We start from the raw sequence: 1,148,102 nt of genomic DNA on the forward strand, positions 1-1,148,102 counted from the left end.
TTGATCAAAAACAACTTGCACTGACATATCTTAAAACATATCAGTGCTATCTTTTATCTCATGATGCGCACCAGTGATGTTTTTTGCAAAGTACTGTATGTTTTTAAAAATAACCTTCAATTTAATTTAACCTATTTTAACTAAGGTCCTGACTTAAACTGATCCCTGTCCGGGACACCACCCCAAAATCATGTCAAGCTATATCAACAATTTATTTTGTACAGTCTTTTTTTTAGCTGTATAGAAACTATAAAAAGCCTGAGTTACAATGTTTTACGTGTTTTTGCATGCACTTTAAAATGTTTTCATTTTAATTCATGTACAGCAAAAAATGACATGTAAACGCTTCAGTATGACTGAAATTGTAAAAACCTGAACTACAGTTGTGCTCTGCATTGTGCTCATCATGATGTGATCAGACGTGAGGCGCCATATGCAAACACAAAACTGTTGTGTCATGACAGATTACATTTGTAGCTTGACTAAGCAAAATGAGAAAAGATGATAAGAGGGAAATGATAAGTGAAAAACAACAATGGTTATATTTTCACAGAATGTTCTCTACATTATGTAGGATGATTATATATAGAAGAAAGGCTGTTCGCAGGCAGGGTCACAATTTTAAAATGTTGAGGCCACATTTCCACTTCCCTTCTCAACCTCTGTTGTTCGTGCTTGTTGCTACTTATCTTTCTCAAACAAGCCATGTTTGTAAAAGATTGATGCAATATTTGTTTAACACCATGAACTGAGTTACAAAATATTTTAAATAATAATTTTATAATAAATTATATTCACATAATTAATGTGTTAAAATGTAGAACATTTGCAACCCTCATCATGTTGTATGAACTAATGTTTTTAATTTCCCAGACACCTCTTTTTCTGTTGGTAAATCAGACTGGAATGGAGACAAAGGTCCTGGGATCACTGTCTAATAGGGCCAAAGATAAGTGAGACTTTGTACCGAAGTCATTCATTGCCAGGCTTTGCATTCTTTGCGGTTCTCAAATATATTGACACACTTCTGCATCTTAGTTGGAGAGATTACTATAAGTGGTTACGTTTCAACAAGCTGCTTGTTGACTCATTCTTCAGCTTCGCCTAATATCTTTATATTGGACTAAACACTAAACAAGTCCAAGCTTGCAGATCCTGTGTGGAATGTGAACACATTTGAAGGAGAGAGGTAAAAAATATTGCTGCATGATTGCTGAAAGTACCATTTCTTGAATCTCATGTTTAGTTGAGACACACAGGCACAAACATGAGATGGATATTAGCTGCATTTATGGGACATTTCATCCTCGCCTTTGCATCTCTAAAAGAGACGACTGAGTCTGGAGCATCTGGTTGGACTGGTAAACTTTTAGTGGTTCCCATGGACGGGAGCCACTGGACTGGCGTGAAGGCTGTTGCGGAAGAAATGGGCCGCAGGGGTCACCAAGTTCTGGTGGTCATTCCAGAAGTCAGCGTGAGACTTGGACCTGGAAAACACTTTACGACCAGAACGTTTCCGGTTCCGTATGGACAAGAAGACCTGGATGAGCTCCAAGCTCGGAATGCCGAGGCGAGCAGACAGCTACCTTTACTGGAAAGGATCCCTACCAGAATCAGTAACATGAAAAAATTGGTGAAGCTCCAAACCACAACAGCTGAGAGTCTCCTGTTCAACCAAGAGCTGGTGGACTTCCTGAGAAAACAGAACTTCGATGCCGTTCTCACCAGTCCAGCTGTGCCAACCGGTGCCATACTGGCGTATAATCTCTCTTTACCTGCCGTGTACATGTTACGTGGCTTACCCTGCAGACTGGACTCCACCGCCACAGCCTGCCCAGACCCTCCTTCTTACGTCCCGCGGTTCTTCACAAAAAGCACAGACCGTATGTCTTTCGGTGAACGTGTGTTAAACGTTCTAGTTAGCTGTCTGGAGCCTGTGCTTTGCAAATTGTCATACTGGTCGGTTGAGAATATGGCGTCTCGATTCCTGCAGAGAGATGTAAGTTTGACAGATATCCTGCGAACGGGAGCTATATGGCTGATGAGGTATGATTTCACCCTGGAGTTTCCTAAACCCTTGATGCCCAATATGGTCCTGGTAGCGGGCATTAACTGCGGTGTTAAAACCCCCCTGACTAAGGTGAGTGCAGGAGTGTTTGAGAATAAATGCAAATATAGAAATGTTATATGTTTGTGAAATTATTTGGTAAAATTCCTAATTGGTGCGTTTATTACATCTGGTGACAAAGTGGATGCTTTTAAAGCCCAAATATTGGCTCCCATCTATTTCCAGTGTATAGGCATAGAAATTACAAGAGAGACATTTCTCAAAATATCTTCTTTGTGTTCCCACAGACGAAAGAGTTATATACATGCATGTTCTCAATGATCTAAGGGTGATTTTACTGGACTATGTTGTATTTAGGAGAGTTTTAGTAGTGCTCGGCACTTGGCATGTGTGCATGATCCTGATAAACTACATAGTATTTTTAACGTTATGTGGAATTTATTTTGTCTCTATTAGTCTAGAAAAACTTGCCAAATGAAAGTTATGATGATTATGACACATAATACATTATGAAATAATGACAGAATTTTTATATTGGATGAACTATCCCTTTTAGGTTTAATTTAATAGTTTGTAAAGCATATGACAAACTACAGTGGCGCAAAAAGTGGGTAGCGCTATATGCGGTGCACAGGGGCGCCGCACCATGGGGGGCGCCAACGCGATGGTTTAAAATATTTGAAATAATAAAAGATATATACAGTTTCATAATTTTTTTTCATAAGTTATTGTATATATAAAAAGTTATATACATTTAAGAGGACTAACAGGCTAGGCGGCACCGGTGCCCTCATATTCCATCGTATAATTTATTTAGACATAGATCGGGTAATATCGCGAGTGGGCGGGGCGCCGTGAGTTACGTTAAGTACGCAGTAACGTTAGTGTGAGTTGTCGTTGAAATTTGAATTTGAAAAAGATGGATAAACCAAAAATGCCTTCGGGGGCTAAAAATAGAAATAGAAAGATGGAAAAAGGAGATGGCCTGTCAAGGGATGCGACAGCAATACGTGGATGGTGAAAGGTAACAGGTTAGATTTAAAATGTGACGTCTATTCTTGCAAATACAATATTCATGTTAACAGACTAACGTTAGCTAGCGACCGTGGAATCATGAATAGATTTGCTACCAAACTTGGAGGCTTGCAAATATAAATGTTGACTGGCAAGTGTTTGCTAACTTAATGCAAAATAATGTTGCTGCTGATATCTACATTTAGATTTTGGTTAAACCCTATTGTAGCAATGCCATGCATGACATATCTCAATTTTATTAAAGTAAAATCAGAACTGGTAAATATAAGGTAGCATGCACAATAAATGACTAGAAGCTGAAAAACATTACTTATGCAATAAGGCTGGTTTATCATGGACTTGTTTTTACCATTAGCTTCATGTTAGCTCAGCTGTGCTGTCAGACATACAGGCTGCTTTACATCTGCTGGGTGACATGGAAGCTGGAAGGGCCACATTTCTCTCTCTTTAAAGATCTGTGCTATATGTGTATGTATGTATGTATGTGTGTATGTATATATATCAGCACAGACCTTTAAAGAGAGAGATATGTGACCCTGTAATGACTTTTCTTTATGTATATGTATATGTGTGTGTCATATTTTTACTTTTTAAAATTCCAAATGTTAATGTAATTTCAACAGCAGCACAACCTTACTGCATAATAGTTGTCTTATCTGATGCCATTGGCTGATTTAAACATTTAATTTAGGCTGCTATATTTAACAGCGAGTTCATTTTATTCAGGTGTGAGGATGGTGGATCAGGAAAGACAGGGGAAAGCAACAGGTACATTAGGTGGAAGTATAGAGGGACCTTGATACCAACTTGATACCAACAGATTAATTTCTTAATATTATTAATATGGAAAAGGTGGGGGTGTAATGGTTACAACGATACACTTGTGTCACGTTTCGGTACGGATCGGTACGTTTTAGATACGGCAAAAAGAAAGAAATGGCAGAGAAATTTTCATGAATACATTTTTATATATTTGTGTTCATATACCATATAATTATATAATTATGGCTTCCAGTAGCTGTCTGATATACCTTTAAAATAAACCTTTATTATTTCAAGCCCATACATGATGATGTCCGGCACACTTTTTTATTTAGCAGGGGGGTGGGCGCCAAAACTGTTTCTGCATACCCCCTAACACTGAGTAGTTGCGCCCCTGACAAACTATACAATGACCATTGCTGTTCAGGAATACTGGCATATAGTGTATTATATGAAGATAGTTCAAATGTCAAGAACCTGAAGCACTGTGAGTAATGGTGCTATGTTTACACTGGCATTATTGTAATCATTGCCTTGATATGATTTTCTGCAACATAACATAAGTTGTTTCTATAAAAAATGCAAAAAGGAAATAAGTGTCTTTGTATATGTATGTGTGTAACTATTCAAAAATTACGGTGGCCGAGAAGTGCAAAACAACATTACAAAGAATTAAACACTTTTACAAAGCTCGAGACAAATTTACATTTTGGAAAACATTTGTACCTACCATAAAACACAGTAACATGGGCTAAACACTTTTACCTTGGTCAAAACTAATTAACATTTTAGAAAACAAATTAACAAGACGCAAAACACTTTTACAAGTCCCGAAACAAATTTACAAATGAAAGATTCTTCACGGAAAGGGAATTTACCACATACCGGAAGTGACGCGGAACGGAAGTGATGAGGTGAAAGCGGGTGATAGGTGTTGTTGGTGAGCGCGGGCAATTCGTGTTGTCAATGTGGAGTACATGTCGTGAGTGAAGCTCATGGTGACCGAACATGGACTCTGGCCGAGGGATGTTTTGCCCGTTTTGTGGCAAACACATGAACAGCTTAACGCGGTTTTGCTTTATGTGTGGTCGGTGTTTGGAATTTTTAAAGGATGCGGACCAGACGGAGACATTGGAAAGACAGGGGACTTCTCGACAGCCGGACACAGTGCTAAGCAAAGTAAGTGTAGCAAAACCCTAGCTATATGAGGACATGTGAATAAAAGTCAGTAGTAATGCTAATGATTTTTCCAGCGGCTTCTAACTTTCTATTTTGAAACGGAACTCTGTCCATTTCAGCAGAACAACCCATGCCCGTCATACAAACAGTTCATGGAGATCAGAAGCTCGAAGTCAAAAGAACGACAGTCTTTTATCTATGGGCCAAAAGGAAGATATAGGCCTAAAGAAAGAAAACAAGTCCAGGTAAGTTGTACTGACCAATTTTGCAATGTTCTATATGTATTTGTGTGTGTATATTTATTTTACACATACATTAATTTTTATCTTTGTTATTTTACTAGATAAATGTAGGATTGATGGGTCCACATGGAACTGATTTAAAACCTCTAAGAGGGAAAACACTCCCGTTATTTACAGACCCAGAGGTAGCAGCACCTGATCTACTGAAACAAGCTGTCCAGAAAATGAGAACATTTAACAAGGACATGCACGAAGGACCTTACGTCCTTTTGTTTCCAGACTGCTCAGAGGTGGTCCATGTGCCTGGGTCAGAAAGGTCATTTAAATTGGCAGAATATAAAAAGGAAATAGGAAAGGTATATTCTAGGATTACTTTTATAAAAGAGGTTGATGGATCTCATAATTCAATATTTTTACATATTTAGATACTCTGCTGAAGGATAAATAATGGTTGTTTGATTTATTTTTTTCAGAGTACGATACCTCAGACTCTGATTCTGAAATTGTCATCGCAACAAGAAGCACAGCTGAATTCAATCGAGCTGACACTTTAGTACATCAGTTATTTCTTTATATTTTATATTTATTTAAAACATTTTTGTATGTTTGTTTTTATTAATTTTCATATACCGTAATTTATTAGATGTACATTTAATTTTGAGCATTTTCCTCTCAGTTTTTCGAACCACAAAATCGAAGTACTCCCAAATACAAACTGGAAGATGAAAGGTAGGTGTGCACAAATGGACACAAAGGAACTTTCAGGTGTGCATGGGTTGAAATTATTTCTTTACTTATTGATTGGAAATGATGGGCTACAGTCCTTTCACCTTTTTACCAGGTAAAGTGCAAATTCCCATTTTTTTTCCCATTTAACTCACAAAACTGATAAAACTACTAGCAGATATTTCACTACTTATTCACATACACATTTTACATGCATGTATATTGCTGCACATAAGCTTACCTAAAGGACCCACAGCTGCCTGTGTAAGCTTTACTTAACATCACAGAATAAATCTACTCAAATACAGTTGCTCTTGCAGGTGAATAAACACAAATTAACCAAACCATTAAAAAAAACATGTGAGAATGAAGTGGGGGGTATCTTTCGCACATCATTGTCGATCCTACATAGGTACTATAGGCCTTTTATTGAAGTGGCACGGTCATCCAGAACCAACTAAAAGAACTCGTGTGTTTCGGCATCTAGCCTTTGTCAGGGAGTCAAATAGATGTAACGAGAGAGAATGGGTTTTTTCAAGTGGAAATCAACCAATAGGAAACTTGGCTGTATACATAATGTTTACAGGATTTGACTATTGTAGGCCTGAAGGACACCTGCTGGTTTTAAGATGTTTACAACACCCACTCTAGCCCAGAACACTTTGGACAAGGCTAGATGCCAAAACGCATCAGAGTTCTTTAAATTGGTTCTGTATGACTTGGCCAAACTAGTAGTTTGAGCTTTCTCTTATTTTATACCTTTTCCATTCAAAAAGAAACTCAAACAAACTTAGATTTGAGTCGAGAAAGCGGTCCTATCCACATGTTCTTAAGAAATAATTTATCTTTAAGTTGTTGATGTGATCAGAGAATTCGCTCGGATGAACTTGAAACAACTTGAAAATACCATATGTATAATGCGATTTATAACAAAATAATGTTTTTTTTTATAAATCTTTCTGTTCCCTCTACTACTACTTCATGTTACTCAAAACTATCTTATAGTTTTTATCATGGAGCTAATCATTTTAATATGTTTTATCATGTTTCAGAGATGCACCAGGACAATCATCAACAATTCAGCCAGGACAGGTAATAAGGCAGACTGTGGCAGCATGACATTTCTTGCTTTCAGTGTTGTCATTTCAGACATTTTAATCCGTTTTTCAGATAGTAATATCTGATGCTGAGGATCTGGATCCACCTGAAACAACTCCAGAAAAATATTCTTGCTACAGGTAAGCAAAAACAAAAAGATTAAGACTGACAGAACTAAAATGTATGATGTTTTAACCTGTTATCAATCGGCTGTGCCGTCGGCGGTACACTGCGTGTTTTGCTTGATAACATCGGGAAATACAACAACTTAGAAAAACAAAACCTAAACATATCACATATCTTTACAAAGCTGAGATTCTTGTGATTCGAACGTTTTAAACCATTTTAATATACAATCAACACAGCCAATGCAATCAGAGTCTTTGTCAGACAACCAACCACCAAATAAGCAGCAACAAAACTGAAGAAACTCTCCTATAAAGCCTCCTGGTAGTCCACTGATCCATAACATTCCAACAAAAATGGTATAGGTATACTCTAAATGATCCAGTAAATCTAACACATATATGTCTATAAACTTCAAGGAACACGGTAGTATAATTTTCAAGAAGCCGACAGAGCCATCAAATCTCCGACGCGTTTTGTGGTGTAGCGTCTCTTCACTTGTAAACATTGCAGATGTTTTTATGTCAATATGGCCACTGAACTCTGCCCTTTTGATTGACACCTCATTTGAGCGAATAGGTGCATTTAAGAGGTGACAACAGGCAGCAATAGCCAAGGAGCGCCCAGGATGAAGGATGAGACCCTCCTGTACTTGATTGACAATAGATCGATCCTGTCGCGTCAGAGTTTGCTAATTATGGGCGTATCTGATAGCCAATAGAATTCCGAAAAGATAAATATGCAGCTTCACGGGAAACATTCAAAGTGTAAGTAGAGAGGTCCGTGCGCAAACACGTGTGCGGCTGTGCGTAAATTCTAACAGGGATTCGTGACCGTGCGCAAAAGCTGCTAGGAAAGAGTTTGAGCGTGTAAAGAGTTTTACATTTGGAAAAACTTCTCACTTGAAGAAGTTGTTGAACAATGTACCAGAAGGCATTCAGGGAGACACTCATTGAAGAGCTGGCAGCGGCTGCTGACATACCCGCTCCATCCCCCACTCCACACAGAGCACACCACAAGCCTGTGCATATCAGTGGAGACAGCACCAGAGGCCGTCTGAGGCACTGCCATGCAAAGACTCCTGTAAAATGTTCTTCATGTGAGGTGCCTTCGTGCTTTTTGCCAAGCCGTGATTGTTATAACGAGTGGCATGTTGCCAATAACCTGTAATGTAATTATAACATTTGTAAATAGTTTGGGTTTTTATACATTTATTTAGAGTGTGTTTGTTCTAATATTACAAATGATTTTATTACACTAGCACTTAGTCTATAGTCTCTTTATTTGCACAAAGTATAGTTTCAGTTACTATGTGTCATCCAAATTCACTGTCAATAATTGCTAAGGAATAGAGTAGCCTTTCATTAGAGCCCAGAATTATGACTGTACATTAAAAGCATTCAAGAATAACAGCATTTTATGTGTCAATGGCAAAGGGCCATTTGGAGTCTCCAAGTGGCCATTCTAGAAGGCCACCTAGACATAAACTTAGATAAACATGTGAAAAACACACATTTTCTAAGGTATTGTAATCAAAGTAGCTTGGTAAGGCTTCATGCTGTGATCCCAATGTGTTTTCCAACTAATAGCTCCCAACTATAGTCATATGCAGGCAACTGTTTAAAATTAAAAAGTAGCCAGAATATTTTTTCCCCTCTTTCAGTGTGTTTAAAATTCTATTACTCAATAACAGTAAGATTTGCAGTGATTCTGACTCTTTAGAAACAAACTTCAGAGTCTCACCTTTCAAAAGATACCAAAACCATGCATATACTCAAAATGTTTCAAGTACAGTATGCACTTAACTTTGGGCATGTCTTTTTTAAGCATTTTTGCTAAATTTAACAGGATTGCTAAAGGGTTAACATGGAAATGGTAATTTCCCAACAGTAAATACACAGACCTGTATTCACCAAATGTTGAGCAAGAGGACGAAAAGCCGGTCGCTGTCAATGTGAAGAATTTCCAACACACAGCAATGTAATATGACAGCTTTTGACTATAGCACTCTTAGTTACTAGTAGCTTTTCACTGTACAATAGTTCTGGTATATCTGGAATATCCACAAATGAAGTCACTTTTTGTCATTACAGAGAGGAGACGGACATTACATTACCTGATATCGTAGCCAACCTGTCACTTCCTATTGATCATAAAAAAGTCAGCCGGTTCAACATCTCAAGGGCTAATGTTTGGGATGGGGCAGTCAGAGGTTTCAAGCGTACAACATATTCTGAAACCTGTGACATGCTGGTGAAATTTACTGATGATACTGGTGTTCTGGAAGAGGGAATTGACACTGGTGGTCCAAGACGAGTTTTTAACTCTACTAATGAAACACCTAAAACAACGGCCCATTTTTGATGGACCAGAAGTACTTCGGTTCTTGGTCTACAATGCAAATGGTATGTATATTGGTTAGATGTGTACTATAGGCTACACATAGCCTATAGTACTGTGTCAGTTGTGCATGGAGGTCCAGGACCCCATTTCCTGTCGGAAGATCTTGTACATTATCTTGCAGGCCAGCCTTCATTCAAAGCAACAAATAATTTAATAACTGATGAAGAAATAGGGAAAGCTTTGCAAGAGGTGAGAATAGCATAAGGTTACGGTATGGTAGGGCAGAAGTTTTGAGACAATGTTTACTTCCTATATTACGTGGAGAATTTATTTCATTCATTTATTAAGTCACAAATGGACTCTGGAATTCAAAATAGTCCAGGTATCGGCTGTTTCTAAGGTATATGATGGATGACCCCTAGAGATAAGACTCTGAAAAAGTTGTTGTTAAAGATGCACTTTAAAGTTTAGTTGCAAAAGTTATAATGTTACAGTATGTGAGGATGTTCTTTTCTCAGTTAACATTTTGAAAATGTTTTAGATCCCTTTGTGATTCACTGTTTTAGATTAAGAAACAATAAATACTCATTACTATTTTTTGATTCATTTACTTCACACTTAAAAACAATTAAGCTTTGGGTGACGGATTCATAAATATTGTGTTCAGACAGGCGGCAGTGTTTCACCACTACAAAAAACTCCCTTTTTGGTAATTTCATAGCTGAGCCATTTCTTTTAGTTTCGTGTACAGTCCTGATGCAGACTCCCAGTCCTGGTTTCTGTAACTGATTGTGTTCCATGGCGAAGTTCAAGTACTCCTGCATGTTTGGGTCCCCACAAGGAGTCATTGACAGGCTAGCCTCAGGAAGGGCATCCAGTTCAATTTGAAATCCGCAGTCTCTGGAGCCAAACCTATGTTAAATAGAAAACATAATTGCATTTCTTTTCATTTAAGTTAAAACGTTATATTAATACTTTGATCTGTTTATCACCAATTACCTGTGTGGTAAGTAGTAGAGTTCATTGGGCACTCCTCCTGGACATGCTGCTGTCCTGGAAGGGCGAATCCTCTGACTGTTCCACAGTCTCACACACTCATCCAAGTCCTTCTGAATAACATCACCAAAGCAATATCTCAATAGACACTGATGCTCATGACTCCCGTTGAAGTATCCAGCATCTCTAAGGTCTGCAAATAACTCCATCCAGAACTGAGACCTATAGAAATGGATAAAAATGTTTAGTTATACTTTCAAGTATAGACACATATGTTTGAATAATAAAATCAAAGGTTAGTTGTAATGAAATTTATGGTCTGTGCATCTTTTGGTCATTCGATCAACTACTTTTCCAGACCGGCAGGATTTGTTTTACCTTTTTTTGTTTTTTATCTTTATTGATAGTTTTTCAATACTCGTCCGTGAGGAGAAAATCAAATGACTAAAGATGCATTGACCATTTATGAAGACAACTCACCTTCCCTTTCTAAATATAGACCACCAGGACTCAATACGCTGGTTATTTATAGATGAGCCGTACATGTGGCTGGACGCTCCAGAGTAGTAGTCACTGTGATGGGGGCGTAGGGTACATAGAATTGCAGCCATTATGCCGTTCTCAGTGCCGCAATCAGTCCTCGGTCTCATGGGGATGACACCGAGGTTTCGCACACATGACATTACAAAACTTCAGTCGCTATTAGATTGTTAATGATAATTTTAAATCTAACTTTGTTTTTTATTTTGCCTTGTTGTGCAAGCACTGTCGAGCTTGTGCAGAGGCAGCAGTTTTTGCCAGAGGGGAACTTGAATCCCCTGGTTAGGCCTGGTCTGAGGTCTCCCTCTGCGTTTTTTTTTCTCCTCCAATGGAGTTTTGGGTTCCTCGCCACCGTTTGCATACTGTTTTGCACTGTTTGCCTGGCCGGGGGGGCTGCTAGAATTTGATAGTCTTATTTAATTAACTCTGCATATAGGAATTTATTGTGTGTCTGATATTTGACCTGTGTTTTGACTTCCATAACCTTTTATGATTTACTTATAGTCAATGTTTTCTTGTACAGCTGCTTTGTAACAATGAAAATTGTAACATATAGTTAGGTCCCATCGAGTGATAGGTTCTTCTTGTAAACCTTCTGCGTGCTCTGCTTTCACACCCTCGAGGATTAAGCTCCCGGAGGAAATTCATAACATTATCTCTCTTCACTCGAAGATTGTACTTTTGTTTAAGTACCTGCCACATCGTGCGGTAACCAAATAGTTGTCCAGGTCCACGAAGTTCAGATCTGATGGCGTTACTCACGGCGTTTGGAGAGGAATATTCCTTTCTGCGGTACAACCCGGCTTCGTTCAGTTTACTTTTAAGAGTCCTCAAGCTGATGTTTACAGCGTGTAGACTTGACATCACGTCCACGATAACAGCGTACGAGTGGCCCTCGTTAAAATATTGAACGCAATGATGCAGTACGTCTGGTGTCTCCGTCTGGTCCGCATCCTTTAAAAATTCCAAACACCGACCACACGTAAAGCAAAACCGCGTTAAGCTGTTCATGTGTTTGCCACAAAACGGGCAAAACATCCCTCGGCCAGAGTCCATGTTCGGTCACCATGAGCTTCACTCACGACAGGTACTCCACATTGACAACACGAATTGACCGCGCTCACCAACAACACCTATCACCCGCTTTCACCTCATCACTTCCGTTCCGCGTCACTTCCGGTATGTGGTACATTACCTTTCCGTGAAGAATCTATCATTTGTAAATTTGTTTCGGGACTTGTAAAAGTGTTTTGCGTCTTGTTAATTTGTTTTCTAAAATGTTAATTTGTTTTGACCAAGGTAAAAGTGTTTAGCCCATGTTACTGTGTTTTATGGTAGGTACAAATGTTTTCCAAAATGTAAATTTGACTCGAGCTTTGTAAAAGTGTTTAATTCTTTGTAAAGTTGTTTTGCACTTCTCGGCCACCGTAAAAAATAGTCCCTCCCACACTTAATATCCAGCCAATAACAGGCTCGAAGGCAATCTACAGTACGTGACATCAGTACTCGTTACCTTTTTGATAGTAAGTCCAAAAGCTAAACTACACGTTTAACTATTGCACATAGATGTACAAAGAGGTACCTTGGCACACTGGCAGAAGAGAATCATTTTGGGTTTGAAGATGGACTGCAAAGCAGTTTTATTTCTGGCGGTCTTTATAATCTGTTGTGCAGCGCTGAAACAGACTCATGATGGGAAGAGTTGGACTGGGAAGCTTTTAGTGGTTCCCATGGATGGAAGTCACTGGACAGGTGTGAAAGCCGTTGCAGAAGAAATGGGCCGCAAGGGGCACAAGGTAATCGTTTTGATGCCAGAGGTCAGCATGCGTATGGGTCCGGGTAAACACTACATCACAAAAATGTTTCCTGTGTCCTACAGTCAGGATTTTTTAGATCAAATGAGGGCAGAGAATTCTGATGTCATCACAACCTCGCCGGGTTCCCTCCTGGAGAGCGTAGTTTCAATGGTGGACCAAATGAAGAAGGTATTCAAGCTCCTGACATCTACAGGTGAAAGTCTTTTCAAGAACCAGGAGCTGATAGACTTCATTAGAGAGCAAAACTTTGATGCTGTTTTAACGGATCCCGCCTTACCGATAGGGGCCGTATTGGCGTATAATCTTTCAGTACCAGCAGTGTACATGTTGAGGGGCCTGACGTGTGGCCTTGATGCTTGCCCCAACCCTCCGTCATATAGCCCACGCTTTTTTACGCGATACTTAGACCGCATGACGTTTGGTCAGCGTGTGGTCAACACGCTCATGAGCATGCTGGAAGTGCCGCTCTGTAAATTGATTTTCTGGAACTTTGAGGAAATGACTTCCAGCTTCATTCAGAGAGACGTGAGCGTGATGGAGATCCTGAGCAGTGGAGCTCTCTGGCTGATGCGGTATGATTTTACCCTGGAGTTCCCACGACCATTGATGCCAAACATGGTGCTCATAGGAGGAATAAACTGTGAAGTAAGGAACCCACTGACAAAGGTGAGCGTTTAGTACATTGTAAAAATGCCTTCTTCGTAAAAAAAATATTTTACATAAAATGATGGCAGATTTTGCAACTTTAATAAAAAGTTACATTTTGTGACAAAGTAATTTAAAAGTTCTTCCAGGAAAATGCGACAGGGGTCGCTGTTTCACTAACAAAGTTGCGGCCATGAAGATAAATATCAGCTCGGTTTTGTGAACTACTGGATCAGGATGATGAAGATGATTGTATGAATTTGCGCACGGGTATGCTGCTGGACTTTGGCACTAGTTTTACTAGTGCTTGGCATTTGTATGTATGTGGTCTTGATCAACTACCGCGTGGGGACAAAATGTCCTTATAAAAAAGATCGTAAACAGTAATGCTGGATAACATTACGAGGCAGATGCTCCTGGCAGCGAGCGCGCACATTCTGGGCAGCTGTCGGCAAGCGCGCACACGTCACACAGTCGGTTAAAGCGCCAATACAAACACTGGGAGTGAGAGCAAACGATCGGGCAGCTTTTAAATCAAACTAAATCATGTTCAAAATGTAGAAATGTCTGTGTGATGGTTAACGGATAGTGTTAAAATCATTGTGTTTATGAAAAATCCCAATATGCCAGGAAACCCAATAACAATCCATACTGGGGTATCTTGTTGATTTACTCTTTATAGGAAATACTAAATGATAATGAAAAGAAATCCAAAATGGTTTCTTTAGTTATCTATACTACATCATCAAAGTTTGATCTCAAAACATTTTCCTTTGGACATTTTTGCAATGTCATCATTTGCTAAATAGAACATATGCATCGAAAGCTGCAATTTTATTAGCTGTTTTTTACTCTAATCTTACTTTAATATTTTTGTTTGTATAATAACCTTTAGAGACGAACAACTCGTGAATCATACAAAATTGTTTTTGTCTGTGATGCAAGGGGTCAGGGCTATTCATATACATATTATTTCTTCACTGTGTGTGTGTGTGTGCTGGTATTCATCACCGGGTGGGCATCTAATGTCCCCACAAAGATAGTAATACCAGTAGATTTTGACCTTCTGGGGACATTTAAAAAATAGGAAACAGCACATAAATCATAGAGAATTATATTTATTGAAAATTAAAAATGCTGACAGGTTTGTCTGATTATTAGGTTTAGGTGTTGGGGTAGGGGATAGAATACCATGAGCCTGATATAAAATCAGTGAAAGTCTATTGAATGTCCCCATAAAACATGGAAACCAGTTGATGTGTTCGTGTGCGTGGGCGTGTGTGCGTGCGTGCAAGCGTGCGCGTGTGTGCGTGCGTGCGTGCGTGCATGCAAGTGTGCGTGCGAATGGATATTGGACGGCTGTCATTGTCTGTGCAGGCAGTAAATCGAGTTCCCCAGGACTTGAAGCGTTTGTATTAGATAGTTTATAATATTAATAATAATCTTATACATTTATAGTAAAGATGAATTATTTTCAAAGACCTTGAGGCAGTCACAGTATGTGATGTAAAACGTTGAACACAATATATGAATTGTGATCTTAGCTACAGTTTCAATTGAGTTAATGAGCGATTCATTCTTTTAAATAAGAACAATATGGGAACTATAACAATTCACTCCAATCCTAAAATGTTATGAAATACAGTAGATCAAATACATGAGGTTTATTATTTCTCTTCACGGGCAAAATATGCTGTGTGTAAAACAAACAGTGAATGTTTCTAGAAAGCAGGTCAGGTTATCTCTTCAGCACGGTCAGATGGGAAGGAAAGGAGCAACGAGCTTCTCACGCGAGCTGGGTTCCAGGGGAAGTGGGGGGTGCAGATGGGAGTTGTTTTTTCTCTCCAGGGTGAATGATGACAGAATTTCTGGCTCAACCACCCCCCTCAAAAAGTTTTGTTTCTTTTTAAGGAAAGTTGAACGTTTGAAAAAAGTTCTCTTTATGTATTTTTTTATAAGAAAAATGTATTGATACCAACTGTTGTTTCCTTGTGTTGGAATTTGTGCAACAGTGCTGCTGTGCTTTCAGGAAATGTTTTTCTTTCAAAAAATCTGGAAGATTCACATTAACATCAACTTTTATTCCTCCTCCCCCCTTTCACTCTCTTGTTCCTCTGTCGCACGCGACAGTCTAAACACAGCCTACTTTCCTGTGGGAGGAGCTTTCTCTCCTTTTCTTTCGGTGCTCGTGTATAGTCTTAGGCAGACCCAGTTATGTTGAAGGAGGACTGGTTGTGGGGGCTGGTATCAGGGCTGCTGCTGCTCTGGCTGGGTGCCTTGGTGGGGCCTGCTCAGGGTGGCCGGGTGCTGGTCATGCCTGTTGAAGGCAGCCACTGGCTCAGCATGAAGGTGCTGGCGACCGAACTGGCCAAGAGAGGTCACGACATCCTTGTCCTGGTACCCGAGACCAACCTCTTGATCAGGAGTTCTGAGCTTTTTCGGACAGAGACCTTCCCGGTGCAGATCTCCAAGGAGCAGCTGTCCACCAGTTTAAATGGATTTCAGAATGAGGTATTCACACGTAGCCCTGCGTTCTTTGACCTTTTTGTCCAAGTGGAGAGATTGCTGAACTTCACGGGAACGCAGGTGCAAGGATGCGAGTCGCTGCTTTATAATGAACCTTTGATGGAGAAACTTAAAGAGGAGAATTTCGAGTTGGTACTTACGGATCCCTTTCTGCCGTGTGGGACTATAATCGCTGCTAAACTTGGTCTCCCTGCTGTCTACTTCCTACGCGGAATGCCGTGCGGCCTTGATATGTTGGCTTCACAATGTCCTTCTCCTCCATCGTATGTACCTCGGTTTCACTCCGGCAGCACTGATAGTATGACTTTCGGTGAGCGCGTCAAGAATTTTTTCATGAGTGGCATGGAGTTGTGCCTGTGTAAAATTATGTATGCCAGTTTCGATGAACTTGCAGCGAGGTACCTGGATGCAGATGTGACGTACCAGGAGCTCATTGGGCGGGGAGCTGTCTGGTTGCTTAGATACGATTTCACTTTTGAGTATCCCAGACCTCTCATGCCAAATATGTTTTTCATTGGAGGCATCAACTGTGCTAAGAACTCCAAACTTACAGCAGTAAGTCAGCAGAAGAGCTTTTAGATCTGTTATTGCAAAATGCACTTTTATACTTAGGGTCTTTTATATTTTGGAAATGTGATGCTTTTGCTTTTAGGGTTTAAAAAATATCTATTCTTTCTGAAGGTGTAAAGAAGACTATTCTATGTGTTTTGTCACCCTTAAGGCTGTAAGTGCAGGTCATTTGGGTTTCTTGGTGCTTTGCCCTAACACAAGATGTTTACCGACATATAAACATAACCAGTGGTAATCTGATTCTTCCCTCCAGGGAATTGAAGATAACACCGTACCTTTGCTTTACTCTTTGCTATGCAACGCCCTCCCCACATTCTACGCCTCATGCTTTCCTTTCCTTTTTGTGTTTTTTACTTGCAAGCCTCCCTTCCTTCCCTGAGGACAATATGTTTTTTTGCCGGCAATATAATCAGATTTTACATTTAGAATATTTTTTTAATGTGTGCAGTGCACAATGGACAGTAGGTTTGGATTTTGGGAACTTTACACTAGATTGCTTCCTTATAATTAAATGTTACAGAGTACGAAACTTCTGTAATTTTACTACATTTATTAAAGGAATGACTAAAAAAGATGAATTAGCAAAATAATGATACTAAAAAAGCTCGAAAGCATATTTTACATATTTTTATGTAGAGGGCATGTCTGGTTGGAGAAGATTTGTTTGCTATAAAGTATAAGGAAGCATCTAACATAGCGTGCTCAAATGGAGGAGTGGTGATCTCATCCAATGAGAGCGAGGAAGATGTAATGCTTATGCAATAATGAAGCCAATGATAATAGTATAATAACATAATGGACAGATTATAAGTAATTGGGTGTCAAAATACAATTCTAAATTTAAAGACATATTCACACAATAACCCTTTTCCATGCAATGTTTTTGTAAAAGTTTATTGTTCATGTCTGATCAGAAATCAAGTCTTGTGTATCTTGTCTTTTCTTTGCTTGTTTTGTGCAGGAGGTGCAGGAGTTTGTGGAAGGTTCAGGAGAACATGGTATTGTCGTTTTCACCCTGGGTTCTCTCATCGCCTCAATGCCAAAAGAAAAAGCAGAGGTCTTCTTCAAGGCTTTCAGTATGATCCCACAGAGAGTGAGAAATGATTTAAAATGTAATAATGATGCCATATATGTTAAGATGGAGCGGTTAAAATACATGTATTTACGAGGGTTGGTAAGCGAGCAGTGCCTCCCGTGCAAGCGGTGTGGTGCGTGACCTGAGCCCATTCTCAGATCTTCAGTCAAGGATGTGTGGGTTTATGAGCCCAGTACGGCCAATTCTTTTCCTAGCATGTTGATGTGTAAAATTAAGTGAAGGCTGTAGACAGAGCTTGCTGGAGAGGAAGAGAAACATCTGGCTCCCATTAAAGTTATCATGGGAGGAGGTGTGATAGTATTTCACTAAGAGCAAACAACAGCTTTCACTGTCACTTTTTAAATGTCCTATATAACTAAAACATAATATGTCAATATAATAAATTATCTATTGTATATTTAAAATATGTTGAATAATGAACATTGTTAATTAATTATGATACTTTGAATAATATTAAACGAATTTCATACATTTAAAAACAAGCACTTGGTTTCAATATATGGAGATGTATTATTTAACATTAAAAAAAATTCCACTATATTCTCATGTATGTATGATTGGTAACTGCGGACTCTTCCCAGGTCCTGTGGCGATATACGGGGGAGATTCCTGAGAATGTCCCGAAAAATGTTAAGCTGATGAAGTGGCTTCCACAGAATGATTTGCTTGGTGAGTTTTCCGGGTTTACGTTACCAGACACTTTTATCCAAAGCGACTTAAATATGAGAAAGCATTCTTCAACATTGTCATAGAGCTAAACCACAAACTAGATAGCTAAACAGTAAAACAGGTGTGACCAGTGTGAGAGAGCGACTTACACTTTGAAAAAAAGACCAAAATAACCCAAAGGTTTTGACCATATTTGACCCAACAATGGAAAAAATCTGCATTTTGTAAAATTCATCGTCTTCATTCACTTACATCTCTAAATGGTGAGTAAATCACAAAGTCCAGCTCCCTCAACACAAAGATCATAAACTGAGAACACAGAAACAGCTTTTTTAAACAAACAGTGTAAAGTCTAATTGTCTGGCATTCCAGTTATCATTGCTGTTAAGTGGAGGGCAAAATCCATTTAGACTCATAATAGCTAATCCTATTAACTGCAGTTGTATTGGCAGAGAACCAAGTATGTTGCAAGATGAACTATGGCATGCAAACAGTATGCTACTATACATATTTAAATTATTTTAATGTTGGCTCTATGACCATGCCCTAAACCTCTCAAGATGTCGAACAGCATCAAACGATTTCTATAAGTGACTTTAGTTCTTGCTATTTCTGAAAGGTCATCCCAAAGCAAGAGCCTTCATCACTCACGGTGGAACGCATGGTATCTATGAGGGCATCTGTAATGGTGTTCCCATGGTCATGCTTCCACTTTTTGGTGACCAGAGTGACAACGTGCACCGCGTGGCAACTCGAGGGGTGGGTGTGATTCTCGACATTCATGAAATCACTGCGGAATCACTGGTTGATGCACTCAACAAAGTGATTACAAACAGCAGGTGAGACTTTAAAACCAATAACAGAACCAAACGTTCACGTTTCTCCACTTTAGCTATTTGTCATCTCTCATGCTATGTTTTGCAGTTATAAGGAAAAAATGAAGAAGCTCTCGGCTATACACAACGACCGCCCCATACAGCCCCTGGATCTTGCAGTCTTCTGGACAGAGTTTGTTATGAGACACAAAGGAGCGGATCACCTGAGACCTGCTGCTCATGACCTAAACTGGTTACAGTATCACAGTCTGGATGTGATTGGCTTTCTTCTCTGTGTTGTGTTGATTGTAACACTCGTGATGTTGAAATGCTGCGCGTTGTGCTGGAGGAAATGTTGCCGGAAAGCACAGAAGAGGAAGGCAGAGTAAACACAGTGAATGTAATACTGATGCTTGTGATCACTTCATGTTCAACTTTTATGACCTTTTCGTTGATTTCTCATTGATTTCGTTCATTTCATAATAACAATGCCAAACCTGATTTCTTCCTAACACTGAGCCAGCAAATTTCTAAAGCTGAAGTTTTGTAAACCAGGATCACATTTCACTACTGTCAAGAAGTTTCAGTCAACATGCCAGTAAGGGTTTACATTTTTTATGTTAGCGTCAACCGCTTTCAGATCACATTTTAGCTATAGTTTATAGTCACAGGCATTGGTCATTTATTCCATACATTCTACGTTACGCTACAATTGCAGGGATAATTTAACCGAATCAACAGGACGGTGTCCTTTAACAGGCATGACAATTAAATAATAAAATACAATTTTAATTTGTTTATTTATAAATACTATTACACTGGTGCATTTGAATTTGACTTGAGACAAGTTAGACGCTGTAAAATTCATCAGCTCTTCATATTCACATGCTACTGCTACCTGGGATCAAATCTGTATTGCATCAGTGTTGGGCTGCCAAAATCCTTTGCACAGTAATGTTAAGAGAGTCTTTTGTTTTCAAAAGGGTTGCTGGGAAACAGGAATGTGTTAAATCCTCTAACTAGGAGGTACAATTTAAATCTTGAATGACTTAACCTCTAATGGAACGGACTAAAGTGAACTTAAAAAGCTTCTTCAGTTTTTATTCTATTCTATTATTTTTGTTACAATTAGAGCACTGAGTTCCCTCAATCTTTTTCTCAGACCGTCTTTTGTTTAATTATCGCTTGAAATTAAGGTTTCACCTGAAATTTCTGTCAAAATGTAGTTACTGTATACTTTACTGTTTTCTTATTCTGTGACATTATCTGATGTTTTTTTCTATACGTTATGCACATTTACCTGAAAAAGGTTTTATCTACAAAGTTAAATGGAATGCAAAAACTTTGAAGCATAATATCTCAAAACTGCTCAGAATGCAGATAGAAGAATGAAGTGTGCTCTTTATGCTTATTAATACTAATAACATGCTGTGATAGCCATGAATCTTTTTTTAATGAAAGAAAATTTACATTTTTAGCTGCTTATGCTTTGAAAAACTACACTTGCTAAACTGGAAGAATAAAATAGAACAATGTAAATAAAGCTGAACGTTTTCATTAAAAAACACTTGTGATTATAGGCTAATGCCTGAATGGTTTCATTTCCAAACAAAACCTTATGGTTGGTTCATTATCATATATGGGTAGTCTTATTTTAAATTTATTTAATTTCCTATTACTGTAAAAAGCTTAACCTGATGGGTGGAACAAAAAACTGAATAACACTGGACATGCTTTACTCTCAAGAGTAAATTAATTCAGTTAATGCTCTCCATAATGTTCAAAAAGGGATTATTCTTCTCAATGTTTTAAAAACACTAAAAATACAATAATGCAGTCAACACATCAGAGATTCAGTTTTCTGCATCTTTATTTTTCTTCATAGAATAGCAATTACCATTGATTCTGTGTATTTTATATAAAGATGGATTAAGCTTTTATATGTAAAAAAACATGTGAATAAAGATGCATAAACAAGTTATTGATTATTAACTAATTTTAAGATTGATTATATGTTTTCATAACTTATTATATTATCATATATTATTTTAGGTGGTGTGGTGAAGTAATAGGGTTAAAGTATAAAATACTTATATATTTTCTATACGAATACATATTAATGCATACTACTGCTTGAAGAGAAAGAAATTCACATGAGCTACTGAACTACAGCAATTTTTGCATTAGTTATAGTAATAAATGTGGCTGTATTAACAAACCTAATAGCTGCCGACTTTTTCAGCTACATATGAAGCTAACAAATGTCTTGTATCAAATAAAATAATAAAACCATTTGGATTACTTTACAAAAGAATGCATAACTGTGTGTTCACATAGAGCGCGAATGAGGCGTCAAAAACGCGCTATTCGCGAGTAGAAAATGTTTTTACAACTTACCAGATTCTCCGACCTCCTCACTCACTTTCTTCCAAGCAAGATCCTTTTTTTCCTATTTTTATAAAAATATGAACACCTATCATATAGCTCCGGGTAAATTCGGGCATTTCGAGCCGCCTCATTCGCGCCGCAAGCGCGTCTTTGCATTGATTTAACATGTAAATCACTCGCGCTTGACGCCTCATTCGCGCTCTATGTGAACACACAGTAAAAGTTAATTCACATGTCTTGATAATCAGTCATGACAACATTCATAAAGCGGCATTAATAAATAAGTAAATAATATAATAAATATAATAATATTCAAATATGTGTTAATATGGCAGTATTAAGCTGTGCTTAGCTTATATATCAACGACATGGACATCTAATTGCATTGTCACATATTTCATTCACAAATCTAATAAGGAGCGAAAGATAGAAATAAAAATGTTAAATGTACAGTTTATTGCGTAGTGTGTGTGAAAGTTGAGGCATATACGTTTTCCCAGGATTCTGCTGATTGTGACTATACACGCCATTGTTCACCTCTGTCATAACATCCAATATCTGCCTCCTCCTGCATATGAAGAAAAATATATATTAATTACACAAAGTTCATATAAGTGGTTGGCAGGTTATATACAGAATCATGGAGCTAAATTTAACACTTTTTAAGACCTTTTGCAAGACTCTTTCTATATATTTTAAAACCTCATCGCCACTTTTCTGATTAAATCGGTTACATTGGCCACACTTTAACTTACTATATAATGATTGTAAGATAGCACAACTCAGCAGTCTTAGTTTGTAATAGCTCCTTATTAATTAAACATCATTTAGAGGGGTGGAATGAATTGAGTGACTAACCCAATGCAAGGTTTATTAGAAAGAGAAACAAGGCAACGCTAAACGCCTTTTGACACACCTCGTGGTTATATCCAGAGATGGCCCTCAGCCAAAGTTACAACTCTTTATCCTCCTACCATGTTGTTTGACAACCAGGTGTAAATGGACCTCCCACTATTCGCCTACCTACTCAATGATTAAGTTCAGGCGAACTTTAGCATGTGACCTCTTTGGACTAGCGATACACGGAAGTGAAAATTCTTGGCCGAAGCCAAATAAAAAGGAAACATTTGGCCGAATACCGAACACAGCTTTTCTCATGTCTTCTATTTATTAAGCCAATTTTTCACTATTGCATAAACTAAATTGTCAAAATTAGCTTTTTATATTTGATCTTGCTTCTATATAATACAATACAACTTAAAATAAAATTGAGCAAAACATGATTGATGCTGGTTTGCGCTGGTTTAAGATAGTCATGTGCTGGTTTAAGATGGCCATGTGCCGGTCAAACCAGCATCAAAACATACCTAACCAAGCATATGCTGTTTTTTCCACAAAATTTAACAAAAATAGAGCCCTCTCCCTTCTTGAATAGCCTATATTAGGCCTATAACTGACGTCTGTAAGAATGTACTGTACAACAAGTGTCCTGCAACATTATAAGCTAAAACTATGAATAAATGAAAACTGTTGGATTATTATTGGACTTTCCGTGGCGTGTCCTTCTCTGACATTTTAAAAATGCTCCACAAACTGCCGACCGCGGCATTAATAAAGTACGCCTCTCTCTCTCTCTATGCAAATTAATCATATCACATGTCACGCTTTCTTTCGCCATTTTCAGTTTCCAAACATGCGGTGCATCCCTTTTTTGTATCGCTATACAAAATATAATACCTTGAAAAATGGAAATTAAGCCTTTGTAATACTTTTTAAGACCCTCCAGACACCCTGGGTTGGGAATATGTATCTATGCGTCCCTACCCCTCATGTCCTCTCAGTAGAGAAGAGCTTAATGCCTGCAGGTAAATGGAATGGTGGCCCGAACACTCCAGAAGCTTCTCCTCTGTTATGCACATGCACCAAAGCATATCTGCAGAGACTGGAATTCCATTGGCACCCGAAGCATAGCAAGTCGATGGCCAATCCGCCTCAAGGCATTCATCAGGCATTGAGGGGCTTTCCTGGACCTCTGTAGTCTGGTAGATCTGGGTGAAGAAGAGTTTAGGTTTGCCGCTCAGCGAGGGACATTGGACTGGGTTGAAAATGTGTTTGAGATCCTCCAGCCTGATGCCAGAGCGGTGGGAGTCATTGGCTAACAGGCGAGTATCCGTTCCCCTGCTAATGAGGCAGCAGACGAAGCTGCTGACCCCCTGGAGATGCCTATGGCGGGCCAGGTCTTCCAGGACCTTCTGGGTTTCTTTCAAACACAGGTGAGAGTGAAAGATGACTGTGAAACCCAGACGTTTGAATGTCTGATTCAACAACTCTGAAAAGAAAATAGATGTATTTCCTGTGAATTGTAATTTATTGAAAACAGATTGACTAAAGCACTCCTTCAGACTTCTGATTTCTAGAAAGTCTTTGGGAATTTCTTCAACTTATTGACTACTGTATACCACGTCACGCTCACTTTGAACTGACCGCATGGTACTTTCTGTTTTTTTCTTCACACACTTTCTCTTTCTCCAATACTTTCACTTTAGAACACCATCAAACACTTACCTCCATCAAAGCCAACACAGTCAATGAGAACGCACACACCCTTCCTCTCAGGATTCATTTGATACTCCTCCACTCCAGTCTTGCATACATACAGAGCGTGGGGAAACTACGTATTATAACCTGCCCATCATGAATTTGATGGTGGGAAACAAAAAGCAAGGCTTGATATGTACAGTACCTGTTCATGTTGGGTCCCCGTTTCAGGCACGGAAAGCTTCACATTTTGAAACTCTAGAAAAACACACAGTAATATGTAAATGTTATTCACAAAGTCTGAAACAGTCCAATATCTAACATTAAATACATTTAACAACACACAAAAACACTTACTATGAGCAAAACATTGTGGTTGTCTCACTGGATTAGGAGGATACTGACGGCACACTTGCACAAACTGAAATGGAAGAAATTAAAATAAATGAGTACACAATAATCATCATTTAACATTTATTTGATATATATAAATAACAGGCATGTCTTACTTTAGAGCAGTTTTGCTTTGGAACTTTAGGGGCTGCACATGGTTCATTCTGACCTGAAGAAATTATACATTTGTGTTATTTTATATACAAGATTATTACGCTCGTTCTAAAACTCATTGAGCGGTAAGGATAACAAATATTTTAATAAATAAAATATGAGTATGACTGGAACTAAGAAAACAATTTACGAATGAAATGATGACTGGGGAACTAGAAATCGCTTATAAATAAGTGATTAAAAGACAAAAAACTCCAAAGACTAACTTTTTGAAATGCATGTTTTAATGTTTCAGATATCTTGTTGCAGCATTTCATAAATGAAACTTGACTAACATGTTTGTTTAAAATGGCTGCAACCATTTTTCCAATGTAAAGTTCATTCATACTGTGTGGTTTTATTCAAATATGCATTTGGATTCATTTGGTCGATGCTTTTCAATTTACTGTACAGTACATTCAAGGTAAAAAAATATATATATTTAAGTATTGTACATTAAAAATGAAACCCTTGCTGTTAATATTGTCAGTGCCATGCTTCGTCTTGAGTTTACAGTCTAGAGGTCTTTCTCAAGACTGACCTTTATTCTGGTAGGCCTGAATTCTTTTGACAAGGTCGATTCTGCGAATGTTTCTGAGACAATGTATAACCAGGTCTAGCTTATCACAAGAAACTTCATCCAACTTCTCCAATTCCACCACCACATCTAGAAAACTCTGTTAGAAATGAAAATGCAAACTGCTTTCACATGCCAAAAATAATGTATTCATAAAAAAAGGAAAACAAAATGTCTACTTACAGTTGCTTTTTTCACTCTTTCTTTGGGAAGTGTGCTGTTCAGTAGAAATATAAGAGCTTGTAAATCCTCTTCTGCCAGGTTGTCACTTACATTAACCATCAGAACCCTAGATATAAAAAAATATTTTTAGGTGGGTAAAAAGATGAGGAAGGACTACCTATTTCCTTTAGTATTGTTTATACACAACATGTCAAATATGCTGAATCACCTGTAATCCGAGAGGATGCCTCCCTTCAGTAGAATACCTTCCACCTCTTGTCTGTTGGTACCGAGGACATTCTTCAAGATATCAAATCGCTTGAGTCGAAACATTAACTCCATCAGTAATGCATCACCTGCATGGGGCTGGCATGTCTGATTCTGTTTAGCAAAATCCAGCAGAGCTCCTCTCAAATCCTCCACACAGCTGTTGGTGAACAAATCTGTACACAGGTACTGCAGGGTCCTACACTCTTCTTGACTGAGAGATGCTGTCACATTGTTAACCAATATAGAAAATCCATCCGCCATTTCACTGTATGATTCTGTATACTGTAGATTCTGTATGTTGTAGCTTACAGCTTGAGCAAAACAAGCAGTCATTTTAAAAGGTTTTACAAATTTTTAACGCCTTTCTTTTTTTAATCTTATATAAATTGAAGTCAGGGCAATATTCGTCTTTACAATAGAGAGGAGCCCATTGTAGCTTCATCACATTTCCGTATAACAGCCTCTCTGGATTTAACCCTGCAAATATCAAACAGACAAAAAACATATTTGTACAGTGAATGAGGACATGGGAAGAACCGGTAATGAGAAGAACTGCTAAGAGATTTTATTACCTTTATTATGCATTGATGGGAGGGCCAAAAGCTCTGGTCATAGTCCCTGTATAGAGGCTTTTCTGTGGAAATGCTAAACACAGAAAATGAAAACCACACGTAAGGCCTCTGATAAAAAAACACCGACAGGAAATCCCCAAAAACTTTTTAAATTTTAATTTCTGTTAGGGTAACAGGGTTGTCAGCTTGGATTTTTTTTCATAGTTTGGAAATAAAAAAACGAACAGATTCTGTTACTCGAGGTTGGTTTACTTTTGAGTTTTTGGTTGCAGAACAGCTGTTTTGAGTAAGGCTAACCCTGGGTTAAGCGCGTGCACCACGACTATAAAAATACCATCAATGGAGCTCCGATGTTACGATTCACCATGGCAACGGCACCACAAAGCAACATGGCGGCAGAAAGCACTTGAGAGTGAGGCACACTTTCCGCTCTGCATACAGTTTTACATTTACTGATGTGCTGAAAATGAGTTAAGTTTAAATAAATTAATAAATGTACCAATTAACATGTCAATTTAACATTAAATGAATGAAACAACAGAAATAATAATAAAAAATCTTGTGTTCTCGCTCGCCATCAGTGCTCTAGTTATGCGAATGAGACATCATTGTGTATAGGACACCTGTGCAAAGTAAGGCTGATCGCTGGTTCGAACCCTGCTCTTAGCAGATTTGAGTTGGAAAAGTAATTGTTTATTACCTTATCGCTTCATTTCTGTATGTCACTATCTATAAATTCTTTATTTACACACTTTATTAAGTCTTTGTGGTGAGCAGGGCGGGACGAGAGCCGCGAGGAAAGGTGCGAGACCGGTGCATGCACAGCTTTCGTCTTGTCTCATCATCCATAGAAAATGATGCTCTGATGTATTACACGTACGATTGGCTGCTGTTACTCATGTAAGGATGGACGAGATATATTTTGATATATCTAATTCACTGTAAAGAAAAACAGTACAGGGAAATGACAAAATTCCACTCGCTCCTAAATTGATCTCCTGAAATCTAAGTACATCCCTGTGTAATGCAGCGTCTTCATGTTCTGAATCCTCTATAAAAGCAAATATGATATTGAAGTCACCGAGTTGGTCTCTGTGTGAGCGAAAGTGTGCCATGAATGGCTCTATTAATGAATGAATGAGTTACACCACTTGCGCTTTAAAAGAGGAAGGAGATCGAAATAAACTGGGATAGAAAATTAAACCTGCTCCCAACCAAGAAAGTTACTATGGCTACTGACTTAAGTGACCTCTCTTTTAGAAACGGGCTTGAGTTATCCTCGGTTTTGACATACCTCGCATTCTGAAACGAAAACCCAGAGTTTCCCTCATTTCAGGATTAATATACTCAGAGTTTTCACTAAACCTCCTGTCCCATGTTTTGTGAACAGGTATATGATCATTCAAAACATTGTAATGGTTTTAATAAATGACAGAAATCATTATGAATAATCAGCCAAAACCAATTCCTTTAAACCATCCAAATGCGAAGGCTTTTTAGCAGGGAAGTATAGCCAACTAAATGCGAAAGTTAAAGGGGAATCCCACAAAATTGCCGCAGTGACTTGATGAGGCAACCAGGTGTGAAATACCATTCTCATTCATATAATAGTGCGTGGGTGTGTTCAGCATATTACGACATCGATTACATCGCGTATTTTGACGACACAACACGCTTTCAGATATATACAATCGTGGTTAAGTTTGAAAGCACAAATTGAGGCGCTATGGCCTATCACCGCCGGTTAAACACATATCTGTTAAACATACTGGACGCAAGCACGTCCATTTATTGAGACAAGTGATCTCAAACCACGTGCAACCATAGTTTTTTAATAGTTACGACGAGTTGACAGTATACCGAGACGAAAACAACCAATCTGCGGAAGACAGCAAATATAGTTTATTCTACGTAAAAAGGGGAAAAGACGTGAAAAAGTTATACCCCGCGTAAATACGTAGGGCGTAGTATTTACCTTTAACACTGTGTGGTTCCATCTTCGGTGGTCGTTGATCTTAAAGAAAACGAAAGTATGTACGTGGACGAGATATGGAATCTATAGCTCCTCCTCCTTCAAAGAGAGAACGCCCCTTTTTAAAGAGAACGCGTGTCTGAAACCCCCCTTAGTGCTATAAACTTAAATGACAAACAGGAAAAAATCTTTATTAGAAACTGTTGATATTGAATCAACAGTGTTACACACTTTTTGCATATAACCGAAGACAACTTAAAGTTCATGCTATAAAAAACAAACCTTGTGCTTTTAAACCATGTCTGCAGAATAACAGTATATAAACGTGAAGAGAGTTTCATTAAAGTGTTTTGGTGTTAAAGTTTAAGGCTAGACCGAAGGTTATTCTGCTGTGGCATTGATAAGCGTCAATCATAAAGAACAATTGGTTGCCAACTCAAACAAAATAAATATACTGTGTAACAGACTGAATCTGCATGTTTGCAATTGCTGCACCAGCATGTACGTTTCAGATGCAAAAACCTCTAGCATCACATCCGGCCATTCTCAAGAAATGTACAGAACGCCCCTATAAAAAACAGACACGGAGAAGAGGTATACAACTTCATTTTCAGAGCTGATCCACTTACAGATTAAGCTATTCCTCTGAAGCACTGAGAACCATCCCACCGAAAGTATGCATGTGCAATCATCTTGGGAATGTTTTTAAAAGTAAGATGATGCCCTCGTAAAGCTAGTTTTTTCAAATGGAACAAGATCTTTAATGTGATACTACAGTGTCAGGTTTTAAATGGCTAGGATCCTTGGTGAGCACCGTTGTTATACCTTGTAAAAAATACGAATATACTAACCAAACAGTTCAGTGATTCACACACTGAACAGAATATAATACAATAGTAAACTTGAAATTGAGAATGTGTACATTGAATGTGAATTAATCTACACTGAGTTTAAAATGCTACTGGGTGTGGAATTAAGTCCACTTTTGCCCATGTAAACAAAATTTCAGTTGAACTAAATTCCATTAACTGAAAACAGTAATACTTACTAAAGTGAATGATAAGTAGCTGATGTAAGCGCTGAAACTGTGTAACAACAATGCATAAAAAAATTCAGGGTGGAATTTAAATATTTCAAGTATGTCTGCCTACTGAGAGCTACAACAAAGCAAGAAGGCAACACAAAATGTTATTTCTATGTTAGCGGCCTACATCTGCCAAAATCCTTGTTCCTACTGTATCAAGTGTATGTCAGTGGTGGGTACAGATAGTCCCTTATTTTTTGTGATGGAGAACTTTCAACTGCACTTTAAAACTGCATATGCTTATGCACCAGTATTTCTTTCTAGCTTATGGATGATACCCTAGCACCATGTCTACTATATTAAGACTGACAATTTTTTAAACATCTGTGACATCTTGTCAGTTACCACAGAAAATACATACAGTGGAAGTAATACAGCAATTTTCTGTGGAAATCCAAAGCATGCCACAGATGCTATCTATAGAGCTTAACTTGAATCTTTCCTTTAATCGTAAAATGTTTTTACATATTTCCCATTTCACAAAGAGGACGTCTGCTCAACATCTTCCATCCTCCTGCCCTGGAGTGTCCCAGACAGAGTGTCAGAATCCAGGAGCTCGACCACGTTATATGGGGCACAGTCTTCCAACCCCAGTTTCCCACACATCCACCCACAGAAGCCCTTCTCAAGGTCTCTCACCGCCAGCCACCATTCTCCAAACACCCACGAGAGCTGGTTCACAGCAGCATACACCCCCATACAAAAACACAACACCATGATAAGCACCGGATACAACAAGATGAGCAAAGGACACAGTGTGATCTTGTGCAGAAAGCTGCGCTCCTCATTGTAAACCAAGAAGATGTTATACCAGGTGAGCGTTCCGTAATAAAATGATATGATAAAGGACAGAAGGAAGATAAAAGGAGAGCAGGAGAGGCTCCAGAGGAGAACATGGGGTCCCTGGCTGACCCCTAGCGTGCAAGGTTTTTGCTTAGCTTCGGCAACCCCGTCACACTCCGCATCCAGACGCTCTTTGGAACGCGCCATGTCTCTCAGCTCTTTGTCAGTAAGAGTCATATATATGTCCACCATTTGGCCTTTCCGTTTTCCACGCGTTATGGTGCCAGTCAGGGTCACAAAGCGGCTGTCAGGAGGTATATCCTGCTCATCTGTGGATGACAAAGTTTGATGAAACTACCATGAACACATTCATCAAGAAATTGTCAAATTTAAGGGTAAATATCACCATTTATATTAAAACATCACCTAAATGTTAACAGTAATATCTAAAGTGCAATATTTACATAAAGACATGTACATAATACATTTGACCCAAAAAAATACAGTTCTCTCATTATTTACTCACCGGTCATTTCAAACCTGTATATATGACTATCTTTTTTTTCTGGGAACACAAAACCCCCGAGACCTTTTTCAAAATATTTTGTGTTTCATAGAAAAATGAGTCATGTACAGGTTTCGAATGACATTGAATAATGGATGGCAACACTTTCTGTAGGTTCGACCGTCCCACACCAAAATACTTCATAGAAAAAAATGATTATGATCACAATAATATCACCACTAAAACAAAGGTTGAAAAACATCGTTGCATATCATGTTTTCACCTTCTTCAAATGGAAGACCGAGGTTTCCATCCACATCAGCGGAGGTCCCCTCTCCTGCATCCTCAACCTCCAGGTCAGAGCGGTAGATGATCTCTTTCTTCTTTTTCTTCTTCTTCCTTCGAGTGGTGGTTCCCTCCTCCCCAGTTAACCTCTGCAGTGTGTTCACTGGGGTTTCCTCTGCAGTAGTGACACCCTCCAGTTCCATACTATTAGTATCTACAGAAGCCCCTTCGCTCATTGTTACACACCGAATCAGTTCCTTATGAAACTGTATGATGTCAGCATGATGCTTCTAGAATGAGAGAAACGGCACCAATGAATGTCGCCGATACTTTAAATGGCATTAATATGGCTTTCAAATCTGGACATGGTTCTGTTGTCCGGTTAGTCACCGCCCCGTGTGTTTACTATCTGCTTTTCATTGATTAAAGATGGATGTGAGGGGAGCGGAGGAACACCTACCTTGCACCGATCGCAAAAAAATGCATGTCGTTCTCCTATTCTGCACAATAAGTGATTTTACGCATCTTAACCACGTGTATCATTGTAGCGCTGGGTTTATTTTTCGGACACTGCCCCACCGGGTTAAGCGCATCCCCCCTCTGGCCGCTGAATGCAAAATGTGCAACCAATCGGCTGCCTGCGCGCTGCTCCCTGTACGCATGCGCGTTTCGCACTGTGCTCTGCATGGCAACCGGTGTAACAAAGAGGTTGAATTTAATAGTAATGAGATGCTAGCACAAACGTATAATCATTTATGTTGCAGACATCGAGCAAAGAGCAAAAAAGACTACCATGATAGTAGATGAATGTCTGTAACAATGCCATATAACGTTTCATCTCCCTCCTCCTAAATCACAACTTTGGATAAAAAGGATAGTTGATAAAGGAATGGTTTAAAATTCTGTCATTTACTCACCCCATGTCATTGCAAACCTGTGTTACTTTCTTTGTTCCGCAGAACACCAAGAATAAAGTTGGAAAAAAAACAATGGGTGCCGGTTAACATTCTTCAAAATATTATTTTGTGTGTGTTCTGGGAAGAAAAGTCATATAGGTTTGAAATGACAAGTGGGGGAGTAAAGGATGACGGAATTGTCGTTTTGTGGGTTAACTATCCCGTTAAATGTAAATGATTAAAGGCAGACTTAATACCAACAAAAGGTACCATGGTACTGCCAAGGTTACAATCAAACTCAAGTACAAGGTTTAAAGTACAAGGATTATGATGTAAATACCAAGCAAGTAGATTAATGTGGTAATCCTTTAGTATACTGCATTACCATTTATGTATAATCACAAAAGCATGATTTGCAAAAGCACCTTCTGTAAACAAATGCAAACTAATGCAGAACTTTTGAAAAACAGTTTATTTTATTTTATTGTCTCGTTATTCTGACATTTGTTATAAATGTTTAAACTACTTTTATTTTATAATAATCCTGATACTCAACGGTACCGCATGTATACATATTTACAAATATATTAAGTTCAAGACAGTCTCTTGTTGAGTATTAGAGTAAAATTATGCAATGATGATGTTGAAACTCAGTGAACATCCCTTAAAAGGCCATAGTCATGATGCTTGTAATTTACAAATAATCGTGGTCCACCCAAACGGAAAAAACAAGATGCGAAAGTTTAGATTTCACAGTTTAGATTTGGTCTTGTCCATAATTTCCTTTAAAGTGTCTGTATTTTCTCCCTCTGGGGCCTGGGGCCAAGCGCTGTGGTCTGATCAGAGGGAAAAACAAAACATTTCAAAGATTTCAAGTGTTCTGAAGCACAAAATGAAACGTCCCAAGATTAAGGTTTTGAAAGTGTTTGCGACACTTTCTGGAAACTACACAAAAACTCCTGATTGTAGGTACCTGGGATTTCCCATATAGAGTGGTAGAGGCTCTGCCCTGCATCCACCTTCAGGGTTGCTCCAGTAATGTAGGAGGCGGCTGGGGACAGCAAGAAACATACGGCTGGAGATATCTGATGGAATGAAGTAAATACTGATATCAATAAACATTCAATAGAACATATTTGAAAGTTAGAAAGTCAGCTTTATGCATTAGTATGTACAACGGAACAGAGTCCAGAAACCATTAATGCTACAACGTTGTGAATGAACCCTTGTATTACTGGCACTTCTCGTGATTGTAAGTCACCTTGGATAAAAGTGTCTGCTAAATGAATTAAGGTACACCCTATGTGGAAAGTGCCGGTTATTTACTAAATTCTCTTGCTCTCTTCCAGGATACACTTCAGGATTTAAAAAGACAGAATATTTTGAACTGGTAAGAGCTGCCATGTAGTGGTGTTTTCTAAAAGGACTTTAAAGATGCTTTTAGGCATTGGTGCAGTTTATATAATTAATTAGGTTCTGTATGTTTACCAAAAAAAGATAAATTGAATATTAAAAAAAGCTCAAAATTGGTGTCAGGTAATTATTCTGAATTCACACCTCTTCAGGAACACCAAGTCTTTTGGCAGGACTGAAAGGAACTGACATCTGAAATAAAGTGGGACCAAATTCTTTGTAGTTTTCCATTGCAGTTTTGGAGATGATAGTTCCCTACATTGAAGAAACAGGAAAGAAAAAACGCACACATACTTTTCCTTGAGTAAAAGGCCATTTCGCTGGATGTTTACAGTGCAGATGATTAGAGCAACATTCTCATTTCAAACAAACTGTAATTCAGTCATTTCTACTACATTTACAGTCTGTAGAAAGATAGAAAAAGCGTATTGTTGCACATTTAATTAGTTTCTAATGACTTAAGACGTTTGTCTCAAAACTGTTTCCAAATTTGCACATACCGGCGCCACAGAGTTCACCCGGACCCCACTGGCTGCCCACTCGATGGCCAGACTCTTGGTCAGGTTATCTACACCTGCTCTGGCGGCTCCTGTGTGCCTACAGAGGCCATTGCCATAAAACACCCCAGAAGTTTATCACAATGCTTTATTGCTACAATAATGTTAGGTTATAATAGCACTTTATCTTTGAGATTACATGTACACCGTGAAGTTGAGTTTGTTAAATGAACAGAACAGGGAACAGAATTAACTGAACAATACCAAAACACACCAGGCTGTAAAATACACAAATAGTTTTTCATTTAAATGAATTCAAATAACCGTATCATTAAATAGTCCACTCACGCCATTCCAGGAAAACCCTTCCACATGTCAGCAATGATGTTCACAATGACGCCTCCGTGGTCTTTCATCCACGTGTTGTACGCTGAAAATCAACAGCAAAGATTAACAAAGGTGTGTAATAAGAGTTTTCAATATGGCTATTCAGGCGGTCTTCAAAATTTCTTTGCAGAACCTTCTTTGCAGCATAAGAATGTTCCAGTGAGGTTGGTGTCGATCACAGCCTTCCAGCCTTTAGCACTCATCATGTTCACCGGACTGGAAAACTGTCCACCTCCATTATTCACCAAGAAGTCAATCTTCCCATGAAGATTTAAAGTAGATGCCATAAGATTCTTCACCTGTCATAAATAGGTTGAAAATATGCCAATAAAATATATCAGTTAGATCAGATTTTAGAACATCGCTATAGTTTGATAAAACTTTGCCATGTTTGTCCATTGGAGCAACTCGTTGGGCAATATGCCTTTGTATACAAATCATGGCTGAATGAGATATTTTAATCTTTTGTAATGAAAGGTTTAAAGGACCATTACCTCCTCTTCATTGCGGATATTGCACTGTATAGGAGTCACTTTAGCAGGATTGTTTGGAGGGATTTTCTGTGCAAGCTCTTCAGCTGCTGCTGTTAGACGCTCAAGCTTTCTGGATGATATAACAACGCTGCATCCTACAACGTGTGACACATAAACAGTGCATTAATAGGAAGACAACGGATCTATACCATAACACATATAAATTAATATAATCAGGGAAAAATAGACATGACGAACAGGTCACATAGTTATATTAACTCTTGTGTTGCTCAATATCTGGGCTAAAGTTCATTGTGAGGACCTGCACAGAAGTTAGTAGACAGTTCAGGACGTCAAAATCTAAAAAGCAAAATCCTTGTAAACTCATACCTAACTGGAGGAGCTCAGAAGTAATAGATTTTCCTATTCCAGTTCCGCCACCAGTGACAATTGCAACTTTGTGATTGAAAAGACCTGCTTTAAAAACACTGGAAGCGGCCATGTCTGATGGGCGCGAAGCGAGCGAAAATAAAGCGCTCCGCTCAGTAGGCATGGGTAAATATTTCAAAATAAAAGTTCTCTCATGAACGAGGGACGTGCTGAACAAACGTCTGTAGATATACGATTATTTTTGATCATGTCCTAAAATCGATAACTTCAACTTTTAACCTAAGTTGTAATGCATTTTATCAATTTATATTTTTGTACAGCACTTTAAGTTACTACGTATAAGAAGTGCTCAATGAACAAAACTCATATATCAGAATTATTTTATATAATAATGCTACAATAATCGAAATAAATATAAATGTGTAAGCAATAAAACAGGGAGAAAAGGTTTTCACGAACAACGACATCCCTTTTTGTAAAACCAAGTGATTTTATTTTACAATATGTACATAACATGACACAAAAATGAATTTCATAATTGTATTTCAATCACAGATAAACAATAAAACTAGAGAATTTTTGTGATGGAATTTCCGTTTGACACGTTGACGTAATACCATGTTGCTGAATGTTTACAGCAATTAAAAATGTTTCACCATAGTCTTGTATGTAACGTCTACTCCCCTCAAAATATAAACACAACTAGATGCAGACAATGACGACTTCCTCAGTCTGATTTATTCATAATGATGTAAAAACACCTTAATGAGTTATTGCTCAGAGTGATAACTGTCTGTGTAAATGTGAACACATTTACAGAAAATATGTGTAAATATCAATAATGTTATGATCTGCATGATTGAAAACATATATATACACAAACATTTTATTAACATTGTGCAAATTTTAGGTGAGTGCATACCACAACCTTAATTAAAAAAGGGCCACTGAATAAAAAGTTTTTAATAAAAACAGCATTTGCCATTATATCAAAAGAATAGGATGTGTAATAAAACACATTATGTTTAAAAGGCAAGTCTTGAAAAGATGGGCACTTCCGCGTTGTGATTCCTAAAGTCATTGCATAAAACCAACAAAAAAAAACATATAAAGTAGTACCCATTCTCTCATAGTTTAGCTCACACCTCTTTATAGCAGCTAATGCTGTCACGAACCTGTACAACATATGTACAGATATCTATACAACTAATACAAAGCGCACAACAATACTAAATCTGTATGTACATTAATTAAATACATGTCTTAAAGCACTTGTGTGGTTAGCGTCAATTGAGTGTAGTGTGTAAAAACAAACAAGAACCTTGGTTATGTTTTATAACAAATAAGTGTGTTTGTATGTGTGCGTTTCAGGTCTAATAAATTAAAACCATTAAAAGAACTGCGAGAAGCCACAAGTGAAGCTTCAAGAACAGTTAGGGGTGAAAGTGCATACTGTAGTATAACATGCGGTAACGACCCGCCTGTTCTTTGAGTTCTGCCTTCAAGTCTCCCACTTCTCAGCGGTCCAATAACAGCATAGATTCCTCTGACAAGCAGTCAGTTGTTGTTGTTGGGCCAAAGGAAACCAAAAACTTATGAATGTTGCTTTATGGCATGTAGTGTTTATGTCCCAAGATGCATTGCATTCAGTAGCTGTTTTCGTGGCCAGCAAGGATGTAGAGGTTGCTGTGTGCAGTGGGATTTTCTGTTGGTCGACTCTCCAAAACCACCACTCTAGAAAGAGCACCATAAAACAAATGTTACCTTTTGACCTGATGTCAAAGTAAATAGTTTTTCTTACATAAACCAACAAACTACTATTTAAAAGGATACGTCACCCAAAAATGAAAGTTTTGTCATCATTTACTCACCCTCTTGTCGTGTAAACTCGTATGACTTTCTTTTTCAAAACACAAAACAAGATATTTTGAAGAATGTCGGTTACAACAGCAGTACTACACATTGACTTGCATTGAACCACAGCCAAGGGGTACTGCTGTTCCCAACATTCGTCAAAATATCTTCTTTTGTGTTCCAAACAGGTTGTAAAAAACAAGAGGATGAGAAAATGATGACAGAATCTGATACTTGTTTTGTTCTCACCTGTCTGAACCCAGCAGCCTAAATATTCGTGAGTTGTCAGAAATCTCCTGTGTAATCTGAAAAGATTTGGACAGAATGATTTGTTTAGACCATTATGTATCACAAAGCTTTACATTCTGTCAATAGTTTAGACACTGAGCTTGCCTCATTGGATTTGAAACTGCGTCCTTGCATGCCATGTCTCCAGAAGGCCAACACACTGTCTTGTAGACAAACTAAAAAGGATAGATAGATGCACAAATAGTTAGTGTAAATATTGCCAATAAAAAAACATTCTACTGAGACAATTTCACATACCTATGGATTCAATCTGGAAGTTAAAAGTCAATTCTGCAGAAAGTTTTCGACTGGATTTTAACCGGCCTTGTAAATTGACAATTTTAATGCACCCTGAAGAGAAGAGATGAAAATGCTCACTGAATCCGTCTTTGTAAATAATCTATTCTGCTATCCAAAATAGTAGATTTTGTACTTACGGTCTAGGCAGACTAAAATTGTATCTCTCTCCAGCTGGGTCACATGGATTACACAACTCTGTGGGGTGTCTGAAACGAACATTTCTAAAAATTACGAAGCGCTAAAATCATTTTTAAATACAAGATTATTGTAATACATAAAAAGCAATGAATATACAAAATATTTCATAAGCATCCTTAGCAGTAACAGTATATCTTTTTAGTGGTTAACAGCACCCACCACCATCAGTGAACCAGTTGGAGATAGAGTTGGGGTTGAGGGTCTCGAATCGAACCACCTGGTGCAACTCTGTCCCTTTGCTCACAGCTATGCATATAAGTGGATACTGATGCTCCGGAACCACCAGCATTTCGAACACCTCCAGCGGACACGGCAGGGGAAAGTCTATGTTCTGCAGGGGATGGAAAAGACAGCAATGAGTCAGTGCTAAGTTAGGAACAGCGTGTGTGCGAAAATGTGTGATGAATGCCAAGTAAAGCCATTTCATTTCTCATAGTCTTTACGTGGAACATCCGCAATTTCAGACGCTTAAAGGAAGCATTAATGATTAGCTAAAAAACTGAGCATAACCTACAGTTCTTTGAGTTGGTGATGGAGGAAATTGAACATGAAGTGAACTACAGTGAAGCACTGAACACACCTTGACCAACATAAATTTCTGCATGGATTCCACCCACTCATAAAGGACGATACTGGACTGAAAGGCACCACACAGATACTTGTGACCTGTATATGGATTCCTTACTAAGAAGAGAAATATGAGGAAACAAAGTTCTTTACTAATGCAGCTGCATTGATCCTCCAATGTATGCAGTTTGGTAGGATTCAGGTAACCAAAAACATTTTCAGAAAGGAAATAATGACACTTACCCACACAGCACCTTTGACATCCTTTCGTGTCAGGGATCTTATTGGACACAGAGAATTTCCTGAAATAAATGTAAAACCACTTACTGTATGATGATGAAATACACAAGCGCAAACCATAGGTACAGATTCATAACATCACATTCAAACAAACCGTGATATTAACATTTACCTGGGGACAATTTTGTCAGGGAATTTATGCGTTGGTATGGCAACAGGGAGCTTCTGCATTTGTCGAGCATGCTCAAACAAGCCCGCCAGACTGTGAGAGTACAAATGAGATGCTTTTCCTGAGGAAACAATCAAAACATGAAAGAAACGAAAAGGTAACAGCTTTTGGTGATGGAAATGTCGCGGTCGGAAAGACGTGAGTTTTTAGGAAATGCTGAAATATATTGTATTGTTTCACGAATTGTTACTATAATCATTATTAATTATCACTATCACACAAAATCTTACACCGTAACTACACTGGACTTGACCGGCATGATGCGACAACACATGGCTTGTTCCAATGGTATTGTTGCGCCCCATCCAGTGGACAAAATGTAAAGTTATAATGGGTTCAAATGCATTTTAATGTCTTATGTCATGTCACATCGCACCGCGCCCGGTGTGGACATGGTGTTATGTTGAACAATACCAGAATCCCTAATATAGTGCTAGAAAAACAGCAATTAAAAAAATTATAAAATGTAAAGCTAAATGTGCAATGTACTATTGTCTTTAAAGCAGAACTCACCGGATATTGATAGCAGGCTGTTGCTCATGACATACAGCCAAGTACATCTCCGGGGAACAAGCTGAGAATGAAACCAAAATAGGTTTAGCAGAAGACAAAAAATACCTTCAAAATCCGTGCCGAAGTTAAATTAAATGATACATACAAAATTATGCATAATTTACACAGTATGTATCACACAAGACAGAAATGAGCTAAGTATATACTTTTGACAAGTAACATCGTACCTGTTCCATTGACGTCTCGTGAAGTTCATTTAAATTCAATGTGTAAATACCTTCCTCTGCACCAAATATCACATATTGGTCTAAAATTCATGAACAGAACAGAAAAAACCCAACAGATGAATCGGAGGGAGAACCGACATGCAATATTAAAATAGGCACTGTTATCTTGCAACTCTTATCATAGTTATAGTCAGTCACATCCTGAGCTCACCTCTTGTGTCCGGGTTGATCCATGAGGTTGCACAGTGTATTTTTAAGGGACATCCATTAAAGACTTTAGAGAAACATGCTCCCATCTGGACACACAGAACAAGTACAAATTAGGCATTGGAGTATCATTTTGGCCCAAGAGAACAAATAAGAGAACCCATGAGAACAAAACAATACGCTGCACACTCCCAAATATACTGACTAAGACAACATTGAGTCAACTTACATGAACCTTTGGAGTTGGAGGGAGACCATTGCTGATGGGTTTCTGTGGGAAAGTTAAATGAAAGTTAAAGCTAAACAGAGGAGCATCATTTCTTTTTTCCCCAGATATATGATTTACAGAACAAAGGATATTTTCTGTTTCAGTTTTTGGAAAACTTGATTTTGAAAAACGTACTGCTGTCACTCATAAAACATCTACGCCAAACACAATTAGACATGTTTTATGTTTCATTCTCTAGGTGTTACAAGTATCACTAGTATTAAAAACCACAGCAAACAAGCCATACTGGAAAATCTTTCTTGTCTTTTGGTACAGGAACAGCAGGGGGCATTGTGGACTGTCTCTCTGCTGAAGGCGGGTGTTCAGATGGACCGACTCCATTGCCTGTAAAAGAAAAATACTTATAGTCTTATAGTTGAATATGCTGTGTATAGTCAGACTAATAAATACACAGACAGTACATATATGAAAATGAAATGTGTTTTGCAAGTACACTCACATTCTAATTTCTCAAATGAAGCAATATTTACACTAACATACTTTGTTGTACCTTGAGTAACAACAATTTTATTGCTTAATAGAAACTGGACAAACACAATGAATCACAGAAGCAGAATTACACCAACGACAGAAGAACAATAATTTGACAAGAAAAAGATTTCATGGGTGGAGTGGTTGACTCATGATGTCTTTGGGTGGGTGTGACGGCATTTCTCTCTGTGAGAGAAGGGGGAAGAGTGACAGGTGATCTCACCACAGGCTAACTAAAAGAAAATGGGAATATCTGTAGCTTCTATCATTGGATGGGATGTGGCTATGACATATGGTTAGTGACTGGTGTCAATCTAGGTTTATGGCTGAGGGTCTAAATCACTACAGAAATGGCCTGTCTTACTGTCTCCTTCCTCATTTTGATCTTCCTCATATTCCTTGTCTTCAAACGAGACCTGCAGCTTCTCGTCGAACTGACTACATATCCCAGCATCCCTCTGGGCTTCCCACAGGCAAAGCTCATCCTGATTAGCCTCATTACCTAAACTGCTGAGCTTGTGAGCCGGCAGTCGAGGAGGTGGAGGACGGGGGGGAACGTTGGTGGAAGATCGAGCCGGGCTCTCGGTCCCTGGGCAACGCTTAATAGTGCCGTGGTTGCCGTCATGTTCAGACGGGCTCTGATGTGGTCCGGGGCTGGGCTTTGGCTGGAAAAGGTAGAACAAAATTAGCATCATGCTAACAGCTTTGTTTGGGTCGATACTGTGAACACTGTTATAAGTAGAAGAAAAAAGTGTAGGGGCCATTCACTGATTTCCAATAAGCTTGACTTGGTTTCTATAAACCTGCTTTAAAGCTACAGTCATTGGACTGTAAACAACGTGTGGAAGGGTGTCTAAAAATGAGCAGAGCATCAGAATAAAAGTTTGTGTTTACATTTAATATGTCTGTGTATTGTGCAAATCTGTTTTGTATTTATAAACTGATACACGTACACATACATAAAGATATAAACATGCATTTTCTTAATATATACATTTCAGTGATAAATATTTATTTATTTGAATATATTTCTTAAATACATCTATGTGTTTATAAATAGAAAACAAACACAAACTTTTATTTTGGATCAAATTAATCATGAATCATAGTTTAACAGCCCTATTTGTTATTTTATTTATTACAATTAACTTTAAATGAACAGCGAATCGATTTCAGATGCTAATAAAGATTATTACTAAATATCCTGTATTTGGAAACTCACCTTGGGTGGAAGAGGTGGGGGGACCTTTGGCCTCATGGTGGAGTTTTTCGTGCTGAGACAAATTATTTATCCAGTTAGATAAGTCACAATGTTAATTATTTATGCAAAACTGGTGACAGGATGTTAATAGACGTCTGCGATTGGTTTCATCTGATGTTTTTTAGGAACATCACCAACATGTGATATAAAAGCACACGGGACACATGCAACATAAAAACATGCAATCAAATGTACCGCACAAGTTTGGGGAATTGGGTTAAACAACATAGAAGAACGCTAGATCAAGAGAATCGAGATCAAGTGAACGATGAGGCAATAGCCCAGTTCAAGTTAAAGGGAAAACTCGCCCAAATATGAAAGTTCTGTCATGATTTACTCACCCTCAGGATAAGCTCTGTTTGGTCACTGACATTCTTCCATATATCTTTCTATGTGTTTAGCAGAACAAAGAAATGTATACAGGCTTGGCACAATCGAGGGTGAGTAAATGATGACAGAATTTAAATTTTTGGGTGAACTATCCCTTTAAACAATGCGAAAGGCATTTAAACCTGAGAAAACAAGGCTAATTTTAAAATCAACGTGACATTCTACAACATGGGCTAGCCATGTCATTGTCTAAAAAATGAATGGTGGCAATTTCAGTAAGAGCAAACAAATGGAAAAATGATTTTCAAAGCACTAAAATGATCAAGATATACTGGCAACATGTTCAATGAAGAATTTTTAGATGCTGTTGCATAAGAAAGGTCAAAATGGAAGCATTTTATATACTATGCTAGCATTTTAGCATAGTATATACAGTATCTATAGCCTATACTAAGTTCTGGTCCTTTACATTAAGTTTACATGATTACACATGTTTAAGATGCTTTAAAAGGAGTGTTTCAAAAGCAAGTCTTTTTTAAAAGAACACATCTAAATCTATGCAATATTGAGGGAAAGCCATATTGTATATACAGTAACAACTGCCTGTGAGTATATTCACAATCTAGCACACAAGCCCTTGCATCTTATTGGTTAAATACTCCACATGTAATGACTATTAATGAAAATTGCAGGTAATTTAAATCATTGCCAGTGTATCGTGCTCATGAAATGTTAAACTCTTGAGCAGCAGATAGAGACTATGTATGGAACTTACTGTTGCAATTCATCATCATGATCATCACCATCATCTTCACCCTCATCATCATCCTCCAAATGAGCCTCATGCCCCCTAATGACGGTGGAGAATGTTGCTCATTTATTCATTAATTTGGATTCCCAAATTTAAGCAGCATTTGCAGACTAATTTCGACATGCACGTGCCATTTAAAGCAAACTTGACAGACTAACAGCTAAATCCCCCCCAAGGAATGGGAAAACTAATACTGTGGCAAAAATAACACAGATATCTCCAACACAGCCTTGCCAAGCAAATCAGCTTTTGGATCCACTCGGACAAGCACAAAAGGGCAAGGTTAGGTCACATCAAATATTGATCAGATGAAAAACCAGCTATGCAGAGAGAGACAGATAGGGAAAGAGAGAGAGTGAGTGAGGGAGAGAGAGAGAGAGAGAGATACTGGTGACAGAGCAGCAAAATAAAGAGAAGGGAAGGAGAAAAGGAGAAGAAGCCAAAGAGAGATGAGAGAGAGATACTAAAGTGAAGGACACTGAAAAGCAACATCGTCATACCTTTGGTGCAACTCCTCCTCGACAGATTTTAACAGACTCCTGTAGAAAAATAATCCTTTTAATTTTTTTACACCTGACAATGGTTGGTAAAATTTGAAAATGTACAAGCCAAGTTTTGTTACCAACCACAGAAATAGCCTTTTACATGGATTGTATTTGAATATGTCTCTATCCTTATGGGAATGGGAAAATGAAGCTTTTTACAAAAAAGTGCATCACTTCAGCGGGAGTCAGATTATAATTTCTCAAATTTGGCAAACCACATGACTCATCCCAATAAAGTTACTGGCCAACAGGCAGTCAAGTCCAGACTGTATGTAGACTTTCATGTGGAGGAAATGACCAGATTTGTAACACATCAGGGGATCCATTAGTCTTTATTGATTTAAGCCTAAATAAACAAGCATTTACTGCTAATTTGTCTCTGATGACCCTGGGAAACACTCCAATGTTCAGTCGTTACATTTACAAAGAACTTCTGTTCCCTAATGTCTGAACCTCCGTTCAGATGCTGTTTATCTACTCGGCTCTTAAATTATCGCACAGTAAGGTGTTTTAGACTAAATTAATTTGAAATAAAAGCAAATCAGTGGAAATCGCAGTAGATAAAAACTATATTCATATCTATGGAAGTGAAAACTGGCTCTTGCAAGCCAGTTCTCTTTTACATAAGATTAGGATTGGTCCTAAGGTTTTTTTAGTATCAAGATTAAATATTTCTTCAAAATATAGCTGCAAAAGACATTTTCATTTTTGGGAGAAATATCCTAAAGAGAAGAATGCCTGGCTTCTATTAAAATAGGTTAATAAACAATCGTGTCTGTAATAGTATTATCATTAAGTTAAAAACAAATAAGAACCTGCATGATTACATCACAAAATCTCTACACAATTTGAGATCACCATAACCGATATATATCCTCACAATACTGGTTCAAATATGGTGAAAAATGGCCACAGCTTTAGAACTGTTTCCCCATTTACCAGACAGATGACAGTCAGAGTCTGATAACTGTAGCCATGCATAGAGCCGGATGAATGAGAATGTAAAAGCGCTCATACAATGTGAATTAAGACGCTGAGGGGGTGTCTCGAAAGTGCCCGGGACCATCTGTTGACAAGAGCCGAGAGCGACACCTTTGAACACATGCGCAAGCTCTCACACAAACACATCGAATGCTTTCACTCCATCTGTCTTACTCGACCTTCTGTTCACTATACGGCAGAGATAGTCAACAAGGCACAATGTGCGTTTATTATAAGAGTAACGGTCACATACAGATACGTGTACGATACCAGCAACCAAGTGTCACAAGATAAGAGACAAAAATGACACGCGTCTTTACCCTCTGAATGAATCTTTGAATACAGTAGAGCTGAAACGTACACGGTTTGACATGCAGAATGTACATAATGCATTTGTCACTCGGCTGATCCACGTATGATCTAACATTCGCAATCTATGCCATCCATCAACTACACCAGAACGTTTTCAGGCGTTCCCTAAAATAAAATGGGAGCTTTAAATATCATTCACAAAACTCTCGCCAATATTAAAATTCGTGCCAATGTTAATATTCTCCACAGGGTGCCTTAAAAGACATAGTCTAACAGTCTTTAATGTGCCATCTGCAATTCTGACTGCTGGACAATGACTGCTACTAAAGGGTGTAAATAGTTACTCAATTTGGCGTGATTCATAATTCTTTTCATGAACAAGCTCGAGACAACAAAATAGGTGTGGAGACAATAAATATAATAGTTGATGCATTTTATGACATTATTTGAAATTTGTCAGGAGATTTAAAAGGTAAAACTGTCTGTTGAAAATGCAACGTGGCAATGGATCAATGCATTTTTACATCCCAAATGTTAATGCTCTCAAAACATTGCTTTTAAAGATACGATGTTGACACCTTTTTTATGTTTGCAATCAAAAGCTTCGTTTCGTTCACTGGGCAACAGCTGACATCAGTGGCACAATAAGATGAACATAAAACACACCAGGGTGAAGTACCCAGGAGTTATCTGTAATGAACTTACTTATTTCCTCCTAGGAAGGAGCCTTTTGGAGAACCCTGCTCATAATCCATCTGTAGATCCTGAAACAAAAGACAGGATGTCACATATTCATACATCTTAAGCGTCATATTATGTGGGCAGCAGGTAGGATCGCACAGACCTTTAGTTCTTTGTCAATGAGAAAGTTACATTCATGCATGTGTCAAAAACACAATGAAAACTAAATAACATCATACAAAATGACATCATATTCAACTCACCTCCAGGGTTTTTGTTTGAAATTAGTGTTGTCTAGTTATCTACGCATGCATCGCAATACTAGAATTGCATTATCAAGGATGACTTGTGAGTAAAAGACAGAAAAACGATAAGACCCGAGTGTTAGCTTTATTTGAGCAAGCAAGCATAAGAAACTATTTCTGTACAAATAAATTTGGCTTAAGGTTCGAAAAGGTATCCTTAAAACTCTGCAGGTTGGATTTAAATGTCTTTTAAATACTGAAATACTTTTTATAGTTGTCTATTTTTGGGATGCAAGTAAATGTTGATTCCAAGAGATTTGCTGGCGATTTCATACAAACTGCTCATAATGTTGTGCTCTTAATTAGATCGCTGTGGGTGGACTGGGCCATGTGCTATCTCCACTCCCACTCGCCAATATGATCATTTAAACAGCCAGTCACTTGGAATAAATTCATGAATTAATATAATCATAAAACACTGTAGCATCTACTAAATCTACTCAGAGCTCAATATGAGAAATGTCCATGTACCGCATGCTGTCAGTACAAAAAAAGAGCAAACTCATACGTCGCTGTATATAAACTAACGTCGAGAATTGTTGTTAAAAACGATGTGAGGATGAATCACAGGGACATTTTCAAGTTTACGTCACAATATTCATCAAAATGATCCCAAGAATCAATTTTTTCACATTTTCAGGGAAAACAGGATTGGATTGAAGTATGCAATCCAAAACGTGCCGTAATGTCAGTTGTTTAGATCAAAATCCAAACTCTTCAATTGCAGCCGTATTGCGAACCCTGAACAATGTGACACGTTCCTAAAATAATTCAAGGTAAAATGTGCCAAATCTAGTCTGATGAAATGATCAGAAACCCTTTGCAGCATAAATGTCAGCCGCTTGTATTTCACGATAAGATCTTGTAGAGCAGGTTTTCAAACTGTGGGTACAGTGCGGTTGCGCAAAAATGATTTCCTATTGCATTGAATGACACAATAGACAGTTTAGTCCAAATAATGACAAGCAATGATAATGGTTTTGACTTTATACACTGACATAGAAAAAATACATTCTACTTCAAGAGCTCAAACATGTATTTTTATCCCCATATTTTCTTTCAAAAATATTTGGTTGGGTTTTAAGATTATACATGTCTAGGTGGGCCCTGCAATGAAATATGTAGAAACACCCGCATGGGGGAAAATGTGATGACCTTCCGCACATTTTACTTTTACATTGTGGTTCTGAATGCTGTGAGTTGTCAAAGTTTCATAGTTTTGTATTTCATGTACATTTAACTCAAATCATTAGGAAAGTGTTATTTCTCTTTCCATATAATCTTTAGAGAAATTGTCTGCCCTCATTTTATTGGCGTAGGGAGGAATACACAGGGTGCTCCATCCATTCGACAAAAGGTTCTCGCAAAAGATTTTGCAGTACTAATCACGTTATTGTTGATTAAACTAGAGTAACCTCATTCTAAAACACCTTTCTTTTCTGTTCTCTCTCACCTTGCTCTATCCATACCTCCCTCGCCCACTTTTCTCTCTCCGAAATAAAGCTCTCAGCCATGCAAAACCTCATTGATTTTCCCCCTGAAGATTAACAAACCAAATTTCCTTTACGCAGCAAACTGTCATATCCTCATTCAGCGTGCTGCCGTTCTGCTGATGGGAGCCTTTTCTCTTAAGAGTGATTGAGATAGAAAGTACGTAAGAGAGCGAGGACGAGTAAAAGCCAACAGAACATCCCAGACGATCCGCTTCACTGCTTCTGTCATATCCCTCTTTTTTTCTCTCCGTCAAGTTCCGGCACGTCCTTTCTGTTTTTTGATACGCAGAATCCGAGCATGTGATTCGATGTGCCACCTCAGCGTGTGGGTTTCGGACCAGATGGATGGGATGCAACTCAAAATACAGGAGTAACCATAGGGGTCTTTTTTAAACTTGGCAGATGTTGGAGATGCGTTGGCACACATTGAGCCGTAAACCTCAATTGGGTGATGTGGGTTTGAGTCTGGCAAAAACTTTGACACCTAGTTCTTAAATATATATTTCATTTGTAATGTTTCTTAAATATTGCTATTACCACATGATTATTACATGCATAAATGCGGTCTAAGTGCACGGTCGAAGACCCTCTGTGATGCATTTGTTACCCAAAGTGTCACTTGCTGAGCCGATGTCTCCCCCCTGCACTCACACAGACCTGCAAAGCACTTTGGTTTAACCGTTCCTATGGGACATGCACTCTCTTATTTCCACCTCTCTCTCTCTTTTCTTGTTTTTCCTCGCTCTGCCTCTCCACCCCACTCAACTTCCATTCCAACCGTCTAACCCTAATCTCTCTTTCCATTCCCTCTCTCTCTTTCAAGATGTGTCTGATTGTGACAGGGCCTAAAAATAAAGCCCCTCAGAGGGTTTGACTGTATAAAATGCTTTGCTTGGCAGTTTCAAAGTGCTTTTGATTACAGAACAGTGTGGCAACTTTGAGGAATGTGCCTTTAAATGAAGCCGGAGGCTGCAACACCTCAACAAAATAAGCCAGCGTAGAGATTCGGCTCGACAGACAGAAGCGATAACATTGATATTACATACAGTACTGGTGAGCTGAAAGGACACAGACGGCCGTGATCAAAAAACGACAAGGCACAATGAAATGAATGAAAGAAATTACAGTTACAAATGGGTGGATGATTGTACTACTCAGGCATGGCAAGATGCTAGAAGAAAGGTGGGAGACGCGAAGACAAGCGAGACAGAATAATACGGAAAAATACCAGATTAGATCTTGCTGTGTAGTATATTTCTTCGGCACAGTCCAAAAAATCATCAGTGTCAGGCTGTTTAGTAGAAGGACCAAGAAACTTCAGTTAATCATACACACGTGGTGTCCATGTGGTTTGAGACAAAATTACTTATGGGTAAAAAGTGGTTGGGATGGTGAGTGATGTGGTCTGACCCATTCGACAGGCCTGTGGGTTTAAATGATAATCCACCATTGCTGAACCTGGAATGCTGTTAGTTTGCGAGACCCCACCGAAATGCACCAAATATGCGTCTATTATACATATTTTCTTTTTGATTAACCTTCACTTTGGAATATGGACATTTATAAGATGCTACGTTGGCTGCACGTCGCATAAATGCAATGTTTACCTTAAACAAACCAAACCTTAAAGACCTACCAGCTTCAGCAATTATGGACTGCTTTTCTTTACAAAACAGCAGGCAAATGTGACGCAAATCCAGAAAGTTCAAAGGAAAAACCAAACAAGCCGGCCTTCTGATGCGAGATGACATCATAAGCATGAGACTGCAATGGGAGCTGACATTAATTTGATGTCCTGCTGTTAAAAAATTATCTGGTTTATGAATTGATGACAAATCCAGTTTCAACAGGAGAAACCCTGAGTGCTCGAGACGAGCGAGACAAAGATGAGTCAACGCTGCATTTTTCTGCGGCGCTTAAAGGAAGTATTATTGATTAGATGCCAGGGAAAGCTGCATCTAACCTTTCAATTATCACGGTGGGTGAAAGTGTGAGACAGACGCCTTGAATGCATAACAGTCAAACACGTTGTAGAAGAATGAGGTGTACGTAAGGAGAAACGTTACATAACAGGGTCTCGGTTTATGGGAGAGATTATTTAGAAGTGATCATATGGCTGGGTGGGCAGGCAGTGTGTTTTCAGATTAGGCTTTACGTGACTGGCCGATTAAAAGTTTTTTTCTCAGAGTTTGATTTTGCTGAGAAATGTTTGTTGTGCTGAGTTTGGCAGATTTCATTAAATTGTGGACAATAAAGATGAAAAAAAAAGGTACTCACTAGTTCGTGGTGAGGTTTTGTCTCTGTTGTTAAAGGAGCGTCGAACTTCACCTGACCAACTGAACAAAAACGAACACATCACTTGACTATTCACAGAACAAGACGTTCATTGCATTATATTGATAGTTCACACAAAAATGAAAATTCTTTCATTATTTACTCCCCTCGTGTCATTTCAAACCTCTATGACTTTCTTCTGCAGAACACAAAAGATATTTTAAAAAGAATGCTGGTAACCAAACAAAACTGGACCCCGTTGACACAAAACCACTGAGACATTCTTCAAAATATCTTCTTTTGAGTGCCACAGATAAAATAATCATATGCAGGTTTTGAGACCCGATGGTGAATCACAGAATTTGTATTTTTAGGTGAACTATCTCTTTTAACTTACTAAGTAAACAACAAATAGCATGTTGACATACTCGGCTCTTTAGTCACTATAAATGTGTGTTGTAAAAACAAAAACCTCAGCAAATACAAACAGACAAAAGATGAGGGAGACTGTCTAATATTTTGCTGCGAAGAGATGTATTGAACGAAGAAGTGAGGCTGAGGAATTCACTGAGGCATGCTCAGGAGAACAGGGGCACCTGTCAGGTGAGCCCATGGGAGACATCTAACAAACACTCACAGTTAATCTCTGACAGGGTTTTTCCTTCCCGACTGTTACGGCTCGCTGAACGAATCCGATGTGGAACAGACACTGGAGCCTGAAGAAAATACAGAAAGCATGAATAAAAACAGAACATAATAAAGAGTAACACAAATGTATTTGAATATAAGGTTGTTAAACGGATAGGTCTCATGTCATTCGAAACCTTCAGAACACAAAAGAAGATAGTTTGGTAACAAAAAAACACTGGACCCCCCATTGACTTCCATTGTATAGATACCAGAGAAACATTTTTTTTAAATATCTTCTTTTCTATTCCACAGAAGAATCAAAAACAGGTTTTAAACAACATGAACCATTTTTTGGACATTTGTAAAAATACAAATGACAAATGCATTCATATTTGATGCATTACATCAGTCGTCGGCCACTTTAATCTCTAGATATCTGCATCGCCCTCAGTCACAGAAAACCCATATCAGCAGACCAAACTAAGCACTGTATGAGACTACTGATTTACGGCTTTTTATACACAATCAGCGTTAGGCCAAAAAAAGGACAGAATGCATCCGCGTTCAGTCGATAGCAGGCATATTAGTGTGCCATTCTTAGCAGATCAGAGGAAGAGTTAAGATAAAAACACACCATCAGCAAGACCAGCACACATCAATACATTTAAGACAAGAGCTGCTTAAATGCTTACACTTTAAATATATCACTTAGTGCCATCGTCGGGGACTCTGTGGAGGGCAAACTCTTGAGGCTAAAAATACATGCTAGGCATAAGTCTCTGATAACCACAGGGTCACGAAACCGACCCTTTGAATCCCTGTCTATCTGACGATGCTGTCCTGTCTCACTGTGGCCCAAGAGAAAATCATTAAGGCCTACTGGACGCCCGACAGCCGAGTCCCTAATGACTACCTAGAAAAGTTTGCTGTCATTCATTTATCAAAGAACACCCTCCATCAGCAACACACACAACTGCATGCCGGCAGATATAAGGGTCAATGACAACTACAGATCAATGATTATAAAGAAGAAAAATTCTAGTTAAATACATAAGAAATGTGTTTGAAGTCTTGTAACCATAATGTAAAAAATACTTTAAAAACTTTTACACTTTTTTACATTTATGCATGTGAAAGATGCTTTTATCCAAAGTGATTTATTCAAGGTACACATTTTAGCATCTTCCCTGCCTGGGGATCAAACCTGTAACTTACAATGCTAATTCCACTGCTGTGAGCTACAAGAACAGAATTTGTTTGATCTAAACAAAATGTGCTTTTCGTAATAAGGTTTACCACGCTTTATACATTTTTAAATAACTCCACATAAAGACATGAGAGGGAGAGAGAGAGAGAGAGAGAGAGAGAGAGAGAGAGAGCTTTCCAGCAGACAGACTAGGGAAACAAAATGGTTGCTGAAGGACATCCTTCACTCCAGTTTCATGCCAAATGAGCTGAAGTAGATGTGACGAAGAGAGATAAGACAGAAGAACAGAAGTACGACCTTCAGACAACAAGGACACAGCAGGGCTCTGAAATAGAAACAGACAGCATGCCAAACACAGCGTCCTTACCGGAACGGGCAACTCTAATATTCTATCACACCTCTTAGCTGAACTGGACCGCGCGGAAAGTAAGAAAACCTTATCTGGTGCTGCAAACACATCCAGACCAACAAGGAACCATTGGTCGAATATTATGAAGACAAAAAAAATCAACAAGAAAAAATAAGCAAAAGCTTTATTTCCTTTTTAACGCTTTATTATATTTTCCATGGACGCCATTATAACTTCCATAGATTCCCAGTTAAAAACACTGACCAAAACATGTTAAATTCCTACAGTGCAAAGAATTATCATTCTCATTACTATAATGCAAAAAATGCATTATTAATAATTGAGGTTTCAGTAATGTTACACGTTTTATAAATATTTAAGCGTTCCAAGAACCAGACTCGGGGGGTGAAGTACGAGCCGGACGTGTTTGTGACAGATTTCATAAGATTCTCTCTAATATTGGATATATTCATTCACGTCCCATGGCTATATTCAATAAAGCGCTTTGATGTTGAAGTTTTGTTAAACCCTTAAAACATACCTCAGTATAAAGAGGCCAGACAAAAAAAATCTGTTGGTAACGGATCCAAAAACAGCTTTTGAAGCGTGCTTCCGTTCCCCAACCATCTCCTTTAGGGAGTAACACTCCGATCACAGATCAGACAAGAGTTAAGAGCTTCCTACAGCATCCTTGGGCACACCTCACATGAATAAAGGCTTGACACACACATATTTAAACTATATGGGTACGCAACAATTATGCAAAGAAAGTACGCCTCATGCACATGTTTGGTTAGTTTAAAATATTTTATATTTGTAGACAATAATGGTTAAATAAAAAGACATATTAGTCCGGTAAGAATGTCATTAACACTATATGAACAATTATTTAAAACATCCTCAGATGATGCAATGCACCGTACAAGATGCTCAAACACACGCACACACACATAGCCCTGGTACCTTTCTGCGGGCCGCAAAGTGAAAGACCCGACGGGAAAGAGGGGAGACGGGTAAAAACAAGCCCCTGTATTTAAACTTCAGGAGCAGAGAAGAAAATAAAATGAAACAAGAGCAAGTGAGGATGATGGATGGTTGCTTGGGGAAATGAGTAATACAGTGAGATGAAATGAGGGGGAACTATGGCCTTAGAAAAACATTACTTTTCAATTCACTTCGGGACTGAGCAAGAAACAGTGTGATTTTACAAATTACTTCTAAGTAAAGGCAGCCCTGTGGCACCCAGCACAACAAGAAGAGATGTCAGCATTTAAACCTACAAGACTCTACAGACTGTCATGATGAACGAATGCCCTTACAGTAACCATTAAAGGCTTATAATGTTCCTCAAACACATTCGTAGTATCTTCCTTGCCCACCCTCAAAATAAATTAAAGGTACAGTTGACAAAAACATTTAAATACTTTCATCATTTGCTTACCCAAACCTTTATGACTTTGGAAACCAAACAATTGGATCCCATTTATTTCCAATTTATGGACAAAACACACTGAGACAATATGTTTTGTGCTCCACAGAAGAAAGAGTCATATACAGGGTTTGAACAAACAAGATGGTCATCAAATGATGACAGAAGTTTTATCTTTCGAGTGAATTATTTCTGTAATGGTGCTCATTTTGGATTGTTTTATATTGAACAAAAGTAAAATGTAAATGTAGTAAGCATGTGTGTCTGTGCGTTTTGTGTGATTCTTAAAAAATATGACATTTATGAGTCTTTTGGTTCGATTTATTAAAGAAAATCTGATTACTTCTTTATGAATGAAACTACAGTAATCTCACTGTATCAGAGTTAATCCTGTTGAGTTATTGAGCAGTACATTTTCCATCATTATCATTTAATACAAACTACAGCCTCGAGTATTTTTACTAGGGCACTCGCAGGAAAACCTGAACTGTTTCTGAACTCATGGGACTCGTCAAACTGATTTCCCTGCTTGTGAGATTGAGAGATTTCAGTTACGTCCCTGAAGCAGCGGCTCTGTCAGCGACAGCTTTCTGAGCTTCGTTTGAGAATAATAGTCCCGAAGGAGTCGTCATGTGATAGCAATGATAACTGTGATAACACTGAGAATCACACAGGGACATATACTGTACCTCCGGCTCCGGGTCGTCATCATCCAGGTCTGTGTAGGATGAGTGATCAGGGTTATTGGCTTTATCCAAGAGCTCTATGGCCAGGATACGACTCAGCGGTTGAGACACAAAGGGATGCTAGGTAGAGATGGTTGATTAGGTAATGTGAGACATTAAAAGCTGGTTTATTGAACATATCTTTGTGTCTGAAAGCTGCCATGCAAATCAAATTTGCATTACATTTACATTTAGTCATTTAGCATACGCTTTTATCCAAAGCGACTTACAGATGAGGAAACATTTGAAGCAATTATAACAACATAGGCAACAAAATACATAAGTGCATCAAAACTAGTCCATTAAAGCCAAGCACAGTATACAGCTAAGCTAAGCTAAGCTAAGCTAAGAATAGTGAGGTTAGTACAATATATTTTTTAAATGTTTTTTTAATAATAAGACAGAAAAGAATTAGAGGTTAAAGGGATAGTAAGACCCTAAAATTTAAATTCTGTCAACATTTACAAACCCTCATGTAATTTCAAACCTGTATGACTTTCTTCTTCAGATAACAAGATGATAATTTGAAGAATGTTGATGACAGAAAACTGTCCCCATTGACTTGCATTGGTTTTGTGTCCATACAATAGAAGTAAATGGTGACCAACGTTTTTATATATCAACATTCATGTGTTTTGCAGTCATTCAGGTTAAAAATGACAACAGGGTGGGTAAATCATGAGAGAATTTTCATTTTGGTGTGAACCATACCTAAAGATAAAATGAACAATTTCTGGACAATTTGCGACAGGAAAGGATTTGCGAACATAATGACAAAAATTTCACCTGCAATAACTTGTCAGCTGGCAGCCTTTTCTTTGGATTTTTTGTCAACGCCAATTTCACAAAGTTGTGGAAATTATTGGTCCTTGAGAACACAGAAGGATGTCCATTAATCACACACAAACCGAGAATTATGACCGCAAGGCCGTGCGCTTTGTTAGCTCTGAATGTAATTAAGCTAATTTGATTTAACAGAGCTGCAAGGTAACAGAGACGAAAGCATTCAGAGGACGACCTCGCTAGATTTATAATCAGTTGAGATAAAAGAATGTGAAGTCCAACCTTATCAAAATGCATATAAGGAACTGTTTAGGGCCAATGAGTACTTGGTCCCAATTTCACTTGTGATTAAGGGGAATTACAAATAAGTGAAAAAAGGTGGAAACTCAGAAGTCCCTCTTGGTTTCAAGGATTTTACAAACCCAGATATACTAATAATTGAAAGCTTGACATATTTAATTATCACATACCATTTCACTTTATCTTTTAATTTGGGAGGCTGAAAGTTGCTTTTCGTCATCAAAAACAAAGCCCTGGAGAGAGAGAGCGAGAGAGAGCGAGAGATAAAAAAATAAGAGCAATGACACTAGCAGAACATGACACTGACAGAAAATGTGTGTGCATTTAATTAGTTCAACTCAACTCATTTCAGACTTATTCTGCCATGAGAGAATGAGAAATTGGCAATTGCAAAAGACATTAAACACCGGTTTGGAAATGATCCATATTGCTGTTTAAACTCTGACCTCATGGGATGAAGGTCGAACATGGGAGGCTGCAGCTCAGCCAGTTCGATGGCAGTGATGCCCACAGCCCAGATGTCGCACAGGTGGTTATAGCCTCCTTTCCTCTCCACGGCGGCCACCTCTGGGGCCATCCTGTTGGCACGGGTCACAGACATCATCACTTAGAACATTCAAAATCACGTCCTGACTGAGGGTTATTTGAGATGGAAAACTAGTTTAAAGTGCACACCCAGATAATTATGAGCATTTAGAATTATTAGTGACCTTATTTGGGTGGTTGGACATACATGTTATTGTAAAGTGTTACCAAAATATTTTGGTTAATGTTAATTTCTACAAAAAAATAACTGTTACTTTGTCACTGTCCGACTGTAAATTCAACTTTAGAAATATGAATAAGAAATACTGCATTTTTTCAAGAATTAAACACTTTTGTCAAAGCTGACAAGCTACATTCAATATATTATTTGTTGAAAATTAATAAAACCTAAAGGTAATCATGAAGGGTGACTAATAGTAATGATTTTCAGATGATAAGGTTTCAGACAGCGATATGTTAACATAAGTTAACATTATAAACTGTGTGTTACCATAAGTACATTATAATGTACATAACATGTTCTCCCTTTACTTCTTGAAATGCCATGTCAACTACCCATTTTAATTTAGATATTTTATATAAAACATCGACAGTAGAAAAAAGACGCTGTTTACCAATAAGGTGTTCCAATGAAGGACTTCCTTTTCGCTAGTGTTGCTGTGATTTGTGCAGATACACCAAAATCAGCTGCAGAGAGAGAGAGAGAGAGAGAGCAAACATATCTTAACTATACACAATCCTACATTTATGAATTTTTAAAGCTGTAATGCCATAGCAGATGTGAAAATACGATGTGCCACTTAGTTAGCAACACAACACTATTAACAGAATCATTCGACACGCACAACAATCACTGCAAATGACTTGAGCGGATTTATAACACAATAAATCGCAGAATAAAATTGCCTCCGGTAAAATACCAGAATGAAAGCTTACCTAGCTTCACGTAACCGTTGTCCGTCAATAAAATATTAGCACCCTGTTTCAAATAAAAGACAACATATAATAAAAGAAAAACAACACAGCTGCTATTATGAGACATTACTGGATGTGCTGGTAGTTTCTGAGGTTTCAAAATGGACTCGACTGGCTTCCGTGTTTCATCTTTTTTTTTCTACAAAATCTGCTTTCATCTGTGATCAGAGGTCTGGAAGAGACTTCTGAATCATACTTATTACGTCTCACTTTCACCAGGTAACACATTTTCTCTAGCTCTACCAGCGACTGCAATTTAGCTTGGCCAAATAACAGTTAAAAATATTAAGGATTTTCATTTAAAGGTATTTTTCGGCACACGGATTTCCTCAAGATCACATAAAGAAATGTCAACTTTAAGTAAGTTTTTAAGTATGAGCTGACACAACAACACATTCAAGTTTGCAACTACAAGTTATTGCAAACAATTACAAACAAATACAGTACAAACAAAAAGATTCTCTCAAGTACCGTTTGAGAGTACCGTTTATAGGAGCTTTACTTTGTGAGGTCAAACAATTGCTGAAAACTTGCCCTGTTTACAGGGGCTGACAGACGTTCCAAAGTCGGGATTTAGTGCTTTATTGAAATTTTTCCATTTTTTCCATTTGAGTAAAATATCAACAATAAAGCTGCCTGCCTGTTAAACCATTAAAAAATAACATTTAGACACAAAAAGCTGGAATCAAAATACAAACATATTGTACCTTTATGTCTCGATGCATCTTTCCTTTGTTATGAAGATAGTATAAACCCTGAAATATAAGCCACAACAAATTGATTAGACAAAATCCACATCGCTTTTCAATATAGTCCCTCCAAGAAGGTAAATTGTATGAAGTATCTGTCAACAATAAAAATTAAAATAGATGTCACAGTCTCAGTGGACTGCTGCGTTTGTCAAAACAAGTCCAGTAAAAGGACTCACCTGCAGGGTTTCTCTTGTTACATACGCTATCTGTGATTCTGTCAGTGGCCCGGTAACTGTGGAGACATATTTATTGCACATTAGCATTAATCAATCCTGAAGAAACATCTATGAACATCCTATTGGCTTTAAGCTCTTTGATGCCTTGGCTTCAAAACAAATATATCTGTTTCTTCAAAATAAAATATCTGAACAATAAATAAAATGTTGCATGGCCAAAGCTGGTTTCTCGGCTTCTCTGATATTTCTTCGTGGTTTAAAGCAAATGCAAAAATATGACACTTATCTTCCTGGTGCCACATTCGAATGAATGTTTGAACAAAAGCACAGCGACATGACTATCAAGCAAACCATGAACAATGTTGAGCAGTTGCATTGTTCCTTGCTTGCCTGACAATTCACGGACAATACAGAGCTAAATTATCAATTCAAGACAGACAACTGATGAGAATAGCACACTGTGTATCTTCAACAAGGAAATGTCAAAAGGCGCCTGTGAGGGTTTGAGAAGCTCATCCGTCAGTTCTCCGAGCTGTTTTAAGATCTGCATATCAGTGTGACTGTGGGAGAGTTTGAAGGTTGTAAGCCTGTGACGCTGCTTCAGAGAACTTAATCTTCTCAAAGCCAATACAGACATTTATTGCTGGTTAAAATGTCAGAACAACAGGAAATGTGATGGGGTGGGGAGAAGTGAATACTTAAAGGTCCAGTGTGTAATTTTTCGGAGGATCTATTGGCAGAAAGGCACTATGATACACATAACTATGTCTTCAGATTTGTATAAAGACCTTACATAATAAAGCGTTATGTTTTTATTACCTTAGAATGAGCTATTTCAATCTACATACACCACGGGTACCCTTACATCTAATTCCCCATGTTGTTTCTACAGTAGCCCAAAAGGGACAAACTGCTCTACAGAGAGTGTTTCCTAAATGCGTTATCTCCTTCGGCAAAGAAGCGAAAACGTGACGACATCTAAGCCCTGTGTCAGCCTACGTAGTGCTTCGAAAGGGATGGGTAGTGTGAGCCTTAGCTAGCAATTCGCAACCTTACCTCTAGATGGCACTAAATGTCATAAACTGGGCCTTTAAGGGTGTTTAATTATATTATCATGTAAATTATATATTACAAAAATTCATAAAAATGCTTAATATTGCTATGAATAACTTTATCTACTGTATAAAAAAGGTTCGATTGACACCCAAACAGGTACAGCATACAGGAATTGACCCATTCAGCAGAAACGTGCTTTGTGGTCTCTATTTTACCTCAAACTCCCTTTGCTTATCATTGATTAGTTTAGAGAGTTATTTAAAGACACATCTGACCAATCAGAACTTGTTTAGCTTCTCTCTCTCTCTCTTTCTCTCCTTCGTATGTGGTTGAAACGACAGCGGTCGACCTCTTATCAGGCCCGTGACCCTGCAGAATGTTAGCGTGGCAGCAGAGGGTTGATAACACGGGACATTGGCCTAGCCACAAAGCTTACACGTTAGCGCCATAACACCATCTAACTGGCAAGCACCCCCTCCCATGCTCAGCCCCCGCACTCCCACCACGAGCAGAGGCGTTGAGCGAGAAGCCACAGAACTACTGACAGCTGCCGTGAAAATGAGCTCTAATGATGTGACAGGGCCACTCTACTATATTTATCTCCTGGGAACATACACAGAGATCATTTCCAAAAGCGTGAGAAAAGATTTATATATTTAAGACATCTGTCAGAGATCAAATTGCTTTATGGAGAAGAAAATTTACAATTTACACTAAATCATTTTCAAACAGTTAAAAAAAATCAATTTTACACAAGAAAAGCTTGAAGTTGATCTCAATTGAAATTGAGTGTAGCTTTCCTACCTATGTGTATTTCCTGTAAGAACAGGAAAATGACAGGATTATCACAGTCATAAACAATAACACACTTCAATGAAGTTTTATCAGAATCCTCTGATAAAATATTACTATTAATTGCAAATTTCTGTTCACTTCACGGGTCGTGATATAAAGGACTGCATTTTGTCAACCTTTAGAAGAACACTACTATTAAATGGCCAAACATTTAAATGTTATACATTTTGCCGAAACCTCTTTACAAAGCTAAATACAGTGCATTCAAGTCTTACATTTCACCAGATTGGGTTTCCAGGGATCTAAACCCATGACCTTGGCATTGCTATATCAGTTAAGCTACATTAATACAAAGCTTTCATAATGTCTTTAAAGGCAGTTTCTGTTTCACCGAGCACTAAGTGTACTGGAGTTTGAGTTAGCATTACGGTTGATTGTTTACCTCGATATAGTGTATCTTACCATGATATATATCTTGCAGCGAACCTCCCCCACAGTATTCCATAGATATCCATAATTTATCCCTCCTGTAAAGCCAGAGAAAGACAAACACCAACAAATTACATTTCAATCGATGCATCTTGAAATAGGTCCCCGGCAGCCCCACAGGGAGGCTGAGAGGATGGACACTTTTCTGGGTCATGACACAGCAACCAAGAGACACTGTAATAACTCACACGCGACCTGCTTTTATCAAAAACACCCTTCTCCGTTTCCACAAGGTGTCATGCGCTAATGTCTAGACTAATGTATGCTTCATTGTCTAACAGAGACTGAACCTGTAGTTATGAGGAACACCACAGAACACAATTCTTTGCTAGGAGAGAACTCAAGCGGGAGTGTTTTAAAGTTCACTTTAACACGTTTGTCAAGCTACATACTAAACTGTTTCTAGTCAGAAACAGTGGGACTCATCCCACAGTTTGGTAAAACAGACAAAATGATAACAAAAACAATAATGATAATAACAGTAAGAAAAGAGTTGGTAATTGAAAATCTATTTCAATTATGGAATGAGAATCGAAAGATTAGTAATCGGATTCCTTTTATTAATGTCTGTGCGCACATTTTCCGAAATGTACACGTGTTAACCTGTGATCTGTTGATATTTCGATAAAAGCCCTTATGAAAATTAACCATATTTACTATAGTAACTACAGTTTAACAATGATTTTTGTAGTATATCAGGGTAAATAACCATACAGGTTGATATCTAAATGTTCTACTTACTGGAATCGAAACTGGGAATTGAAAATAATCGGAATCGATAAGCAGGATGGAAATCGGAATCAGTGAACAATATTGTTGTGTTTACTTATTTGCGTTGAAATGAAAACAACACATGAGCTTTGAATAAACATAACATTATCACATGTCGATGTGGATGCTTATAGTAATCGCTATAGCTATTCACATACAACACTTCACAGCTGATTCAGACAGTACAAAATTCCCTTTGTTTTCCCCACGATAAAACGAAATCTACCGCTTTGAGTTTGTGGTGCGGTCCAAGCTCGGCTGTGCGGCACAGGTTGTACGATTAGCAGAAACAGAGGTGCTTAATCACAGTGACTATTCCTGCAGTGCAGCTGAGAGACTCAACCAACAGGGCACAGTGTCAACTCAACAGCCTCACACAGGAATAGGAATTGACAGAGGAGAGGAGACACAGAGAGGTCAAGTGAAGGAGAGAGAAAGAGAACTGTAAACGTGTGGTAAGGAGAGTGGTTAATACTATACCTTAAGTAACTACCGAAATAGGCCACAATGTTGGAGTGCTTGCAGTCCTTCATCATGATTATTTCCTGTTGAACCACTGCAAAGTCTTCGCCTGTCCAGGGAACAGAGATAGAGAGAAGAGGGCAAGGTGAGTGTGTAAACATGGTAGAGAGAGTCCCGCCGGACACCAGAAGACAGGCGGGTTGTGCCGATGTGGTGTCATGTAAGGATGTATTTAAGAATGAGAATAGAGGTCAGCAAGGAAACTTGGGAGTCAAAAAATCTTTATGGATCGTCTGTTGGGTACGGTTAGGAATAAGGTGAATTCAGGTATTTAAAGTGATAGTTGATAGAAACCTGTATGACTTTCTTTCTTCTGCAGGACACAGAAGAAGATATTTTAAGGAACGTTGGTAACCTAACACAAAAGCGGTACACGCTGACTTGGAATTGGCATGTGTTCATACAATAGAAATGAATGGGTGTCAGGGCTGTTTGGTTATCAACATTCTTCAAAATATCTTCTTACGTGTTCTGTGAAAGAAAGAGAGCCATACATGTTTCATAGGACAAGAGGGTGAGTAAATGATATTTAGGCTTTAAATAAATATACACTTTAAGGTAAGCAATTTACCAAATTTAACCATATTGTGGTTAACCTTATAACCATAACCATATGTTAATCTGACCCTACATGAATGAACCCTGCAATATAAAACAAAAAAAGGGAATACAATTTTTTCCAAAACATTTAAGTTTAAAGCTTATCTACCATTTGAAGCCATAGTAAAGACTGCCCAAGCAAGCCCCCAATGACAGTAATATGTAAATTGGTATCAAGACCTCATATAAAAAATACATCAAAGGATCACTGGATGCTTGTGTTGATCATGCCGGCCCATATGTACATACAGTACATACAGTACTGAGCTTGTTAACATTCAGAGAGCATCAAACCCCAGATGAATCTGTGTGGCTTCCCCCGACTGCTGATGAAGAGATCATCCCCTCCTTTCTCCCCTTAAAGGGATAGTTGACACAAATAATTACTCGCCCTTAAATTGTTCCAAACCAGATTGAACTTCTTTTTTCTGTTGAACATATTTGAAAGAATGTGGGACACAAAACAATTTTGGGTACTATTGACTACCCTGGTGTTTTTTTGTCTGATGTCTCAGAACTGTTTGGTTTCAAACATTCTTTCAAAATATTTCTTAGTGTTTAACAGAACAAAGAAATGTATGCAGGTTTGAAACAATTTATTTAAAAAGTTATTCAAATGGTTTGATACACAACATGATGAATGCCAACTGGAGACTCATGCAATACTTTCGTCGTGTAGTCAAGTGTCAATGTCGATAGAAGTTTATGACAGAAATGAATGTTACAGTAAGCGATTTCAATCTTCTGTGCTATTCAAAAGTACCCCCACACAGGCACATTATGAATGGAAACCGTACACCAAGAAATAGGACTAACAGTACAGCAACCTGGTGATAAAATCATGGTTATGTATGAGAGGGAAGTAACTGGCAGTATTTAGTTTGGGTCATGTTACCTCATCTGAATTAAAAGCCATAGGTTATTGAACAAAGGCCTTTTCCAAAGCTGACATCAGTGAAAGACCTGTATCAGTTGTTCTAGGTGAAAGAAGAGGCTGACAAACAAAAGACAGAAATGGAATGAACGCTGATCTCCGATTGAGCGTTGTGATGTCAGGGGTGATGGGTAAAGAAGGCGATCTTCCATAATGCTTGTGTGGGGGCTTCTGCCTCGACTCTATCTGAGCCGTTCTTGATCTCTGCCTTTGCTTTATAGATGTGTGTGTGAGCGGAGAGGAAAAGAAGGAGAGACAGATTATGAGAGATGGAGAGAACAAAGTCACTTTGTTGTGACTGCTTGCTTAATGATGGAAGCTGAAGGCTCATTAAAAGTGTTTTTTTTTCTGTTTCTCTCCCACTGACACCAGCAACGTACTCAAATCCCTTCAACTCCCACATAGAATAAAAGAGATAAATATTGCCCAACTGTAGACCTGAATAATTCACCATTACATTTAGTAGACTGAATAGCCCATGCTGGGTGCTGCGTCGAATGATCCCATATATAAAGTTAAAGGTTGATTATTAGAGGGCTTAAACCTACAAATAAATTACAATCCCATGATCATGCTTTTTTTGTATCATATACAATGATATATGCAATGAAACACAATAGTTTTGAACAATGACAATATGGATCACTGCAGTCAAAGCGATTAATCGATTCAAAATAAATCGTTGCGTTTATATGATACATGTGTGTGTCGTGTATATTTACATGCATGTTTGTGTTTTTATGTATACATGTCACACAAAATCATTAATTATTTAAACCCAAACATTTATTGTCGATTATCGATTATTTGCGATTAATCGATTTGATAGCACTGCTATGGATGCTACAATGAAATTAAAAGTTTGCAGTATTTTTTAAATAGCATATACATGTATACCACAGAATATGAATGAGGAAATCCAAGAGAAATCATTTTTAACCATATGGATATTTTAAGTGAATGTCTAAAGTCAGTTTGTTGCTCCGGGAGAGTAACCACAGGTAAAGTTCATCCCGTTATTAATAGACATGCTTCACAGATGTCAAAACAAAGACACTCTTACATTTGTAACAAACAATACTTTCTAGTGCCACTTTATCAAGTATTAACTACATTAAAAAACCATCGCCAGAGTAAGTTTTTGCCAGCATAAAATGGGCTGCAAGAAATAAAGCAATTCTACTCCTCAATTGCTTTAAGCATGCTGGGCGATCGTGAAGCAGAATTAATCTGGTAGTATATTTAGGAACAATTTCATTCCCAACCCCTGGAACGCTGGCATGTGAAAAAAGGCTTTTGAAGTTTTGCATAATGCCCTCGAAGAGAAGTTCTGTGCAAAAGACGTTCGCTCCCCGAGGGAAGCGTGAAGTGGCAGCAGAAGGGGTCAGGTGACATGCACTTCCTGCCGGGCCGAGCGATCCGGTGAGCACTCCTCTGAGACGGTGACATTTCCCTCTGCATATGGGGCAGAAAGCTGTGAGAGATAGCGGGGATACTGACTCTTGCCTGCTTCAGGGGAAACCGAAGCAGCTAGCCTGCGATTAAAAAGAGCAGGCTGGAGGGTTTTATGTTTGGGGATGATACTAATTGAAGTTTTAAGAATGCTTTAGGCTTTCAACAATTGGCTTTAAAGCCAATTCAAACAAAGTCTTTCAAGAAGTGGCCAGTCAGTTTGGCTGCATGTCAACAATTACATTAGGTATATTGCACCAGACAAAATAATAGCTGAATTTACACAAGTTTAAAGTTGACGTACCATTCAGTTTTAATATAGTGTTACATTCCTGAGCTACAAATAGTCCTGAGTGGCAATGCACACATAAATATAACAACATCACTGAAGCACTGCAGAGAACTTATTTGTGCAAAGCATGCTGGGAAACCAAGCATATATATATATATTTTTTTTTTTTTTATTAGCAAGACGTATGTTAACTTTTAGGCAAAAGTATATACCATATATTGAATGCTTGAGTATGTTTGCGAGTGTCTGTCTTTAGGCAGACAGGGAGAAAGTGTGCATTGATTTGAGAATGGCCAGTTAAGAGTCGCTCTAGAAAAAAGCTTGGCTCCATTTCTATGTGAGGGAGTGCTGAAGCCCGTCTAGAGGTCTGGTATATTTCCCATCCAAATTCCATTACTGTACATGGACACGAGCGAGCAGAGCTACGGATAACAAATCCTCTTGAGGAGGAACAGTGACTAACATGTTTTACTTAAACAGCGTCACAACCTCTCAAAAATAAACGAAATAATGATTTGCATCTGAATACATTAGATGAACAAAGCATGTCACGGCACACAGAAGTGGGACATGTTTATGCTCTTGGGCATATTTGTAGGTGCCGGACAGAGACAGAGACTGTCGGAGACAGGCTCTCAGCTGTCACTCTACTAGACATGCGTGTCAGCGCGCATATGTGTGTGCACGGCTAACAGTTCCACGGATGTGACAGAATGCAGTGTAAGTGTTAAAGTGAGAATGTGTGTGCGTTTACACACATTTACATCTTTGGGCGGGGATTTGAAGCGGTCGGGAATGCGAGTGATGGCTGATTGGTGTGATGGACATATTAGCTGAAAGCCGCATGCTTTCACATCACCTGTTTAACAGGGACCCTGTCCCCATTAGCACTTATGTCCCCATACAGTGGGCGTGATTTTGACACCATTTTTCATTCCTTATTAAAACATGCTTGTCTTTGATGTCATGTGGTATATGAAGATGAAAGAGATTTCAAGTTGCTTATTTAGGACACAGAAATAAAACATTAAATTAAACAAACGCTTTTACAAAAATGGCAGTAAAAGACATAAGTATTATACTTAATGCAGGCTGCTAATGTCAAATAACTTGCAGTAATGCCTTTTTAACGGGATAGTTCACCCAAAATTAACATGTTCAAAACTGCATGACACAAAAGAAGATATTTTGAGGAATGTCTCTGTGGTTTGGTGTCCACACAATGTAAATTATGACCTCATCAAATGCATTGAAATATACTAGTAATAATAAAGACGTACAAATGCCAAATCTCTATTTAATATCTATAAGTAGAACTGGGTGGTATGACAGTAAATACCATTGCAATGACTGACATATTTTTCTATTCTATGTGAACTGTGGAATGGTAATAAGTAGGTGCGGCTAACTCACACACAGCCTTCTTGTTGAACTGAACAAGACGCTGTGCATGCCAGAAGCGAAACAGTAAGAAGAATAAATACATAAACGTGAAACAGGTTTTTGGTTATAACGCCCATAACTTATCTACGATGAGCCATTCGGGTACTGTTATTGGTTGATAAAGATAGTTGGCGACATGGAGAGGAGGTGATTAAACTTAATAGCTTCCAATTTATATCCAATTTTCCTATAACTGAACCTCAAGGCTTTACTGCTAACAAGCAAATTACAATAAATGAATCACCCACGTATTAAAAAAAGCCTTTCTGAAAAAAGTTTTGCATATAAATCCTATGAGATCTCTCCGTATTTTACAACATTTGTTCTGTTCTGTGTTCTCTGACATTCTTTCTTTATACCCACTTTCCCTAATACGGCCTTTAAAACCGTGTGCATGTCAGCAATATATTTTTCTAGTGCTCTTTGTTGATGGTGAAACAGCTGCGCCTGTGATGCAAGTCTTCATACTGCAGTAACACACATGCACACATCTATCCAGCACATGCATTAAGAACACCTCTGACTATGCAGCGACTCTAGGTTCTGGCACTTTCACTCCCATTACAGCTAGTGACATTTCTGAGGGCCCATACATTTTAAATGAACGCCCGCTTGCCCGCAGCGCCTCTGTGCTCTAAGTCTGCTAATACCCGGCCCCCCTTCGCTCTTGTGCCTCCTCTCCTCCGGTTCCCTCTACATGCCTCGCGGGAAACACAGCCAAAGACTTAGCATCCAAACGCACATACCCGACGTCCCTTCAAATAACAGCACAACATCGTCTTGTCTTTTCAATACCAGGTTAGAATATGAAAAACAGGCTGTTTCAAAACATCTGTCTCCGTGGATGGAATTCTAAAGGAAATGTTGGTTATTTGAGGGCGCCTGTGGTGTTCAACTTTGTAGGCTACTCAATAGGTTTTGAAGCACACCCAAACCTAGCCAAACAAGATTTATTAAATGTTTACTCTGTATTACATTACTTATCACATTTACCAACACTGACCAAATAATCTGGAAAAGAAAATCAAAGTAAACAGAGGAATAACATGTTTTCATTTTTATTTCTATATCCAAGGACATCAAAGTTAAAATCTGAAGCAGAAATCTGAAACTGTAGATTTTAAGGGTCCACCTGTGCATGGCAAAAAACCTGACCACTTCCTCCAGTATGCAGCTCAAACTTGCCATCATAAATACGTGCGCACGGCGAGTTGAGGTTCAGACGGAAGGAAAGGCAAGTTAGTGCTTGCTCATGAGGTCGGCCTTTTTTACATTGCAAGAATAGCCTTTGCTGTTCAGCAGTACATCGACGCAGGTGCACGAACTCACACACATGCACGCCAGTGTACACACAAGCGTCCGAGGGCACAACCATGTGTGAGCCTGCGTATCGGCAAACACACACAGATAGGGTTTGAAAACGATACGAAATTGATTCTCTCTACATCCCTGTCAAAGTGGCAAATCGCTGCTTTCCGAAGTCCAATTTCACAGATTCATCAATATTGAATGAAATGTATAAAACTGACAGCGCTTGAGCTGGCCGATCCACACAAAAATAAATAAGAACGTTCAGCTGCAGTCTGATCAACACACCATGTATCTTTTGATTTTTAAGGCCTTAAGCACGCGTCCCAAGACGCCCCCACACGCAAACTCTCTCCAGGGCCCTGTGTTTGTGTTTCGTAAACATACTTGTTGGGTCATTTCGGATGACCTCCTGTTGATTCATTGAAATTAAAGAGCCAAAACTCAAAGACATGCCCTGATCCCTATGGCGCTGGAGAGAGAAGACCCATGGGATTAAAATGTGTGTGTGTGTGCGTGTGTTTCCTCCCTCTTACGCTTTGTAAAGGCCAGCTCAGAGACACTAATGGGTTAGAACAGGAAACACGCCTTTGCAGTCCAATGCGTCGGGAAGACAAGTTGCATGTTAATAAGAATTGCAAACTGATGTCAAATGGGAACAAACCTCAGAGACGTTTCCATTAAAACGGACAACTGTGTTAATATCTTTTTCTAATTAGCCTCACTTTGTATTGACTTGCTAGAGAAGTAAAGGTAAATCTGGGTCAAATAATTGATTTGTTTGTTCATCTTAGCAACACATGTTACTTGCAAACCAACACAATTAACAAGACATTATAAAGAACCGCCCTCTGGGGGATCACGGCTACTGTACATTTACGAGCAGCATACTACATCTACAGCATAAAAGTACAGAAAAATGTCTAAGAATTCACCTGATATTGATATTTATCACGCTGGACATGCAGTGCGATTCATCTGCACTTATTAGCTCCTCACATCATCTTCATAGCTTTCCTTTCATAGATCTCCTTACAGATCAAGACCAACAAAGAGATCCAGGACTTACCGCCTTCTTAAATAACGCATTAGTTCTGCACTGATTGATTTGATGATAAAGTCCCTTAATATGGCAATGCTCCGATGTGCACTAAAAAAACACATTTTGTGTGCTATGATTTGTGCACATTTCCTGCCCGTTCAAGCAAACAGCTTGGATGCAAGCCTGAGCAGGTGTTTCCTAAACACTCGGACTATATCAAGCACCCACATCTGAAACCCGGTTTAAAAGATCTCTGGCACAGTTTTCCAACACGGGCATCTAAAAAAACCACACTCACATATACACAAACAAATGCTATATCTCTACCTGCAGATGAGAAAGTAAAGTACAGGGCTTCCAAAACCCCCTTCCTTTCTCTCTCTCTCTCTCTCTCTCTCTCTCTCTCTCTCTCTCTCTCTCTGGAATGAGAGGCATGTGGTAATTAATGAGGCTGAAAGCTGACTAATGCACTCGGTCCATCTGTGTCTACGCATGCGAGTGGTTACAGAATTCTTGGTCAATGTTTAAACCATGCAGGGCAAAACAAACAGGCCTACGGGTTTAGTGCCATAAAAAAACGTTTGCATTGCAACATACAGGAATTAACAACAATAAAAAAGTATAAATGAAACTGTAGCTTCTTTGATAATTGTTAAATCAATGGTAATAAAAATGATAGCAGACGTCCTATAAACAATACAAGGATGACCATGTCCTCACACAGTGGCGTGAAAGTTCTGTCTCATACAGACAGCGATTACATGATTGCCAGTCACAAGGTCACTGTACTGTTGGTAACAAGTAGGCGTTCCTATTGGCTGTATCGGGTGGATTATGTGATTTTCACTGTCTGCACTCCTACTCAAACTTGCCACATTGCACATTTGTGAGAAGTTGTCCTTAGCTTAAATACGTTGCTCATTTCACCTTAAACTCCCAACTGAATCTACTCCTAACCAGCTGAAACAATCAACCAGACATTGGGTGCTTGATTTGTATATGTGTCTTTACTTGGTAAAAAATTTAATAACCTTTATCTAGTCAAATAAACCTGGTAAAGCTGTCATTTTATTGAGTTCAACTGTATCACTGCTCAACTCCTCTGCCGACATCTGTGTCTGAATTGTTTCCTCTTTTATCTTAAACCAGCTGGAACACTTTGAGGTCTGCTGTTGTTCCTGCCATTACCGCTGGCACAGCAAAACAGCCAACAAACAGAATCGCTATAAAATCAAAATGTAATTCGCACTCCACTGGCTTTCTTTAAGCTAGGGAATGTCATTCATCAATCCATGTGGCTTGTGGATAAAACAGGTACATCCTTTACGGTGACACTGGTATTCAATACTGTCAAACCATATCAAACCCCAGATCCCATTTGATGTTTCCCCCTGAGTTTCTCTGTGTTTTATATCAAAAGCCTTTCGCCTTAGTATCACTGTCCTCGATCAGACCATAAAATGTCTACTCTGAAACATTTGTGTCATTTCTGTATTGATAAAATGTACGTACAGTGTGTACAATAGTAGAAAATCCAACGGCAACAGAAAGAACAATAAAATGACGTACTTCTGCATTACTAGAATGTAATATTGACTAATTGCAAAGGTCCCTCTATGGTTCATTGTTTATTGAGCAAGCAAGTCATTTCACAAGCTCTTTTATATAAAGCAACTTACAGTACATATTACTATAGCCTAGACTATGGTTTATACTATAGTGTATAATCCTGCAAATCCATGGCCACTTTATCAAATAAAATCTAAAACCTTGAGTTTATCAATCCAGAGCACCATGCCACACAACCCGCTAAATACATTTAAATCCAAAGACTACATTGATCATTTACTCACCCTTTTCTCATAAAACCTATGTGACTTACTTTCTTCTGCAGAAACCAAAAGAAGATGTTTTGAAGAATGCTGGTAAGTGAACAATGGTGGTACCCATTGATTTCCACTAGGGTTGCACGATAAATCGAAAGGAACCGCACACAATTTGGCATGTGGTTGCGATGTTTTATCCGCAGTCAGTGAAATACTATTAAATGCAGCTGCATCTGAAAGCCAGTGGGCACTCTCGCACAGGAACTCCAACGCTCCAAAGAAGAAGTACCACACGTATAACCAGGAAGGCCGAGAGGGTGAGTAAATTATGACATTATTTTCATTTTTGGATGAACTATCCCTTTAATTGGGACTTAAATAGGAAATATGGAGATTCTCACCTGGTTCCAGTTTGATGACTTTGATGGCAGCCAGCTCTCCTGTAGTGACATTACGAGCCTGAAAGAGAAGAACATCAGAACATTATCAACACATGATGACCTGGTGTAAATAACAGTGATGGCTGGCTGCTGAAAGATTGCAAAGGTGATTATACTACCGGTTAAGAATTAGCTTGAAAGTCAACACTACGATTGATTAACAATTAATATCCCATTGTCCAACTAGGCTTTAATTAAATTCCATATTCATATGTATAGCACAAGATGGCGATACATCAACCAGACAGAAAAATAAATTGCTTGGTTTCCCCTCGTCTTCCATCAGTGGGACAAACACATTTCTCATGTCGTTGATGTCACAGTGTCAGGTTAATGGTTAATAGTATTTTCTGCATATTAATATTCATCTTTAAATCGTATTAATACATATCAGCAATTGAAATTGCTTTACATTTAGGTATTCAGGTATCAACGGCTATTTGTTCTTGACCACAAATTAACATATCAGGTCAAATATATTAGGATGAACAAATAAATTAATTGGAAGCAGTGTGTCAATATAGACGGTAACATAAACAAGCGTTACTGCGCATGCGCACTTTTGTGACTTTAACTTCCAGTACACATAAACAAACAATAGAGTGCATGTAAATGATTTCTAATAAGAATCAAAAGAAACCGAGAAGAACCGATACTTGTCTCTCCAATATTTTGAATTTAGACTCCGACACCAAGCTCAACCGTTAGATGTCAATATACAATTCTGTTTGTTTAAATGCGACCAAACTGCAGGACCCATTCAACAAAGTGTATATGAAAATACTACAAAATTCTACAAATTGTTTAATTAATACAATGATTATACAATACATTAATGATATAAATATTAACGTAAATAAAATAAAAATATAAGTAGGCCTAGATATATAATTAGACACTAGCCAAACACAAACCAGAAGTTAACTGGGGGTCAGGCGCATGCCCGTCAGATGAAACGGTCTTTAGGCTGTGAATATATTTTCTTGCTGATCGCAGAGCAGAATGTAAGTTTATGTGCCTTCCACACATCCGAACATTCACATGGACCCAAATAACTCATGATTCAGTAGAGCTTTTCATCACTTCTACAGCTTAACACAAACACTGACCGTTGTACAGTTTCAGAGAGGAAAAAAACATGGCACTTTCAACGTCCACACAGATGGACGGCCTAATTTTTCCCGCCGAAACACTGTTGTTCAGTCCAATGTGACTTATTCAATAAACTTGTGACAGCAGGAAAACATTAGACATAATTAGCCCAAATTCAATTAAGATGTCATCGTCAAAATGGTCTGAGAAATTCTGTTTCCTTCTCCTAGCAACAGTGTTAGCACGACGTTAAATTGACTTGCGTATTGCCGAGCAGAGCACAGCCATCGCGACCCATAGGAACACAACACTGTTAAAAGGCTATGTTATTGACAAATACAGCCCACTAGACCAAAATAGACTAAGAAAATGGCTAAAACTCAAATTAAGTCGTCTAAATCAGTTTGCGTGCAATTTTCAACCAATGACACAGGACAATTATTGCATCAAACCTGCAGTCATAACATTTCATTTAGGACTGACATCATTTCATAAAACATCCGATTCCAATATGTCTAATTTAACTCATTTATTCAAGTCTAAACTGAACACCAGCGGGGCTTTTGAGTCAAGCCGTGGGAAGAATACTAATGCATGATCAATGATCGGTCTCGTAATCATTTCCCTTGTGGAAAACAACTCGGAAAAACATCAGCAGCCGAGAGCGACGCCGCGAAACACAGACGAAACCCGAGCAACTGATGCAAAGAAGCCATAGATCTTTAGCAAGACTGTCTAAAGATTCATCTTAAGATGTCAAACACGCTAAAACTTCAAGCAGCTGAAAAGTCTTTGCTGTGTGTTGAAATTCATCGTGTGATGCATTTTGAAGGACGTGATGAATCCTTCCAGCTCAAAGCTGTGAGAGACGAAATCGAACCTACACTGTAAACACAAGGAGCGTATGTCAAATTGATGTGTACGGGATGCAGAAAATGTTGGCCCGTGTCAGCGAGTTACATCAGATCCTTGCTTTGAATTTCGATTGCATAAATAAAAAATACAGCCACAAAGTAAACAACCGCGCTAACATTGTCCGTACATTCCATAAAATGCCTGATGAAAAAAATTTCTGCATAACTTAGTTTATCATTCAATGCTTTGAATGAGAAAGTAAAGCATATTTTTCGTGTTTTATTTGCTTGCGCCTGTATGTTAAAGGCATGAAGATTTCTACAGATCAATAACTGCGTCAAGCCTCCAGCCACAGCGTTCAATACCTCACCATGGAATCGGGCGAATCATATCATGGTGTGATTTCAATGATGATCCTAATGAGCATATCGGCAACCATAGGTTATAGCCAAGGATTGCGGAAAACAACCACTAAAAGCATGTTTGGATCTGTAAACTGTGAAAATTGGAGTACAACATTCGGTCAAGGTCTATTTACTAAGGTCAACCGAGCCAAAAACAACAAGCACAGTGTGTGATACATAATAAACGAATGAACTTTAACGTTTTCTGAATGTCTTCTGTGAAGTTCAGGATTGCAATACCATTTTGAAACAATTGCGAGTTTACTGCGGCGAATTACCTCATGAAGTACATTTGGAATGAAACCCTGTTTGCTGCTGTGTTACCCTTCAACTTTCCGCACACTTTCGCATGCCCTTTTCCCAATAGCAGCACGGAAGCGCAGAGCAACAGCCAAGCGTTCCACCTGCACAGGTGCATCACGCAGCGGGCTGCGAGCGGCTGCCATGTCAGGTTATTACAAAGGGGGGGATAAATCACTGCAAGCTTGGCCTCCGACCAGCCGAATCTAGGCCAATCATTTTCTGCACTACCTGGCAAATTTGATGCCTTGTATTAACAATTTACTGTGCCAATGCGGGTACTGACCTCCGATAAACAACCCGTTTTCCTCTCTAATGTCTTTTCTGCGCTGGTGTTATCAAACATTTTAGCCGATTCATTATTCATGCTGTATTGCAGTTAAACGCAGTGAACATTATGCATCAAGAATCCCAGTGCGTGCGGATAAGAGCGTGCCTGAGCCTGCAATAGCACGATTATGAAACTACGGTACAAATGAGACTATGGCCTGTTTAGAGTCTCACGTACAACAAACTGATTTTTAAGTAAGGGGACACAACTGACTGCAAAGCTGAATTTTTTTAAATAAAAATAATATAATTATATAGAAAATAAATAAAAAATGTATACTATTTAAATAAATAAACATAATAATAATAACCACATGCAACATTAAAAAATTATTATACACTATTTTATATACATTTAAAATGATAAATAACACAAATCAATTGTATATACTTAAAAAAAATTTACCTTGCCTGCACTCAACATACTTAAATCAACACATTCAGATACAAAACAATAATGTGCCAAATATTTATTATAAATATTGTCAAATGTGGTATTCAATTGTAGCATCCTGTAGCAATTTGGGTGCGTTTATGAATGAAAAAAAGACTAGAAAACATCATGGCGAAAACAATTGACAGTAATTGGTTATTGAGTAACTACCAAGAAATGTTCAAACCGGTCTCCTTACCGCACCCGGATTCGAAGGTAAGTTTATACTGCTGATTTTATGATGTAGTTGTCGGGTACTCTTTTGCAGGAAATTTCATTTTGATGCCATTTGACCTTAACCCAAAAGCACGTAATCTGCTATTTTATTTGTCAAACAGAGATGGCGATACGGAGGCAAAAGCAGCCATGTATTTTTTCTAGTGTTCCTGATATTATATATCTATTCAGTATTAGTATAAGTTGTACTATTTTGTTATCTACATAATGAGGGAAATTGCAACAAATGTTGTTAAACATATTTTATCCCACATGTCAAGCACCATGCTTTACATGTATAAATCATTACGAACACATGGTCGATTAACTGTCCATTGTTATCTAATCAGTCTAGCTCTAATTCTGTTACCAAACATAATTAAGTAAATCATATTCATGTCCAAACAAAGGTAGAATGTCAGTGGCGTATGCTCACAATGGGAGAATACAATTTCCCCGCGTGGCTGTGTTTGTAGGACAGTGGATTACTCTGTCATGTTGCTCTGTATTTCTGCTTACTCATTGAGAGGATGAGAGAAGGTTGAAACAGCTTTTTGTCTCCAGAATCTGGAGAAATCTCAAGGCCACTTAGAAGTAGGCTAGATGGCAAGGACTTTCTATTTAAAGAACCCATGTAATCCAGTTTGTTGTGAATTGCGAAAAGGCTTGAAGGCATAAAACTCATGAGAATAAGCAAAGGTGTTGACATTTCTTTCTTGCAAGAAGTGATGAAAGAAAGTGGGTGTGATGGCTTGAGTGTGTTGACCTTAGCTTTGTGAGACTCCTGTGAGGGTTCGAGTTGTCGACGGACTCGTCAGAGAAAGGTTTCGAGGGCTATGGCTTGTTCTTACTAATGAATCCGGGTTGCTTTCCTTGGCATGTCTGAACTGAGGTACTGACACCTTTCTGAACTGACAGTCCCAAAAACAAGGTAAAAAGGTATAAAAACATGGCCGCATGCAATCAGAAGTGTCAGATGAACTTGCGCATAGAGAGAGAGAGACTAAAGACAAAAGCAGAAAAGAAGATATTTTAAGAAACGTTTCAGTGGTTTTGCGTCCTTACAATGGAAGCCAATGGACTCCAATGTTGTTTGGTTACCAACGTTCTCCAAAATATATTTTTTGTGGTCTCCAGAAGAAAGCCACACAGGTGTGGAATGACAAGACAGAGATTAAACTAGGAAATTATGAATTGTCCTTCAGAAGAAACTTCTGAAATTTTAAGGAGCGCGAGCTAAGGAAATAGGGGTACAGCTTTAATCAGCCTGCTATGCAACGATAATATTTTTCCCCGATATAACTGTATTAGGCTACTATACTGATGCGTTAACAGTGTTAACTATTAAAGCAAAATTAAAGGTCTCGAGTTAATATGTTCTTACGATAATTTGATTGTGTATTAAAGGGATAGTTCACCCAAAAATGAAAATTATGTAATCATTTACTCACCATCGTGTTACTTCATTCCTGTATAAATTACTTTGTTCTGATGAACACAGAGAAATATATTTTCTTATATTTTTTATATAGTTTCCAATTTTCAGTTCTTGGCCAACGTAGGAAAAATTTAATGGCAGTCAAAGGTGCCACAGAACTGTTGGTTTCCCTAAATTCTTCTCATTAAATGTAACGTCAAAAGCAATTTTTTGTGAGCATTAGCCTGTCGTTCGTTCTTGCTGTGATTTGAAATGATGCAGCGCTGTCTCAAGTAATCAACAGATAAATGCCGTTTCCTGCACTCCTCCAGGGTAGTTTCGTTTTAAACGTCTCATATATCAAATTGTATGTCCTGACGTCCTCAGGCTCAAGAAATCTGTCACAGCAAACAGCGACTCGTAGTAATGTGCTCACCTTGTGTGTGATAACTTGTCAATGACGACCTGGATAGTCTGCTGCCGTGGATGCGCACTATCACACACAGTCTGCACTAGTGGCAGTTATAGGTTCTACTCGTCTTTCCACATGAAATAACAACTAGAAGAAATTCCTTGTAATTTCGCTTGTAAGTCTGTAAGTAATATGCTTGCGCCGCCTCGAAACCTGTTCGCAAAATGCGACCATTTAGAGTTAGTCTGGTGCCAAGAGTTATTATCTACATCCTAGGTATAAACAGGCCATAAATCAATACAGAAGGGTGCAAACATGACTGTTAGCCCATGCTTTAGTTTATTTTCATTTTATAATCAATATCAGTGCCGATTGTTCCAGTTAATTCAACATATATCTAATACATCCGAGTATATATGTCAGGACAATTGAAAGTCAGGGGTTGCAAGCATGTCCCAAAGCTGACTGTTACCAATCTCTGAAGCATGATAGTGTTACAGGATGGAGCGCTGCCCAGTTGTTGAACCAGGTGAATAATTAATGATCATTTTTTCCCGACAAAGTCGATTCAGAAATGCCCCCACATCAGTAGCGTTGCAGGGCTCCAAACGTAGCAAATGAAGGAAATTCAATCATCTTGAATTTCATCCTGTCAGAATGTTTTCACAAATCCAAAATGCGGGACATTCAGATCCCAGAACCCTATTCCTCCTTAATCTTGGTGATTGAAGGTGACAATTCTAGTTAGGAATCACAGTACGAGTGTTTATCTGACTTTGAGGGCGATGCAAGACCTGCATAGTGTGAAAAGTGAAGGAGATTAAACTAATAAAGGCGGAATTGTGATTTTTAAGCCTACAACCAGGTCAAGCCAATGGCTGAACTTAAGTTTTTTTTAAATAGTAAGGAAACCTGTTTAAACCTCAAATCTTGGCGTCAACTTGCAGTCAATCCCGTAGAAAGCGAGAGCTGTTTAGACTGACCTGGACTCAAGAAGAGAAAAGCCAAACTTCCTGCAAGAGAAAGAAATGTGTCTCTAAAGGAGGCCAGGAAAGCACATAAACTCACAAACAACGAGTGTTGTTTAACTTGCACAACCATCTTTATAAAATGCAATCAAAAATGCTTCTAAAAATGCACCCAGAAGAGCAACTTGATCAGGGACACTACAATGCACTAGACTTCTCTCCACAGTTTCGACTCGCACTCTTCCTCACACCAACACATTACTCCCTCTCCTTTAACAGCCACGTTCATATTTTCACGCACTGCGTGATACAATTCCTTAAACTGTAAACAGAAAAATGCAATCGATACAAAACCACTATGTGAATAGGGAGAAGCCACAGAGCATCAAAATAGCCTCACTAACATTTGACACAAAGCCAATATAAGCTGATCAAACCGGGTAATTAGTCATATCCTTGCAGCGGGCTTTTTGTTCAATACTTACTTGCTCAATCGATACTTTATATCTCTCTATGCTTTCAGGCCTTTTAAGACCCATCAGAAGCAGGTTGGCATTACATTTACATCAAACTGTTTGGAAAAACAAGCATACCCAGTAGACAAACAAACCCTATGAAACGCGTGTTGCAAATTGCATTAAATGTAATGTCTTGGTCGAGCATGAATGATAAGGTTGATTTTATTACATTTATGCATTTGGCAGACATTTTTATCTAAAGGGGCAGTGTTATGCCATTGGGGTGGGCGTTATGACCAAAAATCTATTTCGCGGAATGAATAGTTACATTTCAGGAAAACCATACATATCCCGGTAACAATATCCTATTTTCATTCTATATCTTACACCTAATTTATCTTACATTAAATTAATTAATTACAGTTCATTTAAATGCTCACCATAGTTAAAATGAATGCGAGTTAGGAAAATGTACTAAAGATATCAAATTAAGTTCTGATAAATAGATTTATTATTTATTTATATTTATCTTCTGGCTGTATCAAATGTATACAGTAGGAAGAAAGATAACAAGTATATAATGAAGTCTGAATATATGCACAGCAATGAACTATAGACTGAAAGAAGGTCAAAAGTGTACTTCATTTGTTGATTTGTTTTGGGTGAAATAATTCACATGTTTTATTCATAATAACGCCCAAATTGCACAGCACCGAGTTAACCACGCCTACTTATTTACATTCCGCGGAATACACACCATAGAACATTTTTAACGGAATATTCCGTCATTCCGCCCGGCACTATTATGCCATTTTTATATGTTCAATGGGAATAAAACCCACAACCGATTGAGCTATAGAAACGCTACAAGGTTCATGCAAATTGAACAATGCACTTGAAACTATTCTTTTAAATAAGAACCTAGGATCTTATTTCAAACATATAGAGATTTTTTACTTATATGTCACTAAATGAGCCAATAAAAGATAAAATCAAATAACGAATGCTAACATTTATGAACCTACACTGTATATAGCAGCAATCCTAAATGTATTCAGATTAAGACACGAACACAAATTTAGACATAGAATGTGCATACACATCTAAAAATAAACTAACTACAGAAAGATCAAGATATTTACAAATATGCGTCCAGACCTTGAATATTCAGTCACATTTCAGCTGCCTATCAAAGAAAACAACACCGTAAATAATTGCATATCTGCATCTGTAGCTCATTCGTCTCTGTCGCTTTAGACAGTAGTCAACATAATCCGTTATCTGTTATCTAAAATCCATCCGACCATCATAAAAATTGTTTTATCTTTGACATAACCCCATTACACGCTCTCCCTCTGTGAGTTAAACGCTGCATGAATGCAACTTACATATCACTACTGAACGTAAAAAACGATGTGTTCATCATATAGCTCGATCTGTAGAGAATCGGTTGTGGGTTTGATTCCAAGGGAACACACATAGAGATGCATGCACCATAAACAGCTTTAGAAAATAGCACCAGTCCAATGCAATAATTATCATTAAAACCATTACATCTTCTAGCTCGGTAAACAGTTGACCATGTGACCTGTGAGTGACAGGAGCCTGATGACACTGACCTACTACTTAAGGCTAGCCTTTCTCAGATAAAGCTGCAGATTATCCGGCACACTTGTAAACATCTTCCGAGTCAACAACCCTAAAAACAACAGCATCCCCGATCAACCCGCCAGCTGTCACAAACCCCATCTTTCTGTACAGACTTCCCCAAGTTTCCATGGCAACCGCGAACTGGGGTGACATCACAAGGCCTAAACTAATAATTTCTCACGTCTTGCGCAACTTTCTTGAAAGATTGGGAGTAACATTGTGACAAACTGCCACAATAACGTTATTCAAACATATCTCTCGTACAATCACAGCTGCGAGAAACTGTGAATAAACTAAACAAGCTGACACGAAGTCATGCTTGGGGCCTAGTTTATACGATTGTAAATCCGAAAGGAAAGGCTGTACGTGGGTTAAAAAAGTAAACGTGCATGAGAGAAGTGTTTACCTAACTCTGACAGTGCGGTGTTTTGACGCTGCTCTCGCGTTTCTTGATCTAACTCAGTGATTTTGAACGCGAAAGTACAATCTCCATAACCGTATAATTAAAACATTTATACTCCCGTTTGCCTCACACTTGCTTTAACGTATCTCTCAGACTGTTTAAATGCAGACACGACTGTCCATAATAAGATCTTTTTTGCAGAAAAACACATTTTTACCTTGTACACATCCCCGTAGGTCCCGCTGCCTATCCTCTGGATAAGCTCAAAATCATCTTGCGGATTTCTCCTGGATAGATCGACACTGGAGTTCATCGCGGTGACTCCGGCCTTCGGATACGAATGTTAGGTTTTCTCGGGTCCCTGACACGGACGGACTTGGAGAAAGTGAAAACATAAACAAACATACGGCGTCAGAAAAGAATCTCAGCTTAGGTTCTGGACTGTAACTTTAACATGGCTTCCTGTGAGCTCCAGTGCGCATGCGTAACGCTGGTAGCGTGGAGAATGTGTGGAATGGTACAATGAGAAGTGGAGGAGGAGGAGGGCGGGTTTTGTCGGATGATCAGACACACCACCAGATAACTATTTCATAATCTACTTATGAAAAGTTTGGTTTTTTATTCAAATGATGTGTTTAATGTAATTTTATTCATTAAAACTTTTTAAGGTGTCGAGATTTATGCATGTGCAAAATTTAATTGGTTTGACATTATTTTCAGTGCTGTCAATTTATAGGTAAATGTTTGTGTTTATATAAAATTTCTTGTGTGGCATGAATATTTTTATGTAAATATGAATACACAAACATACATGTTAGCTATGTATTTAAGAAATATGAATGATATATATTTGGTAAATATATACATGTATGTGTGTGTCTTTCTGTAAAATATACACATCACACACATATATTATATAAACATATATTTTATTATAACCTTTATTTTAGAATCGATTAATTAATTTGACAGCAATGCATTAAAAAAAATATTATTTTGAGATTTAATATTAGGTTTATTGAGTAAACTGTTGGAAAAAACAGACACAGTCTTGCTTCAGTATATAATATTTGCAAAAAGGCCCGATAGTTTAACAATATCATGACTTCGTTCAGTACTTTTCCTTGCAATTTCTCTTTTATAAAAATCGATTTCACATGTAATTTTCTGATTCGCATAAAATGATTCCAGTGATTGTGGTTGTGTTGTTTCAACGTGCTTTTGCTAGATTTGAGGAGACACTCCATTTGATCTCTGTTCTCCTCCCATGTAGTATCTCCCCATTTCTGTGACAAATCACATGCAGTTGACAAATTTACAGTTGTCAAGATTCTCCTTGCGGTTGTGAGGTAGCAGTCTAATAGACATCTCCTTCCATCTTCTTCTCTTTCACTGCAGACAGGATTGTGATTTAGCACAATTTATTTTCAAATCACAGAGGAGAGTGTGCCAAGAGTGAGCTTCCGAACACATTTGTACTTACACCATGTGGATGTTATGAAGGTTTTATGAGCCATGACTATTCAGACTAATTTATTTATCAGATGCTAGGCACACATCCAGGATGCAGTTTATTGACTGCTATTAAAACATGCACTGGCGTAGATCAAGGTCTCAGCACGATGTCGGTTATCACACAACCAATCCAGTTCGACTGTATGTGTTGGAGAGGTATTATTTCCATGGTGATATGAATTTTTGATGCATTGAGTATTTAAACAATTACAACAATTTTAACATTGGTTTGTTTTTGTGTGTTTATTTATGTGTGTCTGCTTATAATGCATGTATGTGTACACAGTATACAATCATGCATGTAGTAGAAAATATTTGTAATGGTCTTCCAGTAATGGTCTTCCATTAATCATCCAGGGTTGCGTTTCCCAAAAGCATTGCAACCTAAAGTTGATCTTTGAACCTTTGTCACCAAATGGATCGATCAACGTATATAGGTGTATTATGCTTTTGGGAAATGCAGCCCATATCATGTTTTGGTAAAACTCTTATGACAATTATGTGAACTAGTTTGCGTAAGGGTTAGGTTTAAAAGTTAGGATTAAACCATTGCTTATGATAATTTTAAGGGTTGTTTGGTGTGTGTGAACATGGCTAAACAGGACAAATAATTCATCTTTTGACAACGTGTTTATTTCAATTATGAAAAACATTCATAATTAAAATACATAAAGGAAAGTGCACAAATGTAAATTTGGGTATAAGGTGAGGGTGCGGTTAAGGGTAGTGTATTTATATGTGATGTCAAAATAACAATTCATTTGCTTAGAAGAAGATAAATATTTGTATTTCTAAAACACCCAAGTTCTTATTTGTTTTCCCCTCCCCCTTGCATACTGGTCCTCTGCTGCATTGATGTCGGCTGGTCAAACTGTGATCACCATCATCATAATCACTACCATCATCATCACAACATTTCAGTCGCGCGCCTCTCCTGTCTCCTTGACACACCCTTCGCTATTGTTGGCACAGAGAGCGAGCGGCAACCTTTACATTCCCACACGCGCCTTCAGTTTCACGGTAAAATCTCGTCTTAGAGGATCATTCTTGGTCAAATAGGGAAAGGGAAAGCATCAGAGCGGTTATTGCGGCGAAAGGAAGATGCACAAACGCTGAACCCGGTGCAGGTAAACACGCACGCCCATCGCGCATCCACGCTATAGATGCCCGTAGTACCGCACACAGGCAAACTGCGCGGATCCACCTGTATTCCCTCGTTCCGCTGTGGATAAATGACTTATTTAAACCCGCGCGTTGTCCCCGGAAAAGAAGTAAGGGATGCATGGAAAAGTATTCTGCCGGTGATGACTGGTGCTGAGTGAGTTGAGCTGCTGGTTTTGCGCGGATGTTGGAAACATGGAGAGAAGGGCTCTCGTAACGGCGATCAGCTTGTCCATAAGCCTGCTCGCGCTCATGCTGCTGGTCACGGCGATTTTCACCGACCACTGGTACGGGACCGACACAAGGAGACACAAGGAGAACTGCGACCGGTACGGGTCGGAGTCCAACGACCAGAAGAACAGAGAGATGCCTATCTATCACCTGCCTTTGGTGGACAGCGGGAATTCAAAGCGCAACATGGCTCTTATGAAGCCCATTCATGTAGGGAGTCGGGAAGAGGAACTATTGGAGAACTGGAGGGCGATTTTGGGAATGGGCATCCTGGAGACGGAGTGCGGGCGCCCGCTTTTCTCGACCTACTCTGGACTCTGGAGGAAGTGCTACTTCCAGGGAATGGACAGGGATATTGACAAACTCATTTTGAAGGGTAAGATATGAGGGAGGAAAGATCATTTCAACACCAAAGAACCACGAAGCAGCAAATGTTTGTTTGTTTTGGCTGCTTGACAGATATGCCGTACTGTAAATGGGCTGGCTTTGGGTTTGTGATTATGATGGTCTGCATGGTGTATTGCGTCAAACACACACAGTAGGTGAGTGTGGGTGAATATTTAGCTTATGCAGACTCGTTTCCTGGAAGAAATATTGATTTAATCCTTTTTGTACTGACGCTTATCCGAACTTAAGGTTAATGGGCTTTTTGCTGACACCAGTGCTTGCCATATTTTTCTTTCTTTCTTGACCTGTTTATTTGACTGCTGAAGCACTTTCTGCGAATCAATTTCGTGCGTGGTTGATAGAAACATTTCACAACTTCATTTCCCAACGAAGACAAAAGTTTCCTCTCCCCGACATGAATGTCTCAAGGTGAAAAAGACAAAGGAAATGAGTGATGATTCCCAGTCAATACAGATTACTGAGATCTGATCACGTCAGGAATAAAAGCGGAAGCTCTGTGCCACCTTGCATTTAAATCAAGCCCAAAGTCACACAGATCACTTGACCTTCAGTTCCCTGCCTTTGATATCTGACACAATCTATTACAGTGAGTCTCTGAATGAGCCCATCAAAGAACAGAGGTACTCCAAAGACCTTCTTATTATCAGATATGAAATCAGTTCAGATGAGTGTGCCATGGCAACCAAGAGACGAAATTTCTCTAATTTCGGTTCATCATTTGTGGTTTATTAGAAAACTTCAGTACATACTTATTGAAGTATACTGATAAGTATTTCTTTACAATAAAATATTTATTATATTCAGTATTATGACACATTTTATAAACTTAAGGGCATTGCATTGTCAGTGAGTATTTGGATAGATATTTACTTATCTAAGTCACTGTGTAAAGATTTTTTTTAATTCAAAGCTAATTCGAAATAAATGTATTGTGTATTGGGTAAAATCGCTGTTTGTGACTTAAACTTTACAACACAAAAAAACTGTGGTCAAAGGGTAAATTTAGTGTTCAGTAAAGTGCATTTCTCCGAGAAAACGTATCCATCGAAGTCATTATTTCTGAAGGAGACAGCTAGCTATTTTTCTAGCTGTCGTGCTGGCTGGGCTCCGAGTTACATGTAGTTTGTTGATTTACATTCCAATGTCACCCACACATTCCTGTGCAGAATTGTCTTTGGAAATTACATTTTTCAGAGTGTCTGAAGTGCCACAGCTGACACTTTATATACTCACACACTTTCTAGACGTGCTTTGTGTTTTATGCTTGTTGCATTTTCACTGCAGTCCCGACAAAGCTCTCAGAATTAGCTCACAACACCAGCCAAATATGTGTGGTGTGGTGTGAACCCAGGCGGAAATAATACCAGAAGGTCACTCTGTCGGGGAGGCTGGAGCTCCAGCAGTAGTTGGCTCTTTACATGTACTTGGCCGGTGCTGGAGTGTCCTGAAACAAACAAACAAACAAACAGGGTAACAGAGAGAAAGCTATGTAAATAACTGAAGTGTAGACACATAAAAGATGCAAAGGAAGACGAATAAAAGTGCATTTATGGAAAGCAAATGTGCATGTTACTGCTAAAGACAGAATCCTTTGATCAGACATGTTAAATGATTCTGTCATGTGTGCAGGTATTGCAGAGCGATGCACATCTGTCAAGTATCATTTCTCCCAACCCATTCGACTCAGGAACATCCCTCTCAACCTGACAAGGACCATCCAGCAGGACGAGTGGCACCTCTTACGTAAGTCTCCCAAAGCTTCCTCAACATCTTGTACAGCTTCTGATATGCCTTGAATATTAAGCAGTGCATGCAAGCTGGAGCAAAGTGTGCTTTGCATAGAGAAAAGTGTGCTGTTCTTTAGGCACAGATGGCTGATGGGAAAGATTACCGTTTCTCTTTAGTTCCAAATACAATGCTGCCTGTATTATAATTATTGGGGTGTGAATGTTTGCCCATGACCATGATGAGATTCGATTAAGATTGATATGATATGCATTATGACATCTGAAATTTGCTCACGGTTTTATTTGAGAAAATATTATTACCTATTTTTATATACAATACATGACATTTACTGTATGTATAGATTGGGGTTCTGAATTTGGTCAAAATTGCTATACAAAACTCGATTATAAATGTAAAACCTTATAGGCATTTTTTTCTACTGCTGCGTCAGGAATCCCACGTTTATTCTCATGATTGACAAAATTATTTATTAACATCATTAATATCATTCAATTCAAATGCGAGATTCTGGAGAGACTCAAAATTGATTTATATAGATGCCACAGATTCTCAGACAATGCCATTCGCTCAATGTCAATCCAATGAAGTGACTGGGATTGCCATGCTTAAAGGAACAGTTTGCCCAAAAAAGAAAATTCTTCCATCATTTACTCACTCTCATGTCATTCCATAGGGTGTATGACTTCCTTTCTTCTGCAGAACACGAGAAAAAAGAAGATATTTTGAGGAATGTTGGTAGCCAAACAACTTTGGCCCCCATTGACTTCCATTTTAAAAACAGGTTTTGATTGAAATAATGAATAAGTGATGACCACATTTTTTATGTGCGTGAACTGTCCCTTTAAGATCATTTGAGTGTTTTGTTGCGGTCCATTCCACGATGGAAAAACAACTGACGTTCTTTGTGCTAATGCAGTTATTACAAGTCCTGTCATAAATATGTAATCGTAACCTTTTCCTGCATCTCCTTGATGTGATTATATGCCCCACAGTACTGTTTTGTGTACACACAGTTGGACAAATGTTATTTTCTGTTGGTTTGAATCTTATTCTTGAGGGAGCCTGCAAGTCTTCATTACAGCCCTCATTAAAATGCCTCCTGATTAGGTGTTTCCTCCTCCATGCATATGCCCCAATCGAATTCCATAATGAAATACACCCACGAATAAAATTTTATACATTGCTATCCGCTATCAACAATTGTTTGTTCCTCCAGGACTTTGAACAGAGCCATAACCTGTTTAAAATAGCCTCCAAGCAGTTATTCAACACGGCTCAGGAAAAGTTCTTGAAGCTGAGGTGTTACCCGTAGCTGTGTGGTGTGAGTTGTTGACTAAGTGGGCGGTAGTCATGGAAACAAGTGTATCTTTCTCTGGGTTCTCAGATCTGCGGCGCATCACGGCGGGGTTCTTGGGCATGGCTGCTGCCGTGATGCTGTGTGGTAGCATTGTGGCCGCCGTGGGATTTTTCTGGGAAGAGAGTCTCACCCAGCATGTTTCCGGGCTCCTGTTCCTTATGGCAGGTACACAGTTTTCCTGAAATCACCCTTTTACCACACTCTTCTTCTTGATGACTTTAATATGCATATACAATAAATGTTTGTGTATGGATTTCATAGATATATATACAGTTAAACCACAGAATAAAAATGTATTAGGTTTTTTCTGAATTTGCTGTTTATAGGTACGTGTTTAAGTAAAACTTTTGTTTTGATTTGTTTACATTCCAAAGGAAAAGATTATTTTTACACAATATAACAAAAAAGATGCAATGTTTGCAGATCTTGAATACTGCAGAAAAAACAAGTTTAAATTCATATCAAATCATCAAAATACGAATGTTTCACATGTATTTTAGGATCAGTTAAAAAATGAATCTTTTCATATTTTTCAATTCTTCATATTATTCTTTATTTGTCTCTCAGTGTGTCTATATTGAAAATGGGATTTCTTTTGAATTCGTATCTTTAAACGTCTCTCCCCAGGAATCTTCTGCACGATCTCACTGTGCACCTACGCCGCCAGTGTCTCATACGATCTATCCAGGAACCCTCCTTTTATCTATGGTTTGCCCAGCGATGTGGATCACAGTTACGGGTGGTCCATCTTCTGTGCATGGGTCAGTCTGGGCCTAACAGTGGCATCTGGTTGTATCTGCACAACCTATCCCTTTCTGAGCAGCTCAAAGGCCCTCCGCTCGAAAACGGCCAGAGAATCGTCTGTGTGAGAGCCCCCTCGTGGCCCGGAGGACTCATAACATGAATCAGCACTTGGCGCTTTAGTAAATGGATTCCAGTACACTTTTCTTTGAGGAGTGTTTTATGGGCACTTAACGTTACAGAGCAACGTCATATGTCTTGTAGATTTCTGATACCTATGTCAAGGTTTTATGAAATATGTTGATGCAGATGTGAGAAGATAGTTTGCTGTGTGTGTCTTTTATCCACAGGAACATCACACACCTACAAATCAAACACACACACACACACATACATACAAATATGCAGTACACGTGTGACTTTACAGAACAAAATCTTTGATTTGATGTGGGTATCTGTATGTTTGTTGGTTGTTATGTCTTGATACAATATTTTTTTGGATCAGGTGCATATATACACACTAAGGATCTGAGCCACAGTTTTAACGCAAAACATTTCAATTTCAAGTGTGTGCACTGATCATTCTCAGTATTATTATGTGGATGTCCTCATTTTAGCCTTACATTTTGGTTAATGATATTAAATGATTGAACTGTGGCCTGAAAAGCTGATAATTCTAAGGAAAACGCCAGAAAGGTCTGATCAGGGCAAAACTAAATGTTTCATGTCAACACATCAAACAAATAAAGGCATGACTGCATATACATACCACCTTTGGGCAACAGCTGGTGTCCTGTAGGCTATTCATCAAGATTGAAAAATCTAAGACACGAGAAGTCTGAGATCTAGGACCTGGATATGCAAATTTGTGATTGGATGGCACGGCTCTGAAGATGCAAAACATGATCGGGGCTGTCGCTGGCAGTGCAATCTTCATATGACAGCATGCTTTGAGCGAACACTCTCCAATAAACCCACCTCACTCTTGAAAGGACTCTCACGACATAATTGTTGAAAATAGATTCAAGTCCTCTTACACAGGCCTCTACTCGCCTCAACTCTCCCTTCTGAAAAATGAACTAATATTAAATTGACAAGAGAACTAACTGCTGGATATTGTTTTCCAAACTGAGCCAAAACAGTATCATATACCTAAATCAGTACTGTTTGCCTCAAAACATCTGTTGTGTTCCTGAAAATGTATCGTAAATAAAAAACATTACAAGGATGAAATAAAGATGTATGAAGAAATAAGTGATTCATGTGAATGTCAGTTGTGCCTTATGGTGGCCTGTTTTAGGTACTAGATATAAGCAAGTTTACTGCTGTCGCATAGCTTTTGACCCTACTCTGAAATGTTATAAATACACTATAGGAAAAAAAATATTTGGTTATAGATAACTTAATGACTATTGATCCCTTAAAGGGACAGTTAACCCAAACATTTAAATTCTGTCATCATTTACTCAACCTCAAGTTGTTCTAAATCTGTATAAATTTCTTTGTTCTGATGGAAGACTACTTGTAGGAAAAACTGCTTTATAAATCTCTTTGTTCGGTTGAAGAAGATATTTTTAAGAATGTAGGAAAGCAAACCGCAAACCGTTCTGGGGGACTTTTGACTATCATTGCAATTTTCCTACTATGGTAGTCAATGGTTGCCAAGAACTGTTTTGTTACAAGCATGTGTTAATCAGAAAAAATACAGATTTGGAACACGAGAGTGAGTAAATAATGTCAAATTGTCTGGGTGAACTGTTCCTTTAAGATATTTACATAATTAACATCATATAATATCGTGCAAAATCATATAAGTAGAAAGTTGTATAAAGCAAACTCATTAGGGAATTTTGGAAAATAAAGAGGCAAATACAAAACCTGGTGTTTCCATTAGTTTGACACCAGGAGGCGCCACATTACCACATAGCAACATTGAAAATAATTTTTTCTTAAGTGAGATTGATGAAAGTGTAAAGTATTTATAATTCCAAGTCCTAAACTTTTATTTTGTTGTGTTAGGGAATTGATGGTCACACACGCAGTAACATATGGTAGTTTATCCTTTTGTTGAGTGTGCCACACAAAAGAGAAATGTAAAAGACAAAACCCAATCATTAAAACAGCAACCAAACATGTTCCAAACAAAAAGATTATAATTTTCTTATACAGATGAAATGAAGTAAAATTAAAACTACAGGTCACTCCCAGAAGGGACGGAAACCTGCTTGGAAAAAGTAAATGACACTGAGAATGTCAACAAGTGTGTGCATCAGGGAAACAAATCAAAGAGCTGTATGAAAACCCATTAGAACAGCTTTTGTGTCAAATTATATGTATCCTAAAACATGACTACGGAGAAAGGTGGTGTAATCCTGATGCTTTATAAGCTAGTTTGTCCCAAAAAATATAAACAACAATTAGAAAATGTACAGGACAAATGTACCTGGATGTTCTTGTGTCCTCTAGTGGGTAAAATACAGAAGGCAAATCTCCTGTACATTCTTTCTCTATTTGAATATGTTCATTAAACTGTGCATTAAATACAACAAGGACAGTCTTCTGGTGTCACGATTATTATTTTCACTGTGTCTTTGTGTATGTGTTGTCATGAAGGGAGATGTGGTGGTACAAGCACCACCACCCCCAAAAAATACTCACAGTTCAAAATATCAGTCCTAGATTGTCAAGAATGATGATAATGACAGATTCGTATTTTTAAACAAAGATTCAACAATTTCACATTATGAATTTTTCAAAATACTAAACCGTGACGTACAATGTGAGTCATACTAATTCTGTCCGATACCTGCAGAGCGCCTCATTGATTAGAGACATCTAGAATAAATCTAACACACATTTTATGACACTCACACAACACATATAATACATTTAATGTGTTTAATGTCCTCAGATTGTCCAACAGTTTTTGATTGTCCTGACTCCTAATAGGAAGTCTTTTGCCTTGTTCTTAGACTGCCTGAAAACATAACAACACACTGAAATGTGTAAATCACAAACACTATCTTACTTAAAGATCTTTAAAGTTCAATAAAGCTTTTGATACTAATCAAATCCGCACCTTTGTACTAAACCATGAAAAATAAGTCTCTTGACAATATTCGTATTCAAAAACACCCGTACTTAAAAATTGGGATCCCTCTCAATCTAACATCACAGAAAATATTTTCACCACAAATTTTGAATTCTTTCGTTTCTTCAGCATGTTTCAAGTATAAACAAGATTCAGTATGAATGTGATGTTTAAAGCCTTCTCTGACCAAAGAATCCAGAAGAATAACGTAACTAAAGGGTTCTGGTCATTCAGTTTTGTAGGCCACCGAATGATGCATCAAATCTCCATTTACTCTTATTCCCTAAACAGTTTTGATATTGAAGAGATCTATTTTCTATGGGCATGTGCTTTCACACAGATTAAACTAACAGTGGACAATCACAACAACGCACAAAAACACATCTGCGATCTCCTACAGCCGCTTTCATCTTCTCTTTTGAATCCTTTTCACAATATTTGTCCAGCTTTTTTTAAAATCTGCCTCTCATCTATGACATCATCTGGTTAATTTAGAAACCCGTGATGATGCAATAGGCCTCCATGGAGGACAAAACGATGTACATCAGCCAGAGACTAAAAAACAAAGTGGTGGTGAGGATTTTCGGAGTCTGCGGTCCGCCCAGTTCCCCACCGATCTCCGGCCTGCGGCGGTACATGAGGACGGCGATACAGACGAAGGCAAAGATGGTGAAAATGGTGACGGAGAAAGCTAGCGTACCGGGTTCCACATGGAAATACCGGCCCTGCGATTGGTGAAAGATAGCAGCGATAGACCAAGCCACTCCAATCCCCAAGAAGACATTCACGGCGTTGCTACCCGTCACGTTGCCGATGGAAGCATCCGCGTATTGATCCTGGGTGGCTGCCACTTTACTGGCAAAAGTGTCTGAAAAAAAAGAGAAATTATTATATTTTAGATAATATTGTCTTTCAAATTCTAAAAATAATAATGCAAAGATTCGCAATAGAAAAATGTATCCTCAGACTTGTTTGGTCTTCTTAACTGTAAATCTACTATACCTGGTACGGAGGTTCCCAGGGCCACAAACACGACTGCTGTAACAGAGTCTTTCAGGCCAATTGTGCAGCCGAAATGTGATGCCAGATCTCCGATGAAAGCCGTGAGGACGCCAATCATGATGATGGACACAATAAAACACGCCCAACCATTCCAGTAATCAGTTGGGGGCACAAAAGCAAACAGAATCTTCCAGAACACAGTCAGGAAGTGCATGACATAGTCAAAGCAAGACGGCATGTTTTCTTCACCGCACTCATCGTCATCATCATTACCTTAAGATGAGAAAAAGTTCGCTTAGTACACACAACCCTCTTGCCAATGAACATCAGCCTGTCTTTTGCCAGCCGTGGTTTTGAATGAAAACTAATGCCATTCGGGACTGGCATTTTGTAGCAAAGGTAGGCTAAAAATCAAAATGCATTAATGTACAGACACAGAATGGTCTTTTATGTTTACTGTTAAATGTTTAAATATCATATTGAATTCTTGAGAAATTACTGAATTGAAATAAGAAAATAAAGTCATTTTGTATCTAACTGCAGCACTGCAGAGGGAGACATCCATCTATAAGCTGCCTAATGTCTAATTATGATAAACATTCCCCAGGAATTCAGATTATCATCTCTCTCTCTCTCTCTCTCTTTCTCTCTCTCTCGCTCACAGTTTGAACTAACAAGATCTGTCGGATCAGTCAAGCCTGTCTGTGTGAGAGTTTGTGTATGCGTCCACATGTGCATGTGTGTCAGAAAAGAAATGGAGTCTCTGTGTTCGGAATCCACACATTTCTGATAAATGTTAAAAAATATGCTGTGATACAACAGTGACACAACGTGGGTAAAAAGAGAGAAAACAAGCATCGGAAGAGAGATTTATGTTTGGTCACCCTTGACGTATGGGAGAATCCTGGGAAAAAATATTTCATGTATAATTAAAGTAGGCCTAACACTGGACTGCATTATGTAACAGGACATATTTAATAATGAAACGTGTAATATATGGCTGCCATGACATCTATTCAAATATTAAGTATACGGTAAAGAGTTGATTCTATATGACATTATCGTGTTTGTTTTATTTATGCGTTTTATCCATCTATACATTTCTATTCAGTGTATGTGTGTTCACTTAGATTACATTTAGCAGACGCTTTTATCCAAAGCGACCTAGGGTGGATGAACTACATATAGAGTAAAATGGAAAACTAGGAAAAAATAATAAAACATGATAAGAACAGTACTCATTTGCAACAAAGCCAAATGTTCAAGATCAGTCCAGAGACATATCAAAATGGTCATTGTAATGACTCCATATTAGCTAGAGCTCCTCAGTCTAACAAAGCAAATTCGGATGATTTCGTCTCCCCAGCACTGTCATATCTAAAACTCTCGAGTGCCGTCTTTGTTGATAAAACACTTTTATTTGTCTCCGGCTACAAACATACAGTACATTCGAATATATTATTGCAATAGTAGTGCCCTGATGAACGATAAGAAAGAGCATTAGCGCTGTGACTGAGCATCAATTAGAACACGCACCGTAGACAGCAAACTCTCAAGTCTTTGTTTGTTGTGTCTTTGGGGATTGTATGTGTGTTTGTCATTATAGTGAGGGACCTACCTGAGCTGACAGTGATGGCTTCTACAAACTGGTCTCTCCAACTGTTGGTTCCCACCAGAAGGGCCAAGTTGGTTTTCTTTATGAGTTTGTCAACTGTACTCTGTGAGTGGGGTTAAGAACACAAGGACCAGTTTGTCTAAATGTGTCATTTCTGTCATGGTTTCCATCATGTCAATCCAAACCTGTAAGACTTTTTGATTGTGAACCTCGTGGAAATCAATGTCATGGTGTCACTGACTTAGAAAACGCTACGGAAAGAGCAGAGCATCTATCGTATTTCTTTTTCTTCCACCAAAAGTAGGACAAACTGCTTTGGAATGACGTGAAGGTGAGTAAAAAATGAATGAAAATTTTTGGGTGAACCATCCCTGTGAGATATCAACAAAAGTAACAGAAACGTTTTAAATTTAAATAAAATGATCAACAATTCAACAGATTTCTCAGATCATCTTCTAGTAGAGCCTGTGAGGAATCTCTGAAACCTCTGGGTGGCCTGAATCCAACACTTTATCCGTTACAGTGAAGCAAAACTGATTTGTTAGGGTAGCGCTCTCATTTCATTTTAATGACTGTACTCAATATCCCATCAGCAGAACATAACATGTGGATTGCAGAATGCGCCGCGCTTGATTCATTACAGGACGCTCATAATTCTGTGCAATGTAATCAAACCGTCAGTTTACAATAAAGTAATTTGGCTTCAAGTCAAAGCAAATTAATCTGATGGGAAAACCAATAAACTCTCAGGCACAAGAGCCAAAAAATGAGAATTTGAGAAATGATTTAGATGGAAAGAGTTGGATGTGGAGCTCTGTTAATATGCAGGTCTTGATGCTATCTGGCCGTGCGTCTGCTGTATCTGAGGAGCTATTAAAAGGTTGAATAGTCTCCAGCTGGGACTACTTCAGCAGGCCAGGATACCATCTCTCATGTCCAGATGCTGTGCCCTTCTCTAATTCACCTTTAAGTGTCCCCATTGATGTTTAAAATGTCACTGCTGGAACTTTCGAGAAAACATGTCTTGTTGGAGCGTGAACACGATTTAATGGCCTACGGAGTTGAGGGTGTTTTGTACCTTAAACTCATAGGACTCCTCAATGATTACTTCAAGTTTCACGTTGTCGCCCAGCATCGGGCGACCCATCTCGGCGATACGTCTCTCATCCTTTTCTTTCGCAGTCAGGCTGTCCTCCTCCCCGTCCTCTGAGATACGTATGAAGATAGAAGAAGTGTACAGAAATTTGTTGGAGGGGGGAATGCGGAGAGGGAAAGAGAGGTATGGTGAGTATTTAGAAGTTATAAAACGTATTCATGTGCACCCTACGATAAGAACAAACATTTAACTATGAAGAAAGACAAAGGCATGCAGGATTATATCAGTTCAAGCGACGTCCTCACACAATGTAAGCTATGCTAAGAAGTGTGGGAAAGAAATGCTGTCAGTCTTGACCGGTTAGACATGTTTAACAGACTGACTGGGGTGTGGGACTTGAAAATGTTTGTAATCTACAAACACAATTAGCAAGGGTCCTAGACATGTTATAAAGTCATAGGATATATAGTTTAAAATTTGGTTTTGTATATCAGGGAAAATGTATTTATAACGTTCTAAAGCTACACTAAAATTGGGACAAAATCTCTTGCCTCAATTCTACCCCAATTATTCAAGCTTTCAAGTGTTCTGAACATTTTGTATATTTCGAAAATATTTAAATTAAAGATGTCACAAGATTAAAATAAACCCCAAAAAATGGGATTCTCATAATTTCCCTTCATAATTCTGGGGGTCTGAATGGATTCAATGGATTCCTGTTATGAGCGTGGTAAGGAGAACCCAAGTGCAGGCAGCAAAACGGGGATAAGGGGTAACAAATAGACTTTAATAAACAACACAGGAACAAAACAAAAACCCACGAGGGGGTGACAAAACAGGGTACACAATAAACTGAACTAAACTCAACAAGACTTAACCATAATACACTAAGACTGAAACAAAACACAAACACTGACTAGACTATACTTAAGCGTATCTCTCAAGAATTTCCGGAGCAGGAACAATATACAGCAAGGTAACACATACAACGAACCAGCACAAGACAATAGACAAGAGGGCATTAAATAGGGAGACTAACAAAGGAGATAACAATGGGCAGGTGTGGGTAATGTGACACAGGAGGAAAGCAATACTAGGAACGAGAGGGGCGGGGCCAAATGACGAGACAGGAGAGAACGCATATTATGTCCTGATTGACAATAATATGTTTCTCTCCACATAAAACACATGGGCCTGTCATGATTCTGCCCCTAGACCAGAAAATCAAGACAAGAGCAGGCAGAATCATGACAGAACCCCCCCCTTAATGAACGCCCCCTGGCGTTCACCAAGGGAGCAGACTAACGAGACAAGACCGACTGGGAAACAGACAACATCCAACAAAACATAGTAAACAAAACTAAGGGCAGACAAGCAAGAACAATAAATGGGTTGGGATGGGACAATAAAAATAACAAACAAGGGAGGGGGGGTGGGGCAAAACAAGAGTTCATGGGAGGAAGTCCAAAGGGTGTGGGACATGGGGGAACAGTCTTTGTCCCTGGCGCTCGGAAGCGCGGAGTCCCAGGGGACTTAGGGGACACCCTGGGGGGCGGCGCTCGAGAGCGCGAAGTCGCCGGCTGGAAGGCCGGCAGGGCAGGACTTGACGCCGGCTGGAAGGCCGGCAGGGCAGGACTTGACGCCGGCTGGAAGGCCGGCAGGGCAGGACTGGACGCCGGCTGGAAGGCCGGCAGGGCAGGACTGGACGCCGGCTGGAAGGCCGGCAGGGCAGGACTGGACGCCGGCTGGAAGGCCGGCAGGGCAGGACTTGACGGGACCACCGGGACCACCGGACTTGACGGGACCACCGGGACCACCGGACTTGACGGGACCACCGGGACCACCGGACTTGACGGGACCACCGGGACCACCGGACTTGACGGGACCACCGGGACCACCGGACTTGACGGGACCACCGGACTCCGAGCCGCCCTCCGTTGCCTCTTCTTCTTCAGCCGAGCCACCCGCCTGGTGGTCGGCTGCAGGAATGATGTGAATGGGGCGGGCGGCTCGGGATTGGAGGCCTCGGACGAGGACCCCCAAGATTCCCGTCTCCCCCGCTTGCCAGTGAGACTGGGCGGTTGTGGAGAGACTGCAGAGGTTGGAGAGTGGTGCGTGGTGATGCCCACAACCCCGATCTGCAGAGGACCACTCTCGGGTATCGCAACCAGCGGAGATGAGTAAACTGGGTTCGATGAGGTCGCGGACTCCGAACGCGCTGCGGCAGTTACCCAAACAGCGTCGAAATCCAACGGCCTCATCGCCCTCATCTCCGAGCGAGAGAGTGGCTCTCTGAGACCGGTGTTGAACAGCACCGCCAGCTCACTCTCCCCGAAGACGCCCTGTTCCGCAATGTCCAGGAATCTCTCCACATACTCGTCCACAGTCTCACTTCCCTGGCGAAGACTGCAGAGGCGACGGGCCACGCTGGACCGGTCAGTGTCCATGCTGCCTGCTGGGTTCCGTTCTGGCTGGTTCGTTCTGTTATGAGCGTGGTAAGGAGAACCCAAGTGCAGGCAGCAAAACGGGGATAAGGGGTAACAAATAGACTTTAATAAACAACACAGGAACAAAACAAAAACCCACGAGGGGGTGACAAAACAGGGTACACAATAAACTGAACTAAACTCAACAAGACTTAACCATAATACACTAAGACTGAAACAAAACACAAACACTGACTAGACTATACTTAAGCGTATCTCTCAAGAATTTCCGGAGCAGGAACAATATACAGCAAGGTAACACATACAACGAACCAGCACAAGACAATAGACAAGAGGGCATTAAATAGGGAGACTAACAAAGGAGATAACAATGGGCAGGTGTGGGTAATGTGACACAGGAGGAAAGCAATACTAGGAACGAGAGGGGCGGGGCCAAATGACGAGACAGGAGAGAACGCATATTATGTCCTGATTGACAATAATATGTTTCTCTCCACATAAAACACATGGGCCTGTCATGATTCTGCCCCTAGACCAGAAAATCAAGACAAGAGCAGGCAGAATCATGACAGATTCCCATTATCTATAACAACCATTTTCACACAATAACTTCATAAAAACAGGATATTGAGTGAATTGGCACAATTATATACATCTGTATAAAATCACATATTAACATATTTGATAAACAAACAATGTTATTAATGAAAAGATAAGGGATGAACAGGACGGCAGACAGATACCTGCGATGCTGATAATGCTGGATGGGATGGGTTTGTCTCTACCCTGCACTTTTCGGTACACATTCCTGCCTGATGAGTCCAAACACATACACTGAACAGTGTTAGCAAAGACTCTAGCAGACTTTATTGATTTATATAATCTATGACGGAGCAAAGCGTAAGGTCAATTATGAAAATGTCAAATATCACTTGAGAACAGCACATGAAAAGTTTACTTGATGTAAGCCTACGTTATATAACAATAGACAATGCATTCAGCACTGTATATCCCTCCGTCTATATAATCAATCTATCTGGAAAATAATTGGAGTTTTGTTTCCACCCCATCTTGGACTATTTTATTATTTAATTTTTGTACCACTAGTGAATTTGCAATAAGAACTTTTATTGTTAGGACAAACAGGGTAGTTTATGGCATTGATTGATTCAACACTGAATCACTGAAGTGATCGGACCAATGCTGAAAGCGATACACAACCGCAGTATTTACACTTTCAGGAAAATTATACAGTAAATGGATTACAGCTTTGTGTAAGGGTGTGTCAAGATCGCCAGAATAAGAAGGAAAAACACTCCTCCTGAACTTTGCTTTAGAAGCCCATTTGTGCGATCACACCCCTCTCATGAATAACATTCATCCGATTCTTTTCACTTTCGTATGCTAATTTGAGCTAGCGCTGTTCTCTCAGCGATGACATTTTGCACGAACAGACACTCCCTAGACAGAGCAGCTATTGTTGAAGTTGAAAAAGAGTATTTGAAGAGTCATTGTGCATGCCATCACAGTTAAATGAGTACGATGGGGTGTTTACCAATACTCCGATACATCAGCATAGAAAAGGTATTTTTCTCAGTTAGTAATAAGTCTGTTTGCCCTCAGGAATAATGCAATTGAGGATTCCTAAAGTTCCACATTGGGTTGTGCCGAATTTACGCAATATTAGGCTATGGTCATACCTGGTGGCATCTTAGAAGTGACTGACAGCTCATGCGATAATGTGCAAATGCCGCATGCCTTGAAAATGTGGTGTTGGTGAACTCATAATGCACAAGTACTATGTAATTATGTACAAGTACTATTAAAGTTAGTTTAGATCAAATTGAACTTGTAGTTTTACTTAAAAAAACAGTGACGTTTTGCAGGAAATTTTGCTACTGTACTTTTGATTTTGATCCTTATTGAGTAAGCAAATACTTCTACAGCACACTAAGTGTCTACTTAAATTAAAGTGTGACAAACTTATGCTCCAAACCGGTAACCAGACACACCAGATGTTATATTGACAGTTTTCAGCTCTGAGAAAAGTAAAATGTAATGTCTTACCATAAAGCTGTTTATCTAACAAAGAAAAGATGATCACAAGATAAAACAACAGAAAAAACATTTAGCTCAGTTAGCAAAGCAGGTTAGCATTAGCATTAGTGACAGCGGCTGAGTTAGGTAGGCCTACTAGGGAAATATTACCATACCTGTCTTCACGAAACCACCTAAAATCATAAAAAGTTCAAATTAACTTCCTATTTGTTTAATCTGTGATTTCTTCCAGAACCATATAGAATGACAAGAAACAATGTTGTACTGGACAACATAAATGCAAGAAATAAAACAATTATACTGTATTTGTTTATACAATGGCCTCTTTTTTAATAATTTACTTAAGCCCCACTTAAAAATGTATGAATTGTATTGCATCACATAACAAAACGTGACAAATCAAGTGTCGTCTGCAAACATGATGTTTTGATCACAAGGTCATTTTTAGGAGTAAACGCAGGTGTAACCACAAATGTAGTTCAACATCTAAAAGAACAGAAAATATCTTTATGTTGTTTTTCAAAAGTGCTTGTACTTTTTTTGTTTTACTTGATTTGATCATTTAAATAATAGAGTAAAATATTTTTTTTCATTTAAAATAATGACACACATTCTCACATTTTCAGGTGTGTTTAAGAGTTCGAAGGCTTTTTGGACCATTAAATATAACAGATACAACTTTGCATGGTCAAGTAAGATGAGATGAACAGTAATATAGTGACAGGAAAAAGCCAATCAAAACAGAAACAGCTTACCACACTCACGCAGCAAGACAGCTGGCGCAGACAGACGAAACAAACAAGAAAATGGAAGAAAAATGGAGATAAAGAAAAAGCAAAATAAATATAAATGAACTAATAAACATAGTAACAGATGCTGTAGGGTATTAAAAAATCTGACAAATATAGCTGGAAGTCATCAAACATGGATAAGTGTAAGTTTTGTACTGGACTAACAAGAATAGAATGGAGACTTGAATTATAATTATAATATAAAGATCACAATTAATCTAACCTGACATTTTTGTCATCGTATCGGTCACATATTTGTTGACTGTATGCTATTAATGATTTGGCCCAAATGGTGAGATCATGTTATAAAGCTAAGAGCTTAGAGATGAATCCCTTCTACATTGGGACCTCAAAAGCTCACAGGATCTGGAATATGGCAGTAAGTTTACTGTATATATCTTCTCCTGGTCTGAAGGAAGTATCCCTACAACTTTAGTCCCAGCTAGATTTCACATATTAAAAGCTCGAGTCAGGGCCAATTACGCCTGTTGTTTGAACAAGCTCTTCGGTATGAGGGATAAATTGAAATTGAGCGGGAGGACGCCACTTTTAATGCAATAGTAGAACAAAAGTAGAGAATCAGCTTTGTAGGAGGAGAGGAGAAAAGGAAAAAAGCCAGAATAAAGGGCAGCTACAGAGAAAAAAAGGCTTTGTTCATTTTTTGCCATCTTTCACCTGTCCATCCTCTCCTCCTCCATTCTGGTTCCTGCAGCTCTATGAAGAAGTTTGCATGCTTGTCATACTCCTCGTGGTCATGAATATTAACATTTATGGTTTTCCTGTTGGGGGAACATAAATCACATTTGAAGGTTTGAACTGTGCATGGGTATTAAAGGGATCGTTCACCCAACAATTCTGTGATCATTTACCCATTTGTCATTTTAAACCTTCTGCAGGACACTAAAGGAATATATTTTTTTAAATGGTAACCAAACAACACTGGATCCCATTGACTTCCAATGTATGCACCCAAAACCACAGTGACATTTCTCGAAATATTATCTTTTGGGTTTCACAGAAGAAAGGGTCATATACAACCTTTGAATTACAAAATGGTGGATAAATGATGATAGAATTTTTATTCTTGAGTGAACTATCCTATTAACTATGAGAGATCACTTGGCCACATGCCTGATGCCTCTTACAGTTTTACAGTTGTTTATCAATTCCATAATCTCATAGAGTATTATATGTCCCCCACTTTTTTACTTCCTTGGTCGATTAGGAAAAAGTATTATTTGTAACAGGATAACATAGGTGGGTGGATTATGATCAACTACCCTGACAAAATGCCTACAGCTAAAACAGCAACTAATTTCTCGGCTGGCTTTGCATTGTAACTTCCAATTCAGCCCAGATGTCAGCACACCGGAGCCGATTAAGGACGTGGGACAGAGGGAGAAACTTCCCACCTTTTCTCTCACTCATTTCCACCAACTGTGGCTCTCCAACCTCCAGGAAGAAGTTCTTATTTTTTTCATACTCCTCGTCGTCGATAATATTGATCTGAATAGTTTTGCTGAAAGAGAAACAGAAGGAGGGAGAGGAAGAGAAAACAGCAAAAGATTGCAAATGTGAGAAAAGCTCAAGGAAGAGACGGCCGAAGAGAGCGGCACATCATGATGCAGTACAAACTGAACAAACCTTTCTAAGCCTCTGAAGATGTGTTTTTGAAAATATGGTTAACATTTATTGTCTGTAACACATTCCCAAAACATGTTATGTGCCTTAAAGTGGCCCTAACTTACACAGTTTCTGTATATCTAATGTTTATCTTAAGTATTTACAGAATAGTATCGCACCCTTCAAATATCCGCAGAGTCTTTAGTTTGATCACATTTATAAGTAAGGAGCCTGTAAGGGGTGATGGGGGTATGTGGTGAGGTAATAGGGAGGACATAGGGAGCTTAAAAGGACGACCGGCAGGACTGTTGACGAGAGAGGACCGGGCCCGGACATATATTTAGTTTGTGTATGTTTTATGGCCGGCAGTCTACCGTGAGGTGGCTGCCGGTTACTTCCGTGTTTATTGTTTATTTAATTAAAATTTAATTCTTCAAATGTCCGCCCTCCTTCCTTCCCTTCTATGGAACTTTGCTACAGTGCCATACCCCATCCATGTGATCTTACTTCCAATTTACTACCAACTCCTTTTATAAAAACCTGTAAGATCTCAAGTGATGATATTCAGCCAGCTCTTGCTATGTTCGCGCACAAAAGAAAACCCTGCTGGTCTGTGGGTGTGTCATCTAAGACATCCCTGACAGAAAGCTAAAACACATTCCTTAGAATACAAAACGCATGGTACGCCTACACTCAAAACATACAACCAGTCTATGAAACGTCATTGAGTTTTATAAGGCATACTTGTAATTCCAAGAGCTTGCAGTTGTTCTTTTGTCCTCTAGAAGATGTCTGTCCACCTGTATGTCTGTGACAATCTATAATGACTCAACAATCCACAAACTGATACACTGCGACAAGCCCAACAAGGACGAACAGAGACGGATGCCTGCGGATGGAAGACCAAACAGTGTCTCTCTGTACACATCCTATAGATTTATGTAACCGTGCGAGCTCCCCGCACACTCAGTTGCAGGGCACGTAAAAAAGCCTGACACCAAAAACACGCTGTACTGTTTTGCATCTCATCTTATTTAACAGGGAAGCTTGTACAACTCTTTCATTGCCATCCCTTCTCTCTGTTGTTTGCTCAACCACTATAGATGATAGTGTAAGTGTCCATAAGGTTCATTTTATGGGCCAATCCGCAGGACACCAGCCCATGTTTGAGGATATCCAGAAGCGCTCCGTCTGCCTGTAGAAATGCTTACCAAATAAGGAGGGTAAACTAATGTGAAGAACAGTGGATACTTCCCTTACACACTATTTATACTTTTATGGCCGTTTGCACTGACGTAAACAATAACAGATTGTACAGAAGACATGAATGGGGCTCAGTCTGTGTTTTGTCTGTAAATAACCAAAAAGAAAGTAACGGAAGCAAAACTTTATAGCTTAAAACCATCAGTTAAGATGTTTTAATTTGTTAACCGGGGGTTTGAAATAACCCGAGCAAAACTTGATACCAGTTTGATAACTTGATACCAGATACCAGTTTGTTTAAACCAAAAGGGCAATGAAACAACAAACCTGGAGCACATCGTGCCATTTAAAGTACAAGCCATTGACACCAGCCTGATTTCAGTACAGCCAGCGACACATGTTTGAGTTAAATTCAGTGATTTATGTTATATGGTAACACCACGAGAGACAGACAGAGAGACGTACTGTGCAGTACATAAACAGACAAAGATGAAGAGACAGACAGACATACTATGCATAAATTTGACTTTGTTGTTGTTCTATTATGATGACTTGTTTGGCTCGCAAAACAATAACTTGATCTCATGAAACTGAATACTTTAATGTTCTCTGGATAGTTATAGATTAACATGACATATTCTACACTTTCAAATGAGACAAGGTCATGAATGCCATCCCCAGCATTTTGCATTGTACAGACTTTGCAAATAAGACATATTCCAACAGATATCACGATAATAGCGTTATGTATCGAGTAGTGAAAATCTATATGTTGTGACGGCCAACTAGACTAGATATAGTCTCCTACTGACCGGTTATATGATAAGTTGCAAAGTCTGTACAGTATCTTTGTTAGTCAATTCTGTACTACAGTAAATTGTCAACCACATCTACTACTACAGTGGCTTTTCCTTTAACTTGCTGGTAATTGACAGTTTTTAATCCTGTACATAATTCTATCCTATCATAAACATAAAGCTTTCTTGACTCAAAAAGCAGAAAGCATTTGGCTGATGTTAAATGTGAGCTGGAAGGGTCCAATGGCTTACCGAGCCTAGAGACCAGATCTGTAAAGCCAGTTCTGATATGAAACTCGGAGTCAGTCCCCACTGTGTATTGTTACCAGAGTGAACAGGGCAATCGAGGAACAGACTGTTACTTTTCTTCCAAGAGTTGTAATGACATGGCTTCCATTTTTCTTTCTGCCCGTATTTATCTTCATCTCCATACGTACCTCTAATTTGTATCTCCCCTGTCTGTGATAACAAAAGAATCTGATCGCATTCATCCAGAGCAATGTGTAGGAAATGATCAGGTGTTTTATAAGCAAGGAGCTGGTAGACAGGATTATATAAGCGTGAAGACTGCTTGTCAGACAAAGGTTCAGATTGACAGCGCTGTAATAGACACGATACTAGGTGCTGTATGAAGTTTAATGAGGCTGGAGTCACATCGTCATAGCTTATCGTTTTTGGCTTTACAGAAGAAGTTATGCCCAATAGGTATAGTGTACAAATTCATTTGAATGCAGTTCCTAGAATTTATTTTTATTTTTAAACGACTCACCTTCATGCCATCCCACTACGACTTCTTTCCTTAGTTGAACACAACTAAAGCACATACATACAGTATTGATTCCGCATGTCTTCGGATGCAATATGATCGTTTGAGAGAGAAACCAATAAGGGTTTATGCTTATTTATTAAAACTGAAACAAACAGATCCAGCAAGATAATCAAATCTCATTGGTTCTCACATGTATCGTGAGTTTTCATATGCATGTTTGGACACATGACAGAAGATAACAAGAAGGAATTTTAAAGGGGCGATGAATTAAGACATACATTTTAACCGTTTGTTATATAAGAGGTCATCGTATTCAAGCGAACATCCTTTAAGTGTCAGAACTGAAAACGCCCTTGTTATTGAAATGACAATTGTTATTGACACCAGGCCCAGTGAACGCATGGCCCTGGAATGCCCCTTTCATAGATAGGTTGAACACCGCCTCCACAGAAGAATATCAAAGACTACTAGTACTAGTACAGTACGGAACCAGATAGAGGGAGCAAGTTTTAAGCATTCCGTTAAAAAGATCGCTAAATATTGTGCAGTGCCTGGTTGTGGAAGAACAGTCGCTGCAAAACCTTCCTTTGGATTCCGACATTCGGTATGCACGGTTAAAGTTTATTTCCAGCTCTGGATTTGCGGAGAGACTAAAATGAAAAAGGAGTGCTGTGCAGTCAATATTTGATCCGACAGGAATGGCACAGCAATCTCATGTGAGTAAAACGTATTTGTACTATGCATCACTATTGCTTTGTTAGAGATCACTGGATATTTCCTGATAATGTGTAACCGAACGTTACGTGTCTAACCAAATTCACAGAAGGATCCAACTAAGTTTACTACGCAAACTGCTATCCAATCATAGCAGTGGGCGTTTACTTCCAAGTCTTCAATGCGGCGCGCCCATAAAACAGAGCGTTTTTCGAGCAAGCCTCAAAACCGGGTAGAAAATAGCCACTTATTGAATTTGATGTTTTCGAATGTAAAAACCATGTGAAATTCAAAGGTAGACCTCAGACAGAACAGTATAAAATAATAAAAACGGACAGTTCAGGACACCTTTAATAGATGTTTAACCGAATAACTAAAGAAAGTAAGTAATATCTGGGATGACAAGGTTGGGGAAATAAGAGAATTATTATGTTTGTTGGAACTACTCCTTTACATCAATTAATCTCACTGGATTACATATATAAAGCTAAAACCACAAATCAAGTGCCATCTACAATTTTTTTTGCATTTTGATCCCCCGTAGAACAGGTGTTGTTCACTAAAATAACTATGATCAACAAGAAAAAAATTATGTATGTTTTCCTTTTTTCTAAATTAATGACAAATGCGTCTGTGTTTACCTAATATATGTTTGTGTACCGTGCATTGACATTTTTTATTTATAAAAACATACACATACATGCATATAAAAAGTAAACATTTTGGTAAATATAAATAAATACATTGAATAAATATTTCCTAAATATGTATACATGTATGTGTTTACAAAATACAAAATTAAAATGCACAATACAGAGACATATGTTATATGAAAACAAACTTTTATTCTGGATGCGATGAACAGCCATTAATCATTTGACAGCCCTAATTCAAAGTCAAAAAAACACTTTTTGACCATGTACTCTATGTATTACCACATGCTTAAGAGAAGTCTCATCTACTGTAAGAAAGAAATCTTAAAATCAAAAGTTCCTGTATTCAGGCAGGACTACCATAAAAAACACAACCTATTCACTAGCATCCAAAACATGACATCAAATGTCAGTTTTATTCAATTTACGGTCCTGTTTGTCATCAAAGCAAGCGAATATAGATAATTTTCTTCTGACCTGACTCCGCCTGTCTGTTCTGCCTCCTGGGGCGTACGCAGACACAGATTTAAGGGCCATGAGAGCAGCTGAGGTTGGGTCAGTTTCCTCAGGCAACAGAAATATTTGCCCTGAGAATTGCTGTAGGCCCAAGTAGGACCAAAATCCCAGAAGAGAATTCTGCCATGCATGTCTATAACATCTTAAACATAGAGACATAATAAATAGAGAACTCGTCCTTCCTAGCTTTCACCCATCTGGGAAGGCTTTCAACTAGATGCTAGAACATGGATTTGCAATCGCTCAAATAGCAGCTTTTTCACATTTATTTGCATATATGTTTATCTAACTATTATATATCTCATCTTCCTGCAGAAAAGGCTGATTTGAGTAGGTTTATACAGTGGCAGATGTGAGATGTCTTTGCTTCGGAAAGAACTTCAGCTCATGCTTGAGGACAATGACAGCAGGAAAATAGTGTCAGACGAAATGTTACGCTCTGTGCCGCTGTAAACAACTGATGGAGACATAACATCAAAGTGTGAAAACTGGCCACAGTTTGATGAGTTGCACACCTGCACAAGCCACTCGGACAAGAGAAAGTTTGATTTGCGTCAACATTTCAGGAAACAACAAGTATCACTGGTTTTCTCTAACTATTTACAACAAACATAAAAAAAACCTTAACACAGATTAGAAACAAGCTGAAGCCTATTCAAAATAAGAAAAGTTTTCAAATGAATGCAGTCCTTCTCAGACCATTTCTCTCTCAATAACTAAAACCTGAATGAATAAAAAACTTACATGCTTTATTGGATAAAAGGTTGCAATGAACACATAATGTCTGGGCGTTTTACAATCTGTATAGTTTGGTGTACAGTATTACACCACAAATCAGCAATGTTGTGCTAATCCAAAGAATGTTTGTGACATAGAAGATTCAGAAAAGGTTGTGATTCCTAGGCAGTTAAAATGTGATGACCCTATTTCCTAATTCAACCTGTGGGGAGTTTTTAAACTAGACTTGATCTGAATTATTTAACCAGTATGAAATCTCTGACCTGTAAAGACAGCGATTACTTATTTTGTAATCGGTCAGATATTCGTCCGCAAAACCAATTCCCAAGCTAAGAGGACAGATGGCTTATTTCAAAACCAGGTTACATTCCTAATCCTCTTCTTTTTGTGTGCGCTTCACCATAATCGGTACTATCAATGGCTTAAAAAAGCAAAATATTGTTATTTCTGACTAACAAATCCCAGTTCTGACAAAGGAACTGAACCAGAGCGTTTTGCCAAGATACAGGGTACACAAAGACTTAAATGAAGCCAACTGTCCAACTTTTAAGGAAACAGACAGGATGAGGAAAGCTTTTGAATAGCCACTTAAGTCATCATTAGATCACCCTCATGTTGTTCCAAATCCTTCCCACTTTCATTTTTCTTGTAAAGACAAAAGGTGAGGTGGATTCATTTTGATGGTGTTTTGACCCACTTTAACTCCTGGCTATTCTTTCCATCTGAAACTTTCGAGGTGCTTTATTAAAATGGACAGTTGACTTATAACTTTTACCCTCGCGTTTATGACTCTTTCTTCTGTAGAACACAAAAGAAGAGATTTTGAAAGTGTCCATACAATGGAAGTCAATGGGGGTCCAATGTTGTTTGATTATCAACATTCTTCAAAATATATTCTTTTGTGTTCTGGAGAAGAAAGACATACTTATTTGGAAGTTTTTCGTTGAAATATCACTTTAAGCATTAAAGGTATAACATAGTTTCGAATAAAGTCATAAATGGAAGAACATTGTAATGCTGACAAAATATTCAATTTAATGTTTAATCCAAGCTGTGCAGTATATTTAAGCAAAGCCAAATATAGTTCCATCTCCATTCAGTCACAGCTTCTGAAAGGATGTTGTCATTCCCGGGCAAAAATACAGAAAAAATACAGCATTGTAATGCTCCTGCCAGATACATCACAGCCGGACAACATTCAGTCATTGGATTTAGAAGTAATTTTTTTTTTTTGCATCTAATGACCGTTCACAAATATGATTACTGTTGTCAGATTATTATTTTGGGGGAGAAAGCCTCAAATACATTATGACACTTCTCTCAACTGTTCCAGGGGACAAATAGAAATGTATTTTCTTTTATGGTGTGCACTACAGTTGGATATCACAAACATTTTTAGCTTTCTTGTTATACCCTATAGGCCTATTTAGTAAGAAAAACTATGCATTTTTAAATAATGTAATAATTTTTATTATAAAGGAACCATAATATTAACAAAAATTCCTTGAATTTACAAGGACAGTCTATTATACACTTTCGAACGAGGTAAACAATGCTAGTTCAACTATGGTCCATAGGAACATCCTGTTTCAGTTCTTTAACACTGCACTAACATTTTTTATTTATATTTATAAGCAATGTTAACCATTGAAAATAATATATACATAAAAAACTCAACTGAAATCGGACCCGTGTTTACATCTTGCAAAGTGTTCAATGCAGGTATTTTGTGAAAATACAATATACACTTCAGTATTTTCCCTCTCATGCGACTCAATTTGACAAAATGACAATAAATTTGGAGCAGCGCAGACAAAACTTTCCTTCCCAAACTGATGTATGTAATGATGCCGCTGGTTCCGTTAAAATAAGGATTGGGTTGGAAAACTCCATTTCCCTCAAGAATTGTGACTGCACTGACGATGCTAACCACGGACAAAACAGGCCCGGCGCAGATCAGGAGAGGAAGCGAAATGGAAATAACAGCACTTCAGAAAACAAGGCCTATTCCTGGACACACTTGAGAGGGTATTATTTTAAACTACTTAAATGCAATCAACGCTCCTCAACAACAAACTGGAAAAGCCTGTGACGATGATGGCGACAGTGACGGCGATGAGAGATGATAATTAAAGGCGCACTCCTTCCCCACCTCCACCCGTCAGAGTAATGCATTTAAAGAATATCGGGCAGGGAGCCTGACGGCCTCTGAGAATGAGCATGAAAACACGATCTGTCAGACCCTAAACTGATGAGCGGATGGTAACGGTATGTGCACCGTGTTAGGCTACGGTCAAGTTATTGCCCTAATAAGCTAATGCCTTGCAGGATGGTTTTCAAGTTTTGGAATGGAACAAGGGTGAGCTATTATATTAAGTGCGGTCAGCAAAATGTACAACATTTAAAATGGTGCAGTGTTGCCAAGGACACTACAACTGTAGAAATACTTAACATTAAAAACAATTAGCAGTTTACAACACTAGGATGAACAAATCCTAGGATGCATTGTAGCTCTACGCAAGAGCAAATCCTTATCTGTGCGTTACTGTAATAAAGTTAACGGTGGATTTAAGTTCTTCTCTCCCTCTACAAACGTTAACTTTCATCCAGTTTCCCTCTGTAAAGTTAAACAAGCAAGAAAACATGGTAATCCCTCACTGCGATCCATTTTTCCATAGTCTGCAGGAGGATATTCCTCATCTTCCTGCCTGCCCTTGTGTTTTTGTGAGGCTGAAGTCATGGAAACTACAAATAGAGGAGAACCTTACAGTAAGTGGAGAGGGTGAAAGAAAAAAATGAAAGAAGGGAAAGTGAGTGAGAAAGACGTGAAAGAAAGAGAGTGCTAAAAGAATGTGTGGAACTTTCATGTAATATTTCCAGAAGTGAGAGCAGGTCTGACAAATGATAAATGAACCATCCGAAAAGCATTCTAAGACCCGGAGCAACATCGCTGAATGAATGACCACTGTTTACATTCTTCACCGCTCGGGGAGAAATTCTGCAGAGATTTTCCACTGTTCTAATTATAAGCACTATATTTGTTATCTAACACGAAGGGCAATAGCGACAGGCATTTATATTGGCTAATGCCCTGGTGACCCCATCCCAGCCCCGCCTACGTTTCTAGATATCATCATCGGTCATTTAAAAGACATCTAAAGGGCAAGGGTCTACTGAATTTGATTTCATTTTTGCAACTTTAACAATACTTTGTAACCAGACACACTTTTATGTGCCTGTTCAAAATCACAATCACTCAATGTGAATGAAGATTTTTCATCATGAATGAATAAACTAAACTTAACAGGCGGATGTAATGCTTAGACATTGAGCAAGATTCATAAAGAACAAACTTGCCTTTAAGGGACACTGACGGTTATTTTGATGTTGGTTGGTTGGCTTTCTTGTGAGCCAAATGCTGATTCATTTTATAAAAAACACTTAATACATTTTTATGACCTCCCTTAAAAATAACATTTTAATCAGTCTGGTGTCTTAAAAATGAATGCATTAATGCAATTGCATATGTAAAGCGTACACAGTCCCAAGACCGTTTAGCAAGCATTGGAAACCTCTGGAAATAATTCAGATTAGTCAGAGACGATCATAAAATAATAACATGCCAAGAGGGGCTACATAATAAGATTACTAATCCTGGCAGTGATGCGAGCAATGATTCAACGGTGGTGTGCGGTTGACTCTTGTATTGCCATCTGAAACAAGTCACATGGAATCATCTGACAGGCTGCGTGTCTGGGCAGTTCTGAGCTGGCAGAAGACCCTTGTGACAGAAGGGTCTGCTCCTCGACAGAGGAAAAAACATGCTCCAAAAAAAAAAACCCTGGAGCATCTTTCCTTCTCTTGCGGAATTGGGACCTAGTTTTGGAAGATAGAAGCAAAGTAAAAGATCCAAAGAATCTCATAAACTCATTTTCGTCTGCTCCTTTAAGTTTGATTCTATTTGGCCATCTTCTTGCTGACCGTCTTTTTGTTTACACTTCCTTCCAATCTTCGGTGTTCATTTTCTTTTCTTCCACTCATCGGCCTGATACACTTCGTTTCACAGTGTTCACACTGTATAGACAAACAACTGCCCGAGGTTTTCTGTCACTGTCACATGATTAATGCACAAATCCTCTAATTAGACCTGGGCGGGGGCAAGAACTCTTGCAACTGTGCATTACACATACGCATAGTGTGACCTGATAACAAAGGTCACCTATCTTAAGACCCTAACTCAGCATTTCAACTTCTCTATGTTCTATTCAGTTTTTGTCAATGCCGGATGTAAAATATCTCTACTGCCTGAGAAAATCACTGTAAAATGTTCTTAAGAAATCACACACAGAAGTCTCTGAGACAACCCAGGCTATGCAAACAGTCAAACTCAGGGCTGGAAATGGTGGGAAACGAAAGGGGACGCAGTCCAGGGAGTGAATTTCAAAGGGGGGCCACCTAAAATCGAGGGGAATAAATTTTTTTACCCACTTAATAGCCTGCAAACGCTATGCACATTTCATAGAAACATAAAGTGGAATTTTCTGCATCTACGGTTTACAAATATAAAAAATGTATCTCTGCCCTTTCCACCACTGGTCAAACTACTATCCAACAACACTCTTTGCCTTTTGTGATGGTTTTGCAAGGCAATGTTTGCACAGAGTTTGTGCTATAAGTAACAAAGTGTGACCATAAAAACCCAGCTTAAGTACTCAGTAAAGTACTCACTTTTTGTGATTCTGCATAAAACATCCTACACAATGTAAACAACATTCAGTGAAAATATAACATGGATGTGTTTATTGGCCATGTCAAATAAAGAAATCACAGTGAAACTGGTGAAACAAATGGTTGAAATCACAAGTTAAGTAACAAATTAATATGATAACGGACAATATATTATTGTATTGTATAGCCTAATAAATTACTGGCAACAAGGAACTTTTAGTTTTCAAGTTCTGTATTATAATATATGTATTAAAACAGGAATAATACTATAGGGGTGAATTATTCACAGAAAAAAAATCTTCATTTTTATTTTGAAGAACAATTCTTCTGACTACTTTGAGGGACTTCACAGATGTAGCTATTGTGGAATACTGAATTTTACAAGTTCATTCCTCGTATTTTAATTTCCTTTTCTCTTAAACACACTCACACAAGCATCACATTGTGTTTGGGAGAATGTTCAGACATGCTGTAGCGACAAGACACTGCTAATAGAAAAAAAAAACTATTGGACAACAAACTTGTTAATGACAAACATTATATTCATTACTCAGCATGAGCACTCTAAGAGGAAACAGATGGTTATATTGCGTCTTTGACAGCCCCTCATCAGTATATAACACTTAATGCTAAACCAGATTTACTAAACAGGGCAAAATAGCACGAGAACGCAATTTCAAAAAGTGCCAGTCGGAGTGGACATTTCTGAGGTTTACTAACAAGGTGCACAGGCAAAAGAGGCGTTTCCGCTACTGTACACCGTTAGTAAATATGGCCTTTATTATTCAGTAGTTTTAGCACGTGTTTGTGCCTAGGTGATATGATGGGAGGTTTATTAAAGCAGGAGACGATAAGTTAAATTTGATCTACACAAACATGACTAGTACTCACACAAAGACATTGACTGGATCCACATAAATCAATAACATTAAAACATCTTTTGGCACGTCACATATCTAGATCATCATATGGTAAAATCTACAGTACAATCTGGCATTCTCTAACTTACATACAGTACAAACATCAAAAGCGTACATTGCTTTGAATAAACATGATCTAAAATCTTTCACAGCCACCGCGATTCCAAATGTCTCCAGAATTCAGGGACCGGCCCTCTTCTCCGAACAGGAGACCTGTCCATATATGGAACTTCATCCGTGGACATAACCAGATCAGCGTGGTTTAGGTTGCTCACTTCAAAGCAATTAATTTACTTCTGTTTACATTCATGCTCGTCTTCCCATTAATCATCTTAAAATAACCTTAAACGACAGATCTTTTCCATTTAAACATCTTGGACCGTATTCAGAGCTGTTTATCTCCGCCTGGACAAATCTGTTTTCGTTATATTCACCCTGCCATGGAAAATGTCTGGGGTTCAGGCCACCTTGTCAAGTACGTGATCATACAAATAAATGTGTGAGGAGGGCCTGTTCCTTGCCAGAAGTTCTAGCGCCGGAGCCCAAATTCAAGCTGTGCGTCGCAACGATCATGGAAACGTAATTGAAACGTGGAAAGCTTCTACTCATTCTCTCTAAGCCAGATGCTTTCAGGACCACATTTTTCAAGCCTTTATTGTGTGTCAAAAGTATGTTATTGGAGGAACCTAATCACACCAACCATTAAGAGGCTATGTTAATATTTTTCAACCCAGGTAATGAGTTTTGCATTCCAGTGGGCCCAAATTTGAGGTGGAAAGCATGTGTCTGCAATGACACACTGAAAGTTATATAATGATATATTTCTGACCACAACACTAATCTTCCATAAACATTTCACACACTTTCTGAACACGAAGGGTTTAACAATATGCATAATTCTGAAATGTGCAAAATGGAAACATTGGAGTGAGCAAAGCTAAAGGAAAAATGGGAGAGTGATAAAGCAAGCAAGAAGAGAAATATGTAAAGGAAAAATGAGCCAGAACAAAAATCCTCGATGCATCAAGAGGAAACAAATCCCAGGAGAGATAAAGAGCAAAGGTTGAAAGTTAGAATCAAGCATAACAGATCGGAATGTTTTGAAGATCCTGGTGAGAATTAAATTAGCATAACTGAACATTTTTAATACGCTTCTATGATGTGCAACTGTATCAAAAGTTAACTAACGCTTTGAGTTTGCCATCAAATATACAGTTCTAAATTTACATAAGGGACACAATGTGTTCAAATATTAAGAAAAAGTTACACTTACGAAATCTCATCATTCTGAAACTCCAGGACTCCGTGGGTATCTTCAAAGTCCTCTCCTCCACCTTTCGCTGTGCCTTCAATGGTTTTAAACGGGACCACGACTACTCCACGAGCTCCAGAGGTACGCACCACCTTCACCTCCATTGTACCAATGCTTTCGCTGACATGAATCATGGGTTCCTCAAATGTGAAGATTCCAGCATGGTCATCATCAAAAATAGTCACTGTCGCTGTGCAGGGAAGGCCAAGACCAGCTAAAGTCTCTACGTGATTGGCGCCTGGGTTCCCATTGCCTGTTCCATCAGAAACCACCTTAACATTGCTGAGATGAACCAGGAAGTATTCATCTTCTTCAAAAATGTCATCGTCGATGATGTCCACTGTGATCTCCTTTTCGGTCTCACCCGGTTTAAATACTATTAAGCCCTCTGTGAACTGATAATCGGAGCCTGCATTGGCAGTGCCATCCTCAGTTCTATATTCGACCGACACAGTGTTTGTCAAGTCGCCACCGCGCCGTACCACGTTTAACGCCACCGCCCCACAGTTCTCAAGACACTGATATGTACCTGGGTCAAAAAATATTTTGGAGGAGACATCGTTATCTGAGACTTCCGAGCGAAGTTCGTGGATGCCGATTGCTTTTCTGGCCTGGTCTGCAGCGTGCCTCTTCAGAATATTGCCGGCACCGGTCATTAGCCTGGTGGCCTGGCAGCGATAGAAAGCCCGACTTTTCTGCTGGTGGGTTAGAACTTGATAGTTGGCAAGCTCAATGAGCTGCTCCATCTCTTTTTCCGGATGTTTCTGTTTCAGCTCCTTTAAAATCCTGGCCATTTCTTTCCTGGCCTCTTCCTCATCCATGCCTTTATCTTCAATATCCACCGTGCCGTCAAACAATTCCTCCCCGTGAGAGTTAAGAATTCCACCAACCATTTCGATATCTGCCTTGGCTTGGAGCTCAGGCTCGCCTTCTGTTTCGATGATTATTCCCCTCTTTTTTCCTACTCTGTAACGTTTATGCACATACTTGTAGAACAGCAGTCTGCGGTCTGCAACCCAAGCAAACAAGACACAAATCGGAAAGAAGAAGAGAGTAAGAAGTCCTTCCCAAACTTCCACAATACCTGGGGAGATCACTGCCAATATCAGATAAAGCCACGTGTATGCAAAGATACTCCATGTTGCTGTGACAAAGAACACTCTCAGGTGCTTGACCTTACGATGCTCTCCTTTTGGTATCACAGAGACACAAAGACCAATGATGACAAACATGTTAAAAGCTGCACTTCCTACGATGGTGTTTGGGCCGAGCTCCCCTGCAGCAAAGTTGTGACCACACACTTCAACCACGGAGAGCATAATCTCTGGAGCGGACGACCCCAGAGCCATGAGAGTAAGATTAGAGACGGTTTCATTCCATATACGAACGGTCGTGGTCGTGGTTTCACCATTGGGCTTCTTGATGGTGATCTCTTTTTCCTGGGATGTGATGACTTCGATGGAAGCCATAAAGCGATCTGCGATGATGGACACCCCCAGGAACATGTAGAATAAACCGACAAAGTACACAGTGGCTCTCGCCAATTTATCTCCAAAGGACGGGTTCAGCGGCATCCAAATTGGCAGAACCACACCCTCCTTGCATTCATTACTACCGCCGCATGTCTCGTGCGTGGAAGTTTCATTAGAAGAAGTATCCACATCCAAGCTCGATTCGGAGCCGCCTGCAGAGGCGGGCACAAGCTCATGGGAGAAAACTAAGAGGAAGATGCTGAGTTTTAGAGCGAGAGAAAAATAGGATGAAGTCCTGGATTGGCCCATGTTCCCAGTGATGTATTTTGTTACTGCTCTCCCTTACCTTGTGAGAAATACAATAATGAAGAAAATTGTTATGAATGATACAAGATGTCAGATCACAAATAAAATAAAATGAAAAGATTTGCAGATTTACTTTTTTGTTAAATATTAACAGATGCTTCAAGAGATAGTTTGCCCACAAATGAAAATGCTGTCATCATTTACTCACCCTCTTTTAATTTCAAACCTGTATTGTTTTGGTTACAAACATTCTTCAAAACATTTTCGTGTCCATTTTGAAATGACAAGAGGGTGACCTTTTGGGGTGAACTATCCCTTTAAGCTACCATTTAACATGAGTGACCATATCTTTAAAACATGCATAAACCTAAACTTGACATACTGGAAGATGATTCAGAAAGACACATGACACAAAGCATCTGTTTGACTTCCGAGCACACACATGCATGCATGGTGTGCAGGTACAACCTTTTTAAATCAGAAACAATGACAACGGATCTAAAAAGTATATCATGTAACTACATTTATGGCAACAAAATGGGTTAATTGTAACAAAGATCATCTCTACTTTTAAAGAAACTATATGGAACACTCCCGATAGCTGGTACAAATGTAAAGATAAGCAAAGTCATGCTTGGAATTAAACCTTTTGGAATGAATTAAGATCCACACTTTTTCTCTCCAATTTGAATAATATGTGCAGATTATAATACGCACCGTCTCCCTTAACTAAATATTCAATATTTTCTTTCACTGCTAAAACATTAAGATAATACCTTTCAAAGCGCAATGTTCTTGTGATGCAAAAGTCTTCACACGTAGACGCATCTGTGATTGTGACGCTCGGAGATTCACGCAAAACAGCTTCAATCAACCGGACCGTTTACCGGGAGCGCACGTTCGCAAAGTACCGCGACCGTTCACTCTCATCCTCCGGCGCTTAAATCGTTCCTGTGAACGGGAGAGCTGTTTCTGTGCGACGCGCCTTATTCCCAGCTGCGCGGAAAGAGAGTTGTAAGCTACTTTTCCGAAGTGCTCCAAGCATATTTTCCTCTTTCCGTACGGATTCGCATGCCTGGCCGGAGGAGGGGGAGTTGTGGGCTCCGCTCGGACCGTGCGGTGGCTTCATGCCAGACAGACAGTCCGCCACATGATGGGCAGATAACAAACAGAGGACACATTTCAACACCCTATCGTGTAAGATGGTACGGGAACATTTGAAACGCTGGCCAATTATTAAAATGAATAGAATAAATATTTAATAAAATCTTGCACTTACATTTATGGATTTGGCAGACAGTTCATTCAATGTAGTCATTAGTTTATTCTCATATTGTTAATTTATATTGTTGTTTAAATGATGGTATTTACTTAAATAAAGTTTAATATTTAAAATAAAACACATGCTCACATTAACCAAAAACAAAATTATTGTAATTTATTGTAATTTATTTTACGCTCAGGACAAATTATGTAGTATTTAAAAGGTCACCTAAAAATGGTATTCTTTCATTGTTTACTCTAATATCGTTCAAAACCAGTATGACTTTCTGTCTTCTGCAGAACACAAAAGAGGATAAAATAACAAAACAACACCGGCCCCCTTTGACTTCCATTGTGCGGGCACAAAATAACTGCGACATTCATAATATACACTCCACAGAATAAAGAGTCATATATAGATTTTAAACAACAAAAGGATAAATACATTTTCGATTTGTGGTAAACTTTCCCTTCACATGGACAGTTCACCCAGAAATACAGTAAATAGCAGGTAAATTATAGTCAAACGTGCCACAGAACTGTTTGCTTTCTTACATTCTTCAAAATATCTTCTTTTGAGTTGAACGGAACCCAGACATTTATACAGATTTAAAGCTTGAGGGTGAGTAGAAGACAGAAGACATTTTTGGGTGAACTGTTCCTTTAACTAACTCAGCAAAGTCAGATCCACATGCCGTGTGTCTAATGTAATATAACACTTTCCGCTATCTCGTTCATTCTTCCAACTGATCAACTTTAAATGCCTTGAAAATAGTATCCTCAACAATTACATTTAACTATAATGATGTATACGATATGTTTCCACTAAAGCCTTGCCACGCAGCTCATCTCTGCATTCGTGACAATAGCTGAAGAAAAGACACGTTTGGAGCCCTATATTGAGTCAATGTTATGCCGGGTCACATTCACCAGTGACGTGATCTCTTGTCGTGATGTGTCGGTCTGCATTACAACAATGTGACCTGAAGGTCGTCTATTAATTTGAATCATGTGTCTTATTGTACCTTGCCTAGACGGAAATGCAGACGCAAACCAGCGGAAATGCAAATGTATGCATGCATAAAGCTGTCATGCACGCTCATGGGTGATGTGATCCAACATGATTGGTTTAGTTAGTTGACTTTGGTGGTAAATGCACACAAGCAAAGTTGCTAACAGCCAATACAAACTTCTTGTATCATCCATGTCTAAGCAAAGACAACTGGCATCTTAAAGGTGGATATTTGGAAAAGCTTGTCAAGACATAATGGCAGCAGAGAGACAACAAAAGCACCGTGACAGGAACCAGTTTTGAACCAAATGTTACTGCAAAATTTGAAATATTCCCTGATTCTGAACTACATACTGCACATTTTATACCATCCCTGATTCACAACACACCTCAAGATGTGTCATTGTTGAGAAGCAACCACGAAATGTTCGAATGTAACTCGCTATGAACATTAAATCTTGCGGCTTGTGCTGTTGTGGCCAGCTTTCACCTCACATAGCTCCACAGCCAAGCTGCGAGATGTGAAGGAAGGTCTGAGACGAAATGAGCTCACCGCTGACTCAATGAGGTGTGTTATTCCCTCTGCAGCTCCACAGACTGGCCGCGTCTCATGCCTGACTTGGCTAAAGAAAACCTCTCCACCGTAAAACAAATGAAAACATTCATATGCAAAAGCATGCTGTCAGTTGCTCATGGGCAGTCAGTCGATGGAGTAATTTTTTGGAAGAGCTTGACCGTTCTCGATTCCCTTGACACTAAAGCATGAAGTCATAACTGGTGTGAATGAGCTGCCACAATATACCTGAAAGTTTTACGCCACGTTTTTGTTATAATTGTTTTTCAAATGATCATTTTACTTTTTCAAACTAATTTTTATAGAGACAAAAATGACACCACAAAAGAATTGACTATTATAAGGTAATCATATGCAAATGTTAAGCAAAAATGATGTGCCACAAATTCTTCTCTCCATTGCAAATTCTTTAACCATGTAACTGGGAATTTTTCTGATCAATTCACATCTGCAGTACTCGTGAAATATCCACCTAAAAAACGTCTAATTCATGTAATCTAAAATAATGCATAATGATTAAACACATTAGCAACTAATTTATCAATACAAAACATGTCACTCCATACTACCACAAGTCATCCGATAACATAATGCCTTTAAACGCAACTTTGTACCCCAGAGTTCCCTAAAAATCAAGCCTTAGCACTCACCTCTGTATTCCCTGTGGTGCTGTGAGCGACTGACTAGAAAGAGAAGCTGTGGCCGATAACCTGTCTAAATTTATCAGAAACAAGCATTGTTCTCGGACCGATGGGCCAGTGAGTGCCTCTAAACATGGACAGCATAGTTGGGTTGCTCCTTATCGTTCTCGTCTTCTTCAGCCACTTCCATACAAGGCTGTGCTCTAAGCCTGTCACTCGCTCGCCTCTCTCTGAAGCTCCCCTATCTGCCAGTTCCTTGTCGTTACGAGACACGTGCAAGATAAAGGGGCTCCGCTGGCAGGTTACTTTCGTCTCTCTGTGCGTGTGGGCATTTGTGTCTGTAAGTGTGAGGAAGGCAAGAATGCGCTGGGGATGTGAAATCCAACCTTGGTGATTTTCTACAGTTCCCAGGACCCCAGATGGGGGACGTGACATCTTTAGATCCCGTGAGATTTCCTGGAAGGTTTGGAAAAGCTGGCTTGTATCTTTCTGTTGGAACGAGACCAAGAGATGTTCTTAAACATGTGGTGGAGGCAAAAGTCAAATATATTTATATATGATACAAGACAGCTAGCTTTATACAGTAGCAATTCCCAAGGACCGGTTCACTATAGGAGGTTCTAAACAGCAGGGTTTTTTTAACCTTTTTTTAATTCACCTATAAGATTCAACCCTTAAGTTAATTTATATAGCGCTTCTTTTACAATGTTGCATTGTTTCAAAGTGGCTTTATGATCAAAATAAATCTAAAAAAAGAGTGACTTACCGGCCTTAACTATAATGATGGGAAATGTTAAAGTGCACACAGTTTCCTCCAAATTCGATGAAATATTCAGCTTATGAGGGAATATATGATGAATCCAAAATTCGTCATCCTTTAGAAATCCAACAAAACACATGCCTTGAAGAAAAGGCTTCAGTTTTGTGTTGTGTTGTGCTACTTATAGATATAGCCTGTGAATGTACCCAAAGCTTCAATAGAAAGTTGGAGATGTACAACTTAAAGGAAAAATGTATATAAACACATTGTCATACTGCCAAATAGTGGTTTCTGTAATGCTGGAAAATGGGTCACTTAAACAAGAAAATCCCTCAAGCAGCTTTTTCTTCAAGCAACAGGAAAACAGAAGATTTTCATACTTCAATCTTTGGTTGAAAATGACAGCTGTACTTTTGGCTAATGGCACGTCAATCATGTCTAGCAATAAGCCAGCTTTGATACTCAACTGATCTTTGATCAAGGATCATGTGTTTACTTTAAGCTTCCCAAGAAGCTGATGGTGACAAGAATGATCAGATTGTGTCACTTTTCTCCTGCAACCCTCAAGAAACAGCTAGCTTTTGCGTGACCAAGAGGATTAGCAAGAAGACGGATCCTAAATCGCATCCTACTTTGCATTATATTTGAAAATAAAAAACAGCAGGTACCTGCATTTCTTTTAAAATACTATTTCAATCGGAATTCTGTTAAGGAAGTATAGAGAATAGAATATGCACTTTCATCCTAGTTTTGCACAAAAAGATCCATTAAACCATGTACAAATTCTCCCTTTCGAAAACACGTTTCCGTCTGCAGCTTTGTATTCATATAATAATTAAAAGGTACTAAAATAAGCAAGATACTTGTGAAGAAGGGCTTCTGCAAGACCCAAAAACTGCTTTTTGCCAACTAAAACTAAGGTGACTCAGAGGGACATTTTTACCTTTCTATTTTTTACCATCTAAACAGACTTCAAGGACATCCCAAGGTCCAGCCTGTAAGCGGCTTCTCTACATAAGCATTGTGTGAAACAAATTAAAGCTGAGTTGTCCAATTACTCCTGTGGCTCACAAAGCCCATACACATGAATTCTGAACATTGGTAAATAACTTCATATGTCATAATTTAATATTAATGTAAATATGAACATGAAAACCGTTTCAGGCGTCTAAGTCAAGACAGAAAATGTCCACATGTCTGATTAAAGCTGAGAACACATCTTGAATCTTATCCTTGTTGAAGTTCCACTAGACTGACTATTTTTAACCACGGATCTATAATGTCAAGCGTAGGGTGAGTAGAATTTATGAGATTACTGGGACACTCACACCTTTCAAGGCATTTTCTTCTTTGTTCAACACCTTTCCCAGATATGCTAGTAGTGACAGTAAGAGGCTAAAAGAAGAACAGAAGAGAAATTTCATCCAGGGGTTAATGTTACCATGAAAAAGCGTTTTAACAAAAATGTCAATATTTAATGGTTAAAATACCCATGTGAGGTCTCTCTTAAAGTTTTGAAAGTATTTTTTATTTTATTATTATAGATTTTAAAATGTTCCATAGTCAGGTATGTGTCAATTTCAGAAATGCCACATCACCTACGGATTTGGGGTATTATTGCTTCTGTTTTGAGTATTTTTATTCCCAGAAATCCTACATGTGAACTCTCTCAAAAACTATTTTTTGTCACATCAACAATGCAAGTTTATTTCATTTATTTACACATTAGTATGTATAGTGCTGAAAAAAGTATTTGCTCCCGAATCACTGTTGGTTCGACTGCGGATATAGCAAGGGGTAAGTGGCGATCTTTTATGTTCCATGTTGGAAGGTGATTGGTTAGGTGTTGATTGGTATTGGATGACGCGAGATTGAATCTTCCCACCAGAACTTGCGCTGAAGCTATATTTCCCTAGCTCTGGTTGGGTTGGGGTTTAGCAATCTGTTTTAAAGATTGCTTAGCGATCAAATTTATCAAAACACTTTGTATGTTTGTGTTCATTATTCTGATTAAACTACTTTCAATTTTAAATCTGCATCTAGAGAAAACTACTTTTTTTACTTAATTATTTTAGTTTCAGTTTGGGTGGATTTAAAAGCATTTTTAAACTTTTACATATAATAAATAACTCTCTTAAATCTTGTTTTAATTACCAATAATTTAACATTTGTTATGCATGTATTATAAACTCAAAAAACTAATAGTTAAAGAGAAACATGAAAAGCTGACTGGATGGGCCTGACTGATGGGTGGGTTGGTGGCTCCAGGTCCACCGGGGCTCATTCGTAGCTACCCGCCTGGCTCACCGGAACTGAGATTACAACTTTCACATCAGTTCCTCTACTTATCCATCAAATCGCGTTGATACCCTTGGAATATCTGTATTGTTGAACGACATTGTGACTCTTTGTATTACAAGAAATAAAACTGTTACATTACTAGCTCAAGGTGCCTGAATGTACCTCTGCTCAAGGTGCCTCTACGGGGCGCTGACCAAACGTCAATATGTGACTAGTCGGGAATGAGAATGTGTTGCTAATGTACCAAAAGTAACACTCCAAACAGATGTATTTAGGGCCACTGTAAATGGTGCAAAAAGTATGATACAGTTTACTGTCGTCACATTTAGGAGTCCAAACCCTTCAAGAGCAGGTCAAACCAGTCCTGTAACAAAGGCTGGGTTGTTGTTTCAAAACAGGCTATTTCACATACTTTAAGAAAAAGACACATCAAAACAAACACATCCAAAATAACAAGTGACACTTACAGTACACCAACTATGTAGGAATTTGCATGTTAATACTTAACTAACATCTAGTGAAGTAACAGAGTTTAATTGAGACACTCCTTAGAACAGTAATAATTTATTTTTTATTCCATAAAGCAAAATTAAATACAATTTATACTTTATAGTTAGCAAAAGAATTGCTGGCAAAAGATGAGATGAGATGAGATGAGATGAGATGAGATGAGATGAGATGAGATGAGATGAGATGAGATGAGATGAGAGGACTGGACAGTCAACTATATCAACTGCGATTACATTGATGCTAAATATGGGGTCCTGTCAGTTAAATCCTAAAATCTATAATACATTCTTAAAATGGCTGGGTTCATTTTGACCCATGCTGGGTAAATGTTGGACAGAACCCACTGCTGGGTTAAAATTACCCAATGCTATGTTATTTTTAACCCTATTACAGTTTTAAACTTATCAGTGTGTTCCATCCAATATGGGTCGAAACAACCCAGCACTTTTCGGAGTGTAAAATAACAAACATCAAAGTTTCGTCTCACTATAATTTATGGCCTTAGTCAGTCAGTACTGATGATATTAAGGTTATATTTGTGTATCATGTAGGATGATTTTATGTTGAAAACAGTAGATCACAAAAATGACTTTAGTTTTGACAGAAAGGGTAACATGTAATCTGTTTGCAAGTTAAACTAGTGCAAACATAAACATAACATTCTTTAATGGGCCAGTGCAGTGTTTAAAACAAGTGTTATGAGATTAGGTGATAAATTACTTGATTCCTTTTAGAAAGATCTCCATCTGATGGCTGAGAAAATTGTATGGATAACATAGAGCAAAGTGGTGAAAAAGGAAAACACCTGAAATGAAAAATACACATTGGTTAATATACACTGTAAATCAATATTTGTGATCTCACAATATTTTTATTGAATCATTTTTTTCAAGAAAACGTGTTTTCATTAAGCCTATTTCATTATTCTCTTTCTGTACAACATTTCTGAAGCTTTCATGTAACCCAGGATTTCCCACTAGCACTTACACCAAACATGCACCATAATGTGAATATCATAAGAAATAAAGATAAAATGTATTTGCCACAGATTTTACAGATATCATAAATAATTCGTTTTATTATGGATTTTTGATTTGTGTTTGAGTTTTTTTAACGCTTCTGGGACTTACCACAGCAGCTATGTCCAGCTTGTAAAAAAGATCCACATCCGATGCAAACAATAAATTCAACGGTTGACTCAAAAATGTTTGAAGTCCAATTGTTACATTAGCTAGAAGCACAGAAGCACTAAGATACAGAAGAGCTGCAAATGCATGGTATGCTACATCCTGTGTGGAAACAACAAGAAAGGTAAGGTAACATTATTCCAGATTATTCAAGTGAAATGAGTGCAACATGATTGTTAAGCATAAATGATATGTTTCTTTTTTCTTATTGTGAACTCACCGCAGCTGCCCAAGAGCTTTTGCTACGATGTGACCCACAGGCAAATATCATCATCCAGAGGAAGGTCATGACAAAACAGAAAAGTGACACGGTAATCACATATGCGGTGGGGTTGGGAGTCCAGATATGTGTAGCTGCGATAAGGCACCATACTACACCTCCACAGAGCTGAGAAATGTAATGAAAAAAATCAGTGCTTTTAGATATGCATGTTCAAGTTAAACAACTTACATCTGTTAACATCGGGTTATTCCACTCACCAATCAAATATACATTAACATATATTTAGCCTATCCAAAATATAAATTGTATTTGTGAAAAGTTTTATCACTCATTTAACATAATTTCAAATACAGTATGTAGGTTTTGTAAGCTTTATATTAATATTATCTTTATATGTCCCCTAAGATATTTAACTTAATCGTTAAAATATTTATAAACACACAAAAGAATAAACAAAAAGGCCAGTTTTGAAGGCATGCATAACCAAATACACACATAAAGTACGAGATTATTGATTAATTTCTAATGAATTAAACGTAACTCACAAGTTCTGGCAGGAAGAGGATGTCTGGTATGGTGCAGAATATAGAACCTCCGCTCGGCAGGTAACCCGCTTGTCCTGAATTGGCTGCCATTTTCTTAAGTCTGTGTGCACGGGTGGACTGAGTGTGTAAAAGGGCTAAAGATCTGCGTTAATAAAGAGCCTGGCAGAACACTGGTCAAACTTGTTCATCTTGTTGCATGAAGACCCACCCTGCGCTTTCGCTCAAACGAGTTTTGGTATTTTGTCTTTTGGGTGCAACACGTTTTTAAAACCTTCGCTCATAAATATTAGATTTTTTCTGTGTGTCCTCTAGATGTTATCTTCGGGTTTATCTTGGTTGTGATGACAGGCGATATGTGGGAAAAAACTCATAATATGGGTCCGTGTATCCTCTGATCATTTGATTATTCTATTCAATATTACAAACGTAAAAAGAAATAAAACTGTCCGTATGTTTCCGTCTGCACAAAATAAAAAAACTGTGTTTTTCTTCTTATTTCATCTTGAAAAGGGAAATCCAATAAATAAATAAACCAAAACGAAATAACGAGCGTAATTACAGTTTTTTCATTTTGGGGAAATTTATCAAGGACTTCTGAGGGCACACGCTTTGCGCATGCGCGCTGCGAGAGTGCGGCAGCGCGTCTACAGCTCATCAGATCCGTTATCATTTACAATGGCTTCACTCGATCTGTACGTGTTTCATATTCATGCAATGTTTATCAATAATATGACATATCACAAGATTTCGGAAAAAATGCCATTCTGTCTGGGTAATTATTATCTGTTCATATCCACCTGTACATTAATGTTCATAGTATATAGCCATCTGTATATATTGTCATATTTTCATAGAACATTCCTACTGCAAAATATTTTTATAGTCCATGCCCTCTGTATTATATTCTCTCATATTGTATTCTGTATTTATTCTAACTGTATATCCTGCACTTGCTAACTGCACTTCTGGTTAGACCTAAACTGCATTTCGTTACACTGTACTTGTATATGTATATGACAATAAAGTTGAATCTAATCTAAGCAAAATCTGCATAATGGAAACAAAGGGTCTGTTCGCATCACATAACTTCTAAATTACAACCGTAATTTATGGATTTACACCTTTGTTACTGCCAGCCAGCTGTGGCTACTTACATGTTCACTTAAATGTCACATATTAAAAGCAGTAACGCCAACAAACTTTGACTGTAAGCTCTGGAAAGTATTGTATGTGAACGTTAGGCATTGTTCAATATTAAATATTTGAAATATTTTCCACCGTCATGTCCTCCTCAGTTTGACTCATTTAATGGGAGTGAAAAGTACAAACGAAGCATCCATTTCCATTTCGAGCTATACGTTGCGCATGCGCAAAGCTTCTCCGGTTGAACAGGACATCGGATGAAGAGTCGTGGTCTGGTTACATGGCATGGTTACATTTCATTGTAGCTTATCGACCAGCTGAACATCGTGCGTGTCAGAGCGTGACTCAGGCCAGATTCTGTTTCACACTTGTTTTGGGGAGATACTCTTGCACTCATTTTAAGTGTCTGGAGTTGCAGTTTATATCAATGTGATTTTGGTCTTTGATTCAGGTGCTTTTGAGTGAAAATTCGTAGTTTATAGAAGATGATTTCATTTTTTTAAGACCGTTCGTGTAAAAAGCCTCAAGAAGTAACAATATCTTATTCCATGAGTGTATCTGTGTAGTGGTGAGAATATATTTTCACGAAAAGAGTTTTGTCTCCCCAGTATACTCGGAATGTTTCACAAACATTAAACCAGAATGAGCAGATTTACCCCTTTGACTGTTGATATTAGAACTATTTCTGTCCAACTTCAATAAACCAAGAAAGTATTTTTAATGGCAAATAATAATACTAGGAATGGCCTGAGAAATTCGTTTTAGCAGTCAAAAGCTAATAGGCCAGGTCTTAATGGCTGCCTGGAATATGTTAAAAACGTATCAAACTATATCTGCGATTCAAAAAGACCTTTCAGATGAACAGGAATTGAAATAGATCGTTCAGGACACAATAATTTACCGCACACTGCCATCTAGTGTTTTAAATACAATAATAACATGTGCCGGCGAATGATGTCTTATAGGTTTATCTTTATCTACTTACTTAATATTCTTTAAACTGTATAGAATTTGTAATGATGCGATCATGTGTATTTAACTCGTTTCACATCAGACGAATGATTTAATCCCAAATAATCTGACAGACCTGTGTATATTAGCCTACTTCACTGTTTCACTTCCTAAACCAAATCAAATCCCTTTATTGTCACTCAAGCATATACACAAGTGCAACAGTTCCGACCGACATGGCACTATGACAGATATGAGACAGAATTGTAGGTTACACAAAAAATTACAATACTTTACAATAGTACACATTTACACACTGTACATCTCTGTAAATGTTTAACCATAGTGAATTACACATAATTTACATATAACTACACAGCTGCAAATGTACAGCTATTATTGAAATCTATCTCTTAACAGATTATTTAAACATGAGCTTTGCAGAAAGTCTTCACAAATTGTGTCAAGAGAAAACCTAGAATGTTTTTTGTGGCATATTTCCTCAAATCGCCTTGGATAAAAGCGTCTGCTTGATTCCTAAAGCAATAAGTAGAGCTGTTATTCCACATGAGTAGCAAGGTTTCATAAAATAAAGTGAATACAATTATTATTAGGCTATGTAAGTAGGCCTACGCCTTAGAACTCTCAGCCAATCAGAATCAATGACCAGAACTTAACGTTTTATAATACAAAACAAACAGCCATGTAATCTTGAAAATGTATTTATCTCCTGCATACATGTAATCATTAACGTTCGTTTAAAACAATGCGAATGTCAACAGGGAGTGCGCATGCATAAACCCGTGCGTCTGCAATACGCATGCGCACCCTGGACATTTACGTCTCAAGCTAAACGCGCATTTCATCCAGATGTTACGGTAACCTAGTCGCCATAACTTTCCTCTCTTATTCCGGAGTACGCGACTTCATTGCTGTTGTTCAAAATATGGCGGAGGGTCTCGAAATATTCTGAGAGGTATTATTGAAATAATGCAAACCAAATTTGTTTAATAGTTCATCCTTATTTTCCATAACTAGCCAGATTCGGATCGTTCGAGGTTTTGTTTTTCTTGTCGTAAAAAGCTAAGTCAACCATATGTTGCAATACTTAAAAGTTTATTCATTTATAGGATCTGTTGTTTGTCTACGAAGAATATGATTCCACGGTCTATTTGTCAATCTTGCCTTTAGATATCTTTGAAAGGCTTTTTGAAGTTGACACACCCATATGCGCGAGCTTCGGGGACGTGGAGTCATTTTACTGTAGGTAAATCTGGATATCCTTATCTGCAACACGTACCTCACGTGTACTGTAAACAGGAGTTACACACCGAGTCGTAATCTCTGGTACAAGGGACGCAGATGCCTCGATGGAGAACCTGTACCAGCAAGACCTTACACTGGTCAAGCCCTGTAGCCCAAGGGCTGATTTTATGCGTTTTAACTTTTGGAGTTATAATGCCTATATGTTGCCATCGTTTGCTATACTCGTATTATTTTTTAAAGACCGTTTATCTTGATTCCTTGAGCGATGCAGCACTAAAGGAGAGCTACAACAGAGGCCAGGAAGCCCTGCGTTTCTGGGAGGGTGTGGAGTTCTCAGAAAGAGACCCGGTTGCTAAGAAACCACATCTCTTGGTCACTGTTGTGACAGCCAGGAGAGACGAAGGGAGGGACTATCACTACCTGCTACAGGTGATGCACCGGCTAATGTCTCTCCTTAAAAGGTGTGGTGACGAACCATGCGCCGAGGTCATGATCTGTGATGTCGAAAGCGGTCCTGTAAACGAGGACGTCTTGCTTGTGGAGAAGCAGTTCCGGGTTGTTCGCCGTTCTCCAGTTGAGAAACACAAGCACGAAGAAGGGCTCAGCGTCTTCGAGAGGGAGAAAAGAGACTATGTTTTTTGTCTGCGAAAAGGGTGGGAGGCTATGAGGCCAAAAAACATTGTCGTCCTGGAGGATGATGCTCTGCCAATGGCAGATTTCTTTCCGTTGGTTAAAAACTTGGTGTTAAGGAAGTTTGCCCTCAGCACTTTGTACATAAAGCTCTTCCACCCGGAACGTCTGCAGAGGTATTGGAATCCAGAGCTGTATCGGATTATGGAATGGGTGGGATTGGGGCTGTTGGTCGCAACAATCCTTCTCGTCTTAATCTCACACTATACACCATTCTCTTTTACCCTCTCTCCTCCTCATCTTGTTTTCATGACCCTTTATGTAATGGCTGTGGTGGAGCTGGCAGGGAGACACTACCTTCTGGAGTTTAGGCGCCTCTCGCCCCAGCTGTATGCTGTGTCACCCGCTACTGAATGCTGCACTCCTGCTATGCTCTTTCCAGGCAATGCATCGGTTCGAGCAGCAGAGTACCTGGACCAGGTTGTCTGCGCTCAGGGTAATGCCAAAGATATGGTGCTGTGGAAGATAGCTAGATCGATGCCAGGAGAGAGGGCACATAGTGTTGAACCCAATTCCATCAAGCATATCGGAGCTTACTCCTCCATCCGGACCAACCCACCTCGACCTAGATTGATTTGATACCTATTTTTACAAGTGTGAAAGTCGTTTTTAGGCACTAGTTTTTACACATGCATATGTAGCATGGAGTTTCATATACTTTAATTTGGATATGATTTAAGATTTAAGAAAATCTTGTTTTTTATTCTATTTGAATTATTTAAAATAACTTTGTATCATTGAGGAAAGTTTGTTATAATGATAAATTACAATTTGCTGGAATAACGATCACCTTCAATTGTGAATTTCACTCTTTATGTATTACACTAGTAACATTAAACCAATAATCTATGTTTTAGTACATGATTGTGCAAACCTGTGATTTAAGATTACAAATTATTTTAAGGTGTTAAACCTCTTCCTGCTGATTTTCTGTGGACCATTTGCATCTAGACCACAGCTAAAATATCACATTTGGAATGCATACAAAAAATGGAATAACCAGGAAACTAGTTGGGTTATTAAAATGATTCTTTGCACAGGCGCATACACTGTTTTAAATTTAAAGTACAAATTACGTTTTGAAATGTTACCCAATCCAAATATTTGTGATTATCAACATAAATAAATTGGTTTTAATAAAGTCTCAAGTCTATGGAGTTTGATTGGGTTTTGATGGCACTTTTGCTTCTTGTTGTGCTTATGTTGTCTCAATTGCTTCCATTGTTTACCTCATCTGTAAGACACTTTGGATAAAAGCGTCTGCTGAATGACTAAATGTAGATTATACAGGATAAGAAATATTGTAAGTCTAACAATGCTATCAGCTTTAAACGCATACATAACAATTGATACACTGACATTGTCTTCTAACTTAAGAAGCCCTGTTTCACAGACCATGCTTACGGCTAGTCCCAGACTAAAATGAATGTTTGACCTGTCTAAACTGAATATAACTTGTCCTGAAATATCTTCAAATATATCAGTGCCATTGTTTTGTCTCAAGATGCAGACCAGTAATGTATTCTTCTAAAGCAGTTTTATAAAAGCGACAGAAATATCTAAATTCTACTAAGGCTGTGTCTGTGGCCTATGTGCCAACTAGTCGCATCAGGTGTGCCATTTGATCTGGAGACGGGGAGCATAGGCTTGTAACAATGTGATGTAAGTTTTGTTTTGTCTTCTTTTTAAGGATGTTTCACTGTTATAGAGGTGTCAATCAATGGTTTTAATCTTTCAATTTTATTTCCAATCAGCTTCAAACAAAGAAAACAGAAACTTTTTTACATTGTTGTGTTGTTCTTGGGGTAAATATAAAACCCTGCATGCATAAGATTCCGTAGATGCCCAGTACTGGAATATTTAATGCTTTATATTATTTTGTTTCCATCCATCAATTCCTTTTGACAATTGAGTGGGCCTCACCACAAAAAGTAAAAGAAAACAACAATAAAGAAACATTTGATCCATATAGCTTTATTAATTTTTACTTTGTACTTTGACTATGACACCAAAAACAACTATATACTCATATAATATATAAATAGTTAAAGTCAAGTAAAATGCCTCAATTAGATGAGTATCCTTGTAAACATCTGTTTATGTTTGAGAAATAAAACATGATTAACAGTACATTCGTTCTTAAAGTGACATGCTATCTGTTTTTAATGTTAATCAAACAAGACAAAGATCAAATCTATACAGGATTAGTATATTTATGATGTATAGAGTGAGCCCATATGCAGTGTTGTTTTACATCTGATTCAATTTCTGTATGTGCTTGAAAACCAAAAAGCTCTGCCTTTTACTTTTGTATGCTTGTTCCGTTTTGTTGTTTTTTTGTACTACTGCTTTTATTGATCTATTTGTTGTTATTTGATTGTGCTGTATAATTTGCTTTTGATATTTTACTTTTTTAATGTGGGGCCAGTGAAAATTTTGACAGGACAAGGGAAAATGTGAATCCTTAGTGTTGAGTCCTCACATCAATTTATCTTGAGAGTCCATTTCAATTCAATTGTATTTACAACGCTTTTGATATTTTTCCTGCGTTTCAAAGCACACATACTTTGTGGCTTTATAATGCACAGTAGTATTGAAGTTTTTCTCAATATTATTTAAATTTACAATAATCAGTAATCATCATATACTGCCGCGGTCTCCATGCCACCCCAGCATCAATTATTTTGTCATCCCTATACCCCATCACCTCCTTATCTGCTCTCAGCAGTTCTATTAAGCTATTAAGCTTGGATCTTGAGCCGAGTCTCTGTTTTTAGAGCCCCCCTTTTAGGAATGCAAGACAATTTTGTTTACCATTAAGACCAAATGGGTAGCTGTTAGATAAGGTTTCCCCTGCTTTAGCTGGCAACTTTTAGGTAACAATAAATGCAGTCTACTAAGCCATGTTCACAATAGTAATGCTTAAAATAGATGATAATAATAAAAATAAAGCATTGTGATGTTGTTACTTAAAACACAGATGTGTGACTAACAGATCAACCGCTGGTTTCCACCAAAGATAATATTTACAGACGCGCTCTTCCATGCTATGAATGGGGAGGGAATGCAATAGGACCGCTTTAACAAAGGAAGTCCCGCCTTACAGTGAAAAGAGCCAATCGTCACTTGCGATCCTCTGGGGGCTGGCTCTCGTAATGCCCTTGTGCACATGCGCAGTCGCTGAAGCGTTTAAGCGCAATTTCATTTTACGCAACAAAAGTTATAGTGCAATGTAGTACAGTATCAGGTATAGTACATGTCAGGTTTAATTGCTTGTCGGAAATATGCAATTTAATTTCACAAGATTTCAGAAACTCATGTCTAAATCCCCCATTCAAGTAAATGGGATTGCGGTCTTGCTTTAGCTAAAATAGCTCCCCGGATACAAACATAGTATACCGAGTGGTTCGACTCCCATTAAAGGACCAAAGAATCGGATCCTGTGCTTCTGCCTCACCATTTCCGCTGAATTCCGTCACATGACCGGTCAAAATACACAGTCTGGTTTACAATCTAAATTATTTTTAAAACAATATTGAAATACATTTTAGAGAATTTTCATCCGAAAACTGTTTATTCGGAGGTTCACCCTGTTGATGATATAGAGAATCGAATCCCACTATAGCGAAGAGCCGCTCATAAACATTATTAATATTAATGAGATAAGACTGAAGTTGATTGGTCGCCTCTGCTTAGGTCTCATTAATGTTAACTACAGAAGTGCCCCGTAACTTCTCAATGGCGAAGGGCCGTTTTAATACTTTAAAAGCCAAGTTTATGCCATAGTAGGATTCGTAAATTCGCTTCGCTGGACATTTTCAGAACGGGATATCCTGCAAACTGGATCTCTCTGCTACGTTAAGACAGCGGAAAGTTGGAAGATAGATAAAAATGCCTGAGCAAGAAACGATCGGGAAAACGCTGGGACATTCTTTATCAAAGGATGAAGGTTTAATCAATGGAGCGAATACTGTTTCCAGCGGTGTTCCGGATGAGATGACAGAGGTTTGTTGAATTGATATCATTCTCTTGGAACCCCGTGTTCATCGATGCGGTGCAAAAAAGTTGCTTTCGTATACGCATAGGCATCTGTTCATATTGATATATGAAACTGTGAATGTGCGTAGTGGAGTGTTTGGTTTGTTAGTCTCATCTCTCAAATCTGGATCCTTTAGATGAGAGAAAAATCTGCTGTCCTGCTTGGTAAAAACAGACGCACAATGGGAAACATGGCTATTTTAAATGCTTAAATAATATTTCTTTGGATCTGCTGTGAAGAGGTTGTTTAAAGCTGTATGTTTATTTATAAATTGAATGCCCAATATGGGATTTATTTATTTTCTAGAATTTAAACCTGGCCACGGTCTACGTCTCAGATGCCCAATATAACAGGAACATATTTTTTGATACATCACCTCAGGCTGTGAGGTAAGAGATAATATGCTACTTATTGGATTTACAGTAATAATACTTTGTAACTGTATTGTATAATGTTGTCTTTAGACTCTACCTGCTATACAACAACTGGATCATGCAGATGCTGGTGTATGTTTTCCTCATAACAAACCTTGCACTAGCTTTGTTTGAAGATCCTGCAGTTGTGCCAGTTCCAATTTGGGTATGTGTCATAATAAAACTTATTCATGGATTGAAAATGTTGCAAATTATCCAGTATGACACATTGGGATGTTCCTTGGTAAAACACTGCAATGTCACATAATGTTTTTACTCTGTTTCGCAAATTCTTTGGGATTTGGGGGTCAGGCCATATGTCTTTATTCGCCCACGACTGATAGAGTTTCGGTAAATCACTGTAAAACTATTTGACAAATTATATATCTTTGTTTTGTTTGTGTGTTCTAGGCAACTTCTACAACTGAGATAATTTGTCTCTCTGCTTTCATTGTGCGGCTGGTTCACTATGCCAAAGTCATTCCAAAAGATAAATTCTGGAAGGATCCAAAAAATATATGCTTCATAATCATTGTAACGGTAGGCCTAAAATCGGCACATTTCCTGCCACTGTAACCTCTTTGTAAATCAGTAAAACCCGTGTTTAACCACAGTTTAGACTTTTAATGAAATTAAACATTATTATCATGTTTAAATACCCAGTTTTACCATGTGTTCATTTGCTGTTTGTTTTGGCTTCACACATATTTCATACTATTTTACTTGCCTGAAGAATTCTGTTTGTACTATGGCTTTATTTTTTCAAACATAAGAAAATGCTGAGAATGTGCTCGTAACAATGTTGAGAAGTGAACTTTAGCCCGTGGTTTGTCATTCTCAGCAGTTGTGTCTGTGCACAAGGCAGAATCACCAGGAAATGACTATAAGCAGAACTCATAGAGAAGTCAAGCAAAGGGTTTATATGCAGCAGATAGTATGCTTTACCTGACACTTTTTAGGAGATTTTGAGTGTCATTTTTTTAACTTGTAGGATTTTTCTTCACCCTTCCACCTCTCAGCTCTCTTTTTTAGATTTGACTATATACGGGGCTCTGAAAGCAGCAGGCTACTTTGGCGTCCGATGGTCAAGGGTCTTAAGACCCCTTCTGTTAGTCAATGTTACAGAGGGGCGACAAGTAAGCAAACCAAAAAAAATCATGTCAAAATAAGTAACAAAGTGGATTCTCTTTTTATGTGCTTTTAAAGATCCAGTGTGTACATTTTTTGTGACATTAGTGGTGAGGTTGTGAATCGCAACCAATGGCTCACTTCACCCGTCCCTTTTTGGAGCACTACAGAAGCTGACACAGCACTAAGATCATATTTTTGCTTCTATGCCGATAGAGATCACGTATGTACAGAACACAATCTGTAGAAACAACATGGTGGATTTCATGCAAGGGAACTCACAGTGTATGTAGATAGAAATATCTAATTCTTATCTAAAATATCTAATTCTAATTAGGCTCTTTATACGCCTCTGTAGACATAGTTATTTAATATATTGCCTTTCCATCCATAGATCCTCCAAAAAGAAAAGACACACACTGTACCTTTAAATGAATCACTGACATTAATTAATTCATATATTTAAATTCCCTCAAATAAAAGTTTTTTCTATTGAATAATTCTGATAATGAGCTTTAAATTAATTAAATTGTCCATTCAGATAATTATGGCATGAAATGTTCTCGTGTCTTAAAGCTACACTGTGGAATTTCTTTATCAAAATTTAGGGTTTGAACCTCTATTAAAAAAAAAAAAGACAGATCTTCCATAGTGTACTTTTAATTTTCATTGTCTGTAAGATATGCATTCAAACTAAAAGTACATTTTGAGCACAAATGTCTCTTCTGCTGACCTTTTTCAGTATTTTTTCCATTTGTGTCTGTAGCTCCGCAGGGCGTTCAGGAGTATTCGGAATGCACTTCCTCAGATCTCCTATGTTTTCCTCTTATTCATGTTCAGTGTGTTGGTCTTTTCTCTCATAGCGCTAAAGCTGTTTGGAAAAAGGTAAATATTTCAAAGTCATTCACAGATATTTATTTGTCGTCTTTTCTGATAATGTCATGTGTGTAAACTTACATTTACATTTGTGCAATCCCCTGGGATCAAACCTACGAACCCATTGCTAACGTCATGCTCTTACCACTACAGGAACTTACTGACCCTTGTGTTGTTTTATATATAACCGAGCTGTTTCTTTTTAATCCTAGGGGCCTTTTGACCATTGATGGGTCTTCATATTTCACAGACTATTTGGAAACAGTTTTCGATCTGTATGTTTTAATGACCACTGCAAATAGCCCTGATGTCATGTAAGTCCATGCAACTGGAGTTTTTTATTAGCTTTGCAATATATTGATTTTCAGTAGTGTAAATGCTTTGAGGATAACCTTTCTGTTTTGTTTTGTCTTTAAAGGATGCCAGCATACAACTACAGTATTTTCTTTACTATTTTCTTCATTCTGTATATTGTTGTCAACACCTACACATTCATGTCCTTCTTTCTGGCTGTTGTTTACAATAACTACAAGAAGTACCTGAAGGTATTTACAACTTTACTTTCAAAGTTGTTTGCTTGTTGACCGCCTGAACTGTTATTGTGCAATAATGTTTGATTTATTGCAGAAACTAAGATGAGGTGGGATTTTTGTCTATGTCCTCTAGGAGGAGGTGCGGCAGCTGGTAAGGGCCAGAAGATTTAAGATGTCCCGGGCGTTTTCTTTCCTGCAGGAGGCATGGGGTGAAGGTGGGGAGCCAGTGGTGACCCAGGCGAAATGGAACCACCTGGTCAAGCTTGTCAAGCCGAATATAAGTATTGCTCACCGGGAACTGCTGTGGAGCCTCTTAGATGATCAGAAGAAAGGACACATAGGTCAAATAGATTAGTGACCTAAAGCATTTTGACTTGTGATGTGTGTACACTTTAGAATTGAAAAATTCATATTCTATTTGTTTTTTCTCTTCATCTTCCTCTTTGTCTGAGCAGGAAAGTTAGCTTTCGTCCAGTCTTGTGATCTGTTAAGTATCCAGGTGATCACAGTCAGGTCACAAGCACATCCACTTCAAATCTGTTTCCCCTTTCTGTATAATTCCTCATCCAGTAGGTTTATCCGCTACATGGTTCGTCACAGGTATGTGCGGCATGCACAGAATCGATCATTTTCATTCCCAAAAAAAAAATTTTCATGCACATTTTTATTTTATGTAAACATTTGTTCTGTTGTATCTTGTGTTTCAGAATGTTTGTGTACGTTTATGATGTAATTATCCTGATCAATGCTGTGTTTATTGGTCTGGATGAGGAGAATCCTGTGGTATCAAATGCTGAGTGGGGTTTTCTAGCTCTTTATATGCTGGAGATCATTCTTAAACTCTATGCCACTGAGCCTCGTTTGTTCTTCGCTCGACATCAGTTTTGGAACTGGTAAGTTGACTATTTTTGTGTGTTTCTGTATGGTTGTGGTTCTTTATGTGTTGTAATCTTTGTGTTTTACAGTATTTTGTCAGATAATTTCATTTGTGCAAGTTCAAATGCCTATCAAATCCTTCTTTACCTCGCAGGTTTGACACCATCATTGTTGTGTCTGCACTTTTTGGTACCATCATTAATTCAGCACTCAAACACTGTGAGTGAGCTATAATAATATGAACATTATATGAATTAACACATACATGAGTTAAGATTATTGCACACTCTAAAGGTTTTGCCATCCAGAGGATTACTAGCTTGGAAATCCAAATTGAATTGTGTATTAATTGTGTATTGTATACATTCATGCCAAGATACCTTTAAGTCTTTTTGTTCATTTTCAGCTGGAGGTTACACGAGTCGCCAGATCTTGGACATCGTTTTCATTTTGAGAGTCTTGCGACTTGTACGCTTGGTGGATTCCATAAAGAGGTACATGCAGATAAATGCAATGCAAACACGTGATTCAAATGTTAATGTGTGTGTATTTTATCTTATTAAAAATTAACAAAATCGTCCTTCTCAGATTCCGTGCCATCATCAACACGCTTATTAAAATTGGACCAACTATACTAACATTTGGACAACTCATATTGGTTAGTATTTACACATTGATACAAGCCTGAAGTCTGAGATCTTCAAAGGCAAGTCATAACAGTTTATAATGCAGTGCACCATCATAGCTTTGGAGCACAAACTGGGGGAAAAAAATCTCAAGTCTTAAAACCAGTTTGTTAAGATTTCATTTTAGCAGTACATGCCCTATCAAAAATGCTAAAATCATTAGCTCAAATCACAAAGAAAAAATATTTTGAGGCTGTTTTCAAGCTAAGTTGATTGGTCCGTTAACCTGAAGGGCAGTCATATTTCTATTCACCGTACTGAGTGTTATTTTTACGCGTGACCTGTCTCCTCCTTATACTGTCCATATCACAACATACCTGGTCTCAAGGAAACCCTGTCTAATATAGAGGTGGTGCCAGATTTATGGCTGCATATAGGTTCTGGTTCACCTCTTCATGCCATCAGTTTATTATTGAGAATGGGACAGGAAGAGAAATAGACCTTTATCAAATTTATGATTTGTAAGACCTGTGCATTCAATTTAAGTGTCGTTTATGTATTCATTTAATATAAATCCATTCTTCTGTTCACTACAGGTGGTGTATTATATATTTGCCATGGTTGGAATGGAGTTATTTAAAGGGAAAATACAGTATTTTGAGCCTAATTCGACAAGATCTGACAAAGAGTACTGTGGGAACTCTCTTCTGAAAGGCACCACCTTTGCAAAACTCAACTACTGCAAAAACAACTTCAACAATGTTGTTTCTTCTTTCATTGTCCTGCTAGAGCTCACTTTGGTTAATCAGTGGCATGATATCCTTTACGGGTTGAAAATCTAAAAATGTTTCAAAGAGAATCTTTGATCACGCTTTGTGTGAAATGGCAAACTGAGGTCTTTGAACGTTTCAGTGACATCGAAACGTGTCTGCAATGCAATGCCTTTCCCTTAACTGTCACCCACTGTTGACCAGCGGTTTTACGGCAGTCACGCATGTTTCAGCCAGAATATTTTTCGTCCTCTTTCACATAGTTGTTGTCATTATTATTATCAAGTAAGTTGGCTGTCCACCAGAATTACAATAAAACTTTGATATCGAACGTTATGTAATCTAATTGAATATTATTATTTCTCCCCCAGTATTTTTGTTGCTTTTATCTTGGAGGCCTTCTTGGTGGAGTATACAGTCGACAAAAGTGATCTTCAGACTTCTCTTGAGAAGAAAATTGAGGAGCTGGGACTTAATGTTCAAGAGTATGCTAAGCATTGTTTGACCTTTACCATAATCAACAATATCAGCCCTTTTAACCACTACATAGATATTTTTTATATGGTTTCGTGTATGTATTAAAGAAAATATATTTATATACATACTGTATGTATTCATATTAACATCATGTTATATACCAGTACCCGTTGCTGTTGATTTTAATTGAGATCTGTGTGGTTTTGTAGGGATGGTGTGGACAATGGTCTCGTAGATGCAATGGAAAGTTGTGACAATGAACTGGGTCCCAATGAATCTGGCAAGCGGAAGCCCTCCCTTATGTTCAAGATTGCTTCAAGAAGTGTGTTTTTACTCTAATCAGATATTAGTCTATCCAAATTTAATTGTTAGACTTATGTACTGATTTGCTGACGTGTAAAATAATGATTCCATTGGGTTATATTTCAGGATCCAGAACGGTGGATGGACTTTTGCAGCGGATGTTTGAGACTGATCTCAACCCTGAAGATTTTAATGAGGAGGAACCAAACATGAACTTCTCAAACCCTGTTTTTGACTCTATATAACTGGAATGCAACAAAAATCCTTTAAATATATATATATATATATATATATATACAATTCTCATCGAAGATTTAATACACACTTCGGTATTCGTAGTATTCGTTAATCTATTTCAAGTGTCAAAACGTCTCATTTGTAATCAGATGTGTATATATATATATATTTCTTAATAATAATCTTTTTGTTATGTGACATTTCTTTTTCTATAATTGTGTTTAAAACGGGTAAATACACTACACCATGAACAGCAATTTGCCTAGAGTGATATTTTTGCAGACATTCTAATTGATGATATAATGCACAGTACTTCTATAGTTGGACTTTTAGTGCTCATAGTACAGTAACAGGGCATATAAGACCGCGCTGTTCGTGATTTAATCGATTGGTTAGTTACCATGTGCTGTCAAGTGTGCACCAGCAGAGAGCGAAATAGCGTGTGTGGAGCGTCAGCATGGCTGTGCTGGCGCTCGAGAGGAAGAGTGATGCGCGGTGCTGATGCTGGGAACCTGACGTGTGGAGAGCTAAGCAAGGAGCATCCAGCGTCCTTAGCCATGATGGAGCAAGGTCCAAACGTTTTATTGACGCGGGAACAGAGGTTATGAGCCTCTATACATAAAAATGAGCAGGTAATAAGCGCTTAATTTGTTTATTTGTCCACCTCGCTATGGCATAATAGCTTCTAGTCACAGGCCGTGTCCTGGAGGACCACTGCACTTATCAACGAAACCAAGCTGCATCCGAAATGACTGCAGATTGCATTTCTTGGGGGTTGAAAAAATGTTCGTGCGTTTATTTAAATAAGTGTGAACAATTGAATCAGTGGTGTTGTTTTTGGCTTTTTTGCTTTGTTTTTCTGTCTGTGTGCGCTGATCTTGTTTTGGATTCTAAACGCAACTTTATTATAAGTCAGTAAACCGTCAACGGTTTTGTAATCTGTTCACATTTCGTTGTGTAGTTTACTTTTGATAACGAGTTAATTTAACCGCAGGAAACAGCGGGTGCAGCCAAAAGTCGAATTGCTAATCTTTACGGATCCTACTACGGCGAAGGCGTGACTTATGAATAATAATTAACCCACACTGACGTCGCTCGGTAAACTTCTCGGAACATCCAATCACGCAACCTCTTGAATATATGTGGCCCCACCCTTTATTTCTTTGGGATTTGTTGATTGGCCAGGCGACCTGCTAGCGGTAAGCCTACCAACCAATCGAGCAACACGATGTCACGCAACGTAATGAATATTCACGTCTTTACCTTGACCATAGTAGTCTTTAAGCAACGGAGTTCATTCAGGTAGCGTCGCGCGTCCTCTACAGATAGTGAAGCGTCACTGCATGGGTGTTTGACGCGCTGCAGTGCGGACCAGCGCGAGGGATGCGCGACTGGACACTTGCGTTAGTGAAGAGAAGACTCTGTCATTTATTAATCGCAATGCACTCGATGTCGTGCATTTCTATATAGAATGGTGTTCATAGTCTTTTTATCATCTGTCGTCTAGGCTGCTGTCTGGAGCTCGATGTAGCTCATACTGCGAAATCAAGCTCACATGCCGGATCTCTGTATTTGCCATAACCTTGGACCCTTGTACCAGTTAGCATGATTTCCATTTGGTGGTCGTGATGGTATTAAGATAACCAACTGCGATTCCGGTGTTTGGTGTTGCCACATGCAGTGCAATGGCGATTGAATCATCGCATCGTTTGAAGGCGCCTTTGTTACCTGCATAAGTTACACAGTATTTTCTCACAGTAGTATGGACCGTCAAGAATAAGAGACCCCAATCGGGCGCTTTACGGTATTTAAAAAGGTCCCATTTGATGTTTTGTCTCACCGTGAGGTCCCAAATGAAGATTTCTAAACGACGGAAAAGACCGACTTTACGTAGTCTCTGTGCCAGGTAGGGTGAGAACACAGTTGTTTTAAAATACGGCTTTGCGTTTGTTTGTTTATTTCTTTTTCAATGAAAGCATGTGAAAAAATGGAGTAAGGATTGCAATGAAATGTACTTTGAATAATTTGTTATACAGTGCACATTTCCTACAAACTTTACTCCACCTCTGTGAAACAGTATGTGCTTTTGAAACATTTGTGCATTAAAAAAGCATCAAATTTATGTTTGCTGTGTGTCCTTCACACCGTATGTGTTGATGTATTTGTGTGTCCATTTCCCTGTGTTGCACATTAGTATGTTTGTGTTTTCACAGGGCTGTCATAATGGTGATGTCTTTTTTCGTAATGTCAAAGTCATGTCTTTTCTTTTTTGCGCATCGGCTTATATAATAACGCATGCATCACCTTTCTCTGGGACATTGAGTACAAACTGACCTTCCTGACCTTCATCCACAAGGATTGAGTTTCGATCTGACCCATGCTTTCCTTAAGATGGATGGTGGTGAGTCGTGTAATAGTCAAAGAACAGAAGAGGAAATGCTGCCTTACACTTGGAGACGTTCAGATAGTACCAAGGGCCACTATTTCCAACGTGCCAAATTTTTGACAACTGCAATCCAAGCACACCGTTTTAAGCGTCTCTTTCAACTGCTTGAAACCATTTTTTGTTAAAAAGAATCTGACAAGCATAACAAATCTCTTCTCTTGTTTTTCTGGCTTGTAGGCTGGCAAAGGAGGGTTTTGGCGTCGACTAAATTGGTCAATTGCAGGATATTTGTCAGAGACGTAAGGTTTTTGACGAGATTTGTGAAAATGGTGAGAGAGTTACACCGTCCTTCATAGCTCCCTTCTCCCTTTCTTGGAAATGTGGCTGCACTTCACTTTCTCAGAGTTTGATCACAAAATGGCTGTTGTTGACGCTTCCCTTCCCTGGGATTCAGAGGAATTTGAATGACACTTTATTAATTGACGTGACCTGAATGAAATCCCCTCTGCTTTTTCGCTCACTGTAACCTCACATCCCATGGGTCCCCTTGAACGAAACTGAGTTTAGCAGAATGCTCACATGCAGATATTGGGGGACAACTGTACCAGCCGTGCGGTTGAATGCTTTATAGCTGTTTCGCCATCATTCCAGCCTGTGCGCAAACAACACCCATGAGGAACTTTTCTTGCTATGTTAGTTAGTGGCTAATAAAGGGTGAGAGGTACCTGTAGCTGCATATTTAGATATTGTAGAGGATCTGTAGCCTTTGTCTTAAGGTGGATTCTGTTTATTAAGTTAACATTGCCGTAGCATTTCCACACTTTGCAGATCTTCTTTGCATCCTTTTTCCTCAATTACAAAGATTAGTACTACAAAGTATTTTCAGAAAGATGTGCTGCTCTTCAGCTGTAATAGTCACAGCACTATACTGCAGAGTGTGGAACTGCTGGCAACTTCAGTTGTATCTCAGTCTTCAGAAACCAACGCATAGTGATTAAACTCTTCCCTGCTCACATTCTTTTGCCAACTCATGTGAATTTGGATGAGATTTCAGTCTTGAATAACATCACAGGTATCTGTTTTATAGTCATAGGCCACATGTTCTAGTCGCACAAATCTCCTTGTTTACCTCTATCAAGGTTACACAAGCGCAGGTGTCAGTAACTTGGCACATGAGTTGGCAATATTATGCTCTCTCACCTTCTTGGCTGAACTATGTCTACCTAATGTCATAGTGTTTATTGTTCCTAGTTTCTGCGTAGAGCACTTTTTTAGGATGCTGCATTGGAGACTGCAGTTCTTGACGGATGCTGGGCTGGGCATGAGTTAGCTGTTGAGCTACTGAATCTGAGCCGAGCTGAGCCCTGCATGTTTTAAGCAAACCAATGGCGCTGCATGCCGAATAGCATGTTATTGGGTTCTAACCTGCATCTTTTCTTCAAATACGTTTCATAAGAGAGAACACAGTAAATCGAGTCGAATTGAGTAAGGTTTCTTTACTAAGTAAAGTGTAAATATACTGTAGGTTTTGTGATGTCATTGCAGAATGGATGGTAAGAGACTGATGTTTGATGTTGGTTTTGAGGTAAGAGTTTAGTAGGGCAGTGGTATTCGGCTCAAGTCCTTGAAAAGTCAACATGAAACATGGTGACAGAGCATTTTCTTGCTCAGAGAGTGGGGGGATGGATTGTGTCAAGCCGTCTCTATATGACGGGTGGGTGAAAAAAGGCTTGGTGACATCCCCCCCCCAAAGAAAAGTTGTGAAACAAGCCACATACATTACTAATACAAAAGTTCCAGTTATTCACAATACAACCAGTAATTTGTTTGAAAAGGTTTTTTTCTATTAAAGTCGGCATGAAACAGAAGTAGCGATTGTTTTTTTTATCCGTATCGTGACGTATACCCGAGTGAAACAACTTCTCAGATGAGAAAAATGTACATGGACTTGATTGCATCCTTTCATAGCTGATTGGATCGTTGAAAGTTGGGCGTTGCCAACAAGATGGGAGGAAAATTTGAGTTAGACTGCCAGTTTTCAATCGGTCAGTCATTGCAGCCCCGCCCTGGCGCCATTCCACATGACCACAAGTGAAGAGAGGTCGTATCAAAGGGATCTTTTTAATACAAAGTATAATATAAAATATATATAAAAAATATATGTGCCCGGATAAATAATTTAAAATAAATACTGTGCCACTGTGTAAAACAATTAGAATTAGCATTTTTTTATTTCATGCCTACTTTAACTATTAAACTGTCAAATAAGTTTTGGATACATTTGGATTTCATGTTGACTGTATTAAAATTAATTAAATTCATAAATTCATAATTTCTTATGATATGAGTTTCGAATGCCACTGCTTTAGATTAACACAAAATAAATTGAGCAAAAGCTTAAGTTTTTTAATATTTTTTATTATGGCTTTTAAACTATATTAGAAATGCCCAGCACACTTTAACAGTGTGTTCTTACACTTTGTAGGCTATGCTTATATCTGTAAATAGCTTGTGTTTTCAGAAATATTGTTTGTTTCTAGGGCCTAGTACTTTGTGATGACTATCCATTCAAACATTTTCTAGACCTTGCTCCCATATTTGTGTTTCGTGCTATTTGTGGCTATTTTCTTCACACAGGTATTTGGGTCAAAAAGTATGTGGGTCAACGTATGTGCCTAGTTAGACCTTTTTGTGTAGCATAACATTCTGTGTCTCATATAACGCTGATAAAAATTACAACCAGAATGAGGTTGATTTTAAGGTCAGCCTTTTGCCTCATGAATATGTATGCATTCATAGGACTAAACTGGTGTTTGTTTTTATTTCTTAACATTCTAAAATGTTTATCAGTTAAATGGCATTCCAAAGTTAACTAACGTTTTGGAATGTCGCTGTTCGTTCGACTGGTCATTGCATGTAGAAGCCAGCTCGACTGACCGATAGCACGTCAGCAAATGCTAATAGAATCAAATGTGATTTAACAATAGTTCTGGTGGTTTTTCACAGCTAAATGGCTCATTTAAGCTGGGGGTTGCCAGAGTGGTCTCAGGGTTGCAGTGCTTAGCACCAGCTCTGCAGGATAACGGCAACATGAACGGCACTGCAGATCAGCAGGACATTCTGCCCCCTAACTGCATGGTCAAAGAGCGATGGAAAGTGGTACGTATCTGTGTAAAAATGGTACACGTGCATATTCATGCTAGCACTTCAATTACAATATCCTTGGACTTTATGTTTGTTTACTTTTATGTAAGGTTAGGGTCATGAGTTGCCAAAGGACAGGAGATGTACTGTTCTGGGGCCGTTTGTTTGGTGTTATTTGGGTTTTGAATCCCCCCCAAAAACCTTTCCAATTCTCCAAAGATCAGTTTAAAAATGACATTCAAAGAATTCGCTGGAGCTTCTGTTTACTCCTCCTACAGCCCTGCAAGGGCCCCGACTTTTTTATGTTCCTTGGGCTAAAAATTCAGGCCAATTTTTATTTCATAGCTTACAAGCGGGCGGGCTTTGGGCTTGTTTAAGGCTTGTCCTCCTTTTTATATATAAGACATTCATTAATATTTCTAATATATATGAGAAATGCATTAAATAAAGAAGCGATAAGAAGTTGATGATGGTAAATTTAAAACAAGTTTTACATATCACACTGACATACATTACACATACATTTTTCTTTATTAAAAAAAATGTTGGTCTTTATTTCAGGCAAGCCAAGTGTGGATTTGAAAGACTAAATTGATCAAATGTAGTCAACTCACCATCCGGCGCTAGCCGCTTGGTCGTCTCAAATAGTGTAATTTACCAAACAAAAAAATGCTCCAAATTGGTTTCTAAATTAACTTAATAAAGGAAAGAAATATACAACTACTTAACCATTAAAAACAAAACAAAACTATTTTAATAGCTGCAATAGCTGCTTTTAATAGGGCAGGGCCGGGTTTGGGATTTAATCCAGTCAATTCGCCACACCCACTTATTTTCTCCTTTTAAATTCCTTGTCACTTTTAAATGTGTCATAATACGGAAGTAAAAACGATCGCAACTTCCAGTATACGGGGACTTTAAGATCATGTTTGAGAACGTGTTTGAGAAATGGTTGAGAATTTTATGAGAATTACACTATTGAACATTCTTACAAACCTCTTAAAAATGGTCTTAAAACATTTTTTAATCCAGCCTCTAATCTTTGTTTAAATTAAATGTCCCTATTCTGAACAGACCAGATGAAGAAAAAGTAGTTAAATGCAATATTATGTAATAAATTATGTAAAAGCATATAAACACACCATGTCTTTCCTGCTGTGCTGTGAGTAGATTATGTAACAGTATGTTAATTGCTCTTTTGATCCAAATAACTGTAACTGTCTTGTCAAAAGAAATCACATACAAATTCAATTCCACCAATATTCCCAGTACATGAGGGATATAGATGTTCTCACATGACTGCCCACGTCCGGTGTAAAATAACGGGCTTGTTTTCTGAGCTGGGAGCGACATGACAGTAAAACAAAATGATTTATGTCAAGCTGACATCTTTATCTTTCATTTTCAGTCAAATTAAAATACTACAATGTTTTCTCCTTTATTTTTCAAACCGTGAAAATATTTTAACTTTATGTGGGTCTTAAAATTGTACAATTAGATGACAAATGTTTACTCGGCAGCAAGACAGCTGCACAGTTTCCTGATCAATATATAAGTCCTTTAGATCGGTAGTCAATATCCAGGTTTACTCACATCTCCAGTATCAAGCAGATGTGAATGAGATAGTTGCGGTATCAAAACATATTTTACTGTCAAATATTTGTATTGGGGCCAGCCAAAAACATAAAACACAGATCTGAGAAACAGCAAAAATAAGCTCAACACATTTTTGCTGTTTGTCAGATCTGTGTTTTATGTTTTTGTCTGGCCCCAATACAAATATTTGACAGTAAAATATGTTTTTCAAAAAAAATTGCAAAAGACAATATATTCATGGCAGGAGAATTACATATCGCTGACAAGCACTTTTTTATATTTTTTATTGGTTAGATATTTTCAAAGGCCAGTCACAAACTTTAAGGGTGACTAATAATAATGATTTATGGCAAACAAAAAACGAGATATGGAGATACAAGGTTTCAGAATGACAGCAGTGATATGTAACATTAATAATAAAAGGTCATTTTAGACTTGAGGGGAAGGCATTCTAGTAAGTACTCGAGTAACTGACAGCTTTAAATCAATAGCAAATGAAAGCTTTGGCAACATCCTGTTATGTTCTTCTAATGTCCAGTTGAAAAAAATTGGTGGAGGGGGCTTTGGGGAAATCTACGAGGCGCTGGATCTGCTGACGCGGGAGAACGTGGCGTTGAAAGTGGAGTCAGCTCAGCAGCCCAAACAAGTGTTGAAGATGGAGGTGGCAGTTCTGAAGAAACTGCAGGGTAAGACATTCTCATCTGTTCAGTATCACTGACATTGACAGCACTTCTGTTCAAAATGAGGATATCCCCAAAAAATAAATAGGAGACAATTCTGTGCAAAACCTTTTCAACTTGATTACTTTAAAAGATGGAAAATTCTGAATTGAATTGTGCACATCAATTATATGTTAAATGTCTATAGCTATTTAATATTTAAACAATATTCCTTTAAATCATAGCAGAATTATTCCGGCTATATACTGTTTATATGTGTGCATGTACTGCAGAGTTGGAACAACCCTGTTATGTTTCAAAGGGATAGCTATGGTTATATTTGTATGCCATTTTTTAAAATAATTTGTGGACGTTTAATTGAGAAATAACATGATGGCTGAGCCTTGTTTTAAAATCATCACTGCATGAGAATGGAACTTATGTGTCACACATTACATAACTAGCATTGTGAACAAAGCGGCAGTAACACGGTCTACGTCAGGGGTCTTCAACTACTTTTCTTTGCGGGCCAGATTCCAAAAGTGTAGGTAGGATGCGGGCTATTTTTTACCATATCATCATTCTGTTATTTAATGCTTTTTGTTACTGTTACTTGTAAGTCATATATTAAAACGGGATATTGTCTTATTAGTTGTATTTTATATTTCTTTATGCGTTAGCTTACCCAAAAAAGACTCACCCCCGGTTCACCAAGTAGCTGACTTTCCAGATGTGGGTGGCATCGTTTTTTTCAAGAAGATATTTATTAAAAAGTCAAAAACGCTTAAACATGCAGCACAAAAGTAATTCCTGCCCCTTGACGTTAAACTGGAGTCTTATAAAGTGAATCAATTGGTCTGTGCAAGAAACCAAACTCTATTACCATAGATATGGTGCATCTTTGGGTAAATTCTTAGTGCATCTTTGGGTGAATTCCATTCGCATTCACGTGCCCCAGGCACTTAGAAGGGCAGATCCTTTTGAAGTGCAAGTTCTGGAGGGAGTTGAACAGCTGTTTTTGTAAATATAGCTGTTTAAATCATACGTAATGAATGCAGTAATAAGTCCCTTATCTATAAAACACCTATATCATAATAGGGCTGTGCAATTAATCGAAAATGAATCGTAATCGTCATTTTGTCCATCAATTACAAAAACAAATAATCGAAGTGAACGATTAGTGTGCCGCATTCCATTTAGCAAGGATCCTCTCTTCTCTTGTAGTATAAATCCACAGGGCACACCTTTCCTTTACAGTGGTTAAATAATCGGGATGTCAATATTGGCCAAAATAATCGCGATTATGATTTTTGTCATAATCGAGCAGCCCTACTTCATACTGCAGTACACAGACCTTCAGATGATTCTGTTTAGCCATTAGTCATCATAAAATCATAGTGCACTGTATTTTTCTGTGTGTATATTGTATGTAGTTTTAAATCAACTGCATCTCCTGTTCTGTTTTTCAGGTAAAAACCATGTGTGTAAGTTCATTGGCTGTGGTCGAAATGATAAATTCAACTATGTCGTCATGCAGCTGCAGGTAAGTGATTCCTTTTATATTTACTCCAACATCCAACATCGAAGTTTAAAGGGATACTCCACCCAAAAATACTCCACCATTTACTCACCCTCCGGTTCCAAACCTGTATAGATTTTTGTGTTCTGTTGAACACAAAGTAAGATATCTGGAAAAATGTTTCTGGGACATCATTGACTACCAAGGTAGAAGTTATCGTACAATTGTTTTGTTCTTTTAAACACAATATTTGATGAAGAATTTTTAAAAAGCAAACAGTTCTGAGGCACATTTGACTACCAATTAAATTTTTCTACTACGGTAGGTGATGATGCCCCAGAAATGACAGTTGCTTACATTTTTCCAACAGAACAAAGAAATATAAAGAGGTTTGCAACAAGTTGTGGGGACAGAGTTTTAATTTTTGGGTTACAATATATTTAAACCAAATGCATTTCAACAGGATGACTGCATCTGTGAAAAGATATAAATCAGATCAAACTTATTGCCTCATCTTTTTATTAAGATGTTTTTAATAAAAACATTTATTATTTATTTGGTAGCACTTTTTACAATAAGGTTCGAATGGTTAGCATAGTTAAAGGGATAGTCATCATAAAAAAATATAAATTGTCATTGTTATTTCAAACCTGTATGATTTTCTTCTGTCGAACACAAAATTTGATATTTTAAAGAACTTTCGTAATAGAGCTGCACAATTCTGGACAAATTGAGAATCACAATTATTTTGTTTCAAATAGAGATTGCGTTTTTCTTACGATTCTGAATGACGACTATAGCCATAGTAATACATCATTTACTAGAGGTTCTGGCAGTACAAATAAGTTTATTTATGTAAGGTAATATGGTTAACCTATAGTTACTATAGTGAGAATTATTTTACAACAAATATCATAGGTAAACTAGTGGTACATTTTTTAAAAAGTTTGACTTCATATGCAAAAGTCAAACTTTACTACAACTGCATTAAAGCAACTTCTATATTCATAAATACAAATTCATAAGGTGACATTTGCTATTAAAGGTCTTTAGAAAGCTTTATCAATTTGCCTGACATCTACAGACTGCTTGAAGAGGTCTTTAAAGAAAGATACAACTGAAAAACATACCAAAACAGTATTCTCACCTGTAAACAGTTTAAATTAACCTGAAAACATGAAATGTTGGGCAACTTGATGAAAAGCTCTTATAGACCTCAGGACGTTGACGTCATAGAATCTGAACTTGGCTATTTTGGTGTGGCTGTAGCATTGGTATTGACAATGGTCAAACAATGATTGGAAACCAGGCTGTATAGACTTTACAAATCATACTATTTAAACATGATGGACAGTTGCTGGATGCCGAAACAGGCGGGGGAAAGCAAAGGGCAAATAATTGTATCATATTCCTTAGGATCCCGAATTCCAGATAGACGATTAAATGGTTAACTGTGATAAAATTCACTAACCATCATGTCACTTCTACCTCTCCCTCTCTGTCGTTATGCTGCCAAATCCTAAACAAGACGCATGAGAGCAGATCTCGCCTAGTCCAGCTGTGCAATCGCAATGGGCTCCTAACACAACCGCATCATGTCTGACCACCCATGGCTTCAATGGAGGGTCATCTAGTTTTTTTTGGGAATGTTTAACTTGCAAGATCAGTGATATAGCTATGCTGGCTACCTACATACAAGGACAGTTAGGGTCGATTACATCCAATGACGAAAAAGCAGTTTAAAGCAGGCCGACTTCAAAGTTGAATGTCCATTACAAAATTCTTTAAAGGATTTTAAAGAGTCTCCGCAGTAGGACGATGAAAAATTGATGAGATAGTTGTAGATATTAGGAACCTGCAGGTCAGGAAATTAATCAGTTTCTTTATTGATACACATTAAAAACGTCCCGGGGCCATTATAGTAATCTGTTATGTTTAATCTATTAAGTAAAGCTATGCACAGGTCTCGCAGTGAACTCTGTTGCCTTCGAACTCATGCTGGCAGCATTCATTTCATATTCGCTACCAGCTGTCCTCGCCTGCCAGGATGGCGGTGTAAACAGAATAGGTCACGTGACCGTCGGAGCTCTATCGCGCAGCTCTATGAGCATAAACACAGTGATAAGCACCACACACTCTCATGACGTGTTTTTACCGTAAAGACAAATAAAAACATGCATCAAGGGAGGGGGGGGTCCATGGAGGTAGCAGCCACCCGGGTGCAGACAATAGCCATGGACATCCAGACAGACATCTCAGCTGTTACGCTTGGGCAAAGAGCCTGATGCAGCAGCCGTGGCCGTGATGCTGGAGCAAAGAGCTGGGAACCAGATAGCCGATTAAATGGTTAGCTGTGGGAACGGCTGGCGTGTTCGTGATGCTTCTGCCGGGATCAATGGGGGTGATGGCCTGACACTGGCCACCTCGTCCCAACACTGGCCCCCGAACATGTATTTGGGGAAAGTCCAGGTCCAAAGCCACGAGACTGGGGAAGCCTCGGAGGAGGAGCCGGGGGAAACCTCACAGGCGGAGTCAGAGGATGGCTCTGGAGAAAGCTCTGGGGAACGCTGGAGAGGGCTTGAGGTCTGTGGCCACCTAGTGTTGGCCGAAGGGGTCTAAGTCTAGCAACAGTTGGTCAATCAAGGGGCGAAGGGTGCAGCGAAGTGCCGGCGCGTCGGGTTGTGGGGGAACCCGGCGTGGATTCGAGGTGAGGCGGAGCTGAGGTGCCCTACGGATTGCAGGATGGGACTGGATGGATTTTATCAATAAACATAAAAACGAGAGCCATTCTCAAAATTTATAACATCCTCCAGGGGCACAGGACAGGGTTCAGGAGACAGAATAACTGGATGTGTAAAAATAGAGTCCGGTTGATGAGGCTGATGGCTGAGAGGTGCCGGGATGGCAGAAGAGTTACAGGTGTAGGAGCTTGGAGGATCGTGGGAAGTAAAGTCCGAGGCTGAAACACGGAGAGAGTCCTACTTTCTCTGCTTCAGCAGCAGCTCCTTCACAGATTGGAGCGTTATGATTTTAGTCGGAGGTGTAATAGACACAGGAGGAGAATCGTGGATTTTCACGAACAAGATGGTGTGGGTGTTTGAATCGAGATCGCAATCTTTTAATGATTAACCATGCAGCTCTAGTTGGTAACCAAGCAACATTGTCCCCAATTGACCATTGAGACATTTCACAAAATATAATTTGTGTTCCACAGGGAAAAGACAATTGTAACACAAAGCTAAATAACTCACTGCTATTGAGGTAATGCTAAATTTATGAAGATTGAGAGGTTTTTTACATGTTTGTTGTAACTCAGGGCAGAAACCTAGCGGATCTCAGGCGAAGTCAGCCACGCGGCACCTTTACCATGAGCACAACCCTCCGCCTGGGAAAACAGATTCTCGAGTCTATAGAAGCTATTCACTCTGTTGGTTTTCTGCACAGAGACATCAAACCGGTAACATCATATTTCCTGAACATGTCCATTTAATTGCATAATAGTTATTCACACAGAACTGTTATTTGATCAACTGAAATGGTAATGTTTTGTTTGTTTTATCTTCGCAGTCAAATTTCGCCATGGGAAGGCTGCCTTCGACATACAGGAAATGTTATATGCTCGATTTCGGGCTTGCACGACAATACACTAACACAAATGGAGAAGTCCGACCAGTATGTCATAGTTTATTTCTTTTTCTATTTTATTTGTTGTTCGTTTAATTATTTACTTGTTAACGGAGCTCAACCAAAGCACCGTGTCAAATTAAATGTTACAATGCATTGAAATATGAATACCTCTGATTTTGCATATTGATAACAGCACCAACATAAAACAGGAAGGTCTGGTTTTATTAACAAGTGGTTGAGATTTATATGAGCAATAAAGCTCTTTATGCACTGTAAACATGCACACTGGATGAAAGCCCGAACCCAGGAGAGGTTTGCAGAGCTGTGTGAATCAAGCAGCCTGTTTCCTCTTTTAGATCTTCACAGGGAGCTCTTCATTTCGCACATGTTCTTCTCTCTATTTCTCTCTACGTGCAGGTTTTAGTGCAGCGATATGAATATTTAATAAGACCGCATGCATCAGTGCGCAATGCCCCCAGGATTGGCCTGAGAGGGTGTAATATTTTCAGCGCATCTCTCTCGCTCTCCTCCTCTCTCTCTTTCCATTTCTCTCTGTATTTCTTTCTTCTCTTGCCTTTCCTTTCTGCAAAGCTGAGTCAGCTGCACTCATTGATTCAGGCAAGAATCTCTCTCTCTCTCTCTCTCTCTCTCTCTCTCTCTCTCTCTCTCTCTGTCTCTGTCTCTGTCTCTGTCTCTGTCTCTGTCTCTCTCTGTCTCTGTCTCTCTGTCTCTCTCTTTCTGTACATGTCAATACATTCTCCTTACTCAACTGATCGGTTATATGGTGCAGTAGTAAAATGTTCCGTCTGCTGTATCTCCCCTGCTCCCCAGGTGAAATCAGCTCTCCATAATTTCAATTTACAACAGGCTCTGATTTTAACCTGCCATAGAAAATTATTTATTTATCAATGCATGATTTCTCATGCATTATGTGCCACATTCTGCGATGAATAAATAAATAAATGTATATTTTATTTCAAGACTAAATAGCTTCATGCGTCCTCAGAACTGTAAATGTTGAAATACAGCTTGGTCGGTCATATATGCTAGGTGATAATAATTGTTTTATTATTTGTTGATGTCTGTATATTTTTAATCATACAATGTTATCATAACGTGCCTCTTCATTATTTATCTATTAATTGTTATTAGAAAATTATTATTTTGTATTATTATCTTTTTAAGTAAAATTATCATTTTTTGAAGTACATAATTTCCTTGCATGGAACCATCTTGCCTGGTATTACATCTACAAGTGTTATTTATTAGGGATGCACCGATAAGATTTTTATTGGCTGATACCGATTTTAACAAACAACTATCGTGCGATTCGAATACAATATTATTCAATTGCATTGTACTTTACAATAGTAGCTAGTTTTTTCTGCATTGAATTAATTTTACTGAACAGGAATTGGATCCATTTAACATTTTAAGAGAGGCATAAGTTAAGATAAAAATTCAATAAGACAACACCACAATCTTCAAAGGTGATTTTTGCCAATATTTATTTTATTAACAGCATTAAATCATATTTTACTTAACATTGAACATTTCTTTAATACACTTAAAGTCTGTGATGTTGCTATTTAATTATTTTGCTCAGAGAAAAACGTTGGATTATTCAGACATATATCATAACCATCGGTATCGGACCTTTTTCATGTATCAGCGGCCTCTACATTGTTGCATCCCTAGTATTTTAGCTTTTTTATTTGTTTGACCATCTTGTTTTGTTTTTGCAGTTTTCGTTTTGGGGTTTTAATTTATGACGTGCATGTCTGACGTATTTCTCCATCTGTTCCCTTCTCCCCACACACTCTCACCAATGGAAAGACTTTCATTGTGAGTGATTCCATCGAGTTTTCATGTTTTACTAACTTATCATATGTATTTTATATAATAAATGTATAATAAAAACCGGCTCTTTAAATTGCATTCTTACATATAGTACTGTACATACTGTATAAATGCAATGCATAGGGCCTGGATTTATTTGCATTAAGCCGTATTAAAAGTTCAGCACATCACATTCATTTCACATTTTATTTCAGGTTCAAATCTGAATCTTTTTATACTAAGGAGAGCAGTTACACTCCTTATACTGTCCATTATAAGATTATCTGGCTCTGTAACACGTTCGGGTAATGAGAGTAAAATTTGTTTTTATTAGCCAGGCTTTCTAATCGGCAATGTTCGAGTGAGTCCGAATGAAATTGTATGTGTTTTGTAACAGATGTTAACTGTCATATCATTTAGTTAATCAGAAAAAAATAATTGTCTCGCCTGCAGGAGCAGGTTTATTAGAGACTCTCAATGGGATAGATAGACACATGCAAAGAGTAAGACACACAGGGACATTTACGTGTGAGCAAGGTGTTTACCTTTGCGTTGCGTGTTCAGTGTTCTGGAAGAGTGGTACGTTATGTTCAGCCCCTTGGCAGAATCACAGCGATATTATGTTTCTAATGGTGTGTATTGTGCACTCAGTGTTCCCCTGCTGTTGTTGATCCCATTAAAGCAATACTAAGAATTTCTCAGTATAATAAGGTTTTTAAAGGGATAGTTCACCCTAAAATGAACATTCTTTCATGAATAACACACTCACTAGTGGTTCCAAACCTGTATTTATTCCTTTGTTTGAACACAGAGAAAGATATTGGGACGAATGCTTGTAACCAAACAGTTTTTGGACCTCATTGACTACCATAGTAGGAAGAAATTGCAACGTTAGTCAAACGTGGCTCTCCTAAATTCTTCAACAGAACAACAAATTAATATAAAAGTATTTTTCCTACTATGGTAGTCTGTACTATCTTTCTGTGTTCATCAGAACAACGATATGTATACAGATTTGAAACAACTTGAAGGTAAATGGTGACAGATGTTTTATTTTTGGGTTAACTATCACTTTAAATGGTTTTCCCTAAATGTATGTAGTGCACTTTTTGTGAGTTTATTATTAACAAAAATCATGTTTTTACAGAAAAATAGAATATTAATTGCTTATTCATAAGAGCTTTTTCTAAAACATTTCCTCTTTTAGCCAAGAACTGTTGCGGGCTTTCGAGGAACAGTTCGATACGCATCTGTGAATGCACATAAAAACAAAGTGAGTGTGCATTTTAACTGATGCATTTATTGCCTGCCTATTACTTATTCATAGCATTCAATCATATTTAGCAAATAAACACTAATTTGTATGATGACATGTACCTGTTCATAATAATATATTTATCCTGTTTTGCAGGAAATGGGTCGCCATGATGATTTATGGTCATTGTTTTATATGCTGGTTGAATTTGCTGCTGGGCAGCTGCCGTGGAGGAAAATAAAGGACAAGGTACTCTAAACTTGTCTTACAAGTGTGCTTCAAATCTTTATTCTAATGTTATTTTGTTTTATTTAAAAGTCAGACTACTACTATTAAAATCCAGTGTTTAACTCGTGCCTTAGGAGCAGGTGGGTCAGATTAAAGAGCGTTATGATCATCGGATGCTACTGAAACACATGCCATCAGAGTTTAATGTCTTCCTGGAGCATGTTTTAGCCCTGGATTACTACACCAAACCTGACTACCAGGTAACTTGAAAGCTCCAAATGTATATGACTACTGTATATTTTTTACAATACATATTAAATTATATTTCTAGGCTTATTATATGGCTGTCTATGTATATATTCGGATACAATAAATATGGATATTATGTGTGTGGTTGATCGGTTCTAACTTGTTTTTTCTTGTATTTAGCTTCTGATGTCAGTTTTTGACAACAGCATGAAAGAGCGCATCATCACAGAGAACGAGCCATATGATTGGGAGAAAACTGGGACGGACTCCATGATGTCCGCCACCACACCGACTGCAGCGCAACAAAACACACGGCCTACAGCTGCTATGGTTGGGTGAGGATCACATGAATGAACATTTCACATGTCCTGTCTGTCTGGATCCTTGGCATGCTTTCTCTCTCTGCCTCTTATACAATAATTTATAGATAACTGAAGTGTTAAAGATCCACATGTACACTAACACAAGCATGAGTGCCACTTAGCAAGATTCACCCTAATTCGCAAACAGCGTATCTGGGGACTTCATTACTTGCTGCATGCTTGTCACATCACAGCTGTACAGATGGAAGTGAGGCAAGCACACAGTCTGATATACACCAGAAAAGGCGAAAACTACTTGCAGCTAGTTTTCTTTAGATTTGTATCTTCAGGTAGTAGAGAGCTTTATTTGGTTTATCGCAGTTGTTGAAAAGCAGAGATGTTGTATTACACTAGGATATGAAGAACATTTTATCATGATGGAGAAAAAAGGCTGATGAAACTTCCCATTGGAAAGCACTAGGTGGAATTTACAGAAAATGTGTGTTGTTTCTATGCCACAATTATTATGATTTCCAGGTTTTATGAACACTCCAAATGCTGCTCCTGTCTCATTCCCATATTTCTTATTGATATTCCTTATTGTAACAGATATTGATAGATGAAGCTTTTCACTAAACACTTTGGGCCCTATCATACACCAGGCGCGACGCGAGTGTATTTTGCTAGTTTCAGTCCGGCACAGTTATCGTTTTCACGTAATGCGCCAGGTTGTTTAAATAGCAAACGAGGTGTGTTCAGGCACATCTTTGCTTTTGCAAATTCCACCGTGTAAATATCGAATCCGCCAGGCGTGACCGCAACTGGCTCTTTAAGGGAATGGGAGATGAGACTCTTGTTGGTTTACTGCACGTTACCAAAACACACCCATGATTCATTAAGAGAATAGGGACAACCCTTTTAGACCATGCGCCTGCCTCGCTTACAGTTTTTCCCGTCCTTAAACTAGCAAAAGTGGATTCGGAAACGCCCACTTGCGCTCTGCGCCATGCGCTTACATCATTAAAATGCGTCCCTTCATCTTTAAATATAACACATAGTGACAGACTATGTATAACATAGTACAACAGACGAAAAATAACCTTATATGTATAGCAGCCTTCGCCCTTTTGTAGACATTTCAAAAGGTCATTTAAGGTCAGTTTTATTTTTAAATTGATATTGATTGTTGTCTTTTTTTTCTCCTTCAGGGTCATAAATGTGACCCCAATGCCAGGTGACCTTCAGAGGGAGAACACAGAAGATGTCGTGCAGGATGAACATCTGAGCGACCAGGAAAACGCTCCTCCTATGCCCTCGGGACGGCCAGCTGATGGCAGCCAGTTGCCCACAGATGCAGATGGATGGGAAGAGACGGATTTTAATCGCAACAAACTCAGGATTAGCCTCGGAAAGGTTCCCTTTATTTATAATAATGATGTGGTGTAAAGTTTAATAAACTAACAACTTCATTTATAAGTTATAATAGATCTAGATAGATATATGTACTGTATGTATAATGTTTAAAATGAGAGACTAGACAAAGTCACAATTAAATTATTTTATATAAATGTTTAAGTGATAATTCACTGTGATAATTTGCACTGACTCTGGTGTATGTTTCAGGGAGGTCAAGAGGAGGACAGTAATCGAGGGGTGTGTCCAGTGTCACCACAAAGAGGAGGGGGAGCTTTGGACTCTCCAGGTGTGCATTTGCTCAGGTACCGAAGGGTCAACAGTCCTGAATCGGATCGTATATCTGCGGCTGATGGACGAGATGGTTACGTGCAACGGTGGGTCTGAATTAGTATATATTTTATAAAGTTATATATTTGGCTAGATATAATGTATCCCAAACATGCTTATTTCCTTTTATACCGTATATACATATTCTTATTTGTGAATTTTATTTTCAGAATGGACATCCTGGGTTCTCCCTCTCGACACCTTTATTCCTCCCAGCCCGCTCAGATGCTGTCCGTCGAGGGTTGCCGTGGCATTGATCAAGAAGCCCACAGCAACGCCTTCATTCGCTCTGTCCCGCTCGCAGAAGAGGAGGACTTTGACAGCAAGGAGTGGGTTATAATAAACAAAGAAACAGAGCTAAGAGACTTCCACCACATCCCGGGGGCTGAGCCCACTACATCCGGCACAACAGATGAGGAACCGGAGGAATTACGCCCTCTGGAGGACGGAGAAGAGCGGAGGAGACACAGGGGGGCAGATCCGTCAGTCAGACCCAAAACTTCATACGGTGACCGGACTACACGAGGCATGCTTCCTCTTACCGAGGAGGAGGTGTCCAGGAGGAGCGGAAAAGGCCAGTCGACATCGGCGGAGAGCCCGGTACAGTCACCCTGTCACTCGCTGCCCTCCGGACGGCCACGGCGACGGGAGTCAGACCCCAACGGACCTCAGAGACAGGTAAGATTATACCTAAAGTTGGAGTTTTGTGGTGGTTTAAAGGGGAATGAGATTTCAGATGATAATGGTGGTAACTAGGAAATGATCAACGTTTTCTTTTGCCTCAGAAACATCACATTTTTTATGAAGCAAAGAAGAAATGCTTGCAAGGTTTTATCATCAAAACTAGGTTTAGGTTATGCATAGTTTTATTTCAAAAGAGTCTGTCTTTGAACCAGCATTAAATTAATCAAACATTTAGTGCTTTAAATGGGGCGGTTGCTGTTGTCTTGCTCCACTTTTTGCAAGGTGTGTGCCTCTCTCTATCTCTCTCTTTCACACTCAGACCCATACCTCATCTCTTTTTTCAAACTATCAGACATTTAGTTTTCACATGATCTGCTACAATAATGACTCTTCTTTGTTTGCGGCTGTTTTTTGGGATACAGAGTGTTGGATTTAATTTTGGGATGCAGTTGGCACTAAATAACAAACTCTGGGTGAACAGAAAAGAATTAAAGGGATAGTTCACTATCCTGTCATCATTTATTCACGCTCGTGTCATTCAAAATCTGCGTATGACTCTTTCTGTGGAACACAAAGGAAGATATTTTGAGGAATGTCTCAGTGGTTTTGTGTTCATTCAATGCAAGTCAATGGGGTCCCAAAGCTGTTTGGTTACCAACACACTTCAAACAGGGTGGCAGCGGGTCCTTAAGATTTTTTCAGATTCTACGGGTCTTAAATATTTTGGTCACATTTAGACAAAATATCTTTCCGTCTGACGGACTCAATCATTTAAAAAAAATAGATTTTTCTCCCCGCAGTAGTTACTGCGACATCAGAGAGAACTGAGGTTGCAGAATACAAGTTGAAGTACAGCTAGTCTACAGCATCCTAGTGTGTTAAAATTGGGAAAAGGCAAGTTTACTAAAAATGGCTAGAACGATGAGTTCTCAGGGTAGTTTAAGCCAGTGGCTGGAAATGTCTACGAGGCAAACTGTGCCATTTGTCGGAGATGTTTTTAACTGTGAAAGGCCTCCAGCAGATCACAAGGTATCTTTTCCACTGTTTTTATATCGTAAGTAATGGATAATGTACAGCCGCTTGATATTGCAGAGTAAAACCCGACAGGTTCCTGACACGAAGCGAATAACGTTGCAATCGGCTGGATGTACATACTAGGGCTGTGCGATTAATCGAAAATGAACCGTAATCGTCAGTTTTAGCCTTCATCAATTACAAAAACAAAATAATTGAAGCAAACGATTATTGTTCCGCTTTCCATTTTGCAAAGATCCTCTTTTCTTGTAATATAACAAGTGGTTCAGCAGTGCTATTTCTTTACATTTATTGTTTATGTTGCTTTAAGGGTAATCGTGTTAAATAATCAGGATCTCAAAATTGGCTGAAATAATCGCGATTATGATTTTTGTCATAATCGAGCAGCCCTAGTCCATACCACATGAGCAAATTATTGGACACGAAATATTGAATTTAAATATTTTATTTGTTAACAAAAACAAACCGCAGGAGTGACAAACAGTAAAGTTTATAATGACTGAAAGCTTCGATTAAAACTCAGGCTTATTCCATCATATGTGACCCAGTATGTGAACTCATCTAAAGTATTTTTTTTGTGATTTTATGTTTTCTACATAAAATCATCTTATGTAATGTAAAGAACATTCTGTAAAAATACAACCTTGATATCATTATCAAAGATTGGGAGACTTTCTCAGGCTGGTCACATTTACATTTAGTCATTTAGCAGACACTTTTATCCAAAGCGACTTACAAAGAGTTCGGGGAGCAATAAGCGATATGTCATACTAAGAGCAATAGTACAATGGGTGCTAATACAAAGTTACTAGTTTCAACAAAAGCTAGACCACTACCTATTGAGAGAATAGGGTTAGTATACGTCTGTCAAGTATTCGCAGAAGAAGTGTATTTTAAGTAGTTTTTTGAAGGTTGTGAGAGATGTGGTTGACCGGACCGCATTGGGAACAATGTTCCACCAGGAAGGAGTTGTGAAGGAGAATGAGTGGGAAAGGGATTTAGTGCCCTTATGAGAAGGCATTACAAGGCGCCGCTCGTTTGCTGAACGCAGGGTTCTTGATGGGGTGTAGGAGTGTAGTAGGGTGTGAAAGTATGCCGGCGCAGATCCAGTGATAGTCCTGTATGCAAACATCAGTGACTTGAATCTGATCCGGGCTTCAACCGGTAGCCAGTGGAAAGACATGAAAAGGGGTGTCACATGAGCACTTTTGGGATGTTGGAAGAGGCGTGCTGCTGCGTTTTTGAACCAGCTGAAGTGGTTTGATAGCCTTTGCAGGAAGACCAGCAAGGAGAGCATTGCAGTAGTCCAACCTTGAGATTACCAGGGCCTGGAAAAGGAGTTGTGCCGCATGCTCAGTGAGGTAGGGTCTAACCTTGGGAATGTTAAATAAGGCATATCGGCATGATCGCGTTGTCTTTGCAGTGTGATCATTGAAGGACAGCTGTTCATCAAATATGACTCCGAGGTTCCTGGCTGATTCGAAGGGAGTGATACTGGAATTGCCAAACTGGATGGTGAGATCGTGTTGGACCGTGGGGTGTGCCGGAAACACAAGTAGTTCTGTCATGGCCGGGTTCAGCTGGAGGTGATGCTCTTTCATCCAAGCTGAGATGTCATCTAGGCAGGCTGTTATGCGAGCTGCTACAGTGGTATCGTCTGGGTGAAATGAGATGTAGATCTGGGTTTCATCAGCATAACAGTGATATGAGAAGCCGTGTGCCTGTATGATGGGTCCTAAGGATGTCATGTAGATGGAAAAAAGCAGCGGTCCAAGCACCGATACCTGAGGGGCCCCCAAGTGATCATATGGTGAGCAGTGGACAGCGAGCCCCTCCGTGACACCTTGAATGATCTGCCGGAGAGGTAGGATTGGAACCAGCGGAGAGGGGAGCCTGAGATTCCTAAGGATGACAGGGTTGCTAGCAGTATCTGGTGATTGACCTTGTCAAACACTGCAGATAGGTCTAGCAGAATCAGGACCGAGGATTTGGATTCCGCCTTGGCTATCTAGTGCTTCTGTGACCGATAGCAGTGCAGTCTCAGTGGAGTGGTTTGTTTTGAATATTTATATTTTATATATATATTTATTTATATTCACATATATTTATTTTTTACAAACATCTTAATACATCTAACTTTATAACCTTTTAATTTTGTGCAAATATAAAGTAATATATTTTTTTGAATTTGGATGAAATTCTGTCAGTAGTTCACAGGAAAAAAACAGTATGCCGAAAAACTGAAAGTAATTTGAGTGGTTTCAAAATGTTCAGAGGCTTTGTTTATGAAATATACATGTATTAGAATGTGTATGTCCATCGCAGGTTTGGTCTCTTAAATTTCATTTAAAGTGGCATTAAAATGGTCTGAAAAAGTCTTGATTTGAACTTGCTTATATCTGAAGACACTCTGTCAAAATATATATTTGTGTATTCTGTAGAAGATAGAAAGTCCTACAAGTTTAAAATGACACGAGGGTGAGTAAATGGTAGAAGAATTTACATTTTTGGGTCACAATATCATTGGATTTTAAGGAACTCTTTCGATACTGTGTGTTTGTGTTTTTGATAAAGTTGTTGAAAGTGAAGGGTTTACTGCTGAGTGTTTTAAACATTCTCTGTGGTTTGCTTTTTTAAGATGCTCAGCACTAAACCTTACAGTACAATTCTGCACTAACTCACATTACAGTTATTCATTGTCATATTTTAATGTTTGTCATCTGTCATAGTCCAAAAAAAGAAATGTATGCAAACTTTTCATCTATTCCATAACCACTAGGGTGAGCCAAACGACATACTTAGACCTCATCTAATAACAAACCTTCAACGTTACTTATTTACCCAAACGGAAACACTGGTGCAAAACACACACAAAGAGTGAACCGTTTTTTTTAAGAGACTTCTTTTATTTAACTATCATGTGCCCCTGTCAACACGGTCACAGCATTTTCAAGCTGAACTGAGATTGCGGGATTGTCTCTTTTGCATAATAGCCAAAACCTCAAATCAAAACAGATGAGGATGCTCATTTTCCCAGCAGTCTTCACCTTTTAAATGCCCACTGCTTTTCGCTCAAAATCACGTATGACACGTTGATTTCACCCACGGAGAAAATACGAAGGCTGCCGCAGGAGCCGCAAAAGAAGAGCGAAACAATGTTTGCGGTAAGCACAGTTTAGGCTAGTCCCTTCTGTACCTGTTTTATGATCTTGCTCATTGATTTCTTTATTTCACTTCTGTTTGTCATTGTTTTATCCATATTGACCCATTTTTATCCATGTGTGTTTGTGTTCGTATGCCTGATGATTCATTTGTTTAAGTCGTACGCATTTACGGCAACGGTTTTCTGATGATACCAAAACTAAACTAAAAGTGGCATTTTGTGTCTGATCCTCCCGGCTCATTGTCTTGTGCATGGGCACATATGGTGTATTTCGAGAGGTGGCTCTACATCAAACAAATAGCCTCGGAGGAATAAAGAGGCTCTCCATGTTGGCTGCCCAACCAAAATCAAAAAGCAAATATCTCTTGCTTTGTCTCTTGTGAAAACGTGTTTCCAGGCAACCCATTGTAGGTCTGTGTACTGAAAGAGACTGTTCCTCTCTTTCCTGAGTGTTTGGCGTTCTTCTCACTGCATGCGACTGGGGAGATGCCTTTAATGTTACAAATACAAATCCATCGCTCGGCTCTCTTAACTTCAGCGCACGCTCTTTCTGCTTTTATTTCAGTCGGACGATGACAGGCAACACTCGGGTCCTCGCTCCAACCAGCTCCGACGTCTCGCTTCCTACGTCTTCTCCTCATCCACGTTGGAGACAGAGCAGTACCCTCACGCCGGTGCATCCTTCATCCAGCGCAGCCGTTCAGCCGAAAGCAGCCCCGCTCACGGCCACATGCGACAGGGCTCGAGGCGTCACCCTACCCTGCAGGCTCCCGGAAGTCCCCGTAGCCGGCACTCCATGCTTAACGTACCCCGGCTGCAGCTCCAGCAAATGCTGGCCAAACTGATGAACAAAAACAGCTGAGTGAAGCTGACGTCGTCCCACACACCGATGTGAAAGAGTTTTTAGGGGACATGAAATCTTTTCTGATGCAATAAATTGAAGAGGGCTGTAAGAATTGGAATGGCAAGTTTAAATGGAATGCCATGCTTTCACTGTTCATATCTTGCACTTTCTGTGTTGTGAATGAATGCTTTAGTCAGTTCAATCACGCTTATGTGAGTTGATCATGGCGGATATTGGAAACTTTGAAGATGAGAAAGCAGAATTCAAAAAGCCAAATTCTTCATTATCTGTTGTTTGTCTGCAAGAAAATAGACGAATAAGACATTTGAGGTTCCTCGGCTTCACCCTGGCGGAGCCATGTAAAGAGCTTCAAGCTCCTTTAAAAGAGCCTTCCAGGTGTTCAAGATAATTGTAAAGTGTACAAAAATAGGACATTTGAGGCTCTTTAAAGAGTGATTTGAGATTTTTTGGGAGGGTTCTGGCTTTGTGGCAGCTGAGGATCCACAAATGGTGCTTCAAGTATCTTATATTTTTACAGTGTACCTCAGTCGCATGTGTATTGGATTCGTGCATCCCAGCTAGGGTCACCCTGACACATGGCTGATCGCAGTGACCCATTCCCTTTAATATGCAAGTTATTTAATTGTCTTCCATACAAACATAACATGAAAATTATTTAAATTGTCAGTACAAATTTTCTACTCTTTTTTTAATTGTTTTAATTTGTTATTTATGTTGTCAACCACATTCTGAGCCAGAGTTCACAGTCTATGTAATGTTCCTTACATACAGAACATTTTCCACGGTGATTTGTTTCACAAATAAAATGTTATGCAAGTGGAAGCGTTTCAAGTGGAACCGTAGGATCAAAAGGGAAAGAAATTGGTCAATGCTTTTATAACCAGTGAGTATGCCAAGAGTCTGCTTATCGTATACAACGTAGATATGAGAAGTCAGCAATGGATGAGCGATCACCATGTTATCTTTTACAATTTTGCCACTGATTAAAATTAGTATAGCCATAAAATAAGCAGAAGCAAATATGAAAGCGGTTTCCTCTTATGGAACTTGCATCATCCTCTCATGTCTTTCATTTTCTTCTATTTAGAATATGATATTTTATATTTAGATATTTATCCATGTAGAGCTTGAAGCATTATATCTCTTTTAATACCTCCTAGTGTAGTATGTCTGCTGGGGGTTAGCTGCGCAGAATTCTGTGCTGTGTTCTCGAGTAGCAAAAACTCCCTGCGTGTGTGTATGAGACTGCTGTAGGGTCCTTTGAGTACTGTATTCACTATTGCACTTTACAAAGGACACTGAATTGGAGCCGTGGCGGTTACCTTGGCCATGAGGAACAAAAATATAAATCCTATAAGATTTGAATAGTGCTTTTGACTTGAGAATTCAATGTCTTTAAGAGCCCTGAAAAAAAGGATTTTCTTACTAAGCATTTTTTACTTGTTTTCTACTTTTCAAGATACATTTACTTATTTATTTAGTCTTGTTTCATAAAAGAAAACAAAATTAAGTAAGCCAAGTTGGTGTTTTAAACAAGCCAAAATACCAATGGGATACTTAATAAGAAAAAACTTAATAAGAAACTTCAGAAAAAGGTCAAACTAAATTGTATTTTTCTTACCCCATGTCAGATTTTTTTGGTGCTTGTTTTAAACATAAATGTACCCAATTATTTTATTTTCTTTCATAACACAAGACTAAATATCTCACTTTCCTTGTCAAGTAAATGTATATTGATTTAAAAATTGTATATTTGTACTAGAAAACAAAACACAAAAATGCTCTGTAAGAAATACATTTTTGCAATGAGGTAGGAGAGTTGTACACTTTTGTCATTCACATTAATATACGCAACGGTTTCTGCAACATTGACAACAAGGGAACATTCTGTAACATATGATGTGCATTAGGAGACACAGACTAGCTATTAATACATTTTAGTTGAATGGTTTCTTGAATGTGAAATCTGGATGTTATGGATGTAAATGGCTTAAGTTGCTTCACAGTGTCTTGGTTTGGAAGTGACAAGACTCTTGTAACATTGCAGTGTTATTGTAGTAGCAGGTCAATGTAAAATGAGAAGAATAATTGGATCGTGCACGTTGCATTATTTGTATTTAATGTATTTATTCTCGTATCACAAAAGCAGATGAAATGGTCACTTTTATTTTGAAAGACCGTTTTCTTTATGATCAGACATTTTATTATGCGTTTTTATTTTTTCATCTGCCCTTATTTATACATTCGAAACAGCTGTGTGATTTATGCAAACAGAGTGTTTGCATTCTTTATGTTGAATGGAAATGAATAAATAATAAAATATGGAAATATCATAAAAAGCAATTGCAAGAAAATGGTAAATTCCCACATCATCGGAACAGTGCGACATCAGTGATCACACATTAGGGAAATTATGAGTTTTAAAATGACTGTTTTTTTAATAGGTTTCTGGTACTGTCACAGCCATGGCTTCTCACGTGAATGTACTGTTTCTATACACAAACAGGCTGCTAACTGTTGCACTTGTTTTGCACATCTGCTTTACATCAATGTATATATCACCAATGTCAATGGAACAGGAAAAGTTTATGTTGTCACTAAGATCTGTTGACAAGAAAGTACTGGAAACACAAAAGATTTAAAGCTTCTAACACTGTTTGCATGACAAATGTCTGTTAAAGAAATTATTATGTAAAACAATTCTGTATTGTTTGTTATTTCACTTCCTGTTTATTTGTATGTTGATCGTTAAGTTACATACTGGTTTAACAGGTTCTCTGTTCATTACAAATAAATTGACTATCTATTTTTTTTTTGCCAAACCCACCACCCAATATCCACATTTGCATTTCAATGTTAAATCATTCATCCCTCTACATTCAGCTATTGCATTACAAAATGTAAGCATGGCCCATGTTGTTAAACACTAGAGGTTTCTTTGAAATAATACGGTTTACAAGATTTGCAAAAACGTTTCCTTCATTTACGTAACATGTGCATGTGATGCAGATGAGTTTTACTTTATGTTTGTACAGTAACACGTTTTATATGAAGAAAAACGCTGTAACATATATGTGCATGTTGTATGATATATTGCTGATTGCAGGGTCATTCCGTATAATGTATTTTGGGAAGATTTGATAGCTCATAGGCCGAAATTGAAAGATCTAGGACATGGAACATAATCCTGCCTGTAGGTAGTGCTAATCTTAGCTCGGTGCTGTGAGAAGCTTCAGAACATACAATGAACTCTATACATGTTGCTACAAACCGCTGAAAAGCAACAATGTACACAAAACAACGGATGAGTCCTTATAGAGGAGCTTATACAAGCCCGTCTGACTTCTGATCATAAACCAGTATTCAATATGTTTGTAAAGAGCAACAACCATGTATTAGTGGTAACAGCTTTAAAAGTGTAAAATTGTTTTGTTTTGTTTCTTAACCAGGCAAGTAGCTTACATTGGCAGTCTGGTATTGCTATGTAAAATAAATGGGCTATGATCTGTTAGATGTACAATAAGCATATTCTCTTTTTTATGACACTATAACTGTACAGGATGCTTGTAATATTTTAAATTAAAGCATGTGTTTTAAATGGTTTTTTTACTAAATATATGTATACTGTATGTACATACAATGCCCTCCACTATTATTGGCACCCTTGGTAAATATGAGCAAAGAAGAAATAAAACTGCATTTTTTCTCCTTTTGATCTTTTATTTAAAAAATGTACAATATTGCAACATTTCAGTCATTTTAACAATTTTAAGTGGGGGAATGTGAAATCTCTAATACACAATTATTGGCACCTTTGTATTCAAAACTTTCTGCAACCTCCATGTGCATGAAAAACAGCTCGGAGTCTTTTCTTTTATGTCTGACGAGGTTTGAGAATATATGTCAAATCATCCAAGTCCATTCCTTCAGACAGAATCTTTAAAGATGCTTCAAATGTTGGTTTTCTCTTATCTTCGGTTCATCCCTCTCATTTTCTATATTTTGTATCCCTGTGTGCACCAAACCTATCTTGTGTTATTGCTGCCAAAAACACATTTAATATGGCCATAGACCCCAGTCCTGGTTTAAGTTCCACTATTGCAGATTAACATGGTGGAGATTTGTTTCTTGAACAGTGTCCCTAGCAACTTGTGGTGATGGAGGTGCAGTTTTCCTTTATTGTTATCCAATGCTTTCTGACCCCAAAATTCCACAGATTACAATCCATTTTCAACCTCTCCAGTCCATTAAAACTTCATCATTGCCCTGATGTTGGAAATTCAATTTTTTATTGTTTTTACTATTTCCTTAAAGCAATTTTGTGTAATTCAACAGAAGTAAATGTTAACTATGTTGCACATTAGAACTATATTCTTTGGTTTTATCCATTGTGATAAATTATTAAGGGGGTTTGGGCTTTGTGTTACTAATATTTATTCTCCTGTGCAATAAGAAGTCATGACTGGACAACATCATGTTTATAGCCACCTCGGTATGCTAAGAAAATGTAAATATCAATGGGAATTTACTAAGAATTTCTAAGGGTGCCAATAATTGTGACCAGGGTGTATTAGGGATTTTTTTTTCATAATGTTATATTACCCCCACTTCAAGTGTTTTACTTTAATGAAATGTTGGAATATTGTAGATTTATTTAATAAAAGATCAAAAGGAGAAACAATGCAGATTTATTTTTAGAGGCTTCTTTGCCAATAATAGTGGCAAAGGCACTGTATATATCTAAGAAAGAGCAATTTAATTAGTCTTGTATATGTGAAAGCATGTTATCTGGTTGGTTTTAGTCTGTATTTATTGTATAGAAAACTTGTATGTTGAGATACACTTGACAAAAGCAAAATATGACTGGCTGCTGTAAAATGGAAAATTCTTTAACACAATTTTGTGCCTTTTTTATGTATGTAATCTAGACAATCTTGAAAAGCTTGTGTACAATTTAAATAAAATTGATCTGTTTAAGAAATAAGTTGTTTGCCTATATTTTGAAATGTGTAAAATAAATAGGGAAACATATCAATGTATGTGAATATTTTTTCGCGACAATATTTGAATTTAGTTTTTTCCAAAGAAGTTCTCAATGTCATTTTTCTTTCCTAAAATATTTCTTGTCATAACAGAATCTCATGTTACTCTTGTGTCTCTTATTCATGTGTTTCTTATTCAGATCTAAAATTGTTTTTATCGTATAAATTATTTTTTATATCGTAGAATTATAACTTGCATCTGCCTGTTTTCCAGGCTTCTTCTCCGAGTGAACCTTTACTGTCACCTACTGACTACAGGACAAAGTCTCCATCATCTGAGAAAGAAATGTTTCATATCCTTCCTAAACTGCTGGCTAAGAGAGCCGACTTCCTCACCGTCATGCTTACTGGAAGCCTGCATCAACGCCGGGCCTTCACCGCAACCCCACCAGACACGCAAGACGAGGGACCTCGAGATGATGATGTCACAAAAAGTGAGTCCAGCAGCGGGGTGAGCGAAAAGAGCACAGAACAAAGTCAGGATGGCGCTCCATTTACCTTAGTAGCCGAGGGGCCAAAAGAACCCGGCTCGGTGGCCGATGTAGATCCTGACCAAGAGGACGTCTCTAAGACCCTTGTTTTGTTCTCGCCTGGAGACACGAAGAAGTCTCAGGATGCTAAGAATGGGACTGAGATGGAGCAGTGTGTGATGGGCTCTGATGTTCCTCAAAATGAGCCAACGGATGAAGGAGATCGACAAGAGAAGGACGTAAAGCAGGTCGATCCATCCATACAGACTGCCAAACCAGTGATAACCATCTCAAAGACTGCAGTGGCTTCAGCCTCCATTTCATCACCCCCTTTATCTAAAGTGGAACGCACTTTTATACACATTGCTGAGACAACCCATTCGAATATTATGTCTTCCAATAGCGCACAGGTGAGGGAAGGTGACCCTGAAGGTTTAATGATTCCTGAGAAGGTTGAAGGCAGATCACAGACAAAACAGATCACAGACAGATCATTCCTATCTCCAGAGCAAGGTGAAAGAGCATGTGTCTGTTTTGAAGTCACATCTCAGACTCCCACAGGAGAACCTCAGGTGCTCAATGAGACATCTGACAAAAATGACAATCTTATAGTTCCTGTCTCACATGACGCAAAGGAACCCATCCAACAAGATTTTGATGGAAAAAAGGAAAAACAACCACAAGAGGAATATCAGAAGAAGCCAGCATCCATTCTAAAGCTTTCTGAGCATCCACGGACTAGGAGCAAGAGCCGAATTCCAATCCTGGCCTCGGAAGAAGACACAGGATCTGACCAATTGCTGTCCAACAGAGAACGCCTGCGAAGAAGAGCCATGCAGAAGGACCTAGCCCGGGAGGCTGTTGAACGACAGAGACAGGGTCGCTGGAAGATATTGAATTCCAGGACATCAACCTCATTATCTTCTGGAGATGAGCCCAAAAGAGCCTCAGAGACTATTTCTATGACAGGCTCGGAGGAAAATATTCATGAATCTGATGATACAATCAGCAAGCTGAAGAAAGAAGCTGAGGAGAAGAATGTGACAGGATGGCACAGCAGGATACCCAGACCTGTCACTCCAATAAGGAGGCCTTCAGGTAAACTAGCAGTTGCAGCTTCTGAAATTATTGTACCTGAAGCAAATACTACAATAGGAGGACAAAAGTCAAGTAATGGGTAAGTCTTTCATTTTAAACATTAAAGTAAACTACTGGTAAATATTGTAGGCTCGCTTATTCTCTATAAATCGATTTTTCCACATTTTAGAATAAAAATAAACTCATCAAAACTATAGAATTATGTTGTTACTAAAAATAACCAAGTAAGTTAAACTTCTGTAAGCATCTCTTTCTGACTGCCTACTCATTAAAAGGGTAAACAGGGTACATTTTAATTTGTAATCATATTCATTAATTGGATGGGAAAAAAAATACATTTGTCCATATAACCAATTTCCAAATTCAGACATAGAGGTTTTTAATATCATGAAAAAGGCAAGTGATTCTGAACATTTGAACAGCAGTGTGAATGTGTACAATATATATGAAAATGTGTGTGTTATATTTGCAATATAATATAAAATGATAAATTAAATGTATCTAATTTGATCAACCTCAGCCCTAAAGCCGAGTCAGCTTCTCCGCCACTTCACACAAGATCAAAATCAACACTGTCCCGCTCCACCGTGCCAACTGGAAGTAACCGCATGCCTCTCTCCTGTATCCCTGCAACATCCCGTCGCAGCTTAAGCACAGCAAACTGCACTTTCTCCTCCAGCCGCATGGCAAGTCCCTCCCCCCACAGGCCACCCCTGCGAACCGCAGTCGGCGAGTCCCGTAAGCAGCCATTTGCTCTCCGAGCCACTGTGGAGATTCCGCTAAAGTCTAGGACTACAGCTTGCCCGCAACAATCCACCAATGCACCCGCCTGGAATCGAACCAAAGCTTCTGCTCCTGTGAAGAACCTGGCTCCCGTTAAACGGGAAAAAAGCACAAGCAACCACACAGCTGCAGCCAGATGAAACACTGTGACTGCTGGAATTATCATTTCTAAATGACTTGAACACGTTGCCTCAAAAATTGTATCTATACTAAAGAGTAAAATTAACATTTATAATTTATTTAATGTTCTTCCTATTTGGTCAATGGCTTTGTCCAGTTTTGTATTCTGCACTAATAATTTAATGTCATACTATTTCATCATGCAGAAAGTTTCAAGGAACACTAGAGGTCATGTCGCGTTTAGCTAACACGGTGCTATACTGTTTACGTGCTGTTCTGTTGTGCATATCTTGTTTTTTAGCTACCATGGAGAGTTATTTACAGCTGAAACAATCATACGGTATATAACGTGTATTTAGTCGGAACCAAATATTATAAACCACCAGGCACACTAAACATTATAATATGTACCACATATCCATGGAAAAAGTGCACAATCATGCTTTGGCCTGCAGCTGGGCCCTCTTTGTAAACCTTGTGACGGTGGGCATGCCTTGTATTTAGCTAGTTTTCAAGTATTTGAATACACTGCTGTATGGTTGTACATATACTTTTCAGTATTTCTTGCAGAGACCTCTTTATTTTTATCTGGCATACCAAATGGGAAAGTATTTTGGTTTTTCGTTTAATTTAAGGGATATATACTGCAGCTTCATTTTCTGAGCATGGCAGAAGTCACACATTATCAATTATTGTCAATACATACTCTTATTAAAATGGTGAGATGTTATTTAAGATTTTTGGCATAAAATTGATTAAATGTCTTTTAATCATGTGTTGCTTTCGTTCTGTATTTCATCACACATTGCACTTGAAATTAAAGAGATATGCATTAACAGTCCAAATAATAAATAAATACATTTAAAAAATAAAATAAAAAGGCTTCTAAAAAAACTGAACATGTAACAGGAAGTAACGGTTTAAGAGTCAACTCGGATACTTTTTTTAAATGACCCACAACTTGCTTAACACATGCCTGTGAGCTATTTAAACAAAGAGAGTACGGTTCTCTCTATCCACCATGAAATGACAACCTCAAACCATAATTTCTTCATTCATGACTACATAAAAACAGATAAGAACATGTTAAATAAATGTACACATATATTACATAATATACAAAATAATGAACTGTAAATATTTAGCATGTCACATTCTGTCTGTAGTCTACGGTGTTTTCTTTTTTTAGAGATTTGATGAAAGTTTAAAGTCCTAATTTACCCTTCTTCGGTCAAAGGCCATCGTGCAACCAATGTATTTTCTCGCACTAGGTCAGGTGAGCGATCATGAACTTTGAAACACTGAGACTGCCTCTTCTACGACATAACAAAGACTTTATTGTGTCGACATTCAGACCATAAAAAGTGTGACCGGGAACAGAGTTTTGAAAACGTAATGGAGCATTGCAGGCTGTCCTCAGTGATGTCAGGGCAAATTTCATTCAGCCGATCACGGTTGTGATGGGCGAGTAGCACGCGTGCAACATTCTAGTTGGTCTCTCTCTTCTCTTCTACTCGGTCGCTCTCTTATCTTTTTTGCAATGAGGTTTGAGGACATCCTAGAAGAAGTTGGTGGCTTCAAAAAATTCCAGTTCCTGCTTCTCTCTATTCTGTGGCTCCCGCGGATCATTCTTCCACTCCACTTTCTACTCCACAATTTTATATCAGGTGTTCCACCCCATCATTGTGCCCTGCCCTATGCAGGTGGCACGGAAAAGGACAATCCTGAAGTCTCGCAGATTTTGGCTCTTGGCATCCCGCTTAATAAAGATGGCTCTTACAGCTCCTGCAAGATGTACCCTCTTCCCAAGGGCTTTGACCCCGACGGTGACCTCACCCACCTGTATGGCAACCGATCAAATGTGTCGGTACCGTGCCAGCATGGATGGGTGTATGACCGCTCACAGTTCACCTCAACAACAGCCAGTGAAGTAAGACGTCTTTTCCCTCTTCTCAAATGCTATATTCATATATCTATATCAAGTGCTGTAAAATGTATGTTATGTTTGGAGTTTCACTTTCAACCCAGCCATCACATGCTGTACCTATATTTTTTTTCTTATTCACATTTACAAAATGGATAGTTGATAAAAAGATGGCATTTAATGAGTATACTAAATAAAATAGCAGGTGCGAGACTGTCATATTGTGAACTACTTGTAAGTCGCTTTGGATAAAAGCGTCTGCCAAATGAATACACGTAAATGTAAATGAATATAGCCCCGCAGAAAAACTGTAGGTACTCTGTTACTCTGATAGTGGAAAATATACTAAATCAGACAGTCAGCATCGTGCAAACACATTAGCGTCATTTTTGTTTTGGTGGATTTATTTCAGTGGGATCTGGTATGTGACAACAAGAAGCTAAACCAAGCACTCGCCACATTCTTCTTTCTTGGAGTAACTATAGGAGCTGTCATTTTTGGCCAGTTGGCAGATAAGTATGCTGTCTTCAGATTCCTTTTCAAAACGACAACTTCTATGTAATTTTTCTATTTCTCAGTTTTTTCTACATTGTGGGAGACGTCTTAGGCCAAAAGCGGATCATGTGTTTAAAAGTCTTCACTAATCACATGTCTGCATTTAAAACATGATTTTCTGTCCTTGATTTGTTCTGCATAGTTGCCTATACATGAAGAATTATCCTGAAGGGGGTTCAGGAATATCAATTTACACAGTATTTGTTATGGAATAAATCAGTGATTTACGTCTGGCTATCAAAGTAAAGGGCAAATGTGATAAAAAGTTATTTTCTTAGAAACTGTTTTTAAATTATATGAGGTTAAAATTGTGTTTAAAATCATTCCACAGGTTTGGACGTAGGCCTATAATTCAGGTGTCCTTTGTGGCCAGTGCAATTTTTGGAACTTTGGAGGCTTTTTCTACATCTTATGTGATGTTCGCCATAACAAGAACCTTGTGTGGTGTGGCCCTAACAGGGATGATTTTTACCACTGTGTCCCTGTGTAAGCTTATATGTACAGCTATTGTCATTTCGTAATGAATTATATAGATACCTGTAATAAGTCTGACTATAATTTTTATCCAATTATAATTTTTAAAAAATATTATCGTGCCAACTTAACCTCGATGGTAATATTTTATAATGGTTAATATGTATTCTGCACATCTCCCCAGGTGTTGAATGGACAGATGTTAAACATCGTACTTTTACGGGTACAATCATCAGTATAGGGTGGAGTATTGGGAATATGTTACTGGCCCTTCTGGCATATCTGATCAGAGACTGGAGGCACCTCATCCTGGTGGTGACGTCACCGTGCATTCTTGGTATTATTTCCTGGTGGTAGGTAGCGGTACTGCACATAACTAGTGCTTCTTGTAACCTGAAATATGTGTATGTTGCCCAGCAACAAACCATATAAGAAATATGCTCAGGGTCAGATATTCATTTTTTAGATGTATTTGTATTTTATGTACAAATATGAATTAAAGAGAAAGGCTAACATTTCCCCCATGCAATTGATCTACAAAGGTGGATTCCTGAGTCTGCAAGGTGGTTGCTGGCCAATGGTAAGATAGAGGAGGCACAGAAGTATCTGATCAAGTGTGCTAAAATGAACGGAAAATCCAGTTACATGGAAAAACTTAACACTTTGGTAAATACACTTAGATTACACCAATCTTTTATGTAATGATTAGAATGGCCAATATAATAATTTGACTTTTTAAATGTTTATTTTTAATCTACGTAGTCTCTAAAGAAAGTAACCATCCCTGTGGTCACCAAGAGTCATTCCTACCTTGATCTAGTCAAGACACCAAAACTAAGGAAGATTGTCATATGCTCTGGGATTTTCTGGTATGTTGAAAGATGTACATGTTGTCATGTTCTATACAACCCGATTCATTTTTTTATATTTCATTCAGCGTTCTTTGATTCAAATCTGCAGGTTTGCTGTTTCTTTTATCTACTATGGGATCAGCTTCAACATCACAGGGTTTGGTCTGAACATGTATCTAACCCAATTTGTCTATGGAGTCATTGAAATACCAGCTAAAGTTGGCACCTACCTTGTTCTGGATCGAATTGGACGAAGAAATGGACAGGCGGGGTCTCTCATTATAGCGGGATCTCTGATTGGACTAAACAGCATTATTCCAACTAGTAGGTTCTCAATAACTTCACTCCGTCAACAAAACTGAGGGAGCTAATTATTTTCTAGTTCTAGTTCAAGTTCAAAAACAATACCCAATACTGATAATGAATTAATAAATCAAATAACCTTTTTTCAAATTACTTTCATATCAAAATTCTAAGTAAATTCGGAAAAGAATATTACAATTGATTTTGGTTGTCATCCTCAGATTATTCTGCTGTGCGTACAGGAATTGCAATTATTGGAAAGGGATTTTCTGAGGCAGCCTTTACCATTGCTTACCTGTACACCTCAGAGCTCTACCCTACTGTACTACGGTAATTTTTTAATATAATGAAATACGCAGGTATTTAACCCTTATGTAGGCCTATATAAAAATTCTGATCCTTTCAGTTTTATAAAATGTGACCTTACTAAATTTCTGGTTACAAAATGAATGTGTTGATATCTTCACTAACAACCAAGAGATGGCACTGTTTTGTGATAATTCTTGCTGATGCCTTTCAGGCAGTGTGGCCTAGGCTACACCTCTTTTATAGCCCGTTTAGGAAGTTCTCTGGCTCCTTTGGTCATGTTATTGGAGGATATGTGGCAGTTTGCACCCTCTGTAGTTTTTGCTTCTACTGGTGTTCTCAGTGGGTGTGTGGTCTTCTTTCTGCCTGAGACCACAAATGTTAATCTTCCAGAATATATTCTGGATGTGGAAGAGGGAAGGTATGGTACCAAGAGAGAAAAAAATTGATTCTTACTTTTCACATCCTTTACACATTCTGAGGACACAGTTTTTTTCTCCAGGCACACACTGGTGTCGACACCAGCGATGGAGGTCGAGCTCAGTGCTATGAATGAAGCACCTGGCAATTCAGAAGAAGAGACTTCGTAAAGGCTTTGATCATATCAGAAAACCTGTGACATCTTATGGTTCAATCACAGATGAACAGAACAGAATACATTACATCCAATGCAAGACGGTTAACTCAATTAGAGAAAAACTGCTGTGGGACTGGACAAATTTCCTATACGGGCTTCAAAGTTCTGGTTCTTAATACAAAGGTTATTAATGGCAGCATTAGATAAAGCACAAATATGCCTCACAATGATGAAAAATTCAATCTATTTGAGCTATTTTATAGTTTTTTTAGTTGTAGTCATGTTTCTTATAAAAGAAATACACATGTTTTATATCTAAATGAATCCATATACAATATGCATGTATTCTTGTAATAAACTCGAGTTAATTAATGATGTAGTTCATTTTGTATTTTGAAATTCAGAGCATATTTACAATCCATTATTAGGTTACAATACTAAACAATAAATGGTGTTCCGATTTAATTTAGACAAATGTCTAATACATTTAGCCTTCATAAAAATAAATATTGAACATTATATCTGCAATTGTCATGGCTGTTTAATGATGACAATATTTTAATATATCTAAATTTACTTAATCCAAATGTCTTCATAACGTCTATAAATATTCTCCTTGCCGGTAGGTGGTGGTAGTGCACCACGTACTTTAAACACAACAGCCCGATAGAGTCAGGATATACGAGTCAGCGGTTTGCTGGCCTGCTGTTCTCTTAAGAACATTAAATACAATTTCTATGTTATTGGGATTTTAAAGTATGACTGTAAACAACATGGCGGATCAAAGAAGACCTAACAAGATTTTTCGGTAAGTAGCATTTCTTTGTTTCCTTTTCTAATTGATTAAGCTGATCAAGTAAGCGTTTACAATGAATGTCTTTAGCATCACGGCTAGCAACAGTTTGGCTAACGATTTAAAAGAGATTTGAGACTTTTGCGTTGAATATATATGATAGCGGTGATTTACAGCCTGAAATGCTAATAACGTTAGCACAAGTTTAAAAGTACGTATATACAATTTGTTTATGACACTTTGTTAACTGTTTTCAAATGTGTTTCTTATGAACTCCTTTTTGTGGCGCTTTATCCGTCGAGTCGCTCATTGCTTCGAGCACACATCAGTTTCATTCGTGCCAATAATGTTTTAGTTTGTCTTGCTGCTTTTTTTTCCTGCTGTTGAATTCTTATTTGTTTCAACGTTAAAACAATATTTTCTGTATCTGTATCCTACTGTGTCGTTCTATGTCTCGGGTTTTATTTTCGTAAATCTTTATGAAATGTGTGTTATTTTATGCACTAGAGTGGAAACTAACGTTATTCATACTCGAGCCATGTATTTTCTATACAGTTACAAGCCTCCCAACACAGAAACGAATCCCACACTGGAAGACCCTACACCAGATTACATGAACCTGCTGGGCATGATCTTCAGTATGTGTGGCTTGATGCTCAAGGTGACCTCACCCATAACCGTCTAAACACCTTTGTTTACAGACAACAGCAGATGCGTTTTAAAGCCACGATGCTATTAACATTTTTTATGTTTTTCATGGTCTGTGATTACTTTTCAGTTATGTTGTGTATTTTATGTTCTTTTGGCAGCTTAAATGGTGTGCGTGGATTGCTGTGTACTGCTCGTTCATAAGCTTTGCAAATTCACGAAGCTCAGAAGATACCAAACAAATGATGAGCAGCTTCATGTAAGTGGTGTTTATTCTCATGAATAATACTAGAAACTTATATTTATATAATGTTTTCCCCTGAACTTGACCAAGTATGATTCTTCTCTACATGTACTGTATGCAGTGTTAAAATCGAGTGTTTTTCTTCAGGTTATCCATATCTGCGGTTGTGATGTCGTATTTGCAAAACCCACAGCCAATGTCACCACCGTGGTAACAAATAATCCAGACTCCATGGTCCAACTCAGCGTGGTAATGGTATAAGAGCCAGAGGAAACCAGCTGATCCTCCCACTTTCCTTCTGGAACACAAGGACACATACACTCATCACCCCAGCTGGCCAATCACAGGCTGAAAAAATGACCAATTAAGCCCCTGTTTGATCTTTTTTTCCCTCTGTGCTCTCAATTCACGACATTAGCTTTTATGTTTGGTTTGACCATGATATGCTAAAATACTAATATATAAATGATTTTTACAATTACACTTTTTGTGTTTTGTTTAAACTCTTAATAACACTTTTTTTGTATCTTAATTAAAATTTATCTTAAGATTACTTTTGTAGCTAGATCTTCAAATACAGGTATGTTTTACAGATCAGAAAAGTCACCCCTCTGCTTTTCTACAAAAAATGTGAGCCCTAAAATAAACCATTTTGCGAGAACAATTTGATGTTCGTAGATTTACAGACCTCATTTCTTTAAAAGCTTTGATATTCTTCCTTATGTATCCTTATGACTGCATATCCGGGCGGAGGTAGAAAGTCAGCCTTTAATTCTGGCAGATTTAGGGCTTCTGGGTGCACTCGAGAGCCCTGGGTTTTGAGCAGAGCCCAGTACTGTGCTGCAGAATTAATATATAGCACTCGCCAGATGCGTTTCTCACAGCATGCTGGATTCTGCTTAGAGTCAGACCTAGTGGATTTAAAGCCAAACCGGCAACTCTTGAGCTTTATAAAATCACCGCAACAGAGTTTGAAAATTATTATATTTCCATGTCCCATTTCATCCTACTATCAAAAGGCTCAAGCGGGGTTTTTGCACAGAAATACGTTTGCTTGTGGGCGACTTGGATATGCTTGTGACATTCACCTGGATACAGGACAGCAACCTAATAATCTAACCCTGTAACTACAAATCATATAATTTTGTATTTTAACAGCAAGCATTGTTACTTATTGTTTTCAACTGATCAACATGGACAATATTTAAAAGACGATGTTGTAATCTGTGCACAGGCAACATACTGTTTATGGTCTTTCTATGGATGATAGACGTATAATGGTTGTAAACGTATAACATCAGTGCGTCAGTCCCATTTGATGCAGGTCTACGGAAATCTAATCCTGACGAATATGAGGGTTGCATCGGCTCATTTATTCAACATGAAACGAGAATGAATGCAGTCATCCGTACTGTATTGGATTACTTTGTCGTGCTGTTTTGAATTAGACGATATATGTAGAGACTGCCGTGTTCTATTCAGGAGACTTACTCATAATAAGGCCAGTCATACTGTAAGGATGATGATGACCATCTCTTTATTTCCTATGAAGAATGCTTTATGTAATTTGCGGGGAAAGCTGAGTAAGAGTCTGAATCAGCACTTCACCCTCAACAGAGAGTTACAATGCACTTTCAATAATTCGTCTCCGTTATTTTCGTTGGTCACGCAATTCACGATCAACAAAACCCATATAGAGAGATTGTGAACCCAACCCCGTATAACGGTCTTTTAAAATAAATAATATCACGTTGATGTTAAATCAAAGGGCGGAAGGTTTCGTGAGGTAAAAGTGTGACCCCTTCAGCCACCGCGAGGCTTCTGTCAGAGTTACTACGCTCGCGGTGCCTGTGCGGTTGTCACGTATCCGACACGAGCTCACGGAGCGCGAGACTCCTCATAGAACACACGAGGACGCGCAGTTCTCGCGCCACGCAGACAGCCGTTCTAGTCAGTGAGGGAAAACAAAATCATCCGTTTGCCTGAAATACAAATATTTAAAGACAGAATGTTCCCGGCTTGAAGATGGATGTGACCTCCAGCTCTGAGAAAACGGACCTCGAGCCATTCAGTTTGTGGAGTTTCGTTGGTAGTTTTGTCAGTTATAAACTACAGCTGAACCGGACGGCACCAGATTACAGATTTGCATCTGAAACGACACGAACCATTTTGGTAAGTGACGGCAAAAGTCTAAATTTATTTAAATTTTATTGAGTATGTCTTTTCTTTAGAGATCTTCTTGAAATGCTGACATGCCACGAACAAACGAATATTAATTAATCTTGCAGTATATTTAGTTCATACAAATATGATACGTAGTACCAGGAGAATATCACGATTATCTGACATGGTATTTTTGACATGTACCTCGGTATTTGTTGAGTTGCATTGGTGTAACGTAACCTGCTACATAGCATCATGTTCAAATGGTATTGTATTCATTCAGTACGGTATTTAAAGTGCCATGTTTCTTTTCGTCATACCAGACTTTGTTTGCTGGATTATCTCGTGGCAGTCTTTTGCTGTTCCCCTTCGATAACTCACAGAGCTATTTATCATAATGTGTTCTCTCAGCAGACGAAGGGTTCTTAATGCAGCAAAACATTTAATTGTATGTTTGCACACATCTGCTCTCTTCACAATGACACATGTCAGGATCAGACTGAGAGACATTAAATTGTGTTAACAGTTTCGGATTACTATTGAACACAGCACATTTTAATATACATAATATGTGACTTTGTGAAAACCAGGCTAAAATAATGAGCATAACATTTGATTTCATGTAAGAAATGCCATGGCAAATAATCGAGCTTTTCTCCTGGTACTACATGTCGTGTTTCACCCAGTAGTTACCTTTATTGTGAATCTTTCTCTAGAAGAACGTATAGTCCCATCTGACATGAAATTAGCTAAAACAATTCCCTTGTTCAAGAAAGTAAATAGAATGGAGCCTGAAAACTACCGTCCAGGCTCCATACTTGGTGTGGCTTCAACATTTTTAGAAAGGGTCGTATATTAACAGATGTCTCAATATGTGTGTGAGCACAGTTTAATTTATGAGTTTCAGTCAGGCTTAAGAAGGTCCTATCCGATCGATACTTCTTCACTTTATTTGGCAGACTTCAAGCAGATTTATAAGGGTAAAATGTGTGGAATGGTTCTTTTAGATATCCAACAAGCCTTTGACACTGTTAATCATACAATACTATTAGATTACTTTTAAAAAATGGTGGTAGCCTGGTTGAGGTCATATTTAACTGAGAGAGTTCAAAGGGTTGAAATTGATGGATACAATTATTACAAATGGAGTTCCTCAAGGAAGCGTTTTAGGTCCCCTTTTATTTATCTTATATATAAATGATATGCAGGCTGTTTGTAAGAGTGATTTATTTCTATATGCTGATAACGCTGCTCTGGTTGCAGATAAGGATGTTGGTAAGATACAACTGTTGTTAGGTGAGGAGTTATGTAAGGTGACAGACTGGCTCTCTGAAAATAAACAGTCATTGCATTTAGGAAAAACAGAATCAATATAATTAGGGTCTAAAAGAAATGTAAGTAAATCATGTAGAATGTTTGTTAGGGTATGTGACTGTGTAATAGCAGATAGAACCTCTTTTAATTATCTGGTTTGTGTCCTTGATAATGATTTGAGTGGCGCAAGTATGGCTATAAAAACTTTGGGTAAAGTGAATGCCAGGATAAATTGTCGATTAGTTCACCTTATACTTAAAATGGTACAATTTAAGATATTGAATAAAAGAGCTCCTACTTACGTTAGTTCCTATTTCTCTAGGGTTAATGAGATACATACTTATAATTGGTTACCCATTGAGAATCGATTGGTTCACCTTTATGGGTAACCTCAGTGGTAAGAGCATTGCGTTAACAACGCAAGGTTGTGGATTAGATCCCAGGGGATTCCAGATTCCTATGTAAAAATGTATAGGATAATGCAATATATGTCGCTTTGGAAAAAAACGTCTGCCAAATGCGTAAATGTAAATGTACTAGGCAGAGTCTGATGTATATTACATTGTTGTTTTTAAAATATGTACGGTCGTAGGTATTTTTAATATTTAGGTGCTAAAGAGTGGAATAAGTTGCCTGTGAACATCAAAAGTATTTTAAATGCAGTTGTTTCTAGTTCAAAAGTTAAATGTTTGTTGTTAGAATGATGTATAAATGTGTAGAGATGTATGTGTATTAGGATGACCGTAGAACTGTTCAAGATCAAGAACCATCACTTGGAGACAAATAGTCAAATAAGCTTTTAAACAGAAATACCAGTTCTATGGGATGTTTTGTTCAAGATTAAGAACTATCCCTTGAAGACCATTAATAAAAAAAACTTTCCAACAGGAAGACTCATTCTGTAGGATGATCTTGAACAGTAGTCTATGCAAGCAGCTGTATTTTTGTATGTCTCTGAACATTAACAGACAGTTTTGCTGGATCCTGTTCAAGAAGAAGTTTTTGGAACACTTTAAAAGAGTATCTGTAATTCTTGGGATATCTCAGATCCAACGAGTAAGTGAGACCCAAAAGATAGCAGCAAGCTCTGCTGAGATTGGCAAGATTTTTGAGGACAGTTATGGCCCACTACTTCTTCATTGGTGACTGCTCCATTGCTCTGCAGGATGTAGATATTAATAGCCTCCTCTGCCAACTCCTCTTCCACAATGACGGGATGATCAGCAGAATCCTGTAGAAAAATTGTAAAGATAGATGGTTAGAGCTAACTTTCAACCTGAATGTTAAAAGACCGTGACAAATACACAAAAAAACACTACAAACCATATGACAGGTAAAATCTTAAAGTTTACTGGGCAAGGTGTTACAACAATTAACAGCAATATTCTTGTTATGAAGAGTTTTCTCAATTGGGAAATGCATTTTTAACAAAAAACCCGTGACAAACGAAGCGACCAACTGTGAGTTTCAATGCTGTATATCATAATTTTTGTTTACTTAAACGAATGATACACATCTTTTTCTTCTTCACACGTTCAAGGTCATTTTTATGTCTGTGTTAACTTAGTTTTTCATTCTTCGTTAAAAGAAAACGCGTCCACACGAAAACGCGCTGTCAAAAGCATGCCAAACCAACAGGTGGCGATATAACTAACAATAAAGCTGTGTTGGCCAATCAGAAGCCTGGAATCTGACGTCAAAAACAAAGGTGATTACAACGTCATACACTAAATCACCGGTTTGTTTTGCTGCATCGCAATTTACCTACTTATACTATACCCTAAAAGTATGTACTGTTTTTGTTATGGAAAAGTATATACATTTTAGTTCGTAGCAAAACTGTATGCACACACTGGGACATATTAACGCAAAACGGAAGTGACCGTTGTTGTCCAGACGACACTGAGATACTTAACTGTCATGAACATCACAATACAGCCTTGCATTTAAGTATTTATTCATTAATTACCCATAAATACTCATTTAAATTATTTAGCGAAGCATCCTTTATTTAACTTTATTAAGGCAGTGGAGCATCACTAAACTCCGCCCTCTTGTGGTGAGTTGTGGGTAAAATAAGCCGTTAAGTGTCCATGGATCTATCGGCTTAGCAAATACCGGCGTTCGACCAGGATTTTTTCGACCATATCTTTCAGGTAGCTCCCGCTTAGCCGCCAGTAGAAGGTTAGTCACGTTCATTTTTTAGCTGAAGTCAAACACAAAAACAGTGATAGTAAATGCTTAATATTTAACTATTTGTATTACAAACATAAGTATAATTAACGTTAGCTGACTAACTGTTACTTACCAAGATTTCCGAGGCGAGCAGTGCAGATAGCTTGTAGAGTTGTTGCTGAGGAAAGCAAGCAAATGTAATGCGCAAATGTGATGCGTACATGATCACTTTAGCCGCAAATTTTACTCAATTTAATTTGTTGATGTTAAATGCAAAGGCAATTTATAGGATTTACTTCAAGATTTTAGATTTTAAAACTGTAAATAATCTTCAAATAATAATTAGAACTGAATTTCATTTGAAGAACTAGAATCTAACTAGTGTAAAGTAGGCTTGGTACATAATTTTCAGGGGGAAAATGAGAACTAATGGTTACCTTGTATTCTGCAGTCAATGTTTTCAAACAAAGGCTTAGGAAATGTTATATTAATATCTAGATACTGTGTATCGACCAATATCGGTTATCGGCTTCCAATGTTAAATAATCATCGGTTATCATTATCTGCCAAAATGTACATATCGGTGCATCCCCATTTAAGATATTTGTGGCCAAGTTATATTAAGTTAAGACAGGTCACACATTCATTTTAGTCTGGGACTAGCCTTAAGCCTTGTCTGTGAAACTGGGCCTTAGTGTTTTAGAGAACTTGTAAATATTGCAGTAATTACGTGTGTTCAAACACACCCACACCATAAGCCTGTCTGTGGGCCGGTGCAATAGATATTCAACCCACACAAATGGGCCACTTGGTGTAACACAATGATGAAAATGAAATCATCCAAAAATTAGTTTTACTATCTTTTGTGGTTATGACTAAGCTTTACCATGCTGTTACCGTAAGATTTATGGTGTTGGCTAGAAGCAAAATTGCATTCTTTTGTCTTGTGACTTTTTGCCAATTAATAAAACCCTTTAAATATATTGTAGACTATATTGCAAAGTCAGTCGCTTTGGATAAAAGCGTCTGCAAAGTGCATAAATATAAATAAGGAGGACATGTATCTCTGACTAAAAATACTAAACATTAATGTCACAATGTTGTCAGGCTCCAGAAAGGGAACAAACAAACATGTGAAGGCGCTTGAGGATCTTCAGCTTCTCTTTCACCTCATTGAACGGATTCGCTGTTGGATTAATGGCATGCCTATTGTAATGGCTTAGCTCTCGATCGTCCAAAAATAAAGAGCGGTAGAGGCAGATTTAGTGAGTTCCATCTTTAGTTTCGGATCATGGAGACAAGCTGTGTCCTTCCATAATACAGCCTGGCAACAAGATCCTTCCTGTCTATAAAGACTACAACCACAATCGAGACAGCAGTTGGAATCTCAGTAGCATTTTCTTGCTTTCATTCACATTTTTTTCACCGTGCTTATCTTCCTTGTGCTGTATCTCACCCCTTTCTTTTCATCTACTTCTTTGTACTATATGTGGAAGGTCACTACAGCATTTGTCACCTCTTTGGTGCTTTGCTTTCAGCAGCTGAACGGTAAAAGTGTTATCGGCCCTTCTGGTGCATCCTAATCCCAAAGAGCTTCAGAACTCCTGACTATAGCACTCTGCATTTTCCCTGTCAGTGTGTGTTTTAGATTGTTGAGCTTGTGTATGTCACTTTAAATTACTTTTTCCTCCTCTCATGTCTAGGCGCACAAACACTGTCAGCAAATATTGGACTGGAGGCGTTCATCATTTACTTTTGCCTGACGTTGGTTTATTGCAATTTTCCTTAAACAACTGCGTTGCCTCTTTAATTAACCTTTCCTCTTTGTTCTTTTTTCTCTCATGTTCCCATCCCTTATCTCCTTCTATAGGGCTATGCTGTCTCCCTTGTATGCAGACAGCTCGGTGATCATGGAGAGAGCGCCGCCCCTGTGGCAGAGAGGGAGAGTGCAGCCTCAAGGCCACAGAATCCGCTGTCATCCACCCACCAGCGGGAGCAGTGTTTGCGCCAACCCCACTTTATTCCATGCCGTTTATGACATGAGTGTCGAAACTTCTCAAGCTGAGTCCTTTGAGTACAGAAAATCTAACGGAGGAGAAGCTGTGGTGACGGATGGGATGCGTTACTCTTTGATGCCCAGTGATTCTCTGTTGCCACCTGTCAGGAGGAGAGGAGGACTTGTGGATCACCGTGATGTCATCAAAGCACACCAGTCACATAAATTACAGAGCACTCCACAAGCACGTCGTAAACAGTGGGAGTGAGTATTGAAATATGTGCATTTATGACCTAGATTAGCCTTTTTTATTATTAAAAAAATGTCATGTGTGTTCATTTAAAATTGCTAGAAAATTCCATCATTAGCACCAAACATGGTATTTTATGATGTTTAGTCATTTAGTGACATTTCAATAGAGTATAATTTTGAGCAGGTAGTTTAATGTCAGTGGCAGTCGTATAAATTGAAATTCTAAACTGCATAACCTGTTTTATATGTGAGCAACAAATTCACACATCGAAGACATTGATTTTAAAATGCATCAGAGCTTGCTTTCATAATGTAAGTGAAAGAGAATTGAAAATGAAATCTGTGCTTTCATGGTAAATGTTATCCTCCAAGGGTCTCTTTTAGAAAGCATGTCTCCCATCACTGTCTCTCAAAATTCTGTCATATCTCTATGTATAAAGGGCAGGTCATGTAGGTTTATGTGTGGGGGTGTGTATTGTTAGATTCACCGTGATGGACACAATGACGGACGAAGTAAGGACCTCTGCTTATTTTGGTCCGCTGTGTGTGTGTATTTGTGTGTGGTTGTGCATGTCAGTGTTAGCCTGACAGCAGGTAGTGAATGTCCACTCTTGGAACAGATATTATCAGATTTTCTATGGAAAAATAAATCCGACCACGATGGAAACAGAACGGTGAAACGGTTTCTGCCATTTTAGGTTTTTGTTTTGTGTTTAGTGGGCACATGCTCCTCACGAGCTTGTCAACTTCAATGATATTCTCTGCTGACATCAGCTTATTATTGGAAGCCTTTAAAGTGATGTGTGGATTTCTGTGCCACTAGAAGTAGTGAACAAGATTGCAAAATATGAGGTTATTTCGAAATCTCCTCCTACGTTTTCTGCATTTTACAGCGAGAAGTTGTAATGTAGCAAATAAACATATCAACGTATAAAAGCACCTCAGTGTTTATACTCTTGCAGAATCTCACCTTCAAACGTATTTATAGTCGCTGGAATATTGGAAAGTCAAAAATTGCACACAAGAAAGAATGTTGTTTTCCACCTTGACATTGTTAGCACAGATTGTAGATACTAGTGTCACTGGCTACTGGTCTCTTGTGCACTAAAGGATCTATTTGTGTCCCAGTGTGTCTGCATGTTTGCGTCATGGTGGGACCAAGTAGCGATGAACCCTGTGTGTCGGTGGATTCCAGTCACGATTCCTTTGCACTTCAGGGGTGTGGAGGCTTCCACTCTCATGCTCACCCACTCATTCCGACAGGAATGTCAGTGGGGATATGTGAGATAACTGCCTAAAAACTGCACTCTCACTTCCTATAGTTCTTTTTTCAGCCAATAATTTTCTGTGTCTTTGACTCACTCTTTTTATTTTTAGTCTCTCTTTTCTTGACACTGATCTGACCAGCTGTAACTAAATATGTGCACAGGGAGTCTGACACACAACACAGAGGCAGATAAGTGAACACACACACACACACACATACACACACTTTGGGACATGCCATTGATTAATATTTATTATTTAGGCCTAGCAGTAAAAGTTGAACATTTTTAGAATTGAAGAAACAAACATTATTTAAATGTGGTTTATGGGAGCATCCCAAGGGGATATAGCCCCCAAGGATATTTTGGTAGATTTAGCTTGCTGGGTAAAAGTTTTTTAGGATATATTGAATAATCACAAAGAAGGTATTGTATGGAATTTAAATAGATTTGTAGCACTGACATTGTTAAGTTAAGATTTTTTTCAGTAAAGCAAACAAGAACAAGCTGTATGCAGTTGTGTTATGGACCTTTACCAGGTCATGTTTTGCCTGGTAAAGGCCATGCCAGCTCAGATACATGCTGTTAGCAAAAGTTTACAAAAAAAAGAATACAAAATTTTATATTCTATATTCAAAACTAGAAAATTTTAAGCTGATGTCCTTCTGAAACCTTGCATCTCCATATCTCGTAATATTTTTTTTGCCATAAATCATTCGTCAGCCTTCATGTTTGTCACAGGGTTTTGCTAATATTTAACCAAAAGAAAGTATTTAAAAGTGCTTGTCAACTTTGACAACACAGTATTTATTCATTTAAATGTACAGTGTTTTTTCTATTTCCTGAAAAACAGCGAAATTTGGACATACAAGGTTTCAGAAGGACAGTGATGATATGCTGTAGATCAAACTGCAGCTGCTCCTGCGCCTGCAGCTGCTGATTGACAAGCTCTATAGTATGGTTCACTTTTTTAATAAACATTTTTCTGTATGATAAGCTTTTTTGCCCATGGGGACCTAAATTTGGGTTCCCACAGTGACACGAGACCCCATGTGTTGGTGTACATTCAGGTTTCGACTCACTCACACACACGCACACACCACACACACACAGACACACACTGGCGATTTTTGGTTTCAGAGGATCCTTTTTTCTAAAACAGGTCCCCTGGCTCATGGCAAAAAGGCTGATTGACTCTTACAAGATGCAATTTAATATACCCCAACGGTACCTCTCACAGAAGCATTACAAGATTTATAATTTAAATTATATTATATATTAAGAAAATGTATATAGCATTAACACAATGTGGTCACCTGCGGTTTTCAACGATCAGAACACCTGTTTACATTTGTATTGTTCCAATATCCACATTCACCAATGCAATACTCAAACATGATGGTACACATCATCACTATCCCAGTCTTCAGAGGCTAATCATGAAGTTTGCACATTTGTGTCTGTTGGCACAAGCTCCTCTCAATCTTCGGGGAAAAGGAAGAGAGCGCAGCTGGCAAGTTATGTTTATACGAGGATCACTCTGGATGACATTGACCCATCATGCTCCCTTGCTCCAGTAACATCACGTTTCACAAATCTTCTCCGTTTCTCTCTCTCACTTTGAAACCACTTCCGCTGTCTATCTTAAATCAACCCTTTAGTTTATTGCAGCCTTGGTAATGATAAAAGGTCAGTTTTATGGACACTAAAAATAGCACAGCGACCCTATTTATGTGGCATATAGTTCCTCCTGCCAGCAAAATTGTGAAAAATTGCGACCTCTCAAACACTGCCCTGTTGTCACACTGCCCACTGATCTGTCTGCACTTGCTGCCAAGTGCCGCTCGGCATAGGACTCTGTACGAATGTGATTATGATGCTGAAGGCATGAAGCCTGTTTTTAGAAATATAATTTACAGATAAAAAAAATTCTACAAGCAGTCAACAAGTCTACAGAGTCTACGGAAGTGTCTAGGAGATGAAGGGATGGAAAAAAGGTAGATGCAATACATATCCAGGAGACACAAGCATTTTAATCTATTTAAGAAGCTGGTTTAATATAGCACTGCTCTAATTGAGAGTGTGTGAAAGATGTACCCTGTGTTTAGTGAAAACACTGAGCGGGAACAATGATAGGAGAACATGTGTGTGTGTGTGTGTGTGGTTATTTGCTTTCCTTATGTTACTTGTGAGGACCGTATTTTGGTTCTTAAGGCTTATAAACTTATAAAGTAATTTATGAGGTTTAATTATATGTATCCGATAATGTTAAGAGAAACCTGTGAGGGTTAGAGTAAGGGTTAGGGCAAAATAAAGAAATCATTAGGCTAGTGTGAAACCATGAACTCATTAGGCTAGTGTGAAACATTGGAGGTTTGTGAGATGTTCTTGCTAATGTAGTGTGTGTGTTTATTGATTTCTTTGGGTAGTGCCTGGAGAATAAAAAACCCTGCTTAGTTTAAACCCCTTGTTGTTATTGAACTTTTAAATGCACCTCAGCAATTCCAATGCAACTATGTCCCTGCATTAGTCTCATTACTTTACATAATTACTTCAGTGGACCTGAGTACTATGCAAATGCATAAGGCCAATTCAGATGGCTGTGCCATAAACCAGTTCAGCTTCTGGTTTTCAGAATAATCTATTGAGCCTGGGATTCCTGTCAAACCACAGTGTTGTCCCAGCTCAAGACTCTCCAGCCTAATCATGCATTTATGTCACACAGCCTTCCTCTAAGAGATTTCGGATGTGAGCCTGTGGAATGTGGTGAGACATTTGACAATTTGATGCTAGGGCTGACAATCTGTTGTTGGTAAGGTTGTTTTTGTGCTTGTCTGTGTCAAGGCCCTGAGAGCATTTTTAGCTTTTAAAATCACGGAATCCATTGCTTAATGATTTATAATAGTATATTATTCTGGGTCCCAAAAGCAGCAGTGTTAATAGAAAGTCAACTAAGACCCAGGTTTGGATTCAGATGTGGCAAAAAGGCAGTCTGCTTATGTTTGTATGAGTAATGTATTTATATTTACTGGTGTCTGTCTGTGTATCTTTTTGTGTTCACAATTTTGTAGTGCAGAACTCGCCTTATTTTACCTTTCTGCTCTGTATCTTTTCTCGAAACCATTTCGATGCTAATGCAGACAGCGGGCCCTTTCCATCTGCTGTCGGTTCACAGGTTAGAGTGGGGCCAGCTAAAATCTACTCTGGAGGCCGGACAGTCTGACCTTCATTCACACTCATTCGACCTCCCTTTCCCACCCGACTCAATCCCAGATAATGAAAATAACACAAATACAAACATGACTGAGTGTCACAGGGTGTGTAAAAGGGTACCTGGAAGTATATATGAGATGTTTATTGTCACAAAAACTCAAAATAAATACTATTTTAATTATTTTGCATACTTTTATTTATATTGTCACAAATAGTGTATATGAACTATAGATTGTATAGTGTGTTTGCAAATGAATAACTCAATATTTGAAACAGTGGATGATGTACACAAAAAAAGTTACACACAAGGTACAATATGGTTTCTGTTGGTTCTTTAAAGAACCTTTGACTAAATGGTTCCCTGTTGGACCAAAATGGTTCTTCTATGGCATCGCCGTAAATAACCTTTTAAGCACCTTTATTTTAAAGAGTGTAGACAAAGAGTCTCATTTAGGAGAAATATTGAGATATGATGTGCTCAGTATTACATCACACATAGTAGCAAGTGCTCATAACTTTCTATAATATTATAATGCTGCCCTCTAATGGACAAAATACCCAACAACACTATGGTATATTTCTCAGTATCTGTACCTTGTGAGAAAATGTTTTGGTTCCGTGAGGAAAACAGCTTACAAGTAAAACTTATTTAAAAAATGCAAAAAGGTTTGTGTGATGGTTAAGTTTAGGGGTTAAGTGAAGGTTAGAGGATACAATGCATAGCCTGTAAAGTATAAAAATCATTATGTCTATGGATTTTTGTGCTAAAAATGTTTAAACTGCATACAGGCTTTGTCACTATCACCTGTAATAACTAACTTTTTTGGAGTTTCAGAGACGTGGTCTCATGAGGTGCTGACAGCGCTGATGGCACCACATGAATGTGCACAGTCTATGACTAAATTCATGAAATATAAAGTGCATTTTATGCTTTTAATTGCCTAAAATTGGGCACGGTTATATACTTTGATAAAAAAATGTCCCCCATCAGAATACATTCAATGCTACTTTTAAATTACAGTCAATGAAGTAAGACGTTTCTAGGCATCAGATGATGTTGTTGTGACATCTAACATCAGGGGCTAACTGAACCATTCTAGCCAGCCAAGCCTTGGTTTGAACAGCATGTGCTTTCTGCACTCAGAGAAATACCCGTTATGGCCTAAAGATAGAGTTGTGTGGCTTACTTTAATATATTGGCTGCTCCACCAAAATCAGACACAAGGGGGCGATGCAGGACAACCTCTTAGGATTCTTGCAGCCCCACCTACTGTTTTGTCACCCTGTAATCACCCACAGCTGAGGGGATCTCCTATCACACACACAGACAATCTTCTGTCTCTCTCGCCCACCTTCTTCCTGGAAGCCTAGACGCGTAACATTGTGATGATTAGTACAGCAGTAGTGATAAAACACATTTTGACAAGCTCTGTCTATCAGTTTGATTGAATGGATTTAATCAGTATGATTGCCGTGTGCTGTGCCTGAAGTCTCTCTGAGCTCATGCAACTGCATTAAAATCAGCATACGGACGTCACTGACACAATAACAACACTATTAAAATATGAATGGGGACGATATTAGTCGGGTTAAAGGATTGGTTTTGATTTCCGAAATATTTTTGCCAAACTGGATTCAAGCAATACAATTGATCATTTGATCCAAAGCGTCGTTCAAGATATACATTTTATCCTGAGTGTTTCCTGGCAATCCAAAAAGTAACGTTGCTAATTTTGTTTGCGTTGCTAACAAAATGGTCTACCAATTGAGCTACCATAAGTGTATTCTGTATCTTTCTTTTGTGGGCCACGCTTCAGTCCTACATGTTGACGTACCTTTGTAAACGGCACTTATTGTTTGCTCATTGACAAAATGTTAATGCTCTTATTTTAGTAAGTCGCTTTGGATAAAAGTGTGTGCTAAATAAGACTGTTCGTTGAATGAATGAATCAAAAACTGCAGTTGTTGTCGGATCAATTCAGTTCTCAGAAACGGAAAGTATTTCTTGTGTAGAAGCAGATGTATGTGAACAGTACAGTATAGTATTCCCTGCAGCCACCACATCACCAGTGTTCACATCTGACTAGCAGCAGCGATAAGTGCTTTTGCCCGTCTGAGTAGCCAAGCGTCCCATCACTCACATGTCTTCTCAGGGTCACTCTCTCTGATTGGCTGGCTGCCAGTTTGAGCTCAGCTCTTTTCTCAATGAAAGGCTCAGAGAGCGTGATTTACGCCGTTCTAACGACACAAGCTGAAATGAGATGCAGCAGAGTCAGGGTGGCGAATATGTGGATTAGTCATACACACTTTAAATCTAAAAACTAATAGCATTGTGTGAGCTATAGAAACCCAGTATTTTTCACTCACAATGATTATCCCAACCTTTAAGACTTTCTTTTTTTGAAACCTAGATTTTTCTTAAGAAGAAGAATCATTGCAGAGTGATCAAAGGCGATGTTTGCTTTTAAGGCCCCCTTAAGTGTGATTAATTTGTCAAAATATGAGGTGTATGGTACAAAATGAAGAAAACATTAAACTAAATTTAGGTTTTTGTTCAACCAAATTATTTGGCAAAAAGGCAAGCAAATGGGTTTTATTCTAATATCCAACAAAATGCATAGAAAAACTTTACAGAAAATAAAGAATACAATTAAGTTTAAATAAAGTTATTATTAATTCACAGTCCGTCCAAACAAAAGTCACCACTTGGGCAGTGCTAGGATCTGGGGTTGCTGCAGTTGGTCAGGTCTAGGTTCATCAATGTTATGTGCCCGAAGAATGAGGTCAGCTATACTGAATGACCAGGTTGTTCCATCAATGGATTTTTTCTTCTCTGATGGCACGGCAATATTCCAAGATTATAATGCCAGGATTCATCAGGCTCAAATTGTGAAAGAGTGGTTCAGGGAGCATGAGACTTGAGATTTTCACACATGGAATGGCCACCACAGAGTCCAGACCTTAAACCCATTGAGAATCTTTGGAATGCGCTGGAGAAGACTTTGCAGTCTGACTCTCCCATCATCAATACAAGATCTTGACGAAAATGCAACTCTGGACGGGAATCCATTTTGTGACATTGCAGAATCTCTTGGATCGAAATGATGCAATGGTGAATGCGTGCCGTAATCAAAGCTAAAGGCGGTCCAACGAAATATTGGAGTGTGTGACTTTTTTGGGACAGGCTGTGTATTTTATTGATTATTTAGCTTTTGTCTACATCAGACATTCTCCTGTGCCATGACTCGGCAAGTTTTGCGCATGTGTTATGTTCAAAGATGCCCTCCATGCATCAAGTTTGACCATAGTTGTACCTGAATAAAAAAAGCACTGGGGGATGATTCTTCCAAAAAACAGGGTTTCAAGAAAGACTTTAATCATTTTGTACAAGATTTGCATGTTTTGTGTGTGATTTTGCCAAGCCTCCTTAAAGGAATTGTTCCCCCAAAAAATGGTCCTCATTGACTTTCCATTTTGGGGTGAAATATTCCTTTAAATTTTCAAAGCTGACCTTCACCTACCTGAATGATAGAAAAGCTGTTTAGTTGTCTGTTAAAACGTACATGCTATGTTCCCAGTCTTCCAAAGCTTTAGCTGTGTGTGAAAAACATATAATTTGGCATCACTATTGCGAAACCTTGTGTTTATTCTGGCGAGTTTGAATGTGTGCCGGATGACAGGTATTAATTACATTTATGGTCGGGAATGATTTTCAGCAAGACGATTTTCAACAACTAAACACCTTTTCTCAGACCTACCCGCACTAATGCACAGGCAGGAATAGGTGAGTCAGTCGTAGTGGTATTGATTATGAAAGGCATAAAGGACGATTTATGTGTGTTTATGTGTGTGGCAAGAAGGAGAGACTTTTAACTAGTCATTCCATCATAGTCTCATTTGCCCCAGCGTTTCCACTTTAAATCTACATGAGAAACAAGCACACATGTTCATAAGCACAGAAACACAACATCTCCGTTTCTCTCTCACAAATACAGTGGGACACAGACACAAGATGTACTTAATACAGTGACTTCTTACACTCTCTTGATTAAAACTTCTATCTGCGCTATTCTCTTTCTCACTTTCTCTCACACACACATCCTCACAACTTAGGGTTTATTTGCTTCAGCGCTCTGTAGTAAAATAAGGAGCTCTGTTTTTTCCCCACCTGCTTCACGCAGTCGCTTACTCTAAAAAAGGATCCTTTATTGGGCCATATATTTATTCATTCTTTTCTCACATTCCTGTGCTCCATTAATATACAAGGGAAGTGAGTTTAAAATTTTTGTTAAGTTAACATAAAACTCTTTTCATTACCCATTTGCCTTAGGTAATATGACGTGTCACATCGTAGGACGAGACCTGCTCAGGACTTGACTGGATTGTAAAAAGTGTCCAGCACACACTTTTGAGGAGACATTTTGATTGGGACGTTTAATTTTTAAAGGGTTCATTTGCTGCGTCAGCTATTGGCAAGAGTTTAGAAAGGCTGCAATATCCATAACAGAACAGACTGATCTCACAAACAAAACGTCATCAGAAGGTCGAATGCTTTTGTCTCCTGAAATCTCTTTCTTTCCAAATTATAAATGTAACAAAGTGGTCATGGCACAATCACGCATCATGGAAACAAACATGGTCAATATTGAATTTATGTTGACTTATAGACAAATCCATGTAGATTCTCATGTAATGCACACACACTCAAACATAAATGTCCATCTCTATCTCCTCCACTCCCTTTCCATTCTTCAACCTTTATATAACTCAGACATTCAAACTACCCCACCCTACTGTCTTTCTCTCCTCCCCCCCCTCTCTCGCCAAGACTTTTCAGTTTAATTGAAAGGCCTTCAGTGATGAATCAGGGCTGATTTGCCATTTGCAGAAGCAGGAAAAAACGAGCGCTCAGCACACTGGCTAGATGTATGGATAGATGGAACGAAGGGAGAACAGTGAAGGAGGGGCGGAGAAACGGAGGGAGGGATCGATGAGCTGACGTGGTTGCGCTCTTGGCCAGACTCATTCACCGTCTCTCTCCTGCTTACTCATAACTTCTCCATCTCGTTTCACACCTCTTTCTTTAACATCATTTCCTCCCACTAATGCGCTCATTTCATTTTCTTTCCGTCTTCCTGTATTGTGTCTGTCTCTTTCAAATCCTTCCCGTCTTTCATGGATTATCAGTTTGCTATATTTATCTTGTTTTTATTCTGCCCTCATTCAACCCCTTTGTAAGTTTTTGAAACTTAAAGTGGAAAGCTGCATTGAAATACAAGGTGATTCATACGGTACGTTTGACATACTGTATAAATACAATGTAAACATAGTGTACCATAAAAGCAGCATGCAAGATTCACTTGTTTTTTTAATATGTGCCAAAGTAATTAATTGTTAATGAAATTAAAGTTGTTTGCAGTAGCATTTTCTTGATTCATTTTTTGACTGTCTACCTCTCATCATACAGTTTTTTACATATTATGAAATCGCAGAGAATGAAGTGTATGTTTCTATTGTAGGTGATGTTGTGTATGTGCGCGTGCATGTAAGTGCTGATCCTCCTCAGTAGACTGCTTACTCCACAACAGTCTTAGGCCATTAGCTGAGGCCAGCAGTGCAGTCTGACCCCTCCATTCCCACTCCACCTCTTGCTCCCTCCATCCATCCCCACTCATCAATCAGTTCATCAATTAATACACACTCAGTCCCTCTGCAAACACACAGAACAGCCAAAAAAGACCAATCTCCTAATTACTGTGGCTCTTCTCCCATCCTCCTCCATTCCTCTCTCTGTCACTTCATCCCTCCCCCTCTCTCCTTTCATTTCCCCCCACTCAAACACCCTCTCTCTCCTCTCTCTCTCTCTCTGAAGACTCTATCCATATAGACTATTAAGAAAAAGGCCATTAGTCTAAGAAAAGCACGAAACAGATGCAGATAAAGACACAGTGTACAATATATAAGATAAGTGTTATAATATAAGAGAGTGATACAGGAGTGCATAATACAGCAAACAAATATCACCATATGAACAGAATTTATGAACATTAAATTATCTCTGTTTTCTATGTTTTTGTGAGATTTGACACCCTTCTCTGGCATGCATCAGTGCATAGATATAATTTGGGTTAGAGGTTGGTGATGCTTTGTGTGTTCATCTTTTGCTATTGAATCTTATTAAACGAAGGAAGAAAAATATAAAAGACACTTTATAGAAGTGTTGAGAGGGTGGTGAACAATTGGAAGAGGAAAGCTAACAAAAAAGATGGTCACCCTGGACACTTTTAGACTAGAACTTTACGCACCAATATTATGAAAACACATCTACACACTCATACTTGAACTTGGATATGCTGCAGAGTTAAACAGATCAAAGTTTAATAATGAGAGCTGGGCTAATCTGCATGGCCGTGATGAATTATTTAGGTTTATGAATCATTGAGTATAGAATCATTTTCTGGACAGAACTCAAGAACCAGTGGCTCGAGCCCTAAGAATTGAGTTCACATTACCGGACACAGGGTGCAAGCAGTTTCAGACATGCAAATTCCTTACAAGTGCTCCTAAAAAGTATTAGCCACACTTAAAAATTTATAACATAACGTCAAATAGCATTTAGTAAACTTTATTTAAAACACTTAAAAAAAATAAGTGTGGCTGTGTCTGAATGCTCTTGGGGACACTATATATAGTCTCCTGAACTCTTTTGTCAATGTAATAAAGATGATTAGCCTTTCTTGCTTTCTCTCTCTTCATACAGTCGAAAACTCTGTGTCCATAAGACTTCAAAAGTATATAAAATGACAGCATCTATAGCCACAAGTGTAGTCTTGTCACATCGCATTCCTTTGATTGGCACCGCCAAGCTGGGGTATTTGTTCTTGCTGTGGTGAGGGAGGTGGTGTATAATGTGTGGCAGTCACAAAGCAGTGTAAGTGAGTTCTTGACCATATTCTAAACTGTTGAGACAGCCTCTAACGAGGCTCCTCAACCTCCTGCTGCCATACACTGAGATCACTTTGAGATCAAATAGCTGAGGTCATTTTTACGTGGCTCCCTTTGGACTTTTTTTTTTTTATTAATTTGGTCTTGCATGTTTCTCCAACATTTCCTTTTGTGATATCTAATAATAGTAGCACCCCATCTGAATGATTTAAATACTATAAAAAGGTATGTATTGTCAAAGATTGAGATAATTTGAGATTGGCATGCCTGTGTGCTGATGCGTACCTGACGTTGTGTTATTACACGGGTCCTTTTCTCAGGAGAAAAATCTGAGTGTCTGCATTTAACCTCCATTTAATCTCATTGCTGTCTGGGAGAAACAATTGAGAAATGAAAGAATAAATTTGTGATTTTTTTCCCAACAGGTGAGCAGGGGAGTGCACAGTGTCAGCCCCTCTGTTGGATCTTATCCTCACTCCTTGTCTCTGTGAATGCATATTTGTGGATGTAAGGGTTATCATGCCTCACGGAATGCTCAGTCAAAACACCATCTGGTAAACCCAAATACCCCCGAAGGACCAGAGCTTAGTGAGCAGGTGGTCAGAGGGTTCTATGCCTTTCCAGTCTCACGTATTTCCATTCTCATTTTCTTTTTACCAGTAAAATACATGCGTTCTGATTCATTCTATCATTCTAGTTGTACTTGGGGCTCGACTAAAACAAAAAGAGCGGGAGGATGTGGCACGATGGAAAGAATGAAGTGCAGCGGGCAAGGGAGAGAGAGAGCAAAAAGCGAGCCAGAGGGAGAGAGAGAGAATGCGGGGGAGCACTGGGTGCTTCCTGCAGGGTTGCCGTGCGAACGCGGTCTGAATGACAATGGTGCACATCAGGGCCACAGCACGACTCAGTCTCATGGCTCAGTCAGCTCCACCAGAAACACAGGAACACTTAGCATGCTGTTAAAGATACACACACATGCTGCACAGACTGCACACACGCAGAATGCAAACAGGATATATAAACATTGGTTTATTTCTCAAAACAGCCTTTTTTATCACATCCGAGCTGTTGTGATTTAAATGCCACTGTACAGTTTCGGTGGGGAGCTCAGAAATCAATTAGAGTGTTTTGCAGAAGGCAAGCTGGTGAATAGTTACCTATGTGCAATGCCTGCTGCAGTGGTAATTTCTCACTCTCTCTCTCATTTCCCTGTGTTCTGTGCATGTGTGTTTGTTACAAAACCCTTTGTCAAATTGTCTCCCCAAGCAAATGCATTAGGCCTTAATTAACCAACGCGGAGGCTCATCATCTTTGTTGCATTACACCAGGCGCTTCGGCAAAGACGCTACAGACTGCGCATCCACGCCCCTTACCGACACTCGCGCTCGCCCACTATACCAAGACAACCACTCCACCTCCTCATCGGGAATCCTCCCCTTTTATTGCATTAATATGGGCAGCTTGACGCGAAAGCTCCCGGAACTAGTGCGCTGACTAATCATGCTGTGCCTCCGCTGCTTCTCCCCAAGTTGTTCGTTCCTTAAATTCAGGACCACGGACAGCGCAGTTTGAGAACGACCTATAGCGCCGTTTCAGAACCCCGTACAGCGCCAAAGCAGAGCGTCCGTTCAGATCTCTGCGTCGTATTCACAGCAAATATTTTGATTACCTTACAACAGAACATTAGAAAATTAAGTCCACAGCTTTTTAGTATGCAGCCAGCTGTCTTCAAATGGAGACCGTACACGTTTTCTCAGCAAGTTTAGCTGGAGAGTAAACCCAGGGAATTAACAAGCAAAGGCATTTTATAAACCGGTGCCAGGTGGACAGATGGGCATGATATGAGCAGAGTGTTTTTTTAGGACACGCTCTTTCCTGAGTGTCTTTTTAGACTGAAAAACTGTCTGGTTGGAAATCAGGCATCACAATATACTGTTATGCACAAATTGGATTCAGTGCGTTTGGAAAGCTGATTGTTTTTAGTTTTTTGAGTGTTTCAGCTTTTGTTATTTGTTAACGCAGTGTTATTAATACTGGATTTATAGTAGCACGTTAAATGTGTAACAAGGACAGCTTAAAGCGTTCTCACAAACCCATACTTGGTCAACAGTTGGCTCGCACACACTCCCTCTTCCGGCAAGGTGTATGACTCAGACACGATACGTATTATGAGATATGAAGCCACATATCGCCCATCGATAATATCTCGTTTCTCACAATGACTACAATGTGAATTTTGCGAAAAGCAGCAAAATGGCACACGGAGCTCGGTTAAGTCTTCTGGCCATTAGGAGGAGTGAGCTGGAGGATACGCGAATCGCTACGGGGACGCGCGTCATGTGCTGCAAGGCTTGGCTTGAGATTTGAGCACGAGCGTTAAATTGATCAGATGCTCTAAACTCGCCAGCTGATCTGAGGAGTACTGCGCTCGAGACCCCGAGTCTCCATTTCCCCTTCTCCGCCAAAAACTTTACAGGCGAAATACTCGCCCGCGGACCGCGAGGGGCGAGGGGAAAGCGAAGCGGAGCTTTTTTGGGGGGGTTGTTTAGGCGATGGGTGCCTCTCGGATCTTCTCGGTTACTGGTGCCACCGAAGATGCGAGCTCGAGCTCCAGCACACGCGCTACGGCGCGTGTCCAAAACTGACGATGCTTCTTTCAGCGACCGTTGTCGTATTTTTCGCATTTTGGATTGCTCACCGAGTTCAGGAGTGTAGATGATGACCGTTTTCGTCTTTTTGAAACGTTAAGGAATTGAGGTAGAAGCCGCAAGAGATCACCATCATATCTTAACACGGTGTTTTTCGTTTTCCCAGCGCGCGCTCACGCCCACTTCGTTGGACCGATGTGGCTCGAAAAACAAATGAACTTAAATTACTAGAAAAAATCAACAAATGACACCGAAGTGTGGATGTTTTTTGGGGAAGCCCCGTCGTCTGCATTTGCGCGTGTAATCGAGAGTTTGGCGGAGGGGAGGCTGAATATTGCCATACTATACCAAACATTGCGGATACCACAAAAATAAATTAATTAATAAAAGGTTTTCACCATTTTTACATTCTATTTTTATCTTATGGATGTGAAAGAAACGAGAATGCAAAAGCAGTTCCTGCCAAGATGCACTCCTGAAAAAGACGCATCAGAGCCCTAATACTTGCAACATTTTTTATGCCAATTTACATGCAATATTTACGTTGCATTAACGCAGTTATGCTAAAAGGATCTTCATATACACCCTGCAAATTACAGGATGCTGCACACCGACGTGTTGAGAAGGAAAATACTTTTTAAAATGTGGATCCCACCCTCCTGAGGAAGATAAGCCGTCGACGTTTTATCTATTTATATGTGGCTATTTGTTTAATTTTAGTTGAAACGAACTGTTGAGCTGACTGCACCATTGAAAGGACATACTCCATCCATCTATCAGTCGCTTTATCTGATTATAGAGTCCTTTTTTGGCGTTGACGCACACGCACACACATTCCCATCCACTTTGATCTTGTTTTGTGTTTAATGATGGACGTTTCTTAGCTATGAAGATCTGAACGGGCAGATCTGAATGTATGTGTGCTCTGTGTTGAGGCGCATGGGGTGTGATGTGGTGTTCTCACCCTGAAACTTTACCCCTTCTCGGCTGCTTCGTAACGATTGGCGTTTGGTGTCTACAGAATGGCTCGGTTCGGAGACGAAGTGCCAGCCAGGTACGGCGGTGGGGGCTCCGGTCAGGGGGGACCCGGCCGAGGCGGGAGCAGGCAAGGCGGGCCGCCAGGGGCCCAGAGGATGTACAAGCAATCGATGGCCCAGAGAGCCCGGACCATGGCCCTCTACAACCCGATCCCCGTCCGACAGAACTGCCTGACGGTCAACCGCTCTCTGTTTCTCTTCAGTGAAGACAACATAATTAGAAAATACGCCAAAAAGATCACCGAATGGCCATATCCTTTACTAGACGTAATGCAGCGCACATGCAGATGGCCCCTGGGAACAGGTACACATCTGTAATATATTACATAGTGGTGATGGCCCCTTCTCATTGGCCCATTCGTGAGTGTTTTTTTTCTTACTAGAAATCACTGTATTGTAAGTTTTAATTATGATTATTAATTATTGTTATTTTATGACAATCATTTTTAACTAGATTTCTGCCATTTATCTTGATACTGAATTCATTCTGAGATTCTGAGCAAAGCTTATTTATTCAATTCCTGTTTTATTAAGAGATTATGCCCCACCCATTCCCAGATAGAGGTCTAGACGAGGCAGTTAATTATGTGCATGTGTTGTTATATCCGTGTGTAAGACACATGTTACGTCTACAGGTCTGTGTTCAGAGGCCTGAGGCTGCGTGGGCGTGCATGGTTTCCCGCTGGTGCGCAAGTGACTGTGTTGGAGTGCTCGTGTGTGTGTGGAGGGTGGCTGCTGATGTCAGCATATGAGCCTTAGTGGAGTCTTACAGTGTGGCTTGGAGCAAAGCAGGGAACAAAAGCGAGGAGGGAGAAAGTTTTAAAGAATCAGCGATAGCCTTGTGCAGTGTTTTACTTTGAAGTGTGTTGAGTCAAATTTCTGTCAGAACTGAGTGAAATCACAGCTCATGACAGCCGGTTAGAGAGGATGGGCAGAAACATGCTGTATGCAAATTTTAAGATCTCTTTGAATGCATAGCAAACGCATAAAATTCAAGGAAATTGTGGCAGTCTCTTTTTCAGGACAGGTTTACATTTGCAGCACTGACTAAGCATCGTTTTGATCTCAAGAAGTTTCTGGGTGTCCACCAATCACATTGAACCTGCAGCCTTTATGATATCTAAACATTAGGCTGTGTCCGCTCTCCGTTATATATACAGTACTGGTTATGCAGTAAGACCTAGATCACAGTAGTGCCATAGTGGCTTTTAGAGGCTTTAAAAAGGTTAGACAGACAGCTTCTTCTATGGTGATTGGCAGGCTGCCATGCGTTAAGTTGTAAGATAGATATTATCTCTGTAATATTAGCTGTACTGTTACAGAGGCAGGATACTGATGCTAATGTCTTCTCTGTTTATAGGAGAGGGATCATGTGTATCGCCAGAACTGAAGAGCTGCTTATAGTTCACAGTCACATTCGGTTATTGTGTAATACGGTTTTGTGAGCATTTTAATGCAAAAGGGTGAGTTAAGGGTTAATTTGTGCAACTTTTTTGTGAGTGGGGTGGGGCTGTCTAGTCTAAAATGAAGATCACGAAGATTGGAAAGTAATTCGTTTTAACATGTGAACTTGTCATTGGTACATTGGCTTTTTCTCTACTTCATTAGTTTGAGGTTGTTTTCGGATCATTTAAAATACAAACGCAAGTACCACTGGACTTTATCTTCAAACCTGCCAAAATATACTAACTCAGACATAACTTGCTTTGGTGTTATAGATACACTCTGTTCCGTCTCCTCTGGCCGTAATTACTTTACTGTAAGGCTGAGATTTCACTCACGTCACATGATAAACAATGTCTTTTAAAAGGCTGTTCATGTCTAGCAAAGTGATGGTCATGTGGTTTTTCTTCTGGCCATTTCTTCAGTACTCGCCTTTCTGTTGGTCAGACTTGTTGGGTCATATGTTGGCTGACAAGCGTTTGTACTGTTTAAATTTTTTCTCCGTTTGCTAAAGGTTTGGTAAACCAGTAAGATTTTTGAGGTGTGAGACTCTGTCCAAATGGTGAGTTTATAAGTATGTGTATGAGTGCCAGTTAAAAAAATTCCTTTATACGCTTGTGTTCTAATGCCTACTTTATCCTTTTGCCGTTTCTCCCGCTCTCTCTCTCTAAGACCATCTGCTCATTCTCTCTGTTGTCTGTATGGTGGTAGAGCTTCCTGGGGTTCTGTTGGACTCAGTGGGCAGGGGCATGTGAGAGGAAACGGTAAAAAATAACGGAAAGGGAGAGATTTGGAGAGGTGTGTGTCCTCTTGGACATGTGTATATGTGCATGTGCATTTGTGAGCACATGTGTAATGCTAATAGATTTGTAGCTATTATTATACCACTTTGGTCAAAGATATTATGAGGCATGTGGGCAGCGGATCATGAGGTTTTGTGTGAATTGTTTATCAGTATTCCACATTTCTCACCCACAAATCAAAAGATAAAAGTATTACATATATATTTTTTCAATTAAGAAACTGAAGCGGATTTTTATGATCATGAGAATGTTTGCAATTCGATAAAGTTTAATTCAAATGTGTTTCTGTGATACATTTCACAATTTTGTTTCATTGCAACAGCTTTATACTTAATACATATTAATACAGATCAAAGTAACAGAATTTAAAAGGAAATTATTTAATATTTAGAATCTATTTGTGACTTTTTCATGAAAATACTGTTAAGCATTTAATTTATTTGTACTGCTTTTTTATTTATAGGGAGTAGAATGTGTTTAAAGCGGCCATATCACACAGAGCTTCCACATATCTCATGTTAATCTTGAGTAATTACAGAATAGTATCGCATCCATTTAAATATCCGCTGAGTAATAAGTTTGATCACATTTATTAAAGACAGATACAGCTGTACTATTATTTCCAAAAACATGCTACGTGTGGGGGAGAAGGAGGAGGACTAAAGCATGACAGTTTCACTTAACGCGTGCGGTTCATGTCCGGCATCATTTAGGGCTGGGAACGTCGTTCGTCCAAATATCAGTTTCAAACGATCTCCAAATCCAGCGTTATATCCACCGTTTATATAACATCCATCACCCAAATGCAGTGAACATTCAAACACAGCGGAACTTCGCGAACGTAGTTCTCTCTCTCTCCTTCTCCCACTCTCCTTGGTTGATGCGTGGGCGTTCCGCATGCTTTCCAGGAGAACTGTCCAATGAGGGACTAAGAAAAGTTGTTAAGTAACCATTTATCATGTTCGAAAAAAACTTTCTTACGGACGCTGGGGGAGTGTATCGAGCACAGAAATACTACGTCATACGTCCAACTCGTTTTTTGACAAGTTGACGACCATGAGAAGACAACACGTTTAACATTGTAAAGAAGTCAGAATGCATGAAACACCGTTGCAGTGCCACTTTTATATACATGAAAATACCAAAATAATGGCTTTAAAATGGAGTTCGTTTTTTTAAAGTTTGGATACGTTTTGGGGTGAAACGTGACCTGAACCTGTTCACACGATGAACCATCATTGACCTTTTAAATCTATACCCTGCTTTACGATCATGTACTTACAGCATATGTTTTTAAAACATTAAGTCCTGCACAAATAGAGACTGGCATGTGTTTTGATGGAAGAACAGGGCTTTGTAAATGTCTCGGCTGGTTTCACACTGTGGCCTCCTGTTCAAACTGAATGAAGATTGCGCATCAGCAGTAATATTCAGAGGATGGGTTACTGCTGGCTGAGTGAAGACTTGGTCGGGTGGCACAGCCTGTGGCATCAAGCGCACAAACACATTGCACATGGACGATGGCAGCTAAAACAGTGACACCTGTTCTGTAGGATCAGTCTCCACGGGAGACCAAAGGAAAAAGGAACGGGCCAGGACTCGGCACCAGCCAATGGCATCACACACACACACCATGTGGGACATTCACGCTCCAGTGTGCAATCACAGAGACACACATGCACGGCCACACAAGAAATAGATATGCGCACACACTCGCACACCCACACACACGGCAGATACTAGACACAAAATCCATTGCTTTTCTCTGGCTACAGGAACACAATCTGGCGCTCTGCTGCAGCACAAACTTGAAGGGATGAGCAGAAGCGTCTGATGGTCTTGTGTGTGTAGTGTGTGTAGTGTGTGTGTGCATCAGAGTGTTACTCAAAGGTTACGCCTGGAATAGCAGTTACTAATTGGTAGTTACTAAGTTTGGGTAGTTACTAAGTAGAATGACAGTAGTCCCGCTGTTTCAATTAACAGTTACCAGCTACCCTTTCAGCGTAGCAGAGTAGATCCTTGTTGTTTTCTGTACTAGATAAATACTGCTGAGATTGTAGAAATAAATCTAATAACTTACTGTATATGATAATTATTGTGTATATTCTGTTTAGCTCATTTTTGTTAGTAGCTTGTAGTGAGCATAACTACTTTTAAAGGGTTTAATTTGTCTTCCCAAATGTATTTCAGTGCACAGTAGACACATGTGATAGACACTTCTTCTCCTGTCTCTCTCTCCTTTTAGCACTGTCTGTCACACCCTCCCACATATATTCATAAATGTTCTATTTTGCTTCTCAGTTGGACATTTCCTTCCTTATTGCCATAACCTTTAGTTACCCTCTGCTGTTTAAAGGTCTTTTTTATGAATACCAGATTATGTTTATTATTTTTGTCCTGCCCCATTTTAGGAAGCAGTGATTCCTAAATGCTTTCCATTTACATTTAGTCATTTAGCAGACGCAATAGTACAATAGGCGCTGATACAAAGTTACTAGTTTCAACAAAAGCTAGACCACTACCTTTTAGTTCATAACCTTTTAGAATCGTTGTATTAAGAGAGCTCCCATAATGCTTTGCTAAACACATTGAGACTCTTGGCTAGTGGTAGCCCCAGGTAGCAGTTGATTGGATCTCAGAAGATTTGAGGCTCTATTTTGCTGAAGATTAGCATGAAAACAAAACTAATTGCAAAGAAAGCGTTTGTTATTATAAAAGCAATGAATAACGTTTGTAAGGTAAGAAAACATATTCATATTTTGTAATATAATGTGCATATTCATTGTGAAATATGTGCGGCTCATCTTTTCAAACACAATATAAATAAATTCAATTCTGTCTGTCATCAGAACGCAGAGGAATTAAAAGGCTATATCGCTGCTGTCTTTCTGAAACCTTGTATCTCCATGTTTGGTGATCATAAATCATTATAAATCATTATTATTTGTCACCCTTTATGTTTGTCACAGGGTTTTCCAAATATCGACTCATTTAAAAATACAATGTTTTTTTCATTTCCTAACCCCCAACATCTACATTAAATAGAGTTGTGGTCAAAACATTAGCAGCGTTAAGCATTTTATATATATATTTTTTTTGTCTTATTGTTTCACACAGTGTGTAACTTTCGTGGCATTTGGTGGCGTAGTTTACGCAAAATCCTGCAACCAACTTAGAATATCAATGTCTCCTGGCGTTTTGTCGGATCTGTGTAAATTAACCCCTACAGTAGATGTCATTGTATATCATAATTGATAGCATCCCACAGATGTTGTCCACATGCTCTGGAACATTTAATATTTTTATATGTTTGTGAGTTAGAGGGCACATCTCATCCCCATCACTGACTAAGAGAGGGTCAGACAAACAGAAGGGGAGATTCAAGAGTTCTTTTCATTGTCTGGCAGGATGTGTTGGATTTGAGCCATTGGCTTGCTTCCAAAGTGGCTGTATGGCCTTAGTGTCACTGCTGTCACTGTAAGAAAAGTCTCACCTTATGAGCTCCCATGGGTCCCTCTACGTTTGACTAGGCGTTATGGTTAATGTGGCAGTTCAGATTTGTTTAAAACAGGCTTTATGCGAATCCGTTTACAAAAATTAAACTTTTGACATATATTGAGCGGGGACTGACACTCAGTATTGTTCATCCAAAAACATTTCCTTTGCATATTTTTTGTTTTCGATTGGATTCATATTTTAGATATTGCAGTTATGTTACATGTGCATTGTCTCAGTGTGCAAGATCCTCTTCTTCGTACTGTCATAATGTTGACACATTTAATGTTTTCATTGTTGACACATTTCTGTTTCTGTGCTCACTGTGCCCATAAAGTACACCAAACTCTCTTTGGAAATGGTTTTGTTCAGACAGTGTTTTGTGTGTTTGTTTGGCGCCAGCAACATAAAAAGTTATATGTGCAGTATGTCGGAAACAAAATGGTTCATTTGGACTTTCAACAAAAAGCATAGTTCATTTGTACATCTCACAGTGTGTGTGCGGCAGTGTGCCTATAATAGCTATTGTACACTGGACCTTTACATGTGACTGCAGCATGAGACAGAAGCAGTAAAGTGTGCCTTTAGCCTCAGGTATCCCACAATCCAGTTGGACTTTTTCCTGCTCTGGGTTTTATATATGTGGAGTTTCTGGACCCACTGGGCAAAAGCAATACTGTTAAATATCAAAGTGTACTCTGATGCATTTGATTCTTTGTCATGTGCAGTCTCGCAGCTTCTGGTTTTCCTCTCCTTTTTTTTAAGTCAGATGCTGTAATATTGTCTAATGTTGATCATGTTTTTATCTTTTCCCTGAATAGATCAAACAGATATCCAGACTAATTGTTATTTTGTGATTAAAACGCAGCATTAATGAGAGGATCCTAATACGAGTGCTTATGTAAGGAAGGGTTAATGATAATAATTATTCTGATGACAGTGTGATTTGGCATTATAGGGGCTGCTTCAGGAGAAAGTGTGAGAGAATGAGGAAGAAATGGAGGAAGGAGGGATAAGTCGAGGTGGAGAAAGAGGGAGAGACTGCATGTATATTTAAATGGATTTGCATTAAAATAGACCCGTTTATTAAAATAGAGACATCATTCTTATGAGCTATTATTATATTGCACCATTAGCTCTCGTAACTGCACCTGTCTCTCTCTGTTAGGACAAATGAGACTGTCTGTCTGTCTATTACACTGTCATCACTTTTACTGTCTGTCTGTACGTCCACCCATTTTATTCTGTCATCTTTGTTCACACTTCTTGTCTCATTCTCAGAGGATTCTTTCTTCCCCAAAAGCACAAATGTCACATGTGTGTCAAACTCCAGCAAGAATTCAATTTGCAGCTCAATCAGAGTTAATTAAAGAAGCTGCTGCTGCTCCTGGTGGAGTTGCCCTCCTTTCTCTCTGTGCATTGTGGGTAAAAACAGACCTTAATGCTGCTCTATTATTATGCAACAAACATTAAACGTCAAGTCATCTGATGAGGTGTAACTGTGTCACTTCCACAGAAATCTTTGTTAGGACTGATGAATTCATATCTCTGGAAACTTGTTGGATACTAAACATAAAGATTAACATGGGTACGATTGCTCAGCTAATTTAACGGAAGATGACAAAATGCTTTGAGTTTGTTTTTAAGTCTGATTTGTGATCGCAGACTTTCGTATCTTAGCACGGATCATGAACGGTTCAAGTGGTTGTGCTTTGTATAATCCCACCAGTGATCAGGTTTTTTTTGTATGTGTGTTGCTATAGACCATGGTGGTACTGTAGGATCAAACAGGGCTTATAGCATCTATACATGCACTGATGAAGCAGCGATTAAAGTGTGTAATGTGTGTAATTCAGTGAGCTATAAAAAGACTAACTGTCACTCAAAGGCAAGAAAGAAAGATCAGAAAGGCACCCACTCCAGAGAGGGCTACAACAAAAACAATTAACACATAGAAAGACCAGAGAAGATGTGTGTGTTATGCGTGTGCGCGTGTAAGTTTGGCCAGGTCGGAGCATTCTGACAGCACTAACATGTGATTGTTGAGACAGCTTTCCTCATAGATCAAACACCAGAGTTAAAGTGTGCCAGTGAGAAGTCACAGCGTCCTCTCACCATCAGATACGACCACAATGTGCAATCTAAGCATTTGATCCTTAATATTTTGCTGTAGTGTACGTTTTTACCTTCACTCTTGCATAAAAATGACAAAAGGTAGAGGTGAAACGAAAGCGAAACTTTCCTCTCATGTTTAACAATATCACAGTTTTACTGGATTAAAATGATAACTGAGTAGAATTATTTCAGTATATACTAGGGCTGTCATGATATCAGACTTTCACTACACGATTATTGTGGGCAAAATCATTTGTGATGCCATATTATCGCAATATCTATTGAAAAGGTCTTTAATTTAGGTTATTTTATGTTTTGTCTTATGTTAGGTCAATGAATCGCACTTAAATGTAGGGGGCAGAGACACCATTTGTAAGGATTTGTAGCAATATTTGTAACAATTTTTGAAATGTCATGGTTATTGACAATACTGCTACAGTATATTGTGACACCCCTAGTAAAAACAGTACAGTATATACGGCTTTGATGTTAAGTGTTACCAGTGCAAATGACAGAAAAGCAACATATAAGTATAAGAATATTCACCAAAAGGAAAATGCTCTCACCACCATGCTCTACATTTTCTCGTGTGTCTTTTGTGTTTCAACATTTTTTAATCTGTCCCCGTAAATTATTTCTATAAGTATTAAAAATATAGTTTAGACATTCTCCTAAACTGTCCTCTATGCTTTGCAAAGAAAATAATACAGGTTTAGAACAACACGAGGATAAGTAAATTGCTGAATTTCCATTTTTGGGGGCTGAAGTAGCCTTTTAAATACAATTGCCTGCAGGGTAAAGCGAAATGCTAAAGATTTCAGAAGCAATGAGATAAATGGCCGTCCAGAGAATCTATAATGTATGCATGCATTAGCACACATAGAATCCTTGTAGTTTATGCAAAAATACACACACAGCCCCTCTCCACAGGCCTGGTGTAAAGATCTCCATGCTCTAATGATTGCTATTGATTCTGACTTTATATAGCGGTTGTCGGTTACCACGGTAACTCATGGGTCTGCCCCTGCAGTAGTGCACGAAAGCCAGCAGACACATTCAGAGAACATAAACACACTGAAGACAGTATACCATATCTCCTAAAACTGAGTTTGTTAAAGTGGCAGTGTGTGTTAGAGACGGGCATCAGCTTTCCTTGAATCCTTTAGGGAGCAATGTGTATGATTCATACAAGTTGACTGTGGATCAGAGGTCACAAGCCAGTGTCATCACATCATTTAAAGCTTTCGGGGTGGTAAATGAAAGATTACTGGTTTGGTTCATGGTAGGGGTGGTCCATGAGCTGCATGTAGACCACCCATAACTATTATGTCTTTGTGTGGGACATTTGACCCCGGATTGATGAAAGTCAACCGGCAATTAGTGTAATGTGACTGTGTGTTGCTGTGGAAGTTAACTGTCGAATCAGAACGGTCTGAAATCTCAAATCACAGATGTTGGTGTGGTCATCTGATGTTTAAGGCTGTCTTTTGCTGTCTACAGCTATGCTAAATATACAGTACATGTTTTAAAAGTGTAGTTTGCATGTTTTTAAAGAACAGCAAAATTAGTTTACACACAGTATTGCTAGACCTGTCTGCAAGTTTACAAGACCAGACGGTAGAGATGATAGAGAGATATATTGACTAGTCAGACTCTTCTAGCATGTGTTTTTGGAATCATATTCATCTAAATTCTTAACCAGCCATCACAGCTATAAAATGATTTATTAGTTGATGAAGATCCATGGCAAATTATGAAATCCGTTGCTGTTTGTCAGTTAGTTAAATTGTGTACTTACACATCAGAGAATTCATGAATTTTCTCGAGTCCGTAGATTATTGCAGTACATATTAACGATTTTTACATTCAAGGTTTGTTCAGTGTACAAATGTAAACAGGCAGAATAATGAATGAAATATTAAAATGGTATTTTTTATGTGTAGCTGGTGTTGATCAGCTCTGAGGAATATTTTTAAAACATGCCAGTCACAGATGTTTGTGGACAGAAGATTATATTCTGATGAGAACAGTCAAAGTTGTCAAAACACATGGTCCCTAGAGATCCCAGAGGTCAAAATTGAATCCATGATCTTTTAATTTCTACGATAATATTTAATTTGCTGAAGTTACCAATCAAACAAACAAGCTAGTTTAAATGTAGCTTCCTTTATTTTAACTACTTGCAGACGCCCACTGCTCTCTGTCAGTCCACAGTGTGTGTGTGTGTTTTAATTTATTCTCCAATCGGGCTCTATTTCTAGTAACTGGGACATGCTTGTGGTCACTGTGCTTCAGGCATCCAGCGAATTATGGCAGGAAAAAAATGTAAATGGTCTCTTAATTACTGCTATAGCCCTGCATGAAGACACAAGCCTTTGATTCATTAATCTCTTAGCCCTTTAATTATACTCATATCCTGTAGTACTTGTACAGAACTCATGATTGCATTATTTCTCATATTCTGCTGACCTGAATGTTTCGTTTGGGTCTGTATAGCATCATTAATGCACATCATACAACTTACAAAGGTGTTGCCAACTTCTGTATATTTCTTTGATAACCAAAACTGTTCATTAATAAAATGCTCCTCTGATTAAATGACATTTACATGCAGTAACGTAAAAGTAACGTAGCCCTGAGACACAAATCTGACGGAAACTGGGTTTTACAGAGGCGGTTCCAAGTTTCCAAATTAATGATCTGGTTCCATATATAGTACTCTGAGTGTAGACGGCGGTTGATAATGTGGCTATTTTGGGGTCAGTCATGACTTAACGATGACTCATGGCATGTTCCACACCTGTTTGTGAGGTTGGTTTATGATTATTTTTAGAAGATCTGGACTTTGCCTGATATTGCACTGTAAGCTGTTTTTATTTCCTGCATGATTAATCTAAGAACATTGTAACAGTGTTTTCTTTGCAGAACTCTTAAAGCAGAATTGCTGTTTTCAGTGCATGTAGTGGGCAAAAAAAAGCTTCTCTTTTTATATTGGTAAATTTCGATCTTCTTCTGTACCTTTGAACAGTGGGATTCCTCAAGGTTCTACCCTAGCCCCCCATGTTATTTTCTCTATAAATGCTCTCTCTGGGTACTATCTTTGAAAAGTATGGCTTAAGAATGGTCTAGAACAAGTGGTCGCTTGCCTCCTGGAGGTTAAAACATGGATATCTCTGAATTTTCTAAGGTTGAATGAGAGCAAAAATGAGGTTATGGTGTTCACCCCCTCAGACATACAGTACACTGTACTTCAAATGTAAATCTTGGTGTTCTGATACCTTATGTTAAGCCACATGTGAAAAATCTGGGCGTGGTGTTGGCTAGTGCCCTAAAGCTTGATAGGCAGGTTAACCAAGTTGTTAAATCGAGCTTTTACCAGCTGTGAACCCTGGTAAAAATGAAGTCCTATCTTTCATTTTACAAATTTTGAAAGAGTAATCCATGGTTGTATCACCTCAAGGCACGATTATTGCAACTCTCTCTATTGGGGGATCAGTCAATCTTCCATAAATCGCCTACAGATGGTTCAGAACACAGCTGCTAGAGCCCTGACAGGAGTTTGTAAACAAGAGCATATTACTCTTGTTCTTCAGTCACTTCATTGGCTTCCTGTGCATTATAGGGTACATTTTAAAGTCCTTTTATCAGTTTTAAAGTCGTAAAATGGGCTAGCACCGTCCTACCTTTTTGATCTGTTGACAGTCCATCCACCTGCAAGAGCTCTTAGGTCCGCCAATCTGAAGCTCTTATTGGCTCCTAGATCTAGGCTCAAGACTCAGGGAGATCGAGCACTTTCCATAGCTGCTCCAAAACTTTGGGACAGTCTGCCTACGGAAATTAGACCTGCCCCTACTTTAAATCCAGGTTAAAAACTTTTTTATTCGATTTGTCTTATAATACATGATTGTTGATGGGGTTATCTTGTCTTGAAGTTCTGTAGAATGTTGTTATATTTTGTTAAGGTTTTTACTTTGTACAGCACATTGGTCAACGATAGTTTTAACTGTGCTTTATAAAGACATTGAAATTCAAATGATTAAAAACGTAGTTAATGTAATTTTATATACAAAAAATGTATTTATGAGGTTTATAGCACTTGTATTGCCGACAGATATTGATTTTATAACAGGGGGTTTCTGCGGGTCGCAGTGGATTTTTCAGAACACAGGCTTTATCAACAAATGCACCGTGGTCTTAAGTTATCAAACACCTCATTGATTTGTGAACCCTTTTGCATCTGACACAAGCATTTTTCTCTCTCCTCTAAATGAGAAGTGAATTGTTGAGAGTTTTTATTATTATTGGTAGGGTGGGTTGTGCAAGCTCTGACGCCCCCTCCCCCGTGTCTCAAAATTTCCCACGGGACCGTTTAGAAATTGTGTTGCTGAGACTGCAAGCCCTTAGCCTCTCTTATCAGGGCCGGGCCTTGCTGACGTGCGCACCATACACACATACACACAGGTGCGCACCGCCGGTTTGCTGTAGATCTCTCAGATTGCATTGGGCCATTGACATTCCATCAAGTCCCATCAGCACTTGCTTCACTTGGCTGATGCCCAGAGAACTCATTTCAGCCAGAAATGTAACAATGGTCTCTGCGGACTGCGTGACGCATCTTTGCGTTAAAACATGGTTCGGTTACCTACATGACATGGAGAATTGACATGGAATATTACTACAAGAAATACTGCACGCTTGCAATTATTGATGGTTAAATTCTGCAATGTTGTACTTTAACTACAGTATTAAATACTGTTAACATAAAAATGTTAGTAGTGCTTTTTTAAAATAGATTAAAATGTGCTTGGTGGGCTCACAGTGAAGGGTTCTGCTGTATGGCATATTGTATGTTTGTTGTTGCTTCACATCAGGGAGGGGGAGAGAGTCAATACAATGCTCTATAAAACAGAAAGAACACTCAGTGCTGGTCGCAATGGTGTAATGCATACAGACAGACAGGGAGTGAAGGTGTGCATCAGTTTTTGTTTGGTATACATGAGGAATATCGACAGTGTGGCTGCTCTAGAAGTCAGATAAACAAATTTATATTGTAGTGATATATGGATAGTTTATAGATAGTTATAGAAAATTAGTTCAAATAAATTCCCGTGAAACCTTGTATGTCCATATTTAGTGATTATATCATTTATAGTGATAAATCATTATTATTAGTCACACTTTATGTTTATCACTATGTTTTGAAAATATATCACCAATATAAAATGAATGAAAAAGTGCTTGTCAACTTTGACAACAGAGTATGCAATCGTTGAAAAGGTCAGTGTTTTTACCATTTCCAGGAAAACAGCGATTTGGAAATACAAGGTTTCAGAAGGACAGCTACGATTTATTATATTTGCTTTGGCATTGAAGCCAAGTAGAATAAAAATGTATACATTTTATAAATTTGAATAGACATTTGTAAATTTTCTTGTATATAAATGAGAGACATTGTACATATATATAACGCTCTCATACTCTGGATCTTAAAAAAACCTTTTGAAAAACGGTAAAATAATGACAGAGTTACAGAAAGAGACTACAAATGTACTAGCTGGGTGTAAGATAACATAAAAAATGTAATTTTACAAAAATGTATTGACAAAGATGTTTAGTTTTTTTTCCACTCCAGCTGATGGAATTTTACAGTTTTTTTACAGTGAGGACACATACAAAGTTAATTGTAAGGTATTGCTTTATTCTCTTTATGCTTCATTTAAAACAACACTTTATTGCAAATATTTGCAAATATACCATGAGTAGCCAACATATCTGCCAGACCTGGCGGGGATGTAAATACGCATGTGAATGTATGTGCTCCTCAAAATGAGTGCAGTACTAAATTATGCACGGTGTGCTCGCATGCTCGTAGTATGTAATGCGAAGGCACAATCGCAGTCTGTGGTTGAGAATGACAGCAATCTACTTCCTGAAGCCCACTCTCAAACAAGCTGGAAAAAAATACTGCATCTCTCCACCCTCGGTTCTGACATCTCTCTGCAGATCCCGTTTCCTCCCCCTTTTCTCTCGTTTCTCTCACTAGGGGCTCTCTTCTCGTCTGTTTCTTCACTGTTGATGTTCTTTTTCCCTCTATGTTCTCTCACTCTCTCTCTCTCTTTCTCTCTCTCTCTCTCTCTCTCTCTCTCTCTCTCTCTCTCTCTCTCTCTCTCTCTCTCTCTCTTCTCTCTGCAGAAATGCTGAGGCGGCATAAGCACTCTGACTGAATTAAGATTGTATGATTGATGCGCAGCACTCTAGAACCAGAGCGAGAGAATGCGATGGAAGCAGGAACGCAGCGGGGAAAGAGGGGAGGCTAAAAGGGGAGTATAAAAAAGATAACACGAGTAGAAGAGGAGACGACACGAGAGACTGAGAACAGAGAATGCGAGCAGGGAGGCACCAGAAAGCTTTTAATACAGAGAGAATGATGCAGATGTCAGAGTGAGAAAAGGATGAAACAAAGAAGAGTATATGTGGGATATTGAGATACAAAAGGATTGAAGATAGAATGAAGGATGGGGGGGGGGGGGTGAGAGAGAGCGGGCGTAAACGAGAGATGTTAAAATGATAGACAGACCGTAAATATGACAATGGAGTGAAGGCTGTTGGGACCAAAATGATGAGTGGACATCTATGGAAAGGAGATATAAAACCTCCTGCAAACTACACATTCCCCATCATGTTGTATAGATCACAGTCACACATTCACACACATATCTGAAAACAATATACTGTTAGAAACCACTACAAGCATATTTCTTTTCTTATTTGTAAATCATTTTTACAAGTAAGGATGTCCCTGAATGTCTTCAAAAAAAGATTTGTTGGATTTATCTCACCTTTGTCCTCAAACTACTGCTACTTTAAGAACACTAAGCAAGATTCATTTAGTTTTCTAAAATTAAACTTTGAAACGTTTCCGTTTATTTGAAATAAAAATATAAATATTTTGCAAAAAATGATTGGTAAAACGAAAAATTTCTAATTTGCCTCAGCTGAAATAAGTTAAGGCACTTAAATCTTAATAATATAAAAAAACTAAACTAAAATAAATGAATTCTACATAGCAATTTAAAAAAGCGCGAGCGGTGTTGAAATTGCCTACGCCGTGTGTTTTTTTCATTCGTTTTCCTTAATCTCGCACAATTTCGTCACACATACATTAAAATGGATTTCCGTTTATTCAGGAACCTGTAGATGAGGAAGCTGCATTCATTTGGAGAGAGACACAGTTAGGTCGGGAGAGAATGTTGAGGCCCCGTTTGGATGTTTTATCATATCCGGAGGATTTTTTATTTGAGCGATACTGTTTTTCTTTACAGTCCATTACATATATCCACACTCCGCTTCATCCTTACATCAAAACCTCACTCGTCGTGGCCGTGCTCTTATATCTGAGCAGATTCTTTGTATGGCTTTGTATTGTTACGTTTGCTGGCCACAAACCTTTGAGAGCCATCGAAGAGGAGTTTCACAGGATTGCAGGTGAATGGTGTACATCTTTCTAAACTAGGCTGATCAAATAAATGTGGTTTTGCTGCCACCTCTGGAAGTAAGATAATAATTCAAATACCCTTTAGGATTTCCCAATGTGATTGGGTGCATTGATGGTACCCATATTCCCATTATCGCTCCTTCCCAAAATTAGGCCGATTATGTCAATCGGAAGTCCATCCACAGCGTTAATGTGGATTAATATATATACAGTATAAATATATATATATATATATAGAGAGAGAGAGATTCACATTTTGATGGTATCAACAAAATGAATATAAAAGTGATTGACAATTAAACTTACACATTGACACGTAAAGCAATTTTCTCCCACGCCGACTCTTCTTTCTTTTGCTGCTGCTCTTGTGTTGCTCTTCTTTCTAAAAATGTGCTCATATTCGCTGTACGCGTGTAACAGTAACTCCAATTCGACTGGCCAGAAATAAACTGAGCGTTTTTTGTCACGTGCCGTTGCTTTGGTGAATCGTGCTTTCTTCGCTCAATTGGTGATGGCTTTTTACGCGCGTAACCTAGGGTGAACTTACTCAGAGTGGATTGAACTAATTGAAATAAGCTATTCTGAAACAGAAAACGAAGCGTAATGATTCTCTGAGTAAATCAACTCAGAGTTCACATTTTAACTCGGTGTTGGTTGAACCTCCATATTGAAACGGGCCCCAGAACTGGTCCTCTACCGCCCTTCACGGTTGACGCTACTCCTTTTATGCTTCCGGAGCTCCTCTGTGAGAGATGTGAGAGCGGGGTAACCTCGCACCGTCATCTGTGACTTAATCATTTCCAGAAGGTTTTTTTTGATAGTCAGAGCGCTGGTGATAACTAGAAGGTGTTATATTATAGATTAGATTAGATTAGATTCAACTTTATTGTCATTACACATATACAAGTACAGTGTAATGAAATGTAGTTTAGGTCTAACCAGAAGTGCAATTAGCAAGTGCAGGATATACAGTTAGAATAAATACAGAATACAATATTGATAAAATATTATGCAGTTATGAAAATATTTTACAGTAGGTATTTTCTATGAAAATATGACAGTAGGTATGTACTATGAACAATATATACAGATGACTATATACTATGAACATTAACACTATGAACATTAATGTACATGTGGATATGAGCAGATCATAATTTAGACTATAGTCAGGCAGATCTAGGCTTTAGCAAGGAAGGACTTGAATTTGTGGTTGAAATTCAATGTGTGTAGAGGATTCCCTAGACAATCTACATCAATATCACACAAACACGGTTTCAGTCAGAACAGATCAATGTGATCAGTTGTGGTCAACAGATATTGTATGATTCCAATACAATACAGGTGGATCGTATATGCCTTTGTTTCTCTATGGCAGCAACATATCTTATACCTTCAGCATTTCTCATGTGTTTGGATTTCTTCGGTGGGATGTTGTATTAGTGCTGTCTAAAGACCAGCATCGATGGTCACTAGCATGTGTTTTAGACACTGACCTCCAGCATTAGAGGTACTTTATGCCAGTCATTCTCAAACTTTTTTATTCTAAGGCCTCCTTTGTGTTGGGTGTATCCCGCCTCAAATAAAGACTAATAATCTTAAACTTCTAATTTTAATTCAACCAGAAACATATACGGAGTTGGAACATCAATTATTTGGGTCGGTGGGCTTATTTTTCTGATGTTTGATCGATTTCTATATGTCACAAAATGCGCAAAATCTGAGGCCCCCCTGGATTCCTCTCCCCCCCAGTTTGAGGACCACTGCTGTATGTTACTTAGATTTGTTATTGGAGTTAACCATAATCAATGTAATGTGTAACTGATATCAATAACCATTTAATACAGATTAATGGTCAGTGGAAGCAGTTCATCGGTCAGTCATAGTTTTTTACCATTTCTCAGCAATGCAATCTAGGGCATTATTTTACACAGTTTAGATGTAATAGAGCAGACATTCGATATTAAATGTAATGTTGCTCTGGCTGCAAATTCAGGATCTTTCTACATATTGCATCAGTAAAACAGCACTTATGTGTGCACTGCCAGCAACCAGCAGGCTGCTTAGTGGCTAACACAAGCTTACCGCAATGAAAACCATTAAAGGCATCCATGATGGAGGGAAAAAAGCAATAGAGATGATCTTAGGAGCTGTGTCCACTGAGGCGTTTTTTGCCGGCTTACAGCGTGTTTTTTTTTCATTTGTTTCTAATGGAAATGCTGAGTTTTTTGAAAACGTGAGCAGCTGGCGTTTTTTCACGCCCTGCTCAGACGTTCAACCGAGCAGCAAGAGTTGAAAAGTTCTCAACTTGGGTCAGAACGTTGCGCCTGCAGCGGGCGTTTTTCGCCAAGCTCCTGTTGTTTTCACCCACGTAAACGCACCTCGGTGGACACAGCCCCTTGTCTACACAAGAGAGAGCGGTCGCAACAGCGGACAAATGAAGATGAGCGTGATTCTGTTAGACCTCAACAGCAACAGAATACTGAAGATGTTAATATTAATAAAGAATAAAAATGGAACAAGCGAGGAACGAGGAGAAAGAAATGGGTTTCAGGGAAGAAACCAGCAGACTCCTGAATCTGTCATGAATCTATTTTTGGTGTAGCGTATAGAACAGGAGGGGGAATTCATAACTGAAGGCTTTTTAGCATGATGGATCACACACGCGCTCGATTCAGGTCAGCGCAGTTGGAGAGGAAGACTCAACGGATGGAGACAGGAAGATGCGTGGCGTGCCAATGAAGAAATAGGGGAGATTGACAGAGAGCGTGAGCAGATCTCGGCGAGTCCACCGTTAGCGAGAGCCCTTGCTGAGTCTCGTGTATTTTCTCATTTATTTTGAAGGAAGAGAAAGTGTTGTTTGTTTTATTTCGTTTGAAATGTGCTCGTCTCATCAGCTCCGTTTTGCCCTGAAGCACGCTGTCAGCTTAAATCCAAAGTGCAGAAACCACTCTAAACTAAAAAAGCCAAAGACGCCTGCATTAAACGCATGCACCTAGGCTTTTAGTTCTTGTCACTACTAACAAAAGTCAAACTGAAGGTCAATTCAGCTGTTATAACACAGGACGTCTGGTTTTTCTGGATAAACATAAACGCACAGACACATTCATATTTCACGCCTGCCGGTGGTTTGAGCCAACATGAGCGACAGAGACCGTCGGCCAAGTTGAGGTTGTCTTGGTTGTGGTATGATAAAACCCTCTTCCGTTTGCAATCACTTTCTTGACTGCCCTCTAATAATGTAATGTGGAGTTTTTAGTTGTGAGCAGTCAAGCATCAATATGCTGATGCTTGATAATGTAATCAGTATGAGAGAGTGTGTGTGGGGGGTGAGCAAAGAGTGCATGCTGGGTCACAAAAAGAGAGGTGCTCATGGGAAGGTTGTAATAATGGGCAGAGAGAGATCGGGAGAACAAAAGGGGAAGAGGTTACTGAGGTATACTTTAGGGACGGTAGTGTCACTGGATGACTAATAATAAAATTGCATAAATAGTCAAATATCTTGTTATTCTTAGGAACCTACTGCAATTTGATCTTTAGAAAATAGGCCTTGCACCAAAAACTTTGTGTCCGGATACACTGTATATCTTTGGCTGTCCTGTGCATAGGCTTTTTAATTAAAGCGAAAGAGCCTGAAAGAAAAGAAACTGGCACCATCACTACCTCTTATTAGTCTAATACATGTTTAAACTGCTGATAGAGCAACGCAGTAGACTGTCTCAGATGCTGGCCAACTCTCCATTTCACAGCTCGCTCGTTTTCTCTCTCTCTCTCGCTCTCTCTCTCTCTCTCTCTAGCTTTGCGTTTGTATCCCATCTCTCCTTTCCTGCTTATTTAAATACATCTAGATTTGTTTTTGTTCTCGTATTTTTCTCGCTGACTTTCTTTCGATTGCCCCTGTTGTCTCTCGCCCTCTCTATACGAGTCTTAAAATTGAGCTGTGAATTATTAAGGGCACATTATGAGCTGCAGACAGCTTTACCACTCCAACGCAATATAATTTTTCAGGAACGTACCATCAGGTAGACAGCCACACGAATACAGAAACAGAACAGGCGTGAGGAAGCATTGGCTTGCCTCATAAAGACAACCCTGGAAAACGATAGTTTCCAACCGTGGCGTTTGACGTGAAAGGTTTGCACAAATGCTCCACATTTCGTTCCTCAGGACAGACACCCTGCACATGCTCACTTCAGCGCTCGAGTGGTTGCCATGGATACCTCTTCAAATCTCCCAGCATGCACTTTACTACTAGCCATGTTAGCTCAGAGCTAGCTGTGTGTTGATAAGAACGAGGAAGTGCAAGGAATTATTCATAATGTGACCTCGCAAAAATACACCAACGTCTGCGTTTGGTACATTTTTTATTAACCTTCGACAGAACTGGAGTTACATATGATGAGGATCCATGTTTTTGTGCAAAAGGAACGTTACCGAAGGTGGACAGGTGTGGCTTGCTGTAGGCAATTCTGTTGTCATGACAACCCCCTTTTTAGCTAATACAATTTAAATGGTTCCGAAAGACTTGGTTTTCTGGTTCCGAGATGCCACTTGGTTTTCCGTCTAAAAACAGCTTATTAGTTGGTCTCCCAGAAGGGTTTTGCCTTTTTTAGCCGGTTGAATCGGTGAATGCCAATTGACACACCAAGGTACAACCAGCTCAAAACCAGCTTTGCCTGGCTGGGAGGACCACCTTGAACCAGATAATTTCAGCTAAAACCTTATGCTGGTTTTACTGTAGCTGTTTGTTCAGCAGGGTTGATTTTTGTTATCTAATGCACCCTTCTTAGTCTGACTTAAGTGTCAAAATATGTCTGTAATTGTTATTCACAGTCTTTTAAGTGTCATATATGATGCTAATTTTATGATTGCACTGAATGGGAGCTATGAGTAAATGTTAAAGTGTTTAGTTCAATCACACTGACTGTATGTTTCTGTGTGATTGTGTGTATATGTCACAAGCATGACATAAGCAGTTCTGACAAGAGCTGCGTATGTGGATCACTGTTAGTGGCAGCTGGTAAAGAGACACACGGTAACTGTATAATAAGTGCTCTATTACAGGCAGGCTGAATCTGTCTGCACTAATCTGTTTAATGTAGCCCTGCAGCCCTCTCTGTGTGTGTGAGTGTTTGTGTTTATTTTTGTAGGTATATGTGTGAGCCTGGGCCTACAGCTCCGCATCACTTACACTTGAATGCACATGGTTAATCTAAACCCCTGCCAGCAGACTGCATTTTTGTGCATTGTTTGTTTTTATAATTTATACAACTTTTAGAATTTACATTTTTCAGGTTGTATTGTAAATATTTTCTGATATATGTTAATTATGAAGTGTTTTGTGACTGTAATATTATAGTACAAATTTTGTTAAAATAGAAATGTGCCATGTTTTATAAATTCGGTCTGTTTGGGCCTTAACTTCACCTCTCACTCCATTTGAGTGGATGATTTTGACCACCATCATTGCCAACTGCATTGTACTGGCTCTTGAACAACACTTGCCAGACGGAGACAAGACTCCGCTGTCAGAACGACTGGTAAAGAACAACACATGCAAACACACATCACGCACACTTTACTGTTTATCTGTTAGTGTTTTTATTTGAACACATTTGTAGATAGGTTTGTGCTTCCACTAATACTTGAATGCAAACAAAAGCACAATAACAAAACATAGTATATTCACATTTATTTGTATAGCGCTTTTCACAATGTATAGGCTATCGGTTCAAGGCTGCTTTTTAGTGTATATGAGTCAAAGACGAGAAAAGGTTTAAGCATAAAAACAATAAGTGTAATACTGCTATAAATTTACAGAAGACGCCCATTGTCATTGAGAGTAAGAATCTTGTCAGGCATATTTATTACAAAAATAATTTAAGACATATTAAAAGACTAATTTCTTTTACCCCAAATGCTAATAAGTTGCATTTTTACATTTAAAAAGATTTGCCATCAAACCCACTACCTTTTAGTTGCTCTATCATTTGAGCTATAGAAACACATTTACATTACATTTTTTAAATCATATCATATCATATAAAAATCATATTCATCTTAAAATGCATGCATAGGGAAATTAGAAAATCACACCTGTTTGCAAACACGGTTTTCAATCCATACTTTCTGTAAGTGAAGAACACAAGATTTAGATATTTAAAAAACGAAAAAAACACAAGAACTGGCTGTGGTTGTTGGGCAAAATTGTCTTCACTAATGATCTCATTTTTGCTTTCCTCTCTTCTGTAGGACGACACGGAGCCATATTTCATTGCTATTTTCTGTTTTGAGTCTGGCATTAAGATTCTGGCGCTAGGATTTGCCTTTCACAAGGGCTCCTACCTGAGAAACGGCTGGAACGTGATGGACTTTGTAGTGGTGCTCACAGGGTGAGTTCTACAAACAAACACAAACACTGGTGACATGTTCTTATTAACATACCCCACAGACTTAGATTCTTTAAATTGTTCAGCGTTTATGTGAAACATTAATACACAACTTTCAGAAATAGTTCATTATAATGTGTCATTTGTGGTATTCTGGAGTCAGATATTGGTGGTGTATTTACTTTTATAACTGACCCAGGTAAACAGTATCCCGCATTGCTGAGCTAATTTGAATATGTCTCATATGACACTGAGGTCTTCTTTTTCTCAGAATACAGAAAATGACATCTCAATATTAAAATGTCCATTTGTTTATTTTAGAGCTATCAAACGATTAATCGCATCCAGAATAAAAGTTTCTGTTTATATAATAAATGTCTGTGTACTGTACATATTCATTTTGTATTTATAAGCACATACATTTATATATTTAAGGAAAAATATGAAAATGAATAAACGTTTATATATAATTTAGTTAGTTTATATACGATTATTCATTTTCATATTTGATATTTTTTCTTAAATATATATATATATATATGTGTGTATGTTTTTGTGTTATGCACAGTACACAGACATATATTATGTAAAAAGATTATTCGTGATTAATCGTTTGACAGCCCTAGTTTATTTTTTGGTAACCATGTATTAAGGGCATAAATGTATAACCAGCCAGTCATTTCAGTATCAAATCTACAGTATATAATGAATGTACATATATACTTATAAGTATACAACTGAAATTGGTTTGCACCCAGAGTAAGACACACCTCCTCTGAAACGCTGTGTGTAAAGCAAAGCTGTGTGCACAGCAGAGGTCTGGTTGGACGACAGGCTCCCTCATACCTTAATGAGGACATAACACACACACACACACACACACACACACACACATTTTAGAGTGAATTCACAGACACAGGGCAGATCACAGCAGCACTGTAGGGAGCAACCATCAGGCCACATCTAAAATGTCACCTCGCAGAGAGAGAGAGAGAGAGAGATAGAGAGAGAGAGAGAGAGAGAGAGAGAGAGAGAGAGAGAGAGAGAGAGAGAGAGAGAGAGAGAGAGAGAGAGAGAGACGGGCGTTGTAGTATTGCAGTGCTAAAGAAGGCAGGGTCATGTGACTCCATTAATCTATTCCCTTGGGCTTTGGAGTATTGGAAAATGAGAGAGAAAGAGAGAGAGGTGTTGATGTGGAAAGAAGTGTTGCTGGTGGATTGTGCTTGAAGAAGAGAAGAACAAAGTGAACAGCTAATGAAAGTGAAAATCCTAACAAAAACTCAAGCATCTACAGTAGTTCAGCATATCTGCATTGTTCACCAGAAGGGAATGTTGGACAAACACCTATCAAGGTTTACGCATCATCATGCTGGTCTAACTTCATGTTATTTTCTTTTTCAATGGAACACATGAAGCAAAATGTACAAGAGTGACTGTAACCTTTCATTGTATTGAAATACAGAGAGTCAACATTGTTCAAAGGGTGAATAAACAGTGACAGAATTCAAATTTTGGATGACATTTTGAAAGTCTGGTAGGCATCCGAAACCATGCCGGTCATATGTAAAGAAAACCGTGGTCCAAAAAACGAGGCATGCTGGTTAAATGTGCAAGGAAAGACTAGTGTGAATGGGGGAGGGAAGGATGAGAAGAACACACAGGAGGGAGCTGGGGCAAAAGATGTGTTTGTTAGTGTGTGTGCATGCGTGTGTGTTTTCGGTAGCTGCTGCAGTAACCTGCTTTTCACTACTGCAGATGATCAATCAAGCAGCTCTGCTTTTAGACACAGCAGATCCACACACACACAGCTGCAAACATGGCTAATCATTAACTACATCTTCAATACACCCATTTTTACTCACCGTTGACTGCTGTGTGAGCACATTGGACACATTTGTAAGCATCAGCTGGCTTTCACAGCAGTGTGTGTATGTGCGTGTGAGAGAAAAAGAGCTTCACTTTGATGATAAAATGCATCCTTTTTCTCGCTGCTTCCTCTAGCTTTGATTTATATTTACAGTCAGACTCATAGACACCTTTACTCGCTGAAAGCAGGTTGTTGTAGCGTTGTTCAGTCTGAGATCCATAAAGAAGCATTACCAGAGGAAGTGTTGCTCTGAAGTCTTTTTGTAATGTACAGTCTACATTTTTTATTAAGGGTGTTGGTTAGGGGCTTGCCGCGTTCTCCCGAGATCCTCTCCATCTTCTCAGAAACTCTAGTTGTACATTTTAGTTCCACGTCATAGATTTGACATCAAGACATCAATGAAGCGTGATGGCAGCACGACATACTCTCATGACACCCATGAGTGGAGTTTGTTACTGGTCACTGTGAGGTCATCGCACACGGTGGCAATCTAGAGTCTATCCTTAACTAACATCACTATGAACTATTTCAAATTGGTATTTGCAAATGAACTCTTCAAATATTACACCGGCAACTACATAAACATTATGTTATGCAAACTTAATTTCCAGTAGACCTCCCTAACGAATCGATAACTGTTGAGTAGTGTGAATGTAATTTAATAAAATGAATATACACAAAAAATGACAATATAAATTAATACTAATATAAATTTAATCTAACATAAACTATTCATATCATATCGCGCAAATACATGTGTTATAAGTTGCCCATGCATTGATTAGACACGTCAAATTGCAAAAATTAATGTTGTGGTGAGGAAGGCGGGACGAGAGCCGTGACGCGGGGCCGGTGGCTTGAGTGATAAGTGGAAGCAGCTGTGCGCGCACCGGCCCCGCGTCACGGCTCTCGTCCCGCCTTCCTCACCACAAATGTGTCCAAACAAAAGATGCATTTTATCTAAAACATATGCTCAGACCTTCTTGAAATTCCTCGTGTAACCACCCCCACAAATCTACGTCAGTTCGTGGTATGATTTGACTAATAGCCGCAAAATGTATACGCACGTAAGGTGGGCGTACCTATCTGGAAACTGTATATTGTAAGAAACAATAGGTAAAACCTGTAAATAACACATCTGTACACTCATTTAAATAATTATATGTTGTTCTTTTGTCTATATATTTTTTTCACTTTTGTATATAGTCCATTTTTGTTTTTATTTAATTCATTTTTTTTCTTTTTTTCTATCTTAATGTGTATTTGCACTATGTTTGCACAATTTGTACACTTTCTTCTGCACTGAGCTCCTGTCGCCAAGTCAAATTCCTTGTGTGTCTAAACATACTTGGTAAAAAAACTCCTGATTCTTCTGTCAGTACAGTTGCTTTGGAACATGATGTTCCAAATATGGTAAGAAGCGATAAATTTCCGTCACACGCTTGCAGTATTCGACCAATCACTATGCGCTGGTTAACTGGCCAATCATAGCACACCTCGCTTTTCAGAGCGATGAGCTTTGTAAAACATCTGCACGTTTCAGAGAGGCGGAGCAAAGAGGAGACACAAACATGCACGGTATGTGGAGAATACAATGTTTCTGAACCTTAAATCGTGTATACACGTTGCATTACATCTAAAACAAACTGATAATATTCGTTTTAGCCATGTCATATAACCCCTTTAATTTCGGGCTATGTGCGTGCGTCTGATGAAACTGTCTATATGCTGTATTTATAGTGAGGTCCAGGCCACAATGAAATTTATTTTAATGAAACATATTAAAAAAATACATTTACATATTAAACAAAAGTATGGGTGTTTGTCATATTTTGAGAAAAGTATTTAAGACTCTCCAATATTTCTACAGTAGGTTACCAATTGAAATAAAGCATATTAACTTTTATTTTCAGTAAATGTGTACCTTTTTTAGTACTTATATTTAAACCGAGTACGTTATTAATTCCCTCTTATAGTCTGTACTAACATTGCCACTACTTGTGTGTGTATTGCCAATGTACAGCTCTTACTTGGCAGATTCCAGAGTCGTGACTGCGCTGGCTATTGGCTGCATACTTCGTGCCAATCTGTGACTTCACTACTGGCACAAACAGCGGATTAAGGCGGAGAGGAAAAGAGTGAGGAAAAGTGAGAGATAGATAGAGAGAGCATAACGCCACGGTTTAGCCTGTAGAAAACTTCAGGATTTCTCAGCTTCTGGACACACCTTAGTGCTGCCATGCGCAGCTGTTTCCATAGCGATGTTATGTAATAAGAGAGAACTGCTGAAGGCCAGAGAAGACAACGCTTGTCATTCTCTCTAATTCTAGCTATTTATCCATCTTTATCTGTCTGCACATATATCCACTCATTTTAATGCTATGAGGAAGATGACAGTTTAAACGGTAATGTGGACCAAGGGCAGCAGTGTATTTTGTGCTCTTTTGCGTGTTTGTCTGTGTGTGTCAGCATTATAAAGCATTAGTTTGTTTTAAGCATTGAAGCCTTGGTGTTCATGCAGGTGACATAACAAAAATGTGACGCTTTCAAAGACGCAATTTAGTGATCTGTTATGTCTCATTTAAAGTAGTGTGACCATACGTGCCATTTTTTCGGGACACATCCTGTCCAGGATTTCAGCTGCATCATCCAAATGTCGCATCGAGGTTTATTATTCAGGTTTTATTTCCGAGAAGCAACCGTTACATTTCAAGGTAAGAATGAAACTACAAAGATAACATCTCAAGAGAAATACATGTTAATTTAAAAAAATTTTTTTACTGAAATGAGACCTCGATGATCGACACATCTTCCGCAGGACGCCGCTGAAATCCTGTGCAGGATGTGTACCGGAAAAATGGCATGTATGGTCACCCTTATTTAAAGGTGACGTGTGCATGCCATTTACAAAGGCTAAAATCTGATAATTTTGTACTGTGGTATCAACTCTTTTTCATAAGCGTTTCTTAAGAAAAACTAAAATGGTACCAAACAAGGCAAATGATTACATACAGCCGGAATACAAAGCTATAAAAAATGAATGCGTAAAGCTAAGACTACCCTTCATATTGAAATCTATATTAATGGCAGACTTTGATACCTTGACAGTTGTGGCAAACGTGGAGACACGTGAGAGTACTCTGATCTGTTTCCCTGGTGAAAAGTGAAAGAAGCTATGCACATAGCTCTGTTAGGGAGAAACAAGATGTTACAGATTTCATTTATGACTTTTCTTTCCTTTTGTATGATTTGCAGTCATGGCTTGCATATTCCGACCCTGTTCCAACTCTCTTCTCCGCATCATTTCCTGTCTTTTTGCTAATATTAAAAAGTGCCTCGAATATCGCAAATTAAAAATGAACGCGTGTGACTGTGTATGTGTCTGTATGAGTATGAAATCTTTTTTGAGAATGTGTCCAGGAAAAAACGTGTGTTAACGTAATTGTTGCACAGACCGGACACTAGGTTAAAAGCGTGTTTCAGGAATAGATGCACTTTAAGTGAAGTGTGTATGTGTGTGTAGATGTTAGGATAAGTGTGTTAGTGTTTGCGAACGTGTGCTTTAGTGTGTGTGTGTGGTTAAGGCCCATATGGAGGTGAAGGGAAGGATGTCTTTCTCTAAATGACTGCAGAGCAATAATAATAATGGAAGTGATGGCAATGGTACAATATTCACACAGGTAGAAAACCTCTCTCTTTCTCTCTTGAGCAGAGTTGAAGGGAGAGCTGGGAGAACACAAGGGTGCAGGGGAACACGGCTGCTTGGTAACAAGGAACAGAAAGGACATTAGGAGGGAGAGGGAATGACCATCAGCTGTGTTGAGAACAGCAGGAACAAACAAATGCCAAAACTCACCGCCATGTTTCTAGGTTGTAGCCAGGGCTTTAGTATGCTGTTGCTAGGCTGAGCTGGGAAGTTTTAAGATGGTTGCTTGGGGGTTCTGGGTGGTTAGAAAAATGTTTTCTTCCCCTGTTTTGACAGCCGATGGATATTAGTTAAAATTAATATTATCCGATGGATATTAGTTTGGATTAAATTAATTTAATGTTAAGTTAAGGGTTAATGCCTGTTAAAGGGAAAGTTCACCCAAAAATAAAAAATCTGTTATACTAATCCTCGTCATTTCGCTGAATGGCGGTTCCCATTAACTTGCATTGGTTTTGTGTCCATACTAGTGTTAATCTTATCAGCTATTTCTTATTTTAGTCTTAGTTTTTGTCCCATGAAAAATCTACTTTTTCGTTATTATCTTATTTAGTCATCCATGTCAAGTTTAGTCGACTGAATGTCTATATTCATCTTGTTTTAGTCAAGACAAACGTAGTCACATATTTGTCATGCTGTTAAAATGGTTAAAATTATAAAAAAAATATTTTGCAAAACAATTATCACAGTGATTGTTGTCGTTTGAGAAATTAGATTTTTTATTTCATTATAAGTATGTCTTTTAACAATAAGCACAAATCAATAGAATGTCAAATCTTTAACTAAGAAGTATTTCCACAGAGGTTTGATAAGTGCATAGACCTATCCAACCTCTCCCTTAAGTTCTCCCACAAACTACTAGCGTCTTCCTGATGCCCGCAAAATATCGACAATTCCCCGGAAACAACGCGACTGACTGTGAAAGAGAACGTATACTTTTTTAACCTTTCATCCCTGTTTGTTATCTGGCGACCGCAAACATGAACGCTCGTACAGTAGAGTCTCCAACAAAATCTTTAATATTCAAAGTATTAAATAAATCTTTCTATATCTTTTTTTGGGCAAGTGTTACTTAACTATATTTTATTTATCTGGGGACCTTGTGTGCGTCCCCACATCTGTATTTCATCTGTGGCATTTGCACGGGATGAGTTAAGCCTGGGATTTTACTCAAATATACAGACTTATTTCCCGGATATGATGGCAAAGCTTTGCGTATAGTTGGTATATACAGTATAGTTGTGTACAACAATATGACCATTCCTGTCAGCATATGAAACTACCGATCGCGTATGGGAGTATGGGAGTTTCACAAGAGAAATAACAAAACGGGAGACACTCCCGGCCAAAACGGCAGTGTTGACCCAGCACCCGAAATAATATCAAAATACTTTAACACAGCCTCCATTATTGGCGAACGATGGATAAAACCTTCAAAAAGGATATAGGTGCCTGCCAAATCACAGAGATGCCGATTCGCACGGGATTATGACCACATACCACCTCCCGCATTATTACAAATGACTTGAGGTCCCCAGATAATACTAATCTCGTGCGAATGGGGCTTTAGTTGTCGTTTAATAGCCTTTTCGTCTCGTCATCGTCTTGACTTCATCCATGGAAAATAGTCGTTGACAAAATTACAAATAGTCCATACAATAGAAGTGAATGGGTACCACGGTTGTTCGGTTACCAACATTCTTCAAAATATCTTCTTTTGGGTTATGCGGGGTAAAATCATACAAGTTTGAAATGACAAGAAGGTGAGTAAATTATTACAGAAAACATTTTTTGGGGGGAACTATCCCTTTAATCCCTAATTCTTAGCCTGGAGATGTGATAGTGATGCTTTACTTAGCAACTCCTAGAACGATGATAAGCAGAAAGCCAGGTCAAGAAACTAAATCAAGAAATTATGTAATATCCATCCATCTCAAAATCTTCTTCCCATAGCTGAAAATGGACTCTCAGCGGCCCGTAGCTAGTCCAGATCAGATCAAACCCTTCTTACAGAAGGAAGAGATAACAAAGAAGCTAACAAACAAATATATTCCAGTTCCTTGATGCATACATGAGACCTACTTTACAAACTCTGGCTCCGAAAACGAGATATCTGATACCAGATCCCTGTCGCACTCCCTAAACAAACACCCTCACATACAGCACAAATGCACCATATTCCCAGATGCACAGGCCTGAGTGTACAGCATTGAATAATGTAGAGTTCGACTGCATATCAGGATGACCTAGATTCAGCACGAAGGAGATGCGAAAGGACTCCTGCGCTCCTCCTGTTGTAATGCTGGAACCCGCAAGTGTAGGAGATCTGAGACGGCAACAAGCCTGGTATCCGCCTGCATGTGAATGTATATGTAAGCGTGGGGAGGTTTTACTGCACACAAAGGAGGCTGATTTTATCCGCTCGCTCTTTAAATTGTGTACCATGTGTGATACAGTGACTGGTCAGAGTATACCTGGTGTATTAAAGGGGGGAAAGTGGACATCAATCAAAAGGAGACCCTATATGTTTCACTGCTGGCCTGGTTGCCGCGGCAATAGCGAGATTCCATCAATGACACAGGGCTCGTTGCTGCGGCAACGGTTATGAATGAGAGGAGGTTGGTAACCGTGGAGACTTCGTTTAGAGGAATCGCCGGTTACTATGGTGATGCCGTGAATGGGGAGAGACCTGGTGGCGTGATGTTGGAGAGAGACTTCCACGATCGTCATCTTCATTTAATTTAATTGTTTATTTTGTAGTTAAAATAGGCTGCAGGTGTAAGACAACGCAGAAGCATTAATTATTTTTCATTATATAACACAACATTAAGCACACACACGAATATCCAGAGAATATCTAAATGATAACTTCTGCTTAGAACAGGTGATTGATTTGTGATTGATTGTCGCGTACCGCCCCTTTTTCGCATTCGGTGTGTACAAACAAATTGCTTATCGCAGGAATATCATCGCATGGCTAGGATGCGGTTATAGGGATGGTTCATCCAAAAATACTATTTGTCATCGTTAATTCATCCTCATGTCATTCAAAAAGTAGTAACTATTTCTTCTGCGGAACAGAAAAGATATTTTGAAAAACATTTTAGTGGGTTTGTCAATGGGGTCCAGTGTTGTTTGGTTACCAACGTTCTTTAAAATATATTTTGTGTTCTGCAGAAGAAAGAAAGTCATACAGGCTAGGAATGACATGAGGGTGAGTAAATGATGATAAAATGTGTCAATTTTGGGTAAATCATCCATTCAAGTCAATCACCCTGTTCTCAGATTGTGAAACATCAGTTAAAGTAGATATCTAAATGAAAGTCTAGTCTAAGTTATGAATTAGCAAGCTTTGAGCAATAGCATATTCCCCTCTGGGGACATGTGTTTATTTATCAGTTTCAAACGACCTCCAAATCTAGCATTAGATCCACCGTTCATATAACATTCTTTATAGAAATGCAGTGAACAAACAAACACAGCTGAACTTTGTGAACGTAGTGCTCTCTCTCTCTCTCTTGCTCCAGTTTGTTGATGTGTGCGCACGATCCTTCTTCCGCTCTCCCTGGTTGATGGGTGGGCGTGCTTTTCCAGGAGAATTGTCCAATGAGGGACTAAGAAAAGTTGTTACGTAAGGGAATTTCATGTTTGAAAAACACTTTCCGAAATACGAACGCTGGGAGAGTGTATTTAACGCAGAAATACTATGTCATATACTACTTCCCATAGTTGACCATGTGAAGCATGACGTTTAACATTGCAAAGAAGTCAGAATGCATGAAACACTGTAGCACCACCCCTTTAATAATGAGAACATCATAGACTTTTCTTACCAGGCTAATAGTACGCACACCTTTTATACCAGTAAGCAGCACGTAACCTTTACTAGTTTCTACGTTTCACAATTTCTAGGGAAATTTGTCAAATTTGGGTCTCACAAGTATAGAAAAAACTGTAAGCATATACACAATTGTGATGTGAAAACATTTAAACACGTTACATAAAATCTCTTAAGCTTTAAAAGATACAAAGAGTGATAAACCAGTACACAGAGAATAAGAAAGTGTAGATGAATAGGCAGCAAAAAGAGGAATCCCTTACATCAGTGTTTATACTCTGATTGATTGTCAGATTTTGCCCAGCAGACCGAGGCCTTGTCGCTCCTTTCCCGCACCTGCTTTCTCTCTGCGAATCCCTCACTCCCTTCCTATATCTCACCATGTCATCCTCGTCTCCCTGGGGCGGGGGGCTTGCTTATTCCCTGTTGTATTCCCTCTCTATCCGTTGAACTGTCATTCTCAGGGCTAACTGGGTGTCTTTCAATCTCTCCTCTCCATGGCGTCCAAAATCGCACTTTTCTCCCTTCAGAGAATGCTTCAACTGTCCCTTAGAAAGAAGGCAGTGACTGTCATTAAAAAAGTAGAGGACAAGGTCAGAAAAACAACTGGCATTAAAATCGCTTTCCAGCTTAGATTTATTAATGTCATAGTTATATTTGTATGATACTTTTCAAACATATATACAACGCATACACACATACTGTACCGTCTGTCTTGAATGCGCACACACGCTCACGTCAGTCCACTCTTCCATCAAATTTACCGCAGGCCTTTTAGTGTGTAGAAGAATATTAGCGCAGTCAGGGCTCTGGTATTCGACTGCACTAATAGAAGGCAAAGTGTTCTTCACAGGCTGACCTGGAGGCAGTTTATTCCTTCCCGCATCTAGGTTTCCACTGTTCCACGAAATAAAATGTAAACTGATCTTAATCACCAGCCTAAACGCTTCAGTCCTGATATCAGATCAGTTCTAAGTTCTTTGAGTTTCAAATGCAGATTTGCGCGTACTGCGAGCACCTGTGTTATTGATCACGCAAGATGGGTCATAAATAGGCGTTATTGGTTATGCGAGACAGCAGATATCTGTAAATTAATTACTGACAGTTCCATCCAGAGATCTCAATTGGTTTTGGTAAAAGGGGGCACGGCTTTGCTGATCTGTGATCAGGTTTTCCATTTCATAAATGATTAAGGTTCAGTTGTGAATATTCGAGACAGAACCAATGGGGTTGGCGCCACAGAGAATCTCATTCTCAAAACTTTATTGCGCCGTATGACATCACAAAATAACTAATATGATTCTGACCATTGATTGAATTAGTCACAATCCGCTTGACAATTGAACAGGCTTAACAGGAAGAGCTGAAAAGCATTTAAGAATGAGTCAGGAGACGAGTTTGCTGCGTTCTGCCCAGCCTCTTTCAAGTCCGTCCTTTCTTTTGGCATATGTAGGTGTTGCTGCGCGTGATGGCTGAGCAGTTAAAGGCCTGTTGACTGAGCCTTGTGTTTGATGTCATAACCATTAATGAGTGAGCTCTGAGCAACATTGGCATAGGCGCATATGCAGGTGACAGCAAAATGGAAAAGAGTCTTAGAGTAATGTTAACAGAACAGGAGAACAGAACATTACTTTGAACATTTTAATAAGTTCACTTAATATTGAAGATGTCGTTTGTATTTAATTTTCTATTGTCCAAATATTCCCATTGTACTGGCACAGAAGCTCACGCGTAAAGATCAGACCGTCAGACCGGTTTGTGATGTGAGAACAGAGAAGTGTCTGATCAATTATTCATCTGAGATTGACCTCTTCTCACAGTGTTGTATGTGTGTGTTTACTTTTATTCCAGCTTTGCACAATTATATATTTATGTATAACACGTTTATGTATCTATGCAAACGCATATGTTTACATACATTTGCATTGATAAGAGATTATCGATGTCCTTTAGAATTGCCCTGATACTCAAATGATATTCCGTACGTATGAAAGAGAAAAAAGGGAGATGAAACTGCTCTTGTATAAATTGGGTTTAAAAATCAAGCATTAATGGAGACCATAATACGATTTAAACATGAACTGCTTTTTGCCTCCTTTCTCTCTGTCTCTCTCTCTCTCTCTTTCTCTTTCTCCTGCTGTATCTTTTTCACGTTCTTTTATTCTCTCTTCCAGTATACTCTCCTCCGTGGGGTCAGAATTAGATCTGCGGACATTGCGAGCAGTCAGAGTGTTGCGGCCACTAAAATTAGTGTCAGGAATTCCAAGTAAGTGTTTCATCTGTCTGAGTGAATCTGTTTCTCTCTGAGCTTTGATTGTCTCGACTCTTTGCGCAAGGTGAAATAATGTCATTTACGGAGGGGTGGATCAATCCTAATGTACACATAAAATACTGTTGTATCAAGATGATCCTATACATTAGGGAGTATTTTTTTGTAAATAGTTTTTTAAATAGTTTTTCTTTATTTAGCATGAAAATGAATGTAACAAAAATAAAAATTCTAAAGCCATTTAAACAAAAGGTGTTTGTGTGAAGTTGTATATAAGACATGTTTATATTTGTATTTAATATAATAAAAAACAAAACACAAAAATATATTTTATCTTAAAAAAATATAGCTAATGCCATTACTCTCCAGGCCTGCAAGTGGTGCTAAAATCTATTATGAAGGCCATGATTCCACTGCTGCAGATCGGCGTGCTCTTATTTGTGGCCATCCTTATGTTTGCCATCATTGGCCTGGAGTTCTACATGGGCAAATTTCACAGAACCTGCTTTGACAATATCACAGGTATACAACATAGATGTCTACCTGCATCAGCATGTTCAGCAATAAACAAAAAAGTGACCCTCAGGTTGTTACGCTGTTCCTTAAACTTTTTGATGTTAATTACCCAGGCGAGATGTATGATGAACAGCCCTGTGGTGATTCGGAGCCCGCTCGAGAATGTCCAGATGGAACGGATTGTAGGGAATACTGGCAAGGACCAAACTACGGCATCACACAGTTTGATAACGTCCTCTTTGCCGTTCTCACCGTTTTCCAGTGTATCACCATGGAGGGTTGGACTGATATGCTTTATTACGTAAGTTCACACTGTAAATGTTTCTGTGGATTTACATGGTTTAAGATCAGTCTGTCTTTGGTTGGTGACGTTGACTGTAAGTGTGTATTTTATAGAGTAATGATGCCCTAGGCAGTGCCTGGAACTGGATGTATTTTGTTCCCCTCATCATCATCGGATCCTTCTTCATGCTCAATTTAGTGTTGGGTGTACTTTCTGGGTAAGACCAACCAATCAAGAAACTCAAAAAAACTTTTATTGCTCAGAAGATTTGGTTGTGAAATAATTGATGGTCTTGAATGTGTTGAGTTCACATTGCAATCTTCAATTAGTTTAAAGGGACAGTTCACTCAAATTGAACATTCTATCAACATTTAAAGGGATATTTCAAAGGCAAAACTAAATTTCACCATGTTTTTCTCACCCTCAAGGCATCCTGATTGAATATGCGTTACTTCTTAAAGAATAGTACAGTCAAAGTTATAATCCTACGTATCATTTTACTTTCAAGCGGTAGTTTGGAAGTGAATGGGCTTCGACTTTTTGAAGCTCCAAAAAGTGCATCGATCGATCAAAGAACTGCTTGAAACGGCTCTGTGATCTTAACAAAGGTCTTCTGAAGCGAATCGATGCGTTTGTTTAGGAGAAATATTCATAATGACAGCGCTATTAACGTTTATGTCTAGCTTCCGTTATCCCTCTGATACTCATGAACCAGAGGCTTGTTTTTCCCGCAAATGACGTAGGCGTATCGTATGTCCCATTAAAAGCATGGAAATTTCAGTTTTGTTCCAATAGGATGTCGTCTCCTCTGTGCTGAAGCTTTCATCACCGTCTTTGTCGGAATAACGAGCCTCTGGTTCACGCGCAGCAGAGGGATAACATAAGCTAGACATCTACGTCAATAGCGCACTCAATATGGATATTTCTCTTAAACAAACGCATCAATCCCTTTAAGTTGTGGGCAGTCCGACAGTAACTACCAAAGTAGGAAAAATTGCTTTGTATATTTCTTTGTTCTGTTGAACACAAAGTAATATATTTTGAAGAAATTCTGGGGCACTTTTGACTACTATTGTAATTTGTCCTATTATGATAGTCAATGGTTGCCAAGAACTGTTTGGTTACAAGCGTTCTCCCAAATATATTTCTCTGTGCTCATCAGAACAAAAAAACTTGAGGGTGAGTACATTTTTATTTTTGGGTGAAGTGTCCCTTTAACTTTAATAATATTGACAAATTGGTACACATGTATTTTGGTATCTACATACTGTACGTGTATGTTTCAAACTGCTATTCCGTCTTCCCCAAAGTGAGTTTGCTAAAGAGAGAGAGCGTGTGGAGAACAGGAGCGAGTTCCTAAAACTCAGACGACAGCAGCAGATCGAGAGAGAGCTCAACGGGTATCTGGAATGGATCTGCAAAGCAGGTGTGCACACAGAAGACATTGAGACAATACACATTTAAAAAAGCGCTGCATAACTTTTAGTTTTTTGTTATCTTTATGCCTGGAGAGACAATAAACACATTCATACAACAATGAGAACAGAACATAATGGCGGATGTCTCTTTATTCATTTCTTACAGAGGAGGTCATACTTGCTGAGGATGACAATGGCACTGGTGATCGTGAATTTTCACATTTCGTGCTCGTCTTGTGTTTAAACCTAAGTGTGCTGTAATGAATGAAATGGCACAGTCACTCAACTAACATCTGCAAATGTGTTTATATCAGCAGGATCCCGTCGCAGGCCCACCCTGAAGAAAAACAAAGCTGACCTGTTAAATCCAGAAGAAGGAGAGGACCACATGGGAGACGCAGTTGGTAGGAACACAACCACGTTTTGTGGCCCTAGTGTTTGTATAGTGTCATAACATTTTGTGAAAGCAAAAGGGCACTTTTTAAAACAACTCTGTCAACATCTACTCACCCTTGAGTTGTTCCAAATCTGTATACATTTCTTTGTTCTGATGAAAACAGCAAAAGATATTTGGACGAATGCTTGTAAACCAAAGCAATTCCTGGCCACCATTGACTACCATGGAAACATTGCAATGGTAGTCAAAAGTGCCCCAGAACTGTTCGCCTTCTTACATTCTTCAAAATATCTTCTTTACTGTTCAAAAGAACAAATATTTTTTTCCAAAATTGTTACCAATGCTGTTCACCGTCATTATATTTACAATATATTACAGCCACTTATATTACTGACAATCCAATGTAAACGTACATTTCTCATGATGTCGTGTTTATATTTTCAGGTTCCCCATTTGCGCGCGCCAGCATAAAGAGCGGGATGGGCGACGGAGCCAACTTGAGCAAGAAGGAGCGACGTTTTCGTTTTTTTGTTCGAAAAATTGTGAAGACACAGGCGTTCTACTGGACCGTGCTCAGCCTGGTGGGACTCAACACACTGTGTGTGGCTGCGGTGCACTATGATCAGTCCGAGTTACTGTCGGACTTCCTCTGTAAGCTGAATCTCCCTTACTGTTCCTAAATTACTTGTTTTTACTATGAATCTGCATGTGTAAAAATTCTGAGTGAAAGATGAACGAAGTGAGTGAAAGATGTTAATATATCACAGTTTTGAATAACTACACTTTAAACACAAAGAATCACAACTTTTTTGTACCGTTTTAAGATCATATTTTTTCCACTTTCTCAGTCTTATCTCTTTTTTTCCACTAGATTATGCTGAGTTCATTTTCCTAGGCCTCTTTATGTCAGAGATGCTGATTAAGATGTACGGACTGGGGACGCGCCCTTATTTCCACTCCTCATTCAACTGTTTCGACTGTGCCGTGAGTGTTCTTTTCTCTTGGCCCAATTTACATCTCGCTTTCTCTCTTACCCCTCTCCCTCTCTGCCTCTGTTTTTAACCTCCGCAAGCTGCTGACCTAGATTAGATGTCGGCTTGAGCCCTTTTTAGCTGGTCCTCAGAGCATTCCTTATTTGCGTTTGGATTCATCTGTGTGTTTCAGGTCATCGTTGGCAGTATATTTGAGGTGTTTTGGGCCATGGTGAAGCCGGGGACATCCTTCGGAATCAGCGTGTTACGAGCGCTGCGTCTGCTTAGGATCTTCAAAGTCACCAAGTGCGTTCTGGTCCTTTGATTTTAACTTTTGGATTCTTCGTCACACAGTTTATGTGGTGGTTTATATGGTGTTTCCTTTTTTTATATACAAATATGTAAATGCTGTCAAAACTGTAAAACCTTTTTTTCTTCTTTGGGATACAAAAAAGATCTTAAAGGGGATCGCAAATCGGAAGCGGTTGGTCCGAGTGTACACACACAGGCGCTGCAATTCAGTGCTTGTCGGTGGCGCTCCGCTACAACTCAGGACTCTGTTATAAGTCCTGCAGCGACACTCATATAATTTAACATTCAATTAGAGGTTATTTGACTGAATCGTTTTTAATGTACACACTGACTTCACCATAAGCTGCAAGATGCATTTATCTGTTTGGGAATAGTGGAAAAACAGCTCTTCTACCACATTAATAACTGAGTTGTCCTAAATGCGATGCTGGGCGGCTCGGCGCTTCCACATCCGGTGTGCGACTCCCTTTAATGTTCATGTTGTATTTCTTAGAAACGCATTCCCCTTTACACTAGAAATAAGAAAAGCACAACTATTTATTTAAAACGTTTCTTCATATTTTTCCTGTTTTCAATACTACAATTTTTGCTGGGTTTTTTTCAGATATTGGGCATCTCTGCGTAATCTGGTCGTTTCTCTTCTGAGCTCCATGAAATCCATCATTAGTTTACTCTTCCTCCTCTTTCTCTTCATCGTAGTCTTCGCTCTTCTTGGCATGCAACTCTTCGGTGGCCAGTCAGTATAGCTCTATTTCCTACTACACCAAGCAACTTATGTTTATAAAATTTAATGTTTCACGAATGTTATGTGTTTACCAGGTTTAACTTTGACCAAGGCACTCCTCCCACAAACTTTGATACGTTTCCCGCTGCCATAATGACAGTGTTTCAGGTAGGCTGGTGAAGTTTGTTTGGCTTGACAAATAATTATGTTCCAAAACCAAATGAAAAGCATTTTAGACCCGGTTTAGGCAACACAGCGATGCTGCTGTGTACATTAAGATATATGTATGAAGCCTTCTTTTGGCCAAATACTATGTGTTTTATGAACACCAGTGTATATATTTCAGATTCTAACAGGTGAGGACTGGAACGTGGTGATGTATGATGGGATTGAGTCTCAGGGAGGGGTGGAAAAAGGCATGGTCTTCTCCATATTCTTCATCGTCCTCACACTCTTTGGCAACTGTATCCTTTTTAATAAGTACACACACATGAACATAGACACACATTGTATAATTAAACGTGTGCGATGTCTACGATTGTTTCTTAACCCATCTTCTCAGACACATTGCTGAATGTATTCTTGGCTATCGCTGTGGACAACCTGGCAAACGCTCAGGAACTAACTAAGGTAGTTCACATTCTCTATTATCACCTGTCATACGATAGTTGCACTTCCTATAACTCAAACGGTAGAGAATTGCCTTAGACTCCCATGGAACACACATACTGATAAAAATGTATGTCTGTATGTTCCTTTGGAAGAAAGTGTCTGCTAAATGCATTTAATGTAAAATGTGTCTGAAATTCTGTAACTACAATGGCCGTCACTATACTGTTATTTTTCTAGGATGAACAAGAGGAAGAGGAGGCCACATCTCAGAAGATTGCTCTCCAGAAAGCAAAAGAAGTGGCAGATGTCAGCCCGCTGTCTGCCGCAAACCTCTCCATCGCTGCGTGAGTTTCTCAACACGCTAACAACCCCACTATAAATCACACACATCTGTCACCTATTATAAATATCTAGAAATATATATATTTATATAAAGTTAATATTTGGGATCCAAATGTAAAAACAAGACACCTTCAAAATAAATATGATTAATATGTGCATGCATATGCAAATTAGCCATATTAAACTCGTACAATATTGCCAAAAGTCCAACTTCATAAACAGATGTAATACAGCTCACACTTAAACGTATTACACTAAGAGACCGTGTCATATGTCACATCCAATTTGATCCAATACCCTACTGTAACTGTTTGAATGCTACAGCCTCGCTTAGCCGTGAGAAGTTTAGTATGTCAGCTTAACTTTATCATTTTTTTTAAAGTAATTCACAAAAATCCCACAGACCTCACAAACCTGCCTGATTATGTGTATACACATATATTTAATTCAGTATCGGAACCTTATAAATTTACTCTATATGTAAATTTGTGTTTGATGCTTTCATTTAAGAGTGAGCACAATAATTTCGTGTTCCTCTGGAAAAACATTTGATCTTTTCAGTCTTCGGTTGTGTGTACGTGTCTTTCCTTTGACATGACAAAATAAACACTTAGCCTACACTGTGTCCTAACCAGAGCTGATGCGACACGTAATCAGTCTGTCTGTCACACCGAAAGCAAAAATGCTGCACAACTCATCACAATGACATCAGGACATATTAATTATTTACAACAGAATTACATGGAGTGGGAGTTTGGACAAATGAAAATTTTCACTGTGGGCGAGGTAATAGACAGCAGGTGAATAGGAAAACGTCGCTTGTTGTCAGGACGCAATCTTAAACGTATCTATTAGAGAATTTTTTATTTTAGTCAGTTATAGTCTCCAGCTAAACGAGCCACGTTCAGGTTGTTTACTCTAAGTGTTGTTATAGTTGTGGCAGCATTGTTTTTATGTTCCTTGTTTCACCCCCCCTCTCCCCAGAGTTACAGTAAAATCTGAACGTATCGATGCCACAGACAGTTTACTGAACTGGTATTTATTCATTTTCTTACTTTTTTCTTTTTCTTTGTGCCATCTTTGTGTTTCTGTATATATGTTTGTCTGCGTTCTGCCGCTCTTGTGTATGTTAGCTCAGTTTTGTTGTTGAGGCTGCGGGCGCTGTTGACTGTGGCGACACACATACATCAACAGCAGCACTGCAAGCAACCAACATCTGTCTGTCTTTGCTCGGTCTTTTTGTGCAGTATATCATAACTTCCTTCACAGAATTCATGAGCCACATCCATGTTCTCTTCCTTTGGATAAGGACTCCATCATTTTATTTTGGTCTGCATCATTGCTCATACTGTAGGTGTTTAAGGGGATGAAAGACTTTTTTTATCTGGGCTAAAACTGTTCTCTTTATTCTCTGTTTTTTATTGTGTAGTAAAGAGCAGCAGAAGAACTCAAAAGGTTCTAAGTCTGTGTGGGAACAGCGCACGAGCGAGATCCGCAGACAGAACCTGATGACCAGCAGAGAGGCGCTTTATAATGAACTTGATGCTGAAGATCACTGGAAGGTCAGGAGACGTATTATAGAGCAAGAGCGATTGGGCGATGACATTGTCATTCTTCTTGTAATTTCAAACCTGTATGACTTTCTTTCTTCTGCAGAACACAAAAGAAGATATTTTGAAGAATGCTGTTAACTGTGAATGGGTGCTGGCGCTGTTCAGTCACCCACATTCTTCAAAATATCTTCTTTTGTGTTCTGCAGAAGGAAAAAGTCATACAGTTTGAAATGACAAGAGCGGGGAGTAAATGCTGTTAATATTTGGGTGAACTATCTCTTTTAAGTCAGTAGATATTGCATTAGTTTTTCCTGAGTACATTCCCTCTCAAACTCAATTTTACGTTAAAACTCCAGCTAGCATTGCCAAACTAGTCTGCTTCCTGTATCTCTAGATGAATTGTCGCAACCGCACTGAAATGAAGACCCACTTGGACCGCCCTCTAGTCGTCAATCCTCAAGAGAACCGTAACAACAACACCAACAAGACCCGACCAGGTGAACCAGAGTTAAACCAGCAGCGGGGTGAAGAACACTTGCCGCACCAATCCAGGCATCACCACCATCACCACCACCATCACCACACACACTCCAGCCGCCAGTCTCTACACCCCTCAGAGCTGGGGGATGCAGGGTACGATAGAGGAGGCGAGGACGTGGACATTGCGTTGGAGCACAGACGACCCCGACACCATCAGCACAGAAGACGGGATGAAGATGGAGGAGAACGAGGAAGAAGACACAGAGAACACCACAGCAGAGGTGTAGAGCTGGGAGGAGAGGGGGAGGAGGGGCAAGAGAAGAAGCAGAGGAGGCATCGCCATGGAAACCATGGGGATGGAAACGGAAGGAAGGATAGGGAACGAATTCGACAGCACCGGGCGAGAAAGTGAGTCTGCTTTGTTTATGCGTGTGGTGTAAGTCAAAGCTTGCGTTTGTTGGAAACTGGCAGAACATTCAGGATTTACCTTCAGCTCGCGAGATGTTATATAAATATATCAATCGCTGTGAAAGGAGGCAACTTGCTTCAAGCTACTCATAATTTAAAGTAGTTAAAGCTGAAGTGTGTAATATTTATGTAGTAACAATATATAACTCTAAACCTTAATTTGCTTTCTCTCTGTCTGTACACAGAGAGTGTAGTTTATCAACAGTTCAGCCTGGGTTTTCTCACGGGGAGAGCCAGTACAGCGAGAATCTGGATAACCTTCGTAACAGCAGCAAGATGGCCATTCACGACCCCGACCCTGACCTTTATGACCCCTACTGCCCAGAGCAGACCAATAACCTGCTGAACCTTCAAGGACCAGATCTGCATGACAGCAGTCTCATTCTGACCGACTCCAGCAAGCAGGAGCACACTGCCATAGATATGCCCCCCATTTACCCCTCACTTAATGCTAAATTACAGGGTAAGTGTGTTGTCTCCTATAAGGTTCCGACATTTTTGTCATAATTGAGTTATTCAGAAATTCTTATTCTGTGACCGCTTATTGACATTATGCGATGTTTGTGTAGATTTTGGGACCTTTTTAGAAAACAAAAAGGTGTTATCTACAAAGTCAAGTGGAAGCTCATTATCTCAAAACTGCTCAGAGCCTTATAATTCCAAGGTGGCTGTTTGTTATTGCTGTAAAATACTATTGCTTGTATATGAATTAAAGGTCATATACATTTTAGGAATTAAAATAAGTTTGGATTGTGCAGAATATATAAGCAAGAGGATGTCACACTTCAGAGCTTCTGTTTAAAAAATATTATTTTATGATAAACATAAAAAGGTGAAATATGCTGTCTACATTTGGTTTCACGTAAGACTGCAAGGCATAAAGTGTCCATTAAGGCTTGTATTATTTTAAATGTTAGTCTTCAAACTTGGTTTAATTCCCTTTATTGGTCGAATGTGTTTTTACTATAGAAGTTAATGCTCAAACTTGGTGGAAAAATCAACAAACTTGCTTGTGTGTCTTCTCATATAAGTGACTGAAACAAAACCTTTTTTTGTACTAAATTTATTTTGTTAGTGCAGATTACTAGTTTTGTGATGAACATCCAGGTCAATCAACAAAAAATACATTTTAATCAAAATCTGAAAATGTGCATTTGCTCTGATACGGTGATCCTTCCCTGATGATGTAAGTTTGTCGATTTGGCCAGAACCTCTGTTAATCTACTGCCTATTCTATTTCTGAAGAAAACACCTGATTTTCTAGATCCAATCAATTTACAAGAGGAAAAAATAGCGGCGTCCTTTACTTCTTTCATTCTTAACACCATAAATACAGAAATAAATATAGGAAAAACACAATTTTGACAATAGGCGTCTGTTTCTCTTAGTATTTCGTTCTATATCCCTTTACGTGCAGTAAATAAGAACGCCAACACAGAACCTGGTGAAAAAAAAGAAGAGGAGGAAGACGATGGTGGTGATGAAGATGAACCTAAACGCATTCCACCTTTTAGTTCCTGTTTTATACTATCCACCACTAACCCGTAAGTTCTACACTGTTTAAGAACGGGCAAGTTAGGAAATGTGTAAAATAAAAATTGTATTATGGCAAAAAAAGTGCTTTTGTTAAACAAAACTAAATGATACCTGTCTACTTGGGGTCTTGTTAGAGATATTTGGACATTAACAATAAGTGTAATATGCACATGTAAATCTGTATAAGATTATATAAAAAATCCTTATGCAATTGTGATGATCTACAGGAATAATTATGGAAAGTCACGGGTCTATGAAGATTTCTAGTATAGGTGTGTGTGTGTGTGTGTGTCCAGATTGAATGCTACATGCTTACCATTGTGAGTTTTCAGGTTCAGGAGATGTTGTCACTATATCCTGACACTGAGATATTTCGAGATGTGCATTTTGTCAGTCATCGCCATGAGCAGCATTGCTCTAGCAGCAGAAGACCCGGTGTGGCCCGAATCACCCCGAAACAATGTGAGTCCAGATCTCCTCTTTCTCCTCTCTTTGTTTCCTCTCATTACATTTATCTTTGTAATGTGTTTAATAATCATTTCTCAAATTTGAGAGCAATAGTCTGCTTTTACATGTTTTCTTACATATTCAATGCATTTGAAACCAGACCTTGTCGATGTTTACTTCTGGTATTCCAGGTTCTGCGGTACTTTGACTATGTCTTCACCGGTGTGTTCACTTTCGAGATGCTCATCAAGGTAGCGTGTGCGACATTGCTGTGTCTGATTTTTAAAAAAATTTGCTTGCCTATAATACTGTACTTCAATTTCATCTGTTTTTTGGCAGATGGTGGTCTTGGGCTTGGTTTTTCACGAGGGCTCGTATTTTCGTGACCTTTGGAACTTTCTGGACTTTGTAGTGGTTAGTGGTGCCCTGGTAGCCTTTGCCTTCACGTAAGTGCCCTTTACCCCACCTTTTCCTGTCTCACAGTGCTGCTTGCTGCCCCTGTCTTTTCTTCTGCCACCCTGGAGCCCGTCAATACTCTTCACCGCTCTCTCTCTCTCTCTCTCTCTCTCTCTCGGTCTCCCACTCTTACTCTTTTCTAAACCTGTCAGATCTCTTTGCCCTCTTCGAGATGTGTCTTTTTTTAATACAATTGTGTCTACACTCGCTCAATCAGCCACACAGATGAAGGCCTGTTTCTCTATACACACACTCATTCAAAGTGGGAGCTTTGCTTGTTTTATGTCTTTAGTCTGTCTCTCTTCTCCACTCTCTCTGCTCTCCACCTTTTATCCGTCTTACTAATTCTGCTCTCCATCATCTGTCTAACCCCCGTTTGTCCATCTTCTCTTTTCATTCTGTATCTCGTCTGACATTCTGCCCTACTTCCGGGTTGTAGTTAGCCAAAACACCTCATCTTAATCGTATTGACCTCAACATTCACTGTAGTTTATATTCATCCAACTCCATTCAAAACCAACAGTCTACACCTGTTTCTATAGGTTAGCTCTAATCTTTTAAACTGTGCTTATTTTGCTAAAGCGTGCAATCAAAAGTCAGATTTCAATAGTTTATTTTCCTAAGGAATCACCAAACCACAATAAACAGTGACATTTATTCTACAAAGCTAACATAAATTGTTTGTTTTGTTGGAGTGTCACCGTCACATTCCATCCATCATAAATTCACCAACCAAGTATTTCCCATAACTCTGTCCGCCTCACTTCCCTCTGCCGAGAAGGGTATTTTTGTGCCCCTCGGGGCCCTGTGGGGGTGAGGGGTCTCCAGGCACCTGTAGCCCTTTAGTGCCAGGCGGCTTCCATGTCTGGATCAGCGAGAGCCCGTCATGCCACAGGTACTCTGGTTTATTTCCTTTGCACGGCCTGGGGGACCAGCAGCCTGGGGATGTAAAGATGGTGGTAGAAGAAAATGCTAAACTTTAGCTTTAGCTTTTTAGCTTTTCGATCAGCTAGTCACTACGAAAAGGGAGCGAGTGATGGGGCTCTGAGCGTGGAATAATTTTTACTCTTGTTTAAACCTCAAAGGTTTTTCTTGTGTGTGTTGTGCATGTATTATTTAGCAAATATGTGTATATCTTCCTCAGTCTCGTAGGCCAGAGTTTATTCTGATAGATGTGTTTATAGACAACTAGCTTGTGTGTGTGATGTGTATTAAGGTGTAGTCGTTTTCTGGGTGTGTTGTGGTTTAATGTATGTCCATGTAATGTGTTTTTATTTGAAACCAAAACCATTACAGGTTTTTTTATTTATCCATGAAATTATCAGGATGTGTCCTTCAGCCCTTTACAACAACATGCTAGTACAGTGTTTCTTAACTAAGGGGTCGCAAGACGACTTATTTAAAGTACGCAAAACACAAGATGTAATTGGGTATATTAGAACTAAATTATATTTGATGTTTTTTGTTGTTTTTTGTTATTTGAAGATCTTTTATCTATTGGTTAGATATTGTTAGTGTGGGAGCATTCAGATAGTGTTGTGGACACAAAGGTTGAGATGCACTGTGTAAGTGTTTGTGGTTTTAAAGTGCCCGAAGGGTACTGTTTTTCTCAAATGCATGTCCCTGAATGGTATTGTCGGGCTAATTATGTCGGGGTTTGCTTATTTATTGTGTTTATTATTTATATTTTATGCCTTTTTTGTCGTTTTGTCTGCATGTTTGTGATGTTGACTGTCATTTTACTAACATTGTAAAAAAAAATAAACATCAAAGGGACTGAGGAAGGTGAACATGCTTATTTGCACCAGCCAGATTATCAGCATACATACACAGTTCTGTTCTCAGTCCAGTTTTTCTATATACAGTATACTTAAATATATCAGAATGCACATATATACATTTGTAAATATATATATATATATATATTGTCGCTGTCATTCTGAAACCTTGTATGTTCAAATTTGCTGTTTTTCAATGATTGCAAACTTTTGTTTTAAAAAAAATATTTTTAAAAAGCATTTAAATGTTTTTGTTAGCTATTTGTAAAACCCAGTAAGAAACATAATGGGTGACTAATGATACTGATTTATGGCAAAAAAATCACAAGATTCCCAGAAGGACAGCGGCGATATATAAAAAATGTTTTGTGTATCTTTGAAAAATTATATGTAAACATTTACAATAGACAAGAATACAGTAAATTAAACTATACCAACTAGAATAGTACTTAAGCTTAATGCTTACATCGTTCTTTTTGAACCCAACTGGTAAACTAGCCTTTACACGTTTTTTTTCTATTTTTACCTTAGGGTAAAGTAGGATTACTCATGCATTTTTTATATGAAGGCACCTGGTACTATATGCTGATATGAATGACTGTGCTAGCCGAAGGCCTGTAGCGAAACCTAGCGAACTATCAACACAGAGGCCAACAGGTTCAGGTTATGCTTCTGAGTTAAAAATCACTCCACATGCAATGGCCAATTTTCATCCTTCTGTCCTGAACCTGATCGAAAACGAACCCACTCCGCCCGACAAATGTTTTCTTCCGTTTGTGCCTCGTGTCTTCCTGCCTTCCATTCCTCATATAATAACCCTTAACCATCCAGCCCCGCTCTCCTCCTCCCTTCATCAGCTGTCCTGGACAGATTCAAGCCGTTTATCATTTGGGCCTCCATTTGTTGAGTCTGACAAAGTGAGTGATAAAGAGACACCATCGGAGATGTGGAGAGATAGAGAGAAAAAGAGATGGAAAATATGATCTCTTCAAAAAAAAAGACCAAGTGACCATGTTTTAACATGGAAAAACTCCAGGTTGACAGTTTCACACAATCTTAATCTTCCAATCTTTTGTCATTCATCTGTTGTTGTCCTTGATCTCATTCTTTCTCTCTCCTGCACTCATTCACTTGTGAAAGGTTAAGTCTTATTCTCTCCACTGCCTACCCACTCAGTGGATATGTTCTGGGTATAGGCATGTTCACAGGCATCTCAGATTACCCAGAATACCTTGGTTTGGCAGAGGAAAGACTTGCCACTGTTTTATCTCACAATTAGTACAAAAAGACTCAACAAATGTTTTTGCTTCGGGCACCTTTATTCTTTGACAAATAACTGAAACGCATGTAACCAGAGAAGCGTTGCAGGTTTGTGGTTGAATGTGAGAGGTTGAGGACCGTATGTGCTGCTCTTAAACAGTTACTGTAACACACTGCCACCTTGAGGTGACTTCAGTGCAGCGGCCATTTTGGCTCCACTGCAGTCTATTATGGATTCCACCTCCATTCGGGCTCAATTGTGAAATACAGTGTGCTGATAAAGGGTTGGTGAGAATCTCCCCTTGCTCTTGGCATGACGGAGGGAGGATTTTCCCTTACAGCAATGAGTTGTCCTAATCTATAAATGTGACAAATTTAAATCCTCACTTATTGATCCGGGACAGGCCCAGAGTAAAGGTCTGCCAAATACCTGGCAGGGGTTAGATGATGAGAATGATTCAGTCAGGATAAAGTCAATAAGGCAAAGAGGAGGAAACCCTCATGTGTTTCAATGTATATGTGTGGCACGAGTTAATCACTGATCATGAGCAAGCAAAAATATTTGAACGAAAATTCAACTGATTTGCAAAACACGTGGTTTTATTCTGTTTGTATATGATTGTAATGCTTTTAAAGACTCCATAGACGTAAAAAAGTTATGTTTGTAGTCCATGTGTATTCTTCTCTAAATCATATAGGCCTACGCAAATGCACTTGGCAAATGCAACCTTTGGCACGTATACACAGTTACGTCTTTTACTGCTGGATAAAAGCATTGATGACTCATCCTGCACCACAACAATTTTTTACCAAAATGTCCCTAAAAACAATTTTGATATGCGGTTAAGTAGGCCATTAAAAACTAAGGGTTTTAGGGGATAATTTACACTTTCCAGTACTCATATCTGCAATGGTAAGTGGTCAACTTCTGTCCGAAAATGTGAATAAACATATTACATTTATAAGATGTCCTTCAGACGTAGGCATTTCTAGGACCAATTGCACTTTTTATTTAGTTCTCTGTATTTCAGTTGGTTTTTAGTTTTACTCATCAGATATTTGAAGGGGCTTTCAACGGTTTGAATCATTCACTGTTTTTCTTTGGTTCCTTTCTCTGTCTGTCTTCATATTGATGTCTTTCCTCTGCCAAGCCACTCCCAGTATCTTGTTTCTTTTTCTGTCTATTTCTCTTTTTCTGTGTGTATTTCTCTCTTCTGTCTCTTTCTGTCTTCTGCTGTCTGACTCTCTCTTATGTCTACGCCCTGGTGATCAACAGGAGCTTCTCTGGGTAAAGTCCCCCCGTCCTTATGGTCGCACGGCTACCGTTCAGCTCGTGATGGCTTCTCTCTCTTTCTTTCTTTTTCCCCTCCCTGCCATCCCTCCCTTCCTCTCTTCCTCCTCTCCTCTGGTTCTGTCATTCCACTGCCTGTTTTATTCTGCCGTGACTTATATCGGTTCTGAACAGGTCTGTCTGTGGACCTTAACTCCACTGATCACGCAATACAGAAATTCTTGCACACTGCTTGAGGTAGTCAGCACTTCTCTGCGTGCACAGTTCGGATTTATTGATTATTGGTAACGTGGAACGTTGCCAGCGCTCTGACTCAATCAATCTGCCATGAACTGGCTGGTCTTCAGCTGGGACTTGCCTAGAAGTTCATAGTTAAAGACAGCCGCCCTGGCTGCTTGATTGAAGAGTTCATCTCTGTTTGTGTTGGTATCTGTGTAAATACCTTTAAAAGGAAGTGTTTACATTGTCATGATGCAACAAAACTACTGTAAATAGATACTTCCCATTATAATCAGCATAGTTGTCTACACTGGAAATGCATGTTATTTTCAACACGGCTTAACCATTGCCTCTAGTAATTTATTTATCTTTTTTATTTTATGCTACAGTCTGTAACTTTTGCCTCTAAACTTAAAAAAAGTGTTATAAACGTTTTTCACACTGATGCCATTCTTATAAGAACCATTTATTTCATACATTTTAAAATATGAAGAAAATTTTCCATCATATAGAACATAAAAGTTCCCTCCATGTTAAAGGAAAAGTTCACCCAAAATGAACATTTTTGGTAAAATGTCTTTGTTTTGATGAACACAGAAAATTTTATTTGGAAGAATGCTTGTAACAAAACAGTTCTTCTTGGCCACCAATTTTATTTGTTCTGTTGAACCCAAAACAAGATATTTTGAAAAATGTAGGAAAGCAAACAGTTCTAGGGCACTTTTGACTACAATTGAAATTTTTCCTAAAATATCATTCCTGGATTTTAATCTTCATTAAAGTGCAGCATTGAGCTAATACTTTATTGGTCTGTCTTCGCAAACATACAGGTTCAATGCTTCCAGTGTAAATAGTCTTAAGGCCTGTTGCGTCATTTCCAGTGTAAAAACAGAGTAGCGTTTCGCTAAAATGGCCACCATTTCAAACATTTAAATATGTGTCGGTGGCAGGAAATGTGAAGTTTACCTAGAGCCTTTCTTTTTGTTTCTTTATCCGTTTGAATGCAATGAAATGTCCTTTTAACTTGTCTTTGTCCCCTGATTTGAGCTTACTCAAGTTCTTCTAGGGACAAGATACAGTTGGACTTAAGTCAGCATCCCAATAAACCCTCAGTCTTGTCATGTTACCTAAAATTAACACAAACAGCCTCTCATTCCCAGACCTCCATTCCCCTGTCTGCTCTAACACAGCTAAAACAAAAAAGAAAGAAAGAGGTTTGGCTGGGCATTGCACTGAAAAATGCCTGACACTTTTGAAACTTACTTGAATGTGTTATGCTTTTGGAATGCCCGGAGAAGGTAATGAGTGGATTGAGACCTTTGGTAATTGTAAATTTGAAGGCCTGTGAAAAGATGCTTGAGGAACAAAAACGAATTAGTTTCAAAGATAATCTCTTTATTACTGCTCAAACTGTAGTATCGTCTGATGCATGGTGGGATTGAAATATCTTCTGAGCACATAGAAAGTTCTCTTGGTCTATAATTTAAATGGCCTTTATGAATGTCTTTAAAAAGTTCCTGGTCTCTCTCTGTGCACAATGTTAACATCATGTTGTTTGGCCTCCAATCCACAGGGGGAGCAGTAAAGGAAAAGACATTAGTGTCATCAAGTCTCTGAGAGTCCTTAGGGTGCTACGTCCTCTCAAAACCATCAAACGTCTTCCCAAACTCAAAGTACTGTATCACCTACACGACTACAGTTCGGAAGCTAATGCTTCTCCGCAAACGTTGATGCTCATTCGTCTTCTGTCTTTCTCTCAGGCTGTGTTTGACTGTGTAGTAAACTCTCTGAAGAACGTCTTGAACATCCTCATCGTCTACATGCTGTTCATGTTCATCTTTGCTGTGGTGGCAGTTCAGCTCTTTAAAGGACGATTCTTCTACTGCACAGATGAGTCCAAAGAGTTCGCCCGTGACTGCAGGTGAGAATCCAGGAGTCATGGGAACAATTGCGCTACATATTGTAATTGTATTCTAAATATTGTGTCGTTTTGTGTTTCAGGGGCGAGTATTTGGTGTACGAGCGTAATGAGGTTAGATCGCAGAAGCGGGAGTGGAAGAAGTACGATTTTCACTACGACAACGTGCTTTGGGCCCTGCTTACCCTCTTTACCGTGTCCACTGGAGAGGGGTGGCCACAGTAAGTAAACACACGACGGACACAATGGTAGACTTAGAAAGGTTGTGTTATGTGGGCTGAGCGCATGGCATGACAAGAACAGGTCATAGAACAACAAACAGAAGTGCCTTTGGATATTCACAGCCTTGCTTCTGTTTCACGCTTTCCTTTTTTCAGGGTGTTAAAACACTCAGTGGACTCCACTTATGAGGATCAGGGCCCGAGCCCGGGGTACCGGATGGAAATGTCCATCTTTTACGTGGTGTACTTCGTTGTCTTCCCCTTCTTCTTCGTAAACATCTTTGTAGCTCTCATCATCATCACCTTCCAAGAGCAAGGAGACAAGATGATGGAGGACTACAGCCTAGAAAAAAATGAAGTATTTGCGCTTTTTGTATTGTTAATTTTTTTATCAGATCTGGGAATAAACCAGTAGTTACACTGTCTGTAAAAATACTTGGAATCTTGAATCTTGTGCTTAACGGGTCAAAAATGAATATCCTGTCATCATTGATTCGCCCTTATGTGGATCTAAACCTGTATCCGACTCTTTCTTCTGTGGAAAATACATTTCGAGAAATGTCTCAGAGGTTTCGTGTTCATACAATGGAAGTCAATGAGGTTCGATGTTGTTTAGTTATCAATATTCTACAAAATGTCTATGTGTTCTGCAGAAGAAAGGTCATACGGGTTTGAAATTACATGAGGATGAGTAAAATGATGGATTTTTGGCTGGACCTTTTAGGTTTATGGTAATCTTTTAAGACTTGAGACGTCTTCCTGCTTATCAAATGATAAATATACATTTCTAAAATGTGTCAAAAGGAAACCGGTTCATTAACAATCTACAAATTGAATCTTTGTTCTTTGTATTTCTTTGAACATACTAGTATATCGACTTTGCAGGTTTACTGTTACATGCATATGTCCTATTTGAGTTTTTCATGTGATTAGCACAACATGATTTGTCAGACACGTCTTTCACTGTTTTCTGTTTTTCTCTGTTCTCTAGAGAGCGTGTATTGATTTTGCTATAAATGCCAAACCTCTGACACGCCACATGCCACAAAACAAGCAAAGCTTTCAATACCGAATGTGGCAGTTTGTGGTGTCTCCTCCTTTTGAGTACAGTATCATGACTCTCATTGCGCTCAACACAATTGTCCTGATGATGAAGGTATGAGCCCCTATTATATATATTCTGTATATGAAGAGTTTGGTACCAAAATGAGATAACTCAATCTAAAATTGTGTTTTTTTATTGCACATTCCAATTAATATCAATCAAACTGCAGTTGGTTTGTTTTGATTCAAGCCATAATAACACAATAAAACACAACAAAAACATGATAACAATAAAAAACATGATTTTTGAAATATTTTAAAAACAGACATTTTGGTTCCAAAATGAGATAAATCTGATAATAATCTTCAGATATAAATATGTATATATATCTATATTTTTATGAATAGTATCCTTCTGCTTCCGGCGTTTTCATATTTCTTTTTTGTGCTTCCAGTACAAAGGAGCCTCTGAAGCATATGATGATGTTCTAAAGTACCTGAACATTGTGTTCACCATACTCTTCTTTATGGAGTGTATTCTAAAACTCATTGCCTTTGGCATCAAAGTAAGTCCCAACAAACAAACATCTAGCTCTTCCTTGCATTACTCACTGTGTATCTAAAGATATCATCAAATATTAATTCATATGCGCTGTTATTTATTTAGCCCTATTTTTACGAATTGTGTTTTCTTCTCCTAACCCCTTTTGAAAGTTTGGAGAAAAAACGCTCTCTAATGCACTCTCGCTTGTCTCCATGGCAACAGCTATGTGATTGGCTACACTTTTGAAGCAGGATTTGGTGGTACTGTATGATAACTCCAATGTGATTGGTTAACACGTGCTCTACTTTTGTTTTTCTGCAGAATTACTGCCGAGACGCTTGGAATATTTTTGATTTTGTCTCCGTTATCGGCAGCGTCACAGATATTTTAGTGACAGAGATAGTGGTAAGTGCACTTTTGGATAAGTTTAAAGCATTGCCATATTGGTAGTCAAAAATGAATGAGTATTTTCCCACTTAATTGAAATAGTTGAGGAACAGTATGTATTCCTTTATTACTAAATAAACGTGTTTTGAATTGTTGAAAATTATGACCGATAGCTTTTTAGGTTCTTTATCAATAAAACGTTCATATATTTAGCTGTACAGTCTACATAATGTGTTTGTGCTATAGTGCTGTGTATTTGTGTTTGTGTGTAAATGTCAGTCCGTGTTTGTGGTGGTTTGTGTCATGTGTGTTTCTGAAGGTTCTTTGTTTAAAGTAAATGTTTTAGATTGAAGTTTACAGGCTGTCCCAATGGTCACACACACTACACAATCCCACTGCTATATATTTAAGGAGCTCCAGTGTACCTGAACAAATCCGTGTAGCTCAACTATCATTTTTCATATTTATTACTGTATTAATATCCCGTCTGTCCACTGGAACAGCCTGCAGTGTGAATCAATATCCACCGTATCTGTGTTTGATTAATCAGCTTGTTGACTGTATCCATAATGAATTATTCCTGTTTTATCTTTTTACATGCTTTCTTTGTTCCTCTGATTTGTTGGCGATAAATCCATCCAATCCAAAACAAAACCAAAAAAATGCACTATGAAACTCTCATGTCTTCCATCTCATGTGTGTGCCCATCCAAAACCCTTTACACACTCGCTGTACATGTATGCACCCATCTACTGCAACAACACGTAGAATCTGGTTGGTTTGTAATTTTCTCTTAGCTACCAATGCATCCATTACCCAAAATGCCTCTCTCTATCGTCCTCTCCTTTGCGAAAGCATGCGCTTTTAGTATGACGACCCCACCACCAGGGATGCTTGCAATTTAATGCTTACATTGTTATTCATATATTTTGGTAGCAATAAACAAAACTAATTTCTGGAACAAAATAGGAATGGGTGGTATGACATGTTTTACATACAAGGATATAAATGCTGTTGCATGGTTGATTTATCTATAGGGCTGTTAGTTATTATTACATTTTTTATTCGTTTAAATTCTATATCAGGATATACAGCATTATTACCATAACATGATTTGTTATGATTACCATAATTTGGCGTCTTCCTGTTTGGTCTGGTCACTCTTGTTAAAGAGATTTCTTGAGTTTTTAAATTGGTTAAATAAATTAAATGAAATAAATCGTCGTTTAAAAGAGTCTAAAGCGTTGGTCATAACACCCATCCCTAACACAAATAACAATACAGTGGGCACATATCTGGTACATTTAAATATGTTTATGATACATTAGCCTGAATGCATTTACAAAATGTTGGGATGCAGTTAAATAATTGACATGTAGTCATTTTACCCATATTCTGTTTTCTCGTTCTACGTTGATATCCAGTGACCACGAGAGCACTATCTTGCCTTTAAACACTTGCCTTTAAATACAGAAACAGTCATAGATATTGCCATCACATGAATGCCATGCACTTTAGCAAAAGCTGCATGATCGCCCCTCCTTCATCTCTCTCGTCCTCTACCCATCAGCCTGTTCTGCACTGCTGTTTTTCCTCTTCTGAATGGGAGAGGGCGCTACTTCTCTCTCATTGAAGGTTATGTGTATGATGGAATGGGGAGTGATACTCAATAACCCGTCCACACTGCCAAGATTTCCAGTCCATTTCCAGTCCAAGACATGGCATATAGAGAACAAGTGAAAAATAACAAAACTCTGATCGCAAAACGTTTTTATTGTTCAAGAGAGCAGAGACAACATTGTTAATCTTTTGTGATCTAGGGGGAAAAATCATAAGTTTTGATTATCTGCGAATATATTCGAAAAACAGTATGGACATTTTGGAAGGAAGATATTTGTAAGAATGTCAGTAACCGAGCAGATCTCGCCTCCCATTGACTCCCATAGTATTTACTTTCCCTAATATGGCAGGAAATGGGGAGCGAGATCTGCTCGCGTACTGACATTCTTACAAATATGTTCCTTTGTGTTTAGCAACACAACAAAATTTATACAGGTTTGGAGTAAATGATGACAGAATCATTTTTTTGGGTGAACTATCACTTTAAGCAGTCCTAATATGCCAAGAAAAGATTAAATAAACTGTGTGAATTGAGTATCACTTGACCAAAGCAGCCAATTCCCATTGGTCAGTGGTATCGCCACCCTGTTTCGAATGCTCGAATGTATTTTACGGTGCACCGGGCTGCTTCCATATTTGTGGCTTGCCTGTCCCAACAGATCAGTGCATTTGAATAAAAAAAGTTGATGCTTTAATATGATTGGATGATGACTGTTACAATTTAGTGATGATTTTTTTATTGAACCCCTCTTCAATTAATTTAGCTATATTTCATTCACTTTTTCCGTTTCTTTTTTGTTTCACTGATGTCAATCCCATTTTTTATAACTTGTATATATTATATTACTTTATCCCAATCTCTCCCTCTAGATTTCATTTACTTACTCCATTTTTTGTTGTAGAAATATAAAAGTGAATTGTTGTTATGGAAACTGATTCAGATTTTTCTTCTTCACTTTACCACACCTTTCTCTACATATATATTCTTTGGGCACCACTCCTCTCTTTTCCTCTGGATCATTCTCCTCTCATCTTCAGGAAAACTTCATAAACCTGAGTTTTTTGAGACTCTTCCGAGCAGCTCGTCTCATTAAGCTCTTGAGGCAGGGTGGGACCATTCGCATTCTGCTTTGGACCTTTGTTCAATCCTTTAAGGTACAAAAGAACTACACATCCACAAAATGCATATACCTTATACGCAGTGCATTTCAATACAAATTTCATCAATTTGTTTTGATTGTATATTTACATTGCAACTCAGGTACGAGTATTTTTCTCTCTCTTTGCTTGCAGGCTCTCCCATATGTGTGCCTGCTCATTGCAATTTTGTTCTTCATCTATGCCATCATTGGCATGCAGGTAATCCTTCCGTACCACCTTATCAGACTTTAACCTCAAAGTGGATTTCTCAAGAATACTGCGTTCTGTATTTTCTATGTTTTGGCGCGTTGCAGTTGTTTGGAAACTTGGCACTGGATGAAGAGGGAGAGAGCGCTATCAATGAACACAACAACTTCAGAACCTTCATCATGGCCCTCATGCTACTTTTCAGGTTGGTATTATGGCTTTGCCGTGATTTATTACATCTCTGCCTCTGATGCCAGCTTTCATATGTAATGGGTGTGTTTTGGTAACAGGAGCGCCACGGGCGAAGCGTGGCATGAGATCATGCTGGCTTGTCTTGGAGGGATGCCATGCGACGACAATTCTGGGAATGGGGGCAACGAGTGTGGCAGCAACGTCGCCTATGCTTACTTTGTCTCTTTCATCTTCCTGTGTTCTTTCCTAGTGAGAAATTTATTTTCTGGTATCTCTGAGTAACCTCCTATAGTATTTGTTATTTGACCTAGAGATGATTTTCTTCATTTGAATATGTTTGAAACCTAAACAGAAGTTTTAGGTTTGGAAAATGTTCCTTTAGTGTATGAGATCAAACACTAAGATACTTTATCTTATGTGTGGGCATTTAGATGCTGAATCTCTTTGTCGCTGTCATCATGGATAACTTTGAGTACCTGACTAGAGACTCCTCCATCTTGGGTCCACATCATTTGGATGAGTATGTCAGGATATGGGCAGAATACGACCCTGCAGCTTGGTGAGTTACATAGACATGCAAGTCTCTACAAACCCAAACATAACCCAATAATAATATATATACATATTCTTTTATTTTCTAAAAAGTAACACTCAACCAGCTTTTTATATTGAAATTGTAGCGCGTCCATTTATTTTTGCCACCTAATTTTAAAGATGCTAATTTCACACATGTATTGCAAGCCGAACAAACATTCTTATCTTACCAACATGCATATGCAAAAAAGGAACTCCAAGAAACAATCATTAATTTTATTAGCTGCTGGCCCAAAGCCGGTTACGATACCAAAAATCGATCTGTAATACTTTCCACAGTCACAATTTGGATATGGCAGATAAGGCCATGAAGTGAATATCCTTCTCAGAATGCCCCATTTATATCTTTATATCCCTCCTAGTCCACCCTCCACCTTGCAAAGGTGTACCCAGGGCTAATGTGACCTCTGCAGTCTAATTTCATGTCACATATGTACACTAGCCCGACTGTACAAACTTCCACATCTCCCGCTTTCCCCCGTCCCAGTGCTTGCATCCTCCAACAGTGCTGTTCTACGTTCTAAGATTTCCGTGAGTTTTTTCGTGAGTGGTTGTCATGGACAGTCGTGTTGGACTTCATACAGACATGAATGCAGCTTCAGCCAAAATTAAGTTTTAGGTTATGACTGGAGTCTTCATTTCATGTGAAGTGTACAGTACAACCTTTCAGTTATCATTTTCAAAAGCACTTTTTTGATGAATTTTAAAGCTTCTTTTAATTCGTTTTTTTATATATGGCGAAAGCAAATATTTTATCGCAAGAGAATAAATAGGTTTAACAAGAGACAAAATAAGAGCATACTGTACAGTATGTAAAGACTACAAAATCAGATTTTCTACGAAATGAGATAAAATGAGAAAAATATAGTAATAGTACATTAGAAAATTTCGATTTTTTATTAAAGGAATTTTGAATGTAAGACCCTGTGCATGGCAGATCGTGACCTCACAATGACTTAATTCTCCCACATTTATGGCTCAGGTGTGCATGGCAGACATCTCCACAGACAAGCTGTCGCAGCTTATTTCTGTACTTGCCACTGCATACAAATGTTTACAAAATACACCTCATGTATTTTGACTGATAAAGCCCACATAGCCGTTGTTGTATGCAGTTCAATTAAGTCATTGGACTCGCCAAGTTGAGAGAGACTCTCATGTGCACGGTCATATCGACGGTTTTACGCAGCATCATGTGGGGCGGGATGTTCAGAACAGCACTAAAGATCATTCAAACGCAGCTCTGCCTGTTTTCACCGGAGTAAATTCACATGTGAGAATTCAATAGTGCTTCATTCAGCTGAATTTTCACATGCATTGAAATCTTAGCTGCTTAGATTCCACCGTCACCCTCTCACGCTTGTTTGAAGTTGCAGTCCGTAATTTGACATTAAAGTATTTTTTTCTGTGAAATCCTGCAAGAAAGCTTAACATATAAATCATAAGCTCACCGTTTGGTGTAAGGAGACTCTAGTTTTTATGTGCTTGCTCTACCGATTTTTGTTTACTTCAACCCCCGAAAATGGATTGCAACTTTGAATACAGCCGAGACAATACCAGGAGTGGATGTATGATCCGACAGCGTTTGCTAGCATACCGTTGATAGGACTGGCCTTTGAATGATCCAGTTTTGTACTGGTTGGAGGCAGTGGAACAGCCAAGGGAGCATCACTGGGTTTGGTCTGTGATTTGTCAATGGATATGTGTGCTTTGATACTCTCTGCTCTTTGTGCTCTTGTTCTCTCCTTCTCCACTTCCTCTATGGCTTTCTCGCTCACTCTTCTCTCTCTCTTCCTGTGTGTGCCCCCTCTAACCTCCCTGTATTCTTCTTGCAGCGGGCGCATTCATTATAAGGATATGTACAGTTTATTGCGGGTTATCGACCCCCCGCTGGGCTTAGGCAAGAAATGTCCTCATAGGGTGGCCTGCAAGGTTTGGATCCTACTAAAGCAAAAATTTAAGCACCTGCTCGCATTGAAGACTGGAATGAATGTTGCTTTTCTTTTTGATTCCTTTTCTTTTGATATTTTTACTCTTCTCCACAGTTCTTTTTTTATCTTCCTCTCCTTAAAATTCATTCTTGTTATTTTCTTCGCCATCTTTATATATATGCATTCTGATATGACAAATGAGAATGTGCGGGACAATGCAGACACCTTTCAGAAGCATGACGTGCACTGCCACCGATAGCCAAGTCTGTACGACTCTGTGGAATGAATCACAGCTAAACAAAACAAAAAAACAAAAGCAAACGAATCCATTTTGTTGTTTTTTTTCTGCTTGCTGTTGAACCATGCCTTGGCAGACTGGGTGTAACAGTGTGCATTGTTCTTGTTTGGGGACGAAGTGAGGGTTGGGGATCAGAGGACTGCATTGACGTGACTGCCATAGTTCACCACCAAGCAGCGGAGCTTTTCTTTGCCTGTTCGAAGCCCCACTGCAGTTCTATGGGACCGTGCCACGATCGCATAGAACAGTGTTTTTTACTAGGGCTAAAACCCAGCTTCCCCTCCTCCTGTTTAACCTCCAATTGCATAACTACAGATCCAGCCAATCAAGAGCTCTTGCGCTCTAAAAACCCCGCCCCTCGCCCAGATCAAAACAGTAACCTATGTGTCTTTGTTTTTCTTTCTTGCCGTTCTTATTTCCTCTTCCTTTTTTATTTGGTTTCCCCGCACCATCCTCCGTTTTGTCCCATGGTCCCCTTCATTTGTTCCCTTGTTGTCTGTTGTTTTATTCGTCCGTCGTCCTGTTTAATTTGGTTCTCCTCGTTTTTTTTCGGGGTCTCACCCCTCCCCTTCCCACCCCTACAGCGGCAGGATCAGTTACAGTGATATGTATGACATGCTCAGGCACATGTGTCCACCGCTAGGCCTGGGGAAGAGGTGCCCAGCTCGGGTCGCCTACAAGGTTAGCGGTAGCACCCGCCGTGGGTGCGCCACAGCCAATCCAAGCTGTCCGTATTTTTTTTTCTGTTAGTGTTGGTGTTGGTGAGCTGCTGTATCTTTCTTTTTACATTGTGGGGTACCGGCGAAAGCGTTAGTCAGCTGACACTCACACATGTAAATGCACACGCATCCACTGGAGAGAGAGAACGGAGGATACCTTGTCAGCCCTTCTGCACCGTACCCAAACCCTCACTCACACTCATACAGTCTTAAACAACATAATGACATCATTAATGTTAAAGGTGCTGTAAGCAGTGTTTGCTCATTTACACCTCATCCCCTTAGGCACCTCCCCCCCTTGAACACACACCCTCTTTCCAAAAACCACGCCCACTGATGATATGTCAGCAATCAAAATGATTCACAAAAAGATAACATTTGTGATTTAATGAATAAGAGAACATTATTAGAACACAGTATCATGTAGCCTTGTGTATTTCAACGTGTCATTCAGTTTTTCCAAATTTTGAACAAATCATGCAAATAAATTAATGATTAAGTCATTTCTTACAGTATCTCACAGCACCTTTAATAAACCTTTTGCAGAGTCATACTTGATAAGTTCATTCGTTTTTCTCAGCTTATTTCCTAACATTCAATTTCATTGCATCATCAGGTCCCTCGAACAGAATTTAAAAGGTAGACAAGACTTCAGGAATATACCTAATATCAATCAGGAATATACACTGTGTGCGTGTACAGAAGGACTGGGAAGGATTGTGTGTATTTTTCCTCTGCGTCTCTCTCTCCTTTGGATTCCTTCAGTCCGCTTATATCCCCTCACACATTTTTTGTTCTTTTTTGTGACCTCCGGCTGGTGACACATTTGTAGGTTCAGCTAGTGTGACCGCGAAGTGTTTAGTTTTTAGACCCTCTTTTGACTCAGATCCACTAGAATCACAAATAAGCCTTTCCATATGTCCTCCGTTTGATTCTGTCAATGCAGTTCTGACCTGTTTTCCGTTCCCCTCTCTCTTTCTCTCACTGTCTCACGCTCTTTCTCTCTGATGCTCTCTTTCTACCTTTTCTGTATTCCCACATTTTCCACTGCTTCATCTCTACATAGTCCTCGCTTTACGAGAATCCCCAGTATATCGCCCTCCTGGTCTTCTCTCTGACTTCTTTCTAAGCTCCATAAACTCTCCCTTGCCACATTCTGTCTCTTGCTATCTTTTTCTCTCACTTCTTGTCTCCTGTTCACGCTTTTTTGCTGAGTTCAAAATAGCATGCTACCTCACTTGGTATTGCTGTAGTATATAGTATGCATACTGTGCATGAAATGCAAATTTAGTGTGGCTAAATGAGCACACTGCACAGAATACTGTATTCCACAATGCAACAAGCTCTGTTTGTGTGACAAGTAATAGTAGTTCGTACATTGATTGTTTTCTTAAAAGATTTATTACTAAAAATTATTACAAATAAGCATCTCATATTAATTTCCTTAATTATGTTGTCAAGAGTGGACATTTTAGAATGTTATAGTAAATTACTTTTTATAAAATGTGACCCTGTACCACAAAATCAGTCGGAGGGTCAATTTTTCGAAATTGATATTTATGCATCATCTAAAAGCTGAATAAATAAGCTTTCCATTGATGTGCGGCTTGTTAGGATAGGACAATATTTGGCAGGGATCTGAGAGTGCAAAGAAATCTAAATATTGAGAAGATCACCTTCAAAGTTTTCCGTCAGAGAAAACTTTAGCAGGCTGTTGCTAAGAAAAAGCAGGTTTGTTTTAAGGCTCTCTATTGGCTTACTGCTGTAATGACGTTGTGGAAAGCAGAAATTCTAAGCTTTACATAGATACCAAACTTGAGTGGGTGATTCCCAAGGAGCGGGCATTAGCGTGTGAAGTTTGTGGGCGTGTTTCCAGCCATTTTTGTGTGCCATTTTCCTGCATTCGATCACAAAAATTAAGTTTTATATATTATTATATTTATATAATATAGTTTATATATTTATGAAAATGTACAAAATATCCTTATGGAACTTGATCTTTACTTAATATCCTAATGATTTTTGGCATAAAAGAAATATCTATAATTTTGATCTATACAATGTATTGTGTACAAATGAAGAGTTTGGTTCCAAAATGAGATAAATCCATTAAACAAAATCTTAACATCATGTTTTTTATTATGGTATCATGTTTTATTGTGTTCTATTGTGTTTGTTAGCTATATTTTTTTGTTATTATGGCTTAAATCAAAACAAACCAAATGCAGTTTGATTGATATTAATTGGAATTCAAAATAAAAAAACATGATTTTTGAACATTTTGGAACCAAACTCTTCAAATATACATGGGCCGCTTATGACTGGTTTTGTAGTCCAGGGTCACAAATTGTAAGTGTGCACTTTATACCGCAGCGTATATTTGCTAGTGTGCAAGCAGTATTCCATTTTGAATACACCATAGTTTCCCTTTTTTACGCTATTAGTCAGTCAGCGGGCCTCTCGAAAGTACAAATATGAAACTTTTCAAAGTAACTGCAAGAATATGAACATGTCCTTGTACTATAGTTACAACCTGCCATTTTTTTTTTAATATAGTGGTCATCGAATGGACTTCAGCTAAGCCAACATTACTTTTAGATGCTTTATAAAGTGGTGTTTAATAACAAAGAGACCACCTTTATCTCAAACTCTTCCTCTGACTTTCCTCATGTTCTCTTATCGTTTCCCTTCATCTCCAACCAACAACATTCTTCTCTGGCTCTCTTTCTAAGTTCTTCTCTCTATCCATTGCCAAGAACAACCACTCCCCCTCTCATTATTTTTATATGTGGTACACATCTCATAGCTTTCCAGTCTGAAGTGAACTAACCTCTATACCTGTGCCCCTAATTCAGTCCTACACCTGCTCGGTGTAAAACACAACCATTTTTTCCTCTTTAACACCGTAGGGAATGCCACCCCTTATCTGACCTTCTAAAAAACTGCACCCGTTTTGCATCGAGAGATCAGAAAAACAGAAAAATCAATCCAATTCAAATAAAACCTATGAGAAATATCACCCAAAGAAGGATTAAGAATCCCAAAATTTCAAGTGTTGAATGATAGATGAAATGATACTCTCTGTGCGCGGCTGCACTGCTCTCGTTTTGTGAGGGGGTTGGGGAGGGAGGTGGGGGGTTGCATGCACTGCATGTTGCATGATGTTGGGGTGGGCAGGCGGTCGGGTGGGTGCAATCAATAAGGAGACTGCTGCATGTGCTTTTGCATGGCCATCGCTGGAACTGCGCCTTGAGCTCGTTGCCGTCTAAACCTCAGAGTAACAACGGACTGGCCGGAAATGCACACCTGCATATGTACACTACGCACACACCTGCTCACTTCTTCACACTAATGCCATGTGTGCTTGTGCATTCCAACGCTCATGAAGGTAGATTCAATGAATGAAAAACGGAACCTGAAAACAATACCAAACTGCTGTTTTTAGGTTGCTTTTCATTTATTGGTATGTACAAAAAAAGACCTCCAACAGGTAGGGGGAGCTCTATAGTCTTTCACACTATGGGAAATTTAGTATGTTTCCTCTGCCTTTGCCAGCTGACTTACGGTCAGCTTTTGCACATTATGAGTGCAGTTTTTACAATGGCCCCAAAAGGTATTTAGACCAAACTTCTGTATCGCATACAAAAATCAAACCATGTGCCAGGTAATATTATTTAACACTAAACCTTTTATAATAAATATATTCTAATCGCGCTTAATGAATTAAAAAGAATTTTTTTTATAGAAAATGTGTGTATGCTGTGCATATGTATATGTTTAGGTTATATATATATATATATATTTATTAATATATAAGTATAGAATAAAAAAATAAGTTTAATATGTATTTATACATAAATTTACATAATTACATATACATTTTTGTTATATCTGCATATATCTACATATAAAAATACACAGCAACCACGTTTTATATTTAATAAATATGTGTAATTTATTTATACTTCATATAACTATATTTAAATATAAGCTGATATATAATTATGTAAATATTAGTTATATATACATGTATTTATGTGCATTTATATCTACATATACACAGCGCACACGTTTTATATAAACACAAAGTGCACTTATGCTTGAAATATGTGCTTATGGTATATTTTGTCCAAATATATTTATACACATTCACACAGTAAATGTGTCTTTAAAGACAGTGAAATCAAACAGGACAAGTGTTAAATTATTATTGATTACTTTTTTTATTCGTTGCACTTGTAATTTTTAATCAAACAAATTAAGCTCCTCTCTCCTTCTCAACAACAACTCTTCACCACATGACGTAAGCAACAAAAAATAGGTCGGACTATACTGTCTGTCCAATGGCCAGGCATGGTAAGCCTTCGCCTCCAGGCCCAATTTTCAACAAACCAATCAAAAAGGGAAGCCCCGCCCCACATTTCTTTCTAATTTCAGAAGCCATTTAACTCTGATAAATGTAACGATACGGAAAAGAAGTCTATCGCAACTTATGTTTCATGGCGAATTTATCTGTCTAATACTTTTCTGGGTCTGCTGTATAAAACTGGTCTGTGTTCAGTTTTTAAAGATACTGTCTCTGTGTTATCTGTGAGGGCTGAATTTAAGCCCCTTCATTGATGTGTATACCTCAACTGTACATAAGTTTGGTTTGTACTGTATTTGTCCTATAAGATGTGTGAATGAGATCATTCACACATTATGAGGTCGTAGGTTGTCTCTCAGTCTATTGGTCAACCATCTGTCAGGGATGGTGGCTCTCACAGATGCCAGTGAGATACAGCCAGATTTGTGTGGTTGTATAAGTATCACTGAAAGTTTATCAAAGCCATGCCCTTTTTATAAATACATAATGCAAATTGAGATGAACCAAATTTTATTTGGATTAAACCATGCATAGTTTCAAAGCTTCAACCAGATGAGCTCCCCAAGCCTTTTATTAGCCCACCAAACATCTGATAGAAAGTTTAAATTATACAGCCCCGCCCTCATCCTCTCTGATTGGCTCTCTGCAGAGACTGCTGCGTATGGACCTACCTGTTGCTGATGACAACAGTGTACATTTTAACTCTACACTAATGGCCTTGATCCGCACAGCCCTGGACATCAAAATCGCCAAGGGTACAGGAAAAAACTTTCTTTCTTGCTTTATTTCTTGCTCTTTTCTTTCTCCCTTCCTCTCTCTTTTTCCCGCTTTCGTAATCATAATGCTTTAATGATGATATTGTATTTGTGTGTTTCTATGTATCGGTACATGGTGTCTGTGTGCATACATATTCGTGTGCACACTTTTAGGAGGCGCAGACAAACACCAGATGGACGCGGAGCTCCGTAAGGAAATGATGGCGATTTGGCCAAATCTTTCCCAGAAGAACCTGGATCTGCTGGTAACGCCACACAAGTGTAAGTTGCAGATGGTTTGTAGAAAAACAGCCAATCAAAAATCACCAATTCATCAGAGGAAAGCTTCCTTCAATCCACTCCGCTCAGCACCCTCTGATCAGGCAACACATTAAAAACTTTGAACTAAACCTCTTTTCGCTTTTCTTAACTTTCTTCTCAACCAGACAAACCAATTTGCCATTCTGTTTGTTAGATAATTTCAACCATGCTATCATTGACGATGTCAGCTTTATTTGTTAGAAACATTATCTCATTTTAAGACTCTTGACATCTTAAAATCCAAGACATGAACCTGGTCTTTGCTTCCAATGGCCGGCATGATGCAATATGTATGACTAATACGATCCCAAATGAGCAGTAAAGAGCAACAAAAGTAGACTATACAACCCATTAAATCATCCTCCTTTAGTTTGCTTTGGAGAATGAAGACACTTCTTCTCCACCTTACTAATTTATACAAGCTGACATATGCTCCCTACTTTCCTAGCTTCTTTTCTTCATCTTGCTTTCTCTTATCCACTGCCTCCCGTCCTGTTATCAGGGGGTGCCTCGCTATAGATGGATCCTCTATAGAAGTCTTTTCACTCCAGCCTGTGTAAAACACAAAGCTGGGCTTAGCCTCTAAACCACAGAGCACTTTTGAAAGAGAGTTTTACCAAAGTTTACCTAGAGTCACTACCTCATATCTGAGGGTGTTTAAGACGTTTACAGTACTTAATAATATGACATGGTTACTTAGTAGTGTATATATACATACATACTGTATATATAGTATGATATTTCTAGTGTTTTCCTTTAGCATGTTTTTATGCATTATTTTATGCATGTTTTAGACTTATACACTTATTCGGGGCCTAGTGGCATTTCATTATATGACAAAAAGAAGCGTGTTAGATGAACTGACTTGATTTTCAACTCAATGGCAGCTCCAAATTTTTCAAATTCTATGTTAGGTGTCTCATTCAAACTCTGGATGCCCCTGCTGAGTTTTGATGAAAAATTTGAGCTCCTTTTTTTCAACGTCATTTCAAATAACTTGGCTTTAAGTTGTAACGTCTGCGGATAGTGGAATGGCTCTTGAGTCCCGGTAGGAACTTGATACAGGCTAAAAATGTGTACCTTTAAAAGCCAAAAAGTGAGTTTAGTTGATGAGGATCTGACTGTGAAAAGACTATCAGCTCTGTGGCATTTTGTATTCGTCAGTGTACTTTGAACTTGGTCAAGTGTAAATTGTGTGTATATTTGAGTATAAACGTGAACACACTGGCCCCAAAATGTTTCTGATTACCTTAGTTTAAATCTATATTTTGAAAGAAACCACATTTTTAAATGCTTATTTATTTGATACAGTAATTACTTTTGGGGCCAATGTACGGTATATTTGTAATTCGTCCTGTTATTTGTTGTGTGCAGTCCAGTTTCTCAGACCTAGATTGAGACTAATTTTGGACCGAGAAGAACTTGAACTTGTTAATTCCTGTCCAGATCTCTTCTGAGGTCAAGACTGGGCTGAGTCTGGATCTGTGAGACTGGACCTTTTGTGTTTGTGGCATGCCTTGTCTCCAACTCCCATTCCCCTCTCGGCTCAGGGTCCCATTCCATCCCGGTCTAATTGTGCAGGTTAACTTTTTCATACTCTCAGCAGCAACAGACCTGACGGTGGGCAAGATCTACGCCGCCATGATGATTATGGAGTATTACCGGCAGAGCAAAGCCAAAAAGCTGCAGGTGCTTCGAGAGGAGCAGGTACCGCTTGAAACTAACAAATCTGCTTTGTCTGTTTTAAACCCATTTTTCTACCAACAAATAAAGCATGTTACCTGTTTAGTCAAGTTTGCATTTGGCTAGCTTCACTATAGCTTCACACGTGTGCATCCAGCTTTTGCTATTGAGTAATACAGTAGGCTGTGCATTTTAGTCAATCAGCACTAATATTTTAAGAAAATAACTAAATATATAACTGAATGTATTGCTTTTAACGACACAAAAAATAAAGGGCACAATCTATTAAGTCACATTTTTGTTTAAGTAAGAGCATGCTTCAAACAGACGCAGTGATTTTGCAGGATATATTCCATGTTAAGATACAACATGGCCTTTTTGTCAGTGTCATTCCTGCACCCTGCCCAGGAAATGATCCCATTCTTTACAGACACAGTGTGCATGGTTTATGCATACGACTAAATCTTCTGCCTGGTATCTTTGGTACCATTGGCATGAAAATGTAAACTAGGACTACTTTAAACTTTCCTATAAAGACCATGAACACTCCGGCTGTGTTAAGGAATGGACGAATGTATGTGTCTTGACCCAAATCCCAGTCTTTTCTACCTAACTGACATCTCTGCACCACCCTCTCAACATCAGCAGTGCTTATTTGGCTGTCTCACTTTCTATATCCATCCCTGACCTGTCTTGTCTGTATGCCTGTCTGTCTCTCAACTTGATGTCAACCTGTTTGCATTTATTAGTGTGTGTATTGTGTATTTCTGTGTCTTTGTCTGTCTGCAATTTTTCATGTTTGTTTTTGATTACATATTTAACAGTGGTGTGGAAAAATGAATCACTGATGCACTTTGATTCACAAAAATAAGATTTTAACTCTTTCCCCACCAGCATTATTTTAAAATAAAGATTTAAAATAACATTTTGATCGTTTTCACAAAACTTTGACGGCATGAATATGTGAAGAGTTCAGATGCAAAACCTTTTAAAAGCAACTCGGTCAAAAATTAGATGATGTTGAGTGAATGCCCTATACACATATTTACTATGTTACGTTATAAATAATTTAGCTTCAAATCCCGCTAAATACCACAATCTGCCTGGTCTGAAATATCTGGTATTGCTAAATGCAGGAGCCTGATCAAAAATGCTCACTTAAAGTCATCTGATGATTTGTGGGGTTTTTAACAAAATTATGTTTTTATAACGCAGATCTGATTCATAACAATGAATAAAGCATTGAACGAACTTGTTTTTGAATCTGTAGATGCTGTACTTTTTCAGAAGATGTGTGGAGATTATGTCTAAATTATGTATGGAAATAAAATCTCTTTGATGGCAAGGAAAGAGTTAAATAATAATTTTATTATTTAATAAAAAAAAAGTTATATTTCATACCACAGGGTCTGATAAAAGGTTGTTATACTCTTTTTGTGAAAAAGTACACTCATACAAAACCTACACATAGAATTTGGCAGCGAGTAAGGGAGCTCCCTTAGAATCAGTCTGGAATTGGATTGCGACTCCCTGAATCAAGATCAAATGAAATATTCCCACCACCGGTGTATGATACACCATATGCTTTTTCACTATGTGAAGTTTCCTACTCTCCTATCTTTCCCTATCCTGTTTTGTCTCATCTTACTCCATTCATTTATTGGTCAGGTTGATTTTTCAGTGTGACTAACATGGAATTTTCTCTCCTTATGTGTAGACATTTGTCAATATGTTCATTAATAGATGTTGAGGGGCTGTTGTTGGTGTAACCTTTGGGCTTTCACGGTCTCTGAGTATTGGATTTCCAGTGGTGTTGGGTTCTTGTTTTAGTAACACCCAGCCACTCGAGTCCACCAGAACCTCTAGTTCTTAACGTGAACATCAGATCTTCACTGTAGCATGCCCAAATTGTTACTACCACCCATATCTTCTGGTGGGTTGGATGGAAATGCCATGAGCCATCAGCACCTAGACAGCACAGACCCAACGGAAAAGTCAATTCTGGTTGGTGTCCTCCCCAGAGTTGGTACTCTGGGGGACCTCTGCTGTCTGGTACCCCACCACCTGTGTTATGCACGGTGGCTTGTGTGTGTTACCCCATATCCCATGAGTGTGTCTGATCCCAGCTGCAGGCCATGTTCGTATCTCACACAGAACCGAACGCCATTAATGTTTCAGCGCATGGAGCCGTCTCCAAGCCAGGAAGGGGGGCAGGGGTTGAACGGCCTCCCGGAGTTACCGCAGGAACCTGTCAACAGCCTGTGAGTATAACAGCAGAATTCATGAAGGTTTTCAAATGTGATCAGAATACTATCCAAATGAGTACAGAAATGGTAACATATTAAAAAACTTGCTCTTTTACGTTGTGTGCAGAAACTGCTGGTGTTTCTGTGCTTTTGTTCCTATTTTTCTGGACAAAAGTAATTCTGTATGTACAAAATTTTGTATTTTAAGTAAGAAAATTATGTCTCTATGCTTCAGACCTCCAGAGGGCGGAATGACTGAGAGCCAGTCATGGGTGACATCACGCGCCCAGGAAATGTTCCAGAAGTCTGTTCCGGAAAACTGGAACCCCGACGGACCGTATCCCGAAGATCACCACGACAGCCGCCACAATCCACAGGTAATACCTGAGTCTACTATGCAAGATCAGAAGCATTAGCAAAGCTCTGGTTCTACACTATGTCTTCCCCAAGGAGCCTTAGTTCTTTCTTAGTTCTGACTTTGACTTTTAGCAGGTATTGATACGCTTCCTCAGTACCCATCAAAACACCTGTGACTGTATCGGCAAAATCTGTTTCTTCTCTCAGCATCTGGTTTTCCAAGAACTGCGTGCTTCAGCCGATCACTGTCTTCCTACACATCACCCCTTTTTGCAGCGTTCGAACACCCCTCTCATTCATAACATCACATTTTCTACCTCTACTGTCTCTCTCAGTCTGTATTTCTTCTCTTTTCTCTTATGAATTGATTCCTTGAAATTCACTCCCCGTTCATCATTAATGAATGACTGCAGAGGTGTTTCACTGCTTGCCTGCTTTCTCACTGTCTGCTGGATCGTACCAAACGCCCTCCAGACTCTCATCTCTCCTTCAGTCTAACTGTTCTCTGTAGCTAAACAGTCATCCGACCCTGATGTTTCACTGCACTGGTCACTCATCAGAAGCATCTTGTAGTAACATGAAGTATAGAGGAGGCTGGATAAACGGCTTTAGGTTTATTGAGCATGTTAACAAGTCATTACACCAGTGGAGGACAATCAGAACTACCAAAATTGTGCATCGAGTCTCAGATGAACCTACACTCAAAAAGGTGCTTCAAAAGGTTCTTCGATGACATTGAAGAACCTTTAACATCTGAAGAACCTTTCTGTTTCAGGTTCTTCAGATTATAAAAAAGTAAGGAAGGGATGATTCTTTAAAGAACCTTTGACTGAATGATTCTTTGTGGAACCGAAAATGGTTCTTCTATGGCATCACTGTGAATTTTGTAATTTGTAAGTGTGTACACAAAAAAATTATAATTTGTTTTAAATAACAAATCTAAATCTATGCACAGTTCCAAAACCCAACAATTTGTCAGAATTTGCTGAAGTTGCACGTCATTATGAATATATGTGATCCTGCCTCTGAAAACCCAGCTAAATTTTTAATTTGCAAGATATGCTTGATACAGTATACTGTGAGCCCTTTTGTGAGACTAGTGTGCACTTATTGTTAATTTGACAAATCAGACACGTTGGCTCGAATTGTTCAAGAGATCTGTGTGTAATACATTGTCCTCTATTGGTTTAAACTCTCATTGGTCCATTATCAAACCAGATAGAGCTGTTGGCCGGTAAAGCAGGCATCCGCCTGGCCCACATGCTGTTGCTCTGTTTTGCAGACGGTAGAAATGAGAGAGATTGGGCCTGTTGGGGACAATTACTCGGACACTGAGCCCTATCACCCAATGGAAGGGCATGGCCGGACCATCTCCATGCCACGCCTCTCAGCAGACAACCAAGTGAGCACCATCATCCTTCCATCAAACCCTCCACCCACCCATTTTGTTCTTCCACGTTTTATCTGTTATCATGCCTTACCCAACATATTTTCAGTTATCCAGCTGACAGCCTTTGACTGCTTCGGTTTGAGGAGCCAAACTGCAGTTTGCTGTGCTGTCATGCTAACATATAAATGCTAGCATGGATTTTTCAAGAGTCAAAGGGCACATTGATAAGTGGCTCACACCTGGATGATCACTTACCTGCATGGCTGTGTGGGAGAGAGAGAGAGAGAGAGAGAGAGAGAGAGAGAGAGAGTCCCGCATCATTATACTCGCCTTGGTGTTTCTGGAGTGTGATAACTAACGCGACTAGACTTATTAAATACAACATTAGGGTACACACATATACAGCCGTGGAAAAAAGAGACCACTCCAAAATGATTTTCAGTTTTTCTGAATGTACTATTGTAAATTGATCATTTTTGGTTAATTCTGTTAACTAGTGACAATTCTTTCCAATTCCATATGAAAATTATTTTTAATGAATTTATTTGCATTTATTTGAAATAAAATAACAAATATTATGCTGTTTGCAGATCTTGAATACTGCAAAGAACACAACACTAATGTTTGTACATGTATTTTAGGATCAGTTCAAAAATGAATACATGATGAAATAATTTATTCACAACTTTAATGCATCTTTGCATTTTCTCATTCTTTCACGTTGCTGATTGATACTGTCTTCATTTGTTCTGTGACTGTATATTTGATAGCAGGCTCTGAGTCTGATTATGAATTCACCATTTGACGTAAATCATACGAAATCAATGATTATTCGAAAAAGCTAAAATGAAGCCCCGCCCCTAAACCTGACTGTTACTGACACAAAAGCAGAGAGTATAAATTAAATCGTATACGAATGAGCCACAACAAATAAGCCAGTAATCAAGTAATGATTGATCATTTCCCTGTCGTCAAAGACATAAATGCTCCATTAAGTTCTTTTTGAATGTATTTTATAAAAATAATACAAAATGTTCTTTCCTGTAGCTCAGTGGTAAGAGCATTGCGTTAACAACGCAAGGTTGTGGGTTCGACCCCAGGGATTGCAGATACCTATGTATAAATGTATAGGATAATGCAATGTAAGTCGGTTTGGATACAAGCGTCTGCCAAATGCGTAAATGTAAAATGCCATGATAGGTCATATTTCCGTAATTTTACTCTGGATAAATGGATTAAGGTTATTTAACACTCTTTCGAGATAAAATAGCTTTCATTAAAATGCATTTATCAGCCACAAAAGAAAATGTTACGTTATTGCCTTGAGATTTATCCAAACTGAACCTTGTAAACGCTGCCACAAATCAATCTCTGAATGCAGTACCACACTCAACAAACATACACAACCATAAAACTCCAACACATGACACACAACCAGCATCAACACTCAAGACACGGATGCATTTCTAAAGGCAGTGCGCTTCAACGCATACAAACGTTTTCATATACACACACACCATGTCTCACCCTGACATAAACCTCATGATCTCTTGGTTGAGTACCTGTTGGAGATGTGTCTGGTTTGAACATTTTGTGTGACTAAGGTGGATTTTAAATACTATGAAGAAGCAGAAGTGTGTCTGTGCGCGCACGCGTGTGTGTGGTCAGGTACACAACTGAAGTATTATCTCACCGGTTGGATGTGTTTGTGTCGTGCTGTGTACAAACCAGGTCGTGTGAGGGTCGGTACCACAATGGACAGTTTGTTTTAGCGTTGTGTAAATGTGTACTGTAGATCTGCTTGTTGTTTTTGTGACTCACTCTTGTTTAACACTGCTCTGCCCCACAGAGTTTGCGTTCTGCTGCGGTAAGTGTGTTAGTGTGCTTCCTATCTTCCTCTACACCCGCTCAATTTTCCTCTTTTTTTCTCTTTTTCCTCACCCCAACCCCCTCCTGTCAATGCCTGCGTGTTTCTATGCTGTCTCTTAATTCAAATGGGGATCACAATCTCTCTCTTGCAATCTCTCCCTATCTCCCAACTTTTTGACTTTGATTGAATTTCTCTTTTTGTTTCGGTCTCTTCCCAATCCCTTTGTTTCTCGATATGCACTTCCCGTAACCCTGTCTTTTTGTCGAACACCTATCCTTAACATTCGATCACTTCCTGTGTTTCCATTTGTGTTTTGACAATTACTCTTAAATGTAATCTGATTATGTTGATCTGTCATCTTGCATACATTATTGTTGTAATTTTATTTAAATTATTGTTTATGACAATTGTGCCTCATGGCTTGCTCTCACCTTCCTTCCATTTTCATCATTCCTGTTTTTTAATCTCGCATATATCCTCTTCTGTCTCTTTCTTTTTTAATCTCTCTCCTTATAACTTTCTGTTATCTTTGTTTCACACTCATCTTTGTATTCTATACCAACTCAATCCCTTTCTGTTTTTTACATCTTTGACACTTTTCTTTGCATTTGTCTCGGTTGTCTTTGTTTTTACTCCAAACTCTTACGTTGGCCTCTTTCCATTTTACCCTCTTGCTTCCTCTTCACTTTTCGTTCCTTTCTTCTCTTTCTTCACACACATTTTCTCTGCTGTGCTCTGTGTGTCGTCTCTGTGATCTCATGCGTGTGTCCTGTTCTGCGCACCGTCTGTCTGCTGTTCAACAGCGGCGGAGACACAGGCCGCGAGGAAGTAACCTCAGTGTATGTACCGTCTCTGGCTTTCCTGCCTCTCCTCCTCTCTCTTTCTCTCTCTCTCTCTCTCTCTCTCTCTCTCTCTCTCTCTCTCTCTCTCTCTCTTTCTCTCTCTCTCTCTCTCTCTCTCTCTCCCCTTCTTTCTCTCATGCTCTCCCCTGTTTTTTTTCTTTTCATTTTGTCTGTTTCAGCAATCCATGTCTTTCTATAAGTCTCGATGTCTCATTGAGCTCTTCATTTCAGATCATCTTTCTGTATTCTTTCCCTGTATTCCTCCATTTGTATGTTCTGGTCTTCTCTATTGTATCTCTCTCTCTCTCTCTCTCTCTCTCTCTCTCTCAAGATTTATTGCTGTCCACTTATGCAGCCCAGTATCCATGTTTATGTGTGTGGTCATTTGCCTGTATCTTGTCTCGGTGTTGGTCATGTGGACAGCTTTTTGCTGTCTCGTTGCTCTTGTTGCAAACTGAAAAACCTGCGGCTAGTATCGCTCATGTTGTTGGCATGTTCCAATAAAGCGCATGGCATCAACCGGTGGTGTGCGAGTGTGACTATCCTTATATCTGAGGAGCAAGTGAGGGTTATTTCAATGTTCAGATCATGCTTCCCAAGTGATTCCAAAGTACATGACTGTCTCAGGGTATGTGCATGGACTCATGGTTGGATTTGGTTCTGTGTGCTCAGCTTTGGCAGAGAAGGCAAATGAACAAAGAGTACGGTTCTGCTTGTATTAGAAAATGCTGCAGTGCATGCAAGGCATGCTCTATCTATCGCTCTATCCGTCTGTCTCTCCATCTGTCTGTCTTTCTGTCAGTCATGTATCTGTCTGTCTCTCTTTACGTTTTTGCTTTTTATCTTTGTGTGCCTTTCTGTCAATCTATCTGACTGTCTTTCATGTGTTGGATGTGTCTGTCAGTCATGTGTCTGTCTGTCTGTCTTTGATGTGTTTAATATATCTGTCAGTCATGTCTGTGTCTGTCTTTCCATCTGTCTATCTATATTTATGTCTGTCCTTCTGCCTGTCTGTCTTTCAATCCGTCTGTCTGTCTACACTCTCAAAAAGGATGTGCTAATTATTAACAAATTGTTTGTGCTATGCTATTTACAACATCATGTGCCATTTTGGCACATTTATCACATCCATTTTTAGAGTCTGCATGTCTGTCCGTCCAGCTTTCCATCTATCTATATCACCAAATATCCATCTCTCTGTGTATTACTCTTTGGAGCTTTGTTGCTTTTCCTGTCGATCTATATTTCTGTCCTTGATGAGCATGACAGATATGACTTTGTTTTTGCTGTGCGTGTGGAATGGATTGAGTCTTAAGCTGATGATGCCTAAATCTTACCAGTCAGACACATGCAATCTCAACGCTTCATATGATAAAGCCGTTCTATAAGGAAGCACGTCAATGTAACCCTCTGTCTTTCCCCATTCTTTCTTCTGTTCCTCCCGCTATCTTTTCTTTTCTTGTAGACCATCACTGATACAAGTCCAATGCACCGTTCCACATCCTCACTGGTCCACGGGCGTTCAGGTCGAGGCGTAAGATTGGACGATTACTCTTTGGAGAGAGTGGTGTCAGAGGAGGGCCATCGGCACGGTCCAAGAAGAAGAGATCGCGATCGAGACCGGGACAGAGATCGCAGTCATCGCACTTCGGAGAGATCCCTCGCTCGCTATACAGATGCAGATACAGGTCACACAACAAACACAGAGAGACCAAACACTTACAAACCCGTCTCATAGCATCTTATCTCATGCTTCTATGTTTGTGATTGTCAGGTCTGGGCACGGACCTCAGCACCACTACGCAATCAGGTGACCTTCCACCTAAAGAAAGAGAACGAGAGCGGGGGCGAGCAAAAGACCGCCGCCACCACCACCATCATCATCACCACCACCACAGCTCAATGGATAAAGACCGTTACGGTCCCGATCGCGACTACCATCGTCATGCTCACGACAGATCTGATCGCCACTGGTCTCGCTCTCCGAGTGAGGGGAGAGGGCACAGACAGGTGGGGCACACAGACATACACTGAAGCGACAGGTTCATTTTTTTTATACAAACTGAATCTCATAAAATGTAGACATTTTACTTTTTGATTTAAAAGGAATGAAAAATAACCCAGATTTTTATTTTCCTATTTTTGTCACATTCATGAGGACATTAAACATACTCTTGTGCAGTCTTTATTTGGTTCACACTGCACATGTCTGTAGGTGTGTGGTTTAGATCATCTTTTTTTTAGTTATTTTCCGTAAGGAGCCTCAGAGATGAAACCATGGGTCGATGTATCTGCTGCACACAGGTGTTGGTCCATGCAGGAAGACTGTAACCAGACAGCATCTGCTCACCTGTGACTTTATACTTACTGCTAACTGAAATCAGTTTCTCTTTTTGTGTTATTCTTTTGTTTATCTTCTTTTATCACCGTTCTGTCCATTTTTCTCGATGTGACTTGTGGCTTCTATGTGTCTGCTGTTTTGCCCCATTGCCGGTTTGTTTCTTTACGGTTTTATTGATGTTGTTGTTTCCACACACCTTCTCTCTCCCTCCCTCTCCCTCTCTCTCTCTCTCTCTCTCTCTCTCTCTCCTTATCTTCCACCTCTTGCCGGTGTGTGCTGTTCTCTTTTGTTTGACGTTAATTTTGTGGTGTTTTTTTATTTGCCTTGTTTTAATTTTCATGTAGGGCAGTAGTTCCGTGAGCGGAAGCCCCGTTCCCTCGACGTCGGGGACCAGCACCCCCCGGCGTGGCCGTCGCCAGCTGCCCCAGACCCCGTCTACACCACGCCCTCACGTCACCTACTCCCCCGCTGTCCGCAAGCCCCCGTACGGCTCCCCGGGACAGGGTCGACTCCGCTCCCCATCTCCAAGACACTTCTCGCCGCCAGGTCACGAACCGCCCTACCACCTACCACCCTCCCGCCACGCCTCGCCCCATCACGGGTCGCCCAGGTCTCCCCGACAAGCGTCCCCTCGCTCTCCAAGGCACGCGTCGCCCAGATCTCCCCCTCACGGACGCTGGGGCCCGCCGCCAGACAGCGTGGAGGGCGATGGACAGTTCTATGACCGGGACTATGAATACGAACGACACCACGAGCCCCCTGCCTATGAGCAGAGTTTATCACAGGGCAACCCTCATTCTCACCCTCGCTCACCAAGGACTGCTCGTCAAGGGCCTCCTGCTCACCCGCGCCGTATGCCTAATGGCTACCGTTCTTCCTCGCCCTCCCCGCACCGCCGTGGCCCCCACCCAGGTCCACAACGGTCGTCACATGGCCGTGGGCCCCGGAAGGGGTTGCACGAACCCTATAGCGAGACGGACGAGGATGATTGGTGTTAGCGCAAAGGGTGATCAGGAGGGGCGCCACTCACCGTAAGCCAACTTGAGATGTTTATGCACAGCAGCAGGGAGAGGGGGAGTGGGGGGGGACAGAGGACAGTACAAACACACTAATCACATGGATAAATGGATGTGTGTGTGATACTGTGAGACTCTTCACCATGGAGCAGCACAGACACATCAAGAGCTGAAGGGTTTAACTACAGCTCCCCTGCTTCCTCTCTCTCTCTCTCTATTGCTGTCTCCTGCTCCCTGGACTGCATTTCCCACAATGCTCAGCATGCAAGGGAATGTTTTTGGGAGTAAATAATAAATTCAGTGGGCTGGAGCAGATCGTGGTTTATAGATGGACTAAACTTAAAAAATCAGTGTTGCTATGTTTGAAGGCTTGTCTGTGCAAGACCAAGCGGGTTTTTGCTGATGGAAATAAAGAGGAGACGTAATAACCTCCTATCTTTATCAAAAAAGGAATTTTGAAAATAAAGCCAGAATCCCTCTTTTGTCCTTACATCTATGCCTCTCGAAAAAGACCCAAAAATGGACACAAAGGAAAGACTTAAAAGAAAAAGCAAGTGCTCTTGTAAATGAGAGCTCTACCTACTGCAAAACCAGCCCCATGTGCTGGCTAATATCGATGAGTTTTATCATCTCTGTTTACTGTTACCAACTCAAGATGCTGAGTAACCTCATCACCTGGGGGAGGGGTTAACTGTAAAGAGGCGTGCCCTATGAAAGGACCCAGTGCAGGCAAGAGAGGACGGGTGGGGTGGTCAAACCCCGCCCACAATCTGCCACTCAGTCCTGAAAAGGTGGAAAAGAAGGAAATGGCTGATGAGAGAGGGATGGACTTTTTCCTCTTCAGAATGTCTTCAATTGATTAATTCTTCTTTTCGAACATTTGGAGCTTGGTTATTCTGTTGCATTTGCTCAGCTTTCTTTGATATTTTTGGACTCAAATCTGATGGAAACTTGCATGATTGATTTAAAAAGAATCTCTATATATATATCAGACAGAAGATTTACTGTGGGAATGGGGGGGTGATAGCTCTCTTTTTTCCGTTAAGTTGGAGGAAGTTCTTTCTCTTGTTTTCTCCCTGTTGCTCTTGCCATTGTCTGTAGATCTTTACGTGCAGATGAAGTTTATAGACAGCAGATGTAGAAAGATGGAGACGCAAATCCGAAGATGTTTTCTACGTTCCGTACATCTGAGGATCCCAGATAATGCTCTGCACTGTTTATTTTTACCTTGGATTGCACTACAAAGAGCCCGAACCGCGGCTCTGTCGGCCATGGCTGCAAACAGAGAGAGAACCAGGGGGAGAGAAACTCTTCTTCTTTCTTCATTTACTATTGTCAATAACAATAGACTTATAATGATGAAAAATCTTAATGCAATTGATGACGATGACGGTGATGCTGATGAACATACAGGTGGTCATGTGACTTTGTTGTCTTGTTTTTGGGAGTTTTGTCTCTTGTGGCCATCTTGTTTCTAACTCTTCTTTATTTTTCGGTTCTGTTCAGCACTGGTTGAAGTCTAAAAAGGTGCGTCCTGAAAAGCATCCTGAAGTTTACTTCATTGTGACCTCAGCTTAGTAGAATACTCAAAAAGAGTCAAAAGCATCATGAATCTTTTAAAGAGGAGAGTCGGCCCATACCCTTGGACCGTGTTTGTGTTGATGTTACGAAAAGACAAAAAGGCACTGAAAATCAGGGTTCATTTCATATTTATTTTTCAACAGTTAAAGATCTGGACAAGAGCAGTTTTATTGAGGGTCAGTAATTACTCCCTGAATTATAATTTCACAGCTGTAAAGTTAGTAGTGCAAGATCACATTTTGGGTGATGAATGTTGTTTACTCTTTGTCCACTTAGTGGTGCTGTTGCACAGCTTTACCCAGACTACGGACAAACCTTCCCGCATGAAATAGGGCAGAACTGTCCCGAAAGGTCATGTAGCAGGTTACAGTACGTTTGTCAAAGCTTGTGTTTGACTTCTGACAGACATTTTTTTTCAAGTTTGACCTGAAATTTATTAATGCAACTGGAAATGTTTTTTCGCCCCTGCCTTCCTGTTCCCTACCATGGGCAACTTGTATGTCTTTGGCTGCCTGCTCAATCTGAGACCCTCTTCCCCTTTCTGCTCAGGATACGACAATACAGCCAAACGTATATCTCACAGGGGTGTAGAGGTGCGGCCTTTCAGCCTTCCCTACTGTCCAACTGAACTCAAAATATTTCAATAGACTTTCATTCATTAATCTCCCATTACAGTTTTTTTGTGCATGGGTAGAAAGCAAAGACTTAATGGACATTTGAATCATGTTGTCTCCTAGGAGAAATATAATTTATGTGAATGAGACGTGTATAGTAATAGTGTAACATTAAAAACAAGCATAGAGGATTTGATCTTAAAAGCATTTGAGAAACATCTGAGGTTGTGTTGAGATATTTGACTTTTTGTAAACACGTGGGAGATTCCTATCATCTTTTACGTAAAAAAATGAGGAGCAGCATTTGCTCTCTATTAGTTCTCCAACTGAGACACAATTGAGATGAATTAATGACATAAAATTTGCTTTAATGCAGATGACAAACTTTTAGTAGATTTGACATAAAGTGATCTCATTCTGCACATCAGGTCAGTTGGACAGTCCTGTTTTGTTTTCTCATGTTTGTTTGTTTTTTCCATTATTTTGTTCAAGAGCCCCCAGCCAAGGGGTCGTCAATTTTACACCTTTTATAAAGAAAATGTTTTGAGGAAGGAGACCGCTGTTTTGTTATCTGGGTGTCTATGTTTGGCCCACATTTATTCACAGCTGGTCCCCGGTTAGCCCCTGGTTTGATGCCCATGGGTCCAGATGAACCTGCAGAGCCACAGTGCCTTCTGTTCTGGTGTCGCACACTACCCTTACCCTGCCTCTCGTATCCCCGTCCTTTCTTTCTCTCTCTATCTCTCAAAGTGATGGACTCAGTCACACTACGCCTTAACAAGTCCCCATGTCTGCGCTGTCTGCTGGGCTTTTTAAAGACAGGGAGGCATGGTTATATGATGGGGTGAGATCCCAGTTACTCTGAGAGTAATGAAGGGAAATGACAACCAAGTTCTGTCAGGGTGTCCATCTTGGCTCTCTTTCTCTCTTAGCAATGCTTCCTCAAGCAGCCATCATCGATTGGTCTCACCCTGCTTGTTCGGAGAGCTGCATCGAATATCGGAGGGATCGTTCTACTTTCTCAGGTCTTTAGCAAAAGGACAGGAAGGCTTACTTTTGTCAGGCATGAACGTTAGTGCATGGTTAAGATTATCCCCATTTAGAAGTTCTCTTGGTCTTGTGTTCTTTCGCCCGAAACACTTGATGCTGTAATGCAGAAAATGTCCTCAGAAGATTACGATTTTATTTATAAAAGGCTATTTTTAGGAGGTGCACCATTCTTTGGCTCTGCTTGTTCATCAGTTTCGGTTCTGACCCTCTTTTGCTCTTTACATTGTTTTTGTGTCACATCTTCATTTTCCGTGCCAACAGAAAATCTTTTTCTGTTCGCGGCACTATTTCGAACGAACCATCTCAGATACACAACACATTTGCGCGAGCACGTGTTGTTTCCTTTCGTCTTGGAGAAACAACCTGTGTTTTTGTTTGTTTTACACAATATAAGGGCTTTCCTACAATGGTTGAGTGCTGCCAAAATAAGTCACCCTCTATGTAGCTACACCACTTCCCGTGGTCTCCCTTTGTACAGAACAGAACTACATGTGTGTGCATGCTAATGTGCGATGGGAACTGGAGAATTGGGAGGGGGGTGATGGGAAATGTAGGTTTTTTTTGTACGCGTGAGAGCAAGAATTTGAGGCACAGGCATTGTGCATGCCAAAAAAAAGTTGTTTAAAAAATCAGAAATGGATACAAATCGTCATTATATATTGTGCACTGAGTATTTTAGTGCTGGGTTTGCCAATCCATTTCTGCTCAGCATCCACCATAGCACATTTCATTATCACCTTCCCATGCGATCCTCATCCAAGATCGGATGCAATGGAGTCACCGGCATTTTTCCATGGAGCACAAGATCGGAAGGGTTGGGTTCATCCGCGTGACAGTGGGCAATGTCCTCTGCGAAAGTATGTGTGCGTGTGTCTGCGAGCTGATTTGAAGGCAAGTTGTTAAATAGTGCCTTACAACGAACAGTCCAAGATTTTCCATCGAGTTATACGACCACAGATACGAAGCCATGGCAAAGCAAAGAGGGTCAGCTGTCTCATCATCATCATGTTTGTACCTCAGTCCAATTGTCTAACCATGTTTGTCCACTGTCTGTCTAACTTTTTTGGGCCTAACATATCTCTCTTTCTCTTCTGTAAACTCTTGTATATCTCATTCATAAACTTCCTGCAGCAGACCTGTGTGTCCATCCTCTTTCTTTTTCTTTTTGTTTATACATCTCATCCAAGTCCTGTTGTTCTTTGTGCATGTCAAGAAACACATTCATTCAAATACGTCTGTTTTTTAGGGAAAGATTTATCAGATTTATTTAACAAAGTTGTCTTATATTGAGATGAACATATGAAAAGTATTATTTTCATATCAAAATATAATAAATGACTTTTGTTTCATAAATAATAATATTCATTAAAACATAAACCACACATCAATTGCACCACCAGTTGGTCTGCCATTGACAGAACTGAGGTTAAATGTAGCAATTTAACGAAATACTAAAAACAATTGACGGAATGTGTATCGAGTCCTGTTCAGGAAGTGGATCTCGAGACAGGAAGTGGCTTTCCCCGTCGTCAGCAGAAGTGCGTTTCTTTACGCAGTTCTTATGTGTCAGGGGAAATGAGCTTGTGTGAATGTGCGAGTGCAGCCACTGTCACCATGACACCCGTAAACCCGTCCCACCTTTAAATTACCCATCATTCCACCCACCATCCACACACTACTGACCTGAACCATTTAGAAGCAAAAGAGGACGTTTAAAGAGAAAAAAATTACCATGAAATAGAGAGGTATTTAATTACTGATTTGCATGTGCAATGTGCATGCCACTATGTGGGTTAACAAGTCAACTTCAGGAATTATAAAATATAAAAAGAAATATAAAGAAAAGAGTATATATAGAAATATATATGTATAAATATAGATAGATGTTTTTATGAGCAATGTGTTACTTTTTTCTTCTATTTTTAAAAAGTGAAAAGACAAAAAAGAGAACCAAGAGGAAAAAATACACACGAGATATGACATGGGTGAAGAATAAAAATCATAGAATGTTTGTTTGTTTCTATTGCCAACTGTTCTCTTGAATCGTGGGTAAGGTGAGCACAAAACATGCTGTGGAAATGTATTACAACATTTTTAAAAAGTTGAAAAGATATCCAGTAGCTCTCGGTTATGAGAAAATGCACATCAATCTGATTTTAAGAAGAAATGCAAACCCCTTTTGCTGATGTTGAGCTGTGAAAAGGCTGCCTGAACCTGGTGATGTTACACATTTATTCCGGATATGAAAAATCCCCCTTTTTCTCTCTCTTCCTCTAACTCTGTCTCTCTGCTATTTCTACCAGTGCATTTTGTAATTCCGAACAGAACTCTTCCTAAAGAACCTGAATAATAAACAGAGAGAATGCATTCTAACTGCGCCTTTACAATCTCTTCCTTTCTGATTCAATGTATTGTGTGTGAAAGTGTGTCTGATTTTACACAACACGTTGCTCGTTGACACGTACAAATATCTGAAAAGGATTTAATAGTGTTTCAGGTGGGGGAAATTACACCACACATGCACAGCTGTTCAGGACGTGATAATAGTGGAGTGATTAAGCATCTGAGCTGTTAACCCAATTGGTGAATGTTAAATCTGGTAAAGGTGAATCTAAACTCGGCTATGAGGCAATCTCCATGACAATGGTACAAGGCCTCTTGAGAATGAAGTCCATTTGTTTCCTTTTTAACAAAAGAAGCACTACATTTTCATGAGTTATTGCTTTATTTTTTATTAGTTTGATTACTGTGTCCCTGCCGGGGACTTACATAAAATTATTCTAAGGTAAAGAACATTATAATATATTTGACATATTAAATATTGACTGAGGAAGGCAATGTCAAAGATTGAAATAAATAGTTGAAATGAAAATTATCAAAAAAAAAACGTGGTTATCACAGAATTAATATTGGTTTCTAGGTGTTTGCAAAACATAATTTCCTGCATAGCCTATCCCACTTTTTCTTAACGTCTCCACGGAGGGCGCCATCACCGCGAGTCACTTCCTGTTTGATGCTCCGCACTTCCGTTTTGTATTTGTTACTATACTATATTTGAGTACATTTCTGTTAATGTTTGAAAATTATTCGTTTCTCGAATAACTTTTGCGGTTAAAAGCGGCCACAGAAAGCCCAGAAAACCTTACGAACGAGGTTTACAACGTGCACAACAAGAGCGTAAAAAACTGCATTCTGCCCCATCCCTACGCGCATACGCAAAAGTTTCAGTTATTAGTCACCTTGAGTAATTATCTTATTCTATTCTGCCATGGATGTGCACACCTATGCAGATACACCTACCCACCCATACACAGTAGGCCACATCAAAGCAGTGAGCCATTGTTACTCATGCTTGTCATTTTATAAAGCCCATTCACAGTTTCACCTGCTTTGATGTCACATTTAGAAAGCCAAATACATCTTTTGTGTGCATATTTTAGCAATGATTTGACCCCACAAATGTATATGTAGGCCTACCTTATATATAAAATAAAACATTAGGAAAACTTATATACAATACATAACTTTTTGATTGGCGTATTTTTGGTTTGTACATTTGATTGCTGAATTGAGTTCCCCGCAGAAACGACAAGAAGCTGTTATTCAGCTAGATGCTTTACATTCTTTAAAAAACTCACAGCATTCAAGATCTAAGCATGGGGAAAGAGTATCTAAAAATAAATGAAAACTTTACTTTTATTGTCATGTTAGTATTATATACATATTTTTTTCCTGCCGACTATAGACTCAAGGTTGTAAAATATAATCAGAATACATTTCATAAGGCGTTTTACTCTTTTGTCTCCCTCTACTGTAATATTGGCTACAGCGAGACCCACAGACCAAGACACAACATTATATAGAAGTGATTAAAATTCATCGCCAAGCCCTGCCGTTTATGTCTTGCATGAATTATTTTACACTGATGTTCAGATCTGAATGCTATTGTGCTGCTTTTAGAAGTTTGATGATTATACGGTCTGACTCTGGCCAACGCATTCGTGTTTAAAGGGAACCGGTGATCTGCATGATTCAATGGCATGTTCAGACAGGTCTTGCTGACTAATCAAGGGAAATTACACACATACTCTTGTATTTCCCACTGCTAACTTTATCACCACCCACACGAGGAGGTCACAGAGGACGAGCTTGTAATCTGTGAATGATATGTATTACAAATCCAATGATAAATGTTTGAGTTAGCCACAGTCACAAATGAGTAATATGACCATGTGGAATCTTGGTCTTTGGACTTGATGTAAAGTTGATGTTTAAAGTAAACTTTGAAGTAAAGTCTTGAGCCTTATTTTCATTAAAAAATATATTTGTAGCTCTTGAAAGTTAGGGAACCCATGTACGATAATAACGTTGTTACACACCACAACAACAAGATTATATCAAAATATGTTTAATTGCCAACAAACACAAACAGCTTCAGTCCATTGTGTCCTTTTTAGAATGATCAATTCATCATAACACACGTCTGTGCAACTGACCAGAGCAATGGTGAACTTAACACATGTTGGCAAAGACGTTGTCTTAACGTCACAACTTTAAAACATTAAAAAGATGCGCGTTAGAGCACTTCATAAGTTTTCATTAGAGTTCGTAAACTGAAGGAGAAGACAAGTCTCTCCTGACCACACTCGAATGTGAGTCAACGGCTGCTCTAAGAACCATCAGGGACAACGAAGCGGCTCCGGTGAGCGGTCGACGTTTCCTCTGTTCTTATCCCCGCGCGTCTTGCGCGCTCCTCGGTCATACGGCGAGCTGTGCCATGCGGATACCGGAACGCCACGCTCCGTCCGAACTGCCATAACCGGTCGTTTTAAACCAACCAGTTTGTCGAGAAAAATCCCCCCCAGGGGACATCGTGGATAACCCGCTTGCTCAGCACGCCACGACGGCTCTGTTGGTCGGGAACGCCGTCAGCGTTTCCGTTTGGCGACAGCTGTTTCCATTATTCGGTTTTAAAACCTCTTGCCGCTCCTCGTCTGTATCCATTGTCGCCTTCTTCGGAGACAAAAAGTCAGGCTCGATTGCCGTCTTACCACGGCGCTTCCTGGATTTAGAACCTTGGTTCTCTTTATCGTCTTCCAAAATGTCTTTGGGTTCACAAGTGTTCACCTCCGTCGTACAAGACTCGTTGACAGCGTCTTGATCTTTAGTGTCCATGTGTTCCTCCGGGGCGCACGGAACGACCTGTTCCTGCTCCGATTCTCGGAGCAGTACGGCGGCGTGGTAGATGTCCCGGGCGGCACTCATGGTCATGGAGAGCAAGAGGCTCCGGTGGAGTCTCAATCCCCCGCGCTGGGTCCTTGACGAATACAGTTTACTAATGGACAGAGCCATTATTCTCCTGGCCTCTTCGTCCATGGTGGTTTGACGTGTGCAGTATGTCGAAATAACGCGTTGCATTTATATTCGTCTGCTCTTCGAGGAACGTCTCTTTTCGTTGGACTGCAGGGGAAACTTTTCGCAGGGAGAGGTTTTATGGCAGCCCGGGTGACGTAACGAGTTTCCATTCCTCCGGGTGTAAACACGCCCCGCCCATCTTGTCAACGTACGTCAGAATACCTCAGCGCTAGTAAAATATCTTGACAACATATGTCACCTGTTTTTTAACTAAAGTGTCTTAGCAGCATATCGTCTGTCAGACGGTACAGTCACCCATCCTGTTTCTCAAATAATCATTATTTATTGATCTCTTGAAATTGCCGAGACGACTGAATGACAGCTTACATTAAACATTCATTAAACGAAGGTGTATTGGAAATAGCGTGCACGTGCATTTTTACCGATCACTTAAGTAATTGTTTTGGTAATTTATTTAGTTTTCACTAGTTTCTTATTCGTCTGTATGGTTGTGTTTAAGAAGTACTGTTTATTGAACGATACCATCCAATGAATCCTAATATCCCTACCCACAATTCTCTAAAAACGTGTTTCAATCTACCTCCATTGTTTACAGTTACTTGGAAGATTACGTTTGTTTCTTTTCGCTCGACGTCAACCGATACCCATATATGGAGCATCCGTCTGGTCTCCGGAGGACGAGCAGTGGAAAAGCCGTGACGCGCCAGCAGCTGGCAGTGATCGTGTCGTCACCTTAGCACCATATTTGGACTTGTCACCGGTCCAACATCACCTCCCCATTCTGCTCACTAGGAAGCAAAGCGATTGAGGTCAGATAGCAGCTGCCACTCAGTGCAAATACATGACATCTATTTATAGAAATGGGAAATGTCGTGGTACCCGGTGCTCGGTTGAAATGTGAAGCTTTTGCTTGCGGCTTTATTGTGTTTGGCTTAAAGTAATGCAGAATGAGCAAGAAAGAGATGAATAAAATGTACATTGTGATTTATTAGCATGGGTCCATGTAGCATGGATATTGGTAGCCTATGGTTTGTGAGTTTTAAATAAAGAAATACATATTTTTCTCAAATATGTTCAGTACAAGCACGTTTTGTAGTCATGACAAATCATGAGAATTGTCAAGATACTGCTTGTTAAAATGCTTTCTCATTACTGTTCTCTCACTACATTCTGATAGTGATAAAGCTTTCAGTTAGATCGATCCAGCTTTGTGTTTCCTGAGGTGTGATCACATATGCCTCAGTTAGATGTTATATTAATGAAGACCCCTCAGACCAAATGGTACTAATATTAATACCCTGCCTGTTTTCCAAAACACTCACACAGACCTGTTGGCATGGACGGTTTGTGTTAAAAATAAAGACTTACGGTGTAATGTTGAAAACTGAATTGAATGCATTTGAGGACCGTTTAAAAAAGTGTTGCTTACGTGCATGCACGCAACCTCACATACACACCCAGCGCTGCAGGAAGAAGGAGGAGGGGTTGCGTGTACAGGTTTGGCTATATGTGTGTGAACAGGAAACAGAGAGTGTGGAGAGAGAGTAAGACAGGAGACAGGAAGGAAAGCGTCACTGTCAGAGGTGGGGGAGGAAGTAAAGGAGAATAATGTAATGAAGGAAAGGGATAGGGGACTAGACGACAGGATCTCAACCCTACAGCTGCCAAAATAGGCACGTGGGAATCCATTAATTTAACACACTCCTTTCTAAAATTCACAGACACGGTCACTTGAGCTTTATGCAGATCTAGGACGGTTACTGAATTGTAAGGTCTGGGCTGCAACAAAGAAAATTTAATTTTGACGAAAAGATAACAATTAAGAAAATCTTGTTATTGAGTCAGGGATGAGAGAATGTATTGTTCAATTATTATTTTATAAATCCAAGAACTGGGATTCTCTGGTTGCAAATTTATAGATGCTTATTGTGACAGACTGATAGTATCTCAAAACCAGCTGCGCAGATTTTTCACTGAACATTGAGATTTAGTTATTTACAAAAAGACTAAGAGGAATGATTTCAGATGATTTAGGTTTGTGGTTTATTAATGGCAACATCGTGAAACGTTTCATGTGTTAGCTTCACCTCTAGTTAAAGTGATAGTTCACCTCCCCAAAATTATATCATCATCTACTCACCTTTGAGTAATCGGTATTCTGATGAATATAGAGAAAGATATTTGAAGGAATGCTCATATTTGCAGGACTCCCATAGTAGGAAAAACTACTTTACTTCATATATATTTGTTGTTCTATTGAACACAAAAGAAGATATTTTGAAGAATGTAGGACAGCAAACAGTTCTGGGGCACTTTTAACTACCATTGTCGTTTATCCTACTATGGTAGTCAATAAGATTCAAGACCTGTTTGGTAAAAAGCATTCGTCCAAATATATTTAGCTGTGTTCAACCAAATAAAAAATGTATACAGGTTTGGAACAACCAGAGAGTGATTCATTTTTGGGTGAACTGCCCTTAACTACCTGAAAAGTGAAAACTCAGATGGGGTTTTGTAATATCTCTTCAAACTGATTAACAATATAAAAGCCCAGGTCCGTAAGATTAATAATTCTATTCAATATTTACGTATACATAGTTATATATACATTACTTTTTCTCTCGCAAAGACCATATTATTTGAAATATGCTTACTTAAACCTTTCAACATAAAGACTTTTATTTTGAAAACGTACGTTTACAGACTTTTAATATAGTATGTCTTGCCGTAAACTTCACGTAGCTCCCGCAACAGAGGGGCTAATATGTCGATGGAAGATCCTTTTTTCGTAGTTAAAGGGTAAGTAACATTTTCTTACTTTGATCCACACCGATGTCCGTCTTCTCCGTTGTCTGTCAGAGAGATCAGAATAAGATTCGGGTTTGTTAAGCCCTACCATCAGTTCATGTAGCTCTAGTTAAATGTCACACTATGAGTGTTTTCATGTTACTTTAACATCCTTACTCCGCAACAGTGTTAAGTCGAGTATGAAAGGTTATCTGGTGGTAGTTGACATGTTGGTTTATGTTTAGAATAAACACTGATTTGTGTAAAGCAGTTTGCTGATGTTTCTTTTACTGTAACCTTAGAAATAAATCATATGTGTTGTAAAAAAACATGTCAGATACATGCTAACACAATGTGTTTACATTCTTGTACTGTAACAGTTATTGGCATCTAGTTATTTACTTTTGATGAACACATTTCATTGAACACATTTCAAGGAAAGTGAGTTCACAGTATACTCTTGTCTCTGGCAGTGAGGTGCAGAAGGCCCTGTCCAAAGCACAGGGGCTGTATGACCGCTGGGAGGAGCTTCTCCAGGATGAGACACCCGTCAGTCGAGATGAGCTGGACTGGAGCACCAATGAACTCCGTAACTGCCTGAGAGCCATCGATTGGGACTTAGAGGACTTGCATGAAACCATCAGTATCCTTTTAGATGAGGGAAGGAGAAAGAACGAAAGCAAAGATGTGTTTCGATGATTTGAAAGGATTTATAGAAAATGCACCAGTCAACAGGCAACCACGAGACTGAGAGTTAACAAAGTGAGCGTAGACTTCTCAGTATGTTTCTGTTGGCAGATTTGTTTTTATAATCCTTGACCGTGTCAGGTATTGTGGAAGCAAACCCTGGAAAGTTCCGTTTAGGAGAGCATGAACTACAGGAGAGGAAAGACTTTGTGGAGCGAACGCGGAAATCTGTCCAGGTGCCAATCGTGCTCTTATTTGTACTGATTTAGCACCGTGTCTTTGTATTTTTGTATGAACCTGTACGCATTTATGAACGTGTATATGTGTTTAGCTGATGAAGGATCAGCTCGCCAGTCCTTCGGCTGTGGCCCAGGCAGAGAGGAAGAACAAACAGGCTCTGCTGCAGCACACGCCAAAAGATCGCCATGCCGGCCTGGAGCCCCATCTGGTGTCTGCAAACTCCAGATACATTGAGGAGCAACAGGAACAACAGCAGGTAAACACACATAGGTCAAAACAAGTCACAGTATAAAATGTTACAACAATGAACGTAATTCAGTTACATTATAAAGGGATTGTTTAGTTTCTAAATGTATTCCTAATTAGATTATTAGCCTAACATTTTAAAGGTCCAGTCGGTGAAATCTAGCGGGAAGGTTGCGAATTGCAACCAACCACTCACTCCACCACTCCCTTTCGAAACTCTATGACAGCTGACAGAACATGACGTATTCTATGCAAGGGTACCCGCGGTGTATGTAGATAGAAATGGCTCATTCTAAGGTAGTAAAAACATAACGCTTCATTGTGTAAGTTCTTAATACACCACTGAAGGCATTTTTATGTTAAAGCTATTTATATTATATTGCATTTCTATCAATAGATCATCACAAAAATGACACACTGGACCTTTAGTCCTGGATCAAGTGTTCATAAATGCAAATAAAAATTCATAATACTCCCCTGATTGTCTTTCTGTGTAGCTGATCAAGCAGGACCAGGATGAGCAGTTGGAGTTGGTATCCGGCAGCATCCGTGTCCTAAAGGACATGTCCAACAGGATAGGAGACGAGCTGGATGAGCAGTCTGTGTAAGTCAAGAACACATGAACCGTTGGTATAGAACAATGCTAAAAAACACCAAGGTCATGAGTTTACGCTTACAAATATAGAGACGTGTTATATGTTATTATTATTTTGTTAATGTTTACAATGTGTCTTTGTTCTGTTGTGTGTTTTTCTAGTATGCTTGGTGAATTTAGTGAGGAAATGGACCAGACCAGTTCTAGAATGGACTCTGTGTTGAAGAAAATGGAGAAGGTTTCACATATGACCAGCAGTAAGTGCTTGTCTCTTTACTGTGTGTTTCTCATAGCACATTATCATAGGACAGCAACTGAAAACATGCTGATGCATGAGAAGTATTGTCATATCATAATACTTAAGCGTGTGGCATTTAAATGTACACAATAATAAATTCTACTGAATGTTTTTTAATCTCTGCATAAAAGTACAAATGTTACCATTTTATGGAGCGATTTTAGTCTCATTAATTATTCATGCGTAAAACAAGATACACAAATGCGTAAACAGTTTCGCAGGCATAAAACCTCATTTACGTGCACATAGTATATATTTACATTTACGAAAAGCAATTCACGTGCGTAAAACAAAACTATTTTAACTATTTAAGCTTGAATCTGATTGGCTAAAGAGTACGACAACCCAAGTGGAAGGGGTTGCGTCGCCAGGAGAGTCTCAAAAAACACACACACACGTCCAAGGCGATTCACACGTGTGTGACGATTTGCACATTCGTAAAACAAGACAAACGCGTACATTTTAACTTTTCGAAAGTTATGTGCGCAGTTGTATGTTTGCGAAACGTAATTTGTGAGAAAATAGTTTTGTTTAACGCACGTGAATTGCTTTTCGTAAATGTAAATATATACTATGTGCACGTAAATTAGGTTTTATGCATGCGAAACTGTTTACGCATGTGTGTATCTTGTTTTACGCATGAATAATTAATGAGACTAAAATCGCTCCATACCATTTTGTTGGGCTGCTAAAACTCCTCCATCTGATTCAGATTGTGTCACACAAGCGGGGAATAAGCCATTCTCAATTTTGCCCATTTTCTGACTTTATTGCTAATCTTTGTCAGGTTTAGCATAAATTGTCTTTTTAAGAAATGCCAGCATGACAAAGCAGGCCCTCATTGCACCTTACATTTTCTAAGAAAGTTTGTTGTGTTAGCTGTAGCTCTCTTCTGTTATAAATACAGTGGTTTTATGTGTCTGTAATCTGCAGGTCGGAGGCAGTGGTGTGCTATCGGAGTTCTTGTAATCATTCTGATTGTGGTGCTCATCCTGTTTTTCGCAATTTAAACCAGACTTTGTTCCAGTTTGGCCTTTCACGTGCCAGAATCCTCCTGAGCTTGTAGAGGAAGAAAGACAGATTTGTCCACGTTTGCATCAGTTTTTCTTTGTGAGAAAGAGATCTGCTATTTTTATATTCCTCCCTTGCCTTTTGTTTTTAACTATAACCCAAATGTTTATTTCTGACCCTCCCTGTTTCTTTGACTTCATTGGATTCGATTCCAGAAGGTGCTGAGATGGAAGTTAACAGTTATATTTCTTCATTTTGTTTATTGTGGTACAAAGCTCAGTTGCAGTGAGGTGTTAGATATTGCCTTGTTTTATCTTTATCTTGTTTTATTCTAGTCGTCAAATTGATCAGATCGTGGTATGTATGACCTTCTAAGACCCTTGCATACGTGGTTGGTTTCCATAACCAAAAGAGGAAGCTATCAATATGCAGTTAAAGCACAATTTAACCCTCGAAAACAGTAAGTCACTGGAAGATCTTTTATAAAAACCCTGTTCCTGTCAGTGTAATTCATACAGGAACATGTATAACAGTGGTTAAGAAGATTATTCAACAGAGTTACATAGTTTAAAAGAGGTTAACAAACATTTTGCACAGTTTGCCCCTCCTTCATGGATTTATTTGCGACATCTTTATTTTGTCATCTTTGCAGTTTTAACAAATAACATCTTGCTGACATCTATATGGTGGGAAAAGTTGCCTGCACTTGCATTCTTGATTTGACCTGGAAGTGCTGCAGTATAACATGCTTTAAACATTTTATTTAACAAGTAAAGTTGGGAAGTTTTAACAGAGACATTCTTCAAAGCGTTCACTTCATGCTGCAGTGATATTTCATACTAAAACAAATTTTTAAAGGAACATGCTGGTAGCCAAAGTTTTTAAGTAATCACAGTCTAAAGCAGCGAGATACAATGTATGTTCTGGTAATGACTGATATTAACTGTCTGTGCTCCTTACAGGCCCCACACAATTATGATCATCCATTAACTGTTATGACTTATTGAGAGATTGGATGTTATAATGTGCCCGTCTGTCTGTGGGTCTGATATCGAGCATTTTGTTGTGCCAATGAGTTGTTGTCAAATCAAAGTGTAAGGACACTATGTGTCTGTGGTTGAATGTTTAATATAAAGCCCATGTTAAACATTGTCCATTTCAGTTGAATTTGTGCTTTCATACAAGATTGTTGTGTCAAATAACTAACCCTTAAAACGATATAATATACTTCTGTAAGCCTTAATGATTGTCAATCCCCACTGTCATTCAAAAAGTGGAACATTACTAAACACTTTACCTCTTAAATGCCCATTTTTGGAGATTTGGTACGCATTTTATTTCAATGTATTAAGCAATGGCTGGTCATTCATGTGCTGCCTAGGTATGAGAATGATTGAAGAACAACCCTTGTCATTTGTATTTGTAAGCATTTTCTTACGACTGTATTATATGAAATGTTTGCCTTTATATTGGCACCTTGGGGAGTCCAGATGGGTTACTGAATAAAGTAAACGCATTTGACACACACTCTCATTTTCTAGACGAATGATACTTTAAACCAACCAACAAAAATGTTTCTTTGTTACAAACCTTTTTATTAAGATATTCAGATTTTCCCATGTTTTTTACAGTAGTTAATGTGCAGTTTTCTTTCTTGTTGGGTCACAGTAAAGGAATCCACAAAGTTATTGGCACTTGGAACACAGATGAGACACGGGCATGTACTTTAGGATGGGGTGAAGGGTACAGAGGTTTTGACATCATTTATTTCCAAAAAGCAGTTTTCTGGGGAATAACATCTCATGCTGTGAGTGCACATCTAACAATCAATAGTGTTTCTATGTATAATGTACAGTATGCATATAGATATTTGCATTTATATATGTATCTCCATAGATCTATAGTGGATAAAAATAGCTGCAGGGTCCCTTTGACCACACCAGAGACATGCTCTCCGTTGCCACTGTGATGAAGCTCCCCAGCCCCTGGTGAGGTATAAATCTACCACATTCCAAATCCTAATACAGCATCTGTGCAATTCACATCTTTTAGTTGTTTAAACATCATGAGAAGTAGCACCATCAGCTCACGGAGTCTACCAAAACACATCGTCTGTATCAGGGCCACAGGAGGTATGGCTAAAAGTGTAGGGAGGTAGATCCACACACCTACTTGTGTGTGTATGTGCATTGGTCTCTGGTGGGCAGGGACTAGTATTATATCTAGTTCGATATCCGTAAGTCTTTGAGGTTGCCAGCAGCGCAGATGCGCACAGAACTGGGTAAACGTACATTGAACGGCGCACAGGAAAGGTAGAACAATGAAGGTCAAGTTGCATGATTGACATCGTATAAAAAGGATGACATTCCTGATTGAAAGCCCGGATTTAAGGAGGTACGTCCTCTTCAGAGGTCTTTAGATTCTGCTGTATTCTTGTTCGCATACCCTTCCCTACCCACAATGACTGTCTTTGAGGTTGCGTGAGCTTATCTCAATAAGAGAAATAAAACAAAATTTAAAATTGTCGAAACAGCTAGTGAGGCAGAGAGAGAAAATCAAGGTGCAATGGAACCGCTTTACAAGTTTCCCTCTGCCTCACTGTCACGTGATGATAAACAGAAAACAAGTCAAACAGGTTGCATTAAACAAATCTTGCATTATTCTGATGACTCGCACAAGAAAATCTGGGGGAGTTGTTTTTTTGATATTAAAATAAGATTTAAAATATCAATGCAGATATAAAAAAAGCCTGCTATCCTATAGGGGTCACATCACTTTTTTCTTTCTTTCCTTCCTTACAAACAGTCATTTAATAATTATATCACGATAAAAAGCATCATTGTTGAAATTCATAAAGTGTCAATCAAGAGAAAAGATTCTTTCTCTCCTCTGTTAGGATTATTATCTCAGATTATAATAGCTACTTGCAAATCTTCGTATCGGCCAGCTGTTTATAAAGTGTCATATTAAATATTGATTGATTTGATCGTCACACATCATCTAAAACAATTCATTCTAGTTATAAATACTGGCATTTTGTATTTGTCAATTACAAATATTCCCACTAGAAACTTTCTTTTGGTCAGGGGTTATTAAATTCAAAATAAAAAAACAAGAATTTTATTCTTCAAGTTAAATAACAAGCAGTCAAACTGCAGCTTTTCAAAACAGATGAACTGCATAGCAGTTCCTTTTCTCACTGGCAGCATTTATAAAAGATTCCCACCAGGTGGCGCATTTCTCTACGTCAACAGCATGAGAGGCAGTACCAACATCATTTATAGATTTCTCTTCATCAGCAAAACATTTCAATACAAAATTGCTTCAAGACATAAGGGCGTGCATAAAAACAATCACTATCTCTTGTTGTTTTCTCTTCATCCCATAAACCTCCTCTCCTTCAGTCTCAAGGCTCCCACCTCCCAAATAACACTCCAATACAGTAAAATACTCTCTAAACTAATCTAATACCCTTCCCAGCACTTCAGTTTTATAAATGCTAAAATATGGCGTCCTCTTCTAGCTACTGTACATTTCATGTTCCTTTACAAAATACGTAGCAAGTCTACAACCTATGTTACAAATGAGTGGCATCTCTCAATGGCCAAGCACTACACTCTATACTAGAGTATAAAAACTAAATCAAACCATAAAAAAAAAGAGTTAATTTCACGGTTCATGTTAAATTGTATTAGTTATTGTGTCTTAACCTAAAGGGTAACCTCATCTCATGTTCTGCTTGACTTTCATGATACTCATAAACACTTTACTCTCAATAGCTTAACTCATGATTCACCCTCTGAATAAAAGGTACTGAATCCGAGACCGCAAGTGGTCGATGCAGGTCCCGTGTCGGACCCCTATAAGAAATAATTCCACATCTCATCAGCGTCAGGTGATACGCAAACATTCCTAGCATATCATGTTAAGATGAGAAAGGACACGTTGAGAATACTACAAATGCAGCCATTATGAACATGCATGCTAGAAAATCAGCCGTATCTAGCTGTACATCGAAGGATCCGGCTCCTCATTCCAATTGAGATGATGAAATGTGGTTATGTTTGACAATTTATATTTAAAAAAAGGTGTTCAAAAACAGTATAACATTTTAACATGCATCTGTTGTTTGGACAGAGGATTGGCACTCATTCAAACACACATCAGACCGTGTTTGTATTCGCATTTAGTTGCTTTCACTATTTTCCAAGTGCCAAAATCAGTTTTAAAGTCGGGCTTGTTGAAACAGGAGGAGCACAATAGGATCAGGAATGCATATTAAAATGTAAATAATGTTAATATTACAGTGAAGTAAACGAAAGCAGACTAATCTGATTAAGATTTCAATGAGATTTAATGGTTTGCAACAGCTCACTGCACCAGTTGTGTGTGTAAGACTCTATGTGTGTGTGTGTGTGTTTGAGCATCCATCTCTTCGCCAATCCATACCCTCCCCTCTCTGCTTGCGTCTGCACTGCATATCCCTTACTGAGTCAGACAAAAACAAACAGAGCTCTGTGATCTCTGCATACACACATACCAAACACCCACCCGCCCGTCACACACACACACCACCCACGCACCCTTTCAGACGTGCATTTGGCACATGAAAACCAGACATACACACATATTTTAGAATATAAAACAGGACACACAAACACTCCCTCCAACAGATACGCAAATTCAAACAAATGCACCACCACAGTCTTTGGCACTCTCTCTCTCTTTGCTGTAAATCTCTTCGCATGAACATGTAGACATTAGCGCACGTCTCCAAAAATGGAAACGTCTCGAACGCAAAAAGGAGCAGAGCATGCATGCATGCAGACCTAACCAGGCGTTCTGGACCCACAATCCCTTTCTTTTGTGTCAAACTCCCAGCCAGAAACGTTACATCTTTTAAGGCAATTCTGAACAGTTCAGTGCATATTTCTCACCCTCATTCGATCTGTGATTTGTTGCAGTCTCTTGGGACCACGCTGCCTAGTTTTCTACCATGGCCTGGTCCAGTGCATCTGATTAACAAACGTGAGCTGCCATCTTAAACAAACTTTCTTTAAAAATAAAGTTCAAAAGCATTGACATCTTTTGAAAGACACAAATCCAAGGTCTATGCTTTTTATGTAATGTTCAATATCGGGACTAGGGCTGGGTGATATAACATTCACAATGACAGTTTGTCTGCTTAGCGCTACTGTAGAAACAACATGCCGAATTCAATGCAAGGGGACTCCGTCGTGTATGTAGATGGAAATAGCTAATTCAAACACATAATGCTTCATTATGTAAGGTCTTTATACACCTCTGAAGACAGTTATGTTTATTATATTGCATTTCTCTTAATAGATCCTCCAGAAAATTACACACTGGACCTTTAAATGTTGAAACTTTACTAATTCAGATCTAATTCATTGACATAATGTCTTAGTGTAAAAACATTATTGATTGGGATGTTTGAAAAGCAACTACAAATATTAAACAGCTAAGAAACAGCAACCCATATTTGTCTGCTACATCACCCAGCCCTATCTGTGACTACTAGTGTGTTCAAAGTGTTTTTGGCTTGTGGGTTGTTCTTGTTCACACATGTCCAACCACGATCTTTCTTCAGCCCTAACCGATGCCAAACATTACAGTCCACCATCACACGTTACATTTCCTCAAAAACATTCGTGTGCTAAAGGTTCAGGTCATGCTTTGGGTGCTTCAAAACGGTCTCTAACCTAAACATACTCTTCTGACTCTGTTTCAGCTTCTGATGGTCATTCGCGATTATAACAGCTTTTTGCTAAAAATATTCACAACTTAATTGAAAAATGAAAGACACTTAAAACTGGCTTTTCAAATGACCATTAAATGCAACCTACATACAGTAACAGCGTCCACTTTAGAGGTTCACAAGCACTGCAGCTGAAGGACTAATGGCTGTACAGTGCCAGTTTCTAATACTGAACTCAGCCCATTTCATCAGGACATTACATTTGTCACAAATGCTCTTGCGTAGCATGTCAGAATGCGCAACACGAGTGTGAAAGATTCATGAAGCAATCAGGTGTGAGATCATAAACTGCAGCTGCCACATATGCAGACGCCAGTCCAACAATATATTCTGGTGTACACACAACTATGGTTTACTCTAAACACACATAAAGATTATGTTTGGGAATGTCTTGGGGATTAATTGCTTTCCAAGTATTCAATAGCAATAAACTTGCCAATTTGTTAAAAATAAATAAAAAAACGACATTGAACCTTGGTAATATACCAAAATAAAATATCTAACGTTATTTTTGGATTTTGCAAATGCAAAAGACATGCACATTTCATTTTTCCTTTAAAACTTTCAAGTGGACAACATATCACACATTTTGTTGATTTCCAAAGGTGATAATCTCGCACAGACCCTCAATATGACACAACAGTAGTTTCAAATAGAGCAAAGCGGATTCATCAGCGTTTAACAATCATCTGTAACAAACTGCCTCTCATGGGACACTTGGCATTAAAATACTAAAAACATTTCAAATGTGAAAGAAAATAAAAGTCTCAGGGTTGACGGCGAGCTCGGTAAGAAGAGGAAATAGGGTCTAGTGAGAAGTTATACAGCTACTAAATATTTAAAGATGATCTTAAATCTTAACAACAAACTTTCTAGATTCACCAAAAAGGTACATTCAGAACCAGGACAGTGGCTCCAGCCCTCATTTTCTTCTCTGCCCCCCTCTTTGGAAATGTGTTTCAGCATGGGGAGGAGGACCGACACAATAAACTCAAAACAGTACAGGCAAACGCTCAACAACACTCAAATGGGGAAATACAAATTACCAGCTTTGGAAGCAGGATTTCACAAGAGTCTTCATATACATGTTCTCTCCTCCAGCATGTCATCATCGCCCAAGGTGACGGCAAGAAACGCGACAAGGAGAATGAATATCTAAAGTGAATATCTTCACCATGGATACGTTGCTCACTAAAACAAACCGCTACCATCCCCGCTCACCCCTTGCAGGGCATCTGTAGATGACTGGCCAGATTCAGAGGTTGTACCGCCTTCCAGGGATCCCGTTTCAAAGGGGTGGTCCATCCTCAAGCCATCAGACTCCATTTTGGCAGCGTCTGGAAGAAAGTTAGCATACGCATCGCTTTCTGCCATCAGGAGCTTCAGTTTGGGGATCCAGCTCTTACGTACCACACGACGCGCGTTAGTGCACATGTCTGCGGCGATGGCATTCATTTCACTTTCTTTGAAACTAGGAGCAAAGTTCTGGCAGTAAACTGGGGACAGAGAGGAAAAAATTGTCATTAATAATTCTTGCAAGTGACTGTAGTTTAAAAACACACAAACCAACAAATCTCTATTTCTACAAACAGGGGATGTGGGACGTTTTTTTGTCCTTTTTATATCGCAAACTTGTCAAGTTGTCTGGAGTGGTTGAATGTGGCATCTAACAAATATAGGCTCAAGCGAACAATGTCAAATATGTTTAGATATGCACTCATACTAAAATACTCCATGGATAACTATAGCAGACCATTCAGAATTATATCTGCCGATGCCAACTCTGAGGATTCAACTATTATTTCTCAACTTTCTAAATGTAAAAAATTCATATAATGGCTATCAATATGGGAAATCAAACTAGTGATGCTTCTTGACATTTTTATATACAGAGCACAAATTCATTGCATTTTCCTGTCCCCTTTTGATTGAAAGGATGTATCGGTCCTGATCACCGTATGTTGTTTAGCTATCGACCGATAGTGTGAAGAATTGTTTTGATCGACCGATGCCGATATTGGCAGAAATATCATTGGATCTCCAATGCCACAATTATCAATAACTTACACTTAACAGCATGGAGAACCCGACTGTCCAGCGGTTTGCGGTTTGGGTCATTTGTGGAGGACCGAATTCCTGTCCCACAACTGTTTGCAAGCGTGCTTCTACAAGAACACGAAACAAGTAGATTAAAATTACATTTGATATATTAAAACTCAACCTGTTTCTTTGGTTTAAAAAAATCAGTTATTGAGCAAGTCAAGCAGTCAAGTACGGTTTTACATCATTTAGCGCTTTTACAGCCACTATGATATGGTTGTCTATGGGGGACAAAGTCTGTCGGGTTATAAGCATTCTTACAAATATCTTTCTTTTTGATCAGCAGAAAAAATAAATGTATACAGATTTGGAACAACTCGAAGGCGAATAAATGATGACAGAATTTTCATTTTTGGGTGAAGTATGCCTTTAAAACAGAGATGGTAACAGGGTGTTAAAAGTAACATATAGCAGCTTTAATAATTCATTATTTTAAATACACTACTAATTTTATTTCAATTCGATTTATATGACGTCACTCACCGGTCGAAGAAGGCAGCAAGCAGCCGCCTGAGCAATACTTTGTGCCGTGTGCCTGCGCTAACATGGCAGTTCATCAGCTGAGCTTGTGATATAAAGACACCGGTGCCTGTTACCAGCTCCAGTTTCTCAGCAGGATCACCTTCTTCATAAAGTTTAACATGACAACGGTTTCCAATCTGTGCAATGAGCTCCGTGGGAAGAGATGCCAGTTCTTGCCGCACTCGAACTCCCCTTCCCCTTGATTCAACTGTGAGGTGGTCCGGAAGGGACTCCACACGTTCACTGGCTAAATCAGGAACACAAAATTTATATTAAAAAATGTATTAAAACATTAATCAGACACACATCTATAGCCACATTGAATTTTCACCTTTCAACTCTCTTCTGCAGAACATACAATTTTATATTTTGAAGAACATTGGTAACCAAACTAATTTGGACCTCATTGACTTCCATTGTATGGACACAAAAACACATTTCTTTGTGTTCCACGGTAGAAAGAGTCAGATAGAGGTTTTAAAACAGATGAGAGGGAGTAAATGATGACAGGATTTTTTATTTTGGGGTGAACTACACCTTTATTTACAATATTAATAAAAAGCTATCAATTTCTAATAATGGTTCAACTATGATGAGCGACCAGCCTCTTTCTCTTACCTGTTGACCCTACATTCAGCATGCTGTACATAGTGTACATGTTACAGATCTGTCTATACTGCTCTTCTGCCGTCTCCTCTGTTATTTCCTCCTCCTCATCCTCATCATGGTAGGAGATAGGCGAGTCACTTGTGTACATGCTGGGGGTTCCCGGGCTGGTGCCTTCTGGCGTGCTACCGCTGTTGTTGTTATTATTGTTGTTGCTGTTACTCGTACCGCTTCCAGCCAACACAGGTGCACTCTGGGGCAGTGTCCCACTTATCCCGCGTGGCACCTCCTGAGAATAACGGGCAGCTTTCCTAATGCCTCCTCCTCCGCCGCATCCTGATCCTCCACCCCCTTCACGACTGCCCCCTTCCCACAGACGCTTCGCGACCGGAGCGCAAACCACAGAATACGCCGATGCTTCTTGCTGGATCTGAGACTGCTGCTCAGTCTTCACCCTGGACACCAACGAAAGGGGCGTAAGGCAGGAGGCGGGGCGAGCAGCTGCTGTGGCGGCCACAGCCCCGCCTCCTCCCGTTTGCGTAACAGGGCTCTGGGGTTCCGATGAAGGCATTTCTTCCACGTGAAGACCCTGCGAGTCACAACTCGGCGAGCTGACTTTCAGGAAGAACTCAGTGCCCTTTTCCATAATCTGCTGTATCTGCAGGAATCCCGCAGTGTACATTAAGAGAAACTGATCTCCCAAGTTCATGCTAAGTCGGCCGGTGTAACAGAAAGAGAGGATCTGCTGGAAACTCTGAGGCTGAACAGCTGGTGGTAACTCCATAACAGAGCTCTTGTTGCCGGAGTTGAATATATCTCGAAAGTAGGAGCTGCTGGCGGCCAGGACTGCCCGGTGGGCTTTAAACGTGTGACCCTTCACCACCACTGACACGTCACAATACAGACCCTGAAGCCTTTGTTCATTCAGACATTCTAAAACATTGTTGCCAAAGTTGGGAATCGCCATCTGCAGCATCTGAGCCATATCGTAACGCCCAGAACTACAGGATCTGGGAAAACAAAACATGAGAAATTATTGCAAAAAAAACAATAATTTATTGTTGTTTTTTATTAATACATTTCTTTTTAATTAATAGCTTTAACTATTTATGGTGTAAATCTAATTATTACATTTTTAAATATGTACTTGTACTTTTTCTTATCTAGAAATACAAATGTGCCTATAAAGAAAATCTGGAACCGCCTCACACACACAAGCTGTAAATTATCTATTCTTACAGAAGCATAGAGACAGTGGAAGGCTCTGTTCCAGCTCCAGGGTGACTAACTAACAAACAATGCCTTGTGATCATGTAGTCCATAATACAGAAAGAGAAAACAGACACTTCTATACTATTCCTCATAACGAACCAAGAACTACAGAACACAATGCCTTGTTATACACAACGTATAATCTTAAAGTAAATTATTTTATAGACCCAAAGACACTTTCCCCCCTAAACCAAAGGTCAGCGTTTAATCAAACAAAACCATAAAACCAAACGAGACAGAAACACAATACTTTCATTCATATTTATTAAGATAAATAGACATGCCTTATCTAATGACTATCTATCTATCTATGGGTCGCTTATCATCAGTCAAGCAGGATTATGAAAACCTGTAATTTTATACACCGCAGAGCATTAATGCACGCAGCATTACTTTTAAAAAAGTGATATTTCAATATAAGGGCAGAAAGGTTGGAATGTAGGGGTGAAGGGGACACAAGGTCTTCAGGAGACCCACCCAAAAACGCTTCGCCTCAGTCCTTAAATTGTTAGTATCTGGCCTGTTCTGTTATCTTCATAAGCATACGTTTGCTTGTATTTAATCTGATGGATCTAAAAAACGTGTATTTAACAATGCATAGCCCAAAAAACCTGTTTTCAAAACCACAAGATTTGCTAGTAAATTAAAAAGGCAATTCTGGAAATACACTGACTAGAAAGTTCCTTTCAACACTATGAAAAACAAGTATGGGCAGTTTCACACCAACTCTCTTCCTCTATAAATGTCGACAATGAGGTGAAAGTAATGCTCGCACAAAGCAGATCAAAGATAAGTTGGTTCGAGCAGTAAAGTTACGCATTTACTTTACAAAGACACACTTTATTCTTCACATCCCGAATAATAAAATCGGTTTAACGAATAAGAAATACTACCATCATAAGCGTAACTGTAAATCTGGATTTGTCCCATCCTCATGCCACACAGTTTAAAGGGTTAAAGCTAGTCCATTAGCTCCTAGCAGTCACATAATATAGGAACAAATAAATATTCATAAAATCAGGTTTATAAACTTAGTCTTAAAGTAACCTTATACTTTTAACAGATCGTTGATCACAATGAAGCAGCATTAGCGAACAGTGCCGTTTACAAATGATCCTTTGAAATCTCCACTGCGCTATCGTCGCTATTTCCCAAAAGCAAAATCACATCATTTTGATTAAAAATATCATTAATAAAAATGGACAATATGAGATCTCACTGGTATATGCCGCCGGTGTTTGCGTGATGTGGACGCCAGCGGCAGGACTGCTGTGCCCGGAGAGTCTATGTGCCCGCACCGCTGCCCAGCAGGACACGAGCTCCGGTTTGGCACGGGCCCCGGGGTGCAAATCCGAAATAATACCCGACCGCCTTATTTCCACACTTGACGCTGACCACGCAGCCAAAAATGCGACACCACAAAGAACGCCGTCACCAAAATAGCCTAAAAGATGAATTATTTAGGAGCCAACATCCGTTTCTCTCGCCCCCCTCGGTGCCAATGCAACGCTATAAAATAATGTCGGGTTGAGTTAGAGTCCACGGCCACCAGCACGCACACCGGGGTATCTACACCCAGGTCGATTTTTGAGTCATCCAGCAATACAAGATATGCATGCACGACTCATTCTTTCCCAACCGCAGATTTATGCAAACTAGCTTCTTAAGTATTCACATTTGTCTGCTTGTATTTACATAAAAGATTCAGTGGATAAATTCTACTCCATTTTGAGGAGGGAGGGAGGCAGGGCTCGGCTGCATATTTTCCCGACATCAACAGGTCATCCCGGGACAAATGCAGCAACCGGGGGGCGAGCCAGACCCATCCGCAAGACACAGTTAACCACGTGACGCCCGAAAGCGCTGAACGTAAAGGTGAGTCTTCGCGTACGGTAACCCCGAAAACAGCCTGACAGCTATCTACAAACACGTGCTACGATGGCAACGGTTGTTATGATGAGAAAGTTGGAAAGCGGAATAAAAAGACGATGCGCCATTTCTCAAGACTTGAGTCATCTAAGTGGTTAAACTTTTTGCAAACCCATCCCCCATCCAAAAGCAACTGCACACCTTCACGAAAACAATACCGCATTCTTAAAAACCCCCGTAACGCTAACTGTCCCGCGCGCGTACACTTTGACCCCGCTTAAAGTGGCGTGTACCTCTCGTAATGCATGCGTAAAAAAACTCACCCCCTCGCTTGCAATCGGCTGTAAAGTGTTTCAATGGAGGAGTCCGACTGTTCGCTGTCTCGATCTCTTTCTACTGGCAGCCATTCATCGTGAATGTACAGGCAAAGATCCCGAGCGCAGAATTATCGAGGGGTGCATTGTTTCTCACCCCCTTCGGGACGCACGTAGAGCACAGAATCGCCGATCAAAGTCAGACAGACTGTAAATGATGTCCACTTTTGGGTCTCTGTGCATGCAGCCGGTGTATTTCGCGCGCTGTGGACCGATCAGCATGTATGCAAGGGACCCCCGTAGCTCATACAGTAGTGCTGGGAAAGTGAGCTGCGTCTAGACTCTGTACAGGTGAACCCATAGAGGGGTGTTGACTGTTGGTGCTACGCGCACAGCATGCCAACTCAGCCCTGCATGGCGCACTGAAGAACAGATGCACGTACGACACGCCCCCTCGCGTAGTGCTAATTGTGGGGAAATGATCCAGTTAGACTTTACGGAGTTTGACTAGGTTAATGTGCAGATTAAATAAATATGGTGAAGTATTGGAGGGTTACATAAATATATGTTTTATCTTTAAAACTTTCATTTTAATTTTTTTTATATATATAAATCACAAAAATTACTAACCTCACTATTCTTAGCTTTGTATACTGTGCTAGGCTTTAATGGACTAGTTTGATGCACTTATGTATTTTGTTGCCTATGTTGTTATAATTGCTTCCAATGTTTCCTCATCTGTAAGTCGCTTTGGATAAAAGCGTCTAAATGTAAATGTAAATATATATAGTATGCAGTACGCAAACTCATGACGTATCAGAGACATAATAGGCAAAAGTGAGCCAGGTTTAATATGTGACGTAATGTGTTAAGGGAATGTGAGACGTGACATTTACGCATCAGCGGTACAGTTCAAATATAATAATGTTATAAAAAAATTAAACATATGCAATGAAAGGTCCTTAGTAATAAAAAGTGTGTTTGTCTTTGGTTAAATATAGTAAATCACTTAGACACAATGCGTATCATAAAATATTGCATTAGTACAGTTCTTTACATGATTACTAATTCCGATGCTTTATTATTATTAAATGATGTTTGATATTTTACACTTTCTTGTTTTAGATGAACCGTGCATTTCTGTGCTTTTATATTACCTACTGCAGCGCTTTCTGTTACTATACGCATGCGCAGTGCTATTTGTCCATGGGTTTATACTCTCGGGCTTCCGTAGTTTATTCACAGCAATGCATGGACTGCACATGTCATTTCTCACAGAAAAAATACGTGCTTACAGTTTTCCTGGAAAGCCTACAGCAAATCCTTTTATTTATATTTGCAATGGCGGAGCTGACGTGTCTGTAATTAACGATGTTTAATGGTAAGTTGCAATTGTAAATGCTAATGTTAGTGCTAACCAGGCTAGTAACAAGAATGTGTTTTAAATGGCCAAGCAGAACGTGCTATTCCTAAATGCGAAGCGTTGTGAAAATCACAGTCATAACGCAATGAAATACATTTCCGATTGATTCATGTATGTCAGTTTATTGTTTATTTTGACAGGTCTTTTCTTCAGTAAATGCAAGTAAGGAGTGTGTTTCAGTTACACAGGACTGCTGTACGTTTGTCACTGGTACACCCTAAGGATAAACTAGCCTTCCTGCAGAGCCTCACTACAGGACCCAGTTGTCTATTTAAAAGATTCAGGACAATGAACAACGACAAAGAGGACACAGACACTACTGCCACAGATGTACCAATGGAGGACAAAAAGCTCTCTAGATCCTCAGAAACCAGCCAGAGCTCATTGACAGAGCCTGGGCTTTTGCCAGGGGAGACCGTTGTGAGGGAGGGCAAGGCAGCAATTATATTCCCGAGTGCCAATGAGGTGTTCTACAACCCTGTGCAGGAGTTCAACAGAGATCTCACGTAAGTATGCTGTCAAAACTTTCAATCCCTTAACCTTAATCTCACCTCTACGTTTACACGTTTATTGCATACATTCTGGTGTGCCTATCAGGTGTGCGGTGATCACAGAGTTTGCAAGGGAGCAGCTGGTGCAGCGGGGCGTTCGGATCCTGGTGCCTGATGAGAAAGACAGAGTGTTAGTCGAGCTGTCAGAAGAGAAGAATGGAATAAAGGATCATGAAGCGACAGAACAACATGAGAAGCCACAGAAGGAAGAAGAGAGCACTGATAAACAGTTCATCACTGCCTCTGTGGGGGAGAAATGCGAGGTGTGTGTTTACTGATTTTACTTTTTATTGTATTTTTTATCTTCAACAAACTTGATGACATCTCAGTATAATGGAAGGATGCATTGTAAATCTTCACGTGATTCCTTACAAACAATCACTTGCATTTTATCCTGATGTGTGAATTGCTTTGGATCCAAGTATATGTTGAATAAATGTAGTAATAAATGAATAATCTCTTTCTTTGTTTCCAGCAAGGATTGCGTGTTCTGGAGGGTCTGGCTGCATCCGGGCTCCGTTCTGTTCGATTTGCTCTGGAGGTTCCGGGACTAAAGAGCATCACTGCTAATGATTACTCTGCTAAAGCTGCTGCCCTCATCGCCCGCAATGCACAGCACAACAACGTTTCCCACATACTGCAGGCCAGTCAGAAAGATGCCAGGTCAGATCTTTTGTTTCTTCAATTTAAGCTTTCTTAGCTTATACGCTCACATGCATCTTTATAAGGAATGACACAAATATATACCCTTTCATTTGTCAACATAATTTCAGTATGGGTTTTAATGGCAACAAGATAAAAATAGCTAAATAAAATCTATGTATGGTGCTTTTTGTTTAGTATGGTGATGTATGAGGCAAGAGGAAAGAAGGACCGCTATGATGTCATAGACCTGGACCCCTACGGCAGCCCTTCTGCATTTATAGATGCAGCTGTGCAAGCAGTCAGTGAGGATGGTGAGTATCTTTTCTTTCTCTTTGGCCCCTCTCTTATGTATTATTTAAGATCTGTATGGTTCGCCTAGATCTGGTAGATTCTGTAAAGCGCATTTTACAGAGTTGTGCATCAGATGTAAACACGGTTAATTTAAAGCCTAACACAAAATCTAATTGTCAGGGTTGCTTTGCATTACGTGTACTGACATGGCCGTAATGGCCGGAAACAGTGGAGAGACCTGCTACAGCAAATACGGCTCCGTGTCCATCAAGTCTAAATACTGTCATGAGATGGTAAGATGTGCTCACTGCCACAGATTTGTGTTTATGTAAAAAGGTGAAACGGAGACTCTTTGATATGGCTGTTTGTTTTTGTGCGTTGTAGGCCCTGCGTATAATTCTTCACAGTTTAGATCAGAGAGCAGCCGTGTATCAGCGCTACATTGAACCACTTCTGAGTGTGAGTGTGGATTTCTACATCCGCGTATTCGTCAGAGTCAAAACGGGTCAGGTCAAGGTCAAGAATTCTGCAAGGTAAAGCAGACATATACACACAAGCAACTTCTGTCTTTACATGTGTGAGTATTCATTTGGGTGAATAATAGATCAAAAGAGCAATGTTGAGATTTTAGTGACATCTCAGTAGAGCAGTTTGTCAGTTTAGGGCTACTGTAGGACCCATGCTGTATGTAGAACAAAGTAGCTTATTCTAAAGTAATACAAATATAACGTTATATTTACTGTCAATACATCCTACAAAAAAATACATATTGGACTTTTAATGTGTGTTTGTTGCAGTAAGCAGGCATTGGTGTATAGCTGCGTTGGTTGTGGGGCATTTCATCTGCAAAGGATGGGAAAGAGAACGATCCAAGGAAACCAGTAGGTCTTTCAGAATCACATGTCTATCACATTTACATTATCCAAAGCAACTTGCAGTGCATCTAATATATATATACACTTTATCAGTATACGTGCTTCCTAGGAATTGAACCTGTGACCTCAGCTTTGTCTACCGAGTGAGGCATGTTTGTTTTTCTCAAAATGTATGTTACTGTGTGTTTCAGTATGAAGTATTCAGCAGCCACCGGACCCCCAATAGGTCCCAACTGCGAACACTGTGGACAGAGATTCCAGGTCTGAATCATCACGTGCTCTTATTAGAAGACGTATAGCTTTGATGTGTTTTTTTGGACAACTATTTACGTCATAGCAAGAGCGCCTCCAGGCAGCTTTTTAGCATTGCATTTCTTCCTATTTATTGCAACGGCAGTGGCGCACCTTGTATATATATATATATATATATATATATATTAGATCTGTGGCGTTTCCCATTGAGCGCTAGTATTTGCAGTGTTACGCACACCGCACGTTTACTTCTATTACAGCAATCGCAAGTTTTGCATTACGTTATTTGAAATACCCTGATATTTGAAATACTCTGATTCTCTTTAAGAATCTTATTTTACCAGCATGTTGATGAACAGTAAACCAAAAACTTCTGTGAGTCTTTGTAAATCTTTGCATTTATTCAAAACACCAGAAATTTGTACAATTTATTTGTACGATTTTCGCTTAAAGATAACAAAGTCTAGTTCAATTAACAGAATTTCAGCAAAATGTAATTTTTTCTTAACTTTTTTTACATACACTTTAATCTGCCAAGCCATCAGAACCCAACCGAAAACCGTCGGTGAAAAACCGGGGTTCGTATTGAACCGCGGATGAGCTGTATCGTTGCATCCCTATTATTTACGTTACCTTAAACTCTCATTTGTATTTCTAGTTGGGTGGTCCCATGTGGGCGGAGCCTCTACATGACCATTCATTTGTTCGTAAAGTTCTGGGTGCTGTCTCAGGGAATCCCAACCGTTTTGGAACTTCAAAGCGTATCGAGGGGATACTGAGCATGGTCACTGAGGTCAGAGTTTTATTAGAATATTATTATTTGAATAATAATAATATGTTGGATGTCTGCTGGTTTAATGAATTGAGTGCTAATATTAGCAGTTGTGAGTTTTCAGGAGCTGCAGGACGTTCCTCTATACTATGTTTTAGATCATTTGAGCAGCACAGTTCACTGCAACACGCCACCAATGCTGCCGTTCAGGTAATGTACATATATCCAATGTTTTTCAAACATTGTGAGTGTAATTTTCTAATATTGTCATGCATACCCAATAATCCAAGTTTGATTGACAAGCGTAGGTCATTCTGTGCTTTTGTTGTAGGTCAGCTCTCATGCATGCTGGATACAGAGTGTCTTTCTCTCATGCCTGCAAGAATGCAGTGAAGACAGACGCAACTGCTGGGGTATTGTGGGATATAATTCGCTGCTGGGTTAGTGACCTCCATCTGCTCTTAAGTGCTTTTCCACAAAATACACTTTAAAGAAGCTTAATTTGAATGGGTTGTTTTTTGTCTGTCTGTTCTTCAGGAAAAATCCAACCCTGTGAAGCGAGAGAGGCTGTCGGAGACCAGCCCGGCCCACCATATTCTCTCCACAGAGCCAACGTCAGTATCACATTTGTATTACATTTATTAATTTGGCCTCATAGTTGTTCAGAGATGCTTACAATTTCACGTTATGATTGTTTTTTACGAACTGTGAGTAATCTTTTGTTAAAAAGACACACGTTGAGTCTCTCTGTTTCTAGTGTAACTGTGTGAGAACTCAATGCTTTCTCAATGCAGCCTCCAGGCCTGTTTTGAGATCAGAGAGGACGCGAACCCCCAATCACGGAAACGTCACCTCACACGTTTCCAGGAGAACCCACAGGCCAACTGGGGACCCAAAGCACGCGCCAAAGCTGGGTTTGTTGCGTTTTCTCATTGAAAAACTATTAAAATTCTCAAGCTGCCTGAAAAGTGTTTATTTATGCATTGTTTTTAGTGGAGGAATCTCATCGGAGTTGGAAGACAAAAGAAAACAGTTTCAAGGTAAAAGGAAACAACTTATTACGGATTCTTCTCAACTCAAGGATTTCCCCTGCAAGAGGTTTCGTAAGGTATGTTAAGTTTAACATATGATAGAGTGATATTATGTACCCAAATTCACTCTATATGAAACAATAAAAAAAGCTTATTGAACAAAGTTGTTATCTTTTCTAGGGAACATGTACGTATGGAGAGAAATGCTGCTATTCACATGAACTGGAAGGAGGAGCCAGCGAGCAGAAGATGGACTAATCTTTTCTCACTAATGAATGTAATTCAGACAATTGTAAAAGCTTGTGGTTTGAGACAGTTATTTAATACCAAGAGAAGTTTCATTTCTGTTAATTGAATGGGGCACATTTTATTCCATCATTTTTGTTTTATCTTCAGAATGTTTTATTTTTGCTTATCAAATAAATATTAGGTAAAAGTCCTTTTGTATGCATAACGTATTACAGCATCAACAGATACACAGATACAGATACATACATTTTTAAACAATTTATTTCATTTATTACAATTGAATTCATGAAAAAGTGGTCATTTTCATATAAAAGGTACAGTAGCAGTAAAAACATTACAAGAATAAAAAATATTGCACGGATGAATTGGCACAGAACTCAATGTCTGCCATACAGATATTTTACTTTCATCTTTATTTTCTCAAACCTTACACCAGAACAAAAAAAAATTACCATAGAGAAATTGTCTAATAATTAAATAAAATCTTAAAACAGACAGCATCAATTTATATAAATATATACGACGAAATCATTTTCCGTCCATTAAACCAGTTTTAGTTGGATTATACAACAAGAATTTTTAACATCTGATATTTGTGTACTTTTGTCATGCAATTCAGTAAATCAATGTCTGACAGCAATGGTTGTCTATTCTGTTCTATTGCTGCACCTGTAACAGAAAGGTGCGGATCTCCATTGGGTTTAATGTCACTTCCCAGGGCGAGGGGTCTTTATCGCTGACAGGGAAAGGTTTTACATTCGTTTCTAATAAACAAAAAAAAGGAAATTATGTTATCTTCACACATATTTACTTCAACTAACAATACGGTTTCAAAATACTCAAGGTTTAAAACTGAATTACGCTACACAACCTTTCTTTAAAGGTTTGCTCAACTAAAGTTTGGGCGGTCTTGCGTTGCAGTATTGCACAGATTCTTTTTGCATGGTCTTCTGAAACTGTCACAAAAAAAAATCGTGATACCTAGTGTCTTAAATCTGTTCAGTGTGTAATGTATTTGTTACCATTATTCCATGACAGACGTGTCATATCCTCTTTCCATTGGTTTGCCCCGAGACTCATCTCAGATGCTCCGAGCACCTTAAAGGTAGAAAACAGCATCTGCACAGACACAAAGCGGAACAGTTTATTATCATCATTACTCATCAAGCGTCATTCTCAATGGTACATTAATGTGGACTGAGCATATGAAGTATACAAGATCTGTTTGAGTTTCATTTGTCATGTTATGATTCAATAAGCTTTTAGAAGACACACCCTTGATGCATCATTTCCCAAATCATACACTAGTGGAGAATTCACAGCAGTCTGCTAACCAACAGATCACACACCATTACATCACCGTAGTGTGAACTCAGAGCAGGACCATAAGGACTGAGTGCATCATTTGGGACAGCGCTTCCACTTCCCAGAAAAACACTCCATTCCATTAGAGGAACCTGGTGGGAGGTCTTAGGAAAATGGCTGCTGGCCCAGATCTTTAACCCCTGATCTACACCACGTGCATTTGTGAAGGTTCAGCCTTACTTAAACATTCAGAGATGGTTTCCAGTACGGGGTTTAAGACTAGTCCTAGACTAAGATCAATGTAAGAGCAGTCTAAACTGAAAACTGCTTGCACTGACAACTTAAAATACAGAAGTGCTATTGTTTTGTCCCAAGATGGACAACCGTAATGCTTGTTTGAAAGACATGTTTGTGAAAACTACTTAAATGTCGCAATTTAGCTAAGGCCTAGTCCTGGCTTAAACTAATACTTGTGCGGTAAACCACCCCTCAGTGTGTGACAACAGAAAAATTTGCTTAAGTTGGGAATATGTTTGTGTCCTATGTGGTCTGTTTTGGATGTATTGGTTTAGTGTGTGGTACTGGTTGAGTAAACTGGAACAGGTGGTGAGTGGGCTGCTCTCCTGTGTGTTACCTTTAGGTTGACAGTAACAGGCTGCGAGTAGGTTTTGCTCTCTTTGGCCTCGTACTGATGTTCCAACCTAATCAGAATCGAGTTTTTGTCCCACTGAGACAGTGTCAGCAGGTGAACAGCCGGGGGTAGAGCAGCCTGAAGCCCAAAGAACTATAGGGCAGAGGTATTGAGAACGAGAAACAAAATACAGTACAGAGAAATTATACATAACCAGTTCATTGAGTTAATCCGTCTCCCACAAACCTCCAGTTTGCCATTGGTGGAAGGTGTGCCGTCTTGGAAGGACAGGAGGGGTTGCAGCACCATGCCCTGAGCGAGGGGTCTATGGATATCTGCGGCCTGGTCTGGGGGTGTGAGGGTCAACAGTAGACGTCCACGCACAGCTAAACCATCATTAAACTCTCCTGGCTCAGAAAGAGGCTCACCAACACCCCTATAATCATCATATAAAAGTCTCCTGTGCAGCTGAGAAAAGACAGTGAGTATGGTTACTCAACATGTATAAAATACTTTATGTATGGTCGTGGTATGCTATATTACCCTAGATATTTTGAGATCTTTTTTATTCTCTGAAAGTGCTTCGGCAACATGCCTACATTTTCTTATAAATCACAGGTTGACAGGGAATGACAGATCATTTCATGTTACCATGATTTCCAGTGAGCCATTATAGATGCTGCCGACCCCCTGGGAGCGATCCGTCACCACTGTCAGCTGACGCTTGTCATCCTAATACACAAACACATTAGTTTTTCTGACAAGTTTTGCTCAAGGTTTATGAAAATCTGAATGAGTACTTATCATTTTAAATGAAATGCAACTAAAACGTAAATGTAATGCAGTAATAAAACCAACCACAATCTCTCTGCATGACACTTGCCTTTATATAGGCGCGAGAGTTTATCGGATAGTAGTTTCCGGCGATGGGCTCGGACTGCTTTAAATCCCACGTGGGCCGATAATCTTTCCTACAATGACAAACTACTTAGATACGTTTTTCAACAATTGACATGCGTCGATGATGAAGCTTTCGAGAATGATGTAAAAATCATGACATTCAGATTCTGTAAGATATTTCTTCCTCCTCACCGTCGCTCTAGAACCTCTCTGCCATTCGAATCAGTGTAGATATAGCCAGAAGACTGGATGTCTGTGTCAAAACGTGTGATCACCTCTTTCCCTAAGCCATCACTGCAAAAGAGATATTTGTGATGTTTTTCACGGTGTGTTTGTTCTTGACATTCTATACTAATACTTATATATCAAACAAATTCAAATATTACAATATTGTTTTACATCTCATCTTTTGTCCGAAGGCGCATGTCTGTGTTGACTCACTTGACGGGCACGGGTCCCACGGTCCACTCCAACTCCAGTTCCCTGCGCCCCTCATACAAGCGGACAACTTGTGACACCCACGGACTAAACCACTGCGTCACCTCTTGTACTACGCCGGATACGGTGACAACCTCTATTTGTGCAGTTTTGTTGATGATAAAGGGTGTTGATGAATTCGGTCTGAAGATATAAGCTCCTGATGGCTGGCTACTCTCATAGTTATTCCCTGCACTTGCATTGTACCTGCGCAAGAAGCCGAAATTCATTGTGTACCCTTTTAAACAGAAACCTGAAAAGAGATGCTGATTCTGGGTCATCCTTAACTGACCAGTAGAAGTTCTGTGAGAGTTGAATGGTCTGTTGAGTTTCCAGGTTGGTCAAGCTCTTTAACAGACCAGTGTTATTATCAAAAGTCACCTTCAGGAACTAAAACACACAGAGACCAAGATGATCAAAGTTAGTATATACTGGATATTTAAATGTCCAGTGTATGAAATTTAGTGGCATCTAGTGGTGCAAGGTCTCTATACACCTCTGAAGACATAGTTATGTATATTATATTGCATTTCTCATAATGAATAAATAATGACACACTGGACTTTTAAAGCAGTTCTCTTTCAACCTTGTTCTGAATAGATGGAGGGGCTCCGTGTTCAGTGTTGTCTTCTGGAGGCTCTTTCTGAAGCAAGGAGATGACGTACGTAGTGTAGCCGAGAGGAGGAGCTTCGACCTGGAATACCAGCTCACCTTTGGCATAACCCCGGTTTCGTCTCACTTCCTTTGTGGATTTGGACAATGGGACCACCTGACAGACGCCAAATGTGGTAAAGAAAGAAAGAAAGAAAGAAAGAAAGAAAGACGAGGAAATGTAATTCATTTCATGTTATTAATTGAACAAACAAAACTTTCATTGTCATGTAGACACACAATTTCTAACCTGACTGTTCACTGTTTTGCCGTTCGCATTCGTAACACTGTACTGGGAACCATTGACAGGCAAACGCACAGGCCAGCTTACAGCCCTCGCCAGAGGATTGTACACATTCATAGAAAACTTAGAGAAAGATAGGAAAGATTGAATAGTGAGATTTTGTAGCAGGTATTGACAGTTTATTTAGTAGAATCTGTGTGTATGGCACCTTATGGCTGCTTTCTGTGAGCGGACAGACACTGATGTTGAGATTCTCACAGAACACACGTGGAGCCTCAGAACCACTAAGAACAGCTAGAGAGTTTCGAATCAGCACCTGGACAGTGAAGATACACATAAGCATATAATAATATGATAATAATATTTAATAAGTACTAATGACTTTAGATTTAATTTAATTGTACCTCACAATGTGCCCAGCCTCGAGCCAGTCTCTTGGCATAGTCATTTGCCACATGCTGTTTCTCCGTACCAGACACTGCATCATGATGTTGTGCCACACCCATCGCCCTCTCTGAACCAATGTAAACATAGCCTTTAACAAATCAACCAATTGAAGGCAAGAGAAGTGATTCACTTACGTCCTATGCAGACTTACTCATAGTATCACTGTCGCCTTCACCAAACGGTCCCGATCTGGACTTGGGCCCCCCGAGTACCTCAAGCTGGTTGCAAGTCTAAGGAAAACCAAACCAGTCAGACCTACACAGCGTTGAGGTGATGCTTAATAAACAAAATTTGTAGACAATCACCTGTAGTCGGCTGTTACTCAGTCTCTCGTATAATTTCAGTGCGGGACGGCTGGTGAAATAACCAGTCCAGAAATCATGAGCATTATCAGCATAGGGAAAGAAATCATCGGTCTTCATAGGCCTGAAATGAACAGCCAATCAGACGAAGACAGAAAAGGCATCATATACTAAAATGCAAGCTCAACAAAACCGCTTGGACCATTCAAAGAATAATTTAAAGGAACAGCCCACCCAAAAATAAAAATTCTGTCATGAATTACTCACCCCAAGTCTGTATAAATATCTTTGTTCGGATCAACACAGAGAAATATATTTGGAAGAATGCTTGTAACCAAACCGTTCTGGGGCATTTTTGACTACCATTGTAATGTTTCCTACTATGGTAGTCAATGGTGGCCAAGAACTGTTTGGTTACAATCATTATATTTCTCTGTGTTCATCGGAACAAAGACATTTAAACAGATTTTCCTTTTTGGGCGAACTGTCCCTTTAAATGTGTTGGTTGTATATACACACTAACCAGGTGAGGTTGGCTAGATTGAGCTCTTGCAGGTAGCAGGAAGGGGTGGAATAAAGCACGTTCACTTTGCTCCCATTAGCTTGCAAAGCATTAACATACTTAATCAGCTTATCCATATTCTTATACCAGAGATTGGCGTTCTCATACTGGAAGTCTGAACCCATGGTCATGATGATATGGTTCGTCTTATAATATGTAGCCTGGAAAAATTAAAACGGTTTTAGAATATTTGTATTATACTGTATAGCCAACAGCGAAGTCTATTGTGAATTTACAATAATTAACAATAAGTGTTCACTCCAATGCTGTTCATTCACCTGAATATTGGCAGCTCTCAAAAAGTCCCGTACTATCACATCCACATTGTAGTCCTCAAGGTCTGGGTCATCTCTAATGGGAGCGTCATCACATGACTGGTCCCAGCAGAAACCAGCCGGTGGATTATAGCCATTGGGGAGGACACCTGAAGAAGCCCAGCTATTGATTTTACTCAAAATTAAAAGGATTCTGTACGACAGTGAAAAGATTTGTACCCGTGAAGAGATCAGCAACAGGAGGCTTCAGGCTTTCACTGGCTCTCCAAACCATCTCCATCTCTTTGGTACTCATTCTGCGATATTTGTCTTGATAGTCCAAACGGCCGAAAAAGAAACCATCATAGCCCATCTGAAATCCAAAATCGTCAGATGAAAATCTATACAAGCGCTTGGAAAGCCATTTGCAGTCGTACAGAACGCATCCACTTTGTGTAGAGAACTGTATGTGTAATTGTGTACGGGTAAGATTTGTCATTGTTTTGATGACCATGTTTGATTATAAGAACTTTGGAAAAAAGACAACATGGTAATGGTTCTATGTTTACCTGTGCAAAGACCGAGGCGTGTTCCCGTGCATGTCCGAAAGGGTCGATGTGCCAGGCTACTCGGGGACGGCCGCACTCGCCAAACGTGTCGTTTAGAAAACGCAAGCCCAGAGTCATTTGATCTATCACAGCACTGTAGTGCGTAGTGGCTTCGTCACTCATACACCATCCGCCATTTATGAACTCAAGGCGACCTTTAAAAGAAAACAAATGCTGTGTGAGCCGTACTGTGTTTTAATCTGTGAACTTACACAAAATGTTCTTCTCACCCTCATTCACCAGCTGGGTTACGATTCGCCGTGTCTTCTGGTCCTGCTGCTTCCACCAGCGGTAAAAGAAGGCGATCTCAACGTATATAAAGCGTCGGGCCGGATCCTTCTGTAGCTGGTCGACCACAGAGTCCAGAATATACTGAACCCCTGCATGCTGGATGTTGTTTTGATCTAACACACACACACACACACGCAGTATAAGACCAGTAACTGATCTGCTAGCAAAACTTGTGATGACAACTGAACTAATTCTTGCTATTGCTGTGTGATGTTAAACATTAAGTTTTACCACTTCCGTGGTTTACCAGTATCATATGATAAGAAGCAAAAGTCCTACGCAGCAAATAGACCGTCACATGCAGGATTTCACATTATCACATGAAAGCAAATTACACATGTTGCTTTTAACTCATGCAGGAGAAAAGTTCACCTCCATAGTAGTATTGATCCACAGTCTTCAGCCAACCTACATCATCATGCGTGTGAGGCACCAAATGGACGTTCAGCATGGATGGCTTTGTGGCTGGACATGACTGAGAGATCATAAAGTTACAACATGTAAGAGTTACACTTCCTCAAAAATGGATCAGTTAAAACACCTTTTCCTTAATGTGTCAGAGAAATTAATGCAACAAAGATCCTCCAAATGTAAACATGCAGTGTTTTGTAGTATTTAACAACAACAATAAACAAGGTTCTTCAAAACCACGGTACTATTTCTATTTCAGATCACCGCGGTATTATCATGGACATGATAACCCTGCAACATGGCGTATGTTGTACGTCTATGTTAGTGTTGACTTCCTCTCTGCCAACATTTGTTCGGATCTTTCTGCTTTTACAGATTAACCATAAAAAAGTAATTTTTTACCTTATAACCACAGACGGAGTCTCGACCCACAGGTGAAGAAAATACAGCAGAGACAGAAAACAGAATCAGGGAACAGATGTGCAGAGAAGGCATGATGGGATGATAATGAAACATAAGTCATATGACATCGAGTTTTCATTTGTGACACGTGAGTACTGCTGCCATATCAATGTTCTGCCAAAATAAAAGTCCTTTCTAGTAATAGGAGTTCGTAACGTTTCTAGGTTTAGATCAATCTACGTAATCACAACGCATTCGGAACTGATTCATTTTTAGACATTATAACACATTACGATTTTGAAGATAAAGCTGCCTTTATATCGCCATTTCTGAAACATAAAATTGCTGGTCACTTTATGAACTTTACGTTTACCGTTGCGAATTGGGGTAAGGTACGGATATTTATTTTTGTTTTTATTTTTATTTTGTTTGTTGTTATTTTTACCCGGAGATGTTTTTATTTTAATTTTTTTGAGCTTGAACCTTTTTTAAATGCTTTATTGAACATTTTGTTATAATAAAACAATGTTACAACAGAAACTTAACATAAAGTAACATTTAGATTAATGAAAAGAGAGAAAATAAAACATTACAATCGCTCGAAACAGACAAGACAAGACAAAAAAATAATAATTATAAAACAGAACAAAAACAAATACAGGAGAGGGAGTTACACAAATATATATATTTTTAATTAAAATAAATTACAAATTACAAATTAAATAGGTTGAAAAGCTTATAAGCAGAGCCATTTTTACCCGGAAAATGTTTGACTGAAGCCTAGTGGCAGAGACGTCAGTTTTGTTTGTCCTTTATTCACCACCAGAGGGCAACATTGACCGGTTTTATTTTAAAGGATCGTTCACCCATAAATTACACTTCTGTCATCACTCACCATCAGGTTCTTCCAAACAGATTGTATACATTTAATTTTTATGCTGAACACAAAGGAACATATTTGGAAGAATGTCAGTTACCAAACAGATCACATTCCCCATTGATTCCCTTAGTATTTATTTCCCCTGGCAGTAAATGGGGGATGAGATACGTTTGGGACATTCTCCCAAATGTATTCCTTTGTGAACAGCATAACAAAGAAATGTATAGAACATGTTTGGCGGTAGTCTGAGTGAAGCAGGGGTTTACCCCCCCCCCCCAACGCTTTCCCTATGAAATTAACAAAAAGCATTTAAGCTTATGTAGACTAAGCATTTCTCATATCTGTGTTCTGGATTTTATTTGTTTCTTTTTGTTAAAAATCTGATTATTGAATGACTGATCTTGTTAGAACTGGAAACAAAATCATTTTGTCACAAGTGCCTACTTAGACCCTCAGACGTTGCTCATTTCCATCTCACAGACGTTTGTCCTATCCACACAGTACCCTACACAACATCACCTCTTATCTGTCCATAACTATCCATAGAACCTCAACTTAAAGTGTAAAGAGAATCCCAGAATATCTGTAAAAAGCCAAATAAAGGAGATCTGCATGGGAGTCTGTGACTAAACTCTTGTTCACACTTTAGTCTCTTCATGAAAAGACAAGCAAAAGGATGAGCCACATCGAAAGGAATTCAGATCATGTTGCTGCATAGATTTTCTGTCAAGATTGAAGCAGGCTCGATGGAGGTCTATGGGGTATTTTATGTTTTTTATTTTTGTACGACATATGAATGATCATAAAGAGTAAAAAATGATCTGAAGTGTTCTGTGGTCAACCATGTTTAATTCAATGATGTCTGTAATATATTGCTTATTATAGTGACATTTAGCTGCCTATTGTGCTTTCGTCAATAAGCTTTTTAAAGTAAACCTATTAGAATATTCATGAAATAAAGTGTAGACTTTAACGTGTATGAGATAACACTGATCCCTATAGTCAAGTGTTTTACAGTAGCTTCTTCTAACTCATTGCACCAAACACCTGGTTTAAATCAGAGGAGCGCCACAGCCAGAATGTGCAATGTTTTCCTCTCTGTAAACATTTAGATAATCGTACGAGGCTACCACAGTCTAAACCATTTGCAGCCTCCTGCATCTTCTCACCTAACACTTTAGTATTTATCTGTTTATCTAGTTGTGGGGAAAACAAGCACGTGTTTCATTAGATTAACACAATCGTGCAGATTGTGTGACATGCGGGGGAGAGTTTTTTTTTACTTTTGCATGCATCATACCAGAGTGTACTGATGGAATTAAAGGCAAAAAGAAAAAAAGGAAATTTAGAGAAAGATAAAAGAAAGAATAGGAAACAGGCGAGTGAAAGTATAATGCACATTGTAAAAGCTTTACGTCATTGTCTATTTCTACAAGAAGCAAGGCCTCAATGAGCTAAACTCCAACTTTCAGCCTCTTATCTGCCCACAATTTCTTGTTTTGGGAGGAACCTTTTATAGCCCGGGTTTATAGCCCACACTCCCTCCAAATGGGGCCGTGACTGAGCGTGATGACCTCACCCTGTTTCTACTAAACTCTCTATAACTCCTCTCCTTCCTCACCCCACCAGCTTTCTCACAGTCTGAAGGTTTCAGGGTTTGCAGGAGTCACAGTCTCCACAGTTCCTGCAGCGTGCCTCTCGAACTGCTCTCGACCGTCTCTCAAAGCTTAGATGATCGTCATCTGATTATACACGTGGGTTGTGGACTTCTTTGCGTCAAGGTTTTCAGATATATGGATTTCTTTCCCTCCTTGATGCTGTCAGATGATTAAAGCAAGAGAAGCAATGAAGAGGATCCAACCTTTCACCATCGGGACCAAGTTATCTGTTCCCACTGAGACCAGATGTCCAGATAATGTAGGCATTATCCTTCCTGTCCCGGCTGAGGATTGCTGTGAACAGAGAAACGAGTCAAACGATGAAACTTCTACTTGCTGTCAAGAAAGTGGAACACCCGTCAAGTCTGCACCTATGGAAGATGTTTCAGAGGAGGATATAAGGGAAGACGAAAGAGACTCTGCTTCTCCACCAGCTTCTTCTAGATCTATCAGAAAGATCGCTATGTGTGGGAATATGGAGAGCCAGGGGAACTGTCATGTCTCTTTTTGTAATACAGTCAACCATGAGGAAAACAATGCGGATAGCCCGAACGAAATGCTGTTTGCTGTTGAGGAAGGATCGAGTGACAGGTCTGCTTCACAGCTGGAGGTGAGATGGTCTGCACATTGTTTTTGTAATGTCTTGGATGCGATTTATTTGTGATTCATTTTGGTTCATGTAGCTAGATTTTTCAAAGAATAGCATTTTGATTCTATTGTAGAAGACTTAAATCGCAGATTTTTTATGTACTCTTACATTTGCAATCCACTGTATATATATTAACCATTTAACTATAATATTTATGCAATTTATGAACATGCTACTCATTAAAGGATATCTTGGACTCGAAACACAAAAAAAACCCTAAAATCTAAACTGTAAATAAGATAAACAGGTTTGCATTGCATTGCTTAAATTTCAAATAAAAATAAAATCAGTTAGTTGGCATCACATACATAAGCACGTTTTTTTTTTACATACAAATACAATGTATGTTTGTAATGCTTGTACTGTACATGTTGTTCTCTTCTCTCTTCTTTATGATCTTTTAGTTAGTTTATTACTGCACGTCACTATACACAAACTTCTGAATGGAGTATCCATGTGCAAAACCAGAAATGCAACACACACAAAAATGAACACAAGAACACATTGTCTTATAATGTGAGGAAGAAAAAAGAAAAACAACTGTTGGATTATTACAGTTTTGCACACTGTGCTCATAGAGATGAGGTCATTACACAAGCCCACAACCCAGATGAACTGGTAATTTCCACAAAAAAAGTTCCAGCGGAAAACGCGGAGGGAAGGATTTGAGATCAAGCGGGTGATTTAACAGGGTACATTTGCACTAATGATACAGAACGTCACACTGTCAGTTGATGCATAACATGCCTGAAGATCATACTATATGTATTTTAGTGATAAAGCACCTCTTCTTGCTGCACACCATAATGAAAGGTTTGCATGCTGTTAGTGTTTTACACAGGGTGCAGTCGTCGCTGTGGTGATGAAAGGGGCAGAAGAATGAACGCAAAATCTGCAACGTTAAGCACTACTGCTTTTTTATGAGATCATTGTTTGGCAGAACCACACCTTGCTGCAGGCCCATGTATTGTTGGTGGGCCAACCGGCAAAGCTTCTGCTATTATTGTACTTTAGTCTCCAAAACACATCATATAAACCCCCTGTGGCTACTAAACACAGGTGCATAATCACAAGACATTTATTGTGAAGATATCTGATACCGTGGAGGAACAGTCATGCTTTTGCAGAAAAAACTTGTTTTCGATTAATGTTTTGGCATATTTTCTTGTAAGCGATCTTTGCTAACCGATTTTCTCTTTAATCTGTACTTCATGTACCCAAACAAACAGCATGATTTTACGGCCTTACTGCTGAGAAATGGCAAAAGAAACTGAACTTGGCTCGTCCGCCGAATTAGTTGTAGCAACATAGAATGATGTAATAGATTTTGGGAGAGATACAAGAAGAGAAAGGCAATTCATCTATCGGTCAATAGTGTGAGGTCATTGATGACCGTATTTTCATGACTCAGAGTGCCGATGAAAACCATGACTGATGTGATAGCCGTACAATGAGTCTCCTTGTGTTTGGGGGAAATAATACTTTCAGATGTTTTTCACAAAACCATGAATTATAGGATAAAGGCCGGACTACTTTTTTTGGCCTTTGCATCTTTATATAGATAGGACCGGGGAGAGTGAGACAAGAAATTATGGTATGAGAGAGAGGGAACCACGAGCTGGGACTGGAATTTTGGATCGCCTAAAGTGCTGCTGCACAACATGTCAACGCAAAGTATCACTGGACCACTGGCACCGTCAAGACCGGACAACTTTTGATATTCTCTATACTTGCAGACTGATCCATGGACTAGCGGAAGGAAGATAAGGAACCTTCACTACGATTATAGCGTGCCAGCATTCCCACATGATCAACCGGAGGATGCATCTCACAGCCAGAGGAGAGACCTTAAAGACTTTGAGAACTCCCTTATCCAACTGACGACGAGTCTGGACTTGTCACAGGTGATACTTTCCCGTCCCAACATCCATAGGGACCTCTTTTCTGTGCGTCTCTGTTTTGTTTAGTCAGTGATGCGTACATGGACCCCTGACGTTTAAATAGCAGGTTTGACGACTGCTGTTGTTTCGATGAGTTCTGTTATGGGTTGTTCCTATTTGCGCTATGGGGGCACGCAGAGTGGTGCAACGTGATACGACAAAAGACAATAGAACCCATTAGAACCAATTATAATTTTTAATTTGTCCACAATGGATGTGACGCGACGGGACAAACCCTGTCCGGTGTTGACACAGTGCATGACTTTCTTTCTTCTGCAGAAACAAAAGAAGATATTTTACTGAATATTGGTAAACAAAAAACGTTGGTCATCAATGACTTCTATTGTAAGGACACAAAACCAGTGCAGGTCAACGAGGCCCAACGTTCTTCTGTTACCAGCATTCTTCAAAATATTTTCTTTTGTGTTCTGCAGAAGGAAGAAAGCCACACAGGTTGTAAATGTCAAGAGCGTGCATAAATGATGACAGCATTTTCTGGGTGAACTATCCCTTTAACATGCTCCCAATTCATCTTCTGAACCAGGAGGAACCCAAAATGTCTCATCAAAAGAAAACAGAGGACGGAGATTTAGAATTGGAAATGCTTAGAAGAAGACCGGCCCCGGGCGACCACGTTGATAGATCGTAAGATATGCAACAGCACAACACAAAGAACACCATGCATTATTATTCTTTATTGCCAATGAAATTGACCGTTTTTCTTCATTTCTTGTTATAGGTGGGTGAAGCTGCGGTCACTTCTAAGAGACTATCATCAGGATCTCATGTTGGCTCTGGAGGTCTCATCGTTTTATCAACAAGCCGACAACATCATCAGTGCCATCAACTGCAAGGTTGAGAAAACATGAACGTCACTTGTGATTTGTTTATAGTTATTTATAATATGCTTGGCATTGGGAAGCATGAAAAATCTTTTTAAATCTCACTGTCTGCACATACTGTACCGTTCCCTTGCAGAAGAACAGTCTAGTAATGACGGACGTCCACAAAAGCAGTCAAGACAAGGAGACTCGAGAAATTGCCAGTCAGATTAACGTAAGTCTGAATCCGTGATTCATTTGGGGATGCACTCATGTATTGCATATAATCTTATGATTGTTGTGTTTTTCCTGGACTGCTCTATTCCCTTCAGGCGCCACAAGGTCACGGTGTTATAACAGTGAACCGCGTAGTGGCCTGTTGTGTTAGTCTCACTCGTTTTTTCTTCGGGCTGTAGCAAAAGAAGTCCAAGTGAATGATGTCATTTCCTTTCGTGACCCCACCCCTCCCTGGACAACTCTCTTTCCAGATGCTGAACGAGTCTGCGTCTCGCCTGTCAAATATCCACCCAACCCTGGCCAGAAGAGTTACACTCAAACAGGCCGAGGTGAAGGAGAACTGGGCATTCCTCCAGGAGGTTCTATGGTAAACCAGAGTCACCTTATTCCCATTGTCCTTATGAGAAAAGCGAAAACGTACCCAATTGTGAAGTAGTGAGGTGCAGTGCTTGTAGGGCTTGTTTTAGCACATTCCGTCATGACTAAAGGGAATTGATTATTTAACATGCAGGAGTTGAGCTGACATGTGGCTTGCCGATGTAATGTTATGGTCTTTTAATTGGAGTCGTAGCTAGTGCATGCCAAGAACAAGTTGTTTTGACGCAAATGTAGTTCGAATCTGATACCCAGGTTCAAGCCCTTGGCAGTTAATGCAATGTTTTTGGGTGTCTGCAAGCACGTGATCCTTTAAAGGGATAGTTCACCCAAAAATAAAAATTGTGTAATTGTCAAAATCTGTATATGACTGTTGCTTATGGAACACAAAATAATATTTTGAGAAATGTCTCTGTTGTTTTGTTTCCATGCAATTGAAGCCAATGCGGGCCAATGTTGTTGAACGTTCTTCAGAATATCTACTTTTGTGTTCTGCTGAAGAATAAAGTCACACGTTGACTAAATGATGAAAGAATATTATCTTCGTGTGAACTATCTCTTTAGCCGGACTGATTGAACACTGTAGTTCCAAACACTCTTTGGTTTGCAATATAATTATAGTCTGTTGGAAAGATTAGTAACTGTGTTGGATCACCCAGCTCTGAATTATCACATCAGAGGAGCCACAGATCTTATCACCGCATAGTCAGATCTGGATGAGATGCAGAATTCCACAGCTGCTCACAGTATCATGAACACTGTCAGATATGAGCATGACCTCTGTGCAACAGTTATGAGTTGTGAAATATAGAGTGTGATTTAGAGCAGCGGGAACAGCTCATGTGTATGGAATAAGGGGGTTATGGGAGACAGGACCTCTGTGAGTCAATTGAGGGAAACGGGAGGGGGAGGAAAGGAATTGATAAAGATAAACGTCTGCTGGATGTCATAAATCTATATAAATTTAAATGATATTCGAATAAAAATGGGTTTTGTTGCTTTGGTTTTGAGGCTTTTTGCTATAGTGTACACTGACAAAAATGTAATTTTACAGAATTTGACTTTTATCTTTTACAGATTTTTTTACGTGTAATGTAAAAAATATTTTTTTCCACGCATGAAAATACAGTCAAAAACTGTAAAATTATAAGAAAAGGCAAATTTACAGGAAAATTATTTATTTATATACGTTTTTTTCACATAAATTATAAAGTATATTTCTGACACCCAGCTGCCGGAAAATTTCTTTTTACAGTTTTTACAATTTTCTACAGGGACTGTCATTTTATACTCTGTCATAATTTAAATCTGTCATAATTTTTTTGGGAAACCAATAAAAAAATGTATTGGTTAAAATATATTTTTCAAATGATCTTGCACTGTAAAGACATTTAAACAAACAGGTATATAGCAGATCAGGGTTCTTAACTGTAATGTAACTCTTGTCTTTTGGCCCAAACGCTCAAAGGCAAATATTTCAACAAAGCAAAGAAAACTTTGCTCTTCCAATCTTTTCATAGTCTTAAAACAACAAAAAAACAGTACATATCATAACAACCTACGGTTACATAAACCCTGCTTAAACCCTCTGCCAAAATAGTCAACAGACAGTATTAACATCTTTTTCAAATAAGCCATAGGACAAACATCAGAACAATGGTTCATTTTCAAATAGGAAGCCGTCCTTGAAGATGTTAGACCGTTTTCGGGGTGGGGCCAACAAGACCATGTTTTCTCTGTTGGTTCTAAACTCGTGGTAGCTGACATACCTTTCTGTCTTTCTCAACGAGTCGTCTATCAACAGTTTTGAAAACACACCTTTCCTGAAACTATGAGCTAACCAGACGGGAGGGAGGTGACATCATCGCTTGCATCGCTGCCAACAGTTATATCTTCTCAACCAAAACAAATCGCTGCAAAAGTGTCTGCCAGGATTGCATAAGTACAATAGAAATCATGTTTCTGTGCTGTGCATGTTTTTATATCTCAAACATGTTACCTTGGAAGGATTTACAGATTATGGTCTGAAGTGATGTAAACTGTACGATATATCCTAGATGTTTGAGCTTGGCATCTAAAGTAATGATGGCCTTGTGGTGACATTAAAGGTATCTTTTTGTTCCGCCTCTACAGGAATCAGAAGACAGATGTGTGTACCAAACGCTCGTCATCTTCACCCGATCCTCTGACCACATGCCCTGACTCACAGAGCTTTGCTAGAAATGAGGGTCTTAGTGTAATGGGAAAAGACGTCAAAGAAGAGCAGAACCGTCTCAGAGGATTTGAGGTTAGCTGCATTACCTCCAAAATATCTGTGACCATGTGATTATAAATGGCCGGTCATGACCACATCGAAAAGAAGATTTCTGTTCAGTGAGACAATCTTTAACACTGAGGCCTTAAACATCTCTTTCATCATTTACTCACCCACTTGTCATTCCAAACATGCACGACTTTCTTTCATATGCAGAACACACACAAAAAAAATATTTAGAAGAATGTTGGTAACCAAACAACATTGACCCCCATTGACCTCCATTGTATGGACACACTGAGACATTTCTCAAAATATCTTCTTCAGTGTTTCGCTGAATAATTATCCTGTTAAGAACTGGAAACAGAATGTTGATGGCCTTCGTTTAGTAAAGTAATAGCACACCTCTCCTCAACAAGCCATTGGATCCAGTTCAAGACAAAACATTTTTTTTCAAAGGAAATTACTGTTGACATTGTGAATTGTCTATGATTGTGTGTAATCTTAGCTCAAGAATTAGCTTAAACTGTATTTCTGTGCAGTGTTTTCAAGGCATGTGGGCCCATAGGATGTGGAGTCCGACTGAGGAATGTTCTGTAGGGAGTCGAGGCTCGCTGTCTAAAAGCAGCTGCTCCAAACTGGACAGTATCACAGAGAAACAGGACATGGACAGGAAGAGGTGCAGTTACTATTTAGTTTACAACGATTGTGTGGAGGATGAACTAAATGATCCATAAATGTGTGATGTCATTCCATGGATTTCAAGATGCAGTTCAATAACGTTTGATTAACAGTTTATGTTTTCCTAGCTGTGTCAGCCAGATGCCTGAAACGACTCCTAATCCCTCAAATACACATCTCGTACCCTGCAAGATTTCGAACGAGTTGACAGCTTCTAGTGCAATGGTAATAGGAAAATATTTCTTTATGATTTTGTTCAGTTGGTATTAGAACGAGGGCTCAAACTTGTAAGCTCACCTATTCGAAATGAATACAGGCTCATCTTTGTTTGAAGGACAACACGATCGTGAGTTTTGGAGAAGATCATGACTGCTCCAAACAAAGTCAAGACCATAAATTGGAGGAGCTTCTAGGCCAGGTGGAGGTCCTCTGGGATGCTCTGCAGAAGAAATATGGAGAGAACGATGAGATTACACCCGATGAAAAACAACCTACCGTAAATAAGCCCGATCCAATGACGCCAGATTTTCAACTTTCTAACTACCTCCCAGAAACTGTAGATGAGGGCAATTCCGGGATGCTTGCAAAGTTTCTTGAACTTCTGGATCCCAGCGGTTATAACAAAATGAGTCAGGTAAACCTGTATACCCACCTTCAAACAAATGTGTGTTCATGAATAGTTTTGAGCCCACAATGCTCTATAATCTAAGATACAGTAATGAAAAATAAATCTATAAAAAAATGTAAAACATACATTTAACTTACACAGTTATAAATGTGCTTTAGGATATTCCCAAAACTCATAATAGCTCAGATATGGCTGAAGCTACAGAAATGTCAACTGATCTGCTGGGTCGCCAAATTGATGGAGAAAGATCACTGAAGTTCGACCAAACTTCAGAGGAGCTACAGATCTCGGTACATTTTGTTTCATAAAATATGACATACAGAACAATGTATGAATTGCATTCCTTCTGGTAATATCAAACCAAGGAGCAATGATTTTAATAATAAATTAAACAAATGATATATGGGTGTAAACATGACATCTTCGTACATCCATTAAAATTATTATGCAGTTTAAAAGTAATTCTATCTGACAGAAAAGATAGAAATAGCTCATTCGGAGATAATAAAGACATAATGCTTCATTATGTAAGATCTTTATACACCTCTGAACAAATAGTTATGAATATTATGTTGCATTTCTCTCAATAGTTCCTCCAAAAAATGACACACTGGACCTTTGAGTGATGTTTACAGCAAGTTTTTGTCTCCTCAGCTGTCTACTCTAACACTACGTATAAACCAGCATCTCTCCCGCTGTGCTGAGCTCAGTATGGATCTCCTGGATATAGAAACGGACATGGTGGTGCTTTGTGACCCAGACCTGAGTGGACTTGATGGGCTACAGGAGCAGCAAGATGACCTAGAGGTCAGATGATTACATCACTAATTGACCTCAGAGCAAAGTAAAGCATTGCTGAGTTTAAACATACCCACTCAATTATCTGTTGGCTAGTTTTAGATAGGTCTTTGCACTTTGTTGGTCATGCTTGCAAATATCACGCTGATGTAATTGTATGTCTCACAAAGGCTCACTATCACATCATTGAAGGAGAGGTGAAAGAGATGGAGAGACTAGCCGGTCAGATACAGGCTCTTCCTTCAGAACAGAGAGATCCTCTCAGAGAAGAAGTTCAGGCGATCCTGCAGGCCTGGGAGGAAGTAGGTCGCAGCATGGTGGAGAACAGAGGTCGCCTGGAGAAGTTTCATCAGATTCAGGAATATTTTGAAAACTATCTTGCAATGATGTAAGAAGAGAAAGCTTGACTAATGTAGATAATTACCATACCATGACTTACACTTTGCTGTGGTTCTCAACTGGTTAAACATACAAATTATAAACTGCCACCGATCCTAAAATTCGGTCAAAGTTTGATATAAAAAAAGAAGTAACCCTAGGATATTTTAGACTGGCGTCATGTTATTTTGTCATATGCCACTTGGTAGACTCCAGCCAAATTAGTCAGACACCAATATGGAAAGGTTGTGTAACATACATGCCCTCATTTTTGAAAACCATGAACATTACTAAGGTAAAAAAGTGAAATTGACCCAGACAGTAAATACTGTATGTATTTGTGCGCTTTCCATCAATTTAACTGTTCCATGGGCAGTTTATGATAATATTCAATGTAAATGTTTGATTTTGAGAGTTTTTGATGTAAATCTAGGACCTAAAGCCCAACATGTTGAGATCCCTGACAGTACCAAATATTGTAGAAAGGTCTTTTCCATATTTGGCTTTTTAATAATAGTTATGTTACTTTAGCTAATTCAGTAAATACAGCAATTTGTTAATTTGATGATGTCTTACTATGTGTGTCTAGTACATGGACTGAAAACACCAGGTCCTGTATTCTTGCTGGCAGCTCTGCTTGGAGGGAGAGTGAAGTTGCAGAGATTGATTGCAGCATTGAGACGAAGCTGGATGAGTTTAGCAAACTGGCTACAGCTGGTCAAATGCTTGTGCAAGAAGAGAGTCAGTTTAAAAACATTGTAAGTGTGTGATGATTTACTCACTCTTGCCACATGGCAAACGTGTGCTGTTGAAATATGTGGGTCATGTGTGACCATGTGATGCTCATTATAAGTTTTCTTGATTACAATCATCATTTCTCCAGATCAAGGAGAGGACGGATGAGCTGCAAAGCATGCTGGGATGGATCCAAGTCAACTGGCATACTCAGAGAGAGCAGCTCGAAGGAGACCAGAATGTGGTGAGACGAGAGGAGACACATGATGCTGTCCAGCAGGAGGTACCTGTGCCACTGACTTGTGTTATATATTATATAAAATACTATATTAATGATATTATATTATATAGGAATATTAATATTCATTTGTTTTCCAGAGGTAAATGTAATAATTAGAAATGATGCAGTGTGTGTTTATTTTTCATGTTTTAATAAATGCTTATTTATTTATAAAAATATATCAATAAAAATATATATTTTTTTGGAATAATATATAGCTAAAATAAATAAATAGATAAAATATAATTCAATTTTAGAATAAATAAATTATTGTTATTATAATATATGATGTTATGTTATTTATTTATTTTTAGAGGAATACGCATTTGTTTTATATAACAGAGATATATGTTATAATTAGAAATGATGCAGTATGCGTCTTTTCAATTTTAATAATGGATTTTTTTCCTTTTTAGGCCTTAACGCTCCAAAGTCTTTCATCTGAAAGTCCACGCCTTACAAACACAATTGTTACAGATGGCTCGATTATAACACAGCCCTCTCAAAACAGTTTCGACCGTCATAGGAAGCACGATGTATCCAGTGTTGTCAGTCAGGAGTCCTGTCTTGCAAAAACATCCCTAGGTTCGAGCATCTGTCTCATTTTGAGCTTTGATGAACAGTCTTCAGGCATCAACCAAGTAACCAAACAATGGTCACCCAACAAAAACGACATTACTTTACCAACCCACAGTAAAGAACACACTGGCGAGTCAACCAGTGACGTTCAGGTGAACGGCGGGCTCGACAGCAACTCGATTCCAAAGCAGCAATCCCTAGAAATGCGTCAGGTGAGATTGCCAAATGGATCAATCATCAATACAGAACCCGAACAGAAGTCACCCTGTGGGAATCTAGACCAAAAATCAAATAACCAACTCCAATCACCAAACAAAAAAGTATCCAGTGATATGTTTCCTGGTAACATTCAACGTTCATCTTGCAACCACGTAGACGGTAGTCTTCAGTTATCGGCCAGCAACAAAATTCACTCGAAGCTCTCATCAGATATGCAAAAACCAGAGCCGTCAGTCACCCAAGAAGCGGAAAACCAAGAGTCGCAATCATCATACAGTAATCTCGAAGAGAACCAACACTCGCCATTAAACAAAATCGACCACCTGCGGAATGAAGTGTCAGCTGAAGTCACTCACAGAGTAAGTATGACTTCAAACAGAGCGTTTTGAGCTCCAGATGCATTCCTGAGCTCAAAGCCTGCACACACACCAGACATGTGTGTGCTTATTGTTCCCCCTGTTCTGTACATCCTGTCCCATGTGGTAAAAGAATGACCTCATGATTAAGTTTCCATGGCGTTGCAGCCTTTGAAATGCCTTCTGTCGGTGTGTAGGCATGTAGAACCGCCATTAGTGTTAAGAATGCACTAGCTACGCATGCCTTAGAATAGGATTTATTAACTTGGCATGCTATCAGATTAGTCATGCTTCGGCTATTAGCATCACAGCTGGGTGCGTACGTTTTCGAGGACCGTGCGTGGGCCATTATTAGCAGGGATTGTTTTATGAGACTGTACGTTGCTAAATGTTTGCATTTGTTTCTTTGGCAGGTGTTCACATATTTGCATGTGTCAGATGTCAAATCTACAGTTTCCCCATCGCCACACATGACCTCTCCCATGTCTCCAGCATCCACGTCTTCAACACATTCATCCTCTGCACTTGTGCATAATGTCACATGTGAAGAAAAAAAGGTTTGTAACCACAGCACATTTAAAGCCAGTTGTACGTTCAAAACGAAAGAGCCAATCAGAAGTGAGACAGAGCAGCGAAGGCGTTCCACGCTTGGCATCGCTGGATTGGAAAGGTCTGGAAAAACAAGCATTTTCAGACAAAGGTGTAACACTTGGCCGGAAGGGGAGAGGAAAGGGAAGGAAAGTCAATCAGATTGCAAACTGCAGGTTTTTGTTAAAAAGAACATGGCGGATTTTGTCATTAAAGACAAGGCAAATCATCATACTTTTCTAAGAGACATCGCAGCGCCTAATGCTATCAAGATTCAGTCAAGAGGGACGGTTAAAAACATCTGCTCTTATCTGTCTCTGGGATCCACACTTAGCTTCTGTCTTCCCAATCGTTTCCAAAGCAGCGATTCAAAACTGGAAAACAAAGTGGAACCTGGTGGGATTTATAATAACACGTGTGATTTAAAGTCATTACCTTTAGCACAAAGTCCAACATATATGACTACTTCACATCAAGCGATGGAGACTGATCCAGAACATACTAAAGTTGACCCGAGTTCAAGTTGTAAAGTTACGAATTCAGAAGATTTAGAAGAACCAAGCACTGCAGTCGAGACCCAAGAGTTAGATCAAATGTACGACGGCACAGAACCTGTCTTGAAGCAAGAGGAGGTCCAAACAACCATTGAGTGCTCTCAATCGACATATAAAGACATTGATGTACAAAAATGTAATGATTCCTCTCGCCAAAGCAAGGCTTGCAGCTCACCTTCAGGCATTCAATGCAGTCCATCAAGTTCATCAAGCTGTGGTCATAAATGCCTTAGTGTTCACACCAAAATAAAAAACCTGAATGGTCACCTATACTATTCCTCCAAATATATAAAGATAAACTCTCCAGCAAATGTCCCACAGGTTTGGTTTAATGGTCTGAGGGACACTGGATCTGGTACGAGCGCTCGTATCATAAACTGTGGTGTGAGAGACTGTGCGGTGTGTTTTAGTGACATTAATAAAGAGTCTGAAGATGTAGGAGAGCCCTATGCGGGGATATCTGACGGCATAGAGGGGCTTCTTCAGCCGGGCCACTGGCTTTTCCAACAGGAGGAAGAGGAACTGGAAGATATTTGGAGAGGAAAAATGGGTAACTTGACATCAAACTGTACTTTGGAAAGAAATGCGGATGAGAAAAAAGGTGAGAGGAATTTTACAGTACGATTAATCGTTGATTTATAATTTGTTGGATTGTTGACTGTATGTGCAGTTATTTGTGGTTGTCTTCCACAAGGGATGTTTCCTGTAGCTCAGTGGTAAGAGAATGGCACTAGCAATGCCAAGGCTGTGGGTTCGAGTATTGCACATACTTAGAATCAAATGTAAAGGACAATGCAATGTATGTCGCTATGGATAAAATTTACATACACGTAAATGTAATGTCCACAAGGGAAGTCGAATAAAAAACTGTATTATTACAAGAGCAGTAAGGCTTGTCCAGACAAGATTAATAGAATATAAAGCAATTGAATTGCTGGTCTATAAAGACATTAATATGACATCATATGGTTTCAGTACAGTGCAGTACTCATGTTAGATGTGGCCAGACGAAGTGATCTGCCAAAGTGAGATTAACAAATAGCCCCATCTGTTGGACATGTGCAACTAAGAAACACTTCATCTGTTATCTCAATGCTTCAATAAGCAACATTTGCATTTTTATTTCAGAATATGTGAGCTACAATTTTGATTGATAACATATCTAATAATATATTAACTATAAATGTACAAAAAGAGATGTTACTTGAATGTACTTTACATTTTATTAGATGGATAATATACGTGTGATGAGGTGTGTGAAAGCCATTTCATTTGATATTTTAACGCTCGTTATTAATCAAGAAATGGTGTGGTCTTTATTACACTGACGGGTACTCCAGGCTGTAATAATGATGGGGCCTAATGGGAATAACAGGAAATTGATTGCCATGTTGGACAGCTGTAGTGGGTCCCAAACATAGCTTTAAAAGTAGGCCAGCCTTTCCCTTTGGACTTTAAAGTGTGCTTAAAATTCAGCTTTTGAGGAAATGTATGACACATTCAATTTTTCTAGTGAAACTTTATATTCATGTTTTAATGGAAGGTTAATTTTATTTTTAATTGCAGGGTTATCCATCACAACCAACAGGGGACAGGTAACTCTCCCACTACATGCATGAGATGGGTTATTTTGGACGTTACCCACACACATCATTGGCAAGATGGATAATTGTGGACCCTGCCTTTTCAAAGCCAGAGTTGTTTTGGACACATCATATTTTACCTGCTGTATATTTTTATGCTGTACATGAATTATTGTATTTTATGTCTCTTGTTGTTGTTTTTAAGTAGTAACTGAATCCAAGACGACCAGTGTGATAAACTGACCACGCCTTACACTTTATTACAGTTATGTTTAATATAGACAATAGACAAAATTGTCTTTTTTATTTTTCATTGCTTATTCCCAACACAAGAGGGAACCCGTGTCACACTTGTGAGAACTGGATAAGCACGGACGATGGGACAAAATGTAAACATGGGTTTTACTGTAACCATAATTTAACTGTGGGTATTTTTAGTAACAACATAGTAATCACAAATGTACCTGTCTCACTATAGTAACTATATCTTAACATTGATATTTGTAGTCAAACAAATGGTAAAACAAATAGAAATCAATACGCCAACTCGTGGTCTAACAACCCTTGTACAATAATAAAACCACGGGTGTTTTTTCTAAGAAGGTCCTTGTACAGTAAAATACACTTTTATTTAACTAACAACAGAATTAGACCCAAAATAGTTACACAAAGGAAGATGAAAGATGCTTGCATATAAACATAAATACTCCCGTTACCAAAATATGAGGTGCACATATAATAAAGCAGTTATATAAACACAGTTTGTAAATCCCTCTCACGCACCCATGCTTTTGAATTATTAATGTATTTCGGTGATTATAGAATGATGTTAATCTTCATACGTCCTTTTATTGTTTTGCACAAAATAAAACAAACTGCACCAGTGTCACTTTGATTCATACAGTATGTCCACTGCTTTCAAAAGATTGAAATACATTAAGGTCAGTGTAAAGACAGTAGGAAACACGACTCCTAACAGGCTATAAGGTGGCACGCGTGTCACGGGGCAACTTCCATCAGTGCTAAAAATAACTTGACATTTTACTTGAGCGTGAAAATTGTTCATACCAATAACATAGGAGTCTAAAACGGCCATTACACATTTTAAGACCGACTAAATGGAGCATTTATAAAGCACTACCGTGTACATTTATAGCGTTTAAAGTGTATAGTTCATTTGCCTTATAATTACATTGCTTTATTAATTCAGTATATGCAATTTACCCAACACGAGGTATAAATTAGACTTTAACGCAACATTATCCAAACAGCATCTTTGGTCCGTGCGTTAAAGGGGAAGATTGACAGTCCAGATAGCAAATCATACGCCTTCGTCACAGAAGGCGGGGCGACCCTCGGCCATCGACGAATCGGCATGCAGGAGGGGCGGTCCTTGTGCCGATGGGCCTGTCAGTCAGACGCTCGCCGCGTCCTGAGATCGTTGGAGTTGTTGCGCGTCTATTGTGGAAGCCGCGTCTCTTTGGGAAATAACGCGTTTTGACACAAGGAATCGACAAGTTGATTTTTCGAAGAGAAATGGGATCGTCGCCTCTTTCCCGACGAGGTAAGACAGATCTGTTTAATCGCACCCTTCTGTTTAAACTAGTTAGTCCGAAAGAAACTTTTCTTAAAGGTGAACTCCGCGCAGCGCACTGGGCTTTAGATCTATCCGTGTCCACATCGCGTGTTTGTCGGTTTCAACAATAGATGCACTTGCGAATGTTGAGTAGTTTGCCTTATTTCGGATCAAGATATCTGAATGTCGGCTTTTACACGAAAGCCTTTGTTTATGGGATGTGTCGTTGTTGCTGACGGCCACGACCGTTGGTGATTTATTAGCATAATTCGATTTCAGTCTATTGTTTGTGGTATTTAAAGCCGCGTATCGGTGTGAGTTGTCAACGGCGTGTGGATGACTTGTTGTCATTCCTGTCCTCGGACTTTTACGATTTGAGTGAAATGTTTCAAACGTAGTGGCTTTACGTCGTTTGATCACTTTGTGAAACTTGAAACATTTTAACGTCTAATACTTCACTAGTGTTTCCCCGCTCCTTCAGCGATTTCAATAACAGAATAAATGATCATTATCTCCGATCTAATAGCGTGAAAGCTCATTCTGTCATCCTGAAAGACATTATCCGAAACTACTCATTACTCAACGGTGTTGAAAACCCCGACACGGTCCGCGATGGATTAGTTTCGCTTAATTTGTAACGCTTTAAAGAGAAAATAGTTTTTTTTGTTCCTTCGGCGGTAACCTTGGCAGCCAGCTGTTGCTTCCATCTTCTTGGCGGTCTACCCGGTAAATCCTCGGCTATATTCTCTCTCTATTTCTCTCTCTCCCCCTCCTGGGTTTGGAGAGTTTTTGATGCCCAAATTGGAGGGGTTTGTGTGCATTGCAGCCCGAAACCCTTTGTAGCTCCCAGCCTCTTTGTTTTAGGCGCATCCATTATTCAAATTCAGACAAATACTTTGTTCTTGTCTGTTAGAACTGAATGACATTCAGATAAAACGTTTTCAAAACTAAAGACATCCGCCCCAAATGACTTGCATGCCAGGGATGGAGATGGGCCCGAAGGCTCCTTTATTGAGATGGCATATATTTTATTGTTATTTTAATTATAAAACTCCAATGTAATTATGGTCAGCCCAGGTTGTTTTAGTCAGAAGATCTTCTCTTGGGCTTCTGGACCACCGAGAACATCTGTGCTCTTTTAATTTAAGCCAAGCTGTAGTAATATGCTGTTATATGCTGAAATGTTCATGTTCTCATCTGAATAGTTGTATCAATTGTGATATGCTGTTTCAAACCACTTTATGAATAGTGTTTCTGCTACGTGTGGTCATTTGAAACCCCCTCAGGGTGGATTAGAAGTCAAACACCCCAAATGTCTGACAGCAGGGAATCTGTGAAAAACACTTTCCGCCAGCTCGCGAGGTTCAAATCAATGGCCTTTGTGTCGCTCCCTGTGACAGAAAACAGGCCTGAGGGCGATTTGTTTGTGTTAGAGGATTAATTTCCACTCTCTGTGCCGTGGCAGGCACCTGTCAACACCATGGGACTCTTCACTTTAACCTCGTGGGACTTTTCTGCTGTCCTTTCGTAGTGTGGTCAGGATAATGAAGTCTCCGGTTGTTTCTTTGCAGCTCTCCGGTCTCGTCCCTCAGGGTTCAGATGAACCTTGAGATCTTGAAAATAGATCGACAGATGTTTCTCAAGTGGTCTCATGCAGTGTGATTTAAGGAAATTATATTATGTTCAATTGAGTGCGAGCCGGTCCTTGGTTGACTGTTGATTGATTTGTCTCATTCTTCGGACACGCCGTTGACCCTAGCAACTGAATCTGAAGACCACTTGCCCTTTTTTAGGCGACTGTGTGAGTCATATTTGTCCAGCGGATGACTGTGTGTTTTTGGGTCTGTCTTAATGGGAAGAGTTCTCAATATGTGTTTTTATATGCATTTCTGGTTCCCCGGGGACGATAAACAATTGGAGAGCAGAGATCCCCCATGGTGGGCCAGATTATGTGCATGGTTTGCATAATTCACAGATAATAGAAAGGAAGTATGTTAGGATGGGTCTCAAGTTTACAAAATCAAGGTCAGGAGTTGAAAACACCACAGGGAATGCGATCCAAATGGTTTAATTCCAAGACTAAACAAACCTCTGCCCCAGTTGCGACCTCTTTCTGAAAGACTTTGTCTATTTGGTTCTCTCGGAAAAGGAAGTATTTCATTACCTCGAGACCCAGATCGGATGCCGTTGCTCGTAATCAGTTTACTCATCTGTAAACCTTTAAAATTCCCTTAAATAGTCGCATCATTCCAAGATGTGGTTTGTATGTGAGTTTCTGATGACAATAGAATGTAATAAGAAGAAAATGATTAGACATGTCAACTGACACCATGAAAAATATTAACTGTGACTGCTGGTGGCGAAATGCGCTCAGTGCCGTCATCTTTCATCAAAGGCTTGAAGTGTTGTCTCTTGTGAAGAGCACAAAGGCTCCACTGTCAATTTGCTGGTGGTAATGCACAGAGTGTGAAGAGCAAGAGGATTGTTTTACCGATGGATGGCGAAAGCAGAATGCATGGACACAGACAGGGATTAGCTATGGCCATCTGTTGCCCAACCAATCAATAGCCAGACCTTTCTCAGCTTCCCCGCATGGGTACAGGAAAGATCACCGCAGCACTCCATCAACGATACTTCAGTTTGGCCGAAAGTGACCTCAGATACTTTTTAATGCCTGTTTTCTTATGTGTCATTGTGAGTAATAGTGTAACCTCTTAATAGGATAATTCACCCCAAAAATTCTGTCATCATTGACTCACCTTTGAGTCAAATCTGTATAAATGTTTTGGTTCTGATGAATATAAAGACATTTGGACGAATGGCTATAATCAGACAGATTAGTAGGAAAAAAAACATGGTAGTCAAAAGTGCCACAGAACCGTTTACATTCTTCAACCATCTACATTCTTCAAAATGTCTTCTTTTGTGTTGAACAGAACGAGGAATTGTAAACAGATTTGGAAAAACTCGAAGGTGAGTTAAATGATGACAGATTCACATTTTTTGGGTGAAGTATCCCTTTAAAAGGGAACACCTAGTGCCACCTTCCACCATCTCTACAAAGAAAATACCTTGCAAACCTCTTGTTAACTTTTTAATTGGTTTTCTGTAGATTTTAAACTAGCTGGAAATACACGTGGAAGTAGAATTTTTATTTGGCCTTTTGTATTTGAGTATTAGCGATTGACTTAAGTTTAATTTTTATTTATTAATAGATGCAGAGAGGGAAATTTAGATTGTTTGTCCCAAACAGTGTGAAATCAAATTTATTTCTCCATTGCAGGAAAATATTTCCTTTTAGTTGGTCATTGAGTCCCGGCTATTTTCTTTCTTTTCCCTTTCATGGCTTTTTTGAAAGTGTCAACACAATGGACCGTTTTCCTATGGCACTTCCCCAGCCTGGGGCTTGAGGATTCTGTTTTCAGCTCGCTATAGAGTCGATTTCTTTCTCTTATTGTAATAGACAACCTTAAAAGCTGTTGCCAACATAGACTTTCCTCCTTATTTCAGTTACTTTGCTGACGTCTCTGGTAGAATCACCTCAATCGCCTTATCGCTGAATCCTAAATATTCTGTCTAGAAAAATAGACAAAAGGCTTAATATAATTTGTGCTGTGCAGCATGTACTGTGCATGCTATCGCATGGTTTCAGAATTTAAAGATCAGGCATAATAAGGGTAGTAATGCAGTCATGTGACTAGGAAAACTATTTGAGATTATTGACATGGTGCATGTGGGCAAAATGAATGGCAAACCTTGTATGGGAAACCTTAATGATTTTATGCCTTAAAGAGATAGTTCACCTAATAATTTAAATTCGGTAATAACTTGTCATTTCAAAGGTTTATGATTTTCTTTCTTCTGCAGAATAGATAGTTGGTTCCCGTTCACTTCTATTATACTTCTATTGTACTATTGTTCTTTAATAGTTTGGTTTCACATTCTCACTTACTGCTCTTCAAAGTTTTGTTTGCATTTTTATAGTGACTCCATAATATATTTAGTGGCAGGGCCTATTATTTTATCCGTTGTTGTACAGGTTTTGAATATCTTTGTGATATTAAATGGCTCACAGCCTCATATTATAACACAGCCTTCTTGGAAGCATCCCTATTGCACAGGCCCATGGGAAAGCGAGCGAGGCTGCTGGCAAACCCTATCAGATGCATGGAGCCATCTGCCTCCACACCTGACACAGTAACACTCGGCCCCATCCAACTAGTCGGGTCTGAACCCCACCGAATGCTTTATCCGAATAACAATAGATTCAGTTCAGACTAGGGCAGCTATTAACACCTTGTTATCTGGTAACACTCCACAGAACAGATTTCCTATAATGAAGTTAGTAGTCACTGCGCTGCGTAGACGCTGCGCTTGACATGCATGCACATGATCTTAGAATTCCATAAGAATGTTTAAAAGAATTATCATGCAAAAAAATATTTTATAGAAACGTAGCATCACTATGTATTTTTGTTTATGACAAAAAACGAGTCAAATGTATTATCCATTGTATTGCTTTCCTGCAGCTTTTTCTTCCAAGCCAGAACATGTAAGTTCAGACATCAACTTTGTACAGACTTGTACGTTCCCACCATCCTCAGGGATCCATCCTCTTCCTTTCCACCTGCTACGTGATAGTAACCCTTGATGACAGGCTGCTCAATATTTAAAATGGCAAACGCTTCGATAAACTAGAGCAGTGGAGCGTGGCGTCTGCGTTAGATTTGCCTAGGTTTTTGTCGTGCGCTGAGCTCTGTTTCAAGTACCGCACGCAGCACAGGCACACGGATTGAAATATCAGCAGATAGACTTCCACAGTCCCCTTTGGCTGAACCGAATCTCACTCAAGCATCTCTGCTTGTTGTGAGAGAGGGAGATTTCATGTGAGCGACTGACGCACGGAGGGCTGTTACATAGCTCTTTCTATCTGAACCAGATCTCTGTTCTCAGTGGGGCTTCAATGAATCTCTCGTGGTTGCTTAGTGGACTCTTTGGTGGCTTCCGTCACAAAGAGATACTTCAAATGGGGACAGGGAGATCTATGTGAAATGCTCAAAGACATCCACGTCCTCATCTCCGTTTCCTTTGTGTGAAGGGGAAGATCAATCACTGTGCCGTTTATTAACACCTGCACAACACGTCCACAATTAGATATTATTTTAATTTGCTAAAATGCTAAAATAACAAGGTGTTAGCCGGCGAAGCCTCGAAGGTGAAAATTTGAGAAATGCCACATCTGAACAAGACTATAATTGTCTGTGTGCTTTCACCTGAAGAAACATTGTATGACTAATCGGATGATTGACAGGCACTTATAAAAAATGAATTATGAGCACAAAAGGCCTTGCATGATTTTAACAGCTCCTGCCAAGTGCTGAGAGAAACAGTGGTCGGATTGTACCTGTGCCGATTGTCATGGAGGTGTGTCTCAGGGTGAAGAAAGCGATAAAGACCGGGAGCTATGGCCTGGTATCTGTGAAGTGTTTGTATTGCAGTGTCTACCTTTCAACAGCCACGAATCACTATGTCGCAAGCCTGCCTTGACTCCTCCATGCAGTCGCATCCAATTGGATTGCCCTCAGCGTAATGCGATATCTTCTCATTCTAGATGGACGCAGTTCGTTTCACATCACTGTTGAGGCTCATCAGCCGTTTGCTTCTTTCGGCATATTTGCACAGCGGTTAAGTGCATTGTACTCCAGACAGTGCCACCTCCACAACGCAAGCCTAGCGGAAAGCTTATTATTTTTGCCCTACATTTCCTCCGTGCCAGGGATGGATATGTAATTCCCATGACAGTGTGTTTGTTTGCGGGGCCCGTTTGTTAGTCATGCATGTGCAAGGACGATTAAACACGTGTAATCCCAAGGACTCCTTGCTCTAATTGCGCCTAAATACGCAGATTTAGGGCCTTTGTCTTCGGCTGCATCGGTGCGGATGATCTCTAGTCTGTTGTACAATTCTACTGTCTGATACAGCAGTCCTATGTTATGGCTCCGGTCTGCTCTGCTTTATTGCTTCATCTCATGTGAGAGTTGTAAATTTATGCCGTAGAGATTTAGGATGACACATCTAGATGTAATTTACATATGTTGGTCATAATCAGCAGGGCTATTTGCAGCGGGAACAGCTGTTGTTTGTTGCAGCGCACTCATTATTTCGCCTGCCCAGTAATACCTCAAAGTATTTTAATAAATCATAACCGTTTTGTTTTGTGAGGTAATAAGTCAACTCGTTCTAGTCTGTTCCCTTTGTTTAAGAGACAGTTACAGGTAAGGACTTAATAGGTAAGCGCTGTCCTGTGACAAATCTATATTACGTTTTTCTGCCATTCTGTCTGGTAATGCAGAAATTACGTACTTTACCTATTTGAGTTGCTTTTGATGATCTTTTGCCCCTGGGTGTGGGGTTGAAGGCCATTTCTGAGGTGAGGCACATAAAGGACCTCTTTTGACCTCTCATTGGCTACCTTATTTGGGATGGATAGACAGGTTTATTCATGAGGTCAAGGTGCCCCCACCCCCAGGGTACTATTGTTCCGTCTTATTGATCTCATCCCATTGACAGACCTGTCCATATTGGTTTGGAATGTGACTGTTGCATATGTGTCCATCACAAAGAACCGTGTCAGCAAGGTCATCTTTAAGTCCTCCTTGCTTGTTTGGGTGGTACAAAGGTTTAACCTTTGATGATTTTGGAAGAGTCCATCTGGCATTTGTAGTGCAGATTTGTATTCAAAATGAAAAATTCTGACTCTACGTTCGCATGTGTAATGTAATAGCCTACAAACAATTGCGAGACTGGTTTTTGTTTATTCTTTCTAATTGCAATTGCTTTCAGCTAATGAATCTAAATGAGTGGACTGTTTGCTATGTAAGAAGTCGGACGGATCAGTTGCACCAATGCGTTACTCCGTTACATTATTAATGTGAGACAACAGAAGCACTTTATCATACAGTGATGTTTTTAGGCAATCGGTTTGTTCATTGCCATAAGTTGATTAATTAGGCAATTCATTGTAAATGTTGCTGACTTTTGGTCATTATAATTATGTTTCTTTCTTCATCTTATAGACCAGTTTGAGAACTGATGATGTAGAATAATAAACAAGATAATTTCATTGTAAATATCATTAGTTATTTAAAAAATTGCTTAGTATTATATTGTTGTTGTCACTGTTTTATAAAAGCAATTTTCCACCAGGGTAATAGGGGTCTGGTGTTGCATTTCTAAACCCTTTTCATTGTTTTAAATATATTTATATAGACCTATTCGGATGATGTAAACAACGCTGTTACAGAAGAACTTTTTGTGTTAGTTATTTAACACTACAATACACAAACCTTTAAGCAAAATAAAACAACAGATTATTTATAAGCAATTTAAAATGTGAAACCAATATCTTAGCTTTAATTATATTTCAACGATAAATAATACTACTAATAAATACATAAATAAAACTTAAACTGGAAGTGCTTCTGGACCAGTGTTTACAGCCTGCAAAGTGAAATGTATGTATTTATTTTTTATTTACCCTGTGTATGGTATATAAAAAGACACCACGAGATTATTCCCCCAAATGTTTGAATTATTCTATATAACTGTAAAGAGATGAATAGAATGACAAGGGGATTACACTTCAGTCACTGATGCTTCAGAAAGCTGATGGGTGGATGCCCTGAGTCCATAAAGCACGGTGTGTAGTTTTTAGTGGGGGTTTAGATAGTTGACCTGCTGTCCCTTAAGCTGCAGGCCAGATAAGAGGAGAGGATTAGCGTCCCTCATAGCATTCCTCCTCCTCACTGTAGCGAGAGTGATGTCATAATTGGAAGTTTAGGAGAATTCAGACCGGTGACATTGTGGATCCATTTAGGCTTTTTTAATCTCTCATCCACCCATCTCCACCTTAATATACCACAGGCTTTATCATTTTCTGGAAGTCCCTATGACCTGGGAAATTAGAGACATTTGTGCAGGAAATTATGGGTGTGATTATAGTGGCAGGAAATGGCTGTCGGCAATTAAAAAAGACGAGGAAAAACACGTGTTGCCTTGAGACGCAGGTGCAGTCTTCAGAGTCTTCCGTCGGCTCTTATCACGTTAAACATTACAGTAGCGTGTTAAAGTGTTTGAGAGATCAAAGTCTTACTAGATCCGATTTCGGGCAATAAGGCCCGAATGGCTTTAAATGGCTTCAAAACTCGCCAGATTAGTAGTTTTGGCTGTGGATGGTTCTAGCTGAGCGGTTTAAGATGTGGAAGCTGTGACAGATGTGGATAAATTGCTGATTTGCTTTGCTTACCGCTGTCTGACAAATAAAAGTCAAATTTTAATAATCTGCAAAACAAATCCTTAGATTTACACTGTGTGTATATACATTCATGCTGATTTTGAGAAATTGTGGGTTAGGCTTCATCTTTTAATGGCATAGAAAGTCCAGATCTGGTCATGTTTTTAATGTTGTTTTCCTAGAACTGTGAGATTAGATTTGTAGAATTTAATATTTTTTTCTTTGGTGCCGGCATCGAGGGTTCAAATCCCTTCACTCCTAATACATAGTCACAAAATGGCTTCAGGTAAACCTTTTTTTTAGCCCCAATGATGATCCTGGATCAGATTCCTAACACCTTGTTTGAAATAAATGTGCTCACATTACCGATCTCACATCAGCATAAAAGGGAAAGCCTTTGACCTTTTGCATGTTCAACATTTGACTTTTTCACGGCCTTGTTGACTTCCATAAAATCAGTCAACTGTTTCAATAAAATAATTATCACTATAAAATCTTTCGTCACGGGCATGATGAGATTTTTACGAGCCAGACATGTCACGCAACAGCATGCGCATGTGTGAGAGAATGTGTGAGAGAATGTCTGTGTGTGTGTGTCCTGTCTTTGCATTGGAATCGATTAGCTGGTAGGTGACCTGTTCGGTTCAAGGTTAATTGGACTTATTGTGGGCAAATCATGTTGTGAGACGAAGCTCGAGCAGAGACGGGCTAGACACGGCTATACTGCGCCTGTATGTGCAGCCTTCCTGCTCTATGGGCCGTAGACCTTGCAGCCAATCGGAAGCTGCCGTTCAGCTTGTTCTGCCTGTTTTATGTAGTTGATGAGCATTTTAGTGATATTTGAGAGAAAGGTGTATTGTTCATGAACTTGATAGGAGGATCAGGTAATAGTTCGATTAAGGACACGATTAGACGTTTTGCTGCAGGGCACAGAGATATTGTTATGTTCTGTGTCATTCCAGTTTACGTGTTTTTTTTTGTGTGTGTTTACTTCGGTCTAATGCATTTCCCTGACTCAGCTAGTAGAGTGCAGCCTCAGCTCACTGGAGCCTATAGACGTGAAGATGCATACACGTACACACACACACATTCTTAGACAGCTTCCCCCTAGTCCGACTTTATACATGTATCTTTAATAAAGTCTCCCTATATGACCCCCCCCCATAGGAAAGGTATGTATAAAGTAAAATGTATGTATAAAAGTAATGATGCTTTATAATAAACTGTAGAAACAGTTTTTTATTTGAGTGACATGAAAGTAAGCAACATTGTTAATAGTGAGATAAATGTATTCTGACTGTTTATGGTTATTAATTGGTTTATTTCTGCCTATATTTAAAGGTACAGTGTGTCATTTTCTGGAGATTGTATTTACAGAAATGCAATATAATGTACATAACTGTCTTCAGAGGTGTATAAGTGTTATGTTTTTATTACCTTCAATTACCTATTTCTATCTACATACACCGGAGGGGTCCCCTTACATGGAATTTGCCAGGTTGTTTCTACTCTACAGAGCGTGTTTTGTAAATATAAAGACGTTTGCTCCTTCGGCAAAGAAGCGAAAACGTGGTGACAACCTAGTAATGCTCCGTAGTGCTTCGAAAGGTAGGGGGTAGCGGTACACTGGACCTTTAATTGAAAATAATATAAATCGTCCTTTTGTTCTTAAAATAAAATCACAGATTTTTACATTTTGTAATACACATTTTAATAAAACTTGGCATCATTGACTTGTTTAAATGATGGGGAATGATAAAAGCTTTCTTTGATTTGTTTGAAGTGCGACACATTTCTTGATCCAGATAAAACATTTATTTTACCAAGCCCTTGTGTAGACATACACTCTTACTGAACAGTCTTCTTTTCAAGATTTTGTTGACATCAGCTCTCGCAAAAACGTATGAATACACACGTGTAATAACTTGCATTTTAATTTTTAATGCATGCGCCAGCTCGAGGCATCCATGCAGGTTTTGGAGCAGGTTTTTCAACACTTTAAATATTTAATCAATAACACTTAACCCTCCGTCTAGTCTGAATGCTTAAATCAGATTTTTTGACAATTCCATCTGTTTATATTTGCATTAGTTTCGCTTAGCCAGAATTGTGACTGCCTAAATGCAGTCTTAGATTGTGTATATTTTAGATCCTGCTTCTCTTTCTCTTATTCTACCTTTCATCTGCACAGTGGGTTCGTGCTCATGAGATTGTTAGCGGATTTCAGTCTCTGTGGATTTCAGCAGTCAGAGGTCAGCAGTCTTCAGAGGCGTCACTCACCAAGCCTAAAGGTTTTGTTCCCATGCGGTGGGAAAGACCTTATTCACGCCATCTTTACTCCCTGAATGCCAAAGAGCACCGGGAGTCAGAAATGAAGGGAATGAACAGACAGAGAGAGAAAGAGAGAGAGGGAGAGAGGGAGAAAGGCAGAAAGGCAAGCACAGCTGGGTCGCCCGAGAGAGGACAGTTTTATTTTAGAGAGTCTGTGTGTACTTTGTATTGCCAATTATAGAGCCTAGGGAATACTTTGTCTTCATCCTTTCTTTTCTCTCTTTCTGTGCCATTTTGTATCTGTTTGTACTCTTGCTCTTAAAGCAACACTTCGTAGTTTTTATTACTTTAAAATAAAGCTCTTTTTTTTTTGGCTAGAAATTGCTTACACAAGTCAGAACATCAGCCTTTAGGTTTTCTTAGTCTGTCTTTCTATTTTGTCCTGAGTACATTTCTTCGCCAGCAGTGCAGAGTAAAGAGGGAATGTGTTTGAGTCTGACTGAAGATGTGATTGTGAATGGGAACCAGCTGTTTCCGTAGCCCTCCATTTCTCTTCTTGGAGCGCTCGTCCCACAGCAGGAGGGAACCAAGTGGAAACCAGCACCCAACAGCTGCACACAGACTCACCAAGGAGCCAAAACAGTCAGGAGTTTTATGTCTTCGTTTTGTGGAACAACAGGAAGAGAATGAAGCCTCAGAGGTTTTTAAGGGTATGGCCTACCTGGTAGGGTAAGGCATACTTCAGCAGTGTAAACAGAGGTGGGCGGAGGAGTCGAGGGGTGCCGTAAGTGAGGACGGACCCCTGACAGTCGGGACAGCACAAGTGTTCTAGTGATCTAGTAACTTGACCTGGAGTCCCTGGGGAAGAGGGGACGGTCTCTTGTTAGGAATTCACACCTCTACCTCAGGACCAGCTGTTCCCTGTCTCTCTCCATGTGTGTGTGTACAGGGGGAAGGGTGGTCAGCTAAAGAAATATTCTGGGTTTATTTCACCTTAAAGTCTGTGTAATGCATCCTACCCCAGACAATAAATCTGTATTTACTGTAAACGCGTGTCCCATTTGTTTATAAACACTGAGGGACATGTTTAAATGAGTGTCTGATGTAAAATACAGCGTGCTGATGGTGGTACAGAAACATTGGCTGTTTAAGGGGAAGTTCATTGTTTATTTATGTAAATGTAAGGAATTTGAGATTGACTTCCTGAAACGTGTAAACAGTGTGGCTCGCTTTCAAAACTTTGCTTTGTTTGAATGGTTCTATGCATGGAAGCGTTTGGGCAGAACTAACTGTTTGTCCAAACTGTGGAAGACCAGGATTTAGTTCACCAATTGTCCAAACTGTGGTAGAGAAGGGTTAAGTTAACTGTTTGTCCAAACTGTGATGACAGACATGATATAGAAATATTTGCTTTGTAGCCAGTATAGAGTGGGACGGTATTAAAACTGTATTTCTTGCCCAGCTAAGAAATAAATATATTATACATAATGGTACAGTTCCAAACTAAAATCTCCTGTGCTCCATCACTGGGCGTTTTTATGAGACCATTGGTTACTGTAAACACTTCTTTTTCTTAGTGTGTGTACGACAGAACAATATGACCTTCTCACACTGTACCATGTTACCAGTGACATTAACACACTTATGTGAATAAAGTTCGCCCATTAAACACAGATGCATCGCTGTTTTTTTAATGGGATGAATACATTTTCGCCTGTCTGCTGCAGATCTGTGATGCCTTTGGGCATCAGTTTATTTATTATTTAACCGATTTTCTTATCAACCGAGTTAATATATCACAGGGAATGAAAACACACACAAACACATCAGAGAGAGAAAAAGTCCCAATGTTTGTATAGACACTTCACCTGAGTGTCAGGAGTGGGTCAAGTCAAATATCGCAGCTAGATAAAAACAAGTACCGCCCTACATTCAATATTCGGTTTGCATCAGCAATGTCACTTTACAGAAATAATATTGGTTGTGATTGTGAATGACGTTTTAATTCTAAATGCGAGTTCAGTACACATGATGTGCCCATATGTTAGTTGTTGTACTTCTATTGAAAGTGATATCTGAGAAAAACAGAACCAGAAAAAGTTATAAGAAGAAGCAGTCCATGAAAATGTTGTCTCTTTCAACCTACAGCCATCATCTTTCTTCCCTTTTCTTTTTTTTATTTGACATGTGCCAAACACGCTCTCCACCACCGTGACTCAGACGAGAGGAAATGTGCCGTCAATCAAAGTTGAGGGAAATCCGAGGTTGCTAGGTAACGGTAAAACAGACCCCTAACTAACCACAACAAACAAGTTCACATTTCAGAAAATGGCTAATAACACAGCAGTCGTGTTTGGCATCTCATTGGCGCATGGCCAGAGTAACCCAACAGCTGTGTGGTGAGTTTTCACACAAAACACACTGGTGCTTCCAAGCCTCGACTCGTACTGACCTTTAACCTTGCAAGGAGCGGAATGGGCAAAACTGTAACTTAAACACTTCATTATCGACTCCAGCTGGTTGAAACCGCAGATTAGTTATCGCAAGAGAATTAAGGGGACTGTTCACCCCAAAATAGGAATTCTGTCATCATTTGTTCATCCTTATTTGGTTGAAACTTTTTTATGACTCTCTCTTCTGCAGAGCACAGCAGAAGATATTTTGAGAAATGTCTGAGTGGTTTGTGTTCAAACAATGGAAGTCAGTTGGGTTCAGTGTTGTTTGTTTAGCATTCTTCAAAATATCTTCTATTGTGTTCTGCTGAAGAAACAACGTCATATCGGTTTGACATGACACAAAGGTGAAACAAATGACAGAACTTTCCCTTTAAGCAATCTCACACAAGTAACAAGAGCACCGGTAACATTGAATAACATGCATTTTAGGGGGTATGCTCAACGAAAATGTATCATCACTGTTGGAGCGCAAGTTTAGGTGAAGTGCACACGCACACAGCCAGTAGCTCCAATTCACTCAAGTCTAACTTGCTGTGGGCTTGCCTGTTGGAAACTTTGCGACGGTGCATGCACACAGGCGGTCGCAGTGATCCATGAGTGCTTTATTCAGGCTCCAGGGGGAATGAAGTCGGGTGAGTTAAGGAGAGGAAGAAAGATATGATGGAACAGTACAGTCAAAGAGAGAGAGAGAGAGAGAGAGAGAGAGACATGGACTCTAACAAGCAGTTACCCCCCTGGAGACCTCAAGACCACCACAGTCGATAGAAACAGCTTTCAGAGTGCCTTTGATTCAGGTCACAATATGTCTTTATTTCAGAAAGTAATTCGCTAATAATTTGATTTTATGTGTTGAATGCAGATTATAAAAAAGGGAGTCTATTGACTTAAATGTATTTAACCATCTGAGTTTAAGGATTATCATTCCAAAATGAGTATTTAAAGTTAAAAACCTTCAAGACTAGCAGAAAGGCTGACAGTTCATGTGGTACGTTTTCAGCATACTCAGCATCTTCTCCGTTAAAAAAAGTTTTCATGTCACCTAGTCAGTGCACCACTGCATAAACTTTGTTTCGCTAACCTTGAAGGCTCCAAATGGGTTGGACGATGGACACTTGGCACAGCTCTAGGCAGAATGAAGCAAGGCATCATGGGTATTTATTTTGTAGTGGTTCGTCAGACTGCATTATCATCCAGCGCCGTGAGCTCGAGGGCTGGGTTTCAGTCCAAATGCCCCAGAGATCCTTTCCCATCATTACTGTCTGTTTACCGTCTGCAATTTTAATGACGCACAGCTCATACTGACAGGAAGTTTGAGACGTTCAGCATGTGTATGTGTGAATCAGAGAGTTTATGGAGCTGACACTGCAATTTGTGTGTGTCAATCGATCAAACTCTGTATAGCACATTGCTCGTAAACAGGAATACAGTGCAAACTGGTTTGGCAGAGCAGTAATTACAGTCACAGGGTGTTAGTGTGTATTGTTATATTTATTACATGTCTCTATGGTCAATATTTTAAGATCATTGGCATTGAATCGCGCTAGGATCTCAAATGTTGACGGTTTGATTTCTAGGGAACATGCATTCCGGTTAAAACTGTATACTTTAAATGCACGTTCGTGAGTCGTTTCAGATAAAAGCATCTGCCAAATGCATAAACAAAGTATGTACACACTTCCCCATTGGCCTGCCAAGGAAACAGTCCTGCCCCTGAAACCACACTATTGGTTGAGACGCTGTTGCTATGTTAGACTGATTGATTGTTTGTTCGTGTGTCTGTGTTTTGTCGTCTTTCATGATTGTCAGGGCTCATCTGACTGTTGTTGTCCTCTAGTCGCCCTCTCCTCCACAGGACATCTGAGTTTACAGCACCACAGCATATGGCTCCTACACAGGATTATTCCACCTTTGTCCTTTTTATCCGTCACTCTTAAAACTTTCCTTACTCGGCCCCGCCATAACCCCCACAACTAAAACCTGGAGCTGAATGAAAAGAGAAGCACGTAGAAATGCTTCAGCCGGGCTCTCTGGGCTTCTTGGAGGGTCTCTGTATCAGTGCAGGTGGACTGAATTGGTTTGAGGTGGGTGGGGTTCAAGAAAGGGGGGGGGGGGGCGCTTCATCTGTTGGTTCGATCACTGGAGTTTCATGGTACTGCCTCTTTCTATAGAAATGCTAATATTTCACCAGTCGTTAGGGGCTTTTGTTCAGGGGTTGAAGGGGTCTTGAGAGATGTTGGGGGTTGAGGAAATGAGGTTTCTTTCTTTTAATTGTTCACCGGCTCTATATTGAGTTTTTTTCTGCACTGCTTTGGATTTCTCTTTATCTTAACTATTCTGTCGCCACACAGATTACTTTTAATGAGTAACCAACGTTTGTCGTCCATATAACAGAGGCAAGCGGCCCGCATTGGGAATGTATTGATCACCTCAGGTTAAGCAGACGCCAGTTTTTCGTATTTGCGAGAGACAGCGTATAGTACATATTTGGGTGTGGTTTCCAGGTGTTGTCAGCGCACATTTGGCAAGGTGCTTAATGCCAAATGTTTGTTACGCCAAGGCCTTCAGGACTTTTCGCAAAGACGGATGTATTTACAGCTGTTCATCGTGGTGAGGATGTGGTGGAAAGCGACCGTATCGGTATCAATTTTCCATTGACAAGCGCGTTGCCCTTGTTTTTGTTTTGATATTTGTAAGAGGCTAGATTAAGCTCCGGTGGGTTTTGAGGTTAGATGGAAATCTCTTTAATACCGGGAATGGTTGCTGTGTAATTGTCTTAAACTGTTAGTGGGATAGTTGTCCTAGAGGTATTTTTCACAGTCTTTTTGCTGTTCGATTTATTGATGCTTGTTTGTTTTCAGTATGTTCTAGGCCAGAGTTTCTCAAGCGCTGGGTTGTGACCCAAAAATGGGTCACCGGTCTGTTCTGCTGGTCACAAAACTATGCTACATGCATTATATTTGTGCATTAATTCAGTAAAGTAGGCATACGTTTTGAAAAGGGAAATCTAAAAATATTTAGACATTTTTACTTGGATAAGTATAAGTTTTTGGCTTTATATGTAAAAACCGTTGGGTTGCCATGCAGTTTTTAATGTCAAATTTGTGTCCTGAATTAAAGGTAGCTTGTTAAATTCAAGGTGTGATAAGAAACGGTCATGTCTGGGGAGTTCAGGTCATTTTATCCAAATGTGTTGTGTATGTGTGTGTGTGGTGAAGGTATTTTGAGTGGATAGTGCAGCAGGGTGTCGGGATGTGTGTATGTTGGGCTGCTGTGAGGAGCTCGGAATGCCAGATGGTGCTTGTTAAATTCAAAAAGGTCTCCCACTCTCGACTGGAGCTCTGCGGTGTGGACCACATGCTGTCTGCAATGACCAGCCTCAATTCAGACGGGCAGAATTCTCGAACACCCAAAGCTACCTGCTGCTCCGGTTTTCTCACAGGGCCTTTCAGTCTTTCTTTCAAGTCCAGCGTGTAGCCAGAATCACCCGGTGAATGAAGGTTGCCGCCAGAGTGAGAGAAGAAATTAGTTCGGCTCGGGGGACAATGCCGAAGGCCTCATTCAACAAAGCTACTGCTGTTCAAAGGCACAGAAGAATGAAACTGAATAAGAAAAACAAGGCGGCAGTTTTAGGGTCTAGATCTAGTTAAGTTTGTGAAAGAGCCTCGATCTGTTTGCTTCCACTGACTTTAAAGAAGCTGAGAGATGCATTTAGAGTTATGCCATCGATTTCTGTCTAAACTTGCCGTGCGCTTCACGTATGTGTGAAACAACGAGTCTCCGCGTGTTTATTTGCACCTACGAATATGTTTTTAGTGTCGTCAGCTGCACAAACCTGAACTGCAGAAATTGAAACCTGTGTCAAGCGAAGCGATTGTCAAACTTTCAGCGCGTTGCCATTCACCCTGCAGCTGTATGCTGAAACGAACGAGCTTTTCTTTATTATTCAAATTTTAATTAAACGAGGCACTATACCAACTCTGCCTTTATTTCGTTCTTAAAGCCTCATTCATGTGCGTGAAAAGGAGGATTTGTGTCCGAACAAAAGGCTTACATAAACTCTCGACTCCACTTGCTTAGCTGCTAGCTCATGAGCATTGTTCAAGTGAGGTCTATTTGGGTCGGGGCCAAGACTTTTGGTGTTAAATGAGCGAAAGGTTGGGGTTAATTTACCTCACAGCCGTGTTTAAGGTGCCCCCGTATAAGCTTCCATTACGCAAGATTGGTGCCATTTGTGGTTAACGCGTCATATGGAAGACATTAAATAGATTGAAATTGGGATAACTTACCCTTAAAACAGCTCATTAGCCAAAATAGTTGGGTGCTTGTAAAAGTGCGCGTGTTTTAGAATAGAAGCGTACTCTACCCAGCAAGGGTCTCCATAGATGTTGCCATGGCAGTTGACTCGAACTATAGAGTTACTGTAAGTTTATGCTAATTCAGCTAGCAGCAATGCTAAGAATGCAAAGCTTGTTTCAGGGTTTAATTGTGTAAGGGGAATGGGCTTTCGAGAAGGACCTTATGTTGGCTGTTTTGCAAAAATAACGCATTGATAACAATCCACGCCTGTCTCTTTCGTTACTGCACTCCCAGAAGGGGATGAGGGAGTAGCTTTCCAAACAATGGATATTCCAATTGTTATCAATTACATTGACTGTTACCATATGAAATATCATATCATGTTCACACTATGTGTGATAAACAGGACTTTATGTCTCAATGGGCTGGAGGCCATGAACTCCATCGGCAGACAGGCGTGCTGGAAAGCCAGCGTTGCAGATGCTGACTGTCTGTCTGTTCGTCCCTGTGTGTCTCATTTTAGCAGCTGATATCGGTTATCCAGGTCAGCCAAATGCCAAAAGCGAGTCTAAACTCATGAAAGCTAGCGGAAAGTGTTTCACACACACTTACACACACACTTACACACACACACACACACACACACACACTGATCACACTTTGACTTATTCCTGATTTCTTTTGTAGTGTGAAATGATGTAGCTTTCTTTTCATTGAAGTCCTAGCGATGAATATGACAAAAACTTGACATGTTCTGGCACAGAAGACTGCATTCCTGCGTTCAACTCCCCAACTTGAGGTCATTTCGCTTTACAAAATACTTAGGAAGTCACATCTGGGCAGTTTCCTAATGTAAATGAAGATAATGTGAGTTATTGTGTTTTGACGTGTTCCTAAACCACAGGTTTTTCTCACGGGTTCTCTGTTTGCTCACTGCTGTTTATTTGGTAAACACCTGGAAGTTATATTAACCTAAATGGTAAAGGTCAGTTTAACTGTATTTCCCACAGAGAGCCCGGGGACCCCTGGGGTCAGTCTTTCAACTTGTGCCCATAATGCCTGTGTAGATTCCGGGCCTCTGTTTTGTTTGTTGATTTGTTTTTCCTCAATCACTCATTGGGTCTATTCCTCTTCCTTTCTTTCCCACCCTTATTTTCTCGCTGGTGTATTTTGCAGCGGCGTTGGCTTTCTGTGTAGACTGCGTTTTGATGTTCTTTGTGGAATTACATGCAAATATGTATTAAAAGTCGCTTTAGATCTTGGCATGTGTGCCACATTTTTAAGATTAACATTTAGTCATTTAGCAGACGCTTTTATCCAAAGCGACTTACAGAGAGTTCATTGCGCAATAAAGCGATATGTCATACATATGACAAGTTTCAACTAGTAACTTGGTATTAGCACTTGGTATGAAGATGCCCTAAGTAAATAGGTAATTTGAAGTTCACCCAAAAATAAAATTTCTGTCATAATTTAGTCACCCTCATGTTGTTCAAAACCTGTATGTCTTCTGTGGAAGACAAAAGAAGATATTTTGAGCAATGTCTCTGTGAAATGCTTTTGTCTCCATTATCTTCTTTTGTGTTTTACTGGAGTAAGGGAGTCATGAGGATGAGTAAATGATGAAATAAATTTCTCTTTTTCTAAGTATTTCTAAGTATTTAGACTGACATTTACCACATTGCATATGTGCATTTGGTCGATGCTTCTAAATGTATGTATTTTCTCAATCTTAATATATCAAAAACAACTGATTAATTATCTTAACCGTAACAAAAAATCATCATAATTTTACTTTTGCCTGTCTGTCTGGTATGTCTGTCAGATTTTCAAGCGCTTAACATCCGTGTGAAACAGTCTTGAGGGTTTCCTGCACGCTTGGAATAAATCCAGAAGTGTTCCTGGCATGTGAGGCATTAGAGCTCCCTGGCTGCTAGTTCTTGTTATGTGCCTCTAGCACTGGAATGCGTCAGCGCCAAAGAGACTCCTAACAAGGAAAGGCAAATGAGAACACAAGATCTACCAGCAGCGTCCCAGGAATGAGAAATGTAGGTGAGCTCCGCGCTGGAGCAGAACAAGCCTGGGATACTTTGGTGGCATCTTGCGGGGTGTTGCCCATTTAGGGTGTTCACTGGCGCTGATGTCAAAACCTTTCAGGTTCTGCTACGTATTGACTTGTGCCTGCTCACCCAGTTGCCTTACTGAATCTCCCAAAGGGTTTAACTCAATCCTGTCAAAGTCATCCCTTTGTTTTGCAGTCAAACCCAGGAGCCGAAGGTTGTAATTGGACAGGAAGGAATAATCATTATGTGTAACCTTGTAACATTGATTTGGACTTTGGATTTAAAGCTAAGGATTGCCAATATGGGCAGAAATGTATTTGTTTGCAATATTTTGTTCTGGGGGAGCAAAACTCTTTGCGTTTCTCTAGTTTAATACTCAATGTACGTCATAAAGTATTTTAGTTGCATTAATAGGATAGTTCACCCAAAAATGAAATGTCTTACCCTTATGTCGTTCCAAACCTGTATGACTGTCTTTCTTCCGCAGAACACAACAGAAGATATTTTGAGGAACATTGGATACTAAACCACATTGATCCCCATTGACTTCCCCAAAACTCCATATTGACATCATGTCATACCTAAACTGTATGTAGCCTATTGTTGGTTGGAAACAATCGCATCACACTGTCAATCACACTGCCTGTAGCTCAGTGGTAAGAGCATTGCGTTAACATCGCAAGGTTGTGGGTTAGATCCCAGGGGATTGCACATACCTATGTATAAATGTAGGATAATGCAATGCAATGTAAGTCGCTTTGGGTAAAAGTGTCTGCCAAATATATAAATGTAAATGTCATCAACTAGGATTCATCGTTTTAATCGCGGAAAGACAAATTCCTAACGTGGGGAGTTGTTTACCAGTATATCGCAAACGATATAATATCGGCAATCGCTAGTGTTGGCAGGCCTTTCATTGCTCTTCCACTGTGAGTGTGTTGACCTGCTTTCCGGCATTGTTTTTATCTGTTTCACACCATATTGCAAAGTCCTTGCACTAAAATGCCTTTGACAAGACTGCTGTCACTGTCAATCATCTGGTATGGGCTAACAATCTACTAACATCATTTGTCTCCAGAGACGACAATCAAAATGTTGTGGATTTATTTCCCAAACATCAAAAATGAGTTGCCGTATAAGCTTCTTACTGTACTTTAAATAATGAGTACTTTCAAAAGCATGTCACGAATCGAAAGCCGAATGTGTGACATGCCTGTCGGGAGGTGGAACTTTCTGAAAAAGAAACGAAAATCTTCAGTTCAGATATTCTGTCATATCTTCTACCGTATCAGACATCAGGCAGACCGGGACTCCTTTTAACTTCTGTAGCTTTTGAAAATGATAGACAGGCCGGGGTGGTCACAGTCCCCTTTATAGATCCAACTGTCTAAATAGATTGGGTCAGTGTGTCTTTGCGGTGGGTGATGATGGGTTTTGTTGTTCGGACGGCACGGTGCATGTGAGCGGGCATCTGAAAAGCAGGGGACTGGCTCATCATAATGGTAATCAATGACCTGTACAGGAACTGCAGCTGGACGGGGGGTGTTGGAGGGGACGGGATTGGCCATTTGCCTGGCTCTGAAGCCCAGCGGGGGATTGTGGGAGGGAGGCTTTCAGATGTGCAATTTGTTGTCCTCTCAAGCCCTTTCTAGTTCTAGATGTGCTTCCCGCAGCGACTTGAAACCGTGGGTTCTTATTTGCTTGCTTTTTTTTAAGGTTGGGATACGGCTGATTTGTTGTGATCAGTGTTTGTGTAGTCCTCTCTGAAGAAAGTGTGCACATCCATATTTTCATTTCGTATTTTTATCATTTTTAAAGCAAACAGGTCCTTGAACAAATATTTGTTTCATCAAAGGGATCGCACTGATGTTGTTTGTTTTGGAGTACTAACAGACTTTCATCTGAAGCTATGAATCTTTAAAAACAGATGTTCAGGAAGTAAATAATGTATATGATATTTGGTATTGTGTGAATGAAAAAACTTAACAGATCTACATACTTAAAACTGTAATTTTACAATATGTTATTTCCATGTTTATAAGAAATGGGGTGCAGATGTCACGTGCATAAATGTCATGACAAGTGCAGATATAAAAATAGTTTTACATTTTTTTAATGCAGAATGCATCAGATTTTTGGGTATAGTGTGACTCAGATGTGTCTGAAACATTTTGTGTGTGGTGAGGTTCATTTGCAGTGATATTTAGCCCAGTCTTGCCCTTGTGTTTTATGAAAGAGAACCGATTTACCTGTTGTTTCTCCACCTTCATTTACTATTTAACAGCGTTCTTTAATAATGAATAAGCATGTCATTTATGCACACACTATTAATCCGTATTTTAAGAGCCGATTCTAACTTTAGCTTCACAATCACTCTTGCTCATCTCATGTTGAGATGTTCGGTGCAACAGGAAGGGTTATCATGCAACTCCTGGGTTTCAATTTTTTATTACACCTACATTTTGAAAGGCTATAGTACTTCTGAGAATATGGTTGTGTCGCTATGTCCAAATGTCACATGTTTGATGAATATTTAACCGAGATGCTCTATGTCCTCTGGTATAGCACTCAGAAATTCATTTCACAGTGGTCGACGATGTTTGTCAATTTGTGTCTGAAAATCTCCATCGACCTTATACGTCGAAGTGAAAAGTTGATTCAAAGGCAAAACCAGTTTAACAATTGAATAAAGGATTACGTGACTTTTTGGAATTGTGTACAATGATTATAAAAGTAAATAAGGTCAGTTTTTGTTTTTAAGTCTTATGTTTATATTACATAAAGTCCGGTGAATTTCCAGACTCTGTAAACTGATAAAGATCCACATTTTATGTGGCGCACAGCAGAGGAAGTTGACGGATGAAGGATGTTTGTTTTAAAGGGAGTGTTAAGGTTGGTGAGGTATTGGGGTCAGCGTCTATTTTACACACAGACACCGCTTCCAAAACACATTATTATTAAACAGCGGTTTAATCAGCTTGCCATTCAAAAGCTTATTTTTAGGTTGGCAAGGTTCACAGCTGAATGTACCGTGGCTGACAGTACTGTAATTTTACACTCTCTATCTATAGTATCTTTTTTCGGATGACGGTTTTATGTGTTGGAAAGCTGTTTTACCGAATGGAAGGGTCAGTAGGTTTATGGGTTCGATATTTGCAAACCCAGTGACAAACATAAAAGGTGACTAATAATAATGATTTATGGCAAGAAATGAATATCACGAAATATGGAGATACAATGCTTTAAAAGGACAGCAGTGATATACTAGCCAGCATCTTATCTGCAATTTGTGTGAAAGTAAAAATATGTACAAATGATTATAATTATTATTAATGAAACAAAACAAGATATTTTCTTAGTTGTTATCTCTTGAAATGACTAAATTAAATATGAAATGATTTGAATCCGTTCTGTTGTTTGTCAGAGGAAGTATTGCCTAGATATGAGATCACTAATGCATTTTTCATTGAGTTATTTATCTTCCATTAGATTGTGCACGATGGTCAGAAAAGTTTTATAGATAATCTCAAAATGACACACGTTCTTTGCGGAAAAAGAAATGTCCTTTCTGGACAGACGTTCAAAAGCCTTATTAAATTAATTGGCCTTTTTGCTGATGCTTTGTTCAGTTGAGGATTTGGAGTGCTTTGCATTCTTTCAAGGTCACTTTGCTATCTCTCCCTCCCAAATGGATTCTCTAATGATCGCTCTCTCTTTCTCGTTTCTTTCCAGAGCTTCAGAGGGATCCCACCTGGCTTTGTTAAGCCTACATGGCTGTTAAATGACCGTATCCCCTGCTTGCCCTCCCGTGGAGTGAGCAGTTGTCCTTGACAGTGAAGCTGAAATAAAGAGATCTATTCCCCTCCTATGGATTACAGACCTATAGGTCTTAACACCCTGACGTGGGTCAGTCATTATTCACATCCTTCTTCCTGCACCGACAATCCCCTTAGCTGTTCTGTAAAATGCTGGAGTTGAAATTTCTGGTCAGGATGAATTATCGTTAGATATGAACGTCCCTAACTTTAGAGATATAGCTGACGAGGCCGTAGAAGCTTAGAGATGCAGACTGATGATTTATTTACCAAAAAGCTTCAAGCTTTAAATGGGAATATGGGACCTCCCAGCACAAACACACAAGGAACACCAGCAGTGCCCAAGATGGGCATCCGGGCAAGAGTGTCTGACTGGCCGCAGAGGAAAGATGGCAACCACAATCCACCACCCAGATACGATAGCCTAATGACAACCTTTCAGAATGCAATGCCAAGCCAGCCGGCAGAGGATGTTGTCAAACTAAGCCCGGGTTCTCCTCCAAACACCAGCTTTTTAGAAGCAAAATATGGGCTTGGAGACGTTGTGAGCCAATCCGCTGGTCAAGTGCACCATCCTCTTCAGAAAAGGAGCAACAGTGATGTCACTATTAGCGATGTTGGGGCGGAGGACATGGATCAGACGGCGATCAACCCTAACACAGGTGCCTCTTTACACCGCGAGTACGGCAGCGCATCTTCCATCAATCACCAAGGTTTGCCCAACGAAGGGTTATTTATCAATCTGAAAGAACACTCTGAGCAACCGAGCGCACCACCGCCACAAACCTTTCAAGACTTCCGCCGGTTCGAGACCGCCATATCCCCCAGTCTCCAGACCGCGGCGCAGATCGCGAGGGGGGATATTGTCTGCATTCCAAACTACTCAGACTACGTGGACAGTTCTCACTTTTATAATCGAGAAAGGGAGAAGTCTGTCCTTCAGCGGCAAAAGACAGAGAAGGGCGAGACTTCTATCTTCCGCAGGCTGAAGACTATGAAGAGTGAACAGCGGCAGTTAGGAGAACACGACGATTGTAGCAGACATGGACGTCAGTTGAGTTTCCAGCGATGTTTTGCCCATTACGACGTCCAGAGCGTGCTCTTCAACATCAGCGAGGCTGTTACTAACCGCGCCAATCTTGCACGGCGGAAGAATATAACCACGGGAGCTTCCGCTGCATCCCAGCACCAAGCAGGCGGGTCTGTGGACAGTTCTGACCCTTTGCCTCTTTGCGAGTCCCCTTTGGACACTTGTGAGGAACTTGGACAAAAAACCGGCAGTGATCCTGATGAAGGAGATGGGAAGTGCAATGGTTTGGTTCTCAGCTGCCCGTATTTTCGTAACGAGATTGGCAGTGAGGGAGAGAGGAAATTGGGCTCTGCTAAATCGAACAATGTTTCTGGCAACGCAGGTGAAACTTATTCTATTGAGTCTACTTTGAGTTCTCACTGCACGAACGCAGGGGTTTCTGTTTTGGAATTGCACAGAGAGAATTACGCATCTCGTGAGAACTACGCTGTTCCACGAGATTGCTTGAAACGCTACATCATTGAACACATTGACATGGGCGCATACTACTACCACAAGTTCTTCTTTAGTAAAGGTAGGATACAAACATTTAAAACTTGATCTGACTCCAGACAAAAATGCATTTTATTACATTTTTAAAGCGATTTAAGGTTTGAGTCTCTTCTCATTATATCTTTTTCGTTTAGAGCACCAGAACTACTTTGGTCTTGATGAGAACCTGGGCCCGGTGGCAGTAAGCATTCGGAGAGAGAGACTGGAGGATGGAAAGGATGGACCACAGTATAATTATAGAGTCATTTTCAGGACCAGCGAGGTATGATGGCATCAGTTAATAGATTTCTGTAGGTTAAGACATACATAAAAACACACTATAGCTGTGAAATCACAAACGAAATATGGAGATTGTATATCTGTCTGTACAAGACCTGCTACTCTTACCAAACCAGTTTTTATTCTGAATATCTATCCATTCGCAGATTCTGTCTCCTTTTTAATTGAGTGCATTAAATCTAAATTTGTTTTTTGATAAATGCAATAAAATGTTAAATAAACCGAGAGTAACTTTTCGCATGCTTTTATCAGAAAATGGAATTACTTCTCATTCATTTATAATAGATTTTAACCATCCCCTTAAGTGCATTTCCCAAAGCATTACCAGGATCTCCACTGAATACCAAATAGATCTGACTTAATAATGGCATTGATTGTTTCGAAATCCCCTCAAGATGACAATGTCCATGGTGCTCTTGAGTTTTCCATGTGTGGTGACGTAAATTAAGTTACTGTACTACATGCGTTTGACGGCATTACAGCAGTGCTGACCGGAATGCCTTTCAAAATGGCAAGAGATCTTTCAGATGTAGTTTGCCAGGGATTTTCCTGACCTTGGCAGAATGGTTTGCTGAAGTCGTGGTTGGGCGTACAATGGCTCTCTTGCTAAAAGCCCAAGCGTTAATTCAGCATTCGCTGCAGTTAGTTGAGCTCAATTATTCATCCTGAAGGTTGGCATGATTTGAAGCTGGATTTTAGACTACTGGAATGATTTATCCATATGTTCAATGAAAGGATTTGGGCATGCTGTGAAGGGTACAGAACTTACTTTTTTGCCAGTGGTAGGTGAATTGAGAACATTTGCCTTTCATAAATAGTTCTTGGAATTCCATTAACTGTATTTTGCTTAACAAAATGGAGTATTATTTACTGACATTTCCTTTCTATTTTAATATAACCAAACCATTCCTAAGATAATTTTAGCACAAGGACAGTATATATCTATATACCCTGATGTTTTTTAAATTTGTTAATTGGTTACATTGTAGTTCAGCTAACTATATACACACTACCACTTACTTTCAAGTTTTTTCCCTTTACACCGCCAGTCTTCACTAACCTTCCTCACCCTCCTCAGCTCACCACCCTAAGAGGTTCGATCCTGGAGGACGCCGTCCCCTCCACGGCGAAGCACGGGACGTCCCGCAGTCTTCCTGTGAAAGAAGTGCTGGAGTATGTTGTTCCTGAGCTGAACATTCAATGCCTCAGAATGGCCACCAGCTCACCCAAAGTCCCAGAACAGTTGCTGAAACTGGATCAGCAGGGGGTTAGTTTTACACATACATAATAATAATGTTGTTGTTATGCTTGGGTTTAAAATTTTTAAACTGAGGAATTGCTGTTTGTGCTCTTCACAATCCCCGTCATCTTGGAAAAATGAATAGCTAAAACGGTCCTGGTAATTTCAGCGGTCAATTAATTATTTGAATGATTGTGCAAATGGTCGTACTACTGTTTTGACATTGACAGACAGTACGGCAAACACAAAGTGACATAAAGGAAGAAACATTAATTCTTGAGGATGATTCATAGCATGCGGTCTGCAAAAGCTTGTAATTATTAAGACATAATGGTGGGGGTTTAAGAAACCCTTAATTATATCCTTTATACGTCCCATTCGCTTAGACTTTTAATATGTACTGATAACATAAGAAACAGATGTTTTAAACCTCTTCTGATGATGTGACATCCTTAAAAGCTATTGTTCATTCAGCGAGATTGAGTTTCTAAAGCGGCGCCGATCCGGTGCTGATGGTCTCACAACATTACCGTTTAAAGGTTCAGATTTGCTGGTGCATCAGAATGAGATGGTCTTTTACCAAAGGAACCACTTTAAAAGAGAAAGATCTCATTACTTATTGACAGACTTGGACACACACATCCCAGGCGCTTGTAAAACCATGAGATGAGCAGTTTTGTCTGTAAATTGATCGAACAGAATTTGAGAGGCAGTAAAGGGCTTGATCGATATCGCAGCCACACGACAGCCGGAGGGGGAAGTTCTCCAGAGTAGCCCTGCAGAACAATGTGTGCTTTGAGAGAGGTTAGATTTACGATTAATGTTGGACTGTTGGTGTTTATAAATCGTATTTAAGTTTTTTGTAAATCAGTCACGTTAAATTAGTATATTTTAAAGGACATTAAAAGAGAGAGCTTAAAAGGCGAGTCATTGTCTCCCCCCGGCATCGCCATGACAACCACCTAGCCAAAAATAATGGCCACTTGACCTGTCTGAGACGCTGCCAACTGTGACCAGCAATACTTACAGTGAAAATAAAAGAAAATCATTGCTGCCTTTATGCTTTCTTTCATCCATCTTTGGCTGTTTCTTCATCTTGCCACCATATGCGTCCCCCCATATTCCCCCACCACTTTTAAAATGCCTTTTCTTTCTAGAGAATGTTGGTGGCATTTTCATGGCACAAAAGCCAAAGCAATTGTAAGAAAAGCACTAGAATTGCTTCTATCATTTTTTTAAATTGGTATGGGCTGGGATTTGGAGAAATTACCATAGACGTCTTAATGATTCCTGTGTGACCGTTCAAAGTCAAACTTGTCACCACGTTTAGCATTGTGTAAGTGTTGTGAATGTTCATGTAGCTCACTGTACATAGGCTTTTATTGTTTGTCAAAATAAATGACAGTGTATTATGGCTTGTCCAGTCATACTGTATGCCAAAACCCCAGCATCTGCTTCAGTTGCTCTTTTCTGTGTCTTTGGTTGATATGTGTGTCTCATACATAATGCAGAAGGGAAATCTGAGGCCAGTCTACATGTCATTATGGTCTTTTTATGTGTCAGGCTTTTGCACAGATTGATAGCACTTAACAGGACTAGATGGCCACTTATGGTAGGCGATGTATATTACAGTACCGTGACCATGTGCTTCAAGAGGGCTTTTTGATGATGTCGTGTCATGTGATGTTAAGTGGAGTACTTTTTTCTCATATAGGGTCATGGAAAGGTAGTTAAATATATAATTTTTTCGGGGGGGCTGCATCCATAAAAATACATTCAGTCATGTAATAAATATTTTTTTCTGATGCATAAAGAATAATGCACAGCTAAGTCTGTATTGAGATATAAATCACAGGACCAAGACACAAAAAGGTAAACATTTATTATTTGTAATAATGTTGGACCGACTGTGCATTGTTACTTATTACAGTGGTTTGCAAAAAAATAAATGCATGCACAAGAATGTAGATATATGCCTGTCTGTCACCGTGAACAATAATATAATGGCAAATTGACATTAGGAGACATCTATGACGTTAGCGCCGAATAATGAAATGTTCAACATTTAAAAAAATATATTTTTGACTATGGAATTGGTCAGTCAGAATAAAGCATTACATGGTGATAAATGTTTTCAAGGTTAAAGAATTCACAGAGATTTAATGACTGATGTTTTTAGAAGATTTGAAACTGATATTCTCTTTGTAATTTGTAGCTAAGCTACCAGCACAAGGTGGGCATCTTGTACTGCCAGGCAGGTCAGAGCACAGAGGAAGAGATGTACAACAATGAGAGTGGTAGTCCCGCACTGGACGAGTTTCTCGAACTGCTGGGTCAGAAGGTTCGTCTGAAGGGCTTTACAAAGTTCAGGGCACAGCTGGACACCAAAAGTAAGTGCCTCTTTCTTAAAGTTTCACATGATGTGTTATGTTTGAATGATCCTCTTTCACTGCTTGGCGAGTGGGTCATTCATTTTTAAAATGGATTCTGCTAATACCACAATTGTTCTTGGTCAGTTTGGGTACATGGGTCATGCACACTTTCTCATCATCTCTACACAGATGAGCCATTTGCAAATGAGTACACGTTAAGCCACACAGGAAACAGATTTTGAGGTATTATGTGTGTCATTATAATCTCATCTTCTGTACAGCGGACTCCACTGGCACACACTCTCTCTACACCACCTATAAAGACTTCGAGTTGATGTTTCATGTCTCTACAATGCTGCCCTACACACCCAACAACAGACAACAAGTGAGTTTGACACATACCCTACAGACTTCCTTTTTGTATCAAGTCAAATGAAATGTAAATATGATCTGAAAAGCAATAGATCAGTGAAAATGTTGCCATAATTGTATCACCCTGTGATTCAATCAATTACATATTATTTGGGAAACAATTGCTTTTGGTAAATAAAATGAAATGAATCTATAAAAGAAATAAAGATTTTAGGATCTAAATGTGTGTGTGGTGACATCATTTTCATTATTAGGGGAACTGTTGCTGGCTCCCATAATAATTTAGTTATTAAAAACACATCCGAGATAGACTTCTGTTATTGCTGTATTATGCACACATCATCAAGCACCTGTGCAAATGAGATTCAGGCCTGTGTGATCCGTTACATGGTCCTCTTCACAAGCACTATAACCTCTTTCAGCCCTATCAGCTCTCCGTTCAAGTGCCCGGTCTTGATCTGTGCATCTTTCAGACCCCACAAAACCCAAACCATTGGTCCTGCATGCTGCTAATTGTAAACACTTGAGCACTTTGTCATGGCAACCGTCTGAATGCCTCATCTTATCAAAAAACTCTCCCGTTCCAGTTACCCAGACGAGGAACAGATTCTGTGTCTTAAGTAATTAGTTAGACACATGAGAGATAATTGATAGGAAATGAGTAGATTTTTTTAAGCGTTTAAGATCTTAATGACTGTTTTAATTTATTTGGTGAAAGATTTATTTCCTTTCTGCGCTGTACTTTTCAATAGGCGGAACAATCCTAATATAGTCTGTGGCAGATTAATTGACCACCCTAAAAGCTTTCAGTCGATGGCTTCCTGAAATCCCTTTGCCTAGACAGAGCTCAGACGGATAAAGAAATGGAGATGTGTGATTTTTAAGGAAAGCTGTTTATACAGAATGGGAAGTGAAGGAGCCTGTTTGGCAGATTTTTGAGATTTGTTGTTTCCTTTCCACGGTATACAGGTCCGACAGAGATAATCTTGGAATTTGAGATTCTAAATTTGCTCTTTGGATAAGAAAATTAAAGATATACAAATAACTACAGCGATACCTTTACATTTATTCACATCACTAGTGCTCACTTTTATTGACTGATGTGTTCTTTGCACAACAAAACAATTAATACATACCCTTGCCTTTAAAGAACGCTTAAAATAAAAACATAAAAATTGTATTGTTATGAAAACCCTTTTCTGCTTGGTTATGTATTATAATGGCTATATTCTCTACCCCATCCAGCTACTGAGGAAGAGGCACATTGGGAATGACATTGTCACCATCATTTTCCAAGAACCAGGAGCTCTTCCCTTCACACCCCAAAACATACGGTCTCATTTTCAACACGTCTTCATCATAGTCAAAGTCCACAACCCCTGTACAGAGCATGTGTGCTACAGGTAAGAAAAAAATAAAGCTTCATTTGAAGTTAAACTATCAATCCCTCCTTAAAAGTAAGGGTGCTTAATCGCGATGCCAACAGTAAAGAACCAAATTTGGTTCCACAATGAACCATTCAGTAAAAGGTTCTTTAAAGAATTATCTCTTTCTTATCTTTTAGTAATCTGAAGAACCTTTTTCACCATAAAGAACCTTTTTTGAAACAGAAAGATTTTTTCAGATGTTAAAGGTTCTTTATGGAACCATTTAGACAAAAAAGGTTCTTCTATGGTAGGGTGAAGCACCTTTTATTTTTAAGAGTGTATTTCAACCTCTTGAATAAATGCTTCGGTTAGATATATAATGTAATACGCATGGTGTGACGGTTTGGCTCGCACACGTTTCTTTGCTGAACTAAATACTGTTTCTGTGAAAGTCAGACCGGTCCCTTTTGACTGAATCAAATTTGGTAAATAAAAGATTTCATCTTGAGAAAGATGCTTTCCAAACAGCTTGGCGACAGTCAGATTTGACCTCTCCAAATGATAGAGAGGATTAAAGGATAAGATCGAAAGGGAATTCAATTTCCAGTCTTATGTACTCACTGGGTGACTTTTAAGCTTGTTCAGTGTAACGTTGCGGAGAAGCTGAGGGAGCTCGGAAACCGTCGTGAAGGAAAATTGGCCGTTTCATCTTCTAAGCAGATCGGTTTCACACTGCTGCGAAACGATTTCAGACTGGAAGTTTGAAGTCAGATGGACAACATCGCTTTATATTACGGATGTTCTGTCGCAAGTTCTTTGTTTGAAGTCAAAAGTCTTTCGGTGTGAAATAGATCATTTCATATTTATTTAATATAGGGCTGCTAAATTATGAATTATGAATTTGGTCAATATTGAGATCCCGATTATTTAACACAATTACTCATTAACCTTTAAAACAACATAAAAAAACCTTGGCTTTTAAACTGAAAAATAAATGTAAAGAAATAGCACTGTTGAACCAATGTAAAGGAAAGGTGTGCGCTGTGGATTTAAGAAAAGACAGGATCCTTGCGTTTACCTCGATTATTTTGTTTAATTCTCGATTAATTGCACAGCCCTAAATTAATATCCAAAAAAGAAAATTATTAGCATGCCCTCACGTTGTTCTAAACCTGTATGTTACATTCCAATTGAGCACAAAGGTAGATATGTTCAAATGTTTATTTACATAGAACTATAGTTCATAAGATTGACAGCTTAAATATTATAGAAACATTATACGTGTTTGGACAACATGGAAACGCAATGACAGGATTTAATTTTGCATGAATTATTGGTTTAATTAAAAAGACTAAAAAGCGAACTCATTTCAACCTTTATTTATTATCCCACAGTGTTGCAGTTGCCAGATCCAAAGATGTGCCTGCGTTTGGTCCTTCCATCCCCAAAGCCGTAATGTTCCCCAAGTCTGCTGTGTTCCGGGACTTCCTGTTGGCTAAGGTTATTAACGGCGAAAACGCGGCGCACAAATCCGAGAAGTTCCGCGTCATGGCAACACGTACCCGCCACGAATATCTCAAAGATCTGGCGGAGAACTATACCAGTGCCACGCCGGTGGACACCTCAGGAGCAAAGTTCAGCTTCATCACCCTCGGCGCCAAAAGGAAGGAACGTAGCCGGCCGAGGCTCAACGCTCATCTGCACAGCGCAGGGGCCATCACGTGGTCCGTCGTTGCCCGGGACAAATGCCAGTCTACAGATATCGGTTGCTTGCTGGCTGTCTCTCGAGAGTTTGTGGCGCTCATCGAGGAGGCTTCCAAGGAAGTGGTTTTTAACTGTTATTGCAGGGACGTGATTGGCTGGAGCTCGTCCTCCATGGCGGGCAGGGTGAAGCTCTTTTACGAGCGCGGCGAATGCGTGGTGTTTTCTGTGCAGGACGGATGCCCAGAGGAGGTGCGAGAGGTCACGCAGCGATTAGAGGTATGTGTTGCAGATCTATGGGAAAAGCTCAAGTTAACTTTAAGCTGGAGCTCAGATCAGGATTGACTTTTAACTGCGGTTAAGGAGACGGTGTTGGTATACAGGATCAAGTTTCTGTTTGGAGTATCTGCAGCTGCAATCTTTGGGACGAGGGTCACTGGATTAGCATTAGAAAGGCAAAAAAGATCGTGTTAGAACAGATCTCCTTAGTTTACCTTAAATCTTACCTTAGAGCCCACTGAAGCATCAGCACTTGAATTCCCTAAACGTCTTTCACATTTACATGAATGTAAAACCAATCAAGGGTTAATAATAATGAAAACCTTACAGATTTTTTAGGAATAAGTGAACACTATTGGAATGTTTCAGGTCTTCAGAATCATTAACCTTAAATAAATAGTTAACCAAAAATAAAAAAATGTAATTTTTCATCCTTACAATGTTCAAAATCTAAATATAATTTGTATATGACTCTTATTTCTGAGACATGACTGGTGTTTTTCTTCATGTAATGGAAGTCATGTTGTTTGGTTACCAACATTCTTGAAAAGATCTTCTTTTGTGTTCTGCAGAAGAAAGAGTCATACAGGTTTGGAATGACATAATGATAGAATTTTCAGTTTTGCCCTTCACTGTTCTCAGCTGGTCCAGATCTGTAGACTGAGGCTTTGTACAGTGTGTGGGCAGGGTTTAATATGGACCGGTGTGATGGATACATTCAGTGTGTGTGTGGTCAGTTCACTATGTGACTTCACAGCTTGTAAAATGCCTTCTGTCAACTCATAACATATCTCATAAACACCCTTTAAATTGTTGTTTATTGCGTAGTGTGGTTTGTGTTGTCATCGTATCATTTGTGTAGTAGACCGGAAGCAGATTTAATACAGTTGTTTTCATGCAAAGTCTTCAAAAATAAAATTTTAATAATGGTATAGGTGTTTCTGTGACAAGAATTTTGCCTTTTTGTGTTAGATTACATGGTTTAAAAAAAAAAATTATTTGCACCATCAGCTGTTGAGCAACAGATCATTGAAACGAGATTGTGTTTTTTAGCCCATAAGGGCCTTTTGTTGTTGCTTAGGATGCTAAGAATGGTGCCTTTGGGCTTTTAGAAGCTTTGCAGAATAAGAGTAAGATCAGCTTACCTGAAGTTCTCCTAAAACTGTTTGTTTTGGAATAGAGGAGCTGAGTGCAGAAGGTCTAAACTGATATATGAAACGTTGGTTTAGGTGTTTGGTTCTCTGTATGGGGCTTAGAATGCAATACAAATCTGCTCCTATCTCTGTTATTCATGAGACCATCAGCCTGTTGAGTTGTGACATCGTATGTTGGTTTGACATCAGTTAATTTCACCCTTGGAAGCTTGAGATATCCGGCCATAGGCAGATAGTAAAATTAACAATGCATCAGTCTAACCAGTACCGTGTTCTTCTCAGATGGTCACAAGGGGCTGTGAGGCAGTGGAGATGATCCTGCGCAGAAACGCCCTGGGACAGCTGGGTTTCCATGTGAACTTTGAGGGCGTGGTGGCCGATGTGGAGCCTTTTGGGTTCGCCTGGCAGGCGGGACTTCGCCCTGGTAGCCGTTTAGTCGAAATCTGCAAAGTGGCTGTTGGGACGCTAAATCACGAACAGATGATCGACCTTCTGCGAACCTCCGCCCCGGTCACGGTGGTCGTCTTGCATCCGCACGAGGACGGCACCCCCAGGAGGTATAGTTTTTTCATTTCTACCTTTATTTTCTTCAGCCAATCTCATATTTGTATTACCAATCTCATACTTTTGTATTTTTTGTATATGCATGTAATAAATGTGACATATATATATATATATATGCGTCTATATTACCAAGATTGCTTTAAATGGCAGATATTTGTAAATTTTATTCATTATAAATATAGAGTTATTATTATTATATATAGCAGGTTAAAATAATGAACATGTCCAGCTACATTTCGCAATACAGCCCTACAAATGAAGTCTTTATGTAATGTACGGACAGATGGGCAGCACCAGTTTCTCACTGGTCACCTCCTGAGGAGAAGATTAATCCCGTCGGGATTATTTGCGAATGATATGATCATAGACCAGTCATGGTTTGCAGAGCCTAAACATTGTGGAAACCACTTACAAAAAAACAGGCCTGCAGTTCAACGCATCCCAGATGACCTTTTTTAAACATGAGCTTCATATTCTGGGGCTTACTAAAAACATCTGATGTCAGAGATTAAAGTGAATTTCTGAACTGTCAATAACTGGATTGACTTGTATTGCCCTCTGTAAAGCATAATACCAGACTCTTTGCCCTTTGTAAGCAAAAACATATAGGATTGCTGGAGGATCTGAAATGCTGTATATCGCTGTATTTTAGGGCAAGTCTGTTGTAGAGGGATGAAGTTAACAGAAACATGTCCGGGCAAGTCAGGATTGTATTTAGTTACTCTGCTGATATTGCGCCAGGGCAAAACGTTTTGCAATAATATTCCAGTCGAAGGTCAGTGAACAATAGTTTCAAATAGTCAGGTGCCTCTTTTAATTGTATGGCTTGATAAGGAAATGTTAGCTAGTCATTTTTTAGCAACCTGGCTTTATTCATTTACAGATTGATAAAACGAGTGGAATTATATCTTTAAACTATGGAATTACAAACGGTAATGAATCTGACAAGAACCTCGTTTGGTTTTGTTTGTATTGCGTTTCTCAATTTTGTGAATTTTGTGTTTGAGAGTCTGTGAGAGTGTGGTGTGCTTCACAGACTCCACAATAAAATACAGTACTTGAAAAAATACTTCTGAGAAAATCTCACTTGAGGGCTCTTGGCTGTTCTTGCTTTTCATTTGAAAAGAAAACCAGAGGTTCTTGTTTTGGAAGTATCTCAGCGTGTGTTTGTGTGAGAGGATCAGATCGGAAAACACATCATTAACTATCAATGAATCCTGCTGACGTGAGCCGGACTTGTGTTCGATTTTTGTCTGTTTTTTGCTTTCTTGTTATCTCTCTCTCTCTCTCCCTCTCTCTTTCTTTCTCTGCCTCTTTCACTTACGCGCACATTGTTGACAGTTACAGCATAATGCAGTATATAATTTGTCTGATACCATTTGTCGTTTCTCAAATCATTTCCATCATTTTCACTTGAATATTCAGCATGGAGGGATGACACTTTATGTTGATAGATTGAAAAAAAGAAGGACTGAAAAACACTGTAGATTCACAATTTGCTGCATAAATAGCCTCTCACAGTTTTACATTTATAATTTATCTTTATTTATATATTTTAGCACCCTTGAGCTCAGAAGCGTGAAGGAAGCGATCTAGCTGTCGGGGGTCTTTGACCTGCAACTTAGCTGCCATGATAATCGTCATTCTTTCTGAAGGAACATTCTGCCCCCATAATGCAGTTTTCAACCTCCCAGACATTTCAAAGCTAATTAACTGTATTGAAACACAGTCAGTGATGTAACCGAGAATGCGGTTAATCCATAATAGTGATGTGATCACTCACCGCAGGCGCTTTTTTAGAATGAATTATGTTGTTGGGGACATGTTGTGCAGTTGTTTTTAAAAGGAGATAAACAGGTCGGCTACTGGACAAAAACCTGGATCCAGTTAGACCTGGTTTGTTTCTTGTCAGAAATGGTTAAACAAGCTATTTCTTTCCACTACACAGCTACAGGTGTCATCTGTTTTGTATACATAGGCTCAAAAAAATCCATGTAAACGTAAAGACTATACCAGAAAGAAAACGGTAGTTTTCAAATAACTTCCTGGCTCATAATGGATTTGTGTCTTGTCTGCTCTGTGTCCCGCAGAGGCGCTTCAGAGATGTATCGCGTCCCCATTATGGAGTACAAGACACTTGGTACTGGGCCCGGTTGGCATCGGATGACTCACGTTCCCCAGGCGCTGCCGCTTTCTCGTGTTTCTCCCACTCAGGGTCCAGATCGACCCTCCCCGAGCCAACAGATGTTCCAGTATGCCCAGGCTGCCATCTCACGCAGCACCTCCTTCGATAAGAAGTACCAGGATGGCTCCAGGTAAGAGGCTAATATCTGTCCTGCTGAAAAGTCTGGCTATTCTGCCTGCTTTTTATTCGTTTTCACAGGCGTCTTGCATGAAAAAAGTGAGATGATTTTAGTTTATCATAACATCTCACTCTTGAACTCTTGAGAGATGGCTAAAGGGACATGTGAGACAAGTGTGGAGAGGTTCTCACAAAGGTGTAGGGTGGATTGATTTGCCTTTTGTAATTGATCCTCCATTGCAGTCATCTCTGCTACAGTATGAACACACCCAGCTGTGGGTCATGCTTACTCAGCTCTGTGTGCGCGCGCTTACACGTGCATGTGAACCAATGCATGTTTCAATGCATTGATCTCATTATAAATGTCAGTACTGTCTGTAGGCGTTTTCACTAGGCTTCATCACAGCTGAATAGGTCATCATCGATCCTATTTTCCTATTTTGTATCAGAAAATGATACAATGGTATGGACAGATAAAGCAAACACGGTGTTATTTGTCTTTGATCTGAGAAGAAGCCTGGGAATGAACATATGAATAAATATATCTGGGTCATATTCTACTTAAGATACCAAATAAAAAGTTACAGGAAAATACTTTAAATTCATATTTATTTTATTATTTATTATTATTATTATTGTTTTTAACCAGTTACAGTTTATTTTATGGTTTATTTAAGTTACATTTTTTATCTATTCAAGTTAATGTTTATCAAAACATGATCTATTTTATTTATTAAACATTTGTTATCTTTACACATTTTGTTTCTTCAGCACGTGGCCCAAAGTTAACTTCTGGTCTGTGTTTGTTGACTGGTCTAGTGGCTTATAATTAAACTATTTATATTTAATTTAATTATTTGTATCATTATTTTATCAAATAAACAATTCTTGTAGCTTTGTCACATTTAAGTTTAGCCAAGTAGCGGTTTTTATACTGTTAATCCAACATAAAATTGGCAATACATAATTTATTTTTGCTAGCAAAATAATTTACTTATTTATTTTGCTTTTTATCAGAAATAATCTGAAGGGACTTCTTTCCGGGTGTGTAGCAGAAGTTACGTTTAGGCCACAACGTTTGTTTATGTTGTTGTTTAAAACTGCCTATACTAAAAATTGTACTTGATATTTTATTACTGTAATTGAATACTTCTTTTTTTGCTTAATTATGACCTGACATTTCTAAGCAGATTCCTGAGATTCATTCTTAACTATTTACCATACACAAGACTAAACCGCGTCCAGATGTTACGGGGGCCTCGTACAGACAGTCAAGCAGAGCCAATAGTAATGTTTTCCGTTGTTAGGCTGTGTTTGCCAGCAGCTGTGAATGTGTCAGGACAGGTAACAAAAAGCAACACCTGGTTTTCATCCACGCTGAGCTGCGGATGAGTGTGAACAGCACAGCACCAGGAACTATAAGAAACAATGATTCATAACAGTAATTATCCTGACACATCTCTGCTGACATATACACTAAATTTGTCTTAGAGGGGAAATCCAAAAGATTGTGTACAAAGGCCATTAAGAATGACACACCACCCTGCGGATTAGAGAAACTGAAAACCAGTCGTGTCCGAATCTGGCATTCCGATTTCTCAGGAGACGCCTTGCATGGTGAGCTAATTGGGTGCATGATTTTCCAGCCCTGCAAAGTCTGATGCTCTTGAACATTACACGTCTTCTTTTGCCGTTGAGCGACTGCGTGTTGCATACTAGTCTCTTCACCTTGTCTAAAATACACACACCTTTGTGGCCCCTTCACACGGCTTGTCATCTCCTCCCCGCTGTGCCGAAATCCACATTGCATACAGTCTGTCATTCCCTTCTGTATTTCCCTTATTCCCACCCTCTGGATCAGACATGCACTCAGCCCTGGAGACTCACAGACCCCGCTATGAATAGTATCCGCTCTGCTTTTTTTTTGACAGTGTTTCCTCCCTCTGGGCGATAATATGAATGAGTCTCCTTCGGGTCGTTGTTTTAGGTTTGTCTGGGGCCTTTCTTTGATTAATGAGCGTCTTCCTTTTGTTTCCTCATTTCAGGGTGTTGCAGGACTTCGAGATTGTTCAGAGTCCGTCTGGAAACCCCGGCCAGCATTACTGCAGCTCCCCCAGTAACCAGTCGACCTCCAGCGACCCGGGGCCCTGCGGCACATGGGCGCAGAAAGCCAGTTATGATGGGTAATGAGATTCAGCAGCTGTGTAGCTCAGACACTAACAACCCTGGCCATTTCAGAGGACATGACAGAGGCTCATTTTTTTAGATTTTGTGCAAATCTTTTGTGTAAAGAGAATTAGGTGCGATTGAGAAGTTGATATTTGGCGTGCCGTTCTGGCTCCTGTTTTCGGTCATCTCTGGTATGAGATAATGTTTCATGACCGGTTTTGTGAAGATCAGCTGTTCATTCGCAGACAGTCGCATAGTCTTGTAGCCACCAAACCCCACCCCAAGAATGCCAGAATCGGTTTTACACCTTTCTAACTATTCAAAAGGTTACATTGATGACCATTAATGCATTTAGGAAATGTACTTTCTACTCTGAAATGTATTCTTTATATATTCTATATTGTTTATATTTCTTAATATTTATACATATATTTTACATACTGAACATACATTATGTTAGATTACCATGTTTTGCAATACATACAGTATTTTACAGTATACAGTATTATTATTTCAAACTCTTATTAACATTTTTTTGATCAGGCTGTACAATTTGATTGGTTCAAAGTCATTTATGCCAAAACTTTTTTTATAGATTGCAGTCACCTGCTCTTCAAGACCAGCCAGAAGAAAAGGAAGACCGGGAGCACAAGCTGGAGAGAACTCGATCTGCCGGTACGATCAACTCTTTCAATTCTTTTTAAACCACATGGGTTGTGTTTGCTCAAATGTCTTATTGAAACCCACTATATTTCACTGAAGTGCAAGTGGCCTTTTGTTTGCTTTATGAATTTAATAAGCTGCATTAAATAACTTGAGATATTGATTTTCCAAAAATCGAATAAACAGCGCTCCTATTGATATGTAACATCATGCCTGTGATTTTCAGGGTCGCCTTGTGTTCCAGAGGCCAAGTGGCACATCCCCTCCACCAAGATCTTGAACAGAGGTCTGCAGAGACAGGGTGCGAAAGACTCTCCTGGTAAATTCCCTCGAGTAAGTACTCAATCAATGAATGATGTGATCTCTCTCTATGTGCTCATTATTATACTGAAAGCTCTTTGAAGGCCAGACGCTGTTCGTTTCGCGTCAGTCTACAAAGCCGTGATATTTGGTAAAACAACCGTTCACCCAAAATAAAACATTGTTTGCGTTTCTCGCCCTCATGTCGTTCCAGACGTGTTTGACTTTCTTCTGTGAATCACAAAAGAAAAATTGTAAAGAATGTTGTTGTTCTTTCTTCCATACAATGAGAGTGAATCGTGACTGAGTCAGTCAGACACTAACCTTCTGTTTAAAGTTTCCTGTTGTTTTCCATGGATGAAAGAAAATATACAGGCTTGAAACAGCACGACAGGGACGACTAAATTATGGCAATTTTCAGTTTAGAATATTTTCTATTTTGGCTGATTTGTTTTTGCGTGCATATACACATGCAAATATCTGGTTATCCATACAGTTAATACATCGTACTGTACATGAACTCTAGCATATTTTATTCGCTTGCATGCGTGTGCGTCCAACTGTTCGCATGTTTATATGTGGCTGTTGAGTGCAGTGACCTCATTAGTCAGGAACATGTAGTTGGCAGTGTCGCAAACCCGCCACATTTCTCCGCGCGGGTGGGTAGTCGCCCAGAGAGGTCACGGGTGTGGCAGAAAGGGGGGTTGACATCTATGGCAGATGGCCCATCTAGACATGTGATCCATCTAGGAATTGACGTGAGAATGAGGAATACTGCTCGGTTACAGAATGACGCGCATGCTCGAAGATAGCAAGAGCGTTCCGACATTACCTAACATCAGGTTCACAAAAAATCCACCTGATTTATCTAGCTCGAAAAGGTCAACCTGCCCTTAGTGTTTTTGTAAGCTGATGCTAATGTAAAAAAGTGATGTCATAGGTCATGTTTATCTTATATTAGTAACGTCTGCCAAGTTTAGAGAAGTATTTTGTGTTCTTGTACTATGCCGAACTGACACCTTTCTTGCGATGGTTTATTGAATGCATTGCATTGAGCCAGAGGGGATATTTGAGTTTTCATCCAGCTAGAAATCGTGGGCGGCAATAGACGTTCCAATAGAAGCCATGCATTAAAGTTAAAAAATCATCCACTTTTTATTCATTTGAAAGGACTTACATTTAGAGGATGCAATTTAACAGAATGATCAATTATTAATTTTCCATCAGATTGGTTACAGTAGGTAGTAATGGTGCCGCGCCGGTTCTTCTGACCGTTGCTGTTATTGCTAAATGGATAAATGCACTCCAGCGCTCAAGGGCTCCTTCATCCATATTTGTTGCGCTGTATTTTGACTACGAAGGAACCAAATGTTTCATTTTCATAAAATGGTTTGCCTGCCTCTTATTTAAAGCTTGTGTAGTCCTGTCAGGATACTGCGAATTGTAATGCTAGATTGTGACCGTAATAAAAGTCTGTAAATTAAGAGTTTAAATGTTTTGCTTTTTAAAAAGGAAATATCTGTATTCATTTATTCCACTCAACATACAATATATACTGTATGTAGGTCACCACAATAACCAGCAAATTCTCATTTTTAGAGCCGTGAGAAGAGCTGCCACAGTCATTGCTCCTCCAGTCACTCCAGTAACACCCTCTCCAGCAATGCTTCCAGCGGCAGCGACGAGAAACATTTCGGCTCCGGAGACCCAATGGATCCGGAGTCCCTTGGCCTCACCTACATAAAGGGGGCGTCCACGGACAGTGGGATTGATACAGCGCCCTGCATGCCTCCTCCAGCTCCTCCTCTGTCCCTGACTGGGGTGGGACCATCACGCATGGTCATGAGGGACGGGAGAGTTGATACGGGACTCCCGTGGACTCTGGAGTACCCTGAGGAAGGAGAGGAGGACGAGGGAAGGGCAAAGATGTTCCTGTCTCAGGGGTACGTCCCTGCTACGCCTACAGGACACACGACTGATGGGAGCACAGGAGATCTGAGCGAGATATCATCGCTTTCAAGGTGAGAGAAGTGGAGGGTGAAAGAACATTAAAGCAGCTAATAAATGGGTCATGGTTGTAGACCAACAACTAACTGGTTTAACTGGTTAATTATTGACGATGACCAGTTTATCTAGATTTATTATTAGATCACATTTTGCTGTCAAACAACTTCAGATGGATTTTGGTTACCAATTTCAAATTTAACTTTTTACGACAGTGTTGTGACTTTCAAGTGTCTCAAGACCACTGCATTCTGTTCCATTACATTCCACAACGTGTAGCTGATTTTGAATGCAATAATTAATTTCTTCCTCCTAAGAAGTGGATCAGATTGGGGTCAAAACCCACAACTTGCCTAATTATGCAGTGCTTCCTCACGGCTGCTTATTCATCTGCCGTTTTAAAGTCAATTTTGGCAATATGCAGCTTTCCACATCCCTAAAGATAGCCTTGATTTTTAGTCCTGAATCCTGCATAGCGCTAACAGATCGAGTGCCAAAGACAATCATGAGAACGGATGGGTATTATTTCCGACAACTTTTGATTCACTTGGCCAAAGCTAAACAATAAAAGCCTTATGAAATCACATCTTCAGCTTATTTGATTTCTGTTTTGGCATGTGATGTTTGAAGGATCAAACTGAACTTCTTATCCCCATGGAACAGCTTTGCTCAAAGTAAAGATTTGTTTCAGAGTTCACAAAAGAACAGCAGAAAAATGCATTTCTGTTTTTAAAATTGGTAGTGAGGACAGACTTGCTGGTTATATGGCTCGTCGTTTGAGTTACTAGATCTAAGGCGTGGAGGCAAGTGCAGCCAAAACAACATCATATCAACCCCCGAGCGCAATCCCTGTTTTCCTCTCTTAAGATGGACGGCTGCTTTGCATGGTGAGCCAACAGTGTAATAAAGGCTGCTTAAAAGTGCACAAGACTTCGGGCGGTAACAGCTGCGTTGTTTATGTTGTTTCAGCTGCTTTTAGCCTCTTCCCATGTTCTTGCCTTCAGAGTTCTCTTAAAGGTCCAGTGTATGACATTTAGCGGCATCTAGTGGTGAGGTTGCGAAATGCAACCGATGCCTTACTCTCCCCCCTCCCGTTCGAAGCACTACGGCAGCTGACCGAGCACTAAGATGTTGTCATATTTTTGCTTCTTTGCCGAAGGAGATAATGCATTTAAGAAACGCGCTCAATAGAACAGTTTGTCTGTTTTGGGCTACCGTAGAAACAACATGGTGAATTCCATGTAAGGGGACCCGTGGTGTACGTAAATAGAAATATCTCATTCTAAGGTAATAAAAACATAACGATTCATTTTGTAAGGTCTTTATATACATCTGAAGACATAGTTATGTATATTATATTGTATTTCTGTCAATAGATCCTCCACAAAATTGATTTATTTATTTTGATATTTGTTTCATGTTGGTAACACACATGACTCTCTATTGATTTCTCAGTGGTTCCCGTCATTCTGGAAGCCCTTCTGAGCGCTGTTCGAAGAACTCCGGATCCATTGACCCTTCAAAGATCTACATTATCTCTCCCACTGACACAACTCAAGGGGGTGGCCTGGAAAAACACTTGCATAGTTGTCAATCGCAAGGTGGGCAGTATTTGACGGGGTGGAAGAAAGGAGAAACCGAGCATTTCCTTGAGGAAGAGGGGCCAGCCAGAGAATTCAGGTAAATACCATTACTATTACCACTATATGGAACTTAATGAACACTAAAACTAGAGTGTGTACAAATTTAATAGTTTTAATTTTTGTAGTACCTTGTTTTACAAACAAAGTCAGGTCTGGCTGGTACCTTTACACAGCAGTGACATTTCACAAACCTTTTAGGTCCTTTACACATTTTTGCTGACAGCGTTTTAGAAATGATCTGTGTCAACAAACATACCATAGAACCTCTATCAAACACCATCCAGACAAAATCTACTCGACACCTGCCACTTTACATTATCAGACAGCAGGCCTGTGCTGACCATTAATGCCTGGATGAGATTTGATGGACAGGCTGTTGGGTGACAATGAAGCTTTCCAGACACAAAACAACGCATGACTGAGATTCAATTGAATTGATGCAAAGCTCTGTGTAATCATTTTCATGTCTCTTTCTGTTGATATCAGTGGGTCACAAGTCTTGTCTTTGCTTCTAAAGACCCTTTTGAGGAACTCAAGGTAGTCTGATTCATTTTCTGAGCTTGTATTTTTTAATGTGGCGTTACCTTCCCTCTTGGTGTTACTTACCCTCATGGCACGTGTTACACCTGCAGGTCACAAGAAGCTGTACATTCACTTATGAGACTATAATCCTGTACATCAACTGATTTGTCTTTTCCGTAACCCCTGCCCCTGTAATCCTTTGTTTTTCCTATAGAAAAGTGTCTTTGCTGTTGCTGAAAAATGTCAAATCCTTTGACAATAACACATATGTACCACACATGTAGTGCACTTTTATAATTCAACTTAGATTACAGCAGAATAAAAGACGCAGCTAATGTTTGTCGGTTTGTTTGTCGCCTTTTTTTGCTTTGCTAAGCTGTTTGTTCTTCTCTTTGTTCTCTTTTTAACACCCACTCCTTTATCTCCCTGTGTCTCCCAGGGGTCTTTATTTGACAGACCAGTCTCAGGTGGTTAATAGTGCTGGCGAGAAGCTCCAGACGCTCTCCAAGGAGGGTTTCCTCAGGATGCTTCTACCTGACAGTCCCTCGGCGCAGGCGGGTCACGGCAAGGTGAGTTTCAAATGAGCCCTGGAAGATGACTAATGCGGTGAACAAATTTTGTTAAAACATGGTGAAAAAATATTTAACCTAAATGTGTAGCTATAAATGACAAATAAGCAAATCAACCAATCAGCATCTTGTAGCAACCCTGTGGTTGACCAATGGAAGTGTCTATAGTAAATTCGTTCACAAAGGGGGTTTGCCCAGCGAACGGTCCATTTGTCAATCATCATATTCTGCCTGCAGCATTGGAAAGCTTCCTATGCATGTGTGTTCTACATGTTTGTTGGTCTCAATTTTCTGTCTTATAGTAACATATTGTATAATTTGCTGTAGACTTTTAACTAGTCTCACCCTGCACAAAGGTTACATTTTCATTTTTCTAGCCTGCACAACATTCACCGTTCTGCATTTGCATTACATTGCATTTATAATGTGAATAGCAATAGGGCATGGTGCTAGCGTGGGTCAAGGTCATGCGTTTAATGCCATGCGTCCATGGTTTGCAAATTTAAATGAGTTCACAAAGCCTTCTTTTAGTATTGAGAACAAACCGTTGCCTCTCTGCTGCTTAAAGTATTGTAAAAATCTGCAAGGAGGGTTTAACCTTTGCATTTTAGGTTTATTTATTTTATAATAAGGAAGATGCTTTGCTCATTGTAGGTGCACAGGTTTGTTGAGATTTTGTGAATCTGGAACAGGAGGAACAAAACTAAACAGTTCACCCAGAAATACAAATTCTGTCATAAATGTCTGTGTTCTTCCAAGTATATTCCTCTGTGTTAATCAGAACAAAGACATTTACAGTATACAGATTTGAAACATTAGGGGTAATCGACTCAAGTAGTAAATGGTGACAGAAATTTTATTATCGAATGAATTATCCCTTTAAATGATGCATCGGCCTACACTGAATCTATTCACTTCACCTTTTCCATTTTTTGACAACTTATTATAAAATCCTCATCTTTGAGGTCCACTGTGACGTTTACTGGTCTAATTGTGTATTTGTCAGAGCCCCCGTCAGAAGTGTGTCCATTGTACCTGCATTATTGATGAGAGTGGTATGACTCTAATAGGTCTGACTCGCACGCAGTCACTCTGACGGCTGCTGCTGATTGGTCCCCTGCTGGCTCTCGTATTTCCCATCCACCCCCCCCCAGCTTCCTTCCTGCAATTCAATTAAGTGATATGTGCTTTATTGCCACGGCAGTTTTATTAACAATATTGCAGAGCCTTTCACATAATCATATTCTGATGAATAATCTCTGTATTTTCTCTACCAACCCCCTCTCTTTGTCTTTTCTCTTTGTTTTCCTCTCGCCCGTCATCATGTATATTTATCCCATCCATCTCTCTCTCTACTTTTTGTTCTTTCAGATACAGATTGTCGCTCAGTCTCCACGCCGCTCCCTATACCGAACCCTGTCTGACGAGAGCTTGTGCAGCAGCCACCGGAGAGCGTTGTCATTGGCCAGCTCCCGCAGCTCCATGCTGGACCAAGCTGTGCCCAACGACATCCTGTTCACCAGCACCCTGCCCTACCACAGCACCCTGCCCCCTCGCATGAGCCTGAACCACGCAGCCGGTCAGCTCAAAAGTAAGTTCTACCTTGCACCACAGATCTTGATGATGTTGTCATCAATATTATAAAATAGATAAACTGGACCTGACTTGAAGCTCTTTGTCAAAGGTCTGTCTATACAAGACTAGACGGTAACACTAATGCACAGTCTGGCCTCGGTAATAATAAGCTGTCAACATCATCTTCAAATCCATCCCTCTATCAGCTGAGACATTACAGATAATGTAATAGCCTATTCGTTTGCTGGGACATGAGTTGATGATAATGAGAATAAATTACACTTTTTTTTAGGCTCATTTTTCTATCTCCCCAGTAAGTTCACCACATTCCTTCCTGTTAAAGTAATTTTATCTGCTACAGACTTTAATGTGGTACTTCGTAATGAAGCAAATAATGGTACTATAAATCTGCTGCTAATGCGCAAGAGGCTCACTGCTAATCTTGCTATTATACTGTATGTCTCTTGAAATATTGTAGTGGAATAAAATTTACTTAACACGGCTACCTATCATTACAGTAACATTATTGTTTTATGACATTTCAATTTGAGCCAATATACTGTATGTTGGTTTATAATACATTTTAAGACCCACAAGTAAGACCAAGGGACTGTACCTTTAAGGGTGGGTTGTTGGTTCCGTGTTAATCGGTTTGTGGTTTATTCTGACTCGCTGTTCATGAGATTGGTTGTTTTAAGTGGAGAGTAAAGTTGACTCGACGCATCTCCGTCTCGTGTCTACTCATTTATTGCACTCCACAAAATGTGAGTGAAAGAAAAATATATTGAATATCTATTTTTTTTTATTAGCATTTTTTTGCAGAAAAGGAAGACTGGAGAAACAGGTCAAAATAACAGAAAAGATGCTCTGTATTTTTCAGACCTCAAATATTGTAAAGAAGACCAGTTCATATTCACTTTTTAGCAATTCTTTATTATTTAGGAAAAGTGAAACATATTTATTATGTGCTAACCTTGATTCGTCTTGTCATTCTGCCAGTCTTTCACATTGCTGTTGGGTGACTTTATGTCTCTCCTCAGATTTGATTTTGGACACTGGACTGGAATGGCCACAATACATCTAGAAATGCTGATTTAATGAAAATTTGAAATATATATTCAGTAAAACTAACAATTAAAAAGGCTTAACACAAGAATGTGTCCTGTGTGAACGGCCTCATACGCCTCTTGGCTTGTTTTCACATGCAGCCACTTGAGCCGCTCTCCAGCTGTCAGAGACAAAGCGTCCTCTTCTCATAATGGCAGAACTCCACGCCAGCCAGCTTCATTCATTATTCAAATCACTCTCGGCTCTCAACGTGGTCTGTCTGTCTGCCCTCGCGAGCAGACTTCAGGTGCATTATAGGATGTGCTCGCTAGGTCACCTAAGGCTAATTCTATTGCGCCTTTGGCACTTTATTGGCCAAAGATACATGAAATGTTTTGCCAGTTGAGTGTTTGACCAAAGGTACATCGTTTTGGTACTTTGTCATTTTGTAGATTATTTGATTATTATATGAATTATTGACAAATGTTTATTCGTTGACCATGAGAAGGATTTTCTTATCTAGGTGAAATCTCTGCCCAATGAATGAATGTTTAATGTTGTTTATGCAGGACTCTTCCGTTTGTGTCTTCAGTGACCGTCTAATTTTTTCTTATCAAACTGGTCATTATCTGTAGCTGAATGGTTGAACTGTAATTGTAGTCTCTCGTGATCTAAATTATTTAGTCAAAGTATTTTTAGGTCAAGGAATGTTGTGTTCAAGTACGCATGCTTTAATAGATCCCCACTGGGGTAACCTTGAACGTTACTGTTTTGCTTACAGGACAAAATAACTGAATCATAAAGAAACAAAGAGAAAACTAAATGGAGAGAGAATTCTCAGTGTGTCCATAGTCTTGCTTGGATCTTGGAATCGGCAGTGTTTTCTCTGAGGAGGCGAGAGTCTTCAAAAACATTTGGATGAGAAAATACTTTGTATTTACACAGTACAAAGAGAAAAACAAAAATATAAAGCAAAGGTTTTGCCAAGCATTGTCTAACAGTGACACCAGTGCCGAAGGTTCAGAGAGAGCTGGTGTGTCTTATGTTTCTCTAGAGGTCATTGGGGTTCCGTTGGGTTCTTATTTGGTTTTTGTTGGGTTCTCATTGGGTTTGGATCCTAAAGCATCATGTGTACTAGCTCGGCTGTGTTTACTGAGCATTTGGTGACTAATGGTGTGATTTTTATTTTTTATTTTATTGATATCAAACATAAGGTAGTATTAACAAATTAAATGTCTTTTAAATACTGTGTTATTGAAGTTTTAGTTGCCAAACAGAGCCTGACAAGATCTTTTTTTTTACAAACATATACTTTGTATAACCTTTATATAACATAGTTATTTCCATGCTTGTCAGTAGTCCCAAATGTAAATGTTGTTCTAACACAAAAATATGCCAAATGCAAAGATTTACGCACAGACCCAGAGAGGGACTTGGCCTCCTCATTTTGGCCCACCTCTCACCCCTGCTCGCTGGTATTCAATCCTCCAGAGATTCACTCCATCAGTGGGCCTTATTTCTAAACAGAACACAGATATATTGGGTGGGAGGATATGGGTGAACTGTAATGAGGGCTCCAGAGATTAACCGTATGTTATGTTTTTACAGATGAGCTCTGGTTCTCTGATGGCACGCTGGCGGACAGGGCCAAGCTGGCGGACACTGGGCTGATGCCCCTCCCTGACCCCACTTCTGGTCTCAACTGGTCACATCTCCTGGATGCTGCAAGGGCGTTTGAAGGTACACAGCAGAGGGCATGTGAAGCATGGCTTATGCACTGCACATTAATTTCAGGCTGGGTTTTCTCTGGGAACCACAACATTATAAGGTCTTGACCTACTGCATTTAACATTGTTTGTGGTTATTAACCCCAAGTTCTCTTACTGGCAGTGTAGCATTCATTGCTCACTGTTATGGAATGAAACACATTTTTTTCATAAAAGTAAAAAGGTACAATTCTAAGACAGTGTTGTTGAAGCTGAGTGCTTTGGTTCAAAGTTTTAAACTTTTTGATAAATATCAATTAAATGAAATAAAAATAATAAATAAAAATATTCTTAAAAAATTGAAATATAAATGATTGATGATTATATTTATTTATTTATAATGAACTCAAGCCTATATTGATATATGTAGCAGAAAATAGTTTTTCTTTTTTTAGTTAATGATACCTAATGCATTAAGTATTGTTAAACAATTCAACCTCTTTGTAAACCGTTAACATTATTGAAGTGCCATATGGAGAAAATTAATAGGAAAATTGGCTAAATTGCCTGGTCCCTGTTGTGCTCTGTCGGTCCAAAGATTTCATCGGGGAAAAAACAGATCCTTAAATACCTTTTCGCGCTATTACTGGAACTGTGTTTCCTCTCACCATACGACTCAAGCGGTTCTCACACACCATTACCAAAGTTAACTGAAGGTTGCACAAAACAGCACCCTTTCTCCTGCTCTGACGCTCTTGACCGTGTCCAAATCACCACGTTTCTCTTTTCCTCCCATTCATTTCCTCTGACTGCCTGAAGGCGCATTGTTCCGCAAGGTGCTAATTAGGATTGGAGAACGTATTTTGAGCATGGAGAAATTAAGCCATTATCACAATGCGAGCCCAGCAAGACACCACTTAGGGAAATGACTCAAGCCATTGCTCGCTGTAATTACACATTTTGGGTTTTGGACGCCTTTACTTGTGTGCAATTACAGCTTTTCCCTCACCTTCAACCGGTCGCTGTGGAGACCACGGGTAAGTGCTACGGAGGGCACGGCACAGTATTTCTTGTATTAGGAATGTGTGGTAAGCACTGTGTTAGCATTCATGGGTTCGATTTTTACATACATGTTCAAATGTATCGTTTAAACACTCTGTAATGCATAAATATAATGAACAGGAGAATGCACCTCCAAGCTTCCTTGGGTTTGTTGACTCGATTGCCGGCAGGTCCTCGGAGAGGTACGCAAGACTTGGCAAGTAAAAAAAACGATTGAGCGCTTAGTCCCGTCTCAAAATAGTGACGAATGTGAGACCGTCGTTTTCGTGGTGGGAGAAATGATTAAGTTAGCTTGCGCCTCGGGTTGGGGTGCTAACTGGAGGGGGTGGGTGAAGTGACAGCCTTGGTTTCCATGCGCTTTGTGCGTGTTTTTGTTCGGCGCACTGATAATTATCCATCCATTCAATTCCAGCTCCATTGACACCCCTTGCTGTGAGACTGTTAATGAAATGAAATGAGAGCGGGGTGGGGGATGAGAGGGGGAGAGCTGACAAGTGTTAAGAGAGGTGAGAGCTACTCCTGCTCTTAAAGAAACGTTGAGAATGTTTCCAGCTCGGTGTCTTTGAAATAATGACAGGTCACCATCTTGAGAGATTCCTTAGGATATTATGAAATTTGTAATGGGTAGTTGCGATAGTAGCTCTCAATTATCTTTGATGGTTAATTATTTTCTGTATGAATCGGATGCTTATAGCAGTCTCTCTCTCTTCCGGTGGAGTTGGGTGTTCGTGTTTATCATGTACATGTAAAGATACTATAGTATAGACCGATGTAGATTATTTTGTTGCATACACGACAGAACAAAAGCGGCACATTTGCCAGTCCCTCCCCCTCCTCTCGAGACGCTTCCCACGGAAAGGTAAAGCCACACAACGGTGTATTTTCAGTCTTGAATTCCTAATGAGTGTGTAATGCCACACTCACCTGAAAGCGTGTGAACCCCCTCTCTCGCCTCCCCATTAACCCTTCCTTTCTCCTCGTTCGCTGCTCTCCACACTTAATTTACACCTTGCTTTGCGGAAGCTGGTTAACGGGGAGCTTTAACACCTTGGAAGGAGCCGAGAGGAAGATCGCATTTAATAAGCTTTCCTTCGAGTGTTGCTCGAAGCTGTACCCAGGGCATCAGCCTGCACCACGTCTGTCTGAAGCAATATGGAGAACCATGTGTCGCCAGTTTCCTTTTCCTGTTTGCCTCTGGGGGTTTCCTGATTGTCTTTCACGGTTTTAGGGTTGTGCAGATACCTGATAGGGAACAAAGCACTTGGAAGAGAAGTTTTTCTCAGATTTCTGAGAGGAAGTTGGTTTTGTAAAAGGTTTTATAAGCACAACACTCAATTCCTAATGACAGTTCCCCCCCCCTCCATTTTAGATCAGACGGCAACGTCCTTGAGTTCTCTAACTGAGGAAGAGCAAACCAAACAAGTTCTAGAGCTCTCCGAGGAGCTCAACAGAAGAGTAGCATCTGTGGCAGGGTAAGTGCTGTCTGTCCGTCTTGCAGTTTATGTATTCATCCATTTGTGTCTCATTGTGCACCTGTATGTCCAAACAGAGATGGTTCTCCAAATCTACTCACTGGGAAGGTTAATCAGCTGGAACTCATTCTTAGACAGCTTCAGTATGACCTACGGAAGGTAAGATCATCAAGGAGTAAAATCTCTCGCTCTTAGCAGCATTCACCAGTTATTTGTAATAACCGGTTTTGTTTTCTTCAAAGGAGCAACAAGACAAGGCTATGCTGCAAGAGCAAGTTCAGCATCTCCGACAGGACAACCTCCGACTGCACGAAGAGAGCCAGACTGCGGCGGCTCAACTGAGACGATTTACCGAACTCTTCCTGAACACTATAGACAAGAAACCTTGAGTTGATGTAGTTCACAATTTCCCCTCTCCTACTTAGCAACTGCGTAACCCAAGGATACCCAGTCCAGCAAGACAACAGAGAAACACTTTCAGCCTTTGAATGTGAACGTGTGCCGAGCTAACACGCTAAAAGCTAAGTCACATGGTTAGTTGGCGGCAGGACGTGAGAATGTGAAGGAGTGGAGAGTAATAAATTTAAACATATTTAAGATGTGATGTAAGGGGAGGAAGGGGGTTGTTTTCGGTCGATGGGTACGAACACGTGAAAGTGAATGTAATGCAATAAGCCGTGATTGCTTTCTAAATTATTTAGTTCCTTGGGCTTAACATCTTCAAGCTAGCATTGTAACTCAAGATCAATCCTGGCTTTGTGGCAGTCCACCTCACTTTGTCGAAATGTAGACCAGCCAGGTGCGACTTATCTTTGTGTCCAAAGTGTACTGTATATCTGTTTAAAATGAGTTTTGTAAGTAATCCATTGATACAAAAATGTTGTAGCAATAATTTTGCTTATGATGTGATCACAGAATTGTTCGATAAGATTAGCACTGAGTGTGATTTGGTTGTATTCAAACTTTTGTGTACAAAAAAACTAATCTTTTGTTTGCCTGATGTTGTCGGTGGTAAATTAATTGTCATTCAGTTCTTTTCATTTGTCCATATTACTGTCGGAATTCTCGCTTTTCAAAATCCACGCCTGGCACTCTTAACCACTAACTGCTGGCTTTTTTATCCCAGTATGTAAGAAACAACTTGTGGACCAGAACCCACAGACTAGCACCTGTAAACCACTTAAAAATAAGCCAAATTCTGCTTGTCGGTGTAAAGTACCTCAGAAAAGTGTCTTGTACTTTAGCCCTCTTATTTAAGCTTATTTAACCTAAGATTGTTATTTTAACGAAAATATTTTCCGTTTCTGCACTAAAAAAAAAAAGAGTAATGGCTCCATGTGGCAGTACTTTGTATACTTGTTTACCATGTCGGCAGTACTGTGTATAGCTTGGCTAAGAGATAACTGTAAACATAAAATGGTTGATTTCTGGGACTTTCAGATGTTCAGATGCTGCTAGAGGACAGTATGTTGTTTTTTAATGGCCTTTTAAAGATGTTTTTATTTCTTTGGAAATCTGTTTCGCTGAGGTTGGGATGAAAAGCTTACCTTTGTAAATAAAGTTTAGGATGTCAATAAAATAAGACTTGCGCCCTTTTGATGTGAAGTCTCTCTAAATGTCTTGAATATTTAAAACTGCCTTTTGTACTTTAAAAACTGTAGATTGTTACTGGTTTGTGTTAGTGATTAGGCATTGGAAAAGGTACAAGAGGACGACACGCCTGGACATCGCTCGAATTCTCCACCGTGGCGGTGGCATGAAAAACAATTAAGAACCCACTGACACGCTTTAAAAGATGTTTGTGACATGTTTTTAAGAAAGTGCTCTAGTGTTTTTCTTTATGAATTAAGAGTTTGAAAGCAGATATGATGGATGAAGAAAATCACAGGGGAATGAAATGTGCAATAGTCAATGACCCATTTCAGAAACTCGTGGTATTTTTGAATTCTCTGGGAAAAATCAATGCATCTTGTTTTTCTCGTCTTGTGATTGAGGAGAGGAGGAATGGCAGCGCTGACCTACATTCATGAGGTACCAGTAGAAAAATGTCAACCGTCGTAGGTGACCTGTGATGAATGGCATGCAGCAAGGTGCTTCGGTTGCTGTGGGACCTGAGAAAGGTGAAACACGGTTTGTGTGTGGAGCACGATGTTGATGGTCATTTCAAGATCTTCTGACAAATATTGCCCACCGTGTCCTTGCTCGGTCACAGACAGGGACAAATGTTCTTGTAAGAAGGTAAGATTCTCCATTTTTATGATTTGCCTGTATATGCACCATATAAACGGTTTCATTGGTACACGCCTTGCCTGAAGTAGACTTCTGAAGTGTTTGGTTATTTTATATTTAATTTATATTAATGTTAATTTATGTTCATATATTATTGCATATAGATTCAATTAAAACTTCTCAACAGCTATAGATTCTTTGAGGAGGTCTACCGGAAGTTAAGTTTGGGCCACATAACGTGTGTTTGCAGTTGCACTTTAAACCGTCTATAGATAACACAAAGGGTTTTGTTGGTACTAACATGTACAGTACGTTAGAATAAAAAAATTTTTTTTGTGAGGTATTGAAAGATTTTTAAATGAGATATTTAGAAAATAGAGAGCCCCCAGGTATTGTTTTATCATTGTCTGTACTTTTAAGTATTACAGGTCCTAAACAAGGTAAAAAGCTTTTTTTCGAGTCCACAAGTTTAAGAATGTCGGGATTGTTATTTATCTGTTTTGTTGCCGTGTTTGCATGTTCACTGTGTGTCACATTATTAACATCATTAAAAAATCACTGGCTGCCTTTCCTCGGGGTTCGGGTAAAGGTCAATGAATGTCAGCTGCGATTTGTGATGATTTTTATTCTTTAAACATGTTAGGCAAGTGCTGACTTTCTTGCTGTGAAAATTATGAGCATTGTAGTTGCTATTACTCAAAATGACCTGCAAATAAACGATTTCAACAGCGCAATGAAAAGATAAAAGCAGCCGAAACGCTGTCCCATTGCTCAGACCGCAAAACATCTGCTTTCGCTTGCAATCTGTTTGTTTTACACTGATTTCTGAAATGCGCTGCTTCATAGTTTGGTAATTCTGTGGTATTTTTTCATAGAAAAGTCTCAGCAAAAATGTTCATAGCCGACCGCAATTTACAGCCTAGGAAAAAACTGCTGAGTGACTCAATCCTAGAGCCTCTGGGAAAGAAATCAAACGCTTCGGTGATTACAAAGCTTCTGTGTTTGGCATCAAGATAAATGACAGATACGCATTCACAGATTGCAGTTATCCACACATTTAGTAGCTGCAGAGATCTCCGCTTCTTAGTGAGAGTTTGGAGTCAGCATAAATAAACATCAGCGCCACACCTTGTGTTACATGTCTTAAACCACGACAACACTGATTACAGACTGAAGTACCACATCAAACAGATTAATGGGCTTAGACTGGAGCACTAAAATGTTTGGATTATTAACAGGATGTCTATGATTTTATGTGTTGATTTGTATCTAATGTAGTGCTTTGACTAGGTCCAACCCTGATATTAAACAAGCTTTTTGAAAGAATATTAACAAAAAATTTGAATTTATAATTGAAGCTTGCGAAGCTCTATATAGCCAACCTGATCTCACGGGAATTCGTAACTATTTTACGAGGTAGCTAATTCATATGAATACTTACAAAGTGAATCATACAAAAACGCACGATTATTTATCAATACTGAGGCCCCGCCCCTAAACATAACGTCGCTGGCGTAAGAATTTATACAATTTAGCCACCTTGTAAAATAGTTACGAATGAGTTTATGTTGATTTAGCTGATACATTAACGTCAAAATTCACAATTATGGACATTGCAATCCAGATGAGATTTCCCTTAATGAGCTGAAGAATGGTAATTTACTATACTATACTAAGTACTATGTGCCACCAGCTCTGTCTAAATGGATACTAATTGAATCCTTGTTGTCTGTTCCTTTAACTGCAATTGAAGTGGGTGGATTTGCCTCATCAGCCTCTTGATGCTTACTCTCCTTTAGAGCCAGCGTGATCTGCATAGACTGGTAGCTGTGGAAGGAGGGACCCGGGGGAACCCTTTGCGGGTTCTGGAGAGCCTCAAGGCTCTGCTGTAGGTCCTCTCTGCACTTGTTACTAACAAGAAGCTGCAATAATAAGCTCTAGGGCATCAAAAGCTATTTGTAAGCTCAAATGCATCCACTACTCATTATCAGAGGTTGTTTGCTGCTTAATGTTAAATACAAGCTAATCTTTTTAAGCTCTTCCTGGATGACTTCAGGGAAAGCCAGAGAGGATCAAAGTTATGAATGTAGGGATTGTTTGCCCTAATAATTTCAACGCCAGTCTTCAAACTCCTTTGACTTCTTGACTTCATTTATGTTGAATCTTTATTTATGGCTTTGGAAGAAAACGTGTCGTACAGGAGGATTTTAGTTTAATCTACGAAGATGTGGATTTGTTTATATTTTATGAAAATGTTTCAGCTATTGTGTAGTCTTATAAAATAACTTATAAAACCTTACAAGTTTACATCACGTGTACTTTTTCAATATTTATGTAAGAAATAAGGTATGAGAGGCTGCGTATCATGAATAAATCACAGATGAAGGGGGTTGTTAGGCCAGACGCGAAACTTAAGCAACCCATTCACAGTGAGAGGATCCCAGTCGAGAAATTACCCATATATTCAAAACTCTGCCAGCAGTGTTCGAGCTAGAACTCTAAATATTTGGCACTGAGTCTGATAGCAAATCTCTATTGCGTGTACGCTGGAGCGCAGAAGCGTGTATAGAGCATTCAAATCTTGCCCAAGGCAGCTGAAGGTAACTTTGTTTGTCATCTCCTGGGGGTGACCTGGTTGCCTTGCCAACAAAGCATGTAATTGGAAATGAAGCGGTCGCAATGCCAAAAAGTCTTTGCTGATCAACTATTGTGTGATGTCTAAAACACACACACCGTGTTCTCAAAGCAAAGTGACTTTTAAACAAAATCTAGCTGTTTGTATTGTGCTAATGCCCCTCTTGGCTCCTCCATCCTTACATCATGAAAGTTTAAACTCCCAAAAAGCACTTTGTTGTATGTAAGTGCAGAATCTCTGTTAGAGTGGGGGCGAAGCTTGTCCAACAGGAAGTACAAAACTGATTCCAGTTTTCAGAGTACAGAAATGTGTCAATGGTTACTTTGTGAAAGGTGCTGACTCGCTCGCTCTTCTCCCGTGAGACAGTGCATGAGAAGCAGTGATGCTAGAAGCCCAGAAGTGCACAGCCCTACTCTAAAACTCTCTATGCCACTACATTACCAACATCTTGCCCCAACAGCCCTAAAAAATTATCACGTTATAAATCATGAAAATCCATTGCCTTCAGAAAAAATCCTTTCCTCCAATATTTGACTTTCTGTTCTGCTTAATGGTTGTGATACACTGTGATTTATATTTCAGCATCATGATACCTGCCTCATTTCATCATGAGAAATTTGTTGTGCAGCATTGTCGTCTCTGAACTTTATATGTCAGTTTGAATATTTCCGCAAATCAGAGCACACAGCAGCAAAGGTCACAGAGGAACAAGGCACATCTTTTTCCAAGCTGTCTTTCCTTACGGGATCGTTCTGTGTCACGTCCGTCTCCCCCTGATGAAAATACTGATGCATACTGAGATCTTTCTGAAATAAGTTATTAAACCGAAAGTCCTCTATCTTGCGTCCTTGTCTTCAGGAGAGAAGGACAACAAAGTCTAAAAGACATAAAAGAAGCAGGCAGTTTTCTTCGAAGTCATTGCTTTCTGTTTTGCCCCCAAGGTTCTAAATGACTGAGCCTTTGTTTGGGGAAAGGTGATCTTCAGAACAGTGGAAAATACTTCAATGAAAGATACATGAGTGCTATTTTAACCAAGGTTGCTCAATGAAAACACATGTCCTACCTGAGGAATATTGGATGCAGTCCTGCATGTCGGGGGCTTCAGGTAGTGTAAGGGCAGGTCTTATTGTTTTAATTGCTACTACATTTTGTTGTTCTGTTATATGTTCTTTTTATTTATTTGCATTAAAGATGTAGAAAGGCAGATGTATTAGAAAACATATGATTGGTTATACTCGTATACAAAGCACTATTTTTTGTTTACAACGCAACGAAATTAAGGAAATGCAATGTAGATATGTCCGACCACTGGAGGGCGGATGATCAGCTGGATTGTAAACCTACAGCTGGATATTAAACTGAATTGCTTCATTACTTTAAAGTCCAAGTTACATTTTTTTTTTCAGAATTCTTGATTTTGTAGACAGGTGGATATATGATGATATCTTTTTGGATTGACAATTGCTCTTATTGGTTAGATACATTGTGTCATGGCGTCAATGTTTTGCATTTACGGGCAGCTGTAGTTTGCACCTAAAGTATAGTGTAGCTCAGAGATTATGTTCTTTTGTAGGCCAACCCGGAAGTTAGTGCCAAACTAGTCAAACTTATCGCCGCATTCTTTGGCCAAGGCTGCCTAAGAGGCCATATATGACTGACAAGTAAAGCAACCAATCATGTTGTTCATGTTGTTTCCAGGCAGACACGCAAGTCTCCGGGAAATCCTGTCAAATTCAACCAATCAGATGACGACTTTGAACGTGCTGAAATGTTTCCGGAAAAATTTACCTTATGCATCAGACGTTTAGCCAACGGTCCGTGGACTAGTGTTCTACGAACTGTTTCTCTCGACCGGAAGCCTATGTATTTTTCCCATAGACTTTTGTAAGATCGCAAAAAATAAGCTCTACCAAAGTTTTCTCACGTTCAAATGTTTTGTCTATTAAGATCTTCTTTACTTTTGAAGCCTTTATACAATCGGCAGAAGTAAAAAGCTAACATGAGGTAATGGACAGACTACACTAAGGTTGCCCGATATCAACATCACTGCCACTAAGCCTCTGACAACACTTTTATTTTAGAGATCTGTGCCCCATGTTGCATTATTTGTGAGATTCATATGCCCCATGATGTCTAACATCCCCGCCAAAGGATGTGGTCGCTTTTAGAAACTTGTTAGCAAAGGCCATTTTTATGACACGATAAAGCTTAAAAAAAATCACGAGCGGGTTATAACTGTCGTGTCTTATGTCATAGATAGTTAACCAGTCAATTTACCCAAAACCTACTGACTTTGGGGCGAAGGGAACCAGAAGTTATCAAATGCTAACTTGCTTCCGGGGTTTGCATACAAAAATGTCAAAAACAGGGAATGAAAGTTGTGATGGTGTTTTACTTCCTATTGTGATGTATATGTATGAGAAGAAATGTGGTAGCGAGGGGAAGGAAAGGTTAATGTTTGATTAAAAATGATAAAAGCATGTGAATGACATAAAAATGACATGCATAGATAAATCATCCATGAAACAAAACTGCTATATTCCATAAAAATAAGAACTGTCAGTCTGGATTTCAATACCAGAGGCCCGAGTAAAACATTCAAAGGGAATATTTACAGATCTCAGAATGCCATCTATCCCATTGGGAAAACATTGTATTGCTACTGCTTGAGGTTTCCATGGCATTTACATTTAGTAGTATCTTCCCTCTTCAATCCGTGTCTCTTTATTGTAAAGGGCGACTTCCATCCGCTCAGCGGGACACCAGATTTAATTGCTTCCTTCGTCCTGCATTCTGTTTTGTGCTGTTGTCACATTCCTGTTTCGCCAGTGGTGAGAACATTTATCAAGTGCATTTATTTATATTGTTTACACAGGCCGGCCCACTGTGCACATTCTGAGACACTCCAGCTGAGGCCCATGAAAAATCTGCATTTCTGTTTTGTTAATGCTTTGCTGAGAGTTTTGTGAAAAGCTTCAGGCAGTTCCTCCCTCTTCAATGGGGAGCGCTCCGTTGGCCGGCTTTGTGATAAGGCAAACAGCCGTCATTTGCATAAAAGAGAATTTACATACGCAAACTCACTGTAATGTCTGACTTTGAGACCCTCAACCGACCACGGCACAATATTAGTCTTTGCGTGAATAGAAAGATGACTCCAGCTCACCATGGTCTTTATTCACAACTCTATTCCTTTCTTAAAACAATAGGATGAATCAAAGAAAGACAGGGCCACAAACATTGTGGGAGAGCCAGCGAAATCCAGCAGTATCTGTGGGGTATCCAAGCATGACGGAGATAAGGCACATCTGTATGCATTGAGGTGGACAGAGACATATGATGCCTGATAGAAAACATCTCTGTTACTGGTGCCGTGTCTCGGCACAGCAGCGGGGTCTGAGTTCCCACTGATTTACAGGTTCAGGCGCAAACCGAAGCCACAGCGCTACGCGAAAGCAATGAGACTGACAGCCACTAACACAGACGCGGTATGATGTTGCCGGAGGGTGAAGTAACAGTCCCTTATAGGGCCGCTGTATGAGATCGAATGCCGCAAGAAGAAGAGCAGAGATAGAGATATTGACAGGCTTGAAGACTGTCTTATCAAAACTGCCTCGTGAGAAATCATAATCTGTGTCCCGAGGGTACTGAAAAACACTTTGGCTGGATAGCATTTAGAGAGATGTTTTTGAGCATTGCTGGATGATGCTAAAAGCCAATGCGTAACTTGACATGGCTTTGGTTTTGTTGGGGGCCCTAGAGGGAATCTGTGCTCTTTTTTCACATTTTCGGTGCTAATTGATAGGGAAGGAAATCTGTGGAATGGATTTTAATGTGAGAAATTGAGTTAAATGGAGCCTGGAGTACTACACTATAAATAGTGGCTAAAAATAATCAAAAAAGCTGAATATTAAAGCGAACATAATAGGGTTTGTATGAAGGGACATTTAATGTAATTTCAAACCTATATGACTTTGTTTCTTCTACAGAACACACAAAAAAAATATTCAAAAACAAATTAGTATCCAAATAACATTGGCCCCCAATACGGACACTAAACATTTCTCAAAATATCATCTTTTGTATTCAACAGAAGAAAGAAAGTCATATAGGTATTGAACGAAATGAGGTTGAATAAAGAATGACACATTCAATGTTTTGGAGTGAACTAGCCTTTAAGACGAGGAATGTGCATTAAAGGGATAGTCCTTCCAAAAGAAAATCCAAATTCTGTCATGAATTTCCTCATCCGTTCCAAAGTTGTTCTATACATTTCTTTGAACGATTGAACACAAAGAAAGATATTTGGATGAATGTTAGCAACTGACATTTCTGGGGCACCATTGAGTACCATAGAAGAAAAACATTTGTACTCAAAATTGAATATACTCTACCCAAAATGAACATTCTGTCATGAATTACTCACCCTCAAGTAGTTCCAATGTGTATTAACGTCTTTGTTTTGTTGAACACAAAAGAAGATATTTTGAAGAATGTAGGACAGCAAACAGTTTTCTCAGTTGTCAACATTCTTCCAAATATATTTATTTGTGTTCAACAAAACAAAGACGTTAATACACATTGGAACTACTTGAGGGTGAGTAATTCATGACAGAATGTTCAATTTGGGTAGAGTATATTCAATTTTGAGTACATTTAATACACAATATGAATATGGTGTGTACATTTTGTGAAATTTTGTTTAGCCTACACATCGCTCATTCCATGCTCTTCAGTCCACCCCAAAATCAGATCATAGTGTTCATCTCAAAACGACATGATGCTTAGCCTCCCCTAAATGTAGGGACTGGCTTATATATATGCATGCTGAATCTGATATAACACAACACTCCTGTAATGAAATGAGGCAGGAGAGGCAGGTGGTGAATCTACATATTGACATTAATGTTTCATGAACAGGCCCGAGGAAAGGGCAAAGATACATTACCATAAGCTTTCCACAACTATCACCCTGGTGTGACGTTCCTCTGAGACGACTTTCTTATTTTAGAAGTTGTTATCACTCGTCTGTTGAGACAAACTCCTTTGAAATTCAGTTCATTTCAGCCAAATTAAATTGAAACCAGTTTCGGTGAATTCCACTTTAATACACAGCAGCGAAATTCCATCTGCAGACCATCAGCCTTCCAATCCATCACAGAGGAGGGACAGACATTTTTTTGGAAATAGATAAGGGTGAACATTTGGTACCCAAAGAGAAGAACCGTGCATTTAAAATGCAAATTGCCAGCCAGCAGGCTCCAATGGCACGGTTGCCTTAAAGAGTAAATTGAGGAGAGGGGAGAAAGAGAGAGAGAGAGTTGGCGGTAAAGACATCGCAGCACAAACCGTTATTGATAGTGTCAGAGTGACCCCTTCTGGTATGGAGGCTATTAGTTGAACATCAAATCCCATGGGCAAAATTCCACCTGGGGATCTTACCTCAGCATTGGCCCGGACACACAGAAACATGCATTATATGTGCTTTTACAGCTCTGATCCATTTCGCTGTATGTTATAGCGAGAAAGCAACCAGAGACTGCTGATCATTAGCAGATGGTGCTAATTCAGCTCTCTGGGGCCTGCGGGTCATGCGCGCAGGCGGCTCGCCATTCTTGCAACGCAGGCAGATTTCTGGACGGTATATTCATTATCTGGGTCAGAAACATATTTTTATTACACTGCTCGGCTGTGATGGCGAATAAAACAATATTCAATCATGTCATATAGTGGTTTGATTTGTATACGTTGATTTACTTTATATATGATAAACAGACAGACAGACAGAAATCACACGCATCTTCCAAATCATGCATTTGACATATTTATCAAACACCCTTGTATATTACACTAAGGTTGGGAATAAAGACATGCTCACAATCCAATGTTAAATTTCGCAGGATATGACCGCAGTGAAACGGACCAGTATTTTGAAAGAGCAGAACAGGAAAGATCCACTCCTCTCTGTAAGTACACTGTTAACGATTTGCTTGTATTTTTACAGTAACTTACTGGCAGCACGGTTGCCAGTAAGTTACTGTATTTTGATTTACAGTGCTGTACTGTAATAGATTACTACAGTACAAAAAAATATTGCTGTATAGATACAACACAGTACTTTACTGTATTTTTACTATATTTTTACTGCAATTTACTGTAATACCTATATTGACAAATTACTATTTAATTCGTATTGGCAATAATTACAAATATTATTATATATTTTAGCTAGTTTGGATATAAATCTGTAGTTATTAATATTATAAAACTGCTATACTTGACATTATGAATCAAAAGGCAATCCAGGCAAATTTTTTATTGAATCATTTCATTGAAACAAAAAGTATTAAAACATTTAAAACAGTATTGAAGAATGATGTATTACATTAACAACATATAATGACTATGTACAGTAGTCAACATTTAAAGTGGATCAAAAAGGCGAGAACAATACCTATTCTTGTAACTTTTTTGACCCACTTCAAATGTTGACTACTATATATATTACAACATTTAAGTGAGCAAAAATATTCATACATTACATATCAAAACAAACAATAGCAACAAAGTGACAGGATTCATCTAACACTGGCAAAGAAAACACTGGTCTGTAGTTAAAATGTTCCATTCAAACTGAGTGTCGTGTGTAAGAGTGTTGTGTGCGGGTGTGTGAGAGTGTTGTGTGGGGCTGTGTGAGAGTGTTGTGTGTGGCTGTGTGAGAGTGTTGTGTGTGGCTGTGTGAGAGTGTTGGTGTTTGGGTGAGTGACAGTGTTGTGTGTGGCTGTGTGAGAGTGTTGTGTGGGGCTGTGTGAGAGGGTTGTGTGTGTGTGTGAGAGTGTTGTGTGCGGGTGTGTGAGAGTGTTGTGTGGGGCTGTGTGAGAGGGTTGTGTGTGTGTGTGAGAGTGTTGTGTGCGGGTGTGTGAGAGTGTTGTGTGGGGCTGTGTGAGAGGGTTGTGTGTGTGTGTATGAGAGTGTTGTGTGCGGGTGTGTGAGAGTGTTGTGTGTGTGTGTGAGAGTGTTGTGTGGTGCTGTGTGAGAGTGTTGTGTGGGGCTGTGTTAGAGTGTTGTGTGTGTGTGAGAGTGTTGTGTGTGGCTGTGTGAGAGTGGTGTGTTTGGGTGTGTAAGAGTGTTGTGTGGGGCTGTGTGAGAGTGTTGTGTGTGAGAGTGTTGTGTGGGGCTGTGTGAGAGTGTTGTGTGTGAGAGTGTTGTGTGGGGCTGTGTGAGAGGGTTGTGTGTGTGTGTATGAGAGTGTTGTGTGCGGGTGTGTGAGAGTGTTGTGTGTGTGTGTGAGAGTGTTGTGTGGTGCTGTGTGAGAGTGTTGTGTGGGGCTGTGTTAGAGTGTTGTGTGTGTGTGTGTGTGTGTGAGAGTGTTGTGTGTGGCTTTGTGAGAGTGTTGTGTGTGGGTGTGTAAGAGTGTTGTGTGGTGCTGTGTGAGAGTGTTGTGTGGTGCTGTGTGAGAGTGTTGTGTGGTGCTGTGTGAGAGTGTTGTGTGCGGGTGTGTGAGAGTGTTGTGTGGTGCTGTGTGAGAGTGTTGTGTGGGTGTGGGTATTTTTGTCGAGAAACTACATGACTTGCAGTTGTAACTGGACATCCTGGGATGACTTGCTTGGTTTAAAAATGACCAAATCCAGCCAAAATATCAATGGTGAGACTGTAAAGCCAAAAATAACAAAATCTGTTAGCCATTGAAATAAGTACAAATTGTGAAGTAAATGGTGAAAGAAAATTCATTAACACTTTACTATAAGGTTTTATTCCATAACATTTATTAATGGTTTAGATAATATGAACTAACAATGAACAATATATTTTTCAACATTAATAATATTTGAGAATTCATTATGAATTAACTAATGTGAACAGCGATAAATTGATTGATTTAAAAATGTATTGCCAAATGTTAAAATGTATTAACATCCTATGTTAACAAATATAACCTTATTGTAAGTGTTACTAAAAAGTCAGAAGTAAAACCAGAAACAAATTTGAATAAAAGTTGTATTATATATACATGGTGAATACTTACAGAAACTCATAAGCCCAGGGTGCAAAAGTGGACCAAACTGTGACGTTAGAGCTGTAAGAAGAAATATATAATGATATGTTACTTGCTGAAATTTAGAAACCATTCTGTTTATTATATACGCTTAAGATAGTCAATCAAAAATGTAGCAAAATGATCATTTAAATGTTTTCCCCTGTATACATTAACATTAAGAGTTCAAATATTTGGGATTGCATTTTCTATACCGTTGGTGTAGCGAAAGTCAATGTGTTTTTGGAAATGCATTTAAAGCTGATCGCGCTCCTCTTTCCGTACAGCGTCATTACGTAAAGGCGGAGTCAGCAGCGCTCTTTAGCAAAGTACGAGCATTGATTTGAGGTGTTGGAAGCAATATCGCTACAAATATGTTGTCATACAAAACTTTTTGGCCAACTGAATGTAAAACACTCTAAAGAACATCATATCTGCTTCTGCGGATATACCGTAAATACAGAAATAAGCGCCGCAAACACATTTATAAATCTGTTAGTAATGAAATCTGTATGGATCGCACTCATCACAGTTAAATATGACGTTTCATTTTGTGTGAAGCAGTTTGGTAGCTGTGTGGGCTACTTCACAGTGACTTTGTTATTTCGTATGAGATTTATTTAGGAGGAATCTTAGTTGAATTGGTCAAAGATTATTTTATTTGAACACAAACGCGAGTTTATCTATTACCAAATAAAAGTCGGTTTACCTAGCTTGCCATTATAAACGAACTTCAACTATTTGACAGAAAATAAACTCACCAAAACCCTCATAAATGGTTGAAATAATCCTATATTCATTAAGTGAGATGTGTAAAACGGGTTTAAGCAGTGGGCTGACTTAGTTTAATTTCTGAGGTAGAAGCAACGTTTGTTGGCGACCATATCTCTCTCATTCCACGTTTAAAACAACACTGTGACAAACTGTTGTGCAAAATACAAAAACAAAATATTTTTTTGTATGAAACACATAAAATAAACAAAACTAAAAACTTACCAAACTGCCAGAAATCGATTATCCTCCTCCAGCTGCAGCCAGGATGTGCTCTGTGTGATTTGACGTGATGACGTTGTGGCACACTTTCGTTACACGTTACAGCAAAGCTACAGCGAGGTTACAGCGAGACCAAAATTTACTGTAAAAGTTTCCCGCTCAATGAAAATTACCCAGAATGCATTATGAGCTGCAGTATTTTACCGTAATATACAGATGCAGTATTGTACTGTGGATTTTTACAGTAATGTGCTGCTAATCTACAGCGACATCTAACAGTGTAGGTCAGGAGCTTTTCTGCAGTTCTCTTCCAGCCACCGACATACTTTTCCTAGACATTTAGTTCATATCTTTTCTTAAGTGCTTTTGTGTGCAATAGTGATGGTCCCTGGAGACCTGTTCTCACTGTTTCCTGCCTGCATGACCACAGACTGCTATGAGTCGCTTATGGTCCAGTTCTGCAACCCCACATATAAATATATTCTAATATAAAAATGTATAGTCTGTACTGTTCTATTATAGTCTATAGATATTTTTATTTATAGATAATATGTCTATTTCATTCTATCTAGTCAGTAAATAATATAATATAAAATCTAAATAATGTAAATATAAAAATAGATATCATTCATTTGTGTTCTATCCTTATTTCCATAGTCAAAATGTATTATTCATAGATCATATGTCCTGTTCTATTCTATTCTGTTCTACTCTACTGTATTGCATTCTACTAGGGATTTAACAATATCACTGTACGATAACACCTCGGTATAAAGTATTTACAATATTTATTGCAATGTTTAAAATGACAAATGATGACTTGGTAACATATCCTCTAAACATTACTGTTGTATGAGATGGGTGAAATTACCCAAAAAAATACCTTTTATAAAATAAAACCATTGCACCAGATTGACCTTGCCAAAGGTAACATCTATTATTTATATATAGTCATGTGACCACGATAATATAGAGACAAAGTGGCCATTGCGATATTGATAATATTGTTGCATCACTATATTCTACTCTACTCTACTTTACTCTACATCAGTGGCGGCCGGCCAATAGAGGGCGCTAGGGCGCCGCCCCCCTTAAGCCACAAAAAAAAAAAATTAAAACAATTAAAACAAAAATAGTAATAATAATGAGAAAAACATCAGTATGTCAATATTTGTGTGTTTTAAATATGGAATGCACCCAGTAATACATGTAAAATATGATACAAAATCATATTTGCAACCTTTCCTCTGCCTGTCTGACCGCTTCATCAGCTCTGGGGCGATAGAGAAAGCGCCCCAAGGAGGCGGGTCTATGTAGCAGTTAAGCCAATTGCTAATTTAAGATATGAATGTATGACATAAAATTTAGCCAATCAGCGTTCTTAAATAGAATCCAAGAAGGGCGATCATTTTATCGCCCCAAGCCCTGATAGAATAAGGACTGGGCTCTAGGGGCGCCATTTTTACTAAACGACAATGGCGAGCGCGGACGTTACTCCTCCAAGACCCAACCCTAACTCGGTGAAATCTCTCCTCCAAGATCCGTTTGAGAGGAGAACTTTGTCGGAGAAAGTTCGGGTGAAAGAGCTGGGCCCAGATCAACCTGACCTCTCAATCAAACAGCAGGCTAGCGAAAAAGGGAAGCAGTATATGCGCGGCTTCTCCCGTAGCTTCACACACACACACACACGTTTCTTTGTATATAGTTGACCTTAGCATAAAAATCATTCAGTTATATATGGTACTCTAAAAAATGTTAATAGTGTGTTTGCTAATATTACTGTATATATGTTTTGTATCAATTAATTGTTGCAGTTCTGGAGCACATTAACAATTAGTTAAATTTAGTTTGATCATAAAATACTTTATGCTATTCTTCCAGTCAAAGGTTTGAGTTCAGCCACTTGATATCCATTTCTATATTATACATCCTTTATACAGTGTAAGAATTCCTATAAACTTTATAATAATTTAATGTTATTGTCCACTTTCCACTCTGTTCTGACAGCATGCATATTGTGTTGCCTATTTACTACCAATGGCACCAACAGCCTTTCCAAAAGATGTTACTTATATGTAGAAATAGTCAATTGTTTACAAGTTCAGTTTAAATGCAAATAAAAGGCTTGTGTTTGTGCATCATGATGTTTATGTTTTTGTGTACGAATGCCTCAACTTTTTAATATTGGCATTAAATAATTACTGACTATTTCACTGAGCACTGCTGTCCTGCAGTTTGTGTTAAATTTTATTGCGATGGTTACGGAAACAAAAAAGTATGGCACAGCCCCACCGAGAATATTTTTCACCAGCCGCCACTGCTCTACATAGTCATTAGATTTTTTTTATTTATATTTAAATAAAATGTATATATACATTTTATTTATATAAATCATGATTAATCGCATCCCGAATAAAGTTTGTGTTTAGACAATATACTGTATATCTGTGTACTGTGCATATTGATTTTTTTATGTTACTGTGTACTAATTTCCATATTCTGTTCTGTTCTGGTCTGTTCTGTTCTAGCTTTATTTTTGGAATATAATGTGTGTGACTTGGCACCCTTTTTTAAATTACTTTTTAAAAGATCTTGCATTGTGACAAATGTATATTTAAAAGTACAAATATTCACGTGGTCTCAGTCAAAACAACTGCTCGGATAATATTTATGAAAACAGGAAATACTTTTTAAAATCATGTTTTATATTCCATGGTATGTCACGCTGCAGGACATGTCAACATTTCAGTCAAGTATTTCATGTCAGCCACTCATAAATAGTAGTGCTGTGGGAGGGAAGCCATATGGTATTCTCAAGGAAAACATGACATATTGGGATTCAAACACACGCAGTCATAATGGCTTTGCTTTACAGATCCTCGGGGGCTTGTATTACACGTTATTAGAAATCTATGAAACCATATGAAATAAGATATTTAGGAATCAATAAAATGATTTCTGCGACCTTCTACTTTCGATATTTGCTTGAGTAGCTCAGGTCAGAAAAATATAAGAATTTATGTTCATGTCTAAATGTTTTATAAGTAAGTCTCTTAATGTATGTCAATTCTTTGTGATTATGACTATAAAAGCATGAGCAGGTTCTTTAAAAAAAAATCCGGTTTACAAATATATATACTTTTTATATAGTCTCTCATATTTTTTATACAAATCTACAGATTGTGCATCTAATTGTATCCTCTGGATATGAGCCGGTCAACAAAAATATGTCAAGGGTCATTTTTCTGTTTATATGACCCCAGGGTCACAGCCATCTGGTAATTTAAAGGGTTCATTCAAGGGTTCTTCATTTATTTCCACCAAATAATCTTACAATAAAATGACTGCATGTGTCTAAAATATAAAACAATCTATATAATCATCTCCCTTGGATTTCATCTTATCAACCCAACAGGCCAAAAATTGAGAGCTCTGTACCTGATGTACGAGCTATGAACTCTCCAGGCAATAATGACTCTGTGGATACGATAGAGGCAAAGGCGCATTTGCCCTTGTTGATATTCAGGAAACCTGGCATGCATGTGACTCTCTTCTATTTTTGAAAAGTGTTTTTTGAAGTGTTGGAAAAGTACTCATGTTAAATTCCTCATCCCCACGGCCCTCGCCACCATCTGTGATTCAGCCTCACTCCCTCTCTCCCACTCATTTACTCTGTCCGTATCGCTGTCCCATTGAGAGAATGTGACATCTGGAGTTGTGCTCTTGTCTTGTTGTGTTCTAATAGAACATGCTGTTCAGGACTCTGTTCTCCATCCTGAATTTCATTCTCTTTGACTTCGATTAATAGATCTCAGTGAAGAGCCGTCTCTCCAGGTAACCTCTCTAGATGTGACCGTGATTACCCAAACAGCTATTTACATGTGTTTCCTTCTCACGTTTCTTCATAATAACATATGTGCACTTCATGTAGTCTTCATACATATTTCAGGTTTTAAACACTGTAATTGTGTGTGTGATAAATGTGTTGGAATTGTATATGAAAGGGATCCGTCTGGTGGCTTTTGACTGGGAATGTCCACGCTGCTCTTTATCATACTATGAAGTTAATGGCTTTATTTCACATGAATGAACTTTGAATGGTCTTTTTATCTTATTGAACTTTTAAAGGGGCGATGCAACGGTGTTTCATGCATTCTGACTTATTTACAATGTTAACAGTGCTTCTCATCCTTAACATGGTCAACTTGTCAAAAAGCTATTTGGACGTATGATGTAGTATTTCTGTGCTCGATACTTCCCCTCAGCGTTCCTACAGGTTTTGGAAAGGTTTTTTCGAACATGAAAATCTGTTTCGTAACAACTTTTCCGAACCCCGGAACTGTCTGGGTTACGGCCACTTTAACCATCTTCCTAAATCCCCCAAATCTCTGAAAATGAGTCTTTGCCACGTGCATAAACTGACATGTGAAGCCTTTTGGGATTATATTTAATCTTTGTGTACTTGTGTATTGGCAGATTTATAATGACAGAAGGTTGTTTCCTAACATTCAAACATTTGAAGGGTCGTCATCTCAATATGACCTCAGGTTGAATGCCAAATTTCCCTCTTTACTCAAGAGTCTTAAAAACGGGCATTACCACTGAATATTCCATTATCTTAAACATGATAATCGCAGAACTCTTTCCTCTTTCTGTCTCGTGTCTCTTTTTCTTACTCACCTCCCCCACTGTTTTCCTTAAATTCAATACATTTCAGCACAGGGAGTCACATGGAAAGCAGTTTTCATTACATGGTAATGATCTCTGTTTGAAAATCACATCTGTGTGTGCTTGTGTGTGTGTTGAATGTGTGTGTGTGCGTGCATAAATTGAATTTAAGATTGAGCTTGTGTGTGCGGACTCTCACCGAGCCTGTTCCAGAAATTCATTTATCCCCATCGCCGTGTGAGTGTGGATAAGGTGATGCTGGCTAGTTTGAAGAAGACTCCCTTGAAAACTCTAAGCCCCTTTTCTGAGGATTACCCACGGTGCTCTGGAACACTCCGCAATGCATGTGGAGGCAGTGAGGGACCAGCTATAAGTTTAATTAGAAACATCGGGGGGGGGTTCACCAGGCTATCTGGAGAAAAATGAAACACATTTTAGCCGTGGTGCAAACAGACAATCCACTGTCACAATGCAGGGACTTCAAACACAAACAGGAGAGACACGCTGGTAAGGTTTCAGCTCCATTTGAATCTCCGAGGTGATGGAAATCGTGTTTCAGCTGTGCGGCAAATATAAATCAGTCTTTGACTTCAGTGAGCGTAATGATTCTTGGCAATAGTGTGATTAATGTAATTAATCACAGATAATCACGAGAAACAACTTGGTCGTTTTCCACAAGCTTCATTCGTCACAAACACAAAATTAAACTCCTTTGATTTTCGGAAGCAAGTGAGCAGCTTTGTGCTAATAACGTTTGATCAAGTTTCACAAATTTGGCCTTTAGGGGTTTATTCAAATTTTCCAGGGACTGCAATCTCGCCTCTTCATAACACGAGAAGCTTTGGAATTGTGGCGAGTTGTGCTCCTGAGGTGCCGAGCAGAATGTTTCATAATTACCTATAAAATCTCATCCGTGGTGCTCGCAGAAAAACACTCTGATTGTTTTTTGTTAAGAAAAAACCCGGGGCATCAACAGGAAGAGGAAATTGGTTATCGCCATGTATGCTTTCGTAATTTGGATGTCAGGTGTTTTTATAAACACGCCCACATGCACACGCTCACAAGAACACAACCACGACTTTCTGTCAATTTGTCACTATGGATTTGTATCCGCGAAACCATATAAGAGAGAAAACATACTTCACACGTGATGCATCGCTATTCACATCTCAAAGATTACCAGAGTGGAAACCAGCTCAAAGTTTGATTCGTTGGAAATTGACATTTATTATGTTTGATGACCAAATGCACGGGTGGCAGACATCATCATCGCTATTCTTATCTCCCGCTGAGAGTAATAGGCAATTCAGATTCAAAAGGAATCCGGGCTTCGCTCATCAGGGTTTGTTATTGAACAGTTTTCAGAGATGTGCAGTGCACTCTTTGCCGGATTGATGTGTTGTACTCATTTACGGAGGTTTTGAAGAGTTTCTCATTCCAGATCTGCTGAATGCTTGCAAATTTGGAACTGCTGAGGAGCACGAGCAGGTTCTGAATGAAACGCAATAAACAGACATGTTACGATAATTGTTTTTAAATAAGGGTGTTTATTTGTGGCCTTCTCTCGCTCTCGCTCTCTCCGATTCTCTTGCTTCACATCCTTCCAGGTTACTACAGTGTTCAGTGTAGTGGAATACTGACTCAGGCCAATTAACCATCACCTCACCTCCTCCATTCCCCCAAAACTTTTAACCTCAACCTGCTAAAAATAGCCCAGCACTTTATCAGACATGCTAAAGCGTAAATGGCTCTCCATTGGACATCATAAATGATGCAGGCAGTGGATTTATAGCTTGTAAGCATTAGCTATTAGTTCATGGAAAATGTAGCCATGGGAAATCTAAAACACAGACATCTATGTTCAGGGTTATAGGAGGGTGGGAAACCGTTTTCTTCTCTTTTTCTGTATTACCAATTTGTTTGCTTGTTCGACCGAGGCTATGAAGTCTGCCAAGATGTTTCGAGGAGCTTGACATACTACTTTTTTTTTACCTCTGAGATGCTACAGTAGGCGTATGTTCATAATACTTATCTATTATTATAAATACTAGTAAACATCATGGATTTAAAGTGATAGTTCGCCCAAAAACGAGAATTCTGTCATTTGTTATTTCAAACCTGTATGACTTTCTTCTGCGGAGCACAAAAACAATTTTAAGAAACTTGGTAACTGAACAGCCCCGGCACCCATTCACTTCTGTTGAATGGACACAAAACCAATGCAAGTGAATGGGTGCCAGTAAATAACATTCTTCAAAATACCTCATTCTGACAAAGTCATACAGATGTGAAATGAGAATTTTAGTTTTGCATAAACTATCGCTTTATTGTCCCTCAACGTACGTAAATATAGTGAATATATAGGAACAGCTTGTTGTTTATTTTTTGTGCTGCTAGTCTTAGACTAAATATACTGTTGACATGAATTATATTGTAAGATAAATAATCATTATAACTGGAGGGGCAATGAAAACAGGAACTAGAATATCATAGATATTGTGAGATGAGTTCTTTTGACCTGAGCCAGTAATTCAACATCAAGCACCCAAACTCCCTAGCAACATGGTGACATGGTGACAACCAATGAAAAAAAAAATTAAACTAGTTTTATATTGCATTATATATCAAGATGACGTACGTTTCCTTCTAAATTGCACTGAATTTGCAGCTTACAAAAACAAACACTCCCCAACTAAATGTCTGAAAATACCCTCCCTGACCGTAAACATGACCGGCCCCGGTCCGGTGACGCACTGTAGACATCAGACACTGTTAAACAACGTAAACAAATTCACGAGGAAATATGATTCATACAGCGCGACTGTCAAACAGAGAAGGACATTATTCTCACAGGGAGCTTGACTAACCTTGCCTGTACACCAGGTCACTCCTGCAGGGCCCGAGTTGGCCCTCAAATAACGCGTTCCACACCCCGTTCCCATGCAGCCTGTTCTAGATGTGACAAAGTTAGATCTTTCGTCTCTAATGCTTTAAAATGAGATAGGGCTACTTTGTCAAATTAGCCCTATAAAGAGCGCATAGAATGATGCTTGCCGTGGGGAATGTCGGGGTTAAAAGTGCAATAACAGCTCTGGGTGGATACGTTTGGTTGCCTTTGAAACATTGCTTCAACCGAGTTGATGATTCAGATGTTCATCTGCTGAAAATATTTAGTCCTTTACGGTCCGATTGTCCTGGCTGCAGACCAAGAGAAACAAAGTTCATGAACTGACCGTACATCAGTACAGTACGTTTGTCCATCTCCAGAAGAATTCAAATGAAAGATGGTATCACTACTAAAGCAAACCCTGCACCTGTGGTGCTCAACTGGTTTTGCTGCGGGATCAGAATTTTATTAGACATGTGGCATCAGCTTCAATTGACTTATTGCTTTTATAAAACACATTTAAAACATAAAGGACACAAATCTTATCTATATCTAGAATGCAGTGCCTTTAATTAACTCATTGGTGGTATTTTGAGTATTTTATTAAATCATTTATATATTGTCTTTTACTCCGTTGCACTCATTCCTACCAGCTCTTTATTTGCTGCAGGTGTGCCATCGTGTATATAGGAAACTCTCCCAGTAGGATTTAACCTGGCTTGTTGGGATATAAATGATGTAGTTTTGTTTAAATTGTGCTATTTAATGTGCTGTATCCTTAATGGTATTTTAATGGCAACATTCCTGTCCTATTTAGTTTTTATGTTGTTTGAGCTAATCTGGCCATAGTTAGGCACCATGTCAATTGCTGCTTTTATTTTCAACCAGATATTTGTCTGTTTTACGCTGTTGAACTTTGTGTTTTATGCTTTTAACTGGAAGTTGCGTAGGTCTCAACCTTTTTTCAATGTTTTGTGGCAACACAATGTTGCAATATATAATGTTTTTGATTTGAGACTAATTTAATTTTGTTGTGGTGATTTTATTATTACACTTTGGCCCGGATTTTATGATTATATTTTTGCACCAGTGATAGCATTTTTATAGAAGTAACATAAATATCCTTATTTAACAAAGGCATAGTCCCGGCTTAAGATAAGCCTTGTCTGTAAAACCAGGCCTTTATTTTTCACATCACCTTTGTGCTTTCCTTTACATGTATATTTGTGCTTTCCAGTGTTATGGGTGTGACATTTTTAGTCAAAACTTGAAATATAAATGTGTTTATTATCAGTTGTATGAAAGTATCTATTTTTATTTTGCTTAACACCTGATAATAGAGTCCAGAAAATGTGTGTCTATAAATGAGTTTTATTTTTAAAAGAGGGGGAAAAGCATGTGGTATGGATGTGATACAAACATTTTTGAGTGACAACATACTTTATACGAACCCCCAAAAAAGTAGATTTTTTAATGGGATAGAATTGCCCCTTTGCAGCTGCACATCCAAATAGTTTCAAGCACAGTAACAGTGACTAACAGATATGACGGAGCACAGGGGTCTAAATCCCTAGAGGGAATCAGATTGTCTGCACATTATGACCTAGACATGTACTCATATGCACTATAGCATGAAAGTTGTTTAAAAGATAACCTCAAAACTGGGTACACTTTAAAAGCAATCGCTTGTCGTCTCTGTTTTGTTATTAAAAATACTCAAACATTGAGATAAGAGTACTTGGGCTTATGATAAGTCTCCCATTCAACAATTCATCGGATGAGGGTTATTTTTTTCTAATCCTTTTGCTTGTAACTTTGTGGTGTCTGTTTGACAAAAATCCACATGTCAGATATGAAAGAGATGCATTGAAGAAGTAGACGGCTGTTAATTTGAAAGGTCATGTGTGAAAAGTTCAGTCATGCTGAAACATTGGTCTTGAAATTAGAGGGTGCTGTTGCACAGAAAGGTCATGCAAAAGTAGATACACAACAGGTAATCACAAATCACAACCAATGTCATGAAGGTGATGACGTGAGTGCAATGTGTGGTTGTGTACACATATGCATAAGCAGGTCATTTATAGCACTACATGTATGACCAAAGAGTTTTGATTTAGGATCATTACACTTTAACAAAATTAGTTTTATGAAATAGTTTTTTATGCACTGTATCACGTGTAACAGTTAGCGAACAGCGGTGAAACTGACCCCTAGAGGGCTGGATCTAATGAGATTGAATTGAAATTTGTCTCCTATTGGCCAAACCAAAAAATTATCTCCGGGATGCTAATCCATATTGACTTCAGGGCCACAGCAGAGATTGAATAAAAGCTTCTTTACCACAAAATGTGAAGTGAGGTGAACATTCGCACCATACACAAAAACGTAATTTATTCAAGCAACTTCACAGGCAGACAGAGAGAGAACAGAACAAGATGCAGCGTGAGGCGTGATTGTTAACATCCTTTAATTTAATGCAAAGCGCACTCTCTCGCTTTCATCGTCCGCCTGTCTTTCTTTTCCTCTTTTTAGGCAGATTGTGCTAATGAAGTGAAAAATTTGGCACAATCACACCCATGATGTCATATTTCACCTTGGACAGGCTTCAGAGTTATTTCATATCTGGATGAATTTGTACTCATGCTTATATTCAATCCGTCTAACACCATATGAAATATAATCCTCCCAGGAGTGCAAGAGGAGATAATTAGTAGCTCTCTCGCTCCCTACTGCTGTTTTTGCATCTCCAGTCGTCCATCTTTCGCTCCCTTTCTCATCACCGCACTTATTGAGGAGGGAAATTTTATATCTGATTCCGTTTCCATGGCAGCTCCCGGTGGGGTGTCAATACAGAGAGAGAGTGAGATGAGGAAACATCGTGTTTACGTCTGAAAAGACTGTGTGAGAAAGACAGACAGACAGTGTACTTGTGCAGATAGACGGATAGGTGTGAGTTTGGTCAAATTAGCACACTTGCACTTCCTCATGCTCTCTAGAGACAGAACAGGTGTAGAACTGGAAACTAGATTTCTCCCTTTCCTCAGATTGCCGCAACAAAAGGATACAGTAAATAAATGCTTGTGATAATTAAGATGTTTTTGAGACTTGCAATGCTTTAAGCAATCAATAGTTCAAGATGTGTCACTACTTTATGAATATATTCATGGCACGGTGTTGGAGTACCTGCAAATCCTTTTAATATGACTACAGTGCTTGTAATAAATACAGTGTCGTGTTAAGCGTTTTAAAGTGGTCAGATTGTTCAATTGTCCGATCACCATCCAGCATCTACTGTATAATGACAAGGAAATTGAAATCTTGAATTGAAACGTCTGTTTCTTGATGTATAATGTTAATAAATTCCAGCTCTGTGGTGCGACCTACTCTAGTGTATAAAAGTATACCTTTAAGAATACTTTGTGTAACCGTAGTAAAGTTTGAGTACACAACTACGATTAAAATTATTGTTTGTTCTGCAATTACAATATGAGTAAACTTATAGTGATGGTTACCAGTTCAGTACTTGTAACACATTTATTGGTTTATGAACACTCATGAACAATTCTGAAAGTATACTGTCAGTAAACTACTAGTTTAGTATTTTTACTATTTCACTGGTTTTAAATCAATGAAAATACATTTCACATATTGTTTACTGTTTATACATTATTTTTGCATTTTAAGTATATGCTACTGTGTTCTGGTTTGGTATTTATTTTGTTAAAATATATCCTGAACTGTATTCTAAGTAGATTTGAAGTGTATCTTTCTCAAAACAATTGAGTATGAGTATAGGCCAAATACACTTTCTCTATCTCAACTAAGTGTAATTTTAAGTATTTTTCTGAGAAGTACATAAAAAGTACAGGAGGTGTAAGTTCACATTTTTAGTTTCGCGGACGTATACGAATGCACATTTTGGAAGGGTTATTTACTACGACTGGGTGTCTAAACTAGACTCACGTGAGCATGATCCTAAACATGCAGGGTGGGATTAATGTTTTTAAGTCCTGCCACCTCTCGTGTAAAAAATGCATCTCGGTTATTCAGATAAGACCAGAAACTGCACCAGTCATCCTTGAGGAAAGTGGGATAATGCCATTACAGTATGTGTCTGTGGCCAACATGTAACTGAAAATTTAAATTTGCATGCTTGAACTTTTGCATGCTCGAACTGGTGTTTGACATTATAATGCTGATGTTATCAAACAAAACATCTCTTACATAAAATTAAATCTTGTGTTGTGGTACATCACAGAACTGGGTTGTGGATGCGGATGACCGTGGGTGGAGCCACCGATCCGCTCCATTCTTACCCTGGGAAAAGCAACCGTGGGAGGAGAACAAATTCTCTGTGGAGTAAACCACATTATGGTGAAAAGGTTAGATGAGAGATGGAGACTCACAGTGAGATATGTTGTATGGATGACAATTGCATGAAAACATCATTAAGTTGCATTTACAACCTTTACTAAGGAGAAAACAGTATCTTATATGCTAATATGGTCTCTCATGGCTGTTATTTTCTCATTACCACTTTTAATAAATCTATATGCCTTCATGTGTATAGTAATTGTAGTTTCACCCCACACCACTAAGGGTCACTGCCCCCTTAATTCTACTTTTTAGTCCCTTCTGACTATTTGAAAAAATGACAAGTCACTTGTTTTGTCCCACGCAAACGTTTTTCTTGTCAACACACACAGGGAAAGGAGTTAAGAGGGGTTAGAAGTGCCTTGTCAGTGCACTTGTTAGTGTTATTTGGTTCAGATTAAAATTCTCCGAACTTCAATTCTGAGCCCTTCTCTACATCTTTTGTTTTTTCTATGCTCTTGTTTGGTCTTAACCTTACTTCATTGCCTTCGGACTGTGATTTGGGATGATTTGACTGTCTAGGATTAAAATTGGTCTCTACATGTTGACCTTTGTGTGCTAGTTTTGTGTGCTCTGGATTAACCTCAGCACTTGAATCCTTAACCTTTAAATCATGTTACAGTGAGTCCCAGGAATCCAAACACAATAAACTACAAACTGAGTCATTTTTGTTTGCTTGTTTAGAAAATAGGACTACCACATATTTTCACTTTGTTACTTGGGATTTCAGCGTGTCAGTGCTTTTTTTCTTCATTTAACTTGCTAAACTCATATCCCAAAAAACAGGTTGATAAAAAAAATAATGCAATAATAATCTTCATACATGCTAGTCGTAAACCGAGAAAGCCAGGAATTTGGGACTAAATTCAAAACCCATTATCACACTATGAGCATTATCCTCGTTCTCCTGACACCAGGTAATTAAATCTTCTATCTTGGAGATTTCCAGGTGTCCTTTCTCAATAAAGGCTATTGTTACACACCACAGATATAATCAAGAAACTTTTTTGCTTTACTTGTATTCAAATATGTTCCTATAACTCCGGATAAATAGTCACATGACATTTACATCTCAAGTAAAAACTTGAATCCAGCACTGAATGCCCATGGACAAAGATGGCAGATTGAAAACCCTCTTTCTTCGCAGGGGTCATGTTTTAACCAAACAACAGTTGCTTGGATGAATGGGAATGATACAAGTTTTCTCCAGACTATCTTCTTATTCATCTTTGAATTACCACATTGTCTTTTGCACCATCTGAGCTTGTTTAGTTCCGAAAACTCAAACTGTAGCCCAAAGAAGGAGAAGCAGTTATTAGCCTGAACAGAAAACCATCTCGCGAGGTGGGGGAGCTGTCAGTCAATATCTTTCACTGGTTGAACGTGGCAACAATTAACGCCTACAGGATAAGGTAAACACGTCTTAGATTTCTGCTTCTGGCTCATTTAATAGACAATGCCTGTGTTTATTCCATCTGGATGAATAAAGTGATGAAAAAAGCAAAAAAAACTAAAATTGTCAGTCTGAAGAGTAAGTGTTAATGCAATGTCTTTAAGAAAAGTAGTCTGGGGTCTAAATGACTCTGGTTACCTTTTTCACATTGTGTTTAAAGGAAAGCTTGCAACATGCACAACTGCAAGTAAGAGAAGCAGCAATGCATCGCATTAGAAAATTGTAACATGCTGTCTGCTACAGGGGTTAGTCCAACTTTGCAGGGCGGCTGTAGAGGCTAAGTTGTCCCCTTCGGGACTGGGTAATGCAGTGCCGTACTGCATTTGAATTTGTGTATGTGTGTATTCATGTGCTAGCTTTCACCACAGTGACTGATTTTTATACACACTTATACACTTTCTGGGTCATTCTAGTTCATTGCATCTTTATGTATATCATTTCTTTATCCTGTGTACTGTATATGTTCTACGGTCTCCGCAAATTCTTATTCCCTCGGTCATACTGTATACATATCTTGATACACATGCAGCAACGAGGCCTTGCGTGAGAAAGGTTCATGCAATATGCATTGGATCTTCTGCCAGTAAAAATGCAACTTGGTTTTTGTAGTTACATTAGTCATTCATGGGCTGCCAACACGAGTACACACAATTTAACTACATGTTGTTTACCGAACTACCTGATTTAAGAAGGGACCTGCTTTTTTCACCCACAGAGGTCGATTCACACATGCAAGTTTGCCAAGCCAAGTTCTGACGGGTGTTAAACAGAGCTATGTAGGCTACATATACAGTCGGCCAGACGCAAGCATGCCCTTTGTTGGCTCCAAACTCCCACACAATAAAATCGCTGTCACTTCTCTACACAGTCACTCAGCGACTCGTCTTTCTGTTAAGAGACACATGTTTACTCAGCCGGCTGTCACATCAGCATTTGTAAATGTCAAGTGGAAAGTAAGAAACTTTTGTTGATGGGTTTTGGCTTAGAACAAAATGTCACGCCTCAAATCCAAAAATGCCTCCAAGAAAGTTATATCAAAATATAAACGAAAGGTTAGGGATATGTCAGAGAAAAGAAGAAGCTTAACTTGAAATGTTCAGCAGCTGTATAATAACTACAGTTTCCTACAGGAAAAAAAACATATTAATGTGCCACCAAGAATCTTCTCATGCTGAAGTAAAAGACATGGTTTACTAATAGGCCTACATTATGATCTACGTTGCATTCTAAAAAATAATAAGGTAATCTTTTTGTGAAATGTACAAAAATTACAAAAGACAGCATGCTTCTGATGGGAAATATTTATTTCCAGCCCCACAAATCAAATTCTTCATACAATACTTTTTGTTTTCGTCAAAGAACATTACACTGTATGTTACATGAAAATTTACATCTGTTGGGGCAGTGGATAAACATAGACAGATTTCCCAGAAACCCACGCAGACAGGACATTGCCTTTGTGATTGAGGTCAATGTGACTAAAGTAAAATCCTGTGATTTTATTGGTCATTGCTGTTGGCCACAAAGACAGTTTATGTAAACATGCACACGCATACAAAAAAAACATGTAATCTAGCAAAATAAACAGAAAAGCGTACAAATGCAAACAAGCTGAAGATTCAGATGATGGGTGATGATAATCCTTATGAACATAAAATACAATGAAGAATCTACTAGCTGTTTAAAACGGGGTCTTACTGGGCGCTGTGGCCCGTTGAGGTACAACATGGTTGAGATGGAGCGTGACACGCTGGTGGGTTTACTGAGGAATGACAGATGTAGGCTGTGCTGCTGCATAGGAAGGAGTTCTTCCATGTTCATATTATCTAATCCAACAGGGGGTGGAATAACCTCACCTCCCTATGATCTACTGACGCTGTCTTGGTGCTTATGGTGTAAGTCATGTAGAGTTGTGCACTGCACATTCTATTCTAAATCAAAACATTTGTAACATTTGTTATTACTCTACAGAAAGTGAAGAAAAATGAATGTTAGGCTGTTCAATCGCAGTGTCTGCAATTTTCTGTACAAGTCAAACATTTAGTGTATAAAATGAAAAATGCTTGAACGTTCTGGTTTAACTAATATTTAGTTGTAAAGCCACGGCTTCTGAGAACTGCTTCACATCTGTGTTACATGGAGTCAACCCACTTCTGGCACCTGTGAACAGGTATTCCAGCCTCTGCATTTCTTGGATTTGTCTCAGAAACAGCGTTTTTGATGTCACCCCACAAATTTTCTATTGGATCAAGGTGTGGAGATTGGGCTGGCCACTTCACTTCATTGAGAAACATCCCATGATGCTTGCGCGACCATGCTTCACTGTCTTCACAGTGTACTGGGGCTTGAATTCAGTGTTGGGGGTCGTCTGACAAACTGTCTGCGAACGCTAGACCCAAAAAGAACAATCTTGCTTTCATCAGTCCACAAATGTTGCGTCATTTCTCTTTAGGCCAGTCAATGTTTTCTTTGGCAAATCGTAACCTCTTCAGCACATGTTGTTTTTTCAAAAATGGGACTTTGCGGGGGCTTCTTGCCGATAGCTTGGCTTCACCGAGACATCTTCTAATTCTTCGATCCATTCGAGTCCTAGATTTTCGTTTTCTTCCTCGTCTTTCTGGTTTTGGTTGCCATCTAAAAGCTTTTAATATCATTTTTGCCATCAGTTTTTTCACAGAATGATTTACCTCTCTAATTGAAGTCCACACTGCTATTATTTTGAACACGCCCTTTTCAATTAATGATTCAATTACACAGAACTAGCAGCATGCATGTGATGACTGTTGAGTCTATTGGTTTTCTATTACTCTACTACATCTACTAGTAAAATATTTGTCACATAGAAATATTATTTCTACCAAAAACATTTACTGATCTGGTAATGAGAAAGAAGTATTTCAATAAAACATTTAAGTTATTTATCATAATACTTTATAATTGTTTATGTAGATGGTACATTGTACTCTGTAGTTCGTTTTGCTTTGCTTTATTAGACAAAAAAAAAATTATTTAGTGAATTTAGAAGAACAGAGAGATTGCAACTCATTTATCTGCTTTATGAGCCAGCAGCTTGGGATGATATCATACAATTTACAAAGATAAAGTGTCATTTACATGCCCTCTAAATTATAAAACGGATGAGCATCCCTCGCTCCTCTCATTGTTGCAGCAGTCCCCTGTGGAAAAAAAAATATATAAACTGGAAAATAGAATGCAATAGGCCTATATTAAATAATACATTGCATACATTGAAATGAAGTGCTTATATTTTTCAATATATGAAAAGCGTCAATTCCCTATGTATTATTCAAAATTATTTAAAATAGTATTTTTAAATTATTTAATATATTGGCAGTTAACATATAGGAAAATATATTTTATTTGCATACAGGGTGCCAAAAGTCTTCCTGTATTTCTCAGTGAATGAAAAATAAATATGAAAAGAAAGAAATACATGATCCCAAGAACAAAACCAGTCTTTTAGGTTTAGGATGGTTTTAACATGTTTTACATCATATGAGAGCTAAATAAATATGCTTTGTTTTTAAATACGGTTTGCTATATAACAATATTTGGCCGAGATATCACTATTTAAAACCTAGCGAATCTGAGTGTGCAAAAAAATCTAAACGTTAAGGAAGAAATCTATAATTTTGACAATACAATGTATTTTGGCTATTTATTACTGCAAATGTTCTCGTGATTAGGAAGGTTTTGTGGTTCAGGATCATATACCGTACTACATGTCCCAATGAGCCCAGCCGTACCGTAAGTACGCATACATGACAATGCCACAAATTCAGAATAATACTGGTCTTCTTTTCAGCTCACAGTAACAGACATTTATAAAGGGGTATAAATAAACAGAGAAATAAAGAGATATAATAAAATGTAATAAAGATATATAGATTACAGTGCACCTTTTTAGGTGTCACCTTCTGGAAATTGAACATTTGAATTCCCGCTCCTTAACTCACAAACCCTCCAACCATCAGATCATTGCAGAACATGAAGCTCTTGACTAGTTAAGCAGAGTGTTAATGACATCCACAATCAAAATCCTTTACATGTTAAGTGTTGTGAAGCCTATAATCACGTTTCAATCACTGGGTGTGAATAAATGTTCGGAGGCATGAACTTGATTTACTGATTTCATATGAAATTGTATGTAAGGGCCAGGCTGCAGTTTCAAGATGTTCTACTGCTGTGAATTTCAGCATTAACTGTTTTGATCCCTGTAGATTAATAAGCGTGATTTAAAGGTGCAGTGAGTTTTTCTTTTGCTTCAATGGCTCTTCCTCATCCCAATGGTCTTGGAAATGATACAGACACCTGGCAGTGTGGATGCACGAAGTTTACACATCAAACACACTTCAAACACATAAAATGAACACAGTGATTCGAGCCGGAGTATATTTCTACACTATCAACCTTCATCAATGCATTGTGTGTCGTGTTTGCACTCAAAGGTCCAATGCATTTTTTTGGACGATCAATTGTCGAATAACACAATATTCAGACGTGTATAGAGCTTACATAATGAAAGTTTTTATTATTATAGAATGAGCTATTTCTATCTACATACACCGCAGGTCCCCTTACATGGGATTCGCAATGTTGTTTCTAGTATTCCTAAACAGACAAACTGCTCTACCGACACGACAGTAAACGTTATCTCCTTCGGCATAGAAGCGAAAACGTGATGACATCTTAGTTATGTGTTAGCCACCGCAGTGCTTCAAAAGAGAGGGGTGAGCGGTGGAGCGAGCCTTGGTTTCAATTCCCAACCTCGCCACTGGATGCCTCTAAATTTCATAGACTTGACCTTTAGTGCTGGAGGTCATCTTAACATCTTACCATCACTGGTACCATAGCTCTGAATTATTCTGTCGTCTCGGGCACCTTACGTTTGGTCTGAACTATGTTTTATTGTGCTTTTTGTTATAGTATTTGGTTTGCTTGCTTTGTTTACATGTGTTTTATCTTTCTTTTGTGAAAACTAGATAAATTATTATTGTTAGTAGTAGATATGGTAAATTGCAGTCATGGCTGGTCATGTAATCACAACATCGTAGCTTCCATGAGGTGACCATTTTGGGAAGCTGATTGTGGAGAGGCTGTGTGATAGTTTAGTATACAGCGACCTCTAGTGCAGAAGAAGAGAAGTCCAATTCAATTTAAAATCACTGCAATTTTAAATGGTTTACTGTTCTACTCAGTACAGTTTTAAACCCTTTTTTGCTTTGGTTGTGGAATAGTTTGGTTTACCATTTTGTGATTGTATAACATATCAATGCTTAATAGCTGAAGATCAGTCAGATTCTCAGAGACAATAAACACTTTAATAAGTCCATTGAGAGTATCACAGCAAGAGAAATGAAGGGAGGGGCGGTGGCCTCAGGCTTGGGATAGCCCTCCATTGGGACTTCAGGCCAGTCCTGGATGAGAGCCCACTTTGAGCTGGATTACTGCTCAGACAGACAGGCAGACAAACACAAATGCTTACAGTGAGATTGTGAACAATCTCAGACTTTTGTGTGCTACGTCTTTTGTTTTGTTTAGTTACATGTTTCCTTGTTTATTTTTGTTTCGCAGCTTAGCAGGGCAGAACATACCACGGTCCCATTCATAAATGCCTCTTGATGCCAGCACTGCCTGGTTTAGCCACGAATGGCATTTATGCATGTGGGCATTGATGGATATCAGTCTTCTGGCATCAAATCTACATAATATAAACCAGAGGTTTTCAGTTGTTGGGTCACAACCCAGAAATGTAAAAATAGGAGAAAGAAAAACAATGCAGCCATTGAATAATTCAAGTGTTATATTATAGTAAAGTAATGATAGTCCGATGAAAGGGCTTTTCCACTTTGAAAAGGAAACAAAAACCTTTCCTTTATTTTGGAGTTTGGTTGCCGGTGTTTGGGGAGACAAATTCCATTATGCACAGTTTACTTCAGTGGTTCTCAAACTTTTTCGTTGTAATGCCCCCTTTGTGTAGTGTGCATCGCTTAAGGCCCCCCCAAAAAGACAATCTTAAATAGAATTTTAATTAAACCAAAAACATATTAAATTATCCAATGCTCAACCATAAATTTCTATATTTCATATGTCACTCTGATCCATCTTTGGGGCCCCATTTGAGAACCACTTGTTTACAAGACATGCTCACCAAAAGAAGAAAACTTAAGTTAAAGGTTGTTAAATGTCAAATCTGGGTCGTAATACAAAATCGTTATAAATCAATGACAGTAAAACAACTACAAAAAACACCTTGCTGTTATAAGATTGACACACACCTATTTCTTATTAAACATAATAAAACGATCAGATACTAAACACGGTTCGATTCCAGATCATTAGGTCAAATAACTTTGGTTTACACAAGAGATATAAATCTGTGCGTTTGTTAAACAGCCTACCCGATTCCTCCTTCCATCAACACATTGTTTTGTGTGACAGCCAAGAATATCAAACTTCATGGGAAATAGACTTTGGCCCTGTTTCTCACCAGCTGTTGATCCTTGGCAAATGGCACTGGGAAGGTGGTCCACACTTCAAATAGCAAGTAACAGAAGCAGAAAAAACATCCCACACTGCAAATTCAAAACTGGTAAAGGAGACAATGTGGATATAGGGGCAGGAATGTATGTGGTTTGCTGCTTGTCGGGCAAAAAAGGCCGGTATGTGTGTGTTTATCAAGGTCAACACCACTATTGTTTTCAAGACAATAGATCAAGGGTGAATGTTTATACAGAGAGTTTACAGTATATGGGTCATTTAGAGGTTTGAGGGTGACAACAGCTTGAATGGGATTCTTCAGGAAATTTGATACTCTCTCAAAATCCATTTACATAAACATAAACCTTATGGAGTGGAACATTTAAAGGGATACGTCACCCAAAAATGTAAATTCTGTCATCATTTAACTCACCTTCGAGTTGTTCAGAATCTGTATCAATTTCTTTGTTCTGATAAACACAGAGAAATATTTTGGAAGAATGCTTATAACCAGACAGATTTTGCCCCCCATTGACTAGTTGGTTAAATGTGCCCCAGAACTGTTTGCTGTCCTACATTCTTCAAAATGTCTTCTTTGGTGTTCAACGGAACAAAAAAACAAAACAAATGATAAAGTAATTGTTCCAACTACGGGATTCAAGGGGGGCAAGAACTGTTTGGTTATAAGCATTCTTTCAAATATCTTTCTCTGTGTTCATCAGAGCAATGAAATGTATACAGATTCGGTAAGTAGCCTAAATGATGACATTATTTTCATTTTCGGGGTAACCTATCCCTTTAATGTTAGTAGAGAATTTTGTTTTGAGAAGGAAATGGTTAATAAATGGCTGCAGAAATGTGGATATTACAATATTTTAAAGCTTTACAATTTTTCATGGTCCTGTCTTGTGTAGCCATTTATTTCTAGTCTATAGTCTTGTGACGGTGTGCATTTGTCTTTTAGGTTGCATTGTTTGCCATATGGTTAGCTAACCCTGAATGCTATACTTCATGAGTTACTTTCATGTTACATGTTCATGTGTTTTGTCAAATGTTGTTATAATAAGTTATTCATGCTGCCAGGGTTGAAATGATTATTTTATCAGTCAGTTTTTTTTGGATAAGCTTTTCAGACTTGAGATGCAAATGATGTGCTATGTTATTATCTTCTATATTATATAGGCTATATTCTCTACGTTCACTACTTTTTTAAACCTGGAATAGCTCCATTCAAATAAACGTATATAGTCTTGATACGTTTTCATCATGTCAGGACAGGCTTCGTGCTCAGTGTATGGATGCACATGGGTGGCCTTTGTTTTCTGTTACTCTACAATGGTTGTCAAGTGTTCATGCAATTCTATCAAACTAAGTGGGCGATTAATGGCAGATTAAGAGTTTACATACATTTATATGAGTGATAACAACTTCACTTGTATTTCTGTAGAACCATTCAGGTATTATTTTACCCTAATACGACATTTTAGGAGTGTATTTGTGCTTATTGTACTATTGTCTTTATACCAAACAGGTCTTCAGCAAAGTATTTTCCGTCCTTGTTTATTTTCTGCAATCCAGATTCGCCGGACAACGTTGCACACGTGAGTCATGCCTACGGTACGGTTGAGCGAGCCGCAAGTGCGCATGCGCGAGTGGTTGACGTGCGCTGAGCTCAGAAGAAAAGGAACGGCCGGCGCCATGCGCTTTCATCAAGAGCCACGATTTGAGCCGATACCTCGCAAGTGTCAAAATATAGATGCCACGGGAATGTAAGAGCGTCACATTTCCTTCTGTCAAGTCCGGCGAGAAACCCGGCAGTAGAGACTGGAATGAACCTACGCGGAGGAGGTACGGTGACAGCGTTAATTTCAATTTCGGTTGTTGTGGTAAAGTTGCCGGTGTTACTGTAAACGGTCGCATTATAACATGGACATGAAGAGCGCGTAAACATGGAAGGAAAGTCGAGCGAGAGCCTGGAGAGAGAACGGCAGTATTGCGAGCTTTGCGGGAAAATGGAGAACCTTATGAAGTGCGGTGGGTGTCGCAGCTCGTTCTACTGCAGTAAAGAGCACCAGAAACAAGACTGGAAGAAACACAAGCATTTGTGCAAAAAGGCCGACAAGCAGCAACAACAGCAGCAACAGCAGCAGCAGGCTGACCCCGCGAAACCGCGAGCCAAAGAAAGCGACGCGGTACAAAGTAGCACTTCCGAACATTCGAAACAATGTTGCACTTCTCAAAGTAACTCCGCCGCCGTCACCTCAGCCGGCAAAAGTGAGAGAGATTTTATCAAGTCCGCCACCGGTTCGGATTCTCCGTCTGATGCCAAACCGGACACCTCGAAGCCCAATGGACAGACGAGGTCATCTCCTCAGAAACTGGCTCTGGACTACATCGTGCCATGTATGAACAAACACGGCATCTGCGTGGTGGACAACTTCCTCGGAGACGAGATCGGAAGCAGCATTCTGGAGGATGTCAGAGCCCTGTACCTGAGGGTAGATTTTACGGATGGACAGCTGGTCAGTCAGAGGAGCGATTCGTCCAAGGACATACGGGGGGACAAGATTACCTGGGTGGAAGGGAAGGAGCCGGGCTGTGAGCGCATAGGGTTTCTCATGAGCCGCATGGACGATCTGATACGACACTGTAACGGTAAACTGGACAACTACAGGATCAATGGAAGAACGAAGGTAAGAGACACTGAGAGGCAGAGCTGTCATTAGATCGTGAGGGCGTATGAGACAGTATGAAAGTTTTGTGATGGTTTTTCTTTTAATGTTGGAAAAGATGTTGCACGACAGCCATGATAAGACTTCCAAGGAGGGTTTGACGTGAGTCATCAGGTTAACTCGTTTTTTGTGAACAGGTTAGGTTTACAATTATGGAAGGTAAATCCTGCCAAATGTGAATAAATAAATGAAACTGTGAAAATGAAAAGCAAGTTAACAATTTCATTATACATAATTGCGTGCACAATATGTGCCAAAATGCAAGGATTTTATTTTCATTTTTACACTGACAATGGGTTGTTCCTGTCAAATTGAAAAATAAAGTGCAATTGGTGATTTGACATTTCATTCTCACTAAAAAATAATTTTCTCATATCGCTCGTGTTTGACTAAGCTGATATAATAGTATTAGTATTTATTTCAACAGTGCTAAACACATTAGCACTCTTCTGACTTGACTTCTTTTTTTAGGCTGCTAGCGTTTGTTTCACATTATAATCCTATGGAGTAAACCGTGTTTTCAAACAATGTCCTGAGCACTTTTTTAAACGCCAGCGCCGACGTCTTTTTCTGCAGCTCAGAGCTCTTTCGAGGTTGAAAAAAGTTCGACTTTTCTAACCTATGTCAAGCTGATTTTTCACAGCTAACCAATCACAGAGAACTGTTGTTTCCATAACCACATGCGAGGAAAGTGATTGGTCGAGAAGGCCCAAACTCAAAAAGAATTTATGGCGGCCGAAACGCCCTTTGGAGCATAGTTTACTATAAATGTAAGTTTCATTTTCACGTTCAACAACTTTTGATCGCATTTCTAGCGATAAAAAAGTATTGTAGTTTTTAAATATGTGATAAGTTATTGCAAAGACGCTCTCTGTTTATAATTCTAATATACTTCTGTTACGCTGCGGTTTCTGTTTTTCTGGGCTGCCTTCGTGCACATACGCTGCCTCCTAGGTCATGGCGTTTGGCTCCTTTGTTTTTATTAAACTTAGTCTTTTTCGGCGGGGATAAAAGTTACAAGGATTCTTCTCCTTCTGCCATCCAGCACACAGGTGACTCCCACTCACTGACTGCTTGCACCAACCGGAGGGAGAGGGGCCACGTGACCCGTACACTCTGCTCTTACACATAACCTGAGGGAATCCTGCACTTTCCGTGTTCGGGACGAGTAAAAAAACTGCACATACCACATTTTTTTAAACAGCGACTTTTCAAAACCGTGGTATACCTTGAAACCGGTAATCAGCCCATGCCTAATTTTGCATCGTTTAATTAATTAATTAAAATTTGGCATGATTTACCTTCCATTTAAACTGAGATCCTTGCTGCTTCACATGTGGAGAGGCCTGACCTTTGATCCTCAGGTGAAGCAGACAGTGTTGGGGAGGCTGTGTTAAAATTGTAGTTAGATAAGCTACAAGCTACTCATGAATAAAAGTAGTTAAGTTACAGCTTAGCTACCCATCCGAAAAAATAGTAAGCTGCACTACACGTTACTATAAAACAGTTGCTTGCTTCTTTGAACCTAAGTTTTTAACCTTATGTAATGAAAGTAATAAATAAACAGTACAATGATAATTACATTGTTTTAAACGTCTCTATTTATTTAAAACATTAGTCAATAACACGTCTATCACATAAATAAAAACTACAGGAGTGTAAAATGTATTATAGCAAACTGTATAGTAAATTTCCTAGATACAGTACCGTTTTTTAACTTGAGTAAATATTCAAATTAACCATATAATTTATAGAGTGAATGAAATTACTATAGCTAGATACTACAGAATAACACTATATGTTAATAGAGTGTGATATTCTACAGCTGTTATTTACTATAATTTACTTTGGTAAATACTAAAGTGTACTATATATTTTTTTATATATACTATATATTTTCATATATAATAATACTTGCGCAAAGCAGGCTATTGCGAAACACTATAAATGCGGTGCTTTTTTGGATGCCTGCTTTTTGTGAAACAGGAATTAGGAGGAATTTACTCGGCAAATGCGTTTCCATCTTCTATTATTCGAATTAACCCTTTTTTCACAAAAATGACAAACCATCTCAAGCGGTTAGGTTTTTGCCAATAAAGGGATTTTAATTTAAAATTTGGCGTTTCCATCCCTCATTTCTGCTCCGAATAAAACCATAGTGATGGAAACCCACTTAGTGAATCGTAAAGCTGCAATACATAGTAACTGGCAGTAGATGGCCACTTTAGTTTGTAATACAGTAAGAAGAAGAATACTTAGAGCAAAACAGAATGCGCCACACTGCTATTTTCTTAAAAAAATGGATTAAAAAATGAACTACTGCAGAAGCTCGACTGTTTTAAAAATAGTGAAGCACTGGATGCAGAGATGTGTCCTTAACTGTGGTCAAGCTGGTGTGTGTGCATAAAAACCTTACAAGCCCCAACATTTTAGTCCTTTGAGTGATCACAGATTTGTAAATAACTAAATACATTCCAAATAGTTGGTATTGGTTTTCTTCATACTGCAGACAAAGCAGTGAGGGTAAGAGTATGAGTATGTCTTCACTGACAAGAGGTGAAGTGGTGTTCATTTGTCACCATGCATTTGTCATAGATGGAGCTACCAGTATCTGTACCTTTATCTTTAATGTGTGTCACCAGAATTTCACAAAACTGAATTGGTTGGGGACACTGAAATCTTTTGACCGAAACCCTGCTGTCTCTCATATTAAACTCTGAATAAACAGTAGCACGCTCAGGTCTCTCCCCTACATTTTTCTATTGTTCTTGAACTTGCTGCACTCACAAATAATGTCAGGCTGACCGTTTTTGTTAAATAACAGGAGCTTCCTGTGGAGCCACAGCCAATGTTACTGATAGTGTCTTTGAGTTACCCACAACCAGCATGGCTCTCATGTTTCTCCAGGTCAGGGATAACGCCTACGAACACTAGCTGCTGTAGGGTGTACTCGACGTTTGTGAAAACCGTTAACTTCTCTTTATAACTGTAAACATACACACAGACCCTGTGGAAAATGTGATACATTTTGCTTGTGCAAGTGTAATGTTATGTGCAGGTTAGGCAAGAAAAGGCATAATTTCCTTAATGCTGTTGCCTGATGTGCATGTTTGTGTGTTTTAAGTCACTTAGTATGGTTGGGGGTCGCTGTATGTCTTTATGGCCATAGGCATGTGAAGTAGATAAAGCTTATATGAAAACTTGTTGAAAGTCTCCTAATTTAGAGCACTCTTGATAGAAAATCCTTTTTCAAGATTGATGGGTCCTTAGAAGCCATGCACAACCTTTCATTTTTATTTAGATCACATTTCACTCTCCCCTCCCCACACAGACATAACCGTTCAGTCACGTACACATACATTAGTCTCGATTAATTTAGTATTATAAAAGAGAAACATTATTGAAACTATTTTAATGGTAGTACATTTTTTGTGCCACCTTTTTTTGAATATGCATAGATAACTGCAAGCATTTGTAAGAATGACAATATCTGAATGTGTAAGGCTATAGTAGGGGTGTTTTAGAAAGATATATTTTAACACCAAATAAATAGCACACTTTTCAAATTAAATATCAAAACAAAAATTATTGAGAAGAACAGATATATTGTGAATATTGTTAGAACAGAATATTGTAAGAACAGATTGATGTACATTAGTGGCCAAAAGTGATGTCTGGAGGAAACATTTGCTCTTTATGCCCTCTCAGGTTACATTAAACCATGTGTGTGGTTATAAAGAGACAAGAGCCAGATTTACTAACTGCTTGCGGCAGCACAAACACCTCTTTTTGCATAAAAAAACCTACTGTCTTTGTTTACTAGAGACACAGTAAAAATGTTTTACTGAAAAGGCTTGGACAGAGCTGGTTTTCCGAATGACCTTATTGCATATGCATTTGTAGTAGTTTCCTCTTCAGACGCAAACTTTATAGGAGGAGAGTATTTAAATGAAAAACGCAGGGTGATTTACGAAGGTTTGCACTTGCCATTGTACTGAACTTAGCGGTTTTATTTAACATTTATAAGCCCCCAAAAAAGCTTGTTTTAACGGAATAGTTCACCCAAAAATCCACTGACTTGACCATATTAATTTGTATTTAAAGGGGTCATATGACATGGCTAAAATGAATATAATCGTTTGTTTTAGATGTAATGCAATCTGTATACACGATTTAAGGTTAAAAAACGCTGTATTTTTCACATACTGTGCATGTTTGTATCTCCTCTTGGCTCCGCCTCTCTGAAACGTGCAGATTTTTTACAAAGCTCATTTGTGGGGGTGTGGTTACACGAGGTGTTTCAGGCAGGTCTGTGTGAGCATTCACTTCTACATAGAATGCATCTTTTGTTCTGACACTTTAATCTTTGGAATTTTTCGTGTCTTATACATGCATGGGCGATTTATAACACACCAAAGACACAAAAAAACGCGTATTCGCGCCATTGTTAAATGAAATTGGGATATAGCTCATACATTTAAGCTCAAAGAAAAGGTATTTCCAAAATGTTATTTTACAACAAACAGGATGTTGTAGTGTGAATACCAGAAAGCATCACAGAAGATGATAGAACTTCCTGTGGCCGCAGTTTGTTTTAATGTCTTTGTGGTGGTTACAGATGTCCACTAGGATAATTCAGGATACCCAGCAGGTGTATAACATGAAATCAGCTGGAGGGCAGAGTCTGTTACATAATACACAATGAACGGATAAAATGTTTATGTCCTGTACTGATATAAAACTATAAAGGTGCTTTTGTTGTATAATGTTTTTATTTTAGTTCAGGATCAGAGATGCTGTATATATCTGGACATTAGCGAGGACAGGAGATTACAGGAGAAAACGACGAGACTAAAGGAAATGAAGAGGGAAATAAACTAGGGATGCACCGAAATGAAAATTGTTGGCCGAAGCCGAATAAAAACTAAACCCTTGGCCGAATACCGAACATGGCTTTTTGTATTTCTTCAATTTTTTAGCCAATTGTTTCACTATTGCATGAACTAAATGGTTAAAATGTGATTTTTTTCCTTTTGTCTTGCTTTTCAATAATACAATATAACTTAAAATAAAATTGAGCACTATCCCTTCTTATTAGGGCTATAACTGACTGCTGAAAGAATGAACTGTACGGTATACAACAAAACACTTCATTAAAAAGTGTTATTCAACATTATAAGATAAAAATACGAATAAACAAAAACGGTTGGATTATTATAGGCTACACTGCAAAATCGTTTAAAGTAAATTTTGATTGACAACCATTTGAGTTCATGTCTCTCCTCCAAACTCCGCCCACAAAAGCTGACTGTTCTCTCAGAAAGTGCACTCGTGGCCGGGATGAACAAACATACTTTGACAAGTTGTTTAGTACAGGGAACTGTGTGCATGTGACCATTGTATGATGTCAAAGGATGTTGCATGCAGCAAGGCTACTGTCAGATTGCACGGTTCAGTTACTATAAAGATGCTTTCATTCAGAAATTTACTCCGACGAGGCAAGTTCCTTGCTGTCTCTCTCCGACACTGAAAAATGCTCCACACTGCCAACACGTTTGCTGCATTAATAAAGCATGTGCATGCTTCTCTCTCTGTGCGGGTTGCTGCTTGATCAAATCACACGTCAAATTTATTCGGCCATTTTCACGAACATGCTTTTTTTCGGTTGTCAAACATTCAGGTCATCCCTAAAATAAACAACCATGAGATAAATTAAATATGATGTTTATTATTTTAGAATGACAGAACATACCTAGACTTTTTACTTAGGTTTTTCTAAAGTTATTTTAAGGTATTTTCATTGGTTTATAAATAAGGTTGGTTATCGTTTGAATTTTATTGATTCTGATTCTGCTTATCAATTTTGATTCTTATCGATTCCCAGTTTCGTTTCCACACAGTTGGAATAAAACATTTATATATCAACCTGGGCTGCGTAACCCATAAGCATCCTAACCTAAGTTGATCTAGAACCATTGTCTTTAATAGAGCTATGATTAATGTAAGCTTACAATACTTTTGGGAAAAGCAGCCCTGTATGGTCAATTACCTTCTTATTGACTGGTTGGCAAAAAAGCCCTGTTTTATGTATATATATACACATAGCAAATATGTTTTTTCTGACTATTACAATTTGTATAACTATAGTTTAACTACATAATGGTTAAACTGTTGTTACTATAATAAACTATTGTACATTTGGGGTTCCTTTGCTTTACTGTACTATGCTTACTATAGTACAACTATGGTTCATTTTCATAAAGGATTTTATTGAGACATCAGCAGAGTTTCTGAAAATATGAACACAGGAATTGTTAAGAGGAATGGAAATTTTAAGTTCGTTTTTTTCCGATATGTATATTTTGGCCCATAACGATTGACCCATAATGCACACATTTATGCATTTGGCAGACGCTTTTATCCAAAGCTACTTACATTGCATTATACAATAAAATGTTTTCACAATCCCTAGGATTGAACCCATTACCTTGGCATTGCTAGTGCCATGCTCTTACCACTGAGCTACAGGAAAGCTTATATAATATAAATGTAGGAACATTTGGGAGTTGTAGTTTCTTAATTGTATTGTATTTAAATGGGCTATGGGTTTAGATCGGGTCAGATCAGACTAATTAAATAGACTAATTTCCGGTTGCAAATGCGACTAAAATGGTCGTAGTTTAGAGCCCAGATTTTGAATTTAAACAATTCTGCTCAACACTGGAACAGGACAGGTGAACAAAAGGAACGTAATGACATGACTTTAGTGAGCATATGAAACATTTCATACTTATTCATTTTTTGATCAGATTTTTTTATTCGTTCTTTTGTGGTTTTTAATAGTTTCAGCCACACTGATCACTTACTGTCTATATAGTGGTTGCAATATAATTAGCCTATGTGTTGTCTATTTGTTGTATTTTCTTACTACAGGAGCTTTTTCTATTTTATCACATTTAACTGTAATCTTAAAGGAGTGGTGCAACGGTGTGTCATGCATTCCGACTTCTTTACAATGTTAAACATTGTTTTCTCATGCTTAACCTGGTCAACTTGTCAAAAGACTAGTTGGATGTATTACGAAGTGTTTCTGTGTTCGATACACTTCCCATTGTTCGTACAGTTTTCTTAAAAAAAAAACTAGAACATTAAAAAACGTTAAGTTACGACTTTCTTAGTCCCTTATTGGACAATTCTCCCTGAAAAGCACGCCCATGCATCCACCATGGAGAGTGGGAGAAGGAGCATGCGCACAAGTCACTTTCACTTGTTTTTTGATGAGATGGAGCGGCGGTCCCAGGGCTAAAAGATGTTGTACTTGTACCGCATGCGGGCCCACGAGGAGCCCTGGCTAGGTCGATCTGAGGACCTCGCTAAACCATCCGATCGGTAGTAGCGACGGGCGGTGTGTACAAAGAGCAGGGACTTAATCAACGCGTGCTTGTGACCCGTGCCTAATGGGAATTCCTCGTTCTTGGGAAACGGTTGCAATCCCCGGTTTCGATCACGAGTGGGGTTCAGCGGGTTCCGCCCATTGTGGCACACCTGCAGCCCCGGACATCTAAGGGTTTTCTTGGCAATGTGTCTCTCTTTTAAGATCTCTCTTAAGGATATTTGAAGGTGCGATACTATTCTGTAAGTACTCAAGATTAACATGAGATATACAGAAACTGTCTGAGATATGGCCACTTTAAAAAATAATTTCTTTTCACTTTTATTAAGCTATTAGAATTAAGTTCTGAAATTGGCAGTCGTAATTAGCTACATATACACATAGCCTATATCTTTTTATAGGTCTCACAAATGTTTTGTGTACTATTACTATTTTCTGTTAATGCTCCAGAGTTTATGCTGCCTGGCTGTGAGAGCAAAGAACACAAGCAAATGAAGTGAACTGACATGTAATCAAGTTTACATGACATTGCCCAAGATACAATAACACTGGATCAGAGCAACTCTCCGAGCTGCAGCTCATTCGGTTCGGAGAGCCCTGCCACTCGGGGCGGGCGCTTAGGCAGATTTCATTGTGTCCTTATTGACGCATGGCTGTTTTTCATGACCTTATATGTCAGGAAAGCTAAAGCTTGCGTGCCACCAACAGAGGTCTTTTGAGTTTGTTTGTCACTGGAGTGTGGGTGAGAAAATCTGATGTTTAAAACACCTGTAGCACGTTCTTACATAAAACGCATTGTAAGTGTAAACACACATGCGTGTAATGAACTACTACAACAAAGCATTTCACACCTTTTGGTTCTCCAGTGCACACGTGATGTTTTATAGGTTTTGGATTGTATGCTCTGTAAGTTGATTGTTGTTTCTGTACATGCTTTTAAGGAAGCAGACGTTAAATCTCAGTGAAAGCAGCTGAGCGTGTCTCTCAATGCTGCAGTGAGGTCTAAGTCAGCAGTGGCACGCTTTGCACGTAGCTCAACTATTAGAATGCAGTCTTGTCTGGCTAAAGTCCAGCAGCGGTTAATATCAGCCAGGCATTGCCTACTGTACAATACAGCTGTGTGTCAGGCCATATGTGGCACACACTCATAAATGGGGAAGACATGTTAAAACCCCAAGATTGTGTCTTTTGGGAAAATACAAGAAATCAAACTGTTTTGGAGTCAAATCCAACAATTAAAGTTGGATTAAATAAATAAAAACAATAAAAACAGGATGCTTCTTTTACAAACTGTGGGTGTCTGTGTATTCTCGCGAAGACAACCTATATGTTACCTACACTTTGAGCTAGAACCATTTGAAATGTTAAAGTGTGAGTTCTGTCAGTATTTATTAACTGTTATGTCATTCAAAATCTATATATGATTCTTTCTTCAGTGCAAGTCTTGTTACGTTCGCCGGTTCCCGCCTCCTTTCTTCCTTTAATGGATCTGAAAAATCTTTATGGATTTTTGTTGAACACAAAAGAAAATATATTTTCTTTGTAGGATGTAGGAAAACAAACTTTTGACTACTTTGTATTTTTTCCTACTATGGTAGTCAATGGTGGCTATGAACTGTTTTGTTACAAGCATTCTTTAAATATCTTCCTCTGTGTTCACTGGAACGAAGTAAAAATAAAATACAGATCTGAAACAACTCGAGGATGAGTAAATTTGAGTTTTTATTTTTGTGTGAACGGTCTCTTAAACATTTACTAGTACTGTCGACTAACGGAATGTAAAAACCTTTGACTTCGAATTTTAAACCAGTGACCTCTTATATACAGTAACTGACAAGTCCTATGAAAAGGTGGATAGCGAATGGAGCTGTTGCACACCCAGCGTCACACACCGACATACACATGCACTCACTGAGGCTCTGATTGAAATGGTCTTTATGCTGGTGGATTGTGACATCCCTTAAACTCCCCCATCACCCCCGCCCCTTCACGGATGTTTGAAAGCGATGATGGCAAAGTGGCGACATGGCATCCTGATGCAAAACCCACTACCTGGCCCCCACCCACCTCTGCCCGCCCGTTTGTTTTGTCAACCCAGCATGCCCTGTGCTCCATTCCCTCTCTGACGCATTTGGCTCTCATGCTCACACCCACCTGAATGATTGAAAGGCCGTTGAGCGATTTCATCCTTATCTTTTGCTGGCCCATTCACGTGGAGGGCACACGGTTTGCGTCAATGCCCTCAGCTCGCTTTTTTGTTCTGGCTTGTCTCTGGTTTTCCTCCGTGTTTCTGCTTCTCCATCTGGCTAAAGCATGTGCTCGCTCACCCTTCGTCCTTTGTTTACGTTGTCTGTTGCTTTTGCACCTGCCGCCAGGAAAACAGTTCAGTTCAGATGTCGTCACATGTATTCTGGTCTGTTGTGCGTTGCGTGCCATTGCAGGCTGCAGGTCTTGGCTGAAAACATTACAATGAAATCCTATTGTCTGTGTGTGTAGGTTTTTGTTTTCCATGTTTTCAGTTATTTTCTTGTCTCTAATCAAAAAAATGTATAACACCTGGTTAACATTTTGTGTATTTTACTTCAAAATTTAAGGTTACACTACAGCAAGGTTGTATTTGTTAAAGCCCCAGTGAAATTAATATGAAAGTTTTTTTTCCTCTTATTTAAAATATGATAGCCTTAAGGACGTCGTCAATAACCTGATATGCTCTAACGTGCTGATAAAATTCCCATTTATAAGATACAAGCGTTCAAAACTGACAGTCTGGCACGTGCCCTCAAAGAAATCTAGAAATTCCATGACATCATGCTCCACTTCAGCCTCTCGTCAAACATTCCACATTTGGTGGAATGAAGTACCAGCCTACACCCGAACTGCAGCATCATTTTAGTACTGTATCTAAGGACACTTTTTGAGTATCTGTACTATAATCAATTATAATTTTTTTCTGGAAACTTTCTTATTGTACTTTCGCTACATTTGAATGACAAATATCTCACTTTTCATGTCACACCAAAAAAACCGATTTCCTTGGCCAACAGTCCCATCCCACGTTGGGGAGAGACTACTTTCAGCTGCTTCTAATATGACACACCTGAAACAACTCATAAGCCTTGGTGTGTTAATTGGCCTCAGTTGTGTTAACTTTTCCCATCTCTGATAATTAATTATAAGCCAAAGATCTAATTAAACTGTTTATCCGATTAATCGATAAATAATCGTCCAACTAATCGATTTTCAAAATAAGTTGCAGCCCTACCGTTTAGCGTGTTGACAAAATGTTATATGCTCTTCTACTAAGAAGTAAGTTGCTTCGGATAAAAGCGTCTGCCATATAAATAAATGTAAATCTCATAAATAAATGTAATTTATTATTATTTGTGTTAGTTCATGGTGCATTAACTAATGTTAACAGTTACAATGTTTGATTTAAACAATGTATTATTAAATACCGAAATTTAGTCTTATAAACGCTTCATTGTTAATTCATGGTAGTTAATCCTAATGTTAGTTGTTAACAAATAAAACTTATGGTTAAGTTTTAACATAATTTTTAAGTAATTTGTGTCTGTCTAACAAAAATGTCTTTTTTTTGTGTAGTTCTTCAGTATAGAGACATTTTTGTGGCTGCAATTGTGCTTTAAATATATATATTTTTTAAAGAAGCCAAGATGCAAATGGTCATTGAAAATGGCTGATGAGCAAAACAGTGAAGGATAACAATAGTGTTCGTCATCTGTCTAGCTGACCCTGGCGTGGCCTTTTTCTGACCCTCACATTCCTGTTCTTCCACTTGAGCAGAGTGATTTATAGTTGGCCACACCCCAGCAAAGCTAACTGGCGTGCGTTGGCTTTCAGAGCCATTCCCAGCATGTGTTGCCCTCATTTGCCGTCTCTTCTCTTGGAACGATGATGCTCTTTCTCAGGAAATCGAATATGAAATTCTAGGCCTCAGGAAATTAGCTGGAGAAGAGGGATGTTAAAAAGGTTTTGAACGCACCAAATGTTTAAATACCTCTTGCAGAAGCTGCAGGATGTCATCATGTTTTAAAAAATATATCTTATGCATTGATTTGTTTTTTGAAAACATCTTGTTTGTAAAATTAGGAGAGAAGGTGGAAGAAATCATTGCAAGTTCACTATTAGAAACTAAAGAAGAACTTGTTTTTCCATCTATAAAAATACTTTTACCTCCCACAGATAAGGCCAACACGTGCACACACGTACACAAACTGAGCGCAAGTGGAAAACATGCTGTATTTTGTGTCCCTGGGGAGGTTGTCTCTGTCCCTTTGACATGCTGTTCAGTTAAGGGTTAGACGTTTAGGTTAAGGACTAAAAGTTCCCTAACGTGTTAGGAGTGCATGAAAATAGAGCGTAAGGTCGTGTTCTATAAGTGAAGTGTTCTGATTTTAGAGCCTACGTGCAGAAGTGGGTGAAAAATGAGGGTAAATACAAGTTCCCAGAGGGGTCGATATCAGAGAGCCGCTTTGACTCTGTTGTTTTGTACAGTTTGCAGAAACACGACTCTGGTGCAAAGGTTTCTGTGAAGTGTTTTGCTGGGTGCTGATGCTTATTTGAGTTGTTTTGTTGATAATTCAAAGGTGAAGGTTAGCTAAGTCACAACCTTGTTTAGAGTTTGACACGTTAGCACCTAGAAGAATATGCCGTACGTCTTCTAAAGTTATTTTTAAAGTTCTAATTACAAGGACGTGCATGATCTTTTCCCTATAGTCAACCAGGTCATGTCTTGAGATGATGGATTTGCTTCTATCTTTTTTACCCTTTGTTACAGTTCACTGCTAAAATGAAGGTTGTGTTTATGTGCTAAAATATATTGCACTTCTATTTTTGACTTGTCCATTAACACTTTCCATGTTAATGCCGAAACGAAAATAAGAGCCAGACGAAGAGTGGGGAAGGACAAACCTCAGTAGAGGAAAGACTACAGCAATGGCTTCATTGTTCCCCAAGCATTATAACCCAGATTCAACAAGATTAAAAGATGAAATCAACAGAGGGCTGAGAATATCACAGTTATCACCTACTGGATTTTTTTCACTTGGATTTATGTAGTTGTGCTCTGTGGTATGTACAAAGTCGCAGTGGAATCCAGTATGCTTGTGTGTCACTGTTTTACTGGAAAGTGCATCACAAAGCATATAGAGTATCAGGCTCATGACGATCATGTCTTAATTTTTATTACCTCTTCAGCCAAAAAATTTATTATTTTTACAACTTTTTAAAAAATCTAATGATGCTGAATTTCGGTAGGAAATGTGCAAAATATCTTCATAGAACATGATCTTTACTTAATATCCTAATGATATGACCCATACAATGTTTTGTTGGTACTTATGACAGTTTTTTTGGTTCAGGTCAGGGTCACATTTGTCCCTGGGTTTTGCAAATATCTAACCAATAAAAAGTATTAAAAAGTGCTTGTCAGCTTTGACAACACAGTATTTAATTGTTTAAAAAGTGTGTTTTTCCATTTCCTAAAAAAACAGTGAATTTAAAAGTTTCAGAAAGGCCCTGATGATATATTATATGTGACCCTTTCATTCATCTGGCTTGATACTGCACTAACCCTAACACAAATGGAATGTCAAAAGTTTATATTTTACCTTTTAAAAAAGTCACAAAGGAATGAGTTGGTGAGAGTGAATCTTAAGGGCACATCTGCACCACAGCAGGAGTCTGTCATCATGTGTCCTTATTGGCTATTTTAGTCCATTACTAAAGCAACCCGTACTGTTGTTCTTTCCAGGCAATGGTGGCATGTTACCCTGGCAACGGAACAGGGTACGTACGGCATGTGGATAACCCAAACGGAGACGGGAGATGTGTCACTTGCATATATTACCTGAATAAAGACTGGGATGCCAAGGTAGGTGTTTTCTTCATTCTTCAGCATCAATACACAATTTGTTTAAAGTCGCAGTGAACCGGAAGTTGTGATCGTGTTTACTTCCGTATTCTGAAGCATTTCAAAGTGAAGTGATGAGAAAAGGTTGTGGGCGTGGCTTGTTTTCTTTGCAATTTGATTGGATGTATAAAACAGCCATTGCATTTTGAAGGGGTGGGGTTAACCGATGCCCCGCCCAAGTCGTCTAGCCTATGTCATTTAAGATGGATAGTCACTACATGACGGAAGTGCATTTTCAGATTTTAACTGAAGATTATGATGGCACATACGTTTTATAAAGAGAATGACAATCATTGGTAAGCAATATACTGCAATATTTCAAGACATTTTTTATTTTTTATTTCACTGGTACTTAAAGTGCACCTAACTCAGACATTTTCTATATATCTCATGTTAATCTTGTGTACTTACTGAATAGTATCGCTCCCTTTAAATATCCGCTGAGCGGAAATACTACGTCATACGTCATGAGAAGCATGAGAAGTCAGAATGCATGACATACCGTTGCACCACCCCTTTAAAGTCTTTCTCTGTTTAGTCTTGTAAACAGAGGCCACACAAATTAGTTTATCTGGTGTTATTTTTTCAAACACATGCATGTGGCGGAAGCACCATTTTATCCGTAAAAGCAACACATTTTATCATGCGTTTCTGAATTTGAGCCCATGACCTTGGGACTGCTGTTGACCAGTTGAGATCAAGCTCTACACAACCCAAACCCAATCTGCTGTTCAGCTGTTTGTGGACGTTCTGCATCTGTTGTGGAACAATTTATGTTCAGTAATGTTCCCTGGTGATGTTTAGACCTCTTATAATCAAATTATAGTAGACCTGACACTTACTACCGCTTTACCACCCTAGTCGCCTGCCGCATCTGTGCTCTGCTTCATAGCTCCAGCGCTAGAACATTACGACTGGCTGTGGAAACCATTCAGGGTGTTTGCACGTAAGACATGTGAGTTGGCCAAAAGCAGCGTGATATAGGAACTATAGGAGGGAAGATGTTGTTTGATTACATTACAGACTGAAGGGCAGACTAGATGTAGTTAAGGTGAAACTGCACTTGCTTAAGGAGAGGGCAAGAAAATGCAGTTTAATGATCACTCTCATTATGTAGATACACTCACACATACCTTATCTAGCTTGCTTAAGCAACAAAGGATGCCAGTAATGTCATGGTTTGCCTAGAGTTGTTTTATTACCTTAGACTGAGCTATTTCCGTTTCCATAGACCGCACGTCCCCTTACATGGATTTCGCAATGTTGTTTCTACAGTAGCCCTAAACAGACTGCTTTACATAGTGTGTTTCATAGATATCTTTCTCCAACTGCGAAGAAGCGGAAAGTGACAACATGTTTGTCTTGTGTCAGTTGCCGTAGTGCTTCAAAAGGGAGTGCTGGAGTGAGCAATTTGCAACCTCACCACTAGATGCTGCTTAAATCTCCACATTGTTCTTTTAAGTTAAATTCTCCCACTGTCCCCTCATTATGTAGGGACATGGTGGACTTCTGCGGATCTTTCCAGAGGGAACAGCTCAGTTTGCAGACATTGAGCCCAAGTTTGACAGACTTCTATTCTTCTGGTCAGACAGACGGAACCCGCATGAGGTTCAGCCAGCGTATGAGACCAGGTCAGTGACGATGATAATGACAAATTACTTTCTGTACATTTATTGTAACAGCTGCTTGCACTTCTACACATGTGATTGTGTGTATGCAATGAATGTGATTGATTGTTTTCCGGTCTGTGTGCAGGTATGCCATAACAGTTTGGTATTTTGATGCTGATGAACGAGCCCGAGCTAAAGAGAAATATCTTACAGGTGAGATTAAGCGCACAATGTGCTCAAATATGACTGATGGTTTGTTTATCTTGAATTAAATGTCATCTGTTTGTCTACAGATGTCTGTATAGCGTGTATAGATTTATATTTCATAAACAGTGTCTTGGTCACTTTTTTTTAACTACACTGTATTTTTTCTACATTGTAGTGCATGCCAATTGACAAAATTCACTTATGTTTTGAACATTTTAATATTTTTCAGTTATTTAAATTTAAAATATTAATAATACATAAAATGTCCAATTACTATTAATACCAAATATAAACCATGTTCTCGTCTGTGATGTCTTAAAAATGGAGAAAGGTTCTTGTATACAGCTGCGGAAAAAAAACAGGAGACCACTCCAAATTTTCATTTCAAATCACAATTTCTAGATGTATTGCAATTCCAGTCCAGTCCAAACCTCAGGACTGACATAAAGTCACCCAACAGCAATGTAAAATACTGACAGCGTGACAAGACACATGAAGATTGTGATAAAAATCCAGGTTATCACAGGTTTTTCCTAAATACAACAAATATTACTGTTGTATTGCTTAAAAGTGAATATGAACTATTAGAGGTCTCAAAAAATTTAGAGCATCCTTTCTGTTATTTTGACCTGTTTCTCCAGTTTTCATTTTCTGCAAATATAAACAGTATTTTTATTAGGAATTTAGGAGAAATATTGTCAGTAGTTCACAGAATTAAACCAAAATGATCATTTTCCCTAAACACATACCTTTAAATAATAAATGTCAAAATCAGAAAAACAGTCTCTGAAATGGTCTCTTTTTTTGCAGCTGTATATCACTTCCCGACCCCCAAAGAACAATAAAATAAACAAACAATAAAAATAGTCCTCCAGTCTTTTTTAACTCAAAGCAGAACATTGATTGTATCAAAGAAAGTGAATAATTGGCTTCTAATCACTAACATGACATGATTTGTCTTCTAGGTGCAGGTGAAAAGGGCGTGAAAGTGGAGCTAAACCGACCGTCTGAGCCCAGCTAGTGAACAGGGATTGAATGGAGTGGACAGAATGAACTTCTAGAGTCCTATTGCCTGCTGCTTAGAGAGGAATTGGAAAGAGGAAAAGAAACTCTTTTCTCAGTCCTCCATCTGTAATCTATGGGGCTTCTCATGGGCACTCTGAATGTGGTAGAGCTGTACTGCAGTGAAAGACGTTATATGCTTTGTTTTCTTTATGAAGAATGCTGGCTTATATAGGTTTTGGAAGGACTAAATGAGAAAATCAAAGGAAGTGTGTGTTCGGACTGTTCAGTTCAAGGTTATTTTGAGCTATGAACCCCAAACCCTACAGCTTCTTGACCTGGTCCTCATACATTTTAACTTTGCACATTTATTAATAAAGGTACAGGTTTGTCTGGCAAAGCCGCAAGCTACAATCAAAACACAGTTAAACAAAACCTTTTTCAAGGTTATAAGCTCAGCGAAATGTCCTGTATGTGTTATTGCGCTCATAAGCCACTGTCTTTAATGGATTTGTGATTTTGAATGGTTCTTAATACAGTTTGCAGGGGGCTACATGAGACATGCTTCTTGATCGTGGATTGCACTCGTTGCTTAGTAGCACGGTGTATTGCTGGTTTATCTTTACCAGTAAATAGTAATATGTCTGTTGTTGCAGACGTTATGTCTATGTTACAGCCAAAACTGACACTTCATGTCTGTCTGAAAGCTCTTGAGTTTTAAATAAAAAAGCTGTTTATTTCCAATGCAGTCTGTTTAGTGGAGTGTTATTGGCGCTATCTTATGGCCGGTAATGGTTACTACACAATCGTTTCCTTTTTCAGTATTTTCCCAGTTTCACAGCAGCAAACTAATGAAGATCCACATACTATGTTTGCCATTACAAATTGATATATTGAGTGCGATTAGTTTGAAAAGACTGGAAGATATTTCTTTATAAATGCTTAGGCCTGTAAGTTAATGTGTATACGTGTAAAGTTAGGCTATACTGTTTGAGAACATGGATGCGGATACGTATTATTCACACTCATTCTCATATCACAATCAAATTATTTTAGTTTAATATTTGAATTTAAATATACACAAGTTGTATTTAGCAGCTTTTAACTGTAGATTGTCACATGATCTCCTGCATTTATTAAATATAGAGAAAAGGACATTAAGATCTGCCAGACATTGGGATGCATTCTCTGGTTATGGCAGAACAGCACTTGATGTTTGTGTCAATGTGTCTTAATTAGCTGTTAAGTAATTGATATCTGACAAATGCATAATCCTCTCTATTGAGTATATTTTGTGCATATTGCACATTCAGTCAAACCAATGATAGATGTCTGTCATATTCCTCTGCTGGGACAGAATTCATATGCATGCTGAGAAGCCGAAAGGCATAAGGTGAGATCTGCTTTATGTGACATTAGAATAAAGGATTGAAGTTTTACCCTAAGGCTGCCACATGGATATTTTGATAGACAATCGATATCTATTACCTCAGTGTATTTTAAGTGTATTTTAAGAATCTAATGACCCGGAGTCCTTCTGCAGTGAACTGAACTAACAACGAGCACAAGTTGCACTTATAGCAAATACAAAATAGAATGCATAAAACAGTATTATTATTATAATAACAAATAATCAATTTGCGCAAATAAACATTATATTGTTATATTATATTATATATTATAAATAAATAAAGAGGATCCTGATAAATCAACAAAACAAAATCAACAGTCTTTTGTGACTTAAAAGTCCTGTCGGTGTTGTATACAAAAGCTTGATTCTTACAAGAAAAGATGACTGAAAAAGAAACATTATGACTGAATACTATGGATTTCCTTGCATTTAGTAATGTGAAACTTTACATTAATCATAATATATTCATAACGAAATGTGGCTTTCAATTATTTTTTTATTAGTTAATTAAATAGGTCATTATTATTTGTATATATGTTCCTTTTTAGTTCCACAAAAGTCCGTATTCAATCTAGCGATTCTCCGAGATGCAAATCAGTGCCCCGCCTATTTCACAACGATATATTATTCTAATAAACCTACTTTCCAATCGTTCACAAATTATTTTGTACATTTTGTCAGGGGCTTTAAGTTTGAAACATTACAATGTTTCACGTCTTCCTCGTATTGTTTCTGGCTTCACGCCGCCGCTCTGTCCGTGTAAACTGAAGCCGTTGCTTTAGGTAAGTGAGTGTAAGAAACTGCAAGTTGAGTTTATCAACATTGTTTAAGGTCCATTAATACCACTCACAAAACATGCAAACGTGCACTGAATAATTCCGTATTGTTCGAATATCCTTTCGATATAAAACGTGATTTAAATATTCTTTAGGTTTTGAGATAATATGATGTTTGCAATTTTTTTTCTATACTGCATCTGCACAGTGGAATGTGCAAGGCCGTTTCTTTTAAGTCTACATATTTAATTGTATTTCGTGCATTAGCATCATGGCCACGGCAGAGTTCATCAAAGACCTTTGTACTCCAGCACTGATTGTTGACTTGGATATAGTGAACAGAAACGCTCAAGCAATGCTGGACCGCTTCCAAAAGCTTGGGGTTCAACTGCGACCTCACATGAAAACCCACAAAACTCTGTAAGAACTATCCCCACCTCTTTATTGTTCTTTTTTATTATTAAGAAAATTCTAGATTAAAAGTACTACTGAACAGAATAAACACTTGCTCAAAAATGCTCCTTATAATCTTTTATCATATCTTTTATCTGCTTCTTGCGCATTATTTTACAGATTCTAAAATGACAGTTTTCTTACAGCAAAACTTTGATAAAATGCACTTCATAAAAATGTTTCAGATTGATGAAGTGCACCTGTTTTTTTCAATGCCGAATATTTCTTTATCAGTATATGTGCGTTCTTAGAAATCAAACCCCAAACTCTAATGGTTTCGAGTGCCCTCGGTCTACAGGTATTCTACAATAAAACTTGAAAACTCTCCTTATGTTACACATCTGTTGTCTTCAGGGAATGTGCAGACATCATGACTGGAGGCTCTCGCCGTTGTATTGTGGTGTCTACTCTGGCTGAGGCGTCCTTCTACGCAGATAATGGCTATGATGATATATTATATGCTTACCCACTGCCATTTGATAAAGTGGAGCGCTGTGCTGAGCTTTCAGAGAGGCTTTCTCTATTCCATGTACTGCTGGACAACCGTCTTGCCTTACAGGAACTGAAGAAGAGACCACTGAAGCAGGGGAAAGTCTGGAGGGTGTGGATGAAACTGGACTGTGACAATGGGAGAGGTAAGTAGGAGAAAATATCCAAATGTATAAAACATTGTAATATCAAAGTGATCCTGTCGAAAATTCCTGTTTGTTTTCCAAGAACCGCTTTCTGTACAGCATGATGATGTCAGATATTGCAGTAAGGTAATTGATAAATTGGCTTCGCCTTGTTTTTGAAAGCGGGCATTCCTTATAATGATCCAGCATCACTGCAGCTTGCCCAGGAGATTTCAGAGACGGCAGGGGTGGAGCTCACAGGAATTTACGCCCATTGTGGAAACACATACGGCTGCGAAGGAGAGGAGCAAATCAAAGCTGTTGCTCAGAACACTACAACTTTCACAATGCAGTTTATGGAGAAGTATGCAGACTTTAATGTTAAAGTGTAAACTTTGTTGCAGTTAAGAAAAATCTCATTTCGTAATTTTCTATTCACTCTAGGTTGAAGGCTGCTGGAATGCTCAGTCCCAAATCCAGCATTGGCTCCACCCCTTCCTGTAGCCACCCAGTCCCAGACATGGCCATGTTGAGTGAAGTGCATCCTGGGAACTATGTATTTTATGGTCAGTGTTGCAATGTGATTTTCTCTGATGTTTGATAGTCAGTTTTTTTATTTTGAGTCAAATTTTTGTTTTAGAAAAGGTTGACAGCGTGACACAGATCCTGTTACACTGAATATCTGTTTAGATGTGCAGCAGTCTCTCATTGGATCCTGTAGACTTGAAGATGTTGCAGTACGGGTTCTGACGAGGGTCATAGGTCACTACCCACACAGAAACCAGCTACTGGTAGACTGTGGGTGGACAGCTCTGAGTCATGATGGTGGAGGACGTTTACCAACTGGATACTGTATCATCGAAGGGCACCCAGACCTGAAGTAAGAGACGTTACGTTACGTTACGTTACATAACGTTACTTGGAAATTTATGTTTATAGTGATAAATTTTAAAAGCTATCTTTCAGTATTATTATTATTATTATGTACATACTATCAGAGAAGAGTTTTGTGTATTTTTGGATTATTTTAGTGGGCGTAAAAAGTTTTATGAGTAAGATGATTCTAAGGTCTATAAATAGCATGAAGGGAGTTGTTTGTTTTGCAGGCTGCTGTCCATGACTCAGGAACACGGCAGGGTGGAGTCATTCTCTGGAAAACTGGACTTCAGTCAGTTCCCCCTGGGGTCACTCCTCTCACTCATGCCGTACCACGTGAGTTACCAAACCTCTCACATTGACCTTTAGACGACAATAAACTACGCTTGTCCTCAACCAAACATTGATATTTATTAATATTGTCGCAAATTTTAGCTCCCCAACAAGATGCAAAAATTACATGACAAATTTGAAATTGGGAAGGCTGGCCATTTTGTAAATTCATGTTTTGTCCATATTTGCAGGTAGCGTTGTTTTCTCCCATTGCATACCCTTGTAACTCTGTTCTTTTGTCTATTGTGACAGGCTTGTGCTACAGCTATGATGCATCCAGTTTATTTTGTCCATTCTAAAGGGAAGATCATAGGCACATGGAAACCCACTCGAGGCTGGTAACAGTCACTCACAGAGCGAGTCTGGGACAACTGGGAACTCTTTGGTGGAAATGTTATTGGCTTCATTAATGGAATATCAACTGAAGTGATTAAACCTTGTGTCAATTGTGGAATTACTGTGAAGGCAAAAACTTTGCCAAAAACTGTGTAAACTGAAAGTTCAATGATGTTGCAGCTTAAGAACCTTAAAGCTACACTTACAGCTTTTTAGCTGAATTACTTTTCATGTGGCAAACACAGTAATGAGTGCTCAGAGATTAAAAAAAATTAAGTAGTTTTTATAAAGCACCGTTGACTCATTTTGTAATAAAATCGTGTACCATAATAGCAATAAATATAATGATTGAACGATTGATTGTTTCTTTTTTTGTCAAAAATAGTTTTTGCAAGTTAAATGCATTTTATTTTGAAGACCATTTTCTGTAAAACACTGAAGTTCCTTTTACAAAGACCAACAGACAGATGTATACAGTAGTTGGATGGGTAGTTTCTATGTTTGATATCACATTCTGTCAAACTTTTTGCTCCACACTATAGGCTTATGCAGCCAGGAAGCTTGGCATATGTGAAGTAATATGGGAACTCCTCCAATACTGTTTAAAAGTCATCCCAGATGGAAGCTTCATGAAGTTGAGAACATGCCCAGAGTGTGTAGGCAAACATACTGTAGAGACAGTTTTTTAGTCACTGAACTCCACCCAAACTATGTTTTAATATCATACTTTTATATGGAAATAACACATCTGAGCTTTACTGAACATTAGACACGTTTAAGGGAACTCGAAGTACACTTTTATGGCTTTCCAGAGATCGATGACGCGTCACGCGCGTCTCTCTTAAGCAGACACGGGTCACCTATTCACCTGACCAATTGAGTCGCTCTGCTCGTCACTTGACCAATAGCCGCGCAGCGCGCATTGCTCTGTTCCGCTCACCACTCAGCGCACTGCGCAGCTATTGGCCAGCCGCTCCGAGGGCTCGATTAGAGCGACTCAATTGGTCAGGTAAATAGCTGCAAGTTGGCAGGAAGAGCGAGCGAGAGGAGGTGTATGATGTCAACACTAGAATGATCTTCTCGGTCTGACAATCGAAGGGCCTTTATTCATCTTTGATTCTTTGATGTGAATACTAATGGCCCGGTGGGATTTTATCAGTAATGGTCTGCTTCATCTCAGAGGTGGTCGTTGTGTGGGCTCCGTCCTTTAAGGCGCATTGCAGCTTCGCTCAACGACTCCAGTATCCGCTGCAGCATCCGGAGGAGTCCAGATTCTACTGGTATGTGATCAGACCATTACACACACAGAAATTCTCATCATGAGCATGCGGATGGATTTATTTGGGTATATTTTTAACCAGATGTCAAATGTAATGTAATAATATAGACGATGTCTCCCATCCTGTTATAATTGCGCCAAATGGTTATTAAAATGTTATGGATGTTAACTACATTTACAAATACTCTAAAGTTAAAAGCATTCTAAGAATACATTTCAGCCAAAGAAATCTTATGTGCTGCTCTTTAATTTTAGCATGACCTTTCCATAATATACTGTACTTTGTATATACATATACATATATATTACACACACACACACACACACACACACACACACACACACACACACACACTCACACTCACACACACACACACACACACACACACACACACACACACACACACACACACACACACACACACACACACACACACACACCTAAGAAATAATATGTGCTGCTTTTTAATATTAGCATGACCTTTCCATAATATACTGTACTTTGTATATCCATATATCCATACACACACACACACACACAAATATATATTTATGCCTAAGAAATAAAATGTGCTGCTCTTTAATATTAGCATGACCTTTCCATAATATACTGTACTTTGTATATCCATATATCCATATCCATGCTCGCACGCACGCACGCACGCACGCACGCACGCACGTAGGCACGCACGCACACACACACACACACACACACACACACATGCATACCAATGTACACACACACACACGTATATATTATTGTTAACCTTAAACTGTATGCTTTTTAATGCCTTCTCAACACACACACATTGGCACTATGCCATCCTCTGGCATAACATTAGTGGGAACTCTCTTGCTTTGGGACAGAGTGGCCGGATGCCAGTGCGGCATACCTATAAACCAGCAGTTTACCTGTATTTTCAATCCCACAAAACACATGCATCAGGATGTAAATGAGCATGGAACCAGTATTCACTGAAAACCACAGTCAAATGACACTGGTAAAATGGGAGCCATCATTGGTACATAATTTCCCACTTATGTAAGCGTGGAGTAATACTTTAATGAATCAGCGCAGGCTTTTGGTCGTATACAAAGAATTGTTATTATCTGGAGGAGCTGGATTGTGACCCTTGCCAAGGACTGCACGGCAGCGAGATTTGCCTGGGCCAGATTAGACGCCATCTGGCTAATTTGACAGGATTGAGAGTGATGCGATGTATCGTTCTGTCTGAGCAACACTCAATCCCGAGGACAGAGTTTGTGTGTTTGACTGCCTGCAGGCGCTTTTAATTGTATGTGCCCATGAATGATTTTGCTGGTTTTGAGTGTCATCTGGATATGTCAGTGTTTTAAATTCACAGCAGTGTGTGTGTCTGTGACACATTGGTGTATGTTTTCAGTGGAGTATGGGGAGTATGTCACGTAACTGATTCACAACGACCTTTCCGTTGTGCCCTGCTGCAGTCAACAGCCAGATCATTCTACAGTTAATGCTTGTTTAATGCTCATTGCTTTGATCTCTTTTCTGTAAATTCACTTCTCGTTTTTCCTCTGGTTTGCCTTAAGCTCTTTTCACAATGGCTATTTTAGGCCTTGTTGTGCATCCCTTTTCAGGGGACTGTATACACTTAATTATCTGGCACTGAATCTTGTAAGCTTCTTACCCATTGGTTAGCGAGCAGGCACTCTCACTGTGTTCCATCCACATAGCAGGCAAATATTATGGTCAGGCCCTGTCCTAAGACTGTCTCTCAACAGGAATGTAGTACTGAAGTTGTGTGGCAATGTCTGCTAGTTCATTACACCCAGAGTTGAACGGTTGAAGAGCCTCAGTTCTGACACAAATCTTCATTTTCAATTTAAATGGGTTGTTTAGAGGTTGAATGAGTTGTGATCAACATAATATGTTTCTGAGAGTGCACATTCATTTATTTTAGCATCAGATTTTCACCTTTATGGTTTTTGCACTTGCAGTACCCTTGAATGGTCCTGAAATTATACAAATAAAATTAAAAATTCTGATAATCTGTTTCTCAACTAATATGAAGTCATAAAAATGGAAATTGTTTGAAATATTCTCGCTGTCATTCTGAAACCCTGTATGTCGCAAATGTATAGTTTTTCAGAAAATGGAAAAACACAGAGCTTTTTCAATGATTTCATAATGTGTTGTCAAAGTTGACAAGCACTTTTTAATAATTAGATATTTGCAAAACCAAGTGACAAACATAAAGGTTGATAGACTATTAATAATATTTTATGGCAAAAAAAAACAAATCATGAAATATGGAATGTTTTAGACATTTCTAGTGGGAAAGTATATTTGATGCTTCTATAGACTTTTTGGTGACAAAAAAAAGATTCAACACAAAACTGTGCTTTGCATCTGTTTCATGTAGGTCAAAAACTATCTCACTTCCCACCTGGCTTGCCACATCACTTCCTGCCTAATATGGCTACATACATACAGGAAACGCAAAGACAGGTGCAACTCCCCCATCTACCACAGGGGGACTACAGTAATATGCAATGAATATAGATAGAAAAATATGTTACATACATGACTATGGCTTCTTCACAAGGTTTCAGAAAGACATCAGGGATATACAGGATTTCAAATATGTAGGCTGAATTTACATGTCAACTTCCTAAACATCTGACTGTTACATAAAAAAAGGGAACAATCTACTCATTTTATAATTTAAAATTCACATCCCATTTCAGGTTAGTTAGCTTATCTAGCTCAATGCTTTATTATATAAAGAAGTTTTCATTTTAATATATATTTATGTTAGTTTCAATAATTTTAGGTTGAGAATCAGTTGAAGAATTAACAAAGATTTCTGTTTTGAGTTACAAATAAGCCATGCCGGCAGTAGAGTTTAGGTTTAGGTAGTAGTTTAAAGGGATAGTTCATCCAAAAATGATAATTCTGTCATCATGTACTCACCCTTATGTTGCTCCAAACCTCCTGTATAAATGTAATTTTTATGCCAAACACAAAGAAAGATATTTGGAAGAATGTTAGGAACCAAACAGATATCATCCACCATTTAATCCCATGGCAGTAAATAAGGGATGAGATCGGTTTGGTTACTGAAGTTCTTTCAAATATCGTCCGTTGTGTTTAGCAGAAGATTGTTCCAAATCATTCAGATTTGGAACAATCTGAGGGTGAGTAAACGATGACAGAATTATCATTTTTGACACTGATCATAGACATACACAACTAAAGCTGTCAGAGTCAGGACTTTCAATACATCAACGAAAGAGGAAACTGTTTAATGTTGACAAATTATTTGTGCTCAACATGCTTGTGCACACATGATGCACTTTGATGATAAATGCACAAACGTTGCACGAAATTTCTAATAGAATGATAATGCTCTGCATTTTCCTACCAGCCATTGTGATTTGATTTGTATCCATTTGTAAGCTTCTTACTGGCATCTCAAAGTAAATGGCCAACGTGATGTCTACCAGCACTCGCACGCATTAGATGTATTGCTAAAAATATTATTAACTTTATTTACTTATGTTGATTATTATTTTATTGTAGTGAGAGATGAGATTTGTCAGACAATTTTTACACGATGGTTTCACAAACAATTGCAGAAAAATTTTAAGAGACCATTCCACATTTTCTTTGAACCAGACTTTGTTTAGATGTATTGTGGCCATTCCAATCCAGTGTCTGTTGAATTTCAACAAAATCAAACCTCAGGTGTGACATGAAGTCTTCCAACATCAACGCGAAAGACTGACAGCAAGACACATTAAAAAACTGTATTAAAACATTATTACATCATTTTTACGAAGTTATTACCAGGGTTGGGAATCGTTTGAATTTGATCAATTCCGATTCTTATAGATACTCCGTTTCAGTTCCACAGTTGAAGTAAAACATTTAGATATCATCCTGTATGGTCATTTAACCTGCTTTTTGAATTATATACTTATGAACACCTTTTTGTGTTTATATAGACATAGAACCATGTTTTTTCTGATTAATTAAAATGTGTATTACCATAGTTGAACTACATCATGGTTAAACTGTGGTAAATATAATGAGTCTATGGTTAATTTGTGTGTCCTGTGCTTTTTAATGCCAATACTTAAGTTAAACTATGCTTCCTATGGTAAAAATATTGTTAATTTTCGTAACAGCTTTTATTTAGATATCAGTAGACCACGCAACACGTGTACTTTTCTGAAAATATATACACCGGAAATGATATGTAATCTCGATTCCTATTCTTAAACTTTCGATTTAGATTCCGAATTGAACCATAGTTATTACATAAAATAATATTTCTGAACAAATATTACTGTTGTATTGCTTAAAAGTAAATATGAACGTGTTTTCTTTGCAGTATTTGAGGTCTGAACAAGAGCATCTTTTCTGTTATTACATGTTTTTCCTGTTTTCATTTTCTGCAAATAAATGCAAATAGAAACAATGTTTTTGTTTACAATTTGGGAGAAATGTTGTTAGTAGTTCACATTGACAGAATAAAACAAAAATAATAATTTTACCTAAACACATACATATACATACGCATTCTAGTTTAGATTTGCAATGTTTAATGTTACAACTTTTATGTTTCTGTAAATTCTGTACAGAACACTGTTCTAACACAAAGTTGTCAATGATTATATAGTATATGTATAACAGAAGCTATTTGAGTAAGTGCAAGTAGCTGCTTTCTCTAGGCCATCGTAGGTCATTTCACATCTGCGCATGCTGGATTTGGAATGTTGGCAGATTTTAGCATGTAAGGCATCTGTTCTATTCACCTCATACTCACTTTCAAACCCCCAGCTCACCGACGCTTTTATATTAAATCTCCTCTCTTCCCCGACTGCCACGTTGCCTTTTACAAAGCCTCCAATTATAAGGGCTACACACACATGCGTAAACACTGAAGATCCTGTATAAGAACTCAGTGGGGCACCTGCATGTGTTTGCTGTACAAACACTCGGTTTGGAACATGAGAACACAGTCACCGTAGCAACAGTAATCCTTTCTGTTCGGGGCAGGTGTACGAGCTCCTGCAGTTGAGTCGTGTGTCTTCTTTTTGTCTGCAGGGTGTTTGACCAGCGATCAAAAGACATGAAGAATCTGGGACAGAACTCTCTCTCTTTACACATTTGAGCCGGGTCTGTGTCAGGTGAGCTGCATGGGTTACACGCAGGGTCCAGAAATATACCAGCCGAGCTAAGATTGCGAGTAATAACAGTCTTTGGTCAGAAAATAAGAGTTGTTTCTTATAAAAGATGCAAGAACTTTAGCCTTTTTCTGAAGAATAAAAAACTTTCCTGAAGTTTCCTGGCCACCAAACGAAAAAGATTAAATCAAGATGGGTTTGTGACGGTCAGTGTTTAACAGAGAGTCTGTATGTTTAAGTTCATGTTTGGGTGACCTTTGTCTGTTTTTTAACAAAGAAAATAGTCAAGAAAAGCTTCTATTTTGTCTTTTTGCATGTCCGTACAAATGATATAATATTATATATAAGTACATTAAGTCATGCTATCCCAGACAGAATTGAGATATGTGATTCAGTGGCGGCAAGGAGATCTGACCTTTTATAAATTTTACATGGTGACTGTTACAAATTTGATTAGTGACCTATATATCGTAGCTATTTCCTATTCATTCGTTTTCCTATTCATTCACATTCCTATGTTGTCTCATTCGGTACATATGAGTTCATATTTACATATACTTATCTGTGCATCTCTCTTTACCTTTCTCAGAAGGACCATGCAGTGCTCAGAACGTGGTGTGGTGGAGGAATGGCTGTCAGAGTTCAAGGTGAGAGATTTGACATTCATGCAGGATTTTATATTGTGTTTTTATATAGTCCCCCCATCCCAAGAGGTCCGAGTGTCCCATTAACCACATTCGGTTTTGGAACGCCAGAACTCAATGGAGTACCATTTTCAGCCTCTGTAATTCAGATTCAGGTTGTGGCTGCTTAATCATTCTATCAAGTGTTTCTTCTCAGACGTTACCCGATGAGCAAATCCCCAGCTATGTCGACAGCCTGTGTCTGAAGAAAGCTCTTGTACCTGCTCTTTATGCTGTTATACAGGAACAACCCATCAGTGAGGTACAGTGAATATCTCTGTCTTCAGTGTTTATGAATGAATGTATTGATAATATTGGCATCCACAGAAATGTCCGGTGATGCTTAATTGGGCCTGCTTCATTTCTTTTGGAATGACACGAGGATGAGCAACTGATGTTTTTATAAATATCCCTGGTCTTATTCACAATTCAGAGATTATTGATGTAAAAACAAATATCTTGACACTTTAAATCTAACCAAGGTCACACAGGCAGAAAATATAACCAATTAAAAACATTATTAAATATAAAAAAATAACTTTTCACATTTAATAATGTTGTTAATTGGTTATATTTTCTGCCTGTGCGGCCTTGGTTAGATTTAAAGTGTCAAGATATTTATACATTTTGATTATAAAATCATTTGTTTTTACATCAATAATTGTGAATAATAGGGGTATTTATAAAAACATAAGTTGCTCATCCTCGTGTCATTACAAAAGAAATAAATATCGCTTATTGCTCCCCGAACTCTTTGTAAGTCGCTTTGGATAAAAGCGTCTGCTAAATGACTAAATGTAAATGTGAATAGATTACGCCAAGACAAATATTCTTATTCCATATAGGAACACATGGAATTGATAGCTTTTTAATACATTTGCATTAAATGGGGACTGAGAGTTAAAAAAGGCAACAGGGACCAAAAACATCATAAAAGTTTGAACGGCCTTTGTGCCTTGTTCAAGATTGTTAGAAGCAATACGATTGAAAATAGAAGATTGGAATTTATCATATGGATTCGGTTGTTGTTTGCCTCATTTGTAAGTCGTTTTGGATATAAATGTTGATCAGACTTGGAATGCTGCCCACGAGTCGTGTTTTATTTCATGAATGCTGATGCATTCATTGCAACTTCATGGAGGAAAAAACAAGCTTCAGAATTTCCTTTGAGTGTTTCGCAAAAGTAGGAAATGTGAGGGGTGAGTAAATAATGACAGAATGTTTGCTTTGTTAAAGCTCCTTAAAGTAAAGAGGGCCCGTTTTGATCTCAGATTGTCTTTAATATCTTGATCTGCATGCTTTGTTTGTACTTTGTTTTGTTTATGTTTCCAGCTTCCTTTGTTCTCCTTTCAGGTTTCTTGGGCTTTGATTAAATTATTCATGTTGCACAGGAGAATGTTTTCTGTTGCCACCAGCATCCTGTACTGACTGTCTCCTTCACTTTGTGTCCCTGTCTCTTTTGGTCTAGCTGCTTGCTCCGGTTTGTCATCAGTTGTTTGAGTTATACCGAAGCTCAGAGGTGGGTTTGCGTCAGTTTACGCTGCAGTTCCTGCCTGAACTCATATGGGTTTACCTGCGTCATTCTGCCAGCAGAGAGCGCTACCGCAATGGCTGTGTGGAGGCGCTGATGCTGGGCATTTATAACCTGGTAAGGAATGGCTGGGACAAGATATAATATCAAAACCTAACATTTGTTTTTTATACCATATCATATGACACTCTTCTTGTTTACAGGAAATCGTGGACAGTAAAGGGAACGGCAAACTGTTGTCCTTTACCATACCTTCTCTCTCCAAGCCTTCCATATACCATGAGGTATGAAATAAAATAGAAATGGTTTTAATGAGGTATCAGTATCAGCTCAATTAGATTATATCTACTGTTGTGTATATACAGGTTTGGTTTCATGTATCGCTTAACGGGAAAGCAGGGCAGTAATGTGTCAGCCTGCCTTACCATCTGCAAGGCAAACGTTGTACGACCAACCTCTTAAAAAAGTTTTACGCTGAACACTATTTGTATGACGCACAAAGTTTTTGCGTCTTGAAAATAAGTTCCATCCCTCAAGTGTTATGTTATAGATCAAATTAAGTAAGGCTGTCCAGATATTCAGGTTATTTTATTTATGAAAGCATTTATTCAATGCACAATAATGCATTTTTAGCACACTGATGTATAGTTACAGTACATAAGAGATTTAACTTGTGACTGTTTTTTGACATAGCCGTCTAGCCTGGGGTCTATGGCTTTAACCGAGGGAGCTCTAAACCAGCACGACCTCATTCGGGTAGTCTACAGCGGCCTGCTTTCTCAGAGGGAGACGCTTACATCGCAAAACAGGTGCTTTTTACGTGTCAAATTCTTTGAAACTTGTATTGATGATTGAAATATATCCGATGGTTTGACTCGGTTGCCCATTGGGCACTTATTGTTTTGACTCGGCTGTTCAAATTTTTTTGGCAGTGTACTTTCATTCACCCGCTGTTGGAACTCTAATATCTTTGATATCCCTGCAGACACAGTGTGATTTGTAACTTGCTGTTTCATAAGATACAGGCCAACATGAGCTGACTCATAAATCTGCCGCTGTCTGATTTGTTGATGCAGAAATTATGCAGATGTCAGAGGAGGTTATATAACCGTGTGTGTATGTCTCCCTGCAGATTCGAGGTGCTGTCTTTTTTAATGCTCTGCTACAACTCGGCTGTGGTCTATATGCCTGCATCGTCCCACCAATCAGCTTGCAGAATGTGCTCACGGTAAAATAGAGAGAGGATGCTTTCTATGGTTCCTGCCTGTCTATCTCTCTCTATAAAACATTTGCTGGCTCTGAGTTTTTTTTTTAACTGGAACACGTAGAAAGGGAATGATTTAATGGAATATTGATTTATAGAGAAAGCGCAGAGGGTTTCTGTGGCGGGTCACAGTATTAGCATAAAGGCATGCAAATAAACAAGTCATTAACAGCGCTCAGTGACCCGTCTCTTTTTTTGGTTCCACAGGCTGTGTGTGAGCGGTTACCCGCGGCAGCAGCAGAAGTCATGGAAGGAGTCATGCAACCGTGTGCGCTTGGACCCAGAGTTTATGGTGCAGATGCTAACTGCGGTCTATTATGCCATGTAAGTTCACACAGTCAGGCTTTCAGGAAAATAACTCCTCTGGTATTTTTCTAAAAATGTAACTGGCCACACTTTGAATGCTAAAGGGACCAGATGGGAAATAAATGAATATCGTCATTATTTATTTTGCTTTTGTAAATAAGAAAAGTAATGGGAAGCAATTTAGTATCTCGTTTTGTGTTAATTTTCAATTAACTGTTTAAATGATGTACTAATGGTCTCATCTGCTTGCTTATGTCGTTTCTCATTACCTCAGTTATAATGGGCAGTGGGATCTGGGGAGGGAAGCTTTGGATGATATCCTCTACCGAGCACAGTTGGACCTCCATGCCCAGCCTTTGCTGGTAAAACTCATCACCTGCCCGCACATTAATGTTTTATGTCAAATGTATTTATAACAGTAAACTGTGCTGGTGAAGGGGGAATTGTGGTGTTTGCCACTAGAGGGCAGTGAGGCACACATGTTTGTCATGTTTCATGAAGCTTTTAATATACATCTTAAATTACAATTCCTGTATCATTAGGTTACATACTGAACTCTAATCCTCAGGTGGCAAATGCAATTAGTCGCTCACTTCCGTCTCGGCCTCCAGAGGGCTCACGGAACCTTCTGGAAGTGGAAGTTACGCCGGCTGGAAGGAGCGTCTCGAAGGCAGCCATCACTGCTGCTTCCATTCGACGACTTCGCTGGAAACGAGAGGGTGCGAATACAAAACACACAAGTATACAAACACACACACAGTCAAGAAAATGAACCTTCTTCATTTGTACCCAAGGAGAGACTCTTGTGTCAGGTCTTTCATTCTTTTTCGCTCATTTCTTTTCTCATGATTGAAAGTGCACATGCTATATGTACTGTATTATGTTTCTGTGGTGATAGTCGCTCCATTCAGGAAGACATTGCTATGTTACGTTTTCCCTTTGTCAGCATTGTGTTTAGCATGATCACTGTCTTTACCTTAGATTGTTTTGATTTCTCATCCATGGCTGAATTCTACGCCTCCATCAGCCCCAGTCGATACAGCCCTCCGGAGAAACCAGACAATCTTGCTTCACTTGGGCGGATAAAGTGTACCATTCATCTAACTTTGCAAGGGGGTAGGCTGGGCTTAGGAAGACATCACTATTAGAAAAGCCAGACGTTTGTTGAATATAACCCGTATTTATTGGCCCGCCTTATTAGACAAACCATACCCCAGTGATTAAAAAAAACTTGTGTTTTACGTTGCCCCGTGGCTGAGCTGTGTAGACGTTTCCAGATTCCTTAGTTTATTAGAACGAGCACTGTATTGTGATTTGTGCTTTTGTTTTACAGTAAACTAGTATTTAGTAGATTCCCCATTGAGATATATTGATAGGATGTTTATAAAAAATGATGGAAAATTTGCTTTCCAAATTAGGAATACAATTATGTATTTTGATCATTAACATACTTTTATTCTTTCGGGGACAGTTCACCCGTAAATCCAAATTCTTTCTTCATTTACCTTTGAGTTGTTCCAAATTTGTATACATTTCTTTGTTCTCATAAATACAGAGAAATATATTTGCATGAATGCTAATAACCAAACATTTCTCAGGCAACATTGACTACCATAGTAGGAAAAATAACTTTATTTATTTTTTGATCTGTTGAACATGAAAAGATACTTAGACAAATGTAGGCCAGCAAATAGTTCTGGAACACTTTTTACTAACATTGTCATTTTTCCTACTATGGGAGTCAATGGGGTCCAAGAACTGTTTGGTTACAAACATTCCTTCAAATCTCTTTCTCTGTGTTCAACCAAACAAAGAAATGCACACAGATTTGGAACAACCAGTGAGTGACTAATTCATGTCAGAACTCTTCTTGGGTGAACATGATTTACACTGCAGATAAGTATGTCATGTTGGATGATTTCTGCTGTGCAAGAGAATTAACACAAGATGGCTGCTAATTGTCATGGCAACAGCAAAACATTTCAGATCCAACATTTGGGTTACACAAAAGCAATGCCCTAGCTTAACCAAAACTTAAATACGATTCCTACTGTATTGCAAGCACTGTTATTTCCTTCAGGAAATACAAATCTATTCATCTTACTTTTAGTTTTCTCCTCATTCATACCTGTCCACTAACCTCTGTTTAGATGCTGATGGCGTGAGCTGTGGAGAGGATTCTTTTGACCCAGATGAAGGTTTCTCCTCTGGGGCTTCCAGCAGCAGCCAACCCAGCAGCGTGAAACGCGACTGGGGGATAACAGGGATCCGACCGTCCCGCGATCTAGGAGCCAGGCGGAGAGAGAGCACGTTGGCCGACACTAGAGCTGCCCTCAGGAGCCTTCACCAACGGCACCAGTCCCCTCCCCCTGCTGTCAGTCTCCGTACCGTAGTAGGAAGTCGCAGCCCGAGTCCCAGCGTTACTAGGCGGTTCCTTGATCCTCAATACATCCCTCCTTTCGTTGGTCCACCACCCAAAACTGCCAGCACGTCTTCTAGCAAGTCCCTTGACTGTACAGGACTGAATGGTTCATCAGGGCCTACAGATAGCCTATCTCTAGGAAGTCTCAGTGCAGACAGGGCTCATTATATGTCAGCCATCAGCTTGCAAGAAGAGCGTCTCGAGCGAACAGCAAGGAGCCAAGATCTCATCTCCCCTGGGAGTCAGTTTTCGTCTGGAAGCCCTTTGTCCAAACAGTCTCGTTCACCCAGTTTTAATATGCAGATTATATCACAAGTGTAGAATGATTTGGAAGGCTGGGTTGTGTGTGTGTGCATGAGTGAGAGAGAGAGACAAAGTGAGGCGCGGTGACGAAGCTGAGAAAAGGTTAAACATGCATGAGTATGAGCATGTTGTCTAGCGGTCCACGTGTGAATGGTAGTGTGTGCATACCTGTGCTCATACACTTTTATCCTTCCATTATGCATTATGGGTTTGTCGAGGAGGAAATGTGTTTTGCACAATACTTATCCTAGTGGACACGTTCAGAAGTGCACATGGTCAGAGACTATTTTAAATGTGCCATACAAACATACAATAACAACACGGTTTTAGTTTGCGAGGAACAAAAACGTGTTACTGTATCAGAGCAATTCAAAACAGACAATCAATGTCAATGCATAGAAACAGGCCTGATTGCATGATCCAAAGACTTTTATCCAGCCCAGCTGTAGGATGTCCTCTTCCATTTCACTGTTTCAGTTGTGCTGATTGAGCCTGCTTATCGTTGCCTGTGCTCCAACCAACATAGATAATAAATACATCGTGTGGACTGCCTCAATGAAACGCTTATTGTGAAATAAACATCACGGTATATGTTGTACTTTGGAACAAGTTTATATTTTAAATTGTGTATATTTGTGTATATGATTATTGTACCATAGAAAGAGTATATGCTAACAAAATCTATATTGCGTGTACAGATAGGACCCTATGTATTGAATGGTGAATAAATGTGCTGTTCTTGGGTGTGCTGTCGTGTTTAGTTTATTAGAAATACAGTAAAATACCTGCTGCAATGTTACAGTTTAAAGGGCCAAAAATGCAAATACTGTCCGAGTTCTTCCAAATCTGATGTAGGAAAAATTACTTCATTATTTTTTGGTTCTGATGAACACAAAATAAGATATTTTGAAGAATTTAGGACAGAAAACAGTACGATTAAATATTTTTCCTACTCAATGGGGGGCAAAATCTGTCTGGTTATACGAATTCTTTCAAATATATTTATCTTCGTTTGTCGGCAAAATAAATGTATACAGATTTGGAACAACTCAAATGATGACAGAATTGTCATTTTAGGGTGAAGTATCCCTTTAAGACATGCAATGCTTCCCTTTAGCTTCAAGGCCTCTCACTCACAGTTTTTACCCAATCAAATATTCTACAGTTTGACATGCTTAAAATAACACTAAAAATATCTTGATCATTTCGTTAATCTTATTTTAAATACATATTTCCACCGACACCTTTTCTCTTCCGGCAAAGCACGTCGTGAAAAGCCACTCTATATTAGCTAATACCTAGCCTGGTCTACTCTAATCTGACACGTTTTTAAATTCAGTGACACCACACGATTTTTCAAACACCGAACATGTAAACACGTTTGCATAAAAAAGATGCCACTGTTGTGGTATTTGAATACTAAAAATAATTTCAAAGAGCGTATTTCCATTTGCACAATGATCAAACAGCTGTGTAATAATATGTGGAAATCTGTAGCCAATTGCAAGCGTTGATGTTAATCACGTGATAACGCACGGAAGCGACTACAGTGGAACGGACTCTGACGTCAAGGGATTCTCAATCCAACGCATTTCATTGGCTGTTTTGTGCTGCGTCTGAAGCGGGAGTTTTGGATTACCGGTAAAGGCGTCGCTGACATTCCTTCGCTGTAAAAGTGAAGATATTTTATTCGTTAGACTATCTGAACAAACGTTCAACATTTGAAACATTGCATCTCTCTGTTGCGACTTTGTTGAGTATTGTGTAGAAACGTAAACAGAACCGATAGCGGTGTTAGCGAGATCTTAAAAGCTCGAAATTGGATTAACGTCGCTAGTCGCCTAATAACAGCTAGTTACAGGCGAACGTGTCTCGTGTATCATCGCTCGCAAACGTCAACTTAATCCGAGCTCGCGCTTCCCGCTCTTGACGGTCGATAGAACGGTTTTTTACCTCAGATGTAGCATGATCCCTTAAACCCCGTAACCTTTGTAGAAATACGTTTATAGCTTCAACGAGACATGGAGAATTACAACCAATCGCGACATGACTGCTCCAGTAATGGAAAAATGCATCGGAAAAAGGGATTTGGGACTGGAATTTCTTCGCACGGTAGTTCAAGTGGGGATGACGGAGACAAAAAGACAAAGTTTGTAAGTATTTTCCATTCACATTCAAAACGTGTTTGGAATTGTAATGCGTGTTGTTTTTATATCATCGACGTCCAACCAGATTAGAGTCTTTATCACTAGAAAGATGTCATTTAAACACCACAACATTCTTAACGTTAAATGTCAATAAGGTGCATGCATAGTATGGTGTGTAAAGGTCAACCAAATCAAAGTTAAGGGTTGTTGTTTTGTGTCTGAATTATTCTGTTTATGTCAAATAGTTAGGCATGGTTGTTTGGATCACAAATGTCTAGTTATGTAAACTAAATAGAATTAAACTGTTACTGTAATTTAGTAACTTTGTATTAGCACCTATTGTACTATTGCTCTTTGTATGACATATCGCTTATTGCTCCCTGAACTCTTTGTAAATCGCTTTGGATAAAAGCGTCTGCTAAATGAATAAATGTAACGTAAATGTAAACTTAATTGGTGTCAAATAAACATACAAAACAGATAGAACACGCCCAAATATGGGCTGAGCCCCTTATTCAGTGTCATGAATTTAGTTGTTGACTGTCAGTGCTAAATCAAAGGATAAAATTAGCTCAGGGTTAAGGCAGAATAATCCAGTCTTTAGTGTAGAAAGAGTCTTATTCCTGAACGTCCAGAGTGTGTAAATGACACTATGTCATAACTGAGTCTGGCATATCTTCATGTGTTTTAAGTATTGAAAATGGGTCACTGTTAATAAGTACACAAAATGTGTAAATCGCATTTGAATTAGACTTTTCTCTCCACAATGTTTCTAGGTTGCTAAATGTTTTCAAGAGGCTTTAAGGATTGTCAGTATTGTTTTGCATAAATTTAGCTGCTAAATTAAGACTGAATCTTAACAACTGGTTTCACTGACTAGCAGTTAGTTAGGACTTATCAGTATTTTCAGATTTCAATTAGACCAGTCTACCTTTTAATTAGATGACAAACTTCTAAGACCAGTCTAAGCAGTTTATGCAACAGGTCCCTGGTTAGAGTACTTTGCTTGGCTAAAGTCAGGATCAAATGTCATTATAGCTAATCTTACATCTCTATATTATTTGCTCATAACTCGAAAAACTCAGAGTCCGAGTTTGTCTATTCTTTTACAAAGGAGAATGGCTGCTAAAGAAGGCACAAACACAATGGTGTAAAGTGGGGTCACATGTTTGGAAAGTTCTGGATTTTTGGTATTTGTCTAACAGTCCTGAGATTTATTTTCCACCAACACACCATTGTGTGCTATGCTTATAGACTACAAGTCATAGCTTAGTTCTGGGAGGTATGACCATACACTTATACGATGGTATTTTCCAGATTTATACCGGTTTCTGGTACATGATGCCATTTTTTTTCCAACATTTTATACTGATTGCGAGAGGAAATACTGCAGTTGATTGACTTAAATGCCCTTTTATACAGTCATTTGGTGAGTGAATATTTTAGAAAAATATTTTTACTAATTACTTTGCATACGTTATGTATCTACAATCTGGTTGTTTTAGGAAATAATTAAACCAATGACTGTTTTGGCAAAACGATTATCATCTTAGCATTGACTCTAAATACAGACTCTAAATATGTGGTTAAGATATTAGAAATATAATTTTTGTTTATATTTCAACCTCAAATTGGATAATTTGGTCTAGTCAAATATGGTCATTTGCCAGTAGGTGGCACAATAAAACCACAAAATGACAGCATTGAGACACATACTACTAATCATTTAAACCGCACTTTTTCGTGTGTTTTCATATCCAGCTCATTTATGGTTCTCTATCTGTTTTAATATAACAGTTATATATATATATATATTTGTTTATTGAGTTTGGGCAAGTAGAAGAGGGGATATTTCTGTTTTGTTTCTTCAAGTCCAGCTGCAGATTTGCCCATAATTACACAGAAATGATTTAACTGCTTTGGGTGTGTCGTTAATGGGTGAAATATGGAAAGTTACATATGTTGTACTTAAGTTCATTCAATGTTTATACAACGATTTTGTTAATTATGCTGAAATGTTGAGTAAGGTAATAGGAGATGATGTTTGTTCATTCTGTTAAAACCTAGGGGCTCTGTAAAGCCAAAGTGAGATAATATTATTATCACAACATCAAGCTTAATATGTCAGCATAAGATATTGACGGGATTGATATTATATCTGGATTCATGCAAGTGATCTGTATACATTTGTAACTGTTTGTGTTTAGCATGTTAGGACTAAGTGCAGAGAGTAAAATTATTGTAAAACTGTATGCCCTCATTGCCCTGTTAGTGAAGAAATTCCACTAAACCCTATGCAAGTTGTTTTGGTTGAGTCATTCACTGCTCAATTTAGATGGGTATGTTTAGTTGCCAGAACAGGTGTTCAAATGTGTTGGGTGACATTCTGGACTACCCTTCTGAAAACATTGTCTTAGCCTAAATGTTCAGCTTCCCCATCTGTCTCCAAGAAGGGAGAAAGACAGAGAAAGAGACCATGCAAATGGGAGCGAGATGGATCTCAATACAGCTCACAATGCTGCACCAACAAGGGAACATAACATGGTGAGGGTCAACCAAACTGCTCTCATTACCACCAATTATGATTTGTCTATATTGCGGATACGCAAGAAGAACTAGGTGGAACAAATTGAATGAGGAGACTTGAGGGTGAAAGGGAGGTAGTATAAGAAATATAAACTCATCTTTTATTGTTTGTGTTATATATGCATGCAGAACCAAAACCACTTGATGGATTTTACTAGCTTTTATTTTTATGCTGTTTTGACAGCCTCCTGCCTTCTCTCTTCCTCCCTTCACTAGGAGTGAAGGAGTCTGTGAGCAGCTTAACGTGAAATGTTTCCACAGTGATGGGCAGGCAAGACATCACTGTGCAACTGCATAACTTGCTGATTGAGATTTGTAAAATTGGAACCCTGTCTGAATGTCACAGTCTGTTTGGAATGCTTTTGACTGTTGCTACTGTTGGCAAGACATCCTGGCATAAGGGTCTATCTAAAATTAGTAACAGGAAAAGAAGCAGGAAAGAAAAACTCAAACGTATGCGTACGAGACTGTATAGGGTGCTCTAGGTTGAGGGGGCTGCATTTATCATAGCAGAGGTGAGAGTATGGTGCTGCTCTCCTCATTGGAAGGCCAAATGGCAGCTTTGGGCATATAGAATAGAACGGATGTGAAAAAAGCAATTATAGAAGCTGCCAGTGATTTTTCTAAAAAAATTCACAGCATGTTCTGCTACTGGTAATGGCGCAGTTAGCTTTTGAACCCTAAATGAAATAGTTTGGAATCTCTTAAACGCAAAAAACAACAACTGCCAGAGAAAATAAGTGTAACTATCAAGGCCAGTGCAATTATAGCCAATTTCCTTAATCTTTCTCCCTATTTTGTCTCTGTATTTTTGTGTTAATTCGTATTGAAAGGTGATTTACTTATTCAGTTTATGTCACTCAGGTGTCAAACATTCTACACCTGAAGGTTTCTATGTTGCGATAGCTTGTTACCTTTAGTGGCTGCATTTATATCCTGGTGTGATGAAAAGCTCACTGAAAACTAAGCTGTCGTCGAAGCCAGCAGGAAGTTGTCTCTTCCAAGTGCAGAGTGAAATGTAGGATATATGCCTTTCCTTACCCTCTGCAAAAAAACGTTTTAATACTTCTTTCAACACACAATTTTGGAAAGCACTGTGTGGCATCAAAAGGCACTATGAGTCAACCATGGTTTTGCTCTGTCTTATCCTGTCTGACAATATTTTTCTAGGCCTTTTGTTATTTTCACAAGGAGACAGATTTTGATTGTATTCAGAGCAACAGTAGTACAAGATTGTATGGATGACTAAGAGCTGCAAGATGTTTCTGACTTTGTTTAAATCTGTCACAGACTGAGAGGGATCTTACTTTGACAAATGTTTGTTTTCTGAAGTAAGCCTTTTTTAAAGTAATAAATGTTGGTTATGTGGACTGGCAACTTTATACTCCAGACAATACTGACCCTTTAGGCAAACACAGTACCATTTTTTTACAATGAACACAAACATCTATTTATTGCAAATATAGTTTAAATGCATTTTTAGACAACTCTGTAGGAAAGAAAAGTCCATTAATATTTGAAGGAAAAATCTCCCCTGTAGATCCAGACAGTGATATTCTGTAGCGGTGACAATGCTCAGTGTCTGAGAACACTCTAAGCCACTGCAGTAGGAGTGTCTGTATTGAACGGAGAAAGAGAGAGTGCAGACTCTAGCAGCTACCGCATGAGCGTTCATGACTGGCATGATGAAACACTTTCTCTGGCACACACACACACTCATACACTGAAAGAGATTGTTTCTTGTAACCATGGAAACAGTGCACCAAAGCATCAGCACATGTGTAGTGGATTCAACCTCCACCTGCTAAAATATATATGTTGATGGAGGTGGTGATGGTGATGGGTTCATCAGTTGCATTGTCGTTGTGAAGATCTTTGGCTAGGGCTTCAAGTTGGGCTGGTTGACAGCACTCATGTTATGTAATTTGTTACAAAATGCATCTAAGTGGCATGACCGAGAACGAATAAGATATTACCATCTTGATGTCTCCGCTGTTTGGGGATGAGACCTGAAGTGTGATATGGTTTCAGGATGGTGTCTTTCTCCCTTGTACCTGACCTCTTGGCCCTGCGTGACAGTCCCCTGGTGTGCTGATTGCTATGCAGCTCTGAACTTGCCTTTGGCTCTTTATCCCGACCCCAGCTGTATCCGTGGAGACCAGCTGTCAGCCCAGTCAATTCCCCTCTTTCTCCTGACAGACCACATCGCCCTTTGGACACAAACCTGGAGATTGGAATAGGGCCAGCCAGAGATCCACCCTCAAAATGAGGAAAGGATAGATGCAAATAAAGCATGACAGATCAGCAGACATTCTCATGCATGTTCTCCAAACAAAATAGACAGGGCTCCAGACAAAAAAAATGAAGGAGCCATTGGCTCCTATGGATGCTGTTGTATGCACAATATTTAACCGTCAATCAATTACTTCACTGTAACTTAGTTTGGTACTTTGTAAGGTAATTGTGATTGAATTTGTAAATTGAATTCAATTTTAATCGGAAAGGTAGTGCTGGTTTATGTAGCGATATTAGAATACTTTCATAGTATGTTTGAACTACTATGGCTGTTTCTGCATACGTGATTGAAACATACGTTTTTCAACATTTTTGTTACACAAGGACACAGGAAACTACACCTTGTACATAATTTTATTGGATTTGGAGTCCAGTTTATATTACAGCATATCTAAACGATCTATTTCAGATTCACACGTACTGCACATAATTGTATTTGCCTCACTCTTCCTCTGTTATGTGCATAGACTGGGGTGGTAGTCTGACAGCTGTCAATGGCATCTGTGCACTGAGCCCAATTGCTGCACTGCCTCGGTCTTGACGGCCAAGGTTAAGACAATCACTGGCAGGTGGGTGTGATTGAGCCTAATGGACTGCAATTGACACGATTAGCGTCTCTCACCTCTGCTGAGGTGCTTGTGGATTGATTTTAATAGCCTCTCCTGGCAAAGTGTCGATGGAAGAATCTGCATTCATGCATCCGTAGTTAAAGGTTTAGCTTGACCTTTGTGTTGTCAGACCCCCTGCTACCTTTTTCGTCATTACCCATCTAGTCACGGTTTCATTTGATGTCCAGTACTGTACCTGCTTGTCTTGGCTGGCCTTTGTGCTGCAGCTTTTCTTCCTTTATTAGTTGTGACAGACTGACACGATGGAAAGGGAGTTATGTTGTATATTTTTTTATGATTTTCTCTTTTTTTGGATTTAGTTTGATGGGTATATGCACATAAAAGTGGAAAATATTTTCTCAGTTTTTTAGTGTGTTAATTTTTGTGTTCTGTGGGTTTTTAAATTTGTTAAAAAACTGAATCAAATTAAGAATCAAATGTCAGTCATACATAGCTTCTTAGTCTACTAGTTTTATTCACCTCATCACGCTGAGCCTGGCTGGGTTAGGAGACAGTGTTTCCTAGCAACTTTTATTTCTTACATTTATCTCCGTGATCTTGATCCCAAAACCTTGTCAGTACCATTTTTGTTCAAAGCAGGTACAAAGCAGGTTGATAATCATTTCAGTTGACTTGATTTTGACTTTGAATTCTTTGGAAAGCAATGTACAGTACTCACAGCTAACATTGACTGAGATGACCTTTCATTGAAGGCTGTTTTGATGGATGACCGATTGCAGTGACCCAATAAACATGGTTATTAATAATAAAAGCAGGCGAAACAGGGTAACATTGTTAATTATAGCAATAAGTCCTTTTAATTAGACAGGTGCAATGAGGGAGTAAAAAGCGTGAGTAGGTGCAGAACCATTTATAATCCTTCAATTGGGTGTTCCATACAGCAGGGAGTAACACAGGCGCACACACACGGCAGGGAGTAACACAGGCGCGCACGCACACGTCAGTGAGGAACACAGGCGCACACGCACACGTCAGTGAGTAACACAGGCGCACACGTCAGTGAGTAACACAGGCGCACACGCACACGTCAGTGAGGAACACAGGCGCACACGCACACGTCAGTGAGTAACACAGGCGCACACGCACACGTCAGTGAGTAACACAGGCGCACACGCACACGTCAGTGAGTAACACAGGCGCACACGCACACGTCAGTGAGTAGCACAGGCGCGCGCACACGTCAGTGAGTAGCACAGGCGCGCGCACACGTCAGTGAGTAACACAGGCGCGCGCACACGTCAGTGAGTAACACAGGCGCGCGCACACGTCAGTGAGTAACACAGGCGCGCGCACACGTCAGTGAGTAACACAGGCGCGCGCACACGTCAGTGAGTAACACAGGCGCGCGCACACGTCAGTGAGTAACACAGGCGCGCGCACACGTCAGTGAGTAACACAGGCGCGCGCACACGTCAGTGAGTAACACAGGCGCGCGCACACGTCAGTGAGTAACACAGGCGCGCGCACACGTCAGCGAGTAACACAGGCGCGCGCACACGTCAGCGAGTAACACAGGCGCGCGCACACGTCAGCGAGTAACACAGGCGCGCGCACACGTCAGCGAGTAACACAGGCGCGCGCACACGTCAGCGAGTAACACAGGCGCGCGCACACGTCAGCGAGTAACACAGGCGCGCGCACACGTCAGCGAGTAACACAGGCGCGCGCACACAGCAGAGAGTAACACAGGCGCGCGCACACATCAGCGAGTAAAACAGGCGCGCGCACACATCAGCGAGTAACACAGGCGCGCGCACACATCAGCGAGTAACACAGGCGCGCGAACACATCAGCGAGTAACACAGGCGCGCGCACACATCAGCGAGTAACACAGGCGCACGCACTCAGCAGCGAGTAACGTATGATATTATACTGCATCTGTTTCCGGCACACCTAATTCTTTAATGACATACTCTTTGTTTTTCCACTTTGTAATAGCTTTTATCTTTCAATGTTGTTACATATGAAAAAAAGATTTTGTTATTGTAACAATTATGTATGAATAAATTCCTAATGAACCTAGCCATTATAGCTAAACGTGAAATAAGTTTGTGTGGCTACTATGAAGATTTTAGTTAAAGATGTTGATTATTGAGTCTGTGTTCTTGACCCAAAACTAGTCACCTGCCTTTCTTTAATATGTGAAGTCCCTCATAGTGTTTCCTGTCTTATGTTTTTTTTATGCCTCTAGCTAACACAATTCAGTTTTTTTTTCAGCTGAAAGGTTACTCACACTTCAAAGGGAATATGCAGGCTTTTTTATTCACTTAAAAAATAAAACTAAATTGCATTCTGTCAAACTTGCGAGTATTATACTAGTACTAAAACATGGAGTTTGTAAGGGTTTATTTTTACATTGTTATATGAAACCTGATTCAAATATACTTGCATTATTTTATAGTTGCAAGTATGCACAGTTTGAATTTCATAACTTGACTATAAACTTTCTTCTAGTCTTCGTGTTTACTGTAGGTGGTCAGCCCACCATCCTTGGCTGAGGTTGAGCAGGCCTCTAGCTTACGGTGCTTGGGTGTGTTGATCTCATTAGTAGACCTGAACTCAATCCTTGCAGTTCTGCTCTGCTGTAATGAGGATCTCCTACTGCTTGTCCTTCCCTGTACACAGACTGTTTTTGTTTGGGTTTTTCTGGTCTCTGGTCAGAATAGATTACCCTTTATCTAAGAGGTGTTCTTTTCCATGTATAAAACAATGACTTTCTCTCTTCCGTAGCCGTGTCAATCAATAGGAGTTTGTCTCTTCTGGTCGTGTCACACTTGCTGTAAATGATTAGTGCTACTATCAAGCTGTTTGCCCAGCTATCAAATACAGAACTGCTTTAATATCTTCAAAAACTTCCAACAGTAGCAAGCGGGTTTCATGTAAACTGAATTGCCATGATGCAATGAATGGAATGCGTGTAACTGCTTGAACAACATGATATTTCTTACCGCGTATGAATCTGTATAATGGAAATATTATATCTGAATATGAGTTTGCAGATGGTGAGATGGCTAAAGGCTGTGAAAATGACGGTGGGGAGTTGGATAACGAAACGGCGGTAGTTGAGACACGCCCCGGTGGCTCTGAGAATCTTTATTGTGTGAAGTTAATTAATATCTGAAATGTGAAACTTATGATCTCAAGTGCTTCACATGGGGACCCTTTAACCTGTTTATTTCTCTCAGCCATGTATGGAGAAGATTTTATTTTCAATCAGAGTCGTCATTCTGATCTAGCTTTATTATAGGAATTATATTTTGTAATTATATTAACTAGGGCTGCACAATTTGAGGAAAATGTCACATTGCGATTGCGATACGATAAACTGGGTATAATGAGTCAACTTGGTTGATATCAAGTAAAGAAAAATACACACATAGATAACTAAAAATGCTGAATTTTGTATTTCTCATCTGAGATGTACAGTTCAAACTAGCAACAAGAACTAGAATTGCACAAAGTTTTGAAATTAAAATAAAATGTTATAAAATTAAATAGCAGTAACATCTTTGCATTACTGAATTAAATTAACTTAAAATATATATATTCTCAACAATACAGGTACATAAAACAAATAGAACATAAATACGGATGTAAAATAGGAAAATTAGGAAAATTACTATTACTCTTTGTATGACATATTGCTTATTGCTCTCTGAACTCCTTGTAAGTCGATTTGGATAAAATGACGAAATGTAGCTAAATGACTAGATGTAAATGTAATCCCAACAAACAGAGATTTAAGCAGATTTTAACATACTTGTATGAACTCTTTTGAAAAAGAAACTGGATATAAATGTGTTTCATGCTCTGCAGAAAGTGACACATATTTAAGTTTCAGATTTAGTTTGACATAAATATAAACAACACATTTCAGAATAGTTGATGGATATATTTAGGGTTTAAGACAGAGTAAATGTTTATCAGTTTCGGAGTTTAAGTAATTTATATAATTACAACGAAAATATAATTACAGACAAGTAGTGTAAGGTGTACAGTATTTACTGTCTCAGGTAAATTAAGGATGACATATGGTTCTCTTAAATTGCATGTTTGGAGTGTTTCAAATTACAGAATTTTCTTTCTCCACATTTAAAAACAGCCATGACAAGAGTGTAGGGCCCTATGAAATCCATTTTATTTGTTCCCAAATTCAGCCCAAAACATTACCGTGATGTACGCCATGTTAATTTAAGGAAACTTTTCAAGAAATTAAATGTACTTGGATTCAACAGAAACAATATTCACCTGAACAGCTGATAAAAACATGTAAAACCGCTCCTAATATAGCTATTTAGGAGGAAATTAACTCTTCTTCAGCGCCTCGTGCTGATAACGAAACAGCTCTTCATTGTGGTGTAATGCCGCAACTGCTGCTTCAAATTACAGTCATTGGGCCTCATTCATGAAACATGAGCAGAACGATTTTTTGTGTAAATCGTTTTATGTAAATGTTCGGATTCATGATTTTTTTTAAGTTTTAAATGTTTGACTATCAAATCTGATGTTTATGAAGTATTTGTGAATCCGCAGGACAGTTTTCAGTCTGTTTTACACGCAAATTACTCAATCTACCCATATATTTACGAATGTTTCATGAATGAGGCCCATTGAGTGCACGCAGTGGTTTTTGCATAGACACCTGACAACCGAGAGTGACCATTTTAAGCACATTCTGGAGTTCTTTGATTTTGATTGTGTTAATAAAAAAAAGTGCTTCAATAATTGAATTTTTGGAGATCTGCATTTCTGAAATGAAGGTCATTTCCCATGCACAGACTTTCTGATTGATCACCAGCGCTTCATGTTTACAGCGGAGCATGTACATTTGTTTTGACTTAGTTAATGAAGCAAGACTGATGGCTGTGCTGCCTGGCCAAACCGTCAATAACTGCACTCTGTGTCTTTTTGACTATTATGTGTATCACATCGGAATTAATAGTGCATGTAAAGGTTGTGAAAATGTTGGTTTGGAATTTAACTTATTATAATGCCTGCCATCTGTGATGGTGTCGAACTGCTTGCGTTACGTACGTGCTAGTGAATAACTAGGGATGCACCGATACCAGTTTTTCTCTGCCGATCCGATTCCGATACTGAACTTTCAAATATCGGCCGATACCGATCCAAATCCGATATCAGTTATTGTTGACCTTTTAAGGTTTAGAATGTCTGTAACTCACACAGTCATTAAATTTATCTGCTTAAAGTCAAGCTTTGCATATTCATGAAATACATCAAAACGAAGATAAATAATATACACAGTATGACGGACATCTTTATTAAGAACACTGTGCTAAACTTATAATTGAAATAAATTGCATTTAATCAAGCTATGGAGTCATCCAAATGACAATCTGTATTTTCCAACCATCCAGCATTTCTTTGATTGAAGCTGAAATCACGCTGCTTCTGTGTGATCCTCGCAACTCTTTAGCATGTAGCACAGCACTCTGCAATGCGTAACCAGAATCCATCCCATGCGCGGTTAAACTCAAAAGGGACATGGGACACACGTCGGAGCTCCAAATATTAGCAGTGAAGCTCAAAGATTTGACATCTTTTAACTGATCCGCAACATGCGACGACACTATAGAATAACTCAGGCAAAGCTGTTTCAGAAATGTATTTACGCGATGGTAAACTAACGCGGTTCAGGCGACGGAAGCCTACATTTTCCACAACAGAGAGAGGCTGATTATCTAGTACAATAAATTCCACAACTTTTTCTGTGATTTTTACAGATTTTTTTGTCGTCTTTGTGAAGTTTTTCTTGCCTTTGAAATAATTCCTGCAAGGTTTGGTGCTTTAATTCGTCCTTTTTGCGTTTCCGTTGTACAAACTCTTCATGATCTTTTCCGTGATGCTTCTGAAGATGTTTGATTAAATGTGTCGTGTTGTAACGCGCAACAGTACTTACACACTGGCAGCTGTGCTGCTTTCTGTTGTTTCAAGCGTGAAATATTTCCACATCTGCGACATCTTCAACGCGCTGAAATTTCCATATAGGCATAAAGTTGGGCCCTGAAAGGTCTCCCCACTAAACTCGCCTGTCGGACCATTACGCAAAATAAATTTCAAAGTATTTAATTATTATTTTTAAGTAAATGCATTTTTCTCAAAATAAACGAACGTTTTCTATTTACTTAAATACAGCTCCCCGTTCAACAATTGCTGGTAATTTGGTATCGGATTTGGATCGGTTGTGCTGACTCGCGCATGATCGATACCCGATCCATTCAAAAAGGTATGGATCGGAGCCAAATCCGATCCAGAGTATCATATCGGTACATCCCTATGAATAACCCAATTCTTTCCCCCTCTTTTCTAATTGGAGGACTGGCAAAATATATGGTCTAAATGTGCAGTTTTTTAAAGGGAATGTGCAACGATGTTTCATAAATTCTACTTCTTTACAATGTTGCATATAAGGACTGGGCAAAAAAATCAGAAAATCGATTGATCGTTTTTTTAATGCCGTTGATCCAATATTGATTCTCAAAAGCTATGAATCAATTTATTCTTCAAATTTCCACGAGCACTGAACATTCATTAACATGAATGTTGTTGCTACTACTATCCACTAGATGGCACTTTTCTTTTTACAACTGGTGAATCTTACAACAGGGAGCATATCGTTCATTCACTACTTTATTCAACATGGAGGATGTGTTGTCTAATTTAACATTATAAACGGTGGATATAACGCTGGATTTGGAGATTGTTTGAAACTGATGAATGGAGCGGTCCCAGCACTAAAAGATGGCGGTCATGAACCGCACGAGTTGAGTGAAACTGAGTCATATGTCTGTGTTTTTTTGGCAATCGGCACGTATGTGCAAAAGTCAAGTCAAATTTATATTATTTATAAACAACAAAGTTGCGCCAAAGTGCTGTACAACAAAACAATCAAAAGCAAACCTCATATGACAAGAAGTACAACAAATAAAATACAATCAAAACATTAAAATAAAATGCTAAAAACTACATTTTAATCGCAAGTGCAGTAAACGCAAGTGCAACGTGATTACGTCACGGACATGCTAATTAGCACGTAACGCCACTTTGCACCATAGTGACGGGTAATAGTAGATTAAGATGGATTATTTACGAGCCTGTCTGTAAAAATGACAGACAATAAAAAAAGTAACTCGACCTCTGGAGGTATTGTGTGCTCGTGCTGTGGTCCCACCACCTGCACATGTTCAGGGCTGTATCTGGCTTTTATTAATGTGATCAAAATAAAGACTCATCGAAGATACAAATTATGCAGTACTACTCTATAGGTACTCAAGACCAATATGAGATTTGCAGAAACTGCGTGTTACGTCTGCTTTAATTTTTTTTGTATGTTATTCAAGTATTGTACTCCAGTAGCAAAACATGTATTTCTTTAGCACATCTGAACCAGTATTTTTCACCACTCAACCATGTTCCAAAGCAGCAGATGGGTCTAATTTTGTAATTTATCCAACATGCAGACTTTCCAATTGCAGATTAGCACATTCATATGTCACAGAGGAATATTTCTAATTTACAGTCGTCTGTGAAATTTTTGTCTTTTACACAAATGACTTTATACAAGGGTGGTCTTGTAACGGAAGAGAGCAGTTACCAATTGCACTTGCTGCAATTACATTCTCTGTTCCAATTTCCAAGTCAAATTTTTGTCATTCTTGCTTTGAATTGGATTTAATGTGCGGATACTTATGGGCTCAGATCCCTCAGCAATTCTCAAGGGGTGGGAGTGTAATATTATTAAATAAGAAGTATTTACAATTTTTGCCTCTGTGACTGGATTTCCAATTATTTCTTTGTATATATTTATGAACACATTTCTTTATTTGAACTAATCAACAAATTTGATCTGAGAAAAGAGATGTATACCTCCTTCTTTGCTTAACTTTACTAAAGTAGACTTCATAAAATGCACATTTGGCAGAACATCTTGAGACTTTGGAAATGTTACTGTTAGCTGTGTAATCTCAGATTATATGAACTAATCATCGGGCCTCTATTGTTACATGCTACACTGAAATTTGTGTTCTTTGCTCAAGACTACCTTTTGAAATTTGCTTTAGAGAGGTTAGAAATAGTTTTTATTTATTCACTGTGATGTGCCCTGGTTACAGTAGCAAGTTAGACAGTCAGGGTTACCAGCTCTAAACATGGTCAAATTTGCTTATCAAAGACCGAGGTGTATTGTCAAAATGTGTGTTTTTGTAAAATGCAGTCCTAAACTGTTAGAAAATTACTGTTAATTCGTAACAGTTCATCGTAATTCCTAGTTCATCCAGATTCTAGATGTAGGCTAGCAAGTTTTACTGGCTTCTTAAATCAAAAGCTTTGTTTTAGCCATGTCATTTCTCCCTGCACTTAGACTGCAATGTCATCCTCAATGCCACTGTGAAATTATTCTAATCACGTTTCTCTCTTTTTTCTCCCACTGTTCATAGCACTTAAACATCAGAACACTTACTGATGATGTGGTAAGACTCCATTTTTACATCAGGCTTTTCTCACTTGTTCCACTGGACATTCATTCTTTCTTATACAACGTTTTGACTAACAGCAGGCTTACATCTTAAGTTTTAAATCCTCACATTATTAACCATACTATACCTAATACCTAAATCTTTTGAGTCTCTTAACCACATCACCGCATTCAAAGCAATTTCTTGTTTGCTCTGGCTCAATTAAATTTACTTATCTACTACCATGTTAATTGTACTTTACTTATTTGTTCATCAGCACTTTTCTTTTTGTTTTTTTCAGCACTTGTAGCATTTTAGTTTTTTCAGTGCTTGTTTTAAGACTAGGGATTCAGTCAGTGCCTGTCTAACACTTTACTAACGCTAATGCTATTCTTTAAGCTTGTTTTGATGGTTCCTATAGTAAGTGGGACAGTATAGCATTAGACCTGTCCGAGATGAACCCTAGGAACATGTAAGGATTTTAAAATCTGCACAGATATTTCATATTCCATATTTGGAAAATTAATTCAAGTTCTTAGAATGAGCAGTAATCACAATTTATTTAACACCCATTAGATACAATAACATGTTGAAGTTTCAGATTATGTGTCCTTTATGATGATGAACCATTTGTTTATTTCCTTGTTTCGTGTGAAAAGTAAAACGACCCAAATGGTGTTGCTCTGAATTCTGAACCATCTTAGAATTTCATGTACCTGGCAGAATTGTAGTAAACATTTTGGTGATATCAAGTATTTGCAGCTGGACCTGCTTCCTCCTGCAGCAGTGAAAGCAATGAATTATTTTGGATGGGGGACTTCGGGTCATGGAGTGGAGAAGTCAGTTAATTTAAACAGCACATGGACAACCTTATCGATGGAACTCAGCGGCTGTTTTCACCCTCATGTTAAATGGCAACAAACATTGCCATTTAGCACTGCAATCATCCCCATCCTCACGTCGCTCTCATATTATCCTTTTCACTTTCCTCACTCCTTCTTAACGCTCTATTAATCTTCAATACATTTTAATCTTCTCTTCTTTAATCCTCTATGTCTAGGGTACTTTACTCTTTTTCCATCTCTCTCCTACTTTAAGATCTCTCTTGTAGCCTTAAAATGTGTTTAGTTTTTTTGCATTATTGACTGGCATCAAAATGTGTTTTGTTTTTGTTGGGTTTGGTATTGATCCGGACAGCCCAGAGTAAAGTTAAGACCCAGGAACAGAGTAATTAGGACTCTGATGAGGTAGACACCATTGGGACATTCCCTCTGTCACACAGACACACCAAAGTCAGGTGCTGTCTGAAATATATAAATCAGTTAAGAGCTATCAATCAAGTTTTTGCTTGGAATTGAGATTAAGTAATTTCTACATTAGAAAATAACATATGACTAAATATTGGTCTTTACCACAAAAAGCATAGTATGCAGCTCAGAAATATAAATATTGATTGAGAAGAAATATCAATAGGTGAAAACAGTGTTTCCCACAGGATTTTGAGAGACTGGCGCTGGTGACGTCTCACAGTAATGAACACATTTGTGACTCTGTCATGTGCGTTTGGTCTAGTGGTCTAGTGTTGTTTCGCTTCTACTCTCTGATCTATCGCATTTTATTGTAATTTAACACAACTGAATGCTTTTTCACATATTATCTGTTCTGTTGTCAGACCTAAAAGAAGTATAAAATATTGACTGAACACGACCCACAACACCTCTTGTTTAATCCAACCAGCTGTTGATTTTACTGCTGCTAAAATCCTGATTTATAAACGTGACATTGTCTGACAAAATCACCATACATCGTCATTGAAGAGCGGATATATGAGGTGGCCATATTTTTGCCATATTACTTGTTTGTCTCATGCAGCACAGACTTTACGGCTGTTCTCTTCATATCAATGTTTTGTTGTGTTATGAGGGCTTTTTTATTTTAAATGCGAGTGATAGTTTTATTGAATATTGCTTCTAGTGGAGACAATTGAATAGAGAGAATTGGAGAAATATGGGAGAATACACTGTTGCTGTTACACAGAGTAACAACTACGAACCATAGAACAGAACATACGCACACTCCAAGCACATAGAAGGGGTGTGCGGGAAATTCTGCTAACCTTTCATTAAGTCAAATAAACTCGGATCAGCTGTCTTCTCTGTCAATAGCATCTGTGACTTTTGACGGTTAAGCGGAAAGGCATGTACACGGAGGAACACATATTGAATACACCGCCAAATGTGTTAGAGAGAGGAGAGAGGCGCTGAGTACTCGCAACTCTACAACGAATTAAGCTGTTTTAAATCATAAAATACAAATTTAAATTGGAATCATGAAAAATATATTCATAGCTACCAGTGTTGGATAGTGTGGCCGCGACAAATAAAAAAATATGGTAAACAGACAACACAGTGATATGTTGTTATGAGAGGTAACATATAAAAAATGTTATGTTCGTTTTGAAACTATGGCGGCTCCAATTAGACGATGGTGGGCCCCCATAGTCTAATTAATGAATGGGAAACACTGGGTGAACGATGTAAAACCAAAAGGATGAGAAAGTGAATACACAGGTATGCGTCAGTCTCTGACAAACAAGATGGCATTTTGCTGAGGGACAGCAGAGGGAGTGTATATGAAGCAGTCGAAGGGGTTCGCAAATGTTTTCTATGGGTAAATCATGTCCTTAGATAATGGGGGTGGTCTTTTCTAGGTGAGGGCTGATGCTTGGTCATAGTGGAAATGTGTTTTGGTGCTGAGAGGTTGAATTACTGGAGTAGGGCATGCTAAAGTGATCAGAAGAGAAATGATGGGGAATGGAGCCATTAGTATAACATCAAAGTGTCTATTGGTGAAAAAGGAGAGCGAGAGAGGGAGAGAGAGATTGGACTGAAGCTGCAGACTCATAAACACCTAAACAGCCCTGAAAAGCACTTCATCATCTCGATCAGCTCGCCTTGGCTGCGGTATGATGTCTGTTGTTGTTATCGAGGTGCTGGATGCACATATTTATTTATCTATTCACCGGTAACGAGTGTGGAATAGCAAACTGCTTCTTCCCTCCGCCGGGAATGAATCTCTGTGATTAAACTGATCAGTGCCATCACTCAATGTAGCGAAGAGGCGCTTTAGGGCAACAGCAAACCAAATTAGACAGATGATGGTGTCATACGGTATCAGACACCACACATTCGCTCTGCGCACTGGCTTCACACTCTGTAGATGCTACCTACTCTCGGATCCACTGCTTGTGTTTAATTAATTTTACATCAGTGTCGTTGCTGATTATCTCAGTGTGTTGCTCTGTTTCTCACTCCGATAATGCACACCGGGTGGTGGCTGTGAAAAATATTTTCAAAAATAACTGCTGCTAATTTACCCACCCCCGAATGAGAGGGGCAAGGCCCCTGAAAATAAACCACCTACCTTTTCAGCTAGATCTAACATCTAAATCGCCCATCTCCCTGTTGCGCCCACAGGCCGGGGGAGAACAAACAGCTCCCTGACAAATCTAATCCAATTAGGAAATCATTATCTGTGTGATGCAAGCCCACCACCTCGATACATATCGATGCTGGGTTACTGTGTCTCTGCGGATGCTCAGACGCTCTGTTTGTTAGGCTGTCTGAATTTAACAGATACATCTAGAAACTGAACTTAAACTTGGCTCTTTGAATAAGAAAGGAGGTGAAAGTAAAGAACGGAAACATCAGCTCGTTACATGTTTGGTGATTTGCTGTTGACTAACATGCTTTTTTCTGGTTTTCAGAATCACTAAGCAGTAACAATGCAGTTGTAAAATAAAAAAAAATAAAAAACTGTGTTATGATAAGTCATCTTACCTAACCCTATCTAAAAAAAATTTTTTTTTCAGTTGGACAGGTTTTCCAGTATCCGGATTCCTGGCAGTAAAAAGGAACGTCCACACCTGTCCCATATGGCCAAGCACTCTTCTTCTGGTGACTGGTCTACCCCCTCTGAATTTCAGGAGCTCTCTTCAAGGATCACATCCGAGAAGGAAATCCTGGCTCTCTTTGAGAAAATGATGGTAAGATTGTAATAATAATATAAATGGACAAAATTATTGGGATTCCCCACTCTAATTAACATGTTTATCTATTCAAATCATTCTAATCAAATAATATTTAAAAAGAGTTTTGTTTCCACCCTTATTGCAACAGTTTCCGTTTTGAAATCTCGATACCCCTGTGTAAAAAATTATCGATGGGTTTGGGTGATGAGTGTTTTTGCCTAAAGGTGTTCAGCCGGCCTCAGGTCTGCGCTTCATGCAGATCAGTCTAGTTCTTCCACACTATACTGAATCAATCATTTATTTTTCGAATCTTGCTTTGTGGACAGAAAACATAAAATGTGTTTATGACATTTTAAACCTGTTCTGACATGAGCAATAAGAAAACAACAACAGCAACCACATTTTATCATATTAGATAAAAGGAAGGGGTCAACATTAAAACATTTACACAAAAAGATGAAATACTATTATGAATGACAAATACAAAGAAAATATTTGAATTTGGTTCAGTGACTTTTCACTTGGGCCTAAATTGAATGCTTTGTTGTATGTAAGTGTACTAATATGACAGTTTTCCCAATGTGTATTGTTTCAAAGTAGCTTTACAGAAAACATTTTGGTATTTTAAGAAACTATAAAAATGTACAATTTTTATCCATAAGCACCCAGTAAACAAATTAAAGGCAGCAGTGAGGAGGAACAAAAAAATCCACAAGGTGCTCTGTTAGATGGGCCAGTTCTAATCTGTATACACAGTGTGAATATTTTGTCGAAGCTAATTGTATAAATTGTAATAAATTGGTGAGATACATGCTAGATCACTGTATGAGACTGAAGTACAGGTACTTCAGAAAAAAAAGTATCGTGAAAATGTCAATATTTCAAAGGGTGAAACTCGTACATTATATAGATTCAGTGCACATAAAAATATAAATATTTCAAGCCTTAATGACTTGATGATTATGGCTCACAGATAATGAAATCCCCAAATTCTGTGTCTCAGAAAATTTAATTATTATATAAGATCAATACAAAATTATATTTTAAACAGAAATGTCAGGCTTCTGAAAAGTATGTTCATTTCTGTGCACTCAATAGTTGGTTGGGTCTCCTTTTGCATGAATTACTGCATCGATGCGGTGTGGAGGCAATCAATCTGTGGCACTGCTCATGTGTAACGGAAGCCCAGGTTGCTTTGATAGCGGCCTTCAGGTCATCTGCCTTGTTGGGTCTGGTGTCTCGTCTTCCTCTTGACAATACCCCATAGGTTTTCTATGGGGTTCAGGTCAGGCGAGTTTGCTGCACTGTAACAACATGGTCATTGAACCAGCTTTTGGTACCTTTGGCAGTGTGGGCAGGTGCCAAGTCCAGCTGGAAAATGAAATCAGCATCTCCATAAAGCTTGTCAGCAGAAGGAAGCATGAAGTGCTCTAAAATGTCCTGGTAGATGGCTGTGTTGACTCTTGACTTCAGAAAACACAGTAGTTAAGTGCAAGTAGTGGAAAAAACGTGGGAAAAACCAGACTAAACAGCAGGGCCAGTTCTTCTCTGTCTGTTCGGAGTAAACATATCGGCTAACAACTAATTGGTACTTATTCATCACAGCCATATTTGGATTTGATGAGATGCATTTAACATTGATAGACATGAACCAGATTGTAAAGCTGTTAAATCTACGTACTGTAAAGTTATGTCTACATGGTCAATCTTATGTTTTCTGCTGTGGTACTTTTAATTTCTTTACTTTCTCAAGTTTCTGATACTTTAGAGACTTTTGAATTGTTTCTTTGTTTAGATTTTCAAATAGTTCTGTTGCTGCTGTTGAAGTTAACATCAGTTGCACTTCAATTACAAACTGAACTAAAAATCAGCCAACCATTCGTCCTAGTTCCCCTCAAGTGTCATTGTAAAATTTCCACAATCCTCCATTGTCAGAGTGCTATCGTATAGAGGTCCCTGTAGGTGCACCCCCTACTTGTGGGGGTGTTGTTAGCGGTTCAGCAGCTTCTTCGAGCGCAGGATTGAGTGACAGGAGCAGCCACTGCTGGGTAGGAAGGGAGAGTGCGGATAACGTGGGCAGAGACGCAGTCATTAGTCACGGCAAGTACGGGTTTGGATACATGAGCATGCCAGCAGAGGTGACAGGGCCAACGGTGGTAATGGATGCCTTTCCGCTGTGCGCCCTATCCGCATCTATCCCAGCATCCTCCGCTTTCTCTCTATGACATGCAAAGTCTGCATCAGGGTTGCTAGCCCATCAGTAAAATCTTAAATGGCCCTGTTGCTTATCTATCATCTTGAGAAAAGAAAGCAAGTGTGTTGTGAGTAAAGGGGACATAAGACCAGAGGACAGTCAACATTGTATGCAGGCATTATCATTTTTCCTCTCACCTCCCTCTCAATGTCTTGTTCTTCCTCTCACTTGTATTGATTTTATCGATCTGTATTTTCTATGAGATTTTTTTTGCTTTATCTGTTATTGACTGTAGTTGTAAACAGTCTGTGTTTTTTCAGATACATAGTTTAGAAAGTGCAGCGAGCTTCTGTAGTTATCCTTGGCTCTGGACATGTTGCTTCTGTGAATTGGAGGGTTTAATTTATCCATAAATTTCTGCTACACTCTTAAAAATAAAGGTGCTTAAAAGGTACTTTACAGAGATGCAGTAGAACAGTGTTTCTCAAACTGTGGTATGCGTGCCACTAGTTGTTCTTGAAGAGACGTGACCCCACACATATATTTTTTTAATCTTCTGTGTTAAATATTCTTTCCACATTGTTTGTCTTCAATACAAGTTTGTAGTCTTTTTGCAAGACCCCACAAAGTTGAAAAATCCCACATAAAAGTAATTTACAGAGCCCTATTTACAGTGCACAAAAGAAGTGTTTTGTGTCCACTATCACTGCTGACTAACTTGAACAACATGTAAAAAACATTTTTTTATTGGAGCATGTGGTGTAAAGATAAAGATTCACAACTCTATTCATTTAAGTGTTTATTCATATGATTTTCTATGGCGGTCATTAGCTGGTACTTGGAACAACTAATTTTATTAAAGGTGGTACTTGATCTGGAAAGTTTGAGAACCACTACTATACAAGAAACATTTTTGGTTTCCACAAAGAACCATTCAGTCAAAGTATAAAGACCAAAGGTCGGGTCTTTATATTTTCTTCCAAACGGAGGACAATATGTATTTTTAAATAAATAAACTCTTTAATAATTTAGCCCAGATGTATACTGTATAAAATATATAATCTTTTATCAGGCCATTTATTTAATATTTTGATATCCACAGTATGTATGTATTGTAGGCTCTGTGGCTTTAGCGAAATTCCCTCTTAATAGAAGTCTGATAAATAATATTTGTAAATAAAAAAACTACTGACAACTAACAATCTGCAAATGTAGTGTAACAATTAAAATGCTCTCATCCTAAACAAAAAACAAAGCTACTAACTAAATTAGCCTTTCTATGCCATATGTAGTACTTCTATCCTTAAATAATTTCCTAATTAGAACGTTTGTCATTACAAAATGCGACCCTGCTTGTGAAAACCCAGCAGATGTCATTTTACTGTTTTATAATTAAAAACATCCTACAGAATATTCTTTGAAAATATAACAGGAATGTCTTAATTATTGACTGAATAATGCCATTTTAAAGATTGAAATCTTATTGAAAGTAATGCTTGAAATTAATCTTTTATGATTATCTAATAATTAATTAGAATCTATACCAACCAAATTATTAAAAGAGTTGCTACCTGTTGCAGTTAAGCACAGTCATAACATTATCAACACGTCAAGTCCCAAGACCCTTTAAGCTGGCTGTCCTTGTACCTCTAATCAAGAAACCAAACTTAGAGCCACATGAATTGGGAAGCTATAGACTGATTTGAAATCTCCCTTGCCCGTCTAAAATACTAGAAAAAGTAGTGTCCACTCAGTTGTGCTTTATCTTACCAAATAATGACATGCACGAAAAATTTAAGTCAGACTTTAGACCCCATCATAGTATCGAAACGGCGGTACTTAAAATTACAAACGACCTGCTTATAGCATTAGATAAAGGCAACATCTCCATCTTAGTCTTGCTTAACCTTAGTTCTGTGATCAATACTGTATACCAGGGGGCCAACGTTTTTTGGGGCAAGGACCTCTTAGATGAGAGATGAAGGGAGCATGGACCCCCTTATACTAAATGTGTAAACAGCGCTAATTAAATATGAACAACTCTTATTGTCACAGCAATATTATGTTAAGAAATTACATTAGCACTATTATGCATGCTGTTGTTGCACTTGCACATACTGTATATACTTTTCTGTGTATTATTTCTATTAATAATATAGATTGATTATTTTAAGGGATTTTCAGCATGGACAATTTACTTGACTTGAACATATTTTTTTTACTAAGGCTTCAATGAGATGACTGACCCTGGTTAATGGCACAAAGACTATTCTAGTGGAGTTAGAGGTTGACTCTGGATGCGAATGAAATCAGTGCATATTTTATGCATTCTGTTGTAAAAGCATGCCGTTTTATTAAGTGTAGCCTAATTCTTTTTTTTTTATCCGCTTCTCTGTGTATTGCAGAACACACCGCTATTTTAGCTTCGGATTTTGGTTTTTTGGAGCTTCAGTGAGTCTGTGCGGCCGCGCACGTGTGCAGCCTAAAGAGAACGTTGGTTGTAATATTTCTTTAACCATGCTTTACATTTTGAACAAAAAAGTTTGCTGTGAGAACTGTAATTAGCGGACCTCTTGCAGTTCCACTGAGGACACCCTAGGGGCTGCGGACCCCAGGTTGAAGACCCATGCTGTAGACCTACTTTTAGATCGCCTACACAATTATACCGGTATTCAGGGACAGGCAGATCTTACTTGCCTGACAGATATCAGTTTGTCCATTTAAATGGGTAATTGTCGAATCTAACGCGAGATAATTCTGGATTACCTCAGGGATCAATTTAAGGACCTTTGCTTTTCTCCATATACATGCTGCCCCCTTGGCAACATTATTAGCTTCCACTGTTATGTAGATGATACTCAGCTACCGTATATATCTCATCAAGACCAGATTATTCCTTTCAGCAATCCAAATTAACAGAGTGTATCCAAAACATTGGATGACAAGTAATTTCCTGTCTTTAAATTCCAATAAACAGAAATATTACTTATGGACTAAAGACACGTAAATAGAATATTTCTGATTATACCCTGCAAATTGAAGGTTAATAAATACAGTTAAAGACCTAGCCGTTATATTAGACAGCAACCTGTTATTAGGAAATCAGATCAGAAATGTCACAAAAACATTTTTCTTCCACCTTAGAAATGTTGCCAAACTGCGAAATATTCTGTGTGTTGCTGATGCAGAAAAATTCATTCATGCATTTACGACCTCAAGATTTGAATATTTTAATGCACTACTCAGTGGTTGTCCTGCATTATCAATAAACAAACAACATTTACTTTTATGCATTTGGCAGGCGCTTTTATCCAAAGCGACTTACACTGCTTTAAACTATACATTTGTTTTGTACAAAGTATTTGCAATCCCCTGGGATCGAACCCACAACCTTGGCATTGCTAGCTACAGTTTAGCTCCTTCTCATATGTAGCACCTAGTCAGACACACTCCCAATTTAAGTCTAGATTAAAGACACATCTTTTCAGCCAAGCATTCACATAATACATAATATGCTAAATAAAATAAAAAAATTATGAACAGCAGCTACGTCAGATGAACGTCATATGCCCATCCCAAACTAGAGATTACGCCAGGTGAACATCCCGTGCCATCCTCCTTAGAGAGCCTGTGGACTGACTCACCTCCCCAGCTCCAGCTCAGGAAATTTCCCCACCCAAGAGCAAAGGACTACTTGTTGTCACATTAATGCTAAACAGTATTTACAAGACTTAATATTTAATGCTAAACTTACATCACGTGACAGCAGTTTGAAGTCATTGCTGCACTCAGCTACATTATGCTATTGCTATTTAACCTGATTTTAACATTCCTCTGATATCGGTCACAAAATGAGACAAAATTAGACTTAAACAGTTTCAACAAATGAAATAAGCTCTCCCTGTTATTTGTAGACATTTGCTCAGTAACTTTTAATAAGTCACAGAGTGCAGCTCTGTGAGGTTTTTTTCTCCATTTATTTATCATTTATTACAGCCCTTGGGGTTCCTTGCCCAAGAGCCGTGTTGGCTTGCTCAACGAGAGACTGCTATATTAGATTATCTTAAAAGTTCGGTAAATTCCATTAACATTGCTTTATTAAAATGATCTTACTTGTTCTACAAACACCATGCACTGTACTGTGTTTGACCTTTTCTATGTTTTCTGTTTTTCTTATTTTCTCCTGTAAAGCTGCTTTGGAACTATGCACATTGTGAAAAGCGCTATATAAATCAAATTGAATTGAATTCATATGACTGTTAAAATTGAAATAAGCTCTTTGCTTTAGAATGATGTCTAAATTGGTTTATAACTGTTTTTCAACTTTGCCCTTTGAGCAGAAACATTGGAACCAGTGTCCATTTAGCTAAACTCCTGATGTCCAAGCTCTCTTATAAATGATTTGGGATGTCATTAGCAGGTTACAATACAGAATTTGCAACCAACAAACATATATATTTTTTCTATTAACATGGTTTCTCTGTGTGGTTTGTATTTAAGGAGGATATGAACCTTAGTGAGGAAAAGAAAGAACCCCTCAGAGAGAAGGACTTGAGCACCAAACGGGAGATGGTCCTTCAGTACATCATCACAGCTGCGAAAACCGTAAGTCAAAGAGTGACTACAGCCACATACACTAACACGCACGCACGCACGCACACACACACGCACACACGCACACAGAGACAAGCGTGTGTGTCTTTTATTGTACTTGTTAGTTCGCCTTGATAAAAATATCTATAACCACCGGTCTCTTTTGAGCACATTGACAAGCTAAAGACTGTATTTTTCTGAGATGATTGCCATCATTTTAGTTTGTGTCTTTGTTCTCTTCTCATGAGGTAAGAGGGAGGCGTTAATCTTCCTCGTGTATACTTATGAACTCATATTACTATGGTAAAGGATGGCAAGATGTGATTTTACATCTTATCCAAATATGTACTTTACCATTTCACGTTTTCTTGTCTTTAGCCTTGTAAAGGAAAATGCAGGATGGAGCAGAAATACTATTGAAAAATTTAGATATTAGTTTAAAAGCTATTTATAAAATACCTCTCCTGTAATTTTTCACTTTGAAGGATTTGAAAATTCTAGTTTTAAGAAGTTGTACAGGTGCTGGTCCTGCCGGAACAGTTTTGTATTGATGCCTTGTGTAAACAAAGTCAACATATGTATAAAGGACATTTTGGTGGAATAAATCTGCTGTCAGGGATTTTAAGCCAGTCACAACATTCTGAAGAACTTAATGCAGTTTCTCTGCAATGTTTAGTTGCAACCCATTGACACGGGAGCTTTTGATACCATGCTTTTGTGGATAAGGAAATGAGTTAACGGATTACTAGAGCATATAAAGATTCTCTTATTTAAGGCAAAATAACTCTGCTCCTTTGAGAATTAAATGGTTATTTCCATCAAATGACATCACAAAGCTTCAACAGCAATTTGATGCTAATAAGGAAATGCTAGCAGTAGAAGGCTGTTGAATGTGTTAATAAAAGATGCGGTACATTAACTAGAAAAGGTTAATTTAACTGCAATTCGACAGGTTTCATGTGTAAAATTGGCTATTGTCTGCATGTTTGCTTTAACAATAATTGCGGAATTGAAATTAAAACAACTTGCCATACCTGATTCAACTTGTATGTTAAATACCAGCTGCCTGGTGAATTGATTTCAGTGTGCTAGTTCAGCATTGGGAACAGAAAAATTGCAGCAGGTGTTCAAAACAACATTTGGGAGTGTTTGCCCCAAGCAGTCTCGCCTAAACATCTAGCTTGAAGGTATCTGCATTAGATTGATTCCTGAATTCTAAGCAAGACCATTCAGGGAATTGTTTGTCTGTTCTTAAGTCCTTACGTGTTGGCAAAACGGACTGACAGCGTACTAGTCTTAGAATTATGTGTTCAACAAATCCTCTAGGTCTTCCACTGCACGGCATGGCTCTACACAAGTGGAAACTCGATATGCAGGATTCAAACAAGGTGAATAGAAATGCATTTTTTTATCAGAAATTAATTCCCTGATCTAATCCTCTAGTCGGTTAGCTGTGCATTCTTTTACACGGCCTGCGAAAGATGGTAGGGAAACATGAACAAGGGAGTTTAATTATAATGCCTTTCCTTTCTTTCCACTGAGAATTTAATTATTTTGGAGTGCTTGGAGATTTCAGGATGATTCAATTAGGATTGTATTTTCTATCTGGAGTGGCTGGATGGGACTTGTGTTTTTTCTCCAATCAGCTTTAGTCTCTTTGCCTTTGGAGTGCTGAAACGCATAGACTTTGGGCAATCATGATAAAACTCCCAATGTCTTGGAATCTATTGAATTGTATCAGAAAAATGGCCTTGAAATAGATGACCCAACCTTTTTCCTCCTTGAAATAAATATAAATGATGGTGCTCAATGATGATTTGAGTTACACTGAAGGACTAAAACATTCTGAAGGCAATAAAGGTGTTTTTCCAGAAATTTTTATAAGTAATACTATTAAATATTTATAGGAAGACACCAACACCTCCATTAGCTGAAGCGTAATAAAACATTTTCGGCAATGGGTACTAAAGTGGTAAGGAGATTTGAAAACAACAAACCAGAAGTGAACTCAATTCATTGAATCCATTTGTGTTTTTCATTTTTTAATTTGCATCACAGATTGTTTTGTCTATGAGGCCAAAAATGTTAGGTTATGTTGAAGTTTTATTGCAGACCCCTTAAAATTGTAATCAGTGTGACAGAACAGGCGGTGATGTATTGGTGTTTTTGAAATGTACTTTTTCATACTCTAATAAGCCTGTCCTTATGCTGCCTTGACTGGTTTGATGGATGGACATTACTTTAAATGTTGAAAACGTCCTGGATTTTCTCTCCCTTCCCCCCCACCTCTCCCTATCATGCACTTTCCTGTCCCTGCCCTCCTTCATCTCTCACTCTTTCCATCTCTAGTCTTTTGACATTCAGGCCTGGTTGTTTACCCCTGTCCGTTTTCTTGATGAATAATTGCCTCTCAGTAAAGCCTTTCCCTTTCCCTCTGCTCCTTCTTCTTGCCTGGTAATTGAAACTATAGATTCTGGCATAGGCACCTTTTCTCTCTCTCTCTCTCTCTCTCTCTCTCTCTCTCTCTCTCTCTCTCTCTCTCTCTCTCTCTCTCTCTCTGTTCATAATATTCACCTTTTAAAACATTCCCCCTGTCATAGCCAGCAGAGAGCTGGTGTATAATTACCATTTGCTCTACCTAAAATGGATGGCCTTAGTCAAAGCTTTTGCTATTTTGGGAATTGATGCATTGTCATTAGGTCTTGTTTAGTGGTCATTAATTGATATTAAAAGAGTAGGGGACAACAAATCTCTGACATTTTAATACAAATAGCACAGATTTGAGCAGATGCTTTGTAACGTAAACAGTGAGTGTTCAGAATTTTGTTTGCTTATGTGTTGTGAAGATGGTTGGCTATGAATATGGAAATTGTGGATGGTCAGCACACAATGTCAATGCAAGCTAATGAAGGATGTTGACTCATCATGTTCTAATAATTAATGAATGAGTACAAACTCTATAGATGCAGGTTCATAAGATACTGTACACTGTCCCTGGTCAGACTATAAGAGGGTTTTACAACAGAACATAATAAATAGCATTTGTCGATTATGTAATCTATTATACATTATAGTAAGTGTGACACAAATCATAATCGTGATTATTTTGGCCAATATTTAGATCCCGATTATTTAACACGATTACTCGTGAACCTTTATAACAACATAGAAAATAAAAAAGCTTTGCTTTTAAACTCTGAATTTAACTGAAATAAGTGTAAAGGAAAGGTGTGCGCTGTGGATTTATACTACAAGAAAAAGGATCCTTGCAAAATGGAATGCGGCACAATAATCGTTTACCTCTATTATTTTGTTTTTGTAATTGATGAAGGACAAAATTGACGATTAGGATTCATTTTCGAATAATTGCAAAGCCCTAGTTAGAGAGAGAGAGATCATTTGACTTCACGCAAAGCGAAGTGTAAACACTAATAAAGCAGGCTGTCCCAATCAATGTAAAAAATAAAATAAACATGTGTGTGATGAGAAAATAGAATGAGCTCATAGTTATGATAATGCTGTAGTTATTTTTATAGTCTTTCTTTCTTTGGGGTAAAATAAAAAAAATGGAAATTGAGAAGTTTGGACTTTTTTCACTGAAATTAAGTTTTTTTTATTACACAGAGAGTAAAGTACCGGAAAAAAGGTACCAGCACCGAATTTCAGGTACCTTATTGGTATCGCTACCGGCTAAAAGAACGGTACCGAACCCTAAAACTAACCTCTCCATTTCTCTTTTCATCACAAGGTTGTTAAATATCCAGAATAATTATAGGGTTTTAATTCATTGGTGATGAAAGTGCTGATATCCCATTCACACTGGTCCCTTTTATTGTGCTGTGGAAATCCTTACAGCAGAGGTTATAGATTTGGTAAATGCTACATACATGCTACTGTCCAAAATATTTCTAAATGAGTCAAATGTTGAAAATCTTTAGGGCATATTATTATTTGGATATATATAGGGCAGCCATCCTCAAGTGACTGTGGGCCGAATCCGGACATTTGCTTTGTTCCATTCGGACTGTGAGACACAGCCTAAACCATTTATAACATTTGACTTCTGATTTGATTTGTTGTTTAAATTGAGCCGTGCGTCTACACAACGGAGAATCACATCACACACGCTCTCAGGAACATTTATGTAATTGATCTTTTGCGGCTAATATATTTATCCACTCCATGTGTGCTGCATCTCTTCCGCCAAAGACTGCATGAAGAGCAGCAGACACATGCTTATTTGAACAACAGTAGTGCAGATACGCAGAAAAGGTTAATGGACACCCAAAAGTTTACAAAATGAAACAATATTAAAACATATATCAGTCAGCCTGTTTATTTGCTATATGTCTCCAACCTTTCAATCAGATTTGAGATAATTTATGAACCCTAACCTTATCAATTCACTGTTCAACGACAGTTTTCACCTTTTATTCTTGCCACATTTAGGCTATAACTAGTGGGTTGTAACTGTTAACTGTGACAATTCGTCAAATAATTAAATAAACAAGACTTCCATTAATGAATAATCAGAAGCAATTACGAACCCAGACTAAAAGAATTACAAAAGAATTACACAAACATACAACATAAAATATATAACATGCAGTTGCTAGATCGTCCATTATCTAAACAATTATTTGTGAATAAAATACTGAATCAATTCATTTTTAAAAAGTGATTAAAATAATAATTCAAATTAATATCATTTAAAATAAACAAGAACACATCCTGTAGATTCACAAATTTAATTGTGATCACTATTTAAAAAAATTAAGTAACTTAAACAAAACTGATTGTCTTTTCATCTCTATCTGTATTCTGTATTCCTGAGGGTGAAACGCTGCTATTGCTACTGCGTTGTTGCGGGAGGACTTAAGGCTGAGAGACTTAAACAGGTAGCATTCCTTCAGATTAATGACAAGTTTCATCATATAAGAGGTAATTCCTCCCTTTCACTATATTTTGCATATATTGCACATATTGCATGTGGTAATTCTATTATCTTTTTTCACAAAGTTTAACCAAACCTTTGAACTTTTGCTGCGTTCATAATGCATACTTGTCGCAGGTCCTGGAAGACCGATACAACGGTAAAATGCTTACTGCCATTTGTGAGTAATTGGAAAAAGTCAGGAATAGTTAAACCGAACCGAAATCCGTGCGTCCTATCAAATCCCCAATTCTTTGAAATTTGGATTGCATTTTAGAACCGGTTCTCGATACCCAACCCTAGTTGTCAGTGTTTTTTTTTATTATTAGACCTCTATTAAGAGGGCATTTCTCTAAAGCCCCAGAGCCAACTGTAAAATGTGGCCTGATGAAAGATGATATATTTTATATATATCTCCAACTGGGCTAAATTGATAAAATATTTATTTATTTTTTAAATAATATATATTGTCCTTACCTCTGTTTCGAAGACAATAAAACATATCGAACTTTAATTGAATACCCCTGTAATAAGGTACAGACAGAATCAAAGCAACAACATAAACAAACATTACTGCGCATGCACGCGTTCCTGGACTATCATTAACTTCGGTACACATTTGCTAATAATATAGTGCCTGTAGATTTTTTCTAAAAACAAGCAAAAGAAACCGAGAAGAACCGTTACTTTGCTAAACTTGCCTTTCAAATATTTTATATTTAATCTACGATACCAAGCTCAACCACTAGATGTCAATGTCCCATACATTTTCTTTAAATGCGACAGAAATACAGGACACATTCAAGAAATTGTTTGTTTTATCAAATTAACATTCAACAAAATTCAACAAATGACTTATAATACAATGAAATAATAATTTAATTGAATATTAACCTAAATTAAATCAAATTAATTTGTTATATTATTAGACACTAGACAGGCCAGAAGTTAAGGGTGGTCCATGAATGCGCGTCCGATGAAACAGTCTATATCCTTCTGCACTCAACACATACAGTATGTGTGCTGTATTTTTCACAAATCAAAGATTTTATTTTTTAAACCGGGGTTGTAATACTATAGTTTTTTCCTTTTATGAAATGTTCACATTTGCCTGTCTTTTTGTCATGTTTTAAGGCTGATTGACAACACTAATAAAGCACACAATGTATTTGTGTATCTATTCTACCATTCATTTTTCTGTGTAATTGGGGGACATAGTTAGTCAATAATAAGGCTTTAAGCAGGCCAAGTGTCTTTCCTCATTACAGTTTTACAGTTTCTTTCCTTATTAGCATGTTCAGTACTGATGCTACAAGTCCTGCACTTACTTCTGCTCTGCCACTGCCTGACCCAGTGCACACCAAATGAACTCAATCACCTTCTGGTGTTTTCCTGTTTGTCAGCGGAACGTATAGGCTGCGAGCTGCTAACGCTAACAGCATTTAAAAGCTAGGCAGCATCATTATAATTATAATGCCCTCTAGCAGACTTTCTTTTGCCCAAGCTATAAGGAAACATTACATTTATCATAGGCAGGAAAGACACTAAGTCATTGCAACAAATTCAGTAAAACTATCTATGGATGAAGTGAGTTGTGTGTTTCTCCTTTAAGACTTCAGCAGGGCTTAATTTGTGCCGGAACAATCTGGATCCGGCACCTCATTTGGCAGCTCTCGCTCCTCAAGCACTAATGGGAAATGTTCGTGCTGACCTGTTGCATGCATATATTTCATTAAAATGCATGTACTGTATAATAATTATGATGGCAATAACTACTTTATTTTGATAACGAACAGGCAGTCAAGTTTGAGATGCTGGAATATTGTGTGTTTGCGTGCGCGCGTAAGGCGCCGACGCAATTGCTTGAGCCGTTTCCTTATAATGGCAGATTCCTTAAATAATTCCTTAAAAACTGGTCAAACAGATCTGACTATGAGTACATCACTCGATAGGCCTACTGCAAAGTTAGCTACTTTCAATCGTGTACACTTGAACTAACATTGTGCTTTTGCAAAAGAAAGAAAATTAACAGTTTCCATCACCTTAATGAGGCAAACACAAGATAAAATCTGCATCTATCACCTGAAATATCTTTGATAATTCTGAGATCATCTTCGCAAGTCCGTTTCCATTAAGGAATTGCACATTTTCAAAACCTCTAAAAAGTTCCATAAAAAAAACCTCTGAGATTGCACATTCCATTACTTCTCCCCACCACACTAACATGCCGGATCTGCCACGCCCCCTTGTTCCGGCCACTCGGAATGTACAAATTAAGCACTGGACTTCAGTGTATCTGCTTCGCTTCTTGCGGCCTACTTTCTGCTGCTGATAGAGGATTGCTGGATGAGTGGGTTTTACTGGCGTATACTGCACAGCCGCTCAACCTGTCGTCTTAAACACATTGTGTGTTTATTCATGTCTCAGTTAAATGAAATAATGTCCATACTAAGATAAAGTATTTGCCGCTAATAGGTTTCAGAAACGTATAAATGAGTCACTTGTGACATATTGTAGCATAGTGTTACTAGCGCGCTTATGTCTTAAAGATTTGAATGACTTGTTTAAAGCCTATCCCTTAAGAGTACAATGTTCCTGTAATTTTAATAAATCCGAAACCTGGATTTGAGATTGTACCATAAAGATGCAGTCTGAGGCTTATATCTAAGGATTTTTTTACCCTAGCTGTTACCATATTTAGAGGCATTGTGAGGTAAAAAAGTGGGGTATGTATGTTTTGTTGCATTACTACTGGAAGGTCATTTTTAATACCTTAAAGGTTTAGCATCTGAATATTTCAAAGACGACCACAGATGAAGGTCAGACACTGTCGTACTGTTTGTTTTTCTTTTATTAGGGATTTGAAGGTGAATAAATGGCATTGGACATGTCTTATTTCAGAAGAAATGTATTTCTTAAGATAAAAAAACACCTTTGTGCTTTCACCTTGTTACACGTACATGAAGAACTACAGTAGAACAGCAAAAGACCTTTGTGATTTTTATAAAATCCGGTAAAAAAACTCCTTTAATTTCTTACTGTTTGGTAGCTTATATGTGCGGTTAGAAAGTAAGGCTTGCCTATAATCATTGCAAATCAAGATCGTTCAGGAACTTGGAATTGACAAAGCAATCTTTGGTAAAGGCCTTACCAGATGGGAACGTGATCTTGCGGTATTTGACATTCGGCAAAGATTAAAGAGTCAGAGTAGAAAAAACAGAGTTAAACAAATGCGATTTGAGGTAATAAATATGTTTAGTTTGTGTGTTACAGTCTGCCCATTTACCCTGATACATTATAATACAGGGACAGGCACGCTGAGCTGATCTCTGTTTCAAGGACAGCACTACCATTAAGCAGTCACAACATTCATCAGTCAAATTAGGAATGTTTTATTCAGCATAGAGAGAAATTGGAAATTCACAGACTCGTCTAAAGGTTATGTAAATAGCCAACAGTGTGCTCTCAGCACTGACAGAAATGCCCACTCATTTATTAACTGGTTAATTAGTTATTTTTCTTTTCTTTTGAATGGTCTGACAGCAGCATAGGGGAACCCTGAAAGTTCTCCTTAACAACATGCAAGGAGAAATGGTGTACCTTTGCAGCTTTTTTTTGCAGACCAGGAAGACAAATCAAGGTGCCATTTATTGTGGTTCAGTCTTTAATATGAATATTTTAAGGGAGGAAATTAAGGGAACAGTTCCAGGAAAGGTGGAAGATGTCAGGTGGGAAGAATTAACACTTTTGGGGAAACTATGCCTTTAAATTTATTGCATCAGAAAAATGAAACCAACATGAAGATTTTGATGCTTTATAGCGAGGGTCCGCTGCAGAATGTGTCTTGATGATGTTAGTAGAGCAGAAGTGTCATGCGCGCAGTACAGGAAACCGCTCAAATCATTCATTCAGAGAAAAACGCAGAACAGGCAGATTACATGTTTAAATATCATCTGAATCATATTATTTAAAGCACAAATAGAAATTTATTAGCTGTTTAGTGCTATTTTCTGATTAAGGAGTTCTAAATTTAAAAGATTCCGTGCCAATTCGCATTTAACATCAAATTCTATTTAAATGCCTGGATTCTGCGATTCCATCTGCATTTTCCGCATCGCGGAAATCATATGGCCCTAAGGTAGCTCTGAATTATGCAGATGAGATATCATGCATCTGGCTCCGTCAACATTTATGAGTTTCCCACAGGTCTATAAAAATCACCACCTACATTTGTGTCTATCATAACAAACCAAAGCATATGTTCCTCTGTGAATATTGTATTTACTCTCTGTGCTCTGTCTGTGCTTGTGCTGCTATATAGTTTCCGACCACAAACGCAAAACCTGCCTCATTCCTCTCAACTTAGCCAGTCCTTCTGTAGAATCTGCCAGCGGTGATAAAGATGGATACAGGAAGCTGTAGGAACACGTGTGAATGATTGTCTACTCGGATGTAGCATAGCTTGGTGCTCTCTGGAAAACCACTATTGGCGAAGCCAGTCTTTTTGATACAGGGTTACAGCTTCCTCAGCTTCCTTGACCACTAAACAGTCGAGTTGCGCCACATATCATACTTGTTTCACAATATAGTTCTGCATATGTATATTCTAAAACCAGACTAGATTTTTTTGAGTATGGTTCGTCTTTCTCTTGTGAACAGAAACCCTTAACAAAATAGTTAACCATTGTGCTTGGAAAATGGAAGAACCTTGGGTTTGATAGGTTTCAAAGTGGTCTTTTTAAAGTGGCATTGATAATCAAGTAGTTTGTCTTTTTTATTCATTTGCTTTTATAAAACATTTAATTTATGAACTTTTAATGTACTGTATGTACAGTATGCATTACGATGGTCTGCAGGAGTCATCTATTTTTGAACTTTGTCAATACTTTTCACCTCATTATTCCATCGCCTACCCTATTTCCTCTTGAGAATGTCCCAATTAGATCCATTACTGTAAATATAAGGCTGTAAAGGCCTGAAATTCTCAACTCAATTCAACCTAGTTACTGACAGAGTGTGTGCTAAAATACTGTATTTACTGAATACTTTAAAAAAGTTATTGTAGAATCCCTGGGCAATATCTGTGCTTGTTTGGTTTGGGTCTCACTGTGCATGCAGTTTCAAGATCCATTTCAACATTTTGTGCCTCACCTTGTATGCCATCAATGGATCATTTAAACTTGTCATTAGCACCTTCTGTTAATCCTAAAGTGAAAGTCACTGTCACAGGGTCTGTCAGCTTTCTGAGACACATGCCTGTCACTGCTTATTGGCAACAGTTAATAAACTGCATATTTTTATATTGACACACGTCTGTAAAGGTTTTTGCTCAGGTATTTAGAAATAAATATATAATCAGAAATGGCCAGATCTTGAACTAGACCTAATATTAAGGCAGTTTCCTAAATTAATGTTACATGCGAATGAAAAAAATTTTTTTTACACAAAAAGCCTTAAAACACACCCCTCTAATAGTTATTACAATGCAACTGACTCCAGAGGTGGTGTTAGACTTACTCATTGTCCGTCATTTTGATGGACAGGCTCGTAAAGAATTCGTCATAATCTATGTTTACCCGTCACTATGGTGCAAGGTGATGTTGGATGCTTATTAGCATGTTTGTGACATCATGGCTATGTAAAACCTGCTGTTTGCTTATGAATTTGCTGCGTCTGCCGCTCACTGAACAGACAAGATTTAGAGAGACATTTTTCCACTTGCTTAAAGTTAAGGTTTATCCAAAATGACGCTAGTCGCTATATCGCTCTCTGAAGGAAAAAAATCCTAAACACTGCACCACTGTGCGCACCTGTGTGTATGCCTATGTGTGAGCACGCACGTGGGGGTCTGATTAATTGACAGATACATGCATTGCAGATCAGATCCAGAAACAACGCCTCAAACAACGTTTTCGCTGTGTTATTATGAAAAGTGAAAAAGTATTTTAGACCATTTGGAAACTATGGCGAAACAAATGAGACTGTGGTGAACCGTCATAGTCTAATGTCTTATTTATACAGGTGCCTGGCTCTGCATCGTGAGTCTCCACTGATCCTGCGTGGGGTTTATGTGTAATGAATGGGAAACAAAGGGGTATTACAAATTGCAATAATTGTAATCCGTCAAAATTATGTACGTCCTTCAGAGTTTTTCGTCAATAGTAAAAAATATCCGTCAATGATGGATAATTTTCGGTTAATTTGACCTCTGACTGACTCGTCATTGAAGACACAACGCCATACACTGTTCTAGAGTAAATATCAGTGGAGTCTTGGGGTCTTAAGCAGTGGTCACAGCAAGTGTTTCTCATGGCCAAGGCCAGCGAAATGAAATGCTCAGCGGTTGCCAGATTGGCATGTTTTATTAGTTCAGACTTGGAGCTTTTTCTGTGGACTTGCTGGTAGATGCTGTGTCATTCTGTTTGCCTTTTAATTCTCTTGACCAGCGTGTAGCTTAGAGGTCACTGCTGGATATTGCCAAGCAATCAAAACTGCATTTACTTGTCTAAACCCTGTGACACATCAACACTGGAGGGTGTCCCTAAAACTTATTTGCTTCGGGAGAGAAAGGGTAAGTTCGAGGGACTGGCGATGTGAAGTGACCAGTGAAGAACATTCTGGTGTTCAGAAGGGCTGTGTTATTGAGACTCTGTGAGCTGATCCGTCTCTGGCTCCTTGTCTGAAAGTCGGCTCCTCAATTTGCACTGTTGTTGTGTCCTTACTTTGCAATATTTTCTGATAGCCTTTTGAACATTTGCTACCAGGATGTGAATTTAATAACTCTGTTTGTTAGGCTTGAAAGAAATGTTGTATGACTTGCATTTGGGGTATGTGTATATAATCACATCCTGGTGAGAAATGAATGTTCTTTATTTTGAACACAAAAAGCCCACCTTTCCCCTGGAAAATGTTGTCTGGTATCCCCCGGCAACTGGTACAGCGGAAAGCATTCATTATTTGTGAGAGGTTGCATTGCATTATTTTATTTTGTTACATTTTTACCACACTTGCCTTCTTCATTGTAATTTCTTCTTGTGCACCTCTTGACAATGTAGAAAATGTGCCGTTACAAAAGACAGAATATTTTATTCTCAAGTGCCTTTTGAGCACTTTGTTTTTTCACACAACCTTGTGCTGTTTGAATGTTTTTATATGTTGCAATAAACATACAAAAGAATTGCTGTAAAACTGCTGTTTTCAAAGTTAGGTCACACTCCTTTGACGGCAGCGAATGTCTTTGACATGCTTCGAGAGCACCTTCCTCACCCTCTCGAGTCTTTGAAGTGTACATCTGTGCTGAAATACCTTTCCCTACCCTCAGGACAGTCCATTTTTATCATGTCTTTATGCAGCTAATCATATATTACTGCACTAATTATCTCTTGGCATTGACCTGCCTTTGAAAGGGTTGCAAGTGGGACATCAGGAGCGCAGTACTCATAGGAGCCCAAGGAGAGGTTAAAGGAGAGGTTTCAGCTCCTAAAATCTTCTATCCCAATTTATGAATTTCTGGAGGTAATCTGGACATCTTTTCTTTTGTTTCACACAGAAGTGGTCTTTATGGTTAAAGCGCGAATGAGGGTAAATGTCAGTCCTTTTACAGATCCTCCGCTAATAACCCACGAAATCTCCTTCATTTTGTGACTGTTGACCTCAACTGATTCCTGACAGGAATAAGGCCCTATCTGCTATAAACCCCCAGTAAAAGGGATGGTCAGATTTAGTTATAATCTCTTAATTCCTGCAGATAGACCTTTCGGTGCCAAACTGTATGTGACTCAAGATTCATATTCTGTATTTTATCTCTTTTTATTTATGGCTGTATTAAGGTACTTGACATTTTCACACCTTCTATAGCGTACACCTTGCCTTTAAATTATGGTTTAATCTAGATTTCTTGAAATTCGCAGAACTTTTAATATGAAGGAGAGGGATTCTATATTTTGGATTAAATCTAATAGTACACTTGTAAGAGATTCATGACCTACCTATTAATTTTTCCTTTTGGAATTGTAAGACAGGATTATTCAGTATTTAGAGAGTGTTAATGATGTTTAAAGTTTACAATTTTAATTCATCAAAAAAGATTCATGAACTTTTCTTAGTCTGAATCCTGGGGTAAGAGGTTTGAGAAAATGTGTTAGCTTAGTTTGTACTCTAAGGTTTGAAAGGTGAAGTAATACTACAGAAAGTGACAGTTTTATTTGTCATGGTTTAATAATCATGTAAAAACAAGAAGCTAACAGATGACAAGATCAGAAGTGTTTTCATGTGGGAATACATTTTCTAACTTTTAAATGTAGAATCTGTTTGAAAATCCAGCATTTGACTTGGGTATAAATGGGTCTCACTGAGGGAGTTTTCCATGTTGCTTAAAAACTAAAACATCTGCACCTGTTTTTAAACGCTACAATTAATGTGACTGTTAATGAGAAATCTGCATATATTATGCAGTCTTTTATTTCATATTCCCTCTCCTCAAGGTCTCTTCTTAGTTATATTATATTACTACTTCAATGAGTACTGTTGAACTGTCTGTGCACAACTAGAGCAAGAAAGATGAACATGAATAACTATGTCTAGTTTATAATCTTGAAAGGCTGCACCTGATTGATTTACAAATTAGTGTTTCTCACAGTTTCTTTAGTAAATAACGCAAGCCCTTAAATCAAGTCAATCAACAAAGTGAGCTCTTTTTCGTGGTGATGGTGCAGCTGTTTCCCTTTAGTAAAGGGGCAGGTTCCACCTTTGAACGCTTTGCGTTGTTTTTGCTTCCAAGAAACGGGCAAAACAGTTTGTGGATGTGCAACACCTGTTTACTTAATCATGCTGCTGAAAAGTCTTTTCCGTTCCTACTGACTAATTGCAGATCTTGCAGTTGTCTGCCTTTTTGAGGAAAAACGCTCAAGGAAAGGTATTACAATAGCTCAAATGTTTCTCTATGGGAGTGGGCTGTTTTACGGTGATAACGCACACCCTATGGTGTTCAGGAGATAATTGCCAGATAAATGTCTCCTTTGAAATTTGCAGGTGTAGAATGTCCAACCAAGAAAGTAAAAGAGGAAAAAAGTACGCCGTTCAATTTGTAGCTGTATCTTCCTTCAGAAATTGCTGCCTTTTCAGACTTTCTTCCCTACCGTCCCCTGACATTATAACTCCCATAAGCACAGTTCTGTAATACCCTCCAAGGTTTCATAAGGCCATGATAGACTTTCCCCATATCTGTTCTCAATTGTAAGTTTGCTGTTGGTGAAAGCGGTGTTTGCAAACCAATTACTTTAATGGAGGAAAAAAAGAACACCTTTTTGATTTGCATTTCAGTGCATGTGATAAATTCTTTATCTCATAATTACACTGTAGCTTTGGTAATAGAGTGTATTTTAATGAATCAGGCTTTTGCATGACAATGAGCTGTGATGGTGACAAAGGAGGCCGAACTCTGTCAAATAGAGGGAGAGAGAGCGCACATGCAATTAAATGCTAAATCGTGAGGCCCATTTTTAACTGACCACACAGTTCTTTAGAATGCGCATGTCTGGTTCTGTGACCAAGTCGGCTTAATAATCCTAGTTATTATTTTCATTGTGGGCCACTCTCGCAGGTAATGAGACTATTCATTTATCATCAGCGCGTATGTAGAAACCGTCAACAATTTTATTTGATACAACGTTACTGTGTGCCTGCATGACATGATGATTTTAATCTTAATATAATCATCCACAATAACAGCCTGAAAACACATAAGCGAGCTCTATCACCATTATGATGGGTCTGTTATAATATACGGAGAGTTGATATGGATGTTCTTGTTACATTGTTTCCTCCTCATGGTTCGTTGCAAAGAGAGCATGAAGAGAGACAGAATTATCTCACAGTATGTTTCATAGATGCTCTCCACTCCTGCATGTGCTCTATAATGAGAAGTAATAGGTTGAAAAACGCTATGCCGCAGGGCATTGTATGATGAGAGATACATGCGGTTCTGCCACTGGGGCGCAATACAATGCCCACACTTTTCGCTCTCATTCTCGGTGAGGTGGCCAGCAGATTCACTGAGTCAGAATGCTCTTGTCAGCACAGTGGTAGAAGATGAGCCAGGGCTTTCCGTATATATGTCTGAGGAGATCTTGGACTGTCAAGCTTTTGAAACACGTTCATGTGTATGTGTACACATTCTGGCAAACTGTCAGACTTTTTGGGGGTTGGAGATGTTTGGATATTGCTTTTCATTGTATATTTGAGTTTGCTTATTTCTTTGTTTGCTAGTTTTGATGGCGTCATATGGATGTACTGCAGACTCTGAGAAACATCAAGCCTGACTTTCCTACACTCCCTTTTATTTTGGATTTTGAAGGGTGTGGGCGTAGATTGGAAAGCGGTGCGATTGTCTAGTTTGTTTGTTTGGATTGGCACATGCTTGGAAGACATGCGGTATGTTTTCGAGAGCTATATAATTATCAGAATCTGTCAAAATTCAAGTCTGTTTCAGAAATGGGCATTGAAGATTTGTGCAGATTTTTAATTGGAGGGACAGGTGTGATGTGCTGTATATCTTGTCCTCAGTTTTAGGTTGTTAGTTTAGTGGTGTGTGGGGGTGGGATGGGGTGTTGTGCCTGCAACCCTTCATCGATCAAGTTGTTTTCTGCGCATGGTTAACAGAGCCTCGACAGTTTCCAGGTTCCAATTGCTGCTGAAACCACAATTAAAATGATTGATTGTTAAACAGATCGATTATTAACGGAGTAAAACAAATGCCTGCCCGTCAACAATTGTACAAAGCAAACAAAGAATGCTAAACACCTCCTAATTGCTCTTGACTGTAGGCTGTGTACTCTGTTTACAATATAGGCTGTAAAACATCATGCTGGTCTCAGCATCACGTCTGTAATTTGATGGAGTGAATTTCTAATCGCTTTCATTATGTTTTATCTGTAGATTTTGTTGCGATGGACTGGCATTTTATAACCTGACCTCACATGGTCTTGGTTTTATTGTAAGGAACTTTTTAAAATCTGATTTTGATTGGTAAACTTTTCCTTGACACACTAATATTATTTACACATGCAGAATCTGCATTGAGCGACGAGATGTACACGCTAATAATTCAGAGTTGCAAGGCGTCTCTTCAATAAAAAAAAAACATGTAATAAAACAATGTTTTTATGGCTTGCCTAACCTTAGTCACCTTAATGGACAATTGCTGGGCAAATATGATTGTAGCGAGAGACTAGCCCACTTTTTATAAACAAGGCTTCCATCTCTGTAGCGCTGCATCCTCTCATAGATTAAGAAGTGTTAAAGGCACGAGAGATTGAGATGAAAAGGTTGCTTATACTGTAATCACTCCTCTAAAGAGTGACACTGAATAAATGTTAAATGTACATTGTATACATTTTCTGACTACATTTATTCACAGATTTGCATCAGAAAACCTTAAATGCCAGTACGTATGTGAAGTGTATTTGAGTGCTAGAATGTTTCTTATATTATCACAAGTTGTTCCGACAAGTTGTCTGCTAACCTTGTCTATTCAGATTTACAACTTCTTTTCACGTTGACATCCAAGTCAATATTTTCTTATTTTTAAACACCTCTAGATGGCAATGGAGAGCTATATAAACTGACATCTGTGCGTGATACTGTTCTGCCCTTCGTTCACTCGGAAAGCGATGCAGTCTTTTCCTTCCTGCTGCTGTCACCATGTAAAACTCTATTTAAATAACTTGTGATGATTGATCAATGGATCAAATATGAGATATTAGCAAAGTTGATAAGATATGATATTATATGATATTCCTCACTGCCTCTCTACCCACATTTTGCATGCTGCGTCACCTGTTGTATATCATGACCCAAGTTTGTTCTGGTGTGTTTTATCACTAGCATGCTTCTCTGTGTGTACTAAGCCGTGAACGTGATACACAGCTTGAATTCTGTGCAGCTTGAGCTACTTGGAATCTTGATATGTTGGTACGGATGGACTTCTGCAATCTTTCTTTGTTTTAAAAAATAGTTTTTGATAGAGTTGGTTAAGGACTTAACAGAGGAAACACGTCAAGGGTTGAATCTTGGCAAAATGTCTGTTTTTGGCACCATGCCTGTTTTTTCATGCAATTGCAGAGTTTGACTGAAGTCTCCACTGGGATCAAACCCTTTCTCATAATAAAACTGCTCCCTCCAGTAGTCCATCACCTCAGCTGGATGACAGCATTGAATTTTTCCTAAATCAAAGGAGTCGATGTGCAATAATTTTAAATTTGAAAGGTTGAAGTTTGTTTTATAAAATTATTTATACAGTGTTTTTTTACTGTAAAGCCTTGATCTATTTTTATCGACGGTGTCATTATGTTTGTTATTTGGTCTTTGAAAAAGCAAAGGACTTTTTGCAAGATAATAGTTGGAGTTCTTGCTTTGTTTCTCTCTTTCTTCATCTGTCTGCACAAATGAAGGTCAGCTGTGTCTGATTCTATTTTGGAAATGGAAATTTACAGACTAATGGGTGTGTTGTTCCATTCACGAGGAGTCAGTGCGTCTAATTGAATATAGATCACAAAATAATTCTCAGATTTGACATGATAAAAGCTACTTTAACTCTGTTGGGGCAGCCATAAGTACCTCCTCAAGATGGTGATTTAATACACACGATCAGGACATTAGAAAGTGGGATTGGCAGAGAGAAGAAAAAAATGAAGAAAAGGAAAAAAGAAGGCCTCTCCGGGGCCCAAATAGTCAGGCCCCAGAGCTCTTAATTATATCAGAACGCTGAAAAGAGAGCCGAGCCAATTCTCCTGTGTTCATTTTCATTATGCATTAAGGTTAGCCTTTGTGTTGATGAAGAGGGCTGTTTCATTTCTCCCTTTCTTTCGCCCTCATCCTTAATGCCATCTCTAAAGGCACTAAATGGAGAAGTTCCTGCGTGGTTTGTATCTCAATAATGCCAGACCCTGTTTAGACTTGACAAACCTCCCACTCGCACCAGAAAATGTGATTTATACATTGGAGCAGAGGACAGGAGAATGAATGAATGAATAGAAATAGGAAGAGGGTACTGAAGCTCAGCAAGGAAATGGACAATGGAGCTTGAGTACATTTTATCTTGGCACAAGACCTTTTTTTTACAAAAACACACTGACATTCTCAGTCATTAAGGGCCCCGTACGTTTTCTTCTGAGCTCTTAGATCTTGTTTTCTCTCAGACCAAAGTGGCCCTTTGTGTTTGATATCAGGATGTGAACATCCTTTCCCTCTGTGGAGTCTGTAATTGGGAGTCAGATCCGAAGTGCTCCCCAGTGGCTAGTCTACTCTCAGGACATTCTTTACCCAGGGCAAACGTATTTCTTATAAATTCCTTAGGGAGACTAATACTGTGCAGATTAACCCAAGGGGATTATTTTGAAAGAGACACATATTAAACTCCATAGATGAAAGGAGCATACAGTATATATTTTTCTGAGTTTGTGCTGAGGTGCAGTTTAAGAGAGAAAACCATATTATATGCTAGTTCCTCCTGGAAGAGCCCAGGGCTAAGCACTTTATTTTAAAATCACAACTGTGCAGGTAGATACCTGTGTAGCAATGGAGAAAGATGCTGCACAACTAGAAATCTTTCAATCAAATTCGTATTTCCTACTTAATGTCATAAAATTTGAGAACTGCTACTTTTTTCTTCTAATCCTTGTAACGGTTTAAAAATTGTGTACCTTTTGCATTAGGATTCATTGTAGTGGTTCGTATTCACAAATCACAGTTTTACGCCTTAATCCCTTTGAATTCAGGTGACACTGCCCATGTTCAGCATTTTGATTTAATCATTAGAGAATGCATTTCTGGATAACGAAAAATGTGCAACTGCTTCCAAGTGATGGGTGTGTTGAGGCCAAAGTCTTCATCCCTCTGGTGTAAGATTAGTCCATAATCATTAAAGTATGCTTTTCTGGACGGCATTCAGTGAGTGTGTATCTGTGTTTCGGTAATGATGATTTGGCTCATTATGAATCATAACGTGAACCAGGGGAAAAAGTAGCCCAGAAATGACACTCAGGAAAAGACCTGGGCAGGCGGCCATGTTTCCTAGGGATTGACTGCCCAGACGTGTGCTTGCTTAAACCTGCCACACACACTAGAATTGATTAGTCTGCTCCTGATGATAGAAGAAGAATTCATGCTAAAACAGAAAGGCTTAATAGAAATTTCATTTCTGTAATTAATTGGAGATGTTGTATCATTTTATTTTGTTTTGTGGGGACATACCGTTAAAGAAAATGACTGCGAGGAAGGTGGAGCATGTCCCAGATATTTGCTCCACAAAAAGCTCAACACCTGATACATTAAATTAGCTCCCATAGGACGTAGCAGTGAAATCAGATGGTGTTGCACGCAGCTGGAACTCATACACACACTGATGTTTTCAAAGACTGGACGGTGTTGTCGTCTACATTCTGTGGAACTAGGTTTTTATTTTGATAAACTTACAACTCACCTGATTGTTCTTACTGTATGTGATAATAATAAGAAAGACACACTGGTTTTGGTTATTTGGCTCTGAATGTCCAACACATTGTGACATTCTTCGCTAAAACCGTGTTAATGAAAACAGCCACATAAAGCTGAACAGGTTGATGGGACATTTTGATTTTTTTTATGCCCTCAGTTGCTCTCCACCCTGATTGGATATGAGAGGGTCTGGCATTTTAGAGGAATGGGTGACCTGTCCTTTAAATGGATGATCAATTCCCTAAGCATGTCTGACATTTGCTTATGCGCTGCTGTTTTCCACTTGCATGTAATTATAGACAATATTGCAGAGGACAAAGCACAGAGAGGAAAACAGGCGATGGGTTGAGCTTTGCCCAAGTCATTTTATTGGAAAAAACTAATTCGTCAAACAAAGTTTTCCGAAAGTCCTGTCTGTTGCTGTTCAAGATGAACTTTTCATTTTTTCCCTTTATGTGTTCAGAAGCATATCTTATGCAAGCCAATCCAATGCCTCCAACAGAATCAGAATGGCCATTTATGAGCACCATTCATATTACACTTTTAAGTTAAGCTTCTATGATCTCACGGTGTGTATACAGCAGTCTCCAGGCCCACGGAGCCCCCAATGCCAATATTTAAAAAATCAATAGAAACTGCATTCTGACAATCTGGATTTTCTGGATTGAGATGAAGATTAAGATCATGATAATTTGGTAGTTATACAGCACCCTGTGAATGTGTATTAGGATTGTTTGTTGCACACCTTGGGGATCTGATAGAACATTTAGACCCGAAGCGATAACTCGTGGCATCAAACGTAAGCAGATGCGGATTGAGAACAAGTATTTGCGTTTTTAGGATTAGCAAAATAAAAAACAAAATGATTTCCCCCCACTATATCGGTTAGGAATTCCAGGCATAGACCATTGCTCAGTGGTTACAGAATACGGTATATGCACACAGGACGATGACGTACATCCGTTAAAATCGCTGTCATCTAGGTAATTTCCGCTCTCATAGCACTAAGGGGATTTTCACCAAATCATAATGATGTGTTTAGTAAGAAAACGTTAAAATTTTGGCGAACCGAGAGCATTAAGTGCCTCTGTGATCATGTCTCCAGTATGTGCAAAAGTTCACTTTTGCTTTTTTCAAATTTGTTTATGTACCTTGAATCGGATAGCCTGAAGTGCTTCTCCTTTTTGGTAGTCGACGTGTTTAAATAATTAGACTTACATTTTTATCGTAATCATGTGGGCATCCTGAAGCGAAACGACATTGTTCACTATGGTGCCGGATGAAACAGAGCTGGCAGAGATTTTAGCGGAAGGTACATATACCCCATTGGGCTGTTGATATAGAGGCTGCAGGTTTGGTCACAGTACTGATCTAGGAATAGAAAAGTTACTGGTGTTGTGCCCTTGGGTATACTACTTAACCCTGGTAGCTTAATAAGTGTACTGTAAATCAGTTTGTATGAAACCGTCTTCCTAATGACACGGTAACTAATGAGAATCTGGTTCACACACTACCTTGAGGGGAGTGATAGCTACAATTACCTAAGGAATCTTGGCTTCATGGTTTATTAATGTCATAACTTGCAGAGGGTTGATCTAATTGGCCTGTTGTCAGGCTCTGAGGGCTCAGCGCTAAGCAGACAGGTCGATCCATGACCCAGGGCATGCTTCAGGATGTTTACCTTTGCTCCTGTGATTTGTGACACAAGACGCCACCAGGTGATTGGAGCTTCTGCTCTGTAACCATGACTTGGCAGCTTAATGTTGGACTCTTGTTGTTAGATGTTGTTGCTGCATGTGTCAAGATTTGTCTGGATAATATGGATTTGAAAGAGTAGACTTGATGTTGAAGTGAACATCCCTTTATCCACCACTTGCATCTTTTGTGGTCTGTGTACAGCATAGTGTTTGTGACTCAAGTTACAAGGGTTAAAAACATCTGTCTATGGAAACAAACCAGAGAATGTTTACGATTTCTTACAGAAGTATTTTTTAGTTCTTTATACTCTCAGTAATTGTATTTATTTTAAACACAAAATGTCAACAGTCACATCCGCCACAATTTGGTAGTCTGTCATCTTGTGGAGGGCAAGGCACGAAAGCTCCCCGAGGTTGCCAAAAGAAGTCACTGTGGTGATACGGGAAGCAATATGTGATGTGGATAGAAAATGAAAAGATAGGAGAACAAGGGATAAGTGGGGAGTCTTTCACTGGGAACAGCTGAACCTCTTGTATGTGATGATTAAGACTTCAGTCTCCTGTGGAGGAGACGGTCAAGTCAACAGCCCATAGGCCCTGTGCACCATGGGTAAGGATAGGCTGAGCCGATCCTGCGGTGTAATAGTCTGGTGCTGCTGACTCCTGCTGGCAATGTTTGTGTCATGGCTAGAAAACTCAACAATTAGCACATTTCTGCCAGCAGACGAATGGTTTCACTTTGGTTAAATGTTTAAACTGTGTTTTTTATTTTGTGATGTTGCAGGATGCCAGATTGGAACACCTGGCTAAATGTCAATGACATTATGTCATTACAAATATTACAAATATTTCAAAATATACACCAAATATATGTCCTGTTGAGTTACTTGTCAGTTGGACTGATTTGAGTGTTTTTCTTTTTTTTGCTTTAATATGTGGTAAACTCTGTAGTTAAATTGTGTAACTACAGCTAAAGGCACGTAGGTCATCACTCTGTGGTTGTATTTGATCTGAGCGAGTTGTCTACAGTTGGTCAGTGTCAGCATGCTACAGGCCAGAAAAGCCTGTGTCTATAAAAATATCCACTAGCCTTTTTCTGCCCTTCCTCTCTTTTTGACTCTAGTCTGAATTCCTCTCATCCTTTGCGCGTGTAGGTCCTGTTGGTTGGGCGTTCAAAGCAGCCAACGCTGTTTCCCTGAGGTCTTCAGTACGTTTGAGCTGCTTTTCCATGTGTACGGAAAAACACCATATAAACTGCAGTTTATACCTCTGTGTCATACACATACACAAAAATAAATGTGGTTATACAGAAAGACGGTTTTATTCTTTATGCGGATAGATCTTGCAGACAACATCATATACTTAGTGTTGGTTGTTACACATCATTACACATGCACAAAGAGAAAGACTTCTGACCTCTGTATATGCATGTGTACCTGATGGCATGTCAGAATGCGACAAAGCAAACAAATTAATTTGATCAATCTCAATTTCTTTCTAATTCCGAGAAATGATAAAGATTTATAACACAATTAATCACCTCATTAACACAGTTTCTGCAGGAACCTCAAAACAGATTGGAAGAGGGGAAATGTCTTTTCGTGATTATGATGCCCAAAACAAACACATCATAAACTGTTCACAGGTGCAAAAATGAGATAAAAATCAAGGTGTTTTTTATATGGAGTCTCAGAGCAATGTCTATTAATACATTGTTTTTTATTATTTAGTAGTTACATGCAATGCATACAAATACTATTATATTACTAGTTTTTTACTTTAGAGTATTGTTTTGTTTGTTTATTATTTGACGTTCTAGTGTACATTTTGCTAAATTCACAGTCGAAGTTTTTAACAAAACCTCAAGCTTGATCTATTAAGGGGTTAGTTTAGTAAAAATTAAAGCATGGTATTTATTTTCTCACTATAAAGCAATCCACGATTTAGGGTACATTGTTTTTAGAATATATATGCTCTTAGAACAGAAAATACATTTTAAATTGAAATCATGATTCACAAAATGCAAATCCACTTTTGCCATTTCCAAGTTCAAAAAGCAGATAAAGAGACAACACACAAAATCAACCCTTGGCGATATATTGATGAAGTGAAACAATCGCTCTCTGAAAGAAACTGAAAGAAACATATTCTACAACTGTTTATATTCATATCCTTTCAAACTTACTGAAGAACTTAGAAACTAGCATAAACAACATTGGACGTTTGTTTACATGTTTATTTATTTAACAGGCGCTTACCTAAAGGGACTTACAAATGAGAGGGCATTTAATCTTTCAAATCCATCACTTAAACATGATCCCTCTTTTTAAAAACAATGATGAAATTGTCTTGTTATTGTGCAGTTGAGTTTAACTCTTTCAATGGATGCCAGATCATTAAACCACTAACATCTAATATCTCTTTTTCTCACTTACAGGGGAGTCTGAGGAGCAGCAGTCAGATCTCTCCTCAGGAGTTTCTAAGTGAGCTGAAAGGCGGAGCCACCGACGAGAGACTGTTTGCCTGCCTGGACTCGCTCAGAGTGTCTCTTACCAGCAATCCAGTCAGGTAGTGTCCATGTACAAATCCCCGCCTGGCATCTTTAAACAATTTTACTTTTTCCTCAAACTTTAGAAACATATTTAACTGAATACACAAACACGGCTCTGTCCAACCCGGCCACCTACTAGGTCTGATCTGTGACATTTGCCCGATGGTATGTAACTCAGCAGCGTGCCCTATGATTTGGGGCTAGAGCAGCATTGCATGCTGACATTCATTAATATGTATTACCGATTGCCGCGTTGCCCCAGGTTTTCCCTCCCACCTCTTAATTGTTTGATGCTGTTCGTGATGAGCTCACCTGCTGTTCGTCTGCATTTGTAGCGCAAACATGACAGAGGCCTCTACAGGAGACTGAAGTTGATAAACAGTTTTTGAAGTTTTTTCGTGACCACTTTTTAACAGCATTATATTTTTAAAATGCAGTTCACATACAGAGTTTAGATGCTGCAGGCATCGGTTGGAGGTGTACAATGACAGGAAAAAGAGTAGGTTGATTATGAGAGGAAACGCGCTTGGTGTTGTGACTACCGATGTCAGGCTTTTGTCCTTGGCTAATGTTTTTCTTTATTATTCTGTAATCTTGTTTTATTGTGTTGTATGTTTTTCACAGACGGAGTGTTTTATTGATCTTTCAGAATGCTGTCAAATTATATCTACTGGACGCCCATCCATTATGTATAAATGACTAAACGAAAAAATCATCTCTGCAGCTCGCAACAAGACATTTTTTATTTCTGCAGATAAATTGACCTTACATGCATCTTAAGTGCCTTGTTTTAGGACACTCATTTTGTCCAGTGTCCTTTTCATCTGAAACATTTTCCTAATTCCGATCACAGAAAATCCAATAGATAAATGGGTTAGAGAAGCCAGCCAGTCTGTACGTGCAGATAAAGTTATTACAGCCAGTTAAAGTTAATTTGACAGACTGCACTGAGCAGTGTGTCCAATTTCAAAGACTATGGACACCAAAATAAACCTCATTTTAGATGATGAAGAAGAGCAGGGGAATGGAGAGAACGAACATGCTTTAGAAACAGAGTCTGTGTTAAACTGTTTTCATCAACATTGCATTGTTTATTGGCATAATTCATGAAATGCCATGATTTCTATTAGCATCCTGAACGTCATTCTGGCACATGCAGCTGTTCCCTGTTGCCCATGAACGTCACAGTCAGAATGATCCACAATCTGTGAGCAATGGGTGACCTTGCATGGTAGAGTGTGACCTGAACATAACTCACACTTGGCGCCTAATCATTTGTTCCAGCAAGGTTAAAAACTTCTCCAAGCAATTCAATCTTTTTTAAATTCTTTTTTGGCGTTGTCTGGCTACAGTATGACACAAAGCTTTTTTATTTCCTCAGCACACTGCAGGCCTTAATCATTGTATGTGTATAGGACAAGTTACTCCTACTTTGGGTTTTTTGTTCTCTCAACAAAACGTTCTTAAAGCAAATAATGGCTAGTTTTACTGGGTGCTAAGATGCAGGATTTTGAGGTGATGCTCTGCTCATTTAAAGGTGGGGTGGTTGATTTGGAAATGTGGGGAGGAAATGTGAAGAGTAATCATTTAAATCAAAAACATAAATGATCCGTGTAGCCTAATTACCATGATGTTCTCTAGTGAAAAGTAAAAAGGGAGACAAAAAGCTGCTGGTATTCCCTAATGTAAATGTACATATGGGATTTTATTATAACTAGGATTCCCACAGGTCCTTCTTAGAAATTCCCAGTTGTAACGTCTGAAAGTTGGAATTCACTTGCTGTCAAGGCTGATATCGGCCCACATTGATAGTTATTCCACCACCATGTGTGTTATTTCTCCCCTTTTCGGTTTTCCACACTGATTTATGGTTCCACCAAATGAATGGAGATCTTCCTGTTTTTAGATAATAAATCAATTTCTGTTACCTTTATGGAAAATGTTTTAAATTGGATTACTAGCCACAACTTCTGTATTGGTTTTTACATATCAATATATTATCTATTGTTTGTGTTTGAAAGAAAGTGGCACCCTTTTAAAGGCTTACAATCTCTAATCGGGAGTTACATTATGTGGATAATTCATCCAAAATGAAAAAGTTTCATCATTCATCATTTCAATCATATAAATATGTGACATCAGTTGAAAAAGTGGAACTCAACTGCACAATTACAAGACAATTTCATCATTGTTTTTAAAAACAGTGATCATGTTTAAGTGGTTTAAATAGACAAGCATTTGAAACCGCCATAGTAATAAATAAATACATATTTTGTGAGTCAATGAGGGATGATATATGTTCGGTTACTGACATCCTTTTAGAAATCTTTCTTTGTGTATTGCAGAACAAATACATTTAACGGGTTTGGAAGAATCTGATGGTGAGTGAGTAATGAACTATCCCTTTAAATAGCGTAACGCAGCATGTTAATTATTAAACACTTCCTTTTTACGAGTCTTCCTTTTAATTACAAAACACAAAAATAGGAAAGACATGATAGGTAACAAATAGCTTTTCATCTCATCACCAAAAATTGAGCAGTTAACTTGTGCTCACAAAAATGTGCCAGTGTTTGGTTTTGTTAGCTGATATTTTAGGTCCTTCATGTCAAGGGAAAAGACAATGCATTCTTAGGAATTTGCACACACTTTCTGCTGCCTCGTCGAAGGATAAAAATCTTGTGAAATATGCTTCTTTAAAATGTTTCAAAAATGTTTTTCTCTAAAGCGCAGCTTGTTACCTGCGATATATTTTAGTGATTAGATTAAAAGACATCAATCAAAGTGATTTAAGTGAAGTAGTGACAACAATTTGTGATGGCAATTGCTCATGTTTTTCATGCATGGTAAGATGGGACAACCTACCTTTTTTTTCCCTTAGTTTAGTTCAAATGCAAAAGTTGTCTCTACGTTGAAATGGTCACAGCTCTGCAGTGGTAGATGTGTGTATGTTTGTCTGTTTTCTTTCTGTCTGTTTTTTGTAATAGAACATGTTTTGTGTTTGTCGTAGTCCTTTGCTTGACTGGTGTTTTGCTGTCTTTTTCTCTACCTTGTTCTCTATATGATGAGAAGAATGTGAGATGAGGGAGCATGTGTACAGGGTATGCACACCAAGGACATGTAGGGGGCTTAATTTATTCCTATATGTTCTCCTTTGCTCAGGCGAGGAATCTGATTGGATGAGTGAGTGAAGGTTCTGTTATTTGCGTCTGGCATTGTGACTGACATTTGATTATCACCCCTCCTATTTCCCTTATTTGTGCCAGTTCAGAAGTTCATCCTCCCAACACTGTTCTGAAATAGCAAGCCTCATTGCGTTCCACTGACTGTGACTGGTTAAATATTGAGTGGATAAACTAAAAGAGGACGGGGCATACATGAAGCAAATAGACGTGATTACTTCCCTACGTCCTTCCTTTCTTCCTTTCTCTCCCTTGCTTTTTATCCTGGTGTCAAAACTCTGGACAGATGTGCTCTTGTCCCGACATGTGTGGGGAGATGGAATATAAAGCATGTAATTTCCCTTGGGTCCAATAAAATGGGCTGCCAGTTCTCTGGCAGCCCATCTGACAAGTTTTTCTTGTACTGGCCTACTCTTTGCTTCATTCTCCGTTCTCTCTTTCCATCTACCATGCTTTCTGAAAGGCCTGTTAGTTGTTCTCTCCATTTAAGGTGAAAATGTGCAAGATGCAGACTTCAGAAGAGTGACAGTGAATTGGGAAGAATTTTAATGACTCAAAAAAACATTTGTTGTCTACCAATATATTTTGAATAAAAGCAAGGACTTTGTGCAGGGGAGGTAGAATGCATTTTTTATGTCATGTTTAAAACATGACATGTGCAAAATGTTCAATCTTTGCAAAAATCTACAAAGAATTGAAGAAATGTACAAAAACATTTAAGAAATGTATTGCAAGTATGTTTTCCCACCTGATGAATAGGGCCACATGGTACACTCACACTGTACTTTTTTATGTTGAAATGTGGAAAAAAAACTGAAGGATTTTACAAAATGGATGTGCTAATTTGTGTTTAGAGTAGAATATGTTTTAGATGCCGAAGACTGAAGAATAAAAGGACTTGAATTCTTGGTGACACTTTATTTTTGGTATCCTTTTATTATAGTGTAATTAGACATTATAGGTACCTTTTGTTTATTATGTTTTCAAGGTTAGTGTGAGGTTAATGCCGATTTACTAGTATTGTACACATAACATGTATAACAGCGAAGCTGTAAAATGTTTTTTTAAAACCTGCTGGGTTTTCTGCAGACTAATGAGTAAAATCCAGATGACTTAGCCTGATAATAAAAATGTTCAGTACTTTTTGATTAATGGCCCTTTTAACCTATTTAGGCTTCTCAAAATGTCAGGAACCCTTCTTCTACTTAAAAAGTGAATTCACACTCTTTGTCACTATTTTGATAGAATTTTTCCCTGTATATTTCTTTATTTCTACATATACATTATATTTAGTCATTTAGCAGACGCTTTTATCCAAAGCGACTTGCAAAGAGTTCAGGTCAACACAACCTGTTGAGAGAAGAGAGGGTTATTATTATAATCGTTTTTATTCGTCTGACAAGAATTCACAGAAGAGATGGGTTTTAATTCGTTTTTTGAAGGTTGTGAGAGATGTGGTTGACCGGACCGCAGTTGTGAAGCAGAATGAGCGGTTAGAATGATTTCTAGTCTTGTGTCTTTTGGTAAGAGAGCTAGAAGACAATAATTTTTCTCATGCTAAATTAACGCTTTTAATGGACTACAGTTCTATTTACATTGTAGGTTGAATACTAAATTTGTGATTGTCAGAATTCTGGGTCAAATAAATGTAATGGTTGAGTGATGGGCATTTGCTACATAAAGAGCAGAGCACTTGGCTGTGGCGAACTGGAGCCAACCAGATCTGCTTGTTATTTCCACATGTTGGTGGTGTATCAAAGATGCAACAAAAAACTGACACAGAGCATGTTTAAGTTATAAGAATGGTGAGAGATTATTATTTACATGGTGCACACAAACAGGGTTGGAATGATTTTGAGTGTTTTGAGTTGCCATCCCGTCTCTGCACTTTCACTCCTCTTTTTTTCAAAACTAGATTGATTGCATAACTGCAGAGTGTGAAATCAAATTTGGTGTAGTACGGCATGGCATTATTAGCTTTTATGCCTTTGTGCTGTCAGTAACAATTTGTATAATAGCGTGTTATAGACTTACTCAGAATGCTTATTTATTTGTTGTTCCATTTTCTCCACTCCCTGTATAGAGCACTTCAGTTCTGGGTGTATAGTGTACTGGTTAGAGCTCTTGCTGGAAACATTGGTTCTGTCTCCAGTGAGCATGCAAGCTGTGCTGTTGCAGCTGAAGGCAGTGCGCTGCCTCAGTAAATCTGTGTTCTGACTCTCCACAAAGCTCAAAGTGCCAGTGGTTTCCCTCCAGAGACACACTGCCCGTGATTCTCCCTCCAGCACCGGCCCAGCATTTGGCTTGTCATGCCCCATCAAACTCTCCTTCAGAAAGGGGAAAGAGCATCATTGACTGGGCAGAGGTAACCATTATTCCTGCAAATCATCACGGAGTCCAATCAGTATTTATCATTTGATTAATTGATCTGTAATGTTTTCAAAAACAGCATTCCAACTGAGCAACATTAATTACATGCTTGAACTTTAAATATTAATAATTTAAATTTGACAAGCTTGAAGAGACAGTTCACCCAAAAATGAAAATTCTGTCATTTACTCACCCTCAACTTGTTCCAAAGCTGTGTACATGTAATTGTTTTGCTGAACACAAAGATATTTGGAAGATATCACAGAAATCGAGTGTACTAGCATACTAGGCAAAGAAAACTATGTTGGTGCTCAATTATACAAGTTGAGGGTGAGTAAATGATGAGCGGACTCACATTTTTGAGCAAACTGTTCCTTAATTTTATAAAGCACACAGATCACATTTCATCAAATATGAAAAGGCTTTAAATGAAAATTCTTTCGAGCAAGATGTTTTCTAATATCCAGGCAGCCATGTTTGTATGTGCTGTTCGTTTTTCTTTCAGGTTATCAGTTGTTTCTTTCCATTTTCTCGCCCCTCACGACCCATTTCTGCTTGTGAATGCAGATCCCACACCTCCTCATCTTAGGGGTCAGCCAATCTCTCACTCCTGATTTGGGCTAGCAGCTTTTGTTTTGACTTGTGTGCAGTTTTTTGCATCTATTATCAGGTTTTCCTTTTCACTCTCTCTCTCAACCCTGCTCTCCGACTTTGTCTTGTTGCGCGAGTTGCCCAAAGTAATTCCCACTTCTCTGCAAAGAAGACTCACACCCTCTACCCTCGGCTACCCCTTTCTGAAAACCAAACCCATCCACGCAAACGCGGTGCGTATCACCCCTGCCCTCTTCCCTTTCCTGCTGTGCTGAAGCGTTTGTGTAGGGCACATAATTGTATTAAACGAAGGTGATAAATGGCACTGACAAACAGGTGGAAATTGGTTTTAGATATTGTATTAAAACTGACCTTCAGGTTTAAGGCTTTAGATTTGTTATTGTGTCAGATACACAATCTCGAGTGACTCTGTGAGCCAAGTGGTCAACTTCTGAACTTTGGCTTTGTGACACATACAGCATACAGCCAATAAAAGCGCCTGATTTGGACAATGAAGTGGGATCTTGCGTCTTTGCCATCATATCTCTGCATTACTCTATTTATTCAGCTGATAACTCTTTCTATTCATTACTAATGACACGGACTCCTTTCCATCTTCTTTGCAAGCTGTTGGCACTTTTCAATGTGTCCCTAGTGCTGGAATCCAAATTCTTTGTCTTGCAGTTTGAAGTCTGCATCAAGCGGTGCAAATGGCTTTTCCACATACAATTTTTTTTTAAGAAGTTTGATGTATTTGTTGGTGTGATCAGAAGCAGCAAGATTATTAAGCAGAAATGCTTAATAATCTTAATTAAACCAAGAGAAAAAAGTGTGTGTAGACTTGAGAAGATGAGAAAATGGCATTCGCAGAGGCAGATGATTCAAAACAATAGAATATGAAGTCCAGTCAAAAGAATAAACAAATAAAGGAATCCGTTTTCAGGGGTGAGGATGTGAGCTGTAAAGATCATGCTGTTTGCAAAGGCCTGGGAGAAAACCGGAGACTGTTAGAAAGTAAGTTGGTCTGCACTGCTGAACTGTTTAAAGTCTTCAAAGTTTGGTATGAGAGTGTAGGAGGAAGAGAGGGCAAGGCAGAGCATTAGAGCGCAAGGCAGAGCATGAGAGCGCAGGTGAATGCATTAGCATCTCCTAGCATGCTGTAGCATCACCCTGTGCTTTTATGTATGCATTCATAAGTATGCATGAATGTGTCTGTATGGCTAACTCCTGCTCTTTATGGGTAGCCTGCTGTGTGTGTACTTGTTGGCAAATATTGTTTGTGCTGTATTTCTTAAAAAAGATATAATGTTTTTTTTATTTTTTATGTGATACAAAGTAATTGGTATATTGAGTTCAGTGTATGCAACTGCAAGTGTGTTGGTCTAGGTGTGTTTGATCCCTCTTTGGTCTCCCCCGCTGGCACTTTTAGTGCTTTAAAACATTTTTCTCCACTTTTTGCTCTTTACCACAGGCATAGCTTTCTGCTCTTCCTAGCCCTGGGCGTGTGTTTGCGTATGAGGTTGCATATATAAAAAAGTATTGTACATCAACCCCTCGTCTTCTCTTTTGTGTGTGTGTGTGTGTGTGTGTGTGTGTGTGTGTGTGTATAATGCAAAATCAGAAATAGTGCTAGAAGAATCCAGACCATTTACTAAATGAACAGGGCACTTATTGTTCAAATCTATCGAGGAACAATTTGTTTACCCGATTACCTTGCATTTTTTAAAAGTTTCATGTACACACATGTGCTTTAACATGAATCCTGGAAACCGAATTAAAAATTATGTATTATGCATGCCAGGCCTGTGTATGGTGCTTTTGCGCTATAAAGATCTAAATCTAAAAAGCACTTTTAAAACACTTTGCCGGAGTGTATGTATGTTTATAACAGTGTGCATATAAATTATGTAAATTAAAAATAAACTGTCTCCGCTGGTTGTAGTGGTGCAGTTAATCCAATTTTTACTGGGGAAAAATTATAGTAAGTATTTTACGCGGCACAAACATTCAGCATGGAGTTCCCATTATTGTTTGGGGAATACTGGCGCATACAGACTGAACACGTAATACGCATGCGCATGACGTCATCGTTTTTGGAGAAAGCCACCTTTAGAGTTTACACGGAAAAGATAATGCAGTTGTTTTCAAAAAATTGCACTTTGAGACCTGTTTTCAAAAGTCTGTGTTTTCAGTCCCCCCAAAACACGTTTTCCTTGTTAATGAACAGTCAAAACGCATAAAGTTTTCAGGTTTTAGTAGAAAACGTTCTTGTGTAAATGGCCTCAAAGACAGCTTCATGTTTGTGTCTTCTACACTCATCTCACAAGGGGATTTTGTTCTTTTAAATGTTTTCTCTCTCGTGTGTTAGTGAAGTGACCGTATGTGCTGCTTCCTGCTATGCTGAATAAATTCAAGGACTAATTAGTTTTCATTTTTCACCAATTAATTTACCCCAGCTAGTTTTGCTTAAGAACTGCTGGTGTGTTTTGTACTTCTCTTTGAAAGCGTGATGACTTCCAGGGCCGAAGGAAGGAGTTTCTTTCAAGTTTAATGGTGCAGCTCCTCTGAAAAAATACAAAGCTCATTACATAGTCCGTTTTTCTTTTCTTCACGACACTGGCAATTTTGTTCTCTGCCTTTCTAGTCTTATATGCCAAGTGAAAGTCGTATCCATGATCGATTTGTCTATATGCAGAAGTGCAATAAAAATTCAGACTAATTTTGGTTTGTGTGCATTTGAATAGGATGGCAGTCTATGAATAGCCTACTGAATGCTCAAAAGCGAATGTGGCTGTAGGTGAGTAAGGGCTTATATTTCGCTTCTCATTTCCCATGATTTTTTTCTCCCTCAGTTTTCTCACTCTGATGCAAATCTCTTCTCCGTTCTTTTACGTACAGGTGTTGCTAAATTAGTCTAATAAAAGCCCTCGTATGGAAAGTACAGACTACCCAGTGTGCAGTAGGATAGGTGTTCGCAGCGGCTCCAAAAATCCCTGTCAATCTGAATTTCAAAACCATCCATTTCAGTCTTGTTTAGGGTCTTATTTGCCTGCAATTCAAATGTCAGCTTATTGAGTTTCTGGCTGCAACTCTTCCTCTCGCTTTCTGCTGTTGCCCACAAGTCCTCTGTACTCCTGTAACTCAACTCTAACATGTCAGTGTGTCTATGGGTGCATAATTGACTAAGGATAAAAATATTGGGTTGATTTTAGTATTAACGCCTTTGGAAATAACTGGCTGAAGCAAAGAGACACTGTAGAAATCAAAAGTTTAGGCTAGTTTGTGTGCACGGGCGTTTTTATTTTCCTTCATTTCTATACCGTGCTTTCCCTGTGCAGCTGTCATGAAGATTTCTACTACTGTAGAATACTTTCATGCCACTCACTACATTCTCAGACTCTCTATTCCTCCCTCTCATTTTCATCTTTCAAAGTTTTTTTTCAAAGATTAATTGAACATGGATTATAAGGATGTGTGCCGTGTATTAATAAAATATGAATCCGAATATTTTGAGTTAAGAAGGCACTGGATAAGAAAAAAAGAGGTTTGTTTTTTGTCTGCCACTTGACAAATGGCCCATGGTTAAGATTGCAGACAGATAGTAATGTTATCTATAAATGTGCATTGGTTTTGGAGACAAACAGGAAATTGAGCTAGCAGTTTGTAATATGAATTTGCTAGTTATGTGATGCTTTGAACCTTGAGTTATCACTTTTTTGTTGTTTTTGTTTTGTGTGTTTTTTCTTCTGATGCTGGAGGAAACAAACACGCACGTATAAAAGTCTAAGATGATTTGCTCAATAAGACTTTAATTTAATGCCATCTTGTTGAGTAATTTGTAAATTTTTTTGCAATGGTTTGTTTCAGGTTATTAGCGCAAATTTTGCATTAGCATTGCAAAACATTGTCGATGTAGGTACAGTGGTAAATACAGTATTTATGAATGTGTAAAAGATAAGCAACAAAAGCTTTGAATCAGACTCGTAGTAATATTGAGCGTCCTGGATATCTTGATTGACAGGAGTTTTGTCCAATCAGCAGTAGCTATCCCATTCCAACAAAGTAACTACCTTTTCCGGTTTGACTGATTTGTCGTTTTGTTTTCTGACTTATTTTGTTTCCCGAATTGTTGTTGTGTTTTATGATTTGCAATTTTGTTTTTAGATTTGATATTGTGTTTTCAGATTAGTCATTTAGATTTTTTTTGTGTTTTGCACTTACCGGCCACCGTAGTTATAATATACCTGGAAGTAGAAACCCCTGAAATGGAACCTCCTTACCACAAGTGGAGAAACAAATATAGGTCATTTAGATTAATGCATTCATGTGCAGTCAAAACAAGGGCACAGAGAATGAGAGCGAGACTGAATTGTGTAGAGCAATGGTTGAGAAGTTGGAGGGAGAATGATATAGATATGATTTTCTGTTAATACCTCTTGGTAGTTAATTCCCCTCCTTTTAAATGGTCCAATAAAGCTGCAATCTTTTATCTATTACTTCATTTAATTTCTAGACTGGCATTACCTGATGAGGCAGGCTGTTTCAAAAGGCTTTTTATACCCGATATCAGCACTATATCCACAGTGCAGACACATCAAGCCCTGCGGTTTAATTCTGGTAATGGAGACATGACTGTTAGCCGATTCAGAAATGCTTCTTCTTGGAGCTTAGATAGCAAACTATTTGTTTTACCATTTTACACTTTAAACACCAGCTAAGGTATTCCAACTTCATTTCGTACAGTCCGTAGATATTTATTTTATTACCTTACTGTGGTATGAATGGCGCTCATAGATGTAGAAGGACATTTCTTTGACAGCTTCTCTTAAAAGACGTTTTTTTTGTAAGAATAATTGTACATCCTGCTTATTCACAGCTTTCTTTTTTAACACGGACAAATACATAAATAAATGGACAGGAGATAATGATATTGAGATGACATTTTTTCATTATTTTAGGAGTGAAAATTGAATCCTAAAACCCATTGCCCATTGGTCAGCAAAAACCTTTTCCAGTCTCCGTTAGCTATTGACATTACCTTTATTTTCTTTGGCTATGAATTGGACAATAATAAATCATGCACACATAAATATATTCCTGCTTATCATTTCCACCTACTTCATTATCTAGGTTTTGATGTCTCCTCAGAGCAGCGGAGACTCTCTCATTTGTGGAGGATATGGGAAAATAGGCCGAGACGAATGTGTAAGACCTGGGGGCGCTGCAGGACTTTGGAGTTAATGTTTTATTTTTGTCTCACTGCGGCTCCGACCCAGCGTAACGTTAACATGGGTAATGCAGCCTTGGGGTAGAGACTCCAGAGGGAGAAGGGAAGTCAAGCTACCTTACCCGTGAAGTTAGCCAGATAAGACGCCTCATTTTTCTCTGTGATTTATGACTGTTTTTGTTTCCTGGGAATGGGATGATGAATTTGTTTTCCAGTGTTTTTAATGCTCAGCTATAAGAGAGCGAGAGAGAAACAGCGTACCCGCTCCTCTCTTACGTTGCTTATCACTCAAAAAAGTGTTTGATCGCCCATGTGTTTCTCCTGCGACGTTTTGTGCAGCAAGACTGACGTGTATTCTCTTTGAATACTTATTGTTTATCACTTGGTAACTTCTCTTCTTCATTTACTCAACACTGTTATATTTATGTAATGTCTGTGTACAGGTGTCCTGCATATTGCAGTGATTTGAGAGGTCAGTTTGAATGCGGTAACATTGCTTTAAGTTTGCATCAGATATTTTAATTGATGTCTATAATGTCTTCAAAAAGACATGGGAGTGTGAAAGATAGAAATAGAAAAGAGAGTGTTAGCAAGTGTTTGAAGGGGCTGGTGGGTTAAGGGTGTAGGAGGGTGCTATTGGCTGCTAATGAACAGGAAGGGTTGCTTTCGGGATCTAAGCAAAATGAGAGAGATTTAAACTCTCACATTTTTGCATCAAGCAGGCTTTCAGTTGTTCCTTTTTTGTGTCTTCTGTGCACCAGTCCTCTGCATTAGAGCCTTCATAGGGGGCCAGCTGCTTTCTTCTGAGGGATCTTTCAAATCCGGAGTCTCGTAAATGAAAATACAGCATGAACAATTGAGGAATATTAAGGGGCACAGAAGAGCTCTAAAGGAGAAGTTTATGCCAGAATTGGTGGATATGTACTGAAAAATGGGTCAAACGTCTCATTTCAACTGCTCAATTTTGCTTAATTTTTTCTGTCTCTCTTTAACAGGCCTTGTCTTTAAAGATCAGTTAAGTTAATCAGTCAAACAAGCTACTGGCATATTGGGACCTGACCTTAACTTTGTATGAAAGAAACTGAGAATGAAACAAAAGAGCAGAGAGAAGATAAAAGAGCAAGAAAGTGAGCTAAGAGAATAGAGACATTGAAAAAGGGTAAACTAAAAACAAGCGACCCCGTCTCATACTTATTTTCATCATGTTTTCCCCAGAACGAATGTGCCACTTTATGTGATTATGAGCAGTGGGACATTGCTCTCAACGCTGCCTCTCTTGATTGGAGTCTCCTGCGGTGGTAAAGTGTTCTGCCTTTTGTTTAAGACCACAGTCTCTGCCACCACTTGAGGGTTGATGAATATTGTTATTCAGACATGAGCGTCCATCTAGATGTTCCCTTTTGTAATCGAACACTTCTTCGTGGGAGGTGATAGGGGGAAAGAAGAATGGAGGAGAGAAGGGAGAGGTTATTTGATGCCAGGCATACTGAAACATAAAGGCCTGGTAATGATTGCCTTTCTTGGGCCGAACATATCAGGCGCATCCCTGATGTCCGAGTAGGAAGGAAGAAAATGGGAAACAATTCTAGTAAGAAGGCCAAACTTGGATGCTCAGTTCTTGCACATTTTTAGCGATGAGATTCCACTTGTGATGCTGATAACAGGTTTGTTGAATGATTTTTGCTTAATTCCCTGCCACTAACAATGTGTGAGAATGTGAGTGTGCATGTGGGATGATGGCAAGTCTAATGTCGCTTTTTCTCTTCCTCATTCTAGCACTAACTGAGACTCTCTGTCGTACCACGATGACAGGAATTGGTGTCCTGTTGGTTTGATGGGAGCCACCTTTGCTTTTTTAGATGGAATAATTTCTGCCATGCTTTGACTGGTTATTCCTCTCCTCTGGCATTTACCTGCTGATGATGGGAGAATGTGGCTTCTTACGTGAAAGTTATGCATTTCAATGAGCTCTTGTCAGGACCCGAAGTTTGGCCCACATGGTATCATCTGCTTGCCTGTGCCCCATGCTTCCAGGAAACGGGGAGAAATAGAATTTTTCTTTTGACGTTAGAGCTTCATTCTTTAGCTTGTCAGTGTCAGGCCCTCACATTAATGTCTGCATATATAGACTGTTGCTAAATAAGAAGGGAATGAAAATCTGTTTTTGATATATGCTGGGGGGATTGAAATCGCAACTTTGGCGCTATTTTTGTTCATCACAGCAACTTCTCTGCCAATTCAAGATATCAGGTTGCCTTGGTTTTTAATTTCCTCAGATACCAGGTGGTGTTAGCAAGCATTACTGTTTCTAATTTTCTGTGAAACACTTTCAGAGATGTTCATTTTTCAGTCCGAAATGTCTTCTGGGGTGTTATACTTGGTCACTTCAACTTTGATTGAATTGCTTACAGATTTGTCAGTGCACATTTTATTTAATCTTGAATTTTTTACTTTGTCATATTAGCACGGACCTTAAAACACGTACGTTAACCGCAACTAGAGAGATCGCGCTATTCCGTTGTTTAGTTTGACGTCCCGTTCCACCATATATGGAAGGTCATATACTGTTTCCGGGTCCAAACGCTCAATAAGATGCCATAGGCAAACAACAAAAAATGCTAATATACGCTCATGACGAGCTGTAAAACTATCAGAAACGATCCTAACCTTTATATTCTGAACAAATCCCACATGGCCAGTCAGTGACTCATTTTTCATAATTTATACAAATATTGATGTCGGAGATTCCATAAGGCTGAAGACTGTGGTGTTTACTGTGAGTTAATAAATGCTCCGCTTAAATATGCGATGTAAGTAAACGGTGCTCATTAATATCTGTTTCAGCTGTAGCCATGCTTGAAATGAATAGATGCTTGGACCCAGAAAGGGTATTTGCCACTTAACAACCAAATATTCCTCGACTGACAGTACAGCTGTTTCGGTTGTTGCCTAGCAACTTAAAATCATTGCGTGCACAGACATTTTCGAACATGAAACATGCGTTCTGTGTGATCGTCCATCATTTTAAACATAATGCGCTTTTTTTATTTTGTTGCATATCTCTCTATCTCTCATGTGTTTTGGGCCTCTTATTTCTGTCTCTTCTCTCTCTGTTTTTGTTTCCACCATTTCACTCATCTTTGTCGTTCTTCCTCTCATCCTGCATTTCATTGCGCATATCCATTTCCACATTCCCGAGAAAGAACATGATTGTGCCATTTTGCCAGAAATTCGCTCCGGTTGACAATCCCTCCATCCTGATTTTTCAATTACAGACATGTGTCCAATCACATTCCTAATAATTCCATAAAAAGAACAAACCACCGCACGAATGTGATGAATTCTGCTTGCAGGATATGCTGTGTCTAAGTGCACATTTCCGTCCGAAACCGATTCGGTGTTTAATTTACGTCTCATTTAAATGTTGTGACACGTTCGTGGCCTTTTATATTCACCTAAACTAACAGTTCATTTTATCCATGACATCCATCATCATTGTCGTCATTTTGATTTAGACACGAGCTCGAATACCATCAGTGAATGAATTTTGTTGATGGACTTCTGCACTCCCCGTCTCTGTTTTCTGCACTCCACTCCGATTTGACAAATTCAATTCAGGGTGAGCCCCCCTTTTGCTTCACCTTGAAAATTCACACAGGCATACATGCTAGGATTTGATTAGTGGATGCTTGGAGGCATGCGGCTTGTTGATTAGAATTGGACGAGGGCTGAATTTTTATAGGACTAGACATTGCAATGCCTCTTGCTCTCTCTTTCTTCAGTCTTTCTTCCACTTGCTCTTTCTCTGTGTCGCCCTCGTACCTTCTGCACTATCTCTTCAGCTTCTTGCGGTCTCTGTAATCCTGCTTTGATTTTGTTCATAACTCTACTTTTTCTATTGTGTTTTCTCATCTTTCACCTTTGCGCTGTCGCTATCTTATCAACTCCATCCGCCTTCTTTTTCTTCACCTCCTGCTTTTTCTCTCCCTCTCTTTTTGTCATGATCATTTGTTTCCTTCTCCTCTCCTCCCAGTGGGAAGCCTCATTCCGGGCCAATGGCAGATTCTCTGATCAATAGGAACAGGGGAAAAGCTGTGAAATGAAATAAACTATGACTTTTTTGTATGCAGCCACATATTACTCCACTTTCTGCTGATTATTGTTACTGTGGTACATTTACCTCTGTGGTGAGATGTGATTAACCGTCTCTTAGGGGGCCTGAGCCCTCAACTCCCATTGCAATCAGCCGCAATACCTAAAAGACTGGCCGAGATTTCATCTTCCTTTCACGCCTCTCTACGACTACCAGTTAAATATGTTCAGAGAGCCTTATTCTGTCTGCGTACACCCAAGAGACCCCATGTACTGGAAATCATTACGATCCCTTTGGAGTGGCTAAAGCAAAGAGAAGTTTGTGAAGGGAACGAAATAAAAAATGTGTGTGTGAAAAAAATGCAAGTGAAGTATGAAGATCTACAGTATATGTAGGCCATAGTGGTTCAGACAATAGTATTGGTTTCAGGTCTCACATTGTTGCTTCCTACGGCCCAGTGTTTCAGCTTTGGCTTGCTTCCATTTATGTTGATATTTGCAGGACTTTTTAGTGTTTTAGTCCTTGTACAGTGCATCTACGTTTAGGGGAAAACTGTGTGTGTGTGATATTGCAGTTTACGAAAATCGAATGGACCGAATATACCTTCATTAGGCTCTATTTCAAGCTTTTTGGCTCTCCTTTTTTAGCATGTTGATGCTAAAACCATGTTGATTGTATGTCTATTGGACAGTATATGTCAGTGCTGCTTAAAATACTGAATATGACCAAGTATTGCATCACTCTCCAACAGGCCACTTGTTTCACAGATTTTAGTCCCAAGCTCACAATGTGCTTCTGTATCATGAACAACAAGATCCTATGTTTCTTGCACTACTAAAATTCTGTTTTACCTTTTATTTCGAGTCCCTTTGACACAAGCTTTTTGGTTGGAGAGAAAGCTATTTCAGTTGAGCAATATCAGTCGTGCCTCAACTCAGCTGTGAGAGCACATCCGTTGGGTCCCATCGAATCTTGAAGGACAGAAAACCATATCTGTGTTGCTCTCCGTTTCCCTTTAAACACCATTATCTTTCTTTCCTCTCACTCTTCTCTCTTCTTCAGTCCTCCTTAGTTTCCAGTTTCTGGGTTGTGGTCAATTTCTGTTGTAATATAGCCTTGGAAGCACACCCACGCCTCTTGACACAGTCTCTCTGAAAATTGCCTATTGATGCTCACCGCTCTTCTACACTTACACTGAGGCAATTTCACACAGTTCAGGGAGACCACACTCCTCACGGCCCACCACGACTGACATGTTCAACAGTTCATAGCTCTGATAGTTTTTTTTAGCTAGTGTAGTATAAAGCATGTGATCACAGAGAAAGACAGATAAGGTTTTCCTGTTTTCTCACCTGTGTGACTTTTGGCAGGTGGGCTTAACTGCCAATTTAACTCACATGGACTTGAGTACACTGAATTACATCTTGGTTAAAATTAATTTTTTTCAGTGCGAATGCATTCATGTTTATCATGTTTCGATGAAAGAGTCAGGCTTGACTCCTTTAAGTGAGTAGCTTTTTTTCATATTTATATATTTATTCATTTGCAGACAAATATATATGCATACATTTAAACCTGAAATGTTGCACAAAGTGGCAGAAACAATTTACACGTACTTGCTGTGGATAAACATTAAATACATTAAAAGTGCCTGAGTCATTTCTCTGTACACATATGAAAAAACCTATATCTTTAAGTTAACAAAAGTTCAGAGCTGTTTTTTGCCCTTGCGATTATAGTGGATATGTTTGCAGAAACATCTGTTAAAGACTGCGATTTGTAATTGAATGAACTCTGCAACCTGCTTTATTACACACAATGGGTTAATCGGTTTGTTTATGCTTATTGAATTCCCTCATTATTAATCAATGCCTCGCTCGACACACTTCCCCTCCCGTTATTGGAGAGTTACATTTCCTGCTTATTGGCAATTCCCGCAGACAATAGAGGCCAAATCAATGGAGATGTGGAGCGGGAGATTGTGTCTGAATGGAATTAAAATAAACATCTTTGCTCCATTAGCAATGCCTTTCACTTCTAGCTCCAAGGGGAGAGCTTAATCTGTTGGAGAAGGTGAAAACTACTGACGTTAAATGGGCCCTGACAAACACAACTCTGATAAACATTATTGACTCTTGCATGTTTTTTGTTCTGGTATGGTGTGCAAAGTGGTTTATTTTGGTAATTTTGGGTAGAGGATTTAGATGTTGTGATTCTATAGAGAGAGCTAATGGTGTGAACCAGCAAAATAAACATGCAGTATTGTAGCTCAAAACGTATTTTGGACATTTAAACCATAACTTGAGTATAATATCTAATGTCCACTTGGCACATTGTTGGGCACGCTCTTTCTCATACATGCTAACACAAGATGTTTGTCATTACATGTACTTTAATTTATTCATTTATTCTTTGTCATTTTACAGCTGGGTGCAGAGTTTTGGCCATGAGGGATTGGGCCACCTGCTTGATACTCTGGAGAGGCTTGTGCTCAAAAAACAGTGAGGCATCATCCACATTTCTTAAGCATAAACACGTTTTAGGTGTTAACTAGTCTGCTCGTTACTCATTCATTTTTTATCATTTTTCCTCAGCCAAGAAAAGTTGGACAAGAAGAATCAGCACAAAGTCATTCAGTGTCTCAAGGCCTTTATGAACAACAAGGTAATGATGTCACTGAGGTTAACGTCGTTGTAACCTCCCATTTCAGATAGTTCAACAGCACTTTTGACCAGTTATCAATGGCTAGTTTTGCACAGTAACCGCTTCGAATGAACAACCACATGTACTAACTTGTATGCTTTACAAATTGTGCTTTTCATAAAACAGGTTAGAGATGCAGCTTGAACGTCTGAATTAATAAATGTTGCCGGGGCCTTTCAGTTCTCGCAAAGTAAATTGCTTGAAGTATCAAGGGTGTAGGGTGTTATCACAGTTGGCACAAAGCTGTTTAATAAATGAATCCAATCGAAGCACGAGTTGACTCGTAAAGTCTTAATTAATGGACAATGGCTTTGAAAAAATTTTCATTTCTACCTGAGTGTAGTGATACAATTATTTAAAATGAAGGTTTGTGTCTTAACTCATTTGCCAATATTGAGCTTTCTCTGCGGTGTTGGCTCTCGCCAGCTCTGCAATACAGCGCGCTGTATGAAACAAAAAACTCTTACTCTGTCAGCAATGGTTTACAGAATATTGCTAGACATTGTAGGGTCGCTCGCACTCAGCGGTTAAACGTCTGTAACGAAGTTGCTAATCTGCATTAGATGACAGTTCATATGAGTTTTTCGGTTTTCACTCTTATTAGTAGATTAGTGCTTATTTGCGTGAAGGTAAACTGTTCTGACAGTGTCACTTAAATCTTTGTCAATTCTCAAAAGTTTATTAAATGGCGTTAATGTAACACAAAAGAGAAAATAGGCAAAATAAAATGCTAAAAAAGGCAGCATATATACAGAACTTACTTTCATGTTTAAAAACGAGAGGCGCGCTGTGCTGCTCTTTCTGTTGGCTTTTTTAAAAAGAGCAGCATGCAGCGTTTTTTAAGTGTTGTTAGGCAACGACCGAAACAACTGTACTTAGGGCTGTCTGATTCAGATTTATTTGGAGTCGATTCCAATTCCTGGATGGGAATCAAAAGAATCGATTCCAAGAATTGATTCCTAGCTGCTGTTTTCGATTCCTGCTCAATTCCCTGTTTTACTACAGATACTCCCTGTTTATACACATTTTTAATGCATTATAATTTTCTAAGCTGTCACTTTTTACATCTATTCATTGCTTATTGTTTATAACAAAAACCTTTACCAAATATGTTGATCTTGTCCTGCAATTCCAATGTATCATTAATAATATCATTAAAACATTTAATTTCACTTATTCTAAATTAGATTATTAAAGTTATTGTGTACACAGAAAATCAGTAAATTGTATTTAAAATATGTAAGAATACTCTGCCTATTAATAAATGCAAGTAGTGCAGCGGGTGTTGAAAAAGTTTAGTCCAGCTTTAAACAAACGTACAAGTAAATATGTTGTGCTTTATATACATGTTATTCTCTTCACACACAAATTTAGCTCATCTGTAGAGAGTAAGAGAAGACTATCCGTTTACAGTTCGTCTGAAAAGCAAACGTGCTTATATGATTTCTTAAATGTGTGGATACATGAAATTTTATCGGCATTGTGTGTGCAAACTAGGGCTGTCAACTTTAGTCGTTTAGTCGACTAATCGGTCGATGCCGTCTTGGTCGACTGACATTCTCATTGGTCGACCAGTTGCCTATTTTTTTTAGCCTATGTTTCATCCCCAACTTTAAATACTTTAATTTCTGCTATTTAAAAAAAATCACTTAATTTTCAAAGAATTGTATTATTATTATAGTTGTATGTATTATTGATGTCTTTTCGTTGTTGTTTTATAAATGTTCTATGACGATTGTTTAATAAATGTTCAATCAAAATGCAAAACATCGCGTCTTTTTTTTTTTTTTTTTTTTTTTTTTTTAGTCGACTGATCGCTGCGCAGGACAGGACTTTGGTCGACTAAGCATTTCTTTGGTTGACTACAGCCCTAGTGCAAACAAAGCATTTTCTTTTATGGATGCAGAATATTTTATGTCATTCCACAGCTCTAGACTTCATCCATCAGATTTTTTGTAATGTACTGTTTTAGACAAGAAACTAATGTGATTTAGTTGACCAATGACATCAACAAAGGGGCGGGGCTTGTGCTTATGAAGGCTCTCCTTTAATGGAATCGATTCCAACCTTCGGAATCAACTCTCGATTCTCAACGCCTTGGAATCGATTATTTTTGGAATCGATTATTTTTGGAATCGATTCCCAGCCCCAACTGTGCTGTCAGTCAAGGAGTATAGATAGACAGAGTGATAATCTAGTTGCTGTTTACTAGTAAGCAGAAACTTTAAAACATGTACAAGTAGAGGGTACTCACTCTGACCTTCAATTAACCTGCGACAGCCACCATAAGTTTCTCCTCGATCACTGCAGTCTCTGGACTTCAACACGCCGCTCGGTGCGCTCTGCCAAAAACGCTGCAGGGGGCATAAACGCGAGGCGCCGCAAACCGCTCTCTGCCTACTGAACCCAAATCAAAAGAGGTGCGTCTAACAGCAAAAAACAACGTTCTCTCTGATCGGCCCTTAGATTTGATCTTTTTTTTGTGAATATCAGTTTTTTACTCATCATCCTTAAGCACCAGCATCAAACTAGACTCATTCCATCTGCTGTGAGCTCTCATGAGCGGCTGCTTTACATCTCCGCTAACTCACTGTTCTCTCCTCCTCCCAGCCGGACACACACACCTGCGGCTGCTTTCAAATGGTCAGGAACGATAAGAGCAGGGCTACGGATGAAGCGGGCTGCAGACAGACATCACTCCTTACCGGGAGGGGGCTCATCTGTACGGCCTTTGTTGAGGGGTCTGAGGGGGCTTTTGATGATTCGCATGCTCCCGTTAGAAACAGGCGTTAGAAGTGGATCTCCAGTAGTTTCTCTGATGTTGTGGAGACAGCCTGGGGTCTGTGGCGTTACCACTGCCATGCGTTCACATAAATGCAGATAAAGATCTGTAGTGTTTTGATCCGCGCTCATTCACTGTGCATGCGGCGGATGTTACACAGAGATGCTGTCAGCATGTCCTGTAGTTTTTGATTGAGATGTTAATGTCTTATCAAAGAAGTTGTTAGCTGTCATTGATCGGCTTGCTTAAGAGTCTCACTCTGTGTTTTGTTACGATATGGTTTGGTAAGGCAGGCATCACTATTACTGTTGCTCAAGTGTTTTGCTAAGTATTACAGTACATTTTGGTGGGTTGCAGGTAATACATCTTTCCCGATATGAATGTTATCCTGGCATTGGAGCAGCTTGTTTTGCAAGGATGAGAGCCATTCACATTTACTTCAGTTAATCTAAAAATGAAGCCATGGACTTTGTGTGGTGGACTTCTTACGATAGCTCAAGTTGTTTTCTGATACTATTGCTTGTGTTGAATTACTGAATTTTGTTGATTTAATTGCTTGGTTTTCATTTTAAACTGCCATGAAAATAAGCGCATCTGTGCATATTTCAGTTGGAAATCTGTCATCAAGGCCATCCTTTTGAGAAAAGATAAATAGGCTGAGGCCATTGTTGTTTCCAGAGGCTTTGCTGTATTTGTCAAAATAGAAATTACAGAGTTTTAGCTCTGTGCAGTCATTCTAGGAATTAATTTCCCAGAGATCCCAGTTGTGTTTTTGGCAAATTCCACTACATGCACCCTCAGCCCTAAAGGTCTGGTGTAATCCCAGACACCCGAAAGGTCCTGAGAGTCTTACTTACCCAGAGGCCTGTCACCGATCCAGACCTCTCACTTCAGTCCCCCGGCATCATGGGACATATTCCATCTATGATGCCTGCCAGGCAGGTGCCCCCGTCCAGCTGTCACCAACCCCAGAGAAATGAAGACAGAAAATGGCTCAAATATGTTTACATCCATTGCAGCGCGTAAACACTTTGATAACGTGTTATCTCCCCTGCGCCTCAGAGGCGTGCAGGATGTTTTCGTACCTATGTTTGCATAAAAAAAACTACTGCTGCAGCAACATCTGTTCTGAATGACAACTAGTCTGAGATATGGCAGCCGGAGCCATTAATTGGCATGAGTTATGAAGCAATTAACACGACTCTGTGAATTTGCTGTCCTAAAGCTTTTTAGTCGGAAATTAATTTGCTCGGTGTGATTCATGTCTTGAAAATTACAAAACTTGAGTCACAATTAAATTTTTCTCTTTTGCATTAGTAAAACGGTTGATGATTGGCTTTCTCAAATTAAGCTTGCCAAATGAAGGGTCGTATTTACATCCATTCCTAATTATTAATTTAGATATGCCAGGTTTGCGTAACAGCGCAATCTAAATAATCAGATTATGTCATTTTAAATTTACTTTTCTCATTTTCAACTAGGACGAAAAAGTTATGAATAATTTTACACCAAGTGTATCTCTTACACCTTGGGATTGACCGAAGAGAGATTGTATCATCTTTTTAGTTACATCAGAGTGTATTGAACTAATGAGAAATTCGTCCTGTGGTGTTGGCGCAGTGGTCGTCATTAACTGAACCCCCCCCGTGTTCAGACATGGATATTCTCCGCTCTTTGACTCTTTGCTTCACTCTGTGGGTCTCGATCCGCTCTTATCGTTTCAGACCCCCAAGGCTTTTCTGTCCTATGTCTGTGTTCTTCATTCACCTTTATGCTTTCCATTTCGGTCTTTTTTCCACACCTCCTTTATACATGCCATTAACATATCCCTGTTCACAGTTTTGTCATTATTTCAAGGACAGAGTAACAGGCAGCGCTGTGTACAGACCCACATCATGTCCTCCTGTGGTCCCTTCACATACATAGGAGTCACCTCTGATTAAAACGTTACAAATAATTTTCATAATGGCATCTTAAATATGAACATATGACATAAACTATGCATTTTATTTTTCTTTATTTCGCAGTACCTACAAACTTTTCTTCTGCCAGTAAGCTGTATGTAAAGCAGTGGTGCTCATTAATGTCACACAAAGCACTGGATAACCTATTATATAATGGTCTCTGTATGTTTGCAGTATGGACTGGAGCGGATCCTCGGAGAGGAGAATAGTCTGGCACTTTTGGCCCGAGCCATTGACCCTTGTCAACCGGCCATGATGACAGATGTTGTCAAACTTCTCTCTGCAATCTGCATCGTGGGAGAAGAGAACACGTAAGCCTGCTTTCTTTCTTATGTCAGCCCTTCAGTCCGTTTTTTTTTGTGAAGGTCCAATAGTTGTTCGATATTAGAAAACTTTTTTATTATTCAAGCTCTCATTTATATACTAGATACTAGTCATATTTCACCTTAGTCATTTTGACATCAGCATCTGTAAATAGCAATATCATTAAATTGTCAACTTTGACGTACAGGGACCCCCAAAATGTACACTTTGAAATAACTTAAAATGCTATTTCATCGTATGACATCAAAAACATGTTCCTCTTCACTTTACAAGGATGATTTACAAAATAATCACAGATTATTTTTCCATATTTACTTGATATTAAGTTTGACAACCGGAAAGTGTCATGATGTCCTAATTTAAAGTTATTGTTCAATTATTTAAAACTTTACAAACATATTAAAATGTTTAAATACGTCTGTGTTTTCTAGTAGAACTTTATTATTAAGTTTTATGGACCATTGCTGAATTTCATGTCATGGTATCGTTGTCTCCTTTATGCAAATTCTTTAACATGCAAAATGCATGTTCTCTATGGTTTTGACATCGTAAACAGTTTGTGTATTTTACTGCTGTAAAAGGTGTTACAGAAACAGCATCAGACTGCATTGCAGTACACCGTAAACGAACAAAAAGGTGTCTGAGTGATTAACTTGGCTTTTGTCAGCATACAGAATTTATACCATAACTAGGTGGAAATTCCTCATTGATGCAGTTTATTTTTGCCCAGCATAGTTTCACCGCAGATGCCTTAAGGGTTCAATATAATTTCCCAGTAAACCTTTATAGGATGTGATTTGTTCTTGAATGAGAAATATATTAGGTGCATTAAGTGCCTTGAAAGAGAAAATAACCCCCCAAAACATAAACCAAAATTGTGACCACTTTTGTGTGGATGTAAAGAGAAGAGGTGAAAACTAGCAAAAGATGAAGGTCTTTCATTTAAATGTGCGCTTTTATGCATTGTATTGCTTTGTTCTTTTTCATGTTTTAAGTTTGGAGAAAGTCCTTGAAGCCATCACCACGGCAACAGAGAGAAAAGGGGTTGCCCGCTTCAGTCCTATCGTCCAAGGCCTCAGCGATCGCTCCGTGCAGCTACAGGTGAGTGTTCACCGCTCACTCAGTCTGCCCTGTTCACCCGTCTTCTGCGGTTACATTGCTACCAATACCCTCGTGTCCTCGCATAGTAAAATACACACTCAGCTACACACTGTAAATAAAGATTGAGGATCATTTATGTGAAAACTATAAAAGCACAAATCCTAAAAGAGAAACTGCGCTCTAAGATGAGGTCTTTTTCAGAAGATGTAGAGGCCTATACTTGCATATTTTAAAATGTCTAAACCCTTATTGATTCACTTTTGATATGAAGAAAAGTGCAAGATGTTTTTTTTTTTTTTGTTCAAATTTGGATTTTATAGACTTAAACCAACCCAAAAAATATGGACGATAAAGACGAATGCATTTTTTTGTTTGTACTGGGAATCAAAACAAAGATACAGTTTTCTTCAGTGATTGCACAAGTACTGTTTCACGTTTCAAAATCTGTTGTCCATTAATTAACACTTCAGTATAACACTGCTCGTTTTCACAGCACTCTTTGCAGTATCTGAGAAAATGTGTGTGCGTGTGCACATTGCTTGGAAGCTGGAATGTCTCTTTATATAGAATCACGTTTTGAAAGTTTTCCTAAGAGATTTGAGAACGCTTGGGCTGAGATGAAACAATTTGCTTGATAGTGACGTTAGTATAACGATGAAGTCACAGGCCCTGAATCACCTCTAAAATAAAATTTTCACTTTACAATCCCCCTGTGTCTGCGTATGGAGGCCACTGTAAAAAGGATCAGAAAACAAGCACTTTAAGACCAGAACACATCACAAATAAGTACAGACACTTAATGCTCCTTTTAGCTGTGTGGTACTTACACAGCCATGAAGCTTTTTATAAATTAACCACTATGAAACTAATTTAATTTCCTGTCCCTTTCTGACAAATCAACGTGACCTTTTGTTTAGCCAGCATGCTCAGGGGCTCAGGACCATTGTGAAGCATGGAGATTAATGTTGCCAGTTACAGCTCTTCATTTGCATTGTAAAGCACAAGCTGGCATTAGTCAAACATCCCTGATGAGATTGAACATAATCATTTCTATAAATAATTAATGATTTTCTTAATGTATTTGGCCCTGTGGCCGAGGAAGGAAATGCACTTTGACTCATGGCCACACACATTCTGATGTGTTTTTTGACTTTCTTGCTTATGGCTGATATCCAACAGGATAAAATCTAGATCAACATGGTAATTTATCTGTAGTGCAACTTTATCTAATATTCTTAAATGAGTATTAGTAAATTTGACCTAAAACGTTAGTTATTTAACATATAATGACCAATTCAGAGGACTTTGTCTCTCTTAGTTTAGTAATTTAACATACAGTGGGTACGGAAAGTATTCAGACCACCTTAAATGTTTCACTCTTTGTTATATTGCAGCCATTTGCTAAAGTCATTTAAATAATATTTTTTTTCTCATTAATGTACACAAAGCATCCCATATTGACAGAAAAACCGAATTGTTGACATTTTTGCTGATTTATTAAAAAAGAAAAACTGAAATATTACATGGTCCTAAGTATTCAGACCCCTTGCTCAGTATTTAAGCACCCTTTTGAGTCTTTTTGGGAAAGATGCAACAAGTTTTTCACACCTGGATTTGGGGCATCCTCTGCTTCCAGATCCTCTCCAGTTCTGTCAGGTTGGATGGTAAACGTGGTGGACCGCCATTTTCAGGTCTCTCCAGATATGCTCAATTGGGCTTTAGTCAGGGCTCTGGCTTGGCCATTCAAGAACAGTCACGGATTTGTTGTGAAGCCACTCTTTCGTTATTTTTGCTGTGTGCTTAGGGTCATTGTCTTGTTGGAAGGTGAACATTCGGCCCAGTTTGAGGTCTTGAGCACTCTGGAGAAGGTTTTCGTCCAGGATATCCCTGTACTTGGCCGCATTCATCTTTCCCTTGATTACAACCAGTCGTCCTGTCCCTGCAGCGGAAAAACACCCCCACAGCATGATGCTGCCACCACCATGCTTCACTGTTGGGACTGTATTGGACAGGTGATGAGCAGTGCCTGGTTTCCTCCACACATACTGCTTAGAAATAAGGCCAAAAAGTTCTATCTTGGAATCATCAGTCCAGAGAATCTTATTTCTCACCATCCTGAAGTCCTTCAGGTGTTTGTTTAGCAAACTCCATGCAGGCTTTCATGTGTCTTGCATTTAGGAGAGGCTTCCGTCAGGCCACTCTGCCATAAAGCCCCGACTGGTGGAGTGCTGCAGCGATGGTTGACTTTCTACAACTTTCTCCCATCTCCTTACTGCATCTCTGGATCTCAGCCACAGTGATCTTTGGGTTGTTCTTTACCTCTCTCACAAAGGCTCTTCTCCCCCGATAGCTCAGTTTGGCCGGACGGCAAGCTCTAGGAAGGGTTCTGGTCGTCCCAAACGTCTTCCATTTAAGGAGTATGAGGGCCACTGTGCTCTTAGGAACCTTAAGGGCAGCAGAAATGTTTTTGTAACCTTGGCCAGATCTGTGCCTTGCCACAATTCTGTCTCTGAGCTCTTCAGGCGGTACTTTTGACCTCATGATTATCATTTGCTCTGACATGCACTGTGAGCTGTAAGGTCTTATATAGACAGGTGTGTGGCTTTCCTAATCAAGTCCAGTCAGTAAAATCAAACACAGCTGGACTCAAATGAAGGTGTAGAACCATCTCAAGGATGATCAGAAGAAATGGACAGCACCTGAGTTAAATATATGAGTGTCACAGCAAAGGGTCTGAATACTTAGGACCATGTGATATTTTACATGTTTTTTTTATAAATCTGCAAAGATGTCAACAATTCTGTGTTTTTCTGTCAATATGGGGTGCTGTGTGTACATTAATGATATTTTTTTAACTTAAATGATTTTAGCAAATGGCTGCAATATAACAAAGAGTGAAAATTTTAATTTAAGGGTGTCCAATTCAGAGGACTTTGTCTCTCTGAGTTGATCTTTTGATGTTGCATGTACAAATAAATAAAGAAGAAAACACTTCAAATAAAACAACATTGTTATACATGTTAATGTAGTTAAATGTGAATGCAAATATGTAGTTTTTTTGCCAGTGTTTTAAGAGAAACAGTTGATCTGTGATTCTAGTGTTCCAGATTCTTGATGCATACTAAACCAAATCTGCTTATTTGTGGGCTTAAGCTATTGTTTGGTCAAATTCTGGAATTTTGGGCACTGTTTCTGTGTCCACGTGTGCTTATTCCCAATGCTTGCGCTATGTTTGTCAATTGCAGCCTGCTGATCCTAGTGGCCATTCAGAACTGCATATACCTGTAATAGTTTGGCTGCATTAACAGCATGGCTTCATTATTGAGGCAGATCAGAGCATCATTGTTTTAGCCTAATTGGTAGCAGAGGGAACCATTCGGTGGAGGCTTTGTCACATAAACATTTACAGCATAAAAAGCAAGAGGTGTAAGTTGTTTGTAGTTATTATTAACCTATTCAAGATAAACAACTAATTCTACAAATACTGTTAACATTATTTCATCAGTTATCACAAGAATGGGCTCCAGACTGCGGCTAAATGGCATTTTGCGGCCAGCTTCATTTTGCGACCAGCTTGCTGTGCGCGGCTGGGTGACTCATGTTTCTCGCTGTAGTTGCGTCAATCACAGCTCAGCTGATATTTTACATGTTTACAGAGACAACGTGAGCGCATTACTATGATTCGTTGTTTACTGTGATGGATCCTTTCAGCCTGAGGACGAACGATTTGATTTTTGAGATGTTTAAAACTAAATTAACGGCAGAGGAGTTCAGAATACGTCATTTATCTGTTGATTACTTGAGACGGCACTGAATCATTTCCAATCTGTTCACAACAAGAATGAACGACAGACGAATGCTCTAGTTAAGTTTGTGCAGTTATCTTTACATTGTTTTGTGAACATGAGGAAAAGTGTCCTTAATACACAATAAAATCATCATAAGAATGTATTAAGACGAACCCTTTTGTTTTGCTTTAAAACTAAAAACAATTAAATAGACTTTATACTTTTTCATACAAAATGACCTTACTTAGCTTATTCTAGCATTGAATAATAAACTTGATCCAATTTCCTTTTTTATGGCTTTGCTCTAAATTTATTATGCAACCATGGACGCGCCCCCCTTCATCCCTATTGGCTGACTTATTCGAATTCCCAGCAAGAGTATTAGATAAGTGGTAAAAAGAAAACAAAATCTTCAAGTCAGCCTGGCTAATATCCATGAAGGCCAACTGGTTTGTTTGGAGGCCCTAGCAATGTTTTATTGATTGACTGGTTATTGTTCTGTTTGCTAATAGTAAGCCGTGATCCCTTTTAACCGTGTGAATCATTTATCAAAGAGTGTTATCATTGGGAACGGTTTAGGATTGTCCTTTAGGGTCTCTCTCCCACACACCACTCTCTTGTTTTTACAGGATATTTTTAGGCCCATATCTTCAGACAGAAGCTCTTAGACACACATACTTTGCAGAAAGTGCAGCATGTTTGTTTAGAAAGAGCTGGTTGCAGAGAGTGCTTGGGGCCAACATTATTTAAAGTGTACCGGAGAATGTATTTTTTTGTGAGAAAATTGTGAAAAAAGTTTAAGGTTGTTGTTAAAATGTGCCTTTTCGATGGAGAAAAACTTGCTGTTTGCTCATCTATGGAAACAAATGAATGGTGAATGATTCGCCCTTTTTCACAAAATGGCGACATAGACCGGAAAAGGTTAAAGCATTTTGCTGCGATAGCCATTCATTCATTTTTTCAGCTTGTTTTCTCACAGGCATTCATTTTATTTACAAAACGTAGCATATGTTGTCTGATTTGTTAATGGTTTACTGGGAGATGTAGGGAACACTAGGGAAAACAAACATTAAAAAAACATGTTTTTTTTGAGCAATTTATTTAATATTTCTGATATTTGTTAGACAAGTCTGAATAAAGGGAAAGTTGTATTCTTTAAAGCTTTTTTGTGTAAACAGAGCTAGAGCATTGACCGGACAAGCATTTACCCTACTTTCGGTTTATACATGTCACACTGTGAAATAGTTCTATTGTATACTGCGTATATTTTATATCTAGTGAATAAATCTTTGTACTGTGCCACTTTTAAGCTTCTAGATGAATAGGTGAATAATTCTTACAAGAATGTAAAAAAATTCTTGTACCACTCCCATCCTATATCAGAGTGGTAGTTCACAGAAGCTGGCAGATTAAGAAGAGGGTACAGTAGAGCTATCAAAGGTAGACAGTTTTCTCTTTTTCTTCCCAAAGTTTTTTATCTTCCCACAGTTTTTTTCCACATTGAGGTATATCATCTCTTAAATCAAAGCGTTTGGCCTATGAAGGGAGGCTTATTCTGCCGAAAAGATGTTTAAAAGAGTTAAAATCAACATTTGTATTTTTGGAGTATTTCCAAAAATATTCATTAAAGGTTTTAGATATTGTTTGACTTAAAAAATGTTTGTGACTGTACTCTTTCTTTTCTATTATGTTTTGTCCTTTGACCTTTAGCTAAGTTAATGGATATTTTATAGATTCCTCAAATCCCAACAGCCCTGTGTCATCACAGCATGCTAGATGAGATTCATAACTTCAAAGAATTGAGTTTGCTTTGTTGAATAATAATCAGTTAATCGTGGTCACGATGTGCACGGAGGTGTTAAAGAACATTAACAACCACACATAGTTATATAAATAAATCACTCTTTTTTTATACACCTCAGTCAATTGAATTCACCAGTGCCTTTTAACTAAACACACACACACCTACATGTGATTTATGGGATTGCAAAGACAGCCGATCAATAATTGATGATCTGTGTTGGCTTGAAGGAGATGAATAGTAGTTTTTGATTGAGGGGATGAGATCTTTTGTATCGGATGTAAGCTCTCTGAGAACCATTCACCGTCCTGATTTTCAACAGGTCCAAATTCCCATGTGCATTCCCCCGCAAACAAGCTGTCCTCTGCTTCAACAATCTTTTTTGTCAAGTCATATCAAGTGCCAACAATTGCAATTTGCTGGCAATATAAATGTATATATGAATAAAAATAATGAAAAATGTTTAAGATGCAGTACAGCATGTAAATATGGTTACATAGGGCACATACAGTATATGCTCACTGTTATTCAAACATGCCCTCAGACCCACATACATACACAGCCTTTCTTAAGCTCAATGTTATCTTTTCCCTTTAGGTGGCCTGTATGCAGCTCATCAATGCCCTCGTAACATCTCCTGATGAGTTGGACTTCAGGCTTCACATCCGTAATGAATTTATGCGCTGCGGCCTGCGAGAGATCCTGCCGGTAAGTGGCTCGACCACTGCCTGTGTATTAATATTTAAATGAGTTGTCCACTTGAGTGAAATATTGTAAAATTGCTCTGCGAATAATTTATAAGGCCTGAAGGAGAGGTTGCTTGGCTGAATCAATACCTGCAGCCAGGATTGGATTGGACTCTCCTTTACTTTCCTGTCCCTCTCTCTCTTCTCCTGGCATTCTGAATGTGGTTATGTTCTATCAACAATGCGACTAAAAACTGCCTGAACAAAATAGGCGAAGTGTGTGAAATGAAAGCCAGAGAGTGTGCGAGTGAGATTGATTAATACCTTAGCCATGTCTTATTTATTATTCAAAACAGGGCCTTCTTCCTTCCTCAAGAATAGGACTAGAGAATAGAGTCAGATGGGAACATCTATTGAGGAAAATAAAAGCAAAATACTATATTCTGAATTCTCTGTATTCCACTTTTTTATTCTTTTCCCTGAAGTCCAAACAGTCATTCTATTTATTCAAAATTGATTTCAAAATAAACAGTTTTTTGCAAAGTTCCAAAAATGCCTTTTGCGATCGAGCATTAACGTAGTACATTAAACACTTAAAGTTTTAAGGACCATGTTTTCCATGACGTGGCTTTTTAATTCTTAGTTTTTTTGTTTTCTCCTCTCTCTTCGTAGAGTCTGAACACCATCAGAAATGACGCTCTGGATATCCAGCTCAAGGTTTTTGAGGAGCACAAGGAGGAGGACATGATTGAATTCTCCCATCGCCTCGAGGACATCAGAAGTGAACTGGAATATCCTTCTTACAAGGAGACATTTATCATTTGATATTCTGTCCTCCCTTTTTACTCCTACTTATTCGTTGATCTTTAGAGGGCCTTTGAATCTCTGACACTAATATTTTGGTATACTTCGTCCAGCTTGACTGAATACATTTCCCCGTAGAAGATGCACCAACTGCATTGATGTTATTTTCTCAGAATTGATTTTAATCATACATTTTCTGGATTTGATTGTTATATGAAGGCTATATGATAAGCCATAAGATCTTTGCTCTTCCAGTGTGTGCTCAGTAAATGTGTAAAGAGTAATTTAGTATATGCAGTTCAGTTTCTTTTGCTCATTTACAAAACATTGCGTTTTGCTGGTGTCAATGCTCAAGTGCTCCTTAACACAGTGTGTACTGATATCGGGGATGTATTCAATGTTTTATTCTCCTCTGTGAAGGACACAAACGCAGAGAGTTATTTCCTTTCCATACTGCAACACCTGCTGCTGATCAGGAACGATTATTTCACACGGTGAGAGCCCGTCTGTATTGACTGACTGTCATGAGAACTTCTCAGATAAGATGCAAGGATTTACACTACCAGTCAAAAGTTTATTCAGACTTGCAGTTGCTCTTAAGGCGTATTCTTCAATGCTTGGAGTTAGTAAACCGTGCCTTAAATACTTATTAATTTATACGATTTCCAAGGAAAAGCAGACAGTAGCTGAACTCCTTTAATACTTTTGGAAAAACCATCCCTGGTGGCACATCATGAATTTGGTTGAGGACGTGCCCAGGGTTATCATCTAAGAAAAGGCTGGCTGGTTTATATATAATATAAAACATAAGATCTCTTTTACTTGTATTACGTTTTCTGTCTCTGTGTAATTCCGCTTGTAAGATGTCTATTTTTAATGTCTTATTCCACAATACATCAAATACTAATATTAAAAACGAGCAGGCGTGTTCAAACTTTTGACTGGAACTGTATGCACATAGTGTCTTTTTATAAACCTGTGAAAAGACTGAATGCCATTCAAAACCAAATCATACCCGTTCGAGTAATGCTTCATTCATCTTGTATTCAACCTTTCTCAAGCTTTACGTGAAGATGCTTTCTCTCCTCCCAGTTTTTATTCATTTCTGACTAATTTGTGCCAGTGATGCTACAGCATACATTTCCCGGTGTTAAGGTCTTGCTAATGACTCAGTGTGTTGTGTGACGGAGAACAGCTTTTCAAGCTCTTTAGCTGACGAGCTGTATTGTGTTAGGAATAACAGCTTTGACAGAAGAGAGAGGTGCAAAAGGAAGGAGGTTTAAAGATAGAGACCATCTGTTGAGCGTCTCGACGGCCTCTCCACAGAAAGCACCTGATAGAAAAGAACCCGATGTGTTTAGTGGGAGCGGTTGATGTAAACATCAAAGGCAATTCATGTTCAAGCAGTGAGCTGCTTCCTACTTCTGTCTCTTACCCGACTGTCTGCCACCATTGATCAGAGTTCAAGCTGTTTTAAATGAAGACTGGACTCTTCCTCTTCTGCATTGACTAAGCTGGACGTGTTAAACAAGCGTTCAACAGGTTATTAGTAAGCTGTTGTTGACATGTGTTTATAGAGGATCGTTTATAGGGGTCAGCTGTGGCCTAATGGTTAGAGCGTTGGGCTTGTGGTCAGAAGGTTGCCGGTTCTAATCTCAGTGCCAGCAGGTCATGACTGAAGGGCCCTTGAGCAAGGCACCTTACCCCTGATTGCTCTGCAGTAATGTGCCACTGTATAAAACTACTTGTAAGTCGCTTAGGATAAAAGCGTCTGCCAAATGAATAAATGTAAATGTAAAATGTAGAGGAGATTAAGCAGGTAGTGAAATGCTAAGGAGCATTTTGATAACCTAGTATGTCTGTAATGATTGAAGACCGGGTGAAAAGAAACAACATGCTTGTATTTATTTATAAGATACTATATATATATATCCTACTACATGTAATGAAGAACCACACCTGACTCTACAGTTTTCCACGTCTGCACTCATTACGAAAAAAACACGCCGACCAAGTGAACTTCATTACTCTCCTGTGTCTCCTCACCCTCTCCCACTGCTGTTAAATTGGTCCATTTCCGTTAAAAGGTCCCAGTCCTCCCAGTAAGCACTTCCCATCACTTGAACATTTCTCTCTAAAGTCTGTCCATGCACACTATTTATTCCACACAGAGCGTCTGCACACCCTGCTGGTCTCGAGCCCCTCGAACCTTCCAATGACAGTGTCAACAAAGAGAATGAACCTGCTTTCATCTTTCTCTCATCTCTCATATCCACATTACTGTTGCCTATATACTCGCACACTCGCTTTCGTTCTCTCTCTTTTCATCTGTGGTGTCTGCTCAAAGAGTTTTCATGTCTTGGAGCTCACAGCTGGGGAGTGCTAAACCTGGTCTTGATCAAAAAGCAGCCTCCTTATCTGTAGAATACAGGATACATTACTCACAGTTTTTTTAAATCAACACAGAAAGTCAGTTCATTCACATATATGTTGACACGCTATGAAGTCATGAAGTGTGATTCTTTAGCTCTTTCTGTAGTTATAAGGCACATAAGATTGGTATTTCTATGATTTCTTGGGCCAGGTTTTTTGGCCGCAGATTGGCCGATAATCAAATTATATGACTCGATCTGCATTCACAAAATCTCACGAATCCGATCTCATGAACCGAATTGATAGGATGCTTTTTGCACTATATGTTCTAAAGAAATCTCACATGGAGGATCAATGTCCAAAGCATTTAACACAAATGACCTGATTCGACAAGTTTAAAGTTTAATTATATAAAAAATATAACAAAGGCAACATCCATGGTATTACTTTATCTGAAAAAGGTTAACTGGGATCAAAGAGCTTACATGTCAGTTATATAACGCTTGAAACATCGAAATCGATCCGATTGGCCAATCACGATGACAAGAAATCAGTTCTCAATATCATCTGCAAAAATCCTGATCAGAGTATCCCTTCTATTTGTGCAAAACTGTTGTCCAATCGATCACTTGGTGATTATTAATAGCAGTGGACTGTTTTTAGGGTTTTAGGTTCACAACAGGTCAGAACAGAGAGACTCTCACCCCTCCCCTCCTCATCATTTCCACTTGAAACCTTTTCTCATTTTCCTTCTTTAAGAAAAATGCTCTTTATTTTTGCTCTGAAAACCTCCAGAAACGTCTTGTGATACAAAAAGAAATCAGTTCCTTGTTCTATTAGTCTCAATTGGTTCCTTTTCCTGCCATTTTATTTTTATTATCAAGTCATCAAAAGAATAATTTTCTGCTATGCTGTGACCATTCTCCTTTTCTCTCGGTGGTATTCAGTGAAGGTATATGGAATGGCCTGGAGTCTAATTAATTGGCTTGTGTTTTTATTGATTTTGGAGAATGCCATATTTAGTGGTAACTGGGCCTTCAACTTTTGTCTTATGTCTCTTTAACTTTTAATTTGGAATCAGGGTCTCCGCCTTCTCTCCATACTTCGGCATTTTACATCAGTATGTTATAGAGACCACCAGATAGATGTAACAGCGGCTCCAGGTGTGTCAATGAAATGCTATATGTCATCTGGTGGGCAGAGAACAACTATAGCCTGACATAAAAATGTAATGCTGCTTTTACATCTGGATGAGTTCACTCTACAGTATCACATACGCTATTCATTTTCTCTTTTGTTATTTCTCTCTCAATCTTCCTCCCTAATTTTATCTCTCTTTTCTGTTTTATGTCGAGCGGCATCAGAGTAAAAGGACTAAGCAGTCATTTTCATTGCTCGAGTTAATAGCTTGTATAAGGCAGTATCGCTACTGTCAAGGAATTCAAAGTTAATTTAACAACCCTTTTCTCATTCTGTGGCCAAGTCCATTATACCGTATTCCCAAAATTATAATACAGTGCACTGATATTCTCTCTCTCTCTCTCTCCAATATATTCACTCTCTTGTTCTCGTGTCCTCTAGGCCTCAGTATTTTAAGATCATAGAGGAGTGTGTGTCTCAAATCGTTCTCCATCGCAGTGGCACGGATCCTGACTTCACCTACCGCAAACGTCTGGATGTGGACTTCAGTCACCTGTTAGGTGTGTGTGTGTGTGTGTGTTTGTGTACAGGCCTGTTTCGCGTGTGTGTTCCTGACTGGAATGCTTCACCTCTTGATCTTCTCTCTACAGAGGTGTGTGTGGATAAAGCCAGGGCAGAAGAATTTGAACAGAGGGCCTCTGAGTTCGCTCAGAAGGCAAGTGCACTTTCTTTTCTCTTCATCTTCAACCCCCCCTCTTGTTTTCCATTTCTGTCTTTACACTTAGGATTTGCTAATGAAGAATGCAGCCTTTGAAGAGCGTTCGCGACCACACCATTTAGCTTTCTTTAATTAAGGCGAGATTACTGGAAATCGTTCAAACAGCCATTTGTAATTAACAGTATTCTGAGATTAAAAAAGGCGCTTGTATTGATTGTTTGGAGCACCACTTTATAATTGCGGGCTGAAATGTAGGTGGTAGAGAATCTATACATGCCAAACCACAGCTTTTTAACTTTTGTTCTTACCAGACGGTTAACTTGAGGAAATTTTGTTTTTATGTCAAATTCTCACTGATCTAAACCTCTTTTCCAAAGGCTAAAATAAACCTCTGTAGCACAAGTGCTATGTGCAATGTTAATGTCATTTGTTTTAAGTTCACGTACAGCCCTGAACCGGGACCTTTTATTGATTATTTTAATCTTATTGTCGAGTTTTAGGTTTCATTCTAGTGTTATCTTTAATTTAAATTATTAGTGCTCCTCCGATGTACATTATGCTCACAGATGAGCATATTTTTTGAGGATCTACAGTATGCTGTTTTTGTGTTTACTCTGTATTTTTATCTGTCATGTCTGCTGACGATATTTCCGCCCTCCAGTTTGATGAGGAGTTCCTGGGAAGACAGGAAGCTCAGGCCCACTTATTGAATAGAGAAGAGAAGATCAATGAGCTGGAGGCTGAACTTCAGGCTTATAGAAACCAGGTATCATAGCTTTCTCTCATTTCGTATGGCCACTTCTGTCACTGTTTTTGATTGCAGTGTCTGCTTCTTTTGGTGTTTTTCATTCAGTCGCTCTCTCTCTCTCTCTCGTTCTCTCGGTCTCTCTCTCTCTCTCTCTCTCTCTCTCTCTCTCTCTCGTTCTCTCTCTCTCTCTCTCTCTCTCTCTCTCTCTCTCTCTCTCTCTCTCTCTCTCTCTCTCTCTCTCTCTCTCTCTCTCATGATGACATATCTTTATTTGGGCATCGGTGGGTTTATATGCACACAAAAGCAGTGAGCAAAGCTGTCCAGTCTTTTCTTTAGCTGTGTATGAAAGTAATTAGGGATGTTATGTCATGCATCCTCAGGTATGCAGTAAAATGACGATGTTTAACCGAAATGGATAGTTTTTTTAACTAATGGGTTTGCTTGTCTGGTTGAATGAACAGGATTTCTCCTCACCTCGCTTAGTCCTGCAGTACATATACATTGGTTGATTTGATTTCAGAGCTGGCATCATCATTGTTTACTGCCTTTGCTCTTTTTTCCACACAGAGGTGAGCTGTCCTTATGTTATATGTAGTTCACCTTGAGCAGATGGTATCCAAACAACATGTTGCCCTGAAGTCCTGATTTGAATAGTATTTTCAGGGCTGTACAGTGCAACATATAAAAAAATTGTTCTGTACGAAGAATACATTCTGCAGTGTAGCACGCTTGCGATACAGTTTGGCAAGTGCAGTGACAGAGCTGGGTGTTCGTGTGAAGTCTTGCAGTTTACTGTAGGCTAATAAATAATATAGCATTGTACACTACAGTATTTTTTTGGGGGCAAATATATTACTTTTGTATAGTTCAGAACTTGTATAATATATCCATCTGGATGCAACGTTAATGTCATTTGTCAGTTACCTGCCTATTGGTGTGATAAACTGCACTTTTTTTAAAGATCACATTTTATTCTTGTACTACAACTGTTTTGCCTGTGCTACAACATGTTAAACCTCTCAAGCACAAGTGCTATGTGCAAGAAACATGAACGTACAGCCCTGAACCGGGATGTTTTATAGATTTTTAAAGTAGTCTTTTAATCTTATTTTCAAGTTTTTATTGATTTATGTACAGCTTTTTAGAACCAACCTCATTTTTCTGAGGCATTTATGCCATTACAATACATGTAATCCTCTTCTGACAAGATTATTTTAGTTAGTTGCCCATTAGTGTCCTAGGAGCACAAGTCATTGGCATCCAATTTTCTTTCTTGTTTTTCAGGACTTTAAGACATAAGTCTTTAGACAGGAGCTCCTTTGTTTTACAGAGCTGTGCGGATCTCCAAACCACTCACATTGACATGACAAATAGGGCATCAACTGAACAGTTTATTTGATCTATTGCTTTTTGGCTCACCGGGCCACCGTCGATAGAGCGGATCAATTCTTAAATAATGGTGGCGGATGAGCGAAGTGAAAGTTTGGAGTGCAGGCTGTTAAGCTGATCCATCTCTTTGGGGTGCGATCGTTTGCAGCTCTGCAAAGCGTAATCACGCAGTCAATTCTCCAGGTATACAGGACCGTCAGTCATGCTGACTCTTAGCTGGTAAATTATCTGCAGGCCAGCATGTACGCATTTGGAATTAGAGCATCTACTTGTTCAATAAATCCTCTTATTGCAGCTGTTTGCTATTCACAGTGAATGGAGTGGATACTTTAGAGTTGTGCATCGGACTTGTTTTGTCTACTGGTTTGATGGAGGTTTGAGGTGGAGTAAGGGTTATGGTCTTTAAATCTTTTACATTTACTTACCTGCCTAAATTAAACTGGATGGACTGATATCTATAGATACAACTTTAGACTTTGTAGATGTGTAAACTGTCATATCACAACAGAATACAGCCTTATATCTCAGCAACTACCTAGAAATGCACTGTAACTACAAATGCATTTTTAGTCCATAAACGTCAAAGTTTGCTTACTAGGATATGAGTTAACAATCTTGTGCTGTAAACATTGACTTGTGTGTTACTTAAAATGTCATGTATTTACAGGTCGGGGCAGTGCCAGGGGTCTTATCTTCAACCGGCTCATCCTCATTTCCACCCGCCCCACCTCCTCCACCCCCTGTTTCTGGGGCTCCAGTTCCCCCACCTCCTCCACCGCCACCTCCCAACTGTGCCTCCATGCCCGGGATGCCTCCGCCTCCTCCTCCTCTGGGTCTGCTTGGCCTAGCAACTGCCTCCTACCAAGAAACGTTGCCTTTCGGCATGAAGCCCAAGAAGGAATTCAAACCTGAAACTTCCATGAAGCGCCTCAACTGGGCCAAGGTAACATCTGATGCTTCAGACCTTATCCTGACTTAGAATGTTAAATGAATCATCGTATTTGCCCATTCTACCCATCTCTTTTTTTCTGTCTGTCTGTATTTCTGCTCATTTATTTAATTTTCTTTTATTATTCACTTAACCAGCAGCAACTTTCGATAGTTAAATTTTCTCAAACTTTTACTCCCTCAAACCCCAATTGAGCAGAATCCTTCTTTGGCACTGAACACACAGTGCCAAACAGCCACATAAAAGGACAGATGTTCGCAAAGTAACTGTGAAGATAACTTCTGCTGTTTCCTTGTTGCTGTTTGTTGCCAGCCGTCATTAACAAAAAAAGTTGCTCATACCCATTCCACCATGACGGATCACACTTTATTGTACGAGTGCCCAAAGTTGTTTCTCGACAGATGTTGCCATGCGCCGTCTATGGAGTGGTATTAGTTTATAACATTACGATTAATATTTAATCCCTGTCTCTATTTAAACCATCATACAGATGTTTTGGAGATTTTGACATATGCTTAATCTCATCCAAAACCTGTTTGTAATTAGCCATAATGGGGACACAAAGAGGCTCTTATGAGTTTTTTAAACAGCTGCTTAAGATGCCAGTGCCATGCAGTATTCATGGCTCCTGACCCAAAACTTTTATCACTCATTAACACGAGCTTTGCATCTTTAAAACCAAGACGAGACAGCTGGTGCATCATGGGACATGCCACACAGTGCCCCTCGGATGGGCTGGTTGTGGGATTGAACACAGTAATGCGTGCTCACATAATTTCGGTTGATAAATTTCACAGAGCAGCTACTATTCAGACACGTGTCCAGTGCATTCTTGACTTGTTTGATTTCCTTGAACGTTTCCTCATGGAGGAGGTTTGAAGAGCTGTTATTGGCACATGTATTTGGCAGGAGTGCAAGTTTTGTTCATTAGCTCAGCCAGTCTCATTGATTACCCTTTCAGTCTTTATCCCAAACCTTTATCTCAACAAAACCACTCCATTAAACTGATCATACCACATCTTAGCACTAGGGTGAATCTTTAAACTTGAGCGAAATTTACTGAGGACAATTCTTATTTCACTATGGCTTGTGTGTACATGTGGATGCACGTACGTGGTCCTAGTATAGTTTTGTTTGACTAGAAAACTCGCCCCTGCATTTTCGTTTATTGACATGACTGGGAATAAGCCTCTTCAGGGCTGCATTCAGCTGTCACATGCACTGACATGCTAGAAAACGAGATAAAAATGGCTGTAGAACACATTATGAATATTTGAATAGGTTTCCTCTTTATAGATTGTGGACATGCCTCACGTTGCCTAGCAACTCCAGCATTCTGACCTCCCACGAGGTGTCATGATGATGTCAGGCTGTTATTTTTCTTCAACTGTCTGTTTCTGTGTAGATCTCACCCCAGGAGATGTCCGAGAGCAGTTTTTGGATCACCGTCAGTGAGGATCGTTATGAGAACAATGAGCTGCTCACCAGACTGGCCCTCACCTTCAGCACACAGAAAGCCGGTCAGTCCATATTAACAGCTTTGGATGCAAAAATTATGCTCTGGGTTAAAACTAAACCCTAAATGCAGCTTTGTTTGCACAAACAAATGTTTCTTTACAGGTCTACTACACCTTCTCCCAGCAACAATTTGATGGTAACATGTGTTTTAGGCACTGGGCATTTTGCTGTTGAAAAATCTTGGGCATGTGAGCGCTGTTTTGGATGATGGGTTTATATACTCAGCAGGGCTATTGTCTGCAGTTGGTACTGAGGATAGGATAAGCCAGTTGTGAGTTGTGAGCCTCCTGTGTGGCAGGATGTGAGTGTAATAAATGTGTTTGTGACGCATAGGAAAACACTTTCTCTAACACTGATGTCTCTAACAATTTATCATCTTTAATGCTGTAAAATTAAGCAGAATGTTAACGTTGCCTCTAATATTTCAGACATGAACACCTTCTAATTTGGAAACATCTAGTTTCACTCAAGAATCACACTTTTGAATGACTTAATTTTGTAACTATATAAGCTTTTGACACTTGCAGATTGATGTTTACATATTTACATTTATTCATTTGGCAGACGCTTTTATCCAAAGCGACTTACAAGTAGTTTTATACAGTGGCACATTAGTGCAGAGCAATCAGGGGTAAGGTGCCTTGCTCAAGGGCCCTTCAGCCATGACCTGCTGACACTGAGATTAGAACCAGCAACCTTCTGATCACAAGACCAACGCTCCAATTAATATCAATCAAACTGCAGTTTTTGTATTGAAGCCATAATAACTAAAAAACACAGCTAACATGAATAAAACACAATAAAAGCATGATAACATGATTTTGGAATTTAACTCATTTTGGAACCAATCTCTCTTCACAGTTTTATCAGGGGTGTTGCCTCATGCAGGTACTTAGTTTCTGCAATTCAACCCACTAACAGTCACATCAAACTAAACGAAATTGGACACATCAGACATTAATTTCACACCTTGGATTCAGTCATTTAAACACAATAACAGCCACAATATAATTAGGTTGTCTCTCTCTCTCCTCTCTCACTTTAACTCTTCCTTTTTGATGATTTATTCACATTCATCTTGTATATAATTGTTCAGGCATGCTGCTTGATTTTGTTTTCAATTATTCATATCAGAATTGTCTACCTGTCACTTCCCAGCATTTTATGCAGACATCTTTCTTTCTCTCTCACACACTCTGCTTTTGCTTCTCTCAGTGCCCACAGGGACGATGTTATGCGACCGATCCTTGAATTATGCACAGTTTAAGTCGTCTAGCCTCAATAGGGCAAATGGTGAAAGAGTGTTTTACAAGGTTGTCAGATTTTTTAAATTATAATTCGTGTAAGGAGGAGAAGCAGCATATTTTACACGCCTGCAAATCAGACTTTAGTTATGCAAACATGCATCAACCTCAGCTCTGTCAGGTAAACAAAGTTCATCTTCCCCATTCTCATTTCCTCTCAGCTATTTTATCCATTTATTGAACAGTCTGTTTTTGACAGTTTGTGATCCGAAAATGAGAAATGTAGATGTCATCAATGACTGGCAGAACATTAACTTTTCTGCTGTCTGTTTAAGTCACCATTTGGCTTCCCTGTCCTAGAATATTATTCGTAATATTTGACTGTGACACAACCTGTGAAGACATTTTCCACTAGAGGTCGACCGATATGGGTTTCTCCCCCGCTGATGCTTAGAAATCAGGCCAGCCGATGCCGATATAGGAGGCCGAAATATTTACAGGTCTTCTTTTTACTTAAATAAGAAGTGAAAATTGCTTAAATTAAAGACATGTCTCTTCAAATCATTGCACTTGATTGAGAAAGATTCAGTACATTAGGTGTTTATTGCAGGGTGCAAGATAGTCGTCTAATTCATAGTAATAATTCATTGCTAAAAACATTTAAGCACCTTTTCAATTTGTTTTGAAGTATGCTTTTAGTTGATGTTTGTTGGCAGACACTGCTATTAGTCAACTGGTTATAACATAACTGAAAACTAAAATAAAAAATCACTCATATTACACAGCCTGCTGCTCATAACTGTGTTTTTTGTTATATTTATTTTATAGGATATTAGATGCCTGACAAATGCATTTTAACAGCCACAAAAGACCGCCTACGGACATATTGCGTAAGCAAGGAGAAACAAAAGTCAGCATTTAAACTTTGGCTGAATTTTAACCATTGGTTTAAAGATGAAAAAAGTACCAATCAAGCAGAATGTTTTCTCTTCATTTCAGATTTCTAACACACACTTACAGTGTTCAGCACATTTAAGCAGGAAAGTTAATGTGCACGTTTTAGCCAGAAGTTTTGTCTTTTAACAAGGCATAGCTGTAGACTGTAGAGAGTGCGAGTTGCTCCGTCTCGCACGCAGCCTCAGAGGGAGAGAGATTCTCCGGTACAGGAACAATATTGATAACTTCAGAGTTTATCTAGCTATACAATGCGGACAACTCTAATAATTAAGCCGGTGGGCTCTTCATCAGGTTTTGGTACCTGTGCATACATGTAACCTATACAATGTGATTGAAGGCTCGCTAACAATAGAGTTTTAAAAAGTTACACGCTTTCTCAAGTATTTTCATATTTTAACAATGAAACATACAAGGCTAGATTAAGAACAAAGGATAAAAATAATTTAAGTCTTTGCGTTTTCTTATGAAGTTATCAGGTAGTTGAAAAGTTAGCAGGCACAGTGTTATGCCGGCGGTAATCTGTTTGCCGCAAAAAGCACCATCGCATGTTCCACAACCACGCTTAGCTGCTCACACATGTACCTGCTTGTTAATCGGCCTAATTTGTGGCACAATCGGTCGATGCAGATTAATTTAAAAAATCCCACAAATCGGGCGGCTGATCAAACGGTTGACCTCTACTGCCACCATATAACAATAGACTGTGGTTATGGTTATTTCATGGGCATCATAATGTGTTCTATTTCCAAGTTTTACACAGCTTGCCTTAACAAATCTAAGCTTTTGCATACATCTCTGTCTAGGTGCCTAGAAGGGGCATTACAGACTAGCTCTCTCTGTAAACCGAAGCAGGATTTGGTGCTGTCAGTCATATGTTTTCCAGTCCTTGAGAAATGAAGACAACCTGTCAGATTCCGCTTCGCTTTAGTCCTGGCTGAGACCGTTGCGCTCCCTGACGTGATTACAGAACTCATGACAGTCAGAATCAAGGTTTTCTCTTAAAGAAACAAGCACTTAATGTTACAGGTCACCATGGGGCCCATCTCGGCTCTTTCACATCTCACTCATAGACAAGACTCCTCACCGACTGCTTTCACAGGAGCCACAGTGAGTGCTTTTGTACTTGTGTTGTTTATTCATTTCATTTTTAAGGGGAGAAGTAATTGTTTTGAATCCTCCAAGCTCCCTGGTCATGTCAGGACGGCATACCTCACACATTGCTCTTCATCCCATCTCACAAGCTCACTTAATTTCCCTTAAGTGCATAGACATCTGGAGCCCAATTAAACATTAAATAGAAGAATCAAGACTTGTTGAAATATTAATTTTCACCGCTGCGGTTTTCGTTATTCTCAAGCATGATTGTGTTCATCCCTGAAATGACGAATGCTGTGATTGAACTGATGCTTGATGTTGCAGTTCGACTCCGAAGTCAGTTGGAGTCCTGTTATTTGGCTTCATCCTTCCTGCGTCAAAGCAGCACACAAAGAAAACAAACAACAACAGTGGCTTATTAGAAGAAGCTTTCCCTGCCTCTGACTTTCATCATCCCTCTATCACAATGATTTAGGACTTTGCTGGACCATTGAGTGATTGCTGGAATTGGGCCCAGAAACAAAAACATGCTCTGCAATCTGTAACCCTGATACTCAAATTTGCGGTTTCGTACAACTTGGTGAGATTATTCATCAGATTCCTGTTTTTCTCATTGGTTTTGGCAGTTTAAGTGAAAAGTCTTCATGTCCAAGTCACATTAGTTCTTGAAAGAATCAACATTGAAGTCAAATATTTGAAGGGTTTTAGATATAGCCTGTTGTCTGATTGTATTCTGCGCTCACAGTGCTGTTTTACATGCATAACACAAAAACATGAGGATAAGATTTTTTGTGACCCTGTCTGTGAAAACCCAGGTGAGGTCATGTTTTTGTCATTCAATGTTTTCTACATACAATTATCATATAACATCTAATGATCATTGTTTGAAACTTTTACCTCAATATATTTTATATTAATTGAGTATTGAGGATAAAAGATGGAATTCATAGAGAAATGAATGGTTGAAATCAAATTTGATGCTCATTATCTCAGAATTGGATGATAAGACTTTAGCCTGGTTTTCGTAGACAGGGTCACGTGTCTCCTTTAAGGGATCGTGTTAGAAAAACATTTTATCAGAACTTACATTTAAATGAACGTGGAAAAATGGCTTGTTCAAAACTTTGCCCTTTTTTGTTTTAATTTTTTGCTTTTTTTAAATCAGATTGACACAATGCGCTCTTCAGGTTTGTTAAATTGAAAGTGACAATAATCATACAGTAGAGAAGCAAGACTTCAAGCCTACACACAAAAGGAAATAAATTAGAAATAAAATTAATGAAAACCACAAACAGCACTTTTATTTACAATGCTAACTATGTTTTTCAGACAGCCAAAAGAGAACTGTGGTCATCTTTTTCATTATAAATCTGACACTTTATTTAAAATGTTCCTGTTTGAGGCTTCGTTTTTCTCCCTTATCTTCCAGAAATAATAGCCAGGAAGGAAAGAGTGCAAGGAGTTTTAATGATGTAGTTTCCGTTGCGTTTAATTGCTTATTTGTTGTATGATTTTGTTAGCCTGAAACTTCTAACTGAGGTGAGCTTGTCCCTCTTGTTAGATGGCTTTAGCTTCTGCCCCATTGACTTCAATGAGCGAGGGAGCAGGTGTTCAGTCGGTGTTTGCTATCTGTGACTTTGTATGTATGTCATCTGTCGCGCCTGCTTTGTGTGCGTATGAGAGAGTGTGAGCACAGGTGTTGTAGCCCCAGCGAGCAGATAACATCTGCAGAGGCCAAATCTGTTCTACCCTCACCGCTCCAGATGCTGCCCCGTCCTTTGGGAACAGGTGCAGAGGCTGTGTTGCCGTGGCGAGTGGCTGGGGGAAAGTCCCAGGGGACTGCTTCTCTGGTGGTACGGTTGTCCTAATAACAACTCATGGAAACTGTGAGACTGCATCCTGAAACAAAACCACCAGAAGGTGGGAAGTGATGTTCTGTGTTGTGTAATGGTACCCAGTGGTTCACATGTTTCCAAATGACTGTGGATGAAATAGTGTGAAGTAGGTCTAGCGGGTGAGGTTGTGTCATTGTTCAGAAACTTCACTAAGTTGTGTTGTACTGTATGAATGCAATAGTGTTGAGACCGTAATATACTGTATTGCTAAATGAAAGTTCTTTATAGCACCATGCTAAATGTGATTTCTTGTCTGTTGGATGCATTGTGCATGTTCTCTCTTTTCCTCAGGTTGCTGTCAGTAACTGTATGTAGGTATTTATATAGTTAGTGTGTATCTGTCTCTCAGTTGCATTTTCCTGAATTTTTCTGGAGTTCATTCAGTTGTAGAATCAGAATGGGATTAAGCACTCTGGAGGGGAATGACAATTGTATGTGCCTACAGCCTGTTCAGATATATGTGCATGTCTAGTGTACACAGATAAGTATTAAATAAAGCCTTTATTTTATCACATTTAACCAGCACGACAGATTAAGCATATCTGCAGTTGTTTATATCAAACCATGCAGTTCAGTTTTTATCCCTCATTTTTACTGCAGAGGAATAGGAAGACGTTTAGGTTTATCCCTCCCCTCATGTCTCGAGTGTGTATTAGAATGCATTGCTGCCATGTCACTTCCTGTTCTATGTAAAGCTTGACGAGATAAAGCTCTCATTCACACCAAATAGGCCAAGCTGAGTATTGCTGTGTGTGGGAGAGATACACATGGAGTAAAACTCAAATGCACCCCTCTGCTTGTGCTGTTCACTCCCTGGATTGTTGATGTTCAATCCATAAAATCCACTGAAATGAAGAACTGTAACTGGGTGGTGGGATCAAACAACTCAAAGCTTTTGCTGAGTTTGCATAGCTTTTACGAAGCTCAGGTTACCCTGGCGATGGCCCTCTCACAACCGTCCTGCTAGAGATTATGGGATGCAAAGGAAAAATGGCGATAAGGTTAGACAACAACAGTCATGCAAAGTTACAACATTGAAGGTCATTTGTACAGAAAAGGAATACATTTATAGAATATTTAATGTACAGTTTTATTACTACAGCATTTCTACTCATTTAAATATCATAAAGCAAGCACACATACAGTGCACTCCACTATTATTGGCACACTTGGTAAATATGAGCAAAGAAGGCTGTTAAAATAAATCTGCATTGTTTCTCCTTTTGAGCCTTTATAAAAAAATCTACAATATTCCAACATAAAACCAAAGAATATAGTTCTGATGTGCAATATAGTTCTGTTAAGCTACACAAAATACAAAATAGCTTTAAGGAAATAGTTAAACAATACAAAATCAAATTTCCAACATCAGGGCAATGATCAAAGAAGTTTTAATGGACTGGAGATGTTGAAAATCTGCATGAAACAGTATCTGTATCTATATTGTCTTAATGCACAGCGAGAAGAAAAATGTGAGGTTGCAGAAAGTTGCCAATAATTGTGGCCAGGGTGTATTATAGAGCACTTTTTTCATAATTTGATATTCCCTCCACTTCAAATTGTTTCACTTTAATGAAATGCTGCAATATTGTAATTTTTTTCTGTTAATATTTTAACAGATTGATTATTACAGCCCTTGCTCATATTTACCAAGGATGCCAATAATAGCAGAGGTCACTGTATTATGGCTACAAGTCACTACCGAGACATTTGATGTGGGTATACGTTTATTCATACTTGTTTTCAGGAATAGAAGAGAAACCCATACATCCGTTTGTATAATCCTAACAAGAAAATGGTTCCAGGAAAAATAGTACAGGTCTAAATGAGCAGAAGCCTCAATGATCTCTTCTCGCTGTGTGTGTGTGATTGCTGTTGTTTGACACAGAGCTCTGTTTCCTAGATCAGAGATCAGAGCAATGGTACATGTCTCTCTCTTTCATCATTCCTCTCTTCTTAGTGTATCTGGGCATTCATCTTTTATTATGAGTAGTGAACTATTCTGCTGCTGTCTGTCTTGTCAACCATTTTGTTACAGGAAGTCCACTTTTTCTTTTTGTTGTTTCTTAAATCCTTGTTTTTTAGCGATAAAAGACAACATCATCAATTTTATATGTAAAAAATATGACATTTAATATTAAATGATATGAATTAAAAAATAAAGAAATGTTCATCCGTTAGAGTAATACTTGCATATAGAGATATTGTTATATTCAGTACTCTTAAAATGTCTGTGATTGATTATTAGATTGTTTAATAATTTTTCCTAAATTTATTCATTGTAATGCATTCTTTATAGGGCTATCAAACGACTTATCGCATCCAGAATAAACCTTTATTTACATATACTATATGTTTGTGTACTGTGCATAATCATTTTGTATTTATAAAACATACGCATACATACAAATTAAGAGTTTGCTTCCAAAATAAGGTAACTAATTTGAACTAAAAGGATACCAAAAATCATGTTTTTCATTGTTATCATGTTTTTATTGTGTTAGCTATATTTTTTGAGTTGTTATAGCTTAAATCAAAACAAACCAACTGCAATTTGATTGATATTAATTGGATAATATAATAATAATAAATTGAACAGAGTTATCTCATTTTGGAACAAAACTCTTCATATATTTAAGAAGAATATAAACGTATAAATATTCATGTTATTAAAATATCATTTAAATAATTGACAAATGTAAATAATTACAATATTTGCGAAATATGTATACGTGCATGTGAATGTGTTTATAAATACAATATGCATGGTACGCAGACGCATATTATGTAAACACAACATTTTATTCTCGATGCGATTATTGGAGATTAATCATTTGACAGCCCTAGTTCTTTATTAGACTTACAAACATTGATTCAGAGTTTTTACTCTTCTCCTTTTATTTTTCCTTTTCTCAATAATTAATCTCTATACACCGTTACACCCTGCACCCATGTGATGTTGTTCATTTTCATCCGTCTCCACATCTTGCTCTCCTTCCTTTCTGAGACCTGCAGGCTGAGGGTTCAGTGCTAATGCAGTCTGAAGAGGCATATGATTGAACATTGCCTTTATATAGACACACTCACACACCTGGCTTTCTCTAAGCCTGTAATTTCTGGATTTTGGCCTACGAAACTGATAGAAGACACTGCAACAGACCCATTTTAGAAGATGCTTTAAATGGATAAGAGCCTCAATATCACGCATTAATTTATATTCAGAGAGTTGTTCATGTCTGCTACATTAGATCTGTGTGTGAAAACACCTTGTTAACATACATATGGATGCTTGCCATTAATGCTGATAATTGGGTTTTCATGTTTGTGTGAGAAGTGTAGATCTGTTTCTAAAGCACAACACAAAAATAACTGCGTGTGCGTGCGTGAAATTATCCCAAACTGAATTGCTTTGACTGAGTGTGAGCCGTTCCATCTCTTAAAAGTGAGTGATGACGCACTCAGAGTCAATTACAGATCACAGATCATTCATACACCTGCTGTAACCTGACAGACCATCACCTGCCCCAATGCCTCTACACTGCATGATAACCAGAACCATATAGATCTCAAGAGAATACGATGGAAGTGTGACATGCTTGTTTAGGAAATTCATGTGTAGCATTAAAATATTGTGTAGAATAATAATCTGTGTCTTTGAAACACTACCTGTTGTGTTGTGTAGTGCTGGATGAGACAAAGTACAGATCAAGCCACTATTCCCTCTTTCGCTTTGTGATACAGTATGACAGAGACAAAGCACTTACCGGACTGCCTTACTCGCACATCTGCGATCAGCCCTTCGCTGCACGCGTTCATACAGTATGAATGCTTGTTTGTCTCATTTGCTTTAATGGATTTACCAAGGCGCCTGTTTTTGTTTCGCACTAGGACTACTTTTGTGTCCGTGACTAATACCCAGCATTTGAAAGAGAAGAAAAGCGTTTGATGAGGGACACAAGAGCAGTGCGTGGGCATGCGAGTGTGGATGGATAAATGACCGTATTAGTTCTCATCGAGTAGTTTTGAGAGAGAGAGAGCGAGAGAGAGAGACAGCTGACTGACCTCAGCCCATGTAGTTCCCAATTTGTAAGTCGCTTCAGATAAAAGCAACTAAAATGATGATTAAATGTAAATATAGTATCTGACACTCGCTGCACATTCGACATCACTGTGCGCTCAAGGTGTAAAATGTGTGCAATCGATATGCTTCTGTTACTGTCTATGACACCGTACTTTATTGTGCAGACTTTTTGACCCGGTGAATGTGTTAAACAATGTTTCCTTTCAGTAATTCACAGGTTCGCTTAAAAGCCAGCTGAAGGGACAAAAGGCAATCGCACAAAGATTTGCATACGCATACATTTGCAGCTCTCGATTGCTTTGCTCTTTTAATGGCGTGTGATAGGTAAGCAGTCAGTCATTTACGTTATTTTTATGTTGGGTATATTGTGACGCACATTCCATATGTGTGCACATTTACAAAACGCAATCTGTTAGGTGAACTTCAGCAGTAAAAGACTATTTTGTAAACACGTAGGAAAGTACAGCTGTGTCATTTTCACACGATACGGCCGTATCTTGCACTTTCCTTTTAATCTGCTGTTTGTTTTCTGTGCATGTCCGCTTATTGATAAGAAATGTGTTTGGTTGGAAATAAAGGATCTTATTGTGAGGAACGAGATCTTTTGAAATGAAATAGTCGTTTTGCTTTTAGAGTAAATCAATCTGTTTTGTCACCGTTTTTGACTTGTGCTCAGAAACCTTGACTAATATCATCAAGTGTACTTCAGGCTAAATGGTGAAATGAAATAAGACATTACCTCTTAAATGTTAATAGTCTGTGTACCTGTAGGGTTCTCGTTCGCTCTTGTAGTGATCAAGTGAATGTCAGACCTAGACTTTCAGTCTCTGGATAATGATTAAAACAAGCATGAAAATCATTTCACAATTTTATTTTTGGGTGCTTTGAAAGAACAGCTCTCTTAATAGCTGAGCTGCTGAAATATTAAGCATGTTAAAACATTATTTAAAAGTTAATCTTGGGTCTTGACGCTGTAGCTGTCCAAACGGTGCAGCGTTAATATTTGATATTTCCCTGCAGCGGAGGAATGAGACCGATCATTCTACCTCTTTAACCTAATCCTTATATCTTGCTCTTTTTTTAAATATATTTTTATCAATTCATCATTTAATCCTTAAAGATTTTACCATTTTGCTTATTTGGCCCAACACTTGTGCTTGATTTAGACTTACTGTGATCTTTTATGATGTATGAGTACCTTCTGTGCACCTGTGTAAATCTTACTACTACTTGATATAGAAGATGAAAGAAGCAACTTTGAAAGTAGCATAAAGTTGTCAAAGGAAATAAAAAGTTATGTAAAAGCAACAGCCTTAAATCTCGCTCTCTCGCTCTCTGAAGACTAGCAGAGGGCATAGACTCTTAATAAATGGGAGGGATAATTGTAGCCTGTACAGTAAATCAATACTATTTCTAACACCCAGGACTGTATGTGTAGCCTCAGGGAAGGCTGTTGATTTCCAATTTCCATGCTCATTAAAATGAAACGTGCCCTTTTCCACTTTGTTAATTTTGACGCTCTGCCGAGCTACTGTTGCGAAAACGCTTGCGCACACCCGCACGCTCATCTCGACCTCAGATAACATTAGATTTCAACTCTGCATGTGTCATCTTGTGTATAAAAGGAAATATGAATATATAATTTGCTGCTCGTCTTGTCTTTGCTCTTTTTATGTAATTCTTCCGTCTTTCATTTGCTTTAATTTCATGCTAGTCTCTGATAGACATGGGAGTTGTACATTCTGAAGGAGTAGAAGATTCTTACTCTTTATTGGAATGTCAAAAGCGATTTATTATATTTAACAGGGTGAAAACACTTTGAAAACTAATTTGAAGTCTTTTTGATATCTGTCTGTAATCTAAAAGTCTTTTTGTGCATTTTATGGGGTCTAGTGCAGTTTAGAGAATGCCGTTTAAGATGCTCTGCCACTGTACTTATGTATGTGTCTCTCTTTCTGTCCATCTCTTTTTCGCTGTACATTCTGGTGTAGAAAAATGTGTGCTATCCATCAGACCAGGCTGGAGGCCGAGTTTTGGTGCTTGGGAGAGAACAAGAGGGAGTATTTGAGGTCTTCCTTGCCAACTCAAATACTGGGGAAGATGAGATTGTTTTGCTGTTTTTGAGTCTTAGGAAAACTTAAAAAGTACCTTATTTAATTTTTTAAACAATCTAATACATTTCTCAAAAATACGTTTTCTCTGCCTCTGCAATGTGATGTCACCAAGACCATGGAGGTGGAGAAATTTGTTTTAGCAAATAATCAAATAGTATTTTAGGGACCCACAGGTATGTGGGTCAGTGGTTATGATGAACACAAAGGAAGATATCTGGAAAAATGTCAGTAACCAAACAGATCACAACCCCCATTTACTGCCATAGTAGGGAAAATTAATTCTGTGGTAGTCAATGGAGGATGAGATCTGTTTGGTTACTGATATTCAAAATATCTTCCTTTGTTTCGCAGAACAATGAAATTTATGCAGGTTTTTAACAATCTGAAGGCGACTTAATGACATTATTCAAATGTTTTGGGTGAACTGTCCCTTTAAAACAAGGGTTACCATAATTCGAGCATCTTGCACGTGGAGTTTTTTTCTCATTGAACCATTTCTCACAGAATTGCATCACCTTTTAGAAGTAAAAAGAATGTTGTTTCATGAGGATTTTTAAGCACAAAATGGCAACAGTTGCATGTCTCTCGTCTGGTCTATCCCATCAGCCCCGCAATTACCAGAAACAAGACTATCAGAGCGAATTGAGGCCTGTAAAGAAGAGAAAGGGAGATAAGAGGAGGGAATGTAATTCTTTCCACAGTTCTTATTGTAAACCCACGCACGCTTTCTGTTTATCCATGCTGTGAACCTGCATTGTTATCACTGACCACAACCTATAACTATAACTTTTGCTTTTGATTAAATCTCACATCTCTCATAAAGCCATTTTCCCATAAAACACAGATAATACATGTGCGGGAACTCTAACCGAGAGGACCCTCTGTGCGTTATGGATGTGTTGCCACTGTTTGGCCTTCTATTCTCGAAGAATAGAATTAGACTTTTATCCCAAAGCTCATACTATTTCAGAGTTTCCGAAGGCATTGGTATGAATAGTGAGCATTTGTGATCAAATTTAAGTACTACATCACCATGACATAGGGGCTGGTTGGATCCTTACAAAGACACGGACACACACTTAAACACTGTATGGAACTGCAGATATTACGAGCAGGATATATGTTATCTTGGGAACAGAAGTGAGGTATCTTACAGCAATCTAAACTATAATATTTGTTATTATCCGTATGTGTGTGTGTGTGTGTGTGTTATTACTGGCAGAGTTTGCCATCTTCAAGGTTATATGTTGTTAAGATTTCTAATGCATTAATTTGTGTTTGTTGCATTTTAAATTATTTTCATGCACAGTCTTTTATTTAAACTTAGTCATATTTCTTTCTGCTCATAGACCTTGACCTAGGTTGAATTAAGTACCTTCATTTTAATGGCAATCTGGACTCAATCGCCTTCATTAATTATTGTGTTTCTGTGCTTTGAAAGTTGGATACAATCAACTCCAAACAGAAGATGAAAAATGTCTCTCATAGGAGAGGTAGAACTTTTGTACGCTCTCTTCAGGGAAACAGACTGGTCTGCTTCATGTTTGAGATAATGCTCATTGTGGCTCATTCCTCCAAAGCACTGCTCTCATTTTCTGCTCCCAGAGGTGTCTTTTACTGATGGAAATCTTCAATGCCGTCTGTGTGCCGTGATATACTCACCATGGGACAATGGGACTGTCGTTTTAAACAGCCTTTAATCAGATAAAACATTGAAAAGATATGCATTGTTTTTTGTAGCTCTATTTTTGTTCTAGTCCCGCTCTTCATCTGGCATTTTTATTTATCGCGATCATTTGGAGTGGAACATGTGGGGTTTATTTTCGTTGCAAGGGGACTTTTTCTCTTCATTGCAGGCTGATATGTGCGAAAGATGGCCTTCTGTGGAGGATTGTAAATCTCACCGGGGAGAGATGAGATTCATCGAGAGCGAGTCTCATCCCCTCTCCAAAAATGTAAAGCACACCTCAGGGGAACTGTAGAGGGCATTCGTCATGTAGAGAATGAACACCGAATTCAGATTGTAAAAGGTTTATCAGTGTTTGTCGACGTGCCAAGCTAATTCCTTGTTTTAAGACATTTTTACTTTTGGTAGCAGAATGGTTTATTATTAGTTCTACTTGCTTTATCTATTGCTCAGACTTAGGGCTATGGATTTGAACATCTTTCTCTAATCATTAAATATAATTGCTTCACTGGTTCAATGCCATTTGGTCTATAGCAAACTTCAATTGAAAGAGGGATCCAGATGTTACGTTACGTTACACTAAATCATTTACGGTAATTTTACGTGAAACCATTTACACTTAAAAAATGTAGTACATTTACAAGCTGTGAAATCAATTATAGATCATTTATTTGTCCTCAAGGAGGAAATCATTTTCACAGGTATACAACATTACATATGCACATATCACAGTACAATACAATTAAAAACACAGATCACAAAAAACGCACACAGAGGTGGGAGTGTACCACGATAGCTAATTCCTATGTGTTTAAAGCATGTATAGCTGTTGGAACAAAACTCATACTATAGTTAGTCTTCTTACACATAGGTAGTCTATACTACGGCCAGATGGAAGAGGAATAAAATACTGATAGAGTGGGTGATCGGGGTTATTCAGGATTCCGAATCAAAGCTAAGATAACACAATCTGATAACTTAGAGTAGGCATACCGAAATATACTGTTTAATTTGTGTAAATGTAAGTAAAAAAGTAGGTGTAATGCAAAATTTCTATAAGTATTCACCAAAAATATGACTTTTATATAAAAGTATAAATTGATTATTACATATATTATTTAAGTTTATTTAAGTATGTACATCTTAGAGGAATTTACTGTTGGAATTGTTTTATATTTTTTTTAAATATGCCCCACTCAATTTTAAAATATTTTATAAGGTTAATACAACTGATTATGTTTGGGATATTTATTCCGCCACATGAATTATTATTTAGTGTATGCTACGCTATATCATGTTACGTTACATTATTTAAAATCTATTTACCAGTTATAATAATAATATTTTAATGTATGTTTTATCTATTTAAAACTTCTCAGCAAATACATCTTGGCAATAACATATAAAATCTCCAGCATTGGAGGCCATTACGTTTGTTTTTAAAACAAAATGTAAAATCTATAGAAGTAGTTCTGTAAATACAACATAGCATTTTATGTTGTCACCTTCTTCCGTGGCAGCATTTATGCATAGCCTATATTGAGTGATTTAAATTTTTTATGTTTATCGAGAAGCTGCTGTTTCGCAAGAGCGCAATATATCTGTTATGCAGCGTAGATACTAACTTGACAGTAAGATTGCATGTAGCGTGTCGAGCCGTATCTTACTTCTGATTGGTTGGGCTCCCAGGTGGCTGTTTTGAGTAAATGCAGGTCAGCAAGAGTTAATCAGTGCGGCTTGGCCCGCAGGTTATCGCTCTAATCGTGAATTAAAGAGAGGCTAATGACGCAGAGCTGGTGAGTGCCTGATCCCAGCTTCTTTAATACCGTCCCCGGAGATAATGAAGTCTAATTGTGCTTTTCTTAGCGCAGCTTTTTAAACATTTGTTTTAGAACAGGTACAGAGGTGAAGGAGGGGTTTACTTCTGTTTGCATCCATTTTGAGTGGGTACACTCAAGATGTGTCAAGACTGGGTTACATCTTATGTTATGAGAAGTGTGCTGTTACTTTTCTAAGCAATTATTACACGGCGGATGATCAATGTAAAAAAGTGGAATGGAATTGCATTAAAGGCTCCTAGTCATTTCGAGCCGGAAAACCCGATCAGACCAAGATGGTAAAATCCAGAACTGCAGAACTCCATGGCATCTTGTTCCTAACAGAAATTTCACAAGGTCAAGGAAAAGCCATGCCTTTTATTATGTCTGTCTCAGTTTGCAATGACACCAGGGCAGTTTGCTAAGACCCATATCCACCCTGCACTCTCTACAGGGGTAAATTAGAGAATTTTAATAACCTTTAACTGAATTACAGGCTGCAGACGGTCAACTGGCTAACTCACTTAGGTCACAGCACGGAGTGTTTTTATTTCAGTATAAAGCATGACAGTCCGTATGGCTCCCTGCCTCTAACCAACAACTTCACTCTCTCTTTTTCTCTCTTTCTCTGTTGTGCCGCATGCCCTGCTGTCTGCTTGCTGAAACAGAAGCCAAAGGTCAGTTTGCTTTATATTTGCTCTCTTTCTACTCTCTCTCTTTTCATTGTTTTGACACGTTTTTTTTAACGCCCACGACATGGGTTCGTTGAGTCATTTATCGGCGTCTCCTCATTTGCCATTTGAAGAGCATTCATTTCTCACATCTTACCCACAGGCTAACCATGTACCAGCCATTACGTAGGGGCAGCTGACTGACTTCATTAGCTTGTCTTTAAATGTCATAGGCCTCTTTTCCTAAGCACATCAATTTCGGAGCTCACATCGTTGCCATTATGTTTACTTGCAACCTTTTCTGAGGTCAGGAGAGCTTTTGATTGATGTGTGTTTGCATGTGTGTCCTTGCTCAATTGCGTGTGTTTGTGAGATATTAGGCTTGAAGATTTTTTAAATACTTACACCAGTTGTTCAGTTCATGGACAGTGTGATGGCAGCTGTATCAGTCCTTTTCTACTCGTACCTGCGTGTACGTTTTCCCTTCACTTCCTGTCACCACTGTTATAAGTGTTTATGACCGGAGCGAATTTGTGGATGGTCCAGTGTTGACACACAAGTCATTTAAATGTCACACTGGCCCCACTACCCCACAACTGCTGTGTCTTTTCTCTTAGCACTTAAAAGGGTTTGTGTGCGTGCAGGTTTATCATGTTTATGAAGTTGTAAGTCGTTATTGAAACGTGAATCTTAGCAGGTTTGGTCGAAATAAAATAGGCTAATAGGCTAGAGGTGGACAGTACAGAAGTATTTGTACTGTTACACAAGTACATTTTGTATTGTTTATGAGAGTGTTTTTACTTGGGAAAACAAGTTGCTTCACTACCTTCAAATTTATATTTACGCATTTGGCCGACGCTTTCCTTGGGATCGAACACATGACCTTGACATTGCTAATGCCAGGCTAACCACTGAGCAACAGGAAAGCACTACATTACTGAACTACGTTATTTAGTATATACTGTAGATTCTTTCTCATAAATACGTTTTTACATGATTTTTTTAATCTAGTACTTTCCCACTAAAAGTAAAAAACTTTCAGACAAAGATAAATAAACGAAATTTCTTTACGAAATGTAGGAGTCAAAATTATGATATATGCCTTATTATGTATACTCTCAGAAAATACAGATATAAATGTACTTGAGTAAAAATACTTAAATGCTAGCCACCTCTGCCGAAATGAAAGCCTTTCTGACTTAAGTCTGACATAAGTTTAAAGATACTGTTTTGAGAATAGGAAGCTGCTCTCAAAGACGAAGAGAGCAGAAAACTTCCTTCTCTCTAAGATCAGGATGGACCTTTGAGACATCAGTATTGAATTCTGACAGATGGGTATGTTTTCAAACGATGTTATGGTTAAGCGAAGAGATGTTTTTGCAGATCAAAGGGTTTCACTATAGAGATTTGGACAGCAAATGGATCAAGCATGCTAATGCAAAGTGTTTGAGCTGAAAAATTCATTCCTGTGTTGCAGTACCACTAAAGGCCTCTTGTTACAAGGTTAAGCTGAATACACACTGTTACTCTGAATCTAGATAGGTAAGGTTGGTTATTTCACAGAGAGATGTGCTTTTATCATTACATGAAATGAAAGGAAGACCTTGGAACAAGGCTGCTCACACTAAGGTTGGTCAATAGCAGTCTACGTTTTAAGTAAAATTCATTCTGCTTATGTAGTGAATGCTCAACACCCCTCGTCATTGCTTTCTCAATATTACCCATTACTGTTCATATTTATACATATTCATAACTTGTTTCAAGCATTTAAACAAAGGCATACAGTGAAGTCAGGTCGATTAGGGCACTTAAAGGCGGAATAGATGATTTGGTAAGATGCTAACTTAAGCCTGCTAGCACTGAAATCATGATCCCACCCTCAATGTGAATCGCCGCCCAAAGCCACGCCTCCTCCACAACACATGAACGCGCATAAACCAGAAGCTCTTGGATCAATTCCAATTAAATCATGGCTCATTCACATGTGAAAACATGTTACAGTACAAAGTAAATAACGTTACTGCAATAGCGAAAACCGCTAATGTAATCAGCAGCTTTAAAACGGGATTAGATGCAGCATAGTTCCCGTTAGACAGATGTAATACATAAAGGCCCACAAACTACATAAGCAACATAATCAAAACCCATCAAAATCGAATCATACATGAACCTACCTGTCAAGTAAGTTACCACAGCATCATCTTTTAAACCCTTGGCTCCCGTAGTTGCTCCCAGACCGTGCGGGAACCCCCAGTGACCGGTCAGGGACTGGAATGCATTCACGAATGGAATTCTGCTTTCACCTCTTTGCTGGTTAGACGTTTTTAGTTGTGGCAGTTTTTAAGATGGTCGTAATTTTTGTTCGTCCTTTGCAAGTGCAACTTAGAAACAGAGAGAATGCTTTGGATTAAATCAGACAAATAAAAACTATATAGCAGGAAGTTTATCATATACACATAATGTCCTGAACACTAAAGAGACTGTCTTGTCTATGTGTATGGGAGAGAGGAAGAATTAGCATATATTTTTTAAAAATTTAGTTTAAAAAGAGTGTATGCTTGTATCAAAGGAAAACACTAACATATCTTTTTTCCAACTTTATGCATGCATTTAAATACATGATTAAAAGCACAAATTGAATCACATTGACAAAATGTCAATGTTTTTGTTTTTTTATTTTATTGTTTTTGTTTCTGGAGAACTGGCTGTAGTGTTTTTTTTCTCCTTTTTAAGCAATTCCCTTTTGTAAATGCAAATCTAGTTTTATTGTAAGACTCCAAGGGCTTTGTCTCACTTCTCTACTCCGTATAGAACATTCACTAATGTATATCAGATACAGAGTATGTCCTATCTCAGGCAGGTTGATTTTAAAGGATAAGTGTATATTGCAGAGTAGATATATACTTTTTAAGAGGACAGAAAGTGTGTAAGTCAAAAGAGGAACATGCTGAACTCTCAGGAAGCCTGTAGACGATTGAGTCGCACATCAGACGTTTCTGGAAAGTGCTGTGATCTCTCGGTATCTCCGGGGAACCCCTTACAAACAATTTTTGTCAGTAAATGAAAACAAAATGCTCAAAGGCATCCTTTAGTGTGAAAGACGGGGGAAAAAGAAGAGAAAACGAAGGCAGAAGGGAGAAATGGTGATAGTTCCTGTGTTTTTGCCAGAGGGCTGAAGTCTGTCACCCCCAGAGGCCCATCATCAATCACTTTAACTTCTGCTTTGCAGTCCTTTGGAGCTCTGTTGATTTAGCCTAGACTTACAGTATCAAGCCCGTCACGTAACACAACTAAAACCAACTCGTACAATAAGCTTTCAGGATGATAGAGTGGTTATTTAAAAAAAACGAAGCTTTAGTAAATCCAGGGCTTATAGCTTGTACAGGTGATTACACTTTTTAAGCATTCAGGTAGTCGTTCCGATGTTAAATCAGTGATGTTTCTGAAACATCCGTCTGCACGCATTTCGATGTCTTAACGTTCCTTGAGCAGATACATTAAGCGTTTTGGTGAAAATATTGAGACCATGAAAGATTGGATGTGTAAGTGTCGAGATGATTTTGATTTGGTGAGTATAGTAACAGCACTTGAAAAAGCTGTCAGTCATAATTCATCCGGCGAGTTACATGCTCAGCTCTCTGATTCCAAAGCGTACGCTTTCTGTGCAACCTTATTTAGCCAGATATACAACAAGGGACGCAAGCCCTCTAATATTTCACAGCGTTAAAGAGGTGTTCACACTGTCACCGGACGTCATTCTTTTTCAGTGAGAGTTGTGTAAAAGGGTATAGAGTAAAGCTCATTTGATCTGCCACCTGATACAATTACATTCTGGTGTCGAGTAGAAACGCCAACAAATAGTAAAATTCTTTCCAGCCCCCTGTCAGTGTGAACACGAGGGTTGGGTATCGTTTCTTTTTCCGATACTGGTGCTAAATCGATACTTTTAAAACGGTGCCTAAATCGATACTTAAAAAAAAAGAGCGTGTTATCAGAGCTTTCCGACTCGTTCACGGCAAATCTGCGTTTTTATTGGGTCCAGCTCCATACCAGATATTTAGGTACAGAACCCAACCCTAGTGAACACACCTACTCTTTTCACATCAGCATGACAATAATATTCAGAGAGCATCTGTAAGACTACAGTTTCGTAGTCATGAATTGTCAATGGGAGACCTTGTTGAAACCCCCTCGCCTGTGCTTCCAGCCTCTGCTGCGAACCCTCACAGATAATGACTGCTATGAAATTTCCTCCCAGTTTTGCCGATTGCCCCCTCTCTGTGTCACACTTAACCATGACATTTAATTTCACCTGGGGAAACCAGGTAATGGAATTGTTTATTAGATGGCCACACCAAGATGGATTTCTAAGGGGTGCAGGGGTTTTAAGGCTCGTCCCCTTCCCCTGCTCTCCTGGAGGCCTTTAAATTGGTTGCTGTTGAATAGCCGTCCTGCTTTTTATTTCCCCTTGGCTTTGCAGGATGTGGAACTGCATCCCTAATGCAGCATCAGAGAGGCCTCATGCTGCACTTCCTGCTCTTTACACACCTCTGCCCCTGATGACTATGCCACTCGTTCTCCCTGTGAATACGACTCAATGATTCAAGGTCAACCTCAAAGCATTTTGGAGTAAAAAGAAAAGGGCTGCCGATAAAAGGGAAGACGATTTTTGCATTTCTTTAAGACAACGAATGAAGGGAATACTAAATTGATGTTTTTTTGTCTCTGCACCTTCCAGACATCTGACAAAAGAAAGACAAGGTTGTCTTAGGTTAGCCAGACAGTAATTCACCGTTGTTCTTTGAACTGATTGTTGATTTAAATGCAGAAGGAAGAATAGATTGGCAGGGCTTTATCCGCCTAAAAATGTTTAGCCTTATGCTAGGACTATAGCAACTGTTATTTATTTCATCTCTGGAATTCACCCTGTGGCTCTCTTTGCATCTCATTACGTTCACATTTTGATCAAGGACGCCTCGTAATGTTTTTCAGAAGCTTTTAGTTAAAGTGAACATTTGCTGTAAAATCTTGACCTCTGCCACAACTCCGGCTGTGGAGAACATATTTAAATTGCGCTAAATGCTTTTCTCTGGTGTAGATTGTAGTTTTAAACATCTCAAGTCCAACCATTTACACCCACGGCAGCAGAAGAAAGCACGTAAGGTCTTGTTCCAACTTCAGCTGCTGTGCTTTTTGTGCATGTATAGGAATGATTCCTGAAGAGAAGCTTGGTAGATTTAAAAGTGTAATTTCACACAACCCAACTCCTGTGTTCTGTCTCCCCAGCGCTTTGGTTTCTGTCACCTTGACTGCTTGTGCTCACTCATGTGACTCACCACTTTTGATTATCTGGGAACAGCTCACCTCCCTTGTTCGCCACACACCTGCACACATCGCCGAGCACTCATTCGCGACATGTGTACATGTGGCACGATTATGCGATGGATAGATTTAAATACCCCAGCCGAGCGCGGTGGCTTTGTTCAAATTTACGTCGATTGGCGCCATCTCGTTGTTAGCAGATGGTAATTTTAATCTAATCAATGTCTGCTTCTCCATTATTTGTTAATTCAGCCAAGTGTTGGGAGTGTAATTGCTCCATCATACCTTTGTAGGAGAAGTTTATCAGGAATCTGATAGCAAACATTGGTGCAGCGGCATGATAAAAGGGTTGCGCTTGTTGCGTTTACCTTCGGCGCAGCCGTGGGACAGAGGATCTTATCATGTTAATTAGATCGGCGAAGACTGATGATCACTTCTGTGGACGCTGTGCCGGCATCCCCCACGCCCTCCGATTGAACAGCGCAGGCTTAATGGAGGACAAACGCACAGCCCATTATTAGAGGCATCCACTCGAGCACCTCTGTTCCATTCTTTTCCTGGCTCGTCCCTATTCAAGCACCGCTAATTGTGTATATATGTGTTATTCGGGTCAGGAAGCTAGGATGAGATCTCTTTCCTTTAAAGCGATAGAGCGTTTTCATTCCTGCCACCCAAAATCACGTTTGGTCTGGTTTGTGTTCCCGGGCTTATTGTTTATACATCAGCCACAGGTTATAATGAAATGAGCCACGCTCGGGGCAGGTTCGCTCTATAATTTGTTTCTTATCTCTTTTTCCAAGAATTCAGCTACTGGTGTTGGCCGACACCCGTGAAATCAAGCAAATGCTTTCATTTCAGTGGAGTAATCAGGCGGTTAACTGCCATGATATCCCACATGTAAAACAGAACACGTTTGCCTTGTTCTCCATATCACACGTAATGGAGTATTCAGCTCTGTTATTGACTCGATGCATGTTTGTGTTATTGTTCTGTGTCAGATTCTCTGATGTCAGACTGTAGAAATGAAATATATCCTCTAAAATTAAATATTCTAATTAATTGTTATCTAATCACATTTATGGACAACTTTTAATGAAAATATGAACAATTGTGACACAGTCTGTGAAATCCAGGCTAAAGTTTCAAAATCTTCTACCGAGATGAGTATCAAAGTTTGATTTCAACTATTCATTTTACTTTGATTTCAGAGATATAGATATCAAGTTTACATTTTCACAGTATGTTCTTTACATCATGTAAAATACGATGATTTTATGTAGAAATCTGTAAATAACTTAAGCTAGATTTTCACAGACTGGGTCACAGTCATTAATCTTGAATTCAGTTTTTACATCTCTTTGACTTTGTGGATATAAGGCATTACTGTGTAGAGGTGTAGGATCTGTTTACCGAACAAGATGAAAGGCTTTGCTTCAGTCCCTAGTAGATGTGATCTTTAAACTGGAGGTTAACTTAGATCCTCTGTCACAATTGTTCCCCTGAGCAAGGTGCTCAACCTCAACCAAAAGATTGTTCTGTGGGGATTAGCCTTGTAGCAAGTGTACTTGAATTAGCTCCGGACCACAAAAGTATGTGTCAGTACAGATTTATAAATCTGCTGGATTTTGTGCACCTGTGCACGTTCACTTGCACGGGACTGATTTTGTTGGTCTCGCCTCAAAAATGAGCTTTAAAGTCTTTGTAATTTAGTGTTTGTCACTGCGGCGAGTGAAACTCGGATTGTTGTTGTAAGACAGTGTGGCCCCTCACATTCTTTCCTTATTAATCAGCCTGTCAGACGCTAACACTCCGGTCGATACAGTGACGGCCCACCAGAGTGGCCGGGGATTAAAACACTTCCACACACTCTCTCAGCACTCCGTCAACATGTACCAGAGCGTTCCACAAGACCACCACTGCTTCAGGGGCCGTCACTCTGATGACTAATGGGTAATGAAGTCCTTAAGAACCCCTAGAGTGAACAAGGCTGTCATAACTCTCTCCTGAGTGATTGGACTACAACCCTTCAAGCCTTTTATCTCTCCATGTGAAGAATGGTTTGTTTCAAAGTCACTCATGCAGACACAGCCGGACATCTGAGGCTTTGACCTGATGTTGGCCGTTTGCTTGTTTATCGTTTTAATCAACCACAATCAAAGGGCATCTTAAAGTCTGGGTTCTGAGAATTGTGTCTAAACACATTGTAATACACATTACAAAGACACAGAATTATGTAGTACTGAATTGTGGAGTTAAACCATTAAACAGTTTTTCACCTATCCTCTTGTTCAGGATTTTTGGGGCGGGTTAAAACGGGGAATCGATGATGCAATGGAGCGTCTGAGCATGTATGGCCCTCCCCTGTCACTAGAGCGCCTAGCATCAGTCGTCTGGCCTCAATCACAAGCTCAGGGACTAAACAAATCTCACGCCAAATAACAAGCAAACGGTAACGCAGATGCGAATGGACGGATGGGAATAATGGAAGGAGGATCACTGCGGGTGAACCCGACTTGCTTCAGTGAATGCTGTTTAATTAAAGTTCGGAAGGAGCACGAGCAGATAATCCGCCCGATTTTTGCTATCAGCAATCACAGCATCTACCCTATCAGATGAAGAGAGAACCCCTACAACTAGACAACACTGTCTTACCTGCATTCTCTTCAATCATTTGTCCACCACCCCGGCTGACAAACTCGGAACACACATTTTAATGTCACTTTACTCGTAATTAAAATGTTACATATTAATTTCATTGTAGCGTTTCCGGGATCTCTGCATGAATGACATGGTTCCCTTTTATTTAGGTTTTACAGTACCTGTAAACCCAAGTGATGTTTTCAACTAAAATCAGGAATAATAAAGTTGAATATTTTGCATAAATCACATTTACTTTTGTATGGATATCCTAAAGGCTCTGTTTTAGTTTTTACGTAAACTAATTACTTAAAAATATGTTTAAACTAAATGATGATACTGGTGGTGAAACGGTTGGGATGCTTTACCCAAAAAGTAATTGTCGTCTTTTTATTCTACACTTTTTATACAAAAAGCTCCCTTCGTCTTCTTAAATCTGGAACAACAGGAGGTGACAATTTTTCTTCATGGGTGTACAGCACGGTTCCTTAAAAAACATTTATAGGAGTCAAAAGGTTTGTCTCCCACAGTAATAACCGAATCCTCTGGACAGCTTTTGTGTGTCCAGCAAGTTTAGTAATGTTTTTCTAAGTGTCTAAGCTTTGTTAAGGCCTCTTGCTTTCCGTCGCTGTCTTTGAACATCTCTCCAGTCTTCAAGTACCATTTCTTTGCAGCTTTCTAGAGAGGAGAGATTACAGTTAAAGACCTTTCAGTGTTTCTGTCTCTCCCAGAAGAATTGGATACACCTTGCTAAGATGGGCACTAGCAAAAGCAGCAGCCAAATGACTAGCTCTGGCCTTTTCTCTATCAGCCGCTACACAATCAGCTGTGGCAAATTAGGAGAGCTGTTCACAGATAATGATACATAATAACAGCCCACAAAGCCACAGAAAAGAATCCCCAAGATATGGTGAAGGCGTAGAGCAAGTGAGCCGAGACAGGGAAGCGAAAAATCTGGTGGTTTGGATATACAGCGGTTAGTGCTTTTTCAGATACAAACTTGAGGTATCACTGTCTATCTCTCATGACTAATCACATTATAATAGGGGTTTTATATAAGTATCTGTATAAACTTTAGTTTCAGGACAGATTTGTCATTTCATTTGAGATTAGTTTTTAATATAATTTCATGGTGTAAATGGCAGATTAAATATATTAGAAAAGAGATCAAACTTTTTATTAATCTTCAGATTAATCTGTGGTGTTTATAAAAATTGACAGTTGACCGGTCATAAATTACAGTATATATACACACTATATGCACTAGCGGTCAAAGGTTAAGTGTCATTTATTCTTTACTAGTATTTTGGGGAGAAATGTAATACGTATATTGCATGTTAATATTTTACCGTATTCAAAGTTGCCATTTTTAACATAAATTATCGATTTTAATACGTATTATGCTTTAGAAAAATTGCACTTTAAATTCAGATTAACGCTACAAAACACATTGAATTCTTCTTTTCTTTTGTTCTTGAACATTAGTGACAGGAGAGGAATAAAAATGAATGGTCAGGTCATTTGGGACCAATTTTGGGTGAAATATACCTTAAAGAATGCTGTCCCTTTAAGAGCTGCCGCTAGACACAGATATGACGCATTTTCACATCACTATGCATTAATTGACAACTTTATTTTACTCTTAGATTCATGTGCTTACAGAGATACTCTCCAAAATGGGCTTTATGACATAACATTGTTTTGCTATTGTTCATTCAAGCTCAAATGGAAACTTAATTCATGTGCGCTTCGTGACAGATATTCGCAGACAGCAACGTAGCCGGGTTTCTCAGCTAGAAGCTGTCAATCTGTACTAGACGTGTCAAAGCAACAGTTTCAAATCGTGTTTAAATAGTTGAAAAGCCTTTGCATGAATAACGCTAGCAAAAGGATCACAGAATTAAGTGATGCTTCATTGCGTTAAATCTTTTTTAACACGTTAATCAGAAAAATAATTTGCGCATTTATTAACGCGTTTATTTTTTACGGCACTAGTAAATTTGTTTTTTGAAGAAAATAAGTTGACATTTATTTTTTTATAAAAAATATTTATTTTGACACATTTATTTTTGATTAAAAATATTTCTTAAATTATCAAAAACACTACAGTCAAGTGACCTTAAACTTTTGACTTCAAATATAGAACCAGTCAGCCACACACAGAGTTTTTTTTGTTATGAACACCCTCACATTTCTTTACTACGTTTGTGTGTGTATGGGTTGAAATTAGCTGGAATTACCTCTAAAGCCTTTAATCTACTTTGCGTCTTTTTTGTGGAGCCCTATATAGTGTGATTGCAGTAGGTTGCTCCTTTCTCACAGTCCACTTAAAAACAGAATAAACCCATACGCATACGGATCTCTCGAGAGCCTCTCATACATGCACTTCAATAACAAAGATTATTACGCTGGCCTTTGCTGAATCTGTTCTCCTAATAAGATCTTAAGTTGTATTTGTGCTTTATTCATTTTATTATAAAATATATTTATACTGTAAAATTAATATTATTCATTATTAGTATTTTTACCAAGGCATTTACATTTGGAATTAAAATTTCAAATTAAATGATACATCATAAAATATTTATTTCTGTACAAAATGTTTAATTTGCATTGCTATGCTTTCCAGTTTAACCACTTTCACTTTTATTTTGTCAATAAACTAAAGATTCATTTTTTTGTAAGATTCTGTGTGCACTTGTGTCTGTTTTGTAAGTGGAGTAGACAACATTATTATTAGACGTGCAGATATCCTTGAAACTGTTTTGTAGGTCTATGCAGTGGTAAATATTTCTGTCTGGCTCAGTGTTACTTCATTATGATGAAATGTACCAGATACTTATGTTCCTTTGATGTGATTTCTGTTCTGTTTGTTGTTCATATTTTCATTTAGCCTTGTTTTTCAGTTTCATGATATAATCAAGATAATTTAACGCTTCATTCATGAATTATGTTTAGAAAAAAACAAGGCTTGGCAAAACCAATCCAATCAACAGTTTCTTGTACCGTATTATTTTGAGTTGTTTTATTATAAGAGCCGTATTAAGGTTTTTTAAAACTTCACTATGGACGGTTAGATCAAAGACTGAATAAAGTTTTTAATGAGAACTGTTTGCCTTCGTAATCATAGAGAATGTTTCAAATGCTAAAAGAAAGATAGTTTTTGCTAAGAAATTAGTTACAGAGATATAGAGCGGCAGTTTATTTTCAATTGAGAGAAATTATTAGTTTATTTTTATTTTCGTAGTTATATTTGTGAAGGATATACACAGTTCATAATCTGTTCTGTACTTGAGTGGGTAGGGCTGTTTTAAGAGATCTCCGAAGCAAATGACATATAGAGGTCACCGAGGCTTACAGGAGTCTGAGCATCATGGGTAATGAAGCCTGGATTGAAGAGCGTGTATTGTTCTATTGTGTGTGTAGAATTATCTCTTTTGATAATACATCTTTCTTTTGACCTCCTTTCTTTCCTTTTTCTTGTTGAATTTGTTAGTCTGTATCAGCTTTTGCTCTTTTTATAATATCCTTTTTACATCTTTTCTCTCTCTCTCTCTCTCTCTCTCTCTCTCTCTCTCTCTCTCTCTCTCTCTCTCTCTCTCTCTCTCGCAATAAAAGCGGCTCAATTTATTTACAATTTGCCGTGTGAGGCTCTTACATCAGCAACGTAATGTAGCGGCTCGTTTAAAATACATTTGCAGCCACGACTTTATTTTGCAAAGATGATTTTTCATCCTCGCTTCGTCCTTTTCCTTTCCGCAATGAGGAATTGATAATAAACCTGTTTTTCCCCTCATCCACTTATCTCGCACTCTGATGGAGGGAATGAAATAAAGGGGAAAACATGATGAAATGTTTTCTTTTTTTGCTCTCTTTGTATGTGTTCTTTGCATGTAGAATATGTGCATTAACGTCTCCGAGACAAATCAGTTTTGAGCATTCACGTGGCTCTTGCAGGCGACACTTTTTAAAAGATCCTGCACCTGGTGAAGCTTTTAGTCCAGAATTGATGTGTCTGTGTTGAAGGTGAGAATGTACAAGCTCTGAGCCTTGGACATATAATCACTTGATCATTTTAGTTAAAGCACTTTTGTTACTGCACAGAAGCGACGTGGAAAAAGTATCTTCTATGTTTGCTATGCGTTTTAAGGTAAAAGAGAATTTTCTTATTCATTTCTGAATTATGTTAAAGAAGCTAATTATTGGTTTTTATTAATGTGATCACAATTCCTTTATGCCTGAAACTTATTCATTTAAACTACACAAGTTAAACCACTAGCTGACATTTAGTTTGACAGCTTTCAGAGTTTTATAGTTTTTCTCAAGGTATTCGCCTAGAATCACTATTCTCGCCTAATTCACGCCGCAAATTGCACCTCCTGTTTCTAAACTTTTTCTTGCCAAGCAAGAACGAGGAGAGAATTCTGACTTTGTGGACGGCAAGCAACTGACAGTACAGGTGACAGTAGGACGGCGTGTGGGGAAATCAAATGTATGGATGACAAGGATACAGGCAGTATGGCCTGATAGACGATGGAAGGCCATTGAGATGAGGATGGATATATTAGAAAAAGAGTGTTTAATTAGTGTGTCTTTCGGGCTTTATGTAACATTGCAGGCCTCTTCTGTTGCCAGCTCCCCACGGCCCCCCTCTTATTACACGAACAAATCTCTACAAATACTGCAGCATTATTGAAAGCACACACAATCAGGCCTGCCAGCTTCTGCTCCAAATCACCGATCATAAATATGCACTTTATCATGATAATCATTGGATGCCTTTCTCGTTTCATTTCCGCAGATGGTTTAATCGCTTTTTAATGTGGGCTTGTGTGTGAATTTTTGAAAATGCCAGAGAGACCAATGCAGAGTAAGGAGCGATTTGCATTGCTAGCAACCGTTACTGAAGTTTTGCCTGATTCACATTTCACGTCTTCGTGCACATATTCGATATTTTAAATGTAGGCGGGCACAAATAGGGGGTGACGTGGTCGCGGCGTGCATTGCGGTGCGGCGTGCACATTTTTCTAGGCGCGTCAGGGGCTGCATCAACTTTTCAGAGTGCCGCGTGCACACCGCAGTTCATTTGAAGCGAGAATGTGGCGTGCCTCGTGTTTTCCACACAATTTAAGACTCAAAACGTGAATCGAGATTTAGAGGTGCAAGCCTTTCTCACACTGAAGGTTAGGAAGCTAAAGAAGACCCGGAGTCTTTAGTGCAATACTAGTGCATTGTCATTTTTATTATTGACAAGTTGTTTTGGAGATTTTATTCTTTACCCTATTATGGTTGTCAATTGTGCCCCAGAACTGTTCAACGTGCTCAACGGTCATCATCATCTTAAATCCTCCAAAGAGTTATTTGCATTCTTTTATGTCTGCACGTTTATAACACTATACTTTGTATTATATTACCTTCAAATTACAAAAAATTTTTTATACATTATACATAGTTATACAATACATTCACCTAGCTGTGTTTGAAAATGCAACCTCAGGTAGTCAACACAGATTTTAATCTCTTAACTTCTGATATTAAGTGCTTAAAACTTGCGCACACAGGCACCCATAGAAACATGTTCGTTTATGCTTATCATCCTGTGCGTGTGTGTAAAGTTTGTGGCTCTGATTACTTATGCTCTTGTCTGTCTGACTGTGGAAATAGACAAAGATTGATGTGCGTGAAATGAGTGCTTTAGCTCAGCCTCGCCGTATTGATGCTGCATTGCCGTAATGTTGGGGTATGATTAAGCAGCCCTTGATCAGACAGGCTGGATCACTGGAGACTGTCTCACGGGCCAGACAGCCCATCCCTCATTCCGTTTCAATCCCTGTTTATTTCATCTCCCATTCTCCTTAACACGACTCCGAGAGACATGAGGACAGAGGCAGATTTGGGGGGTGTGGAACATGTGCCATTTTTCTGGATCATCATCAGTCTTGTTCTTGTCTTGTGAAATTTTCTCTTCTGTCAGACTGCAGATTGTTATGCTGTTTGTTTAGATGGTTATTTTGTGTTTGATTTTGTGATCGGAGGGAAGTTAATGTTTGAGGTCACAGCTTGATGGAGGCTTTTTAGATGGTTGTTTGTTTAGTGAGTTTCCTTTTGTCACAGAGATTTTAATCAAATAAGTTACATATAATTATAAAAAAGTTTAATCAATTAAATATTTGTATATACATAAAATGTTTGTATGTGCGTGACATACTGGAGTATTAACCCTTTTATCTGCATTGCTGTCTTTAGCTTTATATTGACATTGACATTTGGAAACATCATGTTCGACCACGGCTCATCAATTGCCTTTTATTAGTGACCTTATATAAATGTAAGTTAATGGGGTTAATGACGTGTCATTAAACTGCAGGAATCGCGAAAACACTTTGTGCATTGCTGCAGTTTCTTACTAACTTGTTTACAAAGATACACTTTCTCTTTGCAAGCTGCATATTTAAGTGCCTTTTCAGGGGCTTTTAAGGATATTTAGTGACTTTTGCTTGGCCTTTAATGTGCCCTTTAGATCTGTTATATATATAGCATGTGAAAGATTTCTTGGAGGGAAGACCTTTAAAGCTTTGCTTTGTGTCTAAATTAAGTTGTGTGTTTTAATATTAACTTAACCGTTTATGTGTTAGTCAAAATGGTTCTGTTTGATGTGGATTTAAAGTTTCTAAAGCCGTGCAATTGTTTGGTAAATTAAAAAATATATATTTAAACAACCTTTTAATTTTATATCTTAATTATTTTAATCATTTTACCTTTACAAGGTGAAACTCTTAAAACAAAAGTAATATCATAATTATATTAGTAAAAGTGCAGTTAAACTTCGTAAGGGATGTTACACAAACACTGGTATTATGAACTCCGAGAGACGGCACCATGAATCATACGCGATGTGATTTATATAAACATTTAGTGCGCATATACTTTGTGTGTAATATATGGGTGTCGTTTTGATGGCATGGCTCTTAGTCATGATGAGCAGATCAATACTGCATATCTTCATCCTACAAACCCTGACTTTTTCCTTCTGCTGAAGAGGGAGATACGGATGGTAGGGTTGGTTGGATAGATGGAGGGTGGTGAGAAGGCTGTGTCTGTGGATCGATATTCCAGTAGCACACAGGATGCTGTGTTTTTACATTCACTAAAGCCCTATAGCCTATCTCTGCATTAAATAGTTTAAATCGTGGAGCTCACTTTATTTTTACGGATTTTAGTTATAGTCAAATGAAAATGTCTATTACAGCATGTTACAAAATAGCTACAACATACATTTTGAAAATGTATAAACATTAATTTACACACGTACTGTCACTTATTTTTTCCATTCAAAGGTGCTATGTGTAATATTAAGGAGGATCTATTGATGCAATTTATAATATACACAAGTAGGCCTTCAGACGTGTCTAAAGTCCTTACAAAATGAAGCGTTATGTTTTTGTTAGCTTAGAATGACCATCTATGTACACCACAGGTCCCCTTACATGGAATTCGCTACAGTAGCCCCAAACAGACAAACTGCTCTACAGAGCGCGAAAAACTTTATCTCCTTCGGCAAAGAAGTGGAAACGTGACGCCATCTTAGTTCTGTGTCAGCCACTATAGTGTTTCAAAAAGTAGGGGAGAGCGGTGAAGTGAGACATCGGTTGCAATCCCACCGCTAGATGCTGCTATATTTCATACACTGGACCTTTAGGACATTATTTGTGCATATCTTGTCGTGCTGTTTTTTCATCATAATTTCATCAACAGTTTTACTTAAAGTCCTTCAATTATAATCATAGTTGTCTCGTCTTTGTCAACACTGGAAAAAACTTGACAAACATTTTGTCAGTAATTTGTTGTCGTCCACGTGTGTTGTTTTATTTTCCTGCGTGTTAAAGCTTGTGATACATCTTTGAGTGTGATATACTGCGCAAATCAGCCAATTTGTTCCAATTACAGTACATCAAGAACATGAATCTTTAATGATTTTCCTCCATCTGGCCAACTGATTACAATTAGTTCTTTAGGGTTTTACTTTGTCAAGTTTGAGCCATCGCAGAATTCCCCGACTCAAATCTATCCACTCCAGTGTTTTAACATGATGAACAATTAATTGCGAAATTTAATGAGAAGAGATTATGTCGCTACTTCCTCTTTGTCAAAATGTTCTTCTCTCTCTTTCACTCTTGTTTTCTGCTGTTGTCGTGTTTTCCGCTGTCTGCTCTTTTTGATTTTATTGTTCGTCTTCCTCTTCTCTTTCTTTTCAATATTCGTCGTTGTCTCTCCACAAGTGTGTGAGGAAAGTGCACCTGCAGAACAACCACAGAAGTACAGTAAGTTGTGAATGTGTGGACGGGGGATTTGAGGGTAGGTCTGTGAACGAGGGATATTTACCCCAGTAGCTTTGCTGTACCCCATTTAATTCCTATGCCCTTCCCTTACAGCGGTATTTGTGTTAAAGTAAAAAACAAGCTCACCCCCGTGTTTTCAAGTCGCTATCCAGACAGTCATGTTAGTTAGTGCACAAGACAATTATGCACTTCTCTCCCGAGGCCTGCGTTTACTTCTCTTAATCTGGTGTCTTAAATAATTAAACTTGTATCGAAACCCCCTGCTCTCCATCTGCTCCTTTCCTCATCTCCCCTTTTTTCCATCTCTTTCTTCCTTAACCCTTGCACCACATTCTCTTGGCCACTGACCTCTGTTTTCTTTTTGTTTTTTTTTGGCTGAATGCGTTTGTATGCATACTAATGTTATTGACTCCCTTCCCTGAAGTTTTGTATGGTTTAGAGAGAGACTGAGTGACCTCATTTAGCACAGTCATCATGACAGCTGTGTGGCTCTAATCTCATTCTTCACAGCTGTCTTGCCAAAGACCAATCCCCTTACACTCTCACCATGAACATTTCACACACATTGGCTATGCTTCAAAATATAATGATCTAATGAGCTGCCTGCCTAGACAGCATCTTTGAGGCACCATAGGAATGGTCAAACTTGGACATTAATGGCATGTTAACACGTTTTGATCATGCCAGGTAACATTGGAAACGGGTAATACTGTCCTCAGCGCTGTAGTAAAAAGTAAATGTTCTCTATGGCTGGGCTTTTCTAACTTTTTCATGCCAAGGACCCCCAAATATGATAAACCTTTTGAGTGGGTCCCCCTTTCTAAAATACATATCCATTTTTATATAAAGAAGCATTTAAACTGTCACACTTGTAGTAAGTGTTATATTATAAAGACAAAATATTGTTCATAGAAATTAAACTGCAATAATCTTCAGTAGAAATGTCTTTTGTTGTTAGAACATTTTTCTGGGGACCCCTTTAAAAACCCCTGCTCTATGGTATATCCACTGGTCTATTAGTATTTGGTTCCTGAGTTTAGGATTGGTATAGATACATTGAATCATTCACATCTAGGTTGTCTACCTAGACGGCATTTTAATGATTGGTACTTCTGAAACTTCAAATCGAAGCTGGTGTACCTGCATATATTGCTGAACGTGCAGTTTCTGTTCACCGCACTTTAAGTCCCTCTTCTGGTCTCAAGTACAAGAGTGAAAACATGTTTACACAATGTCATCCCGCTAATCATCTGACCCCAAGAGGTCAACATATTGCACAACCCCACGAGTCCTCATTAACTGCTTTTCCTCAAGACTTGTCTCTTTAATTATTCAGTGTTTTCTTCTTTGTTGTGTTAAAGATGAAATGGTACTATTTTTTCCCCCACATGTGATTGACAGTAATGGTGAAAAATTAAGTGCACTGCTAATGTGTTCCCACCGCTGTAGCCCATTAGTCTGCTTTAAGCTCTGTGTCAGTGCTGGGACTTGTTGTGTGTTTGGGGTGAGTGTGTGTGTAATTCTACTTGTTCACAGTGATGTCTTTGAACGTGTGTTTTGTTCATTGGGTCGTTGGCTTGTGTGTGCTCATAAAGTGTGAAATGGTGATTTCAGTCCGACAAGAAGAGGAAGAACTGGAGGAGAAGAAATCCATCAAGAAGAGAGTGAAAGAACTGAAAGTGCTGGACCCAAAGATAGCGCAGAATCTCTGTGAGTATCCATCCGTCACTCCATCATCCACAAACACATCTATATATCACCTGTAATGCAGTGGCTCTCCACCCATCAAGTCTGCTCAGACCTCTATGTTAAGAAAGATTCTCAGAGCTGAGCAACCGGTAAAAACGTTGTCAGCTTATGTTGTTGGCATACTTGTTTTTAGCATTTCGTTTGAGATAGCCTTAGCATCAGTTACATTACAATCTTGTGGCCTTAAAGGCTATCAGTGGGCATGATGGGAAGTCCCGAGGTATAAAGAGCTTTACCTTGAATTGCAAATCTACAGCTAAAGACAGCTTTGCCCTGATTCCTTTTTTCATTCAGCATCATAATATTTAGCTAGTCTTTTTTCTGGATGTTTGGCGATTCTCATGAGTTAAAATCAATGTAAGGTGTAGTTTGGCAAATTCAGTTATGTACAGAGTGTCATGTGAGAATTTCCATCTCTTTCCACACGGGGCTCTTGGGTACACACACCTTTTCTTGCTATATACAGAATCCGGGCTGCCTCTTCTTGTCTCATACCTGCCTATTAAGTGTTTGAGTCACTCTTTCTTTCTATGAATTCTGCTGAATTTCTCTTATAAGATTAAAATGCAGCAAGGTTCTCTTTTCAGTTTATCTGACATCATCAGCATACAGCGCACTAGGACATGAAATACTCTGTACAGAGAGACTTTGTGACCTGTTGATAAATTACTGCAGAGAGCTTGAGATGTAAATTTTCTCTTTTCTCTCTCTTTAAGCCATTTTCTTGGGGTCGTTCCGTATGCCCTACGAGGAGATCAAGAGAACGATTTTAGAGGTGGACGAAGACCAGCTGACTGAGCCTATGATCCAGGTAACATCCCCCTGCATCACCATTTGTGAGCATTTATACACATACATATTCAGAAATGTTAACTGCGACCAACAATTAGTTTTCAGAACTATAAAACAACACAACATTTGAATGTGGTTTTTACTGTGGTTTTCCAGATACCACTTTGAAAGTCAATTATATGTATATCTGTCTTTTTTCCTTTCATTTCAAGATAAACCACTCCATTATTTTTTACTTGCTGTACTGCATATTGCATGTTTAAAGCTTAAGTAAGAAAACAATTCAATTGATCTTCATAACTGAGATCGGAAGAGTTGAATTTGCCATCTGCATGTTTATTTAACATTTTTCTTTGATGGCGACATAGATAAACAGGGACATCCATCTTTTAGATTTATGTGCATGTGCTTTAATGAAGTGGCCATTTATAGAGATGTGCTATTCGCTGGCATCTGAAAAGATGGAATGTTTTTTTTCTGAAGACATACATTTAACAGCGCAAGTTTAATTCTGTCACTAGTACAAATATAACACTTAAATCGCTGTATGTAAGAAAGTTGATTAAAAGTGGATTTAATTCAACTTATTTTGCTAGCACAAAAACAGTCATTGAGGACAATAATGCATGAATCCAATGACACATGAGTTGCCAGGATCTAATAATCAAAATGTGTAGTGTATATATTTTCTAAGGTGTTTATATTTCAGAAATTTATACTTCATTAGTGCAGAGGAAGACTAAATGCCACTGAGATGCTTGGAAACCAGATCTGAAGTAACAGCAAGTAAAAAACTAGAATAGCATATTTCATATTGTAAGTCGTGTTCTCCCCTACAGAACCTTGTGAAGCACCTGCCGGAACAGGAGCAGCTAAATGCACTGGTCAAGTACAAGAGTGAATATGACAACCTATCTGAACCCGAGCAGTTTGGAGTTGTTGTAAGTACATGCACGCACGCACGCCCACACATACACACACAGGCTGTGCATAGGCAGTTCTCAATATACATCTGAGCAGTTTACAAAGTTGGCATTGATAATTTTTTGTCTGTAAATTCATTTACAAAATTAACCTGCAACTTACTAATGCTTGTAAAAGCGACGCAGCCGGACATCAACCGCGTGTGCGCAGAAATCCATGTCTGCACGGGTCTCTTTCATTTCTGCAGCAACCAGCCGCGCACTACCTCTTTATTGATTAACAATTAAGAGCCACACTTTTTTAACTCTGAGTAAAAATAGTTAAATGTGGCCCATCCTGCGTCAGGAGTAAACGTTAAACCCGATCGAGCATGCACATGGACAAGGTACCAAACCAATTTAAATGGTTCTTGATGTTAACCTGCAGGAGAGCATGGCAAATCTTGCATAAAGTTTTGACAAAACAAAAATATAGTCATACATAAAATTCAGTGGACGTTAATAATGAAATATTATTTATTAAGATGAATATGTCAAAAGCAGGCTGGCAAGAAAGATGGCCATGCTTTAAAGCACATTTAAAGTTATGTAATTGTACTTTGAAGCATATTTAGATAAGTTATTCTCTTTTTTTATTGGTAATTTGATACTAATAGTTGATTCTTACACAAGGTGAGGGCACAGGCCTGTACAAAAAATATTATATTCTTATCATATGTAGCTTTGCACACTGCTGGCATCTAGATGGATTTTGATCAGCATTTTATTCTTCATATCATAAGCTCAACTTATCTTACATTTTGCTTTTTGTATGTAGTTGCAAACAATCATGCTTATAGTTCTTCAAAAGTGAACTGATCAAAGGATAGAACTGTTAAAGTGTATATTTCATATATTTTTTAATGACAATTTATATACATTTATATATTCTCTGCGGTTATATCTTGTGGCAATGATCTCAACATTATATGTTATTTTTATTGTAATACATAAACATATATTATATACTGTGCATCAGCAATGGTTGAAAAGCTTTGTTTAAACATTTCGGGGGTAATTAATGAATGACTTCACTTCAGTACTTCAAATGGGAAGGAAAAAGTGTTTAAACATGGAATAAATGACACGCTACAGTAAAAGTGGTTCTTTTGTTTAGCTTTCACCAATCAGATTTAATGATAATTGTTCTGCCATTATGTTATGTGCAGGAAGTGCTCTAATTTCAAATGAAGGTTCACATGCTCATTTTTTTTATCGGTTCTGACATCTAAGGTCTAAATGTGAGTGAAATGTCATAGATTAGCTTTGGTAAAATGTTGAATTATAGGTGTAAAAGTATGACCTGAAATCACATGGCATTCACTCTTAGGCAAAGCTCTGATAAGTTATGGTATAAGTGCGCCTCGCTGACGGCTAAAACCATCATGAGTCATTCAGCCCAGTCTCCCGGGGCACTGTCCAGCAACTGACTTTTCTAAAGAGAAGAGAAGAAAAGAAAGTTCCAGTTTGCCAGCATGTGTCTGCCGTGCTTGTTCACCCCTGTTGCTAAAATCACCTGACATGAAGCTATAACGCTGCAAGAAAGACATGCTTGTTGAGAAATAAAATGGAAGTGAAAGATTTACTCAAGAGAGCCATCAAGATTTCGCTTCATGCAACCGTGCGTCCTGTCATTGTGTTTGGGGTCATTGTAATATCATAAGCAATATGGAGCTGTGCTGTATGCATGCATAGGCAGTAGGAAGTGATACATTAGCAGTTCAGAGAACCAACCGGTTCAAAGGGAATTGGTAATCTCCCATAGTGCCATTGCAAGCAGTTTTTTCTTTGTTCTTTTCTCAAGCTATAACTTTAAACCTGTTGTTTGCTATCTGCTAAGTGGACCATAAATATAGCAAGTGACTACAGGGACACAAGATCATACAAGGTGATTTTGTGATTTCCTATTCATCCACATATGTAAGTGTATAATAAGCTTCTATTTCAGGTTTCTGTCCCTGCTTTGTTTCCCCTGTGTAAATGTTTTTAATGGGAGCATGCTGTATTTTTAGCTTCTGATAAACTATTTGGCTTTAGTTGGGCGAAGCTGAGCGTAAAGAGTTACACCTCTTACCGGAATACTCCAGGAGAAGTGACTTCTTCTGTTGCCTTAGCAACAGTCTCTCCCCCTTTTAACAGGTCTTAGTTCAAAGTGCACAAAAAGAAAAGTTTAAATCAGGCAAACTTACTCGAGCAGACAATAGAGAAAGAGAGATAAAACAGGTTTGTGTGTGTGCATGTTCCCCGTTCACCGCTAAGTCTTCCAGCAGGCCGTATACACCAGAGACAGCGAGTGTGTTCAGAGTCTACTGGGACATGAAGACACATTGAAGCGCTTTTGTTATTCGGCAGACACTCTGGGTGGTTGTGTGAAATGATGATTTAGCTCCCTGATAAAGAATAAAACTTGAAACACTTAAAAACGTGTTCCCTGCTGAATACCGTCACATGCCGAGTGGCAGCTAAGACAACGTCACCAGCACTTCTGCCTGCCGGTGGATTTTAATTTAAACTTTAAAGGGGTATTTGAAGGTCTCACCTTTAGAGCAGTAAAGTTTAGCTGGTCTCACACCATTACCTGTGTGGATGGATAGGTTTGAATTGGTTTCACATGCTATAATAAAACATTTGAAGGTACTCCGATAGTGTAATAAATGTAAAGGGATAATATTACACTACACAGCAGTCAGCTAGTGTTTGACAAGAAAAAAAGAATGTGAATGTTTGTAATAGATGACCACGAATGAATCAAGTATTCAAGAGAGCTGTGTAAAATATGTATAGCTGCTTTTATTCAGAAATTAAGTCTTACTTTGAAGTAAAAGACTCATTTTGATCAAAGAAAATGTTTGCTTGTAAAGAAGCCCTTCAGATGAAAACCACATAAAATCAAAATTGAACCAGTCTTAAGCAATGTACCTGGTCCTGTTGTGTAAAATTCAACATTACGATTTGTTTTTAACATTGTCTTTATCATTTTTTTAAGCCTTTTCTGCTTTTGAATCAGTTTTCTTAACCAACACAGCCTTGGTTACCAATGTTCTAATTATTTCTCTGCCGACTTTTCATGACTCGATTAATAAATAGAACCACTTTTTTCCTGACAATTGGAAATAATAAATTCTATTTTGGTTTACTTGAAAATACCGGAGAAACATTACAGATATTCAGTGCACGGTCAATGCTGTTGTTTTTAAAACTGTTGTTTTGTAAGACAAAATGTAAATGCTAAATTTCCATCCGCTTCACATCGTGAATATCATTTTCTGCCTTTGTTTTTGTACATGTCTTTCTTTTTTATGCAACACAACATCTCTCAGCTGTTGTCTCCCCACTATGCCACTTTTGTCTGGTTTTAGTACCCCGTCTTTTATATACATGAACTATTAGGCGATTTCCAGACTCGCCAAACCTCCCCGATAAACTTGATCTTATTTTTCTGTCTCTTGAAGCTCTGATGAATAATTCCTTGTATGTACTGGATGTGCATGCTGCTGTTTTTTAGGGGAGGGTACAAATCCTCCTCAAACATTTATGGCTGGAAGAGCTTTGAATCGGAGTCTGTTTCATTGCAGATTAGCACTGCCTGACACACACACACACAAGACGCCTGCTACAAGTTTGCAGAATATTTACACACATAAATTAGGCATTTGGCTTCGCCCTAATTTCTTTCATCTTTTCCCATGCTTCCCACCTATGGTTTATCTCTTTGTTTCCGTTTAGATTTGTGGCTCTTTAGCTCTTTTGTCATTTGTTTTAAGAGATAAGTTCTCTCTTTGGCTGATGTCCCCTCTTTCATTTGTTTACGCTTACACGTACATACGGATTGGATAGGTGCGTTTGATAGCAGTGCGCACGCTTGTACGAGACACTGATTTCTGATTATGCAAAACAGCATTTACATATTGAATTGCTTAATTACGTGCTAAATATTGGAGGCAAATTATTGTCCTTCTCACCCCCACCATCACTGAAACACACAAACACGTTTATATGCGTGTGTGTGCAGGTTATGAACTTCAATAATACAGCTGTTTATTGATACTGTATCATCATGCACGTTTTCCTCTGTTGTTTTTCTTAGAAAAAAAACTAAATGCATGAAACCATGTTACATTTGAACCATTAATCTGATTCTCATCACATCTTGTTCTATCCCCAAAATTTTATTAAGTTATAACTAGTAATAGTACTTTAGCAAAACCTAGTGAGCTGCCCATCTAGACAACATTAAGAGGCGTCATGTTTACTCAGATGGAAAGGTAATTCCAGAATGCATTTTGTATTCAAAATGTCAGACATGTAGACCATAAAACCTTTTTATTTAACACTGAAATTAGTTGTTGAAGTCTAATGGACTGTTTCACCCAAATCCTCTGTTGATTCGTTTACATTTTTCTTTCTCCAGATGAGCAGCGTAAAACGTCTGAAACCCAGACTGAACTCCATCCTGTTTAAGCTGCAGTTTGAGGAGCAGGTGAATAACTTGCGTCCCGACATAATGGCGGTGAACGCCGCCTGTGACGAGATGCGGAAGAGCAAAGCCTTTAGCAGGCTGCTGGAACTCGTTCTGCTCATGGGAAACTTCATGAACGCCGGCTCACGGAACGCCCAGTCTTTTGGCTTCAACCTCAGCTCGCTCTGCAAGGTACGTGCGGATGACGGGTCTGTGTGTGAGTCACAGCTGCCTGGTTTTTGAACTTCATGTCAAGTCCTATGTGGATTCTGCACTGTTTTTCTCCATATTTTCTGCACCGATTGTAGAGGAATGTTTCAACCCTATCATATTTAAATATGGTTAAATGTGTTAAACCGAGCTGAGAGTGCTCCACACTTCTATCTAGTTAATACATTTCTTATTGACCAACTATATTGCATAAACATTCAAGGGTGGATATTGTTGAATGGTGGACACTAGCTTATTGCTGAAATATGCTAATTTTTCTCAACAAACCTGCAGGCACAACGTCTGTGCAAGTTTCTGCATATCTAATAAAACTTCCTTTGAACCTTTCAAAAATAAAAACAAAAAAGGTCTAGAGGCTGTTATGGGCTTTTATCCTAGAGACAGATTAAGTGTAGTCCAAAAGAAACTCCCAACAGTATCTTTTCATCCTGTTAAACCAGCCCTGTAGTCATTTCTGTGTTCTGCTATCTATATTCACATGTTTTATGAAATTTTTGGTCTTTGTCCTCTGTTTTTTAGTGTCTGTTTACACACACACACACACACACACACACACACACTTAAGGCAGTTTTCATCAAACGCCCTCCTCCTGCTCTCTGTTTTTGGGAAAGAGCCTGTAAAATGATAATTTGTTCCTGCAATATTTGCCGAAGAGCCAGATCTGAGTCACCATCATACACAGCTGTCCGGCCCCTGTGTCCTTCATTCCCCTCCCGCACTTTTCCCGTTACCTTGACCCTATCGCCCGACCCATCTAAAGTGCTTCTCGCTGGAGACGCCTGGCATTCGAGAAGATCTCATTTGATTTAACACTATCAAGCACTCAAGACCACAGTAGCCGTATCTTCTGGCATCTATCAAAGTGCAGAGACCAAAAACCACTCTATGTGTTTTCCTTCTGTTTTTAGAGATAAGTCTATGAGTAATGACGTCATACAGATATCTGAGGGTGCTTATTTTACGTTTAGTCAGATGCATTAGCTAATGTAATGCTAATGGATTATATCTGTATCCCTTTGCCAGGTTACACGCAGGTGAGATGAATCAACAATTTTTTCCACTGAACGTTGGGCTGGAGCTTAGGTTGTGTTCTTTGAACTTCTTTTGGGACGTTTGAATGGTTTTCCTCCAGACAGTTCTCACGATTAATATTGCTCATACTTATGGTTGGAGATTAAAACTTGTTACTATTCCTAGAGGTATTAAATGGCTTCACTTGTTCTGCTACGGGCACAATAAATCATGCTTGTTGGCAGGAAAAGTTGTGATATTTTTCTTAATGATCACACATTTGATGTGCTTCTGTTTTTACAAATCCGGCCAAAAAGTCCCCTCGAGTTTGTATCAGGGATTCATCCGTGGACTAGAATATGATAGGAAGTTATCACCATGTCGTGTCCTCTTTACCACCCAGAACAATACATTAACGTTTCACTTGAACACTTTAGCAACCACTTGGCAACCATTCATAACATCTTATCATTGTGCCGGTGAGATTCGCATAGACAGGTTGCCTCCTCTTTTCTTCAGAAATGTTTAATACTGTCTTTAATAGTGTTGTGTGTATTGAACATCGTGCTTCTGCCCTATTTAAGATCCTATAATGAAAACATGTTTGAGAGAGTGGGTAAAAATGTGAGAATATTTCCAATAAGGACGGACAGGAGGGGATAATTAATTTTCACACCGGCCGTTGCAGATTTATTTTCCGATTTCCATGGTGACTTGCCTTTTTTGAACAGTCTTGATCCACCTCTCACTCTATCTGTCTTATTAGTCATCCATCTTATTCTTTTCTACTTTCATCCCTTCCGTCTTTGTGGTGCTAAAACTCAGAGCAGCCATCACTGCATTAGTGCCTCTCTGGGATAATGAAATGCCTCCCTGCTCATCATGTCTCCCTGAAGACCTGATAAAAGACTGCACATCGTATTCCAACGCGTTTACCTTCAGACTTTAAGGAGTTAGCTCACTCGAAAATGGAAAAACAGTCATAATTTACTCATCCTTGTGTCCACACAAGGAGTCATTTTGAGGAATGTTCACATCTCATGTATTCTTGTGCATGCATGACAGGCGCTGATCGAGTGATTTGTCCTCACCGCTGAGAAAGAAACCACAGTACATCTCTATAATACATCCACACAGAACAGTACAGTCTCTGATAGACAGTAGTGACAAAAGAATGTGTAGTTTTAGTCTTTGAAGTTGCTCGCCTGAGGGCTTGTCCTGATCTCTTGCTTTCTTTCTGTTGATCTGATTTAATTTGTTAGTTTTTTCTGAAGTTAAACCATCAGCGACTGTGTTTTTACTCGCAGTGAGTTTAAACAGCATTTTGATTTGATATATTGGAAAAGGCCCTGTCAGGCAACGCAAAAAAAACTAATTTCATCCTCGGCCATCAGTCTAACACTTCACACAGCTTCCAAATGCTCTAACAGTGCAATTGACCTATCAGTAAGCCTCTCCCCTTGAACGCAGATGAGCCGATGGCTGTTGAATACGAGTTGCAGTGGGAACGGAACTCGGACAACGTTAGGGTTTCTGCGCCATAGAGAAACATTGTAAGATCAGAAGCACGCAATGGGTTTATGGTATTTTATGCTACAAAAATGACAAAACGATGTGCCTGGGTACTTGTTACACAAATTCCAGGTGTCTTGGGAGGATGAGGAATGGAAATTATTTTATTCAATTTCGGAAACCCGCACAAAAAGAGCTAAATGTGGGTGCAGTAACCCGATTCAACTCCAATCCAACTGAAGATAAAATATTTTCTGGTTGTCACACTTTCACTAAGTTATAGTTTCCATCTGCTGCATTAATGTCATCTTGTGCTTCAGTATGGTATCTCTGGGTAAAACTAGTTAAGTTAGTGAGTCCATGCTAACGCACAAACCTAAATAGCTAACTGTTCTCACATCATGTACATGGTAGGTTATAAACGAAGGTCTACATCTTCCATCCCAAAGCCTTTCAGAACATACATTTAAAGAAATGACACCGATAGAGGAGACTATGAAAATGGCTTAAATGAAAATGTTGATTTCTGCAATTGTATCTCTAATTGTTTGAGGCTCAACTGAAAAACAATTTTTACTTCATCTCTTTTCTTTCATTCACACCCCTGCCATCCCATCCAAAGGTAATTGGGCATCTACACCACCCAGCAGAGCCTAATAATGTTTGCTCTATCCATGTTAATCAAATGCTTTTCGTGCAGCCTTTTACAAAAGGCCTGTATCCTTCTGCCACAGTGATAATCATAACTGACAATGAAAACGTCTTGCTTTTCTGGTCCGGCTGCAATTTTGGTGTACTATCAAATTAACTTGTCAGACGTGAAGAAGGCCGCTGCTGATGGGTGCCTTCAAGAATCTCTCTCTCTTACTCCCTAGTGTTCTCTACACATTGTAGGAAAGAAAATATTTGGTTTTGTTGTTTCTTTGCTGTGAAGGGGTGATGGAAGATGGCTGTGCAGTTGCGTTGTCAGTCAAATTAGCATTAGTTTAGGCAAAGGCTAGTGCCCCAAATACAAGTTGTGCCTCAAATACAGCAAAGAAAACAAGTTCATATTCACTTACAATATGATACAACACTAATATTTGCACATGTAATTCGGAAAATTTTACACTTTTTTTATATCAGAACCTTGTCATGCTGTCAGTCTTTGACGCTGTTGGATGGCTTGTCACTCCTGACGTTTGATGTTGTTGAAGTTCAACAGACACAATACATGCAGAAATGTTGCTTGGATGGAAAGTAATCTCTTTTTTTTTCCTCGGCGTAAACATATGAAGAGTCCAGATGCAAACCTGTCTAAATACGTTAGACTTCATTTCCTTTAAATAAGCATTTTTATCAGACTCCCAGGTTCGGTGCCATTTATATGGGGTTGTTCTTACTCTTCTAGAATCCACAGGAAATAAGTTTTGAACCAGCATATTCCCTGATGGCTTATATTTTTTTATCGTGTGTTATTCATATTTAACTTGATATGACATTAATCAGATGATTTTTCCTTTTTTCCTTCCACTCTGTTTCGTTTGCCCTCCCAGCTGAAGGACACTAAATCGGCAGATCAGAAGTCCACTCTGCTGAACTTCCTGGCAGAGACGTGTGAGGAGAAATTTCCTGAAGTGCTCAAGTTTGTAGAGGATCTACAGCATGTTGATCGGGCTAGTCGAGGTACTGAAACATTCGTATGCACAGTTATGTGAATTTTTGGCCTTTCAGTAAACCAAAACTATTGTTGCACTTCATTACAATTTCCTTAGCTTTCCTACTCTTTTGAATTTCCTTTGTTTTACATGTGTCTGTCTCTTTTTCCTTTTCTCCACCTGACTTCATGTACCTGCCATGTGTCAACTTTCTCATTTTTCATTTATGATTTTCTATTAATCGTTGTAATGCGGTCGATTCTCAAACGTCATGAATAATTTTTTTTCTTTCTGATTTCCGCAAGCATTAAACATACTTATCATTTTGCTACTACTAATCTTCTCCACTAGATGTCACTTCTGTTTGTACAACGGGGATGTTACAACAGGATCCTATCGTTCATTCACTGCTTAATTAACATGGCGGATGAAATGCATAATGACATACAATGCGCCTTTTTTGGATAAACCTTAACTTTCATTCAGTGGGAAAATGTCGGCAGTACTGCCCCGTGAGGCGCGAGCGCAAGGTCTCGCTTTCCCTGGCACAGGGCTCGTCTCTCTCGCAGCATGACTTTATGCAGTGAGCAACAGGGAGAAGGAGCACATTTAATTGACCATAAAGCAGCTTATTCGAGAATAAAAAAATACAAAACTGTGTTCCATACAGAGTCACTGTTATGTTGACTGTTTGGATATACATGAACAGTTCGTCTGCGCATGATTTCATAGATAGAGGCTACGCTCTGTGTTGTAGCCAATATCACTGCTCTTTCACGTGTGTATGGGGATTTTGTCAGATGATGACAGAAACAGAATCAGACTGACTACAGAAACAGAAATATGTAAATGAGAACAGCTTTTTTGGGCAACAAGGTGTATTAAAATACAGAATGTTCAGAGAGTAGAAGCGAAACGAGTCTGAAATGGAAACTCAAAAACTATGAATGACAATGACGTCACAAATATGTTAATAAGCGTGTTACATCACCAAATGCCACATTGTCACAAATTCCTATCGGAAACATTGCGCAGTTGTGGCTTTTCATTACTTTTTATTAATTCACCATGGTAATCTGATGTTTTGCTTTTTTTAAGAAATATCTATATGATTTTTATCCGTATGCATGCATTGAACCGAATCTGGAATCTAATTGAATTGAGGGCTTGGAAATCGAAATTGAATATGAGCATCTGAATCGATACCCAGCCCTACAAAGAAGAGTTTAGAGCATGCAGATACTACTGTATTTCAATACACAGCCGCCAGTATGAGGCAGAGCGTTCTAACTATATTAGATGCGTGTTTAACCTGGATAAACAGAACGTTTTTTTAAATTCCTCGCCTCCAAGTAGCCCTTGAGACAAACATCTGACTTGCATTGGCCTCGAAAACACACACGCACCAACGTCTGAAACGAGATCTCGCAATGTACCTGATGTTTGAACTCTATACCGCAGTTTCTGCGTGTGCCGGTAATTTATTGTCGACTTCTATCAGTGTTAATGTCTTCTGCACTCCACGGCCTCATTTTGTTGCACACACTCTATTAGCAGCGCTGGGCACAGAGATAATGTCAGTCTCTGTGTGTTGGGGTGGGCGGGTCGGGATTTACATTGTGGAGACCAAAACACCTACATTTTGGGTGTCAGCCAACAATGAAATGGGCTTAATGAACGTAGTAAATGATGTCTTAATGGTATTGTAGTAATTAAGTCGTTTCTCTGAGGTTTGTATTAGGAGCAGGGTCAGAGTATGAGAAAATATCATAAGCTCATTATTAAAACAATAGAAGCCGGTGAAAAGTTTTGTGGCAAATAAAAGCTGGTATTTCCAGACAGTGTCTGTCTATCTGCCTGTTCATGTGTGCTTTAGAAGACAGAGGGAAGCAGGGTCCTGTTGTGTGAGGTCACATTGCCCTGGGCAGCCCTAAAGGCGGAATCACAGGGTGACCGGACCACCTCGCTGCATTACCGAATGCTTCTAGACGGTGGAAGAGAGGTTTTTGAGGGTGAGAGTCTGAATGTCTGTCAGCCTTTCAGAAGGTGATTAAAGGTAATATGAAATGATACTGACGTAGCATTTAACTTCTGTTACTTGACATTTTCTAGTTGAAACAGATGATTCCAAAAGAAATAATGTTGGGCGGGATCATTTGGGCTTGGAGTTTGATTGGATCATTAGACTGAGCTCTTAGGCTGTGATACTTTTGGGTAATAACATTTTCCTCTGGTTGTACAAGCTCGGTTGCATCAGTGGAAAATACAACTAGTTTTACAGGCTGAGAAAGTTTTGATGAATCATGCGTAATAAAAGCAGGGACATTTATTAAAGCTTTATCTACATCTGTGTTTGAGAAGCAAAATTGCGTTACTTGCAAAGTAGTTATTTTGCAACAATCACAATTTTAACACACGGCACTCTTTTGCACAAGTGGTTTACATGTCATGGCACCTGTCTACAGAACAACCCTGGCCACTCTATTTGACTGCTTGTTTTATAACGACATGGGCTTAAAAGACTAATGTGAGGCTTTCTCCACAGTATTTGATACTAATCAGGGCTGTGACGTTAACTTTTTTTGTACGTAGCACTGGTGCTACAGAGGTTTAAAGTTTTGTAGCACAGGCCAAACTGTTGTATAGCACAAGTATAAAAAATCTGTTATATTTGTTATATAGTGTTATATTAGAAAAAATTATACACATACACATTTTTTTGTGTAGTTTGTCACATAAATGGGCAGGTAACGGACAAACAACATTGATGTTACAGTTGGGTAAATTAGGGCCATATAATGGAGTTTCCCAAGTTCTTTTTTCCATTCAAATAAAAGTTCTGTGATTTTTCCATTCTTATACATACAATAATTATATATTTGTCCATATACTGTAGTATAATATAATGTACACTGGTAAACTGCAGTAAACTTCCTCCTTTTGCAGATACAATGGTGATTTTGAGATATAATATATGTATTGGTTTAGTAAATATAAGGATACTTTAGTAAATCGTAGTATTCTAGCAGTAAAATGCTAAACTATTTACACTATAGTAAATATTATAATACAATACAGTGTTTTTGATCTGACTTTTATTTTGACAGGTCTTCGCAAAGAGTGTGGTGTTGACGATATTTTTTTGCTAGCAGTGAAATGCTTATAAAATAATCTCTCAGATCAGCTGTGGGGATGGAGTTCATGTGAACATGTCCTCATATAGAGACGCAGACAATGTACGAGCGTTACACGCACATGGTAATGCCTTAAACAACTCATTCACATTCAAGCAAAACAAGCAGGTGACATGTTTAAAGAGCCGGATAGCGCCTCTGCTATTCCTCCCTGTTTCCACTTCACGGAAATCACAGTGCTCTAAATAGGGACTCAACACAGCAGGAAAACTAGTTTCAAACGCAAAAACAACTCAAATAGCACCATTGATTTACATCACGCGGCAAACACTTCACTCAAACAAGCGGCTCTGTCTAAAACACGTACAAAACTGTATCGCATGCATGCTACACGGTTCAATTCTTAGCACAGACAGATTTTTTAGTAGCATGTGTGACATATATGCACTATACAGCCCTGCTAATTATGTTATAATAATACACTCATTTATACTAGAGTTTTTTATTGCCTCTAACAGGACATGCATTCTTTATGGAGTTTTCTGTAATGTCCACTGTCTCTACTGAGTTTTATTACTTTCACTTTTTTTCTTTCTGTCCATCTCTTCCCCTCCCGTTCCCTATTTCATTAGTGCTGCCCGCTCTGGTACCCTTCATCAAAGCAGCAATGGCATTATGGGTAACCACACTGTGAATGTGTGTCCCTGCACTGCCCTCTGAAAACAGCCTTTGATTGTTTTACAGATATTACTTCCCTTTAGAGCTCACATTATGTGCTCTCTCAATGTGTGTGTACATGTGAGTGTCTTTCTAAGGGGCGGAGATGCTTTCATTAAGAATTAGCTCTTGCTGTTCAGTAACTGTTATGGTTTTGTATCTCATTGCGGTGTGGTTAGGTCTAAGGTGATTTTCTTCAATGGCTGCTAATGGATTGTGCATTAGAGCGTGTATCTTCTTTAGTTGTGTGGATGTGTTTTATCCCAAGTGCTTGCTTGCGGTTTTCCAAGCTCTGTTTTTGTGTTTTATATCTTGTTTTATATACTTTGTAACAAATTATGCCATTAATACAGATGTTCTTTACATGAACATTTATAACACACACGCAACTTTCCTGCAATACATCTCAATTATCTCACAGGCTCATTTTTCTTTGTCCCACACAGAATTAGCGCTGATGAGTCATATTCAAAATGACTTACAACTCTTATACAGCACTTTGTTAGTTTATTCTGACTGAATGGAGTGAAGACCAATACACAAATTCTGTACACAGTCTTTCCTCTCAAGAGCTTGCAAATCACCTTAGAACTGTAATAAATTACACACACATAATGCTCTCAAGTAGCCCTCCATCTTGAGTAAAGGTTTATACTTATCCCAAACACACACACATACACTTTGCTCACTGTGCAATTACTTCTCAAGAGATTTGGATATCGAAATGTGTGTTAGGTTTGTGTGTGTTTTACAGTGTATCAGTGCATGACTGTAAACTAGATTTAGTGATGTTACTAGACTATTTAGACCTTTTGAAGAAGAATTGAAAGACGAATTTGTTTCCTTCTAGCCTAGGTTATTGCCATAGTATGTGTGGTACCTTAAGAGTTCCGATCTATGCAGTTGTTAGGGTATACTGGATGGTATCCCACCGTCTCTAAAAATAGCTCATGTCTGGTATATGGAGAGGAGTTTTAAACAATTACGCCTGGAATCAAATCATATCCCCATTTAAATCAAAGAGCAGCCTACTCGTAACCCCCAAAAAATATTGTAGTAGACATGTTATAGGATGTCAAGACGCTGGACTCTTGGGTGGCACTTAGAGTGGCGATGCCAGCTGGCACGGTTCAATGAGACCAGATAGAGACATTTACCTCTATCTTTCCCTCTCTCGTTCTTTTTACATTGACTCCATCAGAGGGAGCTAGAGGTTGAGGATTATGCATTTCCCAACTTCCATTTCCACATCTATAAGCTGTTTAATACATACTTCTGCTTATGTGTAAAAGCATTCTGATCAAGCTTTGTGCCGTTCCTACACAATAAACACGTTATCATGTTATTTATTTAAATACTTTAGGCCAATATATGGAATAAAAGAATGTTTAGTACCTAAGTACATAGGTTATAACCATATAAATCATTAAGAGCTGAAAGAAAAGAAAGAAGTCCTACCTAAGAAGATTACCTTTTAAGTAGTTGAACATTTACACAATTCCTCATGAAAATGCATGCAAATATCCTGCAAAGCTGTAGATATTAAAGGCAATTCTCAGTCCATGAGGCTCAGTCGATGTGTCCCATCACATTAAGCTAACACTGTGCACGGAACATGATCATCCGCTCCAAACAGCCTCTGCCTAATCAAAACTGAGCTTCTTATTAAAGTCACATAATTACCTCATCAAACTACAAGCATACATGAGAGATGAGGGGAATAAAGACCCAGTTTTACATTATTATAATATGCAAGTTTAAAAAAAAAGTGATAAAAGGATAGCATTGCTATACGTGGGAAAGAAAACACAACATATCCTGAATTCCACCATGAATGAGTGTTCAGAGATCTGTGTAAGTGAGTGAAACAGTAATGTGATATCGATCTAACGTTGTGAAATCCGCAGCCTTTCTACACGGCACACAATCACTATGGCTGACAGCTGTGCATGTGTTTGGCTGCGCAAATTTACACTCGAGGAACAAACACGCATTGGATGTGCAAAACGCAGCAGTTTCCATGAAGCACAATGTTGCCATGGCAAAGTTTCCACATGTTACCACTCTGCTTTTCACACCTGAATTCATTAAACTGTTGAGACAGAAGAACCTGTGTATCTTAAAGAGTGTATCTTCAATACACACGATATAACAAGTACGACTACCAGTTCCTTGAAGGGGATAGTTCATAATAAAATTGTTTTTATTTAGTTTCAAATGCATATGGTTCTTTTAAAAGGAAATATATTATCATGAAGACTATTTCAAGACCAAAAATATTAGATTGGGCTCTTCAAAAATGACAGGATAGAGTTTTCTGCGTGTTATGTATATTTAAACTTGATGTCAGTTTACAACATGTTCAGTTTTTCAATCGAATATTGACTCACATTTATAGAAATTACCCATGTTTACAGTGCTCTGTGTCTCTCCTGGCAAACATGCCTGGCCTTAGCTGGCATTCAAGCGTTTGCCATTTACAGAAGAGTCAAGATGTCGGTCGCAGGGGATTGTTTAGAGCATGTGTTCTTGGTAAACGTTCAGAATTTTCATTTTGACGTGAACTTTTTTCAAAACATTCTAACTTTTCTTTCTGATGGCAAGAGTTCATTCTTTGCGTGTTGAGCTTTTGTTTACATCAGTTCTTTGCAAATGCAGAAGGAAAAATATGTATTTCCTCGAAACAATCATAAACACCTATTTTCTGTAAATAAAGTGTGCCAGTGAATTGTTTTAAATCTATTTGTTTTTGTGTCTAGTGTCAGCAGAAAACGTGGAGAAGAGTTTGAGACAGATGGAGATACATCTGCTGCAGTTGGAAAAGGATCTGGAAACTTTCAGCTCTACAGATGACCAGGACCTTTTCCACAGCAAGATGGCAATATCCTTTAATGTTCCATGTTGTTTCCTTATTTTAAAGTTATTCTTGTCATATACAGTTCTTTTATTTATTGTTCTGCTAGCAGCATTGTTATTTCTCGAACACATGGTGGTAACGTTTTCCAACACCCTTGTCTACAGCACACGCACGTAGTACAAAAATTTGAGTTTGTGTCACTGTGTGAATTATTTATTTGCATTGAGTTTTACCGGGCAGTGTGTGAAACAGAAGACAGTTTGATAATGGAGTCGTACTCTCATGTATTTGTTCCTCAGCTTGTTTGCTCTTTTCCCCACTGTATGTCATTGCATTCGAAACAGTTCCCTATGGTCTGGGTGTTGTCTCCTCCGCAAATGGCAAACGTTTGAATGTCAATGAAGGCCAGACTTGTTGCCAAGGGAGATATGAGGGGAGCTACCTGAATGAACGAAAGCTGAAAGAAACCCTTGAAAAATCGTCAATGAACATTTTGTGTGGTGTTTGTGGAGGACCGTGGAGTGTGCAGCCCACTGTGTGTCTTAAATACAGCACTTTATTTTCAATTTCTATGGTTCTACAAGGCATTACCGATAATCACAAATTTCACCTCCACTCTTAATGCGTTTTGATAGATGGATCCTGTTTTAGTGTGTAGTGCCCAGGATCCAACGAATGCCTAGGGTGGATGCTTGTGTTTTGGGCCTGACCCGGCTGCTCTACCCTTCATGCTGGCCTGCCTTGACTCTACCAGGGGAGGTTATTATCTTGCTCACCAGCCAGATAGTGGAGCGCAGTGGACTGTCTTCGACCCCACAGCTTTCTCTCACTCAGAGCTTTTTCATGCAGTCATTTTTCTGTTGCATTGTTTGCTTGTTTTGTTTGCTCTGATTTTGTTGTGGATGTGCACGTGCCAGTAAACTTCTTTAAGGGCTTATGGTCAACAAAGCTGAGACTTTCTGCAAGATGTAATGCCAGTTCAAGAAGCTCACCATTGTTAAATAGCAAAGGACTGTTTGCATGAAGTCATTCATCATTTACTCTACCTCATGTCATTCCAAACCCGTATGACTTTCTTCTGCAGAACACAAAACAATATATTTGAATGTTTAACCAAACAATGCTGACTTACATTGTATTCAAATGACACAAAACCACTCGTATTTCTCAAATTACTTGTTTTATACACTAAGAAGAAAGAAGAACCATTTTTGGTTCCACAAAGAACAATTTATTCAAGGGTTCTTTAAAGGGATGCTTTTGTCATGAATTACTCACCCTCTAGTTGTTCCAAACATGTATACCTTTCTTTGTTCTGTTGAATACAAAGAGAGTTTTTTTTAAATAATGGTTGCAAGTTCTGAAGCACCATTGACTGCCATAGTAGGCATTTAAATTTAAATTGTAATCAAAGGTGCCCCAGAACTGTTTGTTTTCCTACATTCCTCAAAATATTTTCTTATGTGTTCAACAGAACCAAAAAGGTTGTCCTATGGCAATCAATAATGTTTCAGAACTGTTGGTTGCTAACATTATTCCAAAACGTCTCTCTTTGTATTCAACCGAAACAAATATACATGTTTAGAACAACTAGAGGGTGAGTAATTCATGACATCATTTTCATTTTGGGTGGCGTATCCCTTTAAAGAACAGTCTATTTTTTACCTTTTCATAATCTGAAGAACCTCTTTTTCCACAAAGAACCTTTTGTAAAACAGAAAGGATTTTCAGATGTTAAAGGTTCTTTATGTAACCATTTAGGCAAAAACGGTTCTTCTATGGCAGGGGTGGCCAACTAGTCAGAGACTAAGAGCCACTTTTTTTTCTGTGTTACTGCAAAGAGCCACATCATACACATGGGTACACATTAACATCATCTTTTAATCATGTATGCACGCATTCACAGACCTCTGCTCAGCCAGATCTAATGAAAATAACCACACCAACATGATAATATCAGTAATTTTCAACAGTTAACATTGTGTGCTAACTTGTTCTTGCGAAGTTCAGTCCCTTTTGGAAATTCCTGTTCGATGTTACTGTGTGTTCACATGAGGCGTCAAAAACGCGCTATTCGCGAGTAGTTGGACGCTTGAACATTTTGTGTCATTCGTGCTATTCGCGCGTGAAATTCGCTTCACAGGAGGGGCTACGTCGTCTACGTCACTACTAGAGCAGGCTCCTGATTGGTTAACGCGGCGCAAATTTTCGCCAAAGTTCAGATTTTTCAACTAACGCAATTCGCGTCTTTCGCGCTGCCTCATTCGCGCCGCAAGCGCGTCTTTACATTGACTTAACATGTAAATCACTAGCGTTTGACGCCTCATTCGCGCCCGGTGTGAACACACAGTTAGGGTGGAGTGAGCGGAAGGGACGCTGAAGATTTGAAGCTTTGAAGAGCCGCATGAAACTAGTTAAAGAGCCGCATGAGGCTCGCGAGCCGCGGGTTGGCCACCCCTGTTCTATGGCATCAAAGAACCTTTAGAAGCATCTTCACTTTTTAAGAGTGTAGAAGAAAGTCAAATTTGGTTTGTAATGCCGTGAGGGCAAGTAAATGATGCAAGAGTTTTCTTTTTTGGGGGTGAACTATCCCATTGAAAATGTTGTGTACTGATTATTTTATGCAAGAAAGTGAGTGTGGTTTAGAAGTTTGTGTACAGTATACAGTATGAGAGTGTCTCACAAGCTCAGGTGTACTGGCTCAGGGGTCAGCCATCAACCTCCCTCTCTTTATTTAGTTTAGCTGTCCGTCATTTAGAACAAAAAACACAATCCACCTTTCTCTTTCCCTGCTGTAGTTAACACCACTCACAGGTTCTCTCCATCCCCTTAGCTCTTAGCAGCAGAAACCAGATCCGGATTCAAGTTAATGAAGTGTTATCTCTCTCTTTCATACACCGTCTGTCCTTTCATTAGGTGAGCTTGTCCCCTGCGTTCTGTTCTTTCCCTAATCAGAGAGCTGAAGCAGGTGTGTTTGGAGGGCGTGAATGAACTCCGAGCATAAAAGACGGCAGAGGAGACGCACGAAGCAGGTCTGCGTGCATATGTAGGAGGATGAACTCCCCGAAGACTTGACGGGTGGGCTGATCAGGCGCAGGCTTTTTGGCCCGTCTGCCTTCACCATTAATGTCTTTATCGTGAACAAGTCATGGTGGACCTGTTATAGTGTGTCTTGGTCGGAAATGTGTTAGATAGAGATTACGGTACAGTCTCTGGATGTCCACTTGTTATCAGAGTTCAGCCTAATGGTCACTTACCTGCCATAGCCAGACCTGATTATGCGGCTGAGGTGAGCAAACAAATGCACTGTTGACTGGTAAAACAGTCGTTAATCTGGAGTGGGGACGCAGTTTACTTCAGCACAACCATACAAAACGCTGAACATATAACCGCACACCTGTCATCTCCCACTGCATTGATTCTTAGCTTGCGACAAAATGTCAAATTTACTTTTAATTCTTATTGGGTCATGAGTAGCAAGGACAAAATAATAAAGGCAAATGATGAAATGCAACTAACCATGTAATCATCTATTGTGAGGACTGCCAAGTAAAAAGGGTAAGTAACTTTAAAAAGGGAAGGAGAAAATTTGTCCTATATCTTTTATTGTCGATGTCAACGGCTTGCGTGTCCAGTTAGATAAATGCATCGCTTGGTAGACTGCCATGAACATATGAACTAAACTACGTAGAGTAGGCAGCCACACTAAATTCAGGTTGACTTATTGCAAGGGTAACCGTGGTTTGTGCCAAACAAGGTGATTTATGCAGTGAATTATTAAGAGTGAAATATAAGAGACATGTACAAACCAAGACTCAATAATTTTGCGTATTGTCAGGCTTGTGCAGTTCTTGATAATATAAGAAAATGTCAGCCTTTGATATTAAGTACATTTGGTGTTGTTGCGTCAACACTTGGTGTTTAATATAAATGTGCGTCCTGATAGCTCATACACACTCACACTGAAGTGAAATGCAACGGGTTTTACACACAATGAAACTCACGTAGCAACTACAAACACTGGTTTTTTGGACACACATTTTCAGGGAGGTGGATGCAGGCTGCAGCCTCAAAATGGATTATTAATTAAAACCACATCAAAGTCAGAATGTTAGTTCTGATATTTGAAGAAAGGCTTGCCATCTTTGCACAGATGTTTCTGACCTAACAGCAAAGGATTAGACCCAGATTATTTTGCTTTCATGTTTTTTTGCGTGCAAGTGTCTGAGCATCAGTGTGTGTGAGACGTGGAGCCAAAGTATATGTTTAATGTGACTCAGTGAGGCTTTGTTTGTGTGTTTCATATCCTAATGACCGTAGCTAATCCGCAAATTGTTGTGATGTTTCCTGTCCCATTGTGTTGATACGAAGATTTTCCTTTGTTTTCCCCTTATCCATTTTCTTTTTCTTCGTGCTGGTCATAGATTTTTTTTCTTTGCCTGCCTTTATGTAGATAGTTACTGTTCAATTCCCATTCTGATGGGAAAACTTTGATCTCCATCAAAGATTTTCAAACCTCCGTCATCCAACAACAGGTCTTTGTTCCCAACATGTTATGCGTGCACATGCGCATATATGTGCATTTGTTGTGCGCGCAATCTTGAAAGGATAGTTTCCACAAAAACATTCTCTAACTTGCTTACATGTTGTTCCAAACCCATGTGCTTCATATAGACTACTTTTTTTTGCAATTTTTGGAGTGACATTTCTCAATTACAGTAAAAAAAGTGGCCAGTATATGTACATTTTCTGTTCCATTGCAGAAAGTAAGAATGAAAAGCTTGGAACAACATAAGGTCGATTAAATTAGTAGACTTTTTGTCAATTGTGGGTACACTGTTCCTCTATAATGAAATAGACCAGAATTTTATAGAACTTTGAGAGTGGGCTCTTTTAATTTTGTTGCCAACCTCATAACAACATGTAGCCACTTATTTCTGACATTTTTGCTTTGGCAAGCGCCATTTAAATGATCTTCAGAAAAGTGTAAGAATCTAGTTTCTTTCAGTTCGCATCTGATCTGGAGACATTTATGAATCCTGTTGTGACTGTTCAGTTTGGCTTTCCATATGGAACACCATCAAAACATCAGCCGTTTAGGTTTGCAGCCCACATGCTGCTATTATATCTACAGTAAACACCAGTCATTGTGGAACATAAATGCTTGTTTAAATGGCTTTTCTACATTTACTGCAAGTGCAATTGAACTATCTATAATTATATTTATTGGCGAAAAAAGGGCCGGTGTCCATACATCCCAATAAATTACATGTTTTAGCATCATACTGTACACACAAGCGCAGTTTTAATCGGATAAAGAGTTGCCGTTGATACAGTTTCTAAATCTGTGCAGTTATTAACCGTAATAAAAACCATAAGACTAGCTTTAGAATGGGTTTTGGGTTCTGTTTAAGAGAGTTACGTAACTAGTTGAAGTATACTGTGAAGGGGTCAGTAGGTTTTACAATATATCTGTGGCGGGACCTCTGCCAAGTTTGGACAGTGACAGCTGTATTCCACTATAGAAATGAAAATGTGTTCATACATTCATTGTTTTTTCACTCCATCTTTTCGGTTTAAGACCTTCACGATAATTCCTCACAGTTTCTCTACACAAGCGAGAGTTCAATACCAGAAGCTGGTGATCATGAATGGCAACATGGTGACTCTCTATCTCAACATGCTGGAGTATTTTGCTATCGACCCCAAGAAGACCTCGGTGGAGGAACTTTTTACCGACCTCAGCAACTTCAGAGCCATGTTTATGGTAAGCCACCCTTTTCTGTCCTGATCTATGTGTGCATGGGTTTTCCTTCGCTGCTCATGCTCTCGCAGTGCAGTTATACCATAGAGTCATGTCAGTGCCGGGTTGAGACCAGCTCGTGTTCACAAGATCTGCAGCTTTGCAATGGCCCCATACCAGCTTCTAGAATAACCTGTCTTTACCAAGTATAATCTGGGTATTTTCTCTTCCAGCCTTGAATCCTCACTGACCCTGTGTATGTTATCAGAAGTATTAACTCACTGCTGGACGGGGCAAGGAATGCTGGGTAATTTGCAGCAAAATATTGCTTGTCCAGATTACACAAACACATTCGAGGCTGAGAGCTTTCTGTTTTTCTGTGTGTGTGTGTGTGTTCTCAAACACTTTCCTCATTCCTATTCTGAAGGTTCTAGTGCACTAATCTGACGAAAGGGAAGCCGCCTGTCTCCTTTATGAAAAGCCATTTGAAATGCAAAGTTATTTTCCACTTGGCTGCTACAATGATGAGACGAGTCTCGTCGCCTTTATTATTTTAAATGATTTCATGATGGAAATGCTGAAATTTAGGGAATGAGCTGACGGTAGGTCCACCATCAGCTGCATGATAATGCACTCCTGTGGTTCGTCTTTGAAACCTGTTAAAGAGCGTGGAACTGGAACTGGCAGTCTCAATGAGCAGTTTGCACTGTGCTTTTCCTTTGCAACAAAGGCGGAGATAGAAGGTGCTATTGAAGTAAATTAGTTGTCTGAAAATGCCTATATATCTTCATTATTTTCTTTGCTAAATGGTCGACTTTAATGTATACAGTATGATATATCTATTCACCAGTGAGAGCATTTATTTTTCAGATGTATAATTCTTTGGTCTTATCGCCAAAACCTTTATTGCACTGCTGTGAATCATCATTACGTGACTGTTGGCAAGGGTTTAGACAAGCTGCATTACCTGCATCGTTTACAGGCACAAAATAAACAGATACATTTATAAAAAAATCAGCTAACCTGTTTTCACGTGTTTACATGCATATTAATAAAAAGGCTACGCAGAAAACCGCATTTACATGGAAATTTGAGAGTTGCAAGGTTTCTCGCGTGCAGAGTTTGCACCATTGATAGTTTGTTTAGTAATTAATAATGCCAAGTGAAATCGGAAAGGAGCTGCATTTTTATATATCTTATGTCCGCAGAACCCGCATACACAACAATAGCCTTTCATGTCACTGTTTCGACATCAATTGCACATTTCGAGAGTTATTTTACTGTGACTAATGCGCTGTCAGACATGTGCACATAAACAAAACTGAGAGAAATCCGGTAAAGGTGTTTACAGCTTATTAAGCGTAACCAAAAAAGTAAAACTGTACACGTAGACACACTTAATTTCTAAATGTCAAATATTTGGTTTGTAATAACCAGTAGTCTGTGTAGCCTACAGTACGTCAGAAAAATAAAGCCAGGTCAGAAGCACATCAAGTTTAATGGAAGAATACAAACAAGCTTTGTTTTCTTTGTAGTGACAGGCCGTGATGATTCACACACATTCCATTTTCCATTTCATCTTGACATATAAATAATAAATAAATACTTTATCTTCTCTAAATAAAGGGTGTTTTATCTGGCTGTTAAAGGGTTCTGGCCTATCACATGCCAGATTTGATCTTTTTCTGTCCTTTTCTCTCTCGTCCTCTCCTTTTTTTCCCTCTTTCAGCCCTTTTCCAGGTCAGTAAGTTTTCAGGCCTCAGAAGCAGCTTGTTTAAATCAATGTTCTGGAGTGGCAGGGGACCAGCTGTAGAACAGGGGGCTACACACCCACCTTACTGCAACACGTCATGCACTCAAACATTCCTGCACAGCAAACGTTCATACACATGCGGACGTGCAACCATGCATGCTTAGTCATGGCATCTCTCTCTCACTGTCTTTGCTCTGACTGTTCTTTCTCCATAGTGACATTGATGTGACGTCTGTGTTTTGGCTATTGCTGCCGTGATTCCCAGAAGTGAAGACTTACAAACAAACACACACAGGTTCCACCCCTTTTAAATCCCATGTTCCCATTCTCTTTATTAGAGAGAAAAAAGTGACAGATATGAGGAAAGAACAGACAAAAAAAAAGAGTAGGCTGACAAATATTGGAGTCATACTAAGAATTTAATAAAAAAAGAAAGTAATAATGCCCCTGCAGCAGCAAATGCCCATCCACGGCAATCAGACGGTTGGGAATAATTGAATTTGCGGGAAAAAAAAGATTTCACCTCTCCTTGCATCCTTTCTCTTATTCTGCATATACTATAGGTTCATCAGTAAAGAAATAAGCCCATATATGCTCAGACATTCTGTACAGGTGATGAATGCTCCTCTAATGCTAAAAAAGCTGTTTAGGTTGGCAGCTTTGACTCTAAAATGTGTATGTTGCCCCAAAATGCCTTCTAGGGAGATAGCTTTGATTCGAGCATTTGAGCCTCCTAATGGTGCCCCAAAATGCTTCTAGGTGTAGAGCTTTGATGTGATCATTTGAACACCCCTGTGAGTTCTGCTGTAGGATGCTTTGATTTGGTAGGCCATAAGTGCTGTCTGGGTTTATGTGGGACACACACATACCATGCATTTCTACCACAATTGCCAGATCCCATGCATTTTCTTTATGTATGCATGTTATTGGGTGGCCAAATCTGCTGCATTAGAATTTAAAGGCTTCATGGCCACATTGTGAGCCGTGCTTTTTTAAAAATTAAATCGCGAGGATTTGAGACGGGATTCTTAGGCAACATAATAGTAATTTGATTTCACACCTCGCTCTAAGCTGCTGGATGTTCTGGGGAATTTATAAGATACAAAAAAATGCCTAAAAGGGGGTGAATTGTTTAAAGCAGCTAGTTAATTATGAGGCTAAAGAGCAAGATAGTTGTGCAAGCTGATTCATTGCTGCAACGAAAACTGTGCCTCTGATCATATCCCATAATCCAGTTCTGTGGGCGTTGCTGTGGCAACCTGCCACACTCTTTCATTCGTACAATGAACCTTTGACCTCTAGCCGGCAACTCTGCCTTATCAGCAAATACCCACTATATTAAAATGCACCCACATCAAAGCATTTCAATGTTGCTACGGTTTTCTTTATAGGAGACCAACCACCGCGTGATGGAGTCAAGGTGAACCTCCCACCCCTACACAGGACATCTGTCACACACGGTTCATTCTGCTAACACTCTGAGATCCTAATGTTGAAATGCGCTCGCTCACTCTTAGCTCTGCTTGCACTGGGTGCTTGTCATTTTACACTGAACTATGTCTGTTTGGGAGTCTTTTAGTGTACGTCAGTGTATGAGCATTCCCTCTCTGCTCACCCACCCGTTTGAAATAGACCAGCAGCAGTTCGGCGGTGCTGACAGGAATCCAATTGACCGTGGCTAATGGTAGACAGACAAGGGAGAGTGGGTGAACACGCCATGACCTGCAGGCGGAGAGAGGGGGAGAGAATAAAATGGAAAATCAGCATGCTCTCTTTTCTTTTTGTTTCTACCCAAAAATGTGTATTTATGATGTTTATTTTATTGCACATTAACATGCATAGCCTGTCCTTTCTATGAAGTCAGGTGCAAAAGTCAGTTCTGAAAAACTGGTTTTAGTTCAGTAAATTGCATAATTCATCTAAATTACAATGGCTCTTTTCCAGAACCTACTGTAGTGAGCTGCGTTCTCATCATTTGAATGATTCCTAGTTCCAAAACAGGCTGTTTTTCAAAAGATATCCAGTAACATTATGCTACCTTCATACGAAACTGAAAGCTGAGGCAGCATGACATGTATCTGTTACTGAGAATAGAATCTTCGAATGTATGGCAATCTCAGTTGAAATGTATCCCAGGTGTCTGATAGTGTACCTGGAATGTGTTGAGTATATTGGTTAAAAAGACACTTTCATTTCAGTACTAAAGAGCATTAATTAAAAATAGTTCAAGCTAGACTTGAAATAATCTAAAACAAAAATTGACTATTAAAGTAAAGCGGATTAAACATGGTATTATTTATCGTTGAAATTAGTCACTAGGTTCCAGTTCTATGTAGATGGCATGCGGACTTGAAAATGATTTTAAAGCAACAAGATAAAAGCATGTCACTGCGCATATGCGCTTTTGTGTCCCAAGCTTAACTTCCGGTACACATTCGCAAAGAAAAGAGTCCTTGTAGATTATTTCTGAATACAATCAAAATAAATAAGTAAATTACATTAGCCAGCAAGTTAAAAGTTTGGCTAGCTTTGTGTTACCAGCAAAATAAAGATTTCTTGGCTGAACATAAATGCGAAGTTACAACCCATTCAACTAATTGTCTATTTAATAAAATGAATATATAATAATGAATAAAGTTGGTTAATTTTATTGTAAAGTAAAATATTATTATAAATAAAAATAAATTGATTAAAATATAAATAGTTATATATAATATAAGCCACCAGCCAGACCAATAAACAAACATGGAGCGGAAATTAATCGCGTGGGTCCAATGCAAACATCTATAATGTGATTAGTAATGTTCAGGTAAGATTAAACTTGTGTAAATGTCTTACAGTTTTGTTAGGTAAAACAGAGAGGCAGCGCTGCTAAGATTGATAGTGACTGTTTAATGTCTTTGCTAAATTCTGTTAAATAAGACCTGGTGGCCTGCTATTAAGCTCTTCCCATTAAGACTCCTCCAGACCCCTAATAAGTCAAATCGCCAAAGGCAATTGATGCACACTAAATCTAGATATTACACAGCGCATTTCATATGAAATTAGTTTCAGTTAACTTGTTTTTTTATTTTGTTCTGTGATGTCAGTCGGTGGTTCAGCGGTTCATCTTTCACACACATGTGACCTATATTTGTCCATGAGAAAGTTTGAAGACTAACTGTGGTGTTTTTTTTCTTTGAACTTTTTGCGTTCAATTTTTCTGCTGTTTAATGCAAACAAAATGAAGCCAAAGCAATTACTTTAGTGAAATTAGCTCCGTTCACTGTAACCCTCTGTAGCGGGTCTGTATCTGCCTGAATTGTCTCCTGTCAAGCCGAATTGGGCGCTAGCGAGCAGAGAAATAGCGAGGCCCTCAGTCCTGGCACGACTGCAGTAATTAAGTTCAAACGATGGCTGGAAAATGGAGACCGGCTCTGTAATGAGAAAACAGACAATTTCAGGGCGAGTGAGAACGCAGAGTTTCGTCCTAATTTCTGCACCCTGTGTTTATCGCTTTCCCCTCGCTCTCCACCTTAACAGAGTTAAAGGCAGTTTATGCAGATGAGAAGCGAGGAGTTAAATCCTCGATTGGTTAGCTGTGTTATGGGAGAGTGGGCGGGGTCTAATCAGACACATTGGGCTTGACAGAAGAGGAATGGATTTGCAGTGAGAACGTCTTCATCAGATTAGCGCAGGGTTATTCGAGGTAGACATGCAGCTGTTGTGATCTATATTAAGGCATTTCTTATGAGAGCCTCAGCTCTGTACTCGGAGTTTGCCAAGCATCAATCATTCCTAACAGCATTTTAGACTCTTTGCGACACACTTTGTTCAGTTCACATGGAGCCGCGTCTCACGGTTAACCCAGGGATTTAAATAGATTCAAAGAAAAACAAGCGCAAAAGTTTTGCAAAGTGAAAAAAAATAAATGCAGGCAATTTGCACAGATGTGTCTTTTCAGCAGGCAATGACAAATGCAAGCTGTTCGCTCTCTGTTACAGCTGCTGAGCGTTGACACAACATACTGTGTTACTACATACGCCATCCTCAATAAAACATTAAGGGGTTTTCTCTTCGTTTTGAGAACCAGTTGAAAATCATTTAAATCCGTGTCTTTATGTAAGCTGGTGTAGATGTATTTTTAAATGTTCAACAAATAAGGTTCATCGCTAATTTTCAGACATGTTTATAGTGGGTGAACATTGTACATTGTCGGATGCTTCCACTGTAGACAGCTTAAGTCCTTTTAAAAGGGCTCATTTGACTTTTGTTTTGCCTTTTTGTTTGCAGTGTAGCCAGACACAGACGCCAACGCCTAGTATCATCAAGAACATCCAAAGAAAGCAAGGCCCATCAGTGTAGATTGTGCAGTAATGGTGTGTAATGGTGTGTGGGGGCCACAGAGATGGATAGTGTATTCAGAGGAGTTTCCTCCGCTCAGCTGTGTGTGGGATTTTCCCCTTAACCCCTCATCAGTCATTTACACACAGATGCTGACTGGCTCAACGGCCAACAAAACTTGAATGTATGTGCGTAGCCGGCATCCTCATTCTCACCCATCCCTGATGTAGAAAAACAAATGCTCTGATGCTGACCCGCTCACAATTACCACCGGAAAATCATTAAGTTGCAGTTATCGGAACAGTCCAGTGTGTGCTTTGAACCCTCTTGAGTTTTGTTTGTGTTACATTTCTCGCTTTTGAGCAAAAGCTTTCAGATCAGAAGGTCTCAAGCAGAGCATCCAGACTTTTGCATGTTGTTGTTTTATGTATTATTTACAGTATGCACTGGTCTGTTGCATATGATTTAGAAAGTGCATGAAAGATGACAATTTTATCCTGAAAAGTCATAACAGCACATCCTCAGCTTATGTAAGTTTTGCATATCGCTGCTGTCCTTCTGAAACCTCGTATATCGAAATATAATGATTTTTGGCATAAATCATTATTATTAGTCACCCTTAAGGTTTGTAACATGGTTTTGCAAATATATAACCAATAAAACGTATAAAAATCATTTTCAAAATTACTGTGTTTTTTCCAACTCCTGAAAAATAGCAAATTTTGACATAAGAGCTTACATTTTCATTTACGCATTTGGCAGACGCTTTTATCCAAAGTGATTTACATTGCATTATACATTGGTATCTGCAATCCTTGGGATCGAAACCACAACCTTGCGTTGTTAACGCAATGCTCTTACCACTGAGCTACAGGAAAAAGCTTTAGAGTTTTAGAAAGGACAGTCGCTTTGTTTTTCTGAGCTGTTATTAAACATCTAGCAATTAGTTTATGCAGCGTGCAGGTAAGGCCCATCTGCCGTTGTACACCAGAGCACTGTTGTTTTAATCGTTTTGACTCTGAACACTTGTACCAACAATCTCGCTCTACATTGCTATTGATGCTTTACCCACTTGGTGAGAGGAGGTGGCATTGACTTTCCTGTCAAACGTGGTTCAGGTGAGGCCACCAGGCACAAAGCAGAACACAATAGATAAGACCTCCATCTGTGTATTTATTTTGAATTGATGAAACGGCATCTGTGCGATTCTGCCATATCCACCTGCTGAGAAACCGGGTCAGGGCACTAGCGACATCACTTCCTGCTGAGGGGGACTAGGAATAGAAGCAATTTGGAGTCAGATTTTTCACACAAACTGCTCTTAGAGTCCTGCATTGGCGGTTAAGTGTGAAGGATTTAATTGCTCCGTTTGCTCCCTTGGGAAGTGTTGTTTTTAGGTCCTAATTTACTATTTTAAATCAGCACAAGTCGACTCCATCTAGCACATCAGATTTGTTGAAATTAGCATTACGCCGGCATCAGCAACACCCCGAGGAGCTATAAGACAGTCTAATGAAAGTTTGAAGTGTTGTCGAGTTTGACCCTTGTGATGGAAGGGCACGGTCATTATGAATCCCACTCTTGTATTAGCGTTGATATTGATGTCCATGCTACAAAGCGCGAGGTCACACGCCGCTGCTTTTCATTCTCCCCTAATTCTAATGAAAGTGTTTAAAGCGCTCGGTGTGTGCGTGCAGTCATGGGGCTGTGGAGAGGAAAGCTGATTTGGCCCACCTTCCATCTTACTATCCTGTTCCCCACGTCAGGATTTACTGTGATCGCAGACTGTGTCGGTAATCCGCCGAACGCAACGGGGAATAAGCCTCGTTATCATGTGACTTATAGGCTGTCCTTGCCCACCGTCAATAGCCATATTTCCTGCTCATTTAAGGGGCCACTGCTGCAGGACCTGCTGGAGGTCTGTGAACTGTACAGCAAATAGACACCAATGTCTGCTTTAGCTATTTACTAGGGGCTTTTTTGCCAATCCCACAATCCTCTCTGAGAGCAGGTTTGACGAGAGTTTTCAACAAGCAGAGTGAGTATTAGATGAATTGGTGAGGTGTGGTTAAAGGACATTGGGTAACAGGATGAACATGGTCTTTAACTTGTGCTGTCATATAAAATATAATATACGGCTGTGTATGTGTGTAATTATATCATCATTTCAATATGTCTTGTGGTCCAATCGATAAGATTAGTGCTATAAGAGTTTTACTAGCTTTGTCAAATTGAATCTCGCAGCCTATTTGTCGTGCTCTTCTACTGTTATTTCTTATTTCTCTTATTTCTGTTATTTGTTATAGATGCCTATGGTGCAGGCACAATACCAGGTTTAGTCTTAACACAACAGAAAAGTTTTATTTTCCTGTTCAAGAAAAACAGCATGCAGAAAAGCAGCATGTAAACAAGAAGTATATTTGTCAATTTGCCAAGTAAAGTGGGCTTCTTTTTGACAATAGTGGAACAAATTGTGCTCCGTGCAGAATTAACTTTGTATTGTTTTGCAGTGTATTCTTACATTATATAACAATGAACAGTTTAGTTTTTCAGCATTTATTAATCCTTGTTAATGTTAGATCATGTCTAAACAGTTATTCATGTTGCATTAACTAATGTTACGGATTTTAATTATGTATTAGTAAATGCTAAATAGAACATGAACTAACATTAATAAATGCTGTATTAGTATTGTTCGTTGTAGGTTCATTTGAGCTAATGCATTAACTTAATGTTAATAAATAGATCCTTATTTTAAAGTGTGACAATTTTTTTGTATAGCAAAATGTTGTTTTATAGCCAGTACATTAAATGCATTTATTTAACTTTTAGAAATATTGTGTGTGTGGGGGGGGGGGTGCACATTTGTGTGGGTCTGGTAAGCCCTAAAGTTTGGGGACCAAATGTCAACAACATTTGGGAACAAGTTTATTTGTCACCTTTATTTTTTCAAACTTTGATAAAGTGAAAATGCAGAAATGCAAGGGTTTAAGAGTAGGGTGAGGGGATAGGGTACAAATACAGTTTCTACAGTTTAAAATCTCATGTCTAGGAAAAGTCTGCAAAAAACATGGGTGCACCTTCTGGGATGAGCTGAATCTCCATCGTCTCTCGTTTTTTATGCCTTTTCTTATTAAACCCGTTCGTCATTTGCCTGTTCCACTCTACGTTTGTGTGAGGTGTGTCACCGGCTCTGTTCTGCACACTTACAAATACATCCATTATCTGGAGAAGGCTTTTAAGGCTTGAGTGAGAAAGAGAGCAGAAGAAAGAGGCATATGAAGTGTTAGGACAAGGTGACTGCTCTAATGATGTTTCTTTCTGATAGCTTGTTCTGATTGTCTGAGTGTTCTTACATCTGGAAAAGTAGCCCTCATCAAACCAAAAGAGGAGTTATAGATTTCTAAAAACACTCTTCGACCGCTAATGGTCCTAAAAGAAAAGAAAACGAGGTAGTTTTGTCTGTTCTTGCCCCCCAGATTTTCCTGAAAATGTTTGAGGTCTTCAGAGTGTTTTCAAAACCTATAAAAAGAAGGTCTCTCGCCATTTGTCCTCCACAGTTTTACTACAGCTTACTACCCATAACTTTTTTGTTGTGGTCCATTTATTTGAGATATTTGATTTGGTCTCATTCCATGTCTTGTGACACACTCCTTTTGCCCACTGTATCTTTTTCTCTAGAGAAACACATTAGGTAATGCAAGTATTTCACAGAAATCGTGAACATTCATTTATATTAATGAATTACTTTTATTTGCAAGTTCAAGGTAGAAAATAAATTATTTGAAGTACTGATGACTGTGATGGGTTGCATAAGTCACCTACACGTAGATCTTTGCTTAGTTGAAAACTTAGATTTGAGATTATTACTCCGGGTAACCTTTTGATGTGTTTAAATAAGAACGATTTATTAAACGTATACATAGTTTGAACTATGGCAGATTCAGTTTGTGCTTTTTTTGCTGTTAGACACGACTTTGTGAAATGTATTTCTTTTTGATGTAATAAATTACATCTCTTCCTGGCTCACATTTGTTCATATAGCAAAAAATAGCGTAACATTAAAAGCTTTTAATTGATTGTTCTTTAATGTTTTTTGGTCTTTTTGGAGCCAAGACACTAGTTGTCATGGTCATACGATCTTGTGTGGGGATTTTTGCCTTGAATATTTTACCTCTCTTTAATTTTTGCTTCTGTGTTCCCACTTATGTCTTGAGTGTTTCCGGCTTCTAACTTTCATGCTTCTCTCTCTACTCCAGCAAGCAGTGAAGGAGAATGGAAAGAGAAAAGAGGCAGAGGAGAAACAAAGAAAGGCAAGGGCAGCCAGAGAGAAGGCCGAGCGAGAGAAACAGGAGAGGCAGATGATGAAGAAGAAGAGATTGCTGGAGGTCAACACAGGTGAGATGTTTATCAGTCTCGACTCTGTAACTCATTTAAAGTTTTTGTAAGTGTACGCCGTATAAAACTCTCTTTTGAAGATTGATTAAAAAGTCCCAAGACGGCATCCCACAGGTTCTTGTTTTTACACATACAGGCGAGAGACCGCGGGCAGAACATGAGTGAGAATGATTGAGCATGTATTCCGGTTTTATTTTTGCCGTTTTCACAGCATCTGTTATTTTAATGTATAAATAAGTAGCAGGCAGACGTATTTGACTGCCATCTTAAAGTCAAAAAGTCTGAATTCACTCCACATTTCATTTGTTCCCAAGAACCCTCACAGTTCCATTCCAATCTACATGTTAAACCACACGCATACATCATCTAAGGTGCACACAGACTTTTTACACATCAGACGCCGTCTATCCGAGCGTGCATCAACATCATAATGAAAAAATGGAATTCAGAATGAAATTAGAGATGCGATTGGATTACAAACAGGTTTTCTGCTCTCGCGAGACACACACGTGCGAAATGAAGAGCAGAGAGAGTTCAGTTTATTATAATGCAAGTTGCCACTAGTGTTTGCCTCACACTGTTTGAAGTATGTTTGTGGGGGTGTGTACACAAGCAGCGTGCTCCCAGTGTTGACTGGGATGGGTTTTGTGTCAGTATCAGGTCTCACGCTGGGTCAATACAGCAGTAGAGCAGCCCTGCGGTGCATTCTTTATGCACTTATTAAACACACACACATTTACAAATACCATTATGGAGAGCGGAGATCAGTAGTCACATTATCTCATAGACTGTTGTGGGTAGACTTGAGTAGTGATGAAGAAAAAGATGGTTGGGGATGAGAGATGCAGTCTTCTGTGCAGTAGGATAAGAGGTGGGGTTTTGTCATGGGCGTGGTTTAGTGGGGCTTAGTTAGTAATTGTGGGGTGAAAAAAATTGTGATGGCAGAAGGTCAAATAATGTCAGGTAGCGGTTCTGAAATCCAGAGGAAAGTAGACATCTGGGAATTTATAAATCATGGCCTCGTGCGTGTTAATTATGCACCACTTTGATATAATTTGCATAGGATGTTTAATGTGTGTAATATAAAGGTTATTGTCTCAATGTCATTGAGGTATATCTAGATATGCACACGCATGCGTCTTTTTTGTTTTTTAGTGCCAGTAACAGATATGTAATGTGTGGCTGTTTCAGAAGGTCAAAAGTAATGTGTATGGACACGCAGTATGTATGGCCTATAAGCAACTTTTCTGCTCCTAGTTGGTGTGAATCACATTTAAGGGGTTTTAAGGAAAGAAGTGAAGTTTGAATATTAAGTGATACATTAGACAGTTTGTAAAAGGAAGGTAGGGAGGGATGATATTTTATCTGTTTAGAAAGTTTAGCATAAGCCTCACTAGGGATGGATATTATTCTGTCATGTAAAGTCAAAGTTTTATAAAAGGCAACCATACTGAAGTCTGGCTGATTCTGCTGGGCTTTGTTTCTGTCGGTTTTATTTTCTCTTTTTCTGCCCTTCACTTTCATGAAATACAAATCTCACTCTTTAAGTCTCCGGAGCAGGTCTCTAATCAACCTTTTAAGTTAATGTGGATTTTATTAAATCACTCATACCACAGTCATTCAGAAAGACAGTGGTTCGGTTTCAACTCGATGAGAATGCACTGCTCATGTTCACAGAAAACATGTGGCTGCTGTCTGTGCTCAACAGGGGGCACTACACACTGTCCAGGCACTCGGTTTCTTGCCTTTTATACGTTGAATGTATTCTAGTGAGAGATTTCAGCTTTGTGCTTAACATGGGTTATTTCCTCAGAAAAAGAGATGCTGTTTCTTTTTTCTTAGTTTTTTTTCCTTTTTTCAAAGCTTTATGGGCGTATAAATAACATATACAATGTAAAAAAAGAGTCATTGTCTCTTTTTTTTTTTTTTTTTTTTTTGTTGATCGAACAGCCTTCATCATCTTTCATTAACCTAACTATGTATAATTTGAGATTTTGTTTTATTTTTTGAAAACAATGTTTCTATGTTTGAGCATGTTATTTCATCAAACTGGCCGTTTTTGCTTAATGCAGGTTCTTTGCTGAAGAGTGTATTAGAATGTATAGTAAGCAGAGGGAAAGGTGTTAACAGTAGCTTGGCTTCTGGAATTAAAATTCTGATCTCTGTCATCCTGGTTTGAAAATCCATTTCATGTTTTGTGCGTTTACAAGGGAACTGTTGAACCTTACTGAACTCATTTCTAATGTATGCTATGGGTACTCCCTTTACTTCCCCTGTTTGTGTGTGCACTCCATCTCGCTTTTTTATCCTTCTTTCATCATCATCAATCAAACACTAGCTGTACCCTCCTACAAGGATTGGCTCCTAAACACCAGACCGTGCAGGCTCTTGTAGTGTTGCTCTCTCTCTCTCTCTCTCTCTGTCAGTGGAGTGACAGAGCCACAGGTGGAGGAGTGTTTGCTGATTCAGAGATAGAGAGAGATATAGAACACACATGAAGTTGAATGTGTGCGTGTAAACGTGTGTCTGCCCGTCAGACTGTGGCAGTTTCCCAATCGGTCGGAGTGTGTAAAAACACAGCACTTTCATGAGGCCTCAGGTGTCTCTTCAGCTAATGCTGCTGTCCGTCCAGTCAATCCGTGGGATTGGTCTCTCATCTGCAGATGCCGAGCTTCAGAGTGTCCCCTCTTACCCTGTGCAACCCGAGTTTGAGTGCAAGTGTGTGTGTCAATCGGCATTACCATATGAATTAAATCGGAATGGATTGAATTGTTTTTGATCAGGCAGCCACTCAAGACAAAATTCTGATAACTGTTGTATCAAAAAAAGTGTATCGCTAGCATAAGTAAAATAATGACTAAATTATTTTATAATATTGAAATATTTGTAATGTATGCATTTTATTTCATCCAAATATTCATTTTTAGCACTCGTCCTGTCTCAGATGCAGCTGCGAACACAGACTGGGGCGACATCAAAGCTTCTTAGAAACATTGCCTTCAAAGAGAGACCATCCACGGCTTCCTCTTCTCCCCGTCTGCTTTCGATCACAAATCTCTTTCACACCAATTAGTTGCTAATCATGTCCCTCTTTATCTCTCCTTTCTTCTTCTGTCACTACTCTCTTTCTTTCCAGCGCTCCGGCTCAGAGCTCTGATGTCTGGCTTACACGCGTGTGCTGGAAGTGTGCGTCTAACTCTTTAGCGCACGAGGCTGCACTGAACGCAGTGTGTGCACTGCTTTGGAAGTGAGAGAGAACGGCTGGATTCTATTCACAAATAATAACAATTCTCTCTCTCTCTCTCTCACACTTTTTGATGATGTCTGTCTCCCGTCTGAAGTCAGACAGCACAAATAGGCTCTTTTGTGTTTCCAGGTTACCATTGCCACTTCTCCTGTTCGTCTCCACGGAGACTGTCAATTAAAGCACCGTGGTAATCATAACCGCCCTGGTGAGAGAGGCAGCGCTCTGTACGTGTAGAGTTAGCGCAAGCGGCCCGGTCTTTGGTGGTGGGTGGTAGGATGCGAGACAAAAAAGAAAATATAATAAATTGGTTTGCCGCTGTTAGCCAGCGAGGAGGTTGTGCGGCAGTCTCCACTCCAAGGTTTTGGAGTCGCACACACGCAGGCAACAGCAATTCACGTCCAGACCAATGGAGTATAGGGAAATTCATGATCATGTTTTCAGAGGAAGGGCAGGGTCTCTGTGCTCGTTCAAAGCAACAGACCAGACTCCTAACAGAATTAGGGCACGTGTCCATAGACCCACAGCAAACACACTAGCCTGCACTATTTCTAAGCCCAGGAAGTGCACTAAACCCCAGCATTCTAGGTCCTCTGCCCTAGATATCAGCCTTTCTTTTAGGAGGAAACCACGGGGGGCTCCCAGCTCCCTGGAGCTCTAAACCGAGCTGATGGAGACAACCCTGACCCCTATAGCCTACATATGTGAGCATGTACTGTAGGATGGTGAAATACAGAGCGTGACGAAATAAAAAGGTCCATTGTTGAAAATCTTACACCTGGTTTGATAGTTTCCATCGACAAGTTATTTGTCTGTTTTTACTGCAGGAGAAATGCACAAGTGATGTTTAATTTACAGCTTAAAGCATATTGGAATTTTGGACCAATCAGATTTCATTGTAACCAGGGCTAAGTGGCATAAAGACAGAAATTAATCATTTACATAATAAGAATAGTTTAGATGACGTCATTGGCGGTAAAGTTTATCAATTTAAACGTAGATTTGCTTGTGCCATGCACATTACATTTTCATGATAAACCAAATTAAGATTTCTACAAAAAATATATGATCTTGTAGGCCTCTGAGTCCTGCTGAGCTTCTGCATTAGATCCAGCCTATTTTACTTTATCTTTTACCACCGTTTCCTGTTTCATGGAGAACTGTGAAAATATCTGACCTTTAAGCTCTAAAAAAGCTTTAATAATCAGAATATGCACCTGACAAATTAGATTAGCAGGTGGCATTTTGTCAAAAGCAATACCAGAAAGACACCCTAGAAACTGTGCTCTTTACATCTATTCAGAACTTGCGATGTGAAAGACGAGAGCAAGAAAAGCAGCATGATGAAAGATTATAGGGGACGTAATTGCTGTCTTCATTATTTGTCATCTCTCTTTCACCCTCTTCAGAAAAACACACGAGCGAATGGACATAATGATGAGGGGCTGAAGATCTGTCAGAAATGATTGTTCTGTTCATGTGCAAACACCTGTCCAGTCTCTTTAGACTCTTGTTTGATCTCAGGACTGACTCTGAGCGGGATGTCAAACAGTGTGTCTGTGATCTGGCGCTTTAGCTTATGTAGTATGTCACTCGTGTGAGATGGTCATAAATGTTCTTATTTTAACATTAAAGTATAGCTACTCCGTATGGGACCAGTCATAATTGCATAATATGGTTCATGTATTGTGCTTACTTTTAATTGTAGGACATCTTAAGATCCTGTACATAACTTGCCAAAGCGCTTCAGACCACCTCTCAACACAGAACGCTTTGCAGATAGTGTCACGGATGGGCAGTTCTACTTGTTTATGGTGTGTCCAAAGTAAATGGTGTAAATACAGGTAGATGGCAAATAAGAGTTTACATAATAGATAAAACTTAAACAAAATCTATGTTTTCTGTGTAAGTGCTCTGTTTTACCTTTTAAAATTTGTTATGGAAGGTAAAATGTTGTAATTGCTTTTTATATTGACAGAGGCTTTTGTTTGAATTTGTATTGTGTATACAATCTTGGTATTTAGCGATGTTTGCTCTATTATTTGTAAAAGCACCATTGATTAGGTGATTTTTAAAAAGAGAACAATTTTAAGACTTCAATACTATAAAAAATAAAACGGCTTGATTTATATAGTTAATAGATAAAACAAGGGTTTTTACTGTTGATCAGTGGACCATGTAGATTTATTAAGTTTTATTTGGTGAACAGTTGTCAGAACATGTCCTCAGTGTCCTTACTCTCTCTCCCTCTCTCTCTCTCTCTCTCTCTCAGGTTTGACCGCTTCTATTCACTCTCTCTTGTATTTATAAAAAGAGGGGGAGAGGGAAGAGAGACAACAGCAATCAAGCCAAATGCATTTTCCGTTCTGGGCTAAATCACACCATATTCTTCCTCCTCACACCTTCTCTCTCTTCTTCACTCAGCTCTTTATTAAAGCCACCCTCCATCCCTCTCTCCTCCATCAGAGACCCAGCAGGCTACCTCCTCTCACTTATCACTCCTTCAGGTGCTCTCTTTCCATTTCCCTCAAATCACACCTTCCCGCTGTCCGCCGGTCCCTCCCAACTTGCTTATCTGGTCCTGTCTCGAAAAGAAGTGAAAATGCACCATCTGAAGAACTGTTCAGATGCAAATGTAATCCTAGACAGTGAATATTTTTCAAAACCTGGTGGGCTTCTGACTGAACGCCTTTACTGAAAGGGAGCCTAATAGGTGACTGATTTGGGACACTTTACATATTTTGCGGTCACAGATCATTTGAATACAGGTGACGCAAGAGGTACCTGTACATGTGCTTTATGGGTAAAATAGTCTGTTTGCAGTTGTCATTGAGACTTCAGATTGAAGACTTAAAGGTGTAGTAAGTGATTTTGGAGGAACACTATTGATGTTTGAAATCAGTATTCACAAAAACACTTTTGACTTTATTGCTTCACCCTCACAGTATCGATGCTTATAATTCAATATAAATATAACTATACTTAATAACAATAGTACAAAATACATAAAAACATTGTGCCTTTCTTCTCTTAGAGTCGTGTGTGTTCCATACATGACCAATGCAGCCTCTTTGCCTGTAAATTGTATTGGTTCAGGCTTCATGTAATTAGTCCGATGTGATTGAGAAGTAGATGGCGTGTACGTGGGAGGACTGAAGAGTCTATCCCACTCGTGCACACCCCCACACACAAACGTACTCGGACATTCATCTGCCTTGCCATGATTACATCTCCCCCACTCAATACCATGTTACTAATCATTATGTTTTCCCCCTTGACCATATTAATCATTCTTCTCCCGTTTTTCGCTTCCACAACTTCCCCGCTGACCCTCAGCAGTGCAGAGTTACCTGCTAGCAGAGCACCTTTGTCTTTTCACACCTGTCCGTTAAGCACCTGTCTGTCTTTCTGCGAGCGGCTGCTTTCTGAACCGTTGCCGTGACGGCAGCTGTAGTAGTCAAGGGCCCTGTGGGTGAGCTGGATGATGTTGGAACACTGAGATAAGTGATTGACATTCACGCCTCATTTTCTCGTGGTCAGGTTGCCATTCAGTGGCAGCCGCTTCCTCTCGCTCGCTGGCATTAAGCAGTGTTAAGCAAAATAATCCCTTCGTTCACCGTTAACTTCAAATAATGCTTTTGTCAGAGAAGAGATGAGGGATATAGGGTTTGTGAATCCATAAAGTTACAGGGAAAGTTGAAATCTCCATTTATTTAATGGGAAAGTTTTTTTTGGAATCATGCGGTTTATTTTTATATGCAGTGGCTAAATGACAAATCGTAGAATGCAATCTTGTCATATGCTTTTTTTTAGTGGGCCTTTCTAAGACAGCAGAAACTATAGGCCGAAGTGGTCAGTCACACTTTAATTTAAGGTCAAGATTTTTGCCTCAATAAACTCCTAATTTGTTGCTTATTAATAGTTAGGAAGGTTGTTATTAAGTTTAGGTATTGTGTAGGATTAGCAATATGTAGAATGTGTGTTATAAGTAATGGTAAACTGCTAATATGCCAATAATATGCATGATAATAAGCAGCTAGTTTGGTCCCCATACTAATGTCCACCGAAGTTAACTTCTGGTCTGGGTTTGGTTATATTGCAATTTATTGTATATTTAATTTATATTCATATTTTATAAAATAACATTAAAGTGAATACAATTTTCATTTCTGTCATCATTTACTCCTGTATGTCTTTTTCTTCTGTAGAACACAAAAGATCATTTTGTGTCCATACAATAGAAGTGAATGGGGTCCAGTGCTTGTCAGTTACCAACTTTGCTCAAAATATCTTCTTTCGTGTTATGCGGATGAAAGAAAGTCATACAGGTTTGAAATGACAAGACTGTGAACTATCACTTTAAATGACATTTAAACTACTCAATAGTTATTGATTCATTAGTTAACTTTTGTCTATTTTTCATTAGTTTATGTTCTCACCGCTGAAACAGTCTATTGTTTATGCTTGCAATTATGGAATTTGCAGTGTCTAAATCTAAATAATGATGTTAGTGTATAACTCGTTTCTCACTTTTTGGAATAAACAACTTCAAATCAGCACCCTGGCATTATAGTGGTTCATGTATTAGGCAAGAACCACTCACATTTTCTTAAATCAAGTTATTTTTTAGCACAGAATATATGTATTTATGTAAATACTCTGTACCTGAGTACCTTGTGGAATCTCTCCAATTGTACAGTACAGATGAACACAATTGTCCTAATGAGGACACGCTTGCCTTATAATTGGCATCTACTGGTGAATCATTAAAATTATTACCACAATTTCTTTATAAAAAAACCTCCCACAGTTAAGCATGAATAACAGCTGTGAAAATCAAAGAAGATCAAATGTGAAATGAATGCATCAATTATAGGAACTACGTCTAAGTTTGAACATTACACTTGAATAAAGTCTTTGGATGTCCCACTGGGAACTGATGGTTCCTTTCTCAGGAAGCAAAAGCTGTTTCAAACACTGCTTAGAAAGGGTCGTTCCTCAAAATTTTCTGCACAAACAAGCAGGAAAAAAGCTATAGAGAGTCCAAAATAGACTACTTTGAAGGGCCTACAGAGGTCAGTAGCTGTCAATGGACTGATGGTGGACCAGTCAACATACGGTTTCAAGTCCCACACGTTAGTCGAGGAGTCACACAAAGGAGTGTATTTTTCAAAAAGAATCATTCCACAGCAAATCTTGAGTTTGCCAAATACTCAGTAACCCAGCTGCACTGTAGGACTGTACGATTGTGTGCTCCGTGTAGCCCAAATTTTTGCCAAAATTGAAAAAGCAGATTTGATGATGCAAAACACAGGGAAATACTGCAAGATACTCTGCCACAAGGAAGGACTTATTTTTCAAATAAATATTGAAGTAACTCTGGAAATCTGGTCCTATTATGGTCATGGCACTATTTGAAAGGTACCAAAACATTGTGCCAGAACTGTGAAGCCAGTACATGCTCACAGCAAAAGACTTAACAGCTGTCATTTCTGCAAACTGAGCTCTACAAATTATTACAATGTGGCATTGGAGTACTTGTGCAAATAGCAAGTTTGGTTTTCTTTACTAAGTCCTTAGAAATGTTGTATTGTAGAATGTAAATATTAAAGTAATATTTATTTTTACTTTTTTGTTGATGGCAAGTGGTTGGTCTCTAACTTTATACTGTATGTGTACACACATGTACCTTTTTCTATCTAATTGAGGCTTGGCTTGTAAAGGTGAACAATTCTTCGCTTTCTCTCTGCCGATAGTTTTCATTTTTGCCCGCTTAAGAGAGAGAAATACTGACAGCGGTCTGTATAAAAAAAACTATACATATCCTTCCAATTCTCTTTTTCTTTTACTCGCTCTCTCTTTATTCTTCCTTTAGTCAGACAATAGCTGCTGATTGAAAATGGTTTCACTATATTATCAGTGTATATGACGGAGTCTGCCTGGCTCTTACAGAGTGCAACACACTGATGACAATGACACAATCTCAAAGCAGCTTTAAACAGCCCCCTTTATAAAAACCCATCTAAGTGTGTGTGTGTTTGCTTAGACATTGTAGAAAATGAGGGTTGAGATAGAGATGGAGAAAGATCTCTTCTATTAATAGCCCTGTGAAAACAGCAGTGCTGGCCCAGAGGAGATCCAGATTAAGGTTTAATTGCGAGTCCGCCAAGACAATGGGTTTTTTAGCCTGTTGCTATAAAGGGTGGAAGGGTACTTTTGCAGTGTAAGCAAGCACGCTCGCATGCTTTTGATTTGATTTGTGTGTATGTGTGTGCCTGTTGTGTCAGTCTGAAGATTAATATTTGGAGGTTACAGTGTCAGGGCCTGTAATACTTGCCCATGCCCTCCCATCCACGGTTTCCAACATACAAGCTTTTTCTCACCCAAACCTTTCCCTCTAAACCTGCTGAAAACCACACTTTTCTGCCAACCTGATTTATTCTCTGTCATTGTGTTTGTGTGTGTGCAGGCTTGCATTTGTGAGGTCCAAACAAACATGCCTAAAACCAATTTGAGAATCCATTTGAAGTGGTCCTCACGGTTTCAGATCATCAGCAAATTAAATCTCCTATTGCATTTAGAAGATATCTTTAAGATTGTGAAAATTTATTTATTTATACGTACACTTGTTTGTGATGGTGAATGGTTTATCTGCATTGCCGACTTCCTCTCCTACTGTGTGTTTCTCCTGTCTCTGGTGTCCCTTCGTGTGAGAGCCAGTGACCTGGGGTTAACGGCCTCAACCATTGAGCTGTTTTTACGACCGGCCCTCCAAAGGCTACATAGGGTAGTGGATTTGTTTAGAGGCGCACAGGAGATGTATAGAGGAGTTAAGGGCCTGTCTGCCTCTCAAATTGTCCGAATCTACGTTGTGATATACTGCCCACAGCACGCACCTCTAATCTTTTTGACGTTCCTGCAGAGACCCTTAAGGCTGGTTAAAGTGACGCTGTAGAGGAATAACCCTTCTGCATCCTAATGTTTCCTCTTGTTTTTTTTTTTATTTCCTGTAGAGAACGATGAGACCGGTGTGATGGATTGTCTGCTAGAGGCACTGCAGTCTGGAGCCGCTTTCAGGGACCGCCGAAAAAGAGCACCCAGACCCCGAGGTGAGTCTCCACTCACATCCCTTCATCATTTCAGATATACCTAAGCTTCTACCTTCATTTCTTTACTTTTCTCGAGTCTGCTTTCTTCATTCTTTCTCATGGCATCTGCTTTTTTGCCTGTTTGTTTGTTCAATCTTATACTTGGGTGAATCACTCAAAACTTTGAAAATGGAGTAATAAACTTGAATATTTTTGTCTGTAATCAAAAGAAATGGTTGTTCTGCATAAAGAAAGGCTATTTTTCTTCATTAGAATTATCTTTGGACAGTTCTTGATTCTGATTGCCTATTTACAGTGATCTCTCTCTAGTACACTAAGAGGTGAGAAGTTTTTAACAGTCTCTATGAGCTTCTGCTGGCTGAGTGAGAGAGCAGTTTTAGTATTTGCTGACTGCTGTCTACTGTCAGCTTGGCCAGTCAACCAGACTGATGGGAGAGTATATCTGTACAATCTGGCCACAGGCACTCACAGCCTTACTCACAAACATACTCAATACCAACAGAGGCTTATGTTTTGGTTCTTCTTTTCCCACAGTTTCAAAGAGTTTAGTGTATGCTGTGCACTCTTTGGTTGCTTCTTTTACTTTACATTCTGTTCCAAGTCTTCTATTTCAATTTTCTTATTTTTTCCTTTTTATTTCCGTTATAGTTTCATCCCACAACACGACTTTGTGTACGAGGAAAGTGGAGGCTTTTATGACAAATTTATTTGCTATACAGACCACTTGATTTAAACACTGGTCCAGAAGTGGATAATTTTCTACCATTTTGATTCAGTAATAATAGTTCTGTTCGGTGTCATTTGTTCAAACATTCGTGTAATGTTAGAAAACCGAATTAGGAAGTTCTGAACCAGTGTTGTTTAGATCTTCCAAAGTGGTCTCAACCATACTGGTCAAAAGTTTTAGAACGATTACTATCTTGTATTCTTTCCACATTTTAGAAAAATAGAACTCTTGAATTCCAGTGTCTATATAGCAATACATTTATATTGCTTTCTCATGGTGCTAGCAACGCCAGGGGATTGCACATAGTCAGACAAACAAATGTATAATACAATGCAATGTAAGTCGCTTGCTAAATGCATAAATGTAAATGTCAATATTAATCCATCATTCTGTAGTATTAACAGTCTGAAACAGAAATACAGGGGTTTAAAGTCAGCTGATCTTAAATCAATTTTCAAACCTGGAAAATCAGCACAGAATCAACCCCCCACTATCCTAGCATATCCACGTCCTCTCGCATTACAGCAGTTGATGGAGTGTAATGCAGCTGACCACCTTCAATAGAAATCATTATGCTGTCTGGAGAGCCCAACAATATGAGCAGTCCAATCAGAACTGGCTGTTTAACGCTGCAAGAAACCTGAGCCGTTCTTTAAAGTTTAGCTTGTCTCTCTGGACACGATGGAAGAGAAATCCAGTGTAACAGATAAAAGTTTGCATTGCATTGTGTGAGTGTCGGTTTGTGTATGTGTGTATGTGCAGCTCTCACTCTTGTCTTGTCCCATATCCCAATTCTGCAGATAATCCAACTCAGCGGCTCAGCATGAGTCCACAAAGACCTGTACTGAAAGACTACAACCATGGTAAAATCTGAATTTACTACGATTGAGGGAATGAAAGCATTTCTCTCCACTGTTTGCTTGCGTCGTCTCGCTTATCAATTAACCGCATTATTATCATTCACTAACACTGATGATCTGCCTTGGATGAATGTCTGTGTTGCCCTATATCCATCTAACATTGCTCTGTACAGTAATGGTCTTTCGTAGGTCCAGATCCAGCCAATTGCTTTTTTAAATGACTAATAATTGAGCTTCTGTTTTCACAAAAATGGTGCTGGGGCTGTTGTCTGAGTCCGTCTTCTCCAGGACATTTACAAACCTTTGAACCTACATTATGTTGCCTTGTGTTAAGAGTTCAATGATGACATAAACTAACTGACACCGGATATAGCTTTTAACTGACACCGTGTCTACACTTGTTCTAATGGGATTGTTGCGTCGTGCCAAGCCACATCCAGTGTGGACAAAATTTTAAATTATAAAGGGTTCTAATGCATTCTATTGTTTTTTGTCGCATCCGGTGTAGACACGATGTGACACCTGATATAACTTTTAACCGAAATATTTCAATAAAGTCATGACTCATTGTAATTCCATTACTTCCTTTCGGACCAGAAATCTATACCTAAAGAAAAACTGTTTGTTTTGAAATACAGTGGTTATCTAATGCAGACAAAAAAGAAGCATTTAAAGGAACAGTTCATCCAAAAAGGACATTTCAAGTTGTGTTCTGATGAACACAGAAAAGGATACTTGAAAGAATGCTTGTAACCAAACAGTTCTTGGCCACAATTGACTACCATAGAACAATTTCTTTGTTCTGTTGAGCACAATAATTGCTGATGCACTTTTGACTACCATTATAATTTTGATTACAAATTTTGTTTGGGTGAACCGTCCCTATTTTGATGTGACCAGACAGGTTGATTTTCCAACAACTCCAGCATCCTTTCAGTGTAAAAGTGGTAAGAAAGACCACATTTTGTTTTCGCTATACCTGAATGGCTAATTTCCCTTACCTGTCCATTGCATGACTCCGTCTCTTCTATTTGCTTTTAAGTCGTTCCCTGTGTTATATAAGCCAACCGGCTGCTTATTGCTCTTAAATGATGTCTGCTTGTGATTGGATGGTGTATGTAAGTGTCACTGTCAACAGGGTCATAATCAATGTCATGCGCCCACTGCCGTTACCGCCAGGTGTTAATGTGTCATCCAGGATTTCACTGTGTGCCGTGAATGCCACATCTCCAGCCAAACAGCCCGAATGCCCAGAATCAGTGGGAATGCTTTTGCTGAAGAAGCTATTTCACTTAATATCGTTTGTTGACACGGCTCTTTTTATACGTTCTCACAGATAGGCCCAATCGCAAAATTGCAACGTGTTGCGCTCTATTGAGACATCCGTTCAGCAACTACATGACAAGAACTATTTTAGCGATTCCTTGTTTTTTTGTCTGTAATGAATGGGTTCAGCTTTTGTCAGATAACGCGTTGTCATAGAGAGCACGTCACATGGGCTTCACTTTGATTATCTAGTTCTTATGTCAGATTTTCATTGTACAAGTTTTTACACAACATTGTTATTCGGTCGAAAACTATGTTTGCCGTGAGATGTCCCCGTTTCACCTCTCAGCGGCTGAAAACATCAAGATCCAATAAATCAGTTCAGTTTCCCACTCTCGTGTACATCTCTGATCTTACCCTAAATATGCATCAGCAACGTAAGATAAACAGACACGGCTGTCTTGTCAAAGGTTGCTTCATAATCGTTATCAAGGCACTTAAAAAATTAAGCTGTAACCCCATTAGCTGTTATTGGTTTTAATAAGAAACCCTGCAAGCATACAGGAATACAATTACTTCCAGATCTCCTCCCACGCCCACCCAGAGCACTGATAAAGTCTGCTCTCAGCTCCCACTGGTGTTCTCTTACGACTTATCTCAAATTAGATTGGAGTGCGGAGAAACGAGAGAGCGAACAGACAGAAAAGAGATGGAGCGAGTGAGGAAAAGGAGAGAGAGATTTGTAGAATAGAGCTCCGCGTCTATATGCGCGCTCTCATCCTGATGCGATCCATCATAAGTGAGACTGCCGCAGCTAATATTTAACTCCCCTCATATGGCTCTCAGCAAAAAGTAATGAAGGACACAGGGCATTCTGGGATATCAAGTGTGGCGCCCTCCCTCCCACGCTCCTCTGAGGCAGCGGAAGGGAAGTGGGAGTCTAGCCATGGGGCAGGCCACTGCTGCCCTTGTCCCGGCGTTTTCATCCCTGCCCTGGCTGACTAATAGAGCCCTGGGCATGTGTATATTATAGCAGGCCGCTGCAGTCGGGCAAACCCCACAGTTGACCGAGCTAATTGGTTCTCATCTAACACCAGGCTTCAGTCTCATTCATCTTAATTTTAACCATGCCATCTGCTTTTTAAATAAAACTACTCTGTGTCTTGTGTTATGCACACAGAGCGCACAGGGTGAGTTCTGTCTCTGAGGTGCTTGTGGTTGTGGAGTTCTTTGTATATTTGTCATATATTCATGTTATCAGCTCACTTATAGATAGGCTTGAATGGATTCTGGTAAACATGAAATCTCCAACCTATTAGTTTCTAACCTGATGTTCTTGAGCTTAGCAGAGTATTTAAAGTCGGACCAGACATTTTTGGAAATTGATTGCCTCATGAAAAGCAATGTTCCATACCATAATGGAGCCCGATCTGAATGGCAGTCTGCTGTAGTTTTCAAAGAAATGCTCCACTCCTGTAACTCCACTTACAGTCTATATTTGAGGAGGCTTTTTGACCGTGACGTTGAGGCTGAATGTCAAGTTCACCCTTAAGACCATCTTGACATACCCTAATGGTAATGCTTCTCGTTTAAAATGTTGTCATTATTTGCTAACACCCTACCCTTTATGTCAGATGTCTATCCACGTATTAACTATTGATGAGACTATAAAAGGGTTGCATTACCTAAAGAAGTAACCTAAAACAAATAAGATGTTTCTGTTTTCTTGTGTCAATGTGGATTTCATGTTTATTTCATGTTTTGCTCAGGATTGTCGATCGCTGAAGAGTTTTTTTAAATCCCCAATACTGTTAGTTTAGGGCAGCTGTAGCACAAACCTTACAATTGGTGGTGATGGTCTAATACATCTGTTTGTATATAGGCAAGTGAAATTCTGATTGGTTTCAAGTGTGTTGAATCTCTCCAGTATGTTTTTTTTTTTTTGTAGCAGATTGACAGTATAATGAGTGCAGTGGGAAAAGACCAGCGGCCAAGAAACTGAACATGTGCTCCGAGTATGTCAACCTCCTTCGTGTCGCCTCTGCCTTTCCATAGTGTAAATACCCCTCGGTAATTGATCTCCGGGGCTTTAGTGTTTCACGCTTCAGCGGAGCAGGAAAGCGGATTAAAATCAGACACATCTGTAAAAGGAGACATTGTAATTAACCACAAAAAGTGAACTGGTCAGGCCACTTGTGTTTGTGGGGGGAATGTCACCCGTTGTTGGCGGGTATGGAATATGTCTCTGTGTCTGTCAGCCAGTCAGACTTGTACGACACAGGCCGAAGCAATAAGAGTCAATATTGCATTTTCCTGCTAGGCTTATGGGAACGAGAAGGCCCATATTCCCTTTACACAAGTGGATGGATAGTCCATTTAAGAGCCCTGGCGTGTGTAATCTATTGAGATTCAGGTCGTTGTGCTTTTGGCCGCCTATTTGTCTGTTCCTTTCAGCCAGTCACGAGTATAAATGCTGGGGTCAAAACACACACTCACACATTCTAACATCACTTCTTTTGTGGATTGTGTAAACACCCAAAAACTGCGCTGTGGTCAAGATTGAGGGGTAAAAGCTCCCACGGTCTCTTTCTCACTTTAGGAGCCTCTAAGGAACATCTCTCGCATGAGTCCCCCTTTTTCTCCGACTTGATCTAGGCCTGAGGCTACACTTTAAGCTTTTAAGTGTGACCGTAACCCTCCACCTGTCTTTTTCCTCTGGATGAAGATAAAGATGCTTTATGACTTGAGTGACCAGGGTTAGGATAAGACCTCCAAACAGAGAGAGAAAGTGAATGGATTGAGGGAGCGGCCTGGCTCTTAAGGGGGCTTGGGCTTCAGAAATGATGGATTGATTGTGTTTGACCGCATGGAGTGCTTTGAGTCCACATTGAAATTGGTTTAAGAAACCGGTTTTAGCTTTCCAGGTCACTCTTGTCTTCGCTGCCCATCACAGAGGTGCCCTATTGTGCTGATAACAGAAGAAATCACGATGTACTTTAACCTTCTGTCTTTGATAGAAACTGAAAACCCTTAGCGTTTAGACTCTACACACTGATTAATATTCCACCCAGCAATGATCATGTAACATATTTCTGAATTAGAGCTTGAAATTGATTTTATAGCTGGCTGGGAAAGGTCACGCCATGCTTGGTAAATGGAGCCAATGGAAGGTCTGCAGTGCTAAAGGTTTTATGGAAGCACTTGATGGACAAGATTGATTCTATGCATAATCTTGGACGTCTGATAATTGGCAACCAGTGGTTCATATGTGTCATGTTCCTTGGGGAAGTGCCCCCAATTGTTTTTGTTTAGGTAGGTTTTGTCCCAAACCATTTTTAAAGCAGTTCTTTATTTACAACAGCGATGTATTTAATACATATATGAATGGTGACCTTTGAATTATAGGTATTGGACATGAATGCATGAACTTCATCCACAGAGTTGTTTTAAGTTTATTTTACAAGCGTTTCACTGTTTGAGTGAAGCTACCGTCAAACACACTGAAACTCAAGCGTCCTCGTGGTGACCCTCCAAAATAAAAGTTTGCCCTATTTGAACCAGATGAAATAAAGAATTTACTTTTAGTAAATGTATAAACTGTTGTAAACTCTATAGTATACTTTAATATTTACTGTTGTAAGGTTAAACAATACTATACAATACTAATACCCAAGAATTTCACAATAGTGAAATAATTACTATATTATTCAATTACAATTTAAGGATTTTCTTATGGACATAGTTATTTACTATTGTATAGTAAAACATTAAAAATACATAACTCGGAAACAATTAAAACTAAAAAACTAAATCATTTGGCCCTAATTTCTCCATCTGTATTAAACGTGTCCTTTGACATTTACCTGCCTATTTATGTAAAGAACTGCACTATTTATACTTGTGCTACAACTATTTCGCCTGTGCTTCAAAAATGTAAACCTCTGTAGCACTGGTGCTATGTGCAAAAATATTAACGTACAGCCCTGCTTATAGATGGTCTGTCTGAGAGCACAGAGCATGAATTGTACTTTGATAACTCCTATTTATATAATGTATAATAAAAATAAATTTTCTTTATATTACTTAACATTTGCCCAGTAGGCATAACTGTCAAAGGCAGGCATTGCTAAAAGTACACTAGTCAGCTAGTCAGTTAACAAACCGTGTGATATTATTAGCGTATCTGTTTGAACAGTACTTAATGTCTGTTTAACCTGATAAATATTAATGGACCTACACCATGTCATATCACAACCAGCATGACTGCCCTTGCTACTTTTTTGCGATGCCCATTAGCGTAATCCCATTTTAACTTCTAAGGACATTGAAAATATATATGAAATATAATGACTTGCTAAGTCATAGATTGAATTGTTTTTCTTAAACGGCTTAAGCGAAGAGACCGTAAATTACAATTTCGCCCCTTATAATCCGGTTATACAATTCTAACCACATTATAACCCTTTCAGTACACGCACAAAAATGAATGTCTCAAATGATTTTATTTTAAGCAATGTGTCTATTATGAAATCCTTCTCATAGCATCAAATGGCTTATACTCTGTCAGGCTCTACTGGAGAGCCACACTGCTGATGTAGAGAAAATTTGCTTCAGGCAAGAGGTTTAGTGATATATTCTCTCTCTCCCTCCCTCCCTCCCTCTCTCTCTCTCTCTCTCTCTCTCTCTCTCTGTCTCTCACTGTCTCTCACTGTCTCTCACTCTCATTTGTGCCTCATCCCATCTCTCAGGCTCGAGAGCCTACAGGGCAGGAGAGAAATAAACTATAAGAATGAAAACACAAATAATATCAAACTTATTCCAGTATGTTCTGGCTTTGTGGCATTTATCACTTCCAGATACAGAGCGGTTCTGAAGAAACAGACTTGTTCCGAGAGCCCGCAAGCTGTTGCAACACAGCCAAAACAGATCTTGTGATATATAGATTCGTGGCATTTAGTAAACAGTACATACATTAAGAAATGCATACTTTATCAGCTCTTTTAATCATGTGGTGACAGTTACTACAAGGACGCAGAGTTGTCAGACTGTGCTCATTTAATTTCTAGCTTCGGAAAAGGGTTCCCTTACTTTGCATTGTTATCGAAAACAGCTAGAACAAGTATCGTTGTGAAAGTGCATAAGTATAAGGCTTTGTTTTTTACATCTGATTTCTTAAATGGATTTATCATGATGAATCAGGTCTGCGCAGCGCCCATCAGTGCAGGGTTTTATTTAAACCCCCTATCAAAGCGGTGAAGTGCTCCATAGACGTCTCATTTTTCCTTTTCCCTCCTCCTAATGTGACAGAAGCAAAGAAAGGGGGAGGAAAAGCAATATTTAATCAGTGAGCTGAAATAGAGAGAATTGCATTCCTCTCCTTCTTGCTCTCTAATTGATGCTACATGTCATTGTTCTAAAAGTTGGACTGTCAGAACTCTTGATTTATCCGTGTTTTAGAGCAATGCATCATCTGCACCTCACATACGGGGCCTCTGCGTTTCATTAGAGTGAAAGATTAATTCAAGAAGAACCCGTTGAGGAACATTGACTGAATGCACGCACATGCTCTTCCAGTACTGTCGCGCGTTTCGGCGTCTCGCAAATAGCAAAAATGTCATACGCAGTGAGATCAAATCTGATCCCATTAAACTCCTCAGGGCTGGACAAACACAGCGTGTCCTCTGTCAGCTCTCTACGCTCTCATCCATCTCTACATAGCTGTTGTGCTGTTTTTCTGAACGCTGGCTGCATCTCTCCTGTAAATCAAAGCTGTTCTCTACTCACAACATTCTTGTTGTTCATCTGTTTAAAACGAGTGTGCGAGGATGGATCGTTCACCTTGCCTGCTGGAGATGTGAAGATTTGTGTGTTATTGAGGCTGGAAGTGTTGTTTGTAAGCAGAGATGCTGAAGTTTCTCAAACCAGAGCGGTGTGCTTGTGGAGTTATAGGCTAATGAAAGCTAGCAATGTTGAGAAGTTGAATACTAATGTGCATTGAAATGCTTGCAGAATGCAGCATGCAGCTAAACAAGTTATGAAGGCTGTTGTTGGGGTCATTATTATTATTATTTTTTCTTTATATGAATAAGAAGAAAATCAACTTTCACCCTCATGCTCTTCTGTTATTCTAGACCTGTATGACTTTCATTGTTGTTGTTGGGAAGATGTTAGGCAGATTTTATGTCCCTTTAGAATTTCCCTACTAAATGTATCCACCAATACGATAGCCGATTATATATAGTGATATCTGCCAATACAGATACATTTTTATTTCTTAACTTCCTGAACATTTTTATTTACATAATGACTTTTAATATTTAACATCAAAAAAGTTATATTTCTTAACATTTTTAATACAGAGCACAAATTCATTGCATTCCTTTCCTCCTTTGACTGACGTTGTGTTGTCCCTGATCATCAGATGTTGACATTATGGATTATGTGCCATTTTCCATGTCTTCTGAAGCCAGATTTAGAGTTTTTTAGTAAATAATTATTAACATTTTGTTGCTCACAATTGAACCAGTGAGATGCTTCAGCCTTTCGTTGTATTTCATCCTATATTTGTCGTCTATGGCAAGAAAAAAGTACCCATTTGGAACGACACAAAGGTATGCACGTATTGACCAAATTTTCTATTTTGAGGTAAACTATTTTTTTATCTTGGCCTACATTCTCTTTCTCGCTCTCTTTTTCTCTCAGACATTTTCTTACACTCGTGACAAACAGGAGAACGAAATGGAAGCAGGTAGTGCTGGAGCAGAGAGAGGGAAAGAGCCCTAACCAGCCTTCTGACATAGGGCAGACTGAGCTCTGGGTGGCTGGCTAATCTCTGATTACTCTCCTTTCCTCCATACAAACCTCACAATGACCCAGCGTGTAATGCTGGATACACTGATAGGCCCTCCTCTGGACCCTAGGGCTCCAACCAGGAGAGACCGGACAGATAGAGAGGAGAGTACAGTCGTGCATAAGAAGAGATAGGCACAGAGAATAATTTATAGGGAATGGGTATCAACTGGTTTAGTGACTAGGGAACGAAAATAAGACAAATTTGGAGCGAAGAAAGAAACGACTTTCACATTATTCAGTGGAGTATAATGACTCCGATTTAGTCGTAGTAGTGAAATGAGTGTGAGAATTAATAAAGACTTGGTTGAGTCAGCATGGGTATAGTAAATAACAGGAGAATACCAGTACATGGTGGGTGCCACAACTTTTTCCTATCTTTCTCTTAATTAAAACAAATGATGAACACACCTCTCAACCGCTGAAATGCATTCTGTGGGTCTGCATGTATATAATGTAGTAAAAATACAATCACACATACAGTACAGGTATGGAATTGATATCACATAGTTTTGCTCACTACACTGTGTTCTGAGGTTTAGTATGGTCTTTCACACAGGCTAGTCTCTCTCTTGTTACTTTAAAGCGATTGGTCAGGAGCTTTAGGTTTGGTCTGCAATCAAAACACGTCATTTGTAGATTAAAAAAAAGAGAGAGAGAGAGAGAATAATAAAAATTAGAGGGGTGGGTGAATGCGGTTGTATGGGTTTTTCAGTTAATTGAATTTTATACTCCCCTTATCTCAGAGCCGCATACAGACCTACCCCTCCCATAACCGCTCAACACAAGATATCTCTCTCCCTGCCACAGCATGAGGGAGGGACGGCTGGCATGCTTCCATCTGTATTAAGCAAACCTCCACACGCCCTATGCTGCGAAATCGCCTCATGATTCTGAAACCCGGACCCCATACACACCTGCCATCTTTGTGTATCATCCAAAGGAACGTATGGAAGTATGAACTACAAGCAAGGGATGCGGCGTTACACAAAGCGCTTACTAAAAGAAGAGAACACGTCAGGGTGAAAGGAAGTCTGAAGCGCTTTGATTTGTTTAGGCAAATAACACTCTGATTTGATTTGCTGAAACGGATGAGAAGGTACTAATCATGGCCCTTGTTTAATTATCCATTCACACTCTTTGTCTGCATTTTCCTCAGTAACAGAAGAGATCTGAGGTGGGCTATGCAGAGCGGGTGCTCTGTCTGGCGCAGGACCTGTTGTAATGCCACGGATGTTGCCATAGCGACAGAGTGGGCGACCGAGTGGATTGGTTGCGCGAGAGACACATGTTGAATGCTGAACAAGGCTGTTTGTGCCATCGGTTTGCACCGGGGAAAGGAGCAAGGGAGGGTGGGGATGTTTTCTGCGGTGTTACCAGTGCTGAAGTACGAATGTTGAATTTAAGCTCAAGCTCTACGGGAGGGTAACGTAGTCAAATCCTCAGAAGCTTTTTATGAGACGGCTTCTGAAAATAATGAAAGCTTCACTCAGCCTGACTGGCATCATCCTCAAACTCCTTTTCAAATCCAGACCATGACATCCCCAATCTGAGGCTTTTAGGGGATCCGCGTCTCATTGGCCTGCACAGTGTCCCCACCCTGCCTCCTTCTGTTGATCTACAGCCTGCGGGTGGAGCCTAGTGACATTTCGCGTCAGTGAAATTAATCTTGGGGTGTCTGGTGGGTGGTTTACACCTCAGGCGTTTGCCTGTGGGGCAGATCCCCTTCTTTCAATGTGCTCTTAATACCGTCTTCAGCCCCTTGTTGTGGCCTGGGGGCTTAGTCCTAGTCGTGCTTCCCTAGGCAGGTTGAGATCATTAGGGCAGTGCTGTGATCACCTCCCTCTAAGGTTTAAATTAGGCAGACCCGCCTCTCCGGTTGTAAAGTGAACCCCGCCGGGACTGTTCCACTGCTAGACTTCATTAACATCATCTCATCAAACATCATGTATGGAGCAGATCTACAGTGTGTTCCCAATGCACAGCTGACAGGTAGAGGTGCAGGTGGTTTCCACAGAGTATTTGTAAAGTTTCATCTTGGTTTTATTTTCCATCACTCGCTCTGTCTTTAGATCCCTGTAAAGAGACTGTGTGGCATGAGTTTTGTGTTCTGTGAGTTCTAGCAGTCATTGCTGTATATTCAGTTAGATACATTTGCAGTGACATGCTGCACAGCCTCTCACAGGAAGCATCAGATTGTAATTACATAGCTTGACGTTCCATTGTGTTGGTCTTGAGAGATTAACAAATCCATTTCATTTTCCTCATTTTCTGTCTCGCTTTCTCTCTCTGTGTCACTCACTAGCTCTGTCCTTGCCGTCTACTGCCTACAAAGAAAACTGCAGTTGAAATTCTGGGACTTTAGGCCACGTTTACACATTGAAAAAAGGAAAGGTTTTCTTTTGAGTTTTTGAAGTTTCACGTACACACGACAACATTATCAAAACAATCCGCATTTACACAGATCCGCAAAAATGACTAAAACACTGTATTACGCATGCAACGCCAGTAGTTGGCGACATCACTTTGTAAAGAAAAATTACCAGAGTCCCTGACGATTGATTTGACGGTTTATTGGAAGGCGAACTTCTGTCAACAAAGAGTCCAAATAATACAGAGCGCTGCAATTTTCCTCATTCATAGTGAAGAGAAGTGTGCGCACATATACAAACAAGATGGCAAAAATGTTGGACATTCGAAAGTTTTCCTTCCATCTACTGGTCCTCCCGGGTCTGATTCAAAAGCGCAGTTTAAAAACCCTTTGTCACCGCGAATGAGTGTTAAGATTTTGCTGTAGGTCTCCACTGGTGTAGTAAATCTACACTGTGCTGGAGAAGAGTTAACAAACTATTGCGCAGCACAAAAAAACCCATGTAATCCGCCATTGTTGTATTTGTTTCTTCTTCTTCATTGTGTTTTGGTGTACACGTCCATACCACACCCCCACACCTAATACGCATGCGCACGATTTTGTTTTCTCATTCTTGCGTACTTCGAGGTTTACACGTAAATGAAACTCGTTTTAAAAGGTTTGCGTTATCAGTCCCCTAAAACGCTATTTCCGATTAAACAGACAGCCAAATCGCATAAATTGTTCTACGCTTTCACTTGAAAACGGTCTCGTGTAAACGGCCCCTTAATCAGACAGAGATTCCTTTTTTTAGATAACACTACAATTTTAAAGGGATAGTTAACCCCAACAACAATTCTGCCATCTTTTCAATTTTTTGAAGAATGTGGGAAATAAAACAATTCTGTTAATTATAAAATGATTAAATGACAGAATTGTCATTTTTGGGTGAACTTTTAATTCTAGTATTGAATGAAAATGAAAACATATTTATAATTAACACGTCTCAGTATATATTAAATAGTAGGCAGTAGTCTGTCCCTTTCTTTTTTCAGTCCCCTTAAACATTACACAATCTAAACGCTGTGTGCTAGATGCAGGAGTACAGCACTTTTCACCCTTAACGCACAATGAGTTTTCCATTCATCTAATGAAGATAAAAGGCAATTACGTTGGTCTTCATTAACCCTCATTTCCATATTAAATTAGCCTTTTCTGAGAAATTGGGTTTGCGTATGTGTGCTTGTGCGCTTCTTTGTCATTACCATTATTGCATGTTGGTGTTTGTTTGGTCGATGGCTAATGAATGAGAAACCGCAGAAGTGAGACAGAAAAGGCTGTGTAAAATCTGCCTGATGGATGCCTCAGCCATGAGATGCCCCGAGGAAACCACACACGCTCTGCTTAAACAGTAATATTAGGCTTGTGTTTCTTATATGCCAGCCACATCGCTGTTTCTCTAGAATCTTAGCTCGGGTTGGCCTGAGAAAAACACTCATGAATTCACTGTTGCGAATGACCGTTTCCTCACACGGATTGTTTGTAAAATGTTTGACATTTGCCAAAGTTTAGATTTGTTTTATACACACTGACGCATGTGTATCCAGGTGTAAACCTGCTGTGTGTGTGTGTGTGTGTGATATTTGTCTGTCTTAAGTGCTGTAAAACAGTATCATACCTATTTTAATATTTATTAAATGATCATCTTTAACCTTTTGGATTGTGTTTTGATGTTTAAAGGGATTGTTCACCCGAAAATGATTATATATTGCTCTGTGTTAATCAGAATAAAGGAATTTATACAGATCGAGGGTGAGTAAATGATGAATTTTTATTTTCGGTTGAACTATCCCTTTAAATCACTGTTTTGCCCAGTCTGTCTTGCTGCTCATTTTGGCACTGTTTAAGAGTTTCATTGGCAAAACATTCTTTATGCATGTAAGACAGAACCGTTTCATGTAATAACACAGGGTGGTGCAGTGCTTTTTTTAGTCCCTTTATCATTGTGCATGCACCTTTACATTATTTATCCTTATTTTATCAATATTTAATAGCATCTTTTGCTTGGGCCAAAGTCAATTTTTACACAGAATTGATCGGTTGACCTCCACTGTGGTTTGATTTTAAAGTGTGAATCAGCCACCTCACATGAGATTTCCAAACCACCCCACAGCTGAAAACTCTCCCTCCCTTTCAATCCGTGTCTCAAACGTACCCATTTCCACCTCATCCCATCTTCTCAGGATTATCGCACCTTTAATGGCTGAAATCCGCTTTTGTTCGGGGAAGATGGGAGGATAGAGAACGAGGCATAGGGGAAAAGAGGAGAGAACAAGCGTTCCTGCATCTAATCCTCTAAATCTTGCCGCCACTGGTGCTGTAACAGGGGAGGAACAATAGTGAGAGGAGAGAGAAATGGGGGAGTAGTGTTAGAGGAGGAGAGGGACACGTGTAACCTATCCATCAAAGGAAAGGTGTAACGTCCAGACAAGAGATGAAAATGTGATTTATCAGGATGGCGGGCAATTAGGCCTCTTCCTGCAGCGTGCTGGCATTTGCATGGGTACATGCGTGTTCGTGTGTGTGTTAATAGTGATCGAGAGCCATTGTTTGCTGCTGAATATGTATTGATGTCTTGCTGACATTTGGCTGGGTTTTGCTTAGCTAGTTAGATTTTCCAAATGGCCATTTAGTCGCATTGATCGATTGCCTTTTCACAGTTCGGAAGTTGTGTTGTTATTATTTTAATAATGCATTATTCTGCTTTTTCCAAATAAGAGCCAACCATTTTTAAGCACCTTAAGAAGTCCAACTTCTACCTTCATGCAGGAATCCACACAGCCATTGATGCACTCAAGGACAAAGCAGCCCAACCCGGAGTCTTCGTCTTTAAAAGATAATTACCCGTCGGTGAAAAGATGAAGAGCGTAAAAAATAGATCACGAAGATGGCGGTGTCTCTGATCACTTCTCTCGGAGACCTGCACGTCAGAATTATCAAACGCGCAAATTCAACACCGCCGTTTTCATGTGCAAATTCCACTTTACACGTTGACAGTTCAGATGAGTTTCGCTCTCCTCGACTTTCTCTCTTTATGTCCTCTACATCTGCCTTCCTCTTCTCCTTTATTAGCATCAAATGTAATGCCTCTAATCCTCTTAATTCTGCCGAAAGAAACCACACAGGACGAAAAAACAATTGACGTCTGCTTCTTTTGTGAGTCAATAGTTCTTTTAAAGATGCAAGGAGAGATTAGTAAACAACAACAACAGCACAGCTGTTCTGAACTTGCTTTGAACAGAGCTGCTGTCGTGCTGTGGGGCAGTCAATGGCAAACTGATTAAAGATGCTGAGCTAAAGAACACAATTACAGTTTTGTTTGTCTCTCACATATTTGTAGTGGACTGTTGTACATGCGCATCGTCTGAATCTCTAGCGTTTAGTAAGATTCAACAAATCAAATGTTGTTCAACATCCTGTTTTTGCTACAGTTTTAACCTGCTTTGAATTGAAGCCTTCTCGCTTTTCTTGTCTAGTTAGACACTTCTTGGCCTGTTTGAGCTGCAAATGCATCTGACCACCTGATCCAATTAGAGTACTAGAACTAGCTGTCTTACAAATCGTGAATATATTCACGGCTGCAAGGCCCTGACTTTATTCCCTCCATAGCTCAGGCTCTCAGCGTTTCTCAGAGGGTTCCAGGGGAGCGGCAGATGTGTTTGTGCAGATGTTGCTCAGCCAGGTGTGTGTGTGGCTGAGGGGAACAGACAGGAGTGATGGATGCTGCTTGCTTTTCGGCCCGGTGCTTTGAACTACTACACACTGCGGGTAAGCCTTTGTGTGTTTGTAGCGTTTTTTTTACCCTTACACACTGTATCCCCCCCCCCCCCCCCCTCCGTTACGTTTTCTGCGGCTGTCGTCGTTTGACTCTTTCACGCAGTAGCTGATTAGTTCTGCATATCTGTAGAGAGAGATCTGGCCTTTACACTACAGGCTGCTCTTTTTCTAGCCACTCTGAATGCCACAGCAGAGTCAGGGTGTCTGAAAGGTCACATGCAGGAGTAGGATCTTTACCTAAGTGCCTTAGAAAATAGCTTACCAGTTGCGGTCTCCCGATAAAGCATAATGTTATTTGTCAGCCTGTCCGAGATGGTTAGGCCACGATGCCCTGTGAAATGTCCGTATTAGCGGGACGGGGTGAATGGGATGCAAGTTTGCGCTCTGTTGTGTTGGCTCGATCAGTTTTTAAGTCAAACAGCATTCACAAGCCTTTTTACGATGGTAATATGTGTAAAGGAGGATATTCAGTGAGATAAAAACACTTGTTTTTTTGTTTCTTTGGGAGTTGGTTGGCGGGTCTTTTGGGGCAGAATGGAGCAAGATTTGAATGCCAGGACTTTGCTCCACATTGGTGTTTCATTAGGGGAGAGTTTCAAAGTTTACTTTTCCATAGCATCTTACCATGTTTCTTTGGGTCAAGCTTTTGCTAGCATTATTTAGCAGTGCTGTCAAATCGATTCATCACGGTTAATCGATTCCAAAATAAATGTTTGTGTTTATATATATTTTATATATACAAGTGTGTGTGTGTGTGTATATATATGTAAAAACCTAAAGTTTTCCCGTATCTCATGCACATATACATAAATCTAATAATCAATAATCATGTTTTTTTTATTGTGCATTAAAATCAAATTGCAGTTTTGTTGTTTTGATTAAGTAATAATACCTCAATAAATACAGCTAAAACTATTTTAAAGTTACCTATTTTTGCTTTTCTTATTATTATAAGATTAGCTTATATAAATTAGTAACATTATATTCAATTATATTAGATTATAAAAGAATTTCAAGAAAGTTTTCATCATCTACAATAGGAAGCCTATAAGACCAAAAGCCTTCTTAACCTAGGTGACTTCATCCAAGATATAAAACTTTACTACTGCAGTTCATTAAATCTTCATTACATTTTTATTGGAACAATGTTAATTGATATGCGTACGACTAGGAACGTGTGAAGAAAGTAAATGTGGTCAGTTATACATTTCTTTGTTTACTTTAAAGACGTAGGCAACCTGTAACTGAACTACGACACTACAGCATCCTGACCTACGCCTACATCATGCACCTGCCAGCAAACACATCAACGCGTTCGCCTCGTGCGCTCGTGTTCGAGCAGAGGAAGAAGAGCAGGATGGAGAGAGAGAGATGTGAAGTGAAGAGTGATAACAGATGGCTTAGATGACAGGCCTCTCTATCTCTCGTTTTCTCTCTCTCTGATGAAATTGTAGTTGATTTATGACAAATGTCAGTAAAAGCCTCTTCTGCTCTGTCGCTGTCATTCAGCAGCCCAAGGTAAGCAGGTTCAGCCATCAATCACCTCACGTTTCCGTGGAGATACGCTATGCCTCCAATGGCTCCTGCCCACTTCCCCGCCAGGAACCCCAGTGGTCTGTGCGGAAGCGCTGAGACAAACAGGAAGTGACACGGATTCTCAGAGGCATTGGACTGTTGACGTTAGCTTGAAGAAGGGGAGGGAGTGGGCGGACCGTCTGGGAATTAGATGAAATTGTTTTTTGTTTGATAAGAGTGTGGCGCGAAGCGATTGCGTTTGTATGTGCATTTGAATAATAGCGAGAGAGAAAAAACTTGGTGTGTCGTCCCTCTGTAGGGACTCGGCCAAGCAGGTCTTGTGGATCAGTAATGCCATGCTGATGTATTTGGCTAAATGCGGTGACAGCTCCTCAGGGAGATACACGGTTTGTTCCTGCCAGCTACATCAACAACCCTGTCAGTTACACCGTCTCACAGGTTACACTGTCATTCCTGCTCCTCTCAGATATTATTATACCGCTGGTGTGCCTCGCTGTCCTTCTGATGGTTTGAAAACACCTGTTCTCTGGTTCAGGGTAAGGGTTAGATGTCCATGGCAACCTCGCTGACACAAACATGATCAGAGGAGCCGTTGGCTCAACGTCTGTCTTTCGTTGCCATGGCAGAGGGTAAATCGCTGTCCTAATCAGGTCAAAGGTCAGCTGATGCTGGCAGTGTTTTAACAGTCAGGATTCACATGTTAGCGAGAGATGATTGGCCTTCTCTGCCTTTACTCATCTTTGACCCATGGTGCTGTTTTGTGTCCTTTCATGCTAGGGGTTTTCTGATAGAAAGATGGCTAAAAGCTGTATAGACTTCTACCACTTGATTTCCTTTTTTTCCACGTGCCTAAACATTGTTTAACCTCACACATTGTTGTGAATGTGTCTTCATGGGTGCACTTATAGGTTTGTTCTATGTACTGCTACAGTCGAGCGGTAACGTGAGCGAACAATTACAGCTCCTAATTGTGAAAGTTTTTTATTTTCCGGAGACAAAGGTTCGCTAGCTGCTAATTTGCCAGCGGGCCACCAAAGCAAAACAAGTGACCCAGACTGGAGATGGTGGTGAACTCTCATTATAACCTAATCAAAGACAAATTAATTGGCTGCCCTTGTTGTGTTTTTCTCATTTAAAGCCTCAGTGAAGGATGGTATTTTAAACCCAGCCTGACGACAGTTTCCTGGTAAATGCCGAGCTCAGGACCTCTCAGCATCTCCAACCATGGCTGTTTTATTCCCTTTTATTTGTTTCCTTATATGGAAAACAATAAAAACGCATTCATTTTGTGTGTCTCTTAATGGTTTTTTGTTTGATATGCTGCGGTACGTGTTTGTGTGAGACAGAGGCCCCTGTGTGGTTAGTTAATGAGGGGCTCGTGTGTTTAAGGGAATGGAGCATGTAGTGGGGTCAGGCCCTCATATTTAAGATTGGGTGTGATGGGAGAGCTGAAATCATTCCCTGGACTCTTTGTCGTACATTTTCTAATTGTAGAGCTAATTTAGTGCTACCGGGAACCTCCCAAAGGAACCACACTCTCAACAGACACTTGCGTGAAACGAACCATTAATGCTAAATTATAAGGCACATCACTATTCAATGTGTTTTATGATACTTTTCTATGTTACAATAGATATGCATGCTCTCTGCTTTGCACGTTTTTAAAAGTCAAGATGTCAAATCACCCCGCAGTCCCAAATTTTTGGAGGTTATTTCTCTCATGTGTCCTTGGAGATTGACCACACGTTTCTACTCACGGTCCTTTCAACATTAACTATGTTACAGTTTTTTTGCCATAAAATGATGTTTGTTTGTTTGTTAGTTTTAAAGCAGCTAATGTTGCTGATTTCAGTGTCATTTGCTGTGTGAAATGTTTTTTTTTGTACCTTTGTGTACATTGTTCTTGTCCAGCGTAATGTCCATATTCTTTCGTATATTGATTCATCTCTTCATATGCCCATCTAGTCAGGCATTCATGCATTCACCTGTAAAAATCTATTTTGTGATGATCCCTTCCTACCTTTTATCCTTCAATTTCTGTTTTGCACTCATCCATTTTTTCTGTAATCTTGTTGGATGGAGTGTGGCGTAAAGGGCTGAGTGCTCCTCTATTACTCTGAGGTTTGGCTTTGTGAAACAAAGCAAAAATCAACACCCACCATCTCTCTCTCTCTCTCTCTCTCTCTCTCACTCTATCTCAGCTATGTTTGGAAAAGAATACTACCATACTCTTACTTTTTTCTGAAGTATATCGTATGGCAGTTTTCTGTTTGCCTGAATTATGTAATGTTCTACATTTGCCAAAATGTGCAGTACACAGTATGAGAGCATACTGAAATATAGTACACTAGTACATAATGTACGTTTACATAATTTGCTTTCTTTAGCATACTATTCAAACCTGGCCAACAAGTAGTACTCCGTAATATAAGTAGTGAACTGGTATTCCATTCTGAACACATCTTTTCTTTGTTCCCGCTAGATTTCAACAGGAGATCTGTAATCCCTTACCAGCTGTCTCTCTCTCCCAATTAACTACAGTATGGAGAACGAGAACAAAGAAGGATTGAAAATAAAAAAAACAGATTACAGTCTAGCTTCTTTACATGCACAGTTAGGTTGTATATGTAGTATATGAGATGGTATTAGATTGATTTTATTTCCCTAATTTCTCTTTTTTCCTGTTTTGTAGTTGAATGCTAGACTGTAGTTTCTCACTATGCAAGAGACCCTTCCCACTGTTCATAGAATGTGTATATGTGGACCAAAATTGAGCTCCCTGTGGGCAAAAAAAGCTTATGAAGCAGGGGTATTCAATTAAAGTTTTTATATTTTCCTCCAAACGGAGGTCCAGACAATGTTTTTTTAAATGAATAAATATTTAACCAATTAAGCCCAGTTGGATATATATATATATATATATATATATATATATATATATATATATAATCTATTTTTATATCCACACAGTATGCATGTAGGCTACTGTATGTATTGTAGGCTCTATGGCTTTAGTGAAATGCCCTCTTAACAGAAGGCTGATAATTAATATTGGTAAATAAAAAAAAATCCTGACAACATACAATCAGCAAATGTAATGAATGCTCTTATAAACAGAAAACATATTTACTTACTAAATTAGCCTTTCCATGCCATTTATAAAAGATCTACTTCTATCTTTAAAAAATGTCCCAATTAGAATGTTGTTCATTATATGTCACCTTGCTTGTGAAAACCAGCAAAAGTCGTTTACTGCCTTCTACATAAAACAGACATCCTACAGAATATTCTGTGAAAATCGAACAACAATATCTTCAATATTGACCGAATAATGCCATTTCAAAGATTTTAATCTTAGTGAAATTCATCTTTGATGCTTGTTATCTAATAATTAATGAGATTATGAGACTGCATTTTCTCAGGGTCACAAATGTTTACTTGCTGATCAATAATGCTAATGCTAAATGTAGATAAAAATGTTAATATCACAAATTTGATTGGAAGTTTGGAAACGTACAGGAAACAGACTGACAGATAGATGCTTTAATAATGTTGCATTTTGTTTACTGTTGTGTGTCCATTTACTGCGTGTATGCACTACTGTTGTTCATGTGGCGCGTCTTGCGGGAGAGAAGCGGGGCGTAATGGGTTAAAATGAAGCACATTTGGCGCTATATAAAGATATTGAGGATATAGCGGCAAACGATCAGTTTCAAAACTTAAAGAGCTGATATGATTCACCGTTTTGTAGACACGCGGTTCATTTTAAACAACTGAAATATTCAAATGTTTTAACGGTTTTGGCTGACTCTCGCGGTCTTAATGGATCGAAGCAAAGGTCTGTATCTGGCCCGTGGTCCGCCAATTGAGGATGACTTATAAAGTTAACAGAACTATATTTTGTGAAAAAAGGCAAATGTTTGGGGTAGGTGATAAAATATACAGTTGGTACAGTATAAAAATCATTACGCCTGACTGTGCCCACGGAGATAATAAACAAGACATGTGTGTCGTGTGTGCACACCCTTTTCATTTGATTGTTTTTACAAAATACTTTCACTCTTTTACTCTTACCTTTTGTATATTGATATCACGAGCGACATCAATATGAAGGTGTGTGTGTTTGCCTGACACTGCTGTAGCTGCATTCAGCTTTATTTTTTGTACTTATCTGACACCCTCTGTGTGCTATTTGTGTGTGTGGGATGTCAGTGTGTTCATAACTCTGTGACACTAGTAAGTGTTCCTGTGGTCTCCTGGGGAGTGATTATAAAGCCCAGAGTCAGTACAATTCTGCTTTGTGTCATCAAGCCAGACTGAATTAGCTTATTCCTTTTTCATTCTCTCTCCCTCGCTCGCTTTTTCTCTTTTCTGAGCTGGAAGTCAGATACATTTTAAAATGATTGATAAAATATAGTTCATATTGTTATAGTTATATAGTTAATATAACTAATGCCACCTATGTATAGTAGATAATTCAAAATTAAAGGGATACTTCACCCAAAACTTTTAATTCTTTCATCATTTACTCACGTTCAAGTTGTTCCAAATTTGTATGAATTCTTTTTTCTGATGAACACAGCGAAAGATATTTGGATGAATGCTTAACTCCAGAGCAGATCTTACTCCCCATTGACTCCCATAGTAGGGTTTGTTCAGTTAAACACAAAAGACAAAATTTTGAAGAATGTAGGCCAGCAAACAGTTCTGGAGCACATTTAACAAACATTGTATTTGTTCTACTATGTATGGTTATAAGCATTCTTCCAAATATCTTTCTCTGTGTTCATCAGAACAAAGAAATGCATACAGATTTGGATCAACTTTAGTAAGTAAATGATGACAGACTATATAAGATCTTTATAAACTATATAAGATCTTTCACAAATGTTTGGACAATTGGATTAGGTAATTACAATAATATATATTTTTTGTTGATATTAGGCCATTGCTTTAAAAACGTCGAAAGGTTGCACGCGCAGTTTCTGCCAATCTCATATTATTCTTGAGTACAAATAGAGTAGTATTGCATACTTCTTATCTTCAAAGAGTATTTAGTTTGATCACATTTATAAAAGATGGATACAGCCGTACAATTATTTCGGAAAACAGACGACCTCCTGAGGGTGTGCGGTGGGAGGAATTAAATCACGAACACACAATACATCATCGCATAATCCCTACATAATAACTGTTAATTCACTGTAAATCTGTGCATGTACGTGCGCAGATTGCCAACAAAACACAGATATACGACTTCATTTCACTTACAGCATGCGGTTTTATGTCCACCATCTTTTAGTGCTGGGAACGCTCCATCTATCAATTTCAAACGATCTGCAGATCGACCGTTATATCCATAACATCCATCACTGAAATGCTGTGAACAAACACACACCTCGATTTCTCTCACTATATGAAGAGTAACGAGCTGCAGCTGCAAGCCCAAGAAAAGTTGTTACGTCATTTTTATCATGCTCGAAAAAAACTTTAGGAAACCTATACGAACCTTGGGGGAGTCTATAGAGCACAGAAATACTACGTAATGCGTCAAACTTATTTTTTGACAAGTTGACCATGTTAAGCATGAGAAGCCAGCATGTTTAACATTGTGAAGAAGTCATGTTTTAACACCGTTAAATCACACCTTTAAAGCGCTGGACCCAGAGTGCCTCACCATGGCAATGCTAATGTGCACTGAACTAATTGAAAGCAGTTATGCAGTAATCAGAAACCTGCCGAGCGACAGTTATGTTCATTAGAGACACTGCTGCTTCTACAAAGAGAGAGAGAGAGAGAGAGAGAGAGAGAGAGAGAGACAAATGCTAAAAGCAGATTTTCCACTAAAAATTCTAAAGCATAAAAAAGGTCAAGTTTTGGTCTGAAAATGTTAAAAGCTTTAAAACATATTGATAGAAGTCTAGCCAGCCCTCTGCAAGTTAATTTATCAACATCTTGGTCAATTTCCATCAATTTGCAAAAAAGAAAGAATTTCCAATGTCCAGCCTGCCATTGATTGACTTGTGTGCACATCCTTGATCTTAAATGATTAACTGTTCCCCCGGTTCAACCCTTACTCTACAAATACATTCAAATGAATTCTGCACATACATCGTGTTCCTCAGTCTCTTAAACCCCTGTGCTTTGTCTCACCAAACGCTCCACGGACTACCAATGAGAGACTGAACGCTTGCTTGACCCAGATGATTTGAATATCAAAGAGCTTTTGATCAGTGCAATCACTTCTTTGTCAAGAAATATTCCTCCTGAACAGGCTGTGGTGTGTTATAGGTTGTGAGGTTTCAGTTGCCATAGACACCCAGTGGAACCTTATCTTAAGATTTGTATTTAAAGGGGCCATCTGAAGAGTAATAGCCAGGCAGTGGAATGCAGGTACTATGGCTCTCCTGAACTGAGTATCAAAGTTAAGCTTAGGTTGCTTGAAGACAAAGAAAATGAGTTGAACAAATTGAATTTGTCCAGACATTTTTTGCATTTCAGTGAAGAATATCAGTTCTCGGGTACACTTTAATAGTCAAAACACCTCCATTGAATGATCATTAAGTCCCCACGTCTTGCAGTATCGTGACAACAGCGTTACCTTGAAATGCCGTGTTGTTATTCAGGTAGAAAATGTAGTCGGCTTAAGTTGCTCATCTCAAGATTCTATATACACCGCTTTTCCGTCACGACCTACAGAGAAAGCAGACCATAAAAAACAGTTTAAGCTAATGCCAAATATAGCCCTCCTGGTGGCAGATTATATAACGCCACGCCCTGAACGATGACTGGCTTCTTCCATTATGGAAATGTAACGTAATGGCAAGCACATTGTCTTCTCTTGTTGTTGTGCATGCCTGCACTGTTGAATGGTTGCCATGATGAGATCGCTCATGGCATCTGCACAGGTCTCTCTCCCTCACGGTTCAGGGAAAAACACGGCCAAGCCGCCCTCTGGGGAGTCTACAGTTGCACACATTTGTTGTCTAGCCCTAGGTCTTTGGCTACCTCAGAGGAGGCCACCTGCTATTCTTTTTTACTACACTGCGTTGAGAGGGGCGGTCTTGTCCTCCTTTCTGTCTGTTTTTTCTTTCCAGTTATGTTTTTCTCCCGCTCCCCCATTGTATCCATAATATCTGTAGTCTGTGTTGTGCGGAAAATCCCCGAAACACTGACCTGGTTTAGAGCAGAATTGAAACTTTTATACTGCTTGAAATCCTAAAATGCCTAGATTATAATGGGATGAGGATAAAAGTGATAAAATAAAAGGGAATGTGCAACGGTGTTTCACGTGTTCTTACTTCTTACAATGTTAAATGTGCTGTCTTCTCATGCTTGACATGGTAAACGCGTCAAATAATGAGTTGGATGTATGATGTAGTATTTCTGTGCTCGATACACTCCCACAGCATTCGTATAGGTTTCGGGAAGTGATGAAAATTGAAATGAAAATTCGCTTCGTAACAACTTTTCTTAGTCCCTCATGAACAATTTTCCCAGAAAGCAACCCCACGCGTAAACCCGCCAGAGCCAGATGAAAGAGTGCACCTACACATCAACGGAGGAGAATGGGAGAAGGAGCATGCGGACAAACTGTATCGCACACATGCTACACTATAACATTTATTCCTGGCACAGATCGACTACCACATATGTCGAACTGTACAGCCCTGTACATGCATTCATGCACTTGCTGGTGTTCATGATGGAGTGTTGTTGCAGTAGGTATATGGCAGAATATTCTGGGCCTTAAATCCAGTTAGTTCCTAATGAATTTGCACTGCCGTTCTGACAAGTTGTCTACCCCCTTTGACACCGAAGTGCCATGTCTTTTCCCAGTGTTCTCACAGTGACGTTGAAGACAATCCCATTGCTCACCCTGCTAGGTAGAGCATCACCTCTCATGTTACACCTGTCAGTCACATCGCACCACCTGCCGTCATGTGATTTCCGTGTAGTCCAGGGTAGAGAACACACAGAGACGCAAGCCAAAGGCAAAGCTGTTGGTTACGTAATGAAACGTTTGCAGTTCAGTGTTTGTATTTGACGGACTTAGTCAGTGTTAGAATTAGCATAATATTGTTACACGCATATGGTGTACATTTAAACTTTGTTAAGAGGCTCATTCAGCAGAATAAAAAATGAATCTCCATTTGAAAGCATCTCCTAAACTCTCATAAACGATCTGGACTTTCACCCAGTGTAATTACAGCCTAATGGGATTTTAAATCAGCACTGGGAAACTGCATTCATCAGCACTGCCCAGACCATTTCTCCACTAAACAGCCACAAATAGCGTTATGAGAGCAAAAGGCAGAACGGAATAAGAAACAAACAACAGGAATTATAGCGCTTTTTCTCCTCTCTGTCAGCCTTGCCTGTTCGAATGTGCCCGTGATGCTCAAAAGTGCTGTCTAAGCAGACTACTCATTATAGTTTTTTAAAACGGCAATTGTTTTCCAGATAATTAACTGTAGGTGTTCTGATATACATATTCAGTCCGAAACGGCCACTCACATGAAGCTTTCTCTGTCTTATATTTTCTCCTTTCCTGTAGACTAAACATTATCCTTCTGGCACTTTGTGAGGTGGTTTGGCTTGGTGCCTGTGTGTGTATATTTTATTGCATGAGGTAAATGCTGTGAGTTCATCTGCAGGCGAGTGACTGAATTCAAGGTCAACCGTTCTAAGAGTAATGCTGCTGCTTTGACGTGACCTCATCACGCAGCCATCAATCTCACTCGCTTGATTGAATTATTAATGACCGGACACACTTACTGTACATTTTTTATGTCACGACTCCCTGCATGTAGAAATTGTGTAAAGCGTTAAAAACTCTCCCTTTTAATCTTATGCTTTGTTCGTGTTATGTTGAATAGATCATATTTACGAGATGTGGCATAAAACATGCAAAATGTTTAGTTGACTGTAGATTTATTTGAAATGTGAAATATGAATTGTTTATTTGCTTTTTATTTACAACAAAAATGATGCAGCAACATCATCACAAAATCAGAGATTTTGTCATTTGCTTTGGTTCTGTTATCAGCAAGTAAATGGCAATGTTCCCCTTCTGCAAGCTCTATATTCAACAGCAAATATGTTTTGAACGCCTGTAATTTTGTCACCTCGTGCAATTGAGGACAGATAATGATATGTTAAATCGCTCCTAATTAGGCTGAGATGTTAGGTAGTATGTATTATATTTAGTAGTAAATGGGATGCATGAATGTGTGGTCGAGTAAATGGTCATTAGGAACCCCTGTATAATTAGACTCTTTTTTGTTCACCTGACCCTGAGCCCCCACCTAAACAGAATACAGGGGTTTGGAGATGAGCTTACAAATGCACCACTCATGAAAAAAAAGCATCAGACGCGACAGCCAAAGCCTTCCGTCTGAATACATCTGGCAGCGGTACCGGTGCTTTAAAAGGAATGAATTTAAAGACGCAATTTTTCTGAGAGCTATCTGTCTAACGGGACTGGCTCAACGCCGAAACATTTTTTTAGATTTTTGGATTAAGGGCGTTTTGTGTTTCTGTATTCCTCTTTCTTTTCCAATCTGTGCTTGTGTGTGTTCTAGCCTGTGAAGTCTTTTACCAGAACAGTGGTATCGTATCTCTCGCCAGTGCTTTCAGATGAAAAAGCAGAAGAGCTTCAGGCTGAGAGAGGGGAATCCAGTGAGCTTGAGCGAATATGAGAGACGGATGAAAATGAGCGCGTTTGTGTTCGGACCAACATTTTTTCCTCACATTCTGTTATACATTCACACATCCGACTCTTCTGGCTCAGGTTGTGCGCTCCTATCTCTCCACTTAAACTCATGCACTAGTTTTATTTCTCTTTAATGAAGAGAGCGTTCTGAACTGACTGCATAAATATCAGTAATGGTTTGAAAGCCTCTGCAAGTCTTTATTGGACTGATTGCTCATTTGCAGAAAGAGAGAGATTGTTCATTCCATAGACGAGCTCTTTGAAGTCTGATTTCAAATGCTTTGTCTCATTTCAGAATGGACGAGACAGTCTTATTGACAGGACTGTTGCTTTTCTGGGTGAGATTTGCTTTTGTAAAAGCTTCGATCTCTCCAGGAGGTCTGAAATACGTCTCATCACATCTTTCCTTCATAGACAGACATATGTTTTTCATCTTTTACCATTTATACTCAACAGTCCATCAGGATCTGCTTGATGTTAACAGGATTCTTACTGCTGCTTTTTTACCTCTTGCACATAAACTTCTTGTTTCATCTCCTAGTGACCAGAAAGTTTTTCTTGATTCCAATAATAGCACAAAAGTAATAAAAACCTATTACCTCCAGGGTCTTCATGTTTCAAGCTTCTGTTCCAAATTGTTGTAGTAAAAGGTCTCTTCTCCTGTCCTTTACACCCCCGACCTCTGCTGTCTACACCATCATTATCAGCCCAGACACTTATTCCTCAAAGGGTCTTTGAGCCATTTTTCAAATCTGTGTGAACTTTTCCCCAATGTACTTAACCCTGTGGAGAAAACATCAAGCTACAGCTTTGGGGGCACATTAGTTCATGTTTTTTTTTGATTGTCTGCACTGAAAAAGCAAAGGATGGATGATTTTTGACTAGCTAGAAAAAATGTTTGTCACATCGTGAAAGGCACACTGCTCAGATGCATGTGACATTTAGTTGCTGTGTACATTTCTCATTTGCTTCAACAAAATGTTGTTTTGAGATCTTTCACTTCCTGATCCCATTCTGCCTCTGTTCCTCCCAAATATTTCCCTGCGTCATTTTCTAACTGCCCTATTAATTAAATGTCACAATTCCTTCAAAAAAGCGATCAATTTAAATCAGAGGCAAAAGATTCAGTACTCATGGGAAGTCAGGGATGTCCTGACTCACAACAAAAATCAGCTAGAGAAAGGTGTAAATCATCTTTTGAACTTTTTGACTGTGTGCAAACTCTTCGTGCATTTTAGTTCATCATCTAATACTCTCCTTTACGTGTGTTAGCTTTAGTACAGTGTATGTTGTGTCTCCTTGTCCTGCTTGCTACGTGTGTGTGCGCTTTTCATTGTCATGCCTGAAAGCCAGCAGTCTTTCTTCCCCCATGACTACCCTGCTTTACAGACAGACAAAAGACCTTTGGGGCGTTGTTCTAAATACCCTTCTTAGAGGAGAAGGAAAACGAGGGAGGCAGAGAGAGAGAGAGAGAGCGAGAGAGAGATGTGTCACTGTCAGGCTTCTTGTTGGGCATCTCATCCCTGGTCTCTCTTAAGCATATATTAGCACTGTAAATCAGTGCTTCTGGTCGACTTATCGTATTTTAGATACATTTTTCTGAAATAGTAGATACCACAAATGACAGACAATAACTACTCTCAAATTTAAGTGATTGCAAACACGCATTTATTGGGGCAGATGTAAAAGTTGGTCACGTTGTTTTGCTGTTTTGGAAATGTGAGATATTTAAGATTCTGATGTTTGTTTTTTGCTACTAACTGCCTTTAACAAGATTTGTGAACGCCTTTCAACGATTTACCAACAACGATTTGATGATTTCGATCGCCCAGTCTAGACGACTAAGACATCTATTGACTGGTCCCCGTGAATTCCTGTAATTTCTCAGAAACCAGCCAATCCGATTGGAACCAGTGATTGAAGCCTGTACTTGTTTTTTTTCTGTGCAATATGCATCAGGTACTCTGTTCTTCGCTCCAAGCCCACAGTACTACCGGGTTCCGACCGACAGACAAGCGACAGCTATCAGAGCGCAAAGAAAAAGACCATTCTATCATATTACTGTATTCTCTGTCTCTCTTTGGCTGTCATGCCTAACTCTCTCATCTCGAAGTGCTTTGGATGACAGAAGGAGACCTAGCAGCAGAGGGTGCACACACTGCAGTGACAGACAGAAAACCAAATCTCAAGCTCAACCTCTTGGGGAGCGTTGTCATGGCTTGTTATTACGCTCATGTTCCAAACTGGGGCTGTGTGGTGTTTACGAGTACAGCAGAGTCGAGGGAGATGGAACTGAGAAGAAAAGTTGGAAAAAACTTAACCCCAATTTTTGTACCACTGCGCGGTTCAGTTTTGTGTAACCTGTTAGCACTTCAAAAGCAAAGAGAAAAAAAGACAGATATTGTTGAATTTCTTTCTGGGTGCAGTCGGTAGAAATAAAAACTCTGGTCTAGTTTGGAAAAGGCACCAATTTGCCAATGTGTGCACAGTCCAAAAAATGACCAGATTGGGCTCAGGAATGCTCTTCTGCAAAGCTCAAATTCAAGCTTACTCATGTGTGGGAATGGTTTTCTATTTTTGCTTAAAATCCATCTCTTTTTCTTGATCCCCATTTTTCTCTCCCTCTCTCGTTATAAGAGAATATTTAAATGTGGCTGGGGTTCAATCAATATTCCACCTTGGATAGGATTTTAATTTGCCGTGGCTGGCATTCATCTAAACCCTCTGTAATGACCATACAAACTTAATTACGCTAATAATCATGAGGCTCTCTCAGACCTCAATCCCCCCGTGAGTTTCAGTGGTCTGCTCCAGGCTGCATCTCCTGATGAAAACACTGAGGACAATTGACCTCCATGAGCCTTCAGATTAACTGCCTCCTTTCTTTTCTCACACTTCTGCTCTTCTCACACTTTCAGCCAATTTTAGATGATTGAAATAAGTCCACTGATGTTCACGTGTGTGTGTTCATGTGTGCATCACTTCCTCTGCTCTTGTACAATTTTTTCGCTGAGATTTCGGTCAATGGCAGAGGGTGTGTGTGTGTGTGTGTGTGTGTGTGTGTGTGTGTTTGTTTGGTTGGACTGTGTGTTTTTTGCTGAGTAAACACAAGCACAGGAGTTTGTAACAATAACTTGACACTTCAGTGTTATGGGAAGTTTAAAGCCTGCTCTCACCTCAACCCCTCATAAGCACTGAGCACATAAAAACACTGCTCAACCTCATAAAATCTAGTGTCAAAGTTTCAAGGAGCACTGAAACATAACACTGTAGCACAATAACACATTTTTACACTTATAAGGAGACTCATTTACTGTAGCCGTGGAAAATATTTGTAAAATTTCAGAAAAACATGTACAAATTTTGTTGTATTGCTTAAAAGTAAATTCACTTATTTTCTTTGCAGTATTTAAGGTCTGAAAAACGTAGAGCATCTTTTCTGTTATTTTGACCTGTTTTTATTTTCTGCCAATTAATACAAATAGAAGCAATATTTTAATTTGAGAGAAATATTGGTAGTTCATTGAATTTATCAAAATTTGACCTAAACACAAAGCTATAAATGATAAATAAAATAACCCTGAAAATAATTTGTTTCTGTGGTTGGATATTGTACAGTAATGAGATACAATTTGGGCAACAAAACTATTCACGAGTATAAGACGAGTTGCTTTACATCAGAAAATCACTCTGCGACCGTTTCCACTAGTTAGATTGTTATTAATTTCCATCTCCTGTGATCTGATCACAAAGCAGACGATGGTTTACACATAAATGCATCTCAAACTCACTTTGATTGGAATGCTTGGATATATAGACTAGGGCCTTACACATGTACTGTATACACAAGTATGTTACTTTTTGCTAATTTTTTCTGGATGCTTTTTTGGCTTGCAAAGTTCGGTCAGTAGGCGGTAGGGTTGCACGGTGTACCGGTGCTAAGGTAGCATCGCGATGCTAAAGCTTCAAACTTCCTGCGATGTCGCTCTGTTTTTCAAAAGGTAGTAACGTAGTGCCGTAACAAATTTTGCATATGCGCATTAACGTTCATTTAAACACTTTCATCTGTCTGTTTGCTGTGTTTCTCTCCTAAATGAATCTGTGTTTTGAACGATTTGGACAAGATAATGATTCAGTCAGTCATTCATCAGGACACTTGATTCTTGAACGAATCAGCTGTTTTGAACGAGTTGGTTGAATGATTCACAGACAAAAAAAATGTGCCACCTACTGATTGTTTTAGTCACATTTAAATGGAGCCTTACATTTTCCTTTATAAATATTGTTATAAATGCAATTTTTCGCACATTTTTTGAAATACTTCCAATGTAAACACATTTTTTTTGTATGTTTTTAAATCTTACCACAGTAAATATTATAGTATACTACAGTATTCGTTAAAACTTGTCCAATTACCATAGTTAATGCTACAAATATTGTAGTGTGCAGTATAATACAGTTCACTAAATACAACATTGGTTCATTTAGATCTGTGTATTAAGCAATTTCGGTCTATTTTGTAGATTTTAATTATGAACATGACAAAGTATCGCAATACTGCTTGGTATCGTGATATCTCATAAGATATAGTATCATAAGAAATGTTTATGGTACCGCGGCAACCCTAGTAGGCGGTCTGATGCTATTGTCCTTTACTCACAGTAAACAAGACGTGCTGTTCTTCTAACCCCACCATTAAACTAATGCTGCAAAGAAACAAAACACTACACTATGTTGCATTAACACAGTAACTTTTTCCAAAGTTGTTCAACTGCATTTAAACTTTTACAATAATTGCAAATGCTGTTATCCTGCAAAAACCTACAGCGTCGAAGTTAGAACAAGACTGCTCTGAGGGCACATTTGTTTTCTTGCTAGTGTTGTCTTGTGTTTGTGTCTTTAGGAAATGCGTTAGTGGGCCGATAATTGCAGGTAGAGCACTGCAGGGGCTCATGATTCTCGCTGTGATGTTCGTCTTATTCTTTTGTCTGTCTGGCTCCCACGTCGAAGTAAAATCAAGGAAAACATGGTCCTGTGCTGTGTGCTCTCGAGCTTGTTTGTATGTTCATGAACTCAGCTTTGAGTAATAAACCGTTACGTGGGCCTGTGGTTTATTTTTCACACTGTGGGATTGAGTAGTGTTGCCTGCATGTATCAGCCTTCCATTGTGGTGTTATTTTTCTTCTCTCTTTGCCTAGTTTCGACCCTACCTTCGGTAATGGATTAGGGTACTTCAAAATCCTATACACACGCCATAGCAAATATATCCACCTATAGACCTCCAGGGGCTCCTGACATACTTGTACACACACTCACATCGAGGGTTATTGTCTTCTTTGCCCTGATCATAGGATCTCACTCCCTGTTAAGTCAATAGTCCTTCAGGGCCACCAAGCGAGTCTCCAAATGACTGTACCTGAGCGCAACCAATATAAAGTGGTTCAATTCAATTACTCATGTTTCCTTGTTCTATGAGGTCAAGGGAAATGTTCACTCTCTCAATTGATTCAAATCAATAATTTCAATCTAATCTGCAGACTGTCCTTGGTCCCACAAACCACAGTACTATGTCTTTATAGATTATTGGTTCACCAGATACAAGCTTTGCGTCACCAGTGCATGGTTAGCCTTCAGAGGACTTGAATATATCTCTTTAGAAGTTTGCATGGACTAATTAAAAGGTTTTGTATTGCACCAGTTTTTAGTCGGGTCTTTTTCTGTTGTCTTGATGAAAATATTGTCAGAGATGTCAGCTACATTAGTCCAAGGTCACTTGTCCAGTGTACATGCATCTCTTTGATGAGGCCTTGTCCATTTTTCGGGAGAGGGCTGTTTGTTATGGTTTTCATTTAGGCATGGGCATCATTTCTCGCTGACGATAAATCCATTCGTCGTTTTTAACTTCTCTCCATCACTTATTTTCCAGCGCTTTGGCTTAAGGGAACAGTATAAAACTCTATTATAATTTACGTATGTCATTCCAAACTCATATTATTTACCTCCTATATTAAACACAAAACTATCGTATACTGTAGACTGTAGTTATTTGTATTTATCTTTTTGTTGAACTTCAGTAGTCTCCATGCTTATTATATGGAATATGTTATATTAATTTTGTATATAATATATTTTATACTTCAAGGAAAAGTTCACCCTTAGATGGAAACAAATCTTTCATAATTTACTTACTCATATGTTATTCCAAATCTGTATGACTTTCTTTTGCAGAACAGAAGAATATCCGTGACAAAAATTGACTTCCATTGTATGGACACAAAACCATTTCTCAAAATTGCTTCCTTTTACGCTTCAAAGAATAATGTCTAATGCAGGTTTTGAAAGACATGAAGGTGCATAAATGATGACATCATTTTTTTTTGAGTGAACTATCACTTTAAAATGCATCGTTGTGTTCTAGGGGAAAAAAGATTGAATTGAATTCATAATTCAATTTTCATATTTCAGTTGTATCTCTAGATCAGCTTTCCTTGACCTCTGCTCATCTCTGTCTGTCTTTGTGTAAGTTGCAGTGATGTTCTAGAAGAACACAGGAGGAGCTTATTGGTCCATGTCTTTTTAATTGCCCTGTCTTTGGCCAGGGGGGAGTGCAAAAATACACACACTTTCTTTCTCTACCCGCTTACGTGCACACATTACTCACCCCCACCCAAACCCACATGTACACACAAAAACACACATGCATAAATATTGAAACACTAACAAAGCATCTCACCGGACACCCAAGCTTTGGTTAATTTGTGGCCTCTTTTTTTCCTTTTAACGGATCATCTGTGACCTTCAAAAGGTCTTGCATAAAGTCTTATTGTGATGAGATGCCTGCCACAGTGGTCCAGGAGCGAAATGAACCATTAGCATTGCCCAGAAGACTCACCGCTGAACTGTTGTCTAGTATAATGATGTGTTGTTCACTACACCACAGTTACACAGAGACATGAAAATGTGTTGCCCGTAAAGCTGCAGCTCACTTTTTACCATCCCTTGATACAAGTTCTGCGTTTATCTTTTCTCTGTCTCTGCTCATGAATGTTTGTGTGCACGTGCAGTGATGGCACATGAAAATGCAAATCAAATTGTTATAATTTTGGTCCTCTGTTTCAAATGTCAGGCTGCTTCATTATTAAGCTCAGCGTGAGGCGGACAGAGACGCCGCGGTCGGTCGTTTTTGTTTGTTTATGAAGAGTGTGCAAATAATGCTTTTGCATATTTTATTAAATGCAGCCGTCCCACTTTAGCTTTCCTGCAACATTTTAGAATTCACCAAACGCAATCTCTTAAATGTCGTGTTTTCATCAGAAACGTTTCGAGCGAAATAAATTAAAAGCAAGGGGGCTGCTAGAATTTTATAGTCTTATTTAATTATCACTGCATATAGGAATTTATAGTGTGTCTGATATTTGACCTGTGTTTTGACTTGCATAACCTTTTATGTTTTGCTTATAGTCAATGTTTTCTTGTACAGCTGCTTTGTAACAATGAAAATTGTAAAAAGCGCTATATAAATAAAGCTGACTTGATTTAAATAAGCAGCAATGTTTGCAGCGTATTGTTTACAACTTCATGCATGGGCAAAACCATTGCCAGGGTTCTCTCGCTAAATAGAGGAATTCACTATTTCAGAATTTTTCTTTGTGAGAGCAATGTGTGTAGTGTTGGGTGAGAGAAGAGGCAAGCGAGGCTGTGTCAGAATGGCAATGAGAGTTGACCTTTCACAAGGCACAAGGCATCTGCTCTTATCGCCTACGCCAAAAGTCTCATTAGAGATTATGAGCTAAAACAATTCGCTGCCTTTTGCCTCTGTAGCCATTTGTTTAAGTTTAATTAAAAACATGTGACCTTCAACCTCTTTCATACTATGTGAAATGAGCTTTATTTGTTTCTGTTTGGGTTCTATTGACCGGTGCAGGATTAGGCGGGCTGATTTGATTAAATGTACCGCAGCTGTTGACATTACTCCTAGTTATTATTGTTGTATTAGAGATACAGAAAGCAGCGTTGCGGTTGACTCGAACAGAATGTGAATTGGTAGCTGAATGTGTTGCGCCCGGAGGTTAACACGCAGGTCAGAAGGGGGAACGTGAGCATTTGAATTGTGTAAATGTCAATCTGCGGACGACAAATGCTTGTTAAACAGAACAAATCGTCGCTGTCCTTGAGAACCTCTGCTGTGGATGTTAGTTATAGTCATTTTAATTGTCTCAGAAAAAGCTGTTTTTAGTTGAAAATTATACAAATCTTTACACATAATTACATATCATTTGGCAATGAAATAATTGAAGTCACTCACTAGGAGTTCAGTTTCGGTCAAGTATATAAACATATCCAAATTACATACCGTACAGGAAGACTAGAATTTTACCCAAGAATGATATATGTTGATTTTGTGTGCAACTGTAATTTCATAGTCAACATCTGTGGAAGGTGCTCGGATGAACTTAACTGTGAAGTGTTGTGAGAACATGGCAGGGCAGAGGAAATGCCAGTTGTTTTGGGAGGAGACCAGGAGAGGAACATACGTTTTGTAGACACAGGCAGTCTGTTTACCAGAGCGGTCCTGTCTGCTTGTTAAAGGAAGCTTTGAGCGTGATGGAGCCGCCTGTAATATGATATGGCATATGAGATTTTATTTTTAGGACGAAGAGGCCTCCGCGAGAAAGGTTTATGAGGTTTTGAGTGGGTTTGTCTTTTTAAAAATTCAACTTAAATGAAATATGGAGCATGACTCGAGGCTGTTTTGAATTCGTAAGCGCGTTTGGCGAGGTCGGATGCACATATTGAGAGCTGACGAAGGCAGCGGCAGCGTGAAGTCTAGCGGAAGGGCCGTTGACTTGAACCAGCTTGACTCGAAGCCCAGGGTGGAGGAAAGCGAGAGAGGAACTTCAAAAAGAAATTAAACACAATAGACCTTTTGATCCATCATCTGATGATGAAACTAAACTCCTGATCAGAATCTGTGATTTTCGCTGCAGTGGATCTTAGTATTGATTTTCCAATGACCTTCTATAGAAATACCTTCCACTCACTCTTCCAGGTTAATAATCCATGTATGGAGAATTTATGTATACTCTTTAATCAGAAATAAACAAGCTTTGGACATCCGAAAATGTTTCACGTTGCTAGTATCCACATTAGCATTCACAGTATACCGTTTCTTGACATAGCGAACAAGCACACGCGATGAGACACACAATGGGCCATTGCCAGCAATCATTAGCCAATGTTAGCCTTTAACTGTGTTCAACGCCATACAGACGTGGTAATACATTACAGCAAACTCCAATCAATTCTGGCCACCTCTCCAATCCCTAGTACCTGACACATTACCGTCTGCGCGATCCCCCTCTCTTGTCTCTCCTATACCTCTTTCTCACTCCATCTGTAGCTCATCAGTCAGTCTACTCATTGACCTAGAAGACTTTGATGGGAGAAAACGAGAAAGAATGATGAGAGAGAGAGAGAGAGAGAGAGAGAGAGACAGAGAGAGAGCACGGTCTGTACTAGGCCTGAAATCAATACCGCTTGATGGCAACTGACAGGAGTAAGGGGAAGTCAGCAAGGATGGAAAAGAGGAAGGAGAAAGAAGGTTTGGGAATAAGATTGAGCAAGACAGCCACAGACAGAAATCTGAATGAGAGCGGGTTGGAATGAATAATTATCCATCCCTGCAGTACCACACAGACAGATGTCATGTAACAGAAATATTCAGGAAACTCATCAGGTTTGGCATTCAAATGAAGACTCCTTCTCTCTAATTACTTGAAACCCCAGCCCAACTTCCTGTGCTGAGATGCTTCACTGAGTCTGCCAGCGTGGCGACGTCTTCATATGATTTTTTTGCTAATTATGAAGCTCCACAGTCGTCGGCCTAGTTGATTTAGAAAGCCTGTTTTATGCTAGATCAGATTAAAGTTTTTTTTGTTTGCCAGCATGCTTGTAGCCACACAGAAATGATCATGGACTTTGCATTGCAGCAGAGCGACTTGCAAAGAGAGCCCGGCGGACTTAATCTCCGTGAACTCCGTCTTTCTCGCTTGGCGACTGTCAGGAGACACTCTGCTATGTCTCATATATGTCACTAGATCTGTTTCTCACTGTCTTTCTAGCCCTGTCCCAGAGCTGTTGTCTGATAGTTTACAGCTGTGATGCCAACAGAACTTTTTATTCGACCAGGCTCTTCCCTTTGAGCCCTTATTTCTGTCTGAGTTACTTTATTGTACCTCGCCACTGTGGCAGTGCTTTTTTTTACCTAATGCCTTACCTTTTAAAGCTTTCGACTGAAACCTAAGACTGTTATTAAATTGTAATGCAATCAAGCTCACTGCAAAGCAAAGACTAGCTGAAATGTAGAGGTGAGCGAGAGTGATGTTTAACTAAATTAAGCAATCCAAATGGTGGTGGTGGTCTCAGGGCGTTAGCTAGCATTAAGCGGTGATTCGGATGTTTGAGAGTGACCTGTATTGAGCACCGGTTGGAGTTTAGATCAGACATACATGGTTAAGCAGTCTCTGCGGTCTGGTCCTCTCGACAGCCTCCAGCTTTTCAATAATCAGCTCGTTTCGCAAAGCTCTTGTCCGAGTTGGTCTAGGAGTTTATTTACATTTATCTGCATTGCCTTGTTACATTATTAGTTTTTGTTGTAGTTTTCCATAGTCTGTATACACTATCGTCCAACTCTTCATATATATTCTTTCCACATTTAAAATAATACTGAACCCATCATATTTTAAGTATTTGGGGTTTATATTCATGCATTTGGCAGACGCTTTTATCCAAAGCAACTTACAGTGCATTCAAGATAGACTTTTTATCAGTATGTGAGTCAGTATGAAACCAACAGACTTTGCTTTGCCACTGCAGTTTCTAGCAGGAACTCCCTGTTGGGTTAGTAAGTAGTCACCTTGTATAGTAGGGCCGTCAAACTATTAATCGCATCCAGAATAAAAGTTTGTTTACACACAATATATGTCTGTGTTCTGTGCATATTCCTTTTGTATTTATAAACTATGAACGCCATAAACACAACATCCGTTTTTTTCTGTCATCATTGTCTAACGTTACATTATAGAATCACGCTCTTATTCATATAAAGGCCTTTAAACTATTTGGGCTCGATTTGAAATGGTTGTATTGATATGGACAGCTTCTGGCTGTGGAACAGCTTTTGCGGCTCAACGCGACAGCCGTCCCTTCTGGTGTACACATGGGCTAAAGGCTGCGTCAGAATCATTCAGACACTCACCAGTATAAGATTTGATTAATTGTGATTTAAAATCTATTGACTGCCCTATAATAAACACATACCTGTACACACAAGCATATATTTAGGAAAAATAGAAACATTTATATTGAATTATTAGTAAATATAAATGTATGCATGAAAATATTTCCTTAATATGTATACATGTACGTATATGTGTTTATAAATACAAAAAAATACGAGACTTATATTATGTTAACATAAACTTTTCTTCTTGATGTGACAGGCCTATTAAATAGCAACACCCTGGCAACCATACACAATCCTTAGCATTAAGTTAGCGTCAAGCACTGTAATCAACCTCTGTTGCGTGTAATCATGACCATTATCCACATTGCCAACGCACAATGACAGTTGTGAATTTGCTGTAGATGAATATATGTCTTCTTCGCCTTCTGTTCTCCTGTCTTACCATCTGTGTGTCAATTCTATCTGTGTTTGTTGTACACGCATATGCTCTGTCAGTGCAGCAGAGGAAGGCCAGGTGCTGTCCACTATTTTTTCTTAAAAGCCTTTTGATCCTGTAAGACACCGTAATGCAATGTCACGCTCAACCGGCTACATACCTGGGTCAGACTTGCACTGCAGGGCATAGGTTTCCCGAATACATACAGTAATACCCTCTATATATCTCTTACTTAAATTTCCCTACAGTTATTTTCTTGTTTGTTTTACCGCATTTTCCAAAGCATCCGTACATACCAGCAAAACAGAAAAAAAGTGATGATCATATTATTAGAATGTTTATCACTACTGTATTTTAATATAGCTTGAATATTTTTTAAATGTTATACAATGTATTGTTTACAATAATACTTTTGAGATTAAACTCAATAGTGAATAATGCAATATCTGGGCATATGACTGCCAGCTATGTCAAAGTAAATTAGTATAGAGTGTATGTGGGTGCATTCGAGTCATACATGTTGACCTACATATGATATTTGCATCACTCTCATTTATGATATCTATATGTTTTTGTCTTTCATAAATTGGTCATTATGTTGTACAAATTGGCATACCGATTATTTTGTCAACATCAAAGATCCCTCTAGAGTCTTTCTGATGCCGGGATACAGATGTTTCATCTCAAAATCATGAAACGGCACAACATGCTTGTTTTATTTCAATTTCTCTCCTTCTCCCCTAAACAAATATCATTTGGTGACATTCTCATCTCTCCCCGGGTTCAAGTAAGCATTAAGCCGTTTTCATTTGTAATTAATTTTTGCGAAGCACTGAATGCTGTGGGATTACAACTCCCCACCGCAGGTCTTTGTTAAAGACTCTGATTATTCAATACAACTGCAGAGAGAGGGAGAGATAGATAGAGGAAAAGAGAGCATTTACGCGGGTATAGAGAGAGTTAGAGAGCATTTGTGCAGGTGTAAAGTGAGAGCGTTTGTGCAGGTATAGAGAACTCTTAAGAAGATATATAGAGAGATTATTTATACATGTATAGAGATGGAGAACAATTTTATATATATGTATTTATTTATATATATTAGTGCTGTCAATTGATCAAAAAAACAAATTCTGTGATTAAACACAGTTAATTGCACATAACATTAAGGTTTTTAAAAATACTATATTCTAATAATTTCACATTTAATCTGCAAATGTAATGTAGCAACAACAGATTTATTTAACAACATCATTTTATGAATGAAAGCCAGCATTCTGATATTAGTACTGCAGCTGATGTCTCCATTAAATAGATTATTTTTCTTTATTTTAACATTAATTATAGCCGTTCAACATTTAAGTACAGTATAATTGCGAGCTGTCGTCATGTCTAACAGGTAGGAAATATACAGAAATGAAATGAAGGTCTCAAACAGTCTTTAATGCTAAATTCTAAATTAAATACAGAATAGAGCTACAAAACACATTGAGTTCCTCTTTTCTTCTGTTCTTTGATTAACATTAATGAAAGGAGTCAGATTTAAGAATGTGGTCCCTATAAAAGCTGCCACTCTACGAAGATCTGATGCACTTTCCCATTTTCACAACTCTTCTCAATCGTTTAGGATTTTACTTAACACGTTGGAATCTGTGCTTACGAAAATGCTAGACAAAACGGGCTTTCTTGCATAATGTGTTTTTGTTCATTCAAGCACGAAAGAGAACTTAATACTGGTGCGCTTTCTGACGGAGATTCATTGTCGCAGCCTTTAGACCGTGACTGTATACACCAGACGGGACCGCTGTCGCGTTGCGTTTTGATGTGTCCCACAGCTAGAAGCTGTCTATCTACACTTAACGTGTCAAAGCAAATCACGCTTAAATGGTTTAAAGGCCTTTACATGAATAAGAGCGTGATTATATAATGTTAGGCTAGACAAAGGATGACCAAATAAACGGATGCTGCGTTAGTTGCGTAAAATATTTTCGGAATCTGAAAATCCGTTAACTTAGCGCGTTAACGTTCACAGCTCTAATATATGAAGAGTTTGGTTCCAACATTACATAACTTCAAATCATGTCTTTTATTGTGCTTTCCGAATAATATCGATCGATCTGAAGTTGGTTTGTTTTGATTTGAGCCAATATAACTCCAAAAATACAGCTAAATTTGCACGACAAAACACAATAAAAACATGATAACATAATAAAAACATTGTTTTAATTTTTTTTAAACGGAGTTATTTCATTTTTTAAACTCTTTATATATACTGTATGTGTGTGTATATATACAGTATATATATATATACACAGAGAGAGAGAGATATAGAGTGAAAGAAAGCAAGAGCATCTATACAGCTATATATAATGTATAGAGAGGATATAGTTACAGTAGATATACAGAGAGAATATTTGTAAAGGAATATAAGAGTAGGAGTATATGCTGTTGTGGTCTCAATACCAAGACCACAAGATCAAGACAGCAGCTCTGACACACACATAAACACATGCAAATCCACACACAAAGAATCACATGAAACACCCACACACAACAGACTTTGGAGTAAAACAGAGCAACCTCTGAATTATGCTGTTTTATAGTGAATCATTACTTATTCTCTTTCTGAACCTCAAAGGTTCTCACTCACGCTGACCTCAGAACAACACCTGCACCTGCTCATATACAAGTCTCCTGCTTGGGTTCAGGGGTTACGCAGCTACAGCATGGAAATGAAAGAAACACATTTCCCACATTACCTGTGCTAATTGGTCTTCTTCTGAAATGAATGTCAGTCACAGTGCAAAGAAACAAATAAACATGCTTTACCTGTCGCACCGATGGGGAGCTGGGCGGCTGCTGGGTGCCCAGTGGATGAGGCATGCCTATGCTGATATGCTTAATTACTGCTTAACTCCTGTAGGCATAGGGGATAATATGCGGGTCATCGCTCTCCCGAGTCCTTCATTCAGACAAAGAGGGACATTAGACCGTCATGAGCTCAGAATTACAGCTCTCTTTATCAGCCAGGACTTCCTCTCTTTTTGGCTTCATTTTACAGCGGCTAGATCACACACTCTCGCACTGTACGGCAGTAATTACGGTATTATTTATTACCAGTATTTCTGGTCTAATTCACCCGCTCACAGAATTAGCTCGGATTTCTCTTGACCTTGTCCGCGTGCAATTTTTCCTCCCGTTTTTCTGTTTAAACGTAGATAAACGAGTGTAGGGGAGAGTCCAAACAAGAGAGGGTCAGTGGGATGGCATGATCATTAAGCTAAATTTGGTTATCAGACTGTGGTTTTACATCAGCTCGCTTTTCTGGTTGTGTAACTGTTGTTTTCCCCAGCAAAGGAACTGAATTTTCCATGCTTTGTCCGTATATGTCCTTCTCTGTACGTTAAGAAAATACGAAGGAGATTATTGATTTGAGGAAAGGTAGCATTGACTAGACTTGCATGGTCATAACATCATCCACTCCTACAAGGGAAAGTTAACCCAAAAATGTAAAATGTCGTCATTTACTCACCCTCTCGTCATTTTAAACCTGTAGGACTTTCTACTGCAGAACACAAAAGAAGATATTTTTAAGAATGGTGGTAACTGAACAACGGCGGTACTTGGATTGGTTTTGTGTCCATACAATAGATGTGAATGGGCACCGCCATTTTTCGTTTTTTATCTCTTATGTATGTTTGACCCTCAAAGCACTCCTTGAAAACAGCACGGCTGTCATAAACTTTTCTCCCACCGAGCAAACTCATGTTAATTTCCATGCAAATTTGACTCAAGCCATTCCCCCAGCATTCAGCAGGTGCCATTTCCAGCCTCATAACACCCGGCAGACGGATAGTATATTTTTTTCTAATACTTCTATAGATGATATTGCATTCTGTACGGCGTGCAGAAGGGAAATTACGTGTCGCCGGTTGCATTGTGTGGAGTCCCGGTTAGTGCGGGACAGGCTCCGTTGCAGCTTATCGGACGGCTGTCTGCGTTTGAGCTCGTTAGGGTGATCAAGTGCCCTCGTCTGCTGTCACGTTTCATTGAGTCGCCTGCCACAGGCAGAAGTGAGGGGAAAGTGCAGGAGTGCGAAGAGATGAAAAGAAAGTCGGATCCTCGGCGGCCCACAGCACAAATGCAAATTGAGCAAATGATCTCTCAAGTCAGAAACCAGTATTTCAGCCCTGTTCTGTTCGAAGAAAGAAATGAGAGCATCTCTGTTGGACGACTGTCTGGACGACTGTCTGGACGTGAGCGAGTTTTTATGAGCCTAAGTGAAGAGGCTTACTGATAAAAGGAAAGATTGGCATGCTGATTTCTAACGCAGTGGGTTTGCTTCTTGCATGTCTGAGAGATGGTGAAAGTTTTGAAGACGATTATTTAATGTTTTTAGAGTTCTTGAATAAAATAATTTATAAAAAGTAGATGGATAAACAGAATTTGGGCTTTTAACCTTAATAAAAAGACACAAATAAATAGTTCATTCAAAAATGAAAATTCTGTCATCATTTTCTCACACTCTTGTTATTTCAAACCTGTATGACTTTTTTTCTGCTGAACACAAAATATATTTTAAAGAACGTTAGTAACTGAACAACGGAGGTACCCAATGACTTTTATTGTAAGAACACAAACCAATGCAAGTCAATGGGTGCCACCGTTGTTCAGTTACCCTCATTCTTTAAAATATATTTTTTTGTTTGCTGCCAATGAAAGAAGGTCATACAGGTAAACATTTTTGAGTAAACAATCATTTTAAGACACGACTGTCACAATAATGACAACACACTCGAATTTATATCAACAGGGGCCTTCTGAGAGAAATAATCAAAGAGGTTAACGAAATAAAACGGTATACGAGAGCCACATTCAGAATATGTTGGAAGAAAGACCCTTTTAAGAACAGGAAACAGCAAATAGGACAAGCAGGAAATGAAGCCGAAAAAGGAAGCGCCAAAGAGACTAATGAAAGTGGCCTGAAGCATAGGGCAGAGAGTGGCACACGGAGACAAACGAGTTCACATTCTCACAAAGCAGTAATGAGAGCACAGAGAACTCACTACCTCACACAGATCACTGTACACTACACACACACTCAGCCGTGTCGTATCACACACACGCACTGTTGCGCTTCACCATTACTGTTACCATGCAGTCCTGTGTATTACACACAATGAGCTGCATTCTCTCTCTTCTGCCTGTCTTGGAAGTTTTCAACAATGACAGATCGCATTCCACTTTTATTTGACATTGTTTGGAAATGCGGGACATCATTATGTTAAAAGGGCAAAGGTCCTGGGTTAGATTTATGTGTAACACACATACTGATAAAACGTGTAGCTTGTGTAAGTCTCTTTGGAAAGAAGTGTCTGCCAAAATGCATACTGTGTGTTCAAATTATGAATTGTGAACCAGTAATAAAGAAAATCCAGAAAACTAGTAGAGCTTCAGCAACCACATAGCAACACAATGGCAGCAGGTTTGGTATTTTCTTTAGAAAATAAAAACTAGTTTTGCCTTGCTATCTCAGTCTTACAGCTGTTGATAAAGCTCACATTAAAAGAGATTTGATTTGCTAGTAGTTTGCATCTGTGTAATGCAAGTAAGTGTGTAAGTAGCTTGTACATTTGTAAAGTATCAGGACGAGGCATTGCAGACTTTAAATAGGAAATTTCACCACAGATACAATAAAAACAGCTGCGGCTGGGCACATTTTCAGAGATTTAGGAAGGAACAAATCATTTGTGTGGTGGACTCCTCTGGCTGCAGTGTTTGCTGTAGATGGTTCATCGCTTGCTCTCTCTCCCTCATCATCTTTTCTTGTTTGTGGAGATGGTCCTTTTTTTAAAGCACTCATACATCACTCTGTCCCTCGCTCTTTTTGCTGAAGTGAATGGGTGTGCTTTGCAGCTTGGCGAGACTGTGTCTGTAATGTGGAGGTGTTCTTCGTGCGGTCTGTAATGTTTGCTTTCATCAGAGAGCGGCCCAGCCCAGTCAAGCCCAACTCAGACAGCCCCGCAAAAAAATAAGAGACCCTTTTATGATCTTAAAATATACTGTTTATAGGAATGTGTTTAGGTCAACTATAATTTTAGTTTCATTCTGTGAACTACTAACAATGTCTTCCAAATTTCAAATAAAAATGAAAACTGGAGAAACAGGTCAAATTTACAGAAAAGGTACTCTGTATTATTTCAGACCTAAAATACTGCGAAGAAAACAAGTTTACGGTACTTTTAACAGTAATATGTGTACATGTATTTCGGAAAAATTCAAAAATATTTTTTTTGTGAAAACCTCATTTTATCATAGTTATCATGTGCCTTATCATGCTGTCTTTCATGTTTGCTGTTGCATGACTTTGCATGACCTTTGTCACTCATGAGGTTTGATTTTGTCGAAATTCAACAAACACTGGACTGAAATTGCCACATTACATCTAGAAATGTTGATTTGCAATGAAATTTTGGAATGGTCTTTTCCACATCTGCATATACAGTATCATTGTCACTATTCTTCAGTTTATTTAAAAAGTACATGTAAAACACATGTAAAAGCTATGAAAAGCATTCACAGATTTTAGACCCCCCCCCCCGACAAAGCAGGTGAGAGAAAGACAAAGTCAGATGACCAGGTAGATGTTCAAGGTGCAGGGCAATAAGTCAGTGTCAGTTTCCCATCAGCCTCTGCGCCAGATAAAAGATTTAGAAGCAGAACGGCTAGGAGAACATCAACAGCAATAAAAAGGTTGTGAGGTGACATTATGAAGGTGAGTCCTGCCTACACATTCCCTGTGAGGAATCTTCCGTCTGAATGTGCGCCTGTTTAATTTTTATTGTGTTGTCATGCTGTCAGCTCCATCTCTCCGCTCCCTTCTTTCCCATTTATCTGCTGAATTTAGTGTCAGAAAGGCCCACCTTTAAAGAGCGGTTTATAAACATTTTGACGTGAGCCTGTTTGTTTTATCTTCCCTTCATCCCTCTTTCTCTGCCTCCCTTCTCTCCCGCAGAAAACATGAAAGCACCTCTGCAAAGGTCACGGTCGCGGCAGAATATCAATTTCAGCTCGACACGAGCACCCACTGCCAAGGAGCCTCATTACGAGAGCGAAGCCCATTCGTCTGCAGCCCACAGAGCGATCCACCGGCCCGACAGGGAGAGAGAGAAAGACAAAGAGAAAGTGAGAGAACGAGAGAAGGAAAAAGAACAAACTCCACTGCTTTGTTCGTCCAACGGCGACACGGACGTGGAGGCCTTGCTCGCTCGCCTACGTGCCCTGTGATGAAATCAGCACCTCATGTACCATCGGCTTGACTTTGACCTCTAGTCGCATGGTGATTTCCAGGCTAAACGGATTACACAAGGGGTTAAAGTCACCTTTTGCTAGTAAATGCTGTCAGGTCGTTACACACACACACACACACACACACACACAGGAAAAGTCTTAACAATTAACCTTTCCCATTGGCTGACCTTTTACCTCTAACAACAGACTAGTTGTTCACGGAGTCATTGTGCTGGTCTGGTGCAGGTTGAAAACCTGAAGCTTTAGTCGTCACTGTCTTTTATTAAGCACCTAATTACTGGACAGTTTCGAATGACCTTCGGGTCAAGCACTTGTCTTTTTTTTAAAGAATTAAATAGAGCAATTCTAAGTCTTTAAAACGCTTTAGCCGCTTCCTAAAGATGACGCACGGGTGTGCGTATTTTCACATACGTAGCGAGGACCGAGCTAATATATCAAATCATTATCTTTCCCTAGAGCATCACATAGATTAAACATGCATATGTAATATTATAAAAAATTATTCGTGCTTGTCTTTTCCTGCCACTTGTTTGTGTTCATGTAATCTAATATTTTATTATGCATGAAAGTATACAAAACAATATTATCAGTGTACACGTATATATTTGTTTCTGTTTTTGAAATATAAAGTACATTTTGGTTTTGTCACCTTGCAAGAGATGGTACTATGCATAAGCAGCGGTTCCGTATAATAAGAGCAGCTAAAGTAAAATCTCTGAGTATTTGTACAATACCTGACTGATTTAATGCACACTCCTACTCTTTACATTTGTTCTTCAATATGCTCTTCTAAGATGTACCATGAATAGCGTTTCCTTTTTCTGTCTCTCGTATTGTCTGACATTCAATTGTTTTCGTTATGCATATGTTTGTCCGTTTGATCTGTCTCTCTTATGTGAGTGTAATTGGGAGGTTTTCACATTCCTCCTCATGATGTTTTTTGTTGTGCTGTTGCTGATGTGATTTTCCTCTTTACTGCTCTCAATCAGGTGTGACATCAGGATGAGATTACCTATGAAATCGCATCTAGCTCACTTCCCCTCTTTTTATTCCTTGAAACTGCATTCCTGTTACTGTATAGACGATTTGGGGGGAAATCCTTTCGGTGAAATGTTTCAAATAAAATTTGTGAAAGAACTCCTTATATTTTGTTTGGCTGTAAAATGTGCAAATTTCACTTTCCGTTACATTTAGTGTTAGAATATCTCATTAAAAGAAGGCTGCCTCTGTTTATTTCCGAAATCTCATTTTATGCACCGTTACCTGAGACTCGGGTCTAGGGCAGGGAGGCCTTCTCATCCTGGAGAGTTGAAAGCCTCTGCTACCCACAATCACACTGTTTATTGTGCTGTAAATAATAATAAATGATGTTTCCAAAAGCTACATGCCAATTTAATCCAGTGGAAATGAGGGAGGTGGTCTTGGCTCATGAGCTCAATTTCTCTTTTTGACAGCAGAAGGGCTCTGGAGTTATCAGCTGTCATTTACATTCAAGAGCGTAGAAAAGAAAAGGTATGCTTTTTTATTGGGTTCATTAATGTGTGTTATGGTTTATTGTTATTGTTGACTTGAGTACATTCCTTTTCCATTACGTCTATTTCATGTCAGATAACCTTTCGTTTTTTCTGAAGCCTTAATGTCCGTTCCTCAGATCATTTAATGAGAGAGTCATTACTTTTTCTTCAAATGGCCTTGTGAACGACGTAATTCTGTAACACGGTTGCAGACAAATGTCCTGTTTCAAAATCCTACCTTAGCTTTGCTTTATATGTTCACATAGGAAAAATAAACACCATACATTTTACATATTATATCAATCATACTACAGTTATTTATGGATTTATATATATCTTAAAAAAAATCACCACTTCAGAAGATGTACTGCAAACACTGGTCCAGAACCACTTGGTTTCATTCTTTTAATCTTACATATGTAATTGAGTCTTACAAATATTTGTTTAACATTTTGATTCGTTGATGAATAATATTTTGGTTGTATTCTGATCAAGTGTTTGTGTGGTGTTAAAACAATTAACAGGAAGTACTTCCGGACAAGAGTTGGAACAGAATATTTTACGTTATCCGGATTGGTCTATATGTTTTATAGGCATCTCTCCTTTAAAGATATATCATGGTGCCTCATATGGATGGTTTCTTGTACAGGGATTAAGACTAGTCCTAAACGAAAATAAATGTTAGGGGGCAATTTCCCAGATATGTCTTAAGCCTAGTCACAGACTAACTTTAATGTAAGAGGTGTATTGATCGACAACAGCTTACGCTGACAATATCTTTAAATATATCAGTGCAGTTGTTTTGTCTGTTTTATATATTTTTTTAAACAACTAATTTAACTAAAGCCTAGTCCTGCTTTAATCTAATCCCTGTCCAGGAAACCGCCCTTAAATTTTCTGCGTAGGTCTAGTTTAGGAATTAACCTAGAGAGTGTGATCGCTTAGTAGTTGTTCAGTAGTTGCTGTACATGTTTACATGAAATGGTCTAATTAGATCACAAAAATCACATCATCCTGTGGTCAGATTGGATGGGTTTGAAAAGATACCATATAGGTATACTTTGAATCCAATGACCCAGAAAAACAACAAAATTGACCACCTTATATCCGTTCAAATATCTTGCCGTGCAATTTTTGCAGCCTACATGTACCCCGCATTGCCCACAGTTAGTAAAAAGTGCCATCACAGCAGCATGTCCTGATAGTGCAGTTTAACATGGCATCAATAATTTAAGCCTGTCTTTTGTCCCCTTTTTTTGCCAAATGGAAATTATTTCAGCTTGTATCCATGTCTAGAACCTCGCCTGTCACAAGTCCACTTTCCAGGGCACAGCGATTCCTCTTCTCCATGCTTTTTATTTGTGTTTACTCGTCCAGAGCGCTAGACTCCCTGCAGGCAGCGTGTGGTATCCGTCCTTAGTGGGATCACAACTCAGATCAGCACCATGGACAGCTCTAGCAAAGCAATGCTAATGAAGCAAGGCCTTCCTCGCTCGCCCCGTAACACCATCACACGAGCGCTCTCTCACCACATTCCCTTCCAAATGATGTACGGCTGCCGCCTGCTTAACCCCAAGAGAGAAAAGACTGCAGATGTTCTCTGCTTCTGTGTCCCATGTTCTTATCAGTTCCGTTTCTTTTTTTAAACCGCCTCCTTATTTTTTCATGAGCTGCCTCTTTCTGTCTCCTCCTCTTGCTTTTACCTTATTCCATGAAGATATGAACAAGTAACTCTTGCCTTGTCCCCGAGATTCCACCCTAACAGGACAAAGCAGAGAGGCAGAGCATATGAAATTTTTTTGTAGTGTGTAGTTCTGCCTGAACAGTAGTCAAGAGCAACATGGTCCGCTAGGCAAACAAGACATCTTACATTTAATCTCTCCTGTCAGCCAGACTTTCACAAGAGGACAGGAGGAAGCTCAGGGGGTTAAGAGGTCATCAAATGGCCAAGGGAATGTTCTATTTCAGAGGACCCTCCTTAAGACATTGGTAGGATGAGTCCGAGTACAACGCTTTGGTGTCCTGGTGTCATGTCAACAGAGTACAAAGGTCTAGTGGATGTAGTCAAAGGTTCCTGTACTGTTTTATGTAGGGCTGTCACAATATCAGATTTTTTGTGATTATAGTAGCCAAACAAAATGATGACAACAATAGTATTGTGATATTGTTTTGTAATATATACATACATATATAAATGCTCTCAATTAAATGAATCTTTAATTTTATTGTGTTTCTTTTTTTAACGCCAATGAATCACATTCTGAATCCAAGTGTACAAGTTTGTGCCCATTTCTGTTTTTGAGGCAAAATTTGGATTATTAACGCAATAGTAATAACCATGTTTTTTTAATATCATGTTTAATGTTTTGAAACCGCTAATATCATGGTTATAATTCATCTCTAGTCTTTTTCCCTGATTCTTTGTGCTAATAGCGTTTCGATTTTTTATTCTCTTTGTTGTCGTCTCTTTTGGATGTGAATTTACTTGACAGACGGTCCTCAATAACAATGTGAAGGTCTGGCTGTTCTCTAACTGTAGCAACCGAGATGAACACAGACCATCCAACTAGAGAAAGAGAAACCGACATCTGTTGGTTTTTGAACATGCATTGATGCATCTCAAGCTGCCATTGCAAAGCCTTTCCTCCAGGCAACAACAAAAACAAGATCGGAAGATGCCTTTTCTTTATTGAACAGTTGTGCGGTTGTGTGTATCATTTAAAGGGAAACAAAGCATATTGTGTGGCAGATTGCAGTCTGCGCCGGCTTAATTGGAGATTGAGAGAGTGAGGCAGATGTGAATTAAACTGTTAAACTCTGATTACTAAAATACATCTTTACCCTACTAGACCCTCATCTGGCTTGAGAAGGCTGGACAAATATTTTAAACAAGGTCACAATGTAATGTCCTAGGGAACATTTTAATACCATACATTTATGCTCTATGGGGCGGTTTCCCGGACAGGGATTATTTTAAACCAGGAATTGGTTAAATAAGGATATTTATATTGTTTTTAAAACTGTAAACTTTACAAAAAGTATTATTGGTGTGCATCTTGAGACAAAACAGTCAATTTATATTTTTATAAGATATGTTAGTGCAAGTTGTTTGCATAAGATCTGTCCGGGTAACCGCCCCCGATGTTTTACATAATTTTGCAAGTTGGAGATTTAACGTAATTTAATCCTGCAAATTAACCGGAGGTTCCAGGTTTTTGAAGCTTTTCTTGTCGTACAGTGCACTATTTCTGAGACACTAGTTAAATACAAAGCACATTTGTGACCCATTCTGTAAAAACCAGGCGAAAAACCTAAAATCACATTAAGGAGCATCAAAGTTGGATTTCAACCATTAATGTCACTACGATTTCAATCTTTTGACTCGATTTTAGTCAGTTTTAAAGATATCAAGGTGATATTTTCACAGAATGTTCTTTACATTGAGTATGATTTTATAATAAAATAACTTAAGATGGGTTTTTACAGACTGGATCACATTTGTGACATTTATATATATGCTGTCATGAAAGTAAAATCTGAAATTCAGGTCATTTTCATTTCTAAGGAAAAAGCGTTAAAAGATTTTGAAGTCTCTATAAGCAGATATAAGTTTTCTTTAGCATTTCGTTTTAAGCAAGGTTCTTCCGTCAGAGATCACGTTTGACAAACCCATGTGCCTCGCTTCTCCCACTGTCCCAAATCAAGAAAGACTGCTCTCCAAAGTTAACTTCTGACGAAAACTTTCCTCCTCAATTTCTGTTTAACAAACTGCTCTTCATCACAAAGTGCATGTGCATGTCTCTGGAAACAAATCTAAGCTTCTAATAATACTCAGAGTCCTTCTAGGCTTGGACGAGGCCTTTTGTCGGCTATTGTAACAAGTCTGCGGGGAGTTTTTTTCTTGTGGGAGCCAAAGCCGACAGAAGGCTTGGCACTTTCTGTCATCCATCTCCACATTATGCCAGACTTCCTGATCTTAAGCGAGCTGGTATGATCTTCCTCCTCTCACAGTAAGTCTCCATTTCTATGTTTGTGTCTGTTGTTCTCCTCACAGGTCCAAAATCCTTTACTTACGAATCCCCAGAATTGATCAGCGCTTTGACGTTCTCTTTTTTTTAGTATCTGTCCTTTACCTCATGGCCTGTGGTTTCCTCACTTGCTTCTCTAGGTTGTTCTTGGTCTCAACGTTTCTTCTGACAGTTTCGTCTTTTCAACAAAAGACCAACTTCTCAGGGTATTTACGCTGAATGGCACTCATGGTAGTTCCTAACCTTCGCCAGGTGTCTTACTGTAAGAACCAACAGGATCCGTCAGAGGCTTTTGCCATCTGGAACGGCTGAGTTACCTGCTTGAGTGTGATTGAATTTGATTCGAGATAATCCAACACCTTTTCTTCTCTAAAATGTTCCCTATTTCTATCTCAAGGACAAGCCTTGTGAGAAGAACTGGTTTCAATCACAGTTTTCATGGTGCTCTTTAAGAAAAAGCTTTTTTGGGGCTTCGGTCAGTATTAGATTTTAAAGAGGAATCTGTTAAAAGACAAGAGGCAGAGGTAGAAGCTCAGTTTTAACTCGGATGCTTATTATTGGTTTGTCTGAATGTGCAACTAAATTCCCCAGCCATGGTTCTAGTAACACATCTCCAATCTTTACTTTGCATGAAAACAAGGGAAAGTTACACATTTATGGACGGATTCAGTTCAACTCTACCTGTAGGTGAGAATGAGTTCAAATGTAGCTCTAGAAGGTTTTTACAACTTCGTCTGTGAACTTTGCATTAAGATCTGGATAGAAAAAGCAGCGTGTACATATAGACTTGAATGTGTCCACTGTGTGACTAGGTGGCTATCAGCAACGCTTAGATGGTGCATGTTAGAGGAAGGAGGTTGGATGCCCTTTTCCACAAAGAGAGAACGATAATCATTTTTATCCAGAGCACACAGGCTATAAAAAAGGGTTTGTCCAGTAGAGGTCAGAGAGTTAAGTGTTTTTGGCTTGAAAGGTCACATTACTCGAAGGGGGTTTGTGATGTGGGAAGGACAATGCCCAAGAGCGCACATGATGAAACCAGGCCAGCGTGCCAGCAGCTTGGTTACACCACCCACCATCAAACTGAAATGAAATTTTAGCAGACGTTTGCACGCTTTTTATGGTTATTAATTTACCCTTGTTTGTTTGAAGGACATTCGAAAGTTGAAGTAGACGTGTAATCGCAATGACCCCAGATGTTCTTTACGTGTTGCAAGTGCAAGCATCAATCGCTGCTTAGGGGGTCTGACATAATCTTAATATAGATTGATTGTATTTTGTCTGCAAACTGTAAATCTTGCAAACATTTGAGGCTGCTTTACGTTTGAGATCTGTTGGGAACTTGGATAGGATATCCACGTTTCTTCTAGAAAATGTGGTATAGTTTATGTACTTCGAGGTCAACCAGGGAAAGGCAGATATTCCTCCTGGGGAACATAATAATGTTATCATGTAGTCTTTTAACATACCCTTGAACTACCTGTCATGTTCTGGAATCACAAACCGGGTCCATTCATGTGGCTTTAATCTACTCTTTATGATAATGATGATTAAAAAAGCTGAGACTGGGAGAGAACTCAAACGTCATGTTTGGAGCAAAGTGCAAGTACAAAGTGGCAGCCTTTGATCTCTGCAGCAGTAGTGACAGCGACTGGGCGGGCGGAGACATGCGGAGGGTCTTTCGGGATTCATTATCCTGTTTGTGAGTCGTTTTAATGATGTGGGAAGTCCCTTCCTTCAAGAGTCACAACAGAGAGCCATTTATACACACTCACAACACACATCTGCACAGAGGAGCTGTCAGCATTGTCTAATTGCTGTTTAACATCCATTCAGATTATTTCCTCAATTCAGACTTTTCATGGCAAGTATTTTGTGACTATTAAGGATATAAAAACAATCATTGCTTATGAAAAGGCTTGATAAACGTCTGACTCCAGAGAAAACCCTCACAATTAACTTTTTAGCTTGGGTGTTTTGTCATCTTATCCTTGATTTAGTGTCTGTAGGGATGGAGCCCTTATTATATTGTATTTTAATTACAACTGTCCCAAGATCGTATTCAAGACCCGAGAATGAACGTGGCATGATAAATATTCTCAAGTGATGAATCAATCTAAACAGGAGTTATAGAATAACATCTATGTCGATTGGCTTTTGTCATAATCTCATTCTCTCTAAAAGTGGGTGTACACTGTACAATGATTTGCCTGTCTGTGGGAACTTTTGGGAATTGTTGAAAACAAATGTAAAGGTCAAAATTGGCAGTAATCTGTTAGACAGCTCTGATGTAAAGAACGAGTAAGTGATTGAATTAACCTCTCTAGCAGGTTCAAAATGTTTAGGGTTGCATTCCTGTGGTGAGACTTAAGAGGACCATCTAATGAACGCTAATGCAGTACAACAATGTCAGCGAGAGATTTTAAGTATTCAGTATTCGAGTATTTATCGTAGTAAAAAAGTTATTTGAATTATTTTGTAAGATGACACAAACTCATCCAGCCAGAAAAGGTTTCAGACATTTGTTGAGGTACCATTTCACTGGGTGTGAAACCATTACACAATTCAAATATACATACATAGATATTATTTATATACTATATTATATATACTTTATATTCAGTTATTTGTATCGTGTTGCATTGATCTATAGCAAGCCTCACACAAATATATCAAATATACCTTACATTCCCTGCATAAGAAAGAAACAAAAGAACCCTGCCCGGAAATTTTATTTATTTAATGGTTATAATGGGAATTCTTTTGATTTTAATGGAAACTATAATGGTGTCTACTGGGTTTTTATGTGATTGATTCTGTTGGTGGGGTGTTATCCTATAATCCCCAAAACACACTATATATTATTTTTTATATTGGTGTTGATCGAAAAAGCTCATGGTATTTAAATGAAAACCATTAGAATTTCTGTGACAGTTTCTATTTTTGCAGCGGGAATATGGAATACATGGCATTGTAAATCGTATTTTGTCATAGAAATATTATAATTATTTATTGATATTGATTATTATAATTGATGATGCAACGCTGTCAGTCAGAACCAAATATATATATCATTCATACTTCTATAAGACCATTGTCATGCAGGCTGTCTTGCCTGACTGGTGTCGTATCTGACAGCGCTGATTGTAACGGAAAAAAATCAAACTGTAACTCCCAGATGTAGTAAAGCAGTATCCAGGCTGGATTATTATATATTCCTTTTGACGATTTCACATGATGCAAGACTGGACATGTGTAAGAACATGATATATTCTCCCTCTCTATCACACGGTCTCCCTCTCCTCTCCCACTGCAGTCTGATCTCTCATCCCGTGTCCTCTGAGACAGCGCTATGATGTAACGGGAAGTAGAAATAGTGTCGACCTGTTGACCTTGCATTAAGTTCTCGCCAGACTAGGGATAAGAGCTTGTTAAAAAAATGCTGTGTATTACCTCACTCTTGTCTGCCGCACTCTCTCCCCTCCATCACGGCTCTCTTTGTAGGAGGTTGAGAGGGTTGCCGTGTAAATCTATCTGTTTGTTTCAGGCTGCCCAGGACACTTGTGCCTTTAAGTTTATGGTGCCCTAGCGTTTTAACCCTGGATGACTCCACTTTTCCAAGTTTTCAACACAAGCCTCAGGTTTGCTCATCTTGCCACTTTCTGTTAAGCTTTAGGTAGCTGAAATGAAATGCTTAGGGGTTTGTAGTGTTGAAGAAATAGTTCATCCAAAAATAAACCTGTGAGATGTTGACTTTCTGTGAAACATACATGTAGAATTAAGTTCAAACGATAAAAGTAGCTTTCAAAATATCGTTCTGCAATCTGGCACACTGACTTTTTTTACACATGTAGAACTTTCTTTCTCTTTTAAGAGTCTGACAGAAGCTACGAAAAATGTTTGCATACAACCTATTAAATGACTGAAAGGGCAACAAACTGACACCGTGAGGATGAACCTCTCATTAGCTGAGAATGGAGAAAAAAGTCACGCTATGCTGTTGTTTTGTGCTTTTTTCCTCAGAGCCCTGAGAAGTAGAGCAACAGATCACAGCGAGACAGAAAACGTCTGTTGTTGTTATTTACCAGAGTGGCAACCCCTACATCTGAATACTGCAAATCAGATTTGCACTTGCTCCCGAAGTTTAGTCTCTTTTCATATTTAACAGTCATAATTTCCTTATGAGCTTATAAAGAGCTTATGCTAAGTAAAAATGCCGAAAGATGGAACATGCATGCCGTAAGAAAATCTAAATCCAGACATGTCACCGAGCATTTTTATGAGACCGTAAAAGAGCTTAATGAAGAGAATTAAGATGAAGAAGCAGACCACGGGGCTAGTTTAGAAAAACAAGAGGATAAGATGTCTCATCTCATTTATACCCCGAGTGTAATTTCCAATTCCTTTAGCTGCTATGTAAAACAAGAGATAAATAAACAAATCCGCTTCATTAATATGTATAACCATACATGTTTACGGCAGTACCACGGTGTCAACAATGCTTTGTGATGCAGGGATATTTTCATCTGCTGTGCTGTTGTTAAATGCACTGCATCAGCATTAGCGCGTATTTGATATGTTTGAAACATTACCTGCTGCAACGAGGTTTCTGGGAGAATTTTGCTCTACGTGACCACAATCCAGTCTGAATAATTCTCTACGAGACTATAATATTCACATTTATTTATTGTACCTGTCCACCAATTAAGAAATCTCATAACTGTATTTTAACTTTTTTACAGTTTGTGCAGTAAACATCTGAGCACACATTCACGCTCGAGCAGAGGATAGCTGTTGAGGAATTAATGATACAATGAGTTTCTAATTACCCCTGGATCACAAAACCAAGGTGGGGTAGAAGAACAGGAGAAAGAAGCATGTATGCTCATTATATTTCAAGTAATGCAAAGCTGTTGCATTGACGGCAAATCAAAGATTGGTTTTGCCATTCAGACTCTAATGGGGGACTAATTGCTCCTCTCCTGTTAGTCATAGGCCATTCATGTGCAATTAGCCTGTGATTCAGACTCTGTTCAAGCACAAAAGCACAGCTTTGATGTGCTACCTGTGTCCTGTGTCAGACGATCTCTCTGAGACAGAACAGCACAACCTCCTACCAATATAATGCTTTAAACGTTTTGCTTTAACGCAATTTTACAATTGGTTTCTCTTACAACGTGCCTACACTGGATACGACCGGCACGCTGCGACACGACAAAAGACATTGGAAACGTATTAGAACCCATTATAATTAAAAATGTTGTCCTCACTGGATCTAGCGCGGCACGACTCGACAAACCAATAAGACAAGCAGGTTGTCATGTCGTATCGCGTCCGGTGTAGACACGGTGTAAATGTCTTAACCGTTTTGCTAAATACTGTTTTGCACTGAATAAATAAAGTAAATAAATTATAATTTTCACTTATTTTACTACTGTAACTTTCACAGTAGGGATAGTTTACCTTTCAAGTAGTTCCAAAGCTTCATACATGACTTTGTTTTGTTGAACACAAAGAAAGATATTTGGAAGAATTTTAGCAAATGAGATTTTTGGGGCATCATGGACTACCATAGTAGGAAACACTTTTTTTGTTTACAACAGACTACATTTTGAGGTATTTAGGAAAGCAAACAGTTCTGTTACCATTTCAATTTTTCTACTATGGTAGTCCATGATGCCCCAGAACTGTTTTTGTATCTTTCTGCAAGCAAACAAAGAAATGTATACAGGTTTGGAACAACTAGAGTGATTTATTCATGACAGAATTTTTGTTTCGAAACATTTGACTAAAATATTAAGAGAATTCAACATAGTTTTATATTTTTTAGTCACAACTTGATCCCTACACTGTTGAAGTGCTACATTATTCCACATTTTCATTAGTTGACTATTATGCTAGGAAAAATAGATATGTGCCGCAAAACAATTAAAAAATAATGTTGAGCAGTTTGAAGTATTATAAAACATTTTATCTAAATTTAATTATTTTGTATGCTTTTTTTTAGGTAAAGTACAGCAAATTGATTGGATTGTACAGTGTATTTTAACTTATTATTATTAGTAGTTATGCAAGCCAACAGTTTGAGTAGAGTTTCCAAACGTTTGCTTCTTATGTTAAACGTTACAGTGTTTGATTTGTTACTTTAACCTTCTTCTTTTGAGAACCTGAAGAGTTTGGTTCAATTGTTGTTTTTGTGATATTTTAATATTTGGCGTTTTTTATATATTTAAGAAATAAATAACTTTGTGAATTCTCTTGTCATTCAAATTTATTGTTTTAATCCGAAGCAATACCACTTCATGCTAATAACCGTTTCTTTTGTTATTGCCCGTCTAAAATGTGTCGATTTCATTTTGCTTTTTAGGATTGATCGTGTTGATTTAATCTGTGCTATTTGCCAGATCATAAGATGTTGGACCATATGTGTTGTGAGAAGATTCTTCATGGTGTTAGTAAATCACTTTGGCTTTGTTAAAAGCACCAAAGAGCCCGACAATTGAAATAAAGAGTCTGATTCTCATTTCCATGAGATTCTCATTACCAGAGAATCCTTTGTCTCAGAGAAGTTAATAAAAAGCCACAAATTTTCTGCCACGTTGTTGGCGATGACACAGAGAGGATGAATGCTGTCAGGAAATATGAAGCGAGTGATTGGTGAAGAGGATAGAAAAAGAAGTCAAAACAAACTTAATATAGTAGGCACTAATGGGGGGTGGAAGTCAGCTCAGACTAATGAACGATTCATTTCAACAGCGGTGAGGAAAAGAACAAAGCTGCTCCAGTTTGGGAGGAAGTTTCTTTGATGGGTCGGTGACAATTTTGCATCGTTTTGTATCACGAGTACTTTGAGCGATGCAGCATTGGTGGCTAACTATCATTCTGTCAGTCACATGGGTTTTGTCTTGGTTTTAAGATTTCCGATGCGTCTTTGTGACCCCAGAATGAAGAATAAGTGTGCAAGTACTGTATGTGTCCACAGAGATCTGGTTCAATCTCATTTGCATTGTAAATGCCATATCTATATTAAACTTATTTTGACAGTGTCGATAACAGCCCTGGAGCAAATATTTAGCATCACTGGATGACAGGGGTTTTTGGAGGTGCGCTATAGTGTCAATCTTGGCTCCGTTGGTGCTCTAGGCAAGATATTACAATTCGTCTTTTTTGGATGTATAAGTCTAGTTTTGGCAAGGTTAATGGCATCTTCCATATGCATGTATATAGATGCATTTGTTTCTGATGCTACTTGTGTGTTTAGTGTTGTTTACAACAGTTTCAACCTAAATGAGCATGACCTCCCCTTATCTTGTCTCTGACAGATCCTGCCGTGCGAAGGTACTCCGTCATCTTACCGTGGAAGTCTAGAAACTCAAGAACACAAAAATACATGTGAGCTACAAAAGCTCAGAGTAAAGGTGCGTATATGCCAAACACTTATTTCCTCATCTCACACAAGGGTTACACTCCAGCAGCCTTACATGTGTGAGCACATGTTTACATTTCAGATCGAAATCTGAAATGGAATGATGTCTGATGGTTGTCTTAATTCATTGAAATAGAGGTCATGTACTACAGATAAATGTTGGACCGTGCAATAATCTGCAGAGTAGATATGAGTGTCCATTAATACACCGTACTGAATTTAGCATGACTTTATAAGGTGTAATTAATATTTCAATGATATGCATGTAAGCTGAATGTCCTGTCATAATTTATGAAACATAATTTAAACATTTTTTAAAGTTTTTGCTCAAAGGTGAATGAGCAGTTCTTAATGTGAAGTCATCTATCATAAAGCCCATATACATTATTCATGTCTGTTTAAAATGACCATATTAAATCTACGCTATATGGAGCACCATCTGGTAAAATAATGATCCTGCAAGGAAAATTTTCACTCTTTATTTTACGTCTTTTTTGTTCTGTGATTTAACCACAGTGCACACATCATTACCAGTATATAATCCATTTTTACTGGGAATTTATTCCCTCAAGAAGTGAACCGTAAAATATATTTCACCTGGAAAATCCCCATACTGTTTTAAGCATACAAGCATCATAAAGGTAACCCCCCATTGCAAATGCACTATATTTAAAAGCCATATATTTACTGACTACTTAATCTTGTTTGCAGTTTAGACAGTCTATTATAAGTAACTCCTGTGTTTCACCAACAACAGTCAGTCATACAGGTTCGGAGGGGAAGTAAATGACGACTCTTTGTTTTTAGATGAACTATTCCTTTAAGAATCACTTGAACTCCAATTTCTCTTGGGACTTGACATTACTTTCTGTCCATTACTCGGTCAAAAAATTCAGCAAACAGTTTCAGTCAGGAAAGCCGTGATGGATATTCTGTGGTCTTGCGGGGATAAGGTGAATCATGTTTTTCTTTTTAGCTTGCTGTTGGAGAGGCTATCTCAGACAAATCACTAAACCTGCTGATAGGAAAGAGGAAAACCAATTAGACCACATTGAAAAAACCTTAACCCACCCAAACCAACACTGGATAATTTAAGGTGTGATGACTTGAATCAAATCCAAAGTATGTACATCTTCATACTGTGCGTGTGTGTGCCATGCATGCTTTATCTTAACTGAAATCAATTCTGTACCCAGGATCCTTCTTGCTGTTGACATGAAGGCTGTTTTTGATGCTAGGGTTGACAGCTCTAGGGTGCAATGTGTATGTTGTTGTGTCTCTATCTTGCTGCCCAGAGATGCAGAGAAGAGCAGATAGCCGGTGTACAGACAGCACCCATGCATCACTTTGTCTGGACATACACAGGAGGTCAACAGCTACTGAATGTGTGTGTGTTTAGACATGTCATATGTGATGCACTGATTCAAGTCTCTGATCAAAAGTGCATAGCTGACTGTACTCTAGACTCATTCACACAGCTTTTTATTTAAAGGACCAATGTGTCATTTTGGAGGAACTATTGACAGAAATGCAATATAATATACATACCTATGTCTTCAGAGGTGTATATAGACCTTACATAATGAAGCCGTATGTTTTCACTAGCACAAAATTAGCTATTTCTATCTACCTACACCAAATTTGCCATGTTGTTTCTACAGAAGCTCTAAACGGACAAACTGCTCTACAAATTGTGTTTCATTAACACGTGACGACATCTTAATTCTGTGTCAGCCGCTGTTCTGCTTCAAAAGGGTGAGGTGAGGGATGGAGTGAGCTGTTGGTTGGAGTTCCCAACCTCACCGCTAGATGCCACTAAAATCTCTGCGATGCCCTCACTCCTGTTGCGTACACATGTAACTTGGTTATTTATGGGAGTGACAATGTTTTATTACTGTACTCACACCTGTAAATTGTCGGCACTCACAACTGTATTGAGCGTGAGGCCATTGTGAAAATAATGCTTTGAACTGACATAAAAGGTGGCATAAGACTATATTTGATATTTACACCCGTCACCTTGGTTACAAACATCACATGCGAACATAATATGAGCTTGACTTCGGTTGTTCGTTATTGTAAGCTGCTGTGTGTAAATGACATGTCCAGACTCAGAATGGTGAGTAAATGGTTGACAGTTCAGTACATCACTATGAAACAGAATGCAGCAATTTCTTTAAATCAGATTTTTTACTTTCATATTCTTAAACATTCAAGTTAGCAGACCGTGCTAAAATGCAAAAGCCAAACCGTCTATCAGATGAAAATGTAGATGAGTAAGAGTAACGACCCTTACTGTGTTCTTGAGGTCAGTTCGTTTTGGTCATGGTTTCTATTTTCTGGGAACCCAGAATGAAGGTCATTTGGATAAAATGGATAAATGTTTTCCTTCACGGCAGCCCTGTGGTAACTCTGCATGTCATCCGCCACCCCAACCCAAAATGTCTTCGGCTGGTTGCATGGCCTTTGGCTGTTGTCATTGATCACAAAAGAGATTATGTACTTTTCACCTCATTTTCTTTCTCTCCTTCGCTCTTTCCTTGTTCTCTGCTGCCAGCCATTCTTTCACTCTTTCTCAACATATCGTCCGTGTGTGTTTATCGTTGTTTGTTCAGACTTACGCTCTCTCTCGCTTCTCATACGCAGAAGCAACAAACACACACATCGACATGTTTCTGCAGCTTTGTCTGTCTGCTGTGAAACCACAATAGCTCATGAATGCTAATCCCACACGCGTGTCAACAGGACAGACCGGGCGGAGATGAGAAGGAGACCCCCAGCCCCTCTGCAGCAACACACGGCAAGTGTGAGTGGCACAGTCCTCCCAGCCAGTAAGATAAAGATTAGCAAAGCCGAGCCGAACACAGAGGTAAGTGCCTTCCGCAATAGCCTGAATCACATTGTGCAATACTCTTCACTCAAAAGCTCTGTGTCCTCCGCAGATCCACTTACTGCACTAGATCCCTCATACGGCTGTCACTGAGAACAGGTAACTCTTCATTTCTCATTACACAACAGGTACGCTTCTCTAATTTGTACGTCCAAGTGGTGTTCCAATAGTTTGTACCTTATCATTCCAGTTGTCTGTGTTTGCGTGTTCCATATATGTGAGTGGTGCAGAGAGAGAGAGAGAGAGAGAGCATGTTTTTAAATCGGAGAGTCTGTGTTTTCTTTCATTTCAGGTTCACTTGGAGCGAGATTTTATTTGTATTAATGAGGATGGAGCAAGAAATGGAAAACCTGGAGGTGAAGTAGAACGATCACAGAACGATTTTATATAAATATTGCTTAAATATAAATATTGTATATAAACTTTCCATATTTTGTCTTGAATGTAAGGTTACCTCTGAAAGTGCCTTGAAATGCTACTCCCCCTTTTGAAACAGCCAGTAGCGTTTAGTGTGCTTTACAGCCTGGAATATGTTGAGTTGAAGAGCAGAATGATGTCATAAAGATCATTGATCCTATTGGCGAAATTGAAACTGTAAGTTTTGAGTGCGTACATGATTTTGGATAACACTTGTTTATACACTGGTCCAAAGTTTAGAATCACTTCATCATCTTAACAATCTTTCAATCTGAAGGTTTCAATCTGTAGACAAAAATGATTGTGCCAACATTTAAGTTTGTAGACAAAGGGGGACTACTTTGAAGATCCTCAAATATAACAATATGACAGTTTTCCTGAGGCTCAATGGATCGAGCATGGCACTGGCAATGCTGAGATTATGGGTTCGAACCCAGAGATTGTACGCACTCTGATTAAAAAGTCATTTTGGATAAAAAGTATTGAAATGTAACTAATTCCATTTATTTTGGATGTTTGTAGTCATAATTCCTGCTATTCCATGAGTTTGATGGCTTGAATTTTTTTACTAAAATGTGGACAAAACATGTAAATAATGAATAAGTGATCCTAAACCTTTGACCGGTAGTTATTCTTAAACCAACATATTCATACTAAAAGCTGAAAAACGTTAATTTCTCGTTCATAGAGCTGTTACATGAAAACAATATCATACTCACACTAATGCTGTTGTATTCAAAGCTGCTATGCTTTAGTTCGACAAAACAACTTCATGTTACTTAATTATCAAAATATGTGCATTGAGGTCCCGCAAATTGAAGTTGTACATTTTCACATTCCACATCGTAGGCCTGCAAAACAGGTTGAGAAATTGGCAAACGCGCTTTTTGTGCGTTGGGTGCTAACACGATTATCGGTGTGTTTTCCATGCGGCAGCTGATTTCGCTGAGATCTGGAAATGCGCTGGCCATCTGTTTGCTGGTAATTAAGCATTTAACTTTTGGCAGGAAAGGCAGGAAAAACATCAATGTGTTGTCTTTTCTGGGGTTGAATAAGTAGATTTGTTTGGAGGTAATGATACTTCCCAATTCTGTGTATGTGTACTGAGAGTTGCTTCATTTGACTCAGCTGTTTTTTAGCCTTTTGTATTCATTCTTCTGTTATCTGTTTCTGGCCAAGCGGAACCGTTCCCTATTGGGAGGACTTCCACAGAAGGTAGAATCCAACCCTTTAATCTGCCATATTATTGAATTAAAGGCTTACCAGTAACCATGTCAATTATTCTTTTTTTCATTGGTGTGTTCGTTCCCGATTTCAATTAAGGTAGATCGTTTGCTTACAATGTAGAACGGAGGAAGCTGATAGCGTGTGGAGGCGCTCGGGGGACAAAAGCTAAGCAGGATAGAAGGAAATGAGGAGGTAGTGGTACATAGGCGAACGGAGGGATTACACAGTTCACTGTCTCTCTTCCTCTGCTGGAGAGCAGAAACGAGACGTTCACTGATGTTACCTTTATCACAGTCTAAAGGTCTTGAAGTGCAGAGCTTTGGCGTTGGTCCTCTGTCTGGTGTGAAACTTTTCATTTAGACAAGAATCCATCAGATTCGTACGCATCCTTTGTTTTGTCTTCCATTTCTGAGCTAAACAGCAGTGTCAGGTTACTCTGATAAGTTTATGACAACTCTGAGTTCTTTCCTACGATCTCCCTTGTAGCAATGTCAGTTCTTTGATATTCTCCGTTTCTCCGAGACCTTCGTGCTCGTTTCATGAGGCTTAAACAGCCATCACTTCTAAGCCACGCGTATTGAGATTGACATGCGGGAAGCGCAACTGTATCTGACAGCTATTTACGTCTCTTAAACATCTTTGACGAGAAATGATGTTTTCATCCATCAAAGTTTTCAGAGAAAACTTGTATAAGCATCTAGAGATTATTGATGAGAGCAGAAGAAGAAACGATACCGATTTTACTTTTAACTGGATTACATTATATGCATAATTAATATTCCTTGTACACTAGTGAAAATACATGATCATAAATATTTGTGTTTAGAATTAGAATAAAGGGACAGTTTGACCCCCCCAAAGACGCACCATTTATTCACCTTTATGTTATTCTGTACCTGTATTTCACTCTTTCATATGTGGAACACAAAAGAAGAAATTTTTGTGCAAGTCAAAGGGGTCCAATGGTGTTTGTTCACGTTCTGAAAAAAAAAATCTTTCTTCTTATGCAGAAAGTAGAAAGTGTTTAGAAATGCATACGTGTGAGTACTTAATGAAATTATTATATAATATAGTTTTACATTTTTGGGTGAGCTATCCCTTTTAGCAATGTTGGATGCACTGTCATTTGTGTTTGTATAACACTGTTCATACATCCATTTCCTCTTATTTACAGAGCATTTATCCAGTTGCATACTTTTCGAGGGCTTTCTCCTTTACTGCTATCATGACAGAAAATAGATACACGCCATCAGTGTGTTAAACCAGCAATGAAAACATTGTCAGCATCACAATGGTTGGATTTCTGCATTGTGAGGAAAACCTCTTATTTCACTGACAATTTATTCAGTACATAGTACAGTAACAAAGCAATCTAGCATTGCTTAAAAGTCTGCTATTTCATGCTCCATGGTGCCGTTTTTCAAGGTGTGCATGCTATAGTTGTGCTAGTTAATAGCAAACCAATTCAGAATAATGCGGTGTCACTGGCTGAGGATAATGCAAAGCTTCTCCTTGATGATGATGATAATTGTTTGATTTCAGAGAGTCATAGACTATTGATGTTCTGTAGCTTGTATGTACAGGTAAGTATGTGAATACACACGTTTGGATGGCCAAATGTAAACATTTAAAGGCATAGTGTGTAATTTCTGGGCCACCCAATAGAATAGCAAAAAGCTTTAAAACACCCCTTTATCTGCCATAGTTCCAAATAATCTATAGCCCTGCCCCCAATTCACACTTTAAACCAGACAAATATTTCATTTGCTGCTGCTAATGGCAACGGAATTACACACCTCATTTTGAAAAACTGGTCATTGAAAACCCATTATAACACTAATATCTAAAATAATAGTTCTGTACATTTATTTACAAGAATTTCTGAAGAAAAGTCCCTGGTGAATTCTGCTCACAAGAAGGTCAAAGTCTCACTGTTGACACACTGTTAAACCCAAATCACTGTGTAAGCAGAGAAACCAAGTGATCCTACCTCCCAGTTTTTAATCAAACTCTCTTCAATATCCCCAGACCTCCTTCATCCCATATCAAACCTCATTTCTGGCACGGGCCGCTGCTGTCCCAGCAGGTTTATGAAGGACATCACGTACCGATTCTGCTTTTACTTTCTTTTCTCTTTTAAAGGTCTCATTAAAAAAAGAAAAGAACAAACTGACAAAGCAGATGTTTGATGGAAAGTCACCGTGCGGAGAGAGAGAGAGAGTGAGTGACTTGAGTTGATTCATGAATCAGTAGAGGTGGTAGTCTGAAGTCTTTTGCTGGGCTGGTCTTTCTGTGGCAGTGACTGATTGAGATTGTTTCTGCTCTCTTCAGGGCTTTCACTTTAGCCAGAGCGAGACCTCAATGGCACGACCCGGAGACTGCAAGTGCGATTAGAGAGAGAGAGAGACGGAGATAAGAGCTGGAATGGGCGGAGTCATGCCAGGTATTTCTTTTGTCCAAATACAGTTTCCTTTCTTTTCCTATCCACTTTTTCTCTACCTTGAATGCTACAGTATTTTGTATCCCTCTATGTATATCATCTTGTGCTCACTGTATACTCTCTTATTCTCACATAAGCCTCAAGCATATTTAGAATTAAGTGGCACAATTATTGTAAATGCTGTAACTGTATTGTATAGAACATCAAGTGACCCTGGACCACCACTGATGCCCGTTTAACAAATCTAGGTATGTGACGGAAGCCCCTGCTTCCATCATGCATTTGACCTTAACCTTCTTTTCCTGCATTTCAGTGTCAGTCATCCCGTCCCCTCTGAGTGATCTCTGACCGGTCCTTGAACGGAATTGAATCACTGCTGCCGTAAGTGATGATTCTTCTAAACCAGCCACAATTTACTGAGCCATCTGATGCCACATCTGCTGCACAAATAAGTACCTGCATCACCTCTTGCCCTGACCCTTAGCTGCACTCTTCCATTCTTTCATTCTTCTTCTCTTTTCTTTAGCCTTCAGCTATAATAAGAGTGCATTCTATCATACGCAGCTGGAGAACGTGTAAGGAGACACACTTCCAGTTCCAGAATTACTAAATGTCATGGACTTGTATTCAGATGCATCTGTGTGGGCTTGTGGTCTGTATTAAAAGGATACTTAAGGGGATAGTTCACCCAAAATTAAAATTCTGTCATCATTGACTCACCCTCTTGTCATTTCAAACCAATAGAAGAATTTTTGAAGACTGTTGGTAACTGAACAATGTTTGAAGTCTACCCATTGACTTGCACTGGTTTTGTGTCCGTACAATAAAAGTGAATGGGAACCGGCGTTGATCGGTTACCAGCATTCAAATATCTTTTGTGTTCAGCAGAAGAAATAAAGAGTAGAAAATAACAGAGTGAGTCAATTATGAGAGAATATCCATTTTTAGGTGAACTGTCCCTTTAAGAACTGAGGAGTTTTTCTATAGTCACCAAGAATACTGCAATTACAGTAGATCCTTGTACTGCTGCCGAAAAAAATCAGAGACCATTCCATATTTTCATTTAATCAGCATTTCTAGATGTATTGTGGTCATTCCAGTCCAGTGTCTGTTAACTTTAAAAAAAAAAAACCTCAGGAGTGACATCCAACAGCAATGTGAAAGACTGACAGCATGACAAGACATGAAAACTGTGATAAAAATCCAGTAGTTTTTTACAGTGGCACATTACTGCAGATTACTGCAAAAATCCAGATTCACATAATTTTTTTTTAAACTTTTCCTAAAAACATGTTCACGTTTTACTGTTGTATCACCCATAAATACGGAATTCCAATTTTTTTTAATTAAATAATTTTCTATATATAATTGGCTGTATATTTATCAAGTTCCTCAAAGAAGACAAATGATTTTTCCCTTGAGGAGAGAATGTTTAGACAATAAGGCAGCTCAATTTGACGCTGAGCGCCAGTGTTATTGCATTACAGGGACACCTGATGCAGTCTCCCGCTCTGTGTCCGGTTCTCCATCCTGGTATCCTCCATTAGGTTGCCATGGTGATTAATGAGGTACCGTAGGGGATGGCATTTGCTATTATAACAGAAGTGGTGCTATCCACGGGGCCGAGCGAGCGCTGTAATTCTGCTTTTCTCCTCAGCAGTCATTCCCAGGGCATTTACTGCAGGGCATTCCCTTTCAGCAGACGTTGTGCTGACCGTTCAGCCAACTCGAGTGATGACCAGCGCCACCGCCAGTTCTTAAGAGAAGACTGATGGACGGAGAGTGAAAACAATTACAGGGATCTGCACCCAGGGGACTGTGGGTAATTTTCAGGCGGTGCAGGGCGGAGAGGTGAAACTGATTGGTTGAGTTTGATACGATGAAGTCATCAGCTTTGTGTTGGGTCAGCATTCTTTGTAGAGTGATGGCGTTGTGGTGGTCTGTGGCCTGGTGGTTAGAGAGTTGGGCTTGTGATCAGAAGGTTGCCGGTTCTAATCTCAGTGCCAGCAGGTCATGACTGAAGGGCCCTTGAGCAAGGCACCTTACCCCTGATTGCTCTGCAGTAATGTGTCACTGTAGAAAACTACTTGTAAGTCGCTTTGGATAAAAGCGTCTGCCAAATGAATAAATGTAAATGATATACAGTTGGACTTTGTGCTAAGATTAAGTGGTGGTATGTTTTCCTTTGCCCAAAATATCCATGTTTCAAACCAAAATGTTGTTCTTATCACAAGAATGTCATTCAGTATTTTCATTAGGCTAACTATTGTAATATGTTGAAATATAAAAATATATATTTTAATGGATGTTTGACCACACAACAAGTCTCTGATTTCTTTAATAGTATTATGATTTTTCTTATTTTGTATTTGATGCTGTTTTAAAGCTATTTAGATTTTGAAGTGCTTAATCCATGACCTTTATTTATGTGTGAGCAACGCTTGTGTTTGTCTTGTAAATGCGATTGATAGTTTTTTTCTGTGATTTGTTGAAGTGCTCAGCCGTGAGTGATTAATCCTCAGTAAATGCTGTACCACAGAAAATGACCTTTTATGAGTTCCGGAACAAGAGGAATTGCTGTTCAATATTTCATATTCATTAACTTCTGTAGGAAACAGCAATTTAAGAGGAAAACAAGTTTGAGATTCTTTGGGAAATGGTGCAGAATTAAGCTGCTGTTAATTATTTATGAACATGAATTGCACAATTATGGGTCTGACTGATGCACAGCATTGACTAGCTTTAATTCAACATAACATAATCATTTGAAATATGTCTTTATTTTTGCATTTTAATGTTGGTTAGTGTTATTCCCTCAGCGATGTTTTCGGGCATGAATCATTAAATATTGGCTGCATTAATAATTCAGTTAAGTCAAGGCTTATCAGAAAATAAAGAGGAGAGACGGAAAGTGAATAAAAATGAGACAAAAAGATGGATTTCTTTGTTTAAAGTCTGGATTGACACCTAAAGAGAACATTGGGATGTCTAGATGGTCTTGCTCGCCTGCGGTGTGACCTGCTGCAGAGCGTGATGGCTTCCTCTTGTTTTGACCATCATTTTCGCAGCTTCCTTCCATATAAAAGCTTCTAAAGGCTGAACTTTATGAACTTTTTACATTTTATTATGCAGCTATTATGTGCTATTTTTAATAAATGTCTCTTCGGCAAACTGTATTTAGCCCACTGTTCACACTGAACAACTTAACCATCTACAAAAATACACTAGCAGATGAGATCTCTTTAAAATTCAATTATTTCTCTAAGACATCAGTTGGATTAAATGGAGGGCAACTGGAAACTTTTTGTGTCTTGGATATTTATCCTGAGAAAGAGGCAGATGTGTTTCTAATATAGGTTCAAGAGAGATCTCAACAGTGTCACAATTCGAGCTCAGATCAATATTATTCAATCTAAATAGTTTGACCAATGCCATTCTTTCATTCATTTTTAAGGCACTTTGTTTTACAATTGTCTCATTTCTTATTTATTAAATTTCTAATGAGCTGTGAAAGAGCAACCTCTGAGCACTTACATTTTCCTTTGGGCAGCTGACGTATATTATTGGTTTTAAGAAACGACATAACCTACTAACAGAGCTCTGGATTTTTTAAGCTATAGTGTAATGCAGAGATGATGTATTTTTGCAAGCAAAACCCAGAAGAAAGTTTGAATTTTAGCACTTCAGGTTCCATTGCCCCTCAGTCAATGGGTTTTTTTAATGGGTTCTTGGTTAAATGCCTAAAATAAAGTCTCAAAGTATTTCAAGTTTTATTCTATGACATATATAACCCGCTTGTGGTTTTTTAAAGCTTCATTATGTCTTAAAAAACGGCGGTTGCTACCAAGTTGCTAAAAGCAACTACATCCTTTGGTAGGGACATTAGACGTCATCACACATATACTGTAAATCTCACACGTAATGCAATATGGGCATGAATCTCTTAAAACGTGGAAGGGGATTCATTCAGGCATTCATAACTATCCAGGGAACATACCACCAAGCCTCCCACAACTTTTTCGAACTTTTTAACAATGTTTTCGTATTTAGATGAAATCTTCAAAAGCAGTTATATCTAGTGAGTAGTGGTGTAGTCTGTTCATAGCCTCGTGTTTGTTTTCTTCTTCTGGTCATTTATTTATTCTTCAAAAATAACAAATGTGTTTATTCATATAGATTATTTTGATGGACAAAATGTGTAAATATTATAAACATTTGGTAGAAAGAACGAGTGTGGCGATAACTTCTGGTTTGGCCTACAGAAATACACCATCTTTGAGGTACTCTTAACTAAAAGACTTGTCAAGCCATCATTAAAGTTTGTCTTGGTCAACTTTCTCAGTAAAACTCATAGTATGGACACAACAGGTAGCCTGTTAAATCTCCTGTCTTACCAGGTAAGACATTTTAATGTCTAAAACCTCTTCTGACCATGATTTACAATGATTCCCTGAAATTACAATGTCAAAAATGGTTAAATGTGTCAGGCAAATGGCCTCAAATCAAAGGTTTTGAGTCATCTGTCTGCACAGTATGTTCACATTTTTAAAGGAACTCTTCTGCATAAACGTTATAAGTTAGATGCCGACCTGACCCTATGAAATCTCTCATTTTGGTCATAACCAGCACAGGGCCACTTACCAGAGTTTAGACGGGCTGTAAAGATCTGTCCCCATGTCTGCCTCTGATCGTTAAGGTTTTGATTGAGTGATTAAAAGCTTTCCTGCAGTTCACTCTCCTGTTGACCTCCTGCTGTGGCACTCCTGCTCACAAATCATTTAAGTTCTCTCCCCAGCTGTCAAGAGTGGTCTACTCATTGCGTCAAACCTCTGAATGACATGGCACATCAGCATAACGTTGCCCCCGGCCACTAATAGCCTTCGTAATGAGTGCCGTAACAAGCCGAAAGGGGCTTTTAGCGGTCTTACGCTTTAAAGTCCTCATACGCTTTAAAGTCCTCACCTTTTATCCGCGGAGAGGCTTGTAGTGCCAAACTTAAACCACCATGACCACTTTACCAGTTAAGTTACTCTGAAGTGCTGATAGGGGCCAGGCATTTGACAAACTGTTGAAATAGGAGTTTGTGTGCATGTGGAAAACCCATTTGATTCGGATGTAGAATAGCCTCTTATATGACATGTGCCCTTGTTGGATAAGATTGCTCTCTGTAGGTGACCCTGCAGGATTGTTGAGGTTAATTTGAATGCTTACTGTACGTCAAAATACACAAAAGATCACATAGCATTATACCCTATGGGTGGTAAAGTATAATGTGCCCTATAGTAAACCCTGGAGGCATTGGAAAACATGACTCTCAGTGTTTTTTCTTGTCTTCTCAATGAATTTTAATATCATGTGGGACCAAGAGGCAGGACTGTGATGTTCTCTGGATATGAATTACAAATGTTTGACATTGTATTACACACATTGTCAGTGACCTCCGTGCATATTAAAATGCACCTGCAGCCTACACTGCAGTGTTAAACCGTGTGAATAATAATTATGATGGTTATGTAAGCTGAAATTAAAGAGGTGATTACTTATGCATTCTTTTAGTTATATGTTTGGGTGTTAGTATGATGCTGTCCTTCATATTATGTCATCGCATGACCTGGTGTGTGTGGGGGGATTTACCTGGGCAATAGGAAAGGTCAAAGTGAGACTCGATAACAAAAGAAATGAATAATAGAAATCATGGCTGCTGGTCAGGAGGGCAGAGATGGATATTTTCTCACTTCTAAATGTCTCTTGTGTAGACGCGTGACCAGGGTGGTGCCGGAGTTATATACTTGATGATTTATTCATTCCATGAATAATTGACTCAATTTCTCTGGTCCGTCTTGTTTTTAGTTTAGGCTGTCAGAGGTTATGCTAACAACTTAAGTGTGTATTTGCTCAGTCTGAGCCCATCTAGAGAAGCCATAACCCCTGCATACATCAGATGAGAAGACCGCAAGCATTTGTTAATTTCTTCCAAAAAGTGGTGTGGGGACATGTCCCACATATCCCACCCGCAAATGACACCTATGTATATTATCGAAATGACCCCAACACTAAGAAATATATTTTAAGGCATGCTTTGTCTTTTTGTAAATCATTTGTCTGAAGCTATCTGGAAGTTTCTTGAGGCACTTCAGCGAACCTCGTCCCTTGGTTGAGAAACGCTGCACAAGTTCTCATCTCTAACCGGTTATAGTTTTATTTATTTTACAAATTTTATTCATATCTATTAGTCTAAAGTTGAGTTTTGTAAAGCTGTTTAAAAGTTTTCATCTTGTGAAGCTTATGAAGACCTGTAAAGATGTTCATTCATCCCTCTGTCTCCCAGCATGGTCCTCATGACCTCCATGAGGAGAAAAAAAGAAGTGACGGGAGATCAGGCTGAATGATCAGCACTACTTTCACTTCTCTGTATGGAACAAGTTCTCACTTTGTCTCATCTATTTCTCGACATGGCAAGTGAGCACATTTTTAAGAACAGAATCAGTGCAGTTTAAAGCTTTGCATCAAATGTGTAACATCATTAGGTAGAAGGTTAACATTAGTGGGATGAATGGATAAAACTGGCCCTCAAATTCAGCTAATCCACAGTTACTGTATATACCTCTCACCGATGGAACAGAGCACAAGCCTTTAAACAGAGAGATTTAAACGTTTCTAGTTCTAAGCTCACTTCCAATTTAGGTTTTGGACCCAAGTACGTGTAGGAGATCAGTGAACTTTGCCGACTCCCTGGCAGCAGGAACGCCTGTGGGAAGCGGCTCATAAATAGGAATGTTTTGGGTCACCTTAAGGAGAGAGGGAGAAGAGAGAGATCTGCAAGAGGTGAATAAGGAAACTGGCAATAGAAGATCTGCACTATTCACATATAATACAAAGTGTGGTCACCACATCGGATTCACAATAACAATTATTGCAATATTTTTTAATACAATTTGAATACAAGGTGTCATTTGTAGTCTGTTATTTGAATTAATACACATTTTTCACACTTTAAATGAATTGTAGAGTGCAAGTGAAGTGGAAGCAAGTCTGTAGCGAATGTGGTTCTGAAGGCAAAATGTAAAATAGGTGCAATACCACCACCAACTATGTGTCAACAAGATACTGACCCTAAATAATTTATGATATTTTTGTGTGTAGTATCAACACAATATCAATAATCATGTATATAAATATTCCAATGTTTGTCAATACTGGTGCATTTGTACATAGATGTGTGCGTGTGAAATTATAAAGGTCAACATTAGGTATACACTATAATCAACACGAATATTAAGTGGGTATATGGCAGGTAGCAAAAAATAATGCTTATGCTAACAAATGTTTTTTGGGGGGCAATACAGAGAAGCGACTTAATGTTTGTAATTCTTGTAAGCCTCTAGGAAAAGTATATATTTTTAATATCTTTATATTATGCTCAGTATTTTTTTTGTTTTGCTTGTTTTCTTCAAGAGAAAGAGAAACCTTTTTGGTTTTTTAATGTAATGACATTTCGGCTATTATAAGTGTGTTTTGGGGGCCTGTGTATCTGGAGAAAATCTCCAGCACTTTGAATCAATATGTTCATACACTCTGGCAGTGTTAGTTGATCATTCCCTACTCTAACACAGTGTCTACACCGGTGCGACAAAAGACAATAGAACGCATTAGAATCCATTATCATTTAAAATTTTGTCCACACTTGATGCGTCCGGTGTAGACCTGGTGTCACTCTAAACCAAAATGGTGCTATGTAGCTATAAAAGTGGTCTTGGCTCGTAATCATAAGGGAAACTACTTTAAGTGCTAAATAGAACCATATCTTGGTTCTTCAGCGGTTCTTTCGGATGACTGAGGTTCTACATAGAACCGCTGAAGAACCTAACAGGAGCTTAACGGAAGTGGTGCTGTATGGTTCTTCAGCGGTGATTCAGGACTTCTCTTCCCTCACACATACACTGTCCACTGAAAAATTTTCATTTTAGGCCCTAGGCAGAATGACACCAAGACAGCAGTGCATGTTCCTTACCTTTGCTTTACATTCACTTTACTGTATGTCTCCTCTTCCCCTCTCACTTCCTCTTGTTCTCTTTGTGGCCTCAGGTAAAATGGATGCTCTGGTGACCTGTTTGAACAGTTCACCACAGAACAGTCTCTGCAGTAAGACAAAGTCACCAAACCCCTGCAGCTAAGAGAACAACATAACAGGAACAACTGTGGAACAAGAGTTGGGGATTTATTTAATAAATATGGGTGGGGGTGTACATTCAGAAACACATTTCAAAGGGAAACCTGATTTTAACAGATTTTATCCCCAGGCATCTGAGTTCCAGTTATGCCTTTACACTACATTATACATGCAAATGTATATCTGACGACTTTAGGAGTATAAACAGAAGTATGTACTTGATTGCTCAAACGCAATTAGCATTCAGTTCTGATCAGAGAGAAAACGTTGTGTCGCTGTTGGTGGTTGCTATGGTAACCAAGGTTTCTTAAGCACATTGCTATGCACTGTATAGACTGTTCGACTGGCCCGAAGTTAATATTTTTACTCATATAAATGTATAATAATATTTTATTGTATATTAATTGTGTTAAAATAAATGAAAACTACTCAACAGTTATTGATTCCTTGCGGAGGTCGATCGAAAGTTAAGTTTGGGCCACATAACATTCGTTCAGTTTGTTGCCGCAGCAACAGTCTAGACCACTTTGAAAGATGCTAACAAAGGTGTCCAGAATAACTTCGTTTCAGTTTTTTTTACATTAAGCACATTTTTGGTCAAAATACAACCAACAGAATGTTTATAACCTAATCAGCATGTTAAATTTTTTTTTTAAAGATTTAACTATATAGAGTTGTATATAAAAATATGAAACCGGAAATGCTTCTGGACCAAAGTTCTTTGAATGAAACGGTTTAGCCCCTACCTACATAACAGAGCTTCTGGCCCACTACAGCCCATCACGCTCTCTAAAATCTCAAAACTTTGATAACACCTAGAATAACTTAATCCACCAAAGGGGTTTGAGCTTTCTCAAACGTAGCACCTAAACTCCTTCCCGGCACTATTCGCGGGTCAGGCGCACTCTCCCAATTAAAATTTATATTAAAGACACACTTAATGCATAATATGCTATTTTTAATTATTAATTGCTCTCGGTCAATGTTTTTGTAATAAATAAAAATATTGTTCATATTTATATACTTAGGGTTAAGGGTTTGTAAAGTCAGAAAATGTGTCCGAGAGAGATTCATTTTTATTACATCTCTATGTTAGACATTTATTGCTTTACATTACGTTAAATATGCAAATGTTTTGAATCTTAATTACTCTACCGCTATAAAAGGATGTACTTAATTGTTTTGATTGCTCAGACACAATAAGCAATCAGCTTTGATCAACAAGAATCCTTTATGGGATGAAGTACCACTTGACATTTATTACATTGAACCTTAGGAAGATATAACATGCGTTTCATCTAATCTGGGTATATTAACTTGCATAGGAAATACTGTTAATTTGTAAACGTGTGCTTAATTGAATTAGCTCTGATGTGGATGCATTGGCACTGACCACGTCCTCTTTATAGCAGTTCTTTAAATGATGCAGGCAGGCCGGTGTGGCTAACCTGCCCTGAGGAGCAGCAATATTTCATACAAGGGGAAGCGTGTCAACAGCAGCAGGTTACAAGAAAGCCCAGGCACTCGGAAATAAACAGAGTGCGGAGATGTTAATGAAAGACTGAGACATTTGCTCCTTCGCTCTTCTGTGTGGACGCGTTATTTATGTCTGAAAATATCATTGGTCTTAATATCTGAACCCTGACCATCACTCATGTACTGTATGGACAAACCAATTCATCAATCATTCAAACACATACATGCACTGATGGACACGTGTAATGCCCTATCCATCACAATGACATATGTGACATAAGTATTTTTTTAATCATGCGTCCATAGGACCTGAATCAGGTTGTGGCAGTCTGGATCAGTTCCATCCAGCAATACATTTCTGTGACTATGTGATGGACAGACGTGTATGAGCACTACATTCATTAAAACTTCCAATGCCGTTGACTAGATGTAACATCTGGCCACGTATGAAGACACCTGTGTGTGTGCGTGGAAAGAATTATAGTGTATGTATAATATATAAATAGAGCCCGCCGTCACTTTGTGTTTCTGTGAAAGTCTGAGTTCAATCATAAAATCTCTTGCTATCTATTCATTAGTGAATAAGGAGATAGAGAAGAACAATTTCTGCACATGTCTGGCTATACACTTCATCCTGCATCTCATGAAGCACTTAGACAGCTCTACCGTCTACCTCTCACCAACCAAATCGCTTTCTCGACCGCCTATTGATTGGCCGATAATATCTCAAAAAGTCTTATCTACTCAAACGATATTTCACAGTGAAATGCGATCAGGTGCCTTTTTACTTTCGCTGTGAATTTTCTTCCAAATCAATTCCCTTAAGGTCAAGCAAACACATAAAGGCATTTTATAAACGGCACTTTCGGATTAGCCTCCTCAAAATGGGACTCGGGTAAAATGTGTAGCTCACATCCTGGTCTTTTTCACGCCTCGGAGCTAAACTACTCCCGTACCAAAGAGAAGCGGTGTTCAAATAATCCATCAGGGATTAAATGGGATCACCAGCGGGTATCGTAATCACATCCTACACGGCTAAATAGTAATCAATACCTCCGACCTCCTTTCAGTGCGTCTCGGAGAGAACCTCTCTAATTCGGCCCTCTATTGTTTTCGATGTGAGACAATGGATTAGGTGTGGCAGATGAGGACAGTACGGCCTTTCAAGTGGTGCCTTGTTAGGACAGAGGAAAAGGGGTTTAAGAGGAAGTGACAATGGAGGAGCGGCTTCTGCAGGAAACGGCCGGGCACACGCTAATGGAGACGAAACTGCTTTTTGTGTTTGACATATTGAATTGCATTTTTATGCCGGTGCCGTGTGCGTTCTTGCCGTGAATTACTGGCCTCTGCACTTCTGATGAGAATCCCTCCTGGTCGTGTTTGAAAGGTCAGAAAAGTGTGAAAGCATATTCAGACCCGGGAGAGATAACTTTATAAGGGTTCTGCATTTCCTAGAAGCACTCTATGTTACAGGGGCTCTGGTGAAGGAAGAAGTGCATGCTAAGTAGAATGTAATTTTGCGCAACAGAAGAGTGATGTATTTTTTTACATTTTTATCGAATTGGTGCTGCTCTATTAGCATATAGAGACGTTTTCAATGTATTTAAAGCTAAAGCCAGTGATGGTAAAACAGTATCACACAAGCAATGTACAGTACTGTCTATAATGTATAAGGGCACATTGTTTCATCCTCACCTAACCTATTATATTAGTTCTCTTCAATAAAAAGACCAGGTTAGCAAATCTGTTTTATAATTTCACAATACAAGCTAAAGATACATACGGTAAAACGATTCACCGTATGACATATATTTCACATATTATTTGTGCTTTACTAAACAAGTCCTACATTTTGAGTGCCACAAGCTTGATAGTGACAACATTTTCATTTTTGAATGAAGTTTTTGACAGAGCAGCCTGGGGTTGTTTAGAGGATCTTAAGGGCACAGGGATTAAAAGTTCACAGAACCGACAAGCTTTTGAATCTGATGTCTTTTGGGTGCAGACATTGTCTTACCCTTCATTCTGGGTCAAGGTGCCTGGCAGCTCAGTAACGTCCAATAGAGTTTAAAAGAACTAAGAGATTAATGTTCAATGGAATATGAGCACACTATAAATTGTCCGGTTTACCCCAGGGTGTCTGTCTTTGCCGTTATTTTGGATGTCCTTTGCATTTCTAGCTTTGGGCTGGAAGACCAGAGACGTTGCTGAAATGGATTCAGTTGGCCGTAACCGTTATCCCCCATCAAAAATCAATAGGTTATTTTGCGACTGACTCAGATCTGAAATGAACTGGGAAGTTGCATTTGGTCTTCAAAGCGAATTGTCCTGGATCGATAACAACATGAATTATGCAAGTATATTTCATACAGTACAATCCAACTCCTTCCTCAAAGATTTCACCAAAAATGGGATTTCCTTTCCAGTTGGCACACGTAGGGGGGCAGCTGAGGGCATTTCTTACGTCTTGTGTAAAAATATCTGAAACTTCAAAGAATTTATTTATTACCATGAGCTCAAAAGATGCATCATTTCTTTTTGAAAATGCCCACTGGCCTTGTTTGCTGGTGGACACGATCATTTGGGACTTTAAAACTGAGGTATGTTGACGGGTCCATTTCCGGTTGTCTGGTTTTGTTGTTTTGTTAGTCCTTTCCGGTCTTCCTTTAAGGAAATGATCATTTTAGATATCCTGTACGTCTTTTGGTGGCCTTGATATTTTCCCCAATGTTAATTCAGGAACAGTGGAATGAATAGTATTTTTATAGCATTATTTTAAAGGGATAGTTCCACCTAAAATAAAAGAATCTGTCATCATTTATTCTCCCACATTATTATTTTTGTTGTTAGTGTTTTTTTGTCCATACAATGCAAGTCAATGATGGCCAATGTTTTTTTTTTCTAAAATTCCTGAAAATATCTTCTTTTGTGTTCTGCAGAAGAAACAAAAAGTCCTACAGGTTTAGAAAGACATGAAGATGAGTAAATTATGTAAGAATTTTTCTTTTTGGGTGAACATAAATTCATACTCTTCTCGGAAGTTCTACTATCCAATATTTTTTCAAGTCCAATTTTCTAAAAGCAACCATGTTGCGAGTCAAAGTCATTCCAGGCTTCATCATCACAACCACCCAACTTGTAGAAAGATAAGCCTTTTTATTGTGCAGGACACACATGCATCTCTTTAAGTATGCAGGGCACACTATCATCATTTAAAGATTCAAGGCACATGAGTGTCTTTTGAAATATTTTCTGGAATCACAGATGGCCCGGTCATCTGCGTCTCCTTCACTCATATTTTTGCACCATGACTTCATTGGACCATGCAAAGCCTGTTCAGTCTGTTGCCTCGCCTCATTTTGCCCGCATGCTCGACACAGAACAATGGCACTGTGCCTGTGAAATGCTTGCTGGGGTATCAGATCCATGCACCCCCTCTCTCATCACAACTTTCAAGCTTGTTTAAATTGATTGAGCTTCTGAAATTGTCACTGTGAAATAAGTTGGCGGCTAGAATCACAGAGGTCATAATTAAATACAGAATGCAAATGTATAAAAAAATGTGTTGCCGTCTTATCTCGTCTGCACTTGATGTTCCTTTAAAGTCAATGTGGAAAATGACACAGAGCTTCAGAGAGGGAGAGGAGATGAGTTGTGGTGTTCTTTATGTGTCTGTTAAAGCTTTTTTTCTGTCTGCAGTATGGCTGAAGGATCCAACAGCTACAGAAGATTCAGACATGAGCAGGTAAAGAAACAAGTTCTTTATCGCCGGTTTCCACCTGCATTGGTTGTCGGGATGTGCGGTTATTTTCTATTTAAAGTAGGTACAGATATTAAATGTAATATTTTTATTGTTGTTCTGATTTTGATGATGCAAAGTATTTGAAAGCTTGCCATGTTAAAGCATTTTTATTTAAAGGTCCGGTAAATGTGAGATCTAGCCACCAATTGGTAAGGTTGCGAATTGCACCCAAGGGCTGACACACAAATACGATGTCATTTGTGTTTTGCTTCTTTGCCAAAGGAGATAATGTATTTACGATATGTAGAGCAGCGTGTCCATTTAGGGATACCGTAGAAACATAGCGGATTCCATGTTGGGGGACCCGTGTATGTAGATAGAAATATCTCATTCTAAGGTGATAAAAACATACACTTCATTATGTCTTTATAAACCTCTGAATACATATGTATATTATATTCCATTTCTGTCAATAGATCCTCCAAAAAAATTACACATTGAACCTGTTATTGCTGCTAAAGATCAGACTATTTTGTTTATTACCAACCGTTACCTTCCTTTTTTATTTAAAGCATTGACATAGATCATGACTGAGTCTATCAAACCTTTATATTCCTGAAAATCATACGGGTTTGGAACGATATGAGGGTGAGTTAATTTTTGGGTGAATTTTCATCATTTTCATTATCAAGCTTCGGGATCCATCCTCTCAACCATACTGGTTTGTCAAAGAGGATCAAATGTATTTGTGATGATCTTGTTTACAGCACCATGTCCCTGAGCACCACATATCATCTCTCCTTTTATTGTTACACACTCTTTGCTTCAGACGCTCTCTAACTGTAAAAATGCATCTATCATCGTCCCTGTGTCCCCTGTGCTGGTTTAAATTCCGAACACACGCATGCACAAACACAAACGTTCTGAGATTCGCAATTTCCTGATAAATGCTAAACATTTTTGCCCCATTTTCCCCTCCCACCCTCTTTCTACACATCACTGTGCATTAAAAAGTAGCACACTTATCTAATCAACAGGAGTGTATGTGTGTGCATGCATCTGAGAAAAAGAGAGAGACAGAGAGAGAGAGAGAGAGAGAGAGAGGAGCATGCTGTGTGTAAAGTCTGTGTGTGTGTGTTCTTGCGCCTGTCCACTACAGATAATCCTGCAAATGAGTCCAATGCCCAGTGTCACACTGCGGCTTTTGGCAGAAGTGTAGAGAGAAAGACTGTTGTGAACACAGCTGCACTGGAGTAAAGAGATGTTCATGCTAATCCATTTTCAAGTCAGACGTCAAACGGAGTCTAACTGAACTAATCTCTCTCCACCCAAAAATTTCAGACGGACACACCAACAGCAATTGATCCATTGGATTGTGTTTGTTTTTTCAAGGAATGTTTGCCTGAGCTGCTTTGCCACAGTGAATTTATGCCTGCAGCGTTATACCACACACTTACAAATAATGAAAATTCTAAGCCAGCAGTTTAGAGTTCAGTATACAGGTATACAAATGTGTTGTATAATGCAATGTAAGTCGCTTTGGATAAAAGTGTCCACCCCAAAATGCATAAATGTAAATACAGGTGTGTCAATGGTGCAAGTGTGTGTGAGTGTGTGTCAGGTTAAAAACGCAGGTGCTCATAAAAGCAGCTTGTTTTATTCAGTTATTTGTGCGTGTGTTTGTATTTATGGGAGAGTTTGTATTCCAGAGTGTATAACCAATGCGTTGTTAATGAATTAATAACACGCAGGGGGGTTTTGATTAGATAATAATACTGTGACTTGTGACTTCATGGGAGTTATGAGACAGGAGGACTGACACTCCAGGGAGCCACTGTGTGTACACCAAACTGGCAAAGATGGCAAAAGTACACACATCCCTTACTTAAGTAGAAGTACAGATACTCATGTTTAAAAATACTCTGGTAAAAGTTGAAGTACTGACTTAATTTTTTACTCAAGTAAAAGTAAAAAAGTATAAGTAAAAAGTAGCCATTACTACTACCTGCTTTAGCCTGTATCCATGAACAACTGCTATAGAGAACACAGGCAGACAAAAGTGAGTTACATTGTTAATTATACTGAAATGCAAACAAGAGTGAAAGTATCATTATAATTCACACCTCTCCTAGTTTACCAGATGACTGATTAACAGGCCTAGTGAAAATATTATAAATCATTACTGCTCAAATTGGCAACTTTCTAGATAATCCTATTCGCTGGCTTAAACAATTTGTGCTAAAGACTGAATATTAAAGTGTGTGCCAACAGTACGAACAGCACTAGCAACATCCCTTTAACAAAACTGAAAAAATTGGAGGGAAAAACTTAAAAACAAATAACAGGCAAGCAACACTACATTAAGTTATTGTGTGTGTTTGCCGGTGAGTGTTCTTTTTCTGGTCAAAAAAGATGCGAAGTGTGAACAATGAACAACATCTAACTAACACGCTAGCAAAATATGAATTAATGATAACATTACAGACTTAGCAAACATAGAAAATAGACTATAATTACGGAAATATTTTTAACACCGATAATTTCAAACATCTCCCGAATATATGGCCATGGGTGATTAGGAATGCAGACATCCCAACCTGCAAAAAGTCATTTCAGGGAGGTGTCCCGAAGACCCCCCCCCCCCCATAAAAAAATGAAGGACAAGGATATGACAATTCACCACAGAACTGCACTTTACTTGTGTAGCGAAATACAGTTGAATATAACAACAATGAATGAATAAAATAACTATTTACACACACTGCAAATGTAGTAGGCCTAGGCCTATTTCCTACATCATATGCCTTTTACTTTTCTTGCAAGCTTTCATTTTATATGTAGATTAATTTTACTATTTATATAAGCTGCTTATTCTATTTATACTTTTATCCCAAGAGCCATCATAGAACTGAACAATCATACACCCCTACCACCCAGTCAGCACAGTTGCACTTTATAGATAGGGGCTTTTATGCAATGGGACTTCAGAGTAATGTTGGATGCCCTGTTATTGTTTTATATTTTTATACTTTATTTATTGTGTGAGTGTGTATATGAAAGTGAGTATTGTTTTAGAGGATGCACAAGCAAATTTAGTTGTATGGTTCTACTGCACAATGACAAATAAAATCTCTTCTCCCCCCCTCTCCCTCTCTCTCTCTCTCACTCTCTCTCTCTCTCTCTCTCTCTCTCATGTAAACTGCATTTATTTACATTCCATTGCCATTTTAAATATGTCTAAGGTGTTTTCACGTAGCTAGTTGTTATCCGACCTGAATAATATGTGCATGAAATCAAATAAAACTTGATGAACTCACCTCAACATGTCTTTATAATCATTAAACCCAGATATACACTGAACAGAGTATTCAGTTCGGGACTAGGGAGAAGAGATAAAAGCCCGCCCACACTGACAATTGATTGGTTGATTTACCGAAACGGCCCAATCAGGATGCTCTCTGTATTACCTGCGCTTCACGAGGCACACACGCAGACTAGCACAAACCCACACAAACACACACCCTCTCTCCTGTCCGCGCGCTACATGTGTTGAAGCACAGTCTCTGTCTCGCATGCGCGCTCTTGATCACTCGCTCTAGATTCAGGGATATTTTAACTCATTTGCAGGCATCAGGGAGCCGCTATCAATATGCGGGAGACTCCCGGAACTTCAGGGAGACTTGGGATGTCTGGGAATGACTCACCTAAAAACCGATAAACCAACAGGCTTCTTGTTTAAAAACAGCGCGCATGACAAAAAATAATACAGATTAAAGTAACAAGTCTGGTTTGAAAATGTAAGAAGTAGAAAGTACAGATATTTGGTTAAAAGTGTAAGAAGTGAAAGTAAAAAGTTGTCGGAAAAATAAGTAGCGAAGTAAAGTACAGATACCAAAAAAATCTACTTAAGTACAGTAACGAAGTATTTGTACTTCGTTACTTACCATCTCTGCAAACTGGGCCATAATGACATTAATGGAGTATTCCAGATTAAAAACAAATTCAACTCTTACACCTCTGACATGCCATTGATGACTCGAGTCATACCTCTTTTTTATAAAAGAAACCCAACATATTGATAGAAATACATTTACAGAGGACATCTATTGGTTGAGTGATATTTATCTGTTAGTTAAAGTCCAAGTCAAAATGGTTGTTCATTATGTTACATGGCTCAATTAGATATTAATGATGGAGTAATGGAGCTTAACTCCTATTTACTTTTTGTTCCTTTAACACTGATGAAGTCTTGTAATGGTTGTGATTTTGTATTGAGCATGGTGGAAAAACCCAAAGGTGTACGGTACGAAGGATCCCCCCTCTGTTATTGCAGAAACACATTACCCCGGGTTGGCAGATTCAAGTAACCAGATCAAAAAATAAGTCACTACCATTTTAAAAGACTTTATAACCACTCTTATGCATTATACATTATTTCGTCACTGCATAGTAATAAAGATAAACACACACTGTTTTCATAAATAACTTCATCTTACCTTAAGAATGACAGCTGGGTGGAAAATCTATTAACCCACAGAAAAAAAACAAAAGCAATAGTTTAAATTTACAGTCACCCAAAACTGCAGAAGTGGCAACCTTGATCTTTTTCCATTGCGGAATGATATTGTAAAACTGTCCTTTGTTTCCTATGACACACAATGAATTTAATATGGCTGAGGAGTAAATGCAACACTTAAGTCCGCTTTATAAAGAATCCACCGAAATGTGAACTATTCAATTCTAAAACACTTTAGGAGATTTGAAAAATTGCAACCAGCCTTTTTGAAGGTCACTTAAAATCCTTAACCAATAAAAACTGTTCTTTAAAAAACCTTTAGCTACTGCTTAAAAGTTTTGCGACATGATTATGTGTAAAATCATATTCACTGTCTGACTTTTGTATTGCTCTTTCATCCTTAAACTGTTATTTATGATGCCCAAAGATGTGCACACTGACCAGTTATTGTTGCATCTTTGTTTTATTATCTTGCACTTGTACTCGGTGGAATTCCGAACTCCTGTGTGTTATTTTTGTGCATAAGAAAAACATCCCCAAGGTCGATGTATGTGCCTGTAACATGAGCAGGATTCTCCCTGCGGCCCCTCGTACGATAAACACATCTCCCGAGGGACCTTCCGCTCAGCTCCGTCCATAACCAAAGGAGAATTTACAGTACCTCCCATATCTCATCTGTAACACAGTAAAAGTGAGGTTTACCACGGGTCACACTTGAATGACCCCGCACTACATGCGACAGTATCAGCAGATCCCATCACTGTGAGGGATACAGCGGGACGTCTGTTTAATCAGTAATGGTTTGAACTACTATATAAAATTCCAGTTAGCACTTGTTTGATTTTAATTAGGTCACAGAAATTGAGTATAGGTTAAAATTCAGACTATGTGCAACCGTATTTGATTCCCTTTGATTGCTTTTCCCTCCAGGTCTCGCGGAGACGAGAGAAGTAATCAGCTTATTTAACGCGCCTCGGCACTTATTGACACAGCCAATGAAAAACAGGAAAAAGCAACTGTGTGGGTCTCACAAGTTAGGCCATGATTAAGTTTTGCAGGTCAACTTTAAATCTGCTCCAAATGGCACATTTCATATGCACTTATTTTGAGAACCGATTTCTATACCGAACTTTGCAAAGGAATCAAATTTAAACTAACAACTTTCTATGTAAAGCTATTCGAACCTCCAATGTTGTAATACGTGATTACCAGAAGCGTCTAAACATATTATTGCAAATGCAGCTTGGTAACCGTCTTGCACTAAGGGTTGATCGGAAAATAAGTGAGCATTGACTGGTTTTTGTCCAACAGTACATTTCCGATCAGGTGTGAAATATGTGACGCATTTTTGCTGATGAAAATGTGTAAGGTATTTGGGATTTTTAATAGTACATTAAGACATTGATCAAAAATTTAGCACACACCTTTTCTTCACAGACAGAATGAAGGGAACGTTTACTAATATCAGCTTTGTGTGTGTGTTTGTGTAAGAATGTTGCGATGATTGCGTCAGTCGCTGTTTTGTAGTTATTCATTGTTTGTTTGTGGGATAAGCAAGTGTGTGTGTGTGTGTGTGTACTGCATGTTTGTATGCGTGTCAGTTATCCGTTTCTACATCCTGTTGGGCTTGTTTCGCTCTCTTGTGCTTTACAGCAGTTCTGTTCCATAATTCATTGTTTCTCTTCTTACCTTCATGTTATTGTGAAGGAGTCTGAGTGAAAGAGTGCACTGTGTCTGTTATAGCATATGTAACACACTCTCCACATCATGTTATGCAAACAATTGATTAAATTCCATGTGAAATTTGATAGAGCTGTATATTAGCTTTTAGGCCATCTTTATGCTGTGTCAATACAAAGAAAGAAGTTCATCAGATGTGCACAGATGGTGCAATACTGTATTTCCTATGCATTTTTAAAATATGCATCCATGGTATTCAGTTAATATTTCCTGTAATTCTTTGTTTTCAAAGGGATGATCGACCCAAATATTACCCCCTCCCAATTGTTCCAAACCGCTATAGATTTCTTTGTCCAGATGAACACAAAGAAATATATTTGCAAAAATTAGAGATCATTGACTACCATAGTAGAAACAATTTAAAGCAACACTTTGAACCTTAAAATAATGTCTCAAATCTTCACTGTGGCCGGTCCCATAAGCTTAGTAATGAAATTCATGTGTGTTGCGCTGCAAACGGGGAAGCTTATACAGCGACATTTACGCCACTTGTAACAGACAATTGAGCTTATCAAACACATGGGGAACCTTTGAGCAACAGTTCCATAGTGCTGCTTTAAATGGTACTCAAAGGTTTCCTAGAACTGTTTGTTTTCCTAAATTCTTGAAAAAAATCTCATTGTGATTTCAACAGAACAAAAACAAAAGAATCTCAATTGCTAACATTCTTCCAAATATCTTTCTTTGTGTTCAAAAGAACAAAGCCATTTATACAGGTTTGGAACAACTTGCTGAGTTCAATAAAAACATTTTTGGTTCTCTGATGTGGATGCATGTTACCACGAATGACCTAACTCCTTCAAAAGGTACACATTGCAATACATGCTTTTCATACACACTACTAGGAGTATGAAAACTGGAATTGTTTTTTTTTTCTTTAACTTTCCAGTATGCTTTTATCCCTAAACGTTTTCTTTCCATTTCAGTACTGGGGTTGAATTTGTGTTGCACATTTAAAGAATTTAAAATAATTTGTTCAAGCCTGAAAGTGCAATTACGTATGTGGTTACATCCAAGCAATCGTTCGAACGCATCGATGCTTCCAGCAGTTATTAACCAAATATTGCTGTACAAACAGCTATCCACCGGGATGCATTTCAACGTAGACTGGGAATACAGTGTCATTATACGGTGGTATGAGCATAGAGAGACATATCATCTGGAAAATAACTATTTAACAAAACATTTAAAAACTGGAAACAGTTTTTCGCTTATTTTGGAGTTTGTCCATTGAGCCCTAAAGCCAAGGAAAACATTTGGAGGAAACTGCTGTCTGATGATTAATTGTTCCTTCATATTTTCATAATTAGTCATATCATACAGATTTAACTGCTGCATCAATTTTGTTGTTTGCATTTGTGGTTTCTTATTTTGATTCATTTGTTACATTATCTCAAAAGACCACATTTAGTTTTATTGCACTTATTAAACATAATAATGAAAACATTAAGAAGTGTCCCTACTGTATGAGTTGTATGTGTTTATTTTACTATTTTGTACAATGTAAGTAATGCTCTGGGACAGGGGGAAATCAATAACATCTAAACATTAAAATAAGAAGTTTAAATCTGTTAATGGTGTCTGTAGTTAAGAAACATAGCTATAATCTTACAGGAATTCGTAACTAGTTTACGATGTGGCATATTCGTATAAATTTGTACGTTGTGAATCGTACAAAAACGTATGATTACTAGAAGAAAGGCAATACTGAGGGTCACTCTTAACCACGCCCCTAACGTCACAGGCGCCAAAGCAAATCGTACAAAAATGTGATTGAATGAGATCATTCAAATTTATACGAATTAGCCAAAACTAGCCACATCGTAAAATAGTTACATTTTTGCCTTGAGATTGAGTTGAACATAATGCACAACTCGTGTTTTTCTTACAACGACCATGCTATTAAATATTGAAAATGTACAGTGTCTTTCTGATCTAATTTATGGAAAAATAATGCGTTGGAAAATGCGACACAATCTGTAATTTAAGAGCACAAGTGAATACACATGACATAAGGATCTTTCACGACTCCCAACTGTTGATGTGTTTTCCGGTCATCATTACCACCACACACCAGCGCATTTTTATGCCTTTGCTACGATCCAATCAACAGAAGAGGCTACGGGCAGAAGCAATCTTAGGATGTTTTCAAGGAAGTGGGACTATATCCGTGGCCCTGTATACATACAAATGCTATCTCTAACTCTTTGTATCACGTGCACACACACACACACACACAATCCTTTAAAGTGCACCTGGGATTGCAAGATAATTGTGACAGAGATTTGAAAAAGCATTTGCTGGTAATAGTGACGCTTACATGAATAGTGTATGACAAGCAGACAGATGTGAGGAAACAGGATTGAAATGAGAGAAATGAATACTTTGCTGGTGGATATTTACTGTGCCGAGGTTAGCCTTGCTTGAAGTGAATTGTAGGGGAAACTGGGGGGAGAAGGTGATGGAGGTGGGGAGCACTCAAGTAAATATCAGGGGACAAGAGGTGACCTGACATTTCTTTCAGATGAAATAAAAGTGAGCCAGTCACCTTAAAAAATAACAAAAGCCGTTGAGTCTTTTAAGGTTAAAGGGATAGTTCACCTGGAAATAAAAATCTGTAATCATTTATTCATCCACATGTTGTTCAAAACCTTGATGTGGAAGACTAAGATGATATTTTAAGGAATGTTTGTGTCCATACATGGAAAGTCAATGGGGGCCGATGTTGTTTGGTTACCAACGTTCTTCAAATTATCTTGTGATATAATCAGGTCTGATTATTCAATTCAATTTTATTTATATAGCGCCTTTCACAATTTGCATTGTTCCAAAGCAGCTTTACAGGGGAAAAACGAAAAACCCAAGAAAGGGTAAAACACACTACATGGTGTGTTATATAATAAATCCAATTATTCTAGTAAATAATAGCTAATGTCAGCATCTCCTGGTGGTTTATTTAGCATATTTGTTTTAAGTGAATGCTTGGCTGAAAAGATGCGTCTTTAATCTAGATTTAAATTGGGCGAGTGTGTCTGATCCTGGAATAATATCAGGAAGGCTATTCCAGAGTTTAGGTGCTACGTATGAGAAAGCTCGACCCCCTCTGGTGGATTTAGATATTCTAGGTATTATCAAAAATCCTGCATTTTGAGATCTTAGAGAGCGTGATGGGGTGTAGTGTGATAGAAGTTCTGTTAGGTAGGTAGGGGCTAAACCCCTTTAAGGCTTTATAAGTGATTAAAAGAACTTTAAAGTCAATACGATACTTAATGGGTAGCCAGTGAAGGGTTGATAAAATTGGGGTTGTGATCGTATTTTCTGGACCTGGTTAGAACTCTGGCAGGTCATTGGCTGGTTTTGGTTGTTTATTACATTGTCTTCAGGTTTAATCACGATCAGATTTTTTCTCTGACTTTTGCCAAAATTTTTACTTTGTGGTAATATTCGGGGGACACATATAGTCTATATATATTTGGAAGCAGCAACATTTATAGCAGTTGAGGCGCGCATACTATGGTTAAAGTTTTTGATTATAAATCTATAAAATTTATATGTAATATAAATAACCTTTTTAACCAATTATCTCTCTTTTCTTGCCATTGGTTGCTGTGCTCCTCTTGTTCTCCATTTGACAGCAGTCCCGAAGCAGTCACCTCTACAATAACTTAGGACTCATCATCAAGGTAATGAACTGTTCAACAAATAATTTGAGTTTAGGGGGACAAGTAATTTTCAACAATGGCAAACAGAGGGAGTGTTTCGAACAATCATTCTGGTAGCTTTTTCTGTTTGGTTTCTGGTTTGGACTATAATGACATCCAGTAGTTGAGTGATTGACATTTCCATCATAAACAGGAAATGTCCACCCAGAAGGGAAGATGTTATGTCTTCTGATGCTTCAATCTTCCCTGCTCTGAGTTTTGCCTCTCTCTCTCTCTCCCTCCAGCTCCGCCCCTCACAGCCTCTCAGGCAATTCTCTCGATTGCATGTTGATTTATTAATTTATTTACCCTGCTTCCTTTGTTCTAGCACTCTCCATGAGATGAGACGAGTTCAGCTGGCACTGGTCTTGCCGTTCGCCTCATCTGTATGCTGTCATACCATACGGCGAGAAGTCCCGATACAAGGTTAATCAAGCTTTTTAAAAGAGCTGTTTTTCATGTAAACTCTTTGAAAGACAGGCTTGTGAAGCTGACAGATCCTGTCGATGTTTAAAACGTCCCACATTAACAGTATGAGATTCAGCCGTAAGTGGCAGAGCTCCTCTTTATGGAAACAGACATACAAATCAGGGCTCTCCGCCCCATTGCCAGACAGAAAATACTCAATGATGTTAGTATGCGGTGTGAGAAACACAAAACATCAGATGACCAATGTGCTTTGACAGCTCACAGACTAGCTCTCAGTTCACGGAAAGTTTTCTTCAAGATGGTAAAACTGAAAGATGGCGCTATGATTCAGGGCAGCGCTTGAAATGGGAGGTCAAATTGCACGTACCTACGTTCTCAATGCAATATTATTCGGGGGGAAAGAGAAGAACAGAGGCCAAAAGTAAACTGAATTAGACTTTATACGGCTTGACATATTTGGATTTAACAGCTTTTTCAATGCGACAGGCTCGTTCTTTCTTTTTGACTTGTCTTCACCTCGAACGCCCCGTAATGATGTTTTATTATTGCAGTGCATTTCTCAGTAATACATCAGGAAACTTAATTCGAGCATTGCGCAGATTTTAGTACCCTCTAAAGTCTGACAACAAATTAGTTTTTTAATGGAATGTGCTGGCCTGTCCTAAACAAAGTGTAATTATTGTAATCTGTGTGGCGCTTTACAGGAATACATACATGTAGATAGAAACAGCGGTTTGATTCTGATACTGAAGTACAGTTTGCATGTTGGTGCTGGTGGACGTTAACATCAATTTACCATTTGTTCAACCATATTATGTACTAGATGATGTCACAAAACTATAAATGGGAAATGTATATTTTACATAAATAATATGGCTTGTAGCAGGACCAGTTAGATTGTGAGAAGTTGATTCTTCTTAAGCCAAGTTTTCATGCCAAATATCACTTTTTAATCAAATGTAATTGTAATTTTTATAATTAATGTGGCTTGGATGTTTTTATTTGTGAGATTTTTTTATTAGTTCCACAAAATAATATTTAGAGAGAAATCTCCTTGTTATTGTAGTCACAATGTGAATGTGCTCTTTTCTTACTGACATTGTGTCATTATGTCACTTCCTGTCTGTTTATCACACACTGTGTTGATGTCCAGCACTCTGACTATCAGATCAAGCTGCTTCAAATCGTTTCTTAAGTTAGACATTTCATTTAGTTCTTCACGACTGGTCATAACTCCTTTAAGTTGGAAAAAAAAGAAAAATAAATACAAATGTAAACTGACCCTCTTCTCTCAACAGGTAGTGGTCTAGCTTTTGTTGAAACTAGTAACTTTATATTAGCACCTGTTGTACAATTGGTCTTTGTATGACATATCGCTTATTGCTCCCCGAACTCTTTGTAAGTTGCTTTGGATAAAAGCGTCTGCTAAATGACTAAATGTAAATGTAAGTCATTCACATGTAGATAGGTCTTATTGAAATCTGAAAAGTAAGGTCTTCACTTATGCGAAACAAGTTGTTAAAACAAAGTCGACTATATTTATTCAGCTGGCCCCAGGGTTTCAGGGTCAGTCTCAGTCTTTTATGAATAAAACAAACTCACAAATGAAGCAGAATATTGTTCCTGTTATCTCTCACTTGATTTCTAGCACATCATTCTTTATCTTCACCGTCTCTCCTCTTCCTCCTCTGTGTGTTGTTATTCTCATCTCTCCTTTTTTTAGTCTTTTCCCTCATGTGTTTATATAAAAAAGCAAAAGGGCAACACAAAGTTAAAGTAAGACAAAACAAAACTCTTTAATAAAACTCTCTCTCTCTGAATCATATTTCTCTGGGACTGATGATCTGACAGTCTCAATTACAGTCTCTCCGTTCTTTTCAGAGAGTGAGTCATGGGCAAATCGGAAAAGCGCATCGTCGTCCCTCATATCACTCTCCCAAAGGGCTTTTATAGCTGAGGGTATTTTTTTTAAAACCGAGTACATAATGCAGTAATGGTCACAGTAAAGGTCTCTGTTCCGCATACATACGCCTGTAGGTCAGCTGTTAGAATGGATAAAAGACCATGAATATTTCCTACAATATTGATGTTTGTCGGCTCAAATCTTTAGCAGGGCACAACAGAAGCGCCAGGGTCAACAACAGCGTTATCTCTTGTGAAAACACAGTGCGATCTGACTCTCAAATGAGCATTGACTCCTTCATTGTCTAACTTTGTCTAGGTGGTCTCTCTTGTGGACATTGAGGTTCATAAGTGCTCTGTTTGTCAAACGCCTCCCAAGCACCCTCTGGCCCTGAAGCACGCAACAACTTTTTCCCACTTTCGACTCAATCTTTGTCTAATTTGTCTTTTGAGTGGGTCTGTGCGAAATTGGACAAAACTGACCAATCTGTGCCCACTACAGCGACTACAAAACTGTCAGTGTTAGAATGTCACAGATTACTGCGGTGAAACACGCTCAAAATGTACAGCCCCCAGTGTCATCTCGCTCTCATTTAGGTGTGTGCATCCTGAACCGCGATGGTCAGAAAATAGGAAGAAAATCATAGGAACGGGCAAAGGATAAGCCATTAAAAAAATAAGAGATCTGGGCTGAAGCATGTCCACTTCACAGTCTGAGTGGGCTTTTAATGGTTTGTTTCCTCTCTCTTGTTCTTTCCAATCCTCCGAACACAAAAAAAACGTTGTGTGTTTTCATAGGCCTGAGGCTTGCAGTGACCATCAATTACATGAAAGATCCACTCAGTCACTGTAAACCATGCTCATCTTCATTATATCAACCAAGGCTGAAGTCATATGGATAGACCTCATTTGCCATGTTGATGTGGATTAGCCCTTCCCGAGCGCCCGATGCGTGTGCATTCATCGATGTGTGTGCGCGTGTTGACTTCACAAGCTTTTAAAATCTTAAGTTACCAACAGAGTATACTTCTATATGGGAGGAAATATTAGAGGCATCCTTATCTGTCAGATGAATCTGGTAGAATCAGATCTGATGTGCCATAATGGTATATTTATACTACAGTGTTCCTTGACCTATTGATGTAAGGATCTGTCTTCTGGATTCTCAAAGCTCTTTGAAAGACTAGTAATAGCACTGAGGCAAATATCTATCAGTTTAAATCCTGTAAAGAGTGTATATATTAGACAGGAGTAAATACAACAGGCTAAATTTAGGCCAGCGGTGGTTCAATGATCTTATCACTGGAACGGGGCTGTTTTGTTTATGAAGTAATTATTCAGCTAATATGACGTTTCCATTAGTTTCTGCACGCATTTATTTATGTGCCTGCTAACTCTAGCTAGCGGCTAGAGCAATTAAACGAACATCTCTGTAGATAAATATGACCAGAAAATGCAACGTGCGTCTTGCGAACACAGCGCATTAGCATGCCGGGCAATAATTCATGCAGTTATCATGTCTGATTGTTATTTTTAATCTGCATTTTATTTACATCATTTCAGCTCGTTTCTCAGACATTCAGCCACATATGATCAAAATAATTTCCTCAGTCTTTGCCTCTAAACTTCTTAAGGTTTTATGTCAAAACCGTAAACCGCTCTCCTCTCTTTCTCTCGCTCTCTGTTCCTCATCAGCCTCTCTTTCGTTGTCGTGTGCTGCGTGCCGAGTCTGTTCTGACACGGCGATGCTGGAGTGTTCAGATTACTGTATCACTCACTTGTCACAGTGGTAGAGTGGCACACGAGAGAGAGAGAGCGAAAAAGAAGGTCTCTGTAAGGGGCAAAGTATTTTTCTTGCTAAATCATTTTTTTTATGGGAATGCTGCAGACAAAACAGACATTATAAAAAGCAATATTTGAGTCGGTGTCAATTTCAACAGTTTCTTCTCTTCATTTAAGCAAATTTGAAGAGGTCGCGTCTCTTTTTACACCCTACTTGCCTATGAATTTGTATTTTTTTGGTAAAGCTGGTAAATCTAGAGACCTAAGAAGTTCTGTAAAAGCTTTAGCTGTAATCTCTGTGTATAGTATTTGAGCTCTTACAGGTTTTGAGAGCCGTTCATATTGTTTTTGTCCCTACACAAACCCATAAAATCAGAATGAAGCAAATATTGTGATGCTAATCGGGATGCTAGCAAGGTCCTTGATGCAGTTTACATCGGGACACCGATGACTCAATTACCCGTGACACCACTGTGAGCTTGCATAGCTAGCATTTATCACGGTATAACCTGCTTTGATCGATATGCTTCTGTTATCATTTGTTTTGGTTATGACACCTCTTTATTGTTTAGCAGTACAGTGCCATTATAAAATATGCTAGTTGGGACACTTGACACAATATACAGCACAATAAGCAGATGGTGCTCGCCGGATACTGTGAATTTTTTGGAAAGAAAAAATTCGGGGAATTTTACAATAGTAAAGGTCGAGTAACTGCTGCATTTCTTGGCAATCGTATTAACCGCTGAACAAGGGAAGTATTTGAGACATGCTCTCATTAATCAGGGTTCTAATCAGTGTCATCATTGGGCTAGAAGCATGGCTGAGGGAGCGCCTACTGGTGGATGCTGGAACTAGACACAGTGCTTCCAAAAAGCATCATACTTGAGGGCTATTTGAACATAGCTGTATATTCTGATGAAAGATCATTTTTGGACGTAAAAAGAATCACACATATTCATATTATGTTAGGTTGTGTTGTGGTCTGCTGTTTTGTTTTGTTTAATTTCACAAATTTTAGCATTTAATGATTAAAGCATTTAATGGACTTTTTACTGGATATTTAGACTAACTATGTTTAGCTTCTTCTAATAAGGCACTTATTGTCAGTTCTTACAGCTTTAACGAAAATTTAAGGTGCAATGCATGTGCCCAGTGCCCATGAGCAATGGCAGCGACCAGGTTGGATACTTTACATGTACCAGCTGAGCAACAGCCATTAAGACGAATGAATGTATTAATGCACAGATTTTTCCAGGAATTATAAACATCTTCGATTCATCCCAGCAATGGCCTTAGTTTCTCTGGATAATATATTTACTTCTAAATTAGGACAGGGATCAGAATTCCATCTGTATGCATTTACACTTTCGTCTATTAATACTGTCGTCTAGTTTCCTTGAAAAGCAAGTTGTAGTTTTCGTGTTGTGCAACTTTTAAGTGTGAAACGGTGTGTTTGAAAAGGACTGTGTTCCTGTGTCTTAAATGTGTGTTGTGTGATAGTGGATGCTTAAGTCTGGTGGATCCTGAGAGCGCTGTCTCCAATCTCAACAGCACCTGAGTGTGTGAATCATACACACCCTCACACACATCATCATCGCCATTAGAGAGCTCTCTCTCTCTCTCTCTCTCTCTCTCTCTCTCTCTCCCGGTTGCACACAAAGAAAGAATAAGTCTACTATGTGTGTGTTGAAGATGGATGGAGTAAGAAGAGGGAATGAGCCCTGTGTTACCTGTTACCACGGCGACTGCTGATGCTTCTCTTTCTGTCTTTCTGTTTTCCTCCTGAAGCGTAATTTTCTCTGACAGTGAGATTACATATGTCTCCATGCAACATTTGCACTATTATTAGACACACACATGCACAGATGTACCCATAAGCATGAGAGAGAGATGTGAGGGAGAAAAAAAAGTCTATACATAAGAGAGAGAAACAGGACATCGGTTTGAGAAGGAGCACAGTTAAAAGAGAAATGCAAAAAGATGGAAAAGTTTGCCCTTTTTACTCTCTAATTTCTTAACTTCATATTGAGAATTTGTTTTTAAGAAAAATGCTTTTCCTAATCAATTTCCAATAACCTAATACTGTTTTCTTTATCAACTACTTTGGAGAATCAGTTGCGAACACACACTAGCAAGGTACTTGATAAACTTAAAGGGGTAGCTCATCCCAAAATCTCATGTCATTTAAAACCTTTACTGTATATGGAACACAAAATAAGACATTTCTGTGAAATGTGGTTTTGTGTCTATACAATGGAGGTCATTAGAGGCCAATGTTGGTTGGTTACCAAAGTTCTTCAAAACATCTTTTGTGTTCTGCAAAAGAAAGAAAGATTTTATATGACATGAGATGATTGATCAATAAAAGAATGTAAATTTTTGAGGAAACCTTCCCAGAAAACTGAACGAAGTGTGTGAAGGCTGTGCAAAAATATATTTTGTGTTCCACAAAAAATTTCCGTATAGAGATTCGGTGCAATATGTGAGTAAATAAATAAGAATAGAATGTTTGTGTTATATGTTTGGGGTAAGCTATCCCTCTAAATGAAACAAAGCCTAGACTGAAAAATGAATATGGGGATAAAGCGTGTGAGAAAGATTCACAGAGCTATAATTCTCTGAATGCAAACTACAGCGACACAGAGAGAGATGGGATAGTGCAAAGTGCATTGGTGAATACCCATCATCTGAAGATCACAGCATGCATTTATAAACATGTGGCTTCCTCCTGCTGGTGTGCACAACGCTGCTGTTCATTGGGCACACCACTCGAAACCACGCTGTTTACACGCAGCAGCAAAATCCATAACATTCTTCATGACGTTCACACAAATTACATACGTTGAAGAGGCGATATAGTTTTACAATGACACTATCTACTGTATCATTACTGCACATTCCTAATCTCCAAACATTACATTGTGGCAGATCAAAACAATATTACCAGCACAAAATGATGTAGACGCCAGTGTTGCGATTTCACAACATAGTGGATTATGGGTAAATTTCTTGTCATGGCAACATGTGATGCAAAAAACCCCACTCTAAATACTGTCAGCTGAGATCAACACACATCGGCTGTAACTGACAATGGAAACATAATGTTTCGAAACACAAGCGTTTACAGTTGACACGTCCCTTACAGAGAACCGGATATGTTAGAGCCTGCCATTGAGACTTCATCCATCAAAACGGCAGAACCTTGTGAGCTCTTACGCACTGATGTGAGCACAGGACCCGTCTCATCGCGGTGAGACGTGGCAAATGTCACATTCTCTGCGACGTCATGACAGTGGTTTATGCGTCAATTATCAAGCATTGCTTAATGACAGGCTCTTTAAGATCCTCTTCCACTGCTGTTCTGAAAGCATCGCTTTGTTGTCGGCTTCAAAGGAAACCAGCATGTGGTGATGGAGGGCAAAAATCAAGCAAATGTGAAATACTAATGCAAAGGATGAAATGAAAAGCAGTGTTGCTGAATCTTAAAGTGCACCTTATACATATAAACACTTGAAAACAAAGTACTTGTCTCAAGCTGTTTTTCATGTTTTCAGGGCCTGATGTCACATGTTACTTGTCATATGGCTGCAGATTAAAATAGTTTTTGCTGGATTATAGCATAGGATTTTTTACGTCAACGAACCATGAGATACATGTATTTAAAATGCAGTCAAACGTGCTGATAAACGCATGTCCTAGAATTCTTGACGTTTTATGGCTGGGATACTTTCAGAATGTGTAAATGTAATTTGGTACCAGCAGACCACTACAAACTGTTGTTATGAGCACACCTGCTGAGATGACAGCGTATAAATCTGAGTTTAGACCACAGATTGACTTTACACTCATCCAGCACTTGACTTCAGTTCATTCCTTTACTTCATAATGCTGGTTTAAAGACACATTTATCTCAGTTCGAAAACGTAATGCCCCAGGGTCCACACAGGTTAAGCTAAAAAACATTTTAGTTTACAGTAATGCACTCAAAATGGACGTTTAAAGGACAAGGCAATATGGAGCGTTTAAGAGCATCTTGAAGCATGTCTTTTTGGAAATGAATTCCTAAGTGTGTCAAGTGAGCTGTGTGTCAATGTCAATCTTTTTTTAAGGTGCTGAAACTACTGTTCTAAGTTAAATAGTATAGCTAGACATCACTGTGTGTGTGTATAAAAATGACCATGTTTACCGACATGATTGTGAAAGCAGTAACTTTAAACAGATGCTGTGTAAGCATGATGTTACGGACAAATGCTTAGCTCACATGCATCATAATGTATGAGCTAATCTTAAAAGCGTTACTTTAGGTTTTAGACCAATATCCCAACCATCTACTCTCACTTAATTCTTAAAGACCAGTCAGTGAAGTTTAGCGGCATCTTGCAGTGATATTGCGAATTGCAAGCAACGGCTTACTCCAACCCACCTTTTCATAGCACTACTGACTCAGACACAGAATTAAGATGTCGTCACGTTTTTGCTTCTTTGCCGAAGAAGATAACATACGAAACACACTCTGTAGAGCAGTTTGTACTTTTAGGAGAACTGTAGAAACAACATGACAAATTCCATCTATGGGGACTCGTGGTGCACTGCAGATAGAAATTCTCATTCTAAGATAATAATAACCTAGCGCTTCTTTATGTAACGTTTTCCTACACGTCTTGAGACATAGTTATGTATATTATGTTGCGTTTCTATCAATAGATCCTCCATAATCTTACACACTTGTCCTTTAATAAAAATAAATGTCTCATTGCAATTGTTCACCATTATGCGTAATACAGTCAATGACCAAACCTCAATAACATCCATAAAACTATACTCCATCATAAATTAAACATTAGACTATGACTTTCCATTTATTTTCCGAACACAACCAAAAAGAATCCTGTCACAACAAGTAAATTGATTTTTATTTTGTGTTTTGTTTGGTTGTCAAGACATTCTAATTTATGGCACTCTGCTGATATATAGTTTCATTCAGCATTCACAGCAGAATAGATGCTTTGAGCTTTCATGCATACAACTTTCAATTATTCATGCGTTTTGCATAACACGCACTTTACTGTCATTGGCTGAACTTGACATTTTTTTGATTGTTATTTTTTTTGTGCAGCAATGACAATACTGTGGCGGTCCGCTGATGCTTGTCTGTGTCTCTTTCTATTATGCAACGGTGTGCAATATACATTAATTATATGGTACATTACTTTGAATGCGAGTTGATTTTTTGCTAATTTTCCCTGAGTCGTGCGGACGCTAGGCTAATAAGAAAACATAATACCTCTTGGCCCGATTCAAAGTTTAAAGTAAGCTGAAAGTCACACACAAAGTGTGAGTCTGTGTGATTTAAATATCAATGCCTCTCTCTTATTGCCTCCCGCACATAATTACAAACTAATATTTGCCTGACTTGTCCTAAGAATCGGAAGAGGCTGCCTGAATTACAAAGCGCCTGAATGACGAAGTCTTACACTTCAGGGGAATCATGTTATGAGCAGCCGATGTCCTCAGGTGGGCATAAGCGCTTAAAATTCAGCCATCAATCATGTGTGAAAGGCAAACCCACACGCCACACCTGAACGACATGATCACGAAAACATTTCTCAGTGAGAACAAAAAGATTGAATAAAAAGTTAAATAAAATCCCATGTGTTTGTGATTGTTGAGCATCTGTTGGCTGAGGTCAAAAGCGATGCGTATATCTTGGTGAAAAAGTTAGCAAACTCATTAAGGTGGGACACGGGGTGGGCGTGACCGCTCTGTTGTAACTTTGATAAATCTGTGCACCGTTGTGGAACCCTTAACTTGCAATCCCCAGCCTCGCTTCTCACTTTTTGTCCTTTATCTCTGTATTTGCACAAACCATGACTTGCAAACAAGGTTTACTGAAAAAAACATAATGAGATGTCCCTATTAGATATCTCTTTTTAATTAATAGAGTATAATGAGTGAGTTAATTGTCAGGCGCACTCTGGGATTGTTTCTAGATAAAATAAAAGGTCTAATGAATTTGATCTTATTACGTGATACAATCTTTTCTCCTCTTCCGTGCCATTTCTGTTTTGCGTCCTTACCGCCGTCTGTTGCATTTCCAGCCTCCCTTTGCCCTCTGTTTACCTCTCCACCTCACCTCTCTTCATTATGTCACCCCTCATTTCATTTATTCCTCTCTCTCTCTCTCTCTCTCTCTCTCTCGCTCTCTCTCTCTCGCTCTCTCTCTCTCGCTCTCTCTCTCTCGCTCTCTCTCTCTCGCTCTCTCTCTCTCGCTCTCTCGCTCTCTCTCTCTCGCTCTCTCTCTCTCCATTGTTTGGCCATGCTCAGTAAAGGTCCATGTCAGAATCTGTGCAGTTCTACTGCTGTAATTCCTGTGGCTTTGCAGAGCGCCATTTTAACGAGAGCTCAGGGAACTGAAGGAACAGGGAAGTACCTGTCACCATCTTTTTGTGTCTTACAGTACTGCTTGCTTTTGCGTTGGAGACAAAAACTGTGAGAACTGTGAGAATTTAAAGTCCAGAACAGTGCCTGTCTTAAGTTTCCGTTCGATAACTAGCAGGAAAAGTAGACCACCCAAATGGCCCTTCCTGCTGTTGTAAATGAATGCATGTGTCTTCAAAGGCATAAATATAAGAACTAAAGAGCCGGGCTGCTAGAAACCAGTCAAGCTGCTCTCGCAATTTAAGGGAAAAGAAAAAGAGATGTATGAATGGTTAAAACCTAATTCTCATAATTAATTCATTCGTATTTTACAGAATATGTGGAACAGAGCCGGCCATCAAGAAATCTCAGCTTTAAGAGATGATCAAAGCACAAGTCTTATGTAGGTCACAATGTGTTATTATCAGCCCCACATGAAACTGGTATGAACAATATTCTGCAGATTTCTGTGCCATATTATTCTTTTTATGTTTTAATGGTTTATTATTAGTCATAGCACTCTTGAACATAGTTTATCAAATTTTACTCCTTTCTGAGAATTCCACAGACGTGGAAGACAAATAAACTATACATGCATCCTATAGTGTAAAATTAAGAAAACAATCTGTTACTATTATAATATTCTATGTTTTTAATATTTATATTTATAACATTAAATAGCTTAAGAGAGTTGTTATGCATTGTGTTAAATGCATTCGTATATACTGTATGTAGCACAGGGTGTTACTGACTTTAAAGGGAGTGAGAATAAAATACAGTAAAGAGGAATAGAGTGATGGGCAGAGAAAGGGACAAGCCTGTATGAGAGGACGCCTGGACCACAGATCCAGTTAATAATTCACACAGGCTTTGTGTTTCACTGATGTGAAGCAGATCACTTCAAAGTCCCACTATATGCGGCTTAGAAAGAAAGGCGCACTGTTTGTTCATCTGTGTGTGCATGAGAGAGTAGAAACGGAGTAAATTCACTGAATTTAAACATCTAAATGCAAGACAACGTGCAAAAGAAAATATAAATTCTTTCAAAATGTACTCACTCTCATGTCATTTCAAACCTGTGGTATGACTTTCTTCTGCAGAACACAATAGAAGATCATTTGTAACCGAACAACATTGGATCCCATTGACTGCAATTGTATGAACACAAACCACTGAAACATTTCTTCTTATGTGTTCTCCACAAGTAAGTTAATTCATGATGACATCATTTCTATTTTCAATGATAAGTTATTGCTATTTCTATTATGGTGATATACAGTAAAGAAAAATCTCCTTTGTCTAGCCCAAAGGGAAGGCCTGGGATTGTGAACGTACAGGCTGATCCTAGAGCAGGGTTTATGTTGGGGTTTTCTGCTTTGTTCTCTGAGAGCTGTGCAGCCCAGAAGCATTCAATCTATTCCCGCTGTCATTTAACCTTCCATAAACTGTTCTAACTCATATATATAATTACATTTATTTTTGGAATGTTATTGACAATCTAATCTATAAGATCTGCCCCATGCAGTTTGTAGCACATTGTGTGCGAGTGTGTTCGTGTGTCCACGTATCTCAATACGCTCAGAATAATTCAAAACCGCAACTCCCTCCTAATGTCAGAGCAGTGAGTCTAAATCAATGGCGTCCATTTCTGTTCCAGGCCTCATCTGCAACAGCACGAAAATCGATTGATCTGGACCTTTCTCTACAAAGGGCTGCCGTCTTTTCTTTTACAAAATCTGTCCGTTGCGTTGAAATGGCTATCGGGAGTTTTTCGATTAAAAGCTGATTCTTTGTCCACGGTGGCAAAAGCATCAAATGCTCCCTGTCCTCCGGGCTCTGCTGATAACCTTCACTCTCTGATGTTGATCCTGAATAAATTCCAGTTTTGATCTACTGTTTGTTCCCCCCCAACCCTCTTCTTAGATAAAGCAGCTTTGGGCAGAAACAAAGTCTGATTGAAATGGCCCAACCTGGCAACTTGGAAAAGTTTACATGCTGTATTTAGAATAATTGGGCAATTTAACACAAGAAACGGTGCTGAAAAAAGCTAAAAGATTGCAAACATCTATTCAAAATAACTTTACTCTAGGAACGCAAGTTGTCCAATCAAATTATAGGACTGGAACAAACTGTTGTATTATTTGCCTGAATGTATATGCATGAATGTGTGTGTAGGTGTGTGAGAAAGAAAGTCATAGAAAAAGTTTACGACTGTGTGTGTGTGTGTGTGTTCAGAGAGGTTGTGATTATGAAAAACGGAAGGTGGCTAGTATAGCTGTCATATTAGCGCTGGTTCTGTGGACGTGGGCACACTGCTCTTATATTAAACTGTCACAACCGGAGAGAATGTCTGGCCGTCTGGGCCACCGAGAGAACAGACGTCTGGCCCAAGGACATGGGCTGACATCAACTCCCATGAATATTCTACTCTAAAATGAAACCTATAATTGTCTGGTTTGTGTGAGCGTTGTGTCAAACCAGAAAGGGGTGAAGCTCATTTATGTGTCTTCTCTAATTCTGGTCTAAAGCAAAATATGGTGTATTTGGACTCACAAGTGCAACGTTATTTTAATAACAGAACAAAATATATGCATAAATATGAATTGCCAAAGTGTGTTTATCTGAGCTTGAACAATGGAGTCTGGGTGTCAGGCTGTTCTTTTGTCCGTGCACGTTTGTATTTATTGAATTTTAAAAGATTTAAACAAAATAAAATAAGCAAGAATACTGCGTGACGCTGTGGGTAATCGCGTTCATGCTGATATTTAGTACAACAGTTTAGAAGCATGGTTAAAAGTAATAATGCGTTTTAAAAACGTGTACAAAAAACCGTTCATGTTGAGTTAGGTCCCAGGTCTTAAAAGTGACAAAGATCAGTGCTATAACACATCTTTAATACTGGGATTTAAAACTTAATGCATCCCTTCACCCATTCTGTAAGTTAAATTTATTATGTATTGCACATAATGTGATGGTAAAACTTGAAGCATTGGTGCAGATTTAACAAAGATATGCTTTTAATCTCTTAAATAGAGACACAATAGTTGTTAAAGGGACAGTTCATTTATTTACTCACCCCGAGTTCATAATCTGTATACATTTCTTTGTTCTGATGAACACAGAAAAAGATATTTGGATGAATGCGTATAACCGAACAGTTCTATGCCACCATTGACCATAGGGAAAATTACAATGGTAGTCAAAAGTGCCCCGGAACTGTTTGCTTTCCTGCGTTTTTCAAAATATATTATTTTGTGTTCAACAGAACAAGGGAATTTACAAAGAATTGTTCCTACTATGGTAGTCAATGGTGGATAAGAACTGTTTGGTTACAAGTATTCTTCCGAATATCTTTCTCTGTGTTCATTAGAACAATGACATTCATACAGATTTGGGAGAATTTGGATGGTGAGAAAATAACAAAAGTTTCATTTTTGAGTGAACTGTTCCTTTAAATTGTGTCATCAGATACTACTAAAGCATGTAGGCTACTACTGAACAGATGTATAAAAATGAGAACCACTGCTGACCATTTTTACACCCCTTGCAGTCCTCACACCTAATCTAACAGTTGGTCCAGATATAGAAATACGTCACGTAAGAAAACAAGTGGTCAAGTACAAAGACCACAATTGTGAATATTTGGACATGCCCATTGACAGCCTCTGACTCCTGTCTCTTTAAATTTCAGCAGAAGTACCGCCCACTTCGAGTCAACCTCTCCTCTGATTGGATCACGGAGAAGCCGAAGATCCTTTTGAGGATTGCTCTCTCTTTTAAACTGTGTCTTCTACAGCTGTAATGCATTAACATGTCAGATTTGTTTTTATTAAATACAAATTAGATTCCTGCAGCTTTGCAGCTGGCGCGCCTGTGCGCTGAAGGAATATTGAGCTTCCAGAAACTCTCTATGCATTGTTCATTTGCCAGTCGTTTTGAATTCTTACTGTGAAGAGGATTGTAAATACATAGGGTAGCTCATCATCGATTTCAGCTGGAGTTTTATGAATGTGATCCCAATTCACATATTAAGGGAAACATTGAGTGTGTCTTACATTCAGTAGTTATATTAGCGTGTCATAACCTGTAGTTGCTCATTTTTAAATACACTGATGGATAATTTTTTGTAGTATTTGCATAAACCATATCCGAACCAGTTTACATTTTAAATAATTTAAAGCACCGTTGTGGTTTTATCGTAGGCAGGTTACACACTGCGTGACACATGCAGACCACAACCATTACAGTTCCCTCTAAAGCACTTTGTTTAAAAAAACAGTGCTTAAATATCACAAGTCATATCACAAGTTCATGATTTCCATATGGCCCTTACTTATAAGAAATTGCTCTCGAGCAATCAGTCCTTGTGGGTGGTAAGTGAGAGACCTTTAAAGGGACTCGTTCTTTAAAGGCTCAAAAATATTTTCCGCTGTGATGCAGCTACTTGATTTCTGCTCTTGACTTCACTAGCTGTTATATCTGTTCATTGAGCGGCCATTTTCCCATTTCAAGCTTCTCGTTTTTGATGTCTTGCCCTTAGCAGATGCTCATTTGATTGAACCGGATTCTGACTCATGCCGATTGTACGTACAGATAATGTTAGTGGCAGACGGCTGCTCTGTTTAGGCATTCAGAAGATTGTGTCCGAAACTTTATAATAGTAATAACAGTAAACACAGTTTACAGTGTACTCACACTTTATAGGTTTATATATATCGGGTTAGTATACACAGCTGTGTATTTTTTAAACTGTTAAGCATCTACAATGAATTCAGATAATGGAAATGAAATGAAGCAATTATTTATTTATTTTATATTTGTAAAATAAAATATTGGATTGCAGTCCTGCCCATGCAGTCCCCAAAAACTCACAGTCTAATAAAAGTACAATGGGGGATTCGTACGGGCGATGACTTCCACTAAAATCTCAGCCAGCGAAGCCACTTCTGCTCTCATTGCGCTGAGGTAATTTTTCATAAAGTGATAACTAAAAACGTTCAAATTTCAGCATCCGACAACACTACGGCTGAACATTTCTATATACAGTACCCGTGATCATGCCTCGAGTAAAATAAGTGCAAAAGTTTACTTATCTTTTTTCATATTTATAAAGGTAGTTTGAAATGGATAGTATGACATATGGTCTGGATAATAAGACTCACGTGTTGACCGTAATCCGAGGTCCATCTTGAATTAACAGAGCGCTATTGTTTCCTATGGACGTTACATGAGCCATATGTAACAGTGCTGGCTGAGATTTAAGCTGACATACATCATCACTCCGTGTGCATATATCCCATTATTTCTATAAATAAATCAAATTAGCTTCTGATAATCCTGAAAACCTTTTATCTAAAGGTTTATGCTAAGATGCTTTAAATGCTACTAGACAAAAATTCAACCTATATCATTTGAACTATATGCAATAGTCCAATGACACGCATGCAGATTAAATTTCTCTTTCGTAATTATATGAAAACTGACATGTACTGTAGAGGAAGGGTTTCAGTCAAATCCCCTACGCCTCTTTATGTAATTTAATTTGCGTCACTTTTTTCTAACAATAGACAATTACAGTAGACATCGCACAAAGCAGCTCAGGAGAAATTAACAGCTTGACAGAAATTAAGTGTGAAATTGCCCCTGCAACAGGTACATAAGGTTACAATGGTTTGCCATTGAATGCCACATCCAGTCTCCCAAAGTGGATTGTGTTTTAAGTTCAAGTCAGTCTGGAACACAAAAGACCAGGTGGAAGGAAGAGTCTGCAGTGGTCAGGGTGCCCGCTGTCATGTCCTGTGGCCAGCTGGTACAGTGCCCACCCAAACACATTCAGATTGTTGTCACCCTTGTGTTTGCTCTCTGACCTCTGCAGAGCAGTGAGGCTAACTGCTTCTGAAATAAGGGTCACGGTTCACTATGCTTAACAGATGTCTACTAGAGTTTAGGCTGGGGAAAGGGAATATTAGCATGTTTTTTTCCATCATATCTGGTTGCCAACAGGAAATGGGTGACATTTTGTCGGCCTTGAGAAAACTTTTGCCTGTCAAATGCATTGGAGCGACTTCTTATACAGATAAAAACAGACAAATATGTTTGTGGGGCATTATTTAGGGAGACATGGGGGGTTCATTTAACTTCCTCCTGATGCGAGATCAGCCTACCCTGTCAGAGACATTTACATTTATGCATTTGGAAGACACTTTTATCCAAAGCGACTGACATTGTACCATAATGTACATTTGATTCTGACTATATGCAATCCCCTGGGATCGAACCCCTGACCTTGGCTTTGCTAGCGCCGTGCTCTAATCACTGAGCCACAGGAACGCCGTAAGAGACCAAGGGAGAGCTGTTTAGCATTCTAGAGGGGAGTTAAACCATGGTTTGGCTGCATGGACTGTGAAAATTTGTACCATTTCCAGCAATTATTAAAGCTCTCTGTGGACCACTAACACCAAGTGGATTTATTATGTTTTGGAATACCCATGGCACTGACCCGCATTACATTTAAACATTTTTAACATAATTTGTTGCTGTATGTGGGGCAGAAACGTGAGGACTCATCAACATTTTCAGAATAGCTGACAATTCAACATGATACAGATTTAATACATTGTAAACAACATGCTGGTTTATGACCAGGGAGAATACAATCGAAATCAATTTATTGATTACCAATTATTGATTAGGTTTTAAGGTTATAGGTGTTATTTACAGAAACTTTATCCATATTGACTACAGGTCCACATCAAGTGCATGGGATGTCCCTTTTGTCATTGGTGTTGATGAGGGTCCTTTTACATAGGTTTCTTTTTACAGACCCTCCCAGTCATTCTTGTAAAGAAAAAATAATTAAATGGTGAGGACATGAAGTAATACAGATTCCTTAAACTAGAGTAAACATAGTTATCAAACAGTTCTTCCCATTCCAATTGCAATATTCCATGTCTACATCTGTTTTAAGCCAATGCTAACACTTTCTCATTAGGAATTTGTTTTTCAGGAAATGTATCCAGCATGCGGCATCATGAGATGCCACAGCACAAGATTAATGTGCAGGGAGTTCCAGAATCTCACTGGACTCACATTTTGATCAGGAGGTGTCCTGCAGATGGGCTCCACGCAGCTCTGTCGGCTTAGTTGAGTCTATTCCCGCTGTGCAACATGATGCTACTTGCGACTGGCCCTGCGAGGACTTTGGGGGGTTGTCGGATGTGTCAGCCCCCGCTATGCCGACAGGTGCAGGTGTGTTCCATCTTGTTGATAATGACGATGGTGGTTCTGACAGCTGGACCTCTGACATATTCCAGCCGGACATCTTGGCACACTTGTGGAGTCTGAAGGTCCCGTAAAAAGATGTGTTGGTGTGTGTTTTATGAGTAGTAGGCAACAAGGGTGTATATTGTATAAAATAACATATTCAATATTTTTAATTGTAAAATCCATCCATCCATCCATTTTCTTCCGCTTATCCGGGGCCGGGTCGCGGGGGCAGCAGTCTAAGCAGAGATGCTCAGACATCCCTCACCCTAGACACTTCCTCTAGCTCTTCCGGGGGGACACCGAGGCGTTCCCAGGCCAGCCAGGAGACATAGTCCCACCAGCGTGTCCTAGGTCTTCGCCGGGGTCTCCTCCCGGTCGGACGGCCTGGAATACCTTCCGGGGAAGGCGTCCGGTAGGCATCCGGAACAGATGCCCAAGCCACCTCAGCTGACCCCTCTCGATGTGGAGGAGCAGCGGCTCTACTCCGAGCTCCTCCCGGGTGACCGAGCTTCTCACCCTATCTCTAAGGGATCGCCCAGCCACCCTGCGGAGGAAGCTCATTTCAGCTGCCTGTATCCGGAAATCATTTATAAAAATGTTTATACATTAAATGACTTAATATTAATTATTTTACAATTATAAAAAAAATAAACACGTATCATAGAGTTGACATTGCTACATTTTATTCTAAGTTTTCATGTACTACTATATTTTGTTTGGGCCAAAATATTCTTTAAGTCAGCATTTCAAAGAACTTTCTTCTGAAATGGCAATATATAGCAAATATTAGCAAATAGTAACATTAGGACAGCATTTCCCCAAATAAATCATTATTATTAGCCTACTGTTAAGATTTGCGGTGAGGTAAGGAGACAATGATTTATGTTGTGCTCTGTAACAGATTTTAGTTTGTTTTTCATTTTAGTTTGAATTTATTTATATTATTTATTTAACTATATTTTATATATCTTCAAGGGCTCTGAATGCATCTTTACCATTATGATATTATCATATTTTTCACGTTTGCTCCTCATCTTTGGCTGAATAATAAATGGCTTAGAAAATATTGATTCTCAACATGAGAATATCAATACAGTATCGAGAGGTAAAATAATGCTGTAAGCAGACAATATAACTTTTTTTCCATCCATGTGATTTTACTATAACCAGTTTCCATAGGTAACGTTCGCTTAAACAATACTAATGGATTTCTTTGTTTTGCTTATTAACGCTCCTTTGGCCCACGTTAGCATGTATGCTAATCTGTGGCACGGAGCAGCTTGATGATTCAAGACAGGATAAATGGCTTTGTGTCAGCTCCGTCCCTGACTGGGACCAAAGCAGGAAACATGTGCTCTCTATAATATTAATAAATGACATTATGACACCATTTTTCTTAAATGGCTTGTACTTTTGAATTATGGAAGAGCATCGTAAAAGGGGAGTAGCTTGGCCACACTGTAAAAGCTACAATAAAAATACATAAGACAGAACAAAAGGCCAGTATAAACTGACATGAGATCATTATTCAGGTCGTCATATATAGTGATGTAGAGGAATCAACGTGATCCAAGGCTAAGTGTTGTGTCCCCGTTAATGGTAATAGCTCCTGTTCTGCTGATAGATGCTTGTATATTGGACCCTGCTTCTAGTCTCATGGGTTGTATGAATGATTCACAACCAGCAGTGGCTTTTGTATGTTAAAGTGGAATAGAATCGAAACACTGTACTTGTGCTGACCATTAAAAACACAGCATTCTGAATGAATAAGTGATATCTTGCTTGTATAATTGTCAAACAGTTTAACATACCTGAAATAGTGTTATAACACAGTTCTGTTTTTTTAACCCCACTGAGGCTGTGAACTGCATGCGAAGGGCGATATTGTTTGGAAAGTCAATAATTCACCTATGCCGTTCTTTAGAGCAGTTTGTGTTTGGAGATATTACTGAGACTGCAATACTCTGCTCACTCCATATGTTTGATATGGCTCATCGAGCATTACAGTCGGCAGTGTACGGTAGATAAAAGCATTGCATGGCTTTTCTCTGAAACAATATGGTATAACATGTCAAATTACTCAATTGATTTGTCGTTTTTCCTTCGAGGGAGGAACCAATCAAACTCATCAAACAGAAAACCTGCCTGTGTTATTTGGAGAAAAACATGCAGATTGTTTTCTTTCTCTCCACATTTTCTTTCTTTTTCAGACAATCTGTTGTGGATTAGGTGATGCATCGGATGAAAGCGTGTTTAACCAAGCATCTGTCCTGCAAAGGATGTGTGAAGGAAAGAAGGTGCATCATTATTTATTTGGATCAGTCGTGGCGTAGCTCTTCAGAATTGTTCTCTATTAACCCCATTCACCGTTTTCTGGCATGTTTCCCTGCTTCAACAGGAGTAGACGGCTCTTCTATTTAACAGGTCCAAAGGGGGCACTACAAACTGGATTGTTTCCAGTGTCTTTGTGAGGATGCAACATTCACTAGTTACTTACAAAACCTTTTATTGGGAACAGCATTGGTGTCCGACCCCATGATAAAGAATATAAAGTGATTCTGATAAATAATGTATTCTGGGATTTACATCCTTGTCTGGGGTCAGAGATATTCGAAAACATACTTTTTTTTATTTACCAGTCAGGTTTTATGGTGTGTGTTGGGGTTAAGGCTTCAACAGTATCTATAATTCCTTTGCGATTTTAAGGGTAGTTGATGGTCAGGTTTTGATTGACAGTTTGTCAGAAGATGATGCAGGGAATTTTACACATGGGTACAGTCACATTTATAGTTTAGTTACATTTAACAACATATTGTGAATTTTATGCATTAATATACATACACCTTCCCACCTGATGTCCTTTACTTGCAGTGCTCTCCGTAACCTTCATAAAATAAACTCATAAATCAATAACACCCCTCTAGGTGATATAATGTATATTCTTTCCCTGCATAACAATTAATGTTTATTTAAATGTGACACGCACCACCCAACCATGTATGCTACATAAAACTACATAATAACTACATAAAAAATATCCACATTTGTTTAGCTGGAAACGCACAGAATTGTTGAAAGAAAATCCAAGTAAAACCAATGTTATGTCTCACAGTCTAATGTGGTGAAAACAAAGGCTTAGATGACTGTTAAACATACCAGTATAATTACTCTACATTTAGCTTAGTGTCTGAGATCTTTCTGAACTGTTAATGAAGAAAATCTAATGGTCAGCCCCTTTAGAATTGTACAAATTGTGTTTGTTTATTCTTGGTACATTTACATCCTTACATTATTAAATATATTTAATTGGTCCAGACTTTTAAGTGTATTCAAACTGAAATGGGGAAATATATTTTTTATAAGTGATATACAAATGCACTCATTTGACCACAATGAAATATTTATTCTTTTGGCAGAAGATCCCTGGGATGCCGCTTCACTATCGCTTCTGGGCTGATTCATCAATGTCTGCTCATCGTGGTTGCACACCTGCTCTTGACTCGGTTAGTAATTCTTTTCAAATACTTCTGTTGTTTGAGTTCTGGCGGGTCACCTTGTTACTTTGCAATCCAATGTGTCTCACACTGTCCCGTGGGATGAGCCATTGATCAGCTGACAGATAATGTTATTTTGCTCCTTAAAACCACCATGCCGTGGTAATTGCTTTTTGCAGATTTGAATTGTCTAAAAATGTGTCTTGAAGGACCAAGAAGCTTGCGAATAAAAAAAACGGTAATGACTATAAAGAACAATTTCACATTGTTTAAAGATAAAGATGGTGAGTATCTTTCTTAACATTTGTCTAAATTTGTGAGTTACAATGTGACAACGTTAAAGCAATAAGCCAAGCGATTATGAAATATTCTTACATTTTAATGTCTTAGAACTGTTAAAATTGACATAACTTTTGGTAACAATTCAGTATAGGGGGCAATTCTCAATATTAACTTGTTGTTATTAGCATGCCTATTATTGGCATATTGGCTGTTTATTAGTACTTATTCTGCATGACTATATTCTACATCCTTAATCCTACCCAATACATAAACCTAACAACTACCTTACTGACTGTTAAAAAGCTCAAATTAAGAGTTTATTGGGGTCTTTATTGGGGTCTTTTAGGGAGTTTTTTGGTCCAGTTTTCTTAAAAAACTCTTTTACACATTTAAAGCAACTGTGTAAAAGTGCAGACACACGTACAGTACATACAACGGCACACGAAAGTGGACCCATTAATTAGTTGTTGTTTAATTATTATTTATTACTTAATTTCTTGATGCAGCTAAGAAATGCAAAATTTGAGTTTTTGTGCAAGTGAGATGAGTAAACATACTGTATGCTTAATATAATGTTTTGTCACCCACACATATTGCTGAACCTATAAGACTCCGGATATGTTAATATCTTAGTTACTAAAAACTCATGCTCTTTCCCTTACAAGCATTCTTTTCACTCTCTAACTTTATTGCTCTTCTAGCTGAACTGATGAAGTAAATGTAATGGACTTTGGCAGGGTTGTTTTGTCAGATCCCACAGTTCCATAAAGGAGAAGGGGCAGCCGGTGGGGACGTGCCCAGTGGGAGAGAGGTCTGGCTGGGTTAGCTGAACTGCTTTGGCCTCTTTAAGCTGATAGAGCAGTTTCCTTCTGTCATGAGTAGGGATTCTATCCCCTCGGATATCTCATGGATTTTTCAACAGTCAAACGGGTACAGAAATGGCCAGGTGCGGGCAGAAAGAGGAAGCAACATTCGGTTCTGGTTAAACAGCAGCACTCTTATAAATTCTGCCAATGTTGCCCGAGGCTGGAGAACTACTCCAGAATAACAACAAAGTATTGATTGAGATTTCTCTCAGGTTTATTGGGAGTTGCGAAGGTGAGGTGTGTTTGGTTGAGACAGCATCCAATTTTTTTTGTTGATGTGCAAACCTGATGTGAAACCTGACAAGCCAGATGGCTGGAAAACTAGCCAAAATCATGCAATGTTAATAATTGTTTTGCAGGTGCGCAATTATCAACAGGAATTATTTGATGTGTTTGACAGATCTGTATACAGTATATCCATATTCAAACCATCATCTGAGCAGCATGTGCAACCAGTAGATGGCCGTTGCCAGCGCCCTAAAAATACACATATGAATTTTCATGCACATTCCCATCTTACTGCTGTCAGGTTATAGATTTGTGGCATGCTTTTGACAGGCAGTATATTTACACACTTTGCCAAATTTTAAAGCCCTGTTGAAAAATTGGTGGGTGTGTGAGTGGATGCAACGTTTGCATTTAGTTTGTGTGGCATAGGCATGGCAGAGTGTCGAATGTGTCCCTGTGACACTGGCATCGTGGGGCCTCTGTGTGATTGAAAAGTACAAGGACTTGTGTATGTCAGGCTGATCCATTCAACAGCGAGATTTACACGCGTGTCAGATGTTCTGTGCGGACAGCCAGACATTGTCAATCCTCATGCCAGCCTTTACCCCCTCTCTCTTTCTGGGTCTTGTTTCCATTTCTCATATTTCGCTTTCTCATCCTTATCTTCTCTCTCCTTCCCATTTGTTTTTTATTTTAATATTTCTCTCTCATTTCCCTCAATGGCCTTTTCTTTTTCGGTTGTTCATACTGTATGTTGCTGTTAGAGAAATACAAATGTTAAAGGTTCAATGTTTAATGTGTATAATGTTCTAAATATGTCTACAGAGGTGTAAAAAGACCTTATATAATGAAGCGTTATGTTTTTATTACTTTCGAATGAGCTGTTTCTATTGGTTTGAATCTGAAATCTCACCACTAGTTGCCGCTAAATTTCATAAACTGGACCTTTAATTAAGTTTTAGGTAATGTTACATAAAAATACTTTTGAAGGTTTTCAGGACGCAGCTCCCTATAATCACATTTCACTTCAGGAAATGGTTTGACAGCTGAGATGGATTGTGTATTATTGCAGTTTGCCAGTACTGGCGGACATTTGCTAACAGTTTGGCAAAGACTTTGCACTTTGTGGCAAACTTTTTTCTGCGAAAATGGTTTGCTGCAATTTTGGCACAGATTAACAACAAGTGGTGCACATTCTCTTGCTCGTGTCCCGGCAACATGTTTTCCAATTTGGCTCTGGTCATTTTGTGGTTCCCCTTTATCTCTCAGTTTTATTCTGTCACTTCTATACTGTCCTATCTATTAAAATACGAAAAGAAAATGATTTAATACAAATCTTTGCTATCAGAGCCATTGCCAAGCACAAAGCACATGTGAAACACATTGGTAATGATGTGAATTCAAGTCTGACTCTTGCTGGTTTCTGTGCATTTTGAAAATGAGCAATTTACACTGTATCAACCGTGCCCAGTACAGAACAAAATCAACATTTATAATAAACACATTTAACAAATACCAATGATTACATGCACACAAAGTTCTTCACACAGAGAATTATAGTTTATCAATGCTTCACATGTTTGTGCTGTTGGATCAATGCCGCGCAGGAGTAAAGTGTGGCCTGGCAATGAATTAGTCGTGACATGATCTCATAACCATACACACACTCACGTTCCTCACTGCTCACCGCTCAACAACACAGCGGCCAGCTCAGCGTAATCAATGATGCACTTTTTAAATAGTTTGAACAAGCCTGCGTGACTGAAAATGCAGTTCTGTATACAAACGCACATGCGGACGCACGCTCTTAATGCACATGCTGGTGATATATTGGAGGCATCAGACATACTCCTGATAAGAGTGTGAGGTTTGTAAACTTCTTCTCATTGTGAATGTAATTGTGGGTTGATAAAAGAAGGAGCCATTGATTCTTCGATGAACAATGAGGATAATTGTGGTACACCGAGAGACTTGATTTGTAGCCATATGAAAGCGTTTATTGTAAAAGCACCACAGGCAGATGGATGTTGTGCTTATTTAAAGTGTGATGGGGTGGGCACTCTTGCTGTAATTGCTCATTTTCCAAATGATTAAATTCAAGAAAGCATTCATTTATTTCTCCCATAAAACAGTGGCTGTTATGCAACATTATAGTTAAAATCTGTTTGTGTGTATTCATTTTTGATAAGTGGATATATGATGTTAATGTACAGTATGTAACAATATGGGATGAGCTAAGGTTTTACCTGCTTTGCCAAGTAAGAGATATTCTTGGGTCAACTTCATTGTTGACCCCGGGACAACATTTAAATCAACCAATTAGATTCAAGGGTTAAGTTTACAGTTTATGTGAAGTTTACGTTTACAACCAGGGTTAAGAGCTTCTGCACCATTGTTATCGTTTGTCTCTGATTTATTTAGGCTTTGGAGTGGAAAATCTATTCCAGCAAAGGTGAGCTTCTGGGCATAATCTCCAAACATTTTCTTTCTTTATGTCGTAACCAACAAGCTTTTAATGATAGAAATTTGGCCATATTAAATCCATTTTGGCCTTGAGTTACAGCATGTTCTGTAATTATAGCAAGTCAGACTATCTGGATACATTATACAATTTTTATAATATTGGCATATTGTACTTTATTGTGAAGCAAAAAAGCTCGTTTTAGTTATATGTAATTTTTTCTTTGGGCAGACGACAAAAAAACGAATCTTTGTTGACTGCCGCCAAAGTTTTCCTCCAACCAGAAATAATATGCTCTGAAAATCTTATGACTAAAATAATTGATATATCACCTACCTGTATTTATCATATTGCATTATATACAGTACACAGGTACATTCAATATATGTTTCTTAGAAGTATTCAATGTTGTCAGCTGTCTTCTAAGCAACTTGCAAAGTCAGATAATTATCATTCATGTACAAACAACTTATTTAAAAAGACGAAAAGCTCAAATTCCTAAGTTCCTGTAATATTAAAGGATTTACTTAAAGGAACAGTTTATTTACTCACCCCTGAATTGAATTGTATACATTTCTTTGTTCTGATGAAAACCAAGGAAGATATTTGGAAAAATGCTCGGCCACCATTGACCATACCATAGTAGGAAAAATTACAATTGTTGACGAAAGTACCCCAGAACTGTTTGCTTTCCTACATTCTTCAAAATATCTTCTTTTGTGTACAACAGAACAAAGCATCGTATAAAGTAATTTATCCTATTATGGTAGTCACATGCACATAAATTGTTTCACACTCATAAACTGGCTTTCCTGGATTCATACTTTTCAGGACTAAACCCTAAATATCCTCCACGCATGTATTTGTGAAATAGGCAGAAGATATATCGTTTTCTTCTCCAATCTTGTTGTTTTCCTGTTCTACGCATTCGCATTGTTCTTTGTCTTTCATTAGGACCATCCCAGCAGGATCTCTGCAGCGTGCACTCTTTTGACCCTTACTGTAAGAGCATGGTAAAGTGATTCATTTAAGAAATGTCCATTTCATTTCTAATGATGTCTCCACAACTGTTAGTTTAAAGAGAAAAGAGTAAATGACTTGATGTCTGGTCTATTTTAGCAAGAAATAAAGCAATTGAATGGAATAAGTGAGATGCAGTCAACATTCTCCTATGACGGCCCTGTCACATCAAAGCTGTATTAACGGACAACATTGCTGTTTTAGAGAAGAGCTATTTCCAACAAAAAAAACATCTCTCCAGAGGAGCCCCTTCTTCAAACCACTGAACAAACAGCACAGTTACAAACTGTTGAGAACAACAGAAATGAGCACGAGAGGAGATAAATGATACAAAGACCAAGTTGGAACATCATGATTTTCTGTTTTTGTTCTGTGTATTTTGGCACTTCTCTATGAAATTTTGCTGACAGCGCTAAACACTGTTGTGGCACTTAACACACATCACTTTCCATTAACTGCTCAAATCCCAAAAATAAATGTTTTGGATGATCCTTCATGTTATTTATAATGACTTGTCCCAGAAGAGGAGAAAAGTGAATGGTAGATGAAAACTGGCACACTACCTAAATATTTTTGGATGAGACCTTGGAGACAATAATGAACCACTTAATGGCAAATGTGCTTAAACTACGTAAGCCATAAATTGTCCAGAAGCAGCCTTGCTTTGCTATATGATTTTGCATCCATTCCTTCATGGAGTTGTCTTCTAACCCTGCTCTTACACATGTGCTTGTACATTTCAGGTAATCCTTAACACTGGATGAGCTGATTTAGGTGCGTCTGCTTAGGGTTGTAGCTAAATTCCAAAAATGAGTCCATCCAAGAGCTCATATGCATATCGCTGACCTATAGACAGAATGAAAGAACACCCCTTTTTACACATTTCCTTATTTAAAAAAATTAAGGAAAAGGAAAATTTGGCTTAATGTACAGAGAGCATATTAGGCAAACATGTACAAGGTTCATATTCTGGGATTATAATTCTGTTGCAGTCCACAGAGCTTCCTAGGAAATACCATCACCTCTGGAATCACGCAGTCAGCACACTTAATGTGTTTTGTTTCCAGAATTCTTTATTGAACAGATCGATACTTGTTTGAGTCTTTGATGCACCTGTAACACAATTGCTGTGTTGGTGCTTCTGGTTAATTTACTGTACTGCTCAACTCCTCTGGTAGACGATGGGTGAAAACAAGTCAGTTCGGGTTCACTACTCTCCCCAGCACCTTTTCATCCATTATTAAGTCAAATTATCCCTAAGTAAGTTAGTGCTCATTTCTTTTTTTGTATTTTGTATGTTTGGTAACTTATTAAAGTTGACAGCCTTAAAATGTTTGTATTTAGTTTTATTTGTTGTTTTGACCAAATACAGTATGACTATGGGTGAACCGTGTATTTTATTCTATTCTATTTCATTTATTTTATATTATTGGATAAATTTACACTTAACTCAATAGTTAAACTGAAAACAATGACAGATATTTAACCGGATTTATAGCCCGTGTGCTGCTCGGTTGTGACACAATCATTATTGCTGTAGATTATCATATTCTGTAATTTGCGTGTTTGTAATCTTCTGTTTGATGGAACATACATACACTTTTGAGCCGTTTCAGGGGTAACAACATGAACAAACGCTATGTGGCCCAAACTCAACTTAAAATATGAATATAATGCATATTCATATAAATTAAATATAAAATAAATTATTATATAATAGCCGAACACGGGCCGAAAGGTAACACCTTACACATTGATCTACAATTGGTTGAACCAGCTGTAAATATAAATAAAATGCCTTTGTGAGCGTCGACCTACCATGATCACAATCTCTATTATTATTTGATTAATTGTGAAGCTTTAGCTCAGAATATGCTGTTTAATCTGAAGTAAAAATTTTATCTTTTGTCTTTTCACGATCAGTGGAACATCATCAAGACATTTTACACTATCTATTTCGGTCTTCATAAATCCAAACAGTAATTGCATATTCAAATCTTGTTAAGAGGTTTATCTGATTTCACGTCTTTTTCTGTTGTTTTGTTTGGAACCCCTGTACCCAATGAAGTCCCAAGATACAAGGGATTATCGCTCACTATCAGATGAAGAACTACAACAACACAAAAACCCTTCAGATAAAATGGTAAGCCCCACACTACCCAAAAATATTCACGTCATTATAAACGCAGGGATGTTTCAAACAAGCGATCAGAAATGAACATTCTAATCTTTACTATGTCTCTATATCTGTCGTTCTTCTCCAGCCTCTCATCACTATTTATTTGGATTTATGTTTGAACATGCTTCCCCAGACCCTCGATTTGATCTCAATCTGTTACTGGGACCTTTGATCCTTGCCCTGCATCTTGTGTGAGGGTGGATGGAGGTGGTTCATCAGATGCTTTCTTCCGTGACCCAGTTTTGAAATCAGGCTAAATCAACAGACGAATTCTCCTCGCTAGCCTTGGTGTTTCATAAAATTGGAGCGTAACCGGCTTTTCTGTTAATACCCTGTGAGAATGTTTTCTCTTCTTTTGGTACCGCCGCCAAAGTTTTAATAAGATATCATTGATGTTATTCAATCCTTTGGGTGGCTTGGATCCTGTTTTCTTTATTGTTGGACTCATTCCAGATAAATAAAAGCAGAGAATAAAGCAAATGAGCATTTACTTTATCTGTATCCCCTAAGGACGGAATGTTTTTTATACATCGCTCTCACACTTTACAACATGTCTTTTTCCAATCTCACGCATGCAATAACACTCTGTCATCCTGAATAATATTGGTAAGTGAAGAGGTTTGTCTGTGTTGTTTTACTTTTTTTACACCACATAATTCTTTCCTGTTGCCACCCGGAGTCTTCTGGGACTCTGCCACATATGCTCCCAAATAGATTTTAATTACGATCGCACCGTGTGCTTTGTCTGGGCACTGTGATTAATAATGAAGGAATCAGGGTCTAATTGTTCATGCAGGCGGATGAGCAAGCCAGAGATGGAAGAGGGGTAGTGGGAGGTTGTTGTCTGCAGTGACCGGTATCCCAGGAGGCTCCACTTGGCATCATGTTCCCGGGGAAATTGGATTCGTTAGTCGACGGCGACTGTCCGCCATAGAAAAGTGCGGCTGTTTCCCTCCCCAAGAGTTGGCAAATCAAATTTTCATCAGCAGGAAAGCATGTAGTTACACCACCCTCTCAAAAACCCTTTCATGTATTTACTTAGAAATGTGGGCGGGGGTGTCTGTGTTTCTGGGGCGATGAGCTCTCACGTGAAGTAATTACTGGAATGTGCTTGGGAGAAGCTGGAATGTCAATTTATGAGCTGCTTGACACTACATGGACAAAAGAATATGGACACAACTACAGTATGCCAACATACTGTATGCTTGTTGAACGATGATTTTTCAACCATTTGTAACAGACTTGATGGAACGTGGATGCAGGTATCTGGTCCCATTCAAACATAAGAGCATTAGCAGATCAAAAAAGTAATGTTTCACATTAAATGTTTAAAATCCGGTGGGTAAAATGTAGAATGAATTCAATTTAATTTCCAGCCTTTTTAAAGGGATAGTTCACCAAAAAAACACAAAAGAGGAATGCTGGCAACCGAACAACGGCGGTACTCATTGACTTCTATTGTATGAACACAAAACCAATGCAAGTGAATGGGTACCGCTGTTGTTCGGTGACCAACATTCTTCAAAAAAAATCTTATTTTGTCTTCTGCTGAAGAAACAAAGTCATACAGGTTTGAAATGACATGAGGGTGAGTAAATTTACTATCCCTTTAAAACCCAGAAAAGAACATTTATCTGTACCTTATTTCTGTTCATGCTTCTTAAGATGCACAAGTAGAGTCCTCCATCAATACATTTATATTATATCCCCTGAATAATGATTTAACTCGCTATGCAGCACTGCTATCTAATCAAAGAGTCCATATTCATCTCATGTGTGTTTACATAAAATGAATCTGGCATTGGTGAGATTAAAAACACTGCCAGATGTATCATTGACTCCCAGGGCTGATGAAGAATGGCATGATTGCGCAGAGGAGGTAGAAAATATGTGAACCTCTACATTATCCATGGCGAAAACATGAATGTAGAATAAAAAGAAAACATCTATAACAGATGGTTAGTAGTTTTGTTTTGGGCACAACACACAGAACAACACAGTATAAAACAGAGAGAGATTGTAATTGTATGAGGGAGATTAATAAAGCTCTTTTGTCAGATGACAACCATCCTCAATCCCATCCCAGTATTCTATGCTCTCCCGCCATGCCTCACGATGGGAATAAAGGGAATGGACTCACACAGCAGAGGAACTCAGAGATGGCAGACTGAACTGAGGCTAATGCTTCGTTCACGTAGTCTTGTGTTTCGCTGATGTCTTAGCTCAGTGTGAGCTCATACCTTCATTACTGAAGAGCAGAGATCATGAAGTGAAGGAAGGGAGTGTGAGAGCTATAAACAATGCTGGTTTGTGTGTGTGCAGAAATCTTGGGCATCATCAGAATTGTGGAGTAGTGATTGTACAAAGTGTTGTTACCTTCTTTTTAAAGAAGCTTCACTCCAGTTTTCCTGAAACTTCTTGGCAAACATTATTTTCTGTCTGTGTTGACGTTATTACTACATTTGTACTACTTAGTATTACAAAGGCAGGACCTATTGAATGGCTTGTTTTTTTTTCTTAAAGCTAGTCAGAAGGAGATATTCTAAGCATGAATATGGTTATATTTGACCCAACAATGGGTTAAACCAACCTAGAATTTTGGGTTAAACAACTCCAGCATAGGTAAATTCATAAACCAACTGTTGGGTTTGTTCCAAAACTTTTTTTTACAACATTAACATGTTTTCTTTTTATATTTTTAAACTATAAACATATGTATTTCCAGTGGATTCGTTTCCATACTCCCTTACTCCAGTAATTTTTTTCTTTCATGTTTTTGATTTTACAGTATAGAGGGATTTCAGTGAGTAAAATTATGTGAAGATGGTGTCTCACGAGAGCTGCTTTTCTAGAAGGTCTTAGCATGTCTCTGCATGTCTGTGTTAAGATTTAATGAAGGACTGTCATTGGAGGAATTGCAATATTGCATGAATTTCTCACTTCACCACTGGTTAAGTCACAGAACTATCTGGCTGAACTTGCCTGCTTGACAGAAATCATGGGCCTACACGCGGGTTCTGATGGTATTTGTATGTAGTCTCAGGGTCTGTTAGTTCAACACTGTTGATGGATGAATGAGATATGACAGATATAGAACTTGAGTGCTATTTTGTGTGTTTTTTTAGACAGAGGTAAAAGTCCTTGTGCATTTAAAGACCCCATTAAATATGGATTGTGACTTTATCTCATGTTTATTCGCTACAAGGCCACGTAAGAGCTAGTATTACTAAAAGTGAACAAAATGGACTCGAATTGCTTTCTAGACAATCCCAATACATCCCGGAACAGACTACCAATAGCAAATAGCAAATTGCATATGACACTAGTGCCTCTCACCTAAAGACTATTTGACCTGTCATGACCATGACTAAAACTGGTCTAAATAAATGTTAGTTGTTGATATAGGCAGAGCTTACACAGTCCATAAGTCCAATTCATTGGATGCATTTGGTATCTTCTGTCAGATCAATACTAGTTTCCTTCAACCATTTTCCCCAGAAAATGAGAGAAAGCCCTCCATGGATCTCATAATAACTAATTAAACCATCCTTTGACCTTCCAAATACCACAGCACACAGTGAAATTTGATCATAAGTCTGACGCCAGCCCCCTACGTCCAAAAGTCCATTAATTACCCTGTAGCTTTTTTCCCCAGCCCGGAGGAAGGTGACATAGTTTAGCTCTCCTGCTAGGCCCCACGTTTGAATTAAGTCTTTGGGAAGACCTTGCAGATCCCTATCGCCATATTGCAATTAATCAAACAGTGTTAATTATCTCATTATGAACCAGAGATGGATGCCGACGCCACGTTGGAGGGTGAGAGGATACAGAGAGGGACACAGGGGGGCTGGAGTGTGTACGAGAGAACTAGATGCAAGTCCCACATGAGCCTTTTGGATACAGGGAAAATGGTGCCGTGTCTAGAGTGGAAGTGATGTCATCAAGGGAGGCAGACCTGCCTTGATCCGCATCTCTGGTTTCATCAGCACAAGCCGCGAGAGATCCCTCATCATCATCCTCACAGCGTGTTCTCGTTTCCTCTCTCGTGCTTCTCCAGCACAGCTGGCCCGCACCACATGCTCACTCGTTCACAGGGAGGATTAGACTCGGTGTAAATCCGTCTCCTCTGGCCTGGACTCTCACCCAGATCCAGCTCTCCTTTAACACACTCTGCCTGGAGGACAGAAATATCACAAATGAGATATCTTGAAAATCTAAATTTTTCTCAAAGACAGCGGTGACATTAAATAGAGAGCAAATGCTGACTGCTAAAGTCCCATGCTTCTCCAGAGAAAAACTTCCACCATTTTTTGAAACAGTTAATTCGTTCCGTATTAAATTCTGAAAGGTTCTAGTGGCAGGGAGGGTGTATAATTTCATTTTTCAATGGGGAGAAGCTAATTGCTCTGACATGGTTTCATTACCGCCATCTTTGCGCTATCAGTTCTCTACCGTTTACTCTGTAATCTGCACCACAAATGTGAAGAAAAGGTTTTAAAGCGGTTGGTAGTGGAGGCTTAATCCCTCTTAAACATCTTTAATGTCTTCTCAAGTGGGACTTTCTCAGGAGGAAAAGACGAGTACTTTTCTGCTAATCTGTAAATCAGCTTTGCGGCGAAGGGCTGTGGCTCGTGGCTTTGGGTAGAGAGAGGCAGCGTGAAATAACTTCGTGCACCTCTTTAGAGGTGTTCGTTTCAAGTTTTTCGTGATCTCTTGTCTGTCTCATACATAAAGATTAATGCTGATGAAGCTTGGCCCTGTGATGACAAATCAAACTTTTCTTGATCCTTAAAAAGATGAAAAATGATAGAACGGTGTGCCAAGAGATCATAGTGTATATTTCAGGACTCAAAATCTCCTTTAGTAAGAATACTATTAATAGTTCTTAACTTGTATAAATACTATATATGAGTAAAACTGCAGCTTGGGACAGCTGTATGCATTTACACAAATGGTCTTAAAAAGTTTTAAAACCTTATTTACGTTCATATAGCCAATGTTTTTATTATGCTATGACCTTTTTAATGTATAAAGCTAATAATGATAAACAGAATTAAGTGTAAAAAGCTCCTAATTCCATAATTAAAATAAAGATATACATTTACTGTAGCAGAGCCGTGTATGTGGTCATGACCATGTATGTTCTTTTTATTATTAAACTGTATCTTGTTTTCAATGACCTTTGAAGATAAATTGGGAGTGTGACTCACTTCAGGGGATTCTGAAACAGTAAAACTAACTTCTCTATCACAGACACAACACAATGTGACCCTAAATAACAGAACACCTATTTCACTCCCCAATAAACTGCGTTTTTCTGTTTTATGAAGAACTAAACTATATGTTTTTCAGCGCTTTACTCAAACTCTATATGCATAATAATCATTAAAACAACGTCCAATTGAAACCCCTATAGTTTCACATATGAATGACCTATTTTGTTGTAGGCTATGCAGCTGCAGAAGCTTGGTGGAGGTGAATCAGAATTCTGACAGCAGAGATGCAATTTGACAGGTGAGGATTGAGAAACTCTGCTCGGGGTCTCGTGGCTGTGTATGCCACCGCAGTTGTCAGTCATCACTGATGTAACAACCATGAAACACATTTGTTTCCTCTCACTCTTTCTGTCTGACAGCAAACAGACAAGCACAAGAACTACCCGCATCAAGGGTAAGAGCATTGTACATAGGACAGGGATGCTGAGCAGGTTTTCATGGTTTCTGCAATACCAGCAAAAGAAATACCATGGTTTTACTATGGCGTCGGTCAGTACCTTATAATGTTCCTTGGACATGTATCATGGTTATACAGTGTCTTTGGAGTGTGAAGTGCTCCATGGAACTGCCTTAAAGGGACAGTTCACCCCAAAATGAAAAGTACGTCATCATTTACACACCCTCTTATAATTTCAAACCTGTATTACACAAAAGAAGACATTTTGAAGAATGCAACACTTATATTACCACATTTCTACTTAGTGCATGAAACTGCATTGTACTGCATATTTTACAACATTACCATCTCACAACTAGGCATGTGAAATATGCCAACGTCGCAGCGTCCTTAGCTATTAAAGACTCATTACACTTAAGAGTTTAGGTGAAACATAGGGCACCTTTTGTTTTATATATGTCCTGGGTCTAAAATGAACACTTGCCAAGCAGATAACGCGATGTAATAAATAAATGCGTTTACAGGCCATTTGGCCGTTACCTTTATTATGGAAAAAAAGTAACGCATGGTTTAAATACCAAGAACGATAGTCTGACCCTTTTGAAGTGCTCCAAGAAACTGACCCTCTAATAAGGAAGTGTTGGTCTTCACACACGGTTCTCTTGAGATGTGCCTGTAAAGTGATTGTTTTGACTCGTGTAACTTGCTTTTTACTTCTTTTTATAGAGCTCCCTGTGACATGTGCCCACCCCCCGCCCTCCTTCTTATGGACACACACAGTGGTTGGCTTTTAAAAATCGTTCTCAATAATCTTCCAAAAATATCCCACATTTTTATGCTCTACCATTATCATTTTGCCTGCGTCCATAGCTGGTTAGATCACTTCAATGTGACAGTTCACCAGTTAAGAGATTTCAAATGAACTCGGGGTTTGGTCAATTAACACCCTGCCACGCGGGCTTATCGTCAGCTCCATAATTTACAGCGGTTATGAATTCCTTCTGCTCTCTTCTTGTTCCGTAGCCCCTGCAGAGCTTTTCTCAGCGCTCGTCCCCGGAGGACCAGAAAGAGGGACGAACAGAAGGCTTTGAAACGTGCTTCTATTTATGCATTCTGCTCTTTAATGTGGGACGGACAGAGCGTGAAAAGAAAGATGAAGAAGCCGGAAAAAAGATAAGTGACAAAACGCCACAACAAAGCCAAAGAATGAAGGCGTTAAACGGGTGTGACCCTGTCAGACTGTTCCCTGCACGCGTCTAAAAAGTTTCACATGATAGGAAGATTCATGTGGATGATCTCTTAATGTAGGACAACTTTGTGAACATTCTGTGAATGTTTATAGAGCCGTGGCAATAAAAGCATTGAAAGTGCTCCGTATTAAAAGCTTAAGGGGATTCGCTAATTCCTACAATTGTGCTTTTTGCGTAATAATTGCGTTTTAAAGCACAATTCACTAAAGAAATTGTGCAAATCAGGTACCACCGAAAACGCTCACAAAATCTGTGCCGAATCCAATATACATTTTGCTGGCTGTGGAGGATTTAGCAGATCACCACTGGTATACATTTACTGAGACTGTACAGCACCACTGCATAAACATACTAAAATTCTAAAAGAACACCATATGCATATGCAAAGTTATGACGTTCATCCATCATTTGATCATTATTTGATGAATAACTACAGCCATGATCAATAGAAATCGTACAGAACTCTTTTTTTCATTGAATTTTTATTTTTACAGAGCAACATTAATTGTGCTAGGCAAATACACAACAGACTTTTGTCGATAAGACACAATCCATAATGTCTATTTATAGGAGGCATGTTTGTGCTTAGAATGACAATACACTATTTCAACACTTTGTTCTCTCCGGAGTGTGAGATGTAAGTGGTTAAAGTGTTTTTTTTGCGCTGAAATGCTGCAGGCAAAAGTGCTGAAACAGTTTTGTGAAATCTTACCAGTTTAGTAAAAGTTATAATGGTGTCAGGAATATGAACCTCTCTTCACAGATGTAGCTTGCGATCGGTTAGGGATGGTGAAATCCAACCTAAGCCAAGAGAAGAGTCAGTTCTGTCCGGTCTGAATTATGTCTCAGCCAGCTGTCTCCCATTTTTCAGGTATACCAAGCATGCAGCAGGTAATTGAGCGTGAAGGTGGCTAACCAAAAGGAATTCTGCGTACAAGCCCTTGCCATATTTACTGTCCATTTTCACCTTGCCATACCCAGCTGTTTATTTGTGATTGTCCAAACATAATTGTTCAGCCCCATCTGTTTATTCTCATCCATTATTCTCACCTGTCTGGTGTCAACTTGTCAGTGTTCATTCATTCTCTGCTCTTTAAACTCACCTGTCGTTTGTGTCCTGGCCAACTCACCTGTCCAAGATCACCTATAGCCTTGTTCACCTGTCACCTGATCCCAATAAACCACACAAACTACATTCTCAGCTGATAAAATCCTCCTGTCCAACTCACCTGCACGTACGCATAGTCTGTCTATTCTCACACGTATAGAAGTCCACATTCCTTTGGTACAGAACTCAAACGCTTCAGTTCCGCTGGGTAAATTCTGTTGAGAAATAAAACTCACTATATAACAGCACTCAAGTTTCTGTGGTGTTCCACGCTGCTCGCTAGACCTCTCAAGCCTCTTCAGAAATCTCTGTGTGATTGCCTCTTACAGCCATACCAGAGCTTATTTAATCAAACAAAACAGCCACCCAAAAATAGACGACAAGGTCGAACGTGCGGAATTCCACAATCTCCACGGCTTTACTGGATAAAACCTCCACATCCTTTGAAATAAAAAAACGTCAAATAAAGCAGTATAGCTTTTGTCATCTATAGATGGTGGCTAATATGTCATAACCAATATATACGCATGCATTCCTCTATGTACACTATATGTAATTTGATGTTTTAGATTGCTGACAAAAACAAACATTTTACACTGTAAGATCTCGTCAATGTTTAATATTTAATGTATATATGGGAAGTTCAGAAAAAACCTGGTAAAAAAGAAAAAACTTATTATATTTTATATTTCAAATACAATCAGGAATAATATTAAATTATATATTTTTACAGTCTTTTTTCTAAATTTTTGCTGTCACACCATAGGATACATTTGGTTTATTAGTCAACTTCCATATACTATGTCCTTTTGGTTTTACATTTTACGTGTAATATCTTGTATTCTTTAGGCTATATTTCTTAATTTTCCCATTTTTATGTTTTCATTTGTCCTTTTTCTTTACTTTTTTCTTGGCTAAATATATAAGGTAAATAAACTGGTAAATAAAGCTGCTTTGCAGTTTGCAGTTGTGAAAAGCGCTATATAAATACAATTATAAATAATATTGAAGATTGAATTGAAACTGTATATTGTCTGTACGCATAAAGTGGTCAACGGATGCCAGAATCTAGAAGTTTTATTTATTTGAATAGGTGCTTTTATTAGATCGCTTTAATAGCTAAACTTTGCTTTACATTTAGTACATTACAAAAAAATACACAATTGTACGATGTCATATTTACATATACGGTTCAAAACTTGCTTGGCTGAAATATTTATTTATTATTTCTGAATTATTTCTAATTGTTTGGTGGATTGTTATGGACCAAAACAAGATTTTACAGATTTATTCTTTAAATATGATAAACGTACCGTGGATTTGTGATTTGAAGTATGCCACAATCTGTTTGGGAAGTATATATGGTGAATGGTTTTAAGCACACTGAAACAGTCGGAGTCTGTTTGACGAAAATAACAGTGTCTCAGAGGGTCCACATTAGGTCTGTGAGCCATAAAGTCCTAACTGACCTCAGATACCTCTTAGGCTTCATGGGGAGCTTATGTAGATCCTTTCCTTTAGCACTGAAGGATGTTGGGAATCTCAGAGAAACAACCCTTCTGGCTTCCTTTTGCAGAATGATGGCGAGACTAATAAAGGCCTACCCAGATGTCCTGAGCTCAGTGCTTCTCTAATCCTCTTTTCCCCTTGCTCTCTTTCCTTTCATTCCCTATTTCTCTCCTCCCCCGGTGAAAATAAACCCTGCGCTGAGGGTGTCCTGGTCGAAATTCACCCTGCGTGGTGGGAGATCCTTGCTCGGCTTGACGGGGAACGGGTAGAAGGAGATTAGCTCTGTGATTATGTGAGGAGTCACACCTTTCTGTTTCGCCCACAGCTGATTGCAGAAATTGATGGATTATCTTTATAAAGCCGCATCAATCAATAAAGCCAGTGGAGATTCACTCCATTTCAAAAGAGCAGGTGTGATTTAGCATCTAGGATTACAGGTTTATGAGACAAAACCAAGAAGTGAATTGTTTTGTGCACTGATGTTTCTTCTATACAAGGAATAAACTTGCTTCAAACTTTTTATACTCTTGCTAATAAATAACATTTGCACACTAGCAATTGTTTGGAATGAGGCATAATAAAATAGGAGATATTCTCTCTCTTTGTTGGATTGCTACATCTAGTTTTGATACAACTTTATTGGTGACAATCTTGATGGTGGTGGTGAAAAAAACAAAAGGCAAATTCTTACAATAAACAACTAAACAATGTGTCTATTTCATTTATTATTGAAATTAGCTATTATATTCTAAAACTGCAGTACTATTTTTTATGATAGATTGAAAAACCCAACCCAGTCTCATGGGTATTTGTGATTTTTTTTGCAAGTTGGCAAATACATGAATTCGTACAATCTTATTCACTCGTTTTAGATCTACTTTCACTCCAGCGACTTTAGGTTTAGGGATGGGATTAAGGGAGGGGCGTCTGTATTTTATTTTTCTAACAACCGTTCGTTTTTGCATGATTCATATCATACAAATTCATACAAATTAGACTCTTTGAATTCCTATAAGATCGGGATGAAATGTCTGAGTGTCTCGAACAAGAATAAAGGTCAAATAAATCATGGACAAGACAAATGATTAAATGTGATTCAGAACAGGACAGTCTACAGGTATATTACCAAGAGAATAAGGTATGCACATACAAGGTTTCACACGTACCCTTAATTCATGTTTTGTCTGCTGTCTTAGTTCAGTGCCACACTGTGTACATGTCTGATTGATATAGCTGTTACAATGTAAATATTACTGTCAAAGTTTTGTTTTCTGTTGTTGCAAAATGGCCTCCAAACCCTTGCAATCTTACTTCCTTGAAAGTGAGCAATGAGTGCTGTAGCAGAATAGAACAAATATTGCAGTCATACGTTTTCATCGCTGTGGCTGTCAAACGGCTGGTTTGATAGGAGACGGCAGGACGTGGGATGTATGTCAGATGAATTGCGGAGGCCAAACGAATACCAGAATCACCTGCGTCAGGAGCGAAACCCGTGTAGTCAGTTACTTCCGCAGAACATATTAACATATTAAAGATATTAAAACGTATTTGGTGTGCTTGTAGCAACGGTGCAGGATGTGCAATTACATTTGACAGGTCGATTGATGGTGCATTTGCGTGATTCCATAAATCTATGTTTGTAAGCCATTTTTTACATGTGAAAATTGCCTGTAATCTGTGGGATGGATTATTTTTCTAAACAAACCGCTTCAGGTGGATGATTTGTCTTGGATTTGTCTAATGTGGACATACAAAGCATTTTTGTTGAGAAGAAATAATGAAGAGAAATATTTAAGGATGGGAATGAGACTTCATGCAATGGCATTGAAGTGTGGTTAACTGATTATTTCAAAACGAAATATCTCTGAAGTCCTAGTATGATTTATGGAAACATTGACCAAATTACCTTTTTTTCATATTTTATTTATTGTCTAACGCTTTTTTATAAAATATTGAAACATAAGTGTCCAATTCACCATAACAAGTTGTTGATTCTTTCAAATCTTCCTGTAATTTCCAGGCACGGCCCATTTTAGTGAGGACGAGCCCATTATTCAGCTTGACCTCTGATGTTTCACACCCATATTATGAGGCCCACAGGGTGGAAACAGAGTCCCTCAATGCCCCCAGCCCGGGGTGCCCTTCTCTTAAGGAAAAATGAACCGAATTAGTGGCTTGCTTCAGCTTTGGGATTACATGAACAGTAATGCTAATAAATAGGGCATGCTGTGAAAGACACAAAAGAAAAGAAAAACATTTATAATTGGCCTGCGTTACATGTTCAGAATTAATTACTAATGGCTGAAAGTTTGTTACTTGAAGTACCACAATCCCTGACAGTTGAATAATGAGATCTCTGCATTCGAAGTTATGCTTTATAAAACAAAATCTTTCTCGTTCTCTTTATTTCTCTGGGAAAGTTTGCTCTTAAGAGAATGATTCACATCTAACCCTATGTAGCAATTTGCAATAATCTGAAGGCACATTTGTTCTGTGAGCCACAAATAGTAAAGGAAATGACCTACTTTAACTTAAATCATCTATTGTTTCATTGCCAGAGCTACAATTTATACCAGACTTCCGAAGTTATAAAGAAATTAATATAATTCCCACATGACTAAGGCAGGTAAAGGTTCCTCTACAACTCTATTTCCAATGAAATATCATGTTTAAGATGTATTTCTCTCTGAGGGAGCCTGACACGTTACTTTGTCAAATACCTATTATGGCGAAGGCAAATTCTTTGTTCCAATGCGGATCCGGACGCGTCGTTGTTGAATTGCTGAAACTTAGAGGGTTTCTTTGAATGCAACTTTTGAAAAAGGAAAATTGAAATGACGAAGATGATGGATCGCCGCTTTCACATGTTTGTCATATTAAATTGAATTCCTCTCATAGTTGGCAGAATTTCTCTTTGTAAGACTCACTCTATTGTTAGGTTCCTTTTCATTGTGTTGTCTAACACAATGTAAGTGCGAAATATCTTCCTGATCTGTTGACTGTGTGACAAATCAACACCACAACACCAACAGAATGCCACATTCAATATTTAAAGCATAACGCTTCTCTGTGTTGAGAAGTAAATACTTAAATTGCTAAATTATAACACTTTTCTCTTGTACAGCAGCTGTCTTCTGCTTAAATTTTTTTTTGCCACATTTAGTCGAGATGTTTGTGGATCATTACACAAAGCGAATAACATTCTGGCTAACATACATGCATATATACAAAAGTATTTTACTACGGCAATCCTTTACTGTATATTATTTTAATACGCAAAATGCGCTTTATTTTATATTTTTGTGTTTCATGTTTTTGGAGAGTTTATATTGCAAACGTATATTTAAACATGTGCTTTGTATTCTCCTGAACAGTATGAATTGTTTTAGGATTATTTTTTTAATTGTTATTCTGCTATGGGTCATTGATTTTTCGCCCTCTGTGGTGTGTACCTGCCCGGTGTTAGCGTAGCGGCTAACGTACCTATATCAGAGACTAATGAAGAGATTACAGAGGACGCTGTGGGCCAATTAAAATGAATGAGGGTGTTTTGCTGACGTCGCAGTGTGGTGAGGTAATTAACATCTCTGCCCTCCGACGCACCCCAGGAGAAAAACCTTGACACGCAGCACACACACCTCTAGAGCGCTAAGGGAAATGTATTGGACGTGCTTTGGCACTTTGGTGTGGTATCACACACGGTCGGTTGTAGACGTTTCTAAAATGCACACATGGGGTGAATTCACTAACATTTTCTGGATTGCAGTGGTGGAGAGATACAGTACAACGTACTGTACAATCCTGTTGGAAAACACATGGCCAAAGGATTAAATTAAACATTTGGCAGAACACATTTGGCAGAAGACTTACTGACTTAATACATATAGACATTTTTATCAGCGTGTACTCTGCTGAGGGATCAAATCTAGAACCTTTAAAATGCTAATATTTATTTTCTAGTAATTTATATGGGTCATTGACAAAATATGCTTCTAAAAATTAATTTTGAAAAATATTTTTGTACATGTAAATGCTGAGTTCCCTACACGGATGGTGCAACCACATTTTTGTGAATATTAACTTTATAGACCACTTTAAAACATGTTAACACTGGTGCAAAAGCAGTTCCGGCTTCAATTTGTATTTATTTATTATCAATAATTTTTATAATTTTAAAATCGTAATATATATATATAATTTGTTGGTAACACTTTCCAATAAGGTGCTATCAGTCAACATTAGTAAATGGCAAGCATTAGCTAACATTAACAATGAACAATTTTGTTTATTAAGCATTTATTAATCCTTGTTAATGACAACGTTTGATTTTAATAATGTATTAGTAATAATGCTGATATTTGTTAATATTAATAAAGACTGTAGAAGTACAGTCATTGTTAGGTCATGTTAGATAATGCATAAAATAATTGTTAACAAATGGCACCCTTTTTGTTTAACATTTTGGAACTGAAACATGAAGCTCTTCTGGACCAGTGTTGAACCAGTCTATTGTTCACGTCATCCGAAAAGGTCTATAGAAAAGGTTACAAATATTTAACAATGCCATAGTGTTATTTAAAAATATATATATTATAATATCTCTCTCTCTCTCTCTCTCTCTCTCTCTCTCTCTCTCTCTCTCTCAATGATGCATGGTTTATTGTTATGAAATGTTGCAATCCTGCTGAAACAAGGCTAAAGTAAACAGATTCCTCCCACGTTAAAGAGACTATTAAGTACATGAAAAGAGAACAGGTATACATATTACTTCTCAACCACCTAATCAAGGCCGGGAGGCAAGAGTAAAGCACTTTAAGTCCCCTTGCCTGCAATTTTGTACGGGGAGAATCTCTGCCCTAAAAGGCATTTCCATTTTCTTGAAGAATGCCGCTTAAAGGCGGGTGTCCGCTTTCTCTAGTTGTAGTTGATGTTCAGATCACCAAAACAGACACACCCCTACCCCTATCTTTCGCTTCCGTCAGCGGTCGGCTCGACTAATGTCCGTCCTGTGCGCCTTACTGCTGATTGGCTCCAAGGTTGTTTTGGCACTCGGACCGACTTTGTCTAAACAAGCGTAATTTGGAAAACGGAAACGTCGCCTTTAAGGTCTCCGGTGAAGTACAGAGCATTTGTCTCAGAGTTAAATTGCTTCTTATGTAGATACCGTAGATTAATTCAACTCCGGGCTGTTTATTCGGTGAGTAGATTTAACAGCAGGACTTGTGTTGCTTTCTCTGAACTACTTGAGGTTCCATGTGGACCGACCAGAACATTGGTGTGAAATCACATGTTAATCCCCGCACAGCAAATTGCAGGGCACGGCAGGAGAAATAACTCCTTCCTCTCGCCATCTTTAAAGAGTTGGAAGGGGTCTGATCATTCCTCATTTCTCCCATCTCCTACTTTTATCGCCCAAGGCAAAGGTTTCTGTTTCTCTCATGTTTATATGGTTAGAATCCATGGATAAGTAGGCGAATTTTCGGTTGCGTGGTCGTAGATCACAATTACTCCAAATCACGTGAAGCCACCCTCAGCTATCAGAGTTCACTGCGTGGGACCTGGTTAAGACATTACATATCTTCTCGCTTGTAGGTCCGTTACATCATTAGCTTTACACATCTTTCACAGGAGGGCTGATTAGAACAGGAAGGGCCACAAGGGAGTCAGTGAAAAAGTTGAGGTTTGTTGTTTTAAGTGATATTGGAATTGGATTCTATTCAAACTTTAATGTGTGCGCATGTATGTGTGTACGGAGTTGATGACTTGAGGAAGTCGAGACAGTCGTAGACGCACCAGTGGCTTCATATTTTCCTCTCTGCAGGTGCCCCATGCTTCTTTGTCAATTTAGAAAATCACATTTCCATTATTTTGCTTTTCATTCCTATTAATAAAATTGGCCAAGATTAATGAAGAAAATACCAATAAAGTAAATTATCCGTGACCGCTTTTTAAAGACTTGCACACAATCTAGTTGCGCTTATCACATTTAGTTGGAATGCAGAAAGAACACTTTGTGTGCACTTTGGAAGAGCAGATTTAAGTTTTGGGTATGTGTGAGAAGAAACGGGTAAGCACAGTTCACAATCGAATGTCTATGGCTTGCCTTTACGTTTCCAGGGGCTGTACAACTCACATATGTTTTTAAAGATCTGATGACTAATTAGATGTATTTGTAGAAAAGGAAGATGTTATTCTGCTTTGACTAAAGTTCTGTTTTCTATCTGCTAAAAATGCATATTATCATGACTCATATGGCCTGTTATGGCTACAGTGTGATCAGGAGCAGGACGTCTGATCAGTAATTCAGCAGGTATCACTCTTGTTAACTGCTGAGAGACACACAAAAACACATTTCTTTTCACCTTCTCTGTAATCTTTGTGCATAATAAAGGTTTAGTGGGCTCGCAAATTGAGTAAATTGGGCTTCATAATCAAAACATTTCCATTTAATACAATATCTACTCATCTCAGATTTAAACAGTGCACCTTAAAGGCACTTTTTATTTTGTGAACGTCGAATCACCTTGAAGGAAATGATGTCACGGCACCGCATCTAAACCCTTCACTGACAGGGAAACAAGTTCCCCATCATGCATCCCTGTCATGCTATAAAAGCACAAAAATCAATATTATAAAACAATATCGGATATTGTCAGAATAAATACTACTACTATATTATCATTTTATAAAATTAAACAATTTGTATAATAATGTTATTAAGTAAATTAGGCAACAAATACAGAGTATTTAATAGATTTATTGAAATAGTAGCAGCAACCCACTCTCTATATATTCCAGTGTTTACGATGGATCTAACAATATATTTTGTGCCTCCCTAAGAACAGGCTTGTTGTTTAATAACTCCGGGGACTGATTTTCCTTTCCTCCATAATCTCCATGGCTATTTATTTTAATGAGAGCAGATCAGTGTGCTCCCTTTGAGTTGGGCTTCATAAACTCCCATTTCTGTTTTCTTATACAGTGGTCCTCATGAGTTTAACATGCTGGTAAATGTTTAATGAAATTACAAAATGAAGCAGATATATTAGGAAGATATTGTACAACAAAGGGGCCGCAATTTGTTTGCTTTGCATGGTCTGGTTAGCCCCTGCTGATAGATGCTGGTACTACGCGATCCGTTTAAAAGCACTTGCGTATTCGGACAAAATTTTACGTTTGCAAACAACATAGGACTATTCAACAGACATCTGATCTGATGTGCTGCCCTGAGGTTTTGAGCTGTTTGTTTTGATGTCACCGCCAGCATTGATTCCCGTTCAAATATTTGTGTACATTACCTTGGGAACAAATGAGTCATACCCTGCTCTAGCCAAAGGGGATCTTTCCACGAGTCTAGGGCGGATACGCAGGCTTGGTTCACCAAAACACGTAGACGTCCAAGATGCCAAGCGTGTGGAGGAACTCTGGGCTTCAGCCAGTACTGGAGGGGGCGCATCCGGAGGATGCCCGGACTCAGCACCTGAGATGCAGAGGCCATAAGGCCCAGCATTTTCTGAAAAACCCTGAGGGGGCATGAAACCCCGGGTGTGAATGAGGCCGCAAGCCGTCGAATAGCCAGAGCTCGTTCTGGCGATATTCTGGCAGTCATGCGATTTGAGTCGAAGACTGCCCCCAGGAACGATATACGTTGGCTGGGGGACAGTGCACTCTTGGCAAGATTGATCCTGAGTCCCAGGCATTCTAGATGGCTGAGGAGGAGGGATCTGTGGGACCGTAGCTCGTCCTCCGACTGAGCTAGCACAAGCCAGTCGTCGAGGTAGTTCAGAATGCGGATTCCCTTCTGTCTGAGAGGGGAAAGAGCCCCATCCCTGCACTTTGCGAAAGTGCGGGGAGCTAGAGAGAGTCCGAATGGAAGGACCATGTACTGAAATGCAACCCCCTCGTAGGCGAATCTCAAGAATCGTCTGTGACGGGGGGCTATCTGAATGTGGAAGTATGCGTCCAGAGAGAAGAACCAGTCCTCTGGGCGTATTTGCGAGAGGATCTGCTTCATCGTGATCATTCTGAAACGCTGTTTCATAAGGGCGCGATTCAGATGTCTGAGATCGAGGATGGGCAGAGGCCTCTGTCCTTCTTTGGTAGTGGCAAGGGGTTGGGTGCAATGGGGAGGTACGCCGCCTTTTGGGGGCTTTGCTCCAAAGGATAATGGAAGATTGCTCTTTTTTGACAATGTTTGTGTTTTTTTAAACATTTTGCAGTATGTTGTGTGGGCATTAGAACAGGCCCCGTACTTACAACCTTGCACATTGTCAATATTTTGCCGGCGCCCCGGCAAGAACCATACGGCCAGGCGGCTGCAAGCATGTTCCTCGGGGGGAGACGACTCTAAACCCAGCTCGTTGACTGCCTTTGTGAGGACCCGGAAGAGCTCGGAGTCAGCACTTGGCCCGTGTCCGCTGGGTTCTGGAGACGGGGAGGAGTCATCTACTGAGCCCGCTAACTCCTCCCCGTCCGAAAGCCGCTAACGACATGGTGTTGTCATCCTCGAGTTCGAGGCGGGGGGATCGAGGGGCGGAGTCACTCTCTGAAAAGAAAGTTATCCGCGAGCGCAGAGACTCATACTCTCGCAGTGAGAGCATTCCGTCTCTTTGAGCGCATTCTCAGCGTGGGAGAGACCCAAGCATGAGACGCACTCGTCGTGCCCGTCAGCGACGTGCAGGAATACCCACACGATTGACAGGGACGACGCGGCATTTGTAGCGCAGTGAAAACTGCACGAAAACGCCGCAGAAATTTGCTCTTTAGAAATTTTCTCTTTTAGCGTCGCCGGATAGCGGCAGGGAAGAGACCGTGCTGAGTAGCGAAACCGCTCGCTAGTGAAGCCGGCAACAGAAGCCGCTGAACGAATCCGCTGCAGGCGCTCTCTCGACGGCGAAGCCGTAGTCTCGAGAAGCGAAGATCCAGTCGTCGCTGAAGGAGAAGAGATCTGAGGACTCTACGGCGATGCGTCTGCTTATATAGCCATAAGCCCCGCCCATTCTGGCGGGTGCCATCGCCATTGGTCCGGCTGCTCCGCTACGATTGGTTTAAAGTTTTACTTTTTTCCAACCAATCACCGTGCAGTTTCACTGCGCTATTGAATTGCTTCAGTCATCGGAGAAAAATGAGTTTTTCCCATAGCGTCCTGCTACGCAGTATGAGTGAAGTATCGATAGGGAAACACTGTTCCAACATAGAAAACATTCACAGAGCACAGGTTAAACCAGCCTAAAGTTTGCTAGTCCTAGTCCAGTCAGGATGGTCTGTATGATGTTTTCAACGAGTTTTGGGGATCTTTCAGCCATCCATACTCGGAGACTATGAACAATACAGGCTTAAAACCGATATGACCAGAAAATCATTTTAGGCTGTCTTAAGCTCTCGCATTTGTCTGCTAAAGGTCAGCATTTTCAACATTTGTTGGGAAGTTTGTTTTTTGTTCTTCCTCTAAAGCCATAAGTTCAAATATAGGCCCTATCCAAATACTCAAGCAGTCTCCAAGATACCAGTCACAATTTCCCAGTAAAATAATATGATCTCAGACTAACATAACAGTCTCTTGTAAAATCTGTTTAATCCATGTATAAACTGCCCATAATGGGGAGGTTTTCTGTGTTTTCTTTTCATTTTCTCTATTCTTCCGCTTTAAATCAAGGGTACTTTCATTTCTAAGCATTCCAGCGGATTCAATTGATGAGCAGACGATCATAGTAATGAAACAGCCTTAATAGACATATTCCTGTGAGCTAAATAAGAAAAAATATGTATTAGATGAATGTGTATCTTATGGGTAATGGAGCTTGAACATAGATGTAATAAGCTAATTTATATAGACATTTATCGGCAGGGAGGTGTGTGTACATCAAAAACACAAGCACATGGATGATATTTGTTTAAACAATGTCTGAGTTGCAGTTATTTACAGATGACATATGGGATTTTATGTACAGATCTGGATAGAACTGGTATATGTTGTTTAGCTTAAATTGTCTTATTGTTGTGGGCACTACAAAACGTTGTGTGATCTGGATATGTACATTATAAACCTAAACAACACACCAACACAAACAAGTGTGACATAACTTGTAAATAAAAGCAAGGTTCATACTTGACCCCTTTCTTATTATTATATTTTGAAACTGTATAGGATGACTGCTGTTATTTTACCCAGAAATGTTTTTATTTGATCAGGATAAAAATCACAACGTATCTCTGTGAAGAAATACATTTATGTTACCCCCTTAGGGGGAAAAGAATCCCGTCTGAAAATGGAGCGATACGCTGTATTCTCTGTTTAAAGGTACATCAGAGAAAATAAAAACTGGGTGGTAGCATTTTGATACAAACGGAAGAAATTTTGAATAACACCAGTAAAGACACTGCCACAGACAGCTGAAACCAAATAACAAAACCTGATGAAGCAAATAACATCCATGACCTTGAGATCTTCATCTCCGCTTTTTCAACCTCACTGTTGGTCTCTCTGTTCTGTATAAGCTCATGTTTCCCCTCACATCTATTTCATTGAACTTTGCCGCTTGCACATTGTTAAAATCACAGATGCTCCGTGTCACAGAATGACACCGTCATTCGAAACTTCAGTCTCACTCGCTTAAATTCATAAAAAAAAACATTTGCAGCTGCAGGGGCTTCCGCAGGACCGTAGGCCACTGTAATATTTAAAGTCGTAACAAAGTTAGAGGGTGACATTTGGCGTCGAGAGACACTGGGATAAAGAGCCTGTGATATTTTGGGGCCATATATCCGCCAGTAATTCTGTCAGTGTGTGGCTTTGCCAATAAGAGAGAGAAATTTGATATTTGATGATAAACGAAATGAGATTACTCAGGGCCCATAACTGAAGACTGTCAGAAAGAGATGGAGTGAATGATTGCTCTCTGTTATGCATGAGTGCTGTTATTCCATCAGAGCTTTTCCTCTGGAAGGTCCCAACTGTTGGCTCTGTTACACAGAGGTCGTTTATTGGCTGATGTGCAAAGTGTCACCAAACAAGATTTATGTCACCCAATCATTATTGCTGGGATATTTTCGGAGCCAGACGAAGCAAAACCGACGTTTTTTCATATCGACATACACAGTTCAAGGACGTTTCATTTCTATATACGTATGTATTTTCTTGTGTTTGTATAAATTGTAGGGCTTTTCGTTCAGTGACTATGCCCTGTTGAAAAACAGATCAATACAAATGTTGTGATGGCTGCGAAGTGTCAAATATTTTAGGTATAGTGAAACAGATATTATTTCTGGTCGATAGTAAAACGTAATATACCTTATTTGAAACTGGGATAATATCGAAGGCAGGTGTCATGCGCAATTTAAATTTAAATACCACCAGTGTAACATCACCAATAATAAAAACAATAGGCATATATATATTTTTTTACAATATCTTGTTTTACAGAATCCTTAGAGCCAGTGATAAGCAGAATTTTATTTGGGGTCCCTCTGTGCCCCCGATATAATTGACTGTTATCAATGTTTATTATTATGATTATTTGCACGCACACTTTGTTTGGGATGTAGGAATATCATAAAAACAAAAACACATAAACCTGTCATTACAAGTGTATTGTAAACATTTGACAATTTAATTTCTTCCAATTTTAGGCGAACTGTCCCTTTAAATTTTGACCACAGACCTTACAGAGGTTATGGAGTGTATTGTTCAATGCATTGAACTACAGTATTAGCAAATATTTTGTTTTAAAAATCACTTCTATTTTTATTCCATTTTAACCACAATCTATAAACCCCCTTTTAAAGCCAAACAGCCCTTGAGGTAATCTTTTTATTTTTTATTTAATTTATTAACTTGACAACCATTGAATACATTTAGCTAGAATATGCACACAATTTTTCTTAACCGTATCCCAAATACATCGCAGAATTGACAGATAATTACAAATTATTTGAATCACGTAAATGACATGTTTTTCATCTAAATCAGCATTTTGTCGTTTGCATCAGTGAATACTGTCGGATGTTCAACATTTCTATCGATAAACAATATTCAATGTTTTCAGTCACTTACAGTATTTGATTTGATTTTTCACTGCTCGGCTCTGTAACCATACTCCCACCTCCCTTCATTTGATTGGCCATCCCCCTTATTTTGATATTGCAATGTTGCATTTAGTCAGTTATTACACACATATTGACACACAACACAGACAAAATAGTGGGTACAGCTGTACATGGGAAAATAGATTTGGGTCGTGACTATATCACTATGTCAAAAGCAGTAATTTCATTTGCTCTTTAGGGCCCCCTAGTGGTGGCGAGGCCCTTATCAACCGCTTAGTTCGCTTATAGGGAGGGCTAGTGCTGGCTCTGGTTCTTGGACCACATTGACTACAGGAATAATTGCTTTGTAAATGGCTTTGTTCTGTTGAAAATGAAATATATTATGAAGAATGTTGGAAAGCAAACTATTTAAAGCACTTTTGACTACCATTTTATTTTCTTCCTACTATGGTAGTCAATGGGGTCCAAGAACTGTTACAAGCATTCTTCCAAATGTGTTCCTCTGTTTTCAACCTAACAAATCCATTTTCTGTTTTCAAATGACAGAATTTAAATTTTTCATTTACTTTTTCTATGGATAGTTCACCCAAAAATGAAATTTTGTCATTAATTTACTAACCCTCTTGTCATTTTAAACCTTTCTTCTGCAGAACACAAAGGAAGATACTTTGAAGAATGTTGGTAACCGAACAACGGCAGTACCGAATCACTTCTATTGTAATGACACAAAAAAGTAAATGGGTACTACCGTTGTTCCGTCATTTTTTGTGTTCTGCAGAAGAAAGTCATGCAGGATTGAAATGACAAGAGGGTGAGTAAATGATGATTATAATGAAAAATTATAATGACTGTCTTATTAATTTAGATGATGATGCCAAATCATATCCACTAATATTACTTCAAAATAACACATTTCTAGTTTGGTGTAATGGTAATAAAGGTGCTTATTGTATAGGGGAACATAAGACATAAGGTCAGGACATGCTGTTCTGAGCTGTGTCATATGATTGCGTGTTCTAAACACATTTGGATTTCATGTTGTTCATCCACCACCTATGAATGACATCTATTTTACACCCAGGTAATATCGGCAGGAAAATCATCAACTGTCACAGGCGTACACACACACAAACATTCACCAAATAGATTACTCCCTGCCTTTGGGAGAGCTCGCTATGGCGTTATGACCAATTTTTATGGCTGCTGTGCTCACCCTGTGTGGCCTTCACTGCGGTCATAATTCACGCAAACACACTTACACACACACCAACATCCTGCTCGCCCCAATCTCAGGCTGTAAATGTTAGTGTCTAACATATGGGCGATATTGTGATGAAATCTCTCTCTCTTTCTATCTCTCTTTCTCTCTCTCCCTTTTTCTTGCTGTTTTCTCTCCCCATGTGTAGGATCATCTTTAGGTTTTATTTTGAAATACGATAAACCATAATACGCATAAACACAATCATTCTGTTATTTTTTTTATAATGAAATTTGCATTTAACATCAACACAAACCCCAGTTTAAAGACTACATGCTGTTAACATCCAAAATCAAATCTATACACACGTTCTCTGCTGTTCTTCAGCAGGAGCAAAAATAACCAATTTTCAACCGTACCTCACTTGTTTTTTCACTGAAATGTACATGACATGCTATAATAGTTTATAGTTAGAAATGTTAAAAATTGAAGCTTGGCCCTAGATGCCTGGCCCTCCAGGCGAGGAGCATTAAGATGGATATGAGCGGTGCTGCGGTTTTAATGACCTGTTTAATATTTAATGTAATAATGCTTGTTAATTTTAATGAAAGTTATTATAAAGTGATACCTGGGGTTAATAGTGTAGAAATATAAAGCTTTATTTGAACAACTGACAAGACCATTTTCAACAGTATTTGTATTATAACTCAAAAGTCTGAAGCGTGAAAATATTGGAGTACACTTTTAATAAAAATAAAGTGGCTAAACGATGCCATAGAAGAACTATTATACGGTTCGATAAAGAACTTTTAACATCCACAGAACCTTTGTGTTTAGTCTTTAGACTATAAAATGGTAAAAAAGAGAATGTTTCTCCTAATGGGATTTTGTAGCACCTTTATTTTTAAGAGTAGCCTACTGTATAAATACACACAGGCTGCGTCCGAAAACACCTACTTCCATACTATATAGTAGGCGAAAATGAGTATGAGTCATGAATAGTATGTCCGAAACCCCAGTAGGCCTATGCCAAACAAATTAAATACCCGGATGGTCTAATTCAACCGACGAGATTTGTGAGTGTGGATCGGATGGACCCATCTCTATCCCATGATGCCACAGGAGCTGAGCAACGGTCATATTTCAAGAGTAAATAAAATAAATATAGCGGAAAACTTTTAGGCGGACGTCGGTCTTTAATGTAAATGCCAATAAATGAATTTCTCGTGACTAAATTATGTTTTTATCAACTCTCACGTATAGGTTGTTTTTAAAACGTCATACAGGCCACATGACCATAAAACAGGGTGGACGCAGTAGGTCCCTAATCTATTCACACTACCCCCATAAATACTATATAGAACGTACTCTTTTAACGGTGGATAGGTAGGTACTTATTGAAATTCAGTCCTATCACAGTATGTGATTTGGGACGCAGCGACAGTCTTTGAAGTAAAATTTAATACAGATCAGATTAAAAACTAATTTGTGTACTTTCTACTTCTACTTGCAAAAATGCTATTTTTACGTTTTAATTCAAATTTAGATTCTTCCATAAAAATATGCACGTGTCTTGAACCACTGTTGGTAGCAGTCCACAGGGTCGTTTCAATAAATGCTAATTATCAAAAACTAACATAAAAATTTTACTCTTTGTTCACCGTCAATAAATTAATTCAATGCCATTGTCTGCCATGCTTAATGGAAATGGCATGGTGTGTGTGCGTGTGTGTGTTGGGGGGTAACTGGGCGGTGGTTGAGTGCCTTATGTCTCGCTTTCACTCGGACAATAGGCCACTCGTGCCTGCCATTGTTTTCACACACAATACACCAACAGATCAGTCGGACAGCATTTCCTTGCATAGACCAGCCCCCAATGTTTCAATAGCGAGGGTCCTGAGTCTATCGTTATGTTAACCAATGTCTCCTCCCCACAAAGTGTGTGTGTGTGCGTTGAGGGGCCTCACAATAATTTACACCGGCACGTGCCAGCTGGTTTATTCAAACAAAAACACATGATGGCTGCATCCTCGTGGGCCAATCACAGCCCTTTAGAGTTGTATCATAACAGTTCGGTCGCCACGGTGATGGCATTTTTTGAGCAGTTGAAATGAAACAGCTTGCGCGGATGCTCTTTGCGTTTGACCCCGAGGGGCAGGTTCACGGACAGATAGGGTGTGATTTCACTCTTGTGGCGCTGGGGCAGTAAAGAGCTGTAAAGTTTTGATGATGTTCAGCTGCACTGTGCATTGCTTCTATTTAAAGATGTATAGAATATAGATCAATTACTCAAGAGATTCATGGGAATATCAAACATCCGTTGAAGGAACTAATTCTAGTCCCTGCTATGTTTTTCATCAACCATGAAAGCGAGTCATTTTGGTTTCATAAAAAATGTTCACCTATTAAAACACAGATTAGGATGCACAAATCAAATGGGCTACTTTAGCAGTTCTCTTATGGAAATCAGTTTCAAATATGTTTTTTGGTTCTTTGTAGATCGTGACAATCTCAACTGTTGTAAGCAAAAAGCCACGTAAAGATTCTCCTGTTGTATTCTGCAGAAATAATAACAGCATATGGGTTTAGACCTGCATGTGGGCAAGTAAATATAGCTTTTTATTTATTTGCCAAACTGTTCCTTTAAAGTTAAGGAACATATGTGGGTGCAGCAAAACCAACAATTGAACTCAGCGTTATGTTGGGATTGCAGAAGTCTCACTCAAAGAACGACGGGAGGCTGAACGTTTTCAAAGTTTGTTGATTTAAAAGCCTCTTTTTGCACTGGATTTGAAACAGTCACGCCCTCCATCAGAGGCTAAGTGTTAAGTAGACAACAGTGAGGCAGGTGATAAGAGATGGGCTTCTCATCCCTTTACGAAAGATATGAGTTTTTAAACCACGCTGGATCTCGTAGCATTTGAAATATTTCCTGCAACACCCATAGTTAAATGAATTTACAGCAGGATGAGTGGGTGGGTGGGTGGGTCGGATCTGATTGAAGACAGGAAGGAACGAAGCTTTGGCTCAAATAAATAGCACCAAAATGCAGGTGGCTTTTCTGACTTATTAATGGGAGCCAGTGCGACATTTTCAAATCAAATATTGGATTTAGAGCAAGAACCAAATTGAGTTTTCACCACTGCCAAACTTTAAGTGTCGGGGCTGAGAAAGGTAATTCACACAAAGGGTGGCAGATAAACGTTGATGTGAAATTGCAGAGTATGTGTGTGCATGAGTGCGTGTGTGTGTGAGAGAGCACCTAATGTGTACATTAGGTGCTTTGTATTAGCACCTAATGTACTATTGCTCTTTTATGACATATCGCTTATTGCTCCCCGAACTCTGTGTGAGTCGCTTTGGATAAAAGCGACTGCTAAATGACTAAATGTAAATGTAGAGAGAGAGAGAGAGAGAGACCGAGAGAGAGAGCGCGAGAGACCGAGAGAGAGAGACCGAGAGAGAGAGACCGAGAGAGAGAGACCGAGAGAGAGAGACCGAGAGAGCGAGAGACCGAGAGAGAGCGAGAGACCGAGAGAGAGCGAGAGAGAGAGAGAGACCGAGAGAGAGAGAGAGACCGAGAGAGAGAGAGAGACCGAGAGAGAGAGAGAGAGAGAGAGAGAGAGAGAGAGAGACCGAGAGAGCGAGAGAGAGCGAGAGACCGAGAGAGAGCGAGAGACCGAGAGAGAGAGAGAGAGACCGAGAGAGAGAGAGAGAGAGCGAGAGAGAGACCGAGAGAGAGAGAGAGCAAGAGAGAGAGCGAGAGACATAATATTTTTGTGTAAGGAACAACCATCTGTTATACCACTTATACAAAAGAAAATAGTCAAGTCAGCACATTTAATTTGTTATTTATTTACATATAGGATTTCCATTGGTTATTAAACATAACTTTGTTTTTGTTCTAGCATTATTATGAGGTACTGATGTACCTTGGCAGCAAAGCTATACGGCATTGCGCCAGGGAAGTGGTAGTCACATGAGCAAATAAATATTTCAGTTTACATAGCTAACCCTGTACATAACCGCTCGCAAAAAAACAACACCTCAGAGCCAATGGCAGCTTTGTTCGCAAGCCTTCAAATTCTACTGGCTGAACAGGAATGTGTGTTTTCTTTCAAAACTCTGTTCCTTCCTCTCTGTGGAGCCTGGAGGATCTCTGAATAGGCCAACAGCAGGAGAAGAAAGACCCTGAACAGCTTGATAATGAGGAAGCTGATTAAGGAAATCTGTTTCTTTGCAAAATTGTAGACAAGATGGACTGGGTGGCCTCTGCACCCATTGTTGACCATCTGTAGGCATGAGGCTCCGTTTGAAAGTCTTTCTTCACAAATGGGCAGTGAAAGGTTGTAGCATGGCCTAAGGGCATTAATATGTGTGTGAGTGTGTATTCTAGGGCCCAGGGGATTACAACAGCTATCAGTTAAAATTCATTAACCCCGGTGGATAACCTCAGGAGGGTGGCTGGAAAAGCAACTGCTGCTATAGGAACACTGAAACCCGTTATTGTGGAGCCACAGGTGAGAGAATGTATGATTGGACTAAAAGGGACCTCTGTACATGCTGGTTTGTTAGCAGCTCTATGAGCTCTACTCATGCTTATAAACAACTCCACCTTTCCCTTTCGTAGCACAACGGTGGTCTATAAGGGGCCGTTTACACAAGACCGTTTTCAAGTGAAAGCGCAAATCAAGTTATGAGATTTGGCTGTCTGTTTACACGGAAACGGCGTTTTAGGGGACAGATAATGCAAACTTTTAAAAACGGGTTTCAAAGTGCGAGTTTTTTTAAAACCACAGCGTTCTCATTTCCGTGTAAACCCTGAAGTACGCAAGAATGAGAAAACGACATTGTGCGCATGTGTATTAGGTGTGGGGGTGTGGTATGCGCGTGTACATCCAAACACAACGAAGGAGAAATACAACTTTGTCGATGGCGTTGTTGACGAGCTTCAATGGAAGGAAACCTTTCGAATGTCCAAACTTTTCGCCATCTTGTTTGTTTATGTGCGCACAGATCTCTTCACTATGAATGAGGAAAAATGCAGCGCTCTGTATTATGATCTCTTAAGCAACGGAGGTCCGCCTTCCAATAAACCGTCAATCATTCGTCAGGGACTCTTTTTTCTTTACAAAGTGATGTTGTAATACAGCGTTTTAGTCATTTTTGCGGATCTGTGTAAACGCGGATTCTTTTAATAACGGTGTCGTGTGTACGTGAAACTTTTCAAAACTGCAAAAGAAAAACTTTTCAGTTTTTCATCGTGTAAACGTGGCCTAAGATGTAGTCACTTTTTCGCTTCTTTGCAGAAGGAGATAATGAATTTACGAAACGCGCTCTGTAGAGCAGTTTGTCCCTTTTTGGGCTACTGTTGAAACAACATGGTGAAATCTATGTAAGAGGACCCACGGTGTATGTAGATAGAAATAGTTCCTTCTAAGATACAGTTTTTAAAACATAATGTAAGTTATGTAAGATCTTTATACACCTCTGATATGTATTATATTGCATTTCTTTCAAAACATCCCCCCGAAAATCACACATTGCCCCAATAAAAGTACACGCTATTTGGCTAAGTTGGGGCATGCTGAAGGCAATATTGGGTGTGAAATCTAACCAAAGGTCACTTCTGCAAGGTTGGAAATAGACTTTTGCCATGGGAATTTACCTTATCCTGTTAGTCCTTTTGTTTTGTATCTACACACCTGACTACTGATAATAAACAAGATGACAAAGGCTTTGCAGCAACCTGCATGGTTTGCAGTTTAACACTGACTGTTGTCGGTTCCCTCAGGCCAGTAGAATGTTTATTTTTGTGTCGACATATATGTGTAGGTGCGTACGAATGAAAGGAGATGCTCACAGACACAGAAGATAGTGGCCGGATGATTCAGCAAAAATATCATAACAGATCTCGACAACTGCACACGTTTTTCTTAGGGTAGTTAGTGTTTTTGAAAGACTGACATTTCTGTGTATATTTTAAAGCCTGAAAAAATATATTTATTTATTTAGATGCTTTTATCAGAAGTGAAAAAATGTATTTGTTCCAATGATAAGTAGCCCTGGTTCCCCCTGTGTGCCCATACAGGCACGCACGCACACACACACTTCAAATTGCATATTTATATGTACATGTGCTAATTGTTCATCGGTGTGTTTTGTCATAGTGAGTCAGACTAATCCTGAGCTTGTCTTTAAGCGCCGCGTAGATAAGCTCACTGTGCAAGACTGACTTGGCAGCCAAAATATAGAAGTCTGTGAGAAACAACCACGCACTGTTCAGCCTGAGGAAACCTAATGGAAATGAATGGCTTTTAAATGTGTCTGTGTTGTGTGTGTGTTTCTCTCCAAGCACTGAAGCGTACGTTTACAAGACGCCAGGATAAACTGAAATTCATCTTAAGGCACAAGGTCAACATTCGCTTAGATGTACAGAAGGAATGTGATTATGATTCAAATCAACGCAGTTATCTGCAACCCAACGCTCGCAAGTGTTACTCAAGCCCTCCATTAGCGGTGTCCAACTCCAAACAGACAACACAGGCAGGAAAAACCAAGTGAGTCATTTCCGTTCTTCCAACAGGACGTGTGTCCTCGCAGCTCTGAGGGAAATTACAGACTGCATCTATAGGCCTATGTGCAGCTATGGAGATTTCAACATTGCATCTGGTACGAGAGTTTTTTAATGGACGGATCAGTTCAAAGGTGAAACATTTCCCAGGCCTGTCTATTATTGATTGTAATTTTGTGTGTATTGTAAAGATTTCAGTTTTTTAAGATGTCTGTCAAAAACTAAACATTTTCTTTACATAATTAACATGTAGAAAATAACTCAACTAAAGCGCTGTTAAAATGGCCTTGGTTACATCTGTTGTAACAGAATGAAATATTTTCAGTTTATGTGTTGCTTGCAAAAGACCATCATTATTCCATAGTTATTTTAGTTACTTTAATCCCTCTGATTTGGGCGAACAGGACGCCCCGCCCCAAACTCATGCTATTGCCTGAAAATGTAACATTATAGCCTACAGCTTAAAGTTTAAGCCTTAAACACACAGAGCAATGGGTTTAAAGTTTGCGTTCTTGTGGAAGTCAGCTTGTAAATGACTTGTAACCGCCTGTGCGAATAAAACTGGGAATCGAGAATGTAATTTAACATCAATCAAAACAAATCACACACTTCATTTTTAAAGTTTAAAAAGAGAACTTGCTGTAATGGTTGCCCCTAATGTGCAAACGATTGAGTGTTATTTCTTTATGTTTCCACAAAGCTGTCAACTCGAACTTTTGATAAATGAGTGTCCGATGGAAGTATAGTGTGTTATGAGTATATAAATAGTTATTTACAAATGGTTTAAGGAAACTGTACAAAAACGAATCAAGGTGACAAATGCAGGAAAGGAGCGTGCAGTTAAAAAATCATAAAAAAAAAAAATGTATGGTTTTATAGTGTTTCCGTGGATAATTTCACATATCTTAACTAAATAGGGTACACAGGAAGCGCAAGTCAGACATCAACACAGATATGCATAACGGTCTGTAATAAACAAAGAAATTTACTCAAATATGGCTAAATAACCTGGTTGCAATAAAAGCATTATGCTAACATCAATGTCTGGGACACCTCTCATACTGGTGAAATATTAGCTTGATCAGCACGGATAGCGACAGTTCTTCAGAGAGGCGATATTAAGAGGCTGTGAAGGCTAAATAGGGTTGTTTTTCTGGAGCACAGAGTAATGACTGTTGTGTGTGGGGAGCAAACATTATCACCTGAACGCACGCTGAAACAAATGCACCAAATTACTGTGTTGAGAGAAAACTGTACGTAATAGCATCATTACATCAGGGAAGATTCAAAGGCTGCATTTTTGTTTTCACCGTTTTCTTTATTTTTTCAATATTTTCAAAGCGTAGGTTCTGTGAGTCTAAGTTTTATTTTGATTATCTTTTGCCAAACCAAAATATCAAGTTTTATCTGTATTTTCTTTGATTGAAGATAATGAGTTTTTCAAACAAGCAGTATAATGGCAAACAGAAAGAGTGGTCAGAATGCAGCAATTCATTAGTAAAATGTGAACATCTTGTGATTGCCTTTAAAGTAATTTCAATGTAATTTAATACACAGAGTTGTTTTGCTGATAACATAAGAATTTAATTGAGTTCAGCATGCATTAGAAGATGCATTACCAGTTTTGTGAACCCGACTTGTGTTTCATAAACAGATATAAACATTTTGCCTATTAAATTAAGTTATGTAGCATCATGCGGTAAATGGCGCTTATCTGCCTTTTACAGCACGAGGGCACGCAAAGCAACAAACAGGTACAAAAGGGGATTTGTAGCATGATTGTTTTTTTTAAAAGTGCACACAGATCACAGGTTAGCGCTAAACGGCGAATCCAAAAAATGATGAATTTGGTACCTGATGAATTTGTGGGAATTATCACAGCAGGGAGAGATGGTTTGATGCAGAAAGCATGTCTTTGCCATTGCGATAACAGCGTTAATTAATTGTGCGTCACAGCAGTGTTTGAAGCAGTCACAACAGCAGCTTATGGCTGAATGTTTGGTGTGTTACCTTCCACCGTTCATGTGAGCCTGCTGAATCGAATCAATCCTTAATTTTTGTGCTATTAACAGCATGTTTATTGAAAGTTGTGTAGGCAAGGCACAGTTTACGAGGGCGTACGTGCGACCAGTCAAAAGCCGTGCATCATGCGACGCCGATATCAGCTGATTATAATTTAAATCACGTAAGACAGCAGAGTTGATGTATTGTCTAATTTAAAAGCACAGTGATTTCCTGTGAGAGATTTAAATGAAAGAAATTACAGGCGGGCTTCACGAACGAGCACCTTGTTTTCGATGCTGGTAAATTGAAGAGTGATTTGGTGTAATGGATTTGTCAGCTGTTGTCCCTGCTTTGATCAGAACCCCGGTATGAAAGATGATAATGCCCTGGAAATGCCATGGCAACACAATAGCAATCATCGCTTACCAAAGTACGTTCCGGTATTAAACTTAACATAGCAAGAATGGAAGAATACGGGTTGTTTTTTCCATTGTGAGAGATTAGACACGAATTTGATTAGACTAGATAGTGAATTACGCACTCGCTCGATTCGTGCAGAAATGGTTCTCTTGAGCCAAGCATATGGAGAGCTGTCTCTGTTATTGGCCTGATTACTTCAGCTGTGTCGAAATCAAGCTCCGTTTTCCTTACACTCCTCAATGGGTAGGATGGAAGACTGTTTTTGTGTAAACAATCAATGTGGGATAAACGCGCCAGCGATGGCGTTCACGACTCCAAGGCGGGCCTGCCTTCCAGAGTTTAAAGTAGTAGATTGGCTCCGTCGCCAACAATTAACGTGTTTAAGTGCATAGGACTGCCGATTCCATCTGTTTACTTGTCAATCTGTCAATTTTTTAAACAGTTTCTTTTTAGCTGTTCAAGCACTACACAGCTTTTAGCCAAATCTTCTATGCACATCTCCGTATGTGACAGATTGGGAGAACTTGAAATACATTCGCACTCATACATGTGTTCTGCTGTGGATGTTCACGCAAGCGTTGGCAAATTAGGATCAAAACTACCCTCTTGGGTGACTTCAAATTACAATTTTTCAAAAAGTTCAAATTAAAAGTCACATTTACACAGAATTCTTGGTGGTTTGTTGAGAGCTTGAAAACAAAACGTTATTTGTAGCCAAACCCCCCCCCAAGGTGAGTAAGCCGGGTTTTTGTTAGCTACAGTGTTGAACCCATCTAAAACAGTTTTCTCTATCAATAGAAGTTGCTCCGCAAAGCAAGTCATTGACCTGTTACCAGGCAATATAGCGAAGTCCTAGGATCTTCACCTAAGTCTCACACAGCAGCCTCCAAAGAGCTCAGACGCTGGAGGTGATTTCATTAACGCTATAGGAGGGCACAGGGGTAGAGCAACCATCCAACGCCTTCAATCTGGAACTGACGGGCGGAGCTGGAAACCCAAGCCACCCCACAGACCTGAAAGTCGTTACCATAGCCACTAATTAGCTTCATTTGCTAAGAAAACAAACTGGGGCCAGATGGTGAGGCTAGCACGTATCCATCGATCTTGAATCCCACACGAGCGCACGGTTGTGCCGGAAAGTGGGTTGTCCGGACGAAAGATATTAGAAAGTGTTCTCTCGTTGAGGCAGATTGGTGGTTGATGGAGGAAAGACAAAGTGGCAGCAGAGGAGACAGACACGATTGAAAAAGTTCAGTTGCACGAAAAGATGGATTTTTGGGGAGGCAGGATTAAATATGCCAGGCGTGAACATATAAGCATTGGCTCACTCCAACAAAAAATGCCACATCAATCATTTCAATTCATACTGTAACGGTCATGCGCGAGTCACGTTACCGCCCTAATACAATGAATGATTTATTGAGTAATTTTTTGTTTTATTGAATGTATATGATGACCTCAGATAAAGTGTATTAAAAAGGCTACTCTTACGTTAAAATAATATATTAAAAAACAATGGTTAAAAAGACTCCAAAAATGAAAATCATGCCATCATTTAATGACTCTCTTGCATTGATTTTGTGTCCATACATCCTAACAGTTTTTCCAGCGGTAGGCACAGTTTGCTCTTATGGTTAGTAGAGCATCTCTGACATTACTTCTGACCAATCAGAACAACATCGGTTCAACCGGTGGCATAAGTTTGGGGCAAAGCTATCTGTTAGTGTCACCAGTGTCAGATGGGAGCAGTTTGAAAAGTTATATTTTTGTAGCTCTTTTCCACACTTTATGCACCCTGTTCTTGTGTAAAAAATATATAAGGAAATTGTAAATATACTGTGCATTAAGGGCCGTGCAGAAGTAACAATTTTTTCTGAAAAATCTTCTTATGTAATCTGGGACAATTGCTTTTATAGCACTGTCTGTCATCTCTATCGCTGTGTGCATTCCACAACCAACATCTGTAACCTTGAGTATTTATTGCTCAGAGAACATACTTCACTATTTATGAGCAGGTAGATGGCAAAGACTCTATTTTACAGTAATCCAACTGAGCCACTGAAAAGAACACACAATTCAATAAATAAAGAGGGTGAGTGGTGTCCCCTTAATACGGTTCTTGATCTCTGGGTGGCCAACAGCCATGAGAAGACTGGTGGTAATAACTCTTGTTACCTTTCATGCACTACAATCATTTAGGCTAAATAACATGATTCAGGAATGCTGGTAATCTAATCTTGTAATGCTACTCTACTGAGCTTGCTGTCTTTTTTCTTCTTTTTCAGAGTCACATTCTAATGCCCATACAAAGATCTCTGCACATGGTGCTCGCGTGAAGTGTTTTAATTGGATGAGCCGACAGAATCAGTCACGTGATTGAATTTCCAGTAAGTGTCTGTTTTTAAGAGTACACTGTTTGTTTATTTCCCAGCTTAAAGGCAATGTTCTTAGAACGTTGGCAAGCGTTCTCTTAACGTTCAATTGCAACTGGACTTCTTTGTTTATTTGTGCATTTCTTTCAATATGTTTTAGGAAAAATAATTTTATGTGGTAGTCAACTAGAGATTATTGTTGGTACATTTTAACAAGATTTTTTTTGTATTTCGGGCATACACGAAGTAAGAATGTTAAGGAAGGAGAAACATTTGATTTACAGTTTTTTACTGTTTTGGCTTTAAAAATTTTAAAAGACACCATTGTGCAAGGTTGAAGTGAGTTTGCGATCATTCAGAATTTCAAGGTGAGCATCTACATTCCTGGCATGCGCCTCGATGATAAGTAGAGCGAGGTCATTTGCGTAATTTCCCTTAAAAATGTCCCATCAGCCCCTGCTCCATCTCTTGCTATGTCCTACCATCTAATCTCTGCCAAGATCTGAGGAGCCCATTAGCTTGCTGTCGGAGAGGTCTGTAAGTAATCGTTTGCCATTGAGGAATGAAATTGACAAGTGCTTAAGCCATGAGCACAGACAGAACACAATTCCCCAGCACATTTCCGATAGCTCTATAATCAGCCGAGAGATAGAAAGTCACATCCTCGACCAATCTTAAGATTCTCTATCTCTTCACCAAATGTTGCCCATCTCGAATGGAGGAAACCTTTTTTCTCTTTCCCCCTCTCAGCCAGAGAACGTTCAGCTCCTCACCTCACCTCTTCTCGCCCTCCGTCCATTTCTCAGGAACTTTTCCTTTCTTGATATCGTCCTTCTCCATCACTTGCATTTCTTTTTCTCTCCCTCTCTCTGCTTACTGAATACTTTGCAGTATCTACTTTATATTGCCTACTTTTAAAAAGAAGTTGCATAGGCATTACCTCATAATGACATTCTGAAGAGTAGTATTCAATTTTGTTGCCATGACCTGATAACATTGTAAATGGTGTTCATTTAGCAACTTGGAAGTATATCCTGTTATTTATCTCATTTTAATTCAAAGTTGAATTTGAGAATTAAAAAGACACTCTAAAGAATAACTTGAAGTATGAAAGTGGCCGATTTACATAGTTTGTAGCACACAGCTACATTTGAATGCCATTGGCTTTATACACCGGAAATGTGATGTGATAGCTAGCTTATATTTTAAATATAACAGCTAATCAAATAGCGTTTAAAATGTCAGAAGTGTTGTAATGCCCAACCAAAATTGTTGAAGTTAACGTATGAGGTCCCCCTTGACAAAACATGATGCATCTCAAGGGGTTTATCCCTAAGAAAAAATTTGTTGAGAATTGTACGGGGGGATATATATTCCATATGTGCTCTTTTATAAATAGCACGTTTTGACAAATGTAATGTAGTAGGTCACCCAGGTATTCTATGCATACAGAAAACGTGCATAATGTGCATAGCATACACACAACAAATGAGTCTGCACCAACAGTAAGTGAAGTGCGTTAGTGTGGTATCGCGAACATTGCCATTCACTACATTAAGCTGCCGCGCTCCCTTCTTAGCATTCACTCTCGTTTCTCTCTCTCTTTCTCGCATGGCATCTCATTCACTCTCTCTGTCCATTACCAGTGAGTTCATTGTGCTTCTGTTTAAAACACACATCAGTCACTCAGCTCATCAAGCCCTGCAGCTAAAGCTCAAGACCTTCAGATGTCATTGGAGCTCTGCCTCGGCTTCTGTATGTGCGCGTATGAGTTATGAAGATATTAGAGAGTGTAAATCTGAACCCCTGGACAGATGGCAGTAGCGTCTGAGCACCCAGCGTCTGAGCACAACATGGCAAATTGTCTTGATATTGGTTAAAATATGAATGAATATGATCAAAGATGTAAGTATAACTTAATATCTTGAAAGCAGTTTTCAGAATTTTGTGCAACATGCATCACATTTTTAGGAAGTGGGCTCTTGGTGGTCCGTGGATATCAACATGCAGAGAACATGTTGATTTTGTACTACTGTGCACTGTAAGTCAACCTTTTGTATACGATGTGCCTAAAATGCGCAAAGACTATAGAAAGATTCACTTTTGTTTGGGGACACCTACAGTATTTAACACTTTACTTTCATAGATCTATTTCATCCGACTTTAAAAAAATACTGTCATTGATGTATTCGAATGTCAAGATCATTTAGCAAAATAAAATGATTTGAACAGAGCTTTTTATTTAAATTATAGATATTTTCAAGGATAGATGACTAGATGTTTTTTATAGTGCATTAAAATCTTTAGACGTTGTGATATTTAAATACGCACTGGATCAAAGACTGCTTTTTAGACAATGACATTGCCAAACATGTTAAATCAAAATGGAATCTTCACTCGACAGTTCATAAAAATAAAAAGACAAATAAAGGAAGAAAGTAAATCAGCTCAGATGGATGATGTAAGCCATTAGCAGAGCTCACAGCTGTCGTAGCGGAGCGCTCATTCTCATTTTCTTAGAGACGAAAGGGAGATGGCAAAGTTAGAGAAAATGTGACTTTTTAGCACATGTAAAACAGTTACATGGTTGGGTTTAGCCCAGGAGTTAAGTAACAATTAATTGATGTTGAATTGTCATACAGTGCGGTTTTAATCTACCAAAATTTATTTATAAGAAACATAGTATAGGCTAGATTTGAGCTTTCCTTATAATTCACTTTAATATTGTGTTTTCTTTTATCCCACAGAAATCTGTCTGAGATCAAACGATAATTGACGGACCCCCTGCAGTACTGCCCCCAGAAACCCCTAGAGGCTACGGACCCCCTTTGAAGACCCCTGGTTTAGCCTATAACGTTCCATTTTATTTTGATGTGCGGTGAAGCTAACATATTCAGTCCCTTAGCCTGCTCCATTAGCTGTCACTCAGAAACACGCTCAGTGAAGCCCTACAAACACAGCTGCTCGACAGAACAAAAGCCCAGAGAGAAGAGCGAGGGGGTGCAGAGGCCCACGGCATGTGACTCAGTATATCTGTGGCTCACTTTGAGGCGAGCGCCCCGGCTTCAGTGTCTTTCTGTTTTACGGCAAGATTGAATTGTGACTGTATATCTGACAGTTTTCTCATTATTGCAGACATGGTAACGATCTGAGGTCTTTCAAGAGACAAGTGACTTTAACACAGCGGAACCTGTGGAACTAAGTTGTCGTAATTGCATTTCAAAGGCTAGGAATGAAGGAATAATGTGCAGTTAGATGAACCTTTAGAGAGCTTTAGATAAATTACCTCCAGTAACATGGACACAAATGAATACATTAAAGTGATAATATGAAACTGCTTTAAATTCAGCCTTTTTTATCTCCGTCTGAAACTGCTTTGTTATTGTGGAGAAAGATGAAAAACCCACTCCATTTACTTTCTCACACTTCAATGGATAATATACGATTTTAGAATGAGACCTGAGCAGCAATTTCATTCAAAACTGACCCAGATGACCCGAACAGTGAAGCTGTGATATTAGCAGATCAAGCGGCTGTCTTTCTGAAGGAAAACGGTCTGAATGAAGCTTATTAAAAGAAGTCCACATTCATTATTATAAGACATTGTATGGCACTTAGCTTATGTTAAATCTTTCGGAACACTGTGATGTGTATCTCCTGTAATAAGGGGCCGCAGACTTAGAACGTCCACCATCGTGCCGAATCGTTCTCGTTGCTTAATCGTTGCACTCCGTGACTTAATCGTTGCAAAACTGACATTTTCAGCATGTAAACACAAACGCGTCATGCGCTGCCTTGGCAACACAAGAGACTGACCCATAACGCCTCTGCGCACATTCATTAGCACGATTCAGGACGGTTAGACAACCGTGCCGAAAATTCCGAGCCGAGAACAGTTTGTAATGGTGCGAACCAGGCTCACGTGGAAACATAACTGCAACCGTTTCAGACTGTTGTGCTTAGACCTGTTCGGCGTGATGGTGGAAAAGCGCTCTTAACCAGGAAATGGCCATTTGCTTGTCCCGGCGAATATGTGTCAGTGCGTGAGACAGAGAGACAGAATGACAGATGTCGAAAGAGTGAGCATAATATTCTTATTTTAATTTGAAAATTTGAAAAAATATTTTATTATTTATTTCGTGACAAAATCATTAATTCTTTTGAGTCACAGAAAGACACTTCCCATACACGCTATGCATTAAAAATATTCTGTGGAAAGGACGTGGTGTTCAAGAGAAGCATTGTACTGACAGACACTTTTAACATTTTTGTTAGAGTCAACAATATTGCAGTTCTCTAAGGCTTTCTAAGTGATGATAGCACACTGAATATGACTTGAAAGCTGAGGAGATGAGTTTTTTATGAGCTGGAGAGCTATTTTTGGGGTATAAGAGGAAGATGTTTACAAGACCTTCTATCATTTTTCTGATAGAAAAATCTCAATTTGGGGGATGAAGGGAAAAATAATCAATTCACAGAACCGTAATTTTCTCTCTGTAGAGATTGCACTGAATGTGCATTTCTATGGCCAGACCTTTTCCTGCATTTCCTAAAAAATTAAGTTGATAGATTATATTTGCTCATCAAAGACATCTGTGGAGTCTGTCAAACACTGCCTTTGACCCTCGGCAAACAACAAGCGCAAAAAACTGACGAAATGAAACAGTTCATTGCTCAGTCTGTCAAAACTATGATCAGCCAATATCCTTTCAGCCTTTCCAAGACTCACGCTTGATTGGTCAGTTTGACTTCTTTCCCGATCCTGCCAGTGGGGGTCAGTGGTGAGATGAAGCATGTGACGGTTGGGGGGGTGTTGCTGACCGTGGATCAATATTCTGTTCACCAGGCGAGAAAAAGTGGATTGGACCACCTATCAGCAGCGCAAACCGGATTATGACCCAAAAGATGTCACCAGACGGTCAGACAACGTTAACTCTAGAGAGTGGCCAGCTTACACGGCAGATGGGAAACGATTAAGATCGGCTTCGGCAACCAGAAGAAACTATTTTCTCTTTTTTTCACTCATTCCTTGTTAAAGAAAAAATCTAAATACGTAAACACCTGCTGTACAGTTGAGGGTCCCTGATGGGTTTAACAGAGGAGGAGAGAAAAGCTTGTTAAGTGCTCAAGTCTCCATGTTTCAATGAATAAATATGAAGTTTGGATGCCAGATCTCCTTAAACGCATGCAGTCTCATGGAAATTAAGCTTTACGATCTCATCTGCCGCAGTAGCCTGCGAGGTGTCTATCTTGCATGTAATGTGATTCAATTTAGCCTCCAGAATGCTTTGCATATGGATGGGCCAGATTCAAGATCGCTTAGTTACGAGCCATAGATACAAATCCTCCAACATCCATCAATTAGCATTGATAATGCCAATCACTTAATGCCATGACGTTGTTTCAGTAGTTCTCAGAAGGGTCTGACTTTTTTTAAATACCAGTTTATTTTCATCATGTTTGGTTCTGTTTAGGTTCTTGGAAGCCTCTGTATTTTCACTGCCTTTCCTACAATGCTGTTCCGTCGTGAGTCTACAAAATAAATTATTTAGTCGTGAAGATGACAATTCTTTAAAATTGCATTTGTTTGTGTGTGTTCTACAAAAGAATAAAGTTGTGCATTTGGAACATCAATTAATAAATAAAGCAGAATCTTAAAGTCAATCGAATTTGAAACCAAAATTGTACCACAAGTCAGCATTTGTATTGCAATCACATCTCTCCCCCTCTCTCTCTCTTTCTCTCTCTCCCTCTCTCCCTCTCTACTTTGTGATGTTCAACATTCTCACTTCCTCCAGACCACAGATTGCCAAACCCGGAGCTTTCAGGTGGAAGTCTGCCTCTGATAGAAAGTCTTTTCTCCTCCCACCAGTCCTCGCTCTCTCTCTTCTGAGAAGAGGCTGAATGGAAGATGCTGCTGTGGCTTCTCTCCCTGTCTTTATCATTACAGCTTCCAATTACCTGCCTCCAGCCCCAGAGATAGGCTGCCTGCAGTGCACCATGGGAACTGCTCTGTTGCCGTGCATTGGGATGACTTCTCTACTGATGTTTTCCTGCTAGGACCTCTTCAGTATGTCAGTTCTGCTTTTTCCACTGCCGGGTCCCCCAAAACCCCCTCCCTTCTGTGTGTCTGTGTGAACATAAATGAGGGATTGTCAGCGTAGCGCTTTGCGTGATGATGTCCAGTGATAAACAGTTGGTGATCTCCGGAACATTCAGCCCGGTAACATGCACTCCAATGCCACGTTTAAGCAGAAATGTACAGAATTTTAGCACGCATAAATGTGCGCCAATGTGCACTTCTTTGTGTGTGCGTGAGTGGAACGTGGCCGCTGACTCACCCTGTGTGAAGCTCTGTGTGTCTCACAGGCATGAATAAATACATTTCTTTCTGGGTTAATGGTGTCCTGGTGGCCCAATGTGCACCTTTAAGAATGATGGGCCTTTACACACACGCACACATAAAATATACACCTTCTAAATCTTACTTAACCTTCGTTGCACTTCAAGCTCGATGAATCAGGCACTTTCCAAATGCTCGACTGTCCTTATCTAGGACAAACTCGTTTTCCATCTCTCACTCTCTCTCTCTCTCTCTCTCTCTCTCTCTTTTAATCCACTCTCCTGGCAACCTCATCCTACAGTCATTGCGGTGAAAGTCTCTGTCACTCTCAGCGTCACGTTGGGGGGATATTCGGGATGAATATTTACAAGTGAGTGAATCATGCAAATACCTCTTTTAAAACTAATTCTATACATTTTGTGAAAAATGTGGCTAGACTTAAACATCCCAATATCTCACATGGACAACAATGTTCAGCGATTTTACAATATGCCCAGCTGCACTGCTGTTTATCTTGGTGTTCACATTTATCTTCTGAAGTTCCCTTTTTAAAATTTGATATTTATTAAAATGTCTCTGTTTGTCTGAAAATACCCTGTAACATTAGCACATTGACTTTAAAAGGAATCTTTCAGTATCAAAGCAGGTTAAACTCACATCACAAAGGCCTGTGTACATCGATCAAAGCTAATAATGTCAATGCATAAGTTCATACACAATGTCTTACCTCTGTCCAAAATATTTATTTTAGATTTAGATCTAGATTTAGAGATGTTATTATTTTCAATGTCAACCCATCACAGGTAATGTTTCTAGAGCTTATCTTGTTTTAAACCTGGAACATTTATTTTAAAGAAATTTCGAACCCATATATGCAGTAGATTCGCGCAAACACATTTTCTCTGCAATGAAATGGTTTACAGGGTTTGTATTCTATTCCTGGCTCACTATCACACAACAATCCATTTAGCCGCACTGCATATACAGCAGTACATCAGGGCCGTGCCTCGGGAACGCAGGAAACAACAGCTCTTCTCAATATTCAATGAGCCACTTCTCTCTTTTTCTTCTCATAGCCTCTGTGACCCTCTGCGTTCTCTCATTTTTTCCATGTCTCTCTCATGTTGGATTGTCCCTGCAGTGCTGTTTCTCCTGTCTTGTGAGTGTGTTCCTGAGCGTTTAACACGGGGCCCTCTCACCCTCTCTCTCTCTCTCACTCTCTCGCTGTAATCTGGCCATCTGTGCCTAATTGACTGAGTGCCTTACGTCTTTCAGTGGAGACGGAAAAGCACCCGATTGCCAGGGTGGAATCAAAATGTAAAAGAGGCATGGATAGAGCTCAGATCAGGGTTTTTATAGCTGTGAACTTTTTATTTAGTTAGATTTTTTTTTGCTGGTTTTCAAGGGCTGTAAATGTCGAACTGATATAATTTAACTGATAATGCATTAACTGAAATAAGTTTAACTTACTTAAAAACATTTTTTTATTAAAAAACATTTTACAGAATGTTTCTGTTATTTCTTAACAGTTTTTCCACGTATCATTTAAAAAACCTGTAATTTTACAACATTTTTAATGTCAATTTTAAGTACGGTAAAAAACTGTAAATTACAGAAAAAGACCACAAATCTACAAGAAAAGGAGAAAACCGTGTCATTTTACAGAAAAAAACTGTTATTTTACGTCTTATTTCTGGCGGCCCAAGTTTTTTCTTAATAATAATAACACTAACATGTAGATAATGTTCTTGCTGTGACATTTTTTGACCTTTGTAGTGGGTCAATATAAATGTGAACTTACAGTCAAACTACACAAAACCACAGAACTCAAGCACAAACCTTTATTCTGTCTGTCCGCTATTACTCTTGGCAGCATTCATTACCATCACATTATTATTGTCCCTCTGTTCTCTTATTTCCATGACATTGTTCATCACGATATCTCTTCCACGCCCCCAATTTTTCCCCGTCTAGCCCCTTGAGGATCACACAGAATCATCAGACTTTGAAGCAGGCTGGTTGATAGTCTTCCTATCTCTCCATCAGGGCTTTTCAGATAGTGGCTCAAATCAGAGAGCCAGGCTGTGACAGAACATCCATCCAGCCCGGGCGACCAGCTTAACCCCCTGACGCCCCCACGTACCTCTCCCAGAAGGCTGGTGCTCTCTACTGCTCTTCAAACAAACACACGGCCTGGACTCTCTGGTGCCGCATGCCAGAGGGAGAGGATGCTGAGGGATGAAGCAAAAGATGGAGAGGGCTAAGAAGAAGAAGAAAGGGAGAGAGCAGGCGATCTTATATTTAATAAGTAAACCAATGCTGGTGCGGGGTACGCTGGTCTCTTGGGCTGGCCTCCGCCAGCTATTTCTCAGGCAAAGTGAAGGATTTAGGCCAGATACAGAAAGCCCCCGAGATGTTCTCTGGCATTTCCCTCATGCGGTGGATATCATAGCAGAAGCTGTGGAGAGAGAAGGTAAAAGAAGGATATACCCCCGGTATCCATTAATTTTCACCTTTTCTATCTGCCATTTGCGCACATGATGATGGCAAACGCAGGTGTGAGAACTTCCACGCTTTTGTCAAGGGTAGATCTGAGTAGAGGAAGTAATAAAAAGGAAAGTCCTTGGCGGCACTTCAATTAAGGGTTTATTGCGACGTTTGAATCACCTAGACCTACATATGCAGCAGTCGGCGGTAACAGAGCACCCTCTTCTACATATTCCCTAATGGCTGAGGAGAGATGCAGCCACGTTCGATAGCCTGCTTCTGTGAAATGGAGGTTCTTCTACCAAAAGTGTCTGGAAGATGAATGGAAGAAATAGGACAAATCAGGCCTTAAGGCTCCCACAGAGTGAGAGTCAATTATCAATTTGTGACCTTTGCTGAATGATTTTAACACGGAATGATATATTTAGAGCCATACCTTTCACCATGTGGGTTCTCTAACAATGAGTTTTGAAAAACATAAACCTTAACCGCTGAAGCAACGCCAACCAGGAAAGACAAGGACTGTTCAAGGCCTTCTGTTAAAGCATGATATCCTCCCAGCTGGAAGAGGAAGCATTTCGTTTGGAGGCTGAGAGGTTCGGAGCCCCAGGAATTTAACCGACCGTCCGCCTGGCTGTCCTTGCACTTACCCAACATTGGGGATTCCAAAGGAGTTTCAAGGTACAGCGACTGTGCTCCATGGCAGTGAATTAAATCCTTTCATATAAATAATGGACGGAAATGAATGAGAATATCTCACAGTAGCCCTGTAAGATATTTGCCCAAAAACCACAGATGCTCTGGAACAGGCATCACAACAGCCCAACTACAAAGGAGCCCGCTTGTGTGAGCCCACTGCGGCCCCTGTAAGCGTCAGCCAATCAAGACTCGAATCAGCTCCAGAACATTCAGTAGAGGGACTTGGGATAGTTTTTATTTCGTTGCCTCTTTTTTTAGATCTGTAAATAATAAAGACACTTTTCGGTTAGCACTCAATGTATACAGCGAGCTCAAAAAGTACTTTGATATTTGTGAGACCGTTTTGCTTTGATTGCAATGAAATTCATACAAAGCAAATGGTATCTGCAAATAAATGCGACTAGATCTTTTCTCAGAACTGTGAGATTTCTGCTTAGTTTTGCAACCGACAGTGGGTTTACTGTAAATGTAATTTTTAGAGTCCAAGCAAATTATCCACAGTTGGTTTATCACCAAATCTACATTTTAAATGTATGCATTTTTGTTTACAATTATCAACATAAATGCAATACATTACCTTATTTTTAAGTTAAGAGTTTAAGAGCTGTGAAACACTCCCTGCTGGGTTTAATCCATCTTTCCATTCAGTTGAATCATGAGAACAGTGACCTTTGGTTTTAGTGTTGGTGCTTAAACTCAGACACCTACATATTAGCCAAAGGTGAACAATGATAGAACATTAGCTCTTCCTTTAAGAAAACCTTTCTTTCCCTCTTAAAGTCCAGTTAATAGTTCAACAGCTGGGCTGGAGGTGTGATATATTTAAACGTTCTGGGCAGTTCTCCAAATGTCACCTGCCATTGCACAGTCGCGCAGAGCAAGCCAATTCACTTCAACTGCAAGAGCTTAGTATAGATGTGGATACTTTACCTCAGTTTCATATGCAAACCCAACAAAACGGAAGAGCTGGTTATATTGACTTTAATACGCATGGGAAAGGTAAATTGGAAATGTAATGCAACCTACATTTTCTTCACTGCTCTTATCTCTCCTAATGTGACTTTGTACTATGTGTGAATAAAGATAAATTGTGGTTGTAACTTGCCATTACAGCTGAAGTGTGTATTTTTTGAATCCCAGTTTAATATGCAGAGTCAAAGCAGATGTTATATACTTCGTTTTAAGGCAATCAAAAGGACAAAATCTCCAGAAACAGAATCTGCAGAGGCAGGCGATTCACTCAACACTGTTACTGTTTCTTTGACCTGTGCCTTTTTACAATAGGCTTTTTTGCCCTCCTGACCCCTAGCTAACCCTGCTGGATTTGCTAGCGCAGCCTCTGGGTCACATCCTCTCTGACTGGTGAGGTCCTGAGAGACCCGGGCGACAGCGGCCATCGATCTGGGGTGAAATGTCAGCCTAGCACAGCCAGCAGGGATAAGAAGGCCACTTTGCCGGATGCTGAGACCAAGGATGGAAAAGAAAACTGAAAGACAATGTAAGAAATACACACACAGGCACATACAACAGACACCAGCATACAGTAGACGCAGCACTGAAGGAGCACACAAAAATGATTGGAGTCACATTACTGCAACAAAACGAAAAACAAAACAAAACATTAAACGGAACAAAACGCACACAAAAACAAAACCACAACCTATCCTTCATCTGGCAGTTAGTCAAAAAGACATAAATAACCTCCAACATCCCATTTTACAAATATATCAGAAAAATAGCGCACACTTCAGCATAATGCGCCTGAAGAGGAGAAAGCGAGCTATTCATTAAGCATATTACAAGGCACAGAAAATGCATTAACGCCTGCATTGAGCTCTTTGAGCATGTAATTCTTTTTTCTTCTGACTTCTTAAGCATGTTATTAAAAGTATGTTCGAGAGCAGCCATTAAACTCCTTCACACTGACACACACGTAACATAAAGAATAAGATGTCATAGAAGCGTTCGACAGGTCAGCGCGGACCACGGATCAGCGGTTTTACTAAATCCGTAATGTAGGTCAGTCTCCGGATGACCCACTGTCATTGATCTCACTGAATTGGAAATATAGAAATATGGAGTTTACGACCCTAGAAACCGCAGATTCTCAAGAGAAATACAGATGAAGAGATGGAGAGCGAGACAGAGAACATGCAGGCTCTTCCAAGCTATGTGGTTATACAGACCTCGTATATAAACAAACTCTTTGGATGATAAATGGTCGAAGAGAGTTGCATGCATGTGATATCAGAGTAAACGTGAGAAATAAGAGAAAGAGATGGACTGCAGTGGAGGTAACAGATGGTTGAAGGAATGGGGTTTGTTAAAGAACAATCACCTACAGCTTTTGCTGGAGAGACTTTCTTTCCCCAGGTGATTTCTTAAACACAATAACAAGCCTTTATGAGAGGAAAACACGGTCCACTGTGAGGCGAGACGAAGGCATAAAAAATAGACGTGTCATGTGATAAGTAGTCAAAACATTTTATCTGGCTAAAAGTCCCTATGTTGTGGGGCGGTGAATTATTTTACGGCATTAACGGCAGTCTCCAGGGTAACGTAATGGCTGTCTACTGTTTTATCTGTTTTTAATAAAATACAAAATAAATGTTCCAGAGTAACAGAGTTTCAAGGTTCATTCGATAATGAATATAAAACATATGTGCGTTTTTGTTTTGTAATAATTTAAAGTTAATATCATCCCTATTTGTACAATATTCCAAAATAAATCTTCAATCAAAACAACTTGTTTCATCTTCTAGAACGACTTTCGTTTTCAGTCTATGCCACAAAATAGACCTCCAAGCACCAGTCATACATACAGTCCAGTGTTTCCTTCATCGGCATCCAGACACTTCCTTTTAACTCATATTATACTGGATATCATTCAGCATGATCAGCATTACTTTTCAAGTGGCCATTATTGCAATGATTCACTCTCAAACTGCAAACAATCAATATAGATGGAGAGTAACAGACTGACCAAGGTGCTTCCTCTCTATTTAATGAGATACTTTAGCTTTATTTGTCTATCAGAAGACTTAACAGATCCGTGGACAATTATTGAAAAACTTTTCATGAGAAAGACCTTATTACAAAAGTATTTAAACATGACATTCAGGTGGGATGCTGTTCAAAACTAAAATAGCCTATAAATACAATCAATCAGGTTTAATTGTACCTTTATTTATTTTTCTTAATGAGCATTATGTTCCGATCTGAAATGTCATATAATGCAACTAAATTGTTGCAATTCATAACTTTTGCTTGAAACATAAAATTGTATTGAAAAGTAGTGATTTTTCTAATAGGTTGAAGTCAAACCATGCAAAACGGACCTCCAAAAATCTTTGCCGACATCTCAAATGATAAATCATCAATAAGCATAGGGTCAGGGAGAAAAAAAACTAGTAGGATTTTTGTTTCATGTTTTAAAGAAAATATTTAAAAAACGTGTTACGTTTTTGCTCAAAGTTGCACGAAAAAATGCTAATCCTGCGAGTACTAGTAAGGTTAGGAAACAGTTTTGAAGCTTTGTATAGCACTTCTGTAAATCACTTTGGATAAAAGCGCTGCTAAATTGGCTTCTATAAATGTCTGCAACTTTAGTATTTTAATATATTTGATTGCGATCAATAACTGATGTTTTCTTCATTTTCAAGCCAAGAATTACTGAATTCACATTTAAGCATTAACCTTAAAGTTGACTGCTGTTGCCCTTCATTATTCTGTCTAACACACTTCAACATACACAATGTTTTTTTTTACTACAGATCCACAACCCATGCTGATTTTACCAGCAAGTGCCTTAAAGTCTGTCTATCAATCTGGCAACCTCAGAAATACATCCTCCCTTCCGCTCTGGTGCAGAAGACATTCGCCCTAAACCATTTCTTACAGAAATCCTTAATGAAAGTGTGCTCATGCGTCAGAAAAACAGGTTCTCCATCAAGCTGTCGTTTCAAGGCTGGATTCAACAACCAAAATACACACGACAGCGAAATCCCGGTCGGCTCATCCCGTACATGTGCATGCATGTAAAAAGTGTATTTACTCTACTGTAGCCTGTAATGAAAGTTGTGATTTATGTGCCAATGAATGTGGACCAACAGACTCTAGAGGGCCCAGTGGACCAGATGTTGAAGGTGTTGAAGCCAGACGAATCTGCGGTGAACATGACAGACCGGAACGTTCATGTTGGGAGACTGGTAGGTATAGAAATCCACATCTGCGGGAAACATGCAGATGTTCAAGACAACATGACAACACCAAAAATATAATTTCTGTTTTCTATGCAACTCCTCAGCCTAGCATACTAACAAATTGATTTTTTTATATAATTCTTTAATTTGAAGGTCATGCAACATTTCTCGTTTAGTTAATTATATCAGACCAACAACCGTCAAAATAGAGAAAATACAATAATGTGGAAATGTCACGGGTGTCACTTTGGTTCTGTGTGTTTCAGGCGGAGCTATCGAGCAGTAGTGATTTGCAAGCAATAAACATCACATCCATGGATTCCCCAATGCACACAAGAGTATGAAGGTTACAAGACAAAGTGTGTGAATGCTAAAGGTTAATTACTGTTCATAAAACTGAGAAAGTATAGGGTCGAGCATTTAAGACATAAGGTGTGCCGTACCGCACCTCTCTGCCTCTTTCCTCTCTTCGGTGACTAAGTTAACCTGTTTACAGATCCATATTAGAGCGAATGCCACAAAAAGGAAACTGGAAGAGTTAAGCAAATGAAAGACTGTTTTTCTCCACAAATAGGCCAATCATTCAGGACACATTTTCGCTTTCTTCCCCGTGGACTGGAACAGCAAAGGATTTAACTCATGGAAGGATGTACTGTATGTGTGCGCGAGACAGAAAGAGAGTGATGGAGACTGCGTGTTTACCGTGCGGATCCTTTGCCGGCACATCTGCATGTAATGGAATTGCATGTGTCCTCTAGTGCATGAGATTATTTGTTCATGAGCTTGTGTCCATGACTGTGAAGTTGACTACTGCTCTGTTCCAAAACAAGTGTGCTGCCTACAGATGCAACATTTCAAGGCGCCAAAGCTGCTCATGACACAGAGCCAGTTTCAAATAGCGGGAAACTGTACTACCATTTGTTTTGCATAGCATATGCATAGCAGCATGTTTCATTCTATAACAAAAAGTGTTTTTAAAGGTTTAAACTTCACAAAAACGATGTCATGATGTTGCTTTTAAATGATGAACACATCAGGCATTGTGTTATAAAAGCATTTACATATATCTCCACCTTATGAATGTGCACTGTCTAACTTACGTTTACATTGGACTATAGGTGCACACACACATACAGTTTCCCATCAGATCCTGCTGTGCCAACACAATAGGGTTGGCAGGTCTTCAGGAGAGCACATCTGGCACTACAGAAGGTGATGGGCATGTCTCAGGAACAATGCCAACGGCACAGACTCGTCCCAGAGAGAAAGAGAGGGAATCTCCAGACAGGCTGAAGGATCTTACGGATGCACAGGCTGTGATCTCTGCTAAATAAGGAGGTAATCAGATGTAATCGGTGCTGTAATTTTAAAACCACATACACATAACAACCCGTATTGCATTTATGCATAATCTGGTACTCTGCAGTATGAATATGGAAACATATATATGCGCCAGTAAATATTATTTGAGTAATAACTTGCTATACTTCCAGTATATTTCGATTGTGTATGCATGTGATACTGTATGTGAATTGACATGTAAATGCGCATATGCACTTCCTGTATTTATTTGAAAGATATTTAAGTTACAACTTTTACAGTAATATGTGACTTTGGTTGTGAAAACCCAGATGAAGTCATTTTTTGTGACCGTTTTCTGCATAAAATCATGTTGCACAATGTAACATGATCCAGTCCAGTCCACACAAAGCATGCTGGGAATCGCTCTGACGTCATTGACAAACAGACTTCAATGTTGTAAGATAAATGCACTTTTTCAAAGTTTGCATATATTTAATGAGTAGATGAAACTGTTAGGGAATACAGTGCAATTTTAGATAAGAATATGAGAATGTATCCCGGTTTTCACAGGCAGGGTCACAAATCATAAAACAGCTCATTGCAACAAGCAAAAACAACAGGTGACATATTATAAGATACGGCAGTATGTAGAAGTGATGAACCTTTTCGCCATCCATGCAGAAGGAAGGTGGAGATGTCACATACTTTATCAGAAAACAAATCAAGCAAACTCTTAATTCCCGATCCTTTAGTCGATAAAATAACTCTTTATCTACTTTATTTTACTTTAATCCGAACAATTGCATTTGGCCAGTTGATGCATATCGTGTCGACATGACGTCAGCATTTTAAGTCAACTTCTCATTTGTGCTTCAATGGTTCCAACACATAATTCCAACACAGAGACAAAATCTTTTAAAACGACCTTAACAGTGAATCAGAAAATCTCGGGGTCTTAAATGTGATTAGGATACTGTCTCTAGTTTATACTCTGTTTCTCTGCAGAATTAAGGTTCATCAAAAAAATCTGTGTGCAAGTTTGCTCTTGTCGAAAAAGCTTTCTCTGCAATATAATCCCCTATCCCCTTGCATTTCAATTTCCAGGCTTCCATTTCATATCAAAAGCTCCGCCGGTCTGTTGGGGTTTGGACTTCTCTGTGCCTTTAAACTCTAAAGCGGGTGTTGGTGAGCAGTAATGCGGTATAGTCGCTGAGCTTTAGCTCGCGTGTGGTGGGTGTATTATTGAGGGCAGATGGCTTAAACCCACAAGTGTCTGTTGAGATATCGCAGTGCTGAAGGGCTATGCCACCAAACCCATTTTGATTAGACTGAGTCTCTGGAGCCATAACTTCACTGGCAGACACAGCTTTGCCTCTAGATCATAAAACCCTCAATCACAAAACTAAAGTACATTCAATTAGTTTGCCAAACCCACAGAAAATGCACCATAGAGTTAGCCTGAGTTTATTTTCCTCTTTATCTCCAAGTTCCTTTATGTAAAGAGAAGGAGTACATTTGGTTTTTCTGCTTACAGGAAGACCATGAAATATAGCCCCCGCCTTCCTGCAAAGCGTGAAACACAATTATGCAACGCAACGCAAATGAGGTATGGCCGCGTCGACAGAAAACAGCTAATAGTTCATTTCATTCACTGTCTGCATGTGAGCGCGTCAAGCTTTTTGCTCCATTACCTCCAAAACAGAATGTAAATTTGCTCTTTTGGAGACAAAATATTAAGCTGTGTTTTGCTCAAAGGAAACGAATGCCGAGGCTGATGGGAAACGAGAGAGAGAAACAGTCAAGATGCTTGTTTGAAGTTTTCTCTGCATAAAAACCTTCTGGCATAGCTGAAACTATGCTTAAAATATTAGCTGTAAAGGCATGTAGGTCACAAGATATTTACATAACAAACCGTTTGAGATGTGATGAAGCAGCTCTCATTATTTTGACAGCTTCCTAGGTTTCTCTATCAGTTTGATTCCGCAATAAGGAAAATGGTAACAGCTTAAACAAATCGTTTACTTTTAACAATGTCGATAATTAGATTTTTGCAGTCTATCTTTATCGCAATTAAAACATGCACTTGTGTGGGGCGTGTAACAACCTGTGCAAAACATTTGTTTTCAAAACACTGGATATAATGAGTACAGACAACAACAAAACATTCACACAAAACAAGACAATTTGCGGAATGCATGATGGATCACCTTGGAAACTACCAGCAGAGGTGAATCTTATGTGTACATTATAGCATAACAAACCAAGAAAAAAAAGTTACTGGATAAAGACGGAAGACTTCAAAGTGCTTCCGTGACTAACAAAAACACACAGCGGCATGATTCTCAGACCAAGGAATTTCAATACATGCCATAGACTGTATGATTGCTATATTAAGAAATACAATATAACTTTAGTCCAAAGTACTTTAAAGAATACCATGGTATTACCAGAATACCATGTAAAAAACATGGTGATACACACAAGCTAATGACACGTGAGTACTTGTGTTGACGTGAAGGCCAAAATGTAGAAAACAAACTTTTAATTATATATTATTTGATATTATTAACATTACTATTTATAATATAAAAGTATGTAAGAGAGATTTAACTTTAACATTGTTAGTTTTTTCTAAATTTAAGCTATGTCCAACTAAACGACAAATGCACAGATTATTTGTCAACTACCCATGTATGGTTACATATTAGTATTCATACACAAGTGTGTACATACATTTTTTATCTTTAGTTAAATTTAGCGGCAGAACTGTTTATTTGTAGCCGTTAATTTGTAGCAAAACAAACAGCCATTCACATTTTATACCGGTAGAGATGAACTTGCAAAGTTCTTTTTTTATTTAACAAATATCTTACAGCATTTTATCTCTTACTCTGTCTGTTTCTATCCTTTCCTTGCTAGTATGAACAATATCTCTTTCTTTCCTTTTTCTTATTATATTGTAAATATTTCTACATACTAGTTTTAAAACTTAATTGTACCTTTTTTAAGAATGGTTGTATAAAGCATGTAGTATGTGTTTTTTATTGAATTTAATTATTCTGTTATTTCATTTGTAAATGGAAAAACAATTGGATGAAATCTGATGAAAACACTGATACATGGAACTGATGTGTAATAATGAAAAATGATGGATACATACAGTATCATACAGTATATGTACTTCTTACATATGAAGACTGAAATAAAGCACATTCATGTGGATTCGTATTTGAGAGATAAAGTGAGACTCCTCCACTCGATTGCTTTGGAAGGTTTATAAAAATTGAGGGACACACCCCATCACAATGGCATCTACTGTAGAAAATGCTGCCTCTCAGCTGCAACAACTGAAAAAAACCCGGAGCAAATCTAAACACTAGTTCACAAATAATGAGACCTGCCTCACTGACAGAGTTTTCTTTGCTCAAGCACTCCCAGACATTTCGGATTTGAGACTGAGCTCCTCACAACATCTTTCCTAAAAGCCATCACAGTCATGGTGGCCGAGAGCTCTGGCAGGAGATCAATGTGAAGCTCTGCTTCCCTTTCACAGCCTTTTCGGCTGTGCGACAGAATGAAATTAAAGCATGGAAACGTTTCAGCACAACTGATTTATTACTTTATGACAAAGGGCTGGTCTGAGAGCTGTGCTCAGAGAGGCAGCAGCAAAAGTCAGACACTGATCGGTGCACTTAGCTGACCTCAGAACAGCGATCAGAATGATCCTAAAACAGACGGAAACTATATGGATGGAAAAGCTAATGCTTGATCCATGTGATGCTTTATTCTGATTGGTCAATGCATTTCATGTGAAACTATATCTGCTCGTTGTGACTGGCAACCACTTCTACACTATGCTAGATTTTTATCTCCTGTTAACTCCATGATCTCTTTTCACATATCAAAATAATTTACACTCAAATCAACACCTCTATTTATTGACTTAATTTATTCGCTTATTATTGCAGGACTTGTGCCGGAACAAGCCGTATCTGGACCCGTCACCTCCATGATTACATTTGTCACTTACTTCAATAAATCCTTAAGTCACTAAAAAATACATGTTATGACCCATCGCTTTTTAACACTAGTGATAATAACATTGCCAACAACATAAACTCATGTGTAGTCTGGGTCATGCCTTAATATGGCACACATGTACAGACACAAGAATTCAAGGAGTAAAGAGTCTTCCCAGCGATGTAATCTTATTGACTGAATGCATTATGGGAGATATCCTGAAATGTACTTTCCACATATGAGAGAGTCCATTTAAGAATTATGAAAGCAAATGGTGACTGATCGGTTGCAGCTTAAGTGGCAAGGAGGCGTTTAAAGCACATCCATATTCAGCAGCCTGCCCCATAATGAACTTCCACAGAAGAAACACATGTCGCCTTCTGAATTAACTGTCAAACTAAACACCTTCCCACTGGTTAGAAGGAGACAGCCCCAAAACACATGACACTTATTTATAAAGCTAATAAGCATATTGACAGAGGAAAAAACACCGGAAATCGATCACATACTGCGCTGATGAACGATTCTCCTTCCATTTAGAAGTCTGAGCTGTTGGCCTTGTTTTCAAGTGCTCTCCCTTGATAACAGTGTAATTCAAAGTGACTGAAAACAAACACGCTCACACAAACACACCCCCCCACACACACACAAACATCGCTTAACACTGTCTCAGTTTCAATAAGACACATAATTAAATGCATTGACTCCCCAAAACAGCTCTTTGTTCCTTTGTGAAAAAAATGAGTACAAAGAGAATATAGGCTTGAAGAAGCATATTTTTAACACACACACACTCTCTCTATGCTGGGTAGAGATAAAAGACCGGAAAACAGAGAATTGTTTAAAAGTAAATCCACACATTTTCACGGTCGATTGTCTGTTTATGGTGAAATCTGAAGCACTTGGTCTCAGCAATACAGGACCATACACAGACACTCAAAACAAATAAAAACCTCAAAGTCGAAATAGGAGACAAGTATTAAGGACAGACATGTGCACACACCTTACATTGTTTAGCTTTCCCGTAGCTAAGTGGTTAGAGCATAGCACTAGCAATACCAAGGTCATGGGTCAATCCCAGGGATTGCACATACTCGGATACAAAGGTATAGTACGATGCAATGTTAGGCGCTTTGGATAAAGGAATCTGCCAAATGCTTAAAAATATGTATATCTCCCATTTTGGGTGATATTTTAGGAACAACATACTATTTTTATCTGCAGTGTAAAGTGTGCATACCATTTACATACCAACTATTTTTATAGACTGGTTCATAGGACAAATGCATCTGACGCGAAGTTAACTAACAGTCTGTGTTTAGTTATAATATAACAATTTATTTGTATTAATATTACAATTTTATGGCATATGAAGTAAGCGTGTTCTTTTTGAAAGTCTACCGGAAGTTTAGTTTGGGCCACATAACGTTTGATCAAGATGTTGCCGCTGAAACTGTGTGAAAAGTATGCATACTATGGATGTGAAACACTTATCCCAAACTGTGTGCAGTACCACTGTATCCAAAATACCAGACCTTAAGTTATTTCATTGTATGCATGTGTATAATTAAAGGAACACTTCGCGTAGAGAGTTTAGTATGAACTGCGTTGTTATGATAGGCTCTATGGAGACTCCTCATAACAAGAGAGCTAATTATGAGAAGATGAGCAGTTAACCCATGCTACTGGGGCTGAGATGCAAAGATGCTAATTGATGCTAAGTGTATGCAACCTTATTGTACGGGTTCACTAAAGCGCTAATCAAATACGGATTTAACAGGGCAAATCGTAAAACATGGACAATTAATCCACACGTAGCGATGAAGGGTGGCAGAACACTACATTGTTTTTGTGTCACATTATGTACTGTACGTCATTTTACCGGCAAGCTAGCAGAGGCAACACTGTTTAGGCTACAACTTGTAGAAATAATAGTCCGACTCTGGCTCAGTGATGCAAGTGATTCAATTAAAATGATTTCTAAAATTGTTCAGGTATTTTTCAAATGATTAAAAAATATGAATAATTCTCCAGGACTCAGTGTTTGTGGATTGTTCTTCAATCTAATCATCAAATGAAAATATCAGCAGCAAAATCTCTTCACATGTTTGCTGATGTAATGAGACTTCTCTTCTCATATTCATGATTCTGAATTAGAATTTTGCGTTTTCACTTCTTTGCCGAATGAGAAAACGTATTTAAGAAACGTGCTGTGTAGAGCAGTTTGTCCATCACTTTAAAAAGTGCTGGGTTGTTTATGACCCAGGCTGGGTAAATATTGTACAGAACACACTGCTGGGTTAAAAATGATCCAATGGGGGGTTAATTCAACCCAACTGCTTGGATGTTTCCACTCAAAGTTGGGAAAAGACAACCCAGCAATTGGGTTAATTTTTTTAACCCAGCAGTTTATTCTGGCAGCAATTCATTATTTGATTCAGCATTTTTTACTTTGTTTTGTACTTAAATACTGTGCTACTTTGCAAGCGCTGTGTAGAAAACCACAGGAAAACTGTGATAAAAACAATATTGTCTGCTTGTTGTTCTTCCAGAAGTAAATATATATATTTGTATTGTATTGATGCAGCATGGGGGAATGTTTGTAAAACACCCAGTAGCCTATTTAAACGATTTCATGGTAGTCATCATAGTAATTCAGAAAGCTTGTAAAACTTGTGTATTCATCTGTATCAATAAGCTAGGCGGGGAGTTACAGATTCATAAAAAGCGGCTTTTAGGAAGTTTCTACTCACGGTCCCCATCACATATGCTGCACCAGTCTCACTAATAGGAGCAGCGGTGAAAGAGTGAGAGAGACAAACAGTGGTGTCCTTCAGCGCCATTTTATGGTTCCTAATGACATTGAGCATTTCTTTTTTTATAACATCACCTGGAGAATTAGTAAACATAAACGCCAGATCTGCTCTGCTCATTGACTAAGCTGTGATTTATGCCGCAACCTGCCGCCTTTTTCTATAATCGTCCATCAAACGGGAAAGATATAAAATCCCTACAACCCGAGAAAAACTTTGCCGCTCTGCCAAAGATATATCTCCCTGACATTACACACTCAACACTTATGAGGAAGAGCCCTGCGATAAATCAAAAAGAACAGAATCATAAAAATCGTCTCAAACAGTATCACTTTTGCACCGCCTGTTCTGTTCCATCCTGAATCTGTCTGCATTATGTGCTTGCATGAGTCGCTGTCGAACGCTTTACCGTTTCCTGTTCTAAAAATTGACATATATTAATGTTTAGTAGATCATTTTTTAAGAACCTCCAAAGTTTGAGAAGAGCTATATACTGCTGTAAAACTTCTCTGAATAAGAGACATTTATTTGAAGGGTATAGTTCCCTTAAAAAATGACAGTTTTGTCATTATTGAGTCACCCTTATGTGTCACACCAAATCCATACTTTCTTTTTTCCACTGAATACAAAAGGTACATTGTAATATCCCATTTTTCATAATGAAGGTAAATGAAATCCGGGATGTCTAGCTTTAAAAAGCACTAAAAGATTTCAGTCTGTTCATTTTTGGGTGAACTATCCCTTTAAATGTGCATCAAAGAGGAGGCAAAGAGGATTAAGGTACATATTTGAGTTGTTTGTCACAGTGAATCTCAAGTGTCATGGTATGGGAGTAAAAGCATTGCACTGATTTATGGCAGTGCTTTGCCCAGATATACACATAATGCTGTTGGTAATAAACCGCTCGTATCTGTTCACCTGGCTATTAGATATGGCTATTACCGCACCTGAGAAATATCACTGTCAGTCCCTAACACAACACAGATGCCCCTTCTATAAGCTCAGTCAAGCCTGCTGCCACCATGCAATGCTCAGTACTTGGGTGCTGGCACCATGTCAGAGAAATCGGTTTGATGACAACATATAGGCAGAGATGAAGAGAGAAAACAGTCGATGCATTTGTATTACACCTGAACATGTGCGCATTGCATCTTGGTAACCATTGGTTAGTTTTACAAAGGATTTTACCAGATGCTTTTTTGAAGTTGGAGGAATAACGCAATTGCCAGGTTAGTGACATGATGTGTATGTTCATGTTTAAACAACAACTTCCCACACACCCTGTACCACGGTGTCTCTTGCTGTCCATGTGCCTGTATCCGAGTTTGGGTCGCTGCACGGGCATATGAACCAGCTGCTTCGTTCGGACCCCCGCTACCTCTTATCCCCATGGCTCATTCGTCCTGGCGCCCTGCACCTTCAACCCCCCACCCTGCCACCACTCACCCCTTCTGTCTCTCCTCCAATCAGTTGGTCAAGAGACTCTCCATAGTCACATCTGGACAGGAGCCACTGCCACTCCCTGGATTCACGCAGATGGCTCCGAGATGGTGCCAGCCGGTGCATTGTGGGTAATCACTTTGACCGGGCGAGAGGGTACCAGCAGAGGGTCAGTATATTTCACATCTGCCAGTATCAGGTCTCGTCAAGGGCGTTTACAGAAATTAACCCTAAACAAGTAAAGGTAAATTACAGAGTAAACCGGAGCCAGGGGTATGATGGCTCACTTGGTCACAGACGACCAAAACAACCACCTTGGAGATGTTGTAAAACGGTGGTTGTTATTATGAATATATATGCAAGATGTGGTCTAGTGTGTAATGAGACCTGAGTTTACTGTAAAATCGTGACCTGTTTTTATGAAAACAACAACAACTGATGTTTGAAAAAAAGGTTTGGTATTTAAGTTATAGCTTCTTTTGTGTGTTATTGTTTTTTTTTCAAATGATGATTAGAGAAATTTTAGTTCGATGGCAAATTATGTGTATGAAGTACTGACTAAATTTAGGCATTTATTTAGATTTTTTGTGGGGGCTTTTCAGATAGCCCTATTGTAACATTTTACTATGATTAATAAATCATTCAAAGTAGATTAATACTTGGTTTCATCACACTATCTGTTTTCAGATGAGACAGGCATTAAACTGACAGCTTTCTTGCATTATCTACAAACCACTTCTTGCATTAATTGCACGTTGAGTCATCAGAATGACATATTAGGGCCCAAAACTTTCAAGTCAAGTGGAGTAATTCACCAGAAATAGGACTTGAACAGCCTTCTGCTCTTAGAGTTTGATGCTTTACTAAGCATAAAAAGTATGTTTTTAATGAATTGATTTTCAGAAGTGGCCTCTGTTGACTCGAGTGCAGAGTGTCGAGGACTGGTGGCAGATGCCTGCTGAAGTAGGCGAGATAGCACAGACGCCCCGAGATCATTAGAGACGCAGAACTTATAAATCATTTCAGATAGGGAAGAGAGCCAAATCTTTATTGTTCAAGACTTCAGCGGCGAGAACAAAATGAAATAAAGAGGTATCGTATGGTATCTGTGACATTACAAGTGTAAAAAGACCTACAGAGGTCATGGTGAACTTCACAGTATAGATTTGATTTCATAAAACTCATTATTTTGGTGTTTGGTTCACATGGGTCAACTGACATAAGTGGTACAAGGTGGGAAGCAGAATGTGTGCAGTAATGTAAACAAATGCTGTTAAGCAAAATTTCCTACGCATGCCCCTTTTCTGTTCTTTATGGATTTTGCTGTTCTACTATAAGTGACCTCGAAAACACTACCATACTCAAGTTTATTTGATATAGTAAATCTATATATTATTCAAAATAATTGGTATTTATTTGGTGCAAAAACAAGATCCCTTCCAATTCCTAAACACAGCTTACTAATTTAAAAGAATAACTTTAAAAAAATTTGAACACCCCATACCACAAACTTCACTCACAGGCTAAATCTAAAATAAATGATGTGAGAAAAACATATCATTATTTTTACTCATTATTTTGCAGGTCTCCGAGATGTCCAGTACAATTATTACATGGCCAGTTTTCCTAGAGCCATGTGGCGAAGCGCAAACGATCAAACAAAGCCCCTTTAGAAGGAAAGCCGGCAAACCATTAGCCAAAAACGTGTAACGGCTAATGCTAATGCCGGAACGCAGGAAAGGAGACCAGAGGCAGTTTTTTTAATGGATGTCAATAGAATAGAAGCTTCCCTACACAGAATAAATCGCTTTTGTGAGAAAATCGCATTTTTGTTCATTTAAAAAAAATGTTCAACATGTTTCATACAAACAATACTTTCTTTGGGAACCACAATGTAGATTTTACTATGATTTCAAATTTAGTAGCGAATGTTGCGACAGGCAGGACTCGCTTGCAGCATTGTCATATATTTAATAGTGACATTGAACGATGACTTTCAGGTTTCAGCAGATATGAGAACTTGACCTGTAATAATTAAAACTGCATTTTTGCATATGGAAAAGGACATGAGTAATGTAAATTATTATATTGTAAATTTGTTGGTGAATGAAAATTAAATGTTTCTATAAATACCTTTGAAATGTATTGACTTGGCTGTTGGGTTAATCATGACAATGCAATTTAATGTTGGTTAAAACCGACATTAAGCTACAGCAGGCACGAGTTAAATTCTTGTCATCTGTCCTTATTCTGCTTGATATCTCTGCTGCATTTGACACTGTGAACCACCAGATCCTGCCATCCACTCTCTACAAACTGGGCATCTCTGGAACTGCACTCAACTGGTTTGACTCTTATCTCACAAGTAGATCTTTTAAAGTATCCTGGAGAGGCAAGACATCCAGATCTCACCAGCAGAAAAGCGGAGATCCTCAGGGATCAGTTCTTGCTCCTTTCCTCTTTTCTATATATACCACCTCCATGGGTTCAATTATTATATAAAAATGATACAATCCATTTTTATGCATAAGATTCGCAGCTTTATTTCTCTTTTCAGCCAGATGACACCATCATGTCTGCCTGTGTCTCTGCCTATCTTCTGGACATCTCTTCTTGGATGAAAGAGCAATCACCTACAACTCAACCTCTCCAAGACAGAACTCCTGGATATATCAGCCCACCTGTCAATTGAACACCACCTTACCGATCAGCTCGGATCCTTCTGTCGGGGCATGCCTCTCAGCTGCTAGTCCAAACTCTGGTCATATCAAGACTGGACTACTGCTATTCTCTACTGGCCGGCCTTCCAACCAATACAAGCCCATGCAAATGATCCAGAATGCAGCTGCACGTCTAGTATTCAATCAGCCTTAAAGGACCCATGCAACACCCCTCCTGATTTCACTTCGCTCGCATCAAGTTTAAATGATAATGGCCTTCAGCACGATAACAGCGAATTTATCCCTTTACTTTAACTCACTGCTCCAGGTTTACATTCCCTTCTATCATCTCTGGTCTGAAAATGAGCGACGCTTGGTTGATCCATCACAGTGAGGAACCAAATTGCTTGCAAAAACCTTAACTCATTTTATTCCCCTGTGGTGAAATGAACTGCCAGCCTCCATCCGAACTCAGCATCCTTCACAACTTCAAAAAACAACTCAAAACATACCTGTTCCGCATTTATTCTACTAATAACTGTCTATGTCTTGTGTCTAAATATATATATATATATAAATCGTTGTAAATTTTCCCCATGCTTACTCCTGCTTTAATCCTCCTAGTAGCATGGCCTTGTAAGCTAACGGTACTGTTTAGCAAGTTGACAATGTTTATATGCTCTCCTACTTTGATTTGCTTTGGATAAAAGTGTCTGCCAATGAATACATGTAATATAATACATGTAATGTAAAATACATTAAATAAGTGGTTTCTCTGACTTTCACGTTTAAAAAAAATATACATATATTTTAAACTCCAAACGGAACTGTGCAATGTAAACTGTTACCGACTGCCGTAAAACTGAACTCCGGCTACTGACGTCACTGCCATTATTTCATTGGTTGAGGGTGCCTCGCGTGATCCAGGGTATGTGTTACGCTTTTTCCTATGATATCACAGAGCCTTCCATCTCCCTATATAAGACTAGCTCTGGTCAAAAGTCAGCAATTCTCCAATTCCCAAATCACTACTCTAATGTTCTTACTCTAGAGCCTCTTGGTTAAGAGCGTAGGATGCACAACGCTCTGATGAGTTGCATTAATTTGTGTCCACAGGGTCTGAAACAGAGGTCAAGGCTACAGGTGTGGGCCAGCTGCCATATGCTGTTGACCTGAAGACGAGCCAAAGAGCTGTCTCAAACACCTCCAGCTGTTGCAACTAACACTGCTGGCACGCGCGCAAATCCTGTCCGCACGTGCTTCCGCCACGAGCAATGCGCAGTAGCGCTCTCTGACAGAAGGATGACACGGGGTTAAAGACGTGTCAAGAAATTGGTCTGTCGTTAACTATGGCAAGTGAAATGGAAGGTAATAAAAAATGCAGCGTGAGTGAAAGAGGAGACTTAAAAATAGATTACGATTATTTATTTTTATTTTTTAGAGGTGGATCGATGCGGTCTTGGCACGTATTGGCCCTCAAGGCATTTGAAACATTCTGGGCATTAAAACAGGTGAGACATTCCCATTATTTTGCCGTCACACATCAGGATAAAAAAACACAGCAATTCACACACTTGCAAATGCACATTGGCAAAGCAATTTGCAGTTTAAAGGTGGCTCACTAACCTTCCCAAATCTGCATTTGGTCTGCATATTTGAATTAGAGTGTTGAAATGCAACACTTCCGGCTTCAACCTCCTGTGCTGCCGTGTGTCTTGCAAACTGACCCTCTTACCCATAACAAATAAGAGTTCTGGAGAATTCTTTTACCTGTGATGAAGTTGTTTTCAATTTTGCTGGAGATTGTATTCGCTGAATGGCAAATGTGAGTCGTGAGGTGTTTTAAAGAGCTCTGCAGGCAAACCACTAGCTTTACTTTTAGCGCCCGTTGAACTTAATGCATCTATGTCCTGAAAGATGTGGATAAAAGACACTGCTGTGAACCCAAAATATGCTTTAGAAATTTAAATTCACTTTTCCTCTACCGTGAAAAATCGTATTTACAACTTGATTTAACACAGTCTCATAAATGCAAAAAGTACATTCACAGTATGCGTGTGGCACTTGCAGTCTTGCCATTACTAGTAACATGTTTTAAGCTACCATCATGCATTTTAATTATTGTACAAATTCAACTTTGCACCTCCAACATATTGTTATGATGTAATATTAACCAATTTCATTTTTTAAACATTCAATCACTATTGCATTCCATACCCGACGTGCCCTCTTTGAATTTCCAGTATACTGTTTGAACAAAGCCCTAGTTGACTTCTACTTGTCACTTCATATGTGAGATGTGCTTACATTTAGAGAATTATAAGCTGTCAATCACTAATGCTTATCCCGTCAACCTCTATCAGGTTATAAAATGTTGAATTTAAAATGTTATGGCTAAATACCTGAGAGAATAAAAGCAACAGGACATACCAGAAATTGCTTAAATTAATAATTAAATTACCCATACAAAGCCCTTATGTTCGCTATGGTTATCTATCACTATGCATTGCTCAAGGCTATAAGTTTGAAAGAAAAATGACATTTTCTTACTTAGCAGGACACCAAAATAAGCTTGTTGTTCCATCTGTGCAGTGGATTTCAGACCCCTGAAAGAAAGACATTGCAGGTTAAACTGTGTGTCATTTTGCTCACAGCTTCAGAAAAAGACCTGCTCATGTCACGCCCCGTCCCTCCCCTGTGATTAACCGATTATCACACATAAAAAGCTTTGTCCAACAAGCCTGGCTTAAAATGGATACACACCACCAGTCCATGTCAAGAAACCCCTGCACAGCGGTCTCATTCGTTTGACCTTCATCTATGCCAGGAGGAAAGAGAAAATGCCAACCAGGTGTACAAAAAGTTTCCTTTTTTCCACTCACTATGAGGCAGAGTACCGCGCTTTGCTAGTTAAAAGGTGCAAAGAGATTTTTACAATACAGAGAACACAAAAAGAAAAAGAAAAAATTGGTTACTCTCGCCCATTTGTTTCGCCAACGTTCAATAAACAGCCTACTGACTGCAAAAAGACGAGTTCTGTTTTTGAAGTCTGTAAAAAGGGCATTCTAGATTTGTCTGAACCTGGAACATTAAACACGTTTGTCTTCCATTCGTCAATGTCAGAGCAATCATCTGTTCAAACGTCTGCTGTCCTACAGACAGCCAGTGTTGTGTTTGTTCATTAATCATTTTAATCGGAATACACATAAACACGCACGCAAACACACACTGTCTCTCACACTGACAGCAATATAATTTAGCAGGTTTTGGTTAAAGCTGAATTGTGTTCATTAGGATTAGAAAATCTGTGTGTGTTTGTGTTTATTTAGTTTTATTGTGGGAATCCTTCACAAGCTACAAATAATTTATTCAGGTACTGTACATGAAGTCAACAATGTTTTATGTATTAAACTTTTTCCAATTGTATACCCGTCTGGACTCTAGACTTCTGTAGTCTGACAACTAGACTACAGTAACACAACATATACATAAACATGACATGCATTGTACAATAATATAATAATCGTAAGACATAAACAAAGGTTCAATAGCACGTCCTGTTTATTATTTTATTTTTATTTTATTTTATCTAAATCTTACAAATATAAGAACATCTTAAAGAAATTTGTTTAACATTTTAATTGATTGTATTGTAAATGTTTTTTTGGTGTTATTTTGATCAGCGTTTGTGTAGTGTCAAAAAACTGAATGAGCAAGTTCTTCTGGACCATCGCTGTTTACTGCTTCTGAACCGATCTATAAAGTATACAGCACAACAAAATATAATTAATAAAAATAGGTAATAATATTAAAACACGTAATATCAGCGTAAACAATTAAAATCACCCTATCAAACAGATTACATCACAGAATAATAGAACTGAGTTTCCCATCTATATATCTATACATATTTTTATGTTTGTTTGTTTTTAAGTCTGTTTGAGTCTTACATTACTTTCCAGGAAAAACATTTGGTTCTGTGAGCGTTACGTTGCATTACATTTAGTAAGTACAATCAACTTAGATTCAACTAAGTTGCTGCATTACATTTAGTAAGTATAATCAACTTAGATTCAACTTGCTATGTCAAGTGTTTATATGTTTTTACATTACTTTAACTTACCTAAATAAGTTTAGCAATTTCTTAGCAAGTTAAGCAAAGTAATAGCAACTCACCAGCTATCAAAGGATTAAAACAGTAGTTGAAATTACTTGTAAAGCCAAGTTGACTGGACTTGTCCTCACAGCTTGATTTGCCTTTCAAAATACTTTGGAATTGAGATGCCTGTAGAGGTTTTTGTGTTTGATTACTAAGCCAGGGGTTTGTAAGCGAGGGCTACCAAAATATCTAAAATCCTCTAGAGGGCTACTTGTTGATAACATACTTTCAAACTTTAAACACGCGATGACTTATTTTTACGCTAACAGAACCAAATTCAGTTTTCTTTCAGATATTTTTGCACTTGAATATATTAAAGCTTATAACACTTGCTAATAATAAACTTTCATGACGATGTAGCACTTGGCTGATCGGTATAGTCACAGATGTATCAACTGTCTTGAGCATTTTTGGTGAGCCCTGTGTTTAGCATGCACCTTACAGAGTTCATGCGGGCACCACGTTGGAGACCACTGTGCTAAACCTATGATGCACATGCTAAGACCAGATCTGGGTTTGAATTGTACATTTTTAGTTTGCAGTAATTGTATTAGCCTTATAATTAAATTATATAATAAAGATCTACAACTTAATATATTAGTGCTATATAATATTGAAAAACTAACCCACCCTATTGAATTTGTGAGAAAAGAAACAATCATGTTTGAAAAAGTTCATTTACGTTCCCCTCAAAAATAAAATGGCCTCATTTAGGTTTGTTTTTCTCTTTAGCCGCCATTAAGCACTGTCGTTTATTACCTCCTGAAGATCCTCTCTATGCCGTTGCTGTCATTTTTTGTTGATTCCAAGCTCACATTTATTTATTCATTTGTTTATTTTCAGCTATTTAGTTTTTTATTCGGTTGCACTCAAATACTTCCCCACTCTTTTCTGTCTTTCACACTAAACTCTCTCCGTCCTTCTGTTCAGTCACACAAACTCACGTAATTCTTTTTAATGTGACAAATGAACTGCTCTAATCTCCAGCGAGCTCAGCGCTTGCCTATCGCGTTCATCTGCGCTAAATGAAAGCTTTTATGCAAATGAAGTATTTAAAGGGGGAGGCGCGGGTTATTTCTCAACCAAATAAGCACCGTGCAAGCCAGATTTGAACTCGAAATGTAAACAAGTGTCAATGGGCACGTTAAGTCTTGGCATCCGTATCATCTAAACTCTCTTAGTGGAGTTATTCAAATCCGTACTTTATGACGTGTTTAAGAAAGCTTGTTAGCTTTGCCCATGCACAGGTGCTTTAACGGTGACTCGCGTGTTTGTTTACCGTAAACAGCCGAGGTGCAACTGACTTTGAACGGCCACAGAAACTGGGCACCCAGATAACGCCCATCTCCCGAGAGACGCGCTCGGCTGAAAGCTTACTATATCAACATAGCAAACGGGCTAAATTATGCACGGTAATACGCAGGGCTCGGTCGCGCGCATCAATCACTCGTAACGTGCATTCCGAAACATCAGCGCGCACACGCGCGAAACTATTTCCACCCTATAGCTTGTAAGGAATTACATTACAGCGCAATTCTGCCAGCTTAGATGCGAGAACATTTAAACATTTACAACAATACATCACAATATATGGCACTGTCACCGTAGAGCCAAGAGGCATATTGCCAAGTCTCAGTCGATGTGATCCTGCGCTCCAGAATGACAAACCTTCCATCTGCAGTATTTACGATGGCGCCGTGTTTCGGAGCTCACGGCGCGTTGCTCTTCTTTCTACTTGCAAGGCACAACCAGGCCAACATATGACAAACACCCCTTTCTCCTCCTCTGTTAGATCTGCGGTGTTCATAATGCACCGGTCGTCCCGGAACAGACAGCAGACAGCCTTTCTAATCTAACACGGCGTGCCGCAGACCGATGGAGAGAGCTGTCACCGAGACACGCGGCCTCAAAGCCTTGGACACATCTATAATGTGAAATGCAGTGGGCCAGGCACATCCCAGCATTCCCCTCCTCATAACAAATTCCAACTCAAGCCTTCTGCCACCATTACGCAAAAAAGCAGAGTTCTGCAGACATCTTGAATTCCAAAACAAACCAGGCAGTAGAAAGATGCATATAAGGCTGTCACAAAGTTAGATGTTCACAACGCAGAAAAGATTCCTGGATATTATCACAATATCTATTTCAATGCTCTGGGTTCGGGCCAAATCCCAGACTGGAAGTCCTCCCCTCGGTCAATACGCATATCTTTTCATATCCATTATATGTAGATCTGAACTAGTGAAATGTGTAAAACTACCACAGAATCAATAATCGTGGATTTTTGAATACCGTGATTATTGTCAATACTGCATATTGTGACATCCGTATTTTGTTCATTAGAGACTGAAGAGAAGTTTGTTTAGGTGGTTCCTTGTGAATTAAAATGTATGTTTTAAATATTGAAAAACAACTGAGATCTAACAGATGGAGTGCTTTTTATCAACAATTATACGCAGTCCAGTACTCAAATTTGATTTGGTTATATTTAGTACAACAGCACGGGGTGTTTCGCTATATCACATTTGTTTGTGTACATAGCGGCTTTGAGATTTGGCTTGGAGTGAGGAGCAGGTTGTCTGATATTGCTTAAATATTCAATTTTAATTATGAATGTTTTGGACGTTGTTTTGACAAAAAAGCGCTTCCATGCTAGCCATGTGGCCTAACACACAAGATCATTTTCTGCTCCAGTATCTCAGCGTAGGGCCATCAGGCTCTGATGTGGTCTAGAAATCACACATGCACGCACACATTGACTTCCATTTTTGTTGCTTTGTCTGTCCGTGACACACACAGATACACACAAAATACTTCCTCTCTTGAATGCCCCATAACAGCTGCATCTCTCCTACCCATGGCAAGGGCACATGCCCCTCATATTGAATGGTTCAAAGGCAGCATGGTCTACCATCTGGGTTGGGAGGTATTTATGTATTTCAACTCCGAATTAACGACACCCCAGGACTTCAAAATGGATGAAATCATCATCAAAAATCTGATCTTGATGATCAGACGTGGGCCCGTCTCTCGGACGCCAGGGGAGGGTGTTTGATAACCACATGGTTGGTAATGAAGAGAGCTCTTTTATGTTTGGAGGGCCTAAGTTCTGGAACTAATGAGCGGGTACCAAATTGTACGATTGCATCCTCCACCCCGCCAAGATCACTCCAGTTAATTTGCTCTCCTGAATGTCGTTCTTTCTACAAGACGCATTATGATGAATGAAAGAGCACTAAAATAGTCCGCCATTGCGAAGGCGATCGCATGACTGGAGCTACAGCGCGAGTTATCAGATGCCTAATGATAGAGTTTCATATCAAATTTATTGGCCAAACAACAATGCCACTGTCTGAGGCGATAGAGCTTGTGGATTAAATGGCTAGAGTTTTCCGTTGACATGGAGCATCAAGAGGAGAGAGAGAGAGAGAGAGAGAGAGAGAGAGATGTGCCAAGTGTAACAAGATCAGCGCTACATCCTGTGAGACACATTGTGTTTTGTGGGCAATCACAGAGGTTCCTCTGTTCACATGTCAGTCAAATCATGATACTGTTAACCACAAACAAAGCTTCACACTAACAGGAACATGATCCGAGTTCTCAACCTTTTTATCCATCTTTATACTGCTGACACTTGTCTTTTAGCCAGCCCAGCCCTTTTAGCACACAGCCACACTGTTTTTTATTGCAACTGAAGATATTATTCACCTAAAAATGTAAATACCCATTATAGCCCTGTCTATACAATTTCATTTCACAATTTTATATTTTAGTACATGATTGTCATGGCCAAAATAATTATAATAATCATAATAACGGTTAATAATATTATCACAGTTTCTATTGCAGTGGTTTTTGCTTTTTTGAAAAAGGGATAGTTCAAACCAAAAATGAATATTCTTCCATCATTTACTCACCCAAGTTGTTCAAAATCTCTATACATTTCTTTGTTCTGATGAACACAGAGAAAGATATTTAGGAGAATGTAGAAGTAGAATCATCCACCATTTCCTGCCATAGTAGGGAAAATAAATACTATGGGGGATTAGATCTGTTTGGTTACTGACATTCTTTCAAATGTCCTTTGTGTTTGGCAGAACAAATACATTTGTACCGGTTTTAAACAATCTGAGGGTGAGTAAATGATGGCAGAAGTCAAATTTTTGGGTGAACTAGGCCTTTAAATTGTTTAAAATATTTATTATAGCCCACATTTAAGTCTTTATATACTAATAATTTTGATCAAATTTGCCAAATTGGACATTGATAAAATTTTGCTTGAATTTGAAGAGTTTGCCTCCGTTTACATATTTCTTTCAAAAATCATGTTTTATTTTTGAGCATTCCTATTGATGTTAATCAAACTGCAGTTGGTTTGTTTTAAGGAAATACAACCAACTAACAAAATAAAACACACTAAAACCATGATAACATAATAAATCTGATTTGGAACCAAACTCTCCATTTATACTTAAAGACATTATAATGAATCTTGTGCCCCTTATAAGAATGGTTTATTTTTGACAGACTGCTTTTTTGTATTAATATATTTTTCTAACCAATTTCATGTTCCTGTACTGTTCCTTTCATGAGACACTGTTCATTTTATTAATTACTATGATTTTACAAATATAATTTTATACTATTCATTTGATTTGAAAGTTGCAGGGGAGAATATCAGTGGACATTTTGGTCTGTTTATATAGCTATCGATTGGCTTGAGAAGACTGTATGAATGTTTGAGTCATAAGTCATATGAACTACAATGGTGCCTTTCTGAGCTTTTCAGCTTATGGTCACTATAAACTTTCACTGCACATGGGACATTTTATTGTTTTGTCTGCGTGTGTTCTACGGCAAAAAATAACAGTCAGGTCTAGAACGCAGAATAAAAAATGAAATAATTTTCGTTATCTGGGTAAACTAATTCCTTTAAGTCTTGGTATGGAAGTGTACGTAGTTCTTTTCATAACCAATTAGCTTGCTGTTTTAGCACCTGCATTGACTGAAGACGAAGAAATGAGTCAACCGTAGAGGGTTATTTCAAAATAATGGTTACACGGTTACCATGCATTCATTTACACTGAAAACATCCACTCCAAACTGCTGCTTTCAATGGCAGTTTCATCAGTGTTCCTGGACTGTTAGCTTAGCATCACTTTGTCTCTCTGTTTGTCTCCTGCTGATTTGCTTTGATAGTGGGTCCACCGGGGCTGAGGCTAGCCTGTCTCATCAACTTGCTTTGCCTTTCATTGTCATCGTGGGAGCTTTAAAAGAGCGGAGGCCCACCAATCAGACCGGAGACGTCGTGCAGAGTGTAAGCGGCTTTGTTAGCATTGCGTTTTTGTTTGTTTGCAAGGACGGACGGTGTACTGTGTGAATAACATATTTATAGGAGAAAGAAAATGAACACATTCAGATTGTGTGAAGGTACAAATAGATTGAAATTATAGTAAAAAGCGCCCCAGAACTGTTTGCTTTCCTTTTGTTGTCAACAAAACAACAAAAATAAATATTTTCGGTGGCTCAGCACTGTCAGTTGAGAACATTCTTCCAAATATATTTCTTTGTGTTCAACCAAACAAATACATCTATACAGGTTTGGAACATCTTGAGAGTGAGCAAATGAAGATAGAATTTTCATTTTTGGATGGAGTACCCCTTTAAGTACCATTATTAACCATTAGCTTTTTCCATTAAATCCTTTTTTGTGGTGTATTTTGGAAATGTTTTCGATAGGAATAATCTGCCAGGTAACGCCCCACCAATACAATCCATCATATATTAGACACCATTACGGTTTCTATTAAAACCAATACAATTATTTAAATTACAACCATTAAATCCATAACATTCACGTGTGTTTAGGGCAGGTTTCTATTGTTGTTGTTTTTCAGTAAGTACTACAAATATCACAACTACAAAAAAAAAACGTGGTCAAAAAATACGTCCTGAATACATTTTTACGATGTGAATACTATGAAAACTAAAAAAAATTATGAAATGGTAAGAATGAAGTTCTACCTCTAATTCCACCTCTAAACCAACATCACTGAAGTGTCTGGGACTAGTTAGTTGTTGGACAACTAATAAACCAGTCCACCATCATGACACCTTCCTACAGATTGGTAGCAGCCCTCATTCTAGTTTTATTACTCCTACCCTGACGCACGTCAAACTCTGGCAGCGGACACGGCGATAATGGTTTTCCTCACTTCTGTAATTACAGACCAATTTCTGAGTTAAATGTGTGAAAAAAAAGTCCTGGCAGAACATAACCTGCCTCACACAAGCGCTACACATCCAGCAGATCATTTCGGGCATGGCTTGTCCCGTGCGCCTGACACGCGGTGGATGGCGCATGCTAATGCACGGCCCTATCTTCCTAATTACTAGAGACATCGTGCTGTCAGCATTGTCGTGGCAGGCAAGAATCTCTTCAGAGGGGTGACAGCTACCGTGTCAGCCCGTTTGCCGGGACGTGAACGCCAGCGTCCCGAGATAAAGAGAATTAAAATCCCGTCAAGGCCTCATAGCGGGTCACTTGGGCCAAAACAAAAGAGTGATGATTGGGGGGCTTTAATTACCTCGTGTTGTTGTTTGCCTTAACATTCCATAACAAAGCTAACTTAATTAGACGTCTCAGTATGTGGTCTCCTGGAGAGCAACACAAGTGTCAACACAAAGTTTAAAGAGAAAAAAGGGAGCAGAATGCAGTAAGTATTAATTTAAATGTGATTATGCGTCTTCAATTTGCATTCCAGATATTAGTGCCTGAAGGGAAATTAGAATGTGTGTGTGGACCTGGTACAGCCTACGATATGGGGACCAAATGTCATCACCAATATAGTCATTTTTGACCTTGTGGAGACATTTTTGGAAGAAAAAACAAATAAAAAATCAGCTTCTAAATCAAACTAAATCGCAGGAAGTGTTATAAAACAGATAAGCTTGGATTATTATAAAAATAACAGCATGCCGGTTTGGACGGACGTCAGGGTGAGTAAACGATGATAGATTTTTACATTTTTGGTGAACAATTACTGCTCTTCTTTACTTTCATCTCTCCATCCTCATTTACTGTAAATCATTACCTTCATTCTCTATTATTCCTTTCAGTTTTCAAACGTGAATACAGGACATGAATTCCACTGTGCAATGTCCTCATATTGGCAGGAGCTGGAACAAAGCACTCCGACACAGCATGAGAAATGAGCCCTCCACCTGTTCTACCTTCTACTTCCACAAGCGTGAATTAAAGGTGACTGCCTTTGCCAATGTAACATCACAAACAACAGCACGGAATGGATGTATTTGTAATTGTACAAGTGCCCCTTGCATTTCCACAGATCAATGTTCCAATCTTTTATTTTTAGAGAGAGCCTGTTAATCGTAGCCCTGCTGACGCTTAATTCACACAAAAACAGTTCATTTGATGAGTAACATTTTAGCATCTGTTTACAGCTGCTCTGAATTATACATTATACGCTCTTCATTATATTTATCAAAGCAGTCAGCCTGGCACCTCAATGTGTATGTTCAATGCGTGTACATGTTTGACACAAGCAGAACTTTAATGGGTGATCTGGTTGCATGTGCCCATATACAGTAAGACATTTGAATAAATAGTGCTTTTTGGTACTATTTTTTTAAATTATACTTGGTTGTGAAAAGATGCTATACCATCAGACCAGACCAATATATACCATAAGACCAGACCAATCCAATTTTGGTGAGCTCGTGCAAATTGTAGCCTCTTTTTCCTATTTGTAATGGAGATGAGTGGTACCTGGTGGGGTCTTCTGCTGTTGTAGCCCATCCGCCTTAAGGTTGTGCGTGTTGTGGCTTCACAAATGCTTTGCTGCATACCTCGGTTGTAACAAGTGGATATTTCAGTCAAAGTTGCTCTTCTATCAGCTTGAATCAGTCGGTCCAGTCTCCTCTGACCTCTAGCATCAACAAGGCATTTTCGCCCACTGGACTGCCGCATACTGGATGTTTTTCCCTTTTCACACCATTCTTTGTTAACCCTAGAAATGGTTGTGCGTGAAAATCCCAGTAACTGAGCTGATTGTGAAATACTCAGACCGGCCAGTCTGGCACCAACAACCATGCCACGCTCAAAATTGCTTAAATCACCTTTCTTTCCCATTCTGGCATTCAGTTTGGAGTTCAGGAGATTGTATTGACCAAGACCACACCCCTAAATGCATTGAACCAACTGCCATGTGATTGGTTAATTAGATAATTGCATTAATGAGAAATTGAACAGGTGTTCCTAATAATCCTTTAGGTGAGTGTATATAACGAAATGCCTTATATAAGCGCTGTCCATTGACGTCATTCACAGTTTGCTAGATGGTCACAACACTGGCTGTGAAAACCAGGGGGATAAAATTTCCAGGTATATGTGAGACCCTTTATTGTTGTCGTGCTAGTTTACTTAATACGTTTTCATAATCATAAACGCGTATGTATACAGTATATGTAGGCTTATATGTATCTATGAGTATAGTTGCAAATGCACAGTTAGATTGCTCTTGAGTGTTAAATCATAAGATTTACAACTAACAAAAAAAAAACCTTCCACTCCTGACCTGCCGAAACAAACAAGTCGCAGCAACAGTTAAAACATAACCGCAGACTTGGCATCGCACACCAGCTCGCACAGTTTAAAAATGACAAAAATAGCATCTTTTCATTGCCATAATGAACTGTGGTTACATTCAGCATAGTAAAATACTTTGGTCATGTCTCTTACACCATGTCATCACTGGACGCGACTGGAATGCCGCCACATGAAAACAGCTTGTAATTAATAGGATTGTTGTGTCACGTCGCATTCCATGTGGACACATTTTTTTATTATAATCGGTGTCGTGACTCAACGTCTGGTGTAGACACAGTGTTCGTCTTTATTGAATGGTCTTTGCTTTACTGCCCATCTGAATGAGATTTCAAAATAATGAAATTTGGAGACGTAGAAGTATGTACTCACTAGTGTGAGTAGCAGAATTGTAAAAATATTGTAAGACTAATATTGCACTATATTACAATACTTGTTTTTAAGCTGGTTTCGAAAAACATTTCTCCTTCCATCGGTCATTCAAACAGACATACCCGCTCTAAACTCACATCGATTGAGCCAAAGTTGCTGTCAGTCTGCTCGATATTTCCCTGTAAGTTCATATTAAAACAGGCCGCGTAATTTATTTACCGACCGTCAGGCGAGCCGTACGTCTTCTGCTCTGACATCTGAATTATTATTATAATCTCGCAGGCTCTCATTTGCTGCCCGAAAATCGATTTATTAGTTTACAGTGTCCTGAAAGAACACCACTCAAACTTACAGGTCACATTCAGCAAAGCCCTTTGAGCTAAATTAGGTGGAGCATAAACTCTGTGTCTGATATTTATGAATTGATTTGGCGGTGTCGGCCGATGCTGCTCTTTGCTAATGGCGATAATCCATTGGATGGGATTCATATGTCTACTTCATATTAAGTTTCCTCACTGGTTACTGACCTTTTCATTTTCCTGTACATACGCGATTCTTCACATCTATGGGCTTGTCAGGACTCATTATGTTCTGACTGCTGCTTTGTTAGGGGAGAGAGAATCTGTACACCAAACAGATGTGTGTGTCTGTGTGTGTATATAAGAGAACTGCGGCTTTTATAGTCTGTGAAACAAAGGCATAAAAAATTAAGCCTGGGGTAGTGGGGGCACTCGCCATGTTTGTAACGGACTGGGTGGAGATGACAATCATAACAAGGTGTTGCCTCCACCCTCGCAGCGAGGGTTCACCATTTATAAATGAAGTTATAAATAATTACAAGACGCCCAGCCAGTTGGTGAGACCACGTGTTCGGATTCACACATTGTCTGTACTTGATGTATATGAGATTAGATTTAGTAAGGTGATGTCATGACAACACAAGAATGCACAATTTTTTTTAAAATCAGCAATGATCCTGAAATATGAAAGTCAATTTAACTGAGAAATTAAAATGATGTCATTATAATCTATGCAAGTCAATGGGTACCGCTGTTTCAATTACCAACATTCTTTAAAAAATACAGAACTATATATATATATATATATATATATAACTTTTTTGTTCTGCAGAAGGTTTGAAATGACAAGAGGGTGAGTAAATTATGACACATTTTTTATTTTTGGATTAACTATCCCTTTAAAAAACATCTAAACCTTGTAAACCATGAACTTTTAATATAATGAAATATATGTGATTTATAAGTTGCTTGCATGTTTAATAAGAACAGGCTTCTTGTCCCCAAAATGGTGTAGTTATGGCATAGCAACAAAGACACATCATATGATTGTTCTCTTAAAATAAAGAATTCGAGGCTGAAGCTGCCTCAGCACTTTTTAAATGCATACACCTTTATTACTTAACCGTAAGTGTACTTTAAATGCAATGTTTTTTTGGCTTCAAGAAGCAATTTATTTTAGTACATTCCAATAAGCTAAACACTCAGAAGTTTGTAGTGTCTCATTATGAGACAAGGACTTTTCGTGCATAGTGGGAGTGACTTCTAAAGCTTAAGATCTAAAATCCAGGCACAGACCGAGAGATACTGCCACACCGATAATGCAGCCTATACTCTCAGGCTGCAATATTTTCCAAGGTTTTAGAGATTAACCTTTTGAATGTAATGTTGGGGATATGACGGCCCTCCTCCGCCCGCTCGACTTCTCTAATTAGCTGCCTGACATTTCACTTAATCCAATAAAAAAACAACATGGCCACAATGCGACGATTAGATATTGGTAATTGGAACTTTTTAATGCCGTTGTCCGTCTCTGTTCTGGTATTGCTCAATTCTGATGCCTCGAGAGATATTTTTTACAGCAAAACAAGGAACGTTTTTGCCCCAATGGTTTGAAGAAGAGAGCATTTGTCATCTTGTTTAATGAAGTACTTTTTCCTGTCACCAGTGTTTGATTCCTTCATGCTTAGGCATGGTATTGTTTTCTGCTACTTCTGTTACGGATGTGTGATGTCATAGGTTTTCGCCACTCGAGCAAGGCAACATGGCTACGATTACCTTGTGTTAGCATCTTCTTGGTGTGGGCTTACATAACAAGGTCATTGCGTTGGCTCGTTATGAAATTGACATATTCATCTCCTGTCAGTCATTGATGTGGTTTCTTGTAGTCGACGTTGCAGGGTTTTAATCGATAAATAAGCCTTGACAGAAGACTGTAAAAGGGAAATAATGAAATGCCTTTTGGTTGCACTGGTGTAGACTTCAAAGTGAACGTTTTACTCCTCTTATTATCTATATAAATCCACCAGGTCATTAATGTCTGGTAAAATTAAGCAGTTCTTGAAAGTGTCAAATAGTGCTTGTTAGTTGGCCCTGTGTTGAAGTCTTACAGTTGAGCTTACGGCGGACAGGCACCCAGAGAAAAAGCTCCGAGCTAAATGAGCTTGGCACAGGAAAGCACCAGACAGCAAAAAAGACCAGACTTTATTTCTCCCACAATCCTCCCTCTCATTAATTAATACCTGCCCCCAAGCTACTGATATATACAAACACGAAGAAACGCAAATGAAATGCGTCTGGAAATGAAGACAAATACAAGATAAGAGATGGAAATGAATTTTCATCCAACATTATAATAAAAATAAATATTGTAGCTCGCATTATGCATTTTTATGAATTTCTTAATTGGCTTAGAACCTAGAAAGTGAATTACTTTTGTGTTTAATTTCAGGGGGCTACTGATATCAGTGTTCCCTTCAATTCAAAAGCAAATCTTATTATGCCCAGCAAAACTTTGCTTGATCATAAGTAAACATATTTGAAATCTTATTAGCAAAGCCACATCCAACGCAATATCGTAAAGACACTATTATTTTTAAGGTGTTAAAAGACTCCATCTCAAATATGTAGGCCTATGTGTGGACTGATTTCCTTTACCTTAAAGCACAAAGCACTTTAAAAATCAGTGTAACGTACTTTTTATTTGACTTAAAGCAACGCATTTCAGGTTTTAGTGCTGAACTTTTCTGTTCCAGGCCACCTGGAGCCCAACTCATCACTTTGTTCAAGCGAATGAAAACTGCTGCTGTTAATGGGCCAAACAGCCCGTATTATGCAAAAAAGAGATGATATTTACATTATAAGCCCTGTCTGTCATTTTAGCAAAGCTGCTCTTGTGTATAAATCTGCCTGTAGGTTCCTCTGGCCGACTGCCTGGAGCTGCTGAAGTGTGAAGAAGTGCCATCGGTACCATCCAGAGGATCCTCCACTTAAACCGACGCCTGCCTCATGCCTGTCGGCTACCTCGGTGCTTTAATCTCTCCGAGTGGTGGGAATGTGAACTAATGAGATAAATTAAGAATCATTAGCCTGGAGCTAAACTTTACAGATATCGTCCATGTTCAGCAGAAAAACACTGCTTCAACTAAAAGCGACAGCAAATAAGAGGGGCTGAAAATGACAACATGCGATAACGCATGCAGAAAATGTTATATGGACGTTATTTTTGTTTTCGTTCCTTAATGTTTGATGATCAGACAAGCAGGAAATCTAGAGACGTGTCTAGTAATGAGATTTTTGTTTTTAATGTCACATATCACACAGATCAACGGCTTGGTCTTCACTGGTTATTCAAGTAGTGCGCTGTTTGTGTGTGCGTGTATTGCATGCAAGCAAACACGCGTGTTTAAAGGGAGGGCTATGTATAAGGTCGTGTTTAATTATGGATTTAAACATTAAACTTTGATGGCCAAAATAGCCCCCACTAATACTGCAATCAATCTCTTTCTGTGCCTACTGAGTGTAATTACACATTAATGAGGAAACACTACTTTATGCTGGATCTCAGACTATGTGTTGACCTCAGCAACTTATAGTCCATTAGACAACAAATAGCTCACATGGCTGGCATAATAAACCATGCCTTACACCTCAACCGAGGGATTTAAAGGGATACTTCACCCAAAAATGAAAACTCACCTTCGAGTTGTTCCAAATCTGAATACATTTCTTTGTTCTGATGAACACAGAGAAAGATATTTGGAAGAATGCTTATAACCAAACAGTTCTTGGACCCCATTGACTACCATTCGTCAAAAGGATCCCACAACTGTTTGCTGTCCTACATTCTTCAAAATGTCTTATTTTGTGTTCAACAGAAAAAAAATGATAAGTAGTTTTTCTTACTATGGGGCAAAATCTGTCTGGTTTTAAGCATTCTTCCAAATTTCTTTCTCTGTGTTCATCAGAACAAAGACACTCATACAGATTTGGAACAACTCGAAGGTGAGTAAATTCATTTTAAATTCAGTTTTCATTTCAATTTTCATAAAGTATCTCTTTCATTTATGAGTAAATGTACGGGCATTGCTAGTGACTTTCCTGAATCAGGGGCCTTACGTGAACCTAGCGAATTTCAATGTTTTTATCATAATGTGAGAGCTTTAATGAAATATTAAATGTCTTTAATAGTAATATACCACACTTTGTTGCGATACATTACATTTTGAGTAAAATTGGACTGTATGCAATCCATACTTTTTTGTTAAAACAAATAAAAATAAGTTAGGCCAAGCATCAAAAACTCAGTGTCTCCTAATCTTAGCTTGATTCGCAATGGTACACTGTAAAACTAGTAGACTTAAATACTTTAATAAAATAAGTTTTAAAAGTACTTTTTACATTTAGTTCAAAGTAAAAAAAGTTGTAAAGTTTTTTTTTTTCTTTTTAAAAGTACATTTTTCTCAGTATGTTTTTGTTTTTGCACACCGTTTTAAAGTAAACAACTGCATGCAAAAACTTGCACAAATAACACAGCAAGAAATGCGTAAATCCTACTAGTTCTTTACAGTGTATGCCTGTAATAATGATTTATAAGAGCTGTCTGTAAGATTTCACAGGAAATTTCAGTTTGATTTCGTCATTTGACTTTGACCCATGTAAAGATTTATTTTGTTTATTTACAATAAACAGAGAGGCAAAAGTTTCTGATTTTGAGCATTGACCATTATGATGACAGTCATAGAGATTGCAGATTAAAATTTTGGATAAGAAATTTTCACTTTCCTGGGAAAAAGTTCAATAAGGTTTAGTCACACCCAAACAAGCTCACACACACACAGACAGACCGACATAAAGGCACCCACTGGTGCTCGACATTCACAAGCGAAGCGAAGTTGGACAAAAAGTACAGGAAACAAAGAAACAAATTGACTGAGACTAACGACAAGCAGCGAAGTTATTTCCATCTGTCTAGCTTTGGGTTAAAACGTTGTAAGAGCCTTGAAGTCTCTCGCAGGCGTTGTTCGTGTAAATGAAACAGACTGAACCGTGGCAGCGCGCTGATGACGGAGAATCGGTTCGGTTGAAAATAAAACCGCTTTTCTCAGGCACATGGTGAGATCTGAGGCGCCAACCGCCGCGCTGTGTATTGTTATTTGTTGCGGTTGTGTCAAGTGTGTCAGAATGTTAAACTTGTCATTGTTTTAAAAAATAATAAAACCTCATTTAGATATGATTGCAATGTTTCTCTTTCTCACTCAAACTCCTTTTTCGCCACCTCTGGGCCTGGGTGCGGATAAGCTTACTGGGTAAGAAAAAAAGAATGCAAAAACAAACAAGAAAGTCTAGGAGTGCTGTCTTTGAGCCAGGAAAACAGATGCGCTGGTAGAACAGTGAATAAATAAACCAACCAGAAAATAAATAAATAATTGAACAGACATGATTGTGTCTTTCCAGAAGATGAGAGGAGTTTTCTTTCTCCCTGTAGTAGCTGTTCAGGTCGACCCGTGTTTAATGCACACCCCTGGCACAGCTTTCTGATGCCATAAATAGTCAATCATAAAAATGTTTTCCCCGTGTTTTTAGTCTTTTGTGATTGTGGCAGCTCATTTCACACACAATGTGGCAAAAGTTTGGAAATGACAGATATAAGCGGAGTTTGGTTTACGATGAGCAGGGTTTTGATTAAACTTCTCTTCTTGGGAATAGTTGAAATGCCAGAGTACACTGTGTGGGCAGGGATCCGTTCTATTTAAATAAATATATATTCATGTATTCATTGTTTGGAAAAAGAAGTCATGATATGTGGAGAGTGCACAAGGTTATTATAAACCATAAGCTAAACTAGAAGGATAGGTTGTTTAACTGCTACAATTGAGCAGAAACGGCAAAATATCGTATTACCAGAGTGCAAAAATGCACATAAAAGTGGCTGGTTTTAACTTTGAATAGAGAAAATAAATAATTTTGATGCACTGGAGACGATAAAGTAATACACACTACTAGGAGGAAATCGTTTTTGGTCCTTTTTACAAAACAAATAGTACTGTGTGAAACCTGTCTATCCTCTTCAATTGCATTAATATAATGACCAATATCACTACACGCAAGAAATGTTTAGGAATAAATAAAAACAGAGAAAATGTTGAAATGTAGCTGCCCCATAGTTTCTGTATTGTACAAAAAGTATGCAAACTGTAGTCGCGTGTGACTGTTGTATACTTGAGTTGTTTTTAGACAAAAGACAAATTCGCTCAGCAAATAGTGAACATTTAAGCAGTTTTTCCAACACGTTATTATAAAAACATAGCCTGTCCGAACGCACAGCAGCGAGTTGATCTTTCAAGCAACAAGCAAAAGAGAAAGAACCGAATGGAAAATAAACTCATAGAGTTTGACGACTACTAAGGCATCAGCTGCCAAGTACAATATAAGCCCATGTATATTACAACACAACCATATATTAATTTAATAAAATACACAATATAGCTCTTGTACACGTAACAATTTGGCTCAAATGCACAGAAACTGCAGAAAAATCAATAAAAATATGTCGCTTTGATGTAAACACATTAAATCGGATACATTTTGCACATTAAATGATTGTGTATAAGTGACAATGTGAAGGGACATTTCCTTTTTCCTTTTTTAAAATCTTTTCTGTTCATGGTCGGTTTTTTGTTCGTTGAAACAGTGTCCTTTGCAGTTTAATAAATATCTTCATCAACTGCATTTTCTTCCTGTGCACAACTTCAATTTTTTTCCGAGATTGTTTTTCCCACTTTTTTACAAAATGTATAAATATTTCCATTGTTATCTGAACACTATACATAAGTTCATATATTTATATATATTTATCTATATGCATATATAGATATATCTTTTCACAGTTGAGGAAAAATGTCCCTAATATACAAGTGGGTGACTGATATAACTTAACCTCGGACACGAGAAGAGTCACTTTAAAAGGAGTGAAAAGCAGAAGACAGATGCAATCACACAGAGGACCAATAAGTGAGAGCAACAGGTTCACCGTTCTGGAATGTTCCATACGTACGTATACATGGGGAGGACACAGTTTACACATGTGACTAGAAATAACAGGTGAAGAATGGTTACATTTCATAATCAACCCAGCCCACCAACCCCCCCCCCCCCCCCCCCCAAGGAATCATCGCCCTGCACACCCCTCAGAGTTTGCTGATATCATTAGCACTTCTTATGCTGATATTACAAAGCCGTTAAAAGTGAAAGAGAACGTCTCTGTCCTGGTGTGGTCCGATCGCTTCGGAGTGTTTGATACACCCCACCCTTTCGACTGCGATTGTCAGAACAAGCCATTTTCGTCCGCCATAAAGTCCTATAGCCGAAAGGGGTGGTTCGCCCCATCTGCGGTAACAGAAAGATGTCATTATAAGAATACGTTTTTTAAGCTGGTGGGCACTTGAAGAACAAAAGCTTGCTAGGAGCCAGAAGCAGCAACTTCTGCAACTCCAAAAGAACTCCCTAGCCCCAAAACACAACACAACGCGTCCAGATAAACAAAAGCAAACTGTTTTTTGATCCGTTTCCCTTATGTGTATTTGTCGAAATCTTCAAGTATTCGATTTCGTTGGTATGGCACTCTCTTAGAGAGCGTCTCGACTCAGTCTATATTTCCTCCTGCCTGTCGTCCAAAGCGCGCAGGAACCGTCTCACTTTCTGATAGGGGTTTTCTCACTTCCCCGACAATCCTGCAGCAGTTTGTCGATGTCTCTGACCACCTGGTCCGCATCCATGGTGCCACGACCCATCTCTCCTCCTCCCTGCTCCAAGACACAGTCCATTTCCACCGCCGTCTCCTGGCTTATCCGCGAGCGCGCCTCAGCCAAGACTTTGGCCACCGGGTCAGAGGAAGGCAGAGTTGAGTAGCCCTGCTCTTTGTTCTGCTTGTTGGGGGAGATGTACTGTCCATCTGGAGGTCCGTAGTGGCTGGTGCTGGGCTTGCCTTCCGCTCCATCGCCCATACCTTTGGCTGAACAGGGGGAACCTGTATTACAGCCCTTGTTGGGACTACACGAGGCTGAGGGGACCTCTTGCAACAGAGGGCTGAGGGCACGTTTGGTCTTTAGGTAGGGTTTAACATTCGCCACCAGAATGGTGTGGTCTCGACGTTCCTTGCCGAACGTGCAGAATGTTTTTTTGCCGTTGGGATTGCACAACGTCTCGTAGGGCTCTGTCTCAACGGCCACTGCTTCCATGCCCGCCGGGACGAAGAGGTTGGTGCGGTAGTCCGAGCCCTCGGCCTGGGGAGTTCCTGCTCCTCCTGCAGGAAACTGGGGCATCCAGCAACGGTCAGAGTGACCCAGCACTCGACATTCTTCCGTGCAATTCAAGCAATCCTCTTCTATGAAGAAAAAGAGAGAAAGACTTGGTAAACAGGGAGGAACAACAGTAGCCGATGAATATAATCAGTACAATATTGTTTCATACCGTCTGTTGTTTTCTGAACAACATTTGATACAAGAAAGTATTTTGTGTTATTTTCCGATTTAAAGGTCTAACACATGAATACTAAAATGAATATATTAGAAGTATTAGAAGTATTTTTTATTTGAAGGTCTAAAAAGTAGTTTCAAATAAAAAGAATACAAATACTTATATGTATTAATATATTTGACAGATGGTTGCAATCATTGTTCATCTTCTATATGAAACTGTGATACAGTATTTTTTTTGTCTAGATGAAAAACTTTTTGAAAATCTAAAAACACATCAATACAATCATTTATTCATATATTACACAGATGATTGCATTATTTGTTCTGATTATTAAATTGGGATACAATAATACATTTTTGTAATATTTTGTTAAGTATTTTTGATTTTACTTCTTTCAAAATACTTTTTAAAAGTATTTTAAAATAAATAAAAAACATAGACAGATGGTTGGACTATTTGTTAATTTTTAAACTACGATACAAGAATGTTTCTTTGTATTACATTTCAAGTATTTGTTTTAAAAGTCTAAAAAGTATTCAAAATCTGAAAAACACATGAATACAATAATTTATTCAAACAGTACATTAGACAGATGGTTGCACTATTCCCCAAACTTTCATGTTGATTCTTCATTGTCAATATATAGTATACGGCGGCACCCTCTCTCTCTCTCTCTCTCTCTCTCATCAGATACAATTCACAAGCTAAAATATGTGTATTTTGTGCTTGTAGTGTTGCAGCAAATTCAGCAGCACGGCTCCTTAACAGCATTGCAGGAAACACTGCGGTAAAGTTCGCTTCTTATATACCACAAACAAGCTCAACAAAGCAATGAATTATATAACATAAATATTCCTGTTTATAGAGGGGAGAATGGGAACCAGCTGGCTAAAGAAGTGAGTTTGCGTGAACATGATCAAGGAGATGGCAAAATACGCTACAGACCCCCTCCAGTTACCCCCCATGATACATACGCATTCTAAATGCACCCCCTCAGTAGAACAACAACAGCTAAGTTTTGGCTAAATGTGTGGTGCTGCTATCATAAATTTATGTCACTGGGCTTTGAAGCTATCCCAAGGTAGCCCTACCATATCACAGAGCCAAGTGTGTAATGCGGCACTGCGTCGCTTTATGTCTGTGTGTGTGTGTGCCCGTGTGTGTTTGCCTTCTTTTATCTCAGCTCAGAAGAAACCACATTTTGGATTATTGTGGGCTGTTTCTGATGATGTGTCAAACGGTTCCAGGATTGTGAAGAGGATAAAAAATTATGTATTTTAAAATGGTAAATAAAAGAAAATGAAAAATGGAACAAACAAAGAGGAAAACACGAAAATGAAATTAAACCAAAAAGGAGAAATGAAAAGGGAAGAGGAAGGAGCAGCTGGTGTCCTGTGAATATAAATGTTTCGAGAGCTCAGGTGGAGCAGGCGCTCGGGGCCGCCCGTGTCCGCTGAACACATGCAAACCTCAAACGCAGTGGCATCGGTTCTATCATTTCACACAGGCAGTGCAATGATTCGAGTAGAACAAACAAAAATCTTCTATCCATATTTAAAAGCTCAGCTATGTCTTTTGGAACATAAACTTGGAAACAAGCGACCTTATAAATTTATAAGGGGAAACGTTTCGTTCAATAATGCAATATTTATCGTTTTTTACCAATTAAGGCTCCAACAAGTCTCTTTTGATAACAGATGTTTGTGGAAAATGGCTCCTTATAAATTCATTAGTCTCTTTGGATGGAAATATATGAGGGAGGCAGAAATGGCGTCACTATAATCTTAATGATTAAATTAAATAAATGTTTACTTTTTGTAAATGTCATAGGGCACAAAGTACTTGAGTACTTTTGTGGGATTTCTTATTTGTTTGTTTACTTGCCAAAACCCTAAGTATGTAAAGAAAGACGATCAAGTTATTTGATACATTTACGGTTAATTTTTCTTATTCGGTAAAAGTGGATTAATTGTCTGTATAATGTTATAGTAATAATAATATAGTGCAATGCTATGTAAGTCGCTTTGGATAAAAGCTTCCGCCAAATGCTTATATGTAAATAATGTCTGTGTTGTGTAAGTCTTAAAGCGAATTGATAACCATGTTTATTTTTGCAGAAGCCTAGATCGGTTTCTTCATGCAAAGAGGCAACGTTTGACGCATATAAATGAAGACCAATTGACCTTATTATCCTCATTAATCATATTTTAAAATGCTCTTTCATATGTTTCTCTGCTAAAGGCCACGCCATGTCATGAAAAATGATCCTTCACTGTTCTCTTCCCAATCCCTATTGTTACCGATTTCACTGCAAGTGTCTGCCCAACAAAAGCCTATCCCTGGGGTTTCCTTCAGTTTGAATCTGGTCTGTGGGGTTTTCGCTAACCTTGACAAAGTTTTCAAACTCATAAAAAAAAACATACCCAAGTTTTTCTGTATGGTAACGGTACGTTGCACCTGCCTCTCCCGGGGTCAAAATGTCTCACAAACACATTGGCATACATTCAAACACGCAGGGACATCTGCTGTGTATCTGTAGAACGAACCGATGGAAAGTTATTTGACCTTTTTGCTTGCTTTTCGATTTTCCTGACCATGCGCATGTTGTTGTTCTACACAATTAAACTTAGACAGCCATCTTATTGCTTATATTATACTGTCACACAAACTGTCAAGAATATTGTGATTGTTCAGATGATAGCTTAATGTAAGGGGTATTTCACATAGCCAGATCATCTTTTGATGCTCTTTTTAGAATTTATTAGTACACGCACACGTTTTCTTCAGCAAACCATTAGTGTGTCTTTTATTTAAATCGTCCGCATCAATTACATCTTCGCTGGTCAAAGTATCACTATTACAATCCCATTTAAATCATGTACGACTATGTTCCATTTCCCAATAAAACTACAAGCCAACTGGCAACTAACTCCGCTTTATACATTCACCAAAGCCATCTTCTCCTTCCGTTTGGCGCTTGGCGAGCGTTCATTTTGGACCCTGCTGGTGCGTCCCGGGGGAAGAGCTCTGTGTGGCGTGGAGACAAGGGTGTGAGAAGAGAGGGGTAAGTACTTTATAAGAGGGGAGAGAGAGAGCTTGACATTTAGCATGTGGTGCTCTCGTGTTCTGGCAGAGGAATACAAGGGCTAGTCCTGAGTGGCACAAACTAGCATGTGTGACAAGGTGAGGAAGAACACGCTGTCCACTTTAAATAATGAGATCTCCCACGCACACACACATAGACAGGGCCCATTTCCGATCTACACACGGACCTTAAAACTAAGCGGCGTTGCTGTTTTTTTTTTGCTAGAGAACAGCGCATCACAACTATAACAATAGAGAAGAACGATATTGTTAGGTTCATTTTCTGAGAATGAAACATTGACAGCAAATCAAAATTCATTAGAATTTCAAGTGCGCATTAAAAATGTGAAAGTGCAGCATGCATGGCTGAAAATAAATAAAACATTATCCGTTAGTGTGGATGCTAATACAATGTTTGTTTTTAGTGTAAACAGACTGTTAGGATGGCTATTTTACCAGCCAGTGTATGTAATGTACAGTGCTTAAAAAATGAATTAGACCACCTGTCACAAAAAGAGAATTTATTTTGGCAATATTTTTAATAAAATAAAAATTAAAAATGATGATCATTTAATAGGCAAATAGCAAACTGAAACAAAAAGTGTTTTCGATTTCATACCCAAATTCGAGCTGGAACATTTGCCTCTCTCAGAAGTCAGATGTGAATCAAGCGTAACATCGGACCAAAACATATTTTTCCATAAGGACTGCAAGTAAGTAACTTTAATTTGGCATCTTAAATAAAACACTGGATGGAAAAAATGTATTAAACATTACATAAAAAATGATTTGGGTAATGATTTGGAACAAACGATGCCATAGCAGAACTTTTTTGTCTAAATGGTTCCACAAAGAACCTTTAACATCTGAAGAACACATTCTTTTTCACAAAAGGTTCTTTGTGGTGTAAAAATGTTTTTCTTGTTATAAAAAGGTAAGAAAGACTAACATTTGACTGAATGGTTCTCTGTAGAACCAAAAATGGTTCTTCTATGGCATCACTGTTTCAATTTCTTTGTTCTGTAATGTATACAGGTTTGGAACTGTGAGGTTCACTTGAGGGTGAATAAATGGTGACAGAATGTTCATTTTTCCTTCACTATGCCTTTAAGCATTGTCATGTCATTTTTAGAAACAAGACCAGCATAACTCAATGACAACCACAGAGAAACATTTTTCTAAACTAAGCAAAAGCAAAACAACAGAAAAGAACATCTATGCTATAAAAGACCAAATCGAACCGACCTCTCCATCGTGCTCAGGAGTGACTGCTCATTCAACGGAGGCACAATAAAGCATAAATAATCTATGCTGACACGTCTCTACGCAGCCAGTGAGGAGGAACCAATCCTTCAATAGATTATTCATGCCTGGGCGGAACAGGTGACCTTGAGTGTTGGCAGGGTCGCCTTGACTAACAATAAGACATGTGACACCAGCCGAGGCCACTAATTCGTCGCCAGATACGAAGCAGGAAGCACCGTGTGAAATATTGCCACCCCAACCCTCCCGCGCACACATACAATACAGTCGGCACACAAGGTTAGTGGTTGGGTTGGGCACACTTCATTATAATTGTATGGTGTGACTGTGCTTGCTTAACACTCCTCACGTAGATCTATATATCGAATGCTGGAGTCCTCTGACGTTCTTTATTAAATGTGAGCTCCTTCGCAAGAATGTCAAATCATCTGGCCAATTATTATCAAAAACAGCACACGCGACCAGGACCGCACACTTATGTTTTGGAGCACATGGCGTCCGCCAGCATCACGCTTGTCCCGCTCATCAAGCTAATGAAGCACGCGCAACCCCTACAGGCAGAGTAGCGACTCGAGACCACGACTGAATTATATGACAGTCTTAACATAAGGTTTATATTTTTGAGTGAAACAGAATCCTCAATGAGAAAAGCATATTAAAAAGTAAGTCATTTAAATGGATTCATTCATTAAATGAAAATATTCAAGATCACGCTGTCATACAAATGTGTACAGTCGTGGCCTTTATTAAAAAAATATTACGATTTTGAATCTGTGTTGCATAGTTGTGCTTGAGAAGAATTTAAGAAGGCTTGGTAAAAATGTATGCACGAAACAGCTTACGGAGTCAAGGCCAGAATATAGTCTAAACTAATAAAGGAATAAATGAAGTCAATGTATGCTTTGTTTCTTGATGTTTTTGTTTCTCCCTGCCTTCTTTGGCATATTATTCCCTGAAGTGCTTTAGCTCTTGCCAATTTTTTGTAAAATAAATACCACGTTTAGGGTTTTTCTTATGTTGTACCATACATCTTATACAGTATTTTGATGATTTATCCAAAATGTGCATTTTTCATCCTTTGCTTTTCCTCATATCATTTCAAATTTATACAAGTTTATTTTCTTCTGCAGAACACAAAATACGATCTTTTGAAAATTGTTGGTAACCAGTAGTACTGGCCTCCCTTGACTTCCATTGTATGAGCACAAACCTAATAGAAATTTCTCAAAATATCTTCTTTTGTCTACCCCAGATAAGAGCGAGTCATACAAGTTTTGGATAACATGAGGGTGAATAAATGATGACAGAACATTCCCGAACATCCCATTTCACCACTACTGTACATTGGTTGATTCTGTACTACTGCTGATTTTGACATTTAAATTTGGATCAATATGTCACAGTTGATCTACAATAAAAATGTGACAATAATGATTCAAAATGACTGTCCATATTAACGGTGCCTGAGATCCCCCCTCAGTTAAATTCTGCGCGCTGTCTTGGCAGTCTAATGAGCCAACCTCCAGAACTGAAATAATGAACGTAGTCCTACGCTACATCCACAGCCTCATTTGAGTTTTACCCAGAGAAACCTACCTCTGAGCCTGGTGGGAGAGAGAAACGTGGAGAAAGTGAAAAAGACAGGAAGGAGAATTTAGGCCACTTAAGAATATGAAGCTGGTTAACAAACACATCACACTTCTAGTTACGGAGGAGGATTTCAGATGCCAGGTTTTTGTCTTTCCTTATTGCTTCTCTCCCTCTCAGAAGGTTTGGGTGCCTGTGCGCTTTATTTGATTCTCCAGCTGGGAAAGAGAATACGTGAGACAGAAAGAGAGACAGATAGTGTATTCTGACTCGGTGCATTAAGGCCTCCTGCCAAATCTTTTATTAGCATCTCGTTTTTCAGTGCTGTCGTTTCTTTTCTCTGTGCTCATTCGCCAGTGACCCCTCCCGATCTCATCGCCACGCTACCAACTTCCTGTTTTCTTGTGGCCTCACCAGCCAACATCAATTTCCTCTTCCTCCTCCTCTCTCAACTACTTAACTCTGCAAGCAGGGGCAGATGGAGTATGTGACGTTAATAATTACAAATCAGCTTTTACTGTATGTCATGATTAAAAAACAACTTCTGACCTGGAGGTAAAACGACAAACAAAGGTAATAAAACAAAATAACATACTGTTATTCTGACAGTTTATGCCAGGGATGAAATTTGTGAAGAGGTTGTTTTTTTACAGCTCAGGAGATTTGGAGTTCTCAGTTAGTTCCCCGAAAACTGGTGTATAATGGATGCCAATTGTAGAGGCAAAATAATTTGGATTTGGGTTGGTGAGAATTGTATGAGTTCATCTACATGTACATCAATCTTGATTCACATTGACTTTTAATTTCAGACTGCAAATCTGAGCTTTTTGACATTGTTGAGATCTCTTCTGAAACTCCAATGAAGACATCCAGAGATGTCCGCCTCTTTTTTCAGAAGAAATATTTGAGATGCAAGAGACGTCACAATTATTCCATTTGCTCTCCATGTAATCTCACTGATGTCTAGGAGACGTGATCCTGATATTATTTTTAATAGGATGATGAATTGATTCATTCAAAAAGTAGTTTAAAGCACAGTTCAACATGCTCAGAAGGTTTTTTTAGCACTATAGAAGCATGTTAGCATATTGTTGCTTTTAGAAATCTGTGCACACTTGACATTGAGGGGTTCTGTGGTACGGGGGGACGTTATGGGACAGAATAACAGTGGGGTGGGGATCATGAATAAAGTTAATAAAGGGTAATTCAAGACAGAGTACCAAAGTTTTTCCATTGACTTCTTTATAGATCCATTGATCTAAAAACACACATACGTCTCAAACTATTGATCCTGAAATATGTGTCTGCGTCCAGTGCTCTTAAGGAACGCCAGCTTATTCATTGGTTTTCGGGATAATGTGCGAGAGGCGGTAAAGCATCAAATGCCGATGGACTCCGGGGGAGGCTCATCGACAAGCCTTCCGAAAACGCAGAGGGAACGCGGAGACGCACCAGCTAAGCCAAGGACAAATGTCTTTCGATCAAACGCTTCTTTTCATTACGCATTCACTGAGCCAAGCAGCAGGCAGCTAATGCCTGGTTAAGTTGCTCTAAGCCGAGGCCTCAGGGTAGCCCGCCTCCAACGTAGACAACGAAGGAGACGACTCCAAACAAACACAAAGCCGAATCAATGTCCATTCACACACAGGACCTACTTGAGGTGATTGGTAAAACTAGACAAAAGTGAAAGGTAGAGAATGACCGAGGAGGGGTGGGGAGAGAGGGTAACGAAAGATGCTTTTCTCTTCTCACAGCAAGGGGCTCAACATAAACCTATGGACCATAGCACTCACCTGTGGTGGTAAGATCTGTTGGCCTTTCAAAGAGAATGTGCTAACCTTCAGAACACACACATGAAAGGCACATTGTGGGTTATTTTTAAGGATCTCTGGACATGTCGCATTTCAACAAGTGTACGGGCAAATCGGTGTTTGTGTGTTCCAGTGTGTTTGCATTGCTTCTGAATATATTTACAAGTTTGCCTATAGCACTGCTGGCAGTAACTCAGTTTCTAGAAAAACACAGTAAAGGTGAATCACCTGCATCATAATGTTCTTTACCAGCCGAAGAGAACTTGGCACTTCAGCTTTGATCTCTACGATCACAAACACATACACACTATTATACTCTCTATGCTATAGATACGTTCGCACAAAGCTTTTAAAGATTCAGCTCACGACACTCCGTTCTAGAACATTCTGTTGGCAATGTTTGTATTTAAACCACAAGCTTATTAATTCAGCTACTGTCTTCCAATAATGGCATAAGAAAGCTCTTAGAATTGTGTTTACCTTTATAAGCTTTGTTTTTATTGAAAATGTTAATTACTGTGCACCATAATCTTTACACTTTGGCATATACCTCCTACGGTGTTTGCTCTATAGACACATTTTAAATCATATTGCTTGTAGTGGTGTTGTGTTTTTTGTAAATTACCAGAACAGTCAGATATATGTCTGACACACTTACAGCCCTGGATGAAAAGACAAGAGACAAATCTGTCGGGTATGTCAGCTGGATGTGGCTCGACTTCAACCAACGTACAGATAAACAATTAAAGTAAGCTGCAATTTTATGTTTCAAACAGAGATGGCGATATTCACTTAAAAGTTACGAATAAGCAGCTTAAATGGAGGAAAATTACACTTTCCTCTACTGCACTTTTATTTTCTACTGCGGCATACAAAAGGCTCGCATCACACAACAACAAAAAGGAAAAATCATTCAATGTCCCTGCATTCGAATTGTGACACTTGAGCTAGCCATTAACTGATTACATCACCCGTCTCTTTGTTAATAGATAAAAAGAAAACACACTCTGTCATTTTAACCTTTTCATCTGCGCTGATGTGTTATACGCGCAGGGCTAACAGCTCATTAGGTGAAGTCTATGCTGTGCTCAAATTAAGAACAGAGAATAAATACAGCCTGCCTTCTTTATCAAAAAACACTCGGATGGCTTCGCGTAACCTTGTCCTAAAACACACATATGGAGTGAACACAATACCAAGCCATCTCCTGTCTTTCATATCTACTGAGGTTCAACGATTTAATGGACACTGGGTTGGACACAAAAGAGCTGTTGCACCCCACAGGCGGCAAAAGGACAGAAAACGATTTACGGTGATGTACACCTGAGCCTGCAGAAATGAAAAACTAAACAGGAGATTTCTGGCCACGCATAAACACACACTGAGCCTGTCTTTCACATGCAGAGTAAATACTCGAGAGTTGCAATGTCGGAGGTGAGACACATGTGCAAAATTAGCCAATTACCAGTCTGTGTGAATAAAGAGAAGCAGAGGAAAGTCTAAATGAAGTCCTCGGTGTAGTTTAAGACTTTATAATTAGGATGGAGGAAGTCACACCCGTGCTGGGTGAAGCTTTTGTAATGTACGTACGGTGCGAGCGTCAGTTCGCTTTCAAACTCTCTTTTAGCCCGTGTGTCTTTATTAGCTAAAGTTCAATCTTGGAAAAGTCTTAAAAGACGCTGCAGGATTCTGCAGGTGGGGAAATTCGGATGGCAGGTGCGCGCAGATGCCCAGATCTTCAGTTAATTCAAGTTCTACTTGTTTTCATAATAACTGCGATTAATTACACTAACACATAGACACAAAACACCTTTTTCATTATTTGTATTAATTTGTTTAATTTCCCTAAACGGCAGTTGTGGAGTATTTTCTCTCTCTCTCTCTCTGTTTACATTTATGTTCTTCTCCAATAATCTAAATAATCTTAAGCCTCAAAAAGCTATTGAGTCATCTGTTTATCACAAAACAACTCCCATTTTTCCAACAAAGCAGATAGAAAGGACATTAACAAATTTGCAATTGAAATAACCATTGGATAAGTTTAAATTCAAGTAGTTCACCCAAAAAGGAAACTTCTGTCATTAATAACTCTCTTCTTGTCATTTCTAAGCTGTATGACTTTCTTCTGCAGAGCATAAAAGCATAAAAGAAGATAAACAATGGCAGCACCCATACACCTCTATTGTAAAACCAATGCAAGTCAAAAGGTACCACCGTTGTTCATCTACCGACAATCTTCAAAATGCCTTCTGTTGTGTTCTGCAGAAGAAAGTCACACATGTATGAAATGACATAAGGGTGAGCAAATGATGACAGAATTTTCATTTTTTTGGGTAACTATCCCGTTTACTATTATCTAACATAAACATAACAGCATAAAAATGATTTCCTTTCGAACAAATCAAACATTTCTCTAAATGTATCCTCGAAGTGAAGGTTTATTGCTCGAAAATACCCAAAACACAAACATTCAATGTTTTAGAGGCTACCTACATTTCATTTTAATAACCCTTTCAAAAAAAGCACAGAACAAAGACCTCATACAGACCTGTTTTGTATTCCTTTTATGAAAAGTGGCAACAATCTTATTAGTATTGACAAACCGTGAACAAGCATTTACACCATTGAAAGGATAACAAACACTGTAATGGTGCCCTACGTGTGTCTGAAATGAAGGTGAACACACTCGATCGGTGACTGGCAGTAACTAACTTGCCTTCTAAATCACTTCCTGTAATGTAAATGCCACACTCAAGTCTACAGTTATTCCTTTCCCTGCTGTTTTCCCACAATTGGATTTAATACTTTTCCACGTGTCATCACTTTGTCACCGCAGCGGTTCCCCGGAGTCCCGCTCGGAGGAAGAGGATTATACGTCTGTCAATTATCTCGTCTTCTCGCGGATCACAGCTACGTGTCGGACTAACAAAACATTTGTTTGATGATGTCCAATCACTCATTATTAGACTCAGCGGGTGTTTTCTGTGGTTGTGTGTACACCTTTAGAGTAATGGGGACGCCTTGAACCCCATTATGTGACGGGGGTGTACAGATGCAGAGGAGTGAGAGAGAGAGAGAGAGAGAGAGAGAGAGAGAGAGAGAGAGAGAGAGAGAGAGAGAGAAATACGGAGTATCTCCAAGAGATAAGGTGTAACCTTTTAATGAAGACAAGTCCACAGTAGACAGGAATGGTGAAGATGGAGACGGGCGATAGACACAGGAAATAAGTAAAAGAGGAAATACAGACAATTGGGCCAACAAAGGGACAGACAAAAAGTGTTTTTTCTTATCTGAGAGACAAAGCGTGTGTGTGAGTGAGGGTAACATTTAATTCTACAGGGGGATTTGAGTTTCAATCAAGTATTTGATTAATGTAATCATTGCAGTAATTGATCTATTGAAGCTGGCCCTCTCAATGTGAAGACTGGGGGTCATAGGGAGAAAGCTGTTGAATCTCATAAGTGGCTTTCAGTGGGACAGGAAGAGAACCCAGCCAGATCCTTCTCTTCCCCCAACTTGACACACAGCTGCTCCAGTCCTTTAATATCTGGCTGGCTTCACAAACATCCCTCTAAATCTCTCTCCTCTAATACTCCGTTCACTCATTTCTTTCTCCTCCTGATTTACAAATTGAGTTATTGTGGTACAGTAAGTGGCTGAAATGACGCATTTAAACGCTTCAGAAATCTGCATTTCAAGATACAGCTTTTTTAAAGCCATCACGGACAGCGCTGTATTGTCCCTATCACCTTAGAAACACATACAGGGCCCCCGTCACTAAGTGGGGGCCAATCTCTGCAGCTGACAGCAGGGGTCCACGCATACGCTGTGAAGAAAATGCAGCTCAAGGAAGCGTGTTACGAAATGTGACATATGAAGAAAGCACATTTCCAGTAACAGAGAGTCTTGAAAGCCTGCATAACTACTTCAGTTCGGATTCAATACAGAACTTTGACCACTTTTAATGCATTGGTAGGTACCCTAGAAAGAGTTACCATGGGAACCACGGGTACTACAATTATTCTTCTTACAATATCAATTTCTTTCTTTTCATATGTCATTTTGTGAATTGGAGAACAGTGGTAGAAGGGAAAGGTGAGTAGGACAAGCATCAATAACTGGAAAAACTGTGGTATTTTGGAATAAAGTCTAGTTATCGTGGTACATGGTAAAGAATGCAACAGAAATGAAATAAAAAAAATGGCACTGGAAAAAGTGCAAGTAAAATACAATCGTAATTAGTAACAAAAAATATATATGAAATCCAGTCATAAGTATCATGGCTATTTTGAAGCAACAACCAACAGTACATTGTGGGTCAAAATTATCGATTTTTCTTTTATGCCAAAAATCATTATGATTTTAAATAAAGATCATAATTCACTAAGATATTTTGTAAATTGATATTTCGTACCGTAAATATATCAAACTTTATTTTTGTGCGTGGATGCAGCAAAATCACAATCAAAAAAGGCAAGAAACATGCCTACAAACTCGCTGCTCTTTGGGAAGTAGTATCTTATTGTAGAATCTCTTATATAGTATCTTATCAAATATTGTCCTATCATTACAAATCACACATCAATGGAAAGCTTATTTATTCAGTATTCACATGATGTATAAATCTTAATAATAATAAATACCTTCAGGACCGGTTTTGTGGTCCAGGTTCACATGTAAGGGGGAAAAATCCTTACTGACTGATCATTGGATGTATTGGATGTCCAAAATCTGGTAGTAACCCAGTTGCAGAGCAAAAAGACACCCTACAAACCCTCGCCTGTCCAGCTCTTATTCTTCATATCCTGATCCCATATCCTGCTCCGCTACCTAGCTTAGCATGCTACCAGATTTCCGTTTCACTTTTATTAAATTAGCTTTGACCTTTTCTTTTCCAACGGGCTCATCACTGCGCCGTCTAGAACACACTGCTTCAGTAGTCCACATATAAATATATATTTACTCTCTGCTTCATAAATATGATCAAATTAGAAAGAGATGTTTGACTGAAATGCAATAAGACATGCTTAGCCCCCGTGTTATTGAGGGAAATTCATTTAGAAGTCTCACTCCAAGATTAAGTTTCAGCTGTTTTACTGTTAATTTATTTATCGCCAAGATGGATCATTTATAATACTGTTTAACAGTTCAAAGCCCTTGACTCGGCCTGGGCTCTTTACATTACTACTGCCCAAATTGGCCCGAAATATCTTCCATACTGTTCACCCCATAGTACTGACATTTATAAAAATGTAGATGTTTTACATTTATAGTTAATCAAAATGTTTTATTATAAAAAAACATAACTTCAAAGCCTCAACATTAAGGTCAAATAATATCAGCAGAGACAAAAAATCCCTTATCTGATTCAACGTGTCACTTCAAGATTGAGGTCAAAGATTAGGGGATTTACACAGGATAAGAAAGCGATTATACATGCTCAACAATGTAAAAACACAGATCTGAGATTGCATCAAAACACCTGCCATGTAAACAACCTCATTACATGTACACAACATAACAATACACCACAAATGGATGCAAAAAGCTATATTTATTTAAAAACCGAGTTGCCGTGGTAAAGTGAGATGAGGTAACACATTCCTGAAAGTACATGAACAGAGGATGACAGCCTGTGGTCATAGTAAAGCCGGTTGACTGGGATTAGAAATGCTCCACGGGCATCAGTGCTCTGAATTACAGATTAGATGTATGAGAGTGTTCATGTTTTAGCTGAAATCACAGTGTATCACAGCTGAACTACAGTGTTTTTTAGAGAAAGAACACCTTGAGTTTATTCACTAGAAAACCATGCATGCTCATCTAAAACTGCATTAATGTTAGGTGAAGATCAAGGTTATAATAATTTAATAAAACTAACATTTCTGTTTATTAAAAGTAAATAAAATGCTGGCCTAGATATTATTTTACAAAGAAATGTTACGCAATACACTGAAATAAATTATAAGAAATAAGAGTCTCTAAAATTATTAAATGAACAAAAAAGCTAAAAATTAATTCCGCTTATATAGCATGAAATGAATTAATAATAAAATGACAAAGGCGCATTACCAAAAATAAAGAAGTTATTAATAAAACAACAATAAAACTGAAAACAAAACTATAATAGCCCTGGTCAAGATAAAACAAGTATTTACTGTTTTTTTTTAATATTATCAGTCAAAAATAATTTCATTAATATTCTTCTCAAGTAAAACCACAGTAGGATCGATTGACTAAAATGTTGATCTTAAAGACTTTTACATTTATAACCGTATGCTTAAATGTGTTAACTAAAATGTGGAACTAGAAGTAGAATCGAAATCTAAATGTGAAAAAAAATAAATATTGACAAAGTGAATAAGTAAAGAGTAAACAATCCTAAACTTATAACTGTAGTGTAAATAAACAAAAGCGTGTGCCAGTGTAATTCTGGAAGAATAACAAAAACTATTAAATGTATGATGGGTATCTCAGACAGAGGTCAGTTTACAATAAGGTGTAATACTTACTAAAACCATCACTTCATTGTGCGTTCAGATCCCTCTCTCTGCTTTAAGTAATAAAACCCATCTTGGTCACAGTATGAGAGAAGTCGTAAATGTGCTCACACTTGCCAAGCGAAAGCAAATTAAGACGGCGTCTCTTTTCACCACTAGAGTGTGAGTTTTACATTGGATTGAAATGAACTAGCAAATGCAAGTGATTTTGAGCTAGCCACGAGTTGTTCCAGAGCGACAATGCGCAAGTTGAAATCACAACCAGTCATGCTGTTTGATCTCGACTGTCTCACCTCAGTGCAGACCCAGGTGTTTGCTCCCCGGAGCCCGATGGGAGAAAAGATCCCCGACGGCAGCCATTGCACTTCGATTACTGGTCAATGAACAATGAAGAATGTTTTAGAAACACTTGTCATGTTGATGTAGCAGCTGCACGCCCGACGCGTCTACCAGAGGCGATGGGGTGAAGCGATTGCAAAAAGCTGCTGGGAAAGCAAAGCTGGGAGGCAAATACTCAGCCATCCCCAATTTTCGCAGGCAGGGTTGTAATTGGCAGCAGCGATAATGAAGCTCAAACTGAATGTTTGTTTCTCTTAGCATTAGCTGGTGAAAACCAGATTACAGAACATGATTGAAAATCCGCAGTTGGATGAGTCCACGTATAACAGCTGTGTGCACAGCGTCGTGCCCCTGCGTAGACGTCAAAAACGTGGAGGTGGGACAGCTATAGATTTCTCAAATCGGCGCTAAATAAATGGGCATTTCACCTGCAGTCAATTCGCACGTACATTGATTTCGAGCACGAACCTGAAGCTGTGAGAAATCATGTAGAAATATGCAGCGCTGATTAATTCGTGAGACATGGACCGCATTCTAGAACATTACAAAGATTTTAACTTAGCAGCACCAAGTGAAATCGCAACAAAAATCACTTAAGTTAAGCAACTTAACCACCCTGCCTTTTGGGATACCACGTTTGGTCAAATTCTCGGTTGAACACAAATCGGTTTTGCTCAGCAAGGACAAACATTTTGAACATAAGAAGACATGGTTGCTTTTACCTGTTTAGATCTCATTTAAATGCCATTAGCTGTTGCCTAGCTACAACAACAGTGTTCCTGTCGGTTTCACATGCTCTCCCATATCTCCAAAAGCTTCATCACAATCTCCAGACGAGATTACTGAAGGGGTCGCTCCCGCATCGTGTCTGGATCCAGCACGTGAGGCTGAAGTAGAAGATCAGTGGTTCTCTGATCTCCAGATTTGCACTTTTTAATCTAGGCGGATTTTGAACACCTCCAGCCCAGATGGCTGGACAGAATTTTTTACAGAACAAGCCGGTGGATCTATAGCACCAAAATAACAGCCTTACGAAACACATTCACACAAACACACACACAATCTAATGCAGGCACGTAAGTAATGAGCACCGGGGGATGTAAATTTCAGAGATAGAGAATCTCCATAATTGATCCTCCATGCAGCACTCCGATGCTAAATTGCTCCATCTCTTTCTCTCTTTCTGATCAGTGTTAATTGCTGATGGTATTTACAGTTGAAGCCCCGGCCAGGGTTGTTCATCACTTAACAGTCCTGATCCTCTAATCGCACTCCCTAGATAATAAAAGCAAGGCGGAAAATAATGAAAAAAAGACATGTTTGAATGCAACCACGTTGCCAGGATGAAAAGGAAACACATCTGAACCAAAATACACATCAAGGACAGCATTCCTACACCGCTCACGTCCTTTTTCCTCTCAGTGCCCCGACTTCCTGTGGTCTGGGGCGATACTTTTATGATAGCCATTGGATAAGACGAGAGTGTATAGTGAGACAATAGCTTTCCAATTAAAGAAGCTCTTCCTCTGCGATTCCTCAAGGTGCCGCATGTGACAGTTTAATTAACAAACCCTCTTATCTTAATTCAGCAGGAACAAAAAAAGCAAGACAGAAAAGCAACAAGCTGAGGTTATCGAGGAAAAACACTGCCCACGCTTACCCACATCACATGTATGACATATATCTTAGCATCAGAGAAGCTTGCTTTAGATCGAATTAATTCTTTGTTGTTGTTCTTAACTGGTATGAAAGTGAATCTGCAGCCATTGCTGTGACGTTTATCTGAATTATATCAGTTTTACTGCCGTTAAATTGTTCCATTATTACGCTAAAAGTGCCCAAATGAACCATGGTTTTATTATAGTGAAAGTGCAGTAAACACTTTTCCGTTTTTCTTTACAGTAAATCGTGGTTTTTTTTCATAAGGGTTACTTAATAGGAAATTAAAAAAATGTTTTGGGGGAATAACATGCAAAAACAATTCTATAATCCGGTGTCAAAGGAAACAAGGCCATGCTAAATACTAAATAGCTACCATACAGAAAACATTTAGCATCACCGTGGATGTGACGCACACAGTAAGACACAGAAGATAGAAATCATCTCTCTAATTGCCACGGAGCGCACACACACACAACCATTTATTCGACAGCTTCTCTTTGATTATTATTTGAACTGTAGGTGGCTTATAGCCCACATGAAACAGCAGAACTGGGCTACTTGAGCCCACCTCCTGCTGAGAGACAGCATGTCCCTCCTTCCTCCGTTTATCTCCATCTATCTTTCATCGCTCCTCTCCATGTCTCTCTGGTTCCCCATGAAGCAGGACAGCATATCCCATCCGTTTGTCCTCCCATGATACTGATAGGGTTTTGCTTATTTGTTCTTTTATTTTCCTTTTTTACCTTGTTTTATCATTTATTTGTGTGTAATGTTCATATTTCTTAACTTTCTGAATGTTATTAATTCATATAATGACTATTCATGTTTTATATCAACTGGTGATGTTTTCTTTACTTTTGATTGAGAGGATATATTGACCCTGATTATCCGCTGTTTTTGAAACTATCAGCCGGTAGACGACAGGGCAAAAAAATGCTTTTAACTGCCGATTATTGGCCGATATATCAGTGCGTCTCTACTTATTATTATTATTCAAGCAACATTTGAGCACTCATTTATAGCATCTCCTTTCTAAGCTATTAAGTTCTGTGTATACAACAAGTTCTGTGTCTTTCTGAAAGCTGTAAATAATAAAAATAATGCATGATAAATTGTATAATTTAAAAAGAATAGCAAAACACTATGGCCCGGTTTTACAGACACAGTTTAGCTTAAGCCAGGACTATGCCTCAGTTGAATTAAGATATTAATGTCGCTTTTATAAAAATGCCTTAGAAGAATACATTACTGGTGAGCAACGTGAAACAAATCAATGGCACTGATATATTTTAAGATATTTCAGGGTAAGTCGTATTCAGTTAAGGGCAAACATTCATTTTAGTCTGGGACTAGCATTAAGCCTTGTCTCTGAAACCGGGCCTATGTATTTGAACCTTTCGAGCACTTTTATCTCAGGTTAAGTATGACATCCCACTAAACTAGGGCATATATTTTATACGATGAAGAAAAATCTATACACAACTATAAACCCCGCTGGGTACAAACTGCATTCATGTGTCTCTCTATCAAATCTCTCTGCAAGTACGAATGTGCACAGATATTCCAGAGAGAGGTCGTGCCCGGCTCTCTTAAACACAGCTTAAAGATAAAAGGGAGAAGATGTCACTTCCAGAGCAGAACCTTGAGAATCCTCCATAGCTGTCAGAACAGGAAGTCATCATTTAGAGAACAGGATAGGCAGACAAAAGCAGGAGAAAATAGAGTTCAGGGGCTTTATATAACAATATGCAAGACGACACAGTGTTGAATTATGCAAATCGATGTCTAGCTCATCTTGCGAGTCGTTTTAAAGGAACAGTTAAGCCAGAAATAACTACTGTCTAACTTTACTCAGCCTGTTGTCATTGTAAACTTTGTACGAGTTCTTTTCCTTGTGTGAAACATGGAAAGTTAAGCTGCTATTAATGTCAACAGATTTATTTTCGGGTGTACTGTATCTTTAAAAAATATGCTAATAGTAATATGTTGCAGGTCCTTGAAATCCCACTATTTGAACACACACACACACACTCAAAACTCTCGCTGTATGAAGACACACACAGATGGGAAGGAGTGGAAGAAGAGCCAGGAAGTGTGGACCCATCATCATAATCTCCTTCTGGGGCATCATCGCTATGGCGATGCTGGACAACATGTTTCCACCACAGACACTGAAAGGCGGGGGCGGACACGCGCTTGTTAAACAGAAGTGTGGTTTTATTTATGCACACGCGCACGCTTTATCAAAATAACATGCCAAAACAAGGGCAGGAGGCCTTTTGTAAGCCTGAAGGTTGAGATGACTTCCCGGACCCACACAACACGCTTCACTGCCGCACGCCTCATCAAGCTAAACCAACATATAACTCTGATATAAGACGGGGGTCACGTTTAACTTACTTTAATGGAAAAATGCCACAAGTTCCCATATGAACTGGCAAAGAGCAGGACATCTTCAGGACCCCGTGAAATCAAATCTGCAGTTTTGAGGCATTTACTGCATATGTGTTCACTCTTGAGGTTGTGACTGTACTGTAAACTAAAGGATTTCGGCTTAACCGTCGATATGCAAAGTGAAAAAAAGCTGAAAATCTACTCTGGAAGTTGTACAAAATCGTATTAGCGTTGTTACATTAACTACTAAATGTCTGATGCTCGGCTGTACTGCTACCAAACTTTAAAGTGGTTAAGACAGCCTCCAGGAAAGAGTTAAAATTAGTTCAAAGTCATTAGCGCAAACGCTCTAGAGGTCTTAATGATTCATAAAACACTGCCTGGGTCGCTGGTAAGACATTGCAATCTGAAACCGAGCCCTCCCTGAGGAAAGTGGACATGACCATAAATTATTCCTAACCTGCTCCCAATCTGACACAGACATGGAAGAGAACGTATATATAGATTGGTGACATCATGGCGAACAAGACCCTTGCCACTTTGTTGCAAGTGTGCGTAACATGTTACACAAGCTGTTTACTCGAGGCAGTCTGGACAAAATAATAATGGGTAATTCATTGTTGGAGAGAGAGAGAGAGAGAGAGAGAGAGAGAGAGAGAGAGAGAGAGAGAGAGAGAGAGAGAGAGAGAGAGAGAGAGAGAGAGAGAGAGAGAGAGAGAGGAGAGAGAGAGAGAGAGAGAGAGAGAGAGAGAGGAGAGAGAGAGAGAGAGAGAGAGAGAGAGCGAGAGAGAGAGAGAGAGAGAGAGAGAGAGAGAGAGAGAGAGAGAGATTATTAAAGTTATTGTGATAAGCTTGATAAGGAAGGGTGGCTGTGTGGATGGCTGGACATTTTGTGACAAAAAAAAGTGTAAAACCTACAGAGAACAAACAATAACGGCTGATTAGCCACTTTCTTGGATGAGTACACTACACGCTCCCACAATGAATATAAAAGTCACAAACCAAACAACTATTTGATCATTTAAGAGCTATTTAATAGTTCCAAGTGCCAATTTTAACTAAATCACGTTGCATCACAATTCAAGTTTGGCTTTAACAACCTTTCCAAACCTCTTGACAGACAGATTGTTTCATTCAGTCCTTCGCTTCGTGTCACTCTCTCATCGCAGGTCTTAATAGCTCGCTAATTAAGCCAAACATAATTATACACCCAACAATGCCTTAAAGTAAAAGGTTAAAACTAAAACGCGAGCAGATTCGCCCAGGGATTAGAGTCACTGGCATTAATTAATCAGACATACGTGTGCTTATCAAAGTTAATAATCAGTTTAAGCTAAAATCAACCGAGATTGAAAGTAGGAGGGATGGAGAGAGAGAATAAAGAAAATGATCTACCACTGCTCTGCATTTCAAAAATAGATCAGGTTAATAGACAAACTTCTTAGATTTTGAAGCTAGAAATATAGAGCAGCCCAGTAGGTTACTTCAAAGTCAACACGAAAAGGAGTTTTCACGACCTATTTGTGATATGAGATAGAAAACTATACTTTATATTACTCATTGGGAATTGATCAGATTGTGAAAAGGTTACACTGTAAAATAAATTTACAATAAATAGTAATACTCTTCTTCATACATCCCATTGCTGATGAGGAAAGCCACAAGACATCACACATGTTTAGGCCTTAAAACCACCGTAATACATCATCGGACACGTCTGAGCACTTCCATCTGTCCTAGCACTTGTAAACATCTAAAATGTATCACGGGTCACGTCTTACAGAAAACAAAGAGGCAGGTTTGCGCTGAGTTTTGCATGAATTCTGCTGCCTACATCTGGAGCTGTCAGGTTTGTTTTATGAACTGATATGTGAAAATCTCTCAAGCACTGTTAAACTATATTAATCTAGCGGTGATGTTCTCGGGTTATTGGATGTAATGGTTTACAGCCATGGTGCTGCTTGAAACATGGCCTCTACTCAAATTTTATTGCGTTCATAAAGAATATTTCCCTTCTTAGACAGCAAAATAAGATTCTTAGTCAAAGAGAATTAAAGACGCGGTGTTGTTGCCCAGGTTTAGCCTTTAGCAAGAACAACCAAGTCAAACGCTCTTCAAAAGGCTTTCCTCCGAGACGTCAGCCTTTTTATTTGGCAAAAACATTTTTTTCAACCTTTACGTCAAATTGTCGAACGATTGATAAGGTCAAACGCAAAAGATCATAAAGAACAAGTGCGCGAGTCACACTAGAGTTGCTCTGAGTGTGCGTGGCGTTCGGCACCCCAATTACCTCCGCTAAGTCTTCCTCTGTGCAGAAACGAGCTCTTGTCCATTTTGCAAATGTGCGGCATAAATTAGCTGCTGTATAGATGAATACCTACTAATTTCTTGATTCTAGTTCTGGATTGGCTTGGGAGGAAAACCCCCGAATAGCATTTAGCACACGGCAAATAATGAGCCTTCGTTTAATAGGAGATGACGAGCAAGCGTCCAATGAGAGCCCGGGAGAATGAGCCTGCAGCTCCGACGGGCCCCTTGTTAATCATGATCACACGGTAGCGTGTGAAGAAAAAGCCATTACTTATACAAACAGACCCTAATTAGTCACCACGGCGACAAGGGCGGCAAGCTAATGTCACAGATTTATGGTTCCTTCCCTCGAAAGGCAAAGGACACAGTGACGATACGACTCTCAAATATTTTAACCGTGATTCTGGGGCTAACAAGGGTTTCTGCTTAATTACATCAAACAGAGAGCAAGGTACACACAGGCCGAGTGGTGTGCACGTCAGGCCTGGGAAATAGAGCCAAAAAATTATAAAGGTTCAAATTGTCGTAATACATAAATGTACGATACAACGTTTTAAATTATTATTTTAAACAGGATTTTAACAGAACAATACATATTCTTTTATATTTCCAAATTAAAAATATTTTGTTCCTACTATGGTGGTCAGTAGTGGCCAAGAACTCTTTTGGTTACAAATATCTTTCTTTGTGTTCATCAGAACAAATAAATGTATTCAGATTTGGAACAATTTAAGAGTGAATACATGAAGACCGAATTTCCATTTTTGGGTGAACTGTTTCTTTAAATGGACAAAAACAAAAGAAAATGATATATTTTTGAGTGCATTTATGCACCAGTTAACAATACATAGTTCTTAAAAGCAATATCTACCTACATTTAAAACTATATTTTAAACACACAATATAGGAAAAATGGACAGACAAACACTTACTCCAAAATCTATCTATGTGAATAAAGGATGGCAGACACGAGACCACAAGAAGGACTAAAGGAATGCACATACTACACAAATACACTCACACAATGATACAAAATGACAGTCAGTATATTAAGAATGAAAGCTAATCCCTAAAATCTCCTATAATAAAGGAAACAAAAATCCTAAACTCCTTATATGTGTGACCTTTTCAGTGGGATTGCGATAGCTTCGCGGGCTAAACTGCTTTGAGCGTGCAGGTTTACACTCAAGTGTAAATGAAGCGAGGGCACAACAACAACAGCAAGAGTGATATATGAATGATCGAGACTTGAGAAACTCCAGATTGTTCTGGCTTCTAATTTTCCTCACCAAATGTTTCCTCTGACATTACCATGCATCAACCGGGCCGTGCTTATTCGGTTAGAGAACGAAGCCTGTTTTGGGAAGGGAATTGATAATGAGGTGAAAAAAAATAGATTACAGGGTGCTGCAATAATTATCTGTTACATCGACAAACTGCTGCCATTTGATGGCAAAGCGCTGTTGCAGTCTTCGAGCTTGTGAAGTCACGTTCTTTTGTAAAGTGTATAATTAGCTCAAATCTCAACCGAACACTTCATGCCGCTAAAATGAAACATACAAGACATCTTGATCATTTTGTCTTTTCTGACAGATATCGAGATAAAAATGGTAAGACATCAATTAATCAGACTTACCAGACAGATGTGATATAGATATATGAACAAACAATCTCCCATATGGTACCTGTTTAAGTCATATGTGTGTGAACGTGTTAATCAGGGTTTTCCACTGAGGCTTTCTGTACCAGCTGTTAACACCGACGACACTTTAAGGTGAGGTTTACAAACAAAATGGGGCAATCAATTAATTTAACCAGACCCGAGACATAATTGTTATGGGTGGGTCCGCCTCCCTCAGGTAGAATGAGGTTGCTATCTCAAAGTCACAGGTGGTACTGACTGGACAAAAAAATGTGTAGTGCAAGATGAGTCATCAACATTTTTGGTCTCATTTCCTGTGAAAGACTACATATAAGCATCCATAATGTCAATGAGCCCTTTTCCACCATCGCGCCGAACCGTTCTAAGCAAAGTCTGAAACGGGTGCAGTTTCCACGTGAGCCTGGTTCGACACGGCACGATCACAAACTGATCTCGACTCTGAATTTTCTGCACGGTTGTCTAACCGTCCTGAATCGTGCTAATTCGCGTGAAGGCGTCATAGCTTAGTCTCTTGTGTTACCAAGGCAGCACGGGCTTACATTAAAAAAAAATTGTTATCAGCCCTGAGTTGGAAAATAAAACTATTCACGTACCGGCCGGCATGGATCGGCACGGAGTGGAACGATTAAGCAACGAGAACGATTCGATGCGATGGTGGAAAAGCGCTCAATGTGTAGGAGTGCACAAGCATATAGGTGTCGTGAAAGCTAACACGCATAGACTAAAAGCCACATCATTTGGATTCATGAGCTTTATTCAATAGCATGAATATTACTTTGATGGCCCCTGAAAAAAAGCCCTCCAGTGTCCCCAGAAGCTCCATTTAAGTGAATGGACACGGTTTCTTATTGCATTTGAGAGAGTAACAAATCTCCAGTTTTATTTTGCTATTGAACAATGCTCTCAGAGTCCGGCTACCATTGTTTAAGTTGCGAGAGGCATTGCCGAGTCCCTGGTAATTGCATTGCTGGTGATTTGTAATCGTTATGAGGGAAAAGCTGCTCTTCCCCATGGGACCCGACAGGTCAGCTGCTTTCATGCTCACGTAGTCAAAAGCTATATATCTGCTCTGGCCTGGCCTTTGCTTCCATTGCTGTATGAGTGCATATCAAAAATCTGAGCTATGTTTAAGCCATCCATGCCCCGATGCTTTTTCAAACATGATTGGTGACATCAAATAATGTGTTTTGATCTACGCTCTGATCAAATTCTCATTTACACAAATTGAATTTACAAGCAAGAAAGTAATAACAGAAACAAACTGATTAACTATTCAGCAATTTTGACTGATGAATCATTGCAGTCTTGCCGAGACTATCAAAAATGAACAAAATAAATCAGAAGAGATTTGCTGACCCTTCAATTCCTTTGTGTTGTTAGTTGCGTTTTTCTCTCGACTACAAATCGACGACATTAGCGAGTCTCACGCGTAATTGTCAGAATTGATAGAGAACAAAAGCGCGAGAGTACAGCTAAATAAGATTTACGCTGACAGCTCTACCTCAAAATAATAAAAAAAGATACAAGAGTTGTCAAACATGAAAAATGGACTGACATCTAAAACTGTAAGATTTATGTGATATTAATGCATATTTGAGTCACTTTAAAGAAAGACAATGATGGCGATTATTCATGTTGGCAGTAGGCTTTGATGACACTCTCGGAGTCTACTCCTGCAAAACTAAAAAAGCCTTCAGTAAGATAAAATTTTGAGATTATGGAGTAAATTGTGCACGCAGCACATTCAGTAAAAATCTAAAAGAAAAGCCCAACATTTGAATCTGTCTTTATATACACGTACTCGGATTTTGCAAAAATAGGATATGATCCTGGATTCCTGGTTCTGTACCAAACCAAATTTTCTTTTAAATTAGAGTACCTAAATGTTAATGTTAGAGTCAGACATATGGGTAGGGATATGTTTGATCTACATATTCTACCAGAAAGATCTTTGAATGCTTAATTTTGTTACAAAGCCCAGCTGTTGATAAGTGAAGAACAGAATAAAACAACAAACAACTAATAAATGTTCTGTCAGTGAAGATGTAAATTTCAGTCTCCTAAATTATATGTTTATGTGAATGAGTGTGTGTGTGTGTGTGTCTGTGTGCACTGCCGCTCTACTATCTTAAAAAAGCAGATTGATGTCTAGTGCATATTTGAAACATATTCTTTCTCTTTATTACACAGAGCCAAAAGAGAGAATAAAAGAAACGTCAAACTTTCCAAACAATGCGAACGCAGCATGATGAAAACGAAACGGAAAAAATCCTAAATCGTCTCTGAGCCATTTCACAACAAACAACCCCATCGTCTAAACACGTCTGCGTTATGGGCATACGAATGAATGACAGGAAATTACTGAGAATTAGAAGAAATATGAAGCAAAACATTTAAACCTATATGGATCTGGCTAATGTCTGAGTGCCAGGAGGAAGAGGTTACCTAGGCAACAAGTGGAAAAGGGCATCAGTTAGAATGGCATTAATGAACTGATTTTGCCCCTTTTGAAGTAGAAGTGTTTAGGGATCACATGGAGAGACAAGCGCAAAATACGTATCAATCCGTTTAGGTGTTTATGTTGTAGAGTGCTATTCATTTCTTTTCAACCTTTGCCAAACATGAATATTAGAGTTAATGAGGAGCAGCATATACTGTATACTTATACCCTTTTTACTTTCTAGATAAATAGATTTCTAGATAAACCTCAGTATAGTTTAAACATGCTTGACTATTCTGCAAAAAACTCCTAAAAGCCATATGAGAAGTAAGTAAAATGCCATTGTATTTCAAGCACCTGTTTTATCTACATAGACCTAGTATTGGGTATTGACAAATGGATCATGTTGCTGCTAAAGAAGACGATAAACAAAAGCTTGTAAAATCAGGATTTTAATCAATATATCAGATCATTTGTCTATGCATTTTGTTCTGATGCATACCAGATGTTCTAGTGTCCTGCTCGAAGCAACAGATGTTTCTTAAAGATCTGATTCCATGTGACTATCCAATTCAAAGCATTGCTGTGAATTAATCAGCTCTTGGTAGCATCCAAACAAAAGGTGTGCTTTCCAAGTGCTTTGTTCCAACAGCTAAAGTGGGTTAAAGGGAATCTGGCTAGAATCGAGGGAAATGGGTGACCGGGTGCTTGTGTTTACGGTATCTGAAGAAAACCGTTTGTATTCCAATCATCTCATTGGCAGTTGCTCCACTGATGGAAGTGCATTGCGTGCAACCATCATGGGTAACAGGTTTGGATACAGCTATTACTTTTTAAACCGAGCATGCATTAAGTGTCATTACTGTAAAAGCCACATACGCAGATGACATCGGAAGAATACACACAATCCCGAGCTCTCCACTAGTACATCATGAGCTGTGATATTAAATGTATCACAAATGAATTGTAGACCTATACAAAAGCATCTGAAATCATGCTATTTATACATTGTTTGCAAAAACACTGATTATTTCCAGCTTTTTGTCTTGTAGTGGTGCAGGTAGAGCATTTAACAGCAGGGGCTAAATGGACATGCTTACCAGCCGAACCGCAAACACTTTATATGCTATAATACCCTATTCTTGCTCTCCTTCTCAGGCTATCCTCTTTGTTCCACAAGACGGATAATCTGAAGCATCCGTGGTATTCCGGTGGACCAAAGGAGAGGAATGATGAGGGGAAAGAGGTGAGACAATCTGATTATCTCGCTTCAATCAAACACAATTAAGGTAGGTCATCTGGAACACTTAAACAGCAATCTAACGGGACCGTTTCACGGACGCACACACGCATGTTATCTGAGGAATGCACATCGTGCATAACACAGGGCGCAGGTTCATATACACGGGTATCGAACCGTGCGAAGGCCGCTGATGAACACATTCCAGGATTAGCACGCGCTGCAGGCAAAACTTTGCGTCAATTAATCACCAATTAATGCGAAAAATACTTTTCTGCTTAATTAACATACAGCTCCCGGTTTAGAGACAAATTCATCAATTTCACGATTGTCCACTCACTCCCTAAACGGGTGACTAAAAGAACAGATGGAAGAAAATAAAAATAGAGATATGGAGCACAACGTAATATCTAAACCCTAGCGAGTTGTTCTGCCGTCTAATGCTTAAAAAAGCAGCTGCCTTCTAAATCAGCATCTCAACTGAAAGGAAACGTCAGGCATGTTAACTTTACCATAATGTTGTTTATATATGGGATAGTTCACCCAAAACTAAATCACCCTTCATTTACACACCCTCATACTCCCGCATATTTTGAGGGATGTTAGTAACCAAACAACATTGGCACAAATGGACTTCCATTAAATGGACAAAAAACTGTGGCATATATGAAATTTAGAATCAGCATTTATGGTAAAGTTGAGGTCAGGTTGTCAAAGGTCAAATGTTGTTTGAAAAGCACTTTTCCAGGCCTACACCTGCTGTGTATGTGCAAAGGTGCCAACACTGGTTCCAAGTCTCTCCCTTAAAGAGATGATTGGCTCTCGTTGCACTTCTGTGTATCTTATTATCTATAATCTCTGTTGTGTCTGATTTGGAATTCCCTTCACATGCAACAGGACAAAAGCTCAAAGTTGATTTTCACACAAAGTTGCTAATCTAACAACACAATTTTCAGTACACAAAAATACTGTGTGAAAAATAGATGAAAAAAAATGTTTCCCTATGCCTTCTGGGACTGACGAGCCTACGGAGAATCCATACAATGCTCTACTAGAATTTAACCAAACTACATATTTAAAAAACAAGATTATTTTTCCGCCTACGTTTTGGATATCTTCCATCGGGAGCGCTCAAATGACACCCTAAAATGCTATCTAGGTAAGCAACTTGTCAGAAACGTTTTGTTATAGAGCTTGTGTCTGTTCAGCTCGGTTCTGATCCAATTGAGAGCACAGAGAAAGTGAGGAACAAGGCAGATAAAACCAACTTTGTTTTAGATGCCACTCGATCCATGAGGGACTTTGATTTTATTCACGCTGCATATGTCTTTGCAGTTATGATTCCTCTGAATGTGTATGCGCTAGAGGCTGAGCATAATTAGAGCGGATGGTGAGAGAGAGCGATCGAGGGAGATGGGTATTGTCTTCTACTACCCTCTGTTGTTTATTTCTATGTGAACATGGCCTCTCTCTCTCTATCTCTCTCTGACTGAATTACGACTTAATATACAGCCCAAGGAGAGACCACGCACACATACTGCATAAAACTAGACGCATAAAACTTGGAACCAAGCCAGACTGCAGGGCCGAAAGGAAGAAAGTGCGCGTGGCGTGTGCAAAATATAACAAATACATGATGAAGACAGAGATTACGATCAACAAACGTTTCTCTTTTCATTCAGATCTCTGTCTTTAATTTTGCCCTCATGAATACAAAATCTTCCTTCAGTGATAACAGTTGTTGGTACAGAAGTATGGTACAGAGCACAGAGCATGGACGCGCATCCAGAAATGCATCCAGAGCAGTTTACTGTATTCGTTGCTTCTGGCTTCACAGAGAGTGAAAGAGAGAGAGCAAGAGACCAAGAAAAGAAAAACAGGCTCCAATAGAGATAATGTTGGGGAAACTCTTCTTGTTTCCTAAATAATGCATCAAACCCAAGTGGCTTCTAAAACCCAAACACTGACCATAACCTGCTGCTACCACCTGCAATAACACTCAACCAAACATGACACACCTATAACATGCTGCATATGCGTTACGATACTTAAAGTTTATTTCGCTACAATGTTGTCGTTATAGCCTTATTGTAACTGTAAAATATCCATCTCAAAGCCTTTTAAAGCCGATTTAGAAGCTGCTGGTAGCAAAAACAGTCTAATGTTGGAGATGATAAAGTTTATGAGAAGTCACAGGGGATATCTAGACCAGCCCAGGCTTTCCGTGTATCATCTGACTCTATGTGTGTGTATGTGAAAAACCCGCCCAGCCCTCTGGAGTGTTATTGGCAAAACAGGCAGCGGTTCCAAGTTAAGTGTCATTGCATGACTATTGATCTGTATTGAGAGCGTAGCAAAAAATGAAAAAGGGAAAGATGGAGTGAAAGAGAGAATTGAGAGCAGAGAGACCATGAGAACAAATATATTTACATTAAAAGATATCAGATATCCTAGACTAGACTTCAATTTGATGCAAATGAAGACTGGGTCTAGGATGGATGCAACGTTCGCCCAGTTGGCTTCTTTCATGAATCACAAGCAGAACAAAAGTCGCACGTACTGAAAAAATGTAGAGCTTGAATGCACTGAAAGTCACTTTGGATAAAAGTGCCGGCCAAATTCAAAATGGCATACCTTACAAATTTTTTAAATCCTTGTAGCATTTAATTCAATGGACAGCCTTGCAAGAATAAACTTGAATAAAAATATCTGAAAATATTCATTAAGTGTTATATGTCATTGAACATCTTATACACATAGCAGTCAATATATATGCAAAAATGTAATCCTCACTGACAGTATTTCTATGTTTAAGGTTCAGGTCATTATTGTGTTTTTTGGAATGAGACTGCCGTCGCCGTGGCTCTTGTCTTTGTGTATGTAAGCGAATCACACCGCTAAACCAGCTAATTTCAGCCGTTCACCAACCATTCCCATGCACCATTAAATTACTACATTCTCAAAATATGAAACATATGGGCCTCTTTAATTGGCCAATTTCTCTTGCCAGTGCATTCAGTCTACTCGTGAATCCAAAAGAAAACACACGCACATGCGCCAGCCAAATCAAGGCAGACAGGCTTGGCGTACACGTTCGCTGCCTCGACTTAGATAGCGGTAGATTCCCCTCTGTTCTATTGATTAATTGTGCCATTATATTTGATGTATTGCTTTCTGTGGCCCATTTATTCTCTTTGCCTCTTGTTTTGTTTTTCCTTCATTTCGCCATATGAGAGATACAGCCGGTGTGATAGTCTTCAACACGACTCGAGCATAGATGAATAAAACCATCTTTACACGCTTCCTTTGTGTAACGGGAAGAGGTCGCGGGACGTCTTTTTAATCTGTGAAGTTACTGTTCCACCCATGTCACGAGTAATTTGTCCTACCAACAGAGGCCGAGAATAATTATTCATATTTAATCAGGTGGAGAATGTAACGTGGCCTGCCGGATGATAAGTCATTTTCCGTGTTCCATTATCAAAGTTTTAAGAAAGCGGCTCCGAGCGTCTAACCAGCTAAATGGAAAAGCTAGAGTGGTTTGGCTTATAAAATTATAATGGGCCTGCCTGCTTTGATAAACCGACAACGTGCCTAGAATACAAGAAAGAGAGAGGGAAAATGAGGGATGGGGAAAGAGGACGGGAAGAGTAGAAATTCTAAAGGACAGAAGATAGGAAGGAGAGCTTGAGAGGCGGCGGAAGATGAGCTACTAATAATAACAAAATGAAAGCATCAAGTCAAGAGCGCAAATGAACTGATAATATGACTGAGACCAAGAATGAACAGTGCTTGCCGATCACATCATACATTATCTGGTACAGTTTTATATATTAAATATTAAAAATAAGAAAAACTATCAGTAATAGGTAACATTACCAAACCTCGTTTACATTAAATGTTATTTTGTGAAATGTTAATTTAAGTGCTAATTTAGTTCCTGTATAAACTTAATTACGAGCCGATAGTAAATAAGACATAGACACACACACAAAAGTGTCACAGTACTAAAAGTTTCCTTTCGAGACACGCAAAGTAAATAAAAGCCAAAAAACGAGAGGAAACATGCAGAGAACTAAAGAGAATTCTGAAGAACTGCGAACGGAAAGACAACAATAAAGACATGTTGTGACCACACAAGAAGGAAGCACTGATGAAAGATAACAAACGCCCCTCTCAACAATCCCCGTCCTCAGTTCTTAATGTTGAAGGACTCACCCTGCTCAAGCGGCTGCGGCTTCAGGCCACTGGCCTTCATCTTCAGCGCTTCCTTAGCCGACATGTCACAGCAGGAGCCTTTATTAGTGTCCTGATCGCTGTCCGCTTGGTCACTGTCTCCATGCCCGCTGTCTCTGAGACTGGCACGCTCCGGATCTTTGAACGTGGAGCTGCTACGAGATCAAAACAATCAAATGGATAAATGGAATAGAAAGCTGGCGTATCTCGAGAACATCCACGTGCCCAAGAGGTTGAGACGAGCACAGCTTATAAAAGCATTTAATAGGCCTTACCTTTGAACAAACTGTTGCCTGTTACCCATGTAATTGGACTCAGCTGGAAAATTGTCTGTCTGTGGAGGAAAAAGGAAGACAGTTTACGTCTTGTACGACATTGAAATGCGTCCTGGTGTGCGACAGAATCTCCTGGTGAAAAAGACTGATTAATTATTCAGAAAAAGGGGAGGGGGTTTAATCTTTAGATTCGTGCATTTTAATTAGTCAAGGAACGTGCTAATTAAACATATAAAACACTCAATTGCACATTCGTGAACTTAATGACCTGTTAGATACAAATAAAAGTGGAATAGAAACAAGGAAAGAAAGGGAGGGGGATGTGTAAGCAAATTAAACAAGAATATACAGCTGCAGAAACTGTTTATATATCGCCACATCAGCTTATAGAATTGCTAGTTACTACTTACTAATATGTTAAAACAGCATTAAAATGATTTTAACTCATTTTAAAGTGTTTGAAAGTAAACAGTCTGCCAAGGTGTGAATCCGTAGGTGAATGAATAACAAAGTTGGTTTGCTTGGGAAAAAGAGAGTCGACTCTGAATCACACAAACGGCCGCGGATTTACGTCACTACATAAAGTCCACGACAACGTTTTGCTAGGACTGTTGTCTTCGCAGTAGACCAATCACGGTAGACTAGACCATCTGACCAATCACATCAGACTAGGCTAGCGGAAAGGAGGGGATTAGACAGATGAATCGCGGAACGAATCATTTGTGAGTCAGTCAAGAAGTAAGGTAAGAAAAACTGCCTATTATTACAAAATAATAATGTTTTTACATCTTCTATGTACATTTACTTGTTGTTGGACACTACATAAACCAAAGTAGAACCTTAAAAATCCCTAGTTATTTACTTTTTAAGGTAACCATTGAAAATCTGGGTAAGGAGGCGATATAAATAGATTCTTCCGACATGCTCAATACTGTAAGGGGCTGTGTCCACCGAGGCGTTTACTATGGGCAGACCGCTGCGCCTGCAGCGACTCTTTTCAGCCGAGCTCCTGCGTTTATCTTTAACAAAAAAAGCATTTGTACCCTCACCTACAAATTCATACTTATACTTCTATATAGAAACTGCCACCTGCACTGTTCATAATACAAGCTACGAAATACAATATTACATATAACACAATCATGCTACATAGAAATTTGCTAAAATAAATATACAACACTACCACATTTGAACCACTTTTCAGTTTCAATTATGCCAAAATGTTACAATGCAAAAAACTTGATAGATGTAAAACTTGAATTTGGTTTATTTAAGGGGTGAAATATGACTTGGACAGACTTACGCTCATACGACAAGCAAGTGTACTTCAGCACACTTATCAGTCATCATTAGATGAAAACAAAGAGCGTCTAACCGTCTACCGATCAGTCCCGCCAAACAAAGACTGAGCTGAGTAGTAGGAAGCGCTTTATTGAGTAAACTTCGCCGGTTTGTCACTCTTACAGAATTATATCTATCTCCATCTCTCTTTCACTCCTCTCCATTCAATGGCCGATGACTACGGAAAAACCGATAGCCCCTCTCTGATCCCCCTTCTATGGGTTTCAATTACTCAGCTCAATGTTACATCAATGTTGCTAAGACGTGTTTGCGTTCCAACTCAGAGTCAATAGTGGAAGGGAAAAAGAATACGAGCTCAGCTGTGGTCCAGACAATATTGACACGGCTAAACACAAGAGCGAGGAAGACTAATGCACTGCTTAGCTTCTCCTCCACCCCACCCATCCACATACACTCTCTCGTCACCATCATTAAACCTCTCAGACATCTTGATGGTACAGTAATGCAGTGCAAAAACTTTCTTTATTGCTAACATACGCTTTTATAACTGACATTACCACATGTGCCCGCCATCTAAGCGTGTTATCTCACCTGTTGTTTCAAAGGCATTTAAAAGATGCGACCGTAAAATTCCAGGCGAGCAGATCTCTGTCTTTTAGATAAGGCAAAATGCTATATAATCAAAGATTGATAGCCATGTTTATCTTTTCAATTTTCTTTTCGCTTCTGAAACCTTCGAAAAAACGTCTATGCTGGAGAGAGATATGATGTTTTTCTTCGACGCACCGCTGGACTTCAAAAGGATATATCTGAACGGTGCAGTGATGTAACTGACAATCGAAATGAAACGAGACGGCGCTTTCGCAGCGGGAGGGGATTGTGGGATTGTGGGAAAGGTCAGGTAGGCCTTTCCGTACCCCCCATGACCTTTATGCTGCTTTGTTGAAACTCTCTAGGCATGCATCTTTCAACCTCTGCCGCAGATGAAAAGCACAGATGCCATAGCAGAATCAAAGGCTAAATCAGTGATTGGAACTCAGTTCAATTAAAGCTGAAATTATTTTTAAACACAGAAATCTATGTTAAGGTGAAATAGTCTCTTTGAAGGTCTAGTGTGGGGTGGTGAGGTCGGATGAAGTTTACCCCCAGTAAAAAAGTAGTGTTAGAAAGAACCATTTAGGTTATCCGAACACATTCACACAGCTGTAAATCTAACTCCCATTTCACAGAATGCAGATCAGTTAAAAAACCCTCCCCTATTAATAACCTACTCGTTATTCTTGTGAGGGTGGAAGATGATGGTTCATTTTGACAGTGGCATCAGCGCGCCCTTGGCAGCCACAGGAAGAGTTGCACACCCATTACAGGAACGCGACCTCCACACGTCTACATTTTAAAAGGTTGATAAGAGCACTTTCCGAGGAGGTGTTTTACAACATCCTGCCTGTATGCAAAACTCCCCGTCGACAGAGAGCCAGAAAGAGGGATAGGGAGATAGTGCCAGTCTAAATCTAGATCCGCAAGTTTCCTGGGATTACGCAGCCCGTGTCCGCTGTCACGCTCGACTCAACGCGGCCTGTATCGCAACACACTGCTTATTTACCAATACTTTATCTTCCATCTTTCTTTTCTATTGTGCACTGTCAACTGTGACTACTTTAGAAATCCGAAATCATTAACATTTTCAGAAGCATCGGACCTGCAAATAATCGCAATCACAACAATGCAACACAACCTTGCAGATGAACAAAGGAGCCACCATAAAAAAATGCTTTGTATCAAGTGGTAAAAGCTGATCCCAAACAGACATAATGACTGAAAAGAATGTCTGATTCGTATTCCTAGAAGTACATTACAGGAATACGAATCAGACATTCTTTTCAGTCATTAAGTCTGTTTTTTACAACTATAGTTCATGTGACAAGTCACATCACCTTTTCTGCCATTTTTAAGTTCCAGCTGGTACATACTACAGGCTAGCAGAAAGCAAACGGCCAGCACTACGTATCGCTGTTACTAAACTCATGCTCATTTTAATTGAGTGTTTAAAGCCGCAGCTCCTAATTGAGGGCACTGCTACACCATTTGCAGCGCTGCATTAATCGAGCTCTACAAATGTTAACAGCAGGCTTTGTGGTGGTGCTTTGAATGGAGAGCCCATGCTTCTATCTGCATGTTTCTGTTCTGCTACCGTTTGTTCTGTTAACACGCAAAAGAGAAACTTTACACAAGAGTGTCACCAGAATGCAAAATGACACTGCATCGCTAAGCTGTGGCCTATAGCAGCTCATGTTTGATACAAATGGATCTTTTGTGGTTATGGGAGAGACTGTGTTTTGTCCTTTTCTCATTTCTATTCTCTCTCCAAAAACTATTTACAATAAGATTGCTTTTTTAAGGGATTGTTCACCCAAAAGTTAAAATGCTGTCATCCATTACACGCCATCATCATGACCTGTATGATTGTCTTTCTTTTGCAGAACACAAAAAATATATATTTTGAATCATGTTGGTAAACAAACAACAGTGGTACGCGTTGACTTGCACTGATTTTGTGTCCATAGAAGTCAACTGATATCACTGTTGTTCGGTTTACACATTTTTTGTATATATTCTTTTGGGTTCAGCAGAAGAAAGAAGTCATACAGGTTTGAAGTGACAATCCGATGAGTAAATGATGAATTTTCCTTTTTGGGTGAACTATCCCTTTAAAGGAGACATTGAAAGCCCATTTTCCACTAGTTGGTATGATTCTTTAGGGTCTTTATCAACATACTTCCGTTAAAATTCATTCCTCAAAGGCTGTTTGAAACAACACTTTTTACCCTGTCAAAAAACAATCTCTGAAATCTTACTAAATGCAAATAAAAGTTAAAATTGTCCCATTAATTTCTATTAGTTCCATTCCATTAGTTAATGCATTAGCTGACATGAACTACCAATAAACAATACTTCTAAAGCCTTTATCATTCTTTATTTGTATTTATTTATTTTCCACTTAGGAATGTCCCCAGATGTAAGATTAGCCAAACGCTCAGAGACAAATATGTCCCCAAACGATAGTTAAGTATTCCCTCCTTACTCATCAAAAGGTATAGAAAGTCTCCCCACGCTCCCAGACTGAAAAGAAGCAGCGAAACGCTAGAATCTGTACATGCAAGCGTGTGTACGAGAAAACGAGACTCTCAGGAGAGAGGCAGAAAATGGCTCATCTATTTCAGTAAACCCTCAGTACCCCTCTGGAGTGTTGTCACGGTGACCAACCAGATGCCTTCTTTCAATGGAGACAAATGAACAACAGTCGAGCGTGTTAGTTTACAGGACAAACAGAATTAGAGATATAGAGGTGCGGTAAGGGAGAGGTGAAGAGCGGTGGAAGAAGGTGCCATGAGGGAAAAGTAAGGATGCTTATGCAGCATACATGCCCATCTGCCTTTCGAACGTCATTGGAGCTCCCTGGCTGGTGAAATGCATCTGGGTATTCCAGAGTGCCAGATATGTGCCCTCTGCTGTCTGACAATACAACTTCTAGATGTGCGTCTGTGAATGATGAGGAAAGACAGCAACGTTCACTTTGTAGATTGGCCAGGTAGAAAGATATTTTGGACAAACTATATGTGGTGTTTGGAATGGCTATATTTAGCATTGCTTGCAATGCACACCCGTTTACACAGAATTGTACAATTACGAGTTGAAGTACAAGCTTGTGCACCCTTGTGATTTCGGCTAATTGAGTTCTAAACAGTCACATGACATACTACTGAGAATCAAAGGTTTCAAGGGCAAACGGGGGGAGTTTGTTTGGCTGTTTAAACACAAAGCCCCTGGGTGGAACAGTATTTGCGAAATGTACACAATACAGCCTCATAAACAAAGACGATCGATGTTTACAACTGCATAACAAACAAGAACGGAACAAGTCAACCCCGCGCGTCGAATCAAATGAATAAGAGAATAATCGGATCCTCGTCCAACCGACGTTTTCATTATAGGAGGAGATGGAGAATGGCGTACTCAATGGAACTAGCATTGATCAGGTCATTTCTGTGCTACATTACCAAGTGATCAAATTCAATTAGCCGGTCATGTGTTTCCTGTGGTTACTGAGCCTATCAGTCGTCTGGTCTTAACAAACCAAAATGCCACCGCCGTTCATTTCCTGCTCGCGGCCCCAGTCTCCCATTTTAAGTTTTGAAAAATTAATAGCTTCCTTTGAAATTAACACCACATGACTCTAGACGTCTGTGGCCAGAATAACATTCATCGAGATTAATTACGTGGAGCCCAGCAGACACCACAGGTCATCCGTTTTATCTAAGCTTACATTTGTCGGGAACCTTTTAAATGTAACAGCAGTGCTGCACAGGTTTATTTGAGGTTTTAAGTCGAGCTGATGTGTGTGCAGATCCTGCGGGATAAATCGTCATTAGTGTCAAAGTTAAAGTTTAATCTCTCTGTGTCACATATGTACGATGCTATTTAGAGGTATCACAGTCCTAAAACGTTCCCGTCTGTAACAGCCAACTGTCATGCTGAACTATAAGATATTTTCACATTTTAAATTTGTTTTTTTTTTCAAAATTGATCCAAGCCTCTTCATGCCGGAAGAATTAATGTTGTTTCAATGCAAGAACAGGACGTTTTTTACAGTATATGCATGGGATAGACAGGCTACAAGAAATATCTGCAATTACAGAGCTTTACATTTTTCATAATTCTGTTCTTTTGTCATTTGAGTACAGCAAAACCAATTACAGACATTTTCAATATAAGGGCTCTACATACATGTAACTAAAGATCAGACGATCAGAGCCACAAAGAAAGTCCTTATGTGTATTTAAGCCACATAGTATATTTTACGTGCCATAACCGTATTGAAACACCATTTCTTTTTACAAATCCTGCTTTAAAAAATGAAGAGAAAGAGATTACTGTAATCCCAGCCGGGATTATAAGCACTTTGGGGCAGTCAGAGCTCCAGACCACCCGTGTCCGGCTGACACAGATACAGACAGTGCCAACTGTCATGCATGCTAGATAACACCAATTTCCACTTTGCAACAGAATAGGGCAGAACATAATCCCAAAACTAAGTACATAATAAAAAAAAGACAGAAAGAAAGAGATTGTCCCTTTCTAGAATGAGAAAACAATTTACCATTAAGGGTCTCAGTCTGCTAACAACAGACGCAAATGAGAGGTTTACTGTCTGACTGACTTTGAATTCGTCCTTATAGCTTTGGTCCCTGCTCTTAAAACAAGGGGAGTGGAAAACACATTTCTTAAGCTCATTATGATAAATAATAAGGCTTTTACGGAGTAATTTTTCACGGTCAGCCCCTCTAGGAAACTTAAGACAACATGTTGAAACCTGAGGCAGACAGTCAGGGATGGAGGCGGAGAGCGAGATCCAGAGGTTGACAGAGAGAGAGAGACCGAGAGACAGAGGAGGACCAGCTCTTGGCTTTCCGGTTAAGCACATTAGAGGTGTGATACAAGAGATAGCCTCTCTGAGACGAAACACTGTGGATGGCTCAACCACTCAGAGGCCTTAGGGAGCAAGACGTGCGAAAAAGATGGCAAGAGGTTTGGATAAAGATACTGAGGGAGCGAGAGCGGGCGATAGACCTTATCCAAGACAGGAAAATTTGTAAGTGGGAAAAAAACCTGAGCTCAAAACTAATTTTCTCTTACATGTGCACCTCCTGTTCCTGTTCCCTTTCGAGTCGAGAGGCCTACGGTTTAGCCTAAATGTGACAACTTAACAAATCCACGTTGCACAGCACGTTTTACTTCTGCTGAGATCTCCCACATCATTTAATTTCTTTGGAATGAAGCGTGCGCAGGTCATTTGAATTTTAGAAAGGTGTTCCATTGTGGGCCCATTCAGGGTGTCAGTGGCTAATAATGGTTAAATCATAATACATAGAGTAGTATAAACACTAACGCATGTATTCAGTGCGTTTACACAGACTTTTTGAATGGTAAACATCTCAAATGCATGCCCGCTAACCACTATCAGGGACAACCATGTGTTCACCATGTGTGACAGCACAGCTGAAAACAAGAGGCTGGTGATCGTGACAAGAGTTGCTATAGTTAGTCAGTATAAAGATCCTTTTGCCAGTTCACCTGCTTTTCCGTGATGTGAAGATTTATTTGACTTTCTTTCTCCTGTGGTACACAAAACAAGATATTTTGTTAACGTTGGTTATCAAACAACATTGGCCCCCATTGACTTCCATTGTATTGAAACAAAACCACTGAGACATTTCTCAAAATATCCCTTTTTGTGAGCCACAAAAGAAAGAGGGATATACAGGTTTCAAAGCATGTGAAGATGAATAAATGACAATTACATCCAAAAATTAACCAAATGATATCTGAGTTCAGTATTTCATACCAAGTCATTTTTTGAGAGAGCAGGAGCAGAAAGATGTAGCCAGAGGCTTTAAGACAAGAACGCTGTTTTTGAAATGTCAAGCACACTTGTGCTTCAGTGCATGTCGAGACAAACAAACACACATGCTCAAAATCTGCTCTCTGTTATTGGATAAGTTCACCTGTTGGGTGCATGGCTAAAGCAGAGCGCTCGGAGGTCAGTCGGAGCGCAGGGTGCCTTGAATCAACACGGCTTCACACCGAGGTCACAGAGCTACGGCGTGTGTCTCTCTGTTGTGAAATTCATCCGTGTGTAATTGATTTGTTAATCGTCCGAGGTCGCTCCTGAAAGCCCAGAGCCTCTGAACACAACAGACTGACGATTTCTCCTGATTCTCCTCCACCGGGGGTCCGGGCCTCCCCTAGGACACTTCGAATGAGCGCAAAGCTTTTAGAGCACTTCAAAAACAAACATTCCCAGACAAACGCGGTTGATCTGGTCCGCTGTGTGCTCCCATATTCATAAACATCAATGTTTTCAAAACCAAACCACTGAACAAAGCACGGTGTGAAGAAAAGCTAATGTTTGAACAATGCGGCCTCTCCACAGTGTTATCGGTCAATTATTTTAAATAGTTGTGGAGCGTTTGGCTTCTACAATGAAAAATGTGAATATTTTTACCTTTAGCTTGTCACTGGGGCAGTACACCCACTGGACTGAAGAAAAATTCTGTCATAATTGTTTCATCCTCCTGTGACTCATAACCTGTATATATAAATTTGATATTTTGAGTGGTTTTGTGTTCATACAATGAAGGTCAATAGGTTTCAATGTTGTTTGGTTAACAACGTTCTTCATAATATCTCCTTTTGTGTTTTGCAGAAGAATAAAAGTATTTTATTGCTCTTTTATGACATATCGCTTATGGCTCCCCAAACTCTTTGTAAGTCGCTTTGGATAAAAGCGTCTGCTAAATGACTAAATGTAAAATGTAAATGTAAGTCACAGGACTACATGTTTGAAATTAAATGAGGGTGACTAAATGATGACAGAATAATTATTATTTTTGGGTGAACCATCCCATAAATATATGGACAGTAGGGTTTAAATTATGATTATGATTTTGAAATAAATACTTTTCATGCAGGTTAACCATATTGCCATTATGTGAAATTTATTCCGGACTACACAAAAATTAAGCTCTCAATTCCTCAATTAATGTATTGCTTTTAATGCAAAAGTAAATCAAAACATTGCAATGGACAACTTTACATTGGACTAGGGCTGTGCAATTAATCAAAAATGAATCGTAATCGTCAATTTTGGCCTTGGAATCCACAGCGCACCCTTTCCTTTACAGTGGTTCAGCAATGCTATTTCTTTACATTTATTTTTCAGTTAAATTCACAGTTTAAAGGCCGAGTTTATAAAATTTTCCATGTTGTTTTAAAGGTTCACGAGTAATCGTGTTAAATAATCGGGATCTCAATATTAGCCATAATAATCACGATTATGATTTTGTCATAATCGAGCAGCCATACATTGGACTTACACACAGAAAGCAAACGTGATTATTAATTACATTAATCGTTCAGCCCTGAAACCACAAGAGAGAAGGTGTGGAGGATGAAAAGGAGGGAGAACCTACGGTGAAGACAACAGAGTTAGAAGAGAAAAAAATCTATACACTCAACCCCGCCTGAGCTTCTTAACAGCTTGCTACATCAACCTGCTTGATCCTAGGCACACCTCCTCATTAAAGACAATGAGGCACGACACGAAAACGATATCGTTAAACTTTTACATTAAACTTTCACAGTACGTCCCGGCGGGAAGTGCCCGACACGTTTCTCCGTGTTGCTGGAGCCTCCGTTATTCGTTTTTCCATTTCACGTAATGGTGGCCTTTCGGAAAAAAACTAAGTCAAAACCGCAAAACACATCCACTAGACGTCGACCTCGATATCGGCCCTATCTGCTACCCGTTAAAAGGCTGCAGCTGGGAACTTAAATGGAGCTGTGGTCAGGGTTCTCCGGCCCTGACGTGGAAGATTAAATTATCACTGGATAAGTATCTAAGAGGTCTGAGGAGCGTGTAAAAGCTGTCCGCCCGAGCAGCGCTCTGGAAGTTGGGTTTGAGTTGAGATGAGGTAACGACACTTGGTCGTCTTTCAAAAGCAGAGGAGATAACAGGCATATCGGGCTAAACCTACTTAGGCATGATAACCTCTCTGCCAATAGCCTTACAGCACTCACCAATAGGGTTAACTCTCCTAAAGAAGGTGTTAAAACTAGTGAGCGGCAGGTCAAAGACCTCTTAATCTCTCCTTAGAAAAGACGTCCGCTGAAACCCCCGCCCCCTTATACAGGCTGCAGAGGGTGTGTACAGCCCAGTCTTAGACCACCTGTTAGTGATTTGGGAGCTGAGAATATCATCAGCTTTGCTTAAGCCACCCCCAGGAGTCATGCAAGTCACGCTGTGTTTTGGCTTCTGTTTGTGTGTGTGCGTGTCTGAGCGTGCGGGACACGGAGGAATCAAGCGCTACGAATCTGCATGCACTTATCGGGAAGGCCAAACAAATGAATGAATGAACCTGAGCTCTGCAGGAAAAATGATGGATTATTTATGTGCAACCCTCTCAGGGTTTGAATCCTGAAAATACTAATGCGTTGATGAGCATCTCAGCAAGCAAAAACGTCATACCGGTATGCTTTTATGAGCAATGCTCCTTAAAGAAAAAGATTATTATGTTAAAGACCACGTAAAATAGCTTGAGCAGCACATTTTAGGGCCATGTTGTCCATTTCATATTAATGTTTCTTGTTTTTAACCGTGGTTTTCTACTTGCTAACCATTTAAAAGACTATAAATTTAGGTAATTGCTAAAAGGTTTCACTTTCAAATCTCAGGACACTTAACGGATATTTAAATCTTTCATTAAAATGTATTTTGCATTCAATGTTTCCCCTACAATTTCTTAGAAAATAAAGCAATTAAAAGCAATTTCATTTGGGAGTATGCCAACATATAAATAGCTTCAAAGCTGAAATACACGGACTAAAAAACACAACAAAAACGGGGTCTTTAAAATAGGATGCTGACGAGGTTGCCGGTCTGTTTGTGATGGTATCACCAAACCGCATCTGTGACACGTTCTGCCTGAGAGAATGAAATATCACTTTTTCCCTCCCCTCTTCCCTGAAATTCCTAACACAGCAGTTCACACGCTCTCTCAAAATAGAGGCTGTTTCACGCCAAGCCGATTTCTACCGTCACACCAGAAATCTCCGAAGACTGACTGGCCCTCATGTGAAACTGGTGTAAAAATTTACTAAATAACCAGGCGGTTTGAAAACAAAGTAATTGAAGAGAAAACTAGTGTAACTTGACCACATTTTATGTGCCGAGAGAACCGATTAGTCGAAACGTTAATCTCTGACTGGCCTTTGAAGACGCTCAAAAAATCTCAACACTATAATCCAACTCTACAGTTACAGATTCATTAGTCCTAAAAAGATGGTAATGAGAGATGGGAACATAACGGTTGCCCCTAAAAAACTGTCAAAGAAGGTTGCCAAGGCATTGTGAGGGGGTTGATATGATGTTTAAAATGTCATATACATATGGACCACTTCCTAGGATGTAAGGTTGCTTTTTTACCCTTTTTTATTGTTGCCTTTTTACCCTCACATTAACAGTACGTGGCCAAGTTAAATCATGAATACGTCCACTTAACATTTTTATTTTGATTTAAAAACTGAAACAGGAAGTACATCTGGACCAGCGTTGTTTACATCTTCTAAAGAGGTCTATAGGATGTTTTGGCTACTTTATGATCAATCACAAACTTTCAAAATGTGGTTCGCTCATATCATTAACTTTGTGTGAGCCCTAGCAAGCGCCACTAATTAAAAATGATAAACTAGCAAGAAAAGTTTGTGGTAAGACATCTCCATTTCCCAAATATTATGTGAACAAGCTCAGCAAATCAGATCTCCTCCTTCTAAACTAGTTTACAGCAACGCAACCGACTTTTGCAAACGCATGACACAATCCCTACCAAAAGCAGTGCATAAATGAGTTCCCATGAGCCAGAATCCAACCGAAGGGGTGGGTACTACCTTCATGTCTGCACTAGCCTTTCCCTGCAATTCAACATGCTTTACATGATGAAGATTACAATTCTGCCAACTCCACTAAGCAACCCAACCACAAATTTAGGTCACAGGGAGATGATAAACAACTCGTAGACAAAGAAAAGAAAATATATAATATGATTCAATATGATAATGAAAGGAAGTATTGTAAAGCCACTAGAGCACTCTCTAAAACAAAAAAGTGAAGCCACACACACTTACTGATAAACAAACACACAAGCCCGCACACATTACTGTTGTGGCAGCGTTCAAAACAATTGTCTTTTACTCCAAGGTGACTCCCTCTTTTTTTTCTCTTTCCATTTCTCGCAGGTTCAGATACGTGCAGTTTGTGTGTATATATCCGTGTGTGTGTGTGTGTGTGTATGTATAAGCGAGATTGCTTAATGCAGGGCTGTCAAAATGTCCCATAGCAACTCTGTCCGCTCTGTATTAGGAACCTGTCAGCCGGTATGTGGAATTAATCAGCAAGCCCCTGAAGAAACAATTGCATAATCTAAAGCTACAAACTCGGCTGACCTTGCTTTCGAACATGCTTAAATTTCAACCTTCGAAGGGGAGATTGAGGGTGCTAAAGGTTCTGAGTCAATAGATTTCTCTCTCCTCTTCTGCCCTCCACCTGTCTCAGTCATCTTTATCCTATAAAGAGGAATGATTGACTCATTCTTTTGCCTTCAACAGTTCAGAATAAAATTCCATAAGAGATTTTGAATGTGACCTCGGCCAGGCTCGAGTGCACAGCATGTTTGTTATGAAAACACTGACTTAAGATGGAGGGGGATTTTAGAGGGGGATTTTTTTACAGCTTCATTTATTAACGAATCGATTCGACAAGATAATCTAATCGTCAGGAGTTTGGATTTAGTCATCAGCGTCATGAGCCACTGCACATTTGATGTGAAATGACAAGAGCACGGAGATAGCAAACAGAGCAAGGGTGTAACAGAGAGAGAGAGACAGTGAGCGAGAGAGAGAGGCTACAATTATCAACCAAGAGTATAATATTGGCCTTTTAAAAAAGAACTCACCAACCGGACCGACCCGGTTATGAACCTCTCACTCTTTGGATCAATCAAACCGTGCAGAGACTGCGGATTGATCTACCTTGAAAAGGGCGCCGATGAAGGCTTTCCTAAAGATGGAGAGATGGGGATGTCTTATATCGCCTGCAAGTCCTCCTGGGAAGTGTTTTACGAGCTCTAAAGCTGTTAACATGATGCCGGTTTGGTTAGAATAAAGCAGATGCAATTGGAAATTGTATATTCCTTCCTTGAAATATTACTGCTTGAGAATATTATTTAAGAAAGTTATTTTAAGTCAAAGGTAATGCAATTCAACGTGGTTTGCATTACAATATGGACTCATTTTAGAAATACAATTTCATTCTCCCAAACTCAAAGAAGACATAAAGGGTGACTTTGACAAGATTAGAAAGGTATTCATAAATATCTAAGGGGAAATTTATGGTCATTTGTAGAACCAACGCCGTACCTATGCTGTGGCGTATAATATGTGTACACAACAAGCTGTTTCTTCTTTGGCACTTGTCTTGGTTACACAAGCAACCACCCCGTGGACAGAACTAAACATATAATGTAACTTGATAATTTATTATAATTTATACAATACAAAACACAGAAATGGACAGTACATTCATAAACAAAGAGTGCAAGAGAGCGAGAAAACACAAACTGAGAAAAAAAAGAACCATAAACACGCGGAAGACAGTTTTTTTGCGAGTCAAGCACTTTCACACTTTAGTAGGATTAAGAAAAACAAACAGAAACATTAGATTCTCCGAACCGCCAGCCATTTTCTTTGGGAGTTGCCAATCCTCAGCTCATCCACGCAATGCTGCAGGTGAAAAGATGTAACCGTAGACAGATAAGACTGTGTACAAAACATGAGTGCTGACAAGCATCCTCATTAAACTCGACCGGGCCGCAGACGCTGGGTTTATGTTACCTGCCAGCTCTGTCACATGGCAATCCGATACCACCCAAGACAGCCATCTTTCTCTACACAAACCCTTACTGGAAAAATAGGCCTAAATATTTGGTTAGTTCACTGAAGCTAGTGGTTGATTTCAGTGCGAGACGGGAGAGCTGAAGCGAACTCGCCCCAAAGTTGCCCTGAGGGAACAGGAACTATGCAAAATGTCTGTTCATGAAAATTCTTTAATAACGTATTTTCTTTGGCAACATGTAACAAGCCAAGATGCTGCAACCAACAACAAGTCCCTTGAAAAAATGTAAAAGTGTTAATAAAATTAAATGCTGGTTTATGAAAACACAGGGCAAGAAGAGACAGTTTAGCAATGCAAATAACTTGCAAGGTGAAAAGTGGATCTCTGTTAAGTTCCCAGAGAAAAAAAAGAGGCATTATTCCCAGTGTGAAACCGTACCAACCGTAGAAAACCAAAAACTAAGATAAAAATCATCTGTTGAATGAAATAAAGATATGTAGGTTGGACAACTGCAGGTGCTTAATAAAACATGTTCTACCCTGTTTGACATTGAAATAGGATGTCATTTTTATTATTGGATTCCTTAACATCTTAACGCTTTTTGAATGCGAATCGTGGATGTTAATGTGCGTCTTTTGGTGAGGAGAATTAAATAGACGATGAAAGAAGTTAAAAAAAGGGAATCAAACAAACATCTTTAAGTGGATCCTGCTATTTCAACAGTTTAGCAGAAGGAGGCCCATGGGAGGCATTCAAAGAACCCTTTGGGGTCTAGAGTGGCCCTGCAGGGGATCTAATATTTTATTATTATCTAATAATAAAAAGAGAGATGGTACTTAAAAGCACAGCTTGTGATTGAACAATGCTCCCCGGTTTCTGCCACACATAGAACTGAAACAGCGGAGAGCTGTGAGGACTCTCTTCCCCGTGGCCAGACGCACCAGAAAAGACAGCTGTATGTGTTTTATGGTATGAACATGCAGGCAAAACGATGGGTTCTCTTCTGATTGAGAGAAAAATTTAGGAGCACAGGCATTTTCTTTTGTTTATCCGCTGATGTGCAGCATTCATTTCATTCATTAAATCTGGCACAAATTTCTTCTGTTCAATTCTTTGCTAGCCAGCCTGTTTTAAATTGTCATTCCACTTTGGATCTTGAAATCTGATTTGTGATAAAGGGGTCATATGACATGGCTAAAACGAATATATCGTTTGATTTAGATGTAATGTATCTCTTACCATATTTGGAACATCAGATTCCGAAGCAATTGTACTGACAGGATAGGCCCACCTTATTTGCATCTACATTTGGGCGGTCTTAGTCAAATCATATCACGAACTGACGTAGATTTGTGGGGGCGTTTCAGGCAGGCTGGGTGAGCATTCGCTTTTAGATACAATGCATCTATTGTTCCGACACCTACATTTTTTCAATTTTACGTGTCTAATACATACATGGGCAACACACCAAAGACACAGAAAAACAGGTACTTGTGCCATATGACCCCTATAAGCTACCACACTGTTCACACGGACAACATTAACTATTAACCAAGTTGCTACAGTGTTTGGACCGGAGGAACCAGGGCGGAGGTCAGCCATTCAACACATGTAACCTAGCAGACTGCTGGTTTAGCATTTGCATCCTTTAAACATGAAGATGCTTTAATTTCTAATTAAAGAACAGCTGAGTGTCTCATCGCATAAATATATCTGATCTGGTCTGATCTAAAAGAAAAATAGGCAACACATTGCTAAAACAAAATACAAAAAAGTACTGCTAACTGGAAATCAGAGCCAGAGAGAGGGAGAAAGAAGTGGGCGTCTCTCTTCTAGACATCGATGACACGGGTTAAACCACACCGATTGGGCTAAGCTTAAATGCCCTCATCCAAAACATCTACACGGTCAACAAATCCAAAACTAATGCCTTCCAGTGTTTGCAAGAATAGCATTAGCCATTACAGCTTGCGTAGGGAAGCCAGAACAAAAACTGACAGGAAGAAACTAGGACTTGTTTCCTAAACACCCCGCCGTGCGATGTCCTTATAGACAAGGAAAAAGAAACACGTTGCTTACTGTGAAATCGATGGAGATAGAGATTGCAGACAAGCTGAGAAAGACCACAAGTGTTGCATTGAATATTTCAAAGTCAGGAGTTATTTAGACACAAAGCAAACCTTTAAATCCTTACTCTGACTACTTAATGCTCAGATAATTGATAAAAATTGAATTCCTCAAACTCCACTGCAATGTCTTTCTGAGTTTACTTCCACTGACCAAGGAAATTAGTTTAAGTGCCTTGATGTTTTCTGCCTCAAGGGTCAATTCCTGTGTCTTATAACTCTTGCCGGAATACTTCTCCTTTTCAAATTTAGCACTAATAGGTTTAAGTAATTAAATAACCCCAGCCGTCTAAAAGCATTATTTACTCGCTGTATTTCACAAACAAGATATACTGATATAAACATCCACAATTATTTGTGCTACTTTCACATTTGTAGGTCATAGGCACAGGAATGTCAAGGCCTTATAATAAGGTAACATCACAACGCAATACTGCTATACTGAATACAAGTGTTTTATTTAAAAATATATATTCTGTTATATTCTATAAATGATTCATGTCACATGTAGATCTAAAGCTATTATGGGTACGTAAATCAATCTCTGCTGTTTTTTTTTTTTTTTTTTTTTTTTTTTTTTTTTTGCTTGAAAAATAAAAATGATTTGGTTTTTTAAAACCCATTTAATCAAAAACATTCCACAGACCATGTGTATGATTCACTCACTCACTCACTCACTCACTCATCCATCTATTCAGTTCTTCATCTGGACTTGTGTCGTAAATCTACCCCAGTGACTCGAGCACAAAGACTTTCTGGAGATTAATTCCATCGTTCAAGCGGAACTGTACAAGGGCGGGGTAAAATTACAAATGCGTTTATGAGTTATTAATGGCGCCGGCCTGCTGGTTCCCAAACGGGCCTGGGGTTCCAAACCACGCCGAGCGGACAGCGCTGGGTTATAGAGCTATACAACTCAATAAATAATTCAACAGAGTTACTTGGATTTCCAGAATTGCCATACATTATACATGCGGCTCAACAAATGTCTTTGGTATTATACACATATCTGTACACTTCAGCTGTGCTGTAATTAATCGTCGAAATGTGCGCCAGAAAGCATGGTGATCTTTTCAGCCCCTCGGCTTCATTTTTCATGCTGAGGTTTTGACACACTCCAGCGCACCCAAAGAAAACGAGGTACCGAGCGGAAGGGAGGGCGGCTGGGACAGAAGGATGGATTTTTTTGTTGTTGTTTCTGGCCTCCCGGGATTGATTTTCATCTCCCGAAGAACTGGGCTAATCTCAATCCTTCTCTAATCTGTCTCTAAAGCACTTGAAACCCAAGGCCTCTTTGCAGTTGAAGAAAAAAACAAGTGTTTGCTTGTCTGTTTCTGTGTGTGTGCTTTCAGTGTGAGGATTACACCTCAAAATAATTTTCATCTAAAACGAGTCATGAATACATTAATGGAAAGATGATTTGATAAAGGGCAGGTTTTGTGGTTGCACGTCTCCCCCGCAAATAATTGTGGATGTTTATGGTGACATCCTGCTCTTGTCTTGTTCTGTTAAATCTCATGATTTATTAATGAGTCAGTAAATATAGGATCTTCTGAGATCACACACACACACCGAGACGGCTATTACAAGGTAAAGAAAATAAACCCCTGCAAATCTAGAAGGACCAAAGACAGAAATCAAACAAATAACAGGCAGATTTACGGCAGGGTCTCGTGAGCACCGTTTAGTGCTCGAAGTCAAGTGCTGTTTAGATTTCCCACATACACTGCAGAACACATTGATCATGTTCGTATATCATAACCAGATATCAATAATTCATCGCAAAAACAATACGAATAAGATACCAAGGGCAGTAGAAAGAAACGATTGAATACGCTAAAGAATAAACCCGGGCTGAGATTAGGAGAGGGAAAAACCGGTCTCAATACTTTCAAGATTATCTTTCACTGATTCTTCTTCTCCATCTTTTTGTCTTCGACTCTAAACCATAAACAAACGCTCTGTTTCTCAGGCGGGGAGGCCTCGTGCATGAACAAACAACGTACTGCATAATATAATTTCTTTCTAGGCACACGGCCCATTGAAGTGTAGCAGAAATTTCAATTCGATGTTGAGTCACTAATAAATGTGCGAGAAAGAGAAGAGAAGAGAAGAGAAGGGAAGGGAAGGGAAGGGAAGGGAAGGGAAGGGAAGAGAAGAGAAGAGAAGAGAAGAGAAGAGAAGAGAAGAGAAGAGAAGAGAAGAGAAGAGAAGAGAAGAGAAGAGAAGAGAAGAGAAGAGAAGAGAAGAGAAGAGAAGAGAAGAGAAGAGAAACAATGGGCTGTTACACTCATAGGGGATCATGACTCAATCTGCCAGCATACACAAACTCACACATATCATATAATGCAGCATGCAAAGACAGAGCCATTAGCATGCATGACTGTGTTCGTGCTCCTGCTGTCCGACTGTAAAGCGCACACACATACATTCCTACACACACACGGAGCAAGAGAGAAAGAGAGAGGGCACTAAACAGATTGTCAGACATTGACTCTCATGTCTTGTCTTTTGACAATATTTCACATCAGTTCCCAAAGCAATACATCTCGAGCTCATGCGGCAATCTGATTACCTGACACCCGCTTTTATCACTCAATTTTACAAAAAAAACAATGTGACAGAAACCCAATGTCTATAAAACACACCGCACCTTTACAGCTGGAGCGCAACTGCAGCCCCTCCGCTCAAAGCAGTTACTGAATACTGAGATCTCTTGTCATCTACCTTCCACTCGCCATTCTGTTTCAATTATTAAATACTTTATTGGCATATTGCGTGTTCATACAATATTGCCAGAGCATTGAACATATCACAATAGACATACGATAAGTACAAACATTAAAGTGAAATTTCAAAAAGATGCTAAGTAAAAGATAATAAGTATATGTAAATAAACTGAATATATAAAGAATTAGAACATACTGTATATAAAATGTACATTTTTGGCAGAAACATGAGAATAAAAGTAAAACAGTGTCTACAGTATGTGCATTGATTCTTTTTTCTCTCTCTCTCTGTTTTAGGGACATTTTAATGGAAAGAAACAGTTCGGACGGACACTCCCCGGAGGTGCTTTACTGCTGTCCGGCTGCAAACTCCCTCCAAGCACTGACCTTAACAAGTGGAGAGTCACGGCCGCTGCCCTCCTCCGAGCTACATGAATCGCTAACCCTGCATAACCGATTTGACCTTCAGTGACTTAGTTCACCTCTCTATTTGTGGAAACACAAAACAATAGCAAACCAGATGGCGGAATCACAGTCAAATGATGTCTTCTAAGCATCAGTGTCACTGGAAAATACATAAATTCATTCAACAAGTAAACTTGCATTTTAAGTAAGCAGAAATGTGTGCATTTGAATAAAGCCTCCTATATTTTGCACAACTGAGCACTAAAGGCAGACTGTCTCCACCTAGAGGACACTTTTATAGGCATACTAAACACTAATACTCATGCTGACACACATTTCCCCTCTCCAACAATACAGATACGGAAGATACAGAACAAAATGACTCCGAGGCACTCATTTAAAACGCTGGCTTTAACTCTGACAGATGTGCGGTTAAGTATGAACCAGACGCGAAGACAAATACTCAAATGCTCTCTAGAAGATTAGAAGAACGCATTAAGAAAATCCCTCGTTCTTGGGTTAAAGGGATACCACGGAAGATTTTCTTAAACCTCAATTCACCATTAAGTAATAGATCCAGACGCCTGCAGTGTAATTAAGTGCTATTGTGTTCCTTTATCCAGGAAACTTTTCTCGTCCAATCGAATTACACCCTTCATTGTGTTGTGCTCTGTGAGAGCAGACAGTCCTGCTGCTGTAATTGACCCTGCACCTCTTTTCATTTCAGTCGTATTACTTCAGCCGCCAGCTGTTCGCAACCTCTGGAACAGCCACTACCAAACAGCATTAAGAAGCGGGCGGTATACCCTCGTGCAGCTGTGTGGGGGCTTTGGGGTTTTAGCCCAACGTTTCATTTATTTTTTAGGCTGTATGTGATGACACAAATCATAATTGTCAACTATTATAATCACATATTGTAAGAATATATATCAATTATTCGAATTTAAATACTTAATTTGTGTGGGACACTAACCGTCCTAATGTTCACTACAGGTTATGTATTAATTTATCGTTTATATATGGTTTCATTGGACACACACGCCGGGTCTGTGTTTGTTGATCGGTCTGGCAAATGGGTAATATTATAATACTTGATATTTAATTTAATTTATATTAATATTTTATTGTATAATAATTGTATAAAACTAACAATCTGCAATTGTATAAATGATAATAAATAACCAGTTTGTTGAATGGGTTGTGTAACTTTGTTGCATTGAGGTTTAGCCGAGTAACGCTTCTTCCACTGATAATCAAAAAACAATAGACTTACTTTGAACTTGCTAGCTAATGTAATTTACAGTACCTGTTATTTATTTAGCTTGTTATCAGAAATAGCCTGCAGGGACTCTATTCTTTGCGGGTGTGTAACGAAAGTTAAGTTCGGGCCACAAAAGCACGCATGCAGAGTAACGCTTCTTTATATTTTGTAGTATTACACTACATGTAACATCCTTACTTTGACCATTGACCGCATATTGACAGACACATGCAGAGAAGCATTTAACACAGAAATGCACAAGAGTACAAGACGACATCTACCAAATCCATAATAAGACTAAATTAACTGTGGTTCCTTTCACCGTTCTAAAGCTTCAGTTTAATGTCAGCTGACATTTTCTGAGTACTCAATTTTAAGTGCGTTTCTATCACTCTTCTTTTAATCTCTTTCTCCCCTCAACCTTACCGTTTCAGGCCAGGGGAGAGTAAGATTGTTTTACGGCCCTAGAAACTGGATAGCACATCTGCCTCCCGCCACACTTGTGCTGTAAATAATGGAGAGTATATCCTGTACTGTATGGATCTATGTAAACACACAGCATGCACGCTGTGTGTGTGTGTGTGTGTTTGGGCCTTGCTTATTTTCTACAACAGAGAGAAGGGGATGAGAGAGAGGGCCGTGTATATATGCTGCAGTGCATGTGTCTGCGGTTTCAACTCATTATTAAAGCTCAGGATAATGGTCCTTACTGTGACCTCTGACCTACAGCTAGGACACAAGAGTGGTTACATATGCACACGTGACCGCACATTCACACAAACGGATGTAGAGTTAACCCTTTGATATCCATTAACTATATAATTGTATATGTATAAATTTAGTAAATATCCACAGATTTATGATGTATCACCACATGAAAATTACAATCTATGCTATACTCACATATTTGTATGTTTACCCACAAATACACCAACACAACGCCACACAGCCTACAGTTTTCCTACACGTACAACAACTTCAATGACTACACATTCAGCAGAAAGCAAACACGTCCATGACTCTTGAGTGTTAAAGAAATAGATTTACAATAAATAATTTGTGAAAAGATAAAAAATGTACTGTAAATACATTTTCAGCTATAATATCAATGGCGACACGTAGGAGTGTAAAGAGGTGACTTTGACACGACAGATTTCAAATGACTTTAAACTGGCTTAGTAGCAAAGACACACATAAGTTGTCACTGGCTTAACCAAATCGCTCCACACAAAGACGCATTAGCGAGGAAGGAGGGAATCCAGGAAAGCTTTTTCTTTCTTTTCATGAAGTGCAGTCTGAATGTGTTTAATAGCGAAAGGATTGTCACGGCGTTCGAGTACGAAGGTGACACAAACCTGCTGAGTAAGTAATACGGTAAGCGTGTTACATTACCAAGACTGAAAATAGATTTTTTTTGGCTTAAGACAAATTGCATTACGTCGCATAATAAACTGTTTATGTATTTATTTGACTTAGCGGGCGAGCCGTAATAGAAAATGAAAGAACTTTCGTTCTGACATTGTGAGAGACAAGCCTTAGAAGCTCCACAGGAAACTACATATTGATCGCAGCTCTATTCATTTGCAATCCAGTGGCAGTAAAGATATTCTGGGCAGGAGCAGCAAATCATCATGGTATAGCCGTTATGAAATAACAAGCCTTTAGGGCTGAACCTGTCTGTGTGTCAAATCTCTCCACACCAGCGGTAACATCAAAACAATATCTCCCCAACAGAATTATGTTCCATACTCAATTTCCTCTTAACGCATTACCTGAAACAATATGAGCAAAGCTAGATTTCAAAAAACGATAGCACGCTACTCTCTGGCATCAGGCGGGGGAAATATAGACACTCATGTTTCATATTATCACCGGTTGTGTTTCCCTTCCTCCCCCCAATCCTGCTTCATTGTATGCACACGCATCTACTCATCCATTCGTTTATTGACCTAGTGAGATGGAGCAGGAGTGAAGGGGAGGGAGGGTCAAAAGGAAAAGGAATATAAGTTGTCTTTCATACCTGAATTATCGACATCCTGTTCACTGGTGTCTCTGTGGTATTGGTAACGGGTCCTGTGAAGCTGGTGTGGCAGCCAACGTGCCCTTGAGGAACGCTGAGGTTGTTGGCGTTGGGTTTGAGATACATGACCTCTGACCTCGGAGAGCTTAGGGGCAGACGTGTTTGGTAGTCAAAGTACATGGGCGAGGTGGCCAGCGATGGGCTGCTTACCACGTTCATGACGTTCATGGTATCTCGCTCCTCCACTTCGCTTTGCACCAGCATGATGTCGTTCTTGTTGATTTTCTTTTTCTTGCCTTTGCCCAGTTGCGGGTGGGTGTACTCAGCAATGCGGCAGTTGTACGTGCGGATCTCCTTGTTCTCCCGTTTGCACTTGACCGCTATGGTGATCATGGCCGCTAAGAGCATGATGGAGATGATACTGAGGGTGACTATTAATGGGAGTGACATGTCCCAGTTGTGATGTTCAGCATTGATGCGTGGTTCTCCCTCCGGTAGGGGTCCGGAGTAGGCTTTGACGATAAGCTTCGCCATTGCGGACAGAGTCGGCTTGCCGTGGTCGGTCACCTTGATGATGAGCTCTACAACAGGTGACACCTCTTCCCACAATGGCTGAGCTGTTCGTACCTCACCGGTCACTGAATCGATCTCAAACAGGTGTTCCTCGTTTCCGTCCGAGATCTCGTAGGTGAGCCGGCCACTCTCGCCGAAGTCATTGTCCACCGCTCTGACCGTGGTAATAATGTGACCGACCCCCACATTTCGTGGTACATGGATCTCAGCAGTATCGTTCTGAAGTAATGGGAGAACAATGACGGGAATGTTGTCATTAACATCCAGCACGCTCACACGGACAGTGGTGTTGCTCTCCAGGTGTGGACTACCTGAATCTTTCGCCTGCACTTTAAAGTCAAAATACTTTGTTTGTTCATAGTTGAAACTCCTCAGAGCATAAATTGCACCATCAGTAGGTTTGATGTTAACATATGTGGTGATAGATTCCTCGCTTACATTAGAGGGAAGAAGGGAATAGGACACAGTTCCATTTTGCCCCAAATCTGGGTCATGAGCCAGAACTGAGCCCAGGTACTCCCCCGGGATGTTGTTTTCAGGCACCTGAAGCAGATAGACCATTTTTGTGAAGCGAGGCGCATTATCATTTTCATCTAAGATCTTAACATTAAAAGACTTCGTTGAATTCAGGGGTGGGTTGCCATTGTCTTTGGCCACAATGGTGATGTTATACTCATCTTTTACTTCTCTATCTAGAGGTCTGTCGGTCACCACTGTGAAGAAGTTATCATGGTTCTCCTCCAACTTAAAAGGGACATTGCCCAAGATTCTACACTGGAGCTGGCCGTTGCGGCCCGAGTCCTTATCTGTGACTCTCACAAGCGCGATCACTGTCCCCGGGGTTGCCGCTTCGCTAACCGCCCCCTGACGCACCGCAACGAAACCTATCGAGGGCCAGTTGTCATTCCTGTCCAGCACTTTTACGGTGACTTTACAATGGCCAGGAATTGGGTTGGGGCCTTGATCTTTTGCCTGAACATCAATTTCTATAATAGGGTTCTCCTCGTAGTCGATTTTACCCTGAATCTTTATGACACCCGTCCGCTGGTCTATTGAAAACAACTCTTTGATCCTGTCTGGGACATAACAGCTAAAGGAATAAGTAACTTGGCCATTAATTCCCTCATCAGTATCTGTGGCATTTAAATCTATCAATACCATGCCTAGAGGTGAATTCTCAGGGATCTCCACTACATATGAGGGTTGTTCAAACACAGGGCTATTATCATTAGAATCTGTGACTTTCACATTGATTTGCATCGTGCCTGATTTAGGATATTCCCCTCCGTCCGTGGCAGTTATAATTAAAGTGTGATGGCTGCGCTCCTCTCGATCTAAGGACCTCTGAACAACCAATTCAGGAAATTTAGTTCCATCCCCCCTGGATTTTACGTCCAACGAAAATATACTGTAATCATCCCGTGTGATCTGATATGTTTTCAGGCCGTTTTCCTTCGTGTCAGGATCGTAGGCAGCAGCCAAAGGGAAACGTGTACCTGGGGCTGCGTTCTCAGAAATGTCGATATCGATCTGTTCAGAAGGAAAGCTTGGTGCGTTGTCATTTATGTCCTGTATCTCAACTTTAATCATGCAGATCTCTTTGTCGTTGGCAAACACTTCCATTGAGAGCTGGCACTTAGAGTTTTGTCTACACAGTGTTTCCCTGTCGATCCGCTGTTTTGTGTATAACAGCCCGCTTTCAGGATCCACATCTATAAGATGAGGGGATGAGTTCTCCAACACCCTAAAGTTGGATTTTTTCCCCTGCTCCCCCAGTTCCAGGTCCGCATCCTTGGCAATGTTTCCAATGACACCCTGAATTTTCTCCTCAGGTATCGAGTAGTTCAAGTTTTTCAATGTCAGGGCTTGCGCCCATAAAAGTAGGAAAAGGAAAACAGAAAGATGCATCCCTTTCAGTGAGAGTGTCTCAGTTCCAGATGCGTTTCTACGCCTCCGACCTGTTGATCTTCCTGGCAATATGACGATTTAAACCTTCAATTACTGAGCACACATGCCGATTCATGATAAAAAATGTATAAAGTCATTATGTGGGCTTTTCCTTTGAATGCTCTTTTCTATCCTCCGTGGCAGTGCTCCTTTTATCCTGAGTTTTCACAACAAACGGCGAGGCTGTACAGCTAATTTATATTCTGCTGAACGCCCAGGCGCATTGGAAGCATAATCACAATCCGGTTTCCTCAAAGAAATAGCCTTTCCGAGCTTCTTCGCCTGTAATAAAACAAGAAAACACTTATTTTTTAGCAATGTACAGATCCTTACACATAATGTTGTACTCAATCCTTTTAATAGTGAGTGACATCAAGATTAATAAGTAGCTTTGAAACCTCTCTTATCTCGGCATGAGTGGCATTTTTTTTCCTCTGTAGTGTGACTGTAATGAAATGCACACATAATGCGTAATTTCTCATTCCTTGCCGTACGACGTGGATAGCATGTCAATCTAACCTTGAGATGCGTCGGAGCGCTTTACCACTAAATACAGGTGGATGTTCATGTAATTCTGCTCTCAACACGTAGGTTAAGCGATGCGTCAGGATACGCCATGTGGTGCCAGTTATCCCGAGAGCTTTACGCGCATGAAACGCACAATTATAAACTAAGCATTTGCGCAAATAATCACGGATACGTCGTTTTCTATATCCATGCGTCCTAACACAGCAGCTTAACTGGTGCCATATCTATACCTTTTGCTTAGTTGAGGCAGCCCAGTGAATAAAATTGCGTTCAAATAAGCCTCTTAAATCTCTAAAAGGCGGCGTAATCCGCCTGTTAAATACAATTCATACATGGTCGCATAAAGCAGAGGAGAACTACAAGACAACCATAGTTATTTATCATTAACCACAGAAGCCTTCTTAAAAAGAAGCTGTTGCATCCTCTCCGGACACGTCTAGTGCGCATCGGCCGCTTCAGATTTAAAGCGCACACCGGACATCTCCCTCACTATTCCCTGAATGACACTTTGGTAGAAAATGTTGATGATGATGAACGCACAAACAGACTTACCTTTAGCCTACTATCCAGTTTAAAAACAACCATCACCAAAGACGGGTTACATCCTCAATGCGCCACCTTTTCAAGCGGAAAAACTCCAAGCAGACTGTATAGAAAAATAAAGTGCTCCCCAAAAGTGCGCCTGTAATGTCAATGAGGCAGCGGCTCCTCTCCCGTATCTCTCTGATTAGGATGCAGTGACTCTCCTCCGCTCATGCAGTGAGTCACCGGGATTCAGACTGAGGATGCTTTAGGAGCGAAATCTTGACCCAGACATATAAAAACATCCAGAAGCGTTGATATCACCAATGATAGAAGCCGTCTCTTGTGCTGCATCGGTGCGGGGTAAGACATCCCCGTAATGAATACGTCCTTGCCCTCTTAGGAGACCATACGTCCAGTCCCCAGTGATGAAGTAGAAAGAATAAATGCAAATGAAAGAGAGTCCAAAGAGTCAAATGTTGATATTGACCGAAAGTGTTCCGTTCGGCTGTCTTTGCTTGTCACTGAAGCCAGCTGCCAATAACGGCACGGGAATAAATGCACTATACCCCCGGTGTCCCTTCTGCCTCCTCTGCGTGTTTCTCTCTCTGCCTGTCTCACTCTTTCTCGTAGTGCATTAAACATTGTTACTGACCCTCCGCCAACCAATGAACGGAGGAGGAGGTAGATAGCGCATCCAATAGGAGGCGCTAAATTCGAATTGTGGGCAGGGTTTTCAAAGCAGTGCCTTTTGTGAGTGATGTGGACGCAGACGGGAGTTTATAAAGGACTCTTTTAGTTTAAGTGCGGGGTTTGAAAATCTTACGTTAAAGAAACGGGTTTTAATGATGGAGATGACATATCATGTCACGATCCCCGTTTCGCCTTGATGCTTGCCTAGACTACTACAAGCCGTCGGGAGTTCCTCGTGAATTCCCTACAACATTTATATTTATTCAGATGAATAAAATAAACTCGCAGTTCCAAAGGTTGAATGGATCTGTGTTTGTGATCGGTTTCGCACTTTGTATTTTGATACGTTTGAAAACGATTAAAGCATCACAGGTGGATGTAACTAGTCACACAACAAATGGACAATGCATGGCAAAAACAGACGTGTTGGACGGCTATTGATGGTCTATTAATTGTTTACCTGGTCGTTTGTGTTGGTCTACGTGTAAATAATAAACATAAAAAACAATGCATGCAAAGCGGCTTTACACGAGGTCGCACTTGCTCATGTGTTTGGCATGTATGTCCTATGTATGGTAAGCTTTAAAAGTTATTGTAGGTACATAGATGTGTAGAATCTCCCTGAAACAGCCGGCCACGTTTTGATGTGTTTTGCATATTTTAAAAACAAACCACGGAAAACAAACATTATTTGAATGCAAACGGTGTTTTACGGTCTCTGCCAGGCAGCTGAAGGATGAAAAGAGAACAAAAACACACGATGACTAGAGCTCAATACGCCCTCTAGTGGACACCTTTGAAACCTCAACTGATGTAAGCATCCGTCTCTGAAGGCTTTACGTACGGTATACCTGCAAAAAAGATTCTACACAAATACCGAGATGTTTGATATTGTACTGTTATGAATATCTCACTAAATATATAAACATATGGAATACCATATTAAAAAACAACAACAACTAATAAACATAACTAGAATACATCCGCAGCCTTTTCACACCTTCAAAATCAAATAGTTTTGGTAAACGCCCAGTGCAATCTAGAGTTAATACTTTTAATCAAGATGCCATTTATCTCCGTCATTCACACCCTGTAAGTCACTTTAATATTGTCCCTAATATAAAAACTGATTCCAGACCTGTGATCTTCTGACTGAAGTGCCAAGGTCTTCATAATGAAAGCTGCTCGCACACTCCCGAGTCATCACCAGGTGTCTGGAGCCGGTGTCTTCAATCATTGTGAATTCCAGCACACCTTAATATGCTGGGGATGTTTCTCCATTGTCGTATCATTACAGGGCTGCCTCTCTAACAGGCTGTTTGAAGCTCCTCTGTCGCTAATACTCTTTGATTATGCACAGATAGGAGCGTTTGATGGTGCTTCAGCCGTAAATCTTCCCGTTCTGGCTCAATACAGTCTCCCTTGTCCTTGACCTTGAATGTGACCTTTCCTCTCAATGAGCGCTCTTGACGACCGCGATGATGATGAGGTCTGTCGTTCTCTTGGAAGTGCAGAACATATGTTCCGGTCACAAGATATTATAGGTTGGGGTGGACATACAAGGCTCTCTCACCTTCTCTCTCTCTCATTTCCTATGGCTATTTGACTGTATTGAACACACCTGTATGTTACTGGCAAGCTGTAGATTGCCTGAAAATTATTTCAGCGAATTTAAGGGAGACCATAGGGCACATTTCGTTGCTTGGAATATATGTCCCCTGTTGCTTGCAGGTGCTGGAAGCTCTTTTTTGGATTCTGAATCTACTTCAGACTTTATCAGCGTGCCCCGAGGGCCAGGCCCTGATGAAAAACTACCAAAGCCACACAATAGAAGCCCGACTTAAAACAGCTGTCTCTATTAGTCCAATTAAATTGCCTTAAGACATGCTGGAGACAGAAGCCACATTTGGAAGAATGGAAGCGAATAGCTACATTAAAACACAATTTTGCAAATTAAATTTCAATTTAATGGCACAGTTTTTCTTCAAGTAATGAGAGCCCGGTCTTTTGGGCAGGCTGTCTACAAAGCAATGTCTCTATCTTTTTCTTTCTTTCCTGTCCTTTCTATGGAGATGAGGCTTTTATGTGGTACAAAATGAAATTTTTCCTGTCTATCGAGGACAATTCTCTGAGGAGGCGGATATTTTGCGCGGCTGCCCTTTCCGGTAACATTTTCATCTGCTTTCGTTGTCCTCTCCTTCTGTTTTGCAATGCTCAGGGATTTAAGGGTTATGTTTGAACCAGAGCTTTTCCGTCCCGTTCCTCGCTCCTACGAAATGACAGCGGAGAAAGCCCACCACGCACACATTTCTCTCAGTTCAATGCCTCAAGCTCCTCTTATAATTGCTTCTGTATGGTCCGTTCATTTGTCCGACCATCTACCCATAATGGGCATTGTTTCAGAAGTAGCCCTTCCTTAAAAAGAGAGAGAGAAAATAATTGACATAACAAGAGAAATATTACGAAAATATCAGGTTTAAAACTGTGTCTGCCTGTACCTATGACTTTCTTCATGAGCCACCCACTCACTCGAAGGTCGATAAACTTGTGAAACGTTACATAGCTACAGGTATCACCCACCCACCCCTGCTGGCCTTTCGGTGTTGAAGACGGTTAAGCAGGCTTTATATCAGACACCGCAACAACGAAAAGAAAAAAGCCCCAGTGTGGCGCTCCTTCTCTCTGTAAGCCAAGCAAAAAATGTCTGGGTCAGACCTTGGGTGGTTTGAGAGAAGAAGGCTTTCTACTCTACCCCGCTAGCCACCCTCAATCCACCGTGCAGCAGGGGGGCTCTGGCTGAGCGGAGGAGGAACGAATGACAGGTTTGTTGGCTTCATTCGCCGCTTTGTCTATGTGGAGTCCTTGCCATGCTGCATTCAGAGAACTGGTAATGGTGCTTAGGTGTGTGTGTGTGTGTGAGAGAGAGAGAGTAGGAGAAAAATACCTTGCCAAGCTGGATTCAGAGACATGGCACTGATGTGAGTGTTTGTGCTCCATTCTGGATTCTGAGACTCTGTTAAGTGCTGGCATGTGAGCGTAGTTTTGCGTGTGTGTGTTTTGTACTGTATCCAGAGGCTTTGGTAATTGAAGTGCCGGTTATAAAGACGAATCTCACTCATTTTCTTGAGGGGAACAATATAACATTTATTTCTTGGAGGATGGACGGACTTTACGCGCGGCCAGACATACAGAAGTGTGTGTATATTGGTTTATGAAAAAATCTAAATAAAAGCATCTTTCCTTTTATTTCAAATATGTTAGGCTTAAAGACAGCAATAAACTGATTTGCTCCTAAGCTGACAAAATACAAATTTAGAGAACGGTTTCTGCGGGTGAACGCATCTAGCCCCAAGCAAAGTTCCGGTCTGTGTTTGTTGATAGTGGCTAATAACACAATGCAAAACATTTGTGTTTCGCTTTAAGTTTTGCTGTTTTTTAGTTAGTTTAACATGCAGAATACGAAAATCACATTTATTTTTTACCATCATGCGGTGCTCACAAAAAACAAAAAAATATTTTCAGACATTTTAACATTACGGTATTAATACTTGTAGGTAGAAATGACAAGGTACCGGCATAAGACAAAGCTCAAAATAACAGTTTAACATAACGGTTACTAAAAATGAGTCGTCGAAAGCGTCAGAAGTGTAAAATTGATAGTTTTTGTCTTTTATGACTCTAATACAGTCCTCACGAACCAAATTCCAGACGTAGTAACCCATCATCGCTTCATGCACCTTCCCTGTGCAACAGAAATTGTAAAATACATTTCTAAATATTTTAACAGTTCTCGCTTATTGTAATATACCGATATATTGTAGCTTAATTAATGATATAAGCTCAAAAAATTTTTGAGCTAAATATAGGCTAAAACATTGATGCTACATGAAAATAAAAATTACAACAAAAATAAGCACCATATATTTGTACAAGAACTGTAAATGGTTTATATTTTGAGGTCTAATTTCACATCAGTTTCAGAGTTTGCTGCGGTTAAGAGAAACAACAGCACAGAGCGGATTATATGCTCCAATCATATGTACACAGTATGTTTTTAGTTAAAGCCAGATCGCAGCCTTGATGAGTAAAGAAGACAAACGCCAAGTTTTAAATGACACATCACTGGTATGAATGATCTTTCCATTACACATTTATACCACCATGGCTACTCTTAAATGCAGCATTTCCAGGCATATGCCTAAGTGAAACGCTGTTGGTTATTTTAAAGGGGGAGTAGGGACACTTGACATGTATCGCACTGTCACATGTCACTGCTAACACACATTCTAACCTGTTCACGTGCCATATTTCCATGGTTGGCAATAGAACAGGTTTGCCATATACAAAGAGAGCTCATAGCTCAAGAGATTCAGTGGAGAGAAGACTTTTCACTTACGTCTCATTCAAGTGCAACTTTGTCCTGTATGTTTCTCCACAAGGTAAGATATGGAGCTGTAGAAAAAATTCTAATGTATGATAACTTGATAAGTTGCAGAAAATATAGCGAGTTATGACTGTAGTAGATGTTTTGGCACAAATCTGAGCATAGTTTTAACACTGCTAAGATCTTTTCTTAAACTCTAACGAAACACATGAAACTTCTCGTGTTTTGTTTGGGAGAAGCAGAAAGCTCCATTAACAGTCCTCCGTTGAATCTCGCCGGTATCTATTAAATAGGACTGAAGTATTAGAAAGATCTCATTAATGATTTTGTCGAGGAATGCCAAGGTCATGGGTCTGATTCACAGAGAAAATGTGCACCTTAAAGTTAATTCGGAATCAAACAGTGTCTGACAAATGGATAAATGTACATCCATTTTAATTTTTTTAATTGCATGCATTTTGATACAATCTTTCTGTTAGTCTCACGTAACCGGTAGAAACTGTGAGGATGTTGATGAACTCGCTCTCTTATTCTCACCCACCTGCTCCAAGTGCAGCCAGACGTGCCTCTCTCTCTTTGTCCTGCAGGTGTGAGATAAGCTGACAAAGGCGAAATTCTAATTAATGTTTTGTCAGTTTAAAAACCATGGGAAACGTAAGATCAGAGGATGACAGTGATGTGGACTGCGCACAAGCGCACATACTGTATACAATTTTAATTAATGTTTTGAAGATTAAATTAAGAAATAAACAGCTGAAAGTTCAACCAAGCTATTAAAGGAAATGGTACAGCGAGTTGTTGTAGCCGTGGAGAAGAGCATAAAAAAATAGATTAAATCCCTGGGTTATTTCCATGATAGATGATTGACTCATTTTTTTCCTTCTGCCTTATAAACATCACATAGACAAACCACTTAACTGTAATTGCCACTGCGTTCTGAGAGTAACAACTCTTACAATACTGGAGATGACAGGATGTTATACATGACATCAATCATTGGCAAACTCACACTGTCAACCTTGAGGCGACCCAAGATCTCAAACTATGTGCTGTGCATTAGAAGTCGTTGAATGTCATATTTAGTTACACTTTATATTTAGCAAATTTCTTCCACGGATCATCTAAGTGTAAACAGCAGGATGTATAAATTATGAAATATGAATGACAAAATCAGCAATAAGAATATTTCAATGCATACAGCAACATTTGCATAAATCAAGCATTCAAAGCGCTTACATTACATTTTTCAAAAAAATTGTCAAATCTTTCCAATAATGGCATTCTAGGCGAATTCTTCACCAACGTCATTTAAAAAAATGTAACATTGTAATTGGTGATTTCTATGTGTAATGCGTTTGTTCTGCATTCATCATATTGTCCTGCTTGTTGTTTTAGCCCTCTGCAATGTTGGTGTATATATCTAAACAGGACAGGGACTTGGCAGGAGAAACTAACTCTTTACATGCGATTATTGATCAGCCCTGAAGCACAGCCAACTCTGAAGCGTCCTCGCCACAACTCGCGACAAATCTAGAACGCTCTGGTTATAATCAACAAAGCTGTCTGCACCGCGAGTTCACTTGTTTGTTTTGTTGTGCTCTCACTGTAGACGGAGCATTACAGCGAAAACCAATTGAAAGCTTTTGATTGTTTAGTTGAGGTTACCTCCACAGCAGAACAGGCCAATCGCAGCACTTTTACATTCGTTTTTTCTTTCATCTCTGTATTTCTCTTGTTCTCTAGACCTACAGGCACGATCATTGTCTATATGAAAACAGAGTAAAAGCACTGTACTCAAATCTATTTCTGTCCTAGTGGGAATTGCAATAAATTGGTTTGTGTGAGACAATGCTCTTTATAGACGACGGGGACGGCCTCCGCGCTCTCATTTGTTCATCTCAGCCGTAAGAACGGAATAGAAACTTGCACTACTTCATAGTAAAATGGGTCACGGGGAGTTTTATTCGTTCTTCCGAGGAGTTGGGTCGTCACATGATTTCAGGCAACACGCATGAGCCGTATAATGCAAAAAAACAGTTTGAAATGAATGGGACATACTATTTACTGTGTTGTCTGCGAAGCTTTTGGAAAAGGTGAATTGCGGTGAAACATCAGGGTTCGATGATTATTATATTTTCAGCAAGAACATCAACAGTGACAAGAAAACCTAAAAAAAAGAAAGAATACATTTGATTGTGATTTATACAAGTGGGTCACATGTCTGAGGGTCAAAGAAATCGGGAGATAAAATGGTTAATGTGAATAATTCAATAAATCTTACTAATCATATACTGGTGCTAAAAATTGCAGCCAAATAAATATAGGGGAGGACAAAACGCCTCCCATATAATTTCCTGTTAACGTCAACGTTTGTGCATCCAATCAAACCATTAAAAATGACCATACAAAAAATTTGAGCGTTGCATAATCAGTGAGAAAATATAAGATAAACAGTTTGTTAACCTTTCTGTGCTTTATAAACATTCAGCGATGCACACACAGTAAGATGTACAGTATATACAGTAATGCAATCCATGACCTTGACGTAGTAAGTGTATGTTCTATCCTCGAAACATTACGAGTCAAACACTATATACAGTATGCATATCTCATGCTCCAGCCCAAAAATGTTTTCTATATGTTGCATATTTATAGCATCTAATTTAGGGTAAATAAATCCCATTCTGCTCTCACATCTTCAGCATGACAAGTGCCTGTGTCAGGGACTGCTGAGAGCTCACAGCAGTGATTTCCACATGACTGACAGCTTGACTCATGAATAAATAATGTGAATCAGAGTCAACGCGAAATCTATAACAAATCTATCACAGCTTTAATCAGAAAAATCTCTGGTTTCCTCTCTTCCTCCTCGCTGACTCTTTGTGCACCCCGACAAGAAGGATGCCATGTTTTCTCAGCGTAACACTGCAATTAGTGGTGTCTGAAAGAGGTCGAGTAAAATTGTTTTCACTCTATATTGAGTCAGGCCCATAGGTTTCTCGGCAGAATCAAACATTTAAATGAATTTCTTTCCATTCCTACCAACAAAGTAATTATAACAAGGTCAAAGACTCTATCAAGGATGACATTCTTTTCTTAGCTCTTAATTTGCTTTGTCCTTGACTACTTCACACAAGCCATTTCACTTTTTTCCCCCACATGCACACTCTTTATTAAAGATTGCTGCTTGGAGTCCTTACAGTACATGTCAAATCAGTGAGCTGGTTAAAAGTAGGATGTAGTGACAGGTTTTCAAAGAAATGAAGCAAAATTAACAATAAATAGTATGTTTGCTGGCTGTTTGTTTTTTAGACTCCCACAGAGAGAGCGCGTGGCACGGGTACAGTGTGAGGCTGAAATCCTGCCCAAGGAAGCTACTGTCAGGCGACTCTGTTCCCAAGCTGCAATTTAGACCCCAATTATTGTTATTATTCACCCAAAGAAAGAGATGTGGACAAGGGGTCATTTTGGAGGAAAGGGACCGAGCAGGAATGGAAGAGAACCACAATTCATTGCGCTTCTCCCGTTATCCAGTTTTGGTTATTTTACTATAATGCTATAGACTATTTATGTCATTGTCACTTTGTGTCAGACCTAAAATGTACCAAATAAAAGCAACAAAAAAAAAAGAAAAAGGAAATGTTAATACTTTAAGACCATCAATCATACATCCTTTCATTTACAGCTACATGTATTCATTTAACAAATGCTTTATGCAAAGTGAATACTAAAATGCTAAACGTTTAAATATGTGACGCAGTCTGTGAAAATCACAATTAAAGTCTTTTTTTGTCATTTACTGTCAATCATTCTGACATTACTGGTTGAAATCAAACTTTGATGTTCGTTCAGAATTAGATTTTGAGACATTAGCCTGGTTTTCAAAGACTGGGTCACATATCTTTTTTGCATTACAGTAATGAGAGTTGTTTGTATTGATATGTTGGAAACTAGAACCTGTTTTTGCTTTACTGTAATAGCAATGATGCTTAAATGTCATCAAAATAGTGTTGCAATTTAAAAAGAATTTACTGCACTAAAAATAGTATTTATAGTCATTTTTCATCAAAATCTCTTTAAAAATCTTCATGACTGTCTTTGTTCTGTGGAACACAAAACAAGATATTTTGAGGAATGTCTCAATGGTTTTCTACCCATAATGGAAGTTAATGGGGACAAATGTTTGGTTACTAACACAATATTGTGTTCTGCATAGGAATGTCAAAAAAAGGTTTGAAATAACACGTGGGCAAGTAAATGAAGAGAGTGTTCATTTTGGTGTGAACTATCTCTTTAATTCACTTACTTACGTATTTAGAATTTCAATTTTTTTATGGGGCAGAATGAATCAGTTAATAATCAGCACATTGTTTTTTCTGACTGTTGTGGAAATCCCTGAAACCACGGTGTGATGTCACTGAAGCACAGCTGGATCATGGTATAAACCTGTCTAAAATACTTCTGAGGATACAGGAGCTTAGAGAATGAGACACTGAGCCACATCAAACTCGTCTCTCGACGTGATATTAGCCGGTGCGCTTCGATTAAGAGCGGCGTCTTGTGATCTCACAATGGCTTCTCACACGCTTTGATGTGGAAATCAGGGGTGACAGTGTTAGTAAGTGGGGAGGGGTATACATACAACTCAGCCCACTGCACATTCACTGATTTCTGTGGGATATGTGGGAAATAATCTCGGCATTCATGCTGAAAAGGAGGTCATAAAAATAAATCAGAGCTACAAAACATTGTCTAGTTAAAACTACAGTTAAAACAGACCATTGAGAGTTAACTGAGCTTATTTATTACAGTTGTTCTATGATAACTAGTGGTTAAGCAATACCGTTTTTTCTAACAGCTAAAGCCAAACTGGTCGACTATGACATTGGACATCCAACTTTTTACAGTATGTCGTTGCAGATTCTTCTGTTACTCACATTTACACTTAGGCATTTAGCAGACGCTTTCATCCAAAGCAATGTGGAGATTTTAGCGGCATCTTGCGGAGATTGTAATCTGCCTCAAATGGCTGACTCCACCCCTCCCTTATCCCTTTCTGAGCACTTCGGTGGCTGACACAGACAAATATATAGTGACGTTTTTGCTTCTTTGACGAAAGAGCGTTCTGTAAAGCAGTTTGTCTGTTTAGGACTATACTGTAGAAACAACATGGCAAATTCCATTTAAGTGGACCCGGGGTGTTTGTAGATAGAAATAGCTCATTCTAAAATAATTAAAACACAACGCTTCATTATTTAAGCTCTTTATACACCTCTAAGATATAGTTATGTATATTATTTAGCATTTCTGTCAATAGATCCTCCAAAAAATTACACATTGGACCTTTAAACCAAGGTCATTTGTTTACTGTGATGGGTTAAAACCTGATCTAGAAAATCTAAAAAAGTAACCAATGGCCAATATCATGCTGACATGCTTTATACAATTTAGTGTGAATGGAAAATGAAATGTACACCAAATAGATTCAATAAAAACATTGTTAAATAATGATCTACTTCTGCAGTATTTGAGAAAACGGCAAAAACATGCAACAAAAATCACTTCTGAAAGCATCTTGACTATTGCAATTTATGAATGAAGCAATAAGCTTAATTTACAAAGAACGGAGGCGTGTTTGTACTGAGAAAAAAACAATAACATCGATAAAATACTCACAATGCAGTGGTATTTTACTGCCTGGCTAAACTGGATTGCCAATGTCTGCCAATATTTTGGACCTGACATGAGAAAACTACTGAACTACCACTGTTAAGCGTCCTATAATCCCACAATGGCTCCATAATGGCTGTTTACATATCACTAATTGTAACATTTAGACTCTCCTCCCAAAACTTGACCTCATAGCAGAACATTCTGCATCCAGCTGTTTAGTTCAAGACAGTTTGAATTCTCCAAACATATTGACTCAACTTTCTGATGTGTTTCCACCCCTTAAAATAGCTGTCAGACAGATCTATACTCTATCCATGCACCTGCGAGAAGACAGTGATTAGAGATTGATGATTCTCACCGCCAAGATAAAACAAAACACTTTCTCTCCCTCTCTCTCTGTCTTTCGCTTCCTCGCACCCCACCCCTTCTCATCCTGTCCCCAAATAGCTGTTAAGTGTTTGTTCCTTCTCTCCTCTCTGTCGTTCTGAGCGCTGGTTTGTGTTTCTGTGGTGTATAAATGGAAGCGTGCTTGTGCAGGTATCGAACCAGCAATTCGCAGCTGGTTCCTGCTATTATCTGCGACTACAAAGCTAAGTCAAGCATGTAACCCATTTCAAGTGTCGTGTCCCCTCATGCATGAGCTGCGTTCACTCGTTTTGCTCGCTCATATGCTTCTCATCCCGCTCTTTCTCGTTCAACACTTTTTTTATGCCAGGAATAATCAAGGTGGAGTAAAATAAACAGCAATTCACACTGACTTCAACGTGATGCAGTTACTCCATACCCAATGGGTTTTCGATAAAGAGCAAAACATCACTGTATCTATTATTCATGGCTGGAGAGTGCCACTTATGTTATGCAGTTAAGGAGGTTAATCTGTGTTCTTCTTCCTTTGGGGCTATATGTATACCCTATAAACTTGCCCATGTATACCTCACTGTGTGTTCGTGTTGTCCTCACTACATGACATTATACACATCCTGGTGTTACATTCTGTAGCATCTAGTCCAGATTTCAGCACAGAAAAATGTTCAAAATTAAAGTTATGTGATAATTTTCCAAGTGCATGATGAACACTGATTGTGAAAAATATAACACTTACCATAAATAAAGCATGGTCAGCTCAGCCAAAACCGAAGTCCCCCACCTAGTGGCGCCTTCAAAATAGCTTCATGTCACTTATTGCATGGCAACAGGAGATACTAATGTTTCTGTATTTATTTTAATAAATCAGGAAAAACTCAACAAAATACAACAAAACAAAGAAAAACTCAACAACTGGCAGTGCCTACTTCAGGGTACATTACTCAAAAAAAGATGTAAACATTGCTTTAATGTCATAAATTTGAGGTCTCTAAAACCACATTTGAGGAACGAACCACAAAGGCACATCCATTTTTAATCAGTTCAAGTCCCAGTGAAATATATAAAAAATCATGAAATATTGCAGCGTTTACTGTATTGTAAATCCTCTTTTTAAAAATCGTGTGCCCTCATAATCTGTAGTTAAAATCTGAAAATGCACTTCCGTCTTGTGACTTTCCATCTTATGCCGGGGCCTTACCATAAGATATCCGGGCCGATTTCTCCCCTTTCGACAATCCTACGTAAAGTACCGATGATTTTAAACGGCTCTAAAGATTATTATCAGATTTTCCTGTGGTGTGATGTGTGTAAAGAGTGAATGAACCTGATCGTAAGAAGATCGGAGCCGTTCAACAATTGTGGGGGAAACCCCAAGAACAAACGCACAAGAACTCTGTTGATTGTCACGTAAAAAAAACAAAAAAACAATAAGAAAGCCAGCTGACAGCAGTATTACAACCGTAGTTATCACTTCAATAAACCCCTTTCTTTATTCTGTCACTTTTCTATCAAAGGTATTACAAAAACTATCACCAAAATTAGGAATAATTTGAATTAAAAAAAATGTGCAAGTGACGGTAGTGGTAGGAGTACGGGTGTGCTGATGTTTAAAGCTTAAGGTAGAACAGAATTTTTTTTTAAACCACATAAAAGGTTATATGTACACATTTGTTTATATTGAAAACATACGTATACTGTATAATAAACAAAGCCGACAGTGAAACAATTAAAAACATATTCTGAAATCTCGAGAGAATTTGCAAGATTTCCTGTGTTCACAATCAGGGCTGCATTCAGCCCCTACAAAACGTTTTTTAAACGTAAATGGTGGTGCGGTGAACACCCTGTTGTGATGATGCAAGAGTTGAAATATGGCAGCTGAGAAGGTCGTACTTTGTGTTCCTTTTGAAGAATTTTCGGAGCCTGATAAAATCGGTAAATATGTGTTGAATACTGCAAAATACCTGTCTTCTTATATCTTCAATTGTTGTGTTTACTGAGCTGCGCGGACACATTTGTAAACGACTTAACGGCGGGTGTCCGGTTTCTGTTAGCCTTTGTTGATGTTAAAATCACCAAAACATACACACCCCTGCCCCCATCGTTCGCTTTCGTCAGTGCTCAGCTCGACTTATGTCCGTCCTGTGCACTGTGCACCTTACTGCTGATTGGCTACAAGGTTGTTTTGGTACTCGGCCCGACTTTGTCTAAACAAGCGTAATTCATAATCGGACACCCAATCTTAGACTTAGATCCATTTTGCGAACTGTCTCTTTAATACCGCGTGGGTTATATACATGTTGCTGCTGATTTGACTGACATTCTTGACACACCCACCAAACAAGAGAAAACATGTGTCAAACCCTGTGGCATACCGTTCACATGAAACATGTCGTTCAACGTGTAAACCGTAGGAAAATGGTTTAAGCTTGAACATGCCCTATGAAAATCTGTTTGTGTGCGGGGTGCTTTCTTCTACACATTATAGGAGCAAGACTAAATGTAAGATTTTTTGTCCTCATGTTTGTTTCACAGTTTTAAACTCTTATATGATTAAAAAAATATATATATTTTGGTGAGGCCCTGGCGTTAGATGACATGTTAGACGGCTTAGGCGGAGCAACCGTTAACTCCTCCCCTTTAACTGTCAGTCTGCTGTCAGTTCCATTTCAAAATGAAAATGGCTGTTTTTATAAATCAAATCGCAGAGAAATTCGAAGCCTCGCTCCCTATTTTTCTCATTCAAAATTCCATTTCACTCTGAAATCCATCAAACCACGGATCGCAACTTCCGTTTCAAGGGGACTTTAAATGTTAGGTGTTATCAAAGGGCCTTGGGGTCTTTCAAATCACAAACATAACAGCACAATCTTACCTCAATACTGGAGGTCGTGGAATGTTCATGTAGACCACTTCATATGAACACAAATCGTAACAGCCTCGCTCATAAAAATGAATTAGAGATGTAACGTTTATGATTGATGCTCACCGATGTTGAACATATCCGTTTTCACAAGCAATGCACCCTTCATTTCAAGGTAATGGCTGTGTGTTCTGGTTTATGGGACGCTGTGCACAACTGTGTTCAACATCACAATACCGCGAGAGTGATTCGAAATCGAAAAACCATAAAAAGTTTATATTCTCTCGCTGTATTTCGATGTCAGTAAAAGTGCCAGCATATGGGAGGAGCTACACGTATGGCTTCCCATAGAACTGGCTGTCGCCTATAAGGATTCAAAGATGCGTATTTTAACGTTAAAGGGGTGATTCGCCCGGAAATACGTGTTTTTCTTTGTCTTTGGTGGGTTTTTAGTTGCCCATGCATATATTAGACACGTAAAATTGCTAAAATGTAAGTGTCGGAACAAAATATGTATTTTATCTAGAAGCGAATGCTCCCCCAGACCGCTACGAGTCATGGCGTAACACTGTTTGATCAAGAAGGGCTGAAGCACTCGTGGTATTTGTTATGTTACCATTCCCTGCTCTAATGCGAGCTTATGTCTATCTAACACAAACTCTGTATGATTGTATATTAAGAAGCGTTACATTTCTGTGCAGTATTCGACCAATCACTACACACTAGTGAACTGGCCAATCATAGCACAGCTCGTTATTATGTTTGCGTTAATTTTATGACTCAGTGTTCAGCCCTCTGAAATGTTCTACATTTTATTCATTTTCAGTGAACGACGACTAATAACCTTTTGTCATTTACTTTACATTACTTACCTGTAGCTTTTTCCCTTGACCTTGTCTTCTGCGCTTTCATGTGCTTTTAATTTATCTTTCTCAACCTATGACCTCTCTTGCCTGTCCCAAACTTTCTGTCTTTTCATAGACACACACATTAAGAGAAAGCACATGAGAGGACCAGAGGGAACATGCAGTTATTTAGTGTGAATGAGGTTCTAATTGCTGTTATTTACTTTGGCCTCTCTTGAATGGAGGTGTGAAATGAGGAGGGGAAAAAAACACCACTGAAAACTGAATAAATACTTCCTTTTTCACATCGACATGTACTAAATCTATCTCAGATCCGAAACTGCAGAGAGTGAATTCAGTCACGCCATGAAAAGATCCTCTTTGTCTATTTCTATAATTCCAATGACATGAAGAGATGTTAATAATAAAAAGGTGGCAAACAAAGTGTTCAAGAATGTTCATCTAATCCTGCCAAACACATCACTGTGTGTGTTTTTAAAAAGAGCTCCTAACCTCACTCTTGCAAAAAAGAATCTGGGATCTCTTCATCATGTCAATTCCATAATTGCGAAGGAGGAGGAATATAGAGTGAGGTTCGACTAGAGCGAGCAAAAAAGTACATTTATTTTTTCTTCTCTCAATGATTACACAGACTTGTGAAAAGCATTATAATGTGTCTTAATTAGAATAGCCACAACTGAAAATGTATAAAAACATATTCCATGTTAAAGCATACTGTTGTTCCAAAACCATGTGACTGTCTTTCTTCAATGAAACACAAAATGAGATATGTTGCAGAATATCCAGAAAGGTCTTTCATCGTAATAGGAACTATGTCTGACAAAAGAATGACAAGCTCTAAAAATAGTGCGTGTGTATTAAATTCAAAGTCCCCCCAAGCCCTGGGTCCAAAATCCCACAATTTACGTATGCAAGAAACAACTATAGAATTTTTTGTACATTTCTTTTAAGTAAATTTTACTTATTTTTGTGTCAAGGTTTTGCACACAGTAGATTTGAAAAACAGTGCAATTTCTTTGCAAATTTACATAAAAAATAAATAAATCTTACTTTTGCTTCAATACATCTAGTATAGTTTGATCAGGCACAAATGAGAGCCCCAGCTATAATGCAACCCTTTGTCTCGCACCTGATGCAGGCGGTTTGAGAGGAGGAGTTCGGAAGATGAAAAAAGGAAGAGAAAGTGGTTTTCATGTTCGCCCTGTTTCCACGGCGTCACTTTGACACACTAGACAGTACAATCTGAGCGCAACCAAGCAGTTCCTTAGCAACCAAATATACTCATTTGTCTATTTGCTGCTCGCTCTCGTCTCTCCTCTGCTCTCGCTGTTGTATCTTGGTATTTCCCCAGGTTGAAATTGATAGAATTATCAGTTCTCTTTGATGTGGGGCTGTACAGAGAGTAACAATTTAACAGCGAGAAAGACAAAGCAGGGAGAGAGCACATTATAACGTAACATTTTACCCCAGCCCATCATGAGCTTCCATCTCTTTCATTCAGATTCTTCTTCTCTTCTGGTGCTCAGGGTCATTTTAGATCATTACTTGCGATAACGTGTCATCATGACTTAACCAAATAATAGCATTCGTCTGCTGAAAGGACAGAGTGACAGCTACAGACGTGCATTCAAACCAGTTAAAGCGGCCAAATCACTTTTAATTGGACTTTGCTGTGTTGTTTCAGAATAACAAAAAACCCAACCGCTGGTTTCACCCAGTTGTGTCAAATATGTCAACTATTTCTAGATTTATTTCAACCGAAGGTTTAATTAAAATTTCCATGAACTTCTTAGAACTCACAATTCTTCCTCCATAAGACAAAAATATTAATACTTTGATTTAAAGTGGAAAAGTCAGGTGAACATTCAACTGCTATAATATATATACCTAAGAAAACCGTTTATTAGAAATCGTTTATTTTATACAACATTGCTTTCATTAGGGCGGTCCTATTTTTCATATCAATACCATCATTGTATTGTATTGTATTCCTTGTTTGTACCTTTTTCATACAAAGCTACAATGAAACAACATTATAAATAAACTTGAATTATATTGAATAATCATGCTTGCTCAGACAAACAGAGCAATGTTTAACCAGAGAAAAAAACTAAGCATACATAATCATTCAACCTGGGTAGGAAGAAAAAAAGCTAGAAGCAATATGTATACATTTGAAAAACCTTTGATGAAGGGCTAAAGTCTTTTTTATCTTCTACGTCAGCTTCTATGTAAAAACGTCTGTTGAAGGTTACTTAAATGTGGGTGTGCGTGTTCTTGAGAAGACTCCCGACAGAATAAGTGACATTTATAGTAGAACAGAATGGGAGGAAGGAAGCTATGCAACCTGTTGATCTTTCTCCTCTTTGATAATTTCTTCTGTTTTTGCTGTATAAAGAGAGATGAAATCCACTGTAACGGTATCAAGGAACAAAGCACATTTATGAGTGCGGCCTTTTTAGTTTTTCCTTCTTCTTTCTCTCTCTTGCTTTCTCATTTCTTTCAGTCTTTCACATATTTATTATCTCTGAACAAGCTTCATTATATCCCTATTGTCCATCAAGGCCAATACACCACTGCACAGTCTGAAAAGTTCTTCCTTGGATTTCATTCCAGACCATCATTAAACTAAAACGGGATATCTCTAGTTCCATTTGTGGCACACAAGCTCTTCGTGACACGACTGGACTGGAGCTTTTAGCACTGGATAGCGGTATCTGGGCTTACAACTCAAAAACAGACAGTCAACACCAGCCAAGATGTGATGTGTATATTTACAACGACTTCAATCAAGAACTGGAATAAAACAACAGAAAAAGAAATCATTTTACAGCTCCTGGTTTAGAACAGAGACGAGACGTGAACCTTGTTAGCATTAGCTGAGACTAGTTTGTCGCACATGCAAAATTGTACATTCAAATGTTTCATGGCTGAAAATTCCCTTAACTAAGCAAATTATGTTACTTTTGCATGTGACTTGTTGTTAAATAAATGAAAAATTATTGTGAACAATTAAATACCGATTTAAACCTGTAAGATAAACTTCAGATATTCTTACCTGCCTTAAATCCAACCATTGTACTACTGTTTTAAAGGGTTAAAAGAAAAACAAAAGTGCAAAAGAAAAACAGTGTAAAAATACTGGGTTGATTTAATCCAATGGTTGTTGTCCCTTTTTGATCCGACCATGGGTTAAAAACAAACCATTTTCAGTGTACAGCAAGCACACATATCAGTTTGCTTTTATAATTTTATATAACTCATTAAAAGTTAAAAGTGATATTGGCAAACTTTGGCTAAAATATATTTTTAAACACAAATTTCAAACCAACCAGGTTTAATCTTTCAAATAGTTTTCTTTTAGTATTTTCCTGTAAATTACTGTATAATAGTAGTAAGTTATAGGAACACAAATAGCAACTCAAATAGATCACTTCGGAAAACACAAGGAAAGCTGATCCAACGCCGGTCCACAAGAACTTAATTGTTTTATTTTTTGTAACACTACACAAAGTTAGAACAAAATAGAACCAACCAAACATTTAGAACAGAATAAACATGTTAAACGACAATCTTCAAAATTGATTTATATATGTAAGGTTAAAATATAAAACAAATGGTAATGGAAACGCTTCTGGACCGGTGTTTACATCTTTACATATGTACACAATAGCAGTACTGATGTGTTTGATTGGTTTTTACTTTCACAAGAGATAGTCTTCTCACAAACTCCCGTCTCTACACTTCAAGAGTGACTTCTTCTACCCGTCAGAGAGTGACTCAAGCCATTTCACACACTCTTTATTTTCTCCCTTGTTCCTTCCTTCTCATTTTCGCTATATCATCATTGAAAAGACCAGCCTATTCTCTCTCTGAAAACAACACTAAGAACCTAAACAGTGCAGAATGAAAAGAGAGGCAGAAAGACAGAGAGCGAGAGAGAGAGAGAGAGAGAGAGAGAGAGTGGGAATCCCTCTTCAAACAGGCTTTCCTAAATGAAATTAAATATCCAGATCAATGAACCGAGCCCTTGAGATGAGAGAAACATACAGTCTTCCTGGCAAAGATATATACATGCACATTGTATGGCAAAAAAGCAAAGCTCAGTGTCTAACTGAAATTTCTACTTGCATTGCTGAAAATACCAATAAACAAGAAAAACAAGAGAGATAAAATAGAAGCCCCAAAAACATGAGTATTAACAAGCGATTACTTCAACATCTGTCAAAAACTCCTATAAATGAAGGTGCCAGAGATTTTACAGGTTCCTTTGGTGATCGTTTTTGCCTGTTAGGTCACTCACATCTGCTGAACCTTTCTATTTCACTGGGGTTTTTTTTGCAGTGGCAAAAGGTTTTTTGACTATTAAAAGGTAAAAAAATAAATGGTTATTTTAAGATCATTTGACTATGGGATGAACATATCTCCGGATGAGGCTGGAAAGCTAATTATTTAAGCATGTGGCCCCAATGCCACTCCCAAGGATTCGTTCCAACCACTGTCCAGCCGAAACCAGTGAGGCGTCGGCAGAGGTCCTCTGACAGGTTGCCGTGCTCTGAGGCTAACAGCGTCTGAGTCTGTCCTTCACAGTTCTGCCACTGATATGGCCCTGGTGTCTGCTGGATGCAAGTGCAGTGATACAGATGGCAGATGTGAAATGATCTCTCAGGTATAGCGGTGCGTGCATCCGTTCAGCTCTACCGTGGTCATTAGGGGCAACCGGATCCTGGGCAGCCTGATGAAACTTTCTGCGTGGTTAAGACACAGAGGAACTGCTTGTGTCAGGCAACATTGGCACATCACACTAGTGCCTGCAGCATGCCAATGGTCTTTACTTTAGGTATTATTGAATGCATAAAATAATGGCCAACAAGTACAGCCAGCAGTCTTTAACTGTGCTTTGGAAAAATGCCTTTTAATTAGGCTTTGTCTACTGGCAGTCGCTCATGGACTTTTGGTGAAAGCACCTAAGCTAAAGATTTTTTGTTTTGAATGGAAATGGACATCCACAGTGGGTTTGTTCAGAAATGTGTTCGGGGCTCTGGGGAGGCATGTGTGTGTGAAATTCATGAGCAAACACAACCAAGAACAACACAATTAATTCGCAGAACGCTCACAAAGCCTGACAAACACACACACACAATTCTATGAATACCCATTAAGTCTCATCTGAGCCGAGTTTGGAAAAATTTGGACTCTGCAAACACTTTCTGTGGATATGAAGTGTTCTGGAACAAACTGAATAAGATTAGCCGAACAGAACGAGGAGATGTTTACCCAACAAATAAAACCTTATAATTGGAACATGACACATTTTTTCTTTCTTTATATTCTTCCAACAAAATCTCACATATAATGGCAAATTTATAAAACTTTAAAAATGTCTTCCTTCGATTAAACACAAAGAGAGATGTTTGGAAGAATATTAGGGACTGAGAGTTCTGGGGCATCATTGACTACCATAGGAAAATTAAAATGGCAATCAAAAGTGCTCTTGAACTATTTGCTTTTCTTAATTCCTCAAAATATCTTGTTTTGTGTCCAACAGAACAAAAAATATACAAAAAATGTTTCCACTATGGTAGTCAATGGTGCCCCAGAACTGACCGTTCGAACGAACAAAGAAATTTATGGAACAACTTGAGGGTAATATATGACAGAAATTTCTTTTTTGGGTGAACTATCACTTTAAGACATTCATGCTCTCAGACATTTTAATCTACTATCTCAGGCAGTAAGTGTTTTTCTGTAGATGAACTACTTTTATTTTGCTTTCAAGCAGAATAGGATCCGATCGGGATTGGTTGTCGTAAACAATGTGCAGTATCAGCGTAAAGTAAAAGGAGTTTCCAGCTGGTGATTTTGGTGATGGGCTAATGTTTGTTTTCACGCTGGTTTAGGCACACTCTTATGCTCAGCACTCTTAAATCGGGATTAGCAACTTCAACACAATCATCTCCTAATTGGATCATGGAAGCTCTGTGCACTGGCTTGTCCTCACTTCTGTCCTGTATAAACCATTTTCCAATCCGCGCAGACGGATTCATTTGGATACAGAGATAATAATGTACTTTGTCCTCTAGTCATTGTGAAGCAATGATGCCTCCACAAATCATATTTTTGTCCATATATATAAATATAGGTATATATATGTATATATGTATATACAGCCCCGGAAAAAATGAAGATAACATTTTAAAATGATTTTCAGTTTTTCTGAATTTACTATAGGTATGTGTTTAGGTAAAATTAAAATTTTTGTTTAATTCTGTGTAATAACTACTAACCATATTTATTCCCCAATTTCAAAAAAAATATTGTTTCTATTTGCATCTGCAGAAAATAAAAACTGGAGAAACGATAAAGAAAAGATGCTCTGTATTTTTTTCAGACCCTAAAAACTGCAAAGTTGATATTCACTTTTAACCAATACAACAGTACATTTATTTAGTAAAAGTTAAAAAAATATTTTTTTTAATGTAATGACCTCGGTTTTTATCAAAGTTTTCATGTCTTGTCATGCGGTCAGTCTTTTGGACTGACACTGGACTGGAATGACCACAATACATCTAGAAATGTTGATTGCATGAACATTTAGAACGATCTCTTAATTTTTCCACGGCTGTAAATATACATGTACTGTATATATTCAACACTGTCTGACGGGAATGAGAATAAAATGATAAAATGAGAATTTGGATAATGAAAATTTCAGGGTAATGACCTAAACTATCATGAAACAATGCCATATTACAGTCACAATCCTAACGGACCAGGCTTTATTGGATGAAACTGAACCTGCTTTCGCAAGCGTCACCCAATATCTCAGGGCTAGTTGTCCTCTGTTCAACATTATCAGGCTGTAACAATGTGTGTAGGCAGGGGCGCCACTTCACTTCATACTGTAAGCATCTGTTCAAGCGTGTGAGAAATGACAGCGCCCATCAGCCACCACACACATGCTAACACATCATTTTCCCTCAGAGAAACCCTACGCGGTTTGTTTCCAACAACTTGCTCTCGTTCTTCTGATTAAAAGGTCCATCAGTCACCGTACCAAATGACTCTAAAAGCAGACAGATAATGAGTAACGATAATAACGCCTCTCCTCGGGGAGATATCAAGCACCATTTGACAAGGTCGCAGGGACAGAGGAATGCTGATTCGCCTGGTGTTTGATTGACACGCCTCACCCCGGTGGACTGGGGATCGTGCATGTCCCATGAGCTAAAATTCTGGAATGTTTATGCATGATGCAGCATCACATACAACTGAATTGAAGGCACGTTTGCATATAGAAAAAACGGGTCTAGAGTAATTTAAAGTAGGTTAAACTAAATTTAAAGCTTGTCAATTTTATGTTAAACGTTGACCCTGATTTAACAAACAAGTATAAATTCTGAATTTGTTTCTTTACAAATAGCAAATAGCATCATGAACTATTACGAAATTATTTACGTTGTGTGATTTGGATCTTTAATGGGATTCCATTGGTTTCCATCCACCAGATTACACCCTACCACTAGAACCCACTACATTACTAATATAGAGACCAATAGAGACCATTACAGTTTCCAATAAAACCACCATAATTGCCATTATAACCATTAAATCCATTAGACTCTCTGTGATAGTTCCTATTTATTTTTCTTCAAGCAGGGACGTTATCCCCAAGGCCTACAAGTCATGTTATAAGTGACATTTTTTATTACATTTTTCAGCACAAACCTGGCAACGCAATATAAAATGTCACACCGATCCATTTCATATGCAAGTAAACCCAAAATAAACAACCGAACTCATGGGTTCATTTGTAAGTCTTTGGGGTGCTTAAGTAAAAAGACATCTATATTATTTATTATTATTTATTTCGTTTCACTCTCATAAAAATTTAGAATGAGCCTTTCGCACATGATGTCCCAGCATGTGTGTTCTTTTCATTTTGTCATCTTTTAACCCAGCAGGAAAACTGCCACCATACGTGTTCACCGGCCGGTTCTGCGCGCTCCGGGGGATCCGCCACACTGCAAAAAGTGCGAGACGCATTTCCTCGACGCAGCACGGTTTTAGCGGACCTCACTGCAGGACTTCCTGCGCCCGCCTCTGTTCGCTATGGTAACAGATATATTCTGGCATTGAGCTGTCACAGGTGTCTTCTCTATCTGACAGAAGTTAAAACGTCAGATCTGAAGCTAACATTTAGCTTTTAGTTACTTGAGAATTTATTTTTATTTTGAGAACTAGAACACAACAACTTGTGTAAAGTGCTCCAATGTATGAAGAAAAAGAGTTATTAAATAAAAAAGGCATGAGGAAAATTGTGGTGAAACTTCCACGCTGTTAGTTTAAATAATGTTTTTTCAGATACCTGAAAATGTCTTGTTTCATCTTTTTACCCTGTGTTACAAAGGTTAATTTACAGCAGAAATAAAATAAACAAATCCTGTTGATGAAAAAATTCCCATAAATACATTCCAAATAACAGCAACAGTGTCCTAAGGGGTTAAACTGTTAAACAGCCTGAAGCTTGTTAAAGTTGCTTCAACAAGTTTTGTACTTTCTAACTGCTAACAAAGTCCATCTAAAAATAAAGCATGCTTTGTTAATATGTATTTGATAAAACAACAACCTTGTCCTAAGAGAGAAAATTATTATCATATTCATTTACAAGTTTTGCTTTCAAAATGTATTGTGTAAATATTGGACTAATCAACAAAAGTGTTTATTCAAAACAGCAGCATCTCGTTTTTCTATTGCGATATCTATGCCTGAAATACACACCTCAGAGCAATATACACAGTCAAACAGTATTCTGTATGTGCGTGCTTATGTCATCGCTCTCCTTCTGTGTCATCTAAAGCACCCAAAGCCTCATTTTATTTTAGTGCACTGATGTAGGTCACAAACAATGACCAGTGAATGCCTGCTCAGGATTGTGGGTAATTTAGCCCTCATCTCGAATCAGATGAAATGAGTGGTGTTGACTGTAACAAAAACTACAATATCTGACATCCGTGCCGAGAGGGAGTAATCTAGTATATTTGTGTTCTGTATTGATTCTGTTGTCAAGATTTCTATTGGTTATAATTCTCATTGCTTCTGCATTACCCTTGTCAGCTCACATAAAATCAGGTGTAATACGATTAAAGCCAATATTTGTTCTCAGAACACACATGAATACATACAACTCTAGGACACGCAAACAGTGCCTCACACACATAGCAAAAATACTTTCATCTCCATTAACAAAGAGATAATAGCAGTCAGATTACAGTGACGTATAGCTCGGTGTGTCAATCAAAGCCGAGTATTTATACAGCTGTCCTGTCTTAGGCCTGATTTCATCCAAACGGGGAATAAAGATGCCTGTGGCCATTTCATCGCTCCGAGGCTGATTTGGAATTCTGTTCAGCCATTCATAGGCTGGTTGCATGTACGTTGGAAGCTGTTTTCGAGGCACCGCTCAAACAATCTGCAAAAATGTCATGCGTCACGACCTTACTGGCGTTAGCCACAGACTCCAGATTGGATTTCAGATTTGTGATTAGCCGACAATCTTGGCCAGAACATTGAAAAAACGACTTTTAAACTTTATCCTGGATTACGAATACCCGGTTGTCTTGTCCTGCACCTTCTTTATCTCCACGTCTTTCGTATTTTTATACTCTCTCTCCTGGAAAAGGCAGAGACAGATAGCATCTTGAAAAGTTACTGAGACCAAATCAAATAGGGATTTGAAATGCCATTTAGAAAGGTAAACAATGAAATAACGTTCAGGGTTTTACAAAAATAACTGTCATTTATGACCCGCTTCACCAGAAAGCCAGTTTCGGTCCTCTGAAATGATTCATAATCGATGCAAATCTGTATCTGAATCACCATGACCTGATTTATATGCCAATGGAGGGATCATTAAATCATTATTCCAATTTGACTAATGAGATTTTTAATTAGTTAAAAACATCAATGTGAAAATGATGGGATGTTTGTGTATGCATGAGAAGTTTTAATCACAAAATGGACACCATCTGCCTGCGTTATGTCTCTTTGTAAAGAAAATACCAACATGTGATGACACCTGTTCAAACTTAACATTTAAACACCAAAAAGATCAAATTTTAATTGTATAAACAGAACTTTCAAATAGTACATTTTCAATATGCTTCCATGTAGTGTATGTGGGTCCCAAAGGCTTTGTTGTCTGCAGTAACCTCATTTTTAATAGACTAGGAAGGTTACAACCTCCAGGCAAATAAGTACAGTAGCTTTGTTTCCATTCAGAGCAGATTACAGCCATGCTAGGGGAACTCTTGACCTTAATGCTTGACCTTGAGTTCAACAAAACACATTTGTACATGCAATTGCGTTCAGCCATACGCTTGTAGAAGCTCACAAACAGAGAAAAACAACAAGATGAAAAGAACAAAAGCTGACCCTAAGACCTCAGTTGATCATGTGAATTATGAGGTGTTCACATCTAGAGCAGGATAAAATAAAAACTCTTACAAAAGAATTATCGGTACAATCTCAATTTTATCATTTGTATACATTTTATGAAAAAGCTAGTTGGGCAAAGAGATTAGTGATGATTTCATGCAAACATGCACGTGCACAGAGAGAAAGAGCGACAGAGACCTCTAAATACCCTGTTTATCCTTCATCAGTAATTTGGAGGGGAGCTCTCTGTCCCTAATTGAATTGTTCTGTTTCGTAAAAAAATGGCCACGCCTGGGCAAGCTTACACAGTGCTTTTCAGATTGTGTTTGTATATGCATGCCTGTGGGACTCAATACCGGAGCTGACCATCTGGAAAAAGAAATGCTTTTCAATGGCGATGCTGCTGCAGTTTATGGACTGGCAGGATGCAAATGAACATTATCTGCATGCACGTCCCTGTCTAGAGGAGGACTTTTAATAGACAATGTGTTTACTAACACTGTTCGCGTCAAGCACCCATTTGAAACAAGGACACAGTCGTACACTCCCAGTGACCTTATTTGCACCACTGGAGAAGTAGAGGTCCACACGCACACACAGCTATTAAGCCATTGCACTAAACAAATTAAGATTTAAGGTAATATGCCGTCACATGTAAAATACACTCTCACACGCTTGCCAACCTTTCTGTTCTTGCGTTTTAATGAGGTGATATGATTAATGGAACCTGATATAGACTCACGCACACACACTGCAGGCACTGGAGCATGGCTACCTCTGCATCCTTTCATGAGCTGAATCCCAATCTTTAGTCAAGTCCTTGTTCAACAGGCCTCTTGTTATTTATAAAAAATAATTATGACTGTGTATTATAAGAAGCCGTAACCTGGCAACCGTTACTTCTGGTAAGAACAAGCACACAGAACTCAAAAGAAAAGACAGATCAACATTATTAGTGTTAAGACAAGAATCAGAAATAGTATTCCTCATACGTAGGGTTGGGGATTTGAATAAACCCCCTTTACCCATATTAAACTCGTAACTCGTCCCACACAGATGTGAAAGATGGCTCAAAATGCGCGGCTCAGTGAGAATTGTGCGCACTTTCTGTGCAATTGGACATGATTTACACCTGGGAGATGATAAAAATTTGCTTTCAATTTGCATTGAAAGACTATCTCGATCTTCACAAATGGGAATACAGGAACAGGCTTGAGGGTATGTTCATTTTGCTCCATGCTGATGTTCTATGCTTCGCTTTCAATATATATATAATTCGATAGAAGGGGGAGGAACCCAAATTAAAATTGAAATCTGCATAAGCAAATAAAACATCTTGTGCTTTGGCTGCCGATGATGTGAATTTAGCTTTTACACAAAGATGGATCTTAAAAACTGAATCATTGTCTTTTCATTTTTAGTTAGACTTTAGACATTTGGTTGAATTCTCCACAGAATTGCGTGTAAGAAATGTTCATGTTTCCACTAATAAAACAATGAATATAAAATAACGAACATTACAGGACATTACCAAAACAAAATCAGCATCAGGGCAGAATTAACTCATCTTAACCGGGTTATTTCCTTAAAAAATTTGAAAATCTAGCTGGGTGTTGTTATAATTAGACATGATGAGTGTTATCTGGGTTTCTCTGTGTGCTCGTTCGAAAGGACAACTGTCACAGACAGAGGCAAAGAGACACGTCAGTCAACAGTCCTCCCAACAGACGCCTCTCGTCCACTCTGAACGAATGAACAGATCAAACCAGGACGACAGACGCCTCAGGCCTTCTCACTGTTCTTCTCGCCTGTGTTCTTCAACTGCCCTCATAATCTTTGTCTTAACAGTCTCTGTCCATCCTTCAAAATGCGCTTTTATAGTGTGTCCTTTCGGTTCTCTAAAAAAAACCTTCCGATCCCATCATTTCAAATGTCATGGCCATCCCCTCCGTGTCCCGCTAAATCTCACACGGGTGGGTAGAACCAAAACGCAATAAAACAAGTCACTGTGTGTCAAGGTCAGTAAAATAGTATTTCTTTTTTAATTAAATCTTTTTCAAAAGCAAATAAAAACAAAAAAATTCAGATTATTTTTGTTAATTTTTCTCTGTCTTCACACTCTTAAGCACAAAACTACATTCCCAGTACCAAACTAGACAAATAGAGCTAATTTACGTTGAGCATTAACACGAGAAAACATTAACGGCACAAAAGAAAAGATAACATGATGATGTTCTCGCAGTATTTTGATATTTGCCCATCATAATTATAGCCATTCAGTGCAAGTTGCCTAGCATCTGGCTGCACCCTGAAAAGGGCAATGAGCTATTCCCTTTCAGTCGCTGCATTATTATACATTAAAAACTCATGAAGGCGGGTCACTATAGCCAAACACAAATACATATTGCACAGTTGCACTGCAAGCAATCATATACACTTGCACACCGGATTCAGTCGGAACCTGACATAAACGACTTCAGCTTCAAGCGGAAAACCATAAGAATGTTTAAAATAGATATAGGAGCACTTGAGTGCTTGTGTCGCTGGCATTAATGTGTAGTCATTTGGTGAGTCCAGCTCCATCAAGACCACAGGAAGACAGTAAGACCTCTAGGAATAGCCAGAGGGGGGACAGAGGGAGAGAAGGTGACATTTAGAGACAGGGGTGTACATGCACGCAAACCCACACAGACATGTGAAGTTATATTAGTGAGGAGCTGTCATAGATGCAATATTTACTGTATTCAATGTACAAATATTTAATGTACCCTAACCCAAACAAACAGAGATGTTGTTATTATAGGATTTAAAGGATACAAACGTGCAAAATATAACTTGTGGTATACAAATTGTAGGCTACTCAGATGAATTTTCCAGAAATGACCATGATGTCATCATCTAATCACCCTCTTGTCATTTCGAAACCTGAATGACTTTCTTACTTATGCAGAACACAAGCAGGATATTTTAAAGACGGTTGGTAAGCGAACCAGGTAATCATTCCCATTGACTAGCATTGGTTTAATGTCCATTCAATAGAAGTGAATGAGTATTGCCGTTGTTCAGTTACCATACTTTTTGGTGTTTTGCACGAGAAAGTTAGTCTTATGGGTTTGCAATGAGGATGACTCATGAATTATAAAGTAATAAATATTTTTGGGAAAGATGTCCCTTTAACTAGGTCTTCAAACACACACATGCACAAACACACATAGGATCTGAACATTAAAATAATATTACTAATTATGTTTATTAATCTTACTTTTAATAAAAAATATTAAAAATGGTTATGCCTGCATGGGCATTCAAATACATTTTCCAGTAATGTTTTAAATATTGAAGCACGCACTTTACAGTGCGAAACATCTCTCCATGAGAAAGACTCACTAATTCTCTCTTTAATTTTCTCTGTCCTGATAGTGCTGAATGACCAAATGTAATAGTGTGACCTTTTATGTTGTCCATTTACAATTCTTAAGTCCTATTCATGAACTCTTTTTCATTTTCACATAATTCATAGGCTTGTCCATTTTGTCCGTCTCCTCTAATGTCAAAACTGTTCAAAAATGTTTACTGGCTCTTTCCAGTCTGTGATTCATTTAGAAAACAAAACTTAAGGTCACAGTTGGTTTGTAAAGTGTATCATAATTATTATGGATTTGAGAAGATTTAGTATGCCCTTTCTAAAATTAAGGCCATTAACTTTAGCTTTAACATAAGCTTTACGTAAGTCCTAATGCTGCAAGGCCTTTGACTTTTTAGCAAAGTAAAACAGGACCTTCCCAGTGGAATTTATTGCTTTATTAGGTTGAACCGCAACCTTTAAGTACTTCATGACTGACTGGAAAGCATTTATGTGTTATCCTGATGCTCAAATTATTATAGGTTTTTAAGATCATTAATGTATTTTTGCTTATGTGAGTAATCCCTTTAAATTCACTTGTCATGACTACAATAGAATGCTTACCACCGGTGGAGCGGTCTAGACACCATACAAGTAAGCAATCCTGTTCATTAGTTTGATGAAACACCAAATCATTACGTTTGTATAACACCTGCAATTTAAGTTTTCTCACGATCGTTTTGGAAAATGTACCACAGGTTGGCGAAAGAGGTAAAACCCATCACTGTACAATATTGTACCAAATTTTTTTTCACACTGCACCAACAAAATGTCACTCTGGTAACATTTTTGTCATCATAGAATATTTAATAAATCCTCGGTTATCTTCAGATATCTTTGACAGCTGTAGCTTTTAATATGGCTTGGTTATATTTTTCCTGGGAGATTCCCAGTATTATAAATTACTAGAAGTTATTTTACTGTTGTATTTTGTTGACTTCATGCACATTTACTTTGTGGTACACATTTTATTTCTAATGATTAAACCTTGTTTGCCACGATCTACAGCCTTAGCTTTATGTAAAACTGAAGTGATAACAGTGTAGTAGTTTTTTTCTTGCTTCGGTGATGCATTTTACATAAGCTGCTTTCGCTTTTGACTTGGATGTGATTATAGCAATGTTTTGCCATTCCTGTGGCGCAAACAAAGCCAGATGATTACATCACTAATACCTTTACGAAGATGCCAGACTGGCATTATATTGTGTGATTTGCCACACCAACCAGTTTAAATCTATGAGGACTGAAGAGATTAAGGAGGTAAAGACATATTAATACTTTGATCTTCTAAAAGATTTAATCAAAATCATTGAAATGAGAGACAGAAATGTTTTATTTTTGAGGATGGAAGCCAGGGGCTGAGCAGTGGGGTGGCTTTTGGGGTTCAAGCCCCGAATCTATCTCCGATTTCTAAAATTAATTCATTCAGTACGCTGTGTGGCAGCATTCAGCTTTAAACTCGGTCCTCCACTCCAGTACATTTTACAGAAGAAGACGTTCAGACAAAAACAAAGGTAAATTACATGTGTGCAAAATAAAATACTGAATCTTTTGACATTTAACACGCTTTTAAAATCTGTTATTACTGTGAAAGTGTCTATTTATAGTTAGGTTATGTGAAAACTGTTGGCTGATCCAGAGATTGCCGGTTAATGGCTACAGTTAACACTAGGCGAATATTCTATGTTGCTCAATGTGTGCCGGCCCACTGTTGTGATATAAAGAAATAATATAAGTAATATTTTTTTACCGACTTGTTACTAGCTTCTCTTGTGATTACTGTGCCCTAAAGTAACTTGGTGCAGCAGCGGTACCAGCGGATAGTGCTTGTCAATGTCAAAAAGTTGACCAATCAAATGAGAAAGACAGAGTTTACGCAACTCCAGCCAATCAAATTACAGAGACCAAGCAGAACGTGAGTCAATCAGACTGAAGAAGACCGAACTTCAGCCAATCGGCAGGCGGGTACGAAACAGAAACCATGCGTGAATTCGAGCTGAGAGATGACTGTAGTGAGACATAAGAAGGCTGACATGACAAAGCCAACTGTTTACAATGCAAATGTTAAATGTTAAGATTCAGAGATGAAAACTACTTAACAGGCGTACAGATTCTATATTAGTAATGCTGTTTATTTCAAATTCCTAATCAACCTTTCTTATGTAACTTCATAGTTACAGGCTTACAGCAGACATATTCTGCCTGTTAAGACAAGAGAACATGTCCTTGTGAACATTTGTTTTTTATGGTTTCAAAATGATAATACAAAGAACAATTACATAAAAAAGTTGTAATATAGCTTCCATAAATGACCATGCCCGTTCATTTGGGCTTAGCCCCCAATGTCAACGTCTGTCTCTGCCCCTGACGGAAGTTTCAACACGCTAGATTATAATTTACTATTCCATCTTTTAATGTGTTTTCTATCATTTCCCCGTTAGAATTTTCAGTAAGATTCAATAAATATCAGTGTTTAGTGATGATGTCTATAAACTGAATGTGTGTGTGCACAGCTGGTTTTAAGCCTGGATTTCGGCTAATCTTATCCCTGTTGCGAATGTCATTACACTCTCAGATAAGACTTAATTCATCGAAAACTCCTCCACCGCCTGCAAAATTATTTTATTTATTGATTGCCCCTGAAACTTTCCTAATATTTGATATCGGACTCAATCAAGACCTCTTCTATCTCTGGACCCCCACAATCAAATCTTCGCTGATCCTCCTTATTGCTGAATGGCGGTGCCAGAGTATCAGAGTTAGTTGCTTTTAAACCCTGAGACGATTAAAATCCTGAGGCGAGATAATCCTGTCAATTGTTTGAAACAGTTTGCAGTTTGATATTTCATTAGGATAAACCACACCTGTCCAAAATGGCACGAGGACAAGCGTTATTGAACCTCCCGATGGAAAAGAGAAAGTCAATTGTTACATTTTGTGAAATAATAAAGACTAGATAAATAAGGGGCAGGTTGTCACGGGAGTTCAGTATAGCTAACTGTACAGTCTTTAAAACTCTAAAACAGAGTTGTTTTCTCTAGCAATGGATTTGTATACTGGTTTCATACCAAACTATTCTCAGCTTAATTAGAATTTGTTAGGCAAAGTTAATTTATTGTGATTTAATGTTTTCTGCATAAAATCATCCGACATTTTGTGAAAATATAACCTTAATATAGCTTATATGCCAAGTTAAAGATTGAAATAAATACTTGAAATGGTACTTTTATACATGTTAGCCTCTAATTACATTCTGAATCTTTAGTCTGGTTTTCATTGACCAGTTCACAGGAGTCACGAAGGAAGGTTTACACTGCGTTTGCAATTGGGGCAAGTTGTCACAAAACAGATATGTATGCAATAAAATGTATTAGATGCCATTATCATATTTATTTAATTCTAAGTAATAGTACTAAGTAAATATGTTTATATAGTATGCCTAGAAGGCACAGAAAAGACTGAACTTCAACCCTTATAACAGCATTGAACTTTCTCTCTTTTATCACATTACCAAATTATTTCATTTTCAAACAGCACGCATGAAACAGTTCTTTTAAACAGATCTTCATTATGATCAAAATAATTCTGTGACAGTGGTTGACGACAAGTTTTAGTAAAAATGATTCAAATATTTATATTATTAAATTAAGGCGCAAGACCAATCTAACTCTGCAGCACGTGTTGTTTTCATTTTCCATGCAACACAAATGGCTTTCTTTCATAGCTCATTTGGAAAACCAGCGAATGAGGCTCAATTGAAACATATTGCCTCAGGAGCTAATTAAAAGAGACTGGCGATGCTGTGTCTTGGTTATTGATGCCTGCTGACAGATGTGGTGGTTTTGCCGTATCACTCAGCGCTCCTTCTCATTCTATCTTACCCCTGTTTTTCTCATTTTCCTTCCACCACTTGTAGTATATACCACAAATCTAACACCTAAGGCAACGGTTTCCACTTTGCTTACCAAACGGATCTCATTTGTGATAGGTGGCGTGTTGCCTAACGTATCTCGAAGAGCCAGCTAGCCAAAGATGTTATTTTAGCATAACAAACAGCCGACGTCCCTCCAGATACGATGCCAGGCGATCGGAATCGAGCAGCGTTTCGTTCATTAAACACGTTCGTTTGGCACAGACTAATCCCAGAACGTCAAATGACTGCTGTGTCTGTTTTTAGATGACCTGCTTCGGAGAAATAGAGCTGTAATCTGTCAGGCGAGAGCTCCGTCTACCAGCAGATTAATTGAATTCTCTTAAATACATGGCTACCCAGTCAGGTCAATTAAATCATTCAGTTTAATCAGAAACCTGTTGTTCACTAACAGGGAAAAAGGGTGGGTTCATGTGATAGAGACCTCCCAAACAAGTTTTAGGTAGTGGAGAGTGTGGTAAGATTGGCCAATTTTTACTTTGAGGAACAAATATTCGAAACAAATATGTCTTATATTGTGGAGTGCAATAAATCAGGAGAGAAGAGACGGAGATGCGTCGAGTCAACTTTATTCTCCACTTAAACAATAAACATAAGACTAGTTAGTCAGAGTAAACTTCCACACACCGGTTTACCCGGAACCCACAAAACACAACATTAAAGGTACAGTTCCTTGGTGAATGTCTCTTCAGCTTTCTTGTGGGTCACCACAATATTTTCATAAAGTAGAAGAAAGCTTCTATGACCAAGGGCTGTGTTGTTGTGCTTTACTGATATGTTTTATTGGAATACAATAGTATAGAATAGTTTAAGACCTTTTAGTCTTTTTTCAGATTTCTCTCTTAAGAAAATGACATTGGTGATCTCACACGTGTCTTCTCTAAGGTTGCGGAAAGGATTTCAATATTGTGCTCAGATTTGCCAGAATCATAAAAAAATATTTTAATATGATCTTTTTTTATTTTTATTGGAGCGTTTTTATATGAGCTATGCCATTCACAGTAATTATATAGCACTATACTCTTTTTGTATATCAACAAGTCTTTTTTTATTTCTCCTGAGAAGCTTTAGAAGAAACATCCAAGACAGAAGATATTCAAATAAAACATAACCGACAGCTCCATTACATCCCCAGAGCCTTTAAGGAGCACTAAAATGTTTCCACTGGGAACATGCGACAGTTGTTTTAAAGAACAGAAAGTACAAACTCTTGTTTGTGAGACGGCCAACACTGCAGCTCACCTTATACAGTATTCTAGTCATAGGTTGTCCTTTGCCCGTTCATAAATCCCCCTCAAACCTAACCTGTCGAGCACCTCGTTCTTCACCCCCTCTCTTTCCCCATCTCTCCTTCCTGTTGTCCATTCCTGGAACGTTTTAATCCCTATTGCTTGGCCCTGTTGCGCAGACAGAGAGGCATCTTGATATGTAATGTCCTTCACTGTCACCATACCGTCTTCATACAAGAGGAACGTCTCATATCACCCGGACCCTTCGGCTGCCAGATTTATTGCCTTGGAGTGGGTTTAGGTGCTTGCGCCTTCCCCCGATGATGTATTCACACTGATACACTGACAATACCGGCACCTAAGAGCAGAGATGAGCTCCGGTCATCAATAAAGTCCATGAGGATTGGCAGATGGGGCATTTGGAGAGGATGTGTTTTTTCCCTTCCTTTTCAGCTTAGGAGGGGCCTGGGGTAAATTATAATGGTGGGCTGAGCAGGGGAAAAATGAGCGTTATTTAAGAGTGACCTTGAGTGTTTTGGAAACGCCAGCCTGAGGAAAATGCATGGAGGATCTGTGTTATAAATTACAGAGGGCGGCAGGAGGTCGTCGGGTGGATTGCAGTGGGTTGAGCGTAATGTTTGGGTGTGCACATGAAAACCGTAAAGTACAACCCACAGCGTACAAAATAAATGTTAGGCTATATTATTATATATAATATTATAAATGTTGTCAGCAGTTTGGGACAGTAAGCTGATGGTGTGTGTGTGTGTTCACGTCAATGGGTAGGAAGTGTGCACGTGTGTAATTATCAGCCAGATGGTTGAGGGTATGGGGCCTGAAAGATGACTATGACAGCACCCCCACTTGGCTTGAAGGACTCGGGTTGATACTTGCACGTCCTGCAAATATTTAGTCCGGTTGTAAAGCTAAACACTCCAAGCTCCACGTAGGAGCAAAACAAGCACCGGAATCAACTTCAGGATAGCCTATTAGATTTGGGGTTTACATAGATCTCTTTTTTTAGAAGGAATTAAGTGGCATCTCAGGCAATTTCAAAGCATTCCCAGTTCAGACACATGAGATGATTAGAGCCAGCTGACTACAAACTGATATCCTGAAAGCTCTAGGGGTTTATTGTGTCCTTACAGATGAAACACACTACAATGTGTGTGTTTTAGATCTCTGGCTTTAAACCAACAAACACCTTAGGATGTAAATACATAAATGCAGCTCAAAGGGATAGTTCACCAAGATATTCTGTGATCATTTTCTTACCATCTTGTCATTTCAAACCTGTATGACTTTCTTTCTTCTGCAGAACATAAAAGAAGATATTTTGAAGAATGTACCCATTGACTTGCATTGGTTTTGCGTCCGTACAATAGAAGTGAATGGGTACCTCTGTTGTTTGGTTAACAGCTTTCTTTTACATCGTTTTCATATAGCTAAGGTCATGACTTATGTAGATGCTTGATAACCTGGACTACTGGCTGGTGGGCCTGGTTTTGACCAAAGGGACCATTGCTTAAGCTTCAACTGGCTACCATGTTCCAAAATCCAACACGACCACTTTTTTCCAAGAGAGGAGGTGTACTCACTCAAAAGCCATCATCCATTATGCTTATACACACAGACTTAATTCAGTGAAATGACTGCACGTGTTGTTAAACAATAATCTCACAGCGATCTGATGTTTACTGCTTAAAACACGGCAAGACTAACAGCAGTGTGTTTGGTTTGCCATCCTCTGTGTCTTTGTGATAACATCCTTCCGTTGTTGTGTGTGAGATGTTTGTCTTGGCACGGTTTGTCTGTGTGCCCTCTTACTGTCTTGGTATGCTAAATGCGCGCGCGCACACATCACATTATGTCTATGAAGATTACATTTGATAAATACCAGGGATGTCTAAACGACTGACACATGATGCATGATAGAAGGAGATTAGAAAGTCAGGGACGTGCTTCATCTAAAAGCATACATCCGTCTCATCATGCTAAATACAGAAAACAAAAAATTGTTAAGAATGGATGCGCATACTGATAGCGATGTTTATTTGCATATGCCGTTGTTGTTTTAGCACCTGATTTACTAAAGAAATTATGCAAATCAGTTCAAGAATTAGTTTTCACTGCTTCTGTGATGATCCAGGAATGCAACACTAGGTTTTGCACTTAAAGAAATTGTTAACCCTTAACCACGCTTTTCAAATCAATTACAGTGTCATTATAACAGTGGCTTCGTTATTAAAGTGAAAGTGTAGGTTATTTGAAAACTGTTTGCTGATGCAGAGATTGCCGGTTAATGGCTAAAGTTAACACTAGGTGAATATTCTGTTGCTCAATGTGTGCCGGCCCACTGTTGTGATATAAAGAAATAATATAAGTAATCATTTTTAACCGACTTGTTACTAGCTTTTCTTGTGATTACTGTGCCCTATAGTAACTTGGTGCGGCAGCGGTACCAGCGGATAGCGCTTGTCAATGTCAAAAAGTTGACCAATCAAATGAGAAAGACAGAGTGTACGCAACTCCAGCCAATCAAATTACAGAGACCAAGCAGAACGTGAGCCAATCATACTGAAGAAGACCGAACTTCAGCCAATCGGCAGGCGGGTGCGTAACAGAAACCATGCGTGAATTCGAGCGCAGAGATGACTGTAGTGAGACATAAGAAGGCTGACATGACAAAGCCAACTGTTTACAATGCAAATGTTAAATGTTAAGATTCAGAGATGAAAACTACTTAACAGGCGTACAGATTCTATATTAGTAATGCTTTTATTTCAAATTCCTAATAAACTTTCTTATGTAACTTCATAGTTACAGGCTTACAGCAGACATATTCTGCCTATTAAGAGAAGAGAACATGTCCTTGTGAACTTTTGATTTGTTATGGTTTAAAAAATATAATACAAAGAACAATTACATAAAAATAGTAATATAGCTGTCATAAATGGGGAAAAAATATTCTCCTTGGGGACCATGCCCATTCATTTGGGCTTAGCCCCCAATGTCTACAACGTCTGGCTCTGCCCCTGGCATTAAGCATTGGCACAAATTGATCAGTCAATTCAGAATAGAAGTAAACAGTTATTGGCCTTGACACTTATTACAGCGTCTTTGTTCCTCTCTAAATCTTATTCTTGCACTTTGTCGTATCTCTCTCTTCCATATTGTCTTTAGTCATCCATTTCGCTTTGATATCAATGTGTCCCTCCACCTCTCGTCGTTGCTCTCGTGATCAATAGAGGTCAAACGGTGTGCAAGACTGAATGAAACAGCTAACTGTATCGGTGTGTGGGTGGAACAGAAATGTCGACCCACAGTTTGCTCTCGCTCCAGTTTTCATAAAACTTTTTTCCTCAAAACGAGCCAATTTGTTCACACAGAGTCGTGATGAAATAGAAATTGGTGAGGCCCCAGGGCCAAACTATGAATGGTAACAAATACCGCGCAGTTCAGTCATAAACCGTCTGACGTTTTGGATCATGGTTTCTGGATTATTCATTTAGCTGCCCTCGCTACAGATTGCAGAAGGACAGAGCTATATATTCAGCCTTATTCAGCGTGACTAAAACTAATATGAAACGTGTTTGTCGTTTTTTCCTTTTTACGGACTCCACGCAGGTTGCTCAGAAAATGTAATGCAGTTACATTTCGTTTAATTATTTACTCTATCTCAGATCCTCAAATTTATAAGGGGAAATAAAAATAAAAACATTGTGACAGTTGTTGAAAATCAGGCAGAGTAAAGAGAAATACAGTTAGAATAGACCAGGAATAATCTGGGTACGAATAGGACAAATTTAATGAAAAATATCGAATATATTTTGAAATATGAACGTATTTAAATATGCCAAGACAAACATCATTGAAATATGAAATCTTGATGAAATATTTGAATCTGAGCCTTTCAGTGAATCTCTGAAATATCTAAACTGTGAAGGAAACTAACGTGAGAATAAAAACATGTAGTTCACACACACACACACACACACACAAAACATGTTACCCTCATGTTGTTCAAAACCTGTATGACTTCCATCCTATTTTGGGAAATTTTGTGTTCATTCAATGAAAGTCAATGGTGTCCAATGTTATATGGTTACCAACATTTTTCAAAATATCTTCTCTTGTGTTCTGCGAAAGAGAGAATGTCATGTAGGTTTTGAGGGTGAATAAATAATTAAATAATTGTCATTTTTAGGTGAACTAAACTTTCGAGTAATCGTCACCATTTGCTGTCAGTGCAATCTTGGAGAAACAACTGAGATATTAAAAGAATAGTTCACCCAAAAATTAAAATTCCTTCATTTAATCGCCTTTGAGTTGTTCCAAATCTGTATAATGTCTTTTTTTCTGATGAACACGGACAAAGATATTTGGACGAATGCTTGTAACCAAACAGTTCTTGGACCCCATTGACCACCATGGTAGGAAAATTACTTTATAATTTTATTGTTCTGAAATTACTTTATATTTAATTTGTTCTAAAATGTAGGAAAGTCAACAGTTTTGGGGCAATTTTGACTACCATTGTGATTTTTTTCTACTATAGTCAATGGTGGCCAAGAACTGTTTGGTTACAAGCTTCGTCCAAATATCTTTCTCTGTGCCAAGCAAAGGATTTTATACAGATTTGGATCAACTAGAGAGTGAGAAATTTATGACAGAATTAACATCTATTGCGTGAACTAAAGCAACGTACTTGGTTATATTTTTGTTCCTTTGTAGTTAGAAATGTGATTGCAAGCATTAACAGACTCACGACTGAAGCAGCTATGTTGTGCTACACTCTATAATAATTATGACATGATGAACCTTAAGAAGATTAACATAAACTCCTTAATATAATTATCTCCATAATGTAATTATGTCTGGTTATGCTATTTGCAGAGTTCGCAATTCATTTTCGCAAAGCGTCTTAGAGACGAGCATATTTCAATTTGGAATGACCATCACTTCAGTCCGCTGTATCGCCATCTCAAATGAGTTTGTTTTTTTATTTCTCATGTACTGTATGCTCAGCCTGGATAGATGGCGGTTCTGCGCATCCATTTTGAGCAGTTTGTGATGTTTGATGGAGTGGATGTGACAGGTGGTCTGGAGCTCTGGATGACAGCTGCTCTCTTAAGAAAGCCTTTTACACAGATCACAGAGCGTGCGCGTGCATGTCCGTGATTCTCCGCGATAGTCAGCGGGACACAATTAGAGAGCCTGGGCGGCATCCATGTGTTGTTTAACACACGCAACTTCACACAAACACCTGTCAATCTCTAACAGCATGTAAAATGTCGAAAAAAGAATCGCTCGATGAATTGCTCTTTTATGTGCAGCCACTTTAATTGGTCAAGCTGTGGCGTGAGTTTTCACAGAAGGCATTGTCTGAGTATAAACATGTACTCACAATCGACCCTACTTACTTTCTTGCATGACAACAGACGGTTTTTATATAAAAGGAAGAATGTCTTCATAATTGTTCTTTGAAATAATTTTACAGATTCACTTTGAGATTTAACAAGATGCTTGCACGGGTCAACTTGACCTTCCACATTCTGGTCAAATGGCTTTATTATGACAAAAACACTTTAACCTTTACATTACATTTAGTCATTTAGCAGACGCTTTTATCCAAAGCGACTTACAGATTGCTTACAGAAGCAATTATAACAACATAGGCAACAAAATACGTAAGTGCATCAAAACTAGTCCATTAAAGCCACAGTATACAAAGCTAAGAATAGCGAGGTTAGTATTATTACTTTTTTTGAATAAGAAGAAAGAAAGGGAAAAGAATTAGGTTTAAAAGTTTCATTGTAAGGGTTTCCTTCTTTAAAGTGACAATTCACACAAAAATAAAAATGCTGTCATCCTTTACTCACCCTCTTGTCATTTGAAGCCTGTCTGATGTTCTTCCCCAAAAGAAGATATTAAAACAATTTGCTAAATGACCTCCACTCACTTGCATTTGTTTTGTATTCATACGATATAATTTTTAATTAAAAATAGAAAGTCGTGAAAGCTTGAAATGATAAGAGGGTGAGTAAATGTTGACAGAATGTTCATTTTTGGGTAACTATGTGTGTACAAGCAGAGCTCATTTGTATTAAAAGAAAAAGTTGATCAGCATTGTATATACCATACATGTACCGACACGTTCTGACAGGCTGAAGATTGAGAAAAGAAAGCCCTCTCCTCCAATCGCCTCTCAAATCGTGCTGTTCTAATTGAAAATGAATTCATCTCTTGGGGACCGACGTGCAAATTTTATGGGCTGGAAAGTCCAGCTACCAACATCACGGATGTTTAATCTTGTCAGGTCCTGGATCGGCAACAAGATTAATTAACCTAATTATTCTTGAGTAAAAGCATGCGGGCGCCCACTGCTCATTTCTCTGTCCTGAATATCAAACATGATTATTCCTGCTGATTTTACATAACAGTTTGGGAAGCCGTTCCAGGCTGTTTCCTCCCACTCTTTGTTTTTTTGCTTATGAAAACTGTGACAAGTGTTGGGCTAGCGTGAACAGCACTTCCATAAAGTCAGTTAAGGTGTTAGACATAGTTGTTGAGTGTGGACGGCTTGCCCGTATTATTAACTAATACACCTGCACTATCACATATGCTATCTTTCTCTCTCTGCCCACCAAGTCAAAAACAAAGACCATTAATGCTCTAATAGTGTATCTTCACGGTGAAAAACAATACTCCATAAAAATGTCATATATTTCAAAGCCTTCAATTTTTATATTAAATCAAACTGGCAGGGAAATCAGCCTTGCACTAATTAAAATAAATACCTCAAATAAAACAAAACCATCAAAATGCAATATACAGTAAATCAAATAAAATCAAGTCCTGGACATTTTGTTTCTATACTGTGGTGTTTTTTCGGAAATGGAACAGAGTGGGACCTGGATCATGAAATGTGGTCAATACGTTGGGCTGGTTGAAAAGGAGTGCTTGAAGAAGTTAATAGAAACTATTTTTTCCAACAATTTCCATTCATGAATTATTCACAATGAGTTTGGGAACAGGTATGGAGAAAGTAAATACACAGAGTCAATTTTGATTTAATGTTGACTTTTAGAAAAAAATAGTTTCACCACTTCAATTTACTCTTTAGTTCTTGAGCAAGATTTCAGTTCAAGTACTTGTTTGCAAAAAGACGTTCCTGTAATTGAGGTTAAGATCTTTTCATTTGCACCTGCTGGATGATTGGATTTGGAATGGGAGCGAAATGAAAGAAGGAACGACCGAAACACACACACAGACACACACGCACACACATACACATATATGTACCGCAAATTAAAGAGAGATTGAGACTGAAAAATCTCTTTGCTTTTTTTTTCGCAATCTTCCAGACGTTTTCCCACAGTGCATAATCTGACTGCCTCAGAATCTTCTCTTTTCCTTTTCTGCTGCTACATTACATTTGTAAATTATTCAATAGCTTGTTTAGCTCCCACATCATTTATGTTCCCCTTTTCCATTAAGGCACCTGTCCATACACACTGACAAACTCTCTCTCTCTCTCTCTCTCTCTCTCTCTGTTATTTCACAGCATCCGTTCTAACATAATGTTCTTATTGTCAATCAGGACTACAGCACATAGAATCTCAATTTGCTAAAACCAACACCACTACAGCACTTACACATTTTTAATGTTTACACTTCAATGCATAAAAGATTGAACAATACTTTGAGAAATATCACTAAAATCATTAACTAAAAAACCTTCCACTCGACTTCCCGGCACAAGAGTGGATTCCACTTGAGAAGCCAAACAGCCATTAAACAGCCTAATGGTGCAATGTACAAAAGCGCACGGAGGTTCCAGACGACTCGCGCCACTTGTGTGCAATTGAAATTTACATTTACAAGACACTCTGAGATAACACACTCTTAATCAATCTTTCATCAGACATCAAGTTATGACAAAAGCACTCTCATGCTTTTGCTTTGAACGAACAAAAAAAGACAGATTGGAATGTATGTAGGCTACAATATAGGTTTTTGCATGATCGGATACAATCATTCGAAATTGCCATCTTGTGAAATAGGTTGGTTTTCCTGTGAGATCAGGTTGGCTATTACTGTTTCACACGTGCACACACATGATTTTTATCCCTGCAGGACAGTAAAATGAGTGAATAAAAATCTACGAGACCAGGATAATACATATAACGGAGGGCTTCAGGCAAACATACACTAATCAAAGTCTGATTTTATCAATTTAATTATTAAAACCTCTTGCTCTTAATATCTTCTTAATAGCTCTCAATCCCAGGCCTAGATCACACATAGAGCATACTTTAACACATTGATTTAATAAAAAAAGTTGTATGATTACAAGAGTAAAGCCTCATAAAGAAATAATTTCCGGAGGTAAATTCAATTTCATTGTATTTATATAGTGCTTCTCACAATGTGCGTTGATCCAAAGCAGATTTACAAGATAAAATAAGAAAAACAGAAAAACAAAGAAAAGGTAAAACACAGCACATTGTATGGTCTTTATAGAACAAGCAAGATCATTCTAATAAATAATATCTAATAAAAGCAGTCTCCCTGTGAGCAAGCCAACAAGGCCCTGTGGCGAGGAACCCAAACTCCAATGATAAATAAATCGAGAAAAAAACCTCGGGAGAAACCAGTCTCAGCCGGGAGGAGCATGTTCCAAATCTTGCCCCTTATTTAATAGTTAATTCCTGACTTTAAAATCCGAACAAACGTAAATGAAAATTGTTCTTATAGACCAAAATAATTCTAAATGTTTTATTTTGTTCTTAGTTATAGTGTTAAAACAGTTATTTTGGATCAGTGTTGCTTCCATCTTGCAAAATGTTCTAAAGAGACCACAGTTTCATCGGACGCGCGCACGCCTGACCCCCGGTATTCCCCCGGAATTTCTTTGTATGTTCATTTTATTAAAAAAACTATTTGTTGAAGGTCATTCGCATTTAAACGAACCGTATGGTCCACTGACATTCAAAGATTGAGAGAATTCAAACTATTGGAGAGACAAGTTTAGCCAAGTTACGGTTTTTCCAGGTTTCTTTTGATTGTTATCATAACTGATCTACAGGCACTCTATTGTTTGTGAATATGTACCGAAAGTTCAGCTGGGGTCACAGAAGTGCGCATGCACAGTAACTTTGTACATGTTGCTAAGATGAAACCGTCTGCAGTATATGTAATAATGTTTGCTGTTTTGAGATTTTTACATTATGGTTTTCAGCGGTTCTTGATAAGAATAACTTCCAAAAGCCAATAAAAACTGACATTGAGATCCAGTTTAATAGAACAATATTATTCATTCGTTTTTTCAGTGTAGTCGAAGAAAGTCACGTTGAAACCTTTTATCTGAGCATTCACACAATGACACAATTGTTTTCTAGCTCTAAGCTAGTACCTGTGAGTTGTTCAAAGGTTTTTCTTGATATTAAAAATGATGTTTTACATTTCATATGAAATTTAACAGATGAGACCAATGTTGCATCAGCTCATAGTTACACACAAAACAACATAAATTCTGAATATATAACTCAGTGTTTGTCTTGAGGCCCGTTTCCTTTTACCGGTTTGAGGTGAATTATAGTAGCTTGCCTCTGCGTTTCATTTAGACCTCTGAGTGTAAAATCATAACACATATAAACTTATTCCTGTACCTCTGAACCACAGCTTACATGCTGCAACACACTGAAAAGAATTACACCAACGAAACGAAGAAATCATAAATAAGATCTCTTTAATATCCCAATGGATTCACGTTGACAGTCTTGAGATGAATTTCTGAATTTCTGAATTTCCTTCAGAAACGTCTGAGACAACGTTGATACCAAACAGAGATCTCTATAAAGTCTGAGTATTATCTAAGAGATAACATTTTTAACTGGGTTTTTACAGTATGACACACACAAATGAGAGCGACGCTATATTTCAACGGCGCAACACCTGGAGCCAAACTGGTTATCATCACTTCCTTCATCTTCTCTGACTCCTACATAATCTCCATTGTGGCTCTAATAGCCGTACGGCAGTCACACCAATGCGCTTTGACAAACTGTGCGACTGGGGTGCAGATAGGTTAAATGACTTGCCATGGGGGTTGAGAAAGAAACCATCGCTTCACTGCGGTAATGAAGGTAAAAGATGCCGTGTCCTGCCACCTTAAGGGCCAAGACATTAGTTCCCACTCTCTCCAGCTTTACAGACACACACTAAGTAATTGATAGCCCCGAGAACCTCAGCCGCATTACCATAAAGGTTTCATAAAAAGGCAGAATATTAGTGTTTGGTTATGAAATTCAAATGAGCCAATGCAATAAAGATGGCAGATATTGATAATATGAGATAATTGACCAGCGCTGGATATCAGAGGACCGAGCTCAGATTCATATTGAAGTTCAGTAAATTATGCATCCGTGCTTAAAATGAGAGGACCTGACAGATGAGATGGATGGGGTTAGATTATCTTCCACGGGGCGCAGTTAAAATGGGATCGCAGAGTCTTTCGAGCAGTGCCAGTGTTCACCTGGAGAGTTCTGACCCAAAAATGGTTGGCCTAACATACAGTATAATCACGCACAGATGAGACTTATCTTTTCAATATAATGGTCTTAATTTAAAGAAAAGAGGCGAAACGCTTTGAATGTAAAAAGAAATTCAACCCAGATTACATTAAACAGGGGTTTAACAGGATTGATAATAAACTCAGTGTGTGTCGACCACCATGTGTTTTATGTGCAATTGAAATTGTACAATGTCTGTCCCTAAAATAGTAACACGTGAAAAGATACTATAGTACACTGTAGTAAAACACATAGACACTAGTGTTTTTAAACCGCTATGGTAATTATACTCGTGAATGGATGTCATGGCAAATCAAATATAGTACTGGATGTCCAACTTTTAATCTGCAAACCCAGCAGAAAACCATCTTTAAACAATACAGTTGAAAGACAAAATCCCCCAAAAGTTATTTTTTTTTAAACAAGCCCATAGCTTCCCCCTCGCACCCCAGCTCTTATCTTTGTTGTCTTTATGGCACACTATGAATTGAATTTAAGAGATTCGAGGTTCATAAATCTATTATGTTTTCTAGCTGTAAATTTTGTGCATCCATCTAGGAGGCATCGCCAAGCTTGTGCTGTAATCGCCAAAGCTAATAATGAATTGATCCAGACCGGAGGACTTAGCATAATGGCTAAATTAATAATTCATATGCACAGACTGTTGGAATTAGAGATCAGAGCCTGCTGAGAGAGTTTGTCCAGATTCAAAGCTTTAGCAAAACTCCACTCAAATACATTTCTGCAGGCCCATTGATTTAATATCAGTTCTGCCGGCTGGAAATTTACATTCTACAGGCAAAAATATAGGTTGCATATTTTTGTCCTGGGGTGAATAAAATTAAATTCACTGCAGGTGGCTGAAACTTCAAAACTTCAACGTGCAGGAGTATGACCCAACCTGTGGTGTAACGCTTGCTGGTCAATCTATTTTGAGAAAACTTCATTATAAGAGGAGAAAACCCGTTCTTGATTTATTTTTAATTATATAACCAAATGAAAAGAAAAAAAACTAAATGGGATATCTTTAATTTTCACATATATGAAAAAACATTTTCGTTTAAAGGGATAAATATTCTGTCATAATCTACTAAACCTCAAGTTGTTCCAAACCTGTATACATTTAGTTGTTCTGTTGAACACAAAGATATATATTTGGAAGAATTTTTACAACTGAGAGATCTGGGGCACAACTGAGAACCTTTGAACGTTGTCAATGGTGCCTCAGAACTGTTTGTTTTTCCCAAATTCTTTAAACTATTTTCTTTTGCGTTCAACAGGACAAAATAATACTATAATTCTATGGTATTCAATGGTGCCCCAGAAATTGAATATGCCTACATTCTTCCGAATATATTTTGTGTTCAACCAAACAAAGAACTGTATACAGGTTTAAAAACTTGAAGGTAAGTAAACAATTACAGAATCTTCTTCTTTTGGGTGAACTATACCTTTAACACATTTATACAGGTTTTTCTAATATTTTTTTATTGCTTTAATTTACATTTATTTTTACACATAATGTGTTTACTTGATACATGAGTGCACATGGTTAGAGAATGACACCAAACCTGAAACTTCTACATTAAGGGACGGTTTCCCCGCTAAAGCCTTGTCCCAGACTTTTAGAGTTGTCTTGATCGAAAACAACGTGCACCAACATTTCTTAAAATATATCTGTATGTGACCGTTTTCTTTCTAGATGCAAACCAGAAATGCTTTTTTGTAAAGCATGTTTTTAAAAACAACTGAAATATCCACATGTAACGTAGGACCGTCCTGTCTTAAAGGGATAATTTACAGCAAACTATCACTTAAAGCTAATCCCTGTCCGGAAAACCGCCCCTACAAGTCTCCACATATAAAAAACAATCTTTGAGTAATAAAACTTTTCTCTGGGACTATAGATCTGTTGGGGCAGACAATGACCATTTCCACTTTCCAGGCCACTGTAACACTCTGGTTGTGTAAATCCTGGATGTCAAACTCCAACTGCATTTCTCATATTCAGAACCCACAGAATACTCACATCTTACCTTCAGGGAAGGCCAAACGAAGAGAGAGGGGCACGAGACAGACATAAATTAGGATGAGAGAGATGAATGGAAGCGCAGAGAATGAGTCCGCCCTGCAGGGTCCCTCGCTCATATCCAGCCAGGTGGGGCCCTGTAATATTAAGCAGGATGATATGAAGATAAACGGGAGAATCTAATTATTTACACAGGAAGAGTCATTTAAACACAGAGGGCCGCCCCGTATTAGCCGCTCTCTCAGTTCGCCTATTTTCAATTGTCTTCAATGACATCATTTTCCAGCGGCAGCCGGGAAGGAGAAATTGAAAGCGACTCACCCAATTGAAGTTTAAATAAGATCTTTTGTGGTAATAAACAGAGGGAAGAATTGGGTGTCCTATCTCCTTTCAACTTTTTTCTTTGTCAGACAGAGTGTCCAATGTTGCCTTAATAGGTACTGATTTTGTCCTTTTATAGGTTTAATAACACGCCAGAATAGCAATTACCTGGACTCCGGTGTCAGTACTGAGGGGCTTGTATTAAACCTCAGCACGGATAGGGTGTGAGGTTTGCACAGGCCTTGAGGCTGGGCCTTGGATTGAATTGATCATGTATTTGTTATCAAGCTGCCTTCGGGGGAGACACAGACTCGCTTCTATCGGAGAGATTCTGTAGAATAGAAAAGGCAGCCCTTGAAGACAGACACGCAGATATTCAACAGCAAAATATATATATATATATATATATATATATATATATATGTATAAATGTAAAGTATGTATTCCATCACTTTAGATGCCATGAAGTACACGTCTCGCTTTGAAGAATTTTTGCATTTCTGTAACTTTTGTTTTCCATCGTATAGCTGCTGTACATTTGTGACGCTGCATTAATGATGTACAAGTACCTTCTCAGTGGATATTTTCACCTCCTGTTGAACTGATATGATTCCGTTTTGCTTTATAGCATAATAAACTGTTGAAACGCACACAGAAGGGTCAAATTATGATGTATACACTGTAATGAAATGTTCAAATAACTTTAAAAGATGTCAGGCTGAAAGAAGTCCTCTACGATCTACTGAAAACAGACGTTCCTGATTCAATCAGAAAAACAGCCGCGGAAAACATTTAGTGAACATTCATTTTCAGTTCTTTTCTGAATGTACTATGGTATGTGTTTAGGTAAAATGACTTTTTTTCATTCTGTGAACAACTAACAAAATTTTACATTTCAAATAAGTTTCTATTTGCATTCATTTGCAGAAAATGAAAACTGGAGAAACTGGTCAAAATATCAGAAAAAATGGTCTGGATTGTTTCAGACCTAAAAATACTGCAAACAGAAAAGTTTGTGTAAACTTTTAAGCAATACAACAGTAATATTTGTACATGTATGTTTTATAACAGTTTTCAAGTGTATTGTCATGCTGTCAGTCTTTCACATTGTTGTTGGATGAGTTCATGTCACCCCTGAGGTTTGATTTAGTTAAAATTCAAGAGACACTGGACTGCAATGGTCACAATACATCTAGAAATGCTGATTAAATGAAAATTTGGAATCGTCTCTTAAAATGTTCAGTGGCTTTAAATGACAGAATCCAAAAATAAAAAGCATTTCAAGTTTGCTCTGAATAAAAAGTTATTGCGTCACTTACATTTGACACCAGAGGCTCCTCTGAATCATAACAAAATACACAAATGGAAAATCATCATTTCAATTAAATGAGAAACTTCCCCAGATTATCCTCATCAATTTAAAACCAAGACAAAAGTAGATGCATATTTTGCACAGTTTGATTGCTCCTACTGGGCCATCCAAGACATACAACTATTTAATATTATAATTATTATTGCTTTTACAGCTTAATTAAACCTGCGATAAAAATATATATATTTTTTTTTTCTGTATTTGAATAAGGTCATACTTGCCATGCCTCGTTTTCACTTTAAAGAGAAGCTACACAAGCAGCAGGGTGAGACTCTTTAGGATTTTTTTCTCTTTTATAGTAGATAATAGTTTCAATAAATCTTGACGTGTGTGTGTGAGTGGAAGAAGACAGAAATTATAGTCACGGATGTAACTGAACTAACTAGAGGTCGGCAGGTACACAGGACTGTTCACTTTACCGCTGGGTTTGCTTCAGGTATGTGGTCTGAAGTCAGCACTTAATGAAGAGAGTGTGTGGTCTGTGTAAATGGAGAATGTACTGTGTACCAGTATAAAAAAAGAGCCCCTTGTACATGACATTATCACAGATATCACGGGTGACCTGATGCCTCTGTTCACAGGGACATTTTGGTATTTGAGACCCATTCAGGTGCCCCAGCATGAAACAAAAACAACCTATTAATTGTGAAACAGACAAAAACAGACACCTGTTTTTAACTTTCATTCTTCATAAAAGTGAAAAGATGGTGTGGAGTGTTTCTTTGACTACAGTATGGGCACTTAAAATAAACCGCTTTTAAATTCATGTTACACAAATTCACTATTATATCACTGTCACTATTGTCTCCTTGGTATCCACGAATCTCCATGTTTATTCTTTGCCATAAATCATTAGTATTGGTCATCCTTTATGTTTGTCACTGGGTTTTGCAAATATCTAACCAATAAAAAGTATTAGAAAGTGCTTGTCAACTTTGACAACACAGTATTTACTATTTAAAAAGTACAGCAATTTTTATATATACTTTTTTAAGAGTGTACTGTACGTTTACTCATTAGATTTGTTTATGTAATGCAGATTGCGATGTTTAAGTGACAAACAAAACATGTTATCATAAAGAAGTCAAAAATATAAGCAATGACACAATGGCAAATTTAAATAAATAGTAAAGAATAATACAAGAATACAAAAGACCAGAACATAAGAAGAACTAATGACAAGAGAGACAAAATTTGAGAATTTCTATTCAAAAGTAGACTGAAGTACAGACGCACGCACGCACACACACACACACACACACACACACACACACACGCAGAAGCCCCAAATCCAACTACATCCCTGAATATTTGCTTACGCATGAAATAGCACATTGAATAATCACCTTAATCAAATTTATTAATTAAAAAAGAAAATGTATCATTTCCAATCCCCTTTTTTCAACACTGATCTATTGAGAAACATCCCAGAGTAATTATGCAATGGAGGAGTCGAGTCTTTTGTGCAGATACATTACAGATGCATAGAATATCAACCGCACCATTGAAACTCACTAAACATTGATTACAGCTTTAATTCGCATGCCTCGCCAATGATTCATGAAATTGTCACGCCCAAAGTGGAATTGATTACCCACGGTGCACCGCTGCAAGGAAAAATACCCTTGACCGGAGCTGACCGACAGCATGCTCTCGTTGAAATGATGTACCTGTAATGTATCTCAATGAGCATGCGAATCATTGAATCAGAAAGGTAAATTATCACCCAGGTATCATATAATAGCCCAAACACAGTTGGCCCCTGGGGCTCCGCGCCGATCCAATTCAGCATTCAGTGCATTACTTCATATTAATATATGCTCAGTTGTTCTGTGTACAGACCTCCCAGATGAGAATCGCAAACACTTATTATGAAATCACAATACCATTTGAAATAAAGTCACAATGTTTATGGTTGCCAAAACCACATGCCAAAGTGGACTACGAATAAATGAAAAAATACCCAATGTATAAAACCTCAAAGTCTTCCCCCGTGACTCACATAGACTCAAAATATCATATTGATTGGTACTTTACAGTATGTGCCACACTTTGAGATGTCACAAAATGAAGTACAGCAGTCAATCTAGTCTGCGAATCCATAACATTTTACCTTGTGCGCTACATTCTCCCTGATTGAATTAGTTTTGGCTTCGTGGTGACCTCGAGTCTTCGAGGAAAGCTTTATAGAGTGTTTGTTTGTGTGTGTGTGTCCTTAAAAAAACAATCTAGCAAAAATAACTGTACATTTGGTACATGTGAGTGAGTGTTATCGGATCTAGAAAATGCATGACTGCGTTCTTTATGTTCACATATAGAAATAAAGACAATGTATGCATGGACATTTCTGGTCATATGTCAATGTTCCGTCCTGACCTGTGAGAATTTGAGGTTGAATGTGGACGTGTAATGTGTATAAGAGCATGTGTACATATTGCTTATTGCTCCCTGAACTCTTTGTAATTCGCTTTGGATAAAACCGTCTGCTGAATGACTTAATGTAAATGTACTAGTCAGCGCAAACTGTAAATATCCTAAAAGTCCTCGGAGATGTATTTGGTGTGGCTGCAGTGACCAAAAAACTGTTAAATGTATAAATATGTTGCTTGCAAATGCTAAGGATCTGATCCCCAATGAATAAACAAGATTTGTTCCAGGTCACATAAGGGTAGACTGAATATTCTTGTGGTGTATATCACACACGCTGGACACATTTATTATAGCATTGAACCAAAAAATGTCTGATTTCATTTATAAGGCTAAATATTCAACATATTTATTTGTATTGAGGATTCGGAAAAAGGTATAAACCTTCATTTGCAAGACTTTTCGATAAAGTCTGCAGTCAGGTATGCATTCTGTCAAATTTATGACAGATCCAGTTAGTATTAAGAGATAACATTACATCAAATTAATCTTTTGCCCACAGATGCATGTCACTGTGATAGGCCGTTATTCTTTATAATACAAACTTACTGACGAAAAAAAGATAATCGAATGTGTAACTTCTCCAGTAGCTAACATGTCACAAGGTCTTTTTGTTAAATTTACAGTTAAAAATACAAATTTCCCCATTTCCTGATCTAAAGATTTTTCCATTTTTCACGCAATCGTGACATTTCAAAGTACATTTTAAATAAAATGTTTTTAGTCATTTATCATGATACTGTAATAGAGCACCATGTAAATAATAAACACTTAAAATACACATTTATATAATGTATTTTTTTTCATAGTGTACTGTAAATAACTTGTAATCGAAACTGTTTACATGTAGCAGATAAAATAACAATGACTTATGTGTTTAAAATACCAAAATACCATGTCATTATTATCCGATACCATCACTGTACCACAAGAGAAAGAGATGCAATTATTGCCGTCAGTGATGTCATTCGGGTTCAATATTTCCTCCCGTCCATAAAGCAGACCAGGAGGAGGACAGAAATGAAAGTCAATAATTAACAGGAAAACAGACAAGAGACGGTCTGGAAAGGTATCAGAACAGCTGTGGCACAAACCCAGGCAGGGGTTCGATACCGCTGAACAACGGACAATAGCATCAGTCTTTGAAGTCTGGCCAGTCACACTTTGAAGTTCTCTGAGCACCAATGATTCGCCAAAAACCCTCAAACACGAATACCGAGGGAATAACACCGCACATCCAACACATACTAAAGGACAAAAAACGAAAGCATAACAATGGCTCTCTGTGCAAGCTGTAGGCCCTTGGAATTCATTTGTGTTAATGTACAGTAGCGATGCTGGATGCAGACCTTGAAGCACAATGTAACAAATTCTGTCTTCCTGTTTTCTCTCGCACGCTCACTCAGTGAAGCAGATGGATGGGCAGTGATCAATCTGACGTGCACAGCAGTCAGCTGTCCACCTGTATTGTGCAGACAGTGGAAAGCAGAGCGGCTTTAGATTTGCAAATGGCACCGGAACAATAGCGGATCAGCTGGAAGAGCATCTCAAGGAGAAAAGAACACTTTTGACGTTTATTAAATTTGCTTTGGCAATATGTACAATAATATGAATTTGTAAAGGCTATCTACAGTCTTTTTACCGATCTGTGATTCCTTCACAATCGAACATATTTTGAATGTTTGACGTTTAATAAGCGTTCCAATATATTTATTTACTATATTTATCTTTTAGTCAAATTTTGATTTACATGATCAATTACAGAATAAAACAGTAGATTTGTTTTATATACAGTTTAAACACAGTGTTTGTATCAAGGTCAAATAACATTAAATACTAATTTGTTTTAAAAACTGCTTTTTCAAAAGAGAGAGAGAGAGAGAGAGATGATATTTGACCCTAAAGAGAGAATACAGTATGGCAAACTGTCTGTACACAGTGACAGATTAAAAACTAAGACCCACGTCACCAAGATACAGACTCAGCGGACATAAACTCACTATAATAGACGGGCAGACACAGACAGACTGCTGCCACAGGAGCAGAGACTGTGTCTGCACTGTGATCTCCACAAAATTGAGATGGAACTCCACTTCCTAACAGAATGCACATAATACACAAAATATAGGACAGTGTTTTATGGAAAATTCAAGTCCACACCAGACATTTGAAAGTCTGTCAAACGATGAGAAACCATATCTGTTAGGAGAACACAAGGACTGCTGTGTGTTAGCTGCACAATATTTGTCTGCCTGTCACAACAGAGGACAAAACAATGAATCTGCCCTGACCTGATGTTTCCAATATATGTACATTATTATATCCCATTATTCTTCTTCTTAAATGTATATTTTGCTTTTGTAAGTGTTTGTTTAAACTATACCCTATTTTTGTTTTTATATATTTACATACATTTTAAACCACTTTAAGTTGCACTACATACATCACACTTTATTTTAGTACTTTCTTTCCATTGTTTACATACTTGCACTATTTGCACGCATCCCGGCTACACGAATGTACATTTTGTCATGCTCATAATGCACACTTAAATTGAAATTGAGGCAGATGTTTCCAATTTATCAATTTCTCTAATACTTGATCTTTAAACTTAAATGTATATTTAGCTTAAATCTTTGTTTAAACTGTACTCTATTTCTGTACATATTCCTATATATTACTAATTCACTTTAAGTTTGCCCTGTACTGTTAATATTACTTCCGATGTTATATTATTAGTACTATTAATATATATTTTTTTCTTTTTGTATGAATATTGCAATATTTGCATGTATTAGACAGCAAAAGAGAAATACAGAGAACGTTTGAGTGAAAGAGAGAGAGAGAGAGAGAGAGAGAGAGAGAGAGAGAGAGAGAGAGAGAGAGAGAGAGAGAGAGAGAGAGAGAGGGAGGAAGGAAGTTACATCAGTAAGGAAGGCAGAATGTGCTCCAGTAGTGAGCACTATGATTTGAGGCTTGTTTACCACTGCAGTTGATAGGAGTGAAAGGAAAACAAATAAAGTACAAGCCTCCGCTGCACAGGGATAGAGAGCCCGAAGAAGATGGTGAAACAAAGCCAAGGAGAGTTAGTTATGTTTACTTGCTCGAGCCATTTAAAATCAAACCCTTCAAATCACTGTAAAGTCGCCCCTATTGAAACTGCGCTGTGAAGAACTAATATTAAATATGAAACAGAAAAATAGGATGTGATTCGACAATAAATAAATAAACACATATGAGTGGATTTTCTTTAGTAACCCACCGTCAAAACTCAATGCTTTCACCATCTGTAGGAATAGGAATTTCTATCATTTGTTTGAAACACGGGAATGTAATTTTGGCCCTGGGACAGTAAAGTAATAACTGTTTAAATGATGCTGTTGAATGTCTGTCGCTGTTAAATTACACTAGAATGTGATAGCTGAAAGTAAGCAGACTTGGATGGAGATGAAGCATAATTCAAATGGGAGCAAACATATTTTCTTTTTTTTATAGACAGGACAGAGAATTTAGTTGGTAGGATCTTGAAACGCTGCAAACAAATCACGACGACTAGTAGCAAATATGCATTTTTACTTTCGACGTGGACATTTGTAAAGTAACCTGGGGGGACGGATGATGCAGTAGATGTTAGCCCACGCACGGCAGGTAAAAACTGTTATCGGAGGGTTTTAAAAATCCATGATGACTATGTATTGATGCCAAGAAACAGGTTGAATTAAAACTTTGTGCTATTTTTAGAGAGAGGAAATTTCATGGATAAAAGGACAATATTTGTGATGGGTTCAAACATCCATCAGCTGAAAAAGTGCCAGTTCAATGTGTTAGACAGAGCTGACCTAAAATATAAAAAAAGTATATCATGATAAGGAATAACATTGCTCACTCATCTCTTTAACAACACAAAGGCTGATAAAATAATCAATTTAATTGAATAATTGACTGAAAAGTTTAGAGAGTGAATTTAGAACAAACTACAGTTTAATTCGATTCCAGCAGCAAAACGCCTGTGGAAAATTGTTTCAGAGCCATAAACATTCTGAGATCCATTTTGGTATATGCAGAAGGGGGAACATCGATTGCACGATGCCAAAAAGCACAGATGACTTGACATTTAGACATGTATACAATATCGATTCAGAGTTCAATTTTACAGCCTAGGACCACTCTGCAACACAACAGCCCACCTGTCGGATCAATACTTATTTTAGAGGAAGAAACAACTGTGAACAAAGTGAGATTTATTACGTTTTCAAAACAGAATACACAAACGGTAAATTTTTAATATCCCACAAAATGTTGAAAGGCGATTGTCTTGACTAGGAGAATGAACTGTGGCAAATTTCTGTCAAACGCTGTCTTATGGATCACTGGTAAAATACATCAAATCGTAAATAAAGACAGGCTGTCACAGGGCTCTAATTTTAGCGAAGCTGAAACGTCAATATTTTATGTCTATGGGTCCTGGTTCTGTATAGGAATTGACTTAGGCAGTAAAGCAGAATGAAATGTGAAGCATCACACAAACAACTCAGTAATGGGAAAAGTGAAGGACCCAATGAACACCTCGCAAACACAAATACAGCTTCTCACGCCGCATGCGCGTTGCGACCGCGTCGCTCCTTACATGAGTTTCTACATTTAAAATGACAAATTTGCAATGCGAAAGGCCTTTAACACTAGTCACTGTATGCTATATTCACTATGAGCGTTTGTTTTCTATGCCTTTCTCCTGAATATTCTGAATACAAAACCCATATTCCCTGAAATGCTATAATTAGCATATTAACCAAATTATTTTGTCCAATAAATACTCTTAAAGATAGATCATCCAAAAATATCTGTCATCATTTACTCACCCCTCTTGACATTTCAAATCTTTATGATTTTCTTTCTTCTGCACAACACAAAAGAAGATGTTTTGAAAAATGTAGGTAACCAAACAACGGTGTTGCCCTTTTACTTTTATTGAATGGACACAAACCAATGCAAGTCAATGAGCATCGCCGTTGTTCAGTTACCAACATTTTACAAATAATGTTTTAATATCATCTTGTGAGTTCTTCGGCAGAAACTAAATCAAACTGCTTTGAAATGACAAGAATGACTGAATCAATGGAATTTAAATTTTTGGGTGAACCATCCCTTTAAGAGTGCTTAGCCGATTTTGTACCATACACCCCCTATTTTGTTATGAGGGGGAATTAAAAGCAAATATTGTACAAAGGTGCCCTCATGTATTCGCGTTTTACCCCTACTATACTAAAATGACCTATTAAAGCTCCCGTGTGTAATTTTTTGGAGGATCTGAAAGAGGAAAGAAATATTATATACATTACTATCTTCAGATGTGTATAAGGACCTTACATAATGAAGTGTTATGTTTTTATTATGTTACAATGAGCTTTTTTTATCTACACACATCTTCGCCATGTTGTTCCGACAGTAGCCCTAAACGGAAAAACTGCTCTACAGAGCACATTTCATAAGAAAATGAGCGAAAACATGACAACATTTTAGTTCTGTGTCAGCAACCGTAGTGCGACGAAAGGAAGGGAGAAGGGTGGAGTGAGCCGTTGCTTACAATTCCCAACCTCACCGCTAAATTACATACACTGGACCTTTAAAATCACCTGTCATCTACTGTATCCTCTTACCTACCCTCTTTTCATCCATAGCGCCCTACAGCTTACTTGCTGAAACCCGTCACATGGGGCTGTTCTGGTCAAGGGTAAAACAGCAATCGAGCAGAACTTTGAATTCCGCAACACTCTGCTTCCTGAGTCAATCCTACCTGGGGTTGAACCCAGCTTTTTTGTTAACAGAACAGTTCAGTGAAAAATTGATTTCTGTCATTATTTACTTACCCTCCTGTTCCAAAGCTGTGTGATTTTCTCTCTTCTGTGAAGCACAAAAAAGAGATGTTTAGCAGAATATGAGGCCATCAAATCTCATTTGCGCTTGCGTGCAGTTCAAAACACAAGAATGCAATTATGTTTGATGAGCGAATGAGGCCCGGTGAGATTTGAGGAGAGAAGATTTTCAGCAGAAAAATAAAAATGTTGTTCTTTAGTCCTACATTTCTATGGATTCAGATGAGAGTGTACAAGTTGTGTGTAGTACATTTATAGAGTTTTTGTGTTTGTTTAACCGGTTTAGAAGCACGTAGATGGAAAAAAGCAGTTTGCACATACAAAAGCTAAACATATTTTTTGAGCCAAGTCAGTCGAAACATACATTTTGGGTGAATTATTTAATTTCTCAGCGGCATCGGCACGTATTTGTTTGTTTACACACAATTTTTTACATGTTATGGTGCTGATTGGCAGATCTTATGTATTTTGTTTGTGTAGCGAGCCATTCTTTGTTGTTTTATTAAAAATAAGTGTTATTCCACAAATAGGGTTCTTGGTATCGCGTATTAGAGCTGTCGTTGCGCGTAGGTTGCACGCGAGTAAAAATCGTTTTCCAAAGATGCATTCTGCCATGTGTTGATAGCTTGGCTTGAAATTCTCACATATTAATGTGTGCTTCCACATAGCACACAATGCCAGCTCATGAAGACATTGTGCTTGATGATGGAGTGAACTTTCTCACAGGCTCCGTGCCAGGTACGTCCTACTAGGAGCTCGAATAAAACTACTGTGGGCACCGAACCCGCAGGAGAGCAGATGAAGTTTCGAATTCTAATTCATATTCCATAGCCTGAAGTCATAATAAAGCGCCTCAGATGTGGAGCTGGAAAGTGGCGATGAGGAACTTTGTGTATGATGGATCAAGGCTAATCTTGCTCTACCAAAACTACAATATATTTCTTATTATTCTATGTGCTGAACAGATTGAGCGTTATTAGAAAAACACTTTAGTTTTTATTCAGAAAATATGGCTCTATAATGTAGACGTGTGTTTTTAGATGGAGGTGGAAACTTCTGGAGGTTACCTCAAAACCTGTGTGAATGATGCTCGGATCATCTTTATCCTTCTCTTTTTCCCCTCACCGAGTCTCTCTCATTTCGCACACCTCATTCTTTGTTTCAGAGAGTGTATTTATTTTAGATGGAACTCCTCATAAGCTGAGGTTTGCTCAGGGGACAGGAATGGTGAGAGGGGTAGAGTGAGCTCATAACTCATTTTAATGCCTGTCTTCACAAGCCTCCAGCATCTTACAAAGATCTGATAAAATCAGAAGAGAAAGGAAGGATGAGAGAACGCCGTAAGAGCGCGAGAATAACAGAGATGAAGAGAGAGATCACTTCCTTTTGGGAAGTTAGCAGCAGCCAGACCGGAATATGTAAGAGTGTTTGAGTAAACAGAGTCGTACATGCAGTGAACCACTTCAGATGTTGTGAAGTTGAGAATCAGTGCTGTGTTCGGCGGTACCTGGGGTCAGACGCAGGTGAGAGTTTAGCACCGAGGACGGCAGCCAACCACAAGCACATTGCATGAAGGGGGGGACCTGGAACTAAGCACTTCTGGCCTTGGATCACATAGCCTGGCTAGAGCCGCTCAGAACTCTTCAAATGAGACAAAATTCCCTGAATGGTGAGAGAAAGACAGTATAAGGAGGAGGAGATGGATGACTGGTAGAAAAATGAAATCACAAAAATCAATAGAGAGCAATGGCGACGGCTAACTTTTTAGTGGTCTTGGTTTTAAAGCATTTCTCCAATTTATTTTCTTCTGTAGGGATTTCAAGGAGATCTTCAATAAAAAGTTGCGAGCATTGAACCACAGCAAGCAGCTCTGAGATGAATTACAGAAGTATGGACTGTAATTGCAATATATACAGCCAAGGAAGAAACATCAGCATTTCAGCATTTATTGTGTCCACTCCACTCCAGTTTTGTCTGTTGAATTTCAACAAAAACAGATAAAAATAATTTTGGAAGTACTCTTCATTGTTTCCACGACTGTATATATTATGATAAAAAAATTATATTAGAAAATTTTGAGTATATTTAGGAGATTATGTTAAATTGGTACTGTAGGCTTATTTTATTGTATTTAGTAAGCAGCAAAAATTTAATATAAAATGACAAAATATAGAACAACAACCTCATGAAGCAATAGAACAAGAAACAATATATGCTTATTGCCAAATATTTAGATACAAAAGTAGTTAACAAGAGTGGGGAGACCAATCCAAGTACATCATTAAAATAATGCACTGCTATGATTTTGGCACCACATTTTAAAAAAATAGGCTGCCGTTTCTAATCGCTGGTGTTCAGAGGGCAAACAGGTCTAACCTGGACCACCTGGGACCCCCGCTGCATGGAATGCTCTTCTCCACCTACGCCATCACCAGCGAACTCAAACATCACTGCCAGCTTCTGACAGCACCCACACACTTAAGACTTCTACATCCCTTTGAACTTTTATCTAACCTTATGGTTTTCAATTCGATAAATCCCTTTAAGGAGAATGTTCAGTATTAAATGTACCTTTGGCAAAATCGCCCCATAAGGCTTTAAAGAGGTCAATCCCAAAATGAAAATTATTCATTTTTAGAAGTCATTAGTTAAAAGCCCTTTTGGCTCTTCACACTTCGATATGTTTGCATCTCTTGAAGTTATGTATGACATGTAAGTAAACATGTCAATTAAATAAGGACGAAGCCCTTAAAAAAGGAAAAAGAAGAGAAAAAAGTCATATCACAAGCATTTCACTTTTAACAACTAAAAACAAAAATATAAACACCAAATGGCTTTTCTAAGAGTCTCCCTTATTTCCTTTTCATGTAGCCTTGATGTCTTTCATGCGATTCGCCTTGACTTTATGCTTTCTCTCCGTTATGCCTCCAACGCTTTCAAAGATCTGAATGTGTAAACTAGGATGAAAACCGTGATACCTTTTGTGTTACATCTTATCTCATTCTCCACTGTTAGCATTCCGCACAAGCATAAGTCACGATCATTATGATAGTGTGTAAAAACATCAAAGTTATACAAGTAAACAAAAGAGCCGGCCGCCTTTCCCATTAACATCTGTTTAACATGGAGATGTGGTTTGGGCGCAGGGAAAGGGGTTAGCACTCCCTCAACATTATACAGATCCTGAAGCACAAATTACCATACAGAGCATCAGAGACCACCATGATGGATTGAAGTGTACAAGGCGTGGAATCGCTCCCACTCAAAGTCTTTTTAACAGGCTACCAAGACAAGAGGGAATCACAGGCATAAAAAGAAAACAAAGAAACATCTCATTTGTTTCCCAGCAAACATGTACAGCTTAAGCGTGCTTGATCTTTGTGCATGCCCACTGTGCACCACAGTCTCACAGCCTCGGATAAAGTGGGTGTACCGTGAACCAACAAGCCCCTCCTACATACAAATAAGACCCCACCTACAATACGAGCAATTACTTCTTGCATGAAAGTCCGTAAGAATGGAGAACATTTTCTACAAGTTTTTGTTTCTCTGCTTAAAACAGTAACGCAATATATAGTTTCTGTCGAACCGTCCTTTTAAAACCTCCCTTCTGGCAGTCGGCATTCTTCTTTAACATTGTCAATCAATACTGCTTGTTTTCTGCCAGCTGTGCCGAAGGATCAACATTCAATGTGATAATGCTTTCAGTGTGAATTCATTTATACCACATTACAGTTCACACAGCTATTCACACAGATTGTGTCTTTTTTAATGCGCGAGACACAGCGCTCAGAAACGGTTTAAAAAGAGAGGATCTCAAGACACTTTTGTGCAATAAAATAAAACAAATTGCCATGTCAAAAAAAAAAGCAAAGCTAACCCTTCCTCCAGGGCCTTCTGAATGGTCCACTGTTTTGGAAGTTACATCGATGAGTTGTGCTGCATTTTAAAGATAAAACTACTTTAACTTGACAGTGTGTCTTACATACACGATGCTGCAAAAGTAAAGTCTGCAGTGATTCAGGGAGAACGTGGTTGAAGAACCCAAGTGCAGGCGGCAGTGAAGTGGTTAACAACAAGACTTTAATACTTAAACATAACAAACACCCACGATGGGGGAAAACACTGACAAAACTGAAAACAAACACTTCCCACAGGGGGAAAGATAAACTAACTACAAAACACAGGATTGTAAAAAATCAAACAAGGAACTTTGACACGAGCAAAGTAACAAGAACAACAAACCAGGGTACTTGGAGCAGGAAACAAGTACAACGAACAAGCAGAAGACAATAGACATGAGGGCATTAAATAGGGAAACTAACAGAGGATAATTAACAAGGGACAGGTGTTGGTAATGAAACACTCAGGGAAAGCTAACAAGGAAACGAGAGGGGCGGGGCCAGAGACGAGACCGGAGAGAACACATATTATGTCATAACTGACAATAATATGTTTCTCTCCACACAAAACACGTGGACCTGTCATGATCCTGCCACTAGACTAGGAAATCAAGACATGAGAAGGCAGAATAATGACAAAGTCAAGTCAACTCTTAATTTAATAATTTAGTTTAGTTTAGTTTAGTTTAGTTTAGTTTAGTTTAGTTTAGTTTAGTTTAGTTTAGTTTAGTTTAGTTTAGTTTAGTTTAGTTTAGTTTAGTTTAGTTTAGTTTAGTTTAGTTTAGTTAATAATTAATAATGTAATTTAATTTAATTAAATTTTCCCTGCTACACTATAACATTGTGGTGTCACTTATTTCATCCCAATCTACATTACAACATTTAAATCCAAAAAGAACTGTGGCTGGTTGTTTTCCATGACAGTCAAACAAACCATTCCAGTCTGAGTGTCAGCGATCAGCCAGAACAAGCTACAACATAGACCAAATCAAAAGTATCCATGTCTTGCCACCCCAAGCTGTGCAAAAGCTGGATTTCTTTTTTTGCCATTCAACCTACGCTCTGCCATCCCTTCTCAAATCTCACCTGAATTATCAGAATCCCGCAGCTAATTCTGCTAATCAAAAAGCTTTGGCAAGGAGATGAAAAACCTGTTAGACATAAAATGGCAAGATTCCTTTATGTGTGTAAGCGAGTGATTTTTGGCCAGATTTTACATTAGTGCTGGAAAGAGAGGACTGCGAGCGGCCTGTCTCCAAGAGGGTCTACTGCCAAGCTGTCGTTAGACAGGCCAGAACAGCCCAAGGAGAGTCCACCGCACATGATCAAATGCGCCACTAATACCACTGACCGGGTCCAGGGCCTCACTGTCTGATGCAACGCCATGTTTTCTCAGGCCATTCCAACTTCATACTGGATACGAGCGAAAGCAGGAAACTAAAATGACGAAACAAGCATTGTGACAAGGGGTTACACTCAAAACGCACATTGTTCTTAAAGTACATATACGCATGTTATAAACATACTGTATATATTGGATCACACATTAAAGAGGTAGTTCGCAAAACAATGAAAATGCTGTCATCATTTACTTACTTACTCATTTCATACCTGTATGACTTTCTTTCTTCTGCAGAACACAAAATAACATATTTTGAAGAATGCTGGTAACGTCGGTACCCATTGACTTGCATTGGTTTCGTGTCCATTCAATAGAACGGTGTAAAATAAACAATGACATAATGTTCATTTTTGGCTGAACTATACCTTTAAACTCATATTTATATGTTCTTCTAAAGATGTATCAAGGTGAACAGGCCAGGAACTTTAAATAATATTCAATACTCTGCCTTACGAGTTATCAGTTGCTATGCATTTACATAAAAATACTTTCTAAATTCATGATTTTTAGAAAGTTGGTATGATAAATGTCAAAGGAAGCCAATGCTCAATTCCTCACTGAGAAACATCTACTAGCATTTGAATAACTAATATATACTTAAAATTACATTAAATAAATAAAGTTCATGTCTGCTATACCCTCATAAAAAGTATTTTATATTCATGTTATGAAGTACATATTGCATGATAAGAATGCCTATATCTTTTTTTCACAGCAAGTCTTGCATGGAAAACTACACACGTTTCGTGCTGGCAAAAAAGATACGTCTCTGACATAAACTGAAGAGTTTGAAAGATGAGAGACGACATCAAAGAAAGAGAGGGAGGCGGTAAATGGCGCGTTTCCTCTGAATGGTTGCTCTCTGTCTGCACAGGTCATTGTTTCGCCTTCTGCAGTAATTATGTTGACATTTACATCAAGGCCCAGACAGACCAGGCCAAGCACTCTCTTCATAGCAGCGGATGCACTTCACAAAAATGGCCATTCAGACTGTACTGTTCTTTTCTATGGGAGTTGTTCTTTATTGACTGAGTCATCGCCTCTCTCTCTCGCTCTCCCGCTCACCTGCTTGCCCTCACACACACACAGGTACTAACAAAGCATGTTTGTTGGAAGAAACACTCTCCAAATTAAAGGCATAGATCAACCTAAAATTTTTATTTTACACAGACTTACTAAGTTCCAAAAATTATATTCTGTAAAACACCAAAATATATATGAAAAAAGAATGATAAAATCCCCAACAAACCTTATAAAACCATTCAAAATCTATGTGTGACATGCTGATATTTAATTCCTGATATTAAGTTGCAAAAGGACATTTACTTGGGAAGACTTGCAATATAACAAGTCATATGTACTTGCTTTAATTCATTTATTGTCATACTTATGTTCCATTTAGGAACTTGGAATAGAAATGGCCATTATAAACATAATAAGAAAAATCCCATTTTGTGTTCAATTGAAAAGTTTCAAAATGACAAATGAAATGAATGCTTTGTACCTCTATGTGTACAAGGGTGATTTGAACACAGTCTGGTTTTGAAGGTTCATTCACCGTCACAGTAGCCTTGAATAAACAGTCGAATAAACTGACGTGAATTATCTACAGCGACCCCGGCGTTATTCCACACCTCCTCTAAAATAATGAAGGGGTACACACATCTGAAAGTTAATACAGTATAAACAGACAAATTGACTTTTAAATTATATTTCTGACCCATTGCGTTGAGTATCTCTGTTCTAACCTGTTTTCATCATCTGAGAACAAATGTCACAACCATGACTTACGCAATACAACTAAAAAGAAAGCAGACGGTGCCCTTATTTATGTATGTAATCACACTCATGCAAATAAAATTACGTCTTTCATACTAACACGGTGACATGTGAGATTTAGTCGCTGTGAAACTAATAATCCTTAAAGTGCAATGCTGGCTATAATGAACAAGAAGAAGCTCGCAATCCAGTACATTACAATGAAGGTTCTATTCTTTCTGTAATAAATCAAAACTCACATAAAAATGTTTCTTCACTGGAGTCTCAGGGGTTGATTTTTATTAAAACTCCTTTTTTCTGTTACTTGAAGGGCACATTTAAATTGTCTTTTGGCACACATTCCTATTTTTGTTACTTATTTATTGTTTTATACTTGTCGTGAACCCACGTAACCTTAAATGATAAAACCCGTCATGAATTACATTTTAAAAACGATGATAATCTAAACAAATGAAACAAAGTTAGGTTACCAAAGACATCCATGTAATATAAATATGAACTATCAAGACACCAACACACTTGATCAAAAACTTACTGGTGCATACATAAATGTATTCTTGTACTACTCCGTATAAATTTCTGTAAAAACTCCTAAAGACGTTTTGTAGAAGTATAAAGTTTAAATACAAAAGTTCGTATTTTGCCAAACAATGTGCATGCAAGCTGTGCGTGCGGTTATGATTACCTCATCAGTCTTCGTGTTGTTTTTCTTTCTCTTTATTTCCACATTCTTCATTTGTCACATCTAAACGTTTACCTCAGTGCTCAGTCTAACATTTATTAGCGGCAATGTTAAAAATGACTTTTAAACCGAGCGATGTGCTGTCTATATTAGTTAATGCCACGGGGACAGAAGTTTCACAGCTATAATTCAGGTATTCTTCCAAACAGTCCCATTGGTATCATGTTAGTTAATATTAACTGAGAGGTGTACAATGAAGATTAATGATGTCTCCTTCTACAGGTCTCAACAAAATGCTGCGCTACACAAACTGGAGCTAAAAGCGACTGACCGCGACTTCATGCTTTCACTGTTTGTTATGAGGTGGAAGTTGTTGATGTCAGAATAATGTGACACCCCGACCTGTGCAGGTCGTGTTTTGACGTCAACGCAGCAGTCTAGATATGGTTCTGACCGATTTCTCAAACAGAAAAGTTTTCACTCCAGTATCTTGTAAGTCCTTGCCTAGCGCTGTTTAGCAGAACGCAGGGAATTAAAACAAGCAGCGAGAGTCTAATTGAGAAGGGCATGTATCCGTGCAGTAATCTTGGAGATAGAGAGTTGAACCCGACCGCTTGACTGTGTAGCGGTTAAGTAGTAATGCAACAGTCAAGCGCTGACTCATATCTCTCCAAATGATATAGCTTTAGGGGTTGATGGAGTAAAGCCACTTGAACGGAACACCTCAGGGAAGGGCCAATGAAGGCTGGGAAAAATGAAGAGATGTCACTTTAGACCCGTACTCGGTGTAAAGCGACTGTGCATAATGATTTCCACCCCATGCTAATAACATGCTCCCTCACTGAGCTTCACTGCAAGCGTGGTAGTCGGGCGGCCATGTTGAGGTGCTGTTGTCACTAACGGCTCCATTAGAACTACAGGAGGTGCTCTGTTTCGATTTAGCAAGACTGTAAAAACCATTCAAATGAGCCATTGAGCTCTTGCAGCATGTGACATTCATTCTCTAATGTGTTACCAATACCATTTAACTCCAAATCACCAGGTCAGTGGTTCTCAAACTTTCAAAGCCAAGAACCAACCTCGATCAAGATCAGAACACCCAGGTGACATCAAACTAATTCTTTTGCAACTAATACAAGATGTTTCTAAAACAAGAGCAATAGGTCTCTTAACAGTTATAATAGAAACTATCACAGAAATGTTAGTTTTCATTAAATAACCATAATTCCAGTTTTTTGTGCAGGGTTCTATGTTGTTTTTTAGCACGGATAACTCACTCAATATATTACCTCAGTTTGCCTTTTAATTAAAATTGTTGTGATGCCCTGATTTGTTTGCAAAAAACAATTATATTACATTACCTATTTGTGTCCAGCAGATGTAAATATGCAGTCTATATAGGCCTGCATTTAAATAAATGTACACATTTATATTAACATGGTAATCACAATTTTGATAAAACATAACAAATAAAATAAAATGCTCTTTTGATCATTTTTATTATTTTCTTACCAGTGGAAATGTACACATTAATGCGACGCGATACGCTACAGTTCCTGAGGGCGCTCTGCGTACCACGATTTGAGAACTACAGAAGAAGGTGAATTTTGTGTTCCTACGCATGTACACAGGAAACCAGATGTTCCAGGTTGACATATCGAATCAATACAAAAAATACAAACTTCACAGCAGTTTGGTTGGCATTATGTATTAAATGTAAACATTTAGGATTATTTTTGTGATTTATATTTTGCAAACAGACGTTGTAGGACATGATGACATCATTATATGTGAAACTTTGCAATGGCCAAAAATATTTAAATACTATATATATGCTGATATATATGGCACAGGTTATTACATTGCACCTGAAAATTATATCAGAAGGTGTGAATGCACTGTTGGCATACTTTGCCATCATATTGACGTTAGCACATACAGCAGACATCAATCTCAACACATCTTGAGATCTTGATATCAAAGGTGTTATCCATAAGTCATAAAACATGTTTAGCCACACTGATGAACTAGAAACTAATCTGAGGAGTAATTATTTTGTTGTAAATCATGACATTATAAACCCGGCGCTGTAGAGACCTCAATTAACGGCTGCGGATTATTCTCGCTTACTGTTCTCTACGACCCCTATCTCCACCTTTATCGTCCTGAACTTCCCGTCCCGTTCATCTGCCGTGTCATGGCTGACTCATCTCATTATCCATCTCAGCGAGTTCTCACCCCATCTCGAGTCAGGTGCCGGTGCACTGGGCACGCTGGTAACCGTAGCAATATGACACCCAGCGAGAGGCTGCGATATATATAGCAGGCCTCTAGCGAGAGTCACATGGGCCTTCCCGGTGTCAGTCCGGCACACTCCGCCCCCGAGATCTGTTCCATTGATCTACGCAAATGAGGCATCTGTCTCACACCTAAAATAACCCGTAGAAATTTCACCGATCCCAACTGGCCTCTCCGTCAATGTCAAGTCACAATAGTGTTTGCGGGCGAGCTGTCAAAGAGATGCGCTTAGTATACGCAAGGTGTGCGAGATGCGGTGATCGAGAACGTATCGATATATCAAAATCAGAATTTGCAGAACTGCAAGTTGTGTACAGAGTTTCCTTCAGCTTAGTGTCAGCTTCGCTTTTGTTTGTAGTTCAGTGTCAGGCCTTGGACAGGCGGTTCAAACATAGATTTATGGCTGGAATTATGAGGATACATAAAGCGAGTCAGCACTGACAAAACAGACACGAGTCACTGATGGGAATCAGCGCATGTGTGTTGTTTCCAGTAAACATATTTCCTTATTATTCCAAGAGGCAGTTCATCCACATCATAATGATGCTACACAGCCCCAAACAAACAGACAGACAGCTGAAGGTCAATTTATCTAAACGTCTTTAAGAGTGTACGAACAAGATATATCTTATAGAAACTGTTTGTTGAGTGCTGTAAGTCCCCACCAGCTTCAGACCTGGGGACATCATTAGCCTCAATGATGAACAAACACACAAACGCACACACACACACCTCCTGTTGTCAACTTTTATCGACCCACACTGGCTGGGGAACAGCTACAAATCAATATATTGTTCTTGCTGTTATTATTATAATGATCGCATTTATTATTATTTTAGCATGGTCCTCTGTGTACACTGTTCATTTTTATCCTTCACTATGACAAGTTAATAAGTACTAGGCTTAAGGAAAGAAAACAAAGCGAGACGGAGAGAGAGAGAGACCGAGAGGGCCAATAAACTTGTCTTTCCATATGGTGGCCAGAAAAGAAGTGCTGACCAGCAATATGTCTGCTATAAACGTGATCCCTCCATGAACGGTTTAGTTAAAAGTCTCGGGGCTCTGTGTTCGGCTGGCAGATCCTTCAGTGTCTCGAGTTGCCAATGACTCATGTGGAGCCACCAGCAACCAGGATTGTGCTTGAAATACATAATGCCATGTTTCATTCCATCCAACACACTGCCATCTTTCAAAAATAGACATCCGTTATGGTGCCATTCAGCTAGTCATCAGCCATATGCGACGATATTCGCCAGGATGAGTAAGAGCCCAGGGATCTTTTGTAGAAGTGGAAGTACATGAGGGAACTGAGTCAAACACGCTCTTCCACTGAAGCTAAATTACCCTGCTAAAAAGACCAGGCGTTTCTATTCTGGTACAGGCTGGTTAATACTGGTTGGGGTGGTTTGGGGATGATCTCATAGATGCATTATGTTGAGAATGCCTTTATAGGGATAGTTCACCCGAAAATGAAAATTCTGTCATGGTTTACTCACTCTTTTAATTTTGAACTATGGCTTACTTTTTTCTGCAGAACACAAAATAAGATATTTTGAACAATTTTGGTAGCTGAACAATGGTACCCATTGACTATCCATGCAGTTAGTGGACGAGTACTGCCGTTGTTCCGTTACCAACATTCTTCAGAATATTTTCTGTTGTGTTCTGCAAAAGCAAGAAATTCATACAGGTACATAATTAGATTTGGAATATAAAAGGAAGTCAAATTAAAATTCCAAAGTAAATATTTAGTTTAATATAGCTGTTGTCCCTCTGAAACCATGTTTCTTCACATTTTAAGATTTTAATTTTTTTCCCCATAAATCATTATTATTAGTCACCTTTAAGTTTGTCAATGGATTTTGCAAATAAATGAACAATTTAAATTGAATTGATGTAAAAAGTGCTTTCCATCTTTGACAAACACAGTATTCATTGTTTTTTTAATTGCAGTGTTTTTCCATTTCCTAAAAAAACTGAAAAATTGGACATGCAATGGTTCAGAAACAAAGCGATATCACTTAAATATAAATGTTTATTTATTCATTTCTTTATATTTATCGTTACATTTTTAACCCCAAAAAGTTACTCAATGCTAAAATGTAATTAAGAAGGTGGTGGCTTGACAAACCCACTTTCTAAAGTTTGAAGGTTTCGTGCTGTTAGGAAAACAAGTAGACATAAATGTCACGGTCTGATTTATATTCAAATGAATAAATTCTGAATTCTTTGTATTTCATTAATCATTCCAAATCAAATTCAAACTCAACTTGTCAGAGCGTGGGTTTAATTCAAGTCAAATTCACATTTTTAATACCAAAAGAAGCTTCTGGATTTTGAACTGCAAAATTGTATCCAGGAGATATAACTGGTTGATCAAGGACATCATGCTTGTTAAAATAGTTAAAATCCTGATGTCAACACCAGAATCTAAAATCCAACATATGCCAGTAACAAGCAACACTGGTCTTTTTTTCTTGGTTATTCAAATACACCAAAACCGAATGACCTGGGGCCTCATTTGAAAAACGTTGCTATCCAAAACACAAAAATCCATGGCAACGATCATATTAATAAAATGATATTTGGTGTGGAAAAGTGCTTAGCTCAAAGCTAGGGTCTGAGCAGACGTGTACATGTTTGCTTGTCCAAGTGCTGCAGGTATTTGGAAATATAAGTCATTCTTGCTGCTTCGATGGGATTTGAACATTGACAGGTGCTCTATCAATGACATCATTATTCATTATTAATTATTACAAATCTGAAACTTTTCAACAATTTGCGATTTATAGATTCCACATCCAAAATAGAGAGGCGAAAACACCTTTTCTGTGCGGATGTTCGTTCTATGAATCACACATGCACTTTGAGAAATGATCGTAAAATCACATTTGGACGGTTTCTACGTAACATTTAATAAATGAGGCCCCTGGTTTGGCAAAATGTAACCACAGCTGACACAAACTGACATTTAATCGCGAACACTTATTAACAACAGACAGTTTACATTCGACAGAGTTCCGTTCTGCTCAAGAAAAGAGGCATGACGTTAGCTGTCATTTAACACAACTTGCCCTCCAAGCCAGTCAAACGGCCTCGTAACACAAGACTTCTTCACACGCTCTCTCCTTCTCTCTATCCTCTGTCAGCATCAATGACAAGTGACCTAAAATATCACCTTGTGTGAACTTCCAGCGTTCTTCCTGTCGAGACGACTGTCAAGGCGGGATGGGTGCCAAAAACAAATAGAAACAATGTTGACAAAAAACACAGAGAGGAAAATACACCAATACAAAGAATAAATATGGTACTCAGGAAAAGAAATCAAGGGCACAAGCAAAGGGAGACCTGCAGAGAGAAAAAGAGAGACTTTAAGTCAGCGTTCATTCAATTCTTTTTATTAGGAACGCACCGATACCATTTTTTTAAAACCGGATAAGAGTAGCGATATGTTTTTTCTGGTACACGCCGATATCTATAACAGATGCCTGTATAATGTACTATGATGTTAATAAACCAGTATCTTACTTGTACATTTTCTATTTTCTTTTGTACTAAAAATTTATTTTTAGTACTAAAATTCGAGTACTATTTTGTAATTAAGTTTTATTTTTCATATACGTAGCACAATTTTCCCAGGACATTTAGTTCAGTTCACTAAAGTAAACAATATACTCTGTGGTCGAATTATAAACAATTCAAGGGGGTTAGTGCGGTACACACAGTCAAGTAAAACAAGCAGAATACATATTCAAACAGTATCTGAATATTTCGTTAGCTATTATGTTAGCTGTAAGCTGTTAGGAAATAATACATTTGCCATTGCCAGATTACGTGCCATGCCGTGTTGTACAGCAAATTCTGTTTTTATGCCTGGATTCCTGGATTCCGCTCGCGTTTTCCGCATTGCGGAAATCATAGGGCTCTATGTATGTCACGTGAGGTATCGGTCTTTGGTATCGGTGTCATTACGAGTACGAGTACATGAGCTTGGTATCGGTATCGGTGCATACCTACTTTTTATCTTTTGTCTCTTACTTGTCTAATAAAGCCAATTGTGATAATAATATACATGACACTGATCACCATTTTATTTAAAGATGCAATTTATAACTTTTGTTTCTATGCCACATTGCAAATATGTCTTAGTTCTTATAAAAGCCGCCGTATATATATTTTAGGTCAAATCAAACTGGTTTTAAAAGTCATTTAAATTCAAATAAAAATAAACTGATTTAAAAAAATCAAGAAAGCTACATATAATTAAAATGCAAGTGACTTATAAAGCTGATAAAGAAATGAAGGCAGGTTATGAACGAAAGTTTTTAAGTCGAAATTGTTTTATCTTTAAATATGTTTGAAAGATAAAATTGAAGGTTATTTTACAAACATACATTAATTTTAAATGTTATCTTTGTGAGTAGATAGATTTACCAAAGAATTTTATAGATTGAAGCATTAATGTGGTGATTTTGAAAATGAAGCAATAAGCATTCTTCCTTTCCAGAATATGGATGTTAAACCACTTAAAAGTAAGTGTCCACTTACTTTTTGAAATTACAAATACTTTACAAGTGGACACTTCATATGACTGACTGATAGCAGATGGGGTAGTGTTTAGGAAACCTGTTTAAAAGCCTGTCACAGCAATTCTGTTTAGTGCTGTAAGTGTCACAAAATTTCAAGTTTGATGCTGAACACATTCAAATTTGGGAACCCTTCGATCCGCAAGCTTTTTACAAAACTAAGTAGTCATCCAAACTACCCTTGTGTCCTGTGCTTAATTTGTAAATTCCGAGGTGCCGGAATAAGGGGGTTGGCAGATCCGGCAATTTAGTGGGGTGGGGAGAAATGTCTAATCCCTGCTTGTGTCCATGTGGCGCAATGGCACAAGGTAAGCTTTCCCCCGATGAAACTTTAAGAAGGCTGAATATAAAAGCAATCATCATATATGATAAGAAGGGGACGTCTTTTTTTTCTCCTGTGCGTGACATTGGAAGAGACACGGTCCTGCGCCACATAAATCAATTTGACAGTGCAATGGATTTGTAATGGATTAAAAAACGACAAGAAAGCATGGGAATAGTTACGTCTTCTCCTTCTCGCTGCAAATATCCCATGAGGCTCTGCTTCAATTAAGATGTATGTAATTACTTAATTTCATCCATCAATGATAGGCAGGGTGAATTTCTCAATCATCTATATTGTAAAAACTTAAGGTTCTTTGAAGAACCATCTTCACATTGCCATGCCGGCAGAAAGGCAGTTCTCTGAGTAACCCTCAAGGCTTCTTGGGGATCCCTTTTATTAAAATGGTCTGGAACCATTTTGGTTGCTTCAAGGCACCATTTCACAGTTTATATACTATTCACAATATTTTTATAAGCAGAAATACTACAACCAAAAACAAATCAAACAGTTTATTGTTAAACAACAATTTGAATTGAATAAATATTGAGAGAATAGTCAATATTGTACATTACAATTCTTAATTCATGAAATAAAATATTGATATTATATTATAATTAATATTGTGTGGGGGATAGTGTTATAAAATTAGCTTTCATCCTAACAAAACTAAGCAAATGATTTGCATTAAAGACAGGGCAGGCAATCCTGTCCACAAATGTTTTTTGTCAATGCTGGTTGGAGGTCTCTTAACATCCTGGAGCCTGGAGATGTTCGTTATTGTAATAATGTTATTCACTCTGTACTGTAATGTTTTCTCACATGTAAATGTGACATGACTTCACTGGAACCGATCCAACAGCTTCTGGTCTGTGTGTGGTTTTGGATGATGTTTCGAGAGAGGGAGGGGTCCTATGAGGCACTGCTTGCAGTAATTTTCCAAATGATCTACTCTGCCTTTAACTTTCAATATTAATACAGAAATATTTCAGGTACTTTGTCCAGCAAAAAACTAGTCCTACACCAATAGTGAAGTTGTAATTTGCGGAAAAGGAAATCCTTGCGAGCAAGAAAAAAACAATGCTCTTCTCTCCAAATGGGTTTCCCTCTATTACAGGGTGGTGTGAGGATCCGAGTAGTCAAAGTCAAAATTATTTTTAGTGCATTTCACAATATTGCTGAAGAATATATGTATTTATAGCAAAAAGAGAACAGGAGCTGCCCCTGTTGGGCTTAGGTGTCCCAGGCAGTGCAAGGATGAGCATCAGGGTGGTCTGTTGACCTTGGGTGTCCCTGGGAATAAGAAATGGAGACAAAAAAGAGGGATTTAGATAAAGTCTCATAAAACATAACATTGAATAATTTAGCACATCACAAATTAGTTTACAAATGTAAAAATAATCGAAATATTACAGTGCCTGGTAGTCACTGCTTTGGCCTATGGTTAAGGAGTACAATAGGCTATTTATAGCAACAAATGTAATAATCCACTTTTTTCAGATTTTTTCATTGTTAATTCTCAATGTGCTAATATAACAAATAACATAAAAATTCCATAAGAAATGTAATACTTTTTATTGCTGCTCAACTGGAAATTACTGAAAATGGAAAAAGTATAAAAACAGAACTGAACATAATAGCTAAAAGTCATTGTTTGTCATTTAACACTAACGTCACCCATTTAACGTTAGCCCCACAAGCTTCATCATTATCTCATATTCGTAACACCTCGACTAAAACAAGCACTGCCTACACAGTATAAATAAACTGTTTAAACAGCCAAAACGGCCATACAATAAGCAGTATCACAGTACACATTTATATAAATAGTATTTAGTTAGTATATTTAAGTTATTTATATATTTTTACTTGCTTCAAATGGGACAGTCGAGAGGTTGAAGCGATCCGTTATTTTGAATTCCCGCCTTTGGCGCGAGCGGAACACCGGTGATCAACACTCGTACCACCTCGTACGATGACATCAAAGCACAGTGAGCTTTTTTTGTCTAAAATGAATATAAAATCAATAGTACGAAATACAAAATAATTAAAAAGCTTGCTGGCATTGTTTCATAATACCATTTAATTAATTTTAAAATGTGTGTTCACAAAGCAGGGGCCAAAAACCAAACTTTAGACTAAAACATCAAGATGATCAGACACTTAAAATCCCTTTTTCAAGCAGAATTTTTTGGGACTCCTCTAGATTCTGTCTTGTACAAGAGAGTTTACAGATCTAACAAGAACCATTTTCCTTTAATAACCCGCAAAGAACTTTGTGGTCCCAGTATAGTGAAAAGTTGACTCCATAACTTCAGAACAGAATATGGGGTTATTCAAGAATGTTATACAGTCCTGGAAGAACCAAATAAACTGTGGTTTTATATTTTATACTATTAACCATATTATGAGAAAAAGATCTTTGAAGCACTTATAATACCGTTTAAGGTTCTTTGAGTACACAACAGGATAACTGAGGCACCTTTTACTTTTACAGTGTGTGGCTATATCGGGATGGCAATCTGTATTGAACATATGTGATGATTTTATCATGTGGAACAAGTTAAGTCACTCACGAGGAAAATGCACAATGGTGTTAACAACTACCATATGCTTTCTGCATTGACAAACATGCACACAAACAAATGTATACATACAGTATGTGCACAAAGTTCAACCATAATTGATCACTCTCATTCATTTATGCTGTCAACTGAAATGTTTTTTTAAGTTAAATGTTTAAGTCTGGAATTGCTCACAGCAGAAAAACTATATGAAGAGGCATGTCAACAAAATCCAATTTGAGTTCATTATAACACAAGTTTATTATAACACGCACATCACACACAATATACATAATGCTGCCCTTTGGATAACTTTGACTGAAAAAATATGAAAAAATACTTTAATCATTGTTTTGTTCTGAACATTTTACAAGGCATGTGATGTCAATTAACTGGAACTATCTTGGATTTTAATGACAACACGTAAACTGTGATCCTGCTAGATAAAAAAACATTGTTATCATGTTTATTTCTTTCCTACACTGAGCATTTATTTTCTAGATCTCTGTTTTGATTGTTTGAATTAAAAAGACAATGACTGTCTATGCACACATAATGTCTTCTGTAACTTATTTGCATGTCATTTCTTAAAGTATTGTAAATTGTTAAATGTACTTGAGGTAGATGGGTGAGAGAGCATCAGAGAGAGAGGGAGAGAAAAACTGCAACTAAGGTTCAAGGTTTATTTTTCCTCACCGTTAATGGGACACAAATTGTACAGCTTTGTATAAAGGCAGGGATGGCATTGGGTAGTAAAGAGAGAGAGACCTCTTCATAAAAAAAGCAAAACCCTTCTGAGTTCAGAGGCAGAGGTCGTAGATAGTTTCATTGGACCACGCTCTAAGGCCTTGGGGCCAATAGGACGTAGCAGTCATTATGATGTCATGTCTGGCTCCACTGGAGGCAGGAATGTGTTAAAATAGTGAAAACAAGTTGTCTATAAATATGATTTATGCAAAGCCTTATTTGAGAGGATCTGAAGTACTTGTTATTAGATCAGTTGAGGCAAAAGTGAAGATGCATTGTACTCTAACAGTAACGTATTATCATGACTGAATAATTTGCATACAGTACCATAGTGTGGCCTATTGTGGTAGTCACTAACCATCATTATATAATAATATGAATCTTTACAGCGTATCTCAGATACACTAGTTTTCAGAACGCTTCCACTTTATCACAAATGACAGTTTTGTATATATGACTGTTTACGTACGTTTGTGTTTATGTATAGTAAGTGTATCTTGCAAAGTGTAAAGATTTTTGCCGAAATCCAGATCATAGAGCCTACATACAGTAGGGGTCAATATTAAACATACTGTAAATATATATATTAACTGTTAGATGATCATAAATTATTGGTGCATAAATATTGCTTTTACCCACAAAAATAGTCCAAAAATGACAAAAAAGGCATTCACAAATGGATGTATTTTCATTCAGATCCTGTAGAGAAAAAGGTTCAGGTGTCAGACGAAGATGATTGCATTTTCAGCGGATGTATATAATATGGGCACTTTCATACAGGCTTTTACTGCATATAAAAGGAGTCTGTGAAAGTCGCATTACACTGTCCCCAGTGCCACTGCTGCGACACTATGATGGATCGTCCATTTTATTCTTTCCTCTGATTCTCTATTCTAAACTGTACTTTCTGTCCAATTTTACCCTTTGAAACATACATTTTCACCTGATGCACTTGTTCTTCAGAAAAACACTGAAGGTTACAATGTCCCAGTAATATCTCTTGGCGCTTGCACCATTTAGAAAATTTAGCTTTTTGAATCAAAAGTATTAGCTCAGAGAATTGTACCTGACTGTAGATTATATCATTACACCAGTAGGTGGCAACAAGGTGGTGTCCTTTTCTCAATTAAAAAGGAATCACTCATAAGTCAGCAACGGGTCATGAATAGACAAAATGAACCGTATTGTCCTTTATTAAATTTGCATGTCTACACATCCACAAAGAGACAAAATTACTAAGCAGAATCTATTATGAATCTACAGTATTATGAGCAAATTTTTTGTCAATTTATGCTCTTTTTTAATGAGACTGACTCACAGCCTTTGTTCATGAATGTTAGAGATCACTTGTTCAGTGCTACCGACATTCAAAAATCAATGTTGAGGCCTACTCAGCAGTCCATAACAAGAATGATTCATTCACTTAAAAGATTTCTGCACAACTAATCCCGTCATCTCTCTTCTTGCCTGCCCTCCCCTCTTTTCATACAGTTTTCCTCTTTCCCACCCTCGAGGAGGAAAGCGGATTGTTTGACTTTTTCGGTCCGCCACGGTGAAAACACAACAGATGCATCTTCTCGGTTCAATTACGGTAGTTTGGGCCACATCAACTCCTCCTCATAAAACAGTCCATCTATCCTGCCGACAGTCTGGCGGAAGACCACGGGGTGGGAGGGGGAACAGGGGGTGTGCACTAATGAGGGAGCCAGAGGGGGCTGTGAGATTGACAGGATGAGCTTCAGTCCACCAGGGTCAAAACAGAGTACGGTAAGGACTTAAAAATGGGCAAGAGCATTCTCAGGGCACCTTAGTTTTTTTATTTTTAAAGAGAAGGCCGTCTGTGTCTGTGTGAAAATTATGATTGTAATTTTCTGTGGACTATTTTTATTGCACTGACTACCTGTCGTTTAACATCCTCCGTTCAGACAGGCAACCGAGGGACTTGAAAAGCGATTTGAAACTGAATCTTTATAAAATCTTTTATGAATATACAATATGAATTACGTAATTATATTGAGGATTTAAAAACAGAGGATGCTTTGATTAAAATTATACATTATTCTTGTGACACTTTCGTACCCAAGGTGACAAAGTAAATTCTTTGAACAGTCCCAAAAGAGCACCCTTGAATTCAAAATTGACCCTATTTAACTATTTATAATACACGTAGCTGGTCTTATTGTGCATGATTCTTTATTGCCTGTTAGTTCAAAGAAACATTAAAATACATTTTTCATCATAACTCCCTCGATGATTTTGAAGAGGCCAAGTTAACCAATAATCAAACATATTTAGGCATTTTTATTGGCTAATGCTGTGTAAGTAATGCTGCAGTCTGTTAGTGCATCCACAATTATAGAAAATAATTAAAGATTTAAAAAACGCTCAACAAAAATTGGGACAGAAATGGGCCACTACAAACTCAAATTCAGGCCTATTTTCGTATGCAGAACAGCCCTCATATTCTATTCAATTGCTGAAGGACAATCAAATTCCCTACTGCACATTTTCCATTTAAATATCCGGTTAACTCAGATTGATGTCACATTACGGACATAGAATGGCCAGCGAATGCCATTTCACGCTGCCTTCAAGTGTCTCGCTTAAGGGCACAACAGTGGTGGCATCACAATATGCAACAGCACTCTACGAAAGGTTGAGTACTTCCTCATCTCCTCCCGTCATGAGAATGTTCCATAAAAGACTTTTACAAACAAACAAACAAACCAAAAAACAAAGAGCGGCGAGTAAGCTGTGAGCTATTCTTGGCAATGGCGGGGATGAAGTAATGCTAATTTAACCACGACCTTTTAATGAATCACTGCCACGTAACGCTCATTTGATGAACGCCAGGGCGTGCTCGCTCACGCTAGCTGACATTAATTACCGCGGAAACAGGGTGAGACAGAAAAAATGACTTGAAAGATCTATTTCTGCACTGATCATTACTGCCGGTATATCTGAAACAAGACATTTACGAACAATCTGACACATCTGATTAGGATCAAAGTGAGAGGAAGGTGAAAGTTAAACATTTATTGTGTGTGTGTGTGTGTGTGTGTGTGTGTGTTTGGGGGCGTACATGACGAATAAACAACCTTTATGACGATACTTTTACAAACCGCAATTAATAAGACTCATAATTAACAGCTACTCCCAGCTTTCCGGTGTTATTGTTATTGTGCACTGCATGAACTGTAATTGAAACACACACACACTGTTTTTAAACCCCCCTTATTACAGAGTCTACTGGTGCCCGACCCCGGGGCAAGGTTGTGTCACAGTCACCCAGTGTGACACATTGGTCACAGGGCTTCACACATCTGGTCTACTGGTTCCCTGTCCTGGACCCTGGGCCAAGCTGCTCCGTGGACCCAACTGTGACAGCAGCAGCTGGGGCTCAAACGCCCTCATAGATTCTTGTGGGTATCCTTGGGGAGGACCCTGGATTAAACAGAGGTCATTGAGTTGCAGCCATGATGCCCCTAAGACACACATTTGCAGTGAACCAATGTCCCACACGACCAAAAAAATGCCACAGTAATGTTCAAGAGCTAATATCGCTTTAAACTAAACAAATAAATAAGCAACTATAATAAAACGTAATCGTATATGTGTTTGAACTATAAGAAGGTAACAGACTAGTTCTTACAAACAATACAACATGACTTATGGATCAGTAAAACTAAAAGTTTCCCTCCAGATTTGACAGGTTAGGTGGGTCACAATTTTTATTTAATAGTTGAAGTGGTCAGTCACCTGGAAAATGCTGTAACCTACTACCTCATGGGGTGGTAACGCCAGGCTGGCGATGTGGGGCCACACACAGACGTGTGATAAAGCCCTAAGCCTCTTTCTCAGACATCTCTCCTGTCCCTGGAGGTGTCCGGAGAGTAATAGAGCAGATAAGTATTCTGGAGAGATCTCTTGAAGCCTTCGCACTACCTGGATCATTCCACGGCTACATCACAGGTCACTTTACCTGTCAGACAAACAGAGGAGCAGCCTTGGCCAGGTGAGTGACATATTCAATTTTCAATTCAGTCCAATTTTTGCACATGCAGTGCGGTCTTAAGAGCCTTTCTCAGATGCTTTTAACAGAATATGTCAGTTCAAGCCTTTTAAAAAACATGAATAGTGACAACAGACAGAACAAATTCGCCATGGCAACAATGAGGACTCCTGGCACTGTCCAAATACGTTCCCTCAGCCACTGATGAAGAATGACTGGATAGGTCAAAGGAATATGGCTGATAACCGACTCACACTGAGGGAAAGTGTCTATGACTGAATCATTGCAAAAGGATTTAAAAATAGAGCTTAATTTAAGATTAATATGATGCAATTTAAAAGTTTTTAGAAATATTCTGCTGCAGATAAAACTGAAAAAAAAACATAAAAAACGAGCTATTAGCGCTGCTGCTGATAAACCAATTCATAATTTTATTCAAAAGAGGTGCGACCTTCATGTCACCGTCATGGATGCAAACTTTCTTTGGAAAGACATCACGCTCTCTGAAGAATGCATTTTGAAACATTTACAGATTTAATGTAAACATTTCCTGTACACAGATAATAAAGAAGCAAAAATAAAAACGATTAAATGACAGTTCACATAAATATAATTTTTTGGTCAAATTGATCATCAACGCTGGGAATAATCGTTACATAAATATTTTGTGAGCCTTCTGTTTTTTGCCATTTATTTGACATATTTTCTAATATTTACAGTTAAATTGGTAAAAAAATCATTGCAATTAGTAATTGTCAAAAATTATTTTTGCAATTTATAGAAAGTATCATTAACTGCATGAAGTAATGGTAGGTCCAAATCCCAGCTCAACTGACCCAGTGTCATTGTTCAGTCTATATCTCAGTCATGGGCAGGCAGCCTTATGCATAAAGATTTGATTATGTCCATCTCATTTTACACTCATAAATCACCGTGGCCCAGCAATGAGGATTTGATTTAATTTCACTTCACGGGAAAATCAGTGCACAAGGGATTGAAACGGACAGTCAAGTGGACAGCACTTAATGCCTAAGAAAGACCTAATGAAAAGAGATCCCGAGGTCTGCGGCAGAATGCGTGTCGCGTGGTCCGGCCTGTGATGATGGATGATGCGCTGAGAAGAAACATTTCAGCCTGCACTGAAGTACATTTCCTCAATGTTCTTAGTCCAAACATCCATTTTGACCACCTGACACTGTTATTTATCAACCAGCGGCTCGGCAAAGAGAACGCTTTGTATTCTGTTGGTTTTCACGTGGTCATTATTTTACATGCCAGGCTTCATGTATCCACCCTGCGCCGGTTTGCTGAAAATATTGTTTGCTTTCTCCTGCTTTCATCCACAGGCTAGAATTCATAGCTCTTGCTGTAATAAAGCACAAAAGTGTTAAATAAAAAAATAAGCCAAGACCTAGAAACAAACAAGTCAATACACAGAAAACCAGGAGAGTAACCACCGGATTTACACCTCGCACGGGGTCTCCATGGGAACAGCGCACGTTTGTCCGCCACTAAGAAAAGTAAGCTGCACATCACAAGTGATCTGTTTTGCAAATGTACAGAATTGACATCATGACTGTCCTGTTTTTTGAAAGAACAAACCACTTTTCGCACTTTCATCATAATGAATAATTAACACCAAATATTGCTTTGTGAATCCAAAGACTGTTTTAAATAGCTTGCTACACATAAAGAGCATGTTAATCGACGTCACAGCGCGTTATACATTGCGCCATCTTGGGAGGATGGCTGCTAGTCTTGCTGTATTAAAAACTGCAAGAGCATTCAGTAAAGGCCCATGGTTCTTTCACTTTAGATTTCTCCCTATACCAAACAAAACAAGTAACGGTACATATCAAAACAATAATAGTATTGCTTTCCTGGTAGCTCAGAGGATAGAGCATGGCACTAGCAATGCCAAGGTGGAGGGTTTGATGCTAGGGGATTGCACATGCTTAGAAACAAAATGTATAGGACAATGTAATGTAAGTCGCTTTGGATAAAGTCGCGTCTGCTAAAATGCTTAAAAATAAATAAATAATAGCAGTGGAATATTATCCTCCCAAGATGGCAACATAGGGCGTAACGTCAGCTTCACATTCTCCATACCTAAAGCTTTTATTTTGAAATGACTGGGGATTGGAGAAGATAATTCAAAGGCAACGTCTACATGAAGCTCTGAGGGTCTGTCGTTCACAAACCCCTGCTCTTGATTTCACAGAAGAGTTTTTAAAACCCAAACTACACCACCAGCCCTCCTGTGAGTAACAGGAGTGATATCAATGACAAAGTTGGCGTGGTATCAGTGCTGATATGAATAAGGACATTAGGTGGTGGAATAATTTGCCTATAGCTCGCTAGAGGGGAAGAAAGGAACGGTGTCACTCAGAGGGAACAAAGGAAATTAATTAAATTTGTCACAGCAACAATTCGGTGACTTTGATTAGGCGACTGCTTGGCAACAAAACAGGGACTCATTTGAATTCTTTGAGTGTAAACAGTGAACAAAGATAATGCTTGTCAACACTTGGAGCAAATATTATTGGTGCGTTTAGTGTGGATCCGGTAAAGAAGGACAAGCAGAGGACATTTAAAACACTCTCTCACTCTTAAAGGCTCACACGTACACACACAAAGAGCTGAACAAGTGCATGCGATGCTACTCTTTAGTCAATATTTTTGGATGACCTTAAGTCACAAACTATGTATTTTGACAAAGAAAGCTTAACAGAATGTGGCAAGTTTCCAGAAAAACATTATTTAAACTAAATTTGACAGAATAACAGGAATTTATGTTTTTTCGTTTTAGTTAATGGTTCATTTTTAGAGTTCAGATACAAAAGCATGTAAGTGCCGTCTGACATTTTGTTTCCAAAATGATTATTTTTATCAAGCTCTGAGGATTACATAAAAATATATTTTAAGACAAATTAATTGCCCTTGAAAGTGAAATGACATAAAAAACTAGTGTAATAAAACACACATTTTAGAAGAAATTATCAAACGGCACTTTCATTTATATTTTATTCAAAGTGGGCGGAGCTAGAAAGCTCAATACATAACCGTTTCTATATCGCCCCGTTAGCAAACAGTTATACTTAAACGCCCCAAAACAAAAGAAACACGCTGTCTTGTGTGACTTTATAGGCTTGAAGTGAAGAAAAGGGTTTTTATATATGTGCACTGCAGTGGTGTGGTTCAGGAACCTGTCAATAGTTTGACTATAATATTATTCTCCCCTGTTCCCAGCGCTCTTCCAGCAGGCCCTTCTAAAACAATGACTCACGATCATTTAAAGTAATCTCTCCTCTGAGATTGCATCGATATGATGATGCAGTGCTTTCTGGAAGAAGAACAGATAAAATAAAAGCACGTATAGTAAGGTTCAAAAACACAAACTGGTCCCTGGACGCCGGAGAGTCCTGCCATGCATCATGGTATGATGCCCAGCTGAAAATGCTGACGTTGGCCCCCACCGACTCATTTGGTGCCTCTGATGGTACTTCATAAAACACACAGCATTGTAAATCTGCCGGACACCACCATAAACAAGGGCCAAGTGGGGAAACTTTAGAGAGTTATACATTGGCCAATAATAGCTTTGTTAGACTCGCTTTTGATTAATCTCTTTGTTTCGGCACCACACACGCTCACACACAAATATCAGACGCTGACAATATTAGATCTCGCGCAGGAAGTAGCTGGTGCCGGCACCCCAAGTGTGTCATAGCAGACATCAACCTTTTTGTAGTTAGATGTTATTTTCCTGCTAGAAGGAAATGCACATGCTGAGAGCAATCACCCAACTTTAGTGAGTTGTTCCTGCGTTGACAGAAACATCTACGGTCCCTCTTTTCTCAGATCACGATTAATGCATGGCACTCACCTGAAGTGGGCGGGACACATGTTCCAGTTGGCTTTTAGTCTTGACACGGGACAGTAGCGCATGCCGATTCGGGCCATTCGAGAGAGTTTATGGGTGAATCTGTGCTTACTGGGTTTGGTGTTGTTCATACCGCATATCTCTTCCTGAAAGAGAAATGACTTAATATTACTCTCCCGTTTCCAGGAAATAAACATGCGTGCACTCACAGGCATTTACCAACATGCACTGAAATAACCTAATGGCATTTTCTATCCCATACCACTAACCACACCCCTAAACCTAACCCTCAGAGAAACCTTGCATTTTTACATATCTAAATAAGCATGTTTAATATGTTTATTTAACATGAGGACAATGGGCTAATCCCTATACGATATAGGTAGGTTTTATATGAATGGCTAATGGAGGCTACACTTACTCACACGCGCACACACACTCTAATACAGTCTTATTCAGTTCGAATCTTCTCACCCAAGCAGACAACCACTGGTTTTAGCGGGTTGGCAGTTGAATGTGCCATTTTGGTTCTTGCTGGCATTGCCTGGCAGGGTCCCGTGTCGACAAACTACATCAACGGCTCCTGGGGAATGTAAAACGGCTCATCCTGATACATAGAGAAAAAACGTCTGCCAGCCTTACACACTGTTCACTAATGGTGTAGACCTGGAAGAACGAGTCATGAGTGCAACTGAGAATATATGATGTTAGATAAAATCAGGGATTTGGGAGATGGAAGAAAGGATATGAGATATACAGTGTGAATCCTAAAAACACCAGATTCAAAGAAAAAACACAAACATTTTAGGCAAAGGGAAGCTTTTAATATTCTCATGTTTTGTTGACTGTGTTTGTTTATATGCTTGGGTCATTAAACCTTTTACTTTCTCTTTAAATTTAAATCCCTTTAAGATGTTTTATCTGATATAATTTAACAATTGAACAGCTAGTATTTAAGCATTAACCCTGTGCTGACTTTTTCTGTTTTGATCCGGCCAAAATAATAGAAAATTCTATTGGAAATTGGAAAGGTTACAATTGGTGCAAGATTATGAATTATCACCTGATGCTTCAATGTAAGGTATGTTTTTTTAAATGTTTCATCTCAAAATGTGCCTCAAAGTCTCTTGGACCATTAGTAAAGCTATAGATGAACATCCGAGAGGAGGTTGTTACTGTAATTCAGTCAATCTGATTGGATAAACGGTTGCTTATATCACTCCTTTGAGAATTCTTGTTTACATCTGTCTTCTGTCTAACTTTTCGTAGACCACAAGGATCTTAAATGGACAGTGTACTCATTTACATTTACTCACCCTCATATCATTCCAAACCTGTATGTTTTCCATTCTTTTGCAGAACGCAAAAGAAGATATTTTGAGGAATGCTGGTAACCAAACAATTCATACGGTATGAACACAAAACCACTGAGAGATTTGTCAAAATATCTTCTTTTGTGTACCGCACAGGATATGTATACAGGAACTTCATCTTGGGTGAACTCTTAATCTCTTTAAACCTTTAAACTTTTTAAAGACATTTTAGAAGACTGAATGTAAGGGTTCAATAAATGAAACTACATCTATGAATTCTAATGTCTATCCCCTGTACATATATACTGTATGTCATGCAAATTCTCTAATTTGGTGAAATGTGTCCCTCTTAGATGCAAATACAAAATGCATGACAAAGATATGTACAAACACACATATAGACACTGCAGGTATGGACTGCAATTCGATTATGCTTTATTTGGAGATGATGAAAAAGAAGGAAGATTCAGGAAAAACCATTTTGGATGGATCATACTTCATATGCCCACGGTCTGAGAGCAGCCACTCTCCAGGGACAAGATATGTGCAGTAGCCATATAAAGACCTGACTGCAATGTGAAACACTTTTCTGTGTATTTATCTGAGTGACAGCACAACAAAAGACAAGGCTGTCGAATGTTTATTTATCTCTCTATATCAAAAAAGTTATTGTATGCCAAAAATGAAAAATCATTTATTTCCTGCAAAACTACATTTTAGGAATGTTTTTATCCTTTGAAAAGGAAAATGCATCAATCTGTTTCATTACGTATTGTTGGAAGCTCCAACCTTGACAGCAAGATATCGGATTGATATGTTTGGGAACATATTGACATGTCACAAAAAGGCACCTCCGAACAGATAATAGCACATTTGAATAAACTAAATAAAAAAAATGTTGCCTGAATACGAATACCGTCATCTCTGTCACCTGAACTGTCACTGCTTTTGCAGAACCGATAAATGTGTCCTGTTTGCCAACTTGATTTGAATATTATAGAAAGTGAATTCAATTAAAGTGTCCCTGAATTGGCCTCAATGTTTTTCCAATAAAGAGGAATGTGATTGTGCGGCGTTTAGATTGAAGAGTCGCTCGCGGCAATTGCTCTCAAAGGGGAAAACAGTCACTCATTTTCCTGTCTGGAATCGATAACTTCCTGCTAAGATTTTCCAACGGTGTCACTGCGAATCAGAGCCGAACAGGTGATTGATCATGTCAGCGCTCGGATTGGTGAATAAAAGTCAGATATTGTAAATGAAGTCATTTGAAACTTGCATCATTACCGGCCTAACTAAATTAGGATCTGATTTGTATTGAAAAGCTTGCTATGGCTCAGACAATTCAGATAAAGTAGTATAATATCAACATAATTTGTGCCAGCAAATATCCACTGTTATAGCATTTTGATATATAACGTTCTTGTAATGTGCTTTACTTTGGACACAACATTCCCTCAAGTATTTGCCAAAGCTACATTTCAACCTGAACTGGATGGAGAAGCAATTAGTTTGGGCGACAAACCAAACGTTTTGGAACAGGTCCCCTATTAGAGAAGAAACAAGAAATGTGTGTAATTTTTGTTTCAGTAAAACCAAAATTGAGGTGCAAAAATAGTCATTGTTTCGTGTTCTTCGACAGCCTAAAGTCAATGTTGCTGTGTCAGGCTGTCCAGGATGCTCAAATACATTGCTTTTATAGACACACAACTAACGATTCACGCTTTTCACTGACAACTCACAAACATACTTAACGTACACATTCAGTCTAATGGTCACACATATACAGTCAAAAGCAGGGGTCCGATGTCAAGGTTACCTTTTACTGCAATGCACATTATATGAGACAGGCATATGACGGATTTTCATAGAAATATGACAATATTCAAAAAAGGCTGCACTTTTAAAGAAGAAGTATTTTCTAAGTATGTACAATCCCTGGGATCAAACCCATGACATTGGCATTAGTAGTGCCATGCTCTAACCACTGAGCTACAGGAAAACTTCATCTTTCTATAAACTGACCTTCTGTCTGCACGCAGGCTGATAGATGCTCATTCTGTGTTGGAAAAGACACTGCAACTCGCCCTGCTGTTCAAACACCTAAAAACAGTTTAGGTAGAGATTCTATTTTAAAAAGTCCCTGGGAATCGTGTCCTTGGGGACGTTCAGCAGGCTGTTTGTGATTTGGTCTGTGAGCATTTATCATAGCCACTACAAACATGTCTGATGTATTTTCATTTGTTCATTTAGAGTATCCGAGATGATTCAAATATGTGAAGCAAAATCTCAGTTTTTAATGCTTTTATTGTGCATTCCAAGTAATGGCAAACACGCAGTCAACGCAGTTGGGTTGTTTTGATTAAGTTAAAATAAAAAATACAGTTAATTAACACAATTTAACATGATAACGTACTATAAAAAACATGATTTTTCTCTTCATGTACACCTACTACAAAAAATTCAACCATTTAAGCTTAGAAACAGAACATTGCTATCAAACATAAATAGTGATTGGCTATGAGTACTGTACAATGATACTTATTATAGCTCAATAGTGAGTCCATAGCTTAACATGGACAAGAATAAACCATCACAAATGACCAATCAGCATCACGTACCAAAACTGTTAATGTACAGTATATGAAGATGTAAGTGCAATAAGAAAGTGAGTAAAACTGGTTTTGAATCCAGTGCAGTCAAAACCGGCAGTAATTTTAATCAAATAATGTTTGTAGGATTATACATTAATTGGCAAGGGATATCATTTCAACCACTTACTGTGCCTATTAACTCCGTAAATTTGTTCAAGTGTTCTTAAAGCCACTTAGACAATTCAAACATATGTTACCTGGGGACATGGAGAATGCTCAGAGTTCTCCTTCATCTTAACAGTGTGACCTGAAAGTACACATCTATGATCATAGGCTCTCACTTCTAGATAGTACTGTTTTTTGAGCCAACGTGAAGAATCACTCATGGAGACACAGGAAATGACATCATGCCAACAATAGTTTATCTTTGGTAATGGACATTCAGTTCTGGATACAGCTTAATCAAAGATAATAGAAGATGGCACAGTTCTACTACTATGATGTGGGAAAATGCAATGTTCTATAGAAGGAAGTTCCGCCTTCAAGTAAAAACAACCAATCATCAATTGCAAAAAAACTAATGGAGAGGGGCTCTGTAAAGTGTTCCCAGTTACTTGTGCAGGATCTAGAGTAATCCGAAAAAAGTTTAGTTTCAGCGTATTTTAAGCCTAAAACTAAGACAAGACTACACTGGTGAGAAAGTTGGATCAATTCCTTGATCCAAGAAATCCAAACACACTCAATTCTAAAGTCTAGAAAAATCCAAGAATGCCTGGCCGGCCCAGCGAGCGGCCACATGACATCTGACTGTGTCCTTTCCAGTTTGTCAGACTAATATTAGACAGAAGCTCCGAGGACACTGAGACTGAGAGAAAGGGAACAATTTACTGCCTTCAAATCCAGGAGAGATTACTTCCTCTCCCCCCCACCAAATCTGTGACTACACCAGACTAGACTGACCTTTCAGCAATGTCTCAAAACATGGTGTATGGCGACCCTGTGATGGATTAAGAGTTATACGTTCTGGAGGAAAAAAGTCAGTGAAGAAACGAAAGAAGGAAGGAAGGCTGGTTGAGGTGGCCATGTCCTATATCACTTATCGCTGAAGGCTAAGGAAAAGGTGAGAACATGTCTGATTCATCTCGTGGGCCCTTGTAGAGACAAGCTATTCGTCAAAGTTTGTCATTGGCTTGGAGGTAACCTTCCGCACTGAGATGGAACCAGAGAGAGACATGGGAGGGGGATGTGGATTGTCATTTAGACTCCATTTACAAAGCATCTATCATTGATCCGACATTATGTGCCATCAGCCCTGGCCAAACATCACAATATGATCTAGGAGGCACAAGATTGCAGGCATCAACGTTAAAAAGTTAACTGGGTAAAAGGTTTGCCCACAGGGCCAAAACTCACAATATCCAACTCATGTATATATGAGTTTGTTCTGGCGATCTGAATGTGGTCTGGATATTAGCAAAATAGAGAATATCAATAAAAAAAGTTTGTCTATTAGCTTTCATGCAGTATGACCCAGGATGATTTTCATATTCGTTTTCATAGATATCATCTTAAAGATAAAAAATTTGAGACAAAACTTTTCTTTTCACTGTAAAAGGAAATTAGTAAGGGACATATTGCATGTCTCCTCCCCCTTTAAAACAGCCAATAGCCTTAAACCTCACAGCCTGGATTTTAATGAGAAGCTTTGAATGCCAGTATCTCGCGAAATACAAATTTGTAATGTTGTAAATGCTACGCTAGATATCTATCCAAAAGAAAGTCAGAGTTTATAACTGGTTTAACTGGAATGAAGTCCTTTTAATGTCAATGAGAGCGTTAATCCTTCCTTGTGTCCCCGCCAGGGGCTCCTGATGTGCTCGGTATGAGAGAAACTCCCTGGGGACAGTTAGCGTGGCTGCAGCTGTCTGATAAGATTTGCATCTGTCATGCGGACGGTCAGTGATGGCATAACTGCGAGGTCACTAAACATTGTTGACACCACGCAGTGGCTACGTGTTTCTGACGACACTCAACCTGTGTTCTCCTTATTGTCATCAAATCACTGTCAAACGCACAGGGAAAACAGGCCTACGAAGCTTATTGTGAACCCGTTTATGGCTCCTACCCTCCAGGCTTTGTGAATTGTACTTGACCCCATCAGTGAAGTGACTGCTCATTTCATATTCTACCAGTGTAAGTTACAGCACGCTAAGTCAGAAGGTACTGACTAAAACGTGCTGTATAATCTACTAAGAAATCAGTTCTGGTCCTTGATTCTGATTGGCAGAGCCAATCGCTTCGCATCGTGCCACTACGCCCTTAGCTGTTATAAAATGCACTGTATCCGACTGCTTCTTATGGCTTATTGCTTTAGTAGATGACTGCACTGAAGCTTTTTATATCAGATGACTATCCTGATATAAACTGAACCAGACACGTGCAGGGGGGGACGGGCGCTTGAGCCCCTGCTTTCTTTGCCCTCTTTTATGCCCAAAGTGCCTTTTTCACGAACGAAGAAACGAAGGGGACCCGCCCACGAAAGACCTTTTGTTACCAGCCGTAACGCAAGGCCAACTGGACGCGACTGAACTGAACTATGGTGGTACCCACACATTTCTACTGTATGGACACAAAACCAATAGAAGTCAATGGGTACCACCGTTTTTCATTTCTTTAAAATACTCACAAACATCCTTTAAATTACTTTCTTTTATGTTCTCCAGAAGAAAGTAAGTCATAAAGGTTTGAAATGACAAGAGGGTAAGTAAATGCAGCAGAAAAGAGACCGTGGACAAAAACACATATACTGATATAATGCAAAACTTAATCCATTGAATGTCACTTTGCATAAAAGTGTCTGCCAAGTGCGTAAATGTAAATGCAATATTTTGCTCCATAAACAATTTTATTGCATGCATCTTATTTGGTGTGATAGCATTATATACATTTACATATAAAAACGACTTAAACATAACTGATTTGACAACAATGTCATAACCAGCTACATAAAACTATATATTTAGCTATAAACAAGACGTAAAAACACTTCTGTGCGGACTTAAATCAGTGTACCAATATGTTGAATGGTTTATTCACATGAAGTGCCTGATTCACTGATTCACAAATTCACTAAAATAAGTTCACTTGTCTGTACGACTGCACGCAAAACCAAGGAACACAAAACGGCAACATACCGTCTATTTTTGTAGTCCTCACTGTAAAAACAGTTCTGTACTGTGGATCCAACATGTTCCAATCATCACTCTCATTTTCTTGGCTCCTGTGTCCCGCAGACCCAATCATCTCCGTCCAACGCAGATGATGCAATATTCAGCAACCCATCACTTATCAACATTAAAAGGCCGTTACGGCAAACGGGCGCCTGAGCTTTCCGACACTTCGTACTGTAGCCTTCCACTAACCCACCTTCACATATAACAAAAACATCCATAGTTATTAACATGCCACCTACGGCTTTACATAATGAATGTCCATTTTCTGTACATCGTTCCGGGCTGTTTGTTACTGTAATTTATCTTCACGACACTTACTGCATTCTGCATGGCTGTGTCTCTGGTCTCGTGGGGAAAGTGAAAAACATCACATAAACACAAGACAGGTAGTAAAAGAGATAAGTGACAATGTACTGTTATTACCGCAAATTCTGTATATTTACTCTTTAACCCATCAGTCGTGGTGATATTAATGTCCACAGTGCTGTTTACCATAGCAATGCACCTAGGATCTCAGCGTGCCCGAGGGACACAATGATTCGAATCATGCCAATTGAGTTCTTAGACGTTTGTTGTCCAGGCCTCTTCATAAACATTACAGACAATCGGCAGATAAAAAGCGTTCTCGCAGCCATTACCAGCAGCGTAAAAAAACAAACACCAACGTCGCCAGTTCATCGGCCCTTCAAGACGTCTCCAGTAGCCAAGGCTGGTTGTAATTGCGTCCAGCATGCCGAGTCTGGCCAAGGGGCCTTTTTTAAAGTGTCTTTTTTACCAGTAATCAGACGACTTTCATATATTATGCGGCTCGTTTCTAAGGTTGAGCCACGAAATGTTGCAGATCATGTGCCGTTAGTCTCTGCGTCTCCTTGGAAGTCTCCTTACATGTGCCGTTGGGACGAGGGTAACACAGCCCTGCAGTGCCATCAGCCTTGTACTCGGCTGATGCGTTTTAATGTGCCTCAGTTGTGACAGCTGGCCTGATAAAAGGATTCCCATCATGGAATACAAAGTATGCAGGTTATTGCTTTACAGGGCGCAAAAAGAATTGTCAGCAACACAAATAGACTGGAGATGTCAGGGGTGGCACGGGTTGAATCCGTGGCTTTTACACATCTGAGGAAATTTGTGTGTGTGGTGCAGGTGTACGGATGAGGGGGGAGATCAGCATCAAAGATGCTTGTCAGTCTCAACATTGTTTTACGCACCTCTCAAAAGGGCTTTGGAAGTGAAATGTCATCTAGAGACGTGACGCCTTATAGCTTTCTAAAGAACCTGATGATGTTTTCAAAGAGAGTACACGTGGGTCACTCACAGTTAGAGTTGTAGTGCTTTGGTCTTACAACACTACAGCTGAAATATACTGAGCTCAGACACGTATAGTGTATAAAGGTCAAAGGTTACGGGATAATTTTTCAATGCTGAAATTATTTATTCACCTCGGCCAGCCTGAAGCAACAATATGGGCTCAAGCAATGTGTTGCAGGATTGGTCTGAAAATCAACAATCAATAAAGTCATTATTTTGCAAACATGTTTGATGGAAATTACACACTTCACCTTAAAAAATGAGCAGTGGCTGGATTCCAATCCTAGATTCCAGCTGCAAATAGTTTCACAAAATTGCCAGGACACAAAAACTGCATAGCAGGTTAATGTGGCCTAATCTTTTTGCTATAAATTTAATAGCTTTTGATGGATGAAATTGTGAACCGAAAACCACGCTGAATACGACATTTGTATTGTAATCTCACTGTTTACTGTGAATGTGGAAACGGTTTTGCATTTATTACCAATCAAAAGTTTGGTTTTATGTTTGTTTTAAACTTTGATCTGAAGGTGGGTCTTTCAATGCATTCAAATAGTTTCGGGAAAAATGCCTTCATTACAAAAGAAAAATTTCCTAACAATGTTTTTGAAACAGATAACTAAGGCAGAATAATAAATAATAAGCCAAAAACTTCAAAAAAGAAATACAGGGTGAGAACTCAATAAGCTGGTCAAAAAGAACGGGTGGGGAATTAGAAGAATTTGGCGAATTTAATCTTGTAGCTTTGAAGTTATATTCAATATTATTCTAAAATGTGGGGGGAAATTATAACAAAATTAAAGGTAGGTTCACAACTGGCATCTTTTTTGACACGAAAAAGTTGACAATTTGGCTTTTTTAATAAAATAGCTGGCAGCATTTTTGGGTAGAAATAGCAGCTGAGGGTGTCTCTTTTTTGCTTTAACAAACAGCTGCAATAGTTTCCATATATACATATCGGCGCCTTTTCCATGACTATGTGCCAAAGCTTCGGCAGCTGACTTGTTGCCTCGCTGTTGGCAATGACTTCGGAGGCAGCGTTTGTGCACGAAGGCCGCTCAGAGAAACAGATTCCAACAGGCTTCATAGGCAGCGTGATGGAATTCTTTAGTATTTAGTTAAAGGCATTTATCACTTTTTGAAAAATGTAAAAAGCAGTCAATCATGGTCAACGCTGCATACAAATATAAAAATAAAAAGCTTTACAGCTTACGTGTACAAAGAGGTCAAGGACACAAATAAAAGTGACATTCAAGCTCATCCTTTTTACTGTACATGTGGGTCAGCTGAGGTGCATCTCTTGTTCTGAACTCGATTCAATACAGGGCTTCTTAAAAGGTCATGTGACCAATCGCACATCATTAAGCGGAAACTCTGAATTGGCCACTTTGTCTTGAAAAGTCAAGTTGAAACGGATTGGTTCTGGTTACTGCATTACGCCAATCAGTGTTAGAGACAAGATTCAATTCCGTCCATCATCTAGCGATGGCTTCTAATGTCGATATATTGATTTTGTATTAAGCCTACGAAGTTTTGCAATTCATTACATGGAAAGAATAGACACGTTTCAGAAATATTCCTCCTTTGTGTCTCAAAAGACAAAGCTGAAGGCACTTTGGACAGTGCGTGCATTCTTGCGATGGCCTCTGCGCCCCTGGGGAACAGTGCATGTAATGCAAGACGTCTTTCAGGTGGCTAATTATACACTAAGGAAAATAGAGATTTATTGATTAGAAGGGAGCTCAACTGCTGAGCAAGTCCGGCTCAAAGTTTCTGCAAAGCAAGTAGGTGTCACGGCTGTTCCTTCTCTTTTCCAGCCTAGTGAACCACTGGGGACCTGCAATGAAGATCAAATAATACACCATGATAGACCTTTTAAAAAAAAGAAACATCCCGCATTTAAAGTCTTCTTTGGAGAAGAAAACATTTCACAATTACTCACATGTGAGTCTAGAAGAACCATCCGGGGGTCACAGAAAATATGTCAAAAATCCTCTAAGGTCCTCTGCTTAAAACAGGCTGGGTGACAAATCCCATTGTCCCTTGCTCAGGAAGGCTAGCAAAGATTGGCCAATTGCAGTCAGAGAATGAAAAGTACAAATGACCTTGAATTAGCTGCGCTGGCTCTCTGGAATCGATTCAGCTTACATGTAAGAGTAGAATTACTACGGAGAGGTCAGGTGGGCAGTGAGCCAGAGAGCAGAGATCTGCATACGGTGACGCAGCTCAGCAAAGAGACGTGTCTGTTTAGAGAGGCCACACATAGCGGGATTCATATGCGTTCTGCATGCAGCCCTCTCACTATAGACACAATAGAAAGAACTTAAAGTAATAGTAACATAAAGGAACATTTATTGTTAAGAATCACTGAATCAACCTAAGCTAACACCAACTGTCCTTCGGGGTATGATTGGTTAGAATTAGCCCTTTCACTGCATGAAAAGAGTTTTTTCAAGAAGAACTTGATAAGGTTCAATTCTTATCTAAAATACTACAAAAATAAAAAAACATGCGTAACACGGTTCCCCAAAAGGAAGGAGGCGGGAACCGGCGAACATAAAACAACTTTTAATATAACAAAAATAAACAATAAAACAAACTTTAAATGCCGGCAGCTCCCTCAGGGTCGACTGCCGGCCACTCAAATATAATAAAACAAAGCATAAAGATTCCAGGCCTGGTCCTCTCTCCCCTTCCCTGTTGTGGCTCCTCTCTTATGCTTCTGGTGCTCCTCCGTGAGAGATGCGAGACCGGTGCTCACGCTCGTTGTAGCTCACGTCACCGACCTCGCGCCGTCCCCTTACGGCTCTTGTCCCACCCTTTTTGCCACAATATGAAATCTAGAGCATTTTAAAAGTTTCAAAGTGATTCATTATAGATAAATTAATAAATGTGTCTTCTACATAAAATACAAAAATGTTCATATTTCATACAAAACGTTAGTATCGATTTAAAAACTAACAAACAGCCATAGGCAAGTTAAACCTTAATGTTTAAGGTTTATTTATGCATGGCTGTACCGTTAAATCAATATCTGATGCAATTTCATTCTTTCCTTTTATTTGTTTATTGGATTCTTACAATAAGATTGGAAACATTGGGATTTTAAGATGCAATTCCCTGTCTAATGCAGATCAAATCAAATGCATTTGACATTTTATAATGAAATAAGCAATGCTTTTGGTTTAGGGATGTAACAATTGTGAGAAAACCTACCTCTGTTATTTAAATTAGGAAGATGTAGTACAACATGAAATTAAATCAACTAATACTTTTTTGGAGTAAACAAAAAGATGATGTACAATAAAGAGTATATAAAAAAATAAGATTTATGTTCACAGCAATAATGAATAATTAAGGATTTTAACACTGATCTTTTTCATTAAAATTCTCATAAAAATACCACTATATAAAATAGTATTTATACAATTATATGGTATGCTTCATATTTTACTAAACTAATAATGATGACTTGCAGACGGCTTCTGGATTTAAATTTGACACACTGGCTCGGTGTGTATGTCAAATGAATCCCAAAACCACAAGTGTTACTGGAATTAATAAACCTTGTATTTATGCTGCCCATAATCAAGAACCTTTTCAAACTGTCAAATCATTTGACAAATGACATCATCAGGAAGTTGCGAGGATGAACGGGTGATGTGCCGGATGACTAACCTTCAAAAATGTCATTCTGTCACTCAACATGACGGAAAACACTGTCAGGCCAATGACAATGCTGTCGATAATCGGGTCACACCTCTCACCTCGCCTTCCTCACCAACTGCACGGCATCAACTCCTTTAGAATTCATAATCTGTCACCTGATCGATGTGCATGCGTCGCAACGCCTGTGCGATTGTTTTAGTCATCAATAACAATAACAATGTTAGCATCAGTAATTGCCATATTTAACACCAGCCACTAGAGACCGGACAAGACTTTTGACCTTGCGGACATTTGCATATCTGCATAATTCATGCCCCATCTCGCACACATTCGGAGGAGCAGGCAAAAACTGTCGTCTCGGTGTGGTGCGCGCTGAACTCTGACCTAAGGTCTGGAAGCGCTGATACATTCAATCCGATTCTGCAAAGGGCATGATGGGACCCTGTACCCATCACAATCTACCTGCCGCTTGTCTGGGGTAAATGAACAAGCCTGGCTTAATGCCCAGGATTAATTAATGAGGCCGGGCATAAGCACATTGCCAAGGGTCGACAGTGACTTATAGTCTGGTGATGAAGCTACAGGTGGAGGAGTCACAGAAACTTAAGACGGGTATAAAAACATCTCATGGTGTAGTCAAACAATGAAAGAAAAGGAAACAGCAAAATGGTCTTCTTAAAAGAACAGTTACACAAAAAAGGAAATTGTCAAACTTGATGGTCCACAAACGTGAGATCTGAGAGAAGATGTTTACCAGAATTTTTTTTTTTACTGTATACAAATCTTTAATTTACAATTTTGCAAAAAAAACAGTTATAAAAACTGAGTTATAAAACTGCCAGAAATTCTTTGTAGATTGAGTGTTCAGACAAACAATAATTTAAGAAAAATCTATCCTCATTTATTTAAAAGATATTGCTGATCTTAGTCAAGTAGCACTGCAGTTGATGTTAAACATGCTTACCTTCACCAGGCTTGGTTCTCAGATGAAACACTTGTGACTTGCCTTATGTTAATTGAAGAAACAAGTGATAAAGCAATGTAATGTGACAGATAGAGGAGAGATCTTTACAGACATAATAGTGTATGCAGACACTATAATCCTCCACCTTTAGAAAGACCATCATCTCATTGTGGATGCTGAACTGAACCTCGGCAGTGCTAAAATGGGAGAGGTTGAACAAGCACAGGGCACTTTATCTGCGCCAAATATAATAACTGTTTGGAGGCCTCGTAAAGCATATTTTATAATCTTACTTCAGCTCGGCACAGAATATAGATTTTGCTGGAGTGCGTTGAAGAAAGAACTTACGAGGAATAACAAACCTTCTTACAATCTTAACTGCTGATGTTTTGTGCTTTGTGGTTGAACTATTTATTAAAGTGACACGAGAATTAAAATGAAATTATATTTTACAGGAGTAGTATGGAGTGAGGTGGGCATATGCGCAATACCTTTAAAGTATCTGCTTTAGGACGAAGGATAGTCAAAACTGGGATACATAACATTATCATCCATATCCCTTAGTTCTCAAAAAAAGGAAAATGCCTTTGGAAGGGTTTGGAAAGACAATGAATAAATAACGATACACACAAACTTTACTCTATACATATACAGTTATAAGATAATATACGGAACATTAATGCTAAGTTCAAAAAACGATTTCAGTATAATTGTCATTATTTAAACCAAACATTTACATAATGCAAAGCAGAAATGCAGTTAATTTTTTCACTGCGTTTTCCCAATTAAATATTTAGCATGCCTGTTACCAACCAGCATAATGTGACGCCTGAAAATGATTGTTACATTATGTAAATGTGACACAAATTAAAACCACATTCAGATCTGTATTGTAGATTCAAGAGGGTAAAAAATGCAAGTGTGGTATAAAGAATTATATTTTTTACAAAATCACCTTCGAGATCTGTCATTCTCTTCAAAAAGGACTTTACCATGTGACTCTTGTTTCATAACGTGCTCTTATAAGAGCGGAGGTGATGCTGACCTGCCGCCACACTTCCAATAAGGGTCCCAGATCCCTGAAGCGGTCAAAAGTCTGGCTCTATTACACTCAAAACACCCACCCTGACCGCCCATTTCTCTCTCCTTTCATCTCAGACTGCCGATATGAAAGAAATCCTTCATCGCCGTTCTCATTCTTTATTCACACTAGGCAGAACGCCAAATCTGGACTATTTTAAGAATTTCTTCTATCATAGTTGTAAGACTTTTGGCGACAGAAATATTAAGGAGACGTCATCCTACATTTGTCCCTTGCTATGAAAAAAGACACAGGACTTCCAATCCTAAAACTGCCAAGTTTTAGATTTGTGAAGCATTTTAGCCTCTTATTTTACAATTAAAGGGCCTAAATTGAATATGAACATCCTCTCTTGGATTATTTGGGAGATGAATAAAATATAAATAAAGAGGCATATCATCAGCAGGCGCTTTGTGAAAGGAAAATGAATCAAATTATAGTTTAATGAAACCAATCTTGAGAACAGGATAGTCTCTTTGAAAAGTGAAGAGTTACAGAACATTACTCGACGTAAAATTACTTCATTAAATAAATGAAACTGACACATATGTTCCTCAAAAATTAAGGCCGTGCCAAGACACAAGTAAAATGACTTTTTTCAATCCAAATGATCTAGCGACGGTTTCAATTTACAACGGCTGTACACCTCTAACCAGACAGAAAGCAAAACAACAATTACTTCTGTCACAGCTTATTTTTAATCTCTTTACCAGCTCGCTAACAAAAGTCTTAAAAGAAAAAAACTAAATGCCAAACCACAGAAACTGAAATGATGCATCTGACTTTTTACAGACCAGGCAACTCAGGGATGGTGCTGAACAGAAGCAAGACATGATCCAAGGTACCTTTTCCATCTGAGGTCTCCGAGGCTCTCAACCAGAAACACACTGAGGTACTTCTCTATTATTGAAAATGAATTCACAATACCCATCCCGCTAATGATTCATTATTTTCATAATATGTTTGGTGCGAGCTGCTCTTGGTACTTAATTAAAGAGGCATTTACAGCATTCATAAAGTCACGTATACACACCACAGATTCATTGGTTTTCTCGGTCCCTCATTTATTTTTCACACCCAGAGGTAAATAGATTTGAAAGCTGTTTCTTCGGGCGCTCAAAGCTCGCTTCACTTTGGACAAATAGCTGTCTGAAGTTCATTCTGCACCGGCAGAGACAAATCCTCAGACTCAAGACCAATAAAAAGTTTTAATATTACTCATCCATCCAAGGCTTGAACGGTGCGTGGAACTTCAGAACGACTGTTAAACTGTGTAAAATGAGATGTGATGTATTGTAAGGGTGAAAGAAACACAATGGAGAATGGGTGGAAATGACACGTACAAGAGTACATGTTTAAAAAAACGACATAGACTTGTTACCAATATTATCAGAACCACGCATATGCAAAGATGATATGTGGAGAATCCACAAATGGAAATAAGTCAAAGAACAAAAAAAATCTCTCCAGCCCCTCTCTAAAATCTCCCATTTTAACTTCGCGCCCACCACTTTTAACGCGAGATCGGCAGCACAACGATAACTTAATTTAGCCCTCAAATATCCTCCCAACAGATTGTTTCAGCCACTTGGGAGAGATGAGAGTTGTGTCAACCGAGCCATTCAGCGTCTGCCCTGAGAGATGAGCTGTGAGTCAGGCTATTAACCCCCTCTCTTGCTGTGAAATGGTTTTGAACCTGCCTCTCCGAGGTGAGACGGAGAGCCGGAATGCTGGGAGAAGCGTCACATATCCCTCTCGGCGTCTGAGAGACACATGAAAGTGAGGACGAGCTGTTTAAAGAGCGGGTGAGAGGGGCCGTCTCCGAAGATCCAAAAATCGATGTGCTTTGAAAGTGTTGCTTTTTTCCCTCCCCCCACAACTGTACATCTCCATCACATAGACGGATGGTAGAATGTGTGTAAACAAAAGAGATGCAGTGGGGATGTTAAAAATGACCTCTTGAGTTTGAGGGGAAGTGTCTTGTGGCTGGTATTTATAAGGTCTTGTATCAGGCTACTGCTTTTACCGCAAAACAACGGAAGTTAAAAGGCCTGTTAACACCAACTATAACTATAAAGTTTTCAAAATTGTTCAAAATATAAAAGAATAGTTCAATCTACACCACATCTATAAAAATCTGTTAAGTTTTGATGCAAGGAAATACCATGACTGTTTAAACAGCCATTTATTAGAACTTACATCACATTTTCAAATTGAATAAACTCGGCATACATTACAGTCTACAGACTCAGAATCTTCAACATCAATATTTTAATAATTCATAAAAATGAATCTCTGTCGAACCATGTGGGATTTCGTTATGGAAATCAAGGTTAGGATCGAGGATTTTCAGAAGTTTTAACACTACAGAATGATTGTACTGTGTATAAGCATTTTTGGTTGTTTGCCTATGGCAACTGAGCCGGAATCGATGGTCCGTGACATCATACTTGACAAGCAGATAACAATACAGAGATTGATATCGCAGGTATCAACCAATAAAACTTTCACAGACATTTGAAATCCAAATGTGGAATTTTCTTTAGTTCTTTAACAGTGTAGTTCAACGAAAGATAAAATCTTGAATAGGATTCGTTGTTCTGCAAAACACAAAACAAGATATTTTGAAGAAAGTTGGAAATCAAACAACATTGGCCCCCATTGACTTCAATTGTATGGAGACATTTCTCAAAATATCTACTTTTCATGTCATGAAGGTTTTGAACAACTCGAGGATGAAAAAATGATGACAGAAATTTACATTTTAGGTAACCTCCCCTTTAAGAAGGATTGTATTATAATAACGAATAATAACAAAAAAATAACAAAATCCTGTGTGGATCCACGAGGTTGCAGAAGGACAGCAGCGATTTATTTTAGTCCCATCGAAAGGGCATCATTTCTTTTTTACAGTGTGTGACTGCTAACTAAAGTTAACACAACCTCTGGAGGCAAACAATACCCAAACATTTCTAAATTGGCAACACACACACACAAAAGACGTGGTGACCTCTTGCTAAGTGCTCTTTGGAATAATTAACACAACGAAAAGTTTTGCCACTGACATCTGTTCTCAGCAAACCTCAAAAGTGTAAACACTTTGTGACATCATCTGCATGCGTAACAGCCAGCGCATCTGCATTGTCCACTAAATTGCCACTGGCAGCCCGATATAAAATCACAGCGCTGAATCACTGGTGCATCAGTCAAACAGGCAGAGAAATACATTCACACCAACTCATATCAGGCCTGCCGTTCTTGCTTAATATTCTAAATTATTCAGCGACTGGTCGCTGTTGCAATGTATTGAGATTGCTGCAGATCGGAGTCCAAATTTAATGAGCCAATGGGATGTTTCAGTTAATCAGATACACTTCCAGACCACTAATTAAGGAGAAAAATGATTAACGCCCCGTCCCGTAGGACAGCAGTGTTCAGGAGTACACTTTTGTACAGCATTATTAATTACGGCAAACGAAAGAATCTTCTGACGCTATTTTATTGTCAAGCCTACGCCTGACCAAGGAAATAATTGTTTTGATCTGCACCACTGAATTCATATATCACCCAAGGAGACACAGAACACACAAATTAACACACAAGTCCTCCTCTGTGAGTCTGTGTAAGAAAAACAAACGTGAGAGAGAAGAATGAAGGAAAGAAAGAAAGAAGAAAAGAAGGAAAGTGAGAAAGAAATGAAAAAAAGAAAGAAAATTGTATTTCCATTTCCTGAAAAACAGCAAATTTGGACATACAAGGTTTTAGAAGGACTGTCAATATAAAAGTTATACCAACAAGAATAGATACGTAGAAATCTATGATATGATATGAATTCCTCTACATTATGCTTAGTATTATAATACATTATATCAGTATTTTATTTGTATTATACTGTACAGTTTATATTACATGCTTTAGTATGATATTACATAATATTACATTATATGTAATCAATGTAAAGTAACAGACTGAGAGCACTTGTAACCATTAAAAGAAACATTAATATCACCTTTACGGACCTTTATCACTGAGGAATTGAACACCGGAAGTGCAGTGCATAGATTTTTCTGGTTACGTCTACTACAAAATTTGACTAAATGCCTCTTATAATGAAAATCCACAGAATTATTTCAAAGCCCAGACAATTTCAGAGACAGGAGAAGAGATATTCTGATGATTACTGTAAACAGATTTTTTCAAACTCAACCGAATTTGAAGTTTTAATCCAGCAAAGCCGATCTTTAAAAGCAGTGGCTGGTAAACATACGTGATTATTTAATCACACGGTGTCAGTAATGCTCCAAATTAGTCATCAGTGTGCTGCAGTGTGCTGAATAAGATTAGAATGTGCATTTATTTGGATTAAAGCTGCCATAACACATGCAGTTTGTGCCAAACTCATATTCATCTGGAGTAGTATTGCATACTTCTTGTCTTCGAAGAGTATTCAGTTTGATCATATTTATAAAAGATAGATAGAGCTGTACGATTATTTCCGGAAAAATACGACCTCCTGGGGTGAGCGGGGGGAGGAACTAAATCACGAGCACACAATGCATTAATAAATACATTATCCCGGCATAACTATCAATTCATTATAAATTCCCGCTGTTTTACAATTTAACAATATGCCCGTACGCGTTGATTGCCAACAAAACACAGACATTTGACTTAGTTTCACTTACAGCAAACGGTTCTTGTCCAGTATCTTTTAGTGCTGGGACCGTCCAATCAACTCATTTCAAATTATCCTCCAAATACAGCGTTATATCTACCGTTTATATAACATCCATCACTGAAATGCTGTGAACAAGCAAACACAGCTCGACTTCTCTCTCTATTGCAAGAGTATCGAGCTGCAGCTGCAGCCCCACAGCGCAGACAATCTTGACATGGCGCATCCAATCTTGATGGTAAGCGGGTCTTCCTCGCTCATCGGTTGACGTGTGGGCGAGCTATTTCTCTTGCCTTGCTGGGAGAATTGTCCAATAAGGGATTAAGAAAAGTTGTTACAAAATGGATTTTCATGTTCGAAAAAAACTTTCCGAAACCTGGACGCAGGGGAGTGTATCGAGCACAGAAATTCATCACACTTCCAAATCGTTTTTTTTACAAGTTGACCATGTTAATCATGAGAAGCCAGCATGTTTAAGATTGTAAATAAGTCAGAATGCATGAAACACAGTTGCATGGCCCCTTTAAATATTTGTATCACCGATTGTGTGTCATTTTTAATTGACAGTCGTTTTACTGCATGTAGTTCACAATTCCTTTAAGATGAATTTAGTTTTTAATGTCATTACGTTTCTTTTAGGCAGGTACCTTGCATTCAGCTTTTTAAGAACTGGAATGACAACGCAAGTAAGCAATAATGCTCATACGAAAAACTCTATGAAATACGTGGTTTTACTACAAAAATGTCATTATAATAAAACCATGTGTAATTTCCACAATATCGATTCAGTCATATTCGTTTCTAATGAAATTTGACCAGTAAGAGAAAAAACAGGACTTTTTTGGGTTGGGAAATAAATGCATTTATTATCCATAATGTGCATTTGGAGGGGAAATATATTTATAGGAACATTTCAGCAAGATAAAGAGATAAACATACTCCGTTTCGAAGCGCATGGTGCACACAAACATACCACCCCATGTTATTTTAAAAGAAAGTACATTTCACAGTTTCAATCTCACCCATGCTTTCCTCAATTATTTTAAGTCAGGACATTGTAAAAACTGAGGTAAAGAGGTTGGTGTTCAGCTTTAATGCAGCCCGGGGGGTTAGCGGATTCCGTCATTTGTCTTGCTATGCTTCCGAAAAAAGCGACACACACTGCTTGGCTACCCGGATACATTTAATGTGATAAAGGTCCATTGATTACTGACATCTGCGCTCTCCTACTTTTGAAAACACTAGCTACTATTGCAACTAATGGACGGCGTATCACTCTGCACTTTAAAATAAAAACGAGTGCTTTACCACTGGAAAATTACACATTTGAGCTTTTACACATTAGCCATTTTCCTTTTGCCTTAAAGGTTAAGCCAAGCATTCACTTCCATCAGAGGAGCACAGATCTGAAATGAGCTGAAAACACGAGCCCATCAGATGTGGTTCACCCTCACCTCCACTGTCAAGTGCCCTCACTAATTGTCTTTGAACCCTCCCTGCCATCGGTTTCTCATTCCCCAAAATGTATCTGGCATTAGGCCGATCTGCATTAGTCACACGTACGATTAATGAATTTCACCAATCTAAGTATTACAACATCAGCGACAGGTCACGAGCGATCCATCTCAGAAACGAGAGCTGAATATGAGGTGGGCGGCAAAGGACAAGTCCAAAATGGTGTTTATTAAGTGTGGGCAAAGCCTTAGTTATAACTGTAAATGAATATGATAATCTGAAAAGATGGCCCAGGCAACTCTCTCCCACCAAGACCACGATGATAGTAACAAATAACGCCGGATGTCAGTGATCGAAAAACGAACGTGAGCAAGTCTAATAAACGATCTGGTCGTGCATGGACGCAAACAGGCTCGACAACGAGACCCTTTGATCACGTGCGGGTATGCATGAATATTTACACAAGATGAGATCTTCATCCGCATCTACAAGCAAATGTCAGAAGGTGGCCAGTGAAGACCGAAATGGCTTCAGGGTAAACAACAGGACGGGATTCAACGCTGTTATTTGGCCTCTGGAGGTCTGCGAATCAGTAAGAGTTTCCTCCGGATCACCTTCCTCTTCTCTTTCTCTCCATTTCGAGGGGCCATGGGGTTTATCTGTTGTCGGTTAGATAGAAATCAGCACGGGGCAGACACACTACAGGTGCTGGAAAAACAAGCACCTTTTCCTGCTGGAGTGGCTCGCTATTGGCTGTCTGTTTGTTTCTGTTCAGTGCAATCAATATAGACGAAGAGATTAGGGGAGAACTTAATTTGATAAGGCTCAAAAAAGCAATTATATTCCAGCTCGCTGTTGACTAATTGGGCTGTCGCGAGCATTAAACATCTGCGCGTAACACGCTGACAGCCCCAGACACCTTCGCCGTGCACTGTAAATATCGAACGCGGGGGTATTCTCATATGGATTGTCAAGATTTGGCCTCGGGCTATTGTTGCTTATGAACACATCACTCTTTAAACCACCCAAAGACGGGAGATGAGAAATTAGGTGCTTGCGAGGCTCTACGTGCGAAACGTTTGACGTATTGTTTATCGTACGCCCGTGAATATTAAACATATCACACGTTCCCGAGCGGAACACGATGCTTTTAATTGAATCAATACATCTGAAAGGCTGCGCGTGGGTCACAATGGGGTCTTTGAATTGGTATCTGTTTCATCTATCTGATGTTATTCAACTGAACAATGAGGAGGGGAAAAAGACTAACTTTGAGCGAGCCAGGGTGCAAAGATTTGACGTATCCTACCTGGTAATTAAAACTCATAGGTTTATTTATAAGCCTCGGTGTAATTTAATGCCATTGTGCCAAACGCAGCCAGCGGAACCCTGGCATTCATTGGCAAACTTGTTTGAAGCAGTTCAACACATAATAATTACGGCGGGCGTGTGGATTAATGCAGGTGCAGAACAAATGCCCGTGCGTATCCCTGAGACAGCGATAATTCCTCACGCAACAAGGACGTTTTTGAGGTTGAATACATTACAATGAATCACGCCTGATCCTGCGCTGCATTACTAAAGGAAACATTTAAAGGGCTTGCCAGGCAAACCAAACACGGATAAACCACCAGATAAGGCTTTAGATGGAACCGGAGAACGCACATATTCTACGCCTGTCTGAACAAAAAGAAATGAAAGCAGTCGCACCCTTCACGTTGGTGCCCTTCCGAGGCCTAATGAACTAATCTATTGTCCCTACCCACCGGGCAAACAAGTTTGAATATATGGATGCGTGGAGATAATTGTCATTCCCATAATTGTGCGATTGTGCACCATTTAATTCTGCGAACCCTTCGTTCTGCCACAGGGGTGCAACCAATACAGCCCATTTAATTCCTTTTCATAAAAATCAATAGAGTCCTTTAGGGGGACAAAGGTAAATGGGTCTATTAAACAGGAGCCTGTAATCAATGCATAATGAATATGGGATGTCTTGAGTGGGGTTAGGGAGGGTCACGTGCTCGGACGTGTCTAGCATAAGACACTGTAGCTCTGAATTAACTTTAACATCCAGCTGTAGTCAAATCTGATTTAAAATGGCAGGTGTGACCGGGGTCCGCTCAAGCTACCCCAACTCAGGTATCTATTTGCCATTCATCAAAAGTAGACAGACGACTCCCTCGATTGGTGAATCAGACAGTTTGGATGCTCATCCCTTTGCGGTCATTATCATTGCCGCCGCACGAACTCGGTAGCGTTCATAGAAAGTCTCCACAAAGGTCAAGCTGGAGTAACATAATTTAACACTTTTTATTCCTTTGTGCGAGGGAAATTACATTGCAGTGGGCCATGGCGGAGTGGTCTGCGGTTGTACCGAGCAGAAGTTGAAGGTATGAAAACGAGTTAGGAACAAATGAAAGAGAGAGAAGATGACAGAAGGACGGGAGAGAGAAAGAGAGAGAGCAGAAGGTGTTTTTATGAGCAATGCTTTTACTGTCCAGCTGCTGAGGTCTCACAGATGGTGAAATGAGTATGACAGTCATGGACAGGATATGAGAGAAAAAAAGACTTCAACCAATCACGGCACTCAATAACCCAACGACTCACCTTTCATTCCCGGGCGGTCACACACCTTACGGACAGGGTCTTTTAATAATGAAAATCCAATAAGTGTGTTTCACTGCAAGCGCTGAAAATAGCTGAAATTAGCCGTAATAATCATACGGTGTGGATGTTGTGTATCTGTGTGTATGGGTTTAATGAACTGTGTACAGGATAATGAGGAACCTGATGTCACGTGACTCAGAACTCTGAAACGAGACGTCTCAGAATTCACAGCCGACAGATGCTAAGAAGAAAACTTTGCGCGTTGTGTTAATAAGCAGCGGGCCTGAATGGAAATCTTTATGCCCCACAAAGCATAACCCAAGCAGAGAACACTATATCTACTTAATAATTACAAACTTGCCAGATGACACACAATAATGAACATCACAGTCTCTCTCTCTCTCTCTCTCTCTCTCTCTCTCTCACTCTAGCTATCTGTCTCTCTTTCTTACCTCCCACTCAGTTGCCAAATAGTCTGGCAGTCCCATCTGTCTCGGTGTCTGTTTCCGGAGGGGCACTTCAAGGAATCCAGCAGGAATAACAGCCCTTGTGTTGATCCACCAAACCACAGCCATACTGAGGGATTGAAATGATATTTTTGTTAATGAAAGGACAGATGTGACATTGAGTTCTGATTGTATGAATTGCGTTGTACTCAGATTCACTGTAAAACGCTGATACACATAACTCAAGAACACATTCTATATTAATGCACAAATCATTTTTACACTGGTAATGACCCTAAAACCCTACTGCTTATCGAATGAGAAATTAAAATAATTAACATTTAGTCTTCAAGCAGTTACTTTTATCCAAAGCGAGTGACAACTGAGAAGAAATTATTTGTTCATTAAAATTTATAAATTATCCGTCTCATATCTTAGAATGATAGGAAACTTTATAACACAAAGTGAAAATGGGCTAAAAAAGTTTAAAATAAATCATAACATTTTGTATTTCAGCAGGTTCAGAGTAGCCAACCTTTGAAATCTGTATTCTTGGCATTTTATTAACTAGCTTTTCAACAGAATTGAAGTTCCCATCTATTTTGGACTCTTCTTGGCCTCTATTCCTACATTATTTGGTCACGCATTATGTTGCCACATTTATATTTTTCTCCATAATGTCAAAATTCTAACACATGTCTTCAGATCATAAAAAATCTGTCAAGTGACCCTAAACTTTTGAACAGTCTTGCAAATCTTGCTTTATTGACATGCAGTTCAGCATATAAAACAAAAACTGTAATATATTAAGCGAATTCAAAACTACTTGTCTTATTTAAATGCATAAAGCACCAAAACACATCAAACTTCACAAGGAACCTTATCAAGCTGTTTCTCCAGTAAGATGAAATACCTCTGTGAACATTTCCATTCTGTCATTACATATTTATGTACCTAAGCAATTCTTCCTCAACTGCTAAAACTCAGCAGCGTTTCTTCTTTGATTTGTTTTTTCTTCTACGACCCTAAAGAACATCCAATCTCGAATAGCAAACACGAAAATTAAACTATCCAATTTGTTGTTGCAGCCTATTGTGATGCTCTGTGTCTACTACCTTCAAAAGGATGAAGGGGGGGCGTTCATCGCTTCATTCAGACATTCACTCTCAGGCTCCGTATCACAATGAATTTTTATGCTCACTCATAAAAGGAATCCATTTCCATCTTAATTCACTGAAAGGATCTCTTCAAACCAGGCCCGGGCTCAAATTAATCTAATTCCGACCCCACGGGGAGATGTGTAATACATCCTCTCTCAAACGCTCAATGTTCGCCTCTTGTCATAGAGTAATGACTGAGCGCGTCCCAGTATCCCAGCTACGCGCTGAAGTGAAGTCTGTCAGGGGGTGTCGCGACAGCAACATTCATTACAGTTATCGGGTTAAGCACAAAGCAGCTGCATAAAAGACCAGGTTACTTTAAGGTTCAACTTTTTATAAAAGTGCTCTCAATTATGTTGAGGAGACCGGGGCCAGTTGTCACATAAAGTTGGGGCATGTTGTCACATTCTGCAGCATGAACTAAAATAAAATATTCTCTTGTTCGGCAAAACTTTAAGGAAAATAGCAAAAACTGAAGTACAAAAATAAACCAACTACTACCATATACCATACAGTCTTGGAACATAAACTGACTGGATGTAGCTATATCGCACCAATATGATGTAATAAAACCTTGATATCTTGGAAGTGCAGAAGACATAATGCCATCACCTGAGACAGTATGGCTCTCCTAGATAATAAGACTGTGTGCAATACATCTCAAACACCGGACCTTCACGCTTCATTGTAAACTATCAGTTTATGTCCATGTACTGTGCCACTGATTTCTCCCTGAACATTAGCCTACATGCACGTTGTCCTTATCATTGCGTATGATCTCTTAAAAATAAGAAGCGTGTTGCAGCGTAACACATTCGTGATTGTGCCCGGTTAATCTCAGATCAGGGCCGTCTATCTGCCGGGTGACCATATTTCTCACAATTTCCTGTTCCATGAATAATGCAACCAGATCACCGAGAGGCGCACTGCATAAAAACGCGGCATCCATTTGTAATTACAATGATCTAAAACACAGTAGCATCCCCTGCGCTTCCCTTCTCGCCGAATACGCTGCGGCCTTGCTACATCTCGTTTGCCATCTTAAACGATAAATAAAAAATCTGTTTTTGGAGACAACTTTGCACAAAACCAATTACGATTTAGCAAATAAATATTTAATCGGTGTATTCATGGGTGATTTGTCATCCCCCCTCAACGGCTGACCCAAAGCGGTGTTAAAGGGAGAGATTTTTTATTTGCTTTAAAGTGGAAATGGTAAGGATTCCAGCAAAACCATTTCCTTTTTTTGCTTTTCCCACTCTTTCCTCTGATATTGTGCTCCTCCAGGAGTCTCAAACCGCAGGCTTTGACAGGGTCTATCAAAACACACCGCAGGAGTCCTTCAAAGCAAAAACATGTAGATATGCCATTGACTCTTAAGTAGAACGAAGATAACGTAAATTGCTGATTCGTTTTGAACTGCTGTTTTAATAAATAAATAATATGGAATAAATAAAAATGAAGAAGTAGTAACATTGTATAAAATGTGCATTAAAAGTTTGTGTTGTCCTTTGTGAGGTTTCAGTTTAGCTTTCATCACTTGGTACATGTTCACTAAATGAGTTATTAAATGGTATTTTGTAAAAACACATTAATCTCACGACTAATCCAATAAACTTTTTGTCCTAAAAATACCTACCAAATAATATTTTTACCAAGTTTTCCTCCACTACTACCATCTTATAGAGGTTTTACTTCTCACGGCTGCCCTTGTCCTGCTCATTGGCAGCCTAAAAAAATATTAAGGTTGAAAAATACTTAACTGAAATACAAGGCACAACAATGAAAACTGCATTAATTTTATATTTAAATAAAAATCTGATGCTCAATCAACATCAACAGGTTTTAGTCTTCAGCACCATGGACAGCACCTCAATCCAGCTCTACTGCCTCCTAGTGGTTGACAGGTGCAGTGCAACTGTTGAAATATCAGGTCAAGACACCTGCTTACACAAACAACTGTTAGAGCACCTCTTTACAGACAGCTATTACCATATGGAGGCCCGGGATTGAAGATTAGAAATAAAAGAATCAATTGATCAATTTAATCATTAAAACATAAAAATGTAAACAAATAAATCACTTTTTGAAATTGAGAAATTACTAGACTTTAAAAAATATATATATATTCTAATAAAAGTGTTTTAAAATGTAGTTCATTCGAAGAATGAAAACTTTATTTAAAAAACAATTTATAAATGTATAAATAAATAGATTAATCTAATGCGGTTTATTTTATTTTATTCAATAAAACAAGTGTCATGATCGTGGTGGTGAGACACGGACAGAGGACCCAGATGCAGACAATGGGAAAGGGGTTAACAGACTTTAATATATAAATGAAAAAAAAAAAACCCACGAGGGGGTAACATAAAACAGTGATGGATACAATAACATGAGAAGTCAGGACTAAGACTAACTACACTCAAACAAGACTAAAAATAAACTCATTACAACTAGACTAGACTAGACTAGACTAGACTAGACTGACACAGGACCTCACCACACCTCACCTCACCACACCTCACCTCACCTCACCTCACCACACCTCACCACACCTCACCTCACCTCACCTCACCTCACCTCACCTCACCTCACCTCACCTCACCTCACCACACCTCACCACACCTCACCACACCTCACCACACCTCACCTCACCACACCTCACCTCACCTCACCTCACCACACCTCACCTCACCACAACTCACCTCACCTCACCACACCTCACCTCACCTCACCACACCTCACCACACCTCACCACACCTCACCACACCTCACCACACCACACCTCACCTCACCACACCTCACCTCACCTCACCTCACCACACCACACCACACCTCACCACACCTCACCACACCTCACCACACCTCACCACACCTCACCACACCTCACCACACCTCACCACACCTCACCTCACCACACCTCACCACACCTCACCTCACCACACCTCACCTCACCACACCTCACCTCACCTCACCTCACCTCACCTCACCTCACCACACCTCACCTCACCTCACCTCACCTCACCTCACCACACCTCACCTCACCACACCTCACCACACCTCACCACACCTCACCTCACCACACCTCACCTCACCACACCACACCTCACCACACCACACCTCACCACACCTCACCTCACCTCACCACACCTCACCTCACCTCACCTCACCACACCTCACCTCACCACACCTCACCACACCTCACCACACCTCACCACACCTCACCACACCTCACCACACCTCACCTCACCTCACCTCACCTCACCACACCTCACCTCACCACACCTCACCACACCTCACCACACCTCACCACACCTCACCTCACCACACCTCACCACACCTCACCTCACCACACCTCACCTCACCTCACCTCACCACACCTCACCACACCTCACCACACCTCACCTCACCACACCTCACCACACCTCACCACACCTCACCTCACCACACCTCACCACACCTCACCTCACCACACCTCACCACACCTCACCTCACCTCACCTCACCACACCTCACCACACCTCACCACACCTCACCTCACCACACCTCACCACACCTCACCACACCTCACCACACCTCACCACACCTCACCACACCTCACCACACCTCACCTCACCACACCTCACCACACCACACCTCACCACACCTCACCACACCTCACCACACCTCACCTCACCTCACCTCACCTCACATCACCTCACATCACCTCACATCACCTCACCGCACCTCACCGCACCGCACCGCACCTCACCGCACCGCACCGCACCGCACAATCACAATGAACCAGCACAGGACACAAGATAGAGACACAAGACACAATGGCATTAAATAAGGGACCAAATCAAGAGGGGAACAGGTGTAGGGCATGATCTAATTAACAAGCAATAACGAGGAATCGAGAGGACGGGAACAGAGACGAGACCGGAGAGAGTATGGAAAGCCAAATCAACAATAATTGCCTCTCTCAACATAAAACATGAGGTTCTGTGAATCATGACATCAGTCAGTCCACAATCTTCACATAAGTAAAAAAAATTGAATTACCTAATGAGAAAACTGTATTTTATTGTGTTATCTGTATGTACCTAAAGGCATTATAAGACAACTTTTATACATATTTATACTGTTAATTTAAAAAAAAACTGGAAACATGATTCAAAATAACTTTATATTATTTATATTATAGTTTATGAATGCAGAAACTGATCACATTTTGCTGGACCTTGAAACCAATGTGACTCACATTCGTATAACATCATATTTAAAAAAACATGGTCACACCCATAACGTGCATTTTGACACACATCACATGTTTGGTCTCTATAACTTTAAAGCAGAAATGTCAAATATTGTCATTTGACATTTCAACATTTTCACTTATCAATTTTTCATAAATGACAAAGTCAAAAAAGAAGCAGAGCTATTCTTTCCACCGGACAAAAGAAGCTACAGTAAGATAACATTTACTGCCAAAACACTGTGAGTAGAAACCCGTTTTCAACCTTAAACATTGCCCCATGGCACACGTATCTCTTATTCCCCTGCCTCTAATGTTACTCTCACTTGGTTCATTTCCAGCTATTCCCTTCAGACCTCCACCAACACCTGTGAGACTATATCCTATTTAGAGAACATGATGATCCAATATGTTCAACACACTCAATATGTCATGTTCTATCTCCACGCTACTCCTTAAGAACAGATTCCACCTCACCCTCAATCCGCGGAGACCCAAACATTGATGTTGATGATGTTTTATTTATTTTCACCTTGAATGCATTTTTATGGTTGTGATCATGCTGTTGCATGTATTACCGCCTTTTCTGAAAGCATTTAGCATGACAAGAAAAATAAATCCACAGGAACTGCCCTGAATAGTATCAGATCATTCCTCTACCATTTCTTAGATATTCACATTTCAATAACATTATGCCTCTCACACATACCCCAGAATGCATATTTAGATGCCTACAAGCACAGTCGCACTGACCTCTATAAAAGCTCACACAGTTAGCTAGATGGTTGAAACTACATTATGTTTATCTCAGTCCAGCCCTCTTCACACTCTATAAAGTTTCATTATGCTGTGCTGAAAATCGTTTGGAAGAGTTTATCTATGATTTACTGAATGAGCCCTGTTGTGTGCATAACATCACAAATTGTTGACCATCAAGACTCAGTGTGGCATTTCTGCAACATTCAAAAACTCATCCAAATGTAAAGATGTTAAAGCAGATTTAGCTAAATTTACCTGGGTAACTGGGTAAGGGACCATGTAAGAAGTTCACACATTATACCCTATATAAATGGAAATTTTGATTGAAAACGTAGGTCAGATATTATTTCATGATGTGCAAAACAGTTTTTGGTGACATCTATTGTTAAAACGTACCTACAGGTCACAATTAGCCGCACAAACTACCAACGGGGTTGTATGTACATAAATTATTTGGAAAGATATTTTTATAGCATTCAAAATATGCTGTGATGACACTGTAAGAAATAATTATATGGGCTTAAATATCATTAAAATAAACAGCTATATTAACTAAATAAAATATTTTAAAATAATTGTATTTAATTTAAGTGCGAAAAATTTAAATAATTGATTACAAATCTAACAGTTAATTTCCTTAAATTTTACATATGTTTCATTAAATAAACTTAATATAAGTATTTAATTAAATGTTTTTATTTTTAATGTACACTTAATATTTTTGGCGAATTCAAATAGAAATATTTATGATATATACTTAATGATGGGGTAATATGCTATTTCATGCATTCTGACACTGTTAACATGCTGGCTTCTCATGCTTAACATGGTCAACTTGTAAAAAAACGAGTTGGACGTAGTATTTCTGTGCTTGATACACTCCCCAAGCACTCCAACTTGTTTCGGAAAGTTTTTTATAAGTCCGGATACCTGTTTTGTGACAGGGATCCTATTCCTTTTATTGGCATTTATGCCAGAAAAGCACGCCCACCCGAGCTTAAGAGCACGCCCATGTGCGAGAGAAAGAGTATGCCCATGCATCATCCAACCAGCGTGAGAAAGATCACGCCCATCAATGCTGCATCACTAGGCTGTCAAAAGTTTAGCTGTGTTTGCTCACTGCATTTCAGTGATGAATGTTATTTAAACAGTGGATTCACGAGTTCGCCTTGCAGCTAATGAACTGGGACGGATGGGATGCCTGTTCGGCGTGCTGTCCCGAGGTGAGGGCTCCGAGCTCAGTAATCCTCTTCGAACTCGGAGCACCTGCCCCTTTGACCGGGGAGAGGGCCCCGGGCTTGGTGTGTGCCCGGACCCGGATCAAACTTGGAGCTGAGGTTAAAACTGGCTTGTGGTGTGGAGTTGGGGTGGAGGAGGGATGTTGCAAATCGTCCGCGAGAAACGAGTAAAAACATCATTATAACGCTGGAGATGGAGATTGTTTGAAATGGATAGATGGCACGGTCTCAGCCCTAAAAGATGCCGGACATGAACCACCCAAGGTAAGTCAAACTAAGTCATATGTCTGTGTTTTGGAGTGTTTGGAGTGTCTTGACTCTGTGTGCTTTACAAGATTTGCCTCTGTCGCATTTGCATTTCATGGCCTTTAAAGACACTTGGTTTTTTGTGTGCTGCTCCATCACACCATTTGTTTCTCTTCGCTCTCAAATCAAAAATCTCTCATTAAGCCAGATCTTACTGAAACCTTCTCCCCAAACAATACCTCTGGTGTTAGCTGCACTCTGGCCTGCTTTGAGGAGAGGGTCATTTATGTGCATTACAGCTCCAAACAAATAGCAACTGCAGTTGGGATTTGTGACAGATCATTGGCCATTGTGTTCTGAAGTTAGTCTATATGATAATGAGATTTACAGTGTCGTACAGCAGAATGCATTCTCTGAGTCTGTTATTTATATAATGTACAGTAAGTCAGTTTGTAGGGAAAAACAATTTATCTTGCTTGATATGTTTGGTACTTTTCATTTCATTTTAGTAACCTCCTCACAGAAGGCAAATTGTCATTCATCTGTAACCTCTAATCACAATAGATGTGCATACACCTGAATCACAGCTGCACACATCACATGTCAACCGCAGCAGTCAAGGTGCCTTGAAGCTGCCAAGCTGTCTTTAGATCTTAAGATTGGAGATATTGCGGTCGGCTGAAGATTTATGGTTGTACATGTTATTTGTTTCTTATTAAAAGGGGGCTAGAGCTTAAAGGAACAGTTTACCCAAAAAAGAAAATCAGTTCTTGGCCACAGTTGACTACCATAGTACAACATTTGAACGCCCCCCCCACTCAAAATCTTACATTTTTAGCCGAGCTCCTTGGGCTTTCAGTCGCGTAAAAGAGCCCCGGATGACACAGGGGCTAAGCCTGAACAATACGATTTTAATAATGAAAACTCCACTATGACAATGCTCTAAATTATTCGTGTTTGGGTCAAAAAATGCAAACACTTACATTATATTCATATCGGGGCATAAGAGTGAACTGTTTCTTTAAACAAAGTATAAGTGAACAACCCCAATAAGAAAGACACAGGTCTTTTAAGGTCGTTGATAAGCTTGAGTAACACTGTGAGAATACCACATTAATAAAACTACATGAATTATTAAACCCTCCCTGTCTGCTGTGAGAAATACAACCCAGACTTTCAACGGAGGAATTCGCATTCATTTATGCACTTTGGAGAAGGTAAAATAAAGAGGGGCCCCGTTTAAGATCTGCTAGAACACTGGGCTTTACACAGACAACAGGAGACACTGGTGCTGTGCGTTCATCTCTGAATAACAAAGAACAAGGAGGAAATTAAGCCTCTGTGCATTTTACTGTTGGGCGAGCAAAGCCGGTATAACATCTTGAAGTAAAAAAGATAGATGTTTTTCCTTCCCTTCTTTCTATTCTCATTGACTTTCTCTTTTTTTATATTGAGTGACTCAATTTCATGGTCCATTGCCATATCTACGGCAACACTGCATGAAATCATTTCAATGCAGGATTTCAAAGTAACTGAGTATTTCAAAAACTCCCCGATATGGGTTTGTATTAGTCGGGGATGATGCGGCGTAGCACGTATTCACACACACAATCGGCGCAGATAACTTGCAGGCTTAGGATGGGCGCCATACACCTTTGCATCCTCCTAAAGGATGAAATCCATAAATATTGTCCCCATGACTGAGTTTGTATTTCTGGAAATTCAGCTGACTCCTTGAGATTCAAAGCTGATTCACCGCGCATAAGCATTAGGTGAATAATTGAGTGAAATATCTTAAACCATCAGAGTGTTTGCAGATGGAAGGAAAATCTATTTATTTGAGTTTTCAGGATTTCGAAAAAGCAAAGTAAATGTAAAATGGGAAGGCTCAAAATAGCCAGAATCCTATTTGGTCAATGTGTAGGGGATGTGAATGAGTTTAAACGGCGATTGAGATAAATGGAGCAAGTCCTGTAATTTATCTTTTATATACTGGAAGCAAGACCTCACACAAGGCTCCTGATTCACCTATGAATGTTGCAAAAACTTGCAAATAAAAATGCAAGGCAAGGACTATGACTAAACTCTCTACCACAATAAATCATGCATCACAGACTTCTATTTTAAAGCATTTATACTTTATATTTTCCATATCAGTCAAAGCCCTAAGCTGGTAGATGTAAGGTTGCAGATGTCTAAAAAAAGGCCAAGTGTTTAACCACAAGCTGTTACAAACAGTCATTCCTATAAATTCAATATGCATCATCAAAAAAACTAAATGTGCTCCTATGTACTCATATTATACTTAAACATTATCATTAACATTATAAAAATCAAACAATAAGTAATTAATACTGTGTGTCAAAAACAGGTTCTTCATAAAGCATATATTGTTCTAGCTACATTGTATTAATATATGCACGTTTTCTACATGCTGATCACATTACACACATAATTTCGCTTCTTTCATTAAAACGAACTAAAGAAATCAACAGCTTGAAATAAATCAATTCATAAGATTAATCACAATCAGTTATATTAATCTATTCTTTTTTTTATGTTTCACAAAGTAAAAGCATTCCAAGTATCCCTAGGAACCCGCTCAAGTGCCCCCTGGGGTAAAACACTCTTGTTTGAGAATCTCTGCTGTGTGCCACTTTGGATTAAAGCATAGAGACTACTTAAAAAAACAATGTTCTAAATTGCGTTTTTTGGGCTTTGTTTCCATGAAAACCATTAAGAACATGTAATAATTAAAATCAGAAGGCCTTGAAGCCAGTTGAAATATTGGCAATCAGACAAAGGGCTGGCTACTTTAAAGATCGGGTATAATGCTATGACATGCATTCGGACTTCGTTAAACTGTTAAACGTGCTGGCTTCTCATGCTTAACATCGCCAACTTGTTAAAAAACGAGTTGGACGTATGATCGGTGCCGGCCCGTGGCATTGGCGACATAGGCGGCTCCCTAGCGTACAAAATGACCATAGCTGCGCCGGACAAGAGAGCAAAAAAAAACACGACATGTGAACAGCTATTTGCATCATGACGCAATTATAATCAATCATCTTAATGCGTTAATTATGCATGTGTAACGGAAAATAGTGTGATCTGTGCAGGTAAACTTCACTCCATGAATTTAAGAGATGCTGATACAACTCACGTCAGTGCCTGTGGGATTGTTGTTAGCACGCTTGCATACAATGATGGGCTCATCACAGATTTTAAGTTTGAATCCTGTGAGTGGCTTGCTTATTTAGAAGCATTTTACTGACACTGCGTGCTGTTTTTGACTGCTTTCAACTAAGTGAACTGCAAAGTATGTTTACTGGCACTGTGAGTAGCCCTCGCCAGTTATTTAAGAAAATCCAAATCAATACAATAAACTTTTATTTGCGTCCCTACAGCATTTGCGCAGAGGTTGACAAAATGTTTTAAAAAGCTATCTTATTAACCTTTATGTAAATAATAATAAACAAATATTAGTTTTATGAGCTCTAATATTCAAACACAGTATAATTGAGAAAACCATCTGTTTTATTTCATTTTCAGCATTATTTTCTAGGTTATTAGAAACATTTTTATTACAAATATTTTTAGTTGTTATTTGTTTACTTCTTATTTATTCCTATTAATCACAATTCATGTTATTTTGATATGAATGAGATATTTGCTTTAAAAAAAGTTCATTTTCAGATATTTGCATTCATTTATTTTGCATAGGGGACGCAATCTAAAATCTAAAATCTTGCCTAGGGCACCAACAGAGGCTTGGCCAGCCATGCATATGACGTAGTATTCTGTACTTGATACACTCCTCCAGCACTACAACTTGTTTCAGAAAGTTTTTTATAATTATGGATCCCTGTGTCGTCAAAGGCATCCTATTGCTTTTATTGGCGATTCTCCCGGAAAAGCACGGCACAGTGAAAGAAAGAGCCTGCCCGCGAGCCAATCGACGAGCGAGACCCGCTTACCATCAAGGTTATCTGCGCTGCGTCAAAATGGGCTGCATACAGCTGTATCATACAATACAATAATCATACAGCAAAATACTCTTCGAAGATACAACGTATGCAATACTACTGTATAGGCACACAAGATTAATATGAGATTGGCAGAAACTGCCTGTGATACGTGATCTTTAAAGATAATTTAGTTTGGATGCTTTTAGTCACAACATAATTCCCACAGCTACATTCATGTGATTTCATGGTTTTGAACATTCTATACTGTGGAAAAATATAAATAGAGCGTAATCCTAAACTTTGAACGGTATTGTATATATGCTAAAAGAAATTATCATGTTGAAGCAATTTTATTTTTAGGAACTTCCAACACTGCAAATGCCCAAACATACCTGATACTTTCCCATTGGAAATGGTATAACCCCCTGGATAAATTAAAGGATGGTGGAAAATATGTGAATAAACCAACAAACAAATGAATTAATAATCAACCTGGTATGAGCAGAACTTGCACTTGCTGCCGTCTGACCCTTGATGCTCCTGATCACAAGGTTTTTATTGCTAGAAAGCAATTCTTTATCATTTGAATGTTGAATGTGCTTCATATTTTTGAATGTTTGTGTGTCAAGGCCCTGCACAGCATTAGTCTGCCCTTATTACTCTCCAAGACCTTGTTCAAATTCCCTTGCTGCTTTGTGAACATAATAAAATAAAGAAAGGGTAGAGTAGGGTTGGGTAAGAAATAGAAAAAAGAAAGTGTGTCTGTGCAAGTGAGAGAGACAGAAAGAAAAGAATTGAAGGGCACTCATAATTTGCCATTCTTTTCCCAGATCTTGGCCATCTTGGCCTGCATGAGATTTCATTCCGATTGCGTGAGCTGACCATAACATCTCATTGAATTGAAATTTTACCCATTTACCCACAGTCATTCCAAAGTTCATTATTTCCAAATATTATTTTCCAGGTGAATCAAAGAGAAACACTTTGCATTTAGGTTTCATTTATTAAAGATCGGGTAACATGCTATTTCCTGCATTCTGACTTGTTTTCACTGTTAAACATGCTTGCCTCTCATGCTTAAGGCCATGTTAACACTTGGCTAGGGAAGTTTATTTATAAAGCACATTTCACACACAAGGGCAATTCAAAGTGCTTTACAGAAAATGATTGACAAAGAGAAATAAGACATCTTTAAAATGCAAATGATTTAAGATCACAAATACAACTTTAGATTGAAAAAAACAATGAAACAGCAATAAATTGGATTATATATATATAGTGTATATGTATAAAAAAGAATAAGAACAAAAGAAAAAGGATTTAGAAATAGAAGTGCAGTTGATGTAAACTAGCACAGTCCTCGGGTTGTAAACGCACAGCTAAACAATACGTTTTTAATCTGGATTTATATCTAGCTACTGTTGGTGAACATCTGATGATTTCTTTTTTTAAACCATGTACATATGGAGTAAACAGTGTTTTTGCTTTTTTAAACAGCAGCACCAGCGTCTTTTTCTGCAGCTCAGAGTGACTTTTTTTGAGGTTGAAAAAAGTTAGACTTTTCAAATAAATTTAAAACACCCTACGTCAAGCACCTTTTTCACACCTAACCAATGACAAATACCTGTCGTTTCCATAACAACATGCGAGGAACGTGATTGGTCAAGAAGGCTTAAGTATTTAATAATAATTAAATTTATATAGCGCTTTTCACAATGTGCATTGTTCCAAAGAGACTTTACAGGAGATTTATTTTGAAAACAGAAACATTTTCAAAAACAGCACAGTGCATGGTGTTGAAAGAAAAAGCAAGATCATTCTAGTAAATACTATCTAATAAAAGCAGTCTCCTGGTGAGCAAGCCAACACGGCCCCGTTGCAAGGAACCCAAACTCCAATGATAAATAAATGGAGGAAAAAGTTATTGGTTATGATTTAGGATTTGAATGTCATTTGTTGAAACTTTTTAGGTCTAATTTTGTCTTATTTTGTGATCGATGTCAGACGACAGATGAACGTTATAAGACTATACTATAATACAAAAAAATGAGCCCACACACACACACATGATTCATATTTCACAAGCACACGATATGTTTGTTATTTCACAGCTGTGTAGGAAGTTTGTCAGTTATAGGCTAATGCTATAGCACAGTACTGTACTCCTCTCGTGTCCACCCCCATTCGCTCTATCAGTGAGCCATAATCAGTCAGAACAGTCTGCCGGTATTTTTGAATGTATATTATGAGGACAAAAGCTCATTGTTTATGGCAGATTGCTGTGTGAAGGCTTTCCGTGTCGCCCGTCACTGTAAATACAGCAGTCGTTTAAACTGATGCTAAGCTACAGCTAAGCCATTGGCCATTAAAACAAGTGATTTATTTGATCATTTCTCAACGATTCTCAGTAAGTCTATATGGAAAACACTTTGTATCTACTTAGTTGTTGATTTTTCTTTAAAGGTTTTATTAGACATTATTACTATGTGCTGTTTTATTGCTGTCAAAGAGTAAAACCTAAGCTTAAGCTAAGACTTAAGCTAATTGGAGGCCATAACTCTGTTGTATTACACAATAGCACAATGGTCACCTTCAAAACGTGTGCGTAAGTTTACACAATTTGGCTATTCACAATCATGTCTGCGTATCGCCATTATGTTTCTACTTTGATAGATAATGATTTCCTAATTAAATATTAACACGGATTATATCTTTAGCAGACATGACTTATGTGCACAAATTAAGATTGCTTTAAATGCAAAGGCTCAACAAAGACTGAAACCATTTAATACAATGTACCTTTTGAAAACCAGCAATTCATAAAATCACAGTCATATGTAGGCTATTAGTCGCAACCCCTCCAAAAATATTTTAGCTCCTATTGACGGGTTTAGCAGAAACTTCGCTTAACTTCTCGTAGACCTCTGCAAAGAATCAGTAACTTAAAGGAATTGTTCACTTTCAACATACATTTTCATGATAATTTACTCACCCCGGTTGTCATCCAAGATGTTTTTGTATTTTTTTATTTAGTCGAAAATAAATTAAGGTTTTTTATGATAACATTCCAGGATTATTCTCCATATAGTGGACTTGAATGGACTCCAAATGGTTGAAGGTCAAAATTACAGTTTCAGTGCAGCATTAAACAATACCAGACGATGAATAAGGGTCTTATCTAGCAAAACGATCAGACAAAAAACTGACACAAAGACAATTGTATACGTGTCATTGAACATTCAATAACTTTTGAACGGTCCTCCTTGTCCACATTTGTAAATACTGACTCGATACTGCCTACGTCAAGGGTGACCTTTTCAATGTAATTATGTATTACAAGCAAGGCGAGCATGTGTGTTTATAAAGCATATAAAATATTTTTAAAAATGACAGAGCGTTTTGCAAGATAAGACCCTTAATCATCGTCTGGTATTGTTTAAAGCGAAAATAAATACATATACATCTTGGATGACAACCGGCGTGAGTAAATTATCATGAAAATGTATGTTGAAAGTGAACAATTCCTTTAAGTAGATTGAAACATCATACAATCAATATAGAATAAAATACAAGCTAACTATAGTCAAGGCATCTGATGCTTTAAAATACAAATAAAATAAGAAAGGCACAATAGATGCTCTCAAGATGGACAATTAATGCCCCATTCACATCACAAGCGTCAACGCGACATGATCCCATTCATTTTAATGGAGAGCTGGCAACTCCCGGCAACATGAGCAGTAGCATCCGTTGGCAACTAGATGGGGCGTGTCTAGCGGCGTGACAAAGTTGGGAAATGTTTAAAGATCGCGTATCACAGGCAGTTTGTGCCAATCTCATATTAATCTTGAGTGCTTATACAGTTGTATTGCATACGTTGTATCTTCGAAGAGTATTTAGTTTGATCAAATGTAAATAAAGCTGTTTCCGGAAAAAAGCACAAACTGCTAGACTAGTGGGGAAAGTGGGATGGAACTACAGCACGAGCAAGCAATACATCATCACATTAATCCCATTGTACATTAGGCACGTACATGCTGATTGCAAATAAAACACTATGACTTATTTTAACTTACCGCGTGCAGTTCATGTCCGGCATCTTTTAGCCATCTATATGTTTCAAACAATCTCCAAATCCCATTTTATATATTCACTGTTTATGAAGTCACAGGAATCCAGAATTATGAAAAACTTTTTTAAACAAGCTGTAGTGCTGGGGGAGTGAACAGAAATAATATGTCATATGTTCACCTCGTTTTTAACAAGTTGACCATGTTAAGCATGAGAAGCCAGCATGTTTAACAGTGTAAAGAAGTCAGAATGTGTGACATGATACCCGATCATTAACTTTATGCAAATGAGGAGCGACAGCCAGTTGGAGTGAAGATGGGAGCTAACGTGTTTCTTCTTATTTGAACTCTTGCAATGAGCAATGACTGAAAAAAGTTGCTTATAATGTGAACAGGGAATTAGTCTTTCCTCGGAAGTCTTTGTGCTAAAAGCATGTATCAGCCAGTCAGATTTCAAGTAACCAAGTGTGCTGAAATAGTGGGAATATAACACCTATTAAGCAAATCTGACATTTGGAAGCAAATTTGTAAATATTGAATGAAATCATCATTATTGTAAAAGCTGGGAAAAGTGGCAAACTTTTCAGTGACACAGGCAGACAAAAGATACAAAGGTAAAAGTAGCAATAAATGACCAGACTGTATGTGTGAGTCTCTCTGTGTGTGCATGTGTGTCTGTGTGTCCCAGGGGGAAGAAGGTCTTTAATTCGCCTATAAGATAGCGAAAGGCACAGGTCAGCAACCAAGACCCAACCTCCATGCTTTAAATAAACCATCTTTGACATCTGCTGCCCGCCATCCATTTCCACAACCTTTGCTGACAACAGAGAGCGGCCGCCATAAATATCATTGACAAGAAACCCAGCGACATTTCCCAGATCAAACGGATCAAATACACAAATGTGTTTTATGGAGGTCAGCGTACAAGCTTACATCTCAACTTGGACGGCATACCACTTTCGGCTCAAGGTCACCCCCTCACACACATCACTTCCTGTCCGTGGTATACCGGAACGTATGCCAAGTTTTTTTCCTCTTTGCTTTTCCTTTCCCAAATCAATCTGTCTACCTTCATAAAACAAGTCTCTTTAAGATTTAATGACAATTTGAAAAAAGTCAAATATCTGCTTGCGGTAATAGGGTGTGTTTAGTGAGTGTCCTTGTGTTTTTGAAGAAATCAATCCGACACTGTAAGGGTTTCATTAAGTTTCTGTCTGAGCTTTGAAGATTGACATCACTGATTGTGATAAACGTGTGTAATTCAACCAAAATGTCATTTTCATCTCCTGTTTATCATGTGAATGGCTGCCGTACAGGATGTGAGTCTCTCTGCTTTGCCGTTTGCGTTTAGAGACGTTTTTCATTTACACCTTTTCAAAACAAGTGAACCGTGACCATTATTGCTGCCTTGTCATGACAAGAGCAAGATGGAAGATTTCATTGATGTACTCGATCTCCGAGAGCTCTAGAAATCATGCACAAAGAGGTTCTTTGAGTTTGTGTATGTAATCAGAGAGGAGGTTATACAGATTCAAAGAATCTAATTTCAACTAAATGTTCTTCTATGTAACAGTGCTATCTGGATTAGGACTGCCAACTGATTAAAAACGAATAATAAAATGGATTTAAACTGTATTTAAATAAAATGGGGCCAAATTTTATCATTTTAGTTTTTCATAATATTATTAACTGATAGTCATTCTATGATAGTCATCACTTTTCTGCATTCTGCTCCAGAAAGCAAATCAGATCCATAAGCGCACAAATATTTAAAATATACAAAATACATTTTCTTAAAAAGGCTGTTCAATCATATTGATTGTACATTCATAAATGACACATAAGTCCTTCAAGCACACACACTCAATAGAACTGAATCAGTCATCTCAGAACACACACCATCAATACTTGTACTATTATTCTACCTTCATGAATTCAAGCACTGCTTCTATTTAATATGTATTTTATATACACAACATTCATCATTGTGTTGGACAAAATGTGGCTTCACAGAAGTTAATGTTTTGTTTTATTCCTAGCCACGTCTACGGTAACCATTCCATCAATGCACAGGATGAACTCCCCCATTAACCAATTATCAATTAACTGAGTACTGACATTAAAGGTCCTAGAAGTTAATAATCATCTACTTGCCTCTCCATTCAATGCCCATCTCCCATTATACTCTGGTATCCATGGCAACACTGAAAGCACAGACCTGTTGTCCTAAAATTGACAATAGGATGGCAGAACGATGCTAAGTGCCCCGACCACCCAATTAGTGCTCACCAATAATCCACCTCTCCCGAAGAAAAGACACATATTTACATCTGGAATAATATTTGTATGAAAGAAACAAAGTTCAGGAAAGAGTTGGCCATAATGTATCTTAAACGTAAGTTACCTGATATAAACTTGTTTGAATTTTTTTTAAAGCAATATCAAGTGCAATGCAACCTCATGTCTGCGACCGAACACAAACCTTGTTGTAATTCAGAATAACTGCATCATACAAGAGTAATAAGATACGATTTTGGATTTTCTTTCCAACTCTAATGCAGACAGATATTTTTTTCTGTGTTTTAACAGATGAAGCTCCTAGTGATTTTCCTTCCCATTTTTTGGAAAATAGCCACTGGTTGTCCCCCAAAGCTTTCTGCAAATATCAATTTGAAGATGACTGATTTGTGGCCATTATTGAAGTCTGACTGCATTAGGAGGAGAAACAGTGCAGGTAAGAATTTTGTTACCATGAAAAATGGACCGCAGGGTTCACACAGCAGTGAAATATGATTCATTTTTGCAGGTCCAGCTATGCGCTCTATGGGTCGGCTGCCTTACAACCGCTAATCACCATGATTCTTTCTCTCCGTTCTGCTCGCTCATTTCTTTTTCGCTCTAGCTCTTTCCCGCGCGTCTCTTTTTTTTGTCAATGGTTGGTCAATAAAAATCCCTGCCCACTCGTTTCCAGTAGCTCCTTGGCTAGTTCGGGCATTAATCTGAGTGTAGACTGATCTAAATGCAGGTGTGCTCTTTATCCCAGGATAACTCTGTCTGGATGAGACTCATTAGTGATCTAAAAAAAACACAACTATGCTTATTTCTGACCTAAGATCACCTCTTCTCTTGCATAATAGTAACACTAAACTAAAACCAACACTGACAAAACCAATATATTGTAATAGTTGTAGATTTGTATTGTGCAGAGCAGTGATAGTTTAACGATGATAAAGAAATCAACTTAAAATCCAAAATCCCATTTTAATGTTCCATGTGTGCAGGATTTAACTGCAGATTATTTCAAAGAGAAAAACTTGATTCCATAAAGTTTTAATCAAAATGCAATAACTTGCTACGTCTCTAAAAAGATATTACTTCTCAGCTGACATTTTCATTGTCATACACTCTTTATAGCACTAAAAGTTGTTCTTGGCTCGTAATAATAAGGGAACCACTTTAAGTTCTATCTAGAACCATATTTTGGTGCTTTAGTGGTTCTTCTGCAGTTCTTTGGGATGACTGAGGAGCTATATAGAACAGCTGAAGAACCAAACAGGGGTTTAAAGGGATACATTACCAGTGAATAAAAAAACTTCCCCATGTTTTACTCACGCTCAAGGCATCCTAGAAAATACAATCCCACGCATGATTTTACTTCCAATGGCAACAAAGGTCTTTTGAAGCGAATCGATGCAATTGTTTAAGATAAATATCCATGTTGACAACGCTATTAACGTTAATGTCTAGATTCTGACATTTCTCGAATACGTGTTAAACCAGAGGCTTGTTTTTCAGGCAGAGGATGCAGGCGTGTCATAAATTCCGTTGACGAATGCTGCATTTTTAGTTTTGTTCCAAAACGATAGCGTCTACTCTGGCGGGAGCTTTCGTCAAAAACGCATCGATTCACTTCAGAAGATCTTTGTTGAGACCACAGAGCCGTGTCGAGCAGTTTTTTGATCGACGGATGCACTTTTTGGAGCTTCAAAAAGTCAACACCTATTCACTCCCCTTCCACCGCTTGGAAGTAAAATGATACGTGGTCAGGGCATTATTCTTCAAGAAGAAAACCATATTCAGTTAAGATGCCTTGAGGAGGAGGAGTAAAACATGGCGACTTTTTGATTTGCTAGTAAAGTATCCCTTTAACGGGCTCTTTATATGGAAACAGTGCTATGTAGCACATCTGTCACCCCAAAGAACCTATGAAGCTCCTCTGAAGAACCACCGAAGAACAACTGTATAGCACTATTTTGTTTTAGTGTACAGAGACCTGTCATATAGAGACCACTTTCATGATCAATTCCTGATGGATTAAATGTTCCTGAGGCTCGTCTGAAAAGGTCATGGGTACGATCCCCAGAGAACAAACATAGGCCTTGTAATATAAAAACGTTACCGATTCAATGGATTGTATGTTGCTTTAAATAAAAGCATCTGCCAACTGCATAAATGTTAAGTAAATGTAAAAGTTCTTGTTAGATATCCTTTTTTACTGTGTACTTTACCAGACGTCACAACGCAGAAACAAAATTGCTTGCAAATGTTATTTTATGTATTGTGCATCCTATTTTGCTTTGTAACCTTTTGAAAACAGGCAGTGATCTTAAATCTGCAGCTTGTAGAGTGCTGAACTCAGCATAAACCATATGGAATGTACTATAAGACTATTTATCAACACAATCTCTTAACCATTTTTATTTTTTATAACACAGGCTTTTTTAAAGTAACATTAAAATAACTGACTCAATTCAAGTTTATGGTCACATTTTATGGATTTTAGTGTGTTGTATTTTTGTGTTGGTTAAAAGCTATATGGTTTGTATAGCTAGCTCCCTTCCATGTAAATTAGATTTCAAAATGACTGGAGCTGCGTTTGAAATCGCACACTGTAAAACCGATACCAGGGAATTGTAATAAGTAGTGGGAGTAGTATAAATACATTTTGGACACAACAAACACTGCACCATGTTTTATCGTCACGTATACTCTTTGATGTAGTAACAACAACCTGTACGTAGGCGTGGGTAAAAATATTATTTAGTCACAATAAACTAATTTATTGGTAACTTATATTTGAAAATGGACATCTGTCTTAAAGTTTCCCACTATTTTTATTTCATTGACTTTTGAATCTGACCGTTTATTCAGCTCCCGTGGCATCATGGGATAGAGTGGTGTCCATGCAGATATTTTACAGTTTTCTAAAAGTAAAACATTTCTTTCTGCTCATAGAAATCAAATAAAATATTGGCCTAAATATTATTTTTTAAACTTAAAATGAATGGAAATGGAAAATGTTGCTTTCTGAATAAAATAAAATAAACGTTATTGAGGCACAAAAATTATTAACTGAAAATAAATTGACTAATTAACTAAACTAAAACAAATCTATTTTTGTAAAAATAAAGCCACACTCCCTGTATCAGCGCCTTCTCCAGGCCGTTCCCTTTCACTGGTCCTTTATTTTTGCGGACTACACTCCCCATGATCCTTTGCACCCATTCACGCTATCATTGCACCCGGGCTTGATCTTCATTCCCTGGACCCTATTTAATCCCTGTGTTTTGCCTTACAATTGTCAGGTCTAGTTGTAAATTGTTTAATTATGTTCGCTAGTTCAGACTCATTGTTTACTTACCCGTGGATGTTACCGGATGTTTTTACGTACAAGTGGATTTACTCACCAGTGGATTTACTTGTTGATGCTACCTGTGTTTTTCCCTACCTGTGGTTTACCTGTGGCTTACCTACCTGTGGATGTTCCCTGTTTGTTTCTGCACCTGTTGTTTCACCCCATTAAACCTCCTGTTCACTCCGATTCCCGTGCGGCATCGTGCCATCTGTCTGGTGTTGTTATAATTTGATAAAGCAAACAAATTTATAAAATACAACATAAATTACCAAAAATAATAAAATGAGAAAAGCACAGAACAAAAATAAAACAAAATTTCTTCACTAACAAACTAAAAATGTACAATAAAAGCTAATCCAAAATATGAATAAAATAGCGCCCTCTCTGTGTGCACTATTGAAAGTTACTTTCTACCCTCTGCTCAGTCCACTTGTTATTCAGAAAACACTTTGCAATCCAATCAATTTCTAATATAAAGAAACGCAAAATCATATCATTACTTTAACCTCCAAGTAAACAAGCAAAAGCGAATCAATTCACATCTAACAGTCATTTTCCATTTCCATTCTCTGACGTTGCCCTATTCTACCCTTTACAAACACACCAATTTTGTACGTGCTTGTCCAGCAAAATGGTCCCAGCCTGTGATTTTATTGGCATATTCTGATCAAAGCGTAATCGATAGGCGAGGGAGTTGGTTTTATGGCTGTCCTACTGGTTACACATGCCGTACCCTTAACATGATTTAGATCAACATGATGTAAAATCCCCATGGCTGTCTGAACAACCTGCTCACGGCTCCTCTGCTTTTAATAGATTAGCACCTGCGGGACAGACATGCTCTCTCTCCGCACAATGTCTTAAGTGCTTGTGGGAAGTAAATCACAGCTCTGCTTTGTAGAGGTGACCGATTAGCCACGCACATCTATTTACATTAGTGGTGAATACACTGGGGCTCACAGTTTTGCCTGTAAATTATCACCGGTTCAGTGCATTGACTATAGCTGATGGAGGGGGTCAGAGGTCATGGTTTACGCATAGACACAGCCTGGCTCTGTCTCTTCCAGCAAAGACGGCCATGATTGCCTCTGAGATTTAATGCTCCTCTATGAATCTGTTTTAGAAACTATTGACCTCTTAGATGTGAGTACATTATATTTTAGATTGTTTCATCAGGCGCATGCCCCTGGCCCGAAGTAGCATCCGGTCTATGTGTCGATTGTTCTGGCTAGTGGCTAATAGTATAACAATTTAAATTTTATTTTATTTATATTATATATTTGATTGTATAATAAATGTTTTAAAAAAAGTGTTTAATTTTATTGTATATTCATTTTATTAACTAACAATTTGTTGTTTTTGATTTGAAACTGTTAGACAGACGCATGCCTTAGTTGTCAATAAATATAATTATTGTCTGTTTAGATAAAGGAATATTTCAACCAAAAAGGACATTTCTGTCATCGTTTACTCATCCTCATATCAATCCAAACCTGTTGTTGTGAACAAACATCATTGCCCCCCATTGACTTCCATTGTATGGACAGAAAACCACTGACACATTTCTCCAAATATCATCTTTTGTTCTTCACCAAAGAACGAGTCATATATAGGTTTTAAATGACACGAGGGTGAATAAATGTTGACAGAATGTTTATTTTTGGTAAAACGAAAAAGCACTCAATACACTGCTAATATTGAAATATTAAAATATATAACACAGAAAAAGTCTAATAGTTTTGGTTTGGGGGTTGTTCAATTCAATTGGATTACCAAGTATGTGTCATAAATGTACGTCACCACAAACAAATGAATGCAACATAAATAGAAATGAAGGGGAAAAACCACAGTCCCACAATGCATTGCATGTTCACAGCAATTTGTATTTCTAAAGCGAAGGAATGACAGCAGAAACATTTTCCCCAACCTTTTTCCCTTTCTCTTGCTCAGTTCCCAGAATGCACTCCATCCAGAACACCATTAGAAGTTCTGGCACGAGCCAAGGGAGCACTTCAGTCAGAGCTGCCGGGGTGCGCGGCATGAATGGATAAGATCCTCAACCCTGTGCGAAGCTCCCTCCTGAGGTTCACTGGGGAATGAAAGGTCCTGCCTGGGAAACATTATTAGAAATCTCTAACTCTCTATATCAACAACTCAGCTGTTGTCGGGCGCACAAAATCTATGGGTAGGGTTGACCTTGCTCATTCTCTGTGAGTCTGTAACGAGAATCACAAAAGCGTCACGTGCGTGCGCTATTATTTCATCAATTGCACATTTACTTTAACACAGCTGTAATCAGGCCTTTTATGAGAAATAGATTTGCCGCTAATAGGCTCTTTTCACAATGACGTAACTTAACTTACGCCAACAATGCATTATTACATCCGTCATGCAACAAGCAACAAGAAGAAGAAGTACTTCCATTTTGCAAAACTGAACAGAACACGTATTCAAGTTCTTATCCTAGCAACTTCGCTAACACAAAAGGAAAAAAAACACTAACCTTCATAATCAAACAGTTACTGTTCAATGAAGAATTTGTATCCTTTGTCTAGCTTTGATCTTGTCGTAAGCGAAAATTTGTCTGCAAGATGTTGTACATCATCTAGCCGTGTTTGTGGCAGCTGTGCAAAGGACTCCATTCTGAGGCGCTATCGGAAGTATCGATACACTGCTTGGCGGCAGAACAGAAGATGCGTGAAGTCATGTGAAAAGGGCCTATTAACCTCAACAGTAACGTTCACATTTTTCAACCGGATGCAAGCACCGTCCCGACCCTCATGGCTGGGACCACACAGCAATGACCTCGCATTTATAAGAGATTTTTTGATTACTCTGGAGAGAAACAAATGCTGCTCCAAAAGCTCTTTTGCGGCGTAGCATTTTAACATCCAAATAAACTGTACACAACGAATGTCCTCCATCAATTGGTTTAATTAGAGGCAGGGATTAGGCCTGTTGAATTGGCCTCTGGGGAGGACTTGGCTGCCTGGGGAACAGTATGTTGCTCCAGGCTTGCTTTTAAAACTCGAGGAGTATTTTACTGCCACATGCTAATTGCTTTGGTGATTGGCCATTACTGTGGACTAACAAATGCACAGCCTCGCACGAACCCCAGAGACCGGGGTGAAAATAAGGAAAAGGATGCTAAACAAAATACCAGAACGGTTTTGAAACAAAGGATCCAAGAGAAGGATTCTCTACAGGGGACTTTTATTACTGAAAGGTGAACTGTTTCTGCCGTCTCCCTCTTCCAAGCGATCTTTCAGCTTTGTCGCAAATGCATACACAAGCGGGGTGCGAACCAACCTTGTTAAAGGCACTTTCTGTGTTTCCCTTTCAAGTCCCTTTACCTGTCCCGTGCTTGCAAAACAAAAAATAGTGTTTCTTTAACTGACAGCAGGAAAGAGACGGCGGGTAGCATTTAACCAGACTCTTGAGATATCCTTACTTTTTTCCTGCTGAACAAACAGAGTGACAGGTAACCCTGAAACTTAAAAATAGCAAATAGTTTGAAATTCATTACCGCATCTCTTTCCCTCTCATTCCTTTCCTCGGAACAGTTCTCTAGGGGCTGATTAAGAGGGATGTACACTATGCAAAGCAGAGCCACTCCAGTGCGAGCCTGGCATCTGTGTCAACAGTGCCGTCCCCCCAAGAAGCGAAGCAAAGAATCGAACTACTGCATAATGATTTAACAGCACATTACACCAGGTAAATCTTCGGCGCCAGGTAAGTTCCGCAGTCTTAAGCACAGCAATTAGCAGCAGAGTCCCCACCATGTCGCTCTCTCTTGCAGAGCGGAGCCCTGGCAGACGGTACAGACTGTGTGTGTGTGATAGTGACAGGTGTGAATATTCCCACCGGGCGGGTGAATTTTCAAAGTTCTATTCTTCCGTGTCACTCAAATCTTTCAGATGTTTGATTGGTACACATACACTTTTAATGGGTTTTATAAGTTCTCGGTCCTCAGATTGTAATTGATGTTGTTGTGTTTAAAACTTTAATTCCTAAACCATTAAGTTCATAACGCAAACACATTGCAGCCTTTAACCTAATTGCAAAATTCTTAACAAAAGTGCAAGGTTATTATGGTTTACTAAAATAAAAAAAAATGGAACATTTGAAAACATTTGTTTATCGAAATCTGTTAAAAAAGTGGCCTAAAAATTACTGGAAAACTTAATCTAGACTAAAAATTTAAATCAGAAAATAAACTGAAATAAGTTAAAAAAGAGAGATAATAATGAACAAAAACAAAAATGACACTAAATGAATGAATCGTATATAGCAAGATAACAAACAAATAATAAAATAAATATAAAAAGCTAAACTAAATAGAACCAAAACTATAATAACTCTGCGAGTGTTTAAACCATGAGGAAAAATCTGTCAGCAGCCCCAAAGTTTATCTGGGAGTACAGGACCCCTTTAAAACAACACCTTTTAAAATTTGGGAAACCACCAATATTAAGCCAATCACCTGAGCTGTAAATGTCATGTGATTAATCAATCTAGTCTAGACTATGAAGAAATGAGTTATTGGGTATTGCACTACATAAGCACATGGTTTCAAACCCTTCACAGGGCTGTAAAAAACCTGTTTCAAATGCAAGAGTGTTTTTGGGACACTACTTGTTTTTTGTATTTAATAATTTACATACTTTATTGCCCATTAAACTGTCGTATAAAGCAATATCACACTTACGGTCGTGCTGGTATGGCCGCATATCATCACGCTGGGAAAACAGCCCTACTGATATATACCCATAGCAGCGATTGAATGTACGATGTTGCTTTATAGACATTAAGTCAAACCATCAGTTAAAATCTCGCCCGCATTCATTTCATCACACTCACCCCCACCGTGCTGTGTGCACAATAAATGACTCTACAGCCTCTCGTTATGTTGAAAAGTTCTTTTCAGAGCAAAGAGAAACGTTACCTATGACCTATTTGGATACGATAAACACGCGACATTACATCACCTTTAACAACGACTGTAACGGAGCCAGTAAATCTTCACATAAAACCGAATCCTTTTTCATTGGAGCGCAGCACTCAGAGCAATGACCTTCACAATCTGCGCCAGCTCTCTCTCCTTACTGTTCCCGCCTCCATTAGTCAGTGTTTTATTCTCTCCCCCGGAGGCCTGGCACCATAACACACATTATAAACACCCATGCCTGCCCGTTACAGCCGCCATAACTCACCCTGCGTGCTTTACATAGGCCTATGATCGCCGTTGATGGAGCGCCGTGCGAGACGGAGCCAGTAATGCTAGCCCATGGGCTAGCGTGGCTAATCCCTGTGGTTTATATTTTGCTTTTTGTTTGGCACAAAGAAAAGAGAGAGACGTAGAAAGAGAGAGAGAGAAATGAGGCGAGATCATACAATGTGTTTACACTAGCAAATGAAAAAGAATTAGCACACATGCGCACGCATCTTATCATGCTAGATGGGCTGTGACGACATGCGTAAATGCTACAGGAAGTGTTGTGAATGTCTCTAAATTACCTTCGGGTTCTCTCTTATTAATGTAACTCGATTCGGATCTGGATTCAGATTGGATCAACCAGAAACACAAAAGCTATGATTACAGCGAACCGGAAACTAGCACGCATGTCATGACAGCGGCGCAGTGCGAGACTTGCAGATTATCTCTTCAGCGTCTGTTATCGATTGAATTTGCATTACCACATGTGTATTAATTCCAGGAACACGGCACTTGTCCGGCGTTAATGCTTCAATGAGCAATCATTAGAAGTTCACCTGAATGACTAGAATGCGCTGTAATCTCCTAAACCCTGCAGCGCTCGATGCTTCACTTCCCAGCATTTAATACCAAATTCCCCTCGACATTGATTCAAAAATGGAAAAAATAGGAAACATAATTGTTCAGACAATTCACTCCTCTCTAAATTCTAAAAAGTCCCACCCCCCTGCCCAAATCTCCGACTACGTATACATGGATGCACATGCAGCCTCATAAATCTCACCGGCTACTTGAGACAGCACAATCTTTCGCTATCAGGCTCCTCTCACATGCTGCTGCTAGTTATTCAGAGCGTTTGGCGCTCAGCGAGTGTCTGTAGCAGTGCTGGGGGCCAGACCTATCGAACCAGGCCATAATGGAGGCAATACATCAATGCGTTTGAGCTCAGCAACTTTAATTAGGCTTTCCTGGTCATTTCATCAATGCACCCCCCCCCCTCACAACTGTCCTCGGCCAACCCATTCCTCACCACTGGGATCTGCTTAACACCCAGAGTCCTAAGCTGCATGCGAATTACGTAGCAAAGTGCTAGCCACCAACCAACACAGCATCAAGGTTAAAGAGAGAAAAAAAATGGTTTAATGTTCGTTATTAAATGCCCAGGAGTGCTGTTTTAAACGCCACTGAGAACTGGCTTAAGGGCTTCTTAGGTGAAAGGAGGAGTGGAAATAAATGTTTACGTGAGAGGAAATTATGAACAAGAAAGCTTCTGAGTTTCAGTGTCCCGGAAAGGGTTCTTTCAAATCACCGTGGGAATATGAAAGCAGGACTCAAGTGTTTACACTCGAGTTAAAAAAAGGATTTGCAGATACATTTCACATTCAAGGGAACCACAGAGCTGTTTCTTTTAAGTGCTCAAAGAAAGATTTCCCCTCATCGACATGCAGGTGAAACACGACTTGGAAAGAGGGGAGATGCAGAAGGTCAGTGAATACATGTAAACACTAAACACGATTTTTCTAACACAGTCATCTTTCCTCAGATCTGTACAGGGCAGGGGTGTGTTTGTTTAGCAACAGATAGACGCCTCATGAATTTGAGTGTTTTTGGCAAAAGAAAGTGAAGAACCACAAGAACATAAACGTCACAATACATGCAATATAGTGCTGTTGACAATACATGCAATATATACTGCTGTTCAGTCTCTATAATAGTGTTATAAAATGTCTAAATTAAAAATCAATACTCTGACTAGATTTTCCGTCCATTTTTGATAGTAACAATTTATAACATTTATGCTAAGTTTAAAGTCCTGTTGGTCTTAGTCCTGTGCTTTTAACACTGTTAGTCATAACAGTCATGACAAATTTGTCATAATTCTAGGTAATTCAACTTGAGACAATGTGTTTGCTATAAATTTGAAGCTGGGTGTGACTTTTTCCTGTCCTTTGCGCATGTTACTTGTCAAATTGTACAATATTATGCCTGTGAGATTGTGCGTCATCAACCATATTTCATGTCAGACGTATGAAATATTGTACATATTTTGGATAAGTGACCATGTTGGCCGTCAATCAGTGTCACACTTTGACATTTTTCTGAATTCACACACAAGTTAATCAATGTAGGCAATGTTTTGCCAGGAATAACTGCCTCCAAAATAATCACGATCATAAAAGGAATGGTAACTAATATAAATGCTAAATAACATACCTCTAAGCATTTTTAGCCTATCGTCTATATCTCAGAACACTGCTGCGCCCCTATTGGTTCCTCATTTAGAGGGCCGTCTTAGACTTTAAAAACACTGGGTTATTTTCAACCAGTGTTGGGTCCAAAGAGACTTACCAAAACATTTGGTTGTAACTTAACGTATACAGGGTTGTTTCAACCCAAAATGCTGGGTTGGTTTGACCCACTGTTGGGCCAAATTTAAACCATTTGCTGGGTTCATTCAACCAATGGCTGGGTTTGTCCGTTTTTGACCAAACTCTGGGTTGGCAACACAATTTATTGGGGACCGTCAGAACTGTGCTGCTGGCGAGAACGTCACCCTAACCATCCAATCACGGCCAAAACCAAACAGCATGTACAGAGCATACGACTTTGGCACACATACAAAAAAAAGCATATAGAAACAAAAACAGACACAAAGCACAAAGAATGATCTAATTCTTTCCAAAAACACGCTGCCAGAATCAACCAAATAACAACAGATGGCATGTCTTTGCTATCAATCCTGTCAAAGATATTATTGTCATACGACTCAATAGAATACACACACAGCACACACAAACTCAGTTCATCACGAGTTGATTGGCTGGTGATGGGCCAGAATACAGCGCTACGTGACTTTCTTCAAATGATGGACTGCTTCCAGTTCACTAAATGTGCGGCCACTAATCCATTGAGTCTTTAGCTAATATATCCATTACATGAGTGTGTCTGTGGACGGCTAGCTGTGCTCAGTAAATAATTCTTGTTAATTAAACACAGAGCATCAATCTTGGACACGGCTTTGTGAGCTGCAAGAAAGACATATTCCATTAGCGGGACTGAATATAACCAGAGCATGGCTTATTCTCAATCTTGCTCATCAGACTGTAGTTTCCCAATCGCACTGACAGCGCAATGTAAATCACATGGCGCAGAAAAAGAGCATTGCTCTAAATTCATTTGGTTTTGCGAGAACGTCCTACGTTTTCAATCAAAACGCTGCACGATTATGTAAATGGTAACGGATGAAATTACTGCTGCAAACAAACGCTTGTCGGACGAGTCTTCCAGAGTGCTGGTACCCTGAAAACTAGCAATTTTATGCTGGAGCTTTATTCAAATATAAGTCAGTCATCAAGCTCACCTCTGCCCTGATAAGATCTGATCAACCTGCAACCGTTGTTGACAGATTTGCATTTCACACACAGAAAGCAAAACTTTACTGTCAAATATAATGCTAGAGGCATGGTTTCTTAAACATTTATGTAACACAACACCATCTTGCCAAGTATTTGCAGTTATTTTGAATGTAATAACTTGTACAATAAAAAACAGTTCTCCATCAGTTATCAACATCAAATACGTGACCCAGTCTGTGAAAACCCAGCTAAAGTCCTTTTTGTGATTTACTGTTTTCTGTTCAATTACTGAGCAAGTACATATATAATCAGTGTTGTCAGATAAGATTTTGTAAGTTTGATGTCATTTGACTTCAACTTTAAGTTAAGCATGTAATGCATTTTAGGTTTAAACAGCAAAGGCAATATAGAGACAAACGTTACAGATTGCAGCTTTAAGCAATAAAGAATACAACAACAGTGTACAAATACACTGTCAATTGTTCAAAAACCTCTCATTAAATCAAACCAATATTAGTGTCATCATAATTTTACATAAAAGCACTAGACGTTATTTGGTATTTCTTTAGTTCAGTGTCATTGCAAGGATACTTCAAATAAGCAATGAAAACTACAGCTGAAGATGACACCGTAGCAACAGGAATTTGGAAAGTCTAAGAGAGAGCTTTAATGTCTGATCAGGGACGTTTCCAGGTGAAAACTGAACCATAACAAGACTGTGGGCTGATTTACTGTGGAAATAAAGGTGGTCGATGGGGCCATTAATGTCCATTACAGTCACAGAATGGACGTGCTAAAGTGTTGGCAAAAGCATGGCACGAAAACTTACTGTAAAGTTTCAGTGGTTGATGCAGTGATCAATTAAATGGCCTTGATCAGAAATGTTCCTACTATATTATTTTATGAGGTGGTGATTTTGTATGAATCGGTGCGATACGAGACATACAAAAATATATGATTATTGAAAAAAGTCTGAAGGTCGGATTGTAGATTTTGTTTGAATCATGCAAACTAGTCACCTATTTGCTAAAACTCTCCATAGGCAAAACAATAGTACTTTTACAATTACAAATTAAATCGTAATGCATTAAAATGAACAATAAGTCAAATTAGTTCCCGTTCAAATACAGCTCTGCGTCCAAGGAGGCTTGTTTCTCAGTTTAGTCAGAAAACATGGTACATAACTACTGTTTTGCATTCATTTTCAGCACGTTTATTCTGCTGTGTGTTGTCATGCTGTTTTACCAAAAATATTCTGTACCTATTTACATACACTGCAAATTAAAGTCACAAGCAAAAGAGGAGGGAAGGAAAATACATTTACAGATTGCATGTGCTAATTAATAGCTCCATCTATTAGTTAAATTACAAGCATGGATTGCCTTGAAAAATTGCGCTATGCTCCCCAGGCTCTAGCTTAAAAAAACTGTCACTACTAAATATATACGGAAATGCAGCAGTATAATGTGCTTTTGGGAGGAGCTTCACATCTTCACAAAGGCCTCTTGCCAGGCAACACGTGAACAGCTTGATGCCATTTTTGAAGATATCCTTGAATTTGTTCGCACTTAATTTTCAATGCAGAAGCGCAGTCCCTGTGAGAAAAAGTCTAGTACCCATCTCTTTTTTATATGAAACAATGATGTCGGGCAAGATATGTCAGTGTGTATTTGAATGTGCGTAAAAGTTTGTGTCTAAAAACACGCCGCTTTTCTAAGTATATCCCAGAGGCATCAATATTAAGAACCACGTGGGCCTTGGCATAAAAATGCATTTCTTTTAACAAAGAGGGTTTCTACCTTCTTTTAACAAAGAGGGTTTCATTCTTCAAAGTTACAATTATCTTATTGTTGTTGCTTTCTGCTCTGCTAGTTGCTTTCTGCTATGAAATGCAATGCCCAAGAGATTCATTAAAAGAGAATCCAAATGCTCATTGCAAATGATGTGTGTGGTGAGGAAGGCGAGACGAGACGAGAGCCGTGAGGCGGGGCCGGTGGTAGTAGTGATAGTTGGAATCAGCTGTGCACACACCGGTCCTGCATATCTCATGGAAGAGATCGGGAGTTTAAGAGGACGAGCGGCAGGACCGTTGATGAGAGAGGACTGGTCCCGGACACGTGTTAAGTTTGTGTTTATCTTTTGTGGCCGGCATTCTACCGTGAGGTGGCTGCCGGTCTTTTACTTCGGTGTTATTGTTTATTTGATTTGATTAAAGTTTGTTAAATGTTCGCCGGTTCCCGCCTCCTTCCTTCCCTTTTTTGAACCTTTTTAAAATGCGCGTATAGTACGATAAGAATTAAATGCAAATTTATATTGTGTTGGTAATTTATAGCCCTATATCATAACCTGTATCAACCCCCAAACACTAGCCAACCAGACTTTGACCTAAAAAATACACATCCAAAATATCTCTTATTAGGAAAATACAATCCACTATAGACCTGTCTGGGATACAGTGTGACCATTTGTGCCACAACCTCCAGTCTGTTTGCAAAAGGGTTTGATAAAATTTCATAGCAGGCACGTCATAATAATAGTCCTGGCCTACAGTTCTGACCTCTTTCAGATGGTCCTTCTAAAAAAAAAGCCGCCCTTCTGCAGCACCGTGCCAGCTAACCTCCGGCCAAACTATCATTTAAAACCGCCAACAGGTCCTCCCCCATAATCTCCCAGAAGACCTTATAGAAATCAATAAGAAGCCCATCAATTCCTGGTGCTCTGCCATTCCTCTAGCTTTGTAGTGATGTGAGTAGCTCTTTTGAAGACAAAGGGCTCAAACAAGAGCTAGAGCAGACTCTTTCTGCACCATGCGGAGGCCCATAATACACTTGTTGTGTCAATAAACAATCCTCTATACTCACAGGCAAATAGCCCCTCATTGAAACTGACAGCTTAAACAATTAATACAAGTTATTTGTCCATTTTTCTCCACCCTGCTCAGGTACAACTTGGATGTTGCATCCTCGGCAATGCACATCTAACCCAGATGGGTCTGCCAAGATGTTTTATCTATGAGAGCATGAATATATCCTCAATCTCTTGTGGTTTCCACTCAGACCTTGAATTTGCACATTATTAATCTCTAAATCTTTGAAAGGTCTAGTAAATGTTCTCTGTGACACTGACAAATTGTTGCATTTGTGGTTTACCCACAATCCACCACTGCTGCACTGAATACGCTCTTTTCAAGTCGGCATAACTCTTGCTCTAGGGCTCTAACATTTACGCATTTACTGACAAAACTGTGCGTAACAGCTGTGCAGACAAACAGTAGCTTGTGTTCACTTTCAAGACGTTATCCGAAAACAAAACCCTCTGTGATGCAGAACTGCGCTATTATGCCAAAACACTGCCTTTCCGAACACTCACTTCCCCTAAACTCTATGATAACTAGAGGAAAAATGTCTGACACCTACGAACCTCACCTGTAGCATTGTTCGGCTATACAAATATGACAAAAGGCTAAGATTTTAAAACAATGCCAAACGCAGCACTTATTCAGCACCGCTCGCACATGAACACACACAAAAAATAGACGATTCTTCTAAGGCTCAGTTTAATAAGCAACTCCAGTGCTGTAAAACGGAGCATAGGTTTCTATTTTCTTATATATTTAGTTGAGTGTTTACACATTATGTTTTTATGATGATGTTTTCTCTCTCTACAGGGGTGAGAAAGCAGGTGTTGTCTACCTGTTACTGTTTAATATCACCTGGGGAGGAAGAAGATGTATCTCATCTCCCACAAGAATGCGTTTGTACGGGTATGTGTGTGTGCTTCGTTTCGTGTGCGCATCAATCTAATAGCCTGCTGAGACAAATGCACTTTTCTAAATATAAAGCTTTGCTATCATAGCAACATTAGTGGCAGAATGGGGAAACCTGCTGTGTGCTTCATTTAATGGCTCAGAGAACCAGCTCTTAATTAGCTTTGTGGAACTGATAGAAATAGACTGGTCAAACTGAGAAAGCCTCGTATCTAATGATGAAGTAATACTTGTTTGAATAGCAGAAGAAATCTGAAGTGGGCTTAGCGTTCAATACAATTTGTAACAGACATTTTTATCCAAAACAATTAACAGTGAATTTAATCTTCGCATTTAAAAGATTGTGTGGATCTCTGGGATTCAAACCCATGACCTATGCGCTGCTAATGCAATCCTCAAGCAACACAATCATCAGGAACCAAATGAAATCCACCTCTCAAATTCATGGCTAATGTGAAGCTTTTACGACGGTTTTACGCAAGAACGTGGGTTTGCAACGCGCTACTTCTGAAATTGAACAAGACATTTTATTAATATTCCGGCCAATCGTACCTGCCAACCAAAGCGTATCGCATAATAAAGCAGAAATGGCCCCTTATCACACCTGTGGCATTGTGGGTAATGAAACAGTGCAGGCCAACTGTGCATGCATGTCTTTCCAGATGTCGTCTTAATTATAAGATTCAAATAGATATGAAATCTAATTGAGCAATGAGAAAAAGATACAGAGGAACACGTCTAGGAGTCTTACGAGACTAATCAAAAACAACGTGAGGATATACTTCCAAATAGTAATGGCTTGTTCAATTTGTATGTAAATAAGGGAATATCGTTTTTCGAAGCTCTTTTTCAACACGCTGACATGGGAACAGAAACAGACACACCTTCAACACAGATTAATGACTACACTGCACACCGTTTATCTTTTACAGGATATCAGAAATGGTGTTTGCGAGAATCTCATAATGTACTGGAACCACTCAAGAACTGTCAAATACTAAAGCTGCAATGTTTAACTTTTGACTCTGAATCGCCACCTCTGTCACAAACCTAAAAGGTTATTCAGATATATAGTGCAATACAATACGCTTTGTTTTAGTAGGGTTACAAAATAGACCAAAATTCCTTAATACACAGATCTAAATGAAACATGTTGCATTCAGTGACCTGTATTATACTGCACACTACAATATTTGTAGTATTAACTGTAGTAATTGGACAAGTTTTAGCAAATACTGTGGTATGCTATAATATATAGGTAAGATTTAAAAACCCTAGTGTCTAGTTATTTTAGCGACGTTTACTGTAGTAACTTCTAAAGATTTTTTTTACATTGGAACAAATTCAATTCAAATTTACACTAAGTTTGTACTTTAAAATAAAGTACTTACAATATTCATGGTGTCTCAAAATAGCACCGTTAAGTACATTAAGATCTTCTTAAGTTTATCTTAAAAACTTCTAAAGACTATTTTTGTATATTTGTATATTGTACTTTTTTCATCTGGGAATTTACATACTAGCCTTATTTGGGATAAATTATGTTAAACTATCATTCTAGAGATGCACCAATACTACATTTCTCCACCAATACGATAGCCGATTATTCAAAGTGATGTCTACAGGTGCCGAAACTGCAACAGATTCTGAAGATTAAATGATTATTTCTTAACTTTCTGAATGTTATCAATTCCTATAATGACTTTTAATATTAAATATTGACTAAACATTTTCTATACAAGAACAAAAATTTGTTGCATATTTCTGTTTTTCTTTTGATTGACAGGATATACCTGCCCTGATCATCGGCTGTTTTTATACTATACCTATGCAACATGCATTGTCTTACGATATGTCAATAATATCCACTATTAATAATATCTCTCTTTGTATTGCGTTTATTGAATGTCTTGTATTCCTGACATTCACACATTAGCAAGAAAATGCTGTTAAAGCTTTGAGATGTCATTTGCTGGAAGTAACCTTTAAACAGCTGCACCATTTATTCCTCAAAGGAGGCGAGTTATTTTTTCATAAGTAAGAGAATCTTTAACTGTTCCAATAATATGTAAAATCATGTCTTCATCTGCTTGGATGGAGAGAAGCTTTAGCATTCGTCGAATATGACGACACTTGTTTGACAATCACGATATCACGTGTTGCAGGGTTACATCAAAGAGTGTGGAGCGATTGAGTGAGAGCGTTGTGAATGGCTCAAACTGTGTGACATCAGGCTTCTTCCATCACAGTGACCTGACCTATTACGTACGTGCTCACTCTGTTAATCTTACGGCGCTGTTCACACAAAGCTTCAATACTGAACTTTTTCCAGCAATTTTACAACTTCTCAGGCTGGTAAATTGATTTTCTCAAAACAGGGCCTGTTCACACATGACCTCTAAACAGAAAAAACTGCCTACGTGCCTGCATGCTCCAGTAGCTTCACACTGTCACCACTTACAGAAAAATCTACATAACAAAATCACAACGTACACATATTACATTCTCTGTGGTGCAGGGAAAGGGGTTTTTGTTTATGGACAAGGTAGGGAAATAGGTACGAGAACAGAGGGTGCCGTGTCAGTTCACGGTGGATCCAGGGATCAACGACAGCAGCAGATGGTGTGATTGTGCAGAAGGAGGGAGACATTTTCCACTTGTCTTGTTTTCCAAGGAAGAAGTCTAGGATGTGAGCCAAGTTTAAGCAGCCTGTCACACAGGTTAAGGTGGCAGTGTATGTTAGATATGTATACAACATCCAGTTGTTGGATGCTGTATCTTCACATATCAGTAATTTCCATTTTAACATGTCTCCTTAAAGGGATGGTTTATCAAAACGTGTAAACCTTCATAATAGACTCACCCTCATTCGTTTTATACCTGAATGACTTTCTTCTGCCGAACACAAAAGAAAACATTTTGAAGAAGGTTGGTTACCAAACAATATTGACTTTCATTGAATAAACACAACATTTCTTTTAAAATATCTTCGTTTGTGTTTCACAAAGTAATGAACAACATGCAGGTGAATAAAAGAGGAAATAACTTTTTTCGGTTCACTATCCCTTTAAATACAGGGAACATCCATACAAAAATGCATAGCTTCAATGCACTGGAAGTACTTTGGATAAAATGTCTGTCCAACTCCGTACACTAGAACACACGTGATCAGATCACCCAACATCAGATGTAACTACAGAATACATGTCCATCCATAAAATGATTGATTTATAAATCAGGTCACTAAAAATCTGTGTGCATATGACCTCGAACCATCCGTGCCGGATGTTCCCTTCCCAGAATCCCTCAGGGCATGCCCATGTTCCAGTTTCTTTCTCCTTATGGCACGGCTCAGCCAAGGCCACCGGCAAGCCTGCTACAAAACAGTCTCGACTTGCCAGCAGCAGCTGGTCCGAGTCTGAATAGCAACATCGTGACAACATTTTAGCCCATCCTGACAACGTGTTACCCTGCCACAGCAAGACCAGTTGTCATTGCAATTGACTGCTGTCTGCCGGCAGCTGGATCCCGCTGGTCTAAGAGTATATAATGCAGCAGACATCTGCTGTGTATGATTTCAACTTCCCGCAAATGCTTCGGCAGATATCATCTGATCTAATTTACTCACTGTTTTCCAAGAAAATAAGTCAACAGCGCAACAAGTTCAATTTAACCAGTAAACGTGTTTCTTTGGTCAATGTATGTCATGTGTGGATCAATGTTGACTACATTTTACTACATGCTCCAGATAAATCATATGAACACGCTTTTGTCGTTTTATGTTACTTAAAGAGTACGTAACATTGGGTTTTTAAGGTCCTACTTTGGTTTATGGAGTCCAACAACAAGTTTATGTACATACAAGGTGTACCACAAACCATCATCATTACGGGATACTGCTCGGATTGGTCAAACTATAAAACTATCAAACTATTGGATATTATAAACAGTGTATAGATAGCAGTTTGAGTCTGACGAAGAAACATCCGAAGACGCTAACCAAAAGAAACTCCAGCACGACTGGATCAGGATGTTTCTCAGTGGCAAGTGAAAACTCTTGTAAACAAAACTTCCAGTGTTAAAACATGCATGTTGCTTTTGCTCATCATTTTTACTTAAAATACTGTTAATACGTTAGTAAAAATATTATTTCGTCATTATTGTGCGTTATGTTACGTAGAGCATTTTAGAAAGTCGACATTATAAAAAATTATTTTAGTTTAACCCCTATATATTCAAAAAGGACATTTACACTTCTCTAGTAACAGTATTATACTTGGACTAGTTGTCACGGCATACAGTGTACGATGTTCGTATCTTCAGATGTTAGTACATCACAGATAGTACTCCACTCTGTTCTTGAGTTCATATCTAGATAAACAAACTGTAATGGTTCAGAAATAACGGGACATGTTAACATTAGTGTTATATGCATTAGCTAAACACAGACATAAGGTACACACATATTTATTTAAGTTAAGACAAAAATAAATAGTCATACTTTCAAGTTGTGATTCGGTGGAGCTAACAGTTTCAACTAAAGTTGGTATTTCCTCCTCTTTCAAGGATAGTCGTTTACCATATCCTGCAGTGAACGTGTCAAGATCATTGAAGCAATCTCCTGTGAAATGACGCGCGCACAGTAAAACCCTGGGGTTCGTTTGAAAAATGAACTATTGTAACTATTGTTTCCTCAGAAGTTTTTCCTTTGGAAGTATAAATAAGACGGACATCGTTTCACAACGTAGAACACAGGTTCTAGACATGATGCACACGCATCACGAACGAGCGACAGTGTTTGGGGGAGAAGTCTCAGCAGAGCGTAGGTGGGGACTATGTCTAGTGACGTAGATAGATGGCGGTTGGAGACTCGGACTAGGTCACATCTCGTTTGCGTGAGTCGACTCCCTTTTTTACAAGCCAATAACTTTGTTATTCATTTTTAACAAAAAGACTTACAACTTGGCAGACTGCTTACTTTCAAACACGGCAACATAACAAAACGGCATGAATTTTTTTTTTCGTGATCTAATGTTACTTAGTCTTTAATAATTCTTGGGTAGTGTATTCTGTGTATGTTTTTACAACCAAATGAAGAGTCCATCCACACAGAGTTGCATTTTTTATATCCACACCGATCTGGCGTTTTAGGGGTCTGAAACCGCTATTTTTTTTAATAAATCTGAAAGCGCCACCCTTGCGTCTCCGTGTGTACAGCTTATCCATAATATTTTGAAAAGGTGATGTTATCACCCCAGTGCGTAAAGTTTATGCGCATAGTCAAATATTTCCGTTTTTATTGTGACTCTGTGGCAAAATAACAGCGTCACATACTGATTTGGTGTGTATGCTTCAAAATTTTGAGTCAGTTTCGTATGTACAGAGATATGTCTTGAGACGACACAGTGAGAATGAAACAAAAAGATTGCATAGGGAAAGCTCTGGCTTTGTGTGGATGTGGCCGAAAACAACAAATACACAAAGCAAAGCCCTTGTACAGATTATGCAAATCTCCAAACTGTGGGTATGTGCTTTTCTTTTCACAATAAACCCAAACTCATCAACATCACAACATGCATCTTTTACAAATCTGACAATTCCCACATGGAACAACTTGCACGCAACTGTTGCTAAATGAGGCTCAATGGGTTTATGTTACGATAATCAAATGCAGACAAAATTCACATTTCAGAAAAGAAAATTATGCAGAAAACTCAAACAAGAAACGTTCAACGAAAAGCAGATAGCTTGACAGATTTTAAGCACCCAGAACGTTTGAAATTCTCTACTGATCAGGTCAGAGGAGCAGTTAAGCGTCACTTCTTGCCCGGTTATGACTGACAGCACCAATAACACACAGAGTCAAGGCTCCGCCACAGACCATTACACCAAGGTTACCCATCTCTCGGTCCCGTTCCTTAGCCATAATTCATCACATTTCCCTTCAAATGGAGAAATCGTTTGAATATTGCCTCGGAAAGGTCCATTTCCCCTCTTTTCTACAGCGACGTAATGAGACGTGACGCATTTATACGGTTCCGGTTCTTTAATTCATTAGCCTGACCATTATTTGACGATTATCAAAAAGTTAACATCAGAAACAAACCCCATTCTTGATGACTTTTTAATGTTTTCCTTCTTATTTCCTGTCTTATGAGTGATCAGTAGGTTTTAAGCCGTGAATTAAGGCATCATGCGGCGAAGGCCATCAGCAATTAGGACGACGTCTCGCTCAAAGCTATTCCCAACATCATTTTATTTCTTCTCGCTTTTATTTTCCGAAGAACGCTACAGATATGACAAATATGACCTGTGTTTACTGTGCTATCATTTTTAATGAATTGCCGGTCTAACAGAAAGCGGGGAATGTGTGAACTTCAAACGGACGCCATCCAATTAAGGTGCTTAGCCATCTGTCAAAACAGTCACTTCCCTGAGTGACATTCATATTTTAATGAGATGCTCTCGCCCAAATGCCGCATTATCCGTTAGGTATCATTACCACGGTTTGTGCTCACACCAACAACACCCCACCCTCCATCCGTTGTTTTCACCAATGCTAATTCTTTTTCATAGCAATTCACTGATGCAACACCCTGGTAACTAGAATGTATCACAGCAGCATCAAGTCAAGAAGAGATTGTCACTGCTTTATGTTACTTTGTGGTTGTTTCCGGTTTCAGTTCCGTGGCTGTAAATACACATGAACAAAGACGCTCATCAATACCTCACAAGCAGACAGTCGGTGTGTTCCATCAGGTGAAAACATGACGCTCAAGTGCAGTCAGAGGGGACACGGGCTCATCAATCCTATCAGGTTCTGGACCAGTGATTACGTCTTTATGGATTTGATTAGGTTTCTTAATTAATTTGATGGAACCCTGGCATGGCGAACTACGTACGAAGCGCTCTCTCATTCTCTCTACTAAACAAACATGTGATAAACAAAACGTGATCTCTTCATGTGCATTTCTATGCACATATTATCCTGAATCAAGGCTGACAGCATTGCCAAGATTGAGGTGCGGGCCGTAACACGTCAATACAGAGTGCGTGTATACAAGGAACCTGTAAGTTAATACATAAAAAAATCACTTATTCTAAATCAAGTATGGTGAATAGTACTGTATTTCATGTATAAATGTTTTACTCATGTTTTCTATGTTTGTTAATATGAAAGTAAAAACAAAACCACGTAAAAATATATTTATGAAATGTGTTAGATTAAAAACTATGAAATATATAGCGAAGAAATAAAAACATTACAGATACTAACTAATTTGACTTTATTATTATTGTTATTTATTTATTTATTTTTAACCTTATATCGTGTATAAAAATTTCAATTCCATCTAAAACAAACGCTTATATTTGTTTAATATTACTAGGGAAGATGAAAAGAAAAATTCAAACGTAGAGAGACTTGTTGGCCAACATCTTTTCATCAGTTTCACTTCCAATTCTTCCCAATTACCTAAAACTAAATATAAATGCTGCTTTAATGTCATTGCTCTACTTTGTTTTGCTAACACTTTCAGGCAAAACCAGTAATATGAGTAATCATTTCTTTCCCAGCCATGCACAAACATAATGTTTTTGCACATGATGTAATATAAATAAAAAAAATTGCATACATGTAAAAGTCCTACAGAGCTATGATACACACACATGCACAGAGAAGCAACAGTTGAAAATCTATTTATGTCAAGTTAAACGAGAAATATATGATCTGTCCTTAAAGACATCTGTGTTTGAACACTGATTAATTATATGAGTCTCTGGGTGTTTTTGGAAACTCTCTCTCTCTCTCTCTCTTTCATTTTCTTCCAGTCCTTCAGTCTCCTCTCCATGGCTGCTGATGAACCTAGTCTATAGACCTGCTTTATTCGCGATGACACCTGGCACATCTGAAAATCAAACAACACCGTCTGCACTCTGTATCCAGGGCATTCAATTACCCAGGCTGTAACAGCTTATGTATAGCTACTCTATAAACAACAACACAATGGCAAAAAAACACAAACAAAACCCAAATGCAAGCATGTGCACCTGCCCTCATGACACAACACTCCAAAATGCAATACAGCTTTTTCCCTACCACTCCTAGATGTGGGAATCGGGCTGAGTGGTGTTATCGCATTAATACTAGTAAGGTAAAGACACAGGTGATGTGATGCGGCACGCGTGACAAACACGAGCGGAGCGGAAAGCACACATGCTGAATGCAAAACTTGTTTCCCGTTGGATCGCGCAACACAAATCAACACTTGAGCTGAATGAGAAACAAGCCTGACCTGTCGGGGTCTAACACGCAGGGGGAATATATATTTAGCGGGAGAGATGAAAGGGAAAAGAAAGGAAAAGGGCTGAAGTGAGTATATGACAAAATGATGTCCTACAGAATCAGAATTTAACTGTACAACCAAATCTGAAGCAAATTTGCATATGTGCATTGTTGGTTTGCAGTGATACGTTACAAACGTACAAACAAAAACACAGTGATATTTCTCAGTAAAATGCAGTTAAACAGTGTCCACAAAAGCAGTCGTATTTGAAATATGAAAAATAAACTGTGCCTAAACATTCTAGCAACGCTTAACTTCTTCAAATCAGTTCCCGATAGACGAAATCAAGTCACACATTTCATTTCTCATTTCAGAAGCGGTGTCACCTGGATATTCATCATAATATGGAAACGAAGACAATCATTATACTTCAGTCTCATGCCAACTTATAAAAAAATCTGAAAAAAATAAGCTCAATTGAAACCTACAGAAACACACTGAGGAGAACACATCTGTCCGCAGACCAATGGTGTCATCAAAATGGTCAAGATTTAAGCTGATCTCAAATCAACTTAACACTAACACTAGTTCTCACCCATAATCTAACTCCAACTTGAACACAAAATTGCTCTATGTACTACTGTATCTTAAGATCTCTGAAGAAATAAGAAAAAAGATTGTTTTCACCCTAATGCCATCCCAGATGTACAGGACTTTCTTCAGCAGAACACAAAGTTTATTTGTTTAGATATCTATCACGTGTTGATAACGCGCAAAAAATGCGTTCTAAAGCATTTGCATTTCTTCTCATCCCCTGGATTGCCTTATATTTGTAATGGAGGTGTGTGATTCGTTGTGCTTTTAATATATTAACACCTTTATATGTACAAAGTCAGAAGAAAGTAAGTCCATACTGCAATGGCATGAGGATGAGTAAATTGAGCTTTCCTTTTCTAGTTCTAATTATATAGTCCACCTCTATGATGCCTTTTCCTAAAACAACCTCAGCTCCTCCCTTTAAGTTCCTTGCCCCACCCTACAATGTTCTGAATTATGTTTGGTCTTGACTTGAATATTTCTGTTCTTGTTCCTTCTTAAAAGCCCTCCAAAAGATGTTACAACATCAGCCTTTGCTCAGGTTAAAAAGGGATGGACTCTTGTTTTTTTACATGACCATGTCCTTCTTCTTATTAGGCATTAGTGTCTATTCCTCTGCCATGTATAGAACCTTGATGAGCCATGTTTATTCATTGACTAACCTTTTTAAATAATTCGGAGAGCTATCCGACAAAGGCCTCCCCAGCATACTTAATACCTCATCTAGGTTTCATTATTCAGCGCTTATGCTCTGCCCGTCTCCCCACTTGAGATGCCGAGCATGAATTATGCCAGGCCCCTATCCTCCCTGCCTCCACCCATTGTTTCCTACTACAAGAGTCTCCTCTTGCTCTCCATTCCTCCCGTTCCCTCTTTACACTCTTATCCCAAAGGACAGAGAGAGGCTTACTGATTAATTCAGTAATCTCACTTTTCGCTACACTTTTTTCCCCTCTCTCCCTCTCTCTCTCTCTCTCTCTCCCCCTCTCTCTCTCTCTCTCTCTCTCTCTCACACACACACACACACACATCAATTTCACTCTGCATTGTTGGAATGACAGACATACGTTTGTATGTGATACCTCTACTCGAAAACTGCTTTGGGTATGTTAAAGCCATGCAAAACTAGGTCTTTACTTTGCTGAAGAAAACAAGAAAGGTGATTGGCCGGGCAAAATTCAAGGGTGTTGTGGATGATTGCCAGGGTGTTGCTATGTGGTTTTCATCACATTGCAAGGCAGTTGCTAGGTTTGTACTTGCACATTTTGGTCGACACTTTAACACAAAGCATGTTACTGTGCATTACGAGGATCTATTAGATTTGACAAAATTCTACATTTTTGGGAGTCAGTACAAAAAAAAAAATGCGAAACACCCTAAAACACACCAAACGCCATTTTAAAAAGTTAGCATGTTGTTGCTGACTGTATTTCCGAATCCATGGATGTTCAAATTCACAGTTTCTTTTGGAAATGGACTAATCTTATTCATTTACTATTACAATATGGAAGAGTCCATTTTAACTGCCGTCCCTGCATTTTCTTTTTTTTTTGGAAAGTTTGGGCATTATTCTGTTCATCTTATTTATCCATTAGAGCATTTTCAGCTATTTGAAAATGTGATAATTGACCATTTATGGGTCCTTGAAACATCTACCATTACCATATTAATTGACGTCTGATTTCTCTGAATGACAATGACTATTCCTTCAAGATTGGAGATGATTACGATTAACACCTTATTTCATCAGCGCAATATCTGAAATGCACGCTTGATGTTTCAGTTGCTATCAGAGTAAATGAAATAATTAGAAACATAATTTGTCTCCCGGTTTGGGTGCACTTTTCTCAAAATAGTTTTCACAAATGTGATGAAAAATAAGCAAATAAATCTGATTAAAAATGAACAATGTGATTTGAGAAGACATGCTAAGTGGAGAACTCTCTTAATCAATTTGCTGCATTTGCCTGAACATTTTTGTCACACATGGAGGCCTCTCGCAGCTTCTTGCCCTCCGTCCACATAACTCGGGTTATTTGTTTCTTTTCCCTATCATTCTTCCCAAAAATGAGACTGTCACTTTCTTTCTGCTGAATATCAATCCCCACCTCACTCAATTTCTCCCTTAACTCCAGGGGGTATATGCTGCAACGCCTCTGCTCCAAACATATTTTTTGATCCAAAAACTGCTTGAAAACACTCACGCCAAATCGTGTTTGAATGTGTGTTCACCCACACTGCTTTTGCTCATTTGTCAAAATCACTGGCGTCAGCCCTCCTTATCCCTGTAACTGGGCTAACAAAATCTGATCTGAAAGGAAAACGACAGGGTGTTTCGCTCGTATATCACACGTTTTGGCTAGGAGCTAACAGGCTAAGTAGAAATGCGACTCTTCACATGTGCTGAGGAAGCCACTTTAAAATGTTATCTTGCCAAACTGTATGTAGTTGTTGCTCCACTTCGGTCGAACTATTCGCTGGCTAAAGAATAATAAGATACGCTACAAGCTGTTAACAAAATAAACATCTATCTACAATGAAACTATTCAAGAGATCTTATCAATTATATACATACTGAAATGTTATGTTTCAAACTAAGATGTTGATATAGAGTTTGACTTTCCAACACTATACAGACAGTTTAATCGGACATACGCACCGACCCAAAGTTAACCACCGGTCTGGGTTTGGTAATGACTATTTATTTTAGATTTAATTTCTATAAATATTTTTTCAATGAATTTATTATTGTATATTAATTGTAGGGCTGCACATTTGATCGAAAAACTAATCGGGATTACGTTTGAAACAATTATATAATAACCAAAAGCCTCAATAGCAGCTGTTCATTTGCGCTCACTTATGTGCGTTTCGGCAGTGTGTTTGGGTATATCTTTAATATATAATTACTTTCATAACTATTTGTTATTCACATAATATTATTTAGTTTTGGATGTGTATATAAAGAATATGGCACGCAGCTGTGTCACAGAAAGTTATAAAACATAAATTACAAATCTTCAAAGTAAAATCTATTAATATTAAGTAATAATTGCAATTATAAATTGAAAATTATGATTTTGTCATAATCGTGCAGCTTTCATTAATTGTTTTAAAGTAAATTAAAACTACTCGGCAGTTAAAGATTCTTTGCAGAGGTTAACCGGAAGTTACGTTTGGACCACTTATGTTGTTGCCGCTGAAACCGTCTATATAAGAGAGAGAGAACCTTCCAGAACAGTGTGTTTGATTTTGCCCAATTTGCTACACCGCTACTTGTTGGATAACGCAGCTTGTTACCAGGCAAGAAGAAAAACACAGTTTTGTAACAGCTAGAAGCAACGTTAGTTTCTCCCCCACACCAGACTTCACAACTAAACAGATAATTCCGCTAAAAAGTATCAAGACTCCCAGATATTGACCAACGGCTTTGGCAAAGTCAGAAAACCGCAGAGGCACATCTCCACTGATGCCATAATTTGTCAGAATAATTTATTGAGTTTCCGCGGCTCTGCAAGGCGTTTTGATAAATGGTACAAGTCACGCCGAACTGTTATCAAAAGAGTGAGGGAGCGAGCACAGTCTAGGACGAGTGGAAGAGAGACAGATAAGAGAGAAGGAGAGAGAGAGGAAGGGGTACAGGGAAGGGAAATTGCAGCAAACATTTTCATGCTATCATCCAATCTGTTCAGGGAGATGGGGAGATGACAGCTTTGAATCCGAGCAGGTGTCTTCTCTACCTTCCATTACCTTGCTATGTATGAATTAGATTTATACAAAATCTCATAAAAAAACAACCCCCACATTTTTGCCTCTCTCTCCGTATCCCTTTTTTCACGTTATTTGCTATGCTGCTGAGATTGGATGTGTACTACAGAACAAGGCGGTAAATAGCCGAAACTCACTGTAGGGGCCGTATGAGGGCAGCAGGAGAAATGAAGGATGATTTACAGAGGAACGCTGGGGCCCGAAGCACTGGCAGGCTCCTGACTAAATAAACCGTTTGCTATTGAGGGAATAAGCACAATACATCGCTAAAAATATGACAGGAGCACACACACATTCACAAACTCACCGATCACTCCGACACGAACGCATACCCTCGTTCTCGCTCTAGGTGAAATTTAGTTCATAAATCCCCCAAATTCCGTACGCTGTTTTGAAACCACACACGGACAAGTTTGAACTCTCTCATATTTTCTGCTGTGAAGGGATTGGGCTGTTTGACATCAATAGAGTGAATATCTTTCTAATAGGAAAAATACAACTCTCTGTCCATTTCTTTCCATCTTGGTCTTTCATTCTTTGATTTTGCCTTGATCTTGCCCCCGGACATAATCAAGCCTTTGCTTTCTGCCTGTGAATTTGGTCTAGGGAATGTCAATGCTTTCTCGACTGTATGAGGGAAGGCTTCAGAGATGGACTAGAGCTGGTTTAGGGTTAACTGCCTCTGGGCCTAAAATTTGGACAAAGGGTTTTATTAGTTAAGTGGATTACGTTCTGTCTGCTGAGAAGAGCCACCTAGAGCCACATGCTTAACAATAATGTCCAAATTAATCGAAAAAATGTTGAGAGTACAGCCCTGTGTCCTGTTCGGAGTCTTAGGGTACGTTAACATGACAGCAATTGATTTAAGTCAAGTTTGTAAGATTGGGAGGATCTATTGAAAGAAATGCAATATAATATACATAACCATGTCTTCACAGGTGTATAAAGACCTTACATAACTAAGCATCATGTTTTTACTCCCTTAGAATTAGATATTTCTATCTACATACACAGCGGGTCCCCTTGCATTGAATTTGCCATGTTGTTTCTACAGTGGCCCTAAACGGACAGACTGCTCTACAGAGTGGATTTCGTAAATATGTTATCTCTTTCGGCAAAGAGGCAAAAAAGTGACAACATCTTTGTCCTGTATGAGCCACCGTAGTGCTTCGAAAGGGAGGGGGAGGATTGAGCTGTCGTTTGCAATTCACGACCTAACCGCTAGATGCTGCTAAATTCCATACAGTGGACCTTTAAAAAATCAAGCAGTTCAGTTTGAAACTGCAATGATCATTTTAAAATGTATAAATATTACAAATATGAGAGTTGTAAAACAGTATTTAAAATCCTAAAAAGGTTACTTAACATTCTTGATTCATCAGTGCACAAAAACTAGTCTGCAAAATTCTTACAGATTGAGTTGACCAGCTGACCCTGAGCTATTGAATGTGATTAGAGAGATGCTTTCATCACATCTGATTTAGTCATTTCTCTTTCTATTGCTGGTTTACATTCAGTCCTTTATGAAGGACGGACAATTCGTTTTAAAGAAGACAACATGCCCATTGCCCCTACCACCACCACCACCACCATTGGGAACATCTCGGAACTCCCCAGAAAAGAAAAGTAATAACAATGTGTTTCTTTCAGTTCCTTGTTTTAACTATCTGAGGGGCTTTCAGCCACACCCTGGACATCTAAAAACAACAGAAAATTTGAACTTTCAAAGAACATGGTCTGTGAAGTGTGATTTCAAAACGCAACCCTTCAGAGCTTTGTGACTGAAAGATGTTGCAAAAACCATCAAGTTTGACAGCTCACACATGTTTCAAGATGCTTTTAAAACATTTAAATATGTTTGTCAATATATTTCCGGCACATATGTGAAATTCTCATCATATTTATACCAGTTACTGGCGCAATTAGAGTATGTAAGCTTGTAATGGCTCTTCATAGAAAACTGCTTTAGGAAAAGCATGGCCACTAGTTAGAGTCATGCAAATGTATTCTATACAACTGGTCTGAAGGGAACACCACTAAGAGAGTACCCACCGCAACGCATTATACAAGCAACCCAACTAATGGATATTAATGGGCAATTAACCATACACAAATTGCCACCAACGGAAAATAATTTGCATAGAGCTGCCTCATTTGAGATTATTAAACATTACGAGATGTCATCCATTATTAGTGTGGAGTGCTGTGAATTTCCCTTCACTTATAAAAGTGCTGGTAAACACTTAAAAGTACTACAGTGAGGCCAGTTCAAATGTACAGGAGAAATGCAAGCGCAAAGGTCATTGTGAAGTAAATAAATAAACAAGCACCTGCATTAGCCTCCACTCAAACCTCTTATTAAATCTTCTGATATAACCTACAATAAAAATACTGTTTTAAAGGGGTCATATGGCGAGAATACATGGTTTTTTAGCGTGTTTGGTGTGTTATAAGCTGCCCATGCATTTATTAGACACGTAAAATTGTAAAAATTCAAGTGTCAGAAGAAAAGATGCATTCTATCTAAAAGCGAATGCTTCCCCAGATCTGCCAGAAATGCCTCCTGTAACCTTACCCCCACAAATCTACGTCAGTTCGTGGTATGATTTGACTAAGACCGCCTAAATTCGACCAATCACTACGCACTGGTTAACTGGCCAATCATAGCACACCTTGCTTTTCAGAGCAATGAGCTTTGTAAAAAATCTACGCGTTTCAGAGAGAGGTGGGGCAAAGAGGAGATGCAAACATGCACGGTATGTGAAATATACAGCGTTTTTTAACCTTAAATCATGGATACACATTGCAATACATCTAAAACAAACACTAATAGTTTTTTAGGTGCTAGGATAAGTACTTGAGTAAGTGTTCTATCAGTCAATAACGTTACGGAATATAAACATGCCTGATACTTAAAACAATAATAATGTTACAGATGTCTTGAATGCTCGTATTTTCAGTCACTGTTGTAAATTGTAGTGCGACTGCAAAACGGAAGTTCTTCTTATTTGTTTGCAAACCGGAAGTTATGATGCACTGTTCTGCGAAAAGGCGTAAGTTGAATGACGTTGATGTGAAAAGGGCTTATAGCAAGGTAAATGCTGCGTTCCATACACCTCGGAACCCGTAAATAACGTCTGGATTTTCTAACCAAAAGCACGTAGTAGCAACCAAACGTTAATGTTACTCATAATTTGGTGATATTCAAACATTACAATTATCAATTGACATTAAAGAGCCCCGTTACAGGTTACATGTCCAGGTTGAGGTGTAAAATATCCTCAATCCAATGTGTCTGGATTGGAACACAGCATTAGTTTAACATTTGCATCGAATTAACTGTCTTTTATTACTGCATATTGAAACAGACAAACAAGATTGCGTATAAATGCAACATTTGAGGTTAAGGATAAAGTATAACAGTTAAACTGAGTCAGAGAGATATCGTTTTCTCTGGTTGTTTATTAATACCAGCTGTGACGTATCACATGCACTTATAAACAGTCACATCACAGGATAATAAGTGAACGGTGTCCCAATGAGAAGGGAGCCAGGGTCCTAACCAGTGCCCGGACCGGCTACTGAGTGTATTGGTCCGATCTGGGCCCGATGCTGTGACGATGAGGGGCAAAATACCTGCAAGTATAGGGGGAGCTGAGGTTTCCCTCAATTAAAAGCAAAATATCGTGTGGATTTCTCAAAAAAAACTCCACGTTTTCCTCTTCATTGTAAAACAATATTTATTGTCATAATTGTGAAAACTCTTTCTCAAATAAAATGATCAAGAAAATTGAAAATTAAGAGTTCATAAAAAACATTTTGAGTATGTTCAGACCTCACAGAAAACAAAAATATGTCATCAGTTATGTTCATTCATTATTTTTACTACATTATAAATCAATCAGAAGCACCAAAATAAATCGAGTAATCTGCCATCTAAACACAAACTGCAGGTAACACAAGCTACAGATTATATCATAATTTACAGTGTATGGTAGTATGGTGACAAAATGATGATCATTGAGTCCACATAACAAAAAGACAAATAGTAGGTAGACAGACTGCTTAGAGGATCAAGTTGTAAAAAAGTAAACATTCTATACACTGACTGTTCATAACCAAGTATGTGTAACAGAAGCCTGCTAGTAATTCATTTGCAAGAAAACATGAATTCGACAATTCTTCAAGAATTAATGTTTTCTTATGCTAGTTTAGAAAAAATGTATGTGTAAAAGCAGAATGATAATGTAAGTTAATACACACAAAAAATCTAACAACCACCATTCAAAATGCAAGACACGTTTCCTTTTAATCCTCATGCACATTGGAAGTAGCACAGTAGTTAGTGCCAGTAATTTAAAGCGCTATCTCAGAAAGTAATTGTTGGCTTTGTAAACAGTTTGATGGCCGGGTAGCCGAGGAACAGAATGGGTGATTGCGTATTGATCAGAAGAAGGTGTGCACTGCAGTCTGTGTGGAGGTAAAGGGAGGTGGGGGGGGGGCTTCCTCCCACAAGGTGACATAGGTCAGAGACTCGCTCTGCATCCCAGGATCAGTTCAGACGAGAATGGCAAACAGAAACCATCCCTGAGATGATGAAGAGGTTAAATGGGGTTTTACGGATTTGGAGAGGGTTTTATTCCATCCCTGTAAGTAAATCGATGCGGATCTTTGTAAACTAAATTCTGCCTTTGACTTCCCTGAACTCTCTAGAGAAGTTGTTAATAGTAATGTAGATATTTTACGCCAGACTACAAGTGTGTCATATGCAAAATGCTGAAACTGGCAACAGATGTCAATACCAATTTGACCTTTTTGAGAGCTGAAGCTGAGGTTTTAATTGAACTGTGAATATGACTGCCACACAAGGTGTGAAAAACACAAATAGAGAAGCAACTCAGTGCTTTGCGGAGTTCAGAACTGAATAATAACTGTAAAACATGATATTTGTAACAAAAACAAATAATAATAGAAAACAACATTGGTGTCATCAAAACAATTCCACAATGTGTCAGTTTGTCTGTAATATATAGAGGATTAAAGTGTCCAAAAAGTGAGAAGAACTGCTGGTTTCCATGCATTTCCATCTTGGACAAACGTGACGGTAAAACGGTTGACTTTGATAAACACTGCTTCACAACTCCATTACACCTATTTTTCCTTTTTTATTAACCTTATTTACACCTTCATCAACACATCATTTACTACTCAGCTTATTTAAAGCCCAGTTACAAATTAACAACCATGGTTCCTAAGGCAACAGTGCATATTTTGCGATATCGGTCAAGGCGTAAGGAAGTCTTTCCTGGAGTTTAATTATCAAATACAGCTTCCGAACAAACACTCAGACCACCAGCTGGAGACTAATAAACACTCTGACTGAATGCATTAAACATTACCACAACGTCCCTGGGAACGGGGGTTTGGATGGAGCGAGGGACCGTGCGAGTGTGAAAGAGAGAGAGAAAGATGAAACGGGGATGGAGAGAACGAGCAGCCTTGCCGGGTTTCGACACTCACTGCTGAGTTGACAGAGGATGAGCAGAGTGTAATGACAAATGAGTGAAGAGATCACAGCATGAGGTCCAAATGAGAAGCAGGAAGAGAGAGAGAGAGACAGACAGAGGGAGAGAGAGAGAGAGAGAGAGAGAGAGAGAGAAGGAGAGAGAAGGAGAGAGAGAGAGAGAGAGAGAGAGAGGGAGAGGTTCTTTCTGGTGCTCTGTAAATAGATAAGATTCGGCGGCTGTCAGTGTTCCTGCGTACTCATCACTATAATGTCTACCTTGGGGTTGGTTAAATGTTCCAAGGAAACATCAAGGTCATTCCGTCGGCTAAATAATGTAATAAACTTAGCAAATGCCTGATTTGTGCGTTTCTTAATGTGCTGGAAATGACAGAGACACCAAGCCGAGCTCATTGTGGTGAGCGATCTAATAAGCCTCTCTATCTAGTAAATAAGGTTAATGTATTTTGTTGGATCATTTACTTTCTGTGCTTTAAATGCCCTCTGATAAATCTCTCCGTGCAACACAGGATGCTGTGTTCCTTCTCTGTTTCTACTTTTCCACGCACGGCTCATTAGTTATAGAGAAATGTGCAAGGTTAGATGAAGTATTTGCAAAATAGGAAATAAAATAGCCCTAGTTTGGACTGCGGACAAATTGAATTACTGGCTCGAGCGTCGAACTCGAATTTCGAGCACTTAATTTAAGATGCCTCACATGAACTTAATACCCAAACTCCCTGACCTTCGCAAAGCGAATGAGGCAAGCCATCATAATGAAATGTAGAAGCAGCGCCTTTCTGCAAGAGTGACAGGTGCAGGAAATTACATCATCAAACACTGCCACCTGTCAGTTGATTGCAAGGCCTGTTTTGAACTCAATTGACCTCTGAAAGTTTTATAACACAGCACAACCATGATGATTTTGTCATAGCCTGCGTTATAAATGAACAGGGAAACCAATGTTTAAAGTATTCATAGGCCACAACTTACATATCTGCTTTTTAAATGGCAGAAATACAGAAACAAATGAACTTATGAGAGGTATAGAAATGAAACATTATTAATAAGCAAAATTAATAGCCTAATAATTAATAAACAAAATGACGAACAAAAACATTTATTGCCCCAGACAGTTCTGATACTAAACTGTAAAAATGTTGTAAGCATATGGTAAATGAACCGGAGGACCCAAAACAGTCTTTCTCATATGATGAATTCGTAACGGCGACCATGAGACCGTTTTTAAAACTAAACTTTGAGATTTTCTCCAACTAAACCATTTTGTGTTTATTTTTAATTTGTTCACCTCTTTCGTCAGCCTAAGGGATCTCCGAATGGATTCAGAAATTTCTGAGATTTGTAACAGCCTGCCATCCAGACTGCACGAAAAACTGCTGCTTGAAAAATAAGTGTTAAAGAGTCAAGGCCTGGATGTTGCAGAGGAATTACAGCAACATATGAAGCTCTTAAAGGTCTATTTTAACCTTTACCGTCACATCCTTAGTCTGAGAACATTAGCTTTCACAATCTGTGTTCATTTAGTCACCCATCATCACTACAGTAATTGACCTGTACAGTACCGTACACTATACAGTGACCTGAACAGTAATTCATCTTTTCCCAAGATGAACAGGGCTTGAAATCCTTTCCAAGTGCTTTTAAACCACACTGTCACAAGAAGATTTTGAAAGTTTTTGCAAAGCCCGGCTGCAGCAACTCCCAGTTTGCCTAGCAAGCAAGGTTTGCATTCGTTGCGATAACTCAGTTTGTTTAAGTTCCTTTTGCCTTTCCCTTCATGCTTTAAATGCCAACCGACCTTTTTTATATTCACACCACATAATGTCTAGGTTTCAAAATACGTGTTTTAACACCATCAGAATTTGTGGTTAAATGTTTATGCGTAGCTTTTCATCGTCAAGGTTACAGTATCCCAGCATGCCTTGCATGTAACCACGAGAATTCAATCCAGATGTACTTTTATTCCCTATCAAGGCATTCACAGGAGACTCGAATGACCAAGTTAACCAGATATGGAAATGATTGCTCAACAAACCCTAACAAGAGACAGCTGGCCCTTTAATTCGGCTCCACTCACCTTTTCATCACACTCTCTATACAGAGCATTAAAAAGATCTAAAGGGGACAAAGCTATTGAAGCTTAAAATGCAGACGAGGCTGAACTGAATGTAAATGAAACACAGAAAAGACGGTATATTTGTAGAAACTTTGTGGAAACATGTTGAACTTGTGACACTGTCATGTTATAAATGGATGAAATGTTCTGCATATTTTATGCTCCTTATTGGTTATCGGTATTTTTTTCTGAAGTTGTTCCTATTTTATTAGACATCAGCCATTTAAATACAACATTTGTCTGGCACCAGTCTGATTCTTAATACTTTAACTTATCGTCCTCCTCTACAGTTCTTGGATGAGTTCCACTGTGAAATGAGCGTCGCTGAGCTCGGCTCACTCTGGAGGGAAGAACACTTGTGAAAAATGATCGTAGTCTCACAGCTACACAAAGACATACAGTACTGTACATTAATACCACTTTATTTATTGTTACCTCTATAATGTTGCAGCATGAAATGTATTTATAGCCGTAAAGATTGTGTTTTGTTCAATTACAATATGTGGAAAAGTATCTGCAAGGATATGCTTTTGTCATTACCAAACAACAATTATTTAATAAAATGTTTTTAAAATGGACGACTTTTGACTAAATAATGAAGAAAGAACAACCAATAAGATGGAAGCTCCCACAAAATTGTATCTTAGACTGGGACCTCAAAAAGCTGGTTTGATAAAATGTCAAAATGAAAGTTCTGCAACTTTTAGGCAAAATGTGACCACTGAACATTACAAAATAAAAAAATGATTTATGTTTTGTGGTCACAACATAATTCCCAAACTTATATTAGTTAGTCCATCATTTTGATGAGTTTACCTATATTCTAAAATGTGGGAAGTTGGGAATAAGTAAGAGGGAATAAAGTTAACTTTTTGACCGATAGTGTACATCAGACTCCTGGTGCAAGGAACTGCAGGGGGTTCATGACATGGTACACTGCATGTCTTCAAGTGTATATACAAGTTGTTTCCTTTACTTTGAAAAGTTAAATTGCAGAAAAAGACACTTTACAGGTTTAATAATAATGTAATAGTAGTATTGAAATACTACTGATAAAAAATCATGTTTTTGAAGTTAAACATGCAAATGTTTGTCGATTCACTTTGCACATTTACCCTTCCTAGTCTATCTGGATTACCCGTGTTCCTGTTCCCTAGACTCAAGTTTGTGGACTTATAGTTTATTATTCTTAAGACCTTGTTTGTTTTGTCCCCCTTGTGGGAAGTTTTAGTTTTCAGTCTTGTCTTGTTTTTGTTAATGTTTTCCCCACCGAGGGTCTTTGTTTAAAAAAGTTTTTTTTACTGCCTGCCCTTGGGTTCTGTCCATACCTCATGACACAAATAACATATAAAAGACATTGTACATGATATTTTATTGTTGAATGTACATTTTTTACAGATGTAATGTATAATGTTGTGTGCAGAGGTAGTGTTATTTGCATGTAGAAATTGTAATTTACAATGTAGGAGTAGTAAAAAGTGGAATATTGCTCTTGAGAAGCAGTCAGGTGTTTAGGAGGGAGATGGCCTGAGGGAAAAAGCTGCTTCTGTGTCTGGAAGTCCTGGTGTTTAGCGCTCTGAAGCGCCAGCCAGAGGGCAACAGTTCAAAACGTTTGTGTCCAGGGAGAGTGGTGTCAGTTTTCATCAGCTGGAGAAAGATCGCTCTCAAAGTCATTCCAACAGAAGTTCATCTCTATCATTAAAGTTCTGGAACATTTTCTCCTCATACATTTCTCCATAAAAATATGACGCTGGACAACAAAACCAGTCTTAAGGTTCAATCTTTCGAAATTTAGATTTTAAATCATCTGAAAGCTTTATCTATGGATTTATGGGTTGTTAGGATCGGATAATATTCGTCCGAGATACAAGTTTTTAAAACTCTGGAATCTGAGAGTGCAAAACATCGGAATTTTGAGAAAATCACCTTTAAAGTTGTTAACCAAGAATGCTAAGAAAAACAGGTTTGTTTTAAATGCTCTCAATTGGCTTACCACTGTAATGACATTGTGGAGAGTAGATGAACGCGAAGGCTGACATTCTGAGCACAACATAGATACCAAACTTGAGTGGGTAATTGCGGGCAGCAGCGAGTGAAGTTTGTAGATGTGTTTCCCATCATTTTTGTTAGCATTTTGCTGCATCCACTCACAAAAAAAGTTTACGGTAGAAGATTTACAAAACAACTTCATGGAATATGATCTTTCTTAAACATTTGAATGTTTTTGGCATTAAAAAATCTATCATTTCTCTGTACTCCTTAAGACTGATTTTGTGGTCCAAGGTCACCAATACATTTGTGTAAAGAAAAAGGGGATCAAAGGAATGAAATGAACCCCAATATAATCAGTTATTCCCAGTTATAAATATTTTTTTATTTTTAATAGGTTTTGAAAAGGTCTTCAATTTATTTCTATAGCCTTTTTACACAATTCTCAGCCAATATCTGACAGGAATTATGTTTTTGGATCCAACAGTGATGTCGACAGGAACACATGGATCTCTGCACAATCAAGTTCACCACGGGACCCAAGACAACAACATCGCTCGCTGATAATGAATAACAAAGCAGGAGAAATGTCAAGTCCACAATGATGTAGAATGTGAGATTAAAAACAATATTAATATTCCAGTTCAGTGCAGGACGGGAAAAGTGTGAAAACAAGCTGGTTTGACAATACAAGAAATGCACGAAAATGATAGAACCACCTCTGAAAGTGAATGAAAAATGAAGGCAAAACTAAATATAGAGTATGTGCGTATAAGGAAGAGAAACAGAGAGGGAATTGGGATGGCGTCATGTTCACAACCTCAACAGGGTGTGACATCCAGGGTGCTGTTCTGTGATAATGGTGTAGTCGGACGAATTGAAGAGCGCACTTTCTTCTACCGCTGAGCTCTACTGTCTCGTCTCCAGTTTGCCAACTTCTTTTTTAACCTCGATCGCTTTGTCCCTGTGTTTGTTTTTGTTGTTCTCATTTATTGAAATCTCTGATACTTCTGAGGCCTCTGCAGAGGTGAGCCAGACAATATTTGGCAAATGAATAAAACATGTCACATAGCATCTGCCTGTTCTTTTGTTATTTGTGAATCCGCGCGCGTGTGTATGAGATGCTATATTAAAAGTTTGTGCTGTGTTTTTGATGACATGTGAACATGAGGGTGAACACATTTAGCTCTATTGTCTATTCAATCAGGAATCAACACATCCTCTGTATTAATGCAAAACTCCCTAACTGAGCAATTACTTCAATATCTCACTCACCCCTGATATTATTCAACCCAATGTCGTCCTTTTTCCACTTATCCCGTAACGTAACCGTCTAAAATAAACACAATGATAGGGTATATTTACAAAGTTCAAGGACAGACATTACAGCTCGAAAGCAATTCGAAGAAAAAGGCTGTAGACAAATGTTCTGAAGGTTTAGTTTAAATCTACTGTGAGCTCAGAGTGGAAGTGTATTTAGCTCATCATGAGTTTCCAAATCACCTCCTCTGTCTTTCTGTTTTAATAAACAGAGCGCTTGTCTTGTATAATCTGCGAATGGATTACTTGAATAAAAGACAAATGCAATTACCACCTCCATTTATTGTTAATGCCCATGTGCTGATAAGCGGTGCCTTGTCAGTTTGTATTTACAATCAGCTGTTTTAAAGAAGATTTAATGTTGCCCCTCATTATAAAAGACAACAAACTTTTGCGGTGTATAATCCGGGTGAACACTACTATTGTATTCTCTAACAATATTCTGCATTTACTTCTGATGTTGCCATTGCAGTTTGTATCTGAGTCTCAAAACCCAGTCTTCTTTCTGATCACTCAGGTTTTGGTTATTGGTTAGATATAGTTTAAATAGTTGTACAGAGGCCAAATATTGGCCGACCCTGATCATAAGCTTAAACCAGGACTAGGCCTTACTTAAATTAGTAAGTAAGTAGTTTTTACAAACATGATTTACAAAAAAACACTACTGGTGTGCATTTTGAAGCAAAACAATGCCACTGATGTATTTTAAGAAATGTCATTGCTTGTTTAGACAGCTCTAACATTTATTTTCTAGGACTAGTCTTAACCAGGAAAACCACCTTTTAGTATGTTTCTAAAAAGCACATTCTTTAATATTTTTCGAGGACAACGACTGAACTGTTGTGGTCTTGTGTTTTACGAAAGAACGGTAGTCAAATCCACTAGTGTTTTAGCTTTCTGGATGTTCCTGGCATTATGCTTCATTATGTCTGCAATAAAGAATGAATCACGAATCAGTCAAATAAAACATATTTTAAAACGCTTATACATTGGAACGTAGCCTAAACCTTTGTTACATACTCTCAAGAGAACTAATCAAAAGAAGGTAAACTGATTCCCACAATCCCTTCTCCAACTATACATCTGCAAGCTTCAGAAAAAAAGGTTTAGCATCATTGGTCTTTTGTACATCCTTACTCCCCTTCTGTCTCTATCTCTCTCTCATAATCTGTCTTGTCACTTTCCCATCCTGCAGGATACATGAGTGGGGAGCGATGTAGACTCCTGCTCTCTCATTAAAAATGTTCACTCTGTGGTGTTCTCAGCAAACCACACACCAAGCACACACCGGGGCTGACAAGACATCACAGCTCTGACGCTGGCAATATTCCCATCTTAGGCCCATAAAAGAGCCCTATAATGGGGACAGTTTCATTACGGGTGTTCCTGGAGAGAGAAAGGAGGTGGAAAAAAAAATAATATGACCTTGAGCTGTCAGGACAATTTCAGCACACACCACGAGTCCCACAGGAACCCAAACATGAGTGCTGATTTCTGCTTCTATCATTTATGAGACGAACAGCGAGGGAACAAAATATAAAGAGCTAGAAAGAGACAAAAAAAGAGAATAGAGCATTCATTTAGTGATCTATACAGCAATATAAAATGTACTATATTCGGAACATTAACACATGTGAAATATAATTAATAACAGTAAGTCCATTTATGTAAAGGAATAGTTCATGCATATATGAAAATTCTCCATTAATTTATTCACCCAAACGTATTGTTTCGCATCAAAATAAATTAAAGGAGCTATGTGGAGATTTTAGCGGCATCTTGTGGTGAGGTTGCGAATTGAACCCAAATGGCTCACTCCAGCCCTTTCTTTCGAAGTATTTTTGCGGCTCTCAAAGGACTAAGATGTCGTCACATTTTCGCTTCTTTGTCGAAGGATATAACGTATTTACAAAACACACTCTGTAGAGATGTTTGTGTGTGTAGGGCTACTGTAGAAACAACATGGCGACTTTCGTGTAAGGGGACCCGCAGTAGATAGAAATAGCTCATTCTAGCATAATAAAAACATAACACTTCATTATATAAGGTCTTTATACACACCTGAATACATAATTGTGTATATTATATTGCATCTGTCACAAGATCCTTAAAAAAAATTACACATTGGACCTTTATCCCACTGGAGTCATTTGTAGTATTTTAATGACGGATATGTGAGTGCATTTTAGAGATATCATTTTTTTAAGTAACATGAGGGTCATGTTTTGGTGAACTGTTCTCTCAAATATCAAATAAATCACATTTTATTCATCATGTCTATACTTAGATTACAATAATAAATGGAAAAGTTCTTTGCAATAATAAGGCTTGATTTCATCATTATTTCATATTTAACTGACAGGTTTGTGCACTTAAAATACCAGGTCCAAGTAAAATTAAGAAAACACATAAATGTCCCCCCCAAAAAAATCGAAGTAACGTGGAAAAGTGTCTCACTCTTGATTTCTGTTAAAAGTGTTTCTTGTTTCAATCTAAGTGATGTTTGGACTGATGTCTGAGCACTCGTGCTCTATAATGTGGGATTATCTCTACATATGCACCGTGGTTGCCATATGTTCAACACCTGGTCGATGGTACCACACAGTATCACAGCACTACTGGTCTGACAGAAACCCAGTCAGAGATGGCAGACAGATGTTTTTGGTTTCATCAATGAGAACTCACCCAAGCAGATATTCAGATGTTGTATCAGAGGAACAAACTTCAGGACAAACATATGTTATCTTAAGTGGATACTTTATTTATCTCACTTTCCCTGTATATCATCGTCTTCATTAGAAATGCTATTATTGCTGAAACTCATTAAGGGTGTCGTTTAAATGTGTTCACTGTATTGCCATGGGCATAAGATTATTAAAAAGCATAAAGCCAGAAAAGACTATAAAATGTAAAATGCGTATCTATCTGTAGGCCATAAAAGGAGAGAGCGTGTCGTAAAAAGAGTGAAAAGAGAGATCTCAATTTCAGTGTGAAACACAGGGGATGCGTCTCTAACACGTGCTAATGGATCCTGGCATTTCTTTGAACTTGTGATCTCTCTCCCACTTGCTCAGAAGAAAGGATGGGAGGGAAATATTAAGTCAATTATTGCAAAATGAGTCATTTTGAAAGCGGCTCCCGAAGGGAGATGCTCTTTTAGGGAAGATATTGGAAATTTGGAGAAAACACGCTGGCAAACAACAGGACATAATTGAGAAAGAATTATAACAAACTGAAATGACAACTTACAGAATTATGTTATTTACTTACTCTCGTGTTCTTTCTTTCTTCTGTGGCACACAAAAGACACTATTATGAAAAATATCCATACAATGGAAGTCAATGAGGGACAGTGTTGTTTGGTTACCGACGTTCTCCAAAATATCTTCTTTTGTGTTCTGCAGAAGAAAGAAAGTCAGTTTGAGTAAATTATTTTCATTTTTGGATAAACTATCCCTTTACACCTACGCCCACGCTTACATTAAACTGCACATGCATGCATAGGACGGCCTTGACCTCTGACATTTAGTAGGGAGACAAGGAGAGGCAAGCAGGGTTATCCATCTTCCGTGGCTCATCCATCTTCATCCGTTTAGTCATCTGTCCATCCATCCACCCATCTTTTCAATTCCCTCTCTCCGGTATTGGCTGTTGAAAGCCTCCAGACTTATTACTCATTCTACCTGCTCGCTTTCATCATCCTTTTTGTCTTTCCACATCTTTCTCTCTCGGCCCATCTCTATGTCACGCTTTGACAGCTGCCCTCGACTCTCTACCCCTGTGATTAAGCTCGGCTCGTTGTATATCCACACCATAAAAACATTTCAGACTATAGATTTCTAAAATGTTATTTTCATTTTCATAACAAAAGCTCTGAAAGCGGCATGAAACCAAGCTGTCCCTTCTGCGTGTTTATGCCGTTATTTCGCTATGACCCTCGCGCTGCTTTTGAATTTCTCATCATGTGGTGTGATACAGTCGTTGACAGTTTCTCACTTTCTCGCGCGCGGTGAATATTTCATTTCCAGTGTCGTTTCTGGCAACTTCTCTGGATTCAAAGAATCTCTCACTTAAGGGAGGCTCTGGGTTCTGGCAGGTGTATTGCTTCAACACGGCCTCTTTGGAAGAAAGAAGCGAAGGCGGTCAGGAGATCAATCTAAGCTTTGCCTGTAGATGTGAAAGGAACAAAGTGTGTACCTCACAGGAAAAGTAAAGAACACGATTGAAAGTCAGACAGATTTTAGCGTTGTGATATCACCCAACCGGCCTCTATGGAAACTTCTTGTACACCACTTCTAAAGTCTCCACCACCTAGAGGACTGCAACACAAGTTTTCTAACACGTATACGCATGGAGTTTGGAAAAACAGTTCAAAGCAACATGTATAACCGACTTTTGTTTTGAACTTCACCTTATTTTTGCTTTTTTATTCAAGAGTAGACAATGTGTTTTATGTGTATTGTTCCTAGTTAAATCGCAGAACAGACTGTGCTCCAAGATGATGGATAATTCCCCCCAAAATTCATTATTCCTCCTCATGTCATTCAAAACCTATGTATGACTTTCTTCTGTGGAACACAAAATATACTTGAGAAATGTCTCACTGGTTTTGTGTCCATACATAAGAAATCAATAGGAGTCGATGGTTACCAACGTTCTTCCAAACATTGTTCAGCAAAAAAGGTCATATAGATGTTTAATGACATGAGGGTGATCGAATGATGAAAGGATTTTCATTTTTGGGTGAACTATCACGTTAAAGAGTTGGGTAAAACAGTATTGCTGATAGAATAACACAATATCAGGGTCTGCGATGCATTGCTTCCCTCGACTGTGATGCCTATGTTAATAAATACAGGCTGGCTTTGCGCAGCATAAAAAGTAAACACAATTTTTGCCAACTTGATGTAGAGAGAAAGCACTTAAGACAGGCAAATTTAACCAGAATATAAAGGGCTATAACGTCTTGAACATAATTGTTATCCAGTTACTCATTGTACCTTACCCTAAAATAATCTGAAGAAAAATCATGAATGATATTGAATTAAAAAAAGGGCTATTGGTTCGATTTACATTGTACAAATTCATATGCAATTGCCACCTTGTAAAATACAAACCTCACAATAAAGAAGTTTTCCTCCCAAGGGAAGCACTGTTGATATTCAGCTACCACTGCATTTCTATCAGCTGCGCTGCCCTAAAGGCACATACTGTTTTTCTATGAGTGCATGTGTCCGCATGAGCGCGAGGAACATCGGGTTTGTCGGATTGACTGATGCGACTTGACAGTCTGTGATCAAATTCTTTGTCAGTTTGTTTCCGTGTATCAGATAAAGCAAGAATAAAAAGCAGAACCAATCTGTCTTCAACACAAATCTGATTCCTCTACATCTGTTCATCAGAATTACCCCCTGTGGATGCCTTTTCAAATCTTCCTAGAAAAAATCAATCTGCAGAGCTGCACGGATGTAAAGCGCTTTTCATTCCGCAAATGTGTGTTTTCACAGAATATGATACCTGGGTTGGTTTTCTTAGACAACACCTTTCTCCTTTTGCCCTCCGAAGATACAGTACTTCCTGTTGATCAACAATCATGCACCACCTTGAAAAGATGCGGCCCAACATCAGTGTATTCTTTGGATCAAATCATCCAAACATCACCTCTTTCAGAGTTCACAACGCCTATTATCCCTATCTGCTTTACATTAGCCCTCTCTTTCTTTGCTTCAGTTTGCTGTCAGTCCAGATTCCGAGGGACAAGCGTGCCAGCTGCTCAAGCAGGCTGTTGCTCAGATTGTTGAGGAGAATCAACCGTCAGTTCTCTGCGTTTCACCAGTTTGCTAATTGTTCCCAATGCTTTCCGTCACTTTATTATGCTTCTATCAACGTAATGAATTCTGCCTTCATTCTTTTAATGTCAATTCTGTGAAAAGAAAAGTCAGAGAGGAACAAAGACTCGCTTCAGAGCAAAACCTCCTAAACTGGATGAGGTGCTTCGTGCGGAGATGAAAAGCATCATGAGAAGCAGTTAATAAGAGGGGAATGTGGTCTTCAGATTTTGCCCACACTGATAAAACTGTGCACTGACCAACTTTCTTTTTTTGTTCTGAATTTCATGTTTTCACAGACACAGATAGCCGTTTCCTGTAATGAATAATAATCATTTCAGAACGGGATCTCACTTTTACACGCATACACACATCCCTGATAAGATAAGCTCCATTTTTACACCAGCGGTGGAGAAATCTCTGTTTGTAAATGTGGCGTCTGGCGTGACTAGCAAAATAAACGCTCGAAGGTAAACTATTCAGTGAAAAGAGTAGATTCTTAGAAAGAGTAAAAGAATCTCATTAACAAAAACGTGTAAAAATGTTGTTTACAGTTTTATTCATAGTTCATATTTTTGCACATTTACAAATTGTTCTCTTAAACTAAAACTGTTTGCACTATTTACTTTATGTTTGGTTTATGTGAAATACATTCGTGGAAAAATAAAGAGACCCTTCGAGTTGACTGTCTGTTGTACTTCAACAATATCAAATCTCAGGTTTGACACAGTCACTAAACAGCAACATGAACAAGTGAGAGAAGGAAAAGATGCATGGAAGTTGTGAAAAATATCAGGCTTATTCCTTCATATATCCTTTTTGAAAAGCACTGTGTTGTTTAAACATAAATATGAAATTGATTTCTTTGCAGTACGCAAGATCTACAAACACAGCATATTTTTTATTTGTTTGTACAGTTTCAATTTCCTGCAAAGAAATGCAAATGAAAAACAATATTTTCATTTGTAATTTGGCAAAAATATTGTCAATAGTTCAGTGAATGAAACAAAATGAACATTTTACTTAAACAAGTACCTTGAAGTACATTCATAAAACCTAAAAATAATAATTTGGGATGGTCTCTTCTTTTTTTCATAGCTAGCTATGATTTTGATAAACGACCTTACTTAGTTTTAGTTTGCTTGAATGTTTTTTTTTTCAATAAGCTTATTTTTCTGCATTCTAAGAGTGCTTCCCTATGAAGGACAAATGCACTTCTGTTTTGTAATTCAGGTCCCTTGCGTCAGCGTAAAAAATGATGCTTTAATATGCAGCTCACCACAATTCTGGAGCACATAATTTCTACCCAAGATGCATAAATGACATGTGAATATTGTTGTCAGATAATAGTTCTGCTGTGATGTCCAGCAGTTTAGCTCCAGGCGAACTGGATGGTTATGCTGGTCCATTCAAGTGTCCCATAATGCCTCTGTTAGCAGTGTGCCATTTGAGTCAACCACTGTTCTCACAGCGGTTGGTTCTTTGCTCTTAAATAAATATTTAAAAAGCCTATTGTTTAAAAAACGATTTAGCTTCCCTATTAAATGATTGGCTTTATCAATTTAAAGAAATGAAATTGGTTCACCAGAGGCAGGCAGAGGTCTGTTTGGTATTCAGAGACGTGTCGCTACCACAAGGTCAGATATTGTGAGGGGGGTCCTGAGCATTTTGAAGGAGGTGAGATGAGGTCAAGTCTCCCTTTCATTGCTCACACCAAAGAAAAAGAGAGAGGAAAATAAAAGTGAGTGGTGTGCATTTTAAACCCACGTCCTGTGGGACCGGGAGGTAACCAGCCGTGCATTAAAAACAGACTCAACCTTTCAACACACACACACACCCATTCACAAGCTATCCATCCATCAATCCACACCTCTCTTCATCACATCATTCTTCATCATCCCTCCATTTTTGGCCCTTCCTGGTGGACCGCACAGTTCCAGCCCATAGCACGTTTGCGAGAGCGGGCCATTATGGAGCGTGTAATGTTGGGATTACACCGCTGCGCTCAGTGTCGAGTACTCCCACGTGGCAACCGCTCTCCGACAGGACTTCATTGCTCCAGTATGCTACCGGGTGCTCCTTTATAAAGGCCAAATTGCATTTGCAGGGCCTCAATAATTGATTACACGGGTACATATGATTTCCCTCCTTTTGACTTAGTTCTGTAAATGAGGACCTGGCAACCTAACGCAGAGGAGGGGAGGCGGTCTCCAAAACACTCGATCCGACTTACTGTCTGTCCCTTCGGCTATTACATTAAACAGCGCCTTCTCTTTTCCCTTTTATTAGGCATTAAAATTCTACTGTTGTAAATGAGGGCAATTCTTTCTCCCTGGGTCTCAGCAGATGCTAATGGCATTGTGGGTGGATGGGTGCAGGGCTGAGCTGTCAGCGCTGCTTCTTGTTTAATTAGTTCAAGACAAAAGATGTCACAATGTCACAAAGACTGAAGTTCATCGAGGAAAGGCGCCGAAATCTGAGCTGCGCGTGGTGTTGGACGAGACTTAAATAATGAAATAAAGTCATTTTTATTAGTTGGGGATTGCTCGGGCAACAGAGCGGGGTACAAAATTCTGTTTAAGTTACATTGACATAATGACGAGGTTATACGGTGCGTTCCCCACGCAGAAGCATCAAACAAACTTTCTAAATCAGTGGCTGTCAAGTCAAAAATCAGGAAAAATGTTAGCAACTGACATTTCTGGGACATCATTGACTATAGTGTCCTTTAGAACACAAAATGAGATATTTTGAAGTATTAAGAAAAGCAAACAGTTCACATTAGACTACCATTTAAATTTTTCAACTATGGTCAATGGTGGCCAAGAACCATTTGGTACATCTTTCCAAATATTATTCTCTGTGTTCATCAGTACAAAGACATTAATACAGATTTGGAACAACTACTGAGTCATTAATGACAGAAGTTTGTTTTTGAGCAACACTTGTATTATTTGTCATTGCATACAGAATATCAAACCAAGTGTCATCTGCAAACAAATGATGTGGCTTTTTTGAGTCTTTGTGCATCTATAAAGGCATTTGAGATCTCATATCACAATAACAAAATACATGTTTCACTGATGTCTTACAACCAGAAAGTGCCTATATACATTTGTAATTTTTTATTCTCAAATCCAACAAACATCTTTTAATGAAATGTTTTGTTTGCGTTATAACATTTGCTTTCCGTACTTCTAGGGCAATGACATTTGTACAGTAAGTGTGGCTTGTTCGAATACTTTTCAGGGCCGCAGTTTGTGCTTACGTCAAATCTTAGCCGGTCACTTTAATTAAGCTGAACCATGACATGCTCATTAATGAGGTTTATATGCTAATGTGAAATGGAAATGCAGACTTTTTTCAGGCACTTTGGCTATGTTTTGCTTACCTCAGCCCCTGGATGCAGCACCGCTGACAGGTCAGAGAGTCTGCAGCTATTCAAAAATGCTAAACAGTCGCAGGCACTTTTTATACACTGTATGCAGCGCTGTGTAAAGCAACGAGAATTGAGGGTATCATTTTCTCGTAGATCTGAAATATTTCTCCATTTTCTATTGCTAATGGTGTCGAGTAATTTTCATTTCATGCTTGACTGTGGCCTGCCGTCTTCAAGAGGACATCATAAACCATCAGCTGGTGGTGGTTATGAGGGTCGTGCTAACTTGAATTTTGACATAATAATCCACTGTCACCTCACGACGCTAATGCAAGAGCTTGAAGACGGCAATACACTTTCAGTCCATCTCTCTTCGTTCGGTGCACTTGTATTGCTACGCATTTTTATTAATGAGGTCATACCTGACCGGTCAAATGTCACCCGCATACACATTCATGCATCTGAAGACAGCACTCAACGTATATCACACAAACTAGCAGAGGCAGTAAATGATCTTTGCTCTGACCAATGATCTTTGCTTTGACATGACACTGCTGCTCTCTCTCTCTCTCTCTCTCTCTCTCTCTCTCGCCCACTGCAGTAGTTGTAAACAGGTAGTGCAGAGGAGGATACTGATAATATTTCCTGGACGTTGTGTCCGTTTTCCTCCTCCGCATCCCAGCCTTTACCCTCACTTGGCACGATGGCCCTCTGCTTGACAAGACCTTGAGAGGCGGAACAGTAAAACAAACCTAGGGCTTAAGAGGGTGTAAGTCAACCTGCCAATACAAAACGCATCCTAATCACATCCCACTCAAACAAAGGGACATCAATGGCCTTGTGGATCCTGCGTGGCAAGAACCTGCAGACTGACATACGCTTGTCTTCTGATGTGTATAAAGACCTTGCATAATGTAGCGTTATGTTTGTTTTACCTTATCTACATACACCATGATTTGTCTCTTTATTAGTCAGTCCAACTATGTCGTACTAAGTGGTTCACCACTACAATAACCTGTAAAGTGGAGAACATTACTGTTTACTTTAATGTCACTTTCTGTGCGATTTATCCAAAACTGACTGGATAAGTGTTTTTAGACAAAAGGTTTTGAAGAGGTGGCGTATTTACGTCATAATGATCCCTAATACGTTTTGTTCTTCTACGAACCATTTTGCTGAACATTTATATCTCGTCCCTCTAATTGAAGGCAATCCGTTTTACCGATCGCGCCTGCTTAATATGACAAAATGAGACACAAATGGAGAATAATATTTTACCTCATGAAATTAAATCTGAAATACATTCTGATTAGGTTCATTTTCAGCGTGGATTTCATAATGCCTGCGATTTATCCAGCCCCTTGAGAGGCCACTAATGATGAGAAACATCAGTCAGACAATTGGGTTGACGCAGAAGTTAGCATACTGCTAAGATCCTTCCAGAACGAACGAGGAACTCTAGAGACGTTATTTTATGGTTTGAATCAATATAATCGTAGTTTTAATATCGGCTTCACATGGTCTCAAATGTGATATTGGTTGATGTTAAATAGGTCTACATTTGTGCGGATAATGGATATTATAATTTAAAATGAATAAAATGAGAAAGCATTATCATCTCTAATGAAAAATATATGTGCTACATGGCCAAAAATATGTAAGTGCTTCTTTCTAATGAATGGGTTTGCCTGTCTTAAAGGAACAGCTCACGCAAAAATGAAAATTCTGTCTTCATCTACTGACCTTCGAGTCGATAAATGTCTTTGCTCTGATGAACACAGAGAAAGATATTTGGAAGAATTCTTGTAACCAAGCAGTTTTTGGCCACCATTGACTACCATAGTAGGAAAAAATACTTTATAAATGTCTTTGTTCGGTGTCTCTTTTGACTACCGTTGTAATATTTTCTATGATGGTAGTCAATGGTGGCCAAGAACTGTCTGGTTACATTCATTCTTCCATATATATTTCTCTGTGTTCATCAGAACAAAGACATTCATACAGATTTGGAACAACTTGAGTGCGAGTAAATTAATACAGAATTTTTATTTTTAGGTGAACTGTCCCTTTAAGTCAGCATACGATGACATTGAACGGAAACAGTGCGTGCAACAATTTGGAAAGTCTGCTCCAGCCTGACAGTTTCCTTGTGCACAACATAGATTGCACAAACAATTTCTTTCTCACAGTGATACATCTTCACTGACCTGCAGAAACTGAACAAAAACTTTTAAGATGAATTGGGATGTTGACTGGGAGCCCAACATCAGGCACTGACTTTACCGTTGAGTACATGAGTCTGAATGGAAGATGATTCCCACAGCCAAGTTCTTCTAACATCTAGTGGAGAATCTTCCCAGATGGGTGGAACCTATAAAAAAAAAAAACATCATAGATTCCTTATTTCTGAGAGAAATCTATGAGATTAATGAAGAGCTAATGGAAACGTCTCTCCTGTTTCTCTGATAGTTGTCTTTAGAAAAAGAACAGAATCTCACAATGACTTCATTAGAGTCCATTTAATAAAATTTCAACAATGTCACAAATTAAACAAATCATATACAATTTATATTTACACTACAGGTCAAACAAAGGTTAAGGATCAGTTACTTTATATTTTTTTCCACATTTTAGATCAGTAGTCAACCCATATATTGTATCTGTGAGAATCATGTTGTGACAAAGCATCCAAAAATAAATTAAATCTGTTATACCATCACCATCTCCAAAGTAGTCAACATTTAGCTTGAATTGGCAAAATTGTACTGGCGTTTTTATCATCCAGCTGAGGTCCCAACCTGGGAAGCATTAAAGCAGCATTAAAGTAATTTTCATCCTGTACTCAGCTACTTTTTTATTTATAATTTCTTTCATGTAATGAATGTTTGCAGAATTCTATTTTGCTCTACAAAAGCAATTTCAAACATTAAAACTGTACAACTTAAAAGAAGTTTAGGATCATGCAAAACATTTTGATCCCAAACGTTTGACCGGTAGTGTACAGCTTTAATAGACATGTCATAGAAAAGGAAAATGAATTAAAGCCACAAGTCTGTTATGTGAACCAGGTTGGCAGGAATGCAGCAATCTAAGACTTAACAGGAAAAAAAGGAAAAGAAAACCGAGAAACAAAGGAGTAATATCAATATTGTGAAATATGGCAGGTTCCTTTTATTCAGAATATAAGCCACAGGAAACCCATCGAAGCCAGCACAAAGTTATAGATACCATCAACTCTCTACTCTTGGTTTATAGCTTGTCCTAAAGAGAAAGTTCAAAGCTGTAACTCCATAAGGACTAAGAATATAGAGAAAAATCCATTAAAGAAACAGAGCGGCACATGATGAGAGGAAAAGCTGCCTATCAACTCCCATCACACACTTTCTGATATTTTTCAGACCCCTCTAGCCTAACAGCAGCACTGTACCTCCAAAAAAATCATTACGAGCTAAAGTTTTGAGGAACAGAGGAGCGAAGGAGTCGAAATTTAGTCTGAGTCCTGACATTTTTAGCACCTCTCTGCCGTGTTGCCACTTTTATGAGGCTCGTTCCATTGAATAAATGGTCGGGGAAAGGTCACTGGATTCCCAGGATGCGTGTTAGCTTTGGCACAACCTAACCGGCTATGAGAGAAATTTCTGTTGGCTGTTCAAAGGGAGGTGAGCAGCAAAAGGCCTTCGTTGAAAATCCGACGAATTGTTCAGTCATTATGTGAAGTGTTCACTGTTCATGGCAACAGAAAGCCTGTTTCTCTTTCTCTGATGTCATTAGTGGATAATGTCTGTGGGGGGCTTCCAGAGTGGTCAGCTTGTTCCTCAGAATAGATTTGCATTCTTTCACAGTTTGTAAATGTGTGTGCTTGGTCATGCATTAGTCAGGAATCGAGTCTAATTCTCAAACCACCAGCGCAGCAATTAAAATCTTTCTGAATATGTTACACCAATTTTCAAGTTTCTAATTAGGTGCTCGTCTCCAATGTTGGGGACAGGTTGTCCATCAGACGCGGGGAATAACAGGCAGTCGGTTCGATAAGAATCTCGATGAGACCAGCTTGTGCATTTGGAGTGAGATTCTGCCCCCCTGTGGCCAAGAAAGAAACGTCTTCTGTCAGTTCAATAAAAAAGGACACAAAAGCTTTTAGAGGCCCTGCGCACGATGGGCCGGCTGACTTACGGCTCATGAGCAAGAGAGTATCTAATCTCTTCTAAGAGTCCGTCGATATATTCATGTGCTACTGGATGGCCTCTTTACTTTAAAAGGAATGAAAAATTGAACAATGTGAATTTTTTTGCTGCAATTTGAGGTTAGTAAAATATCGATGCGGATTCCTGAGCGTATATCAACCTGACGAAAGACACCACGGAGAAAGTCATCACGCGAGTGTGAAAATCAAGACGTATGCGAAGGGAGATATCTGGGAGTAGATCTTTATTTTTAACATTATTAGTTTTTTAGACCTGGTTTCGGAGAGCTTTCAAGGCCCCGGCTTTCAGCCATAATATATGAGTCTTTACCAACATTATTCGGTTATTATAATACCAAATGCACAGCTAGAGAGCAGGCAGAGGGAAATTTCCTCAGGCTATGCGATGTGAGACTGTCAATCTACGTTCGGTGAGGAAAAAAATGATTGGGGTTTGAGACAGAGCACCTTGTCTGTGTAAGAAGCAAAAACAAAGTCAAACTCCCCGACAAAAGAATGTCTTAGAACTACAGCGGTACAGTAAAACCTTTGCTATAAAGAATACAACAGTAATGAAAGCAAGAACTGTAAGTCTAATTTGTTTAATATTTCAAAGAAAAGCTGAACCCTGGGATGATATTTCTTTTCCGAACAATCACATTAGTGATCTCCAAAAGATATCCCAAATACATTTTAGATATTTATGGTGGGGCTATTTTTATTTGGCAACCACCTAAGCATAAAGAACCCTAGTAACCACTCAGAACACTTAGCAGCAACATAGCAACCAGTCTAGCATTATGACATTAAGTATTGCGTAACAATTAACACTTAAATTTAATCAGAAAATATACTTTCAATTACAATTAACAATTAGATTTTGACATCAACATCACATCTCCTACCTGTCAGTCAACTGTGACTTTTTCCTTTATTTCATTCATTTGTTTCAGCGCAAACAAACTCATGCTGTGTCTGAAAGGCCTATTTTGAATAATGCCCTCAATTATGAGTGAAGAAAGTGTTTCTGGGCTCACCGGAACATGATGTGAACCGGTGACACGTGCATGACATTTTCTCTGTGCGTCTTCTGCTCTCTTCATCTTTACTTTGGTTTGTCTCCCTCTATTTCTCTCTGGGTTTGCAGTATTTTAGGCACAGGGTGTATCTAAGGCCAGCATGGAGCATAGAAAATTACTGGCACAACAAATTAAGGTTGCAGGTGGTTTAGTGGCCCCCTGCCTTGACATGTTAGAGCACTGAGCCACCAGCCGAAGCCGAGCGACAAACACATGATTTGTTGTATTTATATAAAAAAGTAGTGTCTAGTGGTTCTACGCACATATGTGGAGTAGTTTCTACAATTAACAATTTAGTTATGAACACAAGAAGAATTAAGTAAAGTTGAGAAATTTTTTTGGAGTAAATCCAAACTATTCAGATTGTATCAGTCATTTTAAGTTAATTTACATCAATATTTATTCCTCTCATGGTACTTCTTGTTGTCATACATAAATGATATACAGACTTACTGCATGCAAGTTAAAACAAAAAATTAGCACAGTTAATGATCATTGAATGATGCAATAGACACCATGAGTGTACCACTTTTCTAAACAAAACTCAAAAATACAGCAAACTCTTTTAAACCCCAAAGATAAAGGGACATTAACCACAATCAACTCTTTATCTTTTTTAAGAGTTACGTAAAATAACACGAAATTTAGAAATGTACTGCAGTCTCACGCAAAGCATGCTGGGAACTCCCTCTCTACCAGTCGTGTTGAATTCATTTGTTTATGTTAAGTAAACTCAACAATAGGTCCAATATTATAGGGTTTTACATTTTCCTTTAAAACAGTTTGGTCATTAATTGTGATACATTTTGCTGTTTATTTAGATATATTGAATTCATTTTGGTTTTATTACACATTTTTCCAGTGCTGCAAATAAGTTAACATGAGGGAATCTATTGGGGAGATTTCTTATATTTTTAAACCACAGATGCTAACAAATGCAACTTTATGTAATAATGAAATGTGCATATCGTTCAGAGGCTACTTCATGGGTAAAACATGGAAAACCTCAACATTTTGAGGTTGAACTACCGTTCTCCGTGTCCCCCAATTTTCAGCCCTGTACATTTCTAAGCTTTCATACTAAAAGGACATGAATATAAATGAAACCACAAAACTTTCACTACTTTTTTCCATGAAAATGAATTATTTAATTTGCTTTTATATCACTTATACCACCTGGCAAAATGAATGCAACACAGAATGTAAGCACTTGCTGTTTCATATTTATATACAGTAAATGTTTTTTTGGTTGTATATTGTCAAAATGTTAAAATGCAAAAAATGAAAAAGGTAGTTATGCGGGACCGTCGTTGGATCCGCATTGTTTACGTCTTCCGAAGTGCTCTATAGCACTCTATAACATAATGCATTTTTCTCAACTTCACCTACAAGTCATATCTGTCTTAAAATTTCTATTGAATTTACTTTTTTAAATTCAAACAACACTACGCAACCAACCTGTTCAAGACCTCAATTTAGAAACTCATTACTGGATGCACAACCCTGCTAGTCGGTCGACGTATTACTAACATGAACTCATTGTCCATAGTTTTCACTCCATTCTGTCCGTCTGCGCACACGGCTCATATTTAGTATTCGAAAGAGAGCGAGAGAGTCAGAGAAGGTGGACTCCAGCCCAGCTGGTCTGATGTGTATTCTCCTCACAGGAAGTTGACCTTGAGGTGAAGCTGTTACTGCCACACGCTGCACACAGCATTACAATGGCCACTGGCCCACATCATTCCCTTGTCCTATCAGCTTTCTCTTGTGCGCACACACTCGCCAATGTATGTGTATGAGATCGGTGAGGAGAGAGAGGGGTACGTCTGCAAGCACACACACTCGCTCTTTGTCTCAAAGCGATGGCAGACATGAGAGATATTCTATCTGCCCTTCTCTCCGTGAAAGTAAAACTAAAGTCTGTAGCGCTCAAGATGTGAATACAAAAAAGAGCAGAAATAATAAGACAAGGGTTTAAGTGTGACCTGAGGTCTAAAGAAAAATCCTAAAATGAAAAAGAACCGGGTTTATTGATATCATTGTCCACACGCTGACATGGTGTCTCAAAAACACATTTTAACCCACAACCCATTAGTGCATATTTTCATGTTTTTGTAATAAGCTTAAGCACCAAAGACATTTGTCCAAAAACGCTGCTTTGTTGTGAAAGTCATGTTTTAGAAGAGGATCAATGTCAGGTCTAAAGGCAGGCCGTTCTGAAAGTCTCCACCAACAACCTCTATTGATTTTTAAATGCTTTTTATTTGTCAGCTTGAGCTTATTCATTTCATACAGTGCTTTTTGGGACTTATTCTAATAGCAGTCCAGCATGTGAGAATAGTGGACAAAACACAAGCACTGCTGGGTCCCGATTTGGTGGCGCCCATTTTAATGCCGTTTCAAGAAAAAGAGTACAAAAGCGCTCACACGCTCACTGAAAATCATCACAACCGGTCGGTGGCCTGATTCTCTCATCGTCAAATATAGAAGGAATTAATGGACAAGGAGAGAAAAAGAGACCAAGAGAGATGACTGGAAAAAGTTCGAGTGCAAAAATGTCATAAATCTTTTGTAATTTTGAGCTTTCTAGTTCCATTAGCCGGGTCATGAGGAATATTCTCTGACACGTCAATGAGAGTAAAAGCAAATGAGGGCTGAACAACCAGACAGGTAATGTGACTTGGCGTGCCCTAATTATGTACGAAGACAGCTAAGACCCAGAGTTAAGTGGAAGAGAGAGAGAAATAGACGGCAAAGTGGGAAATAAAGAGAAAGCATCAACGTGTTCCTTTAAAATGCTCAAGATTATAATTGCTAATTTATTGTGAAAACCACTCCATCAGGTTGGCAGACGACGGCTTTGCATTAGAACCCGTGAACGCGCATGCACACACGTTGGCATGATGAATTTCACGTTAAATAAATTAATATACTGACTGGTTGTGAGATGCCGGGGACATCGTGAGAAGGAAGAGAGAAAGAATTGTTAAAAGAGAGGGTTTTGTAGGGGTATCGATGTGAGTAAAATGCGAGTTTTCAGTTCATCTGAGCTAAGCATTCATAAATGTTTTACATTCAATTAAAAGTTGAAAAGAGGTGAAGTGTAATTTTTTCAGTGTTAAAACCTATTCCAGTTTAATATGCAGTGACAACTCGAAATCATTTGTGGGTTGACTTTCAAGAAGCGTTGAAATACTGTGGATTTATTTGCCCGCTTTCACAGACAAGGTTTAAGACAAGTAACAGATTAAACTTAACTGAAAATAAATTGCCCTGCCATATCTTTAAATGTGTCAATGTCATTGTTTTGTCTCAGGATGCAACAGTAATGTTTTTATCCAAGGCATTGTATTAAAAGAGACTTAAATATCCTAATTTAACCAAGGTATAGTCCCGGTTTAAGATAAGCCTTGTCTGTGTAGTTTGAGTTAAGGTCATGCATGTGTTTGACAGACGGGCAGGGTTGCCAGATTTTTGTAATGAAACCAGACAAAACTAGCCCAAGACCCCAAAGCAAATATCTAAACCCAAATTATGTCTCTCGTAAAAAACATTTTTACAGTCTATGTACAGTCTATTTTATGCATTATGCAGTTTCATTTTGAAAATCACCTCATAGTAATAAAAATAATGATGACAGACTCATAAATAAATAATGAATAAAATCTTGCCACCTTTAACCTGATTAATAAAAATCTATTTGCAGCAAACCGTGGTTTTGGCAACCCTGAGATGCAGAACATTTAGTAAACATTTAAAAATTCACTTAGTAGGCCTTATTTTTAGCTATATTTGATAATAATATATTTGGAATTAACAATTCACAATATGGTTGCATTTGTTACATTAGTGAATGTATTGAACATAAACTAAGAATGCAATGCAGTTTCTGAGCAATTATTAATCCTTGTTCATGTTAATTCCAACATGATTGTTCATGTTAGTTTATTTTGCATTAACATCTTTTAACCCCAACACAACGTTTGATTTTAAAATGTATAAGTAATTCTGAACTTAACATGAACTAAGTAACAGTATTGTTCATTGCTGATTCATGTTAGCTAATGTATTAACCAGTGTAACAAATACAACTTTGTTTTAAAGTTTTAATGGAAAAAAAACACTTAACTTTAAATCAATAGCAAATGACACAAATGAAATAACATTCTCTAAAACCTTTATAGCGTGCTGAGCGTTGAGATGTGACCTACAGCCTTCTCTCAGCACCACCGTCACTCTTCTTACTGCTAAAGAAAGGTTCCTCTCCACCCTAGAGTTTAAGAATATGAGACACACTTATCATAGATGAAAATATCAGTCATGCCCACTCTAATGCGCTCTCCTGAGTCCAGATACAGGGACTAGACGGCAGGCAGTAAGTGTGACAAATCGCCGAAATGAAAGTGTGATTCAAACCTATGAAAATGTGCTGCATGAGACAGACACAGATGTGCTAAAATATTAAAATAAAGGAAGAATAAGAAGGAATGTAGAACAAGGACCGGGGATGCATATAAAGATCGATCAGAAAACAAATCTGCGAAACGTCATGTTACTTAGTTTCTGTTGAAAAAAGGTCATGAAGACAAGTGTTTACAAAAATACATCATGAGTGATGTCCAACTTTGGAAAGTTGGTGCTTTGGCCTTCTAGTCAAATATATTATTAAAGATGAATTGAAAATGTGTTGTGTAGTTGAGTGGAATTAAAGAAGGATTGCACGTAATTTTTTCACATATAAATATGAAAATCTTTTATAATTTACTCATGAATATATTTTCTCCATTTTATACCATAAACCTTATACAAACCTGAAAGTGCATTAAAAGCAAAACAAAAGAAGAAAATATGTGTGTGTGATACACAAACATGTCTGTTAAACCTGTCTTAAGTAGTACTGTGATTACATCTCACTTGAAGGACAAAGATTCCTGGCTTTGGAGAACTTTGGAGTTACAGGGACGTCTGTCAAACAGACTAGAGAAAAATTAGGTCTACAAAGTGTTGGGCAGGCACGCTTGACTGACAGATGGGAGGCTCAATAAAGCTCCTCCGATTCCAGCTATAACTGCTTTTGCCAAATACAGCGCTACACCGTTGCTATGGCGGCAGTGGCATCAGCCGCCGCAATGCAACACTCCATGCTACATAATGAAATGTAAATGAGGGGCACAGGAAGTTGGGCAGAGGCAGAAGGTATGGCACAGAGCTCAAGAGAGAAATCGCTCCTGAGATCTCGCTATCTCCTCTCTCACTCCGTCTCTCTCGTTCTCGCTCACCTCTACCTTATCTGTTTAGCCTCAGGTGGAGTTGAATAAACATGCAATCCTAGCGCATCTCAATATCTGGTCTCGGGGTGCTGTTGTTGGAAACACACGAGATAAAGATGCACGCACACACAAAAGCACAGATGCACAAACAGACAGGACAATGCGGCAGACAAACATTCCTTAAACCTTAAGGAATGTACCGCGGTGTGTCATAAAACCAAAGGGATAGTGCCTATTCATACTGAAGTGAAGGGACAGGCCAACCTGATCTCATAAGAAAACAAGTATTTTACCAGGTAGCGATTTTATATGAATTTGACCAACATAAAAATATGCGTGCTTTGTACAATAGTAGCCATGAGATTCTGTTGGGCGTGCTGTTGAAAAACACTAATATATCTAATAACATTCTGTATGAGGAAAAACATGCAAGCAAAGTACTCTTAGATACAATACAACACAATTTTGACGTCATGTCAGAATGTGTGTAATGAAGCCGTTTGTGCGTTGTGTACTGTATACTGAAGTCTCTTCATCCGTGAGCGACATCATTCCGCTAACAGCACCTGGTTAAACTCTGCGGGCCCGGGCTGCAATAACAGTTTGTTCTGGCGTTGTCTGGGAAGCATAGCTGGAGAGAAGGTGATCAATCACAGCAGGCAGTATTTGAGTTTGACAGTATTACATTGGCAGACTGTTCAACTGAGGGGTAAGTGAGACAGTGAGCTGGGGAAAGAGTCTCTCTGAGTGGACATAGACCAGTTGAATTAGGCAATTATAGCCAAATAAATCAACTGCCTTCAACACTGCAGCTTACAGATACAGGGACGAAAGAAAATACAGCAACAACAACCCACTGGAATCCAGGACAAGGTCTGCGCACAAACACACAAACGCACGCACACAGTTACTTATCTGTCTTAAATGAGGACATACAGTACAGACTAACAGCAACAACATACTTTTAGACAAACACTTTTCTGCTATCTAACAAAATGTCCCTGTAAAGGCCATTGAATATGAAAGAAACATTTTGAAATATGACAAAAAAATTATTCATAAGATTCATTGACATAACATTTACTTAAAATGTTATTTTTAATATTTATCACAATATTCAATATACAATATGTATTAAAAAGAATACAATATCAGTGTTTAAGTGTCTTCTTAGCATACCCGGATTTAGCATGGTCAATGTATAATAATGATTTGTTTTTTTAAGAAAATTTTGCATTAATCTGATTTACAACCCATGTTAAGTTAAGTATGCAAAAAACCTGCAATTGTTCCCTTTAAACAAATATGGCGATATAAAGTCAAATGTTGCAGTTTTCAAATTCAACATATGAAATAAATATTTCAGACAAAACAAGGAAAAATTCATCGCTATAAATATTTTCTAACAGAAAAAGTAAATCACTGCTATCTGCCAATGCAGATAATATCAATCTCCTTTGAGATCCTTCACTAAATGCTAGTTTGATAAACACTGTTTTTAAACTCCTCACATTTTCCTAGTACTTTCTGTGACTTTTTGTTAGCGCTCCATCTCGCTTCTCTCTCGCTCCCACGTAAGTCACAAAGACAGACGCACACAATCCATTGTTTATATCCGTCACAGACGTAAGACGCCGGCACACTTGCCCAAACTCTCCTTTGATGTCTGTTGAAGGAAGAGTCAAAAGGGAAGTGTGTGAATTTAAGTTTGTGAACTCTTTGGCTCATTCGTTTAAAGGGGAGAGAAAGTGGAGCACTGCTGGGGCAGGTGATGACCTCGGCACGGAGTGATCTGTTGATCTTTTTTTAGGCATTTGTCTTAACTTGGTCGGCTCTGAACTGTAAAACACACTTTGATCCTGCCTGTGCACACCTGGTTGCGTCTGTACATGTGTGGGTGAAGGAAAAGGTGGATCTTTCAAAACTCGCATGGAGAGAGAGATACAGGATGTTGACGTTTATGCTTTTCGGAGTTGCTAACGTTGTTTGCAGTTTGAAAACCTATTGTAGCAACAGCAATAATATGAGTCTAACATATTCCTGAGAAGATCAAATAAAAGATCCGGACGTTTTATTAAAAATATGCCAATATATAGCAATGACGACAGTTGTAGCAATATCAGTAACGGTCACCATAGAGATTGTGGAATGTTTGATTTTCTCCTCAGGGATGAAGAGAGTCAAAGTGGATAGACCGTCCCCGTCCGCTGGTTTATTGTGCTTCATGGCTGTAAACATCCTGACCTTGGATTTTCTGAACAGACGGTCCATGACAATTTTAGTACGGCTATAAAACATCTGAGCCGGGCACACAGTGCCCTTCCACAAAAACAAACACGTGTGAATTGCGTCAGCATACTGTAAGACACGCAATGCAAGCTTACTGTACTCTGAAATAAAGGCACATGTAATGAGAACTCTGCATTCAGGCTCATACAAAAAACTAGCCCTATTTTACATATAAATATAATGTTAAAGGAGCAATGTGGAGATTTAAGTGGCACCTAGAGGTGGGGTTACAACCAACAGCTCACTCCAACCCTTCCCCCTCCCTTTCGAAGCACTATGGAAATTGACACAGGACTAAGATGTCGTCACGTTTTCGCTTCTTTGCCGAAGGAGATAACGCATATACAAAACACGCTCTTGTAGAGAAGTTTGTCCGTTTGGGGCCACTGTAGAAACAGCATGGAGAATTCCATGTAAGAGGACCCGCGCTGTATGTAGATTGAAGCAGCTAATTTCAAGGTAATACAAACATAACGCTTCATTATGTAAGGTCTTTATACACCTCTGAAGACATAGCTATGTGTAATTTATTACATTTCTTTATGTATGATCCTTCAAAAATTACAAACTGGACCTTTAAACAAAAATGCTGTTTACTTAATGGGGTGAAATATGTTTAATTATGGTAGCATTAAAAATGAGTTTATCCATGCATGCCAAAATGTTTAGTTTTAAATTACATTCTTGTTCAAAATAAAATTAATATGCAAACACCTTTCTATTGGATTTTATCCCAATTTTCCATAACCTTGAACATTGGCACGCACAAGTGCTGCTGCAAGCACTGGCCTAGGCAAAAAACCTTTAAAAGCTACAAAAAAACATTTTGTGGTAGGTAGCGACCTGAACTTTGACAATCTTTTGTAGCGAATGCATGGCTCCACATAGCAGGAAATCTATCGGAAACACATATTTGCAAAGTAAAAACTATAAAATAAGGGAAATTTTACACTATATTGAAGAGAGAAAGAGAGCCTTTTTATAGTTTTTGTACAGTGTTTTATTGCGTTCCACTCCATCCCTCCACTGAGCTCTCCATCTAATTCCTCTCTCTCTCTCTTCTCTTTTTAATTTCACAGTTGCTTCTTTTGTCTTGTTTTTATTTGTCTTCCTGCCACGGCATTAGACAGGCATCTCCAGCATATGAAGTACTGGTCTTATCAGACTTTGAGTGCATGTGCCGTAAATGAATCGTGCTGTTCTGTTTTCTTTACAAATAAAGCAGTCAATGTCTCGACACGGGGAGCATCATTGCATCCTGTGACCTTCTAACCCTGGTCCTACCAACTACGGGGAGGCAGATGACTATCAGCACGCTATCCCACAATCCCTTCTTACCTCGGCAGTCCCATCTCACCCTGAGTTGGAGTGCAGACAGAAGAAGGATATTACAACCGCCACATCAGCCAGCCGTGATCTGACCTGTGTCTCAAACACACACACACGTTAAGTTCTACCATTTGCATTAGACACTGTGTTGAAGTAGATTTATGCCTTGGTTCTCTTAGTGAATTGAATTCATAACTTAAATTGGATAACCGTGTTGCCATAACCTTACTATCGAGTCAACACGAAGCAGCAGTCGTATTTTCTTTTCATAACGGGATGTATTTTAGAGCAAAAATATAAAACTCAATGACAATACATTTACGGCTGTTAGGAAAATGTCAATAATGTTAATAAAGTTATAATATCAATTCACAGAATAACACAGAGGGCTAAAATGACCATACTGTCTCCTATATTTCCTAATGCTTCTTAGAATAGTGTTTTTGATTATGTTTGATAATGTCTGTGTTTATCATTACTTAAAGGAGCAGTTCAACCAAAAATGAAAATTCCGTCATCATTTACTCACCTTCAAAATCTGTATAAATGTATTTCTTCTGATGAATATAGAGAAAGATATTTAGAAGAATGCTAATGTTTGTAACCAAACAGTTGTTGGCGTCCATTGACTACCATAGTAAGAAAATATTACTTTATACATTTCTTTGTTCTGTTGAACACAAAAGAAGATATTTTGAAGAATGTAGGAAAGCAAACAGTTCTGGGGCACTTTTGAAAACCGTTGTCATTACTGGTTTGTCACAAGCATTCTTTCAAATTCTCTGTGTTCATCAGAACAAAGACATTTATACAGATTTGGATCAACTCGAGAGTGAGCAAATGATGACAGAATTTTTTGTTTTTCCCATTAATAAAGTAAATAAGTCCAGAGACTTTACTTTAAAGTTAAGATAATAAGGCAACCAGTACAGCATGGAGGTGATATCGATGGCAAGGTCATGTCACTTCGAAGCTGAAAACACACAAACTGATCAAACGTAAAGCTTAAATGTACTGTAAGACGGATAAAAACTTCTGCCAAGGAATACAGCAAATGTAAATGTTAAAATTATAACCTGAGGGTTTAAGCAGATTCATGATCGAGTTCTCCATAGTTAAAAAAGATTTTCACTGCACTCTGTTCACACAGACTCCCATCCACATCCATACTTTAAATAAGATCTAATACTCCAGAGAGCCTAATTTTGTAATGTTTACAAGAAATTCATCCATTTCGAATTCACATTCTTTTTAAAATGAGATCACAAAACATTCTTTAAAGCTGTCTCCTTTTCAACTATAAGAGCGGAGGATTTTATTTGACACGGCTAAACTGTTTCATTGTGACATGCTCTCCCACACACACATAGAAATAAAAAGGCTAATGCTGCCACATTTTGACACATCCTCATATCAGACCGCACTTACCATATGTGCAAAAGACACTGATCTCTGGTTCCCCCTCTCTCTTTCTTTCCTTTAGTTATTATCTCTCTGCCACACCGAACAGGGTAAGCTCACAGAAATTCAAGCCACGGGGGATCTTCTGCAGCTCACAGAGTGATATGTGCCCAGGCGGGCGTACGATCAAACGTGAGGCCCTCTGCGTGCCTGTCACATGTGTTCAGACTTCCCGTGCTCTGCTATCAAACGCACCGTTCCCTCTGTCAGGGAACGGCATGGCAGTTCATCCCCCGACCTTTTTGTTCGCTGTTGAGTTGAAGACGTACAAATGACTTTAAATCCCTGCAGATTTGCAGTCATTGTGTAGCTATCTGAGCGCGTGTGTATGTTTGTGATGTTTTTATAAAGCTTACCCATACGATGAGGTGACTGTTTTCAAATGCCTTTTCATCTATTACTGTCAATTTCATTTTCTCAATGTCCAACTGTTGTCCCTCTGTTTTCATTTGTTCAGGATTTTTCTACAGCATCGGAGGTCTGTGATGTATTAAAGCTACAATAGAAATAATGGGGGAAGACAAGTCAAGTCAACTTTATTTATAATTTTCATTGTTAGAAAGCAGCTGTACAAGAAAACATATTAACTATAAGCAAAAACATATAAGGTTATGCAAGTCAAAACAAAAAAAGGTGAAAAAACAGAAGACAGACACACACACACAGATTCAGACACACCCCCACACAAAACACTCCGCACAACACGCACCAACACACACATACAAACGTGCACACAGACACGCACAGGGGCCATCACCTAGAACCACACAACCAAGATTAAATATTAAACAATACATTCGTATATGCAGTGATAATAAAATAAACATATAAAAATTCTAGCAGCCCCTGCGGCCAGGCAAACAGTGCAAAACAGTATGCAAATGGTGGCGAGAAACCCAAACTCAATTGGAGGAAAAATAACCTCAGAGGGAAACCAGGTCTAACCAGGGGATTCCAGTTCCCCTCTGGCAAAATCTGCAGCCTCTGCACAAGCTCTAATCTAATAGCAGCTAAAAGTTTGTAGTGAAGTTGATTCAAGCCGCTGCGTCCTTCTTTATCCAGATCTATCATCTCAGCTTTTGTCTGGTCTGGGCTGCTCTGCACTCTTTGATGTAACATACATCAGTTGTTATTGGAAGTTTTCCTGGTTCCGGTTGATCTTAAACTGTCTGCAAGATTAAACTGAAGGAGTGTGTCTGCCTCCCGGACAGTGCGGGGAAGACTGTTCCAAAGTTTAGGCGCTAGATAGGAAAAGGATCTACCACCTGCACTTGATTTCGAAATTCTAGGTATTACCAACTGACCAAGACACCTGAGAGCTAAGTGCACGTGAAGGACTGTAATACAAGAGAAGTTCACTCAAGTAGTGAGGAGCTAAACCATTTAAGGCTTTATAGGCAATAAGCAATATTTTAAAGTTAATGCGATGCTTTATAGGTAACCAGTGCAAGGTTGACAGAACCGAGCTAATATGCTCATACTTTTTAGTACGTGTAAGGACTCGAGCTGCCTCATTTTGGACCAGTTGGAGTGTTTGTAATAAGCAAAGGGATAATTCACCCAAAAATGAAAATTATTCCATCATTTACTCACCCTCACGTCATTCCAAACCTGTATGACTTCGGCCAAACACAAAACAAAATATTTTAAAGAATGATGGTAACCCAGCAACTTTAGCCCACATTGACTGCCATTGTATGGACACGAAACCAGGCAAGTCCTTTCTCAAAATATCTTCTTTTTTGTTCCACAGAAGAAAGTCCCACAGGTTTTGAAAGACATTTCAAAATGTTTATTTTGAGGTGAACTATCACTTTAACAGGGCATTACAAGAACAACAGCATTTTCTGCACAAACCGTATTCGTGATATTCTAATAATGAGGTTTGAATCCCAGTGGAAATATACAGAATGACTATTTCATGGTCACAGGTGAATGTCTCCTGGATTTCTAGATTTTGCATCATCTTAATTTACGAATTTTATTTGCTTAGTTTAGTGCATTTTTTTTTGTCTTCTCCATTAACCCAGTCTCTTCAACATCCTTCCTTACCTGGTATGTAACGACCTCTATTTTCACATTTTCCCTCTCTCCTCCTTCTGTCCTCCAAAACATCCCACACTATCTCCTCTGTTGCTTTCCTTCCATCTCTTTCTTTTCACTTCTATTGTCTCGTTTGAAAAGTCTTCATCTCATTTTCTCCAGCTACTTTTCTTGTTTTGCTCGCTTCCCGTCCACCTGTCCCTTTTCTCCTCTACGCAGTCTCTATTTTTCAAACCCAACGTGTCTTTTTGCGGAGCTGCCCGAGTATCCCGGGAGACCCAGGCTGTTGTTCGGTTTTTGGAGGTGAAGACCCCGTCTCCTAGTGGAAGCATCATGGGACAGAGCGGGTGAAGGAGGGTCAAAGGCGCACATGTACACACGCAAAAACAAACATGTGATTGTTGCATCTTTTGAACTGGATTGTAAGGGACAGAACTTTGGAGAGAGAAAAACCCCTGACGTACACTATCAAAATGTGAAGACTTTTAAACAACTTTTTTTTTTAAGGACACAACCTACTTCTGTCCTTTTACCAAAAACTTTGGTTTATCCTTGTAGTTAAGTTATTTAACATCTTACGACAATATTTAAATCACAGTTAGTTACTAAATGTGCTATCTCAACTTTGTGGTATCGTCGAAATGTCACAACATGTTTGAGAAATAGTTTAAGACATGTCATTTTATAAATGATCTACAAACAGGCAATTCAGCAGATATAAAAAAACGTTGTGGTTGTGTTTATCTAAACTCGATAATGAGCATAATTATATCTGATAGATGACAATATTAAAAAAAAACTTAAAAGCACGCTAACAGCAGTGATGTTTTGGAGAGAGCTAGAAACACAATTATCACCAATTGAATGAGCTCGTTTTAAAAAAGCCCTCTGATTTACAAGTCCACAATAATTTTATATGCCAGTCCAGTAACGTTGTAGTAATAAGCCATCTTAAACAATTTATTGGCTGTTCTACAACCATAACTCAGCAGTGCCAAGCATGTTTTATGGATAATCCATCACGCTGTGAGCAGCAATAGCCGGGATTACCAGAATTCAGCTCACACAGACCGGGCCTAAAATGAGACAATAGCATCCAGAGGACTACACGAGACACACTTGTTGTCTATAACAAAAATGGAACCATCTATGCAATAGACCAAATTTCAGAATAACTCTTCAAATGGGGTTTTAATTTAACGACGACAAAATGAAAGCTCTTGTAAAAGAATTGTAAATGGCTCATTTTTCAAATAAATCATTGAGGACATCCACACCAAAAGCATCATGAATGACCACAGCGACCCTGCGCATGCACTTTTCTCAGTTCTGCTCTCTGCAAATGCCTTAGATCTATAAGAACATGTAACACAAGATTAAGAAACAGTTTTTACCCCAGTAGACTGTTTAACGCACATCACAATGCAATAACAACAACACGTAACACTTTATAATGTCAACATCAATAACAATATCATCAACAATATCATACATTTTGTATCATCTGAATATAGCAGCAAATGTATATTGTACTGTATTGTATACATCAGCTGCCTTTTCTTTCAGCTTTGTATTAACGTTGCTGTTGAATAATGAAATAATATATTTTATTAAAAAACAATGTAAACATTAATTGCTTACGTTCACTGTTTTCCCCAAAATTGAAAATGTTCTTTTTTCTGCAGTATTCACCTAAATATATTTTTCTAACTAGTTATATATTGCTCCGTATATGTTTTACAGCCAAAACATTTTAACTATAGAAAAATGGCATTATAAAAACAACATCAAACAATAAATGAAAAGAAAGAAGCAATATAGCATGGGAGGAACTTGCAGGAACAGGAATAAAATGTTAGCGTTTTCTTTCCTGAAAATGAATAAAATAGTGTCATAAAATCTCCTCTATAAGCCTTTGATAGCTTCATGCAAGCCACCTCTAAAACAGCATTTGCTCCTTTAAATTCCTTCTCCTGAACTTATTTGTTTCATACAGTCAGCACTTGTACAGTAGCTCTGTATTAATTTATTGCCAACGTGATTAGACACTACACAATGTAGGACACACTTACACAAGGCTGCAGAGCCTTCTTGACATTAAAGCATTATGTATTCTCAGCTACCTGCTGTGGTCCTGGTTGCATTAACGTGACTTGTGCACCTTATTATAAGCATCTTCGGTAAGAAAGCGTGTAAAAAAATGTAAATGCAAAGTAAACTTGTCTGCACTTCACCCCATTTACCCCAAACCCTGGTGAGGGCCAGACTACGGTTGACAACAGGGCGGGGGGCTGTAGGGGGTCCAATGAAAAGAAAGACCTTTCCGAATGCTTGCTTAATGAAGCCATTTATTTCATAACGTGTGGAGCGGGGAGGCTAATTATTTCACCTGTGTGCGCGCGTGTGTGTGAACAGTAACTGGCATTTAGTGTCAGACAGTAGCTCAGACACACACATCATTGATTTAACCTCAAGCCTAGATCTTCTGTTCAGCCTCATTAGAGTTGTGGAGCACCAGTTCTGTTTCAGTGTGTGTGTGGTTTCCCTTTAGCTATCTGTTAACCCACACATACACAACCGCTGGATTTTAGCCCTCCGCCCTGTTTCTGTCTCTCTCTCTCTCTCTCTCTCTCTCTCTCTCTCTCTCTCTCTCTCTCTCTCTCTCTCTCTCTCTCTCTCTCTCTCTCTCTCTCTCTCTCTCTCATGTCCAGTCTCAGCACTTCCATTGTCCAGCCACCCTGCTGTTCTGCCTTCCTGCACATGAGACTGGTATAATCCAGTCATATAATATCATTATTTAATTAAAACTCCTCACCACTGGCTCTTATCTGCTTGTTCTGCTCCCCAACCTGCCATGGGTTGCGATGGGTTCAGAAATACCCACAATACTCTAATCACCGCAGGTTCTGAGGCTAGATCTCTGCTCAGCTGTCTGTCTCTCCTTAGGGTGGGTTCAGTGTCTCACAGCAGACGGATCGTAGATTGAGACCTGCAGGGGAGGGGAGGGGAGGCAAAGTGGACTGGGTTTTTCTTCTCTTTATTACATTCAGAGAGAATTCTGTGTTCGTGTATCAGCTGTCCTGCTTTTTTACCTTTAAGATCCATTGTAGGAAATTAAGCGGCATCAAGCGTAAGGTTGCGAATTGCAACCAACACCTCACTCTATTTCGAAGAACTATGGAGGCCACAGGACTAAGATGTCATCACGTTTTTGTTTATTTGCCAAAGGAGATAACGTACTGCATATACCAAACGCGCTTTGTAGAGGAGTTTGTTAGTTTTAGGCTACTGTAGAAACAACATGGCAAATTCCATGTAAGGGGAACCAGCGATGTATGTAGATAGATACAGTGGGTAAAATTAGTATTGAACATGTCACTATTTCTCTCAGTAAATATATCTCTCAATGTGCTGTTGAAATGAAATTTTCACCAGATGTCGGTAACAATCCAAATAATCAATACATACAAAGAAAACAAAACGAATAAGTTCACAAATCAAGTTATGTATAATAAAATGGAATGGGACAAGGGAAAAGCATTGAACACATGAAGAACGGGAGGTGCAAAAAGGCATGGAAATCCAATACACCAGCTGAGATCTTTCAGTAATTAGAAAGCAATCCTGCCCCTTGTCAATGGAAATCAACATCAGCTGGTTCAGCCCCAACTGATGGCATATAAAAGGGTGTCTCATTACCAAGGTGTCATTTCATAATGGCTAAAAGCAAAGAGCGTGCTCAAGACCTTGCAACCTTATTGTTGCAAAACATACTGATGGGATTTGTTATAGAAGGATTTCTAAACTTCTAAATGCTCCAGTGAGCAATATTGGGGCCATAATCCAGAAGTGGAAAGAACATGATTTCACTATAAACCAACCAATGAGGTGCTGCTCGCAGATTTCTGACAGAGAAGTAAAACCAATAATCAGAAGAGTGGTCCAAGGACCACTTGTGGTGAACGTTAGAAATTAACAGGTACAATTGTTTAAAAGAAAACAGTAACGCACTCAACTCTTTGGATGCCATAATACACACATGTTTGGAGTTCAAATGGCACTGCACATCATCCCGAAAACCACATACCAACAGTGAAGCTGATTTTTTTAACATACGGCTCTGGAAAACATTATATAATTGAAGGAAGGATGAATTGACAAATGTACAGAGACATTCTTGATAAAAATCTGCTTCCATCTACCAGAATGATGAAGTTGAAAAGAGGGTGGACATTTCTGCAAGCCAACGATCCCAAACACAGCCAAGGATCTCTCAATTGGTTTCAAAGAAAGAGAATAAAGCTGCTAGAATGGCCCAGCTCACCTGACTTGAATCTAAAATAAAATTTATAGAAAGAACTAAAGATCAGAGTTCATAGAAGAGGCACACGGAACCTTCAATATTTGAAGACCTTTGTGTGTCAGAATGGGACAAAATCACAACTGAGCAATGCATGCGACTAATTTCTCTCTACAGGAGGCATCTTGAAGCAGTCATTACCAACAAAGGCTTTTGTACAAAGTATTAAATACATTTCAGTAAGTGTGTTCAGTACTTTTCCCCTGTGCCATTTCTATTTTATTACATAAACCATAATTTGTGAACTTATTTGTTTTGTTTTCTTTGTATGTATCGGACATCTTGTGGAAATTTCATGTCAACAGCACCTTGAGAAATATATTTACTGAGGAAAATTGTGACGTTTTCAATATCATTTTATTATCTCATTCTAAGATGATACAAACCTAACGCTTCATTATGTAAGGTCTTTTTATAACTCTTTACAAATAGTTATATACTGTATATCACAAAATCAAAAACATTACACACATGTCCTTCAAAGCAAAAGCCAAAAAAGAAAATGTGTTGATCTAAACCTGTAATTTTCCTTTCATGGAACATTAAAGGGAAATACTTCAACGATTCTTTTTTGTACAGTAACAAAAATTATAAAGCAGCCCATTAAAAAATCCCTGTGGCTTGTGATTTAAATTCCATGTGTTCTTATAGATAATTTGATATGTTTGTGTATGAAAGAGATTACAATTTATTCACTGACAACTTTCCTCTCTGCCGCAACTCTCAAAGCAAATGTCTTCAAAAGCACTGACATCGAAGCCGATTTGAAACATCGAGGAGCGCCATGTTTGATTTGAGAGCTGTCATACTGCTTCAAAAACCACAGAACATAGGACACAAGTCATATTTGGACCTTGAAAGACTTTACTACAGTATGAACTATTGTGAACGACAAAAAGCTGAGTTAAGATTCCTAAAGAACTTCCTTTGTGCATACACAACAAAAACAACTTTTAAGATTGGGCGACGGTGACTAAATAAATAGAACATTTTGGACTACTTTAAATAAAACTTCAATTTTCTTGCCTGGTGTTTTCTCTGTAAACAATTGGGATGTGACATGGTTTTACTTCTCTGTTTAATTAAGTTTTGTTTTTATGAGACATAAGAGTGGAGCGTGGGTGCGATTACAAGAGAAAGAGGGCTATTTCACAGATAACACAACATTTGTTCGAGCAAGCACGAAGCTGATGAGACGTAGCACAAACTTGAGTATAGCCTCAGCTGCATTTAGATGATGTTTATAACTTGTTTAGCCATTTTTCTCTTTCTAACACATACTTTCCCAAAAGAACTAGGAGCTAAAACACTTAGAGCCAAAGCTAATGGGACAATACACACATTTAAATGAACTAAATTTTTACTAGTTGTTTGCAAAGCTCCTTGACCTTTGTGAGTTTGGGACACAGTACAGATACAGTACATCAGCTTCACTAGAAAGAAGGCTCTAATGGCCTGGTAAACTATAATAAGGTCTTACTGCTGTTTAGACTCCATTGTCTTGAAGTGTTTGAATGGTTTAGGAAAATAATTTAATATGAAATAATCTACTGTGCCTTTAAAGCCACTTCCCTTATGCTGACATGGTGAATGCCTCAACTTTCTAACCCCTCCCTTGGCATTCCCACCCTTTGGCAAAACACTGAAATCACAATAACCTTTGGCACACAAACAAAAGAAACAATCAAAAATTTGTTTTGGCCAGAAAGGTTAAGAGGTGTTCAGCAGGGGTTGTTGTTCAGAGACATTTTGTTCAAAGATTTAAAGGGAAAGTTCATCCCAAAACTCCTTTATAATTTTCTTACCCTCATGTGATTTCAAAACTTTATGAGTTTCTGTCTCCTGCAGAACACAAAAGAAGATATTCCGAGGAATGTTCGTGTCCTAACAACATCGGCCCCCATTGACTTCCAATGTATGAACACAAAACCACTGAAACACAAACCTTTTGGATCAACACATTTGCTATTGATGTATTCTATAAAAGTGAATACTGTGCACAAAATAAAATGTTAAATGCATAAATGAAATAAATAGGCTACTACAGTATATGCTCCAGCAAAGGTCCAAAATTACGACAAAGTCCACAAATCGAAATATAACAACTGTCTTCAATCCTGAACTGAATCTGATGCCACGCACAAACATGCAGATCCTGTGTTGAACGTCAGAACACATTGAGCATTCTCAGCCACGTCTGATCTCTCTTTAACAACTAATTGATTGAGTCCTCACAATTTAACACAATCTCCTCTGACCTCCCGCTTATGCCTTCCTTATTCTCTCTATAACAGGTTGAATTTCAGGCAACACTCCGGGCAAGAATATCCCAGAAAATGAGGGAATTATACAAATTAATCCTGCCTATGACAATGGATGAAGAATCTCTCTTTTTCTGGCTTTGCCGATAGAGGAGGTTTTAAATTCCAGAATTACGAGTCATCCAATATCATTTATTTTCCTTCTGTAACACGCAGCATTTCACACAGTCTTGCAAACTCCACACTATGTTACCGTTGTGGAAACAAATCTCACAAATGAACTAAATTGCTCAACAAATGAAAACAATGCTGAAGATGGGTAAAACAGAGGAGCATTACAAGATCAAATCTCAGTGTCCGGAATGGAGGCAAACCTGATCCCTAGTGGTAACAGATGTGAAATGTCATTCATTTAAAAGCGGGGCAAGAGTTAGCTATGAACTTGAAGTTTTGCTTTTTGCAACAGGGTGATAAAGTTAGAAATTGTAACAAAATAACACAAAGAGGTTTTGTCAACGTGTGTATGATGCCAATGTCATACAATATAAATTCCAGGAATTGATGCCAGCTAAAAAAACTGCACCCCATTCCTAATACTCTATACATCAATACAATTAAAAAACTAGTAGCCTAACACATTTCTGAAAGAGAATACCTGACTCCTGTTACCAAATACCACACTGACATTTGCACAAATGTCTATAATCCACAATTACATTTGCACTTGAAGGAGTCTACCACCAATATCAATGAGAATTTTTCACATTTAAAGTAAGCCTAACATTTCCGTTTAAAAACATTGCTATATAAATAAAATACGTCATACATTTGAATTAATTTCACATGAAATACAATTTCTAGTATAGTTTAGTATTTACTATACAGTGAAATTCCTAGACACTTAGCTGGTATAGTATCACAAGATATTTTTATGGAACTGTGACAACTCTAATGGGTTATATCTGTGCCACCTAATAAACTGCAAAAAACAAAGATCTGGAGTCTTTGAATCATCCAACATAAGGTTTACTTTGCTGTCTCTCTCTGCACATTAAACTTAAAAAGGAGAGTTTTTTAGCTACTAAATGAAGCATGGCAATTAACACTGCAATAGCAGAAAAAACGCCCCGTTTAATTTCAGAGGTCATATCTAGAGGAACGAAATCATAAGGAAAGAGAGATGTCAGGAAATTCACACACTATAAGTGGACTCCAGGGACCAAAAATGAAAGCGTAAAATATATCAAGTATAGGTAAGGAAACTCAGCTCAGCTGTCATTACAAACCAACAAACAAGAGGAAGCAACCCATTTCAATTCACTGAGAACAAGCTTGCTGTTGCGGAAAAGTGGAAGATTAATTTCTTCAAAAGTGACCTACAAGAAATGCCAGTTTCTGAAAAAACCTTGGAAAAATGTTCTCACTAGGCAATATGGCAGACGAGAGACATTCCTGTTCATGATATCAAGTCTAAATTAGATTTCTCCTCTTTCTAATTTAATAAAGGTATTCCAAGTTGCGCAGGAGCGCGGAGAGCGGGAGATGCTCATGGACTTTCAAGTAGGCGCCGCAGTCCGTAATGAGTAAGCGGAGGATGGGGTGGATGAAAAAACAGGATTCACCTGTTCCTTTAACCAGCTTTTCTCGAGCTGTGGAGATTGCTCTGGTGTTTAATAATCGCCTACCACCTTAACGTTCAGCCACAGAGCTCAAATTGAGCTGAAATATGTTCATCCCTTAGACAGGCGAGTGGAGGGTGGATGAAATCTGGGTGGGAGAAGTTCAGCGGGTGCGCACGCACGCACGCACATGAACGTCGGTCTGTGATTAGCAAACATCGCCCCATCCGAGGTGCAAGACAGACAGGGTAATCATACAAGGCCTTCGTGGGAGGTGCAGATCCATATCTCCGCAGTGGATGAAATTCTTTCAGCCAAGTGAGAAAAGTCGAGATCGGAGAAATGGGAGAAAGAGATTCAAACACATTTTCTTCCTAAAACCACGAAAAACCAAAATGAATCATGACAACAGCTTTTAAAACTGGGTTAAAATAGGGCGGGTACAGTCTTCTTATTCCAATGCTGGTTTTATTGAGGGAAATCGCAGCTCATGGGCCTCTGAAATGCCTGAATGAACAAATCTGATAAAGGCTTTCGATTCAACACATTCAGCCAATAAGAACCAAATAGAATCGGATGCTATTTCGTTGTACACAATACATTTCACGTGAAATTGAAACTAAGATGTGTGAATCTTGATCCATTTTAAAGATTTACACAACAAAAATCTGAATCTCAGCCCAATCCGATCTGAACCGCTGTGTTGTACTTCCACCTAAAGGCCAAATATGTCACTACAGTAGGCCTACTAGAAGTACAGTGTATTTTGTAAAATCATATACTGCATGTGCTTTGCTGTCCTGCTGTATTGCTTAAACAGTATTTCTGATGCTACAATAAAGATCACTATGATAGTATTCATTTACAGCAACAAGACAAATCCATCTTTTTAAGTCCAAATTCACATTGTGACATGAAACTCAGAAGCTCAATTTAAACCAACAGACCTCTGGACGACAATAGGTTGTACACATTTGGTGAAGTGTGTCAATATGAAACAAAAACAAATGTATAGGCCTACACTATTTACACAAACATATGCATGCTTTCAGTATATACAGTTATCTCAGCATATTAAGTGAGGATAAGATCTCATCATCGTTATGCAAATTATACTTTCTGTGTTTTCAACAATATAACAATTTTAATCATCTACACAGCATAGTTTCAACCACTAGTTATAAAGTTGAAAATAACCACAGAATTTATATAAACTGGTCTACTGAAATAATGCATTAATAAATATGTATTATTAATATATTATGGGTAATATGGGCTATATTACTAATAATTAATAATATTCACAACATATATGAATTTATTTGATATCCATCCACTGACCCATCACAGACTGCGCTGGCCTACTGCACCAGTTACACAAGAAACTGCTGAATGAGGAATGGAGTCCTTAAACGTTCACCTGCGGTGTAGTTTTTGACTTATTTTCATTAAAGGGCAGTTCATGCCAACCACTGCTTCTAAAATGACCACACCACAACTATTACAGATTTAAAATTAAAAGGCGGGCGGTCCGATTTCCCTAAGCCGTTCAAATCACCGAAACAAACACACCCCTACCCGCGAAGTAGTATGATGTTTAATTCGCTTCAACTTCAAGCTAGTGATGGGCGCTTTCGAAACATTTCAAACCTCGACGTCATTTCACCACTAGGGGGTGTTGATCTGAAAGTTAACTCATAAACCAGCGTCTGTAAAACAGCCAGGAACCTCGGAGTCATATTAATTTGATGAACAGCTGTCATTCAATGATCACATTGCAAAGACGACGTGCAAAGACGACGCGCTCATGCCGATATGCCTTATTTGACATTCGCAAGGTTAGACCCTACCTCAATGAGCATGCGGCACAACTCCTTGTCCAAGCCCTGGTCATCTCAAGGTTGGACTACTGCAATGCTCTCCTTGCTGGTCTTCCTGCAAAGGCTATCAAACCACTTCAGCTGGTTCAAAACGCAGCAGAATGCCTCATCTTCCAACAGCCCAAAAGGCCTCATGTGACACCCCGTTCAGCAAACGAGCGGCGCCTTGTAATGCCTTCTCATAAGGGCACTAAGAACTCCTTCCCAATGCGGTCCGGTCAACCACACCTCTCACAACTTTCAAAAAACTACTTAAAACACACCTCTTTAGCGAATACTTGACAGACAAATGAGAAAAGAAAAAAAATAGCATACGTACACTAACCCTCTTCTCTCAACAGGTAGTGGTCTAGCTTTTGTTGAAACTGGTAACTTTGTATTAGCACCTGTTGTTCTATTGCTCTTTGTATGACATATCGCTTATTGCTCCCCGAACTCTTTGTAAGTCGCTTTGGATAAAAGCATCTGCTAAATGACTAAATGTAAAACTGATTTAACTGTAAATCAAGAAAAAAAAACATGTTTGTAGTGATCTATGGACAGTGATAATCTCGGGATAAGATCATTAAATGTGAAATCTAGCCAAATTTAACTCAACAAACAGAGCCATATGTTGTTGACATGGGCTACTTGAAACATACATATCAATAAAACAGTAGTGTTATTTATTATGTATATATAATGTATGTCAAATGCAAAATTATCCAACATATAAGATGAGCACAGTAAAAAGTCAAATGTCAATTGTAGCCTATGAGACCATTTTGAAAACAGCCTTGTGGAGGGTGTGATGGCAAATCATAACATGTATCAATGTTGAAACGCATGCACTCCTACCACCTTCATTTATTGGATGGGCATAGGTGTGACCAACACATATGCAGTTCTAAAGGATACTAAATACTCGAAATGAAGAAAAAAAGAATAAAAAAACATTATTTTAAATGACACCTAAAATGTAGTGAAGGCTAATGCTTCAACCAACAAATCGTTGGTAGACAAGTATCTTAGAGCAACAAGCGGGTGTCGGAGTGTTTCTATCGGACCATAGGTTTTTGGTAAGGATACTGCTTTTGAGTGGTACGGGTCTTGACGCATGCGCATTACGACATATTGCAATACCTCTCCGGGCCTACAGGGATCAGGTTTTCTTCAACTGCCTTTCGGACACGCTTGCCACCTGGTGATGAGCGTAAATCCAGGGGGAGACGGAGGGGACATTATTCCCTCCATCTGAGGCAACCCTCAGATCATTACATTCTATTGTGAAAAATGTATCTAAAATAATTGTGTAAGTTGCAAAAACATACAAACGCAAATAAATGCGTTTTACGTTTAGATGTTTGAGTAACCTCTCCCCTGCCTCGGAGTGGTTTGGCCCACGACATACTTTCGCCGTTCACCTCACCTACGCTCAGGTATGCGGCTCAGTTCGTCGGTGGTTGTTGAAGTCCAGTAAGTAGGCTGTTACTTTAACTGAAGTGATTCTCTTTAATGTTGTTGATGTTGATTCGTTAATAAATAAGTTGTGGCAAAATAATGCTGATTACCGATGTATGTTTTCCATGTATCTGCCATGTTAGCGATTAAAACGTTACTTGGCTAGTTAACCTTAGCTTGTTTACAATAGCAGCCCGGCTAACATAAGCGCCACCGGCTTTTTGCTCATCGTTTTTCAAGCGATCCACCGGCGGCGGCCGCCAAGCCGCTTCTTTATCATTAATGTTTGCTGGCTGCCCACGGTCGGTCCCCGTTTGTAATCGTTAAATCACGAAATGTCATTCAACACAAAACCAATGTTCAATTACAACTGAACATTTTAACAGATTAAATAGACAAATGCATTACATTTTTCAGACCAACACACAAATACAGTATTTGTACCCATACGGAAGTTATCAATGTTTTTTTTTTTTGCAGTAAGGTCACACAAAATCAAACCACAATAACTATGGCTTTACTACAACATATATAAAACCTATTCAGAGTTTCAACATGGTTTTAAAACCATCAGAACCATTTTTAGAACCTTGATTTGAAAAAAGGAAAATAATATGACTACGTGGTTGCAGTTTTACCATAGTAAATCCCAGGGCCCGTATTTATCAAGCTTCTTAGAATTACTCACTGCTAAGAATGGACTATTCTTGGCTCAAAACGTTTAAGTCGTAATTTAAGTGAAGTGTAGGACTAAATCTTAATATGCTGAAATTAGTTTTATTTGCTTTGGTCGAGTAGTTTTGTTTTAAACAATGTTGTTTTCTGTATAAATGTTTTCTTGAGAAAAGAGAAAGAGCGCAAAAAGAATGCAAATTCATTGCAATAGAGCATAACAAGATGACCCATAGCAATACGGCATTACAGGAATTCACAACAGTACTGGTGATGGAGCATAACTCGAATGTGCGCAGCATTAATGGCATGTACGGACTGCGGCCTTTTATCTTGTGCACAAAAATGTTTGATAAATGTATAAAATCGATTATGAAATATGATGTGTAGATGTTGTTTCATTAATAATTTACATTGTCATTTAGCAGGCGCTTTTATCCAAAGCGACTTACAAAGAGTATAGGGAGCAATAAGCGATATGTCATAAAAGATCAACAGTTAGACCACTACCTGTTGAGAGAAGAGAGAGGGTTAGTTTTTTTTGTTTGAATAATTGTCTTTCACAAAAAAAAGGCCTTAAGCCTTAACAATGCATATCATTTCAAACAGCTTAAAAATGCTTTCATTTAAAAATGTTTCAATGTTACAATCAAAAAAGATATCCTTTAATCCGCCAGAGGTGGCTGTGACTCGCTGAGAAACCATCAAGTGATATTCATATCACAATAGCTCTAAGAAAATTCAAGTCATGTGTTAAAAGGAATGTTCAGTTAAACAGGCAATACTATTAAAGGTAAAGTTTGCAGATTTTCAATCCATATCCGTCATTTTTTTTCGTGGACAAGTAAATGGGAATATCTCAGAATGTAAACATTGCCCATTTACATATACATCCATTATTGTAACAATACAAAGTGGAATGAAAATCAGCAAACTTACACTTTCATAGGCAGTTTAACCAGGCAGTGATTACAATATTTGGCAGGTTTTTTGCCTTTATTTGTACATTATAGTATGAGAGAGGACAGGAAGATGAGTGGGAGAGAGAAGGGGGTGGGGGTCACCCGGAGCACAAACACCCCATGTGTCTGAGCACGGCCCACGAGGCTATCTTCTCCTACATAAGTTGCCATCATTTGAAGTCTTTGTGAGTGTTGCCATCATCTGAAGTCTTAACAAGTGATGCTGTATCGAATCTTGAGCTGCCGTAATCTTAGTGTAAACCCTGACAGATTGAAACAGGAAAGCATAAGGAGAAAGTTTAACACTGCTGCTGTTCATAATATTATTTTAAGCAAAATATGATCATGTTCACTTTTTACTATTTCATTTCTGAAGAACAAGGTTACAAGATGTGTTATGTGAATGTTTAACTAAATGTGAAAAAGCTCTGGCTCCTTTAATGGACTCTGATATCCTGGATACTACCAAGAGTCCAGAGCTTGTGTTTTATCTCATTTTGGAATTATCTGGTTTAATAGCCATCTGGTTTTTTTCTAGGTCCCTTAGTAAATTTGTCATCATAATTTGAAGAACTGTAAAGTCTCTGAACATACTACACATGCAATAGTAGCATTTAGGTGGGATGAACAAGCCATCATAACTATAATTTACACTGCTATTCAAGTTTTGGTTTCAGAGGTTTTTTTTTTCTCTCATTGAATATTTTGTAACTGTACTTTATTATGTGTAAACTGAATTTTCAACTTCATAATGGCAGTGTTCAGTGACACATTATCACAGTGACACTTTTGGTAAGGCAAGGCTAAACGCATGGCACAATGAACACAGTACAAAGCACAGGACAATTGATACGAGGGCATTAAATAGGGAGACTAACAAAGGAGATTACAATGGGCAGGTGTGGGTAATGAAACACAGGCGGGAAGCTAAGAGGAAACGAGAGGTGCGGGGCCAGCTAGGAGACCGGAGAGAACCATATTATGTCCTGATCGACAATAATATGTTTCTCTCCACACAAAACACTTGGCCCTGTCATGATCCTGCCACTAGACTAGGAAATCATGACACCTGGGACATTAATACTGTATAAAAACAAAAATAATCTCATACACACCCATTTAATGACTGTTAGCTGAAAATATCAATAAAAGCAATTCCTACAAGTGCAGGACCATTGATACGTTTTCTGTTTAGACATCCTATGAATATAATCACTTAAACATCTACATTTTAATAATTTAATTTACCAATTCGGCCATATGTTTCTTGAATACTTCAGAAAAGTATATATTCATTTCAAGTAATCAATGTGACCTATTTTTGTTATATATGCTTGCCATTCAGGTCCCGTTTCACACACAGTCGTGCACATACCGGTGACAATTTAGTGACTTTGGCACTTTATTTTGTGAATTTCGGACCCCTTTTGTCCACTAAAGGTGCACAGCTTTCATTCAGTTGGAAAAGGTTGTTTTTTCAGCATCTATTTTGTGCAGTGCGAGCGGCGGATAAGCTAAACAATAAGTTGGCTGAAACTCAGGCGGCTCATCAATGAGTTCAACACAGAATTTAAGCATCTGGCATTGCGTTTAAATTTCTTTGTATGTTGATGGCGATGAGCAACTCTAAAAACATTGCAATAAATAGTTTTGAACAAAAATCAGCTTTTTCATTGAACCAGAGAGAAACCTTTAAAATAACCATAATGAAAAAAACCAGAGAGAAACCTTTAAAATAACCATAATAATAAAATAGTCTCCATGCTACAATGAACTAGCATGAAAGACGCAAAATGTGAATCGCCCCTTAGAACCCATTATAATAAAAAATGTTGTCCACACTGGATGCGACAAGACAAACCCATTACTAGCAGATTGTCATTTTGCATTGCACCTAGAGTGACCACCAGGACAGTCCTGCAACAGGAAGCTTTGTCCCGCACGTAATAATCAGTGTCCTGCTTTTTAAAATGTTTCTGTATTTTTTATAATTATTATAATTTCTTTAATATTTTATTTCATCTTGCTTTAAAATAAATTCCAGAACAAAGAATATAATTAGAAGAACACACTAAAGTTTAGTGACTTAACATACACAGCGAAGCCGTTATTGGGTTTCGAGTCAAATCGGGAAAACTGAAAAAAACGTCAATAGAGAAATGGATCTAACGGGAGCTCCCGAGAAGAAAAATAAAGTCTCAGCAACAACAAATCCTTTTGCATCAAAGTGTACAGCTCTTTTAAAACACGTCAGTGCCCCAAACATGACATCTCTGGCTTTGAGCATTCCTGTCACCAACGCATTCGTGGAGAGGGTGTTTTCTCTGATGACCGCTGCGTGGACAAGGATCCGAGTAACTGTTGACCTCATAAAAAGTGAACTCCTGGTGAAAGTTAACTACAGCTACACCTGGCAGGAGATCTACAAGCACATACTGAATGAAAGGGCCCTACTCGAATCTGCCAGATAAGACAAAAAAATATAACGTCATGATGCACTGAATCTGGTAAGAACGCATTTAATCTTTATACATTCTTATATTTTGGAAATGTGTTTTTAAAACGTATTATTTACTATTAGATTTAGAATGAGGTCTGTGCTCTTAAAATGTATTAGAACCTGTACCAAACTGAGTGACGTACAAACGTTCACGGCATCTGTTCACAGCACCATCATTAGCATTTTTTTAAAGTCAATTAACTATTTAAAGCATGTTAAAATCACAAAAATACATGCAATGTGAAATCAACATTAATTTACATAGTATAATAATAGTAAATTATTTCTCCGTTGTGTGTCGCATGTAAAACAAATTACTCGTGACCTGACTCAAAGTCATTTCCACACATGGGTTATTTATAATGGATTGTGGTTCGCTCAAGTCGTCTTTGGCAATTGGTTAGTTCTACTGATTCAACAGAACCGACACAAAATGATTCATGAAATCATCACTTCAAAACCCCGGCATCGCTTAATTTTAACATTTGGGTTTAAAATGTAATCATGAATTATTAGGTTATAAATGATGTATAAATTACATAAAAACACATATAATACATTTTATTTTTATTTATTTATGTATTCTAGGTTTGACGAAATTAACAAAACGTACTCGGTTACTTACGTAACCTCGGTTCCCTGAGATACGGGAACGAGTACTGCGTAGCAGGACGCTATGGGGAAAACTCCTTTTTCTCCGATGACTGAAGCAATTCAAAAGCGCAGTGAAAACTGCACGGTGATTGGTTGGAAAAAAGCAGAGCTTTAAACCAATCGTAGCGGAGCTGCCGGACCAATGGCGATGGCACCCGCCAAAATGGGCGGGGCTTATGGCTATATAAGCGGACACATCGCCGTAGGGTCTTCAGGTTACTTCGACTGAAGCGACGACACAGCAGCTCGTAGCACGGCAAGGAACGCAGTACTCGTTCCCGTATCTCAGGGAACCGAGGTTACGTAAGTAACCGAGTACGTTCCCTATCGATACTTCACTCGTACTGCGTAGCAGGACGCTATGGGGAACAAGTATAATCACGCCGTGCTACAGATGGAACGAAAAACCTAAATGGTCTCGGAGCCTGGGCTCGGAGACGGAGTAAAGCAGGGAAACCCTGAAAGCGGTAGAGGCCAAGCTAGAAGGTGGCCTAGACCGGTTATCGTCCCAAAGTAATTAAGTGCTGGCGTGGCCATAGCCATGGCTCAGCGACCTAATTCAAGCAGAAAGGACCCGGGCCTGAAGGGCCGGAACGTCCAGGTTATAAAACCTTGTAAAAGTGGACGGCGAAGCCCAGCAGGCCGCCGCACAGATATCTTTTATAGAGACACCGCTATACCATGCCCAGGAAGAGGCAACGCCTCTAGTGGAATGGGCTCTAATTCCCGTGGGGCATTGAAGGCCCAAGGAAGAGTAAGCCAGCGATATAGCCTCAACTATCCACTTCGATAGTCTATGTTTCGAGACCGAGGACCCTTTGGTGCGGTCACCGAAGCACACAAAGAGCTGTTCCGACCGTCTGAATGGGGCGGAGCGCTCAAAGTATATTCTTAACGCTCTGACTGGGCAGAGCAGACTAAGCTCTGGATCCCGCTCTGAGGAGGGGAGAGCAGAGAGCGAAATAACCTGTGCTCTGAACGGAGTAGAGAGCACCTTAGGTACATAGCCATGTCTTGGTTTGAGAACGACTCTGGCGTCGCCAGGCCCAAATTCCAGACAGGATGAGCTCACAGAGAGAGCCTGTAAGTCACTCACACGCTTCACCGATGCTAAAGCGAGAAGCAGAGCGGTCTTGAGCGTCAAAGGACGGAGGTCCGCAGATAGCAGCGGCTCAAAGGGAGGACCCTTTAGAGCCCTCAGGACCGTGGGCAGATCCCAAGAGGGAACTGTAAGAGGGCGAGGGGGGTGTAGCCGCCTGGAGCCCTTCAGGAAACGAACGACAAGATCGTTCTTGCCCACTCCTTGTCCTCCGATGTGGGTATGTGAGGCTGAAATAGCCGCCACATAGACCTTGAGTGTGGAAGGGGCACGGCCGTTATCCAACAACTCTTGTAAAAATGACAGTATCAGTGATACGTCACAGGACACTGGGTCAGCGCCGCGTGTTGTACACCAGGAGGCGAAGACAGACCATTTGAGGGCGTAGAGGCGTCTAGTAGACGGAGCTCTAGCTTGTGATATGGTGTTCAGTACGCTCTCTGGGAGGTCCGTAGGCTCCCGTCGAGAGGCCAAAGGTGCAGAGCCCACAGCTCTGGCTGGGGGTGCCATATCGTGTTCCCTGCCTGAGAGAGGAGGTCCCGCCTCAGGGGAATGGGCCACGGGGCTGCTATTAGCAGCTGGGAGAGATCTGCGACCCAAGGCTGGTTCGTCCACAGAGGGGCTACCAAAAGCACTCGGTGAGCTTGATCCCTGATTCTCCTGATCGTCTGCTGCAAGAGCGCGATCGGGGGAAAAGCATAGAGGAGCCGGTTGGGCCAAGCGTGGGCCAAGGCGTCCTTGCCCTTCGAGAAGTACGTCGGGCAGTGAGTATTGTCTTCTGAGGCGAAAAGGTCGACTTCTGCCTTGCCGAAGAGTTTCCAGATTTGTTGAACCGACATGGGGTGGAGCGTCCATTCGTCTGAAGGAACATTGCTCCGAGATAGCATATCTGCTCCCCGGTTCAGTTTGCCTGGAAGGTGAGTTGCCCTCAGTGAGCGCAGATTGGACTGGGCCCATTCCAAGAGGTGAGAAACTAGGGAAAAAAGGCGTCTTGAGGAGAGGCCTCCCTGGTGATTTATGTAAGATACTACCGTCATGCTGTCTGATCGGACTAAGACGTGACGATCTTTTAGCACCGGTAGGAAGTAGCGGAGGGCCAACCATACTGCCTGCATTTCCAGGTAGTTGATATGGAGGCTTCCTTCCTGGTTCGACCAGAGGCCGAAGGCCGGGTCGCCATCGCACAGAGCCCCCCAACCCGTGTTGGAGGCGTCTGTCGTGACCACTTTCCGACTGGATGTGGAGCCCATGGGCACACCCTGCTCTAGCCAAAGGGGATCTTTCCACGAGGCTAGGGCGGTTACGCAGGCTTGATTCACCACAACACGCAGTCGACCAAGACGCCAAGCGTGTGGAGGAACTCTGGGCTTCAGCCAGTACTGGAGGGGGCGCATCCGGAGGATGCCCAGACTCAGTACCTGAGATGCAGAGGCCATCAGACCTAGCATTTTCTGAAAAACCCTGAGGGGGCGTGAAACCCTGGGTGTGAATGAGGCCGCGAGCCGTCGAATGACCAGAGCTCGGTCTGGAGAAATTCTGGCGGTCATGCGTTTTGAGTCGAAGACTGTTCCCAGGAACAAAATGTTTTGGCTGGGTGACAGTGCGCTCTTGGCAAGATTGATCCTGAGTCCCAGGCACTCCAGGTGGCTGAGGAGGAGGGATCTGTGAGACTTTAGCTCGTCCTCCGACTGGGCTAGAACAAGCCAGTCGTCGAGGTAATTCAGAATGCGGATTCCCTTCTGTCTGAGAGGGGAAAGAGCCGCGTCCATGCACTTCGTGAAAGTGCGGGGAGCTAGAGAAAGTCCGAATGGAAGGACCGTGTATTGATAAGCAATTCCCTCGTAGGCGAATCTCAAGAATCGTCTGTGACGAGGGGCTATCTGAATGTGGAAGTAAGCATCTTCCAGGTCCAGGGAGAAGAACCAGTCCTCTGGGCGTATTTGCGAGAGGATCTGCTTCATCGTGAGCATCCTGAAGCGCCGTTTCATAAGGGCGTGATTCAGATGCCTGAGATCGAGGATGGGGCGGAAGCCGCCGTCCTTCTTTGGTACTAGAAAGTACCGGCTGTAGAAGCCTGACTCGATTTGGTCTGGGGGAACCATTTCTATGGCTCTTTTTCCCAGTAAATTCCTCAACTCCGTGCGCAGAACGTGAGAATTTGAGTCCTGCACTCGGGTGGGGACGACCCCGCGAAAGCGCGGGGGTCGACGAGCAAACTGGAGTGAATATCCTTGGGATATTATTTCCAGAACCCAGTCTGATACCCCGGGGATGGCTCTCCAGGCCTTGGCCCGGGTGGCAAGGGTTTGGGTGTAAAGAGGAGATACGCCGCCTTTTGGGGGCTTGACTCCCAGGAACAATGGAAGAGGAAGTTTGCTCTTTTTTTGACAAAGTTTGTGTTTTATTAAACATTTTGCAGAATGTGGTGTGGGCGTTAGAAAAGGCCCCGCACTTACAACATTGCATTTTAATAAAACATTTTTGCCGGCACCCGGAACTGAACGGGGTGACCTGGCAGACATGAGAGCAGTCTTTGAAGGAGGGCCGGCTGGAGCGGGCCCTGTAGCCTTCCTCTTCCTCGCATCGGGCTCAGGATGGGGCCTGAGGCGCGGGGTCCAGCGTGATCTTTGGCCGGGGACCTTGTCGCTGAGGATGCGGGAAGCGCCGTCCAGATCGGGAGCGCTGACGGCTGTCAGCTCCCGAAGCCTTCTGAGCAGCAGGGGTTCTTACCGGCTGTTGCGTCGAGGCTGGCTTAGGATGGCTCGCCACCGGCCGAGATCCGGGTCTTTTAGGCAGAAAGTGCCTCATGGCTTGCGAAGACTTCTGCGCTGCCGTGAAGCGTTCTGCGAAACCCTCCACCGCCGGTCCGAAGAGGCCGGTCGTGGAAATAGGAGCATCCAGGAAGGGGACCTTATCCGCATCCTTGATCTCCGTGAGCGTCAGCCATAGATGACGCTCAAGCACCACCAAGCTGGCCATGGATCTGCCTATCGCCTGGGCCGTGGCCTTGGTGGCGCGCAGAGCAAGATCCGTCGCGCTCCGTAGCTCTCTGAAGAGCGCAGGGTCAGGGTCGGACTCATCCATGCCTTGGAGGAGCTTGGCCTGATAGACCTGGAGCACAGCCATGGAGTGAAGCGCTGAAGCCGCCTGGCCTGAGGACGAGTATGCGCGTCCAGCGAGGGCCGAGGTGGTCCTGCACGGCTTGGAAGGATGAGACGCTTTAGCCCTCCATCCGATGGCTGCGGGCGGACACAGATGTGCGGCCACAGACTCATCGAGGGGGGGTAGCTTCTCGTATCCTTTTTCCTCTGCGCCGTCCACGGAGGTGAGCGCAGAGGAGGAAGAAGGTCGAAGACGGGCCGAGTAGGGGGCGCGCCATGACTTCGTGAGTTCGCCGTGAACTTCTGGAAAGAACGGTGAGTTACGTTGACGAGGAGCCTGACGGCGCCCCGGCAAAAACCACTCGTCCAAGCGGCTGCGAGAGGGTTCCTCTGGGGGAGACCACTCCAAACCCAGCTCGTTAACCGCCTTCGTGAGGACCCGGAAGAGCTCGGAGTCCGCACTGGGGGCGTGTCCGCCGGGTTCTGGAGACGGCGAGGGGGCGGGGTCATCCAGCGAGCCCGCTAACTCCTCCCCGTCTGAAGCCGCTAACGACATGGCGTCGTCATCCTCCGGTTCGTTTCCACCGAACGAGATCATGTCACAGGCGGCCGCCAGTGGACGCTGATCTGTTCGGGTGAAACAAACCGGGGAAACATCTCTCTGCGGGGAAAGCGAGGCACGGCGTGCCGGCGTGAGCTCGCGTTTCCCCGAGCGCTTAGCTCCTCTACCCCGCTGCTTCTGTCGCACAGAGTCCTGTGCGAGCAGCGGCGGCGGGGATCGAGGGGCGGAGTCACTCTCTGAAAAGAAAGCTATCCGCGAGCGCAGAGAGGAGAGACTCATACTCTCGCAGTGAGAGCATTCCGTCTCTTTTAGCGCGTTCTCTGCGTGGGAGAGACCCAGACATGAAACGCACTCGTCGTGACCGTCGACAGCGTGCAGGAAAACCCCACACGAGCGACAGGGACGACGCGGCATTGTAGCGCAGTGAAAACTGCACGTAAATGCCGCAGGAAATTTGCTCTAAACGCTCTCTGAAAAGAAAGCGTGAAAATTGCTCTTTAGATTCGCCGGATAGCGGCAGGGAAAAGACCGGCTGGATCGCTAAGCCGCTCACACGCGAAGACGCCAACAGAAGCCGCCGGAGCGAAGCCGCTGATGAATCCGCTGGAGCGAAGGCGCTGAGCCGAAGGTCGAATCCGCTGCAGGTGCTCTCTCGACGGCGAAGCAGTCAGTCTCGGGAAGCGAAGACGAGTCGTCGCTGAAGGAGAAGAGATCTGAAGACCCTACGGCGATGTGTCCGCTTATATAGCCATAAGCCCCGCCCATTTTGGCGGGTGCCATCGCCATTGGTCCGGCAGCTCCGCTACGATTGGTTTAAAGCTCTGCTTTTTTCCAACCAATCACCGTGCAGTTTTCACTGCGCTTTTGAATTGCTTCAGTCATCGGAGAAAAAGGAGTTTTCCCCATAGCGTCCTGCTACGCAGTACGAGTGAAGTATCGATAGGGAACTATTAATGTGCTATAGTTTGGTTTGTGATTGACACGGAGGTAGCTTCATATACTTAATTCAGTACAGTTTTTGAATGCGGTCACAAGATGCAAATCTTTGCGCGTATCTCTGAATGAGACTTCTGAAGGCCATGAAGTTATGGAATTTACATTTGAAACTAGGTTGAGAAAGAGACTTTTTAAGATCATGAAGATCTTTTAAAGGAGGAAGATCATGGTGGTGTTGCTGTACATCAAAGAAGTTTAGTGGACCTTTGGTCATCAACATAGTGTACGTCTGTCTGAAAAGTTCTTTACTCCTCTGTTGTATACTAGTCCATAAGTGCTAAAGTTGGAAACTGTTCAATGTATCTGCAACCTAGACTAAATGTGGAGAAGTCACAGAATGAAAATGCCTCCAACTTCCCCTAAGCAGAACTGTAATGAACACAAAAGCGTAATGTATTTGCTAACAGTTTTGCCGTTTTTCTATAATTCAAATATAAGTGTCTCGACTGGGCTTCCTAGGGGAATGTGCTAAAACAGTGAGGGCAACTTGTGGAACAATCTTATTTAGTAAACCTCTGTGAATGACTCCTGGATGACTTTTAAAATTCATAACTTGCCTCATAGGCGACCAGGTCTGGCAGAACCAGTTCCAAAAGCCCTGAAGTGGTCATATGCTCATCTGGCCGTAGCCAGTAAACAACATAACTGACCCGCGGTATGTTTTTCTCCAGGCGGTGTTGCGGGGAAACAATGCTGCTTCCATACAAAATCATTTGACATTCTGCCAAACACTGCATTGCATTCAAATATAAACAACAAAATAGGTTTCCATCAGATTTAAGTACATTAATTCAGCTCCATTTCATTGAAAATGTTATATCAAGACTTGAGATGTTGAAAATAATTTCTGCTTGGACTCAGTTAGCGGTGCCAATACAATATAAACCTGCACCACTTCATCCCATGCCTGTTCAGGCTCAAGGGAGCGTAATTCCATCAACACATTTAGTTCCCACTGCTCATGAACTGCTTGAAACCACATTGGCTGAATGTAGTTGTCAACATGCTGCGGCACGGACTGTGCGCTGTTCACGGAATTCATCTTGAAAATTAGTTGACTTAAGCAGAAATCTCATCTAAGTGTCACGAGTGTGGTTATAAATGGCTCCCTGATTGACAGTTGGTTAAAATCCTGATTTTTAATTATGCAAATTGTATACAGGGTTTAAGTTAGTTAGGCAGATGTTAAGCTAATATCAACGTTTATTCACACTGCATGCCCAAAGGGAAATAGTTCTTATTTAGTTCAAAACAGCAAATTTAGGATTATAACCTAAACCTGGTTTACATTTTCATCATGGTGTGTGAATGTTTTATTGTTTTAAAGGCTATGTAAGTGCATATTTGTTCAAGGGACAGTTTTCCCCAAAATTAAAACTCTTATTATAATTTATTCACCTTCCAGTTATTCCAGACCTGTAAAATGTTCTGCGGAACACTAAAGAAGATATGTTGAAGATTGCATTGGTTTGGACACGAAACCACTCAAGCATTTCTCAAAATATTCCACAGAAGGAAGAGTCATATATACAGTTTTTGAAGGACATAACGGTAAATAAATAGTGAGAGAATTTGTCATTTTTCGGGGTGAACGATCCCTTTCAGCAATGTCTCGGCCTAATGTATAGTTCATACAGATGAGGGCAGCATTGTTCAAGACACCAAACCAATTGAAGGTTCACGTTCTACTGCAGTTATTCTTTCTTCACAACAGGGGGCAGCATGACTCAGACAAAGTTTTTTGCAGTTGAATGTACGTCTCAACATTTAATTTTGACAGCTACAGTAGATGTAGACAAACTTAAACTAACTAAATAATTCAAAAAGTCAATTCTAAAATGCATGAATTATATATTTTCTGTTTGTAGGTTAATATCTGAACAAAATCGAAAAACTGTGTCATCTGTGTCCACATTAAAAATCTTTTATATTTAACGTGAAATGTAATGGGATAGTTCGGCCTACATTGAAAATTCTGTCATCATTTACTCACCATCAGGTTATTCCAGACTTGATTAAAGTTGGTTGTTCTGCTAAACACAATGAAAGATTGTTGGAAGAATGTTGATAACCAAACAGTTCTGGGGCACTATTGACTATCATAGTATAAAAGTATCATGGTAGTAAGTAGTGCCCCAGAAAAGTTTGGTAACAACCCTTCTTCCAAATATTTTCTTTTGTGATCAACAGAACAAAGAAGTGAATACAGGTTTGGAAAAACTCGAGGGTGAGCACATGATGACGTAATTTTCATTTTAGGGCAAACTATCCCTTTAAACTTAGAAGAGAATGGATAGGAAATATGACAAAAATATGATACATTTCTGCTTTTTATGATCATTTCTGTTTATTCTTTACTGCTAATGAAATCTCATGGAATGTTTGATATCCAAACAATATTGTCAATGCACTAATGTATTCACAATTATAGCATCAAGAACAAAATCTATTTGCCTTTTGGAGTCTCCAAGTGACATATTTTCAATATACCAAGTATATTACCAAGTTGTTTTCAAATTGGGATATCTATTTGTTCTGTATTATTTTTTAATATGCAGTGACAGGGTCACTTTCTCAGCTTTCATTGACGCATATAAAATGCTCTTTGGAGCATTCTAAATCTCAAACCATGCTGTGATAACATGAATCATCCGGTTTTTCAGGCTATGCCAGTTGCTGTCATTAAAAGTAAAAGGGGGCCTACAAAATAACACACTGTGGACTTTTCAACAGCTCTGTATGTACTGTACAACACGATCTCATCCCTGTGTAAAGAGAGTACTTCAACAGTAAAGAAAGTTCAAACCAACTGCGTTGTCAAAAATGAACCCAAGTTGTCACTGGGGCACACAGTATCCTTTCAAAAAGTACAGATTTGTACCTAAAGAGTACATATTTGTATCAAATGTAACACAGACCTGTGCCTAAATGGTACATATTAGCATCACCTTTTTACCATCCTATTGACAGTTTGGGTACATTATTTGACATTGTTTTCTGAGAGTGAGGGATAGTGTAGTGAGGAAATGCTTACCACGATACCCATAGATATTTTTTCCCCACATTGGTGAGTAACAATGTTGAAAGTTGACTACCACCCTGAAAGTATATGGAAGATAGGCGACGCATCATTCACGAAAAAGCAAACTTTATTATTATAGTTATAGCGTCTCGTTTCGAGCCATAATTGAGAGTCACGAGGCAGAACACGGCAGAAGAAAGAGTCGTAAAGCCTTAATTTTGTAATATTGCGCCAATTACGGAGGAAAGCTATGATGGAAACAGCAATCTGATTGTCTTAGATGATGGATGGGCTTATTTCAGAGTGATCTAGATGGCGGTAAACCCATGATTAAAACCTAAAGTGTGTAAAGAGAGTATTTCACTATTTGTAACAAAAAGTCCAATATGAACAGCCTTCCTCTAGTTTGATGAAAAGCGCGGCACAGATTTTGGCTTCACGCATCTATTTTTCAATCTTTCATTCATTCGATTTTTCATTCATTAGGTTTTTTATGTAACAGCATCCCAAGATTCTTTGATCACACAGCCTCCTTATATTTCAGCATGAACTGAAACTAGCATCATAGGAGGCTGTTACTTCTCTGTTTATGAGAAAACAGAATGACCCATTCAGGAATTTCCTCTCTTACACAGCAGAAATCGCACAGGATAGATCGTCCCAGCAATCGTAATGAATCCTAAGGGAAACATTTTGGGGGTGATGTAGTTCCTATTATCACACTTAATTTAGCTCAGGGAATCTTATTTAGGAATCTATTTAGAGAGATATAAAGACTCCCACTCTCTCTACAAAGGGAGGATAGACACCACCTCTGATAGAAAAAAGTGACTTTGAAAGAAAGTGATATAGGCTTCTAACCAAGTGCTAGTCAATGGTGCAGTTTCAATGTAAAGTTGGGTGTGTTGAATAGAGCTACGGTGAAAAAGATTGAGGCATCGTAAAATTGAGTTACAGAGCGTAAAAACTCGTTAGAAAAAGCAAATAATCTATGAACATTTGGAGTTAGAGAATGCATGTTCAAAGAAGAACATCAGAACCAGAGGTACTCGAAGGGGAGGTGTGAATGTGAATGCATTACCTGTGATTATTGTTATTTATTTTAAAGTGGCTTGAAGCTGTCACTGAACCTCGCATAATCTGTTTTACCTCTTTTTTCGTACTTTGTTTTTATTGTAGACTCATAATCACGTTTGGTTTTTGCTGAGCTTAAATATTTTCTCTTTTCTTTGTATCCTAGATTTGGACAACTATGACAGATGTTCCTTCAAGTAAAAACAAATAAAAATGCTCCTTCATGGGTAAACCTTATTCTGTGTTATTATATTCTATGCTGCTCTATTGCATCACGCTGGAGGAAATACAATGCGCAGAAGAATTGTGATCATTTTAGAGTCATAAATATAAAAATAGCATTGAAGTGGTAAACCTATAAACAAATAATAATCAATACAATGCCCATCAAACTGATATCTAATAATAGATTTATTTAAATCGTTTATGTGATCTCGTGTAAATGTTTTAGATATATTTGATGTATTTCAGGCCCTTAAAACGTTTATTTTGGGCTGCAAATAACATAACCCGAGAATGACTTGTACATGGTCTCTTATGTAATTAAATAAACATTACATAAATAATAAATCATAGTACAAAAACTGAGTCAATGTATAAAGTTTACTTTTAGATCTGGTTCAAAGTTCATCTTGAACTGGCCCAATGTTCATTCCTCATCAGTTAATGTTTACACACGGGCGTCTCTCTCTCTCTCTCACTTCCTCTTACTGGCTCAGCTCAGTTTTTTGAATGCAAAAACTTTTTCCAACTCTGTCTGTCTGTCTACATGAGATATCTCTGAAAATAGAGAATGGAAATTAGTCTACCAGCAATTTCGTTGTAAACCGTGCCTGAAGGATCGCTCATTAAATCTACTCACAAAAGGTGAGACATTTTCTTCCTTATTATCCTATTATTCATAGTAAGGGATTCAACCGAGCTCTGTGTGGTGTCTTCATTTCAAAAAGAGCAACATGAACTGTTAAAGAGGTCTTTTTAATGTACATTCGAATCTAATTCCTTGTCAGAATTTAGATTGGTGTGCATCTTACATCTTGGTGTGCTTTTCATTTCTGGTTATCGCATACTAAATTGACAATCTTATTTCACAAAAAATGTATTGCTTCGCATTGTTTATTAACTTATAAAGATGGCACGGAATTAGACTTAACGTGATCAGCAAAACAACCTTTTTTATTAAAATCTTTTCTGTTTTGGTTTCAGGAAAGCTGGTGGTAGAAACTGTGTTTTCTAAGGACAGAAAAATACAGAACCGATGGCAATCGAAAGGGGTAAAAACATTGCACAAAATGCATTACAAACTCCAGAATACTTCAATTCACAAAAACACATAAACGTCACTATCAAAAGCTAGGCCAATTACAGTATAAAGCACAGCTCTCTGGGTAACAAAAAGAAAAATGAATAGTTAAAGAATATGTTCGTGGTATATCAAATTATGATTAAATGCTTCAAGTTGAGCTAAACCGCAGTCTGAAAGGCCTTCACCTGTTATTAAGTTCAAATCCATCATTCTTTCTGTTTGAGTGAAACATGGACTTTGCCCTTACAGATAAATTCAAGAAAATTGTTGCATTTTATTTATGGTTTACACAGTGACTCTTATATTGCGTTATGATTTTCTTTTATCGTGTCCAAAGCAAATATTGACTCAAATTATACCTTGTGGTGGTAAATGCTATTTTGTGAAACCTTAAATGTGGTTTTAAAGGGAAATTGAAATGATTAAGTTGATGAAAAATGGTATGAGATTTTGTTGCATTTTTTCTTCTAGTGAGCGATGTCCCCTCTGATAATGTATATGCGTATGCATTATCAAAAACTCTCACAAAGGTCTCATCTCCTGTCACTGTGGGTTTGTATTCAGAATGTCACAACAGGATCAACATGGTCCTCAAGAACATTGAGGGTAAGCACTAAGCAGCCACATTTATTCATCAGATTCAAATGTTTTCTGTCATTTGCATTATTTGTATTATTTTATTTATAAGTGCAATCCCTGGGAATCGAACTCATGACCTTGGCTTTGCTTGCACCATGCTCTTCCACTTGAGTTATAAGAAAGTGAATTAATATCTTCTAGAATTACTTGAAGTAGACCCGGCAATATCAGGGAGATTCCTACAGATGTATGTTCTGTAGGACTAATAAGAAAAAAGCTTCATGTTTGATTGTTATTCATTTTATATGCACAATTTTATGTATTCAGCACATCAAGTTTAATATCCAGAATGAATTTGATTTTATGATTTTACTTGATTCAGAATATGGGAATGTTATTTAGAAAGAAATTCATAAATTACTGTAAATGGCTGCTGGGTACATTTTTGTGTCAGTAAATCCAAAGCGCCATCCTTTTTTCACACAATATCAATATTAAAATACATATCATGAAATGTTAAACCAACATTCTCATTTCAAGCCATGCTTTTTTGATACTGGAAAGTATTTTTTACGTTTCATTAATTTATAGAAATGTATATAGAAAGTGCCACAGATAAAGAATTATCCATAGATTTTGGCATTACTTGTTATAATACGATCCTCTGTATCCCTCATTCTCAGTCCACATGAATCTAGAGGCGGAAAGAAGAGAACATAGGAACACTAAGGAAGTAAAGCCACGCTCAATTAAACTCTCCATATGTGACCTGCTATCTCTCATCCTGCATCTTCTCTTCTATCGACCTGTGTGGACGGAGCAGAATCAGAAGCGGAGGAATATTCGTTACGTGTTTGTGCGGTTCAGCGCCTGGCATTTTGCAGGCAGTGACATGCTGTGGGCTGGACTGGTAATGCAGTTGTTCAAAGCTCTCCAAAGGAACTTCGGTAAGCTCCAGCTGGGTCTCTTCAGGATTGCGCAATACAACGAAGAGAAGGATGCAGACAAGAAAAAGGTTGAGGACGCTCTGAAAGACTGGAGGTCCAAGAAGTTGTGCTGCATTCCCCTTTGGGCTTTAACACTGATGGCATTCATCGGCACGCTTCTCATTCTCATCCCGCTTATTATATACGGATTTCCTGATCTGAAAGGCAAACCAGAAGGAGAGCAAGATAATGAAGCACATGCGTATGGTGTACTAGAGGGCTTTGCAATTGCGATACTGGGTGTTCCTGCCGCTGGAGCCGTAAGATTTATGTTCTTGTTGTTGAAGAATCTTATATTCAACCAGGACCTCACGGTTAGACAAGGACTGGACAACCAGAAAGTCAGTCAGCAGCTGGGACTAATGGATGAAGTTCGGAAAGAAATGAGACTGCTGTGCTGCTTCATTCACTTTATGGAGATCTTTGAGAGAAGGAAGATCAGAGTGGTGCTGGAGATCACCAACTTGGATCGGTGCACGCCAACAAAAATAGTTGGCGTTTTGGATGCCATCAATATACTTCTATCTGATGAAGAGAGTCCTTTGATTTCCCTGCTCGCCGTTGACCCGGAAGTGCTGGTTAGACAAGTTGACCAGGCCGAGGATTGTTTGTGCAAAAGCAATTCGGCGTATGACTTTTTAGATCGTATAATCACACTGCCCTTCACTGTACCTAAACTGTGTGATGCATCAAAGTGCAAAGTCTTTAAGAACATCGTCCGTGGTCAGTCTGAGATCCCTGAAGACTTTCCTCTTGCTTCTGGTGCCCCCGAGACCTCAATCTCTTTAGAAGATGATTGTTCTGTAAAGTACGAGAATGAGGAAGATCAAGTGTCCCCTTTGATTGCAAAAAATGTAAATCCTAAAAATGTTACCCCGGCAGAACTAAGTCTAGAAGAAGTGGATAAGTCAATCGATTTGGCATTTCAGCACATCCTTTCCAGAGATAAAAGCACCCTTCAAACATACATATCTGGTAACACCATGTCCATGAGAAGAGTGATTAACTCCATTCGAGTTACTTTTATTCTTATGGAGACACTGAAATTGGAGCCTCCGGCTCCTGAGAAGATCGCAGCCTGGGTGGTTTTGGCGGACCTCTGGCCTTGCAGATTAAGCTGGATCGTGCAATGTGTGGAAGATGACATACAAAGAGCCGAAATAGATGGGCAATCGGAAACATTTTGTGCTCCTGATGAGACCAAGAATTTGTGGGAAGTGTTTAATGAAAACAGTCTGGAACTTTACCTGCTTTCAGATGAGGCTGAGAACTTTTTGGAACGAGATGGGGATCCTGAGCTTTTTGAGATGTTTCTGAGGAGAGACTTCAGGTTCACAGTTGGCGAGGTGAAGAGGTTTATGCTGTGTACTGTGAACTTAAATTATTCGATCAAGAATGAGCTGGCCAGAATACGTGGGAGCCACGGTTTGAAAAGAGCAGGGAGAAATATGTTTAACTCGATCGCAGCGAAAAAAGTAATTGGCATGAAGACAGAAGATGTTTGTGAAGAGGTTTGTCGTTTCTGTCAATTCCTATCAGAAATAAAAGTACACTCTAAAATATGTTGGGTTATTTCAACCCAGTGTTGGGTCAAAAATGGACAAACCCAACCGTGGGGTTAGAAATGAACATATGCTGGGTTGTTTCAACCCAAAATCCCGGGTTACATTGTTGGGTCAAGTATAATGGTATTCTGAGTTAATTTAACCCTGTTTAGCTGTTGGATTCGTTCATTTTTGACCCAATGATGGTTCAAAAAAACTTAAATTTTTCAGACTGTATGTACAGTATATTGTGCATTTATAACATTAACATATACATAAATATTCATGTAATCATGTATTTTGATTTCTTCATAGCTTTCTCAGCTCAGCTTTCCAGAGAAATACTTGACGACGGTGAGGGAAAATTTCCTAGACGGTCAAACAATCCTCCTCAGTGACCCCCGAGACCTCAGGCAGGTCCTGCAAATGAATCTCGGTGAATGGACAACTTTTAAAATTCATTTCCTCGGGGTCATGCCTCCTAGTCGACCAAGTCTGGCACAGTCTCTTCCACAAGCCACAAGCCCTGCAGTGGTCATATGTCCATCTGGCCACGGCCAGCATACGATATAAGTGACCTTGAGGTGTGCATCGGTGCAGAGCTTCAGAAAAGAATGTTGCATCTTGAAGAAAATATGATTATTTTATGACAAGGCATGCACAAGACTGTTAATGTATACCAGTAAATTGGAGAACCCACAGAATGATGACTCTTGAAAATAATAGAGCCTTTTTATGCACATCAGCGTACAAATAAGGAATTTTTGCGCTGCATATTTATATGGGGAATAAGACCTTTTAAGATTACCAAACAATTTTTCTGTGTTTTAAAATAAAATTTGTGGCGATTCCACAAGAACAATTTTTGCTTTTCCAAAAAACTTTTTCTTAGAAGAAACATTTTTTAATTCTGAAAACTTTAATCAACAACTGATGGATGGATGGATGGATGTTACAGGTTTCTACATGGAACCACACATTCTGGCTAACAGCTAACAGTAATTTAAGAACCATTCTTTTTTAATGCAAGTGATATGCACTTTAGTTCATAGAATAATAAAATAAATGTATTCCTTTTCTAATCGTTATAAAAAAGTGTCCTTTGACCTTCAGAGGTCAGACAGTATTGAATGTCTCACTCTCCAGAGCCACAGTATGGTTTGGTTAAACAGGATTGCTGAGTTTCTCGTGCCCAAACTTTGACACTGCTCAGAATCTGTACTTTGACACTTTAGTTTTACTTTTTATAAAACTTTAATACAGGTCTGAATGACAGTGTGTAGATGTTTTTTTAATCGTACTGCCTGTCACAGAGTTTCACTTTGTGCTCTTCTGAAAGTGTGGAAAAAATATATCTCCCATGCAGCTCAGCTGAGACCTCCCACAGCTCTAGGATGGAACGAAACACTAATGTGAATGTTATTCTCACAGCTTAGTATGTTTGACAGGGCTAGCACCACCTGAATCCTAGAAAAGCATAAATTTGTGCAAAAGCATAGTTTTTGTGTTTTGTTTAAAAATATTAACAAAACACACACAGTAAGATGATGTGGTGAAGAGTGAACGTGCCTCATGTGAACGGCTAATATGGTTGTCTCTATTGAATCTTCCCGTGCACTTCAAGACAAACCAATCGAAGAAAAGAGATCATGCGCCGGGCTGAAATATGACTCTGAAATTGCGATCATCAAAGTGAGGGTACGATTCAATCGATATCATACAGACGTATTAAGGGAAGTTAATGGGCTGGTAACGGGGTGGGGTGTGGGGTCTGTCTTTACCCCCTCGTTCCGAATCAATGCAGGGAAGTGGCTTTGGTGTAAGTGGAGGAAATGGCTACACAGTGCATTGCAATGTGATTTTGAGCTAAAATATTATTGATGGAGAATGAAAACAACGACTTTTGCTGATGCACAAGGTAACGTTCAGAGGATTGCAAAGAATTGCCTTAAAATACAATACTGCATCATTCAGCACATTTTCTGGCTGTTGTCCTGTAGGGGCTGTTAAACATAATACACTTTTGAATCACAAATGCATTTCTAAAGATTTTTATAATACGCGTTCTGCAGCTGGGTACCAACGTCTGCAGCTAGTAAAAACCAACAATGACAGGATCTATAAGATTTGATATGAGAGTGCAGGACACGATTCACATCAACCTTCCACAGTTTAATGCATAAAAATATAACAAGTCATATAAATAAACTAAAGCATATCGTTTTGACATGGCTGGAATAATAGAAAATACGTGAATGCAACAGTCGAGCAAATAAAATAACAGCTTTAAAAGAAAAATGACTTTTCATTGGTCAATCTTTATGGCCTTTCACATGCAAGAGTCCCCTTTTAGAAGTGATTGCTTATTTTAGAGATATACAGAGACAGGCGTATTTTATTGAAATAAGATGGGCTTCCCCCATGTCATCAGATTTGATGGGGATCCATGCAACCACCCCTCTTAAAAGTGGCATTCTGTATAAAGCACTCCCACATAAAAATGCATGCGGTGAAAAAGCCCGTCTTCACACAGGCTCTGGTTATCTCGTGCCTCCCGCTGTGAAGGCTGTAAGCTAAGGGTAAAACTAATGAGGAAGTATTTCCTTGGCATTTGCAATTTCTCCGAAGGCCAAGGTCGACAAACGTGGCGCTTGAGCTAACAGAGACATCGGTCTCCGAGCAAACCAAGCTAAACCCGGAGACGAACATTAAACGTCACCAACTGACCGGCTGGGGGAGAAACGGGGAAGAGAAAGCAATTCGTCAGAATCGTAGCTGGGGCTCAGAGGAGGTTTTTTAAAGTCTAAATGGATTTGCAGTGCAGCAAATCCCTACATGAAACATGCCGTAAAGTGCACTGACCGTAGATTAATGACATAATTGGCAGTGGCGTGAAATTATAGATCACATTTCTGTCCGGCTGAAATGTAATTAAACATTCACAGCTGTATTGACTCTACTGATGGATATTCACAGTTAATAAGCCACTTGTGGCTGACACAAATTCAATAGGGTTAGTAATATCTGTATATTGAAAAAATAAAGTTAGGCTTGTCTGCAATAATTATGATTCATCTGTAAAGCCTACCTCATAGTTTACCTCAAAATAAAAAATATTTAACAATATTTACTCAACCTGTTTGCTGCTTTTGTATGAAACAGACAATGAGACATTTTGAAAACTTATTAAAAAGACAGGTCATAATTCATATATTAAGCTCCTTTAAAGTGACAGTTCACCCTAAAATCTAAACTCTATCATCATTTACTCACCCTCTTCTCATTTCAAACATGTATGACTTTCTTTCTTCCGCAGAATACAAAAGAAGCTATTTTGAAGAATGCTGTTAACTGGCACCCATTCATGCGTTGGTGTTGTGCCCATCCAATAGAAGTGAATGGGTGCCGGCGCTGTTCAGTTTCCAACTTTCTTTAAAATATCTTCTTTTGTGTTCTGCGGAAAGAAAGATCGAAGAATGAAATGATACAGGTTCGAAATGACAAGAGGATGAGTAAATGCTGACAGAATTAAAATGTTCGGGTGAACTATCACTTTGAGACATATTACTTTGAAAAGGCACTTGAGTTCTACAGTTTAATAGCTTTCATCTGTAGTTTTCAAGAAAAGTTCACAAAGGTGTTAATGTAATGTAAACATCACATTGGTTAAATGTTGTTCTTTAGGTGAAATCACACATTGGAGAAGCCACAAACATCCATCCATCAAAGTGTGTGAGACAGATGCTCCAGATAAAGGCAAGTGGTGTTGCGGAGCCCCACATTCACAAACATGACAGCAACGAACTAATTATTCAATTAACAGCGTTGGAATACAGGAATAACAACTTTAATGAAGCAAAACCCAGCAACAGTTGTGCCACAGAAAAAAAACGTGTATGTGGAATCCGTGGGCAGTAACCATCACAAACTGATCATTACGCTACAAACATCTTTTAATGAACTTCAAATATTTTTCAAACTTTTAATAAGGATGACAAGCGCGACAGGGCGCGTTCACAAAATAAAGCTGTGACATCCATGTGCACGTGCTGGAGAGGTGTAAATTAAGATGTGGGATAATCTACCAGTAACAAACCAGCAATCGAACAAATGAGCCAATGAGATGCGTGTAATAAATGAGAGGCATTCGCAAGAGTTTGTAATTGGAGCGTTGGTTGACATGTAGTGAGAGACCTTAGGATGTCTAAAAAATAATGATGGTAACGTCTTGTTTCCATTCCGCGCGTTAGTTGTCACTGTGCATCTGCAGTCACGGACAGACAGACAGGAGCGTGATTGTCTGATGGTGATGATTGGAGGTCAATCTTAGACGTGTGTTGTTTGCCTGCAGCTACTAAGAGTAAAAGGAAGCAATGAGTCCTCGATTAGCACATTGTGGGACATGTTGGGTACATGCACAGGTGTGGATATGTAGAAAGTGTGAGACATGATGCGTGTTGTGCGATGCACTTAACGCTGTGAACTGCTTTGTCCGTAAATGTGCCTTTGCTGCGATTTTCTTATCATATGCGTAAAATAAAAGCGTTTAAATGTTTTCTCTGTTTTTGTTTAGCGTTGTATTGAATTTTGAGTTTTATTGGAGTTCATCTTATTACTGCATTTATGGTTTAAAGTTGATGTGTGTCATTTCCACATCACTATTGATACTGTGTTGCAAATGAGGCTACACTTCTAGTTCTAGCACATTTTTTGTTGTCGGTTAAAGTCAGACACTCAACCTTGACTTAATTATTCATACTTTTAGTATAAATTATTGATTTTTTCCTCATGTTCTATAGAATTAAACACTGTAAGCAGATATGCACATCTCGCATGTTGACTCAAATTAGCATCAATTACCTGGCAGTCATTTGTGTCTTGAGCTGCGAGTTGTGGTTTTATTATCGCACATTAATGACCCTGTTATGAATGTAGAAAGGAACATGGTTCTGTCTTTCATAATTTTTTGTCTGTACTTTAAAAAATTACTAAGTGCTCGCTCACTTTCACTTATAATGCTAGAAGAACACTTCCGAGTAGGGAAAAGGCCGGGTGAGTGCCACAAGTGCCTTTTCAGCATATGTGAAAGCCTGGGTAAGGTGAGAGCTTTAAGACTTGAATGAATTCTGTATCAGAAAGCGGTATTTGCGGAACAATATTTTTGCTCAATAACTCACTACACACTTTGTTCTCTGTAGTTAGCCATAAGTACAGTTTGTGCTTGTTTTATGGTAACTGCATCTGTTCCTGCTATGTCCCGACTCTTGTCATTTTTTCTAAGAAAAACCTTTTAGGTACAGAACAGCACGTTATTTGTTTTCCAGCGTAATTGCACAGTGACTCAGATCCAGATTTTCACATTTACAGGATCGAGGAACTCAAACACACCAATTTCAAATGGCTACAGATGCCCAAGTAAGGTAAGATGATGTAAACTTAACAGCATGATCCGTGTCAATTATTATTTCGTCTTCTAGAAACTATGTTAATATCATATGTAGATATTATGTAACTAAGTTTTTCTTATATTTTTCTATGTCTCTGTCTTTAAAATCCAGGCTGAATCTCAAAATCTACAGTGAGTACACTGAAAAAGAAACTTGTTGGATTTTTTGTGTTGATTTATTTAAGTAAATTTATTTTAAAAGTATTTTAAATTATTTCAAGCGAATTAACACCAATATTAAGTCAATCCCACTAGTTTGTTTTGCAGTAGCCATAGCCGTAAAATTACGAAAAAATGAAATGTGGGTTTTGTAAATTATATATTTTGAGATATACTATTCTAATTTTCTTTTTAATACAGATTGTATTGATACTATCTTTTATTATTTTGCTAAAATAGCGGCATTGTCAAATACATTTTAATACCATTTATATTTATTTGGCAATGCCTAACTACAGTAAGTCAATATTAAAGATAAAAAGATAATTTTACACAATGGTTTTTACACAATGTAGAATGTTTTTGTTTAGAAAACCGTTAATCGCAGAAAAATAACTAGCTGGCTTGTCGTGTTACTCATTCCTTTAAAATCTACAGCATTTCTGTGCACAAACCCAACTTTATAAGAAATGTAATGAAGATAAGGTTGTACATGTAAAGATTAGATTTCTCCTTTCACTAAAGATTTTGTATTTAGTTTTGTTGTTTGATTTGTCAGATGAGCCTCAGCTATGAAAACATTAGTAGTCATGGCATCGATACCGTGAGACTGAGACAACAAGAGGGCAGAGCAGGGTGCCTTCCTGGTGTCAGCCAGAGTGGCATTGCTCAAGGATGCTTGCTTTAAAAAAAAAAGAAAAACATCAGAAACCGCCAGGCCGGAAACCACTTGCGCATATCTTTCTCATTTTCTCAAGGGCTCAAATGCTTCCATGAATTAATCTGAGAGATTAGGAGACAGATGACTTCGACCTCGAGGAAACAAAACAGCATGCACATCCCAGCTTCGGCTTCCATGGAGGTATAACGAAAAAACAAAACTCTCTTCCTTCCCCTGCTCGGCTTGCTAATTACGCCTGTGTGATTATGATGAAGGACATTCATTGGGCCAAAATGTCACCGCATCTCTTCCCCCTCCCCTATCCTCATTTGCGATTTATTTATCTTCTGCGCCACAGATCGAGTCTGCCTAAATGTGCCTGTTAATAGACTTGACATCATCGCGCGCCCATGATGCTTGTGCGTGTGATTCATTTACGCAGATTTCTAGAAACTGCAGATCGTCTGTTTGAGGAAGCGGATGCAAGGAATAAAAAGTCTGTTTGAGACACAAATTAGCATTTCAAGGCTGATCTCAGGGTCTGCTGGAACGGAGCCTAATTGGTGGCCCTCGGTGACACAGGTGTATTAATGACCAGTGATGACCATGTGCTGGTCTGTAATGGTGCTATACTAGCTGGCCGGGATTCTAATTGACCATTTCGGTCTTGCGAGGTCTGACGATGCCAAAGGACTCTGGTGGGTGGTTGAGGAGTTTGTGGCCTTACAGTCATTAGGAGCGCTGATGATCTTACTCGAAGACGAGAGCTTCTAATGGTGGCCATTTTTGCCATGGAGACGGTGAGTAGGAGGCGGATGATAGGCTTTTTGTGGTATCTATGGCGATGCCTTTTCCTTAATGAACGTGACTGGCCATTAACTGCAGGTGATGGGGGAAGAGCTTGTTTGGAGAGACACTAATGTACGAGTTAGAAACCCCGCACCACCATCCTCCCACCAGTGTTTGGAGTAAACAAAGTGTAAAATAAACGATAGAATACCTGTAATTACATGAATTCACAACTTGGCTCACATATACTGTATACAGTATATCCACCTTTGACTGAAGCCATTTCATCTCTTCTATTCTTTACCTCAGAGACCCCCTGAGAAGTCAGGAGGAGAGATTAAATACAACAAGGTAGCTTTAAAGATGTCGAGTAGGAACAAGAAAAGAACAGCGCCTCAAAAACACATAAAGGATAAAAATGCAACACCTTGAGGGACATCTGCTCTTCAGACTCGCTACTGTAGCCGTACCGTCCCTATGGTTTTGCCTGTCTTCAGAAGACTAGGTACATGTGAGCTTCAGAGAGCTCTCGGCTTCTCGAAGCGGGCTATTCACAGATCTCAAAATATTCAGTCTCTCAGTAGAGAACTACTGCCCACACTGTTCAACATAGGTTGTGACTGAAGCAAAAGGCTTTAGTGAGTCAGACCGGTGGCACAGTTAAATAGCGTCTAATGATCTAAAGCATCTACAAATGAGTTTTAAAGATGTTTATTAACTACAGCGCACATTTCTAAGTATACTGTACATCAGATCATCACCAAGCAATAAAAAGCGTAGGCCTAGATTTATGCACAAGCACTGGATGTACTGTTTGCCTCCATCAAGCACCTTTTTGTAAATTGAAATCATTATGAGATGCTGTTTCCAATATGCTGATTAACAATACATAATAAAATGCTGGATTATTTTATAACCCCAAAAAGGGACCAATCCAACCATTGGGTTGCAAATTATCCTTGGCCTAGGTGTTTTAACCCAAAATGCCAATTTGTTTTAACCCATTTTAAGATAAAATACAACCATTTTCTAGGGTTCGTCCCATTTCGCCATTCTTGATAAATGTGGAACAAAAGCGTCACAGACAGCAGTTTTGATAGCTGGGTTTGATAAATGCACCAGCTTGAGCTTGTTACAGTGCATCAGATACGTTTTAGAGTCCTAAATAAAATAAAATCTTTCTGACTTTAATCAAACGCAGGATTCTGAGGTATCACGGGAAGTTAAGGTTACAGATGTCGTGAAAAATGTACCAGATGAAGGCGTTTCAATAGACACAATGCTCCGCAAGCATTTGATTATCATTTGGCATACTTCTGAATGCTATCTGATTTTAAAGGTTCAGTGTATGAAACGTAGCGGCATCTAGCGGTGAGGTTGCGCATTGCAATCGACGACTAACTCCACCGCTCCCACCTTCCCTTTCTAAGATGTCGTCGCAGTTTCGCTTATTTGCCGAAGGAGATAACGTATTTACGAAACGCACTCTGTATAGCAATTTGTCCTTTAAGGGCCACTGTAGAAACAACATGAGGAATTCCATGTAAGGGGACACGCGGTGTGTGTAGATCAAAATAGCTCATTCTACGGCAATACAACCACAAAGCTTCATTATGTAAGGTCTTTAAACACCTCTGAAGACATAGTTAAGTATATTATATTGCAATTCTGTCAATAGATCCTCCAAAAAATTACACTTTGGTTTTTACTCGCCTATTGTAAACTTTTTATTAACTTTTTACAATTTTGCATTGCAATCGTGTATTTTAATTTATACATTTTAAAAACAGTTTTTCTGTACTATGAGGGACAAACTGTGGTCCTGGAAACTATTTTGCTAGCAACACTGAGCTATTGAGAGTGAGAGAGCCAATAAATAAGATGACCTGACAAGGTAGATAAGTGTGAGAGAGAGAGAGAGAGAGAGAGAGAGAGAGAGAGAGAGAGAGGGGGTTAAGGTGTGAGGGAGGCCGTTGTGTTTGTTTTGACACTGTGATGGGAGATATTCAGCCTGCAGTCGGAATTATCTTTAGGCAGGTTGGCTGTAAGCAAGACAGCACTACCAGGTTACTTCACACACATACAGGTGCACACATATAATGTGTTTGCCTCTCTCCTTATTTTCTAAAATCGCCTTGAGTGAGTTAGTAAGTCAGCTGTAGCAGTGTGTGAAGAGAGAGAGAGAGAGATTGAGAGAGAGAGAGAGAGAGAGAGAGAGAGAGAGAAAGTAGGTGGAAAGTAGACAAAAGAGTGTTCTGCTTCATTTCATTGCCAATATATTGTAATTGCTATGAACAAGTAGCCTGCATATGACAAATATGTTAATTAATAGGCTTTCTATGGACTAAAACTCAACAAAGGCTTATACACTTACAATTGAATCAAGGTCTTGAAGTTGGGAGATCGAGGCGTAGTGTGTAGCTCAAATGGTTGCAAATGTCGATCGGATACATGGAACACATGGGCAACATTTAATCTCTGACAGGGTCTTCAGTCCCTTTTCTATTTACTTGTTGCACCTGAATTTATGATTTTTTCTTTTGTAAAGTTCCCAAACGCCCATTGAAAAGACATAAGTGATACATTTATGAAACTGAGTGCTATCTGAGTGAATTGAAAAATGCAAATGTTAGAGTAATTTTTACAGTACGATGACTTTAGATGATTAAATCATTGGATAGTAAATATGGATTTTACTAGCTTCTAGCAACCTACCAATAGAAAAAAGATTGTACATTGATACCTTTAAAAAGTGCACCGCAGTATTTTGGATATGCACCTGTCAATTCCAGCAGTTGTTATCGAGGATAACAAGCCTCACAACAGACCAATCAGAATCAAGTATTCCAAAGAGACCTGCAATGTTCAAAATTGAATCTTCATAAAACTACCAATGCTATATAATTTGCTTTTATGGTGAGCTATGCAATATTCATAAAACATTCGTATATTTATGACAGTTATAATGTACAGTCGAAGTATGTACAACCAACATGTCCAAAATAAGCATCCGTGAAATTGAGCATTTGATTCAAAACCGTATAGTTATTAAAATATATATAGCCTGTAGATTTCCTATATCAGATGTAATTTAATGAACAGACCATCAGGGTTTCTCACCCGTTTGACCCTCACACTGTCCCACCGACCTTAAAATCTGATGTTTGAACATAGAGTGTCATCGTGGAGATTACCTCTCTTTGACATTGCATCCTTGCAGGTCCATTAATCACACCGGCAGGACACCTCTGAATAATTTAAGTGCTGTGTGGGACCTATTTCTCCTTTGTTTTATTAATTAATTTAAGAGGGCAATGGGAGTGTTCATTTGCTTCCTCTTTGTCCCATCATTGTTAAATCTTCAGATTGATGGCTCAATTTGCTAAGAAATTGCAGGGGATGTCGTTCCATTTGATTCCCGAGTTAAATCATTGCACTTTAGTGTGCTGTTTTTTTATATCGTCATCATTCTGCAGAAATATGGTGTATTGGTGTAACGCTAAACTGTGTCCTGTGTGAGCAGTCGCCTTAGAAGTTCCTGAGACAGATTTGAAAATGGATCTCCAATGTTGACCTTCCTTTAATATTTATTGAACCATATTTACTTAAAGGCATTTTAAAATGCTGTAACAAAAATTTTAACATAGATGAATTAGTTCAGACCATGCCCAATCACATTATTGTTATCATTATAAGGTGAGATATAGATCCAGGCTTGTCTGTTTCCTCCCTTAATAAAACAAACCATTGATCTTATTCCAGGGTTTTACTGTAAGCTATTGTTTAGCTACAGTTATAGTACTGCAGAGCCGAGGTGCCAGGAAATGCTCAGCACACATGCTGATAGCAAGAAAGTGTGTGTGTGCGTGTTTGAGGGAGAGAGATAAAGGGTATGGTTGGTGAAGAGAGAAGGCAAAGGTAATCGGGAAGGAAAAAATCCTGACACAACTGCAAGGTTTTGACTTTCAATTATGATTAGGACTGATAATAGCAAGAAAATGTATTCATTAAGCATTGACTGAATTATACTGTTGCTGATGAAAGCACTATTTAATGCTGTTGGTCATTTTGAGGGTTGATTCATAATGAAAAATTGGAACTTGTTTAGACACTCCGACTCATTCGGTATTATACTGTAACTGTTTTTTGCGTTTTAAAATGTGGCATGGATTTATTTTATGTGTGTGCATAAAGATAGGTTGCACGAAATGCATACTGTGCCAGGCGAAAAAAAAGTGCACTATAATACACTTAAATGTACTTGAAGTGGTATATTTTAACACACTCATTTTGTACTTAATATACAAAAAAATATATACTTAAGATAAACTTCAATTAAAGTCAGATAATTTTTCAAAATAATGTTTTTTTTATTTAAGCCATAATAACTAACACAATAAAACACCATAAAACCATGATACGTCATAAGAAACATGATTTTATATTTTTATTTTAAATCGGAGTTATATCATTTTGGAACCAAACTTTGCACTTTAAGCACATTATGGAAGTGTACTTAAAGGGATACTTCACCCAAAAATATAAAAAATTGATTTCCACAAAAGTTTATGACTTACCTAAAAAACAAAACGGTGTTCCAAACAATTTTTTTGATCTACGTTTGAAATAGGTTGGTTATAAAAAGCAAGTGTTGGCGTCGACAGTCATGCAGATTATAAAAACAGTCGACAGAGATGTAGCCTAGTTTTGTGTTGCTATAAAAAACATGGCATACAATATATATATATATAAAACACACATACATTTAATAAGTATTATTAATATTAACTTACCTCTCGTCAGTCAGCAGTGGCGACGGTCAGCACCACGAAGCAGAGCTATTATCAATCCTTTCAACAATTATTATTCCCTGCACAGATAAACACAGGCATATGAGATTCGTGTGCAAAACAGCACCAGGGAATCCTAAAAAATCAGACAGACAGACTTTACCAAGTCAAGTATAGAATCTAAACCCAAATGCTACGAGCTGTTAATACAGATACAAAATATGGACAAAACTATTGGAATTTGGAGCGCCTCCTTTTTAAGGTATATCCTTTTTATGCTTTTGTATTCCGACATGACAATGACAATGTGCACAAAGTAAGATTACAAAAGAAATTGATTCACAATGATTGATTGACTATTGCAACATGGATATTTTGTTATATAAGCATTTTAATAAAATGATCAAAAAGTCATTTCTCATGGATGAAACCAGGTGGATGTTCAGTTATCGCAGTTTAATCTCTTCTTCTTCTGATGTGGGACTCACTTTAGAAAAGCAGGCTGAAGTCGGAGACTGTGCATGAAGGTTAAATGCAGCTGCAGTATGATGAAAAGCAGGAAATGAGCCATGTCTTCCTTTAGTTATTGCTGAGGTAATGTAAGCCGCCCTGGCAACAACAGCTTTTAAGTGAGGCTGCATTTAGGGGAACTGCTACAGATGAATTCGGTAAGGTGTGTTATTTTAGGGGGAAATGGCTAGGAGAGTTAGAGTCATTAAAGGTAATTTGGGGCTTTGTGCAAAAGTTGTTCTGTTAAAGTGTCCACTACCAAGAGCTTCCAGGAGTACCGGTTTCTCGCAGGAGAGAAAGTGCAGTTTTCTTTAGTGCCAAGCTCTTTGACTCAAGGCCAGACCCAAGGCAGACAGGGACGAGCGAAGAACTCCATGCAGTAGCACGTTAAAAATATAATAAAGATGAGAAGCCAAAGTCTGACAAATAAATGCGATGGAAAGTCTGGGTTCGCTCTCTTTGTGACCAAAATAGTCAGCGTCGACCAAGTATTGCTTTGTGACAACTCGGCTAAGATTTGAAGCAACTTTTGTAGCAGAGTTCAGTTCTGCTTCTTTCATAGCTCAAGGGTCAACAGTTCACATCTTATTTTTCCTCGAGAATGTGTTGATGAGAGCGAGGTAAAAGAAACTGTGAAGTCAAAAATAAAAAATGGGGTGGCAGGCGGAGATGATAAATTTGTCTGACGCATTTCTGCTAATCTTGTAATGCCTGTGGCTGACGGGCCGCCCTTCGTATCCCTTCATGCATTGCTGCGGGGTCAGATAAGTGGTGCGTGTGAGGGCGATGACTGACAGCTCTTCCGGTACTGCGGGCCACTTAAACAGGCTCTATTACTATGCGCAGGCTTTGTTATCGCAAATTCTTCTCAAGCTGGAGAGCTCAGCGAGGGTGTGTGGACGGCTGATACCTGCTCAGAGGGGTTTAGGTCAAAACATTCTCCCAGCACATTCCAATTTACCACAACAATGCTGTGAGGAGACGCTTGTTTAGTGTCACGAGTGAGGTAAAACTGTGAAGTTTCTGTGTCATTTGTGCGAATTTGTGAGAAATGTGTCATAAGATCCCACTTATATCTAATTCTAGCAATGTCTCTATAAAAAGCTCTCTGTACTTTACCTTTAAAAGAACCCTTTTGTTTTATTATAGCATATGAGCAGTTATGAATCGATTTATCATTTATATGGTACCTTAAAGACAGTAGTATATACTTCAATGATGATGATGATGACGATATTGGTTATTTGATGTGTTTCGGGTACAGGACCGACCACAGGGTGCGCTCTCTCTCATCACGCTTCTCTTTAGTTCGTTCTTCTCTTTTCCCACATGTCTCCTCTCTTTTCTTTCCCCTCCACTTCCCCATCTCTTCCACTCGTTCCCCGCCACCCCCCGTCCCTGATGACTTATCGATCACCCTTTGTGGTTTTATCTGAAGTCTCTCAAAACTCGCGGCTCTGTCTGTCATGCCGGCTGCTGAGGGATTGTTTTGGAGGCCGCTGCTCTGTAATTGAAAGCGTGGCTAGAAAGACGAATGGTCCCGCAGGCAGACTCGCTCTGGAGGAAAGCCGTGACCGTTTGTGTAAAAACAGTAGCGTATACCATGCACTCGCCCTGGGGCTTCAGATAGCAGAACCATACAGGCTCTCTACCTCGTATGTTAGGGGTGTCATGGGAACGCCTGACGAGAAACCTGGCAGCAACATTTCTGAATTCCTCAACGTAGCTGAATGGTAAAGCTTTTATATGTGCAAAAACATGCCATCTGAGGGGTATAAATCCATTTAAAGCAGTGGATCGCAACCTTTTTGACTTTAAGGACCAGCCCCCACTGTACATGACAATATAATGTATAAACTCACTATGTCTGCCTAATGAAATATTTTCTATATAACACAGAGAACCATCATTGAAAAGAATTTATAAAAATAACCGAACACTAAGAAGATCTTAACGTTTAGTTGTTAAGCTTATTTTAATTCTTGTTTTGTCCTCTTTTAAATCATTTGAATTCATCTTGAGGAAGGTTGTTTAATAAACCGTGCTTTCTGTCACAAAACCATTTGACAGGGTTTAACTGAAGTAGTTTTTTTTAGTCATCCATATTTCATTTTAGCAAGTGTGTTAAACTAAAGGATATGTACCTTATTACTCTAGCTGCTACATATCGCTGCTGTCCTTCTGAAACCTAGTATCTCCAAATTTCGTGATTTTTTTGCCATGAATCATTACTATGAGTCACCCTTTATGTTGGCCACTGGGTTTTGCAAATTTCTAACCAACGAAATGAGTAAAAAGTGCTTGTCAAATTGGACAACACAGTATTTCATCATTTAAAAAGTACAATGTGTTTTCCATTTCCTGATAAACAGCGATTATGGACATCCAAGGATTCAGAAGGACAGCCACAATAGCCAACCTTCCATCCTTACATTTTTTAAACGGCTTGACTCCATAAAGAAATCTTAATGAAATCATAATGAGACAAAATTATATTGTGAGAACAGTATATGATATACATGAGCAGATTTTGTATATATATTTTTATTCAAACTGGAAATATGTGACCCAGTGTGTGAAAACTAGGCTCAAACACACCAAAATCTTAATTTCCAATCATGCATTGTGATACTGTGATAAATTTTTGTATATGACCTTAATATAAAATATATCAAGTTTATATTTCCACATAATGTTCTTTACATTATATAGGACGATCATGTAGAAAACCGTAAATCACTCAAGTACACATTCTCCCTTTATAATGTCTATTATTAATATATAAATAATTTATATTATATAAATAAAAAGTGTTAATGCACCTTTAATACGCAATAGTTAGCATCAATTTATATTACTAGTAATCAACAGCCTGACTCTATTCTTTTTGAGAGAAATTACCCCCGTTCCATTTTCTTGTTTTCTAAGTTGTTTTGTTCGTGAATTTGGAGAACGTTGATAATAGTGCATAAGTGACGGTGCGTAGGCGTATTTTGCTGGATTGGAAGCATGGTCTTAATGCATTCTGAGTGACGTGCTAACTTCCATTCTCCCCGGATGATGCTGTTCACCGACTCCAGCAGAGGCTTTCTCGCCACTCACGTGTAACTAATTTTAGAGAGTGGAAAGTTGTCATGTTTTTCTGCTTTGGATTTCTGTTGTGCAGCTGAATTTGTCAGGCATCCAGAGAGGCCATGGCAGTTTTTTTTATATAAAAAATTCTGTCTGACTTGATGTGTCACATACTTCACAATGCCGCTGATTTTTAAATGAAGGCCATTTATTTCCGTTAAATAGTTTTTCTCTCTCAATGAATGCAGTAAGTGACATCTTTTTGAGTGTTCCTGTAGCTCAGCTGGTAGAATGTGGAAACGGCAAAGGCAGGGTCGTGGGTTCAGTCCTCGGGGAATGCACATACAAATAAAACATACTGTAAATGTTGAATACTGGAATTTGCTTTGTAGCAGTAAGTATTAGGATGAAGTAAATACTGTAAACATGCTGCTTCTGTATGCGTTTTGAACTAGGCTTGAAATCAGGTTCAAAGCAAGTTGATCAAAAAGCCTCCAATTTTTATAAACAAAATGAAGTATCAGAGAAATTACATCATCCAGTGTTTTCACAATGAAAAAAAAACTTTCCTCCTTTATAAACCATGAACGTATGATTGACACTGTGAGTAAACAATAACACCCTACTTGTGTGTGTCTGCTTGTTTGAAAGCGAGAGAGAAAGAGAGAGAGCAGGAGATCCTTGACAAGATAAATCATCATTGGCCCAACCCTGCTGACACTATAGAAAAGCTCGGGTGAGCTCTTCACTTCGGCTCCTTGCCACAGTCGTCTTACGGTAGCCGTCGAGGTGCACCCATCTGTATTCATCTGTCTCCATTTCGTCTTGTTTCCCCGAGTTGTGGGAGAGACGCTGATGCAAACTGTACCAAATGCCAGCGGTATCTCTGAGACTGCTGATGCTACACAAACCCACTTTACCCAGAAGTCCAGCGCTTTGTCATGAGTGACACGCTGACATAAAAGAACGCCTCCAGAGAGCAAAAAAAGGTTATGTCACTGCCATTACTACGAACGCCAGCGTAAGCAAGACAACATCGTGTTTGGATGTGTTTGCCAGGTCAGAAATTTATGGATTAAGTGACTGCGGTATTCATCTATCACACGCATAGCTTCATGTCAGTCTACCTGCACCGCACTGAAACAGAAATTGACTTTGGCTGAGAATTATTGCGCAGACACATTTCAATAATGTGAATAAACGGATAATAATGGGCAGGCGTTTAGTGGGGCTGTCAACCCGTGTATGTTTTTAATTGAATTGATTATCTGATGGACTGAGCAACTACTCGATTGAATCGTATTTATAATCGCATATCGATATCTGCTGAGGATAGAATGAACTCAGAGCAGGTTTTACAAAAGTGGCTTTAGATGCCGATATAAACAAGCCTTAAAAACGGTAATATTACAGAAGAGAAAATTACATGTTTTCCATGTTGTAAATTGGAGTTTGTGTATTTGAACAGGTTTTACTGCATTTCAAGGATAAGTGAAAATCCTGTAAAAATGTAAGTTCAGGATTCTGTACAAATTCAGAAAATGGTCTTCAGTCCTTTGTGATTCATGAAATGAAGATGGCAGATTTACTACCACTTCTTGTGACGCATCTTGTGCCATGATCATGTTCTTTTTATAACATCTGAGTTGAAGTGATATTTGAAAAAACTGAAAATACTTCAATCATATCAGGCCAAACCAGTTTGACTTACTGGTTACTTATTATTGCAGAACCCAAAGAAGATAAGAACGTTGTTCACCAAACATTTTGGCCCCCTTGACTTCCATTGTATGGACACAAAATCACAGATATTTCTCAAAAATATCTTCTTTTGTGTTCCGCTGAAGAAAAAGTCAAACGGTATACAGGTTTTAAATGACATGAGGGTGAATAAATTACAGTTTTTATCTCTGAGTGAACTATCCCTTTAAGGCCGAATTATTATTTAAAAGGATGTTGAAACTTCTGCGCTCCATTCTGTTCTGTTCCACTCTATCCAGATGCTTTTAAACGCTGGAAAGCATCCTTTGTGAATAGCTTCTGATTTATTAATCACGGCGACAACAATGGACATACCCGCACTAGCACTCATTATACAGTATGTTTACAGTGCAAGAGAAGAGAATTGTCTGTTCTGTTTGTCCTCAGTTGAAGTAATTCATTTCTTCATACCAGTTCTGGTCAAGTGGTACACCATGTCCTGTAAATGTCAAAATGTCATGATTTCTCTTAGAAAACTGAAACATATTTCTTTAATGTACCGTAAATCATTTTGGATTAAAGCTTCAGCCAAGGGCATTAATGAGTAGCCTGTAGTCTGCTAACTCATATCCAGACCGTACTTCAATACTGAAGTGCTCCAATTGAAGAAAAAAAACATCTCCTTATGGTAATAATTAAATTCTTTATACTCGTATTCATTAAATAAACTAATAAAATAAATCCAATAACACACATTAATTCGACAGCTCTAGTATTTGTGCCGTTTGCTCTTTTACTCGATTTATTTTCTTTTCCCACAGGAAGTTCCTCACGCCAGTTCCTCCCTTCCTTGAAAGGTAAGGGGAGCAGAGTCTAATTGAATTTTGTGTCAAGCTTCTGGGGTTCAGCTATCTCATTAGCCTGTGGTTACTCGATGTCCCAGGACATTAAATCACCGTTTGACATACATCCAGACAGAAAAAGTAGGGGAAAAAGTCACCTTGTGACTCCAGCGACAAAAATATCTTGCTAAATAAAAGTCCCAATGGTTTACGCACATGTTTTCTTTTCTGTGGTCTGATTGTTCAGTCATGTGCTTGAGTTATTATCCCTTACAATGATATCGGGTCTTAGATGCTCTGCTGGCACAGTGGCAATAAAAAGGTCTCTGCGCTGTCAATTTGAATTGATGGTTTGCATTGTCGCATACAGGGATTGTTGTATGTGTTTACTGCACATGCGATTGCCTTTTTTAAGTAGCCCCGCAGCTCTGCATGCAGTGTGCTGTTTGTGTAAATAGGCGTCATCGCCCGCCAGGAGCCGTTGCTGAAAGCCTCTGAATAAGTTATACCCCACATATGAATAAGTAAAGAATCGTGTCAGTTGTATATTGGTCATCAGAGACAAACTGTTCCAGGTAAGCGTCGGTTAAAAGACTTGATTATTTATTTCCTCACATCCATGATCTCATCTTTGCTGAATGCGCTCTGTGGTTCCCAGTAGAGGGAGAGGCCTGCGTGAAGTCGCTTCCTGTGTTTTATCCCAGCAGGAAGTGGTGCGTTGTGGGTCAGCTCCCATCGTGCAGTTGCTCTGGGGGGCATGAAAAATGCATCAGGGTAAGAAATAAGAAAGCTGTGCGGAAGGAAGGAGAAACGGGAAGACATTATTTTGGGAAATTATCCCTTGACTCGCTTTGTAAACATGGTTTAACCATTTAGCTTTCAGACAGCTTTGCTGTTCTGCGTTGAGGCAGGGGCGGAGCTAGGGGGTGGCCAGGGGTGGCCATGGCCACCATGGAAATAATCACGGCCACCCCACTGGCCACCCCGATCGTAATTGCGATCTATTATAAATAACAATAATAGTTTCTTAGATTTTGATCAAAATTACCTCGATCGATCATGGCAAAATGATTACGTTCGGACTGCGAAACTATCGCGACAAGTTGAATCAATTGTCACTTACAGGCAAATGCGCTATCGCGAGAGTTTCCGCAGCGCGCGTTTCTTTCCAGCATTTGTAAAAAGTCGAGGACTGAGAGAGACGAGGAGTGAAGCTGCGCTTTTGTGCCTGGTTCAACTCGTGTTTGAGCACACAACCACATCTTTTCAGGTAAGTTATTAAAGTCAGATAAATTATTGTTTTAGTTCCGTTCAACTATTTGTGTCAGTGAAGTTTTATCATTGTCCTGTGTAACAAACAGGTAACGGAGCAGTTAACTTAGCTAGCTTCATATTAGCTGTCTCGGATGCTCAGAACTATGTTTATGTTATCTCTGAATATATAAATGTATGTTTTAATCATGAAGCATTTAATGTGATTCAACATACCAATATAATTACTAGCTTCTACGTCGATTTTATATACAGAAACGTTAGTTTTCTATGTAAACACACTAACGTTAGATGGATGTGAATAACCGTTGCACTCGCATCATATTTGTGTCGTCATGCGCATGACGCAGAGTTCTAGATATAGATAAAGTGAAGATAAGATAAAATTAGGTACCTACAACAAAAACATCGAATCTTTGCTAAATAATAATCCTAAATTATTTGCGGTTTTTCAAACATGTTAATGTTGATATGCTTTGCTAATGTTTTGATCTGTATTTATGTTAGTCAGTCAGTGAAAAAATGAAGAGAAAGGCAGCAGATATAGCATCCTTCTTCAGGAAGAGTAGCAAGAAGCAGCCAAATGACTCTAAGACACAAGAGAATAATAGGCAGGATGAAAGAGAGAGAGAACAGACTGACCCAGAGAGTGAGGGAGAAGAATTTCCAGAGAGCACAACCCCAAGAGAAATGTTAGGTATACCTCCTCCACTCACACACTTGACTACTTTACTGGTATATGTTTTAATACAAGTGATATAGAAATGAATAATATTAAACTGTTTAAAGCGTATGAAAACAAACTGAGACTGATTTTTGTTTTCTAGCACTCTCTCAGACAGTTCAGGAGACAGACTTTGAGAATGAAGAGGAGCCAACAAACCAGACTGACCCAATAGGACCTCCAGGTAAACTACCTATCACACATACTTTGATTATAAGCGTGAAAGTATATACTCCTTCATTTCAAACACTTTATCCCCAAGGGGCAATTCACAAAGCGACGTAGAGTCACGCAAACAATATAAGCTACTAAAAACCTCATACATTAATAAATAACACAATGTGCACCTTGGGGATAAAGTGTTTGAAATGAAATTAGTCTTATTTTCAGGTTTATTAAAGAACCTCAGTCAAATGTTAGGTGTAAATGATGGGGAAAAAAGAGTAAAAAACGTCTTTTTTTTCTAATGTGTAAAATAATTTATATAGCTAATTATTGTTCTGTCACCATTTATTTCTTGTTCTAGACATTTCCACATCAAGAGCTGATGGTCCAGTCCAGCCACACCTTAAAGTCTTTCCCAGGACTCTCCATGGTGACAGACGAAGACACTTTCAAGCCTCATGGTACAATTTACACCCATGGATAGAATACTCCCAGTGCCAGGACTCAGTGTACTGTTTCGCTTGTAGAAACTTTGGTCTTCTAAACACAGATTCAGTCTTTACATCTGTTGTGGGATATAAGAATTGGAAAAAGGCAACATTCAGAGATGGTGGATTTGCTGGACATGCAAAGTCTGAGGCACACTTAAATGCAATGATGGCTTGGAAGGAATTTGAACGAAGAAAAAAGACTGATTCCTCTTTAATGTCTATATTAAATAAAGAGCACAAAAAGCAAATAGAGGAAAATCGAACATACATAAAAACTGTAGCAGAAGTCTTGATGTTAACTGCAACCCAGAATATATCCCAGAGGGGTCACAGGGAGACAGCTGATGCTGACAACAAGGGAAACTTTTTAGAAATATTAAATCTCATCGGCAACCATGACCCAACTGTTAAAAAGAAATTGGTGGGGCCTCAAAATGCAAAATACACAAGTCATCATATTCAGAATGAAATTTTGGACACATTGGCAGAAATGGTGCGTGCCTCCATCATTAATGAAGTCAAGGAAAGTGAGGTGTTTGCCATTATGGCTGATGAAAGTAAAGATACCAAAAAAAAGGAACAGATCTCTTTGGTGTTAAGATATTACTACCAAGGAGCAGTTAAGGAAAGCTTCTTACATTTTGAAGCTGCAGAGCACCTTGATGCTGCAGGACTGACAGAAAAAATAATCCATATCCTTGAGAAATATGGCTTGGATTACAGGAGTAACCTGGTTGGGCAAGCCTATGATGGTGCCTCCGTAATGAGTGGTAAGCACTCTGGCGTTCAGTCTCGTATTAAGGAGGTGGCAAAGCAGGCATTTTATGTACATTGTAATGCCCATTGCCTTAATTTAGTGTTAGTTGACACTGTGAAAGCAGTCCCCCAAGCTGAATGTTTCTTTACAATTTTGCAGAGACTGTATTCATTCATGTCAGGCTCCTATGTTCATATCAAATGGCTTGACATACAAAAAGAAATGTATGATAGTCCACCCAGAGAGCTGCAAAAATTAAGTGACACAAGGTGGGCTTGTCGATATATGGCTTGCAATACTGTACTCAAACGATTACCTGCTGTAATTCGTTTGCTAGAGGAAATATCTGAAGAAAAGAGTGGAGATAGAACCGTTGATGCACGTGGACTTCTTGCTCAAATGGACCTGGAATTCATTGGTCTTTTAGTGACTTTCACTGAGCTGTTTGGTGACACAAGATGTCTCTCTGATATTCTTCAATCACCTTCTCTTGATTTGGGTTCAGCCCTGGACCTAATTGAAGCTCTTATGCATCGTTTTCAGTGTTACAGGGATGAATCCTACTTTGAAGGACTCTGGAAAGATGTCTTAAACACTGCTGAACAATGCAACATTGAAACCGAGCCAGCTCCAAAAAGAAAGACTAAACAGAGTTCAAAGCTCCATGGATATGTCACAATGTCCCAATTAGCTGGCCGTTCAGAAAGTACTAAAGACACTTTTCGAACCAATATATTCTACCCCGTGCTTGACAATATGCTGAGTGAGTTAAACAGACGATTCTCAAAACCGAACTGTGAAATTATGATGGGAATCCAAGCTCTGAACCCCAATAGTGCAACATTTTGTCATGAGGAAGCACTTTTTCCATTTGCCTCTAACTATTCATGCAACCTAGATGACCTAAAACATGAACTTCACCAAATGAAAAGAATTCTGGAGAGAAAAGTGCAAGCTGGCATACAGAAGCCCACTAGTGTTGTCGATTTGACTGTACTTATTGAGCCATTTAAAGAGGTATTTCACGAGCTCTTTAGATTGTGCAAAATTGCTGTTGCTATTCCTGTGAGTACAGCTGGTTGTGAGCGCAGCTTCTCTACTCTCAAACTAGTGAAGAGTTACCTGCGCTCAACCATGAATGATGAGAGACTGAGCAATCTAGGTGTCTTAAGTGTGGAGTCCAGGAGAGCAAAGTCTCTGAACTTTGATGAATTTGTCAACTTATTTGCTTTAAAGCACAATAACCGTAGAATCAAACTATTGTAGGTTGTTTGTACTAGTGTAACTAGTGACATGTAATTTGGAAAGTTTGTAAGTTTGCTGAATGTTTCAATGTTCACTTGAAATAAAATTCACTTCAGTAAATCATTTCTGGTCCTTTTTAAACTTTTTATTATCATTGGGAGATATTTATTCTGTTTTCAAAGTGAATTTCCTAAGTTTTATTTTATTAAATAACTTGAGGGTGAGTAAGATTAAGACGCTCAGGATTTTGGTAAACTTTAATAAAAATCTTCCATTGTAGACTAGCTATTGTACATTATACATCATTGTGATTTGGGCACATACAATACTTTAAAAAGTATTTTAAGGTTGGATAAGTGCCATGTATGTTTGCAAAATTATGTTTTTTGTGCCACCCCAAAGTAATTACTGGCCCCTGCCTGGCCACCCCTATGAAGAATTCCTGGCTCCGCCACTGCGTTGAGGTGAACCCTTGGTTGTGTTTGAAGGCCGTGCGGCTGGTTCAAAGGGAGTTTTGAATAAACTGCAGTCATTTCGCCCTATCCGATCGTTTATAAGCATTGGGGCTGTGAAGAGGCAGTGGCAACAAGCCAGAAGTCGACAGGCAGTAAATAATTCAGCAGAGCTCAATAAAGTTTTTTTAATGATTTTGAATGAATTATTGAGAGAGCCAAGCACAAGTCTCCTCTTTAAGCAGACTTTCCTAATGTCAGCTCAGTTTGGGCCCTTTCCTGCGGGTGCAGCCGTAGGTCAGACCTCCCAGTAAGCCGGAGAGATGTTTCTACGACTCAGGCGGGCCTGACCGAAAGTGGAATGAGTAATGGCCGTGGGACTCGATTTGCTTTCATCTTCCCCTAAAGACGTGCCTGCGGTAATTTCTCTTACCTTAATTTTGATGTTCCTAGCCTACCTTTTCTCAGTCTTGTTTTGTGTGCAACTCGGACCAGATTGCAACTTCAATTTACTGTGGCACGGCGAGCCATTTGCTCTTGACAGTAATGTCGAGTGCAGCTCTGGAATGAGCCACAGAGAGCCAACTAATTTCAATTCAATCTACTGTTATGGGCATTGTGCTTTCTCCCTTTACCACAGACGGTACGATCTATTTACTCCATCAACGGGGTGTGTTCTGAAACACGCATGCACATACACGCTTCTACAACAACCTGTCACGTTTCTCAGTGTCGTTGCTCTCTGGGGGAGCAAATGCATATTGATCTGATGGCAAACTCTTTACACCAAAGAGCCATTAGGGCGACACATTACTTCCTCTTTGTCTTGGTCTTTCTTTCTCTCCTTTACTTACAGCTGAGCCTTGAGTAAGAGATCCATTGTGTAAAGGGCACACTGAGACTGTTTTGACTGCTGCTGTCACTCATGGTGCTGTCCATCTGCACATCGCTCAAGTTACCAAGGACAGGGAATGCACGGAGAGAAGGAGATGCACACAGACCTTCGAGATTGATGATACAGCTTTGAACAAAGGGAATTTATGGTTTAGAAAAGATATCTTATTTGTCTGTCATGTAGCAGCCCGTTCTCATCGATCTGTGTATGAATAACACGCTTTTGCAATATCGTGTAATACGTACGCCAAAGTTCAATTTTGCATACAATGATACGCCAATGTTTGCGTGCACTTCTGTGGAGAGTAGCCATTTTGAAACGTTCATTCTGTACATACAGTACATAATACTATTAGGTTTAGGATGTAGGTCAGGGCAGAGATTTTAATATGCACGCATGCTAACATTAGGTTTAGGGATTGGGGACAGATTAATAAAACAAATTGCTGTTTAATATGCACGCATGCTAAAATTGGTATATCATATGCACGCAAAAATAGGCGTATTGCAGGCATGCAAAATTTAACTTAAGCGTATACTGTACGTATTACACGATATTGCAACAGGACGTGTTATTTATACGCAATTGATGAGAATAGGTTCCAGATACACCACCGATCAAAAATGTAGGATCACTTATTCTTATCCATACTTATTCTAGATTGTACAATAGTAAAACACTCCTCAAAACAACAATGTAATGGTGAGAATTATGTTGTGACTAAAGAAAAACAAAACAAATATATTTTAAATATTAGTGTCTTCAAAATAGCATTTGCCTTTGAATTGGCATTTCATTAGCCAGTTTCTTCGAGTCTCACCCTGAGATGCTTTTTAAACAGTATTGAAGTAGTTCCTATCACTGCTGGGTTTAAATTGGCGGCCTTCTCCTCATTATTTAGTCGAAATCGTCCATCATCCTTCATAAAATAAAAAATGTTGTTTTCTAAGGAAAGCAGTTATGTTTTGTCTACAAGCATAATTTAAAATATGCCTTAAAATCCAATTACTTTGAAGATCACATTTCAAGTGATTCTAAACTTTTGTAAAGAAGTGTATGTGTGTGCTGAGAGAGACTAAGAAAATTAAAACGCATGAATAGACTTCTTATGGTATATTTAATGAATAGTACTATACATGGTACTTATTAATTGCGTCATATGTGACATTCCTTGTGTGAAATCCTGTCATTTATTAAAGACATGTACTGTAAAGGAACCAGTAAAGAACATAGCAACCATTCAGAATATTCCAATAATCACCTGGCAATTCCTTGCGGGTCTACAGAAAATCTAAAAATCTAAAGCATTGTTCTGCATCTTTTACGCAGAAAATTATGTTTGTTCTTGTTTAATAAATAGGGCCTTTTTAATTTATTTTGTATAAAAAACTGGCTTTTTAAAGAAATGTATTAATTGGTTAGCTTCAAGGCCAACAAAATCCAATTTGTGTAGCATTGCTGATCAGCACCATGGACAGCGACAAACCTCTAGTTACAAAAAAATATTCTGTAAAATATTGTATGTGCGCCACTGATATTTTAAAGCATTTTTATGTTTTGCTGCTTTTCTGATTGCAAATCTATCGGTGGACATCTTAGAATCTAACCCCCCGAGCTGATCCCAGTTTCGAGCAGATGGCTTCAGACGCAGCATGGGAAAACAGGGGGTACATTTAAATGAGTGAATGTGATTTAATTATGATCAATGCCAACATTATCCAGGCTTATTTCTCAACATCATGGGTAACCTGAAACACATCCGCCTGATGTCTGAAGGTTTTCTTTGTTGTCCATTGCAAAGAACCAAACAAACAGTTTCGACTAAAATATATCAAAGTATCCGGCATTACAATGTCAAACCGCAGCTGAAATTGCTGCTATCACGATGCCGCAAAGAAAACTGTGAAAAGGAAAAAGACAGACGCACATCAACACTTTGTCCCATGAAATCAGAATTGTTAGCCTGCCAGCTCCGAGCGTCAGACTTCTGGAGAGTATAGCAGGAGTACCGCATCTCAGCACATCACAATGCAAACCGAATCACACAGATCTACACAGAAAACACCCTCCATTCCTCTTCAAGAAATATAGCCGCCTTCATCTCAGAAAACACAAGCTTTCAAAGCTACAGCCAAATGTTCCATTAATCAGAAGTGGCAAAGACACAGTGTGCGTGTTTCTACAAAGTCTAAAAGGAAGGAGGTAGTCAAGGTGCTGATTCTTTGTGGCAAGGAAATTGACTTTAGAGTTAAAGGTAAAGTGTGCGTTTTTCAAAGTGTAAATAATACTTTCCCATGTCCCGGCAACTACATTAAAGCTATTCATTGATTGATTTTCCTACAAACTGTGAATACTATTAGACTATTAGAACATTGCTCTGTTTGTGTATCCAGTCCAACACAGTAACAAAGTGTAAAGCAATGGCAATAGTATTATCCAGGTGAGATTTATTATCTATTTGGTGTCACTTAATTCACCCATTATAGTGTTAAAACCAATAATAATATAATGTGAAGTAAAATAAAATAATTTTATATTCTTGTTCAGCCCTCCTGATCATACACTAGAATAGATACTGTAGTGCTTAACCGAACAAACATGATTCTGTTGTGTGTCTTTAAGCTTATTGCTGTCTTCAGCGATATATACCTGTATATATATATACTGTATATGCTATGTCCCACATGCTTTGAAAGAAGTCTTTGCAGTGAATTCATTTACCACAGTATCACCAATGGGACGACGTTTTGCATGTGTATGTGAGCTGTTTGTGTGTGAAGTGATGACTGTTTTTCACCGGTTGCACTTATAGCATCTTATTATATGTAGTGCAAATTAAACAATTGTAAATTTACTTTTGTTACTTTTGTTAAAGAAGCATATTTTATAATTTAACCATGGATACATGTTATATCCAAATTGCTTTATCCACACTGTTTTCAATCTCTTTGACAAAAAGCCACTCTCCAAGACTTTGACTTGAAAAGTAGTATATTGTCGCTGTCCTTCTGAAGCCTTGAATGTCCACAGCTGTTCCTACATTACATGTGAAGGATATAGAAAAGAACGTTATTCTTTATTCTTGGTAAAGACAGGAAAATCACTTTGGAAGAGAGCTCCATCTGCATCATTGAAATTGCACATCGCAAATGTCAATCTGTGAGCTGGACTGAGCTAAAAGTAACATAAAAAAGATTAATAGAGTCCTGAGAACATCTTGATGGATTTTGTAGAGCATCTGTCTGATTGTGGGTCAAACTGCAATTGTCTGATGATGCCTATGATCGCCCTCATGGGCAAACACCTGTTTCTGTTTGTTCTTCTGAGAATTGTGGGAAATAAGGAGACAATGAATAATAGCCTTGATGGGTATTCAACAGAGCTGAATACACTTGGCAGATCCTTTTCCGTGCATACAAACTCAGGATTTACTGGGAATCCAACCCTTAACCCTTGGCATTGCTATCGCCGTATTGCCATCACAGTTACCAGCTGAACTACTGTATATGAACAAAACCTTAAAAATATGAAAACTGATTTCCTTTTGCATTGTTTTGATATTTTCGTTGCTTCATCCTTAATAATCCTAACAATTAAGGAAAATAACTTGTCATTTAATTAGAGAATAAGCCGTTTCTCAGCCTTTCAGTTTAATATCAAACATGAAAAATGAAATGTTTTGTTTGGTTAGCCAGTCGGTCCACCCATCGGTAATGATGTTACCTAAAGATAAATACATACAGCATGCCTTTGGCTCTGAGCAGATGTGTGCAATCGTGTATTTGTGTGATAATGTATTGCACACATGAAATGGTGCTTTCCCTTTCTCCCTGCTGAAACAGGACAATGTAATTGAAACCTTTATGAGAATGGTGGGACAGGCAGAGAATTCTGGGGAATGGGGGTGGGGAGGGCTTGGTCACTGAATCCATAACTCAATTTAATGGAACTATGGACTTGTGGCTGCGGAAAGTAAAACCAGAATACACGTCTTTATTTTCATTTTCAATAATGGGCCGATGACGCTGCAAAACTGCAATCGATTTCATGGTCAGAGCTCTTTCTCTCTCTATCTCTCTCTGTCCTTTTTTCTTAACCCTGTCACACAGTTATAAGTACTACAAGCTCAAAAGGTTCACAATGTTCTCTTTTATATTTAAATCAACAGGGACACAGTGTTTGAGTCTTTCAACCTTAATGCTTCATGTAGGGTACCATGCTGTGTGTTGAGTCACCTTTGAACTGAAGTGGATTGTATTGACCCCCTCCAACAGGAAGTGAGGTATATCTGAACTCATTAGAAACCAATAATTTATACTGCTATGTTTGTATTTTTTATATTCTATGGGGTATTGATTCAGTCTTGACAGTTTAAAATATGATATAAATATTCATTTAGCCATTTTTTATTGCAGTTTTGCATAAAGCGTGGTTAACAACAGACTAAAGTATTATTATGTTACGTTTTTATTTATTAAGATTAAGTTTATGCAGTGTATACAATTTAGCGCCATCTAGTGGTGAGGTTGTGAATTGGAAACAATGGCTCACCCCTTTCAAAGCATTACGGTGGCTGAAACAGGACTAAGATGTCGTCATGTTTTCTCTTTTTTACCGTATTTACAAAACAGGAGACTTTTGTCCGTCATGGCTACTGTAGAAACAACATGGTTAATTCCATGCAAGGGACCCGCGGTGTATGTATATAGAAATAACTAATTCTAAGGTAATAAAAACAATGTTACATTAGGTCTTTAAACACCTCTGAAGACAGTTATATTGCATTTCTGTCAAAAGATCATAAAAAAATCAACATTGGACCTTTATCAAGTGTTTTATCTTTTGTGGCATAAAGTCAAGTACCACAGAAAATATTTTGTATTAATTATTTCATTTTGTGTCAGTTTTGTTCCCATGGTTACATTAGACAATCAAAGGATATAAGCACTCATAATAATTCCCTAAGATGTAATGATTTGAGTTGTAGAGTTGTCTAAACCATTTGTTAGATACATTTTAAGGCAAATAAGCTTCTCTTTTTCACTTACTGGTGTTATTTCCTGTTGTTTGTTTTCTCAATAAGAGATTCGTTTAGATTATTTAACGGTTATTTGACGGTACGTAACAAATGCCATTAATAGAGCTTAACTTGCATTGAACCAGAACATTCCTTCCTCGGATGAATATTTTGGCCCTGTATCTAGATGATCAGATATGCAGACTCACACCACTGGTGCTCTCTTTGAAACTGACTGTTTCTCTTTCACAGCGTGTAATGAAAATTTACCAGAAATTGTTTCATTAAAGTTTTATTTGTGTCCTATTAGATCTGTATATCGGTTTCCACTGTATGTTGATCAGTGTGGCTGTGCTTTTTATGCTGCTTCTCTTGTTGGAAAGTTAAAGCCAGAGTAACTGGGGAGGTTTGCTTTTGAGCAAGTTGTTTTTTTAAGTTTAGTAGTTTTTTTTAGCTAGAATAGTTTCTTATATAGTTTGTCATTCTCAGCAATCTATTCTTAATGAAAAACTTTGTGCCTGTATCGTAAAAAAATGAGGAGCAAAAACCCAAAATTCTCTAGTGACTAGTAACATCTACATTTTTCAGTTGGCTCAGTTAATGGATAGTTCACCCAAAAAAATCTGTCATCCTCAGCTAGACGCCCTCTTGTCATTTCAGACCTGTATGACTTTCTTCTGCAGAACACAAAAGAAGATATTTTGAAGAAGGTTCGTAACAGAACAAAGGCGATACTTAATGACTTCTATTATCATGATTCTGCCTCGATTCTGCCTGTTTTGGTCATGCTTTTCTTAGTCTCGAGGCAGGATCATGACAGAACCACGTGTTTTGTTTGGAAGCGGATGTGCATCGCTTGTTTTGGCATGCCATGCGCTCTCTGGTAACGTCTCCGTTTCTCTGTTTTGATTGATCTTGTGGATATACCTTTGCTTTCATCTTTGGGTGAACCATCCCTTTAAGAATTCACAAATGTATCAATTGTGCTACGTAACAAGCCTAATAACATAAACAAGAGTGTGTATATACAAACTTATCCCTATGATGTGCTAATATTTTGCACGCATGTGTGGATATCAATAAGAGCAGGCTCTCTAGCTGAATGCAAATCACACATCTATTCACTTTGAACGGGTAATCTCCATCTTCAAACAGCCTGTGGTCTGGTAGCGAAGTAAAGCAGAACAACAGCTTTTCTTAAATGTCCTTGGTGCCATTTAAAGATAATGGAAATTGTGTGCTGTGAAGTACGCCAGGTTTCTCTGTGGTAATTCCTCTTTGCATTATGGGTTGAGGACTCTGCACTTACCCGCCCTACTGCTCTGATCATTATTCATGGCCGTTGAAAGCGCACACGCACAAACAGCCAGAGCACAGCTCCACTGCGAAGGTTGGGAGAGGCAACTAAAAGGAACTTGCCAGATAAACTTTAGAGTGTCAGCGTCAAAGAGAGACAAACAGACTGTTTGTGTGTAGTTTTCATGCCTTGGAGACCACCAGTTGCTTGCCAGTATCTGTACTGTACAAGTAAAGTTACTGTGAAAATGAAAATGTATTTTATGTTGTTTCAAACATTCATGCTGTTCACATAATTATTTTACTATAAAATGACTGAATGAAATTCTACATTGAAAAGACTGGTTTAATAACCAAAATAAATGTGACCATGGACCCCAAAACCGCACGGGTACATTTGTAGCAATAGCCAACATACATTGTAGGGGTGAAAATGATAGATTTTTCTTTTATGCCAAAAATCATTCGAAATATTATAAAGCTCCTGATGCATTAAGATGTTTTGTAAATTTCCTAATTTTAATATAAAAAGATTCCGCTTTTGGGTTCATCTAATCAAAACAACCTACTTAAAACAAACCTGTTTCTTCTTAGTAACGCATCCTACAGCGCCTCTGCTGGACAATTTTAAAGGCAATGTCTCAAATATGCTTTTTTGTTTGCAAGCTCTGTTGTATCTCAGCCAAATATCATGCTATCAAACACACATGAAACAACAATGAAAAACTTGTTTATTCAGATTTCAGATTATGTATTTCAACTTCAAAACAGTTACCCTTATGGTTTTGTGGTTCAGGGTCACAAACAAGCATGCAAGTGTGAAATAATAGAATGAGTAAATATACATTATAATATAAACTGTTAGAAAATATTATTAAGAAGTTGATACTGTACTTTCTGCTGAGCCAAACAGTTAATCTCCTTCATTAAAAAGTGTGCAACTTCAGTATCAAGGCAATGTTCACACGTGCAACCAGGTCCGAAAGTGATCCTGCTTGAAAATGGCTGAGTTTAGTCAAAATCCATTTACGGAAGTCTTGCCACTCGGCGGCCATGTTTGCAACGCCCCTGGGCAGCTATTTACGACATAGCAAGTCCATAGTTCTATATTTTTTAAATATGGGAAGGCAGACATTTTTTAAATCGCTGTCAAAAATCCCAATTAAACAGCATATTTCCTATCAATAATTTAACCTGACATGTTCTCTATCATAACTTTGGTTTGTAAGCGTAAATGCCATTATAAAATCCCCTTTTTTGAGGACGCTTCATCTTCTGCGCATGCGCACGGGCTTGCAAGCGCCTTATCAGTTTCACGGTATATTCATTGACGATTGGCTCATTTCACTGGAATGCAGGACTTCCTTTGCTATAGCCGCCATACTGAGTGTTGCATTCCACGCCATTCATTGTAATGGCAGTGATTCATATTGTTTACATTAATATCTTTAATTGGCCTCATGGCAAAAAAAATAACCATTAGTGGGTGCCCTACAAAGACAGACTCCCCATATTTCAAACCGTCTCCTCCCCAAACCCTTGTTCTTTCATCTTTAATTTTCATTTCCTTGGCACGTCGCTCTTTCCATATGGCCGATCTCTATCAAAAGCGTGAAGGCATGAGAGGATTCTTAATTGGGCTTTTATGTCTGGTACTAATTAAAAATGAGAGGAGCAAAATGTAATGGACACTCACGGAATGGTTGTCGTTCTCCTCTGAGAGCTTTATTAAAATCCGATATGTCTTATGCATATGAAGACTAATAAACCAAAATTGAGCATTTCGCGTTTTCCGCCATCCGCACTTTAAAATGCATTAATCAGTAATTAAGTTGCAATGGCTGGATTCTCATGATCCTCATAAAAATGAGCCACTGATGTTCTGAAGACATTGTTACGTGCTTGCATTCACCCCACACTTGCTGGATTTGTCATTAAAAGAAAGAGAATAAATATTGCTTAATTTCTCCCTTGAGCTTCTTATTGCTTTGACCTATTAAATGTATGTTGGAAAGCCATGTTCACTAAGTGGCCTGTTGATATTATACATTTCGGATGACAGATGCCAAAAACAAACTCTTGGATGGTATCCATAGGCAATAAAACACATTCGTGTAAATTAACCGCAATAACAGACAGCTGTGAAACTCTATTCTCTAAGTAATGGATGGGCTATCAGATGATAGGGGAATTTGGTAGAGAGCTATGAAAAGATGCAAATGGTCACACTTTGTCGCTTCGGTCCCTTCATCACAATCTATTCACTACCAAACAATAGTGTTCCACCCACAGACACCTGTCACTGTTGTTTAAAGGGAGTAGAGTTTTGGATCCCTAGGATGCATGGTAGAAATATTATAATAAAGGACTAGAGAGAGTTAAATTATTATTTTCGAAAAGCAAAGGATAGTCTGCAACGTGTTACTGTGAGGTGTTAAAATGAAGCGAATGTTGGCTCTTCAATTAACTGGAGGCTTTTCTTTGCGTGTTGAGGGGTTAGGTCACGTTTCAGAGTGAAGGAAAGCAGTCATAAAGCAGAGAGAGAAATTGAAGAGCGCTTTGAGCTTGAAGACAAATTGGCCGTTAACTTGATACGCGCTGTAAAATTTGGTTTCCGAGCAGCCGAACCCCGTAGCCTGAGAGTCGCCGCAGCGACAGAGGAATTGTGCTAATGACTCGGAGTGTTCCAGTAAATGTTATTGGTCAGACGCCCAAGCCATCGGAGTCTTCCCAGTACAGTGGGCACACAATGTCATTAATCTCCTCGCACACACATACAGAAATGGATGACAGTCGATAGAACAGAAAGTTTTAAAAGACCAAATACTCCAAGTGTCTCATTCATTACTCAAATCTGCAAAAACACACTGCCTTTCTTTTACCTGAAAGTGGGACATTTTAGGATAATGCACACTTCGGCACAAAACCTATCGAGTTGCCTATGTAGACAGCTCCCTTAGCATCGAAATCTAAATGAAACCTTATGAGTGATCGATTTGGAATCTTCGCATAAGCGGTGGCACAGAAGACTTGACTCAGATTTCTACATGTTGCTGTCTTTAAAATAATGTCTAGATAGGCAGCTCACTAGGCTCATATGTTTCTTGGTTTATTGGCATCTTTGTCACCCTTTGCACCCTTTATCTGGTAACTTTAAGAAGGTATATATGTAGAACATGTCGTTGCTCATGTTTAAAACATTGTGTTGTGATTTTATTGATCTAGGTGTGAAGATTTAACGAAACTGCTAAAACGGTGACCAGCAGGCAGTTGCGTTTAATACATGGAACGCACAGTTGAACGCCTTTCCTGTCCAAATGAACACTTCAAATTATAAAATGTAATCCTCCTCTCACAATTTCCATTTTTCTTTCACTCCACTCAATCACGCCCACAAGAAATCTCGAGCATACAAAACACTTTGTAGTTTGTGTTCTCATAGTTGCATCATTGTTCTTTTAAATTCTGCAAAGGAATAACACTAATGACAAATACCTGATCTTAAGAGAGGGAACTGGCCTTTTCGCCACATTTCGAGAGCTTGCCAGACAGCAACGACCAGAAATAAAATCCTCTTGAATCCACTCTCTGCATCTGAGTAAAGGGAGGGTGAATATAGTGGAGGGAAAATTCTCCATCTAAATTCAGAGGATGGGAGTCCTTTAGGGTAAGTGCTTCTTACCGGTGGCACACAAAACGTGCTGGAATGAGAGAGAGGCTTTGATGAGAATCCCGGCAGTGATGGAGAGACGTAGGGAAGGTGTGTTTGTGATGAAGGAAAAAAACATGAGTATGTAAAGTATGTAAGACTAAAGTGCGAGGTGCCATGGGAAAACAAAGCGGAAAACGGCTAAGCCTCAGTGTGAATTTTTCAGCATACTTGTTGTTGAGCTCTTTTTCAGCATCTTCAGTTGGAGACTGCTCATGGCCCAACAAGGACGCTACAGGTGCATGTTTTGGATGGCACCGCATCACCACGACTAGTGGGAAACGCCTTGTGGGAAATTTTACAGTAAGTGCTCAAAACATCATCTTGTTTAAATAAACCTTTTGAGTACTAAATTTACCTAATTTCATCCAAATCAGAGAAAGTCCAGAAAATGACAGTCAGACATTGTCAATCTCAGAATAATCTTGGAATCAACCATGAATTTGATAGAGCTCATGCATAAATGTATTTAAAACACGATGGCTCAAAACCTTGTGGGCTGCCTAGGCTGGTGGAGACAAATGCTCACAAAGCAATGGCTCTTGTTTAGGAGTGTTCCAAATACGTCTCAATTTCAATTATCATGATGTCTTAGCAGGCGGCTACCTAGTGTATGTCAGAAGCAGACAGCAAGACAGCTCTCTAAGACAATATTTATAGCTTCTCAATGCTGTCTGTCACCGACCGCGTCAAACACAGTTGGCAGAGTCTGCCAGAAATTTTTATCTTACTTTTTATTTTCTTACCTAAAGTTGTAGATGTTGTCAGGCTTGCCTTTGATAGGTAAAACAGATGCCTGCCCAGTGTTTTTTTATTTATTTTCATTTTTGATCAAAATCTCTCACATCATTTCCCATGATTCCCTTCTATTACCCAGGCCCCGAAGAAAATAAATCACATGCCTCTCATGTCTGTCAAGATCATAGGCAGGCCTAAGGCTCTGATTAAAGCCTGACACTGAAGCTTTGAATCTGACCGCCTAGTGTTATGGGTTGGGGTGGAGGGGTGGCATGTCATACTGCCCTGACAGGTCAGGCTGTTTATAGGAGGCTCATTTAGATTCTACCTCTAGAGGCAATGCAGCTCTGCCCGCCTGCTCCTGACAGACAGATCTGTACAGTGGCTGCATGCACACGGAGCAAAGGGCAGTTTGAAAGAAATGCAGATTTGTAAGGTGAAAGATTTCCTCTAATGAATGCCTAGCCTTCATGACATGGGGTTATCTAAATATATTCTATCTGAATGAACTTATAAACAATGTGCCTTGATGTCATATTAAACACTTTTGTATTCTATTGTTTTTTTATATATGTAAAAAGCTATGAGAGGCAGTGACATTGCGGCTTAGTGCGAATACAGTGCCAAAATCATAAAATCTCCCGTGTGACTAAAGCAATACAGAAGATTGAATGATCTTTTCACAAAACGGAAAACATACCAAGACGTTAATAGGCTCAACATTATGATTGAATGTTTTGCAGTTGGCTCTGGCAACCCAGAATGACCCTCATTATTGGTTTTGGTTCTGCCTTTGCAGTTAAAAGCCGATATTATGTATCAAATGGTTTTCATAAAATGACTTACATAATGAGGACTTCCCAGAAGTTCATTCTATTTTCAAACGATGACCTGGCAAAATGCATACTGCACTGACTCTTGGAGTCAATGTGATTCAAAGAAACTTATGAATAATTTGTGGGAATAATGAAGCTAAAAGTTGATTTTAAATGAATATTTCATTGTGAATATTGCAGGCGGCGCTCGGAAAAGTAATGTATTCAAATTCTCCTTGGAATGCAAGTGAAACGGTATAATTGATTAAGTTATTGATGAATCACTTGTTAGGAAGTCTTGTCAAAGATGGAGAACCTCATCAGGTTTTTGTTGAACAAGTCCAAGCGCCATTGATTAAGCATTATTAAAGAAATGCATGCTTTCCTATTGATGGCTATTAAATGCATATCATCGAGTGGCGAGTATGATAAATGATCACGGTGGTTAAAGACTTCATTATTCATAAACCATTCCAGGAAGATCCTGTAACGTAATGTAAATAATGCCGCCCATCCCCCACGTCGCCTCTCAGGAAATGATCTAAAAGTGGATGATGAGGGAGAATGTGTTTACATTCCTGCTTTCAATCGCAGAGGCTTAAAGAGACAACCTGGAATTTCTGTAACACTCAATTAGTGTTATATTTAATCACATGTGGGTGGAATCACGTTGGAAACACTCACATGGCAAGATTGTTGATGTATTTTTGATGTGGTGCCACAAATGCAAAGCAGTTGATGACATATCACGTATGGTGCAAAATTTGTCACGCTTGGACATTCATATTGATATGGCTTGGTAAAAGAGCTGTGATGTGTGAGATATCAACAGTCCATCAGGCTGTTGGGAAAATTTTAGGGGGATAAATAAATAAAAATAAATGGATGATATCGTCGCTGTCCTTCCGAAACCTAAGATGTTGAAATTCACAGTTATTTAGGAAATGGAAAAACACTGTAGTGTTTGTATATTAAAATGCTGTGTTGTCAAAGTTGACAAGAACCTTGTAATACTTTTTGTTGGTTAGATCTTTGAGAAAAACCCAATGACAAACATCAAAGACATCAAACATCAAAATAATGAAAAATGACATAAAGTCACAAAATATGGTATCAGAAGGACAGCAGCAACATGTAAGTTAATGTTAAGTTATAATGGAGAACACATTATAATCGTTCCGATCACAAACACATGACAATAAATCACATAAAGGCCGTCTACAGATTATGACCCAGAGAATACATAAATGAATTTGAATGGCTCCCATTGGACCTCCTGGATGCATACAGTATAATGTTTTTTGAAAGGTACATCAGGATTGTAAAAAACACCTTTTTTGCACCTTGCTGTAAAATCCCACAGGGTTTTATCCTTGAAGATTCACACCCGACCTGCACATGTCACAGCTGCAGGGCATGTGTTGGTGTGCAACTGTCAGCTGAAGTCTAGTCTACTTTGATGTCGTTTTCTCATTCTTTCTGCATTCTGTCTTCTGTCTTCATTTAATGCATGTCTTTCTCTGCTTTTGCATTTCTCTCTAACACCCAGTCTTCCTGTTCTCATCCTACCCCAACTCTCACAGCCCAGCTGTGAGTGAACATCCTCAAGCCCTTTATGGAAGCTCACAAGGGTGTCACAGCAAAAGGTATAAAGCATAATTCTAATTATTCAACAAGCCTCTCAAAACTAGCTCTGTTTCTCATCTTTCGTCACATCGCCGTCCCTCAATCGCTTGCTGTCATTCAATGTTGTCTTTCCTCCTCTCTGATGGACTCCCTACTTAACATCCTTATCTGTACATCTGAGCGGATAGATATTTGAAACTGCTGGTAGGCTTTGAAAATCCCATTTATGGGAACTTTAACCATTATACCACAAGATGAATATCTAGTACATCTGACAGAAGTAAATATGCAAATACTAAATCAAATAACAAAGAGAAGTAGAATCACTAATCAGTTCATCTGTGTGTCTCCATATCGCATTTACTGTACACTCGAGTATACAGAGACACAATGGATATCTCTCTCCGTAAAGCCTGCAGTTGTTGATTTTAATTGACACTTATCTGAATGTCTGCATTTGGTTGGAAAGTAGTAGTCAGGTTTTTTGGAGATTAAAATGCTTTATATCCGAACAAGCAGACTGAATAACTCCTCTCTTTAAAAAGCACTTAATACAACATGTGTTTTCATTATTGGTCATACATCTGGTTTTATCATGTTACAGTTTGGGATCGCAGGAGGTAACTACATTTTGGCAGTATTCAGTTTTGTCCTTGAAGACCATAGATGTTTTTGAGAAGCAAACAGGTGCATTTTGATAAACAAAGAGAGAACGCTGTCGGTATTTGGCTTGGCCCTGCGCTACAAGCTGAGACGGGTGGATGGAAAATTTGGTGTCTTGCAAGGCAGAGATGCGAGGCTATTCTGTTTTAATTCTTTAGCATCGGTCTGTGCATCAGATGAAGATGCGACCTCGATTCAAAAACGTTCAATGGTGATCAGAATCACGAAAACAAATGTTTTGAATGTTTTTAAGGCGCTGCTTACTTACGGAGTTGTTTTTGTTTTTACTTTCTTTTTAATAAAAGAAGGTTTGAGTCAGAAATCCTTGGAATTTGCTTTGGTTTGACAAACTGTTTATGAGTTGTTGAGGTAAAATGTAAGCCATACACATGCTTTGGAAATACACAGACGTAAAACATGTATAATTTTTTCGAGTGTGGAGGTCAGCCCAGATTTGGGTCTGTGTGTAAGCTGATCCTCAGTCAGTTGTGGTCGACCACCGCTGTATAGACTTCTCGTCTGACATTTGTTCCTAGATCAGATTAGTAAGGAAAGTGTCCTCCCTTAGGAACTAATGGAGTTTTTATCTCTGTGGTAAGGCATTTGAAGCCTTCAAAGGCACCCCTAAGTTGTTATATGACCCATATCTCTCTGAAACACACCTTTTCAGATACTAGAAATCCTTCCCTAAAAACGTCTCTTTTAGAAACAAAAACCTCTTCGCCTTACCAGGCCCAAACATTTAACAGTAAATTTTAAACTCTCAGATTTATCCTTCAGCACAACATCCGTCCAAAACAATTAATATTATCATCAGCATTACAAAGCGGTTTACAATAGCCTCCCATTATAACTTTCTTTCTTCTCTTTTTTCTCCAATCCCAGTTTTGTCTTTTGTTTCCGTCTTTTTCAAACTTTGTGGTCGGCCTGCCTGGATTTGTCATTGATACAGCATTGTTTGCTATCGATCAACAAAACGCTCCAAACCCACAAAGAAACAGGTGTACTGTAAGATTTCCCAAGCGACCAAGAAAACACAGACGTGAACTGTAGGTTTGTTTAAAGTATTCATGAATGCGCTGCAATGCGTACGTTTAAAGTGTCACTGCAGCACATTACAGCGCAGCTATTTCTGCATTACTCCAGGACTACATGTTCGAACTGCATCACAAATGCTTTAACCTGTTTAAATAATGGATAAAATCAACCCCAGACGCATCAGACCACCAAAACAGATCAATCATACTACCTCACGTCCCAGGGTGTGTTAAGCGCCTGGAGGTGGAGGAAGCATCAACAGATACATTTATTACTATTGATGAACCAATAAAAATTCTCTTTATGCATCTTTGGCAAGTCCTTCACAGATCAGATTCATATATTTAGATTTGTTGAAAATTGATTCGTCTGTACTATTTAATAACGTCCATTAGACGGCTCTCTGGAATACTTGATTCTGATTGGTCAGTTGCAGCATTGTGTCAGGGAACTGATCACGCGGTTATTTAATTTCCAATAATGATCGGCTGTCTGTTTATATGCTCTAATGAATTGACTCAACGAATCAAGCTAATTACTCTAAAGGACATTGATTTTCAGTCCTGATCCGAAGAAAGGAGTTTGAAGAATTGTTTAATGTACCTTTTATATTTGCCGCAGAACTCCACTGTACAGCACTACAAGAAAGAGCAGGAATAATACTGCAGGTTAGAGAGTGCTAGACCGTCTTGTTATGCCCCGGGTCTCTGAATCAGGGCTAAAACCCTTAAGGCTGAGAGGCCAGGATGTCCTCTGGCTCCTCTGGATACAGTAAATAAAGTTTTATTACTTACATGTCTCTCAAAAACTCCAAACTGCCTGGCACAAATCCAGCGAGCACTCCTAAGGCGTAAGAGGCAGCAGGGTCTGACCTAATCACCCTGGAGATGCTGTCTAACAGATGGCATTATGGGATGTGGGGAAAGCAGGAAGGGATTTGTCAGTGTGGCTGCTTGTTTTGCTCCCGGCTTGATTCCGAAGGTGTTACTTTCAGGGAGCTGATGATCTGTGAGTGCCGGAGTAAGATGAGGGGAAAAGAGGAAGACAGTGTGAGAAAGACAGAACGGATATTCTCGATTGGGTGTACAGCGCAAAGCCCTCTATTGAAATTCAAGAACTTGTGAGTATTAATGAAAGAGGAGTTATGAGTTTAGGTGGTGGATCAAGCACTGAAACAGTGGTTTGAAAACTTTGAGAAACTCAAGGTACGTTCTGCTGAAGAGATTAATGAAAGATTAAGAATTTATAAACTAAAAGTAAAACTCCAAGCATGAGAAATTGTAACACATCTATAATAAATATGTAAAAATGTATAACACATAAAATTATTTTGGGTATTTTATATTAATTTTATGCATTATATTTAGGAAAAACTAAAGACCAAATTGGTAAAAATGACCAAAGCACCGTTTTTATTTAGATGAATGCCTTGCCAACACTCTTAAAAATAAAGGTGCTTCATGGTGCCATATAGAGCATTTTTGTCTAAATGGTTGCATAAAAAAACCTTTAACATCTGAGGAACCTCCCTGTTTCACAAAGGGCGGTTTCCCAGAGAGGGCTTAAAACTATAGTCTCAGACTAATTTACAGGAGATGTCAACTATAAAATTTAAATATCACGTTAGTGCACTCACACTCATGTAAGCCAATCCATGTGTTTAGTTCTTCTGTCGAAAACAAATTGAGGCTTTTTAGGAAAGCTTTCTAGGATTCTCATAATGCACTTCAACAGGGAGCTGTTGGTTAAGGCCCAAATTTCAGTTTCATTGCAGCTTCAAAACGCTCTACACAACAACAGCCGATATATAGGGGGTTGTCTAGCCAAACGATTGGTCATTTTCCAAAAACATTAGAGGTGTAAAAAACTTACATTGACATACCTAAAATATATCAGTGTGATTGTTTTTGTCTCATGATGCATTAATGTTCGTTTGTAAAGTATGTATTTAAAAACGACTTAAATATCCCAATTTAACTAAGGCATAGTCCTGGTTTAAGATAATCCCTGTCCGGGAAATGTTTCTTCAGATTATAAAAAGGTAAGAAAGAGATGGATCTTAAAAGAACCTTTGACTCTTTGGTTCTATGTGGAACCAAAAAAGTGGTTCTTAGCATCGCTGTGAAGAACCTTTTTAGCACCTTTATTATTTAAGAGTGAAGATGCATCTGGCTAACAACAACACTATCCAGCATTTATAGTTGACATTTTAGCCACAGTAAGTGTTGAATATGATGACCACCCCTGAATATGACATCACTTGCATGTGCTTGATTTCAAAGACATCTACAGAGGTCAACAAAACATTGCTTAAATGTCTTTATCCCCGACAGGTTTTGATGCAACAGGGGATCAACGTCAGAAACAACATGTGTTGTTGTTTTAACAGTGCAGACTTTATTTGATTCTCTGTCACATTAGCATCTGTGTACATCTAGGACAAGTTGGGGAAGATGGGATTGGCCCATAGATGCAGGGCCTTATAGTCACACGTGCATAATCATGCTGATCATGCTTTTATTTGCTGTTTGATGCACATGCTTTTTTGATTAAGTTGGTCATGCTGGTTTAGCTATATAGGGAGCTTTCACACTATAGCACTTTTAGAGTGCACCCTGGTTCGATTGACGTCAGACTTTGTGTAATTTCGATAGTGTGAATCTGTTTTCCTGGCTATTTATTCTTTGAAAACAAAACCAAAGGTTAAAAAATAACAAAATTGATTCAAACTATGGTACATTTTTGTGTGTTCTCTTTTATAGTAATATCATTAAAAACTATAAAATATAAACAGACATTAGCACAGGAAAAGGGGTAGTGTGAAAGCCCACTTAAAAAGCCACCGGTATAGAATCATCATTCTATACATTGTACCAGCTTTAAATACACAACGTATTGCAGTCTTCTCAAGGCAGTGCTATCTTTCGATTGTCTGCCACATTAGCATCTGTGTACATATCTGCCATTTTCTTTGCCTGACTCCATTAGAGATGCCTGTATATCTTTGACTGTATATTGACTTTCTTTCATATTCTACAGGAAACTATAGCTGTAGATTATAGACTGACCTTAAGGCTCACTCGTCAAGAAGACTGAGACACAAAGTATAAGGCACACACACATACCCAGCTTTGGAGAAATGTTTGTTAACTATTATATTTATCCCAGATGTTTCTTCAAAACAAGAAAAACAACATACCCAGAAATGAAACTTCTGTCATCATTTACTCCCCATCTTTTCATTTCAAACCTCCTATATAACTTTCTTCTGTAGAACACAAAAGAAGATATTTTAAAGAATGTTGGTTACCGAACAATGGCAGTACCCATTCACTTCTATTGTATAGACACAAAACCACTGCAAGTCAATGGGTACCGTCGTTGTTTTATTCTTTTAAATATCTTCTTTTGTGTTCCGCAGAAGAAAGAAAGTCATACAGGTTTGAAATGTCAAGAGGGTAAAAGAATTAAGTCAGAATTTAAATTTTTGGGTGAACCCATAGACACAAATTAGACAATTGTTGATATACAGTCAGATGCATAGTAAAAATCGGAGGCATTGTTTAGATCTACATGGACACAAAAAGTCTCTATTTGATCAAGGAGATACAATTAGGATATTTTCAAGATTTCCTAGTGATTTCTATAGAGATTCACACACACGGACACAAAAAAACTCTGACAGGACAAGCACACGCTGTCATGTTGCTTATATTCTGAAAGCGTCAAAACCATTCAGCCAAGCACATGTTCCCGCTCACCCACTCAACACCCTCCCTACACACACACACACACACACTTACAATTATACACTTGTGTACAATCACACAAGAATGAATAAGTCCCGGCTCTCTCTGGAGAGATGAGGTTTATCGGCTTATCACAGCTGACTGACACCATTCCCCCAACCCATTTCTCCTTCCTCCTCAGCACAATCCAACAGACTTATTGTGCTTCTTTTGAAAGACAAGCCTCCTCTACACATCTGTTTAACTGTTAGCATTGCAGCTGAGCTAAATCCATGTCTCCGCTGTCATTATAAAAACACACACCCTGAATAGACCTACAGGAGAGAGGGGATTTAAACCACTTGATCATTTTCTGTGTCTGAATGCAGAAGTGAAGTGCGCGTGAGGTTTATATTGGCGCTACCTGGGCTCCATGTCCAGACACCCGATACCACATGCAGCTCGGCTGGGCAGGTAGCAGGGGAAGTGGAGTGGATCGATACACTTGTTAAAGATTGCAGATAATGAAAATATGGGAAAAATATATTCCACGGCATCAATTTTTGATGACAAGAAAGCCCTGGGAGGTAAAAAGACGCAAGACCAAAAGACGCAAATGTAGAAACAGTATACTGGATAAATAATTTAATGAGTATGCTCATCGATTTATCAGTCTTACTTATTTTTATTCTCTCCTTTTTTGTGTAAAAACCTTTCCCATGAAGGTAACCTCTTCCGCCGATATAAGATACGAATGCCATTGTTTGTTTGCGCAGAGAAGTGCTGGGATTGCGGCTTTTGTTAATCCTGCAGCTCAAGTGCAGTCTCAATTATGTTTTTATCTATGTAATGCAAGCTGTTAGCACCTCTAAAGCCATATAAGAGACTGCACACATGAGATAAAGAAAATTACCCTTGATCTTATTTTGATAACATCTCTATCCAAACCGTAAACCTCTCTAAAACTGCACATCCTGGAAAAGTGTTTTGCTCAAAGCTCCTCCAAATACTTAACTGTGTTCTTTGGAAACAATATGTGATTAGAACTTTTCTCCATCCTCTGGTTAGGCCTGGGTTATGACATTACAGGAGTTTAATAATTTGTGCAAAGTTTGACCAGCCGCATTAAGTCTAGTTCTGCTGGTGCCTTTATTTAATATAAACAAAATATTGTAGATCTTGTCAGCTCATCTCTACGCTGTAAATACTTGCTTTTAGATCTCCATGGGAACAGCACAGGAGACATGCAATTGGACTGCACCTGTTTCTTTGGCTTTCATTAGCTCAAGCTTAGTTTCAGATGCTTAGGGGGCTTAATAATATGCAGACCAGACGATGCTCCACGGAGGCAGGAAGAAGACACATCAAGACTTTCACGGAGGCGTTGAAAATGTCTCGTGTTCCATCAAGATAACCTTTACATCAAACAGAGTAACAGCTAAAACTCCCAGAGAGAGTGAGGGAACGAGAGAAATTTTTGCATTCTGCAGAATCAGATATGTGCAGACACACACATCATACACATTACAATAATAATAACAAATAAAGAACTAAATCACAAAAAAAATAATGACAACGTACCTCTCTCTTTACAAAATCCAAAATCTCTGACCTATTTTGAGTCACACCACTATATTAGAAATCTATTTTTGTACTTTTTGATTTAATTTACAATACTTTATCTTACCGAAACCTATTTCATTTCCTATCAACTGCTGTAGCTGTAGCAATATTGAAATCTAAAGTTTTACAATAAAGTGTCATTGACCATGAATATGTCTCATAAAGCAATAAGCCCCAAGAAGCCATGGCTTACAGTGCATAGAAGAGATAACTGCATTGTTAGCGGTAAATTGAAACCTAGAATTCAGGGCTTATTGTTTTTATAAAACTGTGTTTCATAAAATAAATACACAGCAATCTCAATTATTTTATATTTTTACACCAAGCAATATAGTTCTTACACAGTGTTGCAGTGATTATTATAAATGATATATCCATGCACACCATATTTTTGTATTAATTTGCACTTTAGAAAGTAATCTTTCCACGCCTCTCAACTACAACTCTTCACCACATGATTTAGGCCACAAAAATGAGGTAGGACTATAGACTGTTTCATCGGACGCGGGCGTGCCCCAGTTAGGCTTGTGTCTAATAATATAACTATTTATATTTGATTTTACATATGTTCATATTAATTTGTACTATTATTTCACTATTTCACAGTATAATAAAACGATTCTTCTCAGATTCTTTTGATTGTTTTCTGAAATAATCTACAAAAACTGTCAAATTAGGAAATAACATTTGACTAAAAAGCCTTTTGAACTGCGCATTCGATACATCTACATCCCTATTAATTAAAATCTACATCCACAGTTTCCACACACACGCATTTACGCACAGAGGATAGAGTGGGGATTGTGTCCACGCAAATACATCATCGCTTGCCTTATATCACATTGAGCCTTCACAAATTAACCGGAGAGGTGGAGGGTAGCATAGTTCAGGCTTTTACTCATCAGTGAAAACGATTCCCATGTCCGCCATCCAGTGAAGGGCAGTGGAGATGAGAAGGCAGATTATGCAAAAAAATAAAGGAGAGGAGAGATTGTTTGCAGCTTAAAGGGTACGCTTCATTTCTCTTCATTTACTCTGAATTACTCCAAAGTCCCTCGGGAGGCTTGTCTTGCCGGTGCCCTTCAGTACATTCTACAAAAGCCTTGAGAAGTTCACACTTTCTTTGCCTTGTAAGAAACTAAAGACTGGCTACAGCAGGCAGAGGTTAAGTTAAACAAATACCCCAGCTCTTAACCTATAGTAAGGTGTGTGTTGTTCAGACAATAGAAGTGCTCTTAACATATTTTTAATTAAATATGCATTGCTGTTATACTCAAAAACCAATATTTTTTGCAAAATACTAGATTATTTACAAAAAAGCGTATATATTTTACCTTCAGTCAGCAGTGGTCCCATCTATGACATCTTAAATACATCTCTTTGATGTGATCTGCCTTTGATCTTCTCTCTGCCTTCTTTGAATCCTGGAATATTCACTTCAGATTAGATGCAATACATGACGTTTTTACCATGAGTGCATACAGACTGAAAGGTCACCAAAAGTACTCAACTTCTTCTTTACAAGTTTCTACAGCGCCATTTACTTGAGTGTGTTCATGCTCTTGCAGATTGGCTTTTTAGCCACAAACTGCCTATTTAGAAAGGAAGACAATGTATTTATTTGCTACCAAGCACATTGAACAAAATAAAATAGTTTTGCCTTGCCAATTATAATTTTTAACATCATTTTTATTACAAACGGACTGGTTCACATTTTCCAGTCGTACTTATGTATATTAATTGCAAAACCAGAATCTTGTCTGAGGCTTCAACAATGGCTCAGACAGACAAGTTATGTACAACAGCAATATAAACAAAACACGCCGTGCCGTGACAGGCGTATAATAAAGATGTGAAATAGGCCTTCCACGTGTCATCATTTTATCTGCATCATTTCCTTGCTTCTAGAAAACTGAATTCAAGCAACATGGAAAGTGGCTGTTAACTGCATTTCTCCCACACAGACCTGTACTCAAACTTCACAACAGAAGAACTGTAGGTCAGACCTTAATGAGACATGCAGATAGGTCTGTGTGAGGAAGAGAGAGGCAGCGTATAATGCCGTGCTCACAAAGATAAAACATGTTCTTCAGATATTTACATGGTCTGGATTACAGAGCACAATATGACTCTGTATTGCTGTTCTCATGGGACGCAAGATTTTACCGCTATTCACACGTTAATGAAACACCCTTTTGTGTTCCAGTGTCTTGTCAGCAGATATCCATCAAAATTAGGCTTTAAAAAGAAATAACAGTCGTAGTGTTTCAAGAGGTGTTCGGGATTTAGAAAGCGTTAGAGGGCAATTCATCACTTGCATACTAAATTATAAGGTGTTCAAGAGCAACGCAAAAGACTTGAAAAACATTCAATGATAGATCGAGACACCGACCGAGAGAGAGAGAGAGAGAGAGAGAGAGAGAGAGAGAGAGAGAGAGAGAGAGAGAGAGAGAGAGAGAGAGAGAGAGAGAGATAGAGAGAGAGAGAGAGATACTTTTATTTTATTTTGTACAGAATGTTTATATTTAATTGTCTTGCTTTGCCAATGTAAAATGAGAAAGAGAGAGAGAGAGAGAGAGAGAGAGAGAGAGAGAGAGAGAGAGAGAGAGAGAGAGAGAGAGAGAGACAGACAGAGAGAGAGACAGGCAGACAGACAGACAGACAGACAGACAGACAGACAGACAGAGAGACAGGCAGACAGACAGACAGACAGACAGACAGGCAGACAGACAGACACAGTGGCGGCTGGTGAAAAATATTCTCGGTGGGGCTGTGCCATACTTTTTTGTTTCCGTAACCATCGCAATAAAATTTAACACAAACTGCAGGACAGCAGTGCTCAGTGAAATAGTCAGTAATTATTTAATGCCAATATTAAAAAGTTGAGGCATTCGTACACAAAAACATAAACATCATGATGCACAAACACAAGCCTTTTATTTGCATTTAAACTGAACTTGTAAACAATTGACTATTTCTACATAT

The 1,148,102-nt window shown here is 38.9% G+C and overlaps 28 protein-coding genes across 56 annotated transcripts; 18 read left to right on the plus strand and 10 right to left on the minus strand.

Annotated features, from left to right (window-relative positions):
* Positions 1–1,130: 1,130 nt before the first annotated feature.
* ugt1b1 (UDP glucuronosyltransferase 1 family, polypeptide B1) lies at positions 1,131–21,234 on the plus strand. The gene is made up of 8 exons (XM_079483807.1): positions 1,131–2,140; positions 12,102–12,294; positions 12,682–13,598; positions 15,780–16,658; positions 17,635–17,766; positions 18,351–18,438; positions 19,058–19,277; positions 19,363–21,234. The coding sequence occupies exons 1-8, from the start codon at positions 1,268–1,270 to the stop codon at positions 19,640–19,642; spliced, it is 3,582 nt and encodes a 1,193-aa protein (XP_079339933.1). The 5' UTR covers positions 1,131–1,267; the 3' UTR covers positions 19,643–21,234.
* On the plus strand, positions 4,757–10,271 carry LOC306909434 (uncharacterized protein). Of its 2 annotated transcripts, none has more exons than XM_079483127.1 (9): positions 4,757–5,044; positions 5,164–5,289; positions 5,388–5,672; positions 5,760–5,839; positions 5,963–6,015; positions 7,065–7,104; positions 7,183–7,250; positions 9,127–9,216; positions 9,330–10,271. In XM_079483127.1, exons 1-7 carry the CDS (start codon positions 4,874–4,876, stop codon positions 7,184–7,186), a joined length of 759 nt encoding a protein of 252 aa, XP_079339253.1. In that variant the 5' UTR covers positions 4,757–4,873; the 3' UTR covers positions 7,187–7,250; positions 9,127–9,216; positions 9,330–10,271. The 2 variants fall into 2 exon arrangements, with proteins under 2 accessions (XP_079339253.1, XP_079339254.1); XM_079483128.1 differs by having other exon boundaries at positions 5,388–5,642.
* On the minus strand, positions 21,108–28,419 carry cflara (CASP8 and FADD-like apoptosis regulator a). Of its 2 annotated transcripts, XM_079483125.1 has the most exons (12): positions 28,282–28,419; positions 26,307–26,379; positions 25,694–26,211; positions 25,486–25,591; positions 25,267–25,402; positions 24,689–24,741; positions 24,537–24,600; positions 24,385–24,437; positions 24,207–24,285; positions 23,466–23,970; positions 22,103–22,209; positions 21,108–21,574 (listed from the first exon to the last, which is right to left on the minus strand). In XM_079483125.1, exons 3-12 carry the CDS (start codon positions 26,065–26,067, stop codon positions 21,552–21,554), a joined length of 1,500 nt encoding a protein of 499 aa, XP_079339251.1. In that variant the 5' UTR covers positions 26,068–26,211; positions 26,307–26,379; positions 28,282–28,419; the 3' UTR covers positions 21,108–21,551. The 2 variants fall into 2 exon arrangements, with proteins under 2 accessions (XP_079339251.1, XP_079339252.1); XM_079483126.1 differs by lacking the exon at positions 21,108–21,574 and having other exon boundaries at positions 21,946–22,209.
* A 34-nt stretch (positions 28,420–28,453) lies between these two features.
* On the minus strand, positions 28,454–31,626 carry tmem169a (transmembrane protein 169a). Its single transcript, XM_079483015.1, has 3 exons — positions 31,396–31,626; positions 30,934–31,225; positions 28,454–30,474 (listed from the first exon to the last, which is right to left on the minus strand). Exons 2-3 carry the CDS (start codon positions 31,169–31,171, stop codon positions 29,840–29,842), a joined length of 873 nt encoding a protein of 290 aa, XP_079339141.1. The 5' UTR covers positions 31,172–31,225; positions 31,396–31,626; the 3' UTR covers positions 28,454–29,839.
* A 559-nt stretch (positions 31,627–32,185) lies between these two features.
* On the minus strand, positions 32,186–35,184 carry pecr (peroxisomal trans-2-enoyl-CoA reductase). Its single transcript, XM_079483014.1, has 8 exons — positions 34,992–35,184; positions 34,623–34,756; positions 34,262–34,427; positions 34,090–34,171; positions 33,745–33,841; positions 33,389–33,499; positions 32,805–32,916; positions 32,186–32,667 (listed from the first exon to the last, which is right to left on the minus strand). Exons 1-8 carry the CDS (start codon positions 35,152–35,154, stop codon positions 32,582–32,584), a joined length of 951 nt encoding a protein of 316 aa, XP_079339140.1. The 5' UTR covers positions 35,155–35,184; the 3' UTR covers positions 32,186–32,581.
* A 274-nt stretch (positions 35,185–35,458) lies between these two features.
* map4k3a (mitogen-activated protein kinase kinase kinase kinase 3a) lies at positions 35,459–79,673 on the minus strand. Of its 8 annotated transcripts, none has more exons than XM_079483249.1 (34): positions 79,365–79,647; positions 70,171–70,228; positions 60,831–60,921; positions 59,553–59,617; positions 57,240–57,295; positions 57,019–57,066; positions 56,273–56,315; positions 55,951–56,023; positions 55,237–55,368; positions 54,961–55,023; positions 54,494–54,575; positions 53,672–53,788; positions 50,005–50,083; positions 49,371–49,429; positions 48,322–48,384; positions 45,320–45,378; positions 43,277–43,315; positions 42,741–42,815; positions 41,597–41,648; positions 40,877–41,039; positions 40,130–40,227; positions 39,844–39,885; positions 39,619–39,703; positions 39,408–39,487; positions 39,181–39,241; positions 38,611–38,728; positions 38,442–38,500; positions 38,212–38,315; positions 37,791–37,962; positions 37,571–37,639; positions 37,392–37,484; positions 37,239–37,309; positions 37,095–37,150; positions 35,459–36,725 (listed from the first exon to the last, which is right to left on the minus strand). In XM_079483249.1, the coding sequence occupies exons 1-34, from the start codon at positions 79,458–79,460 to the stop codon at positions 36,638–36,640; spliced, it is 2,709 nt and encodes a 902-aa protein (XP_079339375.1). In that variant the 5' UTR covers positions 79,461–79,647; the 3' UTR covers positions 35,459–36,637. The 8 variants fall into 8 exon arrangements, with proteins under 8 accessions (XP_079339375.1, XP_079339372.1, XP_079339377.1 ...); XM_079483246.1 differs by having other exon boundaries at positions 40,739–41,039; XM_079483251.1 differs by lacking the exon at positions 48,322–48,384 and having other exon boundaries at positions 79,365–79,673.
* A 1,827-nt stretch (positions 79,674–81,500) lies between these two features.
* Positions 81,501–87,565, plus strand: tmem178a (transmembrane protein 178a). Its single transcript, XM_079483601.1, has 4 exons — positions 81,501–82,430; positions 84,092–84,205; positions 85,596–85,733; positions 86,196–87,565. The coding sequence occupies exons 1-4, from the start codon at positions 82,019–82,021 to the stop codon at positions 86,435–86,437; spliced, it is 906 nt and encodes a 301-aa protein (XP_079339727.1). The 5' UTR covers positions 81,501–82,018; the 3' UTR covers positions 86,438–87,565.
* A 716-nt stretch (positions 87,566–88,281) lies between these two features.
* Positions 88,282–118,005, minus strand: slc8a1a (solute carrier family 8 member 1a). Of its 5 annotated transcripts, none has more exons than XM_079482625.1 (10): positions 117,660–117,887; positions 112,344–114,200; positions 99,085–99,188; positions 97,774–97,791; positions 97,628–97,642; positions 96,304–96,372; positions 93,096–93,223; positions 92,021–92,120; positions 90,403–90,675; positions 88,296–90,268 (listed from the first exon to the last, which is right to left on the minus strand). In XM_079482625.1, the coding sequence occupies exons 2-10, from the start codon at positions 114,161–114,163 to the stop codon at positions 89,892–89,894; spliced, it is 2,904 nt and encodes a 967-aa protein (XP_079338751.1). In that variant the 5' UTR covers positions 114,164–114,200; positions 117,660–117,887; the 3' UTR covers positions 88,296–89,891. The 5 variants fall into 5 exon arrangements, with proteins under 5 accessions (XP_079338755.1, XP_079338751.1, XP_079338752.1 ...); XM_079482626.1 differs by lacking the exon at positions 117,660–117,887 and adding an exon at positions 114,937–115,046; XM_079482627.1 differs by lacking the exon at positions 97,628–97,642.
* A 3,259-nt stretch (positions 118,006–121,264) lies between these two features.
* Positions 121,265–123,297, minus strand: LOC306909221 (myelin and lymphocyte protein-like). Its single transcript, XM_079482717.1, has 5 exons — positions 123,177–123,297; positions 122,629–122,796; positions 122,352–122,510; positions 121,942–122,026; positions 121,265–121,444 (listed from the first exon to the last, which is right to left on the minus strand). Exons 1-4 carry the CDS (start codon positions 123,264–123,266, stop codon positions 121,952–121,954), a joined length of 492 nt encoding a protein of 163 aa, XP_079338843.1. The 5' UTR covers positions 123,267–123,297; the 3' UTR covers positions 121,265–121,444; positions 121,942–121,951.
* A 2,799-nt stretch (positions 123,298–126,096) lies between these two features.
* pgap4 (post-GPI attachment to proteins GalNAc transferase 4) lies at positions 126,097–128,372 on the plus strand. Its single transcript, XM_079483676.1, has 2 exons — positions 126,097–126,246; positions 126,462–128,372. Exon 2 carries the CDS (start codon positions 126,633–126,635, stop codon positions 127,803–127,805), a length of 1,173 nt encoding a protein of 390 aa, XP_079339802.1. The 5' UTR covers positions 126,097–126,246; positions 126,462–126,632; the 3' UTR covers positions 127,806–128,372.
* A 2,594-nt stretch (positions 128,373–130,966) lies between these two features.
* Positions 130,967–137,596, plus strand: tpcn3 (two pore segment channel 3). The gene is made up of 19 exons (XM_079482563.1): positions 130,967–131,231; positions 131,572–131,654; positions 131,730–131,844; positions 132,090–132,218; positions 132,698–132,814; positions 133,573–133,691; positions 133,895–133,996; positions 134,101–134,227; positions 134,349–134,556; positions 134,671–134,815; positions 134,923–135,108; positions 135,246–135,310; positions 135,498–135,585; positions 135,680–135,749; positions 136,314–136,546; positions 136,692–136,772; positions 136,859–136,972; positions 137,174–137,286; positions 137,394–137,596. The coding sequence occupies exons 1-19, from the start codon at positions 131,118–131,120 to the stop codon at positions 137,510–137,512; spliced, it is 2,328 nt and encodes a 775-aa protein (XP_079338689.1). The 5' UTR covers positions 130,967–131,117; the 3' UTR covers positions 137,513–137,596.
* A 391-nt stretch (positions 137,597–137,987) lies between these two features.
* On the plus strand, positions 137,988–170,086 carry ttbk1a (tau tubulin kinase 1a). Its single transcript, XM_079482751.1, has 15 exons — positions 137,988–138,136; positions 142,897–143,049; positions 145,169–145,316; positions 146,759–146,832; positions 150,125–150,265; positions 150,376–150,480; positions 153,482–153,547; positions 153,686–153,778; positions 153,892–154,017; positions 154,187–154,341; positions 155,517–155,721; positions 155,932–156,098; positions 156,222–156,729; positions 167,055–168,487; positions 168,929–170,086. Exons 2-15 carry the CDS (start codon positions 142,981–142,983, stop codon positions 169,329–169,331), a joined length of 3,693 nt encoding a protein of 1,230 aa, XP_079338877.1. The 5' UTR covers positions 137,988–138,136; positions 142,897–142,980; the 3' UTR covers positions 169,332–170,086.
* Positions 170,087–170,654: 568 nt separating this feature from the next.
* slc22a7a (solute carrier family 22 member 7a) lies at positions 170,655–174,821 on the plus strand. The gene is made up of 10 exons (XM_079482752.1): positions 170,655–171,241; positions 171,648–171,751; positions 172,122–172,276; positions 172,449–172,617; positions 172,807–172,930; positions 173,027–173,133; positions 173,225–173,439; positions 173,640–173,748; positions 173,939–174,145; positions 174,227–174,821. The coding sequence occupies exons 1-10, from the start codon at positions 170,852–170,854 to the stop codon at positions 174,312–174,314; spliced, it is 1,668 nt and encodes a 555-aa protein (XP_079338878.1). The 5' UTR covers positions 170,655–170,851; the 3' UTR covers positions 174,315–174,821.
* A 104-nt stretch (positions 174,822–174,925) lies between these two features.
* wdr83os (WD repeat domain 83 opposite strand) lies at positions 174,926–177,622 on the plus strand. The gene is made up of 4 exons (XM_079482753.1): positions 174,926–175,109; positions 175,650–175,755; positions 175,904–176,001; positions 176,134–177,622. Exons 1-4 carry the CDS (start codon positions 175,060–175,062, stop codon positions 176,198–176,200), a joined length of 321 nt encoding a protein of 106 aa, XP_079338879.1. The 5' UTR covers positions 174,926–175,059; the 3' UTR covers positions 176,201–177,622.
* Positions 177,623–198,979: 21,357 nt separating this feature from the next.
* On the plus strand, positions 198,980–275,461 carry cacna1ab (calcium channel, voltage-dependent, P/Q type, alpha 1A subunit, b; the record flags this gene model as incomplete). The annotated part of the gene is made up of 49 exons (XM_079482750.1): positions 198,980–199,261; positions 219,790–219,885; positions 220,598–220,737; positions 232,320–232,411; positions 232,784–232,936; positions 233,044–233,231; positions 233,327–233,430; positions 234,524–234,639; positions 234,798–234,833; positions 234,949–235,035; positions 235,473–235,679; positions 235,900–236,012; positions 236,193–236,305; positions 236,916–237,047; positions 237,131–237,203; positions 237,382–237,499; positions 237,598–237,665; positions 237,885–237,991; positions 239,419–239,551; positions 239,937–240,430; positions 240,676–240,953; positions 241,908–242,034; positions 242,359–242,488; positions 242,665–242,724; positions 242,813–242,919; positions 247,244–247,255; positions 249,051–249,150; positions 249,238–249,398; positions 249,479–249,616; positions 249,773–249,974; positions 250,608–250,772; positions 251,116–251,226; positions 251,526–251,609; positions 254,250–254,366; positions 254,505–254,570; positions 254,666–254,763; positions 254,849–254,999; positions 255,182–255,309; positions 257,180–257,276; positions 263,308–263,413; positions 263,588–263,695; positions 265,338–265,441; positions 267,572–267,678; positions 267,899–268,040; positions 269,303–269,422; positions 272,084–272,119; positions 273,588–273,810; positions 273,897–274,132; positions 274,808–275,461. 49 exons carry the CDS (start codon positions 198,980–198,982, stop codon positions 275,459–275,461), a joined length of 7,020 nt encoding a protein of 2,339 aa, XP_079338876.1.
* Positions 275,462–283,040: 7,579 nt separating this feature from the next.
* On the minus strand, positions 283,041–284,255 carry ier2b (immediate early response 2b). Its single transcript, XM_079483639.1, has one exon. It carries the CDS (start codon positions 284,140–284,142, stop codon positions 283,615–283,617), a length of 528 nt encoding a protein of 175 aa, XP_079339765.1. The 5' UTR covers positions 284,143–284,255; the 3' UTR covers positions 283,041–283,614.
* A 2,538-nt stretch (positions 284,256–286,793) lies between these two features.
* stx10 (syntaxin 10) lies at positions 286,794–291,833 on the plus strand. The gene is made up of 7 exons (XM_079483649.1): positions 286,794–286,899; positions 287,361–287,530; positions 287,716–287,810; positions 287,906–288,070; positions 288,558–288,664; positions 288,818–288,912; positions 289,887–291,833. The coding sequence occupies exons 1-7, from the start codon at positions 286,865–286,867 to the stop codon at positions 289,961–289,963; spliced, it is 744 nt and encodes a 247-aa protein (XP_079339775.1). The 5' UTR covers positions 286,794–286,864; the 3' UTR covers positions 289,964–291,833.
* Positions 291,834–295,586: 3,753 nt separating this feature from the next.
* nacc1b (nucleus accumbens associated 1, BEN and BTB (POZ) domain containing b) lies at positions 295,587–302,880 on the minus strand. 3 transcript variants are annotated; one of them, XM_079483648.1, is made up of 6 exons: positions 302,436–302,847; positions 298,984–299,981; positions 298,327–298,612; positions 297,811–297,908; positions 297,154–297,239; positions 295,587–297,080 (listed from the first exon to the last, which is right to left on the minus strand). In XM_079483648.1, exons 2-6 carry the CDS (start codon positions 299,954–299,956, stop codon positions 297,051–297,053), a joined length of 1,473 nt encoding a protein of 490 aa, XP_079339774.1. In that variant the 5' UTR covers positions 299,957–299,981; positions 302,436–302,847; the 3' UTR covers positions 295,587–297,050. The 3 variants fall into 3 exon arrangements, with proteins under 3 accessions (XP_079339774.1, XP_079339772.1, XP_079339773.1); XM_079483646.1 differs by having other exon boundaries at positions 296,021–297,239; positions 302,436–302,880; XM_079483647.1 differs by lacking the exon at positions 302,436–302,847 and adding an exon at positions 301,463–301,841 and having other exon boundaries at positions 296,804–297,239.
* Positions 301,950–309,150, plus strand: trmt1 (tRNA methyltransferase 1). Of its 5 annotated transcripts, none has more exons than XM_079483644.1 (16): positions 301,950–302,118; positions 304,030–304,355; positions 304,447–304,663; positions 304,876–305,063; positions 305,241–305,356; positions 305,517–305,629; positions 305,721–305,869; positions 306,134–306,217; positions 306,403–306,472; positions 307,122–307,256; positions 307,360–307,445; positions 307,567–307,675; positions 307,773–307,849; positions 308,030–308,149; positions 308,229–308,343; positions 308,447–308,705. In XM_079483644.1, exons 2-16 carry the CDS (start codon positions 304,138–304,140, stop codon positions 308,522–308,524), a joined length of 1,875 nt encoding a protein of 624 aa, XP_079339770.1. In that variant the 5' UTR covers positions 301,950–302,118; positions 304,030–304,137; the 3' UTR covers positions 308,525–308,705. The 5 variants fall into 5 exon arrangements, with proteins under 5 accessions (XP_079339770.1, XP_079339768.1, XP_079339769.1 ...); XM_079483642.1 differs by lacking the exon at positions 301,950–302,118 and adding an exon at positions 303,604–303,807 and having other exon boundaries at positions 303,990–304,355; positions 308,447–309,150; XM_079483643.1 differs by lacking the exon at positions 301,950–302,118 and adding an exon at positions 303,659–303,807 and having other exon boundaries at positions 308,447–308,751.
* man2b1 (mannosidase, alpha, class 2B, member 1) lies at positions 308,759–316,179 on the minus strand. The gene is made up of 22 exons (XM_079483640.1): positions 316,001–316,179; positions 315,560–315,662; positions 315,127–315,300; positions 314,858–315,051; positions 314,529–314,661; positions 314,313–314,458; positions 313,996–314,195; positions 313,476–313,596; positions 313,322–313,400; positions 313,128–313,237; positions 312,932–313,039; positions 312,730–312,846; positions 312,415–312,597; positions 312,121–312,218; positions 311,793–312,035; positions 311,544–311,645; positions 311,335–311,422; positions 311,103–311,183; positions 310,698–310,919; positions 310,455–310,604; positions 309,538–309,634; positions 308,759–309,279 (listed from the first exon to the last, which is right to left on the minus strand). The coding sequence occupies exons 1-22, from the start codon at positions 316,112–316,114 to the stop codon at positions 309,173–309,175; spliced, it is 2,970 nt and encodes a 989-aa protein (XP_079339766.1). The 5' UTR covers positions 316,115–316,179; the 3' UTR covers positions 308,759–309,172.
* Positions 316,180–318,602: 2,423 nt separating this feature from the next.
* On the plus strand, positions 318,603–333,087 carry LOC306909649 (uncharacterized protein). 2 transcript variants are annotated; one of them, XM_079483604.1, is made up of 18 exons: positions 318,603–319,148; positions 320,924–321,091; positions 321,672–321,772; positions 321,867–321,981; positions 322,106–322,183; positions 322,437–322,552; positions 324,694–324,847; positions 325,357–325,493; positions 325,624–325,720; positions 325,812–326,129; positions 326,282–326,413; positions 326,778–326,930; positions 327,092–327,309; positions 327,889–328,057; positions 328,183–328,317; positions 328,731–329,471; positions 329,882–331,211; positions 332,177–333,087. In XM_079483604.1, the coding sequence occupies exons 1-18, from the start codon at positions 318,705–318,707 to the stop codon at positions 332,227–332,229; spliced, it is 4,659 nt and encodes a 1,552-aa protein (XP_079339730.1). In that variant the 5' UTR covers positions 318,603–318,704; the 3' UTR covers positions 332,230–333,087. The 2 variants fall into 2 exon arrangements, with proteins under 2 accessions (XP_079339730.1, XP_079339731.1); XM_079483605.1 differs by having other exon boundaries at positions 325,830–326,129.
* A 503-nt stretch (positions 333,088–333,590) lies between these two features.
* On the plus strand, positions 333,591–386,510 carry sipa1l2 (signal-induced proliferation-associated 1 like 2). Of its 2 annotated transcripts, XM_079482468.1 has the most exons (22): positions 333,608–333,757; positions 356,881–358,567; positions 358,680–358,807; positions 359,903–360,091; positions 362,280–362,454; positions 362,718–362,821; positions 364,054–364,211; positions 365,570–366,155; positions 367,592–367,866; positions 369,964–370,188; positions 372,221–372,358; positions 372,940–373,019; positions 373,234–373,340; positions 374,907–375,328; positions 376,767–376,991; positions 377,441–377,491; positions 377,916–378,045; positions 379,417–379,636; positions 382,276–382,407; positions 384,805–384,907; positions 384,985–385,066; positions 385,150–386,510. In XM_079482468.1, exons 2-22 carry the CDS (start codon positions 357,211–357,213, stop codon positions 385,294–385,296), a joined length of 5,034 nt encoding a protein of 1,677 aa, XP_079338594.1. In that variant the 5' UTR covers positions 333,608–333,757; positions 356,881–357,210; the 3' UTR covers positions 385,297–386,510. The 2 variants fall into 2 exon arrangements, with proteins under 2 accessions (XP_079338595.1, XP_079338594.1); XM_079482469.1 differs by lacking the exon at positions 377,441–377,491 and having other exon boundaries at positions 333,591–333,757.
* Positions 386,511–420,323: 33,813 nt separating this feature from the next.
* On the plus strand, positions 420,324–438,302 carry egln1b (egl-9 family hypoxia-inducible factor 1b). The gene is made up of 5 exons (XM_079483366.1): positions 420,324–421,372; positions 434,578–434,697; positions 436,231–436,367; positions 436,492–436,559; positions 437,519–438,302. The coding sequence occupies exons 1-5, from the start codon at positions 420,629–420,631 to the stop codon at positions 437,572–437,574; spliced, it is 1,125 nt and encodes a 374-aa protein (XP_079339492.1). The 5' UTR covers positions 420,324–420,628; the 3' UTR covers positions 437,575–438,302.
* Positions 438,303–439,526: 1,224 nt separating this feature from the next.
* LOC306909119 (D-serine dehydratase) lies at positions 439,527–442,887 on the plus strand. Of its 2 annotated transcripts, XM_079482522.1 has the most exons (8): positions 439,527–439,748; positions 440,010–440,162; positions 440,550–440,830; positions 440,993–441,173; positions 441,254–441,375; positions 441,500–441,689; positions 441,916–442,021; positions 442,271–442,887. In XM_079482522.1, exons 2-8 carry the CDS (start codon positions 440,014–440,016, stop codon positions 442,358–442,360), a joined length of 1,119 nt encoding a protein of 372 aa, XP_079338648.1. In that variant the 5' UTR covers positions 439,527–439,748; positions 440,010–440,013; the 3' UTR covers positions 442,361–442,887. The 2 variants fall into 2 exon arrangements, with proteins under 2 accessions (XP_079338648.1, XP_079338649.1); XM_079482523.1 differs by lacking the exon at positions 439,527–439,748 and having other exon boundaries at positions 439,881–440,162; positions 442,271–442,730.
* Positions 442,888–443,343: 456 nt separating this feature from the next.
* On the plus strand, positions 443,344–456,057 carry LOC306909272 (hyccin 2). 6 transcript variants are annotated; one of them, XM_079482800.1, is made up of 14 exons: positions 443,362–443,634; positions 446,036–446,121; positions 448,726–448,808; positions 449,395–449,452; positions 449,646–449,750; positions 450,957–451,136; positions 451,223–451,303; positions 451,713–451,828; positions 452,152–452,247; positions 452,491–452,607; positions 452,864–452,951; positions 453,158–453,308; positions 453,571–453,705; positions 454,740–456,057. In XM_079482800.1, exons 4-14 carry the CDS (start codon positions 449,402–449,404, stop codon positions 455,330–455,332), a joined length of 1,713 nt encoding a protein of 570 aa, XP_079338926.1. In that variant the 5' UTR covers positions 443,362–443,634; positions 446,036–446,121; positions 448,726–448,808; positions 449,395–449,401; the 3' UTR covers positions 455,333–456,057. The 6 variants fall into 6 exon arrangements, with proteins under 6 accessions (XP_079338927.1, XP_079338926.1, XP_079338929.1 ...); XM_079482803.1 differs by lacking the exon at positions 446,036–446,121 and having other exon boundaries at positions 450,957–451,007; positions 451,082–451,136; XM_079482799.1 differs by lacking the exon at positions 446,036–446,121.
* Positions 456,058–456,923: 866 nt separating this feature from the next.
* Positions 456,924–671,033, plus strand: diaph3 (diaphanous-related formin 3). The gene is made up of 28 exons (XM_079482660.1): positions 456,924–457,467; positions 471,428–471,460; positions 475,317–475,490; positions 482,170–482,274; positions 505,823–505,953; positions 523,826–523,900; positions 523,994–524,063; positions 529,023–529,159; positions 530,168–530,273; positions 536,460–536,570; positions 537,221–537,329; positions 537,723–537,846; positions 541,307–541,425; positions 541,516–541,580; positions 542,245–542,349; positions 544,388–544,663; positions 546,075–546,189; positions 579,661–579,756; positions 580,512–580,606; positions 581,427–581,528; positions 585,961–586,200; positions 590,299–590,428; positions 597,011–597,134; positions 602,713–602,875; positions 613,187–613,325; positions 623,583–623,678; positions 625,206–625,268; positions 669,512–671,033. The coding sequence occupies exons 1-28, from the start codon at positions 457,336–457,338 to the stop codon at positions 669,781–669,783; spliced, it is 3,507 nt and encodes a 1,168-aa protein (XP_079338786.1). The 5' UTR covers positions 456,924–457,335; the 3' UTR covers positions 669,784–671,033.
* A 150,410-nt stretch (positions 671,034–821,443) lies between these two features.
* pcdh17 (protocadherin 17) lies at positions 821,444–880,812 on the minus strand. The gene is made up of 5 exons (XM_079482707.1): positions 880,229–880,812; positions 876,629–879,430; positions 854,281–854,339; positions 853,988–854,160; positions 821,444–823,381 (listed from the first exon to the last, which is right to left on the minus strand). The coding sequence occupies exons 2-5, from the start codon at positions 879,107–879,109 to the stop codon at positions 822,690–822,692; spliced, it is 3,405 nt and encodes a 1,134-aa protein (XP_079338833.1). The 5' UTR covers positions 879,110–879,430; positions 880,229–880,812; the 3' UTR covers positions 821,444–822,689.
* A 200,761-nt stretch (positions 880,813–1,081,573) lies between these two features.
* Positions 1,081,574–1,102,167, plus strand: nkpd1 (NTPase, KAP family P-loop domain containing 1). Of its 2 annotated transcripts, none has more exons than XM_079482426.1 (5): positions 1,081,574–1,081,851; positions 1,097,685–1,097,752; positions 1,098,256–1,098,390; positions 1,099,047–1,100,860; positions 1,101,209–1,102,155. In XM_079482426.1, the coding sequence occupies exons 2-5, from the start codon at positions 1,097,737–1,097,739 to the stop codon at positions 1,101,464–1,101,466; spliced, it is 2,223 nt and encodes a 740-aa protein (XP_079338552.1). In that variant the 5' UTR covers positions 1,081,574–1,081,851; positions 1,097,685–1,097,736; the 3' UTR covers positions 1,101,467–1,102,155. The 2 variants fall into 2 exon arrangements, with proteins under 2 accessions (XP_079338552.1, XP_079338551.1); XM_079482425.1 differs by lacking the exon at positions 1,081,574–1,081,851 and adding an exon at positions 1,097,130–1,097,345 and having other exon boundaries at positions 1,101,209–1,102,167.
* The last annotated feature ends 45,935 nt before the right edge of the window (positions 1,102,168–1,148,102 follow it).

The sequence above is a fragment of the Barbatula barbatula genome (assembly GCF_947034865.1).
Source record: "Barbatula barbatula genome assembly, chromosome: 20".
In the NCBI taxonomy this organism is placed as follows: Eukaryota; Metazoa; Chordata; class Actinopteri; order Cypriniformes; family Nemacheilidae; genus Barbatula; species Barbatula barbatula.

Excerpts from the sequence above, each read along its gene's own strand:
- tmem178a (XM_079483601.1), top strand. The coding sequence starts at position 82,019 with ATGGAGAGAAGGGCTCTCGTAACGGCGATCAGCTTGTCCATAAGCCTG. Across the intron at positions 84,206-85,595 it reads GGACGAGTGGCACCTCTTAC|ATCTGCGGCGCATCACGGCG; the intron begins GTAAGTCTCCCA and ends CTGGGTTCTCAG. Across the intron at positions 85,734-86,195 it reads GCTCCTGTTCCTTATGGCAG|GAATCTTCTGCACGATCTCA; the intron begins GTACACAGTTTT and ends GTCTCTCCCCAG.
- LOC306909119 (XM_079482522.1), top strand. The coding sequence starts at position 440,014 with ATGGCCACGGCAGAGTTCATCAAAGACCTTTGTACTCCAGCACTGATT. Across the intron at positions 440,831-440,992 it reads GGACTGTGACAATGGGAGAG|CGGGCATTCCTTATAATGAT; the intron begins GTAAGTAGGAGA and ends TGTTTTTGAAAG. Across the intron at positions 442,022-442,270 it reads TCTCACTCATGCCGTACCAC|GCTTGTGCTACAGCTATGAT; the intron begins GTGAGTTACCAA and ends CTATTGTGACAG.
- ier2b (XM_079483639.1), bottom strand. The coding sequence starts at position 284,142 with ATGCAACGCGTTATTTCGACATACTGCACACGTCAAACCACCATGGAC.
- egln1b (XM_079483366.1), top strand. The coding sequence starts at position 420,629 with ATGGAAGGAAAGTCGAGCGAGAGCCTGGAGAGAGAACGGCAGTATTGC. Across the intron at positions 436,368-436,491 it reads CAGCCAGCGTATGAGACCAG|GTATGCCATAACAGTTTGGT; the intron begins GTCAGTGACGAT and ends GTCTGTGTGCAG. Across the intron at positions 436,560-437,518 it reads TAAAGAGAAATATCTTACAG|GTGCAGGTGAAAAGGGCGTG; the intron begins GTGAGATTAAGC and ends TTTGTCTTCTAG.
- sipa1l2 (XM_079482468.1), top strand. The coding sequence starts at position 357,211 with ATGCAGACTGATGATTTATTTACCAAAAAGCTTCAAGCTTTAAATGGG. Across the intron at positions 358,568-358,679 it reads CAAGTTCTTCTTTAGTAAAG|AGCACCAGAACTACTTTGGT; the intron begins GTAGGATACAAA and ends TTTTTCGTTTAG. Across the intron at positions 367,867-369,963 it reads GAGGACGGCACCCCCAGGAG|AGGCGCTTCAGAGATGTATC; the intron begins GTATAGTTTTTT and ends TGTGTCCCGCAG.
- slc22a7a (XM_079482752.1), top strand. The coding sequence starts at position 170,852 with ATGAGGTTTGAGGACATCCTAGAAGAAGTTGGTGGCTTCAAAAAATTC. Across the intron at positions 171,242-171,647 it reads CCTCAACAACAGCCAGTGAA|TGGGATCTGGTATGTGACAA; the intron begins GTAAGACGTCTT and ends GATTTATTTCAG. Across the intron at positions 173,749-173,938 it reads CTCTACCCTACTGTACTACG|GCAGTGTGGCCTAGGCTACA; the intron begins GTAATTTTTTAA and ends GATGCCTTTCAG.
- LOC306909272 (XM_079482800.1), top strand. The coding sequence starts at position 449,402 with ATGCAGTGCTCAGAACGTGGTGTGGTGGAGGAATGGCTGTCAGAGTTC. Across the intron at positions 451,137-451,222 it reads TGCTGGGCATTTATAACCTG|GAAATCGTGGACAGTAAAGG; the intron begins GTAAGGAATGGC and ends TCTTGTTTACAG. Across the intron at positions 452,248-452,490 it reads GCTTGCAGAATGTGCTCACG|GCTGTGTGTGAGCGGTTACC; the intron begins GTAAAATAGAGA and ends TTGGTTCCACAG.
- LOC306909649 (XM_079483604.1), top strand. The coding sequence starts at position 318,705 with ATGATTAAAGCAAGAGAAGCAATGAAGAGGATCCAACCTTTCACCATC. Across the intron at positions 326,414-326,777 it reads CAGAGGAGCTACAGATCTCG|CTGTCTACTCTAACACTACG; the intron begins GTACATTTTGTT and ends TTGTCTCCTCAG. Across the intron at positions 328,058-328,182 it reads AGAGTCAGTTTAAAAACATT|ATCAAGGAGAGGACGGATGA; the intron begins GTAAGTGTGTGA and ends TCATTTCTCCAG.
- man2b1 (XM_079483640.1), bottom strand. The coding sequence starts at position 316,114 with ATGTTTCATTATCATCCCATCATGCCTTCTCTGCACATCTGTTCCCTG. Across the intron at positions 312,036-312,120 it reads CTCTCACAGAACTTCTACTG|GTACAATGCAAGTGCAGGGA; the intron begins GTCAGTTAAGGA and ends CTTCTTGCGCAG. Across the intron at positions 309,635-310,454 it reads CTGTTACTGTCAACCTAAAG|ATGCTGTTTTCTACCTTTAA; the intron begins GTAACACACAGG and ends GTGTCTGTGCAG.
- diaph3 (XM_079482660.1), top strand. The coding sequence starts at position 457,336 with ATGGAGAATTACAACCAATCGCGACATGACTGCTCCAGTAATGGAAAA. Across the intron at positions 536,571-537,220 it reads GCCTGCGAGAGATCCTGCCG|AGTCTGAACACCATCAGAAA; the intron begins GTAAGTGGCTCG and ends CTCTCTTCGTAG. Across the intron at positions 579,757-580,511 it reads AAAGATAGCGCAGAATCTCT|CCATTTTCTTGGGGTCGTTC; the intron begins GTGAGTATCCAT and ends TCTCTCTTTAAG.
- cflara (XM_079483125.1), bottom strand. The coding sequence starts at position 26,067 with ATGACTGCTTGTTTTGCTCAAGCTGTAAGCTACAACATACAGAATCTA. Across the intron at positions 22,210-23,465 it reads CTACTGAGAGGACATGAGGG|GAGGAGGCAGATATTGGATG; the intron begins GTAGGGACGCAT and ends CTTCATATGCAG. Across the intron at positions 21,575-22,102 it reads TCAACTTTCACACACACTAC|TTATGCATTCTTTTGTAAAG; the intron begins GCAATAAACTGT and ends GTGAACACACAG.
- slc8a1a (XM_079482625.1), bottom strand. The coding sequence starts at position 114,163 with ATGGGCCAATCCAGGACTTCATCCTATTTTTCTCTCGCTCTAAAACTC. Across the intron at positions 93,224-96,303 it reads CAGCATTATCAGCATCGCAG|AGGACGGGGAGGAGGACAGC; the intron begins GTATCTGTCTGC and ends TACGTATCTCAG. Across the intron at positions 90,269-90,402 it reads CCTGGGAACCTCCGTACCAG|ACACTTTTGCCAGTAAAGTG; the intron begins GTATAGTAGATT and ends CTTTTTTTTCAG.
- ugt1b1 (XM_079483807.1), top strand. The coding sequence starts at position 1,268 with ATGAGATGGATATTAGCTGCATTTATGGGACATTTCATCCTCGCCTTT. Across the intron at positions 12,295-12,681 it reads TCCGTTCCGCGTCACTTCCG|ATGTACAAAGAGGTACCTTG; the intron begins GTATGTGGTACA and ends TATTGCACATAG. Across the intron at positions 19,278-19,362 it reads AAAGTGATTACAAACAGCAG|TTATAAGGAAAAAATGAAGA; the intron begins GTGAGACTTTAA and ends TATGTTTTGCAG.
- ttbk1a (XM_079482751.1), top strand. The coding sequence starts at position 142,981 with ATGAACGGCACTGCAGATCAGCAGGACATTCTGCCCCCTAACTGCATG. Across the intron at positions 150,481-153,481 it reads CAAATGGAGAAGTCCGACCA|CCAAGAACTGTTGCGGGCTT; the intron begins GTATGTCATAGT and ends TTCCTCTTTTAG. Across the intron at positions 155,722-155,931 it reads TCAGGATTAGCCTCGGAAAG|GGAGGTCAAGAGGAGGACAG; the intron begins GTTCCCTTTATT and ends TGTATGTTTCAG.
- nacc1b (XM_079483646.1), bottom strand. The coding sequence starts at position 299,956 with ATGGCTCAGATGCTGCAGATGGCGATTCCCAACTTTGGCAACAATGTT. Across the intron at positions 297,909-298,326 it reads CTTGCTGCCTTCTTCGACCG|AAGCACGCTTGCAAACAGTT; the intron begins GTGAGTGACGTC and ends GTGTTCTTGTAG. Across the intron at positions 297,240-297,810 it reads GGTTCTCCATGCTGTTAAGT|TTTACTGCCAGAACTTTGCT; the intron begins GTAAGTTATTGA and ends CTCTGTCCCCAG.
- pgap4 (XM_079483676.1), top strand. The coding sequence starts at position 126,633 with ATGCCTCGATGGAGAACCTGTACCAGCAAGACCTTACACTGGTCAAGC.
- nkpd1 (XM_079482426.1), top strand. Across the intron at positions 1,098,391-1,099,046 it reads GGTCCTCAAGAACATTGAGG|TCCACATGAATCTAGAGGCG; the intron begins GTAAGCACTAAG and ends CCTCATTCTCAG. Across the intron at positions 1,100,861-1,101,208 it reads CAGAAGATGTTTGTGAAGAG|CTTTCTCAGCTCAGCTTTCC; the intron begins GTTTGTCGTTTC and ends ATTTCTTCATAG.
- LOC306909434 (XM_079483127.1), top strand. The coding sequence starts at position 4,874 with ATGGACTCTGGCCGAGGGATGTTTTGCCCGTTTTGTGGCAAACACATG. Across the intron at positions 5,673-5,759 it reads GGATTACTTTTATAAAAGAG|AGTACGATACCTCAGACTCT; the intron begins GTTGATGGATCT and ends TATTTTTTTCAG. Across the intron at positions 6,016-7,064 it reads TACAAACTGGAAGATGAAAG|AGATGCACCAGGACAATCAT; the intron begins GTAGGTGTGCAC and ends ATCATGTTTCAG.
- trmt1 (XM_079483642.1), top strand. The coding sequence starts at position 304,006 with ATGCAAGTAAGGAGTGTGTTTCAGTTACACAGGACTGCTGTACGTTTG. Across the intron at positions 306,473-307,121 it reads ACTGTGGACAGAGATTCCAG|TTGGGTGGTCCCATGTGGGC; the intron begins GTCTGAATCATC and ends TTGTATTTCTAG. Across the intron at positions 307,257-307,359 it reads TACTGAGCATGGTCACTGAG|GAGCTGCAGGACGTTCCTCT; the intron begins GTCAGAGTTTTA and ends GTGAGTTTTCAG.
- LOC306909221 (XM_079482717.1), bottom strand. The coding sequence starts at position 123,266 with ATGGCAGCCAATTCAGGACAAGCGGGTTACCTGCCGAGCGGAGGTTCT. Across the intron at positions 122,797-123,176 it reads TCCTCTTCCTGCCAGAACTT|CTCTGTGGAGGTGTAGTATG; the intron begins GTGAGTTACGTT and ends TACATTTCTCAG. Across the intron at positions 122,027-122,351 it reads AGCTGGACATAGCTGCTGTG|GTGTTTTCCTTTTTCACCAC; the intron begins GTAAGTCCCAGA and ends TTTTCATTTCAG.
- tpcn3 (XM_079482563.1), top strand. The coding sequence starts at position 131,118 with ATGCCTGAGCAAGAAACGATCGGGAAAACGCTGGGACATTCTTTATCA. Across the intron at positions 135,311-135,497 it reads TAATTCAGCACTCAAACACT|CTGGAGGTTACACGAGTCGC; the intron begins GTGAGTGAGCTA and ends GTTCATTTTCAG. Across the intron at positions 135,586-135,679 it reads TTGGTGGATTCCATAAAGAG|ATTCCGTGCCATCATCAACA; the intron begins GTACATGCAGAT and ends CGTCCTTCTCAG.
- pecr (XM_079483014.1), bottom strand. The coding sequence starts at position 35,154 with ATGCCTACTGAGCGGAGCGCTTTATTTTCGCTCGCTTCGCGCCCATCA. Across the intron at positions 34,757-34,991 it reads TTCTGAGCTCCTCCAGTTAG|GATGCAGCGTTGTTATATCA; the intron begins GTATGAGTTTAC and ends CACACGTTGTAG. Across the intron at positions 33,500-33,744 it reads GGGTGAACTCTGTGGCGCCG|GGAACTATCATCTCCAAAAC; the intron begins GTATGTGCAAAT and ends TCTTCAATGTAG.
- tmem169a (XM_079483015.1), bottom strand. The coding sequence starts at position 31,171 with ATGAGCGAAGGGGCTTCTGTAGATACTAATAGTATGGAACTGGAGGGT. Across the intron at positions 30,475-30,933 it reads CGGTCTTCCATTTGAAGAAG|ATGAGCAGGATATACCTCCT; the intron begins GTGAAAACATGA and ends TGTCATCCACAG.
- stx10 (XM_079483649.1), top strand. The coding sequence starts at position 286,865 with ATGTCGATGGAAGATCCTTTTTTCGTAGTTAAAGG. Across the intron at positions 288,665-288,817 it reads GAGCTGGATGAGCAGTCTGT|TATGCTTGGTGAATTTAGTG; the intron begins GTAAGTCAAGAA and ends GTGTTTTTCTAG. Across the intron at positions 288,913-289,886 it reads GGTTTCACATATGACCAGCA|GTCGGAGGCAGTGGTGTGCT; the intron begins GTAAGTGCTTGT and ends TGTAATCTGCAG.
- pcdh17 (XM_079482707.1), bottom strand. The coding sequence starts at position 879,109 with ATGCATCTTTCTGTTTTCCTTTTCCTACTTTTATGGGCGCAAGCCCTG. Across the intron at positions 854,340-876,628 it reads ACAGGATGTCGATAATTCAG|ACAGACAATTTTCCAGCTGA; the intron begins GTATGAAAGACA and ends TTTCCTCCACAG. Across the intron at positions 854,161-854,280 it reads AGGCAACAGTTTGTTCAAAG|CAGCTCCACGTTCAAAGATC; the intron begins GTAAGGCCTATT and ends TTGATCTCGTAG.
- map4k3a (XM_079483246.1), bottom strand. The coding sequence starts at position 79,460 with ATGAACTCCAGTGTCGATCTATCCAGGAGAAATCCGCAAGATGATTTT. Across the intron at positions 57,067-57,239 it reads TAACAAGAGAAACCCTGCAG|GGTTTATACTATCTTCATAA; the intron begins GTGAGTCCTTTT and ends CTTATATTTCAG. Across the intron at positions 41,040-41,596 it reads CCCCACCTCTTCCACCCAAG|CCAAAGCCCAGCCCCGGACC; the intron begins GTGAGTTTCCAA and ends TACCTTTTCCAG.
- wdr83os (XM_079482753.1), top strand. The coding sequence starts at position 175,060 with ATGACTGTAAACAACATGGCGGATCAAAGAAGACCTAACAAGATTTTT. Across the intron at positions 175,756-175,903 it reads TGTGTGGCTTGATGCTCAAG|CTTAAATGGTGTGCGTGGAT; the intron begins GTGACCTCACCC and ends TTCTTTTGGCAG. Across the intron at positions 176,002-176,133 it reads CAAATGATGAGCAGCTTCAT|GTTATCCATATCTGCGGTTG; the intron begins GTAAGTGGTGTT and ends GTTTTTCTTCAG.